Source organism: Homo sapiens, chromosome 17 (genome assembly GCF_000001405.40).
Source record: "Homo sapiens chromosome 17, GRCh38.p14 Primary Assembly".
Classification (NCBI taxonomy): Eukaryota; Metazoa; Chordata; class Mammalia; order Primates; family Hominidae; genus Homo; species Homo sapiens.
The window spans coordinates 62,918,735-64,038,622 of NC_000017.11; the positions used below are offsets into that span (position 1 = coordinate 62,918,735).

The 1,119,888-nt window shown below is 44.0% G+C and overlaps 23 protein-coding genes, 6 long non-coding RNA genes, 1 other non-coding gene and 10 pseudogenes across 150 annotated transcripts, besides 158 other annotated features; 18 read left to right on the plus strand and 22 right to left on the minus strand.

Moving 5' to 3' along the window:
- Positions 1 to 25,480: 25,480 nt before the first annotated feature.
- Positions 25,481 to 25,578, plus strand: MIR633 (microRNA 633). The gene has a single exon (NR_030363.1). It is a non-coding gene; the product is annotated as a microRNA 633 (primary transcript).
- TRMT112P3 (tRNA methyltransferase subunit 11-2 pseudogene 3) lies at positions 31,925 to 32,454 on the minus strand (annotated as a pseudogene).
- Positions 47,388 to 47,577: a silencer, noted in NCBI's record as "silent region_8814". NCBI's record gives its function as "represses an Ori minimal core promoter by ATAC-STARR-seq in GM12878 lymphoblastoid cells {active_cell/tissue: GM12878}" and the evidence as "EXISTENCE:reporter gene assay evidence [ECO:0000049][PMID:35858748]".
- Positions 47,501 to 508,969, plus strand: TANC2 (tetratricopeptide repeat, ankyrin repeat and coiled-coil containing 2). Of its 21 annotated transcripts, none has more exons than XM_011524597.3 (28): positions 47,501 to 48,015; positions 90,803 to 90,892; positions 155,209 to 155,280; positions 180,441 to 180,623; positions 232,536 to 232,646; positions 275,257 to 275,405; positions 282,037 to 282,223; positions 319,080 to 319,343; positions 349,014 to 349,139; positions 395,654 to 395,935; positions 400,223 to 400,356; positions 421,367 to 421,598; positions 432,516 to 432,682; positions 436,049 to 436,656; positions 460,984 to 461,092; positions 469,901 to 470,023; positions 470,574 to 470,810; positions 477,009 to 477,194; positions 480,087 to 480,180; positions 486,388 to 486,521; positions 487,420 to 487,543; positions 492,777 to 492,952; positions 493,264 to 493,396; positions 493,946 to 493,975; positions 494,809 to 494,900; positions 496,794 to 496,940; positions 499,573 to 499,673; positions 501,262 to 508,969. In XM_011524597.3, exons 2-28 carry the CDS (start codon positions 90,826 to 90,828, stop codon positions 503,219 to 503,221), a joined length of 6,228 nt encoding a protein of 2,075 aa, XP_011522899.1. In that variant the 5' UTR covers positions 47,501 to 48,015; positions 90,803 to 90,825; the 3' UTR covers positions 503,222 to 508,969. The 21 variants fall into 21 exon arrangements, with proteins under 21 accessions (XP_011522899.1, NP_001381927.1, XP_011522903.1 ...); NM_001394998.1 differs by having other exon boundaries at positions 501,265 to 508,969; XM_011524601.3 differs by having other exon boundaries at positions 180,441 to 180,512.
- Positions 109,674 to 109,968: a silencer, noted in NCBI's record as "tiled region #13093; HepG2 Repressive non-DNase unmatched - State 24:Quies, and K562 Repressive DNase matched - State 9:DNaseU". NCBI's record gives its function as "represses a minimal TATA promoter and a strong SV40 promoter by Sharpr-MPRA in HepG2 and K562 cells {active_cell/tissue: HepG2 | K562}" and the evidence as "EXISTENCE:reporter gene assay evidence [ECO:0000049][PMID:27701403]".
- Positions 126,222 to 126,723: an enhancer, noted in NCBI's record as "NANOG hESC enhancer chr17:61122317-61122818 (GRCh37/hg19 assembly coordinates)". NCBI's record gives its function as "activates a minimal SCP1, AML or CMV promoter by ChIP-STARR-seq in naive H9 embryonic stem cells {active_cell/tissue: H9 hESC(naive)}" and the evidence as "EXISTENCE:reporter gene assay evidence [ECO:0000049][PMID:30033119]".
- Positions 147,045 to 147,562: an enhancer, noted in NCBI's record as "H3K27ac-H3K4me1 hESC enhancer chr17:61143140-61143657 (GRCh37/hg19 assembly coordinates)". NCBI's record gives its function as "activates a minimal SCP1, AML or CMV promoter by ChIP-STARR-seq in primed H9 embryonic stem cells {active_cell/tissue: H9 hESC(primed)}" and the evidence as "EXISTENCE:reporter gene assay evidence [ECO:0000049][PMID:30033119]".
- Positions 147,563 to 148,079: an enhancer, noted in NCBI's record as "H3K27ac-H3K4me1 hESC enhancer chr17:61143658-61144174 (GRCh37/hg19 assembly coordinates)". NCBI's record gives its function as "activates a minimal SCP1, AML or CMV promoter by ChIP-STARR-seq in primed H9 embryonic stem cells {active_cell/tissue: H9 hESC(primed)}" and the evidence as "EXISTENCE:reporter gene assay evidence [ECO:0000049][PMID:30033119]".
- LOC100419888 (zinc finger protein pseudogene) lies at positions 169,330 to 170,178 on the minus strand (annotated as a pseudogene).
- Positions 263,065 to 264,264: an enhancer, noted in NCBI's record as "MED14-independent group 3 enhancer chr17:61259160-61260359 (GRCh37/hg19 assembly coordinates)". NCBI's record gives its function as "activates an origin of replication core promoter dependent on BRD2, BRD4, P300/CBP and CDK7 cofactors, and independent of MED14, by STARR-seq in HCT116 cells {active_cell/tissue: HCT116}" and the evidence as "EXISTENCE:reporter gene assay evidence [ECO:0000049][PMID:35650434]".
- On the plus strand, positions 263,432 to 264,083 carry DNAJB6P8 (DNAJB6 pseudogene 8; annotated as a pseudogene).
- Positions 313,955 to 314,455: an enhancer, noted in NCBI's record as "H3K4me1 hESC enhancer chr17:61310050-61310550 (GRCh37/hg19 assembly coordinates)". NCBI's record gives its function as "activates a minimal SCP1, AML or CMV promoter by ChIP-STARR-seq in naive H9 embryonic stem cells {active_cell/tissue: H9 hESC(naive)}" and the evidence as "EXISTENCE:reporter gene assay evidence [ECO:0000049][PMID:30033119]".
- Positions 314,456 to 314,956: an enhancer, noted in NCBI's record as "H3K4me1 hESC enhancer chr17:61310551-61311051 (GRCh37/hg19 assembly coordinates)". NCBI's record gives its function as "activates a minimal SCP1, AML or CMV promoter by ChIP-STARR-seq in naive H9 embryonic stem cells {active_cell/tissue: H9 hESC(naive)}" and the evidence as "EXISTENCE:reporter gene assay evidence [ECO:0000049][PMID:30033119]".
- Positions 386,176 to 386,770: an enhancer, noted in NCBI's record as "H3K27ac-H3K4me1 hESC enhancer chr17:61382271-61382865 (GRCh37/hg19 assembly coordinates)". NCBI's record gives its function as "activates a minimal SCP1, AML or CMV promoter by ChIP-STARR-seq in primed H9 embryonic stem cells {active_cell/tissue: H9 hESC(primed)}" and the evidence as "EXISTENCE:reporter gene assay evidence [ECO:0000049][PMID:30033119]".
- On the minus strand, positions 413,051 to 413,912 carry DENRP3 (DENR pseudogene 3; annotated as a pseudogene).
- Positions 427,546 to 428,069: an enhancer, noted in NCBI's record as "NANOG hESC enhancer chr17:61423641-61424164 (GRCh37/hg19 assembly coordinates)". NCBI's record gives its function as "activates a minimal SCP1, AML or CMV promoter by ChIP-STARR-seq in naive H9 embryonic stem cells {active_cell/tissue: H9 hESC(naive)}" and the evidence as "EXISTENCE:reporter gene assay evidence [ECO:0000049][PMID:30033119]".
- Positions 442,209 to 442,709: an enhancer, noted in NCBI's record as "H3K4me1 hESC enhancer chr17:61438304-61438804 (GRCh37/hg19 assembly coordinates)". NCBI's record gives its function as "activates a minimal SCP1, AML or CMV promoter by ChIP-STARR-seq in naive H9 embryonic stem cells {active_cell/tissue: H9 hESC(naive)}" and the evidence as "EXISTENCE:reporter gene assay evidence [ECO:0000049][PMID:30033119]".
- Positions 442,710 to 443,210: an enhancer, noted in NCBI's record as "H3K4me1 hESC enhancer chr17:61438805-61439305 (GRCh37/hg19 assembly coordinates)". NCBI's record gives its function as "activates a minimal SCP1, AML or CMV promoter by ChIP-STARR-seq in naive H9 embryonic stem cells {active_cell/tissue: H9 hESC(naive)}" and the evidence as "EXISTENCE:reporter gene assay evidence [ECO:0000049][PMID:30033119]".
- Positions 462,474 to 462,768: an enhancer, noted in NCBI's record as "tiled region #4360; K562 Activating DNase matched - State 5:Enh". NCBI's record gives its function as "activates a minimal TATA promoter and a strong SV40 promoter by Sharpr-MPRA in K562 cells {active_cell/tissue: K562}" and the evidence as "EXISTENCE:reporter gene assay evidence [ECO:0000049][PMID:27701403]".
- Positions 462,474 to 462,768: a silencer, noted in NCBI's record as "tiled region #4360; HepG2 Repressive non-DNase unmatched - State 21:Repr". NCBI's record gives its function as "represses a minimal TATA promoter and a strong SV40 promoter by Sharpr-MPRA in HepG2 cells {active_cell/tissue: HepG2}" and the evidence as "EXISTENCE:reporter gene assay evidence [ECO:0000049][PMID:27701403]".
- LOC105371856 (uncharacterized) lies at positions 462,497 to 495,696 on the minus strand. The gene is made up of 4 exons (NR_188626.1): positions 495,673 to 495,696; positions 495,420 to 495,577; positions 469,255 to 469,354; positions 462,497 to 462,761 (listed from the first exon to the last, which is right to left on the minus strand). It is a non-coding gene; the product is annotated as an uncharacterized LOC105371856 (long non-coding RNA).
- Positions 481,254 to 481,548: a silencer, noted in NCBI's record as "tiled region #7022; K562 Repressive non-DNase unmatched - State 13:Ctcf". NCBI's record gives its function as "represses a minimal TATA promoter and a strong SV40 promoter by Sharpr-MPRA in K562 cells {active_cell/tissue: K562}" and the evidence as "EXISTENCE:reporter gene assay evidence [ECO:0000049][PMID:27701403]".
- Positions 506,978 to 507,716: an enhancer, noted in NCBI's record as "H3K4me1 hESC enhancer chr17:61503073-61503811 (GRCh37/hg19 assembly coordinates)". NCBI's record gives its function as "activates a minimal SCP1, AML or CMV promoter by ChIP-STARR-seq in naive H9 embryonic stem cells {active_cell/tissue: H9 hESC(naive)}" and the evidence as "EXISTENCE:reporter gene assay evidence [ECO:0000049][PMID:30033119]".
- A 4,600-nt stretch (positions 508,970 to 513,569) lies between the features above and the next one.
- CYB561 (cytochrome b561) lies at positions 513,570 to 527,905 on the minus strand. 4 transcript variants are annotated; one of them, NM_001017916.2, is made up of 6 exons: positions 527,164 to 527,905; positions 518,612 to 518,826; positions 517,320 to 517,418; positions 516,954 to 517,057; positions 516,352 to 516,509; positions 513,570 to 515,860 (listed from the first exon to the last, which is right to left on the minus strand). In NM_001017916.2, exons 2-6 carry the CDS (start codon positions 518,811 to 518,813, stop codon positions 515,668 to 515,670), a joined length of 756 nt encoding a protein of 251 aa, NP_001017916.1. In that variant the 5' UTR covers positions 518,814 to 518,826; positions 527,164 to 527,905; the 3' UTR covers positions 513,570 to 515,667. The 4 variants fall into 4 exon arrangements, with proteins under 4 accessions (NP_001017916.1, NP_001906.3, NP_001017917.1 ...); NM_001915.4 differs by having other exon boundaries at positions 527,511 to 527,572; NM_001017917.2 differs by lacking the exon at positions 527,164 to 527,905 and adding an exon at positions 521,993 to 522,093.
- Positions 516,347 to 516,514: a silencer, noted in NCBI's record as "fragment chr17:61512442-61512609 (GRCh37/hg19 assembly coordinates)". NCBI's record gives its function as "represses an EF-1alpha promoter that drives an FKBP-Casp9 reporter gene in an ReSE screen in K562 erythroleukemia cells {active_cell/tissue: K562}" and the evidence as "EXISTENCE:reporter gene assay evidence [ECO:0000049][PMID:32094911]".
- Positions 517,824 to 518,738: an enhancer, noted in NCBI's record as "H3K27ac-H3K4me1 hESC enhancer chr17:61513919-61514833 (GRCh37/hg19 assembly coordinates)". NCBI's record gives its function as "activates a minimal SCP1, AML or CMV promoter by ChIP-STARR-seq in naive H9 embryonic stem cells {active_cell/tissue: H9 hESC(naive)}" and the evidence as "EXISTENCE:reporter gene assay evidence [ECO:0000049][PMID:30033119]".
- Positions 518,034 to 518,328: an enhancer, noted in NCBI's record as "tiled region #1575; HepG2 Activating non-DNase unmatched - State 13:Ctcf, and K562 Activating non-DNase unmatched - State 14:Gen5'". NCBI's record gives its function as "activates a minimal TATA promoter and a strong SV40 promoter by Sharpr-MPRA in HepG2 and K562 cells {active_cell/tissue: HepG2 | K562}" and the evidence as "EXISTENCE:reporter gene assay evidence [ECO:0000049][PMID:27701403]".
- Positions 518,739 to 519,653: an enhancer, noted in NCBI's record as "H3K27ac-H3K4me1 hESC enhancer chr17:61514834-61515748 (GRCh37/hg19 assembly coordinates)". NCBI's record gives its function as "activates a minimal SCP1, AML or CMV promoter by ChIP-STARR-seq in naive H9 embryonic stem cells {active_cell/tissue: H9 hESC(naive)}" and the evidence as "EXISTENCE:reporter gene assay evidence [ECO:0000049][PMID:30033119]".
- Positions 527,269 to 527,828: a silencer, noted in NCBI's record as "silent region_8815". NCBI's record gives its function as "represses an Ori minimal core promoter by ATAC-STARR-seq in GM12878 lymphoblastoid cells {active_cell/tissue: GM12878}" and the evidence as "EXISTENCE:reporter gene assay evidence [ECO:0000049][PMID:35858748]".
- Positions 527,999 to 528,188: a silencer, noted in NCBI's record as "silent region_8816". NCBI's record gives its function as "represses an Ori minimal core promoter by ATAC-STARR-seq in GM12878 lymphoblastoid cells {active_cell/tissue: GM12878}" and the evidence as "EXISTENCE:reporter gene assay evidence [ECO:0000049][PMID:35858748]".
- Positions 528,158 to 528,971: an enhancer, noted in NCBI's record as "H3K27ac-H3K4me1 hESC enhancer chr17:61524253-61525066 (GRCh37/hg19 assembly coordinates)". NCBI's record gives its function as "activates a minimal SCP1, AML or CMV promoter by ChIP-STARR-seq in naive H9 embryonic stem cells {active_cell/tissue: H9 hESC(naive)}" and the evidence as "EXISTENCE:reporter gene assay evidence [ECO:0000049][PMID:30033119]".
- Positions 528,329 to 528,468: an enhancer, noted in NCBI's record as "active region_12544". NCBI's record gives its function as "activates an Ori minimal core promoter by ATAC-STARR-seq in GM12878 lymphoblastoid cells {active_cell/tissue: GM12878}" and the evidence as "EXISTENCE:reporter gene assay evidence [ECO:0000049][PMID:35858748]".
- Positions 528,972 to 529,784: an enhancer, noted in NCBI's record as "H3K27ac-H3K4me1 hESC enhancer chr17:61525067-61525879 (GRCh37/hg19 assembly coordinates)". NCBI's record gives its function as "activates a minimal SCP1, AML or CMV promoter by ChIP-STARR-seq in naive H9 embryonic stem cells {active_cell/tissue: H9 hESC(naive)}" and the evidence as "EXISTENCE:reporter gene assay evidence [ECO:0000049][PMID:30033119]".
- Positions 531,952 to 532,452: an enhancer, noted in NCBI's record as "H3K4me1 hESC enhancer chr17:61528047-61528547 (GRCh37/hg19 assembly coordinates)". NCBI's record gives its function as "activates a minimal SCP1, AML or CMV promoter by ChIP-STARR-seq in naive H9 embryonic stem cells {active_cell/tissue: H9 hESC(naive)}" and the evidence as "EXISTENCE:reporter gene assay evidence [ECO:0000049][PMID:30033119]".
- Positions 537,247 to 538,105: an enhancer, noted in NCBI's record as "H3K27ac-H3K4me1 hESC enhancer chr17:61533342-61534200 (GRCh37/hg19 assembly coordinates)". NCBI's record gives its function as "activates a minimal SCP1, AML or CMV promoter by ChIP-STARR-seq in naive H9 embryonic stem cells {active_cell/tissue: H9 hESC(naive)}" and the evidence as "EXISTENCE:reporter gene assay evidence [ECO:0000049][PMID:30033119]".
- Positions 538,106 to 538,964: an enhancer, noted in NCBI's record as "NANOG-H3K27ac-H3K4me1 hESC enhancer chr17:61534201-61535059 (GRCh37/hg19 assembly coordinates)". NCBI's record gives its function as "activates a minimal SCP1, AML or CMV promoter by ChIP-STARR-seq in naive H9 embryonic stem cells {active_cell/tissue: H9 hESC(naive)}" and the evidence as "EXISTENCE:reporter gene assay evidence [ECO:0000049][PMID:30033119]".
- Positions 542,108 to 542,177: an enhancer, noted in NCBI's record as "active region_12545". NCBI's record gives its function as "activates an Ori minimal core promoter by ATAC-STARR-seq in GM12878 lymphoblastoid cells {active_cell/tissue: GM12878}" and the evidence as "EXISTENCE:reporter gene assay evidence [ECO:0000049][PMID:35858748]".
- PPIAP55 (peptidylprolyl isomerase A pseudogene 55) lies at positions 552,861 to 553,568 on the plus strand (annotated as a pseudogene).
- Positions 558,327 to 579,639, plus strand: ACE (angiotensin I converting enzyme). Of its 8 annotated transcripts, NM_000789.4 has the most exons (25): positions 558,327 to 558,609; positions 559,197 to 559,364; positions 560,273 to 560,366; positions 561,035 to 561,178; positions 561,603 to 561,794; positions 562,357 to 562,454; positions 562,832 to 563,004; positions 563,732 to 563,955; positions 564,295 to 564,439; positions 564,726 to 564,824; positions 565,115 to 565,237; positions 565,596 to 565,807; positions 566,502 to 566,638; positions 567,823 to 567,981; positions 568,252 to 568,339; positions 569,914 to 570,057; positions 570,207 to 570,398; positions 572,220 to 572,317; positions 572,475 to 572,647; positions 574,702 to 574,925; positions 575,188 to 575,332; positions 575,638 to 575,736; positions 577,660 to 577,782; positions 578,064 to 578,251; positions 578,403 to 579,639. In NM_000789.4, the coding sequence occupies exons 1-25, from the start codon at positions 558,361 to 558,363 to the stop codon at positions 578,630 to 578,632; spliced, it is 3,921 nt and encodes a 1,306-aa protein (NP_000780.1). In that variant the 5' UTR covers positions 558,327 to 558,360; the 3' UTR covers positions 578,633 to 579,639. The 8 variants fall into 8 exon arrangements, 7 of the variants coding, with proteins under 7 accessions (NP_000780.1, NP_001369630.1, NP_001369629.1 ...); NM_001382701.1 differs by lacking the exons at positions 560,273 to 560,366; positions 561,035 to 561,178; NM_001382700.1 differs by lacking the exons at positions 560,273 to 560,366; positions 561,035 to 561,178; positions 562,832 to 563,004 and having other exon boundaries at positions 563,653 to 563,955.
- Positions 558,587 to 558,676: a silencer, noted in NCBI's record as "silent region_8817". NCBI's record gives its function as "represses an Ori minimal core promoter by ATAC-STARR-seq in GM12878 lymphoblastoid cells {active_cell/tissue: GM12878}" and the evidence as "EXISTENCE:reporter gene assay evidence [ECO:0000049][PMID:35858748]".
- Positions 558,777 to 558,836: a silencer, noted in NCBI's record as "silent region_8818". NCBI's record gives its function as "represses an Ori minimal core promoter by ATAC-STARR-seq in GM12878 lymphoblastoid cells {active_cell/tissue: GM12878}" and the evidence as "EXISTENCE:reporter gene assay evidence [ECO:0000049][PMID:35858748]".
- Positions 567,759 to 568,259: an enhancer, noted in NCBI's record as "H3K4me1 hESC enhancer chr17:61563854-61564354 (GRCh37/hg19 assembly coordinates)". NCBI's record gives its function as "activates a minimal SCP1, AML or CMV promoter by ChIP-STARR-seq in naive H9 embryonic stem cells {active_cell/tissue: H9 hESC(naive)}" and the evidence as "EXISTENCE:reporter gene assay evidence [ECO:0000049][PMID:30033119]".
- Positions 588,300 to 601,093, plus strand: ACE3P (angiotensin I converting enzyme 3, pseudogene; annotated as a pseudogene).
- Positions 596,546 to 596,595: an enhancer, noted in NCBI's record as "active region_12546". NCBI's record gives its function as "activates an Ori minimal core promoter by ATAC-STARR-seq in GM12878 lymphoblastoid cells {active_cell/tissue: GM12878}" and the evidence as "EXISTENCE:reporter gene assay evidence [ECO:0000049][PMID:35858748]".
- Positions 597,942 to 599,141: an enhancer, noted in NCBI's record as "P300/CBP strongly-dependent group 1 enhancer chr17:61594037-61595236 (GRCh37/hg19 assembly coordinates)". NCBI's record gives its function as "activates an origin of replication core promoter dependent on BRD2, BRD4, P300/CBP, MED14 and CDK7 cofactors, with strong dependence on P300/CBP, by STARR-seq in HCT116 cells {active_cell/tissue: HCT116}" and the evidence as "EXISTENCE:reporter gene assay evidence [ECO:0000049][PMID:35650434]".
- Positions 598,138 to 598,247: an enhancer, noted in NCBI's record as "active region_12547". NCBI's record gives its function as "activates an Ori minimal core promoter by ATAC-STARR-seq in GM12878 lymphoblastoid cells {active_cell/tissue: GM12878}" and the evidence as "EXISTENCE:reporter gene assay evidence [ECO:0000049][PMID:35858748]".
- On the plus strand, positions 604,624 to 630,258 carry KCNH6 (potassium voltage-gated channel subfamily H member 6). 20 transcript variants are annotated; one of them, XM_017025175.2, is made up of 15 exons: positions 604,624 to 604,755; positions 605,405 to 605,635; positions 611,357 to 611,518; positions 611,603 to 611,808; positions 615,152 to 615,577; positions 616,935 to 617,334; positions 619,331 to 619,530; positions 619,676 to 619,928; positions 623,507 to 623,700; positions 624,842 to 624,926; positions 625,278 to 625,385; positions 625,515 to 625,677; positions 626,344 to 626,530; positions 626,875 to 627,211; positions 630,068 to 630,258. In XM_017025175.2, the coding sequence occupies exons 1-14, from the start codon at positions 604,680 to 604,682 to the stop codon at positions 627,166 to 627,168; spliced, it is 2,985 nt and encodes a 994-aa protein (XP_016880664.1). In that variant the 5' UTR covers positions 604,624 to 604,679; the 3' UTR covers positions 627,169 to 627,211; positions 630,068 to 630,258. The 20 variants fall into 20 exon arrangements, 19 of the variants coding, with proteins under 19 accessions (XP_016880664.1, NP_775115.1, XP_016880668.1 ...); NM_173092.4 differs by lacking the exon at positions 625,278 to 625,385 and having other exon boundaries at positions 616,935 to 617,089; positions 617,249 to 617,334; XM_017025179.3 differs by lacking the exon at positions 630,068 to 630,258 and having other exon boundaries at positions 616,935 to 617,089; positions 617,249 to 617,334; positions 626,875 to 627,993.
- Positions 615,177 to 615,680: an enhancer, noted in NCBI's record as "H3K27ac-H3K4me1 hESC enhancer chr17:61611272-61611775 (GRCh37/hg19 assembly coordinates)". NCBI's record gives its function as "activates a minimal SCP1, AML or CMV promoter by ChIP-STARR-seq in naive H9 embryonic stem cells {active_cell/tissue: H9 hESC(naive)}" and the evidence as "EXISTENCE:reporter gene assay evidence [ECO:0000049][PMID:30033119]".
- Positions 630,673 to 631,657: an enhancer, noted in NCBI's record as "H3K27ac hESC enhancer chr17:61626768-61627752 (GRCh37/hg19 assembly coordinates)". NCBI's record gives its function as "activates a minimal SCP1, AML or CMV promoter by ChIP-STARR-seq in primed H9 embryonic stem cells {active_cell/tissue: H9 hESC(primed)}" and the evidence as "EXISTENCE:reporter gene assay evidence [ECO:0000049][PMID:30033119]".
- Positions 630,957 to 631,346: an enhancer, noted in NCBI's record as "active region_12548". NCBI's record gives its function as "activates an Ori minimal core promoter by ATAC-STARR-seq in GM12878 lymphoblastoid cells {active_cell/tissue: GM12878}" and the evidence as "EXISTENCE:reporter gene assay evidence [ECO:0000049][PMID:35858748]".
- Positions 631,743 to 675,532, plus strand: DCAF7 (DDB1 and CUL4 associated factor 7). 2 transcript variants are annotated; one of them, NR_073585.2, is made up of 8 exons: positions 631,743 to 632,081; positions 659,736 to 659,894; positions 660,603 to 660,714; positions 661,091 to 661,209; positions 664,768 to 664,977; positions 666,477 to 666,594; positions 670,266 to 670,503; positions 675,469 to 675,532. NR_073585.2 is itself a non-coding variant. In NM_005828.5 (7 exons), the coding sequence occupies exons 1-7, from the start codon at positions 631,944 to 631,946 to the stop codon at positions 670,436 to 670,438; spliced, it is 1,029 nt and encodes a 342-aa protein (NP_005819.3). In that variant the 5' UTR covers positions 631,743 to 631,943; the 3' UTR covers positions 670,439 to 675,532. The 2 variants fall into 2 exon arrangements, 1 of the variants encoding a protein (NP_005819.3); NM_005828.5 differs by having other exon boundaries at positions 670,266 to 675,532.
- Positions 631,787 to 631,866: an enhancer, noted in NCBI's record as "active region_12549". NCBI's record gives its function as "activates an Ori minimal core promoter by ATAC-STARR-seq in GM12878 lymphoblastoid cells {active_cell/tissue: GM12878}" and the evidence as "EXISTENCE:reporter gene assay evidence [ECO:0000049][PMID:35858748]".
- Positions 632,017 to 632,066: a silencer, noted in NCBI's record as "silent region_8819". NCBI's record gives its function as "represses an Ori minimal core promoter by ATAC-STARR-seq in GM12878 lymphoblastoid cells {active_cell/tissue: GM12878}" and the evidence as "EXISTENCE:reporter gene assay evidence [ECO:0000049][PMID:35858748]".
- Positions 632,087 to 632,236: a silencer, noted in NCBI's record as "silent region_8820". NCBI's record gives its function as "represses an Ori minimal core promoter by ATAC-STARR-seq in GM12878 lymphoblastoid cells {active_cell/tissue: GM12878}" and the evidence as "EXISTENCE:reporter gene assay evidence [ECO:0000049][PMID:35858748]".
- Positions 643,998 to 644,218: a silencer, noted in NCBI's record as "fragment chr17:61640093-61640313 (GRCh37/hg19 assembly coordinates)". NCBI's record gives its function as "represses an EF-1alpha promoter that drives an FKBP-Casp9 reporter gene in an ReSE screen in K562 erythroleukemia cells {active_cell/tissue: K562}" and the evidence as "EXISTENCE:reporter gene assay evidence [ECO:0000049][PMID:32094911]".
- Positions 654,508 to 654,611, minus strand: RNU6-288P (RNA, U6 small nuclear 288, pseudogene; annotated as a pseudogene).
- TACO1 (translational activator of cytochrome c oxidase I) lies at positions 682,161 to 689,631 on the plus strand. Its single transcript, NM_016360.4, has 5 exons — positions 682,161 to 682,629; positions 685,800 to 685,906; positions 687,579 to 687,706; positions 688,553 to 688,730; positions 689,068 to 689,631. The coding sequence occupies exons 1-5, from the start codon at positions 682,350 to 682,352 to the stop codon at positions 689,266 to 689,268; spliced, it is 894 nt and encodes a 297-aa protein (NP_057444.2). The 5' UTR covers positions 682,161 to 682,349; the 3' UTR covers positions 689,269 to 689,631.
- On the minus strand, positions 691,838 to 692,489 carry FAM136DP (family with sequence similarity 136 member D, pseudogene; annotated as a pseudogene).
- Positions 691,872 to 692,372: an enhancer, noted in NCBI's record as "H3K4me1 hESC enhancer chr17:61687966-61688466 (GRCh37/hg19 assembly coordinates)". NCBI's record gives its function as "activates a minimal SCP1, AML or CMV promoter by ChIP-STARR-seq in naive H9 embryonic stem cells {active_cell/tissue: H9 hESC(naive)}" and the evidence as "EXISTENCE:reporter gene assay evidence [ECO:0000049][PMID:30033119]".
- Positions 692,373 to 692,873: an enhancer, noted in NCBI's record as "H3K4me1 hESC enhancer chr17:61688467-61688967 (GRCh37/hg19 assembly coordinates)". NCBI's record gives its function as "activates a minimal SCP1, AML or CMV promoter by ChIP-STARR-seq in naive H9 embryonic stem cells {active_cell/tissue: H9 hESC(naive)}" and the evidence as "EXISTENCE:reporter gene assay evidence [ECO:0000049][PMID:30033119]".
- Positions 702,924 to 702,993: a silencer, noted in NCBI's record as "silent region_8821". NCBI's record gives its function as "represses an Ori minimal core promoter by ATAC-STARR-seq in GM12878 lymphoblastoid cells {active_cell/tissue: GM12878}" and the evidence as "EXISTENCE:reporter gene assay evidence [ECO:0000049][PMID:35858748]".
- Positions 703,604 to 703,993: a silencer, noted in NCBI's record as "silent region_8822". NCBI's record gives its function as "represses an Ori minimal core promoter by ATAC-STARR-seq in GM12878 lymphoblastoid cells {active_cell/tissue: GM12878}" and the evidence as "EXISTENCE:reporter gene assay evidence [ECO:0000049][PMID:35858748]".
- On the plus strand, positions 703,683 to 777,571 carry MAP3K3 (mitogen-activated protein kinase kinase kinase 3). 10 transcript variants are annotated; one of them, NM_203351.3, is made up of 17 exons: positions 703,683 to 704,029; positions 713,947 to 714,068; positions 715,975 to 716,067; positions 727,300 to 727,340; positions 733,823 to 733,922; positions 739,060 to 739,173; positions 748,206 to 748,326; positions 763,032 to 763,165; positions 766,783 to 766,856; positions 769,793 to 769,860; positions 770,055 to 770,147; positions 770,810 to 771,001; positions 771,530 to 771,678; positions 772,368 to 772,499; positions 772,999 to 773,128; positions 773,508 to 773,685; positions 774,815 to 777,571. In NM_203351.3, exons 1-17 carry the CDS (start codon positions 704,026 to 704,028, stop codon positions 775,041 to 775,043), a joined length of 1,974 nt encoding a protein of 657 aa, NP_976226.1. In that variant the 5' UTR covers positions 703,683 to 704,025; the 3' UTR covers positions 775,044 to 777,571. The 10 variants fall into 10 exon arrangements, with proteins under 10 accessions (NP_976226.1, NP_001350697.1, XP_005257435.1 ...); NM_001363768.2 differs by having other exon boundaries at positions 766,783 to 766,844; XM_005257378.3 differs by lacking the exon at positions 773,508 to 773,685.
- Positions 704,084 to 704,143: a silencer, noted in NCBI's record as "silent region_8823". NCBI's record gives its function as "represses an Ori minimal core promoter by ATAC-STARR-seq in GM12878 lymphoblastoid cells {active_cell/tissue: GM12878}" and the evidence as "EXISTENCE:reporter gene assay evidence [ECO:0000049][PMID:35858748]".
- Positions 704,384 to 704,433: a silencer, noted in NCBI's record as "silent region_8824". NCBI's record gives its function as "represses an Ori minimal core promoter by ATAC-STARR-seq in GM12878 lymphoblastoid cells {active_cell/tissue: GM12878}" and the evidence as "EXISTENCE:reporter gene assay evidence [ECO:0000049][PMID:35858748]".
- EEF1DP7 (eukaryotic translation elongation factor 1 delta pseudogene 7) lies at positions 717,867 to 718,376 on the plus strand (annotated as a pseudogene).
- Positions 728,309 to 728,358: an enhancer, noted in NCBI's record as "active region_12550". NCBI's record gives its function as "activates an Ori minimal core promoter by ATAC-STARR-seq in GM12878 lymphoblastoid cells {active_cell/tissue: GM12878}" and the evidence as "EXISTENCE:reporter gene assay evidence [ECO:0000049][PMID:35858748]".
- Positions 736,631 to 736,680: an enhancer, noted in NCBI's record as "active region_12551". NCBI's record gives its function as "activates an Ori minimal core promoter by ATAC-STARR-seq in GM12878 lymphoblastoid cells {active_cell/tissue: GM12878}" and the evidence as "EXISTENCE:reporter gene assay evidence [ECO:0000049][PMID:35858748]".
- Positions 755,498 to 758,996: an enhancer, noted in NCBI's record as "VISTA enhancer hs1856". NCBI's record gives its function as "enhancer in: heart[6/7]" and the evidence as "EXISTENCE:transgenic organism evidence [ECO:0001131][PMID:17130149]".
- Positions 757,215 to 757,509: an enhancer, noted in NCBI's record as "tiled region #2081; K562 Activating DNase unmatched - State 5:Enh". NCBI's record gives its function as "activates a minimal TATA promoter and a strong SV40 promoter by Sharpr-MPRA in K562 cells {active_cell/tissue: K562}" and the evidence as "EXISTENCE:reporter gene assay evidence [ECO:0000049][PMID:27701403]".
- On the minus strand, positions 763,602 to 772,263 carry LOC101927898 (uncharacterized). The gene is made up of 3 exons (XR_243740.4): positions 771,739 to 772,263; positions 770,359 to 770,441; positions 763,602 to 764,024 (listed from the first exon to the last, which is right to left on the minus strand). It is a non-coding gene; the product is annotated as an uncharacterized LOC101927898 (long non-coding RNA).
- Positions 769,932 to 769,981: an enhancer, noted in NCBI's record as "active region_12552". NCBI's record gives its function as "activates an Ori minimal core promoter by ATAC-STARR-seq in GM12878 lymphoblastoid cells {active_cell/tissue: GM12878}" and the evidence as "EXISTENCE:reporter gene assay evidence [ECO:0000049][PMID:35858748]".
- Positions 773,813 to 773,902: an enhancer, noted in NCBI's record as "active region_12553". NCBI's record gives its function as "activates an Ori minimal core promoter by ATAC-STARR-seq in GM12878 lymphoblastoid cells {active_cell/tissue: GM12878}" and the evidence as "EXISTENCE:reporter gene assay evidence [ECO:0000049][PMID:35858748]".
- Positions 774,780 to 775,059: an enhancer, noted in NCBI's record as "active region_12554". NCBI's record gives its function as "activates an Ori minimal core promoter by ATAC-STARR-seq in GM12878 lymphoblastoid cells {active_cell/tissue: GM12878}" and the evidence as "EXISTENCE:reporter gene assay evidence [ECO:0000049][PMID:35858748]".
- Positions 775,621 to 776,508: an enhancer, noted in NCBI's record as "H3K4me1 hESC enhancer chr17:61771715-61772602 (GRCh37/hg19 assembly coordinates)". NCBI's record gives its function as "activates a minimal SCP1, AML or CMV promoter by ChIP-STARR-seq in naive H9 embryonic stem cells {active_cell/tissue: H9 hESC(naive)}" and the evidence as "EXISTENCE:reporter gene assay evidence [ECO:0000049][PMID:30033119]".
- Positions 775,810 to 775,909: a silencer, noted in NCBI's record as "silent region_8825". NCBI's record gives its function as "represses an Ori minimal core promoter by ATAC-STARR-seq in GM12878 lymphoblastoid cells {active_cell/tissue: GM12878}" and the evidence as "EXISTENCE:reporter gene assay evidence [ECO:0000049][PMID:35858748]".
- Positions 776,570 to 776,639: an enhancer, noted in NCBI's record as "active region_12555". NCBI's record gives its function as "activates an Ori minimal core promoter by ATAC-STARR-seq in GM12878 lymphoblastoid cells {active_cell/tissue: GM12878}" and the evidence as "EXISTENCE:reporter gene assay evidence [ECO:0000049][PMID:35858748]".
- Positions 776,730 to 776,789: an enhancer, noted in NCBI's record as "active region_12556". NCBI's record gives its function as "activates an Ori minimal core promoter by ATAC-STARR-seq in GM12878 lymphoblastoid cells {active_cell/tissue: GM12878}" and the evidence as "EXISTENCE:reporter gene assay evidence [ECO:0000049][PMID:35858748]".
- Positions 776,830 to 776,929: an enhancer, noted in NCBI's record as "active region_12557". NCBI's record gives its function as "activates an Ori minimal core promoter by ATAC-STARR-seq in GM12878 lymphoblastoid cells {active_cell/tissue: GM12878}" and the evidence as "EXISTENCE:reporter gene assay evidence [ECO:0000049][PMID:35858748]".
- On the minus strand, positions 777,154 to 782,421 carry LIMD2 (LIM domain containing 2). 5 transcript variants are annotated; one of them, XM_005257705.5, is made up of 5 exons: positions 782,250 to 782,421; positions 780,523 to 780,614; positions 780,294 to 780,335; positions 780,065 to 780,204; positions 777,154 to 779,977 (listed from the first exon to the last, which is right to left on the minus strand). In XM_005257705.5, the coding sequence occupies exons 2-5, from the start codon at positions 780,562 to 780,564 to the stop codon at positions 779,818 to 779,820; spliced, it is 384 nt and encodes a 127-aa protein (XP_005257762.1). In that variant the 5' UTR covers positions 780,565 to 780,614; positions 782,250 to 782,421; the 3' UTR covers positions 777,154 to 779,817. The 5 variants fall into 5 exon arrangements, with proteins under 5 accessions (XP_005257762.1, XP_047292809.1, NP_085053.1 ...); XM_047436853.1 differs by lacking the exon at positions 782,250 to 782,421 and adding an exon at positions 781,727 to 781,791; NM_030576.4 differs by lacking the exon at positions 782,250 to 782,421 and adding an exon at positions 781,298 to 781,391.
- Positions 779,000 to 779,309: an enhancer, noted in NCBI's record as "active region_12558". NCBI's record gives its function as "activates an Ori minimal core promoter by ATAC-STARR-seq in GM12878 lymphoblastoid cells {active_cell/tissue: GM12878}" and the evidence as "EXISTENCE:reporter gene assay evidence [ECO:0000049][PMID:35858748]".
- Positions 780,270 to 780,499: a silencer, noted in NCBI's record as "silent region_8826". NCBI's record gives its function as "represses an Ori minimal core promoter by ATAC-STARR-seq in GM12878 lymphoblastoid cells {active_cell/tissue: GM12878}" and the evidence as "EXISTENCE:reporter gene assay evidence [ECO:0000049][PMID:35858748]".
- Positions 780,590 to 781,049: a silencer, noted in NCBI's record as "silent region_8827". NCBI's record gives its function as "represses an Ori minimal core promoter by ATAC-STARR-seq in GM12878 lymphoblastoid cells {active_cell/tissue: GM12878}" and the evidence as "EXISTENCE:reporter gene assay evidence [ECO:0000049][PMID:35858748]".
- Positions 781,140 to 782,099: a silencer, noted in NCBI's record as "silent region_8828". NCBI's record gives its function as "represses an Ori minimal core promoter by ATAC-STARR-seq in GM12878 lymphoblastoid cells {active_cell/tissue: GM12878}" and the evidence as "EXISTENCE:reporter gene assay evidence [ECO:0000049][PMID:35858748]".
- Positions 781,140 to 782,389: a biological region, named in NCBI's record as "H3K27ac-H3K4me1 hESC enhancer GRCh37_chr17:61777898-61778483".
- Positions 781,604 to 783,951, plus strand: LOC729683 (uncharacterized). The gene has a single exon (NR_046273.1). It is a non-coding gene; the product is annotated as an uncharacterized LOC729683 (long non-coding RNA).
- Positions 781,804 to 782,389: an enhancer, noted in NCBI's record as "H3K27ac-H3K4me1 hESC enhancer chr17:61777898-61778483 (GRCh37/hg19 assembly coordinates)". NCBI's record gives its function as "activates a minimal SCP1, AML or CMV promoter by ChIP-STARR-seq in naive H9 embryonic stem cells {active_cell/tissue: H9 hESC(naive)}" and the evidence as "EXISTENCE:reporter gene assay evidence [ECO:0000049][PMID:30033119]".
- Positions 782,390 to 782,974: an enhancer, noted in NCBI's record as "H3K27ac-H3K4me1 hESC enhancer chr17:61778484-61779068 (GRCh37/hg19 assembly coordinates)". NCBI's record gives its function as "activates a minimal SCP1, AML or CMV promoter by ChIP-STARR-seq in naive H9 embryonic stem cells {active_cell/tissue: H9 hESC(naive)}" and the evidence as "EXISTENCE:reporter gene assay evidence [ECO:0000049][PMID:30033119]".
- Positions 782,770 to 782,869: an enhancer, noted in NCBI's record as "active region_12559". NCBI's record gives its function as "activates an Ori minimal core promoter by ATAC-STARR-seq in GM12878 lymphoblastoid cells {active_cell/tissue: GM12878}" and the evidence as "EXISTENCE:reporter gene assay evidence [ECO:0000049][PMID:35858748]".
- Positions 783,290 to 783,369: a silencer, noted in NCBI's record as "silent region_8829". NCBI's record gives its function as "represses an Ori minimal core promoter by ATAC-STARR-seq in GM12878 lymphoblastoid cells {active_cell/tissue: GM12878}" and the evidence as "EXISTENCE:reporter gene assay evidence [ECO:0000049][PMID:35858748]".
- STRADA (STE20 related adaptor alpha) lies at positions 784,098 to 823,252 on the minus strand. 16 transcript variants are annotated; one of them, NM_001363786.1, is made up of 13 exons: positions 823,007 to 823,252; positions 809,624 to 809,679; positions 807,904 to 807,961; positions 804,564 to 804,592; positions 795,272 to 795,374; positions 794,672 to 794,793; positions 791,994 to 792,102; positions 791,757 to 791,880; positions 788,513 to 788,684; positions 787,901 to 788,005; positions 785,607 to 785,848; positions 785,271 to 785,313; positions 784,098 to 785,017 (listed from the first exon to the last, which is right to left on the minus strand). In NM_001363786.1, exons 2-13 carry the CDS (start codon positions 809,633 to 809,635, stop codon positions 784,865 to 784,867), a joined length of 1,272 nt encoding a protein of 423 aa, NP_001350715.1. In that variant the 5' UTR covers positions 809,636 to 809,679; positions 823,007 to 823,252; the 3' UTR covers positions 784,098 to 784,864. The 16 variants fall into 16 exon arrangements, 15 of the variants coding, with proteins under 15 accessions (NP_001350715.1, NP_001350717.1, NP_001003787.1 ...); NM_001363788.1 differs by having other exon boundaries at positions 785,698 to 785,848; positions 809,600 to 809,679; NM_001003787.4 differs by having other exon boundaries at positions 809,600 to 809,679; positions 823,007 to 823,065.
- Positions 791,595 to 791,889: a silencer, noted in NCBI's record as "tiled region #9817; HepG2 Repressive non-DNase unmatched - State 15:Elon". NCBI's record gives its function as "represses a minimal TATA promoter and a strong SV40 promoter by Sharpr-MPRA in HepG2 cells {active_cell/tissue: HepG2}" and the evidence as "EXISTENCE:reporter gene assay evidence [ECO:0000049][PMID:27701403]".
- Positions 821,191 to 821,690: an enhancer, noted in NCBI's record as "H3K4me1 hESC enhancer chr17:61817285-61817784 (GRCh37/hg19 assembly coordinates)". NCBI's record gives its function as "activates a minimal SCP1, AML or CMV promoter by ChIP-STARR-seq in primed H9 embryonic stem cells {active_cell/tissue: H9 hESC(primed)}" and the evidence as "EXISTENCE:reporter gene assay evidence [ECO:0000049][PMID:30033119]".
- Positions 821,191 to 821,724: a biological region, named in NCBI's record as "H3K4me1 hESC enhancer GRCh37_chr17:61817285-61817784".
- Positions 821,556 to 821,724: a silencer, noted in NCBI's record as "fragment chr17:61817650-61817818 (GRCh37/hg19 assembly coordinates)". NCBI's record gives its function as "represses an EF-1alpha promoter that drives an FKBP-Casp9 reporter gene in an ReSE screen in phorbol 12-myristate 13-acetate-treated (for megakaryocytic differentiation) K562 erythroleukemia cells {active_cell/tissue: K562(+PMA)}" and the evidence as "EXISTENCE:reporter gene assay evidence [ECO:0000049][PMID:32094911]".
- Positions 823,228 to 823,347: a silencer, noted in NCBI's record as "silent region_8830". NCBI's record gives its function as "represses an Ori minimal core promoter by ATAC-STARR-seq in GM12878 lymphoblastoid cells {active_cell/tissue: GM12878}" and the evidence as "EXISTENCE:reporter gene assay evidence [ECO:0000049][PMID:35858748]".
- CCDC47 (coiled-coil domain containing 47) lies at positions 826,521 to 854,863 on the minus strand. 2 transcript variants are annotated; one of them, NM_020198.3, is made up of 13 exons: positions 854,678 to 854,863; positions 847,178 to 847,460; positions 846,006 to 846,113; positions 845,282 to 845,456; positions 842,496 to 842,617; positions 842,180 to 842,245; positions 837,735 to 837,836; positions 837,506 to 837,616; positions 835,699 to 835,784; positions 834,007 to 834,065; positions 833,586 to 833,695; positions 833,206 to 833,373; positions 826,521 to 828,227 (listed from the first exon to the last, which is right to left on the minus strand). In NM_020198.3, the coding sequence occupies exons 2-13, from the start codon at positions 847,439 to 847,441 to the stop codon at positions 828,147 to 828,149; spliced, it is 1,452 nt and encodes a 483-aa protein (NP_064583.2). In that variant the 5' UTR covers positions 847,442 to 847,460; positions 854,678 to 854,863; the 3' UTR covers positions 826,521 to 828,146. The 2 variants fall into 2 exon arrangements, with proteins under 2 accessions (NP_064583.2, XP_005257584.1); XM_005257527.3 differs by having other exon boundaries at positions 854,043 to 854,863.
- Positions 854,738 to 855,322: an enhancer, noted in NCBI's record as "NANOG-H3K27ac-H3K4me1 hESC enhancer chr17:61850832-61851416 (GRCh37/hg19 assembly coordinates)". NCBI's record gives its function as "activates a minimal SCP1, AML or CMV promoter by ChIP-STARR-seq in primed H9 embryonic stem cells {active_cell/tissue: H9 hESC(primed)}" and the evidence as "EXISTENCE:reporter gene assay evidence [ECO:0000049][PMID:30033119]".
- Positions 854,738 to 855,344: a biological region, named in NCBI's record as "NANOG-H3K27ac-H3K4me1 hESC enhancer GRCh37_chr17:61850832-61851416".
- Positions 855,035 to 855,344: an enhancer, noted in NCBI's record as "active region_12560". NCBI's record gives its function as "activates an Ori minimal core promoter by ATAC-STARR-seq in GM12878 lymphoblastoid cells {active_cell/tissue: GM12878}" and the evidence as "EXISTENCE:reporter gene assay evidence [ECO:0000049][PMID:35858748]".
- Positions 855,066 to 900,583, plus strand: DDX42 (DEAD-box helicase 42). 5 transcript variants are annotated; one of them, XM_047435282.1, is made up of 21 exons: positions 855,066 to 855,172; positions 855,263 to 855,357; positions 855,455 to 855,642; positions 856,374 to 856,444; positions 868,300 to 868,536; positions 873,678 to 873,828; positions 879,304 to 879,365; positions 880,855 to 880,891; positions 881,734 to 881,883; positions 886,337 to 886,441; positions 887,801 to 887,920; positions 888,990 to 889,166; positions 890,086 to 890,214; positions 890,826 to 890,925; positions 891,779 to 891,826; positions 892,342 to 892,439; positions 893,198 to 893,474; positions 894,494 to 894,720; positions 896,829 to 896,939; positions 898,134 to 898,232; positions 898,960 to 900,583. In XM_047435282.1, exons 5-21 carry the CDS (start codon positions 868,316 to 868,318, stop codon positions 899,662 to 899,664), a joined length of 2,817 nt encoding a protein of 938 aa, XP_047291238.1. In that variant the 5' UTR covers positions 855,066 to 855,172; positions 855,263 to 855,357; positions 855,455 to 855,642; positions 856,374 to 856,444; positions 868,300 to 868,315; the 3' UTR covers positions 899,665 to 900,583. The 5 variants fall into 5 exon arrangements, with proteins under 5 accessions (XP_047291238.1, XP_047291237.1, NP_987095.1 ...); XM_047435281.1 differs by lacking the exon at positions 856,374 to 856,444; NM_007372.3 differs by lacking the exons at positions 855,066 to 855,172; positions 855,263 to 855,357.
- Positions 855,475 to 855,764: a silencer, noted in NCBI's record as "silent region_8831". NCBI's record gives its function as "represses an Ori minimal core promoter by ATAC-STARR-seq in GM12878 lymphoblastoid cells {active_cell/tissue: GM12878}" and the evidence as "EXISTENCE:reporter gene assay evidence [ECO:0000049][PMID:35858748]".
- A 115-nt stretch (positions 900,584 to 900,698) lies between the features above and the next one.
- On the minus strand, positions 900,699 to 908,929 carry FTSJ3 (FtsJ RNA 2'-O-methyltransferase 3). 2 transcript variants are annotated; one of them, NM_017647.4, is made up of 21 exons: positions 908,318 to 908,929; positions 908,102 to 908,194; positions 907,833 to 907,938; positions 907,524 to 907,570; positions 907,322 to 907,401; positions 906,802 to 906,901; positions 906,508 to 906,702; positions 906,314 to 906,429; positions 906,091 to 906,195; positions 905,903 to 906,003; positions 905,597 to 905,677; positions 905,350 to 905,505; positions 905,083 to 905,218; positions 903,250 to 903,434; positions 902,989 to 903,109; positions 902,620 to 902,909; positions 902,296 to 902,381; positions 902,105 to 902,204; positions 901,521 to 901,704; positions 901,345 to 901,439; positions 900,699 to 901,260 (listed from the first exon to the last, which is right to left on the minus strand). In NM_017647.4, the coding sequence occupies exons 2-21, from the start codon at positions 908,166 to 908,168 to the stop codon at positions 901,068 to 901,070; spliced, it is 2,544 nt and encodes an 847-aa protein (NP_060117.3). In that variant the 5' UTR covers positions 908,169 to 908,194; positions 908,318 to 908,929; the 3' UTR covers positions 900,699 to 901,067. The 2 variants fall into 2 exon arrangements, with proteins under 2 accessions (NP_060117.3, XP_024306330.1); XM_024450562.2 differs by lacking the exons at positions 900,699 to 901,260; positions 901,345 to 901,439; positions 901,521 to 901,704; ... (3 more) ...; positions 902,989 to 903,109; positions 903,250 to 903,434 and adding an exon at positions 903,855 to 904,028.
- Positions 901,091 to 902,290: an enhancer, noted in NCBI's record as "CDK7 strongly-dependent group 2 enhancer chr17:61897185-61898384 (GRCh37/hg19 assembly coordinates)". NCBI's record gives its function as "activates an origin of replication core promoter dependent on BRD2, BRD4, P300/CBP, MED14 and CDK7 cofactors, with strong dependence on CDK7, by STARR-seq in HCT116 cells {active_cell/tissue: HCT116}" and the evidence as "EXISTENCE:reporter gene assay evidence [ECO:0000049][PMID:35650434]".
- Positions 908,042 to 909,241: an enhancer, noted in NCBI's record as "BRD4-independent group 4 enhancer chr17:61904136-61905335 (GRCh37/hg19 assembly coordinates)". NCBI's record gives its function as "activates an origin of replication core promoter dependent on BRD2, P300/CBP, MED14 and CDK7 cofactors, and independent of BRD4, by STARR-seq in HCT116 cells {active_cell/tissue: HCT116}" and the evidence as "EXISTENCE:reporter gene assay evidence [ECO:0000049][PMID:35650434]".
- Positions 908,378 to 908,657: an enhancer, noted in NCBI's record as "active region_12561". NCBI's record gives its function as "activates an Ori minimal core promoter by ATAC-STARR-seq in GM12878 lymphoblastoid cells {active_cell/tissue: GM12878}" and the evidence as "EXISTENCE:reporter gene assay evidence [ECO:0000049][PMID:35858748]".
- Positions 908,697 to 913,285, plus strand: PSMC5 (proteasome 26S subunit, ATPase 5). 3 transcript variants are annotated; one of them, NM_002805.6, is made up of 12 exons: positions 908,697 to 908,780; positions 909,404 to 909,475; positions 910,760 to 910,829; positions 911,118 to 911,215; positions 911,399 to 911,455; positions 911,537 to 911,767; positions 912,075 to 912,201; positions 912,302 to 912,492; positions 912,593 to 912,691; positions 912,772 to 912,882; positions 912,990 to 913,076; positions 913,182 to 913,285. In NM_002805.6, the coding sequence occupies exons 1-12, from the start codon at positions 908,757 to 908,759 to the stop codon at positions 913,233 to 913,235; spliced, it is 1,221 nt and encodes a 406-aa protein (NP_002796.4). In that variant the 5' UTR covers positions 908,697 to 908,756; the 3' UTR covers positions 913,236 to 913,285. The 3 variants fall into 3 exon arrangements, with proteins under 3 accessions (NP_002796.4, XP_047292379.1, NP_001186092.1); NM_001199163.2 differs by lacking the exon at positions 908,697 to 908,780 and adding an exon at positions 908,987 to 909,189; XM_047436423.1 differs by lacking the exons at positions 912,593 to 912,691; positions 912,772 to 912,882; positions 912,990 to 913,076; positions 913,182 to 913,285 and having other exon boundaries at positions 912,286 to 912,492.
- Positions 909,038 to 909,087: an enhancer, noted in NCBI's record as "active region_12562". NCBI's record gives its function as "activates an Ori minimal core promoter by ATAC-STARR-seq in GM12878 lymphoblastoid cells {active_cell/tissue: GM12878}" and the evidence as "EXISTENCE:reporter gene assay evidence [ECO:0000049][PMID:35858748]".
- On the minus strand, positions 913,347 to 923,951 carry SMARCD2 (SWI/SNF related BAF chromatin remodeling complex subunit D2). 3 transcript variants are annotated; one of them, NM_001098426.2, is made up of 13 exons: positions 923,725 to 923,951; positions 918,707 to 918,891; positions 918,461 to 918,503; positions 918,188 to 918,310; positions 916,678 to 916,833; positions 915,971 to 916,066; positions 915,740 to 915,841; positions 915,433 to 915,594; positions 915,175 to 915,272; positions 914,853 to 914,988; positions 914,564 to 914,686; positions 914,335 to 914,436; positions 913,347 to 914,257 (listed from the first exon to the last, which is right to left on the minus strand). In NM_001098426.2, the coding sequence occupies exons 1-13, from the start codon at positions 923,938 to 923,940 to the stop codon at positions 914,204 to 914,206; spliced, it is 1,596 nt and encodes a 531-aa protein (NP_001091896.1). In that variant the 5' UTR covers positions 923,941 to 923,951; the 3' UTR covers positions 913,347 to 914,203. The 3 variants fall into 3 exon arrangements, with proteins under 3 accessions (NP_001091896.1, NP_001317368.1, NP_001317369.1); NM_001330439.1 differs by having other exon boundaries at positions 923,647 to 923,732; NM_001330440.2 differs by lacking the exon at positions 923,725 to 923,951 and adding an exon at positions 919,876 to 919,994.
- Positions 916,309 to 916,468: an enhancer, noted in NCBI's record as "active region_12563". NCBI's record gives its function as "activates an Ori minimal core promoter by ATAC-STARR-seq in GM12878 lymphoblastoid cells {active_cell/tissue: GM12878}" and the evidence as "EXISTENCE:reporter gene assay evidence [ECO:0000049][PMID:35858748]".
- Positions 920,555 to 920,849: an enhancer, noted in NCBI's record as "tiled region #8123; HepG2 Activating non-DNase unmatched - State 14:Gen5'". NCBI's record gives its function as "activates a minimal TATA promoter and a strong SV40 promoter by Sharpr-MPRA in HepG2 cells {active_cell/tissue: HepG2}" and the evidence as "EXISTENCE:reporter gene assay evidence [ECO:0000049][PMID:27701403]".
- Positions 920,555 to 920,849: a silencer, noted in NCBI's record as "tiled region #8123; K562 Repressive non-DNase unmatched - State 14:Gen5'". NCBI's record gives its function as "represses a minimal TATA promoter and a strong SV40 promoter by Sharpr-MPRA in K562 cells {active_cell/tissue: K562}" and the evidence as "EXISTENCE:reporter gene assay evidence [ECO:0000049][PMID:27701403]".
- Positions 922,874 to 922,953: an enhancer, noted in NCBI's record as "active region_12564". NCBI's record gives its function as "activates an Ori minimal core promoter by ATAC-STARR-seq in GM12878 lymphoblastoid cells {active_cell/tissue: GM12878}" and the evidence as "EXISTENCE:reporter gene assay evidence [ECO:0000049][PMID:35858748]".
- Positions 923,674 to 923,903: a silencer, noted in NCBI's record as "silent region_8832". NCBI's record gives its function as "represses an Ori minimal core promoter by ATAC-STARR-seq in GM12878 lymphoblastoid cells {active_cell/tissue: GM12878}" and the evidence as "EXISTENCE:reporter gene assay evidence [ECO:0000049][PMID:35858748]".
- Positions 924,274 to 924,443: a silencer, noted in NCBI's record as "silent region_8833". NCBI's record gives its function as "represses an Ori minimal core promoter by ATAC-STARR-seq in GM12878 lymphoblastoid cells {active_cell/tissue: GM12878}" and the evidence as "EXISTENCE:reporter gene assay evidence [ECO:0000049][PMID:35858748]".
- Positions 925,553 to 925,942: a transcriptional cis regulatory region, noted in NCBI's record as "candidate enhancer chr17.4273 targeted for multiplex CRISPR interference". NCBI's record gives its function as "positively regulates MAP3K3 and SMARCD2 gene expression with high confidence in K562 cells {active_cell/tissue: K562}" and the evidence as "EXISTENCE:mutant phenotype evidence [ECO:0000015][PMID:30612741]".
- Positions 933,795 to 934,089: a silencer, noted in NCBI's record as "tiled region #5702; K562 Repressive DNase matched - State 14:Gen5'". NCBI's record gives its function as "represses a minimal TATA promoter and a strong SV40 promoter by Sharpr-MPRA in K562 cells {active_cell/tissue: K562}" and the evidence as "EXISTENCE:reporter gene assay evidence [ECO:0000049][PMID:27701403]".
- On the plus strand, positions 938,282 to 945,645 carry TCAM1P (testicular cell adhesion molecule 1, pseudogene; annotated as a pseudogene). Its single transcript, NR_002947.2, has 6 exons — positions 938,282 to 938,689; positions 940,570 to 940,890; positions 941,140 to 941,562; positions 941,954 to 942,220; positions 943,555 to 943,797; positions 943,991 to 945,645. The product of NR_002947.2 is annotated as a testicular cell adhesion molecule 1, pseudogene (transcript).
- A 7,632-nt stretch (positions 945,646 to 953,277) lies between these two features.
- CSH2 (chorionic somatomammotropin hormone 2) lies at positions 953,278 to 954,995 on the minus strand. 3 transcript variants are annotated; one of them, NM_020991.4, is made up of 5 exons: positions 954,871 to 954,943; positions 954,445 to 954,605; positions 954,101 to 954,220; positions 953,843 to 954,007; positions 953,282 to 953,589 (listed from the first exon to the last, which is right to left on the minus strand). In NM_020991.4, the coding sequence occupies exons 1-5, from the start codon at positions 954,878 to 954,880 to the stop codon at positions 953,392 to 953,394; spliced, it is 654 nt and encodes a 217-aa protein (NP_066271.1). In that variant the 5' UTR covers positions 954,881 to 954,943; the 3' UTR covers positions 953,282 to 953,391. The 3 variants fall into 3 exon arrangements, with proteins under 3 accessions (NP_072170.1, NP_072171.1, NP_066271.1); NM_022644.3 differs by having other exon boundaries at positions 953,278 to 954,007; positions 954,871 to 954,995; NM_022645.2 differs by lacking the exons at positions 953,843 to 954,007; positions 954,101 to 954,220 and having other exon boundaries at positions 953,278 to 953,589; positions 954,871 to 954,995.
- A 6,485-nt stretch (positions 954,996 to 961,480) lies between these two features.
- On the minus strand, positions 961,481 to 963,210 carry GH2 (growth hormone 2). Of its 4 annotated transcripts, none has more exons than NM_022556.4 (5): positions 963,058 to 963,210; positions 962,625 to 962,785; positions 962,295 to 962,369; positions 962,038 to 962,202; positions 961,481 to 961,784 (listed from the first exon to the last, which is right to left on the minus strand). In NM_022556.4, the coding sequence occupies exons 1-5, from the start codon at positions 963,065 to 963,067 to the stop codon at positions 961,587 to 961,589; spliced, it is 609 nt and encodes a 202-aa protein (NP_072050.1). In that variant the 5' UTR covers positions 963,068 to 963,210; the 3' UTR covers positions 961,481 to 961,586. The 4 variants fall into 4 exon arrangements, with proteins under 4 accessions (NP_072050.1, NP_072052.1, NP_002050.1 ...); NM_022558.4 differs by having other exon boundaries at positions 962,042 to 962,202; positions 962,295 to 962,414; NM_002059.5 differs by having other exon boundaries at positions 962,295 to 962,414.
- Positions 962,606 to 963,566: an enhancer, noted in NCBI's record as "H3K4me1 hESC enhancer chr17:61958700-61959660 (GRCh37/hg19 assembly coordinates)". NCBI's record gives its function as "activates a minimal SCP1, AML or CMV promoter by ChIP-STARR-seq in primed H9 embryonic stem cells {active_cell/tissue: H9 hESC(primed)}" and the evidence as "EXISTENCE:reporter gene assay evidence [ECO:0000049][PMID:30033119]".
- Positions 963,726 to 963,775: a silencer, noted in NCBI's record as "silent region_8834". NCBI's record gives its function as "represses an Ori minimal core promoter by ATAC-STARR-seq in GM12878 lymphoblastoid cells {active_cell/tissue: GM12878}" and the evidence as "EXISTENCE:reporter gene assay evidence [ECO:0000049][PMID:35858748]".
- On the minus strand, positions 976,184 to 977,840 carry CSH1 (chorionic somatomammotropin hormone 1). The gene is made up of 5 exons (NM_001317.6): positions 977,768 to 977,840; positions 977,341 to 977,501; positions 976,997 to 977,116; positions 976,739 to 976,903; positions 976,184 to 976,485 (listed from the first exon to the last, which is right to left on the minus strand). The coding sequence occupies exons 1-5, from the start codon at positions 977,775 to 977,777 to the stop codon at positions 976,288 to 976,290; spliced, it is 654 nt and encodes a 217-aa protein (NP_001308.1). The 5' UTR covers positions 977,778 to 977,840; the 3' UTR covers positions 976,184 to 976,287.
- On the minus strand, positions 990,874 to 992,524 carry CSHL1 (chorionic somatomammotropin hormone like 1). Of its 9 annotated transcripts, none has more exons than NM_001321069.2 (5): positions 992,453 to 992,524; positions 992,132 to 992,190; positions 991,686 to 991,805; positions 991,428 to 991,592; positions 990,874 to 991,174 (listed from the first exon to the last, which is right to left on the minus strand). In NM_001321069.2, the coding sequence occupies exons 1-5, from the start codon at positions 992,460 to 992,462 to the stop codon at positions 990,977 to 990,979; spliced, it is 552 nt and encodes a 183-aa protein (NP_001307998.1). In that variant the 5' UTR covers positions 992,463 to 992,524; the 3' UTR covers positions 990,874 to 990,976. The 9 variants fall into 9 exon arrangements, with proteins under 9 accessions (NP_001307998.1, NP_001307997.1, NP_072103.1 ...); NM_001321068.2 differs by having other exon boundaries at positions 991,686 to 991,732; positions 992,128 to 992,190; NM_022581.3 differs by having other exon boundaries at positions 991,686 to 991,732; positions 992,011 to 992,190.
- Positions 993,000 to 993,028: a non allelic homologous recombination region, noted in NCBI's record as "sub-region a, recombines with sub-region a' within the IGHD type 1A-2 recombination region". NCBI's record gives the evidence for it as "EXISTENCE:nucleotide sequencing assay evidence [ECO:0000219][PMID:2840669]".
- Positions 993,000 to 997,736: a biological region, named in NCBI's record as "IGHD type 1A-1 recombination region". NCBI's record gives its function as "recombination_partner: LOC105980078".
- Positions 993,186 to 999,192, plus strand: LOC112268204 (uncharacterized). Its single transcript, XR_002958148.2, has 3 exons — positions 993,186 to 993,525; positions 998,863 to 998,910; positions 999,056 to 999,192. It is a non-coding gene; the product is annotated as an uncharacterized LOC112268204 (long non-coding RNA).
- Positions 996,249 to 996,845: a non allelic homologous recombination region, noted in NCBI's record as "sub-region b, recombines with sub-region b' within the IGHD type 1A-2 recombination region". NCBI's record gives the evidence for it as "EXISTENCE:nucleotide sequencing assay evidence [ECO:0000219][PMID:1980158]" and "EXISTENCE:restriction fragment detection evidence [ECO:0001124][PMID:1980158]".
- Positions 997,293 to 997,736: a non allelic homologous recombination region, noted in NCBI's record as "sub-region c, recombines with sub-region c' within the IGHD type 1A-2 recombination region". NCBI's record gives the evidence for it as "EXISTENCE:nucleotide sequencing assay evidence [ECO:0000219][PMID:1980158]" and "EXISTENCE:restriction fragment detection evidence [ECO:0001124][PMID:1980158]".
- Positions 998,459 to 1,040,118: a locus control region, noted in NCBI's record as "fragment (approximate range) that functions as an LCR in transgenic assays". NCBI's record gives the evidence for it as "EXISTENCE:transgenic organism evidence [ECO:0001131][PMID:8524268]".
- GH1 (growth hormone 1) lies at positions 998,469 to 1,000,105 on the minus strand. 3 transcript variants are annotated; one of them, NM_022559.4, is made up of 5 exons: positions 1,000,033 to 1,000,105; positions 999,612 to 999,772; positions 999,283 to 999,357; positions 999,026 to 999,190; positions 998,469 to 998,772 (listed from the first exon to the last, which is right to left on the minus strand). In NM_022559.4, the coding sequence occupies exons 1-5, from the start codon at positions 1,000,040 to 1,000,042 to the stop codon at positions 998,575 to 998,577; spliced, it is 609 nt and encodes a 202-aa protein (NP_072053.1). In that variant the 5' UTR covers positions 1,000,043 to 1,000,105; the 3' UTR covers positions 998,469 to 998,574. The 3 variants fall into 3 exon arrangements, with proteins under 3 accessions (NP_072053.1, NP_000506.2, NP_072054.1); NM_000515.5 differs by having other exon boundaries at positions 999,283 to 999,402; NM_022560.4 differs by lacking the exon at positions 999,283 to 999,357.
- Positions 1,000,099 to 1,000,592: a promoter, noted in NCBI's record as "494 bp EcoRI/BamHI GH1 promoter fragment". NCBI's record gives the evidence for it as "EXISTENCE:reporter gene assay evidence [ECO:0000049][PMID:9724759]".
- Positions 1,000,179 to 1,000,192: a protein binding site, noted in NCBI's record as "GH-1 Pit-1-binding site at GH1 promoter". NCBI's record gives the evidence for it as "EXISTENCE:protein binding evidence [ECO:0000024][PMID:16914737]".
- Positions 1,000,215 to 1,000,228: a protein binding site, noted in NCBI's record as "GH-2 Pit-1-binding site at GH1 promoter". NCBI's record gives the evidence for it as "EXISTENCE:protein binding evidence [ECO:0000024][PMID:16914737]".
- Positions 1,000,581 to 1,000,609: a non allelic homologous recombination region, noted in NCBI's record as "sub-region a', recombines with sub-region a within the IGHD type 1A-1 recombination region". NCBI's record gives the evidence for it as "EXISTENCE:nucleotide sequencing assay evidence [ECO:0000219][PMID:2840669]".
- Positions 1,000,581 to 1,004,363: a biological region, named in NCBI's record as "IGHD type 1A-2 recombination region". NCBI's record gives its function as "recombination_partner: LOC108004536".
- Positions 1,002,117 to 1,002,206: an enhancer, noted in NCBI's record as "active region_12565". NCBI's record gives its function as "activates an Ori minimal core promoter by ATAC-STARR-seq in GM12878 lymphoblastoid cells {active_cell/tissue: GM12878}" and the evidence as "EXISTENCE:reporter gene assay evidence [ECO:0000049][PMID:35858748]".
- Positions 1,002,227 to 1,002,276: an enhancer, noted in NCBI's record as "active region_12566". NCBI's record gives its function as "activates an Ori minimal core promoter by ATAC-STARR-seq in GM12878 lymphoblastoid cells {active_cell/tissue: GM12878}" and the evidence as "EXISTENCE:reporter gene assay evidence [ECO:0000049][PMID:35858748]".
- Positions 1,002,866 to 1,003,461: a non allelic homologous recombination region, noted in NCBI's record as "sub-region b', recombines with sub-region b within the IGHD type 1A-1 recombination region". NCBI's record gives the evidence for it as "EXISTENCE:nucleotide sequencing assay evidence [ECO:0000219][PMID:1980158]" and "EXISTENCE:restriction fragment detection evidence [ECO:0001124][PMID:1980158]".
- Positions 1,003,912 to 1,004,363: a non allelic homologous recombination region, noted in NCBI's record as "sub-region c', recombines with sub-region c within the IGHD type 1A-1 recombination region". NCBI's record gives the evidence for it as "EXISTENCE:nucleotide sequencing assay evidence [ECO:0000219][PMID:1980158]" and "EXISTENCE:restriction fragment detection evidence [ECO:0001124][PMID:1980158]".
- Positions 1,010,006 to 1,013,597, minus strand: CD79B (CD79b molecule). 4 transcript variants are annotated; one of them, NM_000626.4, is made up of 6 exons: positions 1,013,461 to 1,013,597; positions 1,012,601 to 1,012,651; positions 1,011,340 to 1,011,651; positions 1,011,036 to 1,011,154; positions 1,010,700 to 1,010,741; positions 1,010,006 to 1,010,590 (listed from the first exon to the last, which is right to left on the minus strand). In NM_000626.4, the coding sequence occupies exons 1-6, from the start codon at positions 1,013,525 to 1,013,527 to the stop codon at positions 1,010,492 to 1,010,494; spliced, it is 690 nt and encodes a 229-aa protein (NP_000617.1). In that variant the 5' UTR covers positions 1,013,528 to 1,013,597; the 3' UTR covers positions 1,010,006 to 1,010,491. The 4 variants fall into 4 exon arrangements, with proteins under 4 accessions (NP_000617.1, NP_001035022.1, NP_067613.1 ...); NM_001039933.3 differs by having other exon boundaries at positions 1,012,601 to 1,012,654; NM_021602.4 differs by lacking the exon at positions 1,011,340 to 1,011,651.
- Positions 1,012,447 to 1,012,516: a silencer, noted in NCBI's record as "silent region_8835". NCBI's record gives its function as "represses an Ori minimal core promoter by ATAC-STARR-seq in GM12878 lymphoblastoid cells {active_cell/tissue: GM12878}" and the evidence as "EXISTENCE:reporter gene assay evidence [ECO:0000049][PMID:35858748]".
- Positions 1,013,214 to 1,013,603: an enhancer, noted in NCBI's record as "active region_12567". NCBI's record gives its function as "activates an Ori minimal core promoter by ATAC-STARR-seq in GM12878 lymphoblastoid cells {active_cell/tissue: GM12878}" and the evidence as "EXISTENCE:reporter gene assay evidence [ECO:0000049][PMID:35858748]".
- Positions 1,013,577 to 1,014,247: an enhancer, noted in NCBI's record as "H3K27ac-H3K4me1 hESC enhancer chr17:62009671-62010341 (GRCh37/hg19 assembly coordinates)". NCBI's record gives its function as "activates a minimal SCP1, AML or CMV promoter by ChIP-STARR-seq in naive H9 embryonic stem cells {active_cell/tissue: H9 hESC(naive)}" and the evidence as "EXISTENCE:reporter gene assay evidence [ECO:0000049][PMID:30033119]".
- Positions 1,014,104 to 1,014,213: an enhancer, noted in NCBI's record as "active region_12568". NCBI's record gives its function as "activates an Ori minimal core promoter by ATAC-STARR-seq in GM12878 lymphoblastoid cells {active_cell/tissue: GM12878}" and the evidence as "EXISTENCE:reporter gene assay evidence [ECO:0000049][PMID:35858748]".
- Positions 1,014,224 to 1,014,273: an enhancer, noted in NCBI's record as "active region_12569". NCBI's record gives its function as "activates an Ori minimal core promoter by ATAC-STARR-seq in GM12878 lymphoblastoid cells {active_cell/tissue: GM12878}" and the evidence as "EXISTENCE:reporter gene assay evidence [ECO:0000049][PMID:35858748]".
- Positions 1,014,847 to 1,015,106: an enhancer, noted in NCBI's record as "260 bp HSI enhancer fragment". NCBI's record gives the evidence for it as "EXISTENCE:reporter gene assay evidence [ECO:0000049][PMID:10446901]".
- Positions 1,014,847 to 1,016,451: an enhancer, noted in NCBI's record as "1.6 kb HSI/II enhancer fragment". NCBI's record gives the evidence for it as "EXISTENCE:reporter gene assay evidence [ECO:0000049][PMID:10446901]".
- Positions 1,014,848 to 1,015,252: a DNaseI hypersensitive site, noted in NCBI's record as "HSI; the nucleotide coordinates are approximate for this feature". NCBI's record gives its function as "activates GH1 during pituitary development and sustains robust activity in the adult" and the evidence as "EXISTENCE:in vivo cleavage assay evidence [ECO:0001075][PMID:8524268, PMID:9724759]".
- Positions 1,014,848 to 1,015,252: an enhancer, noted in NCBI's record as "404 bp HSI F14 enhancer fragment". NCBI's record gives the evidence for it as "EXISTENCE:reporter gene assay evidence [ECO:0000049][PMID:9724759]".
- Positions 1,014,999 to 1,015,038: a protein binding site, noted in NCBI's record as "HSI Pit-1C- or F14.3.4- or M3-binding site". NCBI's record gives the evidence for it as "EXISTENCE:protein binding evidence [ECO:0000024][PMID:16914737, PMID:10585453, PMID:10446901, PMID:12189206]".
- Positions 1,015,059 to 1,015,098: a protein binding site, noted in NCBI's record as "HSI Pit-1B- or F14.3.1- or M2-binding site". NCBI's record gives the evidence for it as "EXISTENCE:protein binding evidence [ECO:0000024][PMID:16914737, PMID:10585453, PMID:10446901, PMID:12189206]".
- Positions 1,015,168 to 1,015,207: a protein binding site, noted in NCBI's record as "HSI Pit-1A- or F14.1- or M1-binding site". NCBI's record gives the evidence for it as "EXISTENCE:protein binding evidence [ECO:0000024][PMID:16914737, PMID:10585453, PMID:10446901, PMID:12189206]".
- Positions 1,015,252 to 1,016,450: a DNaseI hypersensitive site, noted in NCBI's record as "HSII; the nucleotide coordinates are approximate for this feature". NCBI's record gives its function as "cooperates with HSI in histone acetyltransferase (HAT) recruitment" and the evidence as "EXISTENCE:in vivo cleavage assay evidence [ECO:0001075][PMID:8524268, PMID:22669946]".
- Positions 1,015,459 to 1,015,525: a protein binding site, noted in NCBI's record as "HSII.4.1.2 POU1F1-binding site". NCBI's record gives the evidence for it as "EXISTENCE:protein binding evidence [ECO:0000024][PMID:22094313]".
- Positions 1,015,526 to 1,015,578: a protein binding site, noted in NCBI's record as "HSII.4.1.1 POU1F1-binding site". NCBI's record gives the evidence for it as "EXISTENCE:protein binding evidence [ECO:0000024][PMID:22094313]".
- Positions 1,015,560 to 1,015,609: a protein binding site, noted in NCBI's record as "HSII.3.3.2 POU1F1-binding site". NCBI's record gives the evidence for it as "EXISTENCE:protein binding evidence [ECO:0000024][PMID:22094313]".
- Positions 1,015,610 to 1,015,654: a protein binding site, noted in NCBI's record as "HSII.3.3.1 POU1F1-binding site". NCBI's record gives the evidence for it as "EXISTENCE:protein binding evidence [ECO:0000024][PMID:22094313]".
- Positions 1,016,140 to 1,016,193: a protein binding site, noted in NCBI's record as "HSII.1.3.2 POU1F1-binding site". NCBI's record gives the evidence for it as "EXISTENCE:protein binding evidence [ECO:0000024][PMID:22094313]".
- Positions 1,016,194 to 1,016,256: a protein binding site, noted in NCBI's record as "HSII.1.3.1 POU1F1-binding site". NCBI's record gives the evidence for it as "EXISTENCE:protein binding evidence [ECO:0000024][PMID:22094313]".
- Positions 1,016,342 to 1,016,405: a protein binding site, noted in NCBI's record as "HSII.1.1.2 POU1F1-binding site". NCBI's record gives the evidence for it as "EXISTENCE:protein binding evidence [ECO:0000024][PMID:22094313]".
- Positions 1,016,406 to 1,016,450: a protein binding site, noted in NCBI's record as "HSII.1.1.1 POU1F1-binding site". NCBI's record gives the evidence for it as "EXISTENCE:protein binding evidence [ECO:0000024][PMID:22094313]".
- SCN4A (sodium voltage-gated channel alpha subunit 4) lies at positions 1,019,820 to 1,054,184 on the minus strand. Its single transcript, NM_000334.4, has 24 exons — positions 1,053,835 to 1,054,184; positions 1,053,618 to 1,053,736; positions 1,053,402 to 1,053,491; positions 1,052,988 to 1,053,116; positions 1,052,428 to 1,052,519; positions 1,049,289 to 1,049,621; positions 1,047,747 to 1,047,810; positions 1,047,368 to 1,047,509; positions 1,045,734 to 1,045,943; positions 1,044,938 to 1,045,091; positions 1,042,459 to 1,042,697; positions 1,040,531 to 1,040,704; positions 1,038,428 to 1,038,784; positions 1,032,690 to 1,033,166; positions 1,030,659 to 1,030,794; positions 1,029,877 to 1,030,031; positions 1,029,156 to 1,029,329; positions 1,028,311 to 1,028,433; positions 1,026,626 to 1,026,904; positions 1,026,273 to 1,026,326; positions 1,025,939 to 1,026,076; positions 1,025,012 to 1,025,116; positions 1,024,092 to 1,024,362; positions 1,019,820 to 1,023,259 (listed from the first exon to the last, which is right to left on the minus strand). Exons 1-24 carry the CDS (start codon positions 1,054,105 to 1,054,107, stop codon positions 1,022,037 to 1,022,039), a joined length of 5,511 nt encoding a protein of 1,836 aa, NP_000325.4. The 5' UTR covers positions 1,054,108 to 1,054,184; the 3' UTR covers positions 1,019,820 to 1,022,036.
- Positions 1,026,275 to 1,029,422: a DNaseI hypersensitive site, noted in NCBI's record as "HSIII; the nucleotide coordinates are approximate for this feature". NCBI's record gives its function as "enhancer activity; PMID:14673137" and the evidence as "EXISTENCE:in vivo cleavage assay evidence [ECO:0001075][PMID:8524268]".
- Positions 1,027,119 to 1,033,118: an insulator, noted in NCBI's record as "6 kb HSIII-HSV region (approximate range) necessary for insulation of transgenes against chromosomal position effects". NCBI's record gives the evidence for it as "EXISTENCE:transgenic organism evidence [ECO:0001131][PMID:24561805]".
- Positions 1,027,754 to 1,028,327: an enhancer, noted in NCBI's record as "574 bp HSIII enhancer fragment". NCBI's record gives the evidence for it as "EXISTENCE:reporter gene assay evidence [ECO:0000049][PMID:14673137]".
- Positions 1,027,764 to 1,027,782: a protein binding site, noted in NCBI's record as "HSIII FP4 Elk-1-binding site". NCBI's record gives the evidence for it as "EXISTENCE:protein binding evidence [ECO:0000024][PMID:14673137]".
- Positions 1,028,118 to 1,028,150: a protein binding site, noted in NCBI's record as "HSIII FP3 AP-2-binding site". NCBI's record gives the evidence for it as "EXISTENCE:protein binding evidence [ECO:0000024][PMID:14673137]".
- Positions 1,029,656 to 1,030,254: a DNaseI hypersensitive site, noted in NCBI's record as "HSIV, placenta-specific; the nucleotide coordinates are approximate for this feature". NCBI's record gives its function as "protects transgenes from chromosomal position effects in placental chromatin" and the evidence as "EXISTENCE:in vivo cleavage assay evidence [ECO:0001075][PMID:8524268, PMID:24561805]".
- Positions 1,029,965 to 1,030,546: an enhancer, noted in NCBI's record as "H3K4me1 hESC enhancer chr17:62026059-62026640 (GRCh37/hg19 assembly coordinates)". NCBI's record gives its function as "activates a minimal SCP1, AML or CMV promoter by ChIP-STARR-seq in naive H9 embryonic stem cells {active_cell/tissue: H9 hESC(naive)}" and the evidence as "EXISTENCE:reporter gene assay evidence [ECO:0000049][PMID:30033119]".
- Positions 1,030,547 to 1,031,126: an enhancer, noted in NCBI's record as "H3K4me1 hESC enhancer chr17:62026641-62027220 (GRCh37/hg19 assembly coordinates)". NCBI's record gives its function as "activates a minimal SCP1, AML or CMV promoter by ChIP-STARR-seq in naive H9 embryonic stem cells {active_cell/tissue: H9 hESC(naive)}" and the evidence as "EXISTENCE:reporter gene assay evidence [ECO:0000049][PMID:30033119]".
- Positions 1,032,228 to 1,032,287: an enhancer, noted in NCBI's record as "active region_12570". NCBI's record gives its function as "activates an Ori minimal core promoter by ATAC-STARR-seq in GM12878 lymphoblastoid cells {active_cell/tissue: GM12878}" and the evidence as "EXISTENCE:reporter gene assay evidence [ECO:0000049][PMID:35858748]".
- Positions 1,032,255 to 1,032,549: a silencer, noted in NCBI's record as "tiled region #9471; HepG2 Repressive non-DNase unmatched - State 20:ReprD". NCBI's record gives its function as "represses a minimal TATA promoter and a strong SV40 promoter by Sharpr-MPRA in HepG2 cells {active_cell/tissue: HepG2}" and the evidence as "EXISTENCE:reporter gene assay evidence [ECO:0000049][PMID:27701403]".
- Positions 1,032,276 to 1,032,822: an enhancer blocking element, noted in NCBI's record as "547 bp HSV enhancer-blocking fragment". NCBI's record gives the evidence for it as "EXISTENCE:reporter gene assay evidence [ECO:0000049][PMID:21711161]".
- Positions 1,032,276 to 1,032,822: a DNaseI hypersensitive site, noted in NCBI's record as "HSV; the nucleotide coordinates are approximate for this feature". NCBI's record gives its function as "enhancer-blocking element; PMID:21711161" and the evidence as "EXISTENCE:in vivo cleavage assay evidence [ECO:0001075][PMID:8524268]".
- Positions 1,032,592 to 1,032,822: an enhancer blocking element, noted in NCBI's record as "231 bp HSV enhancer-blocking fragment". NCBI's record gives the evidence for it as "EXISTENCE:reporter gene assay evidence [ECO:0000049][PMID:21711161]".
- Positions 1,032,778 to 1,032,822: a protein binding site, noted in NCBI's record as "45 bp HSV sF1 CTCF-binding fragment". NCBI's record gives the evidence for it as "EXISTENCE:protein binding evidence [ECO:0000024][PMID:21711161]".
- Positions 1,032,778 to 1,032,822: a protein binding site, noted in NCBI's record as "45 bp HSV sF1 YY1-binding fragment". NCBI's record gives the evidence for it as "EXISTENCE:protein binding evidence [ECO:0000024][PMID:21711161]".
- Positions 1,040,227 to 1,041,226: an enhancer, noted in NCBI's record as "H3K27ac-H3K4me1 hESC enhancer chr17:62036321-62037320 (GRCh37/hg19 assembly coordinates)". NCBI's record gives its function as "activates a minimal SCP1, AML or CMV promoter by ChIP-STARR-seq in naive H9 embryonic stem cells {active_cell/tissue: H9 hESC(naive)}" and the evidence as "EXISTENCE:reporter gene assay evidence [ECO:0000049][PMID:30033119]".
- Positions 1,041,227 to 1,042,225: an enhancer, noted in NCBI's record as "NANOG-H3K27ac-H3K4me1 hESC enhancer chr17:62037321-62038319 (GRCh37/hg19 assembly coordinates)". NCBI's record gives its function as "activates a minimal SCP1, AML or CMV promoter by ChIP-STARR-seq in naive H9 embryonic stem cells {active_cell/tissue: H9 hESC(naive)}" and the evidence as "EXISTENCE:reporter gene assay evidence [ECO:0000049][PMID:30033119]".
- LOC105371858 (uncharacterized) lies at positions 1,041,921 to 1,047,839 on the plus strand. 3 transcript variants are annotated; one of them, XR_001752969.2, is made up of 5 exons: positions 1,041,921 to 1,041,988; positions 1,044,531 to 1,044,580; positions 1,045,350 to 1,045,474; positions 1,045,815 to 1,045,916; positions 1,047,771 to 1,047,839. It is a non-coding gene; the product is annotated as an uncharacterized LOC105371858 (long non-coding RNA). The 3 variants fall into 3 exon arrangements; XR_001752970.2 differs by lacking the exon at positions 1,041,921 to 1,041,988 and adding an exon at positions 1,043,689 to 1,043,811; XR_934910.3 differs by lacking the exon at positions 1,045,350 to 1,045,474.
- Positions 1,048,557 to 1,048,755: a silencer, noted in NCBI's record as "fragment chr17:62044651-62044849 (GRCh37/hg19 assembly coordinates)". NCBI's record gives its function as "represses an EF-1alpha promoter that drives an FKBP-Casp9 reporter gene in an ReSE screen in HepG2 liver carcinoma cells {active_cell/tissue: HepG2}" and the evidence as "EXISTENCE:reporter gene assay evidence [ECO:0000049][PMID:32094911]".
- Positions 1,049,567 to 1,050,067: an enhancer, noted in NCBI's record as "H3K4me1 hESC enhancer chr17:62045661-62046161 (GRCh37/hg19 assembly coordinates)". NCBI's record gives its function as "activates a minimal SCP1, AML or CMV promoter by ChIP-STARR-seq in primed H9 embryonic stem cells {active_cell/tissue: H9 hESC(primed)}" and the evidence as "EXISTENCE:reporter gene assay evidence [ECO:0000049][PMID:30033119]".
- Positions 1,068,131 to 1,068,684: an enhancer, noted in NCBI's record as "H3K4me1 hESC enhancer chr17:62064225-62064778 (GRCh37/hg19 assembly coordinates)". NCBI's record gives its function as "activates a minimal SCP1, AML or CMV promoter by ChIP-STARR-seq in naive H9 embryonic stem cells {active_cell/tissue: H9 hESC(naive)}" and the evidence as "EXISTENCE:reporter gene assay evidence [ECO:0000049][PMID:30033119]".
- Positions 1,068,685 to 1,069,236: an enhancer, noted in NCBI's record as "H3K4me1 hESC enhancer chr17:62064779-62065330 (GRCh37/hg19 assembly coordinates)". NCBI's record gives its function as "activates a minimal SCP1, AML or CMV promoter by ChIP-STARR-seq in naive H9 embryonic stem cells {active_cell/tissue: H9 hESC(naive)}" and the evidence as "EXISTENCE:reporter gene assay evidence [ECO:0000049][PMID:30033119]".
- PRR29-AS1 (PRR29 antisense RNA 1) lies at positions 1,077,337 to 1,081,165 on the minus strand. The gene is made up of 3 exons (NR_126169.1): positions 1,079,591 to 1,081,165; positions 1,079,031 to 1,079,188; positions 1,077,337 to 1,078,529 (listed from the first exon to the last, which is right to left on the minus strand). It is a non-coding gene; the product is annotated as a PRR29 antisense RNA 1 (long non-coding RNA).
- Positions 1,079,500 to 1,079,549: a silencer, noted in NCBI's record as "silent region_8836". NCBI's record gives its function as "represses an Ori minimal core promoter by ATAC-STARR-seq in GM12878 lymphoblastoid cells {active_cell/tissue: GM12878}" and the evidence as "EXISTENCE:reporter gene assay evidence [ECO:0000049][PMID:35858748]".
- PRR29 (proline rich 29) lies at positions 1,079,617 to 1,085,571 on the plus strand. 8 transcript variants are annotated; one of them, NM_001164257.2, is made up of 6 exons: positions 1,079,617 to 1,079,690; positions 1,079,973 to 1,080,048; positions 1,080,234 to 1,080,340; positions 1,082,350 to 1,082,576; positions 1,082,733 to 1,082,803; positions 1,082,999 to 1,085,571. In NM_001164257.2, exons 1-6 carry the CDS (start codon positions 1,079,631 to 1,079,633, stop codon positions 1,083,025 to 1,083,027), a joined length of 570 nt encoding a protein of 189 aa, NP_001157729.1. In that variant the 5' UTR covers positions 1,079,617 to 1,079,630; the 3' UTR covers positions 1,083,028 to 1,085,571. The 8 variants fall into 8 exon arrangements, with proteins under 8 accessions (NP_001157729.1, NP_001177959.1, NP_001177958.1 ...); NM_001191030.2 differs by having other exon boundaries at positions 1,079,994 to 1,080,048; NM_001191029.2 differs by lacking the exon at positions 1,082,733 to 1,082,803 and having other exon boundaries at positions 1,082,350 to 1,082,574.
- Positions 1,079,803 to 1,080,780: an enhancer, noted in NCBI's record as "H3K4me1 hESC enhancer chr17:62075897-62076874 (GRCh37/hg19 assembly coordinates)". NCBI's record gives its function as "activates a minimal SCP1, AML or CMV promoter by ChIP-STARR-seq in naive H9 embryonic stem cells {active_cell/tissue: H9 hESC(naive)}" and the evidence as "EXISTENCE:reporter gene assay evidence [ECO:0000049][PMID:30033119]".
- Positions 1,083,861 to 1,101,899, minus strand: ICAM2 (intercellular adhesion molecule 2). 5 transcript variants are annotated; one of them, NM_001099788.2, is made up of 6 exons: positions 1,101,789 to 1,101,899; positions 1,089,007 to 1,089,088; positions 1,087,897 to 1,088,001; positions 1,086,373 to 1,086,639; positions 1,084,910 to 1,085,230; positions 1,083,861 to 1,084,191 (listed from the first exon to the last, which is right to left on the minus strand). In NM_001099788.2, the coding sequence occupies exons 3-6, from the start codon at positions 1,087,955 to 1,087,957 to the stop codon at positions 1,084,013 to 1,084,015; spliced, it is 828 nt and encodes a 275-aa protein (NP_001093258.1). In that variant the 5' UTR covers positions 1,087,958 to 1,088,001; positions 1,089,007 to 1,089,088; positions 1,101,789 to 1,101,899; the 3' UTR covers positions 1,083,861 to 1,084,012. The 5 variants fall into 5 exon arrangements, with proteins under 5 accessions (NP_001093258.1, NP_001093256.1, NP_001093259.1 ...); NM_001099786.2 differs by having other exon boundaries at positions 1,101,672 to 1,101,899; NM_001099789.2 differs by lacking the exon at positions 1,089,007 to 1,089,088.
- Positions 1,087,192 to 1,087,886: an enhancer, noted in NCBI's record as "H3K4me1 hESC enhancer chr17:62083286-62083980 (GRCh37/hg19 assembly coordinates)". NCBI's record gives its function as "activates a minimal SCP1, AML or CMV promoter by ChIP-STARR-seq in primed H9 embryonic stem cells {active_cell/tissue: H9 hESC(primed)}" and the evidence as "EXISTENCE:reporter gene assay evidence [ECO:0000049][PMID:30033119]".
- Positions 1,101,519 to 1,101,638: an enhancer, noted in NCBI's record as "active region_12571". NCBI's record gives its function as "activates an Ori minimal core promoter by ATAC-STARR-seq in GM12878 lymphoblastoid cells {active_cell/tissue: GM12878}" and the evidence as "EXISTENCE:reporter gene assay evidence [ECO:0000049][PMID:35858748]".
- Positions 1,101,733 to 1,102,233: an enhancer, noted in NCBI's record as "H3K4me1 hESC enhancer chr17:62097827-62098327 (GRCh37/hg19 assembly coordinates)". NCBI's record gives its function as "activates a minimal SCP1, AML or CMV promoter by ChIP-STARR-seq in primed H9 embryonic stem cells {active_cell/tissue: H9 hESC(primed)}" and the evidence as "EXISTENCE:reporter gene assay evidence [ECO:0000049][PMID:30033119]".
- Positions 1,101,979 to 1,102,068: an enhancer, noted in NCBI's record as "active region_12572". NCBI's record gives its function as "activates an Ori minimal core promoter by ATAC-STARR-seq in GM12878 lymphoblastoid cells {active_cell/tissue: GM12878}" and the evidence as "EXISTENCE:reporter gene assay evidence [ECO:0000049][PMID:35858748]".
- Positions 1,102,289 to 1,102,338: an enhancer, noted in NCBI's record as "active region_12573". NCBI's record gives its function as "activates an Ori minimal core promoter by ATAC-STARR-seq in GM12878 lymphoblastoid cells {active_cell/tissue: GM12878}" and the evidence as "EXISTENCE:reporter gene assay evidence [ECO:0000049][PMID:35858748]".
- Positions 1,105,432 to 1,105,869: a transcriptional cis regulatory region, noted in NCBI's record as "candidate enhancer chr17.4314 targeted for multiplex CRISPR interference". NCBI's record gives its function as "positively regulates ICAM2 gene expression with high confidence in K562 cells {active_cell/tissue: K562}" and the evidence as "EXISTENCE:mutant phenotype evidence [ECO:0000015][PMID:30612741]".
- Positions 1,106,971 to 1,107,416: a transcriptional cis regulatory region, noted in NCBI's record as "candidate enhancer chr17.4315 targeted for multiplex CRISPR interference". NCBI's record gives its function as "positively regulates ICAM2 gene expression with high confidence in K562 cells {active_cell/tissue: K562}" and the evidence as "EXISTENCE:mutant phenotype evidence [ECO:0000015][PMID:30612741]".
- Positions 1,107,014 to 1,107,063: an enhancer, noted in NCBI's record as "active region_12574". NCBI's record gives its function as "activates an Ori minimal core promoter by ATAC-STARR-seq in GM12878 lymphoblastoid cells {active_cell/tissue: GM12878}" and the evidence as "EXISTENCE:reporter gene assay evidence [ECO:0000049][PMID:35858748]".

Sequence of the window (1,119,888 nt, forward strand, 5' to 3'; positions counted from 1 at the left end):
TCCTTACAAGGCAGAGAGAGAGCAAGCTCTCTGATGTCTCGTCTTATAAGGATGCAAATGGCCAGGCACAATGGCTCACACCTGTAATCCCGGCACTTTGCAGGGCTGAGGTGGGCAGATCACTTGAGCTTAGGAGTTCAAGACCAGCCTGGGCAACATAGCCAAACTCTGTCTCTAATAAAAATTCAAAAATTAGCCAGTTGTGGTGGTGCACCTGTAGTCCCAGCTACTTGGGAGACTGAGATGGGAGGATCCATTGAGCCTGGGAGGTCGAGGCTGCAGCAAGCTATGATTGTGCTACTGCACTCCATCCTGGGTGACAGAATGAGTCCCTGTCTCAAAACAAAAAGGGGTGGAGCGCTAATCCCAACATGAGGGTCCTACCCTTATGAGCTCATTTAAACCTACTTACCTCCCAAAAGCCCCATCTCCAAATACTGTCACGTTGGGGGTTAGAGCTTCAATGTGTGAATTCGGGGGTATACAATTTGGTTCCTAATAAGCTTTAGACAAGTTCATCACAAACATCACAAATTCCATATTAGAGCTAGGGGGGATAGCTGCTTTCGCTACAAACAGTTTAGCTTGGAGTTTATAGTTAACTATCAAAGCTTACCTAATAATGCTCAGCATAAATGCTAAGATCTTCTGAAAGTAGAACACAAACCTGGCTTGTGTTTTTTTAAAGATCAGTGAATTTTTTTATTGACAGAAATTAGGATGCTTACCAAGAGACCTGGAAAAAATCCAGGCTTTCAAACTTCCCTTGGAATTTGCAAGTGGGTAATTCATTATTCTGCTCCTGTCCTGATAAGTCATGGTTTCTGTGGCTGCCCAGCTGTTGGTGGCTGAACTCTCCCACAAAGGTGACCCCACTGTAAAAGTGAAGTCATCGTGACTGAGCATGGCTGAGAACTCCCCTTGGGAGGTGCAGGGGCATTGGTTCTTATTATAAGAACTCTCTGACTGGAGATGAAAGTGCTTTGGGAACATGGGGCCAAACCTTTTCAACTAAGAGCAGGAAGATGGTACTTCATGAAGGGTATTTGACTTGCCAACATCCTGAGATATAACTTAAGAATGATCTATAACTGGCTGGGCGCGGTGGCTCATGCCTGTAATCCCAGCGCATTAGGAGGCTGAGGTGGGCGGATCACCTGAGGTTGGGAGTTTGAGACCAGCCTGACCAAAATGGAGAAACCCCTAAAAATACAAAAATTAGCTGGGTGTGGTGGCGCATGCCTGTAATCCCAGCTTCTCGGGAGGCTGAGGCAGGAAAATTGCTTGAACCCAGGAGGTGGAGTTTGCAGTGAGCAGAGATCGTGCCATTGTTCTCCAGCCTGGGCAACAAGAGCAAAACTCCACCTCAAAATAAAAAAATAAAAAAATAAATCTATAACTCATCATAGTGAAATATTTTTCTTCTTAAAATTTATTTTCCAGTTTTTATTTTAGAATCAAGGGGTACATGTGAAGGTTTGTTACAAAGGTATATTGCATGATGCTGAGGTTTAGAATAGAAATGAATCTGTCACCCACTGGGTAGTGAGCACAGTACCCAATAGCTAGCTTTTCAGCCCTTACCTACCTCCCTTGCTTCCCCCTCTAGTAGTCCCCAGTATCCATTGTTCCCATCTCTGTGTCCCCACATACCCAGTGTTTAGCTCCTACCTATAAGTGAGAACATGCAGTATTTGGCTTTCTGTTTCTGCATTAGTTTGCTTAGGATAATGGCCTTCAGATGCATCCATGTTGCTGCAAAAGACACGATTTTGTGCTTTTTAATGGCTGCATAGTATTCCATGGTGTATATGTAGCACATTTTCTTTATCCAGTCTACATAGTGAAATCTTGTCTTGATATTCTCCTGGAAGCTGGAAGCAGATATTGAAAATGAGCATGCTTAGTTTGAGGAGTAGCAACAAATTAACTGGACTATAGCTCATTATACATATACTTATTATACCTTATTTATAGTATTACTGCTTGAGGGCTAAGATTATGGGCTTGGGAATTCAGGAAGTTCTGAATTCAAATCCTGACTCCAACATTAGTAGCTATGTGACCTTGGGCTAATTTCTAAATTTCCCCATTAAAAAAAAGAAAATCTCTAAAATGAAGATAATACTACTACCTACCTTCTCTAAGTGGTTATAAGGAATAAATAAGATAATGTATATAAGTAGCTTGGCATAGCATCTGGTATAGAGTAAGAGCCAAATAAATGGTGAGTACTATTATTTGCCCAGCATAATTGAACTTCAACCATTATAATTAACTACACTTGTGAAATCCGAGTGAAAGATTGCTTTAGTTATCGCAACAACCTGAAACACCTTCTCCAAGGGAGGGAGGTGGTTTTTAGAACTTTTCTCAGTGTTAGTTTGCATATCTTTGGGGTATTTTAAAAGGTGCTAAACAGTATTTGTTAGCACTTTACAGTATCCTTCTGGTTCATAGGATTTTTGTAGCTTATTTGCCACTTACATAAGAAGCTGTGTCTTCTTTAAGTCCCATTTTGCAGGAAATAGTGGGGCTATTTACCACGTACTTTTCAGAAATAAGTTAAGCAGTAAGAAATTCAGGCAAGGTTCTGGGGATACATATACAGCACAACAACATAAATAAGGGGTCTCCATGTAATATACAATACCACTAAAAATAATAGTTTACTTCCCCAGTGGCATAGAAGGTGCCTGAATGGGCTTCTCTGATTATTGCAATCATAGTGACAAGACCAGCTTGAGCTGTCAGGAGCCCTGGGGTGTACCCAGTGAGATGGCCCAGCCTAGATTGGCCTCTATTTCCCATTTATTGTGAGGAATGCAGCGTTTGCCTTGGTGAGTGTGAAATTCATCTGTCGATTTCGAGGGGAAAGCTGGAGGCCGAAGATTAAGTGAGAAGACAAAAATCTTTCGGCAAAACATTGTGAAGTGGTAATACAGCAATAATGCTCTCGAGTCTCATTTCCCACCAGTGAGGTGCTTGAGAATAGTGGGTCTGATTAAGACAGAGAAAAAATGTGCCAGAAAATAAAAAGTGGAAATCTTGCTTTGTGGTCTCTTTGCTCGCTGCAAAAATTTTCTGAGTACTAAGAGCAACGAAGGGTTGGTGGAACATTCTGTATTTATGAATCGTGTAAATCAAATCTTATTAATTGAATTCTAAAACAACGGGGTGATTAGAAAATTATGGAGGAAAATGCTTCATCAGTGTGAAGCCTTGCCAGCTGCTGCATTGGTGTCGTAACACATGCCTTGGTAGAATTACGGCATTCTGGTGCCAGGAGTGTCCCAGTTAATCAGATCTGTTAGGATATTGGACAACCGTGCAAGCTTGGTGGGCCTGTGACTATGTGTTCAGATTCCTTTGTCCTAATGGTTATCACACAGTATTTCTGTCTTTAATACTATAACAACCCCTTCTAAAGGTGAATAAAAATTCTCTATTGATGCTTAACGTTTGCGGAAATTATTTTGAGTATAATTTTTTTTTTTTTTTTTTTTGAGACAGGGTCTCAATCTGCCATCCAGGCTGGAATGCAATGGTGCAGTCTTGGCTCACTGCAACCTCCGCCTCCTGGGTTCAAGCGATTCTCTTGCCTCAGTCTCCCGAGTAGCTGGGATTACAGGCGCCTGCCGCCACGCCCAGCTAATTTTTGTATTTTTAGTAGAGACGGGGTTTCACCATGTTGCCAGGCTGGCCTCAAACTCGTGACCTCAGGTGACCCGCCCACCTCAGACTCCCAATATTTTGAATTTAACATTATCTTAAAATGCTATTTTAAGATAATGAGAAATATTATCTTAAATTTATTTAAGAAATTTATTTAAGAAATTTATTTAAGAAATAAAACCAGGTACAAAATCCTAGTATTTACAGTTCTTATCAACCAAAGGCTTTTTTGTTTCAGATTAAATTTAAACAGAATTATGGAGCCAGTGATATTTAAATTGACAATACTAATTTAAGGAGATGGATGATGTTATTTTGCTGAACTAAGTAACTGATTACAACATAAACATGGTACTACTGATTGCCACAGGGCAAGTTCTTTTGATTTTGGTGCATTTATAAAACGACTTCTCTCAACTTTTTTTAATTTGAACTTTGAGATTACCTTAATTAATATGGTAGCAATGCATCATTCACATACGGTGGCCAACTCTGCTCTTTTCTCATTTGCCAGGGACAACTGGGGAATGCTATGCTATGCCAATTTGATCACAAACACAATGCAAATGTGAGTTAACTCATGAGGCAGTGCTCAGTTATGAAGTAGTCATCTTGTTTTTGTTTTGTTTTTTGAGATGGAGTCTCGCTCTGTCACCCAGGCTGGAGTGCAGTGGCACGATCTCGGCTCACTGCAAGCTCTGCCTCCTGGGTTCATGCGATTCTCCTGCCTCAGCCTCCGGAGTAGCTGGGATCACAGGCGCCCACGACCATGCCCAGCTAATTTTTGCATTTTTAGTAGAGACGGGGTTTCACCACGTTGGGCCAGGCTCGTCTTGAACTCCTGACCTCAAATGATCCAACCGCCTCGGCCTCCCAAAGTGCTGGGATTATAGGCGTGAGCCACCGTGCACGGCCTGTCATCTTGTTCTTAATGAAATGTTCTATGGTAGCCCTTCACCGACATGGCTGTTGAGCACTTAAAGGGGACAACTGCAAACAGGAACAGAATTTTTAGTTAATTTCCATTTAAGTAGCCACTTTGTGACTAATGGCTACTGTGCTGGATAGTGCAGAATCCTAGTTCATACATTTATTATGTTTTTTTTTAGATGCTCGTTGAAATAAAATCACCAGCTGTGTGAGTAGGGCAATGTATTTAACCTTTCTAACCCTCCGAGCTTTTATCTGTAAATTGGGGATGACGAGATATAACACATTTAATCACTTAGCATAGTGCCTGGACAGGAACAGCACACAACCTCCAGTGTTGCAAATGGGTGATGGGCCTGGGGGAGGGTCTGTCCTCATCAAAGTTTCCATTACTGCTTCCTCAAGCCACTCCTGGGCATGCTTATTTTTTGAAATACATGATTGACGTTTTCTCCAGCTTATCTGAAGTGTTATTAAAGGCCTCTTTAGATAGTGTTGCAATTTTGATTAATCTATAACAGGTAAACTAAATAAAAAGAGTGTGTTTACCATGCAAATGTAGTTTCCATTAGTCACTTGCCACGTAGCCTTCTGCCTTCCTATTAGATTACCCCCTACCCACCACCTCCAGTGAGCTGCTTCTGATCTCAGATAACTGTCATAGATGCATTGAACAGCCAGGGCATTTAGGACCTCATCTTGATTTGTCTGGAAAGCAGGAAGCCTAAATCCCCTTCAGGCTGTGGGGGAACAGTATGAAACAGGCTGTTACACTGTCCCCTCTGCTTCTGCTCCTGTGGGGTTGCTCTTCCACTCCCCAGGCCCAATTTACAACCCCACTTTCTGACTGGCAAACACCCTGCATTATTTTTCAGAATCTGCTCAAGCTTCCCCTCATCTACAGAATCTTTCCTGACCCTCCAAGATAAAATGGATCTCCTCTATGCTTGCCTTCACCCTGTATCTTACATAGGCTTCCATCACAGCTGCCGTAATTTTTCGTATTTATTCTTACCTTATGTTATGGATAGCGTTGTGTCCCCCAGAAAGACATGCTGAAGTCTTAACTCCAAAAACCTCAGAATGGGACCTTATTTGGAAATAGAGTCTTTGCAGATATAATTATGTAGTTAATGACACCAGTAATACTGCAGTAGGGTTAATGATACCTGTAATACTGGAGCAGGGTTGGCCCTTAATCCGATATGACTGGTGTCCTTATAAGAAGAGAAGAGTCACACACATGGATGCACAAGGGGAGAATGCCATGTGACAATGGAGGCAGAAATGGAAGAGCTGCAACTGTAAGCTAGGGAATGCCAAGAATTGCAGAGAAAGCACCAGAAGCTAGGAAGATGCGAGAAAGGATTCTCACTTCCAGGTTTCAGAGGGAGCATGGCCCTGGGGACACCTTGATGTCAGAATTCTTGCCTCTAGAACCTTGAGACAATGAATTTCTGTTTTTTTAAGCCACCCAGTTTGTGGTACGTTGTTAAGGCAGTCCTAGGAAACCAATACACCTAACTAGACCATAAGTTCCTTAGAAACAAAGACCTTGTTTGATTTATTTATGTGGTCTTGGCAGTTGTTGCAGTGTCTGAACCAGTAAGAGGGATCGGCAAACCTGGCTGAATGGATAAATGAATGAACACGGAACCTGTTCTTTTGCCTTAACCTGGTCTTAAATTGGAACTGCCAAAAAATTACTTTAAATCTTTTTTCTTTCCTTTTTTTTGAGATGGAGTCTTGCTCTGTCGCCTAGGCTGCAGTGCAGTGGCTCATTGCAACCTCTGCCTCCCAGATTCAAGTGATTCTCCTGCCTTAGCCTCCCAAGTAGCTGGGATTACAGGCACCTGCTATCATACCCAGCTAATTTTTGTATTTTTAGTAGAGACGGGGTTTCACTGTGTTGGCCAGGTTGATCTCGAACTCCTGACCTCAGGTGATCTGCCTGCCTCAGCCTCCAAAATGCTGGGATTACAGGTGTGGCCGCTCCTGGCCAAATTACTTTAAATCTATTCAGTGCTACTGCATATGGCCACACAGGCTAGGCACTGCATGATTCTAGAGTTGTGCAATGAGGTGACCTTCAATTATTTGTCACTGTATAACTTGATCTACATAAAGAAAATCAACAGTACAGTGAACCACCATGCCATCTGTTAGAAAAACCACTACCGTTGGGAGATTCAGCTCTTACTCACCCAGCCAAATAGCAGGAGCCATAAGTAGTTATCCTCTAGGGCAGGCTTTGGTAAACTACGGACCTCTGGCCAAGCCCAGCCTACAGCCTGTTTTTGTAAATAAAGTTTTACTAAAACACAACCATGCTCAGTAATTTACATACTGTCTATGGCTGCTTTAGTGCTGCAGTGAGAGAGCTGAATGGTTGTGATGAACAGTGGATGTGCTGGAGCCTATAAAGCCTAAACTATTTACCATCAAGCCCCTTACAGATAAAGTTTGCTGAGCCCTGCTCTAGATGATTTAAATTAGTAGATATTGCCAGAATGTTTCACATTAAGTGATAAAGATCCCACTTTGAAACTGAAACCACCCATTTTATCACACATTAGAAGATTCTACACTACTAGCGTTAATGTAGACGTGCCAAAAAGAAAATTATGTGTAGAAAATAATGTATTTCTTCCTCAGAATGGGAGGCAGGGGTTAGAAATAAAAGAGTGTGAGAGCTTATTTATGTGTATATGTGAATAGGAAGGTGTAGGTGGAGTAAATTCCAAGCAAAAACATAACATATGCAACTTACACAATTAGGTGCTCTATATAGGAAATGTTTTGAACTGTGTCCAGTTACCCAAATTGGAAAGAAGCGAGAGCTGGAGAAATGGATAGAGACCTATTATGAAGTCCGGGAGGAGAAATGTTTATGAGAAAAGTGCTGCCTGCAGTTTTTTTCCTTCTGGAAGGTATTGTGGAAAGTCTTAGACCTTCCTGAGCAGTACCTTGCATCAGGTACATGCTGCCATGTGATCCCATCACCCAGGCCTCAACTGATTGGGCCAAAGCTGGATGCTTGATCCAAAGGTCAAAGGCCTGTGGAAAACCTGGTACAAGGGCTCTGCCCAGTAGGAGTGGATACTGGCCACACCAACCACATGTTTTCTCCTGGGGAGTTTGAACTAGAAGCCTATGGAGACATCAGCAAATCTATGTATATTATATTTCAAGAATGTTTCACATTAAGTGATAATAATATATTGATATATAATATATATCAAGATTTGCAAATATTATATATCAAGATTAGCAAAAGCAGAAACAGAGTAGTTGTCACTACAATGACAGGGCAATTGTTACCTAAGAGGATAAGTAGAAAACCTGGTCATAAAAGTGACATTGTGTCCTGCATGATGCTGCCGTTTCCAGAGGTCTGACCTTGCCATGGGGGCTGTATCATTAATCACGACCCAGTTTGTTCCTTTCTTTGAGACAGGGTCTCAGTCTATTGCCAAGCCTGGAGTGCGGTGGCATGATCATGGCTTACTGCAGCCTCAACCCCCGGGGCTCAAGTGATCCTCCTGCCTCAGCCTCCCAAGTAACTGGGACCACAGTCACGTGCCACTACACCCAGCTAATTTTAAATTTTTTGTAGAGACAAGGTCTCACTATGTTACCCAGGCTGGTCTCAAACTCCTGGGCTCAAGTGATCCTCTCACCTCAGCCTTCCAAAGTGCTGAGATTATAGGCAAGAGCCACCAAGCCTGGTCTATTCTATTTTTGCTGCTGTTCAGGGATGGGTTTAGTTCATAGTCAGCTAAGTTTTCCTCTTTTATCACTTCAGCCATGCTCTTCCCATCCTCTGTTCCCGTAACTCTCTGTCTTTTATCTGCAGGTGCCTTACAAACTCTAACCTTCAACCAACCCCGCCATGTATTTCTCTTCTTCTACATGTGGGTGGTTTAGGGCTGCAGGAAAACATATTACCCACCCACTGTGTGGGTGGCATTGTGAGTGCATGGCTTCTAACCTCAGCGGGACCTGCTTGTCTATTTGGAAGTTCCTTTATGTGTCTGTATTTGGCTCCCTCTACTATTCCTCACGGCTGGTATTGTAAAGTTTCAGCACTCTCCAGGCTTCCGTCTTGGCCCACTGCAACCTCCGCCTCCCAGGTTCAAGAGATTCTCGTGCCTCAGCCTCCTGAGTGACTGGGATTACAAGCATGCACCACCATGCCCAGTTAATTTGTTGTATTTTTAGTAGAGATGGTGTTTTGCTACGTTGGCCAGGTGGTCTTGAACTCCTGGCCTCAAGTGATCTGCCCGCCCCTGCCTCCCAAAGTGCTGGGATTACAGGTGTGAGCCATCAACCCTGACCAGGCTTCCATTTTCATGGCTTACCTCGAATCCGATCTCAGAGAACTGAATCCTCAATTTCCGGACTCCCTCCAGCAACTTATAGAAACCTGTACCCTTTCTTTCCTGCTTTCCTGTTTCTAAGGAAAAGGTACTGCTTCTTCTGTTCAAAGCTAATCCTTCCAGCTGCGCTCTAGATTCCAAGATCTATTCTTGATTCCAACCTTGTTCCCATGCAGTTATTCCCTCTCATTCTTACATCTGCCATTTCTTCCTGGTCCATGCTTTCTTTCCTTCAGATTATGTACAAGTTCATCCTCCTCTTTAAAATGCCCTTTTTTGACCCTTTATAACCTACTAGCTAGCATCTTACTGAACTCATTCATTTTAAAGCTGCTCATCTTAAAAGGTATAGAAAATTCTGGAAATTTAATATGGAGAACTGAAGTGATTTAAGAGAACCCCATCTCCCAGTTCAAGTACATAGAAATGCTGCTTAAAATATAACAAGCTTTTAAATTTTAAATAAATAATGGAGTTCAAATTGAGTAACAGGTGTCTCCAGGTCCTAGAAATGAAAGAAGTTTTAAAAACCAGAATGAGAGAGAACCAAAAGCAAATGGCTGTTGGGATGTTGGAGTCTGAAATAGGTCTTACTGGTTGGAAGCTGGGGTTCCAACAGCAGCATGAGGAGCAGAGTGTAGGTTTCAGAACCCATGTTGAGGGAGAGTGAGCCTCAGCGACCAACATCCAGCTCCAATCTCAAAGATCTGCAGCATGTACAAAATGGGAGCTACAAAAATTCCTCTAACCAGCCTCTGAAAGTGTTAGCCAAGCTGGATATCAACTTGAGGCAACATATGGGAAAAGATTTATCAATGAGAAAGCAAAACTCAAGGCCACCCTACCCATCAATGGAGTGTTGGACCTGAACTCACACCTCCCATGTGGTGCTGTGATCCTAGCTGAGGCATTAACATGAACACTTATCCAGAACAAGTGATACCCAAGGGCCTTCTGCAGAGGCAAATGCAAAACTGCCCTGTAGGGACATTCCTATAACCCAGGGCATATGGGACCATCCTCATTGAAGATAAGCTTAGAATAAAAATTTGTAAACTAGGCAAGAAAAAAAATCATTTCAAGAGTTAGCATGAACCATTCAGAAGAGGATTTGCACTCTTTTTTTTTTTTGAGACAGAGGCTCACTCTGTTGCCCAGGCTGGAGTGCAGTGGCATGATCTTGGCTCACTGCAATCTCTGCCTTCCAGATTCAAGTGATTCTCCTGCCTCAGCCTCCCAAGTAGCTGGGATTACAGGTGCCTGCCACCACACTCAGCTGATTTTTGTATTTTTAGTAGAAACGGCGGTTTCACCGTGTTGACCAGGCTGGCCTCGAGATTCACACTCAGAACTAGAAATAATAGCCCAATCTGAAAGAAACTTTCAAATGTTTAAAAATATAATAGAAATATAAAGGAAAAATAGTGTCTATTAGGCAACAAAGGGACAGTATTAAAGAAGAGCAGGTGAATCTGAAAAAAAACTCTAGAAATGAAAACTAGTTTTTGAAAATTAAAACTCAGTGGTTGGTTAATAGTAGTCTGGACATAGCTGAAAAGAAAAGCCATCAATTATCTAAGAAATGCAGCTCAGAAAAAGATAAAGGAATAATGTGAAGGAGCAGTTGGGGGTCATGGAGGACAGAATGAAAGGGTTCAAGGTGCATCTCATTGAGTTCCAGAAGGAGAGTGTGATATCCTTATTGCTGACTTTCAAATATTTTCTGCTATCCCTCTGGACACATGGGATATTTGTGTACTTCCTCACCACCTGGAACTTAGGTGTGGTCATGTGACTTACTTTAGTCAATGCAATGTGAGCGGAAGTGATACATGTCTCTTCTGGGCAGGTGATTGAAGACTCATGCACACAGGAAGCTGAGGCAGGAGGATTGCCTGAGTCCAGGAGTTCGAGGCTGCAATGAGTTATGATCTTGCACCACTGCACTCCAGCCTGGGTGACAGAGAGTGAGCATGCCTCTAAAAAAATAAAAAATAGAAAGACTCAATGCACAATTCATAACACTCTTATTTTATTTTATTATTAATTAATTAATTAATTAATTAATTTTTTACTTCTGCCAAGGCAACCAGCAGCATTCCAGGTGGTGGTGGTTCTGTCAACTGAATTTCAGACTAAAGGCAACACAGGGCAGAGTCCACCCCTAATAGACATGTAGCAAATGTGAGGAATAAATCTTATTGTTTTAAACTATAAAGATAGTGAGATTGTTTGTTCTGCAGTATAAGATAGTCCATCTTGACTGATATAGGGAAAATGGCAAGCAGAGATGACAGACATCAAAGAGCTAATACACTTTTCAGAATTAAAAAATGATACGAGTCTTTGGATTAAATGAAAATATTGAGTCCTGAGTAAGACAAAAACAAATCCACAATCAGACGCAACATATTGAAACTGCCAAACATAAAAGCATACTTCATCTAGTTAAATCCTCATCATAACTCTATTACATCATATTACCACTCACATATTATATGTGAAGAAGCCAAATAAGTCTGTTTTATGGCTGCAGAGAGAGGAAGGTATAGAAGCAGAATTCAAACTTAAATCTGTCTCCCAAAGCCCATCCTTTCCCAAATCTCATTTGAAATTTCATTTTCACTTTACAACATTCCTGTAAAATGACTTATTTTCCCACTTTATAGATAAGAAAACTGAGGCTCATCAATGTTAGATGACTTGTCCAAGCACATAAAACCATAAATGGTGGGGCTGAGGTTTGAACTCAAGTCTTGTTGGCTTCGAAGCCCAGACTTTTTTTTTTTTCTATGTCATACTGCCTTCCATAATTTCTCTAGAATTTAGCTTACATATTGTTATCATTAAATTTTCCACGTTTACTCTCCAACCACAGTGGTCTTCCTGCTCCTCCTAGAACACACCAGGTATGCTTTAGCCTGAAGTCTGCCTTTGCTATTCTTCTGCCTAGAATGTTCATTTCCCAGACAGCACAATGACTCTCCATTCAGGTTTCAGTTCAAATTCTTTTTGTTTTGTTTTGTTTTGTTTTTGACACAGGGTCTCACTCTGTCACCCAGGCTGGAGTGCAGTAGCACAATCATGGCTCACTGCAGTCTTGACCTCCTGGCCTCAAGCAATTCTCCCACCTCAGCCTCCTGAGTAGCTGGGACTATAGGTGCACACCACCATGCCTGGCTAATTTTTTTTTTTTTTTGGTATTTTTTTGTAGAGCCAGGTTTTCACCATGTTGCCTAGACTGGTCTTAAACTCCTGAGCTCAAGTGATCCTCCTGCCTCAGCCTCCCAAAGTGCTGGGATTACCTGGCTAAATTCTATCTTGATAGGCTGGCCTTCCCTGACCACCTTCATCCCTAATGTTCCATCATCTTACCCTGCTTTATTTTCTTCATAGGTAGTATATTTATCCAGCATTATCAATCAACATATTTATGTGCTTATTGTCTGTCTCTCCCTCTCTAGTAAAAGCTGCTTGAGAGTGGATTCTTTATTTTGTTATATTTCCTCAATTGCTCAATAAATATTTGTTGGATGAATGAATGAACAAATTAGCCACAGAGTGTCTGCTCTTAGCACTACTGAACCTCATAAGAATAACAGGAAATAAAGACCCTGGGACACATGGGAGAGCAGACCTCATCACAAAGCAGGGCTAGACATGAGGCAGCCTAGCAGCAAAGGCAAGGCATTATCTACACCCCAGCCTTTTCATTCAAAGAACACCTAATGCTCTTTATTTTATTTTTTATTTTTATGTGTTTATTTTTTGAGACGGAGTCTCACCCTGTCGCCCAGGCTGGAGTGCAGTGGCAAGATTTCAGCTCACTGCAACCTCTGCCTCCTGGGTTCAAGTGATTCTCCTGCCTCAGCCTCCTGCGTAGCTGGGATTATAGGCACACGCCACCATGCCCAGCTAATTTTTGTATTTTTAGTAGAGACGGGATTTCCCCATGTTGGCCAGGCTGGTCTCGAACTCCTGACCTCAGGTGATCCACCCACCTCAGCCTCCCAAAGTGCTGGGATTACAGGCGTGAGCCACCGTGCCTGGCCCTTTTATTTTTTTGAGACTGAGTCTCACTCTATCACCCAGGCTGGAGTGCTGTGGCACGATGTCGGCTCACTGCAACCTCCGCCTCCCAGGTTTAAGTGATTCTCCTGCCTCAGCCTCCTGAGTAGCTGGGATTACAGGTGCCTGTCACCATGCCCTGCTAATTTTTGTATTTTTAGTAGAGACGGGGTTTCACCCTGTTGGCCAGGCTGGTCTTGAACTTCTGACTTCAAGTGATTTGCCTGCCTCAGCCTCCCAAAGTGCTGGGATTACAGGGTGTGAGCCACTGTGCCCGGCCTGCCCTTTACTTTAAATGCCCCACACATGGTCATATGAAGAGATTGGTTTACCTTACCCACCTTTGACTTTACAGTCTGATCCTTTTCCCCTAATACCTTAGTATTCACTCACTGGGTCAACAGTACTTCTTCCTATGAGAGGGTGAGTCCACAAAGGGCTGCTCTGTCATTCTCCACCATGTGTACACCTATATTTTCTCCTTTTCTTTCCTTTTCTACTCTTCCATGCAGCAACAACTCTGTGAGGTAGATATTATGACCTCTCCCTGGCTTCATTTCATAGATGAGAAAACCTCAGCTCAGAGAAGCTAAGGGATTTATCCAAGATCACACAGCTGTTAGGAGCCCAAGCTTGGATTTGAACTTAGGATGGATGGTGTTATGGGTTGTTTTCCCCCCAAAAGATATGGTGAAATCCTAACCATCCAATACCCCAGAATGTGATGGAATGTGATCCAGTCATGGAATAGAAATAGGGTAGTTGCTGATGTAATTAGTAAAGGTGAGGTTATACTGGAGCAGGGTCAGTCCCTAATCCAATATGATGGTGTCCTTACAAAAAGAACACTATGGCTGGGCGCGGTGGCTCACACCTGTAATCCCATCACTTTGGGAGGCCGAGGCGGGCAGATCACCTAAGGTCAGGAGTTCAAGACAAGCCTGACCAATATACTGAAACCCCATCTCTACTAAAAATACAAAAGTTAGTCAGGCATGATGGTGGGTGCCTGTAATCCCAGCTACTTAGGAGGCTGAGACAGGAGAATTGCTTGAACCTGGGAGGTGGAAGTTGCAGTGAGCTGAGATCACATCACTGCACTCCAGCCTGGGCAACAGAGCGAGACTCTGTCTCAAAAAAAAAAGGAAAAAAGAAAAGAACACTAAGTGAAGTGACAGGGACGCATGGCGAGTACCACGTGATAATAGAGGATGAGAGGCCCAGAAGCACCAAGGATGGCAGGCAAACCCCCAGAAGCCAGGAAAAGGCAAGGAAGGATTCACCAACAGGTGTCACAGGGGGTATGGCCAAACTTCCAGCCTCCAGAACAGACATAAATTTGTGTCATTCGAAACTACCCAGTTTGTGGTGCCTTGTTACAGCAGCCCTAGGAAACCACTGCAGGTGGTGAAGCCATCTTTCCTCTGTGCCACACCATCTTCCAACTTTGGGACAGAGTTGACTTATATGGCATGAGCTGAGAAGGAATGCATGCCAAAAGGGTCTGCAGACTTCACTTCATCTGAAATACCAAAAACAGAACCAGGAAGTGCCTAAACCATCTTATTCACATTGATATCAGTGAATATGAAGAAGTTAAGTCCCTCAATTGTCTTGGGACAAGCTGGCTCACCAGGTAGAGGACACCAGAGAAAATGAGCTATTCCCCCAGACGCCTCCTCAACAGGTGTTTGTTACTGCCTTCCTCCCAATCCCCAATTTAGGCTGATACCTAGGCACCTCCCTAATTATACGCAAGATGCTTTCCTCTTCTGTTCTTTTTTCTTCTCCTCTTCCCCAACTCCAACTTACCGCTACTGTGTTTCTTCAAGTTTTCCGTGGTTTTGCCTTAAATCTGGCAGTGGCATCAAAAAGCATTCCTTTAATCCCACTGGAAGAAAACCGAATACCAAAATATCTGATCCCTGCTCCGCTACTTCAGTGCACATGGATTCCTTTGAACAATGTTACCACTCTCCCTGGTGATGCTGTCAGGGCAGGGAGTTGGGGATGGAGAAGGCAGAGAGAGACAGGATTGGTGCAGCAAGGAGGAGACTCGAGAGGGTAGAAAGGCACAGGACAGTAGATATGGACATGGGTGTCTGAGGGTCGCCAGCCCTTCCTCCTTGAATAGATGTTCTGAAGCCTCATGACCCTTAGGAAATAAGCATTTTCCGGTATTCTATTGCTTTTTGCTCTGAATCTTTGGTATTCTGATTTTTAGAAGTGGAAAAAATATTTTGATTTAAGCCATATGGTCTTTTCCTCCTTCCACTGGAGCTGTAGGAAACTCACAGGGGCAGGTGTGGAAAGCAGCGGCAGCAGGGTGGGTGGGTACATAGGCTCCATGTGTCTACAGCTTGTGCAATTCTGTAGCTATGGCAACCGTGTGCAATGCCACTCGTGTAGCCTCATAACACGGCCCGAGAGTTACCCCTGGCTCCTCAACTATTCCTCTTCAATGCACTATCTGTGCTGCTGTTTCCTAGCTACCATCGCTATGTTAGATTTTTTTTTTGAAGTCGTGCTCAAGTATTGTTTCTGTCTGCTATGCTTGTTGTCACTGCACCTTAGTTCATCTGATAGCACAAGTAGATAGCAAACCCAAAACCCATTTCTTACAGATACTGTTGGTTGTTAACAATTGTCTGCATTTTTTTTTTTTTTTTGAGACAGAGTCTTGCTCTGTTGCCCAGGCTGGAATGCAGTGGCGCGATCTCAGCTCACTGCAACCTCTGCCTCCCAGGTTCAAGCAGTTCAAGCGATTCTCCTGCCTCAGCCTCCCGAGTAGCTGGGATTACAGGCGCCCACCATCATGCCAAGCTAATTTTTCTATTTTTTGTAGAGAGGGGTTTTCACCATGTTGGCCAGTCTAGTCTCGAACTCCTGACCTCAAGTGATCCGCCTGCCTTGACCTCCCAAAGTGCTGGGATTACAGGCGTGAGCCACTGCTCCTGCCCAATTGTCTGTACTTAAACACGTTGTGTTAGAAAGATTCTTGAGGCCGTGGTCTGAATGAGATGACCCCTTGAGACTTTTTCTAGTTCTGCCAGTCCATGCTGGGTGGGCTCTGTCAGAGCTAATGATACTATCAATTGACTGCCTGCCTACTGAAAATCTGTTTTTTTTTTGTTTTGTTTTTTTGTTTTTGCCAGTTGTTACAATTTCCTGACAACAACAAGAGCAGTAAAATTAAAGTAAAATTTATAGCAATATATGCAAATATATCATATCCTATGAAGATTGTACATGAGTAATGTATGCATATGTACCACATAAAAGAAAGCTGCATTGTGTTAATTCTGAGAATATATGCACAAATGGTTTCTTTTATTTATTGTTAAAAACCATCTCCAAATGCTCAGAAATATTTCTGTTGTAATTAAATTTAAATGTTTTTTTAAAAATTCATGGGAGTTGGTAATTTACTATGTTCATATTTTAGTTTCCTTATGTTTGGTCATTAAGAGCGGTATCATAAACAGCTAAGATTTAAGGCCCTTCACCTTCCTGGGCTTCAACAGAAGCAGGATGTCAACACCCATAAGTTACAAGCAGTCTCCCCAAGGGACTGTAATACAAAATACACTTACAATTGAATTAACTTGGGAGAGGATTCTGGGAAGCTGACAGCATCAGCAGCATAGTTTTTCATTCTTTCTAAATCCTTGCATAAAAAAAAGAGAGATCAATTAGATAGAAAAACCAAAAATCCATGAGCAGCGTTTACTGCAAAACTAGGTGACAAGTGAGCCCCGCAAAATACAAGTGGGCAGAGATAAACCACCAACAGTTACAAGACATGCAGGGTATCAGTGTCTGTGTGGGAAAAAGAATAAAGGAGCTGCATCTGACAGGCCTGAGAACAGGAGGACCCCAAAATAGCCAACAGGCATTCACTGGAGAGACGTCAGGCCCATCTGAGAGAACAGCAGCTGAAACTGGTAGGGCTTTGGTCCAATACCAATGTCAAGCCCATGGGGACTAAGTCTGAAGGGGCTGTAGATGCCTAGCTCCTCTGAACTCTCAAAATCAACCTGCCAGGTCCCCTTTGCCAGACAGAGACTCACACTAAAGATAAGTTGCTTGGGGTGGAATAAAAATTGAACAGGACATGGACAAAAGATGAGGGAAAGAAAAGCTCCACGCCAAAATAGTGAAATATCATAAAGCAAGCTGCCTTATGTTTTAACACTCCTCCAAATCAAGAGAGGGAGTTCTGTGAACTAAGAGAAGTTTTTTCAATGCAATTTTACAACAAAAGTTCAGAAAAACTAATTTTACATGAAAAGAAGCAACAGAATACAAAAAATTAGCCAGGCGTGGTGGTGCATGCCTGTAGTCTCAGCTACTCGGGAGGCACAAGAATCACTTGAACCCGGGAGGCAGAGGTTGCAGTGAGCCGAGATTGTTGCCACTACACTCCAGCCTGGGCAACAGAGTGAGACTCTTCTCAAAATAAATAAATAGACCGGGTGTGGTGGCTCATGCCTGTAATCCCAGCGCTTTGGGAGGCCAAGGTGGGCGGATCACCCGAGGTCAGGAGTTCAAGACCAGCCTGGTCAACATGGTGAAACCTCGTCTCTACTAAAAATACAAAATATTAGCTGGGCATGGTAGCAGACACCTGTAATCCCAGCTACTCGGGAGGCTGAGGCAGGAGAATCGCTTGAACCTGGGAGGCAGAGGTTGCAGTGAGCCTGGGCGACAGAGTGAGACTCCATCTCAAAAAAAAAAAAAAATGAAGGGGAGCATATACAAAAATTTTAAAAATGTTTTCATTAGTAATTTTGGTAATAGTATTTTTATTCTGAGATTGTTGTATATTTAACAGGAAATGAGACAATGAGTAATTGTGGGGTATTCTCATTCTATAAACCTCTATCTCCTTGAGATAGGGCTTCTTGGTGTGGAAGAAAGGGGATACAGATAGAATAGAGAAGAGATTAAGAGAAAGCTCCATGAGGCAGGGCACGGTGGCTCATACCTGTAATCCCAGCACTTTGAGAAGCTGAGGTAGGAGGACTGTTTGAGCTCAGAGTTCCAGACCAGCCTGGGCAACATAGCAAGACCCTGCCTCTAAAAAGAAAAAGAAGAGAGGAAAGCTCTGTGGTCTTGAATTTGAATTGGAATTATCAATATAAACTCATGAGGTATTTTATCTTTAAATATATATATTTGTGTGTGTGTATGTGCATTTCCTTTTTCTGTCCATTGAAAATACTGTCCATTCTGTCTATTGAAAACAATGGCCAATCATTGAAAACAATGCCCAATCCAGCACCAAGAAATATCCCTAATCCCCAGAATGTGTTCTTGAAATATCATTTCTCCTTAAAAGAAATCAGTGCATCTTGGAGAGATGGCTGATTCCAGGACTAGGGTGGGAAATTTACAAAATGAATCTTTTGTCAAACTAGATAGCAAGGAAGTTATCAAAGGTGACCAGAATTGTGTCAAAAGTATGAAGGAGCCAAGATTAAGCAGTTCCTACTGGCCAAAGACAGAGCAATTTGAGTTTCATGAAATAATAATAATTTCAATAAATTAAAAGCCATCAAATATGTTTAAACCACTGAGTTCAGAATGAGATTTCCAAAGAGAAAATGCTTACCTTCGGGGATAATGGAGAACTAATTCATTATTTTGAAATCTGGTAAACAAGGGGAAAGAATCACACATTTGTCTTGCCTTTCCTATTATCACTGGGTAACCAAATAATAGATAAGGAGAAGTGCCTCCTTATAATAGTTTTCCAAATAAAAAATAAAAAAGATAGGATTATAATATCACCATTTTGTAATCCCAGTGAATTAAAAGATATAAGTATTAAGCTTCAACAGCTGCTAATGTCATGGAAGATAAATAACCAGACATGAGGTGCTTTCTATTGCCTTGCCAGACACCAATTCCTTGGCAACGTCCCTAAAAGAGAAATATCAAACACCATGTAACTACTATAGTTTTGACAGTCACTTTGGAAAGAAATAGAACTTGAGTCTGCTCCAGTCTCTGGATCTAGCAGCCAAATTTCAGGAAATGCAGAGAACAGAGGAACATGCTAAATCTCACCACAAGTGCACAATCAGCAAAATTCAGACTGTGGGAAACTCTCCAGACAAAAGAGCCTGGTAAGTTGTAAGGAAAAGAAAGGGATAGAGGAGAATAAATAGCTTAAAAGAGAGTTTAAAAACATATCACTTTTTTTTTTTAATGGACAAGACTAAACTACAGTGTCTAGGAATGCACATTTGAGTAAAAACAATTATGACAGTGCAAGAAGGTGATTTCTATAAAAGTCAGGACAATGGTTACTTATGAGAGGAGAGTGGGGCTTGTGACTCAAACTGGACACATGGAAGGGGATTCTGGAGTAGGGGATAAAGTTCTATTTCTTGATCTTAGTGGGGTTTCAAGGATATTTGCTGTATAAAAACTCATTTTACTGTATATTTTATGTGATTTTATGTATCTTTATTTTATTTTATATCAGAAAGATGTTTTTGAGAAGACAAGGATCAAGCTTTGTATTTTTTTTATTTATTTTCAAAATTGACAACAAAACTCTTTTGATGTACAATTCTGAGTTTTCACAAACATATATAGTCATATAATCAAAACCACAATCAAGATATAAAACAGTTTCATCACTTCAAAACATTCCCTTTTGCCCCTTTTAGTCAACTCCTCCCTCCATTCCAAACCATGGCAACCACTAAACATACCATTTTCTGTTCCTATACTTTCAGTTTTCCAGAACATCATAAAAATGGAAACATAAGATATGTATGTAGCCTTTTGAGTCTGGTTTGTTTCACTTGGCATAATGCTTTGAGGTTCATCAAAGTTAGAAAACTTATCAAAGTTCCTTTTTACTGCTAAGTAGTATTCTGTTGTATGGATGCAGCTCAATGTGCTTATCCATTTAACAAAAGGACATTTGGGTTGTTTCCAGTTTTGGCCATTGTGAATGAACAAAGCTGCTATAAACATTTGTATACAATGTGAAAATAAGATTTCATTTCTCTTGAATAGATACCTAGAAGTGAAATTGCTGGTTTATAGGTTAAGTGCACGTTTAACTATATGAGAAATTGTCAAACTATATTCCAAAGTGACCATACTATTTTGCATTCTTACAGGCAATATATGAGTTCCCATTGCTCTATGTCTTCACCAGCACTTGGTATTGTCATTTTAAAGCCATTCTAATACATGTGTAGTGGTATGTTATCATAGTTTTAATTTGTACTTCCTTAATGACTTTCATGTGTTAAATATATGAAAGGATGCTCATTTGCCATCTGTATATCTTCTTTGGTAAAATGCCTACTCAAATGTTTGCCCACTCTTTTAAAGCAAACTATTGGTTTTCTTATTGTTGAGTTGTGAGAGTTCTTTATGATCCCTTTCTCTATTGAATTGCTTTTGTACCTTGGTCAAAAGTCAATTGGCCACATATGTGTGGGTCTATTCTGGACTTCTTATTGTGTTCCATTGATCTATGTTTCTATCCTTTCACCAGTACCATACTATGTTGAACACTGTGACTTTATATTAAATTTTAAAATCAAGTAGTATGAATATTCTAATTTTGTTATTATTTTTCAGAATTGTTTTGGCTATTCTAGTTCCATCGTCTTTCCATTCATTTCAGAAATAGGTTGTCAACATATACCAGAAAGAGAGAGAGAGAGATTTTTTAAATTAATTAAGGGAGCTAAGATTTTCCCTATTTCTAAATTGATAGCTTTACTTCTGCTTCTGGTTATGAGTAACTCTTCTTGTTGAGAACAGCAATAAAACTTGGTTAAAACACAAAACCATAGCTCTTTCAGAGAGTAAGCAAGGTAGTCAGAACTTCAGGATCATAAAATCCTTAAGAAAAGGGAATAATAGCAGAGGAGTGAGCCTGACTTTCTGATTTGCAAATACATCTAAGCATTTGGTGACTCCTAAGTTGCACATGTGTAGGAAGAGACACCAAGAAATTTAAAAAGCAGCTACTACAAGGCTAAAAAGCTAAGCAGAGATGTCTGCAGTTTCATGGTCCTAAGGAGACATAAATTGGAGTTGAGCATCCATCAAGAAGAAAGCACTCTTGTGAACAAACAAGGTTTTAAATGGTGACTCCTCAAAGGACTATGTTATAAAAATAAGAGCAAGCTAGTCTTACGTGGATGAAGATGATGTGCCCAAAGTCTATCTCACTGCCAGAAAAAAGCAAACTCTTCCATGCAGGATGATACCATCATCCAGAGTCTTATAATTGTTCGTAGGCAAGATCTGGCATTCAGTTAAAAAAAAACGGTAATGCCAAAAAACTGGATCAAATGACTGAAAATCAAGAGACAAAGGAGACCATGAAAATATACTTGTAGGTGACAAACATCTTGAGTTTTTAGCCAGATTTTTAAAAAGTAACTGTGGCTAGTATGTTTAAGAAATTACGTGAAACGAAAAATTTCGCCAGATGGGCTGGGTGTGGTGGTTCATGCCTGTAATCCCAGTACTTTGAGAGGCTAAGGTGGGAGGATTGTTTGAGGTTAGGAGTTTTTGTTTGTTTGTTTGTTTGTTTTGAGACGCAGTCTCGCGCTGTCACCCAGGCTGGAGTGCAGTGGTGCAGTCTCGGCTCACTGCAACCTCCACCTCCCAGGTTCATCCCATTCTCCTGCCTCAGCCTCCCAAGTAGCTGGGACTACAGGCGCCCACCATGACGCCTGGCTAATTTTTTTTTGTATTTTTAGTAGAGATGGGGTTTCACCATGTTAGCCAGGATGGTCTCGATCTCCTGACCTTGTGATCCACCCGCCTCGGCCTCCCAAAGTGCTGGGATTACAGGTGTGAGCCACCGCGCCCGGCCAAGGTTAGGAGTTTTAGAACAACCTGGGCAACATAGTGAGATCCCATCTCTATAATTTTTTTTTTCGAGATGGAGTTTCACTCTTGTTGCCCAGGCTGGAGTGCAAAGGTGTGATCTTGGCTCACTACAACCTCTGCCTCCTGGGTTCAAGAGATTCTCCTGCCTCAGCCTCCCGAGTATCTAGGATTACATGCATGTGCGACCACACCTGGCTAATTTTGTATTTTTAGTAGAGATGGGGTTTCTCCATGTTGGTCAGGCTGGTCTCAATCTCCTGACCTCAGATGATCCACCCCCCTCAGCCTCCCAAAGTGCTGGGATTACAGGTGTGAGCCACCACACCCAGCCAAAAATTATTTTTAAAAAAGATAATTTGAATGCATAAAAAATAATTAATTATAAAGCCCAGATGGAAAAACATAATAACTGAAATGAAGAATTCAAAAGATTAGTTTAACAGTATTCGACTCGGCAGAAGAGATTAATGAACTGGAAGACAGGTCAAGGGAAAATATCCAGATTGAAGCACAGAGGAAAAAGTATGGCATATAGAGAAAAGAGTGTAAGAAACATATGGGATATGAAGAAAGATCTTATATGATTGTCAATAAGGTCCCAAAGGAGTAGAAATAAGGAATGTGGCAGGAGTCATATTTGAAAAGACAGTAGCCAAGAATTTCCCCAAACTAACAAGGCATTAACACACAAATTCAAGAAGCTCTATGAATTCAAAGCAAGATGAATATAAAGAAAACCACACCTAGTCAAACCGCAAAACCTAAACACAAATATAAAAAATGTTAAAATTAGTGAGATTTTAAGAAGGCATAATTTATCTTCAAATAGCAACGAAAGTTAGCAAAGACTGACAGCTAACTTGTCCAACAGAAACGATGGACACCAGGAGATGATGCAATGGCATCTTCAAAGAGTAGGAAAAAAATTACTGCAAACTGAGAATTCTATACCCAGCAAAATAATGGTGAAATGGAGAAGAGGTGGGGGGAGTTCTATACCTTTAAAAATAAAGATGAAATAGAGACATTTTCATAAAAATAAAAACCTAGAGTTTTCATTGTCAGCACACATGTACTAAAAGAAATCATAAAGGGAATTCTTCAGATAGAAGTAAAAGAAATCCCAGCTAGAAGCCCAGAAATGCAAGAAGGAATAAAAAGCACCAGGAAACGGATGTCTAAAGTAATATTGATTGTTTAAAACAACAATAATAATGATGTCTTGTGTTTAAAATGCTCTTCCTATACTCTTTTATACAGCTGAATTAAACACTCATCATCACTCAAACACAGCATGTACATTCTTCTCTCTGTATTTTTAGCCTCTCTCTTGCCCATCATTTGAGGCCAAGTTATATCATAATACCTTCAGGAAGTATTCACTGACCACTCCTTCGTTTATATCTTCTCTCCCACCTCTCTAACTCAGCACCATGTTGTCTGGGTCACTTATTTAGAACTTTTAAGTTTCTGTTCTCTTTTTGTTTTTATTTCATGTTGTGTGTCTTGGTTTCTCAAATAGATTGTATATTTAATGTCCTTTCTATGTCTGCTATAGGCTGTCTCTATAGTATATGCTCAATAAATGTTTATGGGATAATTAAATTTGTTGAAGAATAAATTGGTAATGAGTGACTGACCTTGTTGTTTTCTAAGACAGAATCTTCCATCAATTTGTTAATTGTTATTCTGAGATTTGATAAAGGAAACTAATATAAATATAAACAAGAAAAGCTTTAATAAGGTCTTGGATGAAAAATCCATGAAGGACAGATTGGATGTTCATATTTCATCTTTAACCTTTTGAAATTGATTTGATGCCTCTTTAATAAAATCTTTCTTGGTATCCTTGTCAAATGTATAAGGCTGGTGAGAGTATATCACAGGTATGTCATTTATTTCATTCTAATATGAGTCATTGTACTATTCTGGATGTTAAAGAAATAAAAGACACAGCCCTTGAGCTTTCCAGAGAAAAAAATCTAATTGGAGGCTAAAACACACACCCATAAACCAACTTGAGGTAAAATCCAAAGAAACATTTTAGTAACGTCAAGAAATATGGTGTAGTGTAGACTAAAGCTGCAATAGATAAGGAAAAGAAAAAGAAAAAATGATTACACTTGGGATGTGTTTATTATAAGGAAGGCATCTGAAAAAAGGTAAATTTTGGCTTTAAAGATTAGATGGAAATATACAGAAAAGAAGGGGCATAGATTTTTCTAAGCAGTGAGAATTACATGCAATACACGGAGGCAAAATAGTAAGTTATTATACATTCAGGCATCTATAAATAGACAGGCTTGAGGAATCAAGGGAAAGTATGAAGCTAGAGAGAGGTGGAGGAGCAGTTGATAGAAGACATCAAATATGTTTATTTTTGAACTAGTGTGGAATTCTCTTTCTCTTTTCAGTAGAAATAACCTTCACTGTCAACAGCCCAGTCAGACCCCTTAGCTGATATAATGACGATCGCAACTTCCTAGGCTATTATTTGCAATAATTTCTGCCATATGAGTGTAATGGGAAAAATACATTGCAAAGTGAATGACTTTTGAAATGTATTGCATGCTGACATTTGGGAAATTAGATCCTGAACACAATGCATCCTGATTATTGAGGTGCCTTGCCACCATGAAAAGATAAATACAGTCCAACCATTCAAAAAATCTGCATGTTAAATTAATTTAAAGTTCTGTCCTTCGGCAAGGTTCTTCTCAAAACTTTTGGTCACTATTCAGGCAAATAACCATGAGCAGACACTATCCCTGGCCTAGATAGCCTACGTGGGTCTGAGGAGTCCAGAAGTGCCCTCGTTCAAACATAGCTCCATCTTATGAGGAATCCTGCTGTGCTCATTCTCCTATGTACTTGACTGCTCCAGTGCTAGAGGTGCCTGTGCTCAGCTGGCATCCTTTCCATTTCCTGGGAGAAGCACAGCCACGCTCTCTTATGAAGAACAAACAACTCTTCACATCTCCATTCCCACACAGCAAATTCCTCCAGCACCACCAACCCATCTCATCATGAATGTGCATTTGCTTTCCTCTGTAAAGTTTCTGTATTGACGGGCTGCTGGGCTGAGCAACAGTAATTTCAGCAGTCCTGGCTCCACAAGCACAGGTCAGGAATGGGTTTGAAGAAAGCTCTTCTGAAGATATCACAAATTTTGCTGTTTTAAGCCAAGGCCTGCCTTGTTTACTGAACATGTCCAATTTGTGTGCTGAATAGAGCAATATAACGAGAGGAAGGGAAGATGGACAGGGAAATAATGGGACCTCACGTGCAGATTACAAACAGAACCTAGAAATTAACTGAGAATGCTAAAGAGGAAGAGGAATATGAAAGCAATAGTGAAGGGTCAATAATTTCCACATAAATCAGACCAGATGATTATTTTGATCATTAAATTGATTTAACCACAGCTTTATATACAATCAGAGTACATGGCTCTATATATAACAACAGCTCTTGGTTGTAGTCAGAGAGGACTGGGTTTGAGTCCTGGCTTATTGCTTACCTGATTAATGGTTTTGGTTATGCTACTCAACCTCTCTTAGCCTCTGTTTCTTTATTGCGGTAGATACTATTAACCTAAAATGAGAAGGCTAATAGTATCTACCACAATAAAATTGTTGTGAGGATAAAAAAAAATATTAATTAGGATGCAGTATGAAAAAAATAAAAGTTAGCTATCTTTATTTTTGAAATTTATGTAAGTCTAATTTCTCCAAAGTAAATTGGCTTATATTCACCAGGAGGAATGTCTAATTAAAAGAATCTTATTCTGAGTCTTTTGTGGCAGCAGATTATCACTATCTGATCTTTCTTTTACTTCTGTATTTTCATTGAGTTGGCTTACATAAAGCTGCACTTATAAATTTAAATATGCCTCCAATACCACTCGGCAAGTCTTCTTATAGAGAGCTAGATACATATTTAATAAACAGTTAATATAGTTTGCAACTTCCCCAAAGTAAATTAGGTGAAAAATCCCAAATGCTTGAATTTGGGGAAAAATTTACACATATAAATATGAATTTATTTATTTATTTATTTATTTTTAATTTTTTTTTTTTGAGATGGAGTCTTGCTCTGTTGCCCAGGCTGGAGTACAGTGGCGCAATCTCGGCTCACTGCAACCTCCACCTCCCCGGTTCAAGCAATTCTCCTGCTTCAGCCTCCCAAGTAGCTGGGACTACAAGCACATGCCACCATGCCCAGATGATTTTTGTATTTTTAGTAGAGACGGGGTTTCACCATGTTGACCAGGCTGGTCTTGAACTCCTAACCTCATGATCCACCTGTCTTGGCCTCCCAAAGTGCTGGGATTACAGGTGTGAGCCACTGTGCCCGGCCGAATATATTTATTATTGTTAGCCCTTGTTACAATGCTGCCATTTTATAAATCAGGAAACTGCGGCAGAGAGAGGTTAAATAGCTTGATCAAAGTTACATTGATTGCTGGGCACATCCTCTCCATCCTTTTCCAGGTGCCTTATACCTAAGTATTATCCAAAACTACCTCTTCATTTCAGCCTGCAAACCTCTTCCTATATTCCTTTTCTCAGTTAATGGCACCACCATCCACCCAGCGATCCAAGCTAGAAATCTGCGAGCCATCCTAGACTTCTCCAGCTTCCTCATTCCTCATCACACTAAGTCCTACAGTTTTATCTATCAAATATTTATTGAATCTGACCTCCTCTTCTCCATTCTTATCACCACTGCTTTTCATTCAAGCTTCTATCATTTCTCACCCAAACTACTACAACTGTCTCCTCACTCATCTCTCTGATACTAGCCCTGCTGCCTTCACATCAGTCTTCTAAACAGCTTCCAGGATGATATGTCTAAAACACAAACTAATCATGTCAATCCCCAGTTTAAAAACCTTCCATGGTTCCCAATAGAGACTGTTTTTTGTTTGTTTGTTTCTTTGTTTTTGTTTGTTTTGTTTTGTTTTTGAGACAGAGTCTTGCTCTGTCGCCCAGGCTGGAGTGTAGTGGCGTGATCTCGGCTCACTGCAACCTCCGCCTCCTGGGTTCAAGCAATTCTCCCGCCTCAGCCTCCCGAGTAGCTGAGATTATAGGCGTGTGCCACCACACGCAGCTAATTTTTGTATTTTTAGTAGAGACGGGGTTTCACCATATTAGCCAGACTGGTCTCGAACTCATGACCTCAAATGATCCAAACGCCTCGGCCTCCCAAAGTGCTGGGATTATAGGCATGAGCCACCACGCCTGGCCGACTGCTTTTAAAATAAAGCCCAGTCTTCCTAGTATGGCCCTTGTGATCCCAAAGAACACCTCTCTCTTAGTCCTAACAAAGTTTAATTAAAATGAAGTCTTTGTGTGATTCCCCCCACTTTTAGACTTTGGGCTCTTGAAAGGCAGAGACAAAGTCTTTTCATCTTTGTAATCTCAGTATCTACCAATGCCATTTAAAAATTATTGAACCCAAATGAAATGATGACATTATATTTGAACTTAGTAGATCAGCTTACACTTTTAAAAACAGTTTTCAGTCAGGTGCGGTGGCTCATGTTTGTAATCCCAGGACTTTGGGAGGCTGAGGCAGGAGGATTGCTTGAAGCTAAGAGTTCAGGACAAGCCTGGGCAACATAGCAAGACTGACTCTAAAACAAAAATTAGCCAGGCATGATGGTGCATGCCTGTAGTCCCAGCTACTTGGAGGCTGAGGTGGGAGGATTGCTTAAGCCCAGGAGTTTGAGGCTGCAATGAACTATGATTGCACCCTACTGCACTCCAGCCTGGTGACAGAGTGAAATCCTGTCTCTAAAATAAATATATGCAAATGGTTTTTGTTTTCTGTTTTGTTTTTTTGAGACAGAGTCTGGCTCTGTCGCCCAGGCTGGAGAGCAGAGGTGCAACCTCGGCTCACTGCAACCTCTGCCTCCTCCTGCCTCAGCCTCCCAAGTAGCTGGGACTACAGGCATGCACCACCATGTCCAACTATTTTGTATATTTTAGTAGAGATGGATTTTCACCATGTTGGCCAGGCTGGTCTCGAACTCGTGACCTCAAGTGATCTGCCCATCTCAGCCTCCCAAAATGCTGGAATTACAGGCGTGAGCCACTGTGCCCGGCTGCAACTGGTGTTTAATACTTTTAAAAATTGAGATATAATTAACATACCATAAAATCCACCTTTTTAGTATATTCAGTGGCTTTTGGTATATTCAGTTATACAACCATCACCACTATCTAATTCCAAAATGTTTTGTCACCCAAAAAAGAAATCCCTTACCCATTAACCATCACTCTGCAGTCTCCCCTATTTCCTTGCCAGGATTTTCTGGATGGGTCAAGTCTAATCACATGAGTCCTTAAAAGTCCCAGCTGTGACATCAGAAGAAGAGTTAGAGAGATGGCGGTGTGAAAGGATTGGATGCCTGGTTGTTAGTTTTGAAATATGGGAGACTGTATCCAAGGACCAGAGAGAGGCCTCTGGGAGCTAAGAGAGAAGCCCTCAAAACTTTCACCTCCACCAAGCTGAAAGCTCTCAAGAAAACTGAGGCCTCAATCCTACAACTGCATGGAACTGAATCGTGCCAACATCTGAATGGGCAAGGAAGCCTCCAGCAAGGATCACAGTCCTACTGACACCTTGATTTTTAGCCCAGTGAGACTCATACTAGATTCTGACCTACAGAATTATAAGACAATACATTTGTGTAGTTTTAAGCCACTAAGTTAGTGTTAATTTTTTATAGTAGCAGTAGAAAACTAATACAACACAGACTTCTATAATTTTCTTTTTTACAAAATACTGTATCTTGAAAATTGTTTTATATAACATGTCTTCTTCTTCTCCTTCTCCTTCTTCTTCCAGAGTCTTGCTCTGTTGCCCAGGCTAGAGTGCACTGGTGCAATCTCGGCTCACTATAATCTCTGCCTCCCAGGTTCAAGCTATTCTCGTGCCTCAGCCTACCATGTAGCTGAGATTACAGGTGTGCGCCACAATGCCGGGCTATATTTTTTTTGTTTTTTGTATTTTTAGTAGAGACGGAGTTTCACCAGGTTGGCCAGGCTGGTCTCGAACTCCTGACCTCAAGTGATCTGCCCACCTTGGCCTGCCAAAGTACTGGGATTACAGGCGTGAGCCACTGCACCGAGCCCCCTTATTCTTTTTGATGGCTGCATCATACTTTATTTAGATGGCAATTTAAAATACTATGTTTTATAGTAACAATTACTACATAATTCATCTTTGGCTTAGTGGAGGGTAGCTTGATGGCATATTCCCAGATTACCCCTGGTTCACTTTCTTCTGCTGGTATGGAATATTTGCATCTGTGGTTACTCCATGGTCTGAAGTGGTGGAATCCTCTTTGGGATCTCCCCTCTTTGTGGCTTGCTATGGTCTGAATATTTGTGTTCCCCCAAAATTCCTATGTTGAAATCCTAACCCCCAAGGTGAGAGTATCAGGAGGTGGGGACTTTGGAAGGTGATTAGGTCATGAGGGCAGAGCCCTTGTGAATGGAATTCTTGCCCTTACAAAAGACTCTAGAGAGGACCCTTACTTCTTCTACCATGTGAAGACAGAGCAAGAAGTTTCCATCCTTGAACCAGACAACAAGCCCTCACCAGACGTAAAATCTGCTGGCACCTTGATTTTGGACTTCCCAGCCTCTAGATTAATGAGAAATACATTTCTGCTATTTATAATTTACCCAGTTTATAGTATTTTGTTATAGCAGCCTGAATGAACTAAGATAGCACTTGTTGACAATAATGATAAACATCATATTGGTGCAGTGACACCAACACCAGACCACATAAACCCTAGGTTTTATTGGTAGAAATTGCAGTAAATGAACAGATGCATGAAATGATATTTATGAAGATTAGCAGATGAGGAATTTATTGCAGTCTTTGTTCCCTAGCAAACAGTATTACCAGTTTCTGCATTACAGTAAGTGGTGGCAAAAACTTTAGTTACATAGGATTAGTAGCCAAAGAAACACCTGCCACAGATTAGAGAAAGGCAGGTCAGGGGCAGGCAAAGTTTCAAAAGAAATGCACTAAGCCTTCCCTCCTAGAAATAACAGAAAGCGGGTAATGAGTAGGGAAAAGCAGATCTGGTAGGACACGGCAGCTGAGGGCTCATCCTGGCTGAGCAACATTTTTCATCAAGATGATCAGACTCAAAAACAAAACAAAAACAACTATTGAGCTAACAAGTTCAGCAAGGTTGGAAGATACAAAATTAGTGTACAAAAGCAATTGTATTTCTATGCACTACTGATGAAAAATCTGAAAACAAAATTAAGAAAACAGTCACCTAGAATAAAAAATAGAAAACATACAAATGGTCAATAAGCACATGAAAATACATTCTCTTATTTACCAGAGATTGAAAGAAAATATGTTCAACATCATTTGGGAAATGCAAATCAAAACCACAAAGAAATACTACTTTATACCCGATAGGAGAGCTATAATCAAAAGGACAGAGAATATCAAGTGTTGGCGAGGATGTGGAGAAATTGGAAGTGTCATACATTGCTGATGGGAATGCAAACTTGTGCAGCTGCTTTGGAAAACAACTTGGCAGTGCCTCAAAAAGTTAAATACAGTTACCATATGTCCCAGCAATTCTAAGTATATACCCAAGAGAATTGAAAATGTATGTCCACACAAAAACTTGGATGCAAATGTTCATAGTAGCATTATTTGAAATAGCCCAAAAGTGGAAACAACTCAAATGTCGGTCAACTGATAAATGAATAAATAAAATGTGATATAGATATACAATGGAATATTATATAGCCACAAAAAGGAATGGAGTACTGACACATGTTACAATGCAGAGGAAACTCAAGAACACTATACTCAGTGAAAGAAGCCACACACAAAGAACCACATATTGAATCATTTTATTGATATTAAATGTCCAGCATAGGCAAAGCTATAGAGCTAGAATGTACATTAGTAGTTGCCTAGGGGTAGGAGGCGGAAATGGGAAGTGACCATTAATGGGTAAAACATGTCTTTTTGGGGTGATGAAAATGCTCTAAAATCTATTGTGACAGCAGTTACACAGCTCTGTGAATATACTAAAAATCACTGAATTATATACTTTAAATGATTGTTCTTATGGTATGTGAATCACAATTCAATAAAATATTGTATGAAAAGACAAGACCAAACAAGACAAATTAAATGCAAAACTGGTCAGTTATACCTAAAAAACCAGGGAGTAGGTGGTCGGGGTGGGGGAAATAAAACTATGCCAGCCTTTCTTTTCTGTCTTGAGTAGGGCTAAAATGGGGCTCCGATCAGGTTGGCAGGAATTATCCCTTCAAATAAGAGATAGTAGGAGTCAAGGAGGCAGAGAAAGAATTTTACATTTTCAGGTTCACTCCAAAACTCTGGCTTGGGTAAGCTTTTCCAGTTTGAGCTGCTAAGCTGCTCTTGGAAAGAGCTGTCTAGTTCTGCCTATTCTGATCAAGGTCTTGAAAGCATAAGTGAAAAGTGCTGGCACAAGTTTATCCCAGTCCAGGGCCTGACTTCAATGCCAAATTTAGCCTTTGGCAACTTCTTTCCATTGAGAGTCCCTGAGGACTTGTTTGACCTCCTTTTGGAAAGCTGCAAGGGAATTCACTCCTGGACTGTTGCCCAGCAAGTAGGGAGTGGCTCAGCAGGCTGCCTAATCCTCTGTTAAGTGAAAGATAAGGTGCACCCGGGCACAGTCCATTGGAAGGCCAATTCCCTATATGTGGGATCTGGACTAGGAATTTTCCAGGTATATAAAGATAACTCCCAACATTAAATATCGTAATCAACTTGAGAGGAAATCTTTTGAAAATGTAGTGTACATATTCCTGCCTTTTTGTACTTAGGCTGTTTTTCAACTGGTAATTAAAAGATTACGTGGCCACTATGGAAAAATCGGAAAGAGTAGTACCATTCTCCTTCTCTAGAGTTAACCATTGCTAACAGTTTAAGGTGTGTTCTTTTTTTGTTTTTTGTTTTGAACCTTTAATGAGAAAAATATATATATACTATTGAGCTCAAGAACACTGTTTGGTGTGTCATTGGGTCAAGGGTTAGGGATACAAGTGGCAGAATTCGGAAATGGTATACATCAACAAAAATACACACGGTCATAACAAGAAAAACTGGTGCCTGGCACAATCAACTCTCAGTTTCCTCTTCACTCAGCAGCATGTTGGGGATCCTGTGGCTGATTGAGAACATACATCCAGACTCTGGGCACTGCAAGGTGCCCCCCATCACTTCCACCTCCAGCAGCAGGAGGTGCATGGTCCTCAGAAACTCTTCGTTCTCCTCATATCCCTCAACCGGCCCTTTAGCACCTGGGTCAGGTGCAAGTTATCAGCCACCTCCAGGAACACCGCCCACTCCACCTTGGGTATCATAGGTGCCACGAAGTGGGGGTTGAACTCCACAGGGCAGATGCAGACCTCGGTGGCCTGGAGGCACAGGGGGAAGCCACGGGTCCCACCCCCAACACATGCAAGCTCAGTAGATTCTTAATGTATGTTCTTTCAGACCATTTTCTATGTGTCTGTAAGCACAGATACACATGTATGTGCACACACATGCTACCCCATAGCAGTTTTTTAAACTTAAAAAAAACATAAATGATATCATACTCTATTGGTCCACTTGTTTTTGCATTTAACTATATCTTCAAGATCTTTCCATGTCAGAACATATAAATCTACCTTATTCTGTTTATTTATTTATTTATTTATTTATTTAGAGACAGGATCTTGCTCTGTTGCCCAGGTTAGAGCTGGAATGCTGTGGCGCAATCACAGCTCACTGCAGCCTCAACCTCCTGGGCTCAAGTGATCCTCCCACCTCAGCCTCCTGAGTAGTTAGGACTACAGGTGTGCACACCAGATCCAGCTAATTTTTAAAAATTTCTTATAGAGATGGGCTCTCATTGTGTTGTCCAGGGTGGTCTCAAACTCCTGGGATCAAGCAATCCTCCTGCCTCAGCCTCCCAAAGTGTTAAAATTACAGGTATGATCCACTGTGCCTCATCTACTTTATTCTTTTTTTTTTTTTTTTTGAGACAGAGTCTCGCTCTATCACCCAGGCTGAAGTGCAGTGGCATGATGATCTTGGCTCACTGCAACCTCCACCTCCTGGGTTCAAGCGATTCTCCTGCCTCAGCCTCCCGAGTAGCTGCGATTATAGGCATGTGCCACCAAGCCCGGCTAATTTTTGTATTTGTAGTAGAGACGGGGTTTCACCATACTGGCCAGGCTGCTTTTGAACTCCTGACCTCGTGATCCACCCGCCTCGGCCTCCCAAAGTGCTGGGATTACAGACGTGAGCCACCGCGCCCAGCCATTCTTTTTAAGGCCTACATAACATTCCATGGTATAAACATTCTACAATTTATCAAACCATTTCCTATTGAAGCATATTCCTATATATCTAACTTTTCTTGATGATCAAGAATGTTGAAATAAGGACTCTTATACATATATAATATATTCGTGTATATGTTAGAGTATTTTGGGGGATAGGTTCCAAGAAGTAAAATTATTTAAATTTTTGATACATCTGGAGTTTATTTTTCAAACTTTATATTTTGAAATAATTTCAAACTTACAGAAAAGTTGCAAGAATGGCACAATGAACTCCCATAAAGTCTTCACTTGATCCCCCAATTGTTATTTCATCACATTTGCTTCATCTCTTCTCTCTCCTCCACCCTACCTGTACACTATATACGTATTAGATATTTTTTTGGATGCATTTGAGAGCAATTGAGGACATGAAGCCCTTAACTCATATTTCCTAAATACAAGGGCATTATCTTACCTAAACTCAGCACAAGCATCAAAACCAGGAAGTAGACATACAAAACACACTGATTTCTCCAACCCAGCATCATAAGGTTCATTTTAGGCTTCACCCTTCTCCAACACAGAGAAACCCATTCGCACCATCCTCAATATATTTCCTAATTTTCTCAATACCCTTGTAAATAACAAATGTCCCTGCCATGCTGTCTGCCTCCTGTGTGCCTCCAGCTATGCATTCCCAGCCACATTGGCCTCACCCTGCTCGCTGCTTCAGAACTTGGTCCATACCAGTCACCGGGAAGAAGGAGTTTATTTTTGAATGGTGTGACGTAAAAGATACATATATATACATATATATATATATATTTTTTTTTTTTTTTTTTTTTTTTTTTGAGACAGGGTCTTGTTCTGTCACCCAGGCTGGAGTGATCTCAGCTCACTGCAACCTCTGCCTCCTGGACTCAAGTGATCCTCCTACCTCAGCCTCCTGGGTAGCTGGGACTAAAGGTGTGTGCCCCCATGACCGGCTAATTTTTGTATCTTTTTTGTAGAGATGGAGTTTTGTCATGTTGCCAGATATATCTTATTTTCTTAAATGCATAATCAGTTGTCCCGACACCCATTCTCAATCGTTTGAAATGTTTCCACACGTGCTTGTGCCAGTAGCTGATGATCTATTCTCTTTCATTTATCTATTTTTCTGTTTGTGAGCCAATACCATACTCGAATTACTGTTGTTGTATAATATGGTTTGTTTATTTACTTATTTATTTTTAGCCAGTGGCAGTCGCCTATATAAAATGTTTTGATACCTGGTAGAATGAGGTTCCTCATTGTACTTAAAAAAACGTCCCTGCCGGGCGCAGTGGCTCATGCCTGTAATCCCAGCATTTTGGGAGGCGGAGGCCAGTGGATTGCTTGAGCTCAGGAGTTTGAGACCAGCCTGACCAACATGGTGAACCCCACTTCTACTAAAAATACAAAAATTAGCTGGGCATGTTGGCATGCACCTGTAATCCCAGCTACTCGGGAGGCTGAGGCAGGAGAATCACTTGAACTCCGGAGGCGGAGGTTGCAGTGAGCCAAGATGGCACCACTGTACTCCAGCCTGGGTGACAGAGCAAGACTTTGTCTCAAAAAAAAAAAAAGTCCCACCTCTTCTTAAGTATGTATTCTTCCAGATGAATTTTAAAATTAACATGTCAATTTCATTAAAAATCCTATTGTAATTTTGATTGGAATTACACTGAGTTTATCAAATATTTGGGTAAAAATGGCATCTTTCCAATATTGAGTCTTCCTATCAGGGATCATGGTACACCTTTTCATATACTCAGGTTTTTAAAATGTCTTCCAGTGAATATTTGGCTTTGTGTTGGCATCACACATACATTTTGTTCCTAGGTTTCAGACATTTTTTTGGTGTCTATTATTAACGGGATCTTTTTGTCCCATCTTCTTTCCATATCTTTCCATATATTTCTATATATTTCTTTCTATATATTTTGTACATAGTTGAGATTATGCTGCACACATCTTGTCTTTTAAATTTATTCCATAAAAACTTTCTGACTAATATAGTTCTTATGGTTGCATAATCGTCCATCAAATATTTACATAAGATAATTTACTGAACTACTTTTAAACATTGGTTAACTAGATTGTTTCCAATTTTAAAGATGCTAAATACTACTGTTATAAACATCTTTTTATATAAATCTTTGTTCTGTTTTGAATTATTTCTTAAAATTTATAAGTGGTATCTCTTTTTTTCTTTTTCCTTTTTTTTTTTTTTTTTTTTTTTTGAGATGGAGTCTCTTTCTGTCACCTAGGCTGGAGTGCAGTGGTGCAATCTCGGCTCATTGCAACCTCCACCTCCCAGGTTCAAGCGATTCTCCTGCCTCAGCCTCCTGAGTAGCTGGGACTATAAGCATGTACTACCATACCCAGCTAATTTTTATAATTTTAGTAGAGATCGGGATCTCATCATGTTGGCTAGGCTGGTCTCAAAGTCCTGACCTCAAGTGATCCACACATCTCGGCTTCACAAAGTGCTGGTATTACAGGCGTGAGCCACCGCGCCCGGACTCTAAGTGATACCTCTTTTTTTGTTTTGAGACAGAGTCTTCCTCTGTCGCCCAGGCTGGAGTGCAATGGCACGATCTTGGCTCACTGAAACCTCTGCCTCCCCGGTTCAAGTGATTCTACTGCCTCAGCCTCCTGAGTAGCTGGGATTACAGGTACGCGCCACCACGCCTGGCTAATTTTGGTATTTTTAGTAGAGACAGGGTTTCACCATGTTGGTCAGGCTGGTCTCCAACTCCTGACCTCGTGATCCGCCTGCCTCGGCCTCCCAAAGTGTGTTTTGTTTTTTTTGAGATGGAGTTTCGCTCATGTTGCCCAGGCTGGAGTGCAATGGCGCGATTTTGGCTCACCGCAACCTCTGCTTCCTGGGTTCAAGTGATTCTCCTGCCTCAGCCTTCCGTGTAGCTGGGATTATAGGCGCGCACAACCACACCAGGGTAATTTTGTATTTTTAGTAGAGATGGGGTTTCTCCATGTTGGTCAGGCTGGTCTGCAACTCCCGACCTCAGGTGATCCTCCTACCTAGGTCTCCCAAAGGGCTGGGATTACAGGCATGAGCCACTGCGCCTGTCCTGTAAGTGATATTTCTTATACACAATACAGACATTCCCTGAAAGATCTTGGATAACACAAAACTATGATAAGTTGAAAACATCTTCATACATAATTGTTTAAATTTTTAATGTTTTGCTCCTATTCAATTTACTTATTCACAGACTGGTCCTACATCCTTCCTATCACTTAGCTTCTTTGGGGACGTGATTAGTGTGATGGCTAATATTGAATGTCAACTTAATTGGATTGAAGGATGCCAAGTATTTTTCCCAGGTGTGTCTGTGAGGGTGTTGCCAAAGGAGATTAACATTTGAGGCAGTGGACTGGGAGAGGCAGACTCACACTCAATCTAGGTGGGCACCATCTAATCAGCTGCCAGCATGGCTAGAATAAAGCAGGCAGAAGAAATTGGAAAGAGCAGACTTGCTGAGTCTTCTGGTCTTCATCTTTCTCCCGTGCTGGATGCTTCCTGCCCTTGAACATCAGATTCCAAGTTCTTCAGTTTTTGGAGTCTTGGGCTTACACCAGTGATTTGCCAGGGGCTTTTGGACCTCCCGCCACAGACTGAAGGCTGCACTGTCGGCTTCCCTCCTTTAGAGGTTTTGGGACTCAGACTGGCTTCCTTGCTCCTCTGCTTGCAGATGGCCTATTGTGGGATTTCATTTTGTGATCCTGTGAGTCAATTCCCCTAATAAACTCCCCTTCATATATACATCTATCCTATTAGTCCCTTTAGAGAACCCTGACGAATACAATTAGAAGGTAATAAAATGGGAAATACACAAATAGCAGTGTCATAACACAAGCCGATGCAGTGAGAATCTGCGTGGGAACAGAAGCTCTGCAAGATTGCCCATGGAGGGCCATTATCTCCTTATATCTGCAACTTCTGGCCTTATGTACCTACTTTGTGGTGTTCATTTGTACACTTGACTTCTTTGCATTTCTTAATGTGATATGAAACCTCCCACATCTTAAAATTTTATTATGTGCCTTATGGAACTATTTACATAAAGTTGAGTGTTGCCTAACTCAGGAAGTGTCTTTATATGAATGTAATTTAACCTTCTTGTTTACTCACAGTTAATACAGACATCAGTTTTAAAAGTTTCTTCCCCAAGGCTTATGGAGGTATGTAGGGCTGTTTTCCCCTACGCTGAAGGAACTAAATTACTGTGCTTTTTGATCATTAAGTTAATATTTATACTTTTTTTTCATCTACACCTTGCTTAAAGACATCTAGCTTTCAGCTGGGTGTCATGGTTCATGCCTGTAATCCCAGCACTTTGGGAGGCCAAAGCGGGCGGATCACTTGAGGCAAGAAGTTTGAGACCAGCCTGGCTAACATGGTGAAACACCATCTCTACTAAAAATACAAAAAAATTAGCTGGGCATGGTGGTGGCTACTTGGGAGGTTGAAGCACAAGAATTGCTTGAGGGCCAGGTGTTTTTGGCTCATGCCTGTAATCCCAGCAATTTGGGAGGCTGAGGCGGGTGAATCGCGAGGTCAGGAGTTCGAGACCAGCCTGGCCAACATGGTGAAACCCCATCTCTACTAAAACTACAAAAAATTAGCTGGGCATGGAGGCGGGTGCCTGTAATCCCAGCTACTCGGGAGACTGAGGCTGGAGACTCACTTGAACCTGAGAGGTGGAGGTTGCAGTGAGTCAAGATCACGCCACTGCACTGCAGCCTGGGCGACAGAGGGAGACTCCATCTCAAAAAAAGAAAAAAGAATTTCTTGAACCAGGGAAGTGGAGGTTGCAGTGAGCCGACATAGCGCCACTGCACTCCAGCCTGGGCAACAGAGAAAGACTCCACCTCAAAAAAAAAAGACATCCAGCTTTCCAGCTTTCTCTTCTCACTGCTGTCTGCATGACTGCAGTGATAGTTTTTCCTCCTTCCAGTTTATTGCTTTTACTTTTCTATGGGTTTGAAAATCAGATTCCCAGCTTTTCTAAAATCAAATCCAAGTAAAAATTAATAGGCCCTGAGAAGGGGCTTTGATGAATGTCTAGGAGTAATGGGCATGATCTTCAGGGCATGAACATAGTGGTCTCCGTTTTTCCAGAGGCCTTTTTCCATCTCCTTTATTCCCTTGGTTCTTTGCTGTGCTCCTGATAGATCAGATTTTCAGATAGCCAAGTTCCAAGTCGGTAATGAAATGAAGTTTCATTACAATTACTAGGTTGGTAACAATATGTTAAAATACCCGTTTCCCTTTTCCTCTATTGAATTCTGATTTTTTTTTTTTTTTTTTTAGACAGAGTCTCACTCTGTCGTTGCCAGGCTGGAGTGCAGTGGTGCGCTGTCAGCTCACTGCAACCTCCACCTCCCAGGTTCAAGTGATTCTCCTGCCTCAGCCTCCTGAGTAGCCAGGACTACAAGTGCATGCCACCACGCCCAGCTAATTTTTGTATTTTTAGTAGAGACGGGGTTTCACCATGTTGGCAAGGTTGGTCTCGAACTCCTGACCTCGTGATCCACCTGCCTTGGCCTCCCAAAGTGCTAGGGTTATGGGCATGAGCCACCACGCCCAGCCTGAATTCTGATTCTTTACTCCCCTTTGTTCCTTTTAGGGTGCGTGTCGGGCTGGATTGACTCAATGTAGTCAATGTGAAGCTCACTGGGCTTCAGCTGAGTGGGATAAGGCCCAATCTACACCTTCATTTCCTCTTATCTTTTCTTCCCCCCACCTCTTCTCTATATATATTTTTTAATTTTTATTTTCCTTTTTTTTTTGAGACAGAGTCGCTCTCTGTTGCCCAGGCTGGAGCGCAGTGTTACAATCTCGGTTCACTGCAACCTCCGTCTCCCGGGTTCAAGCAATTCTCGTGCCTCAGCCTCCCCAGTAGCTGGGATTACAGGCACACGCCCCCACTATTATTTTAAATAATTAAAACCTCTCTACATTTCACATCAACCAACTATAATTCTCTTATTTAAAAAAAATTGACATCTGTCTAAAGCCTCATTTGATTAAAAAGAAACTTAAGTGTATTCCATTATATGAAATAAAACAATTTACACAACCCTTTGTATTCTTACCTTTACTTTTACTCATGCCTAATTGATATGGGCTGTGGTACTAAGCCATAATTGTGGGCTCATTCTCTGCAATGGACAATCTTTTTCTTTTGCCGCTGACTGCCCCCCACCCCACTCCACTCTGTAGCTAAATCAAATGCAGAATGAGAGGAGAGAGAGAGACAGAACGACAGAGTCTGATAGAAAAAAAAAAATAGAGGTCAGAAGTGAGAGACAGAACATGTTCTAATGGCAGCTGAGTCTACAGATCCACCATACTCTTATCCTTGGCTTCCGGGAGATATCCCAGTCTTTTATTGAATTTGGAATTCCCTATAGGTGGAATATAGTAATATTTATTAACTACCTTATAACTACTTATGTGCTCTGAGTGAGGGCATATATCAGGTTCATGAAAACCCACACAGCTATTGGAGAATTAACTCAAAGTTCAGGTCTTATATGTGGTGGCTCAGTGGCATAATCTTTGTATGTGGGCATTTTTTTTTACATGTTGCTCTTGAAAAATAAATGTGTTAACTATAAGCCCAAAGAGGTGATCATCAATGTTTCAACTTTAGATCAACTAAAACTTTCTTGTATTATACAATGTCATCCCTCAGTCACTTTTTATACATTGAATTGTGACATTTATGCATCTGCCGATCTGCTGATGACTGGATATTTTAAGCTCTTCTTACACAGTGGCACAGCCTACCAGTCAAGAGTCTATTTTCTTTTCTTTTTCTTTATTTTCTTCTTCTTTTTTTTTTTTTTCTCACTCTGTTGCCCAGGCTGGAGTGCAGTGACATGATCATGGCTCACTGCAGCCTCGACCTCCTGGCTTAAGTGATCCTCCTGCATCAGCCTCCTGAGTAGCTGGGACTACGGGCCTGTGTTACCACGCCTGGCTATTATTTATTTTTTGTAGAGATAGGGTCTCACTATGTTGCCTGGGCTGGTCTCTACCTCTTAGGCTCAAGTGATACTCTCACCTCTGCTTTCTAAAGTGCTAGGATTACAGGCATGAGCCATCGTGCCCAGCAGGGCCTATTTTTGGTAGCATCACTATTTTTGGTATATGTTTACGTAATCATTTGAATACTTTATTACATTTTCTCCACTATTACAAATATGAGTCAAAAATGGAAAAATAAAAATGCTGATGCTAGTAATAAGCAGCATAAGTTTTTGAAACAATACAATTGAGCAAAGGAGGAGTCATTGGATATATACAAAGCCGTGAAACTTTAGCTTACCCTGTCAGGTAGATATTAATTAGGACAAAATTAGAACATATAATACATGCTGGAAATACATTATCAAAGATTGTATCTTAAAGGTGAATTAGGCAGGGCGTGGTGGCTCACACCTGTAATCCCAGCACTTCAGGAGGCTGAGGCAGGTTGATCACCTGAGATCAGGGGATTGAGACCAGCCTGACTCACATGGTGAAACCCCATCTCTACTAAAAAAAATACAACATTAGCTGGGCATGGTGGTGCACACTGTAATCCCAGCTACTCAGGAGGCTGAGGCAGGAGAATCACTTGAACCTGGGAGGCAGAGGTTGCAGTGAGCCGAGATTGTGCCACTGTAATCCCGCCTGGACAACAAGAGTTAAACTCTGTCTCAAAAAAAAAAAAAAAAAAAAAAAAAAGGTGAATTGCAAGTAGGAATTGAATACTATTTTTCAGCTCCCTAGAAAAAATCTCTGCTCCTATAATATTCAATGCATTTAATTTTTGCGTAATCAATGTTTGTACATGTTACCAGGAATATATTAAGTAAGAAACCGGGTAAGAATGGGTAAAAAACTAACTAGGGGTCCACGTGTACGGAATTCCAGACTCATTAAAGGACTGGAATATCCCTCGGAACCTATAATGTATTTGAGAAACAAGATGCTCAAAACATTTAAATATATAATATGTAATACAGTATACTATAGAATTAAGTGTCAACATGAGTAAAACAGTAAGTTCTGTAATAAATCACAGAAGGAGGGATACAAGTTTGACTGGGATGGTATGGAACTTCTTCTTGAGTTCTTCGCTTTCTTGAGGAAAGCAAAGCAGTAAAAAGAAATGGATGGAGTAGAGAAGGAAGGGACCAATCTCTTAGGTCAAAGAATGGACCTCTTTTGAAGATGAGTTGTTTTCTTAATAAAGACAAACATTGATGTGAACTACAAATAGACACATTTCACGTTTAAAGAACAGATCGTTGAGCAACAAGTGTGGCTGAATAGGAGAGCATTTATTAACAAGGAGAAAAGACATCAGTTGGTAAAAGGTTAAAAAGATGGGCCTGGACCAGACTGCACAGGGTGTTTCTTACTGCCCAGGAAAGGAAACATCGTGGAGTCTTTCAGCAGGAGAATGACAGAAAGGCAGAGTTTAAAACACTCATCTAATAAGGTGGATTTGAGCAGGGAGGGACAACTGGTAAGAATCTGGTTAAGAAGATGTTACTATTTAGTGAGCTAAAGAAGATGACAGCTGATAGTCAAGGATTGTGCCTGTGGAAACAGAAAAGAATAGTTCTAAAACCACTGCATGGGAAAAATTAACATAATCTACTGAATAACTAAATGCAGGGAGCAAAGAACAGAGAAGTATCAAAACACAACAAGGTAACAAGTCTAGCAGTCTAGAAGACTGGAGTATCAGTGACAGAGCAGGGGAGTCAGAAGGGCTGCTTTGGGAGAGAAGAATGAGAGATGGTTTTGGCATATTTTGTATTTGTAGTAGCTCTTTGCTACTTTTGAGTTACAAATCCCTTCCTTTGAGAATCTAATGGAACCAATGGATTCCCTCTTCAGAAAAAATAAATGCATTCATACTTAAACACATGTTGCACAATTTATAATGTACACCCCTGGAATTGGCTGCAAGAGAGCTCTTGATCCAAGCTGGGCCAATCAGAGCCCTTCCTGGAATTTTTGTACTCTATATCCAGAGAATCAAGTCAGTCTCTCCTTACTAGCTAAATCTGTGAATGCTGTTAGCTGATGTATTTTACAACACATGAGCCTGAGAAACAGAGAAAATGCTCAAATGTAGAATGAGAAGAGAGAGAGAGCCTAATACAAAAGGTCAGAAATGAGAGAGAGAACGTGTCCTAATGGCAGCTGAGTTCATGTCTTTATTAAGAAAGCAACTCATCTTTAAAAGAGATCCATTCTTTGACTTAAGAGGTTGTCGTATTCATTCCCTCCTCTGGACTTTCGTTGAGCTCTCAGGGCCCTTCCTTCCTTCTTTCCAACCATTTCTTTTTTCTATTCTGCTTTTCTCAAGAAGCAGTTCTATACCATCCCAGTCAAACTTGTATCCCTCCTTCTTGTAATTAATTACAGAACTTGCTGTTTTATTCATGTTCAGACTTAATTCTATAATATGCTATATTATATATTTAAATGTTTTAAGCATTCTGTTTCTCAAATAGATTATGACAGTTAAGTAGGCAAGACTTTCCTCAAATCAATTCTATATGCCCTATGGCACTTATCACAGCTATATACGAACAGTAGGTGCAAATACTTGTCAAACATTTATAAATGTCAATGTAAAAATATATGAGCATTTGTTTATTCACATTTTACATGCATTTTTCATTTTACAAAAAAGGGATTTACTAGAAACTTCTTTTAAGTAGTAGCTCCTCTATGTGGAAATGTTTTTAAGTGTTCATCTAGAAATATTAAATATTCATCAAAAGGCTGAGGTAGAGTTGGTGGGGAAAATGTTGAAGCTATTGGGTAAGTCATTAATTACAGATCAACAAGAAATGAGATTATGAAAAACAATCAATGACAAAAATCTCATTTACATCAACCTTTCAGAAATGCTTCCATTGTGTGACATGGCTCACTTTTTTTTTTTTTAGTGGGGGGTCTTACTCTGTTGCCCCAGCTGGAGTGCAGTGGTGCAATTATAGCTCACTGTGGCCTCGAACTCCTGGCCTCAAGTGATCCTCCTGTCTCAGTCTTCTGAGACTCTGGGATTACAGGCATGAGCAACTGGCAACCCACATTTAAAAAATATGTAATCTTTGTTCTCCTTTACACTTTATATGGCAATCTCCTCAGGGTAACTGATAGAGAATAAAGTTTATGTCTAGGTTCAGTTTTTGGCTCTACGCATCATTCAGTGTAAAATTGGGCTGGTTATTTAACCTCTCAGAACCCCCCTCATCCAAAAAATTAAGATAATACTTATCTGATAGGATGTTGTGGGAATTAAATGAGGTTGTGCATATAAAGTAGCTGGTGAAATATTTGCTGCCAGTAGGTGATCACTCAGTGGTGGGTGGTATGACTTTTTATTTAGGGAGAGAGAGTTGAGGGAAAAGGGTAGAAAAAGGTGAACCTGATGGTTTACTTAAGAGACATAGAGGGCTGGGCACAGTGGCTCATGCCTGTAATCCCAGCACTTTGGGAGGCTGAGGCAGGCGGATTGCTTGAGCCCAGGAGTTCGAGACCAGCCTGGGCAACATAGCGAGACTCCATCTCTATAACAATATAAAAAATTAGCTGGGCATGGTGACATGCACCTTTGGTCTCAGCTACTCAGGGGGCTGATGTGGAAAGGTCACCTGAGTCTGAGAAATAGAGGCTGCAGTGAGCCATGATGGTGCCACTGCACTCCAGCCTGAGTGATGAGGGTGAGACCCTGTGTCAAAAAAGAAGGAAAGAAAGAAAGGAAGGAAGAGAAGGAAAGAAAGAAAGAAAGAAAGAAAGAAAGAAAGAAAGAAAGAAAGAAAGAAAGAAAGAGAGACTTAGAGGTAGCCAGGGAAGACACCATATGCAGAGGTGGGTGATAGTGCAGAGTTGAAAGGGCAAGAAAGGGCATTTTGAATGATACAGATGATGCTAAAATGTTGGGAGGTATAGGGCAAGGATGGGCTACATTATGAACAATTATTTGCAGGTTCTTATTACACGGCATACGTTACATTTCCAAATTTAAGTTATAGACTAACATCTTTACTAGAATGGATTTTTAGTAGGTAATAAAATTAGTATTCTCAGGATTTCAGGTAATAGTGACAGAAAAGGGAATCAGGGAGAGGAGTTGAGAACAGAGGTGGCTTCTTGCTGCAATGTTGCTCTCTGTCCCTACTATACCCCACTCACAACTCTGTCAGGGACATATTGTTTCCTCCTCAAAGTTAGAGTGTGGCAACAAATTATAAGACTGGACAGTAGAACGACCTGGAAGAGAATTGGCAGAATAGAAGGATGGTGGATGATCAAAAGAGCGAAGCAGTGAGTTCATTCCTGGACACTGCCCACATGAAAATGGGATTTGGGAAAGGTTGGCTAAAAGAAGTGGTGACTGATCTTTGGAAGTATGGTGAGGACAGTGAGTCAGAGTTACTCACTTTATCAGCGCAGGGGACCATGTGGGTTACAGCTATCAGATCTTACTGTGGGTAAATCCAATAAAGAGCTCTGTTGCTAAAATTGAACAATTACAGTGTTTTTCTAATTTCCAGGAAAAATGGGTTTAAAGGTTTTCATTTTGTGAATTATTATTAATTTTTTGGTACTTCCTACCTTGTAAAAAAGTTGCAAATAAATTTAAAGAGAAAAACACAGACATATTATTTCTTAAAAACACATTATTTTTTGGCTGGACACAGTGGTTCACGCCTGTAATCCTGGCACTTTTGGAGGCCAAGTTGGGTGGATCACATGAGGTCAAGAGTTCGAGACCAGCCTGGTCAACATGGCAAAACCCCATCTGTACCTAAAATACAAAAATTAGCCAGGGGTGGTGGTGTGTGCTTGTAATCCCAGCTACTTGGGAAGGAGGCTGAGGCACAAAAATCGCTTGAACTCGGGAGGCGGAGGTTGCAGTGAGCCGAGATGGCACCACTGCACTCCAGCCTGGGTGACAGGTCGAGACTCTATCTCAAAAAAAAAGAACAACAACAACAACAAAAAGCCCCCATTTTTTTATTATGTGATTATGTGGAGATTTGCATAACCATAAAATTGCCAGATTTAGTGCTTGTAAAATTGTGTCAATTCCATATGGCAGAGTTAAATCTATCTGTATTTCATGATGCTCCACGTTGAGCACCATAATTTCTAGAGACTGCCACCTGAACTAGTTTGAAAACCAACATTACACCCCTGACTGCCTTTTGTTATTTCTCAGAGAAGGAATGTTATTAGCCTCAGTGGAACTCGCAGGGAAAGGCTTAGATAGAAAGTAATCTTAAAAAAAAAAAAAAAAAAGACCGAAGGAGAATTAAATAGGGTAAATTCAAGTGTAAGAAGGATAACATAATAGCTCCTGTTTCCTGAGTCCTTATTGTGTAACAGGATTTGTGCTAAGTATTTTCCAAAATTTTGTTTCATCTTTACATCCATCTGTGAGGTAAGTATTAATATCACCCACGTTAGACAGATGAAGAAAGGAAGGTCCGGAGACCTGTTCAAGGTCACACAGCAGGTAAGTGTTGGGTGACACTGAGATTCAAACTGAGGTTTTCCGACTGCAGTGATGATGACATTGTAATGCTTCTTTGTGTGTATGTGATTTTAAAAAACTGACATGAAGTGCACAGATCTTTTTGCATATGTATACACCCGGGTAACCATTAAGATATTGAATATTTCCAGCAAACCAGAAGGCTCTCTCCTGTCCCCTCTCAATCAATTCCCCTGTAAGTAATCACTACCTTGCCTCTAATACCATAGGTAGATGGGTTTTCATTAGATTAATCTAACTTTCTGGAGTTAACACCAAAAGATTCCATATGTCAGCCCTTCACCTTGCCATGTTAGCTGTATTATTCAAAGCTGCTCTAGCTCTGACTTTGCAAGCATTCACTGTAAAGAAGAGCTGTTGGATGGACATGTTCATATCCAGTTTCTTGTATTGTTCTGAAATTAATACTAATTTTTGAAAATCGAAGAAACTCCTGGATGAAGTGCTACAGGATGGGGCAGATTAAAGTGCTGTTATCAAACAAACCTCTCTACCTTGGAAGCGCCACAGACAGAGCTTCCTTGATTGATGTAATTTGGCGCATCTATTTCCAATCATGTCATCTGATTAAGAAGTTGGATGACCACGAAAGGTCATCTCAGTTTATGGAAGGGAAGGCGAGCCGGGCAGAGTTGGTAACGGTGATTGCTTCGCATCATCTTGCAGCACGCGATGATGTTTATGTCCCAAATACCTCCCACAGCCGACTTGCTGTTTTATGATAGGAGGGAAACAGTAGAGGGGAAGAAGATCTAGGTGGAGGGTGAAATATGACCTAACATCGTTCGACGAGGTATTAATGTGGTGGCTTTCCCGCCCTTGTCGACCAGCTCTTAAAACCACGCTACTTCTTAGTCAACCTGGCAGTGACAGAAGCAGCGCCACGACTTTACCTCAGGTTTGCAAGCTGTGGTTGGTGAATTTTCAGCCATTATTCTAAATAACAGTCTCGGTCTCCCCACAAACCCCACTGTTGTTTTGTTTTTCTTTCTCATTCTGATTCTCCCCACAGCCAACCGTGGCCTTTTGAAGTCGTCTACAAACTACCACTGAGAATCCGGGAAAGAATAACTGACACTTGTAGGCTTCGAGGACTCTCAGAGTGATATGTGCCTGAGGTGACCGAAGTGGGGGAGATCTAGGAGAGCATTCCGGTCATCAAAGCAGGAGGACAGGCCCTGAAATGGGCGCACGTGACAGCAGCAGCCACCTCGAGAGTGACATCACCCCTGAGGGCGGAGCCCAACTATGTAGGGCCTTGTCAGTTACCGAGCGTCCTCCCTGCTGCCCCTCCAAATGCCACCCACAAGTCCGAGCCCCCCGGGGATACGAGAAATGCCAGGACATCCCAGAGCGCCAGAGCCAGGGCCCCGTCTCTCCGCGCGGAGGAGGGCTGCGTCCCCACTCCCTCTTCCAGCCGTTCCCCACCCCCAAACTGTGGAAGGGGCGGGGGCGCGCGCGCTCCACCACGCACGCGCCCCCACGCACGCGCGCTCCCTCCGCGCTCGCGCCCCTCCCCACCCCAGCCCGGAGGGGGCGGGGCTGCGGGCGGCCTCAGAGGGTGCGACGCCCCCAGCGCGGCGGCGGCGCTAGCGAGCGGCCGGCGGGGCGCGGGTTGCTGGGCGCGCTGCTCCGGCGGGGCCCGCTGGCACAGCCGCCTCGCGCGAGCCGCCCGCCCGGCGGGGGAAGCTGCGAGCGCTCCGAGCGCCCGGCCTAGGGCCGCTGGCGCTGCCCTCCCGCCGCCACCGCCCTCCGCGCCTCCTTCGGGCGGCCCCGCCCCCATTCCCATCCCCCTCGCGCTCACCTCCCGGCTGTGCCGCGCGCTAGGCGGAGCGAGGCGCCCGCCGCCGCCGAGCCGAGCCGAGGGGCGAGAGCTGGCCCCCGAGCCGCCGCTGACAGGAGCACCGCCGCGGGCTGCGCTCGCCGGCTGCGAGGCCCCGCCGCGCCGTTCCGGGGTGCAGACTCGCCGCGGGGCGTTGGAGGACTGCGAGGTGCTCCGGGAATCGCGGGCGGCGCCGGCGGGCGGCGCGGTCCTCACAGGAGACCCCGGGGACTGGGGCTTGACCCGGAGGTGCAGAGAGCCCCTCAGAGCGGCAGGTAAGGGGCCCGGGGAGCAGGGCGAGGAAAGGTCGCTTCAGTGACAGGGTCGTTCGCCTCCACAGCCTCGGCTCCGGGGAGAGGGGCGGGGGCGAGCGGGGAGACGGCGAAATGGGCAGCGAAGTGCCTCGGTGTCCAAGGCGTGGGGAAGGCTGGCTCCGAATATGACACCAAGGCGGGCTTCAGAGGCGTGTGGGGTCGCCACTTGGCTGTCACCGAAGATGTCATGGAATTTGGTACCTAGAGCGTCTCTGGATGACGGGGACCAAGGATAAGATGCGAGGCGGATTGCTAAACGTGGCAGGGAATGTGGTGCAGAACGAGTTGCAAAATGTGCCCCCAGAATGCAGCATAAAAGTAGTTGCGAAATGTGCCAGGTAAGGCACAGGATGGGCTGGCCTCTGTGGCGTTGAAATTCATGGTCGAAGTGTTATTAGCGATATTAATAATTCCTCTGGGAAAGGAGGTGTAGCATAATAAAAGATTAATAAGGCTCATTGCTAGATATTTTGCCATAGGAAATCGGGAGGAGCTATGATAAGCTATTTTTTTTGAGGTAGAGAAAGTAACCACGTGAAAGAAAAAAAGCAAATTGTGTCTGGCTGTGAGATTGGAAAGAAAAAATAGGGCTAAAATAATTCCAGGTTTTGCCATCAGCGTGTAGAGCATTGGTACAATTGTATCCAGTCTTCATTTCCAGGTGTGGAATGTTTAGAATGGTCTTCACAAAACATAAACAATGATAATTAACATTAGGAAGAAGATTTGGTGTTTCGGGTGTCTTTCACTCTCTTCTCTGCTCCTCTCCAGGAAAAGAAACAAACAAAACCCCAAACGTCTTGACCATAATTATGAGTTAAAGATCATTAGGCAAAGGGAAGTATTTTTCGTATGTGCCCTTTTCCTGATTTTTACACAGGTGAAAATATCTGTAATGAGGAAAACAAAGCAGTGTGGTGAACAAAAGGGATAGATTTTCAGGCATTTTGAGGGGTTGGAGCCAGTATCTATCACAATGGTTAATTATAGAGAACGGCAGTACTAAAATATTCTTGTATGTTCTTGGTGTTGGGATGGTGAAATAAAAAAAAAAAAGAATACAGTAAATTGGCATAAAAAGCAACAACATGGATACTGTCAGTGGAGTGCTTCTTGCAGCATTTCCCAGGTAGATCCTCTTAGGGATGTGAGCACGAAATAAAACGTTAAACATTCTCTTTCTCCCTCTCTCTTGCTCCCCTCTGTATCTAGATATTTATTTATGTCTCTATATAGATATATGTGCATGTATATTATACATACATAAGAAATTACCAACATGCTGCAAAACATTGTGACTTCCATTTAAGAACATCTGTTTCGAGAGGATTGTCAGAACATAGCTGGAATTTCAGAAGTAACAAAAGACAACTCCATGATCTATTTAATGTAACTTATATGTATACATACAATGAGTGTGAATATACTATATAACAAAAGCAGAAATATGGAAATGTGTTCGTTAGAATGTACTTAATTATTGATGAGATTTTAATGTTTTATGTTATAATTCTTGTAAAGAAATTAAATTACATGTGTGAATGCTGTTCTCATTATAGTAATTTGCCAGATAATCTGAAAATTCATACTGATTGGCTTTCCCTTAGATCCAAATTCAGCCATTGAGGGATCATTTGCTTCAAAGACAAAAATAGATTTTCCTTGGTGATTGATTTTGGGTTTTAGTCTTTTCTGTAGATATGTCCCTTACCTTGAGAAGCTGTTGGGGCTGAAGAACAGAGGAAAGGGCCAGAGGAGAATAAAGAGAATTCTGTTGGGTCTTCCTGTTTTGTTCTGACTGTAAGCCATATGTACTGCCACCCCCTACTGTCTGTAGGAAGAGGTGTTACAGAGCCCGATTCTTTTCTTGTTATCACTGCCCCCTTGTGTAAGGGAAGAAATTGATAGTTGCGCTCGGGGAACCAGTCCTCTCAGATTGTTCTTGATAGAGTATTATGTAGATCTGTGAATCACCTATTTTCTTCAGAGTTGAAGGGCTTTAAACTTACTGTTAATCAGGCCTCAGATTTGGTGTCTATTTTAAATATAGGTAGCATTTGATGTTAGGAATTCAGATTGCTTAAGAATGTTTTTGGTACTTTCAGGAAGAGGGTGCAATACAATTACTACTACATTCTTCCCTTATTGTATGCAGGGGATTGGTTCCAGGACCCCCACATATGCCAAAATCCTTGCATGCTCAAATCCCGCAGTTGGTGTATGGAACCATGTATAGGGAAAAGTCGGCCCTCAATATACTCGGTTTTTGCATCCCATGAATACTGTATTGCTTGAAAAAAATCTGCATAGGAGTAGACCAGCACAGTTTAAGCCCATGTTGTTCAAGGGCCAGCTGTACTAGTAGTAACAGCTCACATTTATGTAGCACCTATTCTTTGCCAGTCCCGTTGTACGTTGTTTTAATCAGTTCCAACACCCTATGAGGTATGTGTTGTTATTTCTGTTTTACAGATGAGAATCTGAAACACAGAGAGGTTAAATAACTTGCCCAATACTATATAGCTGAGAAGTAGAAGAGCTAAGTTTCCATTTAGGAATGCTAGCTCCAGAACCTGTGCTCCTCATCAATATGCTATATTGCCCTCTCACTCAAGGTAGTATTGGCAAGGCATAATTAAAATGCATGTGCCCATCATAAAGCAAGTACAATAGATGTGGATAAACCTGGACAACTCACATAGATGTTAAGTCTGCATATATACAAAAGATACAGTTATTTGCAGTGTGAACATTTCTCTTTAGGAATTTGTTTTTTAACTTATTTCTGGGATTATGCGTAGAGGAGTATTAGTACTTTTTATGTGGTTAAGGAAATATTTGTGATGGTGGTTGGTTTGAAGGGAACTTCAGAGGTAAAAAGTTAATTTCAAGTAGTTTAATATAGTGTGTGTGTGTGTGTGTGTATATAAATACACATTCATACACACACACACAGCCTTTTTAAGAGCACCAGTAAACCTTTACTGCTTATTTTCTGTAGGGAAATTAAGGATAAATTACAATATTTTTCTTCCTACTCATATTTTTATGACCTCTTTTTCATTTATATTAAAAACTACCATAATTAGCACAAATGGATTAGATGCCTATGTACATTTTACCTCTAATGTCAACAAATGTTTGTTCAGATTTTTCTCACACTTAAACATTGTTTTATAAGATATTGACCACATATGACAAAGTATTTATAAAAATGTGTAAAATATAAAGACTTCACAATGCAGCCAACACTTACATGCCTTTTACCCAGTTTAAGAAATGGAACATCATCTTTCACAATTATAATAGTTATTTTCTTCTCTTAGCCAAATTGCTTCTGCCATTCTTTTTCAACAGAAACCTTTCCTTATTGTGCTGCGAATTGCATATCTCATGTAACCAAACACTTCCCTTTTTATATACATTTGTTGATATGGGAATTCAATATAATCTACTGCTTATGGCTAAAACTTATTCAGCATATATGCTTACGTAATTTAATATATTTAATAAATTGTCATACACTCAGACTATGCTTTGTATTTGTATTGGTTACTGGTTGGTAGTTCATTTTAGCATACTTCACTTGTAAAACTTAATTTGGTTTGCAAATTAGGATTTTACTAACATTGTTAAACATTAATAGATTATTTCCCTCTTCCATCATGAATTCTTGACTGTCCCACGCTAGCTCTGTTTTTTCTTCTTTTCCCCATAACTGCCTTTGCTCTTTATTTCTTAAGTGAGTATGAATTATTTTGAATGGAGAGGGAAGGAGACCCTAGAAAGGAGTATACTAATCCAGTCATTTCAAAGGGGACTATTAGGGTAGTTGGTACTGATTGAATATATGGTAGAACAAGTGTGCATAAAAGAAATGCATGAAAATCCTCTCCTTGTCATATTTCTTCCTTTTACAGTAGAATTAAAATGAGATCTGAGACACTCTGATTGGGCACACTAGCTGAATATTGTTGGATTGAACTTACCCAGAATCACCAATGTTAGCTGGGATATTTTTGCTGACAGTACAATATGCAGATTTTAATTCAGGGAGCTAGAACAAGCTGTTGCAGAGGGCTGTTTACTCTTCTAGTACTAGTCTAATCAAGGCACCAAATATTATAAAATAGTTTGGAAGCTAGTTCAATTATTTGGACTTTTTTTTTCTTTCTGAATGACTTGAGACTCAGCATTGTTATATTTGCTTAATGTGCCTGTAGTCATCAAATGCTGTGATTATTTTGAGGGAAAGGCACTCTGTAAATATACTATACAAATAAATAGTTTAGACTTCGTTGTAATACCGTGAGAATACCGCTTGGTTTCTTTGAATAGCGTCTTTTGTAGTAACTTGCATTAGATGAAGACCGTTTAAAATGAAAAAAAAAATGAGTTAAGGAGATGTGTGTATGGTGATGCAGAGTGTATATCCCTGATGAGTTTCTTGAAAAGGCCACGGAGAGAAATAGGTTAAAGAAGAGCTTAAAGACTAGAGCTGTGTTTTCCCACTCAGCAGTCTCCTGCTGCCCTTCGCTTTCCCTTTCTTTTCTCTTTTCAAGACAGGATCTCACTATGTCTCCCAGGGTAGGGTGCAGTGGTGTGATCTTAGCTTATTGCAGCCTACGTCTCCTGGGCTCAGGCGATCCTCTCACCTCAGCCTGCTGAGTAGCTGAGACTATAGGCACGTGCCACCATATCCAGCTAATTTTTGTACTTTTTGTAGAGACAGTGTTTCACTCTGTTGTCCAGGCTCATCTCAAACTCCTGGACTCAAGTGATCCACCTGCCTTGGCCTCCCAAAGTGCTGGGATTACAGGTGTGAGCCAACTGTGCCCAGCCAGTTTTCTTTCTTTTAGAGCAGGGGTCTCTAACCCCTGGACCATCATGGCCTGTTTGGAACCAGGGTGCACAGCAGGAGGTGAGTGGCTGGCCAGCCAGCATTACTGTGTGAGCACCTCCTCCTGTCAGATCAGCAGCTTCATTAGATTCTCATAGGAGCTTGAACCCTATTGTGAACTGCTCATGAGAGGGATCCGGGTTGTCCGTCCTTATGAGAATCTAATGCCTGATGATCTGAGGTGGAACAGTTTCATCCCCAAACCATCTCTGCCCCCCTACCCTCTGGAAAAATTGTCTGGAAAAACGTCCCTGTTGCCAAAAAGGTTGGGGACCGCTGTTTCAGAGGACATTTTACTTTGCGTATTTAAGATTCAAGGTAATATTAGATGGAGAACAGGAACTTTGGGTCTGAGTTTTAGAAGGCTAAAGCAGGTTACGCAATTAGTGAAAAAACTTTCTGGGACCTTTTTTTTTCTAGAAGGGTCAAAGTAACTATAATACCATAATTTTTTCTGGAAACAAATTTATTAGGTCAGTTTATTTTAAAAAATCTTTATAAATTATGTGAAAGCTGTGTTTGTGGATATGTCATATAAGTTGTTTTTTTGTTGTGGGCCACACATGACGTATCTTGTTATGTTCGGTCTCTTGTTTGCTCTTGAATAGTTAAAGGTAAGCATTACTAAATTTAAGAGTCAAAATAATTGTGTTAGTGTTCTATTATGCCTTTTCTTCCCCGTAATATCAATTTCTGTCTTTATTCACTACATGGTTTATAGTGCATCTTAAACTCCTTTCTTTGTTTATCAGAACTTAAGAGAGTCTCATGTCACTCATTTAAACTGAGTAGTTGCATTATAGAAATGATCTTGTTGGTGTGTTTTTTTAAAAATCCAATTGCTGAGGAAACACCTTTAGTGTTTTTGTCAACTTTGCCTACATTTCTTCCATTGCGTTGCTTCCAGAGTGATCTTTCTAGATAGTCATTTGATCATGTCACTTTTTTCTTCAGAATCTTTCACTGGCTCCTCATCACTGAATGGATAAAGTGGAAACTCCTTAGCAAACCGTTTAAGGTCCTTAATGATCTGGTCCCTGCCTCCTCTTTAGACTCATTGCCTGCCACTTCTGTCTTCAAAGTGCTTTAGCGGTAGTAAACTGTGTGTGGTTCCTTCAGTATGTAGTATTCTCCTACCTTTTCATGCCTTTATGAAGTTCTTTTTTTCATGGACTACTCCTGCCCTCTCCTTTGTTCTCTGGGCAAACTGCTTCACAGCCATCATGCGTTAGCCCAATGTCTTCCGAGTGAAGAAGGTTTTGCTTACTCCTCCAGGTGGGCTTGGGCATGATGTTCTCTATCTATTCTCCCCTTGCACTTGGTGTATATAGTAGTTGCCGCATTTTTTTTTTTTTTTTTACACGGCGTCTCACTCTGTTGCCTAGGCTAGAGTGTAATGGCGGCCATCTTGACTCACTGCAACTTCTGTCTCCTGGGTTCAAGTGATTCTCCTGCCTCAGCCTCCTGAGTAGCTGGGATCACAGGCATGTGCCACCATGCCCAGCTAATTTTGTTATATTTTTAGCAGAGATGGGGTTTTGCCATGTTGGCCAGCCTGGTCTTGAACTTCTGACCTCGAATGATCGGCCCGTCTCAGCCTCCCAGAGTGCTGGGATTACGGGCATGAGCCACCATACCCGGCCGTAACATATTTTAAATATTTAATATGACTGGTTCATCACTAATGTGTGAGCTTTTAAGCAGGCACTGTGACTTTTCATCTTTTCAGCATCAGTATAGTTAGTACATAGTAGGTGCTCATTATCTACTTATTGAGTGAGGATTGTTGACCGTTATCTCAGTTATGCCTTTGAAACCTCATCTCTTATTGTGGAATTAGAGGAAACTTTAGGCACCAGGAGGTAGGTTTAGAGAAATATACACACCATCTAAAATATTACTCAGAGTAAGTCCTGGACTGTAACTAAAACTAACCCTAAAGATAAACCAGATTTTGTTCTTTTTTATGTTTGCTGGTGGCAAGAGGAAGATGAGAAGATTCTCTGAACTTTAGCCAAATGATTTTCTTTGTACAATGCAAGAGTTGCCAAACTATAGCCCATAGACCAAATCCAGCCCATTGTCTGTTTTTGTATGACCTGCAAACTAAGAATGGTTTTTACAATTTTAAGCAGTTGAAAAGATATCAAAGGAGGAATGATACTTCATGACATATGAAAATTAAAGGAGATTCAAATTTCATTGTCCATAAAGAAAGTTCCATTGGAACTTAGCCATATTCACTTATTTACATATTGGGTATTGGGTGCAGCAGCAGAGTTGACTACTAGTTGCTGTCGAGACCATACGGCCTGCAAAGCCTAAATATTTACTAGCTAGCTCTTTAGAGAATAAGTTTGTCAGTCCTTGGTCTGTTACATAGCCTGTGCCCATTAAGTGTTCGTTGAATATCATGAGTTGGAGATATACCAGCTACTTTTTTGAAGGGCTTCGCAGGGCATAATTCCTTCTATTTACTGAGAAGATTGGCCACTTTGCTTTTGTAATGATTTATCTCACAGGCCCCTGTTGTACCTCTCTGATGACACCCTTATTACATCTAACACTGAATAAGACTCTCACAAAGTGTGTTTCAAGATTCTATTCCTTTTTTTTTCTTTAAAAGGTGGAGAGGAGTTTGGAGAACAGCATGTAGTAGAATGTTTTTCTTCGCTCACATCTCAGTTTCTCATATACATTTTTTGCAATAAAAGATCATTGTTATATTTTTAAAAACCTTGATTTTGTATATTAGTTTGTTAGGCAGACACCTTGTGTGTAAAGTTTAAAAGTTGAGGTGGATTAGTTATGTTGGAAAAACTGGGGTATTTTTATGGAGTGTATTAACATATTCATTCATTTAAATATTTATTGACTACTATGTATAAGTTGTTAATTTTACTACTATTGTCTTTGACTTGGGGATGGAAATTTCATATTCTTCCTTAAAAGCTAAAATTGTAATTCAGAATCCTGTGTCTTACATATTTTTTCTACCCCTGGGAAAAATATAGTTCAAAAACATATGTACCATACTATTAATATTTGCCACTTCCCTGAAGTTCAGTAAGCCAATGATGATAGATTTTACTGTTTTCTTTATGTGGCAAAGTGTTATGAAAAGGCAGTGATTGATATATTCCTTTTCGTAGATATCAGCCAATGTTACAGACATAAAATTCATAAAGAAAAGTACGTAAGCAATAATAGTGGAAAACTTGTCATTCCAAATGGATGATCTTTGGACCAGGTAGCCATTCTTATTTCCTTGTCTGTAATACCATGCTAGCATTATCATATGATGACGTAGCTGATTATAAAGATTGACAACATTAAGAAATATGGCCCCAGTTTTTTACTGCCATGGAAATCCCCTGGTTAATCCAGCCTTATAAGTAGATTATAGTTATTGAACTTGGAAACGAGAGTGGGTATATAGAGATTGTGATTTAGTCATTTTATGCTTGGAGAATGTGCTTCAAATCTCAGATCTCAGGCAATTCTGTCTGCCTAAATGAAGGTAGTCACTTCTTAGCCCTTTATTCCTAATCTTTCATTGGGTGGAGGAATCCCACAATTTCTAGTTGTGGTTGCTGAAATTTGGTAAGGCACAGCTAGTTAGGTTATAGGTTATAGAAACTTGATACATATTTATTGTACTCTGTAATTCTATTTCTGTTCAAATTCCATGGAATCCTCTAGGGCACCCTGGGATTGTGAATTAGTGTGAATGAATGTAAATAGCTTTAGTGGGCCTATGGAATGAAGACTTATTAAACCACATAAATAACCGTCCAACCACATACACCCATATTCTGCCTCAGGATCAGAGAATCAGCTTTTCCATTTTCGGGCTTTTTTTTTTAATTTTTTTTTTTTTTTAATGTAGAGACAGACTTTGTTTGAAAGCTGTTATTCAGACATTCCTATATTATAGGATGACAGTACTGTTGCTCAGTTGTAAGTTTAGAAATTCCAATGATGAGACCAGTATATATTGGAAAGAATATGACTTTATGAGTTTTGAATCATGAAAATGGGTTTGAATTACTGCTCTGTCACTAATTGTATGAGGGGCCAAAAATCTATCTCACAGGGTTTTTATGATGATGAAATGAAAAATATCTTGGTGAAAATCCTTAGGACGATGTCTAGTACTTAATAAATGGTAATTTTTATTAGCCTGTGGAAAGTATCCTAAATTTTTCTTTTTTGATATATGCCAGCTCCTCCCAATTTTTTACTGGCATTGTCACTCCAGCTTTTCTTTGTTATCTTGTCTTGATTTCCTTTTCAGCCTTGCAAGGCATTTTAGAAACCCATGGTAGTTTGGATACTGATTTATTTTATTCATATCCTTAAATTTTCTTTTGTGAAGTATTTGATAAAAGCTGAGAGAAAGAGTTTTTGAATAACTGTAAACCGAAAAACTCAGATACTGCTGGGCCTACTCTTTTTATGCATTTTTTTTGGACTATTTCTTTTGAACACTACTAACTTGACAAAAATTAATTTTAATCCTTTCTATAAAATCTCAAATCATAGTGTTTCTTGAGATGCGCCCCTTGACAGCTTTTCTTCAGTTTGATTATGTAAACAGTTTTAACTTCTACAAATATCTTTTTTTGTGAATAATAACTTGAACTTTGCTCCTTACACCCCTACCCCCAGCCAGTGCCTCAGGTTGACAGCTTTTTGTAATCTTTCTTTTTTGAAACATTGTATGTGACAGTCAGTCAAGGTGGACTGCTTGGAGGGTTTGTCTGGTTTTTTTTTTTTTGATATCTACCTACTTAATAAAAAAGGGACTTATCTATTTACAGTGTAAAATAATATATTGGAAAATTTTGCCCCTTTTTCTGTGGTATAATCAGTTAACTATTTAGAATCTTGTAAAAAATAAAGTAGAGGTTCCTCTTCAAAGAAACTTTCCTCCCCGTCTAATTAGGAATAAATAGTAACTTCTCTTAGAAGCAAAATTTATTCAAAGATCCGTGCTAACATTCTTAAATACTACCTGTAATAAAAAAAATTAATGTACTTTATATTCTTAGCTCTCACAATTTAGCCTAAATACTTGCCCTGGCATGCTTATACTGGTCCAAGAAAGCATTAGGTCGTAGCTTGTTCCTCTTCCTTATTTGGAAGTATTTTTACCTTTCTTAGCATTCCACAAGTTACTTCCTCCTTCCTTTGTTCTCCTCTGCCTTTGCCTCTTTTAAAAAGTTCCAAGTCGCTAGCCAATCGTGACAAATACAGAATGTGAGGTCCCGTTCCAGCCGATGGAAACCAGACACAGCAGTAAGGTGGACGCGTCAGGTTATAAATGACCCTGTCTCCTTTGTTCCATGCACTCTTGTGGCAAAACTGTTGGCGAGTGTACCCTTTCTGCAGAAAGTAAAAATGGCCTTGCTGAGAGAATTAAATTTATGTTCAAGTGCTATTTCTTTGCAGCCCCAGGGAACAAGCATTCTGTTTCTACATAAACATTTTTGACATATAACAATCCCATTTTTCCCTAAGCTTCAGTTATTTCTGTAGCACTTTGTCAATTTCTGCTTATCTGTGTATCTTTAGTATAATTATTGAATCTTTTTCTTTAAATGAACTTGACTCATTTTCTCTTAGTTTCATCTTTAGTTTTCCTGATCTTTATAAACTGATAAGTTTGTGCTAGTTATAAACTAAAGAATAGTTCATCCTGAAGACATTTCACTTAATGCACTTGGGAAAGACTACTTATATGCAAATTTGGTTCCAGATTGGATTGTTTTGAATTTTAAAATAACTTCATATAATGAGTCTTCTCCTTGCTTTAGATAATTTAATTGTTTTTGTCTTTGGATATGTTAAATGTAGGCATTTATTGGTTGTCAACAAATGTTAATTGTCATTACTTATAATGGGCAGCTGGGGTATTTCTCCCCTATCCCCTAACATTCTACCTATTTTTTTTTAATTACAAAAGTAATATTCTCCCCATCCCCTAACATTCTACCTATTTTTTTAAATTACAAAAGTAATACATCTGCTTGCAACCACTAAAATAAACAAACTCTAGGAGTCAATAAAGAAAAAGTTGATATTTTCCTCTCCCCTCGGGTTTCTCCCTTCTCTAGTTATATTCCTTGGAGTAGCCAACGTTAACCAACACTTTGATAAGGAGTATTTTTTCAGTGTGTTTCTCTTTGCTCAAAAATATATAAGCATATACACATAAATATACAGGCTTCTTGTTTTTCTAATTAAATAGGGATCATATTATTTATTGCTTAGTAACATGTATTACTCATTTAACAATATATCATGGCTATCACTTCAGTTCAGTAAATGGAACTCTAATTTTTAAAAGCTGAATAATATTTTATAGTACACTGTACCATAATTTATTATGTTATTTCCCAACTGATGGATGTTAAGATTGTTTCCTTTTTTTGCTATTATAAACATTAGTTCACTCTTATGACTAGAGAAGCAAACATTTGAAATAAAGTATTAGCAAAATAAATCTAGCCACGTGTTTAAAAGGTAATACACTATGATCAAGTAGAGTTTATTGCAGGAAGGCAAGGGCATTAAAATATTAAAATATTGTATAATATTAACACATTCTGAGATAAAAACTACATGATTATTTCTCTTTTTTTGGGGAGAGTTAGGGGCTTCGTATTGTATTTATACAAAATAGCATAGGGAGATGCCTGCCCATGTGGACAGCAGTCCAAGTTTTATACAGTTCTTTGGTCTTAAAAGTTGATAGACAAAAGTCTTTATTCTGGGGTCTTTAGAGGGGACTCTATGGGTCCTGTGCCTTGGCCTTGACCTCGTTACTGGCCATTGGTTGCCAAAGCTTAGTATGTTGACAGTATGGACAGCTGGGAAAGAGACTGGGATGGATGGTGTGGGTGATATCCAGTTCAGGGCTGGTACCTTTTAAGAGTACCAATTTGATTACTTTGGGCTTGAGGAGCACCTTTTTGGCCTCTGTATAGGTGCTCATTGCCTTGGAAATGTTGGCCTGAATCTTTTCGAGGACTTTTTTGTTGGGCTTGTTGGCAGAATTATGCATTCCTTAGAATCTGAATGTCTTGAAGCCATTTCTGTGCCATTTTCAGGACTGGTCTTCTGTGATATTGTTCTTGGATTTGGCCATATCTGTACTGCTGGCTGCAACTGTGGGAGTTGTGGAGACTGGAAAAAAGAGCCCCATGTTGATTTCAATAGATGCCAGCAAAGCATTTAATAAAATTTTGGAATAATTTCCCCAGAATGTATATGGCATAATTTCCTAATCCTTACTTGAATGAAGATGTCTTTTATCTTGATTAGTGAAAGGTATTTTGACCAGACATAGTATTCATGGATCATAATCCTTTTTTTTCATGCAGCATGTACACGTTATACCACTGTCTTCAAGCCTTTTGTGCAGATGAAAAGTCTGATTCTCCTTTCTTTATAAGTGTCTTCTATACATGCAGTTTTACCATCCTTATATGCCCTGAGATTTTCAGGTTTAATCTCACGGTATACTTTATCCCTTTTATATCATGAGAAACCCAATGCTGCCAGTAATTCCTGTCTTTATAGTTCTGTGTTTCTGCCTTTCTGACCCCAGTTTTTTCTCTTTTTTTGGTCTTATTCTTTAAAGTAAAGATCTTTTACCTTATTTTGCAATAGCATGTTAACAGTTTTGGTCTGTTATATGGGCATGTCTTTCTGGCATGCCTTCATTGTCTGTAGGGATATTCTACTCCTATTCTCTCATTTCTTATACTAGCAACTTCGTATGAGATTAACCTTGATACTTTTCTGGGACTCATTTTTATTTGAAATAAATTTTAAAAATATTTTAGAGTGTGGCTGGGTTTAGGAAAGCATTTTTTAAATTTACAGAGCTTTCTCTTCTCTTGCTTTTCTGTACTTTTAAAAAATGTGGCAAGGCAGGGCACGGTGGCTCACGCCTTTAGTAATCCTAGTATTGGGAGGCTGAGGTGGGAGGATTGCTTGAGGCCAGGAGTTTGGACCAGTCTGGGCAACAAAGTGAGACTTTGTATCCACAAAAAATTTTAAAAATTAGCTGGGTGTGGTGGCACATGCCTGTGGTCCCAGCTACATGGGAGGCCGAGGCAGGAGGATAGCTTGAGCCTGGGAGGGTCTAGGCTGCAGTGAGTCGTGTTAGCACCACTGCAACTCCAGCATGGGCAACAGAGTGAGACCCTGTCTCAAATAAATAAATGAATGAATGAGTGAATGGCAGCTTGCTTTCTGAGATTTCCTGGCCTTATTCTCCTCCACTAGTTTGGCTTGAACCTTCTCTTTCCTTCGTCTCTCTTGTCTGACCCCAGTTTTCACCACTGTGTGACTCTGAAACCTTTCCTCTGTGCCTTTTAGAGTTTATTGTCAGTCACCTGTAAAACACCGTTTCTTTTTAACCTCTTCTCTAAACAATACCTTGATTTCCTTACTGTACCTGAAACTGAGCTCTCTTCCTGAGGGCACTCCTTCCCCTGAAGAGTTCTTTAGTGGTGGCTCCTCCTATTGGGAACAGAGATGTTCTGTTTGTTTCTTATTGCTGCATCTAGACTTCTGGGCTCTCTCCCACTACTCCAGTCATGTAGTTGTTGGTGATTTCAGGATCCATACAGATGCTTTTCATATAGGTTATCTGTAATCTGAAAATCCAAAATCTGAAATGCTCTAAAATTAGAAACTTTTTGAGTGCTGACATGACAACTCAAAGGAAATGTTCATTGGAAGATTTCAGGTTTTCAGATTTGGGATGCTCTGTGGTACATATATTCCAAAATCTGAAAAAAATTTGAAATCTGAGACACTTCTGGCCCAAAGCATTTTGGGTAAAGAATACTTAACATGCAATACTCTGGCTTCCTGACTTCCTCTCCTCCATTGATTTATCTTAGCCATTCAACTCTGTGGCATATCCTGTGCAGATGCTTTTAAACTCTCAGGGCATCTGCATTAACTGGGGAGCTTTGAAAAACTATAGATGCCTAGGACTCACTCCCAGAGATTCTGATTTCTTTATCAGTTTCTGACATTTTACTCTCCACCTACCACCTCCTATTTTTCTGGCTTACTTCTAGTACCCAAGAGTCTTAATTCTTTCATCTCACTGGGACTTTCTCATTTGCCACCTTTTCTGTTACATCGTACCCTCATATCCTCATTTCCTTTTCCAACTAGCTGAGTTCCCAAAGCCTGTCATTACACTTGCTCTTCTGAGTCTACTTTCAACCCTCTTGACTTCTCTCCCTGAGTTGTTCTTGCTTGGCCAAACCTTGATGAAAACCAACTCCATCTGTTTTATACCTGTATACTTGTAGGTGAATATGGCTCGAGCAAACAGCTATGTTGACTTTCAATTCTTGGCTAGTACTTAATGACTTTAAGTTCATGGTTTAGTGCTGCCCAGCTGTCTTGTTAACTCTAGTTCTTTCACGTTCCCATTGCTTAGATGATTATATCTTTCCCTTGCATTCACATTGTCAGTATTTCCATTCCATCTTCTCTCTCAGCTGATGACCTTGCTTTCTGTTTCATTAAGAAAATAGAAATAATCTTCCCACCACCTGCATCTTTACCAATCTTATTATGAAATAACTGTCTTTTTCTCTGTTGAAGGTCATTTCCTTCAGTTGTCCATTAGAACCTACCCCCCCTCACCTTCTCAAGGATATGTTCCTGTAATTCTTCCTCTTTTCTCCTTTTCTGCATTGCTGTGAACATAACTCTCAGACCACTAGACCTATTATTCCCCATTTGCAGCTTTCACATTATTCTCCTTCTTTCTTCCCTGAAAGTCTCTAGCTTTGTATCTCATGTCATCTGACTATATTACCTACAACCTCTTATTGTTGTTGACTGTATCTCCTGGTTCATTGTAGGGCATTCCCTACAATGATTTCTGATACTGACTACCTTGAATTAGGCCAGACTTCACAAGTTAAGGGCACAGTCCTCCGTAAGACTACTCTTCAAACACTAGCTGCAAACTTGGGGGATTTCAGAGGCACCCTCATTTTTGAGCAACTAGCTAAAATTTAGGGATTCTTGCTACTCCCTCACGTTTGATAATTCATTAGAACAACTGATAGAACAGGAAAGCACTGTAGGTTTGATTATGGCTTAATTGTGTCATAAAGGATACAAATCAGCATCATCCAAAAAGAGACACATAAGGCCGGGAGACTCCTAAATGTGAAGCTTCTGATGTCTTCTCCCTGTGGAGTCAGGATACATCACCCTCCTGGCACAAAGACATGTAGCAAATCATACGTTGTTTACACAGTGTCCACAATCTTCTGTGGCATTTCATGTGTAAGCATGACTGATTGAATCATTGGCCGCTGATGGAAGTAAGTCTTCATCTCCCTGCCCCACCTTGGTCAGTCTCCTATGGGTCAAAATCTCAACTCTTTAATTATGTGGCTGGGTTCTCTAGCATAGCCAGCACCTATCCTGCATCATTTTATTACCACAGACTATTTAGGGACCTATCATGAGTCATCTTGTTAGCATAAATAATCAGAGCTCACCATGAATAACAAAGACACTCAGGAAATTCCCAGGATTTAGAGACTACCTTTCAGGAACTGGGGACAAAGGTTCAGCAAAATTCTCTATTACACAGGATTCCCCCTTTATACTTAAAAACAAAAAAATTAGTTCTCCCCACCTTACCAATACTATTTCTAATGTTAATTCTTGGTAATTTTGATCATGTAGATATTTTTTCAACATTTTGATCTTTCAGTCCTTTGAATTTATTTCCTTCAATGAATTTGTCTTCCAATTTACCTCAACCATTCACTCCCATAGTCATACCCTAGATCTTGACTAATAGCTGCATCCTCCCCATAATTTCAGTTTCATGCATCCCAATCTCTGACCACCACTTGCTGTCTTTCAGTCTTTCTCCCTTTAGTACCCTGACTCCAATAATCCTTTAATCCCACTAGGACCTCTAATGCGTTGTTGCTACCACCATTTTTCAGCACCATTTATTGAAGAGATTTTTCTGCAATGTATGTTATTGGTTTTTTGCCAGAAATCAGTTGGCTGTAGATATATGGATTAATTTCTGGGTTCTCCTATCTGTTCCACTGGTCTATGTGTCTGTTTTTATGTCGGTACCATGCTGTTTTGGTTATTACAGCTTTGTAGTATCTTTTGAAGTCTGGTAGTGTGATTTCTCCAACTTCGTTCTTTTTGCTCAGAATTGCTTTGGCTATTTGAAGACTGTTGTGATTCCATGCGAATTTTAGGATTTCTTTTTCCTATTTCTGTGAAGGATGTCATTGGTATTTTGGTAGGGATTCTATTGAATTTATAGATTGTTTGGGGTAATCATTTTAACACTCTTCTTCCATTAGCATAAGACATTTTTCCATTTGTTTGGATGCTCTTCAATTTTGTTCATCAGTATTTCGTAGTTTTTCTTATAGAGGTCTTCAACTCCTCAGTTAAATTTCTTTCTAAGTATTTTATATTTTGTAGCTATTATAAATCGAATTGCCTTCTGGATTTTTTTTAGCTAGTTTATTGTTTGTGTATAGAGTACTACTGATATTTGTTTGAATTCGTTTGAATTCGTTTATTGAATTCGTTGATCAATTTTATGAGTTTTTGGTAGGGTCTTTAGGTTTTATTTTATTTTTTATTTTAATTTAAAATTTTTTTGCATATAAGATCATGTCATCTGCAAACAGGTTCAGTTTGACTTTCTCCTTTGTAATTTGGATGCCTTTTATTTCTTTTTCTTGCTTGATTGCTCTGGCTAGGAATTGCAGTACTATGTTGAATAAGAGTGAAAGTGGGCATTCTTGTCTTGTTCTAGTTCTTAGAGGAAAAACTTTGAGCTTTTACCCATTCAGTATGATGTTAGCTGTGAGTTTGTCATATATGGCCTTTACTGTGTCAAGGTACTTCCTTTTATACCTTATTTATTGACAGTTTTTTTATCATGAGGGGATGTTGAATTTTTAAAAATGCTTTTTCTGCATCTGTTGAGATGATTGTATGGTTTTGCTCCTTTATTCTGTTACTGTGATTTATTACATTTAATAATTTGTGTATGTTGAACCATAATTGCATTCCTGAGATAAATCTCACTTGATTATGGTGTATTATCTTTTTGATGTGTTACTGGATTTGGTTTGTTAGTATTTTGTTGAGAAGTTTTGCTTCTATGTTCATTAGGGATATTGGCTTGTAGTCTCCTTTTTTTGTTGTGTCTTTGTCTGGTTTTGGTATTAGGGTTATGTTGGCCTTATACAATGAGTTAGAGAGAATTCCCTCCACTTCAATTTTTGGAATAGTTTGAGAACTCTTAGTATTAATTATTCTTTAAGGCTTTGGTAAAATTCAGCAGTGATACCATCTGGTTCTGGACTTTTCTTTGCTGGGAGACTTTTTACTGATTCAATTTTTCTGATTACTGATTCAGTCTCAGTGCTTGTTGGTCTGTTGAAGTTTTCTATTCTTCATTTGGTCTTGTTAGCTTGTATGTCTCCAGGAATTTATCTATGTCCTCTAGGTTTCAAAATTTATTGACATATATTCATAGTAGTCTAGTGATTCTTTGTATTTCCGTGGTATCCATTGTGATATCTTCTCTTTCATTTTTTATTTTATTTGAGTCTTCTCTTTTTTTGTTAGTGTAGCTAATGGTTTCTCAATTTTGTTTCTGTTTTCAAAAAACCAAATTTTTGTCTCATTGATCTTTAGTATTTTTTTTGTCTCTCAACTTCATTTATTTCTGCTCTGATCGTATTCTTTCCTTCTGTTAATTTTGGGTTCGGCTTGTTCTTGCTTTTCTAGTTCCTTTGAGATGCATCCTTAAGTTGTTTATTTGAAATCTTTCTAGTTTTCTGCTGTAGGCATTTATCACTGTACACTTGTGTCTTAATACTACTTTTGCTGTCTCTCATAGGTTTTTGTATGTTGTGTTTCTATTTTCAGTTGTTTTAAGGAATTTTAAATTTTAATTCTTATTTTTTTCCTTCATTCATTGGTTGTTCTGGAGCAGGTTGTTTTATTTCCATGTGTTTGTATAGTTTTGAATGTTGCTCTTGTAATTTTTAGTTTCATTCTAAATATCTTGTGGTCAGATATTTGGTATGATTTAAATTAAAACAATGTTTTAGACTTCTTTGTGTCCTAATTTGGTCAGTCCTGGAGAATGTTCCATGTGCTGTTGAAAAGAATGTGTATTCTGCAGGTGTTGGGTGAAACACTCTTAAGTGTCTGTTAAATCCATTTGGTCTGTGGTGTAGTTTAAATCTGATGTTTCTTTGTTGACTTTGTTGAGTCTGTCTAGATGAACTCTCCAGCGCTGACAGTGGGTGTTGAAATCAGTCTAATGTTGATAAATTCCCATAGTTTTGGCTTGTCTGAAGTATTTTATTTCTTTCATCTCTAAGGATAGCTTTGTTGGACATAATATTCTTGACTACCAGTTTTCTATTTCTTTCAGTAATTTCAATATATCATCTCATTCTCTCCTGGCCTGTGAGGTTTCTTCTGAGAAATCTACTCTACTAAGACTAATGGGGATTCCCTTATATGTGACTTGATGTTTTTCTCTTGTTTTTAGAATTCTTTTTCTTTTACTTTTGACAATTTGACTGTAATGTGCCTCAGACCTCTTCGGCTTGAATCTGTTTGTGGTTCTTTGAGCCTCCTAGATCTTGATGTTCATCTCTCTCCTAAGATTTGGGACATTTTCAGCTACTATTTCATGAAATATATTTTCTACTTTTTTTCACATTTCCTTTCCTTCCAGAATGCCTATATGCTAATATTTGCTCACTTAAAGGTGTACCATAAATCCTATAGGCTTTCTTCATTTTTTAAAATTATTTATTGTCTTCTGTGTTATTTCAAATGACCTGTCATCAGAGTTCAGAAATTCTTTCTTCTGCTTGGTCTAATCTATTGTTGAAGCTCTCAATTGGATTTTTTATTTCATTCATTGAATTCTTCATCCATAGAATTTGTATTTGGTTCTGTCTTATGATACCTATCTCTGTTAAATTTCTCATTCAAGTTATCAATAATTTTTCTTATTTTGTTGAATTGTCTATCTGTATTCTCTTGTATCTTGCTGAGTTTACTTAAGATTATTATTTTTGACATTTTGTATATTTCCTTATGATTGAGACCTGTTACTGGAGAATTATTATATTTCTTTGGAGGCATCATATTTCCTTGCTTTTTCATATTTGATGTGTCCCTACATTGATTTCTTATGCATCTGATTGTAAAGTCACCTCTTCCAATTTTATGGAGTAGGCTTCATAGGGAAAGACTTATTCATATGAATGGGTCTTGGCATGACGGTTAGGTGGGGCATGTTGGCTCTATTTCTGGGCAGATGCTGTAGTGTAGTGTCCATGTAGTTTCTTCAGCTGTAACTCATGCTAGTTATGTTTGCAAATGTCTCTTTGGCCTAGGCTGAGAGAATTTTTGGCAGTAGTGGTGTGGCTTTGCCAGGGGTAGGCTCACTGGGCTGTTTCTCAGGTTGGAGGTCCCTGTGTGCACATAGTGGGTTGGCTAACTTGGGGCTGGGTTTGGAAGCCGGGGACATTACTCTGGCTGGGAGCACATGCATTTGGCTGCTCAGCTGGCCTGGGACGTGCCTGCCAGGAGCAGCCTTCAGGGTTATTTCTCATGCCCAGGATGCAAGCACACACCTGCTTGGCTGACCTGGGGATGTGTTTGCTGGGGGTGGCCCATGGGGCTACTTCTCTGGCCCTTGATTTGGGTGTAAGCTGCTGGTCTGGTCCGGGGATATATCTGCTTGGGTGGACCACAGGGCTGTTTCTCAGGCCTGTGGCACAGGTGTCCAGCTGCTTGGCTGGCCAGAGGCTTGTGTTTGCTGGGGGTGACCTGTGAGGCTGTTTCTTAGACCTGAAACACAGGCGCATGACTGTATGGCTAGCCCAGAAGGGGAGGGATGTCTGCTAGGGGTGGCCCACAGGGCTGCTTCAAAGGCCTGGAATGCAAGTGAACAGCTGCTCAGTGGAACTGGGGGTATGTCTGGCAAGGGCAGCCTGTGGGGCTGCTTCTCAGGCTTGGGATGCAGATGCGTGATTGCTTGGCCGGCCTGGGGTATTACCAGACAGAGTGGCCTGCAGAGCTGTTCCTCAGGCCTGAGGCATGGTTGCACAGCTGCTCAGCAAGCCTGGGATCATGTCTACCAGGAGTGTCTCGAAGAGCTATTTCTGAGGCCCTGACTGCAGGTGCATGTCCATTGGGTTAGCCATGGCCTTGTCTGCAGGGAATGGTGCACTGCCGGGCTGTTTCTCATGCCCTGCATATGAACATGTAGCTATTCTACAACATATCAGCTACTCAGAGACTTGAGGGCCTCTCCCGCTGGGGGAGTACATGCAACAGTTTGGGCAGCTCTAGGGCAGGTTCATCCTGGGTAGGACTGCCAGACTGTTCCTCTGGCTATAAGTGAGAGCAGTGGGAGTTGGTTCTTTGCTGTGCAGGACCAGAGTCACAGCTATTCCTGGGCCCCGACTTTGTGCTCCTGGGGTCGTGGTGTTCAGCCACTGGTGTGGAATTCGTAGTATAAAGATGGAGCCCCCGTGCTGGAGAGGTGCAGTGGCTACTGGCCCCCAGATGAGGGCGCACTTCAGAGGTGGCCCTGGTCTCAGGATAGCACCATGTTGCAGTATCTGGGTTCACAGAGCGTGAATGGGGGTTAGGGAGTGCACACCTTGTGCTCCTAATCTAGGAACTGCATGAATTCCCTGCAGCTCTTCTAACGGGGGTCAGGGCTTGTGAGGACTATAGGAGTCTCCTGTTGCAAGGACTGTAGATATTTGTGGTGGCAGTGGGGACTAGTGGGGTTCTTCTGCCTACCTTTTCCCTGCAACAGGAAGTCTTTCCTGACTCCAGGCAGATCTGATCCAGGTGGGAAGATAGGGCTACAGAGGCTGGGTACCTCCATGCTGGTCTCCTGGACTTCCAGTCACAACGGGTGCATCTTCACACCCTACTGTACCCCAGCACTCTCCCTTTGACATTCCAGTCAAATCTTAGCTGTTTGTTGCCTTGGTCCTTTCTTGTGGTGGGTGGGAAGTGCAGAGGGGCAAGGAGTACAGGGAAGGGGTGCAGGGGACGAGCATTAGGTGTCTCTAGTCAGCTATCTTGCTGAAGTCACTGAGTTTTTTTTGTTTGTTTTGTTTGCCGTAGACTTAATAGAAATTCCAGCAGTAACATGATTAAAAAGGCATGTTAGAAGATTAATATATTCCATATTAAATATAGTAAGTTTCTGCTAAACACGATCTTTTTGATTTACCTATGATATTTTTGCTTGATGAGAGTAATAATTTTTATTACAAGATAAGGGACAGATATCTGGGAAATCAGATTACTCTGTTTTCAAGATGTCTTAGACTAGACTGACTTTATTTTATTTTGAGACATAGTCTTGCTCTGTCACCCAGGCTGGAGTGCAGTGGTGCAATCTCAGCTCACTGCAACCTCTGCCTCCTAGGTTCAAGCGATTCTTCTGCCTCAGCCTGCCGAGTAGCTGGGATTACAGGCGTGCACCACCACACCTGGCTAACTTTTTTTTTTTTTTTTTTTTTTAGTAGAGATGGGGTTTCGCCATGTTCACTAGGCTGGTCTTGAATGCCTCACCTTAAGTGATTTGCTGACCTCGGCTTCCCGAAGTGCTGGGATTACAGGCGTGAGCCACTGTGCCTGGCCAAGATGGAGTTTCTTGCTCTAATTACGTTTTTTGTAGGTTTTCTTCACTTAAGCTTTGCTCACACCATAATGAGGTTTTCTCTGATTGTTTGTTGGGATTAGTAATGGCATTCATGCAAGAATGGTGTATGAAGTTTATGAAGTTTAAAAGCAGTCGATGTACAGTGAGATCATGTATTAAGGCATGGTAACAGTTGCTTTGGGTTACAGCCAAAAGTAGGCAAATCAGGAATTTGGAAGAGAATAAAGAACGGAAGCAATTTTTTTAGTGTTATACAATTAGGGCAAAAATAATAAGATGATTCTCACCGAGTATGATTTTAGATGCCCCAGATTTTCAAAATCAGCACTCAGGTATGGCTTTGAAACTTTCAGAAGACAAACCAGTACTAGCTGCAGTTTTTCAGCATGCCCAGGAACTGAGCATTAGACACCAAAAGAAGCAAGATTAGTGTTCTACTTTCATTCAGGTTGGAGAAAAGGAGCCAAAGATTTTGTATAAAGTTCCCCTTGTACTTTATTTCTGGGATGTGAAAATTATTTTACTTATGCAAAAGCATATAGTAAGTACTTGACGAATATGTTTACTTAAACCTCTAAATAATCCCCTCTCTCTTATAAATTTCCTTTACACTTTATCTTTCTCTTGTGATACCTAGCACCTTCTAGTTTGAATTTTACTTGAGCTCACTTCTCTTTAATTCTCATTAACGGACTGATGCTTCTTTTAGGCAGAACTGCTTGTTAACCTTTTAAAAAATTATCTGCAGTACCTGCTGAGGGCCTTATACTTAGTTTGTTCTCAGTAAACAGTGAACAGATAGAAGATCAGAAGACATTTTGTTTTTAAAATTTATAGATTAATATTAGAAAAAGATTTGAGGCGGCATTGCCATCTGTATTCATGCAGTAGAGAAGTGTCGCTGAGTGCAAAAGATATAATTTGCGAAGAATTTTCACTAACGTGTTTCTAAAATAAGTTTTTTGCTGTGTTAGTGTGTTTTGGTTGTTTCTTGATGTTATTTATAAGAATGCTTAGTGCCTGGACTTAATCCTTTAAAATAACAGTTTAATTTTAACTTCACAGGCATACTAAACCTGTTCATTATGTGCTTGGAGAAACCAAGGGAAGGCGAATGATGCAGGAAGTAGTAGTGGTAGTTCTATGTATTCTTCTTCATTAGCCCTTTTACTGAACTGGCGACAAAAGAATTCTGTAATATAACTTTAAAATATTTTATTAGATAATGGCTGTGGTCATTGATGGAGCTAATCCAGCTATCTAGAGAAAAGCCATTCCTGCAAAGCTCATAGAATAAAAAACACATGCTTTTTTTTTTTTTTTTTTTTTTGAGACAGAGTTTCACTCTGTCGCCCAGCCTGGAGTGCAGTGGCGCAATCTTGGCTCACTGCAACCTCGTCTCCTGGGTTCAAGTGATTCTTCTGCCTCAGCCTCCTGAGTAGCTGGGACTACAGGTGCGCACCGCCACACCTGGCTAATTTTTTTTGTATTTTTAGTAGAGATGGGGTTTCACCGTCTTGGTCAGTCTGGTCTGCTCTTGAACTCCTGACCTCGTGATCCGCCTGTCTCGGCCTCCCAAAGTGCTGGGATTACAGGCATGAGCCACTGCACCCGGCCAAGGCATGCTTTTTGGTTAGAGAAGTTTGGTGAGTAAAAACTAATAAAGGATGGTTGAGCAACTTAGCGATGATACTAATTTACTGGGCTAGAAAATACCAGAGGAGGGTTGTTCATATGAGAGGCCTGGAGTGAAATTTGGTTATCCAGATGATAGATGACAGCAAAGGCAATGGATGAACTAGGAGGAGAGGACACTGAAAAAGGAATTAATTAATTATTGAGAGAGTCTCATTCTGTCACCCAGGCTGGAGTGCAGTGACACGAACAGAGCTCACTGCAGCCTTGACCTCAGGCATAAGCAATCCTCCCACCTCAGCCTCCCAAGTAACTGGGACTGCAGGCATGTACCATCATTGCTGGCTAATGTTTTTTTTTTAAAATTTTCTGTAGAGATCAGCTCTCCCTATGTTGCCCAGGCTGGTCTTGAACTCCTAGCTCGAGTGATCTTCCCACCTTGGACCCCCAAAGTGCTGGAATTACAGGTGTGAGTCACTGTGCCCTACCATGATTTTTATTTTTTAAAGACGGGAGCATCTTGAAATGCTGATAGAAATAGCTATTAAAGGATGAGTTTCAAAATATAGAAGTCAAAATATAAGAGGTTCCTGGGTGAATGAGTGGGAGTGGGATACAGAGCAAAGGTAGATAATTTGACCTCAGAGAGAAAAAGGAATATGTCTATTTTAATAGGAGGAGAGGGTGTGTGTTAATGGGCTTAGGTCTGTAGGTTTGTTGGTGGGTAGTTGACAGAGTTCTTTCTGATAATTTTTATGGCATGTATTTTTCTTTGTGTTATGGAAGCTGAAAATATGGGTTGAGAGTGATGCAAAGAAATGAGGTCAGAGAATGTTCACAGGGAACTGACTAAAAAAGCAGTAGATTGCTAAGAGGTGAAAAGGGTCAGTTGAGATTTGCAAGCATAGATTTCTGACATATTTGGTATATCACTAACTAATATGACTTTTTTTAACAGTGTTCAGCCGCCTTGGTATAGTTGGAATCAGCTTGAATTTTGATTTGTATTTTATGTGGAATCAGAGAGCAAAGGGGCAAGGGAGTTTGGGGGTTTGGTGGGAGAGTGATTGAAATGACAGATCATTTTCTTGTGGGAAAAATTAGTAAATACAAAATAATATTAAAAAAACAAATGAAATGATGAATTTTATGCATGTTTTATGCATGTTTTCTTGTGCTGTTGCATGCCAAGTTTGACCCTCTGCGTGTGTGGGTTCTGTGTCTGCCAGCCATGGATCAAAAGTATTAAAACTAAGTAGATAGGCCGGGCAGGGTGGCTCATGCCTGTAATCCCAGCACTTTGGGAGGCCAAGACGGGCGGATCATGAGGTCAGGAGATCGAGACCATCATGGCTAACACGACGAAACCCCGTCTCTACTAAAAATACAAAAAAATTAGCCGGGTGTGGTGGCGGGGGCCCGTAGGTCCCAACTTCTCGGGAGGCTGAGGCAGGAGAATGCCGTGAACCTGGGAGGCGGAGCTTGCAGTGAGCCAAGATCACGCCACTGCACTCCAGCCTGGGTGACAGAGCGAGACTCCGTCTCAAAAAAAAAAAAAACAAAAAAACAAACAAAAAAAGCTAAGTAGATAATACAAATAAATATAGTATAAGTATTTACATAACATATACATTGTATTATGGTTATAAGAATCTAGAGCAAAAACAAGTGAAATGATGAATCCAGGATTCCAGTTGAGAGAGAGAGGAATTAAAGACCAGAGGAGACTGACTAGGACCCTAAAGCCTTGATTTTCATCTCATTTATTGAAAGCACTTCTTAATGTCTGGATGGGTGGAGTGGTGGAGGGGAGTTTTACGCACGGTTTCTTGTGTTGTTTCATGCCAGGTTTGACCCTTTGTGTGTGGGGTTCTGTGTCTGCCAACCATGGATCAAAAATATTAAAAATAAGTAGATAAATAATGCAAATATAGATACGTATTTACATAGCATTTACATTATTAGGTGTTATAAGAATCTAGAGATGATTTAAGGTATACAGGAGGATGTGCATAGGTTATGTGCAAACACTGTATCATTTTACGTAATAGACTTAAGCATCTGCAGATTTTGGTATCCATAGGGTGAGTGTATGGGGCAAGTGTGGGGCTGTCTTAAAATGAATCCCCAGCAGATACCCAAGGATGATTGTATGCGCTTATCTTTCCCTATAGCAATCTAACTAGAAACCTTTAGGGTTGCATAGACAAGATTGAGTATAAGATTTATGTTTCTGTATCCCTTGCATAGCCATGGCCCATCCCAGTGTAATAGTTCTTATGTGATATGTTGTGAGATTCTGCTGTCCTCTGAACTCTTCAGACATGGTATAAATTTTTGATCAATGTATAAAGTGTCTTTTTGTCATAATGAGTATACTATTAGTCCAGTATTTTTTGTTTCACTGATTTGTTAAATGATATGGAATAACTTACTGTAAGAAAAAGTGTAGAGTCATTTCAGTGCCAAATAAAAAATTCAGGTGTTTTTATTGAGAACTGAGAACTTTACTCTTACATATAAAAAGATACATATAATACAGTAAATGATTCTTAAATAGCAACATAGCATTTGGATCACCACATTAATAGTGTGACAACTCTTCATGCTTTTATAGACACTTGAGACATTGTTATATGCTTCTGTAACATATGACATATGTAACTATGTTATACATGTTGGCTACTATTATAATTTGTTTCCTATTGCTGCTGTAACAAATTTCCACAAATTTAGTGGCTTAAAACAACACAAATGTACTATTTTAATACTTCTTACAGTTCTGGAAGTCAGAAGTTTGAAATGAGTTTTTTATGGGGCAAAAACTAATGTTTTGGCATACCTGTGTTCCGTCTGGAGACTCTGGGAGAGAATCTGTTTTTTACCTTTTCCAGCTTCTGGAGGCCATCTGCGTTACTTGGCTTGTGGCTACATTGCTCTGATGTCTACTTTGGTCATCACATCTCCTCTTCTGATGCTTCTACTTCCCTTTTCCATTTTTTAATGACATTTGTGACTACATTGGGTCTGCCTGGGTAAAATTCAGGAAAATCTCCCTATTTTAAGGTCCTCAACTTAATCACATCTTCAGAGTCCCTTTGCCATGTAAGGTAACATTCACAAATTCCAGAAGTTAGAATGTGGTCACCTTTGGGGAACCTCTATTGACTTGGTTTGATTTTGTTCTTGCTTTTTAAGTTTTGGCTATTCTGGGTCCCTTGCCGTTTCCACATTAGTTTTTAGATCACTTTCTCAATTTCTGAAAGGAAAGTAGCTGGGAGTTTGTTAAGTATTTTGTTGAATCTACAGATCAATTTGGAGACTATTGCCATCTTACCATTAAGTCTTTCAATCCATGGACATGGATGTCTTTCCATTTAATTAGGTCTTCCTTAATTTCTTTCAGTGATGTTTTATAATTTTCAGTGTACAAGTTTTATACTTTTGTTAATAACAATTTTTTATTCTTTTTGATGTTATTGTAAATGTATTTTTTATTTCATTTTTGGATTGTTCATTGATAGTCTAAAGAAATACAACTAATTTTTCAGGCCAGACATAGTGGCTCATGCCTGTAATCCCAGGAATTTGGGAGGCTGAGGCAGGAGGATTGTTTGAGGCCAGGAGTTTGAAACCAGCCTGGTCAACATAGCAAGACCCCGTCTCTGCAAAAGAAAAATAAAAAAAAATTAGATGTGTTAGCATGTGCCTGTAGTCCCAGCTGCTGTGGAAGCTGAGGCAAGAGGATTATTTGAGCCCAGGAGTTTAAGGCATCAGTGAGCCATGCTCATGCCACGCACTGCAGCCTGGATGAGTGAGAGCCTGTCTCAAAAGAAAAAAAAAATACAACTGATTTTTTAATGTGTATCTTGTGTCCTGCCAATTTGCTGAATTCATTTATTAGCTCTAATAGTTTTTTGGTGTATTCTTTAGGATTTTCTACATATGAGGTCATGTCATTTGTGAATAGAGACTGAGTTATTATTTCTTCCTTTCTAATTTGGATGCCTTTTATTTCTTTTTCTGCCTAATTGCCCTGAATAGAACTTCAAGTACAATGGTGTATAGAAGTGGTAAGTAGAATTTTTTTTTTTTTTGAGACAAAGTCTCACTCTGCCACCCAGGCTGGAGTGCAGTGGCGCATTCTCAGCTCACTGCACCCTCTGCCTCCTGGGTTCCTGGGTTCAAGCGATTCTCCTGCCTCAGCCTCCTGAGTATCTGGGATTACAGGCATGCACCACCACACCTGGCTCATTTTTTTTTTTTTTTGTATTTTTAGTAGAGATGGGGTTTTGCCATGTTTGTCAGGCTAGTTAAATGGATGATTTTTTCTTGTCCAACTTAGGAGGAAAGTGTTCAGTTTTTCAGAATTAAGCATGATGTTAGCCTCAGGCTTTTTATAGATGCCATTTATCAGACTGAGGATGTTTCTTTCTATTTCTAGTATGTTGAGTATTTCTTTTTTAATCATGAAAGGGTGTTGCCTTTTGTCAGATGCTTTTTCTGTGTCTATGGAGGTAATTATTAAAGTTTTTGTCTGTTACTAATTTGGTATATTACATTGATTTTCATATGCTGAACCAACCTTGTATTCCTAGGATTCACTTACCAGTTCTTGAGTTTGAGAAAATTAATCTAGGGTATGGTCATCTGAAGACTCATAGTCTGAGATTTCCCTTAGATGATTAATTTCACCTTTATCAATAGAATCTGGAGTACTGCCATCTGTCTTTTTGCATTCTTCTTCTGATAAAATAATTGTGATACATCTTCCTCTGGAAATATTCTTCTCTTTGACATTTTGGGTAGAAAATGAAAATTCTTGTATTGTTTACTGTGTTAAATGAAGAGCTTTAACAAAGGCTACAAAGCTGATGTGTCATATTTCTTTTATATCTTCTTGAAAGATGATGCAATACTTTGGGCAAAGCAATAAGAAAACTGAAGAAGGATGAAACGGTTATCACTTATTTCATTATTACGTCACTTTTAGATAAATCCATCATGTTTCCATTTTCTTTGGATTTTTTTCTTTCTTTTACAGTTTACATGCATTGTAGAATAATAAAGCCGTTCTTTTCAAGACCTTTTATAAATCCTGTTATCTTGTCTGGCTGGCTCACATTGTTTCCTGGGAAGGCCAGCCTGCAGTGGCTTAGATAGTGTTGACAGTTGTAGTTGGTTTGGAGTGGACGAACAAGGGACATAGTAATTCTTAGCTCATAATGTAAGGATCCAGAATCGGGTGGATTGAGAACTCAGTTGTAAATCTATCTGGAAATATTTGATAAGATATTTTATAAAATACTTGACTTAGTTGAAATTCAGAAGTTAGGCAATTTAGTCTAATGGGGAACAAGGTTGGTGGAGGGTGTTGAGGTAAAGAAACACTGGGTCAGCTAGCTCCCAGTATTGGCCACCAGATGGCCCTGGCAGTTTAGGTGCTGTATGAAAGAGCTTTGAAGGGGTAGAAAGAGAAAGCAGTACATGACCTGATAATAAGTATTGCAAAAATGAGGATTCATAATTGAAGCAGTGCTTGTACTACATACAAGGCTGACTGTGGAACCCATCATCAGTTACTTCCCTTTCTCAAGACTTCTTTGTTAATTGTCCCATTTCCTTCCTTTGCCCTCCAGTCTTGAAAGAGATTGCATAATTTGAAGCTCTTCAGTGCAGTTCAAAATTTTGCTTTTAGGGAAATTATCAAAGATTATCAGCTGGGCATAGTGGTGTGCGCCGGTAGTCCTAGCTACTCCGAGGCTGAGATGGAAGGATCCTTTGAGCCAGGAGTTCAAGACCACAATGAACAGTGATAGCACTGCTGTAATTATAAGAACTTCCAAAGTTATGTCCTAGAATATATCTGAGGCATCTAGCAATTTATCTCAGTCAACACTTAAAGAAGGCCTTTCTTGATAATTATTAGTCCTTCAGCATGCCTTTCACAGAGGAAAAAACATGCAATTTCCAGATGGTGGACAAATGATTTGTCTTTCTTGTATTGGCTTGATCCTATTACTGTATATAACTTTTTTTGAAACAGAGTTTTTACGTTTTCCAGAAGCCTCAAATTCATGCTAGATTTGTGTTTCTGTCTAGTATTCTCATCATTCACACTGTTCAAGCAAACTAAATATGGCCTGAGAAGGACTCCGTACTTCTATATTTGAGTCCTTGTGGACAAACTGTAACCCAGCTTAATAGGCAGACAAGATTAAAAACCTCACTTAGGAGTACGCGCCTGTAGCAATAGCGGAGTCTTAGCAAATCCCAGCAGCCATGTTTCAACCACTCATAGACTGCTGTGTGTTCAAATAAGGCAAATGCCAACCTGTAACCAGTGCAGCTGTTTCTGTACCTCACAGTCGATTTCTGTCCGTCACTTCCCTTTTTTTTTTGTCTATAAATTTGTTCTAACCATGAAGCATCCTTGGAGTCTCCCTGAATCTGGTGTGATTCTGGGAGCTGCCCAATTTGTGAATCGTTCATTGCTCAATTAAACTCGTTTAAATTTAATTTGGCTGAAGTTTTTCTTTTAAGAACACTATTGCATTTGTCATTGGTTGTTTACTTCTCCCAGTATGATTAAATACATGCTCTTTTGAGTTCTTCCATTCTTCTCTATTTCTCTCTTCGTTTTTTTTGAGATTATTTGTGATTGTATTTTTTAGAGCCTCTCATGCTTTCAGCAGATATTCACTAAATTTTCTTTTCTTTTTCTTTGTTTTTTTTTGAGATGGAGTTCCGCTCTTGTTGCCCAGGCTGGAGTGCAGTGGCGTGATCTGGGTTCACTGCAACCTCTGCCTCCCAGGTTCAAGTGATTCTCTTGCCTCAGCCTCCCAAGTAGCTGCGATTACAAGTGCGCACCACCACGTCTGGCTAATTTTTTGTATTTTTAGTATAGATGGGGTTTCACCGTGTTGGCCAGGCTGGTCTCAAACTCCTGACCTCAGGTGATCTGCCCGCCATAGCCTCCCAAAGTGCTGGGATTACAGGTGTGAACCACCACACCCAGCCTCTTTTTTTTTTTTTTTTTTTAAAGAGAAAAAAAGGACAGAGTCTCACTCTCTTTCTGTCACCCAGGCTGGCGTGCAGTGGTGTGATCATAGTTCACTGTAACTTTGAACTTGTGGTCTCAAGCAGTTCTCCTGCCTCTCAGCTTCCTGAGTAGCTGGGACTACAGCTGTGCACCACCAATATTTTCATCGTGTGCATTATTAACCCTGCATCTTATCTGTAATGTTTAAAAAGTTATTGGAAGTGTTTATTAAATGCATTAGTGTGTGTGTGTTGTATTCTCCTGCAGAAATTTCTCAGAGGAGAAGCTCTATGTTGACAAATGCTAGAAAATGGATAGCATTTACTTTAAATATATGTAGCTTACTTTTTATAATTATATGAACAGATTTGTATTCAAAAGGACTCTGAAGGTCATATCCAAATTATTATTGTGGAGAAAATCATAAAAGGAGATTGTATGGATTGACTGGAAAGATAATACTTAGTTCATCATTTGGATCAGTTTGTGGTCATATTTTTATAATTAGAGACTTTAAGACAATATCTTAATGTATTACTTTACATTATTTTCAATTTTCTTACTATTTAAAATATTTTCTTCAATCTTTAAACTATTAAAGCATTTTAATGGTATAATTTATTTATTTGGCATAGTTCTAATGTCAAGAAACTTGTTTCTCAGACTGGAAACCAGGTCAAAAATAAGAATAAGCCAATCCACCACAAAACCAAAAATGAGAATAAAAGTAATATAAAACCATTTAAGCAGGAAGTAGATATAGAAAAAGATATTTTTTAAAAAGCTGGCAAACAGGCTGAGATGACAGAGAATTCAGAACATGGTTAGAAATGAAGATCATTGAGATTCAGGAGAAAGTCAAAACCCAATACCAGGAATATAGGGAATACTGTAAAATGAAACAGGAGCTGAAAGATGAAATGGCCATTTTAAGATCCAGAGTGATTGCATAGAGCTGAAAAACTCACTTCAATAATTTCATAATACAATTGCAAATATTAACAGCAGAATCAACCAAGCTGAGGAATGAATCTCAGAGCTAGAAGACCAGTTCTCTGAAATAACTCAGACAAAAATAAAGAAAAACCAATAAAGAAGAATGAACAGAATCTCTGAGAAATATGGGGTTGTGTAAAGAGATCAAATTTATGACTCACTGGCATCCCTGAAAAAGAGGGAGAGAAAGCAAGCAACTTGGACAACATATTTGAGAATGTCATCCATGAAAATTCCCCCGACCTCACTAGAGAGGGCAACATTCAAATCAGGAAATGCAGAAAATCCATGTGAGATGAATATCCCCAAGACACATAATCATCAGATCCTCCAAGGTTGAACTGAAAGAAAAAAATGTTAAAGGCAGCTAGAAAGAAGGGGTGGGTCACTTAAAAAGGGAACCCTGGTTAACAGCAGACCTTTCAGCAGAAATTCTACAAGCAAGAACAGATTGAGGGCCTATATTCAGCATTCTTAAAGAAAAGAAATTCTAACCAAACATTTCCTATGTAGCCAAACTAAGCTTCATAAGTGAAGGAGAAATAAGATCCTTTGCAGATAAGCAATTGCCAAGGGAATTCATTACCATCAGACCTGCCTTACAAGAGGTCCTCAAGGGAGTGCTAAATATGGAAAAGAAAGACCATTACTGGCCACCACAAAAAACACACTTAAGTACATAGACAGTTGACACTGTAAAGCAGCTATACAGTCAAGTCTGCATCATAACCAGCTAATAACATAATGACAGGATCAAATCCACATATATCAATATCAACACACATAGAGTCAAAGTAAAGGGATGGAGAAAAATCCATCAAGCAAATTGTAAACAGAAGAAAGCAGGGATTCCTATTCTAATTTCAGACAAAGCAGACTGATATAGTTTGGATATTTGCCCCTGCCCAAATTTCATGTTAAATGGTAATCCCCAATGCTGGAAGTGCGGCAGGGCCTTGTGGGAGGTATTTGGGTCATGGGAGCAGATCCCTCATGTCTTGGTGCTACCTTTACAGTAGTGAGTCAGCTCTTGAGAGATGTGGTCATTTGAAAGTCTGTGGCACCTCCCCCCAACACACACTGTCTCTCACTCCTGCTCTGGCCACTTCATGTGGCTGCTCCTGCTTCACCTGCCATGAGTAAAAGCTTCCTGAGGCCTCCCCAGAAGCAGGTGGTGGAGCTGTGCTTCCTGTACAGCCTGCAGAACTGCAAGCCAATTAAACCTCTTTTCTTATAAATTACCTAGACTCAGGTATTTATAGTAGTGCAAGAACAGCCTAATACACAGACTTTAAACCAACAATGGTCAAAAGAGACAAAAAGGCATTACATAATGGCAAAGGATTCAGTTCAACAGGAAGACCTAACTATTTTAAACGTATGTGCACCCAACACAGGGGCACCCAAATTCATAAAACAAATTACTTAGAGACTTAGATAACCAACACAAATTTGTAAGCTTTCTTAAAACATTATGAGATTTTTTTTGTAACTTTTTTTTTTTTAGCTAATCAACTATTATTAGCATCAATGTGTTTTATGTGTGGCCTAAGATAATTCTTCTTCCACTGTGGCCCGGGAAAGCCAAAAGATTGGACATCCCTGGTATATGCCCAAAGCAATGTAAATTGTTCTACCAAAAACGCATGTGCTTGGATGTTCATCATAGCTCTGTTCACAATAGCAACATCATGAAATCAACCTAAATGCTCATCAGCGGTAGACTGGATAAAGAAAATGTATATATGCACCATGTAATACTATGCAGGCATAAAAGAATGAGATCATGTCCTTTGCAGCAACATGGACAGAGGAGCTGGAGGCCATTATCCTAAGCACACTAATGCAGGAACAGAAAACAATTACTTTATGTTCTGACAAGTGGGAGCTAAACACTGAGCACGCATGGACACAAAGAAAGGAAGAACACACACCAGGGCCTACTTGAGGATGGAGGGGTGTGGAAGGTGAGGATCAAAAAATTACCTATTAGATACTGTGTTTATTACCTGAGTGACAAAATCTGTACGCCAAACCCTGTCACACGCATTTTACCAAGAAAACAAATCTGCCCATGTCCCCTTGAATCTACAATAAGTTAAAATAAAAAGCTGGCATTAGAATGGAAATATTAACAGGATGTCATGATCATCAAAATAGTACAGAAGTACTTAATAGTTAATTTGATTACATTATTAATTACATAAACATTTTTATGCATGGGATGTTTTACTTTTTTTAAACAACAGGATAAGAAAAGGGCTTTAAATATACAGGAGGGATGAACATTGAAAATGAAAATTGATTGCCTGTTAATAATATAGCAGAAGAAGACATTGAAATAGGTTGTTGAGTCTCCAGCCTTAGTGGACCATTAAGAAGTCATTACTTCTCCTGAATGGTTTAGAATGAGTGTCACAAACATAAAAGCTTAGGGACCATGTAGATAACATAATGTTCAAATCAGCTAAGTGTAAGAAAATTAGAAATGATTGGGGGCCTGTCAATGGCTTGTTATTTTCCTGTCCAGATATTTCACTTGCCAGGGATGTATCTGATGATTCCTCCTGAGAGAGTGAACATCTTAAAATTTGGATGCAAAATTTGGAAAAGCAGGGTAAAATTTAGATTTACATTAGTGTCAATTAGACCAAACTGCCTTCTCCCACTTAGCTTCAATTTGTGGAATTTCTATATTAATATTTTATTATGATCAGTTTTCTATTGGTATGTTAACTTGAGGAAAATCATTTAATCAAAATGTAACTATGAGATGAGTAGCTTTATGTTTTACTTTTCTATATATTGAAGTAATTAAAAAAGTTTTAGAACTAGCAAAAAAAAAAAAAAAAAACCCTCTATATCTTCAAGAAGTAGCCATCACTATAATTTATGCCACCCACCAAAATATTTTACCTAAATCAACTTAAGTATGTTCTCCTGGTCTTTTTTTGACTCTTAGTAAATTTTAAGTAATAAGTTGCTGTTTTTATGATAATGATAATCTGCACTCATTTTTTTCCTTTCAAAACTTTGAACAACTATGTGTAAATAATCAGAGTTTGAGTTAGAAGTTCTAAGTAAGCCTAGAATATTCTTGGTTTTCCCTCAGATAAAATTTTGAACTATTCCTACAATTTTCATGCCTTTTCTTGATTCCCTGGTACACATTCATTCTAGGTAGTCCTCATTGTTCTGGTTGATTTAAAATCATTTCTCGCTCAATGAAACTTACTTTTATTATGCCCCTTCTTTACTAAGTCAGTAAATCTGATGAATTGTGTCTTTGCTCAGTTTATTTACTCATTCAAGAAATGTTGAGAGCCTACCATGAACTAGGTGTTGTGGTTAAAAAGATTAATAAGACCAGGTTTCCTTTTCGTTTTTCTTTTCTTTTCTTTTTTTTTTTTCTTTTTCTTTCTTTCTTTTTTTTTTTCCAAGATGGAGTCTCCCTCTGTTGCCCAGGCTGGAGTCCTCTGGCAGCTCGCTGCACCCTTTGCCATCCGGGTTCAAGCGATTCTCCTGCTTCAGACTCCCAAGTAGCTGGGACTACAGGTGCATGCCAGCATGCCCGGCTAACTTTTTTGTATTTTTTAGTAGAGACAGGGTTTCACCACATTGGCCAGGCTGGTCTTGAACTGCTGACCTCAAGTGATCTGCCCGCCTCTACCTCCCAAAGTGTTGAGATTACAGGTATAAGCCACTGCGCCTGGTCAAGACCAGATTTCTTTATAAGGGATTTGATATGGACAATGGTATACAAACAAAAATATGTAATTGATAAATTCAGCAAATATTTAGCACTTCCTGTGTATCAAGTATTATTTTCCATTTACAGGGCTGTAGCAATGAATTAAACAGGCATCTTCTCTTCCCTCCTGGAGCTTATATTCTAGTAGGGAAACTGATAAGACAATCAGGTATATAAGATGTCTTTTGGAGGTAAGTATTTGGGGAAGAACACATAAGAAGTTATGGGTGACGGTTTTGGAGCATAAATCATACCACAGAGTTGCCCTCCCCTGGAATTAAGGAAGCTGGTCTTTTGTATCTCAATGATTAATAATTAGTCATTGACTGAGAACCTCTCTAGGGTAGAAGTAGTAAGGCATGAAGCTTTCTGGGCAAGATGGTGCCAGTTAGCCAAAGGCAGTTCTCTGGAGAAGTGGGGGAGCATCTCCAAGCCATTAACAGCTCAGTTATTTACATTTTAAATAGTTTTAGTTATCGCATGTATATCCACTACTTACAGTTTACTGTTAACATTTTATTTTGTTATAATTCATCACATATCTGCCTCTCTATGCCTCCATCAGTCCATCAATCCACCTTATTTTTTGATGCATTTCAAAGTAATAATCTGCAGACATCTATATGCTTTCTCCTATTTAAGCATGAATATCATTAAGTGGATTTTAGCATTTGTTTACATTTTTCATTTGAAAAAAGTAATCATCTTCAAAACATATAGAATATTACCATCATCCTAGAAAGGTTCCTCGTGCCATTTCTAAGTTGATCCCCATATCTACCCCCAAGAGACAACCATTATTCTGATTTTTTTGGCATAGATTATTCTTGAAGTTGGTATAAATGTAATAATGCAATGCATATGCTTCTATGTAAAGGTTCTTTCACTTGGCATATTATATGTTGTGATTTATCTGTGTTGACTGTATGAGTAGTTCATTCCTTTTTCTTGCTGAGTAATATTCCTCTTTGTGAATATCCCATAGTTTATTCGTCTGTTGATGGACACCTAGTCTAGGTATAGGGTATTATAAATCTGTTATGAAAATTGTTGTACTAGTCTTTTCATTATGCATATATGTTTTAATTTCTCTTGGGTAAATAGTAGAGGTGGAGTCATGCATTAGGTGTACAGTAAGTTTCATAATAAACAGCTATATTTTTCTCCAAAGCCATTGTACCATTTTATACTCCTAAAATAGTGTGTTGGAATTTAAATTACTCTTCATTGTGATCAATATTTGATATTGTCAAACTTTTTAAAGTTAGCTCTTCTGGTGGGAGTATAGTGGATAGCTAATTATAATTTGTATTTCTGCAATGACATATAATGTTGAGCCCTTATAATTTGGGTGTGGGTCATTTATATATCTACTTTTTGAAACTACCTGTTCAAATCTTTTACCCATTTGAAAATCGATTGTCTCTTTATTACTGAGTTGTAGGTGTTCTTTATATACAGTAGTCCCTCCGTATCCACATTCCAAGACACACCCCACAGTGGATGCCTGAAATGACAGTACCAAATCCTGTACACGCTATATGCAGTAACTGATCTGATAACCAGGGTGGCTGCTAATTGACCAGTGGTCAGGTGGCATATACAGCTTGGATAAACTAGACAAAGGGATGTTTTACCTCCCAGGCAGGATGGAGCAGGATGGTGTGAGATTTCATCAGGCTACTTAGAATGGTGTGTAATTTAAAACATGAATTATTTCTGCAGTTTTCCATGTAATATTTTTAGACTGCAGGTAACCGAAACCATGGAAAGCAAAACTGCAGATAAAGGGGGACTACTGTATCTTGGATGTAAGTCCTGTGTTATATATGTTTTGTGAATAATTTTTCCCAGTTTGTGGCTTGCCTGTTTTCTTTAATGTTATCTTAGCAGATGTTTTTAAATTTTTAATAACCTCCAAATATATGTTTTTTTAAGTGGCTGTTGCTTTCTATGTTCCTAAGAATCCTTTGTCTACCTGTAAATAGTGAGACAGTCTGTTTTTTAATTTGTTTGTTTTTTTTCAAACTGTACTCTGCTTTCTTGAAGATACTTCCCAGAAACAGTCATGGTATTTCAGGCAGGACATGGGCAGACAATCATTAACAGTGTACAACAACTTTCAGACTCCTTCTTTGATGGACCACCAAAAATCAGAAAGCCACTATAAAACCCATGAAGTCTTCATTTGATGCTCAGAACAGGGAAAGTTTAGAGGGAGGGTTGACATTTCACATTTAGCTGTTGTTTAACAACTTTTCATGAGCCAGCCCTGACTTTCAGGTAGCGAAATGAAAATGGCAAAATTTATCTGAAGATCCTCAACTGCTGCTCTTTTGAGGGGCGCCATCTCAGTGGCATCACTGGAAGGTTCAGATTGCCTGACACACTGGTAACCAATTACTGGGGCTCAGGTCCCAACAGGTGTTTGGGCCTAAGGAGTTAAGTCTGTGCTGAAGGTGGAAAGGGAGAAGAGGACGTAAGAATGAATTTGTTTTTTCATACCACGTGGCATTTGTGCCAAGGTGGCTATGTGTGTCAAAGTCAGGAAATCCTTCTTCCTGGGAGCCAAGAGGAAGTTTCTTAAAACTAGAAGGGAAAAGGTGTTTTCCTTACATCAATCCAGCTTTGGATACATTCTAGTAGTGATATATGCCTCTTCCCCAAAAAGCAACAATGAAGTGTTCTGTGTGCTAACAGCATAGCTTTAAAAAAAAAAAAAAAAAAGGAAAACAAAATTCTGCATTTATATAAAACTTGATAAAAAATAGTATTTCAAACCGTACAGTCACCAGAGGTCCACAGTTGTCAAAAATGCACACACTTCACTTGGTATCTCCGGCAGCTTCAGCTTTCAGTGCCTGCTCTGTTTTGGCATTTCCATTTTCTGCAGGGTTATTCCCCTTACCCGCTTTGGGTACCTTCTTTCCTTTCTTTACCAAGGGCCTTTTTTGGCTTTGGCCCTGGTTTTAGAGGAGCAGGTTTAGCAGACAACCTTGTGGATTTTCTCTGTGGTTTATCCTTCACATTGGCTTTATCTCGTTTAGTATCTATCCCCTTCAATCCTTCTCGTGGGCATGGTGGCATCAGTGGTGGGATGTGGGCACTGATCACAGGGATGCAGTGACTCACGGGCTTTGGTTGATCTGGAGGTTGTTGTTGCCTTCTTCTTCACACTGCTCTGAATTTTTTTAAAAAAAATCTTTATAATTTTAGCTTTTATGTGATGTTTATTTTGAATTAATTTTAATAGCATGATATATAGGTCATTTTTTTTAAAAAATGCATTATCTCTTTGTTTCACCACGATTTGTTGAAAAGACTTTCCTTTTACCTATTAATGACTTGGTCAGAAACAAATGGCCATGTAGTGTAGGTCTTTTTCTGGACTGTCTGTTCTATTCTGTTGATCTACTTGTTAGTACTTCTGTTGATACCATATTCTCATCAACAAGAAAGAGCTGTAGAGTAAATTTTGAATTCAGGTGGTATAAATGCCCAAGCCTTTTTGTTGGTTTTCAACATTGCTTTGGTGTTTTCATTTCCTTGCATTATCATGTGTGCTTTAGAATCAGCTTTGCAATTTCTAAAAAATAACAAAAAAAAAAGCCTGCTGGAATTTGAGACTGTTATCTCTTTAGAACAATTTGGAGAGAAGTGACATTTTAACAGTAAGTATTCAACTTTTCAATCCATGAACATGGCTTATCTCCACTTACTTAGGTTGTCTTTAATGGTTTTTTTTTGTTACTGTTAAGCAACATTGTAGAGTTTTCAGTGTCTTTTGTTAAGGATATTTCTGTGTCTATGTTCATGAGGTATGTTGGTCTGCACTTCTCTTTTCTTATAATATCTGTAAGGTTTTGGGATTAATATCATGCAATACTTATAAAATGTGTGGGGAAGTATTTCCTTTTTCTTTTATTTTCTTAAATAATTTTTATAAAATTGGTGTTATTTGTGCCTTAAAAGTTTGATAGAATTCACTAGTGAAACCACCTGGCTGTATAGTTTGTGTGTGTGTGTGTGTGTGTGTGTGTGTGTGTGTGTGTGTGTGTGTGTGAAGAGTTTTGATCAATTTCTTTAATAGAGATAGGGCTATTTTATATTTTTTGCTCAACATTTTGTTAATTTTGACAAGTTATATTTTTCAAAGAATTTATACATTTTATATTAAATGTTAAATTTGGTATAAAGTTGTTCACAATATCTTATTTTTTAAATTAAGGATCTGAAATGATGTCCTCTATTTCATTTCTGATATTGGTGATTTCTTTTTTCTTTCCTCAATCAGCCTTGGTTTAGCAGATTTAATACTTTTCATAAATCTGATATGTGGCTTTGCTGATTTTATCTGTTTTGCATTTGTTTTCTATTTCATTCATTTTTTTCTTTTTACTCTTTTCCTTCCTTCTACTTTCTTTGAGTTTTTATTTGCTGCTTGCTTTTGAAATTTTTGAAATAGAAGCTTAGATACTGATTTTCATCCTTTACTTCTAATACATACATTTAAGGTGTAAATTCCTTTAAAATCATTGCTTTAGTTTTATCCTATGAGTTCCCATAAGTCATTTTTATTATCATTCATTACAAATATTTAAAAATACCTGTTGTGATTTATTTACTTTGTTCAACTTATGGGTATTTAGAAGTATATCACTTAATTTTTAAGCAACAGGAGATTTTCTAGATTAAAAAAATATTTACTTCTAGCTTAATTGCTTTGTGGTTAGGGAATATACTCTGAAAGATTTCAAAATTTACTGATACTTTATGGCCTAACATATGGTCCATTTTGGTATGTGTTTTGTGTTATAGTTTGTTTTTATTTGGAAGAGAAATTTGCTTATATATATTCAAGTCTAGTTATTTAATTGTGTAGTTCAAACATATCATAGTTTTTTTTTTAAATCTACTTGATCTTGTAGCTATTGACAAAGGTGTGTTGGTCTCCCATGTAACTGTGGATTTGTCTGTCACCTTTTAGTTTTGTATACTTTTTGTTTTAAATGTTTTCAGGCTTTCTTATTGGGTCCATTGATTTAGAATTATGATATCTTGGCTAGATGAGATGGCTCACGCCTGTATTCTCAGCACTTTGGGAGGCCGAGGTGGGAGGATTGCTTGAGCCCAGGAGTTGGAGACTGGCCTGGGAAACATAGTAAGACCCCATCTTTAAAAAAAAAATGAGAAAAATTAGTGGTGTGTGGGAGCTCACACCTGTAGTTCTAGCTACTTGGGTGGCTGGGGTGGGAGGATCACTTGAGCCCAGGAATTTGAGGTTGCAGTGAGCTATAATCACACCACTGTTCTCCAGCCTGGGTGACAACATGAGACCCTGTCTCAATATAGACAAAAGAGTTATGCTATCTTCTTGTTGATAGGACTTTTTAATTATTAAGAAATGCCTTTCTTTAGTAATGCATATTGCCTTAAGTCTACTTTGCCTGATATTGGCATAGTGATGCCACCTTTCTTTTTGTTGGTGTTTGAATGGTATATCTTTTCCTGTCATTTTGCATTCAGTTCATCTATGTTTATAGTCTTCTACTAGAGTGTTGAACATAGTAATGGATATAATTTGAGTTTAAATTATAAACCTTACTATTTGTCTTACATTTATCCACAGATCTATGCTGCTTTTTCTCTTATGTCTTACTTTCTTTGGTTTAGTCAAATGTTTTTACTTATTCTTTTTATCTCCTCAGTTTGCTTTTAATGAATATCCTAGAGATTACTACATGAGTTTTTGAGTTATTGAAGTCTAACATGAATTATTACTTCTCTTCTTGGGTAATACAGATATCTTAGAAACTTCAATTCCATTACCCTACTCCTTCCTTTTTTATTGTTGTCATGCATTTTAAATCTATATATTTTAAAGAACAGCCTATCATTGTTATTTTTATAGTCATTTATTAATACTTAAGAACATATTTACCCTTCCTATGGCTCTTCCTTTTTGCATGTATATGCTTTTTTCTAGTATCATTTTCCTTCTGGTGGAAGAACTCCCTTTTAGTAATAAATTATTTGTTTTTTCTTTTGATTTTCATTTTGCAAAGATATTTTTAAACTGAGAGTAAATTGCTTGATTGGCGCCAGTTTTTTTTTTTTTTTTTCAGAATTTTTAAGTCATTATTTTTTGCTATTCATCATTACTGTTGAAAGTATCTTTCAGTCTGTTGATTCTTGCTACTTTAAATGTGTTTTTTGGGGGTCTGGCTGTTTAAAAGATTGTCTTTAGTTTTTAGCAGTTTGGCTATGATTTGCTCAGTGTTTTTCTTTGTGGTTATTCTGCTTGAGTTTGACAAGCTTCTTTCAGATATGGCTTCATGTCTTTAATTAATGTTAGACAATTCTTGGTTGCTCACACTTCATATATTGCTTCTTCCCAATTTTCACGCTCTTATGAAATTTCAGTTATACATATGTTAGAACTTTTCAGTGGTTCCATATGCATCTAGTACTCTTTTCTATAATTTTTTGTCTTTATCTCTCTATGCTTTGGTTTGGATATTTTCTGTTGACCTGTGTCCCACTTCATGTTTGCTCTATTTAATCTGCTGGACACACCAAGTACTTACAACACTTTTGGGAAATTTTGCTGTTGAGAAGAGTGAGGATATAAGAGCAGTCATTGAATTGTGGTGGAGTAAAGAGTGGGACTTTCTTTTTGAACAAGATAGACTAAAATATGTTCATGTTATGATTGGAATGATTCAGGAGAGAGAAAAAGAATTAAAGCTGTTTGAGAGAAAAGGAAGATGATTTTTTAAAATAAAATTCTTGAGAAGGTGAGAGAGGATGTAATCCAAAGCAGTCAGAGAGTTTTCCTTTGGTAGGAGTGGGACATGGAATAAGCACGGATTCATGCATAGCTGTAGTCTTGTGAGATGGAATTCTGGCTTGACCAGTGGAAATTCTGTAGGTGCTGTAAGTTTCTAGAATGTGTGTGTGGTGGTGGGGGGTGGGGGGGCGGTGTGTGTTTGTGCGTCAGGTAGGAAAATTGTCCAAGAATGGAGAGTCAAGTGAAAGGTAGACAGTATTTATAGCTACCTAATTATGTTTTCTATTGCTCTGCATCCTCAGTGATATCTACCTTTATTTCTTAGGGTGGTCAAAAGTATTGTATTCTTTTAAGGAATTATTTAAATGTTTAATAGTCTTTTTTATCATATAGTTACAGTTTTGTACTATATATTTAAACATAGTTAATTATCTTTTTCTGGTTTAGCACTTTTATTACTTTTTAATTTTCATTTTTAATTATGGGTAAATAATAGTTGTATATATTTATGGGGGTAAACATAGTTAATTCTTTATAATTAATTTTAAATTCTTAGTATTTTGAATAGACAAGTTTTCTTTTTTCTTTTTAAATTTTTATTTGTTTTTACTTTTTGTGGGTACATAGTAGGTGTATATATTTATGGGGTACATGAGATGTTTTGATACAGGCATGCAATGTTAAATAAGCACATTATGAAGAATGGGGTACCTGTCCTCTCAATCATTTATTTATTGAGTGGCAAACAGTCCAGTTGTACCCTTTAAGTTATTAAAACATGTATAGTTATTGACTATAGTCACCCTCTTATGCTATGAAAATAAAGTTTTCTTAAACACATTTTCCTATATTTTCTTTTACAGTTTTGCAGTAGAAGAGTATAACCATGTTTCGGAATAGTCTCAAGATGCTGCTTACTGGTGGGAAATCAAGTCGTAAAAACAGGTCAAGTGGTAAGTGACTATGCTACATTTATTGTGCGTGATATTTTACAAATACAAGTTCTTTTAGGGTCCTGAATTAATGCTGTAACACTTTATTAATGCTTAACTTAGAACTTAAAAGAAAGTTTACATTTCTTTGGGCTTTCATACGCTTTATTAAGAGGTAGGAACACTTGAATGCGTATCAGGAATAGTCGAAAGAAAGGAAAACCTTGTGAAGAAAAATATTTATTTCTAATATATTAGAGAGTAATGTTTCTGTGCATTTGCTTATTAAAAACCTTCTAGACCTAAGTTTATGTTTTTGAATTAACAAATGAAATTATTGCAATCCTAGGCACTCTTTGGGGAAGGAAATTATAAAAATAACTGTCCTCAAAGATTTATACAGAAAGTGAAATATAAGTTGAATTTTTTATAGCCATTAAAATAAAGTTTATGGGTTTTCTTTTTTAGAACAAGGGGTTAAGTCTTAGGCTTTTGAGGTAAAACTATATATACTTCCTTGGTAAAAAATATTGAAAAGAAATGTATTAGAATGTTTGTTTTTTATTAATGAGTGGTAGACTTTTGTATTCTTCGTAATCTTCTCAACTTATTTTTCTGCAGTTTATAAATTTATATTGGTACTGTATTTATTGTCATTGATTTCAAAATGTTTCTGTAATTCCAATTGTGATTTCTTCTTGACCCATAAGTATTTGGAAGTGTATTTACCAGTTTCCAAACTGTTGCTGATTTTTTGTTTATCTTATTGTAAGAACAAACTCCCCTACATTAACAAAAGGAAAACTGTTTTTTCCTCCACTGCTCACACCAACATTTCTGGCCACCAAATATGTGGGTTTTTTTTTTTTTTCCTACAGTGATTCAATTCAGTTCTCTGGTAGACACCAACTGTATGTCCTACAATTCAATTCAATTCTGACGCTGTCTACCCTGAGTTAGCACAGACCCTATGGGTTATGGTCTCAGTCCTACAAGACTGCTTTCCACTTCAGACACCAATTGCGTGTGGTGGATCCCCAGGTTACCCACAACCTCTGTCCGACTTGGCTACAAATCGGAGGTTCCCATGACCCCTTTCTCAGGTTCTATCATTTGTTAGAATGGTGCACACAACTCATGAAAACAGTTTCTTTACAAGATTATTGGCCTATTAAAGAATACAGTTCAGGAACAGTGAGATGGAAGATGTGGGTAGGGCAAGGTATAGGGGAAAGGGCCCTGGGCTTCCATGCCCTTTTTGGGTATGCCGCCTTCTCAACATCTTCCATGTGCTCATCAACCCAGAATCCCATCGAACCCCATCCTTTTGGGTTTTTATGGAGGCTCCATTATGCACATATGATTAATTCATTGGTCATTGGTGATGAACTCAACCTTCAGCCCATCTCTCCTCTCTAGAAATCAGACGGTAAGGCTGACTCTCATGGTAGGCCTCCCTGGCAGCCAGCCCCTGTCCTGAGGCTATTCAGGAGCCCCCAGGTACCTATCATTCGTCTCGTTAGCATATAGAAAACCACTTTTATCACTCTGAAGACTCAGAAGTTTTAGAGCTGTGTGCCAGGAAATGAGCAGAGACAAATATGTTTTTTTTTGTTGTTTTGTGTGTGTGTGTGTGTTTTTTTTACTACGTCATGCTTCTTCTTATTGAATTCTAGCTTAATTATACTATTATCAGAAAATCTATTCTGTATTATTTTATTCTTTTGATATTTATTGAGATTTGCTTTACAGTTAATCATATGGTCAGTTTTGGTGAATGTTCTGAATGTACCTGAAAATAATGTGAATGTCACAGTTACTGGATTCAGTGTGGATCAGTTTTGTTAATGATGGCACTCAAACATTTCATATCCTTACTTAAAAAATTATTTACTGAGAAAAGTGTGATAAAATACCACATTATGATTGTGAATTTTTTTTATTTCTCCTGCTAGTTCCTGAGGATTTTTGCTTTGTATGTTTGGAAGCTGTCTTATTAGGAACATTCGAGTTTAGGATTGTTACATGTTCCTGGTGAATTGACCTTTTTAAAACCACTATGAAATGCCTCTCTTTATTTCTAATAATGTCTTTTGTTTAAAAGTTCATTTTTTTCTCATATTAATATAAGGACTCCAGGTTTTTTTTAATTAGTATTTGCAAAATATGACTTCTTTCATACTTTTGCTTTCAACATTTCTGTGTGCTTATGCTGTTAATAGCATATAGTTGAGTTTTCTTTTCTTTTATTCAGACATTTTTTTTTCTCTTAAGAAAGTCTTTGGTCTGCATGAATTTGGTCAGTCATATATTTGGGTATCTGTGTGCTGTCTACTTGGCCTATCCATTCTATGCTTCTTTCTCTCCTATCTTTCTTTTTCCTCTCTTCCTTTCTTTTGTGTTGATCAAAACTTTTTTTTTTTTTTTTTGAGACAGGATCTCACTCTGTTGCCCAGTCTGGAGTCTAGGGGCACAAACACAGCTCACTGCAGCCTCAACTTCCTTTGCTCAAGCAATACTCCCACCTCAGCCTCCTGAGTAGCTGGGACTACAGGTGTACACCACCACACCTAGCTAATTTTTTTTTAAATTTTTTGTAGAGATGAGATCTCAGTACTTTGCCCAGGCTGTTCTTGAACTCCTGGGGTCAAATGATCCTCATGCCTTGGCCTTCCAAAGTATTGGGATTACAGGTGTGAGCCACCATGCCTGGACTCAAAACATTTTTTATGATTCCATATTTTCCTCTATTAATTTTGAAATTACATACCCTTTTGAAATTTTTTCTGTGGTTACCTAAAGATTAAAACAATACTTAGTTTATTGAAGTTTGATATTTAATTGATATGTTTACCCTCTTCTTGGACAATGCAAGAGCTTTAGATTCTCTTCACCTATCTTTAACCTCCACAAGACATTACTGTTCTATGTAGTCACTGTTACTTAGATATGCCCATATATTTGACCTTTTCATTGATTTTCATTCCTTCCTGCACCCCTCACTTTCTAGATAGAAGTAACTTTATCTGAATAACACCCTTTGTTTTGTTTTATTTTATTTTTAGAGACAGGGTTTTGCTCTGTCACCCAGGCTACAATGCAGTGGCACTATAATAGCTCACTATAACCTCAAACTTCTAGGCCCAAACTTCCCTTCCACCTCAGATTCTGGAGTAGCTAGGACTACAGGTGCATACCACCGCACCTGGCTAATTAAAAAAATGTTTTTGTAGAGATGAGATCTCGTTATGTTTCCCAAGGCTGGTCTTGAACTCCTAGCCTCAAGTGATCTTCCTGCCTTGACCACCCAAAGCATTGGGATTTCAGGTGTGAGCCACCATACCTGGCCAAGAAGACTCTTTTAGAATTTACTTTAGTGAGGAGTCATCTATGACAAACTTTACTTTTGTTTATCTGAAAATGTCTTTATTTTGCCTTCATTTTTGTAGATTTTTTTCTTTTTTTTTTTTTAAGAGATGGGGTCTCTCTTTGTTTTCCGGGTTGAAGTGCGGTAGTTATTTATAGGTGTAGTCCTAATGCACTGCAGCCTTTAGACTCCCGGACTCAGGTGATCCTCCTGCCTTAGCCACCCGAGGAGCTGGGCCTACAAGTGGATGCTACTCTTCCTGGTTACTTCTAGGATACTTTTATGCGAGTATAATTCTAGGGTGCAGTTATTTTCTTTCAGTATTTTACAACGTTATTTATTGTCTTCTGGCTTCTTCCGTTTTTTTCTGGTGATCAGCTGTTAGTCTAATTGCTACTCCTTTAAAGGCAACCTGCCACTTTTCTCTTTTAAGGTTTCTAGATTTGTACTGGTATGCCTAAGAGTATTTTTTTAATCTTTATCATTGAAAAAAATCTTTATATTCTGGCCAAGTGTGGCAGTGCACGCCTGATAATCCTAGCACTTTGGGAGGCCGAGGCAGGCGGATCACTTGAGGCCAGAAGTTCAAGACCAGCCTGGCCAACATGGCGAAATCCAGTCTCTATTAAAAATGCATAAATTAGCCAGACGTGTTGGCACATGCCTGTAATCTCAGCTACTTGGGAAGCCAAGGCAGGAGAATCGCTTGAGCCTGGGAGGCGGAGGTTGCAATAAGCCAAGATTACACCACTGCACTCTAGCCTGGGCGACAGAGTGAGACCCTGTCTTTAAAAAAAAAAAAAAAAAAAAAAAAATCTTTATCATCTATTCATGCTTTTATTCATTTTGTAGGATTTCTTGACTCTGCGGCATGATGTCTTTTGTCAGTTTTGGAAAACTATTACCCATTATGTCTTCAGATTTTAATTTTTCTCTCATTTTTTTTTCTGGAACTCCAGTTATACAATTGATAGACCATACGCATATCATCTCTGACTCTTAACATTTTCTCTTAATCCTTTTGTCTCTATATGCTTTATGCTGGATATTTTCTTTTGACTTACCTTACATACTTTTCATACTTTTCTTTCTGTTCCTCAGATTGTGTAATCTCAATTGACCTATCTTTAAATTCACTGATTTTTTTCTTTTGTCTGCTCAAATCTGCTATCATGTCTACTGAATTTTTTTTCAATTATTGAATTTTTCAATTCCAAAATTTCTATTTGATTCGTTAAAAATTTTAAATCTTTATTGGTATTCTTTATTTGGTGAGACATTGTTCTCATATTTACATTAAGTTCTACTGACATAGTATCCTTTAGTTTTTTGAACATATTTAAAATAGGCAATTTAAAGTTGCTTAGTATCTCCAACATCAGGGCTTCCCTCAGAGACAATGTCCACTGTTTGCATTTTGCCCCTTGTATATAGGTCATACTTTCTTGTATCTTTGTATGTCTTGTAATTTTTTGTTGAAGCCTGGACATTTTAGATTATATAATGTGTTATCTCTGGAAATCAGATTCTTCTCCTCGCCAGGGATTTATTGATGTTGTTTTGATTATTTGTTTAGTCACTTCTCTGAACTAATTTTTCCGAGTCTGTGTTATTGTGCATGGCCACTAATGTCTTTGCTTGGTTTGTTTAGTGGTCAATTCATACTAGACAGACGTTTTAGCAAAAGCACAAATTATTACATACTAGACTTTTGAATAACTACTGTGTTAGTAGAAATTATATTATTAAATCCATACATGTTAAGGTTCTACTGTAGTATTATAGCTAATTCCTTTGATTTTCTGGGTATTTAGTTATATCAGTAATGATTTTTAGGAGTCTGATTCTAATATTTATTCCCTGGTTTTTCACACAAATTGTTTACAATTTAGAATTATTATAAAAATAGTGCTTTGTATTGTGTATGCAGAGAATTCTATTTGTAGAGAATCAGAATTTTTTTCATACTAAGAGATTATTCCGAGGCAACAATAAATGTTATATTAAGAGAAAATGTATTTATGGAAAGATATCATTAGTGTTTTTATTATTACAGTTTTTTTCCTTAACCCTTAATGAATAATTGGGTAGATACTTTATTCTTTATATTAATTGATGGCTCATGGCTTATTTTTGGGGTTAATAAGGGAAGTTTTCTCATAGGTATATAATTTTAGGGTTTTCTTTTAAATCAACGTAGTCTTTAGTTTAAAAAGCATTTGTAATGAAGGGAATTATCTGTCTTAATTTGTCTTTTAAATAGCTGATCTGAATTTTTCTGTGGGCCACTAGATAAATATTTCACAGAAATAGTTTTTATATCAAATTTATTAAAATAAGATATTTATTTATTTATTTTTTATTCTTTAAGTTCTAGGGTACATGTGCACAACGTGCAGGTTTGTTACATATGTATGCACGCGCCATGTTGCTGTGCTGCACCTATTAACTCGTCATTTACATTAGGTATATCTCCTAATGCTATCCCTCCCCCCGCTTCCCACCCCATGACAGGCCCCAGTGTGTGATGTTCCCCTTCCTGTGTCCATGTGTTCTCATTGTTCAATTCCCACCTATGAGTGAGAACATGTGGTGTTTGGTTTTTTTGTCCTTGCGATAGTTTGCTTGAAATAAGATAAATTTTATCTGGCAGAGTTTTCCCCCTAACGACATGAGAATATTAGCTTTGAATTTTATAACAGTTAATTAAGATTTATGATGTGAAAATTATTTTTTTCTGATGCTTGTAGCAAGTACTGTGAAATTTTCTTAAAAAAAAACCGCTGTGTGGTTCTTTTAAATTAAATGAGCTATAAAGAAAATATGTTTATATTTTCTAAAAGTTCATATATATTAAATGTTTATATATATTTTCTTATTTTTCCTAACTTTATCACCTTAAATTATTTAATTAAAAAACTTCAAATACGCTTCTTTGAGTCAAGTAATGCCGTTGTTTGATATCATTGTGTCATTGTTTTGGTAAATCATTATTCAAGTATGCTGGTGGGGGTGGGGAGATACTGGCAATTTCAGATATTCGGGAATTCAGAAAGATTAGTATCATAAGCATAACATAGCCTTTGGAGAATGTGTGGAAGGCAGGAGATAGAGAAACAAAAGTGAGCAAAGTACGTAAAACTTAAACACAGATAATTGCTGTAATGTACTACAAGAAGTAGAATTTATTCCAAGAATACAAAGATTTTTGTACATCAGAAAATTAACAGAACTTTTCCAATTAGAAAAAAATTTTAAACCACATTATTATATGTTGAAAAAGTATTTTATAAAATGGTATAGCAATTAAAAACATCATTAAGGCTGGGTGTGGTGGCTCATGCCTGTAATCCCGGCATTTTGGGAGGCCAAGGTAGGAGGATCATGAGATCAGCACTTCGAGACCAGCCTGGCCAATATGGTGAAACCCTGTCTCTACAAAAAAAATTTTTTTATGGCTGAATAATATTCTGTTGTGCCACATTTTGTTGGTCTGTTCTTCCTTTGATGGGCATTTGGGTTGTTTGCATTTTTAATCTGTGAATAATGCTGTAGTGAACATTGGAATATGAGTTTCTTTGAGTTTTTTCATTTCTTTTGGGTATATAGGAGTGGGATTTCTGGGTCATATGGTAATTTTATGTTTAACTTTTTGATGAATTAACTGTTTTCCACAGTGGCTGCACACTTAATATTCTTTCTGTCATGGCATAAGGGTTCCAATTTCTCCACATCCTTGCCAACAGTTGTGATTTTCTTCCTTTTTTTAAAATTATAGTAGGTGTGAAGTGGTATCTCATTGTGGTTTTGACTTGACTTTTCCCTAATGATTAGTGATATTGAGGATCTTTTCATTAATGATCGTTTTATGTCTTTGGAGAAATGCCTGTTCTAGTCCCTTACCTATTTTTGAATTGGATTGCTTGTGTTTTTGTCATTCACTTGGAGGAGTTATTTATATGTTCTGGATATTAATCTCTTATCAGATATGTGATTTGCAAATGTTTTCTCCCATAATAGGGGTTGTCTTTTCACTCCATGGTCATGAGGATTTACTCCTATGTTTTCTTCTAAGAGTTATGGTTTTAACTCTTACATTTAGGTTGTTGATCCATTTGGAGTAAGTATTTGCATGTGGTATGAAGGAAGGGTCCAAATTCATTCTTTTGCATGTGGAAATCTAATTTCCCTAGCACTGTTTTTTGAAGAGACTATTCTTTCTCTACTGAATGGACTTGACACCCTTGCGTTACTTATAGATTTTTAGATTTCATTCATGTTCCTGGTTCATAACAGAAAGGATGACTAATCCCTTATCAGTAAATGATAAAGATAAATGATGAAGATAGTAGATATTTTCTAAATTAAATTTTTTATTTTTTACTAAAATGATACAAATGTATGGGCTGCTATAAATTTACAGTTAACTGATTTTTTTAAAGAACTATTTCTTTAGTTTCATTTTTAAGTTTTTGTTCACTGTTCTGTTGTATAGGATTTTAGTTTTTATACAGTGTTTTATTAATCAGCTTTAAATTGATGCACATGGAATACAGGGTCGTGTCCTGAGTGTCTTCTATTCGAAATGGTTCCCCTTAAGCCCAAACAAATTCTGAAACATTTCTTTATCTCCAGGTTTCCATGGAAATCATGTTACTTTTATACTCTCCAGTCACTCCTCAGTGGATTCAAGGTTTTCTGTTCAGACTAGACATGGAACGAGTGTGATACAATTTTTTTGTTAACAAAACATCTATTTCTAGTGTAAGAAAAACAGTTATGGGTACTAAACCTCAAATTGGTTAGAGATTATTTTTTAATGAAAAATGTTTCTTATAATTTATAGAGCGAGTAATTACTAGAACTTGTGAACAATATGACAGCAGCAGCAGGGCGCGGTGACTCACTCCTGTAATCCCAGCACTTTGGGAGGCCAGGGCAAGAGGATCTCTTGTGGCCAGAGATTGGAGACCAGCCTGGGCAACATAGTGAGAACTTGTCTCTAAAAAAAAGAATTAAAAAATAGCCAGACATGGTGACATGTAGTCCTAGTGAGGCAGGAGAATCACTTGACCCTGGGAGTTGTTTGAGGTTACAGTGAACTGCTAATGCACCACTGCACTCCAGCCTGGGTTACAGAGCAAGACCCTGTCTATGAAAAAAAAAGAGCAGTTATTTTCTAAATTAAACGTTTTACTTTAAAATAATTGTAGATTTACCTGCAGTTGTAAGGAATAGCCAGGCGCCGTGGCTCATGCCTGTAATCCCAGCCCTTTGGGAGGCTGATGTCGGCGGGTCACCGGGAAGTCGGGGTTCAAGACCAACCTGGCCAACGTGGAGAAACCCGTCTCTACTAAAAATACAAAAATTAGCTGGCACACGCCTGTAATCCCAGCTCCTCAGGAGGCTGAGAGAGGAGAATTGCTTGAACCTGAGAGGCAGAGATTGCATTGAGCTGAGATCTTTCCATTGCATTCCAGCCTGGGCGACAGAGTGAGACTCTGTCTCAAAAAAAAAAAATAAATAAATAAATAAAATAAACAAAAAATAAAACAAAAAAAGGAATAATATAGAGAGATCTTGTGTATATTTGGGTTCCCCCAGTGGTAATCTCTTACAAAACTGTATAGTATAATATCACAATCAGGATATTAACATTGATAACAGTTGAGATACTGGACATTTCCATCACCACAAGGATTCCTTGGTTTGCCTTTTAATAACAGTACCCCCTTCCCTCTCACACCTGCTCCCTTGTTAACCCCTGATAATAACTGCTAATCCATTTGAAAAATTTTATCACTTCAAGAATGTTATATAAATGAGTTGTACAGTATGTAACCTTTTGGGATTGGCTTTTTAAATTTTGCATAATTCTCACAGGACTCATCCAGGTTGTCGTGTATCAATATTTGTTGCTTGTTATTGCATGTATTCCATGGTATGGTTATACCACTGTTTAACCATTCACCCTTTGAAGGACAGCTGAATTGTTTCCAATTTGTGCTATTTTGAATAAAGTTGTGAAAAATATTAGTGTACAGGGTTTTGTATAAACATAATTTTTTATTTCTCTAGGGCAAATGTCCGGGAGTGCAATTGCCAGCTCATGTTTTAATTGCATGTTAATTTATAAAGGAAGTGCCAACTCTTCCATTTTACATTCCCACCAGCAATGTATAAGTAATTCAGTTTCTCCTCATCCTTACCAGCATTTGGTCTTGTCACTATTTTTAATGTTATTTATTTATTTATTTATTATGGGGACAGAGTCTCGCTCTGTCACTCAGGCTGGCATGCAGTGGCGTGATCATGACTCACTGCAACCTCTGCCTCCTGGGTTCAAACAATTCTTATGCCTCAGCCGCCTGAGTACCTGGGATTACAGTTGCATGCCATCACCCCTGGCTAATTTTTGTATTTTTTGTAGAGACTGGGTTTCACCATGTTGCCCAGGCTGATCTCAAACTCCTGGCCTCAAGTGATCGGCCCTCTTTGGCCTCCCGAAGTGCTGGGATTACAGGTGTGAGATACTGTGCCTGGCTTTATGTTAGCTATTTTGATAGGTATATAGAGGTATCTCATTGTAGTTTTTTAAAATAATTTTTATTTATTTGTATAAATTTATTGAGTATAGGTGTGGTTTTGTTACATACCTAGATTGCTTAGTGGTGAAGTCAGGGCTTTTAGAATATCTATCACCTGAATAACATACATTGTACTCATTGAGTGATTTTCATTTTTGTAATGGCTCATCATGTTAATCATCTTTTCATGTACTTATTTGCTATTTGCATGTCTTTGGTGAAATATCTCTTCATGTCTTTTGGCTGTCTTCAATTGGATGTATGTGTGTGTGTGTGTTGGGTTTTGAGAGTTCGCTATATATTCTAGCCTTTGTCAGATACATGGTTTGAAAATATATTCTCCCAGTCTATAGTTTTTGTTTGTTTGTTTGTTTGTTTGTATTTTGAGACAGAGTTTCGCTCTTGTTGCCAGGCTGGAGTGCAGTGGCCTGATCTCAGCTCACTGCAACCTCCCCGTCCCGGGTTCAAGCGATTCTCCTGGCTCAGCCTCCCCAGTAGCTGGGATTACAGGCATGTGCCGCCATGCCTGGCTAATTTTTTATATTTTCAGTAGAGACGGGGTTTCACCATTTTGACCAGGCTCGTCTTGAACTCCTCACCTCAGGTGATCCGCCTGCCTTGGCCTCCCAAAGTGCTTGGATTACAGGTGTAAGCCACTGTATAGTTTGTATTTTTAATCCTCTTAACAGGGCTTTTTATAAAGCAAAAGTTTTTAATATTGATGAAGTCCAATTTATTGTTTTATTCTTTTTCTTTTTTTTCAAGACAGAGTCTTGCTCCATTGCCCAGTCTGGAGTTCAGTGGTGTCATCATAGCTAACTGCAGTCTTAAACTCCTGGGCTCAAGAAATCCTCCTGCCTCAGCCTCCTGAGTAGCTGGGACTGCAGGCACACGCCACCATGTCTGGCTAATTTAAAATTTTTTTTATAGAGACGAGGTCTTATGATGTTGCCCAGGCAGAAGTTTTACTTTTATTGATGGTGTGTTTAATTTCTGTCAACAAATATTTATTCATTAATCATTAAGTACTAAGTATAGTATGCTGGTTGCTTGATATTTGAGTCTGGGTTAAATTCTGTGTACCCCATGTACACAAAAGTCAGTTCATCTGTAAATACAAGGTGTTGTTAGAATCATGTGTGACTGTTTGTATTAGTCCATTTTGTATTGCTATAAAGGAATACTTGAGACTGAGTAATATAAAGAAAAGATGTTTGTTTATTTGGCTCACAGTTCTGCAGGCTGTGCAAGAAGCATAGCACTGGCATCTGCTTGGCTTCTGATGAGGCCTCAGGAAGCTTTTACTCTTAGGGGAAGGTGAAGCAGGATCAAGTGTGTCACATGGCAAGAGTGGAATTGAGAGAGGGGTGTAGGAGCTCTTTAAAACAACCAGCTCTTACATGAACGAATTAAGTAGAACTCCCTCATTACCATGGGGAGGGCACCAACCCTTCATGAGCTACCCTCATGACCCAGATACCTCTTGAGGCCCCATCTCCAACATTGGGGGTCACATTTCAACATGAGATTTGGAGGGGACAAATATCCAAACCATGTCACTGGAATTTTTTTATCCATTGCATATTGAACTTAGTTAAAATTTTTATTGCGCTCTGAATAATGAATGCTCATAATAAACGATGTATGTGCAATAGTATGTAATGCAAGTATTTTTATACTAGAAAAATATATTTTTTCTTCCAGGGTTCTGTGGTTTGAATATGATGTGTTCCCACCAGAAGTCATGTTGAGGCATGGTCCCCGATGTGGTAGTGTTGGGAGGTAGTACCTTTAAGAGATGAGTTAGGTCTTTAAGGTGGATTAATGTCTTTCTTGTGAGACTGCATTAGCTTTTGTGAGAGCTGGTTGTTATAAAGCAGGTCAGCCTCCTTTTTCCCCTGTCTCTTTCAAATGTGCCTGCTTGACCTTCTGGTCTCTGCCATGAGTTGAAGCATCACGAGGCCCTCAACAGATGGGCCACCTGATCTTGGACTTCCCAGCCTTCACAGCTGTGAGCCAAAATAAACCTTTCTTCTTTATAAATTATCCAGTCTCAAGTATTCTGTTATAGCAACAGAAAATGGACTAAGACAAAATTGGTACTGAGAGAGTGGAGTTGTTGCTATAACAATACTTGAAAATGTAGAAGCAGCTTGAAAGTGAATAATAGATTGTAGAGGGAAGAATTTGCAGGAGCAGGCTAGAAAAAGCCTGTATTGCCATGAACAGAGCGTTAAGGGTAATTCTGGTGAAGACACCAAGAAATCCCTAGGACTAGGGGAATCTGGAACTTCTTTGAGATTACATAAGTGGTCATGAGCAGAATATTGATAGAAATGTGGACAGTAAAGACCATTCTGATGAGATTTCAGAGGTAAATGAGGAATATCTTGTTGGGTACTGGAATAAAGGCTATTCTTGTTAGTAGCAAAGAGCTTGGCTGCAATGTGTCCATGCCCTAGGTCTTTATGGAAGGTGGAATTTAAGAATGACAAACTAGGCCGGGCGCGGTGGGTCATACCTGTAATCCCAGCACTTTGGGAGTCTGAGGCAGGCAGATCACGAGGTCAGGAGTTCAAGATCAGCCTGGGCAAGATGGTGAAACCCCATCTGTACTAAAAATACAAAAAAAGTTAGCCGGGTATGGTGGTGGGCGCCTGTAATCCCAGCTACTTGGGAGGCTGAGGCAGAGAATTGCTTAAACCCAGGAGGCAGAGGATGCAGTGAGCCGAGATCATGCCACTGCCCTCCAGCCTGGGCCACAGAGCGAAACTCCATCTCAAAAAAAAAAAAAAGAATGACAAACTAGGATTTCTGGTGGAAGAAATCTAAGTAGCAAAGTGCTCAAGATGCTGTGTAGCTACTTCTGGCCACTTACAGTGAGCTATGGGAGCAAAGGGATGATTTAAAGATATAATTTATAATTAAAAGGGAAGCAGAGCATAAACATTTCAAAAATTCCCAGCCTGGCCATGTAAAGAATGAAAAAGAATGTTTGGAAAGACAAAACAAGAGTGTGACCTGATGACCAGTTACTAAAGAGATTAGCATGAATAAGGAGCCAGGTGCTAGTCATCAAATTCATGGGAAAATGGTCCCCAAGGTATTTGAGAGACCTTGGAGGCTGTACCTCCCATCACAGGCCCAGAGGCTGAGGAGGGCAGAATGGCTTTAGGAGATGGGCTACTACCCAGGACTTCAGGTGTCTACTCCTTGCATGCCAGTGTGGTCCTGCTTGGCTGCACCAGCTGTGTGGCTCAAGTGGCCCCAGGTGCAGCTTGACTCACCTCTCCAAAAGGTACATGCCATAGATTGTGGCAGCAACATGCTGTGGTTCAAGTGAGCCTAGATGTGGCTTGTGCCACAGCTCCAGAGGACGCATGCAGTAAGCCTGGCAGTGTCTGTGTGGTGCTAATTCTGCAGGTGTGCAGAATGCAAGAGGTGTGGAAGAGTGCTTTTCTTCAAGATTTCAAAGAATGTTGTAGAAAGCCCACAGGCCCAGGCAAAAACTTGCCATGGGGTGGAGCCACCACAGAGGTTCCCTACAAGGGCAATGCCTATGAGGGACTTGGAAGTGGGGCTGCTGCTGCAGCCACTGGCAGCATGCAACACTGGCCCAGGAAAGCTGTAAGCACCAGTGTACAACTCTATCCTGTGAGAACAGTTATGTGGGCTGAGCCCAGCAAAGTCATGGGAGCTGGGTTGCCTGAGGCCTTGGGAGCTCACCCCTGCCCAACAGGGGGTATTACCTAGAGTGTCCAGGTGATGGCACATAGAGCGAAAGATTATTTTGTGTGTGTATGTGTGTGTGTATGTGTGTATTTTTTTAAGACATGAGGTCTAGCTATGTTGCCCAGACTAGACTCGAACTCCTGGGCCCAAACAATTCTTGCACTTCAGCCTCCCACGTAGCTGAGACTACAGGAATATGCCATTGTGCCTGTCCCTGGCCGAAAGATTATTCTGGAGTTGTAAGATTCAATGTCTGCTTTGTTCAGTTTGGGACTTGCTTGGGGCTGATTACTCCTTAATTTTTGCTTCTCTCCTTTTTGGCGTGGGAATATTTACCTGCTGCCTGTCCCATTACTGTATCTTTGAAGTAGATAACCTGTTTTGATTTCACAGGCTTACAGGAGGATGTTAGAGTTTTGAGTTTGTGCTGAAATGAAACATCTTTCAAGGAAGTATCAAAATGTGGCCTTATAACAGAAAATAAGGATTCTGATTTGGTGGCAGAGGATACTGTGCTATAAAATAAAATGTGACTGGAGAGTGAACTAAGTGCTAAGAACTTTGAAATTGCATTTGAAACAAATCTGAACTGACTGGTTTTGTTTATATTCCACAAATTTGTAGCAATTCTGTAATAGTGCTTCTCATCAGATAGACACATGTATTCACACTCATGTGTTCATATCTATTTCCATTCATCCTTTTTTTATTGTTGTTTTAATATTAGGGTTTTACTAACTTTACAAGATGAATTGTGATAATTTCTGTATTTTGTGGTGCTTCTTTATCATATAAATTATTTATTCCTTGAAAGTTTAATAGAACTGTTACCAGAAAGGGGTCCCGATCCAGAGCCCAAGAGAGGGTTTTTGGATCCCGTGCAAGAAATAATTCGGGGCTAGTCCATAGATTAGAGTGAAAGCGAATTTATTAAGAAAGTAAAGGAATAAAGAATGGCTACTCCTTAGAGCAGCCCTGAGGGCTGCTGGTTGCTCAATTTTATGGTTATTTCTTGATTATATGCTAGACAAAGGGTGGATTATTTATGCCTCTCCTTTTTAGACCATATAGGGTAACATCCTGTCATTGCCATGACATTCGTAAACTGTCTTGGCACTGGTGGGCATGTAGCAGTGAGGATGCCCAGAGGTCACTCTCATTGCCATCTTGGTTTTAGTGGGTTTGGGCCGGCATCTTTACTGCACCCTGTTTTGTCAGCATGGTCTTTACGACCTGTATCTTGTGCTGATCTCCTATCTCATTCTGTGATTAAGAATGCCCTAACTTACTGGGAATGCAGCCCAGTAGGTCTCGGCCTTATTTTACCCAGCCCCTATTCAAGATGGAGTATACACACATTTGCGTGTGTTCTGTATTTCACAGAGGAAAAGGACTTTTATGTGCATTACCTAATTTAATCTGTGTAGCAAATATGTGAGAGACTTTATAGGTGAGATATTAAATGTATTGCCCAAGATTATACAGCTAGTAGGAATAGAAGCCATTGAATTCTCACTGTATGTATATTGCTGTCCCTGAATAAATGAGACAGTTGAGTGGAATTAAGTCTAAACTGAGACCTGGAAACTGTCTTTTCTTTGAAGTAGTGACTCAGATGTAAGAGATTTTAAGTTGCTAAGGATTATACCAGAGCAACAAGTAGCCAAAAATTTGGTGGCTTCTTGTGCTAGAGTTGAGAAATACTTTGAGAAATTTGTGTAAGTTTTTGCTCTTTGATTTTTTTCTTGTTTTTCATAGAAACATATTAAATATGTCAGTTTCCTATATGTTTTATTATTTGAAAAATCACCCTATTAGACATTAAATGTAAACTAAACTAATTACCATTAGTATTTCTCCATGGCTTTCCTCCTTATTAACTGTGTGTTAATACAGTTGATGGTAATTTTTTTTTAAGTATGCTGTAGAACATTGGTCTCAATCATTTTAACCTGCTTATATGTTCATACAATATTTACTGAAAATGTTAGGGATTCCCTACTAGAGTGGCACATGTGATGATTAGAAGTTGGTGAATGAAGTTTCATAATGTCTTCCGGTTGTGGACGCCTTCTTCATTTTTACTATCTTTGGGTAGAATCTTTGGAGATGGGTAAGTAGGGAGAGAGGGTTGGAAGGTAGAATGGAATGAGAAATAGTGAAGGCTATTGAAGAATTTCAGCAATGAGGTGCCAAATACAGTCTTTAAATAAGAGATCACGGGGCAGGCATGGTAGCTCACGCCTGTAATCCCAGCACTTTGGGAGGCTGAGGTGGGCGGATCACATGAGGCCAGGAGTTTAAGACAAGCCTGGGCGACGTGGCGAAACTTCATCTCTACTAAAAATAAAAAAATTAGCTGAGTGTGGTGGCACACATCTGTAATCCCAGCTACTTGGGAGGCTGAGGCATGAGAATCGCTTGAACCTGGGAGGTTGAGGCTGCAGTGAGCCGTGATTGCACCACTGCACTCCAGCCTGGGTGACAGAGTGAGACCCTATCTCAAAAATAAAATAAAATAAAATTAAATTAAAATAAAATAAAATAAAATAAAATAAAATAAAATAAAAAATAAAATATCAACATGAGTTGGTTAGGTACCTATGTCCTTCCATGATTCTGTAATATCTGTTGCTGGTGACCTTTGACTTCGTATCCTGTAAATCTCCCTTTTATTTTTGTTCATTCCTTTAAGCAACATTAACCTCCTCCTACTCGAGGACTCCTATGCATGCTGCTCCCTATGCCTAGAATGTTAGTTAGCTCCCTTACTTCATTGATATTTCTAATCAGAAATCACCTTCTCGGTGAAGTCTTTCCTTGCCACCAGATCTAAGACTCTAACCCCTTCTTCATGTCACCTTTTTATTTTGTCCTCCCTTTTAAATTTTGTCTCTGTAGCGATTATCATTATTCATCTTATATGTCTTGCTTTTCTGCTTTATTATCTGTCTTTCCTACTAGAGTACAAGTTTCATGTAAGTCCATTCTCTTTTACACTGCTGTATCCTCAGTACCTGCCCGGCACATAGCAAGTACTTAGTAATATTTGTTTTATGAATGAAAACATTCTTTATGACATTTTAAGGATAACTCTGGCATCAGTGTATAGAATAGACTGCAGTGAGGAAATACTAATTAAGAGACAATGAAAAGGCTCAAGAAGTGACAGTAGGAATAAAGAGACAGAGGATACACAAGGAAGACATTTTTGAGGTAGACTATATAAGATTTGTTTACTAGAGTGGCTGGGAAGTGAAAAGAATGGGAAGAAATAATTTGTTCTGAAATTTCTGGTTAGAGAGACTGGCACACTGGTACATTGCATTGTTCCAGGCTCATATTGGATATTCAGTGATCATATATTGAATGAATAACTATTCAGAGATAAAATGTTAAACTTTTGCACTAAATTTTGCTTTCAAATGTAATTTATTTAGCTCTGTGGTTTATTTCCATACTCTGAATTTCTTTGTAAATTACTCTTATTCCAACTTTAGGATTATGCTTCCCCAGGACCTCAGAACAATTTTAAATGTTACAAGCCTTTTTAGCACTGTACTGCAATATTTTAGCCTAAAGATTTATTCCCTGATCATCTACTTTCATAGGTTGGTACTTTCAAAGTTTGCTGCATCCCTCCATGTTGGTAAAGAAGGAAGACAGAAAGCTATGTAAGGCTTATGCAGTCAGCACAAGTCGTTTTGTGACTAATTCTTTCCCATTTAAAGGAAGTTCATTTTCATTCTATTTAGTTTCTTCCTATCCTCAACTTGTACAAGGCACTTGAAATTTAAAATAGTGGTTTCTTAGTACTGATTGAAGTTTCCCTGGTAAAACTACTTTCATAAATGATCAATTCACATTTTAACAACAATTTTTTTAAAGTATTAAGTTAAACAATTTAAACTGGTTTAGTTTGGATGCTATTGCTGAAGATCGGTTACTGTAAAAATCCAAGTGTATATCAGTATGCCACTTATAATTCTACATTCATAAATTTGAGAGTGCAACGAAGAAAAAGAAATATTGAGTAATAGACTGATTTTTGATTCTTTAAAAAAGGGATTTAAATAATGAGTTAAATATATGATTTTGTCCTTAATACGCTATTTTTCATAGGTATATTTTGATATAGAACAATGTTTGTGCCAAATTAAAATGATAAATTATTTTAATACTGTCAAAATTTTCATCTGAATATATTTAGATTTTTGTTTTCTTAGAGAACTTTATTTCAAAGAAAAAAAACCTCTTGATAACAGATTTGTGCTTTTGCAAATTTATGGTATTAGTCTATACCATCTCATGGTCTCCTTATGATAATATAGTTATGCTTCTGTTTTTTTGAGATATATGGGAATTTTAATACAAACCCATACATGTACTCATAATAGTGAAAAGTTAATGATAGAACCAAGAAATGAGTGCGATATTAAAGGGAGAGCAAATGATAGTTTTAAAATTGGTATGATACAGCAATCATAGACTCTTTGTCCTCAAGGGTCTCTAGAATACATTTCTATAAATGGGAAGCATCTTTCTTACATATTTTATTCCTTACGTTAAAGAAACTCAGTAACCAAAAATTTGACCTTAAAAACAAGTTCCGCACTCCCCCACCTCATTCCATTTTCATAGAATTTTTTTTCTATTCTATTCTGGTTCTATTTGACTCCCCAGAGAAAATAGGTTAACTTACTTTTTTCCAGATTTAGAGTGCTCTGACCTAGAGTCATGATTCTTTGAGTTGTCACTAAAAATCTTGCCATCAGAAGTCCCGGTTCTTTAGAGGAGCCCCAAATGGATCTTTAATACCTTACCGAGATGGAAAATAAGCTGGTCATGTCTGTAAACCAAGAATGAACAAGGTAGGGTTTGTTTTTTCCTTTAATATTAATTTTTAAATATTTCACTTGTGTTATATTGAAGGAACAAGTAACATTGAAAATGTTGTCTTTATTATTAGAATGAGACAGAATGTTTTGCCTGTATAGGGGAAGTAAAACTTCACTTCTACTCTCAGGGTCTCCAGCTGGACCTGAGAATTAAATTGACATAAGACAGATTAATAGAGGAAAAGCATACAGATTTTTACATGTATGCCTCCACAGGGAAATGATGACCTAGACATATATGTACTAAGTTGGACAAAGAGTAGTAAATTGTAAAAACATAAAAAGACACAGGGGCTTGGGCTAGGGCAGTTAATCATGGAGAAATGGCTAGGAAGATAAGGGCTTGTCTTACAAGGTTGGTTGGTTCAGATTTGCCTCAACTCCCCATCTCGGGTGATAAGAATATTTCTTTTCTCCAGGTACAGGAAGGACAGCTTTTACATTGGAGTTTCATCTCCACTTTTCAGGAAGAAAAAGGAAAGTCAGAGTGCCCTTCTTGGATCTGCTGGTTTTCAAGTGCCTTTAGTTCAAAATAATCCTTATGCCAAAGTTACATGTTTTGGGGTAGCATATTCTGCCATCTTTCATATGGTAACTCCATGGCTCAATAACTTTCTACTGAAATGTCTTTTATAAAACTACTTCATATGTTCTCAGGCCAGTGTTGTTGTTAAAAGAAAAAAAGGGAAAAAGGAAAACAATTACTTCATGTAGTCAGTAGGATATATCAGTGAAATAATATTGATAAAAAGATATATGATAAAGATATAATACTAATTTTATTTATACAAAAAATGGTTTTACTATTTTACAGGAGCCTATGGTATTGAAGTATCCTTATGTATTTGAAGATTTAAACTTGGAAAAAAATACTTTGTTCATCTCTTCATACAGTTGATTCAGATTCAGCATACATTTATTAAATGTTTATTATGCACCATGTTAAGTACTTTAACCAGAGTTATCCTCATATATTACACAGCCTACGTTAGCTTGAAATGTGTATAAAAATTTGAAAATTTTGGGATTATTTCCTTTTTGTTCACTAAAGATTTTATTTTTGGACTCCATAGTTTTGATTAGGAAAGAACTTGGTAAATAATATTTATAATTATTGTAAAGCTGCTTAGCCAGTAGTCTGTGCCAGACCAAGAGTGTTACTTGGAACAGAAATATCTCTTATCCATTTTGTATCCTTGGTCTATAGCATAATGTTTTATAATACATATTTGTTAAATGGCATAAATTTTCTGAGAAAGTCATAATTATTCTGGTCTTATGTTTTGTGATTTAAAAAAATTAGATATAACTAGTTTTCAATCATTTTGAAATAATTTACAAACCCTTTAGAACAGTGCTGTTCAGTACAACTTTCTCTGATGATAGGTATATTTTATAAATCTGTGTTGTCTTATACTGTAATGGAAAGAACTTATGGCTGCCTCCAATTTTGGTTCATTAATTCACTCCACAGAGATTTTTTAGTGCTTACTGTATATCAGAAATTGTGATTCATGATGGAGATATTTCCTAGTCTCAGGGAGCTCAAAGTCTAATAAAGGAGAGAGATTTCTAAACCAACAGCAACAATATACTTGGAGGATAGGCTGGGAGGAGAGGAGAATGCAAGTTGAATTGTGAAGGACAAGTTAATAGTGGTCCAAATAGAGAAAGCAGCATTTGCTAGTAGATGGAGAGAGGAGACTATTTGGTTCATTCCAGTAACTGCAGTAATTCTTTCTATTTCTGGTACCTAGGGTGAGTAAGAAAGTTGCTAAAAAGAATGGACAGTTAATCACAGTAATCACTCATCAGTTAATGACATGCTTTGTGTGCCATGCTAAAGACTTTGCATTATATCCTTAAAGCTGCAAGTGAGCCACTGCAGGGTTTTAAACTGGTAAGTAAAAATCATTTTAACATCTAAGCTTAGTCCTCTTGACCCCATATTTATTAAACTTGAACTTTTTAGAGGAAATATGAACTTTATGTTAAAATTTGAATTTGATTAGATCCCGTAGAGTCTCCTCCCTGGTCAGTTTTGTTATTGTGGTAGTTAGGATGGTTAGAATTACTAGAGATACAATTTAAAATACTGAGACATTGAAGGGGATTTATACATTCATATAACTAAGAATTCCAGCAGTAGAACAATTACAGGTAAATTAATTCTGAAGCTCAACAGCATCACCAAAGACTCAATTTCTTTCTCTCTGCCATTTTCAGTGTATTGTTTATTGTTCTCAGGTTTGTCCTTACATAGCTGCAAGAGGACTGCAGTACCTTCAACTTTTACATCCACACACAGCATTGTTCATAGACTACTAGAACAACTAATCCCTTCTTGGGTCCCTTTTTAAGTTAAGGGAAACTTTCCAGACAGACACCCCATGCCACCCCCCACCCCCCGATTCACCTCACATCCAGTTGGCCAGGTTATATCACTTAACCTTTCTTAAGCCAATTAATGAAATTGCAAATGTTGTTATTGAGATTCATTTACTAATCAAAGTTCAACCCCTGAGAACCAGCCTCCCTTGAAGCAAATACCTAAAATAAAGTCAGCGTTCTTTTAGCATGAAATAAAGGATTGGATAGGCAACTAGTGGAGTCTGCCACTTTGTTTTTCTAACCTAGTTTTGTTTTTTTTAATCTTAAAAATTAGCAGTCTTTCTCATACCAAGAGTTAGAAGGACAAGCCCAAATTTGCCTAAGATAGGAAAGACAAGACCACCTTAAGTTTGTTAATAATCCAAATATTTTGATAAGAAGTTTGCAGAAATGAGGAGCTGTTGTAGTATAAATTAATCTTTCTGAGGCTTACCACTTCGAAGATCTTAAATGACATGGTTCTTGACTGCAAAGCTGAGGACTGGGCCCCAAACTATAGGATTTTAGTATCAGAGGCCTGCCTGGGAAACCAACCAGCAGATCATCCCAGAAGATAGATTTCTATGATTGTTCTTGACCAGGGGAATTCTCTTCTGGAATAGGAGTGGATGGGAGATTTGCTCCTATTTAATTTCTTTCCTAAATGTATAATTTTAATGACATAAATCTTTTTTGTACCTGAAAGAGGTCAGGTTTTTCCAAACTCAAGTATTAGAAACATATTTGTCTACTTTTTTGTTGTCACCTTTCATCCTAACCACAGAAGGCTTGGCTGGGGAATGTTCTTTGGGAGAAAGAGAATATTGAAGAAAAAATGATTTTTTTCAAAGTAAAGCCTGGCTATACTATTTGCTTCAAAAATTTACATCACACTTCATGATCTTAGCTCTGGTATTATTCATATACTAGTCACTATAGTCACTTCTTTACTCAGAATATTGTGTTACTTTGCTGTTCTACTTTGTTTCCATTTTAAAAAATGGTCAGACCATTCAGTTTTCCTTTCTGTTAAGCTTCCAGTGGATTCATGCTCTAAGGATGAGGTATTATTAGATACTTCTTTCCTTCCTTTCTGTGTTATTTTTCCATCCCTGATTATAGGGTGAGCACTTAATGTGGACCAAGTAGAGTATTGGGGGACACAGCTTACTTAGAAATAAAAGAGATAGTCTTTGCCAGATTATACTGCCTGTAATAAATAAACCAGTATTACTAAAATATAGTATGAGAAGTATTGTGATGAACCTTCTACATGGAGTACTAAGGGAGTTCCAAGGGAAGGACTCAATCTCAGACTGGAGGGAAATGGAACAATTCTTGGAGGAGGTGGTGACTATCACCAAGCCTACATAGCAGTTAGCCACTTTGAGAAATGGGGAAGAGGATGTTTCAGGCACAGAGTACAGCAAGTGTAAAGACGAAGTTGTGAGAAAACTTGACACATTTTGTGAACTATATATAGGTAGTTTGGTACTGTGGTGGTTCACTCCCATTTCTTATATCTATTTCTTTCTGCATATCTATTTCATTCTCTTGCAACCTTGCACATTTGTTTTAGTTCAAATAGTAGAACATAGCTACCAACAACTGAGTTTTGTATGTTATAGTCCAGGCACCCAGAGAAGGATACTGATTCAGTTCTTTTGTTTTCACATCCATAAGCTCATGGGTAGGTCAACTCCGGTCTTATTTAGGTCTGGTGTCCACCCTTTGACAAGTCAGTTACACTTTGGACTAGGGTGTGGCTGAGGTTTGTGATCATCTCAGCTTGGGTTAGCTGCCTATCCCAGTGCAAATCATCTATGGTAGAGGGAGGGAGTAAATTAGTATGGGAGTGAGAGTTTTTAAAGGGCACTTCCCAGAAAGGGGCGTATGTGACTCTGAGTAGGCAAAATGACATGCCATCTGTAGGAGCTATTGCAGCAGCATCCAGGCAAGAGATAATGAGGGTCTGAACTAAGAGCCTGGTGGTGGTATGGAGAAAAGAATCGACTGAACTACATGATTGATTGGGTGTAGGTCAAATGAAGGAAGAGCCTTAGTCTTACTTTTTAATTTACTTAACAAAAATACTTATCAAGTGCTTGCTAGAGCTACTGGAGATACAGCAGTGCTATATATCAGATCACTAAAAGAACAACTTGTTCTATACTCACACATTCTGACACCAGATGTGTTCCATTAAACAATTCTCCAACTCTTCCAAAACCAACTGAGTATCCTACAATTTAATTCTGATGACTAGGAGTTAGTTAGACCCCACAGGTTGAGGACTAGTCCCACAAGACGCCCCCCACTTAGACACTAATTGCCAAGTCTAGACCCTTGTACTTCTTCTGACCTACAAGCTATAATTTCTAGGTGCCCATGGCTCCCTCCTTGGGTTCAGTAATTTGTCAGAACAGCTCACAGAAATCAGGAAGACACTTAACATTTGCCAGTTTATTATAAAGGATATTACAGAGAATCTATATGAACAGCCAGATGAAGAAGTACATAGGATAAGATCTGAGCATGGGAACTCTGCTCCTGTGGAATTGGGGTGCCCCACTCTCCTGACATGAGGTTCACTGACCCAGCAGCTCTGTCAACCCCATTGTTTAGAGTTTTTATGGAAGCTTCATTATGTAGGCATGATTGATGAAATCATTGGCCATTGGTGATTGAGCTCAATCTCCAGTCCTTTTCCGTTCCCCAGAAGTTGGGGTGGGTGGAGCTGAAAGTTTCCCCTGATTTGATGATTGGTTCCTCTGGCAGTCATCCCCCATCCTGAAGCTATTCTGGGGCTTTCAGCCACCAGTAATCTCATTAACATACAAAAAGACACTCTTATCTCTCCTGGTAGTAAAATACCAAGGCTCTTAGTAGCTCTTGTGTCTATTACTGGGTGACTGAGATCAAATATTATAATAAAAGATGCCCTTATCATCCCAACACTATAAGCGTTTGAGGAAACTATAAGGGTTTTAGAAGCTCTGTGTCAGGAACTGGGGGTGGGAGGCAGAACCAAATAGATGTTTCCTATGTCATAATGATATAACTAAACTTACATTCAAGGACAACACCATGTTTATAAAGGAAGTTTCTGGGTTAAGTGACTGGGTGAATGATGGTGCTCTTCATTTGAGGTTTGGGAGGAAATGTAATGAATTCATTTTATGAAATGTGAAATTTGAGGTGATGATGGGTTATCCAGGGGATGTTAGATATTTGGGTTATGGACCCACAGGAGAAGGCAGAGGAAGAGAGAGAGAATTGGAAGTCATGACCATCCAGTGGTAATTGAAGTTTTTAAAAACTATAAAGTCGAATTTACTTTTTTATTTTGGTGTTCGGTTTTATGAATTTTCACACATGTGTAAATGTGTGTAGCTACCACCACAATTAGCATACATCACCTTACAGGTTACATCATGATATTCGTTTCTGGTCACTCTCTTCCCCCGTCCTTCACCTGGGAAACCAATGAGCTATGAAGATGGTTACACTAAACAACAGATTTTCAATGTAGATGAAACAGCTTTGTATGGGAAGAAGATGCCATCTAGGACTTTGTTGCTAGAGAGAAGTCAGTGCCTGGGTTCCAAGCTTTGAAGGACAGGCTGACTCTCTTGTTAGGGGCTAATGCAGCTGGTGACTTTAAATTGAAGCCAGTACTCGTTTACCATTTCCAGAATTCTAGGGTCCTAAAGAATGATGCTAAATATACTCTACCTGTGCTCTATAAATGGAACAATAAAGCCTGGATGACAGCATGTCTGTTTATAGCATGGCTTACTAAATATTTTAGGCCCACCGTTGAGATCTACTGCACAGTGCTCTGATGGAAACATTCAAGGAGATTAATGTTATTCTCATGCCTGCGAACACAACATTTATTCTTCAGCCATGGATCAAGGAGTAAATTTTGACTTTTAAGTCATATTATTTAAGAAATACATTTTTCAAGGCTATAGCTGCCATAGATAGTGATTCCTCTGATGGATCTAGGCAAAGTGAATGGAAATTCTGGAAAGGATTCACCATTCTAGATGCCATTAAGAACATTTATGATTCATGGGAGGAGGTCAAAATGTCAACATTAACAGAAGTTTGGAAGAAGTTGATTCCAACCCTCATGGATAGCTTTGAAGACTTCATTGGAGGAAGTAACTGTCGATGTGTGGGAATGGTAAGAGAACTAGGATTCGAAATACAGCCTGAAGATGCACTGAATTGCAGTAATCTCATGATAAAACTTGAATGGATGAGAAGTTACTTACAGATGTGCAGAGAAAGTGGTTTCTTGAGATGGAATCTGTGTCTGGTGAAGATGCTGTGAACATTGTTGAAATGACAGCAAATAATTTAGAATATTTCATAAACCTAGTTGATAAAACAGTGCCAGGGTTTGAAAGGATTGACTTCAATTTGAAAGAAATTCTACTGAGTAAAATGCCATCAAATATAGTATCATTTGCTACAGAGAAATCTTTCATGAAAGGAAAAGTTATTTGATGTGGCAAACTTCATTTGTTGTCTTATTTTAAGAAATTGTCACAGCCACACCAACCTTCAGAAACTACCCCCCGATCAGTCAGCATCCATCAACATAGAGAAAGACCCTCCACCAGCAAAAAGATCCCAACTTGCTGAAGGCTCAGATGATAACATTTTTTAGCAAGAGAATATTTTTAAATGAAGTTATATACATTTCTTTTTAGATATAATGCTATTACAAACATAATACAAAGTTAATAGATTATAGTGTATCATAAACATAACTTTTGTCTGCACTGGGCAAACAAGAAATTTGTGTGACTCGCTTTATTGCGATCTTCATTTTCTTGCAGTGGTCTGGAACGGAACCAGCAAAATCTCTGAGGTATGCCTGTGTATGACCTTTGAAGACTGACTTCTTTCACTTGGCATAATGCCTTTGAGATTCATCTGAGTTGTTGTGTCAAAAAGTACTAGCGAGTGTTCCTTTTTATTGCTGAATGGTATGCCATTGTATGGATGTATTGTTTGCTCATTTATTCACCCACTGAAGACCATTTGGATTATTTCCAATTTTAGGTGATTATGAATAGAGCCACTATAAACATTCATATATGGGTTTTTGTGTGAACATAAGTTTTCGTATCTGTAGGGCTGATGCCTAAGAAGTAGGATTGTTGGATCATGTGGTAGTATATGTTTAACTACACAAGGAACTGCCAAGCAGTTTTCCAGAGTAGCTGTACCCTTTTCATTCCCACCAGCAACATATAAGAGTTCCAAATGCTCCACCCACTTGGTAGCACTTGATATTGTCAATTGTAAAAAATTTTAGCTATTCTGTGTGTAGTGGTATTTCATTGTGGTTTTAATTTGCATTTCTCTGATGGCTAATGAACGTCTTTTCATGTGCTTGTCTTCCGTGTATCCTGTGTGGTGAAGTGTCATCAGATCTTTTGCCCATTTTTTATTTGGTTGTTTGTTTTCTCATTGGTGTATTTTAAGAGTTCATTGTGTGCTCTGTGTACAAGTCTTCTGTTGGATATGTGTTTTGCTTGCTTTGTTTATTCTCTTAACAGTGTTTGATAAAGTTCATTTTTCTTTTTTTAATGGTTCATGTTTTTGCTATCATATTTAAAAACTCTTTGGCTAATCACAAGTCATAAAGATTTCTCCTGTGTTTCTTCTGAAAGTTTTATATTTAGATGTATGATTTATTGTTTTTTATATAAAGTGTGAGGTTAAGGTTGATGTGTTTGTTTGTTTTTGTAGGGTTGTGTAATTGTTCTAACACCATTGTTGAAAAGACTACACTTTCTCCTTTGAATAGCTTTTGCACTGTTGTTAAAAATCAATTGACTGTATTTATTTAGATGTATTTCTGCACTGTCTGTTCTGTTAACTGATCTCTTTGTATTCTTTTGCCAGTACTGCACTGTCTTGATTACTGTAGCTTTAGAGTAAGTCTTAAAATAGGGTAGTATAATTCCTCCAACTTTGTTCTTTTTCAAAATTGTCGTAGCTATTTTAGATCCTTTGCTTTTCTATATAAATTTTAGAATCATCTTGTCTATCTATAAAAAGATCCTTCTGGGATTTGGGGTGGAATTACATTAAATCTATAGATCAACTGGGATAGAACATTTTTTCCATGTGGGATCTTCTTTTAGTACATGAACATGTTATGTCTTTCCATTTGTTTAGTTCTTCCTTGATATTTTTCATCAGCATTTGGTAGTTTCCAGCATATAGATCTTGTACATGTTTCATTAGACTTACATGTAAGTTTTTTTTTTTTTTTTTTGAGCTAGTGGTACAATAGTGCCCTCTTGTCCAGAGGGGATACACACCACAGCCCCCAGTAGATTCCTGAAACTATGGATAACACCGAACCCTATATGTACTTATGTCTTTTTTTACACATACATAGGTACCTATGATAAAGTTTAATTTATAAATTACGCATAGTAAGATATTCACAACAATAACAATAGTAAAATAGAACAATTATTATAACAATATATTATAGCAAATATAAATGTGGTCTTTTCTCGCAAAATATCTTATTGTACTTTATTCATCCTTCTTGATGTGATCTGTTGATCTGATAACTAAGATCACTACTAAGCATATCCAAACGACTAACGGGCATGTAGGGTATACAGCATGGATATGCCAGAAGTTACTAACGGCAGGTACAGTATACAGCAGTAGATATGCTGGAAGGGATGATTTACATCCTGAGCAGGATGGCTTGAGATTTTATCACACTACTCAGTATGGGGTGTAATTTAAAACTTATGAATTGGTAATTTCTGGGATTTTCCATTTAATATTTTCTGACCGTAGTTAACTGTGGGTAACTGAAACCATAGAAAGAGAAATCACAGATAAGGGGGTGGGTGGACTCTTGTTTTTAAAATTTTGGTTTCTTATTGTACATTGCTTATATTTAAAACATATATATATATAGGCTGGGTGCGGTGGCTCACCCTTGTAATCTCAGCACTTTAGGAGGCTGAGGCAGGCGGATTACCTGAGGTCAGGAGTTCAAGACCAGCCTGGCCAACATGGTAAAACCCTGTCTCTACGAAAAATACAAAAATTAGCCAGGCATGCTGGCGGGCACCTGTAATCCCAGCTACTCGGGAGTCTGAGGCAGGAGAATCACTTGAACCTGGGAGGTGGAGGTTGCAGTGAGCCAAGATTGTGCCACTGTGTTCCAGCTGGGCGGCAGACCGAGACTCCATCTCAAAAAATAAAATAAAACATAAGTATATGATTTTTTTTTTACTTTGTATCCTATGACTTTGCTAAACTAACTTATTAGTTCTAATCGATGTTTTTTGTTTTTGTTTTTTAGTAGATTCCTTTGAATCTTTTAAGTGGACAATAATGTCTTTTGATAATAGGGAGAGTTTTATTTGTTCCTTTCCAGTATGTATGCTCTTTATTCTTTTTCTCATTTTATGGCACTGGCCAGCACTTCTAGTACAATGATGGCTAAGAGTCGGGGGAGTGGTATTCTTGCCTTGTTTCCTGAGCGTTGGCTGGGGGGAAACATTGCTTTTCACCAATAAATATGATGCTAGCTGTAGATATTTTATGGATGTTCTTTATCAAGTTGAAGTAGTTCCCCTGTATTCCTAGTTTTCTAGTTTTCTTCAAGTGCTAATTTTTTAAAAAAATACTTTTTCTCTGATCAAGTAATAAGATCATATGAGTTTTCTTCTTTGAACCGTTAGTATGGTAGATTGCATTGAATGATTTTCAAATACTAAACTAGTCTAGCATTTCCAGGATAAACCCCACCTACTCATAGTTTGTTGTTCTTTTTCTACATTACTGTATTTTATTTTCTAATATTTTGTTGAGGATCTTTGTTTCTATGTACATAAAGGGATTTTGGTGTGTAGTTTTCTTTTTTTGGTAATGTCTTTATCTGGTTTGACATTCGAGTAATTCCGTCCTCATAAAATGAATTGGGAGTATTTTCTGCTCTTCTGTTTTCTGGAAGAAATTGTAGAATTTGTTATTTCTTTAAATGTTTGGTAGAATTCACCTGTTTAGTTATTTGGGCTTGGATATTTCTTTTTCATAATTTTTTTTTAAACTATAGACTTTATGTAATAGTTATAGCAATATACAGGTTACTGTTTAATCTTGAGTGAGTTTCAGTAGTTATTAAGTGTTTACTAAAAAGGTGTATTTAAAAGACCAGGCTGTGCTATAGAATAACTTTATGACCTTGGGAAAGGTACTTTAGCCTTAACCTCTCTGTCCTTAATTTGTTAATCTGAAAAATCAAAGTTTTAGATTTGTCTTTTTAAAGGTTTCTTCCAATTTTTTAATTCTAGTGGATAAGAGTGTATGTGTTTGAAGTTTATGTGAAAGGACTGTGACCCTCTGTTTCTTGTTTTATCTGTCGTTTATTGAGTGAGCATTGATTTATTTAGATTCACTTTGCCTTTTATCAGATAAGTTCCATATTTCCTCCTAATAAATGAATTATTTGTTGATGAAAGGTATGGGAGGAAGGCCTGTTTATGCATTTATACATGATATGGTATGTAAAAAATTACTTTCATAAGCTATTTATGTGAGAAAATTAAGACATATCGTGTTAGTCTTTAATGTTAAATTTTCTTGAAAAAATTATCAGTTTAGAATTTTAGAAATGTTAGAAATACATTTCTCTTTTGGTGATTGTCCTTCTGAATCTTCATGATTAAAAAATTCATTTATTTTTGGCTACTTAATAGAGACAATGTCTATATAAGTATTTTTTGCAAAATCATCTGGCATACTCTTGTGCATTCTGTCCTTTTGTTGGATTAAAGCAAAGTGAAAGTAGCATACAGATTTACTGCTGAAAGAAACATTAAGTTGCAGGCTGCAGCTGGAGGATTTTACGTAGGCACCTGTGGGTTTGAGTGCGTTCAATATACAGACTGCAGTAGGAGGCTGGCACTGACTCTGCTGACTCCAGTACACTCCTTCACTGCTGTTCTGACAATTTCTCCACTGTCCAGAAGACAAACAAAATGGTGCAGCACGTACAGGGCTTGGGAAAAAGATAACCGTCAATATGATCCAGAGGTGAGTTTGCTACAGTGAACAGGAGAGAAAATTGTTAACAAGATAAAAGCCTTGGATGTGGTTCAGTATGTCAGATGTCTTCAGCTGTTTTAATATTTGATTCTGGCCAGTAAGGATGAAACTGTTGTAGTTCTAAAATCTTCATGCCCTCTATATAAAGAGGTTCAGGTATATTGCATTTATAGCATTACTAGATGCATGCATGGTAGTTTATAAACATTTATATTTATACTAAACATGTGTAATGTGTGTGTCTATATAGATAGGTGTTTGTGAAGGTTATATCTATTAATACTGGATTTTTAAAAAGTAAGCACTTTTAGTTTTTATATTTTCTCTGTTGTACATTTGTTGCAGCTCCTGCCAATGTCTCTTTCCCTATATTGTTCATTTTATAATAGCAGAAAACATTAGTAGCGCACTCTGTGGTGAGATATGGAAAATCAGTAGAATGAACCTTGGAGTTGGCACTTCATATTTTATTGATGACTGTAATGCAGTGTGAGTTCGCATTGCACATAGTCTTGATTTAAATGATTACCTCTTTTATGAAAGCAAAATGTTTGTAAGAACGGCCATGTTGTAGACAGGGAGCATAAAATAAAGGAGAGGAAGTAGGACAAGTAACATTTCTCTGTCCTTGGTTTCTTGAACAATGTTCAGCATTGACTCAAGGCACTGTCATTTCAGAAGTACAGTATAGAAACAATTGAGCATCAAGCATAGATGAAACATGGAGGCTTAGTTTCCCACCCCCTCCAAAAGAAGCACTTTACTTATGTACTCACATATTTTCGGTTTCTGTGGCTGTGTTACTGGGTAGCTGTCCAGTTGAGACGAGATGTTTACTTAAGCCACACCCAGCAGAGTCAGCTTTTAATGTGTTGGGGGCACTATTTTAATCCTGTGCTGATTTGTAACCATCATCTATGGGATGCCTTTGAGTTGTAAAAAGAGGGAAAATACTAGATTCACAGGTTGCAGCTTACTATGTTTTTGAATATTTGAGTTGCTGTATTAATAGCACAGAAGAGCAGTATTTAAGTTATGCAGCATTTATCTATGGCAGAGAGAGATAGAGAATATGTGTATGGTTCCATTACAAGTGTAATGCAAGTATTCTGATCATATAGCTAAAAATGCTGCTGGTATATTATTTTAGTTAGTGTTGTGGGTAGTAAATTGGAGTATGACATTCAGAGTTCAGATTTTCTTATTTGAGAAAATATTTGTCCAAACATTTTAAATACTTAATTTTTCTGTGCTTTTAAAAGATTTGCAAAGGATTCAGCCTGAGCTTAGAAATGTATAATGTTTTATTCCATGCTAAAGACATTTTGTATGTGATAAGAATTAACAACTGTATGGCTGGCTGGCTGCCACTGTGTTGGATTACCTTACCCACCTTACTGTAGACAAAAATAATAAGGATTCAGCACTAATCCTAGTAGTCTCCATAGTACTCATATTGTATATTTTCAGAAACTCCTTTTTTATAGCCAAAGCAAAGTGTTCTCCCCAAAAAGAAAAAAAAATTAAAAACAAATCTCTCATTTGTACTATATTTCTTTGATTTTATCGAATAACACAAAAGAGTAATGTGAGATTTTTTATGTCAAGTTTAGTGACAGTAACTAACTACAGATTGAAATATACTATATTATTGAAATGTTTCATGGATCTAAAATGTTATATAATCCTGATGGAATGTTGCAGATGAAACAAAGAAATCTGATTGGTTCCTCACAAGATACAGCAGCCTCGAAATCCATTCTAACTAGAGGCTTCTACAGCAGCCTGGGTGGTTAGTATCACATAAAAACAAAAATGCCTCGGAGATGGGAAGGGGTTTGGAAGAGAAAATGAAGTCGCTAAAGCACTTCAGTAATCTTAATCATTGAACATTTTTTTTCAGCTTCTCTTTTTATTTTTATTTTTTGCTTTGCTTGTTGTTGCTTAAAGGGAGTGTTATATTCAATCGAGTTAATGAACTTTCTAAGTAGTATTCTGTAATGAACTAGAAGAGTCTCTCTAAAAAGAGTTTTATGTTAACTGATAGACTGGGTTAATGAATAACATAATTTCAGAACACTTATGAAATATGAATGAGTGGGACTTGTTGGGGGAAGGAGATGGATGAGATGGAAAAGAGCTCTGAAGAGCAGGACACTCATAGTAACTCTTTGGTCCCACCCTTTCCCATCATATTAAAATTGCATTAGATAATTTGTCATCTAAGACTTTAGTGATGCTTGGTGAGGGCACATTGTTATTGACACGCAAACAGCAGGATGCTGCAAGTCAGAACAGGTGGAAAATTGTTTGCTGTCTGCTAGCTATTAGAAATACCCTTGAGATGTGAGAATAATGTATGTTAGCTTTTACGTATTTATTATTCTTGGCTAGATAGTCTGCTGGAATATAGTTGCAAATTATAGTACCAAATATTCAACCCTTCTGTGCGTTTACAGAAAATATTTAAAATATGCCTGTAGTTTATTCTACTAAAATTTGAAAATTCTTATATTTAAATGGTAATAGGTCAAATTCAGTTATAGGATCTGGGGGAGGGAAAGTTACTGTGAGCAGGAATGAGCATTTACATTAAAAGAATGAATAATATTGAAAGGAAGTAAAGCATCATAAAATAAAGCATATTAAAGAAAATATATATAGATATGTCCTGATAAAAGTCAACTATATTTTGTAGTTTCTGTTCTGTGCTTATTTTCTAAATTATCCAATATGCTAATAGAGTCAGGCTGAAGGCAGCTGGCTGCAAGTGTTACAAGCTGAAAACAAAATGGCTGGCAAGGATTACTACTGTAAATTTGCAATAGAGAGCTGGATGCATTTAAGATATCTTTTGTTGAAAGAGTGTTAAAAAGTAAGATGATGAGGGAATGACTGTTGTATAAGCTGTTTTTGACAATAAACATTGTATTAAAAAATACTCGATTACAGCATGAAAACAAAAGGCTTTACATTCATTTTCAACTAAGCAATAAAAAACTCTTGTTAGTATTTATTTAGCCATCATTGTCTTTGTAATTTTAAGACCTAAGTAGTTTCTGAGGGTATTGTTTATGAATCGTTCAGATTCACAGTGTGGTTAAGGGTAGAAGAAATTAACAGTGAAGAATTTGTTACATTCTTGGAATGGGGAGGTGGAATTGAGAGCTAAGTTTCTGGGAGTTTTATATATTTTTTAATCTTCTAGACTAGCCTACATTAAGGATGGAAGACATAGAGTAACTGGAAAACTTAGAGATAAAAATGAAAATATAGTTTACAAAGTAACAACATCCATAGATCTGTATTTTATTTTTTTCTATTGAAGACCTGTTCATAAAACTATTTGTATTTTAGAAAAGACTTTTCTTTGTATAACCATAACCTATTTCAATTGATTTTTAGCAATTGTTGAAAGATTACATGACATGAAAATTGTTGATAGGCTTGGTTAGATTGAGAAATAGCTTCAGCAATTAATTAGTTAAGTAGATTGAAGACAGCACATACATTCACGTATCTTGTCTCTCACATTGTAAAGTCTATGTACTTTAAGAGGGCAAAAGTGTAAATATGTTATTGCCACTTCTCTAGCACATAGTATAATGCCCCATCACTTAATGGGTTCTCAGTAATTGATGTACAGATAATAATCACAAACATGTTTGATTAGTATTCACACACACATATACGCATATAAACCCATACATAATTATAAACCCATATACATACATATATAAACCCATACATAATGATGCTGATTTAATTTTCACAACCTTGTGGAATAAATTCTATCATTTTACTCATTTAACAGATGAAAAAACTGAGGCAGAGAGCAAGAAGTTAAGTGACTTGACCAAAGTCATATAGTAAATGGTGGAGTCGGGACTTGTACTCATGTACTTTGAACTCTTTCATCATCTTTTCCTCTAGTAATTGAAGATTAAGCTGTATTAGCATTCAACAGTATCTTTAGCCCTCAGAAGCATACATTATATGTATATTCTGGCAGAAACTGCAAAGCAGAGAAAACTTTTCTGCTACATCTTTCAAAATTGCTTTAACTGATGTTTTGTTTTCTAAAATCCCTTTTCAATCATTTAGATGTAGCTGATGGCCATTATCATCATCAGCTAATGCAGATGTACAGTTCTGAAAGCAATTTAAAAGCCCATAGCAGGTATATACAGGAAGCAGTTGGAAAAATATATTAAGTTTTCTGTACTCCCCAAAATGGCTGCCAACATCTATCAGTCATCAAGCCCAGTTGATTAAAACTTCTGTGTATTTCTGAACTTTGTCTTCTCTTTACTTCTTCATTCTCATTTCTTCAGAATCTCATGTCACTTAAATTATTGTGTCTCCAATCTCAGTACCCTTTAGTTCATTCTCTATTTTGCGTTAAGAATGAATTTTCTTAAATGTTCATCTGATTTTTCTAATATGTGCATTCCATTAGTTCTCCAAATAAAACATGGCTTGGTTTTTTACTGGTTCTCTTTGCTGTAACTGTATCCTAACACAGATGCACACAGATATAGATAATATATAGACCAGACAGATTTAGAATTTGATTTTAAAAGATTAATGTTTGAATCTCCTTTATCAGAGATGAAGATTATCAGTATAAATGTATCCATGAACGATTTTTGTTTAGTATTGTGTGTTTTAAAATATAATAGGTGGTATCATTTCCTCTATGTCATTCTGCAACTTGCTTTTTTGCTCTTGTTAGAAACTTAGTTTGTTTCTTTTATGTATTGTACAGTATGTTTCTTTTATGTATTGTATAGTATTCTATTTTATGAGCCCATTTCTTCCATCCATTTCCCTCCTAATATGAATTTGAATTTTCTGGTCTTTTTTGTGTGTGTGATCATAAATAATGTTCCAGTGAATATCCTTACCCACACATTAGTTTTTCTAGGAACTATACCTAGAAATGGACTTGCAAATGTAGGTTATTTGCATTATCACTTTTACTACATGATTTCATTACTTTGTCACTTTACCAATTTATATTCTTAGAAGTGTCTGAGAGTTTTTTCTTTTTCCTATCCAGTAGTCATATGGTCAGATTTCTTCCTTTTTCTCAGTCTGGTAGGAGAAAGGTAATGTCCTAGTGATTTAATTTGTTTCCTTAATTTATAGTGAGGTTGAACATCTTTTCATATGTTTTATAGGCCTTTAGAGTTCCTCATTTGTTAATAACCTCTTTATATCCTTTATGCATTTTTCTGTTGGATTATTTGTCTTTTTCTTATTGATTTATAGGAATTCTTTATGGATTCTGGGCAGGTTCAGCAAACTGTAGCCCATGGGCCAAATCCAGCCTGTGTGGCCTGTGAGCTAAGGATGGTTTTCCCATTTATTTTCCAATCATTCCGAAAAAAAATTAAAGGAGAATAAAATGTTGCAACCTATCAACATTACAAAAAATTCAAATCTCAGTGTTCTTGAATAGTTTTAGTGAGATACAGACGCACTCATTTATTTACATATTGTCTGTGCCTGCTTTTGCACCACAATGGCAGAGTTGAGTAGTCGTGACAGGGAGCATATGCTCTGCAAAGCCTAAAATATTTACTTTCTTTATAGAAAAAGTTTGCAGACCCATGTTTTAGATTGATCCTTAGCCTGTGACATTTATAACAGGTATCTTCTGTCAGTCTGTACACTGTCTTAAAACGTTCCCTTTGGTTTTAGGACGGAAACTCCAAACTTCTGTTAAATAGAAGTTTAAAATTTCAATTTATTCAAATCTATCATTCTTTTTTATACTACGTGTTATTTCAGGAATCTTTCTTTACTCAGAGACTACAAATATATTCTTCTATATTTGAAATAGTTTTGAAGTTTTGTTTTTCACTTCGATATTTTTAATACATTTGGATTTTTTTCCTTTTTTCTTATTGTTTTGGTAAGGGGATTATGGTATGAGAAAAGGGTCTAATCTTTTTTTCTCATGTGGAGAAAGCCAATTTTCCCCACCATATTTGTTGTTGAATACCCTTTTCTTACATCCAGTGATTTATCATCCCAGCTTTCTCATGTACTAAGAATCTGTTATATTTGCATATGAGTCTTTTCTGGGTTCTTTTATTCAGTTCTTTCCATATTCTTTTTATTTAAAAAAATTATTTTTAAAAAGTAGAGATGGGTGTCTCACTATATTGCCTAGGCTGGTCTTGAACTCCTGGGCTCAAGTGATCTTCCCACATTAGCCTTCCAAGTAGCTGGGACTGTAGGCACACACCATCATGCCTGGCTTCTCTCTTTATTCTTTGATTAAATATTTCTATATTCTATTTGGTCATAATGATTCTCATTATCCAACTACTTAATCATTGTATTCACTTTTCCTAGTTCCTTGGGAGAAAAATACAAAATGTAACACTCAAGAACTTTACTAATGATAAGTTTAGGGAAAGGAATATTGTTGTTAAATTTTGTATATTGCATATACAAAGGTCATACTGTTATCTTTATTAAATTCTTTTTTTTTTTGAGACAGAGTCTCACTCTGTTGCCCAGGCTGGAGTGCAGTGGTGCGATCTCGGCTCACTGCAACCTCCGCCTCCTGGGTTTAAGCGATTCTCCTGCCTCAGCCTTCTAAGTAGCTGGGACTACAGGTGCGTGCCACCACACCCAGCTCTTTTTTTTTTTTTTTTTTTTTTTTGAGATGGAGTTTCACTCTTGTTGCCCAGGCTGGAGTGCAGTGGCGCCATCTCGGTCACTGCATCCTCCACCTCCCGGATTCAAGTGATTCTCCTGCTGCAGCCTCCCGAGTAGCTGAGATTACAGGCGCCCACCACAATGCTTGGCTAATTTTTGTATTTTTAGTAGAGACAGGGTTTCACCGTGTTGGCCAGGCTGGTCTCGAACTTCTGACCTCAGGTGATCCACCTGCCTTGGCCTCCCAAAGTGCTGGGAGCCACCACACCCGGCCTTTAATAAATTCTTTAACATATTTTAATCTCAAATTTCTAGTTTCATTGCCATTATTATTATAATCAAGTAATATAGTACAGATTAAGTACCCACAAGTGCATGGTATTATGCTAAGTACTTTAAAAAACATTTATGCATAACCAGTAAAGACAAAATATTATTTAGGCATAATGGGATGAATAAAGTATAATTTATTTGAAAAAACAAATTTGAGGAATATTTACATAATATATGATTATTTGACTTTGTATTACTTTGATTTTCCAGTGAGTGTCTATATATTTGAATTTACTTATCAGTCAAAACAGAAAGAGGTTGTGTTTTTTTCTTGGAAGTGAAATGGAGAGGGGGAGATCTGATTTTTAGTCTATCAGTAGCTGTCTCTCTATATAGGGAGTAAGAGGTTTCTTGTGAACCATGTGACATAAAAATAGCCTATTACTAATATCTTTTGAAATTTTTATATCTTCATATACGAAGGCAGGGATTTTAGGTGAAAACTGTTTTATCCCCACTCCTTAGGTATACAGTAGTTGTTTTTCAGGTGTCTGCTTTAGACATCTGAAGGTAGAGATCAGAAACTGAAAGAAAGCCAATATTAGAAAAACAAAAGTAGATCCAATTAGAAATGAAGCTGGAAAAGTAGAACCTTATAGATCGTGTTCAATTTTATATCTTCTGACGGGAGAACATTTAAACATTCTAAGTATAAAGTGAGGTAACTGTTAGATTTGCATTTCTAAATGATTACTCAGTTATTTGTGGATATATGTTGAGAAGAGAATGGATATAGGAGTGGATGCAGGTTGGAGATGGAGACAAGTGGATGGATTCAAGAGACATTTAGGAGAGAAAATCAGTAATATTTGATGATGAATTCATTGAGATGGGGAGCTCTGTTGGAGAGTATCAGGTTTGAAGGGATGAAAGGAAGTTTAGAATTTCATGTTTCGATACTTTGAGTTTGAGGTATATTTGAGACATCCAAGTGGGTATTTCAAAAAGGCAGTTGTTATATAGACAGACTTTTCCAATTTATATACAAATAAATGAATAGGGGCTCCCTAGTAGAATAATGGATTTAAAAGTATGTAGAGGAAGAAAAATATCTTTTCTTCATTCATCACTAGGTTCATGACGGAGACCCCTAAAACAAAAGACAGATTTGTTAACAATAAAAAAAGCATACAAATTTACTTAATGAATTTTATGTGGCAACTGAAGCCTTCATAAGGAAATGAAGACCTGAAGAAACGGGTAAATCTGTGTATTTTTAATGTTAGATTTGATGAATAAGTGGATAGCTGTGAAGAAGTGTGATTGGATAAAAAAGTGGAATTTTATGGTAGTAAACTGGGGTTGGGGTGTGGGAGTCCTTAGCAAGACTTTTTATCAGGATTCTTTTCTGTATCCCTCTGTCTTCAGAGATAAAGGCGTTTCTTTACCCCAGGTATAGGTAGGACACCTCTTGAATGAGGGTCTTATGACCTGCTTTAGGAGAAGATTAAAAAATCCTTTCTAGGTTTTAGGAGTCTGCTTTAGGAAGAAGTGTGAGGGGAGGATGAGAGTGATCTTTCTGCTTCTGTTCTGTTAAATGCCAAGGTACCATATTTTGAGGTATCATGTCCTGAACTCCATCAAGTAAAACATAAATATTTGGGTTGAGTATTGAGAATTATTGCAGAACTCCAGTTTGAGAACACCTTATTTGTTTTTTGGAAAAACAAAAAGGGTTAGACAATTTCACTTCTGACTGTTCATGTTTCCCTCCATCTAGCTCTAGACCTGGAATTAATGAGGTGCTAAGTAGGGTAGTTATACATTTAAGTCTTTAATCCATCTTGATTTGATTTTTGTATATGGTGTAAGGAAGGGATCCAGTTTCAGTCTTCTTCATACGGCTAGCCAGTTATCCCAGTACCATTTGTTGAATAGGGAGTCCTTTCACCATTGCTTGTTTTTGTAAGCTTTGTTGAAGATCAGATGGTTGTATGTGTGCGGCCTTATTTCTGGGCTCTATATTTTGCTCCGTTGGAGCTGGAGGCCATTATCCTCAGCAAACTGATGCAGGAACAGAAAACCAAGTACTACATGTTCTCTCTTATAAATGGGAAATAAATGATGAGTACACATGGAGACAAAGAGGGGAACAACAGACAGACACTAGGGCCTACTTGAGGGTGAAGGGTGGGAGGAGGGAGAGGATCAGAAAAAATAACTATTGAGTACTAGCCTTGGTTCCTGCATGATGAAATAATCTGTACAGGAAACCCCTGTGATACAAGTTTACCTGTGTAGCAAACCTCACAGGTACATCTAAACCTAAAATAAAAGATAAGGAGAGTAAGTCAGATTTTAAATTTAGCCCTTAGTAAAACGGAATATTATTTCTCCTTCCCAACCCTCCATCTTCTGTTCTCTTAATGGTATTATAATCAAGCAAGTGAAATTCCCAAATTCCCAAAGAATTCTGAGGCATCCAGAATTCCCTTCTTTCTCTTGTTTTACTTATGCAAATTAATTAATTCAACAGCTATTTTTTGAGTACCTTCTATGTGTCAGATACTATTCTAGGCATGGCTAATAAAGCATTGAATATAAAATTATTTGTCCTCATGGAATTTATATTCTAGTGGGTGAAGATGACCAGAATTAAGATGAATAGGTAAAACATAGAATATATTAGTGATAAGTACTAGGTAGAAAAATAAAGCAAGGAAGAAGTAAAAAATGTGTATCTGTGTGAATATGGTGGTGGTGGGGTACCATTTTAGAGTGATGAGGGAAGGCATGATTGGGGGGACAGTTATGTATCTACCCAAAGGAGATGCAGGACAAGCCATGCGGACATCTGGGAGAGAAGTATTTCAGGCAGAGGCCTTGATATGAGTATATTCTTAGAGTGTTTAAAGTACAATGAGGAGAGCCAGCATGCTTCAGAAAAGTCAGAGAGCAAGAGTGGTAGGAGATGAGGTCAGAGAGGTAATAGGGGCCAGGTAATGTAGAGCTTTGATCTAAAGACTTTGACTTTTACTTACAATGAGAAACCTTTGGAGGGTTTTGAGGAGAAGAGTTTAATGATCTATTTTGTGTTTTAACAGAACCATTCTGGTTGCAGTATTGAGAATAGATTGAAGCTGGGCTGGGATGGAAGCAGAGAAACCAGGTTAGTCATGAGGGTGGCTGGGACTCAGGGTGGTGGTAGCAGAGGGTGAGAAGTAGTTTGGGTATATCATGAATAGCTGACAGCATTTACTGTTGGATTGTATGTGCAGTGGGAGAGAAAAAGAGGACTTAAGGATGACTCCACGGTTTTTGGCTTATACAACCAAAAGAAAGGAGTTGCTGTTTACAGAGATGAGGAAGACTGTGAGAGGAGCAGGTTCCTGGAGGACTATTAGGACATGTTAAATTTTGAGATACCTGTGTGATATAAAAGTGGAAATGAGGCTGGGCACAGTGGCTCACACATGTAATCCTAGCACTTGGGGAGGCTGAGTTGTGTGGACCACTTCAGCCCAGGAGTTTGAGACCAGCCTGTGTAACATAACAAGACCCCATCTTAAAGGGGCCTTAAGCATAACCTCCAAAATAAAAATTAGCCAGGCCTGGTGGTGCACGCCTACTCAGGAGGCTGAGGTGGATAGATCTCTTGAGCCTGGAAAATTGAGGCTTCAGTGAGCCGTGATCATGCCCCAGCACTTCAGCCTGGGCAACAGAGCAAGACCCTGTTTCAAGAAAAAAAAAAAAAAAAGAAAGAAAGTGGAAATATAGGGTAGGCAACTCCATAAATATGAACTTCATGGATGAGGTCCAGGTTAGAGATATAAATTTGGGAACCATCAGCATGATAAAACATAAAACCATGAGTCTATTTGAGCTAACCAATGGAATATATATGGCAAATAATACAGATTAAAAAGTGAGCCCTGGGGCAGTCTATCATGTAGAGACTGGGGAGATGAGAAACAATAAGCCAAGGAGACAGAAGGAGCCCTAGAGACAGGAGCAAAACCAGGCAAGTGTGACATCTTGGATATCAAGTGAAGAGAAGACTTCAAGAAAGAAACATTAACTGCATCAAATGTTGATAAATCAAAAAATAAAACTGAGAACTGACTGTTGGACTTAACAATGGACTTTATAAGAGATTTTGGTAATTGTGGATTATCTGGAATGATAGGGACAAAAGTCTTATGGGAGTGGATTTAAGGAAGAAAGGAAAAATAAATTGATGGCAGCGATTAAAATGACTCTTTCAAATGAGTACAGTCTTTGCAATTCTGTGTCCTAAATATTTCACAAGCCTACCCTTTTCTTCATAGTCTCAATGTTAGTGCATTTATTTAGGCTTTCCTTTCCTCTGAGCTTATGGCAGTGATCTCTTTACTTTTAGGCCATGGTCCACACCATTGACTTAAATATATAGTTGCCAAGGTTATCTTTTGAAAACACCTGTCAGATCATGCCACTCCTTTGCATAATGCCCATCATTTTCTTCCCTACATTTATAGCATAAAGTTCAAATTGATCATCATGAATAATATTTATGCCTTTTGTGATTATGCTTTTTATGATTATGCCTCAGCCTACTTTTCTAGTTTCATATCCTGCTTCTTACCCATACTTTCTGTGTTCTAGTTACATTGAACTCTTTAGATTTCTCTAAGTGACCTTTTCTTTCATTTGTGTCTTTGCAAATAAAATCTGGTACTGTTCCTGAAAACCCTAGCTCATACTTGAGAAGCTGTGGCTTCCCTGAGGTGTAGGTTAATATGAAGAAGGCAGAGGCTGTTCTAGCTTTTAGAGTCTTAGGAAAATGATTTATTTAGTTAATTTGTTTATTTATCTCTGGTATTATCTGTTGAAACTGTATGTTGAGGGGGATACATGTGGATCTCACTTTTGGCTGCATATAGACTGATCCAGGAATCCATGGATCAGTCAAATATTCATAAATTAAACTTTATTATAGCTATGTATGTATAAATGGTTCCTGACTTAGGATGGTTGAATTTAAATGATCTTCCAACTATGATTGTGTGAAAGTGATGCATGTATAGTAGAAACTGTACTTTGAGTACCCATACAACCATATTCTTTCACTCTCAGTACAGTCTTTAGTGAATTACATGAAACAGTCAACACTTTATTAGAAGATAGTGTTATAGTTTTAAAAAATTTGTGTTAGGTGATTTTGCCCAACTGTAGGCTAATGTCAGTATTATGAGTACATTTAAGGTAGAGTAGGTTAAGCTATATGTTCTGTAGGTTAGTTGTATTATATGTATTTTCAGCTTATGATATCTTCTACTTACAATGGGTTTATCAAGACATAACCCTGTCGTAAGGTGAGGAAAAAACATAGTGCACATCCTGCAGATAAGGCGGGACTGTTGTATGAATAACGTGCTGAAGAAGCACAGAAGAGAGAAGTTCTTTCTGGTAGGCATCCAGAAAGTCTATGTAGGAAGAGGAATGACATCTTTCAGTAAAAGGAACTTGTTGTTGATCATGAATATGATAGATGAAGATTCCATTTGTTTAGTATGTGCTTACTTTGTGCCAGATGTCGTCGTATATTTTGTGAATGTTACTACATTTGTTTCTCACAACCACATAGAGCATTATGATAACAATTTCACAGATAAGGAAACTAAGATACAGATAATTAATTTTCCTAAAGTCATATAAATTGTAATAGTTCAAAGATTGAGTCCAGCTCAACTCTGCTAGACACCCAGCACGTACATATTGGCTATAATTTCATTATACAGTCAAGTGGAGGGAGCTACATTTTATGCAGAGGAGAGAGCATAAATTGATAGCGGCCTTATAATATGTTTGCTTTTTGAATGTCATTGAGTAGTTTGGTGCTACCATAGTATAGGGGAGTATATTATTTAGGATTTTTATGGTTGCAAGTAACAGAAAATTTGAATCAGAATAGCTTGATATAAGGGGTTAGCAAACTTTTTCTGTAAAGTACCAGGTAGTAAGTGTTAACTTATATCCTATGGTTTATTCCCTCTTGGTTTATAAGATAGCAGCCAGCATATTCAGGGGCTCCATTGATCTTTTCCCATGTTTAGGGAGATACATAATCTTTTCCAGAATTTCTTTCTAATCACTTGAACTTAATCCCATCTTTGTTACAACTACTGAACTCTGCCATTGCAACACAAATACAGTAAATAATTTATTTGCTGTTATGACTGTGTACTAATAAAACTTTATTTGTGAACACTAAAACTTGAATTTCAAATATTTTTTGAGTCACAAAATATTGTTTTAGTTATTTGCAGTCATTTAAAAATGTATAAACTATTCTGAGCTCTCCGGCTGTGCAAAAATAGGTGGCAGGCCAGATTTGGCTCGCAAGAGTGTGCTGACCTCTGGTTTTTATGATGAAGATAATTTATTAGATTGTATAACTCTAGTCCAGAGATAGGGTAGTTTTCTTCAGTAATTCAGTGTCAACAACATCCTTGTTATGTTCCATCTCTTCATATAATCTTTGAAAGTGTTAATTTATATCTCATGGTTTATTCCCTTCTGTGTTTACAAGATGGCAGCCAGCATATCCAGGGACCTACCGTCTTTGTCCATGTCTAGTGAGAGATAAAACCTTTTCCGGAAGTTCTTTCTAATCTCTATTGAACTTAATCCCATCGGGTTTCACCCCTGCCACTCCACAGAGAGAGACCATGCTAAACCATTTACACTGGCTGAATGCAGTGATCAATTCTCAATCTTCATATTACTTGACCTATCAATATTTAATATTTGATCTTTTCCACTCCATAAAACCCCTTCTTTGTTTCTATACTCTCCTTGTCTTGTTCCTATTCTCACAGTATTCTCCCCAGGCTTTCAGCCTCTACATGTTCGATTCCACACCAAGTCTTAGTCCTCTGACCTCTTTTCTCTCTTTTTGTGTCTCATTCTTGTATATACTCTTTCCTTGGGGATCTCATGCAGTTTCATAGTTTAAATGGGATTTATTTACTAATGATTTGTGTGCCGATGGCATATCTATATTTCTATGCCTATTTGTCTAATAAGCATTTGAAACTTAGTATTTCCAAAACTGAACTCCGCATAGTCTCCTCATCCCCAAATCAGTTCTTTTGCAGTCTTTCCTGTCTTAGTAAGTTGCAAGTCCATTTTTTAGGCCCAACATATTAGAATTGTCCTCAATTTCTTTATCTTACTCTTCTGACAGCAGATTCTCTTTGCCATATCTTCAGAATATATCCAGAATCCAACCTCTTCTCACTACCTCCACTAACCACTTAGTCCAAGTGTTCATTCTTATTCTGAATTTTTGCAGTAGCCTCTTAATTGGTCTCTCTGCTTTGTCTACTTCTGCTCTCTTCCCCTTCAGCAGTAGAGAGCCTTGAAAAAGAACACAGTTTTAAAGCCAGACAATTTTGATTTTAGTATTGCTACTTACTAGTGGTGTGATATTGGGAAAGTCACTTTACATCTCTGAATCTGTCTTACATTTAAAATGGTAGTACTACTTGTTTCATTGAATTATTATTAGTACTAAATGAGATAATGTTATAAAGATTTTACTAGTACTATATCCAGCAGAAATGCCTAAACCAAGTCTAGCTCCTTTTCTCTTTTCTACCCCAAATAGAAGAGCTGCTCTTCATTTCTTCTGTTTATCAGAGTGCTTATGTAGCCATGGAATATTTTAAGCATATACTTTTTCATACGTAGCCTTTGGCTCATAAATGTTGTTTTTGTTTTTTTCTTTTGAGATGGAGTCTCGCTCTGTTGCCAGGCTGGAGTATAGTGGCGCGATCTCGGCTCACTGCAACCTCTGACTCCCTGGTTCAAGCAATTCTCTTGCCTCAGCCTCCCGAGTAGCTGAGATTACAGGCATGTGCCACCATGCCCAGCTAATTTTTGTATTTTTTTTTTTTTTTTAGTAGAAATGGAGTTTTACCATGTTGGCCAGGATGGTCTCAATCTCCTGACCTTTTGATCCCCCAGCCTTGGCCTCCCAAAGTGCTGGGATTACAGGCGTGAGCCACCGTGCCCGGCCATAAGTGGTCTTTAGTTTATGTTCCTGCTCCTTCCTTTTGTATTTTCTTTATATTTCATTCATGTCCTCTAACTCATGTGTGCTCTTATTGGCATTAAGTGTATCCAGTTCTTGCAGATTTGTATCTGATTAGTAAAAGGGACCAGAGTTCATACCTGAATAGTAAAACTTTAATCTATATGTATCCATTGTATTCCTTGTGGTTTTAATAACCTCCACCCCTCCTATTAGGGTTCTGTATTTTAGTTTCTAGAGTATTGAAGACAACCTCCTTCAACATTTTAATTCATAAAACCTAGTATTCTAGCAGATCATTTAGCTGAGAACACTAAAGATGAGCTTCGGCTAGATTAAGTTATTTTTCAACCGTCATGTTTTGATCCTGGATTGAGAGGAATAGTCACCCAGTTGCAGGAAATAACACATTTTTCTTGGACTTATTTATTCACTTTCTTATTAGACTTTCTCTAACTTAAATTCCTTCATAGGAAATCATTATATATGGAATATTCCTACATAAATGACATTTCTTTACTAGGACTATGTTGGTGCCTAAATATAGCTGAGTTTAAAGCTGTCTACTCTGTGAGGTAAATTCTAATGACATTTTCCCTTTTGAAATAATGGGAAGAGAACAATCTATTAACAGTATTTCTCAGTATTGAAATAATATTGTTTTATATTATTTATAAATAATTGCTGGATTTAACAGTATGCTGATTAAAAAAACAGCAGTATTCTCTGATGTTTATCTGAAATCTAGGAAACCCCAATTGAGATGGGCAGCTAGATCTTTTTTTTATTTCTGCACTTCTTACATCAGTGGGTTGTCCTTTGTAAAGTTTATGATATATTTGAAGTAAGTCTTTAACTTAAGTTTGATGTGAGTAAGTTCTATCATCATGTACATACATAACTCTATTCTATTTCCTGTACTCTGGGGTAATCAGTATTATGCAAACATCTTCACTTTTTTTTTTTTTTTGACAACTGAAGGCCTTCTGTTTTGTCCATAAATATAGATGCAAATATTATGTGAAGGAGGCCTTATCTGTAATGAAGGAATAGTGTTAAACAAGCAAAAACTTTAAAGTACTGTGTATCATTGCAGTCTTGCTTTTTTGAGTAATGGATTCCTAGATTCTATGAGGATACCACAACCACTTTTAAAGAGGTTTCTAAGGCCAGGTGCAGTGCTTACGCCTGGGAGACCAAGGTGGGAGGATCACTTGAGCTCAGGAGTTTGAGACCAACTTGTACAACGTAGTGAGACCTCATCTCTACCAAAAAAAAAAAAAAAAAAAAAAAAAATATATATATATATATATATATATATATATATATGCCAGGGGTGGTGGCTCCCACCTACAGTCCCAGGAACTTGGGAGGCTGAGGTAGGAGGATCACATGAGCCCACCCAGGAGGTCGAGGTTATAGTAAGCCATGATTGTGTCCATGCACTCCAGCCTGAGTGACAGAGTGAGACTCTGTGTTAAAAAAAAAAAAAAAAAGTTTCTACACCATCTTGGGGCAGTGGTGATTTTAATTATTTTTTTTAAAAATCTGTATTTACTTCTACCTGAGAGCTAATGACGACTTTTATGATTAGTTTCCACTGGGGTAAGATGTAATTAAAGTTTCAGTCTTAGAGAATTTTTCAAACTTACTGAAATTTTACTGTAATGTATTTCTGATTCATTTTTTAAAATTAAGGATGCTGGGTGTGGTGACTCACACCTGTAATCCCAGCACTTTGGGAGGCCAAGGCAGGAGGATGGCTTGAGCCCAGAAGTTTGAGACCAGTCCTGGAAATGTAGCAAGATCCGTTCTCTACCAAAAAAATTTTTAATTAGCTAGACAAGGTAGTGTGCACCTGTAGTCCCAGCTACTCCAGAGGTTTAGGAGGGAGGATCACTTGAGCCCAGGAGGTGGAGGTTGCAGTGAGTTGAGATCATGCCACTGTACTCCAGCCTGGGTGACAGAGCGAAACCCTGTCTCATAAATAAAAAAGGCAATTAAAACATTTTAGATTATGATTGTGTCAAAATTGGTGACTTTTTTTGTCTTAACATCATTGGTTTGCTGACTTGAAACTATTTCTTAAGCCATTTCTTATCTGTATTTCTCCTGTGGATTGTTTTGTTGAAACTCTGGCATTCTGCAGATTGCATAAATTTAAAATTATTGGAAGATTTGTTTTGTATTTATTTTTTCCCTTTTATTGTTTAGGAGAACAGTCCTGGTGAGGGGAAATGTCTATGTTTTATTGATGTTACTTCTGACATAATTCAAAGGCAAGGATTTTTTTGTTTTTTTTTTTAAGAGACAAGGTCTCACTGTGCTCACTATGTTGCCCAGGCTGGCCTCCAACTCCTGGTCTGAAGTGATCCTCCAGCCTCAGCATCTTGAGTAGCTGGGACTACAGGTACATGCCATCATGTCCAGTTGAGGGCATGTTTTGATGTTAAAACAGAGAATGCAATGCATATATGCCATTTTATCCACATAGAAAAATAAGAAAAATGAAAATTTATGACATACCTGCATAGGAGTGTTGTTTATTATAATTGACTCCCAAGTAAAAGAGAAGAAGTATACTTAAATTAAATGATCACAAGGAAGGAAAATTGACTTAAGACTGTATTTACACATCCTGATACCTCTGATATAAGATGCCATAGATTTCTGTTTTGTTAAAGTGAATCTTTATTCTACAATAATTTAGGACTTTATAATTTTTTTCTTTTTATAAAAACTTTTATTTTAGGTCTAGGTTTACACGTGCAGGTTGATTTATAGGTGAATTTGTGTCATGGGGGTGTGTTTTACAGATTATTTCATCACCCAGGAACTAGGCCTTGTAGCTAATAGATATATTTTTTTTCGATCCTCTCTCTGCTCTCTCCCTTCACCCTTAAGTAGGCCCCAGTGTCTGTTGTTTCCCTCTTTGTTTCCATGTGTTCTCATCATTTAGCTCCCACTTATGAGTGAGAATGTGTGGTATTTGGTTTTCTGTTCCTGTGTTAGTTTGCTAAGAATAATGGCCTCTAGCTCCATCCATGTTCTTGCAAAGGACATAATCTTGTTCTTTTTTATGGCTGCATAGTATTCCATGGTATAGAAGTACCACATTTTCGTTACCCAGTCTGCCATTGATGGGCATTTAGATTGATTCCATGTCTTTGTTATTGTGAACAGTGCTGTAATGAACATACATGTGTATGTGTCCTTATGGTAGAACAGTTTTGTATTCTTTTGGGTATATACCCAGTAGTGGAATTGCTGGGTTGAATAGTAATTCTGTTTTTAGTTCTTTGAGGAATTGCCACACTGCTTTCCACAATAAGTGAACTGAATACACTCCCACCAACAGTGTATAAGCATTACCTTTTCTCCGCAATTTGCCAGTATCTATCATTTTTTTACTTTTTTAGTAATAGGCATTCTGACTGTGTGAGATGGTATCTCATTGTGGTTTTGATTTGCATTTCTCTAATGATGTGATATTGAGCTTTTTTTTCCAAAAGCTTGTTGGCCACATGGGTATGTTTTCTTTTGTAAAATGTCTATTCATGTCCTTTGCCCACTTTTTAATGGGGTTGTTTGGTTTTTTAAGTTTCTTATACATGCCGGATTATTAGACTTTTGTCAGATGCATAGTTTGCAAAAATTCTCTCCCATTATTTAGATTGTCTATTTACTCTGTTGATAGTTTCGTTTGCTGTCCAGAAGCTCTTTTGTTTAATTAGATCTCATTTATCAATTTTTGCTTTTGTGGCAGTTGCTTTTGGTGTCTTTGCCATGACATCTTTGCCAGTTCCTATGTCCAGAATGGGATTACCTAGGTTGTCTTCTAGGGTTTTTATAGTTGCGGGTTTTACATTTGAGTCTTTACTCAATCTTGAATTGATTTTTGTATATGGTGTAAGGAAGGGGTCCAGTTTCAGTCTTCTGCATATGGCTAGCCACTTATCTCAGCACCAATTATTGAATAGGACGTCCTTTCCCCATTGTTTGTTTTTGTCAGCTTTGTTGAACGTCAGATGGTTGTAGATGTGTGGCCTTATTTCTGGGTTCTCTATTCTCATCTATTGGTCTATGTGTCTGTTTTTGTATCAGTTTTTGTTACTGTTTTTGCATGCTGTTTTGATTACTGTAGCCCTGTAGTATAGTTTGAAGTCAGGTAATATGATGCCTCCATCTTTGATATTTTTGCTTAGGATTTGCCTTGGCTATTTGGGCTCTTTTTGGGTTTCATATCAATTTTTAAATAGTTTTTTTCCAGTTCTGTGAAGAATGTCATTGGTAGTTTGATAGGAATAGCATTGAACCTGTAAATTGCTTTGGGCAGTATAGCCATTTTAATGATATTGATTCTTCTGATCCATGAGCCCGGGGTGTTTTTCCTTTGTTTGTATCATCTCTTTGATTTCTTTGGGAATTAATTTTTTTATGTTTTTTTTAAAATCTGTTAAGAGATCTGGGTCATTGGACCTGTAGAATTTCCTTCAGTCTGAATTATGTTGTTTGTGTACTCAGACACAACTTAACATTTTCCCTTTGCTTTTCTTGAAAATCAGTAGCTGGATTTTGTTGAATATGCACTCAGGAACAATTAAACATTTTCTTCTGTACTTTGTTTTTCCTGAAAATTGACAGCTATATTCAGAAGTTTGACCAGATTCAGGTTTGGTAGCTTTGGCAAAGCTGTAGTTGTGTTCCTATCATCACTTGTTTTTACTCTCTTTTGATGTTTTTAGGCACTGAGCCCCAGTGCCTATACAGCTATTAATTCATTGCAAGTTGCAGAATGGTGATATTCTAATTCCATCTTTTGTGTCCCACTTATTATCCAAAATAATTTTTAGGGAGATTCCTCTTATGTATCCTTTGGCTATTAGTAATATAGGTAAGGCAGCATCAAAGCTTGATTTTTTTTTTTCATTTTCCCAGTTTTCAAGATAATTGGTTTCTTGTCAACCTCAGAATGTGGCCAGTTAGTGTTTTGTTTTGTTTTTTTGTTTTCTTTAAACATTTTATGATCTCCTGGCCAGTGAGACCCTCTTCACTAACCTTTTTGACATGACCATAATTGAGAATAGTCTTGATAGTTTCCTTACTATTGGGGATGTCAGATGTTCCAGGTTCATTTAGTACATTTCCTTTTCAGACCAGCTAGTTCTTTAAGAAGTCCGGGTTTCTTTTAATGGAGAATGGCATTTCAAGATCACAACCTGGGCACTAGACATGTCCACTGCTACTGGATCAGTCTGTTTCTAGGCGTTTTCAGTGGATAGAGTTAGGATATACCTGTGATTTATAAGATTGTATTGATGTTTCCAATATAGATTCAGTATTACAGAATTTTTACTGTACTTCTGTACTACCTTCATAGCTCCTTTCTTCCACACTGAGAAATCTGGTTCGTAAGGGAAGATAGAAATAGTGTGTCCCATAATTACTCGCTTGCTTTATCCCTCCTTATATAGAGAGTGGTCTGAGAATATTACCACCACCAATTATTGAAATCAGTTAATTTTTGTTGTTGTTCATGCTGTCTCTATTCTTCCCCATTCACTTATGGTTGTACTGTACATGTATTGTCAGATCATGTAGTGATTACATACTACAATCTCTCTCTTTAAAAGTCCTCGTTTGGGCTGGGCGTGGTGGCCCACGCCTGTAATCCCAGCACTTTGGGAGGCTGAGGCAGGCAGATCACCTGAGGTCAGGAGTTCGAGACCAACCTGGCCAACATGGTGAAACCCCGTCTATACCAGAAATACAAAAATTAGCTGGGCATGGTGGTGGGCGCCTGTAATCCCAGCTACTCAGGAGGCTGAGGCAGGAGAATCACTTGCACCAGGAGGCAGAGGTTGCAGTATGCTGAGATCGCACCACTGCACTCCAACCTGGGAGATAAGAGCGAAACTCTGTCTCAAAAAAAAAACAAGTCCTCATTTAATCTTAATTCTGGAAACAACTGCATATTTAATCTCACCACTAGTGCTTATTTTGATATCTTTCTAGTTATTTTGTTGGCTTAAAGTTCTTTTTCTAATGGAACTAGGAAGAACTAATAACAGTATTCACTGAGTTTTTACATGTTGATAGCAGTTTGTCTTTACCCCTTATACTTAAAGGTAAGTTTTACTGAATGTAAAATCTTTAGCTCAGATTCTTTGTGTATTTTAAATATCTTTTTCCATTTTATTCTGTTTCTTTTTCTTTATAAATCATGTTTTGGAAATGAGGTTTGATGTGTGCCTACAGTCCCAGCTACTTGGGAGGTGGAGGCAGGAGGTGGAGGCTCTTTTTGAGCCCAGGAGTTTGAGACCAGGGTGGGCAGTGTAGCAAGACCCTGTCTCAAAATAAACAAATTTAATTAAAATTTTAAAGATTATGGCCAGGCACGGTGGCTCATGCCTGTAATCCCAGCACTTTGGGAGGCCGAGGTGGGCGGATCACCTGAGGTCAGGAGTTCGAGACCAGCCTGACCAACATGGTGAAACCTCGTCTCTACTAAAAATACAAAAATTAGCCGGGCGTGGTGGCTGGCACCTGTAATCCCAGTTACTGGGGAGGGTGAGGCAGGAGAGTTGCTTGAATCCAGGAGGTGGAAGTTGCAGTGAGCCGAGATCACGCCATTGCTCTCCAGCCTGGGTGACAAGAGCGAAACTCTGTCTCAAAGAACAAAAAAACAAAAAACAAACAAAAAGATTACATGATAGTTTTGCTTAAATACTCAAATGATCCCCCCCTTTTTAAATCCAGTAATTTTAGTAGAATTTAGTGCATTGATCTAAGTTGATAATGTCAAGTATACAGGGTACTCTTGAAATACATAGTTTCAAGTATGTGTGTGTGTGTGTTTATCCTTCCATGTATATATGTCTATGTATGCATATATGCATATTAACATAAATACATATATAACTAGATGTATATATACATATATAAAACATACATATACATGCAGGGTTTTTTTTTCTGAAAAGGGATCTTGAATTACAGTTTTTCTGTTCTCTCTGGTTTTCTTTAGAGATTCCTATTTATCCTTATGCTGGACCATCTTTGCCTGTCTTCAGTATTTGTCACTTTCCTGCAAATCCTTTTTAATCCCTTTCTTCTCTTTATTTGTTAAAAACTTTCCTCCCTTTAACCTTCTCTTTCTCTTAAGATCATTTTGTTTATTTGATCTTGCGTTTCTTCTAGTTTAGTCTTCATTACTGAAATGAATTTTATTTATAATTCTTTTCTGATTTCTGTCTCTTCATTTCTGAGTTTTTCTGATTCTGATTTGTATTGCTCTTTGATGTGTTATCTAATTTTCTTAACATTTTTAGAACTTTTTGAAATTGCACATTACAGTTTTGAATTGTATATTACAGCTTTAATTTTTTTTAATAAGCCTTTTTGGTGTAGTTTCATTGGAGGTATTACGATGCTTTTTATTCTCTTTCTTTCCTTTCCTGTCTTTGGGATTTGACCCTGATGCTTTCTTGTTGATCATTTTTGTTTAAAATTAGTTTACCCAAGTATGTATAAGGAGACATGTCATGATAGCTTTTTCTAACTCCACATAGCTTTCTCTTTTGTTGTTTTTTTGTGAAGTGTTACATTGCAGCTTGCCTTCTAGCACTGTTCTCCTCTTGTACTTTGATTTAGACTTTCTCTTTTCTTTGTCCCTTTTGTCCATTTTCTGCTGAATTTTCATTCCACTTCTAGGACTTTCTTTTTAGCATGGAGCCGTAGCTTGGCACATCAGTTTCAAGAGTACACATGGCTAAACTGGTCCAGCCTCTTCTGAACTTTCTACTGCAGGCCCCATGTACTCATTTGTTCTTAGAGTGGGCAAACACCTTTCATTGTCAGCTGGTGTTATCAAATTAATTCTTTGTATTTTCCGGTGAGTTGCATTCTAGTGATTGCCAGTTTCGTGGTCTGTCATACACCCTATTGCTCCCCAGCCCCCTCCTCCCCATTTTGTCTCATTTAGATGCTCATTAAGTTTCAGGTCTATAGCTGTTTTGTTTGTTCTTAGCAATACCCATTTATATTTTAGGGTTTGCAAGGATACCTTTTGTACAAAGGAAAATCCAACAGTATTCTTCTACTATACTCTTCATACAGAGCACTTCTGTGACCAGATGTGTGGGGGCATTTTTTCCCCACCACGCAATTCTTCAATTCTCTGAAGACACCAATCAGGTGTCCTATAATTCAATTCAATTCTGGCTACTTAGAGTTTAGAGTCAAATCCCATTGGTTAAGGGCTCAGTCCCACAAACATGACAGTCACTTCAGATGCCAGTTGCAAGTCTGAGTTTCTAGTATTTCTGACAAGGAAAAAAATTGGAGGTCCCCACAACCCCTTCCTCAGGTTTGAGCATTTGCTAGAATGTCTCATAGAACTCAGGGAAACACTTTACACATGTTTAGCTGTTTATTATAAAACAATATGACTCAGGAACAGCCAGATGATAGAGATGCTTAAGGCAGGGTATTGGATAAAGAGCCCGGAGCTTCCATGCCCCCTTGGGGGCACACCACTGTGCACATATTCAGCAACCCAGAAGTTCCCAAACTCTGTAGTTCAGGAATTTTTATGGCGGCTTCGTCACGTAGGCATGTTGGACTGTTAATTAAATCTCTAGTCCTTCTCTCCTTCCAGGAGGATGGGGCATGATGGGCTGAAAGTTCCTAGCTTCTAATCATGGCTTGGTCTTTCTGGTGACCAGCCCCCATCCAGGAGCCCACCAAGAATTAACTCATTAGAACAAAGGACACTCCCGTCACCCAGGAAATTCCAAAAGATTAAGAGGCCTGTGTCAGAAACTGGGACAAAGACGTGTGTGTGTGTGTGTGTGTGTGTGTGTGTGTGTGTGTGTGTGTAGATATATCTCTTACAGTATCACACTTCGTTACCCAGTATTGTGTGTGTGTGTGTGTAGAGATACATCTCTTACAATATCACACTTTGTTACCCAGTATTGTGTGTGTGTGTGTGTGTGTGTGTAGAGATATATCTCTTACAATATCACACTTTGTTACCCAGTATTGTAATTCTTGTTCCTGGGTAGTTGTTTTACTCTCTGTTATTGTTCTGATGATACTTACGTTGGAATTTTGGAAGATCCAAAAACTGTTCCACTGCCACTACCTTTTCACGATTTTCTCTATAATTTTTTGATGGCCCAGAGTTCTTAACTAAGGTGTCTTCCATCAGTGTCTGACATGTTTAAAATATGTGGGCTTTTATCTATATTCTGAGCTTTTAAAGATGCTGGACATCTACTGAGTATGTAATCTTCAATATATATATGGACAGGTTCTACATAATGATTGCTAATGCTGTATAACTGTAAAATGACATGAATCAGTCATATAATTAATTCAAAGAAGTCTGATAGAATGAAAAAGTAAAAGTAATTTGGTTCCATTCAATTTGGGAGGTATAAGAATTATAGTCTTTATATTAAAAAATACTGGGGCCAGGCACAGTGGCTCACACCTGTAATCCTAGCCGTTTGAGAGGCTGAGGCGAAAGGATTGCTTGAGCCCAAGAATTTTGAGACCAGCCTGAGCAACATAGTGAAACCCTGTTCTTTACAAAAATTACAAAAAAAAGTTAGCCAGCTGTCTTGGTGTGCCTGTGGTCCCAGCTACTCAGGAGGCTGAGATGAGAGGATCACTTGAGCCCAGGAGCTCAAAGCTGCAATGAGCCATTATCACACCACTGTATTCCGTTGTGGGTGACAGAGCGAGACCCTATCTGAAAAACAAACAAACATACAAAAACAAACAATTATACAGTCATTTCACTAGGAGACTCTCAGAATTACTTTTAAAGTATCTCTTAATCTCTTAAGCTTGATCTAATATTGATACATAAATGCCTGTCCTATTCAATGATAAACTCCTTATAGAGCCTTTTTACAATTTTCCTTTTATATATTTCCATCTTTTTAAATATATTCCTTTTCAAATGGTTGGAATACAAAAATTATTGTGGATTTTATTGTCTCTGGATAATCTATTAATCTTTATATACTGTTTATTGTATATTAAGTTATAATTTAAAAATAAAAGTATATATTTATGACATACAATGTGATGTTTTGATATATGTATGAATTGTGAAAGGATTAAATCAAGCTAGTTAACCTATCTAATGTCTCAAACTTTTTTTTTTTTGCTTTTTGTGGAGAATATTTAATATCTGTACTCTCAGCAATTTAAAGAATTATGCAGTGCACTATTATTTACTATAGTCACCATTCTGTACAATAGATTTCCGGCACCCATTTCTCCTATCAAACTAAACTCAATACCCTTTGAGCAGCATTTCCCCGTTTCTCCCTGCACACCCCTGCTCCCTCCAAGCCCCTAACAACCACCATTCTACTCTGTTTCAGTTATTTTGACTTTTTTAGGTTCCACATATAAGTGAGACAATGGAGTATTTATCTTTTTGTGCTTGACTTAGTTTACATAGCATGATGTCCTCCTGGTTCACCCATGTTGTTGCAAATGACAGAATTTTCTTCTTTCTTAAGACTGAATAGTATTACATTGTGTATTCACCCACACATTCACCACATTTTCTTTATCCATTCATTGGTTGATGAACACTTAGGTTGATTCCATATCTCTTGGCTATTGTGAACAGTGTTGTAATGAATATGCGAGAGAGTGCAGATATCTTTTTGACATACTGATTTAATTTCCTTCAGATATATACCCAAAAGTGGGAATTCTTGAATCACATGGTAGTTTTATTTTAAAATTTTTAAGGAACCTCCATACTGTTTTCTATAATCGCTGTACTAATTTTATATTACTACCAACAGTGTACAAGAGTTCCCTTTTCTCCACATCCCTAGCAACATTTATCTTTTGTCTTATTAATTATGTATGAGGTGGTAGCTTATTGTGGTTTTAATCTGCATTTCTCTGATGGTTAGTGCTGTTGGGCATGTTTATATATACACCTGTGGGCTCTTTATATGTCTTCTTTAGAGAAATGTCTATTCAGGTTCTTTGCCCATTTTTAAATAAGATAATTTGTTCTCTTGCTATTGAATTGAGTTCCTTGTATATTTTGAATACTAGCTTCTTATCAGATGTATGGTTTGCAAATATTTTTTCCATTTTGTAGGTTATCTCTTCACTCTGTTGATTGTTTTCTTTGCTGTGCAGAAGGTTTTTTTCTTTTTTCTTTCTTTGAGACAGGGTCTTGCTCTGTCGCCCAGACTGGAGTGCAGTGGGTGACAGATTGCACCCAGTGGTGCGATCATGGCTCACTGCAGTCTTGACCTCCCAGGCTTAAGTGATCCTCCTGCTTGTTGTCTGTGAGTCAAGTCTTGGTCCTGTAGCCTGGGCCTGCAAGGTACGTCCTGTTGTCAGGGTCTATTGGGATGGGCCTGGACCTGGGTCAGCTGGAGCCTTGGCCCTCAGGGTCAGGCCTGGATCCTGGGGCCACAGATGCTAGCCTGGCAAAGGGTGGGTCTGAAGCTTGGGACTTTGAGAGCTGGCCTGGTTCTGGGGCTAGTGTGGAGCCTGTGGCTGGCCTGGAGTCTGAGTAGTTAGGAGCCTGCCTATAGCATCAGGTCCCTTGGAATGGCCTGGCGGTGAGATAGGTCTGGAGCCCTGGGTATGTGGGGCCAGCCTGGTGGTAGGGCAGGTCTGGAGCATGGGGCTGCAGGGTCTAGCCTGGAGCCTGAAGCTGTCGGGGCTCACCTGGCACTGGGGCAGGCGTGGAGGCTAGGTTTACATTGTAGTTCAAAAGCTAGGAGTGGTGACCAGGGCACAAAAAGAGATATCTACAGTGGAAGCCCTCTAAATCTGTTTTGAGGAATGAGAAAGGAACTCAACACTCAGAATATGCCAAATGCTCACCACCCCTTTCCTGTTGTTTTATTTTCTGCTGCCCCAACCCCCGACCTTAGTGGTAACATCAAGAATTCACATAAGCCAAAATACTGAGAAAGGGGAACCATCCTCTCTGGTGGAGCTATAGTACCAAGAGTTGTCAGGCCATTCTTTAGATTATTAATGAAAGCTTTTTTTTTTTTCATTCTTCCTAGCACTGTGCTCCAGACACAGATATAGTCATGAAGTACATGCAGAGCAAGGTTACTATAGCCCTAGGTTTGTCAGGGTACCAAAAGAGGAGTCTTAGGGAAATGGAAAGTGCTGAAAAGATTGCTGTGAGGGGCACCTCAAAGTCAACCCCATTAAGTTTTTATGAGCTCCTGGAGTCACCCCTGAACTTCACAGGTGTGAATTTGGTCCTAATTGTCATACCATGGACTTTAGAACTGACCTAACAGATCACTGCCCAGCACCCTGACTGACCACTTCAGGGTACACAGGCAGTACAGATATCAATAGCAAAGGCTTTGAAAAATGTAACTAACATTTCCTGTAGTATTAAAGAAGACTTGGAGTTTCATAACTCAAAACATTCATAATGTCCGGATGCAACCAAAATTATATACAAAGATTGACATACAAATTACATATGAAATTGATACAGAAAGAACTAGGAAAATAGCAATTTGCAAGGGAAAAGACAACAGATACCAACTCCAAGAGATGACCAAGATATTGGAATTATCTGACAAAGATTTTAATGCAACTATTATAAAAATGCTTCTCTTTGGGGTGAAATAATGAAGGAAACCTTTTATTGTTACTATAACAATTGATGCCTCTCTTCTGAAGTGTAACATATTTCAGCCTGAAAAGTCTTAAATTTTTATCTCTCATGTATGAAATTAAATCAACACCCTATTTTTTATTTTATTAAAAATAATAATAAATAAATTCCCAATGGGAAAAAAATTAAAAAATACTCCAACAAGCAATCATGTGAACCTTCTTGAAATGAAAGGAAAAATAAAGTCTTAAGAAAGAAATAGGAGATATATAAAGAAGAACCTAATGAAAATTTTAGAAATACTAAATATAAAGACCCAAACAAGAAGCAAACTTGATGGGTTCAGTAGCATAATGGAAGTGACTGCAGAAGGAGTTAGTGAACTTGAAGACAGATCCATAGAAATTATCCAAATCTAAACAATAGAGAGAAAAGCAGGGGATGGCGGGGAAGAGAACCACAGGGATCTGTAGGATAATAACAGAAGATCTAGATTCATAACATTGGAGTTCCAGAAAAAGAGAAGGAAAAATGTGGTGTTAAAATAATATTTGAAGAACTTATAGCTGGGAATTTGTCAAATTTGGTAAACAGCACAAGTTTACAGATTCAGGAAGCTGACTGAATCCTTAATAGGATAAATGCAAAGAAATTCATACTCTATCACTATGTGATCAATCTGCTGAAGACTAAAGATGAAGAAAAAGTCTTGAAAGCAGCCCGAGAGAAATAACACATTACCTAGAGGGGAACAACAATTTGAATGACTGTAGATTTCTCATCAGAAAACGTGCAGATCAGAAAGTTGTGGCAAAAATAGGCAGAGGATATAAACAAGAATATACACACACCAAATGGCCAGTAAAACATATGCTCAGCTTCATTATTAATGAGGGAAAGGCAAATTAAACAAGAATCAGATACCAATTCGCGTTGTTTAGCAGAAATGAAAAAAACCTGAGTAGTATTCGTGAGATTGTGAGGAAATGGGAACATTAACTTTTTGTGGAAATAAAAATTAACGCAACTGTCTTTGGCAGAAATTTGGTTGCTCTTATGGAGTTTTTGCATTATATTATTTAGTAGTTTCGCTTCTATATCTTGAACATGTGCACAAGGAGCTTATATACAAGCAGATTAGACATGTGCTATAGGAAATGGTTCATTGCAGACTTCCTTTTGAAGTACTATAAATTTGGAGACTATCTAAATCTTCATTAGTAAGAGAATAGATACAATTGATATATTCATACAGTGGAATACTAGAGTTAAAATGAATTCGACAGATAAATTTCAAAACATAAGTATTAAGTAAAAATGGCACATTGCTGGATGATATAGTTTCATTACACTTACATAGTATAAACATTTGTGGAGGCATATATATGTAATAAAAGTATAAAAACATGCATGTTTTTATTCTAGAGTTAAAATGAATTCTAGAGTTAAAATGAACGTCCACACAGATAAATTTCAAAACATAAGTATTAAGTAAAAATGGCACATTGCTGGATGATATAGTATCATTACACTTACGTAATATAAACATTTGTGGAGGCATATATATGTAATAAAAGTATAAAAACATGCTTGTGATTTTACATATTAAGATATAGCGGTTAATTTGGGGAGGGATGGAAGAAGGGAAACTGTATTGGAGAACTGTATAATGAAAATATCAGCTGTGTACAACTGGTAGTGTTTTAGTTTAAAACAAATTGATGTAAATATGGGAAATCTTAAGATTTGGTGAAGTTTGATAGTTGCTATATCAGTGTGAGTTATATTTTTCACCGTATTTTCTATATATTAAATTTATTTACAATAAGATAATTAACTTATTTGTATATAATTTTGATAATTATGATTGTTATGAACATTTACATTATGAACATATTTCTCAGCTATTGGCACTGTTGAAATCTGAGGCCTGATAATTCTTTGTGGTGGTAGGCAGTCCTGTGAATTCTAGAATATTTAGCAGCATCCCTAGCCTCTGCCCTTTAGAAATGAGTAGCACTCTTCCAATTGTAACAACCAAAAATGTCCCTAGAAGTCCGTGGTTTGCTCCTGGTTGAAAATCACCAATTTAGAGACTACAAAGTGCTGTCACATGTGTTAGCTCATTTGAACCTCACAACAGCCTTCAGAAGAAGATGTTACTTTGACCTCAGTTTTACAGATGAAAACACTGAGACTCAGAGAAATCATCTAAAAATGACAGATATGGAACTAAAACTCAGGTCTTATTATGCCCACATACTGACTTTTTGTTCATTTGTATGTACATGAGTATATATTCCCACACATTTCCTGGTAACCTTACTAAAAGTAGAATACAAATTAAACATTCTAAAAAGTTTCTTATTTTTGTATTTCATTCACAGGCATATTATTTCATATCTCCTCTAGTAATTTGTTGATGTCTGTCTCAGGCATCTTAGTGATTACTGGGTTCCATTGTGCTTTTTTCATGAAAACTTCTTATAAATAATTACAAATTAAATAAAAGGAGTAGGTCCTCTACAGAGGACTGTTGTATTCTTCTGTTTTGCCTGGGTCTGTCTTTTTTGACATGCCATATTTTCATTCTGCATTTGGAGAAAATAGGTTACCAATAGAAACTTTTGCTGGGCTGCTTTTATTTCCTTATTAACTATCATGAAGTGTTTATGTAAAATACTTGTTTACAGAAATTTTTATAAATGGATTTTCATATTCAAAATATAATTTTGGTTTCAAACCCAAGTATCAAATTCAGACTGTAGAAATTATGTACACATTAGTTTTTCATGAAAATAGGAAATGATATTACCACATAATCTAGATATTGTGGTTTTCAACAATGTTTATTTAGAATAAAAACCATAAACTTAAGGGGAAAAAAAATCTCTTTCACAGTGCATTGTGCACTTTTAGTCACCTCGCAAGAGCCTTTCTTGGGCACAGAGAAGATTGAGATGTAACATGTAATTAAGCAGTCAGGTATTCCATTCATTTGGGGTGGTTTTTTGGGAATTTTACATTTTACTCACTAAAGGATCACCTAGAGAGAGCCAAGAAAAGGGTCCTTGAGCCCATGCAGCCATTAAACTTTCAATGGCCCCTAGGCCGGACATCATTTGCAGAGCCGCCTTCTCATCCTTACTGGCCTTACTCTCAAGTCATTCAACTCATTCCTTTTCACAGAGATTGCTCTAATTAGCCTTCTAAACTAATCTCCCTGCCTTTAGATCAGGGGTCATTTCCCACTGGCCAAATCTAGGTCACTCCTAGTTTTTGTAGGGCCCATAATCTAAGAATGGTTTTTATATTTGTAAATGGTTAAAAAAAATTAAAAGGATAATAATATTTTGTGACATATAAATTATATGAAATGAAAATTTTAGTGTCCATAAAGAAAATTTTATTAGAGTAGAACCACATGTGTTTGTTCATCCAGTATCGAAAACCACCACCCTAGTCTCTACACTACTATAAGGGGTATCTTTTTAAAATGCAAATTATTCTAGGTAAATGTGTTTAAAGATTTTTTTAAAAAACATTAAGCAGGTCAGGGTTCTTAGTTGTTTCTCACAATGTAATTTCTATGACAGCACATGCAGGTTAACATTGTGCCTCACTATAGGTGAGTTAAAAATGTTTCCATCTCAAGTGGTTGATTTGATAAGAGTAATTCATATATCAGTGTCATGAGCATTGACCTTTTCACTAAAAAGAAAATGTATCGTATTTTCACACTGTAAGCATTTAGAAAGAACTACTTTTACTTACTTCTTTTCTTGTTAGAGCAGCTTTTTTCTTGAATTCCTTGTAAAGCATGTATACCTAAGCTTGCTGTGATAGATTTCATAGATGTGGGGAATAGATGCATGATAGGGACTTTAGTTACCTAAGCATGGGTATACAGAATGTCAGGTGCCAAATTTTCTTAATAGAGTGTAGAATTTTTTTTTTTAAAGAGTCAAGGTCTCCCCTTGTCACCTAATTGGAGTGTGGTGGTGTGATCATAGCATAGCTCATTGTAACCTCAAATTCCTGGCCTCAAGCGATCCTCCCACCTTGGGCTCCCAAAGTGCTGGGATTACAGGTGTGAATCATTTTGCTCAGCCCTAGAATTTCTTAAATAGTGGTCTTCATTAGAAAGGAGCAGTAATATAGACCTGGAGAGGGAGGGTTATAGGGTTGGCAGTGTACCAGAATTCCTACTGAGGTACTTTATTTTGGTTGTGGCCAGTTGATTGTCAAGAGAAGCTCTCTTTTAGTAGAATGAATAGACAGAGACACCAAACATGGCTTTTGGGAAAAACATTTTTTTTTCTTTAGAGAATATATCTTTTGATTTTATATTGGAAGCACATAGGAAGGTTATATTGTAAGACTAAGTCTTCATAACCTGCTTTGTTAGAATGCCTCTATTCTGTAAAGGAATAATTGCTATAGTTACTGATTAGTGCTTTTTTAACATCGTTTTTATGAGAAAAGAATAAAACGGGAACATGAATTGAACTCAAAATATTTAATAAATTTGGGTAGAAATTAGTATCAGAGAGATGTATTGAGTCAAACATCCTTGGGTTAAAATCCAGTTTCATTTTTACTGGTTTTGTCATTGGATTTCAGTTAGTCACCATGAGTTTCAGTGTTCTCAGCTGTGAAATAGGTCTTTACTTCATAGGGCTTTGATGAACTATGTAAAATACCTGGCAGAGAGTACATAGTAATTATTGGCTGCCTTTCTGTTCTTAAATACATTTTAGAAAGAAGAGAAAACTTTAGGATTTTTGGACATATTGAATATTAATTCACAAGAGAGTGAGGTAGAAGGAATCCTAGAGGGTTTAAAACTTAGAAATTAAATTTGAGTTGGCCCAGTTGAAATACTGAGCCTTATTAAAAAGAATCCATATTTATAGAGTTGTTTACTTAGAATTTGATATACAGTTAAGAAGGATTGTAAATGTTCACATTTCCTTTAAAAGGACAAAATTAAAGAATTTAAGTTTTAATTTCAACAGAGGCAGATCAGCCATTCAGAGATGATAATCCATGAGTAGATTTTTGCTTTAATTTTTAAAAATAATGTCAAAGAAAAATTTCTTATATTTGTCTTTCAGATAACACCTTATTTTGTCAACATGTCTATTTTTATTCAAATGTGGTAACTTATATAGTAACAGCAGAACTAAAATAAACTGATTTATATTTAAAAAGTATTTTCATACTGGAGGAAAAAATATGGTTGCCTATCACTTTGAGTATCTTTCTATGTGATAAGTTATTTTACAAATCTGACTAAATTAGTGGAGTGTTTTACTAGATTACTGTGGACTAAGAGATATGAATATTTCCTGGCAATGTACTTATTATTTTGTATTGTCGTCGTATATTTGGAATCGATTGATTAAATGTTACTGTACTTGCTAGTTTAACAGCCCTCTACAAAATAGAGAATAGTTGATATATATACATGAATTGGATTTAATTATTGCTAGGCCTTACATATAATAAATATACTTAAAAGGAAGCTTTATATCAATAATGAATTAAAAAACAGGCCATTCTGTTTAAAAAGCAATAGATGTTACTACACGAGCTCTATTAAAAACAATAAACCATAGAATAAGTAGATGACAGAGCAAGAATACTCTTTATTAAACCTGCTTGCAGCTACTACCCCTTTTCCCTGTCAAGTTAAAAATAAGACAAGTGATTGTATGAAAGAACGAACAAAGGAAATTGTTTGATGCCTTAATGCATTTTTCATCTGATTAAAGTGATAACAAATTTATAGGTGTATAGACCACTATGTTAAAGATTTTGCTTGGTTTAGTTTCATATTTTATATTATACTTTACATTCTTAATATATTAATTTCTGTTTTACTGTGCCTATTTTAATGAATTTATGATGCATAATTTTTCTGTTTCTATATAACAAAATTGAGGCAATTATTTACAATAAAGTAAAATTTGTTTTAGCTTTTCTTAACATGCATGAGGGAATATACTGTTTTGGTTATTTCTTAAAAGAAGATGTATACAATGAAATGGATTTGTTTCTATATAATTTTAAAAATCATGGTAAAATAAACTCAAGATTTATTTGGTTTTTAGCTTTTATTGATTTATTTTATAGGTTTATTGATTTTTATTTCATAAAACATACGAATGTAATTCTTATTATAGTAAAACAGTACTAGGGATTATTTGATGTGCTGTTGTACTTTAGACAGAAAAAGCAGCTGTAATTAATTTAAAAGATTGTTTTAAATCAGGCCTTCTTAACTGGAATTCTGTGACTGAACTTTGGTGTTGATAACTTTCCTTCATTATATGCAAAGTAGAGTATATACATATGGGGGAGGGGAAAAACACCTACACTTTCTTAAGACTTCAAGAGGGGAGTGTAAACCCACAAAAATCAGGGTAAGAACCATTGGTTTATATAAGAAAAATCCTCAAATATTTTAATGATCCGGATTATAGGAAATACAAATAAATGATCGATATAGTAGTTTTAAATGTAGATAATGTCAGAGACACTGTTATGTCAATCTCATTATCTATTTGCTTATGCTCCTTTTAATTTTATGCAGATGGAGGGAGCGAGGAACCACCGGATCGAAGACAGTCAAGTGTAGACTCTCGCCAAAGCCGCTCTGGGCAAGGTAAATTTTCATCAGATTGATTATTAAATTTCAAAAAATAACGATAGATATTTCTTTCTAGTACTTAATTTGGAGACTAGGATATTGCCATGGTATAGTTTAGATATTCTAGTTTCTCATTTAGGATTTAAATGATATGATGTAAAAATCTATATATTATTTATTCAAGATATATGAAAATTAAATATTGTCTTGTGCCTGTTTTTTTAAATGATATTAACTTTTAAGTAATTTTGAAGCATTATGGTATATATCTGGATATCACTTTTGGAATGGATCCAAAAGTGAATTTTCAACACCAACATTTGTTGGAGTATCATCACACACTGGCTTTTTAAATTTCATCAATATAGTATTTGTTGTCTTAGCTGTCTCAGAAGAAATGGTTTTTGTTGGTAATTGCTATATTAGGATCTTCCTACTTATTTTTCTTTTCTATTTAAAATTTATTATCATAGGCCTTTGATTAATTTTTGAAGGGACAACTTCAAAACTAGGTAAAAACATTCTGAGTCAGTGAAATACCCAGTTAGACCTTTTCTAACTTATTTAACATTGCATGACCACCAGCTCTCTATTCCTTTTTCTTTATAGTACTTACCACCTTCCTATTTATTCTGTTTATTTTCTCTGTTCAAAACTAGAATGGATGTTGCGTGATAGCAGTGATTTTTATGCTTTGTTCACTGCTGTATCCTTATGTGCCAATAATAAGTACATAGTATATAGTAGTCACTAAATAAATGGTGAATGAATGATCTGAAAGAGAATGAGTTGAGAACCCAAAATGATGAAAAATAGATTATAAAATTTCAGACAATCATTTATTGAGTTTGGTTTTCAAAGAATCTTTAATAGCATAAAATAAAATAAAGCTGAGATTTACAGATGTGCAGTTTTTAATCCTGTAAAAGCTTCAGATTTATTTATTCTATAATCGTGTCCCTCTTTTTCTCCAAGTTTGCTCTTCCCAGTTTTTAGAGCTGTACTATTTTTATAAAACTGTTTGTTGCAGATTAAAAAGAGGAATAATATGAGTTGAAAATTTTAACTTATGCTAATACTTAATCATACTTAAGTAATAAGCATGTATTATGACTATGTCTGGAATTTATCTTATTCACTCTTATTTTCCCTGTAAACATATTTTGATATAAAAATGAGATTATGTAAAACTCTAAAAATAAAATTAGTACAAATTACTACTAAAATTGTAATTATTAAATGTCAAATTTTATTAAGTATCAAATATAGATGTTTGAAATCACTTATCTAATTTACTCTGAGCTTTGTCAGTTAAAATATTTTTCAAATCAATGAGCGTAATTGAATTTTATTAACAAAGCTAAAACTTCAAACAACAAAACCAGGGATTTCTGTGATCCAGAGGACAACTACGTGATCTCAATTTGAAGTCACCAGGAATTGTATCATTGTTAGAGTTAATTGATAGTAAAAGCATGTTTCTTAACTTTTTAGAGATTTTATTTGTAATATCTCTTTATTCAAAAGAAATATATATATTTTTTTATATGGAATCTTGCTTTGTCGCCTAGGCTGGAGTGCAGAGTGCAATGGCTTGATCTTGGCTCACTGCAACCTCCGCCTCCCGGGTTCAAGCGATTCTCCTGCCTCAGCCTCCTGGGTAGATGGGATTACAGGCCCGGCTTTTTTTGTATTTTTAGTGGAGATGAGTTTTCACCATATTGGCCAGGCTGGTCTCGGAACTTCTGACCTCAAGTGATCCATTCACCTCACCCTCCCAAAGTGCTAGGATTACAGGTGTGAGCCACCGCGCCTGGCCAGAAAGAAAATTATAAAAAACTATCAATAATGAGTTGAAATGAATGAGAAATAGTATTAGGAGTAAAAGATGGGATGAGTATAAAACGTTTGTTACCTCGAGAAACCCACTGAAAGATCAGTAAAGAAGGATTGGAAGGAGAAAGTATCAACACAGTTTTAGAAACTGGAGAGTATATGAATAATTGAAAACTGAACTCCAACAGTAGCAGAGGAAATCAACAAAACAACCTCGAGAGGTCTCAAAAAGCTTGAGAATGGCAGTGTGTGGAAATGGAGATGCAGTGACAATTGGTTGAAAGTCAGATGAAGAAGCATTGGGTTTCTGGAACTTCCTCCCCAAAACCACCTAACCAGTCAGCTGGGCAAATGCTGAACTCCTCACCCCTAACCAAAAGCAAAATTTATCCTTAGGAGTGGGGAAAACCAGAAACACTGTAGCCTGGGAGACACCAGGCATAGTTGAGGGCAGAAGTCCCATGCTAAAAATGGGAGAATTGGACCTTAGATATCTCTCTCCTGTTTTCTCCTACTGGGCTCCCAGAATACTGGCAGTTAGACCTTCAGATTTCAGGCAGGAGGTTGGAAAAAAAAAGTCTTTTCTGGAGAATCTGACCAAAAAAAGGAAGATAAAAGAAGAAAGAGGAAATTTAGTCATCAGAGATTCCTGAAATAAACAGGCCAGTTAGCTCACTCCATGTATCAAAGCTCCAAATCAGCTTTTCAGTCCCCTGCCCTTAAATATGAGCAGCTAACAAAGATGAGTAGATATTTGAAGAAACTCTCTAAATGTATGAAAGATAGAAGTTAAATGGAATAAAACAACTTGGAGAGACATACATTTTTGCAGAGGAAAATTATAGAACTATTATCCCCAGAAATAAGAGAAAATAACCATGAAACAAGAAAGAAGTACATAAAAGAGTGATATTATGACTTTAAAAAAGGCTCTTAGGCATTGAAATTCTGATAGTAAAAACCAAAAGCTTCGTAGAATTATCAGAGACTAATGTGCTGAAAGAAACTCTGAAAAAATAGAGCAAAAGGACAAAAATAAGAAACGAAGGAGGAGTGTTAAGAAAAATCACAGGATCAGTCCAGGAATTTCAGTATTCAAATAATAGTTGTCAAAAGAAACACCAGAGAAAATGGAAAAGAAATCATCAAGATGATTCAAGATAATTTTCTTAACTGAAGAGCATAAAGTTTCCTGATTGAAAAGGCTCACTTTGTGCTTAGTACAATGGATGAAAATAGATCCAAACTAAGGCACATTGTGGTGAAATTTGAAATCACTGGAGCCAAACAGATCGTTCATGCTTCTGGGGGGTGGGAGGGAATGAGTTGGCTTTGCACTTCTCAGTCGTAGCATTGGAAACTGAAAAATAAAGCAGCATCTTCAGTATTCTGAAGGAAAATAATTTTCAATCTCTGAATTCCATATGCATTGATACTATTATTCAAATATAAGAATAGAATTAGATGTATACATTTTCAAAAACAATCTGCCTGTCTTATACACTTTCTAAGGAATCTGTTGGAGGATGTGATCCATCAAATGAAAAAGTCAGCCAAATGAAAGAAATGAATTACAAGAGACAGGAAAGTCAATAAAGCAGAAAGATCCTTCAGAATGACAATAAAAAGAAGGGGATAGAGGGCTAGCAGTTCAGATTGGAGTGGGTTAGAAGCCTCCAGAAGAGTGGTCTTCAGGAAAATGAGATTGGTAGAAACCTGATGCAATTAATTGTCTTTAGAAAAGTTTTAGACAACTGATGAGAGTCTCAAGGTTGAAATGGTGATAAATACATAAAATAGTAAGCAAAAGAAAGTTCTGAACTACAGGGAAGATAAATAATGTGTAAGAAAGGAGATGTTAGAATAATGTCGTCAGTTCTTTAGCAGAATCCAGAGTAGTTGATGTCCAAGCCAGTCACCTCCAGTAGAAAACGTGATCAGTTTACTTAATTATGTGGTACAAATAGCTTCATTATTTATTTGATTTGGACTATTATGATAGGAAACAATGCTCTAAAGGAGGGCAAGTCTGACCTGTGACTTTGTTTTTGTATGGTTGGTGTATTTGATTTGCTAAGAATTTAAATTATTTTTGCATCTATATTCACATGGAATATTGACTTTTCATTTTCTTGTTTTCTAATGTCTTTATCTGGTTTTAATATCAGAATAATGCTGGCCTCATAGAATAAGTTGGAAGTTTCAACTTCAGTTTCCTCCTCTTCAGTTTCCTAAGCTACATCGTGTAGAATTGATATTATTTCATCCTTAACTGTTTGATACAATTTCTCAGAAGCTAATTGGGCTTGGAATTTTATTTGCTGGAAGGTTTTTAAATGTGAATTCAAGTTATTTAATAAATATAGGACTATTAAAATTATGTGTTTCTTCTTGAGAAACATTTTAATATCTGCATAATCTGTAGTGATGTAAGCATTCTCATTTCTGATACTGGTAATTTGGGTATTCTTTCTCACTGTCCTGATCATTTTGGACAAAGATTTGTCAGTTTTATACATCTCAGAGAATCAGTTTTGTATTTGGTTTCTGTATTGCTTTCCTGTCTTCTATGTCATTGATTTATACTTTGTCCTTTATTATTTTCTTTCTTCTGCCTGCTTTGGGTTTAATTTTATCTTTTTCTTGTTTCTTAAGGTAGAATCTGGGGTCATTGATATGAAAGCTTTCTCTTCTAATATAGGAATTTAGTGTTATAAATTTCTGTTTACTGCTTTAGTTAGTTACATAGATTCTGATAAGTAGTATTTTCATTTAGTTCAAAAATACCCTTTTGATTTTTTCTTTGACCCATGTGTTATTTAGAAGTATGTTGATGTAGTTTCCAAACATTTGGAAGTTTTTCAGATATCTTTCTCTTATTGATTCTTACTTAAATTTCATTGTGATCAGAGGACAAACTTTCTGTAGGTTGAATCATTTTAAATTTGTTAAGACTTGTTTTATGGCCCAGGAAATGATCTATTTTAATAACTGTTCTGTGTGCGCTTTAAAAGAAAGTGTATTATGCTGTTTTAGGGTGGAAGGTTCTATAAATGTCAACCTGATCACGTTGATTGATAGTGTTATTTAAGTCTTCTATCTTCTTGCCGATTTTCTTTCTACTTGTTGAACAGCAAGGAATATTGAAATCTCAGGCTATAACTGTGGATTTGTCTATTTCTCCTTGCAGTTCTGTCACATTCCTTGTACCACTGGTCCTCTGATAAGAAAAATTCCTCTTCCTCAGAGATTTATGTGTCTCTTCAGCTATAGCTGCTGGTTGTGAGATGGGCTTGCTTAGGAACAGGGCTGGATGAGAAAGGTAAAAGAAGAAAAAGCCAGGGGATTTCCCCCATTCACGCAGTCCCATATAGAGGCCCTCCATTCCCACTTTCTAACCAGAAAGAGAAGACTTATTTTGTATCTCTTTGTGTTTGTTCCTGGTGTGTAGCTCCAGGATTTGGATTCAGGCTTGGGGTTTGGGGTACATAAAAAACAGCTGGAAACTCATTGCTGAACTGGTTGTACTTTAAGTTCTAGTTTTCTTCCACAGTTTGCCCACTATTGTTTTCTTTTCTGAGTCTCAGATTGCTGGTTCATCATTCTTTCCAGGATTTTCAGTTATATTCAGGGGTTTTAGTTACATTCAGTTAAGGCATAGTGTGCTTACTTCATCTTAACCTTCTGTTTTATTACAATATAGATAGCACTCAAAATATTTTAAAATTAGTATGCATGAACATCAACCTACCAGGACAGATGCTAGTTCATTCAGAACAAACGCTAGCTGTAGACAGCTGATCCCCATATAGGTGCATACTGCCTGATAATCTGCCCTGCCTGATTGTGGATACAGTTTCTATTTCATGTTTCTTCTCCAGTAGCAGCAGAAATATATGTTGTCTGTTGGACTGTGCCAATGTCTTACCCTCTGTGCATGAGGGTCCTTTTCTTTCCTTTGTGTTAACAAGTTCCTTGGTCTCTGATCTGTCTCTCTGGTACAGTGGATTTTGACTCAAACATGCTCATACTCACTGTTCCAGTTTAGGGGCAGAGACCTCCAATGTCTTCTGCTTATTATATGTAGGAGATGGGAGACAGGCTCTTGAAATGTGACTGTAAAACTGATTGTGTTAGTTTAACCCCAGTATGACTGCCGCAGGTTAGGTGGTTATTTTCTACTTTCCAATAGCGTATTATATATAATTGCACTATATTACTTACTATATTTTGTCTTATTTGTCTATTGGGTCTCCATTTTTCCTAGTAATGTAAGAGTTTATTAATAGCAGGGTCTTTGCATACAGAACAGTGCTAGTGCCTTGTATTTAGGTTATCAAGTTTGATGAAGGAAACTACAATTCCTGGAATTCGGATTCTGTATTTCAGAAATCTTGAGTTACTTTATCAGAGTTGGTTTTTTTGTTTGTTTTACTGGCTCCATTTTCTGCATTAAATGATTTTTTTCATTAGTGATCATATATATGTAAGCAACTTACTTGGTTCTAGACATTAAGTGGGTAGATGAACCAGCATGATATGATTGAAACCCAGTTTTTATTTTCTTTTGCAAAAATAGCATTATGCAGGCATTGAGTTCTGGTGTACAAGATGTGTACTGGTGTAATGATGTCCACGAAACCAGCTCATGCTGGAAGATGGGAAAATGCGGACGATGTGGCTTTGCATGATTTCCATTATTTGTAGCCAACTTTATTTGATTAATACATGCTGGTGTGTCAATAGAACTAGTATATTAAATTGTCAAATATACTATATTCTGATCCTCTTTCCTTGCAAATATGTAAAATATTTAGTAGAAATGAGATGTTTATGCTCTTGAAACACACAAATTATTCTTCAGTCTGGAAAGTTACAGTGATTTCTTTATTGAACCAACTGTGGTTAATTACGTAGAGTGACAAGGAAATTATTTCAATATTCAGTGTATTATTTCTTTATCTCAGTATAAGAATATATCTAGTATAGTAGCATTACTAATGAATAAGACCGTTCTGTTTATGTGCCAGGTTGTAAACTAGGTGCATAATCCTCATTTAATTATCAGAATAGTGTTGTGAAAGTACTATTATTTTCCTACAGGAAATATTAATTTTATATTATATTCTGGCTTTATAGTTATCTACATCCCAAGTTTCAAATCAGTATTGTTGGTAGCATGTATTTAGAACCTTTTCATTCTGATATATAAAGTATATATTTGTTTGTTGGTGGTTGGATAATATTTGGAAGATCTGAGCTTAAATGATAAATCCCTCTGAAATATCTTTATTGCTTGTTCTGTATTTCTTCAGAAATTTAATTTGTTGTAGATTTTTTAAATTAAAACACTATTTTTATAAAATTAAACTTGAGATGCCTTTTGGAATACGTAGCCCCAACTTGAGGCCAATAATTCATTATTATTTAGAATGTTAGGGATATGTCTTAGAATGTATTGTTATAGTTTCATTAATTTTTTAAAAAGTTAATTTATACCAAACAATGTAGACATTTAAAAAGGATATGTTAAGGCTTCTTCCTGTTCCACTCTCCTAAAGTAACAAATACCTACATTCAGTTTGTATCTTTCCATGTTTTCCTCTGAGCTCATACTGGCATATGCAAGGATGCGTATGCATATATAAACCAGTTTGAAGGTTTTTGAAAAATAAAATGCAGTTTTAGTTCTCCCCTTCTCTCTCAATTAACAGTATAGCATGGCCATCCCTCCAGGAACATACTTAAATTCTTAATTTCTTAAAATCTGTATATTGGTTGATAGTCTAAGTAACCCATTATGTATTCCACTGTTTCCGCATATATGAGTGTTCAGATTTGCAAAGTGATTATGATAATTAATTTATAATCTTAAGCTCTTGGAATACGTAGCCCCAAGCACATTTTGTATCAGAACATATTAAATAGACTATTTAGCTTATGATAATTGGCCCAATTAACACTAGAAGCCTTGTAGAAGCCGCTCCTTGCTTATTCACCTTTATGATAGAAAAGGAATAAAAGCATGACAACTAAAAAGTTTGGAAGGCCGGGCACGGTGCCTCATGCCTGTAATCCCAGCACTTTGGGAGGCCCAAGGCGGGTGGATCACGAGATCAGGAGATCAAGACCATCCTGGCTAACATTGTGAAACCCCGTCTCTACTAAAAATACAAAAAAAAAAAGTTAGCTGGGCGTGGTGGCGGGCGCCTGTAGTCCCAGCTACTTGGGAGGCTGAGGCAGGAGAATGGCATGAACCCGGGAGGCGGAGCTTGCAGTGAGCCAAGGTCTTGCCACTACACTCCAGCCTGGGCGACAGAGCGAGACTCCATCTCAAAAAAAAGAAGTTCAGAAAAGGTATGAACATCTAGAAAGATTTTATTTTAAAATATTCTTATGTGAATTTTTCTGGTAAGAGATAAAAGTTATAAAAAAACTTTGTAAGTCTTTTTGAAGGGTCATAAACAGTTGGATAAGAAATTATTAGGAAGGTATCTATTGGTAAAGCCTGGGGAAAATTATTATAGAGTTGATACATTTTTTGTTTTGTTTCATATGAAGAGCAGTTGGTTTTAATGTTTTTTTCCTAGTGAAAGTTTGAAGAGCTAGTTCCCACAAGGGGGCAGAATAAGACAAACCTGAAAACCTTCACACTATAAACACAGAAGTGGTAAATAATGTAACAAAATTTATTTTAAATTTATAGTTGATTTATTAAGAAGGAAGGGGAAATCACAAGGAGCTAGAAATGAGCAGAGAGGTAATTTTCTGATCGTCCTATGAATGGTACCATATATTGGCATATGTACCTACCTGTCCCCCGGCACATGTATGGACTGTAGGGTGATCATTCAGCTGTGGCCTTAGATTAGTATTGATGAGTGGAAGTTCATTTTGCTAAGTCCATGTATAAACTCCATCCCTTTGTTAATGAGGGTAGGGTAGAGTGGCTGGTTAGGCCATTTTCATTGGCTGAGACTGACTGAGTCCCCAGAACAGGCCATCTTGTTTACCAGGTTAAGCAGCCCCTTCTCTGCTGTGTTTGCTCTTTGTCAGGTATTCACATGGGGCATAGATTACTTCATGTGTGTTCCCTTTCAAAGAGATACAGCCAAATTCTTTGACACCAGATATCTTTGTAATCAGTTTTCTAATTGTTCCAAGTCTCTGAATATCCAGTAAAACCATTAAACACTGTCCATGAGTCAGTATAGAACAGTACCTCTGTTATCTCTCCTTACAATCAAAATGGACAATCAGGCCCTGCTCAAATTTCTGCCACAGGGAGGGCTTCACTTCTTCACTTCACCACTCCTTCAGGACCACCCCTGAATGGGGCTGCTGTGCTGTTGTCATCTACGTGTCATGCAGAGCCATGACATAACTACTCTGCCAGTCACTTCCTGTAGCTGTGTCTTCATCCAGACCAAGTGATGAGAGAACAGACAGAGAAAAAAGCAACAGCAATGAGGATGTACTTCACACCCTTGGGACCACAACTCCTGGGATAAGAGAAAAAGATTCCCTTCTCTCAGACTTCAGGTGCTTGCCCAGTCACCACTACCATATCCGCCTGGGAACTGGGATGGAAGAAAAGGGGGAAAGGGAAAAAAAGGGGGAGATTTCCTCCAGTCTCTTGGAGCCATAAGGGCCCCTTTTTCTGGTCCTCAGACCAGAAAGGGAGGGATTCTCTTGGAGTTTTTTCTGATCTTACCCAGTAGATACTTCTCTGAGTTTTGAGCTCTCCAAGCCAGGTAAAATGCAAGGAAAAAACATAGTAAACTCAGTACCACTTCAGAACTTTAAGTTCTGTGCTCCTTCCCCAGTCTGCCTGATAATATTTGTTTTCAGTCTTCAGACGGCTTTTGGATATTGTCAAATGCTTTTTATGGATCTGATCATATGGATATGATCATGTGATTTTTCTTCTTTAGCCTGTTCATGTGATTGATTTTGTTAATTGATTTTCAAGTGTTGAGCTAGTCTGGCATACCTGGTATAAATACCACTTAGTCATGGTGTGTAATTCCTTTTATACATTTTTGGATTTGATTTGTAAATATTTTATTGAGAATTTTTGCACGTACGTTCATGAGAGAAATTTCTGTAGTGTTCTTGTTGTATCTGTCTGGTTTTCATATTAGGATAATGCTGACCTTATAGAATAAGTTAGGAAGTAGTCCTTCTGCTTCTACCTTTTGAAAAAGATTGTAGAGAATATGTGTAATTTCTTCCATAAATGTTTAGTAGAATTTACCAGTGAACCCATCTGGGCCTGGTGCTTTCTGTTTTGGAAGGTTACCAGTTACTGATTAAATTTATTTAATAGTTATAGGCCTATTCAGATTGTCTATTTTTTCTTGTAAGAATTTTGCCAGATTGTGTTTTTCAAGGAATTGGTCATTTTATCTAGGTCATCAAATTGTGGGTGTAGAATTGCTTATAATATTCCTGTATTATCCTTTTAATGTTCATGAAATCTGTGGTGATACCCCTCTTTCATTTCTGGGATTAGTAATTTGTGTCTCTTTCTCTCTCTCTCTTTTTTAGCCTGGCTAGAAGCTCCTCAATTTTATTGATCTTTTCAATTTTTTTTCTTTTCAAAGAACCAGGACTTGGTTTTGTTGATTTTTCTCTATTGATTCCCATTTCCAATTTCATTGATTTCTGCTCTAGTTTTTATTATTTCTTTTCTTCTGCTTGCTTTGAATTTAATTTGCTCTTCTTTTTCTAGTTTCCTAAGATAGATGCTTAGATTATTGATTTTAGATCTTTCTTTTCTAATATATATTAAGCACTATAAATTTCAGTCTATCACTGCATCCCGCAGATTTTGAAAAGTTGTATTTTTATTTAGTTCAAAATATTTTAAAATTTCTTTTGAGATTTCTTCTTTGAACTGTGTGTTATTTAAATGTGTGTTTACTATCCAAGTATTTTGGGATTTTTCAGCTATCTTTCTGTTATTGATTTCTAGTTTAATTCTGTTGTGGTCTTAGAGCAACCATTGTATGATTTCTATTCTTTTGAGTTTGTTAAGGTGTACTTTATTGCCCAGAATGTGTTCACTTGTAATGAACATTCCATGTGCGCTTGAAAAGAATGTGTATTCTGCTGTTGTAATGTGAAGTAGTCCATAGGTGTCCATTATAACCAGTTGATGGATGGTGCTGTTGAGTTCAACTGTGTCCTTACTGATTTTCTGCCTGCTGGATCTGTCCATTTCTGATAGAAGGCTGTCAAAGTCTCAAGTGTAATAGTATATTCCTCTATTTATCCGTGTAGTTCTATCCATTTTTGCCTCATGTTTTGATTCTCTCTTGTTACATACTCATCAGTCAAGACTGTTAAGTCTTGTTGGGGAATTGACTCCTTTAAAGTTAGTTTTTTGTAAGTAACACATTAGTTGGGTCTGTTTTTTTGACCCATTGTTACAATCTCTGACTTTTAATTGGTATATTTAGATTATTGACCTTTGAAGTGATTATTGATATAGTTGGATTATTATCTGCCATACTTGTTACTATTTTCTGTTTGTTGCCCTTCACAGTTTCTATTCGTCTTCTACTCTTTTCTGCCATTTGTTGTTTTAATTCAAAATTTTATATAATTCCATTTTCTTTCCTTTCTTATATCACTTCTTTTTTCACCTTTTTTAGTGGCTGCCTAAAATTTGCAATATATATTTACATAAATTTAAGTTCACTTTCAAATAATACTGTACTATTTCACAGGTAGTACAGATACTGTGTAATAACAAAATATCCCTAATTCCTCCCTGGCATCCCTTATATCATTGTTGTCATTTATTTTACTCACACACACACAAGCATACATGCACATGTGTGTCTGTATGTGTGTGTGTATATGTATATTATACATATACACATAGCACACACAAGCATACATAATCAAATATATTGTTGCTATTATTATTTTGAACAACTTATGTGTTAGAACAATTAAGAATTTTTTAAAAAGTCTTTATCTTCACGTATTCATTCTCTAAGGCTTATCCTTTCTTTATGTAGATCAGACTTTCTGACCTATATCATTTTATTTCTCTGAAGAACTTTTAACATTTCTTGCAAGGCAGGTCTTCTGGCAACAAATTTTCTGTTTTTGTTTGGGAAAGTCTTTATTTCTCCTTCACTTTTGAAGGATGATTCTGCAGGGTATAGAATTCTAGGTTTGTTTTTTTTTTAACCACTTTATTTCATTCTATCTTTTCTTGTATTGTTTCTGAGGAGATATCAGGTATATTAATAATTTTTTCTTTGCTTTCCTGTAGGTAAGGTTTTTTTCCCTCTGGTTTAAGATGTTTTTGTTTCTCTTTGATTTTCTGAAGTTTGAATGTGTTTTACTGAAGCATAGTTTGTTTGGCATTTATCCTGCTGGGAGTACTCGGAGCTTTCTGGTCTATGGTTTGGTATCTGACATTAATTTGGGGAAATCTTCAGTCATTATTGCCTTAAATATTTCTTCTTCTGTTATTCCCATTATGCATATTTACACCTTTTGTAGTGGTTCCACAGTTCTTAGGTGTTCTGTTCTTTTTTCTGTTTGCTTTTCAGTTTTGAATGTTTTTATTGACATATCCTGAAGCTCAGACTCTTTCCTCAGCCACGTCCAGTCTGCTAATGAGGCCATTAAAGGCATTCTTAATTTCTATTCTAATGTTTTTGATGTACGTTTTCTTATTCTTTCATAGAAGTTCCATCTACTTATATTACTCATCTGTTCTTGCATGTTATCTACTTTTTTTCATGAAAGCCCATAGCATATTAATCATAATTGTTTACATTTATAGTCAGAACCAGTTTATAGCAGGGTGTTTAATCCCTGCTGTTGAGAGGTGAAGCCAGCTGGACTTCCTGGGTCAAGTGGGGACTTGGAGAACTTTTCTCTTACAAGAGGTTTGTAAAACACACCCATTAGTGCTCTGTAGCTAGCTAGAGGTTTGTAAAATGCACCAATCAGTGCTCTGTAAAAACACACCAATCAGCGCTCTGTAGCTAGCTAGAGGTTTGTAAAATGCACCAATCAGCATTCTATAAAATGGACCAATCAGCACTCTGTAAAATGGACCAATCAGCAGGACATGGGCGGGGACAAATAAGGAAATAAAAGCTGGCCACCCCAGCCTGCAGCGGCAACTCACTGGCGTCCCTTTCTGTGCTGTGGAAGCTTTGTTCTTTTGCTCTTCACAATAAATCTTGCAGCTGGTCACTCTTGGTTCCGTGCCACCTTTAAGAGCTGTAACAATCACCACGAAGGTCTGTGTCAGTGAGACCACAAACCCATCGGAAGGAACCAAATCCGGACACACTGTAACTGGGTGTGTTTCTAATCCTTGCTCTGTCTCTTCCAACAGTATCTTTCGCCTTTTAATGTGTCTTGCAATTTTTTGCTGAAAGGTAGACATGATGTTTTGAGTGGAAGGAACTGTGGTGAATAAACCTTTAGTAATGTAGTGTTCAGGTGTGTGGGAAAAGGAAGCATCTAAGTACTTTGGTAAGTTCTTGTCTTTTGGTGAGCCTGTGCCCCTTCCCTATGAACTTTACCAGTGCTTCTCTGTTTTTTTCTTTGTTTTTCTTTGTTTTTTGTTTTTTTTCTCCCTTCTCATAGTTAGGTGGAACAGGATGGCTAGAGGAAGCTGAAGTTTGGTATTTTTCTTTCACAAGTGTGGTTAAGCTCTGGGAAAATAATTTCTCCTGATGGTTAAGAAGAATACCATTCTCTGGTACATTTCAAAATGGTTACTTTCCTCTGCCCCTCCTGGAAGTAGGAGTGGATTTTTCCTCAATACTGACTGAGAGTCTCATAGTGCTCCAGGAGATAAAACTCACAAAAGATTGGGGCCCCTCTGAAACTGGGTCCCCTCAGAATTTTGATTTCTCAGGCTTGTCTGCCTGAGCCTCCAATAATTCATCAACTACAGTTCAGGTTTTCCTACTTCTGTATTGGTTCCCACTGAGGTTGCTGCTTGTGCGTTTCTGCATTCTCTATAGTCACCTGTCTCTCTCCAACTTTGGCACAGCAGTTTACATTGTGACTTCCCTTCTCTAAAGAATGTAAGAAGAGTTGTTGATTTTTCAACGTGTTTAGTTTTTTACATGTTAGATGAAGTGAAAACTTCTAAGCTCCTTACATGCCAGATGGGAAACTAGAATTAAGCTCTATGCATTCTTTCCAGGGTTTATAGTTGTATTCAATGAGAGAGACGAGGTAGGGTATGCGTACTCCATCTTTCCTGGAATTGGAACCTAATTAAATTTTTCAAATATATGTCCTTACTGATTTTTTTAAACAGTCATATGATTTGTTTCCTTGTATTAATTCTCTTGTGTAGAACAAGAGAAAATTTTTGGCTAAAGGCCTTCCTATGTGGTATATAGTCATAAGGTTTCTTTCCAGTGTGACTTTTCATATCTTTAAAGGCAAGAAGGACTGTTGAAGCTTTTCTAACATATTCATTACATATATGATTTCTCTCCTTTATATGTCCTCACCTTTTTCCATAGGCATAGGTTGAATAACTTCTGAAAACCTTCCCAGTCATTGCATTTATAGCCTTTCTTCCCAGAATGTGTCTAAACATGTTCAGTAATATTAAAGTTCCTGCTCAAGACTTTCCTGAATTCACCGCATTCGTTGTGTTTCTCTCATGTGTGTATAGCCATTGTAAGGTGAAAGTTTCTGCTTTTTCCCAGTCAGTGCTGTTGTCGAGTTTTCTCCAACATGGATATCTGCTCCAGTGCACAGTAAAATCAGCGCTCCTACTAAAGGTTCCCACAGTCTTTGTGTTGAGTTTTTGCCCAGTGTATATTCTCTTGTGCACTATAAAGCAAGAGCTGTTTTTGAAGAAATTTACACACTGATTACAGTCATAAAGTTTGTCTTTGGTGTGAGATCTCATGTAAGTTTTGGAGGTGACTGTAGATCAAATACTGTCCTGCTCTAAAATTGTTCAAAGGGTTTCTTTTCATTTTGAATTCTCCCATGTCTCTGAAGGGAATAACGGTTACCGAAGGCTTTTGTAGAGTCTTTACACTCATGGTTTGTCTCTTGTCTATGATTTCTGTCTCCTGCAGAATAACATTAGCACTCCTTTTGAAGGCTTTTCCATATAGATTTCATTCATAGAATTTATTTCACTAGGAGTCCTCTCTGTTTGCATCTCACTGATGCAGACATACTATTGAAAAGCTGAAAGTTGTTCATTTTCTCATGTCTGCTATTACTACTGTTCAAGTCTGCACTGGAGATTCTAGTCAGGGCATTAAAGCCTCTGCAAGTAAAGATGTACCTCCTGTGCTGAGATTGTGAGACGAAAACACCGAAAGAAGACCCTGGGACAGAGCATTCCAGGCAGATGGAAGGGCCAGAGCTGAGTCTCCACAGAAGACTGGAGGCCTGAGTCAGCTTTGCCCCTCTGCCCAGCTAGGGGCTACCCTAATACCCATGTCTCAATCAGTCTGAGTTACGTGATATACAAACGAGAGAAAGTCCCTACTGTTAAGATACTTTCATTCTGGAGGAGTGAGAGAAATAAAAGAAGAAAGTCATATCAGGTAATGATAAGTGCTGTGTGAATTGAGGGGGAAAGTGGGAAGGGATGAAGTCAGAGAAGTTGGAAGGGGAGGAGGTAAGACAATTAAGTAGGTGGGTGCCAGATCATGTAGAGCTTTGTAGACCGTGGTAAGGATTTGGGTTCTAATTTTCTTCTGTTGCTGATTGACTGTATGATCTTTAATTAGTTATTAAACTTTCTCTGCTTAATTTTTTTTAATATTTAATAGTATGTGAATGTGTGAGATAATTGCAGTCTCAGAGTGGTATAAATCTTTGCATGAAAGAACATTAGGAATAATTTAGGCCAAACCCCATTGTTTCAGACATACATGAAAGACCTTTGAGAAATTATGCATTGTTATTGTGTGTATTATGTTTAACATGCCTACAGTCGTTTTAGGGACCAGACTACCACCTGTGCTGTTATTTTAAAAGTGTACTTTGGAGATAAAATATCCAATTAGAAAAGTTCACAAATCATAAGTGTACAGTGAGTATGTTATTACAAATTAGGTTTTTTAAAAGTCAGGTTTATTTAATTTATATAAGTAAAATTTGCCATTTTAAGTGTACATACCATGAATTTTTAAAACATATATAGTCATGTTAAATACCACTAAATCAAATATAGCTTATTTCCATAAAAAGTTCCCTCATGCCCCCTTGTAATTAGTTGTCTCCCTCAACCTAATCCCTAGCAACGACTTAAGTGTTTTCTAATACTATAGTATTTCCCAGAATATTCTGTAAATGAAGCCATGTAGTATATAGTCTTTTGACCGTATTACTGACTTTTTTTTTTGAGTTTTTTTTTTTTTGTACTTTAAGTTCTAGGGTACATGTGCACAATGTGCAGGTTTGTTACATATGTATACGTGTGCCATGTTGGTGTGCTGCACCCATTAACTCATCATTTACATTAGGTACATCTCCTAGTGCCATCCCTCCCCACTTTCCCCACCCCACAACAGGCCCCGGTGTGTGATGTTCCCCTTCCTGTGTCCATGTGTTCTCATTGTTCAGTTCCCACCTATGAGTGAGAACGTGTGGTATTTGCTGTCCTTGCAATAGTTTGCTCAGAATGATGGTTTCCGGCTTCATCCATGTCCCTACAAAGGACACGAACTCATCCTTTTTCATGGCTGCATAGTATTCCCTGGTGTATATGTGCCACGTTTTCTTAATCCAGTCTATCATTGATGGACATTTGGGTTGGTTCCAAGTCTTTGCTATTGTGAATAGTGCTGCAATAAACATACGTGCGCATGTGTCTTTATAGCAGCATGATTTATAATCCTTTGGGTATATAGCCAGTAATGGGATGGCTGGGTCAAATGGTATTTCTACTTCTAGATCCTTGAGGAATCACCACACTGTCTTCCACAGTGGTTGAACTAGTTTACAGTCACACCAACAGTGTAAAAGTGTTCCTATTTCTCCACATCCTCTCCAGCACCTGTTGTTTCCTGACTTTTTAATGATTGCCATTCTAACTGGTGTGAGATGGTATCTCATTGTGGTTTTGATTTGCATTTCTCTGATGACCAGTGATGAAGAACATTTTTTCATGTGTCTGTTGGCTGCATAAATGTCTTCTTTTGAGAAGTGTCTGTTCATATCCTTTGCCCACTTGTTGATGGGGTTGTTTGTTTTTTTTTTTTGTAAATTTGTTTAAGTTCTTTGTAGATTCTGGATATTAGCCCTTTGTCAGATGAGTAGATTGCAAAAATTTTCTCCCATTCTGTAGGTTGCCTGTTCACTCTGATAGTGGTTTCTTTTGCTGTGCAGAAGCTCCTTAGTTTAATTAGATCTCATTTGTCAATTTTGGCTTTTGTTGCCATTGCTTTTGGTGTTTTAGACATGAAGTCCTTGACCATGCCTGTGTCCTGAATGGTATTGCCTAGGTTTTCTTCTAGGGTTTTTATGGTTTTAGGTCTTACATTTAAGTCTTTAATCCATCTTGAATTAATTTTTGTATAAGGTGAAAGGAAGGGATCCAGTTTCAGCTTTCTACATATGGCTAGCCAGTTTTCCCAGCCCCATTTATTAAATAGGGAATCCTTCCCCCATTTCTTGTTTTTCTCAGGTTTGTCAAAGATCAGATGGTTGTAGATGTGTGGTATTATTTCTGAGGGCTCTGTTCTGTTCCATTGGTCGATACCTCTGTTTTGGTACCAGTACCATGCTGTTTTGGTTACTGTAGCCTTGTAGTATAGTTTGAAGTCAGGTAGCATGATGCCTCCAGCTTTGTTCTTTTGGCTTAGGATTGTCTTAGAAATGCGGGCCCCTTTTTTGGTTCCATATGAACTTTAAAGTAGTTTTTTCCAATTCTGTGAAGAAAATCATTGGTAGCTTGATGGGGATGGCATTGAATCTATAAATTACCTTGGGCAGTATGGCCATTTTCACAATATTGATTCTTCCTATCCATGAGCATGGAATGTTCTTCCATTTGTTTGTGTCCTCTTTTATTTCGTTGAGCAGTGGTTTGTAGTTCTCCTTGAAGAGCTCCTTCATATCCCTTGTAAGTTGGATTCCTAGGTATTTTATTCTCTTTGTAGCAATTGTGAATGGGAGTTCACTCATGATTTGGCTCTCTGTTTGTCTGTTATTGGTGTATAAGAACATATTACCCATTTTTAATTTTTGTGCACACATCAGAAGTTCATTCTTTTTATTGCTGAGTAAGATTCTGTTGCATGTATATGTCACAATTTGTTCATTCATCAGTTGATGGACATTTGGGTACTTTTCAGTTTGTGGAGAGTAATAATTTTTCTATTTGTGTGTGGGAGGAGGGACATATATCTTCATTTCTTTTGGGTAAATTCCTAGGAGCTGGATTTCTGGGTCATATGGTAGGTTTACTTACAAACTGCCAAACTGTTTCCCAACTTATATATACCAGTTGATATTGTCACCAGCAGTATATGAGAGCTGTAGTTCATTCTTGTCAGCACTCGGTTTTGCTGGTATTTTTTTTTTTTAGCCATTTTACTAGGTGTGTAGTAGTAACTCCTAGTTTGAATTACTGTAATGATTAATGATGTTGAGCATCTGTATTAGGCCATTCTTGCATTGCTATAAAGAAATACCTGAGACTGGGTAGTATATAAAGAAAAGAGGTTTAATTGGCTCACAATTCTGGAAGCTGTACAGGAATCATGGTGCTGGCATCTGCTTGGCTTCTAGGGAAGCTTTAGGGAACTTTCAATCATAGTGGAAGGTGGATGGGGAAGCCACCTTCTCACATGGCGGGAGCAGGAGCAAGGGGTGGAGGGAGGTGATACATACTTTTAAATGACCATATCTCATGAGAACTCACTATCACGAAGACAGCAACAAGCTATGAGGGATCCCCCTCCGGCCATCATCCAAACACCTCCCAACAGGCCCACCTTCAGTATTGGTGATTACAGTTCAACATGAGATAGGGGCGGGGCAAATATCCAAACTATATTATCATCCATGTTTCTTACTTAGTGAAGCGTCTGTTCAGATCTTTTGCCCATTTTTAAAATTGGGTAGTTTGCATTCTTGTTCCTGAGTTAAGAGTTCTTACAGCCTAACTACTAGTCCTTTATTAGATATGTGTTTTGCAAGTATTTTCTTTCAATCGGTACTGCTTTTCATTTTGTAACACTATCATTTGAAGAGTAGAAATTTTTAATTTTTGTGAATTCCAGTTCATCCGTTTTTTAATATGGTTCATCTTTTTGGGATCCTTTGTAAGAAATCTACCTGACCCAAGGTCACACAGATTTTCTCCTGTGTTTTCTTCTAAAATGTTTATAATTTTATAGTTTTATAGTTTCTTCTAATAGTTTTATAGTTTTTTTTTTTAACATTTTCAGTCTGTGACTAATTTCTCTTTGATGTTTTCATGAGTAGAGGTATGCTTCAAGGTCCGTGTTTTTGCATTTGGAGGTCTAGTAGCTAACAAAATTATTTGTTGAAAATATCCTTTCTACACTGAATTATCCTTTCACCTTTGTCACAAATTAGTTGGCTATATGTGTGGTTCTTTTTCTGGATGCTCTAGACTGTTTCATTCATTTTGTGTCCATTGTTTTTCTAACACCATCTAAGCTCTGGATTACTGTACCACATAGTAGGTCTTGAAATTATATACTGTTTGGACTCCAGTTTTGGTTTTGTTTGTTCAAAATTGTTGTGGCTATCCTAGTTCTTTTGTTTTTCTGTATAAATTTTAAAATTAGCTTATTGATTGCTATAAAAGTTAACTGCCTGCTATATTTCCATTGGGATTGCTTCAAACCTGTAGATCACTTTGGAGACAATTGACATAGTGTTATGGAGTCTTCAGATCCATAAACATGGTACATTGCTCCATTTAGCATTTTTGGGTTTTGTTTTCATTTTTTTAGAGACAGTATCTCACTATGTTGCTCAGGCTGGTCTTAAACTCCTGAGCTCAAGCATTTCTTCTGTCTCAGCCTCCCAAGTAGTAGCTGGGACTACAGGCACATGCCACAACTCCTGACTCTATTTAGGTTTCTAATTTCTCTTACCAGTTTCTTGTAGTTTTCAGAGTACATGGTATGTACTCTGTCAGATGTATTCCTAAATATTTTATGTTTTTAGTAGTGTTATTGTAATGATATTGGTTAAATGTTTTTTAAAATTTTCCAAATGTTCATTGCTAGTATATAGAAAGACACTTGATTCTTGTACATTAACTTTGTAACCTGTGAATTTGCCTTACTGACTTATTTTTTCTTATAGCTTTTTTGTAGATACCTTAGAATTTTTACATAGGCAATCATGTTGTCTGATCATATGATCCTATACTCGTTGTTAAACTTCTCGGGGCCTGTTTCTTGCCTGACGTGTGGACTTGTAAGGATGTTACAGAGTCACAGAGTGATGATACGAGCTCTGAGTTAAAAAGACATTTGGAATAATTTAGGCAAAACTCCTTTGCTTCTGTTACATAATGCAAAATCGCTTTGTCTTTAGGGGCCAGTTTATCACCATGCTATATATTTTTTTCCTGTGTACTTTTTAAAAGTAAACTTTTATTGAAGCATGACATGTAAACTGAAAAATTCACCAATGATGTATACAGTTCACTGAATTATCACAAGTGAACATATTATGCTAGAGGTTTTTGATTTCTAGGTTTTTATTTGTGGTTATTTTTATTACTTGAAAAACTAGAAGGCAGTTCTCTAGAATATGTATTGTCTTCAATGGAAGAGTTTCTCTGTTAACTTGAACTTTAATATCTAATAATCATTTATGTTAAGTATAATACCTCGTGATAACTGAAATTTCAGTTGGATCATAGTCACTCCTAACATTTCTTTGGTGTCCATACACTTTAGATTCTGCTGCATTCTGACCTCAACTTCTGAATGTCTAGTCACCAGGTGTCCAGCATAACTGAATTTTTTCTGTCAAGTTAGCAGTTTTTAAATTCTGCCACATCTCCATCATATTATCTCAGTCACTTTTAATTTGGTTGACTGAAGCAGGAAAAGAAAAGTAGAAAATAAATATTGAGTAATGTAGAGTACCAGTAGGTGCTGTCTTACATGCTTGGTAAATTGGATTCCTCCCCCGCCCCGCCTTTTTTTTTTAACTTCATGTTATAAAACTATACATGTATTCCTTATGCTATGCAACTTTGCAGAAGCTCCCACTGGTATAGGCCAAGTATATGTCCCTGCCCCACTGATGCTTCTCTTGGCTCCATGAGTTCCTTGGGCCAGTGGAATGTTAGTGAGCAGAGAGGTTTTTCTTTGTTGTTTTTTTCAGTAGAGACAGGGTCTTACTCTGTTGCCCAGGCCAAAGTACAGTAGTATGATCGTAGCTCACTGCAGCCTCAAACTCCTGGGCTCAATTGATCCTCCTACTTCAGCCTTCCGAGTAGCTGGGACGACAGGTACGCCACGCCCAGCTAATATTTTTCGTTTTTGTAGAGACAGTGTCTTACATTGTTGCCCACATCGATCTCAAACTCCTGGCTTCAAACAACCCTCCTGCCTCAGCCTCCCAAAGTGCTGGGATTTCAAATGTGGGCCACTGTGCCCAGCCTTGAGCAGAAGTCTTAAGTATGTTCCTTTGATTTGACTTGGCCTCCTGCACTCCTCTTTTCTGCCAAGAAGAGCATGCTATGTCTGTTCACTTGCCTTCAGTGACTGGGCCCAATATTGAAGACACATAGCAGTGTTCTGAACCTGACCATAGTACTGGTATCTAGCTAGCCCTATCATGCCCAACCTAGATCAGCTGACTCAGAGTCAGTCTGAAGGCTCATGAGCATACAGGCAATGTAAACCACTGAGATTTTGAAATCGCTATTTACCCAGGAAAAAATGGTATATAATCAAATTCTCTGCTCACCAGTACTTTAAACATGTATTTTTAGTTTTTTCTCTGTAGCTACAATAAGTTCAGGCACAATTTATAGGACAAAGAAGATGGAAGAAAATAGTTTTAAGCAGAAAAGTAAAGTAGGACAGCCAAACTGGACTAATTGCAGTATTATTCCTTAAGGAGTGTTATTAGTTTCTAAAATTATCAACTAATTTTTAACATTGGAACATTTTAAGTGAAAAGAGGTGCTTCACTAAATCAAATATATTGCTTTCGAAATACTAAGGCTGATTTTTTTCAATAAAAGGATTCCTCAGTTAAGGAATTACACTAATGGCATGCCTCTTTGTTTATGTAACTGTAAAATACTGCAATTTCATATGAATCAATGTCAGATATATTCATGAAAGATTGGAAATCAAGGATGAGAGAAAGAGACTTGAAAAGTAAGTCTAGGAGATACAGTATTCATCTGACCAGAATTCCAGAGAGAGAAAAGAAATGTTGGAAGAGAAGATTTAGTCAGCATAGTAAGTGAAAGGGCCCAGAGATGAATGAGAAGAAAAAAAGTTAATCCTAATAAAATTCCTGAAATCCAAGGATAGAGAATAAATCCTAGATTTCTCCCAACAGAAGTTTGGGATAAGATAATAGTGGCCTCAACTAAGGTCATGGTTGAAGAAATGGAGAGAACATGGCAGATTGTGGATTTGCCTCTCCTGAACATTTCATATAAGTGGAATAATACAAATGTGGTCTTTTGTGTCTGGCTTCTTCCACTTAGTACGTTTTCAAGGCTTTTGAATGTTGTAGCATGAATCAGACCTTCATTCTTTTTATGGCTAGATAATACTTCATTGTATAAATATGCCACATTTTGTTTATCCGTTCACCAGTTAATGGCATTTGGGTTGTTTCCACTTTTTGGCTATTATGTATGAATAATGCTGCTGTGAACGTTCATGTTCAAGTTTTTGCTTGAAAACCTGTTTTCGTATCTTTGGGTATATACAAAGGAGTGAAATGGCTAAGTTATATGGTAATTCTGTGTTTAACTTTTTGAGGAACCACCGTCTTACATTTCCACCAGAAGTGTATGAAGATTTTAATTTTGCCACCAACTTTTTTTTGTTCTCCTATTTTTTTATTATACCCATTTTAGTGGGTATAAAGTGGTCTCTCATTTTGGCTTTGTTTTTCTGTAATGATTGTTGAGCTACATTACATGTTCTTGTTGGCCATTTGTGTATCTTCTTTGGAGAAATGTTTATTCAAGTACTTTGAAGTTTTTTTTTTTTTCTTTTTCAAGAAATGGTCTCACTCTGTCACCCAGGCTAGAGTGCAGTGGTGTGATCATGGCTCACTGCAGCCTCAACCTCCTGGGCGCAAGTGATCCTCCCACTTGAGCCTCCCAAGTAGCTGGGACTACAGGTACATGCCACTGTACCTGGCTAGTTTTTTAAAAAATATTTTTTGTAGAAATGGGATCCCACTCCGTTGCCCAGGCTGGTCTCAAACTTATGGGCTCAAGTGATCCACTTGCCTTGGCCTCTCAAAGTCTTGGGATTATAGGCATGAGTCAAGACACCCAGCTTTGCCCATTTTTAAATTGGATTGTTTGTCTTTTTGTTGTTGAGTTGAAGTTGTTCTTTATACCTTCTATTAAAAGTAATGGCAAAAAACTGCAATTAGTTTTGCACCAACCTAATAAATCAGGGGTGTCCAATCTTTTGGCTTCCCTGGGCCACATTGGAATAAGTATTGTCTTGGACCACACATAAAATACACCAACAGTAACGATAGCTGATAAGCTTTAAAAAATTGCAAAAAAAAAAAAAAAGTAATGTTTTAAGAAAGTTTATAAAATTTGATTTGGGCCACATTCAAAGCTGTCCTTGTCCGCATGCAGCCCACGGGCTAGATAAGCTTGTTCTAGATGTTAGACTCTATCAGATACATGATTTGGAAATATTTTCTCCCATTATGAGCATTGTCTTTTCACTCTCTTGATAGTATCCTTTGTTGCATACAGTTTTTAATTTTGATGAAATCCAATTGATTTTTTCCTTTAATGCTTGTGCTTTTGGTGTCATATCTAAGAATCTATTTCCATTCTTTGACTCTCCATTCATCATTTTAATGTTTTCTTCTGACGTATCTTCCAGTTTACTGATTTGATGTCTAATCTACATTTACATCTATTTATTAAATTTTTAATTTCATAATTTCATTCCTCTGCTAAAATTTTAAACGTTTATTTTCTTAAACATATTTAGCATATTATTTTAAATTCTGTCCCTCATTGTTTTGTATTCAGTATTCTTATGAGACTATTTCTGGTTTATATGGCTTCTGTATTTACTTTGTTCATGTTATCTTATCTCTGTTATTGTTAATTAAGGGCTAGATGCTGTATGTGATCAATTATATAAATAATTTGAGACCTACGATGATATTACCTTCCTCCACAAAGATTTATGTTTGTTTTTAGTAGGCACTGTCAATGCAAAACTGTCTTAATTTAATTTTATGGGAAATATTTAGAGCTGAGCTTTAGTCCCTGTGAGAACCAGTCAAGTTTCAGTTCCTACTTTCTCCTAGAGTATAGTTCTTTGGGCTTTTAACAAAAGTGTTGGAGTTTTGCTATCTCCACTTTCACCCCTTGGTGGGCCTTAGACTACACACACACACACACACACACACACACACACACACACACACACACACATACACTCTCTCTCTCTCTCTCTCTCTCTCTGTGTGTATATATATATATATATATGTAAAAATTTATATATATATAATTTTATACCATATGTTTATGGTTCTAATTTTCCTTGGGAAAAGTTTATCTGAAGTACATAATTCTGCCATTACCAGAAGTGGAAGTCAACAGCATATAAGTAGAAGTAAACAGCATGTAATTACTCTTTTTAAAAATTAGAACAGATTCAAAGATCATTATATAATAATGTCAGTCTTACCCACTTGAATTTTTATGTATTTTCTTGGAGGAGGGGAGAAAGAAATAGAGTTACAATGATCCTACTAGCAATTGCACACGATGGCTTGCTAAGCAGATAAATACCTTTAATGTGTGTCTTATCAGAAAAAAAAGTAAGATCATTTCTTTATACAACTTATGTGGAAATTATTTTCTTGTATTTCCTTATATGATTGCATCTCTCATGAGATAGTGAACACCTTATAAGAAGGAACCTTAGTTTACTCATCTTCAGTTTCGTAGTGCTAGACCTGGAATTGAGTACATAGTAAGTGTAGAAATGAATGCATGTAGTGAAAATACTTTGATTTTTCACAGTGAAAATATTTGTTGTTCTGGATTATCCTATAAGATGTATTTTAATAGGGAAGGCAGGATCTTTTCTCACCAGCTCTTTTGTTCCATCCCCTTCTAACAGGTGGCATCTCCACAGAAAGCGACTGTGCTTTTGAGCCAGACTACGCTGTCCCGCCACTTCCAGTGAGTGAAGGTATGCAGCACATTCGGATTATGGAGGGCATGTCTCGCTCTCTTCCATCCTCCCCCTTACTCACACATCAGTCTATCAGTGTTCGGCTCCAGCCTGTGAAGAAGTTAACTGGTAAGGACTTTACCTAAATTTAGTATGTTTAACAGGAAACCTAACGATATGACACTTTAGGTCACGTCAGATGTGTATATTTGCATCTTTAGGTTTTTCCTCTCTGGCCTTCCTAATGTCACAGACTCTTGACACTAAAAAAAAAACTCCAACTGATTTTAATTTAGAGAATTAGAACAGTACTCAGTTTGACAGATTGATGTATTTATTTTCTAAATGACCCATCTGTTGTGAACATATTTTTCTAGGTTTTCAGGAAGTTCCTGGTTTTGCCAGAATACACTGTTGTTCTGATTTCATTTATCAGCTTGTTCATGTCAGGTTAACAGATGGAGACATTCTAATTTTAGGATAATAGGAGCTTGATAGTTCAGCAAAGGTACATCAGTCGTATTTTATTTGAAATTGCTATTTGTATATTTTATATATTTTTTTAAAAGATAATTTAGATATTTTCCTCTACACTGGACATTAACTTCTTAGGATATTTACTATAATTCATAAGTTATGGATTATGTTGACTTTAATATGATCTCACAATATGTATTACCCATTTAGATCAAGTTGTTAGGTGTGAAACTGTGGCTTTATTAAATGAACTTTTGTCCTTTTACGTCTTTTCAGGAAATAAATTTTAATATATAGTTGAAGAATGCTTATGTGTGAAAATATGTAATCCTGGGTCACTTTGTTAGATTTCTTCTAGCATTATCAATATATCCCTGATGTCAGTAAGTTGGCTAGTATTGATGGGTTCTAAGTGCATGGAGGCATGAAATTAAGTTATTCACAAAGGATATGTCGACTGTTTCCTGTCTGACATTGAGCTAGACAGTAGAGAAGTTTGATTATCATTATGACAATTCAGAAGAAAATGAGAAATGAAATTTTTGGGCACTTCTGTCTATGTAGAGTGAAACTTTTTCACTGTTTATAATTTTCATTAAAATAATAGCATTTCTTCTATAGTTCTACAAAGCATAAATTATGCCTCTTTACATTGTGTATTATTGGCATTTTCAAAAAATAAATGAATCAAAGTCACTTTGGCCGTTAGATACTTCAGTCTAAAGACACTTTGGTCATTAGATTAAAAAAATAGGTAAAATAGCCTAAAAACATAATATCCTGAAATACCAGTTCCCTTCTAATGTCCAAAAATATGATGAATTTTATGTGATTAGGCTTAAATAAAATCTCAGTGCTTAGAAATTCTCCCTGTTTTACAGTCAAAGGTATTATTGATTACTAAAAATATAAAAATCCCAAATCTGTTGGCTGTCATGTGATGTGTTTCATTTTACCACACAGAGTGGAAAAAATAGTAAGTCCAGTTTCTATGTAGAAGTGAGCTGGATTGCCTGAAGTTTTAGAGATACCGCTTTCCTATCCCATTTGCCTATCTTAATTTGAATGTCAACTTAATAGTCAACGTTTATTAAGAGATAACTATTAAATATAACAAAGTCAATAACATACCTAATATCACAGAGGTATTGTAGTGAAGCAGTAATGCAGAGTGTAATTGATTAATGACATGTATGAACTTTTGAGTTTTAATTTTACAGTATTTGAAGCTTCTGTAATTTCTCATAGTTTAATTTACTGAAGACTATCAAAGGCCTAGCAATTTAATGATTAAGAATGCATTTTTAAATTTTGGAAGAAAACAACTTTACTGAAAGAGTATGTCAGGAAAATGTTTCTTTGGTCAATTTTCTGCCAAGTGAAGCAGATGATAAGAATTGTCTAGTTTAACCTGGAATGAAATTACTTTGAAATTCAAAATAAAAACCTCAGTAGATTATTCATCCATTATCCCTTCTTAACCTAATCATCAGTTACCCCTTCTTTTCTAATTATATCTTGTTATAAGTAAGTAAAAGGAAAGTTGAATGGAAAAAAATTAGCCGACCGTAAAGAAATTTTCTCCAAAGAATGGTTCTTTCTTGGCATTAATTATCAAAATGCAATAATTTAATCAGGCCATTAGGACTACACTTAGTAATTTCTCCATTTCCATACATTCAAACTTTCAAGTGCCTTGTATGTATTCATATTACCAACCAAACTGAATGAATAGGGCCAGAAGAGTCATCATATTCTATTTTCTTTGTGACTTTCTAATAGTCTCTTGTCTCTGGCACAGTTAAAAGCAGTTTGCTTATTATTCTTCAGTGCTTTTTACTTAATCATTCAACAGATATTTGTCTAAGGCCCATTACATGCCTAGGCACTGCTCTAGATATGATAGAGTGGTGAAAAGGACCACTAAGACCCCTGCCTTCAAGGATTTTATATTTCAGTTGAGAGAAGATGTAATAAATGCATAGCCAGTAAATAAATACTTGAATTTTAAATGGTGGCAACTACTACAAAGGTAATGCAATATGGAAGGGGATAGAAACTGGGGTTGAGGTAGAGTTTCCTTCTATGGAATGACTGGGGAGAGTCAAAGGAGGAGATAATTGAGCTGAGTTTTCAATTTAAGAAGGAGCCAGCCATGGGAAGATCTGGGATCGGAGCTTTCCAGGCAGAGCTAACAGTCAGAACAAAAGTCCTAAAGCAGAAATGAGCTTGGCATGTTCAAGGAATGGAAAGAAGGCAAGTGTGGCCTGAGCAGAGTAAGTCTGAAGGGACAGTAGTAGAAAATGAGTTAGAGCTGGGGCACGATGGCTCATACCTGTCATCTCAGCACTTTCAGAGGCCGAGGCAGGAAGATTGCATGAGGCCAGAAGTTTGAGACCACCCTGGACAACATAATGAGACCTTGTCTCTACAACAAATAATTTAAACAAAATAGCTGGGTGTCATGGCATGCCACCCATATGTAGTCCTAGCTACCAAGGAGGCTACGGTGGGAGTGTTGCTTGAGCCCAGGAGGTGGAGCTGCAATGAGCTCTGATCGCACCACTGCACTCAGGCCTGGGAAACAGAACAAGCAAGACCCTGCCACTAAAAAAAATAAAAATAAATAAATAAATAAAAAGAGTTGGAGAGGTGGGCAGAAGCCACAGTTTTTAGGGTCACGGTAAGGAGCCTACTCTGATTGCAGGATTTTTTTTTTTTTACCTTATTTATTCTCTCTCTATTGTTTTTTCCTTTTTATTTTTATTTATTTATTTTTATTATACTTTAAGTTTTAGGATACATGTGCACAATGTGCAGGTTTGTTACATATGTATACATGCGCCATGTTGGTGTGCTGCACCCATTAACTCATCATTTACATTAGGTATATTTCCTAATGCTATCCCTCCCCCCTCCTCCCTCCCCCCACCTCTGGACACAGGAAGGGGAACATCACACACCAGGATTGTACGATTTTAAACAGAGGAGGAACAGGTAGTAGTATGATCCAATTTACCTTGTAATTGAATCTTGTTGGCATGTATGTAGAGAATGAAGTATGAGGGACTAGAGTATCACATATTCATTAGCCTTGTGCAGTCAGCCCTCTGAATTCATGGATTCAACCAAACACAGATTGAAAATATTTTTCTTAAAAAAACCATCTGTACTGAACATGTAGATTTTTTTATAATCCCTAAACAATACAGTCTAACAACTATTTGCATGGCATTTACATTGTATTAGATATTATAAGTAATTTAGAAAGGATTTGAAGTATACAGAAATATGTGCCTAGGTTATATGCAAACACTGTGCCATTTCATATCAAGGATTTGAGCATAATCCAAGGAAGGTCCTGGAACCAGTCCCCCATGGATACTGGGGGACAGCCACATAGGTTTTCCTGATCTTTAAATAGTCATTATTAGTCATTGTCTCCACTTCTAATAAGGTGGGTACTTATGTTTTCATTTTGTAAGATATGACAAAGGAGTATCCTTTTCCTATCATTGTTACTCTGTAACCTTTATACTCTTAACATATTTATCTTAGTCTTCCATGCCGGTGTATATAAAGACTCATTTGCAGATATAGGTCCATTTCCAAATAGTTTGACTCATTTTCAGTCTGGAGGGAGTAAGAATGGGTAAAGACCAGCTCAAGAATAGATATAGTTTAGAGCTTGAAAACTAATTTTTAAATGTATACACACCTCACTCTATTCAGTACAAAAATAAGTTAATGTAGTAAATGTGTTCAAGAGAGACATAGACTTTGTGGTCCGACTGTTTGGGTTTATATCCCAGCTCTGAGTGTCACGTCACGACTGTTTGCTTCTGTTTCTTCATCTGTAAAATGGGGATAACAATAATACAACCGACTTCATGGGTGTTTGTCTTATTCTTATAATCACATTGTTTTATACTTTTTAAAAACCGTGTTTAAGGGCTCAGAAAGTGTTAGCCGTTATTGTTAATAAAATTTGTTGAGAAATTTGTAAAAATTGCTTTTCATGTTAGATACCAGTGGGAACTTTAAAGCTTCATATGTTTTTAAAGTCGCACTTTTTAATGAGTAATAGCAATAATAATGACAATAATTTTCATTATAATGCCTGTTGTGTGGCATACTCTTATTAGCTTGTGTTTTTGTCACTGGTGTCTCCACTTTACAGATGAGCAAATTAAGTTCATAGAGAGGTAAATGTCTTGCTGAAAGTAAAATGTCTTGTGGAGGATAATACAGCTAGGCAGCGGTCAGAGTTAGGATTAATCCCCAGTCCCTCCACATGTGTCTCATTTTACCAAGAAGAAAATCAAGGTTTAGTGAAATTAAATAGCTCATCCGGAGCATCTAGTATATCAATTAAGATTTTTATTGTTTCAAGTAATAAAAGATACAGCCAAATGGTTTAAGCAGTAAAGAAGACCTAAAAATTGGGCAGGTTTCAAGGTTCGTTGGGCTTACTTAGGTATTGCTGTGCTTTGGGGGCGATGTGGAAAAGAGTAAGCAGAGGCTCCCTGTGGTCTCTAGATTCTTGCCCAGTGCTCCTTCCAAGATGCTTTCCCATAGTATCATAAAGATCCTCAGCATAGATAGATGATTAAGGATGCTAAAACTTCATTCATTCAACTCTTACGGAATTTATATTATTTACCCATTATGTACATTTGTTAAATTTAGTAAAACTTAAATTTTGCATATACATACTTTGGGTAGGGGTGAAAACTGGTACAACCATTTTTATGGCAATTTGACAATATGTATCAAAATTATAAGGCACATAATCCTTAATACACCAATCTTATTACTAGGAGTTTGTTTTACAAATAAGCTTGATCAGATTTGAAAATGTGTATGTATGTGCGTACTATATGTGATATTGTTTATATAGCAAAAAATGAAAATCCAAATATTTCTCAATAGGAACCCATGTGTGTTTTTAAATGATACATATGCAGACATACATACACACATGCATGCGTTTGTTGGTAGCCTAGAGAGATAACTCTTACTCGGAAGTGGGAGAGGGATGACATAAGTTGTGCTGTATAGCTTTCTGTAAGTCTTATCTTGTATAAAATGCAAAATCTCTTGAGACAGTATAACAAAATGAACCCTGTCATTTCCTGACTCTGTAATCTCGCTCAAATTTGTTTAAAGTCTCTGTACTTCAATTCCCTTATTTCTAAACTAGGGTTGATAATAGTATCTACCCCATAGGAGTAATAAGAGAATTAGATTAATTAGTACATGTAAAGCACGTAAGACAGCGTCTGGCATAGAGTAAGTAGTCAAAATGTTAGCTAAATTATTATTATAGTTTCTAAAGAGATGTGGGTATTGAGTGTTTATCAGCTATGTCAAATATGTGTTCTGAGCTTTTGCAAGGTAGCCTTCAAGAAACAATTACGCTAAGTCAGTCAGTCTACTTTTCTGAGGAGTAATCTTCAAATACCAACATCAAATAGATTATTATCTAATCTCTGGGATAAAAAATGGCCTGATTTTCAAAGTATTTGTTGCCAATAAATTGGAATGACCATGTGGCAATCCAATTTGGATGGTAAATAAGTCACAATAACTGATTTGATCATGCTGAGCCTGGATATTTTAGATGCTAGCTATGGCCAAAGCCATGAATAAAAAGGAAACATTTACTTGTTCCAGAAACATCCTGGGGAAATCTTTGAAAAGCTCTTTTGACATTGAAAAGGGCCTATACATAGTGTTATTCTACATAGTCTGATATATTTTAGTATATTCATGATATGTTCTTTGCATAATAATATACTTATCCTGCAATTTTTGAAAACCTACTAGAATTCAAGATGTACTGTGGTGAATTTTATGATGGGAAAAAAATACAGAATTGCTGCAAAGATTAAATAAGATTTCTTAAACATATAGTCTAACATAACAAACATTAACAAATATTATTTTTCTTCTCATTTATATCTTGGAAAAAATGGAAACATAGTCTTGTTTTATAAACATCCTGGAAAAATTACTGAAAAGTGAATTGGAAAATATAAAGGGCCTGTAGATAGTATTAGTCTCTATAGTCAAGATTTATTTCAGCATACTTATAATACTGTGGCATCTGAGTAAATATCTTGCAATTTTAGGATAAACATTGGAATTCATAATATAGTATAATGAATTTGTTAGATTAAAAAATATAGGAGACATGCATGGTAGTCTTAAGTTCCATCATTACTAACTGTTAGAGACCACATGTTTTTGTAAGGTTAAATGAGGAAATATATACTAAGACTTTTAAGCTCTTTTGGAATAATAGACTAATTAAACTATTAGATCTGGACCTCATTCAGGGTACTGTTTCTAATTTGGTTTCTAACTTCAGATTCTCTGGTTTATGAGATAAAGATTAGGCTATTGTAAAACAGTGTAGGATTGGAAAAAAGGGGGGGCCCTTATTTCCTTGAAGAGGTTATTTCTGTAGTCTTCCAAATCAAAAGTAGAGAATGTTAGAGGGTTATTACTTAATTCAATATAATAATTTCAATTATCATGAGTCAGTATTGTTAAAGAAAACCAGAGCTCGACAGTAAAGTGGTAAAAACAGATTTTAGTAAGGCTCTATTGCAATAGTATAGAACTGGGCTCAATTCTGAATATAGTAAAGAATGTTGGGGATTTATAGCTAAGGAGCAGAGTGGGGCAGAGGATAGAATCAGTGGATGGAAAATTATTAAGAGGAAGCTTCAAGAGTAAGGGGATTATTGCCGAACCAACTAAACAGTGCCTTGCTGAAGGCAAGCCATGTTGACCAGATTATCAAGGGTAGGGGGATTCTCACTAAACTGAGTTAGCAGGATTCTTGCTACAACTGGGCCAGGAGGCGTGAGGACAAGGCCCACGCAAGAACGTTGAAAAGAGGTATCAGAGGAACCTGACTAAAGTTTGGTTAAGGGGTGAGCCTTTGCCACTGCGTATATGTTGAACACCTAAAAGGCGGCATGAATTATCAAACAAATAATCCTTTTGTGATATTTGCACACACTGGATTTCAAAATAATTAAACCTTCTCTTTTTATATTTAACCTGTGAGGTTTTAGACAAGAAAGTAATTTTCTAGTTTTTTTTCTTTTCATATTTGAATGGAAGTCACTCATACAAAGTGAAAGTTTTATTTATAGTATTGTAGTGTTTATTTATAAAAGGATTATTTGTAGTAAGTGTAGTATTACTGTATGTATTCTTTTGAAATATAGTAGCCTTGTCTTCCTACCTCTATTCAGCCACCACTAGGGAAAGTTTGCGAAAGTGCCCAAATGACCCTTAATGAAGAGAGAGCCAAAATAACAAGTCATTGATACTTTTAAGATGAAGTGGTTTCATTTCTGTCAGGTTAGATGATTTGCAAGGTTATGATGAAAATTGGAATGGAAGAAAAACAATAAGAAAAATATTTTTAAAAGTCAAATAAGATAAAATAAGTTGCTTGTCACAAGAAAGTGATTTCAGTTTCCCTTATAAAGACAAAGTTATCAGAATGTATAAAAAGCATTTCCAGGGAGTGTTATTTATAATAGATGCTTCTAAACAAATTGAGAGGAAGCTTACAAATAAAGGAATGAAAAATATATACCAAATAAATGTTGAGAAAAGGATAGTATTATTTGCAATAATATTAAACACAAATAAAAAAGTTTTATTTGATATTTTATGCAGATACAATTCATGAAGTAGATGTTAACGATTATTGCTTTTTTATGCATGAGACAACATGGCATCAAAATGTATAAAGTTATCCAAGAGAAAAGAAAACATATGTTCACACCAAAACTTGTACATGTATGTTCATAGCAGCATTATTCATAATAGCCAAAGAGTGAAAACAGTTTGATGTTCATCAGCTGATGAGTGGATAAATAAAAAGTGATATATTCGTATTATTTGGCATTAAAAATAAATGCTTTCATGATCCATGGTGAACCTTGAAAACGTTACACTAAGTGAAGGAAACCAGTCACAAAAGAACATATGTTATACAATTGCAGTTATATGAAATGTCCAGAATAGGCAAGTAATCTATAGAGACAGAATGTTAATTGGTGGTTACCTAAGGGAAAGGGGTCACCAACGATGGTATAGGTAGTGAATGCTTAAGGGTATAGGGTTTCATTTTGGGGTGATGAAAATGTTCTAAACTTAGATTATGCTGACAATTGTACAACTCTGTGAATGAACTAAATCCATTAAATTGTACTTATATCTCAATAAGGAAGTTTTTTAAAAATAAAAACTTCATATAGTAAACATTAGCAATGAAAGGGAAAGTTGATGAATTTATATTTAACCCATTTATGCCAGAGGCTACAAATTTTTTCATGTCAAAAATCAGACCTTGGCCATGACCTTGAGCAGTAGGATATAAATAACTCCCACAAGCTTAGCGTTCCAATAGTGGAACACTAGGCATAAATGAGTTAAGGCAGATTTCATGCCTCATAAAATGAACAGCTCATTAAAGGATATGGATAATTTGAATAATAAGCAATTAAACTTAACTCATTATATTTCAGAATTGCTAAAATACTTGGAATGTTCTAAACAAAAAGAAATAAGTGTTTGAGGTGATGGATATCTCAGTTACCCTGATTTGATCATTACATATTATATGCCTGTATCCAGATATTACATATACCCCATAAATATGTAAAGTTAATATGTGTCAAGTTTTTAAAAGCTTAATTCAGCCGAGTGTAGAACCTCATACTGAAAAACATAAGATTTCTTATACTTGTATTGTTTTCCAGCACTTGTGAACTGTTTATAAAAGTTGATTATAGGCCAGACGTTGTGGCTCACGCCTGTAATCCCAGCACTTCGGGAGGCCGAGGCGGGCAGATCAGAGGCCAAGAGATCGAGACCATCCTGGCCAACATGGTGAAACTCCATCTCTACTAAAAATACAAAAATCAGCTGGGTGTGGTGTCATGTGCCTGTAGTCCCAGCTCCTTGGGAGGCTGAGGCAGGAGAATCCCTTGAACCCGTGAGGCAGAGGTTGCAGTGAGCCAAGATCATGCGGCTGCACTCCAGCCTGGTGACAGAGCAAGACTCCATCTCAAAAAAAATATAAATAAATAAATAAAAATAAAAAATTTTAAAAAGTTGATTATATAGTTGGCCATAAAGAAATCTCTGTACAATGCACATATTTTTCATTGAAAATCAAAATAGAATCTAACAACAAAGAAGATAGGGAGAAATTTCTTTTCTACTTCTAAAATTTTAAAGTTTTAAAATAACTTTTTAAAATAACTTTTGGGTTAAAACAGAAACCAAAATTGAAAAAAAAGTTGGAAATTAACATGTATTATGTATTAAAACTTATGAAATGTAGCCAAAGTGGTACTCTATGGAAAAGTCATTACCTTGAATACTTTTATTAGAAAACAAGAAGTACTGAAAATAAATGAACTAATAAGGAGATCGAGGAAGACATAGTAAACATGAAGTAATCAATAAAGTTAAAAGGGAAAATGAATAAGCAAAAAACTAGTACTTGATCAGTAAAGCCAGTTTCCTTGAAAAGACTAAGATAATAGAGCAATCTTTGATAGAAGTGATCAAAATGAAAAAGAGGGAGTGAGAAAAGATAACATACAGAACATACAGAACAAGAAATTAGTCACTAATCTTTTTATTATAAGGGAATACAGCATATAGCTTTATAGCAAAACAATACACACAAAAAAACCTTGAATGAGATGGAAGAAAACTGCTGTAAATTTGACTCAAGAAAACTTAAAATTATGACTAGCCTGGTAACCATAGAAATCAAAGATCTCCAAGAGTCATCAGACCTAGATGATTTTACAGGCGAGTTTTAGCTAAACTTACAAGTAATAATTATAATAATAGTAGTAGTAATTAAAGATAATATTTTTTGAGCTGTTACCCTATTCTAGACAGTGTTAAGTAATTTACCTATATGAGCAAATTTAATCTTCACAGCAAACTTAGTGGATAGTCAACAGTCTCTGTGTGAACACTTTCAGTGATAGTGAGCTTTCTTCTTTGTAACATAGCCTGCTCCTTTGTTCAGTAGTTTTAACTGTCAGTTCTCTAATTTACATGGATGGAAATGTCCTCCTTTATTGCTCCTACCCATTAGTCCTAGTTCTGCCTTGTAGAACTATACGACATAAATTAACCTCTTCTTTCACGTGGCAGTCTTTTATATCCTGGAAAGCAGCCATGATGTCTACTTTTCTGTAGCTTAAAAGACTTTATTTACAGCCTGTCTGATACCAAGATGGTAGTACAGCTGTGTTATTTTCATCATCTTCTGCTCTAGTAACCATATGAAAATGGGCATGAGATTACTTTGAAATTACTCTTCCTTGTGACCCCTTATCAACTTTCAGTGAGCATTTTTTTTCTTTTGAGAAATTGAATAGAAACTCCTAGTGTCCACATTTTGACATCCTTTAGTCCTGTAGTTCTGTGAAGTTCCTGCATGGCTTTACAGAAACTGTTATTGGTAGTTTCATGTTCATGTCTTCCTGTCCTTTTAGAATTCTGAAAGGTAAATTGTGTGGGTCTGGATTTTGATTATGTGTATTTTAACTTGTCCTCAAAACTTGGTCTTTAATGTCCTCTTAATGATGTTTATTAAATATAATTTTCTTAATGGAGAACATTAAAGCAAAATCAGAGTTGTCTTAATTTGTTTAGGTTGCTATAAGAAAAAACCTCTGGGACTGGGTAATTCATAAAGAACAGAAATCTATTTTCTCACAGTTCTGGTGGCTGGGAAGTCTAAGATCAAGGCACCAGCAGGTTTGGTTGTCTGGTGAGGGCTGCTGTCTGCTTCCAAGATAACACCTTGTTGCTGCATCTTCCAGGAGGGAGGGACATTTCGTCCACACCTGAGGGAAGATGGAGGTGTGACATAACCTAACTCTGTAGCCTCTTTGATAAGGTCTTAATCCCAGCCACAAAGGGAGGAGCCTTTATATGGCTTAACTACCGCTTAAGGGTTCTACCTCTTTCTACTGTCATACTGGCCTTTAAATTTCAACACCTGAATTTTGGAGGACACGTTCAAACCATAGCACCAAGGGTTGAGTAATGGATTGTTCTGTCTCTTACTTAGAGCAGGATATTGTTAAACATGGCAGACTTTGGAGTCAGATATACTTGGTTGAAACCGTGACTTTGCTACTTATTAACTGTATGACCTTGGCCGTGTCACTTGACTACTCTGAGTATGTTTTGTTACCTGTATTGTATTATTGGTATTTCTGCATCACAGAGTATTGTATGGATTAAGTAAGATATCATGGCCGGGAATGGTGGCTCACACCTGTAATCCCAGCAATTTGGGAGGCCAAGGTGGAGGATTTCCTGAGCTCAGGAGTTTGAGAATAGCCTGGGCAACATCTCAAAATCCTGTTTCTACTAAAAATACAAAAAAAATTAGCTGGGTGTGGTGGCATGCACCTGTAATCCCAGCTACTCGGGAGGCTGAGGCTGGAGAATCGCTTGAACCCGAGAGGTGGAGGTTGCAGTGAGCTGAGATAGCACCACTGACAGAGTGAGACTCTGTCTCCCTGCCAAAAAAGTAATTAATTAAATAAGATGTGTGTCAAGAACTTAGTAAAGAGTTTAGCTCGTAGAAGGTGATTCATAAATGAAAGCTTATAATAAAATCACTACATAATTTATCTTTCCCATGCAGCAGATCTGTCCTGTCCTTGTCTGTTTTTTAATTCTAAAAACATCCCAGCAATCCTTTTTGCTATCTTCAAAACATAGCTCTTCTCAACTGGGGCTCTATTCTTCGTGGACAATATTGTTAGATGGTTTTCTACTCTTCATCTTTGATTATGGTTTTCTACTCTTCATCTTTGATTATTTCCCCCTCTCTTTGTATATTTCTTTTTCAGGCACAATCTGTCTTTATCAAAAAATTTCTGATATGGCAATATTTTTTTAGATGCTTCCATATGTTTATGATTGTATAAATTGCTTTTTATTTTATTTATTTATTTTTTTGAGACTGTATCTCACTCTGTCACCAGGCTGGAGTGCAGTGGCACAATCTCAGCTCACTGCAACCTCCGCCTCCCAGGTTCAAGTGATTCTCCTGCCTCAGCCTCCTGAGTAGCTGGGATTACAGGCGTGCACCACCATGCCCAGCTAATTTTTGTATTTTTAGTAGAGACGGGGTTTCACCATGTTGGCCAGGATGGTCTCGATCTCCTGACCTTGTGATCCGCCCGCCTCGGCCTTCCAAAGTGCTGGGGTTACAGGCGTGAGCCACCGCGCCCGGCCATTGCTTTTTATTTTTAATCTATACCCTCAAACCATATTCTCTTTTAAAATTATTGACCATGGGCTCATAGCTTCTTTTCTCTACATTTTTAAAGAAATGTTTGCCTAAATCTGAAGTGTTGAATTGACGGTCCAGCATTCCTTTTAGTGCTGTGACCAATGAAGGGTCAAACCAAGGACACCTAGGACCTGAGATGGAGAAGGCAAGTTAGTAAGATAACAGTGTGGTAGCACTCATGAAGTAGATGCATAAGCAGACCCTAAAGATTAGGGTGGATCAGCAGTAGGGTAATTGTTAGGTGTCACAGGAAGTAAGTGGAACCTGTTAATCCAAGGGAATCTAGGGGGAGGCAGTAGGCAAAGTTCCAGGGAGGACAAGTAGTCAGCACCAAGAAAAATGTCTAACATTGAGGTCACTGTGTAAGGTAATGTTGTTTTTCAACAGATCTTTATGGAATGTCTGTAATGTGGCAGGGTTAAGGCTCAGAACTCTAGGACCCAAAGAACTGATAGGGTCACACTGGTCAAGAACCCAGCTGAACGAAGAACCCGTTTAGAGTTCTACATAGTCATTTGTAAACTCTGGGCAGATTAGTTCTTTTTGATCTTCTGTTTCTTCATATGTACAGTGAAGATAATAACACCTTAAGGCTGAGAGGAATACAGAAATGTGTGTAGAGTTTCTTTTTGTGCCAAGCACTTCTTGTGACAAACAAGGGGAAATAATAAAAAGAATCCTAACATGTGAAAAAGTTGTCAATCACTTGATTAATATCCTTTTTAGCTCCTGTGTTGTGTTTCCAAGAATTGGGTATCAGTTTTAAACATGGAAAATACCATGAAGATTACAGAAAAAAATCCTTCATTGTCCATCCTTCTTCTGTGACCTTCCCCAGAAAACTCACCATGATTTATGCCATGGTCCCTAGGAAGTCTAATTTTTTTACTTAATTGACCTTGTCCTTCTTTACTTGCTTAACTTCCCACCTGCTATGGAATGTGAGCAGTTTAGAAAGTGGCAAATGTGGAATTTAAGGGCTAAACAATTTTGGCCATGAGGAATACTTTTCAGTCACAAAGCATCACAAAAGTCAAATAAATATCCACGATTCAAAAGAAAGCCTTAGTAACTCTCTAAACAGGAAATAAATTATAGTATGGGATAATATAAAGCTTAGAACAGAATATATGTTCACATTATAACAACAGAAATTTTTATAATGCTAAACTATATATTTATTCTCATTATAGAAAATTATGCACCCAAATTGACATTCAGCCCATAAGAGTAATAAACACGTGGCATGGCAGAGTAACTCCCTCTCTTAGAGGAGGATTTTAAACACCAGAGGGCAGAGTGTTCCAGAGGACATTTTCAGTTCAGCTGGCCTTTCTTAATTGTAAATGCGCATCCTTACCTTGTCCGTCAGTCATTCATGTCGTGGGCAGAATTTCAAAAGTTAAGAAATGTGGTTATTTCATTTTACTTATTTTTTTCTTAAGACACAGAGTCCTGCTTTGTCACCCAGACTGGAGTGTGGTGGCACAATCACTGCTCATTGCAGCCTCAACCTCCTGGGGTCAAGAGATCTTCCCACCTCAGCCTCCTGAGTAGCTGGGACTACAGGCGTGCACCACCATACCTGGCTAATTTTTTCATTATTTTGTAGAGATGGGGTCTTGCTATGTTGCCCAGGCTGGTCTAAAGTCCTGGGCTCAAGCAACCCTCTCACCTCGGTCTCCCAAAGCACTGAGATTACAGGTGTGAACCACTGTGCCCAGCCAAGAAATATGGTCATTTTAGAATTGTCTATGTGGTATTATCTGTTTTGATGACTTTGTTTAGATAGCACAATGAGCAGTGTTTTGAGTTATACCAGAGTTGGTTGAACATCTCTGTTTTCCCCATTTCTGGTTAATGTTCATGTTTCTGATTTCTGAAAACGATTTTTAGAAAAAATTATGTATACATCTATATCATTCAGTAAATTTTATAACTTTAGATTAATGAAGTAAGTAAAGTGAGAGAAAGGAGATTTGATATGTGTATCTTATGGCTCAGTATGCCCTTTTATGCCCTGCTTATCAATAAAAACATTCTGAAAGAACCACCTGCCAACTCATGACCTTTTTCAAATGTTACAATTATCATTTAGAGGTAGCATCACACATTTGGGATAATTTTATTCAGGGTTTAGATAGTAAAGTCAACATATAAAATAAAAACTGAGTATAAAGAAAATTATCCTCAGAAATCCATTACATATCATTCACGACATTCATTAAACAGAAATACTGCTTCTCAGTATATCCAACCCTGCCAGTTTATCCTTTAGAGTTGTAACTATTTTACTCTTTACTCTCTTTTTCTTTGACCACCAGATGAAGTAGTTGGCTGATGTATAGGGATCACATATATGATTTTTAAGAATATATTTCTTTTTCTTCTCTGTCACTCATTACCCTACTGCTGCAGATTGAAGTCCTGATCTGAAGCAGTAGCCATTGCTAGGAAAGACACAACCCCGCGTAGAAAGTTGGCCAAAGCTTGAATTGCTATAGCTAGTAGAATGGTTACTTTCTTAACTCCTGTGAGAATAGAGATTTCGTATGTACATCTCTTCATAAATATTACCCTACCTTTAAGCACAATAGAGTTTAGCACGGATGATTACTCCTTAGAGAAAGCTTTTAATATAGCAAGACTGAAAAAAGAATAAAAATAAAAAAGAATGTAAAACTGTATAAGTTTTAGCATGACTTACCTAAATTAATCATAAAGGAGTTAAAAATTAGTAACCAAGGGGAAGAGCTTAACTCCTTAAATCTCTCTCCACCCTTAAGTTAAATCCAATTTTTCAAGCAAAACAAAACCTGTGTACTTTGTCTTTTGAAGTATTTTAATCATGTCCTCATCCCAGTTAGCTCCTACACAGCATAAGCAACGTTAGAAAAAATTATTTGTTGTCCAAGTTTACATTTTTTGCAGAACTTTTCTGGTATCTCTCTAATGCAAAGATCTGCTCAACATGACTTGATGATGGGGAGGTGGGAGAGAAAGTTGCTCTTTTTACCTAAGATATTGAATAATTAGTATTCTAAAAAGTCACAACTGAAGAGAATTTCCCTCAAAAATAACTACTGGCACAAGACAATATTTGAGTTAAAAAACTTACTAGGTAGAAGAGATTAGATTATCCAGGAAACAGAATGAGATAGGCTGTCCATGGAATTTCCAAGTCAAACATAATAGCTCATTTTTGAGTTTGCCCTACAGTTTTCTAGTTAGGTAGGATAAAAAGTAATAGGTTATTTTAAACAACTCAATCACTTTGCATGTTCTTTGATATTAACCATTCCATAGAAACCACTTATACTTCTTTATTACCAAGTTACTATTTTCTGAAGACATTTATAAGTCATGTTGAGGCAGTAGAATTACTTGTACATTATTATATTAAATAATCCTTGAACGCTAGTCCGCAGTATCTGTATCTACTATAATTCTAAAAAGAAATAGCTACTAGCTACTTGTGAAAAGTATATGCAGTGTGATGGGACACAATATCCAGTCAAACATAAAACCTAGCCTGGAAAAATATTTACCCTTTCAGGCAATTTTCTGTGTTTATGGAGTTCTATTGAAATTCCACTTTTCATTTTTCTTTGCTGTTTTGCTTAGATACTATTAAAAAAGATAATATAGATGTTTAGAATTTTAAGCCTTTGCTTTGTATTTATTTTTTTCTATTCCCACAGTAGCTTTAGGAATAAGGTAGAAAATGCTTTACTGAGATGAATCAGTGGGTCAGAGTAGTTAGGTGCCTTACTCAGGGTTATATTTAGAAGTAGCAAAGCTGTTAGTCCAACTACAGTCAAGACTAGTCAAATGCATGTCCATCCCACTACATTGCAATTCTTTTTAGTCACATTTTACTGAGGTTCTTCATTTATGGAGATAAATGCATCATAAATCTATGACCAACAAATACGTAACTTTTCCAGAATTGGTATTATAATGGCAGTGTTGCCCATGTAAGAGAATGGTATAATAGGTAAATTTACCTAATATTTTGCTTTGTATTGTATCTGAATATTGCATTAAATAAATGGTGATGGAAAAGTAACACAGAGATATGATATAGAACAATTTCATATAGAACTACCCTATATAAATAGATGAAATATCATAGCATCAGTGACCCATGCTTAATAAATCTAATGAAAGATATTTTTCTGCACCAGTCATCTCAGAGCAACATCCAGAAGACTATAGAGAGAGTACCATTACGACAATTCTATGCATTGGTGCTTTCACTGGCTCCCTCTTCTCCTGTGATACCGTTTGGAAGCTATCCTACTATCCCCTGGAAGGGGGAGCTCTTCCTAATTCCTGGGAGGTGAGGGAAAACTATGACAAGAAAACGATTGTCCAGGCCCAGTTAGGGAGAGGCCTTTAGAAGCATGGAGTGGACCAGTAACCCTGTCTTACAAGTGATTGACGGAGAAGTTTTCTTGTTCATGAATGAAGGCTATGAGCATTTTTAGTGAAGTAAGTGTCTTTTGAAACTTTCTTTATCTAGAAGGAATACAGGTGATAGTATGCCTCTCTTTGAAATTGGTGTCATTGCTACTTTATTAGTCAATCAGTTGATAGTGCTGCAGTTTTGGCATATCTGATGCATACCATCTGAATGAAAGGCATTTAATTAGGGTTTTAATATCTCTAAGTATTTAAAAATGAATTTTCTGCTATCTCAAACTCTAGACAGTTCCTTACATTGCAACAAAATCACTGTATAATTTTAACACTTAATAAATTATGGAGATACTGCAGACCTATATTAGCTTGCTAAAGTATTAATATTTTAAATTACCTCAATTGCATTTTTTGTTGGTGCCTACTAAGTAACTGTTTTACAGCGTATATTCACACAGCTCTGATTCAGAAAATCAGAAGAGCAAAACATGAGAAGGAAACAGTAAGAGAGGAGTTTACAGCTTTAAGGCATGAGGAGCTTACAGCTTTTTAATATAAATTGTTCCCAGAATCCATGTCACAGATCCTTATATGGTGCTGCTTTTTTCCTCTTGGTTGCTATGACAACAGCAGCACTGCACCATTCATCAGCTCTGGACCTGGGCTGCACTGCTAGCCTTCCTTGTTACTCCTGAATGTTAAGAAGAACATCCGTGAATCATTCACTCTGTTAACGCTGCGCCATTAGAAACCTAAGAACCAGTTCTTCCAGTAATTTGCTCTAACAGAGGGTGAACTAAACTGCGCCACAGAGAAAAATTGTGTAAAAATATTTCTTTTATCCTAATGGAATCATACAACCTATATTTGCTGCAGTATTCTGAAAGGACAAGCTTATGTCAACCAATCTAATGAAAAGAACTCGTCTGTGTAATCTCTTGAAATCATTAGTTGTTCAAAACAGAATACCACAGTGCTTCTCTGGATACAAAAAGAAGCAGGTGATGTTGTTAGGGGTTCTAAACCCCTTTGGGAGCATCTCTTGTGCTTTGGGACCATAATCAACATCTGCTATAAGAAGTATCACCTGTAACGCACAGTAAGTTCTGGGCAGCGTAAAGAGCTGGCTGGAGATTAAAGTGTGGGTCATTCCTGATGTGTCAGGTCTGATAACAACATGACCAGTGAATAAGAAGCCTTTCAGCTTTTCTAGGGGAAAAGACTCTGTAGTATTGACTAGTGAGGAAGAAAAACTAAAACCTGTGAGTATGATGAGTAGAGTATTTGTTACGTGGATTTCTGAGCTGTAAAGTCTACTTTGTTCTTTATAGAAAAATAAACACAGCCTAAGATAATTTGACATCTAGTTTTCAAGGAAGCCATTAAGAAGCTGTATTTTGGCACATTTATTTAATTTTTAATTGTGTGTTCTTTTGCTTTATATATTTATATGCATATATGAACCTTTTGAAATGGTTTTATATTTTAAAAAAGAATATGCATTGCAGAGAAGCCTGTTAAAAACTCAATTTTTCAATGTAAATGTGAAGGTTAGATTGTCTCTCCTGTTAGATTGCAATTCCAGAATAGAGCTCTACTTCCTGTTGCAGTATCCTTATAAATAAAATACCTTTTTTAAAAAATAACAATATGGAAATCTAGAATTTTGTAAACAAGCTTTCTTAATACATAAAATCATTCTTGTTATTTCATTAACTGGAGTGTTTACAAATGGACTTTCTTAGTTTAAGAATTTTTTTTAACAACACAATTTGCAAGTTATGATATTTATTGTCTTATTTTCTCAGTTGAGTTTAGACTAAATTAGAAATTTACCTTTGTTTACTTGTATTTTTAGATCATTTGGTAATTATCAACAAGATATATTGATTTTATATACTGACTTTTCTTAAAAGACTCTTTGTTTTCTGGCTTTTAATTATTTTCTCTTTTTAGTTCCTCAGCTAACCATGGTAACTTAGAAATGTCTTGAAAGTAGGAACTTGGTTTTTCAAAATTAGGATATTTGTAGTGATCTTCAGCCACTTCAAAAAAGAAAAAGATATTTTCATTTAGTCTTATTCTTTCAATTACTTGTCTTCCTAAGTTGCTCTTATTGATTTATTGATTGATTGAGACAGGGTTGCCCAGGTTGGAGTGCAGTGGTGCAATGATGGCTTGCTGCAGCCTCGACCTCCCAGGCTCAAGCCATCCTCCTCCCTCACCCTATTGAGTAGCTTGGACTACAGGCATGTGCCACCATATCCAACTAATTTTTTTTTTTTTTTTTTTTTGAGACAGAGTCTCGCTCTGTCGCCCAGGCTGGAGTGTAGTGGTGCGAACTCAGCTCACTGCTGCAAGCTCTGCCTCCCGGGTTCACACCATACTCCTGCCTCAGCCTCCTGAGTAGCTAGGACTACAGGCGCCCACCACCACGCCCGGCTAATTTTTGTATTTTTAGTAGAGATGGGGTTTCACCATGTTAGCCAGGGATGGTCTCGATCTCCTGACCCCGTGATCCGCCCACCCCAGCCTCCCAAAGTGCTGGGATTACAGGAGTGAGCCACCACACCCGGCCCTCCAACTAATTTTTTTAAAACATTTTTATAGAGATGAAGTCTCATGTTGCCTAGGCTGATCTCAAACTTGGGCTCAAGCAGTCCTCCCACCTTGGCCTCCCCAAGTGCTGGGATTACAGGTATGAGCTGTGGCTCCCAGTCTGAGTTGCTCTTCTGAAATGCACTTTATTTGGAAAATATATACGTCAGTGATATGACTAGGTTATTTTAATTTACACAATTAGCAAAAGAAGATTTTTGTTATTTTGTCATTATACCATTCAATTTCTATTCCTTCTTCCATTTTTGAGACTTTGCCTATCTGTTTATACAAGTGCCTTTGCCCAATGTTTAGAAAGCCTTTAAATAGGGAGAATTAATATGTTAAGGGATAATGAAAGGGTTAATCATTTGTATTAACAGTTATATATGTCATTAATAACAAGATTTTGCTTCCGTCATCTATAACGGATCAAATAAATATTCACATTTTAACTATTGCTCTGCAAGTAAATAAAATAGGAATTTTAAATTTTATGTATATTTAATAATTGTGTACATTATAAGTTAATGCTTCTTTATGACTATCCTCACACATGTATGTATAGAAACAAAGGATTTTATATATCCATTATCTCTGAAACTATAATTTTTATTAACAGTAGCAAAGAGGCCGGGTGCCATGGCTCACACCTGTAATTCCAGCACTTTGTGAGGCTGAGATGGGAAGATCCCTTGAGGCCAGGAGTTCAAGACTAGCCTGGGCAGCACAAGGAGACCCCATCTCTACAAATAATTTTTTTAAAAAATTAGCCAGGCATGATTGCACATGCCTCTGGTCCCAGCTACTTGGGAGGCTGAGGCAGGAGAATCACCTAAGCCTGGGAGGTTGAGGCTGCAGTGACCCATGATCACTCCACTATCACTCCACTGCACTCCAGACCAAGTGACATAGTGAGACCCTGGGCAACAGAGCAAGACTCTGTCTCATAAAAAAAAAAAAAATTAATAACAAAGACTGGTTTAGGTACTTTTTAATGAGGTTAGTATTTTTATTAGCAGATTTATTCATTTTCAAGTAATCTTTCTTGACCATATCCTTTGGTATTTTTTTTTTATGTTTGGGATCTTATTATATATTCCTTAAAGATTGTATATTAACCTATTTGTTTGTTTGTAAACTGGCTAATGTAAAATCCACTATAGACCTCCCTATTTTAAGAGATGCTGCAGTAAGTCCTTTTATAATAATCCCTATTATGCTGATTTGGTGAATCTGTATGTATGTTAGGTTTTCTTAAAGGCCATCCAGTTTATTTCAGCATGTAAAAATTCAAGTTGCAGATTTAACTGGCAGAGTTCTATGAAAAAAATAAGACTTAATACTTTGGATGATCATTTAGCCCCTCAATTTCAAACTAGTTTGACAACTTCCATCTTACTTTCTGAAATTCTTTAAAAAGTCTTTTCAAGGCCAGGTGGTGACTCATGCTTGTAATCCCACCACTTTGGGAGGCTGATGTGGGTGGATTGCTTGAGCTCAGGAGTTGGAGACCAGCCTGGGCAAATGGTGAAACCCTGTCTTTACAAAAAATACAAAAAATTATCCAGGCATGGTGGTGCACACCTCTGGTCCCAGCTGCTTGGGAGGTTTAGGTAGGAGAATCGCCTGAGGCTGGGAAGGTAAAGTTGTAGTGAGCCGTGATTACTTCATTGCATTCCAGCCTGGGTGACAGTATGAGACCCTGTCTCAAAAAAAAAAAAAAAAAAAAAAAAAAAACTATTCAATATTGTTCATATAACATACAACTGGGTAAAATCTTAGTTAATAGTAGGCGTTACTTTTTTGGGGGGAGGGAATGTGCTAGTGAATAGAATATAACAATTTCAAATGTAAACTCTTAGGTTTTTTCCCCTGGTTTTCACTAACTGAAACTTAAACATGTTGTCCTAATAACACTTCTGAATATCTGGGAATTTGTTAGTAATAAGCTTTTATTAGAAAATAAATACCTCATTTCTGTTAGAGTCTACATTAAGACATGAAGGACTCCTATTGGTGATAAATTATTTTAAAAGGGTCATTTCTAGTCATCCTAGCTATTTTTTCTCATGGGAATTAATCATAATATTTCGGTGATAAATGTGTGTTTTTTATCACTCCAACATTATGTAAGAAAACATTTTTACCACTGTAAACTTTGCAGCTTAGGACAGGTTAACTTCTGTGAGGTTTCTCTTCTATAAGATGAATGAAGTAGTGCATTTTTGTAGTGTCATTGTAGGCATTAAGAAAAATATATAGATAAAGCATCTAGTATAGTACTTGACACAGGGGAAGCATTCTCTTAGTCTTTGATACTTACTTTCCCCCCATTCCTCTCCATTGGCCTACATCAGTGATTTTTGGACTTTTCTTTGGGAGCTCCTTTAAGGCAAAGGCATTTGAATACTTACCAAAGGGATCTGGGATGTAGCCTGAAGTGGTACCCAAAAGGAAACCTGGAAATTTCTTGCAAATCTCATATTTCTTTAAAACTGTGTACATTCTACATGTATTTTTATTTTATAATAAAAATGTTTCCCAAAAAAATCTTTAAGTAAAACTCACTCTTCAGGAAAATATACTACATTTTCTCCTATAAATTTGCATACCCCAACATAATACTCCTCACCTATATGTATTCCCCAGTTGAAGACATGCTACTTAGATCATCGGGTCTGGGTATCATTTTAAAAATAGAAATTCTAATTAGCTGGGTGTGGTGGCATACATATGCCTGTAGTCCCAGCTACTTGGGAGGCTGAGGTGGGAGGATCGCTTGAGCCCAGGAGTTCTAGGATGCAGTGAGCTGTGATTGTACCACTGCACTGTAGCCTGGGCCACAGAGTGAGACTTCATCTCTTGCGGGGGGAGGGGGGAAGAGGGGGAGGGGAGGGTGCATATTTCCCTGGAGAAAGAGATTGAGAATCAAGAGGCAAGGATGAAAAACTCAATCTGGTTGAATCTGGAAGGCTTACTCAGTTCAAAAAAGTGAATAGTGGTTTGAAGTTGAGTTAAGCTGTAGTGGGATGAGAAAGGAATATTTCATGTCGGAACTAGAGAAGAATGATGATAGAGAAACGGTTTAGCATTTTAAAGCCTGAGAAGTCCTACAATAAAGGGAACTTTTTAATTGTTTAATCTAGCATCTCTAAAACTTGACAGCAGACACTTTATTTCTTACATGCCCCTGCAAAACCATGTGGAACAAGTAAGTGTTCCAAGGAGCATGCTTTAGGAAATAACTGACCAAAGAAAGTTATGTCATTTAGAAGGAAAGAAGAGTGGTTAACTGCACAAAATGAAGTATGAAAGAAATCATCTTAGCACTCCAGAAGATATGGAAACATGGCTGGGTCTAGTGGCTCATGCCTGTAATCCCAGCACTTTGGGAAGCCAAGGCAGGTGGATTACTTGAGGTCAGGAGTTTGAGACCAGCCTGGTCAACATGGTGAAACCCCGTCTCTACTAAAAATACAAAACTTAGCCAGGCATGGTGGTGCATGCCTGTAATCCCAGCTACTTGGGTGGCACAAGAATCACTTGAAACCTGGGAGGTAGAGGTTATAGTGAGCCGAGATCACACCACTGTACTCCAGCCTGGGCGACAGAGTGAGACTGTATCTCAAAAAAGAAACAAAACAAAAACAGAAGATTATGGAAACATAATTTACTCAGATTCCCCAGATAAATTATACTTTGCTTTAATATTTTAAAGATGAGTGTGTTTTTTAAATTGGAGAAAATATTGTTTATTATGTAGACTAGAAAGTAAAATGGTAAAGTGACTTAAGTAAAATCTCAGAAGCAAAAGTGTACAAAATGCATTCAAGTGGTAAATAAATCAGTTTGTCTGGAACAGAGGTTTCATGAAGGATGCTCTGGAAGAGACAACTGGGACCAAAATGACGAAGCCATTAGGGCAGTGATAACCTAACATGGTAGCCATGGAAAATGTATAAAGAGAAAAAGATTTTGGAGGAATAAGCAGATTGGTGACTGGCCAGCTATAGAGTACAGGAATATGAAAGATCTGCCAAAGATGATTATACAATTTTAAGAAGAAAAATGATGGCTTTGCTAATAGGAAAAGCTTAGACAGATAGCTGATTTTAAGAGATTGATAGACATTGAGTTCAGGGTGGTAGGACGATATAAGAGGGGAAATGTGGGCCAGGCGCGGTGGCTCACGCCTGTAATCCCAGCACTTTGGGAGGCTGAGGCGGGCGGATCACAAGGTCAGGAGATCAAGACCATACTGGCTGGCGCAGTGGAATCCTGTCTCTACTAAAAATACAAAAAAAATTAGCCAGATGTGATGGCTGGCGCCTGTGGTCCCAGCTGCTGGGGAGGCTGAGGCAGGAGAGTTGCTTGAACCCGGGAGGCGGAGCTTGCAGTGAGCCGAGATTGCGCCACTGCACTCCAGCCTGGGCGACAAGGTGAGATTCTGTCTCAAAAAAAAAAAAAGAAAAAGGGGAAATGTGTTTTCAGCACTTTGAAAATAAGTAAGGTTTTAAGCTGTAAATTTGGAAGTTATACCCGTAGAGAGTATAGTTAAAACTGTAGAGTAGGTAAAATCTTTTTTTTTTTTTTTTTTTTTTTGAGATGGAGCCTCGCTGTCACCCAGGCTAGAGTCCAGTGACACTATCTTGGCTCACTGCAACCTCTGCTCACTGCAACCTCTGCCTCCTGAGTTCAAGCAATTCTCTGCCTCAGCCTCCCGAGTAGCTGGGATTACAGGTACCTGCCACCACGCCCAGCTGATTTTTTTTATTTTTAGTAGAGATGGGGTTTCACCATCTTGGCCAGGCTGGTCTTGAATGTCTGACCTTGTGATCCACCCGCCTTGGCCTCCCAAAGTGCTGGGATCACAGGCATGAGCCACAGCGCCCGGCCATAAGGTCTCTTTAGGATGCGAATTGAACAAATAGAAAAGGTAGAAAGTAAATATTTCATAAGAATTTACGAGGAATTTTCATGTTTACTCATTTTGTCTTTTCGTTGGCACTTTGAATTATTATGGCCCTAATCTTATTTATGAAGAAAACAAGACCTAATCAGGCTAACCATGAAGAATTTAGGCATAAGAGATCAGAGCTCCAACTTAGACCTCTCTCTAACTTCAGTATCTGTTCTCGGGGATCAAGAAGTAAATCTTAAGAAATACAACCTAAGGGACCAAAAGAGAAAAACCCACTTTAAAAAACAAATGAGATGAATAAGGAGCAGTATGAAAGATATTGAAGGAACCAAGATGGTGTAACTTTTGCTGGAAACTGAGGCTTGGAACCGTTTGAGTGACTAGGATCATGATTTTCTTGACATATGATTCTGCCTTTTGCTCTCCTGAACTGTAGTCCAAACTCTTAGCTGCAGTGGTCTACATTTGGCAAATATTTGTATTCTGTTTCATTAAAGAGGAGAAAGAAAGAGAGAGGCTACATAAAATCGGTGGGAGAAGGAAGCATTTAATGAGAAACTTACAGTCAAATACACTTCTTAGAGTTCTAATTGCTTTTTGGTGTCTGTGATATATAGTCACATGTAGCAGGGATCCCCAACGCTCAGGCTGCAGACTAGTACCAGTCCGTGGCCTATTAGGAACTGGGCGGCACAGCAGGATGTGAGCCTGCAGGCGAGCAAGCATTACTGCTTGAGCTCCGCCTCCTGTCAGATCAGCAGAGGCACTAGATTCTCACAGGAGCATGAACCCTATTATGAAATGCACATCTGAGGGATCTAGGTTGCTTGCCCCTTATGAGACTCTAACGCCTGATGATCTGAGGTGGAACAGTTACATCTCAAAACCATCCCCACCCCCAACAAAAATTGTCTTCCGCAAAATGGGTCTCTGGTGCCCAAAAGATTGGGGACCACTGATACATAGGACTCTTTAAGACTTTTAAAAATGAAATGTTTCTCTTTCTCCATTCAACATCCTTACTCCAGTAAATTTCTCGTTAAGATAGCTGAAAGGATCCCTAAAGCAGTTAACTGTTTTACCTTAACTCCTGCAATATGATGTAATAGTTCAGATCCTGCGCTTACTAGCAGTGTGACGTTGGGCAAGTTGTATAACTTCTCTGTGCTTCAGTTTCCTCATCTGTGAAATGAGTATAACAACTCCCTTAGGATTTGTAAGAATTAAAGGAATTTTTACAGGAAAAATGCTTACAACAGCCTCTAGTACATAGTAACTGTCCAATAATGATAGTTGATGATGATGCTGTCACTTAATAGCAACTGCATGATCCTATGTATCTCTCTATACCTTTCTTTAAAGTCCTGTGTACTTTTCCTTTTTTTCTTTGTTGAGAAGGGAAGCCGTTTTTTACCTTTACTAGGTAGGCTGAGTTTTTTAAGTGAGCAGAGAGTAGTTACAACTTGAATCAGAAGGCTTAAATTTATATGACAATATAAACATGCCTGGATTTAGAAAACATCTTGCTGTCAAATGGATACTGGTGGTGTCCTCTCCTGATAACAGTAATATTGTAACCATTAATGTTCAGAGTATTTCATTGTGAGTTTATATTACTTCCTGTGGGAACTGGTTTCATATTCAGTCCAAAACACTTGATAAGTATGTAGTTTCTCCTTCCTTGTTTTATTTAAAAGAACCCTTTACCAAAAAAGTATGATAAATATATTGTCACATTGTTATGATATAATGAGAAGCTTTGATATAATTGTGGTAAAATTATACATTCAGTACACAGCAGGCCTTTTCATCTTAGCATTTATTACAAATTTAAGTTTTAAATTAGTTAGCAATATAATGTAGCGTAAGCTTATCTTACATAGTTTGTGTACTCTGGAGCCAGACTGCCTGGATTTGAATTCTGACTGATATGCCTTACTTCTGTGTCCTTGGGCAAGTAACTTAACCTCTCCCTCAGTTTCCGCATCTGCAAAAAGCAGGTAGTAATAGTACCTACTACTTCCTAGGGTTATTATGAGGATTACATGAGTGAATGACTTTGAACAGTTTTGATCACAATAAGTGCTCAATTATTGCTGTTATTATTTAGTATTTGTGTGGTTTACGTCTTGTCTCCCTAAAAGGGAGAGAGAGTATTTGTCCTTTTTATTATTATATCCTCAGTCTTTAGCACAATGCCTGGCATATAGTAGATGTTCAATAAATATTTACTGAATAAATCAATAAAACATCCTGCACTTACCTAGAGCTTCAATAATATTCTTAGCTTGAATGCCTTCGGCTAAGCAGGCCAAAGCAGATAACACTATTATGATGTTAAGAGCCTTTACTCACTAAGGTTTTTTTAGTGGGGGGTTTAGTTGTTGCTGCTGTTGTTTTTTGACGGAGTCTTCTTCTGTCGCCCAGGCTGGAGTGTAGTGGTGCAGTCTCGGCTCACTTGCAACCTCCACCTCCTGGGTTCAAGCGATTCTCCTGCCTCAGCCTCCCAAGTAGCTGGGACTACAGGTGCATGCCACCACACTGGCTGATTTTTTTATTTTTTAATAGAGATGGAGTTTCACTGTGTTGGCCAGGCTGGTCTTGAATTCCTAGCCTCAGGTGATCAGCCTGCCTCGGCCTCCCAAAGTGTTGGGATTACAAGCATGAGCCACCATGCCCGACTCACTAAGGTTTTATTAAAGTGAGATCTTGAAAATTTGTGACTCACTGTTTTATTTATTGATCAGACTTGTGATGGTAAACACTTTACAACTGAGGCTAGAAGTAAGTATGACACATGAGTCACGTTCCTTTTACCTCCCCACCCCCCACTGATTCTTAGGACTCTAACAGTATTATAGTGCCTAGAAAAGAAAGAAATAGCTCTCTTCATGCTGATTTTGACCTGTTTTTAAAGCTTATTACTGAAAGGTTATAATGTAAAAGGTACTGCTGATATATAAGGTACTGCTTACCTAAGCCTGAGGCTGGGGACATACTGCAGTTATGACTAAGTTTCTCATTTTTAAGTACCAAAAAATGGACAGATTTAGCTTGTCAACACTGCGATTAAAATTTGCTGTTTTTTCTTGTTATTACCGCTGGGTATTCTCTGTTGTGTTCAATAAGGAATTCTTCTTATGGTACTAAATGTCTAATATTTTCTACCCTTCTCCATTCTGGGGATAAATCATTGCTTTAATGAACCATTTTTGTAGATATATTAATGTCTAGTCTAGTTTATACTTATTTTAAATGATATTTCATTTGTTTATACAATGTGACATTGAACTATGAGCTACCTCTTCTACTTCTAACTTAATTTTAATTTGACTTTAATTCTAATTATATAATTTTTCCAGATTATGCCTTGGATTTTGAAAAGACATTTCTTATCAAGGTTCATCTGTCCAAAATAGTTTTATGTTTCTCTTATGCTTTTGACACTTTACTTCCCAAATCATTTATTATTGAGAAAATAGCTAGTAAAATGTCACAAAAATTGTATAGATTAGAGACTGAAATGTGACAAAGTAGAAATGATTTCTTTATGAAAATCTATTCATGCTTTAATTTCTTACTCCATCATGGTCCTTTCAGTTATGGGCACTGGCTCTCATTAGTCACCATAAGAAACTGGCAGGATTTTATACTCTGCTTTATTTCCAAATCTAAATATTGACAATTAGTGCCTTACAAGCATGGTGGCATATGAAAATGTTGTTAGACTTCTCAGACCTTTCTCATTTTATTTGCGTTCTGCATATTACCATGCCCTGCACACTGTGAGCTAACTCTACCAGTTAGAAGAGAAGATTTCTTAACTGACCTTCCCCTAATCACTTGCAGGATTAAAGTTTTCATTCCCTTTGTGACACCTACTGACTGTTGTCAGGACAAGATGTATATTAGAGGCCAGTAGGCTACCTTCTAATGCACCTGGGTACTTCTGTTATTCCTGTGGTGGCCTGTGCTTACTTAATGAGAGGCAGTTAAGTTAATGCCCATTGTACTTCTTATTATGATAATATAATTAAATTATGTATATGTTAGATACAAATACAGAAAGAAAGCACCTATAAAAGAGTTTCTAGGAAAATTATGTTAAAAGCTTTGGAAAAACTCAATATCAATAAAAGTAAGGTGCTAAAAAAATGCTGTAACTGGATGACTACTCAATAATAATTGTACATTTTAAAATAACTAAAAGAACATAATTGGGTTGTTTCTAACACATAGGATAAATGCTTGAGGTGATAGATACCCCATTTATCCTGATGTGATTATTACACATTATATGCCTGTATCAAAATAACTCATACGCCCCACAAATGTATATGCCTACTGCGTACCCCCAAAAATTAAAAATAAATTTTCAGTGAATTTGGGTGAAGGTATTTTAAAAATCTGTCTTTACTTAGGTTGTCTAAGATTTGGTTTATTTTGAAAAAATTGACTAGATTATACATTTTAGTGCAGTTTACACAAAAAAGAAAAGTTGGAATTCATATTCAAACAAAAGGCCTTGGCCTTACAGCAAGAGTTTGTTTAATAAATGTACATTTATATTTTAAGGGAAAGTGTTTAATACATGTACCAACTTTTTCTTTGCTCATTTGCAACATTTTAGAAAAACCAATCCGCTACTAGTCCCTGTCGGTGTAGGATAAGAGGACTTCTGTATATATTACCTTCATATTTTTCGGTAGCCCTGACCAAGTTTGGGAGAATCCTGAGAAAAACCACAAATTATTCTCAGGAGAATTTGTGGAATAGACCTGTGAATTATGGTCTTGTCTGTATATGACTTAGGTCAAAATTTAATTGTGAGTGGAAATTTGTGTTTAGTAACGTGTCATTCCTATCTGTTGAGCCTACTAAATGCCCTCTCAAACTAGAGAGCTATGTGTAAAGAATCTTATGTTCTTCTTGGTTCAGTTGCATACTTACGGACGGTTTATAGAAGTAGTTAAGTAGCCAGACTTTGTGGGGTTTTTTGTTTGTTTTTTTGAGCCAGGGTCTCGCTCTGTCACCCAGGCTGGATGGCTCACACTGCAGCCACAATCTCCAGGGATCCTCCCACCTCAGCCTCCAAAATAGCTGGGACTACAGATGCTACACCATGTGTCCGGCTGATTTTTTTTTTAATTTTAACTTTTGTAGAGATGAGATCTCACTGTGCTGCCCCGTCTGGTGGTAAACTCCTGGGCCCAAGCAGACCTCCTGCCTCGGCCTCCCAAAGTGCTGGGAATACAGGCACCATGCCCAGCAGTACCTAGACTTTGTAGTAAGACATACAAGGTTCAGGTTCCAGCGTTACCACTTATTAGCTGTGTGAGTTTTTTACATGTTATTCACATTTTCCAAGTTTCAATTTCCTCTCTTATAAAATGTGCATAACAAGAGTAGCTACCTCATAAGAATGTTATGAAGATGAACAGTGTATGTCAAGTGCTTAGCAATGTGCTTAACTCCTGAGGTCAGGAGTTTAAGACCAGCCTGGCCAATATGATGAAACCCCATCTCTACTAAAAATACTAAAAATACAAAAATTAGCTGGGTGTGGTGGTGCACACCTGTAGTCCCAGCTACTTGGGAGGCTGAACATAAGTAGCTGTACATGAGAACAACTATGAGCAAGAAAGTTGGCTTCATATCTATAGTATTTTACCTGTTGTAATGATGAGTCCAATTAGATTAGAAAAATAAATTATAATCACCACCTTATATTTTCTTTATAGTAATCTTATATATCTATACAGTTATAAAATAAGAAATTGTGTGCATATGATGAGCACTGAATATTACATCATCTGTGTATGCTCATAGACATTCAAAACTTTTAAGTGATCTTTATTATTAATAATGTAATAATTTTGAAAACTTTTATAGAAGTATGTGATAGATTTACTAAAGTACACTTATGGACAACAACACGTAAGAACAACTATGAGCAAGAAAGTTGGCTTCATATATACGGTATTTTACCTGTTTTAATGATGAGTCCAATTAGATCAAAAAAATTATAATCACCACCTTATCTTTTCTTTATAGTAATCTTCTTATAGATGTATAGAGTTATAAAATAAGAAATAAAGCTGGGAAGGCTATTTATATTTCCTCTCCAGTATCCAACTTAATTGTTTCTCTCATCTTAATCATTTTTGTTGTTATTTAGGTAGCACAATAAAACAATTTACTTGGCCGGCTCAGTGGCTCACACCTGTAATCCCAGCACCTTATGAGGCCAAGCCGGGTGGATTGCCTGAGGTCAGGAGTTGACCAAGACCAGCCTGGCCAACATGGTGAAACCCCAGCTCTACTAAAAATACAAAAATTAGCTGGGCGTGGTGGTGCACACCTGTAGTCCCAGCTACTTGGGAGGCTGAGGCAGGAGAATCGCTTGAACCTGGAAGACAGAGATTGCAGTGAGCCAAGATTGTACCACTGCACTCCAGCCTCGGTGACAGAGTGAGACTCCATCTCACAAAAAAAAAAAAAAGATTTAAAAACCAATTTACTATCTTTTATTTGCTGTTTTGTTAATTCCTTTCCTGATAGGAGTTAGTGTTGACAATCACTTTATCTGTTAGTTTACTGCATATTTACATTTCAAGGGGCATAGTCTAACCTAAACTTTATTATAATTGAGTCTGTATAATAAAGAGTTTTATTGTGGTTATTACTACTACACAATTATACATATCCTTTATTAAGGGCAAAGTAGTTTATTCTGCCTTGAGGCTCCCCTGAGAATTTAAAGCTCTGATTCAGTAAGTTTAGTAAACACTAAATTTAGAGCTGCTTGTGGTAATATACATACCTTACTGCATCTTACCTTGATATGCAAAGACACCACTAAAATCCCTGGATAATAAACATTTTGTTTTTCAGGAATCCAAAAACAAAGCACATTAACTTTATTCCTTCAGAGTTGTGGGAAAGTGAGTTTAGCAGAGTTTATAAGAGTCAACCAGCATCAGTGAAGATTCAGGGAGCTGAAACTGAGAAACATGAGGCAGATCACAAGACCAAAAACACTGCATGGAAACACAGGAAAGGCTTTTCAAGAATTGTGTCTAAATAGAGTTTACCTAAAAGAAAATAGCTCTAAGCAAATTACTGTGGACTGTGTTGTAGTATAACAACAGAAATATAAGACTGATTCTCCACCACAGTTTTTAAGTTCACAGCACAGTTTCATAAAGTAAAATATTTAATGGCAAGAATAATGTAATTACTGTTACATCAGTATGCAAACTAAAACCTAATCATAATAAAATCTAGACTTTAAAAATTGTCATGTAGAAATTCTGAGGCTCTGCTGCTGCAGATGTAAAATAAAAGCTGGTCTGGGCAAAGAAAGAGGTTGGGATCACTTGTTGGTTGATCATGTTGGTTTCTTTCTGAACAATCCCATTCCACTCCCAGAAAAAAAGGGGAGGATAAAACATGTATTTCTTACCAAATATCACATCGTTATTACTGTTTAAAACAATTACTTTGGTTTTTTTTTTTTTCTACATTACACCAGTTGCTTAGGTTGGAATGTAAATTTGCTTTCATCACAAGACTGATCCAAATATCCAGTATTAACGGATATTTAAGTAAACATAACCAGCTTTCAAGTTTGAAAGTAATATCATTTCATATTATCATTTAAAGGACTTGTTAAAACACAGATTGCTGTGCCCCACCCTCAGAGTTTCTGACACAGTCATTTTAGTGTGGTGCCTGAGAACCTGCACTTTGAACAAGTTTCCAGGTGATGCTGGTCCATAGGCCACACTGTAAGACTCGCCAGCCTACATGAGCTCCAGGGTTCCATCAAGATTTGAAAGCTATTGAATGCAGGAGCAGAACCTCCTCAATAGGATTTTGAGATTTTTGTCTTTCATAAACACTGAAACTTTCTAAAGTTATTTGTTTCTAGCCATGGAAATATTTATGCATTGGAGTGCATACATTCAGCTTAAATCTAGCTTTAGTGCCCAATCTTATAAAAACTTTGGTTTTATTGTTTTCCTCCTTAACATTTGTTGTTCCAGGCTTTAGGTAATTCTGTTTTTCTCTTTACCATACAGTGTTACATTAGTAAAATGACAGAAATCACAAGAAGATGTATCGATTTATTTCTATTGAGATTTGCTGTTTAGCTTCCATTCCTCTTTACAATATTTTGCAGCACTGCTTCTACCTCTATCCTACTACTAGGATTTTTTTTTTTCGAATCTTAAACAAAATAATGTGATGAATAGAGCAATATATTTTATTTAGTTTAAAAACCAGAGGTGGCAAGAGATTTATGAAAACCCAACAAAAGAAAGACCTCTGAGCCAAATCAGCATCTACTTTTTAAGTATTTATAGAACACCCTCTTGCTACCATACAACCAAGAAGAGTAAGGCAAACAGTATCTCATGCCTTTGTGTATTTAAGGAAAGCCAGAATAAAAATTCCTGCTTCTACCCCTAAATCAAAGCCTTCTCTGGCAGAATGCTAGTTCTGTCTCTCCAGCTAGCTCTCTTTTTTCATGGTTTACTTTCCACCAGAGCTTTCTATACCCTGTTTGTCTCAGGAATTAATCATCTTCTTATCTTCCCTCTTCTCTGCTAGCCAGATTATACCAGGGTTTTAGGGAGATTGAAAAGCAACTTGTCCTCTTACAAATAATAGAAATTTCTGACAAATATTCTAAGGTCAGAGAAATATGATTCTTTACTCAGGGTTAGAATTACTAAGTATTCTCTGTTGTGATTTAGTAGCAACTGCACATTCCAGCAACAAGCCGGAAAGCTACTGGCCTTCACACTTAATCTTTGAAAATGCCTCAATAGTCATTTTAGTCTATGAGACAAAGACTCACTTTGTTTTTAATTTATCCTTACAGAATTGTGTTACAGTACTGGCACAATGTTCACATATATGCAAATAGTAGCAGGGGTTTTTTTTGTTTTTTGTTTTTTGAGATGGATGCTTGTTCTGTCTCTCAGGCTGGAGGGCAGTGGCGCAATCTCGGCTCACTGCAACCTCCGCCTTCTGGGTTCAAGCGATTCTCCTGCCTCAGTCTCCCAAGCAGCTGAGATTACAGGTGTGTGCCACCACGCCTGGCTAATTTTTGTATTTTTAGTAGAGACTGGGTTTCACCATATTGGCCAGGCTGGTCTCAAACTCATGATCTTGTGATCCACCCGCCTCTGCCTCCCACAGTGCTGGGATTACAGGTGTGTGCCACCACGCCTGGCTAATTTTTGTATTTTTAGTAGAGACTGGGTTTCACCATATTGGCCAGGCTGGTCTCAAACTCCTGATCTTGTGATCCACCCGCCTCTGCCTCCCACAGTGCTGGGATTACAGGCGTGAGCCACCGCGCCTGGCCAGTAGTTTTTTACTTCCCACGTTGATTGACTAGGATCTTCTTCAGCTTACTATCCTGAAGTTTCGAAAAAGAAAAAAAAAAATGGAATAACCTTCCATAATTCTTTTTGTTTTCTTTGTTAATGCAAGATCTTTTGGGTCTGCCATGGAGAACTCAATTTGGAATTGTCAGTAAATGATGGCTCACTGTTATATACTTGCTTCCAGTCCAAGTCTGTTTCTTCCTCAGTTCTTTATTATATGTAAAACTATGTTTGCAAGGAATTTATGTAATTTTACCTAGTCAGCATATTTTCAGCCATTATTGACAGCTAATGCAAAATGGAAAACAGCAACATGAGTGCATTGTGTATTATTCTCAAAACACTATTCTGAGATGATTTTCCTAAAGCCCCTGCCTTAAAACAGTTTATAATCTAGTAGAGTTTGATGATTCCTACACATAGAATGGGTAGAATTTGTACTGCAAATTTATAAAACCAGAATCATAAATCCAACATTAGCATGATTTTAAATCATGCTAAACCAACTTAGCATGATTTTAAATCATAGTTGGTAAAATATTCAAAAAGGAACTGGTTTCTAGCATTCATACAAACACCTCTTATCCAACATATTGTACTTTTCCCTGTTAAACATACAAGAGCACTTGTACTAGTATCCTGTTATAATATGTATTCCACGCAAGGGAGTAACTTTCACCTATTAAATAGCAGTTATCCTTCTTGTGGGGAGAGGTGGGGAAAGGGACAGACATAACTGAGGTAAGAAGCGTGAGTAAATTACTTCTTGTAATTTTTCATCCGCTCTAGATGCCAAACATTCTGACCAACTTCTTATAATTTTGTTGGTATGTCTCCATGTTCCTCTATTGCCTGTCATATCACCACCCCCACTACCATGGTCATTATATACTAATAACACCTAGCATTGAGCACATTATATATGCAAGGCACTATGCTAATTTTACAGAAATATGTTCATTTAAATCTTTTACCTTGAGAGGTGAGTGGCATATTATTATAATAATTACATAGGCCACTTAGCTTAAAGATGTATACAGAGCATCTGTTGTGTACATGATCACTAAATCATGAGTCCAAGATCCATATTTTAGTTTCTGTTCCAGGGTAACTTGGTCTGTGGCCTTGAGTAATGCATTATACTTCAGCTGTCTATTACCAAAGAAAAATAAATACTAATTATTTTTTAGTCTTATCTATATTTTACCCTATAAATTTAATTATCAGAACAACTCAGATTATGGCTCACATTTTAAAGACAAGGAATCCAAGCTTGGAAAAGTTAAATAATTGGTTGAAGACTACATGATAGGCTGTGTAGCACAAGTCTTGCTTAAAAGCCCCTCCATTCAGTTACTGTGTTTTTTACTTTATCCTATAATTTCTTTTATCATACTCCACATAAATAAGAGAAGATAATACATATGTAATATTTCTATCTTGAAAGATGCTGGAAAAGATTTTTTTCTTCCAATTTAGGGGGCATACTAACAATTTTGACAACACAAGAACATCTAGCCTGTTACTGTGGCGCACACCTAGCAGTTTGGGAGGCCGAGGCAGGAGGATTGCTTGAGGCCAGGAGTTCGAGACCAGCCTGGGCAACATAGTGAGATCCATCTCTACAAAAAATTTAAACATTAGCTGGGTGTGGTAGCATGCGCCTGTGGTCCCAGCTACTTGGGAGGCTGAGATGGGAGGATTACTTGAACCCAAGAGGTCAAGACTGCAGTGAGCCATGCTTGTGCCACTGCACCAGCCTGGGCGACAGAGTGAGACCCTAGCTAAAAATAAAAAGCAAAAAACCCCACAAAAACAAGTACATCTTGCCTCATACCTTACAGTCATATCACTATCTGTTATGTACTGTTGCATAGATTGAATTTGTAAATATGTAAGTTAAATATGTAAAATCTATTTTGAGATATTTATTGAGAAGGTGAGAGTTACTCAACAAAGAAAGACAGTGCTAATATTCATCTTAATAATAGTGATGCAACTCATAAAATGTTGATCAGTGAATTTCCTTCCACTTTTAGGTTCTCAATATTCCTTTCAAAAGCCATACATTTGAAAGAGAAGTCATCAATCACTTTTAGCTTTTTTTTTGTTGACAGTAATACTTTATATAAAATTTAAAAATAGGAAGGCCATATATTACAAAATTTTAACAGAGATAGGATTTCTGGTAAATTTTATTTACACCATTTTCTCTTATATATTTTATTTTTCCTATGATGAACCATGTTTATATAATACCTTAAATTTTAATGGAGTTATTTATCATAGCTACTTTAAAACTCAGAAGTTGGTCTGACAAACAGTTAGAATTGCTCGTGTCAGTAAAGCAGTAATCACGTATTAGCCAATATATCCAAACTTTGAAATTTGGAACTCCTTTTTATATTGTCAAAAACCTAGTACTCTTTAGATATACGGAAATGAAACCTAATAACGTTAAACTTATTGGCAGTTGAGTATTGTGTTTCAGCTTAGCACGTTTAAAAGGCTTTTCTGAGCTCAGATTATTGATTTGTATATGCAAAAATAATAAAATAGGTAATTGAAATTTACACTGCCTTATTTTATCTCATACACTGAGTTTTGCTATTCACTGCTGTAAAGAGATGTCATTTACAACAGTTGCAGGCCATAGTAATTTGCCTATTTCCTTATAAGATAAAGATTTACAGATAAATGAAGATTTAAATCTCAGTTTCTTCTTGAAATGAGAATTTCTTTAAGTTATTCAAAATCCCATTGAAGTAATGTCTGTAGGAATATCCTAAGTTATTGTGGTCATTTTTTGAGTAACTGTTTCTTTGGATCAGTATGTTGTCTCCATATTTATTGCTTCTATGTTCTATCTGTATATCAATGTGTCTGGTATATCCTTTTATGTGGCACAACATAATTGCATGAAAATAGAACTTATGTAGAAGGAACATACTTATTCTGAGTTACCTTGGATACAGCTTGGAATCCCCAGTTTTCTTAGGCCTTAAGTTCTAAATAGATGAAGGACATGAACAGATCACTTATACCTCTATAAATATCTACACAAATGTAAACTAGTTAATTCATTCAACAAGTAATAGTACTTGCTCTGTGCCTGGCACTATTATAGGCAGTACTAAGGATATAGCAGTATATAAAACAGACAAAGGCTCTACCTTTTGTCAGCCACAGTCTGAATAATAAACATATAGAAAATGCAAATTAAAATAACAATGAGAGGCTTCTTCCTACTATGATGAATTTACCAGTAACGGACTTGCCTTCCCACCAGAAACAACTGTTTTCAGACATTGGATAATTGACAGCATGGTAATGTGATCCCTGAGAGAAAGGGCGTGGGTTGAGGGTGACAAGAACTAGATGAATCCTGGCTTTCTGACACAAGGTATTCTGACTGTGGAGAACTCTAGCAGAGAATGACAGTCTTGCTGAATTGAGATCAGAGATTGAGGCGGCAAGGGCAACCAGAAGTTACAGAGTACTGAGGACAGAGCTAATCCGAGACAACTGCAGAACTCTGCAGAGGGGTTCTTTTGCATCTTTAATACTGAGTTTCAGAGATGTGCAATGAGACTCCACGAGGCTAAAGAAAGAACTGAACAATTCCTAGAGTCCCAACAGGAATGGGAGATTTTTATTTTTTATTTTTTATTTTTTTTCATTCTGACCAGAAAGATCTTGTTAAAAACCTGGAGCATTCAGTAGAGATCCAAGTAAGAACACACATTAGTAGTAAGGCTAAACTAGCCTCAGAGTAAAAAATTACTCCATACCTGCCTAAATAGAGCTTAAAAGTAAGTTCAGAAGGACAAACTGATCCACAATTGACTTACCTGCTTTGGAGGGCCAGGAACCAGCTACTTGGCCTGACTGTTAAAAGTAAGGCATAAAGAAGATGTTGATTTCTTTTGTGTTGTATACTTCAAATATCCCTCAATGTGAAAGAGCCAATACACAGCTAAAGTGTCTTTTCTTTTCAAATGTGTTTCCCTTGTAATTCTTCTTTGTTCTCAGTGTATTTTGTTGGATATCTTTTATAGAAAAGAATCCAGTCATTAAAGCTAGAAATTAAATGGTTGTAGTCATTATAATGAAGATAGTTTATATAATCTGTTTGTTTCATGAAAGCCTCTCTGTGTTTCTCAGGTGACAAAGATTTGTTTTATCCATGAGCGCTTTTTAAGACTCACTTTGTATAGTAAAACTCTTATTTGTAATGTCTGTCTTTGCTTTGATTCTCTATACTATTCAATTAACAAATAATGATTAACCAGCTATCATATGCCAGATACTATTCTAGGCATTGTAATATAAAGCATTATATTTGATGAAAAAAGTCTGGAAATAAATAAATAAATTTAGGTTGATCTTAGGTCCTGATGATGTATATTCAGCCCATTTGAAAGAAAGAGGGCTAAATTTAATACAGGATCTGCTACTTTATTAGCTCTGCATCTCATTTTTATGAGTGTCCAAGGTATTATATAGAGTATAGCAAAGAATACTATCTTTTTATAAAACCTGTTCTCCATTTTTCCTGGGCATATGGGTAAACTGCATGTAACTGCATATTCCAGCTTTCCTTGCACTTAAGTGTGTCACATGACTGAGCTTGAAGGAGGTATGATTGGAAACAATGTGTTCCAGTTCCAGACGTTTCGCAAAGTTCAGAAACTTTACATGTGCAATTTGTAAAAGACCCTTCCCCCTCCCACCCCCTGCGTCTCTGGATGCAGAGAATCCAACAAAGAACTCTGGGGCTGTAAGATACTGTTGGAACTACATTATAGAAAGAAGCTTCCTACTGAATACGCATATTGAATGAGAAATCTATTGTATTGGGCTACTGAGATAAAGTTGTTTGTTTCAGCTCTTGGCCTACCCTAATACGAGGAGAAAACATAATTGTACTGTAACTGTAGTGATACATCTTTGTGAGAGGACCATAATTTTTATAAATACATAGGCTGAAATTGAGCTTGAGAAACTTCAGTCTTTCTCAAACAGTTCATTAAGATGAAAACATTGCTTTCTTTCTTTTGTATTAGTGCTAATAGCCCTTGTTCTGCTTGGACGGTTGTTGGAAGGGCTACTTTAGGCTGTGTACTTGCATATCCTGTCCCTTCTTGTCAATCTGTATTCTTCTTCTATCCTCTGAAATGAAATACGTCTCTTCACCATCTTACCTATCTTTTCCTTTCTCTTTCTTAATGATCAGAAACATGTTTTTAAAAGATTTTTCTTTCTGTGCCAGGTTTGGTCATGATAAAATCCTTCACATATTTCAAAGTGTGGTAACACAATTTAGAAACTTTGAGTGAGAACCCACTCTAAAGCTTTCAAGAATGACCTCATGATTTACTCTCACTTTAATACAGTAACTACAGCTTTTCTGTATTGACATACCACACTTGTCTAAGTTACGAAGCTGCATTGTAACCATGGACATAGATTCTTCACAGATTACACGTGTGTACCACACACAGATTCAGTCTGTGCTTCCTCTTTCTTCACTTTTGACCTCTGACTATGCCATCCGTGGAATTGAAGGCTATTAAAAGTATAGAGAACTGGATTGGCCCTTCTGAAAAGATGGCAAAAATTTTTTAAGAGGAGACTGCTCTGATTATCTATCTCATCAAATGACTAGATTGCTCAAATAATTATGTCTGTTCATATGAGAAGTCTTTTTTTAACTTATTACTTTCTCTGTTTATACTTGTTATCTCCCAATTCTCTTATTACCTAACCAGTATTCCAGTCATGACTGTAATGCCACTTGTGTCCTTCATACTGAACACCAACTTAAATGCACTTGCCTAAATGTTTTGCTTATAACTCAACACAAACTAGACAGAAAATGGAGAATTAAGTCAAGTTGCTCTATTGAAATAGAGTTTGGCCGGGTGCAGTGGCTCACTCCTGTATTCCCAGCACTATGGGAGGCAGAAGTGGGTGGTTGCTTGAGCTCAGGAATTCCAGACCATCCTGGCCAACATGACAAAACCTCATCTCTACTAAAAATACAAAAAAATTAATCGGGCTTGGTGGCACAGGCCTGTAGTCCCAGCTACTTGTTTGATCCTGACAGGTGGAGGTTACAGTGAGCCAAAATCATACCACTGCATTCTAGCCTGGGCAACAAGAGCGAGACTGTGTATGATGAAATAGAGTTTGGCCACTGGGCGTGGTGGTTCATGCCTATAATCCCAGCACTTTGGGAGGCTGAGGAGTATTGCTTGAAGCAAGGAGTTTGAGATCAGCCTGGGCAACATAGTGAGACCCTGTCTGTACAAAACATTTTTATAAATTAGCTGGGTGTGGTGGCATGCGCCTGTAACGCCAGCTACTCAGGAGGCAGAGGTAGGAGGATCACTTGATCCCAGGAGGTCAAGGCTGCAGCGAGCTGTGATCACACTACTGCACTTCAGCCAGGGTGACAGAGCAAGACCCTATCTCAAGAAAGAAAGAAATACATGTTGGTACCTGCACTGTTTCTTAATTTCATTCATTTGGTATAGGATTTTCATGATTTTTGCCCCACCTGATTATAACTACTTTTTGTTTAACCTAATATTTTCTTGGAATTTCATGCTTTTGTTTAAATAATTTACTTTTAAAGAAACTTTATACTACTAGTCAAACTAGAAAATCAATATCATGAACATAACTAGAAGATTAACTAGAACATTAATCTGGCTACTTAAACCTTCAAATGATTCTGAAGCTCAACTCTCTCTGTTAAAAAGGAGGATTAGCTGATACTAGCCGCACATTAAAATTTTCTTCTTGACAGATTCAGAAGGATTGACAGATAATTGAAAAGAGTAACTTTTGTAGCAATTTCATTAGTCAGAATAGGCTAAACTATATTGCCATAACAAACCATCTTTAAAATGGCAGCAGATTCATACAACAAATGTTGGTTTCTAATTCACCCAACAAATGTTGGCAACTCTCCAGGGCAGCTGTCCTTTATTGCTGCTTCAATCTTGTAGTTTCACTATCTCAACGTGAGACTTTCATCATGATTTTTCTGTCAGAGGAAGAGATACACTGTAGAATCATGCAGGGACTATGTCACTTCTGCTTTTATTTCATTGGCTCAAACTAGTCTTCTAAACTGCACAACAGCTGGTAATTGTAGTCACCCCTCTGCCTAGAAGGGAATGGAGACCAGGATATTGGTGGGCACTAGTAATGCCCACTGCGCTATGTAATTCAGTGCTATTTACTGCCGTTTTTATGGATGATTTTAAATCATCTTTTACATCCTAAAATCAGTCCCATACCTTGAGAAACAGTTTTTTGTTTTGTTTTTGAGACAGAGTGTCGCTTTGTTGCCCAGGCTGTGTGTAGAGGCACCATCTTGGCTCATTGCATCCTCTGCTTCCCAGGTTCTAGCAATTCTGCTGCTGCAGCCTCCCGAGTAGCTGGGACTACAGGCCCTCACCACCACTACACCTGGCTAATTTTTGTAGTTTTAGTAGAGATGGGGTTTCGCCATGTTGGCCAGGCTGGTCTTGAACTCCTGACCTCAAGTGATTCACCTGCCTTGGCCTCCCAAAGTGCTGGGATTACAGGCGCAAGCCACCATGCCTGCCCAGGAAGAGTATTATAAATGAAATATTATAATATTTGAAATCAAAATATCAGGATATGAATCTGTGATCTACCACTTAATTACTGTAATCTTGGACAAGAGATCTTATGATTCTGTTTTCCCATCTGCAAAACAGGATTAATGTATTTTACATAGAAAAATTACAAAGGTCGAATGAGCTTAGGTAAAAATTTAAATAAAAGTATAAAATAGGCTGGGTGTGGTGGCTCATGCCTGTAATCCCAGCACTTTGGGAGGCCAGTGTTTGCGGATCACTTGAGGTCAGGAGTTCAAGACCAGCCTGGCCAACATGCTAAAACCCCGTTTCTACTAAAAAAAAAAAAAAAAAAAAAAAAAAAAAAAAAAAAAATTAGCCCGGCATGGTGGTGCACAGCTGTAATCCCAGCTACTCCAGAGGCTGAGGTGGGAGAATTGCATGAACCCAGAAGGTGAGGTTGCAGTGAGCCTAGATTGTGCCACTGCACTTCAGCCTGGGTGACAGAGCGAGACTCTGTCTCAAGAAAAAAAAAAAAGTATTTTTATTTGTCGTTACATAGCTTTTTTTGAAAGTGAGGTAATTGTTTTTAGAGCTGTGTACCTCACATTAGAACTGGGCTCTAGCAAGAAGTTTTGCATCACTAACTAAAAGAAATAGGCCATCTATAAGACCCAACAGAATGATCCCATTTCATCAGTCTTTCTAAAACAAAATTTAGGGATGTTTTCTCTTCCATTTAAATACTCATTTTAAAAAAAATTGTTACATTTAATTCTTATTTGAGTGCCAAATAAGATCAGAGCAAAATTAAAAGTTTGTATAAAGCTCTATAAGAAAACTACCGTCTATAGATGTAATGTTGGAAAAAGTTTTTAAACTTTTTTACTTGATAAACATTAAAATGGTATCATTAATTTTTAAAACAAGGCAAAGTGTGATGATATTTATTTTAATTGATTGAACTAAGTTAGAACAAACTAAATTCATAAGCCAGACATTGCTACAGATTTCTTATACACTGTTGGTATAAAGTCTAGCCACATATATCTGAAGTAACTTGATTTTCTAAGTCACTTGCTCCTGTCCCAACTTCTTTCTTAATTTTCTGGTGGAGTTTGTAAAGGAGTGCTATTATTTCTTCTTAAGGCAGTTGTTAGGATTCACCAGTGGTGACAACTGAGACTGGGCTTTTTTGTGGTAAGATGTTTAATTACTAATTCAGTTTATTTACTTGTTATAAATCTATTCAGATTTTTCCATGTCTTAATGAATGAGTTTTGATAATTTGTGTCTTTCTGTGAATTTGCCCATTTCATCTAAGTTATCAAATTTGTTGGCTTAAAGTTGTTATTAATATGCCCTTATAGTCCTTTACGTTTCTGCAGAGTCAATAGTGATGGCCCCATTTTTATTCCTAATTTGATAGTTCATGTTTTGCTGTTTCTCTTTGTCAGTCTAGAGTAAGTTTTTTCTATTTTGTTTATCTTTTCAAAGAATTAAATTCTCGTTTCATCATTTTCCTCTGAAAAGCAAATAAGTTTATTTGCTGTTTCATTGAGTTCTGCTTTAATCTTTATGGTTTTATTTTTCTGCCTGATTTGGGGTTTAATTTGTGCTTTCCAAATTTTTAAAGACATAAGCTGTGAGCATGTTTTTCTCCAGTTATTTTTCAATTGTTGTAACCATAAAATTTTCATGAAACTTTAAAAAAAGATAAATTAGTGAAATTAATGGGTCTTCTGAAACGAGTTTCTTAAAATCACCTTATAATTCCAATTGTTAATAGAAAATTAACATATATTAAACTCCGATGAGTTGGGGGGCATCTGCAATACATTTTTCTCTTTAAATTGTGTAGCCTATGTTTTGTCCCATTTTCATGGCACTTGGCTTTCTCCTGTTTGTATCATAGCTGTTCTTCTTCTGTCTTACCCCCTCATTAAGTTCCTTTAGGCTGGACACTGTCTTAATTATGTTTGAATCCCCTGAAGCATTTCTTACTGCTCTGTGCACATGGTAGGAACACAGAAGCATTCATTGAATTGAAGGGAACAGCTCATATGTTTTATGGAATTGGTTTACAAATAGTTATTGCAGGTTTCTAACAAAATAATTTTCATTTAAACTGTCATTATTTGTATGTGAAAATTTCATGTAGCACCAAATTTGCATTTTTAACACATCTGAGTTTTCATGTTTGTGAAGTATCCCAATACTCTCAGATGATTATGCTAATCCTTAAAAAGTTATCATGATGCCTCTTTTCTTATTTATTACATAGTAACATTTCTAGTAGAGAGTGGGGCCTTTGTTATGTCACATTTTTTATGAAATGTTTAAAGAAGGAGATAAAGATGAAAAATTAAATAGGAATGTCATAATTATTCTAGAGCTTTTAGCAATATTTGCCTGTGTATAAAATTATCAATTTATATTTCACAGCTATAACTTCTGAACAAGAAATGACTAAATACAGAAAAGCATTTAGCTCTGATATCACAACCTCTTTATTTTAATCAGTAGAAAACTTTATTAATATATTTGTTATAATACATGTTTTGAAATTGTTACCTGCAGGTAAATATGCTAGTATACCTTCTCAAATTCCATTATTTTTGCTATTTCTTTGTAACAATTTGCTGTGTCACTATTAGTATATAGTTATTTCATCCCTTATTGAATTATTTATAGATTTTAAATGATGACATTTCAGTTATTTGGCTCTGGTTACTTTAGAGTTTTTGTTTTATTTTCATTATTAGGAGTTAGTATAAAAGTCTTTAGGTGATAAGTACTTTCTTTAAAAGAATTTAATATTCACATTTTGCTGGGTACAGGGGCTCTCACCTGTAATCCTGGCACTTTGGGAGGCTGAGGCAGGAGGATTGCCTGAGTCCAGGAGTTTGAAACCAGCCTGAACAACATAGTGAGACCCTGTCTTTAAAAAAAAGAAAAAATTCTAGAATTTAATATTCAAATGCTAAATTTTCAATAGACTCAAAGTCAGAATATTTTCTCCACACTTAGCTCTGTATTCTTTATGGTATATATTCTAGTGGGGCCTGTGTTTATATTGAGACCATATGCTACGAGTTGTTGCTGACTAGGTAGATTTCAATATTTTTTAAATGGATATAATTGCTGTGTTAATCTTAAAAATGGTGAAACTATGTAATGTTGCCTTTTTGCTTAGATGAAATGAATCGTTTTTTCATTTCTACAGTTGTTCACTATGATAAATAGGGATAGGAAAGGTTCATATGAGAGTCCATAGTAGATAACTAGTGGCCACATACTAATTGATATTTGTATTGGTAAACAAAGTCATCTTTATTTTGCCACACTGCATACATGTTATATTTCCTTTATATTTGTATAAATCACAGAGAAATCAGATATCTAATAGTCTGTTTTCAGAAATGTATACATATACTATATCTCTAGCTACAATAATATACATTCACATTTAAATAAATGTGTTCCAATTATTTGACACTTCAGCATAAATTGGATGTAAAACTACACACAACAGTTTTTATATGAAATTTGGAGTATGTCGAGTAGGGAACTAAAAGGCATAACACGTAGTATTGGGGAAGATAGAGGGAGATGAGAGGTTTATAAAACATGTACTTCATTTTTTTATACTTACATAGAAGAAATAACTAGAAAGATACTTTGCAGCTGTGTATTAATTTATAATTGGTTTCAGAGAAGTATAGTTTTATTTGCATTATGAAGAGTCAGAAATTGTTTCTACAATAGACTAGGCTTTATTTGATAAAGATTATCATATCAAATTTTCATTTTCTTTTTCTGCATTGTATCTTTTTTATTTTTGTTTTTTTCTTTTCTTTAGATAGTTACTTTCTCAGAATTAACAGGGAATATGAATTATCATTTTTTTCCTCTTCACCATTTTTCACTTTTATCTACCCTGTGCCAAAATGTCAGATTCTACTGGTTTTTCCTTCTCTCTGTTTTTTTTTGTGTGTGCTTTATTTTATTTTTATTTATTGTTCTTGATCCCCCCACCATTTTGCAGGAAATGAATAATTAAAAGGGAAAATCTCCTTGCATTTCTGCTTTCTTCAGGATGTTGCTTATGTCACCGTTGAAGCACAATCATGAGAAATAGTTAATCAGCACATTAGATAGGGTAGGAGGATGCCCTTCCCACCTATTTCCAGATTTTAAACCTAACAGAGATCCAGGGTTAATAAGAAGGAAACAAAGAATGACACAAACACTATCTCTCCTTCTACCCTTCTTTCCCACTCCCACTACAGAAAATTCATGATATTCAAAGGTTTATTTTCTAGTAAATGTTTAGGAACTAAAATGTTATAAGATTCTGCATATGAAAGCTTTGTTAAAACTTTTTAAAATATAGTTTTCTCTTTCCAGATAAATTTCTCAATGTTTCTCTCTACTTCTTTACAATTCTATAGTTCAAATCTTTTCTTTCTATGTTGCTTCAAAGAGTTTTACAATTTTAGCTCTTATTTTTAGGTCTTTGATCCATTTTGAGTTAATTTTTTATATGACGTAAGATAAGGATCTAACCTCACTCTTTTGCATATTCAGTTTCCTCAAAACCATTTGTTGAAAAGACTGTCCTTTTCCCACTAAATGGTATTAATACCCTTGTCAAAAATTATTGATGATACGGTTTATTTCTGGCCAGCCTTTTCTATTCCATTGGTCTATATGTCTGTCTTTATGCCAGTACCATACTGTTTAGACTACTATAGCTTTGTAGTAAGTTTTGAAATCAGAAAGTGTGAGAAATCCAAGTTTATTATTTTTTTCAAGATTGTTTTGACTATTTAGGTTCCCTTGAGATTTCACATGAATTTTAAGATGGATGTTTCTATTTCTGGGGAAAAAAAAAGTCATTGAAAGTCGTTGGGATTTTGATAGGGATTGCATTGAATCTATAGATCACTTGGGTGGTGTACCATCTTAATATTGTCCCCCAGTCCATGAAGAATGGATGCCTTTTCATTTATTTGTACCTTCTTTAATTTCTTTCAGCAATGTTTGATAGTTTTTGGTGCACAAGTCCTTTGTTTCCTTGATTAAGTTTATGTCTACATATTTTATTTTTTTGTTGTTGCTATTTTAAATTGAACTGTCTCCTTAGGTTTTTTTTCTCAGATTGTTCATTGTTAGTGTATAGAAATACAACTAACTTGTGAGTTGATTATGTATCCTGCAACTTTACCGAATTTATTAGTTCCAGCAGGTATTTTTCTGGAGTCTTTAGGGTTTTCTACATATAAGTTGTCTTCTGCAAACAGATAATTTTACTTCTTTCTACTTTGGATGCCTTGTATTTCTTTTTCTTGCCTGCACAAACATTTTTATTTTCCTACCACACTGGACAATTAATGTTTATTAAGTTATCTTCAGGTTAACTTTACTAAATATACTTTATAATCTCAAATCCAACTTTGTGAAAATACTTTCTTGGTACTTTTATTGTTCTGCCTATCTTTATATTTATCTTTCATTTTACATTTTCTTGATCTTTGCTTTCATTTGGTCTGCCTCCATACTGTTCTCTCTGTATATTCTTATCTGAGTCTTCTGCCAGTTTCCTCCTAAAAAATCCCTTCTGCTATGAAACATTTACTAAAGACAATACCTCAGTAATTATTTATTATTTTAATGCCCTTATATTTCTTTGACTAGATATACTTCAACATTATCTACAGCATTCCAGCATACAGAGGAACCTCGATAGGTAGATTTTCTCTTTTCACCATTAGCATTCCTGTGTGATGAATCTGATTGCTCTTATCCTCCCTCAACCACCTGCCTCCCAGGTGATCATGGGAAGAATTAGTGAGTATAGATAGTATTGTTATTTCTTCAAAATAGACCCCATATGGTTAATACTTTATAACTTAGGACTCTTTAAAAAACAGCAACAACAACAACAACAACAACAACACAAGAGTTAAATCGGTAAAAGAATGACTGAAAAGAAATTCTAATAGCCAGGCGTGGGTGGCTCATGCCTGTAATCCCAGCACTTTGGGAGCCTGAGGCAGGCAAATCTTTTGAGTCCAAGGAGTTCCAGACCAGCCTGGGCAACATGGCAAAACTCTGTCTCTACCAAAAAAAAAAGAAATAACGAAAATTACCCAAGCGTGGTGGCACATGACTGTGGTCCCGACTACTCGGAAGGCTGAGATGGGAGAATCACTTGAGCCTGAGAGGAGGAGGTTGCAGGTTGCAGTGACCTGAGATCACACCACTGCACTCTCGCCTGGGCAACAGAGCCAGACCCTGTCTCACAAAAAAAAAGAAAAAAGAAAAGAAATTCTAACTTTACCACACATGTTGATACTCTCACAGATGAGGCCTTGATTTGTATTTCATTACAGCTTTTTTCTTAAGAAAATTTTCTTAATGAGCAGTTTGCATGTGGTGTTCGTGGATTCTCTAATCCAGTGTTCACAAACTTCAGTGTGCCATACGATCACCTGCAGGGCTTGCTGAATACAGATTGCTGGGCCCCCACCTTCCAGAGTGTCTGACCCAGCTTATCTGGGGTGAGGCCTGATCATTTGCATTTCTGACAAATTCCCAGGTGATATTATACTGCTGGTCCAGGCACCACATTTTGTGAACCCATGGTCTAAAGAATACTGTTTAACTTCCATTCTGTACCACATATTTATTGTTGTCTAACTTAGACCATTTTGATTTGGATACTCTACTAAGGCATAACATATTGTATTTTCTTCAACATGATTCCCTTCTCAATTAAAAAATAATTGGTGATATCACTGTTCACATCCCCTTAGACATCTTTGTTTTACTACCCCCATGCCTCAACATATATGCACGGTTCAGACTTCCAAATCATGCTGAATCTGTGATGACAACAGCAAAAACAATAATAACAGCTGATGTTTTTAGAACATTTATTCTGGGCTAGGTACTGTTTTGAGGATTTTATTTGAATTAATATAATCCTCACAAATTGTCTTTGATATTATTAGCCCAAAATAACTGATGAAAGGAAACAAACACAGAAAGGTTCTTACAGCTAGAAAAAAAATGAATGAAATAGGACTCTAATGTAAGCATTCTGGTTTCAGAGCCCTTACCCTTAATTCCTGCACTCTCAAATTCCTCACTAATGTGCTGCCATGTTATGCTGTCTCTATAGTATGTCTGAAACTACTTTCTTACTTTGTTTTCTGTAGCCGTAGCCCTCACTAGTCCATGTATTAATAAACTTAATAAGTGAGCTATATCACTGTATCCAAGCACTGTGCTTAAATACTTATACATGTTTGGAATTAGTTAAGCCTCATAACAATACTGTGACTTTATGAGGAAACTGAGGCTTGGTAAGGCTAAATAACTTGCCTAATTTCTTACTATTAATATATGCTAGAATCAAGACCTAGATTTTTCAGATCACTCTACTTAACCTCTAAGCCGATATGCATTCATCTGCTCAACCTCTGCCAGATTCTGTAACTCAAGTCATTGAGGGCATAAGAATCGATGTTCCCAGTGTCAGTTCCAATCACTTATTTGTGCAGTAGTTTCTGTTATCTCTTACATCACAATAAAATGCCAAGTTTGGGCTTTAGATTGTTCCTACCCATCTCATCTCAACCACTTTCTTTCTTCTTTTAACTATCAGAGAAGGCCTTTTAATGTGGAATTCTCTTACTCACATGAATCATCTTATGTACCATTTTTTACAATGAAGCATATTAAAATTCCAGGCTTCCAGGTAAAACATTATGCCCCATCTTCCAACTTGCCCTTCTATGTTCTCCACCAAGCAATATTATGACTATTGTTCAACTTATCATATCTGTGATTGTCCCTGCTGTGTTTGACTTACAAATGACACTAGTTTTCTGTGACTTGGATGAGAACACCATTATCATCTACCTTATAAAACAGTTTAACTTTATTATTAGACAAGCACAGTACCCCATGGATGAGGGAAGAGGTGAAGAGTAGATAGAAGAAAGAATTAAATGTCTCCTGTGAGCTATAAAGATAACCTCAGTTGGAATTTCCTGAGAAGGGAAAATAAAGAAGTTGGTATACATCGAGCTTCATAGATCTAAAATAACTCTCTTTGCTGGAGAATTGTGTATTTTAGTAAGAGGTTTTATTTTTTTTCCTCTGCCAGATCTGTTTAACTTCTGATTAACACCATATAGTCCATACTCTCTTCACAGTCTTCAGCTATTTCCTTTTTTCTGTATGATCTCTAGAACCCTGATCTTTTCCCTTGACTTCATCTCATAATTCTTGTACACGCCTCATACCTCCCTTAAGTTCTCCTGCCATCCTTCACTTTTTTTCTTACATTTCTACCTTAAGTTTCTGGTCTGTCTACTAGCCCTAAATTTCATTATTTAAAAAATGTTTTTAAGATTTTAAGATATATAGAGTCCCTTGAGCAGGGACCTGTGCTGTCTTTGTCAGAACTCAGCAGGTAAAACAGTTACTCTGATGCCATGACAATGCTTTAATAAAATTCTAGTAAAGGACTTAAGAGCCTTAAGGATTAAATTACTATATAATCATTTTTCCTATACTAAGCAGTATTGAATAAATAAACTGTTTCATTATTTTTAAATCTGTTGGTGAAATTATAATGAAAGAGATTCTAATATTGGCTATTAGTAGCCTGCATATATACATATAAATCACTTGAGATCTTTATTTGTAATAATGATTTTTAAAAACAGGCTCAAGTCTCACACTCATAGCAAAGGTGAGAGTTCTGCTATTCCAAAGCTTGCTTTTGACAGAACCATACTGTTAGGACTCTTAATGTTAGGCCTTTGTTGCCATGGAGACAGTAACAGGCTTTATTATTTTTTAACATATACTGAAAATATACATACCCTAAGGTATAAAGCGTGACTTAGTTGTCTGTTGGTTTTGAGTATTGACACATTTTGAAAATAGTTTCTATATACTTTTAATACTTGATTTTTATCCTTCAAAGAAAATGAAGGAGATTTCTGACCATTGTGATAACAGAGTTGTATATTACTTTTTACAGGGTCTTTTAGGAATAACGTAGAATCTCTTGTGGGTCAGTAATGGATGAGGACTTTGAAGAACATGCAGAAACTTTTGAGAAAAGTAATGTGATCTTAGACACATGTCTTGGCCACCTATGATTATGACACTAATATATAATACAAACAAATCAATTTCAGATTCAACTAATACTTTGTGCCAGTACTGTGCTAAGCACTGTCACCCTATTATAGTTTATTTAATAGAACTCAGTTTGAAAGCACCTAAGCAATCCTCATATTTTAACTTTTACAATAACTGATTATTCGAATGTGTATCAATAGCATTCCTGAATTTTTCCTCCTAAAAATTAGTAAATAAAATGTGTACATACTTTCAATAAGTAAAACTTTCAATTCATGAGTTATACTTTATTCCTTACAAGAATGAATGGATTCCATGGCATGAGATATTAATATTCCATAGGCATCATGATTAAATTGGTAACTAAATCACATGTCTTTAGCTTCTAGTGTCAAACTAGCAGGGCCTAGTTAATGCTTTAGTCCACCAGCAGTTTTGACTTCTTACATTAATAGCTGAGAAGTAAGGTAATTGATTTTCTTGTTAAGCTACGTAGATTAGGCCTGATGGCTTATATTTAATCCTACTTATGGTGTTTATCATGACCAAGTATTAGAGTAGTTATTTCTGGATAACAAAAACCTTTTGATTACAGTTATTATAAACAAAACCTTGAAACATAGTCCTGTGCTTTCCTTAGTTAACATCTGTATTTAATGGCAAAAGAAGCCAAAGTAAGAAAGCTCTTTGCTTTATAAAGAGAGAGAAATAAGGTAACAGACAATCACAATTTATACTAATAGTTTTGAATATTAGATTTTAGCTTTTCCAGTTTTCAGTGACTTTTAACAAGACCCATCTCCTCTATGAAGAATGCAGTTAGTTTTTTTTTTTTTTTTCTGGCTCAAAAAATAGGGTAACCTGATCTGAGTCTGACAGAGTGTGTCGTTCATTTAAGTGCTTCCATCTGTTGCCTGCTGTTCCCCTTACTCATGACCCCTCTATGTTTCTCTCTTTCCCTTTTTCCTTCTCTTTCCCTGTTTCTCTCCCTTCCTTTCTCTTTCTTTCTCTCTTGCTCTCTCTGTCTCTTGCTTGCTCTCTCTCTCTTTTTGTTCTTAGCCCCTCTGAGGAAGGCAAAGTTTGTTGAGAGCCCACGAATTCCAGAATCCGAGCTTGGCTCACCAACCCTCACTTCAGCTCAGAAACTGGACGTGGATGCATACTGCCCTGGTAAGCATGCATGCAAAGTGTCTGCTTTGAAAGAGGGAGGATTGGATCAGGCCCATCCAGCAGAGCAGTGTTTTGCATGTATACTACTCATAAAAACATGTTACCTCTTTTGCAACTGATTGCCTATTCTTCTTAATAGAACATAGTTTTTACTGAATGCCCTGTTTTGACTTTGATACAATAATGAGAGTAAGTATTGAAAATAATTTCAAAGGTAATTTTCAAAAGAATTAAAATAATTTTGGTAGATAAGTAGTTTTAGGTAAGTAGGGTTACTTTTGTGATTTGAGATACTTAAAGAAATTTTGCTGTGGCCATGTGCAAACAGAAATGTTGAAGATGTGAATAAGAATATTCATTCAACACTAGACACAAAAGTGTTCTATGCAACACTTTTGCATACAACCTTTATGCCTAATTCCTGTTGGATTTCTGGTGATTATAGAAAATACTTGTGATGCTGGAAACATTAAACTTGAATTAGAAAAGAAATATAGGTTTCCGAGATGGACTCCTTTTGGATACAGATACTTACTTTTAGAAATACCTCTTGTGAATGGCCTGTAAACACATGTGAGAGTTCACTAAAACCCTTCTTGTGTGGGAGCCAAACTGAGAAAGACTCATTATCAATGCTTAGATTCTTTCAAACTTAGATGAGTTGCCTGGCAACATCCTTTACACTCTCTCTACAGTCAGTCTATAGAGCTGTGTCAGAAATGTTCACAGCTCTAGCTGAGTATACAGATTAGAGCATTAGTAAAGGAAGGACCTTGGAAGACTTGGTTTTAGGTCTTTTGTTTATTCCTGCTCATTAAAATTGATGTTAAACCACAGTGAATACAACTACTACATATTTACAGCATGAGGGGTCAGCAGAGTAAAATGATTCCTAGTTCTGGGGAAGATATCAGTATCTGTGATCTGAAATGTCAGTATAATATACCTTCGAAGCCAGATAGGACATAGTAAAACAAAAAACAAAACAGTAGGAGAAAATTTGGGCCAAACCTCATAAAATGAGAGACGTTTCATTTTATGAGTCAATTTTGAATACTGAAAGACCTTGGGGATTTTGCTTTCCTTCGGGGTATTGAAACGGCTTCATCCACTCTTATAGATAACCATTCTTTTCTAAATCAATCACAGTTTTGTATTAGGAACCAGCTTTTCTGTTTTCAAAAGGAACAAAGTAGTTCTTTAAATGGTACTATAGCACACGATTAGAAGAATCTTTCATGTTTTGAGGTATTGTCACGCTTCTTGGGCAGTCGAATATTGTACTTTGCATTTCTTCATGCAAATTTTAGTGTTATAAAGTAAAATAAGTGTGCTAATTTTCTATCCCTTTCTTGAGTTTTAGAAGGAAAACCCTATCAGAGGCCTTTTCCAGATTTGCAAGTCAGAATGACTGTCATGGGGGCCTAATCTTTCACTTCCTGATTGCCCATCTGACATCTTTAATCTAATCTAAAGCTAAAGTCTTACTCAGGTGATTATTTATGTATATTTTCCACAGGCATGAATTCTTTGTTGAATTAGAATTAAACTAAAGCTCGGTTATGATTTTTAGAAAGCAAGGAAGAAACTAAAACACAATATCAAAGTGCTGCTAAAAAAGTCTTTCCTTTTCTTATCTGAAACAATTTTAAAGCATAGAAACTTTATAGTGATTTGCTCATCTCTAATCAAGTTATTAGATGCTCTGAAAATTAGTTTCTACCAAGATAAGAATGGTAACCTGAGGGTTGAAGCTATTATCTCTACATAGTATCAAAAATTAACAATAACCAAATGAATTGATGAGTATACTCACAAACCAAAAAGATTTTGCATTTTTTCATGCAAATTTTAGTATTATAAAGTGAAATAATACTTAATTTTTGAATTTCTTTCACATAGGATATACTAACACCACTGATGATATTTTATTGTACATTCATACAGAGTAATACAGTTAAGGCTACTAGTGTTCTGATACCTTCTTGTCTGCCTGCTTTATTCATTATCACCTGAAAATTTAGGAAAATACTTTGTCTCCCAGAGGCAACAATCACAAACTGAAGGTTAGAGCAGTGGTTTTCAAACTTTAACTTACTTCAGAATTACCTGGAAGATTTGTCCAAATGCAGATTGGTGGGCCCCCAGAATTTCTTACTCAGTAGGTCTGGAGTGGGTCAAGAATTTGCATTTCTAACAAAATCTCAGATCATACTGAAGCTGCTGTTTGAGATTCTATGCTTTGAGAACCAATTGGGTTACAGGGCTGCTGCAGGCTACTCACTGTACAGTCATTGTTCAGTGGTTCAGTGAACAATGCTGAAAGTCTTTGGGGTTCCTTCTACCACTATTGATATCTGGGGAGTAACTGCCAGTGTTGTTTCTGTGTTATCTAAACTTAAACCTTTTGGTAGCTTTTGTGTCTGAGAAATAGACTTATATATTTTTCTTGGTATGTCTTTTTGTACCTGACATCTGTGTACCCACGTCTAACTTTTCTGTGTTGTCCTGCATGTAAAAGGAAATTGTGGATCAAACCAAACCAATTCACTGATGGTTAAGTCCAAAAGTGTAGGGAAAGCTACTCTGGAGTATAGCTGTTGAGCTGGAATATTAAATTGAGTGATTCATTATATAGCATTATCTTCTATAATATCTAATTAAAGGTTTACTGTTCCTCAAGTTACATTTGTTGTATGCAAAAAATGTGGGAAAAATACAAGCAAACAGTATGTTTTGGTTCTGCAGCTACAACTGTGGAGATAATCGATGGTGTTAAGTAAACTACCAGAATAAAGGGGATGTTCCGGGAATTGTGTGTGTTAATTGTCTCACAGTGGGGAAACTAAGATCTAGAGAATTCAAGTGATTTGTCTAGGGTCACAAGCAGGATTTGTTGTTCAGCTCTTGAAGTGGACACAATATAGTCCAAAAATATATTGCCCTCTAATCCTGTCACTGTGTAAATTCCATGAGCATTCCTTACTGTCCTTAGATTTAAAAGCAGAAAATTCAGTTAAGTATGAGATAGTCATATTCTATTTTTATGAAAAAGGGTAACCAACTGTTAGTGATTTCAATAAAGCAATTTCCAAAATAAGAAAATAGATTCATCCTACACTCTATCACTTTTCTATCTACAGTATTACTTATTAGGTGTGTGATTTGGGGCAAGTCACTTAACCTTTCTACCTGTTTCTTCATCTGTAAAAATAGAGATGATAATTTTAAATCAGTTTAATATATATAAAGCACTTAGAAGAATGCTTGGCTCATAGTCAGTGCTCATAATTGTTAGTTGATTTTATTATTTTTGCAGTGATGATCCTAAGGTATAAGACAAGGTCTTAATCAGAAAAAATACTTAAAGGTTTAGGGTCATTTTTTGTTAAGTGTGTCCTGTTGCATTTCAATTCTGATTTTTCTCTGATGAATCTTATGGTCTGGAACATGTCACTTAACTTTTCCATTCCACAGTCTCCTGTCACAGCAACATTATTTCTATAATTTAACAAATTATGCTTTTATATAGATACATGAATATATATTCATAGGAAAAAATTTCTGGAAGAATACACCAAACCGTACCACTGGTTGCCTAAGGAGGGGAGACTTTGAATTATTGGAAAGTTAGAGTAGGATTGTTGTGAGATAATATTAGTTAGCAGAGATTATATCTGGTTGGTGGCATTACAGGTGGTTTTAATTTTCTTTCTTGGGCAGCATGTATTAGTGAATAAGAGCTTATGTTCTGGAGTTAGATCTAGGTTTAATTTTTTTCTCTTCCACCTACTAGCTGTGTGACTGATAAAAATAGACCTATCTTTAAAAAAAACAAAAACAAAAACAAAACAACCTATCATCTCATAGGATTGTTACAGAGATTAAGTGAAATATAATGTATATGCCACATGCTTAGCTCAGGCAAAATAAACAAGACATTAGCACCCTTTCTGTTACTCATCATCATCATCATCATTATACTTTTCTGCATTTTCTAAAATTTCTACAATGAACTTCTGTTGAAAATTTTCAGTAATCTGATGACACTAAATGATGGTGATACTCTGTTTTTATTTTAGTTTTTTAAGTGTTTCTGTTTCACATTATAATATAAAATTTCAAGTATAGAAGTGACCTTTGACACAGATAATGGTAGGCCAAGTTGACAGTTTTATAGGACTTTTGACTATATGTGCATGAAAGGTTAAGGGCCAAAGCCCACACCAGTCTTGAAATAGGCAGGCTTTTATCAACACCAAATATATTCAGAGGAATTTGAGATTAATCTTTTTATATGGATTCTTTTAAATCTCTTAAAAAACGGTAGTGTCTTTCAAAGGACAGTGTTATTTAAGGTGACAGCAAAATTAGCATATATTTAAAACTCAAAGAGAAAACAGTTTGATTACAGTTAGTGCATATTCATATTTGTGTATATTCTGCACCTGTAAAAATTTTTTTCATTTGGATTTTTTATCTGTATTGTACATTCTATAGCATAAGCACAAGCCATTGTAAACAAAGTGTTTTATTTAAAGTGAGTAGTTCCTTGAACTGTCTTTTCCCAACTCCTGTATAGTCATGGTCATTTCCATTAAAATCAAAGGATGATATTTTTTTCATTTTCTTTCTTCCATTTAAAAAATTTCCGAGAACATTATAAAATGTTATCTTTATCCTAAATAATTAACCATGCTTCTTTGGTTTTGCTACAAACTATGTGCTTGTACATAAAATCTTCTGTATGATTTTGCATTGTCCTATGAGTACCAAGAGCCTTTTCCTCCTGTTTCATATCTTTTGTTATATTGTGTTTGTATTCTGCTTTATTGTAAATACAATAAGTATGAAACAGAATTTTTAACCTGAGTAAAATTGATGAGCTTTGGGGGGAGTCTTAGCCCTTTAAAATGATAAGTAAAAACTTGCTACATGTACATATGTACTTTTTCCAATCACAGGTTCTCAAAACAGTTGGTAACCTCCCTTGCACCAAATAAAAAGAAAGAAGAAATGCTATTGTAAAGGTTGAAATGGAAAAAAAAAAAGCACCTGTTAATTATTAGAACAACAAGAACAAAAAGCTAGAAGTTGTATAGTGGATAGACTTGAGAGGAGAATGAAAAAGGAAATAATAGAACTATGGGATTGGCCTATCAGGATATGAAGTCTAAAGTAGAGATTAGGAGACAAATGAAACAGAAATAAGTTGTGTATTAGAAGTATGAGATACTGCCTTATTACTGGTTATGGAAATAAGCATAAGAACTAGAATATGAATATAAATGGCTTTTCTTCCCCAAACTTTCCTATCCATGTAAGTTCTTTTTTTTTTCTCTCTCTCTCTTTAAATAGAGATGAGATCTCCCTATGTTGCCTAGGCATACTGCAACCACCAACTCCTGGGCTCAAGCAACCTTCTGCCTCAGCCCCCTGAGTAGCTGGGACTACAGACTCATGCCACCACACCTGTTTAATTTTTATTTTTGTAGAGACAGGGTCTCACAATTTTGTGTAGGCTGGTTTTGAACTCCTGGCCTCAAGTGATTCTCCCACCTGGGCCTCCCTCAGCACTTTTGCTGAGATTATAGGCGTGAGCCACCATGCCCACCCTACTTTGAACATTTTTAGTTGTTTTCCTGATCTTTAGTTTTTCATTGTTTGTGATGTGAGTTTTAATCTTCTGTAGCTAATGAAATTTTAGGAAGGGGATCGGGGACAATTGTGTTCCTCTTTGGTGGGTCCAGTTTCTAGGCAGATAAGGGAACTTCAGAGAACAGCCTCATCCTATGCTTTGGGAGAGGCAGAAGATTGAGACAGGAAGTGGGAGGGGAGGCCAGAAAGCCCTTGAGGTTGCTTCTTTAGTTCAGCATGTCAAGAGACCATATTTTGGGGTATGATTTTCTGTGCCCCAGCATTTAGAAGGTTAATAATCTCATCACACTAACTTTTAGATAACTTTTCTAAGGTGTTTTACATCACAAAATCTGAAGGCTTGGCCTCTGAATGTGGTGTTTAGATCTGTAATTTAGTTAGATATCCAAAGGGGCAATATTTTCATTAACTGTAAAACCATTTTAACTTCCAGCTTTTGAAGAAGTAAAATGTTCTGGTTTAGAGTAAAATGCCAGTGGTTTAGAGCCAGACTGCCTGTGTTCATATACCAGTTCTGCTACTTACTACTTGTGTGACTTTGGGCAAATTACTTAACCATGATTTGTTAATTTCCTAATTTCCCTCTGTAAAATGGGGATGATAATATTACCTATATCACAGGAAGGTTGTAAAGATACGACATATTAAAATATGTAAAATAAAAATATAAACATACATAAATACATAAAATATGTAAAATAAAAATATAAAATATATTTATTTATTTTTGAGACAGAGTCATACTGTGCCACCCAGGCTGGAGTGCGGTGGCAGGGTCTGGGCTCACTGCAGCCTCCACCTCCAGGGCTCGAGCAATCCTCCCACCTCAGCCTTCCAAAGTGATGGGATTACAGGAGTGACTACCACACCTGGCCTCATAATGTTTTATGTTGACTTTTTACTGCCTTTTATCTAAGGATATTGTAGGTAAAGTTATATCTTTTTTTCAATGAATGCTTCACAAAAAGAATAAAATTTCATGTATACTGTAGTTATTGGGCATCTTTACATGCAGTCTATATATAAATACTAAGTTGTGTTGTGTGTATGCGTGTTTATTTTTAATGGGGTCAGTTTTTCATAGTGGTGTCTAGTTCAGGCTTGGGAACAGAGAAGCTTGAGTTCAGTTCTGGCTGTGCTACTTTATTAGCTGGTGACTTTTATTTAATATCTCTAATCTACTCTGGTTCCTTGTCTATAAAATGAAGATAGTAATATCACTCACTCCATAAGGTGTTTGTGATAGTTAAATAAGCTAGTACCTATAATTTACTTAGCACAATGCCTGGAACATCAGTTATTGCTAACAACATATTTCTCACATGTATATACTATTACACATTTACTTCTTGGAAAAAAATGTGTTTCTTAAGCAGAACATATGTTCCTGCAGCGCAGTGTTCAGGAAGAATTCTGTGGGAGCAAAGAAGGGACAGAAAGGTACTCTTCACTTGGGTTTTGACACGCAAGAAGCTGGAATTCTGTATCTGATGTTTCCACTGCCATCCTTTACCTCTAAGTCACTTAAAATCCTCTTAGTCTTTTTGTTTTTTCTTATCTAGAATTTATAAATTATCACATTTAAATTTGTAAGACTTGCAGGAAGTGTTGGTTAAATTCTGTTTATTGAGTGTTCTTCAGAGTAGGTATTTGTATTAGTTATCTATTGTTGCATAACAAATTACCATAAAATGTAATAGCTTAAAACAGCATTTGTTATCTCATTTTCTATGTGTCAGGAATCCAAATGCAGCATAGCAGGGTTCTGTGGCTCTCACAGGTTGCAATCAAGGTGACAGCTGAGGCTGTAGTCATCTTGAAGCTCAACTAGGGAAGGATCTTCTTTTGTGTTTATACACATAGTTATTAGAAGGATTCAGATCTTCATGGGCTGTTGAACTGAGGGCTTCTATTCCTCACTGGTTTTCACCCAAAGGCCACCCTCAGTTCCTTGCTATGTGGGCGTCTCCGTAGGGCAGCACACAACATGGCACCTTGTTTCATGAGAGCAAGCAAGCAAGAGGTAGAAAGGGTACCAGCAAGACAGTGACAGTTTTTATAACCTAATCATGGAAGTGACATTCTATCACTTTTTGCCATATTCTCTTCATTAGAAGCCAGCCAGTAGGTCCAACTCACACTCAAGACACTCAAGTGGAGGGAATTACAAAAGGTCATGATTACAGAAGGGACGGGGATTATTGGGACCCATTGAAGAAGTTATGATCTTAGTTCTCTTGGTTTAAAATAAACTTAAGTGTCTAGTTTCTATTGGAAACATAAGTACTGTCAGGAAGTTTTCTGAAGAATGTTTTCACTGTCTTTTGAAAATATTTTTAGCTCTTATTTAAAAAGTTATCCGTATTATATAAAATATCAACTAAGCTAAAATAAGAAAATATACATAATCCATGACCCCACTAATCAGAAAGCCATTGTTAATATTTTGGAATATAGCCTAGCAATCTTTTTACATACAGTTGGCCTTCCATATCCACAGGTTCTACAGCCATAGGTTCAACCAACCACAGATTTAAAAAATTCACACACAAAAATAATAATACAAGAGTAAAAACTAATACAAACAATATGGTATAATAGCTATTTACATAGCATTTACATTGCATATGGTATTGTAAGTAACCTAGAAATGATTTGAAATATACGGGAGGATATACGTAGGATATATGCAAATACTACGTCATTTTGTATACAAGGAGCTTGAGGATCCACAGATTTTGGTATGGGATTGGGAGGGGGGTCCTGAAATCAGTCTGTTGCAGATACTGAGAAAAGGCTGTATTTTATTCATCTGCTCAAGCTGCCATAACAAAATACCATAGATTGGGTGGCTTAAACAACAAACTACTGTTCATATAGTTCTGGAGGCTAGAAGTTCAAGATCAAGGTTCTGGCTGATTCAGTTTTTGGTGAGGGCATTTTTCCTGGCTTGCAGATAACTGCCTTCTCACTGTGTCCTCACATGCTTTTCCTCTGTGCATGCATGTCAGGAGAGGGAGGGAGAATGAGAGCAGAGAGGTTTCTCTTCTTATAGGGACACTAATCCTATTTGGATCAGGGCTGCACACTTATAACCTCATTTAACATTAATTACTTTCTCCAAATACAGCCACACTGGGAATTAGGGTTTCTACAAATAAATTTGGGGGAGACACAAACATTCAGTCCATAATACGTACTTTTAAAGTAAAGGCGATAGACTGGGCACAGTGGCTCATGCCTGTAATCCCATTGCTTTGGGAAGCTGAGGTAGGAGCATTGCTTGAGGCCAGGAGTTCAAGGCTAGTCTTGGCAACATAGTGAGACCCCATCGCTACACAAAATTAAAAAATAGTTTAAAAAACTTAAGGTGATATTGTATATATCATGTTTTGAAATTGACTTTTTAAAATTACGTTGTATGTGTTTTTACCTTAACAACTATTCCATCATTTTTTCTCCTGGTAGGGCATTTCATTATATAAATGTAACATAATTTTTAAAAAACAATATACTGTTGCTGAACATTTAAATTGTTTTAATTTCTTGTTGTTATAAAGGTGCTTCAGTGAACATACTAATTGCTGAATGATTGTTCATATCTACCGTTATTTCCTTAGAATGAATTCCTTGAAATGGAATTGATAGAAATCCAGGATTATTCAAAATCTTAAATCTTTATATTACTAGATTTCCCTCTGGTACATTTCTTCCAGAAATGTATCAAAATATTTTCCTCAGAACTTTCACCAATACTACATATTTTTGATGAGTATTGCTTTTGGCTTTTTTAAAATTTATGTGTGTTTGTCTCTTCACATGTCCTTCAGAAGCCTTTTGTATCACTTTAACCCCCCATGGTCATCCTCAAATATTTTTGGCTTTTATAGTCTGTCTTATATAGAAAAGCATTGTGTATTTGATTTTGTTCACATGTTAACTGTGTCTCCTTACCCAGATGTATTATGACTGAAAAGGATGTAGAGGAGTGGTAAGGCTTGCCAAACGAAAAAGGATGGATAGGCTTGCTCGCTACCTGAAAGTGCAGTTGAAGCCTCATCCTTTAATGAGTTTTCTCAAAACCCAAAAGTTTTCTTCATAACCATTGTGAAATAAAATGTATACCAGCCTGGGCAACATGGCAAAACCCCATTTCTACTAAAAATACAAAAAAATAGCTAGGTGTGGTGGTGTGCACCTGTGGTCCCAGCTACTTGGGGGGTTGAGGTGGGAGGATCGCTTGAACCCAGGAGACAGAAGTTGCAGTGAGCCGATATCAAGCCACTGCACTCCAGCCTGGGTGACAGAGTGAGACCATGTCTAAAATAAAATAAAATAGGTAGATTCCATATACTCTGAACAGCTTTGTGTTTTTCCATTTGTTGCAGTCACTTTCTTCCCTCTGCATTGCTAAATCTAATGCTTGTTTCCAGTTCTCATTTTATTTAACTTACCTGCAACACTTAACACAGTTACTGACTCCCTCTTCCCCAAAGCACTTATTCTGTGACTCCAAGTTATCACCTTATTCTTGTTTTCTTCCTAATTCTCGGGCATCATTTTCATAGTGTATTTTGCTACTTCCTTTTCTTCTCCCACTTCTAAAAGTTGGAATACTCTAAGACCTGGACCATAGATATCTTCTCTGTGCTCACTTTGTTGGTATTCTCATTCAGGCCCACATCTTTTAAGGACATGTATATATTGATGACTCTGCTGTCATCACCAGATTTACTTTGATGACCTCTAAGACCCTGCTCAAGTGTACATCCACCGATTAGTAGTAGGTGCTCATGCTGTCCCAGTTGTTAAATATTTTTAATACTAGCCCTACCCTGTTCCCTTGCCTTTTTTAAGATCTTTGCTAAAATGTCACCTTTTCATTGAGACTTTGCATTGACACTATTAAAATTGCAACCTGCAGGTTACTGACAATCTTGACAAGCCACTTTGGTAGAATCTTGATGGCAGAAATTTGATTGCAGGCTGGGCGCGGTGGCTCATGCTTGTAATTGCAGCACTTTGGGAGGCCAAGACGGGAGGATCATTCGAGGCCGGGAGTTGGAGACCAGTGTGGGCAATATAGCAAGACCTCAACTCTACAAAATAAAAATAAAAAGCCAGGCATGGTGGCATGTGCCTGTAGTTCCAGCTACTTGGAAGGCTGAGGCAGGAGGATCACTTGAACCCAGGAGTTTGAGGCTGCAGTGAAGTATGATTGTGTCACTGCATTACAGCCTGGGTGAAGAACAAGACCCTGTCTGGAAAAAAAAAAAACAAAACTGAGGGTTTAAAAGTGAGTGGGAAAGAGAAATTGTAATCAATGAGTATAAACTGCTCTTTCAAAGAATTCTGTGATGAAAGGGAACAGAGCAGTAGGGAAGTAGCTGTAGGAGACTATGAGACAAGCAAGGATTTTCTAAACTAGAATAAATTTCAGTTTATTTTAAATAAACTAGAATGCTGTGCTCTGGTAGAGAGAGGAAATTGATGATGCAGAAGAAAGATAGGAAATGCTGAAATAACACACTTGAGTAGATGACAAATGAGATAAAAAGCAAAAATGAAGGGGTTGACTATGGAAAGGAGTGAACTAACTAGAAAAAAGGTTATCTTATGGGAACAGATGCAGCAGGTAAGTAGGTAGATATGGTGACGTGAGCTGGTAGAAAGCCTCTTCTGATTGTTTTTATTTTCTAAATTAAATGGAGAGTGATGTAACCAGCTGAAAGTGAGGATGAGGAAAGAAATATTGAGATTTGAAGAAAGAGAAGAAGCCATGGAATGTGTTCCGAGAGTGAATGGATTAGGGAAATGTAGTAGGATTGCTGGGCAGTACTAATGTCCCACTTAACGTTAGTGGTCATTAATTTAACGAGGGACTTGTTAGCAGACACGTTTAACTGTACTGGAACTGTATACTGGAGTTACACATTAGGTGAAGAATTGGACCTTAACCAGGGTTGGGGTTTGGCCAGATTGGAATGAGAAGATTAAAGAGGATCAAGGGAGTTGAGGGTATTTGCAAAGGAGTGATTATGGTGATGACTGTGAAATCTAAGCCAAGCAGGAGAGGAAATGAGAACATGAGGGGTGAAGGACAGTGAACTTTTGTAGATTCAGTGGGTTTTAGGTACCAATAGGCTCAAAGAAATGAGCTAGAAATATCAAGTGGTTGTCAGAGGCATTTAAGATTAAGGTTATGGACAGTTTGTAGTCATTAGTAATGACAGTGTTAAGAATATAACTATGGGAGTGGGTGACTGAAAGAGGATTGGGGAATGAGATCACCGGAGGGGAGGAAGTCAACAAACTGAGGCCAGAAGATCATCTGTGTGAATAGAAAAATTGTTATTGTAATACTGTTGGAGAGTATGAGAGTAAACCAATAGCTATAATCTTCAAAGAATGAGTGGTCTGACCTGAAGTCTAGGGAAACTACAAGAAGGAAGGACAGTTATTGGTACAATTTGATGATGTAGGATTTTAAGCTGGAGTGTTACGGAAGAAAGTAACTTACTATATACTATTATACATCTCTAATCTTTACCACTACCTTTTATTCTGATATTTTCCTTCTTTGAAAGGAAATATTTAATATTTGTTTAATATTTAATATTTGTTGACGACTATAGTAGTAGGCATTGGTCTGAACACAAGGGATGCAGTGATGAAAATGCTGAATAGAATCCTGTATTCATAGACCTCGTAGTTTAGCGTAGCTCATTTAGCACAAACCAAATCTCAGTTCCCTGGATCCTAGTTTAGGAAATCCTATTCTAAGGATATCTGTCTTAAATCAGTAAATATAGTCCAAGATAGTAACTGGGTATAGTAATTTTCTATAATGTATGTAATACATGTTTGTTTTTTGGCATAAATACATTTGGCTGTTTAAAGACTGGCTACATATTGATGAGAGGAATAATGTTATACTTTGAAAATTTTTTAAATAGTAGTAGTAGGGAAAGATACAGTACAAATGGGTGCTAAGTTACTTTTGTTCTTGAACATTCCTTTCTGTGTTGATCAAGAAAAACAAATCACTACTGGGAGATAAATTAGCAAATCTTAGCTGCAGCATCAGCAGCTTTTTTTTTTTTTTTTTTTGTAAGAGACAGTATCTCGCTTTGTTGGTCAGGCTGGAGTATAGTGGTGTGATCATAGCTCACTGCAGCCTCAACCTCCTGGGCTCAAACAACCCTCCCACCTCAGCCTCCCAAAATACTGGGATTACAGGTGTGAGCCACTGTGCCTAGCCAGCATCAAAATCTTAATATGGCACCATGAGAGATTTTTCTAAACCCAGACCTCATGAAAGTGGCATGAAGTATATTACATATTTTTAGTCAATATACTTTTATATAAAAGCCAAAACACATCACAGTAAATACAAAGGAAACTGAAGCTATAACTGCAGTAATTATAAGTTTTAAATGAAGCAGTGAATGTATTAGTCAGGGTTCTCTGGAGAAACAGAACCAATAGGTTATAGATAAAGATACAGAGAAAGGCATTTATTATGAGGGATTGTCTCAGGCAATTATGAAGGCCATAAAGTTCCAAGAACTGCCACCTGCAACCTGGAAGCCCAGGAAAGCTGGTGGTATAGTAATCCAGTCCAAAACCAAAGGCTTGAGAACCATGGTGTAAGTCTCAGTCTGAATCCAGAGGGCTGAGAACCAGGAGCACCAATGTCCAAGAGCAAGAGAAGATAGATGTCACAGCTCAAGCAGAGAAAGCAAATTCACCCTTCCTCTACTTTTTTCTTTTATTCAGACCCTCAGCAGATTGGACAATGTCCATTCACATTGGTGAAGATGATCTTCTTTACTTGGTCTACCAACTTAAATGCTAATCTCCCCTAGAAACACCCTCACTCACCAGAAATGTTGTTTTACTGGCTCTCTCTTAGCCCAGTCAGGTTGACAAATAAAATTAACCATCAGAATGCACTGTCTGGCCAGGTGCAATGGCTCACACCTGTAATTCCAACACTTTGAGAGGCTGAGGTGGGAGAATCGCTTAAGGCCTGGAGTTTTGAGTCCAGCCTGGGCAACATACCGAGACCCACCCCTCTACAAAAATAAAAATTAGCCAGGCGTGGTGGCTGTAGTCTGAGCTACTTGGGAGGCTGAGGCAGGAGGAACGCTTCAGCCCAGGAGTTTGGGGCTGCAGTGAGCTATGGTAGCACCACTGCACTCCAGCCTGGGCTGTAACAGAGTGAGACCCTATTTAAAAAAAAAAGAAAGAAATGCACTTGACAAAGTTCCAGTTTATGCCCAAAAAGCTTTCAAATTGGAGATACCTGGTTTAGTGTGTCTTCTCTGTATTTCGGCGTATTTGATATGTGCCATTCCATTGCCTGGAAGCATGAATTGTTCATCCTTGTCTTCCAACAGAAAAGTTCCATAGTGCTACTGATACTCTAGCCTTTTCATTTTAAAAGCTCCCTGCTGCCCTTCTTATAACGGTCTGTAGGTCTTTCCCATTACCCGGTCTGTACTGCTACACTGCAGTGGATTACTTCTTCCTAGAATGGTGCTTTTCTTTTAAGCCTAGGTAATTACATCATATTATTTATTGTGCAACTTCTAGAAAACATCCCAGATTTGGAAACCAACAGAAAATAAATTTGTCATTTAGATTAATGTGACTTTTGATGATATGATATTACTTTCCTTACTCTGATCAGTGTATCAATGCCTTTCTTTCCACATTTGAATGAATTGTGCTATTGATGAGGAAATCCAGGCCAATAAGGGAATAATATGGAAATATAACACTGCAGAAGTAGTGGATCTTTACCATATTTTGTATGTCAAACATATGTCTGTTGAAAGCAAACAATAGAAACCTCAGTTTAAAACCCAAAGGAACATTTCAGTAAGAAATATCAGTCTTAGAAATTTCAGTCAAGCACTGAAGGTTCTTGAGCTGGTCAAATATTGTATCCCATTTAAGCCAAATAGTCATCATCATACATTGATGTGCATGTAGTACCCCTTGTAGACTGGGGGCAGTTTTGTATGCCAGGAAACACTAGTGCAAGAGTTGCTAAACAGTGAATACTTTCCACCTCTGTATATCCCATCTCTACAGTGATTCCAGTTTCCAATGGGAGAGAATCAGAAGAGTAGGAAGTTGTGATGGAAGATTGTAGTGTAAGCATTTGAAACCCTGTTCCCCTACCAAAGTGCCAAACTAATGAATTCTTTAATGCAAAAGGAAGAGTTTGTAATGTCATAAAAATTGTATTCCTAGATAGCACAGAGAGAGAGAGAGAGAGAGATAGAGATTGTTTGGAGGACTTTTTTTCCATTTATCTGTGTATGTCTAAGTTATGTACGATTATTAAATACTAAGTAGACAAATTTACTTACTGTTTTTAGGAAGCATATAAAGGAACAAAGGCAAATAGTTAGAAAATCACTTAATCGTAGAAGCATAGATTTCTATAAAACTTATATTCTTTATTAGCTTCTGCTAGGAGTCCTGAGCTCTGAAAGAAAGGTCAGAGAATTTAAGATTCTAACTGCAAAAGAAAACCATTAAACTCACTGCCTTAGGTTTGAATGTGGAGCTCAGAACAGTAATGTTGAGAATATTAGAACTTGTCCCATTGGTTGAATTTCTCATTAATGGAGAAGAACCCTGTAAGAAGTCAAAGCTGGCATCTTTAGGTATACCACTTCTACCCATAACAGTGTTAGATCTCCACAGCCCCATGCAGATGGCTACAAAAGCTTCTTTTCTCATCAGATACATATATATGGGGAAAATGTTCGAGTTGTAAGGGTTTGGTTGAAACATAGGGTTTATGTGTTCCTGTGGGGCTAAGAATGGTGCCCATAAGCACTACTGGTAGGTCTGCAGTTCAGTTAAGGGGATAGGAATAAGAAAGAGAAAAAAAGGAGACAGAAGCTTAGGTGAGTGGAGAGAATACAAGAAGGAAGGAAGGAAGGAGAGGGAAAAGAATTATGAATGGAGAAAGAAAGCATTCTGGTAGTGGGAATTCCAGTGCCATTCATTGACGCTATGCCATAGATGTAATTCTTGTGCACACAGTAAAATTCAAGAACCATTGGTTAATGGTTAGAAACTAACTTTGATCTAAGTTTGAACTCTGTACATTTGTATAAGCTACTTAACCTCCTCAGTCTCAGGTTCCTCATCTGTGAAATAGAGGTAATAATACCTACCTCATAGCATTGTCATGAGAATTAAATATTACCTAAGTAAGTAAAGGGCTTAGCACATAGTAAATACTCAAAAATGATAATATAATGAAAAAATATAATTATATTGTATGTTCTACAAGTATAAAATTTCAGAAAATGTGGTTGGGTTGGTGGCATTTACATGACAATCTGTTCATTAATGGGTACACTACAGTGAATGTTATTTTCTTTTGTTTTCTAACTTAGTTTATTTCATTTTTAAACTGGCTTAATTTTTGCTTATCTTTAGTTCAGTGGTTCTTAATTTTTATGGTCACATGCCCTTTTAAAAAACTGATGAAATGTATTAATTAACTCTATAGAAAACTACACTTACATACAAAATTTTGCCCACTGTCTGGGTTTCCAAAAAATAAATAAATAAAACATTTAGGTTTGTTTGCCCAGTGTAATAGTTTTATGTGAAAACTAGTCTGAACAAACCAAAATTAATAAGAATCAAAGATTTAGAGTGTTCAGGCCTGGCACAGTGGCTCACCCCTGTAATTCCAGCTGCTCAGGAGGCTGAGGCAGGAGAATCACTTGAGTCCAGGAGGCAGAGGTTGCAGTGAGCCGAGATCGCACCACTGCACTGCAGCCTGGGTGACAGAGTGAGACTCTGTCTCAAAAAAAAAAAAAAAAAAAAAAAAAGAAAAGGAAAGAAAAAAAGATTTAGAGTGTTCTAACCAAGTTGCATTATTGCTAGCTCCCATTCTATACCCTAAAGCTAGGCATCTAAATACTCCCCTCTGCAACTAGAGAAATTCCCTAAAAATTGATTCTTTAACTTATGCCCTAGGTGAGTTAATTTTTAAAAGGCAGTAGCTGGCCAGATACGATGGCTCGTGCCTGTAATCCCAACACTTTGGGAGGACGAAGTAGAAGGATTGTTTGTGGCCAGGAGTTTGAGACCAGCTTAGGCAACATAGCAAGACTCTCATATCTTCAAAAAGAAAAATCAAAGAAGGCAGTAGTTTCGGAGGAGAGGTAGAGGGGATGAGGAAGGGTAAGTAGAGAAACACATACTTTTCAAGAGATGAGGTCCTGTGATTTCATATAATTTTGTGTGGCTTCCCTAATTAGGCATTATTTTTCCCCAGTTGCATGTTAATAATGACTCGTGCCATTGATAGCTTAATATGGATCTAGTTTTTCTACCTACCTGCAAGGGACCATTCTTCCTACCTTTCTGTTCTCTGGACCCTTCACAGTGAGAGATGTGAAACTATGAAAAACATCTCAGACCACCATCTTAACTTCCAACTTACATTTAATTTTAAAACAAATTATTCTAGAGAATGTATCCAAAAACTGGTAAGCCAGCATATACTTAAAAATTAGAATGCCTTCAGGCTGTATTTATACTCTGCAATTCAACATATACTTTATCATGTCCTATAACCATTACCCCTAGCTATGTGAGATATGTTAAAACTGCTTGTGTCCTGAAGATATTTGAGTTTGTAACCTTTGCTATGGCTTAGTGGGATTCCTTACTTTTTTTTAGAAGGTGGCAAGGAAGGATTGGAGAGTGGGAGAATGAAAATATCCGTTACTCACTTACTGTTAAAACATACAGTTTCAAAGGATTTGCAGACTTCTCAAACAGCATTTATCAGAGGGTCTCAGATCAAGAGTTCCTGATTTAGATCCTTTATTAGCTTAGACATGTATGCTACTGTTTGGAATATCATTTGTTCTCAGCTATTATGATTTAGCTATACCCGGAGGATTCATTATACATGACTGAACAATTTAAATGTGAAGTTGCTTTGGAAAGGAAAGAAAGGAGAGTTTCCTCAACCAGTTACCTCTAGTGGTGTTGGAGAAATGGTCATCAAATGACTCCTGTTCCTGTAACTTTCTCTTTCCTTCCTCCATCTCCACCACTCATCCTCCCAAAGACACTAACCCTTTTACACCTTATTTTTACAGTGTTAAGAATTATCTTGTGAGATTAGCTATAGTCCTCTAATGCTCACCTTTACTATTTCCATTGCCTATTACTTATGTTAGTTCTTTTGTATTTTCATGCCCCTAATTATTTGTATATGTTAGATTCAGTATTTGGAAATATTTGTAGAAATAAATGAAGCTAGGATGATGATTTTTTCTCTCTCTCTCCAGCTGATCAGTCATTTCTCCCTGGTTAACAGATGCTTCCCAGTGCTGAAGTGGCTCTCTCTAGGCAGTACCTCCATTCTAAATTCCATCTTCTCCCTGATACTGTCTTGGTGATTCATCACCATCATGTCAGTTCTTTAATGCTTTAAGAATTTTTAAAATGGCCGGGCATGGTGGCTCATGCCTGTAATCCCATCACTTTGGGATTGGATCATGAGGTCAGGAGATGGAGACCGTCCTGGCCAACATGGTGAAACCCCGTCTCTACTAAAAATACAAAAATTAGTTGGGTGTGGTGGCACACCCCTGTAATCCCAGCTACTTGGGAGGCTGAGGCAGGAGAATCACTTGAACCCGGGAGGCGGAGATTACAGTGAGTCAAGATCCCGCTATTGCACTCCAGCCTGGCAACAAAGTGAGACTCCATCTCAAAAAATAATAATAATAATAATAATTTTAAAAATTTATGGCAGGTGCGGAGGCTCACGCCTGTAATCCCAGCACTTTGGGAGGCCAAGGCGGGCAGATCACGAGGTCAGGAGATCAAGACCACAGTGAAATCCTGTCTCTATTAAAAATACAAAAAATTAGCCAGGCGCGGTGGCAGGTGCCTGTAGTCCCAGCTACTCGGGAGGCTGAGGCAGGAGAATGGCGTGAACCCAGGAGGCGGCACTTGCAGTGAGCGGAGATCGCGCCACTGCACTCCAACTGCACTCCAGCCTGGGTGATAGAGCAAGACTCTGTCTCAAAAAAAAAATTTATTGGCGGGGCATGGTGGCTCACACCTGTAATCCCAGCACTTTGGGAGGCCGAGGCGGGCAGATCACGAGTCAGGAGATTGAGACCATCCTGGCTAACACGGTGAAATCCCATCTCTACTAAAAATACAAAAAAAAAAAAAGGTTAGCTGGGTGTGGTGGTGGGTGACTGTAGTCCCAGCTACTCGGGAGGCTCAGGCAGGAGAATGGCGTGAACCCGGGAGGCAGAGCTTGCAGTAAGCCGAGATCGTGCCACTGCTCTCACAGCCTGGGCAACAGAGCGAGATTCCATTTAAAAAAAAAAAAAAAAAGAAAGAAAATTATTTTGTTCAGTTGTTATTAGTTATCCTCAGCTGGAAGGTCTTCAATTACTGAAAAGTCCCTGCCATTATTTCCTTTGGGGGAAAAATTCTAGCATTTGTATTTTTAAATTGCACACACATACTAAAGTATGTAAAAGTATTTTTTTATTTTGTGCTCACAATGAAGCTAGACAGGAGTAGACTGTGCTCTAAAAGACTCTTAGAATGCCACCTATTTGGACACAGAATCCCCATTAAATTCTGGGGAATTCTATATATTCTGAAATCGAAATGGTATTATTAACCAGTTGATTACTTGTAATACAAAGAAGTTCCCTTTTCAAGGAGGCTTCTAGAGTTGGACTACAAGATCCATCTCTTTGAGCAAACTGTCTTATTTGGACTTGGTACTAAATCTCAAAGGAATTAGAATTTTGCATCAAAATTTTGACAAGTTTTGCCTATCATTGTTATGGTACTACGCATGATACTGAATTGCTCAAAAATTTGCCTTTCTGCTTCTGATCTCCATTTGGTGTTACTCAATCTGTTGGCATTAGATTGGGAGTGGGGTGGGATAGAGAATATAGTCTACTTCATCCAGCCACAAATCCCAAATGTCCCAAATGTATTTCTTTCTTTTTTTTTTTTTTTTTTTTTTGAGATGGAGTCTTGCTCCCTCGCCCAGGCTGGAGTGCAGTGGTGCGATCTCAGCTCACTGCACTCCACCTCCCAGGTTCAAGCAGTCCCCTGCCTCAGCCTCCCGAGTAGCTGGGATTACAGGCGCACACCACCACACCTGGCTAATTTTTGTATTTTTAGTAGAGATAGGGTTTCACCATGTTGGCCAGGCTGGTCTTGAACTCCTGACCTCATGTGATCCGCCTGCCTCCGCCTCCCAAAGTGCTGGGATTATAGGCATGAGCCACCGCACCCAGCCCCAAATCTATTTCTTAGATCATTGAAGTATGCTCAGCATTATTATTTTCTGCTTTTATATTACCTTCTACAGTAGTCACAATAGTTACATTATAATTCTGAGTAGGTGAAGCTGATGTTTATATTGCTGCCAGAAAAAAAATTTTAATAGAGAATAAGAGCTATCATGCAAAACAACTGGAGAATTTCTTTAAGGGTTTGAAGAGGATTATGAGCCACAAGCTTTAAAATACAGTCTAGATTTCTGTTTCTTGGCTCTGTTGCAAACCAATTTTGAAAGGAATGTTGTTATCTGATGAATGTTATCTGATGATTAATGTTTTATTAAAACTGAGTATCAAAAGGCACATAATACATTTTTGTATTATAACACAAGATGCCTACTATATCTACATATTAAAGACTTACTCTTCTGTTAATCCCTGTAAATCCTCTTTGGTACTGTGGAACAGAAAGCTGCCCTTAAAATCTAAAGGTATTATTTGTTTTACATAGTTTCTTTTACATGTCTTAAAGTGAAAGAGCATTGGTTAGAATTCATTTGTGTAGAAGTAAAACTTCCATTACAATGAAGGGCATAAAATATGGATGCTGTTTTCTGGTTCCTTACCAGAGCAATGATATTTTATTTTCTTGGTTAAAATTTATTCTATACAGTGAATTATCCAGTACAATAACTGCCTTATCTCGTCCCTAACCAAGTAACATTTTTTATAATGACACTGATTATATGCTGGTTGCCCTGGAGAGAAGAAAGAATTAAACTACAGCTGAGTCATCACAGCATTTTTCTTTTTCTTTCTTTTCTTTTCTTTTTTTTTTTTTTTTAGATGGAGTTTCACTCTTGTTGCTCAGGCTGGAGTGCAATGACACATTCTCAACCCCCGCCTCTCAGGTTCAAGCGATTCTCCTGCCTCAGCCTCCTGAGTAGCTGGGATTACAGGCGCCCGCCACCATTCCCAGCTAATTTTTTTGTATTTTTAGTAGACAGGGTTTCACCATGTTGGCCAGGCTGGTTTTGAACTCCTGACCTCAGGTGATCCACCCACCTCAGCCTTCCAAGGTACTGGGATTACAGGTGTGAGCCACCGCCCCCGGCCATCACAGCATTTTTCTAATGAAAACTTTTAATAACTGCAGTCCCTCAGTCATTTCTTCTCAAACATCCAAACAAGAAAAATAAACACTAAAATTATGAAAATCACCCATTTAAATAATTTAATACATCATCTCCTTTATGCCTGCTACTGTATCCATAGTGATGTAGTCACTGAAACATAGTAGGTGTTCACTAAATGTGTGCTGAATGAGTGAAATGAACCTAAGAACTCAGAGGAAGGGAAAAAGAAGAAACTTAGTATGTTATAAATATATATAAATAACATATGTTCTCTCTACTAAGAATTTCTCTTTAGACTTTCTAATTTACTGCAAAAAGGCTTATAAGCCTGAACAACTACAACTATGACTTCTTAATCTGTGTTTATAATCTAATTTCACTACCTTGGGGGTTAGGAGGGTAGGGAGTGGTATATCTTTTAGTGGTTTTTGATTTTTCATTGTTTTAAATTTCTGCTAAATTATCTTCTTCCATGGAAGGGAGGCTACATACAAGGTAAATGCGAATGGCATATCAGAAGGAAGGTGCGTAAAACTTTACTGGATCAGAATTCTGCCATATCCACCACCTAAGATCAATCAGTGTGAGGGAAAGGGAATAAATGTAATTAGATAACATAATTGTCTATAAAACAAAGAGAATTTCAGGAAAATATCTGTTAGCAAAATATAACACATTTATCCTCAAAAATCAAGGAAAAAAGAGAAATACATGAAGTTTATCTTAACACTATCCTTTGAGAGACTGAGTGTGTAGACAGACAGTGACCATATATAAAAATAGAACTCTGTCCTCTGGTCTGCAGCAACCAACCCAAGAAACCAACCTGCTATCTACAAGTCAGACCACTGTCTCTAGCAGACAGTCCAAGAAGATAACAGTAACCCTTGTAACAATCAGGACAAAATGGCCAGGGCTTGATTATTAACTGATGACCTCTCTAATTTTTGCCCTTGCTTCCAACTTAAGACCAACTGGAGAAAGCCAAATATGCACCCCTAATCAATCTCATGGTATGCCCTGTTTCTAGTTAACCTGCCTGTAGCTTCTCCAAGCCAGGTGCTTCCAGTTAGCGCATATCTGAAGCCTTTCCTTTTTTCTATTATAAAACTTTCCCATTCCTGTGCCTGCCTTTGGGTCTCTGCCAAATGCAGGTGATTGTGGCTGACTCCCCTGCTGTAGCAAGTGCTGAATAAACAGGCTTTTCCTGTTAATATTGGGGTGATCTTCACTTCATGCCCTTTTCACATAATTACACTGTTCTAAGAATATGTATGACTTCCATGCTTGAACATACATACACAAAATAAATTTTTTAATAATAATCAGACTTATTCATATAAAAAAATTAAGTGATGTAACTGGCTTCCTTATGCTTTATGAGAACAATAGCATAGCACCGATGGTAGTAAAAATGACAAGAACACTATTTCACCTGGAACAATAGCTACTATAATTCCACTCTACAAGTTCTTTCTTTTACTGGCCTGGGTTGTTAACACCTTCACCTTAGCATCCTCCCCTACAGCCACTTGTGCCATTCTCTTTTGTTGGTACCTTATGAACTTCATGACAGCTGCCATGCTGTCACTGCCAGTGACGAAGGCAGATTTTTGACATGACTTTGGCATCTATTAATGTCTTAGTGATGCATAATTTTCCACATTAATTGATTTGACTTAGTCATCTCTTGGCAGTAAAGCTATGCAGGGTGAGGTAAAGCCCTTTTCTGGTATACTCTTTCAATTCTTTACAGTACTTCTAGTTTTACAGCTCTTTTGTTACCCTCATTTTCTTACAGCCTTATACTACCTCCACTCCACCTACCTTTATCCCCACTTGGAGAAACTTGAAATCTGTTTCCTGGAATTAAGTTGGAAAACACAAAGTTTCAAAGTGTTGCCCCCCCAAATTGTTGCTCCTACGAACATTAAAGAAAGTTTCTGTATACATTTAGGGACATGCTTGAAGAATTGAGAATGTAATCTTTGTCCATCTCCGTTTCTGGTTTAAGAAACCTGATGCTAGAGCTAATTAATTCCTTAGCATATCATCATTATTTCTACCAAATTTGGTGTAAATAAAGCCCCTGGTAACCTGCTTTGATATGTCAGTATTCCAGAGTAAATGCGGAGATTCCCCTCTCCTACTCTAACTACTTTTACATTACATAAATATGTTTGTATGTTAGCAGAGCAATATATAAACACAAATACCTGTAATATAGATTTCTATAATTGCATTTATATAAATGTAATTACATATATAAATGTGTTCAGAAGAGAAGGTCAGTGAGGTCACTATATAAAAATGAATGGTATTGCTATATTCTAGCAAAGAACCATTGGAAAATTAAATCCAAAAACAATTTAATTTACAACAGCATCCAATATCATAAAATTATCAGAGATAAATTTAGCAAAATTTGATCAAGACTTGTACACTAAAAATTATAAATAAACATTGTTAAGACCAATTAAAGACAACCAACAGATTTCTCATGTTTATGGATTATAAGATCCAATATTGGTAAAATAGCAATTTCCCCAAATTGAGTGAACATAATCCAAAGAAAAAAACTATTTGTAGACATTTGCAAACTAATACGAACATGCAAATGACCTAGAATACCCAAAGCAATTTTTCAAAAGGATAACGAAGTTTAAAGCAATTTTACAAAAGAATAATAAAGTTAAAGGACTTATTTTTAAATAAAAATGTTAGGGAAATTAAGTGGAGAAATGGACATTGACCCTTACCTCATACCATACACAAAAGTTAAGATTTAGCTGAGGCTGAAGGATTGCTTAAACCTAGGAGTTTGTGACCAGCCCTGGCAACCTAGCAAGATCCGGTCTCTAGAAAAAATTTAAGAATTAGCCAGGTGCAGTGCTGTGTGCCTGTAGTCTCAGCTATTCAAGAGGCTAAGGCAAGAGGATTGCTGGAGCCCAGTAGTTTGAGGCTGCAGTGAGCTATGTTGGTGCCACTGCACTCTTACCTGGGCGACGGAGTGAGACCCTGTCTCCCCCGCCAAAAAAAAAAAAAAAAAAAAAAGATTTAGACCTAAATGTAAGAGCTAGGACTGAATCTTTGCAACCTTGGGGCAAGCAAAGATTTCTTGGATAGGACATGAGAAATGTGAGTCATAAAAGAAAAATGTGCAAAATTGGACTTTACCTAAATTTAAAAGTTTTGTTCTTCAAAATACAGTGTTTAGAAAATGGAAAGTGGAGCCATAAAATAGGAGAAAATATCAGTGTACATATACCTGACACCCTTGATCCAAAATAAATAAACCCTTACTACTAATTAACAAGAAGACAACTGAATTTTTTTTGGCTTGAAACAACCACCATTTTATTATGACAACTGAAGTTTTAAAATGGATGAAATATTTGAACAGTTGTTCACAAAAGAAGATGTAAGAGTGGTCACTAAACACGTGAAAAGATGTTCAACACCATTATCAGGAGAACTGCAAATTAAAACCAGAATGAGATACCACTGTGTATTTATTAGTATAACTAAAATTAAAAAGGCTCTCACTGCCAAGTGTTGGCGAGAATATGGAGGAACAGGAACTCTCATGCACAGCCTGGGAGAGTATAAAGTCACCAGTCACTTTGGAAACTGGCAATTTCTTATGAAGCTAAAATTATAAACTTTATAACTCAGCCATTACACACCTATGTGTTTTCCAAAGAGAAATTAAAATATATGTCCACTTAAAGACTTTACATGGACATTTATAGCACTTTTATACATATCAGCCAAAAACTGGAAACAATACAATGTTTATCAGCAGGGAAACAACAAAATGTGGTATCCATACAAAGGAATACTGCTCAGCTATGAAAAGGAGCAAACTATTAACATACTCAACAACATGACGATCTGTAAAACAGGCTGAATGAAAAACCAGACTAGAATACATACTGTTTAATTCCTTATATAACCTATTTAATTACTTATATAAGCTTATGTAAGATTATAGAAAATAGAAACTAAAATAACAGAAAAAAGGCCGGTTGCGGTGGCTTACGCCTGTAATCCCAGCACTTTGGGAGGCTGAGGCGGACGGATCACAAGGTCAGAAGATCGAGACCATCGTGGCTAACACAGTGAAACCCCGTCTCTACTAAAAAATACAAAAAATTAGCCGGGTGTGGTGGCGGGCACCTGTAGTCCCAGCTACTCAGGAGGCTGAGGCAGGAGAATGGCCTGAACCCGGGAGGCGGAGCTTGCAGTGAGCCGAGATCGTGCAGCTGCACTCCAGCCTGGGCGACAGAGCAAGACTCCATCTCAAAAAAAAAAAAAAAAAAAACAGGAAAAAGATCAGTGGTTGCCTGGGACTAGAGTTGAGAGTGAGTTTGCCTGCAAAGGGACACATACAGACTTCCAGAGAGTAATGAAAATGTTCAGTATCTTGATTTTGGTAGTTTTACCAGATGTATATATTTATCAAAATTTACTGAATTGCGGCTGGGCACGGTGGCTCACACCTGTAATCCCAGCACTTTAGGAGGCCGAGGTGGGCGGATCACTTGAGGTCAGGAGTTTGAGACCAGTCTGGCCAACATGGTGAAACCCCATCTCTACTAAAAATACAAAAAATTAGCTGGGCATGGTGGCACACACCTGTAGTCCCAGCTACTCAAGAGTCTGAGGTGGGAGAATCGCTAGAACCCAGGAGGTGGAGGTTGCAGTGAGCCATGACTGTGCCATTGTACTCCAGCCTGGGTGACAGAGTGAGACTCTGTCTCAAAAAAAAAAAAAAAAAAACACAAAATTTATTGAATTGTATATGTTATATAGGTAATAGTTTATTATTTGCCAATTATAGTTTTAGAAAGAGAAGATCAGTAGATGAATAGGAAATGGAATTGAATCTGGAATAAGATAGCAACTAGATGGTAGTGAGTGAGTAGGAAAATGACTAAGAGAATGCTTAGATTGAGCAGAAAATATATGGTAAGAAAAGCCACTAGAATTTTATCGTAGTCTGCTAATTAAGTTATGGTTGTATTTGAGTCAAATACCTAAAAATTAAATGCCTACAATAATGGTACATGAGAAACCACTCCAAAACTTACAGCAACCAAAAATAAGCACTTTAAAAAACTCATGGGCTTGCAAGTATTGGTTGAAATGGCTCTGATTCGTGCTGTAGGTTGGCTGGATGGCTCTAGCATTCAAGTTGAGCTCATCATCTGTGATTGTTTCTGGGTTCAGGCTGAAGGGGTATCAGCCAGGAGCTTCTCCTGGTGTATCACCAGAGCACAAGAACACAAGTTAAACTGTACAGGCACATTTCAAGCCTCTCCTCGTAAGATCGCATTGTCCAAATAAAGTCACTTGGACAAATCCAAAAAAGTTTTATTGTGGGAAGTATAAATAAACATAACCCCAAGGTACTTCTATGTCCCTATCCTCCAGTTTCAACAATTATCTCTATTTTGCAACTCTTGTTTCTTATATTTCTTCCCTCTTCTATTATGCTCAAGGGCACTAATAAATATGGAGCAGCGCCTTAAAACCAACTGCCCTGGGCCAGGTGCGGTGGCTCACGCCCGTAATCCCAGCACTTTGGGAGGCCAAGGTGGGCGGGTCACAAGGTCAGGAGATCGAGACCATCGTGGCTAACACGGAGAAACCCCATCTCTACTAAAAAAATACAAAACATTAGCCGGGCGTGGTGGAGGGCGCCTGTAGTCCCAGCTACTCGGGAGGCTGAGGCAGGAGAATGGCGTGAACCCGGGAGGCGGAGCTTGCAGTGAGCCGAGATCGCGCCACTGCACTCCAGCCTGGGCGACAGAGCAAGACTCTGTCTCAAAAAAAAACACAAAAAACTGCCCTATGGGCGCACATAAGCTAGAGGTGGTTGCTTTGATTCTTGAAAAGTAGTGGGCATTGATTCTCACAGCTAGGAGCTCAGTTTTGGAAGGATGTGGAAGAGCTTCCGTGCCTTTTTCAACATTTGTTGTGACAAATTGCGGCCCCTGCTTTTAGCAGCTGCTTATTTTCTAACATTCCTCAGAACAATGAAAAATTCAGGTAATCGTTCGAGAACTAAGAAATGAAAATATAGCCAGGTTTGCTTTGGCAGTTGGGCCAAACTAATCATTGTTTTTACAACTCTGTTAAAGAGAAAGCATGAGTTTATTTGATTAAATATGGCACAGATTTCTAAGTCTTGAAATAGATGAGAATAAGCAGTTTATAATCAACAAATCAGAAAATGTAAACAATCTGATGTGCAAATGCTAAAAGAATGCTGAGAATTAAGAGAGTCTGGGGAACTAGAGATATAGTGTTTGTGTATTATTTGTGTGCAGCTTGCCATGTTAGGAATACAGATTAGGAATTTGGATACATTGGCTATTAGACATTCATTTCTTGGCACAGTTTTAATCATTGTTTAATCCCTGTGCACACTGGCTACCTTAAGTAGAAGGTACTTTTTTCAAATGTTGTAAAGTGTAAACCATCTCTGACTGGAGAATTGGCATCATCAAGAAAATAATGACCAACATATATTCTGAAATATTCAGTACCTGCTTTTTTACAGAATCCTCTTTTTGAGGGGGCCTGTATTATATTTATCACAGAGTTTAATTTACTGTGATTTAATTAAACTTTATTTTTTTATTTCCCCCGTGAGACTATAAACTCCTCAAGAATAAGGGACTGTGCTCATTGTATCATCAGATAATTCTGCTAGATGCTGTTAAAGATAAAAATATATTAAGTAGCTATTTAGACAATTTGTACTTAATAATCACAGTTTTCTTGGCAGGATGATGAAATGGTTGAGAACATAGGCTCAAGAACCAGATTGCTTGGACTTAAATATTGTCTCTGTTACTTAACTAACTCTGTAACCATAGACAAGCAAGAACTTAATCTTTGTGTACCTCACTTTTGCTATTTGTAAGATAAGAAATGTCGTGAAGATTAAATGATTTAATACATATAGTGCATTTAGAAAAGTACAGTAATATCTCAATAAGTTATTGTTACAGTCATCACTACTACTACTAATAGTACTATCAACATTATTCCAGAAATAAACTTCAAACACTGTTTTAAAATAATATTAAATATGCTGCATTTAATCAGTTGTGATCAAGTCCTGTATTTATGTTGAATTGGCAAGTCAAACAATTTGAACCTACAAATTGTTCCCTCTGCTCTTTTTCCCTGACTCTACTGTTCAATGTCAAACTCATCCATTAATTTCAAGTACACCCTCCTCTAAGAATCCTGTTCCATCCCTTTCCTCCCCTCACCCTCCCAAAATAAGGATAATTGTTTTGTCTCTGTGCTCTTCCTAGCACTTCCTTTAATTTACAAAATATTTCTTCTAGGCTGGGCATGGTTCATGCCTATAATCTCAGCTCTTTGGGAGGTCAATGCAAGAGGGTCAGGAATTCAAGACCAGCCTGGGCAACATAGGGAGACTACATCTCTTTAAAAAAAAAAAAAAAAAAAAGCCTTGGTGTGGTGGCACATGCCTGTGGTACCAGCTACTCAAGAGGCTGAAGTGGGAGGATTGCTTGGGCCCACCTGGGAGTTCGAGGCTGATCGTGTCACTGAACTCCAGCCTGGGTTGACAAAGTGAGACCCTATCTCAAAAAAACAAAAAACAAAAATAATGGCTTCCCTCTAGCCTTAATGCCATTGCTCCACTTTAAGTTGTTAGCTGATATGAGAAGAGTGGTCAAGTAAAGTTGTTTGTGATTTGTTGGAAGATGTTGGAATATGTTTAACACTCAATGGGAAAAACTCATCTGAAAGCACGAGTATGAATTTGAGAAAGACTAATCTTTTTTATCAAGTTTCCCTGAGGACAGGCTTCAGTAAGATCCAAAATATAATTGGAAAGATTCATTTTAGATAGGAAAAGGGACAATATTGCTGTTAAAAGGAGGGAAGGATGATAGAGTTGATGGGTTCAGGACAAGTATTACTATTTAAACAGTATCACTATTTAAAAGGATGAATGATGTATAGGCAGATTTATATGTTTGTGTTATCAGGAAGCTGAGAAACTTTCTAGTCTTTTTGCCTCATCCTCCTCCAATCCATTACCCTCAATGCAACCAGAAGAACCTTTATTATATTCAAATCTGATTGTGTCCTTCTCTAAGAAGTACTTACTTCATGCTTTCAGAAAATATTTCTTGAATGCCTCCTATGTGTTAGGCACTGAGAATATAGTAGTAGAAAAAAGTAGGCAAAGGCCTGGCATGGTGGCTCACACCTGTAATCCCAGCATTTGGGAGGCTGAGGCGGGTGAATCACCTGAGGTCAGGAGTTCGAGACCAACCTGGCCAACATGGTGAAACCGTGTCTCTACTAAATATACAAAAAGTAGCCGGCCATGGTGGCAGGTGCATGTAGTCCCAGCTACTAGGGAGGCTGAGGCGGGAGAGTTGCTTGAACCTGAGAGGCAGAGGTTGCAGTGAGTCAAGATTGCACCACTGCACTCCAGCCTGGGTGACAGAGTGAGACTCCATCTCAAAAAAAAAAAAAAAAAAAAAAAAAAAAGAGTAGGCATAGTGATGTAATTTAGCTCCGAATTAGAGGGACGTGTGTGTTCCTACTAAATTTGCAATGTCACAGAGCCGCCTCTTCTTTCTGCTTACTCTTCTCAGTAGAGAGGAGGGAGAATAAATAAAGATACTCTTTATATAACTGCCCATGGTTTGTTAGTGATACATATCTTTAATGGTCTTCTGATAATAACCTGAATTTACCCAGGGTTGATGTTGGAAGGGCTTCTGTCCTCTTGCTGTTGGTCCTCTCTCTAAACTAGCTCCCTGTAGGTTCAGTTGGCCTAGTGGAAGGTAGATGAACCTGAGTGGTATAGACTACCCTCTACAGTCTCAACTTTGGGGCCTATAGGCACAGGCATGAACTTCTTTCTAGGCATGTTGAAAACCATGAACCAGGTGAGGAAGGGAGAAAGTTGTATTGTCATGCCTACTGAAATGGAACATTTCAACAAGCCAGCAGGGAGAAAGGTAGTCCCAGAGGTCTGTATTTAAAATGCGTCTTCAAGGTCTTTTGTTCATTGCCCTGTGGGCCCTACTTGTCAATTCCAGGAAAACAGAAATTTCACTTGACACCGACACCTCCTACCACCTTAAATTCTGCTTTGTCGGGTAATAATATTGCCTCTCGGAATGATTGAACCTCCAAGGACCACATTTAGCAGGTACAGCCCCCTCTCCAAGTGGATTCACCAGCATCTGTCAACCAGAAAAGCTGGAGAGATCTAAGGTTGTTGCTGTTTCCCTTGCTCTTGGCTCCTCACTCTTCCCTTGTTATTCGGTGGTTACAGAAAATGAAGCATCACTCCTGTTCTCATCTACCTTCAGCTTCCAGTGTACTTGCCTCGTGTCACTACCACCCTTATTTTGACAGTTGTATCACTCCAGTGAGGTGTAGGTAGTAGGCGGAAGAGAAGTTGAGAACTTGTGTTCTGGCTGTCATTTCCACAGAATTCCTAAATAGCCAATTTAAAACAAAGGTTTTCAGAGGAAAGCGTGGGGTGCCATCACTGCCACCAGCACTGCTGTGCCAGAGCCGAGCCCTGCCTCCCCTTCTTCCTGACACCACCGCTCATGTCCTCCAGCCTGTTCCTACAATCTGTTGAAACTTGGTAGAATACTATGAAGTTCTAGGCATGTAGAGACATGCCCACCTGGCTCCCCCCGCTCCAAGGTTATTAAAGAGGCATATTGGAAACTGGCACCAAAGTGGCATCCAGATAAAAATCCTGAGAATAGAGAAGAAACAGAAAATTCCGACAAGTAGCTGAAGCATATGAGATATTATCAGATGCTAAAAAATGGGACATCTGTGACAAATATGGCAGAGAAATTAAATGGTGGAGGAGGAGTTGGAAGTCATTTTGACAGTTCGTTTTAGTTTGGCGTCACATTCCTGTAACCCAGATGATGCCTTCAGGGACATTTTTGGTGGAAGGGACCCATTTTTATTCAACTTCTATGAAAACTCATTTGAGGACTTTTTTGGGGAATCAAAGGGGTTCCTGAAGAAGCAGAAGCTGAGGAACAGTCATTTTTCTCCACCTTGATTGGATTTCCATGTTTTGGAAGTGGATTTTCTTCTTTTGATACACAATTTGCTTCATTCAATCATGAGGTCATGGAGGCCTCACTTCATTTTCCTCCATGTTATTTGGTGGTAGTGCCATGGGCAGCTTCAAATTTGTATCAACTTATACCTAAAATAGTTGATGGCAGAAAATCACTACAAAGAGAATTGTTGAAAAGGGTCAAGAAAGAGTCGAAGTGCTTACCGATAAATGGTGAGGAGCAGCTGCTACCCTTGCATAACAAGTAACTCAACACACTCATTTGAACAGAAATGTTAAACTATAACAAGCACCATTGAGGATTAAGGAACATTTCTTTGAAGATTTCAGATGAATTCGACTTTCTTTTTCATTGTGCCTAATCTAGAGTATTTATAAACAGCTCATTGGAGTCCCTATTTGTCTTAAACTTTTGAATTTATTGATGAGGCCACATAATAGGACCTTTTTTTTAAACTTCAAAATAGTAAATCTCTGTATGCACTTTGCTTTCATTATTAAATATACTCTTAGTTGAACCTTGACTCTTGAGTAGTGGTAGGACAAGATTGTACACTTAACACCAGCATGGATCTGCTTTTCCATTGTGTCTGAAATGTGAGCCAGGTGTAGTGTCAAGTGACGTTAACATTGCCAGCATAAATCTTCCACAGAAATAATTCCTATTTTTTTCTGTCAAGTGAAGTTAACATTGCCAGCATGGCAGCATGAATCTTCCACAGAAATAATTTCTATTTTTTTCTCTATTTAGTAGTGCAAGATATTAATGCATTCGTCGTAATACATTTCTAGTTTAATATAAATAAAGGATGTTTTCTAGTTGTGGATGAATGCTAGCAACTTAGTTTTGACAGTGGTTTAAATTAGTAATGTTAAGCTGAAATTTAAAAACTAAAGTTTGAGAGGGTCGAAAATTTACCTGCTGCGTATAATGCACACTCATTATTCGAGTGATGGGTACACTGACAGTCCAGACTCCACCACTGTGTCATACATGCATGTGAGAAATCTGAACTTGTATTCCCTAAATATATAAAATATTTTTTAAAATTTAAGTAAATCTGGTAAACTGAGTCTTTGTCATTTGTTTTTTAAAAAAAGAAATGCAGGCTGGGCGCGGTGGCTCACGCCTGTAATCCCAGCACTTTGGGAGGCCGAGGTGGGCGGATCACGAGGTCAGGAGATTGAGACCATCCTGGCTAACACGGTGAAACCCCATCTCTACGAAAAATACAAAAAATTAGCCGGGCGAGGTGGCGGGCACCTGTAGTCCCAGCTACTCAAAAGGCTGAGGCAGGAGAATGGCGTGAACCCGGGAGGCGGAGCCTGCAGTGAGCCGAGATCGCGCCACTGCACTCCAACCTGGGCGACAGCGAGACTCCGTCTCAAAAAAAAAAAAAGAAATGCAAATGTGTTTGGTGCAGTCTTTCCTGAGTGGGAAAAAATAGATAAAAGTTTTCATTAGTTGAAGATCTATTTAAAACATAACATATTTCATATATAATTTCCTTGAAATCTCTTGATTTCTAATATTATGTCTTTATAAGACAGGAACTTTAAATGAAAGATCTAAATGTTTAGAGTAGTAAGTTTGCTGATATTTAGTATCCCTCATCTGAGCAACTTAAATAGTATTAAAATATATAGCTTAAATATGTAGTGTTATTTGTTTTTTTCATAATTCTAGACTTGTTTCTTAGAGTAAAAAAGCATAAACAAGTATTGTTGAGAATATTGTTTCATTCTCAAGGTCAGTGCCCTAAGTTTTTAATACATTTTTTGTAATTTTGTAGAAATTATAAATACAGAAAGGAATGCAAATAACAGTTATGCCTTGCTATGAAAATTTATGAAGTGAACACAAATTAAGATATTGAATGTTTTCAGCAGTTCAGAAGCTTCCTTCATGCTTCCTCTGCATCATTATCCTCCCCTTACAAACATACCCACTGTTCTGACTGCCATCATCAATTATTTGTTTTACCAATTTCTGAACTTTATATAAATAAAATCATTTAGTATGTATTCTTTTTTTTTTTTTTTGGAGATGGAGTCTTGCTCTGTCGCCCATGCTGGAGTGCAATGGCACGATCTCGGCTCACTGCAACCTCCGCCTCCCAGGTTCAAGCTATTCTCATGTTTCAGCCTCCCGAGTAGCTGGGATTACAGGCGCCTGCCACCACACCCGGCTAAATTTTTTTGTATTTTTAGTAGAGATGGGATTTCGCCATGTTGGTCAGATGATCCCCCCACCTCGGCCTCCCAAAGTGCTGGGATTACAGGTGTGAGCCACTGCACCCAGCCCTATGTATTCTTTTGAAACTATCTTCTTTTGTTCAGTAATACGGTTTTTTTTTTTTGGAGGGGGGGTTGGGGACAGAGTGTGAGACAGGGTCTCACTCTGTCACCCAGACTAGAGTACAGTGGTGCAATCATGTTTCATTGCAACCTTGAACTCCCAGGCTCAAGCCATCCTCTTACTTTACCCACCTGAGTAGCTGGGACTACAGGCGTGCACTACCAGGCCTGGCTTCTTTTTTAAAAAAATGTTTTTTTGGAGCTAGGGTTTTGCCGTGTCACCCAGGCTCGAATAGCTGGGACTACAAGCATGTACCACCACACCCGGCTAGTTTTTGTATTTTTTTGGTAGAGAAAGGGTTTCACCATGTTGGCCAGGCTAGTCTTGAACTTCTGACCTAAAGTGATCCACCCGCCTCGGCCTCCCAAAGTGCTGGAATTACAGGCGTGAGCCACTGCACTTGGCCTTGATGGACATTTTCAACTTGGGCTATGATGAACAGTTTTATGAACATTTGTTATGTGTCTTTTGATGCACCTATTAGTATACTTTTCCTTTTTTTTATACAACTAGTAGTGGACTTGCTGAGTCATATGGTTTCTGTAAAATGGCAAACATTTTCCAAATTTGAAACCATACATTTTTTAAATGCCAAACCTTTTATCCAAATTTGATGCTACCAGTTTACATTCCCATCAGCACAGCAGTGTTTCAGTGTTCCTTTGCCCCCTACTGTCAGATGCTATTTTGTTTGTTTTGTGTGCCATTCTGCACTGTATATGTGTAGCAGTATCTCATTGGAGTTTTGATTTGCATTTCCCAATAATATTGAACACCTTTACATGTGCTTATTAGCTATTTGGATATTCTCTTTTGTAAATCCTGTATAGATCTTTTGTCTATTTTTTAATTGGATTGTCTTTCTTGTTGATTTGTAGTAGTTATCTCACTCTATGGCTTGCCCTTTTACCTTCTTAATGGTGTCTTTGGTGAAAAGATTGACTTTGCCAATCTTTTTTCTTAATGGTTGTTGCCTTTTGGGCCTTTGTAAGAAATATTTACCTAGTTCTAGGTCATAAAGTTACACTAAAAGGTCGTTTTCCAGAAGACTTATTGCTTCACTTTTTACCTTTGGGTCTATAATCTATATGAAACTTATTCTTTTAAGGACAGGATTTACTTTTCCATATGGATATCATATTGATCTGTCACCAATACTTGAAAACACTCTCATGTTACTGAAACACTGCAGTGAAACTTTTGTTCTGAATCAGGTGATTATATATAGAGAGAGATCTGTTTTTGGATTTTTAAACTCTGTTCCATTGACCACCTTTTTATCTATGCTTTTGTCTAGCTGTGTCTTAATTACTTTAGCTTTATATTAATCTCGATATTAAGCAGTATGCCCTTCTCTCTCTCTCTTTTTTTTTTTTTTTTTTTGAGACAGTGTCTCACTCTTGTTGCCCAGCCTGGAGTGCAATGGCGCAACCTCGGCTCACTGCAACTTCCGCCTCCCAGGTACAAGTGATTCTCCTGCCCCAGCCTCCCGAGTAGCTGGGATTACAGGCACCTGCCAGCACACCCGGCTAATTTTTTGTATTTTTAGTAGAGTCGGGTTTCACCATGTTGGTCAGGCTGGTCTCAAACTCCTGACCTCAGGTGATCCACCCCCCGCTTCAGCCTCCCAAAGTGCTGGGATTACAGGCGTGAGCCACCGCACCCGGGCTTTCTTCGAGTCTTCTATACTATTCTTGGATCTTTCCATTTCCATGTAAAACTTATAATCCCTTAGTCTTTATGGTGACATATTCCTCAACCAGATTTCTGGGAGCGTAGCCTAATGCGTAAACACACTGCTTACAAAGAGCCAAAATAAAACCAAGAACTACAAATTTAAATAGTTTTAATCAGCATAATGCATGAGTGCTGTATGATTTATTTTGTGTATCACAGTCTCACAGAGATTGTTTTTCAACAACCAGATATCTGTTTCTCATACCTCAAAGTTGTCGTCATTATTAAAGAAGTTACAGAATTCCATTCAAGGAAAGTACTGTCTTTGTTTAGGGACATATCTTAATTGGAGTGTATTGTGTTATGAAGATGAGACCCTCTTCATATCACCTGGATGGTCATGGATGAGACAAACATATAGGTCAAATAATTGATATGATGACTTGAGAAATTTTGAGAGTTTTGAGCAAATTCAGTGGGCAGAGGGGAGCTGGGGACTGATGCCTGGCAATATGGTGAGAGACTGGACTTGGAGATGACGGTATAACTTAGGAGTAAAGAGCCTGAGGTCTAGAGCCAGATTGCCTGGCTCAGCCACTTACTAGCCATATGAATTTGGTAAGTTACTTATTCTTTGTATGCTTTATTTTCGTTATTTGTAAAGTATGGATAATATTGCCTACCTTGTAGGGCAGTTTGATGATTAAATTAGTTAATATAGGTAAAATGCTTAGGAATAGTACCTGGCATGTGCAATTAACTAGACTACAGACCTTACTCAGATTTGGTTAATGGTATACTTAATTGCCATATATAGCTAGCTATTATTATAGCTAATAAAAGTTATAATCTGCCCCAGAGAGAACAACCACCAAAAATTATGTTTTTTATATATATATATACATATATGTGTGTGTTTGTGTATATACAGACACATACACATATGTGTTTTTTGAAGAAATGTTCTAAGTGTGATGAAAACTATAAACCCACAGATACAAGAAGTTCAATGAATCCTAAGCACAAGAAACATGAAGATTTCACTAAGACACAATATGAAACTGCTTAAAACTAATGATAAAGGAAAAACTATTAAAATCAGTCAGAAAAATCACAGACAGTGGAGAAACAAAGATGACAGCACACTTCTCTTTGAAAAAAAAATTCAAGACAGAAGACAAGTGGGGCAGCATCCTTTTTTAAATTCTTTAATTTTCAAATTTAGGAATAGCATCTTTAAATTACTGAGACAAAGACACTATCAACCTAGAATGGTATACCCTGAAAAATACATATTTCAAAAATGAAAGCAAAGTGAAGGTTTTCTCAAACATATAAAAAATGGAAGACTTTATCACCAGTTGACTTGTACTACAAGAAATGTCTAAGAAATTTCTTCAGGCAAAAGAAAAATGATACCACATGGAAATTCACAGAACTATACACAAAATGTACCCAAAAAACCCCAACCACAACAAATGAGTGCAGGCAAAATCTGACAAAATCAGGCTGGCCAGGGTGACATGCACCTGTATTCCCAGCATGCTGAGGGTGCTGAGGGTGCTGAGTTTGAGAGGACCACCTGAGCTCAGAGGTTCCGGAACAGCCTGGACAGCAAAGCTGAGACCCCATCTCTTAAAAAAAAAAAAAAAATCTGGCTGGGTGCAGTGGCGTAGTCCCAGCACTTTGAGAGGCCTAGGTGGGCAGATCATGAGGTCAAGAGATCAAGACCATCCTGGCCAACATGGTGAAACCCCATCTCTACTAAAAATACAAAAAATTAGCTGGGCATGGTGGTGGGCGCCTGTAGTCCCAGCTACTGGGGAGGCTGAGGCAGGAGAATTGCTTAAACCCAGGAGGCGGAGGTTGCAGTGAGCTGAGCCCCACTGTACTCCAGCCTGGTGACAGAGTGAGACTCTGTCCAAAAAAAAAAAAAAAAACTGGCAAAATCTGAATAAGGTTTGTAGTCTAGTTAATTGTATTCTCCCAGTGTCATTTTCCCATATAACTCACTGTGGTTATGTAAAATGTTACCTTTGGGAAAACTGGGTGATGGGTACATGGTTCTATCTGTACTGTTATGGGGTTTTCATATTTATTAATAACAGCTATACTGAAATGTAATTCACATACCAAAAAATACATCCTTTTAAGATGTACACCTCAGTGATACTTTAGTATATTTACAGACTTGTGTAACTATCACCACTAATTTTAGAGCATTTTTATCACCCCCCCCCAAAAAAAAATGTCCCGTGCCCATTCACAGTCACTCCCCACACAACCCAGTCCTAGGCAATGGCTTGTCTACTTTTTATTTCCACAGATTTGCCTATTCCAGACATTTCATATGATTGGAATCACACAATATGTAGTCTTTTGTGTCTGATTTTCTTAGCACAATACTTTCAGTGAGTGTTCTTTCATTTTATGGCATGTATCAGTATTTCTTTTTTTTTCATGGCCAAATGTTCCCTAATGGGAATATATGACATTTTATTTATCCATTCACCATTTGAGGGACAGTGGGGTTCTATTTTTGACTGTTATGAATAACACTGCTATGACCATTCATGTACAAGTTGATGTGTGTTTTCAGTTCTTTTGGGTATATGCCTAGGAGTAGATCTGCTGAGTCACATGGTAACTCTATGTGTAACATCTTGAGGAACTGCCAAACTATTTTCAAAGTGTCTGCACAATTTTACATTGCTACCATTATTGTATGAAGGTTCCAATAAATTTCACTATTTCTTATTGCTTGTCTTTTTTGTTTTACCCATCCTAGTGGATATAACTTGATATCTCCTTGTGGTTTTGATTTGCATTTCCCTTAATGACTAATTATGTCAAACATCCTTTCATGTACTTATTGACCATTTGTATACCCTCTTTGGTGAAATGTCTATTCCAGTATTTTGCCTATGTTCTAATTCATTTATTTGCCTTTTTATGGTTGAGTAGTAGGAGTTCTTTATGTAGTCTGGGTTCAAGTCCCTTGAACACATGATTCACATATATTTTCTCCCATTTAGTGGGTTGTCTTTTCACTCTCTTGATGGTATCCTTTGAAGCATGACACTTCTTAATATTGATGAAGTCTGATTTATCTGTTTTTCCTTTTGTCACTTGTGCTTTTAGTGTCATATCTAAGAAATCATTGCCTAACCAAAGGTCACAAAGTTTACTACCATGTTTTCTTCTAAGAGTTTTATAGTTTTAGCTTATACATTTAGGTCCACAATACATTTTTAGTTAATTTTGATATATGAGGTAGGGCTTCATCTTCATACCTTTGTTTGTGGTTATCCAGTTGTCCCAACACCGTTGAAGAGATTATTTTTTCCCATTGAATTGTCATTGCATCCTTGTTAAAAATCATTTGGCCAAGGCAGGAATGGTGACTCATGCCTGTAATTTTAGCACTTTGGGAGGGTGAAGTGGGAGGATTGCTTAAGCCCAGGAGTTCAAGACCAGCCTGGGCAACATAATGAGGCACCATCTCTACAAAAAAATTTTTAAAAAAATTATCCAGGCATGGCAGTGCATACCTGTAGCCCTAGCTACTCAGGAGGCTGAGGCAAGAGGATTGCTTGAGCCCAGGAGGTCGAGGCTGCAGTGAGCCATGGTTGTACCACTGCATTCCAGCCTGGGCAACAGAGCGAGACCCTGTCCTAGAAAAGAAAAAAAAAGATCAATTGACCATAATGTAAGAGTATTATTTCTGGACTCTTTATTTCATTGGTCTATTCTGATGCCAGTACCATACTGCCTTGATTAATGTTGCGTTGTAATAAATTTTGAAAATAGGAAATGTGAGTCTTCCAACTCTGTTCTTCTTTTTAAAGGTTGTTTTTTAATTTTGGGCCCCTTATATTTCCATATAATTTTTATGATCAGCTGGTCAATTTCTGCAAAAATAAGGGAAGAAGGAAAGGAAGCGAGTAAGCAAGCAGCTGGAATTTTGATAAGGATTGCATTAAATTGGTAGATTGATTTGGGGAGTATTGATATCATAACAAAATTGTCTTCCAAACCATGAACATGGAAAACCATAATGCACCCTCCCCCCTGCAAAAAAAGAAGATTTGATACACACAATATGGATGAAACTCATTCTAAAATACACATTGCCTCCAAAGACCAGACAATCTTTAAAGTATGTCAAAGAATTTTCTTAAATTTTTTTAAATCACTTTCTCTGTTCTTAAAAATTAAGAACCCAATAACCCTGATAATTTAGCACTGATTTCTCTCTCTTAAGCTACCACTATTTCCATTAAATCCTCCCTTTTAGTGATCTTCAAATGGCCCTATTGTTAATTGTAATGAGGGGGAAAAAGGCTATCTTTATTCCACTGGCCAGACTTTTTTCTCCTGGTAAATTTTCATTTTGCAGGCAGAGAGGTTTTATCGTAGCAGTTACTTGCAAGTGGGAAGTAGAAATGAAACAAAAAGGGAAGAAAAATGGTAGTATTTAAGGAAGAATGCAGAATCAACGTACACTAAGTAGGAAAAAAATGAAAATGCGTGACCTGGTGACATTTTAAGCATATTTTAAATGAAATGGTTTGGAGGGGAGGACCTGGCTTTGTGTTTCAACATACAGTATTTGAATACACTATTATGTTGGTGCAAAAGTAATTGTGGTTTTTGCCATTACCTTTAATGGTGCCATAATGGCAAAAACCTCAATTACTTTTGCACCAAACTAATAAATTCCTGCAAGTGAGAAGCTGTTCATCTGGTCCTACAGAGCAACTTCAAAATATATTTCAGATATTCCCACCTTTTAAAAAAATATATTATTTATTTTTCAGACAGGATCTTGCTCTGTTGCCCAGGCTGGAGTGCAGTGACATGATCATGGCTAACTGCTACCTCGGCCTCCTGGGTTCAAGCAGTTCTCCTGCCTCAGTCTCCTAAGTAGCTGGGACCACAGGCGCGCGCCACCACACCCAGCCAATTTTTGTATTTTTTGCAGAGACGGGGTTTCACCACGTTGCCCAGGCTGGTCTTGAACTCCTGGGCTCAAGTGATCAACCTGCCTCGGCATCCCAAAGTGCTGGGATTTCAAGCATGAGCCACCGCGCCTGGCCCCACCCTTGTTTGTTTTCAGAAGTAACTATTTTTAATTTATTTTAAAATAGGAAATGAAAGTGGAATAGGGAAGAGGTTACTGACAGTTAAGTCTGTAATCTAGAAACCAGAAAGGAAGTGCCTCTACTGTTTCTACTTTATTCCACCAGAAATCCTGGCATACTTTCAGGAAGAGGAGACAGAGGCAGCCGTTGATAATCTAAGACTTAAGATGGAGGGATTCGCAATTAGGTCCCTGTCTGTTATTTGAGAAGCCCCCACTAATTCATCTACTAGGCCTTTCATAATGTGTAAAATTTTACTCAAGATCAACAAATAAGAAAAGTTCAAAACAAATGTAATTGCCAAAGATAGTTTTTTCGTATCATAACCTGGTATCGGATTTCTTTCGTTATAGAGTGCACGACAGATAATATATTAATGTCATCCTCAAATGATATTTTGAGACGAGGTAAGTAAATAGGAAAGAAAAAGTAGATTTAGCAAGGTTTAAAAAATACCAGTCAAACCAGATGAAAAGGACCTGGTGTGGTAGCAGTATCTAATATAGCCACTCACAGAAGAATTCTTGAACTTCTTTCTGCATTAGTACTTGGAAGTACTGAAAGTAGTAATGTAGAAAGGGTTGCAGTTATCTGTCTCTTAAGAACCTCCATTCGATTACCTTACTTAGTGTTTACAACATGCTTTGTTAAGATTATTGAGATTAACATGCTATGAGCAATATGCCTATTATTACAAGTTATCTCTTATTCAGACATTCTCACCATTTGTAATATTTCTTTCCAGTGAGGAAGACACTGTGTTGTGCTCATTGGGAGCATAGATTCTGGAGTCAGGGAGCTCAAGTTCTAATCCTGGCTCTGCCATTTACTGGTTTTATTACTTTGAGCAAATAATTTAATGTATCTGTGCCTCTATTTTCTCATCTGTAAAATGAGGGTAATAATTTCTACCTTAGAAAGTGGAATCTAAAGTTATGAAGGTTAAGCTAATATATGTAAAGTGTTTACACTAGTGACTTGTACATCATAAGCATTATGTAAGTATATGCTAAATAAATATATACTCTTATTTTCCATATAGATTATAAACTTTTCAAAGTCAATGACTATATCTCCGTGTTGTATAAATTCTCGTATCTGTTGTTAACCATGTACATAGGAAACACTTATTATCAGAGTAACTTTGTAGGAGACAGTGAAATAGAGCCCCAGAATATCTAGAGGTCTGGAATCTACAATGAGAAAAATTTGCAAAAGATTAGTTAGTTTAACCTTTAGGAGGGAGGAAAGTGTTACTCATTAATTTGAAGAGACCAGTTTTGCCTTTTCATTTTATCAAGGAATAAGAAGCTTTCAATTGTTCTTGAGAAAAAAATAAGTTATCTAAATGTTTATAACATAAAAATAACCCTACTGATTCTCTTATTTCTGTTCTGTGGCAAAGAAATCTATTTATGTTGCCTCTGGGAGGATAATAGGAGAGGAAAAATAGAGCCTTGTTTTTCTACCTTGACATACATTCAGTGAGAGTTTTGTAGAGATTTTTCACAGATGGAACTTGAGTTCAGTACTAATACACAAAAATACACATATACCCTATCTCTGACCCCCAGCTTGTGACTTTATTAGAGAAGTTGATATAAATGTTAAATGGAATAATAACAATGCAGATCTTACCTTCTTAGCATTTGGAGTGGTTTACTGTGTAATACTGAATATCCTAAATAATAGGATATGATTGTGTTTTGTGATGCTGTTGTTTTGGCATCAAACCGTATGACACTTCAGTTAATGCTTGTAATGCTAATGGATATATCTGACCCCATAAAAAGATTTTTGTAAAGTCCTTTAAAATCTGTGCTACTGTGGATTGTTACAAGGTGAGATTAAATGCTCTGAATTTAGAACAAAGCCTGAATAAATATGGACGGTAAGTCAACCTAACATAAACAGATACTCATTTTAGGTAAAATTTTTTTTCTGCCTCACATTTATAATCATTTTGAGTTCCCTGGCTCATTTTTATTTGATTCGTGTAAATTTTTTACTTGGAAGCGAATTTATATTGGGAGTGAGTAGTCCAAGAAAAACCTCATAACTTTGTAATTTTTGAGTTAAAATGTGAAAACTAAAGAAATGACCAAAGTGAATGTACAAATAGTTGCAGAACTAGACCATTTTATTTTGAAAGATTCATGTTCTTCAATGCCTTCTTGTTACAGGTGATGCTGAACAGGAGCTTGGCCCCCCTCCATCTGTAGATGAGGCAGCAAACACACTCATGACTCGTCTGGGTTTCCTCCTTGGAGAGAAAGTCACAGAAGTTCAGCCAGGTGACCAATACAGCATGGAAGTACAGGATGAAAATCAGGTAAGCTGTTTGCTATCACCTTTGTGAAACATGGTGTGAATCAGCTTATTATGCCAGAAATAATCCCAATTGTTGAATGCCTTTTGAGGCCTAGAATACAACTTAACTTTCCATAATCACTATTATTTCTTCAGTTTATGAATAATCTTTTAGCTTTAGTCTTAGATTTAACAACCCAAAAAGCCACTTTTAGGTTTTGATTGATTTAATGAATGAACGAGCAAGCCAACAAATAAAATTGACACGTATATAAGCACTGCACCCCAAATTTGCAGAATATACATTCTTTTCAAGTGCATGTGGATTATTTACCGAATTGGTTATATGCTGAGCCATAGAGCAGGTCTTGACAAATTTCCAAAGATTCCAGTTACTGTGACCACAGTGGAATTTATCAATTACAAAATGATAATTTAGAAAGTGGGATCTAAAAGATTACTTGGATCATTAGTTCAGATTTTCTACTTTTCTGAAATACACATTTAAAACTAATATTTCTTTTTAAGCACATCTTTAGCTATATCCTACAAGTTTTTTTATACTTAGTTTTTATTCCAATTTAAAATATTTTCTCATTTTTTTGTGATTTCCTCTTGGACTCAAAGGCTACTTAGAAGTGTATTACTCAATATCTAAATATTTGGGGATTTTCTAAGTATCCGTCTCAGAAAGTTAAAAAAATCTACAATTTAAAAAATATTTTATAGTTTTCTTTCTTTTTGCTATTTTCATTTTTTTCAGTTTAAATGTAGCAAAAAAAAGTACTAGAGTCAGATTCATTTGTATGATCTTAATCTTCAGCGTGAATGTCTGATAGTGAAGCATTTTATTCAGGAGATGACAAATTAATTTTAAATTGCATATTTTATTAATAAATATTAGTGAAGAGTCTATATCACATACTACTTTTGTTACAATGAGATATACAAGGATTATTTGAATATATTTATATATTGTGTGGATAAGTTCAGATGTTCCAGGGTGCTGTCCTCAAGCCTCACTCCTTAGGTTATTGGTTTTGCTAGCTGCACATTATTTAAATACTATCTTAACTCCCAAATTATCTCTAGCCCTGCCTTTTCCCCTTTACTTGAAATTTGTATATTTAGCTTCCCACATTATATTTTCTACCTAATGTTTAAAATGTATCTCAAACTTAACATGTCAGATTTCTCCCTAGAACCTGTGCCTTCTGCAGTGTTTCCCATATGAGTAAATGGTATCACCTACTTGCTTAGGACAAAAGCATTGGAGCCATTTGACTTCCATCAGACCCACGTTCACTCTTTCAGCAAATCGTAGACCCTGTCTTCAAAATATGTACTCAATCTGATCCCTTCTCACTATTCCCACTGCTATACCCAAGTCCAAGCCACTGTCATCTTTTGCCTGTGCTACTGCAATAGGTACTAGAATGTAAGGCTGGAAGGCTGGGATTTTTGCCTATTCTACCCGTTGCCGTATCCTCTGCCCCTAGAACATTACTGTCATTACTAGGTGCACAGTAGGTATTTATTATATGAATAAATGGTCTCCTAATAGGTCTCTGTGTCCACTCTTGCCCCCCTGTAGTCTGTTCACACAGTAACCAGAGTGATCCTTGTAAAATATGAATCCAGTTCTGTCACTTTGCTTGTAATCTTCTACTGTATTCCCATCATACTTAAAATAAAATCTAAAATCTTTACTGTGGCCCAGAAGGCTACACCTGATCTAGCCACTTGCTACCTCTCCTACATCACTTCCTACCCCTCTCCCTTTCACGCACGGCTCTCCAGCTACATTGGCCTCCTTGTCGTTCGCCAGTCACATCAGCTATATTCATTTTTACTGGAATGTTCTTCCCCCATAACTCACTTCCTCACTTATTCAGTGTTCTGCCTAAATGTTACCTCCTCAGAGAGGTCTTACTTAATTCCTCTTCTAATAATTGCACCTGCCCATCCATATACCCCTATGCTTCTACTTTATTTTTTCATAGCTCTTACCATTAACTGATATTACATTACATGTTTAGTTGTGGGGTTGTTTTACCTTATGACAAGAATGTGTGTTTCATGATGTCAGATCTGATGATTTTTTAAATCAATTTACATTGTAACTATGTCAATATGCTGTGCTGCTCTGTGAATAAAAAATGGGAACAATATTGTTGAGGGATTTTTTAAAATTGGGAGCAATAAAACATCTATTTCACCTTTCATTTCTTGATATTCATGTCAAGTTAAAATGTGACTGTTATAGTAATGACCAGGTAACTTGATGTCATATCTTATAACCCGAATATTTTTCAAGGACTCTGTCATTTCTACACAGCTACATTTCCTTGGATGATAAAATTTGTACTTGTTGTTCTTGAGATTCCGCATGTCACAGTGATTTCTGCATAAAGTCACAAGTCTATGGAGTGCACCTTACTTGTACATTACTGAATAACATAATCTTAAGTAAATGAGTAGTATCATTGATTTAATTAAAGCAATATGGTGTAATAGAAAAGCCATTGAACCAGGAGGGAGAAAATTTGTGTTCTAGTTCCAACTCTGCCACCTACCATTTTGTAAATTTGGATGTGTCACTTAACCTCTCTGAGCTTTATATTTTTCATAGGTAATAATAACTGACATTTATTAAATACCTACTGTGTACCAATTATTGTACTAATTGTTTTACTTGCACTGTTTTGTTTAAGCTTCTTCACAACCCAGTGTAGTAGAGTTCATTCATATTCCAATTTTCAAATAAGATATGGAAACACACTGCCAGAAAGTGATGGAATGGTATTCATATCCAGGCAGTCTGCTTTTATAATCTATGCTCTTAACAGCCACACCATACTGTTCCAGTGTAATGTGAAATAATAACACCTGACAGGGTTGTTGAAAGGATCAAGTTAAATCATGAATATGAAAGTACTTTGTAAGCTGTAAAATGTCATATAAATAAAAAGTATAAAATAATATGCAGTATAGTTAGTATATAAATATATGCAGGAACTGTGTGATTTGGGGGAAATTACATCATAGCTTTCGTACTTTCATTGGTTTCATTTTCACATTTCTTAAGTGGGGGAAATAACATACATTATGCCTCTCATACCAGGTTGATAAGGAGTAAATGAGATAATATATAAAAATATTTTTAAATTGTTAAGCTTTATACAAATTTAAAATATTAATAATGAAGCTAAATGATAGCCTTCTTGCAGTATAATATACACTGGAACTATCTTGGAACCACACAAGAAAGTGGCTAAATTGATCATTTGAATTTCTGGTCTCAGGAAGATTATGAAGAAGTAGGAGGTCATGTTAATTTGGTGACTTTTTTCTGAGCTAAACAGTGTATTAACAAAGATAAACTGCTATGCTTAGGCAGATCATGTAGTGATGATATTCTCAAAATAGTAATGACAGAATCTAATGCAAGTCAGCGTACATCATTTTTCTGCAAAAAAAACAAAGCATGAAAGTGATATTCACCTGACCCCTTTATTCTTTCAGTAGTTTCCAAGGTATTCAAATGGACCTTATGAATTTCCTCTTTAGCTTCTTATGTTGTGTATTTGTAGGACCTTTAAGAGATCCAGATTGGGAGCTTTCTTAGGATCCTTCTGGAGAACATTAAGGGCAATGGGAAAAACACTGAAAGGTTTAGGAAGTGCAGTGGCTTAAATAGACGTCCATTTTAGCCTACAGCATGAAGAATAAATAGTTGTCTTTCTCTAGCTCATTAACTAGTCTCCTTAAGTAAATATGAGGCCTGCCTTTTAAGTCATAAGCCATGAACAATTTTCTGTTTTCTAAATGGCTTGATATTTAAGCTTTGCGTTTACAGTTAAAGCTTTTAAGATACACATTCTCTGATATGTGCTTTATTTTGCACAAAATAACTTAGAGTAAAAATAAGTAAGTGCTGTTTGGGCTTAACCTCCACATTGTCTATATTATGCATATAATATGATTTTCTTTCACAAAGAACAGAATGAGAATCTTAGAACAGAAATGAGTTGTTATAAAAGTAATAGATTCCTATCATAATAAAACTTTTCTTCTTTTTTTTTTCTTTTTTTTTGAGACAGAGTCTCACTCTGTTGCCCAGGCGGTAGTGCAGTGGCACGATCTTGGCTCACTGCAACCTCTACCTCCTGGGTTCAATGATTCTCATGCCTCAGCCTCCTGAGTAGCTGGGAGTAGAGGCATGCACCACCACACCCAGCTAATTTTTGTATTTTTAATAGAGATGGCATTTTGCCATGTTGGCCAGGCTGGTCTCAAACTCCTGGCCTCAAGCAATCCGCCTGCCTCAAGCCTCCCAAAGTGCTGGGATTACAGACATAGGCCACCATGCTGGGCCTAAAACTTTTGCAATATGGAATGACTATAGCTATATCTAATGTAAAAGACCTGAGTACAGTTCATCTACTCACATGTGTCTCAGACTGGGAGTGGGAGGTTAAAAATCGTTTGCCACATTTCTAACCTGAAGGATTCCAATTCCAATTCAATAAGTCTGGAGTGGGGGCTCAGTATCTGTCAATTTTGTAAGAGAGCTTGCATGTTTGTTTTTTCCATGTCACAAGTGATATTACTGTGTGCCTAGTTAGGAATAATTGCTCTGTAAGGGAAAAAAGATTTTAAGGTTAAAAAAAAAAAAATCATTGCTCTGGTAGACCAGCATCATATTATAAAAATAGAGATTTTAAAAAATTGAAACTCTCCTCTTCTCTGGAGAGATAACATATAGTAGAAGAGAAATTTGGATACGTTTGAGAGCTTACTGTGTTGTTAAGAAAAATTAGATTCTAATATTATTGATATGATTGAAAAGATTTACTTGGTTGGAGGGTAATGAGAATGTCACTTGTTTTTGGTTGAGTCAAATTTATCTTTTGTAACCTGGTTATAGTATTTAAATTAAAATCAAAACCTAGATTCAACAGAGATGATTAAACACAAGGGACTGCATCTAGGAATCATCTTAGGATGAGTCGAAGAGCCTTAATATTCTCATAGCTAGTTATCAACACATTCTCCAGTTATTAAATTTTAGCAGAAAGAGTATGAATAGAGACTCTATTTGTAAAGAAGTTGAAAGGCTTCTTTTAAATTTAACATTTAAAGATGTTAAATTTATCATTAGTGCGTCTTCAAGTAATTTTGCTGCTGATCACTTAATAATTTTAAAAACGATAAAATGTTGGCCGGGTGTAGTGGCTCACACCTGTAATCCCAGCACTTTGGGAGGCTGAGGTGGGAAGTACACATTCAGGAGTTCAAGACCAGCTTGGCCAAGACAGTGAAACCCCGTCTCTACTAAAACTATAAAAATTAGCCAGGCGTGATATTTGGCGGCTGTAATCCCAGCTACTCGGAAGGCTGAGGCAGGAGAATCACTTGAACCTGGGCAGCAGAGGTTGCAGTGAGTTGAGATTGTGCCATTGCACTCCAGCCTGAACGACACAGTGAAACTCCATCTCAAAAAAAAAAAAAAGGATAAAATGTTTTTAGTGTTTGAAAAAATATACTTTTATTCACTATTGTAGTAATTTATTTGTGTAGAAAGAGTTGAAGAAAAGTGAATTGTCATTAAATTAGGTAAATCAGAATATATTACCACCAACCTTTTTAGTAATTATTCATTCCTTCACATCAAAACTTAAAAAGTAAATAGCTTCAAGTGTAAGAATCATTCAGGATACAAAGTGATCTCAGGCTGTAATGCTGTTACAGAGAAGTTATTTAGGTTTGTATTAAACTAATATTAATTCTGTTTTATTAGACAAACTTTTAGAATAAGGCATTTTTCTCTGCATTCATGTATTGTCTCTGGACAGCTGCCTATGTATCGAAAAGACACTTCCTTGCATTAAGAACTTTATTTCTTCCCAGCTGTAGAGATTTTTTTTTTCCCTTCCATCTAAAGAAAATTATTGGCTGGGTCCAGTGGCTCATGCCTGTAATCCCAGCACTTTGGGAGGTTGAGGCGGGTGGATCACCTGAGGTCAGGAGTTCGAGACCACCCTGGCCAACATGGTGAAACCCCATCTCTACTAAAAATACAAAACTAGCCAGGTGTGATGGCGCATGCCTATAATCCCAGCTATTTGGGAGGCTGAGGCAGGAGAATCGCTTGAACCTGGGAGGTGGAGGTTACAGTGAGCCAAGATTGTGCCATTGCACTCCAGCCTGGGCAACAAGAATGAAACTCTGTCTCAAAAAAAAAAAAAAAAAAAAAGAAAGAAAGAAAGAAAATTATTAACAAGGCAAAGTTCCAGGTCTTCCAAAAAGTTTTATTGATTGCAAGGAAAACTTGCAATAGCAGGGAGAACTTGTGCTTAATAAAAAATTTCTCTATTCTATTAATGAATGGCAGTGATAGGGTACTTGTCACTGGAAATTTTGTAGGCAGAAAAACTGGCAACAGTCTCTGTTAATGTTAAGTTCATCAAGTTTCACATTAATTTGTAGACCCCAAAGTCCTTATCCGAGAAAGCAAAAACAAATAGAGCCTAATAGATGTAAAAGCTATGCATGTAGTTTTTTTTTTCATCAAAGCATTTATTTTATCTTAAAATATACTTTAACAGCTGATCAGGTTATCTTACTTATTCATGATTCCAATTTTTCAGACCTCAGCAATCACCCAGCGGATAAGTCCTTGTTCCACTCTGACTAGCAGCACTGCCTCTCCACCAGCCAGTAGCCCCTGCTCTACACTCCCACCCATCAGTACAAATGCAACTGCCAAGGACTGCAGCTATGGGGCTGTTACTAGTCCAACCTCTACCCTTGAAAGCAGAGATAGTGGCATCATTGGTGAGTTGGTTTTTATATTGATAATTTTGTGTCCTTTTTTTCCTTTTTAAAATAATTACACAAGCTTAAGGTTTTTAAAAATTCTGCTTTTGAATTGTTGAGATGTATATATAAAACTTTCCTGGTCTTTTTAATGATGCTGGAGAGAGAAACCTAAGGGTAAACAAAATGAAAGGTATTCCTCCCTACTTAACCACTCCTTATCAGGATATTCCCTGATAAGAAGGAGTGGATTTAAAAAAAAAACTTCTGTCCACTTCTTCCTGTAAATGCACGTACATCAACTATCTACCAACAGAAGTAGTTCAGAAAAAGTTCATTCCTTACTGGTATAGTCGAGAGTTTTATGAAAGAAAGGTGAGATTAGATTAAGTGGCGAAAGAGTTATGATTTGAGTTGTTCTGGGTCTATTTGTGCAAACCATATATTAGTTATTTAATTAGTTTTGGGAGCCCCTTTAGACTTTGTTTTTCTTCTTGTCAATAAGACAGCCCTGTTTTTTACCTTCTGCAAAGTAGAAAAATGGTATTTCTTTGCTTATGATTTGAAACCTTATACGAATACATTTTTATGGCAAGCTTGGGCATAAAGAGAACTTGAAACTTAGAAGTATTCAAGCAAAGAAATTTTCCATTTAATTTTCCCCTCGTGAATTTTCTTATACCTTTTTTTTTTTTTTTTACCAAAGATCCTAGTTGACTACTTAGTCCTAGAAATATTTCTAAATAATCTTCAACCCAATTAGCAGTTTGCAGCAGAAACTAAAACCACTCTGATAAAGGCAATGCTGATTGGGACATTATGTAATTTATTATCTCCGGTAGACTCTAGGTAAACATTTCATCAGAGCCAGACGTGGACTGTTGGAGGGCTCATTCATGTTCAGGAGATAGGCCATCATCATTTATATGTATTGTTATGATTCAACACCTCTTGCTATGAAAATCATAGGATATTTCTAGCTCAGGAAATCTTTCATCATATTCAAAATTTTGAGTGATCTTTCTTGAGTAATATTTCCTATTAATGCATTTTGACAACTAGAAAATATTAAAGTATTGTGATTACTCTTTGGGACACTGTTCTAATGCTCTTCTTATAGTTAGGTATGGAGATAAGAAGAGTAGGGGAAGAACATAGTTCTGGAGCTTCTCAGTTTTTATGGCTATCAAGTTGTATAATGATTCAGACATTGAACATTATTCTATACCATTGTCATTTACAAAATGCTAAAAAAATTGCATTTCCTTTAATAATGGAGTTACCAATAGACTCCTTTTGACAAATAAGTCTGTGTACATTTTCTAGTCAGAAATAAGAATTTAAGAATAGTATAAAACTATATATTTATACTCTGTGAGAAGATAAAATGGAAATTGGGCTTCTGTCCAAAACATAAATGGCATTTCTGGGTATTCCTTTTCTACCTAACAACCAGATGATGACAGTGTCATAGCCTCCAGCAGCTTTATGTAGAATAAAGAAGAGGAAAGAACATAGGTGGTAATAAGAATAATTTTAATTAAAAGTTATTTATGGCTAGGTTTCTCTTCAGACTCCCAAAATTATAGTATATGCCAACCCCAATTAAGTATTTAGGAGCAGAGCATAAATGGGGAATGAATGTGTTCCATCATCTATGATATTGCACATGTGAATGTATGGGCTTATATTTATACATAGGTAGACAAAAGTGATTATGTTTTTTCCTCTATCGCTCTGGGCCCCAGGTGCAGAGAGCTGAATTAATAATACTCCTCAGTATATACAGATTGGTCTGTACAAAGCTCCTCTCAGTTTATTACTTTTCCCTTTATCCTCAATCCCATTTCATTGCAGCCATACTATTATATTTATATAAGTCCTTGAATATTAATGTGTCCTTGAATATTATATGTTGTTTTTTGTGTGTGTTTGTGATTTTAATTTATAAAGTGGCATGTTAATACAGATCTTATATTCTGCTTTTTAAAATCTATATGAACACCAAATTTCTTGCTTCTGATGATGTAAATATTCTTCACATTTTACCTGCGAACACTTAGGTTGCTTCCAACTCCTCTACCATTTGTACAAACCTTTTCTGGAGTTTATACCTAGGACTGGAATTACCGAGTCATGGGGCATATGATTATTTAACTTCATGAAATACTCCCAGATTATTATCCAGAATAGTTACAGTAATTCACATTCTCATCAGCAGTATATAAAGCTTCTTTTCCCTTTTCTCGTTCTTTGTTGACACTAGCTAGCCCAGTTCTAAAATCTGAAAACTCTTAAAACCGTAAGTTTTTTAAAATATAAATTTACATCAAATTCATTTGGCTGTAAAATCTTACCTGAGCTAAGATGAGGCTACTTACAGTCTTTATCCTACTAAATATGAATATCTATACATTTTATTGTAGAAATGTTAATATACTCGGTTACAGGATACTATTCCCTGTGCCATATACAGTATCTGTGCCTTTTTACTTTTTTAAAATATGAGACATTCTGTATTTTGAAACACATCTTCAGAGTTTCATATATGCGATTATAGACCTGTGTCATCTGACTTTCTGATTTTAGTAAATCTGATGGTTATAAAATTGTCTCATTTTAATATGCATTTCTTTGATTAGTGTAGAGGTTCTGCAGCTCTTCATATGCTCACTGCCTATTGTATACTTGTTAAGGGAGTCATTCAAATGGAAATAGGTGAAGTTTTGGGAAAAGAATAATCTAAAGAAGGCAAATCCAAAGAGAAGAAAACAGAGGACTGAGCACAAAATCTTAGAGCACATTCAAAGAGCAGGGAATTGGAAGTGGGAGAAGAATGAGCCAGTGGACACCAAAAAAAAAGTAGTCAGATAAATAGGAGAAAACTTAGGGCAGTGCAATGCCACCAAAGCCAAGGGAGACACATGTTCCAAGGAAGGTGTGTGGAAAGGTTGCTTAACAAATGACGAAAGTTGAGAAGACAAAGGAAAATGAGGATGATTAAAGAATAAAAGTAAATATTTTTCCCACATTTGGCTTCCTTCTGTAGATATAAAAAATACATATTTATTTGTTTAGAAGTTGTGGCAAATGTTAATGCCGTGACTGCAAAGTGTATCCCTAACTTACATAAATGCACATCGGTGTGTGGATTCATTCATTTTAAATAAATACTGAGTAAATAAAAATATTTTTACAGCAAAGTTGCAGGATACAAAATCAACACCAAAACAAGTTGTATTTGTATATCCTAAAGATGAAAAATCCAAAAAGAAAAATAAGGAAACAGTTTCATTACAGTGGCATCACAAAGAATAAAATAGGAATAAATTTAACCAAGGAGGCAAAAAAAAAAAAATTCTACATTGAAAACTGCAAAACATTGCAGAAGAAATTTTAAGACTTAAATGGAAAGATATACTGTCTTCATGGATTGGAAGACTTGCTATTGTTAAGATAACAATATTTATCAAAGCCATCTACAGATTCAAATCAATCTCTATCACAATCCCAACAGTAGTCTTTGCAGAAATAGAAACATCCAGCTGGGAATAGTGGCGTGAACTTGTAGTCCCAGCTCCTTGGGAGGCTGAGGCAGGAGGATCATTTGAGCCAGGAGTTCAAGTCCAGCCTGGAAAACCTAGCGACACTCTGTTTCTAAAAAAAAAAGAAAGAAAGAAAGACTCATCCTAAAGAAGAAAGAAAGAAAGACTCATCCTAAAAGTCATATGGAATCTTAAAGGACTCTAAATAGCCAAAACAGTCTTGAAAAAGAGCAAAATTGGACGACTCACATTTCCTGATTTCAAAACTTATTACAAAGCTACAGTAATCAAAGCAGTATAAAGAGACCAGAAATAGGGGGCCAGGTGCAGTGGCTCATGCCTGTAATCCCAGCACTTTGAGAAGCCAAGGCAGACGGATCAGTTGAGGTCAGGAGTTTGAGACCAGCCTGGCCAACATGGTGAAACCCCATCTCCACTAGAAATACAAAAAGTAGCCAGGCGTGGTAGCAGGAGCCTGTAATTCCAGCTACTGGGGAGGCTGAGGCAGGAGAATCACTTGAACCTGGGAGGCAGAGGTTGCAGTGAGCTGAGATCAAGCCACTGCACTCTAGCCTGGGCAACTGAGCAAGACCCTGTCTCAAAAATAAATAAATAAATGAAAATAAAGAGACCAGAAATAAACTCTTGCATATATGGTCAAATGGTTTTTGACAAGCGTCCTAAGACCATGTGGCATGGACAGTCTTTTCAACAATTAGCGTTAGGAAAATTGAATATTGACATGCAAAAGAATGAAGTTGGTCATTTACCATCTACCATATACAAAAATTAAAATGGATTAAAGACCTAAACATAGTAGTTAAAAACTGTAAAACTGCTCAAAATTTAACCAAGGAGGCAAAAAAAAAAAAAAAAAAAAAAAAAAAACCTCATACACCGAAAACTACAAAACATTGCAGAAGACATTTTTAAGACTTAAATAGAAAGACATCCTGTATTCATGGATTGGATATAGGAGAGGAACAGAGAACATAGGAGGAAATCTTTGGACATTGCATTTGGTATTGATTCCTTGGATATGAACCAAAAGCACAGGCAACAGAAGAAAATAATACATTGGACTTGACATAAATTTAAAACTTTTGTGCATCAAATGATACTATCAAGAGAGCAAAAAGGCCGGGCACTGTGGCTCACACCTGTAACTTTGGGACAGGTTACACAACTTTGGGAAGCTGAGGCAGGTGGATCACCTGAGCTCAGGAGTTCAAGACCAGCCTGGCCAACATAGCGAGACCCCCATCTCTACTAAAGATATAAAAATTAGGCATGGTGGCACAAGCCTGTAATCCCACCTACTCAGGAGGCAGGAGAATCACTTGAAGCCGGGAAGCAGAGGTGGCAGTGAGCTGAGATCACACCACTGCACTCCAACCTGAGTGACAGAGCAAGACTTCATCTCAAAAAGAAAAAAAAGCAAAAAGACAACCCACAGATATTGGAAATAATGTATCTGATAAGGGATTAATATCCAAAATATATAAAGAACCCCTACAACTCAACAACAACAAACCATTTCAAAAATGGGAAAAAGACTTACATAGACGTTTCTCCAGAGAAGATATACAAATGGCCAATAGACACATGAAAAGATATTCAACATTACTAGTCATTAGGGAAACGCAAACCAAAACCACAATAAAACACTACTTTATACCCATTAGGATGACAATTATAAAAAGAAAGTGGAACATAACAAGTGTTGGCAAGGACGTGGAGAAATTGGAACTCTCATACATTGCTGCTGGGAATGTAAATGATGCAGCTGCTGTGGAAAAGAGTATGGCAGTTCTCCAAAAAGTTCAACATAGAATTGCCATATGATCCGGCAATTTCTCTTCTAAGTATATACCTGAAAGTATTGAAAGGAAGGATTTGGACAGATACTTGTATGCTGATGTTCATAGTGGCATTTTCACAACGGCCAAAAAGTGGAAATAATACAAATGAATATGGACAGATGACTGGACAAACAAAATATGATATATACATGCAATGAAATATTATTCACCTTAAAAAGAAATGAAATTCTGATGTATGCTACAACATGGATGAACTTTGAAAATGTTATGCTGAGTTAAGCCAGACACAAAAGGATTGTATGATATATATGGTTCCACTCATATAAATGGAATACCAGAGTAGCTAAATCATAGAGACAAAAAGTAGAATAGAGAGTACTGAGTGGGGCTGCAGCGGCGTGGGGAGTTGGTGGGATGTGGAAATAGGAAGTTATTGTTTAATGGATACAGAATTTCAGTTGGGGATGATGAAAAGTTCTAGAGATGGATAATGTTGATGTTTGTACAACATTGTGAATATACTTAGTGCCCCTGAATTATACACTTAAAAATGGCTAAAATAATTTTATGTCGTGTATATTTTACCACAGTAAAACATTTTTAAAAGAATATTTATTAATATGTATATGGTATAGACAATAAGAATATAGCAAATACCTGACTACCTCTCTTACCCTATAACAAAAATGACCTGTCTTATATGCTAAAGCCTTCTTCTGTATCTCTTCCCATTTCTCTATTCATACCCTACCCTGAGAGGTCATCTGAATTTTGTGATTATCATTCCAGTACTTTCTTTCATGATTTTGCCACATTTGTATCCCTAAATAATTTATTATTTAGATCTCATGTTTTCAATTTCATATACCTGAAAGCATATTTATGCAAATTTCTTTTTTTTTCCTTTTTTTTTTTTTTTTTTTTTTGAGACAGAGTCTCGCACTTTCGCCCAGGCTGGAGTGCGGTTGCGCAGTCTCGGCTCACTGCAAGCTCCACCTCCCGGGTTCATGCCATTCTCCTGCCTCAGCCTCCCGAGTAGCTGGGACTACAGGCACCCGCCACCACGCTTGGCTAATTTTTTGTATTTTTAGTAGAGATGGGGTTTCACTGTGTTAGCCAGGATAGTCTTGATCTCCTGACCTCGTGATCCGCCCGCCTCAGCCTCCCAAAGTGCTGGGATTACAGGCATGAGCCACCACGCTCAGCCACAAATTTCTTTTGTGCTTACTGTTATGTACCTCAGATACATTCATGTTGTTGCATTTTAGTCTGCTTGTTTTTATTGCCATATCATATTCTACTGTATGAATATAGCACATTTGTTTATTCATTCTGTTGATGAAAAGTTGAGTTGTTTCCAGATTTTTGCTCTTGCAAATAGTGCTGCTGTGATTATTCTTGGGCTTGTGTCGTTAGTCATATGTATGATTCGGAATGTTAGAAGTGAAATTGTCAGATTATTAGAAATGTGTCTCTTTCAACTTTATAAAATAATTTCATCTTTTATGAAACTATACCAGTTTATACTGCCACTAGCAATATACTATAAAATGTTCCATTTGCTATAGATCTTTCCCATGTTTGATATTGTCAGGCTTCATTTTGCCAATCTGGATGATATGAAAGTTATCTAATTGTGATATTAATTTGTGTTTTCTTGATTACTGATGAGGTTAAACAATCTTTTCACATGTTTATTAGCCAATTAGGTTTCCTCTTTTGTGAAATACCTGTTCAAGTTTTTGCTCATTTCCTAATGTGATTTTTCTTTTCCTTACAGATTTGAAGGAAATCTTTATTTTTTAATAGGAAGCCTTAATTTTAATGTAGTCAAGTTTTTTTGTTTTTTCCTTTGTATTTTATATTTTTGTGAAACTTTGCTTTGTCATTTAAGTCCTTAAAATCACCTAGAATTGGTACAAGAGTACAAATTTATGTTTTTCTATACAAATAACTAGTTCCATTACCATGTTCGCATGCAGTGTATTGCTGCCAAAAGCATAAATGTCTAGGTCTTTTTCTGAGCTTTTATTCTAGGTCTTTTTCTGAGCTTTTATTCAATCCATTGGTAAATCAGTCTCTCCTTATAACAATATTGTACTGTCTTAATTACAACCGCTATAAGTCTTGATACTTGGTAAACAAAGTCCCCTAACTTGATCATCATCTTGAGGATTCTCGGCTATTCTGTACCCTTTCTTCTCCCAAATAAACTTAAGAATCAATTTGCCAAATTCATGAAGAACCCCTTTTGAGATTTTTATTAGAATTGCATTGAAACCATAGATCAATGAGTGATGAATTTACAACTGTTTCCAATATTAAATCTTCTAATCCAGGAATATATTTTTTATCTCTTTCATTTAGAGCTTCTTTAGTATCTTTCAATAAAATGTTCTAATTTTTCAATAGGGTCTGGTATATCCTTTCAAAGATCTTTTTTCCTAGATGCTTTATATTTTTATGCGTTTGTCAGTGTTATGTCTTTTTCATTATACTTCTTACCTATTGCATAGAAATATGTAGAGATTTGTGTATTGTATTCAGCACTGCAGCAAAGTCTCTTATTAAATAATTTATAGTTTTTTTGTGGTTTTCTACATATACAACCATATTGTTTGCAAATAATGACTTTTTATGTTTTCCTTACCTATCCTTATATCATGTATTATTTATTGATTGATTGATTTCTTCCTAATTTTTTTTTTCAATTTTTTTGAGACAGAGTCTCTCTGTTTCCCAGGCTGGAGTGCAGTGTTGCAATCTTAGCTCACTGCAACCTCCACCTCAAACTCCTGCTGAAGTGATCCTCCCTCTTCAGTCTCCCAAGCATCTGGGACTACAGGCGCATGCCACCACACCCAGCTAATTTTTGTATTTTTTTTTGTAGAGACAGGATTTTAACATATTGCCGAGGCTGGTCTTGAACTCCTGGGCTCAAGCAGTCCGCCCGCCTCAGCCTCCAAAAGTGCTGGGATTACAGGCATGAGCCACTGCACCCGGCCACACTTTTTTTTTTTCCTTGTTGTACCAGCTAATTCTCTGGCACATTGAATTATAGTGATGGAAGCAGTCATCTTTATCTTGTAACTGATTTTTAAAGGAATCCTTTTTGTTTGTTTGTTTGTTTTGTTTGTTTGTTTTGAGATGGAGTCTCACAGTGTAGCCTGGGCTGGAGTGCAGTGGTGCAATCTCAGTTTGCTGCAACCTCCACCTCCCGAGTTCAAGTGATTCTCCTGCCTCAGCCTCCCGAGTGGCTGGGATTACAGGCACGCACCACCATGCCTGTCTAATTTTTTGTTTTTTTAGTAGAGACAGGGTTTCCCTATGTTGGCCAGGCTGGTCTCGAACTCCTGACCTCGTGATCCACCTGCCTTGGCCTCCCAAAGTGCTGGGATTACAGGCGTGAGCCACTGCTCTCGGGCTAAAGGAATGCTTTCAGTATTTCGCTATTAAGTATTATGTTCCTGTAGATGTTTGTAGACATCATTATCAGGTTTTTAAAATGTTTATTTCCAGTTTGTTATGTATTTTTAACCATAAACGAATATTAATTTTTTTCAAATACTTTTACAAATATCTTTTGAGGTGATGAAATAGTTTTTCTCCTTTATTCTCTCAATGGTGTAAACTACATTAATTTTTCAAATGTTAACCTGATTTTGCATTCCTAGAACCACGTGTAGTTATGATACATTTTTAAATAAATCAACTTATTTTCTAACACTTTGTTTAGGATTTTTGAATCTATATCCATGAGTGAGATGTGCTTGAAATTCTCCTCTCTGGTTCTGCAATTGTCAGGTTTTGCTATCAAGGATTATGTTAGCCTTATAAAATAGGTTGAGCTCATCCAAATATAAATACTCCCCAAGGCTGACTCTCAGCCTTTCTATTGTCATCTTTCTCAGTCTGCTTTCCCTGCTGGGATGACTCTCTCTGTTCCTTGACTCCTATTTCGTATTTCGAGCTCTGATTTTTGGTTCCACAATTTCTCTGTTTATTACATTCTTTTCATCATGGACACATGTCCAGGAATAATCACACAAACCAAATCTTACTTTCTTCATGAAGCAGACTCTGATTATCCCTCCCTTCTCTGGATTTCCGCACTATCTACCTCCCTCCTCTACACTTATGAGACTCATTGCCAATAACCAGTATAGTTACTTATAGTTATATATTTATTTTCTTTATGTAAGCTTCTTAATGTCAAGATTTATGTCTCCTACTTTTTATTTACTCTCGGGATTTAGCATAATATCTAAATTGTGGTTTATGTAAGAAGTCTTTATAGGGATATAATTATTAAATAACTAAACATTTTGAGTAAATAACATAGAGCAACACAATGTGATAAAGAGTAACCTTTTTTTCTATCCTCTGAAATAGTTTGTGGAAGATTGGAATTATCTGTTTCTTGAATATTTAGTCAGATTTGCTCTTAAAATAATCAGGGCACTGTCTTCATGCAATAAATGCACATTTCAATTTTAACTACTGTTTCTATGTATTATGTTTAATACTATAGAACATTTTAGGTTTTCTTTTTCTTTTTGAATCAGTTTCCTTGTAGTTTTTAATCTTTTTAAAATTTTTTAGCATAAAATTATCCAAAATATCCTTTTATAATGGCATCCCTACCTACCCAGGAACCTAAGACAGATACCTGAGAGGAGCCCTTGCCTCCTCCCTCTCTTTATATTTCTCATCCCTGTATTTTATTTTCATCCTTCATAGCATTGCTTCAATGGTCCTCATTATCTCAGACTTAGATTAATACAGATCTTTTTGTCTACTTTTCATCTTGTTCTTTCTGTTGTTTTTCACTCAGCAACCAAAGTAAATTAATTGAAAATCAATTACTCATTTGACTCCCGGTTACCTAAAAGATAAAGTGAACTTCTTGAAAACAAAGTCTGACCATATCACTCTTTTGGCTCTCATTTGCCTGTAAGACTTATAGGTAAATGAATTTACATTTTGTAGATCGATAGGCTTCCTTTGACCTAGGCCCTCATGATCTGGTGATGGCCAGTTTCCCCAGCCTTCTCTCCCACTTCTTTTTGCCTTGGATTTATTGTTCTAGCGGCAATAGTTTTTTTTTCATTTCTGTGATTTTGTTCATAATGATCATTCTTACTATGATATCCTCTCTCCTCCCAACATTAGAGGAGATAATAGATTATCTCCTCTAATCTTTTATCGTAAATCCAGCTGAGAAGTGTTCTGTCACCACCACTACTACTCCTCCCACCTTTCCTCAGCTCTGCACTTCCAACTGCTATTCAGGACATATTATTACTCCACTTTCCCAGTAATACCTGTGCCTATCTGTATTATTAAATTTAACACATGGTATTATGCATAGTTTTTGAGTCTACTTTTCCCCCATTGACTGTTAATTTCTTGTTAGCAGAAACTGCCATGTTCATTTTTTATCTGTAGCATTTAGTCCAGTGACTGGCACATGGTAGCATAGTAGATGCTCAATAAATGTATAAAAAGAAGGAAAGCTTAATGATGGGGGAGGAGGGAATGAAAGGCTCACCTGGCATTTTGTTGTAGTTGTTTTGTTTTCTTTTATTATACTTTAAGTTCTAGGGTACATGTGCACAACATGCAGGTCTGTTACATAGGTATACATGTGCCGTGTTGGTTTGCTGCACCCATTAACTCGTCATCTACGTTAGGTATTTCTCCTAATGCTATCCCTCCTCCAGCCCCCCACCCCACAACAGGCCCCGGTGTGTGATGTTCCCCACCCTGTGTCCAAGTGTTCTCATTGTTCAGTTCCCACCTATGAGTGAGAACATGCAGTGTTTGGTTTTCTGTCCTTGTGATAGTTTGCTGAGAACACCTGGCATTTTTTAAATTCATTTTTTGGCAGTGCTTAGAGTGACTGTTGGGTACAAGATGAAACTTTATTGGATTTTGAATGAGATTAGAATTCTCCATTGACTAACTTTGTTCTCTTAAGTTCTCTATGATTAATTTTGGTAAAACGACTTTCATAATTCCTGCTGAGCTTCTTCCTGTGTTCTTTTGATATTATTAGATTATCTATAATTGGATATCATCTATATTGCCATACATAAAAATAGCTATAGAAATATGTTCATTCAAGCAGAAGGAATGGTGCTTGAAGAAATACCTAGGTGGAAAGACAAGTGAGCCATGTAATGACAGATATGTTTGGTTTGTGCAAATAATACAACAAAAATGCAAAATAACATCAGTGCTTACATTAGGAAAATGGAATGTCCTCCTGTTCTTTGCTTTTATTCTGTTTATTTATTATTTTATAGAAACAGGGTCTCACTATATTGCCCAGGCTGGTCTTTGAACTCCTGGCCTCAAACGATACTCCCACTTCAGCCTCTCAAAGTGCTGGGATTATAGGCATGAGCCACCGTGCCCGACCCTCTTTGCTTTTAAAAGCCCTTCTTACTATGAAATGTAGCACTTAAATAAGGTCCATAGACCAAATGAATAATTGTGTCTTTGTGCCACAAATTAACTCAAAACTTTCTACCACCTATCAGGACTACTTTCATCATTTTTATTGATAGATCTCATGTTTTCAACAAATCTGTCAGCATTACTCTATTCATTATTCAATAGTTGCTCATTTTTAATTTATGAGACATATATCTGCTAACACTTATGTTCAAAATAAGGTAACTAATATTGTCACCCTTGATATAATTCTAGCTAAGTTTACAGAGGCTTGATGTTGTAGTTAACTAGTCACCAATAAATATGTGATTATTTATAAAGTCTATGAAATATTGAAAATAGTGAAACCCATTACTACCCTCTCAGACCTTTACAAGTGTAATGTTTCAGTGTTTGGAGCCTACCGTATGTGCTCATGGTCTGTCAGAGAAAAGGGCTATGTTTCTGGCATATATACCAGGGTTAGAATACACAGAGACAAGTACATCTTAGCCAACTGTGACATGGTACCTAAAGACAGAAGCATCTGCTAGGACACACAAAGAAAACACCACAAAAGGCAAGGAATTAAATAACAGACACTTTACACTTAGACAAGTCCTCTGGGAAGCAGGAGCTTGCATTCTCTAGCTTTCGGTGTACAACCCGTGTAGCCATGTAACTCCAAGCTTCCAACTAAGAATTACAGAGCCAGCTGACCAAATGAAATTATATTTCAGTCAGATTTTAGTGAATGAAAAAGACTTAAGTATATTTTAATAAGACAACTTCCAGAAATCAGGATAAGTATACATTTATTTAAACAATACAGACACATAATATAAATATATACAACTATATACTATCAATGAATACATTTAGAAATAATTATAAAACATGCTGTGGAATTCATACAAATCTCATTGGGGAAGGTGCAACATTGTATTTGGTGGCAAAAAGTTTAAGAACCATTGGGCTATTACTGAAAGACTGAATATGTGAAATGAAGTTTTCATTAAAATGAATAGTTTTGGCAACATGCTGAAATAATATGATAACTTAATAATGACTTGAACATTTAAATTAGCTTTAAGAATATCTAGCCCCTGGTTCCCAACATTTTCAGCACCAGGACTGCCTTAGCATATATTTCTTAGAAAACAGAGCCTGAGACAAAAGTTTATATGTTAAGACCTTTTTAACAGAGTACAAGCCAGGGAAGCAAGCGTGAAGGAAAGGGGGAGTGAGACAGGAAAGGAAAGAGAAAAAATGTAAGGGAAGATACTACAGAGCTGGCAGAGGTGAGAGACCACATGTCTCTGAACCATGGAAAGGAGACTCCAAAGAGGATTTTTCTGCTAACTCCCTTCCTGTATTGGTCACAGCCTGGTGAGTATTATCTCCCTTATTCTCCCTATTGCACAAAACCAGTAGCCCTACTATATCTTATGTCTCAGTGACAATAGAGAAGTCCAGGGACAGAGGAGACAGACTGTATAGCATGCACATGAGGTAAGGTATTGATTGACTTGTGCCCAGGATCAACACAAATGACTCGGAGCAGCCCTTGTAGCCAATCCCTCAGTCTGAAGCCAGAGGCATTAGTAACACAGACCTAACTCCAACCCATGAGAATTGTTCAAATCGTTGTGAAGGCCACTTTGGCCAAACAACTGGCAGGTGACTATATCTAGGATTCTGCTTTAGTCCATTCAAATGGCTATAACAAATTATTTTAGCTTGGGTAATTTACAAGCAATTGACATTTATTACTCACAGTTCTGGAGGCTGGGAAGTCCAAGATCAAGGCACCAGCAGATTTGATATCTGGTGAGGGCTCATCCCTTGTAGCTGAAGCCTTTGCTGTGGCTTCACATGGCTGAAGAGGCAGACATGCTTCCTCAGGCCTGTTTTATACAGGTACTAATCCCATTTGTGAGGACCTAATCAACCCCCAAAGGCCAGAACCTTTAATACTATCACATTGGAGATTGTAAGTTTCAACACATGAATTTGCTGGGGGACACAAACATTCAGAGAATAGCAGATGCCAAACCCAGTACAGTCCAACCCTTGTACCACATTGATCCAGTAGTATCCTCTGAGTATCTGGTCTCACCCTGGGAAGATGATGCAATGATGCTCTCAATTCTTTCCTGAGAGGGTAGGTTCTAAATCCAGTCCTTCAAGTTGGTAGTCAGTTGTAACCTCCCAAAAAGCCTTAGAAAGGGTTAGTAAACAAAGATTTAGGTCCTTGCTGCTCCATGTAGTCCTAGAGACCATAATGCATGCTCATTATTTCCCTCTACCCATTTCAGAACAAAAAATGTCAAAATAGATTTAAGAACAGGAATGATCTACAATTGAAAGTCGTTTCATAATGATGAATGGATCAGTTTATCAAGAGGAAATAACCTAAATGTTTATGCAACTAACAGAACTTCAAAATGAGAGAAATCCATAATCAGATTTCAGCATTCATCTCTCAGTAGCTGATAGAACAAGTAGAGAACCAATTAACATATAGAGGATCTAAACCATTCCATCAACCAACTTGACCTAATCGTCTTTTATTGAACAATGTGATAATAAAAAATATGTCTATTTGGTCTTTGTCCCTGGTTCCTGACACAGGGTTCCTAAATACCTTTGAATTTTCCGAGTCATAGGAGCATCTTGGCAGGCCCCTAGATAGCTTCAGGATAGGGAATGGTCACCAGAAAGACCAGGGAATGACTACGGTTACACTTTTAGCCCCACTCCAGACTTCAGGGAGGGGAGAGAGGCTAGAGATTGAGTTAATCAACAGTGACCAATTATTTAATCATGCCTAAGTAGTGAAACCTCCATTTTAAAAACACCCTAAATGATGGGGTACAGAGAGCCTCTGGATTAATGAACACACCAAGGTACTGGAAAAGGCATGCCAGGAAAAGGGATGGAGGTGCCACACTTTTATTTTATTTTATTTTGTTTTGTTTTGTTTTGTTTTATTTTTATTTTATTATTATTTTTTTTTTCTGAGACGGAGTCTCACTCTGTTGCCCAGGCTGGAGTTCAGTGGTGTGGTATCAGCTCACTGCAAGCTCCACCTCCTGGGTTCACGCCATTCTCCTGCCTCAGCCTCCCGAGTAGCTGGGACTACAGGCGTCCGCCACCACGCCCAGCTAATTTTTTGTATTTTGTTAGTAGAGATGGGGTTTCACCGTGTTAGCCAGGATGGTCTCAATCTCCTGACCTCATGATCTGCCTGCCTTGGCCTCCCAAAGTGCTGGGATTATGGGCATGAGCCACCGCTCCTGGCCTATTTTATTTTATTTTGAGACACGGTCTTGCTCTGTTGCCCAAGCTGGAGTGCAATGGTGCGATCTCGGCTCACTGCAGCCTCCACCTGCTGGGTTTAAGTGATTCTCATGCCTCAGCCTCTGGAGTAGCTGGGATCACAGGCACGTGCCATAACACCCAGCTAATTTTTGTATTTTTAGTAGAGACGGGGTTTCACCATGTTGGCCAGGCTGGTCTGGAACTCCTGACCTCAAGTGATCCACCCATCTCGGCCTCCCAAAGTGCTGGGATTACAGGCCTGAGCCACCATGCCCGGCCAGCTCCACACACTTTCATACCTGCCCTCTGCCCCTCTTCCATTTGGTTATTCCTGAGTTGTACCCTTTATAATAAAACAGTAATAGTAAGTAAAGTGCATTCCTGAGTCCTGTGAACCATTCCAGCAAATTATTGAACTCGAGGAGGTTGTGTGAATCCCCACTCTATAGCCAATTGGTCAGAAATACAGATGACAACCTGGGACTTGCAGCTGGCATGCAAAGTGAGGACAGCCTTGTGGAAGTAAGCCCTTAACCTGTGGAGTCTGTGCTAACTCTGGGTAGTTAGTGTTAGAATTCATATGAATCGTAGGGCACCAGTTGGTGTCCAGATAATTGGCAAATTGATTGTTGGGTGGCAGCAAAAACTCACACATATGGTATCAGAAGTGTTGTGAGTAAAAATATTTCAGTGGTCCACCCAAAAACAGCAGAGTACAGATTCCTTTTTAGAAGGTTCACCAAGACATACCATATTCTGGTCTGTAAGACAAGTCTCAATAAACTTAAGTGGACTCAAACTAAACAATGTTCTCTGACCACAGCATGATTAAACTAGAAATCAGTAATAGAAAAATATCAGGAAATTTCACAAATCTTTGGAAATTAAATAACACATTTCTAAATAATGCTCCAGTCAAAAGAAGGTGGAAATTTAACAATATTTTAAATTAAATATCAGTGAAAACAAAACATATCAAAATTTGTGGAATATACCTAAAGAAGAGCTTAGGAGGAAATTTATAGCATTAAGAGCTTTTTTTAGAAAGCAAGTTTTTAAATCAATGAACTGAATTTCCAGTTAAACTAGAAAAATAAGAAGTTCAACCGAATGTAAGCAGAAGGTAGGAAATCATACAGAGCAGAGATCAGTTAAATAGAAAACAGTGGAGAAAAACAATGAATTAAAAGCTGGTGCTTTGAGAAAATCAGTAAAATCAATAAACCTCTACCTGTACTGACTAGGACAAAAAAAGAAGATACAAATTACCGCTATTAAGGGTGAGGTAGGGACATTATTACAGGCCCCACTGACATTAAAAGAATACTAAAGGAATGTCACAAACAATTTTATTTTTTAAATTTATTTTTCTTTTTCTCTACACTGGGAAGAAACTTAAATGAACAATTTTAATGTCAGTAAATTTGACAATTTAGATTAAATGGACAAGTTCATTGAAATAAATAAACTATCAGAGCTTACTTGATAAGAAAGAACCTGAATAGCTGTATTGAATTTGTTGTTTAAAACTTTGCCATAAGGAAAACTTTTGGTCCAGATTCATTGACAGGTAAATTCAACCAAACATTTAAAGAAGAGTGATACCATTTCTACACAGACTCCTCCAGGAAGTTAAAGAGGAACAACTAGGAGGCCAATATTGTTACCCTAAGAACAAACCAGACAAAGACATGACATGAACAGGAGAGTACAGACCAATTATCTCTCATGAATGCAGAGTTCTTAACAAAATTCTAACAAACTGAATCTAATAATATATAAAAAGGATAATGTCTCATTACTAATGGGTTTTATACCAGGAATTGAGGTTGTTTCTACATTCACGAATCAATCAGTGTAGTTAATCATTAATAACAGACTAAAAAAGAAAAACTGTATGATCATCTGATAAATACAAAAAAAAAACAGCATTGGTTAGGCACGGTGGCTCACGCCGTAATACCAGCACTTTGGGAGGTCGAGGTAGGAGGATCACTTGAGGCCAGAAGTTCGAGAGTTGCCTGGGCAACATAGTGAGATCCTGTCTCTACAAAAGTTTTTAGAAATTAGCCAGGTGTGATGGTACACACTTGTAGTCTTAGTTACCCAGGAGGCTTGATCCCAGGAGTTCGAGGCTGCAGTGAGCTGTGATCATGCCACTGCACTCCAGCCTGGGTAACACAGCAAGACCCCATAGAGAGGAGGGAAAAAAAAAATCGACAAAAAGTTAAAAGTAGGAATGGATGAAAAATTTTTAAATTTGATAAAGGGTAACTGAAAAACCTACATCTAATTCATACTTAATGGTAAAAACCTGGATGCTTTCCCTTGAAAATCATGAACAAGACAGATTTCTACACCTATCACTTTTATTCAATATTATGTTGGCAGTCTCAATCAGTGAAATAAGATGAATAAAGTAAGTAAATAAAAGGCATCTAGATTAGAAAGGAAAAAGTAGAACTGTCACTATTTCCAGACATGATACTCTGTGTATAAAGTTTAAGAAATCTACCAAAAATAACTATTAGAAACTAGTGAGTTAGCTGGACACGGTGGCTCACCCCTGTAATCCCAGTACTTTGGGAGGCTGAGGCAGGTGGATAGCCTGAAGTCAGGAGTTCGAGACCAGCCTGGCCAACATGGCGAAACCTCCTTTCTACTAAAAATGCAAAAATTAGCTGGGTATGGTGGTAGACACCTGTAATGCTAGCTAAGGGAGGCTGAGACAGGAGAATCGCTAGAACCCAGGAGACAGAGGTTTCAGTGAGCTGAGATCACGCCACTTCACTGCAGCCTGGGCAACAAGAGCGAGACTCCATCTCAAAAAAGAAAAAAAAATAGTAAGTTTAGCAAAGTCTCAAGGTGTAGGATCAATATGCAAAAAAGTATTGTATTTCTCTGTACCAGCAACAAAAAAAATGGAAATTGAAATAAAAGGGTCATTTACAAAGCACTAAATTGTGGAATAATTAGAGATAAATTAAAAAATACATGACCTGCACAGTGAAAAGTGCAAAACATGCTGAGCAAAATTAACAAAGATATGTGGGAAAATATACCATGTTCAAAGATCACAGTACTCCATACTGTTAAGATGTCAATTCTTTCTAAATTGATCTATTCCAGGGGTTGGTAAACCATGGCAGGCAGGCCAAATCTGGCTACCCACGTGTTTGTCTCCTGAAAGCTAAGAATGATTTCTATATTTTTAAATGGTCACATTTTAAATTATTATATAAATAATAATATGTAACAAATTATTGTAACATCCAGATATGTAACATTTGTAACATCCAGATATGTAACAATCTGGATGTTGCCTACTGGCCCACAAAGCCCAAAACATTTACTATATAGCTCCCTAAGAAAAAGTTTTTCAATTCCTCGTCTATACATTCAGTGCAATCCCAAACAAAATCCCTCCACCTCCCAGGTTCAAACAGTTCTCCTGTCTCAGCCTCCCGAGTAGCTGGGACTACAGGCACATGCCACCATGCCCGGCTAATTTTTTGTATTTTTAGTAGAGACGGGGTTTCCCCATATTGGTCGGTTGTTCTTGAACTCCTGACCTTAGGTGATCCACCCACCTCAGCCTCCCAAAGTGCTGGGATTACAGGCATGAGCCATCACACCCAGCCCACCATGGTTTTTAGTATAAATTAACAAGCTAGCACTGTATACCTATGTAACAAACCTGCATGTTCTGCACATATATCCATTTTTTTAGAAGAAATAAAAGCAAAAATTAAAAAAAAAGAAATTAACGACCTGATATTATCATTTGTATGGAGTTAGATTAGCCAGAACAAATTTTGAAAAAGAACAAAGTTGGAGGATTTATACTACCTGATTTGAGGTTTACTATAAAACTGCAGAATTCAAAACAGTGTGTTACTGCTGTAAAGGTGGACAATGGAACCACATAAAGAGTCCAAAAATAGGCTGAGCACAGTGGCTCACACCTGTAGTCCCAACACTGTGGGAGGTCGAGGTGGGTGGATCACCGGAGGTCAGGCATTCGAGACCAGCCTGGCCAACATGGTGAAACCTCTCCTCTACTAAAAATACAAAAATTAGTGGGGCATGGTGTCACGTGCCTGTAATCCCAGCTACTCAGGAGGCTGAGGCAGGAGAATCGCTTGAACCCAGGAGGCAGAGGTTGCAGGGAGCCAAGATCGTGCCATTGCACTCCAACCTGGGTGACAGAGCAAGACTCCGTCTCATAAAAAAAAAAAAAGTCCAAAAATAGACCCACACATACACTAGCAACTCATTTTTGACAAAGGAATCAAGGCATTTTAGTGAGAAAAGGCTATTTTTTTCAGCAAATATTAATATTACAGAATAGGCTGGGCACGGTGGCTCATGTCTGTAATCTCAGCACTTTGGGAGGCTGAGGTGGGCAGATCACTTGAGGTCAGGAGTTCGAGACCAGCCTGGCCAGCATGGTGAAACCCCGTCTCTACTAAAAATACAAAAAAATTAGCCAGGTGTGGTAGCGCGTGTCTCTAGTCCCAGCTACCTGGGAGGCTGTGGCAGGCGAATTGCTTCAACCCGTGAGGCGGAGGTTGCAGTGAGCTGAGATCGCGCCACTGCACTCCAGCCTGGGCAACAGAGCAAGAATCAGTCTCAAAAAAAAAAAAAAAAATATATATATATATATATGTATATATATATGTGTATATACGTGTATGTGTATATATACATGTATGTGTATATATGTATATATACGTGTATATGTATATATACGTGTATATGTATATATGTGTGTATATACGTATATACGTATATATGTACGTATACATCAGAATATTTGCATATCCATACACAAAAGAAAAAACAGTTTGTCTTTACCCTACCCCACATACAAAAATTCAACGTGGATCATAGACTTAAACCTAAGAGCTAAAATTATAAAACTGCAAGAAGAAATAATAGATTTAACATAAGCCTAAGTAACCTTGTGTTAGGCAAAAATTTTTAAAATTGAACACAATCATTAACCCTAAAAGAAAAATAACTGATGTTTGACTGCCAAAATTTAAAATATTTACTCCTCAAAAGTTATTAAGAAAATGAAAAAGGCCTGGCACGGTGGCTCAAGCCTGTAATCTTGGCACTTTGGGAGGCCGAGGCAGGCAGGAGGTCAGGAGTTCAAGACCAGCCTGGCCAACATGGCAAAACCCTGTCTCTACTAAAAAAAATAAAAAAATTAGCCAGGCGTGGTGGTGGTGGTGGTGTGTGCCTGTAATCCCAGCTACTTGGGAGGCTGAGACTGGAGAATTGCTTGAACCTGGGAGGCAGAGGTTGCAGTGAGCCAAGATCATGCCACTGCACTCTAGCCTGGGCAACAGAGTGAGACTCCATCTCAAAAAAAAAAAAAAAAAAGAAAGAAAATGAAAAGGGAAATTATAGATGAAGAGAAAATTTTTCAAACACTTATCTCATAAAAGAGTTCTATTCAGAATAAGTGAAGAATCCTCACAGCTTAATATAAAGGCATACAACTTGAATTTCAATAAAATGAGCAAGCGATTTGAACAGATACTTCACAGATGAAAGCATATGAATAACAAGAGATAGATGTTCAATATCAATAATCATTAGGAAAATGTAAATTAAAACCATAATTGGATATCACTGTATACCTAGTACAATGTCTAAAACTCAATACCAAAGATTGGCAAAAATGTGGGAGCAGTTGGAATTTTCAGACACTGCTGGTGTGAGTGTAAAATGGTACAGCCACTTTGAAAACTCCTTAGGCATTCTTTTATAAAGTTCAACAAAAATCTGCCATTTGACCTAGCCATGCTATTCCTAGGTATGTACAAGAGAGCAAGAAAATCATATGTCTACGCAAAGACCAGTAGTTGAATATTCAGAGCAGCTTTATTCATGATGGCTGAGGTCTTAGTCCATTTGGGCTGATAAAACAAAATTCCATAAACTGGATAGCTTATAAACAATAGAAATATATTTCTCACAGTTCTGAAGAATGGGAAGTCCTGGATCAAGGCAGATTCAGTGTCTGGTGAAGGCCAACTTCCTGTTTCGTAGACAGCATCATCCTCACATGATGGAAAGGGTGAGGAAGCTTTTTTGGTACACTTATATTGGTGGATCAACCCCACTCAGGACCAAATCACTTCCCAAAGGCCCTACCTCCTAATACCATCACCTTGGGGGTTAGAATTTCAATGTATGAGTTTTAGGAGACACAAGCATACAGACCATAGCAGCTGAAAACTTGAAACAACTCAGATGCCATCAAACTAGCAAATGTATAAATACTGTGATATATCAATTTTTAAAAAATGGAATGAACTACTAATACAACATCATGGATAAATGTTAAAAGCATTTTGCTACATAAAACAAGCTTGAAACAAAAGACTGCATACTGTATGATTCTATTTGTGTGAAATTCTACAAAAGGCAAAACTATAATGATAGCAAATCAGCAGTTGCCAAGGTGTAGAGTGGTGGGTAAAGGTGTAGGATTGACCGCAAAATGTTAGGAGGCAACTGTATGGGATGATGGAAAGTTGATTACAGCATAACTGGATACATTTGTCAAAACTGCATTTTTTTACTTAAAGTATGAATCTTATTGTATGTAAATTATACCTTAATAAAACTGATTAAACACACACACACACACACACACACACACATACACACTAGCATGACACAGCTATTTTACTCCTAGGCATAGGCCCAAATGAATTGAAAACAGGTAGTCAAACAGATACTACATGAATGTTCCCAGCAGCAGTATTCACAGTAGCCAAAAGGTGGCAACAATCCAAATGCCCACCCACAGATGAATGGATAAACACATGTGGCATATACACAATGGAAACTTACTCAGTGATGAAAAGGTATGACACACTGATACATGCTACTGCAACATTGGCGAATCTCAGAAACATGCTAAGTGAAAGAAGCCAGACACAAAAGGCCAAATATTATGTATTCCCTTCTTAGTAGATATTTAGAATATGTAAATTTATAGAGACAAAATGCAGACTAGTGGTTGATTTGAGGGGGTGGGCATGATAGTAACTGCTTAATGGGTATGAAGTTTTCTTTTGGAGCTGAATAGAGGTGATGGTTGCACAACATTGGGAATGTACTAGATGCCATTGAATTTGTTCACTTTGATGCAGGTGCACCCCAAAATTAGAGCTTAGCCCAAGAAGGTTCTTGGCTTCTCTCAAGAAAGAGTTCAAGAGTGAGCCGACAGTGAAAGAAAGCAGGTTTATTAGAGCAATAGTATATAGCAAAATGGTTGCTCCATAGAGAGAGCAGGGCTATCCCATAGGCAGAGGAGCCCAGAGGAGCAGAGTACAGCAAAGTGGCTGCTCCACAGGCAGAGCAGCCCGGAGGAGCACAGCAGCAGTGTATGGCAACAGTAGCAGTCCGAAGCAGGAGCAACAGCAGACACAGCTGCAGTGTACATTGCTGGTTAGCTATATCTGTACCCACTCTTAATTATTTTATATATAGTGTATATATATATATATATTTAAGGGACAGAGTGTTAAGACTTTTCTAGAAAAGGGGCAAGGAGTTCCTGAAACCATAGAAGGTAACTTTCAGGTCATTGCCCTAGTGCGTTGCCATGGCATTTGTAAACTGTCATGGCGGCAGTGGAGTGTCTTTAATAACGAGCAGTGAGGGCAAGCAGAGGTCATCTTCGTCACCCTCTTCTGATTTGGGCCATTTTCTTTACTGCATCCTGTGTTTAATCATCAGGTTCATTACAGGTGGGTGCTGATCTCCTACCTCAACTTTAAAGTGGGTAGCTTTATGTTATGTGTATTTTACCTCAAGCACACATACATAGTTAACCTAACACATAGCCACAATTTTCTTTGGGTGAGAATCAGAGGAATATTTTACTACAGTGGCATTGCAAAGCCCTTGCCCAAAGAGCTCCAACTTCCTTTTCAATCCTAGACCAGTGAATTCTGGTCTGTGAACTAATTTAGATCTGAAACCTAAGGGACTGCCATTTTCCACTATGCCTGATGTTAGCCTCTTTTTAAAAAATAAAGTAAGCAGCATCCTAATCTGTTCAACCATCTTGCCACTAGAAACATTGTCATCTGTTAACCATCACCACTGATGCTTTTAGTCAAAGCACCCTGGTTGCTCTCCCAGACTTGCTGATTTTTTTTTTTTTTTTTTTGAGACGGGGTCTCCCTGTGTCGCCCAGGCTGGGGTGCAGTGGTGTGATCTTGGCTCACTGCAGCCTCCGCCTCCCAGATTCAAGCAGTTCTTCCACCTCCGTCTCCCAAGTAGCTGGAATTACAGGGGCGCACCACCACGCCCAGCTAATTTTTGCATTTTTAGGAGAGACGAGGTTTCACCGTGTTGGCCACGGTGGTCTCAAACTCCTGACTTCAGGTGATCCACCCAAAGTGCTGGGATTACAGGCGTGAGCCACCACACCCGTCCCAGCCTTGCTGATCTTTACAATAATATATCCTCCTTGCATCTGAGAAATACGTGCTGCCAACTGGCCTCTGTATCCTCACTGATATTAGAGACCCCAGTTCTATGATAACATCTCCCTATTAACTGCACTTAGAGAGGATGGTCACCTTCAGGCTTTTCAAAGATGTCAGTGTTCCCCACCACTGCCACCAGTACATTTCTCATTGCCTTAGTGAAAGGAGTGTCCATTAGGCCTCCAGGGAGTGGAGAGAGGTCATGGTATTATTGGTCTTATGTGGTAGTCCCTTCTAATCTCCACCACCATGAATCTTCTGACTCATTTGTCAGTACTATGCCCAGGAAGTTCTAGCTGATCATCTCAGGCTGATTTCCTATAGGCCATCATCATATCCAGGTTTGAAGGAACCATCCTCATATAGATCTCCTTTGTCTCCTATATCTTTTTTTCTGCCTATTTTATTCCATTTTAATTAGGATTTAAACATGATCAAGTCTTTTTGCATCTTCTATCTCCCTCTACCCTTCACAGACCCATTGAAAGAATTGTTCTCACCTTTTCTTAATTTCATCTCCCTCTCACTTTGGAACCATTGACATTCCAGTTTCTGCCTATACTACTCACCCAAGGTATTATCTAGATCACCTCCATATAGATCGAGCCAATAATGATTGTTAGTTCTTATTACAGTTAATGTTTTCTGACGCATGTTTACTTTTTGAAACTCTCTCTTGCCTGACTTGCCCACAGTCTCCTTGTTTTCCTCTTCTTTCTGGTTGTTCTTTCTTAGACTCCTTTGCAGGCTCTTCTTGCTTTGCCTAATTGTGTTTCAACGGGTGTCATTTTAGGCCTTCCTCTCCCCTCACTCTACAAACTTCTTAAGAGACAATAGTCAGCTCCTAAGGTTAATAACTTTGACATCTGACTCTCTATTCTCCTGAGCTTCAGTTTAATTATCTCACTGTCTACTGTACATCTTTATTTGAATGCCCCATAGACACTTCAAATTCTACATATTCCTGAGCTAAATTTATGTTCCTCTTAATCCTGCTTCTCTTCCTGTATTCCCTAAGTAGATGGTACCACCATCTAGCCATTTGCCCCAGCCAGAAACCAGGATATTATTCATGACTGCATTTTTACCTCATTCTTTACATCTAATCAAATTATCAAGTCCATTCATTATTTTTCATCTCCTTTGTCATTTCTTAATACAGGTCAATATTTCTAACTCGGATTGCTATAAAACCTAACTTTTCTGTTTGCCTTCAATCAGGTAATCCTCTGACACAGGAGATCATGAATTTGGATTGTAAAAAAAGATTACGTTTTCATTTTTTGATTTCTAATTGAAATTTAGAACTTCTATTTTGAATGTAGGTAACAAACCACAGAAGCACTAGAAGTTTTTGTGACTTTGTCACCAATAAATACCTCAGATATTTTCATGTTACTTGTAGGTATCATAAAATATCACACTTGTCACCACCTTGAAAATATAGTAGACTTGCACTAGATCTTATCACTTAATGTTAATGAAACTCACAAATTACTGTGTCACAAATCTATTTTTTATTATTTTGATTACTGTTTTTCAAAATAATTGATTTCTCCTGTTTTTGCATTTTATTTCATGCATTTAGAAATATTATGGAAAGAGTCTTTTTAGGCATCACCAGACACCATAGGGGGTCTGTGGCAACACCTTACTGTAATGTATTCTACTCACTAGAACCAAAGTAATCTTTCCAAAATGTAAGTTTAATTATGTCCCTCAAAAGCCTTTAATCATGTGCCTCGGTTGCCCTTAGGAGAAACCGGGATAAAATCTAATCCCTTTAATATGGCTTACGAGTTCTAGTCTGATCTGGACTCTGTCTCCTCTCTGTCATTCTAGCCAGTGGTGTGCTGTGGCCAGCTAGCACCTGCAAGATTCAGTTTTTAAGATTTTGGTAATTTTGTGAGCCAGTTAAGTCATAGGTAGCTTGAGTGTACATTTATACCACGGAGATCAGCAAACACTGCAAATCAGAATTTTGTTTTGTTTTTGTCTTTTATTTTTTAATTTAATTTTTTAAAAATTTCCAGGATACACATGCAGGATGTGCAGGTTTTTTACGTAGGGAAATGTGTGGTAGCAATTTGCTCCACCTATCAACCCGTCACCTAGGTATTAAGCCCTGCATGCATTAGCTATTTATCCTGATTCTCTTCCTCCCCTCACCTTCCCTGACAGGCCCCAGTGGTGGTGTTCCCCTCCTTGTGTCCATATGTTCTCATTGTTCCACTCCCACTTATAAGTGAGAACATGCAATGTTTGGTTTTCTATTCCTGTGTTAGTTTGCTTAGGATAATGGCTTTGAGCTGCATCCATGTCCCTACAAATGACATGATGTCATTCCTTTTTATGGCTGCATAGTATTCCATGGTGTATATGTACCACATTTTCTTTATCTAGTCTATCATTTATGGGTGTTTGGGTTTATTCCATATCTTTGCTATTGTGAATAGTGCTGCAATGAACATATGTGTGTATGTATCTTTATAATATAATAATTTATATTCCTTTGGGTATATACCCAGTAATAGGATTGCTGGGCCAAATAGTATTTCCAGTTCTAGGTCTTTGAGGAATTGCCACACTGTCTTCCACAATGGTTGAACTAATTTACATTCCCACCAATAGTGTAAAAGTATTCCTGTTTCTGCACAGCCTTGCCAGTGTCTGTTGTTTCTTGACTTTTTAATAATCACCATTCAGACTGGCATGAGATGGTATCTCATTGTGGTTTTGATTTGCATTTCTCTAATGATCAATGATGTTGAGCTTTTTTCATACGTTGGCTGCATAAATGTCTTCTTTTGAGAAGTGTCTGTTTATGTCCTTTGCCCAGTTTTTAATAGGATTGTTTGTTTTTGTTTTATTTTTTGTAAATTTGCTTAAGTTCCTTGTAGATTCTGGACATTAGATCTTTTTTCAGATGGATAGATTACAAAAACTTTCTCCCATTCTATAGGTTGTCAGTTCACTCTGATGATAGTTTCTTTCGCTGTGCAAAAGCTCTTTAGTTTAATTAGATGCCATTTGTTAATTTTGGCTTTTATTGCAATTGCTTTTGATGTTTTCATCATGAAATCTTTACCCATGCCTATGTCTTGAATGGTATTGCCTAGATTTTATTCTAGGGTTTTTATTGTTTTGGGTTTTACATTTAAGTCTTTAATTCATCTTGTTAATTTTTGTATAAGGTATAAGGAAGGGGTCCAGTTTTAGTTTTCTGCATATGGCTAGCCAATTCTCCCAGCACCATTTATTTATTTATTTTTCATTTATTTATTTTTTTTGAGACAGAGTTTTGTTCTGTCACCCAGGCCGGAGTGCAGTGCTGCAATCTCGGCTCACGGCAACCTCCGCCTCCTGGATTCAAGCGATGCTCCTGCCTCAGCCTTCCAGGTAGCTGGGATTACAAGTGTGCACCACCATGCCCAGCTAATTTTTGTATTTTTAGTAGAGACGGGTTTCACTGTGTTGGCCAGGCTGGTCTCAAACTCCTGACCTCAAGTGATCCTCCTGCCTCAGCCTCCCAAAGTGCTAGGATTACAGGTGTGAGCCACCATGCCCAGCCCCAGCACCATTTATTAAGTAGGAAAGCCTTTCCCCATTACTTGTTTTTGTTAGGTTTGTCAAAAATCAGATGATTGTAGATGTGTGGTCTTCATTTGTGAGATCTCTATTCTGTTCCATGGTCTATGTGTCTGTTTTTGTACTAGTACCATGCTGTTTTGGTTACTGTAGCCGTCTACTATAGTTTGAAGTCAGGTAGCATGATGCCTCCAGCTTTGTTCCTTTTGCTTAGGATTGCCTTGGCTATACGGGCTCTTTGTTGGTTCCATATGAATTTTAAAGTAGTTTTTTCTAATTCTTTGAAGAATGTCAGTGATAGTTTAATGGGAATGGGTTTGAATCTATAAATTACTTTGGGCAGTATGGCTATTTTCACAATGTTGATTCTTCCTATCCATGAGCATGGAATGTTTTTCCATTTGTTTGTGTCTTCTCTCATTTCCTTGAGCAGTGGTTTGTAGTTCTCCTTGAAGAGGTCCTTCACTCCTCTTGTTAGCGGTGTTCCTAGGTATTTTATTCTCTTTGTAGCAATTTTGAATGGGAGTTTATTCATGATTTGGCTCTCTGCTTGTCTGTTGTTAGTGTGTAGGACTGCTTGTGATTTTTGCACATTGATTTTATATCCTGAGACCTTGCTGAAGTTGTTTATCAGCTTAAGAAGCTTTGGGGCTGAGATAATGGGATTTTCTAGATATAGGATCATGTCATTTGCACACAGACAGTTTGACTTCCTCTCTTCCTATTTGAATATGCTTTATTTCTTTCTCTTGCCTGATTGCCCTGGCCAGAGCTTCCAATACTATGTTGAATAGGAGTAGTGAGAGAGGGCATCCTTGTCTTGTGCCGGTTTTCAAGGAAAATGCTTCCAGCTCTTCCCCATTCATTATGATATTGGCCATGGGTTTGCATAAATGGTTCTTACTATTTTGAGATATGTTCCATCAATAGCTAGTTTATCGAGAGTTTTCTACATGAAGGGATGTTGAATTTTATGGAAGGCCTTTTCTACGTCTATTGAAATGATCATGTGGTTTTTGTCTTTCCTTCTCTTTGTGTGATGAATTACGTTTATGGATTTGTGTATGTTGAACCAGCCTTGCACCCCAGGGATGAAGCCAACTTGATCGTAGCTAAGTTTTTTGATGTGCTGCTGGATTGGTTTGCCAGTATTTTTTGAGGATTTTTCCGTCAATATGCATCAGGGATATTGGGCTGAAGTTTTCTTTTTTGTTGTATCCCTGCCAGGTTGTGGTATCAGAATGATGCTGGCCTCATAAAATGAGTTAGGGAGGAGTCCCTTCTTTTCAGTTGTTTGGAATAGTTTCAGAACAAACAGTACCAGCAACTCTTTATACCTCTGATAGAATTCAGCTATAAATCCGTCTGGTCCTGGGTTTTTTTTTTTTTTTTGGTTGGTAGGCTATTTATTACTATAGGCTATTTATTACTGCCTCAATTTCAGAACTTGTTATTGGTCTATTCAGGGATTCAACATCTTCCTGGTTCAGTCTTGGGAGGGTGTATGTGTCCAGGAATTTATCCATTTTTTCTAGATTTTCTAGTTTATTTGCATAGAGGTCTTTATAGTATTCTCTAATGATTGTTTGTATTTTTTTTTTTTTTTTTGAGAAAGAATCTCACTCTGTTGCCCAGGCTGGAGTGTATTGGTGTGATCTCAGCTCACTACAACCTCTGCCCTCTGGGTTGAAGTGATTTTCATGTCTCAGCCTCAAGCGATTTTCATGCCTCAGCCTCCTGAGTAGCTGGGATTACAGGTGTGTCCCACCATGCCCAGCTAATTTTTTTGTATTTTTAGCAGAGACTGGATTTTGCCATGTTGGCCAGCCTGGTCTCAAACTCCTGACCTTAAGTGATCCTTTCACCTCAACCTCCCAAAGTGATGGGATTACTGGTGTGAGCCACCGTACCTGGCCCAGTTGTTTGTATTTCTGTGGGGTCAGTGGTGATATCCCTTTTATCATTTTTTATTGTGTCTATTTGATTCTTCTCTCTTCTTTATTAGTCCAGTTAGCAGTCCATCCATTTTATTAATTTTTTTCAAAAAAACAGCTCCTGGATTTGTTGATTTTTTTTGAAGGGTTTTTTGTGTCTCTGTCTCCCTCAGTTCTGCTGTAATCTTGGTTATTTCTTGTCTTCTGGTAGCTTTGGGGTTTCTTTGCTCTTGGTTCTCTAGTTCTTTTAGTTGTGATGTTAGGGTATCGATTTGAGATCTTTCTAGCTTTCGATGTGGGCATTTAGTGCTGTAAATTTCCCTCCAAACACTGCTTTAGCTGTGTCCCAGAGATTCTGGTACATTGCCTGTTTGTTATCATTGGTTTCAAATAGCTTCTTGATTTCTGTCTTAATTTCTTTATTTACCCAGGAGTCATTCAGGAGCAGGTTGTTCAATTTCCATGTAGTTGTGTGGTTTGGAGTGAGTTTCTTAATCTTGAGTTCTAATTTGGTTGTGCTGTTTGTTATGATTTCAGCTCTTTTGCATTTCCTGAGGAGTGTTTGACTTCCATTTATGTGATCAATTTTACAGTAAGTGCCAGGTGGTGCCAAGAAGAATGTATATTCTGTTGTTTTTGGGTGGAGAGTTCTGTAGCTATCTATCAGATCCACTTTATCCAGAGCTGAGTTCCAGTCTTGAATATCTGTTAATTTTCTGTCTTGATTATCTGTCTAATATTGACATTGGGTGTTAAAGTCTCCCACTATTATTGTGTAGGAGTCTAAGTCTCTTTGTAGGTCTCTAAGAACTTGTTTTATGAATCTGGGTGCTCCTGTATTGGGTGCATATATATTTAGTATAGTTAGCTCTTACTGTTGAATTGTCCCCTTTACTATTATGTAATGCCCTTCTTTGTCTTTTTTTAAATCTTTGTTGGTTTAAAGTCTGTTTTGTCAGAGACTAGGATTGCAACCCCTGCTTTTTTCTGCTTTCCATTTGCTTGGTAAGTTTCCCTCCATCCCTTTATTTTGAGCCTATGTGTGTCTTTGCATTTGAGATGGGTCTCTTGAATACAGCATACCAAGGGGTCTTTACCCAGCTTGCCACTCTGTCTTTTAATTGGGCCATTTAGTCCATTTACATTTAAGGTTAATATTGCTGTGTGTGAATTTGATCCTGTCATCATGATGCTAGCTGGTTATTTTGCAGGCTTGTTGATGTAGTTGCTTCATGGTACTATTAGTCTTTGTACTTCAGTGTGTTTTTATAGTGACTGGTAACATTTTTTTCCTTCCCATATTTAGTGCTTCCTTCAGGAGCTCTTGCAAGGCAGGCCTGGTGGTGACAAATTCCTGCAGCATTTGCTTGTCTGAAAAGGATTTTATTTCTCCTTCGCTTATGAAGCTTAGTTTGGCCACATATGAACTTCTGGATTGGAAATTCTTTTCTTTAAGAATGTTGAATATTGGTCCCGAATCTCTTTTGGTTTGTAGGATTTCTGCTGAGAAGTCCACGGTTAGTCTGATGGGTTTCCCTTTATAGGTGGCCTGGCCTTTCTCTCTGGCTGCCCTTAATGTATTTTACTTCATTTTGACCTTGGGGAATCTGATTATTATGTGTCTTTGGGTTGATCTTCTCATGGAGTATCTTACTGTGGTTCTCTGTATTTACTGAATTTGAATGTTAGCTTGTCTTGTTAGGTTGGGGAAGTTCTCCTGGATGATATCCTGAAGTATGTTTTCCAACTTGGTTCCATTCTCCCTGTCTCAGGTACCCTAGTCAGTCATAGGTTTGGTCTTTTTACATAATCCCATAGTTCCTGGAGATTTTGTTCATTCCTTTTCATCTTCTTTTCTCTAATCTTTTCTGCCTGTCTTATTTCAGCAAGTTAGTCTTCAGGCTCTGAAATTCTTTCCTCCACTTTGTCTACTTGGTTGTTGATACTTGTAGTTACATTGTGAAGTTCTTGTTTTGTGCTTTTCAGCTCTATCAGGTCATTTATGGTCCTGTCTCAACTGGTTATTCTGGTTAACAGCTCCTGTAATGTTTTATCATGGTTCTCAGCTTCTTTGCATTGGGTTAGAACATGCTCCTTCAGCTCTGTGAAGTTATTACCCACCTTCTGAAGTCTACTTCTGTCAATTCATCCATCTCAGCCTCTGCCCAATTCTGTGCCCTTTGCTGGAGAGGTGTTGCAATCATTTGAAGGAGAAGAGCACTCTGGCTTTTTCAGTTTTCAGAATTTTTTCATTGATTCTTTCTCATCTTCGTGAGTTCGTCTAGCTTCAATCTTTGAGGCTGCTGACCTTTGGATGGGGTTTTTGTGGGGACATTTTTTGCTAATGCTGTTGTTGTTGCTTTCTGTTATTTGTTTTTCTTTTAACAGTCTCCTTCCATAGGGCTGCTGCAGTTTGCTGGGGGTCCATCCCATCCTGTTCACCTGGGTCCCTCCTACAACTGGAGGTGTCACCAGTGGAGGCTGCAGAACAGCAAAGATGGCTGCCTGCTTCTTCCTCTAGGAGCTCCATCCCAGAGGGGCACTGACCCGATGTCAGCGGGAACCCTCCTGTATAAGGTGTCTGGCGACCCCTGTTGGGGGTTCTCACCCAGTCAGGAGGCAGGGGATCAGGGACCTGGTTAACAAAGCACTCTGGCTGCCCCTTGGGCAGAGGGGGTGCACTGCACTGGGGGGAATCCCACTTGTCTGGACTACCCGGATTCCTCAGAGCCAGCAGCGGGAAAGACTAAGTCCGCTGATCAACCGAGACTGCGGCTGCAACTGCGGCTGCCTCTCCTTCTGGGGAGATCAGAGTTCTGTTCGTAAACCTCTGGCTGGAGTTACTGAAATTCCCACAGGGGAGCCCCAGCCAGTGAGGAGGGATGGGTCAGGGTCTGGTCTAAAAAGGCAGTCTGGCCACAATCTGCCACAGTTGCTGTGCTGCACTGTGGGGAATTCTTCCTGGGTCTAAACCGCCCAGTCTCCCTGGCACCAGTAGGGGAAAAACAGCAGACTGGAGCTGCAGTGATGGCTGCTGCCCCTCTTCCCAGGAGCTCAGTCATCTTAGGTAGGAGGCAGCCACAGTCATGATGGCCACCCCTCCCCCTGGGAACTCGGTAGTCTTAGGCAGTTTCCAGCCAAGAGGCCGCCGTAGTCTTAGGCAGTTTCCAGCCAAGAGGCCGCCGAGAATCTGCACAGCTCTGTGCTTGGGACCCAAACCCTGGTGGTGTGTGTGGGCCCACGAGGGGGATCTCCTGATCTGTGGGTTGCACAGATCCATGGAAAAACCGTGGATCGTGGATTCTTGGGCAGGGTAACACAATCACTCACTACCACCTCCCTTGGCTGGGGGTGGGAGCTCCCCTTGCCCTGTGTGGCTCCTGAGTGGGCCATGGCTCCACCCTGCTTTTTCCTTGCTCTCCATGGCTCACGCCAACTGCCTAGTCAGTCCCAATAAGAGAACCTGGATACCTCAGTTGCCAGTGCAGGATTCACTCACCATTTTCATTCTTCTGTGTGAGAGCCTCCAAACGCATATATTTCTCGTCAGCCATCTTGGCCCCTCCGGCCTGTTGTTGTTTTTTAGAGAGCCAAGATGTTAAACTTGTACCAGCACACCACTGGCCCCAACCCACCTCCAAAGTTTTAGTCTATTGAATTTACTTAATTCTTACGAACTTTGCTGTGCCCTTGTGAATGTTTTTGTCTTTGGATAAACCATTGTTTTTTCGTCTTTACCTGACCAACTCAACTTGGTCGACAAGAGTATTCTCTAGCCCTCAAGTCTGGGTTAGATTTCTGTCTCCTTTCTCATAAAGCAAACCTCTTTTTCCAACAGGTAAAGTAAAATAAAGTAAATTAAGTAAAGATAAAAGACCAAATTTAGGTGAATGTGAAGTTGTTATCTGGAATGACTGGGAGTTGGGTAGGTATTGCAAGGACTTTTATTGAAGTCCTTGACCATTATTGAAGATGCAGTCTTCTCAAGAGCTAATAGTTCAGTACCTATTTAATTGTTTCACAGTATCCTAAAATATTATAGAAAGCCTGATTGATCTCTTGCACCTATTCCCCTACCACAAATATAAAGCCTTTTCCACATTAAGAGTACAGTACTATATTCCTAGCAGACATAAACACTTCACCAATACTGAATCCATTCTTCAGAGCTTAGCTTATGTGTCTTTAAATACTATGTCCTCTCATTACATTTTTTCCCTAAAAGTAGGCAGTTTCTTGGCTTAAATAATTTCCCAGATAACATATACACTCATATCATTGGTAACAATATTTTTAATGTAAGTAGTAGTAAAAAATGCCCTGAAGAATGAGGCCGATTATTTTCGTTCTGATATTTCATTGTTAATGTCTGCAGTGTCCTTCTGTGCTGAGGGTCTCCTGAATGTTCACTGCATGCTATTTTCCTATGACTTTTGTAGAGAACAGCAGGGCTTTAGCCTCTGTGCTTTCCTTTGTTTTATCTCTCCTATCATCATGTGGGCATTACAGAGCTGGGTGCTAAAAGTTTTTTTTTTAATTTAAATATGAAAAAACCCTTAAAATATAGTTTCTACTCTCCAGAAATGTACAGTGTAGTAAAGGAGGCAAGGTACATCTACAAAAGAGTTAAGGAACAACATAAGATAGTAAATGATTAAGATTCCAAGTAATTAGTTGCCTGTGAGACTACTTGTTAGCTATATAAGTGGGCAAGATGCCTAATCTGCACATTGGTTTGGTTTCCTCATCTGCATAATGAAGATAGTAATATCAGTCCCGCTTAGAGTGTTCTGTTGATAATTGAATGAGTTACTGTATCTCATGGTACAATTTAAAGGTTATAAGGTGATAAGTATGAATTTATTATGATTACTAGTATTAAAGCTTATGATCTAATACAGAAGAAAGAATATCTTGCTTAAAATGTATATGAGCTTTTTCTGAGGTGATTTTTTTTTTACCAGTTATCAAAAAAATCACTTTGGCCTTTGAGTTGTTAGGCCCCTGGAGTTACTTTTCAATTCTTTATTTGTTTTCCATGTTCTTCCTTTGGAAAGATTTTCTGAGTTTCAGAAACTGTTTTCCAGATTTGCTACCACATACTATCCTTGGTTTTTTGTCCCCAAAGACCAGCCAAAATGTAGGAATATAATTTTCTCTGCTTTCTTTTTGTTAGCTGTCTTTCCAAAATGAGCATAGGTTGTCTATTTTTTAAGATTTTACAACTAATCACTAAAGGGGAAATAGAGTATAATAAATACGGGAACTTATCTTCCAAAATCTCATAAGGTTTCCAAAGGGTTCTGTGATATTTCTGATTTCCTTTCTCAGGTGGAGCCCAAAAGCACATACCCTCATCTCTCTTTTAATTCTTAAGTTTATAAAATTTTCCCTCTTCCCACTTCTCTACCTTTTTCTAGTTTACTTAGATTTCTTCTTCCTTAGCCTTTTACTTTTTGTGACAACAAAGTCAGATTTTCTTTCTTAGAGAGAAATTTAGGTCATCCTTTATAATTCATCTTCTTCCCGTGTTATTAGAAAATCCAGAACTCCATTTAAATTTGCAGAGAGAGAACCTCACTAAAAACGATTGTGGAAATTACCTCATGAGCTTAGGTCTCTTCTTTTGGCAATAGGTACATTCAAAATATAAGAAGAGAAAATGAACTAACATATAAAAACTCCTCTGGGATGATATCTTTTATTCTTGTTTTATAATTATTGCTAAAAAATTATAATCTAGATGTTAATGTTTTTAATCCTTTCATTTCTAGCATTAATTAAAATTTTTCTATTTGTGTATAATTAGTAGTAAGACTATATAAAATTCAAGAGACCTTTCAGTTTATTTTATTAAGGTACTTAAATCCATAAAGTTAGAGCTACAGAGATCTGTACAAGTAGGGCCTGTTATTGCTTACTTATTTGGGCAGGTTCTGTCTCTTCTATTAGTTCCTGCTTAGGGACTGCTTATTTTATTCTAATTCTTTGTTACATATTAGAAGCAAGGAAATAAATTTAAATGAGGAAAAGAACAGAATAAAAAGAATATAGAGATCTTTTAGGGACCGCTGAGGCTCTCCAGCAGTCCTTGAAGATTATATAAATTCCCTTTTGATGAAATTCTGAAAATTTTACCACTAATAGACCTGAGCTGTAGTTTCTCTAGGACTGATACATGAATTTTTTTAGTTTATTTAAATAGAGTTGTTGAAATATGTGAGAGATGACTGTATTTTGGTTTCAGTTATGTAAACTTCATGAAAGAAGTGAAATGATCATCAGTAACTTTTAAAAATAATGTTACTAAATATTCTTATTATCTAATCATGAATTTACGTAATCATAAACAGATTAATCTCTACTTTAGATTTTCTTTTAAATTCACTGTTTAAATTTTATAAATCAATGAAGTACAAGGCAGTTTTGTTACATGCATAAATTGCGTAGTGGTGAAGTCTGAGTTTTTTAGGATATTCATCACCCAAATAATGTACATTGAACCCACTAAGTAATTTCTCATCATCCACCTTTCCCCCACCTTGTAACCCTTCAGAGGCTCCATTGTCCGTCATTCCATTTTCTACTTCAATATGTGCACATTTTTTTTAGCACCCACCTGTGAGTGAGAACATGGAATATTTGTGTTTCTGCGTCTAACTTGTTTTGTTTAAGATTTCTAGTTCCATCCATGTTGCTGCAAAAGACATTTCATTCTCTTTATGGCTGAATAATATTCCATTGTGTGTATATACCACATTTCTTTATCCATTCATCTGTTGATGGACATTTAGGTTGATTCCATATCTTTGCTATTGTAAATAGTGCTGTGGTAAACATGCAAGTGCAGATATCTTTTTGACATATGGATTTCTTTTCCTTTGGGTAGTTACCCAGTGGTGGAATTGCTGGATTGAATGGTAGTTCTATTTTTAGTTCTTTGAGAAATCTCTGTATTTTCCTTAATGGTTGTTGTAATTTATATTCCCGTTAACGGTGTATATGAGCATTCTCTGCATCCTCACCGTCTGTTATTTTTTGATTTTTTAATAGTAGCCATTCTGACTGGTATAAGACGGTGGTTTTAAGTTGCATTTCTCTGATGATTACTAATATTGAGATTTTTTTCATGTACATGGCCATTTGTATGTCTCCTTTTGGAAAATTTCTGTTTATGTCCTTTGCTTACTTTTTAATGGGATTATTTGTGAAGTTTTTGTTGAGTTGTTTGAGTTCCTTGTATATTCTTAATGTTAGTCCTGTCAGATGTATAGTTTGCATATATTTTCTCCCATTCTGCAGGTTCTTTTCACTCTGCTGATTATTTCTTTGGCTGTGCAGAAGCTTTTTAGTTTTAGTTGCATTTGCCTGTTTTTGTTTTTGTTGCCTGTGCTTTTGAAGTCTTAGTCATAATTTCTTTACCTAAACCAATGTCCAGAAAAGTTTTCTGTAGGTTTTCTTGTAGTATTTTTAGTTTCTAGTCTTAGGATTAAGTCTTTAGTGTATCTTGAGTTGATTTTTGCATATGGTGAGAGATAGGGGTCCAGTTTCATTCCCCTGCATATGGCAATCCAGTTTTTCTAGCACCATTTTTTGAAAATGGTGTCCTTTCCCCAATGTGTGTTTTTATCAACTTTGTCAAAGATTAATAACTGTATGTATGTGGCTTTATTAAATTCATTTTACTCTTTTTTTTTCAGCTACATTAACAAGCTATTCTGAAAATGTGGAACGCACAAAATATGCTGGGGAAAGCAGTAAAGAATTAGGATCTGGAGGAAACATAAAACCTTGGCAGTCTCAAAAATCCAGCATGGACTCCTGTTTGTATCGAGTAGATGAAAACATGACTGCTTCCACCTATAGTCTGAATAAGATCCCAGAGAGAAATTTGGAAACAGTGTTATCTCAATCAGTACAGTCTATTCCTTTGTATCTCATGCCACGGCCAAATTCAGTAGCAGGTAAGTTTTTGTTGTTGTTGTTGTTGTTGCTGTTGTTAAATAATCATTTTACTCCAGTATATATTGAAATGAAAATAAATCCTGCTCTGACAGTATTTAAATTTTCCATTCATCTTTTCTGACTAAGCTGTTCTTTTGTGTTTGGGTAATATACATGTATATATTATTTGAATCTGGGAGAAGGTTCATCTTCCTCGAGTGATTGCTTAGTTCTGCTCCCAAAATGTACAAAAACACATAGAAATTCAGAAACAGCCTATAAAATATATCATCAAACAACTAAAAGTCTTTTCTCTCAATGAGAAGTCTTTGAAAGAATTTTAGTTTGAGGTTTTAGTTCTTTTCTTAAAATCTTAGTTTTAAAAAACATTACTAAAATTGGCATATCTCAGTGTAATTTGTATTATCAGAAATCATCATCCATAGTTTGTAAAAGTGGAAGGCAGACAAGAATTCAGCTTTTCCTCATCCCGTGAGTTTCAGTATTTTCACAATATCCTGGCTATCATTTCATGGAAGAATCACCAGGTGGCTACATTTCTAAAGAATAATTCTGCAACACCACTAGCAAACTCGGTTAAAAAAAATTGTATTAGTCCGTTTTCACACTGCTATAAAGATACTACCTGAGACTGGATAATTTATAAACAAAAGAGGTTTAATTGGCTCACAGTTCCACACAGCTGGGGAAGCCTTGGGAAACTTATAATCATGGCAGAAGGCAAAGGAGGAACAAGTACCTGCTTCACAAGGCAGCAGGAGAGAGAGCAAGCACACAGGGGAACTACCAGTTTTAAACCATCGGATCTAATGAGAACTACCTCACTATCACGAGAATAGCATGAGAGAACCACCCCCATGATCCAATCACCTCCCACCAGGTCCCTGACACTTGGGGATTACAATTCGAGATAAGATTTGGGTGGGGACACAGAGCCAAACCATATCAGAAATGATATAGCATGGTGGCTCATGCCTGTAGTTGCAGCAATTTGGGATGCTGAGGCAGGAGGATTCCTTGAGGCCAAGAGTTTAAGACCAGCCTGCGCAACATAGTGAGACCTTGTCTCTAAAAAAAAAAAAAAAAGAAAGAAATGATACTGAGGGTTAAGTGGTTGAAATACGGAGTCATCATTCCTTAGCACCTACTCTCCTCAAAATTGATGTCAAGGGGTATTTTTACTACAGCTAAATTGCTGTTTAATAATTCAAACCTGGGACTTTTGAAGAATAGTTGAATGTTCTGACTTTTCAAAATATGTCATCATCTGGACTTTGTCCAGACTATAAAATCAAAGTTATGTTTGCTTCTCTTACTTTCCTCATGAAGACCTGGATAGATTATCTCACTGATAATTACTCCTTATGTAGCTGATAGTGTAATGCTTCTTGCCATTCCCAGTTCCCTTTCCTACGTGTTCTTTGTTCTCTGGGAGACCATCAGCATCTGTCATCAGGTGTGATTATAGGGGAAATGGCTCATCTGAAAGATAAGTAACTATGGAAGATTTTAATATTAATTGTTAAAGATTATTCACTTTTATATAGTGACAGGAAATTTTTTATCCTAGGACCTTCTAACTATGTCAATCCCCAACTACCATGTCATATTAGAATCCTAGAATGCTGTTGTTTTAGTCTATTCTTATACTGCTATAAAGAAATACCTGAAACTAAGTAATTTATAAAGAAAAGAGGTTGAATTGGCTCATGGTTCTGCAGGCTGTACAGGAAGCATAGCAGCTTCTGCTTGGCTTCTGAGGAGGCCTCAGAGAGCATTCAATCATGGCAAAAGGCACAGGGGGAACAAGCACCTCACATGACCAAAGCAGGAGGAAGAGCAGGAGGAGGAGGAGGTTGCACACACTTTTAAATGACCCATTCTCTGGAGAACTCTCATATTACAAGAACAGCAAGGGGGAAGTCTGCCCCATGATCCAGTCACCTTCAACAATGGGGATTACAATTCAGCATGAGATTTGGGCAGGGACACAGATCCAAACCATATCAACTGTACATTATGAAAAGTTCCAGGCAAGCCTGAGTCTTTTCCGAAAAGAAGCATGTAAATCCTTGCTCGTATATAAATAGAGGAATGTAACTACCAACCATAATAGTATGTCCCAACTTACTTCCTAACTAAGCTACAATGATTTCTAAGAAAATTCTGGTTCTATTATTTGAGAAAGGCACTGAACACTTAGTAGAAGACAAAGAAGCTTTGTCTCAATGAGTGGAACTATGTAGTCAGTCTGAATGAACAATGTTAATTCAGGGCTATGAGTCTTGGTCACTACTTAACATCAACATTGTGTATTACTGTCTTCTTCCTACTTACTCCCCATTATATTTTATGTGTATCCCTTAGAACCTTTTTTCACTGTGTTAATCAAGGACCTTCTCATTTGTTTAAAAGCGACTCAGCTCTTCCTCAGGCTTCCCTTAGCCCCAAGTGTATCCCAGAACTGTTGTACTTCCCTATTAGCCAAGTGCTCCCTCTCTAGTTGTATCCTGTACCTTCAGAGCAGTGCCAGAACTGAACAGACTATGGGAAGAGAGAATGGAACAAGCAAGCTGGTTAATTTAATGTTTTGCTGTTGGTCTCAGAAAGCCATCAGGACCACATGAAACTAACCACCAGACAGTAATAAGCTTTGAGGCAACTACCAAACTATCTCCATCTAATTCCTAGCCACCTTCCCAGGCTGAACTCAAATACTTCCTCCTTCATGAAACTTTCTCCAGTCATCTCCCAGCCACAAGTAATTGCTTCTTCTTCTAGAAAGCATTCTCTTTTTGTGTTGGCAACAGTCTACTTTGTGTTATGTGCAGCTATTGTGTATATGTGTTGGTCTGACTGTCACAATCTAAACTTTTTGACATTAGCAACTGAGAAGACTCCAGTAGAGGTTCCATAGTGAGTGAACTAATGAATGAATATATGCATGAACCAACCAATCTGTGATATCAGCTTTAAACAAAAATAACAATGTAGTTAGTAAATCTAATGATAATTTTCTTCATCTTACTATAGAATATAGTCTTCTCATAGGAGAGATTACCCAGAAAAAGGTGGGGTGGGGGCTTATTTACAGAAAGTAAGCTCTATATGAGATGGTAGTATGAGCCAGTTACAAAACAGTTTTGGACTTACTAGTATCTCACAATTTCTTTTCTTCCAAAATTATAAACTGTAGTTCTCTTTAATAATGGAATGTATAAACAGCATTTATCACTATTTGCTAACAACTGGCAATATATATTTTTCAGTGGTTAATCAGAAGCCCTTATTCAATTAGCAGTGTAATGGTATTGGGGAAAAAAATGGAGATTTTAAGAGATTTCTGTTTCTCTAAGAGAGCAGTCAGCAAACCAGGGCCCATGGGCCAAGTTTGGCACACTCTATTTTTGTAAATAAAGTTTCATAGCAGCAAAACCACACTCATTTATTTATTTATGGCTACTTTGCTCTACCACAACAGAGTTCAGTTGTTGGAACAGAGATCATAAGCTATACAGTTAACATTGTAGTGGCCTACAAAGCCTGTATAAAAAGGGCAATCCCAACGTTCATTCTAAAATCTTACCCTGGCGTTGGATTCAAGTCACCCCTCGGCGATGCATCTCGGCTATACAGGTCATATACAGTGTTAGCTGTGCATAGGGACAGAAACTGTTTTAGACTTTATGAAAGTTTCATGATGTGTTTCACATGACTTCATGAATTACATAGAGCATCAGAAATGTGTAAAAATTCCGTGAGAGGACATTGTTACTCAGCTATACTGATACAAGATAGCAAAGACACTAAACGGATTTGAAAGAGACAAAAAAGCTGAAATTGACCCTTAAGTTTTAAGTTTTTGTAATATGCATTTAGCTAGACTCATCATCAGTGTGGTGCATAGACAGTGCCTAATAGTAAATTGGTCACCTGCTTGAGTCTAGAGCCCTCATTTCCAAACTTAGGAATTTTCATTTTGGTGGTGGAGAAGTCTCTTAATATATTCGTTCTCATTTTCTCTTGACTTCTTTTTAGTTTATTGAAAAGAATGTAGAATTACTTTGCTCTTCTTAAACAGACATATCTCTTGAGATTCATTATTTTACCCAAAAAAATGCTAACTGTGAGCTTATGAGATGTCTAAGACTCCTGTACTCCTATAAAAGCCCGATAAGCTTTTCCTCTCAGTGTCTGTGAGGCTAATACTATTGTAAACAAAAAATACAGAAGGAAAAGTAAAAGCCACTCTCCTCTCTACACCTAATATCTCTCTCCAAAGGTTAATATTTCTGATTCTTTAAAATATATCTATATATATAAAACATTATAATATCTGTATGTGATATATAATCATATATACCTATACATGATCCTCTGTATCTGTGGTTCCATATCCATGGATATGGATGGCCAACTAAAAGGGACTTGAGCATTTGCAGATTGCGGTATCCTATTGCAGATAGCTCCAGGGGTTCTGGAGCTAATTCCCTGCAGATACCAAGGGATGATTGCATTTAATTATAATATATGTAAGAGAGATATGAGGTCAAAAATGAGTGGGATTCATTCAAAAGAAATGAAAGCATATGTTCTTAAAAATATATACATAATCATCACAGTTTTATTTGTAGTAGCCAGTAACTGAGCATCCCAGATGCCCATCAACAGGTGAATGGATAAACAATTGTGTATCCATACAGTGAAATTCTACTCAGCTACAGAGGGAAATGAATTATGGATACCACAGCAACATACATGAATCTCAAAATAATTATTCTATTTGAAAGAAGCCAGATTAAAAAAATATATGCTATATGATTCCATTTGTATAAAATCCTAGAAAATGCAAACTAATCTGTAGGCATAGATTGCCTCTGTTATACTGCGACCATCTACAAGTACAGGTGCCCTGTGGGAATTAGGGCTCAGGAAAGTGGCACAATGTTGATCCTCTGGCTACTGCTATTGCTCTGAGTAAAAAACTGTCTTTGATCTCCGACCCAAAGTTTCATATCTTTTTCCAGCATCCAAGCTTGTTAGTTTACAGATTCTTCACAATTCTTGACAGTGAGATATCGCTATACCCAAACCCACAAAATTAAAAGAAATGGCAATGGCAAGCAACACAAGGAAATGCTGCAATTGAAATTATACATTGATGGTGGGAGTATGTTAATAAGTTGGTACTCCATTTTGTAAAGTTGTTTGACAAGATGTATTAAAGGTATATAAAGCTATATATGCATGTTATCTAAAACCTCACAATTCCATTTCTGAATAGAATGTCCATGAGAAATGAGTGCTTTTGTTTATGAGAAGACAGATAAAATAAAGTTTTATCAGTTTTATTCATAATATCTAAAAACTGAAAACCATTCACATGTCCATCAACAGTGGAACTGATAAATTGTATGCAGCAATGAAAAAGAACACACTACTGTTACAACATCGTGAATATATTTCACAGATGTGATATTGAACAAAAGAAGACTCAAAAGAGTGCCTTCTGTATAAAGTATGTACATTGATATAAAGTTCATAGAAACAAAATGATCACACTTCTATAATTATAGAACTAAAGTAATGGTTACCTTTGGTAGGATTATTGACTAAGGGAGCTTTCTGTATCTTGGTCTGGATGGTAGTTACATGGATTTATACTCATGAGAAGACTTCAAAAAGTCCATGGAAAACATACTTAAAAGATACAAATAAAAAATATAAACTTTATTTCTCAACATAAGTTCCATCAAGTTCAAGACACCTTTGTAAGTGATGATACCAGCCATTTAGTTCATCCCTAAAGAACTGAGTGTCCTGGGAATTTAACCATGTCAATTAAGTCTTTTTTACATTATAAACTGAAGAAAAATGCATGCCTTTTACAGATTTTAATATTAAGAAACAAAAAAGTCAGAGCCAAATCAAGACTGTAAGATGGATTTCCCATCTAAACTTGCAAAATTGCCTTTGTTTGATGAGAGGAATGAGCAGGAGTATCATTGTGGTGGAAAAGGATTCTCTGGTGGAGCTTTCCTAGGTGTTTTTCTGCTCAAGCTTTGGCTTGCTCAAAACACTTTCATAGTAAGCAGGCGGGTCATTTTTGGTCCTCCAGAAAGTCAACAAGCAAAATGTCTTGATCACCCCAGAAAACTGTTGCCATGATGCTTGCTCTTGACTAGTCCACTTTTGCTGTGACTGGACTATTTCCACCTCTTGGTAGCCCTTGCTTTGGTTGTGCTTTGTCTTCAGGATTGTACTGGTAAAGCCATGTTTCATCCCATTACCATTCTTCAAAGAAATGCTCCAGGATCCGAATCCTACTCATTTTGTTTTAAATTTTCATTGAAAGCATTTCTCTTTTCTGCAGCTGATCTGGGGACAATGGTTTTGGCACCCATTTAGTGGAAAGTTTGCCCCCATTTTAATTTTTCAGTCATAATTGTGAAAGCAGAACCCATTGAGACATCTGTCATGTTGGCTCTTGTTTGTGCTGTTATCATTTGTCCTTTTCAATTGGGATACAAACAAGATGAATTTTTGTGGATGGTCTGCCACTGCAGGCTTCAACACTGTCTCATCCCTTCTTAAAACAAGTTATCCATTTGTAAACCGCCGATTTCTTTAGCGTATTGTCTCTGATATGATTTGGCTGTGTCCCCACCCAAAACTCATTTTGAATCATAGCTCCCACAATTCCCAAGTGTTGTGGGAGGGACCCAGTGGGAGGTAATTGAATCATGGAGGCAGGTCTTTCCTGTGCTGTTCTCATGATAGCGAATAAATCTCTTGATTTCTCATGGTTTTATAAAGGGGAGTATGTCATGTAAGAGGTGACTTGCTCCTCCTTGCCTTCTGCCATGATTGTGAGGCCCCCAGCCATGTGGAACTGTGAGTACATTAAACCTCTTCTCCTGTGTAAATTACCCAGTCTAGGGTACGTCTTTATTAGCAGTGTGAAAATGGACTAATAACAGTCTCCATAAATGTTTTGTAAAAATCAGTGATTTTACTATTCTTCCACCCAGGCTTCACCATAACTTTGCTGTTTATCCTTGCTTCAATTTTAGCAGAATTCATGTTGCTCTGATGAGGGCTTTTTTCACACTAATGTCTTGTTCTTAATGCCTCAAACTATATCCTGTTCAGACATCTTATAATAAGTTAGTATGAATTTATTTTGATGCAAAAAATTTTTGAAATTCATCCATAGTTTTTTCATAAGATGCATTTCAATGAACTTTTTGAAGACTCTCACATGTATAAAAATAATTAAGCTATACACCAAAGATTTATATACTCTATATATGTAAATCATACCAGTTTTTAAAATATATAAAATGTGGCAGGGCACAGTGGCTTACACCTGTAATCTCAGCACTTTGGGAGGACAAGGTGGGTGGATCACTTGAGGTCAGGAGTTCGAGACCAGCCTGAACAACATGGTGAAACCCCGTCTCTACTAAAAATACAAAAATTGGCCAGGTGCAGTGGCTGACACCTGTAATCCCAGCACGTTGAGAGGCTGAGGCAGACGAATCACGAGGTCAGGAGTTCAAGACCAGCCTGGCCAACATGGTGAAACTCCGTCTCTACTAAAAATACAAAAACTTAGCTGGGCGTGGTGGCAGGGGCCTGTAATCCCAGCTACTCGGGAGGCTGAGGCACAGAGAATCCCTTGAACCCGGGAGGTGGAGGTTGCAGTGAGCTGAGATCGTGCCACTGCACTCCAGCCTGGGCAACAAGGCGGGACTCCTTATCAAAAAAAAAAAAAAAAAATTACCTGTGCATGGTAGCGTGCACCTGTAATCCCAGCTGCTCAGGAGACTGAGGCACATGAATTGCTTGAACCTGGGAGGCGGAGGTTGCAGTGAGCCAAGATTGCACCAGTGCACTCCAGCCTGGGATACAGAGTGAGACGCTGTCTCAAAAAAAAAAAAAAAATTATATGTATGTAGGCCTGTTGTCTCTGCAGAAGGATTTTCTCTTTTCTTTGGTATAGAAATAGCAGTCCTAGGAAACATAACAAGATCTTTGTCTGAATTATCTATTTTAGTGTTGCTTAATAAAACCTAATAACTACAACAAATAGATAATTTATTTAAAATGTTTCATTTTATTGAGTATATAAACCTAAGATGAGTACCCAAACTGGCCAGAACTTTTTTTTTTGTTTTTTTTTCTAAAGCAGCAGTCTGTGTGTGGATTTTTAAAAAAATTTTTTTAAAAACAAGTATATTGAGTCTTATTTTATATATTATAAAATTCACCCATTTCAAGTGTACAATTCAGTAATGTTTAGTAAATGTAGCAAGTTGTGTAACCCTCACCATGAATCAGCTTTAGGACATTTTCATTACCTCAGAAAGATTTCTGCATCTATTTAACATTAATCCCATTCCCTCTCCCAGTTCCCAGGCAACCACTAATTGACAGAGTCTATATATTTGTATTTTCTGGAAATGTCACATAAATGGAGTCATATGGTATGTCGTCTCTTGTATCTGGCTTCTTTCACTCAGCATAATGTTTTTGAGGTTTATGACGTATATATATCAGTAGTTTCTTCCTTTTTATTTCAAGTAGGATTCCACTGTATGACTGTACCATATTATGTCTATTCATTTACCATTTGATAGACATTGTTTCCAATTTTGGTCTATTGTGAATAGTGCTGCTGTGAACATTTGTTTGCAAGTGTTTGGGTAGACATATGTTTTCATTTCTCTTGGATAGATAGATACCTAGGAGTAGAATTGCTGAATCTTATGGTAAGCTTATATTTAACTTTTTAAGAAATGCAAAAATGTTTTTCTAAAAGTAGCTGTACTGTTTTGCATTCCCACCGGCAGTGTACAAGGATTCCTGTTTCTCTACATCTCCTTTGTTACTGTCTTACCTTTAGCTGGTGTGAAATGATATCTCATGAGGTTTTAATTTGCATTTTCCTAATGACTGCTAATGTTGAGCTTATTTTGTGTATTGTTATCTATTCATTTATTCTTTAGTGAAATATCTATTCAAACTTTAGCACATTTTCATATTGGGTTATTTTCTTTGGATTTGTACGAACTTGTTGTATATTCTGGATACAAGTCACATCAGACATGTATTTGCAAATACTTCAGTCTGTTGCTTGTCTTTTTGTTTTCTTACTGGTATATTAGGAAATATAAAAATGTCAAATTTTGGTGAGGTCAATTTGTCAATTTTTTTTCTGATAGACCATGTTTTTCATGTCACTTTCCTCTTTATCTTTTTAATAGAAAACATACTGTTTATATCATGTATTATAAAACTGATTTCTTTACGACATTGGGGTTTGTTTTAACTCAAGTATTGGAAAATACTTCCTGAAATACTTAATATTTTTTCCCTCTTGTCCCTCCTCTTCCCCTACTCATGTTAAAAAAAAAATAGAAACAATTACATCATCCTAAATTGTTACATCTGTAGACTAGACCTTAATTGTTACATCTGTAGACTAGACCTTAATTGTGAATGATTTTTTTATTTACCACAATTGTCTTCCCATAATGTTAGTCTTTCTGGCTAGCAGAGTGCTTTAGATTCTTAAGCAGTACTTATCACTCATCCTTAAAGGAAGGGTAAAAGGTAAATATACCATCAGAGATCAGATAGCTCTGTCCTGGAGAACAAGATTATATGCTACTGGAGTAGTACATATTGACTGTGTTGAACAAAATACTTCATCAGAAAATTATTTCTTGTCAGTGTTGAACATAATACAAACAGACCTACTTTGGCCTACAGGGCAAGTCATATGTCAGGGAATAGTTTGTATTAGGTTGTTTTTTGTATCTGGAAACCATGGTTTCAGGATGCTCAGAAAGAGGCAGAAAAGGAAGCTATAAACCAAATGACTCAGTTATTTTCAACACTTAGTAGATTGTAGATTGAAAATTTTTCCAGAACGTAGAGAAATAAAATTACTTTCACAGGGAATTGCCCTGCTAAATGTATAATGTATGTAAATATTTGATAAAACCACAACCTCTGGTAGCTTAAATGATTACGTATCTAAACCATTTTTAAATTAAATTTTCTCGTCTCAGGAGGGTCTGCTCTTTTCATTTAGCTCTAGATACACATACTTTCCTTTCCTTTCTAATGGGTACATAGAAGTGGTTCCCTAAACTGGGGAGACTCCGATGCTAAATCTCTGGTGAACAGGAATAATTGAGGATTTCAAATATGAAGTGAGCTTGAAATAGGAAAAAAAAGTATATTCACACTTATTAAATTGTTCTAAGCATCTGAACGTCAAGGGCAGGATGGGGATGGGAATGATGAATGCCAGTAATAAAAAGCCTTATTCAGATCCAACTTTTAAACTTCTCATCTTTTTTAAACTTAATTTCTGTGTGACTAATATAATTATTTATTTTAGAGACCAAATGATGTTGAATAATAATGTGAAAAATATCATTTGAGTAACTTTTAAAAACCTGGGTTAATAATTGTTTAAATGGTCCTTGCCATGATACAGATTTCTCCCCAATTTGGGAAGAGGATCACCTTCTATTGCCTAAGCTCCTTAGCATCTTTTTAGGACCACATCTTCTGGCATGACCAGGAAATTTTTAGGGGATTATTTAAAATCCTTGAGGCTGCTACTGGATTGAACTGTAATGAATAAAACTATATATATTGTTCCATAATGCCAAGATTCTTGATTTTAAAAAGAACAGAAATGACTTGTGGCTTTTGTGACACTTTTGTGGGGAGAATGGAGTCAGCATGTATGCAAATATTTATGGTGAATTATTTTTAAAAATATTTTTCTAAGCTTTTAACTTACATATGACATAAATGGAAGAAATATATATAGTGAAAATTTTTAAAATCGTGTATTTTATTTACAGTATTAAAATAGAAGTTTGACTAATACGTTGGTCAAATAGATTCAGCTGCATACTTTTAAAAACATAAAGACTCCAACTAGTGAAGTTCATAGTTAAAATAGATAAAACAATTAACACTCCATGTTCCACATATGAGGATAGTACTGTTTGCTGAAAACATGAAAACTTTTAACTCAAATGATAAAGTGATTAAAGTTGAGTTTTGGCAGTCTGCAATATTAAGGCTCGGAATTTTCTGGAGTAGCTCAGTTTTCTGAATATAAACTTAGCTGTTCATACACCTTTAAATTAAAATTCTAAAATATTAAAAAGATTTAACAATGTGTTTTGTTTTCAAAATGTAAATTGCTATTGCATATTTGTTTTTAAGCCTGTGTGTTGGAAGGAAGTAGAAGACTCTTGTGGACTTGTGGTTGCATGGCAGAAATTATCAGAGTAGGCAGTCTACGGTCATCCTTGATGTCCAAAAATGAGATTGGCAGTGAATTAGAGGGATGTGGGAAGCAGGAAATGTTTGCTTGCAACAGCTGTCGTCAGTGCTTTGTGTGAGAATGAGAGGTCTATCAAGGAAACATACAAACAACAGAAGTCAGCTAAAATATAAACTCTGGCCATCTACATGTTAATGCTTGGAGCTTCATGTTTTCCTAAGAAAAGGATCTTAAGAATCAGGTAAATACAGAACGGGAATCTAGGGGGATTTAAGCAAACCCAATCAGAAACTTTTAATAGAGATTTTGCAAAAATCAAAAATGGGCTTTTCAGCAGTCAGAACGTTGGCTTTATGTATCAAGGGTATAAGGACAGCAGAATGGCTTCTTGCCCAGGCAGGAGCAAACATACAGTGTCATTCCAGGTTCCTTGCTCAAGTCAGCTAGAGTGACAATTTTACTACTATAATCTGTTTGCATTAGTGGCAACTGATATAAGAAGAAACAATTCAAACTGTCTTCCAAACTCAGTATAGAGTTATCTCTAAAATGTTGTATACCAAATGTCTGTTAGATTTCTTCTGCCCACTTGTAGTGTATTTAAATTATTTTAACTTCAAAAATGCATGTCAGTTAAATGCTGAGTTGTCCTCAGCTGTTACAACCTGATGAAATCTAAAAAAAAGCTGTTCTTTTTTTCTTTTCCCTGTTCCTTCTCAAAACAAGTCTTTTAAATGACAAACTTTGTGGATTTACTTTTTAAAGCTTTTTCTCTTTACATAAAAATTTTGTTATAGATTTGTTTTTCTGCTTTCTCCATTCATCTGAACTCACCTGATTATGTCTTATACTTGTATCTGGAAAGTGTTAGTTAAATATTATAGTATTTATTTATTTATTTATTTATTTATGAATGAATGAATGAGGCAGGGTCTCACAGTGTTGCCCAGATTGGTCTCGATCCCTGGGCTCAAGCAATCCTCCAACCTAATATCTTCCCAATATAATGTTAATTTAATCTGACAGAACTATCTCAAAAATTTTTGCAGTACAATTGCGTAGTAAGACTAGCGCTATAAGGTAGGAACGTATGTGTCCCTATAGAGCCGTCATTGGTGTTTGTATGAGATGATGATGTACAAGGCATTGTTGCTATAGCCAACTCCTTCAAAATAACCCAGTAAGACAAAAGTTAAGTTGTTGTTTGCTCATTGTTAAATGTAGCTGAAACATGAAATGTGCATATAATAATGGTTATTCGTTCATTAGACAAGTATTTATTGAGCAGGTACTATATGCCAGGCACTGTTCAAAGCACTTAAGTATCATCATTAATAAACAAAACAAAGATTCCCATTCTCATGTAGTTTACATTATTGCTGGGAAAAGTAATGTTAGTAAGTAATGTTACCCAGGCTGGTAATTTATAAGTAATTTATATACTATGCTAGAAGGTGGTGTATGCTATGGAAAAAAGGAAAAGGGGGATCATGAATATCTGAAGGAAGATAATAGAAACGTTGTTGAAGCTAAGCATATTATTTTAGTGATATCTGTTAAGCATTAAGAAAGCAAAACAGTGAGGAGGAGGAGGATCGTGCCAAACGGATTATGAAATCTAAGTAGGACCAGTCTGGAATTTAGTTCTACATTGAGTATCATGTGCAGGGCACTCTGATTTACTCTGAAGTGGTAGAGTAATGAAAGATGAATTGGGCATTTCTTTCTTGTTCTCAAGAACCTACTACAATCAGTGAAGGAAGGCAGACATGTAAACACCTACCTGAATAACACAAATTCTAAACAGCAGTATATATTTATGTGGTTGCTGAGAAGGAGAACCAATTAATTCTGACTGGGAGATTGATTAGGAAAGCAAGGAAAGTGCAGCCTAAGCAAAGTTTTGGCAAAGGGAAAGATAAGTTTGACGCAGTTTGACCAAGCCTTTTTATCAGAAAATGATATACAAATGGAAAAGATCCAAATGACTGTGAGGAAGAGTACAACTAGGTACAACTAGAAGAACAAAGGGAAACACCTAACAGAAGTTTGTGTCTCCTGGCTGATCTTTCCAATATTTGTCTCATATGCCTTTAAATAATCTATTTGAAAGGAGAAGAATTTTGAAAATGATGAAGCAAAGAGAAACTAAAAGAGGACTAGGGACAATGATTAATAAGAAAAAAAGGCAGTGGAAAATGATAGATTCAGATAACACCAACCATAATTTTATTGTAGTCCCAGATTAAAGCCATAGTTCCCCATTTACTGATTGGAAAGCTGTCTAAGCCCAACATCAGGACCCCAGAGCTATTGCATTTGATATTGAATATCGCTGCTTTTTTTTAAGGTCATTGTACTTCTATTTGGATTTTTGAAGGAATGAACTATTCACTCAGTTCAGTGATGGCAATATTTGTCTTTTTCTTCTAGTGTCATTTGTCTGAAATTGAGAAATGTGCTCATGCCAAAGCATATTTACTATATTTCTTGGTTTTGTGAAATAAATCAAGGCGATAGAATAGTGATGTTCATCTTCCTAGGTATTTCAATAGTAAAGATTAGCTTAACTTGTTAAAACCACACTAAACATTGATATTTTACAAACCACCAGCTTTTATTTAAATATAAGAAGTTAAACGTGAGAAACTAAACCTGTGGCTAAAAGTACTTGCCAGAAGATTTTTTGATACAAAAATTAAAATGAATTACATGACTATTATTTAATTGGAATATGTACTCCACAGTATAAGATCTCTCATAGTTTAATCTTTAAAATATTAGATGAGTATAATTTTTTAAAAATATATCTGTATTAGGCTTCTTTCTTTTTAATTTTTATGGGTCATAGTATATGTATATATTTATAGGGTGGGTGAGATATTTTGATACAGGCATACAATATGTAATAATCACATCAGAGTAAATGGCATAACCATCACCTCAAGCATTGATTATTTTTGTTGCAAACGTTCCAACTATTCTCTTTTAGTTATTTTTAAATGTACAATATTGTACATTTTGTTGTACAAAATTATTGTTGACTATAGCCCACCCTGTTTTGCTGTCAAATACTAGATCTTATTCATTCTGTCAAACTATATTTTTGTACCTTTTGACCATCCCCACTACCCCCACCCCAGCGACCCTTCCCAGCCTCTGGTAACCATCATTCTACTCTCTGTCTCCATGAGTTCAGTTATTTTAATTTTTAGCTCTCACATATGACTGAGAACATACAAAGTTTGTCTTTCTGTGCCTGGCTTATTTCACTTAACATAATGACCTCTGGTTCTATCCATGTTGCTGGCAATGACAGGATCTTACTCTTTTTTATGTCTGAATAGTACTTCATTGTGTGTATGTACCACATTTTTTTTTACCTAGTCGTCTGTTTTTTGTTTTGTTGTGTTTTGGTTTTTTTGGAAGGAGTCTCGCTCTGTTGCCCAGGCTGGAGTGCAGTGGTGCAATTACCCAGTCTTCTGTTGATGGACACTTAGGTTTCTTCCAAATCTTGGCTATCCTGAATAGTGCTGCAACAAACATGGAACTGCAGATACTAATTTTCCTTCTTTGGGGTATATACCTAGCAGTGGATCATATAGTAGTACTATTTTCAATTTTTTGAGTAACCTCTGTACCATTTTCCATAGTGGCTGACCTAATTTACATTCCTACTGACAGTGAACAAGGGTTCCCTTTTCTCCACATCTTTGCCAGCATTCATTATTGCTTGTCTCTTGGATAAAAGCCATTTGATAATATCTCGCTGAAGTTTTGATTTGCATTTCTCTGATGTCAGTGATGTTTAGCACCTTTTCATATGCCTGTTTGCCATTTGTATGTCTTGTGAGAAATGTCTATTTTTGCCCATTTTAAAATTGTGTTACTAGATTTTTTTCCTATAGAGTTATTTGAGCTCCTTATACATTCTGCTTATTAATCCCTTGACAGATGGATAGTTTGCACATATTTTCTCCCATTCTGTGGGTTGTCTCTTCACTTTGTTGATTGTTTCCTCCCTTGTACAAAGCTTTTTAACTTGATATGATCCTATTTGTTCATTTTTGTTTGGGCTGCCTGCCCTTTTAGGGTATTACCGAAGAAACCTTTGCCCAGACCAGGGTTCTGAAAAATTTCTTCAGTGTTTTACTTTAACAGTTTCATAGTTTGGGGTCTTAAACTTAAGTTTTTAATCCATTTTTATTTGATTTTTGGTTTTGGGTTTTTTTGACATAGGATCTCGCTCTGTCACCCAGGCTGGAATGCAGTGGCACAATTATGGCTCACTGCAGCTTTGACCTCCCTGGACCTCAACTTCAAGTGATTCTCCCACCTCAGACCTCGAGTAGCTGGAACTATAGGTGTGTGCCACCCACACCCAACTAATTTTTGGTTTGAGGGTTTTTGTTGTTGTTGTTGTTGTTTTTGGTAGAGACAGGTTTTCACCATGTTATGCAGGCTGGTCTCAAACTCCTGGGCTCAAGCAGTCAGCCTGCCTCGGTCTCCCAAAGTGCTGGGATTACAAGCATGAGCACTGTGCCTGCTGCTTGGGATGGCTTTGGCTATTTGGGGTCTTTTGTGGTTTCATATAAATTTTAGGATTAGTTTTTCTATTTCTATAAAGAATGTGATTATTATTTTGATAGGATTGCTTTGAATCTGTAGATTGCTTTTGGTAGTATGGACATTTTAATAATATTGATTGATTCCAGTCAATGAACATGAAATGTCTTTCCCTTCCTTTGTGTCCTCTTTAATTTCTTACATTATTGTTTTTTAGTTGTAGAGATCTTTCACTATTCTACTTAAATGTATTCCTAGTTATTTTATTTGTGGCTATCATAAATGAGATTACTTTCTTGATTTCTTTTTCATCTTGGTGGCTGTTGGCACATAGAAATGCTACTGTGTTTTGAATGTTGATTTTGTATCCTGCTACTTTACTGAATTTGTTTATTAGTTCTGTTTTTTTGTAAAATCTTTGGGTTTTTTAAAATATAAGATCATATCATCTGCAAACAAAAATAATTTGACTTCTTCCTTTCCAGTTTGGATGCCCTATATTTCTTTCTCTTGTCTGATTGCTCTAGCTGGGACTTCCAGAACTATGTTGAATAACAGTTGTGAAAGTGGGCATCCTTGTCTTGTTCTAGTTCTTGGAGGAAAGGCTTTTAGTTTTTCCCCATTCAGTATGATACTAGCTATGAGTCTGTCGTATATGTCTTTTATTGTGTTTAGGTATGTTCCTTCTGTACCCAGTTTTTTTAGGATTTTTATCATGAAGGGATGTTGAACTTTAGCAAATGCTTTTTCAGCATGAATTGAAATGATTGTATTATTTTTGTCCTTCATTCTATTGATATGGTGTAGCACATTGATTGATTTGTGTGTGTTGAACCATCCTTGCATCCCTGGGTTAAATCCCACTTGGTCATGGTGAATGATCTTTTTAATGTGTTGTTGAATTTGTTTTGCTAGTATTTTGTTGAGGATTTTTGCATCAGTGTTCATCAGGAATATTGGCCTGTGGTTTTCTTGTTTTCATGGGTCTTCATTTGGTTTTAGAATCAGTGTAATCTAGAATCATAGAATGAGTTTGGAAATACTCTCCTCCTCTACTTTTTTGAATAGTTTGAGTAGGATTGGGAATAGTTATTTTTTATTTATTTATTTATTTATTTATTTATTTATTTATTTATTTATTTTTATTTATTTATTTTTGAGACGAAGTCTCACTCTGTCCCCCAGGCTGGAGTGCAGTGGCACTATCTCGGCTCACTGCAAGCTCCACCTCCCGGGTTCACACCATTCTCCTGCCTCAGCCTCCCGAGCAGCTAGGACTACAGGCGCCCGGCTAATTTTTTGTATTTTTAGTAGAGACGAGGTTTCACCATGTTAGGATGGTCTTGATCTCCTGACCTTGTTTGTGATCCGCCTGCCTCGGCCTCCCAAAGTGCTGGGATTACAGGCGTGAGCCACCGCGCCCGGCCGGCAGTAGTTCTTTTTTAAATGTTTGGTAGAATCCAGCGGTGATGCCATTGGATCCTGGGCTTTTCTTTGCTGGGAGACTTTTTATTATGGTTTTGATCTCATTACTTTGTCTATTCAAGTTTTGCATTTCTTCATAGTTCAGTCTTGGTAAGTTGTGTATGTTGAGGAATTTATCCATTTCTTCAAGGTTTTCCAATTGATTGGTATATAGTTGCTCATAGTAGTCTCTAATGATCCTTTGAATTTCTGTGGTATCAGTTGTAATGTCGTTTTCATCTCTGATTTCAATTTATTTGGGTCTTCTCTCTTTTTTTCTTAGTCTGGCTAAAAGTTTGTCAATTTTATCTTCTCCAAAAAAAACTTTTCATTTCATTGATCTTTTGTATTTTTTGTTTCAATTTCATTTATTTCTGCTCTAATCTTTATTTCTTTCCTTCTACTAAGTTTGGGTTTAGTTTACTGTTTACTTTGTTCTTTAAGAAGCATCATTAAGTTGTTTATTTGACTTTTCTTTTTTTTTTTTTTTTTTTTTTGAGACAGTCTCACTCTGTTGCCCTGGCTGGAGTGCAGTGGTGTGATCCCAGCTCATTGCAACCTCTTTCCCCCAGGTTCAAGCGATTCTCCTGCCTTAGCCTCCGGAGTAGCTGGGATTACAAATGCCCACCACCACGCCTGGCTAATTTTTGTATTTTTAGTAGAGGCAGGGTTTCACCATGTTGGCCAGGCTGGTCTCATAAACTCCTGACCTCAAGTGATCCACCTGCCTCGGCCTCCCAAAGTGCTAGGATTACAGGCATGAGCCACTGCTCCTGGCCTCTACCTTTTTTATGTAGGCACTTATTGCTGTAAATTTTCCTCTTAATACTGCTTTCACTGTATCCTATAGGTGTTCCATACTAGTTCTGTTTCCATTTTAATTTGTTTCAAGAAATCTGTTAATTTCCTTCTTAACTTCTTCATTGACCCACTGATCATGAGGAGCATATTGTTTAATTTCCATGTGTTTGTATAGTATCCAGAGTTCCTCTTGTTACTCATGTCTAGTTTTATTCCATTGTGGTCATAGAAGTTAATTCATATGATTTTTTTTAATTCTTTAGTACTTGGTCTGTGACCTAACATATGGTCTGCCCTTGAGAATGATCCATGTGCTGAAAAGAAGAATGTCTATTCTGCAGCCATTGGATGAAATGTTCTGTAAATATCTATTAGATCCATTTGGTCTATAATGCAGATTAAGTCGAATGTTTCTTTTGATTTTCTGTCTGGATGATCTGTCCAATGCTGACAGTGGGGTGTTGAGGTCTCCAGCTATTATTGTATTCAAATCTGTCTATCTCTTTAGCTCTAATAATAATTGGGTGCTCCAGTGTTAGGTGCATATGTATTTGGGTGCTCCAGTGTTGGGTGCATATATATTTACAGTTGTTATATCCTCTTGCTGAATTGAGCCCTTTATCATTATGTAGTGACTTTCTTTGTCTCTTTTTATAATTTTTGTCTTGAAATCTATTTTGTCTGATATAACTATAGCTACTCCTATTCTTTTTTTATTTCCATTTACATGGAATATCTTTTTTATCCCATTATTTTCAGTCTGTATATGTCTTTGTAGGTTAAGTGTGTTTCTTGTAGGCCACAGATAATTGGGTCTTGTTTTTTGTTTGGTTGGTTGGTTGGTATTTTTTTTTTTTTTTTGGTCCATTCAGCCACGCTGTGTCTTTTGATTGCAGAGTTTATTCCATTTACGTTCAAGGTTGTTATTGATGAGGAAAGACTTACTCCTGCCATTTTGTTATTTTTTTTCTCATTGTTTTGTGTTCTTCTTTATTTCCTTCCTGCCCTCCTTGTTGTGAACGTGATTTTTTTCTGGCAGTATGTTTTAATTTCTTGCTTTTTATTTTTTGTGTATCTGTTGTTGGCTTTTTGGTTTGAGATTACCGTGAAGCTTGCATATAACATCTGGTTTCGGTTTTTGTTTTTGAGATAGGGTCTCACTTTGTTACCCAGGGTGGAGTGCAGTGGCGTGTTCTTAGCTCACTGCAACCCCCACCTCCTGGGCTCAAGTGATCCTCCCACCTCAGCCTCTCTAGTAACTGAGATAACAGGTGCACACCACCATGCTCAGCTAATTTTTTGTAGTGTTTTGTAGAGATGGGGTTTTGCCATGTTGCCCAGGCTGGTCTTGAGCTCCTAAGCTCAAGCAGTCCACCTGCCCTGGCCTCCCAAAGTGCTGGGATTACAGGTGTGAGCCACCGCACCCAGCCACAGGTAACATCTTATAACCCATTTATTTCAAACTGATAACAACTTAACACTGATGGCAAAAACAAACCAACTAATAAGCAAAGAGAAAACTAATAAAAACTCTCTACACTTTAACTTCATCTCCCCTGCTTTTTAACTTTGTATTGTTTCTATTTATATCTTATACTATCTATGTCTTGAAAAGTAGTTATTATATTTGATAGGTTCAACTTTTAGGCTTTCTACTCAAGATATGAGTAGTTTATAAATCACAATTACAGTGGTCTGTGAACTATACTGTTACAGTGAGTTTTGTACCTAAGATAATTTCTTATTGCTCATTAATGTCCGTTTCTTTCAGATTGAAGAACTCTGGTTAGCATTTCTTGTAGCACAGGTCTGATGTTAATTAAATCTCTTAGCTTTTGTTTGTCTGGGAGAGCCTTTGTTTCTCCTTCATGTTTGAAGGATGTTTTCCCTGGATACGCTATTCTACCATAGAATTTTTTTTCTCATCAGCACTTTAAATATGTCATGCCATTCTTTACTGGCCTGTAAGGTTTCCACTGAGAAGTCTGTTGCCAGATGTAGTGGAGCTCCTTTGTATGTTGTTTCTTTTCTTTTGTTCCTTTTAGGATCCTTTCTTTATCCTTCACCTTTGGGAAAAAGTACCTTGAGATAGTCTTATTTGGGTTAAATCTGCTTGGTGTTCTATTAGCTTCTTTTACTTGAATGTTAATATATTTCTCTTAGTTCTCTGTTATTCTCCCTTTGAATAAACATTCTACCCCAGTCTCTGTCTCCTCTTTAATGCCCAAGGCAGATCCAGAAATGCTGTCCAGGAGCCAGGGCCTGGAGTCAGGAACCTTGAAATCTACTTGGTGTTCCATACTAGTGCAGTGGAGCGGGCACCAAAGCCACAAGATAAAGTCCTTCCCACTCTTCCTCACCTTCCATCGTGTAGAAGGAGTCTCAACACCCCAGGCCCATGGCAAGTACTGCCTGGCTACTGCTAATGTTCACTCAAGGCCCAAGAGCTCTTCATTCAGCTTGTGGTGAATGCTGCTAGGCCTGGGTCTCTCCTTTCAGGGTAGGTGGCTCCCCTATGGTCCAAGGCAGGTCCAGAAATGCCATCCAGGAGCCAAGGCCTGGAATTGGGGAACCCAGAAGCCCTCTTGGTGCTTTACCCCCATGGCCAAGCTGGTACCCTATCTATAATACAAAGCCCCCTTCACTCCTGCCTCTCTTTTCCTCAAGCAGGAGTCCTCCCTCAAAAAGGGAATACACAGAGTCACACCTAAGGTCAGCATGGCCCTGGGTCTCATCCAAGGCCTGTGGCAAGTGCTGTGTGAGTACTGCTGATGTTGATTCAAGGCTCAAGGGCTCTATAATCAACAAATAATGAATCCTGCCAGTACTGGGTCCTTCCTTTCAAGGTAGCAGGTTCCCTTCTGGCACGGGGTATGTCTAGAAAAGTCTTCTGGGAGCTAGGGCCCGAAATAGGGGCCCCAGAACTCTTCCTGCGGCCCTATTCTACTGTGGCTAAGCTGGTATCCAAGTTCCAAGACAAAGTCCTCTTTACTGTCTCCTCTCTTCTCCTCAGGTGGAAGGAAGGCATCTCCCAGAGCTGTGAGCTGCACTGCTTGGGGTTAGTGGAGGGGTGACGTTAGCACTCCCTTGGCCACCCCAGCTGGTGTCTCACTAGGTCACCAGCACCCAAAGTTTTAATATGATGTTAAAACCAGGTACTAGGATTGCTCACCTGATTTTTGGGTCTTATGAAGGTGCTTTCTTATGTGAATAGTTGTTCAGTTTGGTGTTCCTGCAGGGGGACAGGGAAACAATCGTTGGAGGGTATTATTTGACTATCTTGTTCCACCTTCCCTCGTAGGCTTTTTTCCCTTAATACAGCATTTTGCTGCACTCCATTTTATACATTTCTATTATCATTTTTACTCACTATTAATGAAAAATACATTCTCTTTTAATTAAAACATGTCAAACCATTTTAATGTGAGCCATTTTAATAAACGAACTCTCCTAGAACCTTGCTTTGAAATTATATACTGTGCCATTAATATTGCCATAATGGTAACCAGAAATTTCTGTCGCTCACCCAGCTGTTAAGATTTTATTTGAATTTTGCTTTAATGTAAATAGAAGATACTTATTTCCATTAATCTTCTTTTCAAATTACTCTTCAGTTTATCAGCTTAAAAAGTACCCTATAATTATTTTTATTTTCTTATGAAAAATAGTGTTTTGGGGGCTTTTGTTTGTTTTTTCATTTTGTTTCTTACTGCAGAAAATATTTCAAGCGCAGAGAGCTGTGATTTATTAGTATATGATATACAGGGTACATTACTTTGCATTAGCAAGGTCACTATTACTACTCTTTGAAGCCATAAAACAGAATTAAAAGAAAGTGGCGAAGATGAATAAGGAATAAAAAATAAGCTTTTAAAAAGAGATTTAAATCTGTTTAGCTTTAAAGTGGGAAGGAAGGAGGCACTCATTGTACTGAGAGTCAGGATACCTGGCTTCATGGGCTGCTGTACTGCCAGTGACTGAATCACTTTAGACAAGTCACTCCACTGTTTCCTAATCATAAAATGAGAGGATCTGAATAGATCAGGATTCAGCAACTTTTTTATTAAAAGGCAGCTAGTAAGTATTTTAGGCTTTGCAGGCCACATGGCCTATATCACTACTTAGCTCTGATATAAATGATACTGTATTTACATGAATAAGCAGGGTTCTGTTCAAGTAAAACTTTATTAACAAAAACAGGTAGCAGGCCATATTTGGTCCACAGATTATCATTTGCTGGTGTTTATACTAGGTGATCTTTTAAGATTTCTCATCTGGGTGCGATGGCCCACGCCTGTAGTCCCAGCACTTTGGGAGACCAAGGTGGGCTGATTGCTTTGAGCTCAAGAGTTCAAGACCAGCCTGGGCAACACAGCGAAACCCTGTCTCTACAAAAAATTAGCCAGGAGTGGTGGTGCACGCCTACTCGGAAGGCTAAGGTAGAATCGCTTGAACCTGGGAAGCAGAGGTTGCAGTGAGCCAAAATCACACCACTGCACTCTAGCCTGGGTGACAAAATGAGACCCTGTCTCAAAAAAAAAAAAAAATTTCTTTTGCATCTACATTCTGTGATATTGCTTTATTATCAACATCATGTATATGAAAGGGACTGGTGTTCAATTCTTTTCTATCCTGTATCATTTAGGGGCCAGTCAGGAGACATAAAAGCATACTTATTTTAACAGAATAAGGGTTGAATTTGATAATATAAATAATTGTTGGCTGGTCACGGTGGCTTATGCCTGTAATCCCAGCACTTTGGGAGGCCAAGTTACAAGGATCATTTGAGGCCAGGGGTTCAAGACTAGCCTGGGCAATGTGGCAAGGCCCTATCTCTACAAAAGAAATTGTTTTTAAATATTAGCCAGGTACAGTGGTGTGCGCCTGCCTTAGCCTCCCAGCTACTTCGGAGGCTGAGGCAGGAGTATGGCTTGAGCCCAGGAGATTGAGACTGCAGTGGGCTGTGATTGTGCCACTGTACTCCAGCCTGGGTGGCAGAGTGACTAGTTTATCTCAAAAAAGAAAAAAAAAATCATTAACTAGGTTTAAAGAACTGAAAAGGTAGTAAGAAAACCTTGAGGTATCATGGATTTAACAACTGCAGGAAGTAGTTACCACCTGTGGACCTGAGGAAACAAAAAGAGGCAAGAATTATTAAACTATACAAGATTGGAAGAAAGGCCTCACAAAGCTGACACTTACATCTCCATGAAGGGGATCCTGCTCAGCTGAGGCTAATACAAGGGCTCCAAGAAGGGTTCTGTGGAGATTAGACCCAGACCACTAAGAACAAGGCACTGGTCACCCAGTGCCAGTATCTGAAGACGTGAGATGAGGTTAGTCCCGCCTCCCTTGGAAAAACTGCAAACTAGATTCAACTGCTGCTCCTGGAATGAACTGCCAATGCTTGGCTGAACAAGTAAGACTAGGGTAATGCTGATAGGAACAGGAAGGGGCAAATTATTTCTCCAGTAACCTTAACAATTAACAAAGTCCACCTTTTTGGCTAACCAGCATCCATACTCACCCTTCTATATTTATTTGAGCTTCCAAACTATACATGTTTGAAACTCCAAACATTTTCAGCACAACAAACTCTGTATTTTAACCTAACAAGATGGAAGTATCTTTCATGTAATTGAAGACATATTTACCTCTCCAAAATGAGGCTAGTTCCAACAGTCACTTTAACTATGTTTAGATGATATAACACTATCCATCTCTGGCTATGTTAATTATTCCTCAAACTCTGACACAGTCCTATCTGAATGGTTTGTTATCTAAAAACTAAATTGGAAACTTAATTTACATCAAAACTTGTATTTATAAAATAAGGGAAAGGAGGCGAGAAAAAGAATAAATTAGTATAACACACACACACATATATAACAAAAGCAAGGAACAAAATATGCATAGCTGCTATAGTCGTCATTTCTGTAGCTAGTTATGAAACTGAGATTGATTTTTTTTCTTTAAGAGACAAGAGTCTCACTCTGTCGCCCAGGCTGGAGTTCAGTGGTGCTCACTGCAGCCTCAAACTCCTGGGCTCAAGCAATTCTCTCACCTCAGCCTCCCAAGTAGCTAGCACTACGGACATGCGCACTATACCCAATCAGTTTTTTTGTTTGTTTGTTTAATTTTCAGAGATGAGGTCTTGCTTTGATGCCCCGGCTGGTCTTAAAAGTCCTGACCTCAAGAGATCCTCCCACCTCAGCCTTCTTAGTAGCTGGGATTACAGGCGCAAGCCACCGCACCCAGCTGATATTTGTAACTTTTTTCATCTACTGCCTATCCCATGTGTCCTTTGCCCTAAGCCAGGACCACATCTAGTCAGGGTTCTTTCCCTGGTAGGATGTCCTAAGTCTTCATTCTTGATGGGTCTGAATCCCTAGTAGTCCTCTTTTTTTTTTTTTGGTAGCTACATAGATATCGATAAAGAATCAAACAAAAGAAAATAGACTTCAGTTAAAGCAGGAGGCATTGGATTAAACATAAGAAACAACTATGGGCCAGGGCCACCCCCTGCATCTTGGCCTAAACTCCTCTCAACCCCCAAAAAAGAAAGAAAGAATTCATGGAAACATTAGAACAGCAATAGGGATGGTTTTGTCGTTGTCCCTAATGTTTTAAAATAAGACATTAGATACCTCTTCTGGGTAGTTTTAACTTCAGAATGCTGAGATAAAGATTTTTTTTAATACTTTTGCTACTCTTTTACTCTCTCTGATGTAAAATGTGGCATCTAACTTCCCTTTCTTAGTTTAAGTTCCCTAAACTAGCTTTCAAATACTTATTTCTTTATAGAAATTATATCTACAATTTGGATAAATTCCTTTAGCTGGGTTTCCAGTAGACCTAGATAACTAAGACGGGAAACATAAAGCGTGTGTATTGTTAAGCACATTTTAATCGGCTCTTATCATAGTTGAGCACAGAGAAGAACATTAACGTTATTAAATGTAAAACTCTATATATTAATAGTGATGAGCTGACTCTGAATTTTCAGCCTGCCAAGAAATCTTTTAAAAAGAGCTTTTACTGCAAATCTTGCTTATTTAAGATAGAAAAGTAGGATAATTATATATTATAACTAAATGAAGATCAAATAAAAGCAGAGATCTAGAGCAGACAGGACACATCCTGGCAATCTTTATGATAACTGGTCCAAAGTGTCAGTAAAATAATTGGGCATTTCAGAGTTATATTATAAAAGTTGGTTCAAACACTTAATTATAAAAATGTCTTTTGAAGCTTAAAGTACCATAAAATGTGCCAATTATATTTCACAGAATATCACTTTGATTTCTCTGTAAATCAAATCTGAGTTGTTTATTTTTTGTTGTATTTATTCTTGAAATTAGCTGATTCTACCTTTTAAACCAAAGAAAGCTAGTGTAATCTACCATGTTATAGAACAGGAAAGAATTTTCCTCTGCCTTTGTAGATGCAGTACAAAAGAAAGTCAGCAAGCCTGTTCTTGAAACCATACTTTACCCAAACAGCCCTTGGTCCCCTTTCAACAAATTAATTTAATAAGCATTTTTGAGCACCTATTTTATGCCAGGCATAATGCATTTATTGAGAATAGAATGTAAATAAGACATAGTCCCTGCTCGTGTAGAGCTATTAGAATTCTACAGCCTAAGCCATACTCAGATGTTGAAAGATCGACAGGTATATCACTCTGCTATTGGTACAATAATGCTGTGTAACAAACTATACGGAAATATAACAGCTCAACATAATCATTTATTTGTACCCACTCATCTCAGGTTAACTATGGATTGATTGGTCTAGGCAGTTTGGTTAGGTTTGGCTCCAAGCTGGAGACTGGCTCCAGATCTACCTTATTCTATCCTCCTTGGACCAGTGGGCTAACTGGACATATTCTTTCATAATGTTGGCAGAACCAAAAAAGACAAGCCCAGTTCTACAAACACATTTTAAATCCTTCCTTGTATCACATCTACTAATATACCATTAGTTAAAGCAAGTCAAATGATCAAACCCAAAGTCAAGGGCAGGGAAGTGTACTCAACCTCTGATGGGAATTACTGCAAAATGGGATTCAGGGTCTGGTGGTGAGAACTGCAAAGACAGATGAGAAAGAGCATGTATATAGGAAAGGCTGAAGAACTGGGGGCAGTATTTCAGTTTGCTCCAGGCATGTTTTGGGGAGCAGCAAATGCAGAGATAACCAGTAGCTCCCTTCCACTGCCTTTTTTGGACTATTATGACCAAGCAAAATGCCAGTATCACCAGAGTGTTTCACCTCGCCTTTGCAAGGAGAAACTGGGTTATCATTGTGTCTTGAATGTTGAGAACTTGGATTGAAAGCTTCATTGTAATATTAAACTTATTTAATTGAGTAATTTGGGGAGATGGTATAAAGTTAAAAGATTTCTCAACTTTTTGTGTTGAGAAACTACCTATTTTTATAGTAGTGTATATGGAAAGTAAACTGCTAATAGTGTGTGTGGCTTGCTGGCATTGGAGAGGCACAGGAAAAGAGCAAAGAAGTCATTACCAGCCTGGGCAACAAAGAGAGACCCTGTCTCTACAAATAGTAATTTTAAAAAATTAGCTGAGCGTGGTGATGCATGCCTGTAGTTCCAGCTACTTGGGAGTCTGAAGTGGGAGGAGACCCTGAGCCTGGGAGGTCAAGGCTGCAGTGAGCCATGACTGCACCACTGCACTCTAATCTGGGCGACAGAGTGAGACTTCGTCTCAAAAAAAAGGAACTCATTACCTTCTCCTGTTGCCAACATCACTCCCAAATATATTTACCATACTCTAAATGTCATGATATCAAGAGTTTACTCTGTTAGAATAGTCGCAACAGTTTCTGAGCTCTGTGTAGTCCTTGGGCAGAGGAAGATTTTTGGTGAAAGCTTCTGCTTAGAATCAGTTACAGGTTGAGTATTCCTAATCTGAAATGCTCCAGATTCATAAGTTTTTGAGTGCTGACCTGATGCTCAAAGGAAATGCTCATTGGAGCATTTCATATTTCAGATTTTTGGATTATGAATGCTGAACCAGTAAGTATAATGTAAACATTTCAGAATCTCCCACAAAATTCAAAATTTAAAACACTTCTAGTCCCAGGTATTTCAGGGAAGGGATACTCAACCTATATCAGTCTTCTTAATCAACTGACTTGTCTCCCTGGGCCAATGGTATGGCCTCTGTTTGGGATTAATGACCCATTTTCAGAGCTGCTGTGGAATACATATGAATTGGAATCTATATCTGTGAAAAGTAGGATATCCTAATACAAAGGACTCATATAATGACTAATGTTTTGTAACTACTTAGTAAGTGTTTTAGGTAATATTTATGTTCAAAATATCCAGGAAAGGAAGGGAGATGATGCTTGTAGTAGTAGTTTTAGTAAAATTAGGGGAATAGTTGTGCTCAGACTCTCCTAATATTATTATCTTCATATGGGAGAGGCCAAAAATTACCCATAGGGATTCTTAGCAAAGACATAGAAATCTTCCAAGCATCTCTCCAGGCAAGAAGCCCATGCATTTCTCTTAAGAGACTAGACAGAATGTCTTCATTGTTACACTTTCTGTTTTTTTTTTGTTTCCCTTTAAAATAAAAGCCATAATTCAAGAAAAGCATGTTGCACACTACCCAGCACATTACAGGTGTTTAATAAATACATGTTCATTCCTTTTAGTTCTTTTCACCTTAGTAATAAACTTTTAAAAAGATTATTCCTTCTTCTTTTTGATATAAGCAGAAGAATCATCTGTACCATCAAGAGAAAGAGAGGGTAAGAGGTAGAGAAATAGAACCATATTGCTAATAACAAGAGTTATGCAAAGTTGAAATATGGTGTATCAAGAGATAGTGACATGTTCAGGCATAAGCTATACAACTACATTGAAAAAGATAACAGAGTTGAGCATTGCACAGGTGTTGGATGGGATAGCCCTTAAGGTCCATTCCATTCCTGTAATTGTAATAAAATATTAATAAAATTTTAATAAATTTTTAATAAAATATTCTTTTGACTGCTATCTGCTACATTCTTTAGTAAAATGTTTCCTTGCTCATCTTTTTTCTTTCCTATACACTGATTAGAAACTATGGTAAAAGTATTGTTACGGCACAGTGCTGACATTTTTTTACTAACAATTTTGTTATATTTGTTAAATGAATGAACAGATTAACAAATGAATATCAGTACCCAATGTCAATCATCATAAACAACTTATATATGAGGTTGGAGATGTAAGTTTACTTACTGTCATAATTCTTGTTTCCTTATGCTGAGGGAATTCTGAGCTGTCTCCCCTTCCTTTTTTGCTTCTTAGTTTATATTGAAGAGCTTATTTATAATCAGCTATTTGGTAAGGTAGTATATATCATTGGTGGCAAAATTGGATTTCTTGATTAAAATTTTGGATTATAAAGTTTTTGAGGCAAATGACCATGTAATCTCAACACATCATACAATACAGAAATATACTCCCCAAGTATTTGGTGGCAAAACATTTGAGGCCCAGCAGCCATAAAAAGATAATCTTAGGGGTTTTTTTTCCCTCTCACCAACTCAAACCAGTTGTTAGTAATAAGTTGGTAGCTAATATTTTCTTCCTTTTTTTGTGGTGTTATTGTTGTTGTTGTTTGAAACAGGGTCTCTCTGTTGCCAAGTCTGTAGTGCAATGGCATGATCATGGCTGGCTGCAGCCTTGACCTCCCAGCCTCAATCAATCCTCCCATCTGAGCCTCCTGAGTAGCTGGGACTACAGGCGCACACCACCACGCCTGGCTAATTTTTTTGTGCATTTTTTGTGGAGACAGGGTTTTGCCATGTTGCCCAGGCTGGTCTTGAACTCCTGGGCTCAAGCGATCCACTCTCCTCAGCCTCCCAAAGTCCTGGGATTACTAGCATGAACCACTGGTAGCTAATATTTTCAAACAATAAAATGGATACTCTAGTATTTCTTATAATTTGAAACATTTTTGTAAAATGAATTTTTTCTTTCACTCAGTTTTTAGTAAAAACCCATTTACTATTTCTTTTGATAACAAAGAAACTTCCTTTTTGTTACTGTCTCTGCAGCTTTCATGATCCAGACATTCAGAGGCAAGATGGCATTTTAAGCTTTTGGACTAGCATTTTGTTTTTCATTTTAAATCTCAAATCTACCATTATCTATTTCTTTTATGAAGTAAGGGTTTATGTTTATTTGCTTAGTTTGTTTTGCTTTTTGAATAGGAAATATTTAATCCCTCTGTTTAAGGTTATAGAACCTCTTAGCAAGCACAGGTTTATTATGTACTGTCTTAAAGTAGCAAGTGAAATGAAGGGTTAATATTTTTTACAAACCACTTATTTGGATTTTTAAAGGCATAAAATACATGTATTTTATATATATTACATATTTTGCATATATATTTTTTGGCTGGAGTAAGCCCTGATTCCAAAGTTCCGGAGATACAGACTAGCTGAAAGACATTTTCTGAACTTAAATATTCTAACTAAACTTTTCTTTCTTGTCAGCCACCAGCTCTGCCCACTTGGAAGACCTTGCTTACCTGGATGAGCAGAGACATACACCTTTGAGAACTTCTCTACGAATGCCAAGACAGAGCATGGGTGGTGCTCGCACACAGCAGGATTTAAGAGGTTAGAACCACAGAAGGGCTTTAAGGGTGCCCGGGAACAGATGGAAATGGGCAAAAGCCAAAAAGTTGCTTTGTCTCCTATTCCCATACTTACTTAAACCTCCCTAAGAAGTGAAATGATCCATTTTAGCATGTGACCAGTTCATTTCTGCTGAGTCTAGAGAAAGATAAACACAAATACATTGTACTCCTCATAGACAGGCATTGTGTAATTATCAACATTTGGAAGCATTAGTTCCTCGAAATTCTGAAAGAAAACAGATGTAAAGGGGCTGTGGTAATGGGGGAAATAACCTTTCTAAGATCTTGGATTTCAGAAGTGACTGCGGACCAGATTCAGCCCTAGCCATATTGCAGGTGAACTGTGCTGATCATAATGTACAGGTTGAGCATCCCTAATCTGAAAATCCAAAATGCAAAATGCTTCGAAATCCAAAACTTTCTGAGTGCCAACATGACACCACAAGTGGAAAATTCCACACCTAGCTTCATGTGATGGGTTGCAGTGAAAACTTTGTTTCACAAAATGTTGAGTAAAATTACCTTCAAGCTATGTGTATAAGGTGTGTATGAAACATATGAATTTCTTGTTTAGACCCAAGTCCTATCACCAAGATCTTTCATTATATATATGCAAATATTCCAAAGTCCAAAAAAATCTGAAATTCAAAACACTTCTGATCCCAAGCATTTTAAATAAGGGATACTCAGGCTGTATTTTGCTAGGGAATTTTTTTCATTTTTGTTTTAGTGGCCATTTCTAGTAACATGCAATATTTTATTATCTTGGTCTTTTAGAAAGTGCCTATAATCCTGGCCTAGCAAGAGCTACACAACCTATCCTTTTCTCACTCAGGTACCTGTTGCCTTACCTTCTTTGTGGCATGCTACATGCTTCTCCAAGCTGGCACCAGATCTTTTTAAAGACTGTCATTTTGTTACAGTGATGGTCTAGTTGAGGAGCCTCTTATTGGTATTTCTATGCCTCTCGTTTGCTCAAAATGAACCAAACTGTCTCTGATAGCTTTTAACAGATAGTCTCCTTTCTCTGGTATGTTAGCAATCTCTATCTCTACCACAAGTGTGTTTTTAATTTTATCTTACGGATGATTTTCATCTTTCTTTAGCTCTCCTCTTCACCCCTTGTCCTATTCCCTACTCTAAGCAGTATAGTGCCACGTGCACAATTCCCATGGGAAGGAATTTATACATGTCTGCTGTCCACTCTAGACATCATTATGCTAACAGTTTTTCAGTGATGGCTAAGCAAACAGGATTTTAAAATAATTGATTGTATTGCAACAATTACCATACCTCCCATCAACAGCAGTTAGTTGATAGCCTCAGTCATACTTTTAGTTCCCAGTCCTTTTGTCCATCCTGCTTGCCAGTTCTTCAGTTTGTCATATACCAGTTGCATGGCATATGCAACTGTGTGTTTACAGTCCAGAAAATGGAAATATATCAAGCACTATTTTAGACTAATTACATCTAAAGTCTGAATAAAGTTGATCAAGAGACCAAATAATTGATTTGCGCCCCGACCAGAATGCACAGCCGTAATAAAGAAGATTGGACAGAACTACTGATCTATATGGACCTTCAGATTTGATTGAAAATCTGCCACATTGGCATCATCTTCCATCTTATTACTAAAAAACATACTGACATTGTTGACTTTATTTTCTGCTTTACTAATCATTGAATAATAGATGTTATACTACATAGAAAACAAAATTATTTGACAGATTTCAGCAGTGAAATTTTTGGGAAACCTTTATATTGAGTTCTGTTGATATGTGGTAGTACCTATCTGCTTGTAGTATCTGAAGATTTAATAAGGTCTTTAACAGATACATTCTGGTGAGCTTGATGTTTACAAATACCAGTTTTATCTGGAATGCAACAAAGATCTTTTCCATTGCATTGATCTTCAGCCGAAGCATTCAGTGAAACAACAAAAGCACATTCAAAGATTTTCCCAAAGCTCACCTAAATCTTTAGGAAGGGCTCTGACTGAATATTGAATTTCTAAAAATACTAATTTCATATTCCTTGCAAATAGTGTCTTAACTTATTGTTTACATTAATACTTAGGCTGGAGTTTGTCCATTGATGAAGATGCTATGATGTTAGTATTTCAGTTCCTTGAAGTCATCTTTATTTTTCAAGAGCTTTCCTTTTAGCAGTCTAAACGGTTAGAACATGCCATCCAGCTGGGTACATTGATCCATAAAAAGCAAGGTGTTTACTTAGCAGTGTAAAGTATACTAAAACTAGTAATAACTTTAATTCAGAATTTTCAGAATTTAGAGTCCCTGAACAATAATCCTCTCTCAAAAAGTAACATGTTATCTTAATTATTGTTTACAGATGAATTGTATGGCTTAGGATACGACTTAAAACACATTATCAAGAAAGGAAAGCAAACTTGGGCAGATAAACTTTCCTTATGTTTCTTCAGACCTGCTTGGCAAGCCTTTATAATATGTGATTATTATATCCACAATGTTGTACTTTATTTCAGAAAAAATCAGATTTGTTTTCCTGGAATAATTTTTAAAAACATGTCACATCATGCTTTCTAATTTTATTTAAAGGAATGTACAAATTACAGTCATATTTCAGTTTGACATATTTTTCTTCTGATTATGATTAAAATGAAACTACCCCCAAAAAAGTAATGAAATGATTGAAAATCTTTTTTAGTCTGCATTAAGGTATATCTTTCCACTTTAGAATAGAGGTGTATCTTTCATACATTTTAAAGGAGTACTCTGACAAGTTCTGTGAAATAGGTTTTTTTTAACTTTTAAGTTTAGGGGTACATGTGCAGGTTTGTTATATAGGTATGAGTCATGGGGGTTTCTTGTACAGATTATTTCATCACCCAAGTATTAAGCCTAGTATCCATTCATTATTTTTCCCAATCTTTTCCCTCCTCCTACCTCCTCCCACCAGTAGGCCCCAGTGTTTGTCATTCCCTTTTATGTGTCCATGCGTTCTCATCATTTAGCTCCCACTTACAAGTGAGAACATGCGGCATTTGGTTTTCTGTTCCTGCATTAGTTCACCAAGGATAACAGCCTCCAGCCTCATCCATGTTCCTGCAAAGGACATGATCTCGTTCTTTTTTACGGCTTCATGGTATTCCATGGTGTGTATGTACCACATTTTGTTTATCCAGTCTACCATCAATGGACATTGAAGTTGATTCCATGTCTTTGCTGTTGTGAACAGTGCTGCAGTCAACATATGTGTGCATGTGTCTTTATGATAACAATTTATATTCCTTCGAATATACCCAGTGATTTCACTGGATTGAATGGCCGTTCTATTTTTAGATCTTTGAGGAATTGCCACACTGTTTTCCACAGTGGTTGAACTGATTGTGGAAAACACTCCCACCAACTGTGTATAAGTGTTCCTTTTTCTCCACAGCTTCGCCAACATCTGTTATATTTTGGCATTTTATTAACAGCCTTTCAGACTGTTATGAGACGGTATCTCACTGTGCTTTTGATTTGCATTTCTCTAAAGATCAATGACACTGAGCTCTTTTTCTTTTTTTTTTTTTTTAATTTTGCTTTAAGTTCTGGGATACATGTGCAGAACATGCAGGTTTGTTACATAGGTATACATGTGCCATGGTGGTTTGCTGCACCTATCTACCCGTCATCTAGGTTTTAAGCCCCGCATGGATTAGGTATTTATCCTAATGCTGTTCCCACCCTTGCCCCCCCCATCCCCCAACAGGCCCCAGTATGTGATGTTCCCCTCCCTGTGTCTGTGTGTTCTGCCATTGAGCTCTTCTTCATAAGCTGGTTGGCTGCATGTTTGTCTTCTTTTGAAAAGTGACTGCTCATGTCCTTTGTCCATTTTTTTTAATAGGGTTATCTGTTTTTTCTTAACAAATTAATTTAAATTTAATTAATTAAATTTCTTAACTTAAAGTTCCTTGTAGATGCTGGGTATTAGACTTTTGTCAGAGACATCGTTTGCAAAATTTTCTCCCATTCTGTAGGTTGTCTGTTGACTCTGTTGATAGTGTCTTTTGCTGTGCAGAAGCTCTTTAGTTTAATTGGATCCTGTTTGTCAATTTTTGCTTTTGTTGGAATTGCTTTTGGTGGCTTCATCATGAAATCTTTAAATCTTTGCCTATTTCTTTATCCAGAATGGTATTGCCTGGGTTGTCTTCCAGGTTTTTATAGTTTGGGGTTTTACATTTAAGTCTTTAATTCATCTTGAGTGAATTTTCTTATGTGGTGTAAGGAAGGGATCCAGTTTCAGTCTTTGCATATGGCTAGCCAGTTATCCCAGCACCACTTATTAAATAGGGAGTCCTTTCCCTATTGCTTGTTTTTGTCAGTTTTATTGAAGACCAGGTAGTTGTAGGTTTGCAGTCTTATTTCCTGGTTCTCTATTATGTTCGGTTGGTCTATGCGTCTGTTTGTACCAGTACCATGCTGTTTTGGTTATTGCAGTCCTGTAGTATAGTTTGAAATCAGGTAGTGTGGTGCTTCCAGCATTGTTCTTTTTGCTTAGGATTACCTTGGCTATTTGGGCTCTCTTTTTGGTTCCATATGAATTTTAAAATAATTTTTTCTGGTTTTGTAAAGAGTGTCATTGGCAGTTTGATAAGAATAACATTGAATCTTACCAATTACTTTTGGCAGTATGGCCATTTTAACGACATTGATTCTTCCTATTCATGAGCATGAAATTTTTTTTATTTGTTTGTGTCATCTCTGATTTCTTTGAGCAGTGTTTTGAAGTTCTCCTGATAGAGATAATTCACCTACCTGGTTAACTGTATTCCTAGGTATTTTATTCTGAAATAGTTTTTTAATCACAATTCTGGTTTTAAATGATCCTAGAGATGGTAGTTAATGCTTATATACACTGTAGTATACCCAGTAGATAACTAAGTTTATTGACTGACTGATTTCAAGTGTAGAGAGTGTCTGAAATAATATCCTCTGGATGTATGTCCAAAGAACATTTGAGGTGACAAGCCATGCATTGATTGGGAACTTCATATAGGCAGAATCTTGTACTATTCTGTTAAGAGCAGTGTTTCTCAAACTTTTTGGTCCCGGGAGCCTTTTATACTCATAAAAAAATTACACAGGCGGCTATGGCTGTCCCTGTAATCCCAGCACCTTAGAAGGCCAAGGTGGGAGGCTTACTTGAGCCAGAAGTTCAAGACCAGCCTAGGCAACATAGGCAACATAGCCTAGGCAACAACCCTGTCTCTACAAAAAAATTTAAAAATTAGCCATGCATGGTGGTAGTCCTAGCTACTCAGGAGGCAGAGGTGGGAGGATCACTTGAGCCTGTGAGGCCAAAGCTACAGTGAGCCATGAGCCATTATTGCTCCACTGCACTCCAGTCTGGGTGATAGAAGGAGACCCTGTCTCATTTTTAAAAAATTATTGAGCTTATATTTATATGGGATAAATTGATATTATCATATTAGAAATTAAAAATAATATGTTAAATATACTTTGTTTAAAATAATGTTTTAAAATAATAATAGGGATTGTTGAAATAACTCATTTATTCATTTTTTTATAAATAATAGACCCATTACATGTTAAAGTTATGTAAGCTGTGGAAAATTCCACTGTACACTTGTGAAAGAATGAGAGTGGAAAAAGGCAAATAACCTCTTAGTACTGTAAATATAGTTTTGACTTTGCAAACTCCAAGAACATATCTCAAGAATCTAGGGATCCCCAGATGACGCTTTTATTTTATTTTAGGATCACAATGTTTAAAAACAAGTTTTGTTGGCTCTACACCTCCAAAGAGCTCCCAAATCCAACTACTTTTCACCTCCTTCAATACTGCCTCTCACTGAGACTATTGCAGTAGGCGAGCTTAGTGGCTCTCACAGTGTGGTCCTGGGACCAGCAGGAGTGGCATTATCTAGGAAGTTTTCAGAAATGCAGATTCTTTAGCCCCATTCCACACCTACTGAATCAGAAATTCTGAGAATGGGGCTGGCAAGCCGTGTCTTAAACCTTGCAGGTGATTTTGCAGATCACACTTTTAAAACCACTAGTTTAGAGGATGTCATTGTAATTGAAGATAAGCTTTATGCCTCAAGGTCCATCAGTCTATTTACAAAAGTGCAAAAATGCGTAGTTTGAGAGCTGGTTACATGTTATTCATGAACATGATTTAACAATACAGGCATAATTAATTTAACAGGTGCCTTAATAGTAACTGCAGTTGTTTGATGATAATGGTAGTCTTTTGACTGCTGAAGCAGAAGTTGGGATAACATCTCCAAGTGGGATATTAACATCAACATTGCTTCATTAGTTAAAAAGTCCTTTTTTTTTTTCACTCTTCAAGACAGCTGTTTTGAACAACTGTTCTACAAAAATTGATATTTCCAGAAACCCGGCCCAACGGGGGAGAGGTCATGTGAGTCAACTGTCCAAAGCAACTTAACAGATTCCTAGCTGTCAACCATCCAAGAGCTTGAATACTAATGATAAAAGTCATAGAAGATTGTGTACTAGTACAGAGTATATAGCTAGCTAACCTACTACAAGCGCCTTTTCTAGTCCCAAAGCCTAATGTCTTTGATAGATATTAATTTGAATTAATTTAACTAATAAAGTTTTTAACTTAAAATTTTAAAATTAGGCTAGGCATGGTGGCTCACACCTGTAATCCCAGCACTTTGGGAGGCCAAGGTGGAGGGATCACCTGAGGTCAGGAGTTCGAGACCACCCTGGGCAACATGGTAAAACCCCATCTCTACTTTAAAAAAATACAAAAATTAGCCAGGCATGGTGGCGTGGGCCCATAGTCCCAGCTACTCAGGAGGCTGAGACTTAAGAATCACTTGAACCTGGGAGGTGGAGGTTGCAGTGAGCCAAGATCGTGCCACTACACTCCAGCCTGGGCAACAGTCTCAAAAAAATTGTTTTAATTATTTTTGGCTTCATGTTTTTAAATTTAATCACCATTAGGTTAATGTGGAGTTATGCTAAAAATTATCCACCTGAAAATGTCCACTCTTTCTGATCATCTTAATGAAAGCTCTCTCATTCCGCAGAGAAAGATAGAAACTAAGTTTGCTGCCTATTACAAGGAAGGAAGAAATAGTTTATTTTTATGGATAAATGTAATAAATCTTATGATGGATTATATAAAGGGAACCAGGAGGAGTTAAAATATACAAGGCAAATTGTAGCATAGTGACTTTGAATGGTAGCTACGTGGGTTAAATTAACAACAAATTATTAATATTGAGACCCTAACCTGCCTGGTCTTAAGTTACAACCACACTCTTCTACTTGAAGAAATTATATATTGCTAATTAAAACTTCATTTCTCAATATATGGTGGTTTCCTTAGAACTTTTACTAAATCTCATTACATAAAAAGCCATTCAGAGGCTTTGTGTTTAGTTATTAGCTACTTTAATAGACACTAGGTTGGAGGGCATATGTACAAATGATAGTCTGATTCATTGGCAGAATTTATGTGAAATTGGCCCTGCCACAGTTAACTTGGTTTTATCAAAGCAATAAATTTAATTTTTATCAAATCTGTGCTTCACACCATTTATGAGTCCCGTACTGTTCTGAAACAATGAATCCTTTATGATGATGACTAAGATGCATGTCATGAAGCTAAATGCTCTTACATTAGCCTACTGAGTCACACATCCCTGAGGTTGCTTAGTCATCTTGATCATTGCCTGGCTGGCTCTCACATTTACAAGGGAATATTTCCATCAGTCTTTTCTACCTCATTGTTCATTATTTCATCCCTACAAGTAAGATTAAATTTTCTTAAGTAGATTCAAAACCCAAGGATAAGGTTGCATGCACATAACTTCCTATAGTAAATATTATATGGGTAGATTGTAAGTTTTAGTTGTATGAGGTTGTTCCCCTCACCCCCAACCAGCTCTTCTGCAGAGAAGACTGTGAAGTAACATGAACAAAACTCTCATCATGACATCTAACTCTGCAAGATATCTCACTGGAAATACTTTAAAATGCCTTGAGTGCAGTAAAGAAAAATAACACACTCTTAACCTATTTTGATGTTTTGATCTAAATTAAAGAATAAACTTCCCAATTAATCTTATTATTTTCCTCAAAAGTGACTAGGTCTATTAAAGTAACCATAATGCCAATAAATTTACTTAGATAAGACTTTGCAAAAAAATTTTGTAATTCAGTAAAATGATCTAAGTTTTTTAATCTTGTAGTATATAAAAGGTTTGTTGTGAAATAACTTCCCCAGATGCTCATAAAATTACAGAACTAGATGATTTCATTTTAAGGCCACAAACGAAAGGCTATTTCATCAATGAGAGTTCACTTTAAAATGTTTTATCTTAAATTTCAACGAATTAAAATACCCAGTTTTTATATTCCCAAAAATAAATGTTGTATATCACCTTAAAAGCCAACACTCTAAGAGCACAATACTTAAAACAACTGTATTGCCATAGTTATAAATATTTTATCAAATATTTCCTATTTTAAAACCTTTACTGTTTTATGTTTTCTCTACATTTTCAGGTATTAAATGTGAGGAAGCATATAAAAAAGCAGCAACCTTTGGGAGAATTGGGTTTTCCCTTTCTTTTTTTTTTTTTTTTAACTGTTCTCCAAAGATCTTTGTTCTCTTTCTGAAAATTCCACTCAGCAGTGACTGCAGATTTTTCTCAACAAATGTTTTCCCATAAGACCAATGTCAGAAAGCTGAAATTTAATATGGAAGTTATTCAAAGATTCAAAGTAAGATTTTTTTCAGAGTAAAATAAGCCTTCCCCCTTTTTTATCCCCACATTAATAGAAGGCAATGGACTTTTTAAAACACTAAGACAAATGTTAACAGTGAGACACTCTTCAAAAGGTGTAAAAGTGATAGCATACATTTATTGGAGTTCTTACTCTTTGTGGGCACAGTGCTTAGAGCTTTAAACATATTCTTATTTAATCCTCACAACTCTTTAAGTAGTGGTAATAAGGAAACTATGTCATAGACAACTTAATATAAAAAGCAATCGGTAATACAGTAATAGCAGTACATTGGCTTATGGTAGATACTCTGTACTCTGCGGTATTGGAGATGGCAAAGACTGTTGAATATTTCAGCAGGAGCTGTGGTCAGAGAGGATACTTGATTCATTCACCCAAACCAGCTTCGACTCCTCTCTTCCTAAATAGTACTTCAGTTTTCCTCTCACTTGAGCTTTAAATCTTGGAGTCAGCATTGAAGCACCATCTACATTATCTCCTATATGCAGTCAGGACCAGACCCTGAGGGTTCAGCTCTCACAGAGTTTCTCACATTCTTTCCATATTCTCCATTCTCAATATTGCTAATTAGCTTGCCTCCCTCCTCTGGTCTTTCCATCTTCTTCTTTTTTTTTTTTTTTAACTTTTATTTTAGGTTCCGGGGTGCGTGTGAAGGTTCATTACATAAGTAAACTTGTGTCACGGGGGTTTGTTGTACAGATTATTTCGTCACCCCGGTATTAAGCCGAAGACCCATCAGTTATCTTTTCTGCTTCTCTGGTCTTTCTGTCATCTAATCAGTATAATGCCTGGCTGCCAAAGTAATCTTTCTAAAATGCAGCTCAGAATCATGTCATTTCTCTGTCTTAAGTTATCATTGCCAGCATCCTTGTTCAGTTAGTGTGCAGGAATAGAAATTAGCAACATTTAAAAGCAGTTTTGAAGAAAACAAGTTACAGTTTATTACCTTTAAAATTAACTCATTGATACTTAAGAAAAGCTAAAAAAAAAAAATTTAAAGAATAGACACTGCCAGATGGACAATGAAATGGAACATGTAATGGAAAAGAACTAAAGGAACAGAGATAGTAAGATAATGTATAAGAACATGCCAACACAATGCTTAATGAATTTTATTAATTCAGCAAAAAAAAAAACAAAGACTAAAATTATTTCTATGCCAGATGAGTCATCAGTATTTGGCATCAGTATTTTTAGTACTTAAAAAGAGGTAACAGGCCGGGTACAGTGGATCGTGCCTGTATTCCCATCATTTTGGGAGGCTGAGGCAGGAGGATCACTTGAGGCTAGGAATTCGAGACCAGCCTGGGCAACATAGTGAGACCTGTCTTTACAAAAACTTTAAAAATTAGCCATGCACGGTGGTACACGCCTGTAGTCCCAACTACTCAGGAGGATCACTTGAGTCCAAGGCTGCAGCTTCAGTGAGCTATGATTGTGTCACCACACTCCAGCATGGCTGACAGAATGAGGACCTGTCTTAAGGAGAAGGATAAGGAGAAGCAACAGAGTAACAAGGCAATCTATGGAATAGGAGAAAATATTTTCAAACCATGTATCTGATAGGAGTTAATATCCAGAATATATAAGAAACTCCTACAACTCAGTAGCAACAAAACAATGTTTAAAAATGGACAAAGGACTTACATAGACATTTCTTCAAAGAAGACATACAAATAGCCAATAGGTATATGAAAAAATGCTCAATATCACTTATTGTCAGGGAAATGCAAATCAAAACCATAATGAGATAGTACCTCACACCTGTTAACATGGCCATTATTTAAAAAAAAAAGAAAGAATAACAAGTGTTGGTGAGGATGTAGAGAAATTGGAACCCCATACACTGTTGGTGGGAATGTAAAATGGTGCAGTTGCTATGGAAAACAGTATGGAGGTTCATCAGATATTTAAAATAGAACTGCCATATGATCCAGCAATCCCACTTCTGGGTATTTTTCCAAAAGAACTGAAATCAGGGTCTCAGAGATATTTTCACTCCTATGTTTATTGCAGCATTATTCACAATTGCCAAGAGACAGAAACTACCTAAATGTTAAAGGATGAATGGATCAAGAAAATGTGGTCTATATATCAATGGAAAAGAGATCCTGTAATATGCTACAATATGAATGAAACTTGAGAACATTCTGCTAAATGAAGTAAGCCAGTCACAAAAGGACAAATATGACATGATTCCACTTACATGAGGCATCTAAAGTAACCATCAGAATAGAAAGTAGAATAGTGGTTGCCAGGAGCTGGGGGAAAGAGGAAATGGGGAGTTCCTGTTCAATGGGTATAAAGTATCAATCATGAAAGATGAAAAAGTTCTAGAGGTCTGCTGTACAACATTGTGCTTATAGTTAGCCATGCTGTACTATTCACTTAAAAATTTAAGAGGGTAGCTTTGTGCTTTAATTAGCCTCTCCCCCTATGGAAGAACAAACATCAGGAGTAGGCAACAGATGGCACTGAAACGTGAAGGTGAGGGGAAGTCCATGATGCTGCCAAGACTCCTGAAAGTGATTGAGAAATGTGTAAAGTGAAAAGACTTGAGCAGAGTTCGTCATCAAGAATGGGAAGACAGGATGAAAGCATGACCATCACTAGCATTTACTGAGCATTTACTATGTACCAGGTTTCATGCTAATAACTACATTATCATGACAGCCCCATGAGGTATATGTATCCCCTTTTACAGAGTAAGAAATCAAGATGGAGAGAGGAGTTAAGTAATTTGCAAAAGGTCACAGAGTTGTTATGTCTGAGCATATAACCTACCCTGATATAATACCTGTGGTTAAATGATCTTAGGGGCTATAAATTAGAAACAGAGGATTGTGACCCAAAGGAGAGGTAAATTAAGATATATAGAGAGTGTAGCTGATCTAGTAAAAGGAAAAAGCTCTAAGCCTTGCTAGGAAATACTAAACTCCTGAAACCCCATGCTTTTATATAGCACCTGTCATATCACATAATGTTTTCAAAGGACTGAAAGTCTTAGACTAGGTGCAGCAATCCTCACTGGTGAGCACTGTACAGAAAGGACACCTCAACAAGGAACATAGTGTTTTCAAAAATAAACTGATTGTTCCCAAGGAGTCCCCCCCACCCATTTTTAACTTTTATTCCCCTATGTCTTATGAGTGAGATAAAAGTTTTAGATCAAATTCTAGAAAGGTCTTAGATTGAGAATCATCAGCTCTAGAGAGTTCTTTTCAGAGACATGCCTGACTTCATTGACCCTGTTTTTTACGAAAGATTATGGGGAAGTGGGGAGAAATGAAGTGGCAAAGGGATTCTGTGAAGGAACAAGGGAAATAACATTTGAGTCATGGTTAGTTCATAGTCAGTATCACTCAATTCTCATATGTTTAAAATCTGATTCACGTAAAGCTTTTTTTAGCACTAAGAAAGAATCTTAAAGATTTCATCCAAGTCCTTTGTTTCACATTTAATGAAACTGCCTCCAAAAGCAGTTAATTCCACTTGCCCAGGGTAATAGAATAATAAACCATGAACTAGAATCCAGATCTAACTTAGTTCATTTCTCTCTTACCCTCTCCACGATTCTGTTACACTCTCGAATTTCACAGATTTGCCAAATCTCAGGATGAAATGTACTTTTCAGTCTAAATAGTTAAAACTAAACCCCAGATATGTTTTTTAATTGTTGGGTAAAAAAGTAAAACCTAGTTTTTTTTTAATTCAGTTTAGGTATTGACCTACTCTCTATATAGAATAGACTGTAGGCTGCCAAGTAAATATCATATCTTCTTAATTATTGAGGATGTCTGCTAATAGTGAAGGTTGATCCTTTCCCTCCTCTTTTTAAAAGAGTTGCTTTTTTAAGAGTCCTTCCCACCATCCTTTGTAGTAATTAATTACTAAGATATGATGAAAATATCTGTCTCCTAGCTTAGTCACTTTTGTTCTTGCTTTCTCCCTTTTTTCTTTCCACTAAAAATGACTTGTTTAAATACATCTGTTACTTCTTTGTCTGATTCTGTTTATTAGCAGAAATCTGATAGGGTTAGAAAAATTGCTAGGTAGATTTTATGTAATACTGATCTATAGGGACAGGTTGCTCTGCTGAATGCTTCTGGAACTTCAGTAGGTCTTTTTTACTTTGGCTAACACCTACCTATAAATAGGTAGCTATACTGGCTGTACTGTAAGAACTACTTGCTGAGAATTTTTAAGCTAAAAATATTCCTCTCAGAGTTAATGAGGTAAAATCATCATCTGGCACCTCTGGCCTGACAAATGAATGCGCACTTTGCTAAAGCATTTTAAAGCCATAATAAAAACATGTCTGAATTCCAGCTTTTGTTAGTGGAAGAATTGCCTTTTTGGACTAAGCCTTCCATGGATAACAATTAAGAATTATGAACAAAATACAAAAAATAACTATTTGAAGGCACTGGAGAGTGGCAGAAAGCAGATGGAAGTGGGAAGTGAGTTTACATTTGAAATATAGGGACCAAAACTTATATTTGGAATATAAGGACAAACTTGTATTTTCAAGTTTGTAGCATTTTGCTTAAGGACTCTTTCCAATCTGTGGATGGCTTCAGGTGGCAGAAAGCCACAGCTTTACTTACTTGAAGTATCAAAGGACAGAATCCCAAAGCTGGCAGAATACTGGAAAGTTAGCAAGGAATTTCTAAAAGAAAGGGAGCTGCAGAGGCGGTAGGTCCCAAAATGTGTGTGTAAGCCTTGCCCCAGATCCTTGGCTGACTACTGAACCATATATGTATAGAAGAAATCCTAATAAGCTCTGCAAATAAAGAAACACCCAGAAGCTGAAAGAACTTTTCAGCTGCTTATTATAACCGAAGAGAATTTGAATCCGGCTAAGTTAACTTGAACAAAAATCAGCATACTTGAACAAAAATCAGCATACTTGAGAGGAACATAACAGAATCCAGAGGTTCTAAAATGTATCTGTTAAACCCAGTGTAATTGAATAATGTATCCCAAAAATTCAGGTCCACCCAGAATCTAAGAACGTGACCTTTTTGGAACTAAGACCTTGCAGGTGTAATTAAATTAAAATGAGATCACGCTAAATTAGGGTGAGCCCTAAATCCAATGACGGTATTTTTTAAAAAGAAGAGAAGTCACACAGAAGTACACAAGGAAGGGGGCCATGTGAATTTGGAGGCAGAAGTTGGAGTGATAGAGCTGTATAAGCCAAAGAACACCATGGATTTATAGGAGCTACCGAAAACTAGGAAGAGGGAAAAACTTTCTTGAGCCTCAGAGGGAGCATGGCCCTAGGGACACCTTGATTTTGGACTTCTAGCCTCCAGAACTGTGAGAAAATAAAATTTGGTTGTTTTAAGCCACAAAGTTAGTGGTAACTTGTTATGGCAGCCCTAAGAAATTAATACACCCAATGTAGTAAAAAGGAAGGAAATATTATAATAAAGATAAGAGCAGAAATCAGTGGAGTAAGAAATAGACAAACATTAGCAATAATGAACAAAGCCAGAATTCGTTATTTGAAAAAATAAAATTTATGAACCCCATAAATAAAATTTATGAATCTTAATATTGCTTAAGAAAAATGGGAGAAAACACAAATTACTAATATCAGGAATGAAAGAGGAGATATCACTACACATTCTACAGACATAGAAAGGATAATAAGAAAATATAAAGAGATATTATATATGCCAGTAACTGCAACAACTTAGATGAAAATAACAAATTTCTTGAAAAGCACAACTTACCAAAACTAACACAAGGTGAAATAAAATATCTCAGGGTCTCTATTTCCTTTGAGAAATTGAACCTGCTATCAGAAACCATCCACCAAATAAAACTTCATGATCAAGTGGTTTCACCATTGAATTCTATCAAATATTTAAGAGTAGGTGGCTAGATCATCTGACAGGTATATGTTTAACTTTTTAAGAAACTGCAAAATGATATTCAAAGTGGTTGTATCATTTTCGTTCTCACTATCCATGTATGAGAGTTTCAGTTCCTCCCCATTCTTGTTGGTACACAGCGTGGTCAATCTTTTAAACTTTTGATATTCTACTACTATGTAGTGATGTCTCACTGCGCCTTTAATTTGGATTTACTAGTAACTGATATTGAAAATCTTCCTGTGCGCCTATTTGCTATCTGAACATCCTCTTTAAGTTGTGAAACTTTTTTTATCTAGTTTGGATGCACGTCCTTTAACAGATACTTGATTTACAAATATTTTTTCCTCGTTTATGACTTCTCTTTTCATTCTCTTAACAGTGTCTTTTGAAGACAGAAGTTTTTAGATGTCCAACTTGTGAATTTATGTCTTAGAGGACTGGCCTTTTAGTGTCGTGTTTAAGATTTCTCTGACAAATGAAAGGACACAAATATTTTCTCCTAGAAATTTTGTAGTTTTATGTTTTACATTTAGGTATCTGATTGATTTTGAGTAAATTTTTGTATATGATGCAAGATATGTGTCAACATTCTTTTTCTTTTCGGTTTCTTCTTTTTGGAGGGGAAGATACGGATACCTAGTTGTTCCCGCACCATTTGTTGTAAAGACTATTCATCTACTGGATTCCTTTTGTACCTTTGTTAAAAATTATTCATCCATAGATATATAGTTCTATTTCTGGACTTCTGTTTCACTTATCTAATAATATTCTGTATTGATACTAATAACATACTTTATTACTGTAGCTTTATAGTAAATCTTGAAATCATGTCAACACTCCAGTCTTCTTTTTTAGAGTTATTTCAGCTATTCTAGATTCTTTGCATTTCCGTGTGAAGCCTTATAAATTTCTACAAAAAAAAAAACTGCTAGAGTTTTTATGGAGATTGCATTGGATGGATGGATGGATGGATGGACAGACGTACAGACAGATCAATTTGAGGGGGGAAGATAGATAATTTGGGAGAAAATTGACTTATCAGTATTGAATCTTCCAACCTATATAGTATATCTCTGCAGTCATGTAGACCTTCCTTAATTTCTATCAGCTGTATTTTCTAGCTTTCAATGTATAAATGTTGAAAATCTTTTATACTTATCCTTCAGTATTTCATATTTCTTATGCTATTGTAAATGATATTGCTTTTAGCTTAATTTCTAATTGTTCATTGCCAATATATAGAAGTACAATTGATTTTTACCATGTTGCTCTTGTATCCTAAAACCTTGCTAAACTCACTTATGAGTTCTAATGACTTTTTTTAATAGATTCAGTAAGATTTTCTGCATAGATGATCATGTTGTCTGTAAATAAAGATAATCTTAGTTCTTCCTTTTTCTTTTTCTTGCCTTATTACTCTGACTAGAACTAGTACAATGTTGAGTAGAAACAAAGAGAGCGGAAATTCTTGCTTTTTCTTGGTCTTAGGTGGAAAGCATTCAGTCTTTCACCATTAGCTATGTCAATATGTTCTCCATAGATGTTCCATATCAGATTAAGGAAGTTCTTTGCTGTTGTTAGTTTGTTGATACTTTTTTTTCAATCAGGAATTTATATTGGATTTTGTCAGAATTCCTCAACATCAATAGAAGTTATATTTTTCTTTTTTAGTTAAACATTGCAAATCACATTGATTGATATTTGAATCTAACTTCGCATTCCTAAGAGAAAAGCTACTTGGTCATGACTTTTTAATATATTGATGGATTCAATTTGCTGCAATTTTGTATTTACTGTTCTGTATTTATGTTCATGAGAGATACTGGTTTCTAGGGTTTTTTGATGTCTTTGTCTGGTTTTAGTATCATGGTAATGGGAAAGTATTACCTCCTCTTTACTTTTTTTTAAAGCATTTCATTTGCGTTCCATTCAAAATACTTTCAAATTTGTCTTTTGACTTTTTCTTTGATTTACATGTATTTATTTCTGGGGAACTTCCAGATATATTTCTGCTATCGATTCCAAGTGTAATTTCACTGTTATCAAAGAACATGCTTTGTATGACATGATTTCTTTTAAATTTATACAGAATTTTTTACGGCCCAAAATATAGTCTGTCTTCATAAATGTTTCATATGCAATTGAAAAGAATTTGCTATTTTACAGTAGACACTTCTATAAATATCAAATAGGTCAAATTGTTTTTTTCAAGTCTTCTATATCCTTGCTGATTTTCTACTTGTTCGCTTAATTATTAGAAGAGAGACATTGAAATCTTTAGCTGCAAAAATGGATTTTGTGGATTTCTGTATTATTCCTTGTAGTTTTTGCTCTTTGTGTTTGGAGCTTTGTTATTAGAGCGTGTATTTAGGACTGTTATGTATTCTTGATGCACTGACCCAGTGATCATTAGGGAATGACCTTTTTTTAATCCTTGATGATACTCTTTGCTCTGAAATCACTTTGTCTAATAATAAAAACCACTCCACCTTTCTATTATTTGTGTTAGCATATATTAGTTATCTTTGTCCATACCTTTAATTTTAGCCTATTTGTTTATTTATATTTACAGTGAGCTTCTTATTAGCATCATAGTGATGGGTCTTGCTTTTTTATCCAATCTGTCTTTGGCTTCTAATTGAAATATTTAGATCATTTACTTTTTTTTAATTAGGGGAGGTTTAAATTTATCTTCTTGCTATTTGTTTTTCATTTATCCTATCTATTCCTTGTTCTCATCCTGCTTTTCTCTATTTTGCTATCACATTTTGATTATTTGTATATTTTTATCTCCTTAGTTAATTAGCTGTACTCTTTGTTATTGTTTGTTCACTGTATCATGTATACTATGTAGGTTTAACTTATTACAGTGTACCCTTAAGTGATATTACACCATTTCATGTATAGTATAAGAGCATTACAATAGTTATGTCAGGAGTGCCCCTCAGTTCACGGATTCCCTGGGAAGACTCACAGGACTCAACATATAGTCATTCCCACAGCTATGCTTTATTATAATGAAAGGATACAAAGGAAAATCAGCAAAGGGAAAAGCCACATGGTGCAAGTCTGGAGGAAATTAGACACAAGCTTCCAAGTACCCTCCCCAGTTAAGTCACACAACATACACTCAATTCCTCCAGCAATTAGTTGTGACAACATGTGTGAAATATTGTATACCGGGAAAACGCATTAGTGATTCATGACCCAAGATTTTTATTGGCGTGTGGTCATACAGACCCCCACCTTGCCTAACACATACCAAAATTCCAGGCAGCCAGAAGGGGAGCAGGTAAACCACATTGTTTATACAAACTGTTTAGGTACAATGAGCCGTTCTTACCAGTTCTGGGAATGGTAAGAACCCTCCTGAAATCCAAGTTCCCAGACTCCTGCCAAGAGTCAACCTTGTAAGCAAGCTTTCTGAGGGGAGCAGCCTCAGACCTGTTATATTAATTATTTCTGCACCATGTATATTTCCATTTGTCCCCTCCCAACTTCTATGTTGTTGTTGTCAGACATTTTACTTATATAAATGTTATATACCCCACAATACAGCAGTTAGTTATCTTTTAAAGAGTTTTAACCAATAAGATAAAAATCTTATGTATTTATCCATGCGTTACCATTTCTGGTGCTCTTCATTTCTTTGTGTTAATCCATATTTGCATCTGCTGTCTTTCCTTCTGCCTGAAGGACTTCCTTTAACATTTCTTGCATTGTGGATCTGCTAGTGATTAATTTATTCAGCCTCTATATGTCTGTAAAGGTCTTTATTTTAATATGATTTTTGAAATATTTGAAAGATGTTTTCACTGGGTAAAGAATTCTAAGTTGACAGATTTTTTTTCCTTTCCATAATTTAAAACTACAGATCCACTGCCTTCTCACTTGCATTATTTGTGACAGGGAATCTGCTGTCATTCTTTCCTTTGTTCCTCTGTACTTAATGTCATTTCTTCTCTAGCTGCTTTTAAGATTTTCTCTTTATCACTGTTTTGATCAGTTTGATGTGCCTTAGTGTCATTTTATTCATGTTTCTTAAACTTGAGGTTTATTGAACTTCTTGGATCAGTGGGCTTATAGTTTTCTTCAAATTTGGAAATTTTGTAGCCATAGTTTCTTTAAATGTATCTTCTTTCCCCCACCTTCAGAGACTGCAATTACAACTATATTTGTCCACTTGGAGTTATCTCACAGTTCACTGATGCATTTTTATTTTGGAGGGTCCCTCTGTGTTTTTAATTTTGTATAGTTTCTATTCCTTTGTCTTGAAGGTCATTCATCTTTTCCTCTGTAACGTCAAATGTGTCACTAATTCTATCTAGTGTATTTTTCACTTCAGCTGGGTGTGTGTGTGTTTGTTTGTTTGTTAGTTTTGAGATGGAGTCTCTCTCTGTACTCTTTGTTATACACCCAGCCTGGAGTACAGTGGCGCAATCTTGGCCCACTGCAACCTCTGCCTCCCGGGTTCAAATGATTCTCTTGCTTCAGCCTCCCGAGTAGCTGCATTACACCCAGCCGCCACCACACTTGGCTAATTTTTCTATTTTTAGTAGAGACAGGGTTTTGCTATGTTGGCCAGGCTGGTCTCAAACTCCTGACCTCAGGTGATCTGCCTACCTCAGCATCCCAAAGTGTTGGAATTACAGGTGTGAGTCACTGCACCCGCCCTCATTTCAGATGTTCTAATTTTATATCTAGAAGTTCAATTTGAGTCTTATAGCTTCCTTGTTCATACCTTTTGAGCATATTTAATACAGTAATAATCTGTTTTAAGATATTTCTCTACTAATTCTAACATCTGTCTTATTTGTCAGTTTCAATTGATTGATTTTGTTTCTCCTAAATATGAATCATATTTTCTTGCTTCTTTGCATACCTGATAATCTCTTTTTGGTTATCTGATGTTGTGAATTTTAGCTTGTTGGGTGTTAGAAATTTTTGTATTCTTATACATATTCTTAAGCTTTTTTCTGAAATGTTATTTGCAGACAATATGATCAGTTTTCTGTCTTGCCTTAATCATTTGTTAAGCAGGACCACAGCAGCATGTATTCCAGGTCTAATTGTTTGGTACTTCTGAGATAAGACCCTTCTGAGTATTCTACTGAATGTCCTGTATATATTTTTTTTTTTTTTGAGGAGTCTCTGTCACCCAAGCTAGAGTGCAGTGGCATGATCTCAGCTCACTGCAGTCTCCATCTCCTAGTCTCAGCAATTCTCCTGCCTCAGCCTCCTGAGTAGCTGGGACTACAGGTGAGCACCACCATGCCTGGCTAAGTTTTTGTATTTTTAGTAGAGACGGGGTTTCACCATGTTGGCCAGGCTGGGTCTCGATCTCCTGACCTCAGGTGATCTGCCTGCCTCGGCTCCCCAAAGTGCTGGGATTACAGGCGTGAGCCACTGTGCCTGGCCGAATGTCCTGTAAATTTTTCCATTCTGGCTGGTAGGAACAGGTACTATTTCTGGCCCTATGTAAGAAGCAGATACTTTTTTTTCTAATCTTGGATAGATCTTTTCTCAGCCTTGGATAGTTTCCTCACATACACATGCCAGTGAGTACTCCATTGATTTCTCAAGGGTTAATTTCCACAGATCTCCAGAATTATTTCTGCACAGCTTTCTTCTTCCCAGAACTCTGTCCCTTGAATTCTCACTGCCTTGGTCTCCTGGGATTCTCAGCTCCACCTCCTCAAGTAAGGGAATGTGTCAGATTCTGACTGGGTTCTCTCTCTTTGCATTGTTTAATCTCTGTGTATTTTGGAATTTTCCAGCTATCTTTCTGTTATTGGTTTCTAATAATTCCATTGTGATCTGAGAGCAGATATTATATGCTTTCTATTTTAAATTCATTAAGATCTGTTTTATGGTTCAGAATGTGGTCTGGTTTGGTAAATACTCCGTGTGAACTTGAAAAGAATGTGCATTCTGCCCTTGTTGGGTAAAGTCATCTATGGATGTCAGTTATATTCAGGTATTTGATGGTATCGTTGAGTTCAACTGTGTCCTTACTGATTTTTCTGCCTGTTGGATCTGTCCATTTCTGTTAAAAGGATGTTGAAATCTATATATGAGATCTATAAGGATCTTCATATGTTTTTGGAGAATTTACCCCTTTATCATTATGTAATACCCCTCCCTGTTCCTAATTGTTATCTGTTAGATCAATTCAGAATAAAAAAAAAATAAAAGTTTGTATCTTACCTTCACTTATTCCTTCTTTAGTGCTTTTCCTTCCTTTATGTAGATTTTAGTTTCTGACCTATATTATTTTCCCACTCTAAAGAACTTTTCTTAACATTTCTTGCAAGGCAAGTCTGGCAACAAATTTCCTCAATTTTTATTTGTCCAGGAAAGTCTTTATTTCTCCTTTACTTCTGAAGGATAATTTCTCAGGGTACAGAATTCTAGGTTGGTGGGGTTTTCTCTCAACATTTTAAGTATCTTACTCCCCTCTCTTCTTGCTTGCTTGGTTTCTGAGAAGTCACATGTAATTCTTATCTTTGTTCCTCTATAGATGAGGCATTTTAAAAATCTGGCTTCTTTCATGATTTGTTCTTTATCGTAGTTTCAAAATGATACGCCTAAGTATAGCTTAGGGGGCATTTATTATGGTTGATGTTCTCCGACCATCTTGTGGTTTGCTGTCTGATATTAATTTGGGGAAAATTCTCAGTCATTATTGTTTCAAATATTTATTCTGTTCCTTTTTCTCTTTTTTCTCCTTCTGGTATTCCCCATTATGCATATTTACACCTTTTGTAATTGTTCCACAGTCATTGGATATTTTATTCTGGGTTTTTTTCAGTCTTCGTTCTCTTCGTTTTTCAGTTTTGAAAGTTTCTGTTGATACATCCTCAAAATCAGAGATTCTTTACTCTGATTTTTATCTATTAATAGACCACATACAGTCCATTAATAGTCCCATTAAAGGCATTCTTCACCTCTTTTGCAGTGTTTTTTAATCTCTAGCATTTCTTTTTGGTTCTTCCTTAGGATTTCCATCTCTTTGCTTACATTACCCACTATTGTTGCATGCTGTCTACTTTATCCATTAGCGCCTTTAACGTGTTAATCATAGTTGTTTTAAATTCCCTGTCTGTGTGTTACATCTCTGCCATGTCTGGTTCTGATGCTCACCCTGTCTCTTCACATTGTGTTCTTTGCCTTTTAGTATTCCTTGTGCTTTTTTCTTGATAGCTGGATATGATCTACTGTTTTAAAGGAACTGCTGTAAGTGGGCCTTTATTATTAATCATGTGGTAGTGAGCTGTGGGGATGAGGAAGCGTTCTGTAGTTCAGTAAGTAGGTCTCAGTTTTTTAGTGAGCTTGTGCCTCTGAACTGTAAGCTTCATAAGTGTTCCTCAGGTATTGTTTTCCTTCCCCCCCTTCAGTGGGAGAGGAGGACTAGAGTGGGAGACAGTTGGGTATTTCCCTTCTCCCACAAGGAATGCTTCCCTTCAGTTAGGCACTGATAATACTCCAGCAGGTTGGGCTCTGGTGAACTAGGTTCCCCTGAGGGCAGGCCTTGTTAAGAGCATTGTGCTTTGGCATGTTTCAAAATGGTTACTTTTCCCCTTCTTCTGCTAGAAGCTTGAGGGGATTTTTCTTCAGTATTTACTGTGAGAACCTGGTTGGGCTCCTAGAGGTAAGTCACACAAAATGGTGGCGGCCCCCATCTCTGAGTGCCCCTGGAGTTGTTAACTCTCAGACTTGTCCACATGGAGCCTCCAGCAATTTGTCAGTAGCAAGTCAGGTTTTCCTACCCTGGCTCTGGTTCCCACTGCATTTTCCACTCTGGTAAGCTGTGACTCCCTGACTGTACTCAGTGATTTGCCCTGTGCCCTCACCTCTTATGGATCCTGGAATTGTTGAATTTTTAGTCTGTTCAGGTTTTTACTTGTTGTTAGGATGAAGTGGTGACTTCCAAGCTCCTTACATGTGAAACTGGAAACTGGAAGTCTCCCTTCTTACATTGTGGCCTGGAAATGCTTTCAAGGCAATAAGTGGGCAGTCACAGGATTTGCCTCATTTGTTTTCCATCTGAGGAACCACTGTTTTTCATTGCCTTATGTCTGCTGTCTTAAAACCTATTGTTTCATATATTTTGTGTAAAGGTTTGTTTATTGCTTTAGGTGGGAGGGTTAATCTAGTGCCGCTTACTCCATCTTGGCCAGAAGTGGAAATTCATGTCAAATTTTTAAGAAGAATGTTATAGATGGAGTAGACCAGAACATAAACCAGTGTCTCATTAGAAGGTAACCGTCTTGGTAGTTAGAATTAGGTTCTCCATAAGCTACAATGCATATTGTACTTACAATAATGAAGAGTTAAATGAGTCATTGTTTACATAACAATAAACTTAACATGTAACATTAGCAAGACTTTAGTTACTAAATGGATGGATGTGGATCCAGCCTTCTCAATAACTTTTCTAAATGAAAGTGAGTCTTAAAAAAAAAAATTCATACTGTCCTCTCTAAATACTAACTCTGAGGCATTTTCCCCCTTCCCCCAGCTTCCTATAGGAAATACTATTCACCGATTATAAGTGCCTTGGCTAGTATCCAAGTCTTACCTGTGACATGCACAGAGCTTGGAAAATGGTTTTTCTTCCCTCTCGTTATTTAATAGTCTTCTTGTTTATGACAGTAGCCTTTAAACAGGGAATGTGTTCCTGAAAGATGGCAAACAAATGATTTCATTTTCTTTTATTATATAGTACAGAGCAGTGATTTTCAAAGGCTGGGTTTGCATCCTTAACTGTCTTCCCCTAGCCTTCCTGTTCTACCAAAACCAAGTCTATACACATTTCTCTGCAGTTGAGAGTGGAAATCATATTAGCTTTATTCACAAATCCGTTTACTAAACATTATGGAATGTACATACCCTCTGACAAGAACTGGAATGTACATACCCTCTGACAAGAACTGTAGTAACACTAGGTTGGATGATTATGGTGGGGTGAGTTAATGAGATGCAAGGGTAGCAGTGTAGGGATGGACATCATCATGTCAGATACAAATATTTGGTGGCTTTATACAAAAGAAATGTGAGAGATGCAAGATTATCCATTAAAATAAAAGCAAAACATCTTGAGAACCTAAATTATATGGCTATCATTCATTGAGAACTTCCTAGGTTCTGATTAAGGACTTAACATACATTTCCTCGTTTAACCTTATCAGGTAGATGCTCTTATTATCCTCATTTTACAGATGACAAAACAGGCTTAGAGTGAACCAGCAACCCCTCCAAGATTACAGCACTATAAACAACAGTGGAATGGGAAAAGAGGAAAGGGATTATATCTAAGAGATATTCCTCAAGAATAATTGATAAGACCTGTGACAAATTAGTTGTAATGATTAAGGAGGAAGAAATTATGGGTAAGTCCCAAGTTTCTATCTTGGAAGACCAGACAGATGGTGATATTTCATTAACTGTGGTAACAAATGGAAAAGAACGAATAGATTAAGGTAAGCGAGATAAATTTAGCTTTAAACATTTTAAGTTTGAGATTTCTATTGGATATCCAAGCAGATAACTCTTCTAAGTTGTTGGAAATGCTGTACAGGAATGAGGTCTAGAATAGAATAAACTTGGGCACCATCACCACTTAGATTGTGTGAAAGACACTAGTGTCTTCCTTTGAGATTGATAAGAAAAAAACAATAAAATATAGAACCTAGGATTGGCAGTATTTTAAAGATGGGCAGAAAGCAGGAGTCATTAAAGATATATCAGGAGGAGAAGACAAGAAAAGAACTGGAAGAAAGTGTCGTCACGTTAAGCCCAAGAAAGGAGGCTATTTCAAAAAGTGGGGATGGGTAAACAGTGTGAAATACTAAAAAGTGATTAAGAAGCATAAAGACTGAAAATAAATAATTTGATTTAACAGAAAGTCTTTAGTGACTTTAACTAAAACAATTAGAGCAGAATATTTTGGGTGGAAGCCAGGCTATAAATTATTGCTATGAAAGTGAAAATTGCAAACATGGTTCTTTCCAAACTTTGGGTGGTAAAAGGAAGAATGGAGATGAAGAAGCAGCATCAAAGGGAAGATGGCTCAAAAAGGGCCAATATGTTTTGGTATCCTTTTTGTTTAGTTTTGTTTTAAATAAGTGTGTGTGGGATGGGGTGATTATGATTACACTGGATGTCTCTGTTGGCTTGATGATATGGATGGTGATAACAGCTAACACAGTTAACAGCCAGACACTGTCCTAAGCACATCACATGTATTAACTCATTTTATCTCCATGGTATCATTAACCCTATTTTAAACATGAGGAAACTGAAATATCAATAACATAAGCAGCTAGCCTAAGCTTGCACAGAGATACGATGCAAACTGAGGCAGCCTGACTCCAAGTCCACAGTTTACCCTCCCTGCTATATGCTTCCCTGCTCACCCAAAAAAGCGATTCTGCTTTATTTATTCTAATTTTCTTTACAGAATGTATCTAGAGTGAACATTTTTCAGACCATTATCTTTAGAGTGTGTTTTAGGACCTGATTCAAATTGCTTTCCGTTCTTCAAAAACTTATTTCCTGGGATAGGAATAGCTGCCCACTCTAGTCCTATTCCTGAGCACCAAGAATAAACAGACTTGACTCTTGTAAATGGAAGAATGAGTTTCTTCTAGAAACTCAGTAGAAAAATGAGCTCCTACTATGGCCTTAAGTATTAAGAAAAAATAAGTGTGTGTTTTGCCTTTTGTTTGGTGCTAATGTGATACCAGGTTTTGTATGAAGCACATGTGTTTTCCCTGTTTTATGTAGAGAATAGCATGCATGGAATGAACCCCAAAAATAAGCCCCAAATTATCTTTTGCTCAAAGGAACAGAGGTACTTCGAGGCTAGACTTTATAGTCATTATAGAAGAATGTGAGGAAATACAACTCTGCTTTTATTTGCACCAGACTTTGGCTGTGTTACACTTTCTTCTGCCAGTCCTGTGACTGACTTCTCTTTAAATGATTCATGGTTGTTTTCCATGAATAAATATGCATTAGTCAAGATCCAGTTAGAGCCCCCACTTCCCCTTCCCCTCTTTTCCCTAGCTGCAGCTGTTTATATTTGCATTTGACTGGACAGATCTGTTAGCCTTAATGTGTTTTTCTTTGTTTATTAAAGGTTTACACTTTGCCTTAGTTGAAGAAAGGTAAGGATTTTTTTTGTTTTTGTTTTTTTTCCCGTGGGTGCCCGCCACCCACCCACCCAGAGTGCAGTACCATAATCACAGCTCACTGCAGCCTCAACCTCTTGGACTCAAGCTATCCTCCCACCTCAGGCTCGGACTACAGCCACATGCCACCACACCCAGCTAATTTTTGTAATTTTTGTAGAGATGAGGTTTTGCCATGTTATCCAGGCTCATCTTAAACTCCTGGGCTCAAGCAGTCTTCCCACCTTAGCCTCCTAGAGTGCTGGGATGATAGGCATGAGCCACTGCACCCAGCCCCTACATTTTCTTTATAAGCCTAGATATATAATTACAATTATTGATGATCTCACAGAAACTTTCCTAGAAGGAATTCATTTGTCTGCCATAAGCCTAATTTACATTGAAGAGATAGACACAGTGATTAAAGACTGGAGGAGTTCTTAAATCCTTAAAGAAACTACTAGGCCAGGCGTGTTGGCTCATGGCTGTAATCCCAGCACTTTGGGAGGCCAGAGCTGGCAGATTGCTTCAGTTCAGGAGTTCGACACCAGCGTGGTAAATGGTGAAACCCTGTCTCTACAAAGAAATACAAAAATTAGCCCGGCATGGTGGCATGTGCCTGTGTCCCAGCTACAGGAGGCTGAAATGGGAAGATTGCTTGAGCCTGGGAGGTTGAGACTGCAGTGGGCTGTGATCACACCACCGCACTCCATCCAGCCTAGGCGACAGAATGAGACCCTGTCTTGAAAAAAAAACAAAAAGAAACTGCCTTCCCAAGTTTATCTTTTTTGTATGCCCTATTAGAATGCTTTTCCTTTTTATGTTTTTCCCCATTTTATTAGAAAAATTTCCAGATATACAAAATGGAAGAATTTTACAACAAACACTCATATGCCCACCAACTTGATTTCATCATAAACATTTTACTGTCTTATTTTATCACATCTGTTCATCTACCTATCTCTTTATGCACCTATCATTTTTTATGCATTTCAAAGTAAATTGCAGGTATTAGTATACTTTACTGGAATGCTTTTAGAAGGGTGGAGTGGTCTTCCTGCTCTGTTGCTGCCTTGGCTGTACCATTTTCTGGGTGCTGCGGATAAGAAAGTCACATTCTGTTGCTAAATGATATGGATTAGTTCATCTTTTTTCCTTAGCTCAGCTATAGTTGGGATGATAACTTGTCACTGAATTCCTTCAGTGGTTTCTGCCTTAGAAAATCTCTTGGAAACCAGCAGATATTCAAAATAAAGAAACATTTATTTAGGCATGTGAACCCCACAGAGAATATTCATTACATTCATCCCCGTAATGCAGGCCAACAGTGCTTTCTTGTTCATATGTTCTAAATTTATAGTCGAGTACATAGAAAGTAGGGCTTTCTTTTATCATATTGATCTGATAAAAGCCCTAGGTTTTGAGGTACAGAAACCATCCATTTCTGGGCTGTACAGACACCATTTTTGGTGTCTACAGTTGTTTTGCCATATGGTACTGGGCTAATTTTGTCTGTGTTCCTCTCTTGAGGCTTTTGTGAATTAATTACGTTTTTAGAAAATTTTTTAAATAACTTTTTAAAATGTCAAAGCTTTCTCAGTAGAATAAAATATGATGAGGCATTATGTCAACATGAGAACAAGTTATCTTAATAGACTATTTCTCAGAAACTGAGGCCTTTGAGTCTGTACTTATTCCATGTTATAAATTAGCATTAGTCATATTCATGAAAGCCTCCTTTGAAACAACATGTAAAGTAATCTTGGACCTGAAGAGATAAGTCTATTTAGAAAGCAACGAAGTCTCTGAATAGTTCTCCACTCTGGAAAGGTCATCTCTGGCCAAGCATGAAAATTCCTAAAGGGAAGTACAAAGAGAGATAAGGGGAAAGAAGCTGGCTTAGCCAGTCATATAAGCCTAATCAATTCTGGTCGTCAGTGGGATAACTCATGCCACATTCAGATGTAATAATCAAATCCTTTAGAACAAATACAACATAATATAATAGAAAAGGCCTGGATTTTAGAGTGAGAACTAGGTTTTGGGTCTAGTTCTTAAACTAACTACATGGCCTTACATCCCTATAAGACTAATTAGACTTGTCCATAAAAATACTATAAGAATTTTATGAGGGGCCCATAATTCCGTTTGTCAGGAGAGCCCACAACTGAGGCAGTCCTGGGTGAGGTTTATCTCCCTCTTTTTACCTCCCCAAGTCATGGAGCCAGCTGATCTTTCTATTTCCTGTTTCCTGCCTAAGACTACTCAGCTAGAGCTCAGTGCATCTGTCTGAATGTCTGCTTTTCCATCAAGGGCTCTCAGATGCCCAAGAAACCCCCTGAGTGGTTAGCTACTTCCTGCTATCAAATGGCATCACAGAAAAGCAGAGTAAGAAGCTCTAAGAATCAGTCCTTGCCCTGAAGCAACCATTAAGCTGGCAAAAAATGACAAAATCATCTTTTTCAGAATTCTGGAATCTAATCAAAACTTAAAGCTACAAGAGGAGTGCCTAATGAAGAAAGAGGTTACTCAATTTCAGCATTTAATGAAATCTGTCAGATCACTGGCTGACCACTGAGATAATAGAAGAGAGACTTCAGTGACTACACACAATAAGGAGTAGAGTCATTGCAAAAATTGTTTGGAAAAGTCACTAAAGGGACAACAGTAGGGCCAAAATAAGCAATAACAGCAAGCCCTGTGAAGGAGGCAGAATCTGATATCCAGACTTACCACATTATAATATTCAGAAGGCACAGTTTTTGATACAAAATGACAAGGCATACACAGAAATAGGAAAGTTTGGCCTATTCACTGGAAAAAATAAATTGACAGAAGCCATCCCTGAGGCAGCTGAGACATTGGACTTATCAAACAAAGACTTTAAATCAGCTGTATTAAATAGGGTCAAAGAGCTAAAGGAAACCATGGATGAAAGGATACCAGGAGAACAATTTATGAGCAAATAGAGTATATCAACAGAGACAGAAATTATAAAAAGGAAACAAATAGAAATTCTGGAGTTGAAAAGTACAATAGATAAAATTTAAAATTGACCAGAGAAGTTCAACAGATTTGAGTAGGCAGAAGCAGAAGAAATAGTGAACTCGAAGATAAACAGTTGGAATTATTCAGTCTAAAGAAGAGAAAGAAAAAAGAATATGGAAAAATGAACAAGCCTACAAGATCTGTGGAACATCATCAAGTTTGTAAATGTGCACTTGAGAGTCTCAGGAGAAGAGAAAGTGAAAGGGTCAGAAAAAAAAATCTACAAAAAGCAAACAAACAAACTTGAGCTAATAACATGAATTCAGCAAAGTTGCTGGATACAATATCAGCTCACAAAAAGCAGTTATGCTTCTTCTATATACTGTATTAATGTTTAATGTTGTTAAGATATTGGTACTACCCAAAGGAGTCTACAAATACAACACAATCCCTAGCAAAATTCCAACAGCCTGTTGGGCAGGAATGGAAAAGGAAATTCTCAAATTCACATGGACTTGCAAGGGGCCCTGAATAGCCAAAATGATATTGAAAAAGAACAAAGTTGGAAGTGTCAAACGTCCCAATTTCAAAACTTGTCATAAAGCTGTATTAATCAAAACACTGTGATACTGGCATAGGAATACACATAAAAGACCAATGTAATACAGTTGAAAGTCCAGAAATAAACCCCATACATCTATAGCCAATTGCTTTTCAACAAGGGTGCTAAGTCTAGGAAAGAATAGTCTCTTCAGCAAATGGTACTGAGACAACTGGATATCTACCTGCAAAAGAATGAAGTTGGACCCTACCTCACACCATACAGAAAACTCAAAATGAATCAACAACCTAACCTACAGATAAGAGCTCCAACTGTAAGACTCTTAGAAAAAGAGTACAGGAAAAATCCTCATGACCTTAGATTGGGCAAAAGATTCTTAGCTATGACACCAAAAGCATGAGGAACAGCAGTAACCAAAAAATAAGATATTTTGAACTTCATTAAAATTAATTTTGTGCATCAAAGGACACTGTGAAAAAAATGAAAAGACAGCCCACAAAATGGGAGATAATATTTGCAAATCATGTATCTGATAAGGGTCTAGTATCCAGAATATATTAAAAAAACTCCTACAAGTCAACAACAAAAAGACAACCCAATTTAAAAATGAATAAATGACTTGAATAGACATTTTTCAAAGAAGATGTACAGATGTCTAGCTTATGAAAAGATGTTCAACATCATCAGTCATTAGGGAATGCAAATTAAAATCACAGTGAGATACTATTTTACACCCCCTAGGATGGCTGTAATAAAAACAAAAAAAACTAACAAGTGTTAATGAGGATTTGGAAAAATAGGAACTCTTGTACATTGCTGGTGGGAATGTAAAATAGTACAGCCACTGTGGAAAACAGTTTAGTGGTTCCTCATATAGTTAAACATAGAATTGCTATATGATCCAGTAATTTCATTTTTAAGTATCTACCACAAAGAATTGAAAACAGGTGCTCAAATACATACACACGAATATACACAGCACCACTATTTGTAGTAGCCAAAGGTAGAAACAATCCAAATATTCATCAGTGGATGAATGGATAAGCATCATGGTATATATGTACAATGTATATTATTCAGCCATCAAAAGGAATGAAGTACTGATACAAGCTACAACATGAATGAACCTTGAATTATGCTAAGTGAGAGAAGACAGACACAAAATGTCACATCTCGTTTGTGAGATATCCAAATAAGGAAATCCACAGACACAGAAAGCGAATTGTTTGCCAGAGACGTGGGAAGGGAGCAATGGAGAATAACTCTTTAGTAATATAGGGTTTTATTTTGGAGCAACAAAAATGTTTTGGAACTAGATAGAAGTGGTGGTTGTGCAATATTGTGAATGTACTAGATGCCATTGAATTGTACACTTTAAAGTGGTTAATTTTATATTAATTTCACCTTGATTTTAAAAAACTTATGTGAAGAATATATGTAAAAACCTACAATCATGAGATTTCCTTTTTTATTTATTTATTTTATATTATTTTAAGTTCCAGGATACAAGTGCAGAACTTGTAGGGTTGTTACATAGGTATACATGTGCCATGGTGGTTTGCTGCACCTATCAACCCATCATCTAGGTTTTAAGCCCCACATGCATTAGTTATTTGTCCTAATGCTCTTCCTCCCCTTGCCCCCACATCCCCCGACTGGCCCTGGTGTGTGTTGTTTCCCTCCCTGTGTCCTTGTTATTCTCAGTGTTCAACTCCCACTTATGAGTGAGAACATGCAGTGTTTGGTTTTCTGTTCCTGTGTTAGTTTACTGAGGATGATGTCTTCCAGCTTCATCTGTGTCCCTGTAAAGGACATGATCTCATTCTTTTTTATGGCTGCATAGTACTCCATGTTGTATATGTACCACATTTTATTTATCAAGTCTATCATTGATGGGCATTTGGGTTGGTTCCATGTCTTTGCTATTGTAAATAGTGCTGCAATAAACATATGTGTGCATGTGTCTTTATAGTAAAATGATTTCTATTCCTTTAGGTATATACCCAGTAATGGGATTGCTGGGTTAAATGGTATTTTTGGGTCTAGATCCTTGAGGAATCGCCACACTGACTTCCACAATTTTTTAACTAATTTATATTCCCACCAACAGTGTAAAAGCGTTCCTTTTTCTCCACAGCCTCACCAGCATCTATTGTTTATTGACTTTTTAATAATTGCCATTCCGACTGGCATGAGATGGTATCTCATTGTGGTTTTGATTTGCATTTCTCTAATGGTCAGTGATGTTAAGCTTTTTTTTTTTTTTTTTGTATGCTTGTTGGCTGCATAAATGTCTTCTTTTGCGAAGTGTCTGTTCATATCCTTTGCCCACTTTTTGGTGGGGTTGTTTGTTTTTTTCTTGTAAATTTGTTTAAGTTCCTTGTAGATTCTGGGTATTAGACTTTTGTCAGATGGATCGATTGCAAATAGTTTCTCCCATTCTGTAGATTGCCTGTTCACTCTGATGATGGTTTCTTTTGCTGTGCAGAAGTTCTTTAGTTTACTTAGATCCCACTTGTCAATTTTGGCTTTTATGGCAATTATTTTTGGCATTTTTGTCATGAAGTCTTTGCCCATGCCTATGTCCTGAATGGTATTGCCTAAATTTTCTTCTGGGGTTTTTATGGTTTAGGGTTTTACATTTAGGTCTTTAATCCATCTTGAGTTAATTTTTGTATAAGGTGTAAGGAAGGGGTCCAGTTTCAGTTTTCTGCATATGGCTAGCCAGTTTTCCCAGCACCATTTATTAAATAAGGAGTCCTTTCCCTATTGTTTATTTTTGTCAGGTTTGTCAAAGATCAGATGGTTGTAGATGTGTGGTGGTATTTCTGAGGTCTCTGTTCTGTTCCATTGGTCTGTATGTATGTTTTGGTACCAGTACCATGCTGTTGTGGTTACTACAGCCTTGTAGTATAGTTTGAAGTCAGGTAGCATGATGCCTCCAGCTTTGTTCTTTTTGCTTAGGATTGTCTTGGCTATACAGGCTCTTTTTCAGTTCCATATGAATTTTAAAGTAGTTTTTACCAATTCTGTGAAGAATCTCAATGGTAGTTTGATGGGAATAACATTGAATCTATAAATTACTTTGAGCAGTATGGCCATTTTCATGATATTGATTCTTCCTATCCATGAGCATGGAATGTTTTTCCATTCATGTCCTTTCTTACTTGAGCAGTGGTTTGTAGTTCTCCTTGAAGAGGTCCTTCACATCCCTTGTTAGCTATATTCCTAGGTATTTTATTCTCTCTCTTTGTAGTGATTGTGAATGGGAGTTCATCCATGATTTGGCTCTCTGCTTGTCTAATGTTGGCGTATAGGAATGCTTGTGGGTTTTGCACATTGATTTTGTATCCTGAGACTTTGTTGAAGTTGCTTATCAGCTTAAGGAGTTTTTGGGCTGAGATGATGGAGTTTTCTAAATATAGAATCACGTCTTCTGCAAACAGACAATTTGGCTTCCCCTCTTCCTATGTGAATACACTTTATTTCTTTCTCTTGCCTGATTGCCCTGGCCAAAACTTCCAATACTGTGTTGAATAGGAGTAGTGAGAGAGGGCATCCTTGTCTTGTGCCGGTTTTCAAAGGGAATGCTTCCAGCTTTTGCCCATTCAGTATGATATCAGCTGTGGGTTTGTCATAAATAGCTCTTATTATTTTGAGATATGTTCCATCAATACCTACTTTATTGAGAGATTGTAATGTGAAGGGATATTGAATTTTATCAAAGACCTTTTCTTCATCTGTTGAGATGATCATGTGGTTTTTGTCATTGGTTCTGTTTATGTGATAGATTATGTTTATTGATTTGCATATGCTGAACCAGCCTTGCATCCCAGGGATGAAGCCCACTTGATTGTGGTGGGTAAGCTTTTTGATGTGCTGCTGGATTTGGTTTGCCAGTATTTTATTGAGGATTTTCGCATTGATGTTCATCAGGGGTATTGGCCTAAAGTTTTCTTTTTTTGTTGTGTCTCTGCCAGGTTTTGGTATAAGGATGATGCTGGCCTCATAAAATGAGTAAAGGAGGAGTCCCTCCTTTTCAGTTGTTTGGAATAGTTTGAGAAGGAATGGTACCAGCTCCTCTTTGTACCTCTGGTAGAATTCGGCTGTGAATCCATCTGGTCCTGGACTTTTTTCAGTTGGTAGACTCTTAATTATTACCTCAATTTCAGAACTTGTTACTGGTCTATTCAGGGATTCAACTTCTTCCTGGTTCAGCCTTGGGAGGGTGTATGTGTCCAGGAATTTATCCATTTCTTCTAGATTTTGTAGTTTATTTGCATAGAGGTGTTTATACTATTCTCTGGTGATAGTTTATATTTCTGTGGGGTTAGTGGTGATATCCCTTTTATCATTTTTTATTGTGTCTATTTGATTCTTCTCTCTTTTCTTCTTTATTAGTCTTGCTAGCAGTCTATCTATTTTGTTAATTTTTTCAAAAACCAGCTCCTGGATTCATTGATTGTTTCAAGGGTTTTTCTTGTCTCTATACTCTTCAGTTCTGCTCTGATCTTAGTTATTTCTTATCTTCTGCTAGCTTTTGGATTTGTTTGCTCTTGCTTCTCTAGCTCTTTTAATTGTGATGTTAGGGTGTCAATTTGAGATCTTTCTGGCTTTCTGATGTGGGCATTTAGTGCTATAAATTTCCCTCTTAACACTGCTTTTGCTGTGTCCTAGAGATTCTGGTAAGTTGTGTCTTTGTTCTCATTGGTTTCAGAGAACTTCTTGATTTCTGCCTTAATTTCATTATTTACCCAGGAGTCATTCAGGAGCAAGTTGTTCAATTTCCTGTAGTTGTTTGGTTTTGAGTGAGTTTCTTAATCCTGAGTTCTAATTTGATTGCACTGTGGTCTGAGAAACTGTTTTTTATTATTTCAGTTATTTTGCATTTGCTGAGGAGTGTTTTACTTCCAATTATGTGGCTGATTTTAGAATAAGTGCCATGTGGCACTGAGAAGAATGTCTATTCTGTTGATTTGGGGTGGAGAGTTCTGTAGATGTCTATCACGTCCACTTGATCCAGAGCTGAGTTCCAAGTGCTGAATATCCTTGTTAATTTTCTGTCTCGTTGGTCTGTCTAATATTGACAATGGGGTGTTAAAGTCTCCCACTATTATTGTGTGGGAATCTAAGTCTCTGTAGGCCTCTAAGAATTTGTTTTATGAATCTGGATGCTCCTGTATTGGGTGCACATATATTTAGGATAGCTCTTATTGTTGAACTGATCCCTTTACCATTATGTAATGCCCCCTTTGTCTTTTTTGATCTTTGTTGGTTTAAAGTCTGTTTTGTCAAAGACTAGGATTGCAACCCCTGCTTTTTTTTTTTTTTTTTTTTTTTTTTTTGCTTTCCATTTGCTTGGTAAATTTTCCTCCATCCCTTTATTTTGAGCCTATGTGTGTCTTTGCACGGGAGATGGGTCTCCTGAATACAGCACACAGATGGGTCTTGACTCTTTATCCGATTTGCCAGTCTGTGTCAGGTTTTTTGTTTTGTTTTGAGATGGAGTCTTGCTCTGTTGCCCAGGGTGGAGTGCAGTGACATGATCTCAGCTCACTGCAACCTCTAACTCCCAGGTTCAAGGGATCCTCCTGCCTCAGCCCCCCTAGTAGCTAGGATTACAGGCATGCGCCACCATGCCTGGCTAATTTTTGTATTTTTAGTAGAGACAGTTTCGCCATGTTGGCCAGGCTGGTCTCAAACTCCTGACCTCAGGTGATCCACCTGCCTCAGCCTCCTAAAGTGCTGGGATTATAGGCATGAGCCACTGTGCCCGGTCATCTGTGTCTTTTAATTGGGGCATTTAGTCCATTTACATTTAAGGTTAATACTGTTATGTGTGAATTTGATCCTATCATCATGATGCTATCTTGTTATCTCACACACTAGTTGATGCAATTTCTTCATGGTGTCATTGGTCTTTATATTTTGGTGTGTTTTTGCAGTAGCTGGTACTGGTTTTTCCTTTCCATATTTAGTGCTTCCTTCAGGAGCTCTTGCAAGGCAGGCCTGGTGGTGACAAAATCCCTCAGCATTTGCTTATCTGGAAAGGATTTTATTTCTCCTTTGTTTATGAAGCTTAGTTTGGCTGGATATGAAATCCTGGGTTGAAAATTCTTTAAGAATGTTGAATATTGGCCCCCACTGTCTTCTGGCTTGTAGGGTTTCTGCTGAGAGGTCTGCTGTTAGTCTCATGGGCTTCCCTTTGTAGGTGACCTGGCCTTTCTCTCTGCCTGCCCTTAACATTTCTTCCTTCATTTCAACCTTGGAGAATCTGATGATTATGTGTCTTGGGGTTGATCGTCTCGTGGAGTATCTTACTGGGGTTCTCTGTATTTCTTGAATTTGAATGTTGGCCTGTCTTGCTAGGTTGTGGAGATTCTCCTGGATAATATCCTGAAGTGTGTTTTCCAACTTGGTTCCATTTTCCTCCTTTCTTTCAGGTACTCCAGTCAATCACAGGTTTGGTCTTTTTACATAGTCCCATATTTCTTGGAGGTTTTTTTGTTCCTTTTCATTCTTTTTTCTCTAATCTTGTCTGCGTGCCTTATTTCAACAAGATGGTCTGGATATCCTTTCTTCTGCTTGGTCGATTCAGTTATTGATTCTTGTGTATGCTTCACGAAGTTCTCGTGCTGTGTTTTTCAGCTCCATCAGGTCATTTATGTTCCTCTCTAAACTGGTTATTCTAGTTAGCAGCTCCTATAACCTTTATCAAGGTTCTTAGCTTCTTTGCATTGGGTTAGAACATGCTACTTTAGCTCAGCGGAGTTTATTACCCACCTTCTGAAGCCCACTTCTGTCTATTCGTCCATCTCATCCTTCATCCAGTTCTGCGCCCTTGCAGGAGAGGCGTTGCGATCATTTGGAGGAGAAGAGGCACTCTGGCCTTTTGAGTTTTCAGCATTTATCATTGATTCTTTCTCCTCTTCATGAGTCTGTCTAGTATTGATCTTTGAGGCTTCTGACCCTTAGATGGGGTTTTTGTGGGTATCTTGTTGTTGATGCTGTTATTGCTTTCTGTTTGTTTTTCTTGCAATGGTCAGGTCCCTCTTCTGTAGGGCTGCTGCAGTTTGCTGGGGGTTCACTTCAGGCCCTATTCATCTGGTTCACTCCTGTGCCTGGAATTCTCACTCGAGGAGGCTGGAGAGCAGCAAAGATGGGTGCTTGCTCCTTCCTCTGGGATCTCTGACCTCAAGGGGCACTGACCTGATGCCAGTAGGAACGCTTCTGTATAGGGTGTCTGACAACCCCTGTTGGAGATTCTCAACCAGTTGGGTGGCACGGGGAGCAGGACCTGTTTATTAACAAAGCACTTTGACTGTCCCTTGGTGGACGGGGGTGCTTTGCTGGGTAGGGGGCCTTGTCTGGGCTCCCTGGATTCCTCAGAACTATGCAGGAGCAAAGACTAAGTCTGCTGGTCCATGGAGACTGCGGCCACCCTTCCACCTAGGGACTCAGGCCCAGGGAGATTAGAGTTCTATCCCTGAGTCCCTGGCTGGAGTTGTTGGAGTTCCTGCAGGGAGGCCCCGTGCAATGAGGAGGGATGGGTCAGGCCTGAAGAGGCACTCTGTCCGCGGTCTGCCACAGCCAGTGTGTTCAGCTGTGAAGGACACCTCTTGGGACTAAGCCATCCATCCTCCCTTGCTCCGGCAGGGGAAAGCGCAGCCTGGAGCTATAGAGATGGCTGCCGCCCATCCCCTGCCCAGGGAGCTTAGTGTGTTAGGCAGCTATCAGTCCTATTGTTCGCTGTTGCCCCTTCCCCAAGGAGCTCAGATGGCTTAGACAGCAGGCAGCTGCAGCCGTGGTGCTGGTCACCACCCCCGCTACCCCCAGGAGCTTGGTAGGCTTAAGCACATTCTAGCCGAGTGGCTATTGAGAATCTGTGCGGCTCCATGGTTGGGACCCTAGGCCCTGTTGGTGTGGGCTCACGAGTAGGATCTTCCGATCCATGGGTTACACAGTTCCGTGGAAAAAACATGTTTTCCCAGGCTGGGTAGCGTACTCACTCACTGCCTACCTTGGCTGGGGGTGACTCCTCTGCCCCGTGTGGCTCTCAGGTGGGCCGCCTTACCACACTGCTCTTCCTTCCTCTCTGCGGGTCACACCAGCCACATAGTCAGTTCTGATGATGGAACCTGGGTACCTCGGTTGCCGGTGCAGGATTCACACAGTGTTATGGTTCTTTTCAATGGGAGCCTCTGATCGCGTCTGCTTCTAGTCAGCCATCTTGGCCCCACCCGCTATGATTTCCCTTTTTTCTTCTGTCTTTCACATGTAGTCTGTATTTAAAACTGCTAGACATTATCCTTTCTCTAAGAGTTTGCAATCTGGTTGGAAAAACAGTATTTAAAATGTTAATAAGTAGTGTAAGTCAGTGTATAATTAAGCACTAAATTATATGGAGTAAACTTAGTTTGGGAAGAGGAAAATAAATGAGGACTAGATTGATTAAGGAAGATACTATGAAGAAGATGAAAATTAACCTTGACTGTAATATATGGACATGGTATGAAGAGAAGAAGAGGGGCATTTCAGGTCAAAGGGACAACCTGCCCTAAGGCACAGGAACTGGATTGGAGCAGTTTGTCAGGGTACTCTGTGAAGACTGCCTTGTCTGCCTCAGATAGCACATGGTGGCAGGGTGTGAGGCGTGGACAGGACAGAATTGAGCCATGTTACAGAAAGCCGTCAGAACCTGGGGAGGAGCTTAGCTTAGATTTGATACAGCAGAAAACTGCACCTTTGGACGCGCTAGAAGGGAATGACGTAATGTGGTCATTGTAATAAAGAATTGGTCTGGCATAATATCCAAAACGGAGTGACTGAGGCAGGAAGTAAGGGAAGCCAGGCAGGAAGCAAGGAGAGTAAATGTAGCAAAAGTCTGAGCTAGGTGGGAGCAGTTGGAAACGAACAGAGGTAACTGATACAAGAGATCTTTCTAAGGAAAAATTCATAAGACTTGAAGACAGACTGGGATTGCTTGGTTAAGTTTACTTCTTAAATAGCAGGAACTTTCATTTTAATTATACTCAGGATGTTTGTGATATAATGACACCCTGATATAATAACAAAATACTTCACTCATCTCCTCTACTAATACATAAAAATTATTTTAATAAAACTCTCTTGATTCCCTTCTTCAATATTCATTCATTCAACAAATATTTACTGAGCCTTTACTATGTACCCCAGACTATGTACTGATACAGTGATGGTTCCTGCCTTCATAGAGCTTGCATTCTAGTTAAGAAGACAGGAATAAGCAAGAAAACAAAAGAATAAATATTGTTAGATTGTAATACGTGATAAGAACATAAAATAATTAGTATTTATGATAAATTCTCCAAGAGAAACAAATAAGCCCTCTGGCTAAAAGAAAATTATGGGGGCCGGGCATGGTGGCTCACGCATGTAATCCCAGCACTTTGGGAGGCCAAGGTAAGATCACTTGAGGCCAGGAGTTCAAAACCAGCCTAGGCAACATAGCAAGACCCCATTTCTACACAAAGTTTTTTAAAAATAGTCACGTATGGTGGGACATGCCTATAGTCCCAGCTACTTGGGAGGCTAAGGCAGGAGGATTGCTTGAGCCCAGGAATTTGAGGCTGCAGTGAGCTATGATTGCCTCTCCAGCCTGTGCAACAGAACAAGACCATGTCTCTTAAAAAAAAATGATGAGCAGTAGGGAAACCAACTTGAAAAGCTTATCAGGGGAAGCCCCGCTAACATAGTAGCATTTACGCTGAAACAAGAAACTGGAAGGCCAGAAGAGCTGGGGCATAGACTGAGGGGGAAGTGATGTGAGATGCCTGCAGGGGTAGGTAGGCAGGGTCCAAATCATCTAGAGCCTTGAGCACTATGGGAGGGAGTTTTGATTTTATTCTAAATGCAATAAAGAACCACTGGAGGGTTTTGCGTAGGGGAGTGATATGGTCCTTTTATCATCAGACAGGCCCAGTTCCAGCACTGGTCATTCCAGCCTCAGTCCGGGTAGCAATAGGAGTAGTCGATAAGAAGGACCCTTTCTTTTCTAGAAAACTACCATTACTTTGTTAATTCTTATTTTATGAGCTCCTTACTCTTCTCACCCTGCTGCCCTTTCCTATGTTAGCAGGTGCTTATATCAATTCATGTAAGTTTCCTTCCCCCGATGTAATCTAAAAATAATTATCAGCTAACTTGTCTAAGATATTCAGACCTTCATCCTACACATATTCCTCATTTCAGTGGCCTACATAAAATAAAGGCCTTAAATAAAATAAAGAGGATTTCTGCTACATTTTTATATTCTATAGAATTCAAACTCAAGAGTTTCAGGGCTTGTATGAGTATAGAACTGTCACATAATCACAGAAGAATATTGGTGTGGTTCTTTGATTTTCTATAGAGATTAATTCAGTGAACAATTTTGTTTAATGCATTTGAAATTTAAATTTGGGCATACTCTAATGTATCCAGAGTTTGTTGTTGCTGTTGTTGTTGTTGTTTTGTTGTTTTTGAGACAGAGTCTCGCTCTGTTGCCCAGGCAGGAGTGCAGTGGCGCGATCTCAGCTCACTGCAATCTCTGCCTCCCAGGTTCACACCATTCTCCTGCCTCAGCCTCCCGAATAGCTGGGACTACAGGCGCCCGCTGCCATGCCCAGCTAATTTTTTGTATTTTTAGTAGAGACGGGGTTTCACCATGTTAGCCAGATTGGTCTCAATCTCCTGACCTTGTGATCTGCCCGCCTCGGCCTCCCAAAGTGCTGGGATTACAGGGGTGAGCCACGGTGCCCAGCCTGTATCCAGAGTTTTAATCCTTTCCTCCCAGATGTTGAGGAAATTATATCTCTAATTCATATTTAGTGGGGGAAGGCCTTTACATAACAGAAAGAAAGCAGGAAAGCTATTTCTATCCCATAGTAAATTTCTTCTTATATTTTAATTTTGGTGCTCTTCAGCTCCATAATCCCTTAGACTTGAAACTGGAAAAATCTTTGGCTTCTTCCGCTCCCTATCCCTCTACATCTAGTTTTTTGACAGGTCCTACATATTTCTTCACTCTTTGCTGTTTCATTGGTGTCTCCCTTGTTCAGGCCTTCATCACATTTTCTGGGACTATTATAGTGAGTAGTAGTCTTCAGGGTATCTCCAGTCTGTCTTCCCTCTCCAGTGAGCCAAGCCTAGTATTAGGTCCACTTCAGTGGGTCATCACTGCCTGTCACTCAAAGGAAATATAAACCAAGTACTCAGCCTGACATTCAGACTGTCCTGGCAGAAATAGCCAATTTTATATATTTATATATTTTTTGATTTTTAAAATCATTCTGTAATAGCTACAACAGTTAAAATTTGTAACTACATATACTTTGTTTTCATTTTCTAAAAATGTATACACAGTAAAAGTGGGAGAGAGATAGCCAGGACATATATGCTTGTGTGTTTCAATTGATGTAGTTTAATTAGTTGTTGGATTTGGCAGTAGTTATATTCACCCATGCATGACAGAATAATTTGTGATTGTGATAAAATATTTGCTTATTTTGTCTTTGGGTAAAATAACAACCAATTCATTTTGCAGCTTTTTAAAAAATAGCTAATATTCCTATTGAAAAATTTTTTTAAAAAAATTATAATTAAAGATATAATTAATCCTATCATACCTTCACTATTTTTGTTTTGGAGTATTGTTAGCTTCCATCTGCATATACTGTAAATTGTAATCATAATATATATTGTTTTTTATTCTACTGTTTTACTAAATTTTATTTCATAAATACTTCCACATTTCCATGATTCTGGAAAGTATTCCTTTCTATTTTAATGTCTGTGTAATTTTTGGTAGATACACCATAGTTTACTAAATCACCTTTACTAACACCATACATGCTGCAAAAAATGTGAGTGTGTGTATGTATGTATGTGTTAGTGTGTGTGTGTTTGCACTTTTCTTATGAATCATTTCCTTAGAATAAGTTCCCAGAACAGGATTTTAAGGTCAAATTGGCATTTGCAAAATGTCGGTTCTCTAAAAGTTGGACACATTTACAGTGCTACCAGTAACTGAAGAAACTAATATTTTTTCAAAAGATGGTTTTGAATATGATTACATGCCAAAAAACCGTATTTTTTTCTAATGGTAGATATAGTTTGCTTTAATTTGTATTTATTTGGTTATGTCAAAGATAAACATTTTTAAATGTTTGCTTTCTAAATTGTTTTGTGAATTATCTGGGTTTTTAAAATATGACATTAAAACTAAATCATTGTTTTCAAATGTGTAATATATATCTGCTAAGATGAAATAATTATCTGTCTTTGGTTTAAGAAGATGTTTTATGGTTATTTCAAGAAATCCATTTAATGAAACTTAAATGGAGCATTTTCTGATTAACTGTCAGAACTGAATGAATAAAATTGAAAAGATTTCTTATGGTAAATTTCAAACTAATTCCGGAAATTATTTTTGAAACTATGTATTTTTCAAAATCTATTGAAAAAATAAGAATAATGATGGGAGACTCACAATTAACTAGTACATAATAACAACTAAATCAGCGTAACACTGATGCAGTAGTAGACTTACAGATAAGTGGAACAAACTAGATAACTTAAAAACAAACCCAATATGAATAAGATAAAGTAAGCATTACAAATTGGTGATAATTTAAATTGTCACTGGTAAAATTTGTTAACCCTTTGGGGGAAAAAAAAAAGTTAGATCCCTACTCTATACCAGACTCAAAAAAGCACTAGAAAAAAAATGTTAATGTTTTTATACTCTTGGATTAAGAGGGAACTTTCAAAGAACAACACTAAAGGCAGAACCCATAAAGAAAAAGACTGACAAGTTTGGCGACATAAACTGTTTCAACTTTCACAAATTAAAATAGAAGGAAGAGGCCAGGTTTGGTGGCTCACACAGTAATCCCAGCACTTTGGGAGGCCAAGGCAGGTGGATCACTTAAGGTCAGGAGTTCGAGACCAGCCTGGCCAACATGGTGAAACCCTATCTCTACTAAAAATACAAAAATTAGCCTGGTGTCGTTGCACACGCCTGTAGTCCCAGCTACTCAGGAGGCTGAGGCAGGAGAATCACTTGAACCTGGGAGGCAGAGATTGCAGTGAGCCAAGATTGCGCCACTGCACTCCAGCCAGGGGCGACAAAGCAGGATTCCATCTCAAAAAAAGAAAAATATTATTTCTAAAAGGAAGAAAGAAAAATTTTAAAGGCAAAGAACTGAGAAAATTATTTGCAAAAAGTAACTATGAAAGGCAAAAGATTAATGTCCTCAGGGTTAAAAATGTTCTCACAAATTCAGTAAGACAAACGCAGGCATTCCAATAGAAATGTGAGTAAAAGCCATGAACAGGCAATTCACAAAAGAATTCAGATAGCCAATACACATGTTTTTAAAAAATCACCTTTCACACACATAAATTACTTTTCATACTCAAAATATACATTAAACACAATGAGATGCCATTCTTAACTAGATTAACAAAGATAAAGAATAATAATACTACCCCGTGATGATGAGACTGAGAGGGATATGGTCATTTTCACGCAACCAGGATAATCTTTCTGGAGAGCAATTTGGTAAGGTGTATCAAAAACACAACCCATTGACCCAGAAATTTCACTTCTAGCATTTTGTTTCAAGAAAAATAAGGCAGGTGTGCCAAGGTGAATATACAGTGATGTGTATTGTACCACTGCTTGTAGTACCGCTTTTCGTGAGAGGAACTAGAGCATAGTAGATAAGATTCAGATTGGTAAAAGACCTTAGGCAAATAACTTAATCTCTTTTTGCCTCTGTTTTATCTATAAAATGAAAGTAGTAATAACTATCATCAGACTGTTGTGCCAGTTAGCATGCTTAGAAATAGTTTCTGGCATATAGTAAAGGCTATTTCATTGTTAGCTGTGATTATAACAGTGGAAAACCAAAATAATCTAAACATACAACAATAAGATATTGGTTAAATAACTTATGATTTAGTTATATAATGGAAGAGTCTACACATATTAAAAATGATAATATAGATTTATGTTTTATCATGTAGAGAGATGTTCACATTACATTGCTAGGTGAAAAAAGTAAATGATGAAACAGTATATATAGTATGATCCCATTTTTGTTTTTAAAATAAGTATATATGGTACAGGCAAAACTCAGAATACATGCTAATAGCATTTCTCTCTAGCTAATGGAAACACAGTTACTATTTTATCTACTATCCCTCAGTTTTCTATAGTGAAAATATATTGAATAAGAATATAGTAAAAGCCAAATAGAGGAAACAGTTGGGCAGTTTCTCAGAAAAGTGAACCTAAGAGTTTCCATATGAATCAGACATTTCACTCCTAGATATATAGCCAAGAGGATTGAAAACATATGTTCACATAAAAGTTGTACATGAATGTTCATAGCAGCATTAATCAGCCAAAAAGTGGAAGCAGCCCAAATGTTTATTAACTGATAAACAAAATATGGTATATCCATACAATGGAATATTATTCAGCAATAAAGTAATGAATAATATTAAGCCAAGTAAAAGAAGTCAGAAGTAAAAGGCCACATACTCTATGATTCTGTTTATATGAAATGTCCAGAATAGGCAAACCTTTACAGGCAAAGTAGATTACTGATTGCCAGGGACTGGGAGGAGTGAGGATTGGGAATGACAGCTAATAGATACAGGATTTCTTTGGGGGTGATGAAGGTATTCGGGAATAGATAGCGGTGATGGTTGCAGAACTTAGTGAATATACTAAAAACCACTGAATTGTATATTTTAAAAGAGTGAATTTTATGGTTTGTGAATTACATCAGTAAAATAGTGTTTAAGTAAAATAGAATCTATTAGCTATGAGACACTAGATTTTAAAAGGATTTTTGGCAAACTAAAGTTTATTTTTCATCAAATTCTAATAATTATAGGTATGGATTTTAAAAGAGTAGTTTTTTTGTTCTACCAAAAAGACATATGCATGCGTATGTTCATTAAAATACTAGTGACAGTAACAAAGACATGGAATCTCCCTAGGTGCCCATCAGTGGTGGATAGGATAAAGAAAATGTGGTGCATATGCACCATGGAATACTATATAGCCATAAAAAAGAATGGAATCATGTCCTTTGCAGGATCATGGATGCAGCTAAAGGTCATTATCCTAAGTGAATTAACACAGGAAGGAACAAAAAACCAAATTCTACATGTCCTCACTTATAAGTGGGAGCTAAACAATGAGTACTCATGGCTCATTGACGTAAAGATGGTAACAGTAGACACTGGGGACTGCTAGAAGGGGGAAGAAGATGGGGCAAGGGTCAAAAAACTATTAGGTACTATGCTTAGTACCTGAGGGACAGAATCATTCATACCCCAAACCTCAGCATCACACACTATACCCAGATAACAAATCTGTACGTGTGCCCTCTTGAATCTAAAATAAAAGTTGAAATTATTAATAAATACAAGAGTAAATTTTGTTACAGAAATGTGAATCAGGGAATTATAAGTGACCCTGTAGCTTTATCTCCACAGCTTCCCCTAACCCCCCACAACCCCACTTTAGTTAATGAAAACTTTGGGCATTTTGTTTCTGTTGTCAGAATTTGGCTTTATATTTTAAATTATTTGCACTACTTTTGGAAATTTTAGCCTTTTTTAAATGCTCAGTTATTCTAGTGGCTTTCAGGCAGTTTTAAATGAGAGTGCACACATGTATGTGTGCGTGTGTCTGTGTTTTCTCAAGTAAGCCACCATCTCTGTATCCCACCTTGTGGTGTGTAAGTGGTTCAAGTATGTTCTAGAGTAACGTATGAAGTATAAATTATCTCATTTTCCCCTTTGTGATTTCTCTTTCTCCTCTTTCCATCTCTTTCCCACTCCTGGCCTTTCTTGTGCTCCAAAATATTTGAAAAATGGAGTTAGAGTGTAATACCTTATTTTTAATTAATTCTTTCCTTAAGCATTTTTTGAGCACCTAGTATATATCAAGGCACTGTGCTAAGGTTAAAGAAACAAAAATGAAATACCTGGTTTCAGACAGATAAAGTGATACGTCTTAGAGCTGCTCTGGGAACAGTTCAGGAAGCCGTTTAACCCAGATATGGACCATCAGGCAGGACTTCCTTTTACCATCAATATAATTAGTAGATCTTCTTTTAAAGCACGTCACATCAATTCTGCATTTTTAGAAAACTGTTGACAGTATAGTTTATTCTTGGCCCTTAGCACACCCCATAATTATATAAGCACAGAAAAAAATCTTGAGAAAAACTGTGTGGATCTATCCCCAAGAGAGATGTATAAGCCAAAAATTATTTTTTAATTGGCATCAATAGTAAGCAGTACAGGCACAGAGACACTGGGTGAAGGCCTGCTTTCTGCTCGACTGCTTAGAATGTTTAAGATCTTTTAAACCATCAGAGCTTTTAATGGCCTTGCTTCCCCTAATAATAATACCTACTAGATTTTAAAAAATACTAGCATGAACTTAAAGGAATTACTATTCTCATTGGTGTTTTTAAAGAAACAAACAAGCCTCTCTATACTGCTTTCTTCAGGACTGATTTTCAACTGATACGTACTGGTATAGCCATATTGGTTGTGAAATATTGAAATATGTTACTGGTTAGTAAAGAGCTGCTACGGTAAGCTGTCTAGATGCCCCGCCACAGCCTGGCCTTTCCAACAGGAACTTCACTCCTGCACCTCTCCACAATCCAACAATTAAAAGGTTATCCCGTGGCGTAGCAGGAGGCCTTTAGGTCCCTTCTTCACTAGGCTTGCATCCGTAGTGATTGCTGGTGCTTGGGCCATCCCTTCCCTGTAATAATTTTGAATATCATCCCGACTTTCGGACTGATCAAGTAAATCATTAATGTTTTATCAGTGTTTGTGTTCTGCAATTTACAGTATCAATTAGCTCTAGCTCGCCTGTGTTGCTTATCTGTATAGAATCAACATTCGCAGTTGCATTATTTCTGAATAAGCCTAGGATGCCATCATATGATAACTCAAGTCCCTAAACCACACTGCATTTTTTCTCTCTTTGTTTCTCTCAATGTTGACAGTTTGACCTAAGTTCTGCATTCTCTTGTTCCTTTCAGTTCGCTTTGCACCTTATAGGCCTCCAGATATCTCCTTGAAGCCTCTGCTCTTTGAAGTGCCCAGCATCACTACAGAGTCAGTGTTTGTTGGCCGAGATTGGGTTTTCCACGAAATAGATGCTCAACTTCAAAGTTCAAATGCCAGCGTGAACCAAGGAGTAGTGATTGTGGGAAACATTGGATTCGGCAAAACTGCCATCATCTCCAGACTGGTGGCCCTCAGCTGCCATGGTACAAGGATGAGACAGATCGCCTCAGACAGCCCACATGCCTCCCCCAAACGTACGTATTCCTTTTTAAAGAACTCCCTGTTTCATTGGCGCTGAAGTTTTTCTGACATATTTATATTAGGTCGTATATCCTTTTATTTTCTCATCTGCAAAACCTGACTTCCACGTGAGGACTATTCATTTAGGTTGAGAGAAAGATTGTAATACTCTATTTACATCTAACCCACATACCCAGTAGTCACCTAAGCGTGACTGAAGAAAAACCTTTCTCGTGGAATAAGTTTATGACTCCTCCGTGCCGGCTGTGTGGTTGGACTGTCCTCTAGATAACGACCGCAGCAATTGCCCGTAGAGCAATTTGCATTCATCACTGTTGGATTTTGCTCAGTCTGTGCCCAGTTCTTCTTCTTATTTGCCAGCACAGTCTGTTTGCATCCTTCATCTCTTTGCTGTTGGCGTCAGTGTTGCACTGCTTGGACTTGAGCTTCGTTGTGTCCTTGAAGGGGTTCTCTCCTGCTTCCTTGTGAAAAGGTGCTGAGCTCTCATATGTATTCAGGCTTCTTTCATCACAACCAGGGGGCAGCCCAGTAATCACTACCAGGATCTTACTGATTTATTTTTAAAACACTCATATGGTACTTACTATGTGCCAGATACTCTCTTAACTTTTTTACAAATATTAATTCATCACATCCTGTTACCAGCTCAATGAGGTTGTCTTCATTTCACAGGTAAGTAATCTGAGGCCCAGAGAGGTTAAGTAAGTTCTGCTAGGTTTTACAGCCAATAAATGGGAGAACTAAGCAGTCTGGTTTCAGAGGCCATTCTCCTATCCATTTTACTATGCTGCCTCTCCTTACTGGTGAAACTCACTTGAGTAAAGAAAATAAATAGAAATGTATCAGTATTCTTCTTATACATACTACATGTATAGAACCAGTTTACCTGGTTTCTGTTAGTTAGAAGAGAACAAAAAAAGAAACTATTGCTTTGTTAGTCCAAATCAATAATCTAGCCCACCACAGACTTTCAGACTGCAACCACTAGAAATGGTTTGTGTGAGATAATAGTAGTTACAGGGTCTAGCACAGTGCTGGAAACTTAACAGGAACTCAGTGAAGACCCTCCAAACTTATTGACTTCCTATTGAAGCTAGTTAGCAGCCTTGTATCATTAAGGAGGCAGATGGCCTCTGATAAACTTATGGATGTCTAACGTGGAAGAACTGGTGTCTTGGAAGAAAACTGAATCAAAATACCTCTTTACCAGGGTATGGTAAGAATTGGTATGGAAGAATTCTTTTCTTCAGAGGAATATAATGCTTAGTTTCTAAATGAAGCTCTTCTGAGGTAGATTGCCATAGTACTGTGGGAGTCAGGAGCCCAGGGTTTGTGCCCCAACACTCAAATTGACTAGACTTTGTGAACTTGAGAATTTTACTTGAATTTTTTAGAGCTCAGTTTTCTTATTTGTAAAATGAAGAAGTGTGACTAATTGATCTTTCAGAATTGTCTCTGCTAAAATTTTGATTCTGAGAACACATCTTCATGGTTAAAAGTAACTTTCCACACTATTCCAGTGTTTTCCTTTGAGTGTTTAAGTATTTATCACTCCAAACTGCTGTTTATCTGAGTAGTTCAAGTGGCTTGCAATTTGAGTGTGTCAGAAAGGAAGCCAGAAAGCTCAAGCTCTCTGTGACTCCTCTGTATATCAGAGTTGCAGATAACAGAGTGGTAGAATCATGCATGACAGAAAATAAATCCCAAGGACGAGAAGAGTTGCTTTCACAGAAAGCAGAGGTACCTGGGGATCTCTCTATGAGCCTGGGGGAGCAAAAGTTTATAGAAAACAGCCCATGTACTCCCCAAAGCAGAGATTCTTTAAAGGTAGTTCACTAAGTTATTCTCTAACATCCATTGCCTTCAGGAGAATCTCCAGAAACACCAAGACACTCCCCATTCATGAGATAAACATCCGTTGTTGAGACTGTAGATTTGGTCTGACAGTTAACTTTCCGAATTTGAAAGGAGTTAAGAGAGCTAAATATGCGGTTCTATATATCAGAATTACTCAGAACCAATGTTACCTTATACAAAATAATTTTTGTTACAATTTATTGATGGCCAAACTATATTCTACCAGTGCCATCTTAACCAATAGAAGGGTCAAGAATAAGTGACTGATATAATGCAAGCTATTTTTTGGCACAAATCTGTTACCTATATGAACTGGTGTTGAATATGTTACTGGCAGGAGCAGCAGTTTTTTCACTAATAGTAAGAATGATGTCTGTATATGGAGGGTTGGCTTAATTTTTTACAGAATATAAGTTATTAATATAAGTTATTATATTAAACTTAATATAAGTTATTATATATAAACTTAATATGAGTTATCATATTAAGCTTGGATGGGTCATTTGGAACCTCACTGGCTTTCTTAATCCTTGGGTGATGATACTAATTAATAGTTGTAGTGATAATAAAAAAACATGGGAAATCACTGGAGTTCCCAACTTCTTTCTCTGCATCATCTGTCATTCTTTCTTCTGCCCCTGTCTTCTTTCTGTTTGGTGTTCAGAGAATAGTAGAAATAAAAGCTGAGCACCACTGCTGTGGAAGATAGGAGCAGTTTAGCCTGCAGTACTGCCTTGCTTGGCTGTCCTTCCCCCACAGAAACTCAGCCCCCCAGCCCGCCCCCCTCCTTGTCATTTCCCTGGAAAGGTATAGAAAAGCTGTCAAGGCAGGCACTAGCCTGTCATCCTGCTTTCCACCTACTCTCCCAAACCTGACACCCCCATCAGTCTCCACCACCACCACCACCATTATCCACACCCCCAACACACACACACACAAAGAACAAAAATATTTTGTGAAAACAGACCTGTTGTATAATTCAGGATTATTACATTAACTACAGGTATTCTCAGTATAGTAGTTGGGGAAGCTCTAATACAAGACTGTATGTTTCTATCACTAAAAGTCTCAATGTAGTTATTATTTGGATTTGACATTTGCCAACAGCTGCCAAGCCCCCAAACAGCTGTTAAGTAAATAAATCCTACGTTCCTACTCTGTTCATTTCAGAAGTCTCTTTTGCCAGTGTGCTATGCACATTGACTATTGCCTACCTATTAACTTTTATTTCTACTATTGTCTGAATACCAAACAGAAAGTAAGGTGTTTAGACAAAAAGGAGGGCATTTCCAAAAGGAAATAGCTAGAAAGACAGAGGGCATTTGGACAGTAATTACCCACAAAATCAAATACCAGATAAAGGGGAATAGAGTAGGGGAAGGAAGTGAACAGCAGAAATAATGCAGAAATAATACAGTAACATACAATCACTGAACTTCACCTCAACCCAAATGTCACACAGTCCTTGAGGCTTCTTTCACTGCCATCCTCCATGCCCACCCCCCTGCAGTTATCCAGAACTGTATCCAGTGACCAAGAAATTTACTGCACCAGTTAAATGAAAGAAGTCTAAATTCACTCCTACTGGTAAGGAGTTAAATGAGGACTACTTTTTCCTATTCTTCCTTCTTTTCAATCACTATTGGCCATCAAATAACAACTTCTAATATTTACTTTGGTATCTATTTTTAAAGTATGATCTTATTCATAAATATAGCCTATAATTTCTACTAGTAACAATAAATGTTCTAAATAAGAACAAATTGAATTTTTAAAAAAATCTTAAAACAGTTTTATTGAGCTGTAACTCACATACTATGTAATTCACCCATTTAAAGCGTTCAACTCAGTATTTTTAGTATAATTCACAGAGTTGTATAGCAATCACCATAATGTAACTTTAGGCCATTTTCATCCCCTTAAAAGAAGCTCATGCCTGTTAGCAGTCAATCCCCATTCTCCTCTTAACCCTCTATTTCCAGCCCTAGGTAACCACTAATTTACTTTCTGTCTCTACAGATGTTTCTGTTCTGGGCATTTCACATAAATAGAATCATACAATATATGGTCCTTTTTTTTACTGACCTCTTGGATTTAGCATAACATTTTCAAGGGTTTATCCCCGTTCTAGCATGTATCGGTATCTCATTTCTTTTTATTGTTAGTAGTCTATTGAATGGATATTTTGTATTTCATCTATTCATCAGTTGGTGGGCATTTAGGTTGTTTCCACTTTTGGCTATTATGAATCGTTCTTCTGTGAACACTTGTGTACAAGTTTTTGGGTGGACATGTGTTTTTATTTCTCTTAAGTATATACTTAGGAGCAGAATTGTTAGATCATAGAACAAATGGAATTTAGCCATTTTTCCTTAAAGTTTTTATGATTATCTGATGCAAACATCTAAATCTTTTTAATCCAGATGTGGATGCCAACAGAGAGCTGCCACTCACACAGCCACCTTCAGCCCACTCATCTATCACCAGTGGAAGCTGCCCAGGAACTCCGGAAATGCGCAGGCGGCAGGAGGAGGCTATGCGAAGACTAGCCTCGCAGGTACAATATGATTCCCACGTTGGGGATATGGTAGTTCCATTTTAATATCAAGGAAGCAAAGATAGGGAGACCTTTGGCAAAGTGAACAAAAATACGTAAAGCTATACCATGAGAACGTGGAGGAAAGTTTCTCTTTCTTTGATATTCCTAGAAAAATACTTTATTGTGATGGGATCAGAACCTTAGAGTTGGAAAGACCCTTAGAAAAAACGTCTTCTAGTGAATAAATAAAGAAGTTGAGACCGAAGTGGGTTAGTTGGTTGGTTTGTTTTGAGACGGAGTTTCTCTCGGTTTCCTGGGCTAGAGTGCAGTGGTGCAATCTCAGCTCACTGCAGCCTCCACTTCCCAGGTTCAAGTGATTCTTGTTCCTCAGCTTCCTGAGTAGCTGTAGCTGGGACTACAGGTGCGTGCCACCACACCAGACTAATTTTTGTATTTTTAGTAGAGACGGGGTTTTGCCATGTTGGCCGGGCTTCTCTCAAACCCCTTATCTCAGGTGATCCACCCGCCTCAGCCTCCCAGAGTGCTGGGATTACAGGCGTGAGCCACTGCACCCAACCGGAAGTGGTATGTTTTACCCAACATCAGGGTATAAGTAATCAACAGTTTTAAATTTTCATTCCTAGCTTAAAACTCTTCGTGCTATACTACCCTGTCCATAATATTTTTTATACATTTGAGTTTGAAATTTCTATTTTTTTCAAAATAACATAAACACATAGAAAATCAAAGAATGCTCAAAACCAGCAGTGCTCTTCCTCTACCCCACCCATCTTCTCTCCACAGGCAGCCACTTTTACCTCTTAAGGAAGTTTCTCTGATTTTCACCTCCATATTTCTAAATACTATTCGTATACTGCTAAAATTTTTATTAGTTTACAAATTATCTATTGCTTCTTATTATGGATGATGGGAATTATAGTTGTTTCACCTTCCTTCTTCCTACCACCATCCCAATACAATTATTGCATGATTTTTGGCTGAATCCATATTATATATAGTATTTTCAGTATTAATACTGTGCAAATACATCACTCTGGCGCCAAGGATAACATTTCCTTCTTGAACGATTTTGTTTTTCCTAGGGGTTTATGAAATGCCTCATTTTAAAATTTGCTTATTTTTCTTCAAATCTTTGGCTAAGTCATTTCATAACCCTTAATGTAGTTTTGTAAAATTTCTGTCAGTACAGTTTTCCACACTTACAAGTTACATTTTTTACCCTGGAGGCCTCCGTCCTAGAGCCCTCCATCGAGCTCAGTCTGGACCTAGGACACTCTGAAGGCTTACCACCTTGTTCTCCTGGGAGTTCCTGTCCCTCCTCTTTTGTGTTTCATCTCATGTCATATTCTTTCTCGATTTTATTCTTCATTTTGGTGGAGCATATCTTCCAGTAGCTTCCTAACAAAAAATGCATAGGACATAAATTTTTTGATACTTACTGTTTCTAAAAGCATCATTATTCTATGCTTATACTTGCTTATTTGTTTGACACAGTATATCATTCTAGGGTAAAAATTATTTTTTCTCAATTTTGAAGGCATTGCTCCATTGTCTTGAGCTTCCAATATTGCTACTAAATACTCTGATACTATTCTTATTCCTAATCCTTTATATATACCTTGTTTTCTCTCCAAATGCTTTTAGAATCCTTTTTATCACCATTGTTCTTGAGTCTTTTTCATTTATTCTGTTGGTACCTAGCAAGCCCTGGAAATATTCTTTAATTCTGAGTAATGCTTTTGTATTATGTATGATGATTTCCTCACCACCATTTCCTCTATTTTCTCTTTCTACAACTCGTATTAATAAAAAATTAGATTTCTGGCTGGGCGCAGTGGCTCATGCCTATAATCCCAGCACTTTGGGAAGCCAAGGTGGGTGGATCATCTGAGGTCAGGAGTTTGAGACCAGCCTGACCAACATGGCAAAGCCCCATCTCCAAAAAAATACAAAAATTAGCCAGGTGTGGTAGCATGTGCCTGTAGTCCCAGCTACTCAGGAAGCTGAGGTAGGAGAATCCCTTGAACCCAGGAGGTGGAGGTTGCAGCTAGCCAAGATTGCGCCACTGCACTTTAGCCTGGGCAACAGAGTGAGACTCCATCTCAAAAAAAAAAAAATTAAATTTCCTATACTGGTATGATACTCTCATTTTCTTAACTTTTCTGTTTTCTATACTTTTGTTTTTTGGTTTTTTAATCCACCTTTGAGAGATTTCTTCAACATTACTTTCCAATCCTTTTACAAAAAATTTATTTTTGCTCTCATAGTTTTAATGTGTAACAGTTCTTCCTTTTCTCCAGCTGTCTCCTTCTTTTTATAGCATCCTGTTCTTGTTTTATGGACGCAATGTATTCTTTACTTAGGCACTGAAAAAACTGATTAGAAGCTTGTGTGTGTAGAGAGCTTGACCATAGAACATTAAGATGATCCGCCCTTTTTTTGAAATGCCCAAAAGTCAGTATTCCTAAGTTTTTTTCCTGGGCTGTTCAAATTCTCTAGCAAAGAATCCTCCAGTCTTCTGACTGGAGAGTATATGTCTTGGGTGCCAGCATTTTGGAGCTGGGCAGGAAAAGAGGGCTGGAGCTTCACTGTTCACTATCAGACATTTATTTAAGCCCCTTGTTTTCAGTCCTGCACCTGATCTCTACCTTGCTCAATGTGTGGTGTCCCTAAGTCTAGATTCTCTCTTGTTTAATTTCTCTAGTTCTCTTTCCTGTGGGTGTTGGGGAAGGTAGTCACCTGGCTGGGCAGGGCAGGGATGGGAATCTGGGGATCTAACTTCTTACATAAACTTCATATAAATTCTGTGTTTTCAGGTCCCTTCACCCTTCTCTTCCACAGTACCTGGTGTTTCTAATTCCTATGCTTTGTGGAAGTTTTACAGATGGTCTGTAATATTGTAAGGTTCAAATTTTTCATAGAAATACACTCCAGCTCCAAGCCAGAAACAGCATGTTTTCCCAGATACATTATTAATTATTCCTACTCAGTAGTACATCCTCATCTATAAATGGGCTTCTGCAAAATCTGAGATTTCCGTCAATTCATTGCGAAGTCATTGTAGCTTTAAAAGACATCTCTGTTTTTTTCTAAATATCTCCTGTGTAAACGGTCTCTATCCTCTTCTTTAGAACAGTTAGAATCCCTGTAATCCCAGCACTTTGGGAGGCCGAGGCGGGCGGACCACAAGGTCAGGAGATCGAGACCATCCTGGCTAACATGGTGAAGCCCCGTCTCTACTAAAAATACAAAAAATTAGCCGGGCGTGGTGGCGGGCGCCTGTAGTCCCAGCTACTCGGGAGGCTGAGGCAGGAGAATGGCGTGAACCTGGGAGGTGGAGCTTGCAGTGAGCTGAGATCGCACCACTGCACTCCAGCCTGGGCGACAGAGCAAGACTACGTCTCAAAAAAAAAGAACAGACTAATATCTATCTTAGAAATACACAGATGTTAAAGTGCTTCCAGCACTTCAGTTATTCAGTCATTCAGTTATTCAGTTTAGATATACATTTGAAGGACCTATAGTCCAGGACTGAAGATAAATCAGTGAACAAAACAGACACAATTCCTGCTGTTATACAGTCCACATTCTCATGAGAGAAAGACAATAAACAAATACATATATAGTATGTCAGAAGATGATAAGTGCTAAGATCACAGAGAATTAATTCTCCTCACTTTCTTACATCTTATTCTTTCTCTCATCAAGAGAAGTCCCAAGATGTTCATGTTCAATATTTGGAAAACATTACATGTCATAAGTAGGAAATTAGTGGCTACTGTTTATACTTATTTGAGGCATGATTACATGTTAAATTTCATGATTGTGTCTTCCTTAAGCAAAATATAAATTAATCTAGTTGCACCTAGACATGGAATCCTGTTCAGCTTATAACATTGTATCAGAAGTAGCCACTTAGCTTAAAACTGAATGTTATCCCAGTTATTGTGCTACGTGTTACAGTTCAGCTACACAAAAGTGTTCTGTAGACGCATAGAGCAGAAGCCTGCAATCTTGCTGCTCACCTATAGCAAACCAGTAAGCAGAAATTATCTTTTAAATAGGATTTTCAAATTAGTTAATGTTTTGATGAGGTAGACTAACATGAAAATTTAAAGTGTTCTTGAAAAATCTCTCAATTTGACATATTCTTGGTGTCATTTCTTTGTATGTCAGTAATTATCATTGGTATTTCATAACATTCTTGCTCTTTCTTGTGCATCTAGTTAACTGAGAACACTGGAGAGTTTTTGTCACAACTTTAGAACTATTTCATTTATTGAAGAAATACTTTCCATTTGAAGCAAAGATTTTGATAGGTTGGCATCTCTCGAGCGTGTCTCCACTTAACATTACATATTTCTTCTAAAGCATAATCACAGTAGAGGGACAGGGAGATCTCATTCAGGGCCTTTCCTGGATATGTGAATTTAACTCCAACAGAGATTTCTCTAGGTTTTGAATCTGTTGTGCCCCTGTGGTAATACACACAAAATTCACGAGACAAGGAGAAGTTGGCCTCCCTTTATGGAAGGCTTAATGTGTGTTATGGGCTTAGTGCTATTTACCTTATATTTGCTATATCATTTCTTCATTTTTACCTTAACCCTATGAGGTACATCATTATCTCATTTTACAGATGAAGAAACAGTGACTTCAGTGATTAATTTTTTCAAAGTCATACTGTTAATAAATAACGAAGTGAGGATTCAGAGTCAGTATCCTCCCCTGTAATGTGAATACTATGGTTATCCCCATTTTACAAATGAGGAAATAGAGGCTCTGAGGTTAAATAACTTGCTTGAGACCATAAGCTAGTACATGACTGAGTCAAGATTTAAACTGAGGCAGGCAAAGTCTATACTCTTAACCACTGCACGAAGCTGCTTCTCTAGTGTGACAGGAAGGAATTTAGTTTAGTGTTATTTCGAAAAATCCATCCATCATTTAAGGTGGCTTCACAGCAAGAAAATTATAATGAAGATGTACTTTCAGTCATTTTGCTGACCTAAAATTCTTCTTCAAAAAAGGTTTTTATGCAACTAGAATCTCCCAACACATTAAGCAAGTTGTCACTGACAGTCCTTAGATTAAGAAGCTAACATATCTGAAATGAGTTCATTAGAGAAAACAGCTAATTTTAGGAAGTGTCACAGAGATACAAAAAGCAAAGGTTTTTTTTCCCAAGGAAATCTATGTAAGAAAAAAAGTAAATGTCATCCTTGCCAAGAGACAAGTTCTGTACTATACCAGGGGGTGTCAAATGATCATGGTTCCTGAAATTGTTGCAGTCACTATTAAAGCTGTCAGCCAAAGAAGTAGTCATTTCAGTAATCCTTTAATATTGAGCATTTTGAACATAATATGGAAATGTAAGCCAGAAACATGCACACACACACACATACATACACAGAAAATGAAAAACAATAATGAAGAATAAGATTTTATTTGTGTTGTAGTGATTATTTTTAAAAATATTTTCATTTAGTAGAAATGAGATCCAAACTAAACAACACATACCCCATAGATGATGTTTTATAAAATTTGTCTAGGGCTTTTCTTCTCTAAAAATTAACACTGACGTTTTACTGTCAGACCCAGATTTCATCTACATTTGGAACACTGAATATGGGAAAACAGCCTTGTTGTTTATTGTTAATTTCTATGTTGTTTTTATTTTCTACCTCTTCCACTAGAATGGGTCAGTGTTTAAATGTTCACCACCATATCCCCAGCTCCTACACAATGCATGGCACATAAATATTTGAATGAAGAAATTCTAGTCAATTCTCTGTACTGAGTAATCTTTCTAAAACATTTGTTTTTTGCTACTTAAAGCCATCAAATAGCTCCTCCTTGCCCTTGAATGAAATCCAAACTCCCTTCTTAAAATATCATAAAAATTGTAATGAAAGGACCTCTGCTTTTCCCAGGACCGGTTATTTTAGACTACATAATTCTTTGTGTGGGGTGGGGGGCGGGGGGCGGGCAGGGGCAAGGCGGATGTTGTCCTGTCTACTATAGGATATTTAGAAGAAGTGACCTTGACCTCTGTGCTACCAGTAGCACTCCCTCAACCTCTAATTAAGACAACCAGAAACGTCTCCAGAAATTGCCAAATGTTTCCTGGGGAGCAAAACCACTGCCAGTGGAAAACCTCGCCATGCCCTATCTTCCACCATTCCCCACTCACTTATATGCTAGCCACACTAAAATTGATTTCAGTTCCTTGAAAGTAAAAAGCTATGTCTTGCCTTAGGGCCTTTGCATACTTTTTTCCCCTGCCTGGAAAACTACCACACCTTGGTTCACCCCTTGTCCTTCTTCATGTCTCAGCTTAAATATTGCTTCTTCTAAAAAAGCTTTCTCTGGCTCTCCTAAATTACCTTAAGGTGCCCCAGCTGTGTGTTGCCCTAGCACCCTATGTTTCCTCTCTTCTATCACACTATTATTATTACTTGTTTAATTGCCTCTGTTTCCTGCTAAACTGTGGAGGGCAGACAGGGGTCATAGCTATATTACTCATTATTATAGCTTTAAAACCTAGCACAGTGCCTGATATACAATGGAAGTTCAATTAATATTTGTGAATGAATGAAAATGTTAGTGTTTTCTATTAGGAAATCTTGGAGTATTCAGCTGGGTACTTATACATGATAGTGGTTCCCAACCAATTTATAAGGTCAATTCAGAATCAGATTCATGTGTTCCGGGAATGAATCTTGTTTGAGAATCTGGAATTCCACCAATCCTCTAAGACAAAGTTTCATAAACTGTAGATTGAATGTACTTAGACTGTTTATGTGTGCCAGATCAGCATCTCTAGGAATTCCAGATGAACTAAATAAATTAGCCGCTTTTCTTTAAAATTTGTATTTGTTATCGGCCCTAACCTCCTTTGGCTCAAGTAATCAGTAATGTATAATTGAATAGTAGCAATATACAGGATACAGCTGTTTAGATCTAGAATTATAACAAAGATAAACATTATCCTGATCTCAGCTACAGCTAATTAAACAACAGGGCTCTGACTACGAGCCATTGAGGCATACTGTAAAGCCTAAATCAAAACGGTGTGTTTCTAGTATGTGAATAGACAAGTGGAATAGAATAAAAAGTTCAGAATTAGACCCAAGGACATGTGGACACTTAGTGTATGATGAAGGCAGTATTTCAGATCATTGGGATAAAGGTGGACTTTTTAATTAAATGGGCTGAGACAACTAAATAACCATATAGATAACTCATATCTCACACCATGCACAAGAATAAGCAAATGGATTAAGGATCTAAATATTTAAAAATGAAACCATGCAACTAATGGAAGAAAACTTAGTAACTTTCTCTTTAACCTTGGTGAAGAGAAAGGCTTTCTAGGATCTAAAGCTAGAGGAATAGAAGAAAAGATTGACAAATTTGGCCACGTGAAAAAATTTTACCAGCCTGGGCAACATAGTGAGACCCTGTTTCTATGAAGAAAAAAAAAATTAGCTGAGCGTAATGACAAGTGCTTATAGTCCCAGCTACTCAGGGTGCTGAGGTGGAAGGATTGCTTGAGCCCAAGAGGTATGGGCTGCAGTGAGCCACAATCATGCCACTGCACTCCAGCCTGGGTGATAGAGTGAGACTGTCAAAAACAACAACAACAACAACAAAAAAAAAACTTCTAATGTTGCATGACCAAAAAATACCAGAAACAAAGTCAAAAGACAACTGATAAACTGAGAGAAAATATTGACAAAAGAGCTCAAAAGTACAGGCAACAAAAGGAAAAATAGACAAATGGAATGACATGTAAACTAAAAACCTTTTGCACAGCAAAGGAAACAGTTAACAAAGTGAGGAGACAATTCACAGAAGGGGAGAAAATCTTTGAAAACCATACATCTGATAAGGAGTTAATATCTAAAATATAAAAGGAACTCAGACAATTCAATGGCAAAAAACAACCTGATTAAAAAAATGGGCAAAGGACCTGAACAGACATTTCTCAAAAGAAGGCATACATGTGGCCAGCAGGTACATGAAAAAATGCTCAGCATAACTAATCATTAAGGAAATGCAAATTAAAACCACATTGAGATATCATCTCACACCAATTAGAATGGCTTTTGCCAAAAAGACGAAAGATAAGTGTTGGCAAGGATGTGGAGAAAAGGGCACTCTTTACGTTGTTGGTGGGAATGTAAATTAGTACAGCCATTATGGAAAACAGCATGGAGGTTCCTCAAAAAACTAAAAATAGAGCTATCATATGATCCAGTAATCCTGCTTCCAAGTATATATGCAAAGAAACTGAAATCAATGTCAAAGGGATAGCCACACGCCCATGTTCATTGCAGCATCATTTGCAGTAGCCAAGATATGGAACCAAGCTGAATGGATTCTTTAAGTGTGTTATTTTTTTAAAAAAGCAGTTTGGAAATTTCTCAAAGAACTTAAAACAGAGTTACTGTTGAACCCAACAATCCCATTACTGGGTATATACCCAAAGAAATATAAATTGTTCTATATATAAATATAAAGACATGTGTCCATGTGTTCATCGCAGCACTTTTCACAATAGCAAAGCCATGGAATCAACCTAGATGCCTATCAGTGGTGGCCTGGATAAAGAAAATGTGGTACATATACACCATGGAATACTGTGCAGCCATTAAAAAAAAAGAATGAAATCATTCATGGTTTTTTTTATTATACTTTAAGTTTTAGGGTACATGTGCACAATGTGCAGGTTAGTTACATATGTATACATGTGCCATGCTGGTGTGCTGCACCCATTAACTCATCATTTAGCATTAGGTATAACTGCTAATGCTATCCCTCCCCACTCCCCCCACCTCACAACAGTCTCCAGAGTGTGATGTTCCCCTTCCTGTGTCCATGTGTTCTCATTGTTCAATTCCCACCTATGAGTGAGAACATGCGGTGTTTGGTTTTTACAGCAACATGGATGCAGCCGGAGGCCATCATGCTTAGCAAATTGATACAGGAACAGAATACCAAATACTGCATGTTCTTGCTAATAAATGGGAGCTAAACATTGAGTACACATGGACACAAGAAAGAGAATAACAGACACTGGGGCTCACTTGAGGGTGGAAAGTAGGAGGAAGGTGAGGATACTACCTGTCGGGTACTATGCTCACTGTGGGTGACAGTCATCTGTACACCAAACCCCAAGCAATTTACCCATTAACAAACCTGCCCATGTACTTTCTGAACCTAAAATAAAAGTTGGAAGAAAAACAGAATTTTAAAACATGGTATGTGTATGTGTATATGTGTGTGTGTGTGTGTGTGTGTGTGTGTGTATTCATTGTGTGTGTGTGTTTGTATAATAGAATACTACTTAGCCTTTAAAAAGAAGGAAATCCTGTCTTTTGCAAGAATAGGGATAAAACTGAAGGACATTATGCTAAGTTAAATAAGCCAGAAACAGAAAGACAAATACTGCATGATCTTTCTTATATGTGGAATCTAAAAAAGTTAAACTCATAGAAGTAAACAGTAGAAAGATAGTTACCAGAGACTGGGAGTGTGAAGAAGGAAGGAATGGGAGAAGTTGTTGATCACAGGTGATCAACAACTTCTCCCTTGTACAAATTTTCAGATAGATAGGAAGAATAAGTTTTAAGATCTGTTACAAAGCAGGGCAACTACAATAATATATTTCAAAATAACTAACTTTTAAGTGTTTCACCATAAAAAATGATACAATAGGGAGGTGATACATGTCAATTAGCTTGGTTTCATCATTCCACATTATATACATATATCAAAACATCACATTGTACCCCATAAATGTATGCAATTATGATTAGTCAATCAAACATAATAATTTAAAAATCTACCACTTGTCAACTTTTAGCATAGTATCAAAGAAAAACATCCACCTTCCCTTCTCCAACATATGACTGGCATTTCGTCTTGTACTTGAATCCAAAACAGTTTCTTGGAGCATACTGAATGCAGAGGCAGATTTGGGAGTCTATTGCAAAAATTTACACAGTGCCACTTTCTGAAATGTTTGCTTTGAAAAATAGTTATTTTCATAAAACATATTCTTAGATGTCAGCATGATAGATTTATTATTTTTTTAATGAATCAATAAAAATTTTAAGAAAAATTATAGCATATACTACAGATAAAGAGTTAATATCTCTTATATTTAAAGAACTCTTTAAAATTGAGGAAAAGACCAAAACATGATGAAAAAATGGGAAAAAAATAAACAGACAACTCACAAAAAAGATTAAAATGGCCTTGAAACATTTTGAAACATGTTCAAACTCATAACTAAAGAAATGCAAACTAAATCAATACTGAGATACCAGTTTTTTACCTATCAACTAGCAAAAATTTTAAAACATGACAATTTAAAAACTATTCTGTTGTCAAGGCTGTGGGAAAACAGACACTCTCATACTGGAGCACGCCTGTCAACACCATTTTTCTGAGAGCATGTGTTTGCTTCATGTCTCCATGTCACATTTGGTAATGCTTGCAATATTTCAAACTTTTTAATTATTACTATATTTGTTATGGTAATCTGCGATCAGTAGTCTTTGATGTTACCATTGTAATTGGTTTCAGATACCATGAAGACAGCAAATTTAATAAATGTTTTATGTGTTCCGATGACTCTACTGACCAGCCATTCCCCCATCTCTGTCTCCTTGGGCCTCCCTATTCTCTGAGACACAATATTGAAATTAGGCCAATGAATAACATCATAATGGCCTCCAAGTGTTCAAGTAAAAAGAAGAACTGCACATCTCTCACATTAAATCAAAAGCTAGAAACAATTAAATTTAGTGAGGAAGGCATGTCAAAAACCCAAAATAGGCTGAAAGCTAGGCCTCTTGCACCAAGCAAGTAATCAAGTTTTGAGTATAAGGGAAAAGTTCTTGAAGGAAATTAAAAGTGCTGCTTTAGTGAACACATGAACAGTAAGAAAGCAAAACAAGCTTTTTGCTGATACAGAGAAAATTTTAGTGGTCTAGTTAGAAAATCAAACCAGCCACAAAATTTTCTATAAGCCAAAGCCTAATCCAGAGTAAGGCCCTAACTCTCTTCAATTCTATGAAGGCTGAGAGAGGTGAGGAAGCTTCAGAAAAAGAGTTTGAAGGTAACAGAGGTTGATTCATGAGGTTTAAGGAAAGAAGCCATCTCCATAACATAAAAGTGCAAGGTGAAGCAGTACGTGCTGATACACGAGCTGTAGCAAGTTATCCAGAAGATCCAGCTAAGATAATTGATGAAAGTGGCTACACTTAAACCATAGATTTTCCTTTTTTTTCATTGTTTTACTTTACATCTTTATTACATATTTTCTGAGACTTTATTTTAAAAAAAAAATTTATTCAGGATCATAATTTGCATGACAATAAACAATGGTTTCGTGGGTTCCAAATTCTTAAAGGTGACCATACCAATTTAAAATACAAGTCATCTTTTTGATTTGCAGCACCTGACTTAAAATATAATTCATCTAATGCATTCATTAAAAGTGTCCGTTCTTTTATAAGAAAGATATGTTTTAATTGCTGTTTTCCAGACTGTTAAACATGGGTATATATTATTTTTAATTGGTTAGCAGAATTTTACTCACATAATTTATAGCCACAACAAGAGCCTCTAGCCTCTCTGAATGGACTTCCACTGAGAACAATGATGATAATAAATATCTAAAATGTAGGCGGAGCGCGGTGGCTCCTGCCTGTAATCCTAGCACTTTGAGAGGCCGAGGTGGGTGGATAACCTGAGGTCAGGAGTTCGAGACCAGCCTGGTCAACATGGTGAAACCCCATCTCTACTAAAAATACAAAAATTAGCCAGGCATGATGGCGCATGCCTGTAATCCCAGCTACTTGGGAGGCTGAGGCAGGAGAATTGCTTGAACCCGGGAGGCAGAGGTTGCAGTGAGCCGAGATGACACCATTGCACTCCAGCCTGGGCAACAAGAGTGAAACTCCATCCCAAAAAATAATAATGTATCTGGGGTGTGCCCCTACTTGACATTGCCAAGTGTGTTTCCAAATATTCTTAGAAAATATGGTTTTTAAACACATGCATAATATTCTACCACATGATGCATTATCACTTCTTTAACCATTTATTTCCTAATTGTTTATATTATTTGCAACTTTTTGATATATAAATAACATTGTGATCCATACCTTCATTCATAAGTTTTATGCAAGACTGATTATTTCTTTAGAATGATGTCAAAGAAGTGGCTTACTAGTATAAACAGTGCAAATGGTCTAAAGGCTTTTAGTGTACTTTACCAAATAATTTCCAGAATAGCTTGAACAAATCCCACCAACAGTATGTTATTGTGCCCACGAAGTGGACTTGATAACAGTGAAGCAAATTCAACCACAAATCTATTAGATTCTCATCCATCTCTAAACTGTCATGTCAAAGAAGCAAGGTATTCTTCTTCGTATTACTGGTGAGGAAGCCAAATTGGAATGCTTTTTAAAAATCACTCAGCATTAGATCAGTAAAATAATCAACAGAAATGCTTCCCACAAAAAGATCTGGGTTTTTCAAAAAGAATTAAGAAGAGAGGGAAAAGTCAGTAGCAAATGACCAGAATTTTTTGTCTAAATTCTATTTCATACGTAGACAATCTCTCCTATTTATTTGACTTTGGCAATAAAAAACCAAACAACCTTGTACAGAACAGTGAAAACGCCAAGAATGAAGCCTACAGTTTTACTGTAAGATAAGAGTGTGTGTGTGTGTGTGTGTCTGTGTGTGTGTGTGTGTGTGTGTGTGTGTGTGTGTATTTATTTATATTTAAAAGACTTCTCTCCATTTGGCGGTATCAACTCTCAGTTCCAGCCGTTAAATACAGACGTATTTTCAAAACTACATATTTACTTCTTCAAGATCTTCGATGCTGTCATCATCCACCTCTGGCTGTTTTTTCTGAATGATATCAATTATGCCATCTGTAGAGTCTTCCTGAATAATTTCATCCTCCCCTGTTACCGAGGTACCACAGGAGAATTTTTGAGCAGAAAAATCTTTGTGCTTCTTTAAGATCAACTTCAAAAGTTGCAAAGCCACACACTGTTTTTACATATTTCTTCTTTGCTCTGGGAATTTTGGCTATAATAACCTTTTATGGTACAGTCTCCTTTTTTGGTTTTATTTGACCCCTTCCACCTCTCTTCTGTTTTTTCTTCTCCCCTTCCCCTGCTATTCCTTGACCCTTACTAATTCCACTTCTTGATTGGGTGAATTTTCTACAGTAAGTTTTTCAAATTCATTTCATTTAGCAACAACAGGCATATATTCACAGTACCCTGTTGGTAATGAACAGACTCTGCAATAAAGGACTCAAAGTGAGTAATCAGCATCTAACTTGGCACTGTTCCTTGGGCCTCCTTTGCAATCAGCCCCACTGGATTTAGAAATGCCAGCAGCCATTTCACAAACCCAGGTGGTCACACAGGCCCCGCTGCCTCTACTTCTACCACTATGGCCAGTTGAAGTGACATACAGCTTGTCTTCCCTGGCCAGGGCCACCCGAGAGCAATGATAGATTCTTAATGTAGACAGAATAGCCTTCTGTGGGTAGCTGGTGCCACCTAGGACTTTCATAGCTAGAGAGAAGTCAATGCCTGCCTTGAGAGCCTCAAAAGACAGGCTGACACTCTTGTTAGGGACTAATGTAGCTGGTGACTTTCAGTTAAAGCCAATGTTCATTTACCATTCCAAAAATTCTAGGGCCCTTAAGAATGATGCTAAATCTACTCTACCTGTGCTCTGTAAATGAAGCAACAAAACCTGGATGATAGCACATCTGTTTACAGCATGGTTTACTGATTATTTTAAGCCCACTATTGAGATCTACACAGAAAAAAAGATAACTTTCAAAATACTACTCCTCATGGACAATACATCTAGTCACCTAAGAGCTCTGATGGTGACATACAAGGAGATTATTATTGTTGTCATGTCTGCTAACACAACATTCTTTAGGCCTTGGATCAAGGAGTAATTTTGACTTTTAAGTCTTGTAACTTAAGAAATACTTTTCATGAGGCTAGAACTCCCATAGATAATGATTGTTCTGATGGATCTGGGCAAAGTAAATTGAAAAGGATTTTCAAGATTTTCATCTGGAAAAGATTCACCATTCTAGATGCCATTAAGAACATCTATGATTCATAGGAGGTCAATATTAACATTACTAGGAGTTTGGAAGAAATTAATTTTAACCATAATGGATGACCTTGAGAGAGGTTCAAGACTTCAGTGGAGGAAGTAACTGCAGATATGGCAGAAATAATAAGAGGACTAGAATTGTAAGTGGAGCCTGAAGATGTGACTGAATTGCTATCATCTCTTGATAAAACTTGAATGGATGTGGGGTTGCTTCCTATGGAAGAGCAAAGAAAATGGTTTCTTAAGATGGAATCTGTACTTGGTAAAGATGCTGTGAGCATTGTAAAAATAACAATAAGGGATTTAGAATATTACATATACTTCGTTGATAAAGTAGTGCCAGGGTTTGAGAGGATTAACTCCAGCTTTGAAAGAAGTTCTCCTATGGGTAAAATCCTATCAAAGAGTATCACATACTACAGAGAAATCTTTCATGAAAGGAAGAGCCAATTAATGCAGCAAACTTTATTGTCTTATTTTAAGCAGTTGCCACAGTCACCCATCCTTCAGCAATCACCACCCTAATCAGTCAGCAGCCATCAACATCGAGGGAAGACCCCCCTACACAAGCAAAAAGAGGATTCACTGGAGGCTCATGTGATCATTAGCATTTTTAACAATAAAGTATTTTTAAATTAGGGTATGTACATGTTTTTAGACATAATGCTATTGCACACTTAATAGATTATAGTGTAAACATAACTTTTATATGCACAGGGAAATCAAAAAAATTGAGTGACTCACCTTATTGCTCTGTTTGTTTTATTTTGGTGACCTGGAACAAAACCCACAGTATCTCCAAGGTATGCCTTTATACGTACTTGTATTTCTTAGCTCTGTTCAGTGAGAACCCAAAAACAATGACACATCAATACAATAATCACAACTGGTGTCCACATCTTTTTTCTTAATATCATTCTCCAATAAAAAGAACAGAGGCTTTTTAGAGAAGTAGATGATCCCAGAGGCAGGGAAAATACAAAATAAGTCTAGAACATCTTTTGGTGCCAAAAAGCAAGAACTTGCTCAAAAAAAGATAGAGGCTTCTTGAAATAACACAGCAGTCAACCTGAAGGAAATCCTAGTGACTAAAGCTGGAACAAATTGAGCAACAAAATTAATATAGTATTGAATTATAACCAATAGGATAAAATAAGCCCATACTTATTAAATCAATAATAAATAAATAAATGGGAGATAAGGGAGAACTCTTTCTTCCAATAGGATTCTAATTAATAAATGTAGAAAGAAACAAAGAGGGGAATAGAAAATCACTATTAGGCAAACACTCAGGAAATACTGCTGCAGACAAGATCCACTGATAGATACTAAAATTAATGGGCAAAAGTTTAAGGAGAAACAGGATTTGCATAGCCTCAAACATCTCCCTTAAGATATTTATTAACTACAAAGGGAAAGATGATAGTAGAAGAACCTAGCAGAACCTTAACAAAGTGATCAAGGGCAACATTACCAGTTGTGTTAGGCCATTCTTGCATTGCTATAAAGAAATGAGACTGGGTAATTTCTAAAGAAAAGAGGTTTGATTGAATAGTCCTGCAGGCTGTATGAGCATGGCATGTGTCCAGCTTCTGAGGAGGCCTTGGGGAGCTTTCATTCATGGTGGAAGGTGAGATGCTAGCAGGCACATCACATGGCCAGAGCAGAGCAGGAGGTGGGTTGGGGAGGTGCTACACACTTTTAAATGACCAGATCTTGTGAGAACTCACTCACTGTGGTGAGGACAGCACCAAGCCTTGAGGGATCTGCCCCCATGACCCAAACACCTCCCTCCAGGCTGCATCTCCAACATTGGGAATTACATTTCAGTCTGAGATTTGGGCAGGGACAAATATCCAAACTCTACCACCAGTAGAAAAACATCACTATCATGAACCCTGTGATATGATCCACAAAGAGGGATAAAACACTCTTTTTCTGGTATTCTTGACAAAAATTCTCAGTTACATCATGAGAAAACATCAGACAAACCCAAAATGAGAGTCATTCAACAAAATAACTGATCAGTACCCTTCAAAAGTGTCAAGATGGCCGGGCACGGTGGCTCATGCCTGTAATCCCAACACTTTGGGAGGCCGAGGTGGGCAGATCACAAGGTCAGGAGTTCGAGACCAGCCTGGCCAATATAGTGAAACCCCACCTCTACTAAAAATACAGAAAAATTAGCCGGGCATGGTGGTGTGCACCTGTAATCCCAGCTACTCAGGAGGTTGAGACAGGAGAATCACGTGAACCTGGGAGGCGGAGGTTGCAGTGAGCCGAGATCGCACCATTGCACTCTAGCCCAGGCAACAGTGCGAGACTCTTTCTCAAAAAAAAAAAAAAAGTGTCAAGGAAATAGAAGACAAAGACTAAGGATCTCTTACAGACTCCAGAAGACTAAAGAAAAATAACTAAATACAGTATGGGGTCCTGGATAGAATCCAGGAACAGGAAAAGACATAGTGGAAAAACTGTAAAATTTGAATAATGTCTATAGGTAATAGTATTGCCAATGTTAATTTCCTGGTTTTGATAATTTTGCTATGGTTATGTAAGATGTTAATAATAAGGGAAGCTGGATGAGGGATAAATAGAAAGTCTGTGTACTACTTTTGCAACATTTCTGTAAGTCTAAAGTTAGTTCAAAGTAAAAAATTAAAAAATAAATAAAAGTCCTACTGCCAAAAAAAAAAATGGTAGGGCTCCAAGCTGGAAAATTACTGAGGCAGAACTCTAGCCTGGGATCTATTCTTAGCATCTAGTCCCAGCATGAGGATTAGAATCAGAATTGAGGGACTAAGAGAAAAGGAAGAGAGAGTTGTTATTTATGGTGAGCCACCAAGTCCCAAAAATATTAAAAATCAAACTTTAGAGTTGGAAGGGTTTTGCTGATTAGGAAATCAATCGGGTGGTAGTGAGGAAGAAGACATTCACAGAAGGAGTAATGAAAAGGAACATGGAGAGTAAGCGTGTGACAGCTGCAATATTAGTTTAAGTGATACAAATGCCAGTCAGTATGGAAATTAGAATTTTATTTCCAAACAAATTTCAGATATTCAAAGCTGCCTTCACTTTATGTGAGATTAGCTTAATTCTGTCACTGATCCTTCATTTGAAGTAGAAAATGGTCTATGGAGAGTGAAGGCCTGTGACTCAACGCAAGCGTGACATTTTTGCTGCCACTCAGTCCCTTTGATGAAGTTTATGACTAGTTTTATCATTTTTTATATACAGCATTAAATCAAGAGATTTTATACACAAGGCTGTATTGACTTCTAGTCTTTTCTTTCTGTATATAGCCCACAGGCCTGCCCTTTTCTTTCTTCCCTCACAAGAGTAACCTAAAACTTACTTGCTATCTTCCTCCAAAGAAATAATGCAACTCTGCTCATATCAGATATGCTGTGGATGAAATTGTTTTAAGAAAAAGTTTAGGAATTTAACAGAAGGAAAAGTTGAAATGAAAAAAATAATGTAAGAAAGACATAGCTAAAAAATGAAATTTAAACAAGTTACTTTGAAAGACAAGAATTCGCCAAGGAGAAAGGTTTTACCTGCTGATTTATTATGAGTAGACTAATCCTGAACCATTCCCAAGGAGCTGTAATAGTAGTGACTATGTATGATGACTTTCTCAAAGGTGTAGGGAGTGATCTAATATCTCTTACCAAGCGCGCTGGTACTAATGAGAAACTGAAGGGAAAAAAATCTACATTTTCAGGCTTGTTTTCTATTTTTATACAGAGGGAAAGTTATACGTAATATTAATAGAAAATTTGGAGGAAGTAACAGATGTTTTTGACAGATTGTATGTGCATATACCTACTACGTAACTACTTTAAAAGTCTAGTAAATAATCTATTTTGAGCCACAGTGCAAATCTAATGAAGATGTTGCCTGAATTCTGCAGATGCATCAAGACTTTATATTTGGAATGCCAAAGAAATATCTAAAAATTAAAAGAGAGGCAGCCACAGAAGGTGCAACTTTATTTATTTATTTTTAATATTCTTAGTTAAATTTTCTGCCTCATACCTTTGTGGATATCATATTTTTTACTATAATTCTAAGTAGTTATTGCTGGAGTCAAAAATGTTATTAATTTTTACAAGAAAATCTTGTACCAAAAATCTTGAACTCTATTAATTCTAATAGCTTGTTTTTCTCTATATAGATAACTATATATTTTAATAATAAAAACTATCTTTTCCATTTAAGTCTCTGCTCTTCCTATTTCTTTTCTTTTTCTTTATAGTGCTACCCACAATCACTCGTATTATATTGGATAGTAATGGTGAAAGTGGGCATCTTTGGCTTCTTTCCAATCTTTTTTTTTTTTTTAAATTTTATTTTAAGGTCAGAGGCACACGTGCACATTTATTATATAGGTAAACTCATGTCACAGGAATTTGTTATACAGAGTATTTCATCACCCGGGCATTAAGCCTAGTACCCATTAGCTATTTTTACTGATCCTCTCCCTCCTCCCACTCTCCGCCCTCCGGTAGGCCCCAGTTGTTGTTTCCCTCTACATGCCTATGTGTTCTCATCTTTTAGCTCTCACTTATAAGTGAGAACATGCAGTATTTGGTTTTCTGTTCTTGCATTAGTTTGCTAAAGATAGTGGCCTCCAGTTCCATCCGTGTTCCTGAGGAGGACATGATCTCATTCTGTTGTACAGCTGCATAGTATTCCATGGTGTATATGTACCACATTGTTTTTATGCAGTCTGCCATTGATGGGCGTTAAGGTTGATTCCATGTCTTTGCTATTGTGAATAGTGCTGCAGTGAACATACGTGTGCATGTGTCTTTATGATAGAATGATTTGTATTTCTTTGGATTTATACCCAGTAATGGGATTGCTGAGTTGAACGGTAGTTCTGTTTTAGGTCTTTGAGGAATCGCTACACTTTTCAACAATGATTGAACTAATTTACACTCCCACCAACAGTGTATAAGCATTCCTTTTTCTCCACAACCTCACCAGCACAGAAGGTGCAACTTCAGCATTGTCTTTTAGATGAAACATTCAGCCAAGAGCACAGATGGGTTTTTTTTAATAAAATCAGTAAAATAATGCTTTTTCTAAATATCACAATTTTTATCTTTAAAATGGTATCTTCTTACTTTAGGATGTTGCAGCTGATTTTCTCAGCTGTGCTTAGCCTCAACATGTGGAATCAATTGAAGTGAAATATGATGAAAGTTTATATTGATGTAGAGGTTTGCTGTTTGCTTTTTATCAAGTGGAGATTTGTACCCATGTAGACCTAACCACTGGCATTCACTGTTCATTGAGAGGACAGATCAATTGCTGACAGCCTTTCTCTTTAGGTTCCTTACATTCTGTTTAAGATAGATAAAATACAGTAGGTAAAATAATCACCAGTCTATCTGAAGAAAAGTGGAGATTTTTAAAATACAACCTCTGATTTCCACTTTCCATATTGTGCTCAGACTTCATTGCTTCACTCACAGGCAATTCCTATCTTCAGTTTTGTATATGTAGTAACATTTCCTGTATTGTTTGGGGTTTTTTTATGTTTAATGAGAAGGATTTCAGGTGTTTAAAAAATATCGACATTTCCAACATGTGTTAGAAGAACTAGGATGACCATACCAGTAGATGAGGAGTCTTTTCAAAGCAGAGCTCTTTAGTAGATGACTGGCAGATGCCTGATGAGTTAGAGGTGGTGTTCTCGAAGAGAGGCCTGAAGAGCTGGAGTTCATATGTCTATGAGTGCCCCTAGGACAGATTTCAGTTGCCGGTATATAGGCACAAAGCTAAGTAGCTGAAAAAGACAGTATACAGATCCTTAAGAATGATGGCAGTGAGGAGGATAAAGATGGTGATGATAAATGGCAGCATCAGCTGACATTGCTGTGATTAGTAGGTGCTGAGCACCATGCTGAGTGCTTTCTCTACATTCAAGCTGAATCTCCCCCTTCCAGTTTGGTATTTTCTACACAGTCCAATCCCTTTTCTGGGTAGTAATGAGCCAGAAAAGTGGTCCAGATTAAAATCCCCTTTGTACTTGCCGTGGAGGCAAAGAGAACAGCCAGAAGACCTGGGGTGAGTGCTGTGCAGATTCTAACAAACAAAAAACAGACCCTAGAACTCCAGGTCCTAGCCAGGCAGCCCAGACCCTGGATGGTATTAATGCTTATAAATTTTCCATGTTCTTTGATTTTAAGACCTACATCTAACAAAAATCTCACTCCTTTCCTTCTTCCTTTTATCTAATTCTGATACTCTTTTTCTGTCTCTGCCTGGGTGCTCAGAAAACATTTAATGCTAATTTTAAAATCTGAATTACTTTATTTTTATAAGACTTAGTTTATAACACACCTGTAATCCAAAAATTGATAGAAGTATATGTGTTTGTTGAGACTAACATGATTTTTCTTGGATTATTTTATTCCTCATGCTTTGTTTAAAGATTAGACTATTTCCTATACTGCTCCATGCTGAATAAATGTTAGTGATATCAATGTAAGTCTTTATTTTCAGACTTGCTTCCTATTTCTTGTAATCCAGAGGAAAACTCCATTTTTATTTACAAATTTTATTCTGGGTTATGATATCATATGCATACAATAGAAGTATCAAATTTCTGATCTTACATAAATCAGACGTTTTCTGAGTTAGTAGCTTTTATATTTACTTGGAAAAGTTGAGGAATGAAGAGACAAAAAAGTATTATGTAATACTGAGATACTAAGTGATTTCTAGTATAATCACTCAATAGCTGATAATCATAGCTATTGCTCTTACTACTGATAAGCCTGTTTGCATTCTCATCTTTCTTTTGCAGGTGGTTGCCTATCACTATTGTCAAGCAGATAATGCCTACACTTGCTTGGTGCCAGAATTTGTCCACAATGTTGCTGCCTTGCTCTGCCGCTCACCTCAGCTGACAGCCTATCGGGAGCAGCTTCTTCGGGAACCTCACCTGCAGAGCATGCTGAGCCTTCGTTCCTGTGTTCAAGACCCCATGGCCTCCTTCCGGAGGGGAGTTCTGGAGCCACTAGAAAATCTCCATAAAGGTACAGATAAGGCCCAAAGGAGGGGAAAGATGGAGGTTTAGAGCCCAAGTTCACCCGGGTCATACTATAAAAATGATTGATTTTATCACATTGCCAAAACTAAATGTTCCATAGCTGGATATCCTGTAGGATACAGTTAACAGACAAGAGATTTTACTTGCAAAAAAAAAAATCCAGCAGTAACTACTCCTTCCTCTTTTCTTTATAAAAATTCTTATTCTTATTTCCAAATAGAATGCCTTTTCCTTGTCCTGAAGATAGTAGAGCTTTCAGTCCTTTCTGTGAAGTTTAAATAAGTCAGTAAATTTGTGGCTCCAACGCAGTGTTGTGAAGTTTCTATGGTTAGAAATCCCCCCTGTAATATGTAATATTAATAAAAAACATATTTTATTACCCCATCAGTTCATGTGAAGTGGAATGGCCTCCATGGTTACACAATGCTCTGTATAAACCAGAAATCATTTAACTGTACACTTTAAAATCTACTTAAGGGGCATAAGGGTATTTTACGGTGCATAAATTGTATTATAGGAGAGCTGTTATTTTTTAAAAGTGAAAAAAATTAAATGAGATCCATCTCCCATTCATGCTCATGCCTTTCCTCCCTTTTTCCTCTGCAGTTCTAGTGTTAGCAGTGGCCTAAGTGCAACCATTTCCTTGAAAATGGTACCTGCCTTCTTAAGTCTTCCTGCCCCATACTCTTAACAATGTTTTGTTAGTGCCAGAAGCCAAAGAAAAGGATGTGGGTATGCATAAAATTCCTGAGCAATCCTGTTTATTCCTGAGAGACTTAGACACCTTTCTCAAGGGCTTTGGAGGCACTAATAAGGAAAGATGGTTTATAATTTCTCCTGGCCATCATCTTCAGTTATTTCAGCTTCCATGCTGGTTACTTGGATATCAGAATTTCTCTTTCTCCTCTACTCTGATGACCTCTGTCACTACCTTTGCTACCTGTTACCTTTTTAAACATTGCCGTTTCTCCACAAGTATTTTTAAGCCTATTTCCTGGACATTCAGTCAATCTCTAAAACCTGTTAATTCTGCCTTCGTCATGTTTCTCACACCCACTTGGCTCAATTGTTTCTAGCATCATTACCACAAGGACTGTTCATCTGCCCATAGCATCATATCTATAATTACCTCATCCTGGTCTTTCCTGGTTCTCGAGTTTAGTGCTCTTTCCACATCATGACACACTTACAAAATAATAAAACTTTGTATAGCATACTGGGATAAAAATTTATAACTCCTCATTGCTGGACATGACTGGCCCTGAGGAGACAGCTCTGCCAAGCCTCAGATGTCCTGAGGGCTGAATTTTAAGTACACTTCTAAACCATTCATGGCACACCTGGAGGGGAAGTTCTTCCCCAGTCTCTCCAGTCTTCTAGACTTTATGTGTTTCTTCCAGATAAAGTTTTATAAAACACTTCTCTGATCACATAATTCCTCAATTCATAATCCGCTGATTGCCTATTGCCTTCTGAATTAACTTTCAATTCCTTGTTCTGACATTCAAGATGCTTGATGGCCAGTATCCAACCTACTTTTCAGCCTTATTATTCACTGTTATCCTTAGGAACCCTGTGTTTATGTGTAAACTAAAATATTCACTAGTCCTCAAATACTTCCCTAGATTTTCCCACCTCCATATATTTACTCATTATTTTCCTTCTTGATATACCTTCTTCTTAAATCTCTGCCTGTCAGAATTCCACCCATCTATCAAGGACCAGCTTAAATGCTACCTCATTCATGAAATACCTACTGATCTACCTGCCCCCCTCCAGTCAGAAATGATGTCCTTCCAAATAACATTAGATCCTTTTTCAAAATATATATATGTATTTATGGTACATAACACATAATGTATAACAAGAATTTAAAATTATTATTATTAATATTTATTAAATATTTACCATATGCCAGATACACTTTGCAGTTTATAAGAATTACTTTTGTACTTATCCCTTTGAGTAAATTGTATGTTATTGAAATTAGGAACTTTGTAAAATTCAGCTTTTATCCTTCATAGTGGTTACCTCACCTTGAACATAGTAGGCATTTTAGGAAATATGTTTTGAACAGATAAGTGAATATAGAAACTGCTCACATGTAGGAGTACCTTGAAAGAAACACAGTGATACAAGGATCTACACCTTACAGCCAATTCAAGAAGACTATCCATCCCAGCACTTTGGGAGGCCGAGGCAGGTGGATCACGAGGTCAGGAGATCAAGACCATCCTGGCTAACACAGTGAATCCCCATCTCTACTAAAAATACAAAAAATTAGCCGGGCATGGTGGCGGGCACCTGTAGTCCCAGCTACTCGGGAGGCTGAGGCAGGAGAATGGCGTGAACCCGGGAGGCGGAGCTTGCAGTGAGCCAAGATAGTGCCACTGCACTCCAGCCTGGGCGACAGAGTGAGACTCCGTCTCAAAAAAAAAAGAAAAGAAGGCTATCCAAATGCTTGCAGTCAGCTCTGGCATAATTCATATGTTTTATAGTTTTGCTACAAGATATATCTGCCTCTCATTTAGGTCTCCATAACCAGCTTTAGTGATCTCTATTATAAATACTGTTCTAAGTGGATTTAATTACTTCATTTTATTTCCATGTTTTTAACTCACCCTTAAATCACCATTGTGAGCAATAGCTGGAAACACAATTTTCCAGCTGGAAATACTAAAATTTATTAGAGTGACCCAAAAGAACTCAAGAAATAAAGAAGAATATTTTTTTTAGAGATAGAACAAGCAAAATGGTAGATGTATAAGCAATAATATCAACAATTACATTACATGTAAATGGGCTAAGCACTTATATTAAAAGGTAGAAACTGTCAGACTGGATAAAAAGCAAGACTCAACCATATGCAGTTTTTTAAATATAAAGACACAGATTGAAAGTAAAAGGATAGAGACTGTATAAACATGGAGCATAAGAAAGCTGGAGTGACTATAGTAATCTCAGACAGAGTAGACTTCAAGACAAGAAGTATTTCTAAAGAGGCATTTGATAAACATAAAAGGGCCAACTCATCAGGAACATGTATTAGATGTATGCACCTAATAACAGAGGTTCCAAATTCATGAATCAAAAATAGACCAAATTAGAGAAGTAGCTATAGTCCCAACTGCTCTGGAGGCTGAGGCAGAACAGTGTAATTAATGACTATCTAGTTATTTAATGTTTAGCATATTTTTATCCCGCTAAACTATAAAAGCTGCATAACCATTGAAGACATAGCAGCTAGTATGGTAACTGGAACATAAAAGGAATTTAGGCTAGGCTTGGTGGCTTATGCCTGTAATCCCAGTGCTTTGGGAGGCCAGGGCAGGAGGATCACTTGAGCCTAGAATTCAAAACCAGCCTGGGCAACATAGCAAGTACCCATCTCAACAACAACACCAGCAGGCATGGTGGTGCACAGCTGTAGTCCCAGCTACTCAGGAGGCTGAGGCAGGAGGATCACTTGAACCCAGGAGGTCAAGGCTGCAGTGAACCAAGATCATGCCACTGCACTCCAGCTTGGGTAACAGAATGAGACCTGGTCTCAAAAAGAAAAAAGAAAGTTAATCAGTGTAATTCATCATATTAACAAAATAAAGGAGAACATCCACATAATCGTTTCAATAAATGTACAAAAGCATTTGACAAAATACTACATCAGGGGTCCCCAATCCCTGGGCCAAGGATGGATATAGGTCCGTGGCCTGTTAGGAACCAGGCCACACAGCAGGAGGTGAGCGACGGCTACCGCCTGAGCTCCGCCTTCTGTCAGATCAGCTGCAGCATTAGATTCTCATAGGAGCACGAACTCTATTGTGAACTATGCGTGCAAGGGATCTAGGTTGCGCACTTCATCTAATGCCTGATAATCTGAGGTGGAACAGTTTCATCCCTAAACCATCCTCTCCACCCTCCACCCCAGAAAAATTCTCTTCCATGAAACCAGTCCCTCCGAAGTACACCAATTAGTGATAAAAACTACACAAACTAGGAGTAGAAGGAAGTTTAGTCTGATAAAGGACAACTCCAAAAATACATGTAGTGAAATGTTGAATGCTTTTTTCCCCTAAGGTCAAGAGCAAGACAAGAGTGTTCCCTCACTCTCACCACTTATATTCATCATTCCACTGGTGGTCCAGGCTAGTACAATAAGAAAATAAACAAGCATGCAAATAGTATAAATATTGGAAAGGAAGAAGTAAAACTGTCTTTATTTGCAGACAACATAATTGTTTACCTTAGCAAACTCTAAGGAATCTACCCAGAAAAAAGAAATCTGACTAGAACTAGTAAGCACAAAGCTTTAGGCTATAAAGTCAATGTACAAATATTTCTATACTAACAACAAAATACTGAAAATGAAATTTTAAAACTACGTGGCAGTTTTAAAACATGGCTACAAATTCTTTGACATTACTTCCACTAATAGTTCAACCTGGGTCCCCTCCCTTCATAACTGGGCAGGCTTGCAACTGCTTCAGCCAACAAAATGATGCTATGTGACAACTGAGGGAGGTCATAAATAGCCATGCAGCTTCCATCTTGTTCACCAAACCACTTGCTTTGGGAGGCATGTATTGCCATATATGAAACCTGACTACCCTGAGTTCACCATGCTGCAAAGCACAAACCACAGGGAGAGTCTAGTTGACTGTCCCAGTGCTCATTCCTGCTCTGCCACCAAACATATGCTTGAATAAGCTTCCAAATGATTCCAACTTCCAACCCCCAGCCCCAGACATTCAGGTAACCCCTTGCTATTCAATATAGCAACAAATAAGTAGAATAAATACGATTTTCAGTGGCACCAAAAAATATATAATACTTAAAAATAAATGTATGAAAGATGTGTAAGACTTAGTGAAAGCACAGCAAAAATATTGCAGAGTGAAATTAAAGAACTTAGTAAGTGGAAGAGATATGTCATAAATGAGGATTGGAAGATGTCAGTTTTTTCTTAAACTATTCTATAGATTAAACATAATCCTGGCTGGTTGCAGTGGCTCACGCCTGTAATCCCAACACTTTGGGAGGCCAACGCAGGTGGATCACCTGAGGTCGGGAGTTTGAGACCAGCCTGACCAACATGGAGAAACCCTGTCTCTACTAAAAATACAAAGTTAGCCGGGCGTGGTGGCACATGCCTGTAATCCCAGCTACTCGGGAGGCTGAGGCAGGAGAATCACTTGAACCCGGGAGGTGGAGGTTGCAGTGAGCTGAGATCATGCCATTGCACTCCAGCCTGGGCAACAAGAGCAAAATTCTGTCTCAAAAAAAAAAAAAAAAAAAACACATAATCCCAGCAGAATTTTTCTGTAAAAATGGACAACTTTTAGAAATGCAAAGTACCAAAAATAGCCAAAACATTCTTGAAGAAGAAAGTTGGAAGATAGGATCTGGTTTCAAGACGTACAGAATTACAGATTACTATAATAGTCATGACAGTGATATGCTAGTAAATGTTTAACATCCAGCTCAGGGATGGGGGGCTGATTTGATGCTTAAAAGTTTAGCAATCAGCTCTCATGAGCCAGCTTGAGTCAGGTCCAAAATTCCACAGACAGGATTGTATTCATACAAGGATAGAAAATAGATCAATGGAACAGAATAGAGAATCCAGAAATAGACCCACATATGCAGTCAATTGATCTTCTCTAAGATGCCAAGGCAATTAGAGAATTCTTGTCATCAGATGGTACTGGAACAACTAGATAAATGTTTGGGGAAGGGGAAATAATCTCAATCCTTACTTCACACTATACACCAAAATTAATATGAGATGGATCACAGACCTAAATAGAAAAGTTGTATCTCTAAAGCTAATAGAAAAAACATAGAATATCTTCACAAACTTGGAATAGGTAAAGATTTCTTAAGGACACAAAGTATCACTAATTATATAAAAATGATGACAAATTAGACTTCATCAAACTTAAAAATATTTGCTCAACAAAAAATACCACTAAGAAAAAGGAAAAGCAAGTCACCAAAGAGGAGGAAATATTCACTATGTTTCTGTGTGTGAGAGACAAAGCACTTGTATCTACGATACATGTAGAATGCAAACAGTTCAGTTTTTAAATGGACAAGCGATTTAGACACTTTACAAAAGAAGATACGTCAACAGCCTACAAGCACATGAAGAAGTGTTTAACATGAGTAATCAGGGAGATGCAAATTAAAATTACAATGAGAATACCACTTCACACCCATTAGAATACCACTTCACACCCATTAGAATGGTTAAAATTTAAAAGAATGAACATCCAGTGTTGGTAAGGATGAGAAACAACTGGAACTCTAATACATTGCTGGTGGGACTATACAATAGCGCTACTACTTTGGAAAACTATTTGTCAGTTTCTTTTTTTTGAGACAAGGTCTCTCACTCTGTAGCCAAGCTGAAGTGCTGTGGCATGAGCACAGCTCACTACAGCCTCGACCCCCTCGGCTCAAGCAATCCTCCCACCTCAGCCTTCTGAGTAACCGGGGGCTACAGGCATACACCACCATACCTGGCTAATTTTTTTTTTTTTTCAGAGATGGGGGTCTTGCCATGTTGCCCAGGCTGGTCTCATACTCCTGGGCCCAAGCAGTTTTCCCGCCTCAGCCTCTCAGAGTGCTGGGATTATAGGCATGAGCCACCACACCCAGCCAACAGTTTCTTACAAAGTTAAATGTACATCTACTTTATGACCAAGCAACTCTATTGCTACGTATTTACCCAAGAGAAATGAAAACATATGTCTACAAAACACTTGTACAAGAATGTTTCTAGCAGCTTTATTCATAGTCGTCAAAAACTGGAAACAGCCCAAGTGTCCATCAACAGAATAGATAAATTGTAGTACATTCATTCAATTGAATACTTCTTAGTATTAAAAAGGAACAAAATAATAGTACAATCAGTGTAGAAGAGTCTCAGAAACGTGTTAGGCAAAAGAACAAGTGTCTGCAGTGATAGAAATAAGAACAGTGGTTTCCTATTGAGGACTGACTGGAGGAGAACCTAACAAATTTCTGGAAAGATAGAAATGTTCTAAATTTGATCACAGTATTGCTTACATGAGTACATATAGCTGTCAAAACTTATCAAAGTGTATAGTTAAGATCTTTGTAATTCACTATATATAAATTTTGTTGCAATAATTTTTAATATAGAATTATTTTTTAAAGGTAGCTGGAGTTTTTTCAATGGAAAACACTTTCAATTTAGAGTCAGAAGCTAGATTTCAAATTATGTATTTTCTTTGAAAAATGAGTCAGTATTTTTCACAGTACTTTAAAGTTCCACAAGTACAGTGATTAAAATACATACACGCACACCCACATGCTCATATAAAACAAATGAAAAAGTTTTGAAGTTTCTCAGTACACTTTTGCTTTAGCTACCAATATGAAATGAAAGGAGACACAAATTGTTTTGTTTTGTTTCGTTTTGTTGGGACAGGGTCTCACTTTGTCACCCAGGCTGGAGTACAGTGGCAAGATCATAGCTCACTGCAGCCTTGACCTCTTGAGCCCAAGCTATCCTCCTGCCTCAGTAACTAGGACTACAGAAGCGCACCATCATACTTGGCTAATTTTTTTCTATTTTTTGTAAAGATAGTGTCTCACGATGTTGCCCAGGCTGGTCTGGAACTCCTGGACTCAAGCAGTCCTCCCACCTCAGCCTCCCAAAGTGTTGGGATTACAGATGTGAGCCACCAGGCTCAGCTGAGACACTAATTTGTTACCACACTGAAGGAAAGATAACTCAGATATTATGTGAAGCTTTTCAGAACAAAGATATTGTCTGATATGAGTCTTCTTTTTCAATTTCAACAATTCCTATATATACCAGTAAAAGAATCTCATGTGCCGAGATTCAGTTCTGACTTCAGTACTAGCTACTATCTCTTCTCTTGCAGTCTCTGTAATTCTTATTTCTCTCAGGCACCTAGGTAGAGTCTTACAATGGAACTACTAAGGAAGAAAGTTCACGTATTTGTTAGGAATACATGTAAGTGGAGGCAGTGGGGAATCCCTGGTGAACGTGTATTTACAAGGGATTAAAAATAAGGATTTTAAAGGGCTTGGGAAACCTTTTTAGTGACTTGTCACCTAGAGCAGTGGCTCCTAAGCACCAGTCCATTTAAAGTTTTTAGTTAGTCCATGACAAAATAAGAAAATAGCAACAGCTCAGAATTTGTATGGATGTAGATATAATGTAGTTTTCCATATATATGTATGTAAAGATTAGATAATGTCCCTCCTACTTTTTTAATGTTAAAATCCTTTTTATTCTATGAAATATGGTGATCGTGGATGGTAATTATATTTTACATGTTCTTACATGGCAAAATACGAAGCAGCAATCCTTTGTTAGTCCCCAATTTATTTTTATTTGTAAATTTTTTTTAAGCTACTGATTTAAAGTACTACTCTAAATATCTACAGAAATTTGAATGAGTGAACATACTGAAGCATTCTTGTAGGCTGGTTGCATTTCAAAGTGAAAATCTAAAGAACATTAGTATCTCACCTCTTAAATTTATAATTGAGAAACCTTATCATTTAGCAAAGGAAAATGAATTATTTCAGGAACAGTTCTCATTGTTTTACAGCATTAGTAGCATTAGGAAATTATTTGCATTTATCGTTCTGAATCCTAAAAATTATGATATCCTTAGATAAATATGCCCTCCTTACTTCCTAAGTGATGACATTTTTTTTGATACCTACATTAGTAGGTGACTTGTAAGTAATTCCTTCAAAACAGGAAATCTCAAAAAAAAATAATAATCAGAATTTAGAAGAATAAAATTAGCTTTATTAAGGGGGAAGGCAAGTACCCCCTTTTAAAAATAAAAAATAATATATCATCTACTTTACTCATGGGCTTAATCTACTAAGAATTTATGCAAATGAAAATGTAATTTTATTAGCAAATGAATTATTCATTCATTAAAATGTCTGGACCATAATTTACTACACATTACTGATCTCCATGCTTGAGAATGTGTTTGCAATGATATCCCAAAGAAAATCCCAACAGATGCATTATCATCAGCTGTTTTGTCTACTGGAAAATCATGACTTTCTTATGAAGGAACCTGGTTGAAGTTATTAAAGGAGATATAATTGAAGGGCGGGGACAGTGGTGTGCTGGTAAATTTTTAACAGCCACCTGGGAGAGGAGGGCTGATTTGTAATATTTGCCAATTTTTATTGTGTAAATATTCCCACCATACACAATTCCAAGCTACCAGCTGTTTAACAGTCAGAGCTTGAAAATATTGCAGTGGCCTCTCCTGAACCAGTACAGGGATAGATAGCTCCAGCACAGTGAGTGATACTAGCTGATGGTGCTTAGCCAGGCAGAATGCAACTAGAAAATTCCTCTATGGAAATTAAAGGCATGGTTAAGCTTAAGGGAGCCAGAGCCTTCAAAATCAAGAACATAACACCCACCCCCCTCGTTGTTTGGGTAAATCCCAGTTAGTTCCAAGCAACTCCTCTTTCTTCCTTAATACTTTGCACTCCCTGAAGGAATTTCATGTTTTCTTAGTGCTTCGTCATCTAGAATACCACTCCATTAGTAGTGATTGTTAATAGAGCTGGAATCCATAGTTCATTTCACTCCCTAAAAACTTGGCAGATGAAAGTAATTGTTAAAATTCTTCATAATTTGAGAACTGATTTGGATATTGAAATTAAATCTCTTTTATAAAGTTTATGCTTTAGGAGAAAAACAATAAGGGCTTATTAATCATTGCAAAAGATCTGTATATTTTCAAATATGGAAACAAAATAGTATGTTCAGTTTCAATTGGTCTTGACTTTCAAAGGCAAAAATAGCCAATTTTGTATGCAAGTCCACAGACATTTTCTTCTGTCCTCGGCTTCTTCTTTTTCCTCCTCAGATAAAACCTGTTTCTCACTCCAGGTATCTGATGACTGCTTGCCCTCTTCCCTCTGCTTTCCCCCTTTCAGAGCCTGTGAGATCCTGCTAACAAATAACTTTTATTTGTTATTCACAATTCACTTAGACTAAAATGTTCTTTCAGTGTGGAAATTTTTGAATCTCTAATTGTTGAACCAAGAATCAATAAGCATTTATCAAGTGCAGAAGCCTGAAATTTTCCCAAGCTGCTTCGTCAGCATAGCCCTAAAGTTAAATTGATTTTGTCAATGCCGGATCATGTGGAGTCCAAGAGAGAACTGGACACAAACACAGCAGATGTTTGTCTTTTCCACTTGACTCCTCCACTTTTGGGAAGATCATGCAAGGGACTGGTCTCATTGCGGCTGCTTTAGGTATAGTCTAGGAAGCTGCTACGGTGTTGGGATCTAGCCACCTGGTTCAACTCTGTCTAATGCCTGGGATTCCTTTTCTCTGTTACTCTGTCTCTTCCTTCCCACTACACATTCACATTCACATGCAGTCCTATATACTGTTTTAGACTTTAGACTTTACATAAACCTTTTTGGGGACATTCCCAAAAGAACATATGATACTATTCTCTTTAATGCTGTCAGATAGGGAAAAAAAAAAAAAAAAAACAGAACATGTTCTACTCAGCTTTTTCATGTGTAAGAGAAAAATTACTTCCCATGTGCAAATTTTCTTAACTCCAATACTCAGGCTGTCTCACAACTATTAATATGGAGATTTCTGAAAATGATGATATATATACTCATATGTGACAAAAGCCTTCATACCTGATTAAAAGCAAAATGAATTTACTAAGTTAATTTTTCCATGCCCTTAGAATAAATTATGTACCCTGAGCATTCACTAAACACATGACAAGCCTTTTCTAATATTTTGTTCCAAAGAAATATGTGATCAAAGATCCAGTAAGAACTCATTTATCCACTTGGTAATTATTAAGTAATGTGTTTCTTTCTATCTCAGAGAGAAAAATCCCAGATGAAGATTTCATCATTTTAATTGATGGATTAAATGAAGCAGAATTTCACAAACCGGATTATGGGGATACAATTGTATCGTTTCTGAGTAAAATGATCGGAAAGTTTCCTTCTTGGCTCAAACTAATTGTAACAGTTAGGACCAGTTTACAGGTATGTGTTTGTTTGCTTTTAAACCATAAATGATTCCTCTTGGAAAGAGCTTAGACTGAAAAAGTTCTAGGTCCTAGTTTCATAAACTTCTACTATGTCCTAGAGCATTATGAAGAATAATTCCCGAAGAATTAATCTAATATTTTGAGAGATATGATCTAGAAAGACATTCTTTATACGTGACTCTCAGATTCCCATTTCTGTTGCTCTGGATGAGGTTTAATAAAATGTTCCTCAAAATAGCATGAAAAGAAAGTCAATTTTTCTAGACTGTTCTGAGGACAGCAGTGTAAAGATGATCTCTAACACTTTGACTTTCGTTTAACATTTTTTGATCATTTAATGCTATGCAAAATTCAGTTCAATCTACATCCTAGAATGAGATTTTCTGGTTCCTCCCTCTGCTTCTACTTAAACAACTCTTCTATAGCATGAATATGGACTTTCCTCTATATCTGTCCTCCTTTAACAAAAATTGGCAATATTAGGGCTTTAGATTAAATTTACTACAACTGAGAGAGAAGGTTTTTGTTGTTGTTGTTGTTTTTTCTAATTACTTTCCCTTCTCACTCACTGGTCACTTAATGGCCTGGAATAAGGACCAGGAATGTGAGACTGAGCCTGTAAAAATATATGGGCTAAAGATAAATGACTCTGCTTTCCCCAGCCTTCTCATTGTAGCTGAGTTGGTGTCCCATTCTTTACATATTCACACTTGGTTTGGAACAATGTTTCTCATTCTTTTTATAAAAATTATTTCCTCCTATGATGAATATTAAAATCTCAAACATTATATGCTTATCTCACTATTTGGATGCAGCCCCCTTGTCATAAGTGCTGATGTACAGAAAATAGTCTGTACATTTAAGTCCCTCCTTTCCCCCTCTGCCAGGCACTTAGCATTATTTCCATATATTGACCAGTTAGCATTACTGTCTTCCATGATGAGAAACTATATTTCTAATCCTGGCCACCACCTTACAGATGTTTATTATTAATCTCAAAGTAGTTTGAGCTAAAGGATATGGATAAATCAATATAAATCCATCTTTACAACTAAAAATTATATAACCTATCATTATTAGTAGCTTGATTGTTAAAAATGAAAGATGAATGAAAGAAACCTCCAGGAATGTAATCTCTGACTGCTTTACCAAATGGATGCTTTGGAGATGTTATCCTCATACATATTCTCACATAATATCATGTGCAGTCTCAAAAGAAATTGTGTTTCCGGATAGAGTAGGTGACTTTAATTTTTCAGCTGTGCCAACAGAAAAAGTACTTCAACTAAGAATTTTTAAAAATTATTTCATTTCCGACAGTGAAAGAATTTATAGGTTTTAGAAAATGAGCCTTCATTTATATTTGATCATCATTATTTCCACAAACATTTCTTAAGAGTATTTCAGGGACTGTTCTAGGGGCTGGAGATTCAAAATGAACAAGACAGGCAATATTCCCATCCTCCTAAAGCTTATATTTTAGTAAGGAACACAAAAAACAAATGAGCAAAAAGTTAAACATATACTAAAATTACAGGTAGTGTTGAGTGCTATGAAGAAAAACAAAATAGGGTGGAGGGATAACTGGATAGTAGTTGTTTTAGATAGGATATATAGGAAAGGCCTCTCGTTTAAAAGTGATGAGATCTGATCTGTCTTTTTTAAAGATTTCTGTCAACTGGCCGTCTACATAATAAAATGTAAGGGATAAAGAGTTGAAGCAGAAGTATAGGTGAAAGGTAATGGTGGCTTAGACTAGAGTGATAATGATGGGGACCATGTGAAATGGTCATATTTCGTTGGACTGTATTTTGAAGGAGAGTAAAAGGACTTGATGATGGGCTGAATGTGGGTGTCAGCAAGAGAGAAGACTCAAGAATGAATCCTGGGTATGTTGTGAGCAAATGGGTGAATGATGATTTGAGGACAATAGAAAGATCACAGATATCTTCTAGAATTTGGTGGTAGAGTCAGTGGTAATGCCATTTATTGACATGGGGTGAGTTTTGTGGCGGGGGACAAAATTAAGTACTGATTTGGTCACATTGTCTATGAAATATCCAAATGTAAATGTTGAGTAGACAGATATAAGATGGGACTCAGGGGAGATGACTAAGCTAGAAACATAAAGTTAGGCATGAGCCACATATAGATAATATTTAGCACCATGGGACTAAAGAATCTATTGATGGGAGTGAGAATGGCTAGAGAAGAGGAAAGAACAGAGCCCAGAGCCCTGGGTGAGCTGGGAAATAAAAAAAAGAGCCAGCAAAAAAGGGAAGGTTAAAAGTGGCCAGTGTGCTAAGAGAGAAAAGAGGGGAACGTTCTCTGGGAGCAAGCTGCAGAAAGTGACTCCAAAAAAAGTGCATTGAGGTGAGATGCGTTGTGTCAAATATTGCCGAGAGGTTGAGGAAGATGAGAACTGGAACTTTATTATCGGATTTGGCAAAGTGAAAGTTACTGATGCCCTTGACAAGAACCATTTCAGTGAGGTGGTGAGGGTGCAGCCTGATTGGAACAAATGGAGGAGAGAATGGGAAGGAAAGAATTATAGATAGCGAATACAGAAAACTTTTGTGAAAAATGGGAACAGAGATACAGGGTAGTAGCTGGAAGGAAGAATATGGAGTTTATGTATGTGTGACCCAGCTGAGAAGAAACAGATGCAGGAGAGGGAATGGGTACTCACAGGAGCAAAGTCCGTGGGTAGGTAAGAAAGGATGGAATCCAGTGCATAGGAGTAGCCACAAAGCCATATCACCTTCCCCCAGTAGAATTTCCAACAGATTCTATTGGAATCTGTTACCAAGGTGCCAAGCTTCCTACTGTTAGAAGTGTACCTTTCGGCTAAGGTATCTCCAGAAGGCCCGCATTTAAATGTAGTCATTTTATACATCTGTGTTGTGTGGGAAATTTTTTTTTAAATAGTCATTTTATTAGGAGAGTTAGAAAGCCAACTTTTTCTAAGCCAGTCTTTGAATCTTTGTACATTTCTCTTACTGACTTGTACTTGGCATTATGCCCTGGTTTACACTGAGAAAAATTACAGCAAAAGAGTTATACAGTGCTCCGTTTTCTATTTATTTCAGGAGTGTTGTTTAGAATGACGATCATGAAATCACTCCAAAAGCACTCTTTACAAAGACCCATTTAAAAATATATCTTAAGTCTCAATGTTAGGAGAAGTTGTGTCCCTTCTATGCAACTAATTTGTTTTACTTTTTGGATACTAATACTTGATCATGTTTCCCTGTTTGGCCACTTCGAAGTTCAGAATACATTTGTGAACCTCATAGTTTATCACAAGAGTTAGGGGAAACTGAAGGTCTTTCTGTCTCTTTCTCTCTCTCCATCTTTTTAGGAAATTACCAAGCTGCTGCCTTTCCATAGGATTTTTTTGGATCGACTAGAAGAGAATGAAGCCATAGACCAGGACCTGCAGGCTTACATCCTGCACCGGATACACAGCAGCTCAGAGATCCAGAATAACATTTCACTTAATGGCAAAATGGACAATACTACATTTGGCAAACTCAGTTCTCATCTCAAGACCCTCAGTCAAGGGTCCTATCTATATCTGAAACTTACATTTGACCTCATAGAGAAAGGCTATCTAGTGTTAAAGAGCTCTAGCTACAAAGTAGTTCCTGTTTCGCTCTCAGAGGTTTATTTACTCCAGTGCAATATGAAGTTCCCAACCCAGTCTTCCTTTGACCGGGTGATGCCTCTCCTGAATGTGGCAGTGGCCTCTCTCCACCCACTGACTGATGAGCATATCTTCCAGGCCATCAATGCTGGGAGCATTGAAGGCACACTAGAATGGGAGGATTTTCAGCAGAGAATGGAGAACCTCTCCATGTTCCTAATCAAGCGCAGAGACATGACTCGTATGTTTGTACATCCTTCTTTTCGAGAATGGCTTATCTGGAGAGAAGAAGGAGAGAAAACCAAATTTCTCTGTGATCCGAGGTAAGACATATATCTGTGATAAACAATTCTGAGTCTGTTTTCTGTTTATTGCATGGAGTGTGAGTATTGAAAGTAGAAGTGTTCTTCATTGAACATTTCACATAGAAGAGACATCATCTGTGTTTCTTCTCAAGGCAAGGCTATAATGAGGTTAACTAATTTATTGTTTTACAATGTTATTTCCTTAAGACTCAACATCTGCATAGATATTTAGAATGCTATCCTACGTTCCTGTGTTCTTCTAAATAATTTTCACTGACCCCACAGGGTTCACAGGCTATAATTAAGTTAACCATTTAATGGACTTCCTCAGTATTATTATTCTGATATGAAGAAAGAATTGATATATTGTAAATCTCTTTGATTTAGGGCAGAATCATTTCAAAGTTTTTATTGCCCTTTTATAAAACCTTATCATTTTTAAAGTTTCCAGTGACTAAATCCATTAAAGTCCAGCCAATGCTAAGCTTTATACTAGAAAATACAATCTTAAACCTCCTAGCTGAAAAAGATTTGAAGAGATCAGCTGGTCTATCCATGCTGCCTTTAGATACGTAAGGTGTCATTATCTCCATTTTGCTATAAAGGCCTTAAGATGCTGGATCAACTTGCACAAAGTCATAAGGTTAATACATGGGAGAAGGGAGGGGCACACACCAGAATAGGGATCACAAGTGCATGATATATCCCACCACTCCCCACCCCACACGCACAACAGGATCACTGATTTACCCCAGCACTCTTTCCCAATGAGCTTGAACCTGACTTGAGAATCTTTCTCAACTCAAACCAGACTAGATATGAAACTGTTTCCCTTTTTATTGCATGAAACCTAGTTCTCTGGCATCCTGGTCGGGGTGTGCTTTTACTCCGTCATACTAACATTTTTAAAGACGTATTCCTTTAATAAAGTTGGTGTTTTCAAAAGCCGGGTACATTACTGACTTCATGGAAACAAAGAAGACACCAACAACATAGCTGGCAAATGCAGAGCTTATTTTGGCTCAAAAAGAAGAGGCCAGATTTGACTATGCCTCACATGTGACTCATCAGAAAGAATAAAACTCTGTGTTCATGCTGGGGTTTTATTGCCCTTCACCGTGTCCTTCACCAGGCCTTATTAGAGACAACTGTACTGTGGGCATGCTGCTCAGCCTACTCCATGCTGATTCATCAGAAAATTAGTTCCAGATTATGATGAAGATATTAAGCCAGGCAATAGACTTTGTAGCATTTTCTCTGAGAGGGAAGCTTTTTTAAAGAAACATGCTGTAGTGGAAAGAACATAAACTCTTGAGTCAAATTACCTGCATATAAATCCTGCCTCTTCTAGGAACTTTGACCTTTGGAAAAAGTTACATAGTGTTTCTAAGACTTAGTTTTCTTATCTACATAAGAGCAATAATAATGCCTTTTTTCTAGAGTTGTTGAGAAGTTAAGTGAGGTCATATAGTATGATGCCTAGAATAGTACAGAGTAAAAGAAACACTTGGGGTATGTTCTTTTTCCTCCCCTCACCCTGCAGTAATAGACCCTTCTGGTGTATCTTAGTTAAATCCTGTGGCTAATCGGATAGCGACAGCCATCTTCTGCTGTTATCATTTTGGAGCACAAGATTTTAAAAAGAAACAATAAAAACAATCCAAGTCCCTTCTGTGAATTGTATGATGTTCCCAAAAGGATTTTACTATAAATCCTACTAGAGCTGTTGTCAATATTTAATACAAAGAACTGGCAACTATGTATATAGGAAAAAGAAACTAATGTAGAATTGCCTAATAAACGCTTTGAGATCAGTTCCCAGAGAAACTTTGCTAGCTGATCTGGGACCTTAGATCCTGGGACATCTCAGAGGATTGAAAGCTGAGGTCCAAGGCAACCAGACTACCACTGAATTAATAGTATCCTTACAACAGATGAAATCCTCAGGGGCTCTCAGAGGAGAAAATACGGCTTTTATACAGCCATATCATGACTATACAGGCTTTGCCTTCTCAACATCGCATTTTAACTAGGAGTTTTGCAGCAACCGACTGATGCACTGGGACAAGAGGAGCAGGTACTTCCAACTTCAAATCCTGTATAATCCGTTCCCTGATGATTGAATAGCATGGCTGCTGAGAGATCATCTTATTTCACTTAATGGCAGAGAGTAAAATTGTAAACAGGACCAGGAGTTATCAAAAAAAGCTTTCTTAGATTTCATTTCAGTTGGAACTCAGCCCCCTCCCCAGCAATGGCTGGCACCAACCTTGTTACTAAAGTACTGAAGTATTGATCTCAGTGCTTAAGGCTCCCTAGGTCAATGAGATGGAAATTCACTAAGAATTTAATGCTATTGGCAAAGCCCAAGCTGGTCTTTCAAAGCAGCTGGCTGCACTTGTTTTCCATTTCAGGCAGGTCTGATTAGCAGGACTCTCTCCAGGCATGGTTTGTCTTTGTGGCCTTCAGCCTCCACTTCTTGCACATTGTTTCTCCTTCTGTTCTCCACTTTCTCTCCTTCTCTCTAAAGCATCTTTCAGTAGATCAAAGAAGACCAATTCAGTGCCTCTGAAATCACACCAGGTAAGCCAGTGCCTGACATGTACATCTCTGTGGTGTAAGGAGAGCTTCCAGAGGCAACACAACATTCTTACCCTTTTTAGTCCATTTTCCTGGGCTTTCAGCACTCAATTGCCAAAAAGTAGTTGATCTTCTCCAGAAATAGGCTACCCAAGGAGGTTGCTTCTGCCTGAGCTGAAAAGAGTCAGTAATCTGAGAATGGTGCTGGAAGCAGGAAATAGCAGAGCCAGAGGTTAATGCTACAGCTGAGATTGAGTTTTCATTATTTTGAATACCAGACTGCTTATTGTCTCAGAATCTGGGCAAGGACTTGACCTACCAGAGAGAATGACCTAACGTTACATAGATGTATCGTTGTCTCATTGTCATAGAAATAAATGAGTAACAAGGTGAGTAGAGTGAGAGAGAGAGAGAGAGAGAGAGAGTATGTGTGTGTGTGTGTGTGTGTGTGTGTGTGTGTATGTGTGTGTGTATCAAACTGTAAGCAGAGTATCACTGAAGAATCTTTTAGATTTGCAGTTTAGGTAAAATATGCCCCTTGAAGCAATCACAAACCTTAGACCATACCACCTCATTCTGCTCTCTGTTTCCCACTGTTCATCACTGTCAGCCTTCTGACATACCCTGAACTTAATCTGTCCTATGTTTTATTCTCTTGGGCACGGAGATATCAGATTAACTCACTAATTTAATAAGCGAATTCCTGCTATTATGCTAATAGTAAAGAGATGGAAAACCTATTTGAGGCAACTTGTGCATTTAAAATAAGACATTTGAGAGAAGTAGTCATCGGCCTTTGTTAGGCAACCTTTTAGTGACTCTCATAGTAGAAATTTAAGGCTGATAGAGTAGACAGTCGGAGCTACCAGCCTTGTGGTGCAGTCCAGTTACTGCTTAATATTTCTATATCGCTTTAGGCTCGCCCTGAATAAATCTCCACTCTGTTCTGTTTCTATTCCTCATTTTCTCAATTTTCATGATATCTAACTTTCCCTTCCATAGGAACGGCTCTCAGATTAATATTTGTGTGTGTGTGTGTGTGTGTGTGTGTGTGTAAGATTTTGCCAGAGATTAAAAGACTACTGCGTTATTATGTGTGTATTTTTGTGGGGTTTGTTTTTATTTTTTTAATACAGTATCTCACTCTGTCACTCAGGCTGGAGTGCAGTGGCACAGTCACGGCTCACTGAAGTCTCAACCTCCTGGGCTCTGGCAATCCTCCTACCTTAGCTTCCTGTGTAACTGTGACCACAGGCACATGCCACCATGCCTAATTTTTTTTGTTTGTAGAGAAAGAGTCTTACTGTGTTCCTGGTCTCAAACTCAGGTTCAAGCCATCCACCCACCTTGTCCTCCCAAAGTGCTGGGATTACAGGGATGAGCTACTGCACCAGCATTTTTTTTTTTTTTTCGAGACAGAGTGTCCTGTCACCCAGGCTAGAGTGCAGTGATGCGATTTCACATCACTGCAACCTCTGCCTCCTGAGTTCAAGCAATTCTCCTGCCTCAGCCTCCCAAGTAGCTGGGATATTACAGGTACCTGCTACCTTGCCCGGCTAACTTTTTTGTATTTTTAGTAGAGACGGAGTTTCACCAATTTGGCCAGGCTGGTCTCGTACTCCTGACCTCAGGTGGTCTGCCCACCTCAGCCTCCCAAAGTGCTAGGATTACAGGCATAAGCCACCGTGCCCAGCCTAGCCAGCCTTATTTTTAAATGTTTGAATAAGATACAAGAAGCTTGTTGTGAACTTCATGTAATGAGTGTTGAGTTGATACAACCTAATGAGATTGTGATGTGGGAGCCTAAGGTTGTGATGTGGGAGCCTAATTTGGTTTGACCTGATTTCCTCAAATTAAAGACAGCAAATCCTGTGATGAATGGAAAGGGAAAAGGCGACACAAATCCTACCTATACCATGGGATAGTTGAGTACTTACTTGATTCTTTATGACCAGAATTGATTGCTTATAATAAGTGGTTTGTCGAGGTTTTTCCTAATTTATTTGACCATATTAGTAAGTGAATTACACGTTGGAGACCTGATGCTCCAAAATCCATTGCCACAAAGCAGGGTGTCAGAGAACAAGCAGTTTGTCTAAGGAAAAAGAGAGGGTGTCCTCCCCAAAGTGAAAAATAACTGTGCCAGAGGTCTGTATAACAGGGCTTCTTATAGAATAGATGGGGTTGAAATGACTACAAAATAAATGGTGAGTTGAAGTTTGTGTTGATTTTGTTTTTTAAATCTAAATATGAGCCTCCAGGCAAGATGACAATTAACCTTACCCTCACTGAAGCACAAACTTGAGGTCACTGCTCCTGATAGCCATTGCAGGCTCCCAGAGCAGACCCTTAAACTGGAGGATGGGTTCTGCTTTCTCAAAGCATTAGGAGAGAATTCAGCAAAATGATGAAGCATGGGAAGGAAAAAGGGCCTCTTAGAACTAAATCAACCCTTAGGAGGCTTGGAAGAGTTAAAGCAGAGAAAAGAGAATGTACCAGACATCTTTTATTCACACTTTCAATTTTTTTTTAATTTTTAATTTTTGTGGGTACATGGTATATACATACATACATATATATATATATGGTTACATGAGATATTTTGATATAGGCATGCAGTGTGTAATAATCACATCAGGGTAAAATATCCATCACCTCAAGCAGTTATCCTTTGTGTTTCACACAATCCAATTATACTCTTTTAGTTATTTTTAAATGTTTGATTAAATTATTTTTTACTCTAGTCACCTTGTTGTGCCAGCAAATTCTAGGTCTTATTTATTCTTTCTATGTTTTGTACCCATTAGCCATGCCCCCCCTTTCCACCAACCCCTCCCCAGTCCTGACTACCCTTCCTAGCTGGTAACCTTCCCCTACTCTCTATCTCCATGAGTTCAATTATTTTAATTTTTAGCTCTGACAGATAAGTGAGAACACGCAATGTCTGTCTTTCAGTGCCTGGCTTATTTCACTTAACGTAATGACCTCCAGTTCCATCCATGTTGTTGTAAATGACAGGGCCTCATTCTTTTTTATGGCTGAATAATACTCCGTTGTGTATATGCACCACATTTTGTTTATCCATTTGTCTGTTGGTGGACACTTAAGTTACTTCCAAATCTTGGCTGTTGTGAGTAGTGCTGTAACAAACATGAAACTGCAGATATCTCTTCAATATACTGATTTCCTTTCTTTTGGGTATATACATAGGACTGGGATTGCTGGATCGTATGGTAGTGTCACAGGATCTTTGGGGTGTTGCTTTGCCAGCCAGAAACCTCTGTGGCTGACAGAGCCTTCTGCCTGAGTATTGCTCACACCCTTTGGGATCGTTCTGCCTACTCAGCTCAGCAGGCTGCACTCAGCTCGTGCTACTGGCCCAGATCCCACACCTCCCAAGGGTGAGCCAGGCACAGAACAGTGAGCAGTGTGTGGACAAGAGAGCATGGGGTCCAGCCACTGCACAACCAGGCACGCTGGCTGCTGCAGCAGGGCAGGCAACTCCAGGCACCAGCACAGGTGCCAGCTGCATGTGAGGCTGCGGTTGTACCAAACATATTGCACGCAGCTTCCACTGCAGGCAACCACGTCTGGACAAGGGGAATGCGGTGGCACCTGGAAGCTTGGAGACACCAGGAACTGCTGAGCCCAAAGAGGGTGTCACAGCCATAGCTCAGGGAGTCCCTAGGTCTGGGCTCCTCAAAGAACTGCAGCTCTTCTCTCCTTCTCATCGTCCACAATGTGGCGAGCAGTGGGGCATGTTTCAGCTCTTTCAGTCCCGCCATTCAGCAGGTCCTGAGGTCTTGTCCTGCATCCAGGAAGAATGATGTTCATGGACAACTGGAGAGTGAGCAATGCAGAGAGGAGCTTCATTGAGCAACAGAACAGCTCTCAAGAGATCCAAAGTGGGAAGCTCCTTTCCACAAGCAGGTCATCCCTGCAAGTGTCCAGTTCTCACCAGAGAGGAGACCTGGATTGAGTAGCTCCTATGCACAGGCAGGTTGTCCCGACAAGTGTACAACCCTCAGCAGAGAGGAGACCTGGAATGGGTAGCTTCTATCTACAGGCAGTTTGTCCCATCAAGTGTGCAGCCCTCAGCAGAGAGGAGACCTGGAGTGGATAGCTCCTATGTACAGGCAGGATGTCCCAACAAGTGTGCAACCCTCAGCAGAGAGGAGACCTGGAATGGGTAGCTCCTATCTACAGGCAGGTTGTCCCATCGAGTGTTCAGCTCTCAGGGGAGAGGAGACATGGAGTGGGTAGCTCCTATCTGCAGGCAGGTTGTCTCATCTCTGTGAGTTTGGCTGAGTCCAGGGTTTTTATGGGCTTCAGAAGGGAGGACATGCATGCTAATTGGTTCATGGGCAGGCCTGGAAAAAGCACCATAAGTTCTCACTCAGGGCCATGGACTCCACCCAGAACTGACAGCCCAGCCCCCATGCTTCAGGCCGTTTCTGGCCTGAAGGTGGGGCTTCACTGGGGACCCACTCCTTTCCACCCAGGAGCCTGTCTGCCTCCTGCCACCATCAATCATGTCATCCATGGCACCCAGGCTGTTCATGCCGAGAGGCACCTGCAGGCCGAGAGGCACCTGCAGGCCTGCACCAAGCCACCCTCAGCCTACCCTCAGCCTCCCTCCCATGCTCGTCAGCACCCAAAGTCCAGAGGGGACTGAGGCAGCATGGGGCTGGCGTGTCAACACTGCCCTGAACAGACATACACCTGGCCGGGTCACAACAGTGCCCAGCTTCAGCCTCAGCTTTGCTCCGAAATCAGAGTGGGCACTGGGAACAGGGAGAGGCCAAGTAGAGCTGGCACTTCTGAGCCTGTGGGGGTATGGGGATCTTCCCGGGCCCCCAAGAGCACATGGATGCCCAGGTCTGCAGCCATGGCTGGGCAGGGCTCCCACCCTGACAACTCAGGAGGGGGCAGGGCTCCCGTCTGTTTACAGCTCACCCTAGACTCTATTTATAGTTTTTTTTAGGAACCTCCAAACTGTTCTCCATATTGATTGCACTAATTTACATTCCCACCAACAGCATACAAGTGTTCCCTTTTCTCCACATCCTTCTCAGCATTTGTTAATTGCCTGTCTTTTGGATAAAAGCCATTTTAACTGGGATGAGATGATATCTCGTGGTAGTTTTCATTTGAATTTCTGTGATGATCAGTGATCATATACCTGTTTGCCATTTGTGTGTCTTCTTTTGAGAAATGTCTATTCAGATCTTTTGCCCATTTTTAAATCATATTATTAGATTTTTTCCTATAGAGTTGTTTGAGCTCTTTATATATTCTGGTTATTAATCCCTTGTCAAATGGGTAGTTTGCAAGTATTTTCTTCCATTCTATGGGTTGTCTCTTCACTTTGTTGTTTCCTTCCTTTGCTGTGCAGAAGCTTTGTAACTTGCTGAGGTCCCATTTGTCCATTTTTGCTTTGCTTGTCTGTGCTTTTGGGGTATTGCTCCAGAAGTCTCTATCCAGACCAATGTCTTGAAAAGTTTCCCTAATATTTTCTTTTAATAGTTTCATAGTTTCCGGTTTTAGATTTAAGTTTGCAATCCATTTTGATTTGATTTTTGTATATGGTGAGAGATAGGGATCTAGTTTCATTCTTCTGCCTATGGATATCCAGTTTTCCCAGCACCATTTATTGAAGAGACTGTCCTTTCCCCAAAGTATGTTCTTGGAACCTTTTTTAAAAATGAGTTCACTGTAGATGTATGAATTTATTTCTAGGCTCTCTATTCTGTTCCACTGGTCTACATGTCTGTTTTTATACCAGTACCATGCCGTTTGGGTCTATAGTATAATTTGAAGTCAGGCAATATGATTCCTCCAGTTTTGTTCTTGCTTAGGATAGCTTTGGCTATTCTGGGTCTTTCACTAACACTTGACTATTAGTAGATGAGCTTACCTCCCTGGGACCATTAGTGCTTCATCTCTTTTCAGAGTCTAGACATTCTTCACTTCTAATTCTTCTCTATCTTCCACTGAGTGGTAATCAGTCTTCTGATGTCATAGTTTAGTTGTGTGATTTCCAAGAAGATATTTCATTGACCTGTAATATTATTGGGGATTTATCTAATTTGCCAATGAATATTTTTTCCTATTATCCACTTTCTAACCCCCTATTGGCATCAAGAGTAAATCTGAGACTCATATCTGAAGTAATGACCCAATGTCATGGTTTTGTGATATGACAAACGGGAGGAATTACATGAACTCTAATATATATTTTGAAATATGTTCAATTTGCCAACACATTGAATGTCTTTTAGCTTTACAAGTTTGTTTTGTCTCAGCATAAATCATAGGATCGACATCTATTAGTCAAATAGGCAAACTGTTCCCATCTTTCACCCTGTCAGACCATTAGAAGATGGGCCACAGCAACATTTTTTTTTTCGTTTTCCAAATCCAAAATGAAATTTGGAAAAAGCTGCTAATTAGAATTCTTCTCCAAACCCAGTTAAAACTGAGAACTACTTATTCTGTCATAAAAACTTATGAGAGATTTCCTAAGTCTATATACATACAGAGATATAGTTCTGCTTGTGATAAGTTGGAAAGAGTGCATCGTTTTATGAGTTGGCAAGAATATACTTGATCTTAGCCAAAAGGCCCAGAAGTGATGACTTGGCAAGAATAAATGCTTAGCGTTTACTTATTCATGAAGCATTTACAGGCCAGGCAAGGTGGCTTATGCCTGTAATCCCAGGGCTTTGGAAAGCCAAGGTGGGAGAATCACTTGAGGCCAGGAGTTCAAGGTTACAGTGAGGTATGTCATGCCACTGCACTCTAGCCTGGGTGACAGAGTGAGACCCTGACTCTTAAAAAAAAAAAAAATTACAGAACAGCCAACTAATGAAAACACAGAGGAGACTTACATCTATATTGTTTGTAAAAGGTAATAACTGCTTTATGTGTTTAAAAATACATATAGAGCTTTTTTAAGGTGGATATGTTCGGTATAGTGAATACTGGTTACAGCAACTTAATCTAAAATGAGGTGGAAGTAGGGCAGGCGATTAAGGGAAATTTCTTGTACTGAAAGTAGCACAGGAATTAGAGGCTAATTATTCTATTAATGAGTCTCCGAAGCAATACTGGCTGGATCAAAAGATAAGAACCCCACAAGTTTTCCTAGGTTGTCAAACCAAGATTAATGGCACAGCAGTCAGGAGGAGCTATTGCCAGTGTAGTGCAACATGACAGCATATTCTCTTTTTTGCAAGTAAAGCAATTCACTCGGCCATCTCTAGAGACTTTCAAAAGCGGGTAGATCTCCACATTTTCAACACTAATAGCGTTCCATCCTGTCAACCATAAGAAGCCACAGCTGTGAGACATGAATTTACTGTAGCCGTCCACATATCCAGTTGGTTCTACCACCCAAATTTTACTTGCAAGTATCTGTTTGTTTCCATCTCTCATGATCATAATGACCACATCCTGGGATCTCACATGGATTACTTTCACCTCTTGGTCTCCCTTCTTGCCCTCTTCGAGTCCATTCTCCACCAGCAGCCAGAGCAATCTTATAAAAACACAAATCAGACCATGTAACCTCTTCCTGAAAATCCTCCAGTGGCTTTCTATGATTAGAGTAAAATCAAAGCCAGATTGTTCAAAGCCCTGTATTTATAGATATAGCTTCTGCCTCCCTCCCTGAATTAAGTTCATTCTTTCTCCCTCTTATTCACAATTTTCTGCCAGTTTTTAGAACTTGCACTTTCCCACCTCTGGGCCTTTGCACTTAACAGTTCCCTCCATCTGGAGCTCACTTTCCCAGGCATCTCATCACATAGAAAGATCTCTCACTCCTCCTTCAGATCTCAGCTTAAATGCCACCTCCTCAGAAAGACTTCTGCTTGTCACGTTATCTAAGTAAGTGCCTCCTGGTTTATCTCTTAATCATAACATCCTTTTTACCTCCTTTCTAACACTTATCACAATTTATTATTAATTGTAGGTGAATACTCGTTTTTGTCCACTTTTCTGTCTAAAATGAGCTCGATGAGGACAAGAACCTTCTCTGTATTGCTCACTGTGTCTTCCTAATGATTAGTAGAGTGCCTGGAACACAGTAAGCGCACGGTAAATTTTTTTTTGATGACGAACTAATGAGCCAACAAAGGAATGATAAGTGGTACTAATTTTAAGCTAGCAACTTCAAATATTTGAGAAACTCTTCCCACAACTCAACAGATAGTATCTTTTGTTCACTTTGTTACCTCCTGCCATGCCTCGGGAGTTAAGTGAAGACATGCATTTCAGCAAGTATTCAGTGAATATTTATTAAGTAATATATTTAAGGCTCTGTCTTAAGCACTGCTGGGAATACAAATACAAGTAAGATCTGTCTACCAAGACTTACAGGTTAGTGTTTTTAACAGACACATTTATAACTAGCTATAATTCAAGGCAGAGTGCTGTGCTAGAGGTATAAACAAAGAGCTGAGGGGCATGGAGGAGGAAGAGAGAAGTGATCAATTTTCCTATGACTACCGTTGGTGTTTCAAACTGACATTTCAGTGGAGTCATAGCTCTTCTGCCTCATGAAGCCCTGCCAGCTACCTAAAGACTTCTTGTTGGAACAGAGAAAAGATGACCATTTTCCTAGAGCTCGAGATGCATTAACAGAACAGAAAGGCAGTAGGAAGATGTGAGGCAAAGTGGGAGAAAGCAGCAAATTCCTATTCAGATTCTATATTTACAAGAAAATAATGCTTTTCCACTCATTTCTATAAAGGTACCTTTTGGTCATACTTACAGTTTACTTTCACAAGGGTCATACATTTCCATATTGACTATAAAACAGCACAAGGGAACCAGAAATATATTTTGAATTCAGCTTCCATGAGAAAGCCATGAAAAAATATGCCGAAGCAGTTACTGACTGTTAAGTGAAAAATGGAAGAAATAATTTTCGCCAAGAAGCATGAGTATCATTTGCTGAGAATGGATAGCCACAAGCAGACTATAAGACAGCAACAACTAAAGTTTAACTGTTGGCAGAATTTTTAAGAAGAGAAGTGGAAAAGATCAGGATTGTTAACCTATTCTTAATACTTGAGTCATATGCACACTCATTTCACAGTCTTAACAGCGACAGCAGAAATATCTGCAAATTCAAAGTCAAATTGAGTACTGAATTGGAAAGTGAATCTGGAAGTCCTTGCATTGCTCTTCCTTGTACCCACTTGCTTGGTTTTATTCATTCATGAAACACAAAACACTTAGTGAGCTTCTTCTCCTCTACACCAAGGACTGTGCTAACCACTAGAGAAACTTAGGTGGCTTAAGACACCCCTGACACTAAAGCCATTATACTCTAAAGCAAGCTTGTCCAACCCACGGCCCATGGGCCACATGTGTCCCCGGGAGGCTTTGAATGTGGCCCAACATAAATTCGTACACTTTCTCAAAACATGATGAGATTTTTTTGCAATTTTTTTAGCTCATCTGGTATCTGTAGTGTTAGTATATTTTATGTGTGGCTCAAAACAATTCTTCTTCTTCCAGTGTGGCCCCAGGAAGCCAAAAGATTGGATACCCCTGCTCTAAAGGAAAGTCAGACACAGCAACCAACAATAGTGCCATAGTACAAAGTATTATAGGAACCTAGACAAAGAGGAAATACTTTTCAGAAGAGGTAACATTAAAGTTCAGCCTGGAAGTATGGGTTGAATTCTGTTAAGCAGCAAGGGAATGCAGGAGCACTGTAGGCAGAAAGGAAAAGGTAATGGCAGTAACAGAAACAAGGAGGAGTGAGAACATATGAAATGCCTTTGGGGAACTGTGAGCAGCTATGATGAGAGAATAAGATGCGTGATCAGGAAGAGAGGATGATAGGAGGTGTCACTGGGAAAACCTTAAATGCCATATTTAAGACTTTATAATTCTGTAGATAACAGGGAGCCTCTGTAGCCTTTTGAGAAGGAAGAAACAAAGATCTGATAACTCTGGTGATGTGAAAGATAGCTCTGACAAGTGATGTATGGAAGATGAGTCGAAATGAAGGGAAGAGACTGCAAGTTGGGCTACTTATTAAGAGGTTTATAGCAACAGTCTAGGTGAGGAATGGTAAGACCTATAACAGGAGAATAGAGAGCAGAGTGTATGTGGGAGAGATATTTTGGTGATACTGAAAAGCACTTGGTCTTTTTTTATATGGTATGTGAAAGGTCAGGACAGAGGGATCAAAAGTGACGAGATTTATCTTGAATGATGGATAATAGTGATGGTACTAACCAACATAGAACTTTCTGAATGGAGGAGGGGCTCTAACATGAGCAAAGGCAGGAGGAAGAACAGGCTTATGGGGAGAAAGTGAGTCCTATTTTGGACATGTTCATAATGAATTGCCTCTGAGGAAAGATGCACAGAATATATTTAGGAATGTGCCTTTAGAAAATAGACAGAGAGAATGCTCAAGGCATGCAGCTATAACTTTGTGCATTACCAGCAAATAACTGACAGTAGAAGCCATAGTACTAAACGAGATCACCCAAGAATATAAAGTAGAAAGTTTAGAAGCATGAAACAGAATAGTTATATTTAAATGCTAAAAGAAGATGATGAGCCAAATAGTAATTTAGAGAGGAATTAGAGAAACAAAAGGAAGTAAGGTCATGGAAGTCAAAGGAGAAGGCAGTTTCAAGGAGGGGATGCTCACCAGCACCTTGTACTGCAATAAGGCAAAGGGTAAGAGGCCATATATGGCTTTTGCTAGAATACTTTGCATAGAATGATTGGTAGCAGAAGTCCAATTCCCATAAGTTAAAAACTACATGTGAAATGAAAAAGTAGAGACCACTACCATAGACTCAACTTCCCAAAATTTTAGCAATGAAGGAAGGGAAAAGTTTGACCATGTTGGTTGACACTGGAAAACGGGAAGATAAAAAGTAAGAGACTAAACATAGAAGAGAGGCAAAGGATGATGAGTTCTAGAAACCTGGCTATCAAAAGGGCAACTTAAAGTCCTTTTTGAACAAACCTTTTTGAACTTTTGGAAACCCATATCTTTTTAGTTGCCACACTCGTGTTCCTAGTAGGGCTCAGGAGCTACAGAACATTAAGAACCTGGCCAGAAGACACCTTTGTCCAACTGGCAGAAAGGGAGATGGAGGCACGGGGATCCTTGCTAGAAGGACTAAATTCCCCATGTCCTAAACAATGATTATCTGATGGTATCATCTGAATTTCTCAGAGGAATTAATCTTACTGAAAATACCACTTTATCAGGTCATCCTACAAGTTACTTTTTTGCAAACACAAAGACCCCTGGTAACACAAGAGAAACATCCATTTAAAGGAACTTCCCTCTTTCACCTTTCGCTCTTTATGGTGGGCTCTGGTAGGGAATCTATCGATGATACCATAGTTTGAATACTTTCAGCTAGCTGTGAGTTTGAAAAATTACTTCATGTTGGCTAGGAATGAGTGGTTTGGAATAGACAGGCTTTTATACTGGAAGGCTGCTGGGGATAGAAAGTGACTCATTACTGTCACGGGACACAAGGACTCCTCTTCCTTTTTTCTTCTCATGGAGTGTGCTTTGACAATCTTGTGGAAAGGAATAATAATTTCAGCTTTTTTTTTTTTTTTTTTGAGACGGGGTCTCACTCTGTTGCCCATGCCAGAGTGCAGTGGCATGATCTCAGCTCATGGCAGCCCCTGCCTCCCAGGTTCAAGTGGTTCTCCTGCCTCAGCTTCCTGAGTAGCTGGGATTATAGGCATGTACCACCATGCCAGGCTAATTTTTGTGAGTAGCTGGGATTACAGGCATGCCCCACCATGCCGGGCTAATTTTTGTATTTTTAGTAGAGACGGGGTTTTATCATGGTAGCCAGGCTGGTCTCGAACTTCTGGCCTCAAGTGATCTGCTCGCCTCAGCCTCCCAAAGTGCTGGGATTACAGGTGTGAGCCACCTCGCCTGGCCTAATTGCAGTTTTTAATCCCTCCATCCTTACCTTCCCTACACAAAAAAAAGACCAAGCGCTTTTGAGTATCACCAAAATGTCTCTCCCACATACACCCTGCTCTCTCTTCTCATTTAATAGGTCTTAGCATTTCTCACCTAGCCTTTTGCTATAAACCTCATAACTGATGTCCCAACTAGTATCCCAAATATCTAATTTATGAGGATATTATGTTTGTTTCTGCCCATTTTCACTGATATTGAGATAAACAGTTCCTTAGTCCTCCTTTCTTTTTTTTTCTTTTTTTTTTTTTTGAGACAGAGTCTCTCTCTGTCACCCAGGCTGGAATGCAGTGGTGCAATCTCGGCTCACTGCAACTTCCGCCTCCCGGGGTCACGCCATTCTCCTGCCTCAGCCTTCCGAGTAGCTGAGACTACAGGCATCCGCCACCACTCCCGGCTAATTTTTTGTATTTTTAGTAGAGACAGAGTTTCACCATGTTAGCCAGGATGGTTTCGATCTCCTGACCTCGTGATCCGCCCGCCTCGGCCTTCCACAGTGCTGGGATTACAGGCGTGAGCCACCACGCCCGGCCTCCTTAGTCCTCCTTTCTACTCTTTCTTCATCCTTCTATCCATCCTCTGTTAGCAATCCCTCATAAACTAATTTTCTTGTTTTATTTAAGGTAATGCTAACTACTGAAATAAGTAAACCCCAAAACCTAAGTGATTTATCACAATAGAAATTTATTTTTCACTCACATGAAGTCCAAAGGCACCACATGTTTTGGAAGAGGTCTGCCCTGTACCATTTTTCAGAGACGCAGGCCAATGGGGGCTCTGCCATCTTTCACACACTGCTTCCCAGCGTAATTGTTGTTTTCATCAACTGGCAGATGGGGGAAGACAAAAAACAGTGGAAGAGTGGAAGATTCTTCTGGGCCAGGTCTGAAGTGAATATTATTTCTGTCTGCATTTCGTTAACCAGAACTGAGTCACATAACCCCACTTGAATGCGAGGTCCCTGGCAAGGAAGCCACTTGCCAACAAGAACTCTTGACTTGGAAGGCGAGCACAATCTTTGGAGGCCGCCAGCCATCTCTGCCTCATAATTCTCGTCTCACTAGGTCTCTTTAAATAACCCACATTAGCCTCCGTAATATAAAGACACTTCACAGCAGCACATATTATTTCCTCCAAAATTATAAGATAGGCTTTAGATTATAAGAATTTTCTTGCCAGCTAGCTGTAACTATACCACTTTGTCACATCTGACCCTCACACAGAATATCAAAGCACCTGGCCAGGTACGGTGGCTCACGCCTGTAATCCCAGCACTTTGGGAGGCCGAGGCAGGTGGATCACCTGAGGTCAGGAGTTCAAGACCAGCCTGGCTAACATGGTGAAACCCCATTTCTACTAAAAATACAAAAAATGAGCCAGGCGTGGTGGCGTGCACCTGTAATCCCAGCTACTCAGGAGGCTGAGGCAGGAGAATCGCTTGAACCAGGGAGGCAGAGGTTGCAGTGAGCTGAGATCACACCATTGCACTCCAGCTTGGGCAACAAGAGCAAAATTCCGTCTCAAAAAAAAAAAAAAAATCAAAGCACCTAAGTGTTGTTTCTCTGAAGCATTAGAAGGTTGTATATTAAGTTTGTCATCATAATGAAATCTGTGTGACTCCATATTAGTAACTCTGACTAGAACAGTGAGAAACTGTCCATGCTAGAAATATCCAGATTTATTTGTTAGCATGTTTTGGTACTACAAAGAGAAACTTTAAGACTAGCTATCTCCTGGGGTGCTAAGTGAAAACCTATTAGAAAAACAAACATAATGCCATTGTATATTTTGTGTGAAACAACTGTTATCCAACTTCCATAATGTTAAATGAGGATAGAGGGGAGTGATTCTTGCTTTAGAAAGGGTTTTTCTCTAAAAGACTCCATAGCTCTGAACTCTTGAGGTACAGGATCATCAAGTGACAGTAGTTCCTCACTGCCTTGTAACCCGTAGTTATCCAGAAGTGAGTGTCATTTGTCTCCAGTATCAAGGGACTACTCATGCCTACAAATGAGAGTGCAAGTAGAATTTGCTCTCTGCTATCCTGGATACCACCTTCTCTGACTTTTGTCAAAACACGCATACTTATCCAGCAAAGGGGAGGAGGGAGAGTGCTGGGGGAAGGATCCTCAACTGTGACCTGTGATCAACTTTCTCCTAAAATATCTAAAATCAAATATACCTTGAATATAAGATTTACTATCCTCCTGAAAACCTCTGGTCTACATGAGAAATTTATATTCTTCCTGTTAGCGTAATTTTTACCTTGTTTCTTAGGGATCAGTTAGCTCTGTCCTTACCCTCCCCTCTGCCTGAAGTTACAATTCCAAGTTGCATTTGCTAGCAGTGAACGGCATCTGTACCCCAGTAATTTTTCCCTGATCTGTGGACTTCTCTTCTGGCTGCAAAGGTAGTAGGGTACAGTGTGGAAGGGTAAGGATCAGGGTTAAGGACAGGGTATCACATTTCACCCTGCTACACACATTAAAGACTAAAGTTCCATTTGAACACACAATCATCTTCCTATATGTTTAAAGTCATTTGTGGTTACTGGTCATTCCTTTAGTTTAGCGTTACACTAGTTACTCTGAAGAATATAAAAGAAATATAAAATAAAATGCATTCGCTTAATATGTCTCACTTAATTCTTACCACAGTCCTGAGAGGTAGATGTTACTATCCCTGTCTCACAAAGAGGTTCAGTATCTTGTCCTAGGTTATAAAGTGTGTAAGTGGCAGAACTAGGATTTAAAAGTAGGTCTGTTTGACTTTTAGGGATGAAGAGGCAGCACTGTGAATGCCAGTAAGGAAATTTGTAAAGTAACTTTGAATCATAAGGTGATATTATATAAGCTATGTGAAAATAATTCTCTTCTGTCTTCACTTCCCTACCCCATGGCCTTTATGACCATATCTGAACCCATGTTAAAGTTGATTATGATTACCATCTTTTTTTTTTTTTTTTTTTTGAGATAGGGTCTTGCTCGTCACCCAGGCTGAAGTGCAGTAGCACGATCACAATTTGCTGCAGCCTCAACCTCCCAGGCTCAAGTGATCCTCCCACCTCAGCCTCCCAAGTAGCTAGGAGCACAGGCACATGCCACCACACCCGCCTAATTTTTTAAATTTTTTGTGGAGATGGGGTCTCGCTATGGTATCCAGGCTGGTCTCAAACTCCTGGACCCAAGCAATCCTCCTGCCTCAGCCTCCCAAAGTGCCGAGACTACAGGTGAGAGCCACTGTGCCTTGGCCTCATCATCTTTAATTATAAAGGGAAAGCATAGTTGTGCTCTGTCATGCTTTAAAACATACCACGCTTCCTAGAGCTGTCTCTACCTTATTTCTTACCTACTCTTTCTCAAAATGCCAATCAAAAAGTGTCAAAATCATGGTTGCTGATTTTAATTATGTTAAAATTAAAGAATTCAGAGTTTATACTATACAAATGAGTATATTGTTCTTTACAGTGGTGGATTTTTTTTCACACAAGTGTGTTCTGAAACAAAGACCAAGTTGCTAATCTTAGTGTGGTAATTGAACTAGATTTCAGTGGAACTAGGTTTCAGTAGAACTAGATTTCAAAAACACTGAAGTTCTCATTCTAGCTCTTTTACTTCCTAGGCATGCGAGCTGGGTCTGTCCCTCAATCTTGCTTAGTCTCTGTCAATCCTCTACCATAATATTGGGAGTAGTATTTACTGCTATACCTATGGTATAATGATTTTTTGAGAATCTAAAAATTATTAAAGTATTTTTCTGGGTGCAGTGACTCAGGCCTGTAATCCCAACAGTTTGGGAGGCCAAGCCGGGCAGATAACCTGAGGTCAGGAGTTCAAGGCCAGCCTGGCCAACATGGTAAAACCCCATCTCTACTAAAAATACAAAAATTAGCCGGGCATGGTGGTGCACGCCCATAATCCCAGCTACTTGGGAGGCTGAGGCAGGAGAATTGCTTGAACCCAGGAGGCGGAGGTTGCAATGAACCAAGATCATGCCACTGTACTCTGGCCCAGGCAATGGCGTGAGACTCTGTCTCAAAAAATAATTATTATTATTATTAAGTATTTTGATTTTTCAGTTGTTGTTGGTTTTTTTTTTTTTTTTTTTTTTGAGTCAGGGCCTCGCTGTGTTGCCCAGGCTGGAGTGCAACGGTGTAATCATAGCACACTGCAGCCTCGACGTCCTGGGCTTAGGCAATTTTTCTGCTTCAGCCTCCCAAGTAACTGGAACTACAGGCACACGCCAGCACAACTGGCTAACTTTTTAACTTTTTTGTAGAGACAGGATCCTGCTTTGTTACCCAGGCTAGTCTTGGACTCCTGGACTCGAGCGACCCTCCCACCTTGGCCTCCCAAAGTGCTGGGATTACAGGTGTGAGCCATCATGCCTGGGTATTTTGAAAACCTTAAGATACACAGGTATAAGATGTTATTATTTACTCATCCATTCTGCAAATATATACCCCTATTACCTAGACTCTGTTGAGGATAGAGGCCGTGCTTTTTCCCACGTGTGGAGTAGAGCAACATAGAAGAGTGCCCTGCAGTGGGTGCTGTAATGGAGATGTGTACCAGGTACAACAGGAACCTAAGGAAGGAACCCCTGAGTTTATCGGGGGGCACCAGGGAAGGCTTCACAGAGGAGATGATGTGAGTTGCCATTTGAAGAATGAGAAATTGTTTTTCTGATGAACTAAACAGGAAAGAGAATTCCAGGCAGAGGGAAAGCATGTTTGAAACCCTACAGATAATTTACTCTGTTTAGAATTGAAAGGATAAGGTAAAAAGGTAAAGACAGACAAATAGGCAAGGGACAAATTATAGAAAGCCCTTGGATACCATGCTAAGGAATTTAAATTTTATATCAGAGGGAAAATAAAACTAGCAAATAATTTTGAGCAGAATTTTGATCAGGTTTTTGCAATGTAGATTATTGGGATGGCCAGGGAGTGAGCAGTCAAGAATAAAATGAAGAGAATGAGATACTTGTGACTTTTCAGGAGAGAAAATATAGGAGAGGGGGGAAATAGCTACTACGTTTTATGCCTGAGTAACTGGCAATATTTAAAAAAAAGAGAGAGAGATGGTTTTGAGGGAAAGCTCCAACTTCAAAAAGTGAGTTTGATAGTGATGGAGGTGGAGAGATCCAGCAGACCGAGAAGCAGAATTAAATCTCAGTGCTCAAGATGTCACCATGGGAGCTAATATAGAATGTACATTGCTGTTTCCCCTTATGTCCTACATACCACAAACTTTGAGTCCAGTGTACTGATCAGAACCATCCTTTTAGTAATAATGTAGCATGCTTGTATTCAAAAAGAAATGAACTATAGTTGCCACCTTCATCTTATCCTTGACCTGTATTGCTTGCTGTTTCTCCTCAGTGCCTGATGCAAAAGCAAGCAGTTATCTCTAGCCAGCTGAAATGAAGACTAGAGAAATGCAGACATCTCACCAGCATTTCTTAGTTATGGTGGTAAAATGAAAACACTAGGGTAAAGTCAATTCTATGTCTAACTGAAAGTTCATTTCCTTGTCAAGCACAAGCTTTTTTACATTAATCCCAATAGGCATGAATTCTCATTAACAGCCTAAAGCATAGATAGTGGATCAGAGACTTATATTCAGAAGTTCTAGTCACAGTGGAACAGCCATGGATGAGTAACTTAAAGTAATAATTCTTATACCAGGGAGGCTACAATAATTTTACTGTTAAGAGCTGGACAGAATTTTGAGATCTTGAGAGTAAGATACTTCATAAATGCTTTGTATTGTTGTCTAACTTCCATATGGTCTGTTAAAATAACTTACTCAAAAAATAACTTAATTCAAAAAGAACAATCTCTATTGAAAAAACTAAAATAGGCTGGGTGCAGTGGCTCATGCTTGTAATCCCAGCATTTTGGGAGGCTGAGGTGGCCAGATCATGAGATCAGGAGTTCAAGTCCAGCCTGGCCAGCATGGTGAAACCCCATCTCTACTAAAAATACAAAAAATTAGCTGGGCATGGTGGCACATGCCTGTAATCCCAGCTATTTGGGAGGCTGAGAGGAGAATTGCTTGAACGTGGGAAGTGGAGGTTGCAGTGAGCCGAGATCACACCACTGCACTCCAGCCTGGGTGACAGAGCGAGACTTCATCTCAAAAAGAAAAAAATAAAATAACCTATCACCTAAACTGAGTTTTCATGGGATAAATAAGAGTTCAGGGCCGGGTGCGGTGGCTCACACCTGTAATCCCAGCACTTTGGGAGGCCAAGGCGGGTGGATCATGAAGTCAGGAGATTGAGACCATCCAGGCTAACACAGTGAAACCCCATCTCTACTAAAAAATACAAAAAAAAAAAAAAATTAGCCGGGCATGGTGGCAGGCGCCTGTAGTCCCCATATGTTGTGGGAGGGACCTGGTGGGAGGTAATTGAATCATAGGGGCAGTTTCCCCCATGCTGTTCTCGTGATAGCTGATAGTTTTATAAGTGTCTGGCATTTCCTCTGCTGGCACTCATTATCTCTCCTGCCACCCTGTGAAGAGGTGCCTTCTGCTGTGACTGTAGAGTTTTTAAGTGTCAGTAAAGAACCTGGAACACAGGGGATGGGACAGCTCCCATCATACATAGGAATCATCAAATGGATTTCATTCCAGTAAGAGTTTAAAAAGGGACTTTAATTTTTGCCTTTACAGAATTTCTAAATTGTAGTGGATACCAGGTCACCTTGTTTGATTGGATGAATTAACCATAATAGAAAGGAAGTTATTTAATTGGGAGAATGTCTCAGACAAGTGTAGCTTGCATGGAATCATCAGTATCATCTGAAGGTGTGAGTCCAGGGTTCTTTCGAACTCATAAAATCTGGAAATTGCCACTGTACTCTTTTTTTTTTTTTTTTTTTTTTAGATGGAGTCTCACTCTGTTGCCCAGGCTGGAGTGCAGTGGCACAATCTCAGCTCACTGCAAGCTCCGCCTCCCAGGTTCATGCCATTCTCCTGCCTCAGTCTCCCAAGTAGCTGGGACTACAGGTGCCCACCACCATGCCCAGCTAATTTTTTGTATTTTTACAAAATGAGGCTTGGGGCTTGCACCCTCTGAAGCAACGACCTGAGCTGTATATTGGTCCCTTTTAGCCACAGCTGGAACGCAAGATACAAAGTCTGGAGATTGCACAAAGCAGCAAGGCCCTGGGCCCAGCCCACTAAGCCACTTTTTCCTCCTAGGCCTCCAGGCCTGTGATGGGAGGGGCTGCCATGAAAACCTTCAACGTGCCCTGGAGACATTTTCCCCATTGGCTTGGTGATTCAACATTTGACTCCTCATTGAGTATGCAGATTTCTGCAGCTGGCTTAGATTTCTCCCTAGAAAATGGGTTTTTATTTTCTATTGCATTGTCAGGCTGCAAATTTTTCAAACTTTTATGCTCTGTTACCTCTTGAATGTTTTGCTACTTAGAAATTTCTTCCACTAGATACCCTAAATCATCTCTCTCAAGTTCAAAGTCCACAGATCTCTGGGGCAAGGGCAAAATGCCACCAGTCTCTGCTAAAGCATAGCAAGAGTCACCTTTACTCCTGTTCCCAACAAGTTCCTTATCTCTATCTGAGACCACCTCATCCTGGACTTCATTGTCCATGTCACCATCAGCATTTTGGTCAAAGCCATTCAACAAGTCTCTAGGAAGTTCCAAACTTTCCCACATTTTCCTGTCTTCTTCTGAGCCCTCCAAACTGTTCCAACCTCTGCCTGTTACCCAGTTCCAAAGTTGCTTCCACATTTTTGGGCAGCACCCTACTCTCTGCAGTACCAACTTACTGTATTAGTCCATTCTCACACTGCTGTAAAGAAATACCTGAAACTGGGTGATTTATAAAGAAAAGAGATTTCGTTGACTCACATGGCTGGGGAGGCTTCAGGAAACTTATCATGGCAGAAGGCACCTCTTCACAAGGCAGCAGGAGAGAGAATGAGTGCCAGCCAGGGAAATGCCAGACACTTAGAAAACCATCAGATCTCTTGAGAACTCACTATCATGAGAACAGCATGGGGTAAACCGCCCCCATGATTCAGTTACCTCCCACCAAGTCCCTCCCATGACACGTGGGGATTATGGGGGTTACAATTCAAGGTGAGATTTGGGTGGGGACACAGAGTCAAAGCATATCAGCCATAGAGAGACGGTTCTAAGTGTCAGCAGTTCTTAGAGGCCATAACAAATGGGGTAAGAAAACACATCTCAAAGGTGATCTAGTGTCCTTTAATGCCAGATTTTTTCTTCTAAAAGTTTTATTGAGCATTTTTATATGCAGTAGACTATGTTAGGCACTATGGAAGATATAAGTAATTCAGATTTCTTTCGTGAATGTAAATAGAAATACAACCCTAAATATACATACATGTCACACATACATACACACACACATTAACACTTAAAATAAGTGTATCATTAGGATGCTTTGAGCTGGAAAAAAAAAACAAAATTCCAATTCAAATAGATTAAACAGAACAGAAATCTATTACCTCATATAACAAGTTCAGAATTAGGGCAGCTAATAGGGCTCAAACTTTATTTTTCTGCAATTCTTTTAGCCTAGCCCTCCTGTTGACTTTGTCCTCAAGCCAGCTGACCACATGATTTGCAAGAAAACTAAGGCAGTTCTGGACATCATGGGCAGATAAGACAATATCCAGAGGCAGATAAAAGAGCTTTCTCTTTCATAAACAGGTTTGGGATCTGTTAGCAAGGAGATAATGGGGAACAGATGCTATCAGGAACCTCAATCTAGTGGAGGAGAGAGTATGTGACAGTATGGCAAACACTGTGCTAGAGGATATACAGTCTACACTGGTAGCCATAGAAAGAAAGCCCTCCATTCTCAGCTGGAGGGAAAGGGTAGGGGCTTGGTAGAGGCTGATCAGAGAAGACGTCACTTGGGGAAGAGGTTGTAAGTCCAGTTTGGGTCGTGTTGAGTGTGAGGTACTGAGACCTCCAAATGGGGAAGTACAATAGACAGTTGGATATATACTGGCCTAAGGCTGAGAAGAAAAGTCTAAATAAAGAAAAAGATACAGAATATAGGTGGTGGTGAAGGCTTTGAGGATGGATGAGCTAATCTAGAGCGAGGAAAGAATAGGACCAAGAATGAGATTCTGAGGAACACTGACATTTAAGCATGGGTGGAATGAGAGTTGCTGACAGAGACAGAAAATAAAAATGAAAATCTTGTAATGCCATCTGTGTGTGGGATGGGTGTAAGCCAACTATAACTGACATTTTGTGGTATTTATACATGTGATTTGGATAAGGAACTGCCTAGGAACCTTTCAGTACCCATTCTTTGCCCAGGAGCAGGTGCCCTTCCCCAAAAAACCAGTTGAATGATATAGTTTTGTTGGAGGTATGACTGGACCTGAAGAGTCCCCCAACCAAAGCAGAATTGGGGCATTAACATTTCTATTAAAATGAATCAGACTGGACGCAGCAGCTCATGCCTTTGGAGGCCAAGGCAGGTGGATTACCTGAGGTCAGGAGTTCGAGACCAGCCTGGCCAACATGGCGAAACCCCATCTCTACTAAAATAGAAAAATTAGCCAGACATGGTGGCAGGCGCCTGTAATCCTAGCTACTCAGGAGGCTGAGGGAGGAGAATCACTTAAACCCAAGAGGTGGAGGCTGCAGTGAGCCGAGATTGCGCCACCGCACTCTAGTCTGGGCAACAGAGTGAGACTCCATCTCAATAAATAAATAAATTAATTAATTAAAATGAATTTCTCTTTTTTTGCAGGAGTGGTCACACGTTACTTGCCTTCTGGTTTTCCCGCCAAGAGGGAAAACTAAACCGACAGCAGACTATTGAACTGGGACATCACATCCTCAAAGCACACATTTTTAAGGTAATTAAAGCAGTTGGAACCATTTTTCCGCCATCTCTAGCAGACTTTCATATGCTTTATGTAAGAGACTATTTCAGTGTAGTCCCTGCCTTCTGAAGTTCTTTTGCTGCAAACTTGGTTCATCTCCCAACACGTATGGCCTGTTCCTCCCTAGGCCTTTAGAACTACATTGTACATCTCCCAGTGTAACTAACTGATAGGCTTTTCAGGAAATGTATATGTATAATCATTGACAAGGTGCATATACACCTATAGATGTGTGCTCCATACATGACCTATCATCTCCTGAGGACAGTCATATTGTAGCAATTAGTTGCAGGTTTTCATGATGTCTAAAAAATCACTGAGGGCAATTACTCTTTCCATTTTTTAAAATTGTTTTAGTGACAATAATAACATTCCTGGTGCTATGACTTTCAAACCAACACTAACCTTCCTTGGAGCTACTTCCCCCAAATCTCTCTTCAAATTATATCCCAGTTTTTCTCCCATTAGTTTGAAAACCTTTAAGAACTCTATAACATCAGCTTCTCTCTCAGCCTTCAGAAGGCTGAAATGGAGGACCAAAAAGAGGACACATAATTTGTTTGTGCATGTATGCATTCATTTGTTTATTCATCACTTACTGAGGCATTAAACTGGGTACTAGAGATACAAAAACAAAAAAGATACAATCCCTAATCTTAAGGAATTTGTAGTTCAGATAACAGTTTTGGGTTAACCCACAAAAGTGGAGAAGGAAGTTACTGTGCTAATTTTTCTGTCCCACAGTCTGAGAGTTCCAATCCCTACAGCCTTTTCAGAATTCTTTTCCTGCCTCAGGATGGAGAATATGGGTATCTTAAACAGTTCTCTGGGTCAGGCTTCCCCCACAGGATATTGTTAAAAAATGAAACCATTGTCTTCAGAGAGAAAGATGGCATTAAGGATAACTTCAAGAGCCTAGCAAATTCTTCCCAATATATAAGCACAGAGCCAGAGCAGCCTGGTCATCAGATGGACAGAAGTGAAACCCACAGTGACAAATCTTGTATTTGAATCTTACTTGTCTTGTCTAACAAATCACTGTACCAAAAATGACCTTACTTAGTAGGAGCAGAGTGGAGCTAAAATAACTGGCAAGGTATGGCATTCCAGTTTCAAGCAGACTAAAAAGTAGCTAATAATTCCATAAACTCTAAGAGCATTGTCCTGCTGTTAGATAGTAACTGAAAGACAGTAACTTAAGCATTAACCTTTTAGCATCACTATCTGCCTAGAATCAGATGCAAAAATGAAGCTAATCCCTGCCTTTGCTGCCCCATAAAATAAATACCACATTCACAGAGAAGTAGCATGAAGCTTCATTTGACCAAGCTTCATTTGACGAAGTATTTTATCCCATACATGGAAACGTACATTTAAACATGCCCTCCTGTCATTAGCACAGTTTTATCTTATACTGATGCAGACAGCATGGTTGCCTGAGATAAGACTGGCTCCATGTGTGATTCAAGCCATAAATACTCTAGTGTACAGCATATGGTGGTGACGTGACTGCAAGCTGAAGAATGAAGACTTGGACTATGGTTTTCCTGGTGCTGCAGTTTACAGGATCCTTTAAATGCAGTGTTCCCTGTTGAGAGGCTTTAACTTCTCCCAAACTGCTAGAATTCTCAATCTGCACCAGCTGTGGGTCAAAGACAAATATAGACTTTATGGTTAGAAATAGTTCCACTTGAAACTTCTATTCAGCAGTGACACACAATCCAATGGGTACTTTTTTCCAATTAATTTTACATTTCTCTGGTTTTATATTCATAAAGGTGATGTTTGTAAATAACCCGCTTTAAAGAAGCTCATTGGATAAGCCCCCAAGGTTAGTTTTTGCCATGATCTTCAGATACCTGAGCCACAGCTAAAGATCCCTAAGATGAGATTGCTCTTGTTTCTTCATGCTTTCCCTGTTTTCTTAAGTATTCAAAAATCTTGAGCAAGCTTATCACTGGCTGCTAAACAGTTTTGTAAATTTAGATTCTAAGGAAGGGACTCCATTACCATTTATTGCCGACAAAAAGATCCCTTACCTGAGCAATAGTTACAGATACTGAAGAGGCACTTTTTCAAGCTATTCGAACATAAAATTCTCTTTAAGAAACCATGAGCTTAGAATTTAATTATGCATTATTTTTGGCTACATCCTGGCTGGTAATGGGATCACACTTCTCTGCCTGTCATCTTTGTTGAATTGAACCAAACTGACGCTCTTTTCTCCCGTACTTCACAGGAACAAAGGGTCAACTCCACTAACCAGAAGAAATCAAAAGTCCATAGTACAAGTAAAGCTAGTATTCCAAATCCAAAGCTATGTATTTCAGGCGTATTTCTTATGTATCTAGTCCAGCCTCAGTGCGGTTCTCAGTGCTGCTTTGTGGTCCATTTACTGGACCATTTAGTTGACATTCATTTACCAAGGTCCATTCTTACTCAGCTCCTTTTCCCATTTCTTTTTCCTCTAGCTCTTAATAAAGCCAACTAATGAAACAAACAGCCTAACTTGTGAGTCACTGAAAAAGATCAAAGCTACCAAGTGTGACTTCCTTTAACTATTTTCCTCCCCTCACCAGCAAATCAATCTATATCATTATCAATTCTTACCTCTTTTTTTCTTGTTTTAGAAGAAAAGATGTTCCTATTCCTCTTTAATTGCATTATGAAATATAGAAAAGTACAGATAATTGCATGTAATCAAATATTATCTACCAGATTTAACAAATGTTAACATTTTTCCATGTTTGCTTCAAATATTTTTCTTTATTTTTAAGAAATGAATGTAACAAATATAATAGATAACGCTTTTGTATTTCTCTTTTACCCCATTTCTCTGTCTCCCTTAGAGATAACTCCTATTCTAAATGTGTTGGGATTTAGCACATGCTAACACCCCTAACATGTTCTTCTCATCTATATTTTACACTTTTCCAATGTAGGTTCCTGTTCATAAACAATATATACAACTATTTTGGGTTTTTTAATGCTATAAGATTCTATAACTTTTTTCTCTTTTTCACTCAGCATTCTGTCTTTGAGATTTCTCTATAGATGTAGGTCAGTGATTTTCAACTCTGGCTATACATTAGATTCTCTTGCAGAGTTTTTTTAAAAATACACACACATTCCTGAGCCTTACTCCCAGAGATTATGAGTCATTGTTCTGGAGTAGAACCTAGGCTTCATTTTTAAAATAGACTTTATTTCTTAGACCAATTTTAGGCTTATATAAAAGTTGAACAGAAAGTACAGAGTTCCCACATACTCCCCCAACCACAATTTTCCCTATTATTAACATCTTGTACTGATGTGGTACATTTGTTACAATTGAGGAACCAATAGTGATACATTATTATTAGCTGCAGTCCATCCTTTATGTTAGGGTCCACTCTGTGTTGTACAGCTCTGTCGATTTTGCCAAATGCATAATGTCATGTATCCACCATTAAGTATCTCAGCATAGTTTCATTGCACTAAAATTCCTTTATCCGCCACCTATTCATTCCTCTCCCCTTACCCTCCTCAACCCCTGGCAACCACTGATCTTTTTACTGTTTCTGTAGTTTTGCTTTTCCCAGAATGTCATATAGTTGGAATCACACAACATGTAGAATGTTCAGACTGGCTCCTTTCACTTAGCAATATGCATTTAAGATTTCTACATGTCTTTTTTGGCTTGATAGTTCATTTCTTTTTATTGCTGAATAATATTTCACTATAAGGATTTACTACATTTTATTTAGCCATTCATCTATTAAAGGACATCTTGGTTGCTTCCAATTTTGGCAATTATGAATAAAGCTTCTATAAACACTAAGAGGCAGGTTTTTATGTGAACATAATTTTCAGCTCATTTGAGTAAATGCCTTAGTAGTGCAATTACCAGATTGTATGGTAAGACTATGTTTAGCTTGCAAGACATTGCCAGACTAGTTTCCAAAGTGGCTGTGCCATTTTGCATTCCCACCGGCAGCGACTGATCAGTAGTATTTTTGAAAAGCTTCCCAGGTAATTCTAATGTGCACCCCAGCTAGTTGAGAAACCACTATTCTTTTCTTTTCCTGTTTGAAAAAAATCACTATTCCACATCATTAATTTAAAGATGGCAGTATAGCAAGCATGGTAATTAAGAGATCAGACTCTAAAAACAGACTGAGTTCAAACCCTGTCTCTCTTAATTCCTGACTGTATGACTTTAAGCAAGTTGTTTAACTTTTTTTTTTATATTTTTGGAGACAAGGTCTTACTCTTCACCCCGGCTGGAGTATAGTGGCACAATCACAGCTTACTGCAGCCTTGAACTCCTGGGCTCAAGCAGTCTTCCCACCTCAGCCTCCCAAGTAGCTAGGACTACAGGCAAACAGTACTACACCTGGCTAATTATTTTTATTTTTTGTAGAGATGGGGGTCTCACCATGTTGCCCAGGCTGGTCTTGAACTGCTAGTCTCAAGCCGTCCTCCCTCCTTGGCCTCCCAAAGTGCTGGGATTACCACCACTAATCTTACTAATCTTTAAAATGGCAATAATATTAGCCCTTACTAAGTGGTTGTGAGGATTTAATTCATTAATATATATAATCCTCAGAAGAGGGGCTAGGATCTCTAAAGGCTACACACATATATATATTTGGGGTTAAGAGTCACCAAAATATAGGTGACTCTTACCTACATTTAATAGTTATATATATAAATGTTATATATGTAACAATTATAGTAGAAGCCCCTTTATATCTTTCCCTTACCCCATTCTCCTCCCTCCCCAGTGATAACCCTTATCCTAAAGTTAGCATACATATGTCAACAGAAAGGTAACTGTTACAGGTCTTAGACACAATTTTACTTTAATTTAATAGTTGGGAAAAAAGCATATAATGCTTAGTTGAATTCATAAGTGTGATGTCTTAGGAGTAGAAGAAATTGTCTGGGATTAAAAAGGACAATTTTGGAGAAGAGGGCCAAGGATGGAAAATGGTTTGGAATTAAAGGTAAAGGGAGAAAGCAGCAATCAGCTGTTTTGTCTGTTTTAGTCTATTATAGTTGCTACTTTTTCAGCTAAGATCAGAGAAGTGAGGTCCTGAATCAGGTGCCAATTACTTTTCCTTTTTTTAGTTGGTATAATGGAAGGAACATGAACTTTAGAGTAAAAACAGATTTGGCCTCTAATTCTAGCTCCAGGAGTTGTGTTCCCTCCTAAATAAAAATAGTGATAAATTCTACCTCCTAGGGCTGTTGTGAAGATTAGATTACATTAGAGAAGCTAAATCTGGAAAGGCCCTAGCACAGAACCTGACACATTGTAGATCTGAATAAATGTCAGATTTCCTGCCTTTTTTTCCTTCAACCATCATATGTAAGACATGTCTTCCATTGCTAAAAGCTTCCTCTGTTAGACTATGGATATTTCTTAATGCTGATTTTTCTCTCTGAATTCGTTAATATAGTTTATCATTCCTCAAAAGGTCTTGAGGCCCACACATATTATAAATTAGGAGATTGAGGCCCAAGTGGGGAGTCACAGCTAAGCTTCCTGGTCTTCCAGGATCTACAGTGCAGGTGTGCTCAAGAACCTAACTTGTCTGGACTCCAACCCTGAGTAACATTTAGAATTCTTCCTAAAAGATCTGGAACTATTCTATTTCATATGCCAAAATAACAATCAGAACTACTTAGTGATGTATTTGCTTCAGTTTTGTTTGCATGTAAACTGCATGGCCAAATGAGAGTTTGTAATTGATGTCCCTGTTACTTGCACAAATTAAAAGAGCTTCTGAAGTAATAATGAGCAATCAGAAGCTGCCCTTACCCACCTTTCCTACTGTTTTCTGTTTACCCAGCTCTGGGTGCCTACATGGGTACTATAGTAGACAGATTCAGAACAGAGCCCAGCCTCCTCAAGGCCAGAGAGAATATGGACTATGTAGAAATTAGGTAGCCATTTTTAAATAATCGAGGAGGATGAAAAGGGAAATAATCTTGTGGTGTGAGGGGTTAAAACTGGATTCTGTTTCAGCCTCCCAGCATAGGATTGTGTTTCTGGGCACCCAAAGGTCTACTCTGCTAGGATTTGACCCAGCCTTTTGGCTCATGCTCTTAGGATAGAATGGAACGAGAGGATACGTAGAAATAATTAGCACCATCCTTCCTCATTTTATCAAGCTGTGGATTTTTTGTTGAGAATGTATAAACACTTGCAGCCACTTTGATAAAGCCATGTCAAAATGTCGCAAAATATATCAACTTCTTGAGGCATATTCTATAGATATATATGCATAGGTGTATAAAGATACATGTACATGGATGATTATTAAAAGCTATAATAGTGAGGGAGAACAAAGCCTAGAACTACCTAGTAATATGAAAGTGTTTTAAAGCCAGTAACAGTGTATGGACCTTATGTGAATCCCAATTCAAACCAAAAAAATTTTAGTTCCTTTTTTTAGCTAATCAAGGGAATTTGAACACTGTTGGGATATTTCATATTATAGAATCCTTCTTAGTTTTAGGTATGTTTTAAAGAGTTCATATCTGTTGAGAGACACTGACTAAAATAATTAAATATTAACTGATAAAATATCTGGGATTTTTCAAAATAATCCCATCAAGGGAAGGGGATATGAGCAGGAATGTAAATAATACAAGGTTGGCCATGAGTTGAAAATTACTGAAGTGAGGTGATGGGTACATGAGAGCTTTACTATACTATTCCTCTCTACTTTTGTAAATACATTTTAAATTTTCCTTAATCAAAAATGTTTAATAAAGTAAATTTTACGTTGTTTATATGCACTTGTATGTATGTATTTTGCGTATATATAGAAAATGTGTTAAATAATAAACACTAATGTGTTAATAGGAGTCACCTCTTAGGATTGAGATGGGAGGTTTATTTTTAATACCATATTATTTTATTTGATTTTTATAACAAATTTGTATTATTTTTATAATTTCAAAAACTGAAATGTAGAAGTCTTTTTTCCTTCTGTTTTTTGGTGGTTGTTGTTTTTTGGTTTTTTTGAGACAAAGCCTCACGGTGTTGCCCAGGCTGGAGTGCAGTAGCACGATCACTGCTCACCACAGCCTCAAACTCCCGGGCTCAAGCGATCCTCCCACCTCAGCCTCCCAAGTAGCTGGGACCACAGGCATGCACCAGCATGCCTGGCTAATATTTTAATTTTTTTGTAAAGATGTAGTCTCCCTACATTTCCCTGGTCTCAAGCTCCTGGGCCCAAGCAATCCTCCCACCACCACCTCCCAAAGTGCTGGGATTACAGACATGTACCACTGCACCTGGCTGAAAATAAAATTTTTAATAGGAAAGTTCAATGATTTAATTTTTGGTTGCATCAGAATATCCCCACAGGGAGAAAAAAAAAGGTGCCTGTGTCGGAAAAGCCTTTAAAACGTTCGTGTATCTAGCCTTCCCACAGCATTATTCACCTTTCAGCCTTTCCTCTAGTGTGAGAATTCCCTCTACAGGAAGTTTTTTCCTAACCCACTTTAGAGACCCTGAACTCTCTATGGGAAGACCTTGACCACCATGACTAGAGGTCTTGTTAGATGAATTTATAACTCATAAGTTACTGACACATTCCTCCTTTGTAGATGCCCCTTCCCTAGTATGCCGCATAAACACACCTTCCTGATTTTGGGTATATGTAGGTATTCTAGGCAAGAACATTCTATATTTCAGGGACAAAGAAAGCAGAAGTAGCTTAAGTTTTTAAAAGAAGTACCTCCCTATATCTCTTATTACAACCCAAATTTCATTGTTAATATCTTCCTGCCCTCAGGATTTCCTTCTTTAACTGATTTGATCCAGATATTGACAGAAGAGTAAGATGATTGTCAGAGAGTGTCTAACAATCAGGAGATCTGAAGAACAAATTATTCTAACTTCCTTCTGGGGAAGCCCATGTGAAAAGGACAAATATTAGTACATGTCGTGGGACCTGTGCCAGTGATACTAGGAGAAAATTTGTTGCGGATGGAAATCAAGCCTGTATTGCTGTTTTTTTCCTGAGGATAAGCATATGTAATCATTTTGGGATATATTAGTTAAGGTGAAGAACACTAGCTGCTATTGACAAACCTGCAAAATCTCAATGACTTAACAAAGATTTATTTCTCCTTACATCACAGTACAGTGCAGATGTCTGGGCAGGCTCCTTCCGTGTAGTAGTTCTAAAATCACCTTGGGCCTCAGAATTCTCCATTGGATCTTCTACATCTGGCCTGTAATCAAAAGGAACAATAGAAAGTGTAGAGAAATATGCAGGAAGTTTTGGAGCCAAGCCTGGACATGACATATTATTTATGCCCTAATTTTATTCACCAGAATTCAGTCACATGGCCTACCTAACTGTAAAGGAGCCTGGGAAATAGAGTTTTTCCAAATGTTCAGGAAGAAAATGAAATGGAAATCCGTGATCACATTGCATTATTTCTGCCACAGTGTGTAATTTAGTAACTTGAATTTAAGAGATTTATTGAAGAAGGCTAATAAAAAAGATATGGAAAAATAAATTATATCCAGATAGAAAAGAGAGGTGTTGAGTAGACGTGTTGCTAAGGGCTGCAGAGATGGAGACTGTTTCAGTTAGCTTGTTCCTGCAGGACTGGTCTTTGTCCCCCCACCTAGGCTTTGCTTGGCATGAACATTGTTAGGGTGAGACTCCGCTCTCATTCATTAGTACCAAAAACAAAGAGGCCACTAATTCACCACTGATGCTACTTTTTTTTGCTGGGCTACTAATTTAATTGTCTGTATTTCTTATTCAGGGTTTGAGTAAAAAAGTTGGTGTATCATCCTCCATCCTCCAAGGTCTCTGGATCTCTTATAGCACAGAAGGTCTTTCCATGGCACTGGCGTCTTTACGAAATCTCTACACTCCAAATATAAAGGTAAATTTATAAAGAAATTATAAATATGATAAGGAATTAACTATGAAAAAATAAAACTAGAAGGACATTAAGTAGCTATTTAGTTGATCTTTGACTTGTCTTTCTTATTAGCCTTTTATTGATAATTTAATATATTTTAAATTGTTAAATTTTATTCTATAAATTAGAGACTAGCTCCATTGTCCTCTTAACTTCTATAAGCTGACTCTGACATATGGGATCAGGTCCTGCTGGTTCCAAAGAGTAAATTGATCTCAGGTAGCCTTTGTCTTGGTAGGAGCTTTTCTGACCAAGAGCTCACTTCGTAGAGACTATGTTCAGCACTACAGTATAGGAGGCAATTGCTCTAGTTACTATGCCATTTATGTAAAGGAGATATTTTACATTATCTACCAAAGGAAAAGAAAAAGGAGCAAATGAGATTATAAAATAAAGCAATTACTAAATGCTACTAGACACTGTTGTAGAATGTTAGATGGTTTAATAAAAGATGACTAAAAGGATGTGACTCCTGTTTGTCTAATTATTAGTTCTGTTTGTTTATTTCTAGGTCAGCCGACTGCTGATTTTGGGAGGTGCCAATATTAATTACCGGACAGAGGTTTTAAATAATGCTCCAATTCTATGTGTTCAGTCCCATCTTGGTTACACAGAAATGGTAGCCCTGCTGCTGGAGTTCGGGGCCAACGTGGATGCCTCTTCTGAAAGTGGCCTGACTCCCCTGGGATATGCTGCAGCAGCAGGGTACCTGAGCATTGTGGTGCTGCTGTGCAAGAAACGGGCCAAGGTACTGGCTGCCCAGCTCTGCTGCTTTTCTTCCCTTTTTCTTTATTTTCGATGCATACTCTTTCTTATCTCCAGTGTTACTTCATGAGTCTGGGTAGAGTATATCAAACCATGATGGAGAGGAGATCAGAGAGAGTGCTGGTTCTGCATATGTGCAGGGCCACTGCCATCCATCCTGCAGGAGCACACAGTTCTAAACCCTTTGAGAGGTGCTTGGGAAACTGCATTTATCCGTAACCACAAAAAGTTTCTACATAACAACCCAGAAATGATCTATTGAGCTCAGAAGAAGCCTCTTTTTAACAAAGAGAGGAAGGAGAAGTGAGGAAGCCAGGAGACTGCAGTGGCAGGTCTGGACCAAATGACACCTGCAGGCTCTAAGCCTTTCATGTGTAGAGAAGAAAACTTAGCCATGGAGATGAGAACAGGACCAGACACCTTCATCCTGTCCTTGAAGACCACCACTCTAGAGATAAGGGGAGAAGATGATTCTCCCTATTTATACTCAGACTGACCAAGGGCACCTCGAAGTGCTTCTGTTAGTACTGATCAGTTCTCTGAAAATATTTCCAAAATATGTTTGCTTTATGTATAAAAACTCGATTTCACAATATTGGTGAAAAGAAAAATGCTGGTCTCACAAATGTGGGCCTCTGGGAAAAAAAAGTCTGGCCTCATAGTATTTTGTTTCAGTCCTGAAAACAAACTGAGGACTTTAGTGGTTTCATAGTGAAATACAAGTCATAGTATGACTTCATTCTGCGGTATTCAGTGCTGTTACGAGGGGAGAAAGTGGGACTCCTCCACTCCTTTGGGAACTGAGACGTAGGCCTCTCAATGACATCTCAGAGCCTTAGAAGTTTACTGTAGCACAGTGATTGTGCACCTGTGACATCCCATTCATTTGAATGGACACCTCTAGGAACAATGATAACTGGGCCTCGTTACTATTTTCGTTTTCTTTTTAGAGACAAAGTCTTGTTCTGTTGCCTAGGCCAGAGTGCAGTGGCATGATTGTAGCTCACTGCAGTCTTCAGCCTCCCCAGTAGCCAGGAGTATAGGTATGTGCCACCACACTCAGCTTTATTTTTTTCCTATTTTGTAGAGGCAGGGTCTTGCTATATTGCTCGGAGGTTTGCTAAAACTCGTTGGATCAAGAGATCCTCCCACTGTGGCCTCCCAAAGCGCTAGGATTACAAGCATGAGCCACGGCAGCCAGCCCTTCTTACTATTGCTGTCACTTCATATTCTGATCTTAGCTGGGTCTTTCCTGCTGTTCAGCCCTTACACTGCCAAGCCATCCTTTTCTTCATCTTTCATTGTTTTCCCCAGAGCAGAAATGTAACTCATATGTACTTCTTTCAAGATCCTATCACGCCTCTTCTGCCCTTCATCACTGTGATCGAGCTCATCTCAAGGTGCCTGTATCTCAAAACTCTTATCAGTTCTTACGTACGCTCACCTCTACTTTGCCTTAGAGAAGGAAGTACTTACCTTCCTTTCCAGAGCAATTGTCTCCTCCTCTACACTCTTAACCCACGGTGTTGCTCATTCTCTCACGTTATTTCATTCTTTTTCTAAATTCACACTACCTTTTTTCTCAGTTTCTACAAACCTATGAATGTAGAAACCTACCTAACCTAAAAAAGAAATGTTCCTCTCCCTTGCTAACCAGAAGCAACATCCCATCTCTTCCCTTTCACCTCTGCCAAACCTGTCCTAAGAGTCCTCTATACTGGCTACATTCACCTCTTTATTACTCCTTAACCACTTGCATTCTGGCTTCCATGAATGAGAGAGGAGGCAACTCATTAAAATGATAAGCTTTAGGATCAGACACAACTGGGTTAAATCCTGTGTCCATACTTAATTTATACAAGGGCTTGAACAAGTCACTTAACCTCTCTCAATCGCACTTTTCATCTATAAAAAGGGTGTTAAAAGAGTCAGTGTAAGCATTGAAAGAGATAAAGCCTTTTTTTAAAAGAGGTGTTAAAGTCTCTTTTAATCTTATATAGTGCCTAATAAATAGTATCTGTAAAAAAGAAAATAACCCAACCTCCCTACATTCTACCAAGCTGCTCTTTTAAAAGTCACTAATGACTGCCATTCACCAAATAAAGCAGCTTTGTCTTATTCCTCACATCTCTGAGCCCCTCCATAGTATTAGCAATAATAAACCTTTTTTTTTTTTTTTTTTTAAACAGAGCCTGGCTCTGTTGCCTAGGCTGGAGTGCAGTGGCACCATTCTTGGCTCACTGCAGCCTCTGCCTCCTGGGTTCAAGCAATTCCCCTGCCTCAGCCTCCCAAGTAGCTGGGACTACAGGCGCACACCACCACGCCTGGCTAATTTTTGTATTTTTAGTAGAGATGGGGTTTCACCATGTTGGCCAGGCTGGTCTTGAACTCCTGACCTCAGGTGATCCACCCACCTTGGCCTCCCAAAGTGCTGGGATTACAGGCGTGAGCCACCGTGCTCGGCCAGTAGTAAACTTTTAATGTCATTTCCCACTTCTCTGGCTGCCCCTCTCTTCTTCTTCTGATAGAACTGTTCACTGAGATCCTCTGGTCTTCCTTCCGTCCTCATACTCGCCATGGCTTCAGCATTAAAGTCATAGGCTTTGGCGTCAAACCCGACTGGGTTCTAGTTCTCCTACCTACATTTTGGTGACTCTTAACCCCAAATTGCTAATTTCTGAAAGTGTTTTTGAGCTGTAGTTTCACATTTGTAACTGCTTCCTTGGCAGGCATGTTCATATCCCTGACTAGTTAGTTCCTCAGATCCAGCTTTCTAAAATCACTCAGCATCTTTACCCTCCTCTTTCTGGATTTTCAAAGTCTGCTAATGTAGCCTCCGTTTTTCTCAGAACTAGGGAGTCATTGACATCTTTCCCTCCTTTGCCCTTCCTAATTCATTTAGTGGCCAGCACTTTTCAATGTTATCCTCAAAAGAGCTTGAGAAGCTACTCCTTGGTCTCTACCCCAACTGCCACTATCCCCCTGAATTATTCTTGGAGTCTTCTTGTGTAACAAACCCGTTTTTCAGATTCTCATCTCATCTATTACACACCATCCCCTTAGCTTTTGTAGAGCTTTTATTTTGAAGTAATTTTAGACTTTCAAAGATACTGCAAAAATAGTGCAGAGACCCAACACAAAGAAATGATACACGTTTGAGGTGATGGGTATGCTAATTACCCTAATTTGATCATTACACATTGCATACATGTATCAAAATATCACACTGTACCCCATAAATATGTACAATTATTGTGTCAATTTAAAATAATAAAAGTAAATAAAATAATTCTCTTGTAGGCAAAAAAAAATGCATAGAGTTTCTATATATCCTCCATTCAGCTTCTCCTAATGTTAACAGCCTAAGTAATTGTAGTCTCATTATCAAAACCAGGAAAGTAATTTGGTGATAATACTATTAACTAATCTACAGACCTTACTGAAATTTGTCCAACTGTCCCACTGATCATTTTTGCATTAGAGAATCCAGGTCAGGATCTCACATTACATTTAGTGTTGTGCCTCCTTAGTCTCCTCCAACCTGTGAGAGTTTCTCAGTCTTTGTTGATCTTTTATGAGCTTGACAGTTTTGAAGAATACCAGCCAGTTGTTCTGTAGAATGTTTTTCAATTTTAGTTTATCTAATGTTTTCTCACTGTGAGATTGAGTGTATATATTTTTGGCAAGAATACCACGTAAGCAATGCTGTACCCTTATAAAAATGCAGCACTAGAAGTCCCTGCTGTTGATAGGTCTTATTACAGGTGGTGTTAACCTCAGTCACTTGGCTACCCTAGACCTGCTCACCAACACACTGACCATATATCAGTGATGATGCGACATTGTCCAAGAAAGTACATACCAAGGCCACCGCACAATACCTGTCCAAAAAGGCCTCCAATACGGAATAATGTTCTTCATTATTTCAGAAGTCTTTTTCTTCGCTGGATTCTTCTGAGCATTTGATCACTCTAGCTTAATCCCTACTCCAGAATTAGGAGGACATTGACCCCCAACAGGCATCTAAGGTAATGTCTTCCAGGTTTCTCAGCTCTGAAGTTACTGTTTTTCCTTTTGTAATTAAGAAATATCTTTTAGGGTTATGCTTTTGAGACTAGAAAGACAGACATCCTGGTTCTTGTCATACTTTTGTCCACTAATATTAGGATCCATCAGTGATTCTTGCTGCAGTAAGTATTATTATTATTATTATTATTTTTTTTTTTTGAGAGGAGTTTCACTCTTGTCGCCCAGGCTGGAGTGCAATGGCATGATCTCAGCTCACTGCAATCTCCGCCTCCCAGGTTCAAGTGATTCTCCTGCCTCACCCTCCGGAGTAGCTGGGATTACAGGCACCCACCACCACACCCAGCTAATTTTTGTATTTTTTAATAGAGATGGGGTTTCACCATGTTGGCCAGGCTGGTCTCGAACTCGTGACCTCAGGTGATCCACCCGCCTCGGCCTCCCAAAGTGCTGGGATTACAGGCATGAGCCACCATGCCCAGCCACTGCAATAATTATTGCTTTGATGTTTGCCTAACAGTGATTTTCTACTTCCATCATTCCCTCAACATGTATTAATTGAGATGTTACTGAAAGGGAAAGCGATCCCTTCTCCCCCATGTATTTATTCAAGTATTTATTGATATTGCTATGAAGTCATGGATATTTATTTTATTCCATAGCCTGAAATCCATTACCATTATTATTCATTTTCATTGTTCACCTTGCCCCAGATTTGGCCATTGGGAACTCCTTCAAACTGATTCCTGTGTCCTTTCAACTTCCCTCTATTAATTTTTGAGCATTTTCAGACTTTCTGACACCACAAGATGTTCTAGTCTCATCTCTTACCCCAGTCCTGGAATCAACCATTTCTCCAAGGAGCCATGGTTTCTTTTATCCATTCGCTTAGTTTTTGAAAATACAGTTCTGAGCATGAAAACACTCAATGACTTCACTGCCTATTGGTTACAATTCAGACCACTTAGCCTGGCATTCAGAAATATCCATGCTCTGTCCCAAAAGACCTTTTCCGCCTTAGAGTTTAAACTTCCCTTTCATGTGCCCTACTCTTACAAAAAGTAGAATACATTAATCATTTTCCATCTCAGCCAGTCAAGATAGACCTTTCTGTCTGAATCTGTTCCTGATTCTAGCCAGGAATTAATCTTTCCTTCCTCTGAAATGTTATTTCACTTTTACATTCCTTTAAATTTATTGTATACTCCTTTGTTGGACAGGCTCTTGTCACATTGGTCACATCTCCCCTACCTTGTTGGAGAGTCCTTGAGAGCAGAACCTATATATTTACTGTCTTATTCACCTAAGTGGTACTTTGCCACATACTCTGTATTCAGTAAATATTCACTATGTGGATGGCTGGATGGAACTGAAATCAGTAGGAAAGCCAGAAACAGAACTTATATTTTCAACTGATCTAACTACCGCAGGACAAGTACCACCTACCTACCAGAAAAGGCTACTCATCTAATGAAAGGCTACTCATCTGTTGAAACGAAGGCCCTTCTGGTAAATCAATCTTGATCAGGGTCTTCTTTCAGCCTAAACTTGTAACCAACACTGAAATTATGAAGACTGCTACTGGTGCACTAAGCCAGAAGTGCCTCTAGCCATTTGGGGCAGATCTTTGAGAGTCCTCCCTCCTGCTGGAAGAGAGAAGCAGACTTTGCCAAAGTTTGGTGGTCAAATGATTCATGATGTGAGATGTTTTGCTTCTTTGGAAGGCCAAAAAATTGTAGCTTCATAATGTTTTTCTTCCCTTTTTTGATTTCAAAGATAATTTTTTTTATGCCAGCAGAGCTACCAGTTTCTCAAATCTTGGTCTAAAATGAACTATTTGAGGAGACAAAGAAGAATTTACCTCAGGAAGACGAAGCTCAAACTGAGAGTTTTGGTTTTTGTTTTTCTTGGAATGCAAAAAAAAAGTCTGACCTTTTCTGAGGAAAAGAAGTTCTTCCCAGAGGGACATTTAGCATAGTTGTAGCTCAGTAATAATCTAGGCTGAGCAGAGTCTCCTGAATTTGCTCAGAGATTGGTTCCAGGAGTGGAAAGGATGATTCTTAGTAGCCTAGGCTTGTGCAGTGGCGGATGTGACTAGATTGCGAGCTCAGCCACAAGTCTGTGTTCACACATATCTCCTGTCCTCTCCTCTTAGGTGGATCATTTGGATAAGAACGGGCAGTGTGCTTTGGTTCATGCTGCACTCCGAGGTCATCTGGAGGTTGTCAAGTTTTTGATTCAGTGTGACTGGACGATGGCCGGCCAGCAGCAAGGAGTATTTAAGAAGAGCCATGCCATCCAACAGGCCCTCATTGCTGCAGCCAGCATGGGTTATACTGAGGTAAGAAGTAGGCAATAGGATTGTTTTTTCAAGCTCTGTATTGAAGGACCCAGGAAACCAGGAGAAAAGATTGCACGAAGACAAAATTGCCAACCAAATTAATGTGAATTCGTGATCGCTGCTCTGAATAATAAGGAGATTAAACTCCATGAAGCACTTTACTCAAATGCCAAAGTCCCTCAAATTATAGGTATAGAAAGGTGCGAGTTGGAAAGGACCGTGGAAATGATATAATTATTCTCCATGTTTTCCTCCCTGTTTAACAGACAGTGGCACCAAGGCTCAAAGAGATGAATTATTGAGGTGTAGTCACATGGTTAGATAATGTGGCACAGGAACAGCATAACATTTAGAATCTCAGAAGGACCAGATTTGAGTCCCAGCCTCGCTATTCATTAACTCTAGCCCTTGAACAATTTACCTATCTCTTAGAAGTTTAGTTTCCCATCAGCAAAGTGAAGCTAATAAACTCCTTTATACAAGGCTGTTGTAAGGGATGCTTGGTAAACTGTTAAACATTATACAGTTTATTTATTAATGATAATAACAATAATAGTGGCAAATGTAGGGAATTGGTAGTGTGCTAGGAAATGTTTAACAACCAACTGTGAAGAGGGGTGTGGGGTGGAACAGGGGTGTGTGTTTGTGTGTGCATACGTTTATTATAAATTTTACTGATAGAATGTGTTGCCGTGGAATACTACACAGCCGTAAGAAGAACAAAATCATGTCCTTTGCAGCAACATAGATGCAACTGAAGGCCAGTATCCTAAGTGAATTAACACAGGAACAGAAAACCAAATACCACATGTTCTCATTGATAAGTGGGAGCTAAACATTGAGTACCTATGGACATAAAGAGGCAACAGTAGACACTGGGGACTACTGGGAGGGGAAAGGAAGGGGAAAGGGTTGAAAAAAACTGTTGTTATCCTCACTACCAGGTGATGGGAACTTTTGTGTCCCAAACCTCGGCATCATCCAGTACACCATGAAACAAACCTGTACATTCACTGCCCTTGAATCTACAATAAAATTTGAAATAATTAAAAAAAAAAAAAAGAGGCTGGGCGTGGTGGCTCACGCCTGTAATCCCAGCACTTTGGGAGGCCAAGGCGGGTGGATCACCTGAGGTCAGAAGTTGGAGACCAGCCTGGCCAACGTGGTGAAACCCCATCTGTACTAAAAATACAAAAATTAGTCAGGCGTGGCAGTAGGCACCTGTAATCCCAGCTACTCGGGAGGCTGAGACAGGAGAATCGCCTGAACCCGGGAGGTGGAGGTTGCAGTGAGCTGAGATCATGCCATTGTACTCCAGCCTGGGCAGCAAGAGCGAACTCCATCTCAAAAAAAAACAAACAAACAAAAAGAATATGTTGCACACAACTTACAAATAATAATGAACTATATAATACTCTTAATTGAAAGCTTTTGTTGATTTTTGCCAAATTTTTAGCTAAACTGTGGTTGTAACTTATAACGAAAGTTTGACAAATGGAGCTGCATCCCAGTTTGCTCTTTTCTCAATAACTGTATTGCCGTTAAATCTGATATGTGATCTACTGTTAAACTACTTCTCGTCCACATACGAACTATATTCATTGAACTGAATCCTCTTTCAGCTTTAGCACTAAATGAAGCCCTGATTTATAATGTTTGCCAGTTTCAAGGGTGTAAATACTCCCATCATGGCCAATTTCAAGCTACCAGTGTGACATCACTGAAACAAAGAGGGGAGGAGAAGCATAGTAGCATGTTGTGATGTAATATTCCCACCATGCAGACAAGACATGCACAATCAATATAAATAACCTCAACAGCATAGATAATAGTAAGATATAGTTAAATAATAGGAAGTTGAGAGATTTGAGTATTCTTTAACCTTTGTTTTTAATGTTAATTTATTTAATTGCTATTTGATTTCTAATAAACAACTGGCTTTCAGAATTTCTGAGAATTTAACAGTCAGCTTTCATGGGCCAGTGCAAGCATGGGATAATCAGCAAAACAGCTACCATATCAATTGAGCTGACATGTCACCAAGGGAGTGTTAAGTAATATTAAATTTTATCATCTGTGGGAGGTTTTTGAACCGTGTTCAGTCAAATTCCCAGAAACAGAACTGTCACTTTTCATTGTGTTTAGAGATTTTTCTCCCTTTACTAGTTGCAGAACAGTCCTTATACATCTGAGAGGAAAAAGGAAGATAATCACTTTACTCTGAGGAAACACAGGGCCAGATGCAGTGGCTGACACCTGTAATCCCAGCACTTTGGGAGACCAAAGCAGGAGAATCACTTGAGGCCAGGAGTTCAAGACCACCCTGGACAACATGGCAAGACCCACATCTCTGGGGAAGAAAAAAAAAACTTTTTTAATTAGCCAGGTGTGGTGGTGCATGCCTGTAGTCCCAGCTAATCCGGAGGCTGAAGTGCAAAGATTGCTTGAGCCTGGGAGGTCAAGACTGCAGTGAGTCATGAACACATTACTGCACTCCAGTCTAGGTGACAGAACGAGACCCTGTCTCAAAAAAAAAAAAAAGAAAGAAAAACAGGCCCTCAGTTTTCTCGTATTTATTTTCTATGGCTTTTTTATAGGGAGGAGGAAGGATTGCTTCTTTAACTTAAATATGAAGAATATGTAATTTTTAAAAAATCACATGCTATATAAGTGAATTGCATTCTAGAGAAATGTGCAAACCATACCTGATAAGACAAATGCTCATCATGGAAGCTGTGAGTTTCTTTATTAGGACGGTCAATTCTGATTCCTTTTGTGTGCAAGAGATTTAGTGATACTTGGATCATCCAAGCATCTTCCAAACCTCACAGGCTAGTGTCAGTAGCATAGTTTTCCACCTGAAGTTTGAGCTGACACAACTTCTTGTTTCAGATTGTCTCCTACCTACTTGATCTTCCAGAAAAAGATGAAGAGGAAGTAGAGCGAGCACAGATCAACAGCTTTGACAGTCTCTGGGGAGAGACAGGTACCTCTCATGGACGTTGCCCTCAAGAATGTGTTGTGTTTGTGTGGACTCTCGAATCTCACCCCCTTATTTTTTCCCTGGCATACATTTGGCAGTCTTCTGTCTCAGGCTTTTGTAATGCAGACTGATTCAGCCAAACTAAACAGTCAAGCAGTTTTCCTCTTTCAATCCTCTTTGCCTGTGGATTCTCCATACTCTTTGCACCAGAGTCTTCTTTCAAACAAAACTTTTTCCCTCTCTTGTTTCCAAATATTTTTAAAAGACTGAAAGTTACCTTACAATGTGCCAAACCAGAGCAGAAAATTATTGTGGCCTGTCTCCTTTTTATGTGATCCTTGTAGTAGTTAGGAATAAATATTTCTCCCATCAAAATAACTCTTTCCCCTTGCATTTGTTAACCAGGATGTTAAATTTTCACCCACACCTCTGGCTTAACCAAATGTTACTGTGATAGCGTGGTATCTGACACAATTAATCTAATACATTATGAGTAAAGTTGCTATCTGGATGCACAATGAATGCCCAGCCTCATGCAGTTCCTGTTGGTCTGTAGCAAATCAGTTTCTGTATCGTTCGGTACAATGCAAACAGAAGCCTCTTCCTTGTGGCCTTTGCAGGAAATGATTGTTGTCTTCCCTCCAAGTCTAAACTGCAGCATCTGGAGAAACATTAGTAACCTTGGATGTGTTTTTATGAAACCAGGGCAATGAAAACTGTAGAGTAACCCCAGATATGTGTGATATTTTCCAGGAGAAGTAGACCAATATTGAGATGGCCAATCTAGGGAGAATATTTTACTAAACAAGAAGGGTATGCATTTGGGTTAGGATAAGAGTGTTATTAAAAATAAGAGGTTCTTGAACTCATTTAAAATTTATAAAGACCTATTGTGGCATTTCTTCTCGTGACAAAGTCTTAGACACATTTCCTGACTTCTTTAACATCATGTGGAATGGTCCAAAACTCAGGAATTTGCTTCTCGAATAATCCCTCCTTTTGTAAGATCCAAAGGGAGCAGATGCCTGGCAGCTGCAGCTTAAGAGTCCATGACAGATTAAAGGAAAGTGTACAGCTGGAAACAGCTGCTGTCTCTGGAGCCCCACCCTGAGGGAAGCCAGAGGACAGGCTGAGGGGAAGGAACTGGGCAGGACATCAGCCGCTCTGGAGTATGCATATGTGTGTGACCCAGAGCTGCAGGAGGGACATGTTGGTGTGTTTCTATCAGCACAGCCTTCTCCAACAGTGTTGCCACATCTCCAGCAGACCCTTTGTTGCCAAGGGCATGGCGGTGTAACCACTGACAGCAGCAAAAAGAGTCGTGTCCCCATGGTGATAATGAATAGAAATTACAAGACTAATAGTCATAGCGATGAATATCAAACACATTCTAATGGTGTACTTGAAAGAAATCCTTAAAAATATTCAAGAAGGGCGTGAATTAAATGGAGGACTTATTTTTATTGACATGAATTTCTTATTAGAATAAAATTTTATGGCCTCAGGATTTTTAAAATATTTTATTCCTTAAAGTATACAATAAATTTTTACAGTGAATGTTGTACATATGTACCATATTTCAAGATTTTAAAAAATCAAAACTTCATGTGTTTGCTTGTAATCAGAATTGTGTTGTGTTTGACTTATGCATATATACAATATAATTATAATATTATAAACATGAAGAGCTACTTAAACATGAGTTAAGATGGAATTTATTTGTAATATGATTTTTTTTTTCTTTTTTTTTGAGACGGAGTCTCACTCTGTCCCCCAGGCTAGAGTGCAGTGACACAATCTCGGCTCACTGCAACCTCTGCCTCCTGGGTTCAAGTGATTCTCCTGCCTCAGCCTCCCGAGTAGCTGGGATTACAGGCGTGCACCACCACACCTGACTAATTTTTTTTTTTTTTGTATTTTTAGTAAAGATGGGGTTTCACCATGTTGGCCAGGCTGGTCTCAAACCCCTGACCTCAGGTGATCTCCCCACCTCAGCCTCCCAAAGTGCTAGGGTTACAGGTGTGAGCCACCGTGCCTGGCTGTAATACAATTTCTATATCTATGAAAAATTATTTTATTTCAGAAAAAATTCTGGAAAATAATGTTTATTATGTGGCAGTGACCCTAGAACTCATCACTAGTATAGAATGGACTTTGATTTACTGTTCTATCTACTGTGATGGTTATTAAACATACATGTGCCTTTCTAACTTATAGCACATGATCATTTAAATTTTATAATGACCTATTGAATTATGATGCTTCCTCCCATGACAAAATCCTATACATATTTTCACATACAAAAGTGGTCTGTGACCCAAAGCTAGTTGGTGGGGGCTCATATCTGCAACCAGGACCTAAGTGACAATTTTTAACCTAAGGAAAATACAATGGTCGTGATGTTTCCTATAATATGTATCACTTACTCTATCAAATCTAAGACACCATTAACTTTAAGAAACTATGTAGCCATTATTTTATGTGCCACTACAAAAACAAACAACTTCTGCCAACTATACTGACACAATTCTTTATTATCACATTAACTGTAAGATGCATTCCAATTTCAGAGATGTTAAAATGTAGAGGGAGAAAGTGAATCTTAGAATATTAATTGGGATGTGATTTTTACATATTAGATTTTCTGAAGGCAGATCACTAGAGCATCCTGGTTGCTTTCATCTTCCATTTGCAGCCTCTTTATCTTTCCAGATGTCATCATCTTACATCCAGCTTTCACTATCTGCTGACCCCCTCCCATCCCGTAGAGTTTTCACAGACTTCTTAGGGAACACCACAGAAGAAAAGCAAACAAGGTGACAAGATTGTTCACCACACCCTCCTCTCCCTTGTGTTGTGGGCACAGACCAGGACCAGCGCTGAGAGCTTCTAGCAACTCTGGAGGCCAACCCTGGAAATACATGGCCCCAAAAAGAAACCAGAGTTTACGACATAAACTTACTAGATTCCTTTAATTCCTGCCCTCATCATCATTTGCCTAGATTATTGCAGCTACCTCCTAATTGAGCTTCTGCCTCTAGCCTCACCCTTTTGTGATACATCTCTCAGACTTCAGCCAAAGTGGTCTTTTTAAGCCATAGTCTGTTTGTGTCACTTTCCTGCTTTCTGACCTTCATTTACTACTTGTAGGATTAAGTCCTTTAATGTAGCATAAAAAGACCAGTAATAACCTCCAGTCTCATATATTGCCTGTCTTCTCCAGTAATTCCAATAACAGTAAACATGTTGTTTTCCCCTCATTGCCTTTATTCATGCTCTCCCTTGGCCCACCCCACACCTTCCATGCCTGTAAATCTCCTGTTCATCTTTCAGCATCTAACTCACATTATCATCTCTACCTGGAGGCCATCTCAGAAACCTCTTCCTCTGTGCCTTCCCTCATACCAAGGACATATCTCCATTGTGCATATCACACTATATTAACATATTCGTCTGTTTCCTTACTCAACCATGAGTTCTTTGAGAGCAGTGTCTGACATATAGCTCAATAAGTGTTTTATTAATGTCATTTTGAATAGCAGTGATCAGTTTATTTCTCCCCAGCCACTTCCCCCTCCTACCCGACCCCTTGATCTTACATGACCTGTCTGTGCTGGACTCTTCCAAGGTTGAAAGTAGATGAAAGAGTCATGTGTATCTCTGCGTTCTCTTTAGTGTCAGCATCCCATCCAAGCAGACTCTGGCTGTTTCCCCAACTCTGAGCTACATCCTGTCTGCCTCTTCCAACTCCTTAGATGTTTCCCGTTGAAAAAAGACCATTTCTGTCAGATCATCTCGTCAGATGCTGACAAGCTAGGAAACAAATTCTGTTACTGCTCTTTTAGGAAGAAAGTTGGTTCCTAACTGCTCTGTTTGCAGTTTGGTGTTTTATAGAATTGGCTTTACCTTCATCTCCTTTCTTTTAGAAAGTTTTAACAGTTTTCGATAAATCTCATATAAAATCCAGCCATACAACTCCTTGCTCTTGGATTTTGAAAAGCCCAGACTCCATTTTACATAGTTGTGTTGTTCTGAGATGAAATTGGCCAGCTGTGTTAACCATGTCCAGCTATCAGCTGAAGGTTGCTGCCAAATGACATCATAACCTAAACAACAGAGATGATACAACAAAGAAAAAGGCCAAATGGAACATTCCCTCACATGTAAATGTGTTATCCAGTGGGGAGAAATGGGGCAGCCAGAGCCATAGAATTGTCAGACTGGACAGTATGGCTTTCCAGATGGTCACTGGTTGTGAATATTCAGATGTGTTCTGTGAACTGGCATCATTAGTGAGAGGCTTCATTCTGAAATTCTGTATTTTCTCTAGGATGCTGTAACTTCTTTCGTGAAAAATAATGTATTTGGCACCCTCACATACAGAGGTTTGCTGCAAACTTATCAACCTAGTAACTACTTTAAACGAGTTTAGAATGTGGGTTAGAAATTTTCCAAATGGTTTGTTTTATGCACCGAGATAATTCTTATGGTTCCTAGTAAGTGTCTATCCAGTCAAATTATTAAACTACTCTTGTGTTCTGACCCATATATAGAACTCACAATTTGTTTTCTAACCTTTTAGAAATATGAACTTGAGAAAGAGGGAGCATCACTTATATTTAAAAAACAAGAGATAAAACTTCTTTGTCCAGGAAATAATTATAGCCATTAACACCTGAGCTCACCCACTCAGGGATGGAAATGACCCTCACCTCAGATAGGACCATGCCACTGCCCTCCCGTAAGGAACTGAAAAGAAATGCCAATGTCAGGAGTTCCAACTAAAATTGAAAATACACATAAGACAAGCCATAGATAGAACTGGTTTAAGAGTGCATGTATCTTCTAAAATTACCACATTTTACTTCATAAGTCCTTCTTATCCTTGCAGAAGGAAGGAAAATGTTACTTGAAGGTTTATACTTGCGGAAATTACAGGTAGTTTTCATTTTGCATATGACTCAGTAGTGGATAAATTTGGCCAAGTCCAGAGACAAAATGCCATAATTTGCACTTAAGTGGAAATGAATGCAAATGTCCATTTGATGTAAATTTTACTTGCTTCTCTGAATACGTTTTAAAGTTTGCAAACTGCAGTATCTGTGCCTGCCAAATATTATCATTTTCTGGTTTGTTACTGGAGTAGGAGGCCATAATAAAAGAAGAACCTGCTGACTACTACATCAATTTTTTAAGTCAATTTGGAAAAAAAAATCTTTATCCTCTTCCTTTAAAATGAAGTATAACTCCTACATGTTCTAACAGTGTTTCCATCCTCCATACCCCTCATTTTTTAAAACAATAGACTTGTGCACCTGAGAGCCCATGGTTAAATGAAACAAATACATATTTGTTAAAAGATAGACTTCATATCTCCAAACTCCTCTTTCTACTGTTGAAACGACACTCTGAGGACAAAATAGGCGTTCGTAAAATCTCCTTTGTATCAGAGATCATATTGTCAGTGGACAGTGGCACAAAAAGAAGAATGTTTCTGTTTTTTTCCTAATGTGTCTCTTAAACTCACTGTAGCTATTTTTACCTGTGACTTCATTATTTTATATTCAGAAGAAAATAGTCTTTGTCATACCTCTTCTCTCATCTTTAAGACTGCTACCTTGAATCATTCAAATCCTTATATAAAAAATGATTGCAAATGTACCAGAAACTTCTGTATCAACTAATGAAGAAAAAGAATGAAAACTGGCCCAAGACCTTGGACTGCAATTCCTAACTTTGGTTCTCTAGGCTTAAGAGCCCAGGGGTAGAGCTTGGCTGGAGGTAGTTCCCAGCTAATTCTAAAACAAAACAAAAAAAAAAACTTTTTATCTCTGCAAAGACTCTTGTCTTTAGATTCCACCCACACGTAGACTAACAGAGTTTGTAGCTAGGAAGAGGTACCAAAGGAGAGGTAGACCAAAGCAGAGAAGACAGTCTGGTTAGGAAAAATGAAACCAAGTGAGTTTGATTAAAGGTGAATTTTCAATAGATTTATTATTATTGTCTCCAAATATTGTGAGGCAATTTAAATGTGTCTTTATTCATTATTTTTCTTTAGAACTTTTCTTTATGGAAAAGGTGGCAAAAATCATTATTCTTAGAAGTAAAGTAGCAATTACATTAATGAAACACAAGGATATGTCACGTTTAACATGGAGCGCTGGAGAGGACCAGAACCACCTATCCTCAATCTTTGTTCTCTGCCCTTAGCCCTAACAGCTGCAGCCGGAAGGGGCAAACTGGAGGTGTGCCGTTTGCTCTTGGAACAAGGGGCGGCAGTGGCCCAGCCAAACCGCCGAGGAGCAGTGCCACTATTCAGCACAGTGCGCCAGGGCCACTGGCAGGTAAGCAGGGCGACCACTTCCAGTCCCTCAGGCAGGACTGAGTTCTAGGTGAGGACTTCTGATGCACAGAGCAAAATGATCACAAGTAAAGTTTGGGTTACCCAGCAGTGATCAGGTTTGAGGACTTGGACCTTTGTTATGAGTATTCTGGTTAATTGAGAATACGACAGTTAACATTCAAAACCATCACTTGATACAGATTGTATAGAAGGACTAACTACTTATGTCCTGGTGATAGAGTGACCTCCTTCTCACATTTCACAGCATCCAAAGACTCCTTGGAAGGTTCATTTCTCAGCGGACTTCTGCTAATCACTTACTTGCAGATGTCTGAGACTTACTAAAAGAAAATACAGTGAATGCAAATTCTAACAACACAATCCTTTTAGATGTTTGGATTCTGGATAAATGTTAATTTATACACTTAGGATGGAAAGGAAAGCACACTGATAATAATCTTCAGAAGTATTTCAATAGAAAAAAGGCTGTAGAAGCCAAACAGCCCTAAAGAGTTACCAGAGTCACTTGATTATGTTCAGTTCAGTTGCAAGTATTAACTACAGGCAGATTTGCAACCACTAGAGGGCAATAAAGGAGTGATTTATGTTGGAACTTCCGCTATGGGATTGTTTAATCCTACATCTTGGCCTTTGTTAAGTTCTTTTTTACTTAGTAGCTGAGTCAGACATTGAGAGTTGAATCCTTCTCATTTGACTGTCCCTGAGAGAGATTAAATCACATGGTACTAGGACTATACAGGTACTTATGGGGGAAGTGGAAAGATACATGGGTGACTCGTACAGCAGTAGGAATTCCTACAGAGTAAGAGATAGTGTGCACGTGTCTTCTCAGCAGCTCTTCTTTGGGCTAATTGGTCCCTGTTTCTCTGCACTTGCAGATTGTTGATCTTTTACTCACCCATGGAGCTGATGTCAACATGGCAGACAAGCAGGGCCGCACTCCCCTGATGATGGCTGCTTCCGAAGGCCATCTAGGAACCGTGGACTTTCTGCTTGCACAAGGTTAGTCTTGGAATGCTAGAGCTGGCTGGCCAGTTTCCATAATTACCTGGTGAACTCATGATTTCCAGCAATGGATCCCAGGAGATGCTAAGAACAGATATTAATCCAGTTGGTTGGAAAATGAAAGGCTATCTCCTCCCCTCTTGTATTCAGTGTAATGTTTTTAACTCTGATACTCTCTATTTCCTTATGACTTGAGGGATTTAAATGAAATTAACATATTCTAAATTCTCATTCAGATCAGTAGTCTCCAAACTTTGATTTTTTAAAAATATATACTCAATAAATGTTCATCTTCCGGGGATTGTGTTCTGACTTTATCAATTCTTTTGTAAGCCTGCACAACTAATATTTTTCTTGAATTCAAAGGAGGCAAATGCCAGTGAAGATCCCTGCTGACTCTGGGATGCTATTTGGGGGATCAAGATTATTACCCTGTAGTAATAAATTCCTTTTGACACTTACCAACATCCACAAATTCCTGGTGAATGGGAAATAAGTTAAAGGAGATGATGATCACACCACCATCATAAAGTACGTCAGGCTCCTGTTGGTTGCTGTGACCTCTATCACCTGTGCATAACAGTGGCTGCTGATGATGGACCTCTGTAGTAGAAAAAGCTCATCACTGGTGACTCTGCAGTGCCATCTAGTGGAGCTTGAGCATTTACTTGAAGCAAGAGACAGAGGCAGTCATTCCAGTTAGCCTCCACTATTAGTAAACTGGACGCAAATGTCGGTAATTACATCCACAAGCACATGTACTTTCCTTCAAGAAAACCAACCTCCTGAAGAATTATGCCTAGGCCAGAGCAGCTGAGGGTAGTTTAATTAGGAAGAAATTAGGTTTCTTCTAAGATTTCAAACTACAGCTCAGTCAGAGACTTACTGGATCTTTAGCTGTATCCCTTAAGTAAGATTTTTTTCCACAGACTCAGACTCAAGGCTGGGTCAGAATCAGAGAGTTGCTCTTACAGGGTGCGAAGTGGCTCTTGCCTTCCCCATATAAGCTACCAAAGAAATTTGGCTTCATGCTCTCTCCCTTCATTCTGCTGGGGAAGCAAGGAGGAGGAAGGTTGGGCCTAGATTCTCAAGATAAGATGTGTCCAGAGTAATATTCCAGAACAAACCAAGTCCACTGAAAGAGGCAGGAACTCTTGAGCCACTGATAACCTTTAGATAGCTGCAAAGTACCTGTCATGTGCCAGTAGAGGCTCCGTAGCCATAGATTCCAGGTATTTGTTCTCCCTTACCAGTGAAGACATTTTCATCTTTGGACTGTTTCATTTTTTTCCACACTTAGAGGCTTAATGAATTCAACAAAGATTTATTTAGGCTATGTTATTAGCAGAACACTATACTAGGAACTATGAGTGGTTCTGATTTTTTTAATTAATACACTATAACCTGTGCCCTCAAAGGGTCTATAATGTGGCAGGGAAGAGATGAAACAAAGATAAATGCCTTAAAAAGCGGAGAATCCTGAGTGCTCTGATACAGGCGTCCGTTGAGTTAGACTAGGACAGACTTTGAAATTCGAAGAGGAAAAATGTTTTGTATTTAGGGAGAGGAAGTAACATAGATGAAAGGCCAAAGAGGAATGACAGGTTTGGAGAAATATGCAAGCTGTCTAGTAAAATGTAAGGGGACTACGGAAAATAAAATTGGAAAGGTATGTGGAAATGGAAAAGGACCAAGTTAGAAGAATCTGGACTTAATTCTAAAGGAATCTGGGGAGGCTTTAAAAATTTTAAATAAGGAATTGATGGCAGAGTTATGCTTTAAAAACAATCACTCTGGCAGTATGTGAACAGCAGATTTGACAAAGGAGCCAGGAGATCAGTTAGGAAGCCATCGTAATGGAACATATGAGGCATAATGAGGTCCTAACCCAAGGGCAGTAGCTTTCAGCATAGAACAAAAAAGGGCTATGTGCAAGAGGTATTTTGGATATGAAGCCTGATTAGATGTAGGAAATAAGGATAGAACAGTTAAAGATAACTCCAGAGTTGTAAGACGGACATTTGGGAGAATTGTGATTTCATTAACTGCATGAGAAAGAAAAGAGAGAAGAGGAAGATTACAAATTGGATTTTGGAAGTATTTAACATATTATGGATTTGTTTCATGTGTATCTCCTTTTAATTTCTTCTCTTTCCTTATCTTTGGAAAAATCAGTTCATCTGTAATGTACATCCAAAACTTTCTTATCCTACTCTTTCCTCCACTGGATACTTTGTCCAGGAAATTTATAGATGTTGCATCTGAGAAAACGCCTTGGATTCTGTTCCGTATTTAAACTTATTCCATATTAGAGTCAGTGTTTTAATTGCAAACTATACCATTACATAAATGGCTCTCATCAGGATTAAGGGATGGTCCCTTCCAGCTTTTCATCCTCCTGTGGGAAACCATAGACTCTAATGACCTCCAGAGATGCAAAGGTGATAGGCTAGATAACTGCTGAGTAAACCCTGAGCCTGCTGTGGCAGGTGCTAAGCTTGAGCTGACATCCGAATCCTGTCCAGCTGAGGGGGCAGCCAAGTGTCCTGGTGCAGTAAGTTGATCTCTGATGTAGTTAAATATGACATGCCTACTGTGTGAAAAGCGTTGTCTTAGGTACTCTTCTAGCAAGTAAATGATTCGCTTCTTACCATTGAAGGCCTTACAGTCTGGGTCTTAAGAACCAAATGTATATTGGATTTTAGACTGATTACAAAACAGCATGTCAGGTATGCTTGATCCTTTCAAGTGAAAATAGAAATGTTGAAGGGAAACAGATCCAGAATATGAAAGGGTGGGTGGAGAATTTAAAAGTGGGGATGGAGTTATTGAATAAGGCTGAGTAGTTTAAACTCTGAATTTTTTGTTTATTTGTATTTGTTTTTTGTTTTTGTTTTTGTCTTTTTTTAGAGGCAAGGTCTCACTCCATCACCCAGGCTGGAGTGCAGTGGCCTGATCATAGCTCACCAAAGCCTGGAACCCCTGGGCTCAAGCGATCCTCCCATCTCATCCTCCCATCTCAGCCTTCCTAGTAGCTAAGACTACAGGCTCACACCACCACCACACCTGGCTAATTTTTTAGTTTTTTGTAGAGACAGTCTCACCATGTTGCCCAGGCTGGTCTCAGATTTCTGGCCTCAAGCAGTCCTCCCACCTCGGCCTCCAAAAGTGCTGGGATTATAGGTGTGAGTTACTGCACCCAGCCAAATATTTATTTTTTTAATTGACAAGTAAAAATGGTATATGCAGTTATGTATCACTTAACAAAGGGGAGATGTTCAGAGAAATGCATTCCAAGAATTGTGTCCTTAGGTGATTTTGTCATTTGTAAACATCATAGAGTGCACTTACACAATCCTAGATGGTATAGCCTACTACACACCTAGGCTGTATAGTATAGCCTGGTGCTCCTAGGCTACAAACCTGTACAGCGTATTAACTGCACTGAGTTACTGTAAACAGTTGTAACACAGTGGTATTTGTGTAGCTAAACATATCTAACCATAAAAAGGAACAGTATTTATGGTGTACAACATGATGTTTTGATGCAGGCTGTATATCCCTTATCTGAAATGCTTAGTTATATATCGCTTATCTGAAACACTTCTGTTGGGATTTTATTTTTTGCATTTTGAAGTATTTGCATTATACTTACTGGTTGAGCATTTCTAATCCAAAAATGTGAAATCCAAAATGCTGCAATGAGTATTTCCTTTGAGTGTCATGTTGGTGCTCAAAAAGGTTCAGATTGTGGAGCATTTCTGAAATCAGATTTTCAGATGAGGGATACTCAAGCTGTATATGTATACATTGTGGAATGGCTAAATCAAGCTACTTAATGTGTGCATTACCTTACACACTTTTTTCTTCTGGTGAAAATGCTTAAAATGTACTTTCACAACAGTTTTCAAGTATATATTGTTATTAACTATCACTATGACTATAGTTAACTATAGAGTAGATTTAGTGTACTAGTTAGTAACTAGTACCGTAGATCTCTTGAACTTATTTCTTCTTTCTAAGTGAATTTTGTGTCTTTGACCAACATCTCTCCAATCCCCCCCCCCCATCTCCTAGTTTCTGGTAACCACCATTTTATTCTTTGATTCTATGAATTTAACTTTATTAGATTAAACTCTAGATTTCTTTCTTGTCCTGGGCTCAGTGTCCTCTCGTGTTTATTTCCCCCACCTGGGGAGGGAGAAGGGGCCCTGGCATCGTGATCAATGACAAACATGTCCTGGGCTCCTATTTGATGAGACTGTCTCAAGGAGTTAGCACTATTATCAATGGAAGGCTTCTGCTCAGCTCAGAAAACATTCACCGAACTCTGGTGCAGTGAGGGCCGAGGCAGGTGGATCACTTGAGGTCAGGAGTTCAAGACCAGCCTGGCCAACATGGTGAACCCCATCTCTACTAAAAATACAAAAATTAGCCAGGCATGGTGGTGCATGCCTTTAATCCCAGCTACTTAGGAGGCTGAGGCAGGAGAATTGTCTGAACCCGGGAGGTGGAGGTTGCAGTGAGCCAAGATTGGGCCACTGCACTCCAGCCAGGGCAACGGAGCAAGACTCCATCTCAAAAAAAAAAAAAAAAAAAAAAAAAAAAAGAAGCAGAAGAAAATGCTCATTGAGAATTTATTACATGCAAATAGTATACATAAAAAGAAATAATGGAATAAGTTGACTTATGTTAAGCATACTTAAGATGAGGTAGCAGTGAACTGTGAGAAGCTTCTTAGAGGCAGGAGGATGGAGATAGTTCCTAGAGAATGAGAAGTGAGGCAAGTCATGGGGGAAGAAAAGCTCTTCCACACATGGAGCAGCATGACCAAGAGTGAGGATGCAGGAGGATTTACGGGAGATCCGAGAGGCAGAGAGTGAGGATGCGGGAGGATTGACGGGAGATCCGAGAGGCAGTGAGCACATCCATTTGGCCAAAGTGGAGGATTCTCACAGGGGAATAATAAAACAGGTATAGAGAGTAATTAGGAATAGACTGTGGATGACCCTGAATACTCAGTAAAACGACTGGAATCTGTTTTATTGAAAGCTTATAGGATGAACTTTTAACAGTTGAGATACAACTGGCATACCAGCATCAGTCTTAAAATGGAAATAGTCCAGAAACGAGCAGTGTTCTTTGCAGGAGCATGCCCCTTCAGCGTACTTCCCCTCCTGCTGTGTGATTCCATGTCTCCTCAGCCCTGTGCTATCACTTGCCTTTGCAGGTGCCTCCATTGCTCTTATGGACAAAGAAGGATTGACAGCCCTCAGCTGGGCTTGTTTGAAGGGCCATCTCTCAGTAGTACGTTCTCTGGTGGATAACGGAGCTGCCACAGACCATGCTGACAAGAATGGCCGTACCCCACTGGATCTGGCAGCTTTCTATGGCGATGCTGAGGTGGTAAGTACCTTTAAACAAGCCTCAAGAGAGCAGAGAGAGGGGCTATTCTCCATCCATACTACCTGGGGTTGAAAGTGGAGTGATGTATTGATGATTCCTGATACAGAGCTCTCAGATCTATACTTGCTAGAGAGCAAGAATATTCAAAATGCTGTTAAAGATCAAGGATATAGCTAAGGCCTGAAATACATGGCAGCATAGCCTGGGGTAGGCCAGCAGTTGAAAAAGGGCAGGCAGCAGCCAGAGCCCTCGGTGGAACAGTGCTGAGCCATTACGCCTGTCCTAACTTCTCTGCTTGATCCGTGTCCTAGGTCCAGTTCCTGGTAGATCATGGGGCCATGATCGAGCACGTTGACTACAGTGGAATGCGCCCTTTGGATAGGGCAGTGGGGTGCCGGAACACTTCTGTTGTTGTCACTCTTCTGAAGAAAGGAGCCAAGATAGGTAGGAGAAGGGAAGAGGATGTTGGCCATCTGTGCCCAGGGGCCAGACTGGTCCAGTGGTCTGGCTGCCCTGGGTATTTGGTGTGAGTGTATATAGTTCCCCCTCCTCCCTGGCCCAATTATTGTCCAAGTGAACAGAGAGGCTCTTGGCCCAGGGAAAGCGCCATCTGAGCCATGGTCTGCAGTCCCCTGTGTCCAGAACCACGTGGTTCTCTACCATGTCCCTTGTAGCCTTAGCCAGGAGGCTGCTCTGGCCTTAAGCACCTCTCAGCACTGCCTCTGTTCCAGCCCCACTCTATCAGCATCCTGGATCTCTGCGCTGCCGTGAGCCTTTGCTTTCCCTTGCTCTGAATGTGCTTCAGACTCAAGTCCCTGCTGCCGCTGTCCCAGCTGCTCCCCAAGCCCACAGACCTATAGACGAGGGTTGGCTGATATGCTGGCTTTGTGCTGCCTGCCTCTCACTGCTGCTTTTTCCTTCTTTTTTTTTTTTTCACCTTCATCCATTTTTTTTTCCTCTCCTACAACTTTTTGTTTTCTCCTTTCTTTGAAGGTTGTCAGACGTTACCGAGTCGCCCACGAGGTATATTTCACCGCTGTCAGCATCAGGCGTGGTCTGATGGCTTGGTCAGCTTTGCCTTCTCCTCTTTGGTTTAGCCTGCATGAGTTCCCTACACCTCTAATCTTTTAATTTACTTCACCTTAAAAGAAGATTTTTTTTAATGACTGTTGTAGAGAATAACTTGAACTTTTGATAACTAACCTTGAAAAGCATAGTTTGTAAATAATTCAGGCATTTGTAAACTAATCAATTTAACCTTTTCTTTCTTTTTGTGGGTAAAGTCATCCTCAGTAATGTTGGTTTGTTTCACATCTGATTGACATTCGAACTGTGCTCCTGCTTCAAAGTGAATCCCGGGGAGTCCTAGTTGGTACTTATCATTTAAGGGAAACTTTAGAGTTATCAGTGGTTTCCCTTCTGCAAAGTACATATTTTAAAGTTAAGAGGCTAAACATCTGGGGGTTTTGAGTCCCAAATCCAAAATAAATTACCCTTTTTGGACTTTTCAAATCCTGTGGTAATGTTTAATATAAATCCTTCCTCCCAATTCCTTATTTAAAATAATTCCAAACTGAGCCATTGCTTGCCCACATGCAGCACGCAGGCTTTGCTGCCCTCGCGTGGGGCAGGCTCACATGGTTCAAGTATTCTTATTTTAAGGTGAATACAAATCCAATGCAGCTTCTTGGCAGTGGGAGTTACTAAAATACTCCCAGGTCTAAAAGATGAGGTACTAATTGTGGAGCAAGTTGTTCTCTCAGCAGAAATTCCCCTAGGGTATTTTTTTCACCTAGCTTCCTACCACCCTTACATTGTATGAGTTTTTTACCCATCATGCATCCTGTACACTACAGGTCCAGCCACATGGGCGATGGCCACCTCCAAGCCAGACATCATGATCATCCTGTTGAGCAAGCTGATGGAAGAGGGGGACATGTTTTATAAGGTGAGGGGAGGGAGGGACACAGTTTCTTCAGAACAGCCACTGACTGTTTTCCATGTGTAGAATCTTACAAAGTCTTGATAATTCTCATCCTTTGCGTAGAGGCAAAGGGAAACTACTGTTCCTCAGTGATGGCCTCATATGTTGGGGATCCTGGGGTTCTGCCTTACCAAGAGAGCAAGAGTAGCCTATAGTTGCCTGCAGCTGATCAATCTAAAGCCCTGGTTTCACCTGGTCACTCACCCATGGTTTTGTCGATTTTTACATGGAATCTGTTAGGTAGGATCTGGAAACTCATGAGACAAGTCAAAGTAAAATTATGTAGTATAGCTATTTCCAGTATGTTGATCCTAGCTTTCATATGTCATAATATATACATAGATTAAAAAGTATATAGTAACAATAGCTTATCAGCATCCTTGAATAAGATAAGGAAACCAAGACAAATAGCAATTATAAGATTTGTTTGAAATCATTCACTGAATGACAATAACAAAAACTGTGGAGGCTTTTTGTACTCACAGTCCAAGCTGAAGGCTCCATACCCTGACACAAATGAATTCCTTGGTCTATTACATGTCAAAGTCATCGCACTGGATCAGCTGGATTACCCTGTCCCGAAGCTTCATACAAATCCAACCCAGTTTTTGGCAGCAGTCATCACTGACACTTCCCCAAGACTAAAAGATAAGGAGAAATAGTTGTGAAGCATATTATTCTCACCTGTGTCAGGAGTGTACAAGTTCCTAGGAGCAGAATTCTATCTTCTAAGTACCCTTTGAATGAGTCACGGTAATCTAGGACTCCCAGGCTTTCAGGAAGCTTAAGCCCTGGCCCAACCTTGATTTTACGTGACTTCATAGAAGGTCCTCATTACCCTAGATGTCATATTTATGGACTTCACAATGGCATTACTCTCAGATTATGTCCTGGTTATAGCATAACTTCTGGTATTCTGAGGCGAGGAGTCCTCTTAATGAAAATATGCAGTGCCATTATTGTTCCCCTCAGAATTCTACCTTGAAAGACTCCAAATCTCTCCTTAGTGAATGGTGCTAAGGGAAAAGTAAAAGACTGGGATCCCTGTGGAGTTGTAACTATAGAGAAGGAATAGAGTGGATAAAGATCAGCTAAAGGGGTGGGAGATGCCGCCTGCATCTTTCTGGTCTCAGCTTATAGATTTTCAGATACAAAGTGGAAGAAAAGTTCAAGGTCGCTGTGGCCAGATCTCTAAATTGGTCATAGATTTACTTCCTCTTGGATAATCCCTCCTGCAACATCAGATGGAATCACAAACTCTAAACTTCACTTTTCTACTGCCACCCTACTCCATGCCTTTCCAAAAATGGGGAACACTGATTGGTATTATTTTATGCCATGAGATTAGGGAAGCAACTGCTAGACTGCTTTAGCTCCCACATCCTTCATGAGGAAGAGAGTGACTTCTAGAGGGCTGGCCAGGTGGAGCGTCAGACCAAAAAAACAGTTCTCCAGACAAGCCAGAAATTAAGGAGGAAGTAATAACTTTGGAGTGCTTGGGGTTAGGAAGTCATATGTGTTATAGAGAGCAAAGGAACTTTGAAATGAGCATGGTCAGCCTCTTTGGAATCCAGTTGGGAAGTCAGGGTCCAGGGCCTTCCATTTGCCAAGGCTTTGCCTCCCTGGCTTGTATCTTGGGTATCCCCTCAACCTTGCCTTTCCTGCCAGGTGAGTTTCCTATAGAAAAGACTAGACCCTTCTGCCCTCACCATCAGGGCCAGAACTCCTCTCTAGGCTGGCGTTTGGGAGGGTTAGCCCTTAGTAACAGCTGCTGAGAAGAAGAAGGGAGTGGGGACCACACTTCCTCAGCTGTTCAGCAGACCAACTGTGTGTTTCGCCATCTTGTGCTCCCATTAGAAAGGTAAAGTAAAGGAAGCTGCCCAGCGCTACCAGTACGCCCTGAAGAAGTTCCCTAGAGAAGGGTTTGGTGAGGACTTGAAAACTTTCCGGGAACTAAAGGTGTCTCTCCTCCTCAACCTCTCTCGGTGTCGCAGGAAAATGAACGTAAGTCCCTGTCACCCCAACTCCTTTCTGCAATCCTGGTAGCTGATAGCCTGTGTCACTCACTAGCTTTTACCAGGCCCCTGAAATCCTCCTCTGCCCCATTTGGAACTTGGTTGTCCTTCACAGAGCACTGACATTTGCAATTTGAAAGAAATCAAGTCTAAGTACAATCTGTATCTCAAACTGTACAGAAATTAATGCTGCGAGTACTTTGCAGCTTTCTGAATGTTCATAATTTAACTGAAAGTGATGAGAATACCATCTTTCCCACCCCCATACCACCAAGTCAGTGTTCTGGTCTTTGGGAAAATGTGAGAGCAGTGGTCACTAGAATTCCAGTTGCAATTAGATGTGAATTGTAGTCATTACTCTCAGGTATATTCCCTTATCATTTGAAGAAGGGCTAAGGAGAGGGCTTGGACCATGGTCTTGAAGGTTTAATTTCTGAGGCTATCGAACTTTTCGCCTCTTTCCTCATCTTTGTATCCCAGCATGCTATGTCCCTTCTTGTCCTAGGGGGAATCTCAGAACTCCCCCTGGACCTTTATCGTCTCCCTGGTAAGCCACGGTCCTTCCTGCCTACCTTGCAGACCCATCTCACATGTCCCCAGACACTGCTCCCTCAGCCACTGCCCTTTAACGTGAAGACACTCCAAGCCAAGAACCCTCTCTCAGGTTTTGGAAATAGCTAAGATTGTGTCAGGAGTCTCTGACATCTACCTGCCTGAGGTCTCACAGTTCCTCAGGAGATAAAAATAATCCAAGCCAAACAGATGTATTGATCAATTAAAAACTCAGCTGGACAGAAGCAAGATTTGAACCTCATGGCCAGGGATCTTCCAGAAAGATTTGTGTGTGTAACCTTTAGATCATCCATTCCAGACCCTAAACCCTGACACTGGAAGGAACCTGAGTTAAACCTGACTGTCTCAGAGAACATAGCCATGACCTTCAGAGGCAGAGTTAAACCTGACTGTCTCAGAGAACACAGCCATGACCTTCAGAGGCAGAGTTAAACCTATCTCAGAGAACACAGCCATGACCTTCAGAGGCAGAGTTAAACCTGACTGTCTCAGAGAACACGGCCATGGCCCTCAGAGGCAGAGTTGCTCCAGGGTGCTGAGGGAAGTGGGGATGTGGAAGAGGCCCCCCAACCCCGGGAAGGGAGAAGGTGGCGGTCTCGGGAGACAGATTTTCATGCTCTTGGGGTCTCCTGTGAAATGAAAGGAACAGCACCAAGGCCTCCCCTGCACCAGCCGATGAGGATGAGGCAAAGCTCAGAAGTTGCTGCCAACCCACTGATCTCTTTTCCCTACCAAATAATAGACTTTTTAAAAATGCCCTCATATTTTTAGGAATAATGATGGTCCCAAAAGAACAAATAAAAGGGTAAGGCTGGAAGCAGAGCAGGGAGAGGGTGACCCATAAAAGCTGAAATTCTTTCTAGCTCCACATTTGTTCAGAAGCGGTTGTTAATCACCTCCTGGGCCAATACTGTGCCAAACACCAGACGTCTGTCTTCTTAGGTAGAGGATTTCCCATCAACTTTTAAAAAATTTTTTTACCTATGCCCCAGGGCCTTTGTTCTGCCCAAGGCCTTGTTTTCTGCCTTAGGACTCATGACCATAACCAGAGGCTACCATGCTATACTGTGGCTTTGACACTAAAAGAAGGGGAAAGCCTTCTCTTTTAGCTTAGTATTTAAGGGAATACTGAAAACCATAGGCTGCCTAGTCGGCGTTGTTCCCCACCCCACCCCCCAGTCTCTGTTTCCAGGGGTTCTCAGGAATGACATGCCTGTGAGCGTGTTCCTCTAGGGAGAGCACAGACCTCAGTCACAGCTGGGGTCTTCTCTTGTTTTGTTTTATTTTTAATTTTAAGTGTTTCCTAAGTAAGGAACCAGTTAAAAAAAGGAACAGATCAGAGAAGCCTCTGTGAAATAGAAAGAAAACGATAATTAATGAGCACCTACTATGTGCCGGGAACTGTGCAGGGCTTTTAAATACTGTATCACACTTGATCCTACCCCCGGGGTAGGTATGGATGAGAAAATACACTATACACTTGGGGGTTATGAAGCTGGTCAGAGAATTGAACCCAGGTCTGTCTGACACCCCCTCTCCCTCTAGTCTCTGTAGTCAGTGCAGTTTCCTTTACAGACGTCATCCTCCCGGACTTTACAGGACACCTTCTCACCTGTCCCTTAGAAAGCCACAGTGTAGTGCATGTAGCAGGAAGGTGTGGGGCTCAGACCAGGGTCCACGTGAAATGTGGACATGTGTGCGTTTGCCTCCTACATGCATGGATAACTTCAGGAGCTTCACTGGAAAGGGTTGGTGTTTGGCTTCCGGGCTGAGAACTTTATTAGAAAGGCAAAAAGAGGGAAAATTAAAACTATTTTAATATTCTGGGCAGATAAAGTCCAGTGAGCAGTCGCAGCGCTACACAGGACAAAGGCAGAAGGAACTTTCAGTCCACAGGCCACGCGGCTTGAGCCATGTCAGGCACGTCTAGCGTCCCAGGCGTTCCATCCATGAATGTCAAAAAATGTACAAATAATTTGTTTTATTCCCAAGTTGTCTATTTTTTATATCTCATCAATGACTCATTTGCACACCTATTGTAATGACAGGATTTTGGAATGGCGGAGGAATTTGCTACTAAGGCCCTGGAGCTGAAACCGAAATCTTATGAAGCTTACTATGCGAGAGCAAGGGCAAAACGCAGCAGCAGGTGAGGAGAGAGAGAGAGGGTGAAAGCAAGAGGTCTCTTTTCTGAAAATTTGGCCAAGGCAGCGTCGGCCACCCTGGGGCATATGTACCCAAATACATCTCTGTCCTTGAGAACTGTCAGGGCCAAGCTTTGGGGATGGCTCCCATAGCACAGCCCTCAGCTCAAGATCAGCAAATCTGCTGGGCTGTGGAGGCCACGAATGTTTCACTTCGGGAGAAAAACACTTTTTCACTGGAGAATGGCAGCTTCTTCCAAGAAGCCTCTGCCGTATCTCAGGCATTTTTCAACCCCCAGAGCAGCTAGCACAAAGAGACAACGGCGACTTAAAGAAATCACTTAAGCAGAGCACCCCACCCCCGCTTTAGAGGGAAAGTAGGATGGTTCACTTAACATCACAGGTTCCTCTTCCTTCTCCCATAGGCGTTTGAGGAATCCCGGATTAGTTAGTCTTCCCTCTGGGGCTCTCCTCAAGTCTGGTGGCATCAGACCCCCTTCCACCTAAACCATCACCCACCACACACACACAGAGTCAAGAGGTCCTTGCTGCCAGGATGGAGAGGACCCTCTAAGAGAACACCATTCCACATTCCTTGTGCCCATCTGCTTTAGTTTGGCCACTGGGCAGAAAAGCTCCCAGAATAACCTAGAACCTGCCATCAGTGATCTTTGTGTAACTTGTCACTGTCTCTTATGCCTCCTGCCCTCCTCCTCCCCAGCTGCATGGGAAAGAACTGCTTCAGGTTCACTGCTATGGCCAGGGGCACATGGTCCCGAAAATCACACCCAGCTTGAGGCTAGTGATGGTGGTGGCAGTGATCGCACTCTTACCTAGCTGGGGCAACGAAGTCCTCACAGAAATCTGACTGAAATTCTCCTTCCCTCTGGGTAGTTCCTTTTTCACAAGGTCAGTTGCCCCTGTCAGGTGATATTAGTAGAGAAGATGGGAATGTCTCTGACAGTTCATTTCTTCATTTGTAAATTAGAGTCTCCTTGGAGTCAGCTCAGCTCCAGCCCCGAGTGACCTAGTCAGCAAGCCTAATGCCTGCCCCACTTTGATAGAGCAAATGGAGACACAGCAATTCTGAGAGATGAGGGTTAGAAAGGGCAGAGGACAGGGTTCTTGCCTAGAGTAGAACAGGCCTGAAATTTGGAGCTAAAATATTGAGAATATAAAGAAAAATTTCTGCTGGATCAGCAAGATTTTTAAATATGTAGTTTTTTTTGTTCCTAAGCTACTTGACAGTGACCCTGTAAATGACAACCCCACCCAACTCTCATACTGCCTGGTGTGTGTTTGGGCACCAAAACAACTTCCCGAAGGGCCTGGCTGGACTGACAAAATGGGGCATTTCTCCACTATTCCCAGAGAGGCCAGAAGGAAGATGGAGGCCGAATGGGTTAGGGAATCATTCGGACTCTTCCAGAATGAGTCTTCCTGTTTCCTTCCCTATAAATCCAACTAAACCGAAATACCCCAGACTCCCACAGACGCCACCACAGCTCTCTGAGATAGTGACCATGTTCTCAGCTCTTGGTGATTTCTCTGGATTCAGAATAACTCCAGTTCCTGTGTTCACATTTTGTCAAGCAGACAGTTCGCAGCAGCCTTAGAGGACCTGAACGAGGCCATCAAGCTGTGTCCCAACAACCGTGAGATCCAGAGACTTCTGCTGAGAGTGGAAGAAGAGTGTAGACAGATGCAGCAGCCACAGCAGCCACCGCCGCCACCGCAGCCTCAGCAGCAGTTGCCGGAAGAAGCAGAACCTGAGCCACAGCATGAAGACATATACTCTGTACAGGATATATTCGAGGAGGAGTACCTGGAACAGGATGTTGAAAATGTTTCCATTGGCCTCCAGACAGAGGCCCGGCCCAGCCAGGGGCTCCCGGTCATCCAGAGCCCACCCTCCTCTCCCCCGCATCGGGACTCAGCCTACATCTCCAGCTCACCTCTTGGCTCTCATCAGGTTTTTGACTTCCGGTCCAGTAGTTCTGTAGGCTCTCCCACTAGACAGACCTATCAGTCCACCTCACCTGCCCTTTCTCCAACTCATCAGAACTCACATTACAGGCCTAGCCCACCACACACTTCCCCGGCTCATCAGGGAGGATCTTACCGTTTCAGCCCCCCTCCTGTGGGAGGACAGGGCAAAGAATACCCAAGCCCTCCCCCTTCCCCTCTCCGGAGAGGCCCTCAGTATCGGGCCAGCCCTCCAGCTGAAAGTATGAGTGTCTATAGATCCCAGTCTGGTTCACCCGTGCGCTATCAGCAGGAAACAAGCGTCAGTCAGCTTCCTGGCAGACCCAAATCTCCATTATCCAAAATGGCCCAGCGGCCCTACCAGATGCCTCAGCTCCCTGTGGCAGTTCCCCAGCAAGGGCTCAGGCTACAGCCTGCCAAGGCCCAGATTGTGAGAAGTAACCAGCCCAGCCCAGCCGTCCATTCAAGCACCGTCATCCCCACAGGAGCCTATGGCCAAGTAGCCCATTCAATGGCCAGTAAATACCAGTCTTCACAAGGAGACATAGGAGTCAGCCAGAGCCGGTTGGTTTATCAAGGGTCAATTGGGGGAATCGTAGGGGATGGAAGGCCGGTGCAGCATGTCCAAGCCAGCCTGAGTGCAGGCGCCATCTGTCAGCATGGAGGATTGACCAAAGAGGATCTTCCACAGCGACCTTCCTCAGCATACCGAGGTGGCGTGAGATACAGCCAGACACCACAGATCGGACGCAGCCAGTCAGCATCCTATTACCCAGTCTGTCACTCAAAACTAGATCTGGAGCGCTCCTCCAGCCAACTAGGTTCCCCTGATGTGTCGCATTTAATCAGAAGACCTATCAGTGTCAACCCTAACGAAATCAAACCGCACCCGCCAACTCCCAGGCCGTTGCTGCATTCCCAAAGTGTAGGCCTTCGCTTCTCTCCATCTAGCAATAGTATCTCCTCCACCTCCAACCTAACTCCGACCTTCCGGCCATCTTCTTCCATCCAGCAAATGGAGATCCCACTGAAACCTGCATATGAGAGGTCATGTGACGAGCTGTCGCCAGTGTCTCCAACTCAAGGAGGTTACCCCAGTGAGCCCACCCGATCCAGGACCACACCATTCATGGGGATCATAGATAAAACAGCACGGACTCAGCAGTACCCCCACCTCCACCAGCAGAATCGGACCTGGGCAGTGTCATCTGTGGACACCGTCCTCAGTCCCACGTCTCCAGGCAACCTGCCTCAGCCTGAGTCCTTCAGTCCACCATCATCCATCAGCAACATTGCCTTTTATAACAAAACCAACAATGCACAGAATGGCCATTTGCTGGAGGACGATTATTACAGCCCCCATGGGATGCTGGCTAACGGGTCTCGTGGAGACCTCTTGGAGCGAGTCAGCCAGGCCTCCTCCTATCCCGACGTGAAGGTAGCTCGGACTCTACCTGTGGCTCAGGCATACCAGGACAACCTGTACAGGCAGCTGTCCCGAGACTCTCGGCAAGGGCAGACATCCCCTATCAAACCAAAGAGACCGTTCGTGGAGTCTAATGTTTAAAAGACGTTTTGTTGGAGTGAGACCCATATGTTTTCACTGCACATTTTCAGGCTTGGTTTCCACATTCGAGGTAGTTCTCTGGCTTAATTTCTCATGTAGTTTCTGTGTGGTGTTCAGAGGTGGCAGCCCACATGCTGAAATCCTTTGCATGCAGCCGACTGGGAAGCGGCCTCCCGGGAGCCAGGACTTCAGTTTCTCTTGTCTGTGCCCAGCCACATGCTCTCTCCCTCTCTTCAGATGCCAACGAGGAGATTTTCGTGCTGTGTGCTTTAACCCAGGGAGATCAGACACACTGGTCAGCTTTTTCCAGGAGACAATCGCTTTCACTGATGTTCTTGTTGTGTAATTGTCTTTTTCCTTTTTTAAAAAATAAGGTGTTCTTGTTCGTTTTCTTCTAGAAACTTTAGAAAGAGTGCGATGCCCCTTTGCCTTTGCATCCTTAGCCAGTGTCACCCACACAGCCAGCCGCAGCGCATTCTCATGCTGTGGCCCCTCCCCAGACCGCCAGCGCCCTGCAGCCACCAGGTCTGCAGTGTGCATTAGGATTATTGCTGGTCTTCCTAGGGGGTAAAAGGATCAGAGAGAGAAGAATTAAGTGCTAAATTGGAAGAAAACCCCAATATAATTATGTAAAATGTCACTACATTGATTTTCCAAGAGGCATTGTAGGAACATGTCAAAAACAGCCAGCCCTTTAAATATTGCAGTCAGCCAAGGAAATTAGATGAGAATTGTGGCTATTAAGAGAATTCACTGAGAGTTATTCTCTAGATTTTTAGCCGACAATTAACCACTAAAAGCTGCTGCTTTTCCAGGGTGGGGGAGGGAATGAATACATAGAAAAACAAAAAAGATTGTTCTGGATTCTCAGTGAAAGGCTATAGGAAGTCTGTTCTGGAGACATCTACTTTTTAGATCCTGATACATCACTGAGTGTCATACTCCACTAAAAGGAAACTCTAACCGAAGGCTGGCTGGTGTGACAATCCCGTTAGTTGGATCTTCACCTACAGCCAGATTTTGTTCTAGTGGCCCTCTTCCTGTAAACCCAGATGGTGTCATACAGAAATTGTTTCTTTCAGAAGCAGATTGGAATCTCTTGGGACCATGAGACTGAGTCCCAATATTTCCACCCAGGGTCATGCCCGTTGTTGTCTACTTCCATTTTGAGATCTATAGTTTGATTATCTATTATTACAGGAACTGTTTCTTTTCTTTTTCTAGGAGTGTTTATGAGAGTGTGATATTTTAAAGTCAGACGCAGCAAAAACTGTTTCAGGGTGAAGAAAGACCCCTTTCAGCCCTGTTTTGCAGCCCTGGGTGGGGGCATGAGATAGACAGCAAGCTTCTGATCTTGAAGCTTGTCTAGAAGACACATCTTCTAGGTCTCGTGGTCATTTGGTAGGCTGACCTTTGAGTGAGCGAGGCCACTATTGAGTGGATAGCAAGAACATTGGAACCAAAGCCTCGGCACAGGCCTGGCACTGGCTGTACATCAGCTCTTACAACTAAACAACTCAACTAAGCAACTGAAACGAAACAAAGGAGCATTCGTTCTCTGTTGTTAGGAATCATTCTGCTCTGTTAGGGAAGGGCTGCAGGAAGGGCAGTTTCCTGAATAAAAATCTGGCTGCGACCAGTCCCATGTGTCTGGTAAGTAAGTAAGTAAGTAAGTGCCCTTTGAAGGGATCATTAAGACACAGGGAGCATGAACCTGAGATCAGAAGCATTTCTTTACTAATTTAGATTCTGCGAAATAGACGGACCTCTCCACCCCCAAACCTAAAACAGGCCAGGACTTGTCTCTGTGCTGAAAGCAAATAGCAAGACTAACTCAAGCCCCAGCCTCTTTCCACACTCCCTGATACCTAAGGACTGCTTTCTCAGCTAGACCAGGGTGGGCATCAGCGACGCCTTCTCAGCTAGACCAGGGTAGGCATCAGCGTCCTCTCTCCATCTCTATACCCCTCTCTCTCACATCAGGAAGATGAAATGTGTAGCTCTAGCGGCAACCTCTAGCCAGGAGCCCAGTGGCCTCTCAGATTGCTTTTTGGCCAGGTCTCAGCACTGCTGGCATCTTTACATCTTACTCCTTAAAACCGCCTCTCGCTGAGGAGCCACTGCATTTTGAAGAATTTCTCAGTGTCTGTCAGGAAAGTGCTCCTGCTCATTTGGAACGCCACACACCACCCGCACTCACCTGTCCAGGCGAATGAGCAGGTCCTGTAGCTTTACAAATATGCCGCTGATGCCGCTTCTCCCCAGGGTCTCTCAGTTTTCCAGGACAAAAAGATTTAGGGCCTATACCCTATGGGCAAAACACCTAAAATGTCAACAGTCAAAATGCCATTCTTTTTGGCCATCATAAGAGGGAGTAGGTATCACTGCTGCATGCCAGTTGTTTTTGACTAGAATATGCCAACCAGAGCTTGTTGGGGCAGGAGACGTTTTTCCTTACAAGCAGACTGCCTGTGCCCTGTGCCCTGTTTGCTACTTCACTGCCATGGAATGATCCGAGTACTGTATTTCAGAGCTGCCCCTTCCCCAGCAGCAAACACTCGCTGAGTCCATGTCTGGCTTCAGGTGGGAGGAAATGTTTCAGATGAAACTTACTCAATTCATACCACCCTGAAATGGAGGACAGAGGTGACAAACTTCAGTTTAATAGGTTTCTCACCAAGTTGTATGTTCCATTGGCCCAGGATTCTTGCACTAATGGGTTTCTATCACATCATGTCTATAAATGGGTGCACTTTACTGTTTGAATTTGTAACTGAAGTACTGGATATTTAAGTGTGAGTAATGTCTTCATTAGAAAATAGCAGAACCGCTCTTGTCTTTTAGTGTATTTTTCAAGAAAAAAGGAAAGGAAAGACATCAAGCAGTGGATCACAACATTTATAGCACAAGAAATAACTTGTATATAAGCATCAAAAAGATTAAGAATTTTTTAATATGAAAAATATTTGCAGTGATTTTAAAGTGCTTTTCCAGCAATGTTCTTAGGGACTCCTGAGACACGGTTACTTTATCTACTGGATCAGTAAGGCACACAATTAACAATTAACAATTAATGTTTATTTACAAAGTAAAGGGAAAACCTGTGTAACATGAGAATTTGGCATGACAAAATGGAGACCATTTTGTATCTGCTGTTGTATCTTGTCCGGGTTGCAGACGTGCACTATTAAAGTCCCAAGTTAATAGAGCACAAACCCTTCTCGCTCCTCCCCCATGTGCCCCTCTTTTTAGATGTGTATAACTTAAACTCGATGGCTCAGGAAAATTCCACTAATTAGAATCATGTACAGTACCCCAGGTCGTTGTCCAGATATACAAGTTTGCTAATGTAGTTAAGCCTGGATTATTAAACACTTTTCCTAAATTATTGTAAACAGAACAGCTTAGAGAAAGGTATTCTCAGTCCTTAATATTGTATAGTAGTTTATGAGCCCCTCTCTAAATATTGGTATTTTTATATTCCAGAGATGTACCCAATAGAAAAAATTAAAAATTAATCAGTATCTAATTTAATATCCATAAGTATTTTTCCTTAGATTTTAGTCACGTACAGTGGGCTATGTGGATGTCACTTGTGCTTCACCATAGTTTACCACTAGGTGTCACTGTGGCTCTGCACTGCGCTTGTTTTGTAGCAAAGAACAGCGGCATCCCCTCGGGAGAGAGGAGCTGCTTCCAGGGCAACAGGCAAGCGGGCTCAGAGGTTCAGGAGAAGGCAACAGAGGCCTGGAAGGGGTCTTCGTGCATCTGTGCCAGTTGTGCAAGACGAACTCTTTGAACACTACATGCTTTGGACTTCAGCCAGGCAGAGGCTGGAAGAAGGTTGACCAGAGCTCCCTTGCTCTGGTAGAGGGATGGGTACATGGAGAAGCCCCTTCTTCCCCATGAGCCTCCCTCCTGTCAGTTCCTCTCAGCCTCCAGCTTTTATAACTCCAGAAGCGTCACAGTTGGGTGGTTTGATTCAGAGAGAGTTATTTTTCTACTGCAGAAATGCCTTGGACAAAACCAGTGCTCACTGAATCTTTGCCACAAAATGGAATAGGCTATCCCAGGGGGCAAGAGGTGCCCGCCCCTGTGCCCAGCCTCCTCTTGATGCTCCCAGTGCCCAGCAGCCTCGCACACCCTGCCTGTCTGTTCCTGGGCTGCCCATTTCTCAAGAAACCGACCTGCAAAGGCAGCCGGCTGCTGCCTCCACACCGAGGGCTGTGCGGTCCTGCTGCTCGCTCACTGGGAGGTGCAGCTCTTTCTCCTCTTCCTCTAGGAATTCCAGACCGACCATCTACCATGACTAACAACAATGAACAAAGGGCTTAGGGGCAAGAGCTACCTGCAAAGACGTGTCATGGAACCCTTCACCATGCAATGCCTTGAACTCAGCTCTGGCTGCTCCCAAGAAAAGGTGGCTGGCTGGGGGCCTGGACACAAGCACAATGGGGCTGGTGGAGCCACTGTGCAGAGCTACTTGAATAATCACTGGGTTTTCATCAACTCCTTTTGTCATACAGACCACTCAAGGGCTGAAGTGTTGGTAACCTTCATTTCGGTGTCCAAAGCCTCACAGCAGGTGAGCCACCCTGAGATGCTTGTGGCCACATGGTGGCCACAGTCAGAGCTTTGAAAGTCAGTACCAAATGAACGCATAATTGGACACCAAAAATCAAGTGTTACTTTCATGTTTCCTCACCCCATCATCTCATTGCCTCCTGCTGACTCTGATACCGACGCTGAGCTGACTTGCCAGGCTGCCGCTGGACGCGTAGAGATCAGGCCAGCGCCGCGCTCATTTTTCCAGGTAGACCTACTCTGTGGAACGGAAGTGCCCTAGCTGCTTTGTTTTTGTAGCACTTGCTGGCTGAATTTTTCTTTTGCTAATCGCTAACCAGAAAGTCTGGTTAGAGGGGGCTCAACTCAATCCCTTTGGTCCCCAGCGCCAGACAAGAGTTAATTCTGGAAAATTCAGTACTTGAATGTACCTGCCTTATTGCATACCAATTTACTGGGGGGAAAAAAAAAGTTAAGAGATGCCGGCTCCAGATCTCCACTTCATTCACAGGTGATTTTGGAAATCCTGTAAGTTACACTTCCTGTTCTGGTTTTGTTTTGTTTTTTGTTTCCTTTGGCTGATTCCTGCTGAGTGAGGCCAGTTCCTCATCAGGCTCAGGGCAGGTGCCTTTTCAGGCGTGGCCTCCTTTCCATCTAGCACAGCATCTTTGTCTCTGTTCTGTCTCCTCCAAATCCAAGATGATTTTAATTAGTACAGACATGTACAGTCTACAATTAAAGAGTGATTTGTACTAATATGATTTTGATTCTTCCTCCTCTTTGCTGTCCTTTCAAGACACTTGCTGGAAAAAGCTTTAATGCACTTAGTTTTCCTTTAGGTTTTCTATGACTCAGATGTAAAGGACTTTCTCTGTACAGTATATTATCCAATGCATGTTTGTTCTCTCTCCTGATATATTGAACACCACACAGTTGTGAAGCCGTGCAGTGGGGATGCCCCACACCCCACAGAGGCATCTACCCCTGTGTATAAGGAAAGACATTTTCCTTTGCTGTACTTGCTTGAGCAGTTTTATTGTCTGTACATGTGAGCTGTGTGAGATAGATGTGAAAAGTTCAAATGAATGCATTTTCCTGCCCCATGTATACAGATTGTCATCTGTACAAGGAACTGTATGTATGAAAGCAAATGTACTTATTTATAAATGGCTAACACTTGGAAAACCATGGTGTTGTGATGCTTTTCTCCTTCCATTACAGCCTCTTCAGGGAGCTGGCTTTTAAGCTTACCCTCCTGAGGATGCAGTGATGGGGGCACCCTCCCTCAGGAGGAATTGGGCAGGTTAGGGCTAAGGCCAAATTCCCGATGATTTGCTTGGTCTCTTGTGGGACATTCAGAGCCACCCCTTTGTGCATTTATTTGCTCGGTCACGTTATTGAGCACCTCCTCTCCTCAGAGTTGGACACTGTGGTAGGCCCTCAAGAGAGCTGTGGACAAGAGACGCCGTTCTAAGGAGCTGTCAGCACAGGCCTGTGACATTTGTTGAGAAAGGGGGGCTTTTTCTTCATTGGAAGAGGTTTCTCTCTAGCTATACCCAGGGAGCACTGAGCTCTTGTTTCATTTTGTAGCTGAAGCTGCACCCAATCCAGCCACCCTACCAAAGCCAAGGCTGAGGTGGGCTGCCAGCTTGAGTGGCTGTGTTTAGAGGCTGCATGCTGAGAGGGTAGCGAGCAGAGGGCACAGCTCCCACTGCAGACCTAAGGGCTTCGTCACAACTGGAGGCCCACTGCTTCCAGGGGCTTTGTCTTTTCATCAGAAATCTGGTCGAACTCCAGTCCTCACCATATAGAGAGCTAGGCAGCTGCATTGTGAATGGAAAAGTGGCAGGTTTCCTGCAACTGGCTGGAGACTCAATACCATCTAAAAGGGAGTGGGGAAGCGGGGGAGCAGCACTGAGCCTGCAGCCTTTCCTGTTTAACTGCTACCTCTGTGTTTACTTCAGGGACAAGCGAGGAGGGAGACCACTTCCTCTTGACATCAGATTTGTGCTAAACAAACATTCCTGCTGTGCATACCTGCATTTCCCAAAGCCTAGGGAAGCAGACAAACTGCAGGCAACACACAGCCCAGCCTAGATGCCACAGTTGCCTTCAAAGAGAAGAGGGGACTCTGGCAGCAGCCACCTGCTCAATCTCAAAACCATTCCTGGGCTGCTCCAGTTATTTCATTAAAAAATGGGTAAGTCGGGGCCGGGCACGGTGGCTCACGCCTGTAATCCCAGCACTTTGGGAGGCTGAGGCGGGCGGATCACGAGGTCAGGAGATCGAGACCATCCTGGCTAACACGGTGAAACCCCGTCTGTACTAAACAAAATACAAAAAATTAGCCAGGCGTGGTGGCAGTCACCTGTAGTCCCAGCTACTCGGGAGGCTGAGGCAAGAGAATGGCATGAACCCAGGAGGCAGAGCTTGCAGTGAGCCGAGATCGTGCCACTGTACTCCAGCCTGGGTGACACAGCGAGGGTCCATCTCAAAAAAAAAAAAAAAGTCATTGGCAAAACCCCAGCTTTTTAATTTATATTTTTTCTTTCTTTTTTTTTTTTTTTTTTTTTTTTTTTTGAGACAGAGTCTGTCACCCAGGCTAGAGTGCAATGGCGTGAGCCCGGCTCACTGCAACCTCCTCCTCCCAGGTTCAAACAATTTTCCTGCCTCAGCCTCCCTAGTAGCTGGAATTACAGGCACCCGCCACCATGCCCAGCTAATTTTTGTATTTTTAGTAGAGACAGGGTTTCGCCATGTTGCCAAGGCTGGTCTCAAACTCCTGACCTCAAGTGATCCACCTACCTCAGCCTCCCAAAGTGCTGGAATTACAGGCATAAGCCACTGTGCCCGACCTAGATGTTTTGTTTTGTTTTTAGATGGAGTCTCACTCTGTCACCCAGGCTGGAGTGCAGTGGTGTGATCATAGCTCACTGCAGCCTCAACCTCCTGAGCTCAAGTGACCCACCCACCTCAGCCTCCCAAGTACCTGGGACCACAGTGCATGCCACCACGCCCTGCTAACTTTTGTTTTGTTTTGCAGAGATGGAGTCTTGTTATGTTGCCCAGGCTGGTCTTGAACTCCTGGCCTCAAGCTGTCCTCCCGCCTTGGCCTCTCAAAGTGCTGGGATTACAGGCATGAGCCACCACACCTGGCCAAACCCCCAGCTTTTTAAGAAGTCCTGGGACATTGGAGGAAAGGAAAAGGAGTGATTCATTTAAAATATTAATACTTCTTAAAAAGAATTTACCCTCAACCTTAATAAAAAGCTACTCAGAGTAGAAGCAAACAGCAAACTCAGCAGAAGTCTGTGTAGATCCTCCGAAGCACTAAGTAAGTCAGACTTTCTTCCCCTGGATATCTGCTCATGGGTACCTTTTGGTAACTGCAGGCAGACACAGTACGCACGTGCACATGGTGGCCAAACTCCCCTGCGGTCGGCTGGGAATGGGTAGGCGAACCAGCGGGGAATGGAGTCACCCTCTTTCAGCTTTAAAAACAAGTTGGAGGAGCTTGGAGTCTTGGCAGCTGAGTTATTCCATTCTCAGGAATAAGATGGGGCACTGATAACAGGTATCATGTCTGGAAGGCCCTGTGATGAAGAGAGGGCCCACATAGAAGAGAAGGTGCTCAGAGTCCATTCTAACAGGCCATCCTCTTGGGAGGTCCATTGTGTCCCAGACACTGTGATAGGGACTTCACATGTGTTCCCTAATGTATTCCTCACACCTCGACAGACGACACTGCTGTCTCCAAAACAAATGCAGAAGCAGATCCTGAGAGCTGAAGTTGCTCAGGGTCACAGAGGCACAGGTAGGCCTCTGAATCAGCCACACTGACAGCTCTTCCCTCCACCACGCTGCCTCCTCTCTCAGAAGGGATGGTCTGAAAAGAGCAAGCAACCCGAATGGCGCCCCACGGAGTGCAGGCGCTGGGTCCAGGAGGATGGCTTGGGAAATGCCGCGTGCTTGTTTGGAGAAATAACTCTATGCCACAGTCAAGAGGAGTCGCTTTGGGACCCCAGTAAGAAAATGAGGTCCCTGCTATTATCCAGCCAGAGATTCGTAGAGGAAGAGGTGAAGTGGCTGGCTGGAGAGGGAGGCATCATCCCTTGGTGACTGGGATCACTTCAATATTCACAGAGACCCATAAGATTCAGAGGCTGGTGCAAAAAAAAAAAAAAAAAAAAAAAAAACAGAAATGAGATGCTGACTGAGGAACCAGTTTGTGACATGTATCAAGCCTTGTGCTTTGAATGCTTTTCAGTAAATAAAGGTCCACACTCAGCTGGGCGTGGTGGCTCACACCTGTAATCCCAGCACTTTGGGAGGCCAAGGCGGGTGGATCACCTGAGGTAGGGAGTTCAAGACCAGCCTGACCAACATGGAGAAACCCCATCATCTCTACTAAAAATACAAAATTAGCTGAGTGTGGTGGCGCATGCCTGTAATCCCAGCTACTCAGGAGGCTGAGGCAGGAGAATCGCTTGAACCCAGGAGGCGGAGGTTGCAGTGAGCTGAGATTGCGCCATTGCACTCCAGCCTGGGCAACAAGAGCGAAACTCCGTCTCAAAAAAATAAAATAAAAATAAAGGTCCACATGGAAGCCTTGATTCAGGAGGGACTCTACAGGTGCCCTAAGGAAAGACCTCTCCGTTCTGGCTCCTACACGTTAGAGACCAGCTACAATGCAGAAGACAAAGTTGAGACCAACGCGGGGAAGCAGGGACTCCTGTTACCTTATTAGAGGATTTGCTGTTGGGTCCCTTTAAATAGTGAGCTCTGGTGAGTTTTTAAATTGCTTTAAGTAAGTCAGAGGTCCCCAGCCCCAGGGCCACAGACCAGTATGGGTCTGTGGCTGTTAGAACCTGGCTGCACAGTAGGAGGTGAGCAGCAGCGGGTGAGCATGACCACCTGAGCTCCGCCTCCTGTCAGATCAGCTGCAGCATTAGATTCTCATAGGAGTGCAGACCCTATTAATTATGAACTACGCATGCGAGGGATCTAGGTTGCATGCTCCTTAGGAGAATCGAATGATCTGTCACTGTCTCCCATCACCCCCAGATGAGACTGTCTAGTTTCAGGAAAACAAGCTCAGGGCTCCCATTGATTCTACATTATGGTAAGTTGTATAATTATTTCATTATATGTTACAATGTAATAATATAAAAATGCATAATAAATGTAACGTGCTTGAATCATCCCAAAACTATCCCCCACCCCCAGCCCTGGTCTGTGGAAAAATTGTCTTCCACAAAACCTGTTCCTGCTGCCAAAAAGGTTGGCGGCCACTGCTTTAAGTGACAAGGCACAAAGCGCACAGTACGATCCCACCCAAATTTGCCAAAAACTCACCTTCTGCCTGAGCCACGTACGTGGATCTAAAGTGGAATCTCAGCTCGTTCCAAAAGCTTTGCTCCTCTTCTTAAGGATCAAAAAGACTGATTTCAAAGGGAAAGGGGTCCATTAAACACTGGGGGACCTTCCTTGCCAAGGCTCTTATCAGGCTCTTGCAGCTCCACCATCCAGGCCACCCTCTCAGGCTGAGAGGAAAGGGCTTATCTAACCATGTGGAAACAACACTGCCTCTGCTGGGTCGAGACTGGACAACCGCTGGGCCTTTTCAGCCCCTAGGCCATGATCAATATCACTAATCGCTTTACCTTCTGTGCCCAGCCTGCGGATATTCAATTTCTCTCAGGCCTAGAGCTAACGTCATGTGTCTGGCTGCTAAAAGCTCCGGCTCCTTTTATTACCACAGTAAAGGAAGATAACAGGCGAGAGGTCTGCTGTAGACATTTATTGAATCATCTGTTGCACCAACAGCACATTGTATTTCACAGAAGATTGGCCACAGGCAAAATAAAATAACCCACCACAAATCCGCTTCTGGGGGCCTTCTTCAGCTCCTTAGTCATCCAGTGTTCACTTTGGCAAACAGACCAGTTTACAGACTTTTGTTGCAAATCTAAGGTTCCATTTCTCTCTGTAGCATTCCGGCTAGAGAGAGACACGATTGTACTTTGGTAGTTTGTCTAAGGCGGAGTTTTCCCACATGTAAACATTTCACTATACAAGTGTGTGCCAGCTGATTGAAGAACTGACGGCACCCCTACCCCTGAAGAGTGTACAGTCTAAACAGGAGGCGAACACTGTCATCCGGACAGGCTGAGAGGAGGCGGGGAAAGGGGCTCGAAGGAGCCTGGGCAGACCCTGCTGGGGAGGGGCCTGGACTACAACCACCTGCTCCCAGAAATGACACTGCCTGAGGCAGGAGACACAGCAAAAGCCAACTATGGGAAATCTGAGCATTAGAGGAGACTGGCCCCTTTCTCTAAGACGGCCTCAGGTAGGAAAAGGGCAGCCATTACAAGAAGAAGAGTCGTCAGGTTTGGAAACTGTATATTAAGCCCTTCACTGAAGTACACAGTGTCTGTGTGTGTCTCAAGCTAAGCCATGCTCCTCAAACACCCAAAAAGAAAGGAAAACAGGGAGAGAACAGTCACCAGATCCAAGAAGCACATGATCGGTGTTCTTTTTTTTTTCTTTTTTGAGCCTGTCGCCCAGGCTGGAGTGCAATCTCAGCTCACTGCAAGCGCCATCTCCCGGGTTCACACCATTCTCCTGCCTCAGCCTCCCAAGTAGCTGGGACTACAGGCGCCCACCACCACGCCTGGCTAATTTTTTTGTATTTTTAGTAGAGACGGGGTTTCACTGTGTTTGTTAGTCAGGATGGTCTTGATCTCCTGGCCTCGCACACGATCAGTGTTCTAATCACACTATTTCCAGGCCGAAGCCAAATGGTGACTCAGCTAACATGACACTCTTTATGGGGCTGGAGTGATGTGCAGACACCACGGGGGATGACTGTAGTTGTTCTGACTCCATCCTGACTTCCTGGAAAGATGGGCAGCAGATAAGGAGAAGGCTCGTCCTCCAGAACAGAGGCAGCAGCTCCAGCAGCCCCAGGGGGCTCTAGCCACAGCCAGCAGCAGCGGTTTTTCATTTAAAAAATTATAAGGTTTGTGCCCTCTGCCTCCCAGCCTGAGCAGAGCCTGGGTGAGCCTGGGAGAGGAAACCAGAGCTGAGCCGCAAGGGGGGTGCTACAAGGAGGGAGCCCCAGCAGGAAGGGGCTGCAAGGTGCCCCCCATCCCCAACCCCCATGTCTGGAGCAGCCTGGGAGGAGGCCCGCCTGCATCTGCCAAGAGAAAGTCTGTCTGAAGTCATGGGCTTCTATCCCCTCTCCCACCAAAGCCATCCTAGGGCTAAAGGGTTAAAGAAGAGGAAGGTCAGGACTACAGCTGGGCCACAGCCTCATCTCAGAGCTTCCCAGGGGCCAGTCCCTCCCCTCTCCTGGGGAACCTTGCTTTCACCACCAACATACTTTACACATCATATCACTTGCTCCTCTGCCAAAGGCCGGGCCCATTTGTGCCACGTGTTATTCAGGCTGGAGGGACTCCTTGTTTGAATTCAGCAGCCATCGTGGCCTTTCCAGGCCTGTCCCTGAGGCCCCCCCAGTTTCCCCTGGCCTTGCCCCAGGCATCTGCTGCCAGGAGGGTGGGGCCTCCTCTCTCGCTTCTTTAAAGATCTGTGCTCTGCGACCAGGACCGAACACCCGAAGTCCTACCCAAAGCCTTCTGCACTGAAGGGGGCAACAGAGACACGGGAGCCACACACAATGAACTGGTCTATAGCAGCGGAGAAAGGAGAAGCAGAGGAGGCGGAGACCTGACCCCAGAAAGCAGCACTCAAACAGATGCAGCTGCACCCACGCGCCCGCCTGCTGCCAGAGCCACTCTCCGGAGCCTGCAGTCCTGAAGACGCCTCAGCAGGGGCAGGCAAGAAGACACCCCGCGAACCCCCAGGGCCGGCCGGGCGCATCACTGGGAGCCGGGGCTATCTCCCTCCGTCAGCGTCTTGAAGTCCATGGAGAGGGCCTGCTCTTCCGCCTGGGAAGGCCGCTTCCAGTCGGCCCGGGTCAAGATGTAGAGCACCGCCCCACCGAAGCAGGCCAGCAGCAGGCCCAGCACGTTGGCCAGGACACCCTCGGGCTCAAATGCGCTATACTTGCCCCTGCAGGGGTGAGAGGAAGGGAGAAGCTGCCCAAGGGGTCACAATTAGGCCAAATGCCCTTTGTATCCTGGGCCTTAAAGATGCCATGGGGATTCCAGCACCAGCCCCTGCCTCCCTGCCCTGCCTGAAGAGAACAACCATCCCCCCGCCCCCAACCAGCAATCTCCAGCTATGGCTCACAGACAAAAAGAGATGGGCAATGTAAAAACCTAGATCAATATTCTAGCTCTAAGCAGTTGTCCTGCAGATCCTGCTGCGTGGTGGGAATAAATAGGGTGCCCATAGCCCAGAAGTTTCTTTGAAAGGGTAAAATCAAGAAAGCTAACCAAAGCCAAGCCCCAAGCACCCAAATCTTAGCAAGCATAACTACAGCCACCAGTTGTGACGCCACGAGAGGCGGCTCAGGAAGCCACAGCTGGGGAAGCTGAAGGCAGGGTGAGGTCTGTGCAAGGGTGGCCCAGGCCCTGCCCTCTCCCACCCAGGACACTCACCCGAGGTTGAACAGCAGTGCCTCCTTCAGGCCCAGCAGGGCGGTGCCCACGGAAAGGAGGAAGATGGTAGCACCAAAGAAGATGTGCTGTGGGCGGTAGCGGCTCCGCAGGGAGAATGAAGCTCCGGGGAACAGGAAGAAGCTGAAGCCCACCAGCCACTAGGATTTGAAAGGAGACGGTTCCGGGACAGGGCGGCCGGACACCCCAGCAGCCGAGGTCGGCCAGGCCCACACCCACGTGCCCACGTGGCGACTGTGAGCCCCTCAGCCCTGCCTGGTTTCCTTCCTCCTCAGCACAGTGGTGGGAGGAGCACTAAGCGCTTAGGGACAAGGGACCGGTCCCCCAACGCTTGAGGCCTTGGCACACTCAGAAAGCTGGGCTTGTGGCCAAAAGTGCTGAGTCAGCCATGGGGCGCCTGGGAGCTGGGCACCCTTGGCCGCCAATCCTAGCTTTGCACCCGCACAGGCCTGGGAAGGCAGCTCTCTCACCTGCACACACCCCAGAAATCAGGCCCTTCCATGAGGTACATTTCAGCCCAGCTCCCCTCCTCCTCCCACCTCCCTGGTAGGTGGCCCCAGGCCCGGGGTGTTGGAAGGACTCACCTGCACAAAGTACAGGACAAAGACAAGGATCCCGCACCAGCTGTGTAGGCTGTACAGGTCAGCGTAGCCCTTCTTCCTGTGGTAGTCGAACACCGCCACCAAGCCTGGGCCAGAGACAGGTCATATGAGGACAGGGTTGGATGTGGAAAAGGAAGGTGTAAGATGACCCAGGGGAACCAGCTAGCGGGACTTCTGGGCTTTAGTCCCAGCTCGAGGGCTGCCAGCACCTAGTGGCCCTGCAGGGGATGTTTGGGGTGGGGGCGGGCCCATCACAGCTCTGGGGAGGGAACAGAGCAGGTGAAGCGGCTGTTTGCCATACCTGAAGAGGCAGGCAGGTGGCGGGGAAGGCCGCGCCCGGGAACTCACCAACCAGGGCGATGACGAGCGCAAAGATGTGCAGCAGCCCGTGCAGGACCTTGGTGGTGCGTTTAGCTTCGTTCCTGAAGACACGGTAAACCAGCAGGGCTGTGGGAGGTGAGAGAGGGAACGTGAGTGCATCCGCCTGTGCGTGAGGCCTCCTGCCCCAGCAGCAAGGAGGCACCTTGGTGGAGAGGTGATGTGAGCTGACGGCTTGTAACAGGAGCCTAGCTGCAGGAACCGGAGGAGAAAGCCAGGTTCCCTGGGGACCCTGGGCAGCTCCTGGCCTTCTCTGAGGGCACCTAGGGCTGTGTGCACCTTAACACCCCTCCCCCACCCTCCAACCTCCCCCAGCTGTGCACAAAGAGGGCAGGGCCGGAGGCTGCACCACAGTCCCCACCACCAGGACAGGCAGTGAAGGCAGCGCCTCTGCCCTCGTCCCCACCTAAAGGAGCTGCCCGGCCCAGCAGACGCCCCCCTCCACCCACCTTCTTGTCAGGTGTCCTGCAAATTCCAGGCTGTGTTTGAGGTCCACTGTTGGTCACACTGAGGCAACAAGCAGCCTCTGAGTTCACCTGTTAGCCACGTGGCTCCTCACACAGGCCCCCACCTAAGCCTGGGCAGATGGTCCTACTCCTAGCAAGCAGGCGCCTGGCTCCCAAGCAGAACCTTGTGATCCCAGCCTGATCTCCCGCGTCCAGAAGAGGTGGGCAAGGCCAGGTCACGTGAGGAATGCCTCTTAGCTTTCTGCTGCTCAGGAATGGCTGTCACCAGGACCACCTCTAGGAAGAGCGGGTCAACCGGATGCAGATCCCGCTTCCTGGATCCCTGGCCTGGAGGCAGGTGGAGGCCAAGCACTGCCTTGCTCCTGCCCCAGGGGGAGGCGCTCTAGCTCTGCCAAGTCCAAGACCAACAACACACATGCGCGCGCACGCACGCACGCATACAAACTCTCACATATGATTACTTTTTTTCCCTCAATTCAAACCACCCCTGCAGCAGGGCCTGGCTCGGAGCCTCATTCCTTTCCCTCTGCTGCAAGAAGTGCCCGCCTTGGATGCTGTGTGTGGAAACGAGGTGAAAATGCTGGACCAGGCTGGAGAGGAGCTGCCACTCACCAACCTCAGAGCCTGGGTTTGGATTCCATCTCCCCAGGCTCTGAACCAGCTTCTGTCTCTGTCTTTTCTAGAATCTTAGATTTGTCCAACCAGAAGAGACCGCAGGGGTGACAAGACCCCTGCAAACTGCCTCTCAGGGACCCCCACAAGCCCGGGAAAAGAGGAGCGGCCCATGGGACTCACCATTTCCCTGCAGGAAGATCAGGCCTATGACCATGCAGAGGGGGTGCGCGTTGAACTGCAGGTCGCTCTCCCAGGCAATGCCGCCTCGGTACAGCCCGAGCCACGCGCCGGTCATGGCCACCAAGGTCAGGCCCAGCAGCTGGGAGAAGGCCACGTAGTAAGGCAGTGCTGTGGGGGTGGCTGCCGCGGCCCCGCCCTCCATGCTGAGGCAAACGCTGCAAGAAAGAGCAGAGCTCAGAGGAGCAGCGCACAGCACCCCGAGATGCGCACAGCCCCCGCGGATGCACACAGCCCCCCAAGATGCGCACAGGCCCCCCGAGATGTACACACCCCTCAAGATGCGCACAGCCGCCCCCGGAGATAAGCACGGTCCCCCCAGATATGCACAGCCCCCCCCGAAATGCGCACAGCCGCCCCTGCTAGATGCGCGCAACACCCCCCCCGGGTTGCGCACAGCCCCCTCCAGATGCGCACAGCCACCCCGCTAGATGGGCACAGCCCCCCCGAGATGCACACAGCACCCCCAGATGCGAGCAGCCCCCCTGAGATGCGCATGTCCCCCCCACGGATGCGCACAGCCCCTAGAGACTGCGCCTGAGATGCGGCGCGGCTCCTCCCACGGCGGCCCCGCCACCCTCCCCCGAGGCTCCCGCTGGAAGCAGCGCTCGCTCTCCTACCCGCAAGCCCCTTCCCACCCATCGTCCTGAGGCAGAGGTCTCAAGTCTCGGGAGTGGCTGGGGGGAGGGGCCCAGCCTCCCCACGGGGACAGGCGTGACCTGGGACACGACGCCAGGAGTTCCATATGCGGTGAGGGTGCAAGGAAAGATACCCCAAATTCTAGTGAGCTCAAGGGCCCAGTGCCCGGCTTTGTTTTCTGTTTCATGAGGCCCTGGCCTTCCCTGGGTGGGCTTTACAGGTGAGTTACACAGGCAAGCGCGCTCCTTGACGGGAAGGAAGGGGCTGGTCACACCTTTTCTCCAGACGCGTCATGAAGTACATCTCGGGAGAAATGGGAAGTCTCCCTCCCCCATCCTGGTTTTTAACTCCATGCTGGCGATGAGGAGGCCTCCCCACCCCACACCCAGGAGAGCCAGCCCCGCTCCCCCCACGCCCCCGCCCGCCCCCCACCCCGCTCCCCGCCCGGCCGCGCCTGCAGAGTAGAAGTGCCCCGACCATGCTGCACACAGGGACCTGTCAGCACACAGGGACAGGGCACTTCCCCTCCACACCAGGGGCGGGGCGGACCCGCACTCTAGAGGGGCCCTCAGGGAGGTTTCCAAAACTGAAGGCCCCCAGAAACGAGGCCTGCGAAGGGGCCGGGTAGAGCTCAGCACGGCTGTCCCAGGTGCTCGGCCCCACGTGGCCCTCCAGGAGGAAAGGAGAGCGGGTGGTTCCTAGCGAAGCAGCAATGAGAAGGCCCCGCTAAGAGCCCAAGGGAGTGCCCAGTGCCTGCACAGCTTCATGCCGGCCGGAGAGCACCCAGCAGCTGGGGATGGGAGGAGAGGCGGCAGGAGGAGAACAAGCGGGGCTCTCCCCTCACCCGGCAGCGGCCTGTGCGCCACGGAAAAGTGCTGCCATGGCCCACAGTTGCCACTGCAACTGCCACCACCATGGCCACCACAAGCAGACCCCAGAGCACTGCTGCTGCCCCCCATCCCGCCCCGGTTCCCCACTGGCCCCTTGCCACGGTCCAGCCTCTCCTGGCAGCAACTGTATCAGAACTAGGGGGACAGTGGCCAGCACAGGGGCACTGACCCCCTTCACACCCGGCACACGCTCTGCCCTGCAGTGCCCAGGAGCTGGTTTTCAGTCCCTCCCAGTGATGGGCTCCTTCTCTGCTCCCCAGTTCTCTCTGCCACATCGGACAACTGTTGGCAACTCCACCATTAAAGGGGGGGTGTGTGTGTGGGCCGGGTGCGATGGCTCACACCTATAATCCCAGCACCTGGGGAGGCCAAGGCGAGTGGATCACCTGAGGCCAGGAGTTCAAGACCAGCCACAACATGGTGAAACCCTATCTCTACTAAAAATATAAAAATTAGCCGGGCATGGTGGCTCACACCTGTAATCCCAGCTACTTGGGAGGCTGAGGCACTAGAATCCCTTGAGCTCAGGAGGCAGAGTTTGCAGTGGGCCAAGATCGCACCACTGCATTCCAGCCTGGGTGACAGAATGAGACTCTGTCTCAAAAAAAATTTTTTTTAATTAAAAAAAAAAGGGTGTGTGTGTGTGCTAATAATCCACACGCACTGCAGTAGAATATGGATCAGCAAAAAAGGTAAAATGACAGGCCATCAGAATTTGATCTATATCCTCACACACCTTCTTCCTAAAACACATATGCATCCTTTTATAGAAGCAGGATCATTTATTCCATTTTCTAACCTGCTTTTTAACTGAGGGCGTAGCACACATGGATGTTTGTGTCAATGGATACGCGCCCACATCATCATTTTCGTAACCTCACACTCTTGCATTGCACGGCCATTTTTTAGCCAACTAGTTCCCATTGTTCAGCATTTAGCTAGCTTTCGATTTCAGTTTTCCACCAAATAAACAACAGGATGTGGTCATCTGCAAACTTCTCTGCAGGGAATCCTGAAACAAGGGCTAGGTTCTGTTTTAGACTTCTGACACATTCCATCAAATCATCTCCCAGAAACATAGCTCCAATCCACATTCCCAGGGTGGACGGGAATACGGGATTCCAGAAGCCCCAGCCAACAATAAATCCTATTTTTGGAACTCCTGCCTCTGTCCTTATCTGTCACCTACACGGGTATCAGTTCTGTCCCCGCCACCCCAAATTCAAGCCCCATTTCTGACGGTTCACTACTCATCTCTACCTGGACATCCCACAGACGCTTCAAACCCAGCTCGTCCCAAGTCACCTTCTCTCCCATCGTCGCCAAGTTCTCTCATGCCCTCCCCACTAGCTAGCAGGGCTGCCCTTCTTCCGGGCCCAGGTGACACCTCAGCTCCTCCACAGAAGGCTGCCCAGGCCGCCGCATGCTGGCACCCCTCCCCTCACTTCCCTCCTGAGCATCCTCACTGCCCCACCCAAGTCAGGGCCTGCAGCTTCTCCCTCTTCAACGTGACAGACATGCCAGGGACAAAGCCAGCTCCCAACATCATGCTGTCCCCTGCGTAAGTGCCCCCGAGTGCCAGTGAAATGCCAACTGCATGGCATGATCCTGCCCGTTTCCATCTGCAGCCCCCACTGTTCCTGCTAGGCCCTCTAGAGGAGACGCCTGGGCTCACAGAATCCAAGGACATGGCCCAGCCTGGCTCCCTGCTGTGGGCCCACACCCCTGCCTCCACTCCTCAGGCACCGCGGTGCGCAGATCACTCTGTCCCCAGGCTCTCCCGGAGCCTCCTTACCCTCGCGGTGCCCTGTCTGCTCCTCGAAGGCAGGGACGCTCTCACTCCTCCTTGGGTATCTTTGGGTCTCTAATACCCCGAGTCTAACAGGAAAATGTACTGAAAGAAGTGCTGTCCCCCCTGGTCACTTGTTGTCTGTCCTCCTCTCCAGGTCGCCGCCTCCTTTATTAGATTCATCCCCAGAGAGCCTGGCTGCAGGCAGAATCTGATTAGCTACAAATTAGGAAGAACAGAGGGGACATCACCTCTCCCTCTGCTGGGTGACCCGGCAACTTCCTCACACCTCGTGGAGTACAAAGGGCAGGAGAGGCCCGCAGAGCGAGGGGCCGCTGCCCACTCCTTCCTTCCCACCAGGCTCCCTGGAAGACAGTGGACATCAGAGCCAGGCTCTCTTCTCGCAGCGACGACTGCCTGCGGCTTCAACATCCTACAGTGAAATGCCCGGCCTGGCCTCCCGGGGAGTCGGAACCATAACATTGTTTGCTCCCCACCATGGCAGGGCAGACGTGTGCTTGGTGTGTCAGTAGGGTGGGGACCCAACAGCCTGTGAGCACCTGCTCTGTGCTGGGCACTTCATGCCATCTCTAATGTCACCCTTAAATGACACTGTGTGGATAACAGGAGCATTGCCCCAATTTGACAGGCCAGGAAATGGAGGCTCAAAGAGGACAAGCGACAGGCCCCCAAATTCCCATCAGCAAATAGCAGCTCAACTCAACCCGCAGCCACCTGCACTTGGCCAGGTGCTAGGGCCACACAGAGGGGGCCTGGTCCCTGCCCTAAAGGGGCGTGCAGATGAGCTTTGGTACAGACCCAATTTTCAGGTAAGGGTGGTACAAGTTCAAGCCAGGAGCTAATCTGGGCCTCCAAGACCCGTCCCAGCATGCACACGGAAGACGGCACCCCTGCTTTGATGTCTGTGGGCAATAGCATCTCTAGCTCTCCTGCCGAACAGTGGCTGCCTGCTCGTGGCTTTGGCCTTTCCAAGGCCCAGGAACTAGGGTGGTGCTGTCAGTCTTTCCAGAGACTGAGGCCAGCAAGGGTCTGTGTTGGAGCTCACTGAGGAAGCTGCTTTGACGCAGGGGAAGCTCCCGGGCGGTGCCCCCCCTCCTGTGCCAGTCCTCCTGCGTCCTCCCCGCCTCGGTTCCACCATGGCACTAAGCACTGGTGCGTGCAAGACAGCAGGCCCTGACCGAAGGCAAGAGGGAAGGGGTTACAGGAGGGCAAACAAGCCGAGGAAGATGCATTTCCATTTGCTCCTAAGGCGGGTGCCCTGGCCTAGGCAGCCCAGGCACCCGGGGCACCTGGGCATCTGGGAGGAAGCCAGAGATGAACAGCGGCCTCTGGAATGACAGCAGCCTGCTTCTGATTCAAAGGCGAGGCTTCAAAATCTAAGTGTAAGGATGAAAGGAAAGCCCATGGCTGGCCTGCAGGCGACCACAGTCCGTAGGTTCTGAGCGTGGCTCTGTGCTTTACAGGAGATAAGCGGAAGATCCCTTCCGCAACAGGACTCTCGTGAGGCCATTCATTGGACATAATTGATAACCCATTTGTGTGCAGGGAAGGGCTGTCCCATGCCAGAGGTGGGGGTGTACAGGGATAGACATTCTGGTATCTCTGGACAGAATCTGACCCACCCACAAATGTGTCTGCTGCATTTGCAAACCTGGACATTGGGTGAGATTTCTCCCTAGGAAGCAAGGCTTTGAATCGTGGCCCTCATTTCCCAGTCTTGACAGCAAGAATACTCTCTCGCTCTTCCCTCCTCACTGGGCAGCCCTGGGACACCGGCTGTTCTTGGGCCCTCTGTGTTCTCAGAGCAGAACTGTGGGCAGCAGCTTCAAGGCCTGGAAGCTGCCACTCCCCACCCCCAAGGGCTCCACTGCCCTGCAGACCAGAACCTTGCAACCAGAGGGAGCTCACGTAGCCCCTCACACAGTCACTTGCCTTCCTCTGTGACAGCTCAGGATGAGGGTGACAGATCTCTGGCAGTTTCTGGATCTTAGAGCTGTGAGAGTCACCCTCGTCCCCACCCACTCACCCTACCTGCAGCCAGAATCCACTTAATGCAATCAGCGCATTAGGGACAGCATGACCCGCAGATCTTCACTGAGCCAAGCATCGCTCTCCCTCCCGGTGCCCACTGCGTTTTATTAAAAGGCAACCAAGACTAATCTCATTATTGGGGACCAGACACTGCACATGGTGCACAGCCTCGGGGGCGGAAGGCGGAGCAGGGGAGGCTGGGAAGCGGGCAGCCTGGGCTGGCTACAGCCCTCCTTATCAACAGCAGAGTTTGAATTGAGTTAGGAAAGACTGTGACTGCGGAAAGGCCGATATCTCTTCTTGATGGGTGAAGGGGAAAACAGCTCAATTGCCCTAGAGCGTCCTAGCATGTGATGAAGGAGAAAGCAAAGTGTGGTGTGAGCTATTAGGGTACTTTCTTAGCACCCCAGTAGCCCCAGGAAGAAGGGGCTTCCCAGGCAGTGCTCCCCATCCCATGCCAGTCCTCCTGCATCCTCCCCACGCTTGTACCAGCATGGCACTAAGCCCTGGTGCATGCAGAGACACCAGGCCCTGACCAAAGGGTAAGAGAGAAGGCATTACAGGAGGGTGAACAAGCCGCAGGGGCTGCATTTCCATTTATCCTAGGGCGGCTGTCCTGGCCCAGGCAGCCCAGGGACCCGGGGTATCCAGGCTGCTTGGACCAGGTACCAAGGAACTAGGTACCCAGGAAGCAGCAGAGCCTGAAGTCAAACACTGAGCTCCTTTCTCCCACAAGACAGAGGGCTCCCAATGCTTACAAACCAAAATGTTTCCATTTCCATGAAAATCAGAAGAAAAAAATGAACATTTAGGGTTGAGGAAAATGTTGCAATTTTTTAAAACTTATTTTAATTAATTTTTTTGTTGTTGTTGTTAACAGTGTCTACCTCTGTCACCCAGGCTGGAATACGATGGCATGATCATAGCTCACAGCAGCCTCGAACTCCTGGGCTCGAGGGATCCTCCCACCTCAGCCTCTCAAGTAGCTGGAACTACAGCTATGCTGAAATGCCCAGTTAATTTTTTCTTTTTTTGGAGAGATAGGGTCTCACTATGTTGTGCAGGCTAGTCTCAAACTCCTGGTCTCAAGCAGTCCTCCTGCCCCAGCCTCCCAAAGCTCTGGGATTACAGACAGACATGAGCCAGCCCTAAAATGTTTTGTTTTTAAAATTAATTGTAATCCAGTCTGGACTATACTTGTATTTATACCAATGCAGTTGTAAAATATAATTTTTATTAATTTTTTTTTTTTTGAGGCTGGAGTGCAATGGCAAGATCTCGGGTCACCGCAACCTCTGCCTTCCGGGTCCAAGCAATTCTCCTGCCTCAGACTCCCCGAGTCTGGGATTACAGGCGTGCTCCACGATGCCTGGCTAATTTTTTGTATCTTTTGTAGAGACGCGCTTTCACCACTGCGCCGGGCCAATTGTTATTATTTTTTTTATGGAAGACGGGGCCCGTGAAGGCCAGAGGGCCAACGGCCCATGAAAGGCCCAGCGCAGCCCAGGTTAGAGAGATGTGATTTCAAAACAGACTCATTATTTATAACCATCAGCTCCTGGACAAGCCAAGTCCCTTCTCCAAGCCTGCTTCCTAATCTATAAAGTGGAGGATATCTGGAGCTACCTTATTGAACACAGAAGGAGTAAGTGGATAAAGGTGTGCCAGCGCCCAGCACAGTGCCTGCCACAAAGTAGGCATTCCATCAAAGACCAATCTTACAAAAACGAAATCTGGTCCTAAGAGCACCTTAGAAAGAGTCACACTGCTGACACATGAGGTTTGGGGCCACAGAGAGCCAGATGGCAGCCGTCTCTAATAAATCTACACTCCATTGCTGTCCACCATTAGCCCCTGCACACCAAGCAGAAGCTCCTGGGGCTGGAAGAACACAGGATGGTCTGCTTTTAATCTGTGACATTGTATATTCCCAAAATTCATTTATGAATTGTTCAGACAGTAGAGTGCTTTTTCCCAGTGAAGCTACGCTTTCAGAGGGGGTTAATTTCTCATTCCCCTCCACCAATGCCATCTAATGCCACTGAACCATCCCAGTATTAGCAGGAGCCCAAGCTCTGCCTGCCAAGGAAAAGTGGTGAGGGCAGAAAAGTAGTAGGACAAGGCTGGGCACGGTGGCTCACGTCTGTAATCCTAGCACTTTGGGATGCCAAGGCGGGCAGATCACTTGAGGTTAGGAGTTCGAGACCAGCCTGGCCAACATGGTGAAACCCCGTCTCTCCTAAAAATGCAAAAATTAGCTGCGTGTTGTGGCACACACCTGTAATCCCAGCTACTAGGGAGGCTGGAACAGGAGAATCGCTTGAACCCGGAAGATGGAGGTTGCAGTGAGCTGATATTGCCCTCTGCACTCCAGCCTCCTGGCAACAGAGCAAGACTCCATCTCAAAAAAAAAAGAAGGAAGGAAAGTAAGGAAAGCAAGAAAGCAATAAAGCAAGAAAGAAAAGGAGTGGGACAAGCAGGGTGGTTCCACCTCCAGCTCTAGGAGGCTCCCTCATGCAAGGAGGTGGGGCTGCCACCGCCTCGTATTTTCCTGCCTCCATCAAATTTCACCGGGAGAAATCCAGGCACCTAGAGGAGGTGGCAAAGCTTTTTTTTTTTTTTTTTCATTAGCTATTAAACCAAAGGGGCAGAATCTAGGCGCCCTAGATGTAACTTCATTTACGGAGTCAGAAAATCCACAAAGGCTGCCAAGGTGGAATGAATGAGAGGAGGACGACCAGAAAGGAGAAGTCTGGGAAGGGGACCCCAGATCCACACGGATGATCCTCGCTCCGTGATACAGTCGGGGACAGGGCAGGGAGGGAGGGAGGGAGGGTGGCCCTGCCATCTCCCAGGTGTCAAGGTGGCGGCAGCTCCGCCCTCAGCGCAGTTGGCACCGGCCTGACCCACCACAGGGCCACCGAGGCCACCGAAGCCATGGGGCTTTCCCACTCGGGAAACTCCCACCCTCGCGCTCAGAAGCTGGGGGCGTCGGGAGACACAGGCGGGGACCTGCGGCTCCACGTTGCAGCCCGGGCCCTGCTCGGGGCAAGAGGCGGTGGCTCCGGTTTCAGATTTCAAGAGGGCAGCCGTGGCAAAGGCTGGTTGGTCCATTTGCACCCTACCTTGCTCTAGAACGCGGCGCAGGAGCAAAGATCCAAACTCGGGGTCACCAGCAAGCGGGGGTCTCGGTTCTAACTTCAGCAGAGACCCGGCACCCGGGCAGGCCAGGGCAGGGGCCGCCTGGACCGGGAGAGGCTCGGCTCCGAGAGGGCGGGCGAGCCCTGCAGCCCTCGGGCCCAGGGTGCGGGTCGGCGCCGCAGTCCAGTGCGCGGCCGCAAGGGGCAGGTGCGAGGCCGGCTGCTACTCGGGAGCCCCGCGCTGTCCCTCCCTGCGCAGTCAGGGCTCACCTGGGCCGCCCCCGCCCCGCACCCCTGCGCGCTCCGCTCCCACCCCCAGCCCGGCCTCCTACCTTGCCTACCCGAGCGTCCCTTCAGCCTCCCCGCGCCGCGCCCGGGTCGCTTGGCCGGTTCTGCGGGCCGTGGCGCGACGGCGTCGCCATGGCAACCGGGCGGCGGGCTGGGCGGTGTCTCCGGGACCGGAAGTGGCGTACGCGGCCCCCGGGGCTGCCCCGCACGTGCCAGGTCCCCGCGGTTGCGGCCACGCTCGGGACCGGGCCCTGCCAGCTCCGGGCCCGCACGTGGGCGAACCGCGGCCACCGTGAGCCCGGCCTCGCGACCTCCCTCCGGGGCCCCCATGATCGGGGGTGCGTGGGATCTGCGGCCTGCGGGGGTGGAGGGCCGGGAGCTCCCCCGGGCCTGCCTCGAGGGCCGCGGGATTCGTCCTTGCGAGCCCCGACTGCGCACGGAAGGACCTGGGGTCGGCCAGGCCTGGGGGATGGGACGGGCCCCGAGGAGAGCGGGTGCCAGGGGCGAGACCCGCCGCCCTTCCCCGGCTTGGTCCCGCGCTTCCTGATTTTCTCGCTCCACGCCTCCCATTCTGCCCTCCACCTTCTTCCCTGCCCCGCCCTCGCCCTGCCCGGGCCCAGGAGGCCACTAGATGTCAGACCCGGTTCGGGCCTTGGCCACGCCGCCGCTCCGGGAGCCCTGGGGGCACCTCCCCAGCCCCCACGGGGGAGACGATACTGCCGGGAAGGCCCGGACTAGCCCCCGCCCCCGCAGAGTAGCCTTCGGGGAACACCGATTCCACCAGGCTCTCACGAAAGCCGAGAGCTTGCCGTCCGCAGCTTCCCCTGCCCAAAGCGCAGAGAAACGAGGGCGCCGAGGCCAAGACCAAGACCGGGAGCCAGCCCCTTCGGAGCCCGGTCCAGGCCCCCGGTCCAGGAAGTGCTGTGGGTAGATAAGGGGCCCAGCTCAGACTTCCTACAAGCTGGGAAGAAAGGGTTCTTTCCTGTCTGATGCCGGGCCAGATGTAGCAAGCGCCTAGGGGTAGGAGGGAAATGGGGTTTCCTCCCCGCAGAGGGAAACCGGCCTCCATTCAGGAACGCCCTCCCCCACCTGCCCTCCAGGCACCGAGGTTCTGGGAGGCCGGGGGGCAGGGAGACCTGCTTACTTGAATGCGCTTTGTGTATTGCCTGTGTATTGCCACAGGCAGTGGGCAAGATAGGCCCTGGGGATCCAGTACTCGCTTAGTACACAGAGAGCAGTCTCCAGCGCCAGGCGAGACGCACAGGCGTGTCAGCTGCATATGGCACACGGTGGCACATGGCACACCTTCCACGAGCAGACACAAGGGGCCGACACAGCAGGGCCCACCCCCTCAGAGGGACCAAGCTTAAACCCTCCAACAACAGAAAATTTGTAGAGTATCTTTCAGTTGGAGGAAATTAATGGATAATTTAAAGTAAGAAACAGTTTCCTTAGCGTGCTAACAGGCAGAATCCCTGTGGATTGAAGGTGGAACTGAGCCATGTCCTTTGTTTGGTCTGTGGATTTAGACGTGGAGGAGGAGTCCTGACCGGCTGAGCAGGGCTGAGTTCCCTCGTGAGAGCCCCGGGCCTTCAGCCCCTTCCAAAGCCAGGAGAGACTCCTGCTGAGGGGTGATAGGGGCCCTTTGGCTTCCCCCTCACCCCACGGCCCAGCAGCACGGGGCTGCAGGCTTTTCCCTTAGGAGGAAGAGCAGCCGCCTCCCTGCCAGCAGTGTTCTCAAGGGCCTGCTTCAAGTGGGGAGGGGTGGGTGAGGGTGTTCTGACTGAGGGAGAGGCCTGCACACCCGCTGCATGGGGGGGCTCATGGCTACACCTAACCCATTTTAAAGAACAGGCAACGCCACCAAACTGCTCTCTGGCACTAGGGCCCAGAGGCCTTGCCCCAGCTCCCAGATGTCCCAACCCAGGACGACAGACACCCAGACTAACTACCTTGCAACCCTGTTCCTGCTGCCGAAGCTCCTGCCTTGGAAGCCTGAGAAGTGTGCAGTCCTTCAGCTTGGGAAAGGTGGGAAAGGAGAGGACCCCTCCTGCCCTTTCTTGAGTGGCACAAGATGAGTTCCAGGGCCTCCTGAGTTGTGCTAACGCCTGTAATCCCAGCACTTTGGGAGGCCGAGGCGGGCGGATCACCTGAGATCGGGAGCTAGAGACCAGCCTGACCAACGTGGAGAAACCCCATCTCTACTAAAAATACAAAATTAGCCGGGCGGGGTGGCACATGCCTGTAATCCCAGCTACTCCGGAGGCTGAGGCAAGAGAATCACTTGAACCCAGGAGGCAGAGGTTGTGGTGAGCCAAGACCGCGCCATTACACTCCAGCCTGGACAACAAGAGCAAAACTCCGTCTCAAAAAAAAAAAAAAAAAAAAAAGGAAATGCTGACTGTGTTTCCATGTTTCCACTCCCTTCCCACATCGCAGAACCACGCTAGCCTTTCTGTTTTCAGATGCACCAAGTTCACTCCCACCTCTCCATGGAATGTTCTTTCCTGGATCATCTCTGGTCACATTCTCTCAAATCTCAGCTCAAACATCACCTCCTCAGGCCTTCCCTGACCATCCAGAGGGCAGCTGGGGCAGGGATTAGGAGGTAGGAGTGCTCCTGGATTCCGCGTGCTGGGCAGCCAGGCCTAGAGTGCCCCCTGGTCTCTGACAGAAAGCATTTAAGGAGGAGGAAGCATCAAGGAAGCAGGCAGAATGTGAATAGAGAGCTGGAGACTCAGGCCGTAGACCCACCTGGCACCTGGCTAGTCACTTCTCCCTTGCTAGGGTTACCAGATTCAGAAAGAAGAGGAAAAAATAAAAAAAGGCTTCCCAGTTAAATTCAAATTCAGGCCGGGTGCGGTGGCTCACACCTGTAATCCCAGCACTTTGGGATGCCGAGGTGGGTGGATCACCTGAGGTCAAGAGTTCGAGACCAGCCTGACCAACAAGGTGAAACCCCGTCTCTACTAAAAATACAAAAATTAGCTGGGCAAGGTGGCAGGCACCTGTAATCCCAGCTACTTGGGAGGCTGAGACAGGAGAATTGCTTGAACCCAGGAGGCGGAGGTTGCAGTGAGCCAAGATTGTGCCACTGCACTCCAGCCTGGGCAATGGAGTGAGACTCCATCTCAAAAAAAGAAAACCAAAAAAAAATTCAAATTCAGTTAGTTTTTTCAGCATGAGCATGTCCCAAATATTACATGCAGTATACTAAAGATGTATTCCAGCTGGGTGCCATGGCTCATGCCTGTAATCCCAGCACTTTGGGAGGCTGAGGTGAGCGGATCACTTGAGGTCAGGAGTCCAAGACCAGCCTGCCAATGAGGCAAAACCCTGTCTCTACTAAAAACACAACAATTAGCCAGGCATGGTGGTGGATGCCTGTAATCCCAGCTACTGGGGAGGCTACGACAGGAGAATGGCATGAACCCAAGAGGTAGAGGTTGAAATGAGCCAAGATCATGCCACTGCACTCCAGCCTGGGGTGACAGAGAGAGAATCTGTCTTAAAAAAAAGATGTATTCCTCACATGTGAGCAGATGTCCTGTGTTTCATCTGACAATCCTACTGCTCTTGCTCGGGTGTGGGAAGGGCAGGGGCCCAGTTCTAGCCCCTCCCAGCAATGGCTTCCTCCCTCATCTCTGAACCAGTTAACCCTCATTCAGTAGGGACTTCAGGCAGAGGCCCTGACCTTGGGCAGCAGAGGATACAAAGGGATAAGAGATGGTTCCCCAGTCCTCAGACACTATAAGATTCAAATGCACACCATTCATTCTTGGGAAAGTTTTATTTTTGTACCTTCTCTGTGCCAGGCACTAGGTGAGGTATTGGGGAACAGTGAACAAGACAGGCACCACCCTGTTCTCACAGGCCTTCAGTCAGGGGAGCTGCACAGAGATTTGGGGAGAGCCTTTGAAACTACTCTGCCCAAGCCCATCTCTGACCACCTTACAGAGGGAAAACCAGGATTAGGTACAGGGCATAGGAAGGCCCTCAACCCAGATGTGAGGGTCAGGGAAGGCGTATTGGGTCATGACAGAATTATCGAGCCAGAAGATGCTCAGGTGTTAACCCGGCAGAGATAGTCAGGGAGGAGGCAGGAGTGTCCCTGGTTAGAGGAGCAAGGATGATGCAAGGGAAGGCTGTAGGGGGCTAACCTGCAACCCTCGGGGCTCCCAGGCTTATTTTCATGAGGATTTGCCGGAGCCAGAGTAATAGTGCAGAACTGAGCCACAGCCTGCAGAATCAGCACTCAGGAGCCAAGCCCTGTCCAGCTCAGGAGGGGGCCTGCCCTGAGGGACCTCACAATTGACAGACACAGCCCCCGACCCCATATCCTGCAGTGGAGCAGCCTTAAGTCCGCAGGTATCATCTTCCGGGCCTGCTCCCTGAGGAACTTGAAAGTACGAGGCTACTTTGATGAGCTTAAAATAGACCAATTAATCACTCAGGGAGGAAATCCATCTCCCAGCTTCGGGGGAGGGGACAGGAAAGCAGTAGCCCCGGCAGGACCCGTCAGAGCAGCCAGCAGCACAGCGGCCATGTGGCAGGGCACCTGCAAGGCTTCCGGAGCCACCGACGAAGACCCTGAGTCACCTGCAGCCTCTGGAGTGTGGGGGGAAGGAGGCTGAGGGACGTCATTGCCTGTGAGTTGTCACCCTGCCCCTGGTTAACCCCAAGGCTGGTCAGTCTGGGAAAAACAAGACAGACAAAAGAGCCAAATACCACTGGGGCAAGAGGGAGGGAGAGGCCATGACAGAGAGGACAGTTAAGCCACCTTTTTTTTTTTTTTAAGACGGAGTTTCGCTCTCCTTGTCCAGGCTGGAGTGCAATGACAGCTCACTGCAACCGCCGCCTCCGTGGTTCAAGTGATCCTCCTGCCTCAGCCTCCCAAGTAGCTGGGATTACAGGAATGCACCACCACGCCTGGCTAATTTTGTATTTTTAGTAGAGACGGGGTTTCTCCATGTTGGTCAGGCTGGTCTCGAACTCCCGACCTCAGGTGATCCACCCGCCTTGGCCTCCCAAAGTGCTGGGATTACCGGCGTGAGCCACTGCACCTGGCCCAGTTAAGCCACTTAGCCACTTTTACCTCTGCTGGGCCCAAGGGAATGGGACATGGGGCTGATAAGCAGGGCTGGGGACCAGCTTCACAAAGGAGGTGGCACGGCAGCCCTGGGCGCCACAGGCAAGAGGCAGCCAAAGGAATGGGCTTCCCCAGATGCCCAGTTCATTCCCAGGCAGCCCTCTGGGGAGGCCGCCCTTTCCATGATGATTGCCTGGAGCCAGAGGAGCAGTGCAGAGCCCGGGTCACAGGCTGCACATCAGCACGCAGGAGCCAAGGATCCCATCCAGAGGAGGTCCATTTTCTCTCCTTCCTTTCTTCCAACAAAGGCTTACTGGCACCTGCTTATCCTAGGCCCTGGAGAGACAGTAACAGATCAGACACACAAGGTGTCTGCTTTCATGTAACTTACAAGAAGTGGGTAGACAGGGAATTAAAAAGTAAACTAACGTCTGGGTGCGGTGGCTCACACCTGTAATCCCAGAACTTTGGCAAGCCAAGGCAGGCTGATCACTTGAGGCCAGGAGTTCCAGACCAGCCTGGCCAACATGGCGAAACCCATCTCCACTAAAAAAAATACAAAAAGAAAAACAAAAATTAGCCAGGCGTGGTGGTGCATGCCTGTAGTCCTAGCTACTCGAGAGGCTGAAGCACGAGAATTGCTTGAACCCAAGAGGAGGAGGTTGCAGTGAGCTGAGATTGCACCACAATCTATATCTACATACACACATGCACAGAAACCTGACTGCATGTGTTTTGAAACACAGATGTTATGTTTCAACCTAACAAGCAGCATGAAGAAGAGGCAGAAGGGGACAAACAGGGCGTCAGGCGAGGGCAGGCACTTGTTGGGGGCACTAGGAAGGCTCTGGGAGGGAGAAGTGGGGGCGCAGGCCACATGAAGGTCTAGGGGAGGTGACTCCCATGGATGGAAGAGGGAGGGCAAAGGCACTGAGCAGGAATGTGTATGGTGTCTCCATCCTGCCCTGCCCTCCTCCACTCCTGTCCCCATCAAAGGGGAAAGTCGCTGAGTGTGCAGAGATAGGCAGGAGGAGTGCCAACAGGCCATCAGAGAGGGCAGAGGTTGAAGACGTGAGGTGTGTATCAGGGACCCCACCAGCAATTCCTGGGATCCAGGAACCGTCCATAGACCCATGGCTATAGCTGTGCCTGACCACGTCCCTCACATGCCAGCGAACCTGGACATCAGGCTGAGCTCCCCTCATCTGGTCCTGAGGGTTTGCCCTGCAGCCAGTGCTGTGGCTGAGCGGAGGCACTGCAGCCCCAGCATTGCATTGCCCTGGCCGCCTCTCCCCTCCAGGAAGGAAATCACGAAGAGGCTGTATCCCCAGAGTGTCCTCCATCCCCACCTCCCCACTTTTCTCCCTAAGTTGGTAGGTCAGTCAGTCAGCTGCTCTGTGAGTGCCAGGGGCAGCGAAGAGCAGGAACAGCCCCAGCTGTCTAGGACAGGGAAGCAAGTGTGCAAGGCCTGGGGTAAGGGATGATCATGGCCTTGGGTGATATCAGCAGAGTGAACATACTGCTGATAATGACTGATCACCGCCAGGAACCCGCCATAAATGGCAGGGCTGGGACTCCTGCACTTTGTTCAAAGCCTGTGAGGCTCTGAGGTTTCACCTGGCTCCTGAAGCTGCTCCAGCTCTGGCCACGCACCAAGCCCCTGGTTCTCCACCCACCTTCTCATCCCAGGAGAGCAGTGAGGATGTGGTGGCTGTTCTGAGCCAAAACTGCAGGGTGATGGAGCCACAGCCTGGAAGATGCCCCAACTGGGCACACTGAACTTCGTGACTCCTCCAAGGTATCAGCAAGTCAGCTGCACAATTGTCCTGAGTGAGAGATTTCACCTGACCCTGCTCTGCTCCCTCCTCTACTCCATCCTTATGCTTCTCTTGGCCCTGGCCATTGCCTCCTGCCTGAGCATGCCTATCAGGTCAGCTGATTCTTGTCGAGAGCAGATTAGATTCAAAGGGCACGGTGACTGTAACCCAGAGGCTCCCTCACCCAAGAAGCCACAGTCCTCTAATCCCTCCCAGCCATTGGGAGACCCTCAGAGGTGGCCTGGAGCCAGAGGAATCACACGCTCAGCTGGTGGCCCGGTTCCAGCTGATCTCAGCCTCTGGACTCATCGCCCCTCTGGATCAGTCAGTGCTTCCTTCTCTTCCAGGGATCAAGGGGCGGCTCCTGGAGCAGGGGCAGGGCCCTCCTACTCTTACAGCAAAAGTAGCTCAGGGCTTCTGGGTGGGTTTGTCTCAAGGCCTGGCCTCAAAGCTCTCAGACCCAAAAATGTTCTCCAAAGGTGGGTTCTTAGGTTCCAGGGCCCACAGCTGTTGGAAGGAGGCTCTAATAAGTCATTACCCATTCCAGTTCTGTGTGTGCCCCTGCACAGCCTGGGAGGTGATGTCAGGTCCAGGTGGATGTGACTGAGTGCTCTCATCTGTCTGGAGGATTGTTTTCTCCCCTTCCATAGGCCCTTCTTCAGCTGATAAATCCAAGCACCCCCTGGGGCTCACGTTGGCCCAGCGCTCAGTCCTGGCCACTTCATGTCACTTTGGGGTCCAAGCCCACCTGCTCCTCCTTGCCTGGACACAGCAGCAAATGTGATTGCCCCACACCAGGTAGCTCAGGCTCCTAAGCTCTTTAGTACCCAGTGTAAAGACCCCCCATGACACCTCCCACACTGTCCCCCATTGCACCCCCACAGTGCCCACGTGCCAGGTCAGCACCAGCCTCCCCCAGCCGAGGCCCATCCAGAGTCCTCTTAGGGTCTCTCCTCAGAAGCCCCTGGAGCCTTTCCCGCCAGCTGACCATCAGAGAGAAGGCATTGCCCCCACTTCTCTCCTTCTCTGCACATCTGTCAACCCAGCCACCCTGCCCTGCTCCCAAGGGGGACAGCACGTGGGGGCCTCAGCCTGGCCCCAGAAGTCCACTGCCACATTCCCCACAACATGAGGCATTTTGCCTGTGACATCTGCATGCAAAGCTCTCTCAAGAGGTGCTTCGTTTTTGTTTTTTGTTTTTTAGACATAGTCTCACTGTGTCACCCAGGCTGGAATGCAGTGGTGTGATCTCAGCTCACTGCAGCCTCCACCTCCTGAGTTCAAGCGATTCTCTCACCTCAGCCTCCCAAGCAGCTGGGATTACAGGCACATGCCACCACACCCAACTAATTTTTGTATTTTTAGTAGAGACAGGGTTTCACCATGTTGACCAGGCTGGTCTTGAACTCCTGACCTCAGGTGATCCGCCCACCTCGGCCTCCCAAACTGTTGGGATTACAGGCGTGAGTCACTGCGCCTGGCCAAGAGGTGCTTCTTAAAGCAAATGGCTCCAAGTGAGCTAAAAACTAAATGTCATTTTCTCCCCTAGGAACACCTCCTATGACCCATCATTGATGTCTTCCAGTGAATTTATTTACTGAAGGGCTCTTGAGAAGGGCTTGGGGGGCCACGCAGGGGGGCAGGAAGCTGCCTGGGGCCAGAGACCCCTTCAGAGGACCTGGCCAGGCCCTAGACTTCTAGAGCTGAAGGGTGGACCCAAAGATGAATTTGCTTCTTGTGTCCTGGGTCCCCTGATAGAGACTGTATGAGAAGCCAACAGGAGGAGGGTGCCTCTCCCCAGCCCCAGGCTCTCACAGCCACTTGGACGGCAGTTGTCCCTCCCTCCGTCCCTCCCCTTCCCTCCCTCCCCTCCCTGTGGGTCCCCCACATTTCTGTCTCTGCTCCCACTGCAGGCTGTTTTGTTCCTCCCTGACTCTGTCACCCTCCTCTGCTTCTCTGTCACAGTCTCTCTCCCTTCCCTCAGTCTCTGTCCTTCTGTCTGAGCCGAGGTTCTCTGGGCTTCCAGAGGCAGATGATGGTCTCCAGCTCTTCAGACAGTGGCTGCTTTCATTCCATTTCCTGGCCCCTGTCTGGGAACAATGAAGAAGAATCACGCAGGCACCAGGTCAGTGTCGTGGGGCTTTAGGGCCAGATCAGGCACCCCAGCCCCTGAGCTCCCAGTGGAGTCTTACTAGAGTTGCAAACATTTTTTAGTTTGCCAAGTAAGGACATTTAAAAAAAATAGTCCCTTATTCTCACCACCGTTTTACAAAAGAAGTAATAAAATCTTAACTACAAAAAATAAATAGAAAGGATGTTTGGAATAAAAGATATTGTGACCAAGAAAGGAATGCTGGCAACTTGGCTGATACATCTGGTTGATTTCATATCTATAAATCAGTGTTGCTGTTTTTGCCTCTTTATTGCTGACTACTGAACATTTTATCACTATCAGCCCTGCCAGGGAGCTGGCCATCGGGAGGCACTAATAGAGGGACTTGTGTGGTAGAGCAAGGCCTGAGGAAATGGAGGAGGCAGAGGCCACGCCAGGAAGGACTTTGCACTCACTCTCAGAGTGTGGATTTTATCCCCAAGGTGATGAGACACCGGGGCAGGGCGCTAAGTGAACAGAAGCTGTGGTCAGATTGGAGCATCCTCAGAGCCATGTATAAAAATGGACTAGCTCTCTCCCTCTCCCTCTCCCTCTCCCTCTCCCTCCCTCTCCCTCTCCCTCTCCCCACGGTCTCCCTCTCCCTCTCTCCACGGTCTCCCTCTGATGCCGAGCTGAAGCTGGACGGTACTGCTGCCTGATTCTCCTGCCTCAGCCTGCCGACTGCCTGCGATTGCAGGTGCGCGCCGCCACACCTGACTGGTTTTCGTATTTTTTTGGTGGAGACGGGGTTTTGCTGTGTTGGCCGGGCTGGTCTCCAGCTCCTAACCGCGAGTGATCCGCCAGCCTCGGCATCCTGAGGTGCCGGGATTGCAGACGGAGTCTCGTTCACTCCGTGCTCAATGGTGCCCAGGCTGGAGTGCAGTGGCGTGATCTCGGCTCGCTACAACCTTCACCTCCCAGCAGCCTGCCTTGGCCTCCCAAAGTGCCGAGATTGCAGCCTCTGCCCGGCCGCCACCCCGTCTGGGAAGTGAGGAGCGTCTCTGCCCAGCCGCCCATCGTCTGGGACGTGAGGAGCGTCTCTGCCTGGCCGCCATCCCATCTAGGAAGTGAGGAGCGCCTCTTCCCTGCAGCCATCCCATCTGGGAAGTGAGGAGCGTCTCTGCCCGGCCGCCCATCGTCTGAGATGTGGGGAGCACCTCTGCCCTGCCGCCCCGTCCGGGATGTGAGGAGCGTCTCTGCCCGGCCGCCCCCTCTGAGAAGTGAGGAGACCCTCCGCCCGGCAACCGCCCCGTCTGAGAAGTGAGGAGCCCATCCGTCCAGAAGCCACCCCGTCTGGGAAGTGAGGAGCGTCTCTGCCCGGCAGCCACCTCGTCCGGCAGGGAGGTGGGGGGGTCAGCCCCCCGCCCGGCCAGCCTCCCCGTCCGGGAGGGAGGTGGGGCGATCAGCCCCCTGCCCGGCCAGCCGCCCCGTCCGGGAGGTGAGGGGCGCCTCTGCCCGGCCGCCCCTACTGGGAAGTGAGGAGCCCCTCTGCCCGGCCAGCCGCTCCGTCCAGGAGGGAGGTGGGGGGGTCAGCCCCCCGCCCGGCCAGCTGCCCCGTCCGGGAGGGAGGTGTGGGGGTCAGCCCCCCGCCCAGCCAGCCGCCCCGTCCGGGAGGGAGGTGGGGGGGTCAGCCCCCCGCCCGGCCAGCCTCCCCGTCCGGGAGGGAGGTGGGGGGATCAGCCCCCTGCCCGGCCAGCCGCCCTGTCCGGGAGGTGAGGGGCGCCTCTGCCCGGCCGCCCCTACTGGGAAGTGAGGAGCCCCTCTGCCTGGCCGGCCGCCCCGTCCGGGAGGGAGGTGGGGGGGTCAGCCCCCCGCCCGGCCAGCCGCCCCGTCCGGGAGGTGAGGGGCGCCTCTGCCCGGCCGCCCCTACTGGGAAGTGAGGAGCCCCTCTGCCCGGCCACCACCCGGTCTGGGAGGTGTACCCAACAGCTCATTGAGAACGGGCCATGATGACAATGGCGGTTTTGTGGAATAGAAAGGGGGGAAGGGTGGGGAAAAGATTGAGAAATCGGATGGTTGCCGTGTCTGTGTAGAAAGAGGTAGACGTGGGAGACTTTTCATTTTGTTCTGTACTAAGAAAAATTCTTCTGCCTTGGGATCCTGTTGATCTGTGACCTTACCCCCAACCCTGTGCTCTCTGAAACATGTGCTGTATCCACTCAGGGTTGAATGGATTAAGGGCGGTGCAAGATGTGCTTTGTTAAACAGATGCTTGAAGGCAGCATGCTCCTTAAGAGTCATCACCACTCCCTAATCTCAAGTACCCAGGGACACAAACACTGCGGAAGGCCACAGGGTCCTCTGCCTAGGAAAACCAGAGACCTTTGTTCACTTGTTTATCTGCTGACCTTCCCTCCACTATTGTCCTGTGACCCTGCCAAATCCCCCTCTGCGAGAAACACCCAAGAATGATCAATTAAAAAAAAAAAAAATGGACTAGGGGCAGGGCACAGTGGCTCACGCCTGTAATCCCAGCACTTTGGCAGGCTGAGGCAGGTGGATCACCTGAGGTCGGGAGTTCGAGACCAGCCTGACCAACATGGAGAAACCCCACCTCTACTAAAAATACAAAATTAGCCGGGTGTGGTGGTGCATGCCTGTAATCCCAGCTACTTGGGAGGCTGAGGCAGGAAAATCGCTTGAACCTGGGAGGCAGAGGTTGCAGTGAGCTGAGATCGCGCCATTGCACTCCAGCTTGGGCAACAAGAGCAAAACTCCGTCTCAAAATAGAATAAATAAATGGACTAGGGAGAGGGACTGGGGGGACGAGAAGAGGGGGCCCAGTGGGAAATGATGAGGGTCTGTACTCAGGTGGGGAGAGTGGCAGCAGGGCTGGAGAAGAGGGGTGTTGAGGAGGACTTGAGGAGCTGGGCAGCAAAGGACCAGACCAGAGGGGCCACCCAGAGCTGGCGAGAGGTGTCATCCCTGTCCACATTCCCATAGGGACAGCAGCGGAGGGATCTTTGATTTCACTAGAGGCAGAACCAGGAAAAGTAGGTTTAAGATTTGGGATTAGGCCAGGCATGGTGGCTCATGCCTGTAATGCCAGCACTTTGGGAGGCTGAGGCAGGCAGATCATTTGAGGTCAGGAGTTCATAACCAGCCTGGCCAACATGGTGAAACCCCGTCTCAACAAAAAATACAAAAATTAGCCGGGCTTGGTGGTGCGCACCTGTAGTCCCAGCTACTAGGGAGGATGAGGCAGGAGAATCACTTGAACCCAGGAGGCAGAGGTTGCAGTGAGCTGAGATTGCACCACAGCACTCCAGCCTGGACGACAGAGCAAGACTCTGTCAAAACAAAACAAAACAAACACAATAAAAGATTTGGGATTAAAGGATTGGAGGAACATCCTGGCTCCACAGAATGTGACACTTGATACCATCCAGCCAGAGTAGCCCAGGGCTTCACGCAGTCTGTGGGATGGAGAAGGAGGGACAGCTGGTGGCTCCTGGTGGGGACACGTGTCCCGTTTTGCCTCCATTTGTTGGGTGACCTTAGTCCACCTACCAACCACTTTGTGCCTTGGTTTCCTTATCTGAAAAATGGGAATCAAATGGTACCTAACTCACAGGGTTGCTAGGAGGTTTCACTTCTCTGTGTAAAGCACTAAGATGCCTGGCTCAGTAGACACGGCCTCATGTTGCCATTTCACACGCCAGCGCCCACGCAGCACCCAGGCAGCACCAGCTAATGGAGGGCAGTTAACGTTGGTGATGTGGGGGCAGGAGGCACGATCTTGGCAAATACCAGGCCTGGCTTCAAAGGAAGGCCCAGGTTCGGGGCCACCTTCTGGGCTTGGGCTTAGGTGCAATTTTTTTTTTTTTTTTTTGAGATGGAGTCTTGCTCTTTTTCCCCAGGCTCGAGTGCAATGGTGCAATCTTGCTCACTGCAACTTTTGCCTCCCGGGTTCAAGTTATTCTCCTGCCTCAGCCTCCAAGTAGCTGGGATTACAGGCACACACCACCACACCCAGCTAATTTTTGTATTTTTAGTAGAGACGGGGTTTCTCCATGTTGGCCAGGCTGGCCTTGAGCTCCTGACCTCAGGTGATCCGCCTACCTCAGCCTCCCAAAGTACTGGGATTACAGGCGTGAGCCATCATGCCCGGCCTTGGGTGCTATTTTGAACCCCTTTGATGCCCTGTGAGCAGCTCTCACTTGCCACTCACCCAATGCCTGGGGGGCAGGGAGGTCGACGCTTCATGGAGATTTCCATAGGATGGATGCCTGGTCCAGCAGGGTCCCAATGGGCAGGGGCAGAGGCAGGCAGAGGAAAGGGTCACAAATCTCATAGCCCTAGAAGGGAGTGAGAAGAGGAACTGGCGGGCACAGCCACTCACATCATAGCAGAGGACCTGCACCGTCAAAGCCAAACTAGCAGCATGTCCAAGACCCAAATCCTTCATCTGCTTACCCTCCTTCCCACCTCCCCCAAAACTGTTTCTAGCATGTCCCCCTCCCCATAGAAGGCATCATCACCCCCTCCACTCTTCACCCCCCCCCCAAAGCCAGCCAGTCCACAGCTATCCCTTTCGGTCCCACCTGCAGCCAGCCCCTAAACCTACCACTGCCCTCAGTCGTGGGGTCTCTTCCTTCCTGGTGGTGACAGGGCCTTCTGAGTTTGCTAAGCACAGATCTACACTGCATCAAAGAGATCAGAGAGGTGACTGGGAAAGGCAGATTTGGTCATGGTCCTCCCCAGCTAAAAACCTGTTGCCCTCAGGAGGAAGTCTGAGCCCGCCTTAGCTCCATGGCCTCAGCTTCTGCAGTCTCCGTATCATCCACAGCTCACAGCCTCCTGCCGATCAGTCAGCACGTCTTTCCAGACCTTCTGCTTGAAATGCGAGTCTTCTAACAACTTGCCTGCTGAACTCCTACTCCTCCTTTCAGGGCTCAGCTTAAGCATCGCCTGTGGCCAGGGCTCAGGGCCTGCCCTGCACCTTTCATATCGCCTCTCTGGGAGTGGCTTGTTTAAACATCCCGGGAGCCTGGAGAGGTGGTATCACAGGCATTTGAACCAGAGCGACTCCATCTTGAGTGAGGGCTAGGAAAATGAAGTTGGGACTTGCATTCCCAGAAGGCTATTCCCAGCCTCTAGATGTTTACAGTTAAGGAAATGGATTAATAATGTTTACTAACAAACCCAAACTTCGGAGTGTCCAGATATCCCGATATCTCGAGAACAAAGGCATTCCTAATTTTGCTTCAAAGATAATAATATTGATTCTTGCAAAATTTGGTAATTTTAAAAAAGAATCCTTTATCACAAACCCTGTAGCAGAGCACATCTCCCCATGATCTTTTTTTATCCTATATATATACAAGCACTGTACCTAGGGTGGATGCATTCCTCCTCTTACTTTTGGGAATGCCCTATTCTGTCTATGGAGTAGCTGTTCTTTCACCACTTGACTTTCTAAATAAACTTGCTTTTCCTTTGCACCGCAGACTCGCCCTGAATTCTTTCTTGAGCAAGATCCAAGATCCCTCTCTTGGGGTCTGGATCGGGACCCCTTTCCTATAACAGTGCGACCAGGCTGTCCCTGCTCACCAAGGTGTCTGGGCACGGTCGGTGACTGCTCTTTGTAGGTCTCGGTGAAAACCTGCGGAGGAATGAGTGAGTGTAAGAAAGGGAAGGAGACATTTTTAATTAAGACCAGGCAAGATTAGGCAATAGGAGAAAAGACAGATATGAGTCAAAGCTTACTCACATGTTCCTGGCCTGGGAGGCAGAGATAGATTGTCACTGTCCGCAGCCACGGCAGAGCTGGGCTGTATCCTGGGCCTGAAATGAAGAGGTACCTCCCTCTCCTCCCCTGCTTCCTGGGATTCTGGGCCTGACATCCTATAGCAGGGTACACTGGAGACAGGGCCAGATGAGTTGCCACACTGCATTGTCCCTGGCATGTCACCATTTTTTGTAATTTATTGTTTTTTACTGTGGTGAAATACACCTAACAGCCGGGCACAGTGGCTTACACCTGTAATCCCAGCACTTTGGGAGGCTGAGGCAGGCAGATCACTGGAGGTTCGGAGTTCAAGACCAACCTGGTCAACATGGTGAAACCCCATCTCTACTAAAAATACAAAAATTAGCCAGGCATGGTGATGGGCACATGTAATCCCAGCTACTTGGGAGGCTGAGGCACGAGAATCGCTTGAACCCGGGAGGTGGAGGTTGCAATGAGCTGAGATCGCACCACTGCACTCCAGCCTGGTGACAAAGCTAGACTCCATCTCAAAAAAAAAACAAAACAAAACAAAACAACATCTTGCTTAGTAAGTTTGTGCTTGACCGAAAACTGAGGGGAAGAGCTAAAATGAGACGTGAGAGTTAAGATGGGATTGCTGAGTGAGTCAAAAGAAATTAAGATTGAACTTGACAGTCAGCATTTAAAAGAGAGAAGTCAGATGCACATCGACAAACTGGCCATCTTTCATACGGAAAAGATCTGAGGGTTTGCACTGACTCTCAGTTTCTTTTCTCTTTTTTTGAGACGGAGTCTCGCTCTGTCGCCCAGGCTGGAGTGCAGTGGCTCCATCTCCGCTCACTGCAAGCTCCGCCTCCTGGGTTCACGCCATTCTCTTGCCTCAGCCTCTCGAGTAGCTGGGACTAGGACTACAGGCGCCCGCCACTACGCCCGGCTAATTTTTGTATTTTTAGTAGAGACAGGGTTTCACCGTGTTAGCCAGGATGGTCTCGATCTCCTGACCTCGTGATCTGCCAGCCTCGGCCTCCCAAAGTGCTGGGATTACAGGCGTGAGCCACCGCGCCCGGCCTGACTCTCAGTTTCTATATGAGCTGCAGCAGGTGAGGAGGCTGCCAGAACAACCTCAGCCCTCTTCGGCTGCACCAAGGGAAGGAATTGCATTAAGTGGACCAGGGCTCCCTCTGCGCATGTTAGGCCAGCCCACAGGCTTTACTTAAATACAGGCAGCATAGTTTAGGAGAGATGTGGAAAATCTGCAGTCCATCCATGAGAAGATGACAGAGCATCAGGATACAGAGAACTTCTCTCCCCGGGAATCACTGAAGGCACTGTGTTTCTCCTGGAGAAAAGGAGACATGCTTAGACATGGTTGTGGCCGGGTGTGGTGGCTCATGCCTATAATCCCAGCACTTTGGGAGGCCAAGGCGGGCAGATCACCAGGTCAGGAGATCAAGACCATCCTGGCTAACACAGTAAAACCTCATCTCCAGTAAAAATACAAAAAATTAGCCGGGCGTGGTGGCGGGCGCCTGTAGTCCCAGCTACTCTGGAGGCTGAGGCAGGAGAATGGTGTGAACCTGGGAGGCAGAGCTTACAGTGAGCCGAGATTGCGCCACTGCACTCCAGCCCGGGTGACAGAGTGAGACTCCGTCTCAAAAAAAAAAAAAAAAGACATGGGGTTGCTACCTCTCATCTTGGACAGTGGCCATGTCAAAGAGAAAAGACTCATTGTTTCTCTAGAAAGCACAGTGAAAAACAATAAGCCTGGCCTGGGGCGGTGGCTCATGCCTGTAATAATAAGCCTGGCCTGGGGCAGTGGCTCATGCCTGTAATCCCAGCACTTTGGGAGGCCGAGGTGGGTGGATCACCTGAGGTCAGGAGTTCAAGACCAGCCTGGCCAACATAGTGAAACCCCGTCTCTACTAAAAATATAAAAATTAGCCAGGCTTGGTGGCGCATGCCTATAATCCCAGGTACTTGGGAGGCTGAGACAGGAGAATTGCTTGAACCCAGGAGGCGGAGGTTGCAGTAAGCTGAGATTGCACCACTGCACTCCAGCCTGGCCGACACAGCGAGACTCTGTCTCAAAAAAAAAAAGAGAAAAAAAAGAAAAAGAAAAACAATAAACCTAAAGAAGAGGCAGGAGACACATTTAGCATAACAAAGCAATTTCTAACAACCACAGTGGCTCAGCCCACAGAAGTAGTGAGCTTCTGTCCTTGAAAACGTTCGGATGTGGACAGGATGATGTCGAGGATACCAGAGACATTACTGGCCAGAGAGCAGCGTTTCCCGATTGTTTTCCCCTTCCAAGCATCCCATTCTTAAAGAATCTCATTTTTTGAAATTTAAAATTAACTTTAAATAAATTTCACTTATTAAAAGTAGTGATTATCCCATTTTATCTTTATTTTATTTTATTTTATTTATTTATTTATTTTTTGAGAGGGAGTCTTGCTCTGTCACCCAGGCTGGAGTGCAGTGGCATGATCTCCGCTTACTGCAACCTCCGTCTCCTGGGTTCAAGTGATTCTCCTGCCTCAGCCTCCCGAGTAGCTGAGATTACAGGAGCCCGCCACCACACCCAGCTAATTTTTGTACTTTTAGTAAAGATGGGGTTTTGCCAAGTTGGCCAGGCTAGTATTGAATTCCTGACCTCAAGTGATCCACTTGCCTCGGCTTCCCAAAGTGCTGGGATTACAGGCATGAGCCATCGCGCCCAGCCTAATTGTCCCATTTGAGTAATGAAAAACCTATATACTATCAATCATCCGATGCTCAGCTTGGGGTTCACTGAATAGAAGAAGTGACTCAGCCTTGGGGGTCTGGAAGAGCTTCTGAGAAGCAGAGGTTGTGCCAGAGTGGGGTTTGAGGAATGACTTGGGGGTTCTACAAGCAGACAAAAGAGGGTCTTTGCAGCAGAGAGACTCAGAGGTGAAAACATCAGCTCTGGAATAAACTACTGAGTATAAAGTGGGACTGAGAGGAGGCTGGAAGCAGCAGGGTGCAGATTAAAAAAGGCTTGTCGGTTTGATGAGGGCCGTGCGGGAGCTTTGCCCAGGAAAACAGCATGAGTGAAGAGGAGCTGGCCAAAAAAGAAAAAAGAGATAGAATCCAACTGCATTCAAAGTAAGACCTCCTGTTTATCAAAAGACACCCCCCCACCACCACCAAAGAAATTCATGCAAGTCACAGACTGGAAATGATATCTGTAACACATTTAAATGACAAAGGATTAATATCAAGAATATATAAAGAACTCTTAAGAATCAGTATGGAAAAGAAAAGAAATGGGCAAAGAACACAAACAGGAATATCACAGAGGAGAAAGCACACATGTCCTGTAAACATATGCAAAGATATTTAACCTCATCAGCAACAAGGTAATGAAAATGTCATGCCCCTCAAATTGGCAAAAATTAAAAAATTGGACAGTAGTAAGTGTTGGTGAAGCTATGGAGCAATGTGGGAACTCTTATCCACTGTTGGTGGGAGTGCAAATCAGTGCAACTATTTTGAAAGCAATTTGACATCTGGATACCCTTGAACTTTTGCATACCTTTGAACACCTGCACAGCCTTGGCCCAGTGACTTTACTCCCAGTGTATTCCCTACAGCAGTACTTCTCTCAAACTGTGGTGGAGGACCTGTCTTGTTTCTGTGTTAATTTCCAGTTTGTTTGGGGAATAATCCTTCTTGTAAAATACAATAAAAATGAACCACTAAAAAATGGAATGAAAAAAAGGCATACAATTTACAAGCCCTGATATCTTGCTATTAGATTCAACAGATATAAAATTGCTTATGTATACCAAGGGGACATGTACAAAATGTTCCTGGCAAATCATTTTGTAATAGCAAAAAACAAAAAGTAACTCAAATGTCCATTGACAGGAGATCAGAGAAATAAATTGTGACATAATCACGTGACAAACTATAGAATTGTGAAAATAAATGAACTACAGCTCTATGCAACGACAAAAAAAGTCTCAGAAACATAATTGAGAGAAAGAAGTTTCTATCGCCCCAAAAATAAACCTCAACCCTATTTTCAGTTACTTCTCCTTCTTCTTACCCCCAGCCCCAGGCAATCACTCATCTACTTCCGTCTCTATAGAGTTGACTTTTCTAGACATTTCCTATACATGGAATCTTACAATATGTAGTCTTTTGGGTCTGGCTTCTTTCACTTAGCACCCTGTTTTGGGGGTTTCACCCTTTGTTGTGGGATATATTAGAGCCTTATTCCTTTGTATTGCCAAATAACCACCTATGTCGATATGCCACATTTTGTTCATCCATTCACCAGCTGATGACATTTGAGTGGCTTCCACTTCTCCGCAAGTTTGAAGGATGCTGCCTTGGGTGTAGGTCTTTGCACTGATGTGTTTTCATTTCCCTTGAATTCAAACGCAGGTGGTATTGTTATTATAAAGCTCTACAACAAGAAAAATTCATTAGTATGATGTTTAGAGATACATATAAAGTACTGAAACTTTTTTTTTTTTTTTTTTTTGAGACGGAGTTTTGCTCTTATTGCCCAGGCTGGAGTGCAATGGTGTGATCTCGGCTCACCGCAGCCTCCGCCTCCCAGGTTTCAAGCGATTCTCCTGCCTCAGCCTCCTGAGTAGCTGGAATTACAGGCATGAACCACCATACCTGGCTAATTTTGTATTTTTAGTAGAGACGGGGTTTCTCCATGTTGGTCAAGCTGGTCTTGAACTCCCGACCTCAGGTGATCCACCTGCCTCGGCCTCCCAAAGTGCTGGGATTACAGGAGTGATCTACCAGGCCTGGCCAGTACTGAAACTTTTTTAAGGGAATAATAACAGCATTCAGGGCCAGACACGATGGCTCACACCTGTAATCTCCGCACTTTGGGAAGCTGAGGTGGTGGATCACCTGAGGTTGGGAGTTTGAAACCAGCCTCACCAACATGGCGAAACCCGGTCTCTACTAAAAAATACAAAAATTAGGCTGGGTGCGGTGGCTCATGCCTGTAATCCCAGCACTTTGGGAGGCTGAGGTGGGCAGATCACAAGGTCAGGAGATTGAGACCATCTGGCTAACACGGTGAAAACCATCTCTACTAAAAACACGAAAAATTAGCCTGGCATGGTGGCGGGCACCTGTACTCCCAGCTACTTGGGAGGCTGAGTCAGGAGAATGGCATGAACCCAGGAGGCAGAGCTTGCAGTGAGCCAAGATCGCGCCACTGCACTCCAGCCTGGGCGACAGAGCGAGACTCCGTCTCAAAAAATGTATAATAATAATAACAATAATACAAAAATTAGCCAGGCATGGTGGCAGGCACCTGTAATTCCAGCTACTCCAGAGGCTGAGGCAGGGAAAATTGCTTGAACCTGGGAGGCAGAGGTTGCAGTGAGTTGAGATCGTGCCACTTCACTCCAGCCTGGGCGACACAGTGAGACTCCATCTCAAAAAACAAAACAAAACCAAAAGAAAAGACACGAAAAAACCAGCATTCAGGGGAGTAGATGAGGAGCATGGGGGTGGGAAGAGAAGGATGAAGCTGGAGGCAAGGGTGATGGCTGGTGGGTTTATGGGTGCTCGCTTCGTATTATGCTCCATAACTTACATATATATTTTATTAGATATCATGTTTATGTATATATGCTACATAATAAGAAGGCAAGGCCGGGTTTGGTGGCTCACACCTGTAATCCCAGCACTTTGGGAGGCCAAGGTGGGTGGATTACTAGAGATCAGGAGTTCAAGACCAGCCTGGCCAACATGGGGAGACCCCCGTCTTGGAGGTGAGAATGGTTTGTTTAGACTCTAGACTAGCACTGTCTAGTGGACCGTTCGGTTATGATGTGTATTAGTCTGTTTTCTCACTGCTATGAAGAACCACCTTAGACAGGGTAATTTATAAAAAGAGGTTTAGACTGGGTGTGGTGGCTCACGCCTGTAATCCCAGCACTTTGGGAGGCCGAGGAGGGCGCATCACCTGAGATGCCAATACAAAAATTAGCCGGGCGTGGTGGTGCACGCCTGTAGTCCCAGCTACTCCGGAGGGTGAGGCACGAGAATCGCCTGAACCCAGGAGGCGGAGGTTGCAGCGAGACGAGATTGCGCCACTGCACTCCAGGCTGGGCGACAGAGCAAGACTCCATCTCAAAATAATAATAATAATAATAAGGCATTTTAAAAAATGAAAGCCTGTCTCCAACGCCCTAACAACCAAGGTTTCTACTGCAGCGACAGTGTGACCACTGCACTAACTCCTACAGGGCTCTCAAAGGCCCAGGCACTGCAACGGGTGCCGGTGCCTGGCCTGAAAATCCCAGTCCCAGAGATCTGCGGGGGTCCTCCATGCTTCCCCGGGGGCCTTGCTTCCCACCGACCACCCTTAGAACAAACAGCCCATCTGTGCACCCTTCTCCCTCCTCTCCCTGACCCCCTCGCCTGGTGTACTCTTCCACGAAGCAGCATCATCCCGGATTCACATTTATTTGTTGTCTGTTGCCACCCAGATGCGTGTGCAGAATATGGCTCTATGGGAGCTGGACCCTGGCTGGGTCATGGCCCAAGCCCCGACGTGCACATGCCTGGCGGCAAGGGGGCTCAGGAAATACTGCAGAGTTAACAGAAGCAGCCGGGGGCCTGTGATGTGGATGGAGAGAACTGGGGCTATCAACCTGAGCTGCTCTCTTGACAGCTGAAAGCATAGGCTATGTTGCTGTTTTTACCCTGGGTAGACACGCCTCTGGTAAATGTATGATTTGTTAGATATTTTGAGGTCTGGAAAACAGTCATCAGACCCTCATAAGCACCTTCAAGGACTCTGATATGGTTTGGCCATGGCCCCATTCAAATCTCATCTTGAATTGTAGTTCCCATAAGCCCCACGTATCATGGGAGGGACCCAGTGGGAGGTAATTGAATCATGGGGGCAGGTTTTTACCATGCTGTTCTCATGATAGTAAGTCTCAAGAGATCTGATGGTTTTTTTTTTTTTTTTAGATGGAGTCTTGCTCTGTCGCCCAGGCTGGAGTGCAGTGGCGCCATCTCGGCTGACTGCAAGCTCTGCCTCCTTGGTTTATGCCATTCTCCTCAGCCTCAGCCTCCTGAGTAGCTGGGATTACAGGTGCCTGCCACCACATCTGGCTAATTCTTTGTATTTTTAGTAGAGACGGTTTCACCATGTTATTCAGGATGGTCTTGATCTCCTGACCTCATGATCCACCCATCTCAGCCTCCCAAAGTGCTGGGATTACAGGCGTCAGCCACCGCGCCTGGCCCAATCTGATGGTTTTATAAAGGGCAGTTCCCCTGCATACACTCTCTTGCCTGCTGCCATGTAAGACATGCCTTTGCTCGTCCCTCACCTTCCACCATGATTGTGAGGCCTCCCCAGCCATGTGGAACTGTGAGCTCATTAAACCTTTTTTTCTTTATGAATTACCCAGTCTCAGGTATTTCCTCATAGCAGTATGAAAACGGACTAATACAGACCCCTAGGGGTCCAGGATCCCAGCTGGAGGTAACCATTCCTAGGTGAGCCTTAAAGTACTTTGCAAAGTTAGGATTCCGCATTTCCACGGCAGGGTGACCTCCTGGGGTCTAGGGCTCTTCATCACCCTCATTGGCATCATCACCGTCATAATCCAGACCCCAGACAGATGTGTCTGAAGGCAGTTGGGTGTGAGCCAGGAGCCCAGCGGGGACTGGGCTGGAGGTGTGAATAGAGAAACTGCCTTCAGCTTCAGCCTCAAAACCTACCACAGGATCTTAACCCCAGGTCTGCACTGAGCAGCCAGCACTAGTGGCTACTTAACGTCTGAAATACGGCCAGTGTGACTTAGGAACTAAATTTTAATTTTACTTAACTTTTATTTTGAGACAAGGTCTCATTCTGTCACCCAGGCTGGGTGCAGTGGTGCAATCTCAGCTCACTGCAACCTATGACTCCCAGGCTCAAATAATTCTCCCATCTCAGTCTCCCGAGTAGCTGGAACTACAGACACCCACCATCACACCCAGCTAATTTTAGTATTTTTTTGATAGAGACAGGTTTCACCATGTTGGCCAGGCTGGTCTCGAACTCCCGACCTCAAGTGATCTGCCAGCCTTGATCTCCCAAAGTGCTGGGATTACAGGTGTGAGCCACTGCGCCTGGTCTTAATTTTAATTAATATAAAATTTTAAAATGGAAGCAGTGTAAATGTTTTTATATTAAACACAACTTTATTGCTATAGTAAGACTACATTTCACTCTGTTGAAAATTGAGCCTCTGAATTGAGATGTGTAAAATACACACCAGATTTTAAGACTTGGCACATACAAGAAGGTAAAATATCTCATTAATAATTTTTGAGCTGTGTGTGGGGTGGCTGCACCCTTGTAGTCCCAGTTACGCAGGAGGCTGAGGTGGGAGGATCACTGGAGCCCAGAAGTTGGAAGCTACAATGAGCTGTGATCACACCACTGCACTCCAGCATGGGCGACAGGGAAAGACCCCATCTCTTAAAAAAGGGGGTGGAGGGGTTAAAGAAATAATAATTTTGATATTGATTACATGTTAAAAATGGTACTATTTTGGATATATTGGGTTAAATAAAATATATTAAAATGAATATTACACCTTTTTCACTTTTTCTAATATGGCTACTAGAAAATATAAAATTATATATGCAGCTCTCATTATATTTATGTTAGACAGACATTTCCATCATGATATGGCTTGGCTTTGTGTCCCCACTCAAATCTCATCTCAAATTGTAATCCCCACGTGTAGAGGGAGGGATCTGGTGGGAAGTAATTGAATCATGGGGGCGGACTTCCCCTTGCTGTTCTTGTGATAGTGAGGGAGTTCTCACGAGATCCAATGGTTGTTTTTTTGTTTGTTTGTTTTCTGTTTTTTGTTTTTTTTTTTTTTTGAGACAGAGTTTCACTCGTTTCCCAGGCTGGAGTGCAATGGCACAATCTCGGCTCACTGCAACCTCCGCCTCCCGGGTTCAAGTGATTTTCCTGCCTCAGTCTCCCGAATAGCTAGGGTTACAGGTGCGCCACCACACCCGGCTAATTTTTTGTATTTTTAGTAGAGACAGGGTTTCACCATGTTGGCCAGGCTGGTCTCGAACTCCTGACCTCAGGTGATCTGCCCTCCTTGGCCTCCCAAAGTGCTGGGATTACAGGTGTGAGCCATCGCACCAGGTCTAAACCTCTTTTCTTTATAAATTACCCTGTCTAAGATGGTTCTTCGTAGCAGTGAGAAAACAGACTAATACACATCGTAACCGAAAGGTCCACTAGACAGCGCTGGTCTAGAGTCTAAACAAACCATTCTCACCTCCAAGCAACCCGGTTCCTCCCACATCCACTTTTGATTTAAGCTCCCTGCCTGGGGGCCCTAACCCTCTGATTCTCTGAAGCTAAGCCCTGCCTTCCTCCATGTGAAGCTGTCTTGCCTGTCCTTTCCTGCTGGTAGGAACCATCTTCCTCCCTTAATATCCACTATTTATACCAGACTTCAGCACTTAGGCTTGGAGAACTAATTTCCTCTTCAGCTCAATTTTTACATTAAAGGCAGTTAATACCCTTCTCTCTTAATTGAGCGCCTTGCATATAAGGAATGGTAACTGATGATTCTAACAGTATTAATAGCACCTTTTTTTCTGTGGTGCTTTACAGCTCAAAAAGGATCTGTCATCTCCCCACAACCTTAAGAGGGAAGACAGGTAGAGATTTTCATAGCCATTGTACACATGAGGAAACTGAGGCTCTTTGAGGTTATTTTGCACAGATCATAAGGCTTGTTAATGTGGCCCCCATTTTTCCACTGTAGGCCAGTGCTGTTTCCCCTCCATGTGCTTTTGGTGCCCACGTGAAAATGCAGACAGTTAAAACTGAATATAGAGCTGGGCGCGGTGGCTCACGCCTGTAATCCCAGCACTTTGGGAGGCCGAGGCGGGCGGATCACGAGGTCAGGAGATCAAGACCATCCCGGCTAACACGATGAAACCCCATCTCTACTAAAAATACAAAAAATTAGCCGGGCGTAGTGGCGGGCGCCTGTAGTCCCAGCTACTCGGGAGGCTGAGGCAGGAGAATGGCGTGAACCCGGGAGGCGGAGCTTGCAGTGAGCCGAGATCACACCACTGCACTCCAGCCTGGGCGACAGAGCCAGACTCTGTCTCAAAAAAAAAAACAAAAAAACTGAATATAGAAAGAAAAGACTAGCATGGTTGGGGAAACTAGGGCTGCTTCGTGTTAGAGGCAAGACTTGAACTGAACTTTGAGGAATGGGCAAGCTTTGGCCAAACAAAGAGGAGTATGCGGACTTTTGGGGACAGAACCACAGCTTCTGTGAAAACCAATCCATAAACAGAATTCTTGATTAACAAAGAATGATGGAATTAAACATTTGGACTTTTTTTTTAAAACAACAGTTTTATCAAGATATAGTTCATATACCATAAAATCCCCCCTTTTAAAGTATACAACTGAGTGGCTTTTAGAATATTCAGAGTTGTACAACCATCACTACTAATGTCAGAACATTTCACTACCCCTAAAAGAAACCCCATACCACAGATTCCGATGCCGCCGGGAGCCCTGCCATGCCATGTCACATATATTATAGTATATCTATGCCCAGCCATGGTCAACCCACCGTGTTCTTTGACATCACCATCAACAGCAAGCCCTTGGGCCACGTCTCCTTCAAGCTGTTTGCAGACAAGTTTCCAAAGACGGCAGAAAACTTTCCTGCTCTGAGCACTGGAGAGAAAGGGTTTGGTTATAAGAGTTCCTGCTTTCACAGAATTATTCCAGGGTTTATGTGTCAGGGTGGTGACTTCACACACCATAATGGCACTGGTGTCAAGTCCATCTATGGGGAGAAATTTGATGATGAGAACTTCATTCTGAAGCATACAGGTCCTGGCATCTTTTCCATGGCAAATGCTGGACCCAACACAAATGGTTCCCAGTTTTGCAACTGCACTGCCAAGACTGCGTGGTTGGATGGCATGCATGTGGTCCTTGGCAAAGTGAAAGAAGGCATGAATATTGCGGAGGCTATGGAGCGCTTTGGGTCCAGGAATGGCAAGACCAGCAAGAAGATCACCATTGCCGACTGTGGACAACTCTACTAAGTTTGACTTGTGTTTTATCTTAACCACCAGATCATTCCTTTTGTAGCTCAGGAGAGCACCCTCCACCTCATTTGCTCACAGTAGCCTCTAATCTTTGTGCTATCTCTCAGTTCCCTTTGGGTTCCATGTTTGCCTTATTCTCCTCCATGCCTAGCTGGATTTCAGAGTTAAGTTTATGATTATGAGATAAAAACTAAATAACAATTGCAAAAAAATAAAATAAAAAGAAAGAAGAGGCTGGGAGCGGTGGCTCACTCCTCTAATCCCAGCACTTTGGGAGGCCGAGGTGGGCCTACCAAAGGTCAGGAGATCGAGACCACCCTGGCTAACACGGTGAAATCCCATGTCTACTAAAAATACAAAAAAAATTAGCCAGGCGTCGTGGCGTGCACCTGCGGTCCCAGCTACTCGGAAGGCTGAGGCAGAGGAATGGCGTGAACCCAGGAGGTGGAGCTTGCAGTGAGCCGAGATCGCACCACTGCACTCCAGCCTGGGCAACAGAGCAAGACTCTATCTCAAAAAAAAAAAAAAAAAAAAAAAAGACGGAAAAGGCATTATATATTTGTGAAGACATGGACAGAAATGTGTCCTGATTGTGGTGCCACAAAGCACTGAGCCTACTAGAAGACGTCAGCAAAAGATCCCCTGAAAAGTGACTCCAAGCCATTCACTGCAAGGGATGGTTACACAGATGCAGAATACAGAAGGTCAATAGTAGCTTAATGCTACATCACAGCTTAACACTACATCATCCACCTCACTTCATCTCACCCCATCGTATCGTGTCACTGTGCTCACCATCACAAGAACAGGGAGGATAGCACAGGAAGATATTCTGACAGAGAAAGAGAGAGACCACATTTACATAACTTTTATTACAGTATATTGTTATAATTGTTCTATTTTATTATTAGTTATTGCTAATCTCTTACTGCACCTAATTTATAAATTAAACCTTGTTATTGGTATGTATGTATAGGAAAAAATATAGTGTATATAGGGCTTGGTACTTTCTTCAATTTCAGGCATCCATTGAGAGTCTTGGAATGTACCCACTGAGGATAAGGGGGGGCTGCTGTACATACTTTGCAAATATCTTCTCTCATCCCATGGGTTGTCTTTTCATTTTCTTTCTTTTTTTTTTTGAGACGGAGTTTTGCTCTTGTTGCCCAGGCTGGAGTGCAGTGGCACAATCTCGGCTCACCACAATCTCTGCCTCCCGGGTTCAAGCGATTCTCCTGCCTCAGCCTCCCGAGTAGCTGGGATTACAGGCATGAACCACCACGCCTGGCTAATTTTTGTATTTTTAGTAGAGATGGGGTTTCTCCATATTGGCCAGCCTGGTCTCGAACTCCCGACCTCAGGCGATCTACCCACCTCGGCCTCCCAAAGTGCTGGGATTACAGGTGTGAGCCACTGTGCCTGGCCGTCTTTTCATTTTCTTGATGGTGTCATTGAAGCACAAAAGTTTTAAATTTTGATGAAGACCAATTTATCTGTTTTTTCTTTCATCACTTATGCTTTTGGTGTCATATCTAAGAAACCATTGACTAATCCAAGGTCACAAAGATTTATTGCCTATGTTTTCTTCTAAAAGTTTTATGATTTTAGTTCTTACATCAAGGTCTATTTTAAGTCTTTTGTTTTGTTTTTTGTTTTTTGTTTTGAGACAGGGTCTTACTCTGTCACCCAGGCTGGAGTGCAGAGGCACAATCATGGCTCACTGCAGCCTCAACCTCTTGGCCTCAAGCAATCCTCCCACTTCAGCCTCCCAAGTAGCTGGTATTATAGACATGCGCAACCATGCCCAGCTAATTTTTTTGTAGAGATAGGGTTTCACCATATTGCCCAGACTGGTCTCAAACTCCTAAGCTCCAGTGATCCGCCCACCTCAGCTTCCCAAAGTTCTGGGATTATAGGCATGAGCCACTGCACCCAGCCCCAAATTTTGTATATGGTATTAGAAAGGGGTCCAACTTCATTCTTTTACATGTGGAAATCCAATTGCCCCAGCACCATTTGTTAAAAATATTTTCTTTCCCATTTAATTGTCCTAGTGTTCTTGTCAAAAACAATTGAACATAATTGTATGGGTTCATTTCTGGACTCTCAATTCTATTCCATTGTTGAGCATATTTTTAAGGGCTGTTTTTCTCTCCTGTGGTAACTGGTGACCTGTACTTCCTGGAAGAGAGATGAAAAGATTCCCAAGCCAACTGAGTTACCTCACGTGGGTCAGGTCTCTGTGGCTCTCTGCACTGGCCTATTCATAATGATATCCTCCTGCAGGATTTGAGCCTTCTCCTTTGTTGTGACGGCAGCCGAGGAGGTGGCTGACTGCCCAGACAGCCTTATCTCTTTCCTACCTTTCAAGGTTATTGTAAATACCAAATTAGATTGTTTATACACAAGAATTTAGCACTAAAGCACTATACAAATGTAAGCTATTTATTTCTATTTATCCTTCTCCTTCATGAATAAGACCCTAAAAATAGAAGATATTTTTAATTTTTACTCACTGGGCTCAAGGTTGCAGTGTCTGTATTATTGCAAATTCCAAATTAATGAAGTCTGGCTCTTCTTATATTATTCCTGCAAAAGGCTGTGTGCTCACCCCCCGGAGTGTGAATACGAGTGTGGGTCATTTCCTCTTTCCTCTGCACCCTTCCTTCGATGAGGTTTTGCCCTGTGCTAGGCACCATGCTAAACTCTGAGAAAACCACAGAGAACAAGGCAGACGCCATCCCTGCCCTCCAGTAACATACAATTTAGTGATGAAGCTGGGGGATTTAACAAGCCATTCTAATAAAGCGTTACAGTGAGGGAGGTGCAGGGTGATGCCTCCAGCAGCCCTGGTGTCAGCTGCTCCAGGTCCAGGGGAAGACTTCCATTATCTTCCAACCCTGTCGGAAGTGGAGGCGGAGGCTGTTTATTGCTGACACAGTCCCTAACCCAGGGTCTATAGACATTGTGGAAATGCCTTGGAGTCAGACGGGAGAATGAACCAGCAGAAGCAATGCCCGCCCTCCACCCTCCTGAAGAGGGTTCTCAGGAACTCTTTGGAGGCGAGGCCAGCCTCTGGCTGAGGGCCTCTGGATACAGGTTAGGCCTCAGGCTCTTCTCCTCTCTACTCATCTCTCCTCCCTTGGCCCCTCCTTCAGAGGCTGACAGAGCCCCACTCTCATCTCTTCCCCACCCAAGCCTCTTTCCACAGAAAGACTGCTTCCTCCCAGGAGACAGCAGCTCATTTGCACACAGACACCCACAGCCCTCAAAGCCTGGAAGGCCAAGCTGTTAGGACCCCTGAGAGCAGGGTGGCTCCTGGGAGGAGAGCCCAGGCCACCACCTTGCCCTCCCTGGCCCCTGGCCTTCGATGGGGCTGCTCTGATCACAAACGTCCACCAACGTAGCCGGCCCAGAAGTGCACCCATGTCCTCTGGTATCCACTGGCTCTCCAAGCCAAACTGGGCAGGGAGGAGTTGTGAGGGAAAACTGCAGGTCAGGAGGGAGGCTGGCAAAGCGGGCCAGGGCCAGGCCTGACCCCAGCTCTCCTCTCCCGGCCCCACTGCCGGCCAGTGTTTAACAAGGCCCTGCCTTCTCCCTCTAGTGCTAGGGACAGCCACCTTCTTCCTCTCCCCACCGCCCCCTCTCCCCTGCAACACGTCATCTGACAAGTCAGTGCGATCTCACTGGAGGTGCATCTCACAGGAACGCGGGGTCACAGCCTCCTGCACACACTCCATGCTGCACAGCAAGGTGCACGTGTCCCTCAGAGCCCCAGACACCATCCCCCACTCACCCAGAAGCCCAAGTGATTCCCAACAGCCCCCAGCAGCCTAATGGGTTGGGGTCTTGGGAGCAGCTGTCCCTGGCTCCTTCCCTGATCCCACCGCCCAGCCTCACCCCACGGTTCCTCCATTGCCCCACCTCCCACTGCGCCGCCGGGCCTCTGCCAGGGTCAAGGGGCTTCCCCCCTCTGGCAGCAGACGCCATGGTGCCGAGGTGGCCTCCACAACCGCCCTGTGCGCCAATAGGACAAGACTGTCCTCCCTCCCCCACACTTGTCACTTTGAGGGACACGTGGATGAGACAGGAAAACACAGGGGAGTGTGGAGACCTGAGGTGACTTGGAGCAAGCCTCTCAACCTGAGCGGCAATTTCTTCATCTGTAAAATGAGGGGGTTGTTCTCATCTCTGAGGCTTTGTGTCGCTCTCAAAGCCTGCTAGCCTCGGGTTCTAGGACTCTGTTGGGATCGTGTGTGATGTTTTCTGCTGAGCGACTGGCAGCCTGTGTCCTCGGGGGGAAAGAGGGCAGGCGCTCCAAAGCTCCTGCGCTCTGTGGCTCCCCCTCCCTCGCAGCCCCAAGCCCCAGGTGTGCCGGCCGCCCTGAGCCCCTCCAGCACCTCCCGGAGGCGCCTGCAAGACACCTAAGGTCCCCGCCTCCCTCCTCTCCCCCCCGCCACACCCCTACCCCCGGCAGGCGACGTCCCCGCCCCTCGACCATGGCCTGGTGAAGAAGCCGGCCAGGCCCGATCAGCCCCATCCCCGCCGCACGAGCGGCGCCTGCGGACAGCTCCTGGGGCCCCGGCCTTGTCACTCCGGAGGCGGGAGGCTCCGGGGGGTCGGGCTGGGAAGATCGAGCCGGAGGCCGCTAGGCTCCCAGGCCCCGGCCGAGGCTGCGCGGCCGCACGGTGGGCAGGCTCGGGTGTTCCGGCAAACTGCCGGGTCCCCATCTTCTAAAGAGAGGAGGCCCTTTCTCCAGCTTCCTCTGCGGGAGCCCGACCCAGCCCCATCCCGCCACCCCCGGGCTGCACCTCGGCCCCTCCCCGGCCCGCGCCCCTGCCCGGGGCGGGCCAGGAACCTCGGCCCGCGCCGCTGGGGACTCTGGAGCGGAGGAGGAAGCGCGGCGGGGCGGGGGCGGGGGTGTGTCGGGTTTTATAACCCGCAGGGCGGCCGCGGCGCAGGAGAAGGGGCAGAGCCGAGCACCGCGCACCGCGTCATGGGGGCCGCCTCGGGCCGCCGGGGGCCGGGGCTGCTGCTGCCGCTGCCGCTGCTGTTGCTGCTGCCGCCGCAGCCCGCCCTGGCGTTGGACCCCGGGCTGCAGCCCGGCAACTTTTCTGCTGACGAGGCCGGGGCGCAGCTCTTCGCGCAGAGCTACAACTCCAGCGCCGAACAGGTGCTGTTCCAGAGCGTGGCCGCCAGCTGGGCGCACGACACCAACATCACCGCGGAGAATGCAAGGCGCCAGGTGGGCGCCCGGGCCCGGGCGGGGGCGGGGCGGGGCCGCGGCGGCCAATCACAGCACGCGGCCGGCTTGTGGGGCGGGCAGGCTGGCGCCCCCGACCCGAACCCCACCCCGACCCCGGACCCTCGCCCCGACAGTCAGCCGCGGGGCCCGAGCGCCGGGCTGCGCGCACGGCCTGCGCTCCCAGCATGCACGAGTTGGATGGATGAGGGTGGCTGCTCCCAGGCCGCGCCCGCCTTCGCCGAAGGTGCTGGGCTTGGCTCTGGGGCCCCCGCGCTCTCGGGCAGCTGCCTTCTCACCTCCGGACGCTGTCGCTGTCACCGTCACCGCACTGCACTGTCCATCCACCCTCCACTCGCCCGGCCTCTTTTCTGGTCCCAATTTCTGCTCCACCATTCCCATGAGGCAGATTCCCTCCAGAAGGAGGAAGCGCGGCTTCCGCAAACTAAGGTCTCCCGCAGGGATCTCCCCAGGGCCCGGGCTCTGGAAGCCCTTGGCCTTCCTCCCCTCCCCCAGCACCGTGGCTTCTCCTTTATGGCCTGCATCTAAGCAGGGTCCTACACCCTCCCTGCCCTCCTGGTGCCCAATAGGAGGAAGCAGCCCTGCTCAGCCAGGAGTTTGCGGAGGCCTGGGGCCAGAAGGCCAAGGAGCTGTATGAACCGATCTGGCAGAACTTCACGGACCCGCAGCTGCGCAGGATCATCGGAGCTGTGCGCACCCTGGGCTCTGCCAACCTGCCCCTGGCTAAGCGGCAGCAGGTGGGCTGAGGGCTGAGGCAGAGCTCGGGGGCGGCCTCCTAGTGCCCCATCGTGGGGGTCGGGGGAGAGCAGCCCATCAGGGAGGGAGGAACCCTGGGATCCACATGGGCCCTGACAGAAGGGAAAGCCCAGGTAAGCACAGAATGGCTTTCTGAGCATTGATTTTTCTTGGAGATGGGGTGGGGAGTTACTTTCTGTTAAAGGAAGCATTCTGGAGTAGGAAGCCAAATTCAAATACACTTCTCCCTAGGCTGGTTTATGAGCTTCTTTGGAAGAGTTGAGAAGGGCTGGGCGTGGTGGCTCAAGCCTGTAATCCCAGCACTTTGGGAGGCTGAGGTGGGCGCATCGCTTGAGCCCAGGAGTTCAAGACCAGCCTGGCCAACATGGCAAAACCTCGTCTCTACAAAAAAAAAATAGCTGGGCTTGGTGGTGCGTGCACCTACAGTCCCAGCTACTCTTGAAACTGAGGGGGAAGGATCACCTGAGCCCAGGAGGTCAAGGCTACAGTGAGCTGTGATTGCACTACTGCACCCCAGCCTGCGTGACAGAGTGAGACCTCCCCCCAAAAAAAAGAGAGAGAGAAAAGGTTGAGAAAGACTGGGAAGTCACCAAAGCCAGAGAATGGGAGGGATCTGCCCTCACTGCAGGGTGGTGCCAAGCTGGGACTTGACCCTGACCCTGACTTTCAGGACTCCTGTCCCCCACTCCACAGGCTGCCTCCACTGGCAGGGGACTCAGAAGTGATCCGGTCACACTAAGTGACACTTAGTGATCAGAAGTGCCCCGGTGCCACTGAGTGGCCTTGTCCAAGCTACATCCACTCTGTGGGCTCCTCCTTCTAGCAGCGAGGGGAGGGCAGATGTCCCAGGGGCTGGTCACTGGAGCATTCCTCCCCTCTGACTCCCCAGTACAACGCCCTGCTAAGCAACATGAGCAGGATCTACTCCACCGCCAAGGTCTGCCTCCCCAACAAGACTGCCACCTGCTGGTCCCTGGACCCAGGTACGGCCCTTGCAGCTCCCCTCTCGGCGGTGCCCTAGTGTTCCCACATTGCCCTGCTGCACTCCAGACCATGCAGTTGTGTAGGGTCTGTGGAGACAGCAGGTAAACCCAAAGGTGTTGCCCTCCAACTGGGGCTGGACGGTGCAGATACCCCCACGCCCTGCTTCTCTTGGCAAGTGGACTTCCGGAATCTCCAGCTGCAGCCCCCACTTCTGTGTGTACCTCGGCCTCTCCCATCACCCCTAGGCCTTCCTCCTGGCTGCCTGGTTTCCCCTTTCGTGGGTCCTCTCATGTTCCCCAAGAGCCCTCAGGCCAGGGACCCCTCGTGGCTTCCCCTTAAACCCCGCTCCAGCCCCCTTTATGAGCAGCTTCGAGGAAGGCACTCCATCCAATAGGCCGCTAAGTGTCTGTCTGGGTTTTGGCCTTTGGGTGTCCCCTTGGTGTCAGCCACCTTAGGTGGTCATGTCTCTGGGGCAGGGGCCCTGCCTGGGTGTTTCTGTAGCTCCCAGCCCCCTCCCACCAGGCCTGTAGGTGGCCCCTGTCTCTGGGGGCACCGTGATGTTCAGGAAGCTGGTGGGAGCAGTAAGGACTGGTGCAGGCTCTGGTGAAGGCCGTTGAAGACTTCAACGTGGAGGCCTCCTCACCGACCCTGCCTGCCTGTGTCTCAGATCTCACCAACATCCTGGCTTCCTCGCGAAGCTACGCCATGCTCCTGTTTGCCTGGGAGGGCTGGCACAACGCTGCGGGCATCCCGCTGAAACCGCTGTACGAGGATTTCACTGCCCTCAGCAATGAAGCCTACAAGCAGGACGGTGAGCAGGCCTCTCCCTGTCCAGGAACCACGCCAGGTGTCCTCTCTCAGCTGTCTCCCCAGAGTCCCAGCCCAGAGTCAGGCAGAGCAGCTGGTATGACAATTCCAGCAGGCCCTGAGTTTCCCAGAAAGTGGAGGTGGGACCGGCCTGCACCCAGTGTGCCTGGACTTTGCTGCTGGCCTGCCCCACGTGGCCATCCTGCTGTCACTCCTGGCCCTGATGCTCCTCTTTGCCTCTGGGAACCTCCAGGATCTGTTTAGCTGGCTGTAGCTAATTAGAAATTGTAGAGTGGCAACCCCCAAGCCAATTTTCCAGCTAGCTGCAGATCCACGGGCCTCGAGCCAGTGGAAGAGCCGACTTACAGCTGAGAGGCTGAGGTCCGAGCCTTTGGCCTGAGCTACATACCTCACCCCCACGCCCCCAGGCTTCACAGACACGGGGGCCTACTGGCGCTCCTGGTACAACTCCCCCACCTTCGAGGACGATCTGGAACACCTCTACCAACAGCTAGAGCCCCTCTACCTGAACCTCCATGCCTTCGTCCGCCGCGCACTGCATCGCCGATACGGAGACAGATACATCAACCTCAGGGGACCCATCCCTGCTCATCTGCTGGGTAAGGACCTGGCCTCGCCTCCACATGAGTCCCACGGAAGTGTGGGTCCCGAGGTAGGGGTGGGGGATGTCCAGGGTAAGGGAAGGTGGGTTGTGACCCTCACATCTCACATGTGTGGGGCATCATACTGTTTGCTTCACATGCAGGAGACCATTCGTGTTCCCACTTTACAGGTGGGGACCCTGAGGCTTAGGGTCGTGAGGGACTTAGTGGTCAGAGAGCTAGGGGCCAAACCAAAGGCTCTGGCCCTGGGTCCAGTGGGGGAGCCATCAGCCTAGCTCATGCCCAAGGAAACAAGCACTGTGGCCCTGCCTCAGGATTGAGTGGCTGGGGCCTGGCACAGCCAGAAATGACAGTGGCAGCATCTTGCAGCCCCAGGACATGTGGCCCTCGGAGGAGTGTGGGTGGGACTGATGTGTGAGATTTCTGGCCCTAAGCCAGGCCTGCAGCCCTTGAGGGCCCCAGGGTACAGGTGCCGGCCCCAGGGTGCCACTCAGCGATGCATGAAGAAGCAGGCACAGCCAGGCAGGGAGCCAAGCTGTCCCCTTCCTTCCTTATCTAGGAGACATGTGGGCCCAGAGCTGGGAAAACATCTACGACATGGTGGTGCCTTTCCCAGACAAGCCCAACCTCGATGTCACCAGTACTATGCTGCAGCAGGTAAGCTCTGGGCTCAAGCCTGGGGTGGTGGGGGTCGGGGGTGGGGCGCAAAAAAAGGGAGTCACAGATGGGCACAGGGGCGGGAAGGTTTCGGGTACTGAGCAGCAGCCTGGTGTGTCTGTAGGAGCAGTGAGCTGGGGTCGGCCCCCTCAGTGAGGTGCCAGCTCCTCCCTCCAGGCTCCACAGTGGCAGGATGAGAGCAACAACGCACTTTCACTCATCTGCTGTGGGAGTGAGGGCCCTGCCTCTGGGAATGGTGGCCACAGAGCAGAGAAGCTTTCATGCACAGGGAGTTGACCCGAGATGGGGACCCCAGCCCTGTCCCCAGGCCAGCCAGAGTGGGCTCCCCCTGACCTGGCTCCACACCCCTCCTCCAGGGCTGGAACGCCACGCACATGTTCCGGGTGGCAGAGGAGTTCTTCACCTCCCTGGAGCTCTCCCCCATGCCTCCCGAGTTCTGGGAAGGGTCGATGCTGGAGAAGCCGGCCGACGGGCGGGAAGTGGTGTGCCACGCCTCGGCTTGGGACTTCTACAACAGGAAAGACTTCAGGTTCAGACATGGGAAGAGCACGTTCTGGGGTTCCCCGGTTCTGGGGCCCGGGGAAAGGCAGGCAGCCCAGGCGCAGGGAAGCTGGTTCCCAGGCCTGCCTCTACCCTACCCCAGCACTGGTTGGAGGCTGGGTCTGTTCCAGGGCTAGGGGGTATAGGAGGCCTATTAGTCCACCTTCTCTGGCAGCTTTGACAAATAGTCACTTCTATACCTTGGAATGGAGGAAGAAGGCCCAAGTGGTGGTGAGCCAGGGCAGGGTAAAGAATTTGCTTGTTTCTGCCAGGCACGGTGGTCACACCTGTAATCCCAGCACTTTGGGAGGTCAAGGCGGGTGGATCACCTGAGGCCAGGAGTTCGAGACCAGCCTGGCCAACATGGCGAAACCCCGTCTCTACTAAAAATACAAAAATAAATTAGCCAGGGGTGATGGCGGGCGCCTGTAATCCCAGCTACTCAGGAGGCTGAGGCAGGAGAATCTCTTGAACCCGGGAGGCGGAGGTTGCAGTGAGCTGAGATTGTGCCACTACAGGCCAGCCTGTGCAAAAGAGTGAGACGCTGTCTCAAAAAAAAAAAAGAAAAAAAGAAGTTACTTGTTTCTACTGCGGCTTCATGCCCCAGGGCAGCTCCCTCCTCATTCCTGTCTTTCAGGTGCCAATCTGCCCTGTGCCCTGGCCCTGCCCTGTTCTGTCCATCCGTCACTCTCACCCTCGCCCTCTCTACGCCCCAGGATCAAGCAGTGCACACGGGTCACGATGGACCAGCTCTCCACAGTGCACCATGAGATGGGCCATATACAGTACTACCTGCAGTACAAGGATCTGCCCGTCTCCCTGCGTCGGGGGGCCAACCCCGGCTTCCATGAGGCCATTGGGGACGTGCTGGCGCTCTCGGTCTCCACTCCTGAACATCTGCACAAAATCGGCCTGCTGGACCGTGTCACCAATGACACGGGTATGGGAGGGCTGAGAGGCCCCCACCCAGCCTCACCTAAACCCCGCTCCACCCCACAGCAGGACCTCACTTGCCCCACTCAGCTCTGCCCTTCTTTCTGCCTCCCGGCCCCAGGTCAGGCAGGGTTCGGGATCCTCCTAGAGCCTCACGGTGCACACTGCGCCCAGCTCAGCACACCTGGGGGTCCTCTTCCAAGCAGGGCCCAGGGTCTCGAGGGCCAGCCATACCTTCTCTGCATCTCCCTGGCCTCACTTTCTGCTGCCCCGCCAGCCCACACTCTTAGGGGACCCTCTTCTCCCTCTGACCTCTTCCCTCTCCTTTCATCTCATCTCCCAACAGAAAGTGACATCAATTACTTGCTAAAAATGGCACTGGAAAAAATTGCCTTCCTGCCCTTTGGCTACTTGGTGGACCAGTGGCGCTGGGGGGTCTTTAGTGGGCGTACCCCCCCTTCCCGCTACAACTTCGACTGGTGGTATCTTCGGTGAGAGGAGGGATAGAAAAGCCTTCGCCCCAGCTAGCCCTCCCCAGCCTCCTGGACAGCCAGGCGCCTCCTGCCCCAGCCAGTTCTAGCCTCTCCTCTCTAATGATGTCCCCCGCTGTGACCCACCGCCTTCTCCTTTCCTGCCTGAAACTCCCTCTTCCAGGAAGTCTTCCCCAGTTCCTCAGGATGGGGAAGGGTTGCCGGGTGGAAATGCCTTTTCTACAAAAGTTAAATCCATCTGTTTGCAACCTCTAGGCCCTAAGACAATTTAACCATCCTTTTCCAGAACCAAGTATCAGGGGATCTGTCCTCCTGTTACCCGAAACGAAACCCACTTTGATGCTGGAGCTAAGTTTCATGTTCCAAATGTGACACCATACATCAGGTATTAGCGCCCCCACCCCACCCACCCCCAGTACTGTCACACCCTCAATCCACTTCTCCTCCTGTGATCCTAGCTGCCTCATCCCCAGGGCTTGTCCCCATGCTCCTCCAGACCTCAAAGGCCTGGAGTTAGAGTGGCCCACTCTCCTGAGCCTGTCTTGGGTCTCCCTTCTCCCCCAAGATAGCTTCTGGTCCAGCCTCTGCCCTGCAGGAAGCTGGATGGTGCCTGGGTAAGGAACCCCTGTTCCTGGCCCCCCATGATCTTCCCTGACTCCCACCCTGTGCCTGCAGGTACTTTGTGAGTTTTGTCCTGCAGTTCCAGTTCCATGAAGCCCTGTGCAAGGAGGCAGGCTATGAGGGCCCACTGCACCAGTGTGACATCTACCGGTCCACCAAGGCAGGGGCCAAGCTCCGGTGTGTGGTGGGAAGCCGGGGGAAGTGGGAGGCAGAGAGGAGCGGCTGGCAAAGGGTGTGGCAGGAGGTGTCTGGCTGCTCTGATGGGGTGGGGGGCACCAACCACAGAGCTGGACTGATGTGGATGCCTGTCTCCTCGCTATGTCATCAAATATTTATTGAGTGGGCCTTCTGGCTGGCATGGGGCGACACAAATGCCCCCTGCCACCATCAGAGAGATCCCAGGCCCCAGGGTCTTATTGCCACAGTTTCTGCAGTCCATTGGGGGGCGGAAGTGGCCAGGGGCATGTGGGCCGGGGTCCAGGAGCAGACTCCAGCCTGAGTCCCCTGTGCCCATGGTACCCACTCTGCCCACCAGGAAGGTGCTGCAGGCTGGCTCCTCCAGGCCCTGGCAGGAGGTGCTGAAGGACATGGTCGGCTTAGATGCCCTGGATGCCCAGCCGCTGCTCAAGTACTTCCAGCCAGTCACCCAGTGGCTGCAGGAGCAGAACCAGCAGAACGGCGAGGTCCTGGGCTGGCCCGAGTACCAGTGGCACCCGCCGTTGCCTGACAACTACCCGGAGGGCATAGGTAAAGCCCTGAGTGAGGATGGTGTGGGGCTAAGGTGGGTCCTCAACTCTGGGCTTGGCCCAGGCCCCAGGTTCCTGGTCAGCTCCTACCAGCTGAGCCCTGGTACCCTGTCCTGGAGGGCCAGGCAGCCCCCCAAGCTCATCAGCAGGGCCTGCGAGTGGGGACAGGCATGTCTTTCCCCCAGCATCCTAGAGAGGGTGTGCTCAGACCTGAGGGCCCCTCCCCTTCCAGAGGAAGCCAGACACAAGGCTCTGTGAGGTCACACTGCGGGCTCCGCTCTTATTGGCCAGGGGACGGTAGCTGCAGGACTCTGCTCTCCTGCGGCCATGGGCCAGGGTTGGGCTACTGCAGGACTTCCCAGCCTCCTCTTCCTGCTGCTCTGCTACGGGCACCCTCTGCTGGTCCCCAGCCAGGAGGCATCCCAACAGGTGACAGTCACCCATGGGACAAGCAGCCAGGCAACAACCAGCAGCCAGACAACCACCCACCAGGCGACGGCCCACCAGACATCAGCCCAGAGCCCAAGTGGGACCATGCAGGGGAGGGGCAGGGTGCCAGGGGTGGGAGAGGCGGGGCCGGGTAGGGACAGGGCAGGGTACAAGGGAGTGCGAGAGGGATAATGGCTTCTGGTGAGACCACAAACCTGGAGAGGGGAGGCAGAGGTTTGTCTGTTTCCCTGCACTCTGTCCCACAGACCTGGTGACTGATGAGGCTGAGGCCAGCAAGTTTGTGGAGGAATATGACCGGACATCCCAGGTGGTGTGGAACGAGTATGCCGAGGCCAACTGGAACTACAACACCAACATCACCACAGAGACCAGCAAGATTCTGGTGGGAGCCACCTCCCCACCCCCAAACCTGAGCATGTGCATACACACAGAGATGCTGTCCCGCTCACCACACAGTGGGGCTGCCACCACATTTTAAATTGAATATTTAAAACAATACTCAATTTCGGGCCGGGCGCGGTGGCTCACGCCTGTAATCCCAGCACTTTGGGAGGGGGAGGCGGGCGGATCACGAGGTCAGATCAAGACCATCCTGGCTAACACGGTGAAACCCCATCTCTAGTAAAAATACAAAAATTAGCCGGGTGTGGTGGCGAGCACCTGTAGTCCCAGTACTCAGGAGGCTGAGGCAGGAGAATGGCATGAACCCGGGAGGCAGAGCTTGCAGTGAGCCGAGATGGCACCACTGCACTCCAGCCTGGGCGACAGAGCGAGACTCCATCAAAAAAAAAAAAAAAAAAAACTCAATTTCAGATTTTGATGAACATTTACTCAATGCCTGAGCAATTCTTCTTTCCTTAAAAATCAGTCTCTGGGAGGCCTAGGTGGGAGGATCACTTGAAGCCAGGAGTTGGAGACTAGCCTGGGCAACATAGCAAGATCCCATCTCTATTCAAACAAACAAATAAACAAAAATCAATCTCTAGTAACAGAATAATTTGTACATAAATAAGTGGTGCTCAAGTCGTTTTTTAAAAGATTGAAAGCCTCTGTTTGTCTCCTCTACAAAAGGGGCTACACTTCCTCTTTACCCTCATTCCCTGCCTATTTGGCTGAGCACAAATTATGCCACTGAGCCACACACTGTTACTGTTCCTTGGCACTTTGATCTGTTGCCTCATCTTTTTCTCAACAGCCTTGCAAAATTGGTGAGCTTATTCCCATTTTACAGATGGGATTTGATATTAACTCTGAGGTTCAGAAAGGCCACAGAGCTAATACCAAGCTGGCTCCTTCCTAAGGGCCTTTACGACACTTGGGGGTCTTCTCTTCTCTGCCCCTGCCTGGATATGTGTTGCTTGACCGCAGGCATCCAGGGAGGGTGAGTACTGCATCCAGGACGTTATCAGCGTCCAGCTTGCAGAGAGTCTTATAGGCAAAGGTTGCAACTTAATTCCACTGCCCCCTCACCACCACCTCCAGCCCTCAGCTCCCACTTGGGGCCTCCCGCTCAGAGGCTGCTCTGGAGCTCCTGGGCCCTGTGACACCATCCCCCTGTGCCCTCAGCTGCAGAAGAACATGCAAATAGCCAACCACACCCTGAAGTACGGCACCCAGGCCAGGAAGTTTGATGTGAACCAGTTGCAGAACACCACTATCAAGCGGATCATAAAGAAGGTTCAGGACCTAGAACGGGCAGCACTGCCTGCCCAGGAGCTGGAGGAGGTGTGTGGCTCGCAAGGTACAGGGAGAGGGGAATCCTGGGGCAGTGAGCCCAACACAGGGTCTGGCCTGGCCTTCACGCTGCTTCCTCTTCCTCGTTGTATCAAGTCATGGCATCTGCCATGCGATGTGCACCTCAGAACTGCTGAGAGGGCAGCGCTCCCCAGCTCCCTGGCTCCCCACCTGCCAGCCCATGGGGCCTGGGGGTAGTGCAGGCCCCAGAGAGACCAAGTGCAAAGGAGTACAGCTCATTGCCTCTCCTTCCTCCTGCAGTACAACAAGATCCTGTTGGATATGGAAACCACCTACAGCGTGGCCACTGTGTGCCACCCGAATGGCAGCTGCCTGCAGCTCGAGCCAGGTGAGAGCTCATGTGCAGGCTGAGTGAGAGGCGAGGGCTGGGACTGGCATGGGGCCCGGGGGTGCTGGGTGAGAGCACAGAGTTGGGTTCCCCTCGCTCTTGGGGTCAGCGTGCCCAGGAAATGCCCTTTCTTGTTTTCCACGAGGGGGGCTTCTCTGCCCCACTGAGAGCCGGCACCTACTTCATACCATGCCCCGATCAGCTGCCCCTCCCTCAGAACCGCCCTCTGCTTAAGGGTGTCCACTCTCTCCTGTCCTCTCTGCATGCCGCCCCTCAGAGCAGCGGGATCTCAAAGTTATATTTCATGGGCTTGGACTCCAAATGGGGGGAACTCGGGGACACTAGCTCCCCCCGGCCTCCTTTCGTGACCCTGCCCTTGACTTCCTCACCTTCTCTGTCTTTCCTGAGCCCCTCTCCCAGCATGTGACTGATAAGGAAATTGAGTCACACAGCCCCTGAAAGCGCCAGACTAGAACCTGAGCCTCTGATTCCTCTCACTTCCCTCACCTACCCTGCCACTTCCTACTGGATAGAAGTAGACAGCTCTTGACTGTCCTCTTTTCTCCCCACTGGCTGGTCCTTCTTACCCCGGCCCGTTTGAAAGAGCTCACCCCCGACACAAGGACCCGCACACAGATACCTCCCAGCTCCCTCTCAACCCACCCTTTCCAGGGTTGGAGAACTTGAGGCATAAACTTGCTTCCATGAGGAATCTCCACCCAGAAATGGGTCTTTCTGGCCCCCAGCCCAGCTCCCACATTAGAACAATGACAAATAGAAGGGGAAATGGAAAATAAACAGGAGAAACGGTTTTCCCAGGACAGGGTTTGGCCTACAAGTTGTGGATGTGGGTACCCATGCCAAGTGTGAGGGGAGGCTGGCCGGGTGTGGTGGCTCATGCCTCTAATCCCAGCACTTTGGGAGGCCAAGGTGAGTAGATCACTTGAGGCCGGGAGTTTGAGACCAGCCTGGCCAACATGGTGAAACCCCATCTGTACTAAAAATACAAAAGTTAGCTGGGCGTGGTGGTAGATGCCTGTAGTCCCAGCTACTTGGGAGGCTGAGGCATGAGAATCGCTTGAGCCCAGCCTGGGCAATACAGCAAGACCCCGTCTCTACAAATAAAATACAAAAAATTAGTTGGATGTGGTGGTGCATGCCTGTAGTCCTAGCTGCTAGGGAGGCTGAGATGGAAGGATTGCTTGAGCCTGGGAGGTCAAGGCTGCAGTGAGCCGAGATGGCGCCACTGCACTCCAGCCTGGGCAACAGAGTGAGACCCTGTCTCAGAAAAAAAAAAAAAAAAAAAAAGGAGAGGAGAGAGACTCAAGCACGCCCCTCACAGGACTGCTGAGGCCCTGCAGGTGTCTGCAGCATGTGGCCCCAGGCCGGGGACTCTGTAAGCCACTGCTGGAGAGCCACTCCCATCCTTTCTCCCATTTCTCTAGACCTGCTGCCTATACAGTCACTTTTATGTGGTTTCGCCAATTTTATTCCAGCTCTGAAATTCTCTGAGCTCCCCTTACAAGCAGAGGTGAGCTAAGGGCTGGAGCTCAAGGCATTCAAACCCCTACCAGATCTGACGAATGTGATGGCCACGTCCCGGAAATATGAAGACCTGTTATGGGCATGGGAGGGCTGGCGAGACAAGGCGGGGAGAGCCATCCTCCAGTTTTACCCGAAATACGTGGAACTCATCAACCAGGCTGCCCGGCTCAATGGTGAGTCCCTGCTGCCAACATCACTGGCACTTGGGTCCCTTCATTTTCCTCAAAGAGGTGCTGTGAAACCCCAAGCCTAGGAAAAGGTAGATCCCTGGAGGAGGCAGGTAATGTGGTGTTGGGAGAGCCTGGCTGTGTCCCCTCTGTAGGCTATGTAGATGCAGGGGACTCGTGGAGGTCTATGTACGAGACACCATCCCTGGAGCAAGACCTGGAGCGGCTCTTCCAGGAGCTGCAGCCACTCTACCTCAACCTGCATGCCTACGTGCGCCGGGCCCTGCACCGTCACTACGGGGCCCAGCACATCAACCTGGAGGGGCCCATTCCTGCTCACCTGCTGGGTAAGGGCACATGTCGGGCCTTGAGGAGGGTAAAGACGGACCACAGTGTGAGTGAGGGTTGGGACAGGGCTGACTAGAGGGTAGGGAGCAGGCTGGGGACTGAGAGACTCCAGCCCTGTGGGGGATGGTTGCCCAGGCTGGAGGGGGGTGGGCGCTGGGAGTGGGGAGCCCCCCACTTGCATCTGGTGCCACATTCACTGCAGATCTATGTCGGGCAAGTCACCATGGATGGGGGAAGAAGTTAATAATCTTGTCCAGGAGACCACGGCACCCATCACAACATTGTGTGATCTTAGAGGGCGAGGAAGAGGCTGTGAGTGGGAGCTGGGGAGGCTTTGCCAAGAGGTGGCCTGTGAGCAGGGCCTCGGAAGATGACAGGGTTTGACAGATGGGAAGTGGGGGATGAGAGGACAGACGCAGTGTTCAGGCCAAGGGAACTGGAACAAAGAAGAACCTGAGAATGTAAATCTACTTCAACCCTGGACCCTCCTTTGCCAAGGGCTGCAATCTCAGATGCCCTGAATGTGTGAAGTAGGCGGTGAGGACAGTAAGGGATGGTAGGGAGTAAGGCAAAGCAGAGGCTACTGGTTCTCTGTCCCTGATGGGCTGTTAGGAACACTTTCCTGGAGCAGAGAGACCAGACAGGCCCTCAGACCATTTAGAAACTATAAGGGAGGCCCCAGAGGACGGCCTGGCTGTGGGTCTAGCTCCCACACAGGCTGGGAGTCCAGCCCTCTTCAGCCCCTCTCTGGTGAGACCAAAGAACATCTGGTGATGTCACAGTGGACGTCAGTTCACCAACTGGGAGACACAGGCCCCGGGAAGAAAAGCAACATGCCCAGCGTGGCCTGGGAGCTGGGGCAGAGCTGGCCTTAGAACTCAGCCCCTGACAATTGGTAAAAGGGGAAAGGGGAGCAACCTAACACTGATGCGCTCTCTGTCTCTCTCTCTGGCTCTCTCCCTGGCTCTCTCCCTCTTCTCTCTCATGTTCTCTCCATCACTCATCGCTCTAACCCTCTCTCACTGGTTTGCACTTTAGACTTCATCTGATGTCAGCCGAAGCTTCACCTCACTTGGCTAGGAAAGAGCCTTGAGTCCAAATCTGTTTCTGAGCCTTCCATTCATCCTGAGTTTCTTCCTTTTCCTCTGTCGTGGAGAACTAGGCTCTTTTCTTACACTAAACTCAGAGGCATCAGCCTCTCCTGAAGGAGACGGCTGGTTCCTGTCAGAGTTGCTGAGCTGCAGACACCGACCTCAGGTGGTGCGGAGGGGACATGGCAGAGTGGCTGGTGAAGAGAGCAGCCTGCCAGCCTTTCAATCCCAGCCCTGCCACTTAGGAGCCGTGGGCCCCCGGCGAGGGGGGCGGTCACTTAACTCTCCAGCCTGTTTCCTTTACTAGCCAATGGGAATCGTGACAGTACCTGGGTGCAGACAGGATTGAAAGTGAATTCACACAATGTTCTTGGTGCAGAGCCAATAAGAGGTGGCCACCGGGGTGTAGGTGTTCTGGGGACCTGTAATGTCCTCACATGTCAGCAGTTGCTAGTCACATTGGTCTCCACTGCTCACGGACAGTGAAGACCACCTGGATTCCCTGATAACCAGCAAGGCCCCCACCTAGAGCCAGGCAGTAATGACCTACTGGGCTGGATATGCACACCAAAGATGATGTGTGCCTCAAAGCTTGCAAACAGTAGGTGCTCAAGAAATGCCACTATGATTAGCAGGACTGGGATCTGGAGCGCTCTTCCTGCAGGAGGGCATTGAGCCTAAGTAACATTTGTCTTTCCTCTCTCTGCCGTCCCCCACACTCGCCTCCAGGGAACATGTGGGCGCAGACCTGGTCCAACATCTATGACTTGGTGGTGCCCTTCCCTTCAGCCCCCTCGATGGACACCACAGAGGCTATGCTAAAGCAGGTCCGCACCAGCCCAGGGGCAGGGAGGCCCCGCCGGGATGGGAGGGACCCTCTGATTCAGGAGTTCCCTCCAGTTTAGCCCTCCCCCGGGATCCCCACGGCAGCACGCAGTCTGTCCCCGGAACCCCCAGTTTGGGCAGAACTCCCTCTGCTTGCAGGGCTGGACGCCCAGGAGGATGTTTAAGGAGGCTGATGATTTCTTCACCTCCCTGGGGCTGCTGCCCGTGCCTCCTGAGTTCTGGAACAAGTCGATGCTGGAGAAGCCAACCGACGGGCGGGAGGTGGTCTGCCACGCCTCGGCCTGGGACTTCTACAACGGCAAGGACTTCCGGTACATCCAGCTAGGGCTCAGGTCTCGTTCCTGAGCCCCACGGGCAAGGGAAATGAACCAAGCAAAGGGTCCACTACTGTCCCCCAGCTGGAGCCAGCAGGGCAGGATGGGGACAGGGCCAGAGTTTGGGACTGAGTGTCTAGAGAGGTGTTGGCTTCTGGCAGGAAAACCCCATCCGCCTGATGGGGACTTCTGAAGCACGCAACAGCTCTGTCAGCCTGGCCGCTGGGAAGTGCTCAAGGTCCCAGTCCTGGGTTTGAGCATGGTAGGCTGCCCCGCGTCCCTCCTTGGGAGCAGCCCCTGCATGGAGCTGGCCTCTCCCTGGGGGCACATGCTGTGACACAGGGAGGCACACGAGGATGTTGGGTGCTCTGTACAGATCCACTCTCACCCCTGACAGGCTCAGAAGCTGCCTTCCTTGGAGGATGGCGTTTTAGTTACCTATTGCTGTGCAACCAAGCACCCCAGAGCTTAGCCTTACGAAACAACCAGTTGATTTTGCTTATGATTTTATGTGCCAGGAATTCAGGCAGTACACAGTGGAAATGGCCTTTCTCTACAGGGCCCCCTCTGTTGGGGGCAGCTCTCACAGCCGGGATGGCTCAATGGGGGCCATACGTCCAGAGCCCCAGTTCTGGCTGTCGGTTGAGGTCCTCGGTTTTTCCCATGTGGCAGATGCTGGGGCACATGTTCCCAGTGGCCTCTTGGCTCACATGTTGGGTGCTTGGGGTGAGATGGCTGGAACGGCTGGAGGTGGGTCAGGCATCTCTCCAGGCTAGCTCGGGCGCCCTCCCAGCGTGGAATCTGAGGTGGGCAGATTTACCTGGCAGCCAGCATCCCCCACAGCAACTACTGACGCAGCCAGTTCTCAAGGCTAGGTCCAAAACTGGCCCAGAGTCACTTCTGCCATGTTTTATTGGCTAGAACAAGTCACAAGTTCACCCAGATTCAAGAGAAGAGAAAAAAGTCCCTCCCACTTGGGAGAAGTGGCAAAGACCATCTGTCACAGCTGAAGAAGTGTCTCTTACAAGGAGAACAGACACGGGGAGCCTGAAACAAAACCCGATGGGATTCCCTGGGCTGTGCAGGCCCTTCCAGGCATGAGGACTCAGCCACAGGGCTGAGAGGAGACAGGATCTGGGGGATGAGAGCCCTTGTGGGGTCTTCCCTTTTATGGGGAGTCAGAGGAGAAGCTGGATAGATCCCCAGCCTTGTGGCCAGGATGCTGGGCAGCTCTTCCTTCCCCCTCCCCGATGAGAATGACAGAAAAACAGGATTCACCTGAGCCAAAAGGCTTCCAGTTAGATCCAAGAGAGAATTTCCCGCAGTTTGAATTGGTTTGCTAAACAACAAGGAAGGGCTGGGTGCGGTGGCTCACACCTGTAATCTCAGCACTTTGGGAAGCCGAGGCAGGAGGTCTGCTTGAGCTCAGGGGTTCGAGACCATCCTGGGCAACATAGCGAGACCCCATTTCATAAAAAATAAATAAGTAAATGAGAACAAGGAAGGACTGACGAGAGACGGTAGAACCTTCTGGTTTGGGCAGCTCTGCAGCTGCCATTCATCCTGGCCATAAGAATTCTTGGGGTGAATAAGTTTGTCGCTGTTGGGCCGCATGAGATGCAGAATCGCCCACTCTCACCCCTGACAGAAACAGTTGTTTCCTTCAGGGAGCCTCCATCTTGGGAGATAAAGCATGTGTACATGGGAACCCACTGGCCACACATTCTCTAGAAAGTACACAATGTCCCAGTGCCTCTAGAGCAAGCACTTTGTACAGTCAGAAAGCAACAGGTGGTGGGGGCTGGAGTCATTCAGGAAAATGGGAGGCAGAGGAATGGCCTGAACGGCCCGATGCTAGGGGCTTCTGCCCCCAGATTCCCTCTTACGCACACTCAGTGGTTGCCCTTCCCCTCCCTCCCCACAGTGCTGTGTCCCCTGCATGCTGCAGTGCTGGGGTCTGCCCTGGGTATAGCAAGGCCCACTGTTCCCTTATGCCCAGGGCTTCTCACTGTCCTCTCCCAACACCCTCTCCCCCACTCCACTATTCCTAGGATCAAGCAGTGCACCACCGTGAACTTGGAGGACCTGGTGGTGGCCCACCACGAAATGGGCCACATCCAGTATTTCATGCAGTACAAAGACTTACCTGTGGCCTTGAGGGAGGGTGCCAACCCCGGCTTCCATGAGGCCATTGGGGACGTGCTAGCCCTCTCAGTGTCTACGCCCAAGCACCTGCACAGTCTCAACCTGCTGAGCAGTGAGGGTGGCAGCGACGGTGAGAGAGAAGCGGGAGGCCCTGGTGGGCTGAGGACCAAGAAAGGGTGGTGAGCTTGGGAGGTGGGAAAGGGGCACTTAGTGGCCCATGGGCAGAGGTGTGGGGCAGAGCAATCGGAAGGAAGGGAGCCACCCAGACCATCCCAGGAGGCAGGTCACAGGGCCCAAAAGGTACAGCACCCCCACCCCTCCACCATCACAGGCACACCAGGGCCAAGCCGCTAGGACCCTGGGTCTGACAGCTGGGCTCCCTTCCCTTGCAGAGCATGACATCAACTTTCTGATGAAGATGGCCCTTGACAAGATCGCCTTTATCCCCTTCAGCTACCTCGTCGATCAGTGGCGCTGGAGGGTATTTGATGGAAGCATCACCAAGGAGAACTATAACCAGGAGTGGTGGAGCCTCAGGTTCTGGAACACTCCCACGGGATGCGGGCTGGGGGATCTCTGCGAGTGTCTGCATGTGCCTGGGTGTCTGGATGGGCCAGGGTAGGGGAGTGTGTGTGTGTGTGTACACTATTGTGTCTGTGCATATGATGTGTGTGGTGTAAGTGATGGGGAAAACGGGGTGATTGTGCACAGAGGCCCAGCACGCAGGAGAATGGGGTGCCCAGTATAGCCCCAAGTGCAGGGACCCTCCCTCAAGTCAAAAATGCCACCCCCAGCCTGGTTCTCCCCAAACTCATCTTCCAACATATATTCCCACTCGACAGGCTGAAGTACCAGGGCCTCTGCCCCCCAGTGCCCAGGACTCAAGGTGACTTTGACCCAGGGGCCAAGTTCCACATTCCTTCTAGCGTGCCTTACATCAGGTAACGGGAAAGGCAGGAGGGCACATTGTGAGGGGCAGTACCCACAGCTTTGTGTTTCAACTGCGGCCACTGCCCGGTCCACAAGCTCTGTCAGTCAGGGCAGACCCGGGGGAGCCGGCCGCACGGTGCAGGTGCCTGGGCCCACTCACACTGCCAAGGCTGATGGGTTTTTTCTTGAACATTCTTTTGATGAGAGTCTGTACCATCCAAACAGTTGAACACAGAAACTCAACCTAATAATTGGCTAATGGTTACCAGACCTTGGTTAAGTAGTTAACATTAACCACGACTCATGGCTGGATCATGAGCTCTGCACTGTTTTGTTTTGCTTTTAAAACAAGACTGTGATTCTTTTACTATTATTGAACATTGTCTGCGATACAATTTGAATTGTACCTGGAAGCCCTTCTAGACACTAAAATGTAGGATTGGAGATCGGTTAAGGTGGGAGGCAGGGTTGCTGGGGCAAGTTACAGTCACAGGCTGGGGTCAGACAGAACTGGGTTCAAACTCCGTCTCCATTACTTTGTTTCCTTGAGAAAATTCCTCAATTTCTGTGAGCTTCCATTTCCTGACCTGTGAACCCCATTTCACAGGATGCACGATGGCTAACTTCTTAGCATTCTGTCTCATACACAGCCTCCTCAGGGAGGGGTGGCCAGGACCCCACTATTCATCACTCTCTAGTGGAATGTAGCTGCACACTAGGTCTGCAGGTCACATGGCCACAGATGAGTGTGCCCAATGCAGCCCCTCTCCTTCTGTGTGCCCCGGGAGAGCACTTGCTGAGGGCTAGCAAGGCTGTTTGTGATCCGGGAGGCTCCCTGGGAGGCTGGGGGCTAGAGAGACCTCAGGCTGGAGTTCCAGGTGCCCCCGGGCTACAGGTAGCCCAGGCCACCCCCAGAGGGCTGTGGCTGCCTCTGGCCCTGGCCTCCCGTGGTTCCTGGAAGCCCAGCAAGGGCAGGGCCCATGCCCACCTTGCCTCCTGGCACCTGGGATGATGCCAGCACATCATCAAGTGCTAATAACTGATTGTGGGATGGATGAAGTCTGTCCCCAGAGTCCAGGAAGAGGGCATCCCTGGAGCACCTCAGATAGGCCTGACCTAGACGGTGCTCCAGAGATGACACTTAGGACAGGGCTCCCGCCTGCCTGCTGGAGTGGTCCCTGGGGTTCCCAGCCGGCGCTGGCTCTCACCCGGGAGCCAGCTGGTGTGATGGCTAGCTTCCCAGCTTAATGCAGACAATTCTCCAAACAGGGGTGGGCAAAGGAGACTTGGCTGCTCTAGAAAAACATTCCGGATTCTGGCCAGCAGCCTTCACAAAGCACTTTTAGGAAAGACCAGGGAACTAGGTGGTACATGCTTGCACCCAGCATTCAAAGTGAGAGGCCTGTGCCACTGGCTCAGGACATTTAAAACCTCTTCAGACTTTAAGCTGGGGAGAATCCTCCAGCCTTGACTGGCAGATTTCTACCAGGGAATTCGTGATGCTTTGGATAAGATCATGTAGGACTGGCTTCCCTGCCCAGACCACCCTAGTAGATCCACACGGCCCATTTGGCCACACCTTGCCTCTACTTGCATATACCCCAGGGATGGAGACCTCACTGCCTCCAAAGCCACCTGCCAGATCTCTGAAGGCTCTGCCCTGACCCCATGGAGCAGGCCCTCCTGAGTTGTGGAGGCAGCTCTGTGGGTGGGAGGCATCTACACAGGCACGGCTAGGAAGAGGCTCAGACAATGCTAAGAGCTGGGGTGGGGGAGCTCACCCTGATAGCTGTGGGCAGAGTTGGGGGGCCTTGGCTCTGCTGTGCGCATGTGACTTAGCACACATCACATGTGATGTGCAGAAGGGCCTGGGGCCCAGTGGCACAAGGCCCTCAACCAACTCCGCCCCGGGCCACGGCCTCGCTCTGCTCCAGGTACTTTGTCAGCTTCATCATCCAGTTCCAGTTCCACGAGGCACTGTGCCAGGCAGCTGGCCACACGGGCCCCCTGCACAAGTGTGACATCTACCAGTCCAAGGAGGCCGGGCAGCGCCTGGCGTGAGTGTCCTCCAGCCCTCCTTTGTTTCCATGCTCTGGCCTGCGCCCCTGGGCCTTGAGGGGTCTGTCCACTGGAGCTTTTGTGGGAACACTTGCCATTTTGAGCCGGGAACTCCCACCTGCAGCGTGGGCCAGGCCTGATTGCCATCTCCTTAGGCACCTGGAGCCCTGGGGCCCTGGGACAAGTTTCAGCTGGGAGTGGGTATGGAGAGTGGATGTCAGGTGGGGGCAAGAGGGGCCATGTCCTTCTGACTCTGCCTCCCTGTCTCATGCCTCCCCAGGACCGCCATGAAGCTGGGCTTCAGTAGGCCGTGGCCGGAAGCCATGCAGCTGATCACGGGCCAGCCCAACATGAGCGCCTCGGCCATGTTGAGCTACTTCAAGCCGCTGCTGGACTGGCTCCGCACGGAGAACGAGCTGCATGGGGAGAAGCTGGGCTGGCCGCAGTACAACTGGACGCCGAACTCCGGTACCGCCACCCACCCCACCTCCAGCCTTGGGTCTTAACCCCCTCCCCAGGCTGGGCAGCCATGCGGCTGACCTCGGAGCCTGGCCCTGCCCCGCACCCTTGCCCTGCCCTGCCCTGCCCTGCCCATGCTGTCTCCTTGCTTCCCGCTCAGCTCGCTCAGAAGGGCCCCTCCCAGACAGCGGCCGCGTCAGCTTCCTGGGCCTGGACCTGGATGCGCAGCAGGCCCGCGTGGGCCAGTGGCTGCTGCTCTTCCTGGGCATCGCCCTGCTGGTAGCCACCCTGGGCCTCAGCCAGCGGCTCTTCAGCATCCGCCACCGCAGCCTCCACCGGCACTCCCACGGGCCCCAGTTCGGCTCCGAGGTGGAGCTGAGACACTCCTGAGGTGACCCGGCTGGGTCGGCCCTGCCCAAGGGCCTCCCACCAGAGACTGGGATGGGAACACTGGTGGGCAGCTGAGGACACACCCCACACCCCAGCCCACCCTGCTCCTCCTGCCCTGTCCCTGTCCCCCTCCCCTCCCAGTCCTCCAGACCACCAGCCGCCCCAGCCCCTTCTCCCAGCACACGGCTGCCTGACACTGAGCCCCACCTCTCCAAGTCTCTCTGTGAATACAATTAAAGGTCCTGCCCTCCCCATCTGAGTCTGTGTCCCTCACAGGGAAGCCAGGGACAGGGACAGGCTGCTTTCCTGCCTCCTGGCAGTCAAGTGGGTCCCGTTACTAGGTTTGTTCCTCCATCCTCCTTCAGGAGCCGGGGAGGATCCCCAGAGCTCTGCCCCAGCACCTCCTGGCGCTGGCGCCTGTCTTCCCTCCAGCCCAGGCAGCCCGCCACTGTCCTGCCACCGCAGGCAGCCCCTGTCTGGCCCAAGCACTGACCCACGCGGACTCTGGGAAGCAGACATCCTGGGCTGCTGGCCTCACATTTCCACTGGCAGTGGAGCCTTTCCCTGCTCCACAAATGGCCAGGTCCCCCCAGGGGAAGGCTTCCGGCTGTTATCGGCTGCCTCAGGGGGCGAGTACCTTGGAGGGCCTGCTTCAAGGAGGGTGCCCCCTGGAGGGCACACACCAGCCTAGTGCTTACCTTGGCTCCTGCCTGTACCAGCTCCATGACTCTGCTCGGGTGAACAGCCTTGGCTCTCAGACAGCCATTCTAACACTGCCAGTGCAGAGGGGCCTCAGACGCTGGAGTGTAGCAGTGGCTGCACCTGCACAGGGATTAGCTGCCAGCAGCCACCCTGCTGGCGTCCCAGCACACACCTCCTCACTCCCTGCATTGGAGGGAGTGTCATTTTAAGGGACATTTTTATGACTTTTATGTGTATGTTTATGTAGAAATTTGGAAAATACAGAAAACTGTAAAGAAAATAAAAGCCCTTTATATCAACGTCAAGAGATAAGCCCTGTTGACGTTTTGGTGTACAACTTGCCGGACTTCTTCTCAGCACATGTGTATTTTAAATGGGATCACACCATATTTACAGTCATACATCCTTTTATCACTTCATACAACTAGATCTGTTTTTCTGATATTTAAATGCCAGACTTCGAACTTGGCCAATAGAAGTTGGTCCATTTGCTGGGGCCAGGGGCTCCCCAGCCACCCGGGCCCCTCTGTCAAACCCTCAGCCCTGAGTCTCTTCTGGGCTTTGCTGATGTCTTCACCCTAGCTAGGTCCATCTCCCAATATCTGTCCCCCTTAGTCCACAGCTTTTGCCCCCCAATCCAGGTGCCGTGCGTGTCTCTGTGTGTCCGTGTCTGTGTGTGTGTTGTACACAGGCTTGGCTGTTACAGGCCCATTCTGTAAGGCAGGATGTGGGGCTGAGGTATTTTAGGATTGAAAGAGGGTGGAAGTTTATGATTACATAGGACAATGGAATTTATAAACATGTCCTCTAAATGGTTCCGAGTCATCTACCAATGAAGACTTCTTGAATTATCCCCCCTTTTCCCAGCCTGTTTTGAAAGCTCTTTGTTTACCAGACAAAGGTCATCATCATATGACCCCCTTTGCCTTTTTTTTTTTTTTAAGATGGAGTCTCGCTCTTGTTGCCCAGGCTAGAGTGCAGTGGTGTGATCTCGGCTCACTGTAACCTCCACCTCCTGGCTTTCAAGCGATTCTCCTGCCTCAGCCTTCCGAGTAGCTGGGATTACAGGCGCCCACCACCATGCCTGGCTAAATTTTTGTATTTTTAGTAGAGATGGGGTTTAATCATGTTGGCCAGGCTGGTCTCGAATTCCTGACCTCAGGTGATCCACCCACCTCGGCCTCCCAAAGTGCTGGAATTACAGGCATGAGCCACCATGCCTGGCCCCCGTTTCCTATTTTTATGAACCACAGCGGTTCATGCTGCCTGTCAGAGCTTCTGGGCCGCGTGAGGTCACCAGCTTTCAACACGCAAAGGACTGCACTGCAGCTGGGGGAAGAGAAACTCCACACTGCATTGGCCTGGCCAGCCTTACCCTCTGGGCTTTTGAAATAGTATCTTTTTTCTGTTTGTTTTCAAACAGAGTCTCGCTCTGTCGCCCAGGCTGGAGTGCTGGAGTGCAGTGGCCTGATCTCGGCTCACTGCAACCTCCACCTCCCAAGTTCAAGCGATTCTCCTGCCTCAGCCTCCCGAGTAGTTGGGCTACTACTTCAGGCGCACGCCGCCATGCCCAGCTAATTTCTTTTGTATTTTAGTAGAGATGGGGTTTCACCATGTTGCCCAGGCTGGTCTTGAACTCCTGAGCTCAGGCAATCCGCCCGCCTCAGCCTCTCAAAGTGCTAGGATTACAGGCATGAGCCACCGCGCCCGGCCCAATAGTATCATTCTTTAGATGCCTGCCTCTGCCTCCTTGGGTGAGTGGGGAGAGGCAGGGGATACCTGGAAGGTAGCAGAGGAAGAGGAGGCGGTAACAGCAGGAAGAGGGGCCACCCCAGTGTTTTCTACTGGTGGCCCTGAAGGCTGAGCCCATCCCCGTGCCATGCCTGCCAATGCCGCTCTTGGGAGACCAGCTCTCACCTACGCTAGCCACAGGTGGTGGCTGCCAGACAGTTTCTCTGATCCCCACAGCCCTCCCCACCCTCTACCTTCCTCTGTCTGCCTAACCCCCTTCCCACCCACCCTGGCTTTTAACATAAGTGAAAAAGTGGCTAACCCCACCTCTGCACTTATCACCTGTGTGACCTTGGGCAGTTTGTTTTTGCAGTCTGCATTTTCTTTTCTTTTCTTTTTTTTTTTTTTTTTTTGAGATGGAGTCTCGCTCTGTCACCCAGGCTGGAGTGCAGTGGCGTGATCTCGGCTCACCGCAAGCTTGGCCTCCTGGGTTCACGCCATTCTCCTGCCTCAGCCTCCCGAGTAGCTGGGACTACAGGCGCCAGCCACCACGCCCGGTTAATTTTTTGTATTTTTAGTAGAGACAGGGTTTCACCGTGTTAGCCAGGATGGTCTCAATCTCCTGACCTCGTGATTTGCCTGCCTCGGCCTCCCAGAGTGCTGGGATTACAGGCGTGAGCCACCGCGCCCAGCCTGCATTTTCTTTCTTACGGTTCTTATCAACCCTCTCAGCGTTGCCATGAAGATGAAATGAGATGATGTACAAAGTCCTAGTAGAGTGTCTTCTCTTTATAATGAATGCATCGTCTCCTGAGAAAGCTAGTTTCATAACAACCCCAGATCAGCCAAGTCCAGATCAGCCCTCTCACTTGAGACAGGAAGAGGACTCGGGGCAACTGGGTGCCGGAGCTGGACTGAAAACTCCCATCTCCCAGCTGCCTTCCAGGAACTTCCCCACCACACGTCCTTGCACAGCCAGTCAACTGTCTTCTTACTGGGAGCACACAGAGCTCGTCCACTGGGGGCCCACAGCTTGCCTCAGTTCCGGGAGTACTCAGCCATCTCCCTGTGTCGCCTCTCCCTCATCATCCCTCCCCATGTCACATCTCCCTCAGCCTCTCCGTGTTACCTCTCCCTCATCCTCCCTCCCCATGTTGCCTCTCCCTCATCCTCTCTCTCATCCTCCCTGCCCGTGTCGCCTCTTCCTCATCCTCTCCCTCATCCTCTCCCTCTTCCTCTCTCCCCATCTCTCCTCTCCCTCATCCTCCCTCCCCATGTCACTTCTCCCTCATCGTCTCCCTCATCCTCCCTCCCTGTGTCGCTTCCGCCTCATCTCCCCTCCCCATGTCACCTCTGCCTTATCCTCTCTCTCATCCTCTCTCCCCATCTCTCCTCTCTCTCATCCTCCCTCCCCATGTCGCCTCTTCCTCATCCTCTCTCCCTATGTCACCTCTCCCTCATCCTCTCCCTCATCCTCTCTCCCTATGTCATCTCTCCCTCATCCTCTCTCCCTGTGTCACCTCTCCCTCATCCTCTCCCTCATCCTCTCTCCCTATGTCACCTCTCCCTCATCCTCTCTCCCTATGTCACCTCTCCCTCATCCTCTCCCTCATCCTCTCTCCCTATGTCATCTCTCCCTCATCCTCTCTCCCTGTGTCACCTCTCCCTCATCCTCTCCCTCATCCTCTCTCCCTATGTCACCTCTCCCTCATCCTCTCTCCCAATGTCATCTCTCCCTCATGCTCCCTCCCCGTGTTGCCTCTTCTTCATCCTCTCCCTCATCCTCTCCCTCATCCTCCCTCCCTGTGTCGCTTCTGCCTCATCCTCTCTCCCCATGTCTCCTCTCCCTCATCATCTCCCCTCACCTTCGAGGATCCCCATAAGACCCTGCCTGGGGATTTCTATCTTGCCCTCTGTCTCCTAACTCTTGCTCATAGTGCTCACCCCATTTCCTGTCCTGTGTGCCTGGCGATTCCCCACCTGTGTCCTCCAGGCCCGGTGCTTCTGATTTTTAGCCTACTGTTTAATCTGGCTGTCGAGAGTTTTGTCGTTCCAATTTAATCCCTATATTTTTCATTTTAGCATCCCTGCTTCTTTCAAACCTCCTGGGTTTTCATAAACGCCTGTTTTTGCCTCACAGATTCTGTTCTCTGAATCACTTTAAAGACCTGGTTTTTTTAATTGTGGCAAAATATACATAATGTAAACTCACCATCTTAACCATTTTTAAGTGTACAATTCAGTGGCACTAAGTACATTCACATTGTTAATTGTTGTGCAGCCATCACCACTGTCCATCTCCAGAACAGTTTCATTTTTCTGTGTGTGACAAGGTGCCCCCAAAAAGTGTGCTTACTCTGTTGTCCAGGCTCACTGCAGCTTCAACCTTCTGGGCTCAAGCAATCCTCCCACCTCAAGCTCCACAGTAGCTGGGAGCACAGGCATGAACCACCACACTCAGATAATTTTTTTTAAGTTTTTAGTAGAGGCCAAAGCACGGTGGCTCACGCCTGTAATCCCAGTACTTGGGAGGCCAAGGCGATCGGATCACTTGAGGTCAGGAGTTTGAGACCAGCCTGGCCAACAATGGCAAAACCTCATCTCTGCTAAAAATATAAAAATTAGCCAGGTGTGGTGGGGGTCGCCTGTAATCCCAGCTATTTGGGAGGCTGAGGCAGGAGAAGCACTTGCACCCGGGAGGCAGAGGTTGCAGTGAGCCAGGATCATCCCATTGTACTCCAGCCTAGGCGACAGAGCAAGACTCTGTCTCAAAAAAGAAAAAAAAAAATTTTTTTTTGGTAGAGATGGGATCTCCTTATGTTGTCCAGGCTGGTCTCGAACTTCTGGGCTAAAGTGATCCACCTGCCTCGGCCTCCCAAAGTGCTGGGATTACAGGTGTGAGCCACAGTACCCAGCCTCTGTACCCATTAAACAGTAAAATCATACAGTATTTGTTTTGTCTCTGGCTTGTCTCAGCATAATGTTTTCAGTGTTTATCCATGTTATAGGATGTGTCAGAATTTCCTTCCCTCTTAAGGCTGAGTAATATTACATTACATGTATATACCACATTTTGTTTATCCATTCATTCATCCATGAACATATGGGTTTCCACCTTTTGGTTATGGTGAATAATGTTACTATGAACTGTAAAAAAAAGTAATTCAAAATCAAAGCTGTTGAAACTTTAAATTATTCTGAGCCTTGAAGGAAAGTAATTTTGGGACCTGAGTCACTTACGGGCAGCTATGAACTTTGTTTCCTTGATTATAGATTACTCCTTTTCCCCTTAGCTACATCATTTTGTAAAATGTTATAAAAGACTGAAGGGTGCCATAGAAGTTCCCTTTCCTCTTTTCTGTTGAACTTCATTATAGATGATTAACTTCCCTCTTCCTTCTCCTACGCAAAGACCTCACGACTGTCACATTGTCCAAGATGTGTTAAATGTACTCTTTTAAACTGAAAAAAAGAAAATAAGCTATTACTAATCAAATTGCTGTACCTCATAAACCAAACTTATATGGGAAATGTTGTGATTCTACCTAATTTCTTAGTTTTCTGACTATAAAGTAAGACCTTAAACTTTTCAGCTTCAGAGCACTGACCCCATTTCTTTGGAGCCTGTGAGAATGGCCGTCCTCAGCTTCACGCTCGAATAAACCTGTTAAACTGGATTCTGATCTTTTTTATTATTTCAGGTTGACAGAACACTGTGTGCAAATATCTGTTTGAGTCCCAGCTTTCAGTTCTTTTGTGTATATACCCAGGAGGATTGCCCGATCATATGGTAATTCTATGCTTCATTTTTTTTGAGGACCCACCAGACTGTTTTCCGCAGCGGCTCTGCCATTTTCCCCCAGCAATGCACAAGGTTTCCAATTTCTCCACACGTTGACCGACTCTTGTTTTCTGTTTTTTTGATAACAGCCATCCTAATGGGTGTGAAGTGGTGGCTTTGATTTGCCTTTCCCTAATAATTAGTGATATTGAGCATATTTTCCTGTGCTGATGAGCAGCTCATGTATTTTCTTTAGAGAGATGTCTACCCGAGTCCTTTGCCCATCTTTGTTTTTGTTGTCGTTGTTTGTTTGTGTTTGTTTGTTTGTTTTGAGGTGGAGTCTCACTCTGTCACCCAGGCTGGAGTGCGGCGAGGCAATCTCGGCTCACTGCAACTTCTGCCTCCTGGGTTCAAGCAATTCTCCTGTCTCAGCCTCCTGAGTAGCTGGGACTGCAGGCGCCCACCACCATGCCCGACTAATTTTTGTATTTTTTTAGTAGAGACGGGGTTTCACCGTATTGGTCAGGCTGGTCTTGAACTCCTGACCTCAGGTGATCCACCCACCTCAGCCTCCCAAAGTGCTGGGATTATAGGTGTGAGCCACCACGCCTGGCCCTTTGCCCATCTCTGAATGTTTGAGTTTGAGGAGTTCTTTATGCGTTCTGGGTATTAATTCCTTAGCAGATCTGAGAGTAACAGATATTTTCTCCCATTCCATGGATTGCCTTTTTGCTCTGTTACAGTGTTTTTTGATATGCAAAAGTTTAAAATTTTGATGAGGTTCAATTTGCTTATTTTTTCTTTTGTTGCCTGTGCTTTTGATGTCATATCCAAGCAATCATTGCCAAATCCAATGTCATGAAACTTCCCTCTGTGTTCTAAGAATTTTGTAGACTTTGCTCTTTTGTTCCCTCTTTCTTCTCCTACACAAAGATCTCATGACTGTCACATTGTCCAAGATAAGGTGTTAAATGTACTATTTTATTATTTTTATTTTATTTATTTATTTTTTGAGACAGAGTTTCATTCTGTCACCCAGGCTGGAGTGTAGTGGTGTGATCTTGGCTCACTGCAACCTCTGCCTCCCAGGTTGAAGCGATTCTCCAGCCTCAGCCTCCCGAGTAGCTGGGATTAGAGGCATGTGCCACCATGCCTGGCTAATTTTTGTATTTTTAGTAGAGACAGGATTTCACCATGTTGGTCAGGCTGGTCTTGAACTCCTGACCTCAAGTGATCCACCTGCCTCAGCCTCCCAAAGTGCTGGGATTACAGACATGAGCCATTGTGCCCAGCCTTAAATGTACTCTTTTAAATTGAAAAAAGAAAATAAGCTGTGATCCATTTTTGAGTTAATTTTTATACATGGCATAAAGACCTGCATTTTAAGTCCCTTTTGGATTGCTCTGCTACTTGTCCTTCCTCCATTGCAGTCTGCTTCATTCATTGTGTCTGCAGTTTAGCACAAGCTCTGGAACCAACCATATGAATTTGAGTCCCACTTCCACCATCCGCTGGCTGTGTGACTATGAGCAAATTCCTCAACCGTTCTGTACCTCTCTTTCCTCATCTGTAAAATGGGAGCGTTGATCACAGTACTTACCTCATGGGTTTCTTGTGAGGATTCATATGTTGAAAGCCCCCAGATGGTCCCTGGCACCTGGAACCAACCCACAGTGAGGGTTGGTAATTATTATTGTCCCTCCTAAAACTGGATTTTCTCTTATACTTGGTAAACTGTACCTATCAGCCATCTTCAGTTGGGTTGGAATGGCCTGCACAATCCCATGCATGCACCTGACGCTTGCAGGGGCTCCCAGCTTGGCAGAGACGCCATTTCCATCGGGATCAGCTATCCCCCCACACCAATGCTGCAGCTCTCTGGATGGATGCACCCTGACCTCCCCTGTGTTAGAGGAGAGGTGGGCGTGTTGAATCATGGAGGCAGACTTCCCCTTTGCCGTTCTCGTGATAGTGACTGAGTTCTCAGGATCTGGTTGTTTAAAAGTGTGTAGCGCCTCCCCCTTCTCTCTCTCTCCTGCCACCATGTGAAGATGTGCCTGCTTCCCTTTCGCCTTCCACCATGATTGTAAGTTTCCTGAGGCTTCCCCAGCCGTGCTTCCTGTACAGCCTGTGGAACTGTAGAGCCAACTAAACCTCTTTTCTTTATAAATTACCCAGTCTCAGGTAGTTCTCTATAGCAATGTGAGAATGGACTGTCTACATGCTTGAAGCAGGAAGGGAGACTTTCCTGTGAGCTCAGTCGATCAGCTTAACCAGAAGTGTCACTATTTTTTTCTTTCTTTCCTCATGTTATAAATATATTTTACCCATAATGGATCATATTGGGGGGTTATTTGGTCAGTTTCTCTAGTCGTGGTATCAGCCCATGTGTAGAGGTAGGGCCTTTTTGAAGATGTGAGCCATTGTGGGCTGAGAGTGATGGAAGGCAACCCAGGGTACAGGGATTCTGAGTGTGGAGGGAAGTGAGTCTGAGGAGAAATCCAAGGTGAGACAGATGGAGCTGGCCTCCACAGACCTCAGTGCAAGAGTACTGGGGGTGACCACAGGCCTACAGAGAGCTGGTGTCTTGCCAGCTGGTTTTCAGATCAGGCTCAGGTACTCATGGGCATGCACCCTGGATGGAGGGTGCCCGCCTCACCTCTCCACACCCCACCCAGTCCCTACCTTGTGTGCCCTCTCCTAATTGCAAACTCATAACATCAGGGTCTCCCTGGAGAAACAGGTATGATGGGGAGGGCCCTGCACAGCCCTGGGGTTGATTGCACAGCCCATAAGAGAGAAAAAGCCCAAACACGTGAACATAAGAGGTCAAGTTAGAAGAACCTAGAGAGATAACCTGGCTTCCAGAGACCCAGATATATCACATCCATCCATCCATCCATCCATCCATCCATCCATCCATCATCCCATCCACCTGCTCAGAAGTGGTCCCAGCCTATGGAGGGAGGGCCTCATCAATCCCTGGCCATAACCCAAGGGTGGCTCAAGCCCCAGGGAAAAGTGGCCGAGGAGAGCAGAACAAGTTCTGGCCTAAAAGTCAAGACCCCTGGTTCCTCTTTTTGGCTCGCCATTAGCTAACTACATGAACCAGATCATTTGGCTTGACTTTCTGGACCTCAGTCTCCCCACCTGTAAAATGGGGACAGTTGGACCAGGAGGTGGATGGGGATTTCCAGTTCTAACATTCTGTAGCTGAGCCTCTGGCCTCTGACGTCACAATATGGAGCTGGCCTCACCCAGCTCTGCTGCTCTGTTGGTCATGGGAGCAAGGTGGACTTGCCCTGGACCTTCCCTACTTGTGCTCCTCTGTTATGGGCAGCTCTTGCCTTGGCTCAGGATCAAGGGTGAACACAGTTTAGGTGTGGCTGGGACCCCAAGAAGCATGGGACCAGACAAAGGGACTGGGTGCGGACAGGACCTTCTCAGCACATGATGCCCATATCCTTCCCTGCAGATGACTTCTACAATGAGACCGAGACCAAGATCTTCCTGCAGTTTTATGACCAAACAGGTGAAGTTGTGTTGAACAAGTTCATGGAGGCCACTTGGAACTATGTCACCAATATCACCAGGAAAAATCAGGAGGAGATGATGTGATACCACCTCCACCCCAGCCTCTCCTCTCTTTGCTCTTTTTAGGGATTTGGGACCATGGGGCACCACATCTCCTGCCCCCATCCCAAGCAAGAGGAACAAGGGAAGCCCCAGTGTACATGTCAAAGAGGGCTGCAAGCTCTGGGCCTCCTGGAAGCCCTAAACTTCCTCCAGGCAAGAATCTCTTGCTTCTTGTCCTTTGTAAATCTCACCTCCTTGCTTTTAGAGATCCAGGTTTCTGCCCTCTCCCTCTCAGCAAATCTTGCTCCCTAAGCCAATGGGATTAGGGAGTCAGTTAGGGTGCCATGGCCCTGGAGGTCAAGTGGGACCCTTCCCCTGTCCCCCAACCTTGGTGGCTCTCTTTGCAGCTGCACAAGGACATGGAGAGGTCCCAGTTCATGATTTACTTTGGCACCCAGGCCCACCTGTTTAAAGTCACCCAGTTCAAGGACCCGGATGTGAATGGCATGCTGAGTAAGCTGCAGAACATAGACAAGGCGGCTCTGTCCAAGGACGAGCTGCGGGAGGTGATGGATGGAACCCCCAGGCCTTTAGGCACATGCTCCCTGGTCCTAGGGGTCTGGTAGGGGAGACAGAGTGCCTGGGGCAGGAGGGAGGCAGGGAGTGGAGGAAGGGCAGGATCAGAACTTCCTCTGGAGAAGGAGAGGAGTAGAGGTGGGGGTACCGATCTCTCCTGGCTGGTGGGGCGAGCACTGGGGGGGGACCTGGGGCACCAGCCTACCCTGGGTAACACCTGTCCCCCCAGTATAACGAGCTTCTGGCCTACCTGGAGATGACATACAGTATGGCCCAGGTGTGCCTGAATGAGGGGCCCTGCCTGTCCCTGGAGTCTGGTGAACACCCAAGCCCTGTCCCACCCAACCACAGAATCTCCAGCACTCAGTCCCTTCCAGGGGCCCCTCCCAGCCCCCAACCACCCTCCCTTATTGCCAGGAGGGTGAGGGAAGAGGCAAGTGGGAGTGGGTCCCCCATGGCTCCTTTTCTGGGCATAGAACTCGAAGTCATGGCCACCTCCAGGGACAAAGAGGAGCTGCTGTGGGCCTGGCAGGGCTGGCAGGATGCCGTGGGCCGCCAGATCTGCACCACCTTCGAGCACTATGTGGAGCTCAGCAACAAGGCTGCACAGCTCAACGGTGAGCAGATGGGATGCCACAGAGCTTGGAGTGATGGCAAGGAAGGGGCAAAGCTGAGCTTTCCCAGAGTGAAGGTGGCCGTAGGGCCCTGGAGACAGGACCTATGAGCCCTGCAGCTGGGCTCTCCAAATATTCATAGAGCACCTAGGTGCTAGGTGCTGGGGAGGTTCTGACGACACATAGGTGAAAAGACAGGCACCTGCCCTCATGCACCTACGGTCCTGCAGGGAGACAGACCATATTCAGTAAACACCTGTCTCTCACTACCATCTGGGGTGATGCGGAATAGGAAGAGGCTGCTGAGAAAGAGAATGAGAAGAGGCTGCTGCAGACAAGTGGACAGGGAAGGCCTCTGACATTTATCCAAGACCTGAAAGATGGGCAAAAGACGGGAAGCAAGATGTGAAAGAAGAGCAGCCTAGGCAGAGGCTCCGCGGCAGGAGGAGCCGGTGCTCTGGAAGACCTGAAAGAAGCCCAGGTGGCCACAGGGCTAAGGATGAGGTGGGATAAGAGGGGACTCAGGGCCTTGCAGGCATGGTGGGGAGCTCGGATCATGGACTTTGCTCAGTGCCTTTCTGAAATGGGCAGGTATTCTCCCCGTTTTGCCAAAGAAGACCCAGACGGTCAGCGAGGTTGAGTGGCTTCCCTAGAAGGCGTCTGGGTATCCTGTCAGCTAGGCCATGGCTAAAGGGTGAGATGGTGAGCTCCTGGTGAGTCCTCTCTCCTGTCCTAGGTTACAAAGACATGGGGGCCTTGTGGCACTCCAAGTATGAGTCGGATACCCTGGAGCAAGACCTGGAGCGGCTATTCCAGGAGCTGCGGCCACTCTACCTGAACCTGCACACCTACGTGCGCAGGGCCCTCCACCGCCACTATGGGCCCGAGCTCATCGACCTGAGGGGGCCCATCCCTGCCCACCTCCTGGGTAAAGGCCCTGCTGGTGGCCAAGGTGAGTGCCAGATAAGGGCAGAGACTGTCTCCAGCCTCCTCTTAGCCCCTCTCCTCCTCTTCCAGAGAACACGTTGGCTCAGTCCTGGGTCAACATCTTAGACCCGGTCCTGCCCTTCCTGAAGAAGATCCCAGAGGATGTCACAAAGATCATGAAAGTCCAGGTTAGTGCTTGGCCTGTCTGTCCCTGCCCCTCCCCACTGGCATCCTTGGACAAACAGGGCAGCGCCCCCCACACCCCCTCTTCTCCCATAGCACTGGAAGCCAGAGAAAATGTTGGAAGAGGCTGAGACATTCTTCACCTCCTTGGCGCTGCCACCTGCCCCACCCAGTTTCTGGAAAAAGTTGATGCTAATGAGGCCAACCGATGGGCGAGAGGTGGAGTGTCACATCTCTGCCTGGAACTTCTACCAGGACGACGATTTCAGGTGCTCACAGCGGCACCACACACCCGGTCCTCTCCTCTGCCCTGTCTGGCTGTCTTAGGTATGGGCAGGGGAAAGCCAGGGCAGAGGAGGGAGAAGGCAAGTGAGAAACACAGAAGGAAAGGTGACGTGAGAGGAAAGGGCTTGGTTGCTGGGTGGATATGGGGCCTGGAGTAAGAAAGAACAATTGCCGGCCGGGCATGGTGGCTCACGCCTGTAATCCTAGCACTTTGGGAGGCCAAGGCAGTGGATCACGTGAGGTCAGGAGTTCGAGACCAGCCTGGCCAACATGGTGAAACCCTGTCTCTACTAAAAATACAAAAATTAGCCAGGCATGGTGACATGTGCCTGTAATCCCAGCTAGGAGGCTGAGGCAGGAGAATCACTGGAACCTGGGAGCCGGAGGCTGCAGTGAGCCAAGATCGCACCATTGCACTCCAGCTGGGAGACACAGCAAGACTCCGTCTCAAAAGAAAAAAAAAAAAAAGAACAACTGCCAAGGCCTGTCTGGGCTCCAACCCGACCACCCAATCCCTCAAGGAGTCTGAATGGGGAAACTCCCTTTCTCCATGCTCCTTGACCCATGCCCTTTGCTTGTAGAATAAAGAAGTGCGCGGAAGTGACCACAGAAGACCCGCTCTCCATCTTCCACGAAATGGGCCATTCCAGTACTTCCTGCAGTACAAGAACCTCTCCATCATCTTCCGCGCAGGTGCCAACCCAGCCTTTGAAGAGGCTGTGGGGTCTGTGATCACCCTCTCGGCCTCCTCCCACAAGCACCTGCTCAACATAGGCCTGCTCAGCCTCTAGCACCAGGACTCAGGTGATGAGGATCAAGGGCCCAGCAGGAGGGCAGCACAAGCCTGGGACCGCAGCTAGGGCTTGGTGGGGTCAGGGCTCTCGGGCAAAGCTACGGGAAGGAGATCCCAGGGGTTGCCTCTTGACTGCCCTCACCCTCTTCCCAGAGGATGAGGTCAATTTCCTGATGCATATTGCCCTGGAGAAGATCGCCTTCATCCCCTTTGGCTACCTGATGGACCTCCTTCGCTGGAAGGTCTTTGACGGCACCATCTGGAAGGACATCTACAATCAGGAGTGGTGGAACCTCAGGTGGGTTGGGCACCATCTTCCACCAGATGGGCCATTTCCAGGACTTTCTGCAGCACAAGAACCTCTCTAATCTTCCACACAGGCACTGAGCAGGTCTTTTAGCCTTTCTAGGCTTCAGTCTCCTCATCTGTGAAAAATGGACCCTGGTGATGGCCCCACCTGCTCCCTGGGTAGCTGGGAAGCTCACACAATGATTGCAACTGAGCTTCTCTAATCACAGAACACTGACCACCAGGCAGGCCCTCCCAAACCTCCCTCCCTTCCTGGTGCCAGGCAATGGAGTGTGCGGGGGCCTGAGCACTTTCCTTTCTGGGGAAAGACTCCCCATGGGAGAGAGGCAGGCCCCTAAAATGCACGCATGCCTGCCTCGGGCTTAACATCCCCAAGCTGCCATGGGAACCCACCAGCAGTTGGGAGGCATCACTCTCGAGTGAGGGACCCCCGTGTTACACCTCATCACTGACCCCTGGCCATTTGATGGGATAATAAATGCCTGTGACCAGGGCTCCTCCATATGTGGCAGGCCGCGGACTGACCAGCTTCAGTCTGCTGGTCATAGTGTGATTCGGGGTTGCCAGGGGGTGCTCCTGGCTCTGCAACAGGCTCTTACTTTTTTTGTTTGTTTTTTGAGACAGGGCCTCGCTCTGTCACTCAGGCTGGAGTATAGTGGTATGATCACGGCTCACTGCAGCCCTGACCTCCCAGCCTCAACCAATCCTCCTTCCTCAGCCTCCTGAGTAGCTGGGACTATAGGTGTGCGCCACTATACTGGCTAGTTTTGTGTAATTTTTTTTTAAGAGATGGGGTTCGCCATGTTGCCCAGGTTTAAACTCCTGGGCTCAAGGGATCTGCCTGCCTAGGCCTCCCAAAATGCGGGGATTACAGGCATGAGCCACTGTGCCCGGCCTCTTATGTTTAATTTGAACATTTACAACCACCTTGCGTTGTGATCACTTCAAAGCGCTCAGCTCACAGAAGCAACAGCTGAAGCTCACAGAGGTCACAAACCAGCCCGAGGTCACACAGCAAACGAGCAGGTGACAGAGCTGGGAGCTCCTCCCCTTGTCCTCTTACTCCCACCCTTGACTTCAGGAGCAGGTCTCCCTGGTGGGCTTGGCAGAGTCTTGACCTCGTGCCTCTCTAAGGTCACCCTCATAGGCCATCTGAGGCACCTGCAGGAGGCCTCTGTCAGCCCTGCCCATCACCCCAGCTGATGGAACCCTGGGGCTAAGCAGGAGGGGTGGCAACTCCCTGGGCCTTGAATAAGGCCCTGTCAACTGGGAGGGAAGCTCCTGACACTCTGTTGACCTTGGAGATGGTTCAGAGGCTCCAGTGAGCCAATGATGAAGCCTTGTTTTTGAGACAGGGTCTCACTCTGTTGCCCAGGCTGGAGTGCAGTGGTGCAATCATGGCTCACTGCAGCCCTGACCTCCTGGGCTCAAGCGATCCTCCTGCCTCAGCACCTGAGTAGCTGGGACTACAGTTGCGCACCAGAACACCTGGCTCATTTTTGTATTTTTTGTGGGGACAGGGTCTCACTTTGTTGCCCAGGCTGGTCTCGAACTCCTGGGCTCAAGCAATCCTCCCACATCAGCCTCTCAAAGTGCTGGGATTACAGGTGTGAGCCACCACACCTGGCCTACTTCCTTCCATTTTATAGACATTTTACAACAAGACTCGGAGACAATCAGCAACTTTCCCACAGTCGCACATCTCAGAGGGGCAAAAACAGACCTTCAGGTTATCAGGGTGTGACTGTGACTGGCTCTGTGTCCTGAGGCCAATTCCCTGATCTCCAAACCTTGGTTTCCTCATCTGCAAAATGGGAATAATAGTAGTACTGCCCCACAGTGATGTTACTCTTTTTTCTTCTCAAGACTTCTTACTAGATGAAATGACCTTGTTTATTGGTCTATAATCTGTCCCCCACTGTTAGGATGCAAGCAGGGGCCTTGCCTCCCCCGCTCCCCCACTGGTCCCTCCCCCAGAGACCAGGACGGTGTTGAGTGCATGATGCGTGAGTCTATGTGGAGAGCCAGACATGGTTCTGAGCATAGAGGAAGTGTTCAGTCAGTGTTAACTGCTATTGTTTTACTCTGATTCCCAATCCCATGTGTTTTCATTTATTTAATCAATAAAAATGCATTAGGTATCCTCAGCCTGCCAAGTCCAGTTTTGATAGACACGTAGGTGCTTTGAAAAGAAAAAGGCAGGCCAGGTGCGGTGGCTCACGCCTATAATCCCAGCTACTTGGGAAGCTGAGACAAGAGACTCACTTGAACCCAGGGTGGGGAGGTTACAGTGAGCTGAGATCACGCCACTGAACTTCAGCCTGGGCAACAGGGCAAGACTCTGAAAAAAAAAAAAAAAGAAAGAAGAAAAGAAGGAAAGGAAGAAAGGAGGGAGGGAGGGAGGGAGGGAGGGAAGGAAGGAAGGAAGGAAGGAAGGAAGGAAGGAAGGAAGGAAGGAAGGAAGGAAGGAAGGAAAAGAAAGAGGCTCTGAGAACCTGCCAGACACCACCACCAAGCCCTCTGCCTTTTCCCTGCCAGGTTGAAATACCAGGGCTTGTGCCCCGCTATTCCTCACTCAGAGGAAGACTTTGATCCAGGTGCCAAGTTCCACTTTTCTGCAGGTGTGCCCTACATACGGTAAAGGTCTGGGCCCTGTTAGCAGTGCCAGTCCTAGGAGTTGAGGGGCATGGGAACTGGGGTGAGGATTTGCAGGAAGGCCCTAGGTCCAAATGTCACCCTGTACCCGTGCCCATCTCTTCCTGTTGGGCTGTGCAGCCTTCTGAGGCCTCTGACCTAGAATCCTTTGAGCTTTTGCATCAGGTCCAGTGTAGAGGGCAGAGCTGATGAGAATATTCTAGACCATCCCTGCTGTCCCTTGGAGGAGAGCAGGTCAGAGGGGGGCAAGGGTTGGGGTGACTGCTGGTTCAGAAAGCTAGAGAAGGAGAGCCCCCCAGCACTCTAGGGTCAGCCCAAGACTGGGCCCTGCCCAAGGAGCCTCCGCTCAGGCAGTGACTGCTGACATGGGGCCCTCGTGGCCACTGCATGTCAGAGCTGCCTGGTCCCAAGTGGCTCTGAGTTTCCCACTCCTGGTCTCCACTCCCCAGCCTGCCCTCACGTTTCTCAACCAGGTACTTCCTCAGTCTGGTGCTCCAGTTCCAGTTCCACGAAACACTGTGCAAAGCCTCGGGCCACATGGGTCCACTGCACCAGTGTGACATCTACAACTCCAAGATTGCCGGGAAGCTCCTGGGGTGAGTGCCCTCTCCTTCATTTGTTCTGGGCTCCCCCATCTCCCTTTAAGGAAGTCCTGCTCCAGGCTCCCTCTCCACACCTGACTACACTAGACACCTTGAGCAGAGCTTCATTAAGCTTATATTCTAGCGGAATTTCTTCCTCATGTCAGACTGCAGTCTTTCCTACATTAATCAGAGCCCATTTCCTCTTGTGTAGCCTTCTGTGTTCAGAGACACTGCTTAGGCTGGGCGCAGTGGCTCATGCATGTAATCCCAGCACTTTGGGAAGTCGAGGCAGGCGGATCACCTGAGGGCAGGAGTTTGAAACCAGCCTGGCCAACATAGTGAAACCCCGTCTCTACCAAAAATACAAAAATTAGCCGGGCGTGATGGCAGGCACTTGTAATCCCAGCTACTTGAGAGGCTGAGGCAGGAGAATCACTTGAATGTGGGAGGTGGATGTTGCAGTGAGCCGAGACTGCACCATTGCACTCCAGCCTGGGCAACAAGGTGAAACTCCATCTCAAAAAAAAAAAAAGAAAGAAAGAAAAGACAATGTTTAGCCCCTCCCACTAACACACACACACACACACATGCACACACATATGCCAGTAAGCCAAACTGTCCCAGATAGGAAGCCAGCACTGGGGTTCTACCTCAGGCTTCAGCCTTCCGTCCGAATCCCCCTTATCCTTTCCTTACAAGGTGCTGACCTACCCTCTCAGCAGCACTTGGCACACCCTTCAGTGCAGTCTGTTTCTCCCACCTCTTCTTGGAGGTGCCCAAATCCAGTTCCCAGGCTGATCCAGGTTACTTTCACAGTAGCCTCTTGGCATGCTTCTGGTCAGCCTGTGGTCCACTTTGACCCTTGAGTCTTTTTCTCTGCACTTGGTGTTTAGCTTATTCTTTCCATGCTTACCTATGTGGCAGTGGTTTTTAGTCCCAAAGCAAACCCTGAGGGAGTAGGGGACTGAACTGAAAATGTGAAGCATTTACTACTACAGGAGGTGCTCTCTGATGAGTACTCTTACAGTGTTTCATATTATAATAATAGCTCTTAACTTTGCAAAGTGGATATTATTATCTGCCTTTTACAAATTATGAAACTGAAGGCAAGAGAGGTGGTGTCGTTGTGCATCATTCATCTAGCAAGAAGCAAAGTCATGCTTTGAAACCAGAACTGACTCCAGAACACATTATCTTTCACCCTGTTCGCCTCCATCATTCAAAGAATACAGCCCCTGGTGAGCTTAGATCCAGGTCTAACTGGTTCCAAGATCAGCACTCCAACCTTGGAGATGTGGAGCTCACCCACCGACTTGATCATTTTCCTGTTGAATTTCAACGGATTTCAATAGGTCCATTTCCCTAATTGGTCAAGGTCATCTTGAGCTTTATTCCTGTCTCCTAGAGGATTAACACTGCCACAAATTTAGTATCCTTTGCAAATTTAATGAGCATATTTTTGATTCCACCATGCAATTTATCTGTAGCCACCAGGCCAGATGGGGTTTCAGGACTGATCCCCTGGGCTTTGCTCCTAGGGAGGGCTGCACCTTGCATGACTGTTGTCTCCCTAGTAGATTTGCTCTTCCATCCTTTCACGTCTCAGGGCTTTATTCTAGCTGATTGCCCAGCTTTGAGCTTTTCTGAACATGTTGAACATAAGGGCACCTCTCTGCTCTTTGCATTCCTATCTCTGGCTGCCTGTCATTTATTCATTCAGTAAACATTTACTTGTCCTCATGCAGACCAGCTGCTCTGCATCCAACAGGGGTAGATGAACCACAGGATAAATAAATTTCATGGCCGGGCATGGTGGCTCACACCTGTAATCCCAGCACTTTGGGAGGCTGAGGCTGGCGGATCACCTGAGGTTAGGAGTTCGAGACCAGCCTGCCCAACATGGAAAAACCCCGTCTCTACTAAAAATACAAAAAATTAGCTGAGAGTGGTGATGGTTGCCTGTAATCGCAGCTACTTGGAAGGCTGAGGCAGGAGAATTGCTTGAACCTGGGAGGCGGAGGTTGCAGTGAGCCGAGATCATGCCACTGCACTCCAGCCTGGGCGACAAGAGGGAAACTCCATCTCAAATAAATAAATAAATAAATAAGTAAATAAATAAATTTCATAATACCAGGCAATGGAAAGGGGCTTTCGTGAACATAGAAAGAGGATTAGGAGGTCATGCTGGGGGACCAAGGAGGGAGTTTTGTCCTCAAATGCAAGTGTGCAAGAAATAGCAGAAAGCAGGCATGGTGGCTCATACCTATAACCTCAAAACTTTGGAAAAGCCAAGATGGGAGGATCCCTTAAACCTAGGAGTTTGAGACCAGAGTGGGCAACATGGTTAGATCCTGTATCTACAAAAAATGAACAAAATTTGGCCAGGCATGGTGGCACGCACTTGTAGTCCCAACTACTCAGGAGGCTGAGGTAGGAGGATCACTTAAGCCTGGGAGGTCGAGGCTGCAGTGAACTGAGATCACACCACTGTGCTTCACCCTCGGCAACAGAGCGAGACCCCCGTTTAAAAAAAAAAAAAAAAAAGGAGAAGAAGAAAGAGAAAAAAATAGCAGATATCTGTTTTCTTTTCTTTTCTTTTCCTCTCTTCTTTTCTTTTCTGTTTTTGAGACAGTCTCACTCTGTCACCCAGGCTGGACTGCGGTGGTATGATCTCGACTCACTACAACCTCCACCTCCTGGGATCAAGCAATTCTCGTGCCTCAGCCTCCAGAGTAGCTGGGATTACAGGCACACACCACCACGCCTGGTTAATTTTTGCATTTTTAGTAGAGACGGGGTTCTACCATGCTGGCCAGGCTGGTCTCGAACGTCTGGCCTCAAGGGATCCACCCACCTCAGCCTCCAAAAGTGCTGGGATTACAGGTGTGAGCCACCACGCCTGGCCAAGATATCTGTTTTCTTTTACATCAACTCACCTCTTTCATCCCACCTGATTGGTGGGATGTTTGACCTCAGTCATTTTCACCACTTCCCACGCTCACCCCACTCAAGGTGCACAGGGCTCTCAGGGTCTGACTTGGCACCAAAGCATGTGGCCAGTGAGTCATCTCTTGTCATTGCTCACCAGTCCCTGTGTGTCCCTGGCCAGACTCCTGCTCAGGGAAAATCCTGATTCCAGGCTTAGGACTTCACATACCATTTTGTGAGCCGTGGGCAGAGGAAAGGTTTCTGAGTAAGGAGGATATCATGACCTTTGCAGATGATGAAATAGCAGCAGAGCCGAATATGGTTTGTGGAGGGGAGAGGGGATGTGAGTGCTTGCAGGGGGAAAAGAGAAAGATTCTTGGCTGCTCTTTTGCCTAATTGATCTTAAAACTTGGTTTTGCTACTTTTGATTCATCCTCCTAAATGTGATGGCCCTGAGTCAGGCTCTGGGCTGCTTCTGTTGGGAATGGAGGGTTGAATTGGGCCTGGTCAAAGTTCTCAAAGTCACCCAGCTTCACCCCACCAGCCATGGTGCGCCTGACCTTGTCCATGGGGTGTGTTGTTGTCACTTTGGAGTTGAAAGCTCCAGGCAGCATCTAGTTGTCATCTCTGCTGCTCTCTGGTCTCATGTCCTGTCCACATGGGCTGTTGGCTGCCCTTTGGTCAAACATCTTGTCCCACCCAGCCTGAAGGACTGTTTCTAAATGGGTAGATTCTCAATGGTTGAAGCTTTTCCCCTACTAGGTTCTTCCTCTTACTCAGGAGCCAGCATCAGAACCTCTTACCTAGAGTTAGTTGTGGTTTTTCTTCTCCAGTGGTATCTGCCAAGGCCCCACTGACCTTTGGTTTCCCTAACTCTTTCTTTTCCAGTTGTTTATTAAGTGATGCGCATAAGCCTTTGCAAGCTACAAACCCTCCTTCATCATTGTGGGACTTAGTCCTCATCACAATGAGGGCAGGTATTCATGGCTCCCATTTTACTGATGAGGAAACTGAGGCCGAGAGAGGCTAAGTTGTCTGCTTAAGGTTATGCAGTCCATAAGTAGCACTGCTAGGTCAGGTTTAAGCCTGGGCCCTGTTAGTCTAGACTCTAGATCGTGACCTCTGGGCCTCTGGGTCCCAAGTCTGTCCTGAGAGTTGGATCAAGGAACAACAGGTTGTGAAGGATAAACATCTGCCCACCACTGCCTCTCCTGGGGACTCTGGAGTGGAGAAGCCTGGAGCCCTGGCTTCAGCACACCTTATACTCCCATTGTGAGCCCAAGGGACCTAGCATAAAGTTCAACCACCTGCCCCTAAGGACCGGGTGTGCCGTGAAACACAGCTGACATTTGTGCAGCACTACAGGTGGTGTGCGGAGCACCTCCCATGCTCATGATGTTTCTAATCCTCCCAAACCCTCCCTGAAACCAGAAAGGGGTGAAGAGCTGCCACTATCTACCAACACCGAGCACCTCACGGGAAACAGTGTCTCAGGACTTTATGCCTATTTGAGTCCAGGAGAATAATAATCATCACAGTATTACCAGTAGTACTAGGAATCATCATCATCATCAGTAGTTAACGTGTATTGCCTGCATGCTATGCTCCCAGCACCGTGTTTATTTAATCATTACAATGGCTCTTCGAGGTAGATACCATTATCATCTCCGTTTTATGGATATGGAAACTGAGGCTCAGAAAGGTTACTTGCCCAAGGCCCCACAGCTACTAAATGGCAGAGCTGAGATTCAAACCCAGATTAATCTTCTTTCAAACTTGTGATTGTATCCACTATGCCAAGCTCTGCGGGAAAGTTCTGGCTGGCCAATCGCTGGGGCTGGGATTGGGTGCACTGGGGGTCTCAGCTGCACCAGCTGATGCCCTCACACAGCCTCACAGCTGCACCCACTCCCCTAGGGATGCTCTAAAGCTGGGCTCAAGCAAGCCCTGGCCAGAGGTCCTAAAGATGCTGACTGGGGAGTCTGAGGTGTCTACAAATGTCTTCATGACCTACTTCAAACCCCTACTGACCTGGCTGGTGACAGAACATGCAGCAAGGGGACATCTTAGGCTGGCCAGACTTCAGCTGTTCCTTTGAAGGTTTGATAATCTGACCCTGGTTCCAGCTCTGGGCCAGCCCCAGGCTCCACCTTACCCTGCTCTGTCCTAGTACCTACCCCTACCCAGCCTTAACCCCTGGCTCATTCATGACCTGGCTTGAATCAACAGCACTGCTGCTGTGGGACCCTGTCTGTACCAGGCCTGATGCAGCTTCAGCCAAGACCACCGCTCCCACCACAGCCCCTGGCTCAGTTGCTTCCTTGCACACTGTCCAGCTAGGTTGCCAGGCTGACATCTGAGCAAAGGATCAGCATCTTGCCTCTGGTCCCTTGCATGCAGGGGCATGTAGTCCAATCAGATCTCCTCTGACAGCCACAGGAGACCCCAGGGGTCCCTCTCCAGTTCTACCCACCCTATGAGACTCCTATGTCTTCCACAGAAAAAGACACAGACAAAGTGACATTCCTGAGTCTGAAGCTGGACCCCAACCAGGCTAAATTTGGGTACTGGGTGCTGTTGGCCCTGGGCTTTGTCATGTCTCTGGTGGTGCTGGGGCTGGCCTGCAGGCTGCAGTCCCTGGAAAAACAGTCACTGACTCAAGACACTGAGATATTCAGCCCACTGCCCAATGCCTGCTTCCTGGGCATAGCCATGGAACCCTGCCAGGCTGCTAAAGGACAGTGGATGCTGCTGGGCCTCTGCCTTGTCCTGATGCTGTGCTCAATCAGCCTGGCCATCTGGATTTTCACACAGTAAAGCAGGAAGCCTCCAAGGGTAAGAGCTGAATGGTGAAGTTGGGACTAGACACCAGTGAACTGGTGAGGCTGGGGGGCAGGAGGAGGGAGGCTGAGCCAGAGAGTTGGGGGGCAGAGGAGGGGACAGCCTGCATGCATAGTGCCCAATTATAATTGGGTTCAGCTGTGGCAGATCTGGGTACATGTGATATTGTAATTGTGTGTTTGCAAACTCATGTATGTGAGGCTGTGTGCACAAACAACTGGCTCTATGTGATTCTATGTGTGTCCTGGGTTTCAGGCCAAACTCCTTCCCCTGGTGGCTCAGGACCTAAGGTTTTATTGACCCAGTGGCTGTGTCCCTGCAAACCAGCCCCCACCCCAAGTCATGCCCAGAATTGGTTCTGCACACAGCCTTGTTTTTTTCAGTAACCCGGCTATGGGACTGCAGTGCCCAAGGAATTTCTGCTCTGGTTAGAAAAAGGACTCTGCTTCAGTCCACTTCTGCTCTGGTTAGAAAAAGGACTCTGCTTCAGTCCACAGTACATAAAATGTACTCAGGTAGGACAGGACATTCCTTTACGAATCACCAGTGCCCAGTTTATGAGCACTGTGCTTTTATACCAACCAGCACATCTTTCTGCTAATCCTTGGGCCAGCCCTGTGTTGGACTACATAATCCAGCCCCCAAAAGCTCTTTGTTGACCAGTTGAGATGTAAGTAGCCTCACAAACTGCCCCATGGCTCTCTCTGCCCCAGCCCAAGCCCTTCCAAATGGAGACAGTGGGTTGCTGGGCATTGAGCCAGGCTTGATTAATGATTGACTTCTTTAATATTTAAACAAAGCTCATCTCCAACCACTCTGCTCTGGAGATGGCCTTGTTCAACACACACACACCTGCTGCCTGGCCCGTTGCCCTGGGGAGCGAGCATAGGACAAACAGCACCTTTTCAGGCTCAGTGGGGGATGGGGAGGACAGGAAGGAGGGAACTGTAGGAGAATACTTGGGAAATTAGTGCTCTAGAAACAAGCCTGGGGAAAGAACGGGAAGGCCTCTGCCTCTGCCTTTCCTAGTTCATTATCCTCAGCCTGGGTCTGCCTGCCATGAGGATCCTACATTCAATATTGGGGATTCAGAGCGTCTGGATGGAGGTTGCATGGGCTCCTGGGGAGGCTGGGAGTCAGTGTCTGTCAGAGAATAGGGAAAACTTGAGGGGAAAGGGCATTATAGCCAGTAACTACAGAGAAGGGGTACCCCGGCTGCAACTGAGCTGGTGGGAGGGTGGCCAAAAGAGGAGACCAGGTCTCTCTGAATTAAGAATCTGAGCCCCAAACTCAGGTGTTCAGGGGACAGAGATACTAGGCTGAGATCTCCATGGACCCTGCCCCTGTCCAGGTTTCAAAAGGTCTTTCTGAGATCTGGCTGAGCCCAAGCACTTGCTCCAGCCCCAGGCTCCACAGCACCCTTGTTTGATGACTCTGTCCCTGCTCTTACTTTTCTGTGCCATAATGTCCTTATTTGTCCCTATTACTAGCTATCAGCTCTATAAGAGCTGGATGCACATCAGGAGTGTGCCCCTCTGTAACAACTCTAGTCAGCACAGGCCATGGTGCACAAAAGGGACTTGGAAAATGATGGAATGAGTAAGTGAATGAATGAATGAATGAATGTCCCACTGCCCAAGTCCCTCCTCAGAGCTCAGCACCCCATGTACTGAGCTCATGAGAAATAGCCCCTTCTTTTCCTCCACAGCCAGCCTGTCCAACAGAGGGGCAGCCAGGACATCTCTGCCCTCTTCTCATCCCCCAGCCACAGTGGCCAAAGAGGCCCCCACTAGGCACTGTGGCTCTGCATGACAAACACACATCCAGCCCAGGACTCTAAGCCTCTCACCTGGACTCCAGTAAAAACCTTGCTGAGCCTCCTTGTCTATCCTTCCTCCCCCACCCACCATTGTAAAGTTTATGTCACCAGAATATTTCTTTCATGTCTAATTGCTTAAGAACTTGGTTGTTCATCAATTAAATCTAGATGTTCAAAATGGCATCTGAGGGTCTTTATTAATTACCTCCTTCCTCCAAACTCACCTCTCCCACACCCCCTTGTTCCCCCCACCCCAGCCCCTCTGCACTGACATCACCTTTGGCCTTTGCCTAAGGTGCATGCCCCATTTGAATGCTTGCCCTCCAAGATCAGGCTCAAAATTGCTCACCAAACCCTCTGCAGCACTACAAGCCCACCCAGATGCTCAGTGAACAGTAGTCCCCTTCTCCCCTTCCTCTCCAGGAAGCCTCTTTCAATAAACCTATTCCCACCCCCATTTGCTTTTTCTAGTGTGTTCATTTTCAGTCAGTACTCAGTACTCAGACACTTTTATCAGTGGTCACTTGCTAATAGGTGGTTTTAAATCTGTTCTCCTTCCAAGATGTACCTGTATGCTAAGAGCTCTCAGGCCTCTGAAGAAGGCATCTTATTGCATACTTCTTTCTTTCTTTCTTTTTATTTTCAGATGGAGTCTCGCGTCTCGCTCTGTCTACCAGGCTGGAGTACAGTGGCGCAATCTCGGCTCACTGCAACCTCCGCCTCCCGGGTACAAGCGATTCTCCCACTTCAGCCTCCCAAGTAGCTGGGATTATAGGTTTGCGCCACCACTCAGCTAATTTTTGTTTTTTCAGTAGAGACAGGGCTTCGCCATGTTGGCCAGGCTGGTCTCAAACTCCTGACCTCAGGTAATCTGCCCACCTCTGCCTCCCAAAGTGCTGGGATTACAGGCGTGAGCCACCGCGCCTGGCCCTTATTGCATATTTCTTGCACGTCTTCATGTGTACTCCTACCCCCTCCTCTCAGGACCAGGCCCTGGCTGGACTTGGCGGCAGGAGCTCTGCATGGGACCTAGGTCTCAGCTGAGCTGGAGATCACTTGCTATAAGAGCAGGCCAGAGGCCTAATGGTATCATTGCCAGGGTCGGGCCCAGTGGTCAGACCCGGAAGAAAGCTTTCAGCCAAAGACCACCTGAGGCCCCTAACAACCCCATCTGTAGCCCCCCTCCTGCCTGGGAAACTCCCTGCACTGGGAGGGGAGACTGCCCTTTGGTACTGGGAGGGAATCGGAGAGGTGCTGAGGCCATTGGCCCTTAGGACAGGAACAGAAGCAGCTCCTCAGAGAACACCTGCCCTATTCCAGGGCCAGGACCCCAGCCCCGCCCCGCCCCGCCCCGCCCCGCCCCGTAGGATGCAAGGCCCCGCCCCAGCCCCGTCGGGTCCCAGAGAAACTGCCCCGCCCAGCGGCCCCCTCCCCGCCGCCGGCGCGCGGCTTCTTTCAGCACCAAGGCGTGGACAGCTCCCGGGCCGGCGCAGAGGAGAGGAGGCCAGGAGGGCGCGGGCCAGGGAGGCGAGGGGAGGGCAGGGGAGCGCAGGAAAGGAAAGGAGAGGTGGGGCAGGGGTGGGGAGGGGAGGGCAGACGCAGGCTGGCGGGCGGGGCGCGGAGCCCGGCGGCCCTCCCCGGGGGCGGCGCCCACCGGAGCCGGACGCTGCTGAGCCCGAGGACAGACGGAGACGCCGGGAGCCAGTGGCGCCTGTGGCTCCGGGCAGGGGCCGCGGCCGAAAGATGCCGGTCCGCAGGGGCCACGTCGCTCCCCAAAACACTTACCTGGACACCATCATCCGCAAGTTCGAGGGCCAAAGTGAGTGTGTGTATGTTGGGGCGGGGGGACGATCTGGAGTCCTGGTTCCGTGAAAGGGGGGGCTGGACCCCTTTACTAACTTCTAACCGGGCAAGGTGGTGAGTGCCGGGTGCTGAATGAAAAATCCTTCTTTTGATGTCCCCAACACCTTCTCCTCCAGGGGGACCCGCTTGCCTTAAATGCTGTCCTCTTTTCTGGAACACAAGGAGCAGCGTGCAGGCCTTCCCTCCCTACTGCCAGCTGTTTCCTTGGTGCCCCAAGTTCGAACCTCCCCTTCCAGCCACTGCCTGCCCCCTCATCCGCGTCCTCCAGAGGCTTCTCTGAGTCCTTCTTTTCCTTCCTTTTCATATCCTGGTTCTGGTCTTCCCAGGAGCTTTCCCAGGCCTGACCCCCATCTGGTCACATCCCTGCCTCCCTTCCCCACACTTTTCCTGTTTCCAGGAGGCCTTGGGCCTTCCTTCCACCTCAAGACCCTCACTGCCCTAGTCTTCCCACAATCCCCAGGCCTGACTCCCTCCCTCATTCCGGTCACTGCCCTGCTCCTCTGCCTAAATTCCCCTTACTGCCACCAAGAGTCCTTATGATCTTTCCCTCCCAGCCGCTGGATCCTGGCTCCCATGGACTTTTTGCCTCCCACCTCCCACCCCAGGTCGGAAGTTCCTGATTGCCAATGCTCAGATGGAGAACTGCGCCATCATTTACTGCAACGACGGCTTCTGCGAACTCTTCGGCTACTCCCGAGTGGAGGTGATGCAGCAACCCTGCACCTGCGACTTCCTCACAGGCCCCAACACACCAAGCAGCGCCGTGTCCCGCCTAGCGCAGGCCCTGCTGGGGGCTGAGGAGTGCAAGGTGGACATCCTCTACTACCGCAAGGATGGTGAGGCATACTCAGGCCAGAGGCTTTGCAGGGCAGGCTTGGCCCTCTGTCTTGTCCAGCCAGGGTGGCCTTGGGGAAGGCACTGACCCAGGGTCCAAAGGGCCTGAACAAACCCTGTTTCTTCTAGGGGCCTTGGTTCCTCCACAGGCATTGGATATGATGCCTTCTGAGGTCCTTTGCAGGAGCTAGGGATCAGGCTGGGCCACCCACTGGTTCTGGCCTGGGGCAGGGCCTCCTGCTCTGCCATCCCTCTGCTGTGTCCCTGGTCTCCTGGCTCTCCACTATCTTACTGTCAGCCCCAGCGGTCAGGCAGCTGGGATGGAAATTAACCTTCCCTCCTCTCCGTCTGCTCCAAGGATTAGAGGAGGAGTCACCTCCTGAAGACCTCTGTGGCCAGGCAAGGCATGGGGGCTTTTGGCTGGCAAAGTGGGGTGGGCCTGCCTTATCCAGTCTCAGCTCTTTGGGGAGACAGGGTCTGGAGTTTTCCCTGACCAAGAAGCTCATTCAGATGGAGTTTGGGTTGTTACTGCCAGCTGGAGCATACTGCAAGCAGAACAGAAGCGTAAGTCAGGAGCTGAAGACAGATCTCAGCAGCCCTTGGAAATCCTCCCCCACCCCCCAGGACCACAGGGTCCTCACTGGACCTGGCAGCATGGGTGGGAACGAGGAAAAGAGCCTGAATGTCCTGGGAAATCTCTTGAATCAATGGCCCCCAACCTGGTTCTGCATCAGAATTACCCAGAGCATGTTTTCCAAAACATGCTTTCTCTACAGAGAGGCTGACTCAGAAGGTGTGAGATGAGGCCAAGCGGGTGTATTTGGAAATATCTCCCTGGTGGTTCTGATGTCCTGCTTACTTTAGGAACCACTGGCTTAGGTAAATCCCTTCATTTCATAGATGTGGAAGGGATTTGCCCAAGATCCCACTGCTAGAGTCCAACCTGGGACTGGAACCCAAGTCTCTGGATTCCTCCCTCGGAGATTTCTTTTGAGTAATCCCAAGAGGAGAGAAAGGACCCCAGCTGCCTTTGTGTTTACAGGCAGGATTTCTGGGGAAGGAGGTGCTCAGGGGAGAGAAGTCCCCAGGGAAGGCAGGCATGAGGCCACCTGAGTGGAGATAAAGAATGGATGTCTCTGGATCGGGACCGAGGAGTGCTGAGAGACCAGGTTTCAGGGGCCTGGAGTGTGTGAAACATGAGCATGTGTGTGCTTGCATGTGTGTGCCTCTGTGTGTGAGTGTGTGCTTGCAAGTTCACGCCTGTGTGTGTGTGTTTGCAGGCTTCTCAGAGTTACAGCTTCTCGGGTAGGTCCTGGTTGTTCCTGCTGCTGCCACTTGAGTGAGTGGCAGTGGGAAGTGCAACAGGCAGCGGCAGCCAGGAAGGGACTGGGAAGAATCTGGCTTAGTGTGGCAGTACTCACAGGGTTAATGAACTCAGAATATTTTTAAAAGCTGTGACCTCACCTCCTCACATCATTGCAGAGGAGAGGTGGCAGTCAGGGGAGTGAGAAGGGTCCTGGGGAACAGGATGGGACAGCAGGAAATGGGGGTTACAGCAGGTCCTTTCTTTTCCTCTCCTTGACACTAGAGCTATACCTGATCCCAGATTCCTAGGGATGTCAGGTGATGGCTCTTGAGGTCCCCTCAGCACCCTGAAGGTGTCTGGGCAGAGGGCAGAAGTCAAAGCCTGGCCTTGGCCCCCTGAGATCAGGACTCAGATCAGAATCCTGTGGGAGTCCTCAGGTCTCAGAAGGGAACCTAGGAACCTTGTCTTGGGGGCTGACCCTCGGTGAAAATGGGAAATTGCCCACATACCTGGTGCCCCATAAGTCCCAATCTACTCCCATCCCACCCTCGGCCCTTCCCTATCTTATTGCCCAAGGCTTTGATTTACCTGGACCTTCCTGAAATTGTCCTGAAACCCAGAAAGGGGAGCTTCCTGGCCTGCATTACACTAAGGGAAGGATATTGTGCTCAGATAACTGATGTTCACCTTAAGGTCCACTCTGACCTCATATAATCCTTTTTTTTTTTTTTTTTTTGAGACAGGGTCTTGCTCTGTCACGCAGGCTGGCAAGAACATAGCTCACTGCAGCCTCCCATCCCAGCCTCCTGAGTAGCTGAGACTACAGGCGCGCACCCTCACACCCGACTAATTTTTTAATTTTTTGTAGGGATGGGGGTCTCACTATGTTGCCCAGGCTGGCACATGATCCATTTTTGACCATATTCATGTACACTTACAGTCCTGCTGAGGGGCATCCTAATGGTGATTTCTTTCCTCCTCGGGTCAGTACCTCCCTTCCCCCCAACCCCCAACTCCAGGGAGGTGGGAAGGGGTCCTGAGCAGATCTCTAGCTGATTTATGTATAATCCTCTTTTCCTCTAAAGGGGTAATCCACTGAAAATTCTCGAAGTCAAAGTGGAGGGTTTGTGTTCACATAGCTCCACGTTGTGCAGCTACAGACATTTGGGCTCAAAGAGGCCAGGGCACTTGGCAAAAATACCCCGGGAGACATCTCAGAGACCCCTGGGAAACTGGCTCTTCCTCTATTTGCCTTTGCTAGGAGTGGTGAGAACCTAACAGATAAGGAGGAATGGGGATGTGGCAGGACTAGAACTGGTGAGAGTTTGGCAGGAAGAAAGGAGAGCACTCAGATCCCCCCACTGTCACCCACGCCTGCCCCGCACTGGCACCTGCCCGGGAGCCCACCCCAGCCTGCCTTTCCTGGGTCCTCTTCTCTGAGGATCCCGAACCAGAGAGTCCCCTAATCCCCAAGCCAGATCAGAGGAGTCCTGGGACTTCTCCAGTCCTCAGCTCTTGATGAGGAGGATGGGACAAGGGGCTGCTGTCTGCCCCCACCCTCCTCCCATGTTTACCATATGCACATCTGTGAATGCCAGGAGGACCAAGCTAGGAGGCAGCATGCAGCGGCCACCCTCTCAGTGGCAGCTTTTTGGCTTTTTGTAGCACCAGCCTCTCCCTGGGGACTCACCACAGTGCTGGATGGGGTGTGCATCGGGAGACAGAGGTGAAGACAACAAGGAGGTTGTGAGTGCTGGGAAACTGAACGAAGGAGCACATTCAAGAGGGAGAGAAGAGGAGAGAGAATTGGGGTCTCCCAGGGGAGAGAAGTGGGGTGCCTTTGCTAAGAAAAGTAAGAACCTAGCATATAAGAAGGAATGGGAATTCCCAGGGGGCAGACAAACCTGCTGCCCTTGGTCAGAAAGGTGGGTGCTGGGAGGAGCTCCTGCAAGGAAGAAGCAGGCAGAGACTGTGGCTCCTCCTCCAGGGCCCTGGTGAGGGCACAGGAACACCATCCCTCCTGGGCATAACCTGAGATGGTACAGTTACCCACTTTTGGTCACCTAGATGTGGGCTTTTGTTGTGTGGGGGCTCTGAGCCACGGGTAAGCAAGGACAACCTGGGGCAGGGGGAGAGAGAATGCTCTGGACTCTTCCAAATCCTCCTAGCCTCCTGTCTGCCTACCCAACAGGCCACAGGCATGGGGGCAGGGCATGGGGTACCACGCACTGGCACCCCACCCCAGCCCCAGACCTCACTGCTATAACGGGCTGGTCTTTGGTCCATTCCCAGCCGCAGTTTTCCAATTGCATCAATTTTCCAGTAACATCAATTGCTGGGTGCAGCCACGCCAAGACTGTGTATTGACAGCCCCCAGCAGCTTAGAGAGCCCTGGAGGCCTTCTGCCCCTCTGCCCAGCTCTGCCCTCTCCCTGCCCCCTGCCAGGACAGATCTCTGCAGTGCCAGAGAGATTGACAATATAATCTGGCCTTAGGAGCAGTGTCCGAGGCCACTGGCCAAGGAGGCTCCCTGTCTAGGTCCCAGCGTCCACGTGTCACCATGCCCCAGGCTGACTGGAGTTATGGGCTTGGGCCTGGGAGTCTGGGCCTATAGCACTATGTGCCCAGGAGTGGGTGAAGCAGGCAGGCGCCTCTCCCCAGTGTGGGTGTCTCCCCTGGGCCCAGGCAGCAGATGGTAGATGGCTGCCTGGTGCCTGGGAGTCCAGAAATCCAATACGAGAGATTCCTACTCCCCAGGGAGGAAAGCGAGAGGGAGGATATGGGTGGCTCAGCTGCACCCCAGCTCTGATGGCTGTGAGGAGGGGCTGAGGACGAAACAAGGAGTCTGGTGGAGAGTCATTCCAGTGAGCTCCACAGCAGTGATACTCCCACCAGCGGCCGGCCTGCGTCCCCCACACGTGGGCTTCCATACATTCAGTCAACAAACAACACCTGGGACAGGTGAAACAGAGCCTAACCTGCCCTCAGGGAGTGCAGCTCTGCCTTCTCATCTGCGTGGTCACCTGAGGCCCCTGCCCCCTGAGGATCCTGCCCTTTGGGCCTGACATCTGCCAACAGTTTGAGTTGAGGGACATAGGACTCCCATGGAGAGGGTGCTCGTGGGGTGCCTGGCCTGGGGCTCTTGGGTATGGGGTATTTTGTTTGTTTGTTTGTTTGTTTGAGACAGAGTCTCGCTCTGTCACCCAGGCTGGAGTGCAGTGGCATGATCTTGGTTCACTGCAACCTTGGCCTCCTGGGTTCAAGCGATTCTCCTGCCTCAGCCTCCTGAGTAGCTGGGACTACAGGTGCGCACCACCACGCCTGGCTAATTTTTGTATTTTTAGTACAGACGGGGTTTCACCATGTTGGCCAGGCTGGTCTTGAATTCCTGGCCTCAAGTGATTCGCCTGCCTCAGCCTCCCAAAGTGCTGGGATTACAGGCATGAGCCACCACGCCCGGCCAGGCATGGGGCATTTTAGCTGGTATTGTTCCATCCACCAAAGGGGGCTGCAGCCAGACCCTGGAGGGGCAGAGTCTACGACCTGAGAGGCACAGAGCAGCCAGCCGCTGGGTGTGGGCTGCCCAAGATAATGGGGAAGGTGGCCAGAGGGGCCTGCCCTGCCCCCACAGGGCCATCCTCCTCCCTCTGTGGTGCCCAGGCCACTACTCTGCCTGCTCCCTGGGCCCAGCCCTGCCTTGGGACCCCACACTCCTCCTAGGCCCAGAGCAGCAGCCTGGTTCTGGCCCCAGCACTCTCCTCCCAAACAAGTCCCTTCCCTTTTCCAAGCTATTGTGTCCTGCAAACCCAGGGATCCTCTCTCCATGCTCCCTCCCAGCCCTTGAAAGTCAGTTTCTGAGAACCTCAGGCTCTCTTCTGCAGAATGGGGGTCCATGCCTGCCCCCCAAGGACCTCCTGAGGCCAAATGTTCCAACTGGCCCCATGCCCAGCACTTAGTGTACTTTCAACAACAAATTCCTCCCTGCATCACAGGAGCAGGGCATCTTTGCAGGATGGGAATATGGGAAGAGCGCCCAGGGCCAACCCAGCTCCATGGGGTAGAATGCCCAGCCTCACCTCCCCACTTAATCCACCCCCATCTGCTCAGCTTTAATTACAGCAGAAGCAGACCTCGAGGTTAAGCTCTGAGCTGATGGCCGAGCGTGGACTTGGGCCTGATCTGATGCTACCTTATCTCCTAATAAGCAGCTTAACCGCTCTCCCCACCTCTGCCCTGTGGGTGGAGCACCAGCTGAGCAGCCTCACCCACCCTCTGCCCAGTATCTCTGGTCACTGTCCAAGCCTCTTCACCCGTGGCTGCCCTTCACTTGACCTTCACTCAGCCCCTTCCCTAGCCAGGCCACTGCAGGAGGGGACCCCTTCAGGGCCCACCCCCCATCCTCCCAATGGTGTTCGCAGCCTCCAGCTTCCGCTGCCTGGTAGATGTGGTGCCCGTGAAGAACGAGGACGGGGCTGTCATCATGTTCATTCTCAACTTCGAGGACCTGGCCCAGCTCCTGGCCAAGTGCAGCAGCCGCAGCTTGTCCCAGCGCCTGTTGTCCCAGAGCTTCCTGGGCTCCGGTGAGGCAGAGTGAGGGTGGTGGTGGGAGGGACGCATGAGGGTCCCCTGGCCGTGGCTGCTCTGACTCCTGGCCCTGGTTTCAGAGGGCTCTCATGGCAGGCCAGGCGGACCAGGGCCAGGCACAGGCAGGGGCAAGTACAGGACCATCAGCCAGATCCCACAGTTCACGCTCAACTTCGTGGAGTTCAACTTGGAGAAGCACCGCTCCAGCTCCACCACGGAGATTGAGATCATCGCGCCCCATAAGGTGGTGGAGCGGACACAGAACGTCACTGAGAAGGTCACCCAGGTGCGGGCCTGCAGAGCAGGGTGTGCAGAGCTGTGCCAGGCCTCCAGGGTCCCCTCCCAGGCTCTGGGCCCAGGCCCTTCTGGGGCCTTGGCCGATAAAGAGATCCTGCCTGTCCAGCCTCTAATATCTGGTTTGAGCCCCGGGCCTCCTGTCCTGTTTGAGACCTAAAGACCTGAAGGCCTGCCCTGAGGTCACAGCCCTTGTGCCCAGCTCCTAGAGCCAGAGGAGGCTGGGGTCAGTAGGGCCTGTGAATGATGCCACCTCCTAGGCCTGGAGAAGCCAGGGCAGGGGATGGACATGGAGGCCACCATGGGGGCCTGACCAAGGCTCAGCCCGTCACAGGGAAGGAGAGGCAGAGAGGAGACATGCCAAGGCCATACTGAGAGGAGAGCTGGTGTGGGGGGGGGTCCCAGCCCTGTGCCAGCCCTTTGCCTTTGAGACAAAAGCCACCCTCCCTACTTCCTTCCAATGTGAACACAGGATCCTCCTGCATGCCAGGCAGGGCAGGATGAGGCTGGCACCTCCAGCTATCTTTAATCAGCTTCCTGGGGGCCAGGCCCTGAAGGACCCCGGCAGCTCCTCCTTGGCCACCCCAAGGCAGGCTTCCCTGGGTTCTCTGCTCCAGCTCACCCTGCTGTCCCTTCTCATGAGGCCGGAAGCCCTGACCATTCCAGAGGGAAATGCGAGGAGCCCTGCCCGAGGCTCCAGTGACCACAGTCCTGGCACTGACTCCCTGTGTGACCTTGGCCAGGGGAACTATCAGCCCCCTTTCTAGGCCTCAGGGCTTTCATCTGCAGGAGAGAGATGGACTAAATGGTCTCTGGGGACCCATTTGACATTGAGTAGTTCTGGCCCCAGGAGGCAGACAAAGCTGTAAGTCATAGCCAGGGGCCCAGGCCAAGGTTGAGCAATGCAGAGCATGGAGGGGCCTGCTCCCAGCTTTCCTGGGGCTGTCCCTGTGTTGGGGCTGGAGGCAGCTCTTTTCCCCCTGCCTGTTTTCACCTAAAGCACAGTTGCTGCTGGAACCAGGTGTGGGGAAGACCACTCAGCACCTCACTGACCTCAAGGATCCTGAGGAGGGTGGGACGCCAGGCTGCAGGACTGTGTCCTCTGAGGTCAGGCAGAGTGGCCCAAAGGCCTGACCCTGGGAAGCCCCCCAGCTGCTTACTCCAGGACATCTTAGGTTGATGCCACTGTTGGTGGCTACCACGGAGGGGGCTGTTAGACTGGAGAGTGGTCGGTAAAGACAGCCAGGCCTGGCTGGGCCCATAGTCCCGGCACCTGCCCAACCTGCCTACCCGTTTGTTCCTCAGCTTGGCCCCTCTTGGTGTCACTCCCCTGCTCCATGTGGGTCCTAGGTCCAGGGAGGTGCCTGACAGATCTCAGGGGAAAGAGCAGGCGAGGACCCAGATCAGGGAAGTCACATCGGCCTCAACCAGAACTTAAAGAGCCTCGATGGCTGTGGCCTCACACTGGAGCCTGGGCATCCTGAGGGCCTTGCAGCTCTGGGGGACACTGGGCAGGGTGGGCTTTGCCACGAAGAGCCTCGAGCTGGCTTTGGAGGCAGTGGGAGATTTTGGGGGTCCCCCTGTCTGGGGGCCCTGAGAAGCTGAGGAACTCTATTCTCAGCCTACTTTAAACCACCCCCCACCATTCCTTCTGTCTCCCTCCCACTCCCCACCCAGGCAGGCCTAGGGAAGGGCCTTGTTTCACCCTAGCAGGGTCCTAGCAGCCCTCAGGAGGAGGAGGAGCAGCTCTGATGCCCAGGGTGTGACGGCAGCTGCTCCTGATCAGAGCCCCAGTTTGCAGTGCTCATTCAAGGACCTGCAGTTGAGAGCCCATGTGGACCAAGAGCTGGGCACACAGCGGGGAGAGGGCCAGTGAGGGAGCCAAACTCAGTGAGCCCATGGCTCAGTGGAGCACCACCATGCAGCTAGGTGGATACAGGGGCAGGGAGAAAATAAAAAAAGAGCCCAAGTCTATGTGGAGTCGGAGGGGGCTTCCTGGGGAAGTACGAGGTGAGGCCTCAAGGCTGAGCAGGTCACTGCAGGGTGGGGACATGGTAGCCCCACTCAAGGGTTTGGATGTCAGATAGGGACCCTCTGGTTGAAACTAAATGGATCTGCCTTACTGTGATCCCATCTGCTAATTGATTTGGTTTGCAAGGTCAAACCTTACATTGCAAATTTTCCTAAATCAGAACTATCCACCAGATCTCATCTGGTGGGAGAGGAGGTCCATGGAACACCCCTCCGGCTCCATCCTTGTCTGGAGCAGTGTCTGATGAGGCTGAGGGAGGAGGAGGGTGGACAGGGAATTACTGTGTAGAGCAGCACCTGCCATCTCCATGAGAATAGATGGATCTCACTAACTACATGAGAAGAGATGCATCTCATTTCCTCACTACCCATGGCTTTTGTTGTCCTTTGTGATTCCATTTTGCAGATGAGGGAACTGAGGCTCACAGAGGTTACAAAACTTGCCCAAGGCTCACCTATAGCACATGTCAGACCTGGGATTCAACCGGGGAGGCCTGGCTTCAGTACCCATGCCCTTCCTAATGCCCTGGCTGTCTCTCATGTTGGGCAGCTGGGCAGAGCCAGGGCATGTTGTGCTGGGACCTAGAGATCCTGGGTTGATCACAGTCTTGGAGGCGGGGGCGGGAGGGGAGAAGGGAGAAGGGAAGGCTCTGCAGAAGGTGATGATTCCAAACCCTTGGAGATGTGGGGAGGAGTCAGTTTTCCTTGGTGCCCAGGACCCGTTGAGGGTCCAGGTTGGCTACACCCCTACCCCATGGACTCTTTCCATGGGAGGCTCTGAGTTGGCCTCAGAGAGGGCACTCACTGGTCCTGGATCCCCAGGGCCCTCAGAAAGGAAGACATTCTTCTAGGGGTGACCTGTTCCCATCAGGAACCCTGACCATAGGGAGCCTCCTAAGCTCACCAGAGAGGATCAGCCCATCAGCTACCCCTTCTGTGGGCTCTTGTGTGGAATGGGTCTATAGATGTCCATGGGCCTGGCCCTCCCCTGCCTGGCTCCACCCACTCCAGGATGTTTCCAAGGGAGCTTGTGAGCATCAAACCTGGTGTCGCTATGGGGCGGAGCCATACCCCTCCTCTTGCATCCCAACTCCTTTCTCTGCACTTCCTCTCGAGGCATCTGTCCCCTTAGGAACTTGCCTTCTCAGACACCCCCCACCCCATCTCTCCCTCATCCCCTCTGCCCACCAGAGCCGTGGTCACCCACCCTCTCCCACTACACCTTCCCCAGGCCTCAGCCCTCTAGGCCAGTCTCACCAGCAGTGGCTGCCCCGTGCCTGACCTCCCTCGGCCCCCACCCCCAGGTCCTGTCCCTGGGCGCGGATGTGCTGCCGGAGTACAAGCTGCAGGCGCCGCGCATCCACCGCTGGACCATCCTGCACTACAGCCCCTTCAAGGCCGTGTGGGACTGGCTCATCCTGCTGCTGGTCATCTACACGGCTGTCTTCACGCCCTACTCAGCCGCCTTCCTGCTCAGCGATCAGGACGAATCACGGCGTGGGGCCTGCAGCTATACCTGCAGTCCCCTCACTGTGGTGGATCTCATCGTGGACATCATGTTCGTCGTGGACATCGTCATCAACTTCCGCACCACCTATGTCAACACCAATGATGAGGTGGTCAGCCACCCCCGCCGCATCGCCGTCCACTACTTCAAGGGCTGGTTCCTCATTGACATGGTGGCCGCCATCCCTTTCGACCTCCTGATCTTCCGCACTGGCTCCGATGAGGTGAGCAGACCCCCTCCAGGCCAGCAGCCATGGCTGTCCTCTGCACGCTGGCCTCAAGCCCTCCCTGCTGCACAGCACTGGGTGCGGAGAGTATCTGGCACTGGGCACCTTTGCTGAAGCACGTGGAGGTGGAGAGGAGGCCCCAAACATCTGTCACCTCCCAGCCCTGGAGAAGGACCTGCCAAGGCTGCACCCCCAGGCCTCTGTCCCTCTGCCCCCTCTCTGAGCAGGCCCTGGTAAGAGGAGCAGGCTGCCCCTTCCAGGATGGGCACTCGTGTGGTCCCGGCCCCTCATGCTGACTTCCAAACTGCACTCACCCTGGAGGAAGAAAGGGATCCCCAGGCCACTCCCCCAGTGCACCCTGGCTCCCACCTTGCTCCCTAGCCCTCCACTATGTCCACCTGGCTGCCCATAGGTGACGTGAAGGCATCTACATGCCTTTCTCATAGCTTCCAGTCCCACGGTCTCCTCTTGCCCCCTCTCCTCACGATCAGCTTTTCACTGAAATCAACTCTGCCTTCTGTGTTCCAGTGCCCCCTTATCACCCCAGCCTGTCCAGCAGGGGGTGTCCAGCAGGGCTCCTCTGCTCCAAAGCCCCCTAAGACCACCCCTCAACAAATCCACCCTCCTACCTTGCTGCCCCCACCTGGACACTGAGTGGCCTTCGTACTCACTTGTGTCCCATCACCAAACTTGCCAGTCTCCCGCCCCTCCACACAGCTGCCACAGCGACTTTCAGATCGCCTACCTGACCCTGTGTTCCACCCTCTGGGGTGTACAGGGTCCTCAGAATTTTCAGTGGCTTCCCAAGGCCTACAGACTAGAAGCCAAGTTCATGATGGACCCTGAAGCCCACAGGCAGCAGCCCCTGCCCGCCCTGCCCTTCCCAGGCACGGCTCTCACTGCTCCTCCATCTCCCATGTGCGCATCGGGCTGCAGTGCCACACTCGGTTTCCCACATCGGCCACGCACTTCACACCTCAGTGCCGCTGCTCATGCTGCTCCCTGAGCCAGGAGTGCCCTTTCCCTCTCTCTCCTGTCTGTCTGGAGCCCTAGCCTCCTCTCTCCAGGCTCAGCTCATGCGTCACCTCATCCATGAAGCCTCCCCTGACCTCCCCTTCCTCTGTTCTCCCACTGGACTTCTGTCCTAGCAACCAGAACACTATTCTGAGCTTTAGGCTGAGATCCTCAATGTCCCATACTGTGCCACACTGCCAAGTGCGTGGCCCGGAGGAAGTTCTCCATAAATGTTTGTTGAATGAGTATGTGGTTGTATGCATGAGTGAACAAAAGCAGGCCTGACTGCACCCTTCCAAGGGCTGACCCCAGCCCTGTGACCATTTCCCTACCCCTCCAGACCACAACCCTGATTGGGCTATTGAAGACAGCGCGGCTGCTGCGGCTGGTGCGCGTAGCACGGAAGCTGGACCGCTACTCTGAGTATGGGGCGGCTGTGCTCTTCTTGCTCATGTGCACCTTCGCGCTCATAGCGCACTGGCTGGCCTGCATCTGGTACGCCATCGGCAATGTGGAGCGGCCCTACCTAGAACACAAGATCGGCTGGCTGGACAGCCTGGGTGTGCAGCTTGGCAAGCGCTACAACGGCAGCGACCCAGCCTCGGGCCCCTCGGTGCAGGACAAGTATGTCACAGCCCTCTACTTCACCTTCAGCAGCCTCACCAGCGTGGGCTTCGGCAATGTCTCGCCCAACACCAACTCCGAGAAGGTCTTCTCCATCTGCGTCATGCTCATCGGCTGTGAGTGAGACCTCATGCCACGGCCTAACTTCATGCTCTGGTCTTACCCGTGAAATTTTATGTGTAGTTTTGTACTGAGATAGAACATAACACATAGCAACAATTCATGCAGTACACTGATCCTAAGTGTGCAGCACAATGAATTTTTGCTGGTGTGTGCACCAAGTGTATACAATATTTAACACCCACACAGCCCATGCTATCTGCCAGGCACCAAGACAGGCTACATAATTTGCAGAGCCCAGAGCAAAATGAAATTGTAGGGACCCTTGTTTAAAAATTATTAAGAATCGGCCAGATGCTGTGGCTCAAGGCTGTAATCCCAGCACTCCAGGACACCAAGGTGGGTGGGTCACCCGAGGTCAAGAGTTCAAGACTAGCCTGGCCAATATGGTGAAACCCCATTTTTACTAAAAAATACAAAAATTAGCCAGGTGTGGTGGCACATGCCTATAATCCCAGCTACTCGGGAGGCTGAGGCAGGAGAATCAGTTGAACCTGGGAGGTGGAGGTTGCAGTGAGCCAAGATCGTGCCACTGCACTTCAGCTTAGGTGACAGAGTGAGACTCCGTCTCAAAAAAGAAAAAAAAATTATTAAGAATTTTTCGCCAGGCATGGTGGCTCACTCCTGTAATCCCAGCACTTTGGGAGGCCGAGGTGGGCGGATCATGAGGTCAGGAGTTCAAGACCAGCCTGACCAACATGGTGAAACCCTGTCTCTACTAAAAATACAAAAATTAGCCGGCGTGGTGGTACACACCTGTAATCCCAGCTACTCAGGAGGCTGAGGCAGGAGAATTGCTTGAACCTGGGAGGTGGAGCTTGCATGAGCCGAGATCACACCACTGCACTCCAGCCTGGGAGACAGAGCAAGACTCCGTCTCAAAAAAAAAAAAAAAAAAAAAAAAAGAATTTTTCGACAGTGACAGCAGAGTATTAAACCAAATGCAGGGCTCTTAGCATGCGGCTCCGTGTGTCCACATGGGTTGTACACATGAAGCCAGCTCTGCCAGGCACTCTTTTAAACACTTTACAAAAGCCCACATTTCATTCCCTTCTGAGCCTGGTTTACAAAGCAAGAACCCAGGTAGTGCTAAAGTGCCAGAGGGCACACAGCTAGGAAATGTCCGAGTGACTCAATCCCAGCCCAGGGGTTCAGCTCCAAGGCTGTGCTGTTCTCAATCCCTGCTCCCAGCTGCCTGCCTCCCAAGACACCTGGTTTAGGAAAACAAGAGTCAGCGTGGAATTTTACACATAGATTGAGTTGTGATGTTCAGAGTATTTAGAGATATGAAAGTCCAGAAAAACAAAAACAAGGGAAGAAAATGGGTGAAAACAAGAAATTGAGAGTTTGCTCTTTTTTGTTGTTGTGGGTTTTTTTGTTTTGAGACAGTCTCATTCTGTCGCCCAGGCTGGAGCTCAGTGGCATGGTCTTGGCTCACTGCAACCTCTGCCTCCTGGGTTCAAGCGATTCTCATGCCTCAGCCTCCCGAGTAGCTGGGATTACAGACGGGCATCACCATGCCCGGCTAATTTTTCTATTTTTTTGGTACAGACGGGGTTTCACCATGTTGTCTGGGTTGGTCTCGAACTCCTGACCTCAGGTGATCTGCCCACCTCGGCCTCCCAAAGTGCTGGGATTACAGGCCTGAGCCACCACACCCGGCGGAGAGTTTTATCTTTATTGTATTTTTACAACTTAAAGGAGAAAACAGATCTGAACTTTAAAAATCCATTGCCTTCCTTCTTTCTTCTCGGGAGTTTGACCGCTAGGCCCAGTAAGATGCCAAGAGGCACAGGACAGAGGGAGGAGGGCAGAAAGCCCAGGGGCCTTTGTCCCGCATGTGCCCTGGCGCTGTCCTGGTCACTCCTGACTTCTCCCTGGACAGAGGGGTCCTTCACCAGGGGGCTGCTGGAAGGAGGAAGACCTGGGTAAGCCCTTGGTGGTGTGGCCCAGTGGGGCCGCGGAGGAGCTCACTCTCCGCCCCGCCCCCAGCCCTGATGTACGCCAGCATCTTCGGGAACGTGTCCGCGATCATCCAGCGCCTGTACTCGGGCACCGCGCGCTACCACACGCAGATGCTGCGTGTCAAGGAGTTCATCCGCTTCCACCAGATCCCCAACCCACTGCGCCAGCGCCTGGAGGAGTATTTCCAGCACGCCTGGTCCTACACCAATGGCATTGACATGAACGCGGTGAGCCCCGCCGCTCCGGCTAATGCCCCGGGCGTGGGGGGGAGCCAAGATCCTGCGGGGGCGGGGCGTCCCCAGAGCCCTCACCACCCTCTCCCCCAGCCCCACCCCGGCCGCGTCCCGCTGGACTTGGCCGCCCGCCTTGCAGGTGCTGAAGGGCTTCCCCGAGTGCCTGCAGGCTGACATCTGCCTGCACCTGCACCGCGCACTGCTGCAGCACTGCCCAGCTTTCAGCGGCGCCGGCAAGGGCTGCCTGCGCGCGCTAGCCGTCAAGTTCAAGACCACCCACGCGCCGCCTGGGGACACGCTGGTGCACCTCGGCGACGTGCTCTCCACCCTCTACTTCATCTCCCGAGGCTCCATCGAGATCCTGCGCGACGACGTGGTCGTGGCCATCCTAGGTGGGTCCGGCGGAGTGGACCAGGCCTGTGTTGGGGATTGGATGGAAGAGGGCGGGATTGGAGATGCCCTGCCCAGGCCACCCTCTTCCTGATGAGGATTTTACTTTTACTGGCAGCCACTTGCACAGCATGTGCCCGGGAGAGCTTTAGACCCAGCTGGCTGAATCCTTAAAACAACCCTCTGCCGGAGGTCCCATTTTCCTGAGAGGGAAGTTGAGGCTGAGGGAGATCATGCTAGTCTGTGGCCAGGCAGGGATTCCAGGGCTGCCAGTGTGACTCAGAAGCCCAGGCAGGTCTTCCTACCTTCTTGCACTCTTGGGGAGTTTAGGGAGAAAGGCCAAGGGTCTTTCTGGGTGGAGGTGGATGCCCTGGCTGGGGACCCCAGTCTCATTCAGTGCAGACACAGGGATAGCTAGACACTTTGGAGGAAGGACATGAGCACTGGGCAGGGGGGACAGACAGGTCACAAGCAGCCTCTGTCACATACCTGCTGTGTGACCTTGGGCAAGTCACTTTGCCTCTCTGAGCATCACAGGGTCCTCTTGATTCTCATCTTCCTTGCCTGCCCCATGACTTCATCTCCACCCCAACTTCAGCCTCGCCCTCCTTTGGTACCCATGACCTGGCTATCCTCCAGCCCCTCTGGACAGGTTCCCCTCGGGCAGCCCTCCCCCTCTGCTTCCTCTGGACTGCTGGTGATCTGCTCTCCTCGCCCCTCCTCACCTGACACCCTCCCCTGGGCCTGCTCCTCGCTCCCACGGCTTCAGCCTTCACCTGTGCCACAAGGAGCCCTGTCCTCACCCCACTGTCTCCTTAGACCAGAATATTCCATTTCTTCCTGGGCATGGCCGCCCTAGTATTCTATGAACAGATCAAACTCAATGTATCCCAACCTGAAATCACCTTTCCTCAAAACCAGCTGCTTCAGCATCCCCATCACTGTGAAGCATCTGCCTATTGCCCACGCCACAGTCTGCCAAGGGGGCATCCTACTTCATTCCTGCCCACTGTCCACCAGCCAGACTTGTCCATACCTCTCCATCTCACACCTGTCTCCCTGTCCCTGCCTGGATCCAGCCCTCTTTGGGTCCTTCCTGGAAAGGTGTTGGGAACTCCTTTCCCATGGCCCTGCGTCTGGTTTACTCCCATGCCTGTCTTCCACCTTCTGCCAGTGACCTGAAATAGACATCTGTACATCTGCCTCTTCTGCTCAAGATCCCTCCACAGTTCCCCATGGTCCATGCATGGCATCCCCAGTTATCCCAATCCGACCACCCTGTCCTACCACCCTCCCCCTGGTACTTCATGCTCCAGCCAAACTACTTAGAGTTCTCTAAATCTGTGCCCTTGCATGTGCTGCCATTCTGCCTGGAGCGCCCTACCCTGTGCCAGTCCGGCAGATCCCAGTTGTCCTCCAAGGCTGGGCTTAGGCACAGGTTTCTGTATGAGACCTTCCCTCACTCCCAGCCTACCTTAGACGTGCCATCCATGGCCAGGCACGGTGGCTCATGCCTGTAATCCCAGCACTTTGGGAGGCCGAGGTGGGTGATCACAAGGTCAGGAGTTCAAGACCAACCTGGCCAAGATGATGAAACCCCATCCCTACTAGAAATACAAAAAATTAGCCCGGCATGGTGGCGGGTGCCTGTAATCCCAGCTACTTGGGAGGCTGAGGCAGAGAATTGCTTGAACCCAGGAGGTGGAAATTGCAGTAAACCAAGATCACGCCACTGTACTCCAGCCTGGGTGGCAGAGCGAGACTCTGTCTTTAAAAAAAAAAAGTGCCATCACATGGGAGGGATGATTATTATTATTAATAATTAAGAAGTTAATCCAATTTAAGTTTCAGTTAGAGACATGAAACCTCTCATTTTGTCCTGAGTAGAAAAAGACACTAGATCAGAATCTTTCATCTACTGGAAAACCATCACATTATAATGTTGCCCAGATTTCAAGCTTCAGGGTTTCATGTGTGACCCTGGCAAGCCGCTTCCCTCTCCAGGCCTCAGCCCCCTCCTTTGTGAATACCCTTTGATCCTGTTCTCTTGTGGGGACATGTCTCAGCCTCCACCCATCCTTCTGTGCTAAACTGTTACTGCCACTTGCACTAACAAGTGGACTTTCTGGGGGAGTGGGAATCAAAGCAGTCATGCTCCGTGGCACCCCGGCCCTGGGCTCTCCACCCCTGAGCCCTGACAGTGCAGTGCTGATCACATGCTGTTTCTTCTGTCCTGACTGCCTTTCTCATGGGGGCTGGTCCTTGTTTCTCTCGACACAGCCCCCACTTCACTTCCTCTGTAAGCCCCCTCCTCTCTGCCCCAGCCACCCCTGGCAGGAGGAGCCCCTCCCTCCTCCATGGCCCCATAACTCTTGGTTCTTCCTGTTTCTAGGGCTCTACAGATCATGCTGTAAACTTGTTGGCTGCTTACGTACCTATCTTGCAGGGATTTGGGAGGGTCCTTGTGGGTGGCACAACATCTTATATTTATATCCTTTGGCCAGCACAGCACCTGGCACCAGGAGGGCCCAGTACCCTTGCCACATACCACATACCTGAACATCACCCATGTCTACCCTGGGATATTCCCCCTTGCCTTGCATGGACCTAGTCAGGTGCCTCTTGCTTTTTTTTTTTTTTTTTTTTGAGATGGAGTCTCGCTCTGTCACCCAGGCTGGAGTACAGTGGTGTGATCTCAGCTCCCTGCAAACTCTGCCTCCCGGGTTCAAGTGATTCTTCTGCCTCAGCCTCCCGAGTAGCTGGGATTACAGGCCACCATGCCCTGCTAATTTTTGTTTTTGCTGTTGTTGTTTTTAGTAGAGATGCGGTTTCACCGTGTTGGCCAGACTGGTCTCGAACCGACCTCAAATAATCCACTACCCTCAGCCTCCCAAAGTGCTGGGATTACAGGCGTGAGCCGCTGAGCCCTGCTGCCTGTTGCTTTTTGAGTCACTTTCTCAAGCATCACCTCATCTGCTTCCCTGAACAGTCCAGTGGGGTTGGCAAGGCAGATCAGGTTTTATCCATTTTAGAGATGAAGACTCTGGGGTCTAGACAGGGGGAGTAACTTCCCCAAGCTTCCTTCACCAGGGCCATGCTGGTTACCTGGCCCCACAATTGGGAGTGGGAAGACAGAGAAGCCTCTGGCCCTGCCCTGGCGGAGTTAGGTGCTCTGGCCCTGGGTTCCCTGCACCCTGCTCCACAGCACTGGCAGGCCAAGCAGCAGGAAGACGTTGAGACAGATGTTGAGCCTTTAGGGCCCCTTCCTGCCCACTGTGCCAAAGAGTATGGGCTACAGGAGGGAGATTCTGATGGAGGGTGGTTCTGAAGGGCCTGGAGACAGTGAGAGGAGCCACACGCCGGATCTCTGTGCCGCTCAAAGGACACAGGAAGAGAACAGCCCCACCCCTACCCTGCCACCCACAGCCAGCACATCCAGCCATGTCCCCAGAGCTCTATCCCAGGCAGCAGGCCCCGGCCTAGAAGGATGTCCGAGGTTGGGGGAGGTCACGGTCAAAGGACCCTCATAAGGGAGCATGGAGTCAGACCCTGAAGAGACTCCCACCCCTCTGGCTGGCAGGAAAGAATGACATCTTTGGGGAACCCGTCAGCCTCCATGCCCAGCCAGGCAAGTCCAGTGCAGACGTGCGGGCTCTGACCTACTGCGACCTGCACAAGATCCAGCGGGCAGATCTGCTGGAGGTGCTGGACATGTACCCGGCCTTTGCGGAGAGCTTCTGGAGTAAGCTGGAGGTCACCTTCAACCTGCGGGACGTGAGTCAGGGCCAGGTGGGCCAGGGTGGGTGGAAATGCCCAGGCAGCCTGCCTGGCCTGAGGGCACCCATCTGACCAACACCCTTCCTTTCAACCCCATCCTGCAACCTTTGCCATAATTTCTTTTGTGCCTACCATGGCTGGCGTCATGCTAAGTATGAGGATAGCTACTATTTATTAAGCAGTAGGGTGCTAAGGGTGGGGCTTCTTTTACATGATCTTCTTGCAAATGGTATTATTATCCCCAATTTTCAGATGAGGAAACTGAGGATTAGAGACAATAAATAAATTGGCCAAAGCCATTCAGCTAGTCAACGGCAGAGCCAAAATGTGAATTTAATTTGTCTGACTCCAAAGCCCAGGCATTCCTACTACATCATACCAAGCTGAAAAAGGGGGTGCCTTCTGTCCAGAGGGCTCACAGTGCCAGACACAGGGGCTGCCAAGAGGTGACAAAGCTGTCTCTTCTCATGCTCATCCCTCAGTAGAGGAGATTTTGACAACTCAAGAAAAATAAAGAGCCACAAAGTAAAACAGCCAAAGTCACGAAGGTATAAAGGAGAAGCCATGTGGAGCTCAAGCTTGCTAAGGAGTGGGACAGCCAGGACCGACCTGGGAATGCCCAGAGCGGGGTATCACGGAGGAGGAAACTAATGGGAAGAAGGGAGTGTGCATCTGGCAGGGAAACACAGAGCCCGGGCTATTTCTTCCCTGGTGCCCCGCCCCTCCACCTTGGGGGAGGGCCCTGCTGGCGTAGGCCCTGTGCCCAGCTTCCTGAGCATAGAGCTGGGTGGGCTTTCTGGCTGTGGACAGCCCTCCCCACACCATCCCCTCTCCCCCTCCTCAGTTTCTCCCCTCCCTCCCGCGATCTGCACAGGAGACTGACAGGTTAGGACTCTGCCCTCGGCCCCCAGCCATCAGGTGGCCAGAATGCCCAGCAGCTGGGCACCAGGACAGGAGGGGTGTGGTCTCTGCAGCCTGGGCCACCTGCAGGAAGTCGTCCAGGGCATCGCTGCTGTGCCCAGCTGCTTGTCATTCTTTCACCTAGTTGTGACAGCACCATGGGGTCAGGGCAGGGAAGAACAAAGAGGCCCCATCCCAGCTTTGGTTCCTGTTATTTCACCCTCTTGCTTCCCATAAGGCAGCCGGGGGTCTCCACTCATCCCCCCGACAGGCTCCTGGCAGCCAAGACCACCAAGGTTTCTTTCTCAGTGACAACCAGTCAGGTGAGCAAAGCCAGCCCCCACCCCCACCAGCCTGTAGCCCCTGCCCAGCCTCCTACCCCTCCCATGTCCTCTCCATCCTGCCTCCCCAGCGCCACCCCACTCCATGAGTGGAGAGGGGCTCCCTCTCTAGACCCAGAGCTGGAGCCTTGGCCCTCCTTCCTCCCCAGTCTCCCAGTCCTGATGGTCTGTGTCCTCAGAGGCAGAGTGAGGGCTCTGTGGTTCAAATGCAACCCCCAGGGGTGTATGGAGACTAGCCAGCCCCCTGAGGTTCCACACCAAGGCATCAGGGGGGCCACTGGGCTGCAGCTCCCTGGGCAGTGAAACCAGTGCTAAAAGTCCTCACCCTGCCAGGGTCTCCCCATGAGCTGGGGCCCCAGTTCCCCTCTAAGGGCTACAGCCTCCTGGGTCCTGGGAGCCAGAACTCCATGGGGGCAGGACCTTGTGCTCCAGGGCACCCAGGTAAGGAGAGCCACTCCTCACACCCTGTGTCCCCAGGGCAGGTAGGGGGTGGGGGACAGGCTCTATTGAGAAGGGTCAGGCCTGTGGAACCAGCTAGGCCCAGCTGAGACTTCCCTTTCCCTCCTGCAGATGCAGCCCCTCCCCTGAGCATCTCAGATGCATCTGGCCTCTGGCCTGAGCTACTGCAGGAAATGCCCCCAAGGCACAGCCCCCAAAGCCCTCAGGAAGACCCAGATTGCTGGCCTCTGAAGCTGGGCTCCAGGCTAGAGCAGCTCCAGGCCCAGATGAACAGGTGTGTGTGCTGTGGTCAGGGCTGGGGGCTGGTCATGGGTAGCCCCTCCTAGTGGCTCAGACACATCACAGGGTGCCAGGTGGGTTTTAGAATGGGGCAGGCCATTTAGCTGCAGGTCTCCCCATACCTGTCATTAAGCACAATTCCCCCAATGACTTCCCCTAGCAAACTCTGGAACATGCCAAGGGAGCTTCTCGGGGGAGGGGCACAACCATGTGCAGAAACAAATTCCATAGGTCCTGGGAAAGGGAGTGTGTCCTGTGGATGGCAGGGCTATGGTGGCAGAGCGAGGGCTTAGAGGCAGAACAGTCCAGGTTCAAATTCTGGCTCTGTTCCCTACCAGCAAGAGTGTGGGCAAGTTACTAAACAGCTCTGAACCTAGTTTGCCCTTTTGTGAAATGGGGATAATTGGAACATCCACATCAAAGCATCTTGGGGACTGAATCTTGTATGCTTGGTGCCTGCTCACTGGTGTTGTTAAGAGTCAGGGGTGTACCAGGGGGATTCTGGGCCGGGGCTGTGGATCCCAGTAAGGAAATAGCTTCAGGTAGGCCCCAGGCCGCCATTCCATCTAGCAGGAACAGCACGCAGGCTACAAGATTGACAGCTGCCCTCAGGAACTACTTTTGCCAGCCCTGACCCTGACTGTGGGGTTCTGTCTGGCAGGCTGGAGTCCCGCGTGTCCTCAGACCTCAGCCGCATCTTGCAGCTCCTCCAGAAGCCCATGCCCCAGGGCCACGCCAGCTACATTCTGGAAGCCCCTGCCTCCAATGACCTGGCCTTGGTTCCTATAGCCTCGGAGACGACGAGTCCAGGGCCCAGGCTGCCCCAGGGCTTTCTGCCTCCTGCACAGGTAAGAGGTGAGGGGATTCCCAGGGGCTTACCTGCGAGCAGCTGCATGCCTTCCCTACCCTGACTTGTTCACAGTGCAGCATCAGGCCCAGAGCCTCTGTGGCCCCAGAGCAGCCAGGGCTTCTGCTTACCTCCTTTATGATCAGAGTCATGATAGGGTTAGCCTGGGCAAGGTGCTGGCAAAGCCCAGAATGTGACTCCAGAGCCTGCAGCTGGGGCCAGGGCAGCAGGACCCTGAGGTGTGGGAAGGGCAGGTACAATTTTTGCCTGATCCCATCCCTGAAATCAGGGTGGATTAACCCGCAGCCTGGCCTGGGGTGCATCCCTCTTTCTTGCTCCTCCCAGACCCCAAGCTATGGAGACTTGGATGACTGTAGTCCAAAGCACAGGAACTCCTCCCCCAGGATGCCTCACCTGGCTGTGGCAACGGACAAAACTCTGGCACCATCCTCAGAACAGGAACAGCCTGAGGGGCTCTGGCCACCCCTAGCCTCACCTCTACATCCCCTGGAAGTACAAGGACTCATCTGTGGTCCCTGCTTCTCCTCCCTCCCTGAACACCTTGGCTCTGTTCCCAAGCAGCTGGACTTCCAGAGACATGGCTCAGATCCTGGATTTGCAGGGAGTTGGGGCCACTGAACTCCAAGATAAAGACACCATGAGGGGACTGAAGGTGGGCAAGGTGAGAGTTAAGGATCTTGGGGAGGTGGCCGGGTGCAGTGGCTCGCCTGTAATCCCAGCACTTTGGGAGGCCGAGGCGGGCGGATCAGACCATCCTGGCTAACACGGTGAAACCCCACCTCTACTAAAATTAAAAAAGAAAAAAAATAGCCGGGCGTGGTGGCAGGCGCCTGTAATCCCAGCTACTGGGGAGGCTGAGGCAGGAGAATGGCATGAACCCGGGAGGTGGAGGTTGCAGGGAGCCGAGGCCGCACCACTGCACTCCAGCCTGGGTGACAGAGTGAGACTCCAACTCAAAAAAAAAAAAAAAAAAGATCTTGGGGAGGCAGACAGCCCCCCAGATGGGCCTCTCCTAAAGTAGCTACAAACTGCTGATCCAGGTGACCCAGGATGGCGTGGGTGAAGAAGCTCACGACTTTTCCCAGCCTCCTCCAGGGCTCCATTTAAACAGCAAGCCTGGTGCAGGGTGGGAGAGTCTCAGGTGTGGAGGCAGCTTACAGGATTGAGGGGGCAGTGAAGAAAGAGGTTTCTGATCTACATGAGTACCTTGCTCTGAGCCTCCCAGCTCAGAACCCTCCAGCACCTCATGGCTCAGCACCAAGGCCCGGGGTTGGTCAGAACTCTTACCATGAGCCTCTGACCTGGCTGGAGATGGAGGTATGTTCTGTGGCAGACATGTCAGGACAGTCCTCCAGCCCTCTGCTCCTGATGGTTCTGTGACATTGGGTCTCTTGAGGGCAGTGGAGTGTCACACAGCTAATAAAGTACACATTTCATGTTGGACTGGGTGTGTAACTTATCTGAAGGTCATTACGTCTTTGACTGTGCTGTGGCTTTCTCCAAACCCTTCTTGTAAGGAGCTGCAGACTTACCCTCCACCATATCCAGTGTGTTGGGGACCTGAAGGTGGTTCTGCTGGGCCCAGAGGCTCCTGGAGCCTGGGGCTGTTAGGCCGAGGTGAAGGGAAGCAGAGGCACTGGCTTGGTGGCCCTAGGGGATCATGACAACAGCCAACACTTCGGTAGCACTCGCCCCGTACCAGGCACTGTGCTGACAGCTCTGCAGATACTTGTTCATCTAATCCTCAAAACAACCCCAACGGGTTGGTATTATTATCCCCATTTTACAGATGTGGGATCAGTAGCAGAGAGACTAAGACACCCAAACATGAGGGGGATTTCTGAGGTGCAGGTACTGTTCTGTTTCCTGATCTAGGTGCTGGTTACAGGTGTTCAGGTTGCGAAAGAGTGTGCTTCTGTGTGTAAATTATACCTCAGTTAAAAAGAAAATAAAAATAAAAAAAGAGGCCAGGTGTAGTGGCTCATGCCTGTAATCCCAGGGCTTTGGGAGGAGGATGAGGCAGGAGGACTGCTTGAGGCCAGGAGTCCAAGGTTACAGTAAGCCGTGATTGCATCACTGAACTCACACCCTGGGCAAGGGAATAAGACCCTGTCTCAAAATGAAAATTTTAAAAATCATCCCCGTGCCCAACACGGGGCATTTGTATTGACCCATTTCTACCCAAATAGCAGCGATTTGAGAGCCACCACCATCTATTTTAAAAACACAAGAAACCCTTCTTTAACATCGTTCTTTTTTCTTTTCTCATAATTCCCACTTATTCCTCCCATAGTTTTATCCTACATGTAATTTATTGGTATGCTTCAAAGCCTAATATTGATCACCCTATCATATGTTTGCAACACAAATATGTATACAGGCTGGGTGCAGTGGCTCACTCATGCCTGTAATCCCAACACTTTGGGAGGCTGAGGCTGGAAGATTGCTTGAGCCAGGAATTCAAGACCAGCCTGGGCAGCATAGCTCAACCTGGTCTCTACAAAACAATTTTTTTTTAATTAGCCAAGCATTGTGATGCGCACCTGTAGTCCCAGGTACTACAGGGCTTGCTGGGAGGCTTGGGTGGGAGAGTCACTTGAACCTAAGAGGTCAAGACTGCAGTAAGCCATGTTCATGCAACTGTACTCCAGCCCGGGTAACAGAGCAAGACTCGGTCTCTTAAAAAAAAAAAAAAAAGTGGCTGGGCGCAGTGGCTCACACCTGTAATCCCAGCACTTTGGGAGGCTGAGGTGGGCAGATCACGAGGTCAGGAGATCAAGACCATCCTGGCTAACAGGGTGAAACCCCATCTCTACTAAAAATACAAAAAAAATAGCCAGGCGTGGTGGCAGGTGCCTGTAGTCCCAGCTACTCGGGAGGCTGAGGCAGGAGAATGGCGTGAACCCAGGAGGTGGAGCTTGTAGTGAGCCAAGATCGTGCCACTGCACTCCAGCGTGGGCAACAGAGCAAGACTCCGTTTCAAAAAAAAAGTAGGTCGGTCATGGGGTGGCTCATGCCTATAATCCCAGCATTTTGGGAGGCTGAGGTGGGAGGACCAGTTGAACCCAGCCTGGGCAACATAGCAAGATCTTGTCTCTACAAAAAATAAAGGAGGCAGGAGGATTGCTTGAGCCCGGGAGGTCAAGGCTGCAATAAGCACTGTTTGCCCCACTGCACCACCACCTGGATAACAGAGCAAGACCCTGCCTCAAAACGAATGTGTATAAATTAATTGACATTTTAAAATTAATTTTTGTAACCTTAATAAGGCTTTAAGGGTTACATCTATTAGTAGTACAGTTGTTCAAAACAACATAAATATATATTCAATTTTCTAATAAAAACTAAAATTTTATTGGAAATATACGTCATAAAAGAGAAAATTTCCTCCCCCCGTTAGTTCCTATATCTGTGGATAAATATCATTATTTTTTATTAGAATAAGACAAGGTACCGCGAATTTTGTACGTCTTTTTCTTTCCTTTTTAAATTTGTTTTTAAACTTTCCTCCTTACAGGGGATTTCCTTTAGCTGGGCATGGTGGCGGGCGCCTGTAATCCCAGCTACTCAGGAGGCTGAAGCAAGAGAATCACTTGAACCCTAAAGGCAGAGGTTGCAGTGAGCCGAGATAGTGCCACTGCACTACAGCCCGGGCGACAGAGTGAGACTCCATCTCAAAAATAAAATAAAATTAAAAAAAAAAGAGGATTTCTTGGCCAGATGCGGTGGCTCACGCCTGTAATCCCAACACTTTGGGAGGCCGAGGCTGGAAGATCATTTGAGGTCAGGAGTTCGACACCAGAATGGCCAACATGGTGAAACCCCATCTCTACTAAAAATACAAAAATTAGCTGGCTGTGGTGGTGCACCCCTGTAATCTCAGCTACTCGGGAGGCTGAAGCAGGAGAATCACTTGAACCTGGGAGGTGGAAAAATCATTTATCATTAAAAATTATATTTAGTGCCCAGAATGGTGGCTCAAGCCTGTAATCCCAGTACTTTAGGATGCTGATGTGGGAGGATCGCTTGAGCCCAGGAGTTCGAGATCAGCCTGGGCAACATGGAGAGATCTCATCTCTACAAATAATAATTTAAAAATAGCTAGGTGTGGTGGCAAATGTCTGTGGTTCCAGCTACTCCAGAGGCTAAAGTGGGGGAATCGTTTGAACCTAGGCAGTCCAGGCTACAGTGAGCCCTTATCACACCAGTGCACTCCAGCCTGGGTGACAGGGCAAGACCCTGTCTTTAAAAAAAAAAAAAAAAAGTATTTAATGTTATCATCCAACAATTCAATACAAACCTCCTTCAATTTTGATGAAAGCTGAGAATTGGAAATAATTTATATAAAGGTGTCATTTGGTCTCTGGCCCTTCCCCTTTTCCAACTCACAGGCACAGATACCTTTGGGGCTGGATTAGCATTTGCGTTGGGATCCACGGCGGGAAGGGTACAGGATGGGAACTGACAAAAACAGAGCCAAGCTGGTCGGGTCGGTGCCTACCCCAGAATTCGGGGACATTTCTAGATCCTGCAGGAAAGCGCGGGAGGGCCTGACTCAAGCTGGCCTGGCCCTGAGCGCATCTGCGCGCCCGAAGCCTGTCCCTGAGGCACGGAGAGAGCAGCTTTCGGGTTAAAAGGGCCCTGGGAAGAGATGGGGCGGGAAGGTGGTACCCGTTGGGCGCAGGCCAGGCTGCCAGGCCGCAGGGCTCTGTCCCGCGAAAGTCAGTAGGTCTTCCACTAAGGCAGAATTGTACTTTTACTCGACAGCGTGGAGAGGCCGCTCAGAACAGCAGCAGCGGAGGGGAAGTCAGCGCAGGTCACAGACGGTTTCACTCTCAGAGACTTGGCCTAGAACTTGGAGGCCCGCTGCTACAGCACGCTCGCCTCCAGGCCACCCACGCCCCCACCACCCGCACTGAGCCGTTATCTGCCTGACTGACATCTTGGCCAACCAATGACCTTTGGGGCTGCCAAAGCGCCTGCCTCCGAGAGTTGGGCGGGGCGAGTAGTTGCAATGACAAACATTTAACCCAATAGCGAGGAGATTTCAGACGCTACGGCCGCAATAACCAATGACAAGAAAGAATCCTTTCGAAAGGACGTGTCAGGCAACCAACGGCCGGTGCCGCTGCGGGGGTCCGGCGGCTTCCGTTCCGAGAGGGCGGGGCGGCGTCCCAAAACGGAAGGTGGTTGTCGTCCGTTCCCAAGCTGGTTTGAAACTAGGGGTCGGGCTCGGCCGTCGTCGTTGTTTGTCGCCGCATCCCCGCTTCCGGGTTAGGCCGTTCCTGCCCGCCCCCTCCTCTCCTCCCTTCGGACCCATAGATCTCAGGCTCGGCTCCCCGCCCGCCGCAGCCCACTGTTGACCCGGCCCGTACTGCGGCCCCGTGGCCACCATGTCCCTGCACGGCAAACGGAAGGAGATCTACAAGTATGAAGCGCCCTGGACAGTCTACGCGATGAACTGGAGTGTGCGGCCCGATAAGCGCTTTCGCTTGGCGCTGGGCAGCTTCGTGGAGGAGTACAACAACAAGGTGGGCCGGGCAGGGGCTCGGAACCCAGCTGGCGGGGAGCGGGCCCCGGGAGCGCCCTTTCCGGGCCGGAGCCCAGGCCTCAGAACCCTCTTGCGGACTCGCCCTAGGGCCACGGAGCGGTTCCTCTGTCTGGCCCTGTGCTGAAGGTTTCGTACTCGTTGTCTGTCTCCTTTAATCCAGGCAGCATTCTTGTGTAGTCGGCAGTGTAGTGGGGAAACTGAGGCACGGTTTTGTGACTTGCCTGGGTCAGGCAGCTATTTCGGGGTGGAAACAGGTCTTAAAACCGGGTTTACGCCCCAAAGATACTCCATTTATTCATCCCGTGCTCTCCACTCCTGCCGCATTGCTTTCGTTGGTGGGCGGGGAAGGGAAGAGAGAGTGATAGCTGTGAAGGAAAATGCAGGCGCTTCTATTGGTGGTCGTGCACTCCTGGCCACACTAGATTTCTATTAAGACGATCTATTGTACAAGCTTCCCCGCCCCCTACTCCCACCCCCCCCGGGTACTCATGGATCCTAGCCCTTCTGCCAGAATTACTGTTGCTCTTGCTTCCTGATATCCATTCTCTCTAAAGCAATCTCTTTGGAAATCTTGGCCTGTGGCATGATCCCGCCGTTGTTTCCTGAACACAGAAGGATGACAGGGCCTTATCTCTTGGCTTGTTTCGTGCTAGTACAGTTGTGTGACCTTTAGTAGTAAGTCTTGCTGGACATACATCAATTTGAGAATCCTTTATAGAAGCACGGTGTAGTAGGGGAGCTTTTAAACTGGCATTGCAACAAACTCATTTTTGAAAGTTGAATAAGTCAGTTGGAAGAATTTTCTTTCTTCCTTTTACTCAAAGTTGTGAATGATAGCGATCAGAGCAACTGAAAGCTGTGGCTAGTGATATTTAAAGCCACTACTCCTGCTTTATGCCATGAACATCAGATTTAAGAAGAGTAAAACTGGCCGGGCGCGGTGGCTCACGCCTGTAATCCCAGGACTTTGGGAGGCCGAGGCGGGCGGATTACCTGAGCTCAGGAGTTCGCGACCAGCCTGGGTAACACGGTGAAACCCCGTCTCTACTAAAATACAAAAAAAAAAAAAAAAAAAAAAAAAAAAAAAAAAAAAAAAGCCGGGCGTAGCTTAGTGCGCCTGTAGTCCCAGCTACTCGGAAGTCTGAGGCTGGAGAATTGCTTGAACCTGGGAGGCGGAGGTTGCAGTGAGCCGAGATGGCGCCACTGCACTCCAGCCTGGGCGACAGAGTGAGACTCTGTCTCAGAAAAAAAAAGAAGAATAAAACTGTTCAGTGACAAGGCTGATGCAGGGGGGAAGAAACCAGGTGGTCCTGTCTGGTTATTGACTAGCTGTGAGATGTTGCACAGGCCTGTTTTATTATCTGTGACCCACAGTTTGTACGGAAGGGGTTCTGGTTTACATGTGAGGGTCTTGTAAAAAAGAAATTTGAACATTTCACAGTTTGTTTACAGTTTTTCAGGAGCACATTTGTTTCTCTAGAGTAGGTCCTCTTTGGAGTCCACTTTGAGAAGCTGATGAAAGCTATGGATTCTCATTGTCCAGACATTACACATACATGAACAATTTACAAACAAATCCAAGGAATATGCACTGATCTTTAAGTCCACCCATTGCCCGGGCGAGATAGAGCTTTCTTTCCTCTGTTGCTTCTTTCTTCCTTATGGCCCATAGTGGACAGCAGAACTGGAAATGGGATTCACGATTCTGATGTGGACACCGTGTTAATAAAATTAAGACCACTAGAACTATTGTTTAAAGATACACGTGGAAAATAAAAAAGTATGTCTTTCAAAGGGCTTAAGTCTTTTTACACAAATTAATGTTTTTTCTTGTAAGTTTTTCCAGGGTCGTTGGGTAAGCAATAGTTACTCCTATTCCTCAGAGAGGAGAAACTGAGCCACAGTTAGGCTGCTTGGTAGGATCAGTGGAGTAGTCAAACTGCTGTTGCAGGAACTCTACCCCAGTTTGTCCTTTCATTTAGCAACTATCTGGAGCTTCCTCTTTGTGACAGGCACACAGGTAGCATGGCTTAGCAGTGAAATGCAAACTAATAACCCCACTATCAACAGCATTAGCAGTTAACTATATCTTAACTCACATGATGTAGGCAATGCGCTGTCTTAAAATCATTTTTGTGCCTCCACCTATCAGTAGATCAGGGTTCTTAAATTCTGTGTGCCATGGTCATCTGATACCAATAGACCCCTTCTCATAGTTATGTTTTCAAATGCATAAAACACATAGAATTACAAAAGAAACCACTTATGTTGCACTACAGATATAAACAACATGTTTTTTAAAGTGGTGATGTAGTCATATGTACTTTTAATAAATTAACTTATTGATTTACACCATCCACTGTAATTATTAATGTAATTTTGAAATGGTGACAAGGGTAAACAGCATTTCAAGATGCTTAACAACTGTGCTGTGGTGGGAAAAAAAAATTCTCTTGCTGGCAAAGTCACAGACAGTCATACCACTGTGAGCACCTGACCCCATTTGTAATTGAAGGAAACAAAAAAATTTAGCTAGAGGTTAATGGAAATATGGGGATAATTTTCCAATTCAAGTTCACAGACCCCAAGTTAAGAAACCCTGCGAGAGAGAAGTATGTGTAGTGGTTGGTGAGCAGCAAATCCTGCCTTAAAGTGATTCTCAGGCTAAGTTTGTGAGAAACCCTGCCAAAGAGGTGGTCGACTTCATAATTTGGAGGAACTTTAGAATTATTGGTTGGAATTTTTAGACCATTGGTTCCTGCTTGCCATGGATAGTGGTCACCAGCAGAGGATAAAGTAAAATGGACACAGCAAATTAACACTGATGAAAAAGGCTAGAAGTGGTCATCTTTTTAGTGTGGAGACATTCACTAAGAAAACATGGTTGTAATTTTTAAAAATTTGCATTAGCATAATCATGTTTTCCTAACGTAAAATTGTACCTAGTTGATCCATAGAATTAAGTCTATCAACAGTTTAAGAAATTGACTTCCAGGTGTTCCTTCATGTGAATAAATTTGGGAATTGTTGCAGAGTAAAGAAACAGATTCTATCAACTACACTTGGAATAAAAAGCCCCATTATAGGGCTGGGCGTGGTGGCTCACACCTGTAATCTTAGCACTTTGGGAGGCTGAGATGGGAGAATCGCTTGAGCCCGGGAGTTTGATACCAACCTGGGCAACATGGAGAAACCCTGACTCTACAAAAACATTAAAAAATTAGCCAGGTATGGTGGCATCTGCCTGTAGTACCAGCTACTTGGGAAGCTGAGGTAGGAGGATGCTTTAAGCTCAGGAGGCAGAGGTTATAGTGAGCCAAGATCACGCCACTGCACTCCAGCCTGGGCGACAGAGCCAGACCCTGTCTCAAAAAACAGCCTCATTATTGGTTATTATGTTTCTACCTTCTTTTGTTGTGGTCTCTTGAGGGATACAGCAAGATTGGTGTTGGAGCAACAGGTTCTCTAAATTTTAGTGTGTGAGAATCCTGAGGGAGCTGCACATTCCTGGGCTCCACCCCTGAAGTTAACAGACTTGGAGATAGGTGACAGACACACTAGTGGTTGAGTGGTCCAGATGGCACTCTCAGAACATGGCCCTGGAGCTGCCTTGGCATCTGTTGGCCAGAGGCGAGAATGTGATCTTTTTGTGTCTGCATGCTCCTAAACATTGGTTCTGCCCTTCCATCCAAGTTCACCCATGAAAAAAGCTCTGTGATTAGCCTGGGTTATCTAAGTCCTGCCACTTCCCAGTTTTGTATTGCCTTGGGCAAGTTATCCTCTGTGTCTCAGTTTCATCATCTGTAAAATTAGGGCAATAAATAATAACATCTACCTTGTTCAAAGATTAAATGAGTTAATATATGTAATGGACTTAGGAACGCCACCCGGTGTGGAATAAGCCATATAGAGATGTTAGCTGTTATTTAATTATTATCATTACTGTACCTGTAATTGAAATATAACCAAAGAGAATTATATGGCTGTTTAGTAAATTTACTTTTGTATTTTCCAGAAAGGATTCAGGAATAAGAGGTCAGAAAGGTAGCTGAAAAGGTCATTATTTCATTCTCTGCCTTTTAAAGACTCTGGGGGGAAAATTCCCTTATCTCTTTCAACCCAACTCATTTTGTAGTCTAGCAGATTCTTATAGTCAGACTCCAAGTAGTGTAATTTTCTAGTTTAAATCCATTTTCTCTTGTTCTACCTGGCTTACCTACGTAAGTCAGATATAAGAATTTGGCATTTCTCCTGTGTTTTGACAATATGTTTGGTCTTTAGGCCCAGGTGTTATTTCCCCTCTTTTATTGGGAAAAGCTGGGTAGCAGTTCCTGGGCTTCTGTTCCACTTAAGTGCATGTTTCAGGGTTGGTTTTGATAAAGATGGCAGTGTGATTGGGATTTAGTTTGCCCCAGTATTTAACTGACTACTTGTGCTCTAAGATTTGGCATCCAGAGAGTATTTTTGAGGTTCTGAGGAGAGACTGTAGGTATATCTGATGCTTTTTGGAGAATCCTAGTAGTGAGTCTGGGTGGCATGACCACCTTGTACTTGAAACACTGGGATGGGTACTCACCTCACCAGCCTGTGTTGATTCCTCTGAGGTTTTTAATACAATTACTTTATATGTTTGATGCATAATTATTTCGACTCCGGTATTTAATTTTTCATCTTGGTATTTGCGGTAGCCCTTCAGGATTATCATTCATTTGCTCATTAATTTAGCCGGTCTGTATTGAACACATACTCATGTGTTTTAGGCACAATGTGTTTTGGTACACATCAGTACTTTTGATAGATATTTAGAATGTCGCAGTGTTCCACGAGTCCCTGTCAAGACTGTCAGCAGGGGAATTTAAGACATAAAACTCTTCTGGTTTTAACTTCCTCCTTTTTCTAGACAGTGAGAGGACTCATTCCCTGTTGTGACCACTGGATAAAAGTGATAATGCTTTAAAAAAAAATGCTACTTTATTGCTTTTTGTCCTAATCTTGTTCACATAGACTTATTGGAGATGCTGTCACTTGAACAAGGAGTGAATCTATGCTCTGTAGGTAGCCTGGCTTGCCTAAGGACTTGCTGCCAAAGCTCTCGCTGCCAGAGCTCTCTGGTCAGCCTCTGAGCCACGAGCCAAAGGTGTGCTGTGCCAGAATTCATCTTAAAGTTTAATAGGGCAGGACCTTGGGTACCTGCAGACACTGGTCCTTGGTAATCAGTCAGGAAGAGGCTTGAAGAGAAAGCAAATAGAAAAGACCAGGAAAAGCTAGTGTATATTCTCAGAATATTGTGTTAGCCGATTTTTGTTTTATTAACAATTGTGGGAAAATGTTCCAGTGACTGGAGTGTTATGTTGATTTGGATAACTTGGGAGCTTATTTTAAAAATTACATATACATACACACATTCACCTTCTTCTTCTGCACTAGGACTGTGTGTGTTAAAGTGGAATATGGCCAGGCGCAGTGGCTCATGCCTGTAATCCCTGCACTTTGGGAGGTGGATGCAGGCAGATCACCTGAGGTCGGGAGTTCAAGACCAGCCTGACCAACATGGAGAAACCCTGTCTCTACTAAAAATACAAAATTAGCCAGACATGGTGGCACATGCCTGTAATCCTAGCTACTTGGGAGGCTGAGGCAGGAGAATAGTTTGAACCTGGGAGGCAGAAGTTGCAGTGAACGGAGATTGTGCCACTGCACTCCAGCCTAGGCAACAGAGCAAGACTGTTTCAAAAAGAAAAAATAAATCAGGGCCGGGCGCAGTGGCTCATGCCTGTAATCCCAGCACTTTGGGAGGCTGAGGCTGGCGGATCACGAGGTCAGGAGTTTGAGACCAGCCTGACCAACATGGTGAAACCCCGGCTCTACTAAAAATATAAAAATTAGCCAGATGTGGTGGTGCGTGCCTGTAATCCAAGCTACTTGGGAGGCTGAGGCAGGAGAATCACTTGAACCTGGGAGGCGGAGGTGTGGTGAGCCAAGATTGTGCCACTGCACCAGCCTGGGTGACAGAGTGAAACTCCATCTCAAAAGAAAAAACAAATTAGCTGGGAGTGGTAGCATGCACCTGTAGTCCCAGCTACTCAGGAGGCTGAGATGGAAGGATCACTTGAGCCCAGGAGGTCAAGGCTGCAGTGAGCCAAGATCTTGCCACTGAACTCCCGCTGGGGTGACAGAGCGAGACCGCCATCTCAAAACCAAAAAAACAAAACAAATGGAATCAGCACAATAGCTGTAGAAAGATGCTATTAGAAAGGATGGGGGGAAATGGAAAATAAGTGGCAGATAAAGTACCCATACTAAAAAGATGTCTTTAGCTTGGTTGAAAAATAATTGTCAGTCCTACCACTGTGAGTTCAAAGAACTTAAGAAAATACAGAACTTCAAGCAGAGATATAGAGGATTGGGTAAAATAAGGCATGGCAAAGAGAAAATATAACATCAGCTGGCAGAGCACACAGGAAAGTAGTGGAAGAGAAAACTAAAATTATCACAGGATTAAAAGCCACATTGGAAACAGAATAAAGGCTGGGCACAGTGGTTCACTCCTGTAATCCCAGCTACTTGGGACACTGAGGCAGGAGACTTACTTGAACCTGGGAAGAGGAGGTTGCAGTGAGCCGAGATCATGTCACTGTACTCCAGCCTGGGTGATGAAGTGAGACTGTCAAAAAAAAAAAGAAAGAAAGAAACAGAATAAAGATGAACACACAGTGCTGAAAACAGTAAAGGTTAGGGAGGACAGATTGAAAAATGAAACTGAAGAAAACAATGAGAACATAATAGATGCAGAAAGTAAAAGAGATCTGACGTAAGTATAATTGGTGTCCCTCAAGAAGAGGACCAAAGAAATGAAACAAACTCAAATATATGGTTAAAGAAGAACTTAGAAGTAAAGATTTGAAGTGATAAGTTCAAATTGGCATGATTTGAACTTGCCAAAGATTTGAAGTGATAAGTTCAAATTGGCATGAAGTGATAAGAAAAATTGGCACTGAACAGTTGGCACTGAAACATTTCCTAGGAAAATTTCTTTTTTAAAAAATTTATCTTATTTTTCGTGTGTTTTGTTTTGTTTTGAGACAGTGTCTCACTCTGTTGCCCAGGCTGGGTGCAGAGGCATGATCCCAGCTCACTGCACTCTTGACCTCCTAGGCTTAATCGATTGTCCCACCTCTGCCTCCCGAGTAGCTGAGACTACAGGTGCACACCACCACGCCCGCTAATTTTTGTATTTCTTGTAGAGGCAGGGTTTTGCCATGTTGCCCAGGCTGGTCTCAAACTGTGGGCTCAAGTGATCCACTAACCTCAGTCTCCCAAAGTGCTGGGACTACAGGCCTGGCACAGAGCCTGGCATCCCTAGGAACATTTCTATGTTTTAAGGATGAAGAAAGAATTATTTGGACACCCAGACAAAATGATCAAGTCCTCTTTAAGAGGGGAAAAGAAATTAGGCTAGCTACATTTGATGACAGAAGGCCATGGAGCAATGTCTAGGAATGTACAAATACTGTAGATTGTGCTGCTATAAATACTTGGGGATATACTTAGGCATATGTAAGGTTTATGTGGAAATAATAATGCTGGGGAACACAAAACAATACTCGAAAAATGGGAAGGTATTCTCTTTTCTTGTATAGTAAAGCTTGGTATCCTAAAGATGTCAGTGTCCCTAAACTTAATGTAATCCCTGTTTAAAATACCACAGTTGTTTTTTCTGGAGACAGGGTCTCGCTCTGTCGCCCAGGCTAGAGTGCAGTAGTGTGAGTATAACTCACTGTAACCTCAAACTCCTGGGCTTAATCAGTAGGTGTCTCACTATGTTGCTCAGACTGGTCTTGAGCTCCTGACCTCAAACAGTCCTCCTGCCTGCCCAACCCAAAGTGCTGGGGTTACAGGCATAGGCCACCATACCTGGCCAAAAATACTCCAGATTTTTAATAATGGTTTTTTAGAACCAGGCAAACTGATTGTTTCTACAGATAAATTTTACAAACATGCACACATTGTCAAAAAACTTCTGAAAAGGTGGACTAATGATGGATATTAAAACATAATGCAAAGATATAATAAATAAGATCGTTTGATACTCTAAGAACTGATGTATAAACAGAGTCTAGAAATGAACTCAGAATACAAAAAGAAATGTAGTCTGTGCTAAAGGTGATAGGAAATGAAGAAAAAATATTTTTAAGGCCAGGCACAGTGGCTCACGCCTGTAATTCCAGCACTTTGGGAGGCGGGGGCAGGCAGATCACGAGGTCAGGAGTTCGAGACCAGCCTGGCCAACATAGTGAAAGCCCGTCTCTACTAAAAATACGAAAAATTAGCCAGGCATGGTGGTGGGCACCTGTAATCCTCGCTACTTGGGAGGCTGAGGCAGGAGAATCACTTGAACCCAGGAGGTGGAGGTTGCAGTGAGCCAAGATTGCATCATTGCACTCCAGCCCGGGTGACAGTGTGAGACCCATATATATATATATATGTATATATATATACATACATATATATACGTATATATATGTATGTATATATATATGTGTATATATATGTATATATATATGTATATATATGTATATATATACGTATATATATATGTGTGTGTATATATATATATATATATTTTTAATAATTGGTATTGAAACCAGAAAAAAAAATTGGATCTCTACCTTAAGCTTTGTACCAGCCGGGTGCAGTGGCTCACACCTGTAATCCCAGCACTTTGGGAGGCTGAGGCGGGTGGATCGCCTAAGGTCAGGAGTTTGAGACCAGTCTGGTCAGCATGGTGAAACCCTGTCTCTACTAAAAATGCAAAAAGTAGCCGGGCATGGTGGCAGGTGCCTGTAATCCCAGCTACTCGGGAAGCTGAGGCAGGAGAATCGCTTGAACCCAGGAGGCAGAGATTGCAGTGAGCCGAGATGGCACCATTGCACTCCAGCCTGGGCAACAGAGTGGGACTCCGTCTCAAAGAAAAAAAAACCTTGTACCAGAATTCCAGATAAATGGAAGAATGTAAACATATAACTGTAAAACACGGGAGAATCTTGGTGTGAGAAAGCCATGAAAGTAGAAGTAAACTATATAAAAATAAAATCTCTGTAACAAAACCAAAGTCAAAAGATAAGTGACAAACTGAAAAAATACATGTAATGTCCTAGACAAAGAACAAATCCCTTAATAACTGCATATAAAGATCTGCAAATCACCAGGAGACCAGTCACCCAGTAGAAAAAGAGAAATAGATAGGAAGAGTTTCCAGAAAGGATATGTAAATGATTCTTGAACGTATGAAGAACTGAACCTCATAAGAAAAAAAAAAAATGGAGTTTCAGCTAGATTAGGAAAAATAAAAAACCGTGGTAATCTACTGTGTGTGTGTGTATACACGTATGTGTAGCTTTCCCATGCAGTTGCTATCAAAATTTAAATTGGCATTATTTTCCACCTGGTAGTTCCGCTAGTGGTAATTCATCCTACAGCTATACTCATGTGGTTGAAATGACTAAAGTGCAAGGATATTCATTTTAGCATTATTTGTAAAAGAAAAATATGAAAATATTATTATTAGGGAAATTGTTGAATAAATTATGCTACCTCCATGCAGCTGTTAAAAGAATGAGCTAGCTTTTCATATACTGATATGGAATATTTTAAAATAAATATTCGGTGGAAAAATATGTAGAAGAGTAAACACCTGTGTTTTTTAAAAGCATATGCATATACATATGTACACCCATATGTGGTTGTGTGTAGAAGGGATACACAAGAAATTGATAACATTGATTTTTCCAGGGAAAGGGACTGGGATGTAGGGGCTCTAATTTGTACTGTAATTGCTTTGCTTTTATGCCTTTCAAAATTTGGGCCTTGTGTATGTATTACCTAGTAAGAAAGTTAGTAATAAAAAAGCTAACATTAATAAAAATTAAATCTTAGTAGAACTTCAGAAAGAGGAATAAACAGAAAGGAATGAATGAAGAAGCACTAGGCATATAGTAGCAAGAAGCAGTTCTTTTTATAGAGAAGAAGTCAGGCATGATAATATTAACATCAGATAAAATTCAAGGCAAAAATGTTGAAACAAAAGGAAATATTTTACATGTTAAACATACAGGCTGGGCGTGATGGCTCACACCTGTAATCCCCACTACAGGCTGGGTGCAGTGGCTCATGCCTGTAATCCCAGCACTTTGGGAGGCTGAGGCAGTCAGATCACTTGAGGTCAGGAGTTCAAGACCAGCCTGGCCAACATGGTGAAACCTTGTCTCAAAATACAAAAATTAGTTGGGTGTAGTGGTGTGTGCCTGTAATCCCAGCTACTTAGGAGGCTGAGGCAGGAGAATGACTTGAACCCGGGAGGCGGAGGTTGCAGTGAGCTGAGATCACGCCACTGCACTCCAGCCTGGGCAATAGAGCAAGACTCTATCTCAAAAAATAAAAAAGAAAAGTACAACCGACTAAGAATAAAAAGTCATAAGTCTTTACATATCTAAGAGTATAGCGTTTAAATAGAAAGCAAAAATTTTGTAAATATAGGGAGAATTTGGTTCATATGTTGGAAATTGTTAAGTGAAGTAGACAAAACAAGGATATAGAGGGTTAGAAAATTACAGTTTGTTCACACCTGTAATCCCAGCGCTTTGGGAGGCTGAGGCTGGCAGATCATTGGGCCCAGGAGTTTGAGATCAGCCTGGGCAACATGGTGAAACTCCATCTCTATCAAAATATAAAAAATAGCCAGATGTGGTGGCACCATGCCTGTGGTTTCAGCTACTTGGGAGGGTGAGGTGGGAGGATCGCTTGAGCCCAGAAGGCAGTGGCTTGCAGTGAGCCTAGATCGAGCCACTGTACTTCAGTCTGGGTGACAGAGTGAGACCCCATCTCGAAAGAAGAAAATGTGTTATAAGTATAGAGAGCTTTGCATTCAACGGAAAATTCACTTTAAACAATAACCCAATTTACAAAAACTGTGTATTTAGAAAAAAAATTTTTTTAAGTTGAAATCAACTGATTGGAAAAAAAATGCTACATATCAAAACTTACAGGAAGGTGAGGAACCTGAAGCTCAGCTATGTGCTAAGTGGCTTGCCCAAAGTCATATAAGGGGTAAAGGAGGGCCAGAACTAGAGTGCTGTCTGTCTCCAGAGTGTTCAGAATAAATGTATGTCAATGTCCAAAAAAAAAAAAAAAAAACTTAGGGGGAAAAAGAACATGTTGAAAAACAGAGGAACACTTACCCTACCAGATTAGAATAAACATACTGGAATTGATATAGCCAGAGAGATAGGTGGAACTGAATAGAATATTTCAAAGACAACTTTAGTATATATAAATGTGAAATATGTGATAAGATAGAACTGTAATTCACTGGGTAAAAGATTACATCGTATGGCACAGTTGTTCATCTAGCAGAAAAATTTAGAACCCCTAATTCACAGTGTATGATGAAAACTAATTCCAGATCAAACGTCTAATTATAAAGGAAAGTCCACAAACATTATTAGAAAGTTGATCAGGAAATTTGTCATGAGGCAGTGGGGGTGCGCACGGACACTCATTAATTAATTCCAGAGTCAACAAAGGAAAAGATTGGCAGATTCTATAGTACATACAAATAAAACATTTCTCTGTGAAAGATATGCCATGGACAAAGTCAAAAGACAGCAGAAAATATTTTCTTTTTTTATTTTTTATTTTTTATTTTTTATTATTATTATTATACTTTAAGTTTTAGGGTACATGTGCACAATGTGCAGGTTAGTTACATATGTATACACGTGCCATGCTGGTGCGCTGCACCCACTAACTCGTCATCTAGCATTAGGTATATCTCCCAGTGCTATCCCTCCCCCCTCCCCCCACCCCACAACAGTCCCCAGAGTGTGATGTTCCCCTTCCTGTGTCCGTGTGTTCTCATTGTTCAATTCCCACCTATGAGTGAGAATATGCACAAGAACAAAAAACCAAACACCGCAGAAAATATTTTCTTTTTTTTTTTTTTCTTTTGAGACACTGTCTTGCTCTATGAGCTGGGCTGGAGTACAGTGGCACAATTCACAGCTCACTGCAGCCTCAACCTCTCAGGCTCAAGAGATTCTTCCACCTCAGCCTCCCAAGTTGCTAGAATTACAGACGCACAACACCCTGCCTGGCTAGTTATTTTTATTTTTTGTAGAGATGGGATCTCGCCATATTGCCCAGGCTGGTCTTGAACTCTGGGCTCAAGCAATCCTCCCACCTTAGCTTCCCAAAATAGTGGGATAATGGGCATGAGCCACCAAGCCCTGCCTGGCGGAAAATATTTTCAAAACATGACAGACAATAGTAGCTAATACTCAATGCAATAGAAAAATGGACAAAGGGTATGAATATCTAGTTCATAGGAGAGGAAATGCAAGTGATCAGTAAACAGGAAAAATGCTGAACCTCACAGGTAGTTAAGGGAAATGAGAATTGTGATATCATCTTTCCCTTTTAAATTTATAAAAATTAAGTTATTGCTTCTAGTGCTGTTGACAGTATGGAGAAATGAACACCTTTACATACTGCTGCTAAGAATGTTAGTTGCTACAGTCTATTTGAAAAGTAAGTTGGTGTCTATTAAAATTTAAAATGCACATACTTTCTAATACAGAAATCCCACTGTTAGGACATTGGCCTCCAGAAAAAAATACAGCAGTTCATAAACACATATGTACAAAGGCATATAAATAAGTAGTGGTGGCTGGGCGTGGTGGCTCATGCCTGTAATCCCTGGAGCTCAAGAGTTTGAAATCAGCCTGGGCAACATGGTGAAATCCCATCTCTATAAAACAAAACAAAACAAAAATTTAGCCTAGCATGGTGGTGGGCACCTCTAGTCTCAGCTACTCGGGAGGCTGAGATGGGAGGATCACTTGAACCCAGGAGGTGGAGGTTGCAGTGAGCTGAGATCGTGCCACTGCACTCCAGCTTGGGCGACAGAGTGAGATTCTGTCTCAAATAAATAAATAAATAAATAAATAAATAAATAATAAAAATAAGTAGCGGCAAGTAAGAGAAAACAGTGTACAGCACTGGGGGAATCCCGGTACATAGATTAAAAAAATGATTTGGCTCTTCATATTGCTCTGAGGGATGTCCATTATTTTGTCAAATTAATAGAGATTCATAGCCTTGGCTCTAGAATTTCATTTTTCTAAAAGTTGAGGGAAAACTTTACACTTAATGTATATATGTTTGACCATATAGAAGAATGTAGAAGCAACACACAACAAATTATGTGATATCTTGGGGATGACATAGAGGGATGTTAACTTTATACACACACACACACACACACACACACATACACATATATACACACACACCTGTGTTTTGTTTGATTTTATATGATGTGATACACTTTATAATCCTCTTACAATCTAAAAGTACATTTAAAGAATGTAATAAACCCAATTGGAATGTCATCAAAATAGATAAAACTTGTAAAAATGGACAAGAAAATGTTAGAGGATATAATGGTAAGGGGTTCAGGCTAGAACTCTGGTATCTAAATTCTAGCACTCACCTCTTTTTCCACTGGAGTCTTATCAAGGAAATTATATACAAATAATAGTAGCCAAAGGGGAAACCTAGCATCATTTTATTAATAACCGAACAAGAACCACTAATGTGGTGCTGCTCCCTGGTGAACTAAGTGGGGAAAATGCAGTTTGGCCTTGAAGCCTCAGTGAAACTTTCTGCTTTTCTACCTCTGACTCAAGGACAGACCCAATCTGACCTCTCCTACCCAGTTGTAGGTTCAGAGAAACTGGAGCGGAGGATGGTCAGGCCCATTCTGAGGAGGCCAATTTGCCTGTCCATGTAGGAGCAGGATAAGCCAGAGCCAGAGAGCCATGGGACATGTCTGACTGTAGAGTGGTCAGGCCCATGCACCTGTCTCGGGCTTCAGCCAATCACTTCAGCAATTCTTCCCCCACCGGAGGAGCTAGTGAGTGGTGGGGACAGAAGAGCAGAACTCCCACGCTCAGTATTCCCTCCATGGGGGACTGGGGCAAAAACTCATCCTTCCTATGGGCATAGGCGGAAATGTGGTGTTGGGGGATGAGGAGCTTAAAGAATGAGAGTGCTACTAACAATTTGTAACAGTACAGTCACGAATCTAGATGAGGAGTTGGGCTCAGTGGCTCATGCCTATAATTCCCAGCACTTTGGGAGGACCAAGGTGTCAGGATTGCTTGAGGCCAGTAATTGGAGGCTGTGGTAAGCTATGATCATGCCACTGCGTTCCAGCCTGGGTGAGAGTGAGACCCCATCTCTTAGAAAAAGAGAGAAAGTCCTTACAAATCAATAAGAAAGAGATATCCACAACCCAGTAGAAAAACTGGACAAATGTTCTAAGCTGGTGATTTCCGTGTAATGGTGAAGAGTTTGGGTAGTGGGATGGGACTGCCTGTATTTAAAATAGAGCTTTGTGGCCGGGCATGGTGGCTCACACCTGCAATCCCAGCACTTTGGGAGGCTGAGGTGGGCGGATCACCTGGGGTTGGGAGTTGGAGACCAGCTTGACCACCATGGAGAAACCCCGTCTCTACTAAAAATACAAAAATTAGCTGGGCGTGGTGGTGCATGCCTATAATCCTAGCTACTGAGGCAGGAGAATCACTTGAACCCGGGAGGTAGAAGTTGTGGTGAGCCAAGATCGCACCATTGCACTCCAGCCTGGGCAACAAGAGCAAAACTCTGTCTCAAAAAAATAATAAATAATAATAATAATAAAATGGAGCTTTGTGATATTGGGCAAGATATTTAACTCAACATTCTTTACTGAAAGTGGGAAGAATAATAGTACCTACCTCATGGCAGTATTGAGAGGATTAAATGAGATGATGTGTGTAAAGCATTAATAATGCTTATACTTGGTCCATGTAAGTGCTCAGTTATTAATGATTATTGTTATTCAAAAGTAAAGGTAGTCAATGAACAAATGTACTCAGCCTCTGGCCAGGTGCAGTGGCTCACGCCTGTAATCTCAGCACTTTGGAAGGCCTAGGTAGGCAAATCACTTGAGGTCAGGAGTTCGAGACCAGCCTGATCAACATGGCGAAACCCTGTCTCTACTAAAAATACAAAAATTAGCTGGGCATGGTGGTGTGTACCTATAATCCTAGCTACTCAGGAAACTGAGGCAGGAGAATCGCTTGAACCCAGGAGGCAGAAGTTGCAATGAGCCAAGATTACACCACTGCACTCCAGCCTGGGCAAGAGAGTGAGACTCTGTCTCAAAAACAAAACGAAAATCCCAGCACTTTGGGAGGCCGAGGTGGGCGGACCATGAGGTCAGGAGATCGAGACCATCCTGGCTAACACTGTGAAACCCTGTCTCTACTAAAAATACAAAAAAATTAGCCGGGCGTGGTGGTAGGCGCCTGTAGTCCCAGCTACTCGGGAGGCTGAGGCAGGAGAATGGCGTGAACCTGGGAGGCGGAACTTAGAGTGAGCAGAGATGGCGCCACTGCACACCAGCCTGGGCAAAAGAGCGAGACTCTGTCTCAAAAAAAAAAAAACAACAGTTACACTTATAGAATCTGTCCAATAAAAACATTTGCACACACATACAAAAATAAATGAGTAAGAGTAGTAGTATTAGCAAAAGTAGAGTAGTATTGTATTAGCAAACAATGGTACATAACCAAAACAACTGAATAGTTAAATAAATTATGGTGTGCTTACCATAATCTGCTATAGAAGAATGAGGGAAAGGAGAGCTATTTGTACTGAAGATCTTCTAAGATTATTGTTAAAAGCAAATTGCAGAATACAGCTGACAACGGTGGCTGACACTGGTAATCCCAGCAATATGGGAGGCCAGGGCGGGAGGATTGTTTGAGCCCAGGAGTTCGAGGGAGACCCTATCTCTACAGACAATTCAAAAATTAGCTAGGTGTGGTGTCTGTGTACCTGTGGTCCCAGCTCCTTAAGAGGCTGAAGGATCGCCTGAGCAGGAGGATCGCCTGAGCCTGGGAGGTCAAGGCTGCAGTGAGCTGTGATCATGCCACCGCTCTACAGTTTGGGTGACAGAATGAGACCTTGTCTCAAAAAAAAGTTGCAGAATACATTTTATGATGCAAGTCTATTTAAGCTTTTTTCTTTCTTTCTTTCTTTTTTAAACAGATGAGGTCTCATTATGTTGCCCAGGCTGGTCTCAAACTACTGGGCTCAAGTGATACTCCCTTCTCAGTCTCCCAAAGTGCTGGGATTACAGGTGTGAGCCACTGCACCTAGCACCTATTTATGCTTTTTTAAAAAAAGAAAAAACCACACACAAATACATGGAGAAGTATTTGGAAAGATGCACACCAAATAGCATCAGTAAGGATTTTTGAGGGTCAGTAAGCAGATGGGAGGCTTTACTCTTTTACTCTGTATTATATGCATATTCAGAGAGAACTTATATTTTCTTTCATCATTAAATTTAAATGGATATCTGAACAAAAAAAAATTGAACAACATGAGAGCCAATTGTAATTCCTCTCAATATTTGGTTGGCAACTTGGAGCAGAAGAGCCAGTGTCAGTTTGGCTGAGGCTAAAACACACACTTGTGCAAACACAATGTAGTCTTTGGAAAGAGAAACTAGGCTGTGTGATTAGAACATTCAGGTGGGCCAGGACTGTCTATTGTAAGTAGTACAATCTTGAAATGTTGAAGAAAACACAATCAATTTTGGAAAGAGATGAATTTCTGGTCAGAAATATTATAAAGCACACAACATGCTAAACTCTAGTCGTAGGCAAAGCTTACATTGTTTTGTAACAGTACATGAGATTTTATTTGGCGTCCTTCTTTTTTTTCCCCCCTAAGACAAGGTCTCACTTTGTTGCCCAGGCTGGAGTGCGGTGGCACAATCACAGCTCACTACAGCCTTGACTTTCTGGGTTCGGGTGGTCCTCCCATCTCAGCCTCCTGAGTAACTGGGACTACAGGCCCGTGCAACCACACCTGGCTAATTTTTTTTTACTTCTTACAGAGATGGGATTTTGTCATGTTGCCCAGGCTGGTCTCAAATTCCTCTTGGGCTCAAGTAATCCTCTGGCCTTGGCATCCCAGGGTGTTGGGATTATAGTCATGAGCCACCGCACCCAGCCTGGCATCCTTCTTAAATATAGCATGTACCCTGAAATTTTACCCTGATTTTGTTTTGTTATTGTTTTTGTTTTTTGAGATGGAGTCTCGCTCTGTTGCCCAGGCTGGAGTGCAGTGGCGTGATCTCAGCTCACCATAACCTCCACCTCCTGGGTTCAAGCGATTCTCCTGCCTCAGCCTCCCAAGTAGCTGGGACTACAGGCATGCACCACCTCACCCAGCTAATTTTTGTATTTTTAGTAGAGCCAGGCTGGCCTCGAACTCCTGACCTCAAGTGATCCACCCGCCTCAGCCTCCCAAAGTGCTGGGATTACAAGAGTGAGCCACCGTGCCCAGGTCTGATTTCGGATGTAGAAAGATACATGGTAGAATTGGGCATGCCCTAAGATATTCCAGAGAAGCTTTGCATTTTATTCGGGGTACTATATGTAGAAAGTTCTTAGTCTTTGCTTTGGTTATCAGTTATATTAGGTTAGTGCAAAGGTAATTTGCAGTTTTGGCCATCACTTATGATGGCAAAAAAACACAATTACCTTTGCACCAACCTAACATTAAACTCAGGCGCTTTAAATTTTACACTGAAATACGTTGAAAGCTAGCTTAGTTGATCTCTGTCATTAACAGAAACCATCTCTGTTTTTGTTATTTTCTTGGCTTGATTTAACGTTCGTTGCTCGCAAGAAACAGAAACCCACTCAAGGTAGTTGAAGGAAAGGGAGGTTTTCATTCAAGGGAGTTGGAGAATCGGAAGGCAAGAATGAGCCTCAGGCCTCTCATGGGACTGGACCCGGCCAGTGGAAAGCTGTTGTCTCACACCCTGCCCCACCTCACAATACATGTCTCTTTTCTGCCTCTTTCCTTGCATGCTTGTCATTCTCACTCGCTATGTATGCCAGCTTTCCCTGCAGCTCCATGCACGCTGCGTCTGTGGCCCTTTCCTGCCTTTTGCCTTCCAGGCTAAAACTAGATAGCTTTTGGGTCTTAATTCCAAATGCTTAGGAGTGAATCGGTTAGCTCAGAAGTCCAACCAGTTCAAACACCTGTGTCAATCTAGCACATTAATTCTCAACCTTGGCTATTATTTGATGTCACTGGGAGCTTTAATAGATACCAAAGCCTGTGTCCCATTACCAGAAATTCTGGTTTTAGTGGTCTGGGATGTTACTAAACCTAATTTGTTGGGATATGTTTAAGTTCCCAGAGGATTCTAACATAGAGCTGTGGTCCATGGTTAAGAAGCACTGATCTAGGAGAGAAGAGGGTCATCTTATAGGCGTGGAATGCTCAGATAGTGGGGTCTTGGCCTAGGTAGATTATTCTCCCAAAGATGTCCTCTAGGGTGTCCCCATTTTTGGCTTTAACCTACCAGTCCTCTTTCTTATAGGGTGTGTTGGAATAACCTATGGAGCTCTACTTTAAGGAAAAAAAAAAAAAAAAGCTCATGCCCAGACCTAGTAAATCAGAACCTTCAGAGGGTGGGGACCAAGCAGGCATAGTTTTTAAGCTGCCCTGCAAATTCCAACAGTACCACCAGGCCTGATCTCCAGGCCGTGCACTCTCACATAGCAGCACCATCCACAGTCATGGCTTCATATATACCACTTTGGTGGTTTTTTGTTTTTGTTTTTGTTTTTGTTTAATTCTAAGGTGTCTCAAATCTTGGTCAGATATTTAGGAGCCAATACTATCTGACCTCTGAGTAACAAATGTACCTTTTTATTTTTAAATAGTCTAGATGTCTTTTTGTTTTTGTTTCTGTCTTTGTTTTGAGATGGAGTGTCACTCTGTTGCTCAGGGTGGGGTGCAGTAGTACAATCTTGGCTCACTGCAAATTCTGCCTCCCGGGTTCAAGTGATTCTCCTGCCTCAGCCTTCTGAGAAGCTGGGATTACAGGTGTGCACCACCACGCTTTGCTAATCTTTGTATTTTTTGTAGAGACGGGCTTTCGCCATGTTGGCCAGGCTGGTCTTGAACTTCTGACCTCAGGTAAGCTGCCTGCCTCAACCTCCCAAAGTGCTGGGATTACAGGTGTGAGCCACCACACCCGGTCTAGATGTCTTTTTCCAAGTACTTTGGTAAGAGAAACTGGGAAGCACCAGCTATGTCAAGTGTGTGTACTACAGTGGGTTAAACATTACTGGTGGGGAGGGTGATTCATTACAGGGATGTTGGTCACATCAGCCTAACAGCTGACAGAAATGATAGGAAAGGCAAGGCGTGATGGCTCACACCTCTAATCCCAGCACTTTGGGAGGCCAATGCAGGCAGATTGCTTGAGCTCAGGAGTTCCAGACCAGCCTGGGCAACGCAGCAAAACCCCGTCTCTACAAAATATGGAAAAATTAGCCAGGCGTGGTGGTATGCACCTGTAATCCCAGCTACTCGGGAGGCTGAGGCACAAGAATCGCTTGAACCTGGGAAGCGGAGGTTGCAGTGAGCTGAGATTGCGCCACTGCACTCCAGCCTGGGCAACAGTGAGACTCCGTCTCAAAAAAAAAGAAAAAAAAAGATAGGAAAAATGTTTATTATATTCTTTGCCTCCTAGATACTGGTCCTCTCATATATATCCTTGATAGGGAAGCCTCCTCTTCCCTTGTGAGGGAGGGTGTAGGGAAACAGGCATTTGCATAGTTAGGTGGTAAGAGTGTAAATTGCAAGGCAAGTCAGAAAGTAGTGCTCTGCTCTATAGAGCACTATAACTTACTAGTGCAGAAAAACATTATTAGGATATATATTGAGGCATTGTTTTTCATAGGGAAAATGGGAATTAGTCTAACTGTCTTTTGGGATTAAATACATTGTAATTTGGCTATCTTGTGGAATGCTATACAGTTGTGACAATTAGACAGATTTATTTGTATTGGCACCAGCATGAAAAAGAAAATTGTCATGCAGAATATGATTGGAAAAAATTTTAAAATTTTTTGAAAAGAGAAAAGATGGCCAGGCACGGTGGCTCATGCCTGTAATCCCAGCACTTTGGGAGGCCGAGGCTGGTAGATCACTTGAGGTCAGAAGTTCAAGACCAGCTTGGCCAACATGGCGAAGCCCTGTCTCTACTAAAAATACAAAAATTAGCCAGGTGCGATGGCGGGTGCCTGTAATCCCAGCTACTCAGGAGGCTGAGGCAAGAGAATCACTTGAATCCAGGAAGTGGAGGTTGTAGTGAGCCAAGATCGTGCCACTGCATTGCAGTCTGGGCGAGAAAGTGAGTCTCCGTCTCAAAAAAAAAAAAGAAAAGAAAATTGATATATTGTGTAAAGGAAGTGAGTTGCAGAATAGTATAATTATATTTATGTAAAGAAAATTTGTATCTGTAAATCTGTAGGCAAGATCTGGAAGTAGTTATATCAAACCAAATGGCAATTACTGGTATAGAGGGATGGGGTGGCATTGAAAGAGGGACTTGTACTTTTAATTCTCTATACTTAGTACCTTAATTATTTACAGTTAGTATAAATTACTTCTGTAATGCTTGAAAATACTTAAAAACTATAAAGAACCATGGGAAAAAAGAAAATGAATGGTTATCTTTATGTGGTGGGATTTTAATTTTAATTTTTTGTGTGTGGGGGGGCAGTATTTTTTATAAAGAAGAAGTTTTAATTTTCTAATTGGGGAAAATCATTTTTAAAAATTACGTCAGGACTTGAATTTCATGAGCCTTTTCTGAAAAATGAGGATGGCTTTTTTCTTGAATTCAAATTAAAAATTTAAGTCATTACCTCTTCTGAAAGCATTGATAAGGTCAAGGAAAGATCGAATCTCAGCTATTTCCTGACTTCTCTCTTAGGTTAGGTACTATTTTTCAGAGATTGTCAAACTTTGCTGAAATCACATCACCAGGGGTGATGAATTCCTAAGAATAGAGAGTCCTGGGCCTCACTTGACACTTACTGAATCAGAATCTTAGGCTGGAGTTGAAGGCCTAGGAATGTAAACCTCTTCAGGCAAGTCTGATAGCTAAGTTGGAAAACCATTGCTGTAGGCAGTACAAGCAGAAGTAAGACACAGGCCTATATTTAAGGCATTTACTAAGTGAAATAGCATAAGACAGTAATGTCAGTGCTTTCATGAGGCACTATGGGATTAGTCACCAAACAGATGTTAGAGATAAGCACTGAAAGAAAGAGCACTGGACCAGGAAGACTGTGAATGCCTTATGAAGGAGGCAAGATGTCATAATATTCAAAGCTCATATATTGAGTAAGACAGTTCTATGTAGAGCTGTTACATACAACTCAAGGTAGGTACTGTGAATATCCTCACTTTACAGATTGGGAAACAAGATGAGCAGAGTTAAGTAACATGTCCAAAGTCTTACAGCTAGCAGGTGGTTAAGTGGGGAGCCCTAGAAGCCCAATTCCACTGTGCCGTATTAACATTGGGCAGGATTTGGGTCAGTGGAAAGGATGTATGAGGATTTTACAGGTATAGAGGGAAGTGTAAGGAAAGGGATGGGAAGCAGTGACTAGATAAATGAAGGTGGAATATAAGGTAAGTTAGGGCTGGGTGGTAGAAAGTCTTGTTAGGCTAAGAGGATCCCAAGTGTCAAATGCTCACAAGATTGGATATTTGAAGCTTGGGAGGAAATCTCTGATGACTTGAAAGACATTTTCTCTTCCAGTTGAACTTCACAGTGTTATCTGCAAAGTTAGAGAGGGATTTGGGGTTTCATGCTCCCTGGTGTATCCACAGCACTTAAAACAGTGCCTGACTCCTAAGAGCTGTCTACTAAATACTTCTTGAATGAATATATAAATATCTGGCTCACAATCTACATCAGAGACTTATTCTTTCTTTTTTCTTTGTTTTTCTGAGACAAGGCCTCGCTCTGTTGCCCAGGCTGCAGTGTGGTGGCATGATCTCAGCTCACTGCAACCTCTACCTCCTAGGCTCAAACCATCCTCCCACCTCAGCTTCCCAATTAGCTGGGACTACAGGCATGCGCTACCACACCCGGCTAATTTTTGTATTTTTTGTAGAGATGAAGTTTCACCATGTTGCCCAGTCTAGTCTCGAATTCCTGGGCTCAAGCCATCCACCCTCCTTGGCCTCCCAAAGTGCTGAGACTACAGGTGTGAGCCACCACACCCAGCCTCAGAGGTTTATTCTTTATTCTGCCCAATGAGCCTCAGAATTTAGCCTTTCATGTTTTTGTTGTTGTTGTTGTTGTGTGGGTACATAATAGGTGTATCTATTTTGGTATAGGCATGCAAAACATAATAATCACAACTTGGAAAATTGGGTATCCATTGCCCCAAGCATTTATCCTTTGTGAAAATACAGAACACTTTACAAATTTCCATGTCATCCTTGTGCAGGGACCATGCTAACCTTTGTATAGTTCTGATTTGAGTGTGTGTGCTGCTGAAGCAAGCACTCTCATCTGGGTTTTTTTCCCGTTTCTCCTCCACAAAGGCTGATACCAAAAATTCCACATTTCATCTAGAATCTTCCTTCTTTATGTAATATTTTCTGGCTGGGCGTGGTGGCTTATGCCTGTAATCCCAGCACTTTGGGAGGCCAAGGCGGGTGGATCACCTGAGATCAGGAGCTTGAGAGCAGCCTGACCGACATGGTGAAACCCCATCTCTACGAAAAATACAAAAAAAAAATTAGCAGGGTACAGTGGCATCTGCCTGTAATCCCAGCTACTTGGGAGGCTGAGGCAGGAGAATCGCTTAAACCTGAGAGGCTGAGGTAGCAGTGAACCAAGATTGCGCCATTGCACTCCAGCCTGGGTGACAAGAGTGAAAATCCGTCTCAAAAAAAAAAAAAAAATTATGCAAAGGTGAGAATGTCAACTTTTTAGTTCCATGTAAAAACTGTTCATTTGGTCACAGTCCCTCTTGTGGCCATTCCTGGTTATCCCTTGCCATTCTCACTATCCCTTAATTTTTCCCCTGTTCCCCTCTGGGCTCCCTGCCTCCAGCCACCTCCTTGATCCAGTCTGTCCCGCCCAGCACTACCAGATGTGTGGCCCTCAGAGGCCTTGTAATCATACCACTGTCTTCTCAGACACCTTCATCGGGGGAAGGTGAAGGTTGCTTTTGGTGCCTTCCAGCCTACCCTCAGCACACCTTCCCAGCTGCATCTCCGCTGCACTCCCACGTGGCTCTCTCAAACAGGCCTGCTTGCTGCTATCAAATGGGTCATTTAGTTTGCCACCTTTGTATGTGTGACCCTTCTGTTCTACCTACCTGGGATGCCCTTCCCTTTCCTATTTGCCTACCCAGATCCTTCCTATTCTCCTTTGAAGACTCTGCTCAGATGCTTACTTTTTTCCTCAGGTGCCCCATTTGAATTATTGCTGTTTCCTCTCAATTGTTATCGATTATTATCTGTGTCATAAATAAGAAGCCAATCATGTATTACCTTGTGACATTACTTGCATTGCTATCTTAAGTGTTTTAGGACACTGGGTTTTGTCTCCTTTTACATCTTTATACGTTAACTCCCCTAACAATTATATGATTGTTGAAAGTCTGTGGGTGCTCCATAAAATGAATATTTAGACTTAGTCATATGGATTTTTAAGAGTTAAACATGGATGACAAGATCTATGAATATATGTAGAAAAATCCTTAGGAATCTACAAAAAAGCTACTAAAACTAATAACTAATGTAGCAAAGTTATAGAAGCCAAGATTAATGTACAAAAATCAGTTGTATTTCTATATACAGTACCAATGAACAATTGGAAATGGAATTTAAAACAGTTTCATGGTCAAGCACAGTGGCTCATATGTGTAAGCCCAGCATACTGGGAGGCCAGAGTGGGTGGATCACTTGAGCCCAGGAGTTCAAGACCAGCCTGGGCAACATGGCAAAACCCTGTCTCTACAAAAAATACAAAAATTAGCTGGGTACGGTGGCTTGTACCTGTAGTCCCAGCTACTTGGGAGGCTGAGGTGGTAGGATCAATTGAGCCTAGGAGGTCAAGGCTGTAGTGAGCTGTGATTGAGCCACTACACTCCACCCTGGGTGACAAGCAAGATCCTATCTTAAAAAAAATAAAACACAATTTCATTTATAATAGCATAAAACTTGTGTAGAAATCAAGTTAATGGGCCAGGCGCAGTAGCTCATGCCAATAATCCCAGAACTCTGTCAGGCTGAGATGGGCAGATCACTTGAGGTCAGGAGTTTGAGACCAGCCTGGCCAACATGGTGAAACCCTGTCTCTACTAAAAAATACAAAAAATAAAAATTAAAATTAGCCAGGCGTGGTCACGCACGCCTATAATTCCAGCAACATGGGAGGCTGAGGCAGGAGAATTGCTTGAACCTGGGAAACGGAGGTTTCAGTAAGCGGAGATCATGCCCCTACACTCCAGCTGAGGCGACAGAGCGAGACTCAGTCTCAGAAAAAGAAATAAAGAAATAAAATTAATGAAAGAATCATAAGAAGTACACTGAAAACTTTAAAACATTGCTGAAAGAAATTAAGGCAGCCGGGCGTAGTGGTTCACGCCTGTAATATCAGCACCCTGAGAGGGCGAGACAGGCAGATCACTTGAGGCCAGGAGTTAGCGACCAGCCTAGCCGACATGGCAAAACCCCATCTCTACTAAAAATACAAAAATTGCCTGGGCGTGGTGGTGCGCACCTGTAGTCCCAGCTAAGGCATGAGAATCACTTGAACATGGGAGGCAGAGGTTGCAGTGAGCCAAGATCGTGCCACTGCACTCCAGCTTGGGTGCTAGAGCGAGACTCTGTCTGAAAAAAAAGAACTTAAAAAAGGCGTAAATTAATGGAGAAATGTGCTATGTTTATGCGTTGGAAGACTTAATATTGTAAGATGTCAGTTCTCCCCAGACTGCTCAATAGATTCAACACAATCCCAATCAGAATCTCAGCAGGCTTTTTGTAAAATTCGACAAGCTGATTGTAAAATGTACATGGAAAAGCAAAAGTAGAGAATAGCAAAACAATTTTGAAACAGAAGAACAAAGTTGGAGAACTCACTGTCTGATTTTAGAACTTACTAGAAAGCTACTATAATCAAGACAGTTTGCCTACTAGCAGACAGATAGGCAAATAAATAATGGAACAGAATAGAGTCCAGAAATAGATGAATAAATACATGGTCAACTGATTTTCAATAAAGGGGTCAAGGTAATGCAAAGGAGAAAGAATTCTCAACCAATGATGCTGGAAGAGTCAGACGTTCATATGTAAAAAAGCAAACCTTGTTCGGGAGCTGTAGCTCACGCCTGTAATCCTAGCACTTTGGGAGGCCGAGGCGTGTGGATCACCTGAGGTCAAGAGTTCGAGACTAGACTGGCCAAAATGGTGAAGACCCTTCTCTACTAAAAATATTAAAAAATTAGCCGGGCGTAGTGGCACATGCCTGTAGTCCCAGCTACTTAGGAGGCAGAGAGGTAGGAGAATTGCTTGAACCAAGGAGGTGGAGGTTGCCGTAAGCCAAGACTGTGCCCATTGCACTCCAGCCTGGGTGACAAGAGCAAAACTCCGTCTCAAAAGGAAAAACAACAACAAAAAGCAAACCTTGATTCATATCTTGTACCATATAAAAATTTAACTTGAAATGACTCAGAGACCTAAATATGAAGCCTAAAACTAGAAAACTTTTAGAAGAAAACAGGGAAAAATATTTGGGACCTGGGATTAGGCAAAGATTTCTCAACTAGGACATAAAAAATTTTTTGGGTGCGGTGCTTACGCCTGTAATCCCAGCACTTTGGGAGGCCAAGCCAGGAGGATCACTTGAGCCCAGAAGTTCGAGGCCAGCCTGGGCAACATAAGGAGACCCCATCTCTACAAAAAATTTAGAAATTAGCTGGGTGTGGTGGCACATGCCTGTGGTCCCAGCTACTCAGGAGGCTGAAGCTGGAGGATTGCTTAAGCCCAGGAGGTTGAGCCTGCAGTGAACCACGATTGCACCACTGCACTCGAACCAGTGCAACAGAGTGAGACCCTATCTCAACAACCCAAAATTATACTGCCACATTGCACATAATGCAATATTATTCAGCAGTAAGAAAAGAAGCAACTACTGATACACACAAGAACATGGATGAATCTCAAGAGCAGTGTACTGATGAAAGTAGCCAGACACAAAGACTCAAGACCATCTGATTCTATTTATATCGTATTATGGAGAGACAAAACCATAGATCAGTGGCTACTTGGGGTAGGTATGAGGGGTTGACTGCGGAGGAGCCTGGGAGAGCTTTCTGGGTTAATGGAAATGTTTTATATCTTACTGTGGGGGTTATACAACTGTACATTTGCCAAAACTCATTTAACTGTACACTTGAGTGGGTTTTATTATATGCAACTATACCTAACTTTGGGGGGAAAATGTCTGGAAGATACTGGTGTGTCTGAGACTGAGGTCAGAAAGATGAGTAGAAGGAATTTTATTTTGTGTTGTCTGGTTAGTGCTTTTCCCCTTATTGTGGATGTTTACCAAATATCCCCACTATTCCATCTTCCAGTTGGAAGTTCATAAGCAAATGTACAGTTAGTGTCCCATTGAGCCAGATTGAGTTTGACAGCAAAGATTGGAAGTTAATGGTGGGCTAAAATTGACTCTAAGAAAAAGTGATCAGAGCTAGGTGGGACTTTCTCATCAATGGCGCCGACTTTTTTTTTGCCAGTCACAGTGGTTTGGGCTCTCAAACGGTCATTTGACATACCTTTATGTGTAAACATAATGAGCCAGTGTTGAGTTTGGGGTTGGTGAGGGTTGTGCACTATTGGATTTTTAAGTGAGCATTAGTTTGTTTAATGAAATTGCAAAGGGTGTTTCATATTCCTGGCCCCTGAGCACCAAATGTCCTCAGCACTTCAGTCATTGTGGCAGCCAAGAACCACCCCTGGTCATTTTCAAATACCTTAGGGGTTTCAGGGGAAGGTGTGCCTGGCCTGGCAGATAGTGCACTTATGTAGTTGGAGTCAAGAATGCAGACTTGAGTCAGAAAACCTGTAATCTCTGTCTCCTACTGGCTTTGCAGTGTTGAGTGTAACCACCCCTTTGAGTCTGGGTGTCCTTGTCTGCCAGAGGATGGTTGGACTAGATACCCTCTCATGGCAATCGTTTTTGATTCTGCAGTTTAGTGTAGTACAGTGTCAAGACTTCTGTCACTGGCCAGGCATAGTGACTCATGTCTGTAATCCCAGCACTTTTGGGAGGCTGAGGTGGGAGGATCAGTTGAGCCCAGGAGTTCAAGGCCAGCCTGGGCAACATGTGAGGCCTTGTCTCTACAAAAAATGAACAAAATTAGCTGTGTCTGGTGGTGCATGCCTCTAACCCCAGCTACTTGAGAGGCTGAGGTGGAAGGATCACTTGAGACCAGGAGGTGGAGGCTGCACTGAGCTGTGGTTGCACCACTGCACTCCAGCCTGGGCAACAGAGCAAGATCCTGTCTTTAAAACAAAAAACAAACAAAAAAAACCTCTGTCACTGACCAGGGATCTAATGTATTTGCTGTACTGCTCACAAATGCTTATGTGGCTCAACTTTGGTATGTTACAGGTTCAGCTTGTTGGTTTAGATGAGGAGAGTTCAGAGTTTATTTGCAGAAACACCTTTGACCACCCATACCCCACCACAAAGCTCATGTGGATCCCTGACACAAAAGGCGTCTATCCAGACCTACTGGCAACAAGCGGTGACTATCTCCGTGTGTGGAGGGTAAGCGGATGCTTTATTAGCAGCCAGACAAGTGGGCTTTCTCAGCCTCAGCTGTTAGCAGTGAAAAGTCACAGAACAGACAGGGGTCAGAGGCAGCGAGTGTCATTGCAGCACAGGAGAAGCAAGCGAAGCTTAAATGGACTGGCCTCGTTTGGCTCAGCAGATTTTCTAGTATATCAAGTCAAGATTCCATGAAGTCTGGCTGCTGGCTGCAGTCAGCTCAGTCAACCCGAGGTGATGATGACGGCCTTCAGTGGAGGTGGGAATACTTGGGAACTCATATTCTGTTTGCAGCCAAGGTATTTTTGAGTAAACTAAATGAAATACCAGGCCATTGATTCTGATAAAGTGTGTGAGTGGATCTTGGAGGCTTCCCTCCACCCTCAGCTGAGCTCATCAGCAGCAGCGTCCTCTGTAGCATGGGCGTGGCCTTAGTACACCTGTGCAGAGGTTCCAGGCTGGGCAAAGTGAGAAGACCTCTCCTCTAGGAAGGTGCAGGGATGAAAATGTAGAAAACAAAGCTGGGCAGAGGAGAAAGTATGGGAAAAAGTAGCATTCAGGGAGTCCTGGGTTTATTACTGTTTTTGATAAAAATGTTTTCCCCTCATGTCTTATGTTTGCTAAGATATTTTCTAAACAGGGATTTTTTAAAAGACTTTTTATGAGGATAAGACTGGCTGATTTTTTTTAAAATTCTTGTTCCTTCAGGTTGGTGAAACAGAGACCAGGCTGGAGTGTTTGCTAAACAATAATAAGAACTCTGATTTCTGTGCTCCCCTGACCTCCTTTGACTGGAATGAGGTGGATCCTTATCTTTTAGGTAAGGGAGTTAGGGAGTATGTATTTCAGCTGGAAGAAGCCAAAATAAATTTTCTCAGATGTCACACTGGGCCATACATCCTAGAACAAGGCTCAGTGGGAAGTAGGCTAGGCGTGGAATGTGGTTATTTATTAATTCCTTTGTGTGGGTGAGCTTTCCGTGTGTATAGATCTTGTCTCTCCAGTTAGAATCTAAGGTCCTACGGTGAGGACTGAAGACTTGACTGCCTCGGTGGCTCTGCCGGTAGCCCCCACCTTGTTTTCTGTAGTCTTTATGGTATGCTGCTCCCTGGGCTGAGCAGATGAGTAAACACAAGAGGGAAGCTTGCATGAGAACCTTGGTCCCGTCAGCCCTGACTTGCACTGGTTGTTTGCAGGTACCTCAAGCATTGATACGACATGCACCATCTGGGGGCTGGAGACAGGGCAGGTGTTAGGGCGAGTGAATCTCGTGTCTGGCCACGTGAAGACCCAGCTGATCGCCCATGACAAAGAGGTAAGATGCTTTTCCATTTCGTCTTTCCTCAAATGCTTCCTGTGCCTTCCGCACAGGAAGAGGTCAGCTTGTTCTCTCATTGTTCTGCAATTTATGTAGAAAATCATAACATAACATCTTCTTGTCTAAATTGACAATAGTAATGTATCAAAAACGGGAAAACAACACTATTGTAAACTAATGCTTTTTTTTGGCTAATGTAAATGACCTATTCTACGGTCTGTCATTGTTCTTTTCATGCCAGAGGTTGCTTTTTTTAAATAACAAAGTCTCTTATAGAGGAGCTGGGAACTGATGTGATTAAAAAATAACTTTAGAGTAATACTTATCTTGAAACAGATTAGATTTGGGGAGGAAAGAAGGGAGACAGGAAGAGAAAAAATTTTCTGAGAGACAAACGTAATTATTCATTTTTCTCTATAAATGTTTTACCAAATCCTAGTATGTTCACTTAATCTTTATACTTTCATTACTGTTGGCAGTGGAGGCAATGGAATATATTTTATTTTGATGGCGATGCTTCTGTGTTTATTGGGAAAACTGAGAAGAGCTATTTGTGATTGCTTTTTTTTTTTTTTTTTTTTTTTTTTTTGAGACAAAGTTTTCCTCTTGTTGCCCAGGCTGGAGTGCAATGGCGCAATCTGGGCTCACTGCATCCTCTGCCTTCTGGGTTCAAGCAATTCTCCTGCCTCAGCTTCCGGAGTAGCTGAGATTACAGGTGCCCGCAACCACCCCTGGCTAATTTTTGTATTTTTTAGCAGAGACAGGGTTTCACCATGTTGGCCAGGATTGTCTCGAACTCTCCTGACCTCAGGTGATCCACCCACCTTGGCCTCCCAAAGTGCTGGGATTACAGGCGTGAGCCACTGCGCCCGGCCAATTGCATTTTAATCAAAGCATTCTTCTCAGTGATTTTGGAAAATCCCCATAAGTCTTTTCCTCCTACAGCCATTGCATGCTCCTGGTACTCTCATCTCCTGTGGGTACTATTTCCTGTTCTTTTCTACCTTACCCTGCACAGCTAGGGGTATTAATATCTATACAGATAAAAGGAATGCCTTGATCTTAGGTCAGAAACTTGAGGTTGTCAACAGCATAGGAAGATGTGACCCAGGTTATCATTCTTAGTAAGGGGTTGTCTTTGGCTTTCTGTACTCCTGAAGGTAAGCCCTGTTACAAGACTTCTAGAGTTGACTGCTGCTAAACCAGGGGTCAAATGAAGAGTTTGTCCCACAGAGAGGACCAGTAAGGAACTTCTGGAAACCCTCTTGGCATCAAGTTGAACAAGCGGCTACATTTTAGTTATATGACAACTTAGCCTGCTGTTGTCTGTTAGGTCCAACCCAGAAAATGGGAACTACTCTTAAGTATTTGAACTGCAGGGATTTAATCCAGGGGCTGCTTATACAGAAGATGGTAAAGCTGAGAAGCCACATAGGTAGCAGTGAGGTCATCCATAGAATGGGAGCAGCAGGAAGCTGCAGCTGCCTATAGGCCAGAGGGACCATGGGAGGAGGCAGGGTTCCTGGAGCCCAGGGGCTGGATTTACCTGGCAGAGACGCTTCTAGGAACAGAGAGAGGGGAGGAGAAATACCTTAGCTTTTCCCTGCCTCCCATCATCCATTTTCCCACCAAAGCCTCCCATGGCTGAACCAGCCAGAAGCAGCCAGCAGATCTGAGACCCTGCCAAATGCACGCTGTAGGAATCAGTTCTCTTGTGACACAGAGAAGAAGAGCAGGGAGAAAGGCCAGGAATGGATCTTGACAGCAGACAGGCCTGGACCGGCAGCCTTGTCTTGAAGGAATAAACCTGAGAAAGGATAGTGGCTCTAGAGAAACAGTAATAGCACCTTTCTAGCACCTTTGATTTTTCTCAGTCCACCTTTCTCTAGGAAAAGACTTGTTTGGAAGGCTCTCATTGATACCTGGCAGATCAGTGTAGAAGAGGGTTTAGTGTACTTGGGAGTTGTCACCTTCCCTTGGTTTCCCAGTGAACCATGCTAGCGGAGCACTGAAGGAGCAGTCACTTAGAGCCGAGAGAGCATTACACACTCAGCCACGCTGCCCATGGCACCTGTGGGATCTCTGTCCCTGAGGGTTACCAGGAGCTGTCATTGGGGGGTATACATATTGATAAACATGGCTGTGCCTTAAAGCAGCTGTACAGTACTAGAGAAAGCCTCGATCTGTCAGGCACGTCAGGCCTGAGTGCCTCCTTGTTGATGACTGGCCCGGTCCCTTTTGAACCACTTCTACTTCCTGCCATAGAAAGACAAGCATAATTTCTTCATAGCCAGAAAAAAAAGGAATTCGTGAGGTTAAATAGCAATAGATGCTCATTTGGCAGTGCCCCTCTGTAGGCAGAACTTCAACACTGGAGCTGTAATATTTAGTGAGAAATTCTAGTCGTGTCTCCCCAGAAGTCAGCTGTTATTATCCCCAGAAGATGAGTTTTGTTTGGCATTAGTTTTTCTGTTTCTCTCTCTATTTGTCTGTCTCTGGCTCTCTCTTCGTCCCTCTTCGTCCTCTTTTTTTTTTTTTCTTTAAGACAGAGTTTCGCTCTGTCCCAGGCTGGAGTGCAATGGCCTGATCTCAGCTCACTGTAATCTCCGCCTCCCGGGTTCAAGCGATTCTCCTGCCTTAGCCTCCCATGTAGCTGGGATTACCGGCACCAGACACCACACTCAGCTAATTTTTTTGTATTTTTAGTAGAGATGGGGTTTCACTGGGTTGGCCCGGATGGTCTTGATCTCTTGACCTTGTGATCCGCCCGCCTCAGCCTCCCAAAGTGCTGGGATTACAGGTGTAATCCGCACCCGGCCTTCGTCCTTTCTCTGAAGCTCTCCGTTGCTCTCTGCCTCTGTTTCCTCATAGACGTTAGTGATATGCAATGTTTGCAGCAAATAAAAGCAGAAAACAGTGATTCAGAACCTAAATTGATTCACTTATGATCTCAAACCAACTAGGAGAAGAAAAAACATGTCCTAGGACAAGCGGGTGCTACTAACCTATTTGTGAATACAGGAACATCTAGGCCTCCCGTGACTCAAAATTTCTGTTACCTCTTTCTTGCAAATGAGTCTCAGGTCCAGGTTTCACAGAATCAGCTTGGCTGCTATTAAGTGGCCACAGGAGGGCTGCTTTCACCTCTGTGATTGATGATCTAGGCCTTAATGAGCTCGTAGACCTGCCTCTGATTGTGCACAAGGCCCAGGAAATAAGTGTCTCATTCTTGTTGTGTGGCAGAAGACAGCCACTGTTCTGTTGGTCAGCAGGGCATGTGCCTTTGTTTTATCACGGGTTGGAGGAAGAAGACTTGGAAAGCAGGAATGTGGGAAGAAGCCAGCCAATTTCTATAGCAGAATGATCTTCCATCTTTGGGAAGCCACTGATATTAGAGCTCTCGGGTTTCAGTACTCACAGACACTGTTTGGGCTTCATTTATCTGCTTTTGTGTCATGAGCGAGGTTTAGATGAACTGGACGTGGCAGATTTCCCTCCTATAGGAAGAAGAGGTAATGGATCTGAATCTGACTGGAGCTTCTTGTTCACCAACAGGTCTATGATATTGCATTTAGCCGGGCCGGGGGTGGCAGGGACATGTTTGCCTCTGTGGGTGCTGATGGCTCGGTGCGGATGTTTGACCTCCGCCATCTAGAACACAGCACCATCATTTACGAAGACCCACAGCATCACCCACTGCTTCGCCTCTGCTGGAACAAGCAGGACCCTAACTACCTGGCCACCATGGCCATGGATGGAATGGAGGTGAGCACTCCTCTCAGGCTACCATGGGCCCTGCCTAACTCCAGCACTGCTTAGTATATCTAGAAGGCTGGTTCTCAACTGGAGCAGTTTGGCTCCCGGAGTATCTTTGGGAATGTCTGGAGGCATTTTTGATTGTCACAGCTCTAGAGACGCAGTTGGTACTATGGCATCTAGGGGGTAGAGACCAGGGAGGCTGCTAAATATCCTACAGTGCCCAGGACAGTCCCCCAGCAAAGTATATCCTACCTAAAATGACAGCAGTCCCGGGACTGAGAAAGCCTAATCTGGAATAAGAATTACTTGTTAAGAACTTTTAATTTTTGAAGAGTTGGAGTTAGAGCCAGGAAAAGCAATATCTAAAGAGTAAACCAAATCGTATGTGCCTATGGTGCTGAGTGAAAAAGCAGATTTTCCCTTCTGTAGTCTGGACAGATTCATCTAGCTTTAGCAAACAGATGTAGAAATGGCAGCCCTCTGGCCGGGCGCTCTGGGTCACGCCTGTAATCCCAACACTTTGGGAGGCTGAGGCAGGTGGATCACGAGGTCAAGAGATGGAGACCATCCTGGCCAACATGGCGAAACCTCGTCTCTACTAAAAATACAAAAATTAGCTGGGTGTGGTGGCATACGCCTGTAGTTCCAGCTATTCGGGAGGCTGAGGCAAGAGAATTGTTTGAACCTGGTAGGCAGAGGTTGCAGTGAGCCAAGATCGTGCCATTGCACTCAAGCCTGGGAGATAGAGCAAGACTCCATCTGAAAAAAAAAAAAGGCCAGGCACGGTGGCTCACACCTGTAATCCCAGCACTTTGGGAGGCCAAGGTGGGCGGATCACAGGTCAGGAGATCAAGACCATCCTAGCTAACACGGTGAAACCCCGTCTCTGCTAAAAAAATACAAAAAATTAGCCGGGCGTGGTGTCAGGCACCTGTAGTCCCAGCTACTCGGGAGGCTGAGGCAGGAGAATAGCTTGAACCTGGGAAGCGGAGCTTGCAGTGAGCGGAGATCATGCCACTGCACTCCAGCCTGGTGACAGGGCATGCTCTGTCTCAAAAAAAAAGAAAAACAAATGGCAGCTCTCTCTAGTCTGTTACTTGATTAAAGAGGTGAATTGTGGGTGGGGAGAATGCATTGGTTGTCCTTGGTTTGGTGGCGCTAGCACCTCAGATTCTGCTTTGGCTGGGCTCTCATTCCATTCATCTGAGATGCATAGAATTCTTACCACATGCACCTGCTGGGACCCAGGATTACCCAGACTCCTGTTGTCTGTTTCTGCATCTCCCCTATCAGTCTAAAGGCCCAGTGTTGCTCAAGATAGAGACTATCAACTACCCGTGTCCTTTGTCTTCTTTTCCCTCAATCCTATGGAAATCCTGTCTCTAGTTCTTTAAATCCACAAATGAAAAATTATGCCTAAAAAGATTTTTGCATGTGGATAGTATTTTTTGTTTTTTTCTATGAAACTCTGATGATCCCAGGCCTTTTACTTGTTATTTCCGCAGGTGGTGATTCTAGATGTCCGGGTTCCCTGCACACCTGTCGCCAGGTTAAACAACCATCGAGCATGTGTCAATGGCATTGCTTGGGCCCCACATTCATCCTGCCACATCTGCACTGCAGGTAATCATGGTGGGGAGAAAGAAATCTGGGAAGGATGGAGGAAATCTGTTCTCTTGGCTCCTTAGAATTGTAGTTGTTACTGTTTTCTAAGCACAGTCTTGAGAGATTTATACAAAATGACTAGTTGGAGCCTCTCCACACTTGTGAAATTCAATCAGTACAAATTTTTAGACGATCTTGTACCCTCATGGACATCAGAACATCTTCCATATATGATTTACATCATGTGTCAGTTATAGGGCTGTGCCTTGTACTGTGCCCCTGAAATCTGGATGGCACAGAGGACTCAATTCCAGGAATATGGGGAAAGGGAGGCATCCCTCATGGATATAACAGAATCTTTGGGACTGTGAAGATCAACATCTCCATGGGACCTTTCAGGTTTCACTATAACAAACCCACAGTGTGCTCTGGATGCATCGGAGGGCCCCACAGAACTTTGCCTGGTTGTGGTTTGTGACTTGTGGTTTTCATTTCACTGTTTCCCAGACCAAAGCTAGCACCCCTTACGGGCTGGGTGCAGTGGTTCACGCCTGTAATCCCAGCACTTTGGGAGGCTGAGGCGGGTGGATCACCTGAGGTCAGGAGTTCGTGACCAGCCTGACAAACATGGTGAAACCCTGTCTCTACTAAAAATACAAAAAAAATTAGCCAGGCATGGTGGCACGCACCTGTAGTCCAAGCTACTTAGGAGGCTGAGGCAGGAGAAGCACTTCAACCCAGGAGGTGGAGGTTGCATTGACCAGAGATTATGCCACTGCCCTCCAGCCAGGGCAACAGAGCAAGACTCTGTCTCCAAAAAAAAAAAAAAAAAAAAAAAAGTACCCCTTAAAAATATGTTGGGCCAGGCACAGTGTTTCAGGCCTGTAATTGCAGCACTTTGGGAGGCTAAAGTGGGAGGATTGCTTGAGGCCAAGAGTTCAAGACCAGCCTGGGCAGTATAGTGAGACCTCATCTCTACAGAAAGTTAAAAAAAGACTATCTGGGTGTGGTGGTGAATTCCTGTAGTCCCAGCTACTTAGAGGCTGAGGTGAGAGGATCCCTTGAGCCCAGGAGTTTGAGGTTACAGTGAGCTGTGATTGTGCCACTGTACTCCAGCCTGGGCAACCAAGCAAGACCCTGCCTCTAAAATAAATTTTAAAAAAAGAAAAGAAAGGCTGGGTGCAGTGGCTCACATCTGTAATACCAGCACTTTGGGAGGCCGAGGCAGGTGGATCACGAGGTCAGGAGATCAAGACCATCCTGGCCAACATGGTGAAACCCTGTCTCTACTAAATACAAAAATTAGCTGGGCGTGGTGGCACATGCCTGTAGTCCCAGCTACTCGGGAGGCTGAGGCAGGAGAATCGCTTGAACCTGGGAGGTGGAGGTTGCAGTGAGCTGAGATCGTGCCACTACCCTCCAGCCTGGTGACAGAGTGAGACCCCGTCTCAAAAAAAAAAAAAGAAAAATATGCTGGTTGTCAATGCACTTTTATTGTAGAAATAATGCCAATCTGTTATTTAAATTGAAAACAGTACAGAAGCATATTTAAGAGCAAGGCGAAAGTCATCTTTTCTCCTTCCTATATCATTTCTGCCTCCATCCCCCTCTGCATAGATGACCTCTATCAACAGGTAATGTGTCTCCTTCCAGACCCTTTTGGTATACTTTCAGGGATGTACATCTATGCCCCCAAATACAACTATATACTTCTTCCTTTTGCACTGATAGGATTCTGTCCTAGTCCTGTGATGTTTTGCTCCTTAACTTTTTTAGTGTGTTTTTTTTCTTCTCCTCACTAATCAGGAGCCTTATAATGGACAAGGTTTGTTATGGAGCCCAAGAAGCAATGTACTCTGGTGTTTTTCTGCCATTTGAGCATTATTTGGAAGGCATGAAGCTTTTCCTGATTTTGGCCCTCTGCTCATGCCTGTATGTCTCCTTGAAGAGCAGCTGGGGGCCTGCTGCTGCCTTCTGTACCTCAGATTGTGGTCTGTCTTCTTCATTATTGCCCTCTTTTTTTTTTTTTCCCAGGGGTGTGGATAGGGAGGGATAGAAGAAGCAGAAAAGAAAGGTGTCATCCATTATTCATGGAAAGCAGGACTGGCCCCGTAGAAGCCCCATTTTCTGCTCCTGGCTGCTGCCTTTGTCTGGCTCGCTGTTGTTTTGTGTGTTGCACCTGCCTTGAGCCCCTTCAACCGAAGGAGCTGTTGCTCAAGTGTGCTCGGTTGAGCATTGAGGAAAAGGGCCTTAGTGCTCTAGAGGTGCAATTCCCTGACCTCTTGGCATTGATTGTCCCTGGGAGAGGGATCTTGCACCTGGCCCAGACTATGCGGCCTTGGCAGGAGACTAGTATTGCCCACAATTAGTCTATTAGGGTTTAGTTTATTCAGATTTTCTTTGTATCTGAGACCAGCTTTCATCAGAATGCATGGCAGAGTCAGGGTACACTGCAGCTCTGAAGGCCATTGCCTTATTTTTTTCTTTTTTAAAAATTAACTTACTATTTTGATTATAAAAGTAATATAGGCCAGGTGCGGTGGTTCATGCCTGTAATCCCAGCATTTTGGGAGGCCGAGGCAGGAGAATCGCTTGAACCTGGGAGGCTTTGGTTGCAGTGAGCCGAGATTGCACCATTGCACTCAAGCCTGGGCAACAGAATGAGACTCCATTTAAAAAAAAAAAAAAAAAAAAGTAATATGAGCACATTACGAATCACTTAGGAACTAGAGAAAAGTAAACATAAATCCTAACCTTGCCATCTTAGTATTGCCATCATTCTCATTTTAATATATTTCCTTCTACTTATTTTTCATGTGCTTTTATATATTTAAAGTGATTACCATCTTTCTGGTGTTTCCCATAGCTATTTTCTTGGATTTTTTTTTTTTTTTTGAGATGAAGTCTCACTCTGTCACCCATGCTGGAGTGCGGTGGTATGATCTCGGCTCACTGCAACCTCTGCCTCCCGAGTTAAAGCGATTCTCCTGCCTCAGCCACCGAAGTAGCTGGGATTACAGGTGTGTGCCACCACACCTGGCTAATTTGTATTTTTTTTTTTTTTTTAGTAGAGATGGGGTTTCACCATGTTGTCCAGGCTGGTCTTGAACTCCTGACCTCAGGTGATCCGCCTGCCTCAGCCTTCCAAAGTGTTGGGATTACAGGTGTGAGCCACCATGCCTGGCCAGGAAAGAATTTTTTAACAGCACATATCAGCACTACTTTATCAGTCTTCTATATAACACCTCACTGAAGCATAAATGTCCATCAAACAGGGAAGAAACGCTCTCATTATATTGAATGATCAGAGAATGATCTTTGTAACCACTCAAGTATTTTAAGTGGCTGCAAATGACATGTTTGGTATCCCCTTGTCCACTCCTGATACCTGACCCAGATGAGAAGGACTCATTAGTGCAGTGGATAGAGCCTGGGGACATCTGGGAGATGGAGTCAGGGCCTAGATTTGAGTTCTGGCTCTGCCACTCACTTGGCTGAATAGCTGTGTGATTTGGAACAAGTGCCTTAACATTTCTGAATCTCGATTTCCTCATCGATAAAATGGGGGCTTAAAATAGAACCGCCATCACGGGGGTGCTTTGTAAACTGTGACTTGCTCCTGAAATGCAGGGATCATCATCCGCATTGCCTCACTTGTGACCTTGCTTGCTGGCTTTCTTTGTCCCTAGCGGATGACCACCAGGCTCTCATCTGGGACATCCAGCAAATGCCCCGAGCCATTGAGGACCCTATCCTGGCCTACACAGCTGAAGGAGAGATCAACAATGTGCAGTGGGCATCAACTCAGCCCGACTGGATCGCCATCTGCTACAACAACTGCCTGGAGATACTCAGAGTGTAGTGTTGGTGGCGCTGTGCCCACGAGGCAGGGGCTTTTGTATTTCCTGCCTCTGCCCCACCCCCAAAGTAAGAAGAAACATGTTTCCAGTGGCCAGTATGTCTTTCATTGCTTTGCACCCACTGTTACCAGAAGCTGCTCTAGGAGTTCCTGGCCAGTCACCCCATCGCCCTCTGTGGCAGACTCAGTGCTGTGTGGCGCCTCCTCAGCCCAGGGCTGAGTTTTAAGATTTTCTCTCCTTTCCTCTTCTCCTTTGGTTCCTCAATTAAAAAATGTGTGTATATTTGTTTGTCAGGCGTTGTGTTGAGGAGCAGTTCACGCACTGGCTGTGTCTATTCCTCTGCCCAGGTGTCTCTGTTTGCTGCCCAAGGCAGCAGTTCATGTCTCGTCCATGTCCATGTTCGTGTTAGCACTTACGTGGGAACAAATACCAATTTGTCTTTTCTCCTAGTATCAGTGTGTTTAACAAATTTTAACTTTGTATATTTGTTATCTATCAGGCTAATTTTTTTATGAAAAGAATTTTACTCTCCTGCTTCATTTCTTTGTCTTATAGTCCTCCCTCTTTGCACCTTCTTCTCTTCCCTCAGTGCCTGGAGCTGGTACTGGGCCCCTGGCCCCATGAGCAGTTTGCCTTCTTGAGTCACTGCCTGTGTAGTACATACCTGACCGGGAGTCCAAACCACCTTGGTGCTCTGAAGTCCACTGACTCATCACACCTTTCTTAGCCTGGCTCCTCTCAAGGGCATTCTGGGCTTGTAAACAGACATAGGAAGCCTCTGTTTACCCTGAAGCACCACTGTCCAGCCCATTGGTTCCCACTGGCAGCATGGTAGAGCTGAGAGAAACAGGCTCTCAGGGTACCTGACTTGAGGGGAATCGTTTCATGAAGCTGAACTTCAAGCATATTTCCAGTACATTCTTTCAGAGTCTGTTTTTCCATCCAAATATAAGCCCCAGGCCATTCCACTTAGTGTCTTTTCAATGATAGGCAAGAATGATATCTGAGTTGAACTTCGGTGCTTCTGTTGTTTGAGTTTACTGTGCCTGGTGGTATATTGGGCATTCTTTGGATTGAGTGTTCTGAGGTGAGAGAGTCTTCCCGAGGCATCCTGTCTGTGCTTCCAACCCTGAACAAGACCTTACATGAGAGATGGACTGATGGACTGCGGCAATCCTGGGCTGTCAAGTGGATAGATAGTTAAAAAGCATTATACTGTGGGTAATGAAAAGGGAGGAAAAAAAAAGAAGGAAAAGGAATTATAGACCCCCAGGGTCAGCCAGTTAAGAGCTCTACCCACACCTGTCAACCCCTCTCTCCCCCAGTTTAGGTTCTGAGCAGTATTGGACTTGTAGCCTGCAGTTGTCTTTTGACTTGCAGGCCGCAGGTGTCTTTCTGTTATGTGAATGAGTTCCATGGAGGGGCATATGTGTGATTCCACCGTTAGATGAGCCCTTGGGGCAGGCAGTTTGGGATGTGCTCTTGGGGGAAAGTTGGCTGTTTCCTTGCGCTCTGCTCCTACCCGAAGGTTTTTAAGTCCCTCTGAATTGCTCATCTGAGATTAGTAGAGTAGCAGGCCTGAAGGATGATGGTTTTGTCCTCTTTGGTTCTCACCTGCTTGAGAAGTAAAACAGTAACTTTGTTCTTCTGGGCCCTTAAGCTTTTTTGGTTAAGTCTTCCTTTTCAGAAGTAGATGTCATTATATGCCAAAAGTCTAGCTCTTTGCTTTACCATACAGGGACCTGTCCCAAAGAAAAAGGCTCTTTTTTTAGCCAGCATATTTCCCCTTCTACCCTTTTACTTTGTTGTTCTGATTTTAGGACTCTGGCTGGCCATGTGCTTGTGGTTGCCTCTCCTGCATTTGCCACTGGATTTGCACTGCATCGTTTGGAGATACAAAGCGAGCAGTTCTTGGTCAGAACCCTCCTCTGCTTTTCATTGTGTTTGATAATGGTTACTGGGTCCTTCTCTCAAGGGTAGCAAGGCCAAGCTGATGGCTGCTTGTTTAGGAGGCCATCAGTTCCTTCCTGTGGAGAAGGGTCTGAAATGGAAGTCAGTGGTAGAAGGGGCTGGTCTGCTGGGCAGGGCTTACATCCACTGAGTTCTAAGATTCCTTTCCTGATCTGCACCTACGCCTGGTCTGTATGGTGGAATTTGTCAGCTGGAACTCAGAAACAACAACTTGAAAAAAAAATAATAATTAGAACATATTTGCATAAGATAGCTATTTACTCTGGAAACCAACAACTTTTGAGATTTCCCTTGCCCTGTGGACGCCCAGCTCCTGTCATCCTTCCTTAGGTCCTGCAGTACAGTCTTCCCCTGAATGCCACCGGGGACCCAGGGGGACTCCACCCCCCTAAGCAAGCACACACATACTCACAGTTGATGAGTTGCTGGTCTTTGAGTCCCAGCTCTCTTACCCTCCCTTTACTCCACCAGCCCGACGACCCATGACTGAGGAGGGGATTTCTACAGTCTCAGGATTTAGAAAGTCTGTAAGCCATCCATGCTCCAGAAAGCACCGATCTGTTGTAGTTGCAAAAACAACTCTGTAATTTGTTGAGGTTCTCAAACTGACAGCCAGCGAGACTGGGTGGGAGGCCCTGGATCTGTTCTCCCTGACTGCGGGAGGAGCAGCCACTAGGACTTTAGCAGGAAGCCCACATGGAGGCTCCGCCAGGCTGTGGCCCAGCTGGTGATGGCCCTTTTGCTCCTGGCAGCCTGAGGCACAGCTGCCTGTATTGTCCTCATCTGTTCTGACTGAAGGATGGAGGTGCTGAATAAATTAGGCCTCAGGCCTCTACCACCAGAGAGCTGGAGAATGGGTCCACGTCATTCAAGGACCTGAATTTTTTATGCTCAGGAGCATTGGAATCCTCTTCTTCCAGGGAGGAATTAGCCTGCAAGGTTAGGACTTGAAGAGGGAAGGTATTTAATAACTGGGCGAGGATGGGTGTGGTGGCTCACACCTGTAATCCCAGCATTTTGGGAGGCTGAGGTGGCCAGATCCCAAGGTCAGAAGATCGAGACCATCCTGGCTAACATGGTGAAACCCCATCTCTACTAAAAATACAAAAAAAAATTAGCCGGGGGTGGTGGCGGGTACCTGTAGTCCTAGCTACTTGGGAGGCTGAGGCAGGAGAATGGCGTGAACCTGGGAGGTGGAGCTTGCAGTGAGCCAAGATCGTGCCACTGCACTCCAGCCTGGGCGACAGAGCAAGACTCCGTCTCAAAAAATAAAAAAAAAAAAAAAATAGGTGAAAATTCCTTATAAATCCAGGATTGGCTCTGAGAGAACTGGCTAAGATTCAGGAAGAAACAAAAAATTCAGAATCCTACAAGGTTTTGATGACAATTAGGGCCAAAATTTTAGGAGGAGATGTAGGATGCAGGAGAAAATTAAAGTGTTTTCTTTATATCAGAGGAGGAAATAGTAGAGGTCAGTGAAGGTCTGGGGTAGGGAAACATTCAGACTGTCCATTGCATGGCTGTGGAGTGAGACTGCCCTTAGCCTGGGTCAGCCTTCCTGGGCCATAAATTGGGCATCCGTGATGCTAGGTAACTGTGGGAACAAAATGACAGCTTAGAGCAGCCATGGGTGATGTTTGGTGGTAAAAAACCTACAGGCGTTTGGGGTCCCATGATTGTTCCAGACCATGACTCTTCCTGGTTGTGGGTTTGTTACAGAGCAGGAGAAGCAGAGGTTATGACAGTTATGCAGACTTTCCCCCTCCTTTTTCTCTTTTCTCTTCCCCTTGCTTTTCCACTGTTTCTTCCTGCTGCCACCTGGGCCTTGAATTCCTGGGCTGTGAAGACATGTAGCAGCTGCAGGGTTTACCACACGTGGGAGGGCAGCCCAGTACTGTCCCTCTGCCTTCCCCACTTTGAGAATATGGCAGCCCCTTTCATTCCTGGCTTGGGGTAGGGGAGACCATTGAAGTAGAAGCCTCAAAGCAGACTTTTCCCTTTACTGTGTGTACTCCAGGACGAAGAAGGAAGATCATGCTTGATACTTAGATTGGTTTTCCCAGGGAAGAGGGCGGAGCAGAGCAAAGTCACTGTGAACCCTGGGCCAGGCCCTGGCTGGGCCAGCTCCTGAGAGCGTCTCGTGTTGCAGACCCTTGCCCACTTCACCCACCTGCACCTTCTCCCCCTCTCACAGTGTCACTGCTGCTAATGGTCAAAGTCAAATGTGTGGCCACATGGGATGGGCCAGGTCCTCTCAGGCTACTTTCTGGATGTCATTTTTAAAATATGGAAACATGCAGGTGCCTTCCCAAAGAGGCTTGGACTGGTATATCCAACGAGAAACAAATAAGCTAAAGAAAGTTTAAACTCAAGAAGAAAGATGTTGACAGTCTATGTAACAGCTGGAAAGTTTATAGGCACCCACCTTTGGGACAACCCAGTGATTATGAACATGTGATATCTACTATTTAAAAGAAATGTTCTCACCTTGGGTTGATTGTGGTATACCATGTGTTATGAAAATTGTTGAGCTGAAGCTTTGAATCGATTTAGTTGAGTCTGACTCACTTGCTTTGGTTCCTGTGTATTTTACTACCCCTCTTGTCAGTGACCTTCCTTCCCCACCCCACCCAGAGTGAATTTGTAGCATGATTGTATAAACCTCTATGTAGAAAATGGAGATTTCTTGCTCTGAAATGTTAAGCTCTAACTGATCCATTTCTGTGTCCTTTAGCCTAGTATGTCTGAACTTCCATTCTTGTTATATATTTAAACTTTCCCTCTATATTATAGGTTTTGTGGCATCCACGGTCAGGTGTAGAGGAAGCTGCCCCTTGCAGAACTGTACTGTAATATTTTTCTTTTATAAATATTTTCACAGGACTGATTGTACACAGGGCTTGTAATAAAATTTTAACACTGTGCTGTGAAACAACTATGGGGAATCTCCATTGAAGGCTACTTCATGGGCACCTGAAAGTGGAGTGTTATAGCTATGACTTTCTATTTCTTGTTTCCTAAGTAAATTAAACCTAATTTTCACCCTTTCATTCTGTTTCAGCCTCCTGTATAAGAAGTACCGTATTTTCTGCCCATCATACTTTGTAATAAAACTTGAACATGTATAGATTGACTGAATTTCTTTTTGTGACGAATTCAGTTCTTCCCATTTTGTCACTTTGGTCATGTTCCATAGACAGTGGCAGTGCCCCAGCCCGAGCCGGGCAGTCTACTCATCACCTTTTATATCCTATTTAGTCATTCACTTGTTAATTCAGTGGAGCACCTCCTCTATGCCAGGGGACATGGCCCTCAAGTTGGTTGCAGTCTACCAGAGGAGACATCTACATAAATACTTGTGGCCGGGCACAGTGGTCTGTGATCCCAGCTGAGGCATGGGGGTGGCTGAGGTGGGAGGATCACTTGAGGCCAGGAGTTCAAGACCAGCCTTGGCAACATAGCAAGACCCTGTCTCAATCAATCAGTCATTTTTATTAAAAAAAAAAAAAATTTCTTTTAGCCAGACTAAGATCTAAGACAAATCTTTTTTTTTGCATTTCTTTTTTCTTTTTTTGAGACGGGGTCTCGCTCTGTCACCCAGGCTGGAGTGCAATGGCGCGATCTCGGCTCACTGCAACCTCCACCTCCCGGTTCAAGCTATTCTCCTGCCTCAGCCTCCTGAGTAGCTGAGATTACAGGCATGTGCCACAACACCCGACTGATTTTTGTATTGTTAGTAAAGACGGGGTTTCACCGTGTTGGTCAGGTTGGTCTCGAACTCCTGACCTTGTGATACGCCTGCCTCAGCTTCCCAAAGTGTTGGGATTACAGGTGTGAGCCACCGCACCTGGCATTTATTTTATTTTAATAGTTTTGGGGGAACAAGTGGTTTTTGGTTATGTGGATAATAAGTTTTTTTAATGATGATTTCTGAGATTTTGGTGCACCCATCACCGGAGCAGTGTACACTGTACCCAATTGGTAGTCTTTTATCCCTACCCCCTCCCACCCAAATTTTTAAAAGACAAAAAACAAAAAAACCAAATAACTTGCATTGTTGTGCGATAATGGATGTGTTTAGGCATCACCCCTCAGGAGGAGGTGATCACCTCTGCCTGTGTGGGAGCCACATGGGGTCAGCGAAAACTACTTAAGATGGATGCCTAAGCTGGGTTTTGAAGGCTGAGTAGGAGTTATCTGGAAATAGGGAATGTCCTTTAAGGCAGAGAGAACACCCATGTGCAAATCTATGGAGGCAAGAAAGTATGGTCATATTTAGAGAATTGCAGGTTGAGGTGGGGTGAATAGTGGGAAATGTAGCTAGAGATGTATACAGGAGCCAGGGCAGGGAAAGTCTCCCGCTTTGCAGAAATTTTAGACATTACACTTCTGTATGATCCTGGAAAACATACACAGAGAGGAGTCATCAGAATTGCATTTTAGAAGGATAGGCAATGAAAAAGTGCCTCTTCCTTCTTATAGGGTGAGAGAAAAACCCTGAACTAAGGCGGCGGCGGCAGCAGCAGCCACGGCAAGGATGGAGAGGACAGGGCACAAGTAAAGAGGGATGCAGTCATCAGCATTTAGTAATTTATTGATTGTGAAGGAGGACAGAGAAATAACTCCCAGATCTTTTGGATTTGGACAGGTTCTGATGGCTGACTAGGAATGTCCAAGTCCCTGCTAATTTCCCAAACCTATGCCCCACACGGTAGGGTGGGGGAGTTCCTATCCCACTGCTCTTCAAATGCTGTGTGTCCTGGATGAAATACTACCCCCATTTATTTATATTTTTATTCTTCATGTTGGGCCACTGTGAAGGAAGAGAAGAAAGGCAAACTGATTGGTTCCGTGAACCTGTATTCGGTAAGTACCTGCCATTGTGTCAGCTGATATGGAGCCGGTGGCAGTGGATCTGTGAAGGGAAGTATGTGCTCTTGAGAATTTAATTTTTTTTTTTTTTCAGACAGAATTTCGCTCTTGTTGCCCAGGCTGGAGTGCAATGGCGCGATCTCGGCTCATCGCAACCTCCGTCTCCCGGGTTCAAGCGATTCTCTTGTCTCAGCCTCCTGAGTAGCTGGGACTACAGGCATGTGCCACCACGCCTGGCTAATTTTATATTTTTAGTAGAGATGGGGTTTCATCATGTTGGTCAGGCTGGTCTCAAACTCCCGACCTCAGATGATCCACCCACCTCGGCCTCCCAAAGTGCTGGGATTACAGGCGTGAGCCACCGTGCCTGGCAGAGAATTTAAGTTTTATGAGTACCTGCTGGTCCTTTGGAACTGTGCTGCTATATGGTCTGACAATGTATATTTTGTGAGAAACACATGAGTCCTGCTCTCTGGTTTTTAAGGAGAAAACAGAGAGTAATACTATTTATAGGCTAGCCTATGCTGCGGCAACAAACCCCCAAATCTCAGAAACTGAGCACTACAAAAGCTTATTTTTTGCTTACACAAAGTCCTCTGGGCCGGGTGCAGTGGCTCAACTCTCTAATCCCAGCACTTTGGAAGGCTGAGGGGGGAGGGAGGGGCAGATAGCTTGAGGTCAGGAGTTCGAGACCAGCCTGGCCAACATGGTGAAACCCTATCTCTACTAAAAATACAAAAATTAGCTAGGCATGGTGGCACACGCCTGTTGTCCCAGCTACTTGGGAAGCTGAGGCAGGAGAATAGCTTGAACCCGGGAGGTGGAGGTTGCAGTGAGCCAAGATCGCACCACTGCACTTCAGCCTGGGCAACAGAGCAAGACTCCATCTCAAAAAATAAAAATAAACGTGTGACCTCCAGGTTGCTTATGGGGGGTGGGAGGGAGTACATTTTTCAGGATGGGCCGGGAAGTGGCTTACTCACTTTTGCTCCTATCTGCCAACTGCAAGGAAGGTCAAGTCAAGAAATGTAGTCTTCCTGTGTACCCTGGAAAAGGAAGTGAAGTAGTGAATAATTATGTCTCAGCCATACTAGCAAATCGGCTAAGTATCTGGACTAATAACTAATGTAATCTCATTCATTGAGAGCTGTTAGTACTGGACAACACATGGTCAAACCTAATGGAATGATATTTGTAGCCAGTCTTTAGCTTCCAAGGCTCATTGTTACTTAAGTGATTTCAGTGAGCCTGACAGCCAGGCGTCTAGAGATGGTTCAGTCAACTATGAATTTATCTTGAAAGGTGGCTATTAACTCAGACTGAGAGTTAAAATCTGCCCTGCCATTCATCACAGATGCACAGACAGATAAAACCAGCTGCACAGTTAACAGGATATAGTACCTCTATCAAGAACACACTGCAATTTTTTTTTCTTTTTTTGGCAACATAAAGTGTCAAAACTCCCTGAGTGACTACTGTTTTAAAAAAATTCACTGAGAAATTTCGTTCTCCAAAATCATAGGCTGACAAAGTTTGCTGTTTGCAATTGTATTTGTGAGAATTAAGGCTTATAGTCAGTCTTGCTTGGAGGAGCTGAGTCACTCTGACAGAGAAGCAGCCTTGATTTCCAGGCCAGGTATTGTGCTTCAGAGCAGGGGCTTCTGAACACAACAGTCCACATTTACCTTGACTTTGTACTTTCCAGGGAAACTGATCCCCTGGGTCCACTTGGTAGTCCAGCTGATCTTAATCCGCCTTTCACACAGGTCTGTGTTTCTTTGAGCCTAACTCTAATTTTTCACCTAACTTCCACCCTTCCCCATAATTCTATGACCAGTTTTTTCTTCGGTAAGACACTTCACCATTCCTCTGGTGTGCAGTCTCCCTTGTTGCAGTGAGTTGATAAGCCTAACTCTGTGAGACTATAGGTTTCCCTTGCTGGTCTCAGGCTGACTGGACTAGGGCAGTCTCAAACCTTGTTTTAGCCTCTACACTTATTTGTGATTACAAATTCCATTAATTTGATTTTTGCTTCTCAAAGTAAATATTACATATATATTTTTTTCTTTTTTTTTGAGATGGAGTCTCGCTCTGTCACCAAGGCTCAAGTGCAGTGGCGCGATCTCGGCTCACTGCAACCTCCGCCTCCTGGGTTCAAGCGATTCTCCTGCCTCAGCCTCCTGAGTAGCTGGGACTACAGGCGCGTGCCACCACACCTAGCTAATTTTTTGTATTATTAGTAGAGACGGGGTTTCACCGTGTTAGCCAAGATGGTCTCGATCTCCTGACCTCATTATCTGCCCCAAATCGGCCTTCCAAAGTGCTGGGATTACAGGTGTGAGCCACCATGCCTGGCCTGAATAAACTATTTTTAAATTGCAAAAAGTAATACTATATATGAATGGCTGATAAGCACATGAAAAGATGCTTACCATTAGTAGTCATTCAGGAAATACAATCAAAACCACAATGAGATAATACTTCTCACCCACAAGGATGGTGATAACTATAGTCAAAAAGAATAACAAATTTAGCCAGTGGCTCACACCTGTAATCTCATCTACTTGGGAGACTGAGATGGGAAGATCACTTGAGCCCAGGAGTTCTATGCTGCAGTCAGCTATGATTGCTCCACTGGACTCTAGCCTGGGTAACAAAGCAAAAAAAAAAAAAAAAAATTCATGATATGGAGAAATTAAACCCTCATATATTGCTGGTGGGAATGTAAAATGATACAACCACTTTAGAAGACAGTCTGGCAATCCCACAAAAGGTTAAACATAGTTATGATATGACCCAGCAATTCCACTCCTAGGTATATAACTAAAAGAAGTGAAAACATAGGTCCACACAGCAATGTGTACATGAATGTTCACAGCCTCATTATTCATCATAGAAGGTGGAAACAACCACATGTCCATTGCCTGATGAACAGATAAATAAAACGTGGTATATTCATACAATGGAATATTATTTGGCAATAGAAATGAAATACTGATACATGCTACAACATGCAAGAATCCTGAAAACATCATGCTAAGTGAAAGAAGCCAGTTACCAAAGGCCACATAGTGTGTGGGCCCATTCATATTAAATGTCCAGAAGAGGCAAACCCACAGAGACAGAAGTAAATTGGTGATTGCCTAGGGCTGTGGGAATTGGGGGGAAATAGGGAATGATTGCTAATGGGTACAGGACTTCTTTTGGGGATGATGAAAATGTAAAATCAATTGTGCACAGCTCTGAATATTCTATAACACATTGTACACTTTGAATTGGTGATCTGTGTGATCTGTGAAATATGTCAAAACTTAATTTTTTAAAAAATGAGAACTGTGTTGGGCATAGGAAGTACAGTCCTACTCTCAGAGAATTTAGTATTACGGTAGAAACAGATATAAACATTTTGATATTTTTTTAAAAGGTAAGTGCTAAGGTGCAAGCATGTATGAAGGGCTATGGGCACCCACCGCACCTGGCTAATTTTTGTATTTTTAGTAGAGACGGGGTTTCACCATGTTGACCAGGCTGGTCTTGAACTCCTGACCTCAAGTGATCTGCCAGCCTCGGCCTCCCAAAGTGCTAGGATTACAGGCGTGAGCCACCGCACCCAGCCCCATGGAGGTTCTTATATAATAAAAAATAAAAAATCTATGCTTTTGTGCTTTGCATCCATTATCCCATTTAGTCCTCACAAGGCCATTCTATGGTAAGGAAACTGAAACAGGAAAGTAAAGGAACTTGCCCAAGGATACACTAGAAAATGGAACAACCAGGGTTTGAAGCCACCCAGTCTAACTGCAGAGGGCACAAACTTGGACTTCACACTGTCCTGCTTCTCTCTCTCTCTCTCTCTCTTTTTTTTTTTTTTTTTTGAGTTGGATTCTCGCTCTGTCGCACAGGCTGGAGTGCAGTGGCGCGATCTCGGCTCACTGCAACCTCCTCTTCCCGGGTTCAAGCGATTCTCCTGCCTCATCCTTCTGAGTAGCTGGCATTACAGGCGCGCGCCACCACGGCCGGCTAATTTTTTTGTATTTTTAGTAGAGACGGGGTTTCACCATGTTGGTCAGACTGGTCTGGCACTCCTGACCTAGCGATCCGTCTGCCTCAGCCTCCCAAAGTGCTGGGATTACAGGCGTGAGCCACCGCGCCCGGCTGTCCTGCTTCTCTACCTGATATGTCATGCCCTTTGGACTTAATCTCACCAGCATGGGAGTCACTACAAAGCTTTTCAGCAGCTGCCGCTTTGTTTCTCTCCATCTTCTAACGGATTCGGTTTTCTCTTTCGAGACAGCAGAGAGAAAATGAAGAGGGGAGTTTAGCTCCAAAGGGCTTGTCTGATCATTCTCCCTCTCCCAAAGGCCTGTGACTCATCTGAGTCTGTCCCAAACCATCTCTTGCATCTAGGGGCTTAAGTGCACTGTGGCTATTTACATAAAACTTTATTACTTTAAAGCTCTAAGGGCTCATTTTGTGTTTCTAACTTTCCTATGTTGATAAAGCAAATATTAGATCCTTATTTATAAATAGGGAAGACGTTCAGAGAGATTAAACATTTGGGCAATTCACTTCTCTGGCAGCAGTTTCTTTCCCAGTACAATGAGGCAACAACAAAATATCATTCTGGACTTGCTCAGATTTAGGCAGCAATTTGGAAGCAAAGTCAGTTTCATAACTCAGATGTGTCTCCACTAAAACATTATGAGAAACAAAGTCCGGCGCTCTCTAGGCAACCGTGAGGGCTTGAGCACTAACTAGATCTGCTCAAGGGCAAGAGAGGAGCGAGTACCGTGCAGCCACGGAACGGACTTTGCGGGCAGTGGGGACGTGTTTTTGGAGCGAACCCGGTAAAGGAAGTGTGCTACGCCATCAAGGGCCCCCAGTCCCGGGTGCCGCGGGGACAGTGTAGGGTCATTAGCTGTTGAGCCGCCCCGGGCGGGCCCAAGCCTTTGGATCTCAGGTGACCGGCACAGGCGGCCGCGGGGTCCGGAACTGCTTGTTCCGGCAGTGGAAGAGACGCGCCGGCGTTGGCCGCTGCTGCTAGCAGCTTGAACCCCAGGGTCGGGACCGATGTCGGCTTGGGCTGCTGCCAGCCTAAGCAGGGCCGCTGCCCGATGCTTGCTGGCACGAGGCCCCGGGGTCAGGGCGGCTCCTCCGCGCGACCCCCGGCCCTCCCACCCCGAGCCCCGGGGCTGCGGTGCCGCTCCGGGCAGGACGCTGCACTTTACCGCGGCTGTCCCCGCCGGGCACAACAAGTGGTCCAAAGTCAGGCACATCAAGGGTCCGAAGGACGTCGAAAGGAGTCGCATCTTCTCCAAACTCTGTTTGAACATCCGCCTGGCAGTGAAAGGTGAGACCCTGACGGTCACCCAGCACTGGCTGCCGCTGCCCTCTCAGTGCCCGCAGCCTCGCTTGCCTCTCGGAATTGGGCCCACCTAGATCTCCGGCCCTTCACTTTGTTTTCCTTCCCCAGTACCCACCATTGCCCACCTCATAAATCCTCAAAACACCTACCCTACGTTGGAGGTTCTCACTCACTTTTCCAGACGCTGAGCATCTGGCCAGTTTGTCAGAGAGGGAGCTGCTCTTAAGAAGATAAGCCGGTAAGGTAGAAGTGACTTCATCCTAATCTAGCTGGGTACTTAATAGAAACAAGCCCTAAGAGTCAGGGCAGATGTGTGTCTCTCCTGAAGAGACAAATCAACCCCTCTGAAGTCGCCTCAAGTACCTTATTGGTTGTGGCAGGGGCACTGAGTAAAGCTATTACTTAAGTGCTTAGGCCTTAGCTTAGGCCTTAGTTTGCTTCATTAATGTTTCCCCAAGACACATTTCCTTGGAAGGTAGATTTGCAGCCATGTCTTTTCTCCCTTAGGTCGCCACACTGAAAAGGCTTTTTTTCTGTTTAGGGCCAGACATCTGTAGGAGCAAAGGAAAAGTCCTGTAGAAAGCATGGACTTTGGACTGGGCGCAGTGGCACAGCCTGTAATCCCAGGCCAGAGGCAGGCAGATCACTTGAGGTCAGGAGTTCAGGACTAGCCTGGCCAACATGGGGAAACCCTGTGTCTACTAAAAATAACAAAAAAAAAAAAAAAAAAAAACAGCTGGGCATGGTGGTGCATGCCTGTAATGCTGGCTACTCGGGAGGCTGAAGCAGGAGAATTGCTTGAACCCAGGAGTTGAAGGCTGCAGTAAGCGAGATTGCTCTACTGTACTCCATCCAGCCTGGGTGACAGAGCAAGACTCCATCTCAAAAAAAAAAAAAAAAAAAGAGAGAGAAACTGTGGACTTTGGAGTCAGGAAGACTGGTTTCTGTCACTGACTAACCTTGAACAAGTAGCTTAACTTGAGTTTCTCTGAAACAAGGATAATACCCACCTTGAGGTAGTTTATGGTTTATGGCACATCATAGGCATTCAGTTAATGTTAATTTACCCCCTCAGCTCATGCCTGGTATTTGTTTGCTTCCTTTTCTTCAAAATTCTTGATATTAAGTTCAAGCAACTTTTATTTATTTATTTATTTATTTATTTTGAGACAGAGTCTCACTCTGTCACCCAGGGTAGAGTGCAGTGGCGTGATCTTGGCCCATTGCAACCTCCACCTCCCAGGCTCAAGTGATTCTCCTGCTTTAGCCTCCGGAGTAGCTGGGACTACAAGTGTGCACCACCATGCCTGGCTAAATTTTTTTGTATTTTTAATAGAGACAGGGTTTCACCATGTTGGCCAGGCTGGTCTCGAACTCCTGACCTCAAATGATCTACCCACCTCCACCTCCCAAAGTGCTGGGATTGCAGGTATCAGCCACTGCATCCCAATGAAGTTCAACCAACTTGTGTTTATTTTGTGCCAGGCATGCCATTGGTACTAGAAAGATGATGAGATACAGCCCCTACCCTCAGATCACAATGTCATGTGAACATTTCAATAATTATGCACAAAGTGCTGGGCACGGTGGCTCACACCTGTAATCTCAACACTTTGGGAGGCTGAGGCCGGCGGATCACGAGGTCAGATCGAGACCATCCTGGCTAACACGGTGAAACCCCGTCTCTACTAAAAATACAAAAAAATTAGCCAGGCGTGGTGGTGGCGGGCGCCTATAGTCCCAGCTACTCAGGAGGCTGAGGCAGGAGAATGGCGTGAACCCAGAAGGCGGCGCTTGCAGTGAGCCGAGATTACACCACTGCACTCCAGCCTGGGCAACAGAGGAAAACTCTGTCTCAAAAAATAATAATAAAAATAAAATAAAATAAAAATAATTATTATGCACAAAGTAGTAGAGTAAGAGCAGTAATGAGTCCAGGAAGTGTTGTTACCATCTATAACCCTTCTTCATCTGACACAAAGTAGAGATCGCTGAAACCTAGCAGAATGAAAACCATCCCTAAAGACAATGAATTAGAAAGTTCTGGCCAGGCACGGTGCCTCATGCCTGTAACCCCAGCACTTTGGAAGGCCAAGGTGAGTGGATCACTTGAGGTCAGGAGTTCGAGACCAACCTGGCCAACGTGGTGAAACCTCATCTCTACTAAAAATACAAAAATTAGCTGGGCATGGTGGCAGACACCTGTAATCCCAGCTACTTAGGAGGCTGAGGCAGGAGAATCCCTTGAACCCGGGAGTGGGAGGTTGCATTGAGCCAAGATGAGCCAAGATCATGCCACTGCACTCCAGCATGGATGACAGAGTGAGACTCTGTCTCAAAAAAAAGGTCTTTTCTGGCCAGACATGGTGGCCCACACCTGTAATCCCGGCACTTTGGGAGGCCGAGTCAGGCAGATCACTTGAGCTCAGGAGTTTGAGACCAGCCTGGGCGACATGGTGAAAACCTGAATCTACAAAAAATACGAAAAAAATTACCTGGGTGTGGTGGTGCACACCAGTGGTCCCAGCTACTTGGGAGGCTGAGGCAGGAGGATCGCTTGAACCCTGGAGGTTGAGGCTACAGTGAGCTAAAATCATGCCACTGCACTCCAGCCTGGGTGACAAAGTGAGACTTTGTCTCAAAAAAAAAAAAAGTACTTTTCCAAAATACTTATCCAGGCCAGGGGCAGTGGCTCACACTTGTAATCCCAGCACTTTCGGAGGCCAAGGTGTGTGGATCACCTGAGGTCAGGAGTTCGAGACCAGCCTGGCCAACATGGCGAAACCTGGTCTCTACTAAAAATACAAAAATTAGCCGGGTGTGGTGGTGTGCACCTGTAATCCCAGCTACTCAGGAGGCTGAGGCAGGAGAATCACTTGAACCCAGGAGGTGGATGTTGCAGTGAGCCAAGATCGTGCCACTGCACTCCAGCCAGCAACAGAGTGAGACTCCATCTCAAAAAACAAACCAAAAAAACCCGAAAATACTTCTCCGTATCCCACTGAAACACTAGTTAAGGTATTCTAAGGTAACTGAGAGCTAAATGGTGATTTGCCACTCCTTTGGCTTGGTGGGGCTGGAAATCCCTTTTATTCTCCCATGTTGTAATGAGATGTCTTTGCTCACTCTTTTTTTTCTTTTTCTTTAAATCTCAGAAGGAGGCCCCAACCCTGAGCACAACAGCAACCTGGCCAATATCTTAGAGGTGTGTCGCAGCAAACATATGCCCAAGTCAACGATTGAGACAGCACTGAAAATGGAGGTGTGTACTGTTTGACATGCTTTTTATTGATCACAGCCTCTACCGGGCTCATGTCTGGATGGCCAACAAACACACTGTAAATTATCAGAGGGGCCAAGTGCAGTGGCTCACGACTATAATCCCAGCACTTTGGGAGGCTAAGGTGGGTGGATCACTTGAGGCCAGGAGTTTGGAGACCAGCCTGGCCAGCATGGTGAAACTCCATCTCTACTAAAAATACAAAAATTAGCTGGGCGTGGTGGCATATGCTTGTAATCCCAGCTACTGGGGAGGCTGAGGTGGAGGATCGCTTGAACCCAGGAGGTAGAGATTGCGGTGAGCCGAGATTGCACCACTGCACTCCAGCCTGGGCGACAGAGCGAGACTCTGTCTCAAAAAAAAAAAAAAAAATTATCAGAGAGAACGGTAGCAATGTAGTTGACGCCCTCAGCCTAGAGTCTTCTGAGAGCTCACCGTCCTTGGTCATTGGTTCTAGGAGCACAACTGGGAGTAGGATGCATAGGCAGTATGCAGGGCCATACAGTCAAGACCGGGACTGCTCAGCCAAGTTGTAGGGAGATGAGGTATTATAGAAAGAAGGGGCAGTGTGGGAGAAAGCCCTTACGTTAGGTGGAGGAAGTGTTTGTTTTTCAGATGTTTATGCCCTAAAGGAGAAAAGCCAGTAGAAAGGGAGAGGATGGGGGTGATAGAGATGGTGGGAGGGGCAGGTATATAGAGTCCACGTAAGGGTACACCTTTCTCTGGGGCAGGTAGGGAGGCTCTGAGGAAGTAATAGTTATCTTAATAGCTCAAAATTATTGAGTGCTTCCTGCAGGCTAAGCATGGATAAAAACTCTATGTGTGTTATCTCATCGAATCCTCAAAACCACCGTAAGTAGAAACTGAGGCACAGGAATGTTAGGTGAGTTGACTCAAGTCGCATAGAAAATGACAGACTTGAAACCAGATAGTCAGACTTTAGAGCCTGTGCTCTAACCGTTATGCTTATTGCCTTCATGTAGGCCATGGTGCAGAGAAGGTGGTGGAGACAGCAACTATTTTCCCCACCTAGTGGCCCTTTTTACCTTTGTGAAAGAGGAAGGGAGAAGTTATGAGTTGAGAATTCCTGGAAAGTTGCAGGACAGGGTGCTTGGAGTGGGGAATATTGAATACATGGACAAGGGATGAGTAGGGGCATGGAAGGTCCAGAAGAGATTAGTCCCTAGAGCTCTGGATTAATTGTTTCAATTTTGAGACCATGCTGTTTTCAGCAGCTCTTACGACAAGGCCTAGGTGTGTGATATTTCACAGCAGTACTCAGCAGCCCAGGGTAGGGACCTTGAGACTTGACCGGTGGGTTTCTTACAGGATGGGGGTGTAGGAGGATGAGTCTGAGTGGGATTGGGTAGGGACTAGATGTGGCATTTGGTTAGGGATGGTAGGAAGCAAAGCTGAGAGATGGCTGATGGATTGTTCAGGGACCGGAGAAACAGACTCCTTCCAAGTTAGGGGTAGTACTTCCTGTTACCTCAAAAGTTGGTTAGAGGGTGGGGACAAAAATAAAGATTGAGAGCTCAGGCTCCAGCCTAGAGAGCCCATCCCATGGAGTTAGTTTTGCGATACTTGTAGTTCTGGGCTGACATGTGGGAAGGAATTGGGAAACAGGAAAATGTGCTTGTGTTGTTTATTGCAGAAATCCAAGGACACTTATTTGCTGTATGAGGGTCGAGGCCCTGGTGGCTCTTCTCTGCTCATCGAGGCATTATCTAACAGTAGCCACAAGTGCCAAGCAGACATTAGACATATCCTGAATAAGAATGGGTAAGTGTGCGTCTGGGAGGAGTGGTAGGGGACAGAGCCTTTATGTTCCAATTCTCTGCAAGGCAAGTACTGTTGATCTCTGCTAGTGTTTCAGGGTTTTGTTTTTTGTTTTTTTGTTTTTTGAGACGGAGTCTCACTCTTGTCGCCCAGGCTGGAGTGCAATGGCATGATCTTGGCTCACTGCAACCTCTGCTTTCTGGGTTCAAGTGATTCTCCTGCCTCAGCCTCCTGAGTAGCTGGGATTAAAGATACCCACAGCCATGCCCAGCTAATTTTTGTATTTTTAGTAGAGGTGACAGGGTTTCATCATGTTGGCCAGACTGGTCTCGAACTCCTGATCTCAGGTGATCCACCTGCCTCAGCCTCCCAAAGTGCTGGGAGCCACCATGCCTGGCCATGTTTCAGGTTTTAAGCACACTTGCTCCTTAGCAGAATCTAATGAGTTAATTGACTTTCCCTTAATGTAGTTTCTACTAGCAGGATCCCAAAGACTTGTTCATCGGATGTAGAAGGGGATCTTTGTCCTATTATCCCCATCTGTAGCCATATAATGCCTAAGTCTTAAAATGCTCCACCAGGACTGGCATCTTAATGGCACAGGAAATTATCAGCTAAGTCTGCTTCCTCCCAACTGCAATCAGGGCAGAAAATCGAGCGTGGGGACATTCTTGGGCTGTTCCCTTACCCAGCAGCAGCTGCATTTTCTCCTTGAGGATGCGATCTGCTCCATGTCTGTGTGTACTTCATAGACTGGGTAAGAAAGAGACAGTGATAGAATGATGAGCTTTATGGAGGCTGAGCTTCTAGAGGCATCCACTCATGCCAGCCTGTTTCCTTCCCTGTCAGAGGAGTGATGGCTGTAGGAGCTCGTCACTCTTTTGACAAAAAGGGGGTGATTGTGGTTGAAGTGGAGGACAGAGAGAAGAAGGCTGTGAACCTAGAGCGTGCCCTGGAGATGGCAATCGAAGCAGGAGCTGAGGATGTCAAGGAAACTGAAGATGAAGAAGAAAGGAACGTTTTTAAAGTAAGCATGAAAACATGGGTGTTTGGTGGGCTTCCGGGAGGACCCTGATAGATGCCTTATGCATGCCTCTTGGTTTCTTCCTTCATGTGCCCCAGGGTATAGGTGAGACAGTTCACATATTGTACAAACATTTATTAAGTGAATACTGAATAGGACCGACTCTAGTGAGGACTATGAGAAAGAAAGAGTCAAAACATTGAAAACGATGTCCCTGCCAGTGAAGAGCTCAAACCCAGTGATCCATTCCAGTACTGACATTCAGGACTTTGCAAGGTCCTGTGTGGCTTTGTCTCATTACCTCCTGGCTCCTCACCTCCTGACTTTCCTTTATCCCTAGTTTATTTGTGATGCCTCTTCACTGCACCAAGTGAGGAAGAAGCTGGACTCCCTGGGCCTGTGTTCTGTGTCCTGTGCACTAGAGTTCATCCCCAACTCAAAGGTGCAGCTGGCTGAGCCCGACCTGGAACAGGCCGCACATCTCATTCAGGCTCTCAGCAACCACGAGGATGTGATTCACGTCTATGATAACATTGAATAACCAGGCTACATGTGCCCCCGGGTTCCTTCCTAGAAATGTGGCAGCCCATTCCAGCACACAGGCTTCTGCAGCAATCTCTGAGGGTAAAGCCGGTGGGAGGCTCAGCAGGCCAGGAGGCCCAAGGACAGGACTTGCGACCTTGAAGCCAAAGGAATCTCACTTGTGGGGCCTCCTTGTCAGCTCTGCTGCTGTCTCAGAGCCATCTGGATGAGTGTCCCGACACCCTCTCGGATGCAGGGCAGGACCACCCAGCTGGTCAGACTCTGATGTTGGGTAGCTGGCCTCTGTGGGGATTGTAAGTGCCCTGAGGCGCTCTGTACTAGAAACTGCTCTTAATAATAACGGTGATTATTGGTTGCTGCATTGCTGTTGTATGGCTCTTGAGTCTTCCTGAGTTTGTGTCCAGCTGTTGGGATCCTCTGGACTAACTTTCAAGTCCCTAGGCTTAGCTCTACTACTCCAATCCCAGGATTATTTTTTTAATTGGCCATAGAAATGTAGTTGTATCCAGGCACTCCATGGTCTGATGCTGGTCTTACAGCCTAAACCTGTCATTCATTCATGCAACTAATATTTCTGGAACACTAGCTATATACCAAGAACTGTACTTATCTAGAGCATAAGCTATTCAACTGGTGTCCTGTGTTAGATCCTGCTCTAGAAGGTAGGACCTGAACACAGGACTGCTCTTTACTGGAGCTGTCCCAGGGCAGTGTGAGCTGCTGTGCAAGCATCTGTTGCTCTCTTTGTGTGACTTCTGTGCCCTTCTTTCACCAAACAGCTTAAGGTTCTAGCCCAGTAGGAAATCAAGTGCCAGTGATAAGGGACTTGGCAGTGGCTCACACCTATAATCCCATCTACTCGAGAGGCTGAGGCGGGAGGATCACTTGAGCCCAGGAGTCTAAGGCTACAGTGAGCTATGATTGCACCATTGCATTCCAGCTTGGGTGACAGAGTGAGAACTCTTCTTTTTTTTTTTTTTTTTTTTTTTTTTGAGGCAGAGTCTCACTCTGTTGCCCAGGCTGGAGAGCAGTGGCACAATCTCAGCTCATTGCAGCCTTGACCTCCTGGACTCAAGCAGTCCTTCCACCTCAGCCTCCCAAGTAGCTAGAACTACAGGTGCATGCCACCACGCCCAGCTAATTTATATATATTTTTGTAGAGATGGGGTTTCACTATGTTGTCCAGGTTGGTGTCGAGCTCCTGAGCTCAAGTGGTCTGCACACTCGGCCTCCCAAAGTGCTGGGATTACAGGCATGAGCCACCACGCCCGGCTGAGTCTGTCTCTTTTTTTTTTGAGACAGAGTCTTGCTCTGTGGCCCAGGCTGGAGTGCAGTAGCATGATCTTGGCTCACTGCAACCTCCACCTCCCAGGTTCAAGTGATTCTCCTCCTTCAGCCTCCCAAGTAGCTGGGATTACAAGCAGGCACCACCATGCCCGGCTAATTTTTTTGTGGAGGGGGAGGGGAGAAAATTAAACTTTATTTATTTTTAAAAGCAAACCACCGGGAAAATATAACACAGCCTGGAAGCAGCAAATGGACAGGCTATATTATCATTTCAAGTAGTAAGTTGATGAAAATACAATGAGGTTGCTATCAAAACAATAACGTGCCATGCCGGGGCAGGAACACTGCAAGTTGCGAAAGCCCCAGGCAAAAATGGTTTTTGGTACTGGGGTCTGCCTCTCCTTTGCTATAAGGGAGTCAGCTCATCCTAGCCCAAGTTGCTTACTTTTTCTTCCTTGGATTTCCTGTTGCCAGGGTTTGTCTCAATTGTGCTTTGTTAATTCAGGGGGCTAAGTAGGCAGTGCTAGGTTTAGGCTTTCATTCCATCCGTTCTATAAAAACCAGGTTTTTCCAAATCCAGTACTTCATAACTCTGTTATAATCAAGTAGCCAACTGCTCTTCTTTTACTGTTCATTTCTAGATACTAGTATATATCACAATCAAAACCCCCTTCTCTTCACCGGGAAAGTGTTACTGCAAGATTGTCCTGTCATTTTGCTACACACAGCCTCGGCCCATCAGCCAGTAATTATGCTTCCCATAATTAGTATGTCATCACCTCTCATGTTTTTGCATGGTCTCCAGGCTGAAAGATGCAGCATGTAATAATTTTAAGAAATCTACATCTACATCTTGATGACCAGAAATGGGGATCCTCAAGGAAACTTTCAAAGTTCTTATCCAAACTAGTCTCCCTCCCAATTCCACATCTTAAAATCAATTTGTATCGCCTTGTATAAATTACACAAAACCAAGAAAACAAAGACCCAGAAAACTTTTTTGCCCTTCTAAGCGGGTGACCTCATGGATTTTGTTTCACAGCTTACGGAAAATGGTGTGGTGACACTTCTGGTAAACAGGATGTTGGCAACAAAGAGAAAATATCTCTCCTCAAACTCCACCAACTCTAACCTGCCAGCCTGTTGGTACCTGTGTAATAAGAAGAGTTTAGTGCCTTGGAGGGCTCTGGCTTGTTACAGGGGAGATCCTTACTGGCAGGACAAGCACTGGCCATAGGATATATAAGCTCTAAAACTCTCCTGTAATATCTCTGACCCAATTTAGCACCACTTTTTTCCATTTCATTTTTTAGGACTGAAACATAAAAGAACCAGTGTCCAGAGGCAAGTGACATATGTCTTACACTTGTGGCCATCCTTCATTTCTTCATAAACTTTGCTTAAAAGACTAAAATTCCCAATTCCTTATAAAAAATATATTCTTGCCCTCAGCCCCAGTGGCCACTGGCAAAGACTGTTATTTCCCAATGGATAAGAGAGCCTCCTTCATCTTCTTGGCCATAGTTGGGATGAGGTGCGTGTGGTCATCCACACACTTGGTCACACAACCGTCCAGCTGCTGCTTCACCTGAAGCTCCTTACTCCCAGTATCCATTGAATCTTTGGCTTTGTTGTTGCAATGCATGGCGCACCGGGCCAGGTGGTGCCGGAACTTCTCCAACTCACTGGTGAGCAAAGCCCGGGCTTGAGCCAGAGGCACATGGCAGTGCTTTGATGTACTGGTGCACCTACTGCATGGAGGCCTGGCTGTCCTCACAACAGCTGGTGCTGCACCGGAACATGAGACCCTGCATCTTCCAGATGTTCTCTCTCTCCAGACTCTTCACCATGGAGTCCACCACCTCCTGCACCCACAGCTGCTGCAGCTCTGCCATGGCGTCCCCATACCGCCCTGCACCGTGCCACCCCGGCTAATTTTTGTATCTTTAGTAGAGACCAGGTTTGGCCATGTTGGCCAGGCTGGTCTCGAACTCCTGACCTTAGGTGATCCGTCCATCTTGGCCTCCCAAAGTGCTGGGATTACAGGCATGAGCCATGGCGCCCAGCCTCTGTCTTTCAAAAAAAAAAAAAGGGACTTACTAGGGCCTGCTTTGCCTGGGTCCCTATGCATCCTGGGATTGGTCAGAGTGAACCAATGAGAAGACTGAGCTGCTCTCAAGAAGGGCTACCACAAGCTGGTTTTGAAAGCTTCTTGGTTCTGAGAACAACCAGCCCTAGATCCTTTTCATCTCTGATGCCAAATGATGTGGCACTGAGAACTGAAGAGGAAACGTGAACAGAAAGAAGAGTGAGGGCTGAATAAGAAGCCTCGCCAGTGGGAAATAGGGCCCTTGGTACCTTTTGCTCCTAATAGTCACATCTGTGTTTAGAAGGGCCAGGAACTCCCACCTCCTGCGTCAGAGCCTGTCAAGCATGTCAGGCCTAGAGTGGCTTTCTGATCCCTGTTATACACCTATTTATAAGTTATCTAAGCTAATTCTGAGCTCAGAGTAATTTTCCTGAAGGAGCTTCAGGTAAATAAGGATGACAAAGAACTAAAACCAAATTTACTGTAAATGATAACTTCAGCTTCTAAGAAAAGAATTACTGACTCCACACTGATGTCAATAGCTGGAGAGCAAGGGCTACGAGGAAGAAAACCAGTGAAATAATCCATGGTCATGCCACTTGCCCAAATATCTGAATTGCTTATCATTAAAAAAGAGCAAATTTACGTTTATATGTGGCTTCATAATTTGTAAGATACGTTTACATGTTATTTATTTGATTTTCCCAACAAACCTATAAAACACTTTGGCCAAGTATTTTATGCACAAATGATCTCATACCAAGCAGGAAAGAACAGGTCTTACACTGATAGACCTTGGTGTTTATAAAATAGCTCTGTTTTGGAAATTAATTTGGAGGAATCTTATTTATAATCTGAGAAATCTGTACTAAGGGAGTCTGCTCTTAAAGGGAACATGGCTAGTCATGTGAATAGATCTCTAATGTAGCATATAGAATCTTTATTAATATGGATTGTTGCATAACCAATTATCTTACATCAAGACATGCTTACTGTAAGGCACAGTAAAGGCTCCTGTGATGATGGCTCTGCACTGACCCCTAGTGGTGCCCTGCAGTCTCTCTCCTGCAGTTAATAGGAAAGGCAGAAATGAACCCTTCTTGAATTTGTTCTGCTGTCTCTAGATCTGGAAAAGAGACCCTGAGCTATTCAAATAAAGATGGTCACGGCCGGGTGCGGTGGCTCCCGCTTGTAATCCCAGCACTTTGGGAAGCCGAGGCGGGTGGATTACCTGAGGTCAGGAATTCGAGACTAGCCTGGCCAACATGGTGAAACCCCGTCTCTACTAAAAATACAAAAATTAGCCAGGCATGGTGGCAGGCGCCTGTAGTCCCAGCTACTCAGGAGGCTGAGGCAGGAGAATCACTTGAACCCGGGAGGTGGAGGTTGCAGTGAGCCGAGATCACACCATTGCACTCCAGCCTGGGGCACAAGAGCGAGACTCCGTCTCAAAAAAAAAACATTAAAGATGGTTACATCCATATGCCAAGGTATTATGTTGCCACTAAAAATTATTTTTTAAAGAATCTTTTGTCAGAGAAAATGTTTAGAATATAACATTAAGTGGGAAAAAAGATACAAAACTACATGTATAGTGTGGTCCAAATTTTGAAATAGATATGTATATATTTATTTAACATATTATATATATGAACTTTTTAAAAAAGACTAGAAGGAAATGTACTAAAATATCAAAACAGGTTATCTCAGGGTAGTGATGTTATTACTGAGCTTTATATTCTGTAATCATGTTTTCCTTTTTTCTTTCTTTCTTTTCTTTTCTTAAGAGATGGTGTCTTCCCGGCCGGGCGCGGTGGCTCACGCCTGTAATCCCAGCACTTTGGGAGGCCGATGTGTGTGGATCATAAGGTCAGGAGTTCGAGACCAGCCTGGCCAATGTGGTGAAACCCCGTCTCTACTAAAAATATAAAAATTGGCTGGGCGTGGTGGCGGGCGCCTGTAATCCCAGCTACTTGGGAAGCTGAGGCAGGAGAGTCATTTGAACCCAGGAGGCGGAAGTTGCAGTGAGCCAAGATCGCACCACTGCACTCCAGCCTGGGCGACAGAGCAAGACTCCGTCTCACCGAAAAAAGAAAAAAAAGAGAGAGAGAGAGATGGGGTCTTCCTGTGTAAGGCTGGTTTTGAATTCCTGGCTCCTAGGGATCCTCTTGCCTCAGCCTCCCAAAGTGCTGGGATTATAGGTGTGAGCCACTGTGCCCAGCCCCCATGTTTTACTTTTATCAGGTGACATAATTAAAAAAAAACCAAAAGCTAGTCTCACAGCATCTGAGAGTCTGGGAGTCAGATGCATGTTAAAGTCAGAGGAATGAGGTCCAGTGCTGGCTTGGCTTGCTTTGCCTTATCTTTGGTTATTGTCTTAGCAACATAAAATTATTCAAGGTCTTGAAGCCACCTTGGGCTTACCTTCAAGTGTCCTTTTAGTGGGACAGAAGTATCTGTGATAGGCTCTGTTCACAGTCTTGACTGTTATAAGAAGCACTCTTGTGCGTAGCCACCTCCCCTCTGCTAGAGGCCCTGGCTGAATCCAAGAGGAACAGCAAAGGCTGTGCCTCCAACCAACTGTGGAAATTCAGCCATGTGGTTGAGTTACTTTTTTTTCTCTGAAACTTATAGCAGTCAATAAATTTTCAAACTCGAAGAGCCCCCAATTCCCAGACTTATTTGAATCCCCAAAGACACTTCTGGAGACATTCTCTTCACAGAAAATAAGTCTGGCAAAAGGGAATGCGATGATAGATCCACAATACTCTTTTTCTTTTCCTTTTCCTTTCCTTTCTTTCTTTCTTTTCTTTTCTTTTTTTTGTGTGTGTGTGTGTGTAACAGGGTCTTTGTCAGCCAAGCTGGAGTGCAGTGGCACAACCATCGCTCACTGCAGCCTCAACCTCTCAGGCTCAAGCAATCCTTCTGCTTCAGCCTCCTTGCATGCCACCATGCCCGGTTATTTTATGTTTTGAAGAGATGGGGTATTGCTATGTTGACAGGGCTGGTCTTGAACTCCTGGGCTCAAGTGATCCTCCCATCTTGGCCTCCTGAAGTGCTGGGATTACAGGTATGAGCCATCAGCCTGGTGCCACACTACTCTTAACTGAAATTATTCTATGTCCAGCCAGTGAACAGGATAGCATTTTTACTTCTTTGTTCTTTTTATTTTTTGTGTATGCCCAAAAGGTAACATTTATTGTCTTTAAAAAGGCAAATCTTACATAAATAAATAACAACAACAACAACAACAAAATTCCCATTTAATTCTACCTCCTAAGATACAACCACCATTAACGATTTATATTTTTTCACTCTTTGGAGCCAGTCTGCTAGGGACCAAATTCTAGCTCTGCCAACAGCTAGCAACCTTGGACAAGAACTTAACCTCTTTGTACATGCTTCTTTACCTGTAAAATGGGGGTAATGATAGTACCGATTACATGCGGCTGTTTTGAGAATTAAGTTAATATATGTTAAGCACTTGAAACAGCACCTGGCAATAGTTAAGTGTTCAATAAATGTTGGCCTTTTTCTAAGTGTGAATGAGCATTTTTTTTTTCATTAAAAAATTTTTTTGGCCAGGCATGGTGGCTAATGCCTGCAATCCTAGCACTTTGGGAGGCCGAGGCAGGTGGATTGCCTGAGCTCAGGAGTTCAAGACCACCCTAGGGAAAACATGGTGAAACACAACATCTACTAAAATACAAAAATTAGCTGGGCTGGGTGGTGCTTGCCTGTAATCCCAGCTACTCGGGAGGCTGAGGCAGGAGAATTGCTTGAACCCAGGAGGCAGAGGTTGCAGTGAGATTGCACCACTGCACTCCAGCCTGGGCCACAGAGCAAGACTCTGTCTCAAAAAAAAAAAAATTTTTTTTTAATTGATATGGGATCTTGCCATGTTGCCCAGGCCAGTCTTGAACTCCTGGGCTCAAGTGATCCTCCCAGCTTGACCTCCCAAAATGCTGGGATTATAGGTGTGAGCCACCTTGCCTGGCCAGCTTCTTTTTTTTTTTTTTTTAAATAGACATGGAGTCTCAGTATGTTGGACAGGCATATCAGGGTCTTGATACGTAGTTTTGAACTCATGGCCTGAAGCAATTCTGCCTCAGCCTCCCAAAGTGTTGAGATTACAGGCATAAGCCACCACACCTGGCCTGAATGAGCATTTTTTAAAACTGAAAAGTGATCATGCTATATACTTTGCTTTAACCTTTTTTTTTTCACTTCACAATACATCCTGGTTACCTTTTAGTATTAGTATGGAGAAGTCTCTTCATTCTTTTTAATAGCTACATAACTTTTTTGGTATTAACGTGTCATAATTTAACCAGTCTCCTATCAATGGGCATTTGGATTGTCTGTTTTAAAAAAGATGCTAGGGCCGGGCATGGTGGCTCACACTTGTAATCCCAGCACTTCAAGAGGCTGAGGCGGGCAGATAGCTTGAGCCGAAAGAGTTCAAGACCAGCCTGGGCAACATGGCAAAACCCTGTCTCTACAAAACATACAAAAGTTAGCAGGGCATGGTGGTGTGCACCTGTAGTCCCAGCTACTTGAGAGGCTGGGGTGGAAAGATTGAGCCCAGGAGGTCAAGGCTTCAGTGAGCTATGATTACACCACTTCACTCCAGCCTGGGTGATGGAGTAAGACTCTGTCTTCAAAAATAAAATGAAAATAAAAAGTCAGGTGTGGTGCCATGAGCCTGTAGTATCAGCTACTGAGGAGACTGAGACAGGAGGATCCCTTGAACCTGGGAGGTTGAGCTTGTGGTAAGCTATGACTGTGCCACTGTACTCCAGTCTGGAGGACAGCAAGACCTTGTCTCAAAAAAGAATTTTCGGCTGGGTACAGTGGCTCATGCCTGTAATCCCAGCACTTTGGGCGGCCAAGGTGAGCGGATCATGAGGTCAGGAGATTGAGACCATCCTTGCTAACACGGTGAAATCCCGTCTCTACTAAAAATACAAAAAGTTAGCCAAGCATGGTGGCAGGCGCCTGTAGTCCCAGCTACTTGGGAGGCTGAGGCAGGAGAATGGTGTGAACCCGGGAGGCAGAGCTTGCAGTGAGCCGAGATCACGCCACTGCACTCCAGCCTGGGTGACAGAGCGAGACTCCGTCTCAAAAAAAAAAAAAAAAAGAAGATAAAATACTGCATATACCTAAAAGGGAACATTATGGAAATTACATTCAGTTACTAACATCTCCATTTGAGGTTCACTTACTCATTTGACAAATATTTGTTTTTTAATGTGCTATGAAAGATGAGAGGCATGCTGATTTGAAAGCAGCTTCTGTCTTTATGCTTAATTTGGTTGTTTTGTTTTGCTTTGTTTTGCTTTGTTTTGTTTTGTTTGAGGGTCTGGCCCTGTCATCTAGGCTGGAGTGCAGTGATAGGATCATAGCTCACTGTAGCCTTACCTCCTGAGCTCAAGCAGTTCTCCAACCTCAGCTTCTTGAGTAGCTAGGACTACAGGCACACGCCACCATACCTGGATAATTTTAAATTTTTTTTGTAGAGACGAGGTCTAACTATGTTTCCCAGACTGGTCTCAAACTCCTGGCGTCAAGCAATCCTCCCTCATTAGCCTCCTAAAATGTTAGGATTATAGACATATGAGCCACCACACCTGGCCTTTTTATACATACTTGGTTAAAGACAATTATTAGCAGGACACATGCTTTGATGAAGAAAGTACCCAGTGCTCTGACAGCATGTCTGAGGGCCTTAACCCGGACTTGGAGTTGTCTGTCTGAGAAGGCTTCCTGGAGAATGCTGTATAGGCTTAGCTCTTCCCTGAAAGAATGGAGGTGGGGGCTGGGCGTGGTGGCTCATGCCTGTAATCCCAGCACTTTGGGAGGCCGAGGCGGCAGATCACGAGGTCAGGAGATCGAGACCATCCTGGCTAACGCGGTGAAACCCCGTCTCTACTAAAAAAAAAATACAAAAAATTAGCCAGGCGTGGTGGCGGGCACCTGTAGTCCCAGCTACTCGGGAGGCTGAGGCAGGAGAATGGCATGAACCCGGCAGGCGGAGCTTGCGTCACTGCACTCCAGCCTGGGCGAGAGAGCAAGACTCCGTCTCAAAAAAAAAAAAAAAAAAAAAAAAAAAGAATGGAGGTGGAAGCAGAAGCGAAGAGGATTTCATGCAGAGAACATAGCACACGCAGAGGTATAGAAGCAAGAGAAATTCACATTTGAGGAATTGCTGGTGGTTCTATGTGGCTGGGGCATAGAATTTGAATAATGGGGTTAACTATTATAGTTAAGGTGGAAATAGAAGGACGTGTGGCTGAAGAAGAAGGTATGGGTTGGGTCCTGAAGGACCTTCTTAACTACATTCACATATATGACTTATCCTAAGGGTGATGGGAAACTTTTTAGGGAGGGTATGGCAGAATCAGGTGTCCATTTCAGAAAGATCAATCTGTGATGTGAATATATGTTGAGAGGCTGTTACGCTTAAGTCATGCAGGTAAGAGATTTTGGTGGTTTGAGCTAGGGTGGTAAAATGGGATGGGAGAGGGATGGACAGATTGGAGACTTGTTCAAGACTGGCTGTGGGGGAAAGAAATGGAGAGAAAGAGCTATCTGATCATTCGAAGGTATCCAACTTGGGAAACTGGAGAGGGACAGAGAAAATACAGAACTATGGGGGAAAATGGTTTCAGTTTGGACCCAAAATTGGAGGTTCCTGTGGGACACCCATGTCTGTGGAGTTCAGAAGAAAGACATCCCTGAGCTAGAGACACAGTTGAGATTCTGGAATCCTCAGCGCATATGGTAACTGCAGTATGGGAATGTTTGAGATGGCTGGTTGAGACACCGACAGTGCAAATGAAGCCACAAAGAAGGCAGTTGTAAGAAAGGTAGAAGGTAAATCAGAAGGTTGTTTTCAGCTAAAGACTCAGGTAGATGTACTGCGGTTCTCCATGTGTGAGGCACTATTCTAAGTGCTGGTGATAGAGCAGTAAGCAGGACAAAATTCCTGCTCCTGCATACCTTATGTTTGTGGTAGTTGGAGTAGAGCAAACAAATAAATATATAATTTTAGCCACTGAGAAAAAAAAACAAGGAAAAAATATACAAATACAGAATGATGGAAGGGAGGGGTCATTTTGGATGGGGTGATAAGAAATGACTTAAAAGCAGACGTTTGAGCAGAGACTTGAATAAACTGCAGAAATGAGAACATCTTGGCTTGGTAGTTTCAAAGAATGGAAAGAAGGCCAGAGTAGCTAGAGGACAGTGATGGAGGGACAGGATGGAGGGGCCAGCTCCTATTGGGCTTGGCAGGTCATGACAAAGAATTGGGGTTTTATTCTGAGTGTGATGGGAGGGAAGCCATTGGAGGGCTGACAGTGGGCAGGGGGTAGGGTGGCGTGATCTGAATTACATTTTACAGGGATCACTCTGGTTGCTATTGGGGAATCATTTGTTGGGCTGCCACAGAGGAAACAATGGAGGCCAGATAGGAGTCTGGGGCAGTCATTCAGGAGAGTAGGTGGTGGCTTGGATAAGGGGGGTGGGATGAGAAGTGGTTGGATTCAGGTGTGTGTGTGTGTGTGTGTGTGTGTGTGTGTGTGTGTGTATTTTTATTGTATTTTTTTTGGAGACAGGGTTTCACTCTATTGCTCAGGCTGGAGTGCAGTGGCACAATCTCGGCTCACTGCAACCTCCGCCTTCTAGGTTCAAGCGATTCTCCTGCCTCAGCCTCCAAGTAGCTAGGATTACAGGCCACCACACCTGGCTAATTTTTATATTTTTAATAGAGATGGGGTTTCACCATATTGGCCAAGCTGGTTTCGAACTCCTGACCTCAGGTGATCCACCTGCCCTGGCCTCCCAAAGCGCTGGGATTACAGGTGTGAGCCACTGCGTCCGACCTGATTCAGATACATTTTGAAGTGGGAGCTGAAAAGATTTGCTGCATGTTTGGATATATGGGTGTCAGGGAGAGAGAATAATCAAGGAACACTCCTAGGTTTGTACAGAGGGTCTCTGACTTACTATGGTTCGGCTTATACCTTTTTTTTTTTTTTTTTTTTTTGAGATGGAGTTTTGCTTTTGTTGCCCAGGCTGGAGTGCAATGGCATGATCTTGGCTCACTGCAACCTCTGTCTCCCGGATTCAAGCAATTGTCCTGCCTCAGCCTCCCAAGTAGCTGGGATTACAGGTGTGCGCTACCACGCCCAGCTAATTTTTTATTTTTAGTAGAGATAGGGTTTTACCATGTTGGTCAGGCTGGTCTCGAACTCCTGACCTCAAGTGATCCACCCGCCTCAGCCTCCCAAAGTGCTGGGATTACAGGTGTGAGCCACTGTGCCCCGGCCTCAGCTTATGATTTTTGGCGTTATGATGGTTCAAAAGCAACACACAATTCAGTAGAAACTGTGCTTTGAGTACAACCATTCTGTTTTTCATTTTCAGTACAGTATTTGGTAAATTACATGAGCTATTCAAAACTTTCTTATAAAATAGGCTTTGTGTTAGATAATTTTGTCCAACTGTAGGCTAACTTAAGTGTTCGAGCACGCTTAAGATAGGCTTGGCTAAGCTATGATGTTCAGTAGGTCAGGTGTATTAAATGCATTTTCTACTTAACGATTGTTCATCTGATGGTTTATCTGGACATGGCCCCATGGTAAGTCGAGCAGCATCTGTGCTTTAGCAATTGGGAAAACAGAAAGGAGCATGGCAGCTCACACCTGTAATTCCAGCAATTTGGGAAGTTGAGGTGGGAGGATTGCTTGAGCCCAGGAGTTTGAGACCAGTTTGGGCAAAATGGTGGGACACCCCCAACTCTACAGAAAATTTTTTTTACAAAGGCTCTACTCTACCTGACAAAATCTTATTCCTTAGTATTTAATTTCTCTTCTTAGGGAGAATTTAAATTTAATTAAGTAATTTAAATTAAAATTTTTTCCTGGCAGGGGTGGATAATGAAAAAAAGGTTGAGAAACACTGGCCTAGTGCAAGAACATGGCCTTTGGGAGTCACACAGGCTTGGTATGAATCCTGGCTCCACTACTTGGACACAGTGCTTAACCTCTCTAAGCTTCACTTTCATCATTTAAATGCCCACAGTATTAGCATAATAACCTTAGAGTTATTGGAAAAATTAAATGCAATGACGTGCCTGTTATATTGATAAATACTAATTTTCTTTCCCCTTTATCCCCGCTTTCAAGAATAGAGATTATTATAGTTAAGGAACTCCAGTAAACTGGGTAGAGACCAAATCAAGTGGGAATATGGCAGGCTTAAGCTTGTTGGAAGAAAAAGAAAACAGGACAAGGGGGCTGATTAAATATACGGAGATGAGTGTAAAGAAATAAGGGAGGCTGCTTGCAGTGGCTCACGCCTGTAATCCCAGCACTTTGGGAGGCCGAGGCTGGCGGATCACCTGAGGTCTGGAGTTCGAGACCAGCCTGGACAACATGGCGAAACCCCGTCTCTACTAAAAATTCAAAAATTAGCCGGGCGTGGTGGCGCACGCCTGTTAATCCCAGCTACTTGAGAGGCTGAAGCAGGAGAATTGCTTGAACACGGGAGACGGAGGTTGCAGTGAGCCGAGATCGCGCCACTGCACTCCAGCCTGGACGACAGTGTGAGACTCCATCTCGAAAAATAAAAAAGAAAAAGAAAAGAAATAGGGGAGAGCCCAAGGTAATTCTTAAGGGATTTGACACTCAAGGCAAAGCCACCACTAAATGTTCTTAGTGGACAGTGGACAATGACATCTGAGGAAGATTATTCTGGAGCCTGACATATTACACTGGAACAGAGGCCGGAGAAAGGAGCCCACATTAATTGTGGTGGACTTGGAATCTGAAGATCTGAGTGTATAAAATGTTGAACAATGAAAAGGTTGGGGAAATTAATTATGGTGCCTTTAATTTTGAAACATCATGCAATCAGTACAATTGTTTTGGAAGGATATTTGGTGGCACGGGAAAACAGAATAAAATGTAAGCATACTACAAAACAATACAAAGCCATTTTTGTCAAACGCCTATCTAGGTAGGAAATAGATTATCTCTGGGGTGGGATCTTTTCTTTTTCATAGTTTTCTGCATTTTTCAATTTTCCTACAAAAAGCTCGTGTTGCTTTTATAAGAAAAAAGTTATTTTCTGAAAGAACCTCTGGCGGAACTCAGATTTCCAGGGACCCACATGCCAGCACTATCCCAGCCTCGGGTGTCTGAGGTACCTAGACCAGAGGGTGTGGCCCTGGAGGTGTGAGACAGGGAAAGCTGGGCTGGGCCGGCCGCCCCTGCCCGGGGCAAGAGCAGCGTCGGGACCGGAGGACCAGTCGGGGGATGGGGCCGCAGAGGTGGCCGCGCGCCGGGAAGTGCTCAGGCCAGACCCTCCCCACTCGTTACACGCCCTGTGCTGGGCACGGGGAGGAGCAGGACGCCACCCTCTGGAACCACCCAGATCGCTGGGGCCTCCGAGAACCCGGAGGGCGGAAGGCCTGAGGGCCCCCTGCAGCCGCCTACTCCTCACCCCAGCCCTAAAGTAGCCGGCGGGGAACTGCGCCAGCCCGCGCGCCCGCCGAGCCTTCGGTGACTGACGGGAGGTGGGAATGTGGGCGGAGCCTCACGCCGGAGCTGTGATTGGAACAACCAACACCTCCCAATCTCTCCCAAGAGAGGGAGACAGCACCAGAGAGGGATGCGCAGAGGCGGGGGCTTAGAGGCCTCTACGTGATTGGCTAACAGCGCAGGGAGCCGGGCGCTGTCCCGATGATTGGCAGGCGCTAGACAGCCCTCGGAAACCGCCTTGGCTTCGCCCATTGGCATCCTGTGAGAGTAGGCGGGATTGGTTCATCGTGTGGTGCTGATGATTAGCTGGCCGCTGAGAGTTAGGGTGTTGGGAGAGAGTTGGAGGGGGACGGCGGGGGCTGCCGACTTCCTTCTTGTTATTGGCTGGTGAGGTGGGTGGGGGTGGTGCGACGGCCCAGCGGCTGCCTGGGATTGGTGGGGGCCGGCGTGAGTGACAGACAGGGGGGCGAGCTGCGCGACCAGCGGTTTGTTTTTCGGAGCGTTCCTGAGGTGGAGAACGGTGGCCGGACGGAGAGACTGCGGGTCTGAGGGACTGGCGGGCGGGCGGGCCGAGCGGCGCCGCCGAGGCCGGGCTGGGCCGAGCCCAGGAGCGCCCGGGATGTAGCGGGCCACCCTGCCGATGCCACAGCGCCCGGCCGCGGGCGGAGCCGGAGCCGGAGCCTGGGGAGGCGGCGGGGGCCCAGAGCGCAGCCCGCGCCCCCCGCGCGGAGCCAGGCCCGCTGCCGTCCCCGCCGCCCGGGCCCCCGGCATGCAGCCCCGGCTGCGGAGGTGACACTCACGGACCTTAGCCACCGCCGCCGCCATCGCCACCATGGGTAAGTGTCGCCACCGCCCCGGCCTGTGCCCGCGCTGCTTCGCGACGCCCCGCCCCAGGCTGAGGGAGGAGGACCCTGGGCCACCGCCTGACAGGCATGGACAGCCCGCCCGGCCCGGGGCTGCGGACCGCCGGCCGGCCGGCCGCCCGCCCCGCTCGCGCGCCGCGGCCCGGGCGGGGGTTCTGGCTCCGCGGGGCGGCCCGGCCGGCAGAGCCCGCTCGGCAGCCCTCCTTCTGGGCGGCGCGGCGGGCGCATCCCGGGGAAGCGGCGGCGGGACCGAGGGCCCGTGCTCCGCGGGGCAGCCTGGTCCGAACGAGCCGGACCGCGAGCCCGAGGGCGGGGGAGCAAGAGCGCAGTGTGGGGCCCGGGCTGGAGGCTGCCGCAGGCCCAGCTGCTGTTGTGTCTTTTCCTTGATTTGCTTTTTTTTCCTGCCTGTGTCATTTCCTTCCCTTTGCTCACACAGGCCGGCCTGTGAGAGTTCCCGGGGCTTGCTCTCCAGCCCTGTGCGCGCCCCAGCGCAGGGGGGAGGGCGTGCGGGGCTCGGCTAGGAGGCGATTAAACTGGAGCTGTGATCAAGCGCGCGGTTGACAAATGCGTGCTGCACGCAGATTGCTGGGGGTCAGGAGTTGGTCGGATGCTGCCAGTTAGAATTCACATCCTACTTTTTGAAAAATCCCGTTGCAGGGGTTTAATCCATTATTTTTTTCTTGCGGTATCCCTGAAATTATGTAACTTTTGAAAGAAACATTTGCTACACAAAAGAATTTCTCTGAAATCACTTCCTTTTTGTCAGTATTTACAATTTCTACTGTGAAGATGTAATCTAAGGAAAGCTTTTAATGTCTTCCGCACGTAGCATTTGAGTTGAATTATATTCCATATCCTTTTTGGTAGTTTAGCAAATGACTACTGGACTAGACTAAGAAATAACATTTTAAACGTTCTTTACTTCTCCTGCCCAGACAGGTGTTGTGATACTGTTGTCACAAGTTTTGCAAAATATTTGGTATTGCCCTAAATAATAATAAAAGGGTAAACTTCAGTGAGAGGATCGTTTGCAAAACGTTCCGTTGCTTCTGTGAAGTGCCCCATGTGAAGAGGGAGCCTTAATGTTTGCCTTGCCCTATAGCAAGGTCAAGTCCTTTTTGTAGGAGGTTAACTGTACGCTATGTCAAATTCGCCAGATATTGTTTTGTGACCCATCTCTACACCCTGGCTTTGAATGAATTGCCTTGTTCTAGTTCATGCTGTCCCTCATACAGTATGAGAAGGGTTTGTTCATTTGCTGGGCTTACTGTTTCCTTCTCATGCTTTCCTTCAGAAGTGCGTGCTCTTCTGAGGGAAGGTCTGCTGTGAGAGTGGACATAAAAGGAACCCAGTAAGGCCTGGTATTTAAATATATAATTGAAGAAATGTTTATTGAATTTTTTTATAGATGAGACACAGAATTCTTGTCTACCCCAGGATTCAAACATTTATCTTGTATTATAGATTTTGAATAAATCTTCGAATTGATTTATGAGCCTGTATTGTGATAGTCTTTCTTACAAGTCTTTTTTCTTGTCCTGTGGGGGCAGCTGTTAGTCCCAAAGGAGAGTGTGAAATACTTAAGGGTATGTAGACCATCCACTTCCTACTTTGTTGACTGCTACACCAGTTAGAGTGCCCACATGTGTTGACTACATCTCATTATCTAACATGAAAATAGATATGAACCTGTTTTCACATTTCAAGACATTTTCAAAAAGTTTATAAGTGTGTGAGTATATGGAGACCAATGATGGGGAGGAAGGAAACTATATAGGCTGGGTCTAGAGCCCCAAAGAAAAAAGGGCCAGGACCTCAGGATCTTCTCATTTGTCCCCACATCAGTTGTCCTCCTGTCAGTTTTACGTGAAGACACATGTAAAAGGAACATGCAAGAGGAATTAACTTCCCTGGTGGCTGCAGTATATTAGGCAAGCTAGTTTAAGAACCACTGCCCTAGCTTTCTTCACTTTCCCCCATACAATTCTCTCCATCTTTTTTGTGAGGGGAAAGTAGATGACCTTGATACACTGTTAGAGCTAATATTGAATTCTTCTTGACACCTGGCTGTTCAATTTGCTTTGTATAGAGCTCATTGAGGATATGTATACACAGATACATTCACACACAGTCTCTCTCTTAAATACTAGTTTCCATTTTGGTGATGAAAATTTGAATTTCCAGTTTAGTTAGTTTGCTTTTAGTTGCTGTAGTTCTAAATAAACTCAAAGGATTGATAAGAGAGAAACATAGACTTCTTAGTATTTTAGTTATACTTGTTAAACTCCAGCCTCATGAAGAAAGGACTAAAACTTGAGTCTCTGCCCTGCAGGTTCTTTGGTTAAGTAACAGTCACATTTTCCTGAGCTGTTCTAAGCCCAAGACTGAAGCCTGTTTGACAACTTGGGTTAATAAAAACATGTCAGATTTTATATTGTCTGTTAGCCCCAATGAATTTCTAGTGGAAATTATTTATCTCTGTAAATAATAGGAAATTTTTTTTTTTGCTTTGATACTATGTGGCTATAAAAAATTGGGATTGACTGGTTGTTTTTTCTTGGTCACTCCAGAATTCATTTCCAGATTTAGTAATCATAGTGGCAAATGCTGTTCATAATACCTGAGATTGTTTATGTGGTCTTTTTATAAACGCAGTCTGAAACTTTATATATCACTGAAAAATATGTAACAACTTGGAAATGCTACAGGAAACTATAGTGAATGGAGTACAGGATTACAGATGATCTGGTTCTGGTTTGAAGTCAGAATTATTGTGACTTACAGACACCTTGTCTAGGGTTCCAAGGCTGTTAGGAGCTCCCTGTTAGAATAGTCTCAATTCAGTTTGGCTAGAATCTGACCACCTATGTAGACTCTGAATAGTTAGCAGCTGTTTTGATTGAAATTTGAATCACAGTTTAATAAATCAACATGGCTATGTCATTACTAGATTTCTGATATTTTTAAAAATGACAGTTGGATTTTAAAACTGAATTTTAGGTTGGGCATGGTGGCTTACACCTATAATCCCAGCACTTTGGGAAGCTGAGACTGGTAGATCGCTTGAGCCCAGGAGTTCGAGAGCAGCCTGGGCAACATGGTGAAACCCTGTCTCTACTAAAAACACACAAACTTAGCTGGGCGTAGTGGCATGCCCCTATAGTCCCAGTTACCCAGGAGACCGAGGTGGGAAGATCATCTGAGCCTGGGAGGTTGAGGCTGCAGTGAACCATGATCGTGTCACTGCACTCCAGCCCAGGCAACAAGAGTGAGAGACCCTGTCTCTAAAACAAAAAACAAACAAAAAATAGCTGAATTTTAGGCATCTGTAAAAAGTAAGTATCTGTCCAACTGAGCATTACTTAGGGGAATACACAGAGGATAAGATGAGGTTTTTCTGGTTCTATGGAAGCTGTTAATTTATTCTTTGCCCATTTGTTGAATGCCTCCTATGTGCCAGGCATAGTATTAAGCCCTGTGCCTGTGTTATCCTGTCCTCAAGAAGTTACAGTTAGGTAAGGTGAAGCAGAAACATGTAAACAATTAAGTGCAAAAGTGTGTAAAGATATACAGGAGAGAGATCAATTCTGTCGTTTTGGTATTGACACATGTAATTCTATAGTCTCCAGTCCTTTGGGTTAATTTCACTAAACGTTAAAATGTAGTGGTGATATATATTGATTCTTATGAGGAATAAATGGCCTACTTTATAATATGTGTTTTAAGAATTTGAACCATCAATTAATATTGAATGCCTATTATATCTTAGAACAGAAAAACGCCAGCATTTGACTTTGAGATTTAGCAAAGGTTCAACCATTTCTTGAAGGATAAAAGTTTCTTATGAATTGAGGGTCTGGCCTTATTGCATATACTCATTGTAAAATGATGTTTGCCTGGGCATGGACAGGGTGGAGGCAGTGGAAGTATGTGGAATGTCATGAAGAGAAAGTAAAATCTGACTCAGGGACACTGAAGCACAGACTCTCCTGAGTGGGCAGTGCGATCAGACGATCTGGTGGAGCTGGGTAGAACATTGTCAAGATGAAGAAATAACATCATTAGTTAAATGAAACAAAACAAAGATTAAAACATTACTTTGGGGATTGTATCTATGGAAAAGAGAGAGAGTGTGTGGCATAGTAAACAGACACCATACGGGATAACAATGTTTATTAGAGAATGTGGTGCTTCTGGCAACTTTTCTGGGTTGTTAGCCAAGGGAACTCACAAATGGGAAGTGCCTTAAGACCCTGCTTTGAGATACAAGTAATAGCTCAGTCTGGAAGAGTGGCTTCCTGCTGGAGCTAAAGAGAGGAGTATGTTGCCTGGCAGCCTCCATACCACAGGTTGGGGTACCAGGAGAAGAAAAACTACATGCCACTGGGGAATTACTTAAAACTGCCTAAGAGCTTCTACTTTTTAAGCCTGAACTCTAATCCTTGTTTGATAGATCCTTTTCTAGTTCCATGAATACTCCTCCTTTTCCTAGATTCTTAACCTCTTAATCTCTAAAATTAACCTCTTTCTCCTTATGCTTCTTCCTGGTAGCTTCTAAGTGTGTCAGACCACTCCCACTCTCAGGAAATCTTTTCAAAGTTATAAGCACACTATTACGCTACCTCAACTTGTTCACGTGTAAAGTTCACAAATACTTTTTTTTTTTTTTTGGGGTGGAGTTTTGCCCTGTCACCTAGGCTTGAGTGCAGTGGCACGATCTCAGTTCACTGCAACCTCTGCCTCCCGGGTTCAAGCAATTCTCCTACCTCAGCCTCCCGAGTAGCTGGGATTACAGGCACCGGCCACCATGCCTGGCTAATTTTGTATTTTTAGTAGAGACAGGGTTTCACCATGTTGGCCAGGCTAGTCTTGAACTCCTGACTGCAGCTGATCCACCCTCCTCGGCCTCCCAAAGTGCTAGGATTACAGGCATGAGCCATCGTGCCTGGCCATGACTAATTTTTTGTATTTTTTGTAGAGATGGGGTTTTGCCATGTTGCCCAAGCTGGTCTCAAACTCCTGGGATCAAGTGATATGCCCGCCTTGGCTTCCCAGAATGTTGGACTTACAGGTGTGAGCCAATGCGCCCGGCCTGTCACTCTTATTTTCTTCAATCCTTTTTTTTTTTTTCTGAGACAGAGTCTCTACTCTGTCGCCCAGGCTGGAATGTGTTGGCATAGTCTTGGCTCACTGCAACCTCTGCCTCCCAGGTTCAAGCTATTCCCATGCCTCAGCCTCCACAGTAGTTGGGATTACAGGTGTGCACCACCACGCCCAGCTAATTTTTGTATTTTTAGTAGTGATGAGGTTTCACCATGTTGACCAGGCTGGTCTTGAACTCCTGACCTCAGGTGATCTGCCTGCCTCGGCCTCCCAAAGTGCTGAGATTACAGGTGTGAGCCACCACGCCCAGCCAGCTTGCTTTTCTTAAAGAATCTTTAGTCTGTTAACAATTATGTAAAATCATCCATATAACCTCTTATATAACCATATAAGCTACTCATATTTAAAAATATTTATTTTTATACATTTGTATTTATATACTCTGGTTTATATATTGTCTAATTCTGTCTTTTTTTTTTTTTTTGAGACGGAGTTTCGCTCTTGTTGCCCAGGCTGGAGTGCAATGGCACCATCTTGGCTCACCGCAACCTCCGCCTCCCAGCTTGAAGCAGTTCTCCTGCCTCAGCCTCCCGTGTAGATGGGATTACAGGCATGTGCCACCACGCCCAGCTAATTTTGTAGTTTTAGTAGAGACGGGGTTTCTCCATGTTGGTCAGGCTGTTCTCGAACCCCTAACCTCAGGTGATCCACCTGCCTTAGCCTCCCAAAGTGCTGGGATTACAGGCGTGAGCCCCTGGGCCCTGCCAATTCTATCTTTTTTTTCATACAACTTTGTATTTGTGTGTTGTTTATCTTTTTATCCCTAGAGTTTGAACACCTTGAAATATCTTTTAAAACTTTCTAATGTGTAATACAAGATAAGTATTCAGTAAATTGTTGTTAATGATTTATAAAAGTTCAGTAATAAAATTAAGTATTAGGGTAGATTAAATGGCCTCCAGTCTTTTTCCATTGACCTTTTCTCATTGATGATAATAATAGCCAGCATTTTTTTAGCATTACTGTGTTAGGTACCATAAGAAATAATTCGTAGGTTTTCTGTTGCTTTTAACTCCCACAGCAGCTTTGTGAAATGATGCTTTATCTCCATTTTACAGATGAGGAAATTGAGGTTTGGAGAGAATAAATGATTTGCTCAGGGCCTCCTTACCAAATTTTTCTGACTCTGAAGTTCATATTCCTAACTGCTTCAGTCTAAGAAAGTTGTTATTTGTTGTTTTTTTTTTTGAGATGGAGTCTCGCCCTGTCGCCATGCTGGAGTTCAGTAGCGCTATCTCAGCTCACACCAACCTCCGCCTCCTGTGTTCAGGCAATTCTCCTGCCTCAGCCTCCCAAGTAGCTGGGATTACAGGCGCACACCACCACGCGCAGTTAATTTTTTTGTATTTTTAGTAGAGACGGGGTTTCACCATGTTGGCCAGGCTGGTTTCGAACTCCTGACCTCAAGTGATCCACGCATCTTGGCCTCCCAAAGTGCTAGAATTACAGGCGTGAGCCTCTGCGCCCAGCCTGTTATTTGTTTTTAAAAGTTTTGTTTGTTTTTAAAGAATGCCACATTGGAGGAGTGCTGATAATTCAGTTAGTCTCAGTCCATACCACAGAGATAACTGGCTTGTGGCAGCCAAGTGTGCATAGTGATGTTGCTTTTTAGAAGGAAAAAAAACAAAAACAAAACCTCAATCCAGGAAGAAATGCCTAAAAGAGCCACTTGATTTACTTCCTGTCTTTATACATGTCCTCTGAAGTATCAGTTGAAGAACCTGTCTACCTCTAGGAATGTATTTTACTTTGACACAAAATTAGATTCTATAACCCTGATTCACTTGTGTCAGTTGTCCCAGATTTCAGATGACAGTGCCAAACTTTTCCACTAGTGTGTTCTCAGCTCTGGAACTACTAAACAAGTTTGTTCATTAAGTAATGCCAGGAATTGGTTAGCTTCCTGGAAACAGAATTTGTCAACCTGATAAACCAGCTCTTATAATAGCGTCATCTTATACAGAATTAGAAATGATTTCTTCAGTCATACTTGTGGATCTGACTTGAAAAGTGGTGTGTGTATGTGTGTGCCTGTATGTGTATTCACATCCATCTTTGTTCAATATCTGAGTTGAAAGAACTGAAAATTCTCAATACTTAGGGTGGTTAATGTTGTTACTGATAACTCCTTGCATTCCGCTTTTAGGAGTATTGTTGGATGCTCCTCAGAAAACACTTAAACCTAGTCATAATCCTCCTTGTATTGATCCCAATTTATTATTACAGTTGGCCCAATTTTATATATATTTAATAATATCTAAGCCATTTAATATATAAACCTATACATATTATATATAAGCCAATCTTCCTAGCTTAGATGTTATGCTCTAGTTTTTAAAGTTTGGTTGTGAGGATAAAAATCAAAACAAAAAACCAAGTTCCCTTTTTGTTTTTGGGACAGGGTCTCACTGTCGCCCAGGCTGAAGTACAGTGGCATGATCATGGCTCACTGCAGCCTCAACCTCCTGGGCTCAAGTGATCCTTCCACCTAAGCCTCTCAAGTAGCTGAGCCTACAGCGTGCACCACCATGCCCAGCTAATTTTTTGTATTTTTTGTAGAATGTAGTTTTGCCATGTTGCCCAGTCTGGTCTCGAACTCCTGGGCTCAAGCAATCCACCTGCCTCAGCCTCCCAAAGTGCTGGGATTACAGGCATGAGCCACCCTGTCCAGCCAGGTTCCCTTCTTTAAAGAAGCTATAGGGAAATTGTAGAAGGTATAAAATAATTGATGGGATATATATGTGTTAATTTGACAGATGTCTTTTTGTAGATACCCACTTTCTCCTCATTCATTATCCCCTTTACTGCATGCTTTCTATATTACAGCTATGTCACTCTCATACATACTTTTGTATATGTTTTGAAGTGGAATCATATGGGAAGTTATGCTCCTGGTGGTTTTCCTGCAAGTTTTAAATCTAATTTTACTTTCCTGAACAAGCAAAAACCTCTTTATAGGCAACTTTGTCCTTTTCTGTACCTCGTCAGAGGGCATATAGGGCACCAGAGCAGATTTCGTCTAGGAAGAGGGGAGAGGCAAATAAGGTGAGGGGCCAGGCACGGTGGCTTATGTCTGTAATCCCAGCATTTTGGGAGGCTAAGGAGGGAGGATCGCTTGAGCTCAGGTGTTTGAAATCAGCCTGGGCAACATGGTGAAACCCTCGCTCAATAAAAAATACAAAAATTAGCAGGGCATGGTGGTGTGCACCTGTAGTCCCAGCTACTCTGGAGGCTGAGGTGGAGGATTGTTTGAGCCTGGGGGTGGAGGAGGCTGCAGTGAGCTGTGATTGCACCACTGCACTCTAGCCTGGGCAACAGAGTGAAACCCTGTTTCAGTCAGTCAGTCAATCAGTTAATCAGTAGTGGGAGAAGAGACTTGAGCAGTTTTACTTCCTACATTTCATGCTGTTCGTTTCTTTCCACAGGGTATTAGAATATTTCCAAGGGACAGTGATAAAGGGTAGAAGATAGGCACTCTCTTTGGGTGGAATCTTTTGTATTTGCTTCTTTTAAGGTGTGCCCCAAGTCCCCAAATGGCTCAGTTGTCACCAAAGCAAGTGTAACAACTCATCCCTCATGTTCCCTTCACGATCAACAGATTTATTCATTTTCAATCTCCAAATGCTATTTGAATGGGCAAAGATCTCTTAAAGGACCTGGGAAAAATTTGTACAACATGGAATTGGACTGGTTTGTGTTCTGGGTTTTGGCCAGTTGTTTTCAATGTATGAGAACTCTAGTACTCCATGCTATTTCAAGAAAAGGGGATTAAAAGTAATGCCAGTAAGGTGGAGACAATGCATTGCTTGGTCAGCTTAGGGAGGAAAAACAATAGAACTACCCTTTGACTTCCCCATGGGAAGTAGTAGGCCTATAAACTTGTAAAGAGTTGTGGGGGTTGCTGGTGGTGGCGGCATTCAAATGCTAGGCTTGTAAAACAACTTCTGTTCAAAGCAGTTACCTGAGGCCCTTATTTGGTACCTTTTAAAGTGTGCTCTCCTCCTTATGATGCTTTAAGAATAAGTCTGGGACTGACACTGTGCCATAATCCTCTCTCTATGGATTCATCTTTTCATTCAGTACCATATTACATTGTACTGTGTTCTTCACTTCAATTTTTCATCTATTTTTCCTGGTTAAGTTTCTCTGGCACTGGACCAACTGCCCTGTTTGAGCGTGTCCCTTCCCTGCAATGAATTGGTAAATATTGCTGCAGGAAATCTGATTGGAGGGCTATTAAGAAACCATTAAAGGCCAGGCATGGTGGCCCACACCTGTATGTAATCTTAGCACTTTGGGAGGCCGAGGCAGGAGGATCACTGGAGTCCAGGAGTTGGAGACCAGCCTGGGCAACATGGGGAGACCCCGTCTCTACAAAAAATAAAAAAATCATCCAGGCATGGTGGTGCATGCCTGTGTTCCCAGCTACTCAGGAGGCTGATGTGGGAAGGTCACTTGAGCCCCAGAGTTGGAGGCTGCAGTGAGCTATGATCACGCCACTGCACTCCAGCCTGAGTGACAGAGCAAGACCTTGTCTCGAAGAAAAAAAAGAATCCATTAAAATTCAAATTGCCATAGTCTGACCTTTTGGGCTGCATCTGATTATAGTTACAGGGTCTGTCATTTTACCTGGGCAGAACTCCCTGAGTATTAGTTATACAGTTTGTGAAAGAGCTTTGCTGGTCTGTATTTAAGTGTCTTAGTCCATGTGCTCTCTTTCATTGCAGACGAACAGGAGGCATTGAACTCAATCATGAACGATCTGGTGGCCCTCCAGATGAACCGACGTCACCGGATGCCTGGATATGAGACCATGAAGAACAAAGACACAGGTCACTCAAATAGGCAGGTGTGTGTGACCCTGGCAGAGCTAAGTGAGATTTGTTGGGGAGGGGTTTTCAAATGGGAAATATACGAAAAGCCAAGGAGACTACATTACCAGGGTTGAATGCTTTTGACCCCTTCCTTTCACAGTCTGTTAAATGGGAAGTAATACATACCAACCAGGTATGGTTAAATGGTAAGTGATATTGGGAGGCCGAGGCAGGCGGATCACCTGAAGTCAGTAGTTTGAGACCAGCCTGGCCAACATGGTGAAACCCTGTCCCTACTAAAAAACACAAAATTAGCCAGGTGTGGTGGTCCATGCCTGTAGTCCCAGCTACTCAGGAAGCTGAGACAGGAGAATCGCTTGAACCTGGAAGGCAAAGGCTGCAGTGAGCCGAGATAGCACCACTGCACTCCAGCCTGGGCAAGACAGAGTGAAACTCTGTCTCAAAAAAAAAAAAAAAGTTATATATGCCATGCAGTTATGGATCTATGATTTGGAGTCTTAAAGCCTTGTGTAAGCATTTCATCTGTTATGGGGACAGTATTCATATTCGTTTTTCCCCTTTACTGATATTTGGCAAATATTTAATTCAGATTCATGATCCCTAAGTCAGAAGGTTTTTAGCTACCTTACAGTATATAGTCAGGAAAAACTAATTAATTTGGTATTAGCTTATGTAAAATATAATTAAGAAGGTAAATTTATTAATTAAAATGTCACCTAGTATATTCTGAAGGCAATAATGAGTGATTTTGTTATTACTGTTTACAGTTATTTTACCTTATTAACCTTATTGATAGTGCCTGTTTTATTGAGAGTTGTATGCTTCTTTAGGAAAACATTGCCTATTTTCCTTAACATTTAAACTTGTGTGTCATTGACAATCTTCTTCTCACCTGTAGTGCCACTTACCTGTTTCCTGGGTACTTTGTTCTGCAGAGAGGAGTGAATGATGGGGAGCTTTCCTACCTAGTGGGTATCCAGTGCTGTGTCAGCTAGCTATATTGGGCATGTTTGATGAAAATTTGTGTATGACATTCTCCCTTTTGGTTCTGTTTGTTATCAGCTAACCTCCTTTCTTCTCATTTGCACCTTGTTTACCAATTCTTCAGAATTGGTTCCTAGAGATAGTATAAGGCCCTAAAACTTTTCCTGTCTGTGGTCTGCTAGATAGAGCCTTCCAGAGTATTTCCTGCCTTTAGGAATCCTAGGGACCCCAAGGGAAGAGGAGTCCTTTTGTTTCATGTTAAAACAGAAGGATTAGTTTAAAAAGCTGCTTTTGTTGTTGTTACCTTATAGTACTGGAGGTATAAACAGATAAGGGCCCATTCTTACACTATTTTCATATGTTATTCAGTCTGACTGTGTGAGTTCTCCCTTGCTATAACTCATTTGTATTCAAAGCCACTTTTCGAAGGAGCATTTTACCAGAAGTGAGTCCCCTCCCCCTTGCTTGAGCCTAATGACCTCACTTTCCTTCCTGTCTTCCTATGTAGTGTGTGCTTGCTAACATTGCTCCAGTTAGCTGATCTTTCTCCAGACTGGACTATTAGCATGAATATCAGTTAGTGGGTGAAAAGGGGAAGCTTTCTTGAATTGGAAGGCCCAAAAGGACGAGGCTGGGAAAAGGAGGGGCGGAATGGTCACTGATGGTTCCTTGAAGGAGGATTCCTTTTTAGGACTCCTTCTGCTTAGAGCCTAAAAGCCATGATGAGGGAAGTCTTGATCTTTTGCTGTGCCTGCTGCTGCGCTGGTAGAGTGAAGTCAGTGGTTATGAAGGCAGAAGCCTAAAAAGGATTGACTGTTAGGAAGTAATCTTAACAAGAGGTACTAGATCTTTGGATCCATGATTTACTTCAATGTTGTCAAACTTATGTTGCACGAAGGATACAAATTATTAACCTCAGTTTTTTTGTTTTTAAAGAAAAAACACAACAGCAGCAGCTCAGCCCTTCTGAACAGCCCCACAGTAACAACAAGCTCATGTGCAGGGGCCAGTGAGAAAAAGAAATTTTTGGTAAGGATCCAGATTACCTGTTAAAGCCAAAATGTACTTTTAAATCTGCTACTCATGCTGCAACAGCAGAATTCACTTCCCAGACAAGTTGTTTTAGTGGATTTGTAAAAAGCATTGGTTACCCGTGACCTGTGTTCAGTGCTTCTAGTCACCATTTCTCACAACAGTATTATTCATAAACAGCCTCTATCAGTGCTGTCCAATAAACCTTCTGTGATGACAGAAATGTTTTATATCTCTGCTGTCCAATGTGGTTTTGTAGCCACTAGCTACATGTGGCTGTTGAGCAACTAAGGAACTAAATTTTAAATTTTATATCATTTTAATTAATTTAGACAGCCACATGTGGCTAGTGGCTATTGTATTGGACAGCATGACTTTATGCACTATGTAAGGGACTGTTGATTTATTGGGCAAGAAATTATGTATATGCTTGGAGATGTGTAGATATTCATTGGTATGTTCATTCCTTACACACGTCATGAGTTTCTGTACATTGTGATAAGCTAATAATGGGAATCCTACCTAAGATTTCTGTTTTAGGAAGAATGTGAAGATGTGGAACTAGAACAGCTGTTTAGAAATTGAAGCTCAAAGTTTTATGTTAATATGGGCAAAAGGGGAAATAAAATGCTAAGATAGCTTTTCCTCTTAATGAAGTCAAGGTTATAGAATGGCCTGTCCTGGGAAGTGTAGCAGATGTTTTGCTTCTGACCAAGAGGGATATTCTTCAGCAAAATTCTGAAAGCAGAAAAAGACAAAGTCTCAGCAAATGCATTTCTAGGAAAGATAGGGTAAGAGGTAGTGCGGGGAAGATGTTGGGGAGAGGTATTTATAGCCTAGTATAATGAAAGGAGCCTGGTGATATTAATAATCATTTAACATCGGATTTTATAATTCACAGAGTTACACATTTATTATTATTATTGTAGTTTTTGTTAGCCTAGGCCTGAGATAGAATGAAACAGTTTTCTTCATTACCAGTTCTTCTGCCAGAAAGTCCATGCTTAGGAAGAGAGAGGAATGAAAGATCAAAACCTAATTTAAATGGTGAAGAGTTGCCAAATTTGGTTAAGAAATGTCTAATTGGATTACAGATTCAAATTACAGAGTCCCAGTTGAAAGAAGCTAAGCATTTTGGCTAGCTGGAAAGGTTGTTTATTCAAGGGTGGAATGGGGCTGGCAGAGGCAAACAGCCTTTCACTATGAGAATGGCAGTGCTGGCTACAAGGCAGAGTCGAGACTGGCACAGCTTCATGGAGCTCAAGCTTGGCCCAGCAAGGAAAGCCAGAGGAGCTGTGGGTTCATTAACAGGATTGTTTGGGTGCCGAGGCCTGGAAGAACTGAAAAATCTAATTTAATATCTCTGCTTAGCAAGACTTGAGACATCCTTTTCCCTAAGTAAACAAGCTTGGTAAGTAATTGAAAAAGAGAATGGATTTGAGAACAAATAGGCAGCTATGGAAGTACATGGGCAGTGAGCTATTAACAATTTTCTAGGAGGTAGATTCTGTATTCTCTGTATTCTAGGAGTACAGAGAATACTGTACACTAGGAGCATTTGCTGTATTCTCCCTTTTGTATATTGGGTCTCTGGAAGCCTACAGCGTGGTTAGAGCTGACTGAATATTCTTAGATGTGTGGCACATCCTACGTGTGGCTGGGTCCTATGGATAGTTTTGCAGGCCATGATGTGCAGTGTCCCTTTAGCAGTCATTAACTCACAGTGAGTTATCAATGGGTGTTAGTTCTCTGTGGGTCTGACAACTTAGTATAGTGAAAAGAGTGCTGGCCTGTGGCTGAACATGCTGGAGAAGAGCTTGCCTGGCCACAGGGACACAGCCACGCAGATCCAGCATGTGTCTCCCATGTGCCAAGTGGAGCCCCCAGCCAAGAAGGCAGCCACACTAGCAGAGGGTGACAAGGACAATGACATTGACCTGTTTGTCAGCGACAATGAGGAGGAAGACAAGGAGGCAGCCCGGCTGTGGGAGAAGTGGCTGAGGTGGTATGTGGAGAAGAAGGCCAAGAAGACTGCGTTGGTGGTCAAGTCCTCCATCCCGCTGGACATCAAGCCTTGGGACAATGAGACCAATATAGCCCAATTGGAGGCCTGTATGCGCTTCATCCAGCTGGACGGGCTGGTCTAGGGGGGCCTCCAAGCTGGTGCCCATGGGCTACGGTATCCGGAAGCTGCAGATTCAGTGTGTGGTGGGGGACGACAAGGTGGGGACAAACTTTCTGGAAGAGGAGATTACCAAGTTTGAGAGCGTGTGTAGAGTGTCGATGTTGCAGCTTTCAACAAGGTCTGAAGCCTTAGAGTGTGTGTGCGTGCATGCGCACGTGTGCAAGTGTGTGAGGCCCTGCCACTATTAAAAACTGAGACCAACCAAAAAAAAAAAAAAAAAAAGAGTACTGGCCTAGGAGTCATAGAGTTGTTACTCATCTATTAATGTAGGATTTTATAATTTATAGAGTGCTTTCAACAACAGTTAACATCAATGCTATAAGCATGTGTATAAGGTTTACACAGCTTTTACACAAAGGTATTGAGTAGAGGCAGGAAGTAAATCCAAGCCTTCTGATTCCTAGTCACCGTAATTTTACCATGTATAAGTCATATAACCTTTCTGAAGTGAGTTTTTCCATCTGAAATATAGACTTAATACTCACTGTGTCTACCTCTTAAGATTGTTGTAAGATCATAGACAGAATGTGAAATATTTTGTACATTGTAAAACAAATGTACAAATGTGAAGTTGCAGTGGTTATGTCACTTCTTATGTTCTGGCACTGCAGGTGTGAGCTTTGGGGAAAGCTTCTAACTACAACTGTCCATAGTGTTGTGGAACTGAAAGGATTAAGGTTTTTCTCTCTTTATGGGATTATCATTACTGTTTATCTGATGATCTTTGCAAATTTCTGAAGCTAGCCTAATTTCTGAAAATCCCAGTGGAGGAAGAAATGGAATCCTTATTTCCATGGATTCCTGTTTCCCTTGAATCTTATCAAAATGGTAGGTAGATACTTGAACAGAGTCTGGGCTCTGGATCTAACCCTCCAGATGTTCATGAGTGGGTGCTTCAGAACAGAAAAGCTGCTTTCTTCATGATAGGCACAAGCAGGGCAGGGCCTTGGCTATCATTTCTAGAGGAAGAGAATTCCAGGATCTGTTCCCCCAGCAGGGTCAGTGATTGAGCAGACTGTCTTTTGCTTTCAGTGTGAAAGACCTGGCTCTTCAGGACCTCCCTTCTCTTTCAAGGGTTGTTGATAAGATGGGCTGGCCAGTTTGAAAATAAGATATAAAACAACACACAAGCCTGGCATTATATTTTGTAAGAAGATTGCTTTATAATCGTCTCTTCCACTGATCTCCTACAACTTTCCAGAGTCATGCTTAAAAATAAAATTTTAATTTTTGTTGTATTTTTTTTTCCTTTCATTCACTTACTCTCTTTGGCAAAATAAGGACTGCAATTCCAGAAATGTGGGGAGGCATCAAAGGTATGTAGCAAATGCAGGGAGAGAAATCAGTACAGAATCAGAGCGAGGATAAGAAGAATGATGGGTAACTGAGGCCTTTTTCAGGTCAAGTTAGTTCATAAACCTTTGGTTAATAAATCCTGATTTTTCTGGATTCTTGAAAGCTTTTTGGGCTACATGTTCAGCTGTTGAGTCCAGACTTTGAGAAGGTCATTTCTGCTTTAGTGTTATTGTCAGTTATTCCTGTTGCTCCTGCTGAGTCCCTGAATCTGTAGCTCAACCCGACAGCCCGCACTGTCTCTCTCCTGAGCGTGGCTGTCACTACTGCTCTCACCGGATTGCCTGTGGTGGGGAGGGGACATGAAGCTGCTTAGACCTGAATTTCTGTACTAGAACTTTTTTCTCAGTAGCTGACACCTCCATTCAGTTTAACATGTGCCTATGGTCACGCTTCTCAGACACACAAAAGAAATGTATGTCGGTCAGGAGTGGTGGCTCATGCCTGTAACCCCAACACTTTGGGAGGCCGAGGCAGGCGGATCACCTGGCCTGGCCAACGTGGTGAAACCCTGTCTGTACAAAAATACAAAAATTAGCTGGGCATGATGATAGGTGCTTGTAATCCCAGCTACTTGGGAGGCTGAGGTGGGAGAATCGCTTGTACTTGGGAGGCGGAGGTTGTAGTGAGCCGAGATCACTGCACTCCAGCCTGGGCGACAGAGCAAGACTCCATCTCAGAAAAAAAAGAAAAAAGAAAGGTATGTCATATTCCCTGTACCCCAGGAATCATGCAGTCTTACTGGGAAGTGAGGACTACATGAAAAAAAGAAAGTATGATATGACTATGCCTCACTGTGTGGTACAGAGAGTAAGTGCTATAGAAGGCCAGGAAAATGAAAGATGAGCCTGGGCCAGAGGAGCTATGGAGTCATTTCAGGTGGAAGGGCACTTGAACTAGGCTGTGAAGGAAGTATAAACAGTTAGGTAGAACGGAGGAAGGGTGGCACTCCAGGTCAGGAAACAGAATGATTAAAGGCCTAGGGGAAGAAGCAAACATGGCTTGTATCAGGAAACAAGGTGAGCTTTGATCTGGCTTTAAAGGGGGGTCCCTGTGGGGAACAAACAGTGTGAGATGATCAGGTAAACTGAATGAGCCTAAATCCCAGAGGGCTTTGAGTGATAGCAGAGAATTTAGACTTTATTCCATAGATAATGGGTATCACTGATTACCTTATGAACAAAGAAGGAACATGGTGAAAAAGGTGATTGAGATGGTTGGAACTGTAGAGGAACGCAGAGTGGGTTGGAAATGGGGAGCTGAAATGTATCCTCACTCTGATTCTGTACTGATTTCTCTCCCTGCATTTGCTACATACCTTTGATGCCTCCCCACATTTCTGGAATTGCAGTCCTTATTTTGCCAAAGAGAGTAAGTGAATGAAAGGAAAAAAAAATACAACAAAAATTAAAATTTTATTTTTAAGCATGACTCTGGAAAGTTGTAGGAGATCAGTGGAAGAGATGATTATAAAGCAACCTTCTTACAAAATATAATGCCAGGCTTGTGTGTTGCTTTATATCTTATTTTCAGCTTTATACATTTATAAATGTATAAAGATATAATGCTTTATATCTTATTGACTCTGGGATCAAGGGGAAAGGGTCTCACTGAAGGTGATGTCAGGGAGAATGGGAAGCAGAGTCTTATACCGGAGGTCTTTGAGAGGAGAATTGAAATTTGCTCCCTGGCTGTGAGGAGGAAAAGGAAGGAAAGAATCAAGCATTACTCAGAGATGTAACTGTGTAGCTGGGAGCACAGCAGTACCAATGTTAGAAATAGTGACACTGAGCCAGGCATGGTGACATGCGCCTGTAGTCCAAGCTGCTTGGGAGGCTGAGGCAGGAGGATCACTTGAACCCAGGAGCTCAAATCTGTAGCGCACAGTGATTGTGCCTGTGAATAGCTACTGCACTCCAGCCTGGGCAACATAGCGAGACCCCATCTCTGAAAAGAAAGTAATAGTTGAGAAGGGAGACTAGTTTAGGAGAGTAGTTGATATAGACACATATGGCTAGATTGAGTTTGAGATTACAGTGGGAAAAAACCTCAAGAGTGTGTGAGGTATGTGTATGTGTGTACGTTGATTTTTGCAGGTCCATAATCTGTTATCTGCAGTTCTGAGATCCAAACAGTACTACAAACTAAAGGGGTATTTTTAGTTTTTAGTTTCTATTTATTATTTTTTAATTTGTAGCAGACTCATTTGGCAACCAGACCTGTCCTGAATAGACACAGGGCAATTTATGGTCTTTCTTTATTCTACTTATTGTGAATATTCATACTTTTCATTGCAAAAATTAGGATAGCTTCGATAAAAAGCATGTACTCTGTTAACAAATAGACTCCAAATCTCAGTGATTTAACACAGTATTCCCAGTACAAGGAGGGGGAGAACAGTGTTGCCCAGAGTTACTTAGGAACCTGGATTGAGGGAGACTCCTCTGTCCTAGGACATGTGCCTGCCAGGGAAGAGAGTATAGAACTTGATTCTGTTCCTAGCTCTTGGTCAGAACTAGGGACAAACCCCCCAAACTAACTTTTAAGAGGTCCAGGAAATACTTGAGCATTCTGCCTCTACCACAGTAGTACTGTCTCAGACACCCCCCACTCCACTGCCTGGGGAGGCATCACATGATTTATAGAACATCTACCATACTACCCCTCTAAATCCAAAACATGCATTCTGAAACACTTTTGGCCCCAAGAATTTTGGCTAAAGGATAATAGACCTGTATTACCATTTACCAACCACTTGTATATCAGGTACTGTTCTAATCACTTTACCCAATTATATGATTTAATTCTTTTGATAATTCCGTAAATTGGATACTATCATTCTCACTTTACAGATGAGGAAACTAAGTTATAGGTTAAGTATGAGGCTGCAGTGCCATTACTTTTTTTTTTTTTTTCCTGAGATGGAGTCTTGTTCTGTCACCCAGGCTGGAGTGCAGTGGCGTGATCTCGGCTTGCTGCAACCTCCACTTCCTGGGTTCAAGCAATTCTCCTGCCTCAGCCTCCCGAATAGCTGGGATTACAGGTGCCCGCCACCACACCCGGCTAATTTTTGTATGTTTAGTAGAGACGGGGTTTCACCATGTTGGCCAGGCTGGTCTCGAACTCCTGACCTCGTGATCTGCCCTCCTTGACCTCCCAAAGTGCTGGGATTACAAGGCCACCACGCCCAGCCTAGTGCAGTTAGGTTTAATGGCAAAAACTGCAATTACTTTTGCACCAACCTAAGTTCGAGGTTACACAGCTAGGAAGTTGTAGAGCCAAGATTTGAAGCAGGCAGTTGGACTCCAGTGCTACATTCTTAACAACTACATATTGGCCTCAGATACGTGGCAAGCAGATGAGCCTTGCTTCAGTGATTGGGGCTACATATAGAGATTGAGGAATCATCTATTTAGAGGCCCACTGAGAAGTTGTATGCAGAGCAGGAGAAAGCCAGAAGTCAGAAGTCGCAAGGTTGAGGAATGGTCATGTGTTTGGGGAGGGGTGGGAGAGGGCATGAACAAGAGGAACCAGCAAAGAAGCAGAAGTGGTCAGAGTGGTAGCAGGTTCCCTGTGCTGGGATAGAGTCACAGAAGTTGGAAATAGAGTTGGCCACCCACCAGTGTGAAATGCCTCAGAGAGGACAAGAAGAATGGCTGGCCGGAAGGCATTGAATCAAATTATCTTTATCTGAACTTCCCTTATCTATGGCTTATTATGGTCAACCTGATGGGTGAAATTCAGATTTAGGGACTCAGAAGATTTGGGCATATCATGTGGTTCATGGAAGCTTGTAAGGCTGTCATGGCATCAAAGAAGCATCTTTGTTTACACTGCTTTTTAGTCACAGGCTTGGTTAGTCTTAAGTAGCAGTGATTTGTGGTTTGGAACAAAAGTTTAATTCCCTTTCTGAATAAATTCATGTAGAGCAGTGCTTAGGTTATGGCTCGTTATGAAATAAATTTAGTTCCTTCATTTCCATAAAGGCACTGAGGAGATTCCTTCATTAGTATATCTAAATATAATGTTGTCCCAGGGCTGGGGCAGTGGCTCACACCTGTAGTCCAAGCACTTTGGGAGGCCAAGGCGGGTGGATCACTTGAGGTCAAGAGTTCAAGACCAACCTGGCCAGGGGTGAAACCTTGTCTCTACTAAAAATACAAAAATCATTCAGGCATGGTGGTGCATGCCTGTAATCCCAGCTACTTGGGAGGCTGAGGCAGGAGAATCACTTGAACCCAGGAGACAGAGGCTGCAGTGAGCCGAGATCGCGCCACTGCACTCCAGCCTGGGCAACAGAGTGAGACTCTGTCTCAAAAAATAAAAAAATAAATAAAATGTTGTCCCAGTTTAAGAATGAAAGCTGTTATGTGTGTGTGTGTTTTTAACCTCGTTTTTTTGTTTTGTTTTGTTTTGTTTCAATATATTTTTGAGACAGAATCCTTGTTCTATCACCCAGGCTGGAGTCCAGTGGCGTGATCATGGCTCACTGCAACCTCAAGCCCCCCGGGCTCAAGCAATCCTCTTGCCTCAGCTTTCCAAGTAGCTAAGACTACAGGCGTGTGCCACCACAACCAGCTAATTTTTGTATTTTTTGTAGAGATGGCGTTTTGCCATGTCGCCCAGACTGATCTCAAACTCCTGGGCTCAAGCAATCCTCAAACCTCGGCTTCCCAAAGTGTTGGGGTTAGAAGCGTGAGCTACCACACCTGGCCTAAAACTTCTAAAAATGAAAAAAAAAAAAAATTAAACAAAAACAAAAACCTGAGGAAATATGTGAGTAAACTATGGACTTTAGTTGATATATCAATATTGATTAATTAATTGTAACAAAAAGAAATATACCATACTAATGTAAGATATTAATAATAGGGGAAACTGGCTGGGTGTGGTGGCTCATGCCTGTAATCCCAGCACTTTGGGAGGCTGAGGTGGACAGATTGCTTGAGCCCAGGAGTTTGAGACTAGCTGGGCAACATGGCAAGACCCCATCTCTACAAAAAGTTACAAATTAGCCCAGTGTGGCGACATGTGCCTGTTTGTAGTCCCAGCTACATGGGAGGCTGAGGTAGGAGAATCAATCACCTGTGCCCGGGAAGTCAAGGCTGCAGTGAGCCGTGATCGTACCACTGCACTCCAGCTTGGGTGGCAGGAGTAAGACCCTGTCTCAATAATAACAATAATAATAATAGGGGAAACTGTACAAAGGGGAGAAGGATATATCAGAACTCTGCTCTGTATGCTCAGTTTTTCTGTAAATGTAAAACTCTTCTAAAAATAAAATTTATTAATTAAAATAATAGAGCTACAGCAAGGTATGCTGGGCTGTAGGCAGGAACAGGTAAAAGGATGTATAACCCTCCCACAGGGGCAGACAGGACTACAAACTTCATAGAGCACTTGGGATACTCCAGATCCAGTTGAGGAAATAGTGTGGGAAGCTGGAGACCACACATCAGAGCATGGCAACTCTGCTTTAGAGGACTCTTGTCATGGTAACTGTTTAGAATTTCAGGGGAACGAGAAAAAGAAGATAGTGAAAAACTGCTCTCAGTGCCTGTGTGACACTTAAGTTGTAGCATAGCATGGTAGTTAAGAGTCAGGCTTCCAGGGTTCAAATCCTACCTCTTCCTTTACAAGCGATATGACCTGACCTTGGGGGAACTTACTTAATCTTATTGTAACTCAGTTATTTTCTGTAAAATAGGGATAATAATGGTACTTGTTTTGAGGATCAGTTTAATTAATATATGTAAACATGCTTAGAACAATGCTTGGTTTGTGGTAAATGCTCAATAAACGTTAGCTATTATCATTATTATTAATGGATAAAGTGGTCCATGTGTTATCTTACAGGATAAGAAGGCTATATCAGGGCTGTATATTTTTTGAGACAGGGTCTCACTCTGTCACCCAGACTGGAGTGCAACAGCATTGTCTCAGCTCACTGCAACCTCTGCCTCCTAGGTTCAAGCGATTCTCCTGCCTCAGCCTCCCGAGTAGCTGGGATTACAGGTGTGCGCCATTACTCACGGCACACTTTTTGTATTTTAAGTAGAGATGAGGTTTCACCATGTTGGCCAGGCTGGTCTCAAACTCCTGACCTCCAGTGATCTGCCCGCCTCGGCCTCCCAAGGGGCTGGGATTACAGTTGTGAGCCACTGTGCCTCTGGCCTTTAATTGCCATTTTAAATGAATAAAGTAAATTTTCTCAGTTTTAATTTTGAATATGGTAAATACCAATAGATATAATCCACATAAGCAAAAGCTCTTTGGGGTCTTTAATAATTTTTACAGTGTAAATTAGAACCACTCTTGTAATTCATTGAACTGGAAGAGAAGTCTAGTCCCTTAATACCTTGGGAAAAGGGAGTCCTTTAGGCATCTACCCTTCCTTTCAAACTCACTCCCTTTTCTGTTGTCTGTTTGCTATGTGTTCCTCATCTTCAAATACTCTTAAGTCCTCTTTCTTCCAAGCCACAGCCTATTAATTTGTCTTCTTCAAAATAATTTTTCTTCATCGACTATGACTTCATTCTCTCCTTTATCTCTATTATTTGCTGGTTTCCTGCCCATCTTACCTTTCTTTTCCTCTACACCTGTTCTTCTGTAATATCTCTCTCCTTTCCCTGTCATTTTTTAAACTCCCTCAAGTTGTTTGTTTGCCCTTTTGCAATATCTCTTCCTCTTTAATTTGTTCTTTGTCATTTTAACATTTCTACTTCCTCTTATTTCTCATATTTATACTTCTGTTCTTCAATTCATTCAACCACTTAACAAATATTATTAAGCACAAATATTATATGCCATTTCCTTTGCCTGGCACTGGGGATATAGAAACATGATAGACCTCGGGAGGCCGAGGCAAGAGAATCGTTTGAACCCGGGAGACGGAGGTTGCGGTGAGCCGATATTGTGCTACTGCACTCCAACCTGGGTGACAGAGTGACACTCCGTCTCAAAAAAAAAAAGAAACATGATAGACCTGATCTCTGCTCTCCTGCAGTTTACAGGCTACTCATGATGGTCATTTTGGAAAAGGCTGGGAACAGTGTATAAGATCCTACTTTACCCCCAGTGGGGTAGCTTTGGGAGGGTTTTGGGAAATCAATGATAGTGGTACCAGTGGCAGCAGCAGCAAAAACCAAATATTGCATGTCTATTATGTGTCAGGTATTTTACTTACATTTAGTTGTTGTAAGAACTCTGCAAGGTATGTTTAGGCTTACTCTACAGATGGAAAAACTAAGACTCACAGAGGATAAGTAACTTGCCTGTGGTCATATAGCTAGAAAGCATCAGCAGCAAAATTTCTTTTTTGTCTTCAGTCACATCAGCCAACAAGGAAATGTATCCTGGTCAGGAGGTGATAGAGTGGGAGAAACTTCCAGAGCCAATTGTAGAAATAGGGTGTGTATGAAGCTAGAAACAGCATGTCACAGCATAGCAACTGAGCTGGGCAGCCACCTAGGGATCTTACCCTAAGAGCTTTGTTGTCCCTGATGTTAGAACTGGAAGTTTTAACTCATTGGAAAGGAATGCCCATGCCCATCTGGGAAGAGAAGCTGGACCAGGAGCCATCAGGGATGTATGCCTAATGTTGCTAACGAACTGCCCAAGGCTTACTTGGCAATGGCAGGAGTGACACATTCCAGAGAATTCTCTAACCTGTCTATCATTCTTTTTGGCAGAGTGACGTCAGAATCAAGTTCGAGCACAACGGGGAGAGGCGGTAAGTCTGCCTTCTGATGAGTAGCTGTGTTCATGTATGCCAAAGTTCTCAGATAGCATTGAGTTCATGGAAGTCATTCCCCTGTCCTGATCCCTGTGGGGCCACTGGCTGGGTAATAGGGTGGATTGGGCATAAAGGGAGGAAAGTTTCACCCTTGTCTTGGCCTACTAATTGAACCTTGTTCCTATCTTAGCATTGGAAGCCATTTCAACTGCTGATGTTTTACTGTTCTGCTCTATTCTGCTGCTGTGAGGTCTGACATTTTATTAGGAAGTGAGGACTCTGGCCCTACTCAGAGTCATGGCTTTCAGACACACTGACACTGTGTCACCTGTGGGCATTAGAGGGAGGGCAGGATTCTCCTGTGATATGGTGCCATTACTATTCCCAGTAGAGCAGCCCTGGCTTTGTCCACATCAAGGGTCAGGTTGGTGAATTAGAAGTTTCTTCATGATGTCTCTAGGTCATGGGAAGCTGCACCAAGTCCATCAGTTGTAAAAGACTTTAGCTCCTTTGAGGACATAGAAAGAGGGAGTTTTTCGGTCTGTGTTCTGAATCTTACCTCATTAGGGAAGTGAAAGTAGTGTTACAAAACTCTTCTGTCCTTTTCTCCATTGTCAGTATTTTCATTATTGTTATTTTTTGTGGGAAGCCAAGGTAGAAGTTCTCAGTAGAAAAAATGTGACTGTACTTAATTTCTGAAGTTATTTAAGGAAAACATTCAGAAAGCATACAGAACTCTGGACATGGGATATTTGGGACCTTGCATGTTTGTGCATGTGCGGCACATGTACACATAAATGTGCCTTTCGGTGTTTTTTCCACTCTTTGCCTTTCTTTCCCATTGATATACTACCCCCTGCCACCCTCAGCTTTCCTTTGCTTTGAGCATTTGGACAGGTGAAGAGCATACCCATTAGTATGAGGTCTTCCTACTTTAAGAGTCTCACCACAGGACCTTAGTACCTCTAAACATTCTTGATTCTGGTAGTTCTCTACAGTTGGTACCTTTCAGCCTACTTTGCAGCTGGCTCCAGAGGAGACCTGTGGCTACTATTCTCCCTTTAAAATACACATTCACAAGCCTACAAGGTTGTCAGAGGCAACCCGGTGGAAGCATTGTGGAAAGTGTGGTCTGCAGAGCCAGGGTCCTTCTGCTCCTATGTGAGTTCCAGGCCTGGAGGGAGGAAGGTCTGAGCTCTGTCCCCAGCTGCTCTTCCTGTGTCCTGCCATTAGCAGAGAAGTTAAATTGTCACTTCACTGTTGCTACTTTTCACATTTTCCAACCTGAGTTTTAAAGGGATGGCCAAACTCAGAGCAGCAGAGTTTTCAATCAAAAGCACAATTGTGTTGGAGCCCAATTACGCAGTTAGGCTCTCCTGAATTCCCTGTTCCCAAAGTGGTATGCAGTTACAGTGAGCAGGCTTACACTGAGAAAGTGTATGTGTTTGGTTTCAGAGAAGCTGCCAGATTGAAACCACAAATATTTAAGGTGGTCAGGCAGGAATGGCCTTCTGAAGCCCTGAGCAGCAGAACGTTGCTTATCAAGGTTTTGAAAATGGTGCATTCTCTTTTTACGGAGCTGTTTTCAGGAGCCATGGCATTTCAGTGTTTGTGTACTATATGTGGAATTGAGGACTTTATAAAGTTGGTGCAGGGAAGCCAACAGAGTTAGTACTCTGTGCCACACAGCTCTAGTTTCGTGTATTTCACGTCAGGATTTTGTAGAGAATGTCATTATGGGCATTTTAAACTTTTTACCTGGAATATGGGTAGTATTTATCTAAATGTAGGCCCTTATAGAATTAGAATTCACAGGAAAGAGGAAAGAAGTCATGACTTTTCCCACTTATCCATGACAGGTATTCATTCTGGTGGGCTGACTTTCCCTTTACTTTGAGAATATGGGGACCAGACCCCTGACTGTCCTCCCTTTTGGCCCCAGGAGGGCTGGGGAGAAGGATTGTAGATTAAGATCTCCTTCCCTTTGGAAATGTTAATGACACACTGATGGGGGTGGTTGCATGGGTGTTAGACCTCTCTTTGAAGCACTGGCCTAAAAATGCCTGTTATTCAATAGGATGGCAGCAGCTTAGATCTTACCCAATCTGGAAGTCCTGGCCTCTGATCTTGACCAGACTTTCAAGCTGCTTTTGTGGGTTTTGAATGGCTCATTGCTAGGCCAAATGCAGAAGAATTTATCTCTGATCATGATCCTTTTTCAATAGTGTGCTAGGGACATCTGAGTGGACTTCTGGTATTTTATCCAGAAAGGCTGGACCCTTTTGCACTGTTGCTGAGGCCTTGAAGAAGGAGGGGTATGATTTGCTATTAGGCATTAATAGAAAGCTATCCTCTCAAAAGGCTTCAGAAACACCTCTATCTAGAGAATCCATCTAGATAGCACCTAACAGTATCACTGCTTGGGACAGTTGATTTGGAAGAAAAAAATATAAGAATTACAGTCTGGGCCGGGTGTGGTGGCTCACGCCTGTAATCCCAGCACTTTGGGAGGCTGAGGCGGGCAGATAAAAAGGTCAGGAGTTCGAGACCAATATGGTGAAACCCCGTCTCTACTAAAAATACAAAAATTAGCCGGGCGTGGTGGCCGGCGTCTGTAGTCCCAGCTACTCGGGAGGCTAAGGCAGGAGAATCGCTTGAACCTGGGAGGTGGAAGTTGCAGTGAGCCGAGTTCGAGCCACTGCACTCCAGCCTGGGGGACAGAGCGAGACTCCATCACACACACACAGAAAAAAGAATTACAGTCTCAATGGGTTTCCTAGTGGAGATGAAACTAATTTGGTTAGCAGTATAATTTCCAAAAATGAAAGGTGGTGATGGACAAAGGAAAAAAACAGGAAGGAATTACCTTCTTGAGATGTTAGGCTTTGCGTGAAGGATAGATTATGGTTTATATTAATAGTCTATCAATGTTGCCCTGTAGAACTTTCTGCTATAATGGAAATGTTCTATATCTGTGCTGTCCAGTACACATATGGCTGCTGTACATGTGGCTAATGAGCACTTGAAATGTGGTTGGTGAGACAGAGGAACCTTTTTCTTTTAAGACAGGGTCTCTGGGCCAGGTACAGAGGCTCACGCCTGTAATCCCAGCACTTTGGGAGGCTGAGGCAGGAAGATTACCTGAGGTCAGGAGTTCCAGACCAGCCTGGCCAACATGGTGAAACCCTGTCTCTACTAAAAATATAAAAATTAGCTGGGTGTGGTGGTGCACACCTGTAGTCCCAGCTACTCGGGAGGCTGAGGCAGGAGAATGGCATGAACCTGGGAGGTGGAGCTTGCAGTGAGCCGAGATCGTGCCACTTCAGCCTAGGCGACAGAGCGAGACTCCATCTCAAAAAAAAAAAAAAAAAGTAGACAGGATCTCTGTTGCTCAGGCTGGAGTACAGTGGTGTGATCGTGGAGCCTCCACCTCCCAGGCTCAAGCAGTCCTCCTGCCTCAACCTCCCAGGTGCCTGGGACAACAGGCACACTGCCATAGCCAGGTAATTTTTGTAGAGACAGGGTTTGCCATTTTGCCCAGGCTGGTTTCAAACTCCTGGACTCAAGCTATCCACCTGCCTTGGCCTTCCAGAGTTCTGGGATTATAGGTGTGAGCCACTGTACCTGTTCAGGAACCAATTTTCAGTTTAATCAATTTAAATTTAAATAGTCATATGTGGCTAATGGCTGCCATATTGAATAGTGCAGATGCAGTTCTAGATGATGAAGGCTTTTATGCTTCTCACTGATTTGAGCCAACCTGTTACAGAAGAACATTAAAGAAATTATCTGGTCAGATTTTATTAAAACCCAATGGTTTAGATCCCTCTCTCTTGTGGCTTATTGCTTCTTCCTCTGGTTACACCACTTCCCACTCTGGGGGAGCAGGGAAGATGAGAAAGAACCACACACTTCTTCCTCTCAGCATGGAAGAGGACAAGAACTGCGCAGGCCCATGGCTGAATACTGCTTGCTCCAACACACACTAGTCTGATTTTATCCTGCTTAGGTGTACTAAGAGATGAAGGTTGTTTTAATAGGCATTTCTCCAGTCACATTGGGCATCTTTTCATGTGTTTTATTAGCCACTTACAATTCTTCTGTGAATTGTCTAATCTTTTGCCTTTTCTATTAGATTGTCTTTTATTGATTTTTTACAAGTATTTTCTCAAAGTTTGATATTTGTTTAACTTTGTTGATGGCTTATTTTGCAATCAGAAGTTTATTTATTTATTTTTTTGAGACAGAGTCTCTTGCTCTGTTGCCCAGGCTGGAGTGCAGTGGTGTGATCTCAGCTCACTGCAACCTCTGCCTCCTGGGTTCAAGTGATTCTCCTGCTTCAGCCTCCCAAGTAGCTGGGATTGCAGGGCATGTGCCACCACACCCAGGTAATTTTTAAATTTTTAGTAGAGATGGGGTTTTCCCATGTTGGCCAGGCTAGTCTTGAACTCCGGACCTCAGGTGATCCACCCACCGCAGCCTCCCAAAGCGCTGGGATTACAGGCATGAGCCATCTTGCCTGGCTTGTCTTCTGTATTTTATGTTATGGTTAGGAAGACCTTCTCTCTCTCTGTCTCTTATAGAGAGAGAGAGAGAGAGAGAGAGAGAGAGAGAGAGAGTTTTTTTTTTTTTTAGACAGGGTCTCATTCTGTTGCCTAGGCTGGAGTATAGTGGCATGATCACAGCTCACTACAGCCCTGATCTCCTGGGCTCAAGTGATCCTCCCACCTCAGCCTCCCAAGTAGCTTAGACTATAAGCATGTACTATCACACCTGGCTAATTTTTTAAAAAAATGTTTAGTAGGCAGGAGGGCTCACTATCTTGCCCAGGCTGATCTTGAGCTCCTAGCCTCAAGCGAGCCTCCTACCTTGGCCTCCCAAAGTGCTTGGCCCCCAAGATTTTTTTTTAATTCTGTATTTTCTTATATAAATTTGAGAGTATGTGTGTGTATGAGTTTCTTTCTTATATTCTTTTCTTCAGTTATCTCTGATTATTTTTAGTCATTTCTGTTCTAGAGTATTGGGTTGAACCCATATAAAATTGCCACTTTTATATATCAAAAATGGTCGGCCATCAGTAGTCTCATATAGTTCAACCTAATACATTCATTCAAACTTTTTATTGGCCAAGCATGGTGGCTTACACCTATAATACCAGCACTTTGGAAGGCCGACGTGGGAGGATTGCCAGAGTTCAGAGGTTTGAGATCAGCCTGGGCAACTTATTGAGGCCCATCCCTACAAAAAATAAAAAATTAGTCGGTGCATGCCAGTAGTCCCAGCTACTTGGGAAGCTGAGGCAGGAGGATTGCGTGAGCCCCAGAGGTTGAAGCTGCAGTGAGCCGTTATCATTGCCACTGCACTCCAGCCTAGGTGACAGAACGAGACTCTGTTTTGAAACAAACAAACAAAAAAACCCCACAACTTTTTATTATGGAAATTTCAAGCACACACAAAAGTAGACAGAGTATTAAACTGAACTCCCATGGACCTGTCACCCAGCTTCAACATTACTAACATTTTCCCAGTCTTGTTTTATCAATTCCCACTTTTAAATTTTGCTGAAGTATTTAATAACAAATCAGATTTTACACCTCTTTGGATGACTCCTTACTCTACCTTATATTTGTAGAAATTGTTCTTTGAACTGACCTAATGAGTCTCTCCAGAAAATCTTCAATGTCAATACTAGTTACATGCACAGATATGTCACTGGTTAAGAAAACTGATCAGGCATATCACTAACTCAAGGGGGAATTCCTGTGACTCTGTAGTAGAAAATCTTAATTCTGAGGAAAATCAGTATGGAGATTCTTATGGCATCTCAAAGATGAACGATGGAAAAGACCTTTCAAGTCCTAGAGTTGAGTCCCTTAGGAGTTGAGGCCATGTTTTCAGGACTGCTACTCCAGTCTGTACGTTTTCTACCTTATTTCCTAAATAATTTTTTTCTTTCAACTTTTATTTAAGTTCTGGGGTACATGTGTAGGATGTGCAGGTTTGTTACATAGTTAAACATGTGCCATGGTGGTTTGCTGCACAGATTAATCCATCACCTATATATTAAGCCCAGTATGCATTAGCTATTCTTCCTGATACTCTCTCTTCCCCAAGTCCCAACAGCCCCAGTGTGTATTGTTCCCCCTCCATGTGTCTGTGTGTTCTCATCGTTGGAACATAGTTTTTAAATCTAGTGGCCTCTTCTGTCATTGGCAGAAGAGTCTAAGCTGAAGTGGTAGATGAATGGTTGGGATTGAGCAATAGTTGTGGGTACTGTTGTCAAACCTGATAGATGCTCAGAGGGTGAAAGGTAACGGTAGAGAAGAGGAAAAAAGGAAACAATCGGGAAAAGGCAAATTGAGTGAAAGAAAACAGAATCCTATGTTGAGAAGAAAGGAAGAATATACTCAGACCATTGCTTTTTAAACCCTACGTTTTAAGTATACAATTAACCAACCTTTCTTTCTGTTTCTTTTCAGAATTATAGCGTTCAGCCGGCCTGTGAAATATGAAGATGTGGAGCACAAGGTGACAACAGTATTTGGACAACCTCTTGATCTACATTACATGAACAATGAGGTGAGAAGGCAGATGGATGGGGCAGGGACAAGAGGGGCAGATGCCTACCTTTTTTCTCTCTGTTTACCAGAGCCTTTAAAGTTTGTTCCTCTAATATCATCTGCAGGTTTTCATTTTCTAGACCCCCTTTTCTTAATTCCAACAACTGTGGGATCTCTGTTTTTTACTACATGGGAGATTACTCAGCCATCTCAGCCATCTCCATTCCCCCTACTCATTCAGTGCAGATAGCTCTAATATTCCATGGTGGAATCAGGTATGGTACCAGGGCTAGGGCTTATACTGTCTCCTTTACATTTTGTAGGAGTATCTTATTTTTTTCCCCCCAGCACAGCCTTAACAAGAAGCAGAGGGTTTAGCAGGGGCTAGGGAGGTGTGAAAAACCAGTGAGTAGGTCATCTATTACAGTCATAAATGCAGGATTCTTCTCTTAGAGTTTCTTCTGATTGGAGCTTATTTGTTTCAAATGTTAGCACCTGCTCCAATAAGTTCTTTAACTCCTCCTCCTCCTCACTCCACCCCAACGGTCCTTATTTACTTCTACTTTGAATATCACCCAGGAAGGAATTCTTTTGAATGTCAGTTTCTGGGCTGCTTTCCCAGCTCCAAGAAGAATATTACAGACTACAATCAGCTTAGGCTGGTGCTTTGCAGTGTATTTATGCTGAGTAAAGAATGTGTACCTCGAGGAAATTGAGTTAGGGGTGCAAGACAAGAAAGCTGGGCAACATCATGACCCTTTGAGAACCAGATCATCACTGTGTAGTTTTATTTTATTTGATGAGGAGTTAAAATTTTTCTTTTAGTAAAGACTTTTCTGAATCATTTAGTACTCTTTTCTTTTTCAGTTAATATTTCCATTAAGAATTCCTGATGTTTCTTTATTCTAAAGCCAAATATAAATCATTGTTATTATTTTAGTTCATACATGTCTTAACATACTCTACTAATGTTAATGATCAGGAGTTGACTAACTTACATTTGATTAATTTAAAATCCCTCAATTCCGTTCTTTTGTTTGCCCTTTAAACCCTGCACTGTCAAGATCTAAGAATCCCAAATGAAAAATCTACTGAGATTTTATTTATTTATCTCTTTGTAATTATAGTTTTATTGAGATTAAAAAATTTATCATCTAAAAGTATACCATTCAGTGGTTTTTAGTATGCTGATAGAGTTGTGCAACCAACACCGCTATCTAATTCCAGAACATTTTCTTTTTTTTTCTGAGACAGAGTCTTGCTCTGTCGCCCATGCTGGAGTGCAGTGGTGCAAACACGGCTCACTGCAGCCTTGACCTCCTGCGCTCAAGCGATTCCCCCACCTCAGCCACCCAAGTAGCTGGGACTACAGGCACACACCATCACACCCAGCTAATTTTTTTGTATTTTTTATGGAGGCAGGGTTTCACCATGTTGCCCAGGCTGGTCTCAAATTCCTGAGCTCAAGCGATCTGCCTGCCTCAGCCTCCCAAAGTGCTGGGATTACAGGCATGAGCCACCGCACTTGGCCTCCAGAACATTTTTATCACTCCAAAGAGAAACCTGTACCTATTAGCAGTTATTCCCCTTTCTCTCCTCTTCTCAGCTCTTGGTAAGCACTTATCTTTCTGTCTCTTTGGATTTACCTATTCTGAACATTTCGTGTAGTGCAATCATACAGTACGTGACCTTTTTTGTCTGGCTTCTTTGACTAAGCGTATGTTTTCAACGGTCATCTGTGCATGTTGTCAGTATGTCATTCTATTTTATGGCTGAATAATAAATATTCCATTTATGGATATACCACATTTTGTGTATCTGTTCATCTATTGATAGACATTTGGGTTGTTTTCATTTTTTGGTGATTAAATAGTGCTGCTATGAGCATTTGTTTACAAGTGTTTAAATGAACATATGTTTTCAATTCTGTAAGGTATATACCTAGGCGTGGAATTGCTGGGTCATAAGATAACTCTAACTTTTTGAGGAACTGCCCAGATTTTCTATAATGGTTGCACAATTTTACAGTCCCACTAGCAACTTATGAGTGTATTAGTCTATTCTCACTCTGCTGTAAAAAACTGCCCGAGACTGGGTAATTTATAAAAGAAATAGGTGGCTAGGTGCAGTGACTCACGCCTGTTAATCCCAGCACTTTGGGAGGCTGAGGCGGGCAGATCACGAGGTCAGGAGTTCGAGACCAGCCTGGCCAACATGGTGAAACGCCGTCTCTGCTGCTGATATAAAAATTAGCTGGGCATGGTGGTGCACACCTGTAGTCCCAGCTACTCAGGAGCCTGAGGCAGAAGAATTACTTGAACCCGAGAGGCGGAGGTTGCAATGAGCCGAGATTGCAGCTCATTTGAGACAGAGTTGAGACTCTGTCTCAAAAAACGATTAAAAAAAATTATTTTATTTTATTTTTAAATAAACAAATAAAGGAAAGAGGTTTAATTGACTCACAGTTCAGCATGGCTGGGGAGGCCTAGCAAACTTAACAATCATGATGGAAGGGAAAGCAAACACATCCTTCACATGGCGACAGGAGAGAGAAGGGCCAAGCAAATGAGAAAAAGCCTCCTATAAAACCATCAGATCTCGTGAGAACTCACTCACTATCAGGAGAACAGCAGCATGGGATAACCACCCCCGTGATTCAGTTACCTCCCACTGGGTCCCTGCCACAACACATGGGGATTATTGGAACTACAAATCAATATGGGATTTGGATGGGGACACAGCCAAACCATATCAGTGAGGGCTGCAGTTTCTCCACCATCCTTACCAACATTTGTTATTTTCTTCTTTTAATAGCCATCCTAGTAGGTGTAAAGTGATATGTCACTGTGAGTTTTGTTTTTGTTTTTGGTTTGAGACAGGGTTTCACTTTGTTGCGCAGGCCAGAGTGCAGTGTGCAATCATGGCTCACTGCAGCCTTGACATCCTGGGTTCAAGTGATCCCCCCACCTCAGTTTCCCCAGTAACTGGGACAATAAGCACATGCCACCACACTGAGCTAATTAAAAATAAATTTTTGTAGAGATGGGGGTCTCACTATTTTGCCCAGGCTGGTCTTAAACTCCTGGCCTCAAGTGAGCCTCCCGCCACAGCCTCCTAGGATTACAGGTGTGAGCCACTATCCCCAGCCTACTTGGTTTTTTTTATTTAACTCCCTTCCCAACCATTCTTATTTATTCCCACTTTGAATGTCACACAGGAAGAAATTCTTTTGCAATATAATATGATTTGCAGAACATTCTCCCATTCCATAAGTAGTTTTGAGATTTTATTTTAAATATGTACTGTTTTTGGCGAGGCGCGATGGTTCATGCCTGTAATGCCAGCACTTTGGGAGGCTGAGGCAGGCAGATCTCTTGAGCTCAGGAGTTCAAGACCAGCCTGGACAACATGGTGAAACCCCATCTCTACAAAAAGTACAAAAATTAGTCGGGTGTGGTGCCTCATGCCTGTAATCCCAGCTACTTGAGAGGCTGAGGCAGGAGGATCACTTTAGCCCAGGAGGCGGAGGTTGCTGTGAGCCGAGATTGTGCCACTGCACTCCAGCCTGGGCAACAGAGGGAGATGCTGTCTCAAAAAAAAAAATCTTGTATTATAAATTGGGAACTGTGTAAGTTAATTGGACTTTTGCTTGATTTTGTGTTTACCATACGTGTATAAAATCTGACCAGGCGTGGTGGCTCACTCCTGTAATCCCACCAGTTTGGTAGGCTGAGGTGGGCAGATTACTTGAGGTCAGGAGTTCAAGACCAACCTGACCAATATGGCAAAACCCAGTCTCTACTAAAAAAAAAAAAAAATTAGTGGGGAGTGGTGGTGTGCACCTGTAATCCCGGCTACTCTGGAGGCTAAGGCAGGAGAATCACTTGAACCCAGGAGGTGGACATTGCAGCAAGTTGTGATTGTGCCACTGCACTCCAGCCTGGGCGACAGAGTAAGACTCTGTCTCCAAAAAATAAGAAGAATAAGAATAAGATCTGACATTTGCTAGGTCCTAAGCAAGGCATACGTTTGCATCTTATGAATCTCTTAATACCAAGTATTCATAACATGCTCTGCTTTTTGCAGTGAGTGAGACTTATTTGTACCCTCAGGGACCTTCTATTTAATATTTCACTGGAACGTATGAGTGTATTAGTCTGTTCTCACGCTGCTGTAAAAAACTGCCCAAGACTGGGTAATTTATAAAGGAAAGAGGTTTAATTGACTCACAGTTCAGCATGGCTGGGGAGGCCTCAGGAAACTTACAATCATGACGGAAGGGAAAGCAAACACATCCTTCATATGGCGACAGGAGAGAGAAGTGCCAAGCAAAGGGGGAAAAGCTCCGTGAGAATGGAGGAGGTAGTTTTCAGGTTCTAGTCACTGACTTTGCCCTTAAACAGAAAGATAATTAAACCGTGCTATGCAGTCTAAATTTGTGTTTTTATTTGTATAACAATTTTCATCCTCTGACCATCCCTCCACCCCTTCTCTTCCTTTTCTGCTTGTTCTATTAATGTCAGCACAATTGGCAGTAGAGTGGGACATGATCCTACTTAATTTGGAAAAGAATATGGGGGCTGTAACTGTTTGCAACTTGATATTTTGAAGTAAATTAGTGTTTTTGGAGAGGCAGCTCTTCTCAGAAAGTATCTCACAACTGGGTACTGAGGTATGCTACAGCATGGATGAACTAAAAAACATTAAGTGAAAGAAGCTAGATGAAAAAGATTGAATCTTTATGAATTGAATTGAATATGTATGAATTGTATGAGTCTAAATGGAATGAAATGTCCAGAAAAGGCAAATCAATAGAGATAGAAAGTAGAGTAGTGGTTGCCTGGGGCTGGAGGTGGGAAGGAGGAGTGACTATAAATGGGCACAAGAGATCCTGTTGGAGTTCTGGAAATGTTTTAAAATTGGATTATGATGATGGTTGCACAACTATGTAAAGGTACTACAAATTTTTGGATTGTACATTTAGAGAAAAAAATCTGTATGGTTTCAACTAGATCTCTTAAGACCCCATAGTATCCAGTGAGATTGTTTTCCTCCAAATGTATTTTTATTTTTTGTTTATTTTATTTCTGCAAAGTGAAACATTGAGATAAACTTCTGTTTTATATTATTTTCCTTTTCTATGTCTTGTATCACAGCTCTCCATCCTGCTGAAAAACCAAGATGATCTTGATAAAGCAATTGACATTTTAGATAGAAGCTCAAGCATGAAAAGCCTTAGGATATTGCTGTTGTCCCAGGACAGAAACCATGTAAGTAGCCCTTGTCATGGTCTGGCAGCTGAAGACAAAGCTTGCTTTCCTTCAGGAACTTGTCTCGCCTCCTTGACAGACATTTTCGTTCCTCAGCCACTGCCAAATTGAGAGCATAAGCACAGCACAGCCCACTTGTCAGTGGCCAGTGAACATTCTGCATTTGATTTCACCGAAAAGCCAGATTGTCAGTGTTAACATTGCATCTAAAGGTTATTTGACTTTTGGTGAGGGAGGAAGGAAAATACTTTATGATAAAGAATAAAATTCTTGTGCTCTAAATTTATGTTTTTTCAATTAGATTTTGACCCCAACAAGAGAAATTTGATTCGTTTGGCAGTGCCGATTAGGAAAGACTGTCAAAGATTTGAGACTGTCATGCTTTATAAACCCAACTCCCACAACACCTTGCCTTTCCCTTGGAACACTTGTAGGAAACAAACTTTTCCTTTTGTTCAGTGGAAAAAGCCATGGGTTGGGGGCCTCTTATAACTTATCAGCTGTTGCTTTACCCAATGGCAGGCAGTCTGTAGGGTGTCAGAAGTGGGGAATTATCCCTTATGCACAGTTTCCTCTCCTGAAGGATTCCTGGAGGCCCGCATTTCACAAGAATGCTTGCAATCTGTATCTGTCTTCCAATTACTGATTCTTCTACCAGTTTTCTTCAGATGCATGTTTCTGAAGGTTTCTTGGCACCATTTCCTTTTCTTATGCTTGACAGGCTTTCCTTTTCTTTATGTGGACAGCCAACATGGCAGCATAAGTGTGGGTGTAGTGACTAGGACAAAGTTTAGGTGGAATGCTGCTCATGCTGACCATTTCTTTTCTTTTTTTTTTTTTTTTTGAGACAGAGTTTTGCTCTTGTTGCCCAGGCTGGAATGCAATGGTGTGATCTTAGCTCACTGCAGCCTCCGCCTCCTGGCTTCAAATGATTCTCCTGCTTCAGCCTCTCGAGTAGCTGGGATTATAGGTGCCCGCCACCATGCCTGGCTAATTTTTGTATTTTTTAGTAGAGACAAGGTTTCACCATGTTCGTCAGGCTGGTCTCAAATTCCTGACCTCAGGTGATCCACCCGCCTCGGACTCCCAAAGTGTTGGGATTACAGGCGTGAGCCACTGTGCCCGGCCATTTTTTAATTTTTTTAGTAGAGATGGGGTCTCACTGTGTTGCCCAGGCTGGTCTTGAATTCCTGAGCTCAAATGATCCACCCACTTTAGCCTTGCAAAGTGCTGGGATTACAAGTGTGAGCCACTACACCCAGCCTGTGGTGAACATTTTTCTATGTTGTAATTATAATTTGTAAGGATACATGTTTCTCTTGAGTCGATATACCATAATTTAATTAAATAACCATTTTTGCTACTGTTGGGACACAGAAACTGCTCCTGTTTTTTGCATTTATAAATATTTACATTTAAGAGTAACAATGGTAATGTTTGGTGATGAAATCTTTCCTCCAGAACTTCCTCACCTAGACTTTAGGCTTCTTAATAAATGGAAGAATTATGATCCAAAATTGCTCTGTGCTCAGGAATCCTCACCTCTAGAACAGTGTTCCTCTAACTATATGTGATGAAATATCAGTTTTGTTCTTTTGATTTCAAATCTGTCATGGACTTTTTTTTTTTTTTTTTTTTTTTTGGAGATGGAGTCTCACTCTGTCGCCCAGGCCGGAGTGCAGTGGCGTGATCTCGGCTCACTGCAACCTCCACCTCCCGGGTTCAAGCAATTCTTCTGCCTCAGCCTCCCGAGAAGCTGGGATTACAGGTGCACGACACCACGCCCCGCTAATTTTTGTATTTTTAGTAGAGAAGGGGTTTCACCATGTTGGCCAGACTGGTCTTGAACTCCTGACCTTGTGATCCGCCCGCCTTGGCCTCCCAAAGTACTGGGACAGGCATGAGCCACTGTGCCCGGCCGTACCAGTTCTTTTTTTAAATACAAAAACTGAGAAGTGAAATGGAAAAATAAACTAGAGGTATATAAATTATAAGGCTACAGTTTTCATTAGTAGATTCAATAAACATAAAATCACTCTGCCAAATTGCTCTAAAGTTTTTCAAAGGGCCCTCTCCATTTCTTTACTTACTTGGTGGAAGAGCAGGACGAGCAGTATACCAGTGTGTGGACTGGCACCAGCCCAGATATCATACCTTAAGTACACTGCTCCAGGATACTATATCACCTGGTCTTCATCACCTCCGCTGATACTGTCAGTCACTTTGTTTCTCCACTTTGAATTTCCTGCATTTGTAGCAGTTGCCTCACCGCCTTTTGTTACCACCTATTCCTTTATTTCCCTTTTTTTTTGAGATGGGATCTTACTCTGTCACCCAAGCTGGAGTGCAGTGGCGCAGTGACAGCTCACCACAGCCTCAACCTCCCAGACTCAAGTTATCTTCCTCCCATCTCAGCCTCACAAGTAACTGGGACTACAGGCGTGTGCCCCCATGCTTGGCTTTTCTTTTTTTTTTTTTAATTGTTTGTAGAGACAGGGTCTTGCCATGTTGCCCAAGCTGGTCTCAAACTCCTGGGCTCAAGCAATCCTTCTGTCTCAGCCTCGCAAAGTGCTGGGATTACAGGTTTGAGCCACCATACCTGGCTGTTTCTCTTCTTGTTCCTGTTTTGAATTGTGCTATCTCTTTCTTCTCTTTGGATTCTTCTTCTTCTTCTTCTTCTTCTTTTCTTTTTTTTTTTATTTGAGATGGAGTTTCACTCTTGTTGCCCAGGCTGGAGTGCAGGGGTGTGATCTTGGCTCACCGCAACCTCTGGCTTCCAGGTTCAAGTGATTCTCCTGCCTCAGCCTCCCCAGTAGCTGGGGTTACAGGCATGCACCACCACAACCGCCTAATTTTGTATTTTTTTTTAGTAGAGACGGAGTTTCTCCATGTTGGTCAGGCTGGTCTTGAACTCCCGACCTCAGGTGATCCGCCTGTCTCGGCCTCCCAAAGTGCTGGGATTACAGGCATGAGCCACTGCACCCCGCCTTGGATTCTTCTGATCCCTATATGGCAGCTTCTAATTTTCCTTCTGTCTTCATTCCTCACAAGGTACATAGTCTTACCTCTCCCACCTCACTTTGGCCAAGGCCATGTCTGAGAGGCCTCAATATTATTCTTGAGAACTCCTGAGTTTTGGTAATCACAGAACTATCTCTTTTTTTTTATTTTGAGGCACAGTTTCACTCTGTCACCCAGGTACGATCTCAGCTCATTGCAACCTCCGCCTCCCAGATTCAAGTGATTCTCCTGCCTCAGCCTCCTGAGTAGCTGGGATTACAGGTGCATGCCACCATGCCCGGCTAAGTTTTGTATTTTTGGTAGAGATGGGGTTTCGCACTGTTGGCGAGGCTAGTCTCAAACTCCTGACCTCAAGTGATCCGCACGCCTCAGCTTCTCAAAGTGCTGAGATTACAGGTGTGAGCCACCGGATCTGGCCAGTCTCTTTGTCTGAAAAGCCTCTCTCTAGCCTTGGTCTCTACCATCATTTTAAGATACTTCATTGTCTCCTTCTGTAGTTTTTGCTGTCCTAAGCCTCTGCTTTGGACCACCAACTTTTAGCTTATGCATCTAACTTTTACATTTGTCTTTCAGCTCTTGACCTTCTTAGGACTTTCTAGTCTCAGATCTTCCACTGTCATAAAGTAATATCAAGCTGAACCTTCTTTTGTAACTTGTATTTGTATACGATAAAAACTAAACACCTAGCCACTTTGTTTTGTTACCTCATATTCGCGTTGACAAAAATAAGCTTCTAATCTTCTCACCTAAATATTGTAAGTTAAAAATATCAAGGATAATTTAAAAGGTAATTCTTTTCAGTCCTTGTAAAATAGTGGGACAGGTGCAGGAAGATAAAACAAACCTGATTGGGCAGAATAGCTTCTTCTGGCCCCTGTTAAAAATAAACACTGGGCCGGGCGCGGTGGCTCACGCCTGTAATCCCAGCACTTTGGGAGGCCGAGGCAGGCGGATCACAAGGTCAGGAGATGGAGACCATCCTGGCTAACACGTGAAACCCCATCTCTACTAAAAAATACAAAAAATTAGCTGGGCGTGGTGGCAGGTGCCTGTAGTCCCAGCTACTCGGGAGGCTGAGGCAGGAGAATGACATGAACCCAGGAGGCGGAGCTTGCAGTGAGCCAGGATTGCGCCATTGCACTCCAGCCTGAGCCACAGAGCGAGACTCCATCTCATCTCAATAATAATAACATTGGGCTGGGCATGGTGGCTCACACCTGTAATCTCAGCACTTTGGGAGGCTGAGGCAGGCAGATTACTTGAGCCTAGGAGTTTGAGACCAGCCTGAGCAACATGGCGAAACCCTGTCTCTATTGAAAAAAAAAAAAAAAAAACGAAAATTAGCCAGGTGTGGTGCGTGCCTGTGGTCTTAGCTACTTGAGTGGCTGAGGTGGGAGAATCACCTGAGGCCGGGAGGTTGAGGCCGCAGTGAGCCAAGATTGCAACACTGCACTCCAGCCTGGGTGACAGAGTAAGACCCTGTCTCGAATAATAGTAATAATAACAACACCTAGCACATAAAAAGTGTTTTTATCTTTCACTTGATTTTTACAACTCTGAGGGTACCAGGGCAGGCGTCTATTATCTCCAGTCTACATCTGGGGAAACTGAGACTTAGGGTGACTGCTCAGGTGAGGCAGTGTGTAGTGACAGAGCTGGTCTGAAATCCAGATGTTCTGACTTGTAGTCTAGTGCCTGTCAGTCACCATCCAGAAGAGGGAATTTTTTTTTTTTTTTTTTTTTTTTTGGGATGGAGTCTCACTCTGTCACCCAGGTTGGAGTGCAGTGGCGCAATCTCAGCTCACCGCAGCCTCCATCTCCCGGGTTCAAGCGATTCTCCTGCCTCAGCCTCCCTAGTAGCTGGGATTACAGGCGTGCGCCACTACGCCCGGTTAATTTTTGTATTTTTAGTGGAGATGGGGTTGGGCGGGGGGCGGTCCTCACCATGTTGGCCGGGCTGGTCTCGAACTCTTAAACTTCAAATGATCTGACCGCCTTGGCCTCCCAAAGTGCTGGGATTACAGTTGTGAGCCACCACGCCCGGCCCCAGAAGAGGGTTCTTAGAATTATTGTAGTCCTTGGGAAACCTCACCCAGGTGCCTCCACGGTTGGAAATCATTAGAAGCCAAGCAGAAAGTATAATACTGTCCATGAGGAGAACTTGTGAGATGTTGTATCATTCTGTTCCCTGCAGCTTTGAAGACAACTGAGCTAGCAAATGTCCAGAAGACAAAATTTTCAAGGAGTTGGAGTCACTTTCATATATGAACAGTGTAAAAGTTTACAATGCTTGGCCAGGCGTGGTGGCTCATGCCTGTAATCCCAGCACTTTGGGAGGCTGAGGTAGGTGGATCCCTTGAGGTCAGGAATTTGATACCGGCCTGACCAACATGGTGAAACCCTGTCTCTACTGAAAATACAAAATTAGCTGAGCGTGGTGGCGCATGCCCGCAATCCCAGATACTCGGGAGGCTGAGGCAGGAGAATTGCTTGAACCTGGGAGGCGGAGGTTGCAGTGAGCCGAGATTGTGCCATTGCACTCCAGCCTGGGCGATGAGCGAAACTCCGTCTCAAAAAAAAAAAAAAAGTTTAGAACTCTTTAGTTAGGAAAGACAGCCTAAGCATATATAATCAGAGTCTTTAAAGCGTTTAAGAGCATGGATAATGAAGACACGGATTTATTCACCTAATCTCAATTTGGATGAACTCCTTGAATATTGAGCATTATCTTAGAACAAAAAAGAAATAATTTGTATAACAAGTGATAAACCAGCCTGGGTAACATAGCAAGACCCCCATCTCTACAAAAGTTTTAAAATCAGTCGTGGTGGCAAATGCCTGCAATTCCACCTACCTGGGAGGCTGAGGCGGGAGGATCACTTGAGCCAAGGAATTCCAGGCTGCGATGAGCTATGATTGCACCACTGCACTCATTGAGCAAGACCCTGTCTCAAAAACAAAAAAGATGATATATGTGGCATCTATTATTCTGAAATTGTGTAGCTTCAAAGCAGATTTTAAAAAGGGCTTTAGGCCGGGCGCGGTGGCTCACGCCTGTAATCCCAGCACTTTGGGAGGCCGAGGCGGGCGGATCACGAGGTCAGGAGATCGAGACCATCCTGGCTAACACGGTGAAACCCCATCTCTACTAAAAATACAAAAAAAAAAAATAGCCGGGCGTGGTAGCGGGCGCCTGTAGTCCCAGCTACTTGGGAGGCTGAGGCAGGAGAATGGCGTGAACCCGGGAGGCGGAGCTTGCAGTGAGCCGAGATCGCGCCACTGCACTCCAGCCTGGGCGACAGAGCGAGACTCCGTCTCAAAAAAAAAAAAAAAAAAAAAAAAGGGCTTTAATAAATTCATGGATGGTAAAGCTGTAAATTTAATTAAATCACCTCAGATGCTTTCACAGCTATCATAACTATCATGGTCTTCCATGCAAATATCTCTTGGTACCACCATTAAAACAGAGGACTGGACAGGATGCTCTTGGTGATCCAGTGTGCCATTTCTTACCTTACATTCCCATGTAACAAACTAAAGCAACCCCTCTCCCTGCTTCACCTCTTCCCTGCATCGTTGAATCCACTTGCCAGATTTTTTATTGAGATAATTTGTGGGTGGACTTTTGTAACTTATTTTTCTACTGATCTCCTATCTTCCAGTCACTGAAATCTTGATGCACATGGTTTCCTGGTAATTTTTCATATTGTTTGTGTTAGCCACAGCTAACTTCTACCCAGAGTCCTTTAGTGAGGTGTTCATGGAATGATCAAACACCATCTTCTATTTGTTGTCTTTAGAATGTTCTGCTAGCTACACAGTTCATACCTATGGGCTCTCCTGTCACTCTGCGACAGTCCCCTTATATTCTCAGGCATAGTCCCACCTTCCTCCTTCCTCTTTTTCCCACTTCTGAGTCTTATTCAAGGTGTCCTAAACCCTTGAAGCAACCTCATTTTTATTTACCATACCATTCCCTTTTGCCCCCTTAAATTGAGGTTTTCAAAATTTGGCTGAATATTACAAAATGTCAGTGCTTGGACTCTGTGTCCAGAGGTTCTGTTGATCTGAGGTGTCAAAATCTCCACAGGCAGCTGGGCATGGTCGCTCACCCCTGTAATCCCAGCACTTTGGAAGGCCAAGGCAGGCAGATCACCTGAGGTCAGGAGTTCAAGACCAGCCTGACCAACATGGAGAAACCCCATCTCTACTAAAAATGCAAAAAATTAGCTGGGCGTGGTGGCACATGCCTGTAATCCCAGCTACTCGGGAGGCCGACCAGGCTGGAGTACAGTGGTGCGATCTCGGCTCACTGCAAGCTCCGCCTCCCAGGTTCATGCCCTTCTTCTGCCTCAGCCTCCTGAGTAGCTGGGACTACAGGTGCCTGCCACCACGCCCAGCTAATTTTTTGTATTTTTATTAGAGACGGGGTTCCACTGTGCTAGCCAGGATGGTCTTGATCTCCTGACCTCATGATCCGCCCGCCTCAGCCTCCCAAAGTGCTGGGATTATAGGCATGAGCCACTCCCGGCCTAGCTTTTAGATTTTTTAATTGAGGGTTTAGATAGTATGTCCTTTGGTACACATTTCAAATTCATGTTGCCATGATTTTTTGAATTCCCACTATGTGTAAGGCCCTGCATTCAGGCAGGTGGCAGGGTGCTCATCATGCACCTCCTCTTTGTGAGTGCAAGACTATGACCCTCCCTTGCCCTTCACTTGCCTGCCTCCCCAGTATGTGGCTTTGACTGTTGTTTCCTTTTTGACCCTTAGCAGAGAGCTATTGCACATCGGAGGCTTCAGCAAGAACATTCACTTCCCCCTTGGTTCTGACTTCCCGTTAGAGCAAGACAGTTTTTCAAGACAACCTGCATGTGATAAAGTCTGGCATGGGGACTACAGGAGGTTGCTTGGCAGCTGAACTCTCCCCTGAGAGCAGGAAACCTTTTTCCTGGAGGACAGGATATAGAGTTTGTTTAGATCGGACTTTTTTTGTTAGGGGGAGGTAGAGGAGATAGAGGAGCAAGTAGAAACTTTGAACCAACTTGTTTGTAAATCCTGAGCTCTCACCCCGACTCTCACCAGTGCCCTGCTTATTTGTAATAGCATCCTGACATCACTTGATTACCTCCAGGGTTTAGTTTTAAGCTTTCTCAGTGCAAAGGCCCCCCTTTGTTGCTTAGTTTTCTCTGGCGGCTGGACTGGGCCCAGTGGAAAGAGTGGGTGGGTGCTGGGAGGATTGCTGACCCTCCTCTCAGGCCCTTGACCTCTGTCTGGCACAATGGTACTTATGATAGCTTTTCCCAATTGAACATGATCCTGAGATGATTTGTGTGTAAACCCTGGAATCTTCTTAATTTTCAGGGAGTGATTATTGTTGGGAAAAAGAAGCAAATTGAGCTACTTTTAAACATACATATATAAGCTGGGCATGGTAGCATGTACCTATAGTCTCAGCTAACCCGGAGGCTGAGGTGGGAGGATCCCTTGAGCCCAGGAGTTTGAGTCCAGCCTGGGCAACATAGCAAGACTCTGTATCAATCAATCAGTCAATAAGATAAATACATATATAGCAACCAGAATTTTGTTGGGGAGGGAAGTTGCCATCATTCACTCTCCATCCTGACTTCCTCCTCTGCAGAAATAATTTTCTGCTACTCTTCCTAAACTCTCTGGAGAATTTTATGAGAGGGTATTTACAGCTCTCTTTTCTGTTTTGCAGATTATTACAGGAATGCCTGTTATTCCTCCATGTCTGGATCATCACCTGTTAAACTGGGGCACTAGGTCTCAGCGCTCATACATCATTGAAGCTATAAAACTACATTGAGCGAATAGTGGTTTGCTGAGACAAATAGAAGAGTGAGATTTGGGGGAAAGCTGGGTAGCTCATGTATTAAAAGCATGAAGGTGGCTGAGCCTGCAGGGAGTCCTTAGGAAAAGGGTGAGAAGACCTTGATAGGCCTGACTGTGTAAAGATGTAGCTTGGCCTTTTTCCTCTTCTTTTACAGAACAGTTCCTCTCCCCACTCTGGGGTGTCCAGACAGGTGCGGATCAAGGCTTCCCAGTCCGCAGGGGATATAAATACTATCTACCAGCCCCCCGAGCCCAGAAGCAGGCACCTCTCTGTCAGTGAGTATTTCAACCCTTTTTTCTCCCCCTCTATTTTATCTGCCCACATTTTAAAAAAGCAACAAGTATTTGTTAATTAAATAATCATCAAATATTTATTAACTATTACTCTGTGTAGAGTAATCCTTTATGCCTTTATTTTATTTAGAGAGGAAGGGCAAAGAAATAACTGGGATGGTATCCTGACTCTCAAGGAACTTAAAATATAATGATATAGTAGTGTGATTAAATTCCTTTTAAACATCCCTGAAAAAGTGATTGCCTCAGACATCTGCTTGAAGACTTCCAGCTGTGTTTACACTCACTTTTGACCATTCTTGTGAAGAATAGAGACTTGTAAAGTTAGGAATCGGGTCTAAGTTTGAATTTTGACCTTAAACCTCTTGCTTATGATTCCTGAGAAGTCTTTATACTTCAGGGAAGATAGTGACCAATGAAACTTTTGAGAGAGTCAAGCTAAGTTGTCTGGAAGGAAAGGAGACTATTGACATAGTACAGTCATTTCTCTGTGTTTGTAGGGGATTGGTTCCAGGACCCCTGTGGATGCCAAGGTCTGTGGATGCTCAAGTCCCTGAAATAAAATAGTGTAGTATTTGCATATAACCTACCCACATCCTCCTTCATAGTTTAAATCATCTCCGGGTTATTTATAATATGATGTAAATACTATGTAAATAGTTCTTATGCTATATTTTTATTTGTATTTTTTTGCTATTGTTATTTTTTATAATTTTCCATATATTCTCAATCTGTGGTTGGTTGAATCCACAGATGCAGAACCTGGAGATATGGAGGGCCAACTATATATACAACCCTCTGCTAACTAGTCAGAAAGCTCTGTGGCTGCTACCAGTCCTTCCCAGGACAGGAATCTAAATCAGGCCTGTGCATTATTACTTGTTAACCCAGGATTCCTGTGGATTCCACTTTTGGGAGTCTGGGGAGAAAGCCCCCATTTCTTGAATTGTGGAACTTGTATCAAAAGGGAAATCTGGTCTTATCAAACATCGTGTTGAGCCTGCTGCCTTAATGTTGTGGAGACCCCTGCTGCTGCTAGAAAGCCAGCTTTGCCCTTATCCATATAGGTAGAATTGCTTCAAATTGAAGTGTCCTCTGAAGATCCTGAGCTGAGCTTGAGAGATCTAAGCACTGATCCTGTTGCTGAGTTTGTCTGTTTGCAATATGCCTCCTGAGGGAGTTACAGGAAAAATATGTTTCTGAGGTACTGACTTTGCCTTACTGAGTAACTTCTGGAATCCAGGCAAGTACTGGTAGTAAGTATTGCCAGGCTGAAAGTCTGTATATGAATTTCAGATTTCTGTAGATAATTGGGGAATGTGTTGGTTGAGGATGGAGAGCTAGTACCCTAGCAAGGAGAGCCTAGCCACAGCGTCTCTGGCCCTGGAATCTGTGTGCCTCAGAGCCTGGGAAGCTCTGCCAGTTTGGCCTCTTTTCCGTAGTCCTTGTAGAGATTGAGGGGATGGAGGTGGGCAGCATGGTCCCTTGTAATCAGTAAGGATTGATGGGGCAGTAACTGGGTCTCTTGCCCCCAAGCAAGAGCCTATGATATGTGCATGGAGGCAGGGGCTAAATACTTAGCCACTGGACCCTTTCTCCATGTTACCGGGAGCTATATATGGAAATGATTTTCCTGGCTGAGAATGCTGAGGAGTGAGATTTCTGTGAAGTAGTTCCTGTTTATCTGGAAAATGGGCAACACGGCCTCTTAGCATACCTAGATCCTGGCTTCCTTCATTCAGCAAAGCATTAAGTACCAGCTGTTGGGCTGAGATGAATGCTGCAGTGAAGCATTTGAAAGAGCAAGGGTGGCTGGAGCAGATTCCGCCTGGGAGAGAGGGGCTTTCACAGAAAAGGTAACATCAGAGCTGACACTCCAAGGAAGATTTACTGAGCATCAAGTAGAGAGAGATATCTCAGGCATAGTAAGGAGCACCTGCCAGGCATGATCACAAAAGAACTTGGTGGGTTGAAGAACCCCAGGGGCTTTGCACTGTGTGTAGGGTAAGGTAGATGTGGCAAGAGAATGGGCTGAGCCTGTGAGCGTTTCCATAGAGCCAAGAAATGGGAGAGATGATTTCTAACTGGAATGATCTGGAAAATGCATTCTGAGGGGAGCTGTTCCAGCTGGACCTTGAAAGATTGTGGAGGATTTCCACAGGGGACAAGGGGAGAGAGGAGAGGGCTTTTAGACTATGTCTGTGGAGAGCTCGCTATTCTTCAGGTCCAGGCTGGCTGATACATTTGGAGGAGGAATAGAGAGGCCAAGAAAGGATGCCTGGGTGTTTTCTAAGGGACTCTCAGCTGCACTCAGACTCTTTTGGTAGGCAGTGGAAGCCACTGAAAATGTTTGCCCCTTATACCCATCACCATTATAATATTTATTATGTTGTCTTTTTTTTTTTTTCTCGAGACAGAGTCTCACTGTCACCCAGGCTGGAATGCATTGATGCCATCTCGGCTCACTGCAACCCCTGCTTCATGCGCTCAAGCAATTCTTCTGCCTCAGCCTGTTACAGGTGCACACCACCACTCCCTGCTAATTTTTGTGTTTTTAGTAGAGACGGGATTTCGCCATGTTGGCCAGGCTGGTATGACTCCTGACCTCAGATGACCACCTGCCTCGGCCTCCCAAAGTGTTGGGATTACAGGCGTGAGCCACCACGCCTCAACCTATCATGTTGTCTTATCTTTCTTCCATCATACTACGTTTTTGTTCATTCATTCAAAAGATAATTACTGGCTGGGCATGGTGGCTTATGCCTATAATCCCAGCACTTTAGGAGGCCGAGTTGGGTGGATTGCTTGAGCCTCAGGAGTTTGAGACTAGCCTGGGCAACATGGCAAAACCCCGTCTCTACAAAAAATACAAAAATTAGCCAAGTGTGGTGGTGCAAGCTTGTAGTCCCAGGTACTTGGGAAGCTGAGGTGGGAGGATCACTTGAGCCTGGGAGGCAGAGGTTTCAGTGAGCCATGAATGTGCCATGGTACTCCAGCCTGGGCAACAGATCAAGACCCTGTCTCAAAAAAAAAAAAAGTAATTACCAAAGTATCTACTATGTGCCAGAAATATGGGAAGCAAAAAAGACACAGGCCCTGTCCCTGTGGCCTTTACAATCCATGGAAAGACAGACATTTACTTCTTATGATGTGATTAATGTATAATTACAAACTGTGACTGAAAGGTGTGTGGTGCTGCAGGTGGGCTATAACTAAGAAATGGGCTGGGCATGGTGGCTCACGCCTGTAACCCCAGCACTTGGTGAGGCCGAGGTGAGTGGATTGCTTGAGGCCAGGAGTTTGAGACCAGCCTGACCAACACAGTAAAACCCCGTCACTAATAAAAATGCAAAAATTAGCTGGGCATGATGGTGAGTGCCTCTAGTCCCAGCTACTCAGGGGGCTGAGGCAGGAGGATCACTTGAACCTGAGAGATCGAGGCTGCAGTGAGTGGAGATTGCACCACTGTACTCCAGCCTGGGTGACAGAGTGAGTGAGACTCTGTCTCAAAAAAAAAAAAAAAAAAAAAAGAAAGAAAGAAAGAAATGGTGGGCTATAACTAAGGGATGGGACCTGATCCTGATCTTGGGGCCAGGAAAGCCTTAGGCATGAATGGGATTTGGGAATTAGGCAAAAGGGATGCAAGGAAGAGGGTTCCAGGCAGGGGATGTTACAAGAGCAGAGACTTGATGGCAAGAGGAAGTGTGGTATGTCAGAAATGGAAAGAAGTCCAGATAGCTGGAGAGCTGGGAGCAAGGGGAAGGGGAGGGCAGGATGAAGCTGGGGAGGGAGGCAGAGCCTTGTGGACCCTGGTTAAGATTCTGATCATTGCATGGAAAGTAGTGAAAAGCTACTTTAGAGTTTTTAAGTGAAGAGGAGTGGGTGATGTTACATATTCGTATTTGTATTTTGAAAAGATTGATCTGGCTACAGTGTGGATAACAGATTGGAGGGGGCAAGAATGCATGCAAGGGAACTGCATTAGGCTAATGCAGTGGTCCAGGTAAAGAAAACTGGGCTTGGAGTAGGCTGATGAAGTGGAGAGAGGAAGGAGCAGGTGAACTTGTGACATTTAGAGGTAAAACTGACAGAACATGGCGTTTTGGTGGTTCTCAAAGTGTGTTCTGGGGATCCTGGGGAGTCCCTTGGATCCTTTGACCCTGTGAGTTCAAAATTATTTTCTTTTTTTTTTTTTTGTGACGGAGTCTTGCTCTGTCACCAGGCCGAAGTGCAGTGGTGTGATCTCGGCTCACTGCAACCTCCGCCTCCCGGGTTCAAACGATTCTCTTGCCTCAGCCTCCCAAGTAGCTGGGACTACAGGCATGCGCCACCACACCCAGCTAAATTTTGTATTTTTAGTAGAGACGGGGTTTCACCACGTTGGCCAGGATGGTCTCGATCTCTTGACCTTGTGATCCACCTGCCTCAGCCTCCCAAAGTGCTGGGATTACAGGAGTGAGCCACCACGCCTGGCCCTCAAAATTATTTTCATAATCATGCTAAGACATGACACTCAATTCTCTCACAAGGGTACAATGGAGGTTTCCAGAGGTCAGGTGCCTGAGGTGATGTCATCACCGTAATGGCTTAATGGCATGTGTGCTTGTATATGATTGTATTCTTAAAATTTCTTTTTTCCTCCACTGGTTTCTCCTGAGAAAATGTTTTTAAAATTTCTGAGTTTTAATTGCAAATACAGTAAATATCAGTTGATATATCCTACATAAATGAAAGCTAAGTGGCCTCAGTTTTAAGGTACAGAGGGGTTCTAAGACCAAAAGGCTTAAGAATTACTATAGTATTGGATTGAATTTGCAGGTGTTTTCAGGAGGCTAAGGTGGGAGGATGGCTTGATTCCAGGAGTTTGAGCTTAGCCTAGACAACATAATGAGACCCAATATCATTTAAAAAAAAAAAAATGAGGCCAGGTTTGGTGGCTCACATCTGTAATCCCATCACTTTGGGAGGCCGAGATGGGTGGATCACCTGAGATTAGGAGTTTGAAACCAACCTGACCAACATGGTGAAACCCCGTCTCTATGAAAAATACAAAAATTAGTTGGGTGTGGTGGCATGCGCCTGTAATCCCATCTACTAGGGAGGCTGAGGCAGGAGAATTGTTTGAACCCGGGAGGCGGAGGTTGCAGTGAGCCGAGATGGTGCCATTGCACTCCAGCCTGGGCAACAAGAGCAAAACTCCATCTCAAAAAAAAAAAAAAAAAAGGAAGGAAGAAAAAATAATTTGCAGATATTGAGAGAGAGGGAGGTAAATTACTGCTTTGTGGAGATGAATAAATGGCATCGCCTTTCACTAAGACAGGAATACTGGAAGAGAGCCTGGTTCCAGGTGCTGGGAAGGGGCAGACTTAATGTTTTAGACATGTTGGTATTGAAGTGCCTCTGATACAGCCAACAGGAGATATCAGAGAGGCAGTTAGATATATAGGTCTCTAGCTCAGAGGGGAGAAAATCAGGGCTAGTGAAAAAATATTGGAAATTGTTATGTTGAAACCATGCACCCAGGCGAGAGTGCCTAAGCAGAGACTATAGAATGAGAAGAAAAGAGGGTCCATGATTGAGCCTTAGGAACCCAACACTTAGTGGCCAGTTAGAAGAGGATGAGCCTGTGAAGGACACAGAAAAGGAGTAACCAGAGAAGTAGGAAAGGAAATTAGGAGTGTGGGGAGAAGGCATTACACAGAACCAGCCAGGTTGGTAAGGACAGACCAAGGGTAAGAGACAGAAACCTGTTATTTTCATTCACAGATGTTTGAGTGCTTGCTGTGTGCTGGTACAGACAAGACTTTCTGGAAGGGAAACAGAGACAGAAGTCAAGGTATAGCATGAGAGACTTGGAAAAGTCCTAGCAGTAGAAATGGGGTCCAAGAAGTCCTTGGTTAGTAAGCCTTAGCAATTCAGCCTTCCACTGGGTTCCTCTGTTGCCTCCTTGCCATCATCGTTTACATACATGTGAATATTTAGTGAGTCTGCAGCAAGCAGGCTACTCAGTTCACACTGGAACATTTGCATTGATGGGGAAGCGCAGGGTAGCCCAATCAAATTCCAGACATGTATATTTGAAATTCTTCTTTATTTTGGATTGAAAATCAGCTTTCTCTCACTTTACCCACTGATTCTAGTGCTGCTCCCTTGAGCAACAGATAAACACAGATAAAATCTTTCATATGACAGTTTTTCAAACATGTGAAGCCAGGTATCATGTTTACCCTTTGTTGTTTCCATCATAATATGCATACCTTGAATTCCAGGTTTTTTTCAGGCCATTTAGTCTGTTAAACTAGTTCATGCTAAACAAAACAGAAACAAACAAAAAAAACCCTACTAAGTAATGAGTTAATCCAAAGGAATTAATCTCTCTGTGGGGAGATCACTAGGCAGATAGGTGGAATTTCCTTACCTGAAGACATCCTCTCTCATACCTTGGCCTACGGAAATTCTACCTACCTTTGAAGCTCAAGCACTATTTTTCCATGATACATTGGGTGGTGCCCTTAAGCCATGTAACCAAGCCTCAACTAAAGGACTTGTCGGCGGGGTGCAGTGGCTCATGCCTATAATCTTAACACTTTGGGAGGCCAAGGCGGGCAAATCACCTGAGGATGGGAGTTCAAGACCAGCCTGTCCAACATGGTGAAACCCTGTCTGTACTAAAAATACAAAAATTAGCCAGGTATGATGGCAGGTGCCTGTAATTCGAGCTACTCGGCTGCTGAGGCAGGAGAATTGCTTGAACCTGGGAAGCAGAGGTTGCATTGAGCCAAGATCGTGTCACTGCACTCTAGCCTGGACAGACTCTTGGTCTGTCTCAAAAAAATAAAAAATAAATAAAAATTATCCAGGTGTGGTCGTGCGCATCTGTAATCCCAGCTACTTGGGAGGCTGAGGTGGGACAATCACTTGAACCCGGGAGGCGGAGGTTGCAGTGAGCTGAGATCGTGCCACTGCGCTCCAGCTTAGGCAACAGAGTGAGACTCTGTCTCAAAAAAAAAAAAAAAGGACTTGTCCCTGCTACATTCTGACTCCTGTATGGTCTAAGTTCATCTTGTTAAGTGCCTTTGCCTCAGTTCTCACTCTGTCTTTCTCCTTATCTTGCCACTTTGTCCCATAGTGAGGCAAGCCATACTCCAACGCCTGAGTGGAGGCAATCAGGTTTTTCTGGAGTTTGGTAGTGAAATGGTGGACCTGCCAGTTGCAGTGGTGCGTACCTGTAATCCCAGCACTTTGGGAGGCCAAGGTGGGTGGATTGCTTGAGCCCAGGAGTTCGAAACCAGCCCAGGCAACATGGCAAAACCCCATCTCTCTGTCACCCAGGCTGGAGTGCAGTGGTGCCATCATGGCTCACTGCAGCCTCAACCACCGATCCTCGCCTCAGCCTCCCAAATAGCTGGGACCACAGGTGCTTGCCACCATACCTGGCTAATTTGTTTTTTGTAGAGATGAGTTCTCACTATGTTGCCCAGCCTGGTCTTGAATTCCTGGTCTCAAGCAATCCTTCTACACCTCAGCTTCCCAAAGTGCTGAGATTATAGGTATGAGCCACCATGCCCAGCCCAGGATGTTCTTAGGCTAGAGATATGAGGAAGTGTATGAAGGGAGGGATAAAGACAGCTGAAAAGGAGGGGTTAAAGGTGATGAAGAGGAGACCATGGGGGAGCTGACTCCTGCTGGAGATGAATCGAGTCCAGGTAGAGGGTTTATAATACTTTTGCAAGGAAGAGAGGAGCCCTCTCTGCCTCTGAGAGACATGGAGGGAAAATTCAGGCAGAGGACAAGAAAGAATGTTGAAAGGATGAGGGTAGATTATAGCGACAACTGGGCAGTAAACAGAGAGCAGTGCTCAGGACCAGCTTCCAGTCCTAGTACCGATTTGAAAGGGTAGAAGCCAGGACTGTAGAGGTAGTGACCATACACTTGGAAACAAAATGGTTAGCTTCTTTCATCTTCAAAGGTTTTTTTTCCCTCCTTGCTATAAGTTCTATGATGCTACATGAGATCAGAAACTTTGATGGTGGTAGCAGCTCCAAAATAAAATGGGAATTTTGAAAGTTGAAACATAGAAGATGTTCTTAGGGTCTTATGGAAATTCTACCCACTACTGTGTTCTACAGAGTGTGGTCCACTGTGAGCATATTGGTAAATATTAGTTAAGATTTTCTATTGAGAAAGAAAAAAAGTTTGATTTCTCTCCCCATCTCATCTGTCCCTGAAGAGAGAAAAGAGTTTAGGAAATAGTTAGTGGCCAAAAAAGCTATCTCTTTATACTTGCAGTGACCTGCACATTAACACTGACCCAAAGCCCTAGAACTCCCTGCGGAGACAACTTCCTGACTGCATCAGCTTCCTGATTAGGGTTCTGCTATGAGAAGGGCTAGAATCTGAGAGCCTGTCGTTCAGCTTTAAGTCAGAGTACAAAGCAAAAGAACCTACCATATCCGAGGGTGAGAGTGTATCTTTGACTCTGCTTCTTTGGGTTAAGGAGGCTGGTAGAGAGCTAGCACGCACTGGGTGGAATGAGGATAGCTGGCAGCTTAAACCCCGCTTTTCTCCTTCTGTGTAAAATACCTTCATGGGAAACTGTGGGCCTCTCTCTGAACAGTGGAACTGCTACTGTGCTCCTTTGCTTCAGCTGGTGGCACAGGTGGCGCAGTGAGGCTAGAGCAAGTTCAGGCTGGAATACCAGGGAAAGGTGTCCCAAGAAAGCCTGTGACCCCTGCCTATGCAGCCTTCTGAGACCTACGGAATGAGCTGTTTTGCATAGCTCTGTGCTTTGGGCTGTCTGGCTCATTGCTATCACTGCTGGTAAATACGTAGTTTTATGGTCCAGTATCCTATCCTGTTTAGCTCCCTGTCTCACTTGCTCTCAACTGTTGTGTATCTCATTGGCTCCCAATTTCTGAAATGAAGATTAAAAACAAAACTGAAAATGCCCTGGAGCAGTTCTGCCAACTCCTGGTTTTTCCATTCGGTTCCTCTGATAGCCACTGGTTTGGGGAGACTTCCTTTTCCTGCTCCAGCCTGTGGGCCTGTGCACAATAGCCGCTGGCACATAGCCCATCAGATAACAAGGCTGGCTCTCTGCAGGCACAGTGTGGATTGGAAAAAGTGAAAGTTTCTGGCTGGAAATAAAAGCTCAGAAAACCTTTGCTATTTTTCCCCCCAGACCCTCCTGGGTCTGTAGTGCTGGCCTCCTGTGAGCTAGTCCCATCCCACCTGTAAAACCAGGGGAGAGTTCAGTGCAGCTGATGAAGGAGGGGACAGGTGTCAGGGGGACCATGGATATTTTATCCCAGGGAAGTCTCACCCCAGACACTCCATGTAACAGATTGAGGGCATTTCATCCTGCCTAGGCATAGTTTGGACCAGTGTCTGAGGTTTCATAAATAAGAGTTTTTCTTTCTCTCCAATCAGTCCCTTACAAGAGACATTTTTATTTGTTCTAGGTAAAATGTATAATACAGCTCCAGAGTGTGTTGGTCAGAGTTCAGTTGTGCAGAGGAGAACCCACTGTAGCTAGTTTCAGGAAGAAGAGGTTCCATAAACCAGAGGTGCACATTGTGGATTATGGAATCAATGAGGGAAGAAAGAGAAGCAGCCTCTAGGTTAAGACACACCACAGAGCGTCCTCCCTCTTCTGTAATCAGGAAGCCACCGGTCCAGAAGTCCAGTGCCCCTCAGGTCTGGTCCACACCTGTCAACATCGGCAAAGCTGGAGACCAGGTGTGGGGCCTCTGCTAACACTGTGGCAGAAAAACCAAAGGCTTCTGTGACTGCTCAGGAACAGCAGGAAGCCTGTTAATCTCATAGAAGTGCATGTGATTAGCTGAATCTAAAGAAAGTCTTAGAAATACAGCTTTTAGCCAGTTAGCTTCTCAAGTACAGGAAGGCACAGTAGAAGGGTGGAATCCATCTTACGCCTACCCCATATATCTGCCACATAGAGTGAAGGGTACAAATGGGATTCTACGGAGTTCCTACTGTGAGATGGGGTTATGCGGATATGTACCTGTGCCAGCACATTTATAACTTCCGAAAGAAATTATGAGGTAGATAGTTCTCCCCATTTTTGCAGTTGAGGAAATTGAGGTGAGAGCTTAGATCATTTAGCTAATGAGTGGCAAAGCCTGATCTGAACCCACGTATATCTAATTTCAAAGCTTAGTCTTTTCTCCGTGCACCTCACTTACCTCCTTAGAGTTGCTTCTGCTGCTGACAAATGTTGCTGACATGTGGATTGAATTGCCATAGAACTTGTGGACTACCAAGATGTCATCCAAAGCTAAAAGTAGGAAGCAGGCAGTAGGCTAATTTTTATAAGCAAAGGGTTAAATAGTGCTCTCTCTGTGTTTTGTGACATGATAAGACTTAGGAAAACCATCCTTTTTTTACAGTTGCACTGGAATTTTGTGTTACAGTAGCAAGGGAAACAGCCAGGTACATGGGTCTGTGAGGTCTGGGTCACTGGAAAGTGGAGTAGTTCCCTTGGTCCAGATTTCCCCTAAACCTCCATCTTGTCTTTGCCTACAAACCCTCTGTTGGCCAAGCGGCATTTTGTATTCCTGGCCTCTGACTCCCAAATGACCATGGAGAAAACAACTCTGAATTTGAGCTGCATGAAACATGCCACTGTGGATGTGGCTCACACCTGTAATCCCTGCACTTTGGGAGGCTGAAGCAGGAGGATCCCTTGAGCCCAAGGAGTTTGGGGCTACAGTGAGCTATGAACACGCCACTGCACTCCAAAGAAAGAAAGATACATGGCACTGTGCTTCCCCTGTGCTGCCAGGAAGTCCCCACGTTAGCCTCCCTCCCACACCTGGCAGGCTGTCATATTTCCTTGTGGATGGGATCTCCATCCTCCATAGGGATTACTCATGGGGGACAGATGGCCTGGCCAGTTCAAGGAGAAGTTATGTCTTGTGCCACTGTGTTGAGCAGCATGCCTGCCCTTTTTGGAAATAAATTATGGTCCCCAAATTGCCTTGGCTGAACTGTATGAGAGTCACAAAGCCTGTTTTCTCGCTTCGGCCCCACCATAAAGTCACTTTATGGCTTTGGGGCTTGGGTTTCCCTCTGCGCAATGTGGATGATGATAATGCACCACCACTGCAGGGGTGTAGTAAGGGTTAAATGAGAGGTGACAATATTTTTTTAAGAAAAAAAAATTGCCTTGACTGATTTTATTGCTCTGTTAGTTCATGGTACAATATCCCTAAATTTACACTCAGAGTAACTTTAGTTTCTGTTAGGACTTAGAAAATAGGACAAATTCTCTTCCATGGGCTGTTTGAGACCATTGCAAAGGCATGGCTCAGATACCACTTTATCTCAGAATTGGTGGCCTCTACCCTGTGAGTGAGATGTTGAGACAGGAAATCCAGCAAAATTCTATGCCTGTTTTCAGAGCAATTTTGTTTCTGGCCTTTGCTCTGGAGTCAGGTGGGGAGGCCAGATTACTGAGGACCCCATGTTAGCTTTCCTGCCAGAGAGACATCCTTGGAGGGAGGCTGGGGTGATGTGTCCAAGAAGAGATTGGAAGTATTCTCCAATACCAGTTCAGTGGTGAATTCTCAAAATGTATTCAGCACAACCACATGAACCATATGTTCTGAACAACTGACTTAATATAGAAGAATTAAAGAGTCAGTTTCAACTGGGTGCAGTGGCTGACGCCTGTAATCCCAGCACTTTGGGAGGCTGAGACAGGCAGATCACCTGAAGACAAGAGTTCAAGACCAGCCTGGCCAACATGGTGAAACCCTGTCTCTACTAAAAATATAAGAATTAGCTGGGTATGGTGACGGCCACCTGTAATCCCAGCTATTCAGGAGGCTGAGGCAGAAAATTGCTTGAACCCAGGAGGCGGAGGTTGCCTTGAGCCAAGATTGTACCACTGCACTCCAGCCTGGGCAACAGAGCAAGACTCCGTCTCAAAAAAAAGAGTCAGTGTCAGTTTCTTAAAGGTCATTGAAAAACAATAGTTTAAGCTTCTTAGAAAATGTCTTTCAAAAAGCAACCCTCTGGCCAGGCATGGGGGCCCATGCCTTTAATCCCAGCACTTTGGGAGGCCAAGGCTTGAGACCAGCCTAGGCAACATAGCGAGACCCTGTTCCTAAAAGTGCACACACACACACAGAGCAAGCCTCCCCGCCATTCTTTTTTTCCATTAAGTATTTTTCTTCCTTCTGAGGGTCTTTGAAATAGTGGGAGTCTCTCTGGCTCAGGGAGTTTGTTGAGCTCCATCAGTCTGTCAGGCCCACCCTCTTTTCCGGGATGTTCTAAGACCCTGGACTGGGCTCTTGAGCACCCTCTGCTGTAGATGCTTAGTCCCTGGTGCACTACCTCTACTTCCAGGTACAGGCTGAGTGCTCCTGGCTCCACATGAGCTTTGTTGTTTTGTCTATGAGACAGGGTCGCACTCTATCACCTATGCTGGAGTGCAGTGGTCCAAACACGGCTCACTGCGGCCTCAACCTCCCAGGCTCAAGCAGTCCTCCTGTCTCAGTCTTCCAAGTAGCTGGGTCCACAAGTGTGCGCCTGGCTAATTTTTAAAATATTTTTTGTAGAGATGGGGTCTCACCATGTTGCCCATGCTGGTCTCAAACTCCTGGCCTCAAGCATTTCTCCTGCCTCTCGAAGTGTCGGGATAATAGGTGTGAGCCACTGCACCTGGCCACACATGAGTTTTTGAGCAATAGGAAATATATATACATATATGTATAAACATGTATACACACACACATACATAAAACTAAAACTGTGTATCTCAGATTTTCCATCTAAAACTGGTCTGGACTAGGGATCTATCATCAAGAAAGGAGAGAAGCCAGGCATGGTGGCACCTGCCTGTAGCTGAAGGGGGAGGATTGCCTGAGCCCAGGAGCTCAAGACTAGCCTGGGCAACAGAGTGAGACCCTGTCTCTGAAACAAAACAAAACAACAAAACAGAATAGAATGAGTCAGGTACTTCCCTAGGTCTCCAGCTACCAAACTTGGTCTCTCTTGCTTCCTTAGCCATTTCCACAGAGCATCTTGCCTGCAGTTCCATTTCAGAAAACCTAGTGCTACAGCCCCTGAACTAGACTGGAGAAACCAGCCAGCAAGGAAAGTAACCTGCATTGTTGAGGGATGGTACTACTCTATTCCTGGTGTCTGGGAATTGCTGGGTCGTGGGAGAGAGGTAAGGGGTGGTAGATAAGGGAATGGAGGGCTCTTGTGTCTCTGGTTTTCTAAACAACAGGATAAATTTGTTCCCTTCAGAACAGGAAAAGGGTTCAGGATAAGAGTCTTACGTTTAAGTTTTGAAGCTACAAGAAATATTTGTGTGGGTATAGTTAAAGCTTTTTTTAAACCTTCTGAAAATTGGCTCTTCTGGTTTGGTGAGCTTAGGAAGGAAAAAAGATGCAAACTTTTGGCCTCATTTTTGTCTTCTCTGATCATGGAAAGCAACACAGCCAGTCAGAAAAAGCTCTTGGGCTAGGAGGAAGGAGGACCTGATTTCTCGGACTCAAAATCCCTTATGGCAGAAAAACATTGCTCAGTGACTTACAAAGTGTGTCATTTGTAAGACTGCACACCTCTGTCATTCACTAACATTAGGATGATAAACCATTTCATCTTACAAGCTGATGTGGTGAAAGTACCTGTTAATTGGTTTTATAGTCTCTTATCTGTAAAACATAAATAATTGTTTTTGGGTGTTTTGGGTTTTTTTTTTTTTTAAGATTTAAGTTCCTTGAGTCTCCGTCTCCTCCTCTGTTAAGTAAAGCAAATGCTTACCTCTCAGGATTGTTGAAAGGATTAAGTGAAGTAACAAATGTAAAAATACCTTGTGGAATGATTGCCACTTAGCAGCCACTCAAAAAATATTTGCCAAACCTCTGTTGTAGAGATGTTGAAAATCAAATGAGGTTAATTACTGTGAATGTGTAACAAAAAGTAAAGCACCACATAAATGCAAGATAATATCATTACTCAGACCAACCTGAGCAACATAGTGAGACCCTGTCTCAATTTAAAAAAAAAAAAAAAAAAGGTAATATCATTACTCATAAGCCAGGAAGTGTGGGAGTGGGTAGGAATGGAGAAGCCTGCCTTTTGATCCTGGCCAGACCATCACGAAGGCCTTTTTACCTGATACAAGTAGAGAACAAATAAGGGGAGACACTGGCTGGGGGAACAGGGCAACAGAGAGAGATGCACAGGTATATTCAGTTACCTTTCCCTGGTCCCCACCCTCAAAATACTGCTTGGACCCAAAACTAAAGAGGACTAAGCTGATGTATTGAGCTGATGGGAGGAAATGGCATTAGTGCTCTAGAGGAAGAGAGAAGGTGACATTATGAAGGAGTAATTATATATAAGAATTTTTTTAAAAGCTAGTCTGATTGCCAGCTAAAATGGTCTCCTAGGGGTTATTCTGGTTTCTGTTTTGTGTCAAGGTTTTTTTGGTCGGATATGCCGTAGTGCCTGCTCCATCTCTGGAGTTTGTTTCCTATTAGGAAGGGACTTTGTTTGCCTGAGGGAGCTGGCACATGCTGGACGTTGGTGCCATGACCCATCTGAGTCACATTCCTGACCTCTAGGGCCTAATAGTTGGCCCCATGCCTGCTCCTCTTGGGCCACACACCCTGGGCTCTGTTGTTGAAAGCCTCCTTTATGTGCTCTAGGCTCCCAGAACCCTGGCCGAAGCTCACCTCCCCCTGGCTATGTTCCTGAGCGGCAGCAGCACATTGCCCGGCAGGGGTCCTACACCAGCATCAACAGTGAGGGGGAGTTCATCCCAGAGACCAGCGAGCAGTGCGTGAGTATAGGGGGGCTGGGATATGCCTGTGGCCTGTATCAGCAGACCAAGCTCATAACAAGGGGTTCTTAGTAGTCACAGTGCAGAACTGAGGGACATGAACCCCATTTGAAAGCTCTTTTATAAACCAGGCCTGCCCAAATATGGATTGTCCCTTTTTAAGGGCCAAATAACAATTTCTGCCAAAGATGGGATCTAAAGGATCTAAACTACATAGTTTCCTTGTTGTTGGGTGAGGATTTAACAGATTTTTCTTCATCGTGGTCCTCTCATTGTTCCTACAGGCAGGCACCACCACGCCCAGCTCATTTCAGTAGTGTTTTAACATACGACTGGTTCTAAAGTGACAGGTTATGTTTTTCATTGGATATATTTTAGTTTTGCTGTTTCTTGATGAAAGGTAAGGAGTAAACCATATCAAAATTACACTGTAGGATTGGTTAGGCTGATCATTTATGATGGTAGACAGTTGTATTAGTTATCTATTGCTCCATAACAAATTACCACAAACCTAGAGGCTTAAAACAATATACATTTATCATTTTCCAGTTTCCCTGGGTGAGGAGTCCAGGCATGACTCAAATGGGTCCTCTGCTGAGGGTCACACAAGACTGCGATCAAGGTGTCAGCCAGGCTGCCTGCCTTTCTTGAGTTTGAGGCTCTTTTCTAAGCTCAGATGGTTGTTGCCAGAATTCAGTTTTTTTGTGGCTGTAGGACTGTGGTTCCTCTTTTCTTCTGAATGTCACCCAAGGGCTTCTCTGAGTTCCCTTCCTAGAGGCCACCTGCAGTTCCTTGCCATGGGGCCCTCTCACAACATGGCAGCTTCTTCAAAGCCAGCAGGAGAATCTTTTGCTCCAATCTGCAAAGATGGAGTCATAAAACATCACATAATCATAGGAATGAATATTCTATCCTCTTTGCCATAGTCTATTGGCTAGACTCACGTCACAGGTTCTACTTGCACTAAAGGGAAAGGCAGTTCATTGGGACTAATTGGAAGAGGGAGCAATCACCTTAGGGTGTGTCTACCACAGTGGCTCAGCCATTTTAGTGGCTAGCTTTTAAATTGGTGGCTTACTTGATGCAAATGGCAATTTGGCTTAGTGAACTCACCAAGCATGAGATCTCTAGCTTCATTCTGGTCTTTTCAATAAACTTGCTTTGATGTAAAAGAAAAGGCTGCTCTTACACTTTCTGGGCTTGGCCTGAGAAGGGGAAATTTCTTAAGGGGAAAATGTCCAACAGAAGGGCCTGTGCTGTCACATGGGAGATCTTATAAAAAGCTGATTCTTGTAACTTTTCTTTCATTATTCAAACTATGTAGGCTATGAGAAGCCCTTTGTACTCTTCTTCCTTCTATACTCCTGCCTTCCAGATAAATTCATGTTTGGAGTAGTGACCTGGAGTGCCATTAGCTGCAGATTTCCTTTTTGGGCATTTTACTGACCATCCTTTCTGGTTTCTCTAACCAGGGCACTTCTGGACATCAGCTGTTCTAGGGGTGACTTGGGTGTAAAATCCCAGAGATTGCAGATGAGCTTGATTGCCCTCAGTCTATGTCCCTCGCCATGGTCCTATACTCTGCCCCCTTCACTTTTTTACTTTGCCTGCATGGCCCTGGAAGGCCTGGGAGGATTTGACTCCCAGTGAGGACAGACTTTTAGAAAGAGGCCAAGGAAGGCAGTGGTTGGGGATTGCCAAGGTCCTCCCCCAGCGCCTGCCTCTTTAGCTGAAGAGAATTGCTCCTGGTAACAGGCCATTTGAGATCAATCTGCTTAACAGGAACGAACACTGCATAGTATGTAATAAAAGAATATTCCAGTGTGACTTTACTGAAAAGTGAAAATATGATAAGTTTTGTTTTTTCTTTAATCAGGTTTAAGCAATAATTGCATCTATTTACTAATTTTTAGAATGAGCAAAGCATGATTCATGTTAATTTTTTGGCCTAATTTTTCCAACAAAAATTATGTCAGTCCGGTCGCAGTGGCTCATAGCTGTAATCCCAGCACTTTGGGAGGCCAAGGCAGGAGGATTGCTTGAGGTCAGGAGTTCAAGACCAGCCTGGGCAACATAGCAAAACCCTGTCTCTACAAAAAAAAAAAATTTAATTAGCTGGGCATAGTGGCACACCTGCCTGTAGTCCCAGCTACTCGGGAGGCTGAGGTGGGAGGATCACTTGAGCCCAGGCTGCAGTGAATTGCACTCCAGCTTAGGTGACAGAATGAGACCCTGTCTCGAACAACAGCACCAACAACAAAATGCTAGCACAATGTAACGTCCTTCACTCCCTGCTTGACTTCTAACCATAAAGAACGTCATTTTTTACAAGAGCGTTCACAGGACTCAGCAGTTTTCCCCAAGGCCTCTTGTGAATCTTTGGTATTCTTCCTCCACCACACCTGCCATGTTATTTATTTGTCCATTTTGTCTTTTTCTGTTAACTAGTCTAAATTTGCCAAATATGCATCTGATGGATTTAAAGCAATTCTCTCCGATGTTGGTTTCATCCACTTTGGCTATCCTATATCCTTAGCAACATTTGCAGTTTTACTTTGCAATTAATTTGCCTTGATTGGCAGATTTTAAAAAATCATGTGTGACAACATGACTTAAAGCATTTGAAATTATGGGTGGGGATGGACCCTGGTATTAAATGGGAAAAAATATTTGAGTTGGAAACTAATTTTATGGAGGTCGTTAGTGAATTTTCATAATTCTGATACTTTGTTTCCCTATGTAATTTTTTAAAATTAATTAAAAAAATATTTAAACAGAAACAAGATCTCACTATGTTGCCCAGGCTGGTCTTGAACTCCTGAGTGCAAGTGATCCTTCCCTCTCGGCTCCCAAAGTGCTAGGATTACAGGCATGAGCCACCAAGTCTGGCCCCTATGTAATGTTTAATGTTGGAGCTCGGATAATGAATATTCTGAAATTGAAGACCCCACCCCAACTTTTGTGCAGAGAAAATGAAAGGGAGGACCTTCAGGACATTGATTGGAGAAAAAGGGATTCCAAAGGCCTTTTGTTGCTGCATTTGACCAGGGGCCAGAGAAATATTTTATTATATTTAGATATCTATTACCTCTGCATTGGACCAGGAACTGGGACATTTTTGTTCTGGTATCAGCTGTGCACTAACTAGTTTTATGACTTTAGACAAGTCTCCTAACCTTTCTAGGCCTGTAGTGCTCATCTGTGAAATGAGGCAATCCTTGTCTTTGTAAATTATAAATTATGGAGTGTAAACAGAAGCATTAAGGTCCCACCCGAACTCACTGGAAGGCTCAGCAGGGTAGTACCATCTCCAGCGCCAGGCTCCAGTGTTAATGAGCCAAGAACATGCCAACAAGAAAAGCAGAGCCTCTGCTTTGCTCTCCTGCCAGAGCTCCTTGGGATGCCAGCCAAGCATTTTTCTCCCTCCTGGAAACTTGCCTTTCAAACTAAGGGGGAGGATGGTACCTTTCTAACTATTCTTCCCATTGCATGGGGAGAAAAAGGACACTTTCATGTTTTGACAAAAAGGCCCATTTGCTGGCCCTTGCCATAAAGCCTGGGTCACTGGGGGGAATTGGGGCTGGGGGTGTGGCTTCATTGTTTGACTTGCCTTACAGATGCTGGATCCCCTGAGCAGTGCAGAAAATTCCTTGTCTGGAAGCTGCCAATCCTTGGACAGGTCAGCAGACAGGTATGGGACTGTGGGTGGTTTGGAGGGTAATGCATAGGCATTTTTGGAATTGATGGGTTGAGGAAGAAGAGTTAGCTCTGGAGGCCCAGGGTTAAAACATCATGCTTCTAGGAAAAGCCTTCTCCTTAATTTCCCCAACACCACGAGAATGTTATGATGGCATAATTAAATGAATGTAATAATAGCTCATAAAATAGCAGCTCATTTATTAAGTACTTGCTTTGTTGTTCTAAGTGCTTTACATGTTTTGACTTTCCATATAATATATGCCGCTCTCGTACTTTTGGCCTCACTGCTGTGATCTGAACTGAGAAGGAGTGGACTGTCAGTGTTTTAGGGGGAGAACTGAATTCTCATCCATTGCTTTACCATCATTTTTTATTCCAAGTGTTTTTGGTGGAGTAAGAAACTGAAACCCAAAAACAGAATATCCAGAATGCCTAGTGTACCATGCCACCTGCTTGGTGTATATCTTCTTCTTACACTTTGGGAGGAAACAAGTGGTGTCCTTTACATACCAAATCGCAAGGGTATGTTTGGAGAGGCCTTGGCATTGATCTTGCCACTCCCTCGCCTCTGCCTCATTATGCCCAAGAACACTTTTGATCACGTCTGTCTGGGCTTAGGACTGTGGTCAGAGGCTATGGAAAAGGTTTGGGGATTTTTTTACTTTGTGTAACTGATTAATTGTTCATTTGGGTAGTGATATTATGACTATGGCTAAATTTGCATTGTCTTGCCTAATAGACCTGAGCACTGATGAGCACTGTCTTCCCTTTAGATATCATAGAATACAGTCATGGTTACTTGGTTTCCAATGTGTAGCCTTGTTTGGGGCTTGCTTTCCAACCAGGGGAGTAAGAAGGCACAGGCAAGAGTGCCAGGGCTTGCTGTCATAGACTGAGGGCTCTGCCAAGACAGGGATTGACTCTGGCTTTGGATTATCTCCTAAGCTTTGGAGGGGAAAGGGGAGAGAAGAGGACTACAGAAGGTCTAGTAGTTGGGAAATGAGGGGGCAGCCCCCTTGTGCCACTGCCTTGAGAGTTTCAAACCTGTGGCCCCCGCAAAAGGCCAATAAGCACTCTTGTGTAAGGGAAAGGGCCATTCAGGTGGGTGCTGGGAAAGATAGCTAAATTTACCCGCCTCTCTATTCTTGGGTTTTTTCCTCTGTGCCTGCAGTACTTTGTTTTCTTCTCATTGTGAATGACCTGGACTTATTTCCTTGAGGTCCAGCCTGACTTGGGCTCAGGGCTTTCATCTTCCCTTCACGGGATCTGGGAAAGGGCATGAGATCTGGAGCCAGACAAACCTAGATCCAGTCCCAGCTCCACCAAATATTAGTTGAATGGCTTCAGACAAGTCTTTTAACCTCTCTATTCCTGAATTTCCCCATCTCCAAAATGGGATGGTGATGATTAAGGTGAAAGAAAGATGCCTGGTTTAGCAGCAAGAACATAGACTTTGGGTTCATAGACCTGGATTTAAAGTCTGGCCTTGAGGCACCGTGGCTCACGCCTGTAATCCCAGCACTTTGGGAAGCTGAGGCACGCGGATCACCTGAGGTCAGGAGTTTGAGACCAGCCTGACCAGCATAGCGAAACCCCGTCTCTACTAAAAATGAAAAAAAAAAAAAAGCCAGGCGCGGTGGCTCCTGCCTGTAATCCCAGCCCTTTGGGAGGCTGAGGTGGGTGGATCATGAGGTCAGGAGTTCGAGACCAGCCTGGCCAACATAGTGAAACCCTGTCTCTACTAAAAAATACAAAAAAAAAAAAAATAGCTGGGCGTGGTGGCAGGCGCCGTAATCCCAGCTCCTTGGGAGGCTGAGGCAGGAGAATTGCTTGAACCCAGGAGGCGGAGGTTGTAGTGAACCCAGATCGCCCCATTGCACTCCAGTCTGGGCAACAGTGTGAGATTCCGTCTCAAAAAGAAAAAAAAAAAAAGCAAAAAAAATTAGCTGGGCATGGTGGCACATGCCTGTAGTCCCAGCTACTTGGGAGGCTGAGGCAGGAGAATAGCTTGAACCCAGGAGGTGGAGGTTGCAGTGAGCCAAGATCATGCCACTGCACTCCAGCCTGGGCGACAGAGCGAGACTCCATCTTAAAAAAAAAAAAGTCTGGGGCTGGGCGCGGTGGCTCATGCCTGTAGTCCCAGCATTTTGGGAGGCCGAGGCGGGTGGATCACAAGGTCAAGAGATCGAGACCATCTTGGCCAGTGGCGCGTGCCTGTAGTCCCAGCTACTCGGGAGGCTGAGGCAGGAGAATCGCTTGAACCCGCGAGGTAGAGGTTGCGGTGAGCTGAGATGCTACAGCACTCCAGCCCGGCAGCAGAGCGAGACTCCATCTCAAAAAAAAAAAAAGTCTGGCCCTGTCTTCCTAGCTTTATCTTTGAGCATATACATAGGACTGTGTGTGCCTAATCTGTAGGGGTGTCTGTGAAGACAGAAACAGCCTAGCTGCTCATCAAGTGGATCTGCTATTATGCTATTTTTATTATATGGTGTATTTGCTACCTCACAGCGTTCTGAGGATTAAATGAGAAAAACCTCACTTTAGAAAATAGGTAAGAAAGCAGCAGCCTATCAACGATGATGCTGTGGCTGTTTTTATTACTGCCCTGGGCAAAGGATTCTCTTGGAGCTCTTTGCCTGTTACAGAGGTGGGAAGAAAGGCCAAGGAGGGAGAGGGCTGTGCAGCCAGGCTGGAGTTGGGTCAGATGGGGGAGATTTACCACTCAGGGTGCTGTCAAATTTGGGTCACAGACTAGTGAAGGGAGGGTGGAGAAAGCAGGAGCTGGGCTCAGAAAAGGGCTATTTCCCGCAAAATCTGCTTCCCCCACCTAATGCTGTGGCAGGGGTTAGAAAGGGAGACTGCCTGGACGCCCTGCTTGGTTGCTGTGGAAGTGTGCGGGAGTCTGTTTTTTCTTTTTGTTTTCTCCAGCCCATCCTTCCGGAAATCACGAATGTCCCGTGCCCAGAGCTTCCCTGACAACAGACAGGAATACTCAGGTGAGTTCCACAGAGCCTGGGTGGGTAATGCAGGGTGTCTGGGTGGGGCCTCAGGTGGCTCTGCTTCGACTTTTCTGAGTCAGTAGCTCTCCTTGGGCTTGCTGCTTTGAGGTCTCAGGTGCCTTGGGGACTTGGGGGCTTAAGTGGCTCACATTGACCTACCCAGAAGCCAGTGATTCCCCTGTCTTACTCAGATCGGGAAACTCAGCTTTATGACAAAGGGGTCAAAGGTGGAACCTACCCCCGGCGCTACCACGTGTCTGTGCACCACAAGGACTACAGTGATGGTGAGTTCTTCTTCACCTGCTCCCTGCTGGCTGCCTCAAGAAAGGACAAGTTGCCATGGGGAGGGTGGGTTCGTCCATGCAGTGCCTGTATTTTCCTTCATTCCTGAGGATTTGTGGCCCAGACTTGAGGCATGGGAGACAGGAAAAAAACAAAAACAAAAACAGGGAAGATAGTATTTGTAGACCAGATGCTGCCACTGGGAACTCTGACCTTGTTTGAAGCCAGTGGTGTGCTCCAGGGGCACCATCTCTCCCATGTCCTCTTCTGCCCCACAGCAGCAGGTGGCCTGGGCCCTGTAGAGGGGTAAGGAGTAGGATACAAGGAAATCAGTGCCTTCGGGTGTGGCTTGGCCTTGCAAGCAATTGGGAGCCTGTTGGCCAGCCATACACCTTCCCTTTGGCCAGATCTCCCTGAACCAGACTACTTCCTAATTTCTGCTTTTGTCCTGATTCTTGGAGTGCTTGGGACAGCAGCCTCTGTGGAATGAGTCAGGTGGGAGTGCGGACGGGATGGGCTGGAGCTGGTATTATCTATCACTTCTGGCTGAGACCTGGTTTGTATATTCCGCCTTGTAGCCCGGGGTGTCTCAGACCTGGTTTGTACGTTCCGCCTCGTAGCCTGGGGTGTGACTTGCTCTCCTCTGGCCCTTGCACCCTTTCAGGCAGAAGAACATTTCCCCGAATACGGCGTCATCAAGGCAACTTGTTCACCCTGGTGCCCTCCAGCCGCTCCCTGAGCACAAATGGCGAGAACATGGGTCTGGCTGTGCAATACCTGGACCCCCGTGGGCGCCTGCGGAGTGCGGACAGCGAGAATGCCCTCTCTGTGCAGGAGAGGAATGTGCCAACCAAGTGTGAGGAGCTGTCCCTGGCTAGGAGGAGACTGCCCAGGTGGTCTCAGACAAGCTACGGGGGCAAACAGCTGGGCCCCTGGGACCCTTAGGCTCAGCAGGTGGTGGCTTTGGCCCAAATGCACCACATGGGATAAGCCTTGGAGTGTCTGAAGCCTGGCTCCACTATTGTGTGACAAGCCTCTTCTCCTCTCTGATCTTTAGTTTTTCCATGTTTAAACTAGGGAAGAGCACACCCTTCATCCCTGCCATATTAAGATATTTAGGGGCTTTGGAAGGAAATGCATTTGATCAATGCAGAAGAGCATTTAACCATGACTTCAGCCAATCCTCTGCTTCTTAGGACTCTGACTTCAGGTCCGAGTGACTAGGGCACTGGGCTTGCTCCAGATTGTGGTGGAGATGCTCTACTAAGAGATGATGGGTGCTGGGTGAGGGGGAGCCTGAGCCAGAGACCCTGTTCCTGGAGAATGAATGGGATATTCATAAATAATGTACACAAAGTAACTCTTTCCTTCTGCTCTCCTGTAGCTCCCAGTGCCCCCATCAACTGGCGCCGGGGAAAGCTCCTGGGCCAGGGTGCCTTCGGCAGGGTCTATTTGTGCTATGACGTGGACACGGGACGTGAACTTGCTTCCAAGCAGGTCCAATTTGATCCAGACAGTCCTGAGACAAGCAAGGTACACTTAACCCGTGGTCTGACTTCAGTTCCCTCCTTTCAACAAAAATGCCTGTCTTACCACACAGAGTAGTTGCCTGAGATGCTGTAGGTTGCTTCCTCTGTCATTCTTCCCAAACTCCCTTTCTGTCCATCCTGGTCCCAGCCACAGGGTGAAAGGACTGTGGTCTGAAGAGCACCAAGCACCTGGAGGGGAGGGATTGGGTGTAAGGAACTAAGCTGATGCCAAAGTACCAAGTAACCCAAACTGAGAGGTGATGACCTGTGACACAGAGGGGACTCCCTCCCCTAGACAAGTATCTCTCCCCAGCTCTCAGCCCAGGAAGGAGCTGTGGGGCTCCTTCACTTGGTCCAGCTCTAGAGGAGGAATCATATGGCCTGTCTTTGCAGTTCAGCTTTCAACGTCGCTTATACTTCAAGTTCTGTGGACAAACAGCAGTTACCTTAACTAAGCACCCACGGCCCCTTCTCCCACCTCCCTGCCTCCTTCCACCCATGGGAGTGCCACCATCCCAAGGCCTGCCCAGCATTGTGGCCAAGAGCTAGACAGTTAAGAGAGTCCCCCTTTTCTCCAACTGCAGTTCCCAAGGCAGATCCCTGTGAGGCCACTAACTAGGGCAAGCTGAGCTGAACCCAGGCGGGCAGAACTAGGGCCCTGAGAGCTGAGGCGACCACTGACCCCTCCCCTAGGAGGTGAGTGCTCTGGAGTGCGAGATCCAGTTGCTAAAGAACTTGCAGCATGAGCGCATCGTGCAGTACTATGGCTGTCTGCGGGACCGCGCTGAGAAGACCCTGACCATCTTCATGGAGTACATGCCAGGGGTACGTGCCCCTTGAATGCATGTGAGACACACACAAAAGAGGGCCTGACCTGGGGGCTGGGGCCTGCAGGAGGGGGGTCACCTTGGATAGGAGTTTGAACACCTGAGGCTCCAGAGGCCCAGAGGAGCAAAGTGAGGTGATGGTGGGACTTGGAGTCAGGAGGGCCCTGCCTCAGGTTGCAGTGGGAGTATGAGATGACAGCTGTCCTAGGTCCAGCACTCCCCTGAGGCATGCAGGGCTGGCCCACTGTCCAGTAAATGCAGCCTTCATCTGGAGCAGAGAGGCCTCCCTGCTCCTGGATTTGGGTGGCGCTCTGCTTGAGAAGGACTTGGGGTACTCTCTTTTCCAAACTGCCTGACAGCTCCTGGCAAAATGCCCTGCCCAGCCAGATAGGAATTGAACAAATCACTCCTTTGCTGCCATGCTGGGGGCTGGAATGGGCTTGCCCCTCCACCAGCCCTCCCCTGAGGGGACTCCTCTGACTTCTTGTGGCCTCCAGGGCTCGGTGAAAGACCAGTTGAAGGCTTACGGTGCTCTGACAGAGAGCGTGACCCGAAAGTACACGCGGCAGATCCTGGAGGGCATGTCCTACCTGCACAGCAACATGATTGTTCACCGGGACATTAAGGGTGAGCAGGGCCAGGATACATGGAGTCCCCAGGACCTGGGTTCAAGTCTACCATTGAGTGCCTGCAGGGGCCAATCACTTAACCATTCTGAACTTTCTGAAAAGTGGGACCCCAGTTGTTTCCCTGAGGAACTGGTGAGATTGGTTGAGCAATATGAGAGAATATTGCCAAGTTCCCTCTACATGTGGGCCTTGGAGATGGTCATTTTGTGCGGTAGATCTGAGACTCCCCTTTGCTAAATCCTTTGCCCTTTGCAGTTCATGTCTAATTCAGTGGTAGCCCTGCCCTCTCCAGCAGCTCTCAGTGACCCGGGGGTGGGGAGGATGGGAGAAAATGCAAGAGGGTCCAGGGTTGCAGCCTCTGCCCTTTCATGCCTCAGGAGCCAACATCCTCCGAGACTCTGCTGGGAATGTAAAGCTGGGGGACTTTGGGGCCAGCAAACGCCTGCAGACGATCTGTATGTCGGGGACGGGCATGCGCTCCGTCACTGGCACACCCTACTGGATGAGCCCTGAGGTGATCAGCGGCGAGGGCTATGGAAGGAAAGCAGACGTGTGGTGAGCACTGGGACATGCAGAACCCATTCTTCCACCCAGGCCATAGTGGCCCCCCATTAGAAACACACCCTGGGGACTTTGTGGTGTGGCAGGAGGGAGTGTGCCCAGGGCCCAGGCTGCAGTGTGTGCAAGGGTATTATTGGGTGCAGTAGCACACACACCACATGGGTGGTGCTCAAAGCACACTCCATTAGAGCTGGGAACTTAGGCCATGGAAAACATCCCTCATGTTTGCTAAATCTCTTAAGGAAGCAGGATCCACTCTGAAGGCCTGAAGGCCTGGACCAGTCTCTCAACAGGAGCAGGCTTCTGTCCCTTCTCCTAGCACTCAAGACAGTTTGCACTTGCTCGACATAACCTTGTGTCTATCCTCTGAAATGGCCCCTAAGTCAGGAGAGCTTCTCCCCTTGGAAAGCTATTGTGGTGGGCTGAATAATGGCCCCCCCAAAGATGTCCACTGCCTAATCCCTGGATCTGTAAATGTGATTGTATATAGCAAAGGGCCTTTGCAGATAGGATTAGGTTAAGGGTTTTGAGATGGATGGATTATCCTGGATTAAGGGTCCTTACAGAAGGGTCTCAAGAGGTCAGAGTGGCTAATAGGAGGTGAGACAATGAAAGCAAGAGGTTGGAGTAATACAAGGAGGGGACCATGAGCCACGAAATGCAGGTGGCCTCTAGAACCCAGGAAAGGCAAGGAAACAGGTTCTCCCCTCAGAGCCTCTGACAGGAACCAGCCCTGCCGCCACCTTGACTTTAGCCCTGTGAGACTGATTTTAGACCTCTGACCTTCAGAACTGTAAGATGATACATTTGTGTTGTTTTCCTGCCTCTAAGTTTGTGGTCATTTGTTAAGAGCAGCTATGGGTAGCTAATACAGTTATTGTAGAGTTCTTTCTGTCAAGTCTAAGTGATTCTCTTTTTCCTTATTTCAAGAAGTACCCAGGTGTGTGGTGAGTGTAGGTCCATGAAGCCCACGTGGACAGACATCCAAGCTGAGGTATCCCTCAGCTTGGCCTGTCCTGCACCTCAGCTTGCTGTGAGAAAGGCGCCTCTTTCTGCAGTGGTGGGCAGGACAGCTGGGAGTCCAGGGCTGGCTGAGGGGTGACACGGGGTTCTCTCTTTCCAGGAGCCTGGGCTGCACTGTGGTGGAGATGCTGACAGAGAAACCACCGTGGGCAGAGTATGAAGCTATGGCCGCCATCTTCAAGATTGCCACCCAGCCCACCAATCCTCAGCTGCCCTCCCACATCTCTGAACATGGCCGGGACTTCCTGAGGCGCATTTTTGTGGAGGCTCGCCAGAGACCTTCAGCTGAGGAGCTGCTCACACACCACTTTGCACAGCTCATGTACTGAGCTCTCACGGCCACACAGCTGCCGGTCGCCCTTTGCTGCATGGCAGGGGGCTGCTGCTGGGCTCAGTGAAGTTGCTGCTTCTCCCAGGCAAGGCTGTGGACCATGGAGTGGCAGCCCAGCCAGCGTCGGTCTGTGCCCCTTCCGCCACTGGGGCTCAGAGCCGGGGTGGGGTGGCTGCAGCCTCAGGACTGGGAGCCCCCAGCCTGTCAGATCCAGGAGCTCCAGTGTCCTGAGCTCAGCGTGGAGGGGTAGGGGCTGGGAACAGTGTGCAAGGCAGCCGTGGGCCCCACCCTCGGGGATGTGTCCTGACACTGCAATTGGCACCGAAGCCCAGAGGGTCTGGGGGCACAAGACTGACGCCAGGGTATGAAGAGTGTTATTTTCATTCAAAGTGTTATTTTGTTTTTCCTTCCAATGTCTGGAGACCACCAGGGCATCTCTGGGCTGGATGAGCTCCCACAAGCCTGAGGGAAAGGCCAGCACTCGCTAGCAGTGGCAGGCAGAGGCCCAGGCTGCCGTCCCCTAGAGTCCCAGGTTGGCTCTGCCAGTCCTGTCCTTTACCAAAGATGAATGAAGCAAATGTCATGCTGCCTTATTCAGGGAAGGAGGAGCCTGTCCTGCCTGTGGCCATGACCCTGCCTCTCCCAGGCAGGGGCCCGCGATGTGGAACTGCTGCCACTGAGGGGGGATCCAGTTTTGTCAATGCAGTTGTCTCTGTTTTACAAGTTGGAGTCACTCTTATGCTGTACCCAGTTTCTAAACTGGAGACTGTGTGTGCCCTCTGGGCTCTGAGTACCCCTGCTTTGGGCTTGGGCCTAGGCTGCATTGAAAAGAGCTGAAGGTTGTGGCCTTTGCGCTCCTGGCCCAGCCTTTGTTCCCCACTGGAGCAGAAGGGGAGATGGACGACACGGTCGGGGCATCTGGCCTGGCCAGTGCCCTGATCCCAGAGAGCCCGAGGAGGTGTCTCAGGCTGCCTGAGTCGTGACCTGCTAGGCCAGAGCCCACTCCATCTGGTAGAAGGGAAAGCCCATATGCTACCACCAGCTGTGTCCAAAACCGCCAGCTCTGTTCTTCCTCAGCCAGCCTCGCCCATCCCCTTGAGGTCTCAGCCCCTTTCCCTTGTAGCTCCTCCCCTGGAGGGGGAATGGCAGCAGGGGTTGGGGAAACAGCATCTCCAAGCAGCTTAGAGTTGGCCATATTTACCTCAGCCTGGGCGCTGGTCCTTTCTTCCGGCCCCTCCCCTCCAAAATGTGCCTATTGCTAGAGCTCCTCCCTCTCAACACCCAGTTTCCTTGGGAGTTGTCATTAAAGGAAAAAAAAAAAAAAAAAAGCCAGTGCCCAGGGATGGGCATCTCCAGGGAGCTGGGGATTAGTGCCAGGCAGCCCTGCCAGCCATGCCTACATCCCCATGGGCACAGAACAAGCCAAAGCCTTCGTTGTATGTTGACGATGCACTTTTATGAATGTAGTTTCTATCGCTGTTTTTAGCCTTTTCACATCATGTAATGTGAGGCCTTGTACTTGTTAATTTATATCTCAGATCATATTTGATGGTTTTTATATATATCAATTCTAGACTGTTACAGGTGACGGACGCCTCAAGAGAGAGAAGAGAAAATGAAAGCAGCTGGTTTTGCAGAAGTGTGTGTCGCATGCGCCAGTTGGGCCTGGACCCTCCTGTGTCCATCCCTGTTCCCCCAGGGGCTCTATCAGCCCCTGTACCCCACACTGCCCTCTGAAGACAACACAGGCTCCTGCTTCCACCTCGGCCCTTGCCCAGGGTGGGGCCTGGCCCTCATCTTGACCAAAGCTGCTGTGTGGCAGCTCGGCCTCTCTACGACCCCATCTTGGTGGCTGCACACTCTTCCTGGCCCGCACCCCCATCCCCAGTCCCTGTTCCCCAAGAGGATACAGAGCACGGTGCTGGCTGACTCAACTGTGCGTCCCAGGTTCAGGGTCTTACAGAGCTCCACCCCCTGGGGTCTTACCTCACTGGGAATGTGTTTTGAAAATGAATTTGAAGACAAGCCAACAAACCCTGCACTCCAAAAAAGCAAAACAGACCCTAATTTTTTTGTGCCAAAAACTGTGGACATGCTGGCTCAGCATCCTCAGGACCAAGTTGTTGCTTAATTTATTGTTTTTTAATAACTAATCCAGATAAAAAGTTGTGGGGCTTCAGGGTGACCTGGGCCCAAAGGTTCTGAAGGGCAGTTCCTGGCAGCCCCAGGCTTGCTGTGGGAAGGGGCCGTGCCGTCACTTTCTCATCATTCCATGGGGTGTGTCTGCCTGGGCCAACTCTGCATGGAGAGGCCAGGGCTGGGGACAGTCCGCACTCTGCCACCCTCCTGCCCCTTCCACCCACCCCAGCTCTATGTCTGTGTCTGAATTGTGGATCGTGCAGCCATGGTTATTGTGGAACTGTGGAACCTGCAGCCATAGTTATTTGACTATATCTTGACCGAGGGCTTGCAGTGCAAAGCCAGGCCAGTGTTGCGCATTACTTACAATAAAAGGGATCATTTATATCAGAGGGGTCCTGTGGCAGTGCTTTCAGTTGTGGGGGGTGGAGGTAGGTTTTTGCTTAGCAGGGGCCAGGTATGGTGCCTGGCAACGAGCCTGGGCCTTTCAAGCAGAAGAGAACTTGACTCCAAGTAGAGGGGTCCTGGGGTGATCTGGCTGATACCATTGTCAGTCCAGAGGTGTCTGCCCCTTTCCTCCAGTTGCCCCTCCAGGAGCTCCACTGGGGTGGTCCCAACAGGGCTGATTTACCAGGGTGGCACTGCTGGCCCTCACAACCTGAACGTCACCAGTGGCTGAGTTCCCGGAGCTTTCATGATATTTGGTAGGGTCTTCCTGGCCCAGAGGACTTCCTTCAGTCCCATCTTTGCAGGGCAGGGGTCAGGTGTCTCCAAGAGCCACCTCTCCAGTACCCCCTTGTGGTCATCTGCTACTGTTGCTTAACCGAACCAAGATGATCCTTGCCATCTGAGACCTCTGGTGCAGGAAGTTGGCCTGCCCTGAGAGGCTCTGAGGCGCTCACTTCACACTTGGGAGGATCCAGGCCGGGGCACCATCTCTGCTGAGTATTCGCTCTGCTCCCTCGAGGAGCAGTGCCTGCCTCAGCATAGTGACTTATGTGACACTGGAGCCTGTGGCCCAGCTCCCTGCCCTGTTCCACGGGGAGGCCACTTAGGAACTCAGGCAGTTGTATGGTGTGGTGGCAGCAAACCCTCCAGGAGTCTCTGTTCTCATCGATCCCATGTCTGGAGACATCAGGAAGTTGAATCTGGAGCAGGACAACCCAGACTTCTGCCTGTGTCCCACCGGGGCGCCCTCAGGTCCTCCCAACTTGCCTGGTTTGCTCTGCTGTGAACTCATCCCTCATTGTCCCTGGGTTTTCAGAGAAGCAGAGGTAGTTTCTCTTTGGATTTCCTGAGACAGTAGCTGTGACTGCACCTCCGCAGAGCTTGAAAAGGCAAGGGGATGATGACAGCAGCGAGGGGTAATGATGAGGGGGGACAATCCAGGGGTCACTAAAACCTTGGGCAGCACTTGCTGGGTCTGCTGGTTACCGCCATTCTTCGCTAACTTACTTCCAGGTCAAAGGGCTGGGAAGAAGGGAGGGAGCTAGACAGCTGGAACCAGCCAGGGAACGCGGCAGCTTGCACCCCAGGCACTGAAGTGCAGCGAGGACAGGCGCCATCACCCACTGGCAGCCTGGCCCTCCCGCTCTCAGGCCTCTTCACAATGGGGTGCATATGGTAAGTTGGTGGGTCTGAACCAACCCAGAACTGAGGGGTGAGGTGGAGTTTCAGTTCCAAAACCACTGTGGGTGTGACAGCATGAAGCCCTCGCTGTGAAGAGGAGCCCTCCCATTTCTCAATGGTGTGTCAGGGAACTGACACCCACTTCTAGCTCCCTGCCCCCATCAGGGCCGAGGTAGTCGGGGCTGGCCCTGTCCCCCCATGCCCGCCCCATGGTGAGTCTGCACCCTTCCTGTGACAGATCCCCCAGCAGGCCACACAATAGAGAATCTGGATCTATTGAAACATGTTTAAAACGGGGTTGGTCACAACAGGATGGGCACAAATGGGAGCGGGGGAGGGGAGTGGGGCCGCACCAGCCCCTGCCAGTGCCTGAGGCTGCAGCCTGGCGAGTGCTTTTGCTTCTGCTTCTCCACGCTGGTGGTTCGAGATGGTCCCAAGCCCCACTGGGGCAGGCCCTGCCTTGCCCTGCAGAGGCAGGGTGGCTCCACTTCCCCATCTCCTCCCCCATGGGCTGCAGGGGCATTTATGATGCCCAACAGGTGGCACTGTCGCGCTCCTTCCTCCCTGTCTCCGTGGCTCAGAAACAGGTTAAGGGTAGAGGTAGATGGGGAGACGTGGGGGCCACACAGTCTCCGGTGGCAGTGAGGGAGCTTGGGACCCTGAGGGGGGCATGCTGACTCCTTGCTGGAGAAAAGGCACCTAGATAGGGGAGCTGGGCTTGGGGGCCTCCCAGGGGGTCCTGGGGTGAGGTGGGGAGGGAGGCTGAACGAAGCAGGAAGCAGGGTGGTGGGCAGACCCCAATCCTGGTTTCCAAACCCTCACCGGCTGCGGGAGAAGGAAGAAGGAAGGAGTCCTGGAGCAGAGCCCTGCCCTGGTCCCCTACGCCTGAGCAAGCCTCATCCCCTTCCCACCTGGCCCCCACGCAAGCCCAGCTCGACCTCCTTCCCACCTTCCCCCTGCCGGCTCCAGGCCTTCCGCAGAGGGGGTGGAAGGTTACAGAGGCCTCAGGCCGTCTTGGTGCCGGGGTCCACCTCCTTGTGGGCCCAGAGCTCCTTGTGCTGCTTGCGGCCAAACCCCTCGTCGTAGTTGCCTTTGCTCTTAAACAGCTGCTGGAAGTGGGGTTTGCAGTAGAACTCCCCGTGCAGCGCGGCGTAGCTGCCCAGGCTGCAGAAGCCAAACAACGGCGTCAGGTCAGGTCAGGTCGGGGCTGGGTTGGCAGGCGAGGCGGGGGCGGGCAGGGCAGGGGCGCACCTGAGCTTGGTGTGACAGTGCTTGCAGCAGAAGCAAGAGTTGTGGAAAATGAGCTTGTCGGCCACCAGCCGCTCCATGGGGTACACGGTCTTCTGGCAGGCGGCGCAGGTCTCCTTCACCTGGGCCCGCAGGCTGAAGGACTGTGCGGGAAGCTCAGCCAGGTGCTGCCCCAGTGCTCATCCCGCTCCCTCACACCCCTCCTCCCGCACACCCGGCCCCAGGCCCCTACCTTGGAGCGCTGCACCGTGCTGCTGCCGCCGCCTTTGGCGTCCTGAGGGAGAGGGGCGGTCAGGGCAGGGGCAGCTCCGGGAGGCCCTGGATCAGGGCTGCAGCCATCAGCCCAAGGCCCAGGGGCGCGCCGCAGGGCACAAAGGGGGCCGGCAAACTCTGATGCCTCTCCCCTTCACCCCAGGCCAGGCTCCTGTCCGGGGGGCCCTCCCACCCAGCCGGGCACTTACATGAGAGGGGGTGGCCTGGGCGGCTCCTGCAGCCTGGAACATGGCTCGTTGGAGGTGGAAGCCTCGGGTGGAGAAGCGGCACCCGCTGGGTTCTGCAAGGGGAAGTCAGTCGGGAGGGCCCCGCCAGCCCGGCCCCAGCCTGCAGGGTGGGGGGTGTTGACAGGCAGGGGCTGGGGGGATTGCGGTTGGGACTTTCCCTAAGTCATTTCCTGTTGCTCTTGGTCTTGCCACTTCCGCCCCTCACCCACCTCCCCCACCCCTGCTCCCCAGGGGCCGGGGTCCCGAGTGGCACCGTCCCTCGGAAGAACAAAGTTAGCGGGAGCGGAGGGGCCGGGGGCTCCCGCGCAGCCGCCGTGTGCGTCCCGCGGGCTGGGACCGCTTGGGGTGAGGGGAGGTCGGGGCCGGCGGGGCCGCGATGAGAAGCCGCTGCCCCGACCTGACCCCGGCCCTCGCTGCCCTGCGCCGCGCCCGGGCGTCCAGGCCTAGGCTGCGCAGCCCCTGGACAGCGCCCGAGGTCCCCGCCCGCCCCGCCCCTCGGCCCCCGACCTGGCCCCGCGAGGACCGGACCCCAGACCCCGACGCCGCGAGCCCCGCCAGCGGGTCTCGGCTCCGCCCAGCCGGGGGCCGGCCCTGAAACGAGGACTCGAGCCTGTGCGCCCCGGGCGAGAGCGGCTCGCAGACTCGCCGGGACCCCACGGGCGGCCCTCACCCCACACCCCTCGGCGCCTCTCCCGGTTCCGGAGCCGGACGCGGCCCCTCCCCCCGCGGCTCTCACCAGGCCCGGCCTGGGCCGCGGGGCGGGATCGGTCTCCGGGGGCGCACGGGTACGAGGAGGGCGCGGGCGCGAGCTGCTGCCGCTACCAGTGGTCCCCGAGCCACCGCCGCCGCCACCGCCTTATCGCTGCACCGCCCCCGCCGGCCCCCGCCCCGCGCCCGCCCATTGGCTCCGCCGCGCCCGGAGCCGCCTTCGGGGCCCCGGCGCCGCCGCCGACCCCCCTCCGCGCTTTGTCTTCCCCTCGCCGCCGTCCCCGCCTTTGTCTGTCCCCCGCCCCGGCTCCGCGCTCCCGGCTCCGCAGCGCCCCGCGGGCCTCGCGCTCGCAGGCCTCGGGTACCGGCCGCGCCGTCTGCCCATCCCGACGGCGGCCCGGCGTGGGGAAGCAACGGTGGCAGGGACAGGATGGAAGGGCCGCGCTCCGCATCCTACTGGGAGGGGACGAGTTCAGGCTGCGGCGGCTGCGGTCGCGGGACACTGGGCGCTCCCGGCCTGGCTCCGGGATAACCGGGCGGGGCCTGGGCCATTCACTGCCTCGGTTTCCCCCGGTTGGCCTCGCGCGTAGGCGCCGGCGCCCCCATCCCCGCCCAGAGCTGTGGGGCCGCAGAGACCCAGCCGGGGCGACCCCGGAGCCTGGCCCGGGGTCCCTCGGGCGGCCGAGTCCTCCCGCCGCCAGGGGCCGCCCCCGCCCCTTTGCGGCCCACGAGGCTGGCGGCGGCGTCCGGGCACGCGGTCTCCAGGCCCGGCCGCGAGGCTGCGGGGAGGAGCCTGCACGAGGGCCCGGCAGCCCCGGCAGCCCCCCCAGCCCTCGGCGCCTCTGCAACCCTGCGACGGGCTGGGGAGGCCGGTATGCGTGGTTCCCGGAGCACCCGTCCCCCGAGGCTCCACGTACTCAAGCGTTTCTGGGGCGGAATTCTGTGGGCAGCAACGGGGGCCCCCTCTCCAACAAGCGCACCTCATTTCTCACGTGGGAGCCGCGGCCCAGAGAGCTGAGGTGACAGAGCTTGGGCCGCAGAGCTGCTCCCTCCCTGCAGCCGCACAGCAGGCCGGAGGCACAGCCGGCGAGAGACGGCCACTCGCTTTGGAGCGGCGGCGAGGCCGGCGCCTTCCCGGGCACCAGGGACTGCGTGGCTTGGCCGGAAATCAGGCTAGAAGCAGCTCCGGGAAGCACAGCCCTTAGCCCAGCGCCTTCCCACACTGTGGCAGGAATAGCACTGGCGGCCCACGCGCTTGTCAGGGAACAGAACAGCTCTCGCCCGACGCCTGGCAGGGGAGCAGGGAGGCTGCAGCTTCCCCAGCGACCAGCTGTTTCCCAGGCTGGCGGACTCCACGGACCGGCTCCGCGTCTCCTCTCCAGCCTTCTGTTCTCTCTAGAGGAAGATCTGCGTTTTGTCTGCACTGTGGGCCGACTCTCTAGTGGGGAGCGTCAGACCCTCTAAAGTGGCTGCCTCTCGGGAAAGCTTCCACACCTGTCATCAGATTCTCCAAAGGGGCTGTTTGATGCAAGAAACGGGAAGCCCCGGGGGTACTAGGAGCAGGGCTTGCTGCCATTGGGCATGGTGAGGCCCCGGCACCCTGCCCAGGACGGGCCTGTGGGCTGAGCTGCAGATGGGCATTGAGGATGCCCCAACAGCAAGGTGCAGAAGGCATCCAGAAGCAAAGGAAACTGATGACCAGCGTCAAAAACAAACAAAAAAAGGGAACTTGGCTCGGCGGTGGCTCACGCCTGTAGTCCCAGCACTTTGGGAGGCAGAGACAGGTGGATCACGAGGTCAGAAGTCCAAGACCAGCCTGGCCAACATGGTGAAATCCCGTCTCTACTAAAAATACAAAAATTATCCAGGCGTGGTGGTGTGTGCCTGTAATCCTAGCTACTCGGGAGGCTGAGGCAGAAGAATCGCTTGAACCCGGGAGGTGGAGCCTACAGTGAGTCAACATGAAGCCAGTGCACGCCAGCCTGGGCGACAGACTCTGTGTTTGTGTGTGTGTGGGGGGGGGAGGGCGGGGCGAGGCGAAGGGAACTTGAGGTTTAAAGCAGGGGGAGGAGGGCCGGAAATGCTCCCCGCCGCCCCCGACACTCACTCGCCCCAGGCCCCATCCTAGCCCAGGGTCAGTGTCATTCCCTTCACCTTAGCCTCTCACTGCCCAAAGAGGCTTACTTTTCTTCTTTAAACTGCTGTTAAAATTTGGGAGGAAACGGAAAGCAAGGGCACCTGATGGTTCAGTGCAGCTTCAGGTTAGAGGGGCATTTGAGGTGCCTGAGCTGGGGGAGGGCCTTCCCCCTGAGGGACTGGGAGAAGGGTAAGCCATGTGCCCTGGAAGCACTGCAGGGAGCCTCAGATTTGCACCCCCTGGCTCACACTCGCTGGCGCCAGCCAGCATGGCAGGGATGGGCGGGGCTGGTTCTTAGGTTTCCTGCTCTTTGGGTGCTAGCACCCAGGGTAAGGAGACACCCATGTCCGGTTGCAAGACAAACCCTTCTACCTCCTTTCCTGCCAAAGGCCACCAGCATCCTCTGCCTCAATCTCAATCTTTGGAACTTTTTAGCTCCAAAGTGGTTTGATGACCACAGGCTAAAATTCATAGTCTTAAAATTTTAGATAGTTAAGAGACAGATCTGTTACAGGTTTTCAAATAAACTGGTCTATCTAGTGTAAGAGGTCACTGCTGAGCTTCAGTGAGCACCCATGGGCCTGCTCTTGGATGGTGGGACAGCTCTCACCTGGGGCAGCACGGCCATCCCTGCAAGCACACACACCAGGAAGCAGCCTGTAGCCCCTGAGCTGACGCAGACACAATGCCATTCTCCAGCAGCGTCTCTGAAAATTTTAATTTGTTCTGACAACGAAACTAACACAGCATAAGGACTTAAGCCCTCAAGCTAGGCAAGACACTGATGGCCCTTGGAGAAAGCACCAGGGCAGCTGGCAGGAGGCGCTAAGATGGATTCTTGGTGGGAAAGGAATGAGGCACACACATAAACCGTGGGAAAGACTTAGGTGTCAGGGCCCAAGCCAGAAGAGGGATAAGGATGGACTGTTCCAGCCTTAGTCTGTGCTTAAAAAGACAGAAATGCCCTTCTCTGGAATTATGAGGGAGAGGTCTGAGGGAAGGGAGGCAGGCAGCTTACTACTTGCCCTTTCACTGACCTATAGCATCTGAGGCATCTGAGAGCAAAGTTAAATAGAATGAGGCTGGTCGCAAGCACTGGGAAGAGGTGGCGGTCCTCGGGTTTAAGGAGCCAAACCCTGGGCTTGGAATTCAGCTCCCAGGGCCAGAGCAGCATCTCTCTTCTGCGGAGGAGGTCACCTGAGCTCACAGGACTGGGAATGTCGGCTTTGGACCCTCCTGATCCCTGGTTGTTGAGATTCCCTTGTGTCTCAAAAGCCTTGGAGCAGTGAAGTGTCTCTCCAGGATTTTCTTTCCCAATCAGTCAGCAGTCAACTTTCCTGGAAGAATGTCCTTTCTACCCAATCTGCCCAGGAGGGCGGGAATGTGGCCGGCCCTCAGGAAGGGCCTCTGGGTGGCCTCTGCATCCCTGGCTGGAGAATGCGCACAGTTTGCAGAGGCTCAGAACTCCCAATCGTCCACCTCCAGCTCTTCCAGGTTTGTTACCAGGCCAAAGATTCCACTGTGGTCCTGAGACTGGCTGCCCTCAAAATTGGTGATGGGGGTGACAGGACGAAGCAATTCGGGCAAAGCCTCTGAGGCACGTCGCTTGATCTGGGGGAGAAGAGAGAGGTGGGTGACAGATCCTGTTGCTCTGGGTCCCAGGACACCATGGGGCAAGGAACCATGGCCTGGTGGCAGACGGGCTGTCGGAGCCAACTCCATGAGAGGAAGGAGCAGTGTCTTTCAGGGGCTTCGGAAGCGGGGTAGTTTCTCTCATTCAAAGGGAGGGGAGAGAAAGCTAAAGGGATTGTGAGTTGTTAGAACCAGAACTAGAACCAGAACCAGAACGAAGGGGCTACGATACCTGCTTGAAGAAAGAGTGGTTCAGGAGGGTGCTGGCACTGGGCCTGGAGGGAAAGGGGAGGAGAGACCGCAGCATCACTGCCGTGTCCCCAGCTTCCCGAAATCCTGCCACTTATGCCTCAGCCTCGGGTCCCCTCTCCCTCTCCCTCAGCTCATGGGAAGCAGTGGCCAGAGCTCCCCAGGCTGGCCTCTGACACACCCAGGAGCTGATCCCTCCTGTGTGTAGCTCCAGATTCCCCTGCAGAACCTTTGGGAGGTAAGTCCCTTCACACCCTGGCCTTACCCTCCTGAGCACCCTCTGCTCTCCCGAAGCCCAGGCCCAGGCCAGCAGGGATACCTGGCATCCGGGTTGCGCTGAAGGCACTGCTCCACAAAGTGGTGGAAGTGGGGGGAGAAGGTTCGGTGGTAGGGGTGGGAGGGCGAGTCACCGTTGGAGGGCCGGGGGGTGCTGGTGGTCAGGCTGTCACTCAGGCCAGAGTTGGCCACTGAGCGCGAAGGGCTCATGGTCAGCTCCTCAGCGGGGATGGTGCTGGTATCCAACAGGCAGGGCACTGTGCCGTTCAGTTTCTCTAGCAGCATCTGGGGAGGACAGAACCAGGACCTGGGCTGTAGCGGGTGGGGGGGGGGGGTGGTCCCTGGAAGGCCTGAGAGTCTCTTCACAAATACACTGTTCCCAATATGCAAATGTGATCATTTGAAGAGTGGAAAAGGTGGAAGTGGAGTAAGTCCAATTTTCCCAAAGAAACGCTGGTCACTGGCGTGGCAGCTCCGCCCTAGCCAGGCCAACGTGAAAGGAGAGGGGTTGCACAAAAGTACCCGCTTTCGCCATGGCTGGAAAGCAGGGCTCACAGTTTCCGCTCTCCCTTTCCAAGGCATCAAATTCCTTTTACCGTAGAGTCTTCACCCTAGAGGGAAGGAGCAGTCAGATGAACCTGCTTTGAAGCCCAGCCGTCTGCCATGCTCAGGTGGATCCGATGAGGTCTGAGAGGCAGTCCCTGCAGTGCCACAGCCTGGGCTGTCGCTGCAGCAGGCCACACGGGAGCAAGATGCCCAAGGGGAGGCCAGGCTGGGTGGCTGTTCCAAAGTACCCCAACTCAACACATATAAAACCAGCCCCACCTGGGACTGCTGTCCTCGTGGAAGTCCTCATGACCGCATAAGCTGTCCAAGCCAGAAACCTGGAAATTGCTCTAGAGCTGCACTAACGTGATAGCCACTAGCCACTTGTGGCTATTTCGATTTAAATGAGGTTTAAAATTCAGTCCCACAGTCTCACTGGTCACCTTCTAAATGCTCGACAGCCACACAGTCTCATGGCTCCCACGCTAGACAGTGCAGCCACAGAAGCCCTCCTTCGCTGCAGCAAATTCTAGTGGATGGTGCTGCTTCTAGGCCTGGACTTCTTGTTCCTCCTCAGTCACCTTTTCTTTCCTGAGCATCCTCTGTCACTGAATTATTTTACTGAGATCTCCTAGATTCCTCACATAGACTTCCATACCCACCTAACTGAGCTACTGGATCTAATCCATCTGCCGGGGTGGTCTTTGTAAATGAGCCATCTTATGCTGTCACTCCTGTGCTTAGAATCCTCAGCACTGCTCCACAGGCTTTAGGACAGGAACCAGTGCTCTAAAGTGGCATCAAAGCCCTTCACAATGTACCCTTGCTTCCTTCTGTGCCTGTCACCTGGCAGTCCCCAAGAAGCACTGCACCTTGGCCATTTATACCATTTACACCTCCTTGCTGTTCTCCAGATCTGTTTTTTCTAGACTCTGGGTCTCTGCACATGCTGCTGTCTGCCGAGAAGAGTGTCCTAGTTCCTCCTCCACACAGGTGACTGCTGTCTGCCTTCCAACTCAAGGCTGCCTCCTCCCAGGACTTCCCTGGGCCCCTGCTCTGGGGGGCTGCACTCTGGCCACCCTCCAGCTGCCCCTACCACCGGGCAAGCAGCCTGTGGGTTCCGGAAGTGGCTTAATTAGAGCCTGCATCCTGCCCCTCCCAGTTCCAGACCACACTCCAAGTAGCTGGGACCCAGGTAATCCTTGCCCAAATGACCCCAAATCCATTTTCTGGATTTAATGAGGCTTGCATAAGCCTCTTCCCTGGGTCTGTTTTCCCAAGGGTAGACTGTGCCACTGACTGTGCACCCTTGGATCCTAGGGGTGGCCAAAGGACAGGCATCTGGAGGGTCATGAACAGAAGCTGAACTTACAGAATGGGGGTTCCAAAGGTGTCAGCTGGAATGCGGTTAAGAACTGTGGGAATTCTAAATTAGAAACTGACCTTCCAGGTATATTTATCCAAGTAGGAGGACAGAACATATTTTATGCATTTATAAAAACTAGTTAGCTTAATGTATATGTTTTAAATAGACATGTAGCGTGTGGGCCTCCATTTGCACCCCTGCTCCCGGGCTCCCCTCCCCAAGCTGGCCTCCCTTACCACCAGGTTTGCCACAGGAAGTAAACAAAGAGTGAGGTCACTATCCCCCACTGGGTGGGACTTCTTGAAGGAAAAGACAGGGTCTTTCATCTTAGTATTCCTAGTCTGTGTCCTGAGTGTGAGAGCTACTCAACGAACATCTGTGGAAGGCAAGCAGGCAAGAAGGAAACCGATGGGCGGCAGGCTTACCTGGGTGGCAGGCATATCCTTAAAGGGGACATGGCCGTTGGCCAGTTCACAGGCTGTGATTCCCACACTGTAGATGTCAGACTTGGCATCATAACCCTGGAGATTCTAAGCCAGAAAAAAAAGGCCACAGATTACCCCATTTGGTCTTTGTTCTTAGAAAAAGGGTAGAACTAAAGAGAGGAAAAGGATGGCTGTCCCCACATCAGGACCTGCTGCTAATGACTCTCCTTGCCTGTGCTACTGAAGACTAACTGGTATTTTACCACCTGTAACTGGCGATGCTCTGTAAGGAGCAGGAAGTGCCAGCCCCATGCCCCTGCTTAGCACAGGGATCCAGAGAGCAGCAAACATTTCCAAAATGCTCACTCTTCTCATAGGGTGCCAAGGGTCCCTAAAGGGAGCTGAAATTTCATCCAATAGAGGTTAGGACCCCCTGGGAGGAACCACATCCATCTGCAGTGGACAGGCGCTGCCCACGCTGAGGGCTCCCTCCCTCCAGGAACCCCTTTACCCCACTGGGAGGTTGAGAGCCCCCGACTCCAGGCAATGCCTGAAGGCTCCCTTGGGAATCATGAGTTGGGTAGGGGAGCTCCTCTGGGCCCACACACAGACCTGCTGGAGGACCTCGGGGCTGAGCCACGGCAGAACCTTGACACTGTACTTGGGAAAATCGTGGACCACTCGCTGCCGCTGCCCATGGCTTATCATGCTGAGGTTGCTGCGCAAACCAGACAGGTAGACCTTCCCATCCACAGAGATCAGGATGTGGCTGGCTTTGACACTCCTGGGGAAGCGGGGAGGGTGTCATGTCGAGAGCAGGAGCCCCTCCTGCTACAAATTTTTGGTCTTCACACACTCCACCTGGCCAGCTCTCTCCTGTGTGCGTGTGTTATACACGTATATGTGTATTTTACATATACATAACCATGTTTTTGTTTTCATTGAGATAAGAGTCTCACTCTGTCACCCGGCTAGAGTGCAGTGGCTCAATCTAGGCTCACTGCAACCTCTGCCTCCTGGGTTCAAGCAATTCCTGTGCCTCAGCCAACCAAGTAGCTGGGATTACAGGTGTGCACCACCACACCCAGCTAATTTTTTTTTTTCTTTTTTTTTTGAGACGGAGTCTTGCTCTGTCGCACAGACTGGAGTGTAGTGGCGCCATCTCGGCTCACTGCAAGCTCCGCCTCCCGGGTTCACACCATTCTCCTGCCTCAGCCTCCCGAGTAGCTGGGACTACAGGCACCCGCCACCACGCCCGGCTAATTTTTTTTTTTTTGTATTTTTAGTGGAGACAGGGTTTCACTGTGTTAGCCAGGATGGTCTCGATCTCCCGACCTCGTGATCCACCCGTCTCAGCCTCCCAAAGTGCTAGGATTACCAGTGTGAACCACTGCGCTGGGCCCGCCCAACTAATTTTTATATTTTTAGTAGAGATGGGGTTTTGCCATGTTGGCCATGCCAGTCTTGAACTCCTGGCTTTAAATGATCCGCCTGCTTTGGCCTCCCAAAGTGCTGGGATTACAGGTGTGAATCACCGTGACCGGCCTATAACCAGGTTTTTTGTTCTTGTTGTTGTTGTTGTTGAGACAGAGTCTCACTCTGTCGCCCAGGCTGGAGTGCAGTGGCGCAATCTCAGTTCACTGCAACCTCTGCCTCCCAGGTTCAAGCAATTCTCCTGCCTCAGTCTCCTGAGCAGCTGGGACTACAGGCTCATGCCACCACATCCAGCCAGTTTTTGTATTTTTAGTAGAGACAGGGTTTCACCATGTTAGCCAGGCTGGTCTTGAACTCCTGACCTCAAGAGATCCACCCCTTGGCCTCCCAAAGTGCTGCCACTGCATCCAGCTATAACTATGTTTTAATGAAAAACTTCAAATCTACATAAAATAGCATGACTCCATTTACATATCACCAGATTAAAAGCTTATTTAGCTCTGTCATCCAGGCTGGAGTGCAATGGCACGATCTCAGCTCACTGCAGCCTCCACCTCCCAGGTTCAAGTGATTATCTTGCCTCAGCCTCCTGAGTAGCTGGGATTACAGGCACCTGCCACCATGCCCGGCTAATTTTTGTATGTTTAGTAGAGACAGGGTTTTGCGATGTTGGCCAGGCTGGTCTCGAACTCCTGACCTCAGGTGATCCACCCACCTTGGCCTCCCAGAGTGCTGGGACTGTTCAGTGCTCTTGTATGCTCTAGAACACCTCTTGCCCTACCTCCTACGAATGCTTTTAATCTGTACTTCTTATCTGTAGGACTCTTGTAAAGTGTACCTAGGGGTACTGTGTTCCGCATCCCATTCTTCCTTTTTCACTCAGGGCTGTAGTTTCCAGACACATCTGTATTGCTAGCTGTGTACCTTTCATCTTTTCTTCTAATTGTCACCTTGGTTCTGGGAAGAGATCTAACACTTTTACTCATCCATCCTTCTGGGGACAGACACTCACACTACCCCTAACCAACACACGTGTGAATGGTGACATCCAAACATGTCCCCTGATGGGTCTGCACGAGGGTTTCTTTAGGGTGTACATCCAGAAGTGGCATTGATGGTTCTGGTTCTGTGACCCTGACTGGCAGCACCGGGCATCTTCCACCACCTGGACAGGAGGCTCCCCGTCCTTGCCACACTGGGACTCGTCCAGCCTCCCAACCGCTGCCAGTCTCATGTGTATAAGGTGACATCTTGTTTTTCATTTGCTTTTCTCTGATTGCGAGATTTGAGTGGCTCTTCCTATGATGGGTTTGTCTTGGGGTTTCCTCTTTTGTAAACTTCATATCTTTGGCCCATTTTTCTTGCTTTGCTGTCCATTTCTTGTTGATTTGCAAGATTTCCCTGTTACTAATCTCCTGTGGTGACAAAGCTAATATCATCTGCTCTGTCACTTGTTTCTTAACCTTTTTCATGGTATCTTGTATTGGATAGAAATCTTCTTGATCTAATCAAATTCATCAATCTTTTGTCTTATGTTTTGTGCTTCTAAAATGTTGAGAAATTATTACATGCCTCAGGTCACAAAAACATTTTCTCACATTTCCTTCTATTTAAGTCTACAGTTTCACATTTTACATAGAAGCCTTTAATCCAGCTGCAGTCCTTCTCTGTATGAGGAGTTATGTAGGGGTCCAGTTTTACCATTTTCCCTACTATGAGCTGATTTCCTGACACTATCTACTAAGCTATCTGTCTTCGCCCTGGTCTCTCAGCATAAGACTGACTCTGGGGCACAGAAAGAAGGAGGCAGAGAGTGGAGTACAAAGGTCCACATCAGATGTTCCTCTCACACAACACTCAAGACCAAGCTGCTCAGCAAAGAGAAAGTCAGTGGCTTCAGCACTAACAGGCTAAGTGACCATCTCCCAAGTCAGTGGCAAGGTCAGAATCCAGATCCTTCTCTCTTTTTTTTTTTTTTTTTTTCAGACAAGAGTCTCACTCTGCCACCCAGGCTGGAGTGCAGTGGTGTGATCTCCAGTCACTGCAACCTCCGCCTCCCAGGTTCAAGCGATTCTCCTGCCTCAGCTTGTAGTCCCAGCTACTGGGACTACAAGCATGTGCCACCACACCCGGCTAATTTTTGTATTTTTAGTAGAGACAGGGTTTCACTATGTTGGCCAGGCTGGTCTCAAACTCCTGACCTTGTGATCCACCTGCCTTGGCCTCCCAAGCGCTGTGATTACAGGCGTGAGCCATCGCGCTGGGCCCTGTTTCTTTTCAGAGCAAAGAGATCTTCAGCAAGAATCCAGATCCTTGATTTTAAACTCTGGCTTCATTAACTTCAGTCAAACTTCACTTTACCTGAAGGCTCAGGGGCATAGCTACCCACTGTAATCATGGGAAAGGCCGCCTAAGAACGCACCTGTGTACATATCCCATGTGGTGGATGTAGTCGAGGGCCTTCAGCACCCCCTGCAGGATGTAAGCAATCGCCAGCTCATTCATGCCATCCATGAAGTGTGTACAGATGAGATCTTTTGCAGAACCTGCAGAAAAGGATTGCATGGAGGCAGTGAAAGGTAATGGAGGAGGAAAACACAGGCAATCTGACAACAGAGTCCCAATAACCCCTTTCTACCAAGAACCCTTTCCCACTCACCGTATGCCATGAATGATGTGACAACCCACAGCTCATTGTCTGCAATAAAAGTGGCTCGATATGGCACGATATTGGGATGGTTGAAGAGTTTGGAGACATGCAGCTCGCCCTGGAAGCAATGATGAAGCTGAAGTCAGAACCAAATGGCACTGAAGGATGCCGCTCAACACAAAGATGGCAGCATGGACAATAGGGGGACCTGGCACTTTCTGGGTGTTCTCAGAGTCATGGGAACAGCCTAAGCAGGTGCCTGCCAACATAGGAAAAACAAGGCCCTGCTGCCTCTGCAGGGACCCAGCACTGCTTTGCCTCTGCCAGATAGGGAAACTGCCAACAACAAAGGGTGCCAGCACACCGACTCAGAGATGATGAAGGCAAACTGTTGACTGAAGACTTCTGAAGTTATAAGCTTATCTCAATTTCAAGGGCCAACGTATAGAATTCCTCTTTAAGATAAGAAAACAAAAAATATTTTGTTGTTGTTATTTGTAGAGACAAGGTCTCACTGTGTTGCCCAGGCTGGTCTCAAACTCCTGGGCTCAAGCAGTCCTTCTGCCTCAGCCTCCCAAAGTGCTAGGATTATAGGCGTGAGCCACCAAGCCACTGCACCTGGCCAAAAATGTTTTCTTTTTTATTTTTTTGAGACAGGGTCTTGCTCTGTCACCCAGGCTGGAGTGCAGTGGTGTGATCCCGTCTCACTGCAGCCTGAACTTCCCAGGCTCAAGTCATCCTCCCACCTCAGCCTCGCTGGTAGCTGCGACCACAGGTGGACGTCAACATACCTAGCTAATTTTTTATATTTTTTTGTAGAGACAGGGTTTTGCCATGTTGCCTAGGCCTGCTTTGGCCTCCCAAAGTGCTGGGATTGCAGGCGTGAGCCACTGTGCCCAGCCCAAAACTATGTTTCTATTATAAAAGAAAACATGGCCGGGCATGGTGGCTCACGCCTGTAATCCCAGCACTTTGGGAGGCGAGGCAGGCAGATCACTTGAGCCCAAGAGTTGGAGACCAGCCTGGGCAACATGGCGAAACCCCATCTATATGAAACATACAAAAAATTAGTTGAGCATGGTGGTGCATGCCTTTAGTCCCAGCTACTCGGGAAGCTTAAGTGGTAGAATCACCTGTGCCTGAGCAGTTGAGGCTGTGGTGAGCTGTGATTGCACCACCGCACTCCAGCCTGAGCAACAGAGCCAGACCTTGTCTCAAATAAAGAAAAAAAAAAGAAAAAGAAAACACAGTTGATGGAGGAGAAGGCCAGCTGAGACTGGCTTCTGCTCCATCCTCAGACCCACCAAACTACTATGAACAGATGAACAGGTCCTAGAGCACCATCAGGTAACCACCAATTCAGAAAAAGTTGTAAATGAAGGAGGGGAGGGGCTGCAACTAACTCTACTGAAGGAAAACTGCCCCAGGCCCTGACTCTAAGCTGGCATCAGGAAAGGAGAGTCTAACTCCCAAGCACTTACTAGACTCACAGTCTCTCTCCGTTTTGTTTTGTTTTATTTTTTGAGCCAGGGACTCAGTCTGTCACCCAGGCTGGAGTTTGGTAGTGCAATCTCAAACTCCCGGGCTCAAGCAATCTCCCTGCCTTGCCCTCCCAAAGTGTTGGGATTACAGGCATGAGCTACCATGCCTGCCCCCTCTCTCAGTTTAACGAGAGAGTGGCTACTTGCTTCTCGAATAGAAAGGAATGTCAGGACTGGGCATAGTGGCTCACACCTGTAATCCTAGCATTTTGGGAGACTGAGGTGAGTTGATTGCTCGAGCTCAGGAGTTTGAGACCAGCCTGGGCAAGATGGTGAAACTCTGTCTCTACAAAAAATACAAAAATTAGTCAGGTGTGGTGTGCCTATAGTCCCAGCTACTTGGGGGGCTGAGGCAGGAGAATCATTTGAGCCCAGGAGGTTAAGGCTGCAGTAAGCCGTGGTCCTGCCACTGTACTCCAGCCAGGGCAATAAAATGAGACCCTGTCTCGAAAAAAAAGAGGCCAGATGCGGTGGCTCACATTTGTAATCACAGCACTTTGGGAGACCAAGGCAGGCAGATCACCTGAAGTCAGGAGTTTGAGACCAGCCTGGCCAACATGAAGAAACCCCGTCTTTTCTAAAAATACAAAAGTTAGCCGGGCATGGTGGTGTGCGCCTATAGTCCCAGCTACTCGGGAGGCTAAGGCAGGAGAATCGCTTGAACCTGGGAGGTGGGGGTTGCAGTGAGCCGAGATCGTGCCACTGCACTCCAGCCTGGGTGACAGAGTGAGAATCCGTCTCAAAAAAAAAAAAAAAGAAAAGAAAAAGAAAGGAACATCAGGCAAACAGGAGGCTGAGAGCCAGAAGATGGCCACTGGTGGCAGGGCAGGCACCTTGTGTCTGGAACAAGATGGCCTGGGTTTGAATCCTGCCTCTGCCATGAGCAAGTTACTTAGCTTCTTTCTAAATAATAAATAAATGAATAAAAAAGCCAGAAGGGAGTGTTTGGAGAAGAAAAGGGAAATATAAATTAGGCTGAGCAGCATTTCAGCCCAATCCTTAGTGCCAAATGGCCAGGATTCTCCACTGAAAGCTTCCATAACTTCCGAACGTTTAGTCTCCCTTCATTTCTTTGTAATTCCTTGTAATTCCTATCAGAGCCAAGAGCCCACCCTCCCTCCATGTGACACACTCATGGTTTATTACCTGCAAGAATGTTACCATCTCATTGGAACAAGCTTCTAGGTTAATCCTCCGTACAGTCACGTACTCTCCTGTTGGTTTGTACCTTGCTAGATTCACAGTCATCAGGTCCTCAAATCCTTTGCCTAAAAGAAAAAGGGAATGCCATACGCAAGGACAAGAACAACAAAAGGTTTTAAGAAAATTTTCCTTTAAAAAAGGGACTTGATTTCAAAAGAAACTTAATGTTAAATTTTTCACTACTGTTACTTTTTTTTTTTTCCTTTTCCCAGCAGAATTTAACTGTTATGTTCATGGCTCACATTTCTTGATTTTTCTCTCATCAGTTCCTTCTCAGCCAACCTTTCTGACTCACTATGGCCAGGACACCGGAAACATGGCAGCCACAAAGGAAAGATGGCAAAAGAGCTTCTTTCCTGGAAGTTTGATCTCTTCCCATACTTGGCATAAAAAAACAGAGAAGACCCACAGAAGCAAGTCTGTGCCCATGAATCCTCCTAACTAGTGGATGGCCTCTGCTGTACACACATCTGGGGCTGCTGAGAAAGCTGCAGCAGCCCCTGGAGCAGAAAGCAGGAGAGTAAGGACGGCCCCTGCACATACCTATCACAGTGAGCAGCTCGTAACACCCTCCCTCTGGCAGAAAGCTACTCATGACCTCCTGTTTAGAGAAGGATGCTATTGACTCTGAGCTCGCATCATTGGTCTAAAAAAGAAAAAGAAAAATAGGTTAGTAGAGAAAACTGGGGGTGGGATGGGAGTGGGGTGAAGGTGGTAATTCAGACCCACGAGGAGACTGGCATCTAAACACACACACAAATCCCGACTCAGTGCCAGCACTATTTGAAGAGAAACAAAACACTACATTCAGGGTAGTAATCAGCACTAATATCAGAGCAAGTGTTAGGGTTGTCTACAAATGAGGAGACAAGGACCTGTTCCCATCAAATGTTAATCTGCTTGTCCTTTCCAACAATCAATGCATTTGCTAAAAGCTATGAAATTCTCACTTGGAGAAGGGATGTCTAGAGAATGAAAGCATGTTTGGAAAAGAGAAGCAGGTGGAGAGGTAGGGGTTCTCATGAATTTCCTGATGCATTAGGATCCTATTTTTAAGGTCCTCACCACAAGATCCCAAAAGGTCAAACGCTGAATCTTGCTCTAGGGAAAATGTGGCCAGGAGTAGCCCCCTCTTTAGCAAACCAAGAGCCCGGGCCAGTCATTGCCTGACATTTCCAAGTGAAGTGGGAGAACCCTGATGCCCTGAGCTGCAGGCAAGGCACAGAGCTGTCAGGTCTCAGGCATCGTCCAGGCAGCTGACATGGCCTGCTCCCTCGTTCCTGCCCACGTGTGCTGTGAGTGAAGCTGGAGTCCAGCCACTTAGGATGTGTCACAACTCTGGCCTCTAAGGTCCTAGAGGAAGGTGTCCAGCCATGTCTGAGTTTGTGCAAAACACACGGCAGACCAACAGCTCTTCTTTCAGCTTAATGGACTGTTTCCTTCTTCCACACCTAAATTTATGTGTATGATTTAGGGACTGTGACTGCTTTTCTTTTAGATTCTCTTTCTTTAGATGCACATCTAACTGAAATGGAGAAACCTGGGCCAGCTCATGTTTCATGTGCTGCACTCATAAACCTGACCTCCAGGCAGAAAAAGTCCTTTGTGAAAGTATGAGAGGCTCCTGACCCAGCACTACCCAGAAGAGCACGAGCTGAGAGTGTTCTGAAAAGGCGGTGCTTGAACAACTCTTTGGGAAGCGGCTCTGCAGAGGAAACCATAAAGATGACGGTGCTCTATACCTGTAAGATGACCAGAGTATACTTTCCAGAGCACTTCCAAATTGCACATGATTCCTCCATAGCTCAGTCAAGTAGCCGGGACAGATCTTATCTCCACTTTTCACTAACAAAAACGAGGGCCAAGGAGATTATGTGACTTGCCAAAAATCAAAACGTGAGTACATGGCACAGGACCCAGGCCCAAACCAGTGAGATTAATCTACCACCCTGTTGGCTGACGTTTCACGTGTATCTGGTTTGTTTGTTGTTTTGTTGCTGTTGTTTTTAAGATATGGGTTATCTCTTTGTCGCTCAGGCTAAAGTGCAGTGGTGAGTTCCTGGCTCACCGTGGCCTCGAACTCCTGGGCTCAATTGATCCTCCTGCCTCAGCCTCCCAAGTAGCTGAGATTATTGGCAGGAGCTGAGATTATTGGCTGTATGTGGTTTCAAAACAGTTGATGCTGCTGATGGGGAAAGAAACCCTCAAGTGGGCTCTGTCTCCCTCACCACTTACCCTGGCAATAAGAGGAACCTAGTCAAGCAAAATTAAGCCCTGTCACCAAATTCCATTTCTAATTTAATCAATTTTTAAATTTCTAAGATTTGGCCATATTGTTGTATTTCACTGTAGTTCGCCCATTTTCACTGCTGTATCATATATTCAGCACATGAATATATCTCAGTTTATCCAATTCCAACTTTGATGGCTCATTTGGGTTGTTTTTCAGTTCTGCTATTATGGACTGTGCTACTATAAACATGTTTGAATATGTATCCTGACTAAAGCTTGTAATTAGGAGTGGCTGGAATTGCTAGTGACAGAGCATATGAACAATCAACTGTTTGAGACAATGCCAAATTATTTTCCAAAATGGTTATACCAATTTACACTCCCACCAGCAACGTACGTGGTTTTTTTTTTTTTTTTTTTTAGACGGAGTCTCACTCTGTCACCAGGCTGGAGTGCAGTGGCACGATCTTGGCTCAATGCAAGCTCCGCCTCCTGGGTCCAAGCAATTCTCCTGCCTCAGCCTCCCAGGTAGCTGGGACTATAGGTGTGAGCCACCATGCCTGGCTAAGTTTTGTATTTTTTTGTAGAGATGGGGTTTTGCCATGTTGCCCAGCTGGTCTTGAACTCCTGACCTCAAGTGACCCACCCAGCTTGGCCTCCCAAAGTGCTAACATTACAGGCATGAGCCACTGTGCCCGGCCACATGTGTTCTTATTAATTTATCTTTTCCCCAACACTTGGTATTTTCAGATTTCTTAATTTTTGCCAGTCTCATGGATTTGATTTACATTTCCCTGATTACTAATGAAGATGAGGATCTTTTCATATATTTATCAGTCATGTGAGCGTTCTCCAAGGTGAAAATGCCTCTTCCTGTCTCTTGACCATTTTCCTGTTGTTTCAGTGCAGGATTTCCCCAAAGTAGGCCCCACGGAACTCTGATTCTGCCAGTTGGATGGAAAAAGTTTCCATGTCCAGTGAAGTTAGGAAATGCAGCACACTCTCTCATGGAGGATCACAAGGTGTACGTCCATATTAAAGGCACTGAGAAATTCTGTAGTAAGAAAACTTACTGTGTTTAACCCAGCATTTCCCAAAGAGATCTGTCTAGGGAACCTTTTGTGCCTAACATCTGTTAAATTTTGGGAAAGATAATTGGGAAAGGCTGTTTTAAATAAAACATATGCTACAATGCAAAGAGCATAGGCTTATGGGCCACATAGAGGCAGAATTTGAACTCAGGTCTATTACTGGTTCTGTGACCCTGGGCAAGTCACTCTGATCTCTTGGGATCTCCATTATATCAGCAGCTGAATAATTTCCATCTCATAGTGTTGTATCTATTAGATGAGATAAAATATGTTAAGAGCTTAGTGCTACCTGGTGTATAAAAGACATTCAATACATGTGAATCCTATTCTCCTCCTCCTTCTATTGCTCTCTACTTTTTGGTGACTCTCCTGTTGAACAAATAAAATGGAAAAGAGAAAATGGAGGAAACAGAATCCTAAGCAGAGCTTGATCAGTAAAGTTGATTTGATACTGGTTTTTATACTTATCTGTGTTTTCTAATGCTCTCAAAATAAATTCTAGGATCATTAAATTTTATTTTATTTTATTTATTTATTTTTGAGACGGAGTCTCACTTTGTCACCCAGGCTGGAGTGCAATGGCGTGATCTCAGCTCACTATAGCCTCTGCCTTTTGGGTTTAAACGATTCTCCTGCCTCAGCCTTATAAGTAGCTGGGACTACAGGTGCGAACCACCATGCCCGGCTAAGTTTATTTATTTATTTATTTATTTTAGACAGACTCTCACTCTGTTGCCCAGGCTGGAGTGCAGTAGTGCGATCTCAGCTTACTGCAACCTCTGCCTCCTGGGTTCAAGTGATTCTCCTGCCTCAGCCTCCCAAGTAGCTGGGATTACAGATGCCTGCCACCACCCCTAATTTCTGTATTTTTAGTAGAGACAGGGTTTCACCATGTTGGCCAGATTGGTCTCGAACTCCTGACTTCAAGTGATCTACCCGCCTCAGCCTCTCAAAGTGCTGGGATTACAGGTGTGAGCCACCATGCCCAGCTAATTTTTGTATTTTTAGTAGAGACAGGGTTTCACCATGTTGGCCAGACTGGCCTTGAACTCCTGGACCTCAAGTGATCCTCCCACCTTGGCCTCTCAAAGTGCTGGGATTATAGGCGTGAGCCACCATGCCTGGCCTAGGATCACTAAATTTTTAAAAATTATTATTATTATTATTTGAGATAGGCTCTCAATATGTCACCCAGGCTGGAGTGCAGTGGCAAGATGATGGCTCACTGCAACCTCAATCTCCCAGGCTCAAGCAGTCCTCTCAAGTGGCTAAGACTACAGGCATGTGCCACCACGCCTAGCTAATTTTTGTATTTTTTGTAGAGATGAGGTCTCCCTATGTTGCTCAGGCTGGTCTCAAACTCCTGGGCTCAAGCGATTCTCTTGCCTCGGCCTCCCAAAGTACTGGGATTACAGGCTTGAGCCACTGCACCCTGCTGACTCTAGCTTTTTGAAACGATCTCATCTTCAGAATCATCTTAAGATGTTAAGATACTGGTTACCACATGCCAGGTACCTCACCAAGGTGAGAGAGATACACAACCAGGAGGCAAAAATGGAGCAGCAATTTGAGCAAAAAGCCTCAAGCAAGAGTTCTGAAATGACAACTCTCCATCGGTTTAGAATTCACAACGCTCATTTGGTCTTGAAGTGTCTCATTTTCTCAACCTTATATACGCCTAACTCCTGCACATATTCTTGCTCTGCAGATTCTGTTTTCTTAAGTATTAATCTATTCCTTAATAAAATCAATGTTAACAGTTAATAGAAAGCTCAGTGGGTTGCTTTCAGACCCAAACTCCCCACCCCAGCCTATGAGTATACAAATGATTTGGCCCTTGCCTACCTCTGTGATCTCATTCCACACCACGCTCGCCTGACTTGAACAATATTCCCACATAAACAAGTGTGTTCCAGTCTCAGGAAACTTGCACTAACTGTCCCTTTGGAACCCTCCTAGCCTCCTCCTTCCCTTGACCCTGCTATTTTTCTCATGGCTACCTCCTCAACATCACTGATGTCTCAACTTAAATGTCCTTTTCAGAGAGACTGCCCAGCCAAAGTAAACTAGGCTCCTGGTCACGTTATCAGACAGCCTTGCTTTCCTTTCTTCACAGAAGTTACCATTGCAGCTTATTTCTCTAAAATCTTCCACTAAAGTTTCTTCCATTAAAATGCAAGCACCAGAAAGGCAGGGACCTTGTCTGTCATGTTCACTGATGTATTCCCCCAGTGCCTGGAACACCGCTGGCAAATGCTTAAAAAATGAAAATGATTTAAGCAAAGTTTGAACTGAGGCTTTCTGCCCATGATCTTTTCATTCCCACGGGCTAAAGAAGAGAATAGGTCAATGCAGCCAGTTCCTTTGGTAACGGGTTCAGCATGATGACCTATGCTGGAAATGCCAGCCTCATAATGACACAGTCGTTAGATTCCTGTGTTACTCAGAACACTCTATAGACCAGAATCTGATTCCTGCATGTGAGAAAGTACTGCATTTTTCAGTAGGTAACAATATGGCCTCAATGAGAGGCAACTACTTTGTATCTGAAGGTCTTCGTGCATCTGCTCTCTAAGCAAACTCCTTAAAATTTCTCTCACTTGAAAAAGAGACTATGAAAGACAGCTGAGTCCTGAGATTCAAATATTCATTTTATGTACTTTAAATAACTCCCTTTGGAGAAACCACAGATAGATACTACTTTTTTTTTTTTTTTGAGACAGAGTCTCGCTCTATCGCCCAGGCTGGAGTGCAATGGCGCGATCTCGGCTCACTGCAACCTCCACCTCCCAGGTTCAAGTGATTCTCCTGCCCCAGCCTCCTGGGTAGCTGGGATTACAGGTGCGTGCTACCATGCCCGGCTAATTTTTGCATTTTTAGTAGAGATGGGGTTTCATTGTGTTGGCCAGGCTGGTTTCAAACTCCTGACCTCAGGTGATGCGCGCACCTCGGCCTCCCAAAGTGCTGGGGTTACAGGCGTGAGCCATGGCGCCCGGCAGATAGATACTTCATTACCTATGTCCCTCTTCCTTGTCAGGCGTGCATATAAGCTTATAAGACATATTGTCTACTAGGCTATACACTAAGACACATTCTTGCTAAGCCTAGGTAGGGAATGATTCATTAAACTATCAATGTGCTTAGTTAGTAACTTGACAATATTTATTTCTACTCTCCAGTATTACAGAAAACTACCAAAACTAACCCAAAAGTATTAGTTTTAGAAAATAAAATTCTTTTTCTTTTTTTTTTTTGAGACAGGGTCTCACTCTGTCACCCAGGCTGGAGTACAGTGGCATGATCATAGTTCACTACAGCCTCGAACTCCAGGGCTCAAGCGGATCCTCCCACCTCAGCCTCCCAGGTATATGCCACCATGCCAAGCTAATTTTTTTTTTTTTTAATTAGGGACAGAGTCTCACTCTGTCTCCCAAGCTGGAGTGCAATGGCGCTATCCTAGCTCACTGCAGCCTTGAACTCCTGGGCTTAAGGGATTTTTCTGCCTCATCTTCCTGGGTAGCTAGGACTACCAGTGTGCGCTACCATGCCTGGCTAGTTTTTTTGTTTTTAGAGATGGGGTCTCACTATGTTGCCCAGGCTGGCTTCAAATTCCTGGCCTCAAGTCATCCTCCTGCCTCAGCCTCCCAAAGTGCTGGGTTTACAGGTGTGAGCCACCACACCTGGCCTTTAGAAAATAAAGTTCTGGGGGCTGGGCGAGGTGGCTCACACCTGTAATCCCAGCACTTTGGAAGGCCGAGGCAGGCGGATCACAAGGTCAGGAGATTGAGACCATCCTGGCCAACACAGTGAAACCCTGTCTCTACTAAAACTACAAAAAATTAGCTGGGCATGGCAGCGGGCACCTGCAGTCCCAGCTACTCGGGAGGCTGAGGCAGGAGAATGCCGTGAACCCGGGGAGGCAGAGCTTGCAGTGAGCTGAGATCGCGCCACTGCACTCCAGCCTGGGCGACAGAGCGAGACTGTTTAAAAAAAAAAAAAAAAAAAGTAAAAAAAGAAAATAAAGTTCTTGGCCAGGCATGGTGGCTCACGCCTGTAATCCCAGCACTTTGGGAGGCTGAGACAGGTGGATCATCTGAGGTCAGGAGTTCGAGTCCAGCCTGACCAACATGGTGAAACCCTGTCTCTACTGAATACAAAAAATTAGCTGGGTGTGGTGGCACATGTCTGTAATCCCAGCTACTTGGGAGGCTGAGGAAGGAGAATCGCTTGAACCCAGGTGGCAGACGTTGCAGTGAGCTGAGATTGCACCATTGCACTCCAGCCTGGGCAACAAAAGTGAAGCTCCGGCTGGGCGTGGTGGCTCACGCCTGTAATCCCAGCACTTTGGAAGGCCGAGGCAGGCGGATCACAAGGTCAAGAGAACGAGACCATCCTGGACAACATGGTGAAACTCCGTCTCTATTAAAAGTATAAAAATTAGCTGGGCGTGGTGGCGGGTGCCTGTAGTCCCAGCTACTCGGGAGGCTGAGGCAGGAGAATCGCTTGAACCCGAGAGGTGGAGGTTGCAGTGAGCCGAGATCATGCCATTGCACTCCAGCCTGGGTGACAGAGTGAGACACCGTCTCAAGAAAAAATAAAATAAAAAAAAATAAAGTGAAGCTCCATCTCAAAAAAAAAAAAAAAAGTTCTTGACTGGGCACGGTGGCTCACGCCTGTAATACCAGGACTTTGGGAGGCTGAGTAGGGTAGATCACTTGAGGTCAGGGGTTCGAGACCAGCCAACATAGTGAAACCCTGTCTCTACTAAAAATATAAAAATTAGCTGGGTGTGATGGCACAGGCCTGTAATCCCAGCTACTCGGGAGGTTGAGGCAGGAGAATTGCTTGAACCCAGGAGGCAGAGGTTGCAGTAAGCCGAGATCGCACCACTGCACTCCAGCCTGGGCAACAGAGTGAGATTCGGTCTCAAAAAAAAAAAAAAGAAAGAAAGAAAATAAAGTTCTTTATGAAACTGGCAATATGAGCTCACAGGCAATCTGGAATTGCATAAAATGAACTAGTCCAGTGATAGCAACTGCTCTGTCCCCAGCTTACTAGGAATGATTCTAAAATGGAGGCCTTCTACTTTGTGGATATTGTATAGGTCCGAACTCAAAGAGAGACCAAACTTCATTTAGGAAAACAAACAAACAAACAAGGAAACAGGCAATATTTTGAAAGGAAGAAGTCTAGATCATCTGACATTGCCACAAGAAACGCAGGTTAGTTCATCACACTGTTTCAGTTTTAGAACAGGTCTAAACTCAGATAAAAAGAATGAACTATTTAGCCCATTCTCTTTAAATGCAGCATGGCATAGTTTAATTAGTGCAATGTAATAATCTCCAATTGCTCATAGAAAGGAACTAATTCTGTCAAAGTGTTTTCTTAGTTTCCCCCACCATGAAATGCATTTTATTCATTTTGAAGCATCTGAAAAATAAATAAGCAGCTGATATCCAGAAATGACCATAAAATAACTGTGTTTAAAGAGTTTAAAACAAAATACAGTAAAGCACACAAAGACAATATTCACAAAATGCTACCAAATAAACACATTCAACTTCCCACAGGTTTCACACAGGATAACTTTTGATATAACATCAGCAGCTGTAAAAATATAAAAATCCTATGTAATTGGCATCGTATTCTAGAAAAATAGCTAACTGAGCCTATAGGGAACGTTTTTGGTCTTCAGATTGGAAAGCATTTGGATCTGATAGAGAGGTGCTCCTGATTAGCAGATGACATAAGCACAGCCAAAGCTTTACTCAGAAATTCCCAGTCAACATCACTGTCCTTCACTCAACCTTAGGGCTGCTGCAGAAGCTGCAAATGTCTGCAATCTGAACAGAGTCAGAAGTCTAGGTAGGAAAGGTTCTTATCCTCTCTCCTTATAAGACACTGATTCATATATTCCAAAATAGCTTGGTACACTGTGCACATCTGGTGCTATTTATTTAAGTAAAATAAACTAGAAGAGAAGGAAACAGGGTAAGAATCTTGCAGCTTTCACCAATGAAAAAAGTAAATGTTCTGTTTTATACTTTTTAATTTTGCTTTTGTTTTTTAAGGTAAGAGATTTGAGGTCCTGTCTTATTATCTAGGCAGAGATCTGTATTATCTCTGTGGACTAAAATCTATTATTAATAAACTAAGGACGGAAAATTTAATAACATTAGTCACTAAACAATAACCGTATTTCTGACTGTTGAAACTTACTTTTTTGGGGGAAGGGGTGGCAGTCGATTGGCAGGGCTGGGGAGAGGAGGAGACCTTAATCCCCAGAAGAGACAAAAACTACCTGAGACTTTTTTCAGTTTTCAAACTACACATCCAAATTTTTCCAGGGTGAAACCTGAATCTCCACAAGTACAAAAATCACACTACAAATAAAGCTCAGTGACAGATAAGCAGAAACATAAAATGATAAGCCAACAAAACACACAAACTTCCACAAGAAGTCATCTCCATGCAACAGCCATAGTGCTAGGGCCTAGGAAGCCACTTACTTTTCTCCGAGTGTCACCCGGAGGCTGCTCTGGGGTAGAGAAATTGATTGTTGGCATTTTGTGTTTTAGCAGAAGACACACCCACATTCAGAACAGCAATTATTGTACTTAGGACTACATTTATTAATAGAAACCACTTAAAAGTCATTACAGCAAAAAGTGCCTGCGGGGCTACATATAAACACACACAGATCCACAGTAAAAATGCTGCAGAGAGATAGGGCTTTAAACATGGATCTATGGTTCTTCAAAAGGTGGCAAGGCTACTACTCTATGGGTATTCTTTACTGGATAGAACTCAACTCTTACATTTCTGGTCATACATTTACTTGGCATCAACACACAATGTTATTATGAATAGGCCAGTTCCTTATATTTTGTGAATAAACAATTGATTATATAGTTACAGAGATGGTTGGCCATTTCCCAGTGAGTGTGGGAACTAGAAAACATGTTTTTTCAAAAAAGGGCAAAAAGTTTTAAAATAGCAACACGTGTATGAAGGACCATTACCCAACCTGATTCTCTAAAGTCAGATATATTTGATTCTAAATGTAAATAAAGCAAAGGCATTTTGGCGCTCTGCTTGTCCTAGTGAAAATGAACAAAACAAAGGACAACTGAAATAACTTTCTGTTCTTAAGCCAAATTCTGTATGTGCTTTTGACCTTCTCTATTCTGTAAAAGTGATAAAAATCACCAAACTGAAGATTTTTAACTGTAAAATATTGGGGTGATTATACATTTCTAATTATCTTAAATTATACAATTCTAAATACCTTAAACTACAAAATCAGAAAAGTCTAGTTACCAAGGAAAATGCTTTCTTCTTTTTAATTTTTTTTTTAATTTTTTATTTTTTGGAGGCAGAGTCTTGCTTTATCCCCTAGGCTGGAGTGCAGTGGTGTGATCCTGGCTCACTGCAACCTCCGCCTCCCGGGTTCAAGCGATTCTCCTGCCTCAGCCTCCCAAGTAGCTGGGATTACAGGTGCCTGCCACCACGCCTGGCTAATTTTTATGTTTTTAGTAGAGATGGGGTTTTGCCATGTTGGCCAGGCTGGTCTCCAACTCCTGACCTCAGGTGATCTGCCTGCCTCAGTCTTCCAAAATGCTGGGATTACAGGTGTGAGCCACTGCGCCTGGCCTACCTTTTTTTTTTTTTGAGACGGAGTCTCCCTCTGTCGCCCAGGCTGGAGTGCAGTGGCACGATCTTGGCAATTCTCCTGCCTCAGCCTCCTGAGTAGCTGGGATTACAGGCGTGCGCCACCATGCTGACTATCTTTTTTTTGTCTTTTTAGCAGAGATGGGGTTTTCACCATATTGCCAGGCTGGTCTTGAACTCCCGACCTTGTGATCTGCCCACCTCGGCCTCCCAAAGTGCTGGGATTCCATGCATGAGCCACCGTGCCCAGCCTCATTGTTTACTTTGAAACCATTTTATTCCCATTAATGATGGGAAGAAAATGAGAATAGGAACAGAATGTGGTATTTTTGTTCCACTATCCTTTCCTTTACTGTGCATCTAACTAATTCTTTCCAACTAAAATATAAAGAACTCATCATTATTCTAAACTCCCATTTATCTAAAACATAATACTTTGACAAAGTTCACAGATATCACTAGTCCAGAAATTCTTTGAGATGTGTTAGGGAAAATAATAGGTACCACCTAGTAACTAACAAGTTTGAGTTTTCAATTACTTAAACCTATCCCTGACCTTGTGATCCGCCCGCCTGGGCCTCCCAAAGTGAAACCCTGTCTCTACTAAAAATACAAAAAAAATTTAGCCGGGCATGGTGGTGTGATCCTGTAATCCCAGCTACTCAGGAGGGCTGAGGCAGGAGAATCTCTTGAACCCGGGAGGCGGAGTTTGCAGTGAGCCGAGATCGTGCCACTGCACTCCAGCTTGAGCGACAGAGCGAGACTCTGTCTCAAAACAAAACAACAACAAAATAAAACAAGACCAAAAAAACCTATCTGGGCGTATTTTGGATCAGCTAACCAATGTACTCAATCTGATAATCTGTTTTTTAAATTTCCTTCTTATTTTATTTTTTGAGACGGAGTCTCAAAAACTCAGCCTTGCTCTGTCGCCCAGGCTGGAGTGCAATGGCGTGATCTTGGCTCACTGCAACCTCCACCTCGCGAGTTCAAGCCATTCTCCTGCTTCAGTCTCCCTAGCAGCTGGGACCACAGGTGTGCATCACCATGCCCGGCTAATTTTTGTATTTTTAGTAGAGATGTGGTTTCACCACGTTGGCCAGCCTGGTCTTGAACTCCTGACCTCAGGTGATCCGCCTGCCTCGGCCTCCCAAAGTGCTGGGATTACAGGCGTGAGCCACCGTGCCCGGCCGATAATCTGTTTCTTTCTTTCCTTTTTTTTTTCTTTGAGACGGAGTCTAGCTCTGTTTCCCAGGCTGGAGTGCAGTGGCGCGATCTCCGCTCATTGCAAGCTCCGCCTCCTGGGTTCACGCCATTCTCCTGTCTCAGCCTCTGGAGTAGCTGGGATTACAGGCACCCACCACCACGCCCGGCTAATTTTTTTGTATTTTTAGTAGAGACGGAGTTTCACCATGTTAGCCAAGATGGTCTCGATCTCCTGATCTCGTAATCTGCCCACCTCGGCCTCCCAATGTGCTGGGATTACAGGCGTGAGCCACCATACCCGGCCGGTAATCTGTTTCTTAAACTATAGGATCCTAAAAGAGTATCTTAGAATTCAGACACAAAGAATGGGGCTCTACTATTATTTTTATTGAAAATAATTTTTGTTGCCCTAAATTAAGATGACAGTTCCCAAAAAGGCTCACTTTGAAAATGGCCAAAGGGTAATGCCTAGGCCTGTCAAAGTTTACTTCTGAAATCAACAGTCAGGTTTTACAATAGGAAGTTCATATTTTTGTTCTGAAAGATTTTTCCTTAGTTCTCTTAAATCTCATAATTTCTACCATGAAAAAATGAGTCAACTAGATTCATCAATAAAACCAGAACTTTCATATCATTGCTTCCTTTGTCTTGACAATTATTTTTTAAATCAAGGCTACAGACTTTTAAATAGTTTTCTTCCTTTAAAAATATGTATTTCACCTGGACAAAAGAAAACATATATGCTTTTAAGTAAATACTGGCTTTCTAACAATCAAGACAGGCCAAGGAAAATTGCCATGTTAGTCTTCAAATCTTTGGGAAACCATAAATTCAAAAAGGAACCAAAGAAATCCAACAACTGTAGGTTACACTTGCCCTTAGAATTGCCAATTGCTATAGATTGATTTAGTCAACAAAAAAGTAGTGATTTTTATATCCTGAAGTGATGGCTAAATGCCATACTGTACTTACCTCCAAATAGTTCCAAATCTCTTAAGCCCTCAACAATGAACTTTTCCGAGACCCACCGCTAAAGAGGAAAACCCCAAAGAGAATTAGTATTTCTTCCAAGCCGCAACAAATTAGCTATCAGCCTTTAGACAGACAAACAAAATCCCAACTATGAAAACAGAATCATGCAGTACAGTTAGGAATCATTTCTATGGAAAAGTTTTTAACAGAATCTTGAACTAAAAACAAGATTCCTTTCTCCACTCCTCTTTGCCTATTTGATGAATAATTCTTAAATTTGACAGATGAGAAATAGATAGTACTGGCTGTAATAATGAAGACTGTTTTTGCCTTCCCTATATTGGTTCCATCTTACTCGTTCTACATTACAGATGCCTTGGATCACTGATGTCAATTTGAAAACTATTACTGGAATTCATAACACAGAAAACAGAGATGAAACAGTAGTTATTCACAAGACCCTGTTAGTTTGTAAAATGGCACACAACAAGTTGCATATTCTTTATCCACTAGGGGTTCTAAAGACATGGCTGCTTACATTTTCTGCCAAGTTCACAAGGGCCAAACTAGTAAGACCAAACTAGCAGGATCAATCTATGGCTCACTTTACTGGCCTATTTCAAACGAGTATTAGATTTCTGTCATTCTGATCAGTGGTTTCGTTTCACCTGAATTAGGCTACGTTGAAGCAGACAAGGAGCTCATATTTAAAAGCAATGGAATCAAGATTGTATTTCCCTTAAGGACTGGTGTTACACTTTGGCTTGGGGGCATTCTTTCCACTGGGCAGAGTTCAGGCTATGGAGAGATTCCTTTTTTCCTCTTAATTAACAGTGAAGTTTACTCTTTCTAATATAAATTGTTCTTATATGCATAAACATTAGAAAAAAGATTAAGTAACATTCAGAAATAAGTTGCATGATACAGACTGTGAATTGGAACTATAGCATCTTCTGCCCTTACCTATAACTATTTTTTCCAAATCAAAAAAGAAGTAATATCCTAAATTGAAAACTTCATAAAAATTATATGCACTGCATCAAAAAACATAAATTATGCTTTAATATGTAAAGAAAGTGGTATACTCATAATATCTCATAGCACTTATACACTGTTACAAAATTCTAAAATAATTACAACTGCATTTAGAAATTAGGTACTTGATAATAAAGAAAATAAGAAACTCATGAAATAATGGGAATTTGTAAAGAAGCTAAATCTAGTATTGTTTTTGAAATCATTTTATCTGACGAAGTTTTGAAGTATAATAAAATCTTTCATGTTCAAAATGTCTTCAATTAAAACTAATGATATTACTTAGAAAAAAGTGTCCTAGTAATTACAACTTGATTTTGAAAACTCACAACCTCACGGGGGGTCATAAGCAGTTAAACGTCTACACTTAAAAGTATCATCGACTCATTTAATGTTGTATGACTGATATTCATGAAATAAGCCACTTTCTTCTTATTTCTTCTCTATCAGACAAGCTGGTGGTAAATTTTGTGTCTCTGGTCAGCCTCTGTCTGCAAACTCTTCTCAGGAGTGGAGGCTGCACTACCTGCCTTACTTCCTACATCCCTCACTTCCGTATCATTCCGACCCTCACGTAGAAAACCACCTACAACATCTGCCAAAATACACTGCTTTTCAGAAAACAAAAATAGTAAAGCCAGAAGAATAGAAAAACACTCACCCTGATTCGCTCTGGTTTACTTACAAGAAATGACATGAGTTCCTACTGTGTAGGCCTACTTCAGTTTCAAAAACTTAAACCTAAAAGGAAAATAGAAACAGGTTGAGTTAGCAAAAATCTCCTTATAGAGAAATATCTTCTGATTAACAAAAACTTATTACAGGTCTACCATTCAAAGCACTGGACTTCACCTATAAATTGCTAGATTTGTTTAGAGAAACTTTAAGTGATGATAAATCTGAATATACTTTGGCCAAGTACATTATAAAATTCTGTAATTTCTGGCCAGATGTGGTGGTTCACGTCTGTAATCCCAGCACTTTGGGAGGCCGAGGCGGGCGGATCACCTGAGGTCAGGAGTTCGAGACCAGCCTGGCCAACATGGTGAAACCCCATCTCTATAAAAAAAAAAAAAAAAAAAAAAAAAGCCAGGCAAGGTGGCAGATGGCTGTAATCCCACCTACTTAAGAATCGTTTGAACCCAGGAGATGGAGATTGCAGTGAGCCAAGATCACGCCATTGCATTCCAGCCTGGGTGACAGAGTGAGACTGTCTCAAAAAAAAAAAAAATTTTAATTAATTAATTTCTGTAGAAAGAGAAATTTGTCATTATATGGTTTTAAATTAATTCCTAAATTTCTCTTGACTTAATCCCCCACTAACCTTTTCCCAGAAGCAATTACCTTCAGTTATTTTCCATGGTTATCCTGCTTTTTATTTATTTACTTCTTATAGAGACAGGGTCTCTCTATGTGGCCCAGGCTGGTCTGGAACTCCTGGACTCAAGCGATCCTCCCATCTTGGCCTCCCAAAGTGTGGGGGTTACCACGTGAGCCACCATGCACAGTGTTATCCTGCTTTTTAATAATTATTCTTAAACAATGTTTATATGGGTATGACTTAATTTTAGACTTTTAAAATTTTCTTTACTGCTCCTTGCAGAGCAGGGCTAACTCATAGACAATGTACCCAGAGTCAGCCAGTTTTAACTTCCTACTATGGTAGATGAAGATGAAGCTTCTTATAGCATCATCTTCCACTGTATCTCCTGCTCTCATTCTACCAACATAGCTCTGGCATAATTTGGTTAAATCAATAGTCCACATTTATATTATTATGACTATGCAAATATGGTTCAGAGCTGAGGCAAATAGAAATAACTATGTCTCAGCCAGGCCTGGTGGCTCAAGCCTGTAATCCCAGCACTTTGGGAGGCTGAGGTGGGTGGATCACTTGAGGTCAGGAGTTCGAGACTAGCCTGACCAACATGGTAAAACCCTGTCTCTACTAAAAATACACAAAAAAATTAGCCAGGCATGGTGACAGGCACCTATAGTCCCAGCTACTCAGGAGGCTGAGAAAGAAGAATTGCTTGAACCCAGGAGGCAGAGGTTGCAGTGAGCCAAGGTCGCGCCACTGCACTCCAGCCTGGGTGACAGAGCTAGACTCCATCTCAAAACAAACCAAAAAAAACAACAAAAAAAAAACCATGTCTCTTTTCCTTTTCCTTTTTTTTTTTTTGAGATGGAGTTTCACTCTTGTTGCCCAGGCTGAAGTGCAGTTGCACGATCTTGACTCACTGCAACCTCCGCCTCCCAGGTTCAAGTGATTCTCCTGCCCCAGCCTCCAGAGTAGCTGGGATAACAGGTGCCTGCCACCATGCCTGGCTAATTTTTGTATTTAGTAGAGATGGCGTTTCACCATGTTGGCCAGGCTAGTCTCGAACTCCTGACTTCAGATGATCCACCCGCCTCGGCCTCCCAAAGTGCTGGGATTATAGGCATGAGCCACTGTGCCCAGACAATGTCTCTCTTTCCTTATACACCTATTTTTTCCTAGAGTTAATAACTGCCTCATTTGTTCACTTGCTTGGTTTCCCATATAGCTATTATTAACTTTTTACAAACACGCCAACATCTCTGCTATTTGCCTTATCAATGTATTTTTCCATACCCTCAAACCCATCAATTAGAATTTTCTCCTGGAAGTTGCCTTCATAGGGCCCTCCGGTCTCCTGCTACAATCTGGACTAACTGCTTTTTAGGCCAGTTGCACTTAGTTGACTTTTTTTTTTTTTTTTGAGGCGGGGTCTGGCTCTGTCATCCAGTCTGGAGTGCAGTGATGTGATCTCTGCTCACTGCAACCTCTGCCTCCAGGGCTCCAACCATCCTCCCACCTCAGCCTCCTGAGTAGCTGGAACTACAGGTACATGCCATCATGCCTAATTTTTGTATTTTTTGTAGAGACGGGCTTTGCATTGTTGCCCAGGCTGGAGTGTGGTGGCGCGATCCTGGCTCACTGCAACCTCTGCCTCCCAGGTTCAAGTGATTCTCTGGCTTCAGCCTCCCGAGTTACTGGGACTATAGGTACGCGCACCACTACACCTGGCTAATTTTTTTGTATTTTTAGTAGAGACAGGGTTTCACTATGTTGGCCAGGCTGGTCTCGAACCCTTGATCTCAGGTGATCCACCCACCTTAGGCTCCCAAAGTGTTGGGATTACAGGTGCGAGCCACTGCGCCTGGTCTCAAGCTCTTGAGCTCAAGCAATTGTCTGCCTCAGCCTCCCAAAGTGCTAGGATTACAGGTGTGAGCCACTGCGCCTGGCCCTACCCTGATATTCTTTTTTTTTGAGATGGAGTCTCGCTCTGTTGCCAGGCTGGAGTGCAGCGGTGATCTTGGCTCACTGCAACCTCCGACTCCCAGGTTCCAGCGATTCTCCTGCCTCAGCCTCCTGAGTAGCTGGGACTACAGGCGTGCGCCACCACACCCTGCTAAGTTTTGTATTTTTAATAGAGACGGGGTTCCACCATGTTGGCCAGGATGGTCTCGATCTCCTGACCTCGTGATCTGCCCGCCTCGGGCCTTCCAAAGTGCTGGGATTACAGGCGTGACTCACTGCACCTGGCCCTGATATTCTTTCCTTTTTTTTTTTTTTTTTTTTTTTCTGAGACGGAGTCTTGCCATGTCACCAGGCTGGAGTGCAGTGGCGTGATCTCAGCTCACTGCAACCTCCGCCTCCTGGGTTCAAGTGATTCCCCTGCCTCAGCCACCCCAGTAGCTGGGATTACAGGCATGCGCTACCACACCCAGCTAATTTTTTGTATTTTTTTAGTAGAGGCGGGGTTTCACCATGTTGGCCAAGATGATCTCGATCTCCTGACCTCGTGATCCGTCCGCCTTGGCCTCCCAAAGTGCTGGGATTACAGGCATGAGCCACCGCGCCTGGCCGGCCCTGATATTCTTATAGAAGCTCCTTTTCCAACCCCAGCTGAGAATCACTCATTTATCTTGTCACAAAATTTTAAAAATATAGATTTGAAAAAACATGATTAGAATGCATATTTAATAGTATTAAACACAAAGCATCATGCAAAAGAAATTTAAGAGGAAAAAAGGTCCATATCCTCATGTAGTCTACAATAGAAAGAGAAAATTAGTGTAAAGAGGCAGATAGATGTTTTTATCTGCAAAAAAAGTTTCTATGGTCTGGAAAAATTTTGGAATTTAAAAATAAAATCAAATTTTCTTTCTTTCTTTTGTTTTTTATGAGACAGGGTTTCATTCTATTGCCCAGGTTAGAGTGCAGTGGCACAATCTCGGTTCACAGCAACCTCTGCTTCCCAGGTTCACGCCATTCTCCTGCCTCAGCCTCCTGAGTAGCTGGGACTACAGGCGCCCGCCACCACACCCGGCTAATTTTTTTTTTGTATTTTTAGTAGAGACAGGGTTTCACCATGTTAGCCAGGATGGTCTCGATCTCCTGACCTTGTGATCCACCCGCCTCGGCCTCCCAAAGTGCCGGGATTACAGGCGTGAGCCACCGCGCCTGGCCTAATTTTTTGTATTTTTAGTAGAGACGGGGTTTTGCCATGTTGCCCAGGCTAGTCTCAAACTCCTGAGCTAAGGCAGTCCACCCGCCTCGGCCTCCCAAAGTGCTAGGATTACAGGTGTCAGCTACCGCACCTGGCCAATAGTGGCATATTAAAAACCATTCTTTTTTTGGAGACAGGGTCTTGCTCTGTCACCTAGGCTGGAAAGCAGTGGTGTAACCACGGCTCACTGCAACCTCAACCTCCTGGGCTCAAGCAATCCTCCTACCTCAGCCTTCTGAATAGCTGGGACCACAGGTGTGAGAAGCTGCCTGGCTAGTTAAAAAAAAAAAAAAAATTGCTTGTGTAGGCCGGGCGTGGTGGTTCATGTCTGTAGTCCCAGCACTTTGGGAGGCTGAGGCAGATGGATTTCTGGAGCTCAGGAGTTCAAGACCAGTGTGGGCAACATGGCGAAAGCCCATCTCTACAAAAATATAAAAATTAGCCAGGCATGGTGGCATGTGCCTGTAGTCCCAACTACTTGGGAGGGTGAGGTGGGAGGATACCTTGAACCTAGGAGGCAGAGGTTGAAGTGAGCCACGATCGCACCACTGCACTCCAGCCTAGGTAACAGACTATGTTGTCCAGGCTGGTCTTGAACTCCTGGGCTCAAGTGATTCTCCTACCTTGGCCTCCCAAAGTGGTGAGACTAACAGTATGAGCCACCACACCCAGCCTAAAAACCATTTTCTTTTTGGGGAAGGACAGAGTCTCGTGCTGTTGCCCAGGCTGCAATGCAATGGTGTGGTCTCGGCTCACTGCAACCTCCACCTCCCAGGTTCATGCGATTCTCCTGCCTCGGCCTCCCAAGTAGCTGGGATTACAGGCACCCGCCACCACACCCAGCTAGTTTTTTTGTATTTTTAGTAGAGACAGGGTTTTACCATGTTGGCCAGGCTAATCTTAAACTCCTGACCTCAGGTGATCCGCCCACCTCGGCCTTCCAACTAAAAACCATTTCCTAAGAAGATTTTGGGCCTGCCAATGGGCACAAGCTAGACACACTTTTGCAAAGAGATAGGATACCCTTCTGTTCAGGTATGAATCTTTATCAGACTCCTCAATGTTCACTACTAAATGTTTAAGACATATGGGTCATATATAACTGACAATAAAACAGCAGTAATCCTGGTATTTGTCAGAATACAATCTTTTTTTTTTATTTCCTTTTAAAAATTGTATTCAGTTCTCTTGCTTTTTCTTCTTCCTTTTATCTTTGCTTTTCTATTCTTGTTTATCTTATTTTTCATCTCAAGTGGAACTGGCTCAAAGAATACAATCTTCAACCCACTCCCATTCCCATATCTCTCAAAAGACCAATTTAAAGAAATAGTATTTACAGACTGGGATTCTGCAGAAGAAGGGTTAATATAGCAGGCCTAACTTCTTATCCTTTAAAAAGTCTGCTTACGTGGTTAGCCACTGGCTGGCATTGGGGAACTTGGATTTTGAGAGATTTCCCATTTTCCTAAAAATGACAAGAGTGGCTTATTATGCCTAAACTATTTGTACAAACAGTATGGTTTATGCTGAACACCTGCTTTCCTTCTGGGAGTCCAGTTTTGATACATGCCAGGCACAGGCTGCCTACATGACCATCCTGGGTATGGAGTTTCTAATGAGCTTTCCTGGTTGATAACATTTCACACATGCTACCACAACTTCTTGCTTTGAGTCCTGTGTCACTCTACTGGGGAGGATCCTTGGAAGTTTGCTCCTGGTTTCCCCCAGACTTCACCCCATGTGCTGTTTCCCTTTGCTGGTTTTTCTTTGTATTCTTCTGTTGAAATAAATCCTAGCCATGAATGTGACTATATGCTGAGTGCTGTGAGTCCTCCTAGTGAATTACTGAACCTGAGGGTGTTCTTGGGAACCTCCAATACAGGGATACCTGAAGGAAATTATTTTAAATGTTCTAAATCTATTCCTGGATTAAGGCTGGCCAATGGATGGCTACAGGCCTAGGTCTTACTCTATTTGCCTCCAATAAAATTATTTTTACTGAACTGTACTTGAATAGCCTTTATTTTATATCAAAAGCTCTAAGAAACTTGTCACTGTTTTCAATAAGAATGTTCTAAAAATGCTTTTATTACTGTGTTCACTAAATGAGAAGAGGCAGAGGAAATGTCATTCTGGATTAAGAATCAGGGATAGGTTGGGCACGGTGGCTCATACCTGTAATCCCAGCACTTAGCAAGGCTGAGGCAGGCGGATCACTAGAGGTCAGGGGTTAGAGGCCAGCCTGGCCAACATGGTGAAAACCCCATCTCTATAAAAAATACAAAAATTAGCCGGGCATGGTGGCACTGGCCTGTAATTGCAGCTACTTGGGAGGCTGAGAATCGCTTGAACTCGGGAGGCAGAGGTTGCAGTGAGCCGAGATTGCGCCACTGCACTCCAGCCTGGATGACAGAGTGAGACCCTGTCTCAAAAAAAAAGAAAAAAGAATCAGGGATACTTTTGCTTTTTCTGAATTTTTGCCAAACTAACTTCAACCTTGACCAAATTAATCTTTCCCTAACAGCATTTACCACATGTGTATTTCAGTCCTATGTAAGAAAATGGTAAAGACACACAAAGAACTTGGAAATGTTTCAAAGATAGTAAAGATTAATTTAGAAAAATAGAAGCTATTAGGAAAGGTTAACATCTAGAAAAGAGCAAATTTGGCTGGGCACGGTGGCTCACACCTGTAATCCCAACATTTTGGGAGGCCAAGGCAGGTGGATCACCTGAGGTCAGGAGTTCAAGACCAGCCTGACCAACAGGGAGAAACCCCGTCTCTAATAAAAAATATAAAAATTAGGCATGGTGGCGGGCACCTGTAAGCTCAGCTATTTGTGAAGCTGAGACAGGAGAATCGTTTGAACCCAGGAGGGAGAGGTTGCAGTGGGCCGAGATCGTGCCATTGCACACGCCAGCTTGGGTGACAGAGCGAGACTCTGTCTCAAAAAAAAGAGTGAGCTAATTTCACCCATAATGTTACTATACAAATCGTAAGAATAATCAATAAGGTTAAAACATGGCTAAAGGCTCATTAAGAGTAACCTGAAGTCAGAGATTTATACTTAAGGGTGACAATATGGCGTAGTAAAAAAAGCACATACTCTGAAATAAGACGAGCATGGTATGAATTGCGTTCTTGCATCTGTGTTAACTTGATCAGCATACTTTGGCTTGCCGAATCTCAACGTTAATAACTCTAAAATGAGGTTAATGACATCCGTCTGACACCTGAGACAAATATCTTTCTCCCTCTGATAGTGATGCTTATAATAATGGCTTATGTTTCTAGGAGAGACCTTAAAATTAACTTTTTCAGAGAATTAGAAAGATTAGATTTCAGGTTTCTGATTTAAGATTTTAGAATCTCACCTCTCTCCCAAGGTCCCAATTAAGGCAAAGGAATACAAATAATAACCATATATCTGAGGACAGAATGAGAGGAGCTATTAGATGAAATTTCAATAAATTTCTAGGAGTTGAAAAGTGGACATAAGGGTGCTGTCTCAGGAAATGGAGAGAAAGCTGCAGGCTAGAATGTGAATGGAGAGTATAGTAGAGGAGACGGCAGATATGCCCAGCAGACAATCCTAAGGGGTTCTGAAACAAAACTGCGCAATAAGGAATGAGGGAAGGAGAAGTGGGGCTGAAAACAAGCCCCTGGCGTAACTGCCCACTCATGTCCATGAGTCTTAAATCCACAGAGCTCCCAGTCAGCAGCTTTTCTATTCCTCTTTTTTTTTTGAGACGGAGTCTGGCTCTGTCGCCCAGGCCAGGCTGGAGTGCAATGGTGCGATCTTGGCGCACTGCAACCTCTGCCTCTTGGGTTCAAGGGATTCTCCTGCCTCAGCCTCCGGAGTAGCTGGGATTACTGGCATGTGCCACTACGCCCGGCTGATTTTTGTATTTTTAGTAGAGACGGGGCTTAACCATGTTGGCCAGGCTGGTCTCAAACACCTTAGGTGATCCACCCGCCTCAGCCTCCCAAAGTGCTGGGATTACAGGCATGAGCCACTGCACCCAGCCCCATACACGGTTTTTAATGAAATTATTTTAATGTACTCCAAATAATATTCCAGTAAAATGAGGCTAAAATTTAAAAAGGAAGCTATGAGATATAAAAAGTGGTGTGTCCAGCCGGGCGCGGTGGCTCACTCCTGTAATCCCAGAGCTTTGGGAGGCTGAAGCGGGTGGATCATCTGAGGTCAGGAGTTTGAGACCAGCCTGCCCAACATTGCAAAACACTGTCTCTACTAAAAATACAATAATTAGCCAGGCATGTTGGCAGGTGCCTGTAATGCCAGCTACTCGGGAGGCTAAGGCAGGAGAATTGCTTGAACTTGGGAGGCAGAGGTTGCAGTGAGCCAAGATCACGCCATTGCACTCCAGCCTGGGTGACAGAGTGAGGCTCTGCCCCAAGAAAAAAAAAATAATAATAAAGTGGTGTGTCCACTGAAGAGATATCTCAAGATGATAGCTACGAAGCTGATCAAGAAAGGAATCAGTCAAAACTAGAACATGAAGTTGGCAGGTTGAAGAAAATATAATAATATCATGAAATATACAGATTATAAAGGATGAAAAATATCACGGACAGGGTGGAAAGTGGCCTATTTCTTCCCCCCACGCCCCCCCCACCAAAAAAAAATCAAGCAGAAAGGCAACCAAAAATTCCAACAGAAATTAAAACTATATTTTAAAAGTCAAAGTCCGAATTTGAAACAAACTTAAATGTGTTACAATTTTTAGATAGCATGGCTGGGCACAGTGGTCCACGCCTATAATCCCAGCACTTTGGGAGGCTGAGGAGGGCAGATCACCTGAGGTCAGGAGTTCAAGACCAGTCTAGTCAACATGGTGAAACCCTGTCTCTACTAAAAATACAAAAAGTAGCTGGGCATGGTGGCACATGCTTGTAGTCCCAGCTACTGGGGAGGCTGAGGCAGGAGAATCGCTTGAACCTGGGAGGCGGAGGTTGCAGTGAGTCAAGATCATGCCACTGCACTCCAGCCTGGGTGACAGAGCAACACTCTATCTCAAAAAAAAAAAAAAAAAAAAAAAAAAAAATTGAGATAGTTCAGCAAGGAATGAGAAAGAAAATCCACTTGACCTTGAATGAGAAGGAAGTTAGGACAGTGGACCGCAGTGCAGAATAACACTTGGCTGTTTTGTGAATAATACTTACAATACTGTTAAGTGCTCATCATCAGCTTATAAATTTTAAGTCTATAGACAAAGCATGATAAACTTAATTACAGTTATAGAACACAATGTAAATGCCTTCAAATTTGATAATATGAAAGTAAAGTTTCACCTGACAGAAGATGGGAAATGGAACAGGGAAGAGATAGAGGAATGACTGGGGAAGCTAATACCCCTATCTTCCTAAGAAGGTAAAGTTAATACTGAAAGTTGATAGGATAACAAATAGAAAGTTATGTACAATATTTAAGGTTACAAAGGTAACCAACAAGTGTAAAAATAGAGGGATTCAACTATCAAAAGTTTGGAGGTGCTGGTTGGGTACAGTGGCTCATGCCTGTGTTCCCAGCACTTTGGGAAACAGAGGTGGGTGGATCACTTGAGCCCAGGAGTTTGAAACCCCAACTCTATAAAAAATAAAAAAACTGGCCAGGTGTGGTGGCATGTGCCTGTGGTCCCAGCTACTCAGGAGGCTGAGACGGGAGGATCACTTGAGCTCCAGAGGTGGAGGCTGCAGTGAGCTGAGATTGAGCCACTGCACTCCAGCTTGGGCAACACAGAGGGACCCCGTCGAAAAGAAAAGAAAAGAGAAGAGAAAAGAAAAACGAAAATAAACGAAAAGAAACGAAAAGAAAAAAGAAAAGAAGGGGCTGGGCACGGTGGCTCACGCTTATAATCCCAGCACCTTGGGAGGCCGAGGCGGGCAGATCACAAGGTCAGGAGTTCGAGACCAGCCTGGCCAATATAGTGAAACGCCGTCTCTACTAAAAATACAAAAATTAGCCGGGCATGGTGGCGGGCACCTGTACTCCCAGCTACTTGGGAGGCTGAGGTAGGAGAATTGCTTGAAACCGGGAGGCGGAGGTTGTAGTGAGCCGAGAGTACACCACTGCACTCCAGCCTGGGCGACAGAGCGAGACTCCGACTCAAAAAAAAAAAAAAAAAGAGAAAAGAAAAAGAAAATGAAAAAAAGAAAAAGTTGGGAGGCAGTGAGGAGGGGGTGGTGTGAGATTCAGCATGACCTTTACTCTCTTGGAAAAATAAGGAGAAGCTTCACTAGTCATTTCTCTGTCTCTCCTGTCAGTGGAAAGTCTAAACATGTTGTTTAGAATTACAGAAGTCCATCATTAAAGGACTAAAACAAAAAATGATTAAATTAATTGAGGCCAGGCCCAGTGGCTCTGCCTGTAATTCCAGCACTTTGGGAGGCCAAGGCAGGCAGATCTCCTGAGCTCCGCAGTTCCACACTGCCCCAGGCAATATGGTGAAACCCCATCTCTCCTAAAATACAAAAAATTAGCAGGGTGTGATGGCATGCACCTGTAGTCTCAGCTACTCGGGAGACTGAGGCAGGAGGTTGCAGTGAGCTGTGATTGTGCTACTGCACTCCAGCTTGGGCTGCAGAGTGACACTCCATCTCAAAATAATAATAATAATAATAATAATAATGGGGAACAGGCCGGGTGCGGTGGCTCACGCCTGTAATCCCAGCACTTTGGGAGGCAGAGGCGGGCAGATCACGAGGTCAGGAGATCGAGACCATCCTGGCTAACATGATGAAACCTCATCTCTACTAAAATTACAAAAAAAATTAGCCGGGTATGGTGGCGGGCGCCTGTAGTCCCAGCTACTTGGGAGGCTGAGGCAGGAGAATGGCGTGAACCTGGGAGGCGAAGCAAGACCGTGCCACTGCACTCCAGCCTGGGCAACAGAGCGAGACTCCATCTCAAAAAAAAAAAAAAAAAAAAAAAAGGGAAATAGACACAGGGATGGAGAGAGATAGAGATGAGACTGGTATTTTTCTTTATAGCCCCCTATACAATTATTTTAATAACTGCACACAGGTATTTTCTTTGATAAAATCTTACTAATAAATTTCATCTGAGCTGGTTTAGAGTAGCTCTACCTAGTGATTAGCAGTAAATGGTATACAAATTATGAAGGACTTTTCTATTTTCAGATTGAATCATGTACAGATGAACTTGCCCAGGCTGGTCTCAAACTCCTGAACTCAAGCAATCCTCCTGCATCAGCCTCCCAAAGTGCTAGGATTACACCATGCCCGGTTATCTGTATGACATTAACATCATCACTCTGCTCCCTTCAAATTTCCTTAAAATGCAAATGTAAATGTCCTTAAAATGTAAATTCTAATGGAAGGGGAGGGCAGATGGATATCATTCGAAAGATATATCCACACTTATCAAAAATTAAGAAATACATATGTATGTGTATATTATATATTATGCATATATGTATATATTATATATGTACATAGTGTATTAATATGTATACATATATAATTTTATGTGTATATATTATGTATACATATTGATACATTATATATTTATGTATATATGTACATATATACATATAATGTACATAATTATATGTATATACATATAATGTACATAATTATATGTATATACATATAATGTACATAATTATATGGCCCGGGACGGCTGCTCCGACGAAGGCCCGGGCCTGGGGAGATGGAATCGGTGGCAGAGCGAGGAGTGACTGGCTCCGGCAGTGCACCAGGCACCCCGCCAGGCAGGTACCTGTTCCTGGTTTCAAACTCCGGAGCTCAAGCAATCCTACTGCCTCAGTCTCTCAAAGTGCTGGGATTACAGAGGTGGGCCACGGTACCCAGCCTATCAGAAACATTTAACACTATATATATATATATATATATACATACATACATATATATATACACATACATATATATATATACACACACACACACACACACACACACACACACACACAACAAAGCAATATTACTAGTGGACAGACATAGAAATAGCTTTATTGGCCGGGCGCGGTGGCTCACGCCTGTAATCCCAGCACTTTGGGAGGTCGAGGCTGGTGGATCACCTGAGGTCAGGACCTCAGAGATCGGCCTGACCAACATGGTGAAACCCCGTCTCTACTGAAAATACAAAAATTAACCAGGTGTGGTGGGGGGTGCCTGTAATGCCAGCTACTCGGAAGGCTGAGGCAGGATAACTGCTTGTACCAAGGAGGCCGAGGTTGCAGTGAGCGGAGATCGCGCCATTGCATTCCAGCCTGGGGGACGAGGGCGAAACTCCATCTCAAAAAAATTAAAATAAAAATAAAGAGAGAAAATAATAAACCCAGCAAACATTTATGGCAAACTTCCTACGTGTCAGGCACTGTGCTAAATGCTTCATGAGCAGCTCACAAGTATTATCATCTCTGTTTTACGGATCAGGAAATTCAGGTGTGCAGGGAGGTTAAATGCCCAAAGTCACACAGATAAGTGGTAGGGGACTAATTAAATCTGTTCCAAAGCCTGCGCTCTAAAAACCAGAGTAAACTTCCTCCATTTCTGGGGCCACAACTATAAACACTGCATTCCAGCCAAAACACCTCTAAGAAATCTGATTAAAAAGTAGGGGACAGATTTGACCAGTTCAGCACTGTAACTAAAGGCTGAATTCACAGGCTTTTGGCAGGTGATCAAATTTGGTTTCTTCCTTAACTCTCAGGGACAAGAAACAGTCCTGGGTGTCTTCAGGAAGGTATGAGTGTCAATGAAGAATTGTCTTAACGTCGCATATACGTATTGGAACATGCTTCTACTTGAACAGATATTACAATAAGAAAAGGGCAAATTCCAACGGCTCTTTCTCCGGGAAAGTCAAGTTAAAGTATGTTAGGATACAGGAGAAGGCTGGGCAGAGAGGTTAGTTCCCTATTTCCTGAGAACTATGAACAATTTTACCTACCCACTGCCCCTCCCTCGAGCTCTCTTCCTTATCCCCAACCCCCATCTCCGGCGCCCAAATCCCCTGCAGGCACCCAAAAAACATTTCTGGAAAACAAAAAGACAATGAGCTCTTCGTTTAGGCCGATTCTGGGAGTCATCTGGATCTTGTGTCCTTACGAGGACTTGACCCGCTGCCTGTCAGCCCAAAGTGCGCGGCGGCTGGGGACAGCGGGGAGCCCAGGACCGGGGTCGGCCGCCACTCTGCCTGAACAGGACAAACCGGCACCCAGCCCTAGGTTCCCCACCTGGAAGTCCTAGGGGGTGGGGAGGAAGGGGAAAGCAGGAGCCCGCCTCTCTCGCCCGGCAACTCCGCTTCAGCGTCTCCCCGCCAGGCCCAAGCCTATTCTGCTCTCGGGCTGCGGCGCCTCATTGCGGGAGTCGAGGACGCGGGTTAAAAAGGGGGCCCGTGGAGGGTGAGGTGAGCCCAGGATGGCCGCTCCGACGAAGGCCCGGGCCTGGGGAGATGGAATCGGTGGCAGAGCCAGGAGGGACTGGCCCCGGCAGCGTACCAGGCACCCCGCCAGGCAGGTACCTGTTCCTGGAGTTAGCAAGCAGCCCCGACCGTCTTGGCTCCGCCTCCTCAGTTTTACTGCCGCGCCGCCGCCAGACCGGTTGCTGGGAGGGGAGTACGCAACGTGCCATGCGCAGTGGGGCGACCGGGAGGACTGATAGAGCGCTCCGCCCCACCCCGCCCTGCGGGGAAGTCCCGCCCTTTCCGAGTGGCCGCGGCTGCGGCAGGCCCTAGCAGCCGCCGCCGCGCCGAGAGCGGTTCTCAGTTCCCGTTGTCTTTCCCGCCGCGCAGCGCTTCCGCCTACAGCCTCCGCCCCCGCAGCAGGAGGGGGAAGCAGGTGGCTTCAACAATGAAGGACCAGAGAAAGGCAAACTTGGCTGTTCCTGAGAATTGTGTTTTTCTCATTTCATGTGGTAGGACTTCTAATGGAAAACCCGCCTCGCACTTTTCTTGGACGACATCTCAAATGCCCCTCACTTTGGCCTCTCGGGCACCAGACAACAAGCTGCAAAGGGGAAGCCCATCCTTTCTTTGCTCCCCACTATTTGTAAAACAAGGAAAATAGCTCAACTAATGAAAACGATCTTGTCCCCTCAGTATCTTTTTTTTTCCCCCGAAGCCTTCCTCATCCACAGCTGAAGCCGTTTGTGGAAACCTATCAGGTTTGTCCAAGCCAGGTTATGCAGAGCTTGAGAAATGAGGAAGCGATGAACTAAGCCTCACTCCTGTGAGACTAGGTTTTTCAGTGACTTATCCCCCGCGTGCGCAGGAGGGGGTATCCAAAACGCGGATATATACCATCAGGTAATGAACACTCGCTCTTGCCAGCTCTGAGCTTTGACACAGATTTAGACCGTCCTAACTTCCAAGACTGGGGGAGGAGTTTAGCTACATCCAAGTAGGGACTTATAGAAATATGCCCCTGGAAGGCCGGGCGCGGTGGCTCACGCCTGTAATCCCAGCACTTTGGGAGGCCGACGCGGGTGGTTCACTAGGTCAGGAGATCGAGACCATCCTGGTTAATACGGCGAAACCCCGTCTCTACTAAAAGTACAAAAAAATTAGCCGGGCGTGGTGACAGGCGCCCGTAATCCCAGCTACTATGGAGGCTGAGGCAGCAGAATGGCCTGAACCCGGGAGGCGGAGCTTGCAGTGTGCAGAGATCGCGTCACTGCACTTCCAGCCTGGGCGACAGAGCGAGACTCCGTCTCAAAAAAAAAAAAAAAAAAAAAGAAAAAAAGAAATATGCCCCTGAAACTGTGGGACCTGTATGCACATGAGTTCTCATTTGATCTTACATACATCACTTTGATTTTTTTTTTTTTTTTTTTTGAGATGGAGTCTTGCTCTGTTGCCCAGGCTGGAATGCAGTGACGTGATCTGGGCTCACTGCAACCTCTGCCTCCTGGGCTCAAGCAATTCTCCTGACTCAGCCTCCCAAGTCGCTGGGACTACAGGCGCACGCCACAACGCCTGGCTGATTTTTGTATTTTTAGTAGAGACGAGGTTTCACCATATTGGTCAGGCTGGTCTTAAAATCCTGACCTCAGGTGATCCACCAGCCTCGGCCTCCCAAAGTGCTGGGATTACAGGTGTGAGCCATCTGTGCTGGGCCACATCATTTTGATTTTATCGAGTGCTTTGACATTGCTAAGGGCTACCCTCACATGCTCTCATTCTCAAAATAAGATGCCACTCTCAGGAGCAAACTTGGTAAACTCACAAAGCAACAGAGTATAAACAGAGAAGTAAAATTTCTAGCAGTGTTCTACTGAAGGGTCTTTCACATGTGGTCTTTTGGAACCGAGTATTAGAGAGACTGTCTGAAAAGATGCTAAACTTCTTGCAGCCATTACAAATGGGTAGAGAAAACATATTGTCTCAGAACTGTTCTGTTTTAGCAGTCTGTAACAGAAGACACTCCTATGGGTATAACTCTTTTTTTTTTTTTTTTTTTGAGACGGAAGTCTTGCTCTATTGCCCAGGCTGGAGTGCAGTGGTGCAATCTTGGTTCACTGCAACCTCTGCCTCCTGGGTTCAAGCGATTCTCCTGCCTCAGCCTCCTGAGTAGCTAGGATTACAGGTTTGTGCCACCGCACCCGGTTAATTTTTGTATTTTTAGTAGAGACGGGGATTTGCCATATTGGCCAGGCTGGTCTTGAACTCCTGACCTCATGTGATCTGCCTGCCTCGGCCTCCCAAAGTGCTGGGATTACAGGCATGAGCCACCGCGCCCGGCCTCTTGTCTCTCTTACATCGTTTCACATCATTCAAAATGAGAGGAGGCAGGAATGGTAAGGAATGAGAACCTGGGATGATAAAGCACAGTGTTTCACCTCTTCCTGCCAAATCCACTGGATTCTTGTACAACACAATTCTAAACAATTCCTACTGAATTGCCAATTCCTACTGAATGGGTGGAATAAGAAATCAATGTTTTTCTTTGGTCTAAATTCCATCTAAAGAAAGGAGTTAGGGCCAGGCGCACTGGCTCACGCCTGTAATCCCAACACTTTGGGAGGCCGAGGTGGGTGGATCACGAGGTCAGGAGATCGAGACCATCCTGGCTAACACAGTGAAATCCCATCTCTACTAAAAATATAAAAAATTAGCAGGGCGTGGTAGCACACATCTGTAGTCCCAGCTACTCTGGAGGCTGAGGTAGGAGAATTGCTTGAACTTGGGAGATGGAGGTTGCAGTGAGCCGAAATTGCACCACTGCACTCCAGCCTGGGCAACACAGTGAGACTCCATCTCAAAAACAAAAAAAAGAGGAGTTTCACATCTGGTCTTTACAGGAAAAGGTTTGCTACTACTAAGGAAACAGAATCATAAGCTACTCCCCTCTTCCTCAAAAAATACCCTATCAATTTTTGCAGATAAAGAACTCTGAAAGGATCTGCTTGGTTTCCATTGGGAGAAAGAAAAGCAAAAGAGAGTAAAGCAAGAATGCATCACTTGGAGACCAGTCCTAGATGATGCCTTATACTTGCAAAGTGCTTAAACAGTTTACAAAACAATCTCACATATATATTTTCTCTTAGTGTTCAACTACCTGTGAAGCAGGCAGGGCAAATAATTACTATCCTCACTTCACATTAGGTTAATAACTTGCCGAAAGTCAAAGGATTAGTAATTAGTTCTGCTGGCACTAAAAGCCAGGTCTTTGTCTTACAGTCCAGTGCTTATTTTGGCATTGCTAAACATCCAGGCAATGCAAATGAGATTGGAGACTTAGTGGTTTTCCAGTTTGTGACACTAAACAACATCCTCCTCTCTTTGTCCTCGCATTCACAGGAGAGTTAATGGAGTCTTAAGAGGTGGAATGCAGGGAGGAGCCCATAAATAACATATGGGGCTCTAAAAATATAAAATGTTTTTAAAATGATTGAATGGTAATAACAAAAGGAATATTCAGATGAACTCTTTTGAAGGAAAAGCATTTCAGTGCTGACTTTTATCGAACAGAAAGAATTTTCCTCTGAGCTTATACTCTTGTAGGATAACTCCACAAAGTCAAGGCGGCACTCTGAGATTTTGTCAATCACTTTAATAGATGTCCATAGGTAGTTCATATGAATGCTTAAGTTACAAAATTAGCTGCCATGGTCCAAATGTATGGGACTTTAGGAAAGCTTTTCTTACTCAAAAGATAACTAAGACTATCAACTTTGATTTCTAAAATGTAATTTAAAGGTTTGTAAAACAAGGCCACTACTATAATTATATAATATTAAAGTAATTAAGTTTTATGTTAGTTATTTTAATAACAACTTCATGAACTGTTAAAAATATTACATTTGCATCTCTCAGTTTACATATTTCTGTATTAACTTGGAGAAAAACCCATGTGAAAAGTTTCCATGCAGTTACAAAGGCAGCAGCACATGCTGTTTTCACAGCAACTTGTTATTGCCTCAGAACAGGCCTGCACTAAAGCATCAACAAAAAATACCCACCACCCCACTCCCACCAGAAAACCCAACCCTTACCCATCCCCGGCAAAAATTACCTGGTACAAGCAATGACCTAAAAATGCTTTCTTGGTAAGAAGCATTTATAAAATGCAGAGATCTGAACAAGCTAAGTGCTCGTGCAGATACATGGGCCTCTCCTCCAAGAGTTGGTTCCGCAAGAGGTGGAAAGAACTCTCAATAGTTTAGGAAAGCTCATTTTCAAAAGTATACTTACACATATTCATGGCCATTTCTTTGAAAGAACATACCCAGCCTCAACTGTGGAAAAGATAAAAGCAGAGGGAGAAGCAACGGCACACAGCCATAATATAGAGAACAGAGCTTCTCCATGAACATCCACCAGGCTGCAGCAACCAAGAAGGAAAAAACATTTGTGATTTCACACAGACCAATGATCTTACCTAGGTGAAGCATTAATTTTTCATGCATTTGTTACTCAAGAAAATAAACATACAACCACTTAAAATACAGCATTCACGTTGTCACTGGTTCGTGGTATCAGGTAAGGAAAAAATGATGCTCCTGTCCCTAGAATTTTCCATGTACATGTCAGTATCCTAATGCCTACAGACTTCCTATTAATTTTGTTATCAGCATCTCCCACCTAAAAACATATACTACATTATGTTCTGGGTCCCTGAAATTTCATTACTACATACAGTGTTCTAATTTTTACTTTTTCTCAAGTTTAATGTAGACATACAAGAAAACATCAAGCAATGTTTATTGTGCAATTCCAATCATTATTTGCAGAATCTTGGTTTAGAGTCAGTCTTTATAGCCATTTCAACTGCTTGGTTTAAACAAAAAGCAACAATCTGGTTATCTACCTATAAATTTCACGGTATTTCTTTAAACACTGAAGTACTAAAAGCACTGATGATTTGTATTATAATTTTTAAAATATTTAAAACCTACACAGATTTCATAGATCATTCCTTTTATAAAATAATCAAAATAATTTGATTATCTGGAAAAAAAAATTCTTGAAACAGAGCCCTTTCCAGGTATCTTCAATCTCTGTAAAACCCCAAACCCCAAACAGAGTAGATGATGAAATAAGGATTTCTCAGTTGCCCAAGACTGTCTGAAATTTAAGGTTGAGAAATGGACTGGCGTTTTTCATGTTTCCTGTGAATTCAGAGCTTACAGGTGGCATCAGAACTCAAATCTCTGGGATGGCTTTACATGGCTTTCACTTTGATTTGTTTCATTTTCATTTGCTTCTTTTCCAACTTCTTTTGCTCACGCCTCAATGCAGCCTCCTAGAGAAAGAAGGGGTAATAAATAGAGAAAGGGAGTGGGGACGAGAGAATTCAAATTAAGCTTGAAACATATGTTAAAAAAAAATCCAAATTAGAATACTGCCTATAGTATTATTCAAAAACTTAGGCTTGCACCATAACATTCTAGAAGATAGTTATAAAAATAATTGCCAATATCTACATTAGTGAATAAAAATTAAATCAACTTCAAATGAAGCAAAGGTAAACTAAAATCTCAGTTTTGAAAGAAACTACTATAATTAACCAGCCTTTGTTATTCTGGTTTGATTTTTTTCTGTACCCAGGGAACACTTAGCCTGATGTTCACCATACCATTCATGATGGCATTATATCATAAATGTATAACTGCCAGAAGATACATTCTACTTCAGTTCAATAAATTTTAAGAATCTTGTTCCATCAGGTTATTCATTGCAAATTTCTTATTAGCACAGACACCATACCTGCACATAATACTTAAATTCATAATGCTCTATTTGAGACATCATATTTATCAAATGTGATAAAAATTATCAAATTTATCATATTTTTATTTAGGAATTAGGAAGTTACATAGAAGAGTAAGAAGGTTCAGGTTATTATTACGTGGACTGATAGAAGCCTTAGAGGTCAAGTCAAAGTATGACTTCACTGTTGGCCACTAGTGGTCACACCTGATTAAAAGTTTATTTCAGCTACAATCTCAAACTTCTTATTTTTAGGGTACTGGGGTAAAAATGTGCTCAGAAATATACTCAACTGGTACAGGATGGAGAAAATAGGGAAGAAAAGAAGAAGTGCAAAGCATATATAGTTCTTCATAGTGCAACAAATTAGGTTTCAAAGGGTGATTTGTAAATTCCTGGTTTGGGAACTATTGACTGTCTTAGGTTTTTTCTTTATTTTTTTTTGAGATAGGGTCTTGCTGTGTCACCCAGGCTGGAGTGCAGTGGCACAATCTCGGGTCATTGTAGCCTCTGCCTTCCGGGTTCAAGCCATTCTCCTGCCTTAGCCTCCCGAGTAGCTGGGATTACAGGCATGTGCCACCACACCCAGCTGATTTTTGTATTTTTAGCAGAGACGGGGTTTCACCATGTTGGCCAGGCTGGTCTCAAACTCCTGACCTCAGGCAATTCACCGACTATGGCCTCCCAACGTGCTGGGATTACAGGCGTGAGCCAATGTGCCTGGCCAGGTTTTTTTTTTTGTTTGTGTTTGTTTTTGAGACAGAATTCTTGCTCTGTTGCCTGGGATGACTCTCCTGCCTCAGCCCCCGGAGTAGGTGGGATTACAGGTGTGTGCCATCATGCCCAGCTAATTTTTGTATTCTTAGTAGAGATGGGGTTTCACCATATTGGCCAGGCTGGTGTTGAACTCCTGACCTCAAGTGATCTACCTGCCTCGGCCTCCCAAAGTGTTAGGATTATAGGCATGAGCCACCGCGCCCGGCCTATCTTAGGTTTCTTTTCAATTTTTTTTTGAGGTGGAGTTTCGCTCTTGTTCCCCAGGCTGGAGTGCAATGGCGCAATCCCGACTCACTGCAACCTCTGCCTCCCAGGTTCGATCCCAATGTCCTCTTCCCATTGTCCCAACCCCTACCTTCACCACATTCACTCTTTTCCCAGCACTATCTATCCCTATCTCCCATATTACATATTACACACATGTGTAAAACTAATGATACACAGAATACAATATCATGTATAAGAAATATTGGCCGGGCGCAGTGGCTGAGGCTGGTGGGCCACTTGAGAGGTCAGGAGTTCGAGACCAGCCTGGCTAATGTGGTGAAACCTCGCCTACACTTTGGGAGGCTGAGGTGGGTGGATTACTTGAGAGATCAGGAGTTCAAGATCAGCCTGGCCAATGTGGTGAAACCTCATCTCTACTAAAAATACAAAAATTAGCCAGGTGTGGTGGCGGGCACCTGTAATCCCAGCTACTTGGGAGGCTGAGGCACGAGAATCACTTGAACCTGGGAGGCGGAGGTTGCAGTGAGCCAAGATTGTGCCACTGCATTCCAGCCTGGGCGACAGAGTGAGTTTGTCTCAAAGAAAAAAAAAAAAAAAAGATAAATATATTTATGCTAGCACATTTAAGAGATATTTATGTTAAGTCAATACACATGAAAAATGTTCAACTTCAAATAATAATTCAAAAAATAGCTGGGCGTAGTGGCTCACGCCTGTAATCCCAGCACTTTGAGAGGCCGAGGTGGGTGGATCACCTGAGATCAGGAGTTCGAGACCAGCCTGACCAACATGGTGAAACCCCATTTCTACTAAAAAATACAAAAATTAGCCGGGCATGGAGGCAGGCACCTGTAATCCCAGCTGAGGCAGGAGAATCGCTTGAACCCAGGAGGCAGAGGTTGCAGTAAGCTGAGATCATGCCATTGCACTCTGCCTGGGCAACACAGCAAGACTATGTCTCAAACAAAACAAAACAAAACAAAACAAGTGGGATACCATTTCCCCACTACCAGAATAAGGAAAAAAAAAAAAAAAAAAGACCTGGCACGGTGGCTCACGCCTGTAATCCCAGCACTTTGGGAGGCTGAAGCAGGCGGATCACGAGGTCAAGAGATTGAAACTATCCTGAACATGGTGAAACCCCATCTCTACTAAAAATACAAAAATTAGCTGAGCATGGTGGCATGTGCCTGTAGTCCCAGCTACTAGGGAGGCTGAGGCAGAAGAATCGCTTGAACCCGGGAGGTGGAGGCTGCAGCGAGCTGAGATCGCGCCACTGCACTCCAGCCTGGTGAAAGAGCGAGACTCTGTCTCAAAAAAAAAAAAAAATTAATAACTAGTTTTTGAAAAGATGTGAGTGAAGAGGAGCTCTCTGGCTGGGCACAGTGGCTCACACCTGTATTCCCAGCATATTGGGAGGCCGAAGCGGGAGGATGGCTTGAGCCCAGGAGTTCGAAGCTGCAGCGAGCTACGATTTTGCCACTGTACTCTAGCCTGGGCAACAGAGTGAGACCCTGTCTCAAAAATAAAAATAAAAATAAATTAAAAGAAAAAAAGGAGCTTTCATATCATATACTGGTAGAGGGGGTTGGGTGGGTTGTTCTATTGAGTTCACCAGATCTTTTTACAAGGTGCCCAGACCAGATACTATAAAGTGGTAGTTCAAAAAAATTAAATGATTTACATCGACAAGAAGCTTACAATCTGACTCAGGTTAAGTTTCAGGCCCCCTCTTCCTTTAACTCATTATAGTTTCAAACCTTAGAAAGAAATGTAGAACTTCCTTTTATAGAAAAATGAAAGGCATTACCTATTAATGATTCCTCTGTAGATTCTTCACATGTACATAAAAAGCCATATTTATTTATAAAGAAGACTGCATAAACACAGAGCTACATTTTCAGGGGAAAAATACCTATCACTAAACCAAGTCAAATAAAACAAAAAAATGATAAAAGGGGTAAGATGATGATGACAGGCCTGCAGTATCCTGGGCAGTTCACTCAACAGCATTAATGACACTGCTGTCAAATGCAGGCCCGCACAGCAGCTCACATTTTCTTGGACACGTGACCCCTTTGCTCCTAAGAATATTCTTCAATTATCTCAAGATTATTCTTACTAAAATTCACATCTTTCAGAACTTTGTCCTCTCCCTTTTTTTTTTTTGAGACAGGGTCTCCCTCTGTCACCCAGGCTGGAGTGCAGTGGCTCGATCCCTGCTCACTGCAACCTCTGCCTCTCAGGTTCAAGCAATTCTCCTGCCTCAGCCTCCTGAGTAGCTGGGATTACAGGCACGCGCCACCACGCCCAGCTGATTTTTTTGTTTGTTTTTAGTAGAGACGGGGTTTCAGCATGTTGGTCAGGCTGGTCTCGAACTCCTGACCTTGTGATCCTCCCGCCTCAGCCTCCCAAAGTGCTGGGATTACAGGCGTGAGCCACCACGCCCGGCCTGTCCTCTCCCTCTTTTTTTTTTGGCTGCCCAGGCTAGAGTGCAGTGGTGTGATCATAGCTCACTGCAGCCTCAATCTCCCAGGTTCAAGTAATCCTTCCACTTCAGTCTCCCAAGTAGTTGGGACTACAGGTATGCACCACTATGCACAGCTAATTTTTTTTTTTTTTTACTAGTAGAGACAAGGTCTCATGATGTTGCCCAGGCTTGTTTTGAACTCCTGGGCTCAAGCAATCTGCTTGCCTTAGCCTCCCAAAGTGCTGGGATTACAAGCGTGAGCCACTGCACCTGGCCTTTGTTCTCTTTCTTGACCAGCATTTACAAGGTCTAAAATTTAGAGCTGAGTGGCGCACACCTGTAGTCCCAGCTACTTGGGAGGCTGAGGCAGGAGAATGGCTTGAACCCGGGAGGCGGAGACTGCACTGAGCCAATATTGCGCCATTGCACTCCAGCCTGGGTGACAGAGTGAGACTCCATCTCAAAAAAAAAAAAAAAAAAAAAAAAAAAAAAAAAAAAAAATTTAGAGCTGGACTATGGCATCTTATTTCAGAAACACATCAGATCATACCGAGCTTTCAAATATAACATACTATACCCAAAAAGCTTTTGAGTTTGAGATTCTAGTTAGGTAAAAAACAGAAAACAAAAATACAAACAAAAATATTGGAAATCTCTAATTCTATAATCAGATTTTAAATTTTACATAGCAAGTTTATTTAGATAATAGGGCGCATGTGCTGCCTTCTATTAAAATTTCTAACTTCTTTCTACCAAAGTGTTTGGCTCGAAAACTGATAATGGAATTTTCAAAATGAAATTGTGCTGGGGGAACAGGATAATACTGATAATTTTTCACGTTCACAGACTCAGTGTGGCACGGCTTGAACAGGAAGGATTATTTATTCTTCTTTATAGTGTTATCAATTGATACAATGTCCCAAATGTTGAGAAAATGCTAAACTTTTAGCCTACAAAGATTACCTTAACAACCAACAGAACACAAGCAGTCATCCTTACAAATCGTAGTTTTACCCCAGTGATAAGTTTGTCTAACCTCCAGCCTGCGCTGTTTCTCAGGATCTTCCTCATTCATGATTCGCTCCTTCTCTGCTCTTTTTTTCTCCTCCCGCCGAGACTGTGCTGCTTCCTGTCTTTGCACATGTGTCAGTTTCAAGAAGTTCTCTTCTACTCGGGCACGGTTCTTATCTGCTTTTTGTTTGCCCTTCCCCAAGAAACAAAGTATTTCATAAGAAATCCATTTCTAGTCAACAGCAACAAAATCCCGTTTAGCATTCTTTCATAAAACTACTCCCATTTGGCACTTCTAAATCAACTAGCAAAAATTCAGTCACTGAAATCATTGATAGCTGCCCTCCCCCTTGAGAAGAAACAAAAAAAGGTGCCAATTTATATAATACAGGCATTGGGTCTTACTTCTCTGTTGAGTCGGAACTTTTTGGCTTTATCAATAGAATAAATCACCATGTTCATCAGGGGTAGCAGTGCCTCCATATCCTTTGGGTAAGTGTTACCTGAGCCAGGCACTGGAAAACAAAGCCATTTTTCCTACTGAGTTAATGGTAGCATTAATATTTCCAGGTCACCCAACTCTTTTTTTTTTTTAATCTTAAGAGACTCATTTCTCTAAGTTTGTTAGGCAGTTAAAATGCAGCAGAAAATATAAATTAAAATATATAATAGGTAATTTCTTCTTGAAGAAATCTGGAAATCAGTAAGCAAGCACAGGCTTATAGTTTTGACGTAGTTTTAAAGCTATCATTTAGGAGGAAACAATACTCTCCTTAAGGTCATCTCAGAGAAGACTAAGAACCCAGAAAGGACCCAGAATACTTACCATTAAATGTAAACAACAGTGTCCTCTTAGTGTCAGGTAGCTTTAAAGGCTGACCTTCCCTGTCATAAAAGAAAAGGCAATTAAGAAGGAATACAAGAAAGATGTTTTCCATGTACACAAGTCACCCAATACACTTAGATGAACAGATACCTGCACATAATCAGCACAGTATTTGGCTTGGCATACCCAAGTCAAATATAATGAAGGAGCTTTACAGGTCATCTGGTCCACTCGTCTATCTGATGGATGCATTCTCAAGTGATCTTTATCCTATATTTGAACACCTCCAGTGATGTTCCCTCCAGGCAAGGGTATATTCCATCTCACCTGGGGAGCCAGAAATGAGCCTATATTTAAGTATGAGGCCCATATTTTAGATACATTTTTGCTTATTTTGATGCATTTTTATGTTTTATTTCCAACTCCTATTCTATCTTCCTATAACAAGGCATCTTATTATCTTATTTTTGAGTTAGGCTCAGAGTAAATTTAGGGATAATCTACTACAGCATATATAATTTAGTTCTGTCATTGAAGATTCCTTTGTAATCTCTGCCTATATGAATCCTTTGACTATCAATTGCCCTCCATCTCATATTTAAAAGGCATGATGAATGCTACAATGTGAAACACTGTCCTCAGTGCCACTGAGTTGAGCAAGACAAGGATGATGCAGCACTATCTAGAGGCATAAGGACCTGAGTAATCTTAGTATACAACTAAAATCCAGATTGGCTTGAATTGTGCTCAACTCCACAGCCTATCAGAGGGTAGTCTTTAACTAAAAATTTAGTCAGAACCAGTTTCAAACCGAGCATAAAGGTAAATAAATATGCTCTCCTGAGACAGGCTGTGAATTCAAAGAACAAATCCAAGTCCTGAATATGTACTCCTGAACAGTATTACTATAAAGCTAGAAACCCTATGGACATTGTGGGCTTCTATGCTAGGAAAGGATACAATCACTTAACTATTCAAAGAGGGAAGCCAGAAAAGGCCATAAATTACAAAACACACAGATTTGTAATCAGACATAAGTCAAACATCACACACAAATTATTATCATAAAAAAAAAGAACCTATGGACTGGGGCATGGTGGCTCACGCTTATAATTCCAGCACTTTGGGAGGCCAAGGCAGGTGGATCACGAGGTCAGGAGTTCGAGACCAGCCTGACCAACATGGTGAAACCCCATCTCTACTAAAAATACAAAAATTAGCCGAGCGTGGTGGTGCACGCCTGTAATCCCAGCTACTCAGGAGGCTGAGACAGGAGAATTGCTTGAACCCGGGAGGCGGAGGTTGCAGTGAACCAAGATTGTGCCACCGCACTCCAGCCTAGGCAACAGAGTGAGACAGCGTCTCAAACAAACAAAAAACAAAACAAAACAAAAAAACCCACTGCATTTTATTAGTACCAGCCATTCTGTAAGATTCCCAACCATCTCACTGAGTCAGTGGCACAAACATGCAGGGACACATACAAACTGGGATAGGGGAGGCTCATTTCTCTCCCATAGGTTTACAATGACCTCTTATGATGCATGCAGTCAAAGCAAAGGAAAATGTGGAGGCCTGTCACCAACTTCCTTCACACATTTGGTAAGGGATATTGCAGAAGCACCTTACAGGTGTTTCAACACAGAAAGCTAGTGAGGAAAATTAATTTCAACAATTTTATCTTATACGTACTCTTGCATAATTTTTGGACCAGAGAACTGGTCTGAAAAATGAACAGATTCAATCTTGTCAGCATAGTGTGTAAGAAAGTGAACCATCTGAAAAAAAGAAAATAATATTTTTTAAAAGCAAGGTTTAATGCATTTCCCTTTTTTTCCTAAAGATATTCACTCTTTGAGATGGTGCAACGGCTCACACCAGTAATCCCCGCACTTTGGGAGGCAGGTGGATTACTTGAGGCAAGGAGTTTGAGAATTTGAGATCAGCCTGGCCAACACAGTGAAACACCGTCTCTACTAAAAATACAAAAAAATTAGCCGGGCATGGTGGCATGTGCCTGTAACCCCAGCTATCCAAGAGGCTGAGGCACGAGAAGCGTTTGAACCCGGGAGGTGGAGGTTGCCGTGAGCAGAGACCACGCCACTGTACTCCGGTCTGGGCGACAGAGCAACACTCTGTCTCAAAAAAAAGAAAAAAAAAAAAAAAGAAATTCACCTTTCAATCCTTACTTTTATACAATGTCCTTCATTAAGACCAAAGCGTGTTCATTGCTTTTTATTTATTTTTTGTGACAAGGTGTTGCTCTCTTACCCAGGCTAGAGTGCAGTGGCACAATCATAGCTTACCATAGCCTTAATCTCCTGGGCTCAAGTGATCTTCCTGCCTCAGCCTCCTGAGTAGCTGGGACTAAAGGAACACACAACCACACCTGGCTAATTTTTTTATTGTAGAGACAGGGTCTCACTATGTTGCCCAGGCTAGTCCTGAATCCCTGGACTCAAGTGATTCTCCTGCCTCCGCCACCCAAAGTGTTGAGATTACAAGTGTGAACCACAGCGCGCGGACAAGGCTAAAGCTTTTTAAAAATTAAATTTCAATAAGATAGGGAATCTCTTTAGAATTAAAGTAGTACTCCAGGCTGGGTGCAGTGGCTCATGCCTGTAATCCAAGCGCTTTGGGAGGCCAAGGTGGGTGGATCACTTGAGGCCAGGAATTCCAGACCAGCCTGGCCAACACAGCGAAACCCCATCTCTACTAAGAAAAAAAAAAAAAAAAAAAAAGTAGTACTCCTTTTTAGTCATACCAATGATTAAGATTCTTTTCGAGCAGCTAAAAATATTTCTCAAAATAATGGTCGAAACAAGAATGAAAGCATAAAGATAACACCTAAAATAATTTCAGGGGATCCTTTATAAACATGTCACCTTGAACTTACATTTATAACCATCTCTGAGTTATCCTGTATTCTTATGATACTAAGATCTGTTACCATTACACAACCAATAGAAAGAAATGGCTCTCTCAGCCAGGCACAATGGTGGGCTCTTGCTGAGGCAGGAGGAACACTTGAGCCCAGAAGTTTTTGATGCTGCAGTGAGATCTATCACACACATGAATAGCCACTGCACTCCAGCCTGGGCAACATCTCAAGACCCCATCTTTTTAAAAACAAAGGAGGAGGGCTCTCTACACATCCCTCTTCTCCCACACAAACTGGAGCTCAAAAAAAAAAAAAAAAAAGACTAAATGACATGACGAAAAAGATTAGAAGCTATATTCCTTTTTCAAAAAAAAACCTGAAAGTCATTAGCAATCCCAGGAACAATTTGCTCTTGATTTAGAGAACTTCTTGACTAATCAAATTGTCCTTTTGACAAGCTAATTTATTGCTTAAAGAAGGTATTTTAATATTTGTGTGGGAAAGGAATGTAAAACTAATACATTGCCATAAAATGATGAACTTGTACAATGAGACTTTTAGGGAGAGTGTCCTGTAAATGCCAAGGCCTGGCAAATGTATGTCTTCTGTCGCATTTACCTTTGTATCCATCATTCCGTCTGTGACTTCTCCCATCTCTGACAGGATGGCCAAAGAGTCCGGCAGTCCATACTTTGCTCCAGACTTAGGTTTATCACTACAAAACTCACTCTAGAGGAAGAAGTAATTGAAAGTAAGATATGACCTTTTATTATGCAATGAAGCTGAATATGTGTGTGCTAAGGAGACACAGTTCTACGTATATTTGAGTTGGAGCAACCTGACATACCAAATCCTGCATCTCTTTCTGTAGTCGCACCAAGGCTTTCCGTGTGCCAACAGCAAATACGTAGGTATCCATGTCTTCATCATTCATGGTTACTTTTATTTGCTTTTAAAAAAATGTAAAAAACAACAAAATTCACCTGTTAGGTTCTGTGATAGGCAGATTTCTAAATGACCCTTAAGATTCCCTCCCCGCTGGTGCATATACTCTCCCTTTAAGTGATTGGGATTTGCAAATATGATGGAATATTACCCCCATAATCAGGCTGTTTTATGGCAGAAGGTCCCTAATCAGCTGACTGTGAATTAACCAAAAGGGACATTATCTTGGGTGTATCCAACTTAATCAAGCAAGTCCTTAAAAGGGACTATAGCCCTACTTGAAGAAGAAAGTCAAAATATGAAAGGGCTTATGGGAAGGTTGGCGGTAGGGCACATATGGTAAAGACCTAAGGGTGGCCTTTAGGAACTGAGTGGTTCCCAGTTGACAGCTAGCAAGAAAATAGGGACTACAGTAGTTCGTGCCTTTAAGCCTAGCTACCTGGGAGGCTGAGGCATGACTGCTTGATGTCAGGAGTTTGAGACCAGACCCGATCTCTAAAAAAGAAAGAAAAGGCCAGGCATGGTGGCTCACACCTGTAATCCTAGCACTTTAGGAGGCAAAAGGAGGAAGACTGCTTGAGCCCAGGAGTTCAAGACCAGCCTAGGCAACATAATGGGACCCCATCTGTACAAAAAAAAAAAAAAAGAAAGAAAAATTAGCCAGGCATTGTGATGCATGCCTGTAGTCCCAGCTACTCAAGAGGCTGAGGCAGGAGGATCGATTGAGCCCCAGAAGCTGGAGGCTGTAGTAAGTGATGATCGTGCACTCCATGCTAGGTGACAGAGCAAGACCCTGTCTCAAAAAAAATTAAAAAAAAAAAAAAAGGAAAAGAAAACAGGAACCTACACCCACAAGGAACTGAATTCTGCCAACAACCCAAATGACATTAAGAGGACCCTAAGCTTCAGAGAACTCTAACCTGAATGACATCTTGATTTCAGCCTGTTAAAACCCTAGAGGACCCACTCAATACATGCTGCACTTCTGACCTGCAGAAACGGTAACATAATAAATGAGGGTTGTTTTAAGCTGCTACACTTGGGTAATTTGCTATGTAGTAATAGAACACGAATACACTCAATACTTCACACAGGAGCACTCAAGTCCAAAAATAAAAAATAAACAAAACCTAAATGGAATAATGTGGAATAAACTGAAATATATTTGGTTTTTATCCCAGGTTTCAGGCACAGAGCTCCTAAAGCCCTTTGAATTTCCTGAATAACAAGAGTATCTTTTGTTACTTATACTGAGCCCCTTTTAATCACACCTGAGTTTATTCTAATGGGGTGACTTAACATAGACCCTAGTTAGCCTCAGGATGGTGCCGATAACCAGAAAAACCAAGTGCTTAGAGGGTAGAGACCTTCAGCCTTGCCCTTACCTCCGTGAAAGAGAGGGAGGACGAAATTGAGTTCTACAAAAACTCTTGAACAAGATTTAGAGAGCTTCCAAGCTGGTGAACACATCAACCTGCTGGGAGGGTGGTGTGCTCAGGGAGGGCATGAAAGCTCCGAACGACTCCCAACCCTGTTTCTTCCTGTGTCTTTCTTTCATTTGGCTACTCCTGAGTTTTATCCCTTATAATAAACCAGTAAATATAAGTGTCTTTTCAAGTTCTATGAGCCATTCTAACAAATTATTGGTTGAGTGGGGAGGTCATAGGAACCCGATTAATAGTTAGTTGGTCAGAAGTCCAGATGGTAGTATGGGTAACCTGGGACATTCGACTGCATCTGAAGTGGGGCAGTCTTGTGGGGCTGAGCCCTTTAATCTGTAGGATTTGAAGCTAACTCCAGGTAGATAGTGTCAGAACTGAATTGAGGCTGGGCACAGTGGCTCATGCCTGTAATCCCAGCACTTTGGGAGGCCCAGGTGAGAGGATCACTTAAGGACAGGGCAACATGAACTGCCTGGGCAACATAGCAAATCTCGGTCTCTAGAAAAAAAAAAAATTTAAATTTACAAAATTAAAAAGAATTATTATTATTATTGAATTCAATTGTGGGATACCCAGTTGGTATACAGAGAATCTGAGAATTGGCTGTTTGTATTGGAAAACAGTCCAGACAAGTAAACAGTTACTAGTACTCTGGGCCAGAAAGATAAAAAATTATAAGCCTAAAAGAGTCTGATATGATATATTTGTTATATTAATTACATCTTTAAATGCTTGGGTGAAATAATTTTTAGTATATGGAAGAAGGAAAATGTTAATATAGGAAAAGAACTGGTAAGATGGCAGCTGTAAAAGAAAACGTTTTCTGCTCTTCCATCATTGATGGGAAATTACACAAAGCAAACCTTAAACAGAATTCCAAAAAAAGGGGCAAATAAAATATAAAGAGCCACATATTTGTTGAAGCAATTTCTCTTAGCAGGAGGAGAGAGAGAGAGAGGGAATGAGAACTGAAAATGATTAAAACACTTTTAAAGAATAATTTTTACAAAAAGATGGCTGAGGATACAGCAAACTTTCCTCCTAATAAGATGGCAGTTTGTGGGAGAAAGGATGACAGAAATATTAACTGATAGGGTTCTAAATTTTAGTGGACTAAGTCATCATGGCCATGTTAGAAAAACTGAAATAAAAATACAGGTTTACAAGTAAAAATGAGATCTTTAAAATATAACAGTGGGGCTGGGTGCAGTGACTCTTGCCTGTAATCCCAGCACTTTGGGAGGCTGAGGCGGGTGGATCACCTGAGGTCAGAAGTTCGAGACCAGCCTGACCAACATGGTGAAACCCCGTCTCTACTAAAAATACAAAAATTAGCTGGGCATGGTGGCAGGCGCCTGTAATCTCAACTGCTTGGGAGGCTGAGGCAGGAAAATCGCTTGAACCCTGGAGGCGGAGGTTGCAGTGAGCCAAGGTCAAGCCATTGCACTCCAGCCTGGGTGATAGAGTGAGATTCTGTCTCCCAAAAAAAAAAAAAAAAAAATATATATATATATATATTTATATATATATATATATATATATATATATATATATATATATATATATATAAAACAATGATTTTCAATCCAATAACATTTGAAAGTACCCAATTTACATCACTAACAAAGCACTTACTAACCAAATACTATTTCACACTTTCACATATATACATATCTATCTCTTGTTCTATTATAGAAAAGAAAAAAACTGTCTTCTATATTTTTGTTTCTTGTAGCAGTGGGAGCCAGCATAATTATTTATTGAAAGAATGAAGAGGCCGGGTGCAGTGGCTCATGCCTGTAATCCCAGCACTCTGGGAGGCCAACACGGGCGGATCACGAGGTCAGGAGATCGAGACCATCCTGGCCAACATGGTGAAACCCCATCTCTACTAAAATACAAAAAATTGGCTGGGAGTGGTGGCGGACGCCTGTAGTCCCAGCTACTCGGGAGGCTGAGGCAGGAGAATTACTTGAATCCAGGAGGCAGAGATTGCAGTGAGCCGAGATTGCACCACTGCACTCCAGCCTGGCAACAGAGCAAGACTCCGTCTCAAAAAAAAAAAAAAAAAAAGAAACAATGAAGAAGGAATGTGGTATTTGTGACAAAGGACACAATTTGCAGATAAACATATTGATTTAATAAAGGAAAGAAGATACACCAAACATAAGGTCCTCAGATCATGACTGGAGCTTATTCGGCCAGAAACGTATTATTTGAAGCAAAACATATTTGAGAAGAAACCCAGCTATCTGCCAAAGATAAAAACATATACAAGGAGCCAAGTTACCCATGAGGGCCATTACCTTTCACAATTGCTTTGCCCTCTATTGTCAAGGCTAACTCCATTGATCTATGTGGTGACAGAGTATCACCTCTTTCCTACCAAAAGGCCCATGAAGGCCCCCTGACAGTTGCACAGAGTGGAAGATGATGCTCTGTCCAAGGAGAAAAAGGGTCCATTTTTTGTCAAGGGACATAAATTGCCAGAAACTCCAAACACAATCCAGGCAGAAATGGAAAAAGCTCTAGGAAATAATTCAGTCTGGGGAAAGCGTGATGGCTCACGTCTATAATCCCAGCACTTTGGGAGGCCAGAGTGGATGGATCACTTGAGGTCAGGAGTTCGAGACTGGCCTGGCCAACATGGTGAAACCCTGACTCTACTAAAAATACAAAAATTGGCCAGGCGTGGTGGTGGGCATCTGTAATCTCAGCTACTTGGGAGGCTGAGGCAGGAGAATTGCTTGAATACGGGAGGCAGAGGTTGCAGTGAGCCAAGATCATGCCATTGCACTCCAGCCTGAGCAACAGAGTGAGACTCCATCAAAAAAAAAAAAAAAAAGAAAGAAAGAAAACAAATAATTCAGTCTGTACACAGAAAACCAGCGGGAAGAATACATACCACTTGATCACTCACTGGCCTCATCATCCGGGCCAGGACATTCAGTAAGTCTTGTCTCTTGAGGAACTGAAAAAAATGAGAGAAGTAAGTAAATCCAACTGCAACTCCTACTTAGTATAAAAAAAAGGCCTTGAAGGAGAATCAAATGCTTCATCAAATATACTTTACGACACATTTGCCAGTTAGTATAAATATCACTTTTAGACCTCATTTTAAGTCAAACATGAAGGGATAAGATGCTGAATTGGGGGGCTGGGAATCACAACTGGACAAAATTAAGGGAAGATATATATCGTACAAGAAGTTTCCTACTTACCCTCAGCTGGATAAGCATGCCCTCACAGCACACTCGACCAGAACACCACAGGTTATAGATGTGCTCATTCTCCTGGTTCAACTTTCCTGTGCTTGTGGCTTCTTTGTTAGTTCCATCATCCCCTAGGGGTAAAACCACTTAATGTGACTCAACAGAAAATGTCAAGGCCGGGCCGGGGGTGGTGGCTCACGCCTATAATCCCAGCACTTTGGGAGGCTGAGGTGGGTGGATCACGAGGTCAGGAGTTCGAGACCAGCCTGGCCAGCATGGTGAAACCCTGTCCCTACTAAAAAAAAAAAAAAAAAAAATTATAAAAAATTAGCCGGGCATGGTGGCGCGTACCTGTAGTCCCAGCTACTCAGGAGGCTGAGGCAGGAGAATAGCTTGAACCCGGCAGGCGGAGGTTGCAGTGAGCTGAAATCGCACCATTGTACTCCAGCCTGGATGACAGAGCAAGACTCTGTCTCAAAAAAAAAAAAAGGAAACAAGGCCGAATACCTCACGTTCCTCTACCCTGACCACAAAATGATCACAGCTTCAGAGTAGCAATACTTTGCTGTCTTATAGAACTGTTTGGACAGGGACTGAAATAGATTAGCACTGTTCGTTTTACTTTTAAAACTATTGTCTGTATTAGAAGAAATATGGATTCTAAGCACATGCTTGTCAGTTTAACGATGATCAGCTTAGAGTATAAGTCTCTCAGAGTACATACAAAATGGGAAAAAAATCAGTTGAAATATCTCTGCCAAAAGTTAAAAACTCCTATGGAGTGAATAAAAAATACCATTAATACAAACTACTCAACAATTTCTCACTATGTCTCCTATGAATTAACTTTAACCAAGCTTTCTTTTCCAATGCAAAATGATAACTGGGTCTTACTAATGGTATTAAGAGTTGTATTTTAACTCTAGAAAAAAGCTCAAATTCCAATACTTTCTCTCTTCATTTAATTCATTAAGTATACAAAAGAAATTGCTCAACCTCACAAGGGAAAACGGACTGATACACCAAATGAAAACAAGCAAGGGGAAGTAGAAGGAGCCAAAGCTGCTCATTTATTTTTTTTCGAATTTCCTGGTCAAAACATACTCTGAAATACTATGGTATAGTGGAGACGGGGTGGACTTTGCAAACAGGTAGATAAGTTCTGATATCTTGGTTGCAATTTAACAGCTTAGATAAGTTTTAACATTTCTGCCCTTCAGTTTCCTCCTTAGGAAAACAGCAACTATAGCCAATTGACAGTGTTGTTACAAAAAGTAAATAAGAAACACTGTATGCAAAGTATCTAGCATAATATATAAACACTACTGTGTTGCAGAGCAGGTGGATACATGCTTACTATTAAAGAGAAATAAGGTGCTAAATGCCAAATAGGTGAATGTGAGGTTAGTCCACCTCATTCCCTACATTGCACAACTACAGAGGTTCCTTGAAGTCCTTCAATGTATATTTCAGCAGTGGATCCAAAACTCAAGTGTCAGATTCTAAGGGAATTTTGAGGGACTTTCAATTTCTAAAAGATGAATTGAGAGCATTTATCAAGCTACCTAAAATGTCAAACTTTCTTGGTTTCCGTCAGAATTTTATCAACTTGTTTTGAAAACATCGATTACATTATACTAATCAGAAGCTGTTTAGCAATTTTACTGCTGACTCATGAAAGATGAGAAAATTATTAAATACAATATATTCTTATTTTTAGAAACAGGGTCTCATTCTGTCACCCAGGCTGGAGTGCAGGAGCATGATTCTGTACCACTGCAGCCTCAAACTCCTGAGCTCAATTCTCCCACCTCATCCTCCCAAGTAGTTGGGACCACAGAAGCACACCACTGTGACTGGCCAATTTTTATTTTATTTTATTTGTAGAGACAAGGTCTCACTATGTTGCCCAGACTGGTCTTAAACTCCTGGCCCCAAATAATCCTCCCACCTTGGCCTCCCAAATCACTGGAATTACACGTGTGAGCCACCGCACCGGGCCAAAAAACAGGATCCTCAAGGCTGGATGCAGTAGCTCACGTCTGTAATCCCAGCAATTTGGGAGGCCAAGGCAGCCAGATTGCTTGAGCCCAGGAGTTCGAGACCAGCCTGCACAATATGATGAAACTCTGTCTCTACAAAAAAAATACAAAAATTAGCTGGGTGTGGTAGCATGTGCCTGTAGTCCTGTCTACTCAGAAGGCTAAGATGGAAGGATCTCTTGAACCTGGGAGGTCGAGGCTGCAGTGAACTGTAATCATACCACTGCACACAAGCCTGGGTAACAGCGTGAGACCTTGCCTCAAAAAAATAAAAATAAAAAGGCCGGGTGCAGTGGCTCATGCCTGTAATCCCTGCAATCTGGGAGGCCGAGGTGGGTGGACCATGAGGTCAAGAGATTGAGACCATCCTGGCCAACATGGTGAAACCCCGACTCTACTAAAAATACAAAAATGAGCAGGGCATGGTGGTGCACGCCTGTAGTCCCAGCTACTTGGGAGGCTGAGGCAGAAGAATCGCTTGAACCCAGGAGGTGGAGGTTGCAGTGAGCCGAGATCGCGCCACTGCACTCCAGCCTGGTGACAGAGTGAGACTCCATCTCAAAAATAGTAATAATAATAATAAAATTAAATTAAATTAAAAAAAAAAAGAGCAGGGGGAATCCTTGAGAGAAAAAACAATGCACCCTCTTTGGTATTCCATGAAAGCAGTTAGATGCTTATACTGAGGGGAATACATCATCCTTACCAGATTGTTTTCAAGCAAGAAGCTGGGCTGACATTGGCCTCACTTACCCACTAAAGTAAAGTTGCTCTCCAAAAGCTCCCTATGAGTGTTAAACCAGGCCTGTGCAAGGCGACTGTTTTTATTCTTCCCAATGATGTAATTCATGATATAAGCAAGCAGACCAGTCACCATCAAAATTTCTAGATAATAACTCTCCCAGCTGTTCTGGAGGTGTGCAGGAACCTAAAAAAGCAAAATCATTCCATTAAATGTTGGCTGAGACTGAAGAATGAAATCTACCTCATGGCAGGAAGAATGAGAAAATCCATAAACAGAAGGGATACTTCAGATATCTGTCATTGAATAAGGTTATACTTTGAAAAATAGGTCCATTTTACTTTTCTAGGCTAGCTTGATAAAAGATTCTTTAAGGAAATATAAGGACAATCAAATGGGATGAAAAGCTGGAAAGCCCTTTGTTTTACACTTGGTCCTTAACCCCCAAATAAATTCAATGTACTGTACATCACCAAGGAATAAATTTTACTTATTCCCTGATAAGTAGTAAAACTAGAAGTGCTACAATGATGAATAGGGGTTGCTTCTGTAGGTGTTGATTTTTTTTTTTTTGAGACGGAGAGGTGTTGATTTTTATCAGAAAAATTGATGTCAAGCTCCTTCTCAGCTCCCACTATTGCATTAACACCAGCTATACATCATTAATTTTATTTCTGGGATTGATGACAAGACATTTTGTTGTTTAGTTGGGAATTCAGAATCCTGGATACCTACATCAACAATCGTTATTGGGTCTTTATTTTTGCTAGAAGAAGTATCTGGTTTGTCTTCATAACCTTCAAATTCTTCATCATCATATGGTTCACTCTCAGTATCTCCCTCCTACAAAAATGAGGCATCATCCGTTTTCCTCTACAAATGTCACCAGCAGCTGTGTCTCATTTTGTTGGCAACATTTGTTGGGGAAAACAAGAACGTGTAAGCAGCAAGCACAGAAAACAGATGTTACATGTTTTTAACAAAACGATTGGGTACAAATTTCAGCTTAAAATGAGAAAGTTCTGAAGACCTAATGTGCAGCAAGGTGACTACAGTTAATAATAATGTATTGTAGACTTGAAATCTGCTAAGAGAATATATTGTAAGTATTCTCACCACACACACACACACACACACACACACACACACACGGAGGCAACTATGTTAATTAGCTTGATTGTGGTAAGCACTTCATATTGTATGTAGAGGTATACCAAAACACTATGTTGTGCACCTTAAATATATACAATTTTTGTCAGTTACACCTCAATAAAGCTGGGGAGCACCCAAAACACCAAAATGATGAGTCCCCATGCTTTTGATGACAAAGTTTTTTCTTTTCTTTTTTTTTTTGGAGACAAGGTCTTGCTCTATCACCCAGGCTGAAGTGCAGTGGCTCAATCTCAGCTCACTGCAACCTCCACCTCCCAGGTTCAAGCGATTCTCTTGGCTCAGCCTCCCAAGTAGCTGACATGACAGGCACGCACCACCACGCCCAGCTAATTTTGTATTTTTAGTAGAGACAGGGTTTCACCATGTTGGCCAGGCTGGTCTCAAACTCCTGACCTTGGGTGATCTGCCTGCCTTGGCCTCCCAAAGTGCTGGGATTACAGGCATGAGCCACCGTGCCCAGCCAATTGCAAAGTTCTAAATAATACAATTCTCACCCACAAACAGTATCTATTCTCTAACCCCTCTTCCAGTCAGGGTTTCAATAGAAGAACACAATTCATTCTGTTAATGTAAAAGGTGGAAACTTACCACAGAACATTTAGAAGAGCTCTACCTAGTGAATGAAAATGAAGACTCCAGACAGTAAAGGTCTCTTGAGCCTGAGGATTAATTTTAATGTTTGGGAAAGGTGCTAGTTACAAATTTTTCCAATAAATTAATAAAAAGAGCCTCACCTGGGTATCTGCATCTTCAAAATCTCCTTCTTGGTTTTCATCCTGCCCTTCCAACTCCACAGTGGTCTCATCTTCATCATCTTCAGTGATTATGACCCGTTGAGGAGATTCAGTAACAGAGTCTTCCATGACATCCTCAAATTCAGCGAAGTCATTATCATCATACTCTACTATGTCCTCCTCATCCTCAAAATCATCAAACTTGGCTTCAGAGACACTCCCAAACACCAGAAGGACAACACAGAAAGTGTGGAAGGCTTTCATTGCACCTTGAGAAAAAAAGCTTAAAAAAAAAGAGAACCCCAAAATGGATTGCCATTCTATACATACTGATCAGATTTTATAAACAGTAAAAATCTATAAACCTCTCCTGCTTTTCTCTTATTTGGTACTATTAGATTCAGACCACATTATATAAAGAACAATGAAGTAAGGTCAAGAGGCTTGGGTTCTAGTCTGGATCCTGGCACTACATATCTGTAAAATCTTCAACAAGTCATCAAGTCATTTATTTAATTTCTTTTTTTTTGAGACGGAGTTTTGCTCTTGTCGCCCAGGTTGGAGCACAATGGTGTGATCTTGGCTCACTGCAACCTCTGCCTCCTGGGTTCAAGCGATTCTCCTGCCTCAGCCTCCCGAGTAGCTGGGATTACAGGCATGTGCCACCACGCCTGGCTAATTTTTGTATTTTTAGTAGAGATGGGGTTTCACCATGTTGGCCAGGCTAGTTGTGAACTCCTGACCTCAGGGTGATCCATCTGTCTCGGCCTCCCAAAGTGCTGGGATTACAGGTGTGAGCCACTGTGCCCAGCCCAAGTCATTTAATTTCTTTAGGTTGGGTTTTCTAAAACTCTGTCCATTTACATAGAGTATTCAATAAGCATTTTTTGAGGGCCTATTAAAAAGCTTTCTATAGAAAATGAGAAGGAGGTAAAAATGAAGGAATAAGATGTAGCTATTTATCTGTTAGTGGTAACAAGAATAATCCATGAATAAAAAAGCCATTCACCCTTAGATTGATTTGTGTTCATGCATGAACATAATTATCATAAGAGCAAACACTTAAATCACTATGTGCTAGACACTGTTCCAAAGACTTTACAAAAAGCAACTAATTTAATCCTCATAACAACCCTCTAAGGAAAGCTGCAACATTAACATCCCCATTTCACTAATAAGGAAAATGGGGCAGAGAGATGCTAAGTAGTACAACTACCAAGTGACAAAGAGCTGTGATTTAATCCCAGAGTTTTGCCTCCAGAGTCCATGCTATGAACCACTTCTCAGGCTGCATCTCAAATGTGGTAGGTGGCTGTGCTTTCATATTACTTGCTTAGAAGCAGTAATTTTTTGCTAACCAATTGTTCTTAGTGTGTATGATGGAATTCAATGTATCATCATTTTATAGCTTTTTGAAGAACATTAAGTTTTCTAATACGTGAAAAAAGCTTCTGCATTAACAAATATAATGATATCATATCTGTGACAAAATATGTGCCAAATTATATGAAAACATGGACAACAATGTAACCATTTTCCCAAATAGGTAAGGCTTTACAAAAAAAAAAGTGGGGAGACCATTTGAGCTGAAATTTGAAAAGTATATTTCAACCATCAAACCCATTTAGGCTGTATTTCCAGTCCTGTCCCTCATCTAAACACCAGCCCTATGTCATAACTCACTGTAACCTTGAAGACATATCTGTTTTGACGCCCTACAAACTTTTCGTGTATCTAGTAAGATAGTAAATATTCTAGGCTTCATGGGGTACATACTGGTCTCTGCTGCATATTGTTCTTTTTTTAAAAAAAACTTTAAAACAATATAAAGACCATTCTTACTTCACAGGCCTCCCCTCAGGCTGACCCAATCCCTGCCTATAGTCATCTCAAAATCATCAGGTATCTGAATTTCTCTATTCGTATATTAATATCAATCACATTTTTCCAGTCTTGCTTGTTGAAAAGAACAAGATATCTAATGTTTTGCCTTCTTTTTCCTTTGAAATCTATCAGCCATCAAATCCTGGTGTTTCCTTCTTTGATTCCTATAGCCACTACAAGTTACCCCCACCTGCTGAAGAGCCACCATATTATTTTAAATGGTATCGTCTTAATGCTCTCCCCACTCCCTACTTTTCCTCCCTAAAAACTACCAGCATCTGTCTAAAACAGAACTTTTGTTACATATAAGGATTCAATAATCATCAAAGGCTAACCAATTATTGCAAAGTAATATAAAAACTCCTTTGGCATTCACTGCTTTTCACAATGATCCTACTGTAATTAAATGTACCTTCACTAAGCATATCGCCACAGTAGGTACTATGCCAAGATAAAGCACAATTCCTGAACTGAACATAAATTTGCACAGGAATTCAGCTTCAAGGACATGTGCTACAATATTATTTATGATGGTGAAATTTGGTTAAACTCTTTGGTTAAACTATGGATGTATCAAAAACCAAAGCTACTGTTGTCCATTAAAAATTGTTACATAGGGTGGTGGCTCTCCCCTGTAATCCCAGCACTGTGGGAGACTGGGGTGAGTGAACTGCTCGAGCCCAAGAGTTGGAGACCAGCCTTGGCAACATGGCGAAAACCCACCTCTACAAACAAAATAGAAAAATTAGCTGGGTTTGGTGGCATGTGCCTGTAGTCCCAGCTACTCAGGGCACTGAGGTGAGAAAATTGCTTGAGCTCACGAGGCCGGCCGAGGCTGCAGTGAACTGTGATCATGCTAATGCATTCCAGCCTGGGTGACAGTGAAACGTGCCTCAAAACAAAACACAAATAACAAAAGAAAAACCCCCAAGTAATTAAAAAAAAATTGTTACACAGCCTGGGCAACACAGTGAGACTTCCCCTCTACAAAAAAGCTTTTAAAAATTAGCCAAGTCTCACGCTCATTCCTGTAATCCCAGCAGTTTGGGAGGCCAAGGTAGGCAGATCACTTGAGGTCAGGAGTTTGAGACCAGCCTGGCCAACATGGTAAAATCCTGTCTCTACTAAAAATATTTAAAAAATTAGCCAGCGTGTGGCGTGACTTGTAATCCCAGCTACTTGGGAGGCTGAGGTATGAGAATCACTTGAACCTGGGAGGCAGAGGTTGCTGTGAGCTGAGATTGTACCACTGCACTCTAGCCCGGGTGACACAGGGAGACTCTGTCTCAAAAAAAAAAAAAAAAAATTAGCCAAGTCTGGTGGTGTGCACCTGTAGTCCAGCTATTCTGGTGGCTGAGGTGGGAGAATCACCTGAGCCCAGGAGGTTGAGGCTTCAGTGAGCCATGACTGCGCCACTGCACTACAGCCTGGGCAACAGAGCAAGGCTGTCTAAAAGAAAAAAAAAAAACAAAATGTTACAAATGAAGTCGAAACCCAGATCATTTTAGAAGCAAATGCACATAAAGAAAAAGGTTTGGCTGTGTGCGATGGCTCACACCTGTAATCCCAGCACTTTGGGAGGCTGAGGTGGGCAGATCACCTGAGGTCAGGAGTTTGAGGCCAGCCTGACCAACATGGTGAAACCTCGTCTCTGCTAAAAATACAAAAATTAGCCGGGCATGGTGACAGGCGCCTGTAATCCCAGCTACTTGGGAGGCTGAGGCAGGAGGATCGCTTGAATCAGGAGGTGGAGGTTGCAGTGAGCCGAGACAGCGCCATTGCAGTCCAGCCTGGGCAACAAGAGTGAAACTCCATCTCAAAAAAAAAAAAAAAGAAAAGAAAAGAAAAGAAAAAGAAAACAAAAAAGTTTAACAGGGATGTCAAATTTTTTGGTTTCCCTGAGGCACAACGGAAGAAGAATAATTGTCTTGGGCCACACATAAAATACACTAACACTAATGATAGCCAATAAGCTAAAAAATATCTCATAATGTTTTAAGAAAGTTTACGAATTTGTGTTAGGCCACATTCAAAGCTGTCCTGGGTCACATGCGGCCTGCAGGCCATGGGTTGGACAAGCTTGGTTTAGAAAAACATACATTTACATACAAATATTAGTTAGCTTGTATGGTAGAATTCTGGATATTTTGTCTTTATTTTTCTTTCTTTTTTTTTTTTTTTTTGAGGCAGAGTCTCACTCTGTAGCCCAGGTTGGAGTGTAGTGGCGTGATCTCGGGTCACTGCAACCTCTGCCTCCTGGGTTCAAGCGATTCTTCTGTCTCAGCCTCCTGAGTAGCTGGGTTATAGGCACTCACCATCATGCCTGGCTAATTTTTTTTGTAGTTTAAGTACAGATGGGGTTTCACCATGTTGGCCAGGTTGGTCTCGAACTCCTGACCTCAGGTGATCCACCTGCCTCGGCCTCCCAAAGTGCTGGGATTACAGGCATTTACAGGCATGAGCCACCGTGCCCGGACTAATTTTTTTTTTTCTGTAGTGTACTTTTGTCACTAGAGAAGAGGCATTGCAGACTGCGGAACAGGTTTGGCATGGAGGCCTGAAATAGCATATTTTAGGAGCCTGGTATGATAGGACATTGGGTTTGTAGACTCAAGTGGGAGAAAGGAGGCTGGAAAGGCCCTCAGGGGCCAGGTCATGATGAAATCATTACTGGCAACTGCAGGGAAGTGATAAGGATGGAAGCCATAATGCAAGCAATTGAGTATTAACGGAAGTGAGAGTATGGCAAAGGGAAATATGTACTACTCTTTCAAGGTGCTCTGAGATGGAGAATATTCTAAATCTCATTTATAGCACTGAAACTTCTTAAAGAAATCAGTTTAATATCGAAGGTTATTGTCGAATGCCTTGCAATCCATGGATGCTCAAGAAATTAAATGCTCTTAAAGGCTGGGCGCAGTGGCTCACACCTGTAATCCCAGCACTTTGGGAGGCCAATACGGGCAGATCAGCGGAGGTCAGGAGTTCGAGAACAGCCTGGTCAACATGGTGAAATCCCGTCTCGACTAAAAATACCAAAAAATTAGCCAGGCATGGTGGCACACACCTGTAATCCCAGCTACTTGGGAGGCTGAGGCAGGAAAATTGCTTAAACTTGGGAGGCGGAGATTGCAGTGAGCCAAGATCATGCCACTGCACTCCAGCCTGGGTGACAGAGCGAGACTGTGTCAAAAAAAAAAAAAAGAAAGAAAGAAAGAAAGGAAGGAAGGAAGGAAGGAAGGAAGGAAGGAAGAAAGAAAGAAAGAAATTAAATGTTCTTAGAATTAAAGTTCATAAAATTTGAAAGGTACAAATGATTTTGAGAAATGCCATAAAGGATAGGCCAACGGTACAGTAGGCCCTACCCATGGGTTCCACATCTGTGGATTCAACCAACCACAGATGGAACAGATTTGGAGGCAAGAACAGTTAAAAAAAAATACAATTAAATTAGGTATTATAAGTAATCTAGAGATAATTATATAGTGTATATACATATACATATATAAGTATATGGTAGGAGGTGCATAGGTTATACGTAAATACTACACCATTTTATATAAGGGACTTGAGTATCCATGGATTTTGGTATTCTCAAGGGGTCCTGGAACCAATCCCCCATACATATCAAGGGAGAACTAAACATTCTTTTTATACTAGTTGATCCTTCAGGTTAGTATCAAGGGACAATCTATGGGAAAGCATGCCACTTTGTCAATGCCAGCCTCAAAGAGGTATGGGATGTGTCTCTAAACATCCCTAGCTTCCTTTAACCATCTTTAGTTACTAATGAGTGTTTTTAAACTCTGGAATGTATATTTTCCACTTCCACTAGGCCTAAGGGTCTTCAGTCCTCTAAATTACTACCTGTTAAAGTTTCTCTTCTAGTTTTTCTAGGCTTTCCCTCTAGTTCTCATGTTGTGATATTTGGTCAAAAGTGGAAGAAATATAGAAAACAGCACATACTTTGGTGAAATTAGACTTGGTTTAAAATGTCAGCTCTAGGCCAGGCGTGGTGGTCCACGTCTGTAATCTCAGCACTTTGGGAGGCCGAGGTGGGTGGATCATTTGAGGTCAGGAGTTCGAGACCAGCTTGGCCAAAATAGTGAAACCCCACCTCTACTAAAAATACAAAAATTAGCCGGGCGTGGTGGCAGGCACCTGTAATCCCAGCTACTCGGGACGCTGAGGCAGGAGAATCGCTTGAACCCGAGAGATGGAGGTTGTAGTGAGCCAAGATTGCGCCACTGCACTCCAGCCTGGGCAACAGGGTGAGACTCTGTCTCAAAAAAATAGATAAATAATAAAATAAAATGTCAGCTCTACCATTTACCAGCAATATGACCTTAGCCTAATTACTTAAAATTCCCTGTTCTCCACATACAAAAAAGGGATACCATTTGCTACTTGCCTCTTAGGGCTGCAGTGGGTATTACGGGAGATATGTACCAAGGGTTTTTTTTTTTTTTTTTTTTTGAGACGGAGTCTGACTCTGTCACCCAGGCTGGAGTGCAGTGGCACGATCTCGGCTCACTGCAAGCTCCGCCTCCCGGGTTCACGCCATTCTTCTGCCTCAGCCTCCCAAGTAGCTGGGACTACAGGCGCTCGCCACCACGCAGGGCTAATTTTTTGTATTTTTAGTAGAGACGGGGTTTCACTGTGTTAGCCAGGATGGTCTCGATCTCCTGACCTCGTGATCCACCCGTCTCGGCCTCCCAAAGTGCTGGGATTACAGACGTGGGCCACCGCGCCCAGCCTCCTTTTCAAATCCTACTCTTAAAACTTTTTTTTCATATAGAAGCAACTAAAAGTTAACACCGGAACAGTCAACTCGATTAACAGCCTGCCAAAAGATCCGATCATTTCAAATTGAATTTCCAATTAGAATATTCACACCATAGAAACACTTCTGAGATAACTCAGCACTATAATGGAGATCCTTCAAGGTTATTTAGGTTACAATCATCCAAGCCATTTTTACCTTGGTTTTCCCTCTTAGAAGTCTCCGCTGCACCTGTCAGTTCTCAAATGCACAAGTCCTTGCCAGACCACCCAGCCTCTATGACTCCTGAAGCAAGCAACACAGGACCAAGGAAAATTCACACAAGCGCTAACAAGTCTGGTTTGATTATTTTCTGCAAGCTCATCCAATAGTTCCTCAGCGACTGAGTCTAGACTTGAGGAAAGAGGACTGAGTGAGGCCATCATTCCTTGTTGTCATTTTAGATTAGGTCTTCCTGACAACGGCCAAAACGAGTATTCTGGAAATCATGCAGACTTTCCTCTGTCTCTTTATATGTGTTGGATACAAACACGTTTCATTTTAGAAACCTCCAGAAGAGACTGGCCACAGAGGTTTTTGCTTCTATTAAACCCCTTTGCCTAGTTTCTCCCCACCCAAGAGAATCAATACATCCTAATGTCATCCTCCGGCACACACTGTACATTTCCTCTAACTCTGCCCTTTTGGCTATCATTTGCTCACAGCTCCGTGGGAAAGTTCCCCCAAACCATTACAATTATCTCAACCGGACCGGGCTACAGGCCAAGCAACTCGGAGTCACCGCTCGGCCTGGCCCGGCCACGCCGACGAGCGCGTCCTGGCCCGCTCCTTACCTGTGGCCGAAGCCGAAACCCGGCCCAGCGCCCTGCGTCCGACACCCCTGCCCGGCCTGCCTCTCGGCCTGGCCGCCGCCTCCGCGATCGCAGCGGTTTTACTGCCCCGGATGCCTCTAGGACGCAGCCAGAACCGTAGCTCAGTCACGCCGCGCCTCTCTTCACGTAGCCTCCGCCGTCCGTTACGTAGAATGCGAGCGGCTCGTCAGCGCCTGCGCGCAGCCTGCGGGGCGGGACGCAACCCCGGGGAAAGCGCGAGACCTCCCTCTCTCCCGCCCGGCTGAGGCGAGGTGGGGCTTTTGGGAAAATTACATAATCCCCGCCCCTGGGCCGGAACTGCCCTCGCCTATCCCAATCCTCCTACCTAGGATTCCGTCAAGTTGACGTCACACGGAACCGGTGCTCCGGAAGCTAAAGGTGGCCATGCTGTGTGGGACCACGTGGCCAGAGGCAAGAGTGTCGCTCTAGTAGTATATGCAACAGTTTAAACTATAGGCATGTTCATGTAAATATGGTTTCTGTCCAACCCGTTTTCTCTTGGGATTTTTGGCTAGCCCCTTGACGCCACTTTTTCTTCATTCGCAGACCCACTTTCTAGATGGGTCATGAACACTGTCCACCCAACTGCAGTTTCCCGTCAGAGTATCTGAGGAGCCTGTGAGGCGTTCTGGAGCTTTAAGGTCAGGCGCCTTCCGGGAGCCGTAGCCCCGGCCCCGCCCTTCTGCCCGCGCGTTCCTCACTGCGCATGTCGCGTTTTTGTTCCCCTCCCCCCTTCAGCAACGGGCCGTGAGGCGGTGGCGGTGGTGGCGGTGGCGGCGGCGGTGGTGGTGGTGGCGGCGGCGGCGGCGAAGGGGGCGGAGAGGAAGGAGCGCGGCGGGACCGGGCCGGGACAGCGCGTACTTTGGGCTCCGGGATTCGCTCCGCGCCCGCGGTTGTAGCAGCTGCCGCTGCAGCCATAGCAGCAGGTTTGTGCGTGGGGTTTCTGGACGCAAGGCCGCCAGTCCTTGGGGGCACTGGAGGCAACTGCTGGGCCTAGCGAGGGCGGAGGAACCGCGGCCTCGCTTAACAAAGAGTCGGCAGAGCCTCGGGGCACCGGCGGCCGGGGTGCCGGGAAGGGGTGGGAGTGGGGGCTGAGGCCTCTAGGGTTCCTTCCTAGCCGCGTCGCCCTCCCACAGCTCCCGCTTCCCTCACAAGTCTTACCGAGGCCCAGTTGGCGGCTTTCCGGAGGCGGCGCCCCCTCGCCTAGGAAAAGGATTTGCAGGGTGCCCGGCTCCAGGGCAGGAATAGCGCGGGGAGAATTCTGACCCAAGGAGGCAGCGCTTGGGAGATGCAGGCCTCCGAATTTGGGGTCCTGAGAGGCAAAAGCTGCCAAATGAGAGGAGTGAAAAGATATAGGCGATGATCTTTGTGCAGCGTTGAGTAGGTCGATTATTAGCATCACTGTAGTCACACAAACTTTTTTGCGGCCTACTTGAGAGCGTATCTGATGTGAATAAATAATTTACATGGAATTGCAAACATATGCATCAAAAACAGGAGAAGCTGTCGAGAGTTTTGGGGAATTACATTCTCATCACTGAGAATTTCCCTCTTGCCCCCACTCCTATAGGCAGTTATCCAATTTCTTGTGGCTTCCCTGTGTTTTCTTTTTGTCAATGATGTTTCTATGTCTGTCCTCTCTCGTATACACACCCAGGACTTCCTCAAGCGCAGGGACTATGTCTTAAGGCGCTTTGCAGAGCCAAGCTCATTTCTGGCACATAAGAGGTGAGCAATGAGTGTTTCGTACAAAAATTAATGTTTATATTTTGACAGCTGGGAAAAGAAAATATATCTTCCTGTACCTGGAAGAAGCATTGTGTAGCCTAATGTGCAATTCGTTCATTCAAGGGGTATTTTTATTGGTGCCTATTCTCTAGCGCCGTTCTAGGTGATAGGGATAGGTGTTAGACCCCTGCCTTTGGGGAACTTAACTTTCTAGTAGCGGGAGGAGAGGCAAACAGATACATATATTATACTGAATGTTAGAAGATGATCAGTATCTTAGGGAAAAGAAAGCTGGAAAGGGGGTTGGGGAGGTGGTGGTGTTGGAATTTGCAATAAAGTGGTCAGGGAAGTCCATACAGACAAGCTGATATTTAAGCGGACTAGAAGGTGGAGTGAGAGCCTACGTTTATCTGGGGAAAGGAACGTTCCAAGCTAGAGAATAACAAACATAAAAGCCTTGAGGAGGACAAAGCTGGCCCGTTAAGAGTGTGAAGACCAACGCGTTTGGAGCACTGTGAGCTGAGGGAGTATTAGGAGATAAGGTCAGGGAAGAATTGGGGGAAGGGAGTGAGCGGAACAACCAAAGCCTTTTAGGCTGTTACTTAGGAAGGATCTGAGGGTTTCGATCAGAGGAATGATAATATCTGATTTATATTGTAACAATTTAATATAAGAGAGGAGTGCAGTTATTTAAATTTGTTTTGTTACATTGATAGTCATATAATCAGCTCTTAGTTGCTTTAAGCTGACAGGAGAAGGGATGCTTCTAAAATAACCATAACCTAGCATTTACTTGTATTTGGTTTAGAAGAATGTGATTACGTTCTTGAGTTTTTATTTAGATTCTCATCAAAGAACTGACCTGTATATAGTGTGTGAGGTACTCTCAAAGTATATGTAGAGTAGATGCTAATCACTGTCACTAGAACTCTTCCTTCCACCTCCAAAAATACAAGTGATAAAGTAATGTGGCTTATATAATCAGTTGTTTTTAGTCCACTATATTTAAAGTCATTTAGATCATATCTTATTTTCCGCCATTGCCGAAAACACAAACTAGCTAAATTGTCTTCCTTTATAAGTGTGTTCCACATTTATTCTCACTTCCTAGCCTTTGCTAGTTCAGTCTTTCTCCCTGGAATGTCTTCGTCTGCACGTCTCTACCCAGCTTTCATCTTTCTGTGCCTAGCCTGGCTTCTGACTCTGTTATGACACTTGCCCTTGCTTGTTAGCTCATGGTGATCTCTGACATCTTCAGTGTTCTTGTGGCGCTTATGTATGAAATACCTGAGTTGAAAGAAGTCTGATAGTCTCAATTTACCGATGAAGAAATTGGTTCTTCAGAAATAATGTAATAATGAAAAACACGATGGTAGCTGACATATTGAACAAGTACATTTTTGTGTATGAACTTAATTTTTCACGCCAACTCTTGAGATAGGTGATAGTCTCATCTTTTTTTTTTTTTTTTGAGATGGTGTCTGGCTGTGTTGCCCAGGCTGGTCTTGAACTCCTGAGCTCAAGTAATCCGCCTGCCTCAGCCTCCCAGAGTGCTGGGATTACAGGCGTGAGCCACCACACACAGCCTCTTACCATTTTTTATAGATGAGGAAACTGAACCCAGAGAAGCTAAATAACTTCCCTGAGGTTCATATCAAGTTAGTAGCAAAGATAGTTTACACATAGCCTGTGCTACTTTACTATTCTGTTAAGATTTCCTAGGAAACCACCGTGTTTTATTTATTTTTTAGAGACTGTCTTGCTGTGTTGCCCAGGTTGGAGTGCAGTGGTCCAGTCAGCTCATTGTAACCTGGAACTCCTGGGTTCAAGCAATCCTCTTGCCTCAGCCTCCTGAGCAGCTAGGACTACAGGCGTGTGCCACCATGCCTGGCTAATTTTTTAAATTTTTTTGTAAAGACAGGGTTTTATTGTGTTGCCCAGGCTGGTCTCAAACTCGTGGCCTTAAGTGATCCTCCCACCTTGGCCTCCCAAAGGGCGAGGATTACAGGTGTGAGCCACCTTGCCCAGCCAGCCATAGGATTTAGTGCCTAGAACCATACCAAATAGGACTTGATGCCATCTTGACTGTTTCTCTTCAGCCTAGTTGTAGATCTCCTTTAGTCTTTTACATATTGAATAAATGAGTATCTAATATTGAAAACATGCTATAAGAGAAAAGTGAATAAGCCTGTTTCTTCAGCCATGAATCCTATAATACGGAGTTGGACTGGAAAGGGAGTTTGAGGAAGGAGATGCCATTTCTTTTTCTTTCTTTTTTTTTTTTTTTGAGACGGAGTCTCACTCTGTCGCCCAGGCTGGAGTGCAGTGGCGCGATCTTGGCTCACTGCAAGCTCCGTCTCCCGGGTTCAAGTGATTCTCCTGCCTCAGCCTCCGGAGTAGCTGGGACTACAGGTGCCCACCACCACGCCTGGCTAATTTTTTTGTATCTTTAATAGAGATGGGGTTTCAGCATGTTAGCCAGGATTGTCTCGATCTCCTGACTTCGTGATCCACCCGTCTCGGCCTCCCAAAGTGCTGAGATTACAGGCGTGAGCCACCGTGCCCAGCCAGGAGATGCCATTTCTTTGGGGATATCATATTCATGTCTTTAGGAGTTGGTATTTGAGATATGCTTTGAAGGATAGGACTTTGGTAGGTACTCACAGTTTATAGGAAAGAGATTTGATGTGAAGGGGATCCAGTTAGAGGGAAGAGGATTCACTAGAGTGCTTGTTTTCCTGGAAAACTGAGTACGTGTGGAGAGACCCTGGGAAATATGAATGGTAAAGTAGTTTGATGCCACAATGGAGGGTCTCATTCCAGCATGATTAACTGTGGAGAGCTATGGAATTGAGGAGAGTGACATAATCAGAAATGTGTGTTCTGGAAGAACCTGGAAAGGGTTTTCGATAAGCATCTGAATACTGACCTCCCTTCTGTGAGACTTTTTCTGGTTCCACGGTATTAACACACACTATGCTACTCTACCAAAGGAGGTAAAACTTGCTTTTCTCTTTTCACTGTGTGTCTCACTATTACTTCATCATTTTATGCTTTACTAAACAGAATCACTTCTCATAGACTATGGAAGATTTGCTGGTTTTAGATGAAGCATCTGGATGTACATCCACATTACTTTTCCAATAAAACAGACATTCTTGGGACAGTAGTCAGGGGAGGATTACCTGTCAAATGTCATTCATCTCAGAGAGGCCTTGCCTGACTTAAGTCTGCAATAGCTTGCCTCTTACCCTCTTGCTTGCTTTTCATAGCACTTTTGCTACCTGGAATTACATGATTTAGTTTTTCTTTCTCCTGGGCCAGACTGTGAACTCTGAGTATGGCTGCATCTGATTCCATTACTGTATCCTTAGCACCTTAGAGCAGTTACTGGCACAAAATAGGCACTCAGTATATTTTGACTTAGTGATCACTCTAGTAGTGCTGTGAGAGCTTGATAATAAAGTTTTTTTTTTTTTTAAGACAGCATCTCGCTCTGTTATCCAGGCTGGAGTGCAGTGGCACGATCTCGGCTCACTGCAGCCTCCGTGTCCTGGGTTCAAGAGATTCTCCTGCCTCAGCCTCCTAAGTAGCTGGAACTATGGGTGCGCGCCATCACGCCTGGCTAATTTTTGTATTTTTAGTAGAGATGGGGTTTCACCATGTTGGCCAGGATGGTCTTGATCTCCTGACCTTGTGATCCGTCCACCTCGGCCTCCCAATAATCAGAAATTTTTTTTTAGGAAATAATTGCAATAGTGGAGGTGGAGATGGAAAGGCGGGTATACGTGAGGGATGTCCCTCATAGTACTGGGCACATAACAAAATCATCAGTGGTTATTGGTCAGTATAAAACAATGGATGTTATTACTAAGAACCACTTAGGGTTGTTCTTTTTTAAACAAATACTCATTAAACTTTGTTTATGGCTCTATTCAGCTAATTCTTTTCAAATTAGGTATTTCAAAAGGGTTCTTTTTTAAATTTTTATTTTTTGGCACCCCAGCAGGAAATGAAGAAATCTTTTTTAAGAGAAAAAATACAAAAATGCAGTTGAATTTCCCCAAGTGTGTTTTTTTTGTTTGTTTTGGTTTTGTTTTTTTGAGACGCAGTCTCACTCTGTCACCCAGGCTGGAGTGCATTGGCATGATCTCGGCCCACTGCAACCTCCGACTCCTGGGTTCAGGCCATCCTCCCACCTCAACCTCCCGAGTAGCTGGGGCTACAGGTGCACACCACCACACCTGGGTAATTTTTGTATTTTTTGTAGAAATCAGGTCTTTCATTGTTGTCCAGGCTGACCTCTAACTCCTGAGCTCGAGCCATCCTCCTGCCTTGGCTTCCCAAAGTGCTGGGACTGCAGTTGTGAGCCACTGTGCCCACCTCATTTTGTTTTCTTCTTTTGGTACTATCACCACAATCTAGCCACAGGACACTTTTCATCTTGTAAAACTGAAATTCTGTACCCATTAAACAATAACACCCTATTCTCCCCTCCTCGCAGCCCCTGGCAACCACTCTTCTACTCTGTGTCTCTGAGTTTGACTATTCTAGGTATCTCTTTTTTTTTTCTTTTTGTTTTCTTTGTAGAGATGGGGTCTCGCTGTGTTGCCCAGGCTGGTCTCAAACTCCTGGCCTCAAGCCATCCTCCTGCTTCCCAGAGTACTGGGAATATAGGCGTAAGCCACTGCATCTGCCTCTTTTATTTTTTTAGTAACCAAATAGAAATTTGGGTGGCTATCTTTTGCTTCTTCTGTCAGCTATACTCCCACAAATCTCTGTGATTGTCAAGGTTCAGTAACCATATACACTACATGGTTTAATAGTAGGAAAAACTGCCGGGCACGGTGGCTCACGCCTGTAATCCCAGCACTTTGGGAGGCCAAGGCAGGCAGATCACCGGCGGTCGGGAGTTTGAGACCAGCCTGACCAACATGGAGAAACCCCATCTCTCCTAAAAATACAAAATTAGCCAGGCGTGGTGGCACATGCCTGTAATTCCAGCTACTTGGGAGGCTGAGGCAGGAGAATCACTTCAACCTGGGAGGCGGAGGTTGTGGTGAGCTGAGATTGCGCCATTGCACTCCAGCCTGGGCAACAAGAGCGAAACTGTCTCAAAAAAACAAAAAAAAAAAAAAGTAGGAAAAACTGTTGTCAAGAGACTTAAGTAATGATCCATTGAGGATGATCTGGCTTAGATTTAATCAGGAAGGGTGGTTAGCTAGATAACAAGGTTTGTAGTAATAAAATAGAGTTTTCATAAATACTGGGATGAATTTTGGAGAGCCTGAATACATTACATTTATTCATACAGCAAAATTTTTTGAGTACTATGCAGACACCAAGGATATAGTGCTGGACAAATTGAGTCAAGTCTATGCCCTCATAGAGCTAACATTCTACTCAGGGTATATAGAAAGCACAGTTCCTTGGCCTTCCTAGAGTCAGTAATTGAGGGACAATGAGCTGTGTGTTCTAGATGAGCTAGGGAAAGGATCGCTTTTCCAACTTGCTAAGTCTTGAGAGCCAGTAAGCAACCCTCACCTGCCCAAGGTCTCACTGCCTGCCTGTTTGTGGCAGGAGTTGATTTGCTGCTTTTGTAATATGAACCTTTTGATTATTTAATAGGGCTGATTCATAGTCATGTTTGTTCTTTTCACTCCTTCCCTCTAGCTTTGGGGGAAGAGTGAGTTACTCCTGTTGTTAAAAGTTTTGATTGTGTCTGGTCTTCTCTGGAAATCCTATGACTTTTTTCTGTCATTTTGCATCTTCAGTTTTTCAGACTTTACTGGTTTTTCCCCTTTAGCATATAAACATGCCTATGTTTCTTTAAAAAATAAAATTTCTGTAGGTAATGCTTCACTTTCTCCTTCCTATCATTGATAAACAGCCTACAAAGTACTCTTGACTCCTCTTGACCTAGTCTTCATCTTCTACTACTTACTTGCCAGGTACTCCTCAACCCTGTCCCTACTGCTCCATTGAAACTGCTTTCACTGATGACTCCTGGTTGCCTATACAACAGAAGAATTTTAGTTCTTTTTGTTTTGTTTTTTTGAGACAGAGTCTCGCACTCTCGCCCAGGCTGGAGTGTAGTAGCCGGATCTTGGCTCACCGCAAGCTCTACCTCCCAGGTTCATGCCTTTCTCCTGCCTCAGCCTCCTGAGTAGCCGGAACTACAGGTGCCCGCCACCACGTCCGGCTAATTTTTTGTATTTTTAGTAGAGATGGGGTTTCACCGTGTTAGCCAGGATGGTCTTGATCTCCTGACCTTGTGATCCGCCTGCCTTGGCCTCCCAAAGTGCTGGGATTACAGGCGTGAGCCACCGTGCCTGGCACATTTTAGTTCTTAACTTACCTAACTTCTCTTTAGTTTTCTGCCTATAGAGCTTCTTTCTCCTCACCCGTGTTCCTCCTTGTCTCCCCTTCCTTCTTTCCCCCTCTTCTTTCTTTCCCTTCCCCAATCCCTGTTCCATCTGAAGTTTCCATGTAAGCTTCTCTTTTTCTGCCCATTCCTAAATAGTGATATATGTTAAGAATTGTCTTACTGGGCCGGATGTGGTGGCTCACGCCTGTAATCCTAGCACTTTGGGAGGCCGAGGCAGGTGGATCACGAGGCCAGGAGATCGAGACCATCCTGGCTAACATGGTGAAACCCCGTCTCTACTAAAAATACAAAAAATTAGCCGGGCCTGGTGGCAGGTGCCTGTAGTCCCAGCTACTGGGGAGGCTGAGGCAGGAGAATGGTGTGAACCCGGGAGGCAGAGCTTGCAGTGAGCCGAGATTGTGCCACTGCACTCCAGCCTGGGCGACAGAGTGAGACTCCGTCTCAAAAAATAAAAATAAAAAAAGAATTGTCTTACCAGCTGGGCGCAGTGGATCACGAGGTCAGGAGTTTGAGACCAGCCTGGCCAACATGGTGAAACCTGTCTCTACTAAAAATACAAAAATTAGCTGGGCACGGTGGTGCGTGCTTGTAATCCCAGCTACTCGGGAGGCTGAGGCAGGAGAATTGCTTGAACTCAGGAGGCGGAGGTTGCAGTGAGCCAAGATCATGCCATTGCCCTCCAGCTCTGGGCGACAGAGCAAGACTCCGTCTTGGGGAGAAAAGAAAGAATTGTCTTACTTCTTTTCTCACTCTGCATGGTCTCTCTGCTAGCTTATTTACATCAGTAACCTCAAATGCAAATGGCTTACATCAAATCTATAGCTCACTCCGGACCCCTCTCTGCAGTTACTGCCCCTGCTTGGCATCTCTACTCAGCTCTCTCATAGATACTGAACTCACCTTTTGCCTAATTTTGCAAACCTGGCTCTTTTAGGTTTCCATCTCCATTAGTGGCTCCACAGTTCACCCAGTCTTTAAAGCCAGAAACTTCTGAAGTTATTCTAGACTCTTCTTCCTTAGCTTCCACACCAATTACTGGTCACACAATCCTAATTGATCTTTCCTCAGATATCTAAATAAATAACTCAGATCCATCCCCCGTTTCTCCTTTCCCACAGGTGCTTTCTTAGTTCAGAATTTTGTCGCTTTATACCTGCGTTGCTGCAACAGCCTTCTACTTTCCTTGCCTCTACCATGAGTATCTCTCATTCTGTCTTTCAAAAACACTGATCTGAAAATTTCCCTTCTGTGTAAAATTAACGATTCTTTGTAGCTGGCAGAATACAGTTTTGTATGGTACGTCGTTAGCATAGCCTTCTAAGCTGTTCATCTTGGCCCTACCTGTCTTTCTGAACATGTGTCCTGCAAATTTCCCAAATGTGCTACTGAACTCTAGCTGCACTGAACTATTTCTTGTTCTCTGTGGTAACACTTAACAGATCCTTCCATCTGAAATGCCCTTCTTTAATGCCTCTTTGATCTAATGCCTCTTGAGGTTTCAAAATTTAACATGTCATCTCTCAGAACACTTCTATGCCTTTGCTCCCACTCATGGACCACCAGTGAATGCACTCTGTATAGTACGTCTGTTAGAACGCATCATGTTGTTTTCAGCTGCCTCAGACTGCACTGTCTACTCCTTGAGAACAGGGACTGTATCTTTCATGTATGAATGCCTAGCACATCATATACCACCTGACCTTCTCAGCAAGCTTTCAGTAAACCATTGAAAGTTTTCCTGCTAGGAGATTGTGTGATTCTTAAAATCCACCTGAACGTAAATGTCTTTCCACTATCCTTTCTTTGCCTTCTCATCCTTATGGCTTATTAGCTCCTTGTTATACATTGTATACACTAGGAAAAATGAGATTAAAATTGAGCCCATCCTTTTTGTTGCTTGGGAACACCTCTTGTAAAGATAGCTTATAGATTAGTTTAAAAACGTCAGATGCTGAAATTTTCTTGCTTGTAAAGATTCTTACTAAATTTCATCACACTGGAATTACGTTGATTCCTTGATTGAAGGAATCCCCTTATGGGATTCCGAAAGACAGCAGGAGATGAAGTTCAGGTAAATTAGTACTTACTAAATACATACCTTAGTCATTCTCACTGTTAGAGAAGGAAGTCCAAAATGAGTAAAGACAGTTTCTATCTGGAGTTAAGGGTCTAAGTAGAGATTGATGTAGTGTAATTCAAGTTTAATACTAAGCAGCCTGGGTGCCGTGGCTCACACCTGTAATCCCAGCACTTCGGGAGGCCAAGGTGGTTGGATTGATTGAGGTCGGGAGTACAAGACCAGCCTGCCTAACATAACGAAACCCCATCTCTACTAAAAATACAAAAAATTAGCTGAGCCTGGTGGCACACGCCTGTAATCCCAGCTACTCGGGAGGCTGAGACAGGATAATCACTTGAACCATGGAGGCAGAGGTTGCAGTGAGCTAAGATTGTACCACTGCACTCCAGCCTGGGAGGCAGAGTGAAACTCTGTCTCCCAAAAAAACAAACAGACAAACAAAAACCTTAAAACTAAGCAAACAACTAAGTGCTGTGTATAATAGCAGTTGAACAAAACCTATGAAGTATATATAGACAAGGGGTATAGAACAGTGCATGTTTCTGATCTCTTCGACAATGTTACTATAATAAACAGTTTTTGGAATTTTTTTCCACCCTGGCTTCAAAGCTAGTGGAAATTAAAATTAAAGTAAACATTTTAATTTTTCTTACTAATGGTAAACAAAATAAAAATCAAATAGCTGCTGTTAACATTTTGATAAACAGCCTGTCAGCTGTCTCTGTATATATAACTCATGGTTTTTACATAAATTAAATCATACTACCCACCTTGTTTTATGCCCTTATTTTACTCAATGTGTAATGGATACTTTTTCATAAATGTAAGTAGTAGTTAAAATTTTTAGGCCAGGCAAGGTGGTGTGAGTCATGTCTGTTAATTCCAGCACTTTGGGAGACTGAGGTGGGAGGACTGGTTGAGGCCAGGATTTCGAGACCAGCCTAGGCAACATAGTGAGACCACAAAAAATTAAAATAAAAACCCAGGCATGGTGGCTCATGTTTGTAGTTCCAGCTACTCAGGAGGCTGAGGTGGGAGGATCACTTGAGCCCAGGAGTTCATGGCTGCAGTGAGCTGCAATCAGACCACTGTAATGCAGCCTGGGTGACAGCAAGAACTTGTCTTAAAAAAAGATTTTTTTTTTTAACTCAGAATGCATTTTCCTTTGAGCAGTTGCATTTTAAAACTTGTTCCTAAGGAAATAATTGAAGGTATGCACAAAGATGTAGCTATAATGATGTGTTTTGCAACATTGTGTTACCAGTATTATACTGTCAAGTAGTGAAGAAATAGATATCTATTGACATTAAACAATATCACAGTATATCATTAGGTGAAGAAATCACTAAGACAATATGTACAGTATGGTTTCAATTTTTAATTTGTGTGTATATACACATATGCATACAAGTAGCAAAAAATAGAACAAAACTACATATCTGGGAGAGGAAATTTCAGGTAGTTTTAAATTTTGTTCTTTTTTGCTTTCTGCTTTTCTGTAAAACTTAGGTAAGTTGTATCATTAAAAAGGGTTTTGGGGGGCCAGGTGCAGGGGCTCATGCCTGTAATCCCAGCACTTTGGGAGGCTGAGGTGGGTGGATCACTTGAGGCCAGGAGTTCCAGACCAGCCCATCTCTACTAAAAATACAAAATATTAGCTGGATGTGGTGGTGCACACTTGTAATCCCAGCTACCCAGGAGGCTGAGGCATGAGAATCACTTGAACCCAGGCGACAGAGGTTGCAGCAAGCCGAGATTGGGCCACTGCACTCCAGCCTGGGTGACAGATCAAGGCTCTGTCTCAAAAAACAAAAAACAAAAAAATTTTTTTTGGGCCAGGTGCAGTGGCTCATGCCTGTAATCCCAGCACTTAGGGAGGCAGATGTGAGAGGGGGGGGTCTCTTGAGGCTAGAAGTTTGAGACCAGCCTGGACAACATCACAAGACCCTGTTCCTTAAAAAAAAAAAAAAAAGAAAGAAAAGGTTTTTGGAGCCAAGACTAATGTAAGGTATTGTTTGTAAATTGATTTTATGAATGCACAAGAAATTTCTTTGTAACTCTTAACCACAGGCTAACTGAATACTTCAGGCAACATGTCAGTGAATCATAGTTTCTTCCTGGATAGTGTTTCTATTGGGCAGTTGTTCAATAAATACATGGTTCATAGTACCTTTCCTGCAGACATGAATACATAGATACTGTCTACAAACAACTGATCTTTTAAGTTTTGATTCTTTGATTCTTCCAGATGTCATTACCAGAGGATAACCTCTAGTTTTCGGAGAGTCTTGGCTGATAGCAGCTCAGTCTTTCATATAAGGATGAAGATATTTAGTCTTTTCATATCTCCAGTGGCCTTGCACATATCAGATTCCCCAAAATATTTCTTTTTATGAGTATTTTTGTCAGCTTAATAAGATGTTAATTAGCAGGCAAATCCTTTTGGAGGGGATGATATTAAATACTGCATTCTGGTTTATACTGAGATCCCAATAAAATTAAAACAATTTCTTCAGTGTTTTAGAAAATATAATCATTTGTTGAGGCTAGCATGGTGTGTATCTGAAATACAATGTCAACTTTTGTGGGTTTTGTTTTTGTTTTTTTAAGAGACAGGATTTCACTATGTTGCCCAGGCTGGAATACAGTGGCTATTCACAGGCAGGATCATAGCACACTGTAACCTTGAACTCCTGGGCTCAAGCAGTTTACCTGCCTCAGCCTCCTGAATAGCTGGGCTGGAAATGAATCTCTTAATGAGATGGATTTTCTTTTCTTGTCTTTTCTTTTTTAATGTAAAAAGAGACAATCTCTGTCACCCAGGCTTGAGTGCAGTGGCGTGATCATAGCTCAGTGTAATCTGGAACTCCTGGGTTCAAGTAGTCTTCCTGCCTAAGCCTCCCAAGTAGTTGGCATTACTGGCCTGGGCCACTCTCCTGACTACAGTGTTATAGTTTTAATTGAGAAGCTAAAATTTAAAATAAAATTTTAGGTGGAGGTTGGAAGAGACATACAACTCAGTGGGGCTATATACTTCTTTTTTGTTTTTGAGACGGAGTCTCGCTGTGTCGCCCAGGCTGGAGTGCAGTGGCACGATCTCAGCTCACTGCAACCTCCGCCTCTCAGATTCAAGTGATTCTTATGCCTCAGCCTCCCAAGTAGCTGGGACCACAGGCATGTGCCACCACGCCCGGCCAATTTTTGTATTTTTAGTAGAGAAGGGTTTTCACCATATTGGCCAGGCTGGTCTTGAACTCCTGACCTCATGGTCCACCTGCCTTGGCCTCCCAAAGTGCTGGGATTACAGGCGTGACCCACCGCGCCCGGCCCTTGGGGCTATACACTTTTTTAAGTTTAATTTATATTTGTGTATCTTATTCCTAACAGGTCAGTCATTGGCACCATGAACTGGAATAAAGGTGGTCCTGGCACTAAGCGAGGATTTGGCTTTGGAGGTTTTGCCATCAGTGCTGGGAAAAAGGAGGAACCCAAACTCCCACAGCAGTCCCACAGTGCCTTTGGGGCAACCAGCTCTTCTTCTGGATTTGGAAAGTCAGCTCCACCACAGCTTCCTTCTTTCTACAAAATTGGATCTAAGCGGGCCAACTTTGATGAAGAAAATGCGTAAGTGGTAATTCCTGGTAGTGTAGCAAAGTTTGGACTTTGATATATTCATTCTATCAGCAGAAATTGAGGCAAAGAAACTTTGTTTCTCAAATAATAATGAATTCTTAAATTATGTGTCTCGCTGAATTCCATTGTTCCTAATAAGTTAAATTATCAGGTTTACTCATTTGTAAGGAATGTAATACCTGTGGTGTTACTTATACCTTTACTCATTCAGTGTTACGTCCTACTGGGCTGTTGCTCACTGTGGGATTAGAAGCCATTGAAACAGGCTGGGCGTGGTAGCTGGGCGTGGTGGCTCACACCTGTAATCCCAGCACTCTGGGAGGCCGAGACGGATGGATCATCTGACGTCAGGAGTTTGAGAACAGCCTGGCCAATATGGTGAAACCCTGTCTACTAAAAATACAAAACATTAGCCAGGCGTGGTGGTGCACGCCTATAATCCCAACTACTCAGGAGGAGGCTGAGGCAGGAGAATCGCTTGAACCCGGGAGGCACAGGTTGCAGTGAGCCAAGATGGTGCCATTGCACTCCAACCTGGGCGACAGAGCAAGACTCCCATCTCAGAAAAAAACCAAAAAGCCATTGAAACATAAATATGGCTGAAGAGTTTTATATAATTCATGTGGTTTTTTTTTTTTTTTTTGGAGGCAGAGTTTTGCTCGTCACCCAGGCTGGAGTATAATGGTGCAATCTCGGTTCACCGCAACTTCAACCTCTCGAGTTCAAGTGATTCTCCAGCCTCACCCTCCTGTGTAGGTGGGATTACAGGCATGCACCACCATGCTGGGCTAATTTTTGTATTATTAGTAGAGATGGGGTTTCACCATGTTGGCCAGGCTGGTCTCAAACTCCTGACCTCAGGTGAACTGCCCGCCTTGGCCTCCCAAAGTGCTGGGATTACATGCATGAGCTACTGCACCTGGCCTGGTGGTCTTTACTGCAGTCTTTTACTGACACCATATAAATTGTTTAGTAAACACAGGCCGTTGTCAGAACTGATGGAAATACAAGTTTGCTTCAACATCTGAGTCTTTTTTTTTTTTTTTTTTGAGATGGAGTCTCTCTCACCCAGGCTGGAATGCAGTAGCGCGATCTTGGCTCACTGCAACCTCCGCCTCCCAGGTTCAAGTGATTCTCCTGCCTCAGCCTCCCAAGTAACTAGGACTACAGGCACGTGCCACCATGCCCAGCTAATTTTTTGTATTTTTAGTACAGACGGGGTTTCACCGTGTTAGCCACAATGGTCTCAATCTCCTGACCTCATGATCCGCCCGCCTCAGCCTCCCAAACTGCTAGGATTATACAGGCGTGAGCCACTGGGCCCGGGCTACATCTAAGTCTTCAAAACTAGTATGTTGGAACGTCTGATAGTGGTAGAAAAATCTACTCACATTTTTCCCATAGTTCTCATAATTGGTAAATGCTTTTTACCAATTACCGTTTTTAACTTGCTGATATAATAATGTGGTTAGAAAAGGCTGGGATTTAAGGGGTTGAGTTCTAATTTCTATACAAAATATCTCTCTTTGCTGAATCTGAAGAAATCTCTTGTTGCTATTATTTCCAAGCTGATTGTGACACTGCTTCACTGCTTGAGGTTTTTTTTGTTTTGTTTTGTTTTTGTTGTTGTTTTGAGATAGGGTCTCACTCTGTCACCCAGGCTGGAGTGGAGTGGTGCGATCAAGGCTCACTGCAGTCTCGACCTCCCAGGCTAAAGCAGTTAAGCAGTTCTCCCACCTCAGCCTCCTGAGTAGCTAGGACCATAGGCACATGCCACCATACCCTGCTAATTTTTTATTCTTTTTTTTTTCTTTTTTGAGATGGAGTCTCACTGTCTCACCCAGGCTAGAGTGCAGTGGCGTGATCTAGGCTCACAGCAACCTCCACTTCCTGGGTTCAAGTGATTCTCACGCCTCAGCCTCCCATGTAGCTGGGATTACAGGTGCCTGCCACCACACCCAGCTGATTTTTGTATTTTTAGTAGAAACGCGGTTTCACCAGGTTGGCCAGGCTGGCCTCGAACTCCTGACCTCAGGTGATCCACCCGCCTCAGCCTCCCAAAATGCTGGAATTAAAGGCCTGAGCCACCATGCCTGGCCAATTTTTTATTCTTTTGTAGAGACAGGGTCTTGCTTTGTTGCCCGGGCTGGTCTGAAACTCCTGGGCTCAAGTGATCCTCCCGCCTTGGCCTCCCAAAGTGCTGGGATTATAGGCGTGAGCTACTGCACCCAGCAGATGTTAATTGGAAAAAAAAGCTTCTAAAAGACTTTTTTGTTTTTGTTTTTGTTTTTGTTTTTTTTTTTTTTTTTTTGAGACAGAGTTTCGCTCTTGTTGCCCAGGCTGGAGTGCAGTGGCGTGATCTAGGCTCACAGCAACCTCTGCCTCCTGGGTTCAAGCAATTCTCCTGTCTCAGCCTCCTTAGTAGCTGGGATTACAGACATGTGCCACCACGCCTGGCTAATTTTGTATTTTTAGTAGAGACAGGGATTCTCCGTGTTGGCCAGGCTGGTTTCAAACTCGTAACCTCAGGTGATCTGCCTGCCTCGGCCTCCCAAAGTGCTGGGATTACAAGCATGAGCCACTGCACCTGGCCAAAATATTTTGAAAGTACACAGTAATATTTTAGAAAGCTGACATGTTATTTAGGAGTCAAATATACAAGTAGTGTTTAAGTTTTAGCAAAGTCAGAGATCATTATTCTAAACAGCAGTTAACCAGTTCAGGCTACTTTTTCATTAGTTAAATAGAACACACTATATACAGGAGGCAGAGGTGGAAAGACTGCTTGAGCCCAGGAGTCTGAGCTGCAGATAGCTATGTTTGCATCACTGCACATCAGCCTGTATGTCAGAGTGAGACTCTGTCTCTAAAAAAACAAACAAAAAACTAAAAACCTACTATATGAATGAATATGCATGAGTAAATATGTGTATATATGTATGCTATATATTGCATATATATTGCATCGTATAGTATATAGCGTGAGTATGCTATTGCTACATTAGTATACATAACAGTTACTATATAAAGGAGTTGGCATAAGCATATAGACTATATATTTTAGGCCAGGCACAATCGCTCACGTCTGTAATCCCAGCACTTTGGGAGGCCGAGGTGGGTGTATCACTTGAGGTCAGAAGTTTGAGACCAGCCTGGACAACATGGTGAAACCCCGTCTCTACTAAAAATACAAAAATTGGTCTGGGCATGGTGGCTCAAACCTGTAATCCCAGCACTTTGGAAGGCCGAGGCGGGCGGATCGCCTGAAGTCAGGAGTTAGAGACCAGCCTGGACAACGTGGCAAAACCCCATCTCTACTAAAAATACAAAAATTAGCTGGGTGTGGTGGCGGCGCATATAATCCCAGCTACTTGGGAGGCTGAGGCAGGAGAATCACTGGAACCTGGGAGGCAGAGGCTGCACTGAGTTGAGATCGTGCCACTGCACTCCAGCCTGGGCGACAGAGCAAGACTCCATCTCAAAAACAAAAAGACCACAAAAATTAACTGGGTGCAGTGGCGTGCACCTGTAATGCCAGCTATTTGGGAGACTGAGGCAGGAGAATTGCTTGAACCTGGGTGGTGGAGGTTGCAGTGAGCACAGAGATCACGCCGCTGCACTGCAGCCTGGGCGACAGGGCGAGGCTGTCTCAAAAACAAAAAAGCATATATACTATATAGTTTAGCCTATATTATTGTTACATATAGTCAGTGTTACATTAGTGTGTATATATATGTATGCATGTGTGTATATAGCATAACAGTTAAAGCTTTTAAAATAATTCCTAGGAAGACTTGAAATGCTTTAACTTTTTAAACTGCAGTTATTTATTTAAATTAATATTTGGTTATATTACTATTTGAGTTTGAGATTAAAGTCTAAACAGTGGTTTAGTTTATAAAGAGCTGTATTGACATCCTTTTCTGAAATGTTTGTTAAAGAGAAAGTGATACCTTATCCAGCCTTTGAAGATGTCCTTTCTGAATACTTAAGTAGTATCTTAAATTATTTTGGATTGAGCATTTATTTTCTTGCTTTTTTCCTCGTTTTTTGAGAGAGTCTTGCTCTGTCACCCAGGCTGGAGTGCAGTGGCACAATCTCAGTTCACTGCAACCTCCACCTCCTGGGTTCAAGCAGTTCTCTTGCCTCAGCCTCCCGAGTAGCTGGGATTACGGGCATGTGCAACCATGCCTGGCTAATTTTGTATTTTTAGTAGACACAGGGTTTCACCATGTTGGCTGGGCTGGTCTCAAACTCTTGACATCAAGTGATGCACCTGTCTCGGCCTCCCAAAGTGCTGGGATTAGAGGTGTGAGCCACCACGCCTGGCCTGAACATTTATTTTCAATTCCGGAAGTTTTCTGTTGGTCCCCAGAAAATAGCCCAGAATTTCTGAGGTTTTTGGTCTTAAAAGAATATCTCAAGTTTTTATTAAGGGTTATAAAGAATAAACTGGATTTCTAATGTTTCAGTAAGTTTCCTTTTGGCTGTGCACAGTGGCTCTCGCCTGTAATCTCAGTACTTTGGAGGCTGAGGAGGGCAGATCACGTAAGGTAAGGAGTTCGAGACCAGCCTGGCCAACATGGTGAAACCCCTGTCTCTACTAAAAATACAAAAATTAGCCAGGCATGGTGGCAGGTGCCTGTGATCCCAGCTACTAGGGAGGGCAAGGCAGGAGAATAGCTTGAACCCAGAAGGCGGGGGTTGCAGGGAGCCCAGATTGTGCCACTGCACTCCAGCCTGGGCGATGAGGAAAACCCCGTCTCAAAAAAAAAAAAAAGTTTTCTTTTTTCCCATAGCACAGCTCTTTAATATTTGTCATATTTATCTAACAATGGTCAGTAAGTTTGTACTGAAAACTCTTCCCTTTTAACAGAACTGGGAGCATGATTTGACTATACACTATTGAAATGGAGAATCTCTTGTGATTACTTTTTTGTAATATTGAAATTTTGCATGTATTAAGTAGTACTTAATAATTAGGTCATTAGCCAAAGCCTTGGAGGTCTCTAATTTGATCTGCATTACATCTCCTAATAATAAGATATACCATAATAAAAATGTTGTTAAATGAAAGATTTACTGACCCCAAAGTAAGCATTCACTTTACCAGTTTGCTTTCTAATTCTCAGCTATTTTGAAGATGAGGAAGAAGATTCTAGCAACGTTGATTTACCTTACATTCCTGCTGAAAACTCACCAACTCGCCAGCAATTCCATTCCAAGCCAGTAGATTCTGACAGCGATGATGATCCCTTGGAGGCATTCATGGCTGAAGTGGAGGCAAGTATCAACATGTTTCATTAAAATATTTAGCAGTTAGAAATAGATCAAGTTAACTTAGTACTTCAAATCTTATTCAAAATTTGTTTTCTAGTCTTATTATTTTTTTTTTTTTGAGAATTTTGCTCCAGTAGTCTATAGTTGCATATATCTACTTCCACTTGCCCTGTAGTACTTTTGCAATGATTGGTGGCTAGAAATTTGAACTGTAACCCATGAACATGGTAGCTCTAGACGTATATGTGTGTATGTATTTTATTTTAATAATCTTAGCATATTCTTAAATGGAATTAATATTCAATCTAGCATTTGTTAAGTACATATTTATGTAAGGTAATTAAACTTAAGGAACTTGCCAAAATTATAAATTCTGTATTCTGTAGTTTTAAATGTTATTTCTTCATCAACATTCATGACCTCCCTGTAGAAATTTAACCTCATGACCACCTCCTTGAAACTCTTCTCACTAGGCTTTTGTGATTTTGTGTTATTTTCCTTTTTCATCTTTCTGTTTTCTGTTTGTTTTTGTTTTCTTGCTATTTTTATTGTGGAAAAATTTAAACACATACAAAGATAGAATAATAAAATGAACCTTCATGTACCTTTAACCAACTTTATTAGTTAACAACTTTTGGCCACTCTTGTTTTATCCAATCTCTCCCACCTCTGATTCTTTCTTTTCCTTTCTCTTTTTTTTTTTCTTTCTTTCTTTTATTTTTTTGAGACAAAGTCTTGCTCTGATGTGGGCTGGCTAGAGTGTAGTAGTATGATCATGGCTCACTGCAGCCTCAAACTCCTGGGCTCAAATGATCCTCCTGCCTCAGCCTCCTGAATAGCTGAGATTGCAGGTGTGCACCACCATACCCAGCTAATTTTTAAAGTTTTTATAGAGGTGAGGTCTTGCTTTGTTAACCAGGCTGGTTTTGAACTTCTAGCCTCAAGTGATCCTCTAGCCTCAGCCTCCCAAAGCGCTTGGACCACAGGCATAAGCCACTGTGCCCAATCCAATTCTGTTTTGGATTATTTTAAAATCTCAGACATATAATTTTATCCATCAGTATTTCTCTGAGAACACTCTTACAAATTACAACCACCATGTTATTGTCGCACCCAAAAAACAAATCATTAAATATCCATCTGTTATTTGTGATCCTTCTTGCCATCTTCCTCCAATTTTTCACATACAGAGGTCCTTTTACAGCTCTCTATATTGATTATTATATAGCAGATCATTAAGAATGTTCATTATTTAATTTAATCCTCAAAATAATGGTGGGAAATAGGCAGAAAAATTTATATATATATATATATATATATAATTTTTTAACTGATAACAAAACCGAGACCCAAGATAATTCAAATCACTTGCCCCAAATCATATTGGTACTTAATGTGGCAGACCTGGAACTCAAATCTAATTTCGCTTGCTTAGTAGTCCTGAAGGTCTAGCTGTTTCCCATACATCATGCTGCCTTTCCTCTTCTCATTGGCCAAAATCTGTCAATCTTTATAATAGCCCTTGCATTTGTTCTTTCCTTTCTGTTGCCATTGTAGCCATCCTACTTTACACTCTCGTAAATTCTCTCCCTGCTTTAGGCTCTCTGCTGTCTTATTAGGTAGTATACAGCTACAGGTTAATTAGACCAAAATATGTTTCTTTTCATGTTATTCTCCATACTTAAAAACTGTCACTTTAGATGGCTGGACATGGTGGCTCATACCTATAATCCCAGCATTTCGGGAGGCTGAGGCAGGAGGATCCCTCGAGTCTAGGAGTTCAAGATCAGCCTAGGCAGCATAGCGAGTCCCTGTCTCTACAAAAAATAAAATTTAGCCAGGCGTGGTGGCATGCTGCTGTAGTTCCAGCTACTTGAGAGGCTGAGGTTGTAGTGAGCCATGATCATGCCACTACTCAGCCTGGATGACAAAGTGAGACCCTTTCTCAACAAAATGAAACCAAAAACTATCACTTTAGACTATGTGCCGTAGCTCACACCTATAACCCCCAGTATTTTGCAGGGCCAAGGTGGGAGAATTGCTTGAGGTTGGGCAGCATAGTGAGACCCTGTCTATAAAAAAAAAAAAAAATTTGGCCGGGCACAGTGGCTCACGGCTCACATTTGTAATCCCAGCACTTTGGGAGGCCGAGGTGGGCTGATCAACAGTTTGAGACCAGCCTGGCCAACATGGTGAAACTCCATCTCTACTAAAAATACAAAAAAAATTAGCCAGGCATGGTGGTGCATGCCTGTAATTCCTGCTACTCGGGAGGCTGAGGCAGGAGAATCGCTTGAACCTGGGAGGCAGAGGTTATAGTGAACCGAGATGGCGCCATTGCACTCCAGCCTGGGCAATAGAGTGAGACTCCATCTTAAAAAAAAAAAAAAAAAGAAAAATTGTCACTTAATTAGTTATGAAATAAAATCCTTTCGGATTCCTTAGTTACTTGTCTTCAGCCAGAATACACCTCTCCTCCAAGGAAGTAGGGAAAGAAATAATCCAAGATTAATGTGTTTTTGTTTGGCCTAGACATTGCTTTTTTAAAATGTGAGCCAACATTTTTAGTATCAGGGGATCTTGTCTAATAGTTCAGACTGTTGAAAAAAGGAAGATCTGGCAATATACTAAGTCTGTGTTTTTGTGTGGCAGAAAGAGGCTATTGCTGAGCAAATGGCTGCCTACATTAGACAAGGCATGCTTTTCCTTGCTCACCATAGTTACATCAATCCCTGTTTTCTTCTTAACCTTGAGGCCACTGTTTATAGCACCATTTGTCATTTCTCTTGCACTGTAATTTTTTTCTTTTGAGACAGGATCTCTCGCCCAAGCCAGAGTGCAGTGGCACCATTACAGTCACTGTAACCTCAAATTCCTAGGCTCAAGTGATCCTCCTGCCTCAGCCTCCCAAGTAGCTGGAACTACAGGTGCACGGCACCACACCACCACACTTGGCTAATTTTTAGAAAATATTTTTTCCCAGGCCGGTCTCAAACTCGTAGCCTCAGGCAGTCTCTCCACCTTGGCCTCTCAGAGTGCTGGAATTGCAGGTGTGGGTCTGTGCCCAGCCTCTGTATTGTAATTTTTCTTAGGGTGGAGAATTATTTTTCTGAACTTAGTTCTCTATCAGATATCAGAAAACAAAAGACTCAGGGTGATGTAAGAAAAATTAGAGTACATTTCTGTAGAAGAATATGCCTACTTATTTCCAGTTTGGTCTTTGAATTTGCCATCTTTGATTTATAACAACTTAAGTTACTTACTGAAGAATATACACCTAATAGGTGGCAGAGCCAAAATTCACCTCCAAACCCCATATTCCTTATGCAGTATCATTCTGTATCTGAGTTCTTATAGTGTTGTGTATTTCTGCCACTTACAAACTATACAGGATACTTACCAAACACCCAGACTATTCAGGGTATACGTGTGTCTTGCAGCATAGTAGGTATTTAGTTAATATGTTAAGTGATTTACCCTAGGAGTAAAGGCAATAAATGAATTGTCATCTTTGAGATGTCTTGTATGCGTTGTTTTCTTCATCTTCTTGAGATACGAACATTTCCTAATGGGCTATGTTTCCTAGAGAATCTGGTCTCGTTATTTCTTGAGGGATCCCTAGTGATGAATTAAAAGAAAAATTAGCTCTGATTTTCTGGGTTTAAATGTAGATTTATGGTAGTACAAACTGGCATAGCCCTTTCTGAGTGACAGTATCCGAGAATAGGCTAAATTCTTTTGCTTGGCCTTTTTTCTTTTTGGAGGGAGGAATGGAGCTTCACCCTTGTTGCCCAGGCTGGAATGCAATGGCTCAGTCTCAGCTCACCACAACCTCTGCCTCCCGGGTCCCGGGTTCAAGCGATTCTCCTGCCTCAGCTTCCCGAGTAGCTGAGATTACAGGCATGTGCCACCATGCTTGGCTAATTTTGTATTTTTAGTAGAGACAGGGTTTCTCCATATTGGTCAGGCTGCCCTCGAACTCCTGACCTCAGGTGATCTGCCCGCCTTGGCCTCCCAAGGTGCTGGGATTACGGGCGTGAGCCACCGCACCCGGCCCAGATGTCAAATTTTATAGAAAGTATAAACTTTTCTAGTGCTTGAACTAGATGAAGATTTATTTTTAGCCAGTGTTCTGAAAAAGGATTTATGTAGGCTTAAACAATATGTTCTACCACTTTTGGTGACCTGTTTCTTATGTTACATTGCTTATGTCATCTTCAGTTTATAGTCTTAAATATATCTTATAGCTGGTTCAGTCCTCCGAAAAGTAGGTTGTTTGTATGCATTGCTTCTCTTTAAAACAATTTCTCTTCATCAGGAACATTTGGTTTGATAGAACACCCGATCATGCCACAGTATATATAGTGGCATTTTTAAAAATCTGAGATTGCCAGAAAAACTCACGGTGCTTTATAGTGAGAAAAAGTTGTGCAGAATGTGTATAAAGCCTTGGGAAAAATCATTTAACTCTTCTGACCTTGATTTTCAAATGTATAATGCAAATGATTAATTTTGATCAGTGATCATCAATTTGCAGTATATAAAAATTGCCTAGGCCGGGCGCGGTGGATCACCTGAGGTCACGAGCTCGAGACCAGCCTGACCAACATGGAGAAACCCCGTCTCTACTAAAAATACAAAATTAGCTGGATGTGGTGGCTCATACCTGTAATCCCAGCTTACTCAGGAGGCTGAGGCAGGAGAATCGCTTGAACCTGGGAGGAGGAGGTTGTGGTGAGCCAAGATGGTGCCATTGCACTCCAGCCTGGGCAACGAGAGCGAAACTCCATCTCAAAAAAAAAAAAAAAAAAGAATTGCCTATGAAAAATGTAAAAACTACACACATTTAACTCACTCCAGCCCCAAGGATTCTGATTTAGTAGATGTAGAACAGAATTTTCAGCCTTGAGACTACTGTCATTTGGCGCTGGATAATTATTTGTTGTGGGGCTTTCCTGTGTATTGTAGAATGTTTAGTAGCCATCCTCCGCCTCTAGAAACCAGTACTATCAGCTGTACCACCCCCAAAATTAAAAATGTCTCCAGACATTGCCAGATGTTGCCTAGGGGCAAAATTGTCCCAGATTGAGAGCAACCTTTCCAGAGTCAGATGTATGTGGTCTTAAGCTATACTTTGAGGAAGGCCTATCTGCCTGAATTGAAAGCACTTTATATCTGTAATTTTATCATTAACTTAAAGCAACTTAAGGTTATGTATTTGTGAAGCAAGCATTTTTGTTCATTTTTCCATGTGTGGCACATTATTACAGATAAAATTGTGCAGTCCATATACAGCCAATTTATACAGCATTTAGTTATTTCTCTTTGAAAAATAATTGTCAAAATGCAATTTGATGGCATCAAAATGCACTTGTCAAATACATAGCTAAAGCTATTATGGCACTTGTTCCAATCTAAAAATTGTTTCTTTCAGTGTTTTTAGTTGATGTCATTCTATACAGCCTTTTGTTTCATTAGGATCAGGCAGCTAGAGACATGAAGAGGCTTGAAGAAAAGGACAAGGAAAGAAAAAACGTAAAGTAAGTTGTTTTCTTCTCCCTCACAAAGGTTACGTGAAAACTGCTGAAGTATTGCAAAGTCTATTCCCCCAAAGTTTATAGAGAAAAAATATTGACGTACACTTGTGTACTTTACTTGAAGTTATTCCTGTATCTTGAATACTTTAAGAATAGAGATGGCAACAGTCTTTGCATTTGCAATAATTAAAAAGCATTCAGTTTGGTAGAATAGTATTTGGTCTTTGACTATAAATAGTTGTTTAGTAAACACAAGGAATGAATTATAGTAGAGTTTAGGGGAGCATAATTATTAAAGTTTAGGCTCATTGTTCTGAGTTTGTCGCATAATTAATATAAAATAGGTTTATGCCTATATGGTTGATTATGAGAAGTAATGGCAACTGTATCATGAAAACTATGTATAGTTGAACCTTTGAACAACACAGGTTTGAACTGCGTGAGTCCACTCATGGGGATTTTTTTCAACCAACACAGGTGGAAAAATAATATTCACAGTATAAAAACCTGTGTATAAGGAGGGCTGTAATAATACCTAATTTTATTTAGCTCCAGAGTGACATTGTGCTGTAGCAGCCATAGTCAGAACTTGAAGTACTTTATTTTCTGGGAAAGAGAAGTCTCTTTGCCTTGATGAATAAACTCCTAAGGCTTTTTCTGCCAGTCATGATTGGACTTTTTTCTCCCTGTGCTTGGCAGTCAGTGCTTCAGTCCTTTACCAGGGTTTCTGTTCCATATGGAGATTTAGCTGTGGTTTTGGTATTCACTGTATGTCATATCCCCTTCCACCTGCCCTGCACTGGTGGTGTTGCTTGCCGGTTGCCTTAGGAATAGCAAGCGCTCTAGGTTAGGCAGAAAGTCTGATTAGAAACAGATGGTTGTGGGAACTAAGCAACCATATTTTCTCTATAGCTCCTGAGACATACAGCAAGTGGTGATGGTCCCCTTCTCCATGTGAACTGTTTAAGCGTTTTATTCCCAAACTCATAAAGGAGTTAATGTAGTTTTCACTCTGTCCCCATCCCTAAGGTAACTGCTTTTGGCTGAAAACCATTTACCCTAGAGCTAGAAACTTTGGGGACAATAAGAAGGTTGTGACCTTTCTAGTATATGCCAAATACAAGATTTTTTTTTTCTTTTTAGTATGAAATACTTTTCACAACCGCATTGTTTGTTGTATGGATTCACAAAACTAGGACCATTTGGTATCTGTCTTCAGAAAGTTTTTACGTCTGATATCCTTGTTGGTAACCGCTGTTTCTAGGGGTATCATATCATCCCATTTAAAAGAAATGCAAACTGCAGATTATAGAGTGCAGCTACACATATATATAATGGGGTGGATAGTTTATAGTGTGCTCATTGCTGCTTTGTTATTATTAGTGTTGAGAGTTCCTGTGCTGTGTGGAATTCAACACTAATCTGCTGTAAGTATGGAGCTGGGTATGTGGAACATTTGCAGGGAAGTTTGTTTCTCCGCTTGTTTTTCCAGGGGTATTCGAGATGACATTGAAGAGGAAGATGACCAAGTGAGTTCCTATGCAGTATTTCTATCTTTTATTTTTATCCACAAAGTCTATACTGGGGACAAGCTAGAGCTTGCCTTCACTCAAAATGGCCATTCCTGACATTCAGCAGGGAATGTCATTTGATTTGCTCCTTTTGTACCTGTGTGACCAATTGGTAATACATAGATTCACATGGCTTTCCCCCATATTGAAGATGGAATTTTTGATCAACTGTGACATCCAAAGCAAATACGAGCTTTATTCAGCTTGCTTCTTTTTAAATCCAAAATTAATGTTTATTCTGATAAATCAAGTGGTAGAGTAGTGTGGGATCTATTGATGGCCTCTGGTAACATCTAACCTCTGTCTCTTAGTAAGTGTCCTGTTTGTGGTTCTTGTATTTCAAGCTGGAACATTAATTACTGTCCATTAGTCTCTTTTCCCCCATTGTTCAGTTGTGGAGTGATGAGAATCAGAGTGAGTGGTAGCCGTTTCCAGGTTTGTGACCTTTCTAATTAGCGTTAACTTCCAAACTTGGATTGTTAAAGCCACAGCATGTGTTCTATGGCTCTGGGCAGGGTTGATAGACACCCCACTCCAGGAAGGCTGTGGAACAGACAGATTTGTAAGTCTTCTATTAAACAAGTTGCAACATTTAATAGTACTAACTGTTTAATTCATTTCTTCTGATTGTTCTTCTGAATATTGCTATTATTAAAGGAATCATTGCTAGTAAGGATCTTGCCTTACTTGGTAGGTATGTTAACTGTGCAATTATCTGGTACACTATGTGCGCTAATTACAGGAGCAGAAACATTCTCAATTGTACTTGGGTGTGATTATGTTCTTGTGCTTTCCTGCAGGAAGCTTATTTTCGATACATGGCAGAAAACCCAACTGCTGGTGTGGTTCAGGAGGAAGAGGAAGACAATCTAGAATATGATAGTGACGGAAATCCAATTGCACCTACCAAAAAAATCATTGATCCTCTTCCCCCCATTGATCATTCAGAGGTATGGTGTTTCTTGCTGAATTTTACTCTTGTTTCAAGCTGATGCTTTACTTCAGCTTTAACATTTAGATTTTCTCAGTAGTGGAATACTCTTACATCATGAGCGTATGCATCTTGTCATCTCTACTAAGTGGTTGAGCCACAAATTCCATGAGGCTTTATAGCCTGTTTTGTTCAAAAGTATAACCAAATCACTTACATTTGACTTTAGAATTAAAACATTTTTTTCAAGTAATTGTACTTGTTTTCCAGAACCAATATTTCTTTCTTTTCTTTCTTTCTCTTTCTTTCTTTTCTTTCCTTCCTTCCTTTCTTTCTTTTCTTTCCTTCCTTCCTTTCTTTCTTTTTCTTTTCTTCTTTCTTTCTCCCTTTCTCTTTCCTTTTTTTCCTCTCTTTCTTCTTTCTTTCTTCTCTTCTCTTTCTTCTCTTTTATTTTCTTTCTTCTTTTTCTCTCTCTCTCTGTCTCTCTGTCACCCAGGCTGGAGTGCAGTGGCACAGTCTTGGCTCTCTGCAACGCTGACTCCTGGGTTCAAGCAATTCTGCCTGCCTCAGCCTCCTGGGTAACTGGGATTACAGGTGCCCACTACCATGCCTGGCTAATTTTTTTTAAATATTTTTGGTAGAGATGGGGTTTTGCCATGTTGGCCAGGCTGGTCTTGAGCTCCTGACCTCAGGTGATCCCCCTGCCTCGGCCTCCCAAAGCGCTGGGATTACAGGCGTGAGCCACCGCACCCAGCCTTGACATCTTTCTTTCAAACTGGGAACGTTTTGGCCTGTGTTTACTGTTTTTGTTGTTGTTGCTATATTGCCCAGACTGGCCCCAAATCCCCTGGCTCAAGTGATCCTTTCACTTCAGCCTCCTGAGTAGCTGGGACTACAGGTGCACACCACTGTACCTGGCATGCCTTTATTTTTTTGTTTATTTTTTTTCCAGACGAAGTCTTGCTCTATTGCCCAGGCTGGAGTGCAGTGGCGCAATCTTGGCTTACTGCAGCCTCTGCTTCCCAGGTTCATTTTTAGTAGAGATGGGATTTTACCACGTTGGCCAGGCTGGTCTCGAACTCCTGACCCCAAGTGATCCACCCACCTTGGTCTCCCAAAGTGCTGGGATTACAGATGTGAGCCACTGCATCCGGTCACATTTGTTTTTTTAATTGCTATAAATTTTTACTGTTGGTCCTAGATCTGGGGCAGATGAGAGGCTGTTTCTTCACAGTGGAGCCAGTAATTACAGGATCCTTAAGGAATGAGGACATCGGTATACCCACTTGAAAAAATATCAGTGTTTCATCCAGGTTAAATATCAGCCGAGATCTCACATACACTAATGATTCTAGATCTGGAGCAGTGGTTCTCAGTGTGGACCAAGAACCCCTTTCAGGGAGCCTACAGAGTCCAAACACTTTTCATTATACCAAGATTGTTTTCCTTTGTTACTGCATCAACATTTACATTGTTGGTGTAAAAGCAGTGATAAGTAAAACTGCTGATGCCTTAGCATGAATCAAGCCAGTGGCACCAAACTGTTCTAGTAGGCGTATTCTCTGTTCTCAGACCATTGCAGTTAAAAAGAAAAAAAAAGGCCAGTTTCACTCAAGAATGCCCTGAACAGTAAAAATTATTAAAGTCGTGACCCTTGAGCTACATGTCTTTTTATTCTGTGTGATAAAATGGGAAGTACGCATAAAGCATTTCTGTTGCATACCAAAATATGATAGCCATTTCAAGGAAAAGCACTTATGTGTTTGAGTTGTAAGGTGAACTAGCTACTTTTTTTCATAGAACACCACTTTCACTGGACAAAATCAATGACATTTCAAGGAAAACAATTGAAAGTGTTTATTACCCATGATAGACATTCAAGCTTTCGGCCAGACGCAATGGCTCACGCCTGTAATTTCAACACTTTGGGAGGCTGAGGCGGGTAGATCGCTTGAGCTCAGGAATTTGAGATAAGCCTGGGCAACTTGGTGAAACTCCATCTAAATTTTGTTTTTTAATAACAAAATTCAGGCTGGGTATGGTGGCTCATGCCTGTAATCCCAGCACTTTGGGAGGCCGAGGCGGGTGGATCACCTGAGGTCAGCAGTTTGAGACCAGCCTGACCAACATGGAGAAACCCCATCTCTACTAAAAATACAGAATTAGCCAGGCATGGTGGTGCATGCCTGTAATCCCAGCTACTCGGGAGAGTGAGGCAGGAGAGTCACTCAAATCCAGGAGGCGGAGGTTGCAGTGAGCCGAGATCATGCCATTGCACTCCAGCCTGGGCAATAAGAACAACACTCCATCTCAAAAAAAAAAAAAAATTCAAGCTTTCAAGCAAAAATTAGAATTTGGAAAACTTACATCTACCACAGTAGGCTTGACAGCTTTTCAGTACTTAAAGACCATTGTGACAAAATTGATGGTGATATTAGTAACTGATTTTTAATATAATGAAATGTGTTAACATTTGGATGATCTGTATATAACCTCAGTGAACCAATATTTTCCAAATGATCAATGTATGACATTACAAAGTCAAGCATGAATAAAAGCTCAACTCAAAATACATGATAAATAAATGGATTATAATGTAACAGAGTGTGAAAACTTCAGTAATATGGTTTCAGATTACACAATGAAAATAACTTTTAGGAAATGACCACTTGTCAAGTTTTAGTGTAAAATAAAAAGTATCTGAAAAGGGCTGGGTGCGGTGGCTCATGCCTGTAATTCCAGCACTTTGGGAGGCCAAGGTGGGCAGATCACTTGAGGGCAGGAGTTTGAGACCAGCCTGGCCAACATGGTGAAACCCCCGTCTTTGGGATTGGTGGCAGGCATCAGTAATCCCAGTTACTCAGGAGGCTGAGGCAGGGGAATCACTTAAACCTTGGAGGAGGAGGTTGCAGTGAGCTGAGGTTGTGCCACTGCACTCCAGCCTGGGAGACAGAGCAAGACTCCATCTCAAAAAAAAAAAAAAAAAAAGGTATCTGAAAAGGCTACTAAAATACTGTCCTCTCTTTTTCAACTACGTATTTTTCCTTTGCTTTTTTTTCTTTTTTTGAGATGGAGTCCTGCTCTGTCGCCCAGGCTGGAGTGCAGTGACGCAACCTTGGCTCACTGCAACCTCCTCCTCCTCCCGGGTTCAAGAGATTCTCCTGCCTCAGCCTCCCGAGTAGCTGGGACTACAGGTGTGTGCCACTACGCCCGGCTAATTTTTGTATTTTTGGTAGAGACGGGCTTTCACCATGTTGGCCAGGCTGGTCTTGAACTCCTGACCTCAAGTGATCCATCGGCCTCAGCCTCCCAAAGTGCTGGGATTACGGGTATGAGCCACTGCTCCAGGCCTGGAGGCAAGAATTTCTTATAGGCTTAAATAAAACCAACCTATTGCAATAATTTGAATATAGTAGGAGCTATTTAAGTCGACATTAATAAAGAGATTTGTGAAAATACAATAGTGTCACTCTTCTTCCAATTTTTTTTATGTATCCAGAACTATGATTTTTTTTTTTAACTACCTATAGAATGCTTATATTTTTCTTAAAAAATAAGTTTAAGAACCAGGCATGGTGGTGCATGCTTGGAGTCCCAGCTACTGGAGAGGCTGAGGCAGGAGAATCACTTGAGCCCAGGAGTTTGAGTCTAGCCTGGGCAACATAGCAAGACCCTGTCTCTGAAAAAAAAAATAGTTTATAAAAAATAATTTAGCCAAATTGATAGGTGGTGATGTGCTTATGTTTTGTATACCTACTACACTAAGCTATGAAAAGAATAATAGAAGTGACTACTACTTTCTGGAATTGGAAATTCTTGGCCATACATTTTTTAAAAGTTATAAACAACTCCATGTTTTTAAACAGAATAGAACTCCCTCTAAAAGCAGAGCTATCTCCAAAATAAATATTAGGAGTGTTTTTAAATGCTTAGAGCTAGGTTAAACAGCTTTATTCAAAACATATTTAAATGTTATATGGTGAAATATCTTCTCTGTCCTCTGAGGTCTTTGGCATTATAGAGAGATTCCTTAGTCTGCTTCAATGTTGTTCAAATTCGAGGTTTCCTTAAGAGTCTCTTTAGGAAGTAGGTTGGTGTTAGGCTAGGCACAGTGGCTCATGCCTGTAATCCCAGCTACTTGGGAGGCTGAGGTGGCGTGAGAATTGTTTGAACCGGGGAGGTGGAGGCTGCAGTGAGCCAGGATCGCACCACTGCACTACAGCCTGGGTGACAGAGCGAAACTGTCTCAACCAATAAAAGAAGTAGGTTGGTGTTTATATTGAAAATAGGAACAGAAAACAAACTAGCTATACTTTTTAGGATCTAAGCTGAGAATAAATTAATTTTTTTGCTTTCTCTAGCTGGAATGGCTTTACTTGTGTAAAATTTGGAAAAGATTATTTTGCAATAAAATCAAACTTACAGAATTGACTCTTGAATTCTAGACTAACTTTGAATAATTGGACCTGCAGATTGACTATCCACCATTTGAAAAAAACTTTTACAATGAGCATGAAGAGATAACCAACCTCACTCCACAGCAGTTAATAGATCTCCGGCATAAGCTCAATCTTCGGGTAAGCATCATTAAGCTCAATATTCTTAATATTAATGTTAATTAGTCCAGATTTAGTATTATTGGTTATCTAAACTAATAACCTTGAATTTCTTTTCTAATGGTCTCTGAACTGTCTTTGCCAGAGTAATTATTATATCCCTTCTGTTCATGTCTCTTAATTTGATTGTTTTAGTCTTCTAGATGCTGTTTTAGGATAGGATCATTTTCTTGTTTCATATTTCAGTCAGTTTTATATGTTCTGTGCTGGATGGGCTAGTGATGAAGGGTGGGAGTCCCCATCTAAAGGAAGAGGAAACAAAAGGAATAGATGTTAACAGATGATATCTTAGAATATTTTGAAATGAAGATAAACTTGTCTGTCAAATTACATATAGTATGCTTTATTTTAAAAATTAGAATAAACTAATACCTTTTAAAAATATGCATGTACTAATTTCAGAATGGTTTAAACTGCCTACCAGAAAGTTTTGGGCTGCACATTGGCTACATTGGTTTAAGGTGCTGATAGATGGTAAATGAAACACACAGAAAAAATATGCTATGCTATCTACTCTAATATAGACAACTTTCTCGCCTGTGTGCACCTTATCAGTTGCTACACGATGTTTAAACTCCTGTTTTCCAGGAGGGGTGTGTATTTGTGTGTGTACACTTGTCTGTTTTCCAAGAGGTTACTCATCTCCCCAGTGACCCAAGAAAAATTTTAAGTAAAACCCCTGAAATCCTGATTGGAAATATCAACATCACCAGAGAAGCATTGAAAGGTTACCACTTTGGGGGACAAAATGGAGATTATAAGCCCCATTCTTCACCTAGGTGCAGTTTGAACAGGGCTTGACAGTGGCTGGACCATCACTAAGTGAGACTTTAATTCATCAAGCATAACTGAAAATGGAGGCAGTAGATTATATCTTGGTAGCCAGCATGTGTAGACTTGTCTTATTTGGAGCCCACTTGGAATTTTCATTTCAAGAGTAAGATACATTAATTTTTTTCTACCATCTGGTTAATACTTAATGCAAAATGGCAAAAGAACAGTTATGGCTTCCCAATTCATTGAACAATTTTTTTTCCGTTTTATTTGTTATGAGAAAATTAATTTTGAGTTAAGAAATTTTTAATCATTTAAAATTGTATGACAATTATCTTGGGAATATTTATCATGGAGTTTTTAATATGAGGTTTATATTTGTTACCATTTGAGGTTTTTCCTTTTCATTGTATGATTTTGGCTTACAGACTTGTATTTTTACTTCATACTCCAGCTAAAATGCTAGATCCAGGTAAGTATTGTTGAACTTCAAATGCTGTTAATGTTGAAGTACAAGTCATTCTGGGGAGTTGTCTCTATCTCTAGGTCTCTGGTGCTGCACCTCCTAGACCAGGAAGTAGCTTTGCTCATTTTGGGTTTGACGAACAACTTATGCACCAGATTCGGAAATCTGAATACACACAGCCCACTCCAATACAGTGCCAGGTAAGTAAAACATAATGAAAGAAAAATAAAGTAGGGTAGTCTTTCATGACTATATTAATTTAAAAACAAATCACAGCAGTAAAACAGTGTTTAGTGTAGAACCTTGTTGATAAGGATAGAGGTATTTATCACTCTTAAGAAGTCACTAAATGGCTGACAAATATTCTTTTGTATCTGATACGTATGTTGAAAATATGATATGAAGAAAATAATTTATTAGGCCTAAACCTAACCAAAAAGGTTCGTATATAGACAAATTTAGCACTGTCAATGACTAGAATTCCTTCGTTCGTCACTTGAAAATTCTCATTCATTACTGAAAGTTTTAGCTTCTTTTTCCCATTTATATATGGGATTTATTTATTCTTATGCAGAACATTCTCATTTTCTGTATATGAATGAGATAGTCTGTACCTTCTTAAGGGGGGAAAATTTTTAAAATTTTAGCAACCCTTCATTATAAATTGCAATTTTTCTGTTTTGTTTTTGTTTTTGTTTTTTTTGGGGACAGAGTCTCACTCTGTTGTCCAAGCTGGAGTGCAGTGGCGCGATCTTGGCTCACTGCAATCTCTGCCTCCCAGGTTCAAGCAATTCTCCTGCCTCGGCCTCCCAAGTAGGTGGGATTACAGGCGCACGCCAGCACACCTGGCTAATTTTTTGTATTTTAGTTGAGATAGGGTTTCACCGTGTTGCCCAGGCTGGTCTCGAGCTCCTGAGCTCAGGGAACCTGCCCACCTCGGCCTCCCAAAGTGCTGGGATTACAGGCGTGAGCCACTGCCCGGCCTTGATTTTTCATTTCTGTATTTTAAACAAAATGGAGTTGTTTCTGTTCTGTAAGTGGTGGCTGATATCCACGTAATGAGAATGATGTCATTTCCTATAAATCAAGAAGTTAATGAGAATGTTGGATATTGATATTTCTATTTCACAACCAGTATGCATAGCACCAGGTATGTTTTGTTCCATTGCAAATAAAAATGTTAGTAGTCATTTATCATTCCCCAGGATTTGCTTCAGTACATCTTTAGAATTGAAATTTTAGAGTGGTTATATTTTACTTTTTCTCCAGGGTGTGCCTGTGGCATTAAGTGGTAGAGACATGATTGGTATTGCCAAAACAGGTAGTGGGAAAACTGCAGCCTTCATTTGGCCCATGTTGATTCATATAATGGACCAGAAGGAGTTGGAACCAGGTGATGGACCAATTGCAGTGATTGTGTGTCCTACCAGGGAGCTTTGCCAGCAGGTATGTGCTTTCTATAGAATGCCTCCTTCCATATGTGGACTAGCAAGGGACCAGCCAGTCAAGTGAGGTAGAATGACCAGGAAACTTTTTTTTTTAATTGTGATAAGATACACACAAAATTGATTATCTTAACCATTTTTAATGTACAGTTCAGTGGCATTAAGTATATTCACAGTGTTGTGCTACCAGGAAACTTTTGGAAAGTATTATGTGTTAAATATTTTCTATATAACCAAATACATATTTTCCCCTAAAAACTACTGTTTTTATTTATTTTTATTTATTTGCTTTTTTTGAGACAGAGTCTCACTCTTTTGCCCAGGCTGGAGTGCAGTGGTGTGATCTCAGCTCACTGCAACCTCCACCTCCCAGTTTCAAGCAATTCTCCTGCCTCAGCCGAGAGGCTGGGATCACGGGCACACGCCACCACACCTGGCTAATTTTTTTATTTTTAGTAGAGACGGGGTTTCACCATGTTGGCCAGGCTGGTCTCAAACTCCTGACCTCAAGTGATCTGCTTGCCTTGGCCTCCCACAGTGCTGGGATTACAGGTGTGAGCCACTGTGCCCGGCCAGAACTACTTTTTTTAAGAGGAAAAGCCTATTGTGATATGGGGATTGTTTGTATTATAAGCTGACAGTTTTTCTGTAGGATGAGTTCATTTTATCTTGGTAGAAAAGCAGTGACAGGATCAGGAAGAGAAGGGGGTAAAATGAATAAAAGATTTTAGATAATCTGTTGAGATGCAATAATGGTATTCCATTCATTTATACCTTTATGAATAAAATCGTGGTTTTAAAGTATGTTCTAGGTTTCGATTTTTTATGACATCACATTCTGTTTTTCAGAACTTCGTTTGGGTTGTGACAGGTATTTGTTAGTGTCACAGTTTGTTAATATATTATTCACAACTTTGTAGATCCATGCAGAATGTAAGCGGTTTGGAAAAGCATATAATCTTCGATCAGTGGCCGTATATGGAGGAGGGAGTATGTGGGAGCAGGCCAAGGCCCTTCAGGAGGGGGCAGAGATTGTTGTGTGTACCCCAGTAAGTATGCCTTGTGTTTAAATGGCTTCTCAGCCTCCCTCGGTATGGAAAACATGATTAGTTTTGCAGAGAATTTCCCCTAAAGTGTGGTAAAAGCAGGGTTGAAAATATACTGATGAACGGCAGGCTGTGGTTTTAATTTTGATTGGTGGCTAAATTAGCAGTTCAGTGAGAGTCTCTGTGACATATAGGCTAGTAGCTACAAATTCCCCTCTATGTCAAATAGTTTTTCTTATACTCTCCCACAAAATGATTGCCAAGTTCATCAAGAATCAGAAAGATACATATGGTCAGAATAGCCTAGAAGAGTGTAGTTTAAACATTGAAACCTGTCATTATGCTTTAAATCAGGTCACTTTAGAATGCCTCAAAAACTGCTTCTGGCCACTTTCCCACAGAATTTAAATCACAGTGTAAATGAAGATGCCGATTGAGTTTTCAAAATTTCTGTTCCTTTGAGCTAAGTAGTGCATAAGGTATGTGGCTGTTGGACCAGTATCTATTACAGTCTGAGACTAGAGAATTAGCACTTTTGCCAGGAGTGCAACTGCTTAGAAAGTCCCTGTGAATGCCTTTAATTATACTTACTGTTCATTTTGTTGATCTTATAGGGTCGACTGATAGATCATGTGAAAAAGAAAGCTACCAATCTTCAAAGAGTCTCTTACCTTGTGTTTGATGAAGCAGATCGAATGTTTGACATGGGATTTGGTATGCCTTGAATACCAGTTTCTTCTGTCCCCATCCTCATGATACTAGTTTTTTTTCCATGTCTTTCTAGACTGTTTTTTCAGCATGAGAGAAGCTAAAAATACTCCTGGATGGGGTTAGACTATAGAAATATAGCTAAGATGAACATTTTTAGGAGTTTTCTCTGGAAAAGTATGTTAGGTTTTATTGGGTTGAGGAAATTTCAAAGTGCCTTTGTATATAAGGGGAATATTTTCTCTGTCTTCATTTTTATCCATATGCCTTTGATCATAGAGGTTAAGGTCTGTGTTCTTGGGTAGATGAATGTCAGATCATTCGAGGCCCTTTGCTTTCCTATCCTCGTAGCTGTCTTTACTGATTGGAACACTGCTAGACCTAGCCCAGTTGGATGGAGGGAAAATTTTTCACTTTTATGCTGAATGATATGTTTAGGAGCTTCTTTTTTCTTGAGACAGAGTTTTGCTTTTGTTGCCCAGGCTGCAGTGCAGCGGTGCGATCTCACTGCAACTTCCTCCTTCCAGTTTCAAGCGATTCTTCTGCCTCAGCCTCCTGAGTAGTTGGGGTGATAGGCACCTACCCCACAGCCTGGCTATTTTTTTTTTTTTTTTTTTTTGGTATTTTTAGTAGAGATAGCTGTGTTGACCAGGCTGCGAACTCCTGACCTCAAGTGATCCGCCTGCTTCGGCCTCCGAAAGTGCTAGGATTACAGGCATGAGCCACTGTGCCTGGCCTGGGGTTTCTAATTTTCTTAATTCTTACAACTTCTTATGAAGACTTTTACTAATATGGCTTTTTCCAGGCTTCCCAAACTGTATTTCAGGTTATAATAATTTTATTGTTCTGTTTCTTGCAGAGTACCAAGTTCGATCCATAGCAAGTCATGTTCGTCCTGACAGGCAGAGTATGTATGAAGCACCTTTGTTAAACCAAATTTGTACTAAAAAGGGCACTTATTTATTTTATAAGCACTCAGAGTTATGGAAGTAAAAATGATCTTGTGTCTGTTGGTGAGAACCATAATAAGGGAGGTAATGAGTTTATCTGAGCTGGACAGGATCTTAGCACTAGATATAACTTGTTCCTTTTTATAGATGATAAAACCAAGGATCAGAAATTAAATAAACTGCCCTAAATTATACAGTTTTATCAGTGGGTAGAAGCAGTGTACAGTACAGATCTGCTGATTTGAAATCAAGAGTCTTTTTCTGAACCATACTGACAACTTGTCTTAACTAAAAATGTAATAAAAATAGAATAAGAGCAAATCTTTCCCTAGTGAATCAGTTTCTAAACTAAATTTAAAGTTCAGGTGAGCTTATGTAAAAAAACTGAATAATCCTGAATGCCAAAGAAGCTTAATGGGTATGCATAAAGATATCATATTGTTTCTCTAACAGAATTTATCTTACCTTTTAGCTCTCTTATTTAGTGCAACTTTTCGGAAGAAGATTGAAAAGTTGGCCAGAGACATCCTGATCGACCCTATTCGAGTGGTGCAGGGAGATATTGGAGAGGTAACCCTAAGCAGGGCTGGATGGGACCTTAATGGGTTTATTTCTCATATTATGGAACACAGAATTAATTTCTCACTATTGAGATAAAAAAAAAAGATGTTATGTTTATAGATGCAACATGCTTGAGATTGGGTATTTTGCAAGTTGTGGGGATAGACGTAACAAGACTGGCAAAATGTTGGGAATCATTGAAGCTAGGTGATGGGTATGAGTTGATTTTGTTCATTTTGTGTTTTTTTTGTTTTATTGAATGTCTCAAAACTTACAATTGTTTTAAAAAGGCTTCAAAGAGACAAAAAGATGTGCCTGGAAGCATCAGCGTATTAGGTTGGAACTGACGTTTTAATTATTGTGGTAGGGGCCTACGCAGGAGGGAAAGGGTGACCTGGAAGGCCTGGAAAAAATCAGGTTTCATTTCTTACCTGTACATATGCGCTATGTGAAAAATTACTCTGAATTGGGACTTGGAATTCAGTTATGGCTGCTTAGAGAATCCTTCAGTTGCTTGCCATGGTTATTGTTAAGGAAAGCTCTACAAAGTAGTGGGGCATACAAATTAGGTATGTACACCAGGTGGAGAGCAAGGTGATTGGAAAGGAGAGGTGAGTTTTGAGCTGCACTTGACTTGCTGAAGGCCCAAGGAGAACTGGGATTGTTCAAGGTCTTCTCGATGCAGGTAGAAATATAATGCCTAGTCCTTGTTCAGGTGCCCTGTGGCTCCAATGTCACAATCATCTGTTTCATTTCTTCCTTCTCAGGCAAATGAAGATGTGACACAGATTGTGGAGATTCTCCATTCTGGACCTAGTAAATGGAACTGGCTTACCCGGCGTCTGGTAGAATTTACCTCTTCAGGGAGTGTCCTCCTCTTTGTTACTAAAAAAGCCAATGCTGAAGAGCTAGCGAATAACCTTAAACAGGAGGGTCATAATCTTGGGCTGCTCCATGGGGATATGGATCAGAGTGAGAGAAACAAGGTCATTTCAGACTTTAAGAAAAAGGACATCCCAGTCCTGGTGGCCACAGATGTTGCAGGTAGAGTATGAATTTTTCAACAACATTAAGTTCCTAGGCTATAAGGGTACTCTGTCTTACTACATAAGACCTATAATATCTGAGCAGGCTGATGGAAAGACTGTTGGCCTGGCTGGCCATCCCCTCCCAAACCCCCAAGGAAGCAGCAGTTCAGCACAGGGATCACAGTCTGGAGCTCTAGATACCACTTTTCACTTAGTATTTCTCTCTAATCAAAGAATCCCTGCAGCTAGAAGTCACTCTGGGAAAAAAGGCAGTGAATGCCCTTATTGTATGTCTGAATATAGTAGATACCTTACCCTTACATTGATCTACTATACACAGCTTAGTTGGGCAACTTAACTCAGGATGAGAACAGTTTTTGGAATATAATTTCTGGATTTGTTCTGTCAAGTTTTAATAACTACCCTTAAACACTGATATTTTTTCCTAGAAAGGAGAGAACTTCTCAGCTTCATGACACATTTTAAATATATATTCCCAGTGCAAGAGAAGAGGGCATGGCAGATTACTGATGCAAAAGATAAAAGTCCCAGTCGGGCACGGTGGCTCACACCTGTAATCCCAGCATTTTGGGAGGTGGAGGCGGGCGGATCACCTGAGGTCAGGAGATCGAGACCATCCTGGCCAACATAGTGAAACCCCGTCTCTACTAAAAATACAAAAATTAGCTGGGTGTGGTGGCGCGTGCCTATAATCCCAGCTACTTGGAAAGCTGAGGCAGGAGAATTGCTTGAACCAGGGAGTCGGAGGTTGCAGTGAGCCGAGATCATGGCACTGCACTCCCGTCTGGCAACAGAGCAAGACTCCGTCTCTAAAAAATAAAAGTCCCTTACACTAGAAGGCCTAACATCATAGAATCTGTGGTGGTGACTTAACATGCCTGTATCTCAGCTCACCAAACCCATGCGCTTTGCCTAGATAAAGGAAATGTGGCTTATTAGCACTAGCATTTCTGGTTACTTTGATCTTCTGACTACAGATGAAGAATAAAAGAATTTGGTTGCTTTTTATTTCAGCCCGTGGTCTGGACATTCCTTCAATTAAGACTGTCATTAACTATGATGTGGCACGAGACATTGATACCCACACGCATAGGATTGGCCGCACAGGAAGAGCGGGTGAGAAAGGTGTGGCCTATACCCTACTCACTCCCAAGGACAGCAATTTTGCTGGTGACCTGGTCCGGAACTTGGAAGGAGCCAATCAACACGTTTCTAAGGAACTCCTAGATCTGGCAATGCAGGTGAGGGGCTGGGCACACTTTCAATTGCTCCTGGTTATAAGACCAAGACATTTTAGCAGTCCTGGAACAGATAACATAAAAACTTGACAAGAAAGTTGGGTGGCTAGGAGGATGTGGGGCTTATGAGGTACAGATAGGAATTGTGAGATACTAAAATTCATCTAGTCTTATCTGGTCTTCTTCTTTCAACAGCATCTGTTTTGAAAAGCTATTCCTTTGTGCTAAAATCTGTCGCTGTAATTTCTACCCCATAGCACACTTAGGAGTAAATTTAATCTCAAAGATGGTTACTATTCTCCTTACTGCTCTTCCCCCACAAAATTTTTCTTCTGGGAGGCTAAAAATGTGTGATGCCTTTAAAACAATATGTGTATAGTATAGTGCCCCCCCACCTTTTTTTTTTGAGACAGAATCTCACTCTATCGCCCAGGCTGCAGTGCAATGGCACGATCTCGGCTCACTGCAACCTCTGCCTCCTGGGTTCAAGCAATTCTCCTGCCTTAGCCTCCCAAGCAGTTGTGATTACAGGCGCCCACCACCACGCCTGGCCAATTTTTGTAATTTTAGTAGAGATGGGGTTTTGCCATGTTGGTCGGGCTGGTCTCGAACTCCTGACCTCAGGTGATCCGCCCGCCTCGGCCTCAACCTCCCAAAGTGCTAGGATTACAGGCGTGAGCCACCGTGCCCAGCCTGTATGGTGCCTCTTAACTGTTCCTTGCAGAGATCTCAGACCTCTGACCACACTGATTGCCCTCTTCCAGGTGTGCTCCAATCTAAAGCTAAGTGAGGCATTCTAACAAATCAAACCTGGAGTCATCTGAATCCATGCTGTCCCCAAATTACAAATGGGTTCGGAACACTTTCTGAGAGCAGAAACTGTTAAGAGTTTGTCAAATGCCTAGGCCAGCTCACACAACTGGTACAACCCAGCTGCAATGTGGCAGTGCCCAAGTTTCTGGTCCTAGGAGTAAAGGACCTGCACTGCAGGAGAGAAGAGAATAATGTTTCCTCCCCTGCTCCTGAGCACAGAGAGCTAGTCCTAAATAAACTTTTAAAACAGGACACATTTTGACTTTGGCATTTTCTTCCATTTCTTTTTGTACCTCAGGCTTTCTGTGCTCAGGACTTTGTCCAAGCCTGCTGCCCTACCTCTCAAGCACTTTATTTTGCTGGTAATATGTGATTGTCAGATAAAACTTTAACCTTCCCAGAGACATTTGCTTTTTTTTTTTTTTTTTTTTTTTCTTTTTTCTGAGATGGAGTCACACTCTATCACCCAGGCTGGAGTGCAGTGGCGCAGTCTCAGCTCACTGCAACCTCTGCGTCTCCGGTTCAAACAGTTCTCCTGCCTCAGCCTCCCAAGCAGCTGGGATTAGAGGCATGTGCCACCATGCCTGGCTAATTTTTGTATTTTTAGTAGGGACGGGGTTTCACCATGTTGGTCAGGCTGGTCTTGACTCCTGGCCTCAAGTGATCCGCCCACCTCGGCCTCCAGAGTGCTGGGATTCATAGGCGTGAGCCACCGCCCTGCATTCTTAAGAGAATGTGAGTAAATATGTTGAGTGGCAATGGTCAAGTTCAATGAAAACTTTTACGCTCTGCGGGTAAATAAAATTTTCAGTTGTGTGGCTACCATCCTTTCTGGGAGTCTGTCCCTATAGTCAGTTCTGATAAGCCTCACTTCACATAGCATTTTTCCTTTGCTTCTGAACATACCAGTTGTTTAAGTTCCAAATGTTTACGTCCAATAATACATGGTTTGAGAAATAAAATATAAGCTCATTTTCCTCAAGGAAGTTAGAAGTAGCCAAAGTTACTCCTCTGGGTTTGAAGCTTACCTGAACAACTTCCCTTCCAGGAGAGCCTTGAGGGAGGGAGCACTGTAGGAAGCCTTAGATAAGGATCTCAGCCACTTTTCAAATTTGGTGGATTATGCTACCAAAGAGAAACCAATCTGTGGTTCCTGTGAAAATTCCTCCCTTAGCGTAGTGCTGGCTGAAAATTAAGCAAAAGTTCCCCCTTCCCACTTAATTTCCTCTTTGTCCTCGTTCTCTTCTTCTGTTCTTTTCTCCCTCCCTTGACTTAACCTTGAATTTTGTTCAATGCAGAATGCCTGGTTTCGGAAATCTCGATTCAAAGGAGGGAAAGGAAAAAAGCTGAACATTGGTGGAGGAGGCCTAGGCTACAGGGAGCGGCCTGGCCTGGGCTCTGAGAACATGGTGAGTCTAGACTACTACAGTAGTGCCTTTATAGTTGGTCTCATGTCCTGAAAGTCATTAGGAATATTCTCATCTACCCAGGAAAGCCTCAGTGAGTTTAAAGCCCTGTCTAGAAGGGAATTTGTATTTAATCTGATTTGAGTCAATGCAGTGCTCATTCTTATGGTAACTTTCTATTGAAGAAGCATCTTTGTGTACTTGGTTGACTAGGCTTGCTCAGGAAATTATTCTAGATTAGCAGTGATCTCACACTGTGGTCCCTGGACCAGCAGCACATGCAAACTCATCCCCAACCCCAGACCTTGTGAATCAGAAACTCTGGAGTTGGGGCCCAGCAGTCTGGTTTTATAAGCCCTTCAACACTGGCCTAAAGCCTGCTGCTAGGTAAATGTTGCCAAAGGGTCACTGTAAAGTCTAGCCATATCTTGTCATTAAACTCAGGAACGGATCAGGAATTTCCAAGTCGGGAGCTAGTTTTTCTCACAAACCAGGTAACAAATGTACCCTTTTGGTGGCCTTTCTTAACTGCCTGTTTTCTGTCACCTTGATTCCAAGCCAGGGAAGAAAGCTGCCAGTATACTTTTCTGGAGCATTAAACTTGGCATCTTTGTAATTACATACTCTGTTCCCACATTATAATAATAATGATGATGATGCATAATAATAGGTAATATTTATTGAGCACTTTATATGTGCCAGGACCATTCCAAGCAATCAGATGTTTTGGCTCAGTTAATCTTCAAAATAACTGAATGGAAGTTAGTACAGATAACAATGCTGAGGCACCTAAGGTTACAGTGACAAGTGTTCAAGCCGAAATTCAGACCCTTCATGGTCTTGATTCAGGGCCTGAGCAGTCACACAATATGCTATTCAGGGCCTTTTCATCTTTAACGTAATTTTTACTTAATTAATTGGAAGTGTTTATGTAAATACATGATCAACTTTGGGCATAATCTGATTGCATTTCTGTTTAATAGGGTTAATTTCCAGAAATAGAATTTCTGGGTTGAGGGCATAAGCATTTTTAAATGATTGTCACTGTGTCTTTTCTCACAAAGCAGTAGCAGCTTTCTAAAAGTATCCAGTTCCTTTGTAGCTCCCACTTCAAGGGTTTTCATAATGAGGCCTAGTCTATAGCAGTGAGCTTTCCTGCTTATTTTTTCATTCTCATAGATGTGTTTATTTTTTTAGGATCGAGGAAATAACAATGTAATGAGCAATTATGAGGCCTACAAGCCTTCCACAGGAGCTATGGGAGATCGACTAACGGCAATGAAAGCAGCTTTCCAGGTCTGAAATAAGCATTTCATTAAAAGCACTTTCAGCAGTAACTCTTGGGCAGTGACAGAGGGGCTTAGTTTTCCTGGTTGTAGCTGGGCGCCTAGGCTTGATGCTAGATTTAGGGTCTTCACGCTGCTTGGATTTTGAATATAAACCTAACAGTAGCTTAGTTGGAAATGCAAGTTGATCTAGAGAACCCCTTGTGCTGGTCTACTTTGAGTCACACTTGGGGCCTGGGATTGTTGTCCTGCAGCAGGGTGTGTGTTCCCTCCCTTCCCAACAGCCTGAAGTGTTGCCCACCTCCCAGGCACCCACCTCCAACTCACTTCTGAAGCAAAATTTACTGATAGTCACACTAAGGTGAATCGATAGAATGAGTTCAAGGCAGGTTTTGCTGTCAAACTTAAATTGCAGTATGAAAATTTTTTTTAAGTTTTCAGAACTTTTTGGTTTTGAATGCAGATAAATGTGCTAAATACATAGATGCTTTATTCTAGCCAATCAGGCTATAAAAGTACATTTCAGAACACTGGGGGTCCATCTCTCCACAGAGATCCACAAGTTTTCCTTTATAGCACAAGAACAAAAGGGACCATACTGTGGGGCCATCAGGACACTAAACTCACAGTGCCAGGATAGCACAGAGTTTCTGTAAACCTCATCATTTGCCAAGTTGTATATTCAAGTTTCTTGAACTTGCTATCTTACCTACTCCTGATGTCTCTTTCTCTTTCAGTCACAGTACAAGAGTCACTTTGTTGCAGCCAGTTTAAGTAATCAGAAGGCTGGAAGTTCTGCTGCTGGGGCAAGTGGGTGGACTAGTGCAGGGAGCTTGAATTCTGTTCCAACTAACTCAGCACAACAGGGCCATAACAGTCCTGACAGCCCCGTCACCAGTGCCGCCAAGGGCATCCCAGGCTTTGGCAATACTGGCAACATCAGTGGTGCCCCTGTGACCTACCCGTCTGCCGGAGCCCAAGGAGTCAACAACACAGCTTCAGGGAATAACAGCCGAGAAGGGACTGGGGGCAGCAACGGGAAAAGAGAGAGATATACTGAGAACCGGGGCAGCAGCCGTCACAGTCACGGAGAGACTGGCAATCGGCATAGCGATAGTCCACGTCACGGAGATGGTGGTCGCCATGGAGATGGATACCGCCATCCAGAAAGCAGCAGCCGTCATACTGATGGCCATCGGCACGGGGAGAACAGACATGGAGGAAGCGCAGGCCGGCATGGGGAGAACCGGGGTGCAAATGATGGTCGGAATGGGGAAAGCAGGAAAGAAGCTTTTAATCGTGAGAGCAAGATGGAGCCCAAGATGGAACCCAAAGTGGACAGCAGCAAGATGGACAAGGTGGACAGCAAGACAGATAAGACAGCTGACGGCTTTGCTGTCCCAGAGCCGCCTAAACGCAAGAAAAGTCGATGGGACAGTTAGAGGGGATGTGCTAAAGCGTGAAATCAGTTGTCCTTAATTTTTAGAAAGATTTTGGTAACTAGGTGTCTCAGGGCTGGGTTGGGGTCCAAAGTGTAAGGACCCCCTGCCCTTAGTGGAGAGCTGGAGCTTGGAGACATTACCCCTTCATCAGAAGGAATTTTCGGATGTTTTCTTGGGAAGCTGTTTTGGTCCTTGGAAGCAGTGAGAGCTGGGAAGCTTCTTTTGGCTCTAGGTGAGTTGTCATGTGGGTAAGTTGAGGTTATCTTGGGATAAAGGGTCTTCTAGGGCACAAAACTCACTCTAGGTTTATATTGTATGTAGCTTATATTTTTTACTAAGGTGTCACCTTATAAGCATCTATAAATTGACTTCTTTTTCTTAGTTGTATGGCCAGGCAGTCCCCATTTTAGGAGTTGGCTTCTGCAAATTCAATCCATTGAGCTAACTGTTGGGGAGCAATTTGGTAGTTGTAGACATTTGCAGGGAAGGGAGATGTCTGATTCTAAATGGGAGTTGATGCTCAGGTCCCCAGCCAGGTTTGCATCCAGCCCTGAGACATGTAGGAAACACCTTTCAGACCCAGGCTCTGAAGATTCCCAGAAGCCACAAGGATTGAAGGGAAAAGGTGATCCTGGTAACTGTTCCAGGATTGCTCCAGGTTTGAGATGGTATTGCTAAATTTAAAATTAAACAAGAAACCCAACAACAGCTTTTAAAGTGTCTTCTATCTCATTGTATTTTTTTTAACTTGCCCCAATGATAGAAAAGTCTTTTGCTGAAATGATTTTGATGATTTTTGTTTATCGTTTATAAAAAGGAAAAGAAATATACAAACTTTGACTTTTGTGACTTTGTGAAGGTTTCTTTAAGATGTGCATTCCTTTCTGCTTGCTCTCTAGTAAATGTTTTACTACCGGGACCTGTGGATCGTTTGTCATTTCTGTCTATGAATTGGTACATATTAAGAATAGTGCCGCACACAGTGTAGGGACAGATAGGGAAGTGCTTATTAAAACTGTCAGAAAAGACAACTCTTCCATTATCCTGGTTTTATTCAGGAATAGGATGGGGGTGGGGAGGGCTTAAGTGGCCCACACGTCCAGGTGTAGACTGACTACATTGAGTATCGCTCCAACACCGAACTTCCCTTTAACGGTTTAAAAAAAGGGTCATGAGTGTCAACACAGTTCAGCAGTGTTTTCATGGGAGACCTTCAGGCAGGCAGGAGGACATCCTCCTCTCTGCTCAGGACCACCACGGGAGTTCTAGGCACTCCACCTCACTGTTCTTCAGACAGCTGTGATGTGAGCAGGGGCTAGGCCGGTAATCAAGGGGGCCAGACTGAGCCATGCCACACCCTTCCTCCTAGTCCCCATGCTCTCCTGGGAGCCTGGCAGCTCTGCTTACTTCCGTTTGTGTTTTTTCTTTTGTTCCTTACGTTGCTGTGCTCTTTGGTCCTTCTTCATCCTTGAGTCCACCACCTTGAAATGACCTCTGACTCCAGCTGGCCGGCGCACTTTGCGGCCCACACCTTTTTTGGCTACAACGTAGGTGACATGGCGTTTCTCCTTGCCAAGCCCAGCCTTCTTGTAGAGACTACAGGGGGGAAGAGAAGAGGTTAGAGGCTTGCTTTCTGCTGCACTTTTAGCCCTGTGTACCTTTGTGGTGTCCTCCCATTACCTTCGCAGCTGTGCCACTTTCTCTCGTTCTGAGATGTCCACTGTGTTCACCACGGCTTCTGCCTTCTTCCTGGTCTGCTCCAGCCTCTTCAGCATCTGCAAAGGAACCTGTCAGGTGACCTCTTCCCCATCCCCCCACCCCCACCCCACCCAATCTCTGGAGGCCCCATCACTTACCCTCCTTTTCTTTCTAGCCTTAGCCTCAGCCACCTTCTTGATGGGACGTGCATTGATTTCCCGCCAGCGTTTCCGGTAATGCTCCACCTCCTTCTTACCAACAGGCAACTGTCGTATCCGGTGCTGCTTTTCCTCTTGCACAAACCACTCCGGAAGCTCCCCCTCATCCTCATTAAATGTGTACCTGAGTGGAAAGGACATCTGTCTAATATCCAACATTCCAGGCTTTCTAAAGAAATTACCAGACTGGGCACGGTGGCTCACGCCTGTAATCCCTGCACTTTGGGAGGCTGAGGTGGGCAGATCACCTGAGGTCAGGAGTTTGACCAGCCTGGCCAACATGGTGAAACCCCATCTCTACTAAAAATACAAAAATTAGCTGGGCGTGGTGGTTGGCACCTGTAATCCCAGCTACTCAGAAGGCTGACTCAAGCGATTCAAGGAGAATCAGGCTGCAGTGAGCCAAGATCGTGCCATTGCACTCCAGCCTGGGCAACAGAGCGAGACTCCATCTCAAAAACAAAAAATTACCCATTTACCCACCAGACCCTGGGTCACTCTTGATGAGTTTATGGCCCCTTTACCGGTTGAAGGAGTTATCTATGAGGTCTCTCTTGGCCTTTTTGGAAGAGGCAATAACAGCACCTAGAGCAAGGCCTTCGGGGTCCAGTATCCGATGTTTCGCTAGAGAGGGAAGGAGAAAGGTCAAAGCTCAATTCCCAATACTGAGACTTCCAGTGGTCTTTTCTCATTCCACTGCATACAGAGCTCTCACCTGGGTCCTCAATAGGCACTATCTCAAACCCGTCATCATCTGACTTAGGCCCACGGCTTCGCTTCTTACCACGGAGGGGTTCCCAGCTGTGAAGAGGGGAGGACTCTGAGTGATTCCACCACTCTGTACTACTCAGACCGCACTCCCACGGAATTTGCAAAAATCCTGCCATGCAGGCTGTACCCCAGACCAGTTAAATCAGGATCGTCAGTACAGTATTTTTAACCCTCCCCATGTGCAGCCAAGATTAAGAACCCCCAATTTAGAGAAATGGTTCAAGCCACCGCTTCCTTTCCATCCCTTCTCTCAGCTGCAACTACTCACCTCTCTTCTTCCTCACTGCTAGTACTGCTATCACTGTCTGAGATGCCATCCTTTTCTTCCCCTTCAAGGCCAGTGGCAGCTTCTGTCCCCGAAGAAGCCTCTGTTCCCTTAGGGGCTTCATCTTGGTACAGGGGAGACATTATCTCAGTCTTCAAACAGGAAGGGGGTGTCTGTGGCAGCTGCTGCTTCTGCTGCTGCTGCCGTCCCTTCCGCCGGTTCTCAAATAACAGCTGGGCCTGACTGATCTCCAGGGCCTCATCGGCATCGTCCTCGATCCCAGCAAAGCTGCCCTGTGATAGGAGAACATCAGCTGCCCTTCTCCCAAGGAAGACTCATCTCCCCGCAGTCTTGCCCCCGGCCTCTCCTTACCTTTGAGAACCACAGGTTGGCTTGTTCTTCCTGCAGTACTGCCTTTTCCTCCAGTGGTACCAGCAGTGGATTCTCCTCCTCCTCCTCCTCTTTATCATCTTGCACTTCAGTAAGTCGCATACTGTAGACCCAAAGGAAAGTAGGGGGCTCAGAGACCCAGATTGCCTGGAGCCCTTGCTGCCCTACTCAGGCTCTGGTAGTACCCACCCTAACACTTCCTCAGAGTGGCAGCATTCCCTTTGGTGCACACGTGCCCCTTACCGCTTTTGGTCCCTTAGACCCTGATGTCCCCTGACTCCTGCCAGCTCCTCTGGATCCAGGTCACTATCCAGAGATGTGTCATCACCGTCGTCCTCAACATCTGACACATAGATATCATCCCTTGGCAGATCGGACAGAAATGTGTCTGCTGCACTCATATCCCCTTGTGTTACTTCCTCTAATAACTGAAGTGTAACAGAAACAAAGGTAAACTATTTAAAAGGAAATATACTGTTTTTTTTTCTGTGTCCCTCACCTCAGTCTATGCTCAGCAACACTAGAAAGAACACTGGCAAATCCATTATCCTTTCACAGATGGGAAAGCTCAGATCCAGGGTAGTGAATGGCCTGTTTACAACATCCCGTTCTAGGCTGGGTTACTGATCTATCCCACTCAGCTGTCTTGTCTCAGTGGTATCACAAATAGGTCTTAAGGAAGGTACCTACAGCCCACATAGCACCAAATCTTAACATATTCTACAACACTGGTTTTCCTTTAAAAATTATTCTCAGACAGCATCTCAATCATCTCCTGAGAATACCGTCTACACAGTTTGTTTCCACTGAATAAAAGGGGCCCAGCCAACATACATCCAACAAAACTGTTCCACTTAAACCAATTGTCAGAACCTTTTATTTTCCTCATGGTAAAGATACTAGGCTGGGTATGGTGGCTCACACCTGTAATCTCAGCATTTTGGGAGGCTGAGGCAGGAGGATTGCTTGATGCCAGGAGTTTGAGGCTGCAGTGAGTCATGATGGCACCACTGAACTCCAGCCTGGGTGACAAAACAAGATCTTGTCTCAAAGGAAAAACTCCAACTACTATTTCTTGAGTGTTTATCACATATGAGGGATTACACCTATCTTTTTTTATTCCTCACCAAAAACTCTAGTAGGTAGGTTCTATTATTGTTTTACAGATGAGGAAACTGAGGCAGCAAGGATAAGTGGTAGTCAGCTCAGTCACTTCACAAAGCTCCAGGTGGTAGAGCTGGGAAGGAAACCTGAGCCTGTGTCTGCTCTAGGGCCACCATGCTCTACTGCCCTCCTGTACAACAAAGATGACCTGATTATGACACTCCCACACATAAGCCACAAAAGTTCATTTTGTTTGTGACCCTGATTTTGTCAGGAAAAACATGTTCTTCAGTATTCAGTGGAAGTACCCTAATGCGAGTGCTCACTTGGTCTCAATGAACTAAAGAATGCTGCTCCCCTCTGAGGGAGATCCTCTATTCATCTGTGCTTGAAACTCAAGTAACCTGGCAGCATCTACTATAACCTAAGTTCTTTTCTGATGTTCTAGTTCTTCAAGAATAAATCTATCAGCCGGGCGCGGTGGCTCACGCCTGTAATCCCAGCACTTTGGGAGGCCGAGGTGGGCAGATCACGAGGTCAGGAGGTCGAGACCATCCTGGCTAACACGGTGAAACCCCGTCTCTACTAAAAATACAAAAAATTAGCCAGGCGTGGTGGTAGGCGCCTGTTGTCCCAGCTACTCGGGAGGCTGAGGCAGGAGAATGGTGTGAACCTGGAAGGTGGAGCTTGCAGTGGGCCGAGATCGTGCCACTGCACTCCAGCCTGGGCAACAGAGCAAGACTCCGTCTCAAAAAAAAAAAAAATAAATCTATCACACTCATCTATCTACCTAACTCATCCTTTTTGGTTTATGTTTCTTTGTGGCCTTATACTCACCAAGGCACCCTGTGGTGAAGACAGCAACCACAGCCTATCGTTCGGCAACCTAAAAAGACATTCAACACCCCCCACCTCCAAACACCCAAACAGATCCTTCTGTCTCCTAAACCTGCACCCCCAATGCCGCCTCACCTGGTGACCCCGGATGGTGCTCAAGGAGAACATGCCAGTCTCCCCCTCGTCTGCAATGGAAACCCCAGGCAGATCCATCTTCAGCTCCACACGCTCCCGCTGCTTTCTCTGCTCACGCAACAGCTTCTTTTTCTTCCTGAGGGGGTGGATTGAGGGAGTAAAACCGGCCCAGCTCCAAAGTTTCTATCCATGCCTTGCATTTTCTTCTCCCATCTTCACACAGTCCCTGCGTTGGGGAACTCCAAGCTCTACCCCAGCTCCTTTCACCTCTTCAATTCCGCCACCTCCTGGGCCTTCATTTCTGCCAAGGTCTGGTTCAGTTGTTCCTCCTCCTCCTCTTCCTCCTCCTCCTTAGAGGGCTGCTTTGTGGTTCCAGCTGTTGAGTCCTCCTCATCACCTTCATCTTCCTCTCCAGAGCTGAGGCTGGCAAAACAGTCCCAAGAGTTGGGTTATTTTCCCAGACTTTTCCCCTGGACACCCAGTCCACACCTGCCTCGCTGCGTTCTCTCCTCACCTGATGTCCAGTGCCTTTGCTTGTTCTTTCAGCTTCTTGGCCACATATCGCCGAAGTTTTGTTCTCCAGTTTAGTAGCGACCTGCCCCAGAGATACTATTACTGATCTTGCCATCTCCCTCTTTGTCCCCGCCCCCTTCTGTTTTAGGCTCACTACCCACCTTTCGGGCTTCGGCTACATAAATCAAAAGGCTCAGGCCCCCATCCCAAACCTTTAGCACAGCAATATCCTCTTCCCAGAGGTCCAACATCATGGCCTTTCCCTGCCTCCAGGGCTCCTGGCCCCCGTGCCTACCCCACTCCATACCTGAGCTCCTTGCGCCCCAACACTCTGATGTCCTGACAGCACACCCGTATGTCCTCAGTGGTAGCTGGATGCTGTGCCAACTCTTCATCATCTACCATGATCTGTTTGGGAGGATGGAAAGGTGTCAGGGGAGATCCTCAGGCCATGTTTCTGGGGCTACCTCATGTCCCTCAAGGCTGGAGACTCACTTCGCTGGCCTTGGAGAGGAAGTCAACAGGGTTGGCAGCTCGGAGGAAGTCAGTGACTGAGGTACGGTGATAGAGAGTGAGGTCACCCTCAGCATAGCCTTCAGCCTTAGGAAGGAAAAGAGAGAAGCTTGGTCAGGCCCTTCTAAGGTACCTGTAGGACCCACCAGGCCCAACCTCCCTAGAGTTCCAGGACCCAAGAGTGACCCCATTCCCCAAAACACACCTTTGGCTTCTTCTTAGTAACCAATTCAGTAACGGTCTTAGCCTGAACTTCAACCTCCTTAAAGGCAAATTTGGGGTCAAAGAATTTACTGTCAACCTTGTCAGGGGCCAGGAATCCTAAAAATGACAGGATATATTAAAAAGTGTGCTTTGGGAGTTGGGAGCCTGGATCAAGAGAAAGGAAATGATGCCCACCTTGGCAGACTACAAAGATCTCTGCAGATTCATGGCGAGAGGCTTGGGGCTTGGTGGCCTGGACACGGCGGAACAGCTGCTGAAAGATCCATAGCAGAGGCTGATAGTCACGAGAACGGAAAACCTTTGTGATGAAGCTGCCACCACGGGCCAAAAAGTCACAAGCCAAACGTAGAGCCATCAGTGTCAAATGGGCTGTAGGATAGAGACAATTAGTTGACGCACTCTGCAGCCCAGGAGGGCATGCGCCCACCTCCACCATCACCTGATCTCCAAGCACCACACTCCCTGTACCTTGTGAGTAAGCATCATGGACCCAGCTAGCCCCAACGTTGGGGGCCCCATCATTGAGCACAACATCAACCTTCCAGGTCTTCAGCTCCTTCCTCAGGGCCTAAAGAGAAGAAAAGGAACTATGGAAACAGAAACACTGGAATGGCCCTGGTTCAGCCATTTGTCCATCTAGTCATTTGCTGAGTGCCCATCATGGGCCAAATGCAGTACCAGGCACAGGAGATACAATAGTAAACAAAAACAGTATGTCTCTACCTTCATGGAGATTACAGTCTGACACTGAATTCACAGGAGAAGACTTCACTAAAGATCTCTGCCCTTCTCCCAATTCCAAACACCTTTATCCCTGACTCTAAATAAAGCCTGGAGTGGACACTACGAATGCCATAGGTCTTGTCGTACAGATGTCAGGCAAGAACGTGCTCAAAGCACGGTAAAAAGGAAAAACTTGCCTTTAGAGGATTTCAGGGATGTAGATGTTTCCGTATAAAGGGGGAAGGAAGAGAGAGACTCCTATTACCTGCCTACAACGTTCTGTTGTGATGTCCTGCTGGAGAGTCACCACATTGGGGAGAGGCTTGATTGGAACCAGGTCCACTCCTGGAAGAAATCAGGTCAGAGTATTCTAAAAGGTTGCTTCAAGCAGGGAGGAGAGAAATACAGGACAAAATACCTTATACACCCACCCCTTAAAACACCAAGGAGAGCTGTCCGTTACTCACCCACAATAAGGCTGGATACAGGCATAAACTTGGCAGCTACCTGCAGCCTATAAAAGGAACAGAAATTTAAAAACCTAGAGCCATCCTTTTCCCCCTCTTGGCAACTGATCTCTCATCCCTGGTGTTACGTGTACTGGCCAAAGCATATCATAGGCACGTATTCCAAGCCCTTTCTCTGCAATCAAGAAAGGAAACGGCCCCCAAGAGGACCGGGATTCGGGTTCCCCTCCCGCAGTGAAACTGGAAGCCATCCCAGCTCAGAACCCAGAAAGCGGCCACCAGGAGCAACCTGTGGCGAGTGTTACGAACCATCCCCCTGGCGCAGCACACAGGTCCAGCAAGGCTCGGGCTTTCTGCAGGAACTGAAAGCGGCGATTGAGCTGGATCAGCTTGAAAGCAGATCGGGAACGGTAACCTGGACAAAACAACCAAGTGCGCAAACTGCTTCACTAGTAGGATTTCTCCGGCCTCGCAACCGACCACCCCTTCTGCAGGAGAGGTACATAATGGTCGCAAAGAGCAGGCGAACCGGGCAGAGATCGCTCGCTCGCTCGCAGACTGAGCGAATCCGGACTCACCCGTCTCCTTCGCCAAGTGATAAAACTTGTCTCGTCGGCTCTTGCCAACTTTGCCCTTCTTGCCCATGGTGGAAAGGGGGAGTATCCCTCAATCTGGGGAGAAAGTAGAAGTTGGGAACGTCTCTTTCCGGAGCACCAGATTCCACTTCCAGTTTCCCACTTCCAGTTTCCCACTTCCCGCAGCAATTCCACCCCGCGCCCCTCTCCGCACACTACCTAGACCCAGAGCCGCTTTCTCCACACTTGGAACCGCACAAGTATGCAGCTAACTACTTCCGCTTCCGCTTGCGTCCCCTGCGTCCCTGGCTCGAGGTTTTCCGCCATTTTGAGTGTGGCCCTAGATTGTTCTCAATACTCTGTCCTTGGGTTTTGTAAGTTGAAAGTTGAGACTAGGAAGGCATATCACAAGAACTATAAACAGAGTTTCAATGAGGCAACACTGAGGAGGAGTTCTACTCCTTCCTCATCCCCTTCCAAAGCCCCTGAACTCGAGTAGCCGCCCCTCCCATCATGGTTCCCTTAGTGTGGTCTCGCCGCACACCCCGCCCATTGACCCGGAATTCTTCTCTGCCTGGTCTTCAGGTCCCAATCCTCCGCTTCCGCGCTTGCGCGCCAAGACGGCTCGGATGCCGGCGGTCTCTGCTGAAGAGAGAAGATGGCGCTTGACGGACCAGAGCAGGTATGGCGGGTGCAGTGGCGGCCCGGCAGGTTACGGGGCTGGGTGCGGAGCGAGCGTGATCTGAGTGGAGAGCGGGCCGGGGCAGGAGCGTCGGGTGGGTCGGAGGTGCCTGGACCAGTCCATGCTGGACGCTGCCTGCGACCGGATCTGCTGTGTCAGCGCCGCCCTCGGTGAGTCAGGGCAAGGCTGGGAGAGGAAGACGCGGTAGAAGCGGAGTGAGTGAGGGAAGCGATGGGCGCGGGAATGGCCGGCCCACGGGTCGCAGGAGACGGGACGCCAGTCCTTTGGCTCCGTTCCGCTGGCTCCTTCGTCAGTACTGACACCTCGGGCTTGTAGAGCACTTCACGCAGTGCAAAGCGCCCCCCGTCTATATCATATCGCCTCTCGGTCCTCCTAAAAGTCGTATGAGGTAGGCGGCGTTCCCATTCTTTTATTTTAGTCCTGGGAAAATGGAGGGTTCCAAGGGAGGGAGGGATTAGAACCCAGATCCTGAGCCTCCGAAGTCCAAACTTTTTCTACTACGCAAAGCTACCTGGTGTCAAGCCTTATTCAAAGTGCCCTGCAAGTGGCTTTACCCCCTCGGATGTTTAACCTGTCGTTTAAGACTCACTCTGTGTCTTCAGATGGAGCTGGAGGAGGGGAAGGCAGGCAGCGGACTCCGCCAATATTATCTGTCCAAGATTGAAGAACTCCAGGTGAGGACGGACTCCAGAGGGAGCTAGGAAGGGTGATGATGGGGGATGGAAACGGACTTCCACAAATCCATCTAATTCCTTTGGGAGTGCAGTGGAAGAAGCTGCTGCTTCTCCTTTCTTGTTTGTTTCTTAGCTAGTAGGGTGTATGTATCAGAAGTAAGCAATCTCTTGTTCTCCTCCAGTCCCATCTCTTTGAGGGTCTTAGTGTTCACAGTTTGTTACACATCTTCGAGTCAAATCTTAATAGTAAAGGTACCTCTAGCCAAAGGTCAACCCTTTTGGAAGAAGCCCGAATGAAAAGGATTCTTATAAAAGGGAAACATAAGCTCAGGAGTTGAAATTTATCACCAAGAGGTTGGGTGAGGGTGAAGTGAGAATGTGAGGAAGGGCATCATTGAGGGATCTGGACAATGCTAATTCCATAGAGACTGAATGAAAGAAATTGGGCAACCCAGAGCCCTAGCCTAAAGCGCTAAACCATAGAAAAAGGACCGTTTATGTTGTTAATCAAATGTTTGTGTTACCAGTAAGGCTTCCAGCAGTAAGGTATGGCTTCCAGTAGTAAGCCTTACAGACAACATAAACAGTAGTCTGTTAGTGTTACGTTATACTGTTACGGTAGGCTGTTAGTAGTTTAACTTTGGACAGGTCCATGGATTTTCAATTTCACCCTAACCCCCTGCGTTGTTCAAGTGTCAACTGTAATATAAATTGGATGGGGGAAAGCCACAAAAGACAATTCTGAATTCCAAGTGCATTTGCAGGTATTATGTTTAGTTTACCATTTTTGAATGCTTTTTCATGTGTTTTTATTCGTTCACCTTAGTAGTCTTGAAGCAGGGTAGCTGATGCTATACCCATGTGCCGTTTGGTAACAGATCTAGATTTTTAAAAATAGATTGTCTTACCTTTACTTTGCTTTTGATTGACAGCGGCTGGGCTAGAACTCAGGTTTCTCACCTAACAATCTTTCCACCAGGTGTTGTTGCCTTCCTGCAAGAAATTTGGTGTTACATGAGCCAGCTGTAACTTTTCTCCATTAGATTCTGTTACTCCTGGACCAGTATTGGACAAGCAGCCTTCTTTGATGGCTGCTGTAAGGTCCAGAGGGACTCTTGAAGGACAGGGCAGGGTCATTAGGATCATACTGGAGAATCTGAAACAACATGCAGGTGCCCTGTGCCCTTCCCTCAGCTCATTCAGACCTGTGAGGTCTTGGCCAAGATCCTACCTCCTCCTGTCTCCTGCCCTTGAATAATGGAATTTGTCTCTTGTCTGCCACAGCTGATTGTGAATGATAAGAGCCAAAACCTCCGGAGGCTGCAGGCACAGAGGAACGAACTAAATGCTAAAGGTGAGTGGAGAAAGATGGGAAGCCGCATGTGGGCAGTTTGTCTGAGGTCTGTCCTTATCTCCCTGCACTGTGTCTTCACAGCAGTGCTTACTGTTTTCTCCCTGTCATCATCTAGTAGTTTCACATGCATCTCTTTTTCCTGAGCCCTATTGTAGCCTCCTTAAATACATGAATTTTGACCTTTGGCCTTCCTTTAATAAGAGTGATGCTTAGCTCATGCACGTAGAATTGGGTCCTGGAGACTCCAAAGGAGTAGCTAGGTGACCACTGTGTCTGTTTGCCATCTAGTTCGCCTATTGCGGGAGGAGCTACAGCTGCTGCAGGAGCAGGGCTCCTATGTGGGGGAAGTAGTCCGGGCCATGGATAAGAAGAAAGTGTTGGTCAAGGTAAAAGCAGCATGACCCCAGGGACCAGCTCGGTCTCCACTGCATTCCCACCCCTTTGTGTGTAGCCTCGGGAGACAGGGTTCTGTGTTCTGTCAAGGTATTGTGGGATTCTCATAGGTCTTCCTGGGTAGGATTAGTGATTTGGTGGCTGTCAAGGAAGGTCATGAGCCCTTGTTTCTTTAGGTACATCCTGAAGGTAAATTTGTTGTAGACGTGGACAAAAACATTGACATCAATGATGTGAGTGTAGCAGGTGAGGTGGTGGTGGTGGTGGGGTCAGCTCTTACTGTACCACTTCTGAAACTCGCCCCCTTCACCCAGGTGACACCCAATTGCCGGGTGGCTCTAAGGAATGACAGCTACACTCTGCACAAGATCCTGCCCAACAAGGTAGACCCATTAGTGTCACTGATGATGGTGGAGAAAGTACCAGATTCAACTTATGAGATGATTGGTGGACTGGACAAACAGATCAAGGAGATCAAAGAAGTGATCGAGCTGCCTGTTAAGCATCCTGAGCTCTTCGAAGCACTGGGCATTGCTCAGCCCAAGGTGAGGAGCAGGGCTTCTCTGAGAGGGCCAAGCTGTACTTACTCCTCCTGCCCCAGCCAGCCCTACTGCAGGGGTTGGGGAGGCACCGGGATAGGCTGCATCTTGCTTGGGCTGGCCCTCCCCCTGAAAAGAGTGGCTGGGGAAGTGTTCCTAGGGCGGTGAGGTGGTTTGGATAGAAGGGACCTTGATGTTCCTTTTTTTTTTTTGTATCCCTAACATCTAGCAAGGGACCCAGCACTCGGTAAATGTTCACTGAATGAAATGAGGGGTGTAGCTTTCTGCCCTGAGTCCTGCTGTTCCCCTGTAGGGAGTGCTGCTGTATGGACCTCCAGGCACTGGGAAGACACTGTTGGCCCGGGCTGTGGCTCATCATACGGACTGTACCTTTATTCGTGTCTCTGGCTCTGAACTGGTACAGAAATTCATAGGGGAAGGTAACCATGGCTAGCAATGTGAGAAGCAAGAGGTAGGGGTAGGGGGTTAGAGAGCTAATAAGCTAATAAGCTCCCTAACACCAGCTCGGCCTCCACACAGGGGCAAGAATGGTGAGGGAGCTGTTTGTCATGGCACGGGAACATGCTCCATCTATCATCTTCATGGACGAAATCGACTCCATCGGCTCCTCGCGGCTGGAGGGGGGTTCTGGAGGGGACAGTGAAGTGCAGCGCACGATGCTGGAGTTGCTCAACCAGCTCGACGGCTTTGAGGCCACCAAGAACATCAAGGTAAGGTGGTAGCATCCTTGGGATGGGCCCAGGGAAGGCCTGGGTGCCACGCAGGCTGAGGAAGAGGTTTAGCTGATCCCCACTTGCTTTCTCTGCTCAGGTTATCATGGCTACTAATAGGATTGATATCCTGGACTCGGCACTGCTTCGCCCAGGGCGCATTGACAGAAAAATTGAATTCCCACCCCCCAATGAGGAGGTTTGTGATGGACACTGTGCAAAGTGGCTCTGGCTGTGGGGGTGGGGTGTGGGGCTCAGGCTTTTCCTTGCCATCTCCAGGCCCGGCTGGACATTTTGAAGATTCATTCTCGGAAGATGAACCTGACCCGGGGGATCAACCTGAGAAAAATTGCTGAGCTCATGCCAGGAGCATCAGGGGCTGAAGTGAAGGTAATTGGAGTACCCACTGAAAACAGGGCAGAGGCAGGAAGCTCTGGGCTCAAGGGCCACAGATGAGGGGCACAGCAGTGGGGCCTCAATTTCCTTTTCCTGTTCAGGGCGTGTGCACAGAAGCTGGCATGTATGCCCTGCGAGAACGGCGAGTCCATGTCACTCAGGAGGACTTTGAGATGGCAGTAGCCAAGGTATAGGCCTCCATCTTTGTGCCTTTGCCAGTGGTGGCTCTGGGGCAGTGGGCTAGGGCATGTGTGTGTTCGTAACTTAATGTTCATTCTCTCTCCCACCCCTAGGTCATGCAGAAGGACAGTGAGAAAAACATGTCCATCAAGAAATTATGGAAGTGAGTGGACAGCCTTTGTGTGTATCTCTCCAATAAAGCTCTGTGGGCCAAGTCCTCTAGGACTCCAGTCTGTTAATGAGGGCTGTGCTGTTCAAGGACCAGGTCCAGGCACCACCAATAGACAAAAGGATTTATTTGGAAATTTCCAAACCTGCCAGATGTGGCACTCGCCAAGCCCTAGGCCCACCCTCCTCACCAAGCTCCAAAGGGCAACACCAGTCCTCCCAGCCTCCCCATTCACCTTACCCTGGCCTCCACATGCACATACCCCATACCTCAGGCCATGCTAGAGAACTGGAGTGTCCCCTCCCCGGCCCAAGCCGCTGGAGAGGCAGCCCTCTGGCATCCCAGGAGATGATGGCGGCCAGAGCCGCTTGCATAGATTGAGGAAAGAAAAGAAGGAGGCACCTAACAGGCTCCCTGAAAACCCCCAACTTACCCCTGTACAAAAAAAGTGGCTCCCACATAGAAAACTTGCTCCCAAAATAGTGCAAATACCCAAAGGAAAGGAAAAAACCAGCAGCAAGGCTGGGCTTGTAGGAATGGCAAAGAACTTTGGTTTAGAAAGGCTAGGAAGAGTCTGGGCTGCACCTCCTCTTCCTAGCCCAGCTCCCCAGAGCCAGCTCTGACCCTCGCCCCAGGGGGAGTCTGTAAACATGCAAACCCAGCAGCCTTTGGTTCGGAAATGTCTTACAATGTCAAAGCACAGCCTCCAGCAGTCCTACTTGGGCCTGCCTGCAGGGGGGCAGAGGAGGCATCTGCTGAACCCAATTAAAGCCAATGCAAAAAGTATAAGGCTTTGGGGACCAAGCAACAAGGAATCCTATCACTACATTTATAAGACTAAAGCTGGAGAGTAGAGGGTGACAGCAGACACTCCTCACCCCAGCCTACGTGTCTGCGGCCCCAGCAAGGACCCAGAGGGTGGTCTCCCTCCAGGCTCCAGGGCTGGGAAGAAAGATCCCTGAGCAGTTAGGTCAGGCGAATTCCCAGCACCTGTTCCAGTTCCTGCCTTCGCTGCTGCACCTGGAGAAGGGAGAAACCAAGTGGCTCAGGCCTTTGCTACTCACGGCCAAAGGAGGGAAAACAGGGCAGAGCCTCACCTTGGCAAAGATGTGCCTGCCTACTGCTTCCTGGGCCCAGGGCTGGTGGTAGAAAGCAGCTCGTCTCTCCTCCTCAGGATTTCCAATCACATCAGTGATGATCTGCAAAGAGCCAGGAGGAAAGCCATAGCATAATCCCCACCCCTGGGCTAATCCACCCTGGGAACTGCTGTGGGTAAAAATCACCCAGAGCTTTACATAGGAGTCCCCTCGGGAAAGAGGACTACACCTTGAGGTCTCGGCGCTGGGAACGGAGCCATTCCTGGATGAAGTCCTGGGGGTCGGTGCTAAAACTGAGCATGAAATCTCTCTGGGTCTTCAGCTGGTTGATGGACTCAATGGTCTCATGGATCTGGAGAGGGTACCTGTGTCAGACTGTGCCCCCAAAGCTTACATGCAAGCAACTGAGCCAGAGTTCCCATCCCGTCCTCCAGGTGCTACATGTATGGAAATGCTGGACAGAGCCAGCCCACCCCAATCCTGGGCCCCAGAGGAAGCTGTGGAGCCAGAGGGCCCACCTTGACATCAAGGGAGGCGATCTCCTGCTGATTGGTGGTAGAGGCCAGAAAATTGCTCATTTGGGCCTTCAGTGGGTCGTCCACCTCCACATCGATGTCGTAACAGGCTGTCTTCTTCTGGTCGTTAGGGTCGACACTGCAGGCAGCACATGGGGAGGGAAGGCACATAGCTGACTTCATCCTGCCCACCTGGGCCAAATCTGGGGCCCATTCTCTGCACACACTCAGGGAAAAAGAAACCTGATGCTTTCTTTGGCTTTAGTTCAAGCCAAGGGTGAATCTGCTCTTAGAAGAGCCTTCCTGTCCCCCTCCTTGCATTTACCTAATGACATGGTTGATGACAATGGGGTCTGGATGCTGCAGCAACCCTGCCAGCTTCATGGGAATCTCGGAGAAACGGAGTCGGCCACAACTGAAGATCTGGAGGAAATACGAAAGGCTCAGCGTTGGCTTGTGGGCACAGTGGAGTGGACCATTCCAGGACCAGTGAGGGCAGCAGTCTGCAGGCTGTGGCCAAGGAGTAGCCCAGCAGGCAAGGCAAAGCAAGGGCTGAGAAAACGGGGGCTGGCATCTGGCTAACCTGGCGGAAGTAACGGTTGCAGTTGATGTACTCCCGCTCGTGCCCATCCTGCAGCTGGTTGTGCTTGATGTAAAGCCACAGGGCCTGCATGATGGCGGCCCTCGTCTGCGTGTGCACTCCCAGCAGCCTTGCCAATCGGGGGTCCAATTTGTACTGGGGAGGCTGGAGTTGGATGGAGGGGAGTCAGAACGGGTTCTTATAGTAGAACAGTGGGAAAATAGGGCAGGGACAGGAAGGGTTTCTAGGAACCAGCTCCCCTCCTGAGGGGTCCCTGTGGGCCCAGAAATGACCCCAGGGTCTCTGTCACCTGATGATCCAGCATGAGCAGGAGGGTGCACTTGACGTTGAGGTCTCCAGGCCGTTTTACTTGGAAGCCATCTGTCTCCTGGGTGGTGGGCATCCGGTGCCACTGGCAGGGAGGGAAGCATGGCTTATCACCAAGGGGGTGGGCGTGAACACAGGGCCTCCCAAGGGCCCTGAGGCCATTTCCCTGCCAAACCTGCACATCAGCCTGCTTTTGCCCCAGGCCCACTCTCACCTCCACCAGGTGATTGTCAGGCCCGTACAGCTCCTTGTCCAGCTCAATGACGAGGCTCTTAAAGAATGAAGAAAACTTCCTCTTCTGTTTGCTAGGCTGGGGATGGAAAGGGGTGTGAGATGGTGCTGCTGAGCTCTCAAATCTCAAGCTATGCTAAATCCCAAGAAAGAGAAGCCCCATTTCAGCCCTGGAGCTCCGGATACTGAAGATTCCTGGGCCCTGAAGGATGGAAGCAGGACTCTGGGCAGACTGGAGGCAGGGAAATGGTGCCCTCTTGCAGCCCACGAGGGACTTCCTCGAGACACTCGACTGCCATCTGCAGGAACACTGTAATAACCACACAAATCAACCTCCAACGGGCTTGGAGCAGCGCCCCCCTCCCTATGGCAGGACTTCTCTGGGAGCGCCCAAGTGTCTGGCCCAGTCTTTTTTTTTCTGAGACACAATCTCACTCTGTCACCCAGGCTGAAGTGCAGTGGTGTGATCATAACTCACTGAAGCTCGACCTCCTGGGCTCAAGCCATCCTCCTGCATCAGCCTTATGAGTAGCTGGGACTACAGGTGCATGCCACCGCACCCAGCTAATTTTTAAATTTTTTGTAGAGATGGGGTCTGGCTCTGCTGCTCAGGCTAGTATCAAACTCCTTGGTCTCAGTCTTAAACCCACACAGGCCTCCTTCCCTCCAGAACCTCCCTCCCCAACTCACATCATCCAGCAGTTTTCCTTCCACTCGGAGTTCCCAGGAAGCCACCTTGTCCCCTGCTGGGGTTCCCCCAGGGGTCCCTGCAGTTCCTGCACTATCGCCTTCCGCCTTGCTGGGACTGAACGTATTGGAAATGTAGATCCGAAGCTTTCGCTTTTGCTAAAGAGAGAAAGGCAATCACAACTGGAGGTGGACCAAGATGCTGGGACACAGTGCTACCGCATCTTCTCATATGAACCATTCAACAATCAGTACTGAGCACCATGAGCCAGCCAGGCACCTTGTCAGGTACTGGGAATCAGAAGTAGTAAGTCCCAGTCCCAGCCTTTTTTTTTTTTAGACATGGTCTCACTCTGTCACCCAGGCTGGAGTGCAGTGGCGCGATCTCAGCTCACTTGCAACCTCTGACTCCCAGGTTCAAGCGATTCTCTTGCCTCAGTCTCCCATGTAGCTGGGACTACAGGTGCGCACCACCATGCCCAGCTAATTTTTTGTGTTTTTGTAAAGATGGTATTTCAACATGTTGGCCATGCTGGTCTCAAACTCCTGACCTCAGGTGATCTGCCCACTTCGGCCTCCTAAAGTGCTGAGATTACAGGTGTGAGCCACCGCACCTGGCCGGAACTCACCATTTTATGGGGAAAGAGATGCATCACCAACAATGCCAGCACAGTGGGACTGGTGCTACGGCATGATGGAGTAACACGCAGCCAGTCTCTGGCTCACATCTTACATGAAACCCAAACACCCATCACGGCTCCAAAATATCCTAGTCCCCTGGAAAGGCTTCACCACTCGGGACTGTTCTACATTATTATTAAGAAAAGCTTCTCGGCTGGGTGCAGTGGCTCACGCCTGTAATCTCAGCACTTTGGGAGGCCGAGGCAGTCAGGAGTTCGAGACCAGCCTGGGTAACATGGCGATACTAAAAATACAAAAATTAGCCGGGCGTGGTGACAGGCATCTGTAATCCTAGTTACTCGGGAGGCTGAGGCAAGAAGAATTACTTGAACCTGGGATGCGAAGGTTGCAGTGAGCCGAGATCGCAACACTGCACTCCAGCTTAGGTGAAAGAGCGAGACTCCATCTCAGAAAAAAAAAAAAAAAAAAAAAAGAAAATTTCTCTATGGATGGGGAAGGGGAAGGAGAAAGGAACTACCTTTATCCCCTAGTCTAGTGGTTTTCAAACTTTTGACCACCACCCATAAGATTTACATTTTCAATTATGACCCAAGGTCTGCATATCTATTTATCAGAAACAAAAATGTCATGAAAGAATCCATTTACTACTATGGTAAGTACTACTGTGAAGTATTTTAAGATTTTCTACTGTCATATATTCATTTAAAACATACTGGCCCCAACACATTCAACTGAGTTCGTACTCTACTAGTGGGCTGCATCCTGCATGTGAAAAACCCGGCTCTAGCCCAACTTGCTTGGCCCCTGGAAAACAAGGGGGTGGAAGGCAAGGAAACCTGGGAAGGCTAGAGGTGGTCAGGGCCACACATACTGTCAGAGGCTTTTTGATGGCCTCCTGGATCTCCATCCGCTTGCGAGCAATGGTCTGGTCCAGCTTCCGCTCAAAAGCCAAGAGATCCATGTACGCCTGAGACTCTGGAACAAGCTCCCGGATCTGAAGGAAGGTAGCAGAAGCTCATCAGCTTGCTTCAGCCAAAGCCTGGCTCTTTCCTCCCTTCCTGCTGCAGCCCAGCTTTGAGAGAGATGGACACCCACCCCAAGGTGGCCACTGGGCAGGCCTCCCAGGTGTCCTCTTAACACTTACTCGCTGAGGTAGAACCTTATCTGCCATCTTCCTCCTCTTTAACCTGGGGAGGACAGAAACCCACTTAAGAGGTCAATGGTCCAAAAAAGGACACTCACTCCCATAACGCCCCTCCAGTCTCCAGGACCCTCTCCCCCAGGAGAGCCTGGAGTCATCCTCAGTCACCAAAGCTCTTAAGATAGAAGGAAACCCTCTGCTACCACCAGAGCTGAGTTAGGCAGAGTGAGAGAAGCAGGATGCTCTTACCCCCGGCGCTGGGCAGGCATGGGAGGCTGCGCCTGGGGCACAAGCAGGCGTTTTCGGAATGGATCCATCATGGTGGGTGGCATGCCAGGTCGAAGCGGAGCTGCTGCACCAAATGGGGAGCCAGCAGGGGGTCCCACCTGCAAGCCAGCCATGGGCATCCGGTTCCCTGGTGACATGCCAGGTCGCTGGGGGAAGTGAGCCAACGGGGGTGCATAGGTCAGGGGCAAGGCCCTCCGGGACCCATAGCCCATGCCCTCCATCCCTCTCGTCAGCCAGGTAGGGCCTGAGCAGCACACCAGAGCCCTGCTGGAGCCCCAGGAACAAAGGGGAGTGGGCGCCTGAGCACAGAGTGTAAACCACACCTGCCCTGCCCCCTGCAACCGCCCTGGCAGCCATGCCAGCGAATGAGGCCTGCCAGAACCTGGGCTGGGAGGAGGGTCCTGCCTGCAGAGGGAAGGGCCTTGGGGAGCTTTTCAGGGCCCATTGCTACCTTCCAGCCCCAGCATGCTGTGCCCTATTCCCTGGGCAAGCTGGTCCCTATTCTCTCAGACAGTCCTGCCAAGCCCTGCCCTCCTTCTCTTTCTCCCATCATGAAGAAGAAGCATGGCTGAGAGGCACAGGGGCAGTGTCACTGCCAGGCAGAGGAGTGTACTATAGTATGAGTAGGCCAATGGCGCAGAGCCCCAATCCCCATCCTCTGTGGCCGAGGGAGAAAGGGGTCTGGTAGGCAGCAGCACCCCAGGTGAGCAGGGCTGCAACAGGATGGCTTGGAACGTGTACCAGCTGGTGGGGGTGGCCTCGGGCAGGGTACAGGGACCCTGTACCCTGTAGTCTGGTATCACATAGCCCCCACCCACAGCCCAGAACTGGACCCTCCTCTTACCTCCCTACTGCCCAACTACTACCCCTATGACAGAAGACCCCAGAAGGGAAGCTATGGCTCCTGGGTGGCCTGTGGGAAAGAGAGCAGCTAGCACCTGGACTCTGCCAGTGGTCCAGGCACCACCTGGCAGCCAGGACTGGCTCTGGCTCCGTGTAGCCCTGGCAATCCCAAGCTGGAGAAGGGGGCTAAGATTATCCTGGGAGGCAAGGATAGAGGCCCAGGCTGAGCAGCAGGAAAGTGGGAGACAGAAATAGCTTCTTTAGATGCCTGCAGAAGGATTTCCCACCTGAGGCCTTGCTCCCTGACATTTCTGTGGAGCCCATCTGGGAGTCACCTCCACCCCCACCCGCCTCCCCATGGCTGCTGCCTGCAAGGCCTGTTTGGCAGCTCTGCCTTGCACACACTGTCCCTGGCAGCTTCACAGGGCTGGCCCCAGGGCCCAGATTATGCAACGAGCACAACCAGCCAACCAAGCCCGGCAGGGTGGAGACTTGTACCAAATCAAAGGACCCTCCCCCACCCCAGCATCATGGAGATGAGATTCTTCCCCAACCTCTTCATCCCGCACTAAACCCATGTTCCCAACACAGAGGGTCAGATTCTTGACCAGATGCGGAGATGGAAAGAAACATGACCCACAGACGTGAGGATGGGGAGAGGAGGAGCAGGGTGGGACGGAAGTGTTTGGGAGAATAAAAAGTTCAAAGTGGGGGGCTCTGGGGCTTTGGGAGTCCTGCCAAAGTCTCTCTGCATCAGGAAGAGATTAATCAGAGCTGTTGAAAGGCAAAAGACAGCCTCTTTCTCTGCCTTAAAGATTGTTCTTTCTCTGGCCTGAGATTATAGAAAAAAACTAAGTGTGGCTACAGCTGTAAGCCCAGGCCCAGACATCCCAGACTAGTTTTTCCTAGTGCCTGAGACAAAGACAGGGAAGAACTGAAGCAGTGGGTCCTGCAGAGGTGAGCGAGGGCCCTGTGGTCCCCAGGAAGCTCCCTGCTGCAGTGTTCACAAAACCTGCAGCACCACCCATCCCTCCTGGGCAGGTGCTCCGGTAACAGGAAGTCCCAAGACAAGGCCTCATAGGCAGGGTCTGGAATAGGCTCCACCCAGACATCTGCTCCAGGTTTCCTGGGCCCAGAGCCCCTGGCTCACTCAGGGCCCCAGGGGAAGGCTGCTTATAGTTCAAGTCCCAGCTGAGCCTTGCCAAGCTCCATAGGGCTTATAGGCGCTAGCAACTCCTCCCACTTCAAAAAACAAAACAAAACAAAACAAACAAAAAAAAACAACTCAGGAGTTAAAGAAAAAAAAAAAAGCAGTCCAGCACTCTGAGCCTCCCTAACTCCCTGCCTGCAGCAGGACCAGGTAGGCCTGGATCAATCCCCTGAACCCCAGATGAGGAATCCAGGGCTCCGGTGAGCGTGCTTTGCCCTGCCCCAAATGTGGCCCTGATGCTCCTGGAACCTGGGCCTGAGGGCCTCAGTTGGGGAACATACCACCCACTCTCCCATGAGTAAAAAGGATTTTGAGGCCGGGTGCAGTGGCTCACGCCTATAATCCCAGCACTTTGGGAGGCCGAGGCGGGTGGATCACAAGGTCAGGAGTTCGAGACCATCCTGGCCAAGATGGTGAAACCTCGTCTCTACTAAAAATACAAAAAAATTAGCCGGGCGTGGTGGTGGGCGCCTGTAATCCCAGCTACTCAGGAGGCTTGAGGCAGAGGATTGTTTGAACCTGGGAGGCGGAGGTTGCAGTGAGCTGAGATCATGTCACTGCACTCCAGCCTGGGCGACAGAGTGAGACTCCGTATCAGAAAAAAAAAAATTTTTTTTTTGAACTTTTTGAACTCTCTGGAGTGAACCCAGCAATCTGAGGTTTTTGTTATTTTGTTGCCCAGGCTGGAGTGCAGTGGCAGGATCATAGCTCAATGCAGCCTTGAACTCCTGGACTCAAGCAATCCTCCTGCCACAGCATCCTGAGTAGCTGGGACCATAAGCGCACACCACCATGCTTGGCTAAATTTTTTTTTTTTTTTTTAAGAGATGATGGTCTCACTATGTTGCTTAGGCTGGTCTTGAACTCCTGGTCTCAAGTAATCCTTCTGTCTGGGCCTCCCAAAGTGCTAGGATTACAGGTGTGAGCCCACCATATCCTGCCCTGGAGGTTTTTTTCTTTTCTTTTTCTTTTTTTAGGTTCCTCTGTTAACTGTGATCCACAGCTAGAACCACCCTCTGGAGGAAGGGAGGTCATCACTTCCCTTCTTTCAACTATTTGCTCAGCTTGGGCCTCAAATTCTCACTTTTCAAGTGCATCTCATGAGCCCTAACAGACAGGAACCCCTTTGTTTCCCAGATCTCAAGTCCCTTCTCCTGGCAGTCATACAACTGGACTTGGAAAGAAGGCAAATAGGATCCTCTTCAAACTCAGCCAAAGTTAGCTGGCTGGGTTCTCCTTCCCATCTACCTCTCCTGCCAGGAGGAGGAAAGCTAGTGGGATGGGAAACCCAGACTCAGGGCCATCTCCTACTTCCGCACAGCTAGCAGCCCAGGCCTAACCAGCCAGCCAGCTTGGCCTTGCCACAGGCCCAAGGCCACCCCCCACCAAAACATGTGGAATCCATCCTCTCAGGGGCTGTCCCAAGGGCACATTTCCTATGGCTTGCATGCCAAGGAAACTGGAGCGGCTTGTCTGTTCCAGGTCCTTCCAAGGCCAAAGGCCCACAGATGGTGCCCAGGCCAGGTCTCAGTGGGCAGGCCCAAGGGCTACAATGAATGATGCAGGGAGCCCTCAGCAACACCCTGGGCCCATGAATCCCCAACGGGGACAGCAAGGTGGGAGAGATGAGCCCCAGCTGGAATCCCTGGGACCAGGTCTGTCTCTGCCCATACCCAGACTCTCTTTTCTCTTGAGAAAGGAGGAAGAATGAGGAGTAAGAAGGAAAAAAAAATCCAGTCACTGTCCCTAGTTAAGCCATCTCCTTAGAAGTGAGGGCCCAGTGGGGCAGGTAGGCTGTGTATACTCCACGAGGATCCCTAAGGACCTCTGCCTGGAGACATGAGTCGAAAACAGAGGAAGCCCACAGCAAACCCGTAGATGAGCAAGAAGCCAGTGTCAAATGCTTGGGCACATGGCTTCGGACGTGGTGGAGTTAGAACCTGAAGGCCAAATAAAAATGCAGAGAGGGTGACAAGGCAGATGGGCACAGTTTCCAAGCCCTCTGGGGCAACCTGAACAGCAGACTAGAGCACTGGCAGGGTCAGGCTGAGGTCCTCACACACTGAGCAGAAGTCGCTGCTTTGCAAGGGCTTTTGAAGCTGCAATCTGAGCAGCTCTCAAAACCCCAAAGGGGTCAGGACAGCACTCTTTGAAGCAACTCTCGCAGACTCCTCCGGCCCCAGACCAGCAGGGCTCCACTCTGCACGTCCAGACTAATCAACTCCCGGACACGATGACAGGAGGCAGAAAGCCCAGAAGAGAGCCGGCCTGTGACTGGGCTGGGCCTCCCCTCAGGCCAGGCCACCACCGTCTCTGGTCTAAGCTGGAGTCCTCCCAGCGAAGGCGCCTGGCCCTGCCTCAGGAGTAAAGTCCGCCCGTGCACAAGCTGGAATCCCCTGGCCCTAGCCTCAGCGTCCCGTGCCCGTGGGAAGCCAGGCTCCTTCCTCCTTATTAGCAGCCGGGAGCCATCTCAGACACGCTAGAGCTCCGCCAGTTCCCAATCAGAAAAAACAGGGCAGACTTGGACTGGGACCAAGGCCGATGCAGGGTAACCCCGGTTTCTCAGCGAGGGCCCTTTCCCAAACTTTCTCATCACTTTCCAGCCCTCCTACCCTAGACTTCTCAACCCACCCGCCACAATTCACTGGCTCCCCAAACTCCTCCATCTCCCAGTCACTCGGAATCCCTGTGCCGCGGAAGCCCCCAGGCCTCCCAGCTGCTTCCAGCCCTCCGCTGCAGAACCTGCTTCCCCTTCCCACTTCTCCACCGCGACCCGCCGCAGCCCGAGGGTCCCGGCCCGCCCTCCACCGTCTCCCGGAGTTCCTCATGCATTCCCCAGGGCCCTCACTCGAGGCCCCTTCAGCCGCCGGCCCGGGCGCCCTCGCAGCGCCTCTCGCCCCCGTCCGCTCGCGTCCTCCTTGCTCACCTGGTACTGCGCCGCGGGGCCCGCGGGGCCCATGGGGCGGAAGGCGGCGGCCCCGGGGCCCCCCACGCCTCCTGCCGGACCCGGTCCCCGGAGCGCCGGTCCGGGCAGCATGCCGGGTCCCGCGGGGGGAGGCGGCGCTCCCAGGGCCGCAGCCACGGCGCCGCCGCCAGGGCTTAGCGGGGGCAGCGGGAACCCGCCCGCGCCTCGGCCCGACATCGCTCCGTCCCGTCCCGCGGTGCCGCGATCCGGACTCCGGGCTCCGCGTCGAGTCCACTCCGTGCTCTGTGCTCCGCGATCCGGGACTTGGCGATCTTAATTCCGGGTTCCGGGATTTGTCGATCCGGGCTCCGGGATTTCCTAATCCAAGTTCGCGAGTTCCTCACAGACCCGGTTCGGGACAGATTCCGCTCCTGCCCGGGAGATTCCGGATCCAGGATCTGCTGCGGGCCCGCCTTCCGTCCCCGGCCTCCGGAGGTTTGGCCGCCCGAGTCGAGTTACCCAGAGGCGGCTACGAACTCCCTGCCCCGCCCAACCCAGCCCAGCACTAGGCCCCGCCTCTACCTGGTGCCCAATGCTCGAGTGCCTCCTCGAATCCTGCCCCTCGCGAGACCCGCCCCCAGCGGGCACCGCCCCTAACTGCCGACCTCAGAGCCCCACCCCCCCACCTTTGGCCCAGCCTTTCGTCGGAGGGGCGGGAGCGGAAGCTGCGCGCGGAAGCGCCGAGTGAGGCGCGGGGTCAGAGGTCTAAGGTCACTTAGGGGCTTCACAGTGAATGAGCCGTTGCTACTACTCTCTCCCGGTATAGCACCCTCACCGAATTCCGCGGCCACACTCCCCGAAAATAGTTTTGTCAAGTCTCCTTTCTGCATCTTCGGCGTTAAAGACTCAACTCAGAGTCGGTAGCTGTGGCTCACGCCTGTAATCCCAGCGCTTTGGGAGGCTGAGGCGGGCGGATCCCCTGAGGTCAGAAGTTCGAGACCAGCCTGGCCAACATGGTGAAAACCCCGTCTCTACTAAAAATACAAAAATTAGCCGAGTGTGGTGACGGGCGCCTGTAATCCAAGCTACTCGGCAGGCTGAGGCAGGAGAATCGCTTGAACCTTGGAGGCAGAGGTTGCAATGAGCCGAGATCGCCCCACTGCACTCCAGCCTGGGCGGCAAGAGTGAAACTCATCAAAAAAAAAAAAAAAAAAAAAAAAGACTCAGCTGCTCTGTGGGGCAGAACAGCAGCCAACTCAACTTCCTGTAAAAGCTCATGCTGGTAGCTCGGAACTGCCAAGGGACCTAGGAGGCTCCAGACTTGACCCAGCTGGTGAACGGTCGACTTGGCCAAGGCTGAGTTCTACCGCACATTTTTAACGTGGCTCCGCCTCACTTTAAGGAAGCCTGGTACTTTACTCCCCAGAAAATGCTTCTAGTCAAAAGAAATTTGGCTTATGAGAAACCTCCCCGCAGTTTAAAAAAAGAGGTCTTTCTCCAGTATTTATAGCACTTAATTTTCAAAAATGCAGTATCTTTTCAGGTACACTGTGCTGTATCAAAGTATTCAAAAATGCGTCAGCTGTGCCAGGGAGCCTACCCTCTGATGGTCTGGATCTCCTCGCCGTGATATGGACCAGTGCTGCTTAAACTTTAATGAGCACATAAAAAACACTCGAGGCTCTTATTAAAAATGCAGATTGTGGCAGGGCCCAGGACTCTGCATTTGTAACAAGCTGCCAGCGATGCTGTTGCTTCTCAGACCACACTGTCAAGAAGCCGGGATCTAGACTTTTTTTTTTTTTTAGTTTTTTTACTATAATTGCTTTATTTTTCCAGCCCCAACCAAGTAATACTTCCTTCCTTGCATCATAGCACCCCAGATCTTTTTTACAGTATAGTTCTCCAGTGCTTTTTAGAAATTAGTTCTCCTCATGCCTCTAGTGATAAACACCGCTGCTGCTGTTTTCTTACCTCCTGAACTTAGAGATCCCACTCTATTGCCCCAAGAGTCGATAACCTGTCAGTCTGGGGACTGGCCACTGGAATTGTTAAAGTCACTGAATCATGGCCCCTCCCATCCCTGTAAAGTGGGTTAAGAGTTCATGATAAGGCAGCTAATATCCATTTCAATCCTTTTAAGCTTCTAGAACAACAGTAATTCTCAAAGTGATAGGGGCAGTGGAGAATCAGAGTCCTCTGGGAAGCTACTCCAAAATACCTCCGCCAGCCACCCCTCCAATCCAATGGCTCTCAGTATTGTATTTGAAAAATAAGCTTCCTAGGTAATTCTGATGCGACCCAGTGGGTCGCATCAGAAAACACAAGATTTTTTCTACCCTAGAAAAGGGGCAAGCTAATAAGTGCATTTAAAAGCAGATCAGCTGGGTGGAGTGGCTCACACCTGTAATCCCAGCACTTTGGGAGGCCAAGGTGAGTGGATCACTTGAAGTCAGGAGTTCGAGACCAGTCTGGCCAAGATGGTGAAACCATGTCTCTACTAAAAATATAAAAATTAGCTGGGCGTGGTGGTGCACACCTGTAATCCCAGCTACTCAGGAGGCTGAGGCACGAGAATTGCTTGAACCCAAGAGGCAGTGGTTGCAGTGAGCAGAGATCGTGCCACTGCACTCCAGCCTGGGTGACAGAGTAAGACACTGTCTCAATAATAATAAAGCAGATCAAACGGTTAAATATAACTCAGTTCCTGTCAATCCCTTGTTTAAAACCCTCCCCAGCTCCCCATTGCTCTTAGATTGAATGTCACACTCCCTCCTGTGACATTTAAGGCTCTGCAGGACCTGGTCCCTGCTTACCTCCTTGGGTTCATTTTAAATCACTGCCTTTGGCTCTCCAAGCATTGGCCCAGATGGTCTCCTTGCAGTTTTTCAAACTACCCATCCCCTTCCCATCTCAGAGCCTCTCTGTTCTCTCACACCCTACTTCCCACCAAGTGATTATCACAGTACATCATTACTTAAGTGTGTGCTGATTTACTGTCTGATGTGGCTCACCCACTAAAATATAAACTCTACGAAGGCAGGATCTTTTTCTCTCTCAATTTATCTTTTTATTTTAAAATTTGTATTTTTTTAAGACAGTGATTTGCTAGGTTGCCCAGGCTGGCCTCAAACCCCTGGGCTCAAGTGATAGTTCCTGAATAGCTGAGTAGGTATACACCACACCTGGCTATTTTTTTAAATTGAAGTGAGATTTACGTAATAAAATTAACTGTTTGAAATTGCACAATTCAGTGGTATATATTACATTCACAATGTTGTGCAACACCTCCTCTACCTAGGTCCAAAATTTTGGGGTCCAAAATAATGACCCCAAAAGAAAACTCCATCCTCATTAGAAGTTGCTCCTCATTTCTTCCTCTTCCCAACTTCTGGCACCCACCAATCTGGGTTCTGTCTCTAGATTTATCTATTCTGGATACTTCATATAAATGGAATCATAATAGGTGGGTGTTGGGCATGGCTTCCTTCACTTAGCATAATGTTTTTGAGGTTCATCCATTTTGTAGCATGTATCAGTACTTCCTTTCTTCTTATGGCTGAATAATATTCCATTGTATGTATATAACACAATGTGTTCATCTGTTTGTCTTTGTATTTATTTGTTTATGACAGCATCTCGCTGTGTTGCCCAGGCTGATTTCAAACTCCTTAGCTCAAGTGATCCTCCTGCCTTGGCCTCCCAGAGTGCTAGGATTATAGGCATGAACCACCATGCCTGGCCCTATCCATTTATCTGTTGATGCGCAGTAGGGCTACTTCTACTTCTTGGCTATTCCAAGTAGTGCTGCTATGAATATATATTTGTATTTGAGTACCTGTTTTCAGTTATTTGGGGTATATACTGTGTCTCCCTTGATCCCTGTTGTAACTTAACAAATATGTATGAACAGACAATGTTTGAGTGTAGTGGGAGGGAATGATAAACAATAATATAATATCAGTTAATATCAGATATATCAGATAATATAAACAATGAGTTAACTGTGTTATGATAAAATATCCTTAAGGTGTTAGGGAGCAAATAGAGATATCTGAGGCATGGTAGAGATAAAAGGAAGATTTCCTACACAGTAGGCAGAGAATAGGTAACATTTACTGAGCATTTTCTACGTGAATTAGCTCATTTAATCATCACAACACATAGGAGGTAGATACCATATATGAGGTACACACTATTTTTACCTCTTTTTTTTTTTTTAAAGAGTTGGGGTCTCACTCTGTTGCCCAGGCTAGAGTGCAGTGGCATGATCATAGCTTGACTAATGGGGCCTCAAACTCCTGGGCTCAAGCAATCCTCCAACCTCTAAAAACTCCCGAGTACCTGGGACTACAGACACCAGCCTCTATGCCTGGCTCTATCTCTGTTTGAGAAATCAAAGCATGGAGATCCAGTCACTTGCCCACCCTCACTGTGATGGTGCTAGGATTCATCAAACCTGTTTCTGATCTGGCTCTAGAATCCAGTCTAGGGACTAACCATTACTTACCACCGATTTTTGGTAGCTGTGTGTCTGGTCTGTTATTACTTGCAAAGAAACTGTTAAAACTGAAAAGTGAGGCTGGGCAGGTGACTCATCCAGCACTTTGGGAGCTGAGGTGGGAGGATTGCTTGAGGGGTTCAAGACCAGACCAGGCAACATGGTGAGACCCTGTCTCTACAAGAAAATGAAAAAATTTGCAGAGTGTGATGGTGGGTGCCTGTGGTCCCAGCTACTTGGGAGGCTGAGGCAGGAGGATCACTTAAGCCCAGGAGTTTGAGGCTGCAGTGAGCTCTGATCATGCCACTGCACTCCAGCTAGGGCTACAGAGTGAGATGTTGTGTCTGGAAAACACAAAAACAAAAAACTGAAATGCAAGTGTCATAGACACTCAGAGAAAAAGAAGTTGATTGATAGGCCCTGATTAATCGAAGTTTCCTGGAACACTTTGAAGTGGAGGCAATATTCCCCTGCCTTTGTTCCCTCAGCTTGGAATGTCTGTTTCTCTTCCTCCCTTGATACTTATTCTGCTCAGTGCCCACTTTTCATGGACTTCATTCAACAACTTTTATTGAGCCCTTGTATGGTCCCAGGCTTACAGTTTAGAGGAGGGACTTTCCTATAACCTTGAGGCCCTGTTAACATCTACAGATACTCAAAGAGACTAAATGGAACTAAAAAGTATTTAACAAACTATTTAATAATAAAGTATTTAATACAACCAGAGCCAATGGGACAATTCCCAGCACAGACTCTGGGAATTTTGGCTCCTTGCCCAGCTGCATGAAAGTAGCACCCACCAAGTAGCTTGGAGAAAGGCCCTTGGAGCAAGGTGGCCCAGTGCTTGCCCTAGAGCAGGCCAGCAAAGGAACATTCCTCAGTATGGATGTCCTTCAGGGGGTTGGAATTTCATGAGAAGCAATGTGGATAGTCTGGTCATGGTGGGAAATGTTTACCAAGATGGCAGCACTGGCGGAGCTGTATCAGAGCCTGTCCCAGCTGGAGCACCCCGGCAGCTAAGTGTCCATCTCCCACATGGATGCAGAGTAGGGAGAGGAAGGGACAGTCAGGGCAGCAGAAGGACTGGATGCCAAGATAATGTAGCAGGTGCTGTACGCAGCATTTGAGAAGCATTTATTGAGCAACTTCTATGTGCCAGTCCCTGACATATGCTGGTAAAGAAGATAAATGCATAAACAGGTCATTTCCCCACATGACAACTGCTAAGATAAAAGTATTCACAAGGTACCATGGGGAAACAAGGAGGCCTTTAATGAGGGAAAGGGATTAATGAAGACTTCTTGGAGGAGGTAACAGGTGAGTTAAGCAAAGAAGACACAGTAAGAGTCAAAGGCATGAAGCTGTACAGGATGAGGAGAATCAGAGTGAGAGTTGCCAGATCACTGAATGTAAGGGAGAGCTCCTCTTCTGTGAGCACATTGTGGTCACAGTTCTCAACACACATACTGTCACAGCACAGTCTAGCGGTAAAATGCCTGAAGAGTACAGACTTGCAGTGAGCAGAGATCGCGCCACTGCACTCCAGCAGTGCAGATATCAGCATATAAGAAGTGGGCTTTGGGCCGGGCGCAGTGGCTCATGCCTGTAATCCCAAGACGGATCACCTGAGGTCAGGAGTTTGAGACCAGCCTGACCAACGTGGTGAAACCACGTCTCTACTAAAATTACAAAAATTAGTTGGACGTGGTGGCGCATGCCTGTAGTCCCAGCTACTCGGGAGGCTGAGGCAGGAGAATCGCTTGAACCCAGGAGGCAGAGGTTGCAGTGGGCTGAGATCGTGCCACTGCAGGCCAGCCTGGCGACAGAGCGAGACTCTGTTTCAAAACAAAAAAACAAGACTTTTTGCAAATTATCCATTGTCAAAACTCCGCCAAATACATCTCCCAGCCCGCCAGGGAGCAGCCAGCAGAGGCCGCAAGCTCGGCCAAGCGAGCCGGGATGTCCAAGGCGGGAACGTGGCTTCGCGCGCAACTCTCTGAGACGCGGGCCGGCTCACGTGTCCGGGCCGCACCACGAAAACAACAGCCACAGGGGAGAACAACCTCTTGTTTTCCTCATACAGCCGAGCTTTGCTGCAAACGATCCCTTTCCTTTTGTTTCCACATTGCGTTATTCAGAAGTGGTTATGCGGCGCCAAACACGCGCTTTCTGCCCCACAGGTTTCAGCCTTCCCCACCCTCATCTTCCCCGCGCTCCCCTCCCGTCGTTGTAGCTTCCTGCTCGCCCCTCTCATCTCAGCCAACCCTGCTGAGCTTTCGCGTGGGCGTCACGAGTTTCTAGGCAGATCAGGAAAACCGCTCTCCGGCCGCACCCTCGCGCGCCCCCGCCTGGCGGTGTAGAACAAACGGTCTGAGCGCTTGGCGGGCGACTGAGAGCGGAGCGGGCGAGGCCGAGGAGCGGAGGCTGAAGCCGTGAGGAGCGGCCCGGCGAGGGCGAGGGGCGTGCGAGCGGGCGGCCGCGGCTCGGTGAGGATTTCGGTCGTGTTTTCCTTGGCCGTCGCCGGAAGCCCGGAGAAGCCGGGTGGAACTGCCTTTTGAACGCGTTCTCACGTGTGTTAGGGATCGTCCTCCTGGAAGAGCCTTGATGGCCACGCGGTGTCCTCGCCCCTCTCTCCGCTGGACCCGAGGCCCCTTGCCAGCAAGAGCTGGCCTGGTGTCCGGTATCCACGTGGGGGGCAGTGGCCCTCACACAAGGATTGGTACCCATCTATCTAGTGCGTTGGTTCGTGCATTCACTTGTTCCTTTGTGGTCGTTGAACGCCTGTAACGTTCCAGGTGCTTGGGATCCATGAGTGAATAAAACCAAGGGCCCTGCCTTCCTTGGGACTTACAGTCCAGGGGAGACAGAGCCGCTGATTTCAGGTCTCATCAGTAAGTGACAGGGTGTTAGAGGGCGATAGTGCTGCGGAAGGGAAAGCGGTAGGCATGCGGGGGGTGCTGCGGTGAGGGGCGTGGGCAGGGAGGGCTGGGAAGCCCGAGGTCAGCGCAGGCCACATTACAAAGAGACTGAACTGGATAGAGGAGTGTTTGGGGAGAAGGAAGATAATTCCAGGCTGATGGACGAGAGAGTGCAGAGGCCCAGTGTGACTTGTATTTATAAGGAACAGCGGCCGGGCATGGTGGTTCACGCCTGTAATCCCAGCATTTTGGGAGGTCAAGGTGGGCGGATCACTTGAGGTCAGGGGTTCGAGACCAGCCTGGCCAACACGGTGAAACCCTATCTCTACCAAAACTACAAAAATTAGCCAGGCAAGGTGGTGCGTGCCTGTAATTCCAGCTACTTGGGAGGCTGAGGCAGGAGAATCGCTTGAATCCGGGAGGCGGAGGTTGCAGTGAGCGGAGATGGGGCCATTGCACTCCAGTCTGGGCAACAAGAGCAAACTCCGTCTCAAAAAAAAAAAAAAAAAAAGGAAAGAAAGAAGAGAAAAGATAGAAAACAGCAAGAAACCCTTGAATATGAAAATATGAATGGAAGGCAAGAAAGAAAGAAGGAGGGAGGGAAGGGAGGGAGGGAGGGAAGGAAGGAAGGAGGCAGGGAGGGAAGGGAGAGGGAGAGAGGGAGGGAGGAAGGAAGGAAGGGAGGAGGGAGGGAGGGAGGAAGGAAGGGCAGCAAGAAACCACTGACTATGAATGGAAGGCGAGAATCCCAGACTTGGACGCGAAGTTTAGTTCACACGCGCGGCCAAAGCAATCCAACAGCATGCGTCCCCACCCTCCTCTCACTGCCTACCCCTCTCCTGCAAAAGACCTCCCAGTGACTGGAGTGCAGGCCAAGACTTTCAGACAGTTTAAACCATTTTTTTTTTTTGAGACAGAGTTTCGCTCTGGAATGCAGTGGCGCAGTCTTGGCTCACTGCAACCTCTGCCTCCCAGGTTCAAGCAATTCTCCTGCCTCAGCCTCCTGAGTAGCTGGAATTACAGGCGCCCACCACCACGTCCAGCTAATTTTTGTATTTTTAGTAGAGACAGTGTTTCACCATGTTGGCCAGGCTGGTCTTGAATTCCTGACCTCAGGTAATCTGCCTGCCTCGGCCTCCCAAAGTCCTGGGATTACAGGCATGAGCCACCGCTCCCAGCCTCAGTTTAAATTTCTAATTTGGGATATAATCCACAGAATAAGCAAAAGGAATTCCAAAATAAATTAAAAATAATTTCTCCTTGGGGTTACTGCTTTCTTTCTCCTTAGCAAGATAAATACAAAATTTTGTGTTTCAGAACCTGATCATAATGTGCTATGTGAAAACAAGGATGAAAGATTGGAGCTATGGGGATAGTGGGGTGAGGGCAGGGCATGAAACAACAAAGAACAAAGTATGTGTCTGTATATGGGTATGAAAACAAAAACAACTCGCCCAGGACTGTTTTTTCTTAAGACTCTTTACAGGCATAGAGATAATACTAGTAGCAACTACAAAGAAAAACCGATTAGCTTGGCTTATAGTAATGAGCAATGGGAATTTTTTTTTTTTCGTTTTTTTGCTAAGACTGTAAAAGCAGAACATAGTCTCTGAGATAAACTGACAGCAGTGCAGCCGGGCATGGTGGCTCACGCCTGTAATCCCAGCACTTTGGGAGGCCGAGGTGGGTGGATCATGAGGTCAGGAGATCAAGACAATCCTGGCTAACACAGGGAAACCTCATCTCTCTAAAAATACAAACAAAATTAGCTGGGCGGGGTGGCACATGCCTGTAGTCCCAGCTCCTCAGGAGGCTGAGGCAGAATCGCTTGAACCAGGGAGGTGGAGGTTGCAGTGAGCAGAGATTGCACCACTGCACTCCAGCCTGGGCGACAGAGCAAGACTCTGTCGCAAAAAAAAAAAAAAATTGACAGCAGTGCTAGGCTATGTAGCAGAAGGTAACATCAGGTCAGGTGCAGTGGCTCACACCTGTAATCCCAGCATTTTGGAATGCCTAGATGGGAGGACTGCTTGAACCCAGGAGTCTGAGGCTGCGGTGAGCTATGATCACACCACTGCACTCTAGCCTGGATAACTGAGTGAGACCCCATCTCAGGAAAAAAAAAAAAAAAAAAAGAGGCCGGGCGCGGTGGCTCACACCTGTAATCCCAGCACTTTGGGAGGCCGAGGCAGGCCGTTCACAAGGTCAGGAGATCAAGACCATCCTGGCGAACATCGTGAAACCCCATTCTACTAAAAATACAAAAAATTAGCCGGGTGTGGTGGTGGGCACCTGTAGTCCCAGCTACTTGGGAGGCTGAGGCAGGAGAATGGCGTGAACCCGGGAGGCGGAGCTTGCAGTGAGCGGAGATTGCGCCATTGCACTCCAGCCTGGGCGACAGAGTGAGACTTCGTCTCAAAAAAAAAAAAAAAAAAACCATCAACAACAACAAAAAAAGAACGTAACATCAGCAAGCTACAGAGAAGAGTAAAGCAGGAGTTCTTGGATTAATCTCTAAGAGGAATTGTTTGTGACACTGTGGCCCCATTAAAGCACAAATAATCTGGATTCATGTTATAGATTTAAACATCATAAGACCTACACATTGGAGAGTGTAACTGCTGGATTAGTTCTAACTGGTTCTACTCCGCTAATAATGGGGTATCAAGTTATTTTACCGGCACAGAGCCAAGAAGTTGCAAGTCATTACAGTCAGAACATGTGCAGAAAGGGAGACTTTAACCTCAAATAACCCGGGAACTAAAGTCTTGCCCCTCAACAGAACCAAAAGATTGGGACATGGCTGGAATATGAGCACAGGAACACTTTCAAAAGCAACGGGTCCAAGCCCAGGAACGTCCAGTGATAAGACCCTTTACCATATCTTACCATAAGTGGTACTGTTTGAAGTCCTTCGGATCAAAACCTGTCCTGCCAGCACTTCCACCTATGCCCGTGTCCTCCCTCACACTTAAAATTTGTTCCAGACTCCAGATTGAAGAGACATATTTGAGCCTGTCTTCTTGCTCAGCCACCTTGCAATAAAAAGTCTGGTGCTTCAGTGTTTGGCTTTACATTGCACGTGGACAGACCGACCTGGTTTGGTTCGGTAACAAAGAGGAGAGCTTGCTTTATTTATTTATTTATTTATTTATGACAAGGTCTTCCTCTGTTGCCCAGGCTGGGAGTACAGAGGTGTGGTCATGGCTCACTGCAGCCTCAAACTCTTTGGCTCAAGTGATCCTCCCACCTCAGCCTCACAGGTAGCTAGCACTACAGGTGAGCATAACCACACCTGGCTAATTCTTTAATTTTTTTGTAGAGACAGGGGTCTTGCTATGTTGCCTAGGTTGCTCTCAAACCAGTGGGCTCAAGCAATTCTCCCACTTTGGTGTCCCAAAATGCTGGGATTATAGGCATGAGTCACCGCACCCAGCTTAATTTTTCTTATATGGCTTAAAAGCCAGTTCTAAATTACTTTCAGGCTGGGCATGGTGGCTTATGCCTGTAATCCCAGAACCTTGGGAGGCTTAGGTGTAAGGATCACTGGAGGCCAGTAGTTCAAGATTAGCCTGGACAACATAGTGAGACCCCTGTCTCTACAAAAACATTAATAAAAAAATTATCTGGGTGTGGTGGTGTGTGCTTGTAGTCCCTGCGACTCAAGAGACTGAGGTGGGAGGATTGCTTGAGCCCAGGAATTTGAGGCTGCAGCAAGCTGTGATCATACCACTGCACTTCAGCCTGGGCAACAAAGCAAGACCCTGTCTCAATATATAAATAAATAATTTCAAAAAAGGTTTTGAATAATTGTGTCATCCTGGAAAAAGATGATAGCCTTCCAAAGTGGTTATTTTGAAGGGTAACCTTCACTTGGGAGTATAAATTTTCATATGCCTGTTATCCCTGTATTAAAAAAAAAAACTCTTTCAGACCAGCATAGAAGTGGAGTTAGACCTGTTCCAAACCCACTGTATGAAAATTAAATACAAAATTGGAGGGTAGTCCTTCATTTATGGAATACCCAGAATATCATAGGCTCTGTGCTAGGTGCTGGAGACACAAGATAAGTACACTAGAGCCTCTTACCCTCAAGGAATTTCTAGTATAGTGATGATTACATCACTGAAATAATTCACCAAAGTGAACTAATATATGCAACTTCAGAAATCTTGTTTGGCATAAAGTGAGGTAGAGATCATGTATAACAAGTAAGGGACTGTGAAGTGGGATAAGGCTAGTCAAGAAGCCTTTCTTAGAAGAAATTAGCTTGAATGAGTTTTTGTTTTGTTTTATTTTTTTGAGATGGAGTCTCACTCTGTCACCCAGGCTGGAGTGCAGTCGCATGATCTCGGCTCACTGCAACCTCCGCCTCCTGAGTTCAAGTGATTCTCCCGCCTCAGCCTCCCGAGTAGCTGGGATTATAGGCACCCACCACCACGCCCGACTAATTTTGTATTTTTTTAGTAGAGACGGGGTTTCACCATGTTGGCCAGGCTGGCCTGAAACTCCTACCTCAGGTGATCCACCCGCCTCAGCCTCCCAAAGTGCTGGGATTACAAGTATGAGCCACCGTGCCCAGTCTAAACTCAGTTTTTCATGTTTCCATGCCAGCACCCTTCTATTGACTCAGTCTAATAGATGGAGGCAAACTAGTAAAAAGGTAAGTAGAATACAACTTATACAGGAATCTTGATAATATCGCCTCATCCTTTTTCATATTTTCCCCCATGTTTTTGCTATGCACATAAGCTAAACTGAAATAAATAGATATAAGACATTCTTTTAGTACACCTTCACTGCTGATGTTTTTGCTGTAATTTTTCTAGACTAGTGAGGTTTCAGAAAAAGGGACTGAGTTTTAATATCAAATAAGCAATTTTCCTTATATATATATTTTTGGTCACTTTCTCCAGCATTGCTGTCTTTTTCTCTCCAGCCTTTGGCCCTTCTTATCAGGATGAAAACGCTTCTGTTTGGTGTCTGGACCCTGCTGGCCTTGATCCTTTGCCCAGGTGAGGCTATTCGGGAAAGCTTTTTAAACCAGTATGTGTCAGGACACAGGTAGCTGGTCAGTGAGGAAGGGGGTGGGGAGTCCTGAGTGGGGTGACACTTCAGTGTTCATTCATCTGGACCCGGGGGAAAGATTCCTGTCTCTTGGATCACTAGGACACAGAATCGTTACGGTCTCTGGCTTGTATTTGGGATAACACTAGTTAATAGACTATCAGAGAGGACTCTCCCTAGGAAACATGCCTTCTCCGCTTGGTTCCCTTCTGCCCCAGGACTGCCCTGTGTTTCTCCTCTTGAGAATGTTTTTACTTCTTTGTTGCCACCGTTTGTGTCATGATGAACTATAATAGGCTCTTGGTAGGACAGGACCCATACATAGCTCAGGTACAGAAAGTGAGTTCTCCTGATGACGGGAAAGGAACAGGGGCCTTAGCAGGTAACATTGCTACAAGAGCTGTGTATTCCCAGAGGGGACTGGTATTGGGAGGTGAAGTAGATGGTAGATATGGACTAGCTAAAGAGGACCTGTAGAGAAGCCTTCAGGACTTCCTGAAGTCTCCGTGCCCTTTACCTACATCAGGCATCTAAAATCCATCCGAGGCCAGGCGTGGTGGCTTGGCCAGGCACAGTGGCTCATGCCTATAATCCCAGCACTTTGGGAGGCTGAGGCAGGCGGATCACCCAAAGTCACGAGTTCGAGACCAGCCTGACCAACATGGTGAAACCCCGTCTCTACTAAAATTAGCCGGGCGTGGTGGCATGCACCTGTAATCCCAGCTACTTGGGAGGCTGAGGCAGGAGAATCACTTGAACATGGGAGGCGGAGGTTGCAGTGAGCCGAGATCGTGCCATTGCACTCCAGCCTGGGCAAAAAGAGTGAAACTCTGTCTCAAAAATAAAATAAAATAAAGTAAAATAAAATAAAAATCCATCTGACATCTCCCATTGCATCAGAGAAGATTTCCAGAACAGACGAAATTTGTAAGCATCCAAAACATCCATTCCCTTAGCGCCAAATCAAAATGGAATGGTCTCACTCTGAGAAGAGGCATAAAGAAGAGGCATGGAAAATGAGTGACCCTGGGAGTTACCTGCAGGCCAATGGATCTGAGAATTTGGTGTGCATAAGGGTCCCCGGGAGGCTTGTTTTATTCCTTAGCATATTTTCAGGTCCCACCTTCACAGGTTTGAAACCATGCGCTCTGAGGTGGAGTTGGAGTCTGCAGTTTACAAGCATTTAGGATGATTCTGGCAAAGGGAATCCTTAGCCATAATTTGAGAGAGACACTGCTTTCAGGGATAAGTAATGAAGTTCGAATCCTGTGAGGGTCCACAGCAGCCTATTATGGGGAGCTTTCAAGAATTCTGAAAGTTTAGGAAGATATTGGTTTCCTGGGCATAATTTTTTTTAGCAACTCCATAATTTCCATGGTGATACTAATAGAGAATTCAAGTTCTCAAGAAAGATGATAGGTGGAGGGAATAGTGGTGAAATCAGAGCTAACTTGTTAACTACAGTTTTTTTTTGTTTGTTTGTTTGAGACGGAGTTTCACTCTTGTTGCCCAGGATGGAGTGCAATGGCACAATCTCAACTCACTGCAACCTCTGCCTCCTGGGTTCAAGTGATTCTCTGCCTCAGCCTCCTGAGTAGCTGGGATTACAGGCACGCATCACCATGCCTGGCTAATTTTGTATTTTTAGTAGAGACGGGGTTTCTCCATATTGGTCAGGCTGGTCTCTAACTTCCAACCTCGGGTGATCCGCCCACCTTGGCCTCCCAAAGTGGGGAGGATTACAGGCGTGAACCACCCCGCCCGGCCAATTACAGGTCTTTTGTCCTGTCTGGTTGTCTGAACCTTTTTTTTCAGGGCAGGTTTCCTGTTCTCTAACCTGGAACTAGATAGAATAGGTTCTGTATTTATTTGGGTCTCGTGGTCCTCACCAGAGTCATTGGCATATGTGGTTCATTTTTTTTTTTTTTTTTTTTTGAGATGGAGTCCTGCTCTGTTGCCAGGCTGGAGTGCAGTGGCACAATCCCGGCTCACTGCAACCTCTGCCTCCTGGGTTCAAGCGATTCTCCTGCCTCAGCCTCCCGAGTAGCTGGGATTACAGGCGTGCGCCACTACACCCAGCTTATTTTAGTACTTTTAATAGAGACGGGGTTTCATCATGTTGGCCAGGATGGTCTTGATCTCTTGACCTTGTGATCCGCCCGCCTCGGCCTCCCAAAGTGCTGGGATTACAGGCGTGAGCCACCGCGCCTGGCCGATGTGGTTCATATTTCAGGGGTCCCGGAAGAGTTGTTTGAGGTTTCTATTTGGCCAAGTCAGGCCCTGGTGGAGTTTGGACAGTCCCTAGTGGTCAACTGCAGCACTACTTGCCCAGACCCAGGACCCAGTGGAATTGAGACCTTCTTAAAGAAAACTCAGGTGGGCAAAGGGCCTCAGTGGAAAGAGTTTCTTCTGGAGGATGTCACAGAGAATTCCATCCTGCAGTGCTTCTTCTCTTGTGCAGGGATTCAAAAGGACACAAGCCTTGGCATCACTGTGTATTGTGAGTAGGGCTGAGGGCTGGGGGCAGGGGGATGGAAAGGAGGAATGGGGAAACATGAACATGTCTTATTTAGGGAAGGATGGGACAAATGTTTCTAATTAGGGGAGATAATTAAGGCCCTTAATAAAGATTTCTGGCATACTGTAGGGATTCTAGATCCAATCACCTTTTTCATTTATTTTTTTTTTTTTGAGATGGAATCTTGCTCTATTGCTCAGGCTAGAGTGCAGTGGTGTGATCTCAGCTAACTGCAGCCTCCACCTGGGTTCAAGCAATTCTCCTGCCTCAGCCTCCCCAGTAGCTGGGACTACAGGCAGCCACCACCATGCCTGGCTAATTTTTGTATTTTTTTTAGTAGAGACAGGGGTTTCACCATGTTGGCCAGGCTGGTCTTGAACTCCTGACCTGAAGTGATCTATCTGCCTCAGCCTCCCAAAGTGCTGGGATTACAGGTGTGAGCCACCTCAAGTCCAGCAAGTAGAAGTGAGCCGGGCCCACTTCTACTTCCCTTTGATGTAGGCTTTCTTCTGAGTTTTAAATTAGGAGCAGACCATAGAGAGCATCCAGATTATCTGTGCTTGAAAATATCTTCAATACAGGAAACATATGCTAATAATGTTTATGGTTAAATTACCAAAAAGTATAAGATTAGCCTGGCCACAGTGGTTCATGCTTTAATCCCAGCACTTTGGGAGGCCAAGGCAGGAGGATCACTTGAGGCCAGGAGTTTCAGACCAGCTTGAGAAACACAGTGAGACCTCTGTTTCTACAAAAGAAGTTTTTAAAATTAGCCAGGCATAGTGGCGTGCACCTGTGGTCCCAGCTACTTGGGAGGCTAAGGTGGGAGGATCCCCGGAGCCTAGAAGTTCAAGCCTGCAGTGATCTATGATCACACCACTGCACTCCAGCCTGGGCAACAGAGTGGGATCCTGTCTCTTAAAAAAAAAAAGTATGAAATTAATGCTGAATTGTTTGCTACAAGCTCTTGGAATAAACAGAGATTGGAGAGAGAAGGGTTTTTGTGAGCTGGGGCAGCCTGAGAAGGCTCCATGGTAGAGGAGGCTCCTGCACTGCCCTCCCCCAGGATAGTTAGGGTTTGAATTGAAGGGGACAGGTGAGGAAGGCCTTTCAGGTGGGCAAATAACATGGACAAAGATATGGCACGAAAGCAAATGTGGTCTCTATGGGGTCAGAACTTGGTTAGCTATAGTTTGGTTTGTTTGTTTGTTTGTTTTGAGATGGAGTCTTGCTCTGTTGCCCAGGCTGGAGTGCAGTAGCACAATCTTGGCTCACTGCAACCTCTGCCTCCCGGGTTCAAGCAATTCTCTGCCTCAGCCTCCCGAGCAGCTGGGATTACAGGCACCTGCCACCGCACCTGGCTAATTTTTGTATTTTTAGTAGAGACTGGGTTTCACCATCTTGGCCTGGCTGGTCTGGAACTCCTGACCTCAAGTGATCCGCTTGCCTTGGCCTCCCAAAGTACTGGGATTACAGGCGTGAGCCACTGCACCTGGCCTGCTACAGTATAGATTTTATGTGATGCTAAGGAGCCCCCGGAAGCTGCTCTTGCCTCTGAAGCCCCTCTGGTAAGAGATCAATGCTTTCCAGAATGGCAGCAACAGTCAAAGCAAGGGACTCTCCCTCAGCAGTCACTCTTCTTTGCTATGGCCATAGCCACTTTTGATGCGAAGAAGAAGAGCCAGAAGACTAACTCACCCCATCTAGGGCAGGGATGGCAGAAAGCTGACATTGCTGATCAGATGGTTTAAGGGTGGCAGTCACCTTCTGTGATTTGTATCACCTCATCTTTCTGTCCTATGCTGTTTCTTTCTGGAGAGGTGGGTGGCATGCTCATCAAGTCCTGCCTTTTTGTCTTAAAGAGCCACCAGAGCAAGTGATCCTGGAGCTGCAGCCTGCCTGGGTGGCTGTGGACGAAGCCTTCACAGTGAAGTGTCATGTACCCAGTGTAGCACCCTTGGAGAGTCTCACCCTTGCCCTTCTCCAGGGTAACCAAGAACTGCATAGAAAGAACTTTACGAGCTTGGCTGTGGCCTCCCAAAGAGCTGAAGTCATCATCAGTGTCAGAGCCCAAAAGGAGAATGACAGATGCAATTCTTCCTGCCATGCAGAACTGGACTTGAGTTTGCAAGGTGGGAGGCTCTTTCAAGGCAGCTCACCCATCAGAATAGTCCGGATCTTTGGTGAGTCAGAACTCAAGTGCAGGAGGAATCCTGGGGCTCATCTTGCCTTGGCCTTTGGGACTAAGTTCTCACGGGGTTTAGGGTGAGGATGTGAGAGTAACTGAGCTCCACCTTTGCTTGAGCTTTAAACTCACCCTGCGGAAGAGAGACATTTTAGCCCCACTCCCTTCCTACCTTGAAGGGTCCTGCATGATGTGTGATTTATCATGGCTTTTCTCCTTTCTCTTCTTGTCCTCATTTTTTTGGCAGAATTCTCTCAGAGTCCCCACATCTGGGTCTCTTCCCTTTTGGAGGCTGGGATGGCGGAGACTGTGAGCTGCGAGGTGGCTAGGGTGTTTCCAGCCAAAGAAGTTATGTTCCACATGTTCCTGGAAGACCAAGAGCTGAGCTCCTTCCTTTCCTGGGAGGGGGACACAGCATGGGCCAATGCTACCATTCGGACCATGGAGGCTGGTGATCAGGAACTGTCTTGCTTTGCATCTCTGGGTGCAATGGAACAGAAGACAAGAAAGCTAGTGCATAGCTACAATAAGTGGCCTGGCTCTTCCTTTTTCATACGGGTTCTCTGCTGCTGAAAACACAGAGTAACGGGTTGGTGATTCGGCTGTAGACATCCCTGCTGCCCTTTGCTGGGTATGCTCTCAAGTGAACATGAGTCTTCATCTTTCTCTGGTAAATGCAGGCAGATTGGGGACATGGGCTACAGTAGTTCTTTCCAGCCTTCATCCCCAGTTTCCTTAGGCTATCCTGCTTACAGAGTGATTGTGGATGCCCTGAACTACTTCTTAGAAACACTTATTTGAGGTGAGGAGGAAAGCTGTAAGATGAAAAGACATCTTGCAGTCCTTGCAGCGAAGCATAGCTAAATGTGTGCATGCATAAGAGAAGCTCTTGAATCCCCAAACCACCTCATTCTTTCTTCAGCTTTTACAGAAGAAGCAATGGTATCCAAAATCTTTCCCCTGTTGTCTGCCTTCCCAAGGGCTTTTACCAGCAGCAAGAGTGCAGAAGTGTCTGCTAGTTTTGAGAAATGTGTCTGGTTCTCCTTTTCCTTTCCTTATAGGCTTCCCTCCACCAATCCTGGAGCTAAAAGAATCATACCCATTGGCAGGGACCGACATTAATGTGACCTGCTCAGGGCATGTATTAACATCACCCAGCCCTACTCTTCGGCTTCAGGGAGCCCCAGACCTCCCTGCTGGGGAGCCTGCCTGGCTTCTACTTACTGCCAGGGAGGAAGATGATGGCTGAAATTTCTCCTGCGAGGCCTCTTTGGTGGTGCAGGGTCAGCGGTTGATGAAAACCACTGTGATCCAGCTCCATATCCTATGTGAGTGGAGGCCTGATCTTTCTTGTCAAAATAAGGATTATTATTTTCCCATTTCTAGAGAGCTTCTTGGCCAGCAGTGCTTCATTATTACAGTTGCCACATTTTTCTCATTAAAAAAAAAAATCAAAGGAGAAAATAAAAGGAAAGCTTTCCAAGCTTACCTTACTCCCGGGAAAGCAAGTGGGGAACCAGATGAGGGGAAATTGGGAACATAAAGGAAAGGAGTTAAAGTGATCAGGCAATATTAATTAAGGGTCGATGGCCGAGGAGAACAAAGGAAGTGATAGTGGGAGTTTATGCTGAAAAGGGAAATTTCCAAAAATTCCATATACACATTTCTATTTTGAAGAGTAGAGAAAATAGGCCAGGTGCGGTGGCTTACGCCTGTAATCCCAGCACTTTGGGAGGCTGAGGCGGGTGGATGGCTAGCGGTCAGGAGTTCAAGAGCAGCCTGACCAACATGATGAAACCCTGTCTCTACTAAAAATACAAATATTAGCCAGGCATGATCGTGGGTGCCTGTAATTCCAGCTACTCAGGAGGCTGAGGCAGGAGAATTGCTTGAAACCTGGGAGGCGGAGGTGGCAGTGAGCTGAGATCACGCCACTGCATTCTAGCCTGGATGACAAAGCGAGACTTCGTCTCAAAAAAAAAAAAAAAAAAAAAAGAAAAGAAAAAATCCTCATCTCTGAGTTCACCACTACCTAGCTCCTTACCCACTGAGAAGCAAAGATGGGAAGCAGGGGCCCCAGGGCCACCATGGACAGAGCAGGGTTATCATGTAGTCTGAATCCGTAAAAACACCCTAGGTTTTGGCGGGGCCTGGTGACTCACGCCTGTAATCCCAACACTTTGGAAGGTCAAGGCGGGCGGATCATGAGGTCAAGAGATCGAGACCATCCTGGCCAACATGGTGAAACACCATCTCTACTACAGATACAAAAATTAGCTGGGCATGGGGGCACATGCCTGTAGTCCCAGCTACTCTGGAAACTGAGGCAGGAGAATCGCTTGAACCTGGGAGGTGGAGGTTACAGTGAGCTGAGATCGCGCCACTGTACATACTCCAGCTTGGCGACAGAGCAAGACTCCATCTCAAAACAAACAAACGAACAAAAAAAACACCCTAGGTTTCATCTGGGACTCCCTACCGATAGAGAAGGTGGGAAAGAAGAGTTGGCTCAAAGCAGGGAGCTGCTAGTGCTCCCTTGGGAAGGAAAGCTGTTGGGTGGAGGGGACAGCATTTGGGTGAGGGGAGGAGAGGGAGCAGGGGGTGAAGGTAGGGAGGGAGTGTGGTGCACTGAACTCAGCTCTTTGGGAAACTGTTTTTGCAGGCAAGCCACAGTTAGAGGAATCCAGTTGCCCTGGCAAACAGACCTGGCTGGAAGGGATGGAACACACGCTCGCCTGCGTCCCAAAGGGAAACCCAGCTCCAGCCTTGGTGTGTACCTGGAATGGGGTGGTCTTTGACCTTGAAGTGCCACAGAAGGCAACCTAGAACCACACTGGAACCTACCGCTACACAGCCACTAACCAGCTGGGCTCTGTCAGCAAAGACATTGCTGTCATTGTTCAAGGTAACCTTTGCTGCCCTGCTGCCAGGCCCAGGATGGAAACCCCTCAGGAGTTTGGGATTCTTATCTAAGCATGAAAATAAGAAAGATTCTACTAGGTTGGGAAGAATGAGACTCAGAAGTGGGCCTGGTGGGCTGGGGTGGGTGATCCTTGTACTCTCAGACTTTCCTAACTCTATCTTCTGTGCTTGGGCAGGACTGGATGAAGGAATAAGCTCTACCCTCTTTGTCATTATTACCGTTGCCCTTGGAGTGGGTGTCATCACCATAGCACTGTATTTGAGCTATCGGCCCTGCAAAGTGGACAGGAGGAAATTGCTCTATAGGCAGAAAGAGGAGGACAAAGAGGAGGAAAGCCAGTTTGCTGTTCAGGAAGAGAAAAGTACAACTCATATAATTGACAACTGTTTGATTGAATGAGACTTCTGCTACTGTGGTTTCCCAGGGAGGGAAGAAGGGATAGAGGAGAAAGGAAGAAACACAATGGCAGGCTGCATTCCCCTTTGTGTACGTCTGTCCTGTAAAACGGTGTTTCAGGCCCCCATGCCCCATGTCCTGTGTGTCCAATATGTCCACAAGCTCACCATTCTCTCTCTCTCTCTCTTTTCTTTTCTTTTTCTTTTTCTTTTTTTTTTTTTTTGAGATGGAGTCTTGCTGTTGTCGCCTAGGCTGGAGTGCAATGATGCGATCCTGGCTCACTGCAACTGCAGCCTCCCGGGTTCAGGTGATTCTCCTGCCTCAGCCTCCCTGGCAGCTGGGATTACAGGTGCACACCACCATGCCTGTCTAATTTTTGTACTTTTCGTAGAGATGGGGTTTCACCATGTTGGCTGGGCTGGTCTCAAACTCCTGACCTCAAGTGATCCGGCCACCTTGGCCTCCCAAAGTGCTGGGATTACAGGTGTGAGCCACCGCGCCCAGCCACCTTTCTCTTTAGAGCTCACTCTAGTCATTAAGAATCTCAGTCTCAATGTTTGATTTGTAAGAAGGCCTCTTGCTCCTTGCCAGGTGCTTCATCAGTCCACTCTTAGATACAAAAAAAAGATCCTGCTGTTTCTTTATGGTTTCCACTGCCCTTTTCTCTTAAATATCATACTAAAGTCAGGCACATCTTAGAAATGCAACTCATATTTCATGGTTTTCTGATTACTAACTGGGAACTAAATTTGTAGTCCAGGGACAGGACTTTGAAGGGAGTAAGTATCAAATATGGGGCTAGGAATCAGAGCTCTGTTCCCATCTCCACTTTCCCTTGCTCCCCTGACCTGGGCTTCTGGAGGGCCAGCTCCCAGAGCTGAGCTTGTTGACATCATTAAGGATCAGTGGCAAGCTTCAACTCAGTAACCATCTGTTGTGGGTCTTGGGGGAGTATACAGATGGTAAGAAATTCCACTTTGGGCCAGACAAGCATCCTATCTAGCCCAGTGTTCTGTCTCTGAAGTAGAAGGTAGAGTTCTTCCATGAAATTGGCCTCATAGGTTAAGAGCTCCAAACATCTCTGAATTCCTTTTCATAGAGTGATCAACTGTGAGTTCGCATTTGTCAGTTTTTTTTTTGTACCCATGTGGGTGTCTAGGTTAGAGTTGCAATGTTTACTCTCCCTTTTCATCAATAAGGACATATTTTCTTCTGTCTGTAAGCAATTTCCTTGAAGCTTCAAGAAGAATCCTCTTGTGAAAATGTTCATATGATTTTATGATTCTGCTTCCTTCCCTGTCCTTGGGAAAGAGTATATTCACCCTCAGAGAAGGCGTGAGGAATCACCAAACCAGATCTTTTCTCCCAAATCAGTCAAGAAATGTTCACTGGAATGTTGCTATGGTAAAAATAAAAGTGGTTTTATGATGTCCAAATGCAGTTCCCTTCCCTTCTGTGTCATTGCTGAAACCTCTTATTTATTTATTTATTTATTTATTTATTTATTTTAAGACAGAGTCTTGCTCTGTCGCCCAGGCTGGAGTGCCGTGGCACGATCTCGGCTCACTGCAAGCTCCGCCTCCTGGGTTCACACCATTCTCCTGTCTCAGCCTCCCAAGTAGCTGGGACTACAGGCACATGCCACCATGCCGGGCTAATTTTTTGTATTTTTAGCAGAGACAGGGTTTCACTGTGTTAGCCAGGATGGTCTTGATCTCCTGACTTGATTCGCCCACCTGGGCCTCCCAAAGTGGCTGGATTACAGGCGTGAGCCACTGTGCCTGGCCGCTGAAAGCTCTTATTATGTCAAATGGTTGCATTTTATAACTTTTTCTTTTTTTTTTTTTAGATGGAGTCTCACTCTGTTGCCCAGGCTGGAGTGCAGTGGCGCGATTTCGGCTCACTTCAACCTCCACCTCCCAGTTTCAAGCAATTCTCTGCCTCAGCCTCCCGAGTAGCTGGGATTACAGGCACCCACCGCCATGACCAGCTAATTTTTTGTATTTTTAGTAGAGACAGGGTTTCACCATCTTGACTAGGCTAGTCTTGAAGTCCTGACCTCGCGATCCACCCACCTTGGCCTCCTAAAGTGCTGGTATTACTGGCGTGAGCCACCGCTCTTGGCTGCATTTTATAACTTTAAGTACAATTTCTAAGGAAAAAATACCGTGTTGATAGCATAAACAACCAGCTCAGGGCAGGGGGTGCATTAGCTCAGGGCAGCAGCCTATTTGACCTGCTTTCAAAACTGAAATTCAGGCCGGGGGCAGTGGCTCACGCCTGTAATCCCAGCACTTTGGGAGGCTGAGGCGGGTGAATCACTTGAGCCCCGGAGTTTGCGAATAGCCTGGGCAACATGGCAAAACCCCATTTCTACAAAAAATACAAAACTAGGCCAGGTATACTGGCACGTGCCTGTAGTCCCAGCTACTTGAGAGTCTGAGGTGGGAGGATCACTTGAGCACAGGAGATGGAGGGTTGCAGCAAGTTGAGATCATGCACTGCACTCCAGCCTGGGCGACAGAGCCAGACCCTGTCTCAAAAACAAAACAAAGGAAACAAAAACAAAAACTAAAGTTCAGACTTCCAGATAGAGAGAGGTCCATAGCCTTCCAAATTGCAGATACTAGCTAGAAAAAACCATGGTATCAGACAGCAGAGGGAAAATGTTTTTCCATTCTTCCCAGACCTCCCCTAAGTCTGGTGTTATAGATTAAGTATAAAAATAACCCTTTGGAAGGCCAGGCACGGTGGCTCATGCCTGTAATCCCAGCACTTTCGGAGGCCAAGGGGGGCGGATCACAAGGTTAGGAGATCGAGACCAGCCTGGCTAACACGGTGAAACCCCGTCTCTACTAAAAATACAAAAAAATTAGCTGGGCATGGTGGTGGACACCTGTAGTCCCAGCTACTCGGGAGGCTGAGTCAGGAGAATGGCGTGAACCCGGGAGGCAGAGCTTGCAGTGAGCCGAGATCGCTCTGCTGCACTCCAGCCTGGGGACAGAGCAAGAGTCCGTCTCCAAAAAAAGAAAAAAGAAAAAAAATAATAAGCTTTTCGTTTCACCACATACAAGGCAGTGGGGATACAGTGGTGAACAAAACATTGTCCCTGGCTTCCACAAATTTATTAGGAAAGCAAGACAAACAAGTATGTAATGAACAAAAAAGTTCATTACATTTGAGCATGAACTCCTATGACTGGGAAAACAGATTGTTAAGAGAAAGCATAACTCGGATCAAGGAAGGCTTCCTGGAGGGACACGAAATATCTTGACTTTGTAAAATAGCATCATCCCGGAACATGACCTTTTCAACCTCAATGTTTCCACTAGGTGGAGCTACTGCTCTCTCATCATGTGAGTCTAATATAAATCATCCACCTTCCCTGAATTGAGCATTTGGGGAAGTAAGTTAAGAAGCAGGTTTAAGAGACAGGAGTATAGAGCTGCCCCATGCAGGGATCCACAGACATTTCGGTGTCAGGATCAGCCACATCAAGGCTATAGTTATCTTGTATCTGCAAACCCTGCCTCATGGCCTCAGTGCCTTGAAGCACAGCGAATCCAAAAAGGAAGGGAAAAATGAGCCAGGCATGCCGGTGTGCACCTGTAATCCCAGCTACTGGGGAGGCTGAGGCAGGAGAATCGCTTGAACCTGGGAGGCAGAGTTGCAGTGAGCCGAGATCGTGCCATTGCACTCCAGCCTGGGCAACAGAGTGACACCCCATCTTGAAGAAAACAAAAACAAAAGCAAACAAACAAAAAACAAGACAAAACCAAAAAAAGAGGGAAGAAGGGGGCCACTTGGACTTTCTAGTTCCAGCAGGGAGATCCTGGAGGCTCAACCGGCTGCTGCCTTTGCTTCTCACTGCCACAGGGTGTCAGTGTGGACAGATGGTCCCACACAGTACCCTCAAACCAAGCGGGTCTGCAGATCTGGGTTCCTACCTGCTGTGGATCTCTGAGGGAGGATGATCTGCTTCTTCGGGGCCTGGTCCAGCAGCGGGTGTCCTCTTGCTGGGGTTTCCAGGGTTCCAGTTCTTAGAGCTCAGTAGTTTGGATGAGCCGTCCCGCAAAGCTCTTCAGAGTAGGCTGGGCTGTTTCCCTTGTAGACTTGGAACCTCTGTTCGCTTTCCTTCCCGAAGGATCCACACAACCAGTGGTCAGGCAGGCAGCCCCTTCTCATTGATTCTTTTTTTTCTTTTCTTTTTATTTTTTTTGGAGACAGAGTCTCGCTCTGTCTCCCAGGCTGGAGTGCAGTGGCGCAATCTCGGCTCACTGCAACTTCTGCTTCCCGGCTTCAAGCAATTTTCCCTTCTCAACCTCTAGAGTAGCTGGGATTACAGGTGTCTGCCACCACACCCGGCTAATTTTTGTGTTATTAGTAGAGACAGGGTTTCATCATGTTGGCCAGGCTGGTCTCAAACTCCTGACCTCAGGTGATCTGCCCACCTTGGCCTCCCAATGTGCTGGGAGTACAGGCGTGAGTCACCACGCCTGGCTTCATTGATTCTGAAAGCAGGAAGGGTCTCATATCTCTTTTCCAGTATGATAGAGCTTCTAAGGGTAGCTGCCTCATTGTCTATAGGAGGAGGCCCCACCCCTAAATGATTTTGATCATATTCTTTCTGAACATTAAAGCAACCAGCTCACGCTTAAATTGCAGGTATCTTGATTATCTCCAGAGGAAGAGTGGCCTTTAATACTCCAAAATTTTATCCTCTTTCTTATTATTTTTGAGAGAGAATCTTGCTCAGCCACCCAGCTGGAGTGCAGTGGCATGATGGGCTCAGCGCAACTCTGCCTCCCGGGCTCAAGCGATTCTCGTGCCTCAGTAGCTGGGAATACAGGTGTGCACCACCACACCTGGCTAATTTTTGTATTTTTAGTAGAGACGGGGTGCCATCATTTTGGCCAGGCTTGTCTTGAACTCCTGATCTCCTCCCGCCTCGGCCTCCCAAAGTGCTGAGATTACTGGCTTGAGCCACTGTGCCTGGCAGTTTATCCTCTCAAGGATGGTCAGGGTGACATTCTGGCGTCTTTGTCTTTAGACCTGAGAAAGAGTAAGTTACATCTTTAGTGGGACTTCTTACCATAGGATTAATAATAGTATTTACCTTAGAAGATTATACTTAGAAAGAAATGACATAATACTTGCAATAAACTAGCATGTTGCTGGAGACATGTGTTTACATTTGTTGGTTTTTGTGATTACACTGATAATTCTGGTGGTAATTAAGCACATCATTATAATCACAGTAAACTCAAAGCAAGAATCAGAAATCCATGGTAACCTTGAGCACCATCAAAAGTCATATACACCGTGTGCAGCTTTCTGATTTTTCTACTCTTTTTCTTGCTCCTTCCCCTACTTTCCCCCCAGTTTGGTCCCCTAAGATTTAGGACTACTAATAGGGTGACCAGTCCTGTGAGCTGAGTTTGCATTGAGCTGAGGGATTCCTGGAAGGAATGTGGGACTTCCAGTGTTGACATTGAGAAAGTCTCCTGCAAACCAGGACGAGTTGGTGACCCTAATCCCAGCGGTGCTCATTGTGTGCCTCAGCACTCCAGGGCCTTCTGAATTAAAGAAGCATCCAGGCAAAGTGTCAGCTTGTCTTGGCCTAGAAGCCCAGACCCTATAATTCAGAAGAAAAGGGAAGGGGTCAGTTCTGCTCTCAACTGTGTATAAAGGGACAAAACCCACCATGTGTATTTGGACAATGCTCATGGAAGAAATTCAGAAGTGGTCATTTTAGGTTAGGGTAAATTCAAAAAAAATGACAGAGTCAGTAAAACATTATGCCAGGGGTCAAGGATGACTGGAGCTCTGCCTGCTGAACTCTTCCTTGTGTGAGTCTTGCTAATCTTATCTTCAGGAAGAGTTTTCATTAGAAAATACCAATAAGAGCCAGGCCTGGTGGCTCCCGCCTGTAATCCTATCACTTTGGGAGGCCAAGAAGGGTGGATCACCTGAGGCCAGGAGTTTGAGACCAGCCTGGCCAACATGGCGAAACCCTGTCTTTACCAAAAATACAAACATCTGCCCTGTGTGGTGGTGCACGCTTATAATCCCAGCTACTCAGGAGGCTGAGGCATGAGAATCACTTGAACCCGGGAGGAGGCGGAGGTTGCAGTGAGCCAAGATCCCACCACTGCACTCCAGCCTCTGTCTCAAAAACAAAAACAAAAATAAAGTATTAACAATTTTTAGTTGTGAGAAGATATAAACGTTTCCATCTTAACCATTTTACGTGTACAGTTCAGTCATGTCAAGTACATTGACATCGTCATGCAACCCTCACCACCATCCATCTCCAGAACCCTTTTCATCTTGCACAGCTGAAACCCTGTGCTCATTAAATAGCTCCCTATTCCATCCCTCCCCACAGCCACTGGCAGCCACCATCCTACTTTTTGTCTCTATGAATTTGACTGCTCTGAGTACCTCATCTGACTGGAATCAGAGAGTATTTGTCTTTTTGTGACTGGCTCATGATAAACACTTTTTAGATGACTGGTTGGAATTAGGAGCAGGTGGCACCACAACTGGCCCAGGCCTCTCATCTCCTTTTTCTCCTTTCTCCCTATTCCACCAGTACAACAGCTGTGAACACATGGGTCTCATCTTTGCGGTCCCTAACACAGTGGTTCTCAACCTTGTTTACATGTTAGAATCACCTGGGAAAGTTTTCAAACTACTCTTGCCTGGACCACATTCCAGTCTAATTATATCAGAATCTCAGGGAGTGAGGGCTCACGTATGCATCGTTTAGAAAACATCCTAGGCATCTCAAATTTGCAGCAGAAATTGCCGTCCACACCAAGTTGATGAGCTGAAATGTAGACTAACAGTGGGTAAATCAGAGTTTAAAGTAGATGGTCTTTAAGGTCTTTTTATGTTCTAAAATGTGCAAAGTCAGCTAGTATCTAATTCTCAACCAGCAGTGGTTGAGTGGATTCTCCTACACCCGAGGGGAGCTGGGTGGACAGTCTCTGGCATGTGGCTCCCCCTGCAGTTCAGTTATATGTTATGACCACCCCACTTTAGAACCCTCTTAGCCACCCAAGTAGGCGCTGGACATTGTCATTCCACTGTCACGTGCATTCAACAAATACTTATTAAGATGGCTCACAATTCCTTTTAAAACACGCAAGCTGAGAGATAATTATAATTGTGCTCATTCCATCGACTTCTAAAGACTGAGATTTCTAAATAATTTTAAGGCCAAATGAAGGACATTGCAGGAATATTGATTCCAGCTTTGTGCAAGAAATAGTTTTTTGCAATGAGAGTGGTTTAATAGAATGAGGAGCCTTGTGAAAGTGATTCCTTTGGTTCTAGTGCTACACACTCATAATTGGAATACTGACTGTAATGGACGCCGTAGGATAAGATTCCCAAAGTAGAAGAAACTAGACTGACTTATGAGGCCCTTCTAACTCCAAAATGCCATAATTTTAAAGCCCGATAGTAGAAGAATGATGTAAGATGAAGAAATGTCTTCTGAGCTGAGAAATGCAGCAGCTCTAGAGTTCTGATTATTTCAACTTTCAACCACTTCCCAAGGACTGAGTTATTAACTGTAAAATAGCCAAAAATGAACACAAGTGGTTCTCGTTATCAAGAAAATTCATGATAGCACATAAGAATCAGAACTTCTAAAGAAGATTAATTAGGGGGTTGATTATTTGCATTGCAAAACAATTCCTGACTTCATGAAATCATTTTTGGATACTAGAGTTCCTGTGAGCATCTTAGCATCGATTTATAGGTCACCAGTCACTTAGCCAAGGTGCTTGGGAGAGTAAACTCTTAACTAACCACCGCTCTTTAGTGCTTATTTGGAAATAATAAACATCTCAGATGTTTACTATTTCCTAATTGTCATTAGGAAAACAATATAATTTCACTACAGGTATTTAGACACTCCATCAGAAAACACAAAACATCCAAAAATTCAATGCAGAAATAACTACAATTTCTTGAGTACTATAATATGTCAAAAATACCATTGCATTTATCCTCACATAATCCTTGTAAAGCAATATATTATTATCTCAGCTTGGTCAAGTAATTTATTCAGCAGCACTAAATTGCATACAGCCCAAATCTTTCTGATTCTTTCCCTTACACCAAGTTACCCCAATCAACATCTCTTAGAATAAAATTGCTCACAGACAGCTTGGAGACCATGTGTGTTTGGGTTAATTTTTGCCCTTAAAAGATTTTCAATATGTGTTGCCAGTGTTTAAATGTTAGAATTCCTGTAAAAGTCTGGATGTCCTGGCTGTCTCAAAGAATCAGAAGGTCTGGAAGCCGTGTCCCTTCAGTCCTGATGGTGACAGGCTGGGTGGGTCCCACCTCAGCAGGGGCTTGAGTTCTGCAGATTGTGCTGGTTCCCACCCCTCTGTGTTGCATCCCCTGAAGGGAAGCGAGTGTCATCTGGGATTTATCCCCTCCCATCCAGCCCTCATTGCTTACGTTGTTATCTACCTGGCACCTGTTGGCACTGCATTTACAACCCCAAATAAAATCACTCTTCCACTTCCCTTGCCCTAATTCAGATTCCAAATGCTCTGGTTCTGTATGTCTCAAACTCATTTTTGCATTGTTCTCATTTCCCGAGAGTAGTTGGGCTTAAGGAATATTCATCCTAAAATTCTTCTGAACACAAGTAATTCTATGCCATTGTTTCCTCACCTGTTGGGGAGTTTTTGCCTCTGCACTTAATAGCCCATCTTGTTTTCATTTCTTCCCGCTCCTGGAGGGCTAGGTTTGGTGTTGCTGGTGATGGTGGGGGAGGAAGAAATGCCTTCAAGTCATCTCTGGGATGACCAATGAGCTGTGACCAGCAAGCTGGGACCACTGAGCTGGTGGAATGGCCTTAGTGAGTAATAGCGGTGATGTGTCAGCCTTTTTCTGGCCCAGGAACAGCCAAGCCTCTTATATTTCAGCGGCCTAGTTCCCAATAGACCTTGAAGGCCCTCCAGGTCTTCTTTCCACCTACCCCTTGCTCCATACCACCACCTTCCACCCCATAATATTATAGAATGACACCTAGTCAGATGAAATGATACAACTTAATTTTATTAGGACAAGGCTGATGGGCACTGGAGTGGCACCTTCCAGGGCCAGGAGAGGCACTGGGGAGGGGTCGGTCACAGGATGCCACGCGGGCACCTAGAAGCCACAGCTACCCTCTACAGAGCGGCACTGCACCATGCGCAGGAATGTCTCGACCTTGTCCATGTCCTTCCTGAAGCAGTAGAGCAGCCCGTAGTTCTTGAGCAGTGCGTCATGGTTGTGTGAGTTTGTGTCAAACTTGCTGTAGGTCTGCTTGAGGATCTGCCCAGTCCGGCGGCTGCCGTCTTCCAGCCTCTGCAAAGTGAAGGAAGAGAAGGAGAGGCCAAGCGCTTGGGCACTGTTCCCTCCCTCTCTCATTCATCCATTTTCCTCCCTCCCCTTCAGGGTGTAGAGAAGGGCCTGGAGGATTCACCAGGCGAAATGAAGAATAAGGTGAGTTCTCTTGGGTCAGCGCCTGACTGCTACAAAGAGGGCAGCAGTGTTTCTCTCCCCCAGCCCTCTAAGCCAGTGGGGTTCCAGGATTGGCGACCCCTGGCGCCACCCTCACCCCCATCAGCGTTTGGATGCCTTCCTCTAGGTCCTTTAGGAGGTGATAGTCATCGCTGTCCGAGGTGTCATACACCAGGTTGTTGGCGAACATACTCCTGAGGAACCGCACGGGCTCCAGCCACGACTCGATGAGCAGCAGGGAGATGCGGAGCAGCTCTAGATTCTGCAGGGGAAGGACCGGCAGTGGCTGTGCTGCCCGGGAGCCCTGACCACAGGTCTCCCCCATCCCCGCCTAGGGGAGACGGCATCCACTCACGGATTTCTGTTGCGTTTCCTCCATGTTGGAGGGTGTCGGAATAGAGTCTGAGAAGCAGAAGGAGGTCTGGGAGTCATGCAGGAATGAATACTTCTGGTCCTTTGGGATATAGGTTTCTTCCTAGGAGAAGGACCCCCCACCAAGAAGGACTGCTGGTTTCTATGCTGGAGACCAGCTCCCATTGTTGCTTTTCTGGGAACCTGGCTCAGCCTATGCTCATCTGCCTGCATTTTCGCTTCAGAAAACAACCCTGAGCTCCTTAGTCTCCTCCCATTACTTCCCCAGTGGGGGAAAGTCACCCCTTCTTGCCACCCCTGACCCGCACCCATTCCCCAAGAACTTACAAACTCCTGGTAGGTGTCAATGGCCAGCTGGTGCGCGCGATGGGCTTGGAGCATAGCGTGGTCAAAAAGCCTGGATAACGGAACGGTTTGGACGGCACCAGCCTCTTGAAGCCAGGGCAGGCAGAGCAGGGCAAAAGCCAGGAGCAGGGACGTCCGGGAGCCTGGGGAGAAACCGGAGGGCAATGGAGGGAGCCGGAGAGGAAGAGGCCAGCGCTCTCCCTGCTCCAGGAGCTGTTTGTTTTTTTCTCTCTCTCCATCCCTCCAGAGACCAGGAACATTCAGAGATTGGCCAAATATCTGGCCTTAGATGGCGATACTCACATTCATAAGCCCCAAACCTGAGGGTTAGTGCCCCCGTCCCATCTACAGGGCGCTGCCTCTCCCCTCAGGACACGTTGTGCCCAAAGGGATTTTAGGGGCGCTTACCTGCAGCCATTGCCGCTAGGTGAGCTGTCCACAGGACCCTGAGTGGTTCGGGGAGTTGGGCCTTGGGATCCTAGAGCCGGTCTCTTGTGGGCCCTTTTTATACCCTGGCCAGTTCTCTCTCCCTGCTTGACCCCACCTGTTTCTGTGTACATTTATGCATGGGGCCACTGACGGGCTTGTGCTAATGGATAATTTGGAAGCTCCTCCCACACATGCTGGGATCATGCCCCCTGGCTTGTCGTCTTTCCCTTCTCACCATCACCAGTGTTGTAAGGATTGTGCACAGAGTGTCAGCCACAGACTCCACCCAACTTGTCCTCTCTTTAAGGGTCAGGTGGGTGCCCTCTGGCCGCAGGCCATGTTGGTCAACCTGAATGCGGGGAAGGCTGTCAGGATAGCCAGTCCTTGAGACCCCTACCGACCCCATTCCACTCTCTATCCTATTCCTTTCCTCCTCCCCGCGTGTTTAACTTCCACCCACCAGACAGAATGTGTGTGTTGGGAAAAGGGGCCAAGCACAGCCAATAGATTGTGGGGGTTCTGAGCACCATTGAGTCCTGAATTCCACTTTTGCTGATGACTCCTGGGCCCACCTGAGTCAGCTGGATGCAGTGCTAACACTGACCACTAGAGAGAACCAACCCCACACATTGCTCTCCCCTTTCCCTGAACCTTGGGGCGGAGGCGGTGGGGCTCCCCCAGGTCACTGGGGACGAAGAACCCAGACTCAAGGTATTGCCTCAGCTCCTTGGACCTGCAGCAGAGACACAAACCAAGAAACAGAAATCCCGGGAACAGACACGGACCACAAGCGCTTCCTCCCACAGCCCTGAAACCATCAGAGAATCTCAAGGTTGGAAGAGCTCTTGAAGATTTGAGTCTCAGGGGAACATCACACTCTGGGGACTGTTGTGGGGTGGGGGGAGGGGGGAGGGATAGCTTTAGGAGATATACCTAATGCTAAATGACAAGTTAATGGGTGCAGCACACCAGCATGGCACAGGTATACACATGTAACTAACCTGCACATTGTGCACATGTACCCTAAAACTTAAAGTAAAAGAATAATAATAATTAAAAAAAAAGAAAAAAAAGATTTGAGTCTCTTCCCAGCTTTGGAACTCAGAACACATCACGCCGAAAGATGCCCTATCCAGCCATGGAAGCCCGTCCTCTTTTGTCTCTTCCTCCTTTCCAGACCTGTGTAGAGCTTATCCAGTTGTCAAAGGCCTGCCTGTGCATTCTCACGTCTGATCTGCCACTTGTCTTGTGTAGGAGGTATGAGTATCATCCCATTTCACAGATCAGGAGACTGAGGCTCAGAGAGACTGATTACATGAGCTACCTCAGCCAGGGCAGCAGATCTCCACAACCTTGCTCTTCCCACATTGCATCATTTAAAGTCCTTTCTCCAGGCCGGGCACGGTGGCTCATGCCTGTAATCCCAGCACTTTGGAAGACTGAGGTGGGTGGATCACTTGAGGTCAGTTCAAGGCCAGACTAGCCAACATGGCAAAACTCCATCTCTTAAAAGTACAAAAGTAGCTGTGTGTGGTGGCAGAAGCCTGCAATCCCAGTTACTCCGGAGGGTGAGGAGGTAGAATCGCTTGAACCCAGGACGCAGAGGTTGCCGTGAGCCAAGATTGGGCCATGGCACTCCAGCCTGGGCGCCAGAGTGAGACTCCATTTCAACAACCACAACAACGACGACAACAACAACAACAACAACAAAAGTCCTTTCTCCAGAGCAGGTGGTGTGGTGCTACTCAGTTATTTAGTTATTTTAGTTTCTTTTCTTTCCTTCTTTCTTTTTCTTTCTTTCTTTCTTTCTTTTCTTTCTTGCTTTCCTTTTTCTTTCTCTTTCTTTCTTTCTTTTTCTTTCTTTCTTTCTTTCCTTCCTTCCTTTCTTCCTTCCTTCCTTCTTTCCTTCCTTCCTTCTTTCTTTCTTTTTCTTTCTTTCTTTCTTTCTTTCTTTCTTTCTTTCTTTCTTTCTTTCTTTCTTTCTTTCCTTCCTTCCTTTCTTCCTTCCTTCCTTCTTTCCTTCCTTCCTTCTTTCTTTCTTTCTTGTTTTTGATGGAGTCTCATTCTGTCTCCCAGGCTGGAGTGCAGTGGCATGATCTTGCCTCACTGCAACCTCCACCTCCTGGGTTCCAGTGATTCTCCCGCCTCAGCCTCCCAAGTAGCTGGGATTACAGGTGCCCACCACTATGCCGGGCTAAGTTTTGTACTTTTTTAGTAGAGACGGGGTTTCACTATGTTGGCCAGGCTGGTCTCGAACTCTTGACTTTAGGTGATCCACCCTCCCTGGCCTCCCAAAGTACTGAGATTAATGGCGTGAGTCACCGCCCCCAACCCAGTTATTTCAGCTTCTAAATCTCTCTGAGTGCAGGGATCCTGTCCCCAACACAAGGGGCCCTTTGCCTGATTTTGTCTTTCCATAAGGGGCAGATTGTTCTTTCTCAATTCCCAGGTGAGAATGGCCCAGTGGCATGGGGTGCCTTGTGGAAACCTCGTAGCAGGACAAGGTGAAGGCAGAGAAGGCCAGGACTGAGCCTCCTGTCTCCTGGTGCCCAGGGTTGGGGCTATTTCCATACCACCTGGAGGTCACAAGCATCAGATGCCCCCAGAGATGAGAGCAGGAAAGAACACCCTCTGTAGTGGTGAAATCTTCTCCCACCCTGAGTTTAAGAGCATGTAGCACTTGATGCTGTAGAAACACAAGCAAGCAAACAGGCAAATGCTTCTAGAAGTGGTTGGCTGTGGTGTTGGCAACCAACATTGAAAACCCACACCCCTGTGGCCTAGGATGTGAATGCTGGGGCCCTGCCATCTCCCCACTTTCAGAGCGGAAGACAGAGCTCCTTTTTTTGCCATCATTCCTGAAGCATTACCGGACCAGCACCCCAGACTCATCACCTGCTGGGAGGGCACTGTGCTGTGGGCTGTTCTCCAGGGAAGCCTGTGTGAGGATCCAAGAGGGGTGTCATCAATGATACCAGCTCTGAGAAATATGGGGTCAAGGGAGGGTGGTGTCACCACTTTCCCCTGCTCCTCCCAGCACCAGCAAAGAGGAGGAGCCAGGTGGGAATGGAAGTGGGTCCCTGAGCTCCAAGTAGAAGAGGGTCCCTGCCTCCCTCACCATCCTTCTTCCAATGTCAGCTGGGACAGGGAGCCCCCATGACAGGACCTTTTAGCCAGTTCTGGGGACTTAGATGTGGATTTTTGGCCATTCGTAAGGGAAGCCTCCCTTAGGAATGAGGGGGGCAGGGGCTCTAGCTGGGGACTACTGCATAACTCCACAGGTGGGCACAGGGGTGCCGAGGTTACTGCCAGGAACATGTGGGACCAGCCAGGGAAGGGGAGTGTCTCCTCTCACCTCTCCACTTCTGTTGACCCCAGAGTTATAGTGACTCAGAGGACGTTAGGGACCCCTGGGGAAACACCTTTATAAGGGGTTACCATGGCAACCATGGACCAGAGGGAAGAACTGAGGCCCACAGGTGTGGGTAGAAGTTGGTGATCCTTTTCTCTAGTCTAGATCTTCCCTTGAGCAATGGAGACCATGTCTATCATTCATTGCTAGTAAAAAATCAACTTTGAATTAGACTTGGGATTCTCCTGACAGTACTGGGAAGTTGCCCACTGTTGGGGCATCACTTGAGGCCAGATCCCTCGCTGCTGCAGGCTGAAAGACTACCCAACAAGAGCCTCCACATGGCCAGTGGGGAGAGGCTGGGCTTTGTACCTCTAGCATCAGCCTCAAAAGGCTCTGGATAGGTCGGGTGCGTTGGCTCACACCTGTAATCCCACCACTTTGGGAGGCCAAGGTGGGTGGATCATTAGGTCAGGAGTTTAAGACCAACCTGGTCAAGATGGTGAAATCCCGTCTCTACTAAAAATACAAAAATTAGCTGCGCGTGGTGGCAGGCGCATGTAATCCGAGCTACTCAGGTGGCTGTGGCAGGGAATTGCTTGAACCCGGGAGGTGGAGGTTGTAGCGAGCCGAGATCATGCCACTGCACTCCAGCCTGGGTGACAGAGTAAGACTCTGTATCAAGAGAAAAAAAAAAGCTGATGATAATCTCACAATCATCTTGCTTCTTTTAAGGAACCTCCCTTTATAATTTAGGATCCATGAATTTATCTGTGTGTTTGGAAGCCCTTCCTATGTCCAACCTCGACTAACTCTAGGGTTCTGTGTGCCTGCTGTGGAAAGTCACAGATCTGCTGTTGATCCTAAAGTGGTGTCTTTCAGGCTTCAAGATCTCCTGTTAGGTTCAAGACTGTGGGGTTGAGGACGATCACATTTTTCGAAGCCATTCTCACCGGTCTCAGGAATCGCCTCCGAGGGACTGGTGGGTGCTCCTTCCACTCTCACTTTGGTGATTTGAGGCGCACACTTCTCACCTGCAGCTCTGTTCTTTCTTCCTTGAGATCAGAGGCTGGTTATTGTACTGGGACATACTCTACCTCCTTTTGGCTTCTAATGTCCTTTCTATGAGTTTGCTACTGAGTCAATTACTCGGCTCATTGGATTGAGGTCTTCAGAGAATATTATATGGGGATTCCCAAGGGCTCTCCTAGGGGAGGTGAGGAAGATGATCAATACTTCTGTGTGTCCACCATGTGCTTGGCACTCTACTGACCATAGGGATGTGAGTGAGGATACTGAGGCCCAAAGAGATAAGATGGTTTGCCTGGAGCTCTCCCAGTTCCTAAGTAATGGCTTCCAAGGCCCCTGGGCTTTCCTTCCATGCCAAGCTCTTTAGAAACCTCATCTAGTAAAGATGGTGGCACTAATAGGCATGGACAGAACTTGCCTCAGTGCAAAGCTAGCAGGACAGGGGTCAAGTCCCTGCACAGAGGATGTTCAATGAAGATGGGGGGAATTGAACACAAGGAACTTCAGCCACAGAATGAGGTGTCCATAGGCATTAAGAAAAGTGGTAGAAAAGAGGCACCCAACGTAGCTCGGGTTAGTGAACCGAGGCACTTCATGCTGCATATTTGTATTGCACATTTCAGTGTACATCGTGTTTCGCTTCCTGTATGTCGTTGGACCCTTCAGTTTGCCACATGATATGTCCAGGGGGTTCAGGCACGGAGGAAGGGCCTCGGAAGGTCTGGGGAGGCAAGGGGCAGGCACCGCTGTGTATTGATGGGGGGATTGTTTGCACTGGTTGATGATCTCTGAACAACCAAGAAGTACACAAGGATCTACCTAACCTGACGTGCTAAGTAATTTCACTTTGGGGATTATTCTCCAGGGAGACAATCCATTGATAGAGAAGTGAAAAGCATCGAGATGTGTCTAGTAGTTGTAGGAAGTCTGGGGTGCTTTCCTGATGGGGTGCCCTCAGCTGGAAATAGCCTCTCCTTCCTTTGACCTGTCCTGTGGCTATTTGCAGACATTTTTATTCCCCTTACCAGACTGTAAGCTCTTTGAGGCTGGATTTCTTTCTTTCTTTTTTTTTGAGACCGAGTCTTGCTCTGTCACCCAGGCTGGAGTGCAGTGGCGCGATCTCGGCTCACTGCAAGCTCTGCCCCCTGGGGTTCATGACATTCTCCTGCCTCAGCCTCCCGAGTAGCTGGGAGTACAGGCACCCGCCACCTTGCCCAGCTAATTTTTTTGTATTTTTAGAGGTGGGGTTTCACTGTGTTAGCCAGGATGGTCTCGAACTCCTGACCTCGTGATCCACCTGCCTCGACCTCCCAAAGTGCTGGGATTACAGGCGTGAGCCACCGCGCCCTGCCTGAGGCTGGAATTCTGCCTTTCGTCTATTCATTCATTCACTCATTCTTCTATTCGTGCATTCACCAATTCCACAAGTAGTTGTTGCCTATAACATGTGCCAGAGATTGTACCAGGCAGATGGGCATATCTAGATAAACAAAAGACATGATCCTTTCTCTTCTGGAGCTAACAATCTACTGGGGGCCGAGAAAACAGCAAAAAAGTAAATATATAACGGTAAAATAGAAATTTCGAATTGGAAACATTCCCATGAAGTAAAAAGCTAAGATACGGAGGGAGAGAATAAGCCAGAAGGTGATGGGATGAGGCAGCTGACACAGCCCCAGGCCCAGGAATTCAACAAGCATCTACTGAGTGGACCCAATGCATGAGAGGACAGTGCCAAGCAAACAACTCAAATGTCCAACTGGCTGGGCATGGCCAGGTAGCCCATGCTGTGTCTGGACGTCCTTCTGCTGGTATAATTATTTTAAAATCACAGGACAGGGAAGGGCCCAGTGGCTCATACCTGTAATCCCAGCAATTTGGGAGGCCGAGGCGGGCGGATTACCTGAGGTCAGGAGATGGAGACCAGACTGGCCAATATGGTGAAACCCCGTCTCTACCAAAAATACAAAAATTAGCTGAGCCTGGTCGTGCATGCCTGGAATCCCAACTATTCGGGAGACTGAGGCAGGAGAATCGCTTGAACCCAGGAGGCGGAGATTGCAGCGAGCCAAGATCGTGCCACTGCACTCCAGCCTGGTTCCCAATAGACCCTGAAGGCCCTACAGGTTGTCTTCCCAACCTGCCCCTTGCTCCATACCACCCGCCTCCACCCCATAATATTATACAAGGACACCTAGTCAAACAAAATGATGCAACTTAATTTTATTAGGACAAGGCTGGTGGGCACTGGAGTAGCACCTTCCACGACCAGGAGAGGCACTGGGGAGGGGTCACAGGGATGCCACCCGGGCAGCTAGAAGCCACAGCTGCCCTCCACAGAGCGGCACTGCACGATGCGCAGGAATGTCTCGACCTTGTCCATGTCCTTCCTGAAGCAGTAGAGCAGCCCGTAGTTCTTGAGCAGTGCGTCATCGTTGTGCGATTTTGTGTCAAACTTGCTGTAGGACTGATTGAAGATCTGCCCAGTCCGGGGGCTGCCATCTTCCAGCCTCTGCAAAGTGAAGGAAGAGAAGGAGAGGCCAAGCGCTTGGGCACTGTTCCCTCCCTCTCTCATTCATCCATTTTCCTCCCTCCCCTCCAGGTTGTAGAGAAAGGCCTGGAGGATTCACGAGGGGAAATGAAGAATACGGTGAGTTCTCTTGGGTCAGCGCCTGACTGCTAAAAAGAGGGCAGCAGTGTTTCTCTCCCCAGTCCCTGGAAGCCAGTGGGGCCCCAGGATTGGGGATCCCTGGTGCCACCCTCACCCACATCAGCGTTTGGATGCCTTCCTCTAGGTCCTTCAGGTGGCGATAGACGTTGCTGTCCGAGGCGCCATACACCAGGCTGTTGGCGAAGACGCTCCTGAGGAGCTGCACGGGCTCCAGCCATGACTGGATGAGCAGCAGGGAGATGCGGAGCAGCTCTAGGTTCTGCAGGGGAAGGACCGGCAGTGGCTGTGCTGCCCGGGGGCTCTGACCACAGGTCTACCCCATCCCCACCTGGGGAGAAGGCATCCACTCACAGATTTCTGCTGCGTTTTCACCCTGTTGGAAGGTGTTGGAATAGACTCTGAGAAGCAGAGGGAGGTCTGGGGGTTCTGCAGGAATGAATACTTCTGCTCCTTCAGGATATAGGCTTCTTCCTAGGAGAAGGACCGCCCACCAAGGTCTATGCTGGAGACCAGCTCCCATTGTTACTTTTCTGGGAACCTCACTCAGCGTATGCTCATCTGCCTGCATTTTCACTTCAGAAAACAACCCTGAGCTCCTTAGTCTCCTCCCATTACTTCCCAGCGGGGGAAAGTCACCCCTTCCTGCCACCTCTGAAGCGCACCCATTACCCAAGAGCTTACAAACTCCTGATAGGTGTCATATGCCAGCTGGTACAGGCGACGGGCGCGGAGCATAGCGTTGTCAAAAAGCCTGGATAAGGGAATGGTTGGGAAGGCACTGCCCTCTTGAAGCCAGGACAGGCAGAGCAGGCCAAAAGCCAGGAGCAGGGACGTCCGGGAGCCTGGGGAGAAACCGGAGGGCAACAGAGGGAGCTGGAGAGCAAGAGGCCAGCGCTCTCCCTGTTCCAGGAGCTGGGTTTTTTTTTTTCTCTCTCTCTCTCTGCCTCCCTCCAGGGACCAGGAACATTCAGAGATTGGCCAAATACTGGGCTTAGATGGCGATACTAACATTCATAAGCCCCAAACCTGAGGGTTAGTGCCCCCGTCCCATCTACAGGACGCCGCCTCTCCCCTCAGGACACATTGTGCCCAAAGGGATTTTAGGGGCGCTTACCTGCAGCCATTGCCGCTAGGTGAGCTGTCCACAGGACCCTGAGTGGTTCGGGGAGTTGGGCCTTGGGATCCTTGAGCTGGTCTCTTGTGGGCCCTTTTTATACCTGGCCCCTTCTCTCTCGCTGCTTCTCCTCACCTGTTTCTCTGCATGTTTAGGCCTGGGGCCACTGACGGGCTTGTGCTAATGGATAATTTAGAAGCTCCTCCCACACATGCTGGGATCATGCCCCCTGACTTGTCATCTTTCCCTTCCCACCATCACCAGCGTTGTGAGGGTTGTGCACAGAATGTCAGCAGAGATACCACCCAACTTGTCCTCTCTTTAAGGGTCACGTGGGTGCCCTCTGGCAGCAGGCCATGGTGGCCAACCTGAACGCGGAGAAGGATGTCAGGATAGCCAGTCCTTGAGACCCCTACCGACCCCATCCCACTCTCTATCCTATTCCTTTCCTCCTCCCCGCATGTTTCCCCTCCACCCACCAGACAGAATGTGTGTGTTGGGAAAAGGGGCCAAAGCACAGCCAATAGATTGCGGGGGTTCTGGGCATGATTCAGTGCTGAATTCCACTTTTGCTGACTCCTGGGCTCGCCTGAGACAGGCCCGCCTGGATGCAGTGCTAATACTGACCACTAGAGGGAACAAACTCCACACTTTGCTCTCCCCTTTACCTGAGCCTTGGGGCGGGGGCGGGGGCGGGGCGTGGGGATGGGGGTGGGGGTGGGGGTGGGTGTGGGTGTGGGAGGGGTGGGGGGGGGGCTCCCCCAGGTCCCTGGGGACGAATAACCCAGACTCAAGGTATTGCCCCAGCTCCTTGGACCTGTAGCAGAGATACAAACCAAGAAACAGAAATCCCGGGAACAGACACGGACCACAAGCGCTTCCTCCCATAGTCCTGAAACCAACAGAGAATCTCAAAGTTGGAAGAGCTCTTGAAGATTTGAGTCTCTTCCCCAGCTTTAAAACTCAGAACACATCACGCCAAAAGACGCCCTATCCAGCCATGGAAGCCCCTCCTCTTTTGTCTCCTCCTCCTTTCCAGACCTGTGTAGAGCTTATCCAGTTGCCAAGGGCCTGCCTGTGCATTCTCACGTCTGAACTGCCACTTGTCTTGTGTAGGAGCTATGACTATCATCCCATTTCACAGATCAGGAGACTGAGGCTCAGAGAGACTGATTACATGAGCTACCTCAGCCAGGGCAGCAGATCTTCACAACCTTGCTCTTCCCACATTGCGTCATTTAAAGTCCTTTCTCCAGGCCGGGCACGGTGGCTCATGCCTATAATCCCAGCACTTTGGGAGGCTGAGGTGGGTGGATCACTTAAGGTCAGGAGTGCAAGACCAGGCTAACCCACATGGCAAAACTCCATCTCTCCTAAAAATACAAAAATTAGCTGGGCATGGTGGCACGAGCCCGTAATCCCAGCTACTTGGGAGGCTGAGGCAGGAGAATCGCTTGAACCCAGGAGGCAGAGGTTGCTGTGAGCCAAGATTGCGCCACTGCACTCCAGCCTGGATGACAGAGCGAGTCTACATCTCAAAAAAAAAAAAAAAAAAAATCCTTTCTCCATAGCACGTAGTGTGGTGCTACTCAGTTATTTAGTTATTTTAGCTTCATTTCCTTTTTTTTTTTTTTTGAGATGGAGTCTCATTCTGTCACCCAGGCTGGAGTTCAGTGGCATGATGTTGCTTCACAGCAACCTCCACCTTTGGGTTCCGGTGATTCTCCCGCCTCAGCCTCCCAAGTAGCTGGGATTACAGGCGTCCACCACTATGCCGGGCTAAGATTTGCACTTTTTTAGTAGAGACGGGGGTTTCACTATGTTGGCCAGGCTGGTCTCGAACTCTTGACTTTAGGTGATCCACCCTCCCTGGCCTCCCAAAGTACTGAGATTACTTGCGTGAGCCACTGCTCCCAACCCAGTTATTTCAGCTTCTATATCCCTCTGAGTGCAGGGATCCTGCCCCCAACACAAGGGGCCCTTTGCCTCATTTTGTCTTTCCATAAGGGGCAGATTGTTCTTTCTCAATTCTCAGGTGAGAATGGCCCAGTGGCATGGGGTGCCTTGTGGAAACCTCAGAGCAGGACAAGGTGAAGGCAGAGAAGGCCAGGACTGAGCCTCCTGTCTCCTGGTGCCCAGGGTTGGGGCTACTTCAATATAATCTGGAGGTCACAAGCATCAGATACCCCCAGAGATGAGAGCAGGAAAGAGCACCCTCTCTAGTGGTGAAATCTTCCCCCCTGAGTTTAAGAGCATCTAGCACTTGACTCTGTAGAAACACAAGCAAGCAAACAAGCAAATGCTTCCAGAAGTGGTTGGCTGTGGTGTTGGCAACCAACATTGAAAACCCACACCCCTGTGGCCTAGGATGTGAATGCTGGGGCCCTGCCATCTCCCCACTTTCAGAGCAGAAAACAGAGCTCCATTTTCTGCCATCATTCCTGAAACATTATCGGACCAGCACCCCAGACTCATCACCTGCTGGGAGGGCACTGTGCTGTGGGCTGTTCTCCAGGCCCGCCTGTGTGAGGATCCAAGAGGGGTGTCATCAATGATACCAGCTCTGAGAAATATGTGGCCAAGGGAGGGTGGAGTCACCACTTTCCCCTGCTCCTTCCAGCACCAGCAAAGAGGAGGAGCTAGGTGGGAATGGAAGAGGGTCCCTGAGCTCCATGTAGCTTTCTGCCTCCCCCACCATCCTTCCTCCAATGTCAGCTGGGACAGGGAGCCCCCATGACAGGTCCTTTTAGCCAGTTCTGGGGACTTCGATGTGGATTTTCGGCCATGGAAGAAGTCTCCAGCCTCCCTTAGGAATGAGGGTGGCAGGGGCCCTAGTTGGGGACCACTGCATAACTCCGCAGGTGGGCACAGGGGTGGCAAGGCTCCCCAGGCAGGTTACTGACAGCAACACGTGGGACCAGCCGGGGCAGGGGAGTGTCTCCTCTCACCTCTCCACTTCTGTTGACCCCAGAATTATGGTGACTCAGAGGACTCTAGGGACCCCTGGGGAAACACCTTTATAAGGGATTACCATGGTAACCATGGACCAGAGGGAAGAACTGAGGCCCACAGGTGTGGGTAGAAGTCAATGATCATTTTCTCTAGTCTAGATCTTCCCAGAGCCTTGAGCAATGGAGACCACATCCATCATTCATTGCTAGTAAAAAATCATCTTTGAATTAGACTTGGGATTCCCCTGACAGTACTGGGAGGTCGCCCACTGTTGGGGCATCACTTGAGGCCAGATCCCTGGCTCCTGCAGGCTGAGAGAGTACCCAACAAGAGCCTCCACATGGCCAATGGGGAGAGGCTGCGCTTTGCACCTCTGGCGTCAGCTTCAAAAGGCTCAGGATAGGCCGGCGTGGTGGCTCATGCCTGTAATCCCAACACTTTGGGAGGCTGAGACATGTGGATCACCTGAAGTCAGGAGTTTGAGACCAGCGTGGCCAACATGGTGAAACTGATCTCTACTAAAAATAGAAAAATTAGCCGGGTGTGGTGGCATGCGCTTGTAATCCTAGTTACTGGAGCGGCTGAGGCACAAGAATTGCTTGAACCTGGGAGGCAGAGGTTGTCATGAGCCGAGATCGCGCCACTGCACTCCACCCTGGGCGAAGGAGTGAGACTGACTTTGTCTCCAAAACAAACAAACAACCAAAAAAAACCAAAAAGAAAAGTAGAAAAATCCTCATCTCTGAGTTCACTGTTACCTAGCTCCTTACCCACCGAGAAACAAACATGGGAAGCAGGGGCCCCAGGGCCACCATGGACAGAGCAGGGTTATCATTTAGTCCAAATCCATAAGAACACCCTAGGTTTCATCTGGGACTCCCTGCCCATACGGAAAGTGGGAAAGAAGAGTTGGCTCAAAGCAGGGAGCTGCTAGTGCTCCCTTGGGAAGGAAAGCTGTTGGGTGGAGGGGACAGCATTTGGGTGAGGGGAGGAGAGGGAGCAGGGGGTGAAGTAGGGAGGGAGTGTGGTGCACTGAACTCAGCTCCTTGGGATACTGTTTCTGCAGACCAACCACGGTTAGAGGAATCCAGTTGCTCTGCCAAACAGACCTGGCTGGAAGGGATGGAACACACGCTCACCTGCGTCCCAAAGGGAAACCCAGCTCCAGCCTTGGTGTGTACCTGGAATGGGGTGGTCTTTGACCTTGAAGTGCCACAGAAGGCAACCCAGAACCACACTGGAACCTACCGCTGCACAGCCACTAACCAGCTGGGCTCTGTCAGCAAAGACATTGCTGTCATTGTTCAAGGTAACCTTTGCTGCCCTGCTGCCAGGCCCAGGATGGAAACCCCTCAGGGGTTTGGGATTCTTATCTAAGCATGAAAATAAGAAAGATTCTACTAGGTTGGGAAGAATGAGACTCAGAAGTGGGCCTGGTGGGCTGGGGTGGGTGATCCTTGTACTCTCAGACTTTCCTAACTCTATCTTCTGTGCTTGGGCAGGACTGGATGAAGGAATAAGCTCTACCCTCTTTGTCATTATTACCGTTGCCCTTGGAGTGGGTGTCATCACCATAGCACTGTATTTGAGCTATCGGCCCTGCAAAGTGGACAGGAGGAAATTGCTCTATAGGCAGAAAGAGGAGGACAAAGAGGAGGAAAGCCAGTTTGCTGTTCAGGAAGAGAAAAGTACAACTCATATAATTGACAACTGTTTGATTGAATGAGACTTCTGCTACTGTGGTTTCCCAGGGAGGGAAGAAGGGATAGAGGAGAAAGGAAGAAACACAATGGCAGGCTGCATTCCCCTTTGTGTACGTCTGTCCTGTAAAACGGTGTTTCAGGCCCCCATGCCCCATGTCCTGTGTGTCCAATATGTCCACAAGCTCACCATTCTCTCTCTCTCTCTCTTTTCTTTTCTTTTTCTTTTTCTTTTTTTTTTTTTTTGAGATGGAGTCTTGCTGTTGTCGCCTAGGCTGGAGTGCAATGATGCGATCCTGGCTCACTGCAACTGCAGCCTCCCGGGTTCAGGTGATTCTCTTGCCTCAGCCTCCCTGGCAGCTGGGATTACAGGTGCACACCACCATGCCTGTCTAATTTTTGTACTTTTCGTAGAGATGGGGTTTCACCATGTTGGCTGGGCTGGTCTCAAACTCCTGACCTCAAGTGATCCGGCCACCTTGGCCTCCCAAAGTGCTGGGATTACAGGTGTGAGCCACCGCGCCCAGCCACCTTTCTCTTTAGAGCTCACTCTATTCATTAGGAATCTCAGTCTCAATGTTTGATTTGTAAGAAGGCCTCTTGCTCCTTGCCAGGTGCATCATCAGTCCACTCTTAGATCCAAAAAAAAAAAAAGAAAAGATCTTGCCGTTTCTTCATGGTTCTCACTGCCCTTTTCTCTTAAACATCATACTAAAGTCAGGCATATCTTAGAAATACAACTCATATTTCATGGTTTTCTGATTACTAACTGGGAACTAAATCTGTAGTCCAAGGACAGGACTTTGAAGGGAGTAAGTATCAAATATGGGGCCAGGAATCAGAGCTCTGTTCCTATCTCCACTTTCCCTTGCTCCCCTGACCTGGGCTTCTGGAGGGCCAGCTCCCAGAGCTGAGCTTGTTGACATCATTAAGGATCAGTGGCAAGCTTCAACTCAGTAACCATCTGTTGCGGGTCTTGGGGGAGTATACAGATGGTAAGAAATTCCACTTTGGGCCAGACGGGCATCCTATCTAGCTCAGTATTCTGTCTCTGAAGGAGAAGGTAGAGTTCTTCCATGAAATTGGCCTCATAGGTTAAGAGCTCCAAACATCTCTGAATTCCTTTTCATAGAGTGATCAACTGTGAGTTCGCATTTGCCAGTTTTCTTTTTTTTACCCATATGGGCATCTAGGTTAAAGTTCCAATCTTTACTCTCCCTTTTCATCAATAAGTGCATATTTTCTTCTGTCTGTAAACAATTTCCTTGAAGCTTCAAGAGGAATCTTCTTGTGAAAATGTTCATATGATTTTATGTTTCAGCTTCTTTCCCTGTCCTTGAGAAAGAGTATATTCACCCTCGGAGAAGGCGTGAGGAATCACAGAACCAGATGTTTTCTCCCAAATCAGTCAAGAAATGTTCACTGGAATGTTGCTATGGTAAAAATAAAAGTGGTTTTATGATGTCCAAATGCAGTTCCCTTCCCTTCTGTGTCATTGCTAAAAGCTCTTATGTCAAATGGCTGCATTTTATAACTTTTTTTTTTAGATGGAGTCTCGCTCTTTGCCTAGGCTGGAGTGCAGTGGTGTGATTTCGGTCCACTTCAAACTCCACCCCCGGGTTGAAGCAATTCTCTGCCTCAGCCTCTATAGATTAAGAGTAGCTGGGATTACAGGCGCCCACCACCATGACCAGCTAATTTTTTGTATTTTTAGTAGAGACAGGGTTTCACCACCTTGGCCAGGCTGATCTTGAAGTCCCGACCTCGTGATCTACCCACCTCGGCCTTCTAAAGTGCTGGGATTACAGGCCTGAGCCATCACTCCCGGCTGCATTTTATAACTTTAAGTACAATTTCTAAGGAAAAAATACCGTGTTGATAGCATAAACAACCAGCCCAGGGCCGGGGGTGCATTAACTGAGGGCAGCAGCCTATTTGACCTGCTTTCAAAACTGAAATTCAGGCTGGTGTGGTGGCTCACGCCTGTAATCCCAGCACTTTGGGAGGCTGAGGCAGGTGAATCACTTGAGCCCTGGAGTTTGCGAATAGCCTGGGCAACATGGCAAAACCCCATTTCTACAAAAAACACAAAACTTAGCCAGGTATAGTGGCACATGCATGTAGTCCCAGCTACTTGAGAGTCTGAGGTGGGAGGATCACTTGAGCACGGGAGGTGGAGGGTTGCAGCGAGTTGAGATCATGCACTGCACTCCAGCCTGGGCAACGGAGCCAGGCCCTGTCTCAAAAGCAAAATAAAGGAACAAAAATGAAAGCTAAAGGTCAGACTTCCAGATAGAGAGAGGTCCATAGCCTTCCAAATTGCAGATACCAGCTAGAAAAAACCATGGCATCAGACAGCAGAGGGAAAACGTTTTCCCATTCTTCCCAGACCTCCCCTGAGTCTGGTGCTATAGATTAAGTGTAAAAGTAACCCTTTGGTTTCACCACATACAAGGCAGTGGGGATACAGTGGTGAACAAAACATTGTTCCTGGCTTCCAAAAATATATTAGGAAAGCTAGACAAACAAGTAGGAGATTACATTTGTGCATGAACTCCTATGACTGGGAAAACAGATTGTTAAGAGAAAGCATAACTCGGATCAAGGAAGGCTTCCCGGAGGGACACGAAATATCTTGACTTTGTAAAATAGCATCATCCCCGAACATGAACTTTTCAACCTCAATGTTTCCACTAGGTGGAGCTACTGCTCCTTCATCATGTGAGTCTAATATAAATCATCCACCTTCCCTGAATTGAGCATTTGGGGAAGTAAGTTAAGAAGCAGGTTTAAGAGACAGGAGTATACAGCCACACCATGCAGGGATCCACAGCCATTTTGGTGTCAGGATCAGTCGCATCAGGGCTGTAGTTACCCTGTATCTGCAAACCCTGCCTCATGGCCTCAGTGCCTTGAAGCACAGCGAATCCAAAAAGGAAGGGAAAAATGAGCCAGGCATGGTGGTGTGCACCTGTAATCCCAGCTACTGGGGAGGCTGAGGCAGAAGAATCGCTTGAACCCGGGATACTGAGGTTGCAGTGAGCCAAGATTGCACCATTGCACTCCAGCCTGGGCAACAGAGTGACACCCCATCTTGAAGAAAACAAAAACAAAAGCAAACAAACAAAAAACAAAACAAACAAAACAAAAAAAAGAGGGAAGAAGGGGGCCACTTGGACTTTCTAGTTCCAGCAGGGAGATCCTGGAGGCTTAGCCGGCTGCTGCCTTTGCTTCTCACTGCCACAGGGTGTCAGTGTTGACAGATGGTCCCACACAGTACCCTCAAACCAAGCGGGTCTGCAGATCCGGGTTCCCAGCTGCTGTGGATCTCTGAGGGAGGATGATCTGCTTCTTCGGGGCCTGGTCCAGCTGCGGGTGTCCTCTTGCTGGGGTTTCCAGGGTTCCAGTTCTTAGAGCTCAGTAGTTTGGATGAGCCGTCCCGCAAAGCTCTTCAGAGTAGGCTGGGCTGTTTCCCTTGTAGACTTGGAACCTCTGTTCGCTTTCCTTCCCGAAGGATCCACACAACCAGTGGTCAGGCAGGCAGCCCCTTCTCATTGATTCTTTTTTTTCTTTTCTTTTTTTTTTTTTTTGGAGACAGAGTCTCGCTCTGTCTCCCAGGCTGGAGTGCAGTGGCACAATCTCGGCTCACTGCAACTTCTGCTTCCCAGCTTCAAGCAATTTTCCTGCCTCAGCCTCTGGAGTAGCTGGGATTCCAGATGTGCGCCACCACACCCGGCTAATTTTTGTGTTATTAGTAGAAACAGGATTTCATCATGTTGGCTAGGCTGGTCTCAAACTCCTGACCTCAGGTGATCTGCCCAGCTTGGCCTCTCAAAATGCTGGGAGTACAGGCGTGAGCCACCACACCCGGCTTCATTGATTCTTAAAGTAGGAAGGGTCTCATATCTCTTTTCCAGTATAATAGAGCTTCTAAGGGTAGCTGCCTCATTGTCTATAAGAGGAGGCCCCACCCTCTAAATGGTTTTGATCATATTCTTTCTGAACATTAAAGCAACCAGCTTATGCTTAAATTGCAGCTACCTTGATTATCTCCAGAGGAAGAGTGGCCTTTAATACTCCAAAAGTTTACCCTCTTTCTTACTATTTTTGAGAGAGAATCTTGCTCAGCCATCCAGCTGGAGGGCAGTGGCATGATGGGCTCAGTGCAACTCTGCCTCCTGGGCTCAAGTGATTCTCGCGCCTCAGTAGCTGGGAATACAGGTGTGCACCATCACACCTGGTAATTTTTGTATTTTTAGTAAGAGACGGGGTGCCACCATGTTGGCCAGGCTTGTCTCGAACTTGTGACGTCCTCCCGCCTCAGCCCTCCAAAGTGCTGAGATAACTGGCGTGAGCCACCGTGCCTGGCCGTTTATCCTCTCAAGGATGGTCAGGGTGACATTCTGGTGTCTTTCTCTCTAGACCTGAGAAAGCATAAGTTACATCGTTAGTGGGACTTCTTACCATAGGATTAATAATAGTATTTACCTTAGAGAATTATAATTAGAAAGAAATGACACAATACATGTAATAAACTAGCATGGTGCTGGAGATATGTGTTCACATTAGTTGTTTTTTATTATTACACTGATAATTCTAGTGGTAATTAAGCACATCTTTATAATCACAGTAAACTCAAAGCAAGAATCAGAAATCCATGATAACCATGAGGGCCATCAAAGGTCATATACACCGAGCACAGCTTTCCGGTTTTTCTAGTCTTTTTCTTGCTCCTTCCCCTACTTTCCCCACAGTTTGGTACCCTAAGATTTAGGACTACTAATAGGGTGACCAGTCCTGTTAGCTGAGTGTTCATTCAGCTGAGGGATCCCTGGAAGGAACGTGGGACTTTCAGTGTTGACATTGAGAAAGTCTCCTGCAAACTAGGACGAGTTGGTAACCCTAATCCCAGCGGTGCTCATTGTGTGCCACAGCACTTCAGGGCCTTCTGAATTAAAGAAGCAGCCAGGCAAAATGTCAGCTTGTCTTGGCCTAGAAGCCCAGACCCTGTAATTCAGAAGAAAAGGGAAGGGGTCAGTTCTGCTCTCAACTGTGTATAAAGGGACAAAACCCACCATGTGTATTTCGACAATGCTCATGGAAGAAATTCAGAATTGGTCACTTTAGGTTAGGGTAAATTCAAAAAAAATGACAGAGTCAGTAAAACATTATGCCAGGGGTCAAGGATGACTGGAGCTCTGCCTGCTGAACTCTTCCCTGTGCGAGTCTCACTAATCTTATCTTCAGGAAGAGTTTTCGATAGAAAATACCATTAAGGGCCAGGCCTGGTGGCTCCTGCCTATGATCCTATCACTTTGGGAGGCCAAGGTGGGTGGATCACCTGAGGCCAGGAGTTTGAGACCAGCCTGGCCAACATGGCGAAACCCTGTCTTTACCAAAAATACAAAAATCTGCCCTGTGTGGTGGTGCACACTTATAATCCCAGCTACTCAGGAGGCTGAGGCATGAGAATCACTTGAACCTGGGAGGAGGCGGAGGTTGCAGTGAGCCAAGATCCCACCACTGCACTCCAGCCTCTGTCTCAAAAACAAAAACAAAAACAAAACAAAAAGAAACTATTAACAATTTTTAGTTGTGAGAAGATATAAACGTTTCCATCTTAACCATTTTGCCTGTGCAGTTCAGTCATGTCAAGTACATTGACATCGTCATGCAACCCTCACCACCAACCATCTCCAGAACCCTTTTCATCTTGCACAGCTGAAACCCTGTGCTCATTAAATAGCTCCCTATTCCATCCCTCCCCACAGCCACTGGCAGCCACCATCCTACTTTTTGTCTCTATGAATTTGACTGCTCTGAGTACCTCATCTGACTGGAATCGGAGAGTATTTGTCTTTTTGTGACTGGCTCACGATAAACACTTTTAGATGACTGGTTGGAATTAGGAGCAGGTGGCACCACAACTGCCATCTCCTTTTTCTCCTTTTTCTCATCTCCTTTTTCTCTGTTTTCCCTGTTCCACCAGTACAACAGCTGTGAACACATGGGTCTCATCTTTGCGGTCCCTAACACGGTGGTTCTCAACCTTGTTTACATGTTAGAATCACCTGGGAAAGTTTTCAAATTACTCTTGCCTGGACCACATTCCAGTCTAATTATATCAGAATCTCAGGGAGTGAGGGCTCACGAATGCATCGTTTAGAAAACACCCTAGGCATCTCAAATTTGCAGCGGAAATTGCTGTCCACACCAAGTTGATGAGCTGAAATGTAGACTAACAGTGGGTAAATCAAAGAGTTTAAAGTAGATGGTCTTTAAGGTCTTTTTATATTTTAAAATGTGCAAAGTTGGTAGTATCTTTCTAATTCTCAACCAGCAGTGGTTGAGTGGAGTTTCCTATACCCGAGGGGAGCTGGGTGGACAGTCTCTGGAGTGTGGCTCCCCCTGCAGTTCAGTTACATGTTATGACCACCCCACTTTAGAACCCTCTTAGCCACCCAAGTAGGCGCTGGACATTGTCATTCCACTGTCACGTGCATTCAACAAATACTTATTAAGATGGCTCACATTTCCTTTTAAAACACGCAAGCCGAGAGATAATTATAATTGTGCTCATTCCATCAACTTCTAAAGACTGAGATTTCTAAATAATTTTAAGGCCAAATGAAGGACATTGCAGGAATATTGATTCCAGCTTCGTGCAAGAAATAGTTTTTTGCAATGAGAGTGGTTTAATAGAATGAGGAGCCTTGTGAAAGTGATTCCCTTGGTTCTAGTGCTACACACTCGTAAATGGAATACTGACTGTAATGGATGTTGTAGGATAAGATTCCCAAAGTAGAAGAAACTAGGCTGACTTATGAGGCCCTTCTAACTCCAAAATGCCATAATTTTAAAGCCCGATAGTAGAAGAACAATGCAAGATGCAGGAATGGCTTCTGAGCTGAGAAATGCAGCAGCTCCAGAATTCTGTTTAGTTCAACTTTCAACCACTTCCCAAGGACTGAGTTATTAATGGTAAAATAGCCAAAAATGAATACAAGTGGGTCTCATTATCAAGAAAATTCATTATAGCATTTAAGAATCGAACTTCTAAAGAAGATTAATTGGGGGGTTGATTATTTGCATTGCAAAACAATTCCTGACTTTATGAAATCATTTTTGGATACTAGAGTTCCTGTGAGCATCTTAGCATCGATTTATAGGTCACCAGTCACTTAGCCAAGGTGCTTGGGAGAGCAAACTCTTAACTAACCACCGCTCTTTAGTGCTTATTTGGAAATAATAAACATCTGAGATGTTTATTATTTCCTAATTGTCATTAGGAAAACAATATAATTTCACTACAGGTATTTAGACACTCCATCAGAAAACACAAAACATCCAAAAATTCAATGCAGAAATAGCTAGAATTTCTTGAGTACTATAATATATCAAAAATACCATTGCATTTAGTCCTCACATAATCCTTGTAAAGCAATATATTATTATCTCAGCTTGGTCAAGTAATTTATTCGGGGGCACTAAATTACATACAGCCCAAATCTTTCTGATTCTTTCCCTTACACCAAGTTACCCCAATCAACATCTCTTAGAACAAAATTGCTCACAGACAGCTTGGAGACCATGTGTGTTTCGGTTAATTTTTGCCCTTAAAAGATTTTCAATATGTGTTGCCAGTGTTTAAATGTTAGAATTCCTGTAAAAGTCTGGATGTCCTGGCTGTCTCAAAAGGTCAGAAGGTCTGGAAGCCGTGTCCCTGCAGTCCTGATGGTGACAGGCTGGGTGGGTCCCACCTCAGCAGGGGCCTGAGTTCTGCAGATTGTGCTGGTTCCCACCCCTCTGTGTTGCATCCCCCGAAGGGAAGTGAGTGTCATCTGGGATTTATCCCCTCCCATCCAGCCCTCATTGCTTACATTGTTATCTACCTGGAACCTGTTGGCACTGCATTTACAACCCCAAATAAAATCTCTCTTCCACTTCCCTTGCCCTAATTCAGATTCCAAATGCTCTGGTTCTGTATGTCTCAAACTCATTTTTGCATTGTTCTCATTTCCCGAGAGTAGTTGGGCTTAAGGAATACTCATCTTAAAATTCTTCCGAACACAAGTAATTCTATGCCATTGTTTCCTCACCTGTTGGGGAGTTTTTGCCTCTGCACTTAATAGCCCATCTTGTTTTCATTTCTTTCCGCTCCTGGGGGGCTAGGTTTGGTGTTGCTGGTGATGGTGGGGGAGGAAGAAATGCCTTCAAGTCATCTCTGAGATGACCAATGGGCTGTGACCAGCAAGCTGGGACCACTGAGCTGGTGGAATGGCCTTAGTGAGTAATAGACAGCAGTGATGTGTCAGCTTTTTTCTGGCCCAGGAACAGCCAAACCTCTTATATTTCAGTGGCCTAGTTCCCAATAGACCTTGAAGGCCCTCCAGGTCTTCTTTCCACCTACCCCTTGCTCCATACCACCACCTTCCACCCCATAATATTATAGAATGACACCTAGTCAGATGAAATGATACAACTTAATTTTATTAGGACAAGGCTGGTGGGCACTGGAGTGGCACCTTCAGGGCCAGGAGAGGCACTGGGGAGGGGTCACAGGATGCTACTCGGGCACCTAGAAGCCACAGCTGCCCTCCACAGAGCGGCACTGCACCATGCGCAGGAATGTCTCGACCTTGTCCATGTCCTTCCTGAAGCAGTAGAGCAGCCCGTAGTTCTTGAGCAGTGCGTCATGGTTGTGCGAGTTTGTGTCAAACTTGCTGTAGGTCTGCTTGAGGATCTGCCCAGTCCGGCGGCTGCCGTCTTCCAGCCTCTGCAAAGTGAAGGAAGAGAAGGAGAGGCCAAGCGCTTGGGCACTGTTCCCTCCCTCTCTCATTTATCCATTTTCCTCCCTCCCCTTCAGGGTGTAGAGAAAGGCCTGGAGGATTCACCAGGCGAAATGAAGAATAAGGTGAGTTCTCTTGGGTCAGCGCCTTACTGCTAAAAAGAGGGCAGCAGTATTTCTCTCCCCCAGCCCTCGAAGCCAGTGGGGTTCCAGGATTGGTGACCCCTGGCGCCACCCTCACCCCCATCAGCGTTTGGATGCCTTCCTCTAGGTCCTTTAGGAGGTGATAGTCATCGCTGTCCGAGGTGTCATACACCAGGTTGTTGGCGAACATACTCCTGAGGAACCGCACGGGCTCCAGCCACGACTCGATGAGCAGCAGGGAGATGCGGAGCAGCTCTAGATTCTGCAGGGGAAGGACCGGCAGTGGCTGTGCTGCCCGGGAGCCCTGACCACAGGTCTCCCCCATCCCCGCCTAGGGGAGACGGCATCCACTCACGGATTTCTGTTGCGTTTCCTCCATGTTGGAGGGTGTCGGAATAGAGTCTGAGAAGCAGAAGGAGGTCTGGGAGTCATGCAGGAATGAATACTTCTGGTCCTTTGGGATATAGGTTTCTTCCTAGGAGAAGGACCCCCCACCAAGAAGGACTGCTGGTTTCTATGCTGGAGACCAGCTCCCATTGTTGCTTTTCTGGGAACCTGGCTCAGCCTATGCTCATCTGCCTGCATTTTCGCTTCAGAAAACAACCCTGAGCTCCTTAGTCTCCTCCCATTACTTCCCCAGTGGGGGAAAGTCACCCCTTCTTGCCACCCCTGACCCGCACCCATTCCCCAAGAACTTACAAACTCCTGGTAGGTGTCAATGGCCAGCTGGTGCGCGCGATGGGCTTGGAGCATAGCGTGGTCAAAAAGCCTGGATAAGGGAACGGTTTGGACGGCACCAGCCTCTTGAAGCCAGGGCAGGCAGAGCAGGGCAAAAGCCAGGAGCAGGGACGTCCGGGAGCCTGGGGAGAAACCGGAGGGCAATGGAGGGAGCCGGAGAGGAAGAGGCCAGCGCTCTCCCTGCTCCAGGAGCTGTTTGTTTTTTTTCTCTCTCTCCATCCCTCCAGAGACCAGGAACATTCAGAGATTGGCCAAATATCTGGCCTTAGATGGCGATACTCACATTCATAAGCCCCAAACCTGAGGGTTAGTGCCCCCGTCCCATCTACAGGGCGCTGCCTCTCCCCTCAGGACACGTTGTGCCCAAAGGGATTTTAGGGGCGCTTACCTGGAGCCATTGCCACTAGGTGAGCTGTCCACAGGACCCTGAGTGGTTCGGGGAGTTGGGCCTTGGGATCCTAGAGCCGGTCTCTTGTGGGCCCTTTTTATACCCTGGCCAGTTCTCTCTCCCTGCTTGACCCCACCTGTTTCTGTGTACATTTATGCATGGGGCCACTGACGGGCTTGTGCTAGTGGATAATTTAGAAGCTCCTCCCACACATGCTGGGATCATGCCCCCTGGCTTGTCGTCTTTCCCTTCTCACCATCACCAGTGTTGTAAGGATTGTGCACAGAGTGTCAGCCACAGACTCCACCCAACTTGTCCTCTCTTTAAGGGTCAGGTGGGTGCCCTCTGGCTGCAGGCCATGTTGGTCAACCTGAACGCGGGGAAGGCTGTCAGGATAGCCAGTCCTTGAGACCCCTACCGACCCCATTCCACTCTCTATCCTATTCCTTTCCTCCTCCCCGCGTGTTTAACTTCCACCCACCAGACAGAATGTGTGTGTTGGGAAAAGGGGCCAAGCACAGCCAATAGATTGTGGGGGTTCTGAGCACCATTGAGTCCTGAATTCCACTTTTGCTGATGACTCCTGGGCCCACCTGAGTCAGCTGGATGCAGTGCTAACACTGACCACTAGAGAGAACCAACCCCACACATTGCTCTCCCCTTTCCCTGAACCTTGGGGCGGAGGCGGTGGGGCTCCCCCAGGTCCCTGGGGATGAATAACCCAGACTCAAGGTATTGCCCCAGCTCCTTGGACCTGAAGCAGAGATACAAACCAAGAAACAGAAATCCCGGGAACAGACACGGACCACAAGCGCTTCCTCCCATAGTCCTGAAACCAACAGAGAATCTCAAAGTTGGAAGAGCTCTTGAAGATTTGAGTCTCTTCCCCAGCTTTAAAACTCAGAACACATCACGCCGAAAGAGGCCCTATCCAGCCATGGAAGCCCGTCCTCTTTTGTCTCTTCCTCCTTTCCAGACCTGTGTAGAGCTTATCCAGTTGTCAAAGGCCTGCCTGTGCATTCTCACGTCTGACCTGCAACTTGTCTTGTGTAGGAGGTATGAGTATCATCCCATTTCACAGATCAGGAGACTGAGGCTCAGAGAGACTGATTGCATGAGCTACCTCAGCCAGGGCAGCAGATCTCCACAACCTGGCTCTTCCCACATTGCGTCATTTAAAGTCCTTTCTCCAGGCCGGGCATGGTGGCTCATGCCTGTAATCCCAGCACTTTGGAAGACTGAGGTGGGTGGATCACTTGAGGTCAGGAGTTCAAGGCCAGACTAGCCAACATGGCAAAACTCCATCTCTTAAAAATACAAAAGTAGCTGTGTGTGGTGGCAGAAGCCTGCAATCCCAGTTACTCCGGAGGGTGAGGAGGTAGAATCGCTTGAACCCAGGACTCAGAGGTTGCCGTGAGCCAAGATTGGGCCATGGCACTCCAGCCTGGGCGCCAGAGTGAGACTCCATTTCAACAACCACAACAACGACAACAACAACAACAACAACAACAAAAGTCCTTTCTCCAGAGCAGGTGGTGTGGTGCTACTCAGTTATTTAGTTATTTTAGTTTCCTTTCTTTCTTTCCTTCTTTCTTTCTTTCTTTCTTTCTTTCTTTCTTTCTTTCTTTCTTTCTTTCTTTCTTTCTCTCTCTCTCTCTCTCTCTCTCTCTCTCTTTCTTTCTTTCTTTCTTTCTTTCTCTCTTTGTCTTTCTTTCTTTCTTGTTTTTGATGGAGTCTCATTCTGTCTCTGAGGCTGGAGTGCAGTGGCATGATGTTGCCTCACAGCAACCTCCACCTCCTGGGTTCCAGTGATTCTCCCGCCTCAGCCTCCCTAGTAGCTGGGATTACAGGCGCCCGCCACTATGCCGGGCTAAGTTTTGTACTTTTTAAATAGAGACGGGGTTTCACTATGTTGGCCAGGCTGGTCTCGAGCTCTTGACTTTAGGTGATCCACCCTCCCTGGCCTCCCAAAGTACTGAGATTACTGGCATGAGCCACCGCTCCCAACCCAGTTATTTCAGCTTCTATATCCCTCTGAGTGCAGGGATCCTGCCCCCAACACAAGGGGCCCTTTGCCTGATTTTGTCTTTCCATAAGGGGCAGATTGTTCTTTCTCAATTCTCAGGTGAGAATGGCCCAGTGGCATGGGGTGCCTTGTGGAAACCTCACAGCAGGAAAAGGTGAAGGCAGAGAAGGCCAGGACTGAGCCTCCTGTCTCCTGGTGCCCAGAGTTGGGGCTATTTCAATATAATCTGGAGGTCACAAGCATCAGATGCCCCCAGAGATGGCAGCAGGAAAGAGCACCCTCTCTAGTGGTGAAATCTTCCCCCCGAGTTTAAGAGCATCTAGCACTTGACTCTGTAGAAACACAAGCAAACAAACAGGCAAACGCTTCCAGAAGTGGTTGGCAGTGGTGTTGGCAACCAACATTGAACACCCACACCCCTGTGGCCTAGGATGTGAATGCTGGGGCCCTGCCATCTCCCCACTTTCAGAGCAGAAAACAGAGCTCCTTTTTCTGCCGTCATTCCTGAAGCATTACTGGACTAGCACCCCAGACTCATCATCTGCTGGGAGGGCACTGTGCTGTGAGCTGTTCTCCAGGCAGGCCTGTAGGAGGATCCAAGAGGGGTGTCATCGATGATACCAGCTCTGAGAAATATGGGGTCAAGGGAGGGTGGAGTCACCACTTTCCCCTGCTCCTTCCAGCACCAGCAAAGAGGAGGAGCCAGGTGGGAATGGAAGAGGGTCCCTGAGCTCCAAGTAGAAGAGGGTCCCTGCCTCCCCCACCATCCTTCCTCCAATGTCAGCTGGGACAGGGAGCCCCCATGACAGGGTCTTTTAGCCAGTGCTGGGGACTTAGATGTGGATTTTTGGCCATGGAAGAAGTCTGCAGCCTCCCTTAGGAAAGAGGGTGGCAGGGGCCCTAGTTGGGGACCACTACATAACTCCGCAGGTGGGCACACGGGTGGCGAGGCTCCCCATGCAGGTTACTGCCAGGAACATGTGGGACCTGCCAGGGCAGGGGAGTGTCTCCTCTCACCTCTCCATTTCTGTTGACCGCAGAATTATGGTGACTCAGAGGACTCTAGGAACCCCTGGGGAAACACCTTTGTAAGGGGTTACCATGCCAACCATGGACCAGAGGGAAGAACTGAGGCCCACAGGTGTGGGTAGAAGTCAATGATCATTTTCTCTAGTCTAGATCTTCCCAGAGCCTTGAGCAATGGAGACCATGTCTATCATTCATTGCTGGTAAAAAATCAACTTTGAATTAGACTTGGGATTCCCCTGACAGTACTGGGAAGTCGCTCACTGTTGGGGCATCACTTGAGGCCAGATCCCTGGCTGCTGCAGGCTGAGAGACTACCCAACAAGAGCCTCTATGTGGCCAGTGGGGAGAGGCTGCGCTTTGCACCTCTGGCGTCAGCTTCAAAAGGCTCAGGATAGGCCGGCGTGGTGGCTCATGCCTGTAATCCCAACACTTTGGGAGGCTGAGACATGTGGATCACCTGAAGTCAGGAGTTTGAGACCAGCGTGGCCAACATGGTGAAACTGATCTCTACTAAAAATAGAAAAATTAGCGGGGGTGGTGGCATTTGCCGATAATCCTAGTTACTGGAGCGGCTGAGGCACGAGAATTGCTTGAACCCGGGAGGCAGAGGTTGTCATGAGCCGAGATCACACTACTGCACTCCAGCCAGGGCGAAGAAGTGAGACTGACTTTGTCTCAAAAACAAGCAAACAAACAAAGAAAGAAACAAACAAAACAACGAAAAAACCAAAAAGAAAAGTAGAAAAATCCTCATCTCTGAGTTCACTGTTACCTAGCTCCTTACCCACCGAGAAACAAACATGGGAAGCAGGGGCCCCAGGGCCACCATGGACAGAGCAGCATTATATTTTAGTCCAAATCCATAAGAACACCCTAGGTTTCATCTGGGACTCCCTGCCCATACGGAAAGTGGGAAAGAAGAGTTGGCTCAAAGCAGGGAGCTGCTAGTGCTCCCTTGGGAAGGAAAGCTGTTGGGTGAAGGGGACAGCATTTGGGTGAGGGGAGGAGAGGGAGCAGGGGGTGAAGGTAGGGAGGGAGTGTGGTGCACTGAACTCAGCTCTTTGGGAAACTGTTTTTGCAGACAAGCCATGGTTAGAGGAATCCAGTTGCTCTGCCAAACAGACCTGGCTGGAAGGGATGGAACACACGCTCGCCTGCGTCCCAAAGGGAAACCCAGCTCCAGCCTTGGTGTGTACCTGGAATGGGGTGGTCTTTGACCTTGAAGTGCCACAGAAGGCAACCTAGAACCACACTGGAACCTACTGCTGCACAGCCACTAACCAGCTGGGCTCTGTCAGCAAAGACATTGCTGTCATTGTTCAAGGTAACCTTTGCTGCCCTGCTGCCAGGCCCAGGATGGAAACCCCTCAGGGGTTTGGGATTCTTATCCAAGCATGAAAATAAGAAAGATTCTACTAGGTTGGGAAGAATGAGACTCAGAAGTGGGCCTGGTGGGCTGGGGTGGGTGATCTTTGTACTCTCAGACTTTCCTAACTCTATCTTCTGTGCTTGGGCAGGACTGGATGAAGGAATCAGCTCTACCCTCTTTGTCATTATTACCGTTGCCCTTGGAGTGGGTGTCATCACCATAGCACTGTATTTGAGCTATCGGCCCTGCAAAGTAGACAGGAAGAAATTGCTCTACAGGCAGAAAGAGGAGGACAAAGAGGAGGAAAGCCAGTTTGCTGTTCAGGAAGAGAAAAGTGCAACTCATATAATTGACAGCTATTTGATTGAATGAGAGTTCTGCTACTGTGGTTTCCCAGGGATGGGAGAAGGGATAGAGGAGAAAGGAAGAAACACAATGGCAGGCTGCATTCCTATTTGTGTACATCTGTCCTGTAAAACGGTGTTTCAGGCCCCCATGCCCCATGTCCTGTGTGTCCAATATGTCCACAATCTCACCATTCTCTCTCTCTCTCTTTTTTTTTTTGAGATGGAGTCTCACTGTTGTCGCCTAGGCTGGAGTGCAATGATGCGATCTCGGCTCACTGCAACTTCAGCCTCCTGGGTTCAGGTGATTCTCCTGCCTCAGCCTCCCCAGTAGCTGAGATTACAGGTGCATACCACCATGCCTGTCTAATTTTTGTATTTTTCGTAGAGATGGGGTTTCACCATGTTGGCTAGGCTGTTCTCAAACTCCTGACCTCAAGTGATCCGCCCACCTTGGCCCCCCAAAATGCTGGGATTACAGGTGTGAGCCACTGCACCCAGCCACCTTTCTCTTTAGAGCTCACCCTAGTCATTAGGAATCTCAGTCTCAATGTTTGATTTGTAAGAAGGCCTCTTGCTCCTTGCCAGGTGCTTCATCAGTCCACTCTTAGATCCAAAAAAAAAAAGAAAAGATCTTGCCGTTTCTTCATGGTTCTCACTGCCCTTTTCTCTTAAACATCATACTACAGTCAGGCATATCTTAGAAATACAACTCATATTTCATGGGTTTTTGATTACTAACTGGGAGCTAAATTTGTAGTCCATGGACAGGACTTTGAAGGGAGTAAGTATCAAATATGGGGCCAGGAATCAGAGCTCTGTTCCCATCTCCACTTTCCCTTGCTCCCCTGACCTGGGCTTCTGGAGTGCCAGCTCCCAGAGCTGAGCTTGTTGACATCATTAAGGATCAGTGGCAAGCTGCAACTCAGTAACCATCTGTTGTGGGTCTTGGGGGAGTATACAGATGGTAAGAAATTCCACTTCGGGCCAGACAAGCATCGTATCTAGCCCAGTGTTCTGTCTCTGAAGTAGAAGGTAGAGTTCTTCCATGAAATTGGCCTCTTAGGTTAAGAGCTCCAAACATCTCTGAATTCCTTTTCATAGAGTGATCAACTGTGAGTTCGCATTTGCCAGTTTTCTTTTTTTTACCCATATAGGTGTCTAGGTTAGAGTTGCAATGTTTACTCTCTGTTTTCATCAAGAAGTGCATATTTTTTTCTGACTGTAAACAATTTCCTTGAAGCTTCAAGAGGAATCCTCTTGTGAAAATGTTCATATGATTTTATGGTTCAGCCTCCTTCCCTGTCCTTCGGAAAGAGTATATTCACCCTCGGAGAAGGCGTGAGGAATCACAAAACCAGATCTTTTCTCCCAAGTCAGTCAAGAAATGTTCACTGGAATGTTGCTATGGTAAAAATAAAAGTGGTTTTATGATGTCCAAATGCAGTTCCCTTCCCTTCTGTGTCATTGCTGAAAGCTCTTGTTATGTCAAATGGTTGCATTTTATCACTTTTTTTTTTTTTCAGATGCAGTCTCGCTCTATTGCCCAGGCTGGAGTGCAATGGCGTGATTTTGGCTCACTTCCACCTCTACCTCCTGGGTTCAAGGATTTCTCTGCCTCAGCCTCCCAAGTAGCTGGGATTACAGGTGCCCATCACCATGCCCAGCTAATTTTTTGTATTTTTAGTAGAGACAGGGTTTCACCATCTTGGCCAGGCTGGTCTTGAAGTCCTGATCTCGTGATCCACCCACTTCGGCCTTCTAAAGTGCTGGGATTACAGGTATGAGCCACCGCTCCCGGCTGCATTTTATAACTTTAAGTACAATTTCTAAGGAAAAAATACCGTGTTGATAGCATAAACAACCAGCCCGGGGCAGGGGGTGCATTAGCTCAGGGTGGCAGCCTATGTAAACTGCTTTCAAAACTGAAATTCAGGCCGGGGCGGTGGCTCAGCGTGTAATCCCAGCACTTTGGGAGGCTGAGGCGGGCGAATCACTTGAGCCCCAGAGTTTGCGAATAGCCTGGGCAACATGGCAAACCCCATTTCTACAAAAAACACAAAACTTAGCCAGGTATAGTGGCACGTGCCTGTAGTCCCAGCTACTTGAGAGTCTGAGGTGGGAGGATCACTTGGGCGCGGGAGGTGGAGGGTTGCAGCGAGTTGAGATCATGCACTGCACTCCAGCCTGGGTGACATAGCCAGACCCTGTCTCAAAAGCAAAACAAAGGAAACACAAGCAAAAAGAAAAGCTAAAGTTCAGACTTCCAGATAGAGAGAGGTCCATAGCTTTCCAAATTGCAGATACCAGCTAGAAAAAACCATGGCATCAGACAGCAGAGGGAAAACGTTTTCCCATTCTTCCCAGACCTCCCCTGAGTCTGGTGCTATAGATTAAGTGTAAAAGTAACCCTTTGGTTTCACCACATACAAGGCAGTGGGGATACAGTGGTGAACAAAACATTGTTCCTGGCTTCCACAAATTTATTAGGAAAGCAAGACAAACAAGTAGGAGATTACATTTGTGCATGAACTCCTATGACTGGGAAAACAGATTGTTAAGAGAAAGCATAACTCGAATCAAGGAAGGCTTCCTGGAGGGACACGAAATATCTTGACTTTATAAAATAGCATCATCCCCGAACATGACCTTTTCAACCTCAATGTTTCCACTAGGTGGAGCTACTGCTCCTTCATCATGTGAGTCTAATATAAATCATCCACCTTCCCTGAATTGAGCATTTGGGGAAGTAAGTTAAGAAGCAGGTTTAAGAGACAGGAGTATACAGCCACACCATGCAGGGATCCACAGCCATTTTGGTGTCAGGATCAGTCGCATCAGGGCTGTAGATATCCTGTATCTGCAAACCCTGCCTCATGGCCTCAGTGCCTTGAAGCACAGCGAATCCAACAAGGAAGGGGAAAATGAGCCAGGCATGGTGGTGTGCACCTGTAATCCCAGCTACTGGGGAGGCTGAGGCAGGAGAATCGCTTGACTGTGGGAGGCAGAAGTTGCAGTGATCCGAGATCGTGCCATTGCATTCCAGCCTGGGCAACAAAGCGAGACCCCATCTTGAACAAAACAAAAACAAAAGCAAACAAAACCAAAAAGGGAGGAAGAAGGGGGCCACTTGGACTTTCTAGTTCCAGCAGGGCGAGCCTGGAGGCTCAGCCGGCTGCTGCCTTTGCTTCTCACTGCTACAGGGTGTCAGTGTTGACAGATGGTCCCACACAGTACCCTCAAACCAAGCGGGTCTGCAGATCTGGGTTCCCACCTGCTGTAGATCTCTGAGGGAGGATGATCTGCTTCTTCGGGGCCTGGTCCAGCTCTGCAGGTGTCCTCTTGCTGGGGTTTCCAGCTTTCCAGTTCTTAGAGCTCAGTAGTTTGGATGAGCCGTCCCGCAAAGCTCTTCAGAGTAGGCTGGGCTTTTTCCCTTGTAGACTTGGAACCTCTGTTCACTTTCCTTCCCGAAGGATCCACACAACCAGAGATCAGGCAGGCCTTTCTCATTGATTCTTTTTTTTTTTTTGGAGACGGAGTCTCGCTCTGTCTCCCAGGCTGGAATGCAGTGGCACGACCTCGGCTCACTGCAACTTCTGCCTCCTGGCTTCAAGCAATTTTCCTACCTCAGCCTCTGGAGTAGCTGGGATTACAGGTGTGCACCACCACACCTGGCTAATTTTTGTGTTATTAGTAGAAACAGGATTTCGTCATGTTGGCCAGGCTGGTCTCAAACTCCTGACCTCAGGTGATCTGCCCACCTCGGCCTCCCAAAGTGCTGGGATTACAGGAGTGAGTCACCACGCCCGGCTTCATTGATTCTTAAAGCAAGAAGGATCTCATATCTCTTTTCCAGTATAATAGAGCTTCTAAGGGTAGTTGCCTTCATTGTCTATAGGAGGAGGCCCCACCCTCTAAATGGTTTTGATCATATTCTTTCTGAACATTAAAGCAACCAGCTCATACTTAAATTGCAGCTACCTTGATTATCTCCAGAGGAAGAGTGGCCTTTAATACTCCAAAATTTTATCTTCTTTCTTATTATTTTTGAGAGAGAATCTTCCTCAGCCACCCAGCTGGAGTGCAGTGGCTTGATGGGCCCAGCCCAACACTGCCTCCCGGGCTCAAGCGATTCTCATGCCTTCGTAGCTGGGAATACAGGTGTGCACCACCACACCTGGCTAATTTTTGTATTTTTTAGTAAGAGACGGGGTGCCACCATGTTGGCCAGGCTTATCTCGAACTTGTGACCTCCTCCCGCCTCAGCCCTCCAAAGTGCTGAGATTACTGGCGTGAGCCACAGTGCCTGGCCATTTATGCTCTCAAGGATGGTCAGGGTGACATTCTGGTGTCTTTCTCTCTAGACCTGAGAAAGCATAAGTTACATCGTTAGTGGGACTTCTTACCATAGGATTAATAATAGTATTTACCTTAGAGAATTATAGTTAGAAAGAAATGACATAATACTTGTAATAAACTAGCATGGTGCTGGAGACATGTGTTCACATTTGTTGGTTTTTATTATTACACTGATAATTCTAGTGGTAATTAAGCACATCATTATAATCACAGTAAACTCAAAGCAAGAATCAGAAATCCATGATAACCATGAGGGCCATCAAAGGTCATATACACTGTGCACAGCTTTCCGGTTTTTCTAGTCTTTTTCTTGCTCCTTCCCCTACTTTCCCCCCAGTTTGGTGCCCTAAGATTTAGGACTACTAATAGGGTGACCAGTCCTGTGAGCTGAGTTTGCATTGAGCTGAGGGATTCCTGGAAGGAACGTGGGACTTTCAGTGTTGACATTGAGAAAGTCTCCTGCAAACCAGGACGAGTTGGTGACCCTAATCCCAGAGGTACTCATTGTGTGCCTCAGCACTCCAGGGCCTTCTGAATTAAAGAAGCATCCAGGCAAAGTGTCAGCTTGTCTTGGCTGAGAAGCCCAGACCCTACAATTCAGAAGAAAAAGGAAGGGGTCAGTTCTGCTCTCAACTGTGTATAAAGGGACAAAACCAACCATGTGTATTTCAACAATGCTCATGGAAGATATTCAGAAGTGGTCATTTTAGGTTAGGGTAAATTCAAAAAAATGACAGAGTCAGTAAAACATTATGCCAGGGGTCAAGGATGACTGGAGCTCTGCCTGCTGAACTCTTCCCTGTGCGAGTCTCGATAATCTTATCTTCAGGAAGAGTTTTCATTAGAAAATACCATTAAGGGCCAGGCCTGGTGGCTCCCGCCTGTAATCCTATCACTTTGGGAGGCCAAGGAGGGTGGATCACCTGAGGCCAGGAGTTTGAGACCAGCCTGGCCAACATGGCGAAACCCTGTCTTTACCAAAAATACAAAAATCTGCCCTGTGTGGTGGTGCACACTTATAATCCCAGCTACTCAGGAGGCTGAGGCATGAGAATCACTTGAACCCGGGAGGAGGCGGAGGTTGCAGTGAGCCAAGATCCCACCACTGCACTCCAGCCTCTGTCTCAAAAACAAAAACAAAAACAAAAGAAACTATTAACAATTTTTAGTTGTGAGAAGATATAAACATTTCCATCTTAACCATTTTACGTGTACAGTTCGGTCACGTCAAGTACATTGACATCGTCATGCAACCCTCACCACCAACCATCTCCAGAACCCTTTTCATCTTGCACAGCTGAAACCCTGTGCTCGTTAAATGGCTCCCTATTCCATCCCTCCCCACAGCCACTGGCAGCCACCATCCTACTTTTTGTCTCTACGAATTTGACTGCTCTGAGTACCTCATCTAACTGGAATCAGAGAGTATTTGTCTTTCTGTGACTGGCTCACGATAAACACTTTTTAGATGACTGGTTGGAATTAGGAGCAGGTGGCACCACAACTGGCCCAGGCCTCTCGTCTCCTTTTTCTCCGTTTTCCCTGTTCCACCAATACAACAGCTGTGAACACATGGGTCTCATCTTTGCGGTCCCTAACACAGTGGTTCTCAACCTTGTTTACATGATAGAATCACCTGGGAAAGTTTTCAAACTACTCTTGCCTGGACCACATTCCAGGCTAATTATATCAGAATCTCAGGGAGTGAGGGCTCACGAATGCATCGTTTAGAAAACACCCTAGGCATCTCAAATTTGCAGCGGAAATTGCCGTCCACACCAAGTTGATGAGCTGAAAGGTAGACTAACAGTAGGTAAATCAAAGAGTTTAAAGCAGATGGTCTTTAAGGTCTTTTTATATTCTAAAATGTGCAAAGTCAGGTAGTATCTTTCTAATTCTCAACCAGCAGTGGTTGAGTGGATTCTCCTATACCCGAGGGGAGCTGGGTGGACAGTCTCTGGCGTGTGGCTCCCCCTGCAGTTCAGTTATATGTTATGACCACCCCACTTTAGAACCCTCTTAGCCACCCAAGTAGGCGCTGGACATTGTCATTCCACTGTCACGTGCATTCAACAAATACTTATTAAGATGGCTCACATTTCCTTTTAAAACACGCAAGCCGAGAGATAATTATAATTGTGCTCATTCCATCGACTTCTAAAGACTGAGATTTCTAAATAATTTTAAGGCCAAATGAAGGACATTGCAGGAATATTGATTCCAGCTTTGTGCAAGAAATAGTTTTCTGCAATGAGAGTGGTTTATTAGAATGAAGAGCCTTGTGAAAGGGATTCCCTTGGTTCTAGTGCTACACACTTGTAATTGGAATACTGACTGTAATGGACGCTGTAGGATAAGATTCCCAAAGTAGAAGAAACTAGACTGACTTATGAGGCCCTTCTAACTCCAAAATGCCGTAATTTTAAATTCCAATAGTAGAAGAACAACGTAAGATGCAGGAATGTCTTCTGAGCTGAGAAATGCAGCAGCTCTAGAGTTCTGATTAGTTCAGCTTTGAACCACTTCCCAAGGACTGAGTTATTAACTGCAAAATAGCCAAAAATGAACACAAGTGGGTCTCGTTATCAAAAAAATTCATTATGGCACATAAGAATCAGAACTTCTAAAGAAGATTAATTAGGGGGTTGATTATTTGCATTGTAAAATAATTCCTGACTTCATGAAATCATTTTTGGATACTAGAGTTCCTGTGAGCATCTTAGTATAGATTTAGGTCACCAGTCACTTAGCCAAGGTGCTTGGGAGAGTAAACTCTTAACTAACCACCGCTCTTTAGTGCTTATTTGGAAATAATAAACATCTCAGATGTTTATTATTATTATAAAACATCCAAAAATTCAATGCAGAAATAACTACAATTTCTTCAGTACTATAATATGTCAAAAATACCATTGCATTTAATCCTCACATAATCCTTGTAAAGCAATATATTATTATCTCAGCTTGGTCAAGTAATTTATTCAGCGACACTAAATTGCATACAGCCCAAATCTTTCTGATTCTTTCCCTTACACCAAATTACCCCAATCAACATCTCTTAGAACAAAATTGCTCACAGACAGCTTGGAGACCATGTGTGTTTGGGTTAATTTTTGCCCTTAAAAGATTTTCAGTATGTGTTGCCATTATTTAAATATTAGATTTCCCGTAACAGTCTGGATGTCCTGGCTGTCTCAAAGAATCAGAAGGTCTGGAAGCCGTGTCCCTGCAGTCCTGATGGTGACAGGCGGGCTGGGTCCCACCTCAGCAGGGGCTTGAGTTCTGCAGATTGTGCTGGTTCCCACCCTTCTGTGTTGCATCCCCTGAAGGGAAGCGAGTGTCATCTGGGATTTATCCCCTGCCATCCAGCCCTCATTGCTTACGTTGTTATCTACCTGGCACCTGTTGGCACTGCATTTACAACCCGCAAATAAAATCTCTCTTCCACTTCCCTTGCCCTAATTCAGATTCCAAATGCTCTGGTTCCATATGTCTCAAACTCATTTTTGCATTGTTCTCATTTCCCGAGAGTAGTTGGGCTTAAGGAATATTCATCTTAAAATTCTTCCGAACACAAGTAATTCTATGCCATTGTTTCCTCACCTGTTGGGGAGTTTTTGCCTCTGCACTTAATAGCCCATCTTGTTTTCATTTCTTCCCGCTCCTGGGGGGCTAGGTTTGGTGTTGCTGGTGATGGTGGGGGAGGAAGAAATGCCTTCAAGTCATCTCTGGGATGACCAATGAGCTATGACCAGCAAGCTGGGACCACTGAGCTGGTGGAATGGCCTTAGTGAGTAATAGACAGCAGTGATATGTCAGCCTTTTTCTGGCCCAGGAACAGCCAAACCTCTTATATTTCAGTGGCCTAGTTCCCAATAGACCCTGAAGGCCCTCCAGGTCGTCTTCCCACCTACCCCTTGCTCCATACCACCACCTTCCACCCCATAATATTATAGAAGGACACCTAGTCAGATGAAACAATACAACTTAATTTTATTAAGACAAGGCTGGTGGGCACTGGAGTGGCACCTTCAGGGCCAGGAGAGGCACTGGGGAGGGGTCACAGGATGCCACGCGGGCCCCTAGAAGCCACAGCTGCCCTCCACAGAGCGGCACTGCACCATGCGCAGGAATGTCTCGACCTTGTCCATGTCCTTCCTGAAGCAGTGGAGCAGCCCGTAGTTCTTGAGCAGTGCGTCATGGTTGTGCGAGTTTGTGTCAAACTTGCTGTAGGTCTGCTTGAGGGTCTGCCCAGTCAGGTGGCTGCCGTCTTCCAGCCTCTGCAAAGTGAAGCAAGAGAAGGAGAGACCAAGCGCTTGGGCACTGTTCCCTCCCTCTCTCATTTATCCATTTTCCTCCTTCCCCTTCAGGGTGTAGAGAAAGGCCTGGAGGATTCACGAGGGGAAATGAAGAATAAGGTGAGTTCTCTTGGGTCAGCGCCTGACTGCTGAAAAGAGGGCAGCAGTGTTTCTCTCCCCCAGCCCTCGAAGCCAGTGGGCTTCCAGGATTGGGGACCCCTGGTGCCACCCTCACCCCCATCAGCATTTGGATGCCTTCCTCTAGGTCCTTTAGGAGGTGATAGTCATCGCTGTCCGAGGTGTCATACACCAGGTTGTTGGTGAAGGTACTCCTGAGGAACCGCACGGGCTCCAGCCGCGACTCGATGAGCAGCAGGGAGATGTGGAGCAGCTCTAAGTTCTGCAGGGGAAGGACCGGCAGTGGCTGTGCTGCCCGGGGGCTCTGACCACAGGTCTCCCCCATCCCCGCCTAGGGGAGACAGCATCCACTCACGGATTTCTGCTGCGTTTCCTCCATGTTGGAGGATGTCGGAATAGAGTCTGAGAAGCAGAAGGAGGTCTGGGAGTCATGCAGGAATGAATACTTCTGTTCCTTTGTGATATAGGCTTCTTCCTAGGGGAAGGACCCCCCACCAAGAAGGACCACTGCTTTCTATGCTGGAGACCAGCTCCCACTGTTACTCTTCTGGGAACCTGGCTCAGCCTATGCTCATCTGCCTGCATTTTCGCTTCAGAAAACAACCCTGAGCTCCTTAGTCTCCTCCCATTACTTCCCCAGTGGGGGAAAGTCACCCCTTCTTGCCACCCCTGACCCGCACCCATTCCCCAAGAGCTTATAAACTCCTGGTAGGTGTCAATGGCCAGCTGGTGTGCGCGATGGGCTTGGAGCATAGCCTCTTTAAAAAGCCTGGATAAGGGAACGGTTTGGACGGCACCAGCCTCTTGAAGCCAGGGCAGGCAGAGCAGGGCAAAAGCCAGGAGCAGGGACGTCCGGGAGCCTGGGGAGAAACCGGAGGGCAAGAAGGGAGCCGCAGAGCAAGAGGCCAGCACTCTCCCTGTTCCAGGAGCTGTTTTCTTTTTCTCTCTCTCCATCCCTCCAGGGACCAGGAACATTCAGAGATTGGCCAAATATCTGGCCTTAGATGGCGATATTCACATTCAGAAGCCCCAAACCTGAGGTTAGTGCCCCCGTCCCATCTGCAGGGCGCCGCCTCTCCCCTCAGGACACGTTGTGCCCAAAGGGATTTTAGGGGCGCTTACCTGCAGCCATTGCCGCTAGGTGAGCTGTCCACAGGACCCTGAGTGGTGCGGGGAGTCGGGCCTTGGGATGCTGGAGCTGGTCTCTTGTGGGCCCTTTTTATACCCTGGCCCCTTCTCTCTCGCTGTTGCCCCCACCTGTTTCTGTGCACATTTATGCATGGGGCCACTGACGGGCTTGTGCTAATGGATAATTTGGAAGCTCCTCCCACACATGCTGGCATCATGTCCCCTGGCTTGTCATCTTTCCCTTCCCACCGTCACCAGCGTTGTGAGGGTTGTGCACAGAGTGTCAACCACAGACACCACCCAACTTGTCCTCTCTTTAAGGTTCAGGTGGGTGCCCTCTGGCAGCAGGCCATGGTGGCCAACCTGAATGCGGAGAAGGATGTCAGGATAGCCAGTCCTTGAGACCCCTATCGACCACATCCCACTCTCTATCCTATTCCTTTCCTCCTCCCCGCATGTTTAACCTCCACCCACCAGACAGAATGTGTGTGTTGGGAAAAGGGGCCAAGCACAGCCAATAGATTGTGGGGGTTGTGAGCATGATTCAGTCCTGAATTCCACTTCTGCTGACGACTCCTGGGCCCACCTGAGTCAGCTGGATGCAGTGCTAACACTGACCACTAGAGGGAACCAACCCCACACTTTGATCTCCCCTTTCCCTGAGCCTTGGGGCGGGGCGGAGGGAGGGGGTTGGGTGGGGGGCTCCCCCAGGTCACTGGGGACGAAGAACTCAGACTCTCAAGGTATTGCCCCAGCTCCCTGGACCTGCAGCAGAGACACAAACCAAGAAACCGAAATCCCGGGAACAGACACGGACCACAAGCGCTTCCTCCCATAGCCCTGAAACCATCAGAGAATCTCAAAGTTGGAAGAGCTCTTGAAGATTTGAATCTCTTCCCCAGCTTTGGAACTCAAAACACATCACGCCGAAAGATGCCCTATCCATCCATGGAAGCCCGTCCTCTTTTTTCTCCTCCTCCTTTCCACACCTGTATAGAGCCTATCCAGTTGCGAAGGGCCTGCCTGTGCATTCTCACGTCTGACCTGCCACTTGTCTTGTGTAGGAGGTATGATTATCATCCCATTTCACATATCAGGAGACTGAGGCTCAGAGAGACTGATTGCATGAGCTACCTCAGCCAGGGCAGCAGATCTCCACAGCCTTGCTCTTCCCACTTTGTGTCATTTAAAGTCCTTTCTCCAGGCCGGGCACGGTGGCTCATGCCTGTAATCCCAGCACTTTGGGAGGCTGAGGTGGGTGGATCACTTGAGGTCAGGAGTTCAAGGCCAGACTAGCCAACATGGCAAAACACCAACTCTCTAGAAATACAAAAGTAGCTGTGTGTGGTGGCGCAAGCCTGTAATCCCAGTTACTCCGGAGGGTGAGGTGGTAGAATCACTTGAATCCAGGAGGCAGAGGTTGCTGTGAGCCAAGATCGCGCCACTGCACTCCAGCCTGGGCGACAGAGTGTGACTCCATTTCAACAACCACAACAACAAGAAAAAAGTCCTTTCTCCAGAACAGGTAGTGTGGTGTTACTCAGTTATTTAGTTATTTTAGTTTCTTTCTTTCTTTCTTTCTTTCTTTCTTTCTTTCTTTCTTTCTTTCTTTCTTTCTTTCTTTCTTTCTTTCTTTCTCTTTCTTTCTTTTTCTTTTTCTTTCCTTCCTCCTTTCCTTTTCTTTCTTTCTTTCTTTCTCTTTCTTTCTTTCTTTCTTTCCTTCCTCTTTGTCTCTCTCTCTCTCTTTCTTTCTTTTTTTTCAGTTGGAGTCTCATTCTGTCACCCAGGCTGGAGTGCAGTGGCATGATGTTGCCTCACAGCAACCTCCACCTCCTGGGTTCAAGTGATTCTCCTGCCTCACCCTGTTTAGTAGCTGGGATTACAGTCGCCCGCCACCACGCCAGGCTAAATTTTGTACTTTTTTAGTAGAGACGGGGTTTCACTATGTTGGCCAGGCTGGTCTCGAACTCTTGACTTTAGGGGATCCACCCTCCCTGGCCTCTCTAAGTACTTAGATTACTGGCGTGAGTCACCGCCCCCAACCCAGTTATTTCAGCTTCTAAATCCCTCTGAGTGCAGGGATCCTGCCCCCAACACAGGGGCCCTTTGCCTCATTTTGTCTTTCCATAAGGGGCAGATTGTTCTTTCTCAATTCCCAGGTGAGAATGGCCCAGTGGCATGGGGTGCCTTGTGGAAACCTCACAGCAGGACAAGGCTGAGGCGGAGAAGGCCAGGACTGAGCCTCCTGTCTCCTGGTGCCCAGGGTTGGGGCTATTTCCATACCATCTGGAAGTCACAAGCATCAGATGCCCCCAGGGATAAGAGCAGGAAAGACCACCCTCTCCAGTGGTGAAATCTTCCCCCACCCTGAGTTTAAGAGCATGTAGCACTTGACACTGTAGAAACACAAGCAAGCAAACAAGCAAATGCTTCTAGAAGTGATTGGCTGTGGTGTTGGCAACCAACATTGAACACCCACACCCCTGTGGCCTAGGATGTGAATGCTGGGGCCCTGCCATCTCCCTACTTTCAGAGGGGAAGACAGAGCTCCTTTTTCTGCCGTCACTCCTGAAGCATTACCGGACCAGCACCCCAGACTCATCACCTGCTGGGAGGGCACTGTGCTGTGAGCTGTTCTCCAGGCAGGCCTGTGTGAGGATCCAAGAGGGGTGTCATCGATGATACCAGCTCCGAAAAATATGGGGCCAAGGGAGGGTGGAGTCACCACTTTCCCCTGCTCCTTCCAGCACCAGCAAAGAGGAGGAGCCAGGTGCGAATGGAAGAGGGTCCCTGAGCTCCAAGTAGAAGAAGGTCCCTGCCTCCCCCACCATCCTTCCTCCAATGTCAGCTGGGACAGGGAGCCCCCATGACAGGGCCTTTTAGCCAGTGCTGGGGACTTAGATGTGGATTTTCGGCCATGGAAGAAGTCTCCAGCCTCCTTTAGGAATGAGGGTGGCAGGGGCCCTAGTTGGGGACCACTGCATAACTCCGCAGGTGGGCACAGGGGTGGCGAGGCTCCCCAGACAGGTTACTGCCAGGAACACGTGGGACCAGCCAGGGCAGGGGAGTGTCTCCTCTCACCTCTCCACTTCTGTTGACCCCAGAATTATGGTGACTCAGAGGACTCTAGGGACCCCTGGGGAAACACCTTTATAAGGGGTTACCATGGCAGCCATGGACCAGAGGGAAGAACTGAGGCCCTCAGGTGTGGGTAGAAGTCGATGATCGTTTTCTCTAGTCTAGATCTTCCCAGAGCCTTGAGCAATGGAGACCATGTCTATCATTCATTGCTGGTAAAAAATCAACTTTGCATTAGACTTGGGATTCTCCTAACAGTACTGGGAAGTTGCCCACTGTTGGGGCATCACTTGGGTCCAGATCCTTGGCTCCTGCAGGCTGAGAGACTACTCAGGGAGAGCCTCCACATGGCCAGTGGGGAGAGGCTGGGCTTCGCGCCTCTGGCGTCAGCTTCAAAAGGCTCAGAATAGGCCGGGCGCAGTGGCTCATGCCTGTAATCCCACCACTTTGGGAGGCCAGGGTGGGTGGATCATGAGGTCAGGAGTTCAAGACCAACCTGGTCAAGATGGTGAAATCCCGTCTCTACTAGAAATAGAAAAATTAGCTGCGCATGGTGGTAGGTGCCTGTAATCCCAGCTACTCAGGTGGCTGTGGCAGGGAATTGCTTGAACCCGGGAGGTGGAGGTTGTAGCGAGCTGAGATCATGCCACTGCACTCCTGCCTGGGCAACAGAGCGAGACTCTGTATCAAGAAAAACAAAAAAAAACTCTACGTAATCTCACAATCATCTTGGTTCTTTTAAAGAACCTGCCTTTATAATTTAGGATCCATGAATTTCTCTGTGTGTTTGGAAGCCCTTCCTATGTCCAACCTCGACTAACTCTAGGGTTCTGTGTGCCTGCTGTGGAAAGTCACAGATCTGCTGTTGATCCTAAAGTGGTGTCTTTCAGGCTTCAAGATCTCCTGTTAGGTTCAAGACTGTGGGGTTGAGGACGATCACATTTTTCGAAGCCATTCTCACCGGTCTTAGGGATCGCCTCCAAGGGACTGGTGGGTGCTCCTTCCACTCTCACTTTGGTGATTTGAGGCGCACACTTCTCACCTGCAGCTCTGTTCTTTCTTCCTTGAGATCAGAGGCTGGTTATTGTACTGGGACATACTCTACCTCCTTTTGGCTTCTAATGTCCTTTCCATGAGTTTGCTACCGAGTCAATTACTTGGCTCATTGGATTGAGGTCTTCAGAGAATATTATATGGGGATTCCCAAGGGCTCTCCTAGGGGAGGTGAGGAAGATGATCAATACTTCTGCGTGTCCACCATGTGCTTGGCACTCTACTGACCATAGGGATGTGAGTGAGGATACTGAGGCTCAAAGAGATGAGGTGGCTTGCCTGGAGCTCTCCCAGTTTCTAAGTGATGGCTTCCAAGGCCCCCGGGCTTTCCTTCCATGCCAAGCTCTTTAGAAGTCTCATCTAGTAAAGGTGGTGGCACTACTAGGCATGGACAGAACTTGCCTCAGTGCAAAGCTAGCAGGACAGGGGTGAGGTCCCTACACAGGATGTTCAATGAAGATGGGGGGAATTGAACACAAGGAACTTCAGCCACAGAATGAGGTGTCCATAGGCATTAAGGAAAGTGGTAGAAAAGAAGCACCCAGCGTAGCTCGGGTTAGTGAACCGAGGCACTTCATGCTGCATATTTGTATTGCACGTTTCAGTGTACATCGTGTTTCACTTCCTATATCTCGTTGGACACTTCAGTTTGCCATATGATATGTCCAGGGGGTTCAGGCACGGAGGAAGGGCCTCGGAAGACCTCGGGGGGAGAGGGGCAGGCACTGCTGTGTATTGATGGGGGGATTGTTTGCACTGGTTGATGATCTCTGAACAACCAAGAAGTACACAAGGATCTACCTAACTGGACGTGCTAAGTAATTTCACTTTGGGGATTATTCTCCAGGGAGACGATCCATTGATAGAGAAGTGAAAAGCATCGAGATGTGTCTAGTAGTTGTAGGAAGTCTGGGGTGCTTTCCTGATGGGGTGCCCTCAGCTGGAAATAGCCCCTCCTTCCTTTGACCTGTCCTGTGGCTATTTGCAGACATTTTATTCCTCTTACCAGACTGTAAGCTCTTTGAGGCTGGATTTCTGCCTTTTGTCTATTCATTCATTCACTCATTCTTCTATTCATGCATTCACCAATTCCACAAGTAGTTGTTGCCTGTAACATGTGCCAGAGATTGTACCAGGCAGATGGGCATATCTAGATAAGCAAAAGACATGATCCTTTCTCTTCTGGAGCTAACAATCTACTGGGGGCAGAGATAATAGCAAACAAGTAAATATATAATGGTTAAATAGAAATTTCGAATTTGGAACATTCTCATGAGGAAAACAGCTAAGATATGGAGGGAGAGAAGAAGCCAGAAGGTGACGGGACGAGGCAGCTGGCACAGCCCTAGGCCCAGGAATTCAACAGGCATCTACTGAGTGGACCCAACGCATGAGAGGACAGTGCCAAGCAAGCAACTCAAATGTCCCACCGGTTGGGCATGGCCAGGTAGCCTATGCTGTGTCTGGACGTCCTCCTGCTGGTATAGTTATTTTAAAATCAGAAGGACAGGGAAGGGAGCAGTGGTTCACGCCTGTAATCCCAGCAATTTGGGAGGCCAAGGTGGGTAGATCACCTGAGATTAGGAGTTGGAGACCAGCCTGGCCAATATGGTGAAACCCCGTCTCTACCAAAAAAACAAAAATTAGCTGAGCCTGGTCATGCATGCCTGGAATCCCAACAACTCGGGAGGCTGAGGCAGGAGAATCGCTTGAACCCAGGAGGCGGAGATTGCAGTGAGCCAAGATTGTGCCACTGCACTCCAGCTTGGTTCCCAATAGACCCCGCAGGCCCTACAGGTTGTCTTCCCAACTTGCCCCTTGCTCCATACCACCCCCCTCCACCCCATAATATTATAGAAGGACACCTAGTCAGACAAAATGATGCAACTTAATTTTATTAGGACAAGGCTGGTGGGCACTGGAGTGGCAACTTCCAGGGCCAGGAGAGGCACTGGGGAGGGGTCACAGGGATGCCACCCGGGCAGCTAGAAGCCACAGCTGCCCTCCACAGAGCGGCACTGCACGATGCGCAGGAATGTCTCGACCTTGTCCATGTCCTTCCTGAAGCAGTAGAGCAGCCCGTAGTTCTTGAGTAGTGCGTCATCGTTGTGTGAGTTTGTGTCGAACTTGCTGTAGGTCTGCTTGAAGATCTGCCCAGTCCGGGGGCTGCCATCTTCCAGCCTCTGCAAAGTGAAGGAAGAGAAGGAGAGGCCAAGCGCTTGGGTACTGTTCCCTCCCTTTCTCATTCATTCATTTTCCTCCCTCCCCTTCAGGGTGTAGAGAAAGGCCTGGAGGATTCACGAGGGGAAATGAAGAATAAGGTGAGTTCTCTTGGGTCAGGGCCTGACTGCTAAAAAGAGGGCAGCAGTGTTTCTCTAACACAGCTCTCAAAGTCAGTGGGGCTCCAGGATTGGGGACCCCTGGCGCCACCCTCACCCCCATCAGCGTTTGGATGCCTTCCTCTAGGTCCTTTAGGAGGTCATAGACGTTGCTGTCAGAGGCGCCGTACACCAGGCTGTTGGCGAAGACACTCCTGAGGAACTGCACGGGCTCCAGCCACGACTGGATGAGCAGCAGGGAGATGCGGAGCAGCTCTAGGTTCTGCAGGGGAAGGACGGGCATTGGCTGTGCTGCCCGGGGGCTCTGACTACAGGTCTCCCCCATCCCCGCCTGGGGAGAAGGCATCCACTCACGGATTTCTGTTGTGTTTCCTCCCTGTTGGAGGGTGTCGGAATAGACTCTGAGAAACAGAGGGAGGTCTGGGGGTTCTGCAGGAATGAATACTTCTGTTCCTTTGGGATATAGGCTTCTTCCTAGGAGAAGGACCGCCCACCAAGGTCTACGCTGGAGACCAGCTCCCATTGTTACTTTTCTGGGAACCTCACTCAGCGTGTGCTCATCTGCCTGCATTTTCGCTTCGGGAAAAACCCTGAGCTCCTTAGTCTCCTCCTCTTATTTCCCAGCGGGGGAAAGTCACCCCTTCCTGCCACCCCTGATGCGCACCCATTCCCCAAGAGCTTACAAACTCCTGGTAGGTGTCAAAGGCCAGCTGGTGCAGACGATGGGCGCGGAGCATAGCGTTGTCAAAAAGCCTGGATAAGGGAATGGTTGGGAAGGCACTGCCCTCTTGAAGCCAGGGCAGGCAGAGCAGGCCAAAAGCCAGGAGCAGGGACGTCCGGGAGCCTGGGGAGAAACCAGAGGGCAACAGAGGGAGCCGGAGAGCAAGAGGCCAGCACTCTCCCTGCTCCAGGAGCTGTTTGTTTTTCTCTCTCCATCCCTCCAGGGACCAGGAGCTTTCTGAGATTGGCCAAATACTGGGCTTACATGGCGATACTCACATTCAGAAGCCCCAAACCTGAGGGTTAGTGCCCCCGTCCCATCTACAGGTCGCTGCCTCTCCCCTCAGGACACATTGTGCCCAAAGGGATTTTAGGGGCGCTTACCTGTAGCCATTGCAGCTAGGTGAGCTGTCCACAGGACCCTGAGTGGTTCGGGGAGTTGGGCCTTGGGATCCTTGAGCTGGTCTCTTGTGGGCCCTTTTTATACCCTGGCCCCTTCTCTCCCACTGTTGACCCCACCTGTTTCTGTGTACATTTATGCATGGGGCCACTGACGGGCTTGTGCTAATGGATAATTTAGAAGCTCCTCCCACACATGCTGGGATCATGCCCCCTGGCTTGTCATCTTTCCCTTCCCACCGTCACCAGTGTTGTGAGGGTTGTGCACAGAGTGTCAGCCAGAGATACCACCCAACTTGTCCTCTCTTTAAGGGTCACGTGGGTGCCCTCTGGCCGCAGGCCATGGTGGCCAACCTGCACGCGGCGAAGGATGTCAGGATAGCCAGTCCTTGAGACCCCCTACCGACCACATCCCATTCTCTATCCTATCCCTTTCCTCCTCCCCGCATGTTTAACCTCCACCCACCAGACAGAATGTGTGTGTTGGGAAAAGGGGCCAAGCACAGCCAATAGATTGTGGGGGTTGTGAGCACGATTCAGTCCTGAATTCCACTTCTGCTGAGGACTCCTGGGTCAGCCTGAGTCAGCTGGATGCAGTTCCAACACTGACCACTAGAGAGAACCAACCCCACACTTTGCTCTCCCCTTTCCCTGAGCATTGCTGGGGCTCCCCCAGGTCCCTGGGGACGAAGAACCCAGACTCAAGGTATTGCCCCAGCTCCTTGGACTTGCAGCAGAGACACAAACCAAGAAACAGAAATCCCGGGAGCAGACACGGACCACAAGCTCTTCCTCCCATAGCCCTGAAACCATCAGAGAATCTCAAAGTTAGAAGAGCTCTTGAAGATTTGAGTCTCTTCCTCAGCTTTGGAACTCAGAACACATCACGCCGAAAGATGCTCTATCAGGCTGGGCGCGGTGGCTCATGCCTGTAATCCCAGCACTTTGGGAGGCCGAGGCGGGCGGATCACGAGGTCAGTAGATCAAGACCATCTTGGCTAACCAGGTGAAATCCACTCTGTACTAAAAATGCAAAAAAGTTAGCTGGGCGTAGTGGCGGGCGCCTGTATTCCCAGCTACTCGGGAGGCTGAGGCAGGAGAATGGCGTGAATCCGGGAGGCAGAGCTTGCAGTGAGCGGAGATCGTGCTGCTGCACTCCAACCTTGGCAACAGAGCAAGACTCCACCTCAAAAAAAAAAAAAAAAAAAAAAAGAAAAAGAAAAAGAAAGATGCCCTGTCCAGCCATGGAAGCCCCTCCTCTTTTTTCTCCTCCTCCTTTTCAGATCTGTATAGAGCTTTTCCAGTTGCCGAGGGCCTGCCTGTGCATTCTCACATCTGACCTGCCACTTGTCTTGTGAAGGAGGTATTATTTTCTTCCGATTTCACAGATCAAGAGACTGTGGCTCAGAGAGACTGATTGCATGAGCTACCTCAGCCAGGGCAGCAGATCTCCACAACCTTGCTCTTCCTACATTGCGTCATTTAAAGTCCTTTCTCCAGGCCGGACACAGTGGCTCACGCTTGTAATCCCCAAACTTTGGGTGGCTTTGAGGTGGGTGGATCACTTGAGGTCAGGAGTTCAAGGCCAGACTAGCCAACATGGCAAAACTCCATCTCTACTAAAAGTACAAAAATTAGCTGGGCGTGGTGGCATGAGCCTGTAATCCCAACTACTCGGGAGGCTGAGGCGGGAGAATCACTTGAACCCAGGAGGCAGAGGTTGCCGTGAGCCAAGATTGCGCCACTGCACTCCAGCCTGTGCAGCAGAGCAGAACTCCATCTCAAAAAACAAAAAATAATAATATTAAATTTTTTTTTCTCCAGAGCAGGTAGTGTGATGCTACTGAGTTATTTAGTTATTTTAGCTTCTTCCATGTTCCTCCAATCTCAACTGGGGCAGGGAGCCCCCATGACAGGGCCTTTTTGCTAGTGCCGGGGACTTAGATGTGGATTTTCGGCCATGGAAGAAGTCTCCAGCCTCCCTTAGGAATGAGGGTGGCAGGGGCCCTAGTTGGGGACCACTGCATAACTCTGCAGGTGGACACAGGGGTGGCGAGGCTCCCCAGACAGGTTACTGCCATGAACACGTGGGACCAGCCAGGGCAGGGGAGTGTCTCCTCTTACCTCTCCATTTCTGTTGACCCAGAATTATGGTGACTCAGAGGACTCTAGGGACCCCTGGGGAAACACCTTTACAAGGGGTTACTGTGGTAACCATGGACCAGAGGGAAGAACTGAGGCCCACAGGTGTGGGTAGAAGTCGGTGATCGTTTTCTCTAGTCTAGATCTTCCCAGAGCCTTGAGCAATGGAGACCATGTCTATCATTCATTGCTAGTAAAAAATCAACTTTGAATTAGACTTGGGATTCTCCTAACAGTACTGGGAAGTCGCCCACTGTTGGGGCATCACTTGAGGCCAGATCCCTGGTTGCTGCAGGCTGGAGCCTCTCCCCACATGGCCAGTGGGGAGAGGCTGGGCTTCTCACCTCTGGTGTCAGCCTCAAAAGGCTCAGGAAAAGTTGGGCACACGCCTGTAATCCCACCACTTAGGGAGGCCAAGGTGGGTGGATCATGAGATCAGGAGTTCAAGACCAGCCTGGCCAAGATGGTGAAATCCCGTCTCTGCTAAAAATACAAAAATTAGCCAGGTGTGGTGGCAGGCGCCTGTAATCCCAGCTATTCAGGAGGCCGAGGCAGGGAATTGCTTGAACCCGCGAGGTGGAGGTTGCAGTTAGCCAAGATCACGCCACTGCACTCCAGCCTGGGCGACAGAGCGAGACTCTGCATCCAAAAAAAAAAAAAAAAAAAAGCTCAGGATAAATCTCAGAATCATCTTGGTTCTTTTAAAGAACCTCCCTTTATAATTTAGGATCCATGAATTTCTCTGTGTGTTTGGAAGCCCTTCCTATGTCCAACCTCGACTAACTCTAGGGTTCTGTGTGCCTGCTGTGGAAAGTCACAGATCTGCTGTTGATCCTAAAGTGGTGTCTTTCAGGCTTCAAGATCTCCTGTTAGGTTCAAGACTGTGGGGTTGAGGACGATCACATTTTTCGAAGCCATTCTCACCGGTCTTAGGGATCGCCTCCAAGGGACTGGTGGGTGCTCCTTCCACTCTCACTTTGGTGATTTGAGGCGCACACTTCTCACCTGCAGCTCTGTTCTTTCTTCCTTGAGATCAGAGGCTGGTTATTGTACTGGGACATACTCTACCTCCTTTTGGCTTCTAATGTCCTTTCCATGAGTTTGCTACCGAGTCAATTACTTGGCTCATTGGATTGAGGTCTTCAGAGAATATTATATGGGGATTCCCAAGGGCTCTCCTAGGGGAGGTGAGGAAGATGATCAATACTTCTGCGTGTCCACTATGTGCTTGGCACTCTACTGACCATGGGGATGTGAGTGAGGATACTGAGGCCCAAAGAGATAAGGTGGCTTGCCTGGAGCTCTCCCAGTTCCTAAGTGATGGCTTCTAAGGCCCCCCAGGCTTTCCTTCCATGCCAAGCTCTTTAGAAACCTCATCTAGTAAAGATGGTGGCACTACTAGGCATGGACAAAACTTGCCTCAGTGCAAAGCTAGCAGGACAGGGGTCAAGTCCCTGCACAGAGGATGTTCAATGAAGATGGGGGGAATTGAACACAAGGAACTTCAGCCACAGAATGAGGTGTCCATAGGCATTAAGGAAAGTGGTAGAAAAGAAGCACCCAGCATAGCTCGGGTTAGTGAACCGAGGCACTTCATGCTGCATATTTGTATTGCACGTTTCAGTGTACATCGTGTTTCACTTCCTGTATCTCGTTGGACCCTTCAGTTTGCCACATGATATGTCCAGGGGGTTCAGGCACGGAGGAAGGGCCTCGGAAGGCTTGGGGAGGAGAGGGGCAGACACTGCTGTGTATTGATGGGGGGATTGTTTGCACTGGTTGATGATCTCTGAACAACCAAGAAGTACACAAGGATCTACCTAACTTGACGTGCTAAGTAATTTCACATTGGGGATTATTCTCCAGGGAGACGATCCATTGATAGAGAAGTGAAAAGCATCGAGATGTGTCTAGTAGTTGTAGGAAGTCTGGGGTGCTTTCCTGATGGGGTGCCCTCAGCTGGAAATAGCCTCTCCTTCCTTTGACCTGTCCTGTGGCTATTTGCAGACATTTTATTCCTCTTACCAGACTGTAAGCTCTTTGAGGCTGGATTTCTTTTTTTTTTTTTTTTGAGACCGAGTCTTGCTCTGTCGCCCAGGCTGGAGTGCAGTGGCGCGATCTTGGCTCACTGCAAGCTCCGCCCCCCTGGGTTCATGCCATTCTCCTGCCTCAGGCTCCCTAGTAGCTCGGACTACAGGAGCCTACCGCCATGCCCGGCTAATGTTTTGTATTTTTAGTAGAGACGGGGTTTCACTGTGTTAGCCAGGTTGGTCTCCATCTCTTGATCTTGTGATCCACCCGCCTCGGCCTCCCAAAGTGCTGGGATTACAGGTGTGAGCCACCCACGCCCGGCCTGAGGCTGGATTTCTGCCTTTCGTCTATTCATTCATTCACTCATTCTTCTATTCATGCATTCACCGATTCTACAAGTAGTTGTTGCCTATAACATGGGCCAGAGACTGTACCAGGCCGATGGACATATCTAGATAAACCAAAGACATGATCCTTTCTCTTCTGGAGCTAACAATCTACTGGGGGGGCAGAGAAAACATTTTACCATTACGTAATGTATATATATAAAATGGTAAAAAAAATTACATAATGTGTATATATATATAAAATTGTAATATATATATACATATATTATTTTTTTTGATGGAGTTTTGCTCTTGTTACCCAGGCTGGAGTGCAATGGCACAATCTCAGCTCACTGAAACCTCCACTTCCTGGGTTTAAGCGATTCTCCTGCCTCAGCCTCCCGAGTAGCTGGGATTACAGGCATGTGCCACCATGCCCGATTAATTTTGTATTTTTAGTAGAGATGGGGTTTCACCATGGTCATCAGGCTGGCCTCGAACTCCTGACCTCAGGTGATCCACCCGCCTTGGCCTACCAAAATGCTGGGATTACAGGCATGAGCCACCGCGCCCGGCCAGGTATATATATATATGTTGGTAATATAATGGTATAATAGAAATTTCTAATTGGGGACATTCCCATGAAGAAATTGCTAAGATATGGAGGGAGAGAATAAGCCAGGAGGTGAAGGGACGAGGCAGCTGCCACAGCCCCAGGCCCAGGAATTCAATAAGCATCTACTGAGTGGACCCAACGCATGAGAGGACAGTGCCAAGCAAAGAACTCAAATGTCCAACCAGCTGGGCATGGCCAGGTAGCCCATGCTGTGTCTGGACGTCCTCCTGCTGGTATAATTATTTTAAAATGACAAGGACAGGGAAGGGCGCAGTGGCTTACATCTGTGATCCCAGCAATTTGGGAGGCCGAGGCGGGCGGATCACCTGAGGTCAGGAGTTGGAGACCAGCCTGGCCAATATGGTGAAACCCCGTCTCTACTAAAAATACAAAAATTAGCGGAGCCTGGTAGTGGGCGCTTGTAATCCCAGCTACTTGAGAGGCTGAGGCAGGAGAATCGCTTGAACCCAGGAGGTGGAGGGTGCAGTGAGCCAAGATCGTGCCATTGCACTCTAGCCTGGGCAACAAGAACAAAACTCTGTCTCAAAAAAAAAATAATAATAAATAAAATAACAAGGACAGGAACTTGATTGTCAAATGCAAAAGGTGACAAGGCAGAGTGCCCAAGTTCCCAGGAATGTTCTATACGGACTCATTAACTTACACGAAGTTCTGCCTTCCCCTCCTGCCACATGGGGAAAGTGGTATTAGGTCTGGAGGGGGGATGCCTTTTTTAAAAAATTGAAAATTATATTAGGATCAGTCTAAGTGTGTTTTAACAAACTACACTCTGATTTAAGTCAGGAGATAATGCTCATTAATTTTTGTCCTCTGCAGTCACCTGTTTCCAAGTAAAGTCTTTTGGGTGGGAGAGGCAGGTGTCCCAAGTGGAAGATTTGTGGTTGTTTGCAGCTGAGTCAATGGCAGGACCAGAAGATGACATACAAGGAGCAGCTTGTAGACCTGAGACACACTCAGGAATGTCACAGATGTGGGCTCTGAACCCACTTCTTGAGGTGATCCAAAGAGAGCAGACAGAGATCCCAAATACCATGTTCCGAGATGGCTTTTGTTGTTGTTATTGTTGAGACAGAGTCTCACTCTGTCGCCTAGTCTGGAATGCAGTGGCATGATCTCGGATCTCAGCTCACTGCAACCTCCCCTTCCTAGGTTCAAGTGATTCTCCTGCTTCAGCCTCCCCAGTAGCTGGGATTACAGGCATGTGCCACCATGCCTAGCTAATTTCATTTCATTTGAGACGGAGTTTTGCTCTTGTTGCCCAGGCTGGAGTGCAATGGCGTGATCTCAGCTCACCGCAACCTCCACCAGGTTCAAAAGATTCTCTTGCCTCAGCCTCCCAAGTAGCTAGGATTACAGGCATGCGCCACCATGCTTGGCTAATTTTGTACTTTTAGTACAGATGGGGTTTCTCCATGTTGGTCAGGCTGGTCTGGAACTCCCAACCTCAGATGATCTGCCCGCCTCAGCCTCCCAAAGTGCTGGGATTACAGGTGTGAGCCACCGCACTGGGCCTAAATTTTTTATTTTTAGTAGAGATGGGGTTTCACCACGTTGGCCAGGCTGGTCTTGAACTCCTGACATCATGTGATCCACCTGCCTCAGCCTCCCAAGGTGCTAGGATTACAGGCATGAACCACCGCACCCGGCCCTGAGATGGCTTTAGAGGCCCCTCAGAGAAACCTCAGCCAGACCAGACACCTACTAAGGGACCCAAATAGCCACCGTTTTTTGCGTTTTGTTTTGTTTTTCTCTCGTTTCCAATTCTGCTGGAAAAACACCCAAAACCTTGGGTCAGATCACCCCAACCCTAGCAGCACCTGCAGCAAGAGGGGAGGAAGTCAAGCTAGAATGGAGGAGGAACAAGCCTGTGCTTCAACCAGGGTCCCTGGGGAGCTGGCTGGATTCCCCCAGTGGGCAGTGAGGCATGTGCCCACCAGGGGCCTCAGAGCTGTGTTCTGGGGAGGGGGCAGGCAGAGGGGGCAGCTGTAGAGCTGGGGTCCTGGAGGGATGGCACAGTGGCTTCCTCTCGAGGGTGCTCAGAGGCCTCCTACTAGGCCTTGGCAAGAAGGGGTGGGGCCTTTGGGGCCTCAAACCTCGTGAATCATAGGAAAAGCAAATCCCCCTTCAAAACACAAACGTTTGAAGATAGCCAAAGTTGTCCCTGGATTCCCTCCTCCTTCGGTTCAGGGTCTTATTGCTGCAATGCCCTTCAAGAGGGGCGGCCGTGATGTAGTGGGGAGAAGGCTGGACTTGGAGCCAGAAGGTCTAGGTGTGATTTTGGCCAGTTATGGTAATTTCCCTGGGCCTTGATTTCCTTGTTTGTAAAAATCAGGTAGTGCAACCTTCTTCCAGGGACATCAGGCAGAGTGTAAATGAAGATGGAGGTGTTCAATCCAGTTTTCTTGCATTTAAGAGGTGCTCAATACGTATTTGTTGGGCCCAATAAAAGCTTTTGGTTCATATTCTCTGTTCTGATTGTGGTGGTGGTGATACAAATCTATACATTTGCTAAAATTCTGTACACCCAAAGGACACAAACTCAATTTTTTTTTTTTTTTGAGATGGAGTTTTGCCCAGTCACCTGGGCTGGAGTGCAGTGACACAATTTCTGCTCACTGCAACTTCTGCCTCCCAAGTTCGAGCAATTCTCCTGCCTCAGCCTCCCAAATAGCTGGGATTACAGGCACCAACCACCATGCCTGGCTAATATTTTTATATTTTTGGTAGGGACGGGGTTTCACTATGTTGGCCAGGCTCGTCTCGAACTCCTGACCTCAGGTGATCCACCCGCCTCGGCCTCCCAAGTGCTGGGATTACAGGCATGAGCCAATGCGCCTGGCCCTCAATTTTATTGTGATAATTTTTTACAAAACAATGTCCAGTCCAAATTCTTTCCCTCGGATGGGGTTTAGGATTCCCATTTCGCAGATGAAGCAACCTGAGATGTTTCTTGTCCCCACCATCAGTACCCAGCTATATTACCATTGCCTATGGCAGTTCTGGGGAGACAGACATGATGTCCCCCAGAGTGTAAGCCCTTAAAACAGAAAAACAGACCGGGGAGGGCTCCTACATTATAACCCATGAAGTCAAGCCCTTTGGGGGTGTCTGGTGGAGGGGCCAAGGTCTATGCTCAAATGATTCTCTGTTAACAAGAACTTCGGGCTGGGCGCGGTGGCTCATGCCTGTAATCCCAGCACTTTGGGAGGCCAAGGCGGATGGATCACTTGAGGTCAGGAGTTTGAGACCAGCCTGGCCAACGTGGTGAAACCCCATCTCTACTAAAAATACAAAAATTAGCCAAGCATGGTGGTGTACGCCTGTAATCCCAGATACTTTGGAGGCTGAGGCAGGAGAATTGCTTGAACTCAGGAGACGGAGGTTGCAGTGAGCGGAGATGGTGCCACTGCACTCCAGCCTGGGCAACAGAGTGAGACTCTGTCTGCAAATAAATAAATAAGTAAATAAATAGATAAATAAAACAAGAACTTCAAAGTCTCAGGGAAACTGAGTTGTTCAGAGGTGTTAAAAAGTCTTTAGGTAAAGCCAAGGCCTCCCCCAACCCAGGGCAGCCTCAAGCAGGTGGAGACCCTGCTTGGGGGAGAAGTGAAGCCTCCTCCCACCATCTACCCGGCTGCCTAGGTCCCTGGTGGAGGTAGGAGGACGGAATTAGTGCCACTATGCAAAGCAGCAGGAAAGGAAGGGCTCCGGCTCAGTAGAGGCTGATGCCAAAACAACCTGGTTCCCTCCAGCAGCCCAGAGACTGGGGAAAACACAGGGGCCGCCTGGCTTGGCCCAGCCTGGCCCAGGGTGGTGGAGAGATTTACCTGAAACTGCAGGCGTGGGGGCCTTACCCACCTGCCCCACCTGGAATTCCAGAGGGAATCTGGTGAAAATTGGCACTGTTCTCACTAGTTCCCCTGTGCTGGTCTTGATTCCCCAGTTAAACTGGCAGCTCCCACAGCATAGGTGCTCCCTTGCTGGAATTCAGAGCAGGAATAGCAGAGGGGCCTCGAAGGATTCCCTCCAGGGTCAACAGGAAGTGGAGCACAGCCTGGCTTGGGAGGGAGGCTTTGCACGTGCAGGTTGATTGCACTTGGTCTCCCAGCTGGCAGCTGTTCCCAGTACCTCCCACAGCTGGTGAGCTGGAGGGCCCTAGGGACCATTGTTTGAGGACCCTGGGGCCATAGGGGACCTCCGATATGAGGCTGGGAAAGTCTGAAGGGGTCCCCTGGCTAAGAACCCCAAAGCTTCACCATACAAAGCTCCACTCTTCAGGATCTCACTCTTGATGGCTTTGCATCAAGCTTTCCTAGGCTTCCTGGGAGGTGGGGGTGGGAGTGTTGTAGAGGCAGGGAAACCCCTACCCTCAGGGAGCTTCCAGTTTGCCTGGAGAACCAAGGCCAGTGTGAGTAGCACAAGGCAGTAGCTAAGTCGCCGCTGCATAGGCTGGTCTGAGCAGGGCTTGGGCGAGGACCCAGGTGCTTTGGGAGGGCTTCCTGTAGGTGGAGGCAGAGTGGGACTCAATTGCCGCTTTTCGGCTGAATGAAGTGCAAGATGAGGGTGTCCCTGCTGAGGGGAAGGACAGGCCCAGTCACTGGCCAGCTGCTCTGGGTCCAGCTAGGGCCTGGCATGCAGCCCCGTTCCAGGGAGAAGAAACGGGGATGCGACCACAGGCTCCAACTGGGTCTTCGGAGAGGAGGGGTGGCTGTTACCTTTCCCACACCCTCGAGGGCTCACAGATGCCACATTCAAACAACAGAAGTGCCCACATAGATGTTCCTATCCACCCCAAACCCATAAGATGCCACGAGCCTGTGTGTGGTTTCTCAGGACACACCGTTTATTCCACGGGGGAAGGCACTGGAGGCCAGGGCCTCCCTGGGGTGGGAGTGGTTGCGGGAGAGGAATGATGTTCCTGTGGCTCTTCTGGGGCCCAGTTGGGTCCATGGCCCTTCCCAAGCTCTGCTGGGAGGCCCTCGGCTCCGAGTCCATTTGCGGGCTCTGGACCAGTCTCTGCCTCCCCCATCCCATGTGTGGGGACGGATCACCTCATAGCACCCCCAGAAGGCTGGGTCCCGTCCATCCCCAGAGAACTCCCTCCAAGTTGCTGCCCTGTTGTCCTTCTACTCCAGGCCCTTTGGCAAGAGCTGGGGACCAGGGGCTGGAGACAAATGGCAGCTCTGGTGGGCCAGCTTCAGAGGCCAGCTGGGGGGTCCAGGAAAGGGGTTGGGCCATGAGCCAGGCAGCTCCGAAGCAGTCACTGAGGCCAGGGAGCCTGCACCCAGGTCATGGGGCGACCTGGCTCTCACTCCTGGCCTGGGTGCTCACCTACAGACCACTTCACTTCCCCTGTCCGCAGCGTCACTATGTCCTCATAGGTGGCTGTCTGGTCAATGTCCAGGCCCTGGAGACATTAAGTGGAACTCAGGCCGGGACCACACCCCAACCACACCAGCAGATAGTGGCCACTGACCCCGAGGACTCAGAGCTGCTGGGCCTGCCCCTCTCCTTACCTCGTAGGTGTGATCTTCCTCCATGCCAGCCTTGCTGTCATCCTGGGGGCGGAGAGGGATGGAGATCAGAGTGTTAGTGTCCCCCAGCCCCATCCCCTGCTGGGCCAGGCTGGGGAGGGCCAGGGAGAGGGGTGAGGGGTCAGGAGTGAGGTGCATTCTGCAAGAACAGCTGAATGAAGGAAGGAAGGAAGGAATGATTGAATTGGTGAGCCAGTGGGGACAGGCTGGACCAAGAAGGCCACAACGAGAGCTGGGGAGATGGAGACCCTGCATATGCCTGGCCTATGCGGTGGCCTCCTCTGCGGTCCCCCAAGGCTTCCCCCGTCCCCTGATCACCTTGTCCAGCAGCAGGAAGATAGGCACGATGATGAAGAGGATGATCAGCAGCGTCTGGATCATGATGATACCATCCTTCAGCGTGTTCCTCTGCTTCAGCTGTGCCAAGGTGCTGAATCCTGCGGGGACAGGGGTGGGGTTGTGAGCCTGGGCCACAGTCCACCTTTTAGGCCTACAAGGGCAGCTCCCTCAGGTCCCAGTGGCTCTCCTGAGTGCTCTAGGGCCATGACCATCACCACAAGAGGCAGGCCGGGCTAGGGTGGGGCGGACAGCTACAGGAGCGTCCCAGCCACCTGGCACACACCCATGACTCGCAGCTCTGTGCCGCAGCCCTGGTAGACCTCCGAGGTGTTGTTGCACTTCTGCTGACAGAAGTAGATGCCATTGTCCTCAAACCGGATGCCTTGGATGGTGAGGGTGGCGAGAGATTCGTTCTGGGACTCTTCCATGCGGCCCTTTTCCAGCTTCAGCTGCTGGGGATTCTCGTCCATCTCCTGCTTCCAGAGCCAGCTCACATTGCCGGAGGCGCTGTTCATGTAGCAGTGCATTTTCACCGTGAAGCCCCGTTTCCTGGCTATGAAACGTGGGCTCTGCCAGATCCGCGAACAAGCACTACCTGTGGGTGCCAAGGCCAGGCTCAGCATTCCGCTTGGCATCTTCCTGAGTGCCAGCCCCAGCAGCAGGCCCCTGCCCTGGCTGGCACAGACTCCCTGGGCTTAGTCCTTGCTTCTCAGGGTGTGGGACAGGCAGGAGGCTGAGGTTGGAGTTGGGAAGCAGAGCCACGTGAGAGGCTGAGCCACATGAGAAGCCACGGCCAAGCTCTCAGACTCCACCTCTTCCCGACTGCCCCACCTCCCCTTCGATTTTCCTTTGGAAGAGCCCTGGGACCTTGCCATTCCTTCCTATGCCCATTACAACAGCCTGACCCAGGCCACACCCCCAGGACCTGGAGGCCCACAGGCCTGGCCCCTCCTTTCACTGGGCTGCCCTGCACAGGCTTGAAATCCTCAGTCTCCCCCGTTCCTCCAGGGATAAAGGCCAAATTCCTAGTCTGTCAACTGAGACCTTCCTCAGTCGACCCCCTCCCTGCATGACTTCCCTCTATCATCCCCCTCTTCCCTCCTGCAGGGACTGGGTCCACTTCTTGTTCCAGAACCCTCTTTCCAGCTTCGACTGCCTTGTTCTTAGTGAGCACTGCCCGGGAATCCCTGAGCCCCTCACATAGTGACCCTGCACTGGAGGGCTCACCCGAGACTCAGCCAGATTCCCAGCTAGACAGGCCCGGGCCTGAGTCCTAGAGGAACCCCCAGGCTCCCTTGCTATGACCCAGAGTTTAGCCCAGCCCTTCAGTGGCCAAGGCTGGAGGGCATGTGTCTGATGAGGATGACAGTGGGCTGGGGGTGGGGCTCAGAGGAGATCCTAAGGAGGCCTGGGGATGGGAATCCTGGATGGGGAGATCAGGCAAGGGTGGGAAGGCGGACCGCCCCCAGGACAGGGACCATAGTCGGACACAGGACATAGTCGCACACAACTTGCCCTCAGAAGCGGCAGGCGAGGCTACTGACCTTTGGGATTCCGGTACCGGTCCTCCGATCTGGCTGCTGGTACTGGCTCAGCTGCTGGGTGGGAGGAAGTGGGCGGGGCCAGTCAGGGCCTCCTCTGGCCTGGGCTGCCCCACCCCTGCATGCCCTCTATGTTCCCGGAGCTACTTCCTCCTTCCATGACAGCAGCTTCAAGACCCCTCGGTCCTCCCTGCCCCCAGTACTTGGGAGACAGATATGGGGTGGGGGTACCGGAAGCCCTGCCCCCAGCCCCCTTTCTGCCTTTGACCCTCATGGTGGCTTTGAGCAGGCATCTGAATGAGACAGGAGGGACAGGGAAATCTCAGTATTTTGAGAGGCCAAGACAGGAGGATCGCTTGGGTCCAGGAGTTTGAGACCAGCCTGGGCAACATAGGGACACCCTGTCTCTCTTTTTTTTTTTTTTTTTAAAGAGAGACAGGAAGAAAGTCACAGCCCGGAGGATCTTTCACCTCCCAGAGGAGGGGACCACATTTGGATCTTGCATCTTCCAGGGTCCGGTTGGGACAGCCTCTCCCCTCCCGACCCCCAGGCACCGCCCTCAGCCTCTCTTCCTCCTGAGCCTAGTTCTTCCACGGTCCTGGTTGCTAACTCTGGTTTGCTCCTCATGCCCAGCTCAGCCTGATGCTCTCCAGGCAGGAGAGGAACTGGGGCCACAGGCTCCTGAGCCCATCACCACGTGCAGCTGACACCCACAGACCCAGGCCCCAGGGCCATGAGAGGGAGACAGGCGGTAAAGAGTGAGAGACAGAGGAGGAGGGTGGAGCAAGCAGGAGGCAGAGCCGCAGGGCCCAGACAGCTGGAGATGAGAGCAAACCCCACAGGCCTCGTCGTGGGTTCTGTACCTGAGAGCAGCAGCAGCAACGCCACCATCCAGTGGCTGGGCACAGGAGACAACGCCAGCCTGGCCATGGTCACCGCTCTGTCCCCGACCCCAAACCCGTGACAACGTCCGAGGCTCCTTGGAGGAAAACGTGTAACTGCACCGGCTGCAGCCTGTCCCCTCCCCGCCTCTTCCTCACCAGGCCCCTTCCTGCCATGCAAATTGGGACCCAGGGGAGGCACCAGCTCTCCGGGGACCCTGGGGGAGGGCAGGCTTTTGTCAGCTGGGCCGCTAAGGTTTGGCGGTCGCCCAGCTTGGGCAGCACAGCTGGGGTCCTCTGTGGATGCCTCTGGGGGGCCTCTCAGTCTTCTGGGGGAAGCCTGTGCTCCCCTCTGTCTGTGCTTACCCCACCGGTGGTCATCCCCTGGGCCAGCCAGCCTCCCCTCTGCCGTCTGCCAACTCCCCGAAGGGCCGAGCCCGGCAAGTCTCTATTCCTGGGCCGTGAGCGAAATAGGCACCTGTCCTATGAATGAACCTGAACTTAGCTCCTCTGTCCTGAACTATTCCTCACCCAGCGGGAAGAGGAGCACTGAAGAAGGACAGGGCAGCCACAGACCCAGGTCAGGCATCTGGAGGGGCCCAGAGCAGAGCCTCTTGGCTGGAGTGCAGGCAGCCATGTTGGAAGTTGACCCTGTGGAGGATGGGAGCCACAGAGGTTCTGGAGCAAGAGCAGGTCAAGTGTGGCAGCCACTGGGAGAAGATTCAGTCCAGGTCTTGGTGAGAGGCCTCCCTTCCTCATGCTGTGAAAGAGTATGTAGGGGCTGCCAAACAGGGTGGATGTAGGTGGAGACAGCTTTGCGAAAATCCACCACGCAGCCACTGGGGGCTTCTTCAGGGAGTTCTTAACTGTGGGACTCTGAGTGCGTTGAATTGTTGTCTGCAGGTCCAGGGGGTCTTGGGCAGGGAACAGGAGCTGGTGTGGGGGAGCCCTCAGGTCCTCCAGCTGTATCCTGCCTGTCCTCAGAGTGCTGGATGGAGCCACAGTGCTCAGGAACTGATATAAACTCACCTTTGCGCCCCTGCCCCTGGGTCCAATGCAGCCCCTTCAGAGATGCCCTTGTGCAGGGCACAACATGCACAAGTGTACACAGCATGCTTGCAGACCTCAGCCCTGCAGCTGAGCCCTCTGAATTTTATGTTTCCTGGCAGCTTCTTTTTTGTCTCTCATCCTCGACCCCCAGGAGAGGAAGAGATGCTAAATCGTCGGTGCCCTCTGTCCACCTCTCACTCTCCTCACAACCCTCCGTTTTCCAGTCTGTGCTGGGGCAGGTCTGTCTGGATTTAGGGAGAAGCAGAACCACCTCCCATGCCATGGTTGGAAGGCAGAGGGTCTGGGTGGTCCCTCTTTAGATCTTGGCCTAGGCCTCGGACCTGATAAGGTGGGGGCCACTCTCAAGGGGTGCAGGCCAGGACCTGAGCCACGGAAGTCAGGGGCAGGAGGGTTAAGGTTTCATCCGAGGAACAGCCCGTTCCGGGCAGCCCCAGATGTTCTTTCTTGTTTCCAGATGTTCCAAATGAAAAAACATTTCTCTGAAAAGCTGTCAGATGTTCAGTTCATGGAATAAACAGCTCAGAAATATAAACATCACCTGAGGTCAGCTTGAGGCCCATGGGCCCGCATGCTGGTGAGGGTGGCTGGAGAGAGACTGACCCGGGGGGAGTGGGGCAAAATCTGGGAGTCTCATGGTTTAGGAAATACTCTTCCTGAGCCCCTAACGACAGAGTCCTTCATTAACTTTGGGGCTAGTGTCTCCCCAAAGTTGGGGGGTATAACTGGGAAAGGCTTGGGGCACACGTGTTTGTGGGGGGTGTGTGTGTGTGTGTATGTGCATGCTCACACAGGTGTGTTGCCTGGACCCTGTGGTGTGGGGCCTACTCTGGAGCTGGTCCTAGGGCTCAGCGGACTGTAGGGGGCACGGAGGTTGGTGGGGGGCAGTTGGCACCCATCCTCAGGTGACAGGTGCGCTAAAATCTCAGAAATCACCACTAAAGAACTTATCCAGGTAACCAAAAAAACTACCTGTACCCCAGAAAATATTGAAATAAAAAATTTAAAAAAACAAGTGAGAAGCAGCTCCCACTCCAGGGAGGGAAGACACACACATCCCGTGGACAAGGATGCAGATGTGGCCTTTGGGCTTCATTCCCATTCATGCCGGGCAGGGATCTGTTTTCAGGAGGGGCGGAGGCAGCGGGGGCCCCACCGCCTGCAGGGTTATTTGTCACATTTTGAGCCGTGCTGTTCCCTCACTGGTGACAACAGCCCTGAGCCCCATTTTGGGCTCATGATGCCCTTTTCTTCCCAGAACAGGAGGCCTCACAAGCCTACCCCTGCCTCTGCCCTCGGCTGCCCGGGGCTTCACATTCTGACTTCTGACGACACCTCCCTTTCCAGGAAGGCAACATCAAAATAAGGAATGGGGGCCAGGGTCGGGCGAAGGGACAAGGGGCTCAGGGGGTGGGGAAGCAAGAAGGCAGCGACCCCCAGCCACCCTAGGATGCCGGGAGGGGGAAGAACCTCAGGGAAAGAAGAGCTCAGACCCCTGCCTCCTTCTCCAGCCCAGGTGTCCTGGATCTGCTGGGCTGCTGTGACTGGGAAAAGACCTGCTAAGAAGGACGTGGGTTTGAGTCCTGACCCAGCAGTGTAGCAGCCAGGAAACCTCCCCAGGTTACCAGTGGTTCTCTACTAAGGGTGGCTCTGCCCCAACGGAGGGAGCGTCTGCACATGCATCAGGGCAATCGCGCTGGTCTCAATGACCGGTGGGTGCCTGGGGCGGGAGGGGCATTGGCTGGCAAAGCAGAGTTCCCTGCCCCACATGCCAACAGCACCCATGAGGCAACACCCATTCTTAACCTCTCAGTGACCAAGGTTCCTCATTTTCGTAAAATAGAAATAAGCCCAATAGCGCGTTTTTTTGTTGTTGTTTTCTGGGGTTTTTCTGAGACAAGATCTTGCTCTGTTGTCCAGGCTGGAGTGCAGTGGTGCAATCTCCATTCACGGCAACCTCTGCCACCTGGACTCAAGTGATTCACCCACCTCAGCCTCCCGAGTAGCTGGGACTACAGGTCATGCTACTACACCTGGCTAATCTGTGTATTTCTTGTAGAGACAGGTTTTACTATGTTGCCCAGGCTGGTCTCAAACTCCTGAGCTCAAGCGATCCACCCGCCTCAGCCTCCCAAAGTGCTGGGATTACAGGCGTGAGCCACTGCGCCCGGCCCCAACAGTGCGTTGGTCGAAGGGCAGCTGTGCACATTGAAGGCCATCCTGCATCTGAGGTACTTGGTGAATGTGGTGGACGGCACGCCCTGAGGAGGGCGAGGAGTGCGAGGAGTGGCACGGATGCCTGGGGAGGTGGGTAGCTGTGACTGTTGTCCCAAGTTGTCTCTGTTTCTCACCCAATATGAGGCCTTTTTTCTTCCACCATTCAAGGCTCAAAGGATGTGTGGGCTTGAGCACCCTGCGCTCTGCAAATCTTCCTGTCCCTGATGCCAGAGAGGGCTCCAGGCGAGGTCTGGAGGAACTTAAAGTGAAAAGAATGTCTCCAGTGTCATTTCTAATAGAGCTTATTTGGATCTTCTCTCTTTTCTTGGTTAATCTTGCTAATGGTCTATCAATTTTATCTTTTCAAAGAACCAGCTTTTTTTTTTTTTTGAGATGGAGTCTTGCTCTGTTGCCCAGGCTGGAGTGCAGTGGCATGATCTCAGCTCACTGCAACCTCCGCCTCCTGGGTTCAAGTGATTCTCCTGCCTCAGCCTCCCAAGTAGCTGGGACTATAGGCGTGCAACACTGCACCCAGCTAATTTTTGTATTTTTAGTAGAGATGAGGTTTCACCATTTTGGCCAGGCTGGTCTCAAACTCCTGTCCTCGTGATCTGCCCGCCTCGGCTTCTCAAAGTGCTGGGATTACAGGCATGAGCCACTGTGCCCGGCCCAACTTTTTGTTTTAATTGATCTTTTGTGTTGTTTGTTTCAATTTCATTTGGTTCTGCTCTGATTTTTCTCATTTCTTCTCTTCTGCTGGGTTTGAGTTTAATTTGTTTTTGTTTCTCTGGTACCTTGAGGCATTTGTGGTCTTCCAGAGTTTTTGATGTAGGCATTTAATGCTATGAACTTTCCTCTTACTACCACTTTTGCTGTATCACAGAGGTTTTGAGAAGTTGTGTCATTATCATTCATTTCAAAGAATTTTTAAATTTCCATCTTGATTTTATTGTTAACCCCCAAATCACTCAAGAACAGATTAATTTCCATATATTTGTATAATTTTGAGGGTTCCTTTTGGAGTGGATTTCTAGTTTTATTCCACTGTGGTTGGAGAAGATACTTGATATAATTTTGATTTTCTAAAAGACACATGCACACGCATGCTTATAGCAGCACAATTCACAATTGCAAAGATATGGAACCAACCTGAGTGCCTACTAACCTATGAGTGGATAAAGAAAATGTGGTATATATACACCTCTTTATGGAATACTACTTAGCCATAAAAAGGAGTGAAATAGGCTGGGCATTGTGGCTCACACCTGTAATCCCAGTACTTTGGGAAGCTGAGGTGGGCGGATCACGAGGTCAGGAGATTGAGACCATCCTGGCTAACCAGGTGAAACCCTGTCTCTACTAAAAATACAAAAAATTAGCCGAGCGTGGTGGCAGGCGCCTGTAGTCCCAGCTACTTGGGAGGCTGAGGCAGGAGAATGGTGTGAACCCGAGAGACGGAGCTTGCAGTGAGCCGAGATCGCGCCACTGTACTCCAGCCTGGGCGACAGAGTGCGACTCCGTCTCAAAAAAAAAAAAAAAAAAAAGGAAGCGAAATAGCATCTTTTTGCAGCAACCTGGTTGGAGCTGTAGGCCATTATTCTAAGTAAAGTAACTCAGGAATGGAAAACCAGATAGCATATGTTCTCACTTGTAAGTGGGAGCTAAGCTATGAGGATGCAAAGGCACAAGAATGATATAATGGACTTTGGGAACTCAGTGGGGGAACGTTGAGGGAGGGGTGAGGGACAAAAGACTACATATTGGGTATAGTGTACACTGCTCAGGTGTCAGGTGCACTAAAATCTCAGAAATCACCACTAAAGAAATTATCCAGGTAACCAAAAAAAAAACTACCTGTACCCCCAAAACTATTGACATAAAAATTTTGAAAAAAAAAGTAAGAAGAAGCTCCCACTCCAGGGAGGGAAGACAGCACCCTGGGACCACTCAGACAACCCTGTAGAGATTCTCCACACCTCCCCTCGCACTCACGCACAGAGAGCTGCAAGGTGGAAGGTGCCGCAGAGACAATGGAACGACACTGGGGGGCAGCCTGAGGGCCACTCCCCATCCCCCACGCCAGTGCTACATCACCTCAGGACCCAGGAAGAGAGGGTGCAGAAATCCTGAAAAGAATTAAGTGCTTACTTGTCTGGAAGAATACAGCCCTGGGAGTCAGAAGTTGTTACAGAAAATAAAATTACAGGCTGGGCGCAGTGGCTCATGCCTGTAATCCCAGCAACTTGGAAGACCGAGGCAGGAGGATCACTTGAGGCCAGGAGGTTGAGACAAGCCTGGGCAACAGAGCAAGACCCCATCTCTATAAAAAACCATCCAGGTGTGGTGGCGTGTGCCTGTAGTCCCAGGCTCAGGTGGGAGGCTCAGGTGGGAGGATTGTTTGAGCCCTGGAGTTCGAAGCTGCAGTGAGCCATGATTGCACCATTGCACTCCAGTTTGGGTGACAGAGTGAGACCCTATCTCAAAAAAAAAAAAAAAAAAGAAAGAAAGAAAAAGAAAATTACATACAAGATTATATTTCACTCTCTGGGGGCTGTGGGCTAAACTTGCCGCATAAGAATATTCTTAGTCACGGGTCCACGTGACCCTGGGCTATCTGGGGTCAGAAGTCAGTCCTGGGGTCAGCGCCTCTGAGGAGAGGGAGAGGCTGTGCTGTGTACCCCACAGGCACCTTGAGGCCTCTGAGATGGGCAGAGAAGTGAAGGGGCCTCTGGGGAGGAGGAGCTGGGGACACAGAGTCCCAACAGGGATCACCTGGAAGAGAGGGAGTGTGGTGCTGCCTGTTGTGGGAGCCAGGTCTTGACCCCTGATCCTATCTGGTCTCTTGGATTCCAGCTAAGGGGCTTTTGTAAGGAGGCTGGAGAGAGCTGGACTGGGCCAGAGCGGGGAGCTGGGGCCTCCTTATCCTGCCTGGCCCCCTGAGAGGCTCCCGTGTCTTCCACGTTTGGCTCCAATCCCCACCGACCCTTTCTGCTTCTCACTGCCCTCAGCCCCCATCCGCATCCACATGCTGACATGCAGAAGGGAGAAGCCACATACCAGAGGCACCAAGGAGGGTTTATTGTAAGAACTGTACAAAGGAGCCCGCCTGCTGGCCTGGCGTGGGACCTGTTCCCCACTGGACCAGGCAGGAATGGGCATCCGTCTGCAGGGGAGGGGCCACAGGCAGGGAGAGGCCGGACCCGGCTCATCTACTCTTCCTCTGCAACCTGCACACAGTCCGAGGAGAATATCCAATCAAACAGATTTCTGAGGCTCCAGGGGCTGTGCCAGCCCAGGGCCCAGGAGGGCAAGGCAGAGGGGCAATGTGCCAGGAAGGGGAGACTGCCCCCATTAGACGAAACTTCTGAAGGAAGAGATGGAAGGAGTGGAGGCCTCCTTCCATAGAGGAGACATAGGCAGGAGGCAGGGAGCAGGGCTGAGGCCATGGGTGTGACAACGAGAAACAGGAAGGGGAGGAGAGGGGAGTGAGAGAGAGGGCTGTTCAGGCAGGACTGGGAGCAGGTGAGAGAGCATGGTGGACAATAAAGACAACTCTGGCCCATAGGCATGGCATGTAGATGTGCACACACACACACGTGTTCACACACTCAAGCACACATACATGTCTTGTTTTGAAGGTTTTGCTGCTTCCTGAATTTTAATCAAACTTTTCATGAGAAACAAGAAGAAAAAGAAGAGGCACTTAGGCCAACAGAATGCCCTGAGTACACACCTTACCACATGCGTTCACACGCATCCACACACTCACAGCACAGGTCCACTCTCCCAGGCACGGGAACACTCCCAGGGACAGGCCTGCACAGTATGACACACCAGCCGTACTCCATGGACCTTGAAACAGTCCAGGGCACACATATATACACATATATACAAAGATACCCAGACACGTGCATAATGCAGGCTCCAGTACACAGTGGTTCACACACACACATACAGTCACGCACTTGAACACACACACAGCTATACACACAGGCCTATAAAAGCATACAAGCAGACACACAGCCACAGGTACACACACAAGTGAATAAATCCAGCGACGCCTGAGCAGGTCTCTCACCCCTCCTCCTGAGCCAGCAGAGGCCTGGCCCTGCCATGCCCAGAACAGCGATGCAGCAGAAGTGCTTCTTCAGGCCACAGGAAGTTGGAAGGTTGAGCCTGAACCAGTTGGGCCTTCCCTGCTGCACGCCCCAGGGTCGAAATATCTAACCTGAGCTCAACTGTACATTCTTAGGATCACTTTGGGGAGAGAGGTGGGAAAGGTGAGAAAGAGACGGGCGTGGGGAGATGAGAAGGGAGATCTCTGAGGCTGGATGAGGCTCCTGGAGCCCTGGTGGTGCTCACGGAGGAGTGAGGCAGGGAGAGAGGGAAGGGGCGAGAATCTTCTTACTGAGCAGCAGGTCCCTGACTCCCGCTCAGGTCTGGATGCTCAGGCCATGTGCAGCGATCCAGCTGGCAGGACCCAGCCTGTCTCACTCCCCCGTGCTTCCTAGAAAAGGACAATTCATTCCCAAGTGGCATCCTTCCTTCTGCTCTTCCCCTAGGAGCCAGCCAGGGGAGCTACGGACCTGGACGTGGCCTAGGAAGAGGTTTCAGGAGTCACCATCCCAGCCCAAAGCAGCAGGATCCAGTGGCCAATCAGGTTTTGAGGCTTTGAGGAGCTATTTCTGAACCAGTCACATTTCCCTTTTCCAGGGAATTCCTGAGCTGGCCTGGTGGGTGAAGCTGCACCCCAGAGTCAAAGGGGGTGGGCTGGCAGTGCCCTGGGGTTAGGTGTCTGCACTCCCTGAGGTTAAGACATCTTTGTCTGGGCTGGGGCTGAGGGGTCTGAGCCACTTCCTGGGGAGAGGCCAGTGACCCTTAAGACTCTGGTGATGGGGGGCAACTGATCCCTCCACCGCAGGCCAGCTCCTCCTCAAGTGAGGGGCAGAGATTCGAATGTTCTGACCTCCCCCAGGCCAAAAGGAGGGGCGACAGGGCCCAGAGGAGGTCAGAGCAACTTGCAGGTTAAATCTTGGAGGCAGGGGCCTCAGACCCAGCATGGAGCCCCTGAGCGCAATTCCCATTTCCCATGGTCTGGGAACGCAGGCGCTCGGGCCTGGGTGTCAGCCCCAGTGTGGCCAAATCCTGTCCCCCATCAGGGAGCCAGGCACAGTCCCAGATTCAAAGCCCTCCTCCCTCACTCTGTGTGCAGGCACCACGGGGGAGCTCTGGGGACTATGCCGAGACTCAGTGGGCCACCCCGATGCTGCCTGCTAGACAAGAGACTCCTTGACACCTGGGCGCACAGTCTGCCCTGGGGGAGGGGCGGGAGGCCAGGCAGTGTCTGAGGGGCTGATGGGCATCAGCCCCATAGTGGGTCCGGCGTCCCCTGCCTCGCCCTTCTCCTCCGGGCTTGGCGAGCTGCTGTTCCCATTCTCGTGGCCATACATCTTGCTCATGGTGTTGGCAAGCAGCCCCTCCTTCTCAGGGGCGTCATCCCCGCTGCCGTCGTGGCTGTGGCGGTACATGTAGGATGCCTGCTTCATGGAGCGCTGTAGCAGGTGCCGGCGGTAGGCCCTCTGGATCTTGATGGCGCACACCTCCTCGTGCTTCCTCTTGAGGGTGGTGGTGATGGGCTCGTAGGACACCTTGGAGGGGTTGGCTGCCATGAACTTCTCCTCCATGGTCTGCTTGAGGGCGTCCATTTCCCCAGAGTCACCCAGGACCTCTTTGGTCAGGGCAAAGAGGATGTCCAGGCAGTGGATCTTGTCCCCTGGCACCATGGGCAAGTCCAGTGTGATGAGCTTGATCTTGTTGGGCTTGGCAATCCTCAGCGGTTCCTGCAGGGTGTCCACGAAGTCTGAGAGGCGGCTGTAGGCGATGAACTGGGTGGCGTCGGGGTCGAACTTCTCCCATGTCTCGTAGAACATCTCAAAGTCATCTTCACCAAGGGGCTCGCTGCTCTCCTCTGTGGCCACATTGAAGTTCTCCAGGATGATGGCGATGTACATGTTGACCACGATGAGGAAGGAGATGATGATATAGCTGCAGAAGAAGCAGATGCCGATGGAGGGGTTGCCGCAGTCACCCTTGACACTGGTGCCCGGGTTCTCCAGGTTGGGGTCACAGTCTGGGGGCCCGCTGTTGAGGATGGGGTTGAGGAGCCCGTCCCAGCCGGCCGACGTGGTGATCTCGAACAGGCAGATGATGCTGTTGCCGAAGGTCTCGAAGTTGAACATATCATCGATGCCCGACTCCTTCTTGACGTAGGCAAAGTTGGACATGCCGAAGATGGAGTAGATGAACATGACCAGGAAGAGGAGGAGGCCGATGTTGAAGAGGGCAGGCAGCGACATCATGAGGGCGAACAGCAGCGTCCGGATGCCCTTGGCCCCGCGGATCAGCCGCAGGACACGCCCAATCCGCGCCAGGCGGATCACACGGAACAGCGTGGGTGACACGAAGTACTTCTGGATCAGGTCAGAGAGGGCAAGGCCTGCGGGGAGAAGCTAGTGAGGACGCTGCCACTGGGGAGGGGGGCCGGCACAGGGTGTGGGGAGCATGCGGGGCTCAGGGGGCCCGGCCTGGTGTGCTCTGCTCAAGTCTCAGAGCACAGCCCAGATGACTGACAGGTGAGGCTGGGCTCTCCCACGGGTCTTGGGGCCAGGGGCTGCAGCTTTGTCTTGATGGAACTGGAGGTGGGATACCCTGAAGTGGGGGAGTGTAAGGCCCATTCCCAAGGCTGTTTGCAAATGCCACTGGTGTGTGTGTGTGTGTGTGTGTGTGTGTGTGTGTGTGAAAGAGACAGAGAGAGAGAGACAGAGAGAGAGGGAGACAGAACAGCTGCGTGACTCTGGGTCTCCACTTCACTTGTTTGTGCCTCAATTTCCTTACCTGTAAAATGGGAACAACAGTTCCTGATCATGACATTGTTATGAACAACAGGTGAGATAACACCTGTCAAGCGCACAGCACAGTTGATAATAAATGGCAGCTACTTTCTATCATAAGCACACGCATGACTGTGCACTTCTCAGTGCACACAGACATGGAACCATCTTTTACACTTTTCGCTCAGTATGTGGGCACCTGAGTGCACGTCTTCTGGTCAGTTGTGTGTCCTGAGGTGCATCCATGTGTGCGCGGGTGACGATCTGCCTGTGTGCACACCATGTGCCTTTGTGCATTGAGAGTGAATGGCAGGCACGCACAGGCATGTGTCTGGGTGAGCGTGTGAGGGTGCAGGGGCAGGTGTGTCCGTGTGAGGATGGGTCTTCCCGAGTGCCTCAGCTCAGTGCTGCCCTGCCGGTCCAGCCCGCCCCGCTCACCCACAATGGACAGGATGACGACCACGAAGTCAAAGATGTTCCAGCCAACGGTGAAGTAGTACTGGCGCAGGGCGAGCATCTTGAGCACGCACTCCCCTGTGAAGATGATGATGAAGATCATGTTGATGTTGTACAGGATGTCCACCTTGAGCTGGCTCTGGTTGTCTGTCTCCACCATCATGGTGACCATGTTGAGGCAGATGAGGATCATGATGGTGATGTCGAAGGCCTGCTTCGTCACGAGGTCATACACCATGCCCTGGATCTTGTTCTGCAGCATGGGTGGGAGTGGATGTGGAGGAGTTGGGGTGGCCAGGCCCAGACAGGACATGGACAGGCAGGAGGCACAGGATGGCACCACAGCATGACAGAGATGACAGAGATGACAGAGAGAGAGAGAGAGAGAGAGAGAAAGGAGGTGTTGGGGGTTGTGGTGGAGTCAGCCAGGGGAGGAGGGGTGACCCATCAGATCATGACAGGTCTGGGACCAGGTCATTTTATGGGGTTCATGGTCCTCCCTTCAAGATCCCCCAGATGCTCCTCCCCTTTCTTCCAAAGTCATTGCTCCTGGGTAGGGTGTCTGGACATCCTCCTCCTTCCACTTGTGGGAGCCCTTGCCCCAGGGGCCACTGGGGTCCCAGGTGGGAGGTAGGTGGGCACTGAGGAGCTTCGTGGGACCAAGTGAGGGTAAAGCACTCACTAGAGTTTCATGGACAGCCTCTGTGCATATGGTGTCTCTGTGGCACTACAAAGAGGCGTCCCTCCCTGCAGGTAGACCAAGTCCCCTGCCCCTGGGGTGGGCCTAACCTCACCCAGGGACACAGCCTGGTGGGTGGAAGGCAGGAAACCTTTTACCCCCATCAGTCCCCTAGGCAGGAGCCTGGCAGCACACACAGGACAGGGGGCCCAGAGGTCTGTACCTGGGGCCGGGGAATTGGCTTCTGAGGCTTCTTGGAGCCAAGCTTCTTCATGGCGTTATAGTATTTCTTCTGTTCCTCCGTCATAAAGATGTCTTTCCCCCCTAAGTATAGTGGGATAGGGCTTGTCAGGTTGAGGTGCAGTTCCCCTTCCTGCCTCCAGGACCACCCCCACCTCAGTGGGGCACCTCACCTTTAAGGCAGCCCCCGCCCCTGTTGATCAGCCTGGAGGAAGCGGGAGGGTCAGAGATGGAGGGACAAGGGGAGAATGCGGGACCGAGGAGAAGGGAGGGAAGGGGAGTGGGGATCAATGCTGTCTTGCAGCCTGTTTCTGGCTACTTTTCATCAACATCTCGCTGAGCCCTAGAGTAACCCACAAGGCAGGTTGTAGCAGCCTCGTCTTTTTTTTTGTTGTTGAGATGGAGTCTCGCTCTGTCACCAGGCTGGAGTGCAGTGGCGCGATCTTGGCCCACTGCAACCTCCATCTCCTGGGTTTAAGCGATTCTCCTGCCTCAGCCTCCTGAGTAGCTGGGATTACAGATGCCTGCCACCACGCCTGGCTAATTTCTTTTTTTAATTTTTTTTGTATTTTTAGTATAGACAGGGTTTTACCACGTTAGCCAGGGTGGTCTCGAACTCCTGACCTTGTGATCCGCCCGCCTCGGCCTCCCAAAGTGCTGGGATTACAAGCATGAGCCACCGTGCCTGGCCCAGCAGTCTCATTTTACAGATAAGGACACCGAGGTTCATGGAGGCCAAGCCACTTGTTCAAGGTGGCCTGGTGGGACTGGGACCCAAGCTAGCTGCCTGAACCAACAACCTGGTAGGTGCTCAGGCAGCGTTTGTGGGTTTGTGCAATGGAGAGTGGACAAAGGAGGCAGGAGGGAGGCCCAGCACCGGGAGGGCCCGAGGGGCTGGGCTGATACTCATCTTCTTCTTCTGCTGGTTGAAGTTGTCAATGATGACGCCAATGAAGAGGTTGAGGGTGAAGAAGGAGCCAAAGATGATGAAGATGACAAAGTAGAGGTACATGTAGAGGTTCACCTCGTACTGCGGCTGCTCCTCCTTCTGTGGGAGCCACAGGGTGGGACGGCGTGGGTTTGCACGCTGGCTTCTCCCTGCCCCCCACAGCCCTGAGGGCAGGACCCATCCACCCCCAGGGCTGCCAAGTCTCGGGGACAGAACGTGCTGCCAAGTCTCCCTCCTGTCTTGAGTCCTCTTCCCTGGCTCGCTCACCAGCCACATCTCAGCGACCCCGACTCACCTCCCGGGAGTCCACGGCTGCATACATGATGTCCATCCAACCCTTGAAGGTGGCCTGAGAGAGTGTGGTTGGGGAGTGAGCCGGGGGGCTGCTCCCTGCTTTCATCATCCATGAGTTTCCCTCCCCCACCCAACCTGGTCCTCCCCTGCCAGAGGCCGCCTGCCAGAGCCCCACTGGGCTAGCATCAAATAAAGACCAGAGAGGTCTAGACACTGCCTGGGGATCCCACAGCATTGGAAGCAGGGTGGGCGGTCCCCTAACCAGGAGTGACACTGGGGTTGGGTACAACGAGAGGACCGGGGTGGGGGGCACCTCCATCCAGGTTCCCGGCAGGGGTGGTGGGTCACACTCACCACCTGCAGGAGGGAGAGGTAGCCCAGACCCACGTTGTCGTAGTTGACCTTGACATTGAGCCAGCGGACCTGGCCTGTGTGCATGAGGCTCTCGCACTCAGACTTGTTGTTGACCTCGGAGATGTCGAACCTCTCAGAGGTGGTGGTGTTGATGCAGTAGTAGAACTTGCCGGCAAACAGGTTGACACCCATGATGCTGAAGATCAGCCAGAAGATGAGGCAGACAAGCAGCACATTCATGATGGAGGGGATGGCGCCTAGGAGGGCGTTCACCACCACCTGGGGGCCAGGGGGTCCATTGCCAGTGCCTCTCCCAGCCTCTGAGAGAGGGCTCCACATCTCTACGCCACCCAGGGGACCAGGCAGAGCTGGGCATTGTCAATTAGGGAGGGCTTCCTAGAGGAGGGCCGACCTGCTGGGCTGTGTGTGTGCAGGTTGGGGGTGGTAAGGGGGAGGGGGAGGGAGCTGCAGGCCTGGTGGTCAAGAGGGCTCTCTGCTTGACTGGAGCCATCAGCCCAGAGTAGGGGTGCTGGGTTTCTCTGGAAGCAGCCTGGTCACAGGTCACCAGGCAGGAGACAAACACTCTTTGCTCAGCCCCCATAGGAAACTCAGCTCACGTGACCCAGCCCCTGCTCATGGGTTTTCAGCCCCAGAGCCCCAGACACAGGCACAGAAAAGAGGGCACCAGGGTCTTTGAAGCAGCAGGAGCTCTGGGACAGAAGCCCCATCCCCACCAGCCCTAGTCACACAGCCCACCTGACCACTGCAGACTGGGCTGGATCTGACACCCCTCTCTTTTTAAGGAGGAGCCATTTCATGACCTCTAGAGTGGGTGGCACAAGCCTGGTGTGCCCAGGGGAGCTCTGTTCCTGGTTGGGGCACTGACCAGCTGCATGGCCACAGGCAGCTTGTTTCCCCTCAACGGGAGGGCTCCCTGGCTCTGGGGGGTCAGAGGGCCCAGCATTCGGCTGGCCTCTTGCAGGGACAGGAAGGGGCCGCTTGGGGGGGCTCGCCATGGCCTCTAGATTTGCAGAAATTTGTCCCGCTGGAGCAGGTCTTGCTCCCAGCAGATCTCTCTTCCTGGGGAAGTCCCATTTTTCTTGCCCCCCCCCCCACCCCGCCGCAACCCTGTGTTTACCTGCCACTTCCGCTCTCCAGGGCCTGAGTGGATCTTCCCCAAACTGACCCCAAGCTCAAGGGCATGGCCCCAACCGTGACGCCAAGCTCATCAGTGGGGGGTGAGGGGAAGGCTCAGAGCCAGGGTGCAGGCACCTTGTTTCAAAGCCCTGGGTGGCTCAGTCTGAGGCTGGGGAGGGCCACCCATAAACCCACTCATAAACCACCCATAAACACCACATAAACCTGCCTTCCTTCCTCCTCTTCCCTGGCCGTGGGGCCCTCCTGGGTGCTTCTGCAGTCTCTGCTCCCCTCAAGTAGTGGCAGAGGTAAGCTAAGGGCGGGCTGGATCGGGGGCTGAGAGTGGGAATGGGGCAGGCAGAAGATGGCCTGCGGGGAGGACAGCTAGGGGAGGTGGGGGCCAGACCTGGCCTCAGGCAGGGCCGTGGGTCCAAGCTCTCTGCTTCCCTCTGGTGGTGGTTGGAGTATAGACATGCACCCTCCACCCTGCAGTGAAGGTGGCCGGTCCCCCATCCCCAGCCCACCCCAGAGGCCCCTTCAGCACCCACCCTCATGCCCTCGAATCGGGACAGTGCCCTCAGGGGACGCAGGGCCCGCAGTGTCCGCAGGGATTTGATGGGTCCCAGCTCCGAGTAGCCCAGCCAGTTGGCCACCAAGCTGATGATGGAGACCTGCAGGGGAGGGGTGAGGGGATCAGTGCGTGCAAGGCCCCCAGCCTCCCCTCAAGCCCAGGCCACGGGGGTCTTCCTGGACTCACAGCTCCTGGTTGTCTCCCTTAGATCCCCTCCCTAGTGGGTGGTCCTGTCCGGTGGGAAGAGCAGCCCTGGGACCTGTCCCAGTACCTGTAGGAGCCTGGCACCACCTCAGTGATGTCATCAACCAACTGGGGATGACTGTGAGTAGGAGGGATGGTACCCGACTCCTTCGGGGAGGCCTGTGAGCCCATCTAAGAGGCTAAGAAAATCCTCCATTCCTGGCCGGGCATGGTGGCTCACACCTGTAATCCCAGCACTTTGGGAGGCCAAGGTAGGAGGATTGCTTGAGCCCAGGAGTTCAAGACCAGCCTGGGCAACATAGCAAGATCCCATCTTAAAAATAAATAAATAAAATGTATGAAGTAAGAAACTCCTCCACTCCTATTGGCAGGGATGGTAAGTAGCCCTCCTGCCTGCTGTCTTCCCCCAAGGCCTCCTTTCCCTGAGGAGAAGGGAAGGCCTCCCAGTCCCTAACCCCTCCCTGGGCAGCTCTGTCTGAGAAGGGCAGCACTGATTGAGGGTCTGACTCTGGGGGTGGCCTCGGGCAGGTCCTGCCCTTCAGGGCGTGGGCTTCCTGAGGTCCCCGCCACACTGACAGCCTCTGGATGTAGCTACGGGGCCAGCGTGGGGGGACTCACATCCACGATGAGGAAGTCGAGCCAGCACCAGGCGTTGGTGAAGTACACCTTAAAGCCGTAGGCCACCCATTTGAGCAGCATCTCCATGATGAAGATGTAGGTGAAGACCTTGTCGGCATATTCTAGGATGGTGCGAATGACTCGCCGCTGCTCAATGTAGATGTCCTCGAAGGCCTGGGGGCACCAGCACCACCAGGGTGGCTGGGGTCCAGCAGGCTGGGGTGGCAGCCAGGTCCCCTGCCCTGCTCTATGCTGCTGGTTCCCGGGGGTCTGCCGTGGGGGCCCAGCCCAAGGGACAGGCTGTCCGCATCTCCTGGACTCCCACCACCCATCATGGGGATGAGAGCGTTTCCCAGTGGGGAGAATCCCTCAGCCCCCCTTCTCCAAGCCCAACAACAGCAAATTGCCATCATCTGCTGGGCAGGTCCACAGTGACACATCTTCAGTCCTGCGCCCCCAGTTCCCAGGGGTCTCCTGCCTCCTTATCAGCAGAGAGTGCACAAAAGTCAGCACCCACGTAATAAGGGAGGCACCTCTGCCATGTTAGAAAGTCAGCACATCCTATAACCTATCCCGGAGGCACAGCGAGTTCCTTTAGGATTCTCAGGGTTTGGGACTGACCAGAGCATGGCCCTTCCTGTGTGTGGAGACAGGGAGCCCCAAGAGGACCTGCTGTGGGCCTGGCCCCTGCCCCTGACCCGTGCTCCCAGGCAGTGCCTACCAGAGCCCCACTGCTGAGCAGGATCATGAAGACAATGAAGGTCTCGAACCAGTTGTGCTCGACAATCTTGAAGCAGGCCCTGCGCAGAGTCCACCACTTCTTCCCACGGCCCTGGGAGATGTCCACGTAGAGGCAGGGCCAGCGCTGCACGCAGGCTGATGGGGTGAGGGGGGACAGGGACAGGCACCACATCATGGGCCTGGGGTTGCCTTGGGGTGCACAGTCAGCGCCCTCCCATGGCATCCCAGGATGCCCCTCTCCAGCTCCCAGACCCAGGGCCCCCACCTCCTCCCTCACCCAGCTCCATCTGGCTCACATGGGGGACTCAGGACCTCCCTTCACAGCTGGATCCAACATGCGTCAATGGCTGCTGGGGATGGGCATGCAGAGGAAAGGCCTCCTGGCCCCCAGCCCCAGTGCTGCCCCACCCCCCACCTCGCCCAGGCGGTCTCCATCCTGCACAGCCCAGCAAGCTCTATGGACAAGGACATTTCTCCAGTGCCATGTCCTGAAGGCCTTGCTCCCTGAAGATGGAGGGGAGGATCTCAGGAGCTGACACCCACACTCCTGCACGTTGGCTCCAAGCTAGGTCTGCACCAAGGGCTCTGCATGGATCTTGCACCACAGTTCTGGGCATGCACTGCCACCACCCCTAGACACGTGAGGCACGGGGATGGCCAGGCAGCCCCAGGTCCGTGTGCTTTTGGTCCTGGTGTAGCCTGCCCCTTGCAGGGGCTGCAGGCCTGGGGGAGACACCCAGATGAGGTGAGGGGTGCCCTCACCCTCAGTGAAGCACTCCTCAGGCTGCTCCCCCTCGGGGTTCTCCTCTGCCTGCTCCTCAGGGTCCTCCTCGGGGGGCTTGTAGTCAGCTGTGCTGCAGACGGACGAGTTCCCATCATAGAGAGGCTGCGGCGGCTTCTGCGGAGGCCACAGGGTCACATGACATCTGGGTCCCTGAGAGACCCCCTCATCCTCCTACCAGATGGGGCAGGATGGGAGACCAGAAGGGAAGGGAAGAAGAGAGGGAGGAGCAAACTCATCCATTCATTCATTCATCCAGCCCTGGATGGTCGAGGAACCACGGGGACGTAGGTGGCCCTGGTCATGCCCGCATGACACTTATATAAGGAGTGGGGCGGGGCTGATGCCTGGGAAGGGACGGTAAGGGCATGAGGACACATGCGAAGGCCTCAGATAAGGGAGGAGGCGGGGACCCCGGCCCGAGTGGGGGGTCTGGGAGGCATGGGGGGCCTGAAGGTAGCTCTGAGGGGGCAGGGGTATGAAAAGGGGTCAGGATGGAGCCAGGCTATCACAGCCCTCAGAACATGGGCGTGTGGTGCCCCTAGCGTCTGAGCCTTCCCACCCGCAGGGTCTGTTTGGCTGAGGAATCCAGAAAGGGTGGAAAATGTTCCCCAGCCAAAGCCTCCATCCAGTGCCAAGGGAACCTGATCAGTGTTGGGAGCGGGAGTGGGGGAGGCGGGTGCTCCAGCCGGGCCAGGCTTCCTCCCACCTCCTCCTGCTGGGCCAGGCCAGCTTCCCGGCCCCAGACTCCACCCGGCAGGGGACCCCTTCAAGGCTGAGGGTGAGGCCTCTGAAGAGAAGGAAGAAGAGGGCAACTTGGGGGGCAGCTCTGTATCCAGAGTGGTGACCAGAAAACCACCATGGCCGGGGTGGGGGTCCTTGTTTTCATTAGACTAAAAGGGAAACTGAGGCACAGAGTGTTAGGTCAGCCAGGGCATCCACTGAGTTGCTTGCCCCGATTGTGCACTCAACTCCCTAAATCTCCCTTGGAGTTGTGCTCGCCCTCCTTGAACAAGTCCCCAGGCCCCGGCCCCGGCCCCGGGGAGCCTGGGACTTTGGTGCTCTCCAGCTCCCCCGCCACCTGAGTGCCTCATACCGAGGTCTGTGCCACAGTTGCCTGGGTATTTATAGCTCACAGGCACTCGCTTCCTGGTAAGCCAGCATATTTGGGGGGAATAAGGAGTCAAAAGCTTTCAGGGCAAAGTTCATTAGGCTCAGGCTGATGGTGCAGGGGTGGGCAGGGGCCCTCGTCCTAGCTCCTGTATGAGTCCTTTCCCTGCCAGAGCTGGACAGTGGGGAAGGGGGCTCAAGACCCAGGCAGGGTCAGCCTCAGCCTCAGCCTCAGCTGCTGGGGGTTACCACCGCTGCGTTCCTGTCCCTTCCTCGACCTCGCAGTGGAGGGGTGGGGAGGGGCATCTGAGCCCAGCAGCACACCCCCTGCATGGCTGAGGGGTCAGGGCTCCTGCCTGAGGCTTCTGTCCTCCTTGTCCTCAACTCCCGTTGGCCCCTAGCTCCTCTCCTGAATCCCCTGCCTGGATCTGGCACTTTGGCCCACACTGGGAGGTTGGGAGCAGACCCAGGTGGGGTCTAAACAGAGATAGAGGATAAGTGTGAGGACTGGGCAAGGGGCCTCAAACCCAGAGGAGAATATGTAAGAGAGGCCTCTCAGGTCCTGGTCCTGGAGCTGCGGTGCCCAGGTAAAAGCAGCATGTCCAAGGGCACCACCTGCTGGTGAGAGGGGCCCAGGTGTTCTGGTCCGAGGGAATCAGGGTTTCTGGACAGACAGGGTTGATCATAATAACCACATCAATAACGATAGTGACTGCCACCACTCACAGGGCGCGGACTGCATGCTTTACATACAGCGTCTCACATAATGCTTGCAACAATGCCATAGGGCACCACCCCCATTTTACAGCTGGAGAAACTGAGGCTCAGAGAGGACTTAGGGCTTGCTCCAGGTCACAGGAGAATTTGAAGCCGGGTCTGTCTGAGCCCCAGCCCCGGCTCACCTTGCTATCCTCAGGCTCTGAGAAAGTGTCGGTTTCCTCCTCGGTGGGCATCTCCAGGTCGGACTCCTCGGAGGCGATGGGCACCTGTATGGTCAGGTAGGGGTTGTTGATGAAGTTAAGGTGGTCCAGCTCGAGGCTGGATGGGGGGCCGTCAGCCAGGCCCATGTGGTTCAGGATGTGATTGTCCTTCTTCAGGTCCTCCTCGGGCGGCTCCTTCTTCTCATCCTCGGGGGCAGTCTCCCCCGCCTCTCCAGCCTCCCCGGCCCCGTCAGCCTCCCCGAGGCTGAGCATGATGTCCTTGGGGCTCAGGATCTTGCCATGCAGCAGCCCCAGGAGGAAGGCCTTGGCAAAGCCGATGCCCAACTTGATGCGCCCGATGGCAATCTGCAGGTTGTTCATCTCGCCATCCTCATCCGAGGCTGCCAGACTGTCGGCGCTGAAGGAGCTCAGCAGCAGAGCCAGGAACAGGTTCAGGACCTGGGGCATGGGGTCAGGGGGAGCCTCACATCAGTCCCCGGGACCCAGAGGGTGCCACCTTCAGCCAGCACAGGGGTCCTCGGTCTACAGATCCAAACTACCACATGTTGGGCATTTAAAAGAACGCCACCTAAGAGGTGTTCACAACTGCTCATGGAGGTGATGGTTATTATCCCTTCTGCAGATGGGGAAACTGAGGCTTGGGCTTCTGAGAGGACTCTGCTACCCAGGGCAGAGGCAGGGTTTAGGGAGGCCTGCTGGGGGACAGGAACTCTCTCCATGACTGTCCTTTTTTTTCTTTTTTTTTTTTCGAGATGGAGGAGTCTCCCTCTGTTGCCTCCAGACTCCGGGCTGGAGTGCTGTGGCGCGATTTCGGCTCACGGCAACCTCCACCTCCCAAGTTCAAGTGCCACCATGCCCAGCTAATCTTTGTATTTTTTGTAGAGACGGGGTTTCAACATGTTGCCCAGGCTGGTCTCAAACTCCTGACCTCAAGTGATCCGCCTGCCTCGGCCTCCCAAAGTGCTGGGATTAGAGGCATCACCACGGTGCCTGGCCCATGACTGTCCTTTACCTCCACTTCTGGAGGATGCGGAACAAAGAACTGGGCTCAAGTCGCCGAGCTTCCAGGACTTACTGGGAACCTTTATCTTTTGTGCCTTCTTCTCCACCTCTGTTAAGTGGGACTTTATAGACCCCGCACTCCTGGAGTGCAGAAGCTTGGCCCCTGCTACTCTGGAAGGGACATCTGACCTACTATTTACCCTCTTTTCTCCTCTTGGGGTTTCCGACTCCATCTATTCTGGTTCTTGTCCCACATCCCTACGGAAAGACTTAGGAGGCTACTGCTGCTCCCCCCCAGCACCCCCACCCACTTTATTTTCCAGTGGATAGACATTTCCTGAGCCCCCGTCACTGCATGAATGGCCTCAGGGAGCTCACAGACCAGCAGAGACAGAGAGCAGATCAATCACATGCAATACTGTGGGTTTGGGTGGCAGCAGAGACTGGAGTGCACAGCTTTTGAAACCACATTGCAGGGCTCTGAACCCCAGTTTATTAGCTGTGTGCTCTGAGGCAATTTGCCTCACTGCCCTGTGCCTCAGTTTCCTCATCTGTAAAAAGGAGATTATCCAAGTGTTCCTCCCATTGTTGTGAGGATTAAAGGATCAATAAAAGCCCAGGCGCAGTGGCTCACACCTATAATCCCAGCACTTTGGGAGGCTGGGGCAGGCGGATCACGAGGTCAGGAGATCAAGACAATCCTGGCTAACATGGTGAAACCCCGTCTCTACTAAAAATACAAAAAGTTAGCTGGGCGTGGTGGCATGCGCCTGTAGTCCTAACTACTTGGGAGGCTGAGGCAGGAGAATCGCTTGAACCCGGGAGGTGGAGGTTGCAGTGAGTCGAGATCACGCCATTGCACTCCAGCCGGGGCGACAGAGCGAGACTCCATCTCAAAACAAAACAAAACAAAAAAACAAAAAACAAACAAAAAACCCATCAATACAAGTAGAGCACACAGTAGGCACTCAACGCATGTTGGCTGTTATTATGTTTGAAATAATAGAAAGCTATACAAGGTGCTCCAGCCTGGCCAACATGGTGAAACCATGTACTAAAAATACAAAAATTAGCTGGGCGTGGTGGTGCACCTATAATCCCAGCTACTTGGGAGGCTGAGGCAGGAGAATCACTTGAACCCGGGAGGCGGAGGTTGCAGTGAGCCCAGATTGCACCCACTGCACTCCAGCCTGGGTGACAGTGCGAGACCCTGCCTTGAAGAAAAAAAAAAAAAGAAAAAGAAAAAGAAAGAAAGAAAGAAAGTTATACAAGGTGTAGGAAGAGTGTGGTGAACTCTGAGGCCAGCTCAGCATTTTATAGATGAGTAAACTGAGTCCTAGAGAGGTGGCGTGGCCTGCTCTAGGACACAGAGCATAGCCAGGACTCGAACCAGGATTCTAGTCATTGTATAACTTTAGAAGGCATCTTTCACTTAGCCTACAAGGTGAATGGCAGCCCTGAAGGTCTTTAATGTGGTCACCCTTCCTTCTACCAGTCTGCCTGGCCCTGGGCAGTGGGAGGAAGGAGAATCCTGGCTGGGGTGAGGGTCCCAGCTCCCATCAGCCAGAAGCATAGCCAGGTTCTTCCTCGGAGCCCTGGGGGAGTGAGAGGGCATGGGGAATTGGGGAGCCTGCACTTGCAGATCCGCCACCCTTGGCCGTCTCCTCGGCGGGTCTCACTCCTGGCTCTCACCAGCCTCCTCCAAGGTCTTCTCGTCATTGTCTTCACTACATTCTGTTGATTATATTCTGTTAATCATGTTAAATACTCTCTTTAAAAACTATCTGAAAACGCTCTTTGAGAGAATGTGCTAGGGGAATTTCCATGGCTCCCTTCCTCCCCGCCATGTCCCCTAGAGGCTTTTCTGCCTTTGCCCCCCACCAAAACGCATTAGTCTTTCTTCTCCCTCTCTGGGGGGAGGCATCCAGTTGCCAGAAACACATCTGAGATGGGAATTAGCTGCTCTCTGGGTCAGCAGGGTTTGCACACGGCTCCTGCCCAAGACAGAAATAGCTGCCCCAGGCATGGGGGAAGGGAGGAGGGGAGGGGGCCGACATCAATTTCCCTGGGGGTTCTGTGCTTTGGGTTACCTAGTCACTTCCTCTTCTTCTTCACAGTTACCCGCAGGAAGTGACCAAGTGCCATAGGTGCAGGGGATGCGGGTCCTCACACTCTCTGGCAGGGTGCCCTGGTGGCCTCTGGCAGACACCTGCTTCTCTGAAGCCTGGGGAGGTGGTGGGAGGGGACAGTGCCCAAGGAGCTGACAGTGCCACCTCCCTGGGCCGTTCCACTCCCTCTGAGCAAACTGGGAGAGCCACAGAGCTGGGCTGGGAAAGGATGTCAGTGGTGTGTTCGTGTGTGCATGTCTGTGTGATAGGGGTGACAGGCACACAGAAGCAGGGCCTGTACTGGTTCCAGACTCTGCAGCCAGATTGCAGGGGCTCCCGTCCCACACACGGGACAGACTCACCTCCCTGAGCCCCTGTTTCCTCATCTATAAAACATGAACCAGCGCGCCCCTCACAGGTGGGCGTGAGGATGAGGTGAAATGAATACATGTGAAGCACCCAGAATGCTGGGTAAATGCTAAATAAATGTCAGCTGTCACCATGCTTCTGCTGATGCTGACGTTATCATTATTACGATACTGTTGTCATTGATGTTATCGTTACTGGAGTTACATGGACCCAGTTCCAGCACCAGCTCTGTTTCTCACTAGTTGTGTGGTTCTGGGCAGTGCCTCCTCGAGAGTGTGGAAATAACATTACCTGTCTCATGGGGTGGCTGAGAGAATTAGGGGCAATGCCAGTAACTCCCTTTGGCAGGGACTGACATACAGTAGGCCCCCCACTGCCAATACAGGAGCATCGCCCTGGTGGCGGGAACCTAAACCAGCACTGCCCTGCCGCACGCCTGCAACACCTGTACTCCCAGCCACGTGGCCAGGCACTTTGGTAAGCACTTGTAAGCGCATGCGTAACATAATCCTTGCAACCACCCAGTGAAAGAGTCATCCCCATTTTCATCCCCGTTTTCCAGATGGGAAAACTGAGGCCCAAAGGGTTAAATAACGGGCTCGAGGTTTCCCAGTCAGTGAGTGGCAAAGTGGGGATTTAAAACGTTTCTGAGTTTCCACACATAGAAACAGCAACTCCCTGAAGACTCAGTCACCCCCAAGTCCTTAGACTTACATCAACAAACTCCTACTCAGGGTCTGCTCTCCCCATCCCCAATCCTGCCCCAAAGTTGGGCCCGGGCACCTTCCCTCTCTCTCCCCACTCCCTAAGACCCTCCTTTCAGGGACAGGAGGCCTGGGTTCTCCTCTGTAGCTGCAGCATAGTCTTCTTCTGCAGCTGAGGTGACACCCCCTTCCCTCTCTTGGTGCTGCCCCCAGCCAGAGATCAGCAATATCTGAGAAGCTCTGTCGCTGCAGCTCAGGGATTCCATAGGCCTTTGGGGAACATGGGGACAGGCGTCTTCCCAGTCCCTGTTGCCCAGGGCAGCACCAGCCACTGCAGGGGGCAGCTGGGCACAGCACTGCAGGGCTCTGGCAGGAGTGACCTCCACTGCCACCCCAAGAAGGGGAGAAGTCAGGGTCACCTCCAGAGGCCCTAGCCGCAGAAATGCTGGCCAGCTGGACCATGGCCCTATACCCTGGCTCTCACCTCCTGGCCCCTTCCTCTGCACCAGCCCCTCATGCCAAGCCCTGAACCACAGTAAGCGGCAGAAGAGATGCAGTTTATGCCATCTCTGCATTTTCCCAATATCTGCACCTGTTTCTTTTTTGTTTTCTAGAGATGGGGTCTTGCTCTGCCCCCCCATGCTGGAGTGCAGTGGCAGGATCACAGCTCACTACAGCTTTGAAGTCCACGGCTCAAACCATCTTCCTGCCTCAGCCTCCCAAATAGCTGGGTTTGGTGTGTGCCACCATGCCTAGCTAATTTTTTTCATTTTTCCATTTTTTGTAGAGATAAGAGTGTCTTGCTATGTTGCCCAGGCTGGTCTTGAACTCCTGGCCTTGGCCTCCTAAAGTGCTGGGACTATGGGCATGAGCCACCACATCCAGCCTGATTCTCTTTTTCGGCGCCTGGACCATAGGCCCTGGAGCAGAGGAGGTCAAGAGGGTGGGAGAAGGCCAGGAGGCCCAGGTTCCCCCACAAAACTGTGCCTTTGTACACACTATGGCATCATCTTTGCAGTGACCTCATGAACTCCCTGTTGTTTTTCTTCTATGTGAGGGTTAGAGAACCCAGCTTGACTAGAGAGCAGCAGTTAGCTCAAGGTCACACAGATGATGGCAAAGGAGCTGGGACTGGAATGTGGGTCTGTCTGACTCATTATCATGTTGCTTTACTCAAAACACTAGGTTCCAACAGCGCTACTCATAGCATGGTCCCAGAACCACCATCAGCATCCACTGATCAGCATCACCTCGGAGCTTGTCAGAAATGCAGGTCCCCAGGCCTAGGCCCAGAGCTGCTGAATCAGACACTCTGGGGGTGGGGCCGGGGATCTATGTTTTAAGTAACTCCTAAGTGATTCTTACACAGGTTAAAATTTGAGAACTACGGGGTTAAACCACATAAAATTGCCATTTTGGAGAGGATGTGTTGGGGAGATAGAAAACAGTCAAATATCAGGTACATCTTGTACGCTTCCCGGGTGAGGGCAGGGGCCACCCAGCCAGCCTCACTCACCACAAGATTGCCGATGACCATGACCATGAGGAAGACGGTGAGGCACATGGCTTGGCCGGCCACCTCCATGCAGTCCCACATGGTCTCGATCCACTCCCCGCACAGGATGCGGAAGACGATGAGGAAGGAGTGGAAGAAATCATGCATGTGCCAGCGCGGCAGGTTGCAGTCCAAGGCAATCTTGCACACGCACTCCTTGTAGCTCTTGCCAAACAGCTGCATGCCCACCACGGCGAAGATGAACACGATGATAGCCAGCACCAGCGTCAGGTTACCCAGCGCCCCCACTGAATTGCCAATGATCTTGATGAGCATGTTCAGCGTTGGCCACGACTTGGCCAGCTTGAAGACCCGCAGCTGCCAAGCAGGGAGGGCAAGGGTGAATGAGGCCCAGGGACCACCACCCAAGGCAGCCCCAGCCTTAGGAGAAAGAACAGTGTCGAGTAGCTTGAATCTCCAGCCCCCCACACCATCTGAGTCCTCAGTGTGCCCTTCTGCTAAATGGGAACACTCATTCTACCACCTCAGGCCCTTCATGTGTTAAAAAGAAAACAAGTCCAGGCCAGGCGCGGTGGCTCACGCCTGTAATCCCAGCACTTTGGGAAGCCGAGGCGGGTGGATCACTTAAGCTCAGGAGCTGGAAACCAGCTTGGCTGACATGGTAAAATCCTGTCTCTACTAAAAATACAAAAAATTAGTCGGGCATGGTGGCGAGTGCCTGTAATCTCAGTTACTCAGGAGGCTTAGGAAGGAGAATCGCTTCAACCAGGGAGGTGGAGCTTGTAGTGAGCAGAGATTGCACCACTGCACTCCAGCCTGGGCTACAGAACAAAACTCCACTAAAAAAAAAAAAAAAAAGAAAAAGAAAAAGAAAAGAAAAGAGAAAAAATGTCATTCGTCATTATCTGTTAAAGATACAGACTATGGCTGGGAGCAGTTGGCTCACACCTGTAATCCCAGCACTTTGGGAGGCCGAAGAAGGTGCATCACTTGAGCCTAGGAGTTGGAGACCAGCCTGGGCAACATGGCGAAACCCTGACCTACAAAAATTACAAAAATTAGCTAGGCATGGTGGTCCCACCTATGCAGGAGGCTGAGGTGGGAGAATCACCTGAGTCTGGGGAGGTCAAGGCTGCAGTGAGCAGTGATCGTACCACTGCACTCCAGCCTGGGTGACAGAGAAACCCTGTCTAAAAAAAAAAATACAGACTAAAGTATTTACAAGTGAAATTATATGTTGGGATTTGCTTTCACAATAAAAATTGGGGGACAGATGCAACAGGAATTGTAGAATGTTGATAGTTGTTGAAGCTGGGTGATAGGTACGTGGAGGTTCATTATACTTTCTCTATACTTTTGTGCATGCATGAAAAGATCCCTTGATAAAGTTTGTTGTTGTTGTTTTTTTTGAGACAGAGTCTCAATCTGTTACCCAGGCTGGAGTGCAGTGGTGCGATCTCGGCTCACTGCAACCTCAGCCTTCCGGGTTCAAGTGATTCTCCTGCCTCAGCCTCCCAAGTAGCTGGGATTACAGGCGTGCGCCACCAAGCCCAGCTAATTTTTGTGTTTTTCGTAGAGACGGAGTTTCACCATGTTGGCCAGGCTGGTCTTGAACTCCTGACCTCAGGTGATCCACGCGCCTTGGCCTCCCAAAGTGTTGGGATTACAGGCGTGAGCCACCGCGTCCAGCTGATAAAGTTTTAAAAAGAATAATAGTGCTCCTTATGGGGTGGTGAAAAGACAGAAATTCAGAGGTCCCAATCCTACTCCTAATGAACTTCCAGAGCCCCGGCTTTCAGGTCTGCAGTATGGGGCTGGAGTTCCTGCTCCACTGCTGCTCAAGGTCATTAAGGAATCAAACCCAGTGTTGGCCTCTGTCACTTGGGTCCCCCCAGCAGCCCTATGAAAGAAGACAGGGCTCTCCTTTTCTCTGTTTTACAGGTAAGAAAGGTTCTGAGAGGTAACAGGTGTGCACAAGGCAGAGGAGGCCTCGTTTTCAGCCCTCTAGCTTCCTGGGGTTTCTCCTCCCATCCCTGTGCCCACCCTCCTTAGTCTCCTCACCCCACCCCCATCCCAGCCCCTGGCCCTGGGGCTTTTGTGTACCAGACGGAAGGAGCGTAGCACAGACAGTCCCTGTACGTTGGCCAGGCCTAGCTCTACCAGGCTGAGGGTGACGATGATGCTGTCGAAGATATTCCAACCCTGCTGGAAATACTCGTAGGGGTCCATGGCAATCAGCTTCAGAACCATCTCTGCTGTGAAGATGCCTGTGAAGACCTAGGGGGTGGCATGAGGCCCTGTCACAGAGCCTCGGGGAGCCCAGGGCCCTGGAAGTCTCCCACCCAACTCCCACCTCCTGGCAGAGGCTGCGGGGGCGGAGGGGAAGGGGTCCAGAGCCCTGAGAGGAGCAGGAGTGGCATGCATGGCCCGTGTGTGTATAAGTGAGTGATGGAGGCAAAGGCCAAGTCATAGGGCCTAGGTGGGTACAACTCTGAGACCCGTTCCCATTCATTTCTGGCCTTGTGACAGTGGGCAAGGCACTTCACTCCTTGGAGACCCAACCCTGTCATAATATTCAACATTTGCAGGGCGCTCTGTGGTTCACTTTGTGACTTCACTGGTATCCTGATCTCTACAATGTTGGGAGGGATTCTCACATGCATTCCACACATGAGCAGTTGAGGCTCAGCTAGCTGGGCAGCTAGCTGGCATCACAGCACCCACATGGGAACGAGCCACATCTCAAGCCCAGTTCTCAGGTGCTCAGTTCAGCATCCTGTCTGTATGCCTACAGCCTCTCCACAGGGACCACTCCCAGGATCTTGCAAATCTTGGCAGACTCAAAGGTTTAGGGCAGGGACCAAAAGGAGCAAAATCAGTGAGAAGAAGACCAGAGCTTCCCCTGCCAACCCTGGACATGGGATCTGAGGATTGCACAGTCCCTGAAAGCTCCCTGGGCACGGCCCCCCTCCTGCCAGGCACCAGCTGCCCTGGGTCCACAGCCTGCCTGGGCACATGCTGAGCCCCTCCCAGAGGCTGTCCCTGGCCACAGCAGGTGCCAAGGCAGCAGCATAGTGTGGGCAGGGGGTGGGCAAGCGGGCAGGCCCGGTCCATCACGCACATCCCAGCAGCTGTGCCACGAGTCCAGAGCACGCCCTTACCCTTCCAGCCCAGCCTGGCCATGGCTGCCTCGGCACCTCTATAGGACAGACGTGCCTGCCTCGAAGGCTGGGGAGCCCAGGGTTTGATTCTCGTGCCACCCACCCAGCCCTGGTTCTCTCCCAGACCCCAAATCTTACTCTCCCTGGCTTCCCCTAACCTTCAGGGTTGGGGAGCATCTCGCCCATTTGCCGTCCTGGAAAAATTGCAAAGGGAATTGGGAAGGGTGGGGCAGGGCTGGAGGAGGAGGCGGCTTTTCCCTTTGTCAGGCTCCTCTGGGGCCGGCAATGAGGTGATAATGCTCCTAATGGGCCTGGATAAGCGGGCGGATCAGTGGTGTCAACAATAGTGGAGCAGGAAAGGGCTGGAGAGAGGAGAAGCCTGGCCACGCTGGAGAAATAGGTGAGGGTTGGGGGAGTAACCCCTGCAGCCCACTGGTCCTGGGTAGCCAGGGCTATAGGTCACACTGCCAGATCCCTTGGCTCCTTTCAGGCCCATGACAACTTCTGGAAGTGGACAGACTTGTCAGCTAGCCCCTTCACCCCTATCTCCACACCCCCATTTCCTCACCCCTGCTTCCAGGGCATGGTCTGGATCCCAGATCCCCAAGAATCTGGACCTTAGGAAGCCCAGCGCCTCAACCCCATCTCCCTGCCCCTAAATGTCCTGAAACCCCAGTTCTGTGTGCCACAGATCACCCCAAGTACCCCCCCCCACATCAACTCATGCCTCCCATATGCTGGGAAAATAACCCCAGCTGTCCGCATGTGTCCCCCACCGTGCCCTATATTTACATACAGCCAGACAGCTCCACTGGGCCCTACCCCCTCCCATCCTGCCCATGAATGATCCCCTCCCCCGCCCCTCCCTACCAGGTTGCCCACAGTGAGCACGTTGTCAAAGTGCTCCGTCATGGGGTAATGTTCCATGGCCATGAAGAGGGTGTTGAGCACGATGCAGATGGTGATGCCCAGGTCCACGAACGGGTCCATGACGATCAGGTGGATGATGTTCTTGAACTTCAGCCACGGGGCGCAGCAGTTCCATATGAGCACTTTGTGGGCGCACTTGTACCACCATGGTGGGCACTTTTGGTGGGCCTCTTCCAGTTCTGGGAGAGGGGTGGTAGCAGGTATCTGGTGAGGATTATCCCCTCACGTGCCCCCGGCTCCAGCTAGAGCTTTTGTTCCACCTTCCAAGCCCCGCCCCTTAGCACTCCACATCTCAACCCTCTAGCAAGGCCTATTCCAAGTTCCACCGCCTCTTGCGTCACCCTTACTGTCACCTCCCCTGTAACCTCCGCCCCACATGGCTTCACCCCAAAGCCCCGCGCTCTGAGCGCGGCCGGCTCCAAGCTCCACCGCCTCAGTGAGCACCCTCCAGATCCCGCCCTCTAACCCCCGCCTACAGCCCCACCCCTGGAACCCCCGCGTCCTCAGCGCTCCGCCCTCTACTTCAAGTTCCACCACCACTCACCGCATCACCCTCCGGACACACCTCTCTAAACCCCGCCCACAACCCCGCCCCTCAAAGCCCCACCTCCTCAAAGCCCCACCCCCGGCTCCAAGCTCCTCCGCCTCACAGAGCGCATCCTCATGTCCGTCCCCTCTAAACCCCGCCCACATTCCCAACTCCTGAGGAAGCCCCGCCTCCTCCCGAAGCTCCGCCCCTTAGTGCAGTAACTCACAGGACCACCTCCTCAGCAAACTTTTCCCCAAGCCCCGCCTTTCAATGCCCTGCCTCAAGCCCCGCCCTCTTGACTCACCCCACAAAGCCCCACCCCTCAGGGAGCTGGACAGGACGCCCACCCCCTGCCAGAGGCCCAGGGCTGCGAGCCTGGCCTGTGAGATGCCCTAATCTGTCTGGGTCCGAGTTCCCAGGGAGAGGCGGGAGGCCACTGCAGGGGCTTGGGTTCCAGCCCCATGAGCTGCTGGCTAGTGCAACTCTGCACAGACAGATCCCTCGGGGATGCACTGTCGGTAATACCGGCCCCTCCAAAGTGTCCCCAGCCGGTCCATCCTTTCCCACCACAGTGGCCTTCAAGAAACATCCCCTGTTCTTGCCACCCCAAAGCCACGAGTGCTTTGTAAGGACCGTGGGACAAAGCTGTTCCTCCTCCTCCTGGCCTTGGTGGGCTGTTTGGCTGTGTGGAAATATGGGGCACGGTGGGGACACATTCGGAGTGTCCTTGGCCCAGGCACGATCTCACTTACTCATCACAGCAGGTAAATACAATCAGTGCCTCCCGGTAAATACAATCAGTGGCTCCCATTTCAAAGACAAAGAAAAGGGACTGGAGTGGGTGGCAGCCCCATGGAGACCCTGGATTCATGCCGGGGAGGGTGGCTGAACCTCCCTCCCACACCCAGTAATTAGCACACTGAGTGTCACTCAAAGCCTCCCCAGTCTGCACCTCCACCCCTACCCTGTGCTTCTGCAGGTGCCCAAACAGTGTCTGAGGCCCAAAACTTCTCACAGTGGTCCCAGGAACGGCAGGGTGGAGAGGCCTCCTCCCCCAGCATTCCCTGGGTACCCTCTGGCAGGGCATATGGGCACCTGGATACCTGTCATACAAGGTCAGGTGACATGGTGACCTCTAGAGATCTGCAAAGTCCTGCAGGGCCCCCAACTCCCTGGCACAAGGCAAGCCGACCTGGGGAGGGAACCACATCTCTGTGTGTCAGAATTCCTTTTCTCTATTGTCCCTTTTTCCTGTGCTTCCTCCTTCCCTCCTGCCTCCCTACTTCCCTCCCTCTCATCCATCCATCCATCCATCCATCCGTCCGTCCATCCATCTGTCCATCCATCTGTCGTGTCGTGTCTATTCACCCTCTCTCATCATGACATCCTTATTCTTCTGAGATTCAGCATGTGGCACAGGGATTGGGGAGTCTGTCACTCTGTTTGGGCAGAATTTGACTTTTGGCCTTTAACTTTTACCCAGAGAACACTTGAGGAGCAGGATGTCCAGTTTCCGGAACATTGGGCCTTCTGGTTAGTATTATTAGCCTGTGCTTCCCATTGGGCAGTCCCCAAGGCCCTCCCGGAAGCCCCCAGTTCCCATAGCAGCCTGGCCTTGCAGCTAGAACTGGGCCAGGTTAAGACAGGACTATATTTGTGACAGCCAGAAATGGCTGTGATAAATATAGTATAAATATAGCCATTTCTTCTATGCCAATATTAAGTTACTGTCCTGAAGCTGGTCCAGCCAGGCCCCACCCTGACCTCAGGGGCCTGAATGGGTAGAGGGGGCACAGGGCACTCACCTTCCATGGCATCCCTATCCTCCTGAATCCAGTCCAGCCAGGCTCCACCCCTACCTAAGTGGGCACGGGGGCACAAGGCACTCACCTTCCATGGCGTCGGAGATGCCGCTGTCTCCGCTGCTGCTCTGCCTCGGGGCTCCCTTCTCCCCTTGCGATGTGTCCAGGCTGCCATTGCAGTCTTTGCCATGGGCTGGGTCCCCATCTGCCTCCCCACCTTCCAGAGCTTGGGCGGCCTTGGCCTGTAGACCAGCAAGAGTGACTGGCAGGAAGTCCAGCTCTGAGCCAGAGGGATGGACTAATTGACCCTCAGAGCTTCTTCCAGAGTCCTTCAGGGTGGCAGCCCCTCTTCCTGGCCTGTGTCAAACTTAGTGCAGGTGGGGGAGGGACCAACCTCCATGGTGGTGGGGGTGACAGGGTAGGGACCAAAGTGACTAAAGACCCTCTGCCCTGAAGACCCTTGACTCTGATGCCCTGACTAACCCTCCACTTGTTGACAGAATGAGAAACTGGTCAGCCGCTCCCTGTGGCCTCATCAGGACCTGCCCTTCCCTCAGTATGGACCTATCCACTACCCAGAAAGCATCACAAAATCAGAAATATTTGAGCTGGAAGAATACTTCAGGTTTAGCTACTCCAGATTCCTTGTTATAGACAGGGAAACTGAGGCACAGAGCAGAGAAATGCTTTTTCTACTGCTTGGATCCCTCCATCCCCCTGCCACCAGCAAAGCTCCCAGCCCAGGGCCTTCTGCTCCTTCTGCCTCAAAACCCCTACCCCTGTACCCTCCCTCACCCTCGGCCCCCCAGGGAGAAGCCAGTGGCAGCCCCGGCTGAGGGCAGGTAGAACCCTGGGTCCTCTATCTCCTTTCCCTGAGTCCAGACCTTCTCCAGCTCCTCCTGGTGCTTTTTGAACTTCTCAAGCATCTGCTGAAACTCCTCCTCTTTCTCCTTATCCTCGGCCAGGGTGGCCTCATTCTGCTCGGCATATGCCATGGCCACCACGGCCAGGATCAGATTGATGAGGTAGAAAGAGCCCAGGAAGATGATGACCACGAAGAAGATCATGTAGGTCTTGCCAGCTGCTCGAAGGGTCTGGGAGTGGAGGGAGAGGGAGTGGAGGGGTCCCATGACGTCCACCTCCTTTGACCCAGTGCCCCTTTCCATACATCCATTGCCCGCATGGGTAAGCAGAGCCCCTCCCTCACAGAGCCTGGGGGACTGATGGCCGTCATTGGCATGCTGAGCCATGTTCTGGGGAACTTCAAAATATCTACTTGGGACTCAAACGTTTCTGGTCTCCTGGCTCAGAGGAGGACCGAAGCCAGGCATCCTGTTATCAGAGAGCCAGGATAGAAAATTGGTGAACATGGGTTTGGGGTCAGCTTGAATTCTAGCTTTGCCACAGTGCCTGGCACCTAGTAAGAACTCAACAAATAGTAGCTATTATTATTATTTAATCAATTTATTTATTTATTTTTAGACGTAGTCTCACTCTGTTGCCCAGGCTGGAGTGCAGCGGTGTGATCTCGGCTCACTGCAACCTCCACCTCCCAGGTTGAAGTGATTCTCCTTCCTCAGTCTCCTGAGTAGCTGGGATTACAGGTGTTTGCCACCAAACCTGGCTAATTTTTGTATTTTTTGTAGAGATGGGTTTCGCCATGCTGGCCAGGCTGGTCTCAAACTTCTGACCTCAAGTGATCTGCCTGCCTCGGCCTCCCATAGTGCTAGGATTATAGGCATGAGCCACTGCACCCAGCCAGTAGCTGTTATTATTTTTGTTATTGTTATCAACACCATCAATGTTAGAAACATCACATGGCATCAGAAGGCACTGTCACTCCAGGCTCAGCCTGCCTTCCCTGCAAACAGTAGAAGGCAAATAAAGTATGGGCAACATCGAATTTCTGTCTTTCTTTTTTTTCAGACGGAGTCTCGCTCTGTCGCCCAGGCTGGAGTGCAATGGCGTGGTCTCGGCTCACTGCCACCTCCGCCTCCCGGGTTCAAGCAATTCTCCCTCCTCAGCCTCCTGAGTAGCTGGGAATATAGGCCCGTGCCACCATACCCGGCTAATTTTTGTATTTTTAGTAGAGATGGGGTTTCACTATGTTGGCCAGGCTGGTCTCGAACTCCTGACCTCGTGATCCGCCCACCTCTGCCTCCCAAAGTGCTGGGATTTCAGGCGTGAGCCACCGCGCCCGGCAGGCAGCATTGGATTTCTAAGCTGCCCTACTGGCTATCATGAGGCCTAGGGGGTCCTGGGCTTGTGCCTATGCTAGGTCCAGACCTTGGCTCTGAAAGCAAAGGTGTGGAAAGAATTAAAGCTGTGGCTTGGCTCGGGGCAGGTGTCTAGTTTCAGAGAGCACAAGCTCCTATAAGGGCACTGCGGGAGTCCATGAGGAGATGGCCCAGTTCGGGGGTTGGCCATCCTGTGGTAGGCCCCATCAGGCCCTGAAGAGGCTGCAGGGATGGAGGGGGAGTGGCTGTAGGGTTGGGGGGCAGGGTGGGGGCAGCTGTACCAGCTGGAAGAGGTTCTCCCAATAGTCCTGTGTCATGAGGCGGAAGAGAGCCAAGAAGGCCCAGCTGAAGGTGTCATAGCTGGTGTAGCCATAGTTGGGGTTCCGCCCGGTCTTGATGCACTCATAACCCTCAGGGCAGTGCCTAGGAATAGGACAGGGGGCTGGGTTTAGGGTGGGAGGAGCACTCCAGCTGGGGGCAGATAGGGACCCCAAGGGAAAAATTCCGTCAGTTCTGCCTGTGTCCCCCAAACAGAAAAGTATTCCATCCATGCCCACAGGTTTCCCTGCACTCCCATGCCCCCCAGGTCCTCATCTCTAATCAGCTCCCACCTTCCAAGACCCCTGGGGTGCCTTTTCTGCATCCCTTAGCATCACTCACCCAGCATCACTGCTGTTCCCACAGAGCAGGGCATCGTTGGAGCCCTCCAGGAAGTAGAAGTTCCCTTTGGGAGTCAGAGGCCACAAAGGAGGCAAGTCACCCACATGGACACAGTGTGAGCACCTGCGCCCATTGCACACCTGTGGACAGGTCTGCGCGTACCACATAAACCAAACGGATGTTCCCTGGCTGCCTCTTCCCCGTCCTTTAAGGACAGCTCCAAGTTCCAAGGTCTCTGGGTAGGGACTCGGCAGGGAGCTCAGCTTGAGCCCTGTCAGCCCAGTGCCCAGTGTGGACGAAAAGTCATGACGCAGCAGTGGCACAGAGACGGAACGTGTACGTGTGTGCATGGGGTTATTGTGTACCTATGTAGGGCCCCTGAGTGAAGGGTGAGTGGGGGCTGGAATCCAGGTGCCAGGGTGAGAAGGGTTACCTTTTCCTAATTTGCAAGAAGGCGCTATGTAGACTAACAGTGGCTGTGTGAGAATGTGTGTGTTTCTGGCATGTGTGCCTGTGAAGATGCATATGTGAATAGGATGTGGGTGTGTGGGTGGGTGATGGTGACCCTGCCAGGATGTGAGCATGTGAAAATGTGGTGTGATGAAGGAGGACAGGGGGTGCACAGGTTAGGGAGTAGGAACTATAGACTCTTGCTTTGCATAGTGAGAGCTTTAGGATTTTTTTTTTTTTAGACTGAGTTTCACTCTTGTTGCCCAGGCTAGAGTGTAATGGCATGATCTCGGTTCACTGCAACCTCTGTCTGCCAGGTTCAAGCGATTCTCCTGCCTCAGCCTCTGGAGTAGCTGGGATTACAGGCATGCGTCACCACGCCCGGCTAATTTTTGTATTTTTGGTAGAGACGGGGTTTCACCACGTTGGTCAGGCTGGTCTGGAACTCCTGACCTCAGGTGATCTGCCTGCCTCGCCCTCCCAAAGTGCTGGGATTACAGGCGTGAGCCACCGTGCCTGGCACTTTAGGGTTTTTAAAACAGTTTGCCATTTGTTGCTGCAGTAACCCTTTGAGGAAGGTATTGTTATCTTGATTTTATAGGTGAGGATTCGGAGGGCTGGGGAGATCAAGTGACTAGTCAGAGGTGACACAGGCTGCCAAGTGCTAGCTTTAAGCTCAGGTCCTCGCCATACTATTTGTCTCATAAGAAGTGGAGACAGGGCGGGGAGCGGTGGCTCACGCCTGTAATCCCAGCACTTTAGGAGGCCGAGGTGGGAAGATCACATGAGGTCAGGAGTTCGAGACCAGCCTGGCCAACATGATGTAACCCTATCTTTACTAAAAATACAAAAATTAATTGGGCCTGGTGGCACATGCCTGTAATCCTAGCTACTCGGGAGGCTGAGGCAGGAGAATCGCTTGAAGCCGGGAGGCGGAGGTTGTAGTGAGCTGAGATGGCACCTTTGCACTCCAGCCTGGGTGACAAGAGTGAGACTCCATCTCAAAAAAAAAAAAAAAGAAAATGTGGAGTCAGAGGCTACCCTAGGGACTGGGACAGGATCCCCCTTGCCCGTCACCCTCCCCATTCTTACCTTCATCACTGATGTAGGCGTCCCAATCAAAGGTATCGTTGGTGGCCCAGCTTGCATGGCTGTTCCACGTGTCGTTGGCATACCATGAGTCATTGCCGTACCACATCTCATTGCCATACCATGTGTCATTGCCGTACCACGTGTCATTGCTGTACCACGTGGTGTTGGTGTCGTTGAACGGCGGGGGCCAGCGCACACACTTCTGCCTCAGGTTTCCCATGAAGAGCTGCAGTCCTACCAGCGCAAAGACGCTCAGGCAGAAGACAGTGAGGATCATCACATCCGACAGCTTTTTCACCGACTGGATCAGGGCCCCCACGATCGTCTTCAGCCCTGACCGCAGAGAGGGCAAGGATATTGGCAGGGGGCAGGGCAGGGTGATAACAGAGCCCCCGCGGCCCCCACCGCCAAGCTTTTTCCTACTCCATCTTCAAGGCTTGACTTACTGAGCACCACTACTTCCCCGAAGCCTTCTGAAATTAACTCCACCCTTCTCTGTTCACATCCTCAATCTGGAGCCCTCAAATGGCCACAGACGCTCAGCCACTAGGAGAATGAACTATAAAGACCTGATGGGCTGTTGCCTGACCTATAGAGCAAACAAAGGCATACAGCAGAGCTTAATACATGTCACTAAGTTAGCGCTGTCAAAGTGTGTTCAACAGAACGCTAATCTCCCATGCTGTGCCCTTAAAAAGGGGGCGTTGATAATGTTTGGGAAAAGCTGCGTTCTAGATTCTGCTCTTGGAGAGTCATTATGTAGTTGATCCTATCAAAGGCTTTGAAAAGTCCTGCAGAAATAAACAAAAACTTTATTTGTATTTATGTATTTATTTAGAGAGAGTCTCATTCTGTCACCCAGGCTGGAATGCAGTGGCGTGATCTTGGCTCACTGCAACCTCTGCCTCCTGGGTTCAAGTGATTCTCCTGCCTCAGCCTCCCAAGTAGCTGGGATTACAGGTGCATGCCACCACACCCAGCTCATTTTTTTGGTACTTTTAGTAGGGATGAGGTTTCGCTATGTTGGACAGGCTGGTCTCGAACTCCTGGCCTCAAGTAATCAGCCTGCCTCAGCCTCCCAAAATGCTGGGATTACAGGCATGAGCCACCTCACCTGGCCTATTAAACAAAAACTTTAATCCCACGTATCCTTAACATATTTGACCACAGAACCCTTTTCCTTAAAATGCCTAGTAGCACCCGAGGAACAGCAGAAGCTCTAGACTGAACTTGAAACATCATTATATTCTTTAGACAGACAAAGGCATAAACGATGCTGAAATAATCCCAGGGGCAGGTTCCCATCACCTGTGGAAGAGCCGTAACTTCTTCCTTGGGCCTAATCGTAGTGCCTCTTGCGTTAATATGACTTCATTTCCTTTTCTTATCCTGATATGGAAAACAAATGCTCGGCAGCCTCCTTATAAAAGCCCTCCTGCGCCCCGAGGATGCTGGCAGCTGGCACAGAGGAAAGGCAATGCCGTCTTGGCTCAGTGGCCAATGTACAGTGTGGAATTTGGGAAGTGCTTCCTCTCCTGGGTCTCACACCTTCCTCGGCTGCAGTCAGAGGGCTTTAGACTAGAAGATAGCTCAGGTACTTTCTTTCTTACTTTCTTTTCTTTTCTTTTCTTTTTTTTTTGAGATAGAGTCTCGCTCTGTCGCCCAGGCTGGAGTGCAGTGGTGTGATCTCGGCTCACTGCAACTTCTGCCTCCTCGATTCAAGTGATTCTCCTGCTCAGCCTCCCAGGTAGCTGGGATTACAGGCACATGCCACCACGCCCAGCTAATTTTTGTATTTTGAGTAGAGACGGGGTTTCACCACGTTGGCCAGGCTGGTCTCAGAGTCCTGACCCCAAGTGATTCACCTGTCTCGGCCTCCCAAAGTGCTGGGATTACAGGTATGGGCCACCACACCTGGCCTCAGGTACTTTCTCATATTAGGATTTAACAATTTTCCCTCTTCCCAGAGCCTGATCTCTATCCTTTTTCTTTCTCTCCTTTACTGGGAGAGAATCTCCAGTTTCTCCACATGCTCTTTTGCAGGTCTGAATGTTCGGATTCTATTGATTTCATGCTTGTTGATGCATTACTTTGGAATTGCTCTGACCTTATTGCTCAGCAGGTGCCTGGTGTGTTCCTAATTGAGCTCTCAGAGCTTGGACTTTTCCTCATGGAGCCTTTTTGTGTCTCTCTCTTCTCTGCTCTGTCTGCTTATTTTATTGAGCACACACGTGTATATCACAAACCATGGGCCAGGGGCTGTGAGGGCCTTACAGATATTAAGGCATTTAATCCTTACAACAATCCAAGGAGTGGTACTATGAGTCTCCATATGCCACAGATAAGGAAACTGAGACATGGACAGGGCGAGGCACTTGCCCAAAGTTAAAGTTAGGAAGTGGTAAAGGTGAGAATTGAACCCAGGCAGTCAGGCTCCAGAATCTGTGCTTTTTTCTTTTGAGACAGAGTCTTGTTCTTTTTCCCAGGCTGGAGTGCAGTGGCAAAATTACAGCTCATAGCAGGCTTGATCTCCTGGGCTCAAACTATCCTCCCGCCTTAGCCTCCCAAGTAGCTGGGACTATAGGAGAGCATAACCAGGCCCAGCTAATTTGTTTTCTTTTTTTTTTTTGAGATGGAATCTCACTGTGTTGCCTAGGCTGGAGTGCAGTGGCGTGATCTCGGCTGACTGCCACCTCTGTTTCCCAGGTTCAAGTGATTCTCCTGCCTCAGCCTCCTGAGTAGATGGGACTACAGGTGCACACCACCATGCCAGGCTAATTTTTGTATTTTTAGTAGAGACAGGGTTTTGTCTTGTTGGCCAGGCTGGTCTCAAACTCCTGACCTTAGTTGATCCACTTGCCTTGGCCTCCCAAAGTGCTGGGATTATAGGCGTGAGCCACCATGCCCAGCTGAGTCTGTGCTCTTAACCAACTTGCCATGCTGCCTCTCAAACGCCCATCCTTCCATGTAGGACCCCATCTGCCCTCTGGTCACGTGGGCCCCTGTATGTCCAGGCTTTGCTGTGAGTTCTACAAAAACACCAGCCTGGGAGTGTTGTGACACTGAGTCAGGTTCCAGGCCTGCACATGGTACGGGGGTCTCTCAGCTCAGGCAGAGGGTCCCTGCACCTCCCCAGTACCTGGGATGACCGTGATGGTTTTGAGGGCCCGCAGCACCCGGAAGGTCCTCAGGGCTGAGATGTTGCCCAAGTCCACAAACTCTGTCAGGTACCTGGGTAGGGGGTGGAGGGGGGTGGGGACTGTCAGAGCCTGGGGTGGGTGGTAGGACAGAAATCAGGGCTCCTCCAGGCCTGGGATGAGGATTCCCAAGAAATTGGGGGTACCACAGGGTCTGGGGGGCAGGGCAGACACCCCCAAAGCTCCTCTGGGAGCCCAAGGGTTGGGAAGGACAGTGCAGGAGCTCTGGGGGAGTGGGGATGGCAAAGATAGCCCGGCTCACCCAGCAGGTGAGGACCCATGGGTCTGTGGGTCAGGGCTGCCTCATGTGATTATCAGGAGTCCATCAGGAGAGTGCTGAGCCAGACCCTGAGAATGGCAGCTTCTAGAATTGTGCAGCTCCCCATCTGCACAACTGACCGATGTCCCCTGCAGCCCTCAGCCCAGGCAGCTTCCCTCTTTAAGGCCTGGCCCCCTCCCCTCACCCACCCCAGCCTCAGGATGTCCTGGGGCCCCTGCTCACGCCATCATGATGACACTGAAGTCCAGCCAGTTCCAGGGGTCCCGGAGGAATGTGAAGTCGTCGACACAGAAGCCTCGGGCCAGTATCTTGATGAGGGACTCAAAGGTGTAGATCCCTGTGAAGGTGTACCTGGGGGGGAGAGGGCCGGCCGGGACAGGCATGTCACCTGGGTAGGGGTCAGTGTGGCAACGACAGACCCCCAGAAGGGAGGGACACAGAAATGAAATATGCCACTCAGGTGGCTAAGGACACTAGCGAGTGATAGCATGGCCACCCCAGGGACTCAAGGTGTGGATGAGGGTCACAATGACAGTGTGTCTCCCTGAAAGACAAGAGCAGCACCACACAGAGGTGCAAACACCTGAGATGGGCTGTGTCCCAGGGCTGGGGAGCTCAGGGAGCAGGGAGACTTACTCCACATTCTTGGACCAGGGAGGCGGGTCACTCATGGTCATGAATACGCAGTTGGTCAAGATGGTGATCATGATGAACATGCTGAACAGCGTGGGGCAGGGTCAAGGAAAGTGAGGAAGCAGCTAGGATGGGAGGTGATAGAGGGTCTCCTGGGCCACAGCACCCCATCTCGCCCATCCCTAACCCCTCCCGCCTCTCCCATCTTGGGCAGGATATGCATGGATGAGCACCTTGATGGCCCCGCGCCTGACTACGCTGAAGGGGCTCAGCAGGTAGAGAGCAGGTGTGGCGGAGAAGCGGAAGATGGCCTTGCCCTTGTTGAGTACGATGAAGGTCTAAGGTGGGAGAGAGGCTGTGAGACCCAGGGACAGACAGACAGGCAGACAGATGGATGGATGGCAGACAGACAGAGGAAGCCTTCCCAGGCCCAGACCTTCTTATTGCTGTAGTAGGGATCCAGGTCCTCCAGGGGGATGCCGATGACCTCCGGCGGGGGGTCTCCGTAGATCATGGGTAGGTTCTTGCCAGCCTCCAAGTCACTTCGTGGCTTCCGTTCGGGCTCCTCAATCTCCATCTGCTTATTCCGCTGCAGCCGGGCCTCCTCCTCCACCGCCCGCTGTTCTATGGCTGCCAGTGACTCCCGGGTGAAGGGGCGCAAGCACTCAGGGCCCAGAGGCACCAGGGTGCACAGAGATGGTCTGGCCATCCTCGCATCCTGGGCTCAGAGACCAGAAGGGTGGTGGGTGGCCTGGGGAGCTGCAGTGCGCAGCCCCGGGGTGCTGGGCGGCCGCCCCTCCCTGGGCGGGCCGTCCACTCCTCACCTCCTGCTTGCCCAGTGGCCGAGCCGGGGAGGTGGGCGTGCAGACTCTATCAGGACTGGGAGATGTGCCTGCAAGGTGCTGCTGCTGCACAGGTGCTGGGCACAGAGCATCACCCCTGGCCCCCCCACCACACTTTCCCCAGAAGTGGCAGCGGCTGCCCTCAGGACCGACGGCAAACCAACCAGATTCTTTGTGGCCTTGGGACTTGGGGTCAACACCCCAGTGCCTTCGACTGCCTCCTGGGCCCAAGCTCCGGGAACTGTGTGGCTTCAGCCTAATGGGACAGAGAGAGAACCACAGCTGGCTGTGCTCAGGCGACCTCTGGATAGGCCAGGATGAGGGGCCTGGTTGGGGGGTTAGATCAAAGTGGGACTGGCACAGGGACTTCACCCTGAGGGCCGACGTGGATCCTGATATTGGCCACCTGGAGATGTAGGTGGAGACCATGAAGGTGGCAGCCAGGCTCTGTGCAAAAAGGTTGCTGTGATTGATTAGTGATGTCTGCCAGGGGCGCAAGGAGGAAGACCGTGGTGCCTCTGCCTGTGTTTGCCATCCCTGGCCTGGAGGGAAGGGAAAAGAAAGATGGGGGTGGGTGTGGATTCCTCTTTCCTGATCTTTGGGGTACTTGGTGTTGGGCTGGGAGAGGGAAGAAGAAAGGGCCCTGGGCCCGGCAGGGGTCTCCTAGCAGTTCCCTCCCACAGCCCTGGGGGCTCTAGCCCACTGGGCAGGCAGGGTGAACTGGGAGAGGAACATTGCATCTGGAGAGCTGCAGGTGCTAACGTGGAAGAGAAGACGTACAGGGAAGGTCACAGGGACAAGGAGATGGACAACTCCAATGGTGGGGGCAGGGCTAGAGCTCCTGGGGACTGCTTTTGGCTGGTGGTCCCAGCACAAGCTGGATTGGGGGAAGGGGCATCCACAAGGAGCCTTTGATGCCTGTGAGCATTGTGTGGTCTGGGCCCCACCTGGCCCCTCTCCCCTTCTGCCCAGCCCTCCAGAGCCTATTCCTGTGGAAGGGAAGGGGGATCACTTATTGCAAATGGCCCTGGGGGAATGACCACATCAGCAGGCAGTTGCAGTGAGACCCCTGCAGACCAGCTGCAGGCAGCCACTGCCAGACCCACATGGACAGACCTGGAGCCACCCCTGCACCACAGGGACCTGGACAGACCCCTAGAGACCCCCAAAGCCACACCTGAGGGTGGACCTCTCCCAGTGGGCCTTGACCCTTGCAGCAGCGCCCCTGCCCTGGTCAGCACGGGCGCTTCTCAGGCTTGCTCAACAGGTGGGGAGGGTGGCCAGGGAGAGGCCAGAGCCACTGGGCAGAGCTGGCCACGCCCTTGTGCCTGGCTCCCAGCTGCTCCTTACAGCACCCAGGGAGTCGTGTTTCCACGGGGATGACTCTGCTTATTCCTGCCAACCCTGCCCTCAGCTGCTCACTGGCCCCTGTCGTGAGCGTGGGCGTGCATGTGCACACACTTGCACACACAGGCACATGCACGCACACCCGGCCTGGAGCCACCCCACATGCAGACCTTCCCAGTTGCATCTCACAGCTCTGTCATATACCTTGCCACCTTCCTCCCCATCACCCACTCCACGTACACCCCCACATGCTGCTTGTCACTACACAGAAGGCGCCAACCAGCCAGATGGCCTTGAAGAGACCCCAGGGCTGCTGTGCACCCACCCAGTCTGCAGTCCCTGCTGTGATGATCCTCCTGTCCTGATACTGCTCACTCTTTTCATTACACGAGCCCAAGTAGGGCCACAAAAGCCCACAGACACATAGTCTGGCTCCCAACCCCAGCACTCGAGGAAATGACTCTCACCTGAGTCACCAGAGCTCCCCAGGGGACAGATCCAGTGTTTTCTTCCCCGCTGGCCCTCCTGAGCTTCCCACACCGCACACCGCCTTTCTTCTTGGGAGCAGGACATCACCTGTGCGTCCGGCCACTCTCCCCAGCTCTGCTCTGGGACCTGCCCCTTCCCTGCCCCTGGAAGATGCTTCTTCTCTGGGGCCTGCTCTGCAGCCTGTTTTCTTTGCACAGCGTACACCTCTCCCTTCAAAATGTTCACTTCCTCCTAATTTCCTCTTCTCCTACTCCTCCATTACCCCTGAGGTCTGGCTGTTTTGTAATGTGAGGGGAGGAATGTCCTCACTGGTTCCACTTGCTGAAGCTGGCTTTGGTTGGTGGCTGCCCGAAGCATCATGGTGGTAGATCTGGCCAGTTCCACACCCTACTGATGCTCCCTCTCCAGTGTCACTGCCCTCTCCACCCTCCACCCCTCACCTGTTCTGTTCAAATAACCTCCCCGCGTGGTGACATGCTCCTGTAGTCCCAGCTACGAAGGCAGGAGGATCCCTTAAGCTCAGGAGTTCGAGGCTGCAGTGAGCCATGATGGTGCCACTGTCCTCCAGCCTGGGTGACAGAGTGAGACCCTGTCTCAAAAACCAACCAAAGAAACACCTCCCACCAGGCTCTCCCCTAGACTGCCATAAATATTTGTAAAGTCACAAATTTCACCCCCTGCTTAAATCTTCAATGGCTTTCCACTGCTTAGGAGTACGTCCTAAGCCCTACCCAGGGCTCCCAAGGCCCTCCATGATCAGATCCCTGCCTCATTGCCTACCCTTCCCGCATCCTCTGGCCATGCTACCTCCATTTTCACAAATGGGCCAAGCTGTTTTCCACCCCCCTGCCCTAACCCCCATGCCTTTGCTTGTGGTTTGCTCTCCTCCCAGAGCACCCATCTTCTTTGTCTCCCTGGAGAGCTTCCATTCATCTTTCTAGACTCAACCCACACAAGAACCACCTCCTCCAGGAAGCCCTCCCTGGGTACCCTGGCTGGGTGGAACTCTCCCCTTGTTTGTGTCACCAGCTCAATAAAAGTTTATCAAATGAATAAGTGAGTGAATCACAGGGACACTCTACCTTAGCTCTTTTCTCCTTTAAGCATACCCTGAACCTAAATCATAACCAGAAACCATATCTCCTCTGAAATCACCACTTCAAACTCTTCCTTTGCCCCTGCCACCTTCTCAGCTCCTGGCTCAGGGGCCCGGTTGCTATAATCTTTGGGCACTTTCAGTTCTTTGACCCTGCACTTTCTCCCTTTCCACCTGCTTCTGACTTCATGTCCCTCCTCATCTAGGCTTACTTAGAAGATCATCATTCTGGTCCCTCCTCCACAGCTCCCAGGGAGAGATCCCAGAAGGAGGGATCTCTCTCCTTCTATCACACAGTCCTGGGGAACCCCTAACTGCATGTCCCCAGCTCTGGTTTTCCAAAGTCAGCCCCGAGCTGGAGAAATGTGGCTGGGGAAATGGTATGACTAGGCTGAGCTCACCGTAAATTCATGGTCACATATTCTGGGTTTGTCCTCAATCCTGCCAGCCCTGTAGTGTGGATTTTTCTGGTAGGCTCACTTTTCCACTTTTTGAAAACAACTATTTCATGCCTTCTCCTCTTTCCTCAGACCTCCGCGCTCCTCCCCATGAGCCTCCCAGCTGATGGTCTTCCCTGAGGAAGGAAGAACCACTACACACACACTGTCAAATCCACAGAACCATCTCCCCATCCCACCCCGTCTTCCTCTATCCTGTTAGAATAATAATAAGAAGCAAGGGTCAGGCTTTCCTGGGGCTCAGGACCCCAGCCCCTCTTGCTTCTCAAAGACCTCTCCAGGTGCCCTCTCTCTACTGCCCATCCACCTCTCCCCATCTGTGAACAGACTCTAGTGTCCCCCACTTTAAAAACAATGGCAGTGGTGACAAAACTATTCTCCTGGCCCCACACCTCCCTGCATCTATTGCCCTATTTTTCTTTCCTCTTCACAGTAAAACTTCTTGGAAAGTGTCTACACCAGCTGTCTTGACTTCCTTACCTTTCATTCTCTCTCCAATCCATTCCAACCTGGCTTCCGTTTCCCCTTCAACTGAAACTACTTTTGTCAAGTCACTAACACCCTCCCTGCTGCCAAGTCCAGTGAACACGCTTCTGTCCTCAGCTCCCAGAGCCTCTCAGAAGCATGCAGCCCAGTTGGCCACAGCCCCTTTCTGGAAGCACCTGATTCTCACAGCCTCCATGGAAGCTGCTTGCTGTTTCCCTTCCACATCCCTGGCTGCTCCGTATCACTTTCCTCTGCTTGTCCTGATTTCTGTCCCCAATCTCTAATGTTTTTCAGGGTTCGAGCTGGTTCAGGGTGGCATCATTCCTATGACCATAAATAATGTCATGGGGCCAGGCACGGTGGCTCACGCCTGTAATCCCAGTGCTTTGGAAGGCCAAAGTGGGAGGATCGTTTGAGCCTAGGAATTGGAGACCAGTCTGGGCAACATAGTGAGACCCTGTCTCCACAAAAAACAAAATAATTAGCTGGGTGCGGTGGTGTGTGCCTATAGTCCCAGCTATTCGGGAGGCTGAGGCAGGAGGATCACTTGAACCCACGGAAGTGGAGTCTGCAGTGAGCTGTGATTGCACTACTGCACTACAGCCTCGGCGATAGAGCAAGACCGTGTCTCTAAAAATCAATAAATACAATAAAATAATAAATTAATTATAAAATAATAAGTTCATGAATAAAATAATAGTAATGTCATGGGAATGTGATAAACGTTTCCCTTGACGTCCAGGCTGGTATATTCAACTGCCCCCAGACGGCTCCACCGGGATGGCTCACACCCTCCCAACTGCAATCAGACGTTTGCATCTTCCACTGTTCCACCCTTCAACCCAGGAAACGGCATCACTGCTATTGGCTGCTCAAATAAAAAATTAAGGTATCTCCCTGAATTCTCCTTTTTCTTCACCTTCCACACCAAGCCTGTCCAAAGTTCTATTAATATCATCTCCCACATACTCCTATATTTGACATTTTTCCATCTCCCTGGGTCCATACCACAATAGTCTCTTACAATAGCCTGTTTCCTGCTATCTGCTTTTGCACACACACCCTCCGAATCAGTCCCCTAAAATAGCTATTGATCTTTTAAAAACAAAAACTAGTCATGCTGTTTCTCCTTTTAAAATTCTCCAGGCTGGGCGCGGTGGCTCATGCCTGTAATCCCAGCACTTTGGGAGGCTGAGGCAGGTGGATCACCTGAGGTCAGGAGTTCAAGACCTACCTGACCAACATAGTGAAACCCCGTGTCTACTAAAAATACAAAAATTAGCCGGGCGTGGTGGCGGCACCTGTAATCCCACCTACTCAGGAGGCTAAGGCAGGAGAATCACTTGAACCTGGGAGGTGGAGGTTGCAGTGAGCCAAGATCACACCACGGCATTCCAGCCTGGGTGACAGAGTGAGACTCTGTCTCAAAAAAAAAAAACAAAAACAAAATAAAATATAATAAAATAAAATTCTCCAGTAATTTCTTGTTGCATGTAGAGTAAACCTAACCTTACCATAGTGGCCTCTCTGGCCTGGTGATCGAACCTTTCACCTTTGTCTCCTGATCTGCTCCCTCGTCTCTCTACTCCAGTCCCACTGGCCTCCTTCCAGCTCCTTGACCACTGCGCTGGCTCCTGCTCTTGGCCTCCACCCAGCTCCCGTTCCCCCCAGGTCCCTCTTTCCTCTCCCCTTTCACGTGGTTTTTCCTTCTCATCCCTCTGTGCTAAGCTCAAACGACCCCTCTTCCAAGGGGCCTTCCTTCTCCTTTACTCCCCGTCACAGGCCCCTGTATTTTCCTTGACATCATATATCATAATTTGTAATCACTGGCTTATTTGCCTTGTGTATTTTTCTGTCACCCTCGCTAGGCTGAAATGCCAAGAGAGCAGCGACTGTATCTGTCTTGGTTGCCCTGGCCAGTCCCAACACTGTGCACACAGTAGGCACTTAATAAGTGTCTGTTGAATGAAGGAGCGAATGGGGCCTTGGATACAGACCTTTCCAGGGACACAATGGATTCTGATATGTTTTGTTGATTCATTCATTCATCCACCCATTTATTCATTCTGTTTGTGGGCTGGAAGCTGAGCTGGGCATGAGTAGGACAGAAAGCTGCCACAGCTGACAGTCCTGGGGGAGGTGGACGTGGCACACGGTGTCCGAGACACAAGGAGAAGGTGAGGCCTGCCCTCAAGAGGGGAGTTGACTGTGTTTTGGGAGTTTGAGTGGATGAGGGTTACTTCCAAGTAGGGGAAGGAAAGGTGTGGCTTTTCAGTTGGGCCTCAAAGGATGAGTGAGTTAGGAACACAGGGAAATGGAGGGGAAGGACATCCCAGGGGACAAGAAGAGCCAGAGCAAAGACAGAGGCAGGACGCAGGGAACTCACTCATGTGTAGCACGGAAGCTGTTTAGGGGCTTGGGGGCAGGGAAGATGGCAGCTGGGCCAGGGCTTGCTGAAGGCCTGAGGGTCTGGACTTCAACCTGCAGCCTCGGAGAGCCCCTCACAGGGCAGGTGGGCTGGGGTGGTGCCATCACTGGCAGCATGTGTGGTCCGCTGGCCCACAATTTCCGTGTGTCTAGAATAGAGAGCATGAGCTGTGTTGTTTCAACAGGCAGCAGTGGAGGAATGGAAGGACGTCTGGGATGTACGAACTGTGACTTCCTGGCAGGGACAAAGCACCAACAAAGCTCCCAGAGATAAGGCAGGTGATGGGCTGGCCATCTCCATGTGGGTCCCTAGGCCACAGGCAGGAGTAATGGGGGCCAAGATGACGGCTCCCGCTCTCCTTCCACTTGCCTCCACCCCTGGGTTATCCCCTGAGATGTGGCAGCTGAGGGTCTGGGGGAGCTCCAAGCAACCTCCTCCCAGTGAATTTAAGAATGTTGGAGTCTGCTGGGCACGGTGGTTCACGTCCGTAATCCCAGTACTTTGGGAAAGCGAGGGAGGAGGACTGCTTGAATTCAGGAGTTCAAGACCAGCTTGGGCAACATAGCAAGACCCCGACCCTACTAAAAAATGAAACAAATTAGCCAGGGATGGTAGCACGTGCCCGTAGTCTCAGCTACTCGGGAGGTGGGGTGGGAGGATCACTTGAGCTGCAGTGAGATATGATTGTGTCACTGCATGCCAGGCTGGATGACAGAGTGAGACTCTGTCTCAAAAAAAAAAAAAAAAAAAAAGAATGTTGGAGTCACAAGGACTTGAGAGCAACATTTTGCAGATGGAGAAACTAAGGCCCAGAGGGGACCAGGACCCACCCAGAGCTCACATATTTATTCATTCAACAAACATTTTCTGAGCACCTGCTACAGTGTGCTGGGCTGTGGTCTGGGTGCCAGGGCAGACTGCAGCAGTGGCAAAGTCCCTGTCCTCACTGAGCTTGCATTCCAGAGGGAGGGGGCAGGCAGTAAATAGGGAAGCAAATAAGATAATTTTAGAGAGTGATAAATGAGAGGCTGAGCCAAGACTCAAACCCAGCTCCTCAGGAGCCAGGGCTGGAGTCCGTTTCACAAGCAAAAAGTCCCGTGGAACCTCCATTGAAATGGACGTTTGGGCGGAAGTGGTGGGCAAATTCAGGCTGTCCTGGGGGCCTGGAAGTGCTGAGCAGACAGGGATGGGGTGGGGGAGGAGGGGTTGGGAATCAGAGAGCCAGGCTGGGTCCAGCTGTCTGTGGGCAGGGAGCCGAGGCTGAGGACGCTGGAGGGCGAGGCAGCTCTTCTCTGGAGTGGGTCCAGCCCTGCATTGTCTTTCTCTGTGGTGCAGCCAGATCGGAACACCCAATTCCAGATATAGTCTGATCACAGAGGCCTTTTCTCCCTGGCCTGAACACCCTTTATGTTCATTCATTCCGGGATGGCATCACTTCTTCCGCAGCCCAAACAAAGGTGGGGTTTGCAGTCACTCCTAGGTCTTTTCCTCATGAGCTGTGATCTAATTAGGTCTTCCCCTTCTTAGGCACTGTGCAACTGATTTTTTTCTTTTAAACCCATGTGCACCTCACAAAATATTAGCATCTTGAATCCAACAATGTATGAAAAGAATTATACACCATGACCAAGTGGAATTTATCTCAGGTATGCCAGGCAGGTCCAACATTTGAAAATCAGACTGGAAACATTGTTTTATCCCTGTAATCCCAGCACTTTGGAAAGCTGAGGCGGGCAGATTGCTTGAGCACAGTTCAATAACAACCTGGACAACATGGTGAAACCTCAACTCTACAAAAAGTACAAAAGGTTAGCTGGGTGTACTTTTTGTACATCGTGGCGCCCACCTATAGTCGCAGCTAACCAGGAAGCTGAGGTGGGAGGATCACCTGAGCCCAGGAGGTCAAGGCTGCAGTGAGCCGTGATCACACCACTGCACTCCAGCCTGAGTGACAGAGTGAGACCTTGTCCCAAAAAAAAAAAAAAAATCAATTAATGTAATCCATCACATCAACAGGCTAAAGAAGATCACATAATTATATCAATAGATACAGCAAAAGCATTTGACAAAATGCAACTCCCATTCATGATGAAGTCTCAGCAAACTAGGAGTAGAGGGAAACTTCCTGAAGTTAACAGAGTGTTTACCAGGAAACCTACAGCTAACATTGCTTTGTTTTTCTTTTCTTTTCTTTTTTTTTTTTTTGAGACAGAGTTTCATTCTTGTTGCCCAGGCTGGAATGCAATGGAGCAATCTCGGCTGCAACCTCTGCCTCCTGGGTTCAAGAAATTCTCCTGCCTCAGCCTCCTAAGTATCTGGGATTACAGGCATGCACCATCATGCCTGGCTAATTTTGTATTTTTTTTTTTAGTAGAGACCGGGTTTCACCATGTTGGTCAGGCTGGTCTTGAACTCCTGACCTCAGGTGATCCACCCACCTCGGCCTCCCAAAGTGCTGGGATTACAGGCATGAGCCACCACGCCTGGCCTAACATTGCTCTTAATGGTGAGAAACTCAAAGCTTTCCCACTAAGATCATGAACAAGGCAAGGCTGTCCCCTCTCACCACAGCTTTCCAGCATTGGACAGGAAGTCCTAGCTAATGCAATAGGACAAGAAAAGGAAATAAAAGGTATTCTGACTGGGAAGGGAGAAATAAAACTATCTTTGTTCACAAATGATGTGATTGTCTAAGTATAAAATCAGAATAAACACGAAAATTTCTAGTACTAATCATGATAACAGCAGGGTTGCAGGATACAAGGTTAATATAAATCCAGGTGCAAGATTTTACATCTTCCTTTACTTAAGTTCCTTTTGCTCATTGCACCTCTTCACCTCCAGTCCTCTGAAGGTCAGCTGGATCTTGATTTTCCTTCAGTTCAAGGCCATCCCTCACAGCTAAGTGTCTCTGATCCTGTCCCAAATTATTGGCCAGGCAAATCTCAGGACAGATCTCCCTCCCTATCCCCATTATATCCTTCTAGAACCTTCCCTCATGGGACAACTACACTTTTGGCAAGAGTTCTTCAAACATCCAGAAATCCACCCAGCTGAAGTGCATCAGCCTGAAATCCCCCAAGTGGTCTCAGCCATGCCTCTGCCAGCCTGGAATATAAAAGCCACTGTAGGGGCCTGTCGTGGGGCAGAGGGAGGGCAGGAGGGATAGCATTAGGAGGTATACCTAATGTAAATAACGAGTTAATGGGTGCAGCACACCAACATGGTACATGTATACATATGTAACAAAACTGCATGTTGTGCACATGTACCCTAGAACTTAAAGTATAATAATAAAAAAAAGCCACTGTAAGGTACTAATATGGTTTGACTCTGTGTACCCACCCAAATCTCATCTTGTAGCTCCCATAATTCCCACATGTTAGGAGGGACCCAGTGGGAGATAATTGAATCATGGGGGTGGATCTTTTCTGTGCTGTTCTCATGATACTGAATAAGTCTCATGAAAATCTGATGGTTTTAAAAATGGAAAGTTTCCCTGCACAAGGTCTCTCTCTCTCCTTTCACCTGCTGCCATCCACGTAAGATGTGACTTGCTCCTCCTTGCCTTCCGCCATGACTGTGAGGCCTCTCCAGCCATGTGGAACTGTAAGTCCAATAAACCTCTTTCTTTTGTAAATTGCCCAGTCTGGGTATGTCTTTATCAACAGCATGAAAACTAATACAAGTACTCTTTTGGAAGATTGAGAATGAATGTAATCTGCCCCTCACTGCCTTCCCTGTTAACTCCAGGGCACATCCTTCCAGATGCAGAGGTGGCGGGTTGCTTGCTGGCCTTGCTCAGGCACCAGCCACCTCCCCTCTTGCCAACCAAGCATGCTCTTCATCTCTAGCAAAGCTGCTAGCCACCCACAAGGATCTAGCTGTTTTCTCTATGGATTGGGAGCAAAATGATCCAGTGCCATCTGTGGCCAGTGGAGACCCCACCCCCACCCCCAAGCTTCACCTGCAGTGGGGGCTCAGAATTGGAACTTCCTGGGAGTCTGAAACAGACCAGACTTCTTTTTCCTGGCCAAAGACAGCACCGGGCATCCGGGTGGCCCACTTCCCAAATTCCTGTGTTCCTGCTATGGCCCAGCTCCAGGAGTGAAAAATCCATCCCTATGTCCCCCGGGTTGTAAGTCTCAAGTCACAACATTTTCTCAGCTGGGGCAGGCTGTGGGTGGGGACGGGAAGGGGGTAGCTGTATTGTTTCTCTGCCAGCGCTTGGGGCCTGGAAAGGAGGAAGAGTGGCCTGTGCCTTGGCAGGCAGGGGCCTAGAGGAAGTCACCCCAGGTGGCCCTCCCCTCCTGGCCTGACACTCTGCAGAGGAAATCTGCTCTGAGAGACTTTGGAGGGAGGCCTGGAGCCAGGAGCCTCGGATGGAAACCTCCAGACACTCAGAGGCCCAGAGAGTTCCGGAAACCAATTGGGGTGATGTGGGGGTGGGCTCCTGCGTGAGGGGTGGGCTAAAGCTGATTGCATTTTCCATGGGGGCTCACTGGGTCAGAACAAGCCTCCCTGTTTTAAGCTCCTGATTCAACTGGCCTAATAACTTGTTCTACCCAAGGGATAAGAGTAACAGTGGTGGCCATGTTTATTTTGCACCTACTGTATGGTTGGTTTCCTATTCAGGATGCATGGGCAGGCCCTCCTTTCACTATCAGCCCCATTCCCTGACAATTTCCAAAGGCTCTCCAAGAACACTGGTTAGTTTTTTTGTTTTTGTTTGTTTGTTTCTTTCGAGACAATGTCTTACTTTGTCACCCAGGCTGGAGTGCAGTGGCACGAACGATCTCGGCTCATTGCAACCTCTGCCTCCCGGGTTCAAGCGATTCTCTCAGTCTCAGCCTCCCAAGTAGCTGGGATTACAGGTGCCCACAACCATGCGTGGCTAATTTTTGTTGGCCAGGCTGGTCTTGAACTCCTGGACTCAAGTGATCCACCTGCCTCGGCCTCTCAAAGTGCTGAGATTACAGGCATGAGCCACCGCACCCTGCCAACTGGTTAGTTTTTCCCCAACTTTCTTCCTCCTCTCCCAAACCTGACCCTTTTCCTCTACCCAGAGTGCTTCTAGCAGGCTCAGTTCTGATGAAATAAAAGCCCACAAACATGCTGGTTGGGTTTCAGGCACCGTGCCCACTTCCCACTAACTTCTCCCAGCTCATCTGTCGGCCCCAGAAGCCTTTTCTCCCCAGACACAAGGTTCCAGAGTGGGTTTCTCCTCCCAAGTCTGAGCCTTAAGTTAAAAGAATTTGTTGTAAGATGTGGAATTCTGAGCTTCAGTCAGCTTGGGAAAGATTTTCCATAGCGTGGGAGGGGCTGGTTTCTGGCCCCCAAATCTCCGTGCAGTCACCTGTAGTGCTGACGTGCACAGGCCCATGAGGTGGAGGCTTGAGAAATATTTCTAGATGAAAAGTTATCATGGACATGTTCATTTGGAGCTTATCACGTGCCAGGCACTGTCCCAGGGACTTCGCTTTCATCATCCTAGCTAACCAGCGGTGGAGCCAGGTCTTGAACGCAGCTCTCTCTCATGCCAAGCCCCTGCGCCTGCTACTACAGACTCGGCCTCCCTCCAGCCCCTTGGGGAACTCGGCTGGGCATAGTTGCCCTCCCTCAGCACGGGGCCCGCCCAGGTTGAGGTCCCACTCAGTTTGCTCCCTGGACTGGCCTGACTCTCAACCATCTATCCCCTTCGAAGGGCAGACCAGATCCTTGGGCCAAGCCCCTGAGAGGTGTGGGCTGGGGTCGGCATCTGGTAGGCCCTGGCAGGGTCGTGCTCAGGCCTCCTGGGGTTTTGTGCTGGGAGCTGTGTGTGGGAGGGGTCAGTGGGGGGAAGAGAACCACAGGTCAATTTGCACCAATTCACCCTCATATATCCCCTGACCCCCATATGGCCTACTTAGATGCATGCACATGCCCTCGCCAGTGTACACACACACACACGCGCGCACACACACACACACACACACACACACACTCATTGCCTCTATGAGTCATTTCCCAGCTGCTCAAAAGGGTGGGGAGGCTAATTTGTTCCACTCAGGCCCAGGGCTTCCTGCCCTCTGTTGGCTTGGATCTTTCTTTTACAATCTTTTCTAGAGATATGGTCTCACTATATTGCCCAGGATGGGCTCAAACTCCTGAGGTCAGTTGATCCTCCTGCCTCAGCCTCTCAAGTAGCTGGGACTGCAGGTGTGTACCACCATGCCTGGCATCAGATCTTTTTAAGGAGCCCCTGAGCATGATGGCCCCCCAAACTGGTGTGTGTACATCCTCTACACACACATCTAAGCCCACCTCCCCTGCCCTTAGACACATCGCCCCTGAACATAGAGCCACCTCCCTTCCCCTCCTTGCTCCTCAAAGCAGTGGGTCCACGGAGAGGCCACCAAGAGGCCTGCTCACACCTGTTCCTGGGCCTGGAGAACTCCAGGCAACCTGGCTCCCCATTCCCTCCATCTGTCCCCAGCCATCCAGGGAGGGTGGCCTTCGAGTCCTCCCGACTTGAGACAGGGGAGCTGGGGGCACAGTCACCAGCACTAGAGAAGAGGCTTTTCAGTAACAGCCTGAAACCTGGAGGAAGGAAAGGCTGACACCCAGCTCCCCTGCTCCCACGACCACGAGCACGCCCCCTTCAGGAGATGCGCCCTGCCGCTCGCTCTGGGAAAGTCCTCCACTGCAGAAAGTACTCCAGGGGTGTTTCCTCCCCAGCTACTCTTTGGAGAGCCTTCTCCAAAGCTAGACTGATCACGAACTTGCCAACCTCAAAAAAAGCTAAGTGTTGACAGCAGAGCTTACTGAAAGGTGGGCTGGAAGGACCTTGCTCTGCCGCTCTGGCGTCATGGCCATCATGGCCACATCTGCAAACCACAGGCCCTCATGGAAGGGGCTCTGCAGTCCACTTTATAGAAGGACCCTCACCCAGCTGGACATGGTGGCTCAAGCCTGTAATCCCAGCACTTTGGGAGGCTGAGGCAGGTGGATCACTGAAGGTCAGGAGTTAGAGACCAGCCTGGTCAACATGGTGAAACCTCATCTCTACTAAAAATACAAAAAAAAAAAAAAAAAAAATTAGCTGGGTGTGGTGGCGGACATCTGTAATCCCAGCTACTTGGGAGGCTGAGACAGGACAGTCACTTGAGCCTGCGAGGTGGAGGTTGCAGCGAGCCGAGGTTGCACCACTGCACTCCAGCCTGGGTGACAGAGTGAGACTCTATCTGAAAAAAAAAAAAAAAAAAAAAAAAAAAAAAAAGGTCCCTCACCCAAGGGAGACCAGATAGGGAAAAAAAGCCCATCCCTGACCCCCAGCTCCGAAGGGTGCCCAGAACTGAACAAAGCCATCCTTCTTGTAACTCTTTCTCTCTTCTTTTCCCTGGGATGAGACATTTTATGTCAGGGTCACAGACTGGCAATAGCCACAATAATACTGTTGAACACGTATGTAGAGCTGGTTACATGCCAAGCACTGTTCCAGGCACCTCACATGTCCACGAGCACATCAAATTCTCACCCTGATCCTGTTATCACCCCGATTTGACAGATGAGGACACTGAGGGACAGGGGAGATAAGTAACTCACCAGATGGTATTTACATAGTAAACTGGGATTGGAAGCCTGGCCCTCAGGGTTTGAAAGAAACTTGGGCTCTTAATCAGGAGGTGGACCATGACCTTCAAGCACCTATGGGGTAGGTGGGGGTGCCTGGTTTCACAATCCAGTTCAAAAACAGGATGGGGGCCAGCAACTATTGGAGTTTCACTCTTTCCTTTTACGCGAGGGCTCTTGGCAGAGGGCCCTGCCCGGGCACTGTGGCTTCCCCACCACCTCTACTGTCCCTGGGTTCCTTGAGCCCCCCTCTCTCCTCCAGCAGCCCCATCCCCCCAACAAGGGCTGTTGACTGAAAACTGCAGGGAATAAAAATAGCTGTTGCTGATGAGGCAGAATGGGGGCCAGAATGCATGAAAGGCTGGGGTGAGGGTGCTGCAGGGAACCTGGGATCCCCCAGCCCCAACGAGCACCTTCCAATGGAGCCACGGGGGACCTGGCCTGTCCCTGCCACAGCAGGGCTGGGGACCCCTGCCGAAGTCACCAGAACTGCTGGGAGCCCCACATCTGCCCCAGCCGTAGGGCTGCCCATGAGACCCACTGCCCTCTGCCCCGACCCTGCCTTGCACCAGTCAGCTTCCTCCCCAGGGAGCGGGGGCCTTGGCTTCTGTGGACAGAGCCCTGTCCACTCGTGAGCTGTGCGCCCCGGGGAAGTGACAGGAGTCAAGGGCCTGACTGTTTCTATAACCTGTTCCCTGGTCCTTGACACCCTCCTCCAGCGTCCCCTCCCTTCTCCCAAGCTGCTCTCTGAGGCCTCAGGGCCAGATTTTCCGTTTGAAGAGAGCCTTTCCACCCCTCCCTGAAGGTTCCAATCCTTCCTGCCTCTCTGGTTAAGCCTCCTCCAGGAGCCTTCTCAGAACCCCGCCCCTGCCCTGAAGATGCACTGTCCCCACCCCCACCACCATCAGATCTGTCCTCCTTTCTGATGGCCAGAGTTGCCCCCAAAAGGCAGACACCTTTTCAGAACCACCCCAACACTTGACAAGGAGTTCTATGTCTTCAGCATCAAACTCGGGGCTTCCCTGGGCCTGGCCTGGGGTCATGGCAGAGACCCTGGCGACGTAAGTCAGCAGAGCAGGTCTCGACCAACACTCAGGCCAGCCTGGAGCTGAGGAGAAGACCCCTGAGGCTGAGCTCGCACCCCATGCAGGTTTCCAACCAGAAATGATGAGCAGGGCCAGGCTGGGATGGGAGCCACCTAGGAAGGACCCTCCGTTGCCTTCCCCAAGCCCCCTAAAATCCCAGCACAATTCCTTGAGAGATGCCAGGGATGGAGAGGGGGAGGGCTGCTGAGGAGCCCGGGGGCAGGGCACATGTGGCCAGGGGGCTGGGCAGGCCCTTACCCAGCTCATCTTTGCTCGGTTGCCCTGCCTGACACAGGTTCCAAGGCCCTTGGGTCTATTTACGTGGTCCCGCACAGGTGATGTGGCTCCAAATGCTAGCACAGTGACCATAGCTGTCCATACCACTGCCACACAGAGTGAGGCCACTGGCCACAGGCAGGGGACTTGGGGATGGCCCAGAAGAATCCGGAGGGTCCTGGTAGAACCAGCCCTCCCTGCCTCCAAACTACATCCCCCCAACTCCACTCAGGCCACTCTGCCTTCTCCACCAGCCACGGCCCACCCCAGCAGGGAGGAAGGGAGGGGGCTGTGTTCTGTGCCAGCCCCGACCCCCGGACCCCACTCTCCGGCCCTGTGTCTCCTCCTAAGACCCCCCGCCCCCAGACCCCTTCTGGTCCCCCAGAGTACCCTTTTTGCTGTGGTCACATATTTTTCCCCTCAAGCTGGGCTTTCTGGCTCCCGTCCCCATGTCCCCCTCGCCTTCCCGGCAGGGCTCAGCGCTCTTGACTTCTCTAGGAAAAGAGCCCAGCCGTGCCGGGTGGGCTGGGGGAGGGGCAGGGACGTGGGCAAAGCCTGGGATGTGTCCTCTGCTGGCATCTCGCAGATTCCTGTTCTCAGCAGAGCAAAGGAGCCGCCAGCACCCCCCACCCCGGCCTCCTGCCGCACTCCTCCCCCCACAGCCCTGCCTCTGAGCCATGCAAACAGGCCAAGCAAAGTCACTGTTTCGGCTCCTTGCTCTCCTCTCCTGAAGAAACTGCAGCCCCGTTCTGTGTCCCTTGGGTCACCCATGCCCCTCCGGAGCCGAGCCTTAGCCCTTGGGCTGTTTGTGACCAGAACAAGGAACCTTGCTGAGGGCAAGGACAGCTCGCCAGGCCGGGGCAGAGGGAACCGATGACGGGACAGAGAGAGGCAAGTCTGGGGCTGGAGAGAGGGTCCAGGCACCAGAAGATTCGGCAGAGGCTGCGGGACAGAGCAGGGTCGGGCCGCAGAGTGGGCAGGCGGTCAGCAGTACCCAGAACAAAGTGGTGACTTCCTTGGAGCCAGGCTGGGGTTGGGGCCAGAGAGTCCTGCCCCTCGGGGTGGCCTGCCCCTCGGGGTACCCGGCCTGGGGCGGGTGTGGGGGTGCAGTACTCACTATTGGACGGGAGCAGAGCGGTTGCTGACAAGCCCAGAGCGCCGTGCCCACCTCAGGCTGGGGCTGGAACTCTGGGGGACTTGGCTGGGGGGCCGGGCCGGCGAGGACAGCTGCTGCCGCTGATGTCACAGGGTCATGAGTGAAACCTGAGGACTGGGCCAATCTTCAGGTGGGAGCCTCAGCCACAGTTCCCTCGCCGGGTGTACTCTGGGCTCAGCCTGCGACCACTTGGGCTCCAGCCTCACTGCTCCAGGAGTGACAGACTCCCGGGCACACGCACCCATTCACAAGGGCACACAAACACTCACTCACTGGGACACATGTATTAGCCCACATAGGTGGTTCTTCTCCCAACCTCGACAGTTTACACAGGCTCATCTCATACTCGAATCTCCACACTTATTCCCAGAAGCACTCCTGAGGTACGCGCTGGCTTACACTCACACAGTCGCTGGCTCACTCTCACAGTCACTCGAGTGCACACTCACGGACGCACCCACACAAAAGCTGTGCTCCCACAGGCTCAGTCATGTGCAAATCACCCTTCATACGTTCACGCAGATGCTTCCTCTGCTGTTACACCCGTTCACACACATGCCGCCAGCTCACACGCACAAACACACTCACACCCGCGCAGCAGGCTTGTGCACATACACATGGCTTCTAGTTGTGCCCACAGTCACATTGTGCCCTGAGCAACACAAATGCCATATTGCACAGACACAAGACTCTTACTGAGTGCCTGCCTGTGTGTACACACACCACAGCACAAGCACACACACTCACACCCACAACTACAGCCACAGCCACACCCACTCCTACAGCCACACACACCCACACCCACTCCACACACACACACACGCGCACACACAGCCATGCCCCTGTGTTTATGGATTTCATGCATGTGACATGCTCCCATTCATGTGGAGAAGTACCACTAGCATGGTCACTAGATGTGCGCCAAGCGTATGCCCATCTATACACCCACAGCCGTACCCTCACATCGCACACCAGACACACACAAGTGCATGCACACCCCCGCCCCCAGCTGTTTAGCTGGACCACACAGACATATCCAGGTCCCTTCTCCACCCCCACGCCCACCCCCCTGGCTGGACATCCGTCCCGGGCTGAGGGAGGGCTGTGCTGGGGGCCAGGTTGATGGACCCCACCTCCTCCCTCCACTCTGGGGCTCTGGTGACCCCTGGTGGAGCCGCTATGAAGTGCCCCCTGGCTGCCAGCTGGAGAAACCCCTGGGGAGTTCTGTCGCCCAACCGTTGTTCTCCCAAATCCGTCAGCCTTGGCAGTCCCGTGCCACCATCTTTCCTGGCAGCCCAGAGCTCCGGCAGCTGCCCTGGGCCCCGAGTGAGCTGAGCCCAGGTCAGAGCAGCCTTCGACAGAAGCATAGGGAGGCCTGGGGAGGCGCTGCCCACCCCCCGTCCCCACAGCAGCTCCGCCCAGACCCTGTGGACACAGCCTCAGTCCTTGCCGAGCCCCTCCTGGGGGCCAGGCCTGCCCGTGGTTCAAGAAGTTCCTGCCAGGCCCGATGCCCATCTCTGCCCAGCCCTCCTCTGTCTGTGGCCTGTGGTCCCCACGGAGTTGCCTCACACCCCCAGAGCTGTTTTCTAAACCTAGGTGTGACGCTGGTGTTCTCTATGCAGAGAATCCTGACTTGTGATGGTTCCATTTAGGATCTTTCTTTCTTTTTCTTTCTTTCTTTCTTTCTTTCTTTCTTTCTTTCTTTCTTTCTTTCTTTCTTTCTTTCTTCTTTCTTTCTTTCTTTCTTTTTCTTTCTTTCTTTCTTTCCTTCTTCCTTCCTTCCTTCCTTCCTTCCTTCCTTCCTTCCTTCCTTTCTTTCTTTCTTTCTCCTTCCTTCCTTCCTTTCTTTTTCTTTCTTTCTTCTTTTTTTTTATGGAGTTTCACTCTTTTTGCCCAGGCTGGAGTGCCTTGGTGCCATCTTGGCTCACTGCAACCTCTGCCTCCCAGGTTCAAGTGATTCTCCTGCCTCAGCCTCCCAAGTAGCTGGGATTACAGGTGCCCACCACCACACCCAGCTAATTTTGTATTTTTAGTAGAGATGGAGTTTCACCATGTTGGCCAGGCTGGTCTCAAACTTCTGACCTCAGGTGATCCGCCCACCTCGGCCTCCCAAAATGCTGGGATTACAGGCGTGAGCCACAGTGCCTGGACCATTTAGGATTTTTTCAACTTCATGATGGGTTTATTGGGACAGAGCCCATGGTAAGTGGAGGGGCACATGCACATGGTTCTTCCTCTGGTTCTGCTCACTGAAGAGACACGCCCAAACATGCTCGCACCCGCAGAGCGGGCTTGTGCACACACACACGGCTTCTATATGCGCCCAGAGGCACACTTGTGCCCCCAGCAACACAAACGCCATATTGCACAGACACAAGACTCTTACCAAGTGCCCATGTGTGTACACACACCACAGCACAAGCCCAGATACCGACAACTACAGCCACACACATACCCACTCCTACCCACTGGAGTTTCATCGCTGATGTAATCCAAGTGCCTGCCCAGCCCCACCTCTTCTTTGCAAGGGTCTGCTTCTTCTAGCGTTCGGAGGAAAAGAAAATGTTTTTTCCCATTTCCTTCTCATGCTGTCTTCCTGAAGCTGCTCCTCGGGGGCCCTCTCATTACCCTGAGCCCTGCTGTGGCTTCAGTTCACTTTGCTGCTGGTCACCATCTGGGACTGCTGGTCACCACCCCGATAATCACTGGGCCGCTGCTCCCTGTCTGTGGGCATGGGAGAAGAGGGGGTAGGAGCTGCTGTCATTCCCATTTATGGCTCTACTCCTTGGTTTCTGCCTCTCCACTGCCCAAAGCTCTACAGGGCAAGACCTTTTTTAAAGAGCAATTGGACTAATTGAAGGGGATTACCACATACGAGCGGGCAGGGCTGCTACATTCAGTTGCATGGGTTGCATACTACACAATTCTGGGCACCAAGCACATTTGAAGTCAGTGTAGATTAGTATAACTTAAGATGATAATGTTCTGAAAGATGGCAGCAAAACGCCTAGGGGAAGGGGCTAATTTTTCTAATTTGCACAAAGTGCCTTTGGACTAGGGATGGGAATGATTGGACAAAAAAAGCTGTATGTTAAATATGGCTTTTTCTCCACAACCTAAGGGGAACGAATGCTTCCCTCTCTTGACTCCTTCCTTTGGGAAGTGGCTTCCTCTCCTACTCCATCCAAGTATGTGATTCTGTGGAGTTGCTGCTTAAAGGATGACCCCCTCCCCTAACACACGGAAGGGCATGTTACCCACCTCTGGCCAATCCTTTGGGCCATAGTGGTTCATCCAAAACCTGGGGACAAGACTCAAGCTGAACCAATCCTAGTCCTTCCCTGGGAGTTATGTGTACTGAGATTAGAGGAAAGACAATCTCTTTCGTCTTGGGAGTTTCTAAATGTGTCTGAAGGAGCCATGGTGTCTCCTTCACACATGTGTGGAGGAAGCTTGTCTGTAGGAGGAGGAAACAGGAACATCAAACAGAGAAGCAGAGATGTAGGAGGGGAAGGAAGGAGGAAGGAAGGAAGGAAGGAAGGAAGGAAGCTGGCATCCAGGCTGGCAGGGGCAGAGTCAGGAGGGAGGAAGGAAGGAAGGGGAAGGAAGGTGGGGAACGAAGGAAAGAAGGAAGGAGGGAAGGAAGGAGGGAGGAAAGAAAGGAAAGAAGGAAAGAGGGAGGGAATGAGGGAGGAAGGTGGGAAGGAGGGAGGGAAGGAGGGAGGGGAGGGAAGGAGGGAAGGAAGGAGGGAGGGAAGGGGGAGGGAGGGAGGGTAAGGGAGGGAAGGAAGGAAAGAAGGGAGGAGGGAAGGAAGGAGGGAGGAGGGAAGGAAGGAGGGAGGGAGGGAAGAAAGGAAAGAAGGAAGGAGGGAGGGAGGGAAGGGAAGGAGGGAGGGAGGGAAGAAAGGAAAGAAGGAAGGAGGGAGGGAGGGAAGGGAAGGAGGGAGGGAGGGAGGGAAGGGAAGGTGGGAGGGAGGGAAGGGAAGGAGGGAGGGAAGGGAAGGTGGGAGGGAGGGAAGGGGAGGAGGGAGGGAGAGAAGGAGGGAAGGAAGGAGGGAGGGAGGGAAGGGAAGGAGGGAGGGAGGGAAGGAGGAAAGGAAGGAGGGAGGGAGGGAAGGAAGGAGGAGAGAGGGACCTGAAGACACTGAGTCTCTGAACCAGTTAAACTATAGACCAACTTCATTACTGTCCTGTCACATGAGCCAAAAAAGCCCACCCTTTTCTCTTAACCTAGTTTAAATTGAGTTTCAGTTACCCACAAACAAAATAATTCTGCAAAACAGAACCACATCTCAGAACCTGACACACAGGAATTGGCCTGGTCACACCCCACTCCACCCCAACCCCAGCCTGCTCAGTCAGCTTCCTCCATGAGTGGTTTGGTTGGGGTGATTTCCTGGGAGCTGCATCAGGATGCTCCCCCATGGGTGGTGGCACCCTGACTCCGGGGGCTGGGAGGGGAGGCTCTGGTACTCCACCCCACAGTGCAGTTCCAATGGAGTGGGACCTCAAAGCCAGGTCCCCATCACGGGGCATCCCACCTATGCAATGCGCTCACTTGTAAGTCCTCAGAGTACCTGCAGGTGTCTGTTGGACAAAAGCACACCCGAGTATCTCACCAGGATAACCATAATTTGCAGAAACAGTGCAGCTAGAGCCTCTAGGCAGAAAGTTGAGGTTTCTTCACTGTTGAATTTTCAAGATTCTCTCTCTCCTGCATATCCAGTCAATAACATAATTCTGCAGAGCAATACTTAGTTCCTTTCCTTCAACTTTGATATTGCAGCTCCTTCCAATTTGTGTATCTTTAGGAACTGCACCCAAGGAAAGGGCTGATTTGCTGGGGTCACTCTCTCAACAATGCTTCCTCAACTGTGCCAAAAATAGCTTTGAAATTTCCACTTGAATTCTTAGAAAGGGCCCTTTTCTCTCCATTTCCATCTGAGGAAAAGAGGAGGTAGCTTATTTTCACAGTTCCATGGTTTCTAATAATGGCACAATATTCTTTTGAGTGAACTGCCTTAATTCACTCAACCATCCCCCTATTATTAGACATTGGGTAATGTTCAATTTTTCCTTTTTCTTTTTTTTTCGAGACAGAGTCTCACTGTGTCGCCCAGTGCAATGGCACCATCTCAGCTCAGTGCAACCTCCACCTCCTGGGTTCAAGCAATTCTCCTGCCTTAGACTCCCGAGTAGCTGGGATTACAAGTGCCCGCCACCAAGCCTGGCTAATTTTTGTATTTTTAGTAGAGACAGGGTTTCATCATGTTGGCCAGGCTGGTCTCAAACTCCTGACCTCAAATGACCCACCTGCCACGGCCTCCCAGAGTGCTGCGATTACAGGCGTGAGCCACCATGTCCTGCCAAATGTTTAATTTTTAACCCTTTAAAAATAACACTATGATGAACATTTTTTAGTATAAATCTTCTCCTATGTTTAGCTTATTCCCAGAAATAGATTTACCAAGGCAATGGGGAGGACTTTTAGCACATATTGTCTTGGATCACTAAAAAAAAAAAAAAAAAAAAAATCTGAAAAACAAAATAATCCAAAGAGGCCAACAAGAGTTCCTATTGAGAAGAAAATAAAAAAGAAATAGGTGGAGTGTTCAGTGTCTCAAAGAAAATAATAGCAGGCAAGTCAAATAGCAGGAAAGTAAGTCATCTCCTATTCTGCTGCGCTGATGTGAGATCTTCTATGAGCAAAATAGCTCAGGCAGATAAGTGTGTGGCTTTCCTTTCTTCATGGCAAATGCTTCCGTTTCTTTTGACAAATACATCGAATGGAATACCATAAGTCAGATAGTTTTGATCTCAGCCTTGTTTTTCAAAACACAAGCGGTTAACATGCCCTTTTACCTCTGAGGGATTGGAATGATCACCTCCTCCTGACTGTTTTCTACGGCCACCTCTAGCCCACTGCAGGCTTCCTTAGAGGGACAAGTGTGGCAGCCTCTTTGCTGGGCCCCCTGCCTCCAGCCTTGCTTCAGTTGAATCTATTGACCATTGTACACCCAAACTCATTTTCTTCAATGTCTATTTCAGTATTTCACATCTCTGAATGCAGATGTATCATAGAGCTACTTAAGTCCCTTTTCCAGGAGTTTTCAGTAGCCTGGAGGCAGATGTGGAGCGAGTAGGAGGCTGATGTCTTCGTTGGGATCCCCCAAAAGCAGACCCTGACACAGGCTTGGGGAGCAGTCGTTTCTTTGGAAGGAGATCCAAATGAGCACTACGAGAGAGTGGAGAAGGGACAGGGAGAGGAGAAAAGGCAGTAAAGTGTGTGTTTCTGAGCAGGTCACTGTGGGCCACCTGGGCACAAGCCCACAGGCATCACTGAGAGGCTCTGTGGGAGACACCTCAGAGTTGTCGCACTGAGACCAGGAGGCTGCGAGTTTAGCTATCAACTCCCATCCATTATTGCTTGTGGGCTGCTCCTGTGCCACCTTCTGGCCTGTCTTACCTGTGGCCAGGTGTCCTCAGGTGGAGGGGCTGTAGGTGAGGGCAGGAACCCTCTGCAGAAGACTCTAGGGGAGGCTGCGGGTCGGCCAACTCTGACAGCTGCTCCACAGTTGGATCTGTGTGTGTGTGTGTATGTGTATTCACACACACACACATGTACATACACACATGTATATGCATATGAATTTTTTTTTTTTTTAGATGGAGTCTCTGTTGCCCAGGCTGAAGTGCAGTGGCATGATCTCGGCTCACTGCAACCTCCACCTCCCAGGTTCAAGCGATTCTCCTGCCTCAGCCTCCTGAGTGTCTGGGATTGCAGGCACCCGCCACCACTCCCGGCTAATTTTTGTATTTTTAGTAGAGACAGGGTTTCACCATGTTGGCCAGGCTGGTCCCGAACTCCTGACCTCAAGTGATCTGCCTGCCTTGGCCTCCCAAACTGCTGGGATTACAGGCGTGAGCCACCGTGCCTGGACTTATGCATATGATTTTTAAAACAAAAATAAGATCTTACTATGCTTACTGATATTTTTGACTCAACTGTCTTGGACAACTTTTCACATCAACAGAGATATTCTATTCCCACATTATCCATGGTTGAATAGTATTCTATTGGGAGGATGCATCCCCATCAGACATTTGTTTGTTCGTTTGTTTTAGAAACTGGGTCTCACCCTGTTTCCCAGGCTGGAGTGCAGTGACGTGATCGTAGCTCACAGCATCCTTGAATCCCTGGGCTTGAGCGATCCTCCTGCCTCAGCCTCCTGAGTAGCTGGCACTATAGGCACAAGCCACCGCACCTGACCCCCTATCAGACATTTGTTACTTCTAAATGTGGTTGACATAAACAAAGGTGGACAAGAACAATCTTCCTGAAACATGGCTGGCCACAGCACTTGGTATCTCCCTTTTGCTTGAAACCCACTGATAGCTCTCCATTACCCACAGGGCCAAGCCTAAATTCCAAACCTTGGCATTCCAAACCTTGGCCTGTCCCTGGACCTCTGCTCTCTGCCCAGCTCCTCTTCTACAGTCAGACAGTTTGACCCACCGGGTCATCTCAGGTCCTGTCCATTCATACACCTGGGTCTTGGCTTGGGCTCTGTCCCCAGCCTGATAGCGCCCGTCTTCCCCTGCTGCTTGGCCCCATCAAGGACTGACTTCCTTGGAACTCCATCCCTCAGCGGTCAAGTCCTCTCTTTTTCATTATCCCCGGGGCGTAGTCTTATCTTTCTGCTCTCTTTCCATGGATACATTTTCACTTCCCAACAATGCTGGGACAAGTGACCATACTGCTTATGCCTCCAGGGTTCAGATGGCACATTGCACACGCAGACACTTCCTTGGTCAAGGTTTGTTGATGATGAGCAAAATGGCTTGTTCTCTTTCTACCTGGAATGAGAATGGAGATGGAGAGAGGCATCTCTGTGTTCTACTCACTGGGGGGCTGTGACCCCAGTGCCTGGATCTCAGCTTGTTAATGGCTGTTGAAGCCATAAGACCCATGGGGACAGTAAAGTAATGCCCACAAGCCTGCTCCCCTAGAGACAGGTACTACGGAGCAAAGGAGGAGGTGGGAATGGTCTTTCTGGTTCTTACTCCAGGACTGGCAGGAAGGGGAGCTGACATGGAGAGTGGGGGAAGGGCTACTCGGGGTGCTAAGCCCAGCTTCCTGTCTGGATTTTCCTTGACTGCTGCCGGGGGCCTATCTTAGGATGGTCACAGCTGCAGAAATAGATCTCCCCCTTCACCTGTTCTTAAGCAAGGAAGACCTTGCTAACTTCCTGTCAAAAGAACGCGTGCTTTGGTAACTTTTCCAGTACGGGAGACAGTACTGGGGACGCGGGTGCTGAAGTCACCACGATTTTCCTCGTCTGAGGAGCAGTGGCTCACCTTGGCCAGGAAACAGGGCAAATAGCCGCAAGGAGAGAGGCGAGAAGCCGGCCACGTGTTTCCAGCCAGAGTCCTCAGCCTCTTCCGTGAATTCGGGCGGTGTTTCCTTCCTTGGTCTGCTCCAGAAACCACTCTTTCCTGGCAGGAAGCCCCTCTCTCTGTCAGAGTGACAGGGAACAGACCCTTTGTCCTCCTCACTCGTCTGCCCTAGCCCCCAGCCTGCTCCTGCAAAAGTCTCTGTTTCTCCTGAACTTTTCAGCTGAGTCAATCGGGCTCTGGGACCCCGAAACCAAGCCTCCCCAGTCACTCGCTTATTCACTCAACAAACACACCCCCCTTCCCCGCACTAACCCAGGCCCAGTTCTGGGAACCAGCAAGGGGAGGGGAGGGGAGCCCCGAGCAGCGCGGCGGGAGGTGGACATGCCGGGGAGGAGACTGGCCTCCTGGTGGCGGGGGAGGGCTCCTGGGGACCCCAAGTCCGCGGAGGAGGAGACAGGAGGGAGCAGGGAGATGGAAGACCCAGGAGCACGGGCGGGCTCCGCGCATGCGTGGGAAGAGACCTTGGCGTCCTCGGCGTCGCCAAGGCAACCGGCGCCAGCCATGGCCTCTGGGGCGGGCGGAAGCTGGGGTCGCTCCCCACCGCAGAGCGCAGTCCCGACGGTGAGGGCTGAGCCCGGGAGCAGATCCTGCCTTAGCTTGGGAGACGGCAGAGTGGGGAGCTGTCCCTGGAGGGGCCAGATCCTGGAGGGGTGGGGGACGAGGAGAGACAGCCCCAAACCGAGAGGAAGAGGCGTGGCAGGGAGCAGGGAGGCCGCGGGGCGGGGAGGAGAGAACCTGGCCCCTGCGGGGTTAGGGAGGCCACTGGCCGGGGGGGTTGGGGCTCGCGACGTGTCCCCATCCATTCCCCCCACCCCACCTGGCTGACTCCGCGCACACCCCCAGCCCTGGGTCACCTTCCTGCAGCCCCTCTCGTGGGCCGTCCCACCTGCGCCCCCGCAGCCAGGCCGCGTGAAGGAAGGTGAGACTCCCGGGTCCCCCCACCCCACCCCCACCATCACCACCACTCACCCTCTTCTGCCTCGCACATCCTCTGGGAGTCCCCGCAGCACAACCCGCCAACCCATTCTTCACCCCCGGGACAGGGGTGTCAGGGGGAGGGGGACTCGGAGGCCCGGCGTGGGCTTGCTGAACCCCGCTTCCTAGACCTGCTGGAACTGATGATGCTGCAGAACGCGCAGATGCACCAGCTGCTGCTGAGTCGCCTGGTGGCTGGAGCGCTGCAGCCCCGGCCTGCCTCGCCCTGCCCTCAGGTGCGTGTGGGTGGGCCGCCGGGGTCGCTCACCTGTGGGTCCAGGGATGCGGATCCACCTGGGGTTCCTGTTCAGGGGGGAAAAGAACTGGGAGACAGAGGAGCAGGAAGCCAGCCCGTCTCTCTGGCTGGGGCTGTTTGGCATCTGTCATGTTTCAGCCTCCATGAAAGGTTGGGGCGGGGAAGAGACCCCCCAAAGTCCAGACCACCGAGGTCTTGTTTTCAAGGAGGTTTCCCTGTAGTGCCTCCCCCACTGGACTTAAGGCTCCAGGAAGGTAGGCACCCTGGTAACCCTGCCCCATGCATCATGAGCGTCTGGCCTGGTGCCTGACACCGTGTAGGGGCTCAGCTGATATTTGTTGAACGAGTGAATGAATAAATGAATGGTTAGGGATACAAAGCCAGGTTGGCTGTGATGGCACATGGAGAGGTACAAAGCACAAGTGCACATAGGGTTGGGGGATGGGGACAGGCTCCTTGGAGGAGCAGAGGATCTTAGAACCAGCCCTTGAAAGCCAGGTAGGATTTTGACCCTTGGAGGAGGCGAAGGGTGTGTCCCCCATCCAGGCTGGCAGGGGCAGAGTCAGGAGACAGAATGGGGGAAACCGTGTGCGGCAGTGTGTGTGTGCAAGAGTGTGTGTGTGTATGTGTGTGCAAGTGGGTGTCTGTGTGCATGCGTGTGTGTGTGCAAGGCTGTGTACATGCATATGTGTGTGCAAGTGTGTGTTCACGTGCGTGTGCAAGGGTGTGCGTGCACGTGTGTGCGAGCGGGTTGTGAAGGCAAGTGTGTGCGTGCAAGCAAGTGTGTGCGTGCAAGCAAGTGTGTGCAAGTGGGGGTGTGTGCAAGCGTGTGTGTGCATGCATGTGCATATAGCTCTAAGGCTGAGCCTTACTCAGCCAATAGTGGGCATCCTGAGGTCAGGAGAAGCAGGGACTGGGTGGAGAGAGAATGTTGTTCAGCTCGGAGGAGGCGGAGAGGGGTTCAAGGAATCCAGACAGAAGGAGACCCTGAGGAGCTACTGCCACCCCTCACCCCTGGGTCCTCAGTGATGACACATAGGTGGGTCCAGGGGCCGGGGGTGAGGCCGGGGACAGCTCAGTGGACTCCTGGCCCCAGCTCTGGGGGTCACACCTGGAATCAACTGGGTGGCCAAGTTGCTCAACGTCCTTGAGCTACAGGAGTAAATGTCTCCACAATTTGTTGTCCGCATGTAGTAAACGCTCAATAAACACAACCCATTCTTTTTTTCTTTTCTTTTCTTTTTCTTTTTTTTGAGACGGAGTCTCTCTCTGTCACCTAGGCTGGAGTATAGTGATGCAATCTCGGCACACTGCAACTTCCACCTCCTGGGTTCAAACAACTCTCCTGCCCCAGCCTCCCGAGTAGCTGGGACCACAGGCGCCTGCCACCACACCCGGCTACTTTTTTGTGTTTTTAGTAGAGACGGGGTTTCACTATGTTAGCCAGGATGGTCTCGATCTCCTGACCTTGTGATCCGTCCGCCTCAGCCTCCCAAAGTGCCGGGATTACAGGCATGAGCCACCGCGCCCCGCCTACACAAGCCATTCTTTTTTTTTTTTTCCTTTTTTTTCTTTTGAGATGGAGTCTCGCTCTGCCGCCCAGGCTGGAGTGCAGTAGCTCGATCTCTGCTCACTGCAAGCTCCGCCTCCCGGGTTCACGCCATTCTCCTGCCTCAGCCTCCTGAGTAGCTGGGACTACAGGCGCCCACCACCATGCCCAGCTAATTTTTTTTTTTTTTTTTTTGGTATTTTTAGTAGAGACGGGGTTTCACCGTGTTAGCCAGGATGGTCTCAATCTCCTGACCTTGTGATCCGCCCGCCTCGGCCTCCCACAGTGCTGGGATTACAGGCGTGAGCCACCATGCCTGGCCACAAGCCATTCTTACAAAGCCTATCTGGAGGAAATAACTTAGGGGAATGGAGGAGTGGCGGTGGGGAGAGCCTGATGGTAGATTCTCATTTCCCCTCCCTGTTTTGCACAATCCCCAGGTCTACCTGGAGGTTCCACAGGAAGAGCCTGAGGAGGAGGAGGAGGAGATGGACGTGCGGGAGAAAGGGCCTTTGGTGTTTCACCACCACTACTTGCCCTATTTGATGCCCTCCCCGGGTGCCCTGCTGCCCTGGCCAGCCCCCTTCTTCCCCACCCCTGCTTGTCAGCCCTACTTGCAGGACGTGCCCAGGATTCAGCACTGTCCTGCCTCCAGGGAAAGGGAGGTGTAAGTGAGGCTGGGTGCTGCCAGGGTTCTGCTCTGGGCTGGAAGTTGCAGAAGAGCTGTGCAGGGGCTGGTGGTCGGTGGAGATAACTTGTGGGTGAAACTCCAGAGGCCACCCCTGGGCCTCTGATGGGGGTCTTTTTCTTTCCCCCATCTCAGGAGAGCTGTGCCCCCACCCCCACCCCCCAGTGCCACAGGGACTGTGGGTGCTGATGTACCCCCGGCTTCAGGTAGGGCTGGGGTGGTGGGCAGCGGGGCCCAGGCCTGGGAGTGAATCAGGAGGCCAGGAGGGCCCTGTGCCCTCTGGTGGGGTTTGGGGGTTTCCTAACATCACTGCTGCAGGCAACTGGCCTGTCCCCTTCCCTTTACCTCTTTGGGGTCCACTGAGACAGGAGGGAGTCAAGATGAGGTTCTTGTTTCCCCAGACTACTATGATGCCGAGAGCCTCCTATGAGGACAGACCCCGGCCCTGGGAACTGCACCAGCTTCCTGCTCTGGATACAGCCCCGGAGCCGCCTCCTGCACCTCTCTTGTCGACTCCCCGGTGCCCATGGCTGGCAGTCCTTCTCACTCCCTCAACCTCAGCCAGGCCCTCTTCTCCTGGGGAAATCAGTCCCTGCCCCACGCCAATGAGTTCCTGGACGGGCCGGATCTGTGCTGTTGTGTAAGAGCTCCCTAGAGCACCACCCAGGCCCTTGAAGCCACGTCAGCCCGCCTCTGCCCCACTGCTTCCTGCCTGGAGCAGGGGGAGGCCTGGGAACAGAGCCCCCACCCTCTCTCCCTCACCCCTCTCTCTGGGATGATGAGGTCTCCTTCCAGCCTAGTAATGGAGCAAGAGGGGAGGGGGGGATTCCTTCTGCTTTCCACAGCTTTGAAGGCCCCTTTGAGGTGGCTGGAGGGGCCCAGAGTGGTCGGGGAGAGACTTTGCTGGGCAGCGCCCCTGAGCAGAGTCAGTTCGCTGGGCCCCCCACCCCTCATCCCAGGAAGCAGCTCTGTTGGCAGAAAGGAGAGGTCAGAGCTTTGTCCTGCTGTGGCCAGGAGTGGCCTGAGGTCTCCTGGGGCCAGGTGGGAACAGTGTGTCCTCTGCCCCCTGGGCCAGGGTGTGTTTCCCCCACCCTCCCTCAGTAGCAATGAGCTACTCGGGCCAGATGGGGGCCTGTTGCATGGGCTGGGAGGCCCCTGTGAAGGAGAGGGTGGGGAGGGAGGCATCTAGGGAGAGGGGTCCCCCATGGTGGCTCCCCTCCCTGGCCATTGTTATCCCAGGAGGAGACACTGTGGGCACAGGGCTAAGTCCAGGTGTTTGTATTCGGGCTAGAAAAGGCAATGTCCCAAGTCTCTGCTGCCTGTCACAGTCCTTCAGCCAGGGCTGGACCTCAACCCTGAGGAGTCACACTGAGTTCCAGTGACCACCGTGGTGGTGGCCATGCCACTCATGGTTGCTATGGCCGGAAGGCCTGGGGCAGCCTCCTCCAAGCCGCTCGCACCCCGTAGGTGCCCATCCGCTGCTGGCGCAAGTGCTGGCCGAAGATGAAGCAGAGCAGGACAGATGTCACGAACAGGGACAGCAACACCGACACCACCGTGACTATGATGACCATCTGGCTGTCCGACACAGGCTCTGGGGAGGGAGGGGGCAAGGGTCTTAGACGTCCTGTGATCCCAGTTACCAGGGACCAAAAGGGAGTGGAAGTCCACCCCCAACCCAGACCCCCAGACCCCGCCGCCCGCTCATGCATCCAGCAGTCACCCCAGTTGCAGAGATGAGTGGTGAATGGTGTCTGCATTAAAATTATTATCTGGAAAAAAGGTGGCCCAGGGCTCAGGCTACCAGCTGGACTTCTGTGTGGCTGTGAGGGCAGATGTCCCCTTGTCAGCAGCCATGGGACCAGTGTGTAGCTGCTGGACACCGTGGCCTGGAGGGTGGCATGGTCCCAGCCAAGCCCCTTCTTGGGCAGAGCTGAGTGAACTTCATGCCAGGCTCCCTGTGTGCCGGCCGTCCAGGGTCACCAAGCAGCAGAGCTCTGGGGACCTCAGTGGGGGCAGTCAGGCCAAACTTCTCATTGTGGAGGGGAGCCAAGGCCAGGGAGAGCCGTCAAGGTCATGGGGCTTGATGGTGGCCGAGGAACTAGTTGACCTCTCCCGACCTCTGGAGCAGTTGAGGTCCAAGCTGGGGACTTGGAAAGAACTTCAGGGAAGAGGGAGAGTAAGAGGGAAGCCTCAGGATGAAGGGTGGGCTCCTGGGTGTTTGCTTCCCAAGTGGGACTCAAGATTTTTCTTCCCCCGAGGGGCTGAAAGTGACTTATCACTCCCAACTCCATCCACGGATCCCCCCTCACCATAGATCTCCAACATCTTCGGGGCTGAGTGTTTGTGAAAGATGTTGCCACCGCGAGACATCAAGTCCAGCACAGCCAGGCAGGAGAAGTTGCGGTGGCCATCCTCTCTGTCAGCCGTGCTGTTGAATGTGGCTGTGGCCTCCTGCGGAGCAGGGGCTGCCTTCCCGAAGGTCTCATAGTGCAGAGTCTCATTGCCACGGAACAGGAAGAGGGTGAGGCTGTCCAGGGGCTCCACGGTGGGCACCCTGCACTCAATGGTGAAGGACTTGCCCACAGCCACCAAAGTGGGTTGCAGTGTCAGGATGACCTGCCTTGGAGGCTCTGCAGGGGACAAAGGAGGGAGGTCTGGTCAGGATGGGGGTGCAGTCCCAGCAGCCTCCCCCTGGCCAGGGCCATCTCCTGTCACCATGGTGTTCCACGGTTGGGGAGGAGGTGGCCTGGCCGGCTCCAGTGCAGAGAGGAAGAGGGCAGCAGTTGAGGATGGAGGCTGGACTGTGTGGTAGTTTTACAGACATGATGGTTTCCGGTGACCAGGTGTCTACAAGGACAAGGTTCAGAAATTGTACAGCCAACTGGAAAGATATAAAAGTTTGGGTCTGTCTCCTCTCCTTCAGAAATGAAATATAAATTTCAAACATTAAACAGTTGGGTGATCACGTTGAGAGAGACTTAGATGGGCATTGCTCACTGGAACTGGGCACTGGAGGAACTGAGCTGTGAAGTTCATCACTTAGGAGGCAGAGGCCAGAGCCAGACCTGCCCAGGTTCTCCAGGGTCAGGGCCATGGCCACCACGATTCCTCACGTATTCAACCACCCGAGGGGGTGCCCTGGATTCTCTTTTGAATTAGAATACTTCACTTCCACTCACCCCACCTCCCACCCCGAGAAAATATGTTGGATTTAAGATGTTTTTCTGTTCATTGATCCACTGAAACTGGTGATGGAATGGACCCAGGTGATACCCTTAGCGCCAAGATGTCCTATCCCAGCCCATCTGGAAGGTTTTCATGGCTCATGTGCAGGTGGAGTGTGATGGCCACACATTTGCTGTGGGCCCTGAGGGGAAGATAAAAACCCTGGGCGACACTTCAACCTTCTTGCCATGAGATGGACAGGCTCAGCTCCCCTGATGGTGACCCCACTACTTGGCATGGGACATGGGGTGCTCTGGTGACTCAGCTATGTTGGGAAATGACTTCTGGATTTGGCTAAATGTTGGTTAGATTGTCCTCCCCTAAGCAAGACTCAAAATGTGGGTTGTCTGCGTCTTGAGATGCCAGCGGGCTCAAGGCATCCAACCAAGGGCTGGCCTGGTCCTGCCCCTTGTCACCCCAGGAGCTCAGGGAGGCAGGGCCCCACGATGACAGTGCCCAGGAGCAGGCACAGAGGGGCTCTGTGTGCATTCAGTAGACACAGCCTCTGTCCCAGGGGAGAGGAGGGCCCCGCAGCACAGCCACTCACGGTACACGCTGACGTTGGAATTCATTGACTCCTGCTTCCCGGAGCAGGTGAAGTGGCATTGGAGGACCGTGTCATGGGAGATGTTTGAGACCAAGTAATGTTTCCACTGAGCCTGTTCGTCCAGCAGAATCTTATCTAGAGAGGTCTCCAGACCACCCACTTCAGGCTGGTTACAGGTGGTGCTGCAGTTGACCTCGAGGGACCCTTTGGGCTCAACCGCCAGCTTCTTTGGCCTCACGTGTACCTCGAATACCTTCTCATCCGATCCTGGAAAACCAGAAACACTGGGCAGTCGTGTCATCCCCCCACCCCCTGCCCTCCAGTGGAGCTGTCCATTGAGGCAGTCTGGCTCCTGGGTCAGGGACTGAAGAGGAAAGGTCATTGGGGACCCCGCTGCTACTTTCCCCTTGTCAGGTGTCATGGCCCCGGCTAGACCAGGAGGCCACCCCCCAGCTGGCTCCCTGCCTCTGGCTGTCCTTCCTCCAGCCCCCTAGCTGACACCCTGCCTCTGGCTCTCCTTCCTCCAGCCCATCTGCCCATCAGCTCCAGATTAGTCTTCCTCAGGCTGTGCTCCAACTCCATGGAGTGGGATCCGACTCAGTCTTTAAGGTCAGCCCAAATGTCCCCTCCCCCATAAAGCCCTCCCACAGAGGGCCCTCTGTAGCCCTCCCTCCCTTCCTTTCTTGCACAAACACTTTTTGAACACCTGCTATGTCCAAAGCATCAGGCTCTGGGGATACAGCAGTGATCACAGTAGACCAAACACTGCCCTGGCGGAGCTCCAGTAAACAGTGACAGGCAGAGCACCCAGCGGTCAGATGGCAGGAAAGCGCCGAGAAAGGGAGCAGGGAGTGGGGGTGAGGCCACTTTAAATACTGTGCTCAATGAAGGCCTCACCCAGATGGTGACTCTGTGGGCAAAGGCATGCAGGGGCGTGGCACGCCCTGCAGATACTTGGGGGCAGTGATCCAGGGGAAGGGGGCCAGCAGTGCAAAGGCTGGGGCAGGAGGATTGTTGAGCCCAGGAGTTGGAGGCTGCAGTGAGCTATGATCACACCCTGCACTCCAGCCTGGGCAACAGAACAGGAACCTGCCTATAATAAAAATAAAAAATTTAAAAAGCTTCAGCAGGCTGGGCATGGTGGCTCATGCCTGTAATCCCAGCACTTTGGGAGACCAAGGCGGGTGGATCACTTGAGTCCAGGAGTTCGAGACCAGCCCCTGCCATCTCTACAAAAAATACAAAAATTAGCTGGGCATGGTGGCTCTCACCTGTGATCCCAGCTACTCAGGAGGCTGAGGTGGGAGGATCACCCGAGCCCAGGGAGGTGCAGTGAGCCATGATCATGCCACTGTACTCCAGCCTGGGTGATAGACCGAGACCCTGTCTTAAAACAAAACAAAAAAACCTAAGAACCTCAGCAACTTTTGGGACTTCTCTTCCACCTGAAGCCACAGGGAACAGGGCACCCCCACCCTCTCGGCTGGCATGTGCCAAATCAGGAACCCCAGGAAACTGGCTTACCTGGACAGCAGATCAGGGTGAAGAGGGCCACAGTCAGGGTCCTGTAACCGAAAGAGGACATCTCTGGCAGTCTCCACGGGCTCGCAGGGACCAGCCAAGGGCTGCCTGGAGGGAGATGGTGGGCGCAGGTCTGAGCTATGGCCCAGAATCCCTAGCCTTCTGCAAACTGATGACTGCATTTCCTCTCATTATCTGAGAGATCTTTGGGAAGCCACGTGCACCAGCTCGTTCTAGGACCCCAGGCCTCTAAGAATCCAGGCAGAGGAAGCTGGGAAGCTGCTGATAAGCAGGGCATAACCCAGTCCTCCCTGCTGACTCCCTGTGCAAGGGGCGGGGCAGGCAATGGGTGCACGCATGCGTGTATGAGACGTGTGCACAGGGGAGAGTCAGGCCTACAAGCCCCAGATCTGGGGAACCCCAAATCCCATGGGATGCATTGTTGGAGTCATGCCTGGGAGACAAGCATCCAAAGGCCAGGACCTGTCCAGGACTTGCAGTTACCATAGCAAAAGGGGACAGTGACTTGGGCTTTTCTAAGGAAGCCTGGAGGGCAATTTGAGCTTCTCCTGCTAAATGCCTGGTGCAATTCTGCATAAACCTTCACATCCCACTCAGTTTTCTTTTCTTTTTCTTTTTCTTTTTTTTTTTGAGATGGAGTCTCACTCTTGTCGCCCAGGCTGGAGTGCTGTGGCACAATTTTTGGTTCACTGCAACCTCTGCCTCCCAGATTCAAGCAATTCTCCTGCCTCAGCCTCCAGAGTAGCTGACATTACAGGATCGCGTCACCACACCCAGCTAATTTTGTATTTTTAATAGAGATGGGGTTTCACCATGTTGTCTAGGCTGGTCTTGAACTCCTGACCTCAGGTGATCTGCCTGCCTTGGCCTCCCAAAGTGCTGGGATTACAGGCCTGAGCCACCGCACCTGGCCCTCACTCAGTTTTCAACCTAGACTTGATCTTGACTCAGCTGATTCAGGGCCAACTTGAGGCCCAGAGCCTCAGGAAATGCATCCCATAATAGTCCCCAGCAACCCAGGCACAGACAGAGAATGGGGTCAGTCTGGCTGCAGCCACACCCCCAAACCATGGCCTTCATTTCCTGGCCTACCTGATGTCCTCCATCCTCTCTCTCCCTCCAGGAGGGAGCCTTGGGTTGGGAGGGTTGGAGCCTGAGGTGTTTCACTTTATTCCTAGGGAGGAATCCGCAGAAGCAGTGAGCAGGTAAGGGAGGGATTTCAATGGACGAGAGGACCTTCCTGGGGGATCGCCACACAGTCTCATCCCTCAGTTCTGCCTAAGATCCCTTTTGCAACCAGGCAGGGAAAGAGCAGGACTTCTTGCTTTCTCAGGGGAACCCCTGATGGGGCCTTTCCAAAGGGATGCCCCAGAATCCTCAGGACTTTGGCCAAGCTCCATTCCGGGTTGGGAGGGCAGGGTGAGGTCCTGCCCTTCCCTCACTGCTGAGGGCAAAGGCGGTTACTACTGTACACAACCATCAAGGGCTGCCATTGTCAGCCTGGACCCAGGGAAGTCCCTGGACGGGGTTGCTGGACTTGGGAATGATGCAGGGAGGAAGAGGCAGGGCCTGGGGCCAGCAGAGAAAAGGAGAACAGGGTGGAGTTTCACCCCCAGCCTGAAGGAATCTGATTTCATGTGGGGCCAGCAAAGTCCTGAGAGCAGGAAACACTCCTGAAACCCAAGCCAGGGGCTGGGACAGAAGGGTGGGGATGGGGACATTGCTGTAGTGGAGACTCTGTGTCCTCCACTGAGTCAGAATAATAATAACAATAACAACATCAATAATAATAATAGTAAACATTTACTTACTACAAGTCGGGCACTGTCACAAGCACTCTATAAATATTAACCAATTAATCCCCTAACTCTCTGAGGCAGGTACTGTTACTGTCTCCATCTCACAGATGGGAAAACTGAGGCACGTCAAGGTTAAATGACTTGTTCAAGATCACATACCTAGAAAAAATGAAGTCACCATGAATGATAGCCTGCCATGGTGACTGTTGAAGCCCGCCCGAGCAGGCGCAAGAAGAGGATTGTTAGGAGCCTGGTTCCCAGGAGACCCTCAAGAGGGAAAAGCAACATAGCAGAAGGCCAGAGGAAGGTTCTGGGGCCTGCCTCACTGTGAGGGACTGTGGGAAGGTGGGGTGATCCATGCCTGGAGTGCTCCAAACAGCTTCTGGAAGGGACAGTGCTTGGGAATCCCACCTGCATACACAGCAGGGCCAGCCTGATTCCCTCTTCAAGCAAGGCTTCTGCAGCCCAACGTCCTCCCCGAAAGCACAGGCCCCAGTTCCTACCCCCCATCTCCTCCTGTGATGTCTCCCATCCTTCCTGGGCAGGCCCTGCTTGGCTGGGACACACCGGGCATGTGACCATCTATTTGTTAGAAATAGTTACTGTATTCTAACCGTTGACACATCAACCTTCCTGCCTCCCCACTGGCCCATCAACAGTGAGGGCAGAAGCTGAATCTCATGTACTGCTACATCCACCCAGTGTAGGACACTGCCTGGCACACAGTAGGTGCTTCATCATTGTTGAATTGGTAGATGGATGGGTGCATGCATGGATTAGTGAATGAATGAGAGAGTTTGTCCTAAACAAGCCTGGGCGAAGGCTGTTTTTAGTTTTAGGTCCTAAGCATTTACTGTTTTTTTTTTTTTTGTCCAGCATCTTCCTCCTGCTACTGCTAAAGTCTCTGCTTCCCAAGTCCACAAGGCTGACCTTATAATGTAAACAAGGCCAATCATGGTACCTTACTCCTTGAGGATGGGCACTTTGAGTTAGGCCTGCACAAAGGTTTTCTTTTTTTGAGATGGAGTCTCGCTCTGTCACCCAGGCTGGAGTGCAGTGATGCAATCTCAGCTCACTGCAACGTCCGCCTCCTGGGTTCAAGTGATTCTCCTGCCTCAGCCTCCTGAGTAGCTAGGATTACAGGTGCCCACCACCTTGCATACAGAGAGTTACTGTGGGGCTTGCCCTACAAAATGTCCACGACAGGAAAAGAGCTTGCAGCACACTCAACATTAATCATTAGGTCAGCATGCTCTCGACCTGCTTCCTCATAGTTGCTCGGTGCCTATTGCCCCAGAATTATGCAGACTCTGTCATAGGATTAGAGTTCCCTTAACTGCTCTAAAGGTAACAGCTTGAACATTATAAAATGTTAAGTTTTCCCTTTGAGATATTCTTTCAGGTCCTGCATACCAGTGAAAGTACTCATGCAGGCTGGTCTGAAGGACCCCACTGATGCCAGCCAGTCTGCAGGACCCAATTGATGCCAGCTGGCCTGAAGGACCCCAAGAGGAGCTGACTCACAAAAGAATGCAGTTTCCATATTCCAGTGATTTTATCCCCTTACCTCGACCAGTCATTGACCCCAGTTTACCAGCCTCTTGCCCTCCACAATGTCCTCTAAAATCCCAGCCCAGAACTCTTTGGGGAGATGGATTTGACGGTCTCCCCGATCTCCTCATTTGGCACCCCGGGATCATTAAACTTTTTCTCTGCAGGAAACCCTGCTGTGTCAGTGTAATTGGCCTGTTGCTGCACAGCAGTGGGCCTACACACCTGTTGGTCCTGTAACACAGGAATAAGAGGAAACTGACCATGATGTAGAAGAGAGAAGAAACTCGGGGTCCTTCCTGGAAAATTGTTTTCACCATGAAATGTCTCCTGTTTTGCTCTCTGGATCCCTAAGTTTCTCAAGGAAGGGGGCTATAAAACTGGAGGAGTTAAGATAGTTCTGGAAAACGTGAGAGAATTTTTGAGGGGAGGGGAGATTAGAGTCTCAGTTTAGAAAGTGAACTCATCTCTCCCACAGAGCTTTGGAAGGATTATGCTCTGACAGGGTCCTAATCCAGTGACTTTCCTCTCTTGTTTGAAAGAAAAAAAAAAAAAACTATTAGAATTGTGTACCCAGCAAAACCATCTTTCAAGAACCAAAGTTAACAAAAACAGATAAACAAAAAGTTTATCCCCCAAAATACCTAAATGAGCATTTACAAATGTGCTTCAGTAAGAAGAAAAAATGATTACAGAACAGTTTGCTATGCAAAGAAGGGCAAGAAAATAAAATGGCAAATGAGTACACAACTCCAAACAAATATTGTTTACAATAATGGTAATATTAATCATTATAATGTTTATTTTGAGAAGTTTTAGAAGTTCAAAACTAAAATACTGGGTAAGAATATATAAGGAAGGATTGGAGTTAAAGCATTCTAAGGTTCTAACTTGGAATTTTTAGGAGGGAGGACACATTTTAAGTTATATAAGGAATGGGAGAAAATATTTGCAAGCCATACATGCAGTAAGGGGCTAATATCCAAAATATATAAGAAACTCAAACAACTCAATAGCAAGAAAAAAAAACACAATTTTAAAATGGGCACAGACCAGCCCAATGTCTCTTGGACTTTATTTAATGCCATATAATGTTGTCAGAATAAAGAGAAAGATGAAAAAAATAAACAAAAATGGGCAAAGGACCTGAGCAGACATTTCTCAAAAGAAGACATACAAATGGGCCAGGCGTGGTGGCTTACACCCATAATCCCAGCACTTTGGAAGGCCGAGGTGGGTGGATCATGAAGTCAGGAGATGGAGACCATCCTGGCTAACACGGTGAAACCCTGTCTCTACTAAAAACACAAAAAAGTAGCTGGGCGTAGTGGCACACGCCTGTAGTCTCAGCTCCTCGGGAGGCTGAGGCAGGAGAATTGCTTGAACCTGGGAGGCAGAGGTTGCGGTGAGCCGAGATCGCGCCACTGCACTTCAGCCTGGGTGACAGAGCGAGACTCCATCTCAAAAAAAGAGGACATACAAATGGCCAAGAGGTATATTAAGGAGTGCCCACCATCACTAATTATTAAGGAAATGCAAATTAAACCCACAATGAGATATCACTTCACACCTGTTAGAATGGCTATTTTCAAAAAGACAAGAGATAAGTGTTGATGACAGCTGGGCATGATGGCTCATGTCTGTAATCCTAATACTTTGGGAGGCTGAGGCAGGAGGATCCCTTGAACCCAGGAGTTTGAGATCAGCCTGGGCAACACAGGGAGACCCTGTCTCTAAAAAAACAATAATAATACTTTTTAAAAAGAGATACGTGTTGATGAGAATGTAGAGAAAAAGGAATGCTTACATGCAGTTAGGAAGAATGTGAATTAGTACAGCTGTTATGGAAAATAGAATGGAGGCTCCTCAAAAAATTAAAAGTAGAACTACAGAGGATCTAGCAATCCCACTACTGGGTATATATCCAAATGAAATGAAACCAGCATGTCAAAGAGATATCTGCACTCCCATGTTCATTGCAGCATTATTCACAATAGACAAGATATAGAATCAAACTAAGTGCCCAACAGTGGATGAATGGATAAAGAAAATCTGATACATATATACAGTGGAATACTATTCAGCCTTAAAAAGAAGGAAATCCTGTCATTTTTGACAACACGAACAAACCTGGAGGACAATATGTTAAGTGAAATAAGACAGGCATAGAAAGGCAAATACTGGCCAGGTATGGTGGCTCACACTTGTAATCCCAGCACTTTGGGAGGTTGAGGCAGGAGGATTGATTGAACCCAGGAGTTTGAAACCAGCCTGGACAACATAGTGAGACCCTGTGTCTATTATTTTAAAAATTTTAGGCTGGGCAAGGTGGCTCATGCCTGTAATCCCAGCACTTTGGGAGGCTGAGGCGGGTGGATCACTTGAGGTCAGGAGTTCGAGACCAGCCTGGACAACATGGTGGAACCCCATTTCTACTAAATATATATAAAAATTGGCCGGGCATAGTGGTGTGTATCTGTAATCCTAGCTACTCGGGTGGCTGAAGCAGGAGAATTGCTTGAACCCGGGAGGTGGAGGTTGCTGTGAGCTGAGATTGTGCCACTGCACTCCAGCTTGGGTAACACAGCAAAATTCTGTTTCAAAAGAAAAAAAAATTATTAAAATGTTTACACAACATTTAAAAAGGCAAAACTTGGGTTTGCTGCACACCAAGTACTGTTGAATCCACGTGAATGAAGGGATGTGGAACACTGTATTAGATGTTCTAAATAATCTAGAGGTAGTTTAAAGTATACAGGAGGATGTGTGTAGGTTATACGAAAATGCTATGCAATTTTATATTAGGGACTTGAGCATCCTCAAATTTTGGTATCTGTTGGGAGGGTTCTGAAACCAATCCCTCCATGTATACTGAATAGTGACTCTACAATTTTTGTCAAATATTAAAAGAACATGTAAAATTTCAAGGAAAACCAGTAGAGATAAAGTATATAAATTCTAAACCACTAGAGAGGCTTAAAATTGTATAAAAACAATCCAAACAATCCTTAGTTAAAAAAAATTAAGAAGAAAGCTGAGTGTGGTGGCTTATGCTGGTAATCCCAGCACTTTGGGAGGCTGGGGCGAGTGGATTACCTGAGGTCAGGAGTTCGAGACCAGCGTGGCCAACATGGTGAAACCACTCTCTACTAAAAATACAAAAATTAGCTGGACATGGTGGCGTGTGCCTGTGGTCTCAGCTACTCAGGAGGCTGAGGCATGAGAATTGCCTGAACATGGGAGGCAGAGCTTGCAGTGAGTTGAGATCGCACCACTGCACTCTAGCCTGGGCAACAGAGTCTCACTCTGTCTCAAGAAATAAAAAAATACAAAAACAAATACAAATACAAAAATTAGCCAGGTGTGGTGATGTGTGCCTGTAGTCTCAGCTACTTGGGAGGCTGAGGTGGGAGGATTGTTTGAACCCAGGAGGTGGAGGTTGCAGTGAGCCAAGATCGTGCCACTGCACTCCAGCCTGGGTGATAGGGTGAGTTCCTATCTCAAAAAAGAAAAAAAAAATACTAAAACACAAAGCTCAGCTCTATGTTGTTTGTTGTTTACAAGAGACATACTTCATGCATAAGGATATGGAATTGGTTGAAAGTCAAAGGATGAAAAAGATATACTAGGCAAACACCAAAAGAAAGCTTGGAAAGCTATATTTATATCAGACAAAAATGAATTTAAAGACAAAAACATTTATTAGGGATAGAGTGAGTACCTAGAATAAAGGGTCAATTCACCAGGAAGTTACAATAGTTCTAAACTTCTATATAGAAGTTTCTATATAGAACTATATACTTCTATATATACTCTTTATAGTTCTATATACTCCCATATAGAACTATAAAGAGGTAAAACCACCATCACAACAGGAAATTTTAACATATGTCTCTTACTTATGAGTAATGATGCGGACAGAAAAAAAAATCAGTGGTGTAAATGCTTGAACTGCATCTATAAAGTAGAGAATACAAATTCTTCAAGAAGATGAGTTTTAAAACGCTTATATATTTGACAGTTTAAAAACATAATCTAATGCATTGGTCAAAGAAGAAATCATAATGACACATTTATAAATTCCTAAAATTGAATGATAATGAAAATATCATGTTAAAATTTCTGCGAGGCGCAAAAGTTGTGCTTGGAGGGAAATCTATAGCCTAGAATGCTTGTATTAGAAAAGAACTCTGGGCCAGATGCAGTGGCTCATGCCTGTAATTCCAGCACTTTGGGAGGCCAAGGCAGGAGGATTGCCCCTGCCCAGGAATTTGAGACAGGCCTGGGCAACATGGTAAGATCACATCTGAAAGAAGGAAGGAAGGAAGGAAGGAAAGAAAGAAAGAAAGAAAGAAAGAAAGAAAGAAAGAAAGAAAGAAAGGAAGGAAGGAAGGAAGGAAGGAAGGAAGAGAAAGAGAAAGAAAGGAAGGAAGGAAGGAAGAGAGAGAGAGAGAAGGAGAGAGAGAGGGGAAGGAAGGAAGGAAGAAAGAAAGAAAGGAAGGAAGGAAGGGAGAGAGAGAGAAAGAAAGAAAGAGAGAGAGAAAGGAAGGAAGGAAGAAAGAAAGAGAGAGAGAAAGGAAGGAAGGAAGGAAGAAAGAAAGAAAGGGAGGGAGGGAGGGAGAGAGAGAGAAAGAAAGAAAGAGAGAGAGAGAAAGAAAGGAAGAAAGAGAGAAAGAAAGAAAGGAAGGAAGGAAGGAAGGAAGGAAGGAAGGAAGGAAGGAAGGAAGAAAGAAAGAAAGAAAGAAAGAAAGAAAGAAAGAAAGAAAGAAAAAGAAAGAAGGAAAATAAGTCTGATGGCCAGGCATGGTGACTCATGCCTATAATCCTAGCACTTTGGGAGGCCAAGGCGGAAGGATCACCTGAGCTCAGGGGTTTGAGACCAGCCTGGGCAACATAGTGCGATATTATCTCTCTATTAAAATAAAAAATATTACAAAAAAACCCTTCCCTACAAAACTCAATAGGATAGGCAAGTCTCCAGTGAAATCGATATATAAAGAAAAAGAAGGCATGCGTAAACATGATTAGGAATGTAAATGGAAACGTAAACATGAGAAGAAAGAAAACTATACAAATTTATAGAAACAGAAAGTGAAACAGTAGTTGCCAGGGGCTGTGGGAGAGGGGAAATGAGAGTCCTTTAAATGGATTTAGTTCTGGTTTTGCAAGATGGAAAAATTTCTGGAGATGGGTTGCAAAACAATGAGAACATACTTAGCATTAATTGCTGAAGTGTACACTTAAAAATGGTTAATTTGGTACATTTTATGTTATGTGTATTTTACCACAATGAAAAATAAAGAAGACTATAAAAAAGTTATGCTACAACATAGGAATTGAAGTAGATCAAGTCTTAGACAAATATAACTTACCAAACTTATTTAAGAAGAAATAAAAAGCCTAAATGGTTCTATAACTATTAAAGAAATTGAATCAGGGCCGGGCATAGTGGCTCACAGGTAATTCCAAGAAAGTGCTTACGGCTAATCCCAGCACTTTGGAAGGCTGAGGTGGGAAGATCCCTTAAGCCCAAGAGTTTGAGACCAGCATGGGCAACATGACAAAACCCCATCTCTACAAAAAATACAAAAACTAGCCAGGCGTGGTGGTGCACGCCTGTAGTCACAACTACTTGGGAGGTGGAGTTAGGGGGATGGCTTGAGCCTGGGAGGTTGAGGCTGCAGTAAACCGAGATTACGCCACTGTACTCTAGCCTAGGTAACAAAGTGAGACCATGTCTCCAAGAAAAAAATAAAAGAAAACAAAAAAACTTGAATCCGTAATTTAAAGATCTTCCCATGAAGAAAATACCAGGTCTAGATGGTTTTGCAGAAGTTCAAGTAAGGGTAACTCTTTAAAAAAAATTATTATTATTATTTTTTTTAGAAATGGAGTTTTGCTGTATTGCCCAGGCTAGTCTCAAACTCTTGGGCTCAAGAGATCTTCCTGCCTTAGTCTCTTGAGTAACTGGGACTATAGGCATACAGCACTGTGCCTGGTTAGTAATTCTAATTTTATAAAAACTCTCTCTGAGAATGGAAAAAATGAAAACATTAACTCTTTCCATGAGGCCAGTGTAACCTTAATATCTAAACAAGACAAGTACAGGAAGAGAAAGCAATATTAGAGGCCAGTTTCACTCATGACTATAAATGCAACAGTTATAAGAAAAATACTGGTAAATCAAATCCGGCAGTGTAAAAACCAAAAGGCATCACATTCTAGTTGGGTTTATCTCAGGTTTGCAAGGATGGTTTAACAACGAAGAAATGTCTATAAACATTATTTATTATGTTGGTAATAGTAGACTTTGGTGCTCTGTGTCATATCACTTCTGCCCTCTGCTGATTTCAGCTGTCCCTACAGTGGATGATTTTGTGCAAGCCTAGACTCCCTTTTAAGCTGCCAGTGCCCCTCCACCTACCCCCAAACTTATACTATGCTTCTTTTTGCTTTTCGTCTCAGGGTCTTCTTCAATGCTTTAGGAACAATTTACTTGCCAGCTAGTGATTCCCAGAAGTGTGGGAGAGTTAAGGTCCCTAGAATGCGATCCTTACCCAGTTGGGGAACAGGAGCCAGTGGATATACTTTCCAGCCTCCTTCTTGCCAGTGGGCAATTCTGAGAGACATCCTGTAGTTTTATCAGAGGTCTCAGCAGAATAAGCTTCCGTCGCCTACAGCTGCAACATCAGTCACCCTCCTTTAAATGGGCTTTTCCTTCCTTCCTGTCTGTTTTCCCTGCTCCTTCACCCCCTGCTTCCTGGAATCACCTCTCAAATAACCTATCTGAATCTAAGTCCTTGCTCCAGCCTCTGCTTTGGAACAAAGGATTCTGCTTTAGAGCAAAAGGAGACCAAACTAAAACTTACATTAACAGATTTAAAAAGAAAAAACATACGATAATATCAACAGATTAAAAAAATTGACAACATTCAACACCCTTTTATGATACAAGCTCTTAGCAAATTAGAAGCAAATGTCCTTAACCTGATAAAGAAAACTTACATAAAACTTCTATGTTGTTTTTAATGAGTAAATCTTAGGAGAATTTCCTTTAAAATCAGGAAGAGACAAAGATGCCTATGATTTCTGCCTCTGTTTAATATTGTACCAAAGGTCTTACACATTGCAGTAAAAGGAAAGGAAGGAAGGAAGGAAAGGCGATCAAAACCATCGGTATTTGTATATGGCGTGACTACCCAGGTAGAAAATCCAAAAGAATCATCAGGCAAGTGACTCAAAGTAATAAGAGATTTTAGCAAGGCAACTAGCTAAAAGATCAATATTCAAAAATTGGTTGTTCTTGTGTGTATCAGTAACATACAAAAACATAATTTAAAAAATACATCAATTATAACAGTCAAAAAAGTAGAGCAAGAAAACTAACAAAACCTAGAACTATAAGACCTATAGTAAGAAAATTATAATACTTTATTGAAAAATATTAAAGACAATCTAAATAAATGGAGAGATAACACATGTTCATGGATAGGAAATTCAATATTATAAAGATGTAAATTATTCTGTAACTGATCTATAGGGTCAGTGCAATTCCAATTAACCCCAGTAGGGTTTTTCATGGAAACTGAAAGCTGATTTTAAGGTTTATATGGAAGAACAAAAGAACCAAGACGCCCCTAAAGGAAATGAATAAGGTGAGGGATTTGCTCTGCTAGATATTAAGACTTTCTGTAAAATATGGTGTTAGCGTAGGTATAGGCAAATTAACTGATGAAACAGAATAAAGAGCCCAGAAATACACCTATGCTTGTTTGAAACTTTGATGCATGACAAAGATGACATAGAAGATCACTGGGTAAGAGAAGAGCCTGTTAAATGACACAGGATCAATTGATTAACCATATAGAGAAAAAAAGGGGAAAATGTATCCCTATCTCACACCAAATATAGAAATCAATTCCATTTAGATTAAGGATTTATATGTGAAAGAAACTCTTTATAAGAAAATGTAGGAGAGTATTTCCATATCCTTGGGGCAAGACCTCGAAATTGTCAATCATAAAATCAACAATTGGTATCTTTGACTAAGATACAAAGAAACAGGTCGGGTGCGGCTGTGACGCCAGCACTTTGGGAGGCCGAGGCGGGCTGATCACGCGGTCAGAAGATCGAGACCATCCTGGCCAACATGGTGAAACCCCATCGCTACTGAAAATACAAAAAAATTAGCCAGGCATGGTGGCGGGCACCTGTAGTCCCAGCTACTCGGGAGGCTGAGGCAGGAGAATGGCGTGAACCTAGGAGGCGGAGCTTGCAGTGAGCTGAGATCGCGACACTGCATTCCAGCCTGGGTGACAGAGTGAGACTCTATCTCAAAAAAAAAAAAAAAAAAAAAAAAGACACAAAGAAACATTTCAAAGAAAAGGAAACATGTCTAAACAAGTGAAAAGATTATTTAGCTCGAGTAGCCAGGGAAATTAAAATTAAAATTACAATGGGACCGATACTATTTTATATGTATTAGGTTGGCAAAAGTTAAGAAATATGACAAGACCAATTGTTGGAGAGGCCGTAGGTTAATAGGCACCCTTCTAACTGCTGATGAGAGTGTATATTGGTGCTCTCAGAGATAATTAGGCATTATCTTGTAAACGGAATATTCTTATACCCTGTAACTCACAGTTCCATTCTTAGATGTATGCCCTAGAAACGCTGTCACACTAAGAACCAGACATGTCTTTGTGTTTACTTCTCTTTTTTTTTTTTTTTTTTTTTTTTTTGAGACGGGGTCTCGTTGTGTCGCCCAGGCTGGAGTGCAGTGGCGCGATCTTGGCTTACTGCAACCTCCACCTCCCGGGTTCGAGCTATTCTCCTGCCTCAGTCTCCCGAATAGCTGAAACTACAGGCGTACGCCACCACACCCAGCTAATTTTTGTATTTTTAGTAGAGATGGGGTTTCATCTTGTTGGCCAGGACCGTCTCTATCTCTTGACCTCATGATCCTCCTGCCTTGGCCTCCCAAAGTGCTGGGATTACAGGCATGAGCCACTGCTCCCGGCCTTACTTCTCACTATCTGTGTGACCTTGAGCAAATCACTTAATCTTTCTGTGCCTCAATTTCCTCATCTGCAAAAAGGAATCAATAATAGTATCTTCCTCATAGGGTTTTTGTGCAGATTAAACAAATAAAATAAGTAAATATTTTAAAGCATTTAGAACAGTGCCTAGCACACAGTAACGCTATATAACTGTTTCATAAAATAAAAATAAATAGGCATAGCCAGGTGCAGCAGTTCAAGACTGTAGTCCCAACTAATCAGGAGGCTGAGGTGGGAAGATCACTGGATCCCAGGAGTTCGAGGTTGTAGTGTGCTATGATCATGCCTGTGAATAGCCACTGCACTCCAGCCTGGGAAATATAGTGTGACCCCATCTCAGTAAATAAATAAATAAATAAATAAATAGAGATGCATATGTAATAAAGCACTTAAAAATAAGAGAACAATAAACACAAAATTCCAGAGGGTGGCTACCTGTGGGTGGGAGGCAAGTAGCATAAAAGTGGACAAGTGGTGGCCAGGTGTGGTGGCTCACGCCTGTAATCCCAGCATTTTGGGAGGCCGAGGTGGGCGGATCATGAGGTCAAGAGATCGAGACTCTCCTGGCCAACATAGTGAAACCCTGTCGCTACCAAAAACACAAAAATTAGCTGGGCATGGTGGCATGCGCACCTGTAGTCCCAGCTACTTGGGAGGCTGAGACAAGAGAATCGCTTGAACCCAGCAGGCGAAGGTTGTGGTGAGCCAAGATTGTGCCACTGCACTCCAGCCTGGGCGACAAGAATGAAAACTCTGTCTCAAAAAAAAAAAAAAAAAAAAAAAGCAGATAAGTGGTGTTTGCAGTTTGGTGATACTCCATCCTTGTGCTGAGTGGCAGCTTCAGGTGTGTTTGGTATATTACTGTGCAGTATGATGTATATGTATGTTACATAAGCTTTTTATGCGTTACCTAGTAAATTTTACAAAAATAATAAAAGGGAAAAAGGGCCTTTCTACGTGCCTAGAAAGAAGAGGCTTCATGGGAATGTGAGCCATGGGTTAGGAAAGACCCCCTCGAACCGAGGCAGGTAGGAAGTGAGTGACTGAGATTCATTATGAACCCACCACGCCTGCCGGGGAGAACAGGGACTGTCCCTTCCCCTCTGCATCAGCTCAGATGGTCCAGATCACAGCCCACGTGGGCCCCTAAATAAGGAGGCAGCCCCACATTTCTACATCGGCCACCGAGATGGCAGAGCAGAGGAAGGAGAGAGGGGAGACAAATCAGGAAAGGAGCGCCAGGGCAAGTGCGTGAGCTCAGAGACCCAGCAGGGCAGGGCAGGAGCTTCACAGAGTGCAGAATGTCGAGCCACAGGAGCGCTGGGGATTCCCCAACCCCTGCACTTACCAGCGAGAAACTGAGACCCAGAGAGGGGAACGGACTAAAACTCAGACCTCGACACTGCCAAAATCCTTCCCATGCTGCCACGCTTCATTGGAGGGAAAGTGAGAAGCTCAACCTTACCCCTGTGGGCTCCAAGAAGGGTAGCTCTGGGATCCCGGGCAGGAAATTGGTGACAAGGTGACAAGGTGCGCGTGTCACAGCTGCCCAGTTCACGGCTTATTCAGTCTTCTCCCTCCCCCCACTCCCCACCAGAAGTGACGTGCTTCCTGTGCCCCGGTTCCCACCCTAAACTAGCCTCATTTAGCTCCACTCCCATTCCGCTTTTTTTTTTTTTAATTGTGGTAAAACGTACACAACAGAATTTACCATTTCAATTTTTTTTTTTTTTTTAGACTGAGTCTCAGTCACCCAGGCTGGAGTGCAGTGGTGTGATCTCGGCTCACTGCAACCTCTGCCTCCCGAGTTCACGTGATTCTTGTGCCTCAGCCCGCAGAGTAACCGGGACCACAGGCACCTGCCACCACGCCTGGCTAATTTTTGTATTTTTAGTAGAGACAGGGTTTCACCATGTTGGCCAGGCTGGTCTCGAACTCCTGACCTCAAGTGAACTGCCTTCCTCGGCCTCCTAAAGTGCTAGGATTACAGGCAAGAGCCACTGCGTCCAGCCAATTTTTTGTTGTGTTGTTTTTAAGACAGAGTCTTGCTTTTGTCACCTAGGCTGGAGTGCAGTGGCACAATCACAGTTCGTGGCAACCTCTGACCCCTGAGCTCAAGTGACCCTCCCTCCTCAACTTCCCAAGTGACTGGGACTACAAGTGTGCAGCCACCAGGCTTGGCTAATTTCTGTAGTTTTTGTAGAGACAGAGTGTTGCTTATGTTGCCCAGCCTGGTCTCAAACTCTTGAGCTCAAGCAATCCTCCCACCTCAGCCTCCCAAATGCTGGGAATGAGCCACCGTGCTAGGCCCATTTTAATTATGTTTAAGTGTACAGTTTGGGGCACTAAGTACATTCACATTGTTCTGCAACCATCACCACCATCCATCTCTGGAGCTCTCTCTTTCTCTTTTCTTTCTTTTTTTTTTTTTGAGATGGAGTTTCGCTCTGTTGCCCAGGCTGGAGTGCAGTGGTGTGATCTTGGCTCACTGTAACCTCTGCCTCCCAGGTTCAAACGATTCTCTTGCCTCAGTGTTTTTGTTGTTGTTGTTGTTGTTTGTTTGTTTGTTTGTTTTGTAGAGATGGAGCCTCACTCTGTCGCCCAGGCTGGAGTGCTGGAGTGCAGTGGTGTGATCTCGGCTCACTGCAACCTCCGCCTCCCGAGTTCAAGCAATTCTCCTGCCTCAGCCTCCTGAGTAGCTGGGACTACAGGTGCACGCCACCACGCCTGGTTAATTTCTTTTGTATTTTAGCAGAGATGGGGTTTCACCATGTTGCCTAGGCTGGTCTCAAACTCTTGAGCTCAGGCAATCCGCCCGCCTTGGCCTCCCAAAGTGTTGGGATTACAGGCATGAGCCACCGTGCCTGGCCTTGCCTCAGCCTCTTGAGTAGCTGGGATTACAGGCACGTGCCGACTGGCTAATTTTTGTATTTTTAGTAGAGATGGGGTTTCATCATGTCGGCCAGGCTGGTCTCGAACTCCTGACCTCAAATGATCCGCCCACCTCAGCCTCCCAAAGTGCTGGTATTACAGGCATGAACCACCACGCTTGGCCAGAACTGCCTTCCTTTTGAAGGCTGAGCAATATCCTATTGTGCGTGTGTGCCGCATTCTGTTCATGCATTCATATACTGATGGACACCTGTGTTGCTTCCACCTTTGGCTATTGTGAATAGTGCTGCTACAAACAGGGTTGTACAAATACCTGCTCAAGACTCTGCTTTCAGTTCTCTGGGGTATGTACCCAGAAGTGGAAATGCTGGATCATAATGGTAAAATATACACAACAAAATCTACCATCTTAACCTTTTTTCTTTTTTTTTTTTAGTGGTAATTCTGACTGGGCTTGGTGGCTCACACTTGTAAATCCGGCACTTTGGGAGGCTGAGGTGGGAGGATTGCTTGAGTCTAGGACTTCAAGACCAGCCTGGGTGACAAAGTGAGACCCCATCGCTACAAAAAAAAAAAAAAGTAATTTTGTTTAATTTTTGAAGATTTGCCATCCTGTTTTCCTTACTCCTCCCTTTGATGTGCAGTTTCTGTACTCACTGGGGCCTTCTGTGAATGAGGCAGTTCCAGGACAAGCTACCTTCTGGTCCCCCAAGTGAGGCAGGCGAAGATCACAGAGCTGAGGCTTCCTTGGCTGTGACACACCATTCCAAAAAAGCCTCTTATTAGTGACTAAGACCTATCACTTCATCAAATCTTATCAGACCTGCCACCTTGCCTAGCAATTTTACAACAATTACTCTAGAAGAGTGACTTTGTACAAACAAGCAGAAAGTATGAACACTGGGTGCAGAGGTGGGTGGCGGGCAGCCAGCTAGGCTCACCCACGAGCAGAGGATCTTGCTCCCACGGGCCAGCCTCACAGCACATTGAAACTTCTGGCTTAGCAAAGTCACAAATTAGACCATTCAGAGGCCAGGAGGACAGTCAAGGCCACACATTGCTCTGGCGCAATTTCTCTTGGTGCTTGTGTGCATCAATTTCTTCAGCTCAGTTCTTTTTGGAATCTCCTTGTCATACTGCTGGCAAAACAGAGCCAATATAAAATGACTATGGTGGGAAGGAGGCAGCAGGGCCCAGAGCTTTGAAGGGCCCACGTGACTTTAATGTTTTGGTGGCATCTGTCATAGACACAAATGGGGGTGGATGTCCCATTTGGGACAATTTCTCCAGGAGCCATGTTTGGACTCACCCTTTTTTAAAGATAACCCCTTCTTTTTCTACTTTAGACAAGTTTTTTGGGAAGCTTCCATCTTCCTACTCAGCTCCACCTTCCTGGTCAAATGATTGGTCCAAGGTTGGCATCATGGTACCTCACCTTCTGGCTCTTTCTTTTTTTTATCCTTTTTTTTTCCTTTCTTTTTGAGACAGAGTCTTGCTCTATCGCCCAGGCTGGAGGACAGTGATGGTGTGATCTCAGCTCACTGCAACCTCTGCCTCCCAGGTTCAAGGGATTCTCCTGCCTCAACCTCCTGAGTAGATGGGATTACAGGCATCTGCCACCATGTCCACCTAATTTTTGTATTTTTAGTAGAGACGGGGTTTCACCATATTGGCCAGGCTGGTCTTGAACTCTTGACCTCAAGTGATCTGCCTGCCTCGGCCTTCCAAAGTGCTGGGATTACAGGAGTGAGCCACTGTGCCTGGCCAGAACTGCCTTCCTTTTGAAGGCTGAGTAATATTTTATTGTGCGTGTGTGCTGCATTCTGTTCATCCATTCATATATTGAGGGACACCTGTGTTGCTTCCACCTTTGGCTATTGTGAATAGTGCTGCTATCAACAGGGTTGTACAAATACCTGATCGAGACTCTGCTTTCAATTCTCTGGGGCATGTACCCAGAAGTGGAAATGCTGGATCATACTGGTAAAATATACACAACAAAATTTACCATCTTAACCTTTTTTCTTTTTTTCAGTGGTAATTCTGGCTGAGGTGAGTGGCTCACACCTGTAAATCCAGCACTTTGGGAGGCTGAGATGGGAGAATTGCTTGAGCCTAGGACTTCAAGACCAGTCTGGGTGACAAAGTGAGACCCCGTTTCTACAAAAAAAAAAAATTAAAAAGGTAATTTTGTTTAATTTTTGAGGATTCACCATCTTGTTTTCCTTACTCCTCCCTTTGATGTGCAGTTTCTGTACTCAATGGGGTCTTCTGTGAATGAGGCAGTTCCAAGACAAGCTGCCTTCTGGTCCCCCAAGTGAGGCAGGCGAAGATCACAGAGCTGAGCCTTCGCTGGCTGTGACACGCCACTCCACAAAAGCCTCTTATTAGCGACTAAGAGCCATTACGTCATCAAATCTTATCAGACCTGCCACCTTGCCTAGCAATTTTACAACAATTACTCTAGAAGAATGACTTTGTACAAACAAGCAGAAAGTATGAACGCTGGCCATCTATGCAAGTTTTAACAATCCAGGTGCTAGATCCACCCAGAACTTGCAGATTACCCTGTGTACCCACTTCGTGAGCTGCACACACAGTCCTGCTGTTCTGTTGTGTAGCCAGAGTTGAGACCCCTTTACGTACTTCCTCAGGCAACATTTGGGCCAAATCCCACTCTGGAAACCTCCTCCCTCAACTTTGTGGCCTCTGAGCAGATCACTTTCCATTTCCATTTATTTCTTTTTCTTCTTTGCTTGGTTTCTGGCACATTCCTCTTTGAACTGCCAAGATCATGCTAGGTAAATGTTTATTGAATGTAAGCTAGCAGCTTGGTTTTAGGAGACACATATTTTATAGCAAGGGGTTTCAAACTTGAACGTGTGTCAGGATCACTGGGGGGCTTGCCGCAACAGCCCACCGGGCCCCATCCCTAGAGTTCCTGAGTAGTAGGTCTGGAGGGAGGCCTGAGAATTTTTTGCATTTCTAACAGGTTCCCAGGTAATGACGCTGCTGCTGGCATCAGTATCACCCGGGAACTTCTTAGAAATGAGGACCACACTGTTTCAGCGGAATACGAAAGTGTTCTCAATTCACATAGCGTCCAGCTAATCAAAACCACAAGTAGAAACTAGAGGTGTCACCAGCCTATAGACTGACTAACAGAGACTGTGAGCTCAGTCTGGCAGAGTGGAATTATAAGGCTGTGTGACCTTGAGCAAGTTGTGTAACCTCTCTGACCTTCAGTTTGCTTATCTGCAAAATGGGATAATAATAATAGCCAACGTTTGTGACATGCTTACTACATATGCCACACACTGTTCTAAGCACTCCACAGTAAGTATCATCACATTTCATCCTCATAACAAGCCTATGACTCGATACTGTTGTTATGCCTCTTACAGATGAAGAACGTGAGACATGGTACAGTAGATGGCGGGCAGTAGCTGGCACACAGCCAGCAAGAGGCTGAACCAAGATTCCAATCCAGGCAGTTGGGACCCAACGTCTGAGCTTTCATACTAGGGAGCCCCTCTCACCCCCTTCAGACCCCCCCTCAAGGGCTTCTGAGAGGAAAGTGTGATGATTTGTAAAACGCTGGCTGATAGCCTGGTACACGGAAGCACTCAACAAAGTTTGTGGTTATTGTGAGTTGGTGCCCGGACGTGCACCTATCTGTGTCCTTGTAGGCTGTGCCCAAGGACATCCCAGCACGTGTGTTGACTATTGCACAGATCCACAGAATATCAGACCCCAAAATCATGCCCGTTGGACAGGAGGGGGCTGTCCATATTATGTAATGTGTTAATTCTTGGGTCCTTGGATGGGACAAGGTTGTGAATATGCATCACTTAGAAAACTTATCAGCGAGCGAGGAATGGAGTTGTTTACAAAACCAAGCCCTTGACGTCTTCCTGGACCTCAACCTCATCTCATCAGCTCCCCCTACGGAGTGGGGCGGAGGCGGCGGAAACGCTGAACGCTCAGGGTCGACAGGAGCAGGGGCTGCACTGCCCGCCACCTAGTGGCCAAAGTGAGCAGGTCCCCTAAAAGACACGACGCCCCGCGATCTGCGGTAAATCACATTCCTTGCGATTCTGCAATCACAGGTAGATTTGGAATGGGCTAGGATCCCCTGAGAGACTGTTTATAAGGAGGGCGGTCTATGTAGATGCACTAATTTGAGGGAGGGAGAGCGTGGGAGGGTCTCTGCGGAGGAGAGATGCTTTCTCTCTGGAAACCCTGGACGTGAAGGCACCTGCCAGCTGCCATTTTTCTTGCTCTAAGCTTTTCTGCAAAGGAGGGAATAAAACTGAGATGCTTTACTAGGAACTCAGGTGGGAAAATAAACAGTTTCCTTAGGAAAGATGCCAGAGGCAGGGAGCAGAGGCAAAATCCAAGAGAGAGATGAGGTTGTTTTTTGTTTTTGTTTTTGTTCGTTTTAAATCAATTTGGGCCGGGCGCGGTGGCTCACGCCTGTAATCCCAGCACTTTGGGAGGCCGAGGCGGGCAGATCACAAGGTCAGGAGTCTGAGATCAGCTTGGCCAATATGGTGAAACCCCGTCTCTACTAAAACTACAAATATATATACATATCTATATGTACATACATATATATACACACACATATATATACATATACACACACATATATATACATATATATACACATATATATACACACACATATATATATACATATACACACACATATATATACATATATATACACACATATATATACACATATATATATACACATATATATACACACACACACATATATATATATATATTAGCCAGGCGTGGTGGCACGCACCTGTAGTCCCAGCTACTCGGGAGGCTGAGGCAGAAGAATCACTTGAACCCAGGAGGCGGAGGATGCAGTGAGCCGAGATCGCCCCGCTGCACTGCAGCCTGAGCCACAGAACGGGACTCCGTCTAAAAAAATAAATAAAAAACAAATATTTCCCCACTCTGCCACATCGAGAGGCCGGCATGGTTCACCCGTGGGAGGGGAGGAGCAGGTGTGCTAAGCAGTAGCTGTGGTTTTAAAATGTTTTTCTTTTCACCATCATCCTTCTTTATCCCTCAGTTTCTTCCCTCTGCAGCCCCGGAAGAAGGAGGTGGGCCGTTCTCGCATTGCTGTAAAGGAATACCTCAGACTGGGTAATTTATAAAGGAAGAGGATTCATTGGCTCACAGTTCTGCAGGCTGTACAGGAAGCGTAGCAGCATCTGCTTCTTGGAAGGCCTCAGGAAGCTCCCGATCATGGCAGAAGGCAAAGAGGGAGCAGATGCATCACACGGCGAAAGCAGGAGCAACAGGAGCAGGAGGTGCCACACACTTTTTTTTTTTTTTTTTTTTTGAGATGGAGTCTCGCTCTGTCGCCCAGACTGGATGAAGTGGCGCGATCTTGGCTCACTGTAACCTCTGCCGCCTGGGTTCAAGCGATTCTAGTGCCTCATCCTCCCGAGTAGCTGGGAGGCCTCCACAATCACCGATCACTGTGTCCAAGGGAGAAGGTGCTGGAGGAGCGTGTTCTGCTCCTCAAGACTGTGGCTCAGAAGCAACACATGTCTCTTCTACTCCCATTGGCCAGAATTAGTCACATGGCCCCAACCTAACTGCAGTGGTGGCTGAGAGTGTTGTCTTCCTGAGTACCCAGAAAGAGGAAAATGCAAAAAGATTTGGTGAAAATATAGCATTGTCTTTGCCATAACAAACATACTTCCTTTGTTGATTTTTTTAAATCAAAGGCAATAATTGGAGATAAATGTGTTATATCTCCTCTTGGAGAATATTTTGTTGTCATGTTAAAAGCCTCTGAAAAGTCTTGCTGTAAATATGGAACTTTTATTTAATCTGGCATTTCCCAGATTTGGTGATTGAGGCCTTTTAAATAATTTAATAGCTTTGGAATTAATATTTGGAGATATAAACTTTGGGAAATTGCCCTAAATGTGTCAACTGGTGAGTCCAAATCTGTGGGGGGAAAATGATGAGCAAAGAGATGAGTAATGTGTTCTACAAAAGTAGAGGACAGTCAGGTGCAGTGGCTCAGGCCTGTAATCTCAGCACTTTGGGAGGCTGAGGTGGGCAGATCACCTGTTAGGAGTTCAAGACCAGCCTGGCCAACATGGTGAAACCCTGTTTCTACTAAAAATATAAAAATTAGCCGGGGGTTGTGGCGGACACCTGTAATCCCAGCTTCTAGGGAGGCTGAGGCAGGGGAATCACTTGAACCTGGGAGGTGGAGGTTGCAGTGAGCAGAGATCACGCCACTGCACTCCAGCCTGGGCAACAGAGCAAGACTCTGTCTCAAAAAAAAAAAAAAAAAAAAAGTAAGGAATGAATTAGACCTGGGGCTGAGAGAGGGAGAGGATAACACTGGGGAAAATTTTCCTGAGATGGGAAAGGCCTGGGAAACAATGACAGGCTCAGAGCAGAGGGTGATTCAGCCCAGGCCACAAGCTTGAGGGCCCTGGAGCAGATGCAGCTATAAACCAGGAGAGTCGGTGCAGCCAATGTCAAGAGCTGGGAGGCTTGTTTGGTGCCGACTCGTAGCCCTGTGTAGCTAGAGGAATCTTAGGGCTCATTCAAACTGCCTTCTTCATGTTATAGACAAGAAGGGTAGGGGCTTAGAAAAATGTAGTTTTTTATTCTTAAAGTAATTCATATTCATGAAAGACAATCTGAACTAAGCACAAAGAAGATTAAAAAAAAAAACAACCACCATATTCTGGTCAGGTGCGATGGTTCATGCCTGTAATTCCAGCACTTTGGGAGGCTGACACAGGTAGATTGCTTGAGCCCAGAAGTTTGAGACCAGCCTGGTCAACAGAATGAGACCCCATCTCTAAAAAAGAATTTATAAATTAGCTGGGCATAGTGGCACTTGCCTGTAGTCCCAGCTACTCAGAAGGCTAAGGTGGGAGGATCACCTGAACCCAGGAGGTTGAGGCTGTAGTAAGCTGTGATCCCACCACTGCACTCCAGCCTAGGGGGGCAACAGAGCAAGACCTTGTCTCAAAAAATATATAAATATAAATAAAAACATATTCCACCTTGTAAAGGTTAAGTGTTTTATTCTGGAGGAGACAACTGCCACCAGGTGGCACTAAACCTAGCTGGCCTGGGCTGATGGGGAACCCCAGCTGTGCAGGCTCTCCAAGGCCACTCATTAACCTCAAAATAAGGCAGCTCCGCAAATCATATGGTTGTATTTCTGGACCCCACTTACTGGTTATGAAAATATTTTACCATTTATTTGATCGGTCTTTCTAATTGTGCTGTACAAATCTTCCACATCTTAAATTTTTGGGGGTCTATTTGATCAGTGAGAAAAATGGTTAAAATATCCATTGTTGACAATTTTTCCTTGTAGTTCAGTTTTTGCCTTATATATTTTGAAGCTATGTTGTTAGGTGTCTAAGGATTCGTGCCTTATATGTTCTATTCAGTTATTTTTTTTGATAAAAATGAAATATCTTTTTCTGTCCCATTCAATCCTTTTCTTTTTGAATTCTGTCTATAGCCAGCCATAGCACTCTGAACATGCCTGATCTTGTCTGAATTCTATAGAATCTGATTGGTATTGCTAAACCAGCATTTTGTTAATATTTGTTTGCTACATCTTTTTCTATGTATTTATTTAAAAAAAAAAAAAATTTTGAGACAGGGTCTCACTCTGTTGCCCAGGCTGGAGTGCAGTGGCACCATCATGGCTCACAGCAGCCTAGGCCTCCCCAGGCTCACGTAACCTCAACCTCAACCTCCCAAGCAGCTGGGACTACAGGTGCACACCACCACACCAGCTAATTTTTGTATTTTTTTGTAGAGACAAGGTCTCCCTGTGTTGCCCAGGCTGGTCTTGAACTCCTGGGCTCAAGCAAATCCACCCGCCTTGGCCTCCCAAAGTGCTGGGATTACAGGTGTGAACCATCGTGTCCGGCCCATGCTGTCTTAATTATAATATTATAGCATTTGGAAGGATAATGCCCTAATATTATTCTTTTTCAGAGCTCTCCTAGTCATTGGTTACTGTTCTTTATGCAATTCTACAAGAAACCTATTCAGATTTTTATTGAGGTCACATATGACATCTTTACAGTGTTGAACAGTGTTGAGCTTTTCCGTCTCTCTTTCTATGGTTTGTGTGTGTGTGTGTGTGTGTGTGTGTGTTTTCTTTTTTCTTTTTTTTTTTTTTGAGACAGGGTCTCACTCTGTCACCCAGGCTGGAGTGCAGTGGCCCGATCACGGCTTACTGCAGCCTCCACCTCTTGGCTTAAGCAATCCTCCCACCTCGGCCTCCAGAGTAGCTGGGACTACAGGCACACACCACCATGCCCAGCTAATTTTTGTATTTTTTTTTTTTGTAGAGATGGGAGTCTCACCATGTTGCCTAGGCTGATCTTGAACTCCTGGGCTCAAGCAATCCACCCACCTTGGCCTCCCAAAGTGCTGGGATTACAGGTGTGAGCCACTGCGCCCAGGTCCTATGTCTTTATTTTCAGCTTTCCCGTGTGCATTGATTGGGAATTGGTTTCACTTCATGTAGTAGAAACAAACTAATGCAGCTCCGTCAGTAAGATTTTTTTCTCACACAAGAAGTCTGAAGGCTGTGGTCCAGAAGAGGTGAACATCAAAGACGCATCAACCAACTGGGCTTCTTCTACCATTCTACCATTTGCTCCTCTGTATTTTTTTCTTTTCTTTTTTTTTTTTTTTTTTTTTTTTGAGACGGGGTCTTGCTCTGTTGTCAGGCTGGAGTGCAGTGGTGCGATCTCAGCTCATTGCAACCTCTGCCTCCTGGGTTCAAGAGATTCCCCTGCCTCAGCCTCCTGAGTAGCTGGGACTACAGGCATGCACCACCACGCCCGGCTAATTTTTTGTATTTTAGTAGAGATGGGGTTTCACCACGTTGTCCAGGATGGCCTTGATCTCCTGACCTCGTGATCTGACCGCCTTGGCCTCCCAAAATGCTGGGATTACAGGCATGAGCCACCGCGCCCAGCCTTTTTTTTTTTTTAGGCGGAGTCTCGCTCTGTTGCCCAGGCTGGAGTGCAGTGGAGCAATCTCAGCTCACTGCAACCTCCACCTCCTGGGCTCAAGCAATTCTCCTGCCTCAGCCTCCTGAGTAGCTGGGACTACAGGCACCTGCCACCATGCCCAGCTAACTTTTTGTATTTTTAGTAGAGATGGGGTTTCACCGTGTTAGCCAGGATGGCCTTGATCTCCTGACCTTGTGATCTGCCTGCCTCGGCCTCTGAAAGTGCTGGGATTACAGGTATGAGCCACAGTGCCCAGCCAATGCTCCTCTGTATTTAGGGCATAACTTAGACCTCCTGGTTGAGAGAGAGCTACTGTACCTCCATGTCGGTGACAGCATTCCAGACAGGAAAAGGTAACAAGGGTAAAGGACACAGAGACATGCAGATGGAACAGTCCTTTTTAGCAGAAAAATGAGAGCTTGCTATGAAGCTGCACCCAGCAGAATTCCACTTACATCTTAGTGCCTGGAACTGGGTTCCATGGACACCACCAGCTGCAAGAGAGTCTGGGGAGTTCAGCCTTTTAAAATGAGCACGTTGCTTCCCTAAAAAAAATAGGGTCTCCATTAGTAAGAGGGGAGGATGAATCTTGGGTGAATAACTGGCACTGTCTGCTTCACCACAGTATTTTGCTTTTGCTATTTCTTGTAAACAGCATATAAATGAGTTCTTTTTAAAAACCCAATATGAATTTATAAACCTTCAATAATAAAATAGTATGAGACCAGTGCGTGAATAGACAGGGATAATTAGAACAGAATATAAATTTCAGGAATAGGCCTAAATACACATCATAGTTTAATAATGTGATAGGGGTGACATCTCAAAATAAATGGGGGAAGTCATGGACTATTCAGTAAATTATGTAGAAAAAAATAAGGCTAGACCTATACTTCACACCATATACCAGGATAGATTCTAAAAGGTCCAAAAGCCAAAATGTAAAAAAAAAAAAAAAAAGAAAGAAAAGAAAAGAAACCTTAGAAATCTGTAAGAAAACCTGGAATAACTGTTTTATAACATAATCCATATTTCAAAGTGAGTGTGATACACCGCAAATGACCACAAATTCTTTGAAGCTCTTTTCCATCAAGAGATGGAGTCTATTTCTCTACTCCTTGAATCTGGCCTGGGCTTGTGACTTGTGTAGATCAACAAAGTCATCAGAAATGCCACTGACAAGTTCCAGAGCCTAGGCCTCCAAAGGCTCTGAGCCTTTGGCTGTGCTCTCTTGGAATGCTGTGGTCTGTGAAGAAGCCCAGGCAAGCCCACGGAAGGATGAGTGACCGCGTGGAGCAGAGACAAGTCACGACTCAGATAGATGAGCAAGGCCATCCTAGACCATCCACCTCCTGCTGAGCTGGCCCTGACTGAAAGAGCCACCCAACCACCTACAGAGTTGTAGGCAAACAAATGATTGCTATTTCAAGCTGTTTTGTTTGTTTGTTTGTTTGTTTGTTTTACTACATATTGGAGTAATTTATCACTTTGCAACAAAAGATAACTGTAACGTCACTTCTAAAAATTTATCCTGCAGATAGAATTGCAACATGTGCAAAATGACAGACATTAGGTCCAGACCATTCATTGCCCCATTGTCTGTAAAATCTTTTTGTGGGGCAGAAACGGGGATGACAGGGTCTCACTCTGTCACCCAGGCTGGAGTGCAGTGGCATGATCATGGCTCACCACAGCCTTGACCTCCCAAGCTCAGGTGATCCTCCCACCTCAGCCTCTAGAGTAGTTGGGACTATAGGCACCTGCCACCATGCTTGGCTAATTTTTTTTATTTTTTGTAAAGACAAGGTTTTGCCATGTTGCCCTGACTGGTCTCAAACTCCTAGGCTCAAGCGATTCACCTGCCTCAGCCTCCCAAAGTACTAGGATTACAGGCATGAACCACTGGACCTAGTATTGACCCATCGTTTGTAATATCTAAAGACTGAAAACAACCTAAACCTCTATCACTAAGGGATGGGTGAGTAAGTTATTATATATTCATACAAAGGGATACTAGACGATGTGAAAAAATATTAGCACCTATATGCTGATATGGAAGGATCTTCAAGAATATTGCTAAAGTATATAATAAAAAGATATATATGGCCAGGTGTGGTGGCACATGCCTGTAATCCCAGCACTTTGGGAGGCCAAGGTGGGAAGATCATGAGGTCAGGGGTTCGAGACCAACCTGACCAACATGGTGAAATCCCGTCTCTACTAAAACTACAAAAAATTAGCCGGGCATGGTGGCATGTGCCTGTAATCCAAGCTACTTAGGAGGCTGAGGCAGGAGAATCACTTGAACCCAGGAGGTGGAGGTTGCAGTGAGCTGAGATCGAGCCACTGCACTCCAGCCTGGGCAACAGACCGAGACTCCGTCTCCAAAAAAAAAAAAAAAAAAGTATATACAAGAATGTTCATAATCACCTTATTCATAATAGCTAAAACTGATAATTCAAATGTCCACCAACAGGTAAAGTATGGCGTATTCATACAATGAAATGCTACACAACAAAGAACAAATAACTAATATACCCAACAACAGGGATGATCTGAAACAATATTGAGTCAAAGAAGTCAGACACAAAGAGAACATATTGCATGCTTCCATTTCTATGAAGAGTAAGAGGAGATGGATCTAATCTATGGTGATGGAAGCCAGAGGGGTGGTTACCCCCTGGGGAATGGAGAGGTGTGTTTGGACTGAAAGGGGCAAAAGAGGACCTTCTGGGGAGGTGGAAATGCTCCATGTCTAGATCTGGGAGGTGGTTATACTGGTTTTTATAATGTATGTAAAAATCACCAAGTTGCACATTTAAGATCTATGCATTTTACTATATGTAAATTATATCTTAATTTTTCTTTCATTTTTTTTTTTGGAGACAGAGTCTGGCTTTGTTGCCCAGGCTGGAGTATAGTGGTGCAATCTCAATTTACCTAGGCTCAAGTGATCCTCCCGCCTCAGCCTTCTGAGTAGCTGGGACTACAGGTGTGTGTACCATGCCTGGCTAATTTCTGTTTTTTTTGTTTTTGTTTTTGTTTTTGGTAGAGGTGGGTTTTTTTCATGTTGTCCAGACTGGTCTTGAACTCCTGGGCTCAAGTTATCCTCCCGGCCCAGCCTCCTAATCTTTCATTTTTTTTTTTAAGAGACAGGGTTTCACTATGTTGCCCAGGCTGGCCTTGAACTTCTGGGCTCAAGTGAACCTCCTACCTCATCCTCTCAAGTACCTGGGACTACAGGTGTGTGCCACTGTACTCAGCTTTATAGCTTAACTTTTAAAAAGAAATATTGCTAAAGAGAAGAAAAAAAAGCAAGATTCAGACTAGTGTGCATAGTATGTGCATAAAAAAGTGGGAGAAAGAATATGAAGTCATGTTTGCTTAAACAACGACTGTAAGGATACCCTAGAATCCAAAGGAGACAGTCTACTTCGGTGGTGGATTTACCAGAAGGGGCCAGGGAGGGGAGAGGGAGGCATTTCACCTTTTATCGTTTTGGACTTCTTTTTTTTTTTTAATTTTATTATTATTATACTTTAAGTTTTAGGGTACATGTGCACAATGTACAGGTTAGTTACATATGTATACATGTGCCATGTTGGTGTGCTGCACCCATTAACTCATCATTTAGCATTAGTTATATCTCCTAATGCTATCCCTTCCCCCTCCCCCCACCCCACAACAGTCCCCGGTGTGTGTGATGCTCCCCTTCCTGTGTCCATGTGTTCTCATTGTTCAATTCCCACGTATGAGTGAGAACATGTGGTGTTTGGTTTTTTGTCCTTGCGATTGAGTCTCGCTCTGTTGCCCAGGCTGGAGTGCAGTGGTGCGATCTCGGCTCACTGCAAGCTCCGCCTCCTGGGTTCACACCATTCTCCTGCCTCAGCCTCCCGAGTAGCTGGGACTGCAGGCTCCCGCCACCACGCCTGGCTAATTTTTTGTATTTTTAGTAGAGACGGGTTTCACCATGTTGGCCAGGATGGTCTTGATCTCCTGACCTCATGATCTGCCAGCCTTGGCCTCCCAAAGTGCTGGGATTACAGGCATGAGCCACCATACCCGACCCCGTTTTGGACTTTTGAATCCTAAGCATAAGTTACTCATTCAAACAATTTTAGAGGTTTAAATTTAAAAAGAGTCCAGCCTGAGGACTGCTGCACTTCAGTAAGTGAGTTTATATGCCATTGACTTCTGTCATTTGAAATTTTCCCTTATCCTACTTCTGTACTTTTCTTGTTTACCAGGTTTTTACCTCTTTCACATAGTTAGTGGGTTGAATTTTGTTGTTCCATTCCTCACCTGGCCCCAGTAATTTGAAAGGTTCTGCCTGTCCTGCAGTCACCCCCCACTTAACTCGCCTACTTAAGCTCATTGTTTCACCATGTCTAGAGTTGACCATTATCTATAACCTCCCACCAAGCAGGTCAAGAGCCTTTGCAGACATCTGCCAAACATTGGCACCCCTCTCCCTAAATATGTGGGAATTTTAGACTCAAATTTGGGAGGGGGAGGTTTCAAAGAGAAATTAATGGAAATATTTAATTTTAAATAATTTTACTAGGTGTGGTGGCTCACGCCTCTAATCTCAGGGCTTCAGGAGACAAGGTGGGAGCATCACTCGAGCCCAGGAGTTTTAGACCTTTTCTCTACAAACAATAAAAATAAAAAAAATTAGCCAGGGGGGTTGCATATGTCTGTAATCCCAACTACTTGGGAGGCTGAGGCAGGAGCATCACTTGAGCCCAGGAGTTTGAGGCTGCAGTGAGCTATGATTGGGCCACTGTACTCCAGCCTGGATGACATAGTGAGATCATCTCTAAAATAAACACACAAACTTCTATACTTACCATCGTGGGTCTTAGTATCCCACTACCTTCTCCTGAATTCCTTTTTGTTAGTATGTATCTGCCAGTAATTCCTTTGTTGTGGGTTTGTGGGTGGCAATCTTTTTAAATTCTTTTATACTGTATGTGAAAATGTCGGCCAGGGACAGTGGCTTACGTCGCTAATTCCAGCACTTTGGGAGTCCAAGGTGGGAGGATCACTTGTGCCCAGGAGTTTGAGACCAGCCTGGGCAACGTAAGTGAGACCCCTGTCTCTACAAAAAAAATTTTTTAAATTAGCCGGGCATGGTGGCACTCACCTATAGTCCCAGCTGCTCGGGAGGCTGAAGCAGGAGGATTGCTTAAGCCCAGGGTCTTGGAAAGAGTCCACTTCCTGACCTTTTCCAGTTCCATGGCCTTTTCTTCCATCAACATACATCCCTCCAACCCCTGACCCTGTCACCGTCTTCTCCCCCACTGTCACATCACCTCTCATGGCCCTGTCTCAGTCCCCAGCCCCATCGTTAGGGGACATCAGGCCCAGTACGGACATGGGACTGGAGCGCCAGGCCTCTCCTGGTCACTGTTGGTCAGTGACAGGCTCCCCCGGCCCGCCCTCACCCAATCACTTTCTCTTTAACACGGAAGCAGGCCTCCCAGTCATCCTCTGCGTCTTGGGTCAGCATTCCAGCTTCTGCTTATCCTCTAGAAACTTCACTGGGCCATAGTCCTGGTGGTGATTACTCTTTCCAGCTCTGTGTCACCTGGAAGCAAACTCCAGGAGCACCTCTGCGACTTCAACCAGTAGGGGAGCAGGGCTGGGAAGAGAAAGGGCAGTTTCAAGAGGCACAGGGATGAGAAGAAAGGGAAGAACACAACAGTCGCCACCTACAGGACTGACCGGCCAAACCTTGCTCAGAGGCCAAGTCTACTCAGTTACTGTCTGGCCAGTCCTACCCCTCAACCCCCACTGTGGGGGCTAAAGGTACTCCAGCTTGGAAGCTGATCCCACACGCTGACCTCGATTAACCCTAGTTCTGGGAATGCTTCTAAGATTTCTAATTTCACGTACTTACCCTTAGGTCAAAAAAGGTTGATGTAATTGCAAATGTACACTTACCCTAAATCCTGGTCCTTAGGCAAATCCTGAGTCTGGAAGGTAGCAGTGCAGGGATCCACCCTCTCATCTTATGGCTGCCTGAGACATGGCTTCTATCTCTATGTCCCTATTAAATGTTTCTGAGAAAACTGGGTTTGTCACCCTCTTTTTTCAGCCTCTCAGCTCCCTCAGCCTTCAAGGGTAGGTTTTCCAGGGCTGCCATGTTCTAATCAGCCCTGACCCTCGGCCCACAGCAACTGGCCTGGAGATAGGTGGGCTCATGATTTGATTTTTGGCCTTGGCACAGGGTCTGGTCAGTCTCTTGCTAAAGTGAAAGATGTTAAATGTTTTCAATAGCGAAGGAAACACTGGTCTGTGGAGAGAGGAATAAGGTCATCAGGGGACTTCCCCAAGGCACAGGACACTCCAGCACGGGTGCCTGGCCCACCATGGAAAGGCAGACAGGGGAGGTGACTGTCACGAGGATCTGGGAGTGACGCGTGGAAGTGACTACTGGAACAGATACTGAGGTAGTATGAATAAGGACACTCACTGACAGAATACAGATGTGTGCACACTGATCCGGCTATATTTTATGAAATGGATCAAACATCTGGAAAAGAACATTTTTGCAGTCCAGTATGGACTTGGCACGCAAAGCTGCAGACCCTGCCTCTGTGCCCCATCTTTGACAACTGTCCCCAGGCCCCAGAAGTACATCCAGGTCGTGCCTGCCCTCCTCCCAGGCCTGGACCATTTCAAGACTCAGTCCCAGCCCTGGTGAGAATCCAAGAGCTGTCTCTGCTGCCACATGAAGTGAGACAAGGCAGCCAACTGAGGCAGGAGAGTAGGGTCGGGAGGCAGGGAACCTAAGGCTGTTTCACGCCGACTTCCTAGAACTAAATCGAAAGGAAAACCCTAACTTTCCACGCCTAAGTAACAAAAGGACCAGAGGCTACTCCCTTTGATCTTTTCTGTCCACAACCAATCAGACTGATTGCAGACTGAGTCTTCATTTGCATAGAAGTATAACTTTGTAACTTCATCCTAGCCTCTGATTGGTTGCTTTTGGCAACCAATCAGATGTTTCGCACAGGGGTGTGACCTTTGTAACTTCACTTAAGCCTCTGGTTGGCTGCTGTCTGCAACCAACTGATTGCAGGCTACCACTTCATTTACCTGAGGTGAGCATGAGTGGCCAATGGGAATCTTCTAAGGGGATATTTGGACCCAAGAAGATTCTGTATCTGGGCCCTTGAGCTGCTGCCTGGGTCCGCTCCCACACTGTGGAGCCTACTTTTGTTTTCAATAAATCCCTTTCGTTCTTTTGTTGCTTCATTCTTTCTGTGCTTTTCTGGGCGTTTTGTCTAATTATTTGTTCAAAACGCCAAGAACCTGGGCAACTTGCAGTCACAACCCTCTACCGGTGACACAACAACACCTCACCGCCCTTCATTCACCCTTGGAGTTGGCTGTGTCCAAGACTGCATCTCAGAGGAGGTGTGTGTCCAGAGGCCTCAGGGTCGCTCCTGGTGCCCTGCGAGGCGTGAGGCGAGTAGGATGGGATGGTGGCAGGTGGAGCTTGCGGAGGGCAGGAGCTAGCCTGGATGCAGCCCCCGCTAAGCTGTCCTGGGGCAGGTGGGCCCTTGGGGTCCTCCCTTGTAAGCTGCCCCCGGCCTGGCACTGCAAGAGCAA

Bases quoted from the DNA above. Each gene is read 5' to 3' on its own strand.
- TANC2 (XM_011524597.3), top strand. From the start codon at position 90,826: ATGTTTCGGAATAGTCTCAAGATGCTGCTTACTGGTGGGAAATCAAGT. The intron at 395,936-400,222 runs GTACGTATTCCT...TTTTTAATCCAG, and splicing joins CCCACATGCCTCCCCCAAAC to ATGTGGATGCCAACAGAGAG. The intron at 494,901-496,793 runs GTGAGGGGAGGG...TGCTCCCATTAG, and splicing joins AGGGGGACATGTTTTATAAG to AAAGGTAAAGTAAAGGAAGC.
- CYB561 (NM_001330421.2), bottom strand. The intron at 517,419-518,611 runs GTGAGTCCCATG...CACCTCCCACAG, and splicing joins GATCTTCCTGCAGGGAAATG to CCCTGCTGGTTTACCGTGTC. The intron at 515,861-516,351 runs GTGAGTGTCCTG...TCACCCCTGCAG, and splicing joins GCACTGCTGTTCAACCTCGG to GGGCAAGTATAGCGCATTTG.
- ACE (NM_000789.4), top strand. From the start codon at position 558,361: ATGGGGGCCGCCTCGGGCCGCCGGGGGCCGGGGCTGCTGCTGCCGCTG. The intron at 558,610-559,196 runs GTGGGCGCCCGG...GGTGCCCAATAG, and splicing joins CGGAGAATGCAAGGCGCCAG to GAGGAAGCAGCCCTGCTCAG. The intron at 572,648-574,701 runs GTACATCCAGCT...CACTATTCCTAG, and splicing joins TACAACGGCAAGGACTTCCG to GATCAAGCAGTGCACCACCG.
- KCNH6 (XM_017025175.2), top strand. From the start codon at position 604,680: ATGCCGGTCCGCAGGGGCCACGTCGCTCCCCAAAACACTTACCTGGAC. The intron at 605,636-611,356 runs GTGAGGCATACT...TGGTGTTCGCAG, and splicing joins CCTCTACTACCGCAAGGATG to CCTCCAGCTTCCGCTGCCTG. The intron at 624,927-625,277 runs GTGAGCAAAGCC...TCACCCTGCCAG, and splicing joins TCTCAGTGACAACCAGTCAG to GGTCTCCCCATGAGCTGGGG.
- DCAF7 (NM_005828.5), top strand. From the start codon at position 631,944: ATGTCCCTGCACGGCAAACGGAAGGAGATCTACAAGTATGAAGCGCCC. The intron at 632,082-659,735 runs GTGGGCCGGGCA...GGTATGTTACAG, and splicing joins TGGAGGAGTACAACAACAAG to GTTCAGCTTGTTGGTTTAGA. The intron at 666,595-670,265 runs GTAATCATGGTG...CTTTGTCCCTAG, and splicing joins CTGCCACATCTGCACTGCAG to CGGATGACCACCAGGCTCTC.
- TACO1 (NM_016360.4), top strand. From the start codon at position 682,350: ATGTCGGCTTGGGCTGCTGCCAGCCTAAGCAGGGCCGCTGCCCGATGC. The intron at 685,907-687,578 runs GTGTGTACTGTT...TGTTTATTGCAG, and splicing joins AGACAGCACTGAAAATGGAG to AAATCCAAGGACACTTATTT. The intron at 688,731-689,067 runs GTAAGCATGAAA...CTTTATCCCTAG, and splicing joins AAGAAAGGAACGTTTTTAAA to TTTATTTGTGATGCCTCTTC.
- MAP3K3 (NM_203351.3), top strand. The intron at 771,679-772,367 runs GTACACTTAACC...CCCCTCCCCTAG, and splicing joins ACAGTCCTGAGACAAGCAAG to GAGGTGAGTGCTCTGGAGTG. The intron at 773,129-773,507 runs GTGAGCAGGGCC...TTCATGCCTCAG, and splicing joins TGTTCACCGGGACATTAAGG to GAGCCAACATCCTCCGAGAC.
- LIMD2 (XM_005257705.5), bottom strand. From the start codon at position 780,564: ATGTTCCAGGCTGCAGGAGCCGCCCAGGCCACCCCCTCTCAT. The intron at 780,336-780,522 runs GTAAGTGCCCGG...CCTCTCCCTCAG, and splicing joins CCCAGGCCACCCCCTCTCAT to GACGCCAAAGGCGGCGGCAG. The intron at 780,205-780,293 runs GTAGGGGCCTGG...CTTCCCGCACAG, and splicing joins GCACGGTGCAGCGCTCCAAG to TCCTTCAGCCTGCGGGCCCA.
- STRADA (NM_001003787.4), bottom strand. From the start codon at position 809,635: ATGTCATTTCTTGTAAGTAAACCAGAGCGAATCAGG. The intron at 791,881-791,993 runs GTGAGTGGGAAA...CCTTTTCTGCAG, and splicing joins CACATCATTCATGGCATACG to GTTCTGCAAAAGATCTCATC. The intron at 785,314-785,606 runs GTATCCCTGCTG...CTTTCCCTCCAG, and splicing joins CAGCGCAACCCGGATGCCAG to GCCCAGTGCCAGCACCCTCC.
- CCDC47 (NM_020198.3), bottom strand. From the start codon at position 847,441: ATGAAAGCCTTCCACACTTTCTGTGTTGTCCTTCTGGTGTTTGGGAGT. The intron at 835,785-837,505 runs GTAAATGCGACA...TCTTTTTTTCAG, and splicing joins ACGGAATGATGGATACAAAG to ATGGTTCACTTTCTTACACA. The intron at 833,696-834,006 runs GTAAGTATTCTG...TTTGTTTTCCAG, and splicing joins ACTGTTGTTTACATTTAATG to TGCCTGGCTCAGGTAACACT.
- DDX42 (XM_047435282.1), top strand. From the start codon at position 868,316: ATGAACTGGAATAAAGGTGGTCCTGGCACTAAGCGAGGATTTGGCTTT. The intron at 886,442-887,800 runs GTAAGCATCATT...CTCTATCTCTAG, and splicing joins GGCATAAGCTCAATCTTCGG to GTCTCTGGTGCTGCACCTCC. The intron at 891,827-892,341 runs GTATGTATGAAG...CTTACCTTTTAG, and splicing joins TGTTCGTCCTGACAGGCAGA to CTCTCTTATTTAGTGCAACT.
- FTSJ3 (NM_017647.4), bottom strand. From the start codon at position 908,168: ATGGGCAAGAAGGGCAAAGTTGGCAAGAGCCGACGAGACAAGTTTTAT. The intron at 907,571-907,832 runs GTTCGTAACACT...TTCCTTTTATAG, and splicing joins TGTGCTGCGCCAGGGGGATG to GCTGCAGGTAGCTGCCAAGT. The intron at 905,219-905,349 runs GTGAAAGGAGCT...CCACCCCCTCAG, and splicing joins GAGGTGGCGGAATTGAAGAG to GAAGAAAAAGAAGCTGTTGC.
- PSMC5 (NM_002805.6), top strand. From the start codon at position 908,757: ATGGCGCTTGACGGACCAGAGCAG. The intron at 911,768-912,074 runs GTGAGGAGCAGG...GTTCCCCTGTAG, and splicing joins TGGGCATTGCTCAGCCCAAG to GGAGTGCTGCTGTATGGACC. The intron at 912,883-912,989 runs GTAATTGGAGTA...TTTCCTGTTCAG, and splicing joins CATCAGGGGCTGAAGTGAAG to GGCGTGTGCACAGAAGCTGG.
- SMARCD2 (NM_001098426.2), bottom strand. From the start codon at position 923,940: ATGTCGGGCCGAGGCGCGGGCGGGTTCCCGCTGCCCCCGCTAAGCCCT. The intron at 914,989-915,174 runs GTAAATGCAAGG...TGCTGCCTGCAG, and splicing joins GTCATCAACCATGTCATTAG to TGTCGACCCTAACGACCAGA. The intron at 914,437-914,563 runs GTGTAGTCCTCT...GGCTCTTTGCAG, and splicing joins CCCAGCGCCGAGACCTCAAG to ATCATCACTGATGTGATTGG.
- CSH2 (NM_020991.4), bottom strand. The intron at 954,221-954,444 runs GTAAGTTCTTGG...TCCTTCTCCTAG, and splicing joins TTGACACCTACCAGGAGTTT to GAAGAAACCTATATCCCAAA. The intron at 953,590-953,842 runs GTGAGGGTGGCG...TTCACTTTGCAG, and splicing joins GCATCCAAACGCTGATGGGG to AGGCTGGAAGACGGCAGCCG.
- GH2 (NM_022557.4), bottom strand. The intron at 962,415-962,624 runs GTAAGCTCTTGG...TCCTTCTCCTAG, and splicing joins ATGACACCTATCAGGAGTTT to GAAGAAGCCTATATCCTGAA. The intron at 962,203-962,294 runs GTGAGTGGATGC...CTTCCCCTGCAG, and splicing joins TGAAAACGCAGCAGAAATCT to AACCTAGAGCTGCTCCGCAT.
- CSH1 (NM_001317.6), bottom strand. The intron at 976,904-976,996 runs GTGAGTGGATGC...CTTCCCCTGCAG, and splicing joins AGGAAACGCAACAGAAATCC to AATCTAGAGCTGCTCCGCAT. The intron at 976,486-976,738 runs GTGAGGGTGGCG...TTCACTTTGCAG, and splicing joins GCATCCAAACGCTGATGGGG to AGGCTGGAAGACGGCAGCCG.
- CSHL1 (XM_011524344.2), bottom strand. The intron at 991,802-992,010 runs GTGCGGGTCAGG...TCCCCTAGGAAG, and splicing joins TATAAGCTCTTGGGGAATGG to AAGCCTATATCACAAAGGAA. The intron at 991,593-991,685 runs GTGAGTGGATGC...CTTCCCCTGCAG, and splicing joins AGGAAACGCAGCAGAAATCC to AACTTAGAGCTGCTCCACAT.
- GH1 (NM_000515.5), bottom strand. The intron at 999,403-999,611 runs GTAAGCTCTTGG...TCCTTCTCCTAG, and splicing joins TTGACACCTACCAGGAGTTT to GAAGAAGCCTATATCCCAAA. The intron at 999,191-999,282 runs GTGAGTGGATGC...CTTCCCCTGCAG, and splicing joins AGGAAACACAACAGAAATCC to AACCTAGAGCTGCTCCGCAT.
- CD79B (NM_001039933.3), bottom strand. From the start codon at position 1,013,527: ATGGCCAGGCTGGCGTTGTCTCCTGTGCCCAGCCACTGGATGGTGGCG. The intron at 1,010,742-1,011,035 runs GTGATCAGGGGA...CTCCGCCCCCAG, and splicing joins TCTTCCTGCTGCTGGACAAG to GATGACAGCAAGGCTGGCAT. The intron at 1,010,591-1,010,699 runs GTAAGGAGAGGG...TAATGTCTCCAG, and splicing joins AGGAAGATCACACCTACGAG to GGCCTGGACATTGACCAGAC.
- SCN4A (NM_000334.4), bottom strand. From the start codon at position 1,054,107: ATGGCCAGACCATCTCTGTGCACCCTGGTGCCTCTGGGCCCTGAGTGC. The intron at 1,047,811-1,049,288 runs GTAAGAATGGGG...TGACTCCCAAAG, and splicing joins CGCCTACATCAGTGATGAAG to GGAACTTCTACTTCCTGGAG. The intron at 1,026,077-1,026,272 runs GTGAGTCGGGGT...TGGCTCCCACAG, and splicing joins CAGCCGTGGACTCCCGGGAG to AAGGAGGAGCAGCCGCAGTA.
- PRR29 (NM_001191029.2), top strand. From the start codon at position 1,079,631: ATGGCCTCTGGGGCGGGCGGAAGCTGGGGTCGCTCCCCACCGCAGAGC. The intron at 1,079,691-1,079,972 runs GTGAGGGCTGAG...GCACACCCCCAG, and splicing joins CGCAGAGCGCAGTCCCGACG to CCCTGGGTCACCTTCCTGCA. The intron at 1,080,341-1,082,349 runs GTGCGTGTGGGT...CACAATCCCCAG, and splicing joins CTGCCTCGCCCTGCCCTCAG to GTCTACCTGGAGGTTCCACA.
- ICAM2 (NM_001099789.2), bottom strand. From the start codon at position 1,087,957: ATGTCCTCTTTCGGTTACAGGACCCTGACTGTGGCCCTCTTCACCCTG. The intron at 1,085,231-1,086,372 runs GTGAGTGGCTGT...TGTCCCCTGCAG, and splicing joins TTCCAACGTCAGCGTGTACC to AGCCTCCAAGGCAGGTCATC. The intron at 1,084,192-1,084,909 runs GTGAGGGGGGAT...CTCCCTCCCCAG, and splicing joins GAAGATGTTGGAGATCTATG to AGCCTGTGTCGGACAGCCAG.